At 38.8% G+C, this 1097681-nt stretch overlaps 11 protein-coding genes and 5 long non-coding RNA genes across 27 annotated transcripts; 8 read left to right on the top strand and 8 right to left on the bottom strand.

The window, feature by feature from the left end:
• Positions 1-120304: 120304 nt before the first annotated feature.
• On the bottom strand, positions 120305-129813 carry LOC109622633 (uncharacterized). Its single transcript, XM_020077037.3, has 2 exons — positions 126421-129813; positions 120305-126357 (listed from the first exon to the last, which is right to left on the bottom strand). The coding sequence occupies exon 2, from the start codon at positions 125832-125834 to the stop codon at positions 124902-124904; it is 933 nt and encodes a 310-aa protein (XP_019932596.2). The 5' UTR covers positions 125835-126357; positions 126421-129813; the 3' UTR covers positions 120305-124901.
• Positions 129814-319408: 189595 nt separating this feature from the next.
• LOC109622630 (potassium voltage-gated channel subfamily KQT member 1) lies at positions 319409-920537 on the top strand. 10 transcript variants are annotated; one of them, XM_062852911.1, is made up of 21 exons: positions 319409-319828; positions 381298-382106; positions 474295-474483; positions 520997-521131; positions 530455-530537; positions 530679-530854; positions 560953-561081; positions 561550-561660; positions 585533-585720; positions 618291-618347; positions 698952-699151; positions 707970-708056; positions 709757-709990; positions 745085-745155; positions 751785-751912; positions 861203-861299; positions 861401-861595; positions 861712-861860; positions 880713-880903; positions 902652-902857; positions 915879-920537. In XM_062852911.1, exons 2-21 carry the CDS (start codon positions 381361-381363, stop codon positions 916125-916127), a joined length of 3621 nt encoding a protein of 1206 aa, XP_062708895.1. In that variant the 5' UTR covers positions 319409-319828; positions 381298-381360; the 3' UTR covers positions 916128-920537. The 10 variants fall into 10 exon arrangements, with proteins under 10 accessions (XP_062708895.1, XP_062708896.1, XP_062708897.1 ...); XM_062852912.1 differs by having other exon boundaries at positions 319409-319832; XM_062852913.1 differs by lacking the exon at positions 618291-618347 and adding an exon at positions 678917-678964 and having other exon boundaries at positions 319410-320615.
• On the bottom strand, positions 641988-648501 carry LOC134288858 (tigger transposable element-derived protein 1-like). The gene is made up of 3 exons (XM_062854765.1): positions 647477-648501; positions 642485-643530; positions 641988-642343 (listed from the first exon to the last, which is right to left on the bottom strand). Exons 1-3 carry the CDS (start codon positions 647503-647505, stop codon positions 641988-641990), a joined length of 1431 nt encoding a protein of 476 aa, XP_062710749.1. The 5' UTR covers positions 647506-648501.
• Positions 920538-935249: 14712 nt separating the features above from the next.
• On the bottom strand, positions 935250-947833 carry LOC109415865 (peflin). The gene is made up of 3 exons (XM_019689811.4): positions 947633-947833; positions 947116-947500; positions 935250-935834 (listed from the first exon to the last, which is right to left on the bottom strand). The coding sequence occupies exons 1-3, from the start codon at positions 947642-947644 to the stop codon at positions 935608-935610; spliced, it is 624 nt and encodes a 207-aa protein (XP_019545356.1). The 5' UTR covers positions 947645-947833; the 3' UTR covers positions 935250-935607.
• A 403-nt stretch (positions 947834-948236) lies between these two features.
• Positions 948237-949527, top strand: LOC115256971 (survival of motor neuron-related-splicing factor 30). The gene is made up of 4 exons (XM_029856189.2): positions 948237-948405; positions 948487-948746; positions 948887-949033; positions 949100-949527. Exons 1-4 carry the CDS (start codon positions 948364-948366, stop codon positions 949368-949370), a joined length of 720 nt encoding a protein of 239 aa, XP_029712049.1. The 5' UTR covers positions 948237-948363; the 3' UTR covers positions 949371-949527.
• Positions 949528-968346: 18819 nt separating this feature from the next.
• Positions 968347-970743, bottom strand: LOC109622716 (eukaryotic translation initiation factor 3 subunit J). The gene is made up of 6 exons (XM_020077135.3): positions 970570-970743; positions 970205-970296; positions 969943-970053; positions 969383-969686; positions 969175-969314; positions 968347-969118 (listed from the first exon to the last, which is right to left on the bottom strand). The coding sequence occupies exons 1-6, from the start codon at positions 970583-970585 to the stop codon at positions 969056-969058; spliced, it is 726 nt and encodes a 241-aa protein (XP_019932694.1). The 5' UTR covers positions 970586-970743; the 3' UTR covers positions 968347-969055.
• A 1486-nt stretch (positions 970744-972229) lies between these two features.
• LOC115256983 (uncharacterized) lies at positions 972230-986238 on the top strand. Its single transcript, XR_003892880.2, has 4 exons — positions 972230-972290; positions 972347-972489; positions 972645-972805; positions 985698-986238. It is a non-coding gene; the product is annotated as an uncharacterized LOC115256983 (long non-coding RNA).
• Positions 973695-978956, bottom strand: LOC134288338 (uncharacterized). The gene is made up of 2 exons (XM_062852900.1): positions 977209-978956; positions 973695-974287 (listed from the first exon to the last, which is right to left on the bottom strand). The coding sequence occupies exons 1-2, from the start codon at positions 978176-978178 to the stop codon at positions 974229-974231; spliced, it is 1029 nt and encodes a 342-aa protein (XP_062708884.1). The 5' UTR covers positions 978179-978956; the 3' UTR covers positions 973695-974228.
• A 13540-nt stretch (positions 986239-999778) lies between the features above and the next one.
• On the bottom strand, positions 999779-1001374 carry LOC134287253 (uncharacterized). The gene is made up of 3 exons (XR_009997157.1): positions 1000830-1001374; positions 1000441-1000765; positions 999779-1000369 (listed from the first exon to the last, which is right to left on the bottom strand). It is a non-coding gene; the product is annotated as an uncharacterized LOC134287253 (long non-coding RNA).
• Positions 1001375-1014997: 13623 nt separating this feature from the next.
• On the top strand, positions 1014998-1023641 carry LOC115263319 (solute carrier family 12 member 8). Its single transcript, XM_029866576.2, has 5 exons — positions 1014998-1015628; positions 1015688-1017155; positions 1022128-1022418; positions 1022489-1022667; positions 1022730-1023641. Exons 1-5 carry the CDS (start codon positions 1015597-1015599, stop codon positions 1022887-1022889), a joined length of 2130 nt encoding a protein of 709 aa, XP_029722436.2. The 5' UTR covers positions 1014998-1015596; the 3' UTR covers positions 1022890-1023641.
• Positions 1023642-1030489: 6848 nt separating this feature from the next.
• Positions 1030490-1034166, bottom strand: LOC109415870 (presequence protease, mitochondrial). The gene is made up of 3 exons (XM_019689816.4): positions 1034004-1034166; positions 1033018-1033907; positions 1030490-1032699 (listed from the first exon to the last, which is right to left on the bottom strand). Exons 2-3 carry the CDS (start codon positions 1033887-1033889, stop codon positions 1030545-1030547), a joined length of 3027 nt encoding a protein of 1008 aa, XP_019545361.4. The 5' UTR covers positions 1033890-1033907; positions 1034004-1034166; the 3' UTR covers positions 1030490-1030544.
• An 8526-nt stretch (positions 1034167-1042692) lies between these two features.
• Positions 1042693-1050868, top strand: LOC109425626 (uncharacterized). Of its 2 annotated transcripts, none has more exons than XR_009997156.1 (3): positions 1042693-1042846; positions 1042912-1043283; positions 1050580-1050868. It is a non-coding gene; the product is annotated as an uncharacterized LOC109425626 (long non-coding RNA). The 2 variants fall into 2 exon arrangements; XR_003892879.2 differs by having other exon boundaries at positions 1042912-1043287.
• A 15933-nt stretch (positions 1050869-1066801) lies between these two features.
• Positions 1066802-1068091, top strand: LOC115256986 (uncharacterized). Its single transcript, XR_003892883.2, has 3 exons — positions 1066802-1067546; positions 1067614-1067707; positions 1067776-1068091. It is a non-coding gene; the product is annotated as an uncharacterized LOC115256986 (long non-coding RNA).
• Positions 1068092-1078088: 9997 nt separating this feature from the next.
• Positions 1078089-1079628, top strand: LOC134287252 (uncharacterized). 2 transcript variants are annotated; one of them, XR_009997155.1, is made up of 2 exons: positions 1078089-1078787; positions 1078908-1079628. It is a non-coding gene; the product is annotated as an uncharacterized LOC134287252 (long non-coding RNA). The 2 variants fall into 2 exon arrangements; XR_009997154.1 differs by having other exon boundaries at positions 1078862-1079628.
• A 912-nt stretch (positions 1079629-1080540) lies between these two features.
• Positions 1080541-1085413, top strand: LOC115267373 (uncharacterized). The gene has a single exon (XM_029874361.2). The coding sequence runs from the start codon at positions 1083467-1083469 to the stop codon at positions 1084286-1084288; it is 822 nt and encodes a 273-aa protein (XP_029730221.2). The 5' UTR covers positions 1080541-1083466; the 3' UTR covers positions 1084289-1085413.
• A 443-nt stretch (positions 1085414-1085856) lies between these two features.
• On the bottom strand, positions 1085857-1092537 carry LOC134286770 (uncharacterized). The gene has a single exon (XM_062848441.1). The coding sequence runs from the start codon at positions 1092535-1092537 to the stop codon at positions 1085857-1085859; it is 6681 nt and encodes a 2226-aa protein (XP_062704425.1).
• Between the last annotated feature and the right edge of the window lie 5144 nt (positions 1092538-1097681).

Below are 1097681 nucleotides of genomic sequence, written 5' to 3'. Positions count from 1 at the left end.
TATTGTACGAGGATGTTGTAGCTTTCATTTGATGCTAAGATAACCCGAATCGGTTGACAGACGGCTGAGAAATTTATTATGATACATTTTATCAAAAATCTCTCAATAGCGTAAATTTTATTACTCCTAAGTACTCCTCGAAAGATATCTCGGAAACAAAATGTCAAAACGGAATGAAATTCAAAACTTGAGAAACCAGATTTGATCATAAAAAAGGCTTTTCCTACACACATTCCATGATATTTTTGCTACTGTTTATTTTGCTCAAATATTACAAAGAGATAGTAGTTTTATGTATTTGTAGCAATTGCATTTTCATGTATAACTAACTTGTGAAACCAAATATGATCATAAAAAATCTGTTGACAGACGGCTGAGAAATTTATTATGATACATTTTATCAAAAATCTCTACTACTAGGATGCTGTAGCTTTCATTTGATGTTGAGAGAACTCAAATCGATTGACACACGGTTGATTCATTTATTATGAAGCATTTTGTCAAAGACCTCTTAAAAAGTTTAGTTGTATTACTCTAAAGTACCCCCCGAAAGATATCTCGATTACAAAATGTCCAATCGGAATGAAATTCAAAAGCGTTCTTCTAGGATGCAGTAGCTTTCGTTTCGGGCCTTAAGAACCCGAATCGGTTGATAGACGGCTGAGAAATTTATGGTGATACACTTTGTCAAAAATATCTAAAATAATAAAGTTGTACTACTCCCTAGCACTCTTTGAAAGATATCTCGGTAACCGAACGTCCAATCAAAATAAAATTCAATAGCGTTCTACTAGGATGTAGTAGCTTTCATTTGCTTCCAAGAGAACTCAAATCGGTCAACAGACGGCTGAGAACCGTGAGTGACATTTTTTTGTAACATACATACACACACACACACACACACACACACACACACACACACACACACACACACACACACACACACACACACACACACACACACACACACACACACACACACACACACACACGCACATACAGACATTTGCTCAATTCGTCGAGCTAAGTTGATTGGTATATGTGACTCGGCCCTGCGGGCCTCGGATCGAAAGTCGGTTTTCCAAGCGGTATTTATACCCTTCTTATGGGTGTAAGAAGGGTAAAAACTGGTCGCAATGATGGAAATACCCGACACGGAATAAAAAAAAACATAAAAAAACAAATGATCCATCTTAGATGCTGTAAATAGTGAAATCTTGATAAAATATAAGGAAACAAGAGCATCATCCTGGAGTGGATCTGGTGTGGTGGTTAGAACACTGTTCCCTTTTAGCCTTAGGCCTGGTCAGCACCCCTCTTAGGCTGGCGCCCTTGGCGCCCTTCGCAAGCGAGCGATAAGACAGATTGAAATTAACAGAGGGCAATTGATGAACAACACAATCACAACGACGATCTTCTTGCTTAATGTTCGGGTCTTGAACGGCTAGGGAACAGTAGCTAGATGAAAACTACTAACCCTAGACAGGCATTACTTTCATTACTTTTCTTACTGCCTCTTACATTAAGTAGTATTGAAGTCTCTCTCCGAAACAATAAAAATTAATTCAAGACCAACAATTGAAAAGGCCACAACAACATTTTGTAAACAAACATGTTTCTATCGACTTGAGGCCGTTTGAACTCCACCCACACACCTCACCACCACTAACAGAAAGCGCAAACTTCAAGCTTTCTGTTAATGGTGGTGAGATGCGTGGGTGGATCCCACAAGGCCCTAAGTCGACAGAAACGTGTTTGTTTACGCAATGTTGATGTGGCCTTTTCAATTGTTGGTCTTGAATTGTGACAAATGTGTTGTGACAATGCTGAAAAAAAAAACAATGTATAACCCTTTGAAGCCGGAGTTTTTCAACGTATTTCTGAAGTTTTTTAACTGAACAGCATAAAGAGGGTAGAATATGTTTCAGAATATTTGTTTTCTGAGTTCTTGAGTGTAGATGCTTAAGTCTACGGCTGTAACGGTAACATCTTTTAGCTACGATTTGTACTAAACCTATCCAGTTAGTCTTCTGCATGTTCAATAGACAATAGCAGATCATTCGAGATATTCTAGGCCCTAGGGCAGGGGTTCTCAAACTTTTTCAGCTTGGGACCCACTTTTGATTTTTAAAGAATTTGGCGACCCACCACCACAATTTTTTTTATAAAATAAGTCATTTTTTGCAAATCTGAACTGCCTTTTTAAATTAATACATTTTATCATCTGGACAACTAATGCATGTGATAAACTTAAGTTACACTGCCCTCAAACTAGAAAAAAGTTTATTTTTGTTTATTTATAGTTTTTAGTTTTTTAGTTTTTTGGTAAAGTCTAAGAAAAGTTAAGGTGCCTAAGTTTGCAGCAACAGTTTACTTTTAGTTTTAAACAATTTCAAATTTTTAATATTTTTAGCCAGGCTCCAGATGTAGTAGTAATTTTATGTTTCTGCAGAACTTTGATATCTACTTTAAAATTAAATATCTGTTGAAAATGCTATAGATATTCACAACAAGTGGGTGAATATTAAGTAGTTGTTTTAATTATAGTTCTGCTGGATGGTCTGATGTGATCTCTTGAAATTTTTATTGATATCCTTCATACATACTTTTTTATTCCCATTTTTATTAAAATCACTTTTGAGTTGTTCCGTTAAATTTCAGATTATTGACATTCATCTTAGTAGAATCTAAAATTTTGACCAAATCTTAAAACTTCCGATTAAAAACTCATAGATTTAGAATCGTTTTCAGAAAGCAGACAGTAGTTTCAACATTCAATATATTCCAGGCAAGACTAATGATACAACATTTTGAATAGACTTGAGGAGAAACTGGAATTCTTAAAATAACTTTTCTAGATGGAAAATTAGAAAATGGCTAACAACAACATTCGACATAAGTTAATAAAGACTTCGCGACCCACTAAAAATCAGCCCGCGACCCACCAGTGGGTCGCGACCCATAGTTTGAGAAACGCTGCCCTAGGGTATCCAAACTGTTCTAGAGAGTAAATTCTAAAGTCTACGGCTGTTACGGTAACTCTTTCATTATACTATGCTATGATTTGCAAGTCTTCTGAAAATTAAATCGACTGTATCAGATAAGTCGAATATCCGAAGTCATCCAAATTGTTGACTTTAGACCCTAAGGACTACGGGTGTAATAGTAACTTCTTTCATTATACAAAGCTACGACATGTATTCTATCCTTTCCAGTAAATCTTCCGAATGTTCAAAGGCATCATCAGATCAACTAGGGTCTTAACTTTCTTTACCGGTCAGACTAAGGCATGAGTGACCTCTGCTGTACATAGAAGTCGTCTCCATTCTACTCGGTCCTCGGTTGTGTGTCTCCAGTTCCGCACTCAGCGAAGGGTCCGCAGATCATCCTTCACTTGACAGACGCACCCAGCTCGCTGTGCACCACGTCTTCTTGTACCGGTCGGATGACTCTCGAAAACCATTTTAGTCGAATTGCTATACGACATCCTGATGACGTGACCCGCCCACCGTAGCCTCCCGATTTTCGTGGTGTGGACGATGATTGGTTCTCTCAGCATCTGATTCAGCTCGTGATTCATTCGCCTTCTCCAAGTCAAGTCTTCCAACTGCACTCCGCTGAAAGCGTTTGAAAACTCCAAGGGCGCCTTTGTCCTCTTCACGTAGAGTCCATGCTTCGTGGTCAGAGAGAACTACCGGTCTTATTAGTGTTTTGTAGAGAGTTAACTTCTTGTGACAGCGAACTTTGTTCGATCATTAAGTTCTGCGGAGTCCAAAGTAAGCTTTATTTCCTGCCACAATGCGTCTCTCATTTTCTCTGCTAATGTCGTTTTTGGTGGTCACCAGTGAGCCCAAGTACACGAATTCTTCAATGGCCTCGATTTCATCACTGTCTCAAATTCGCGAGCTATATTTACTATCAATATCATCATCATCAAACCAAACAGCTGAACGGACTTCGTGAAAATCGTTCCACTCGTGTTTATCCCCGCTCTCCTTTACACACCCTCTAAAACAAAGTTAACAGCAAGCAAGAAAGGCCATAGCCTTGCCGTGACCAAGGCCATATCCCTCTGCGAGATTCAAAGGCACTCGAGAGTGTCCCTGATATTCGAACAACGTACGTCGCTCGATCCATCGTCACCTTGATCAATCGTATCAGTTTATCTGGGGATCCGTATTCGTGCATAATCTGCCATAGCTGGTCTCGATCGATTGTATCATAGACCGATTTAAAATGGATGAACATGTGATGTGTGGGCACGTTGTATTCGCAGCATTTCTGCAGCACCTGGCAGATGGCGAACATCTGGTCCGTTGTAGCGCGTTCACTCATGACTCCAGCCAGAGAAGAGAAGGTCATCTCCCGTGTCAGAAATTGATAAATATTTCATGCTGTTGGTCGCGATACCTAGCGGTTGAAGCCACACTTTTTACACGGAAAATTTCAACCGTGTTGACTCGAAAAAGCAAAGTATTTCGGAGGCAGGTACATCAACGCAAAAACTGATTCGCAAAAAAAATGTGTTTAATTAGAATGTATTTCGGGGACACAGTCAAAGCTGCTTATCTCTTAAAATCGTAAATAGTGTACGCGATGCAATAGTGATGAGAATATGTATAAAATCGTTAAGATAATTAGGAAAAATTGCTAAAACACCATTATTATGCTTCATAACAGCCTGCAATTGCAAAAAGCATCTTTGGTACGCCTACCATATTATTGCAATAGTGGTCGAAACAACAACTGATATACTCTCAATGAAGCGAAATTTCGAAGAATAAGATAATTAATCATCGATATGATGTCATCTGTTCATTAATTTTGATTATACCTGAAATAATCAATACACTTTGAGCCATGCAGTTGTCTTGACGTTTATACACGATGGAAACGAAATGGGCAGAAACAAAATAAATCGAGTCGATTTTTCACGCCTAAAATTTATCACTTTTCGTGTGTTCGGTTTGTTCTGAGATGCCCTTCTCTGCTCCAGCCTTATCTTGCCCCACGAACTCTCCAGCAATCGGTGAAAGACGGCGGCATAAAATTTGAGAGAGTATCTTGTAGTCAGCGCTCAGTAGTGTGATCGCGCGATAGTTCCCGCAATCCAATTTGTCGCTCTTTTTGTAGATGGCACACACGATACCTACCATCCATTCCTCCGGTAATACTTCATCCTCCCAAATCTTGGTAATAACCCAGTGCGTAGTGCTCTCACCAGTGCTTCTCCACCGTATTTTAGAAGCTCGCTTGGTAGTTGATCTGCTCCTGCAGTTTTGTTGCTTTTCAACCGGCCAACCTCCTCCTCAATCTCTTGGAGGTTAGGGGCTGGAAATCTTTCGTACTGCGCACGTTCTCCTGGATCTAACATAAGACAACACATATTAACACTCAGTGGAGAAGGCTTGCAGCAGAATTCTCGTCAAGAATGCATAATGCACTGGAATAGGCAAAATTGTGAGCGGAATTTTCGATAAAATTTCCTTCTGATGAGCAGTAGTGCCTCCTTTATTGGCAGTTGGTAAGGGCTAGTGCCTTGACCCAAGAGTGTTTATTGGCGCATAAGGAGTTGAAGGTGGTTGATTGACGAGAGTTTATTGGAGAAGGATTTAAAAAAGATTTGACAGAGGGAAATTTCCTAAATTTACATTAAATTATTCCACTCAACATGTTTCGTACTTGTTCATGCATGTGTAAATCAATGTTGCTTCATCCACCTAGAACCCAACGATTCATAGTGACATTGCACAGCCATCAAAAATAATTGACACACACTGGAACACTGCCATGTCATAATTTATAATTGGATGAGGATTTTCTTCCAATTGATGCAGGAACTTGCACAGAGTGACAATAGTTTGCCCGGTGACATGCATTGCCACAGCAATGCAACGGTTCGTCGATAATCTATACACCGTACCAGAATGCACAATGGGTCCCGACAACTATCACTCCCAATCCCACTTGAGCTCAGCTCGCTCGTTTTCAATTTGTAGCGTTCTGCCGAGTCCTTGCCAGTGCCACACTAACACGTTCCACACAACTGTAACAACTTTTCCCCAATGCATTTTACATACCATTCGACACATCGTAATCAAAGTTTTGCTTTCGAAACCAGGCGACCAACCAAGTGCAAGTCACCACCCCCCGTTCGTCCCATCCTTCGTCCAGAAAAACTTGTTTGCGTTGTAATCTACAGTTCGATTTAATAGTTATTCTCTCTCTCTGTTCGGAACCAGCTTATCAGCAAACATGTGCACACATCCACACACTCACTCTCTCTTATTACGACAGTGCCAAAGTTTCGCCTTCGGTGCGTCTCCCCGCTGTTGGTCCGGAATCGAAAACCGCACATCTTCCGCATTCTTCTCTATGCATAAGCTTTCCGATAACACTAATGGGACTTCTGAAGCCTAAGCGAACTCTGTACGATGACTATGACGACGGACGCCTAGGTACATCCGATGACAGGATAGATACAGGAAAGATAGAAACAGGGGCAACAAAGAGCTTCCATCTTCAATGGCTAAGTATTGCTACGCACAGTGTTGCCAGCGTTGGTCAAAATTCAAAAGAAGCTGATTTATCTTAGGGTTCTTCTATTCACTCTTCTTGAAGTTCCTCAGAGAATTTCTTCAAGATTTTTTTTTCTTATCTTGAAGTTGCGCCGAGGATTTGTCCTAAAGTCCGTATAAGGCGTAGAGATTCTTCGTAGAGATTTTTCTTGATCCTACAGTGATTTTCTGAAACTTTTCTGGGGGATTCTGACTAGATTTCCTCCAGAGGTTTCTGTAGAGATTCCTCGTAAATATTCTCTGGAGATCCATCATGGAGTGACATTCCTCTTGGGTTACCTTCAAGGATTTTTCGTTTAGATCTCCTAGGGATTAGTTTTATTTTTATTCGTCTGGGATTGCTTCCAGAGTGCCTCCAATGAATTTTTTTGGAGCTCCTCAAGGAACTCCACTGGCGTTAAGGCAGGGATTATTTTAAGATATATTTAAGGGATGCCTCCTATTTCCTCCATTAACATTTCAAGAATTATATTCGGAGTTTCCCCCGGAAGTTCCTCTAGAGATTCTTAGTGTAGATCCTCTAGAAATTCATACAATGAGGTTTCTACAAGAATTCTTTTTTGGTTTTCCTCCATAGATTTTTCTTGGAGTTTTTCTGAAGACTGCTCGTGGGGATGTTTTGAAGAGTCCTCTTTCTGACAATTTTTTCATTGGCCCATTCTGGGGATCCATCATGACTTCGTCATAATATTCCCCTTAGGATTTCTCCTACAATTCCTCCAGAAATTTCTTCTAGGTTTCCAGGACTTCTGATCCGCTTAAGATCCCTGCGTTTGGGTTTCTCCGACGATTATTTTTGAAAATTTTTCAAGGACTTTTCTTAGGGTTCCCCAGAGACTCATGGTGTAGATCTTCTTAAGATTCTTTAGAATCTTTCGGGCATTCCTTTTGGTGTCTTCCCACAGTAGGCCGTGTCGATTTTTGCAAAATTGCGAATACACAATCCCGAATAGTCACAAATGGTTGCAAATGGACCCAAATGAAGCCCTGCAAAATTTAAAAATTCTAAAAAATCGGTAAGCTAGTCCGCAATCGACTTGAAGTTTTATATGGGAATTTTAATTTTTCAGTATGGGGAAATCCAACTTTTCAAACTTTTGTAGAAAAAGGCACATTAAAGCAACTCTAAAAATCCGCTCCCCCCCTGAAGATTTAGAGCATATATTAGGGAACATTTTGTTAGAAGACAAGTTTTTAGTTGCACTTAAGATAAGGGCGTTATTAAATTTCGAAACAATGGGCATTTTATTCGCATGATTTCTAACTTCTTTAATTGGCATCACTGCACGTTTTGCGTGTTGAAGAGGGTGGTAACAGCCATCTGCGGCGTCACCACCCGTCGCTGGAAGGAGACGCAAGTACCTGATAAAAATGAGATAGTTAGGATTGTAAATATTCTTGCGATATTGCCTTTCAAAAACTTGGTATCTTCGGCAAAGTTGTTGGCATGGTCAAGAGCTGTCCAGTGATGAACTAAATCATTGGCAAATCCATCGCTGGGCGGCGCTAGTGTGCATACAAACTGCATGCAAAAGTTTTAACGTATATGCGTGTATCTCAATAACGTGATAATTTAAGTAGGTGGTGTCTTCGACAAATTTGTTGGCTGGACCACGGGCTATCCAGTGACGAACCCAATACAGTCTAGACTCCTACTACACGGTTAGTTCGGGGGTGCAGTAGGAATCCGTGTTGTAGGAATCCCAGAGCTTATGGGATTTCGCCTAATTGGGGATGTGAGCGAATATATCAGGAGTATTACAAGATAGCACCATACTTTCCTTGGCAAAGTTGTAGTACTAGAATAGATCTACCACATAATGCGTTAGTTCGCATCCAATTAGTTGGCAATTTGGCCGATAGAGGCGCTATGTAGAAGAGGTTGCTTATGTTCACTCGCCAGTAGAATCACTCATAAGTTATCGCTTGCGATATCTCAAGATCTACTTGATTTGGAACAATGCTGTCTTCGGCAAAGTTGTTCAGTAGGTCAAGAACAATCTGGTGGTTAACCAACGAGTTTGTGATTTCGCCGCTAGGTGGTGCTAGTTATCAAGTAAAGTTTCAAACTTCTCTAGCTCGCGATCCACAGCAAATAGAAAAGTATCGTCTTCGGCTAAGTTCTTCAGGAAGTCAAGAGCTATCTAATGACTAAACATTTAGTTTGTAATTTCGCCGCTAGGTGACGCTAGTTGTGAAGTTTCTAACTTCTCTAGCTCGCGATCCAGATCAGATGGAAAAGTGCCGTCTTCGTCAGAGTTTTTCGGGAAGTAAAAACCTATCTGGTGATTCAATATTTAGTTGGTGATTTCGTTGCTAGGTTGCGCTAGTTGTTAAGTAAAATTTCAAACTTCTTTAGCTCGCGATCCACAGCAAATAGAAAAGTATCGTCTTCGGCTAAGTTCTTCAGGAAGTCAAGAGCTATCTAATGACTTAACATTTAGTTTGTAATTTCGCCGCTAGGTGACGCTAGTTGTGAAGTTTCAAACTTCTCTAGCTCGCGATCCAGATCAGATGGAAAAGTGCCGTCTTTGTAAGAGTTTTTCGGGAAGTAAAAACCTATCTGGTGATTCAATATTTAGTTGGTGATTTCGTTGCTAGGTGGCGCTAGTTGTTAAGTAAAATTTCAAACTTCTTTAGCTCGCGATCCACAGCAAATAGAAAAGTATCGTCTTCGGCTAAGTTCTTCAGGAAGTCAAGAGCTATCTAATGACTTAACATTTAGTTTGTAATTTCGCCGCTATGTGACGCTAGTTGTCAAGTAAAGTTCCAAACTTCTCTAGCTCGCGATCCAGATCAGATAGAAAAGTGCCGTCTTCGTCAGAGTTTTTCAGGAAGTATAAACCTATCTAGTGATTCAATATTTAGTTGGTGATTTCATTGCTAGGTGCCACTAGTTGCTAAGTGAAATTTCAAACTTCTTCAGCTCGCGATCCAGAGCATATAGAAAAGTATCGTCTTCGGCTAAGTTCTTCAAGAAGTCACGAACAATCTTGTGATGTATCAATTAGTTGGTGATTTCGCCGCTAGGTGGCACTAGGTGTCATGTAAAGTTTCAAACTCCGCTATCTCGGGATCCAAAGCAGATCGAAAAGTTTCATCTTCGGCAAAGTGCTTTTGAAAGTCAAGAGCTATCTGGTGATTCAACATTTTGGTGATTTCGCTGTTAGGTGGTGATTTTCTCTCTAGCTCACGATCCAGCGCAGATAGGAAAGTGTCGTCTTCGGTTAAGTTCTTCAGGAAATCAAGAGCTATCTAGTGAACTAATAATTAGTTGATGATTACGCCGCTAGGTGACGCTAGTTGTCAAGTAAAGCTTCAAACTTCTCTATCTTGGGATCCAGCACAGATAGAAGAGAGTCGTCTTGGGAAAAGTTCTTCAGGAAGTCAAGAGCAATCTGGTGATTCAACAATTAGTTGAATAGCGCGCAAGTGCGCTAAGCAACGAAGCACAGACAAACAGACGTAACTTTTGGAGGAAATTCATCAAAAACTTTTGCCCGGTATATTTTCCATTAGCACACAGCCACCTGTTCGAAGAACCGCTCGAGATACTGTCGATTGCATGATTCAGCAACGTGTACACTGGAAAACGTCAAAACGGTCGAACACTAGCGCCTCTGGTGGAAGGATAGTGGAAATTAAATGAAATTTGAATTGATCATTAAATGCACGTGCCAAGCCATGTTTAAAAGTGTTACGTCTGTGGACGGAGTCTTTGTTGTCACACAGTAACACACAAATATGAATTTATATATATGTACAAAAAAGATTGCATCTGGGATCAAACATCGGACCTCTGAATTGTCAATCCTTCCCCAATAACGCACTTGTCACATAAAAGTTACAGCAGCAGGTTTTTGTTCCGCTCTTATGTGACAAGCGTGTTACTTGGGATTACTATTAAGCAGCAGAACTATTGCGGTGCAACAATAACATACGCGCTGAAACACTAATAAATGCTTTTTCCTGGTGGCGTTTCCTTGGCCGGTCGCCGCTCGTTTACAAGGAACAAAAAGGATGGCAAAAACGTTGGTGGTCAACTATTTATCATTGAGGTTCATCCTCGGGTTCATCGTGGAACCCTTTACCGGCAATAAAAAAGCTAGTCGTCAATGTTGTTCTATCGGGATAATGTGATTTTTTTTTCTTTGCGTGGCGGTGAAGAGAACGAAGATTGTCAACCCTGGTCTGGATCCAAGATAGAGATGTTCAAAATTCTATTTGCCAACTACCTCCTAATTGTTGAATCACCAGGTTGTTCTATAGTCTATACTTTCTGAAGAAAATTGCCAAAGATAACACTTTTCTATCTGCTATGGATTCCGAGCAGCCTAGCATCACCTAGCAGCTAAATCACCAATTTATTGTTTTATCACCAGAATGCTCTTGTCTTCCTGTTGAACTTTGCCGAAGACAGTACTATTCAGTCTGCTATAGATCCTGAGATAGTGTTTTAAATTTTACTTGACAAAGAGCGCCACCTAGCGGCGAAATCACCAACTTAATGTTGAATCACAAAATTGTTCTTGACTTCCTGGAGAACTTTGCCGAAGACGACCCTCTTCTATCTGCTGTGGATCCCGAAATAAAGAAGTTTAAACTTAACTTGACAACTAGCGCCACCTAGCGGCGAAATCACAAACTAATTGTTAATTCACTAAATAGCTCTGGAATTCCTGTAGAACTTTGCCGAAGACGACACTTTTCTATCTGCTCTGAATAGCGAGTCAGAGAAGTTTAAAATTTTACTTGACTAGCGGCGAAATCACAAACTTATAGTTGATTCACTAGAAAGCTCTCGACTTCTAGAAGAGCTTTGTCGAAGACGACCCTCTTCTATTTGCTCTGGATCGCGAGCTAGAGAAGTTTAAAATTTTACTTGCCAAATAGCGCCTCCTAGCGGTGAAATCACAAACTAAGTGTTATTTAATTAGATAGCTCTTGACTTGTTAAAGAACTTTGCCGAAGACAACACCTTTCTATCTGCTCTGGAACGCGAGCTAGAGAAGTTTAAAATTTTACTTAAAAACTAGCGTCACCTAGCGGCGAAACCATCAAATAAATGTTGAATCACCACTGATGTTTTGAATCACTAAAAACTTTGCTAAAGACGACATTTTTCTATCTGTTCAGGATCGCGAGCTAAAGAAGTTTAAAACTTTACTTGACAACTAACACCACCTAGCGGTGGTATCACCAACTAAATGTTGAATCACCAGATAGGTTTTTACTTCCTGAAAAACTCTGACGAAGACGGCACTTTTCTATCTGATCTGGATCGCGAGCTATAGAAGTTTGAAACTTCACAACTAGCGTCACCTAGCGGCGAAATTACAAACTAAATGTTAAGTCATTAGATAGCTCTTGACTTCCTGAAGAACTTTGCCGAAGACGATACTTTTCGATCTGCTTTGGATCCCGAGATAGCGGAGTTTGAAACTTTACTTGACAACTAGGGCCACCTAGTGGCGAAATCACCAACTAATTGTTACATCACAAGATTTTTCTTGACTTCCTGAAGAACTTTTCCGAAGACGACTCTCTTCTATTCTGGATCGCGAGCTAAAGAAGTTTAAGATTTTACTTAACAACTAGCGCCACCTAGCAACGAAATCACTAACTAAATATTGAATCACCAGATAGGTTTTTACTTCCCGAAAAACTCTGACGAAGACGGCACTTTTCCATCTGATCTGGATCGCTAGCTAGAGAAGTTAGAAACTTCACAACTAGCGTCACCTAGCGGCGAAATTACAAACTAAATGTTAAGTCATTAGATAGCTCTTGACTTCCTGAAGAACTTAGCCGAAGACGATACTTTTCTATTTGCTGTGGATCGCGAGCTAAAGAAGTTTGAAATTTTACTTAACAACTAGCGCCACCTAGCAACGAAATCACCAACTAAATATTGAATCACCAGATAGGTTTTTACTTCCCGAAAAACTCTGACGAAGACGGCACTTTTCCATCTGATCTGGATCGCTAGCTAGAGAAGTTAGAAACTTCACAACTAGCGTCACCTAGCGGCGAAATTACAAACTAAATGTTAAGTCATTAGATAGCTCTTGACTTCCTGAAGAACTTAGCCGAAGACGATACTTTTCTATTTGCTGTGGATCGCGAGCTAAAGAAGTTTGAAATTTTACTTAACAACTAGCGCCACCTAGCAACGAAATCACCAACTAAATATTGAATCACCAGATAGGTTTTTACTTCCCGAAAAACTCTGACGTAGACGGCACTTTTCCATCTGATCTGGATCGCGAGCTAGAGAAGTTAGAAACTTCACAACTAGCGTCACCTAGCGGCGAAATTACAAACTAAATGTTAAGTCATTAGATAGCTCTTGACTTCCTGAAGAACTTAGCCGAAGACGATACTTTTCTATTTGCTGTGGATCGCGAGCTAAAGAAGTTTGAAATTTTACTTAACAACTAGTGGCACCTAGTGGCGAATTCACCAACTAATTGTTACATCACAAGATTGTTCTTGACTTCCTGAAGAACTTTTCCGAAGACGACTCTCTTCTATTCTGGATCGCGAGCTAAAGAAGTTTAAGATTTTACTTAACAACTTGCGCCACCTAGCAACGAAATCACCAACTAAATATTGAATCACCAGATAGGTTTTTACTTCCCGAAAAACTCTGACGAACACGGCACTTTTCCATCTGATCTGGATCGCGAGCTAGAGAAGTTTGAAACTTCACAACTAGCGTCACCTAGCGGCGAAATTACAAACTAAATGTTAAGTCATTAGATAGCTCTTGACTTCCTGAAGAACTTAGCCAAAGACGATACTTTTCTATTTGCTGTGGATCGCGAGCCAAAGAAGTTTGAAATTTTACTTAACAACTAGTGGCACCTAGTGGCGAATTCACCAACTAATTGTTACATCACAAGATTGTTCTTGACTTCCTGAAGAACTTTTCCGAAGACGACTCTCTTCTATTCTGGATCGCGAGCTAAAGAAGTTTAAGATTTTACTTAACAACTAGCGCCACCTAGCAACGAAATCACCAACTAAATATTGAATCACCAGATAGGTTTTTACTTCCCGAAAAACTCTGACGAAGACGGCACTTTTCCATCTGATCTGGATCGCGAGCTAGAGAAGTTTGAAACTTCACAACTAGCGTCACCTAGTGGTGAAATTACAAACTAAATGTTAAGTCATTAGATAGCTCTTGACTTCCTGAAGAACTTAGCCGAAGACGATACTTTTCTATTTGCTGTGGATCGCGAGCTAAAGAAGTTTGAAATTTTACTTAACAACTAGCGCCACCTAGCAACGAAATCACCAACTAAATATTGAATCACCAGATAGGTTTTTACTTCCCGAAAAACTCTGACGAAGACGGCACTTTTCCATCTGATCTGGATCGCGAGCTAGAGAAGTTAGAAACTTCACAACTAGCGTCACCTAGCGGCGAAATTACAAACTAAATGTTAAGTCATTAGATAGCTCTTGACTTCCTGAAGAACTTAGCCGAAGACGATACTTTTCTATTTGCTGTGGATCGCGAGCTAGAGAAGTTTGTTACTTTACTTGATAACTAGCACCACCTAGCGGCGAAATCACAAACTCGTTGGTTAACCACCAGATTGTTCTTGACCTACTGAACAACTTTGCCGAAGACAGCATTGTTCCAAATCAAGTAGATCTTGAGATATCGCAAGCGATAACTTATGAGTGATTCTACTGGCGAGTGAACATAAGCAACCTCTTCCACATAGCGCCTCTATCGGCCAAATTGCCAACTAATTGGATGCGAACTAACGCATTATGTGGTAGATCTATTCTAGTACTACAACTTTGCCAAGGAAAGTATGGTGCTATCTTGTAATACTCCTGATATATTCGCTCACATCCCCAATTAGGCGAAATCCCATAAGCTCTGGGATTCCTACAACACGGATTCCTACTGCACCCCCGAACTAACCGTGTAGTAGGAGTCTAGACTGTATTGGGTTCGTCACTGGATAGCCCGTGGTCCAGCCAACAAATTTGTCGAAGACACCACCTACTTAAATATCACGTTATTGAGATACACGCATATACGTTAAAACTTTTGCATGCAGTTTGTATGCACACTAGCGCCGCCCAGCGATGGATTTGCCAATGATTTAGTTCATCACTGGACAGCTCTTGACCATGCCAACAACTTTGCCGAAGATACCAAGTTTTTGAAAGGCAATATCGCAAGAATATTTACAATCCTAACTATCTCATTTTTATCAGGTACTTGCGTCTCCTTCCAGCGACGGGTGGTGACGCCGCAGATGGCTGTTACCACCCTCTTCAACACGCAAAACGTGCAGTGATGCCAATTAAAGAAGTTAGAAATCATGCGAATAAAATGCCCATTGTTTCGAAATTTAATAACGCCCTTATCTTAAGTGCAACTAAAAAGTTGTCTTCTAACAAAATGTTCCCTAATATATGCTCTAAATCTTCAGGGGGGGAGCGGATTTTTAGAGTTGCTTTAATGTGCCTTTTTCTACAAAAGTTTGAAAAGTTGGATTTCCCCATACTGAAAAATTAAAATTCCCATATAAAACTTCAAGTCGATTGCGGACTAGCTTACCGATTTTTTAGAATTTTTAAATTTTGCAGGGCTTCATTTGGGTTCATTTGCAACCATTTGTGACTATTCGGGATTGTGTATTCGCAATTTTGCAAAAATCGACACGGCCTATTCCCACAGTGACTTCTGCTGATGACCGGGGTCCACTGATTTCTACTCGAGTTTTTGTTTCTAGAAGTTTCTCCTGGAGTTAATCCTGAAGTTAATCTTAGAGAGTATTTTCTCGAGATCTGTTTTAAGATTTTTTTTAATATTCGCTCTGCATTTTTTTTGTAGAATCTGTCTAGAGTAAGTTAAAGTCCCTCTTTTAAACCAAAAACACACACAGGTATTCATCATTATTTGCTTCTTCATCGATTGCTCCTTATTTTTTCTATGGACTCCTTCTGAAGCTCCTCACGGAACTCCACTAGTGCTCGTCCTGGGATTAGTTTTGGACACCCTTTAGAGATACCTCCTATAGTCCCTGTATCATCTTCTCAAGTTTCTGTGGAGATTTCTCCTAAAGTTCCTCTAGAGATTCCTCGTGGCGAAGAATTTCTTATGGATGTTTATTTTTGAAAATTTTGATAAAGATTTTCAGCCCTGAGCATTCCTTCTGGACTTCTTTCCTCCAGGAGTTTAACCTGGAGCTAGTCGAGGAATTCCTTCTTGAAAATGTCCTGAACATTCTGAAGTGGTTTTTTTTACCTACAGTTACCAAACATGGTCAAATCAGGAATTGAAATTAATTACAGCTTCAAAATGATAAAAACAAAAAATCTCACTTGCTACTCAGAAAATGCCGCCACTGGAATCTGATTTTCTTGTGGAAACGTTTACAAGTAATTCGTTAATTTATCAAGAGTTTCCTTCTGAAGCTTCGATGGTTCTTTTGTGGGTTGCTGCAGTAATCCTTTTAAGGAATAACTCAAGGAACTTCCGTAGTGTTTTCTACTGAAGATTCTGCATGAACTTCTAGGTAAAAGAATTTCTCGTGGAGATCATCCCGGATTTTGTTCTGGTTTTATTTTTCAACAGTACTGTTTGATTAACTATTAAACATGTCAAGCTTGATCAGAAATTCTTCTTCTAGTGTATCTTCACACTATAGAATCCTCCTGGATGTTTTCCAGAGATTTCTGCAGAGATTATTCATCGTGAGATTAATCAAGGGGTTTCTCTTGATCGTGATGTTCAACGGGGATTTTTTCGTGGTTTCCTTCTTCAGTTTTACGACTAGGTTTTCTTCAAGAATTCCTCCTGGATTATCCTCTTGGAGGTTTTTTTTCTGGAGTTTTCTCGTGAAGATTCTGTTAAGGCCGCAAACGTATTGAATTCCTCGATTTAGATTCTTTGTACAGTCGAAGAAACGAACCATCCCAGTGTACCTAAGCCAGACCATTATCTACAAATTGAGCTTCTGGCATTTACAGATACTTTAAAGATTTTAGTTTTTTTTTTATAAAGATTGTTACTATATTTTCTCAAGGTTCCAAGGGATTACTTTTGGTTTTGCTTCAGAGATAACTAATAAAGCTTCGCCTGAAAATAGTTCTCAACATTTCAGTGCCTAGTATTCGGAGCATTGGCAATGGGAGGTGCCCCCAAAACGCCCTCCTTGAGGGATTCCTCCTTTCCGAGCAGATCTACTGGAGTTTTACCTAGGAGTTTTACTATGGATTCTCCTAGCAGTTCCACTGGAAATTTCTCTAGGAGTTCCTCTGGAATTTCTGTGAAAGTTCTTATGAAATTTCCTCTGGAAGCTCTTCCAGGAAGTCATCTAAGAGTTCTATCAGGTATTCCTCGAGGAATGCCACCAGTTGCTCTGGGAATCGCTCTTAGAGTTCCTCCGAGATTTCCTTTAAAAGTGTTTTTTTTTTCAGGAATTCCTCTAGGAGTTCCATCGTGACTTTATCTTGGAGTTTCATCGAAAATACCTCCACAAATTTTATCGGAAATTTCTCTAAAGTACCAGTGGCAAATCCTCTAGCTGGTCCACTGGGAATTCCTGTGGGAGTACCTTTGGAAGTTTCTCTATGCGTTTTACGGGAGATCCCTGTAGGAGTTCCACCGGAAATTTCTCTCGGATTTCCCTTAGAAATTCCCCCAAGAGTTCAACGAGATTTTTTTCAGGCGTCTCATCGGGAATTCCTCCAGAACTTCTTCAGCAACTCCTCTTGAAGTTCCGCCGAGAATTCTTCTATGAGTTCCATTCAGTAATTTCTTCGAGAGTTCCTCTAGGGATTTCATCGGGAATTCTTCTAGAAGTAATATATCTAAGAGTTTCACAGAAAACTTTTCAAGGAGCTTCACCGGTAGTTTCTAGAAAAGTTCAATTTAGAATTTCTCCAGAAGTTCCTCTTGAAATTACTCGTTTTTTTTCTCTTCGAATTTCACTGGGAATTCTTTTAGGAGTTCTTTTTGTTTCTAAAATATCTTCGTCAATATTCTTTCTATAAGGTTCTTTCCAGTAATTTTTTTTCGAGAATTTCTATAGAATTTCCTCAGAAATTTCTGCGGATTTTTCTTTCGACGAGTTCCTTCTGGAACTCCTACAAAAATGCCTGCGTGTGTTTCTCCGGGAAACCCTTCAGAAGTCTTCCGGACAGGCCCGTGCACAGAAGTGGCGCCAAGGGAGGGGTTTTTCCCAATTTTAGCAAACGGCGGAGGGGCGCCTAGTGTATGGAGCGTCGGTAATGGGGAGGGTTTAACACCCAAAACCCCCCCCTTGTGCACGGGCTTGCTTCCGGAATACTTCTTCAAGGACTCTTTCGAAAATTACTTCAAATGTATTGACAATAATGCCTCTGGAAATTTCAATGGGCACACCATCAAAACTTCCTTCAAAAGTTCTTTTGGGGAATTGTTAATAATTCGTTGAAATAAACATTTTCCAGGATTCCCTGTAAATCCTTGTAAACTAAAGCAGCACATATATTTAGTAAGAGATTCTGTTACTTCTAGTACACTAAACAATCAGAAGTTGAAAAAAAATCTCCCAGAATCCCAAATTTTCATTTTCCAGATTCAAAAGAAAAGGTTCAGACAAAGCGTGCCAAGACTGAACCTGCAATCGAAACAAAAGTCGCATTTTCAAAAAAGTAAACTTCTGAAGGAACTTCTAGAGGAATTCCTGAAAATAATAAGGAAATCAATTTCGTTGGAACTCCTTAACCGTTATGTAGCCGGCAAACTTTTTGTTTTTTTTTTCTACACCATGTATTTTAAATGGGTGCTGGGTATCCGGGTACCCAGCCGGCCACATAAGGGTTAAGGAATTTTTGTAATAACTCCAAGAATCTTCTCTCTTCAGTTATAGCGACAAGTGCCCAAAATAAGAACACCTGCCCAAATGGTACAAGACCTTAGATTGAAACAAATCTTTCTGGAACATTGCTTTATGCTACATGAAATGGCTGTCCACTCTTGACAGAAATAAAAATACGACGTTTCGGTCCATTTGGGATTTTCCTCTGGGACTCAATTTTTAATTTTTTTTTGTACAGTGTTTTTCTGAGAATCAGTAAAAGAAGACTCTGAAAAAGGTTTTAAACGGAGCGAAACGTCAGAATAAAATAGCAGTATTTTTGTGTATGTCAAGACTGGAAGCCATTTTAAGAAGTACAAATCATACAGTTGAACAAAAATTCCTAGAACTTACTTGAATACTAAAAAAAATATTTTGATATTTTGCGAGTTCATATTAGATTTAACATTAGATTTAACAATATTGGCCGAAGGTAACTCTGAAACATAATCTTCATGATAAAAACAAATCCTCCGTAATTCATGATCTGGCTCAGTGTGGGATGATCGAAAATCATGTAAAAAATATGAAATTGCCGAAGGAATCGATAAAGTTATAATCGAAGGAATTTCCAAAGGAATTACTGGAATGAATTGCCAAAGGAATTTCCAGAAGGTTTGCCGAGGAAATTCGAAATAAAATTTTCCAGAAAAATTTCCAAACTAATCCCTGAGGCGATTATCAAATAAATTTCTCAAGGAATTCCCTCAATAATTGTTGGAGAAATGAAACAAAAAAAGAAATACTAAAGGAATGGCAGACAAAAAAAAATCAGAATAAATTTCCAAAAATATTGTCATAAGAATCAATTAGAAAAATATTTCCAAATATATTGCAAAACGAATTCCCTAAAAAATTTCCGTAGAAACTCACAAACAAAATAGGGAAAATAATTCCCAAGGAAACTGTTGAAGAAATTGTTGAAGAATCTCTCAAAGAAATTATAGAAGAGATTCAAAAGTAATCGTAGAAGAAACTTTCTACGAAATTTGTCACATTAATACTATTGTCAAATCGAGGGAGAATCAAATCAATTGTTTTTGTGCCAAAGGGAATTGAAAAAAAAGACACTACACCGTCTTCAACCAGAGGTTGCACAGACTGAACATTTACTAACATTAGGCAACGGACAACACGGAACACCCAGTGGACCAATGGAAAATTTTTCATTTGACGAAAAGTTTTCTCCGGCTGGAGCGGGAATCGATTCCTCACTCCGTGGCACTCACAATACTGACGCCGCTAACCGCACGGCCACGAAGCCCACCAAATGCGAAAGAAAATGCCAAAGGAACTTTCAAAGGAATTGCCAAATAAATGAGCATGAGCATAGATGACCGTACAAATCGTAGTTACTACTCCGTGATTGACCAGAACAATCAAAATTGCACAAGGAACCAACAAACGGAGCTTGGGAGTAGCTACCGCTTACAATATGCATTTTCGAGAATTCAAACCATTTTTAAGTCAATAACGGCGCCGGCCACGTCCTTACGATCGTCGAGGAAGGGAAGGAATGGTAGTGTGACGTACGTTGCTACTAGAGACCGAGATCACCTCATCTTCTCCACGACTGTCACGGGAAGGTGTTTGTGTTAGTGGGGAGGGGGATAGTTCACTACGGTAGGTAATGTGATTCATGCAACCTTTATTTGAATCAAAACATTTATTCATTTTGCCTAAAATATTGCAAATGTCGACACCGAAGAAGACGAACAAATTATTATGTGAGTGCAAAAAAAAAATGAAATAAAAATATTTGTTATCAACAAGAAGTGCTCTGGGAACTAGCGCCGAAACATGACGTCACGAACTTTCCGATATTTGTTAAGTAAGTACACAAAAAACAGCATAATTTTGTAATATAATGGTGAATTTTATGCATCAGCATTAACTATTACAATAAAATGGAACGAGCTCACCGATAATTATCCATCCAAGTGTCCAGTGATTATGTACTGCAGCATCTTCCACTGACTGGCTTCGTCTCCGAAATAACACTCAACCGCTCCGCTTACACCCGAGAAACGACGCTGCGCACAGTCAAATCGACGATGACGCGGCCAACTCGAATGAAAAAAGTGGCACTTCCACTTTGCCTCCTAAAACACATTGTCTAATAAATTACTAAAAGAAAAACAGAAAGTAAAAGAAACTTTGAAAAATATAATTTTCGATGAAAATGCAATATAAAACCCTGACAGAATTACCGAAGGAATGAATGCCATTTAGAACTATCTGCAGTTTTGGTGTATCCAAAAACTTTTCCAAGACTTGTGACCACATTTGACCACCAAAAACAACCACTATGTAGCAGACCGCTGAACTTGGTCCTCCCATATTCCATAGTAGAGTGTTGAGTGCATCTAGTCCAGTCCAGAACCCCGAAAACTGCAAAGGAAAAGTAACCAACCCCGTACCGACGACGACGACCGAACGATGTGCGGTCGATGATGCTTGGTGGTCGTTCGCTTAGTTTCGTATCAAGTTAAACTGTAAATTACTTGTGCAAACTCGATGGCTATATAATTTGAGATGGGCTCCACCACCAAGGCCCGGGTCCGGGTGAGCGGAGGGAAACCACTGCCAAAAGATTGTCTCCCCACCGACCGAACCACACTGGAGAAGGTTAATGTAGTTTGAATATTAGCTCGGTTAGGTTCCCATCCTCCGTTGGGGGTGTTGGAGGTTGTTGTGTTGACTTGGGCCGAACTTGGGTCTCAGCGTAGTTTTACATGGGAAGGGGGGCTTGTATTTTGTTTCGATAGAGATACATTGTTCTAATGATTTGACTTCTGTGCCGAATAATGTTGGGCCTGGGTCGGGTTGGACAGGAATTTAATTTTCAGTGACAATGCAATTGATGTAGTTGATGTAGCTTGAAAGTTCTGTTTTGTCAGCAAAAACAGAATTTCCGTTGAGAATATTATAGAAGGTTGTATCAAAGCAGCAAATCCCCAAATTTTTTTAGAGCGGTTCCGCTGGAGTTCGGTGATTGATTTGTATTTTTATATATCTAGAAGTAGCTATCGATTGAGGAATCTGGAAACCGGGTAAGATTGCAGTCGCAATTGCAATCAAACGATCAGTTATTCTCCTTCATCCGACTTTTCGATGTTTCGATGTATTTCAGAGCGGATCCCAACGTTTATTAAATTATTGTTTTAGACGAATTATGCTTCACACAAAGCTTTTCAGAACGAAAGCGATTAACACTTCTGTAAGCTTTTTTATGTTCTATGTATATGTAGTATAGTATAGTATAGTAGAACTCCCTGAAGAAGGTGTAATAAACATCGAAACGCCGGATGAAGGGAAATTCAGATGATCGTTTGATTGCAATTTTTTTTTTCAAATTTTCGTTTTACTACATAGGGTGACAATGGGTATTATCGGCAGGTTTGTTCTCTTCGTCATGGGGGGTTTTTGTCAGCCAAATTTCCTGAAACTTGGCCATACAATTCAGCTTAGTTGAGAAGGATTTGAGGCCAACTCTGAGTTCAATAAATTTCAAAAAAACCACAAAGACGAAGAGAACAAAAGAGCCTAGAATTGATAATTTCCCCTACATAGTACAATATTAAATGTGTAAAGCCTGTATCCGCAATAATCGGGACACAAAAGTATGGCTGTAGCTCTAAAATAAATCGGTTAAATTGGCCTAATAATTTACTGAGAACTCTTTGGAGTATGTTTATTATTTGTGCCAAATTTCATAAAAATCGATGCTGTAGATGAAAAACAAACAGAGCATTTTGTACAATCATGATCAATTTTCATTCGCATAATAAATAGATGGTTCTTTTAAGTTACATTTTAATGTTTTATGATGATAATTATGAAACTTCGATAGCAGTTATGATACTTATAGATACACTTTCTTGTAAAATTTCATCATCTTTGATCAATAGGACAGATCGGTGAAGTACTAGTTTTGTAGTAATGGGTTGAATTTTAGTATGGTGAGAAGGTCAATTCTCCGTTTCTGCAATGAAATGGTGCAAAAAGCGTGGGTATTATGATTCCTTGCAATTTCTTGCAGCATAAACAACATAGTTATCCGAAGTTTTGCTCAAACAGCATCAAATTAGGCAAGGAATCATAATACCCACGCTTTTGCATCATTTCTTTGCAGAAACGGAGAATTGACCTTCTCACCATACAAAAATTTAGCTCATTACTACAAAACTAGTACTACACCGAACGTGTCCCATTGCTTTGAAAGCTACTGCTGTTGATAGGGGTGTGTGTTAGAGAAAAATTTCGTGTCTTTCATGTGCAATGTTTGCCTATTCATATCTTTTGGATTTCTCTGCCAATTTTCATTAAATTTTTACAGAAGGTAGTTGATTATGTGTATATTATGTCTGCAAAACTTGGTGATTTTTGGTATAGTACTTTCAATAGTACACTTGAAACAATGGAGGGTGCTGACTAATTACTTTCGGAGGGGCTAAAATCACGTTCAGTTCCTATACATGTTTCGACTATAAACTTGTTGGTAGTGCATCGATTTGTTTGAAATGTTGCCTATGCAACAAATGTAGATTTAGAGGTTTGTGTTCAAAATTTCAACCATTTCCATGGCAAAATTCAAAAGTTACAGCGCTGACAAGCAAAACTAGGGCCTGTACAAAATTCAATGGCGCACATTCTACTCTTTCATTGCTACAACAAAAAGTACAGCACCGATTCACATGAAATTTTGTAGGTGAAACGAACACCTCTTATTGGGCCAAATTTGAACAATTTTAATGTATATATTGCAGAGTTATAACTGTATTTCTGTGTCCCAATTATTGCGGATACAGGCTTTAAAATCAGCTTGAGAACATTTTATTTATTATTACATCAACAGACGTATATTCCCAATGATGGTTTTCACTTAAAAATAATAACAAAGCTCGGTCAAATAACAGTAAAAATAATGCGTTAAACGAAACAAAACAACTACAATACAATTCATTCCACTATCCTGGAGGTGAGTTCTTGGATAAAATTACGATGGATGGTTTGCCTGGGAACATGGAAGTCAAAACCTGACCCTACTCTGTTAAAACAACGTTGCAGGCCAATCATTGCGCTGTTTTGTCCAAAAATAGTTTGTCGGAGCGGCAATCGTAACATGGCATTCGCTCGTAGTCTTCTGCTGCGAGCACTAATGTCGATCAGTGCAAGAATAGCAGGACAATCTATTCTCTCTTGCAGCAAATCCGCGATTATCATCGCTCTGTTAACATCTCTGCGTGTTTGTATCGTTTCAAGGTGTATCGAACGACATCTACTATTATAGCTCGTGACTGTGACTGTGCAAAACAGATGAAGCGACACTGAATGAATCGGTTCTATGCCTTTCTATGCCGTTCTGATAGTTTGGAAGCCAGACAGCGGAACAATATTCTAGAGTCGAACAAACGAGCGAGCAATAGAGTGCCTTAAGGCAGTAGACGCCGATAAAGTCCTTGGCAATACGGAAGATGAATCCTAGAGTCCTAGAAGCCTTCGCGATAACATATGACAAATAGTGTTTGAAAGTCAGCTGAACATCCAGAATTACACTTAAGTCTTTCACATGGTCAGCTCGTTGAAGTTCTGTCCTGTGTAACTGATAGTTAAACAGCATTGGCTGTTTTCTCCGAGAGAACGAAATAATGGTACATTTTTCAGGGTAAACTACCGTACGATTCAAAATGCACCAGTTCGCGAAGGCATTCAAATCAGCTTGAAGCATCGTAGAACATTGAAAAACAGTACTAATTACACTAGTTTACAAAAAAAACTAATGGAATCCCAGTTCAGTTTTGCATCAGATCCTCAAATGTACAAATCACAAGTAGTAAACAACTATCAATACTTCTATCAAGAGTGTTATTTATATTATGTGCTTGTTCTTTTGTGATAAGGTGAAAATATAAAATTCCAGTGTACGGACACGTTTAATGCTTCCAATGAACTATGTGCTCTTTGAAGAAATTACGACACTAGACAGCTGATAAGCATGCAACGCCCAGTGTCACAGCCGAAATATTTTCCCCACAGCTGTGATGGGAATCGAACCCACGCTCCTACGCATGATTTGAGCAAATGCTTGGTGAAACTAGCCGCACTACCACAAGCCACAAAAGATCCATAAATTCCTTTTCGTATTCTTAAACTTTTATTGGATTCATCCAGAAATTTCTGCTGCTGTTTTTCCAGGAATTTGTACGTGACGCCCTCCATCAATTCTGCCGGGGTATTCTATAAAAAATAATTCCGATATGTTTCTTAATTTTTTTCAGGCATTCAGAAGCATTTATTTTTTATTTTAGAACTGCTGTTGGAATTTCTCCAATCACTCTTGCAGAACTTTTTCCAATAATTTCTACAGGAACTCTGGAGATTTAATCAGAGGTTTCCTGTAGGGATTTCTTTTACAATTTTCCCTAGAATTCCTCGGTGGCATTTTCCTAGGGATCCTCTTTCTTAGGGATTCTTTCGGGAATTCTTCCTAGAACTTCTTCATGAAGTTCTGCTGGGATTTATCCAGAAATTATACTGGGGGTTAATCTAGGGTTTTTTTCTGGGATTCCACCAGGGATTTCTTGAAAAATCTCTATGAATGTCCACAGTAATATTTATAAGAGTTTAAAAAAAAAACGGACACGTTTTAATGCTTCCAGTGAGCTATTCGCTCTTTGAAGGTTGCATGACACTTGACAACAGACTAGCATGCAACACTTAGTGGCACAGCCGAAAACTTTTTCTGACAGCTGCAGCAGAAATCGAATCCACGGTCCTCAGCACGATGCGACTACATGCTTGGTGACACTAGCCGCACGACCGCGAAAACCCTAGCCTCGTCGAAGCTTTTGTATATCGGAGTTTCTTCTTTGTTTTCCTTCGTGATCCATACAACTCGACAAGAGAACAAAGTCGCGAGTGGTAATTGAAATAGAACCAAGGTTCATTTATAACTTCGGCTTCCAAACACTGAGAAGGAGCATACAAAGACGAACAGTTAATGCTGCCTTATAACAAATCGAAGGCAATTTTTTTTGCAATTTCTTTTGTCTACACAGTTCGAAAAAATAATGTACAATTACATTATTTATCATGCACATAATTGGAGCGTGGCATATGCTGTAACATTACTGGTCCTTTTATTATTCATTTTGAGCATATTCTTCTATCGTGTAAACTTCACTGTCATGTAAATTACAGGCTCGTAAAAGCGACGCCGTCTACAACAATGGGAATTCTTTTAAAATTTTCAATTTAAATACACGTTCATGTTAATGTTTTGACTCATATTATTTCATTTATTGATCAAAATGTTCGAATCACAAGCATTTACACTGTCAACGCATCCCGTGCGGTTTCCGATTTGTTGGATTTTGCCAGCTTCTCCCATTTACTGCGTACGAAACTCAGGCGGCCGCTGGTTGCTGCTGCTCCACATCTCTTTCCGTTTCAATTTTTGGATCTATTGCTGTCCAAACCTCGGTTTTCCTGTAGATTGCATTGGAACACGCTAGTTTTTTTTAAATTATCAACCGAATTATACAAAAACTTACGTAGAAGGAGCTCCCTACGATCCAAACTGCTATCGATTTTCGTTTTGTTCGCGATAAACGATTGTTATGGTGGGCGCCATGTTGAATGTCAACAAACAACACCGTAGCGATCTCATGTAAAATTGTGAGTTCAATCATGTAAATATCATAGCTCAACATAATATCGCGTTGAATAGAGCGCTTCTATACGATGGAAACTTTGAATTGCTGCAAACTGAATTGAATATTGGGTATGAGGCGAAGCTTTGCTCAATTACATGACATATATCATAAAGTTAAATTGAAAAAGTGTTTACATGATAGGATGTTACATTAGATTTCGACTTACGCGTCATTGAAAGTTCATATTTTTTTCTGTGTAGAAGAGAGCGTCGCTACGGCTACCAGGGTACAAGGATGTTTTCGATCATCTGGCAATCATTTGACTCATTTGTCTATTACTCAATTCAGAAGCCTAATTATCACCAAGGACGCAATACTCTAACTCTTATATTTACTGCGTAATAGTTTTAGTACCACCTTCTCATACTAAACGATCGGATTTTTCGATCGTTTACTATGAGTAGGTGGTACTAGCGCTCTAATGCCGTATATATGAGAGTTAGGATACGGCGTCCTTGGTGATAATTGCAGGAAAAACGCTTTTCTACATGTTTGCCGAACACCTCATTTCAATATTATACTTCTGAACTGAGCTGTGGATAAATAAGTCAAATGATTGTCAGGTGATCGAAAACATCCTTGCAGGGTACAACGACCACCATAGTCTGGAAGGTCTGCAGGTTTGGTCCAGGATAGTTGGCGTAGCGCGTACCGAATGAGGAGGCAACGTTGGACTCCCTCCATTCGGATTATCTTCGTAGCATAATGGGGTGACCACACGCAAACAGCGTATTCCAAAACACTTCGAACGAGCGAGCAGTAAAGAGTTTTCAAGGCGTAAATATTTCGGAATTTTTGGGTGCAGCGACGAACGAATCCCAGACCGACGAATCCTTTTGCAATAATGAAGCTGACGTGAACGTTAAACTACAGTTTACTGCAGGTGGTGTTACCTAGACCGCGAATGGATTCAATACGTTCCAAGATATCTTGTCAAATTGCATATTCGAGTTCAATGTATTCAGAATGTCGGGTAAAGGTGATGCAATTGCATTTGTGGTGTTCAGTTCCATCCCGTGTTCTAGACACCACAGCTGATGCTCGTTGACATCAACTTAATGTGTGCAGCAATCGACAAGCGACCAGTCCTGTACTACTTTAGGTCATCAGCTAACAGAACTTTCTCGGATTTTGGCCCATAGTAGAAATCATTTACGTACAGCACAAACATTAATGGTCGTAGGACACAGACTTCAGGCTCGCCGGAAGTGATGGAATAGTGACACGATTGCGTGCCGTTGATGCTAACAAATGCTTTGCGTTCGGCCAAATAGGACTGCAACCATAATCTGTTATCCAACGAAGAAAGCTCAAGTGCCTTAGATTCGTAACAGCAGGATCATGCGGAACTCTGTCGAACGCTATTGAGAAGTCGAAATATATGGCATCAGCTTGTGATTTGTTCTTGAACACAGTCGAGACAAAATATGTGAAAGCGGACAATTCTAGCTTTACATTACAAAACACCGCATGTAACAATTGCATTGATCAGAGAAAATCACCTCCAAAATGTTGACCTTTCAAAATAATCGTCATTAGTGTTTTCAAACCTAGGAAGCTTTAGACCGTATAATTGTACAACTCAAATGAGGGATGAGATATTGGCATTCGGAAGAGATTCGTTTGAATAAGTGAACAATTTTTTAGATCAAGGTTTTTTTAATTTTATTTCAGGTCCTGAGTGACCGTTCAAAATTTGAGCGAGACCAGTTGTGCCTACACTTTGCACATCGCGATTGAAATTTGTATGGCATTTCATATGGAGAAACTTACTTTTTTGATAAAAGAGCAAAATTATTCTGAAAGTATGTAACCAATTATGGAAGTGCTTAGTTTTAGATGTCCCGAAAAACTTCGCCGAAGTCAGCAAAGCGATCCGATTCTTCTGACAAAAGTTATTACCTACTGATCATTCAACATATAAAGGAATCACATCATGAATTAAATCGCAATTTTTGGCCAGAATTGCCAAGAGAATATCTTTTTTTTTTACATGCATCGGATTGCTTTGCGGTCTTCGACAAAGCCTTTTGACACGTCCCGGACTATACTTTTGCAATAGCTGTTATATAGTTTAGGACATTTTTAGGTAACTTTCAAGAGAAAAGCCAAAAAGTATATTTTACCATGTAAAATCCCATACAAACTTCAATCGTGTTGCGCAAAATGTAGGCTAAGCCAATCAGGCCCATATTTTTCTCAGCTTTTTATTTTTGGACCTCAAAGAGCATCTGAAAACATTGATCTGATTGAATCTGATCAATTTTAAATTTTCCTACACAACGTTGGCACACCCTAGTGAACATGTTACGTTTTGTACATACAGTATATGCGGATTCAGTTTTGATTCTGAGAATTGTACGGAAATCTTAATTATCGTTGTGCTTGAATTTTACTCTAATTCATTATATATACTAGGTAAAATTACGTGGTGCCAGGAAAACGACAAGTACATACTGTGGATCAAGGATGGGAACACTCACTTGCAAAGAGTTACACTCACTTGCTGTTTCTCAGCTCAGAAGCGTGCAGTCAAGAAACGATGTATGGACGACTTTTGCCTTATGATTTTGCCTAAAAGTTTGCCGAATAGAGTAGCCACCGCACATGCATACGGCATACTAAAGCTGTGAGGGTGCAGCGAAGGCAACTCTCCACGAGGTGAGTGTAAATTACACTCACCTCGTGGAGAGTCGCTTCCACGGCTCAGTCACGACTTTGGTATGCGCGAGCGACCCCTACTCTGTTTGGCAAACTTTTAGACAAAACCATAAGGCAAAAGTCGTCCATACATCGTTTCTTGATTGCACACTTCTGAGCTGAGAAAAATCCGTATTTCAGGGAAAAATTTAAGTAGCTTCATAAAAATTTCACTACAGCCTCAGTAAATATAGGAAATGTTGTGGTCAAAATTTGAAATATTTTCATTAAGCGGTTTTGGTCACAGAAATCGTCAAAGTTGAAGTACCACTGCGGGTGCCTACAGTTTTCACTCCATATTGACCACGCTAAAACACCGGTGCAGAAAAAAGCCGAGGTCAATTCGTTCCGTTAACGTTTAGATCTAAGTTTTAATAAACAGTCTACACTATATGACACATTTTTATAAATTTTCGTGTGGTCTGCTAGTTGTTTATGACATTTTACACGTAACACATAGTATCCGAAAAAAAAATGTCTGCTTAGCTGCAATCGATTGAAACTTTTTGATCCAGAGAAAAACAGTGTTTCAGAGGGGAATGGAGGGGAATCTAAATTAGTTGAAATTATTCTTATTAATGTACCAAAAAATGTATTGTGCTAGGGCCCATATAGCCGAGGCGGTAAACGCACGGGTATTCAGCAGGACCATGCTGAGGGTGACGGGTTCGATTCCCGGTCTTTTCAGGATCTTTTCGTAAAGAAAATTTCCTTGACTTCCTTGGGCATAGAGTATCTTCGTGCCTGCCACACGATATACACATGCAAAATGGTCATTGGCAGAGGAAGCTCTCAGTTAATAACTGTGGAAGTGCTCATAGAACACTAAGCTGAGAAGCAGGCTTTGTCCCAGGAGGACGTTACGCAAGAAGAGGAGAGGAATGTATTGTGAGAACTGGAGGCAAATGGACACCCATCTCAATCCAGAAAAAAAACAGCGTTTTAGTGGAAAATGAACGAGGTGTGCCTCATCACATCCAGCAGTAAATTGTTTTGTAAGCAGAAATCAGTTGAAACTATTTATTGATCCAGAAAAAAACAGTACATTTTTTGTAACAGTTTAACTGATTTGTATTATTTTTATGTTTACCCCAGTTCACCTTACGACTGGTGAAATGCATGTTATGCGCCATGGCAGAGTTTACAACTTTTGATGCGCAGGATAAAACGTCACCGTAATTTATTTACCAAATCTTTGGCAGTTTTCGCGGGTATCAAATTCGCACTTCAAAACAAACACAGTCAGTACGCTCAAACGCGCCTCTGATGACACCGCTGGCTGCTAACTGTATGACCACGTTTTAATTATCAAGTTCTGTCAAGTCTTTTTTAAGACTATACTTTCTGCCGTGTTGTACTTCCAATCAATCAAGTTCAATATACGCTCATAATACGTAGTAGAATCTGATATTTATTTATATCATGATCACAGCAGAAAAATGGTCGATTACTTTACTACCGCAACATGTCACCTTAAGTGAAAACTGGAAATTCTTTCCAGATTGAACTTCAGCAGACAAACTTGTGAACTGCCTCACTTCGGATTATCTGATTATTTATCCGTATTTGATTGGATTGCGAAGTAGTGAAAACGTGTATAAGCTCTTCATTGTGGTGAAACGTTTGTTTTTGGGTAATTCAACGAAGGTTGATAATTCTATGTGTGTGGTGTTTTGTGTCGATCAGTATGTGAGCTAAGCAATAAAGCATGTGTGCATCTTGTGATTAATTAGATGTAATGCAAATAACGGGTATGTATAGTTATGTTACAAGTTTGTGCACTTCCTAAATTGGTGTTGTTATCTTTGTTCGCCGTTTATCTGCCATGATTTATTAACTCTCTTCAGTGCCCACAACCTTTAGACTCATTTATGTAGTGTACACGCCGTAATAAGTGTAATACTGATTATTAATTGTGTTGACTTACGGCCAGCAATACTGCTCCCATGGCGCTATATTTCAGCCATCAAGTAGGACCAAAAACCACACGGTCAATCACCAGCTAAACTTTGGTATTCCTTCGCTTCATTACATATTCACTTCCATTCAGTTAGTTTGAAACCAACTAAATTAATTTGCTTAGGTAATTACACATGTAACCAAGTGTACATATACTCGCATCTCTTTGTAGAACTCTAGCTCTGCCGACTTGCTACTAGCATCGTCTCCTCCGTCCCAAGCGTGGTCTGGCAAATAATAAAATTTATTAATTCAATTCAACATGTGATTTCCACACATTATTAAGCGATTTATTTTTGCTGTCGGTATGCCAGAAAACTGCTGCGCTGGCTGCAGGGCTGGCCGGCCATGTCGCAATCCCTTCGATCCACAAGCGTTTCCGCTGCACAAGCTCCCGCTAAAGCCTGTATCCGCAATAATCGGGACACAGAAGTACGGCTGCAGCTCTGTAATTTATCGGTAAAATTGGTCAAATAATTGACTGGGAACTCTTTAGTGTATGTTTATTATCTGTGCCAAATTTCATAAAAATCAATGCATTACTTTCAATTGTGGACAAAAAACAAACAGACGTGGTTTAAAGCATTTTGTACAATCATGACCAATTTTCATTCGCATAGTAGATGGTTCTTTTACGCTACAGTTGAAAGCTCTGTGATGATAATTATGAAATTTTGTTCTCAGTTATGATACTTATAGATACATTTTTTTTGCAAAATTTCAACCACTTTTATCAATTGGTTTGAAAGCTACTGGTGTTGATAGGGGTGAGTGTTAGTGAAAATTTTCCGTGTTTTTCATGTGCGATGTTTGCCTATGCATAACTTTTGTATTTCTCTACCAATTTTCATGAAATTTTCACAGAAGGTAGTTGATTATGTGTATATTATGTGTGCAAAATTTGGTGAATATTGATGTAGTACTTTCAATAATACAATCGACACAATAAAGGGTGCTGACTAATTGCTGTCTGAGGGACTAAAATCATGTTTAGTCCCAATACATGTTTCGACTATAAAATTGTTGATAGTGCATCGATTTTTTTGAAATTTTGCCTATGCAACGAATTTAGATTAAGAAGTTTGTGTTCAAAATTTCAGCCATTTCCTTTGCCAAATTCAAAAATTACAGCGCTGACAAGCAAAACTAGGGGCTGTACAAAATTCAATGGCGCACAGTTTACTCTTTCATTGCTACAACAAAAAGTACCGCACCGATTCACTTGGAATTTTGTAGGTGAAAAGAACACATCTTAAGATGTTATGAGGCCAAATTTGAGCAACTTTAATGCATCTATTACAGAGTTACAGCTGTATTTCTGTGTCCCGATTATTGCGGATACAGGCTTTAAATTCCGTGGCAGGACGTATTCACGCGCGCATTCAACAGCGTCATTTACTCTGCTATACACTGGGCGTAACAATTTAGAGTACGCCATTTGTTCATATGATAAGTTTTACGTCACTAATGCATGGTTGCTATATTTCACTTTATTGCATCAATATTGAATAACACACCGACACCGTTTTGACTAAATTTGATTTTTTTTTTTCTATTTTTAGGTACTTTACTTGAGACGCTTCTGGATTAACCGAAGGTATGAGCAAAATCATTCATCCAGACTCATTGCCACAATTTCCTTTTGTTTCTATGGTGGGTTCTGAGTCATTTGGCCAATTGCCGTTTGGTCAAACGCCGTTAAGCCGAATAAAAAAAATACTGCACACGGTGTACTTTTACTCGCCGTTCGCCTACCTACCCCTTGCATCGAAACCCGTCGGGGCCCCTCCGGAAGGGCCACGGACCATGGTGCAATCGGATTTTGGCACAATTCCCGCCGCTTTTGTCGAAATGCACTTATAAATGTACGCCTCTCGGCTCCATTATTGCTGCCCGCTGCTTCTGTCCCGGTGCGCTTCTCGCATTACAAATGAAACTCGCTCATATTTCCGTTCTCTCGACGGAGTCATGACCCGGTAGTGGAAACTTTGGGACGGGTGGTGTTAAAGAAGGGCTAAGGGTAGAGGGTCATTGTGTATTGTGAATATTCACCCGCATCGGAATAATGTAATTATTTCGAGTAGAAGGCAGAAGGTTGAAATTCTTGCTGGTGGACTTGAAATATTAATTTCGCCTCTTTGCGTCGCAGATTTCTGTTGAAATGGCTAGGGATTGGATCGGTGGTGCCTAGCTAGCTGGTTAGTGGTTGATGTTTATGACAAATATACTATAATGTTTGTGTTTGCTGGCGCTGGTGGATAGTTTTTGCGTCATCCAGAGGATAACACATAAACCCTTGGCGCGTATGAGTAGAATGTTGCTAGGTATATAGATTCAAACACTGTAACAAAAGTGTCGAAGTTCGACAAGTTTGATGGACAACCTGTCTGTTTCCTGCACATTCAAGTGCACTAGACTGTAAGGACTGCCGCTCACGGTCTGGTGAATTGTTTATGAGCACAGCGATTTGCTTCGCCTATCCATCCATCCGACCATCCACCCATCTATCCTGATGACGTTTTATCTGCATCGTCCTCAAGCGAACTTCTAACAATCAAGGTTCATATGTGAACGGTATGTTCATATAAGGTGTTTCTGGTATATTGTATAGTGATGCAACAACAAAAATATGTCACATACTGCAGAAACAAATCGATTCTTATTTGGAATTAAATATTCAGATAATTTAAATAACATGTTAATCCTAAAATAGCTGCTTATATTACCACTGTGGAAGGGGAAGGAGTAATCGAAATCGATTGATTGTAATTGTTTGTACTCACATCAGACCGAATATACCTCTGCGTCTGCACAAATTCATGCGAATGTCGAAGTGTTGGTGAGATATGGTTGGCAGGGTGGGGGGGGGGGTGGGATTTATGGGATTTACTTGATAACATACATACATACATTTATTTGTTCAACATCATTAAGACAATACATAATCAACAATAGTACGCCACAATACTCGGTTTGTGGCTGCCGCTCTCCATCCTCGGTCGCGCCCAATGCTCGCCAAGTCACGCTCCACCTGGTCCGCCCATCGTGCTCTCTGTGCTCCACGCCTTCTTGTGCCAACCGGATCAGTTGCAAACACCAGCTTTGCAGGGTTGTTGTCCGGCATTTTTGCAACATGCCCTGCCCACCGTATCCTTCCGGCTTTGGCCACCTTCTGGATGCTGGGTTCGCCGTAAAGTGCAGCGAGCTCGTGGTTCATTCTTCTCCGCCACACACCGTTCTCCTGCACACCGCCGAAGATCGTCCTTAGCACGCGTCGCTCGAAGACTCCGAGTGCTTGTAGGTCCTCCTCGAGCATGGTCCATGTTTCGGGCCCGTAGAGGATCACCGGTCTTATTAGCGTTTTGTACATGGTACATTTGGTGCGGGGGTGAATCTTTTTTGACCGCAGTTTCTCCTGGAGCCCGTAGTAGGCCCGACTTCCACTGATGATGCACCTTCGAATTTCATGGCTCACGTTGTTGTCAGCCGTCAGTAAGGATCCGAGATAGACGAATTCCTCCACCACATCGAAAGTATCCCCGTCTATCGTAACATTACTACCCAGACGGATCCGGTCGTGTTCGGTTCCGCCTACCAGCATGTACTTTGTTTTTGAGGCACTCACCACCAGTCCGACCTTTGCTGCTTCGCGTTTCAGGCGGGTGTACAGCTCTGCCACCGTTCCAAATGTTCTAGCGATAATGTCCATGTCGTCCGCAAAGCACACAAATTGACCGGATTTTGTGAAAATCGATCCCCGACTGTTGAGCCCGGCTCATCGCATCACACCTTCCAGAGCGATGTTGAAGAGTAGGCATGAGAGTCCGTCACTTTGTCGCAGTCCCCGGCGAGATTCGAATGAACTGGATAGTTCACCCGAAACCCTTACGCAGTTTTGTACACCGTCCATCGTTGCTTTAATGAGTCTAGTCAGCTTCCCAGGAAAGCCGTTTTCGTCCATGATTCTCCATAGCTCTGCGCGGTCGATACTATCGTATGCCGCTTTGAAGTCGATGAACAGGTGATGCGTTGGAACCTGGTATTCACGGCATTTCTGGAGGATTTGCCGTACGGTAAAGATGTGGTCCGTTGTCGATCGGCCGTTGATTAAACCAGCTTGATAACTTCCCACGAATCCATTCGTTTTAGGTGACAGACGACGGAAGATGATCTGGGATAGCACTTTGTAGGCAGCATTCAAAATAGTGATTGCCCTGAAGTTCTCACATTCCAAATGGTCGCCTTTCTTGTGAATGGGGCAGATTACCCCTTCCTTCCACTCCTCCGGTAGCTGTTCGGTTTCCCAGATCCTGACTATCAGCCGATGCAGACAGGTGGCCAACTTTTCTGGGCCCATCTTGATGAGCTGCGGGGGGTGGAAGCTCAGGTAAAATATTATCTCCTGGGCGCCCATTAAAAACACCACCCCCGGCGAAGACTGGCGCTCGAGCCTAGCTATTTAGCACTGTAGTTGGAGGAAATGCCAATGCAGAACCCGTAGCTTCCGGGAAGGTAAGCCCAGCTCCCTGGGTTAGTGGGTTGGTGTCAGGTCCTGCGAGCCAGCCGTTAAAATGACTAGCACCGGAAAATCAACAAGAGAAGAATGCGAACCGATACCAATGGCGACGACCACAGCGACGAAAAGGGACTTGCGATTGGAAGCTCGGTACGTGGAACTGCAGATCTCTCAACTTCATCGGGAGCACCCGCATACTCGCCGATATACTGAAGGACCGCGGGTTCGGAATCGTAGCGCTGCAGGAGGTGTGTTGGACAGGATCTATGGTGCGAACGTTTAGAGGTAATCATACCATCTACCAGAGTTGCGGCAACACACGTGAGCTGGGAACAGCTTTTATAGTGATGGGCGACATGCAGAGGCGCGTGATCGGTTGGTGGCCGATCGACGAAAGAATGTGCAGGTTGAGGATCAAGGGCCGATTCTTCAACATTAGCATAATAAACGTGCACAGCCCTCACTCCGGAAGCACTGATGATGACAAAGACGCATTTTACGCGCAGCTCGAACGCGAGTACGACCGCTGCCCAAACCACGACGTCAAGATCATCATAGGGGATCTAAACGCTCAGGTAGGCCAGGAGGAGGAATTCAGACCGACGATTGGAAAGTTCAGCGCCCACCAGCTGACGAACGAAAATGGCCTACGCCTCATCGATTTCGCCGCCTCCAAGAACATGGCCATTCGTAGCACCTTCTTCCAGCACAGCCTCCCGTATCGTTACACCTGGAGATCACCACAACAAACGGAATCGCAAATCGACCACGTTCTGATTGATGGACGGCACTTCTCCGACATTATCGACGTCAGGACCTATCGTGGCGCTAATATCGACTCCGATCACTACCTGGTGATGGTTAAACTGCGCCCAAAACTCTCCGTTATTAACAACGTACATTACCGGCGGCCGCCCCGGTACGATCTAGAGCGACTGAAGCAACCGGATGTCGCCACCGCATACGCGCAGAATCTCGAGGCAGCGTTGCCGGACGAGGGTGTGCTCGATGTGGCCCCTCTAGAGGACTGCTGGAGTACAGTGAAAGCAGCCATCAACAACGTAGCCGAGAGCACTATCGGGTACGTAGAACGGAGTCGACGAAACGATTGGTTCGACGAGGAGTGTAGAGCGGTTCTGGAGGAGAAGGATGCAGCGCGGGCGGTAATGCTGCAGCATGGAACCCGACAGAATGTGGAGCGATACAGACAGAAGCGGAAGCAGCAGACCCGTCTCTTCCGGGAGAAAAAGCGCCGCCTGGAAGAAGCGGAGTGCGAGGAAATGGAACTGCTGTGCCGTTCACAGGAAACACGCAAGTTCTACCAGAAGCTCAACGCATCCCGCAAAGGCTACGTGCCGCAAGCCGAAATATGCAGGGATAAGGAAGGGAGCCTCCTGACGGACAAACGTGAGGTAATCGAAAGGTGGAAGCAGCACTTCGACGAGCACCTGAATGGCGAAGAGAATGTAGGCACGGAGGATCAAGGCAGCGGAGGAAATGACTATGTTGGTGCAGCAGAGGACGGGAACGAACCAACTCCCACGCTGAGGGAAGTTAAGGATGCCATCCACCAGCTCAAAAACAACAAAGCGGCTGGTAAAGACAGTATCGCAGCAGAACTCATCAAGATGGGCCCGGAAAAGTTGGCCACCTGTCTGCACCAGTTAGTAGTCAAGATCTGGGAAACCGAACAGCTACCGGAGGAGTGGAAGGAAGGGATAATCTGTCCCATCCACAAGAAAGGCGACAAGTTAATGTGTGAGAACTTTCGAGCGATCACCATTTTGAATGCCGCCTACAAAGTGCTATCCCAGATCATCTTCCGTCGTCTTTAACCTAAAGTAAATGAGTTCGTGGGAAGTTACCAAGCCGGTTTCATCGACGGCCGGTCGACAACGGACCAGATCTTCACCGTACGGCAAATCCTCCAGAAATGCCGTGAATACCAGGTCCCAACGCATCACCTGTTCATCGACTTCAAAGCGGCATACGACAGTATCGACCGCACAGAGCTATGGAAAATTATGGACGAGAACAGCTTTCCCGGGAAGCTGACTAGACTGATAAGAGCAACGATGGACGGTGTGCAGAACAGCGTAAGGATTTCGGGTGAGCTATCCAGTTCATTTGAATCTCGACGGGGACTACGACAAGGTGACGGACTTTCCTGCCTACTATTCAACATCGCCCTGGAAGGTGTTATGCGACGAGCCGGGCTCAACAGCCGAGGTACGATCTTCACGAAATCCAGCCAGTTTGTCTGTTTTGCGGATGACATGGATATTATAGCCAGAACATTTGGAACGGTGGCAGAACAGTACACCCGCCTGAAATGTGAAGCAGCAAAGGTCGGACTGGTGGTGAATGCGGCTAAGACAAAGTACATGCTGGTAGGTGGGACTGAGCGAGACAGGACAAGCCTTGGCAGCAATGTTACGATAGACGGGGATACTTTCGAGGTGGTAGAAGAATTCGTCTACCTCGGATCCTTGCTAACGGCTGACAATAACGTGAGCCGTGAAATACGAAGGCGCATCATCAGTGGAAGTCGTGCCTACTATGGGCTCCAGAAGAAACTGCGGTCAAAAAAGATTCACCCCCGCACCAAATGTACCATGTACAAGACGTTAATAAGACCGGTGGTTCTCTACGGACACGAGACATGGACGATGCTCGAGGAGGACCTGCAAGCACTCGGAGTTTTCGAGCGACGGGTGCTAAGAACGATCTTCGGCGGTGTGCAGGAGAACGGTGTGTGGCGGAGAAGGATGAACCACGAGCTCGCTGCACTTTACGGCGAACACAGTATCCAGAAAGTGGCCAAAGCTGGAAGGATACGGTGGGCAGGGCATGTTGCAAGAATGCCGGACAACTACCCTGCAAAGTTGGTGTTTGCTAACCATCCGGTTGGTACAAGAAGGCGTGGAGCGCAGAGAGCACGATGGGCGGACCAGGTGGAGCGTGATCTGGCGAGTGTTGGGCGTGGCCGAGGATGGAGAGCTGCAGCTGCAAATCGAGTATTATGGCGGCAAATTGTTGATTCAGTATTATCATGAATTTGATGTGAACTAAATAAATGAATGAATTGATGAGCTGCGATACCATCCTTACCAGCTGCTTTGTTGGTTTTAAGCTGGTGAATGGCATCCTTAACATCCCTCAGCGTGGGAGTTGGTTCATTTCCGTCCTCCGCTGCTCTGGCGTCGTCGTTTCTTGCCGTTTCCGTGGGCTCCCGTGTCTTCTCCTTCTCCACGCCGTTCAGGTGCTGATCGAAGTGCTGCTCCCACCTTTCGATCACGTCACGTCCGTCCGTCAAGAGGCCTCCGTCTTTATCCCAGCACATTTCGGCTCGCGGCACGAAGCCGTTGCGGGATGCGTTGAGCTTCTGGTAGAACTTCCGTGTTTCATGGGAACGGCACAGCAGTTCCATTTCTTCACACTCCGCTTCATCCGGGCGGCGCTTTTTCTCCCGAAAGAGGCGGGTCTGCTGTTTCCGCTTCTGTTTGTAACGTTCCACGTTCTGTCGAGACCCTTGCTGCAGCATTACCGCCCTCGCTGCGTTATTCTCATCCAAAACCATTCTGCACTCTTCGTCGAACCATTTGTTCCGTCGATTCCGTTCCACGTACCCGATGGTGCTCTCTGCTGCGTCGTTGATGGCTGCTTTCACTGTACTCCAGCAGTCCTCTAGAGGGGCCTCATCGAGCTCGTCCTCGTCTGGCAACGCGGCTTCGAGATTCTGCGCGTATGCGGTGGCGACATCCGATTGCTTCAGTCGCTCTAGGTTGTACCGTGGCGGTCGCCGGTACCGTACATTATTGATGACGGAGAGTTTTGGGCGCAGTTTGACCATCACCAGATAGTGGTCGGAGTCGATGTTGGCGCCACGATAGGTCCTGACGTCGATAATGTCGGAGAAGTGCCGTCCGTCAATCACAACGTGGTCGATTTGAGATTCCGTCTGCTGTGGTGATCTCCAGGTGTAACGATAAGGGAGGCTGTGCTGGAAAAAGGTGCTACGTATGGCCATATTTTTTGAGTCGTAGGCCGTTTTCGTTCGTCTGCTGGTGGGCGCTGAACTTACCAATCGTCGGTCTGAATTCCTCCTCCTGGCCTACCTGAGCGTTCAAATCTCCTATCATGATCTTGACGTCGTGGTTTGGGCAGCGACCGTACACGCGTTCGAGCTGTGCGTAAAATGCGTCCTTGTCATCATCAGTACTTCCGGAGTGTGGGCTGTGCACGTTTATTATGCTGAAGTTGAAGAATCGACCCTTGATCCTCAACCTGCACATTCTTTCGTCGATCGGCCATCAACCGATCACGCGCCTCTGCATATCACCCATCACGATGAAAGCTGTTCCCAGCTCGCGTGTGTTGCCGCAGCTCTGGTAGATGGTATGATTACCTCTAAACGTTCGCACCATGGATCCTGTCCAACACACCTCCTGCAGCGCTACGATGCCGAACCCGCGGTCCTTCAGTAGATCGGCGAGTATGCGGGTGCTCCCAATGAAGTTGAGAGATCGGCAGTTCCACGTACCGAGTTTCCAATTTTTTTTTTTTTGTAAAATTGAGTTTATTAGTGTATAGTGTAAAAGTAATTACAAACTACTGATTTATACAATCAATTTCAGATTCTAACAACTGAACATCTATAACATTATTACATTGCATAATAAAGATGATGTATTGGATAAACATTTTCAAGATTCGTATTTTCTTAAGTTTTCCTATGCCTTGGAGTTCTGGTCGCAGGAGCTCCCCAATAGTCAATTGGCGCCATCCGTTGAGAAGGGAAGAGATTTTACGCTGCAGCATCCTCCAAGCTGCGCCGACTCGTGTGCATTCACTCAGCTTGTGCTCAAGAGTCTCGCGTGCACCAACGCAGTGCAAACAGTTTTCGTTGTCCACTCTGTTCATACGAAACATCAACGAACGGTGCTCGAGTTTCGCATTGACCGCCAAGTAGAGAGTGCTTCGATGGTTTGATGATAGTTGCCGCAGTGCAACGTTTTTCCAAATTTGCCGCCAGTTCGCTGCTGGATATTTCTGGGATATTCTTGGTGGGTCCGTCCGTGCAATGTAGGCGTTGTAGATGGAGCAGGCAGAGGGTGTATCTTGGATCAATTGAGGGAGTGTTGGAAATTCAGAAAGGACTATTTTCAAGCACGGACAGTCTGCAGGAGGGTTAGGATTGATTTGGACAAGCACGGATTTATAAAAAGGAAGGGAATCAATTTCTTGAATCGTCCGATTCAGTATCAAGGCCTTGAATTTGAGTGCGGGCAAGTGTAGTTTCAGACCACCTTCCTCTTTGCTACGCACCAGCTGCTGTATCGGGACTCTCGCTGTTAAGCCTCTCCACAAAAAGGTACCTATCGTTGCCGTCAGTTTTGCGGTATGAGCAGCTGATGCAGTGAGTACGGAAGCGACATACCATAGCTTCGACGTAATAAAAGTGTTGAGAAGCACTACTTTTTGGTGCAGACTGAGTGTGCGTAAAGCATGGAGATACACTGTTCGGGTGAACTTACCAACAAGCTCGTCCCAATTAAGTTTGCTCATCAAGCGCACGGAGTTGGCGAAAGTGATTCCCAAAATTCGAACAGTGTTCTCACTCCGCAACCACGGCACGGTGAGTGGCATTAGGTCGGTGTAACCCACCGATATCGACGACGATTTTTCTAAACTCAGTCTCGCACCAGAAACCCGCTCAAAGCAGCGGAATGTCTCCCGCATCCGTTCCAGTCTTTCTCTGGATGTTGAGATAACCGACACATCATCGGCGTACGCCACCACCAGATCCGGCCCACCTACCTGATCGAGCCGTTTGATGAGAGGATGCAGATAGATGACGAAGAGGTGCATCGAGAGGGGGTCCCCCTGACGAACCGATCTCTCGATGGGAAACGCTTCCGACAGACGACCATTTACGAGCAGGCGCGATGACGACAACTCACCTATTTTATTGAGCAGGCGAACGAGATTCGGATCGAACCCGATCGAGCACATGTTCCGATAGAGAAACGATCGGTCCACCAGGTCGAATGCATGCCGGAGATCAAACGAAGCCAATAGTCCTCGTTGTTTTGTTTTTTTTTGAGCCATGCGATACGGTCTTTCAAAGCAAGGGTTGCCTGAAATATATTGCGGCCGAAGTTGGAGCATTTCTGGCTGCCGCTGATTACATGGTGAGTGTGCATCACATTTTCGAGACGTTGCTTCAAAATGCGAGACAATATTTTGTAATCGCAGTTGAGCAATGAAATCGGCCTGTATGCGTGCGCTGTTTGGACATTCCCTTTCTTCTTAACAAGAACTATCACGCCATTAACGAAATCAGCTGGGAAGTTTCCAGCAAGTGCATCATTCATAACCAGCGTAAATTCTCTCCAGATTACATCAAAAGTTTTCAGATAGAACTCACGTGAGAGAGAGTCTCCGCCTGGAGATTTGTTCGGGCTGCTCGATTTGATCGCGGCGAAGACGTCTGCCGGGGTGATTTCGCTCATGCACGCATCGTTCGTCGGATCGTTTTCAGGTATCACCCTCTCGCATTCGAAAATCTCCGCAACCTCCTCTGTTTGACCGGCAGCGTAGAGCTGACGGTAAAAGCCATGCAAATGCCGTTCGATCGCCTCAGGGTTGTCAATTGGATGATCGTTTTCGTCCCGCAGATGTGAGATGGTTGTCTTCTTCCGACGCCTTTCGCCTAGATGGAACGTCGAGATCGGCTCACCAGCAATGTACGACTCGTTGACCCGCATGAATGTTTTGGTAAAGTCACGCTGGAGTGTCAACATTTGCGCCTTCACACGGTTGATTGTTGTCAGCATGGCAGGGTTTTGGAAGTAGTTATCATATGCCTGCCGTAACTCTGCGTAAAGTCGCTGGTGTGTGCGATGAAAATCATTAAAAGTGGCTTTTGACTTCCATCGGAAAAAGGATGTGGTTTTGGGTTTGGCATATGATATCCACCATTGCATCCATGATGTGAAATTTCGTCTTTGGCGGGTCCAATATTGCCATCGACATTGAAATTCTTGGACGTTTTCTTCTGTCAACACATGTGGACGGAGCGACCAAAAACCGCGTCCTGGTTCTCTACCAAGATAGGGCAGACAAATCCGGGCGGTCACGGCTTTGTGGTCCGAAAACGAACAGGCATGAATATCTATCGCCCTCAGGTGGGTGCGTAGACTCTGGCTTACGTACACAAGGTCAAGGCGCGATGACGAATTGTGGGTGATGTACGTGTAACCAGGTAGGTTCGGGCATAGGTTTCCCCAAACGTCGAGGAGCTGGAGTTGCTGTACAGTGGCGAGGAGGGCTGGGCTGTGGTTACAACCAGTCGCGTCGCGCTGCCGAACCACGCAGTTAAAATCGCCCGCTATCAACGTATGGTCTGTGGGGTGACGCAGGTAGTATGCGAGCGAGTTCGTGTAAAATCGCTCTCTCTCAGCACGAAAGGCCGTTCCGGATGGAGCGTATACGTTGCACAAAGTTGTGCTTTGCACCCTCAACGTTATTATTCGGCCATCCAGGCTCTTCTTGACGTTGGAGAATTGGATGTAGTCTTTTAACGCTATTGCCGTTCCTCTCCTGCTATGGTCCACATTGCAAACGACGCTGTAGCCGGGTATCTGAAGCTGCTCATTTTCGACCTCTTGCAGGAAGGCGATGTCGATCTCGGACGATCGTAGAAAGGTTCGCAGGGCGTTTAGTTTAGTCGGGTTTGTGATCGTATTGATGTTTATGGATGCGATATTGTAGCTGTGGAGAGCCATTAGAATTAAGCATCCATCTCCGCACTAGCCTCGTCGTCGTGGTTGTGTCGGAGCTTCTTGCCTGGCGGACGACCACCTCGGCGCTTGCTGCTTGTTGAAGCTGAAGAAATGTCAGTCTCGTTACCATCGCTAGCTTGACGAGTGGAAATTCGGCTCGCTGTTTGAACAGTTTGGTGGCTGGTCGGTGGGGCCATGAGGTTGCTGCTTTCGGCTACATTCTCTCTCGTCAACGATGCGACACTCTCCGTGAGGTCGATTGTGTTCGCTGCTGCCATCTTTGGAGCGCCTAGCTCCGGATAGGTAGAATTCGTTTTCGGCGGCGGTAGGTTTACTACCGGCGGTTGTTTTGACTCCTTCGGCTTTGAGCCGAATAGCTTGGAGAACGGAACCTTCTGCTTCGGTACAGTGGGCTTCGGGGCGCTGGGGCTAGCTGTCGTGTGCTTGGTTACGTTGGCGTACGTCTTCTGAACCAGAAGTTTTTTATTCTGCACGCAGGAGATCCCATTATGAACGAACTCGCTGCAGTACCTACATGTTTGGAGCTGTCCGTAGAACGTCACGTTCGTGGTTTGCCCATCAATTGTGATGTAGCTCTCGATGTTTCGCCGTAGCAACATTCGGGCGATCCGAGTGCCAGTCGGGAGACCAGCAAAGCGAAATTTACTGTCCCATAATTGCTCGGTGACAGAGAGAACATCTCCGTAAACGCTGAGGAATTCAGCGATTCGCTCATTTGAGATATCCTCGGATAGATCGGTCAGCTTTACTTCAACCGTCCCATCCTCGAGCGTGATCCGAAGCTTATAGGTTTTGCCATCTACCTCCGTTTCATGTCGGTTGTCGTGCTCAGCAACGATCTTCTGCGCCAATTGCAGGTCGATGACCTTCACAAACGCGCAGCCAAGCGTCCTACTAGGCTGGAGACGCACAACCTGGTCATATTGGAGCCCTAGCGTGGAACCAACAAACTCATGGAGTTCTTTGAATGTAGGCCTCTTTGGCACGTTCGCGTAGTCGATACGGAACGTGTTTTCGCGTCGAATATTCATCGCGGTAATACGCGACGTACCACCCGCGACGAAAATTAACGCGAAACAGTATTATGGAATAAATCCGAACAAAAAAAAATAATCGAATTGAATCGAAACAATAGCTTGCGTGTGGCTTCCAGCGGAGAGACCGACTGCTCTGCATGGAAGTTGAGCGCTAACTGAGTTTCCAATCGCAAGTCCTTTTTGTTCGCTGGGGTCGTTGCCGTTGGTCTCGGTTCGTATTATTCTGTTGCTGATTTTCCGTGGTTTTTTACGGCTGGGCCGTAGGGCCTGACACCAAACCCCTACTTTCCGGAGGACCATAGTGCACAGTTGAGCTTAGAGTCCTTCCATGGCACTCGGACGTAGATCAGCCGCCCCTAACATGGGAATCAGACGCTGTTGTGAGCCGCTCCTCCTGGAGAACAGACGCTCAGGTTTGCCGAAGCAACCCCCTCCCCTTCCGTGTCAGCCTACGACCAAAGTTCCCACCGGGGTTGGTTACCGGATCTTCCCTAAGGTTGCTCATAGTTTCCGGCCGGTACCACGAGGAAGTAGGGAAAGGAGTTGCTAGGCAGAGGCTAGTGGATCACAATGGGATCTGAATTGCGCAGCATACCCAGCCATTACCGTGCCCGAGACGCCACCAATCGCACCCAAATTTTGTACAGTGCACATTTTCTCATACAACGTTGACCCATTTTAGTATTTATATACTACAGTGATCCCCCAACATCTAAATTTCCATCATATAAAACTCAGGATGATTCATAAGCGGTATGTTACCGTTGAATCATGCTCCAAAACCTTTCAGCATCAACATTACAATTTAACGAAAACAAATATTGATTCAGAAAGTGATTAAAACTACCCCTGGTTCCCTTTCTTACCCAGAAAACCTACTTGTCATTCCACTCAAATACCGCGGAAAAGGTCCTCCCAGTGTCGATAAATTGTTTTCCTATCGCTGTGAACCGATCTGACCTCCACTGCTCACCCATCGTCGTCGTCGTCGTTGTCGGTCGCACAAGGGTCCCCATTTCAATCAAGCCATGGAATAGGTTAGAACTTTCGTAGGTATTGTCCAAGCGGGAAAATTGAAGCATGCTTTAATTTGTGAAAAACTTTTCCCAATCCATTCCACCTAACCATTGACAACGCGCTACTGCTTGGGTTTGGGTGGGTGCCTGCAGCGGATTTCGGCAACCGGAATGAAAGAAAAATCAGCAATGCAAACAGCTGCGGTTTTACTGTCACCGGAGGGCCAAAATGTCCAAATTTTAATATCAATGATTTCATTCTTTTTCACACGGCCGCGCGCTGGCTGTCACCATTTGTGCTTGTGATAATGGCTTCGGGCGTTTTGCTGGACGGACGGACGGCCCAAAAAGAATCAGTCGAGTCTCGAGTGTTGGCGTTTGCATTCCGGCGACAGTCACCACACAGCCAGCGTTACATTGCTGTAATGAGCGGAGGGGGGTTTCCGAAAGTTGATGACTTTTGTCGAGAGGCTCGTTAAAATTGGTTTCCGAATTTTGCACTGACACAACTGAACGAACGGGAACCGGGGCGAAAGCGTTGAGTACGTCCTAAAAGAACGATAATCGTTTGCATATAAATGAGCACTCAATGAGCTGGAGAAGGGAGAGGCTTTCGGTTGAAAGTGGTTGCTTCCTGCAAGTGTGAATGGGAAGTACATGTAATCGAAGGATAAGAACGAGCTTCCTTTCGAATTGAGGGGTACATATTTTGAGCTTGGGTTACAAGTACACAAGTACCTATAGATAAGTGGGTGAAAATGTCATTCTTTTCTAAACGAGAAGTGTCTCAAATGGTATCGGGGTATTTCGAACAATCATTATTCTGAATGCCGTTTACAAAATGCTATCCTAGATCATCGATTGTCATGTTTCACCAATAACGAATGACTTTTAGGGAAATTATCAGGCCAGCTCCATCGACAACGGGCTGCAAAACGCTGAGTCGGAAAGGAGATCGTCCAACATAGCTCTGATCCTCACAAATCATGCTTCCACGGGTTAAACGATGACAAAGACCGCCAGCTAAGAGTTGTGTGCTTAGCTGGTAGTGCAGCCTGGGCACAGTTGTCCTTCTGACTTCAGCTAGATTGAAGAGGTACGTTTCGAGCGTCTGTTTACCAAGGAGGTGCGGCTCAAACAGCGTTTGTTCTGGCATCCAGCGGCTGAGTATGAAATGCTCCTCCAACGGAAGCTATACCTAAGGTGGCAGTCCCACCACGATGGATAGAGGACCTTAGGCCAACAACCTACTGTCTCCGAAACCCAAAAAAAACGTTACTGAAACCGAAAATGAAAGATTACGAACTGATTCTACGACAACGACTTTTAGCGCGAAACAACTTACAAGAATTGGAACTTGGAATGTATTAACCCTAGCCCAGCAGGGTAAACTGGCACAACTAGCCAATGAGGCATGCCGTATGAAGCCTGAGATTCTAGGACTGAGCGAAGTCCGTTGGTCGAACTTTGGAGAACACAGATTGGCGTCGGGTCAAATTCTGCTATACTCTGGCCTACGAGGTGAACTCGCTCCTCGCCACCGTGGAGTTGGTTTACTGCTCAGCGCTCACGCCCACGCAGCGCTCATGAAGTGGGAACCTATTAATGAGAGGATTATTGCAGCCAGATTCAGAACACGGGTTCGAAACCTTACCATGATCCAATGTTACGCGCCATCCGATGCTGCCCAATTGCAAGACAAAGAGAACTTTTACAGTCAACTGAATGCTGTCGTGGACAAGACTCTGAAAGGTGATATCAAGATCCTCATGGGCGACTTCAACGCGAAGGTTGGTTCCGACAGCTCGGACTATGAGCACGTCATGGGACGCCATAGTCTCGGAGAAATGAGCGAAAACGGAGAGCTGTTTGCAGAGTTTTGTGACAATAATGATATGGTGATTGGGGGATCATTCTTTCCTCATCGACCAGTGCACAAAGTGACATGGGTTTCCCATGATGGCGTCACGGAAAATCAAATCAACTACATCTGCATCAGCCGAATATGGAGACGGTGCCTTCTTGATGTACGGAACAAACGTAGCGCCGACATTGCGTCGGACCATCATCTCTTAATCGGCGAGATCCGACTGCGCATTGCCAGGATCCAGAGACAGGAGAAGAAAATCGGGCGCCGGTTCAACACACGCCGACTGGAAGACGCTGCGGTGAAAAGGTCCTTCGTCGAGGAGCAAGAGAACCGTGTTGCGAATATTCCAGAAGGTGGAAGCGTAGAAGATCAATGGAGCGCCATCAAGAATGCCTTCTTCGTCACCTGGAGAATAATTTGGGTGAGCTATGTACCCGAAGAAAGCAGTCGATCACAGATAATACCTGGATGAAGATAGAGGAGCGAAGGAACGCCAAAGCCGCGATAGAGCGAGCGAAAACACGAGGAGCCAAACCCGTAGCCCGTCAACGCTATTCGGCTCTCGAGAAGGAAGTGAAACGCTCATGTAGACGGGACAAAACAGTGTGGGCCGCAAACACAGGCGACATCCGTCTCCTCTACGATGTCTCACGTCGCCTTAGTGGGACCAAGTTACAGTGGACAGTTACTGACTGACCCGGCTGACCAGTTGAAATCGCTGGTTCGAGCACTTTGGAAACCATTTTCAAGTTTCGGTCACGCCATCAACACCTCAGCATGATCTGCCAAGGATTCGACGCATTACCCGCGTCAACACCGAAGCTCCATCAGTGCAGGAGATAGAAACAGCCATCCGCAGCATGAAATCGAACAGAACCCCAGGGGTCGATCGTGGGTCGATCGCATATCAGTTGAGATGCTCAAAGCTGACCCCGTCGTATCCACACCTACTGCATCAATTATTCTGCAACATATGGGAAACCGCGACATTTCCGGCCGACTGGATGCAAGGCGTCTTAATAAAGGTACCCAAAAAGGTGACCTGTCTGTATGCGATAATTGGCGGGGCATCATGTTACTGTGTGTCTTTCTCAAAGTCCTCTGTGATCCTTCGCAGGATACAGGAGAAGACTGACGCAACTCTCCGACGGCAGTAAGCAGGGTTCCGTGTTGGACGATCCTGTGTGGACCATATTGTCACGCTTCGTATCATTCTGGAGCAAAACAATGAATTCCAAGACCTACCTGGTGTTCATGGATTACGAAAAAGCTTTCAACCGTCTTAATCAGGGAAACATGTTTGAAGCCCTCAGGCGCAAGGGTGTCCCTGAGAAAATCATTGTCCTCATTGAAGCACAGTACAGAGCATTTCGTGCAGAGTACTGCACAACGGTGTTTTGTCCGATCCCATCCGGGTCGTTGATGGAGGAAGCCAATGATGTATCCTATCACCGCTACTGTTCCTCATCGTAATCGACGAGATCCTGGTAGGTACGATTGACCGTGAACCAAATCGTGAATTTAGGCGCCCATTACCATGGAGCACCTAAATGACTTCGAACTGGCTGATGACGTTGCTCTCCTAGCTCAACGGCGCTCTGATATGCAGAGCAAGCTCGATGATCTTGTCAATCGCTACTCAGCGGCAGGTCTTACCATCAACGTCAACAAAACCAAAACGTTGGATGTAAATACGGTCAACCCTTCCAGCTTTACTGTAGCTGGGCAATTAGTGGAGAATGTTGAAAGCTTCTAATATCTTGGTAGCCAAATGGCGGCTGTTGGCGGCACCAAGATCGACATAAGGTACCCCGGGGCAAGTGAGAATCCGGGGCAAGTGAGACCTACAGCTATAATTTTTTTTATTTTTTATTTTTAAGGCAAACATTCTTCATAGAAAACATAGGTATCACACCAACGGATACCTTGAATTCAAAAATTGTTATTGTTCTCATCATAACGAGACCATATATGTTATTGTTGTTCATATGTAATTTTCAATTCACTAAGTGAGATTAACTACTACATTCGTCGTTTAAAAATAGAATAACAAATAAAGTAAAACTTTTTCAGTTTCAGGATAATCTTTGGAGTGATTGCCAATTATTTTGAGCGAAAAAGCTGTAATTTATTTTCATTTATTACCATTTGTTAACTGCTCTCGCTTACCCCAGTGCATTTCAGCATCTGGGGCAAGTAAGACCTATGAGAGTAAACAAACACAATTTCATAGTTTAATCTCGCTTTCTTCAGCCTAAGTCGAAATTCACACAAAAGTGAAGTAGGCGCCTTATGTAATCAATCGTTGAATTATACTTAATAACTTCTATTCTGATGATGAGGCTATTGTTTAAAATGCTGAAGTCTTTGATAGAACTTTTTTTTTCGAAATTATCTATTTTTTCATATTTTAGTTCAAGCAAATTCTATTAATTTTTCGTTTTTCGCTGCATAATGAGTTTTTCTGAATGTTAAGGAACCGGCCATAAAGTATCAAAAAATTGGAAAACGACTTATTCGGAGTTTACTATTTAAAAATCTTTATTTAATGATCGTAATATTATGTAAGAGAAAACATAACATCTGTAAATGTCGAAAAATCTTTTGGCGAGACTCATCAACTACGTAATATGAAAAATGAGTTTGGAAATCTTTCGGCATTTAACCTTAGGGTGCTTTTTGTATAAATAAAATCCATTTGTTTTGCACGAGCTGCTAGAGTTAAATCATTTTTTTTTTAGTAATTCGTTATTATATGTGTTACGTAATTTATGAACTTTTCCAACATAAATCGCTAAACATTGTCATTCGCATAACATATTTATAATTTATGCTACCATATATATATGCAGCAACTATATTAAGCCATTATTACAAAAAATCCGAATAGGTCCCACTTGCCCCGTGATACGGTGTATATGAAGATCTGTTCCACTTTTCAGAATATGCATAATATACAGAATTTAAAAATTTTGAAACAGTTTTAATGCCCATTACTAAGAAGAAATATACCAACAATGTCTTTTAGAATCATTGGAATTATAAAATTATTTATGTTTAGATTTTTTTGGCTTGACAAAACCAAACTAGCATTTTTTTAGGTCCCACTTGCCCCGGGGTACCTTAAGTGCACGGATCAAGAAGGCGAGGGCTGCTTTTGCGAGTTTAAGAAATGTATGGAAAAACAACCAGATTAGTAGACGCACCAAAATCCGAATTTTCGACTCGAACGTGAAGTCCGTGCTGCTATACGCCAGTGAAACCTGGTGCGTATCAGTTGAGAACACTCAACGGCTGCAGGTCTTCATCAATAGATGCCTGCGGTATATAATTCGTGCATGGTGGACTAACAATTGGATCTTGAACGTGGAGCTCCATCGTCGATGTCATCGAAAGCCAACAGCGACAGAAATTCGGGAATGAATGTGGAGGTGGGTCGGCCACACTCTACGCAGGGGTGGAAACGAAACCTGCAAACAAGCGTTAGACTGGAACCCAGCAGGACATTGCAGCAGAGGCAGACCCAGAGGCTCATGGCGGGACAGCCTCAATAACGAAATCGAGCAAATCGACAGAAATTTGACCTGGCCACAGGTCAAGGCAATGGCTGGCAATCGCCCAGAATGGAATTCTTTCAATTCGGCCCTCTACATCACCGTGGGTGCCCAGGACTGAAAGTAAGTAGTTCCATCAACAACGGACAAGATCTTTACCGTACGTTAAAACCTGCGAAGGCCGGGGCCAGTAGCGTAGTGGCTACACGTTCACGTCATAAGTGGATGGTCATGGGTTCGATCCCAGCCCCGGCACTTGCAATTTTTCGTCAGTTGCTCTCCCCCCCGAGAGCGGCTGGCACCTCTTCAGAGCATATGCTCCAACGGACCCGGAAACCTAGATATCGGCTAACGGCAACCCATAATGGACCCCCAATCGGACTGGAAAAGGAACAAGAGCCACACATCAACATCCCCGTGCTCATCATTCTACCATGATAGAGTAGAAAGTGAAAGCAGCGCAACGGAATCCTGTTCGATCTAGTAGAATTATAATAGAATACATGTAGGCGCTGTACAAAGTCTAAGTACAGCTTCCAATTGGAATCGCTCACGCAGTGCCCTAGTGGACAAGAGAGGTGCAAATTAGGTTAAGTGATTGAAGAATAAAAAAACTGCGAAGTACCATGCAATTCATTGGGAATAGAGCATCTTCAAGACTACCACACGATATATTTCAGGGCATCAGGGACGATAGTCCAGAAACCTAACGATCCTCACCCCTTTCTGCGGGGCAGCCTTATAGTTGCCGCCTAAGAATAGGTTTACTAACCCCAATTCAAGCGGTTTCAGCTGACCCGTGCCGAGGAATGAGTGATCGAAGGGGTGAAAAAGATGCTCGGCCATTAACGGAGTCTGCCGGGTACCTGGGTTGCCCAGACTTTGCGGGCACCCCATACAGTATATTGTACCTTACCTTTTTCCCGTGCTACTCTTAGGATCAAACATGCATACTAATAACAAAAACCAATCATCCAGTGGTAGTGGTAATGGCGAGGCTAACCATTCGCGAGAAGCGGATTGGCTAGGTCTACATTCCCGTGCTACTCTTAGGATCAAACATGCATACTAATAACAAAAACCAATCATCCAGTGGTAGTGGTAATGGCGAGGCTAACCATTCGCGAGAAGCGGATTGGCTAGGTCTACATTAATGGGCAAGCAGGAGCTTGCTTGCATCATTGACCTAGCGTCCTCGAAGTCCAGCATCAGCAAGAACCTCAAGCAGGCTCTAATGGGACTTCGAAAGTCAATGGCGGCAGCCAAACAAGACCATGTGATACTTATGGAAACTGCAGCAAAGATTATGACGTCTACCCAGACGGAGGTCTTCGGGTGTGGTGGATGCGACTACTTTTGATAAGCACTCGCAGAAGCGGGTGAGGCAACCGTCAGGTGAGGAGCTACCAGGCGGTGCCCGCAAGGCTAGGCGGATATTAACCCCGAAGGTCGGCAGTTATGCCGGTAAGTCAGACCCCAGCCAAGCGTCTCGGAAAGCTGGGAAGGGTGGGCCTGAAAAAGCTGGCCCGTCCCGGATGGAAGGGATCAGAGTGTTGCGACCGTTGTTAGGCCCTCAGTAACCACAAAGTCCAAAGTTGGGGAAGAGGGAAAAAAGTACACTTGATGTAGGGACACCGAACCTTGGAGACGTAGGAAGATAGGTTCCAAGCGCGAGAAGGGTGACGCGCTCGTCATCACTGCCGAACAGTCTATGTACTAGGACGTCTTGAAGGCGATGCGGAGCGACGCCAAGTTTGTGGGTCTGGGAGCTGAAGTTCGCAGTATTAGACGTACGCGTGAAATGATCTTCGAACTCAAATGCGACAAGGAGCGCAACACGCCTGAGGGAAGAGTTTCTTGGCAAGGGTATCGAGGTGAGAGCTCTTACAGCGGAGGCGACTCTAAAAGTGAGGCACCTAGATGAGATCATTGAAGCGGAAAAGATCCTCACGGCACTGCGGCAACAGTTCGAGGTGCAGGCGGCAGCCGGTACCTGTGGCGGACGAAAATAGGTCCATCAAACTAGGGAAGCTTAAGATGCCATGCCAACTGACCATGCACGACCCACCGACGGTTTTCTTCAGGTATCTGGAACCAGGACACATCAGCCGTAGCTGTAGTGGTAACACAGCTGAACCTGAATCACTGTGACATAGCTAAGCAACTGCTTTGTCAGGCAGTTTCTGAGTTGGGGGACGGATATCGCTATCATAGCGGTCTCATACCGAGTACCTGCCGACAACGGCAATTGAATGGCGGATGGGTCCGGAAAAAAGCAGCCATATGGACGCTGGGTAAATACTCCGTTCAGAAGTTAGGGTCTACTACCTACGAGGGCTTCGTGTTCTCAAAAATAAACGTCTACAGAAGTCTTCTTCTGTAGCTCTCCTATGCCTGCGGTGGTCGATCGAGTTATTCACACAGGTACTGGACTCTATGACGATCGTGTTGACAGGGCGAAGGCCAGGTGATAATAGCGGGTGACTTCAATTTCTGGACCGTGGAAAGGGGAAGCCTTTCACGATCCAGCGGGTTCAGATCCTGCTCGAGACACTGACCATGCTAGATGTGGACCTGGCTAATGTAGATACCAAAAGTACCTCTAGTCGATACAGTGCGGAGTCTATTATTGACGTTTCTTTTTGTAGTCCTGGTCTAACAAGTAGCTCGAACTGGAGAGTGAACGATGGCTATATTCACAGCGATCACCGGCGTTTCGCTACAGTATCGACTACAACAACAGCAGGCAGCGGGTTAAAGATACCCAGTCAGCAATTTGGTTGCTATATCGAAATTGCAACTGAAATAGTCACACTTATATAGAACCAAAGAAATCGTATTCAATGCACGAAACAGGCACGTACGTACTAAAGTGGAGGCCATATCGAAACATATATGCGATTACTGCGATTCCAACCAACATGATTTACGATTTCCCGAAAAATTTCTACGATTTCGCCAATTTTCTCCGTCTAAATATACGATTTGCATGATCTTATTACGATTGAGTGTACCGATACACGACTCAAGATTTTCACATAAAAAAAAAAACAATCCGTGTTCGATGGGAATCGAACTTAGGTCCTTTGATTGAGAACTGCGCGTTATCTCTATTGGCAAGTTGGTTGCCAAGTTGGAAGTTGAGAGTTCAAAGTGAATGGGATGAAACGAATAAAAATTAGCATGTATCGTGCGGGACTTGTGGTGTGAGCGTTGTTGTTGTGCATTGAGTGGCAAGTGGTGCCGTTCAAGAGGCCCGGAATTCACATCGATGTTGGAATCTATACATCACTTATTGTAAGTCATCTGCTAATATGAAAACCTTTTTATTTGGTTGAAGTTATTGCTACCATGGTTGGAATATGTCAATAACAACAATAATACAAATTTGTGATGAAAATCATTTTTTTCTTTTTCTCCATCACACAAATATGTAAACAAAACCATTTACGATTTCCGAGATTAAGATTTGACTATTAAAAGTGCAGTAACAATCATATGCGACTGTTGAAATGAATATACGATATCTACGATTTCATTCATTTCGTATACGACTCTAGTGTGACGCAAACGATCAATGTACAACATTATTATAGTTGTATACGATTTCACCGATTTCCATCACACCTTTAGGTAGCAAGCTCGATTTAGCGGATTCATATACGACGTGAAGCGACGATTTCCACGATTGAAAGAAATCATATAAACGATGCTAGCGAACTTGCAGCTTGACACTAAGAATGTATGTTTTTTTTCACGATTCTATCCGATTCTGTGCGATGCTACCGATAGTATCTCGCACCTTTTATGATCTGAGACGACTATATGAAACAAAATCGCAATTGAAATTTAATTTGGCATGAAATGCGACTTTACGCAATCATTGTCAACAAATATACATATTATTATACAATTCTGATTAAATATATGAAAATATACGATTTTTTCCACACAATGATTTACGATATGTGGTTGGCTGGGTAAGGCGGTTAGGCCAAGGCCAAGCCCTCGTAGGTGAAATACATCATACTTAAACGACGCGATATTTAGGGAGGCGCACCACCGTGAGCGAAACCTACTCGGTTTAAGCGTGCGATGTGACCATGCCTGTAGGCATGGAGATGTAAATAGGAGACTTCCGGCTTACTGGTGAACTCAAGCGATTGCGGACCTGCGCCGCGACTACCTATGGGCATGGTGGCGAATGCAGTGAGCACGAACTGGGGAAGAGCGAAACGAATGGCGGGTAGTGTTTGCCGCTGCCAAAGTTGCGCTGAAGATTGAGATAAGGGCAAGCAAAAAAGGCCTGCCCTAAGGCGAAACTGGAAGCATTTCCTCACTTTTTGATTTTTGATTTGTTATTAAATAACGAAGCAATATTTTCAAAATCGGTTTTCGTGCACATGTAGAGTATGGATCAAGGTATCTTCTGAATTTTTTTTTGTAGTGGAAAATGTTTTTCGTTTTTGCAGAAACCATTTTCGAACAAAATTCTACAAAAAAATGGTTTTTGCAAAAATGGAAAACATTTTCTACCTTAAAAAAATTCAGAAGATACCTTGATCCATACTCTACATGTGCACGAAAACCGATTTTGAAAATATTGCTTCGTTATTTAATAAAAAATCGAAAACCGAAAAAATGATAAAATGCTTCCAGTTTCGCCTTAAGGATATCTGTCAGAGAGCCAATGCGAATCCGTGGAGTGATGCCAACGAGATCGTGTTGGCCAAGACAAGAGGTGTAATGGCTCTTACAGAGCAGTATCCGGTGATGTTAGAGGGACTCATCGAAGGGCTTTTTCCGCATCATGATCCTAGACCTTGGCCTCCTTTGGTAGGACAGAGCTCTGGGGACTGGGGTTGACGAAGGTCATCGAAGAGGAACTTGCGGAGATAGCAAAGTCCCTCAGCGTAGGTAAGGCCCCAGGTCTGGACAAAGTCCTTAAATGTAGCTATTACAGCGGCTCCCGGGATGTTCTGGTCTGCTATGCAGAAATGCCTGAAAGAGGGAGTTTCCCCACAGATTTAGAAGCGGCAGAGCCTGGTTCTATTCCTAAAGGCGGGAGACCCGTCGGCATATAGACCAATATGCTTAATCGACATGACGGGGAAGGGGATGGAAAAGATCACCCTCAACAGAATGTTGAGGTACACAAAGGGTGTAAATGGTCTCTCGAGCAACAAGTTCGGCTTATAAAGACAGCCGAGATATCACTCCAGCGTAAGAGCACGGAGATTCGCTACTGTGCAGTAGTGACTCTGAATGTTAGGAACGCGTTTAATAGTTCCGGTTGAACGGCTATTTATGTTCCGTTCCCGCGTCTGGGAATACCCGGGTACCTGTACAAGATTCTCGGAAGTTACTTCCAGGATCGAGAACTAGTTTACGACACGGCGGTGGGTCGGAAGTGCTTTCACATAAGGGAGCGACCATAAATGTCGTAGCATGTTTTGGTCGATTTTGTACTCCCCCTCCCCCTCGTAGCATATTTTCCTATACCTAATACATGGCACGTCACACTATCCCCGACTCTCCCTCCCCCCTAAAAAGCTACGTCATTTTTGGACAATCTCTAACCAAAGGAGTTCCGCAAGGTTCTATCCATAGTCCGGTGCTATGAGATGTCATGTACGACGAGGTGTTGAGGTTAGAATTCTCAATGGGAGTGAAGATCGTCGGCTTTGCTGATGACATTACGCTGGAGGTCTACGGTGAATCGATCGAAGAAGTAGAGTTGACTGCTGCCCACTCGATCGCTGTTGTGGAGAAGTTGGCTAAGCACCACCACGGCGAGCTCCCTAAAGCGTTTGTTTGTTGCTGTAGACTACGCAGTTAGCCTTGAGGGTGCGATATGTACTGGCCCCTCTTTGAAGCAATACCTTCTTGGTGGTTCCGTAGGTTTGGCGACCATGGGAGTGTTGCTTTGTGGGTCGGGGAAAGAGTAGCCCTGGCAAAAGCTGTGCAGGCAAAAGTAAAAACTTTTGTTGTAGAAAATGGTCCATAGGTCCACACTTCCCGGACATCCCTATGCAGGTTTCTGCTGAGCGGATTATCTCCCCAAGTTTAAGAAAAAAAAACTGGAGCCTCTCAAGTTAATATCTGAGCTGGTATATTGACAGCCCTTTAGGTTCTTCCTTAGAATAGTAACGCCTAATATTACTAATAAGCACGCATTTTGAACTTTTATCGAAGTTAGGCATATATGGGCTCTATACTAATAATTTTGACTCATAATGATGGGCAGTCTTTCAGTGCCACAGTACAAGAACCACTGAGACGACTACAATTGATTGTAATATAAACCTTAATAATGTATAAATGCACAACAAATAATAATGTCTGTATTTTTTCCAAGACTGTCATGAATGAAACAATAATTACTTCATATTCAGCCCTCACCAGCCCATGACAATTATGCCGTGCCCTACTTGACATCTCTCAGAAACAGGACTAATTTTCAATTATGAGCGGGCAACAAATTCCAAAATTCAAATTCCTTCAAATTAGATCAAGACTTCCGAGAACCCATTTCTCTGGCGATGGCCTGCGGAGAATCTTCTTCCGTTCGCTTGGTGCAGCCATTTTCCACGAATCATATCCCTCCGCCGCGCCACCGAACCGTGTAAGTGTAAGCGAATCATCGCGCTTCGCCTTTACAGTCTCTTTGGACCAAACCTGTCCGGTATTGATCCGTTGTCATCCGTTGTTGCCGTCGTAATTACATTAGGTCACAAAAGACCACGCGAAGAGATGCTCATTATATTGTCATTATCATTACTGGACGGCGCGGCATTGGCATCGAAGATGACTGAAAACAGTTGGCAGTTAGATTTTCTGACCGGAAGCCACCGCACACCGGAAAGAAGATGTTTGAGAATTTTAATGAACATTTTTTTCGCTATTTTCATCGCGTTCCTTGATTTTTCCTGACTTTGAGCCTAGCTTCAAATTCCATTTGGCGTTTCATTTCTCGGAACAACAACGATGCCACAAAGCTCGCACTTTCTCGCCTAAGTCCCAAAGTCTTGAAGAACGGTCAACAGGCGACGTGCGACACGGTCCTTCCATAATGGAGAGAGGGTTGGTGTTGGTCCAGTGAAGTGAAGAGCAGGGCTTTTTCTATGGTACTAGTGGAAATCTCAAATTGCGCGAGGCATTTCCTGAAGTGACATTTGATGAAAGCTGTCTCCAACAGCGGGTACAATATTAGCCCATCGGAAAGTGCTGGTTTTGTGAGGTGGGTGGATGGTTTAATGTGCAAGAAGCGTGGAAAATGTTTCGCACACAATAGTAAAGTCAGGGAGTAATGTAATGGAACCGGAAAATGGCTAACGTTGATTGAAAGTGATACCGATACCTACAGCCGGATGAAGGGTGCCGGCGCGGGCGATGGCAGATGATGAAGGTTGCGATTGTGAACGTGCCTATGGTTTCAGTGTTTTTTTTGGTGCTGGGTGTTGTTTTATAACCGGACATGGATAGTGCTTCTCATGCATATGTATCAACATGATACCACGATAAGCCGAGAAGGCTCACATATTTTGGGTTCATTGAGGTATTATGATATATCGGTAAGCTTCTGATTCAATCGGTGAAATGTGACTTTCCCTTACATTTGCACAGGTTTTTAACTTAAACTTTATGCGATCGCGCTGTTGTATTTTGTACAACACGTAGAAAAAATCTCGCTTTTTGTACTCAACATTAGCGTGGTGCTGATGGTGGTGGCCAACCGCGCGAGTAACGGAAGGTGAATCTGGGTAAAAGTTGTGTATTACAGATACCTCGATGTAGTGGTCATTGCAATTTTTGAAATTTCTATAAAATCGAATTTCACATAAAATTTAAGTGAAACTTTTTGTTTCATGTTTATAGAAATTGTATACAAAAATGTATCAAAACATAAAAAATTGCATAAAAACTGAGTTTTCGATAAAAGGCTTGAAGCTTTTGGTATATATCAGTGATTCCCGCTAAATAACGATTAAACCACTACTCGCTGCAGTGGTGTCATCGGGGTTACTCCAAGGTACTCACTCACTGAATAACCAGCACTTGAGCTTATACTAAAAATAAATGTTTTAACACCCAATAATGTGGGCGCCCTCGCAAATATAAGAAAAAAAGTTAGTTTATTTTTGTGCTTCTATATTTATTTAAAAATTACTTCTTGATGAAATTTGGAATTGTTTCCGGCATTTTCATAGGGATTTTCCGTAATTTTCAGTAAAAGGGTACGAGCTAGCCGCCCTCAAATAGGGGAACTTATTTCCGGCAGTATTTTTTTCTCTTCGTTAGGGGGGTTCAATGTTGAACTTAAATTTGGCCTCAAATCTTTTTAAGAACAAAAGTCTTGAAATCCCGGGATCTACTTTTGGTAGAAATACAATATCTTCTTTGTTTTAAAACATTTTACCCTGGATTTTTTTTTATAGTCAAGGGGAATAGTTGTGCTAAGAAATGCATGGTACCTCCCCCCTTTGCACCCTCCCACCGTATGCCTAGAATGCCTAGAGAAATCTTTGGGGGACTCCCGTGGAATCCTCGGGGAATTTTCGGAGGAATTCCTGAGGAAATTTAAAAGGAATTCCCGAGGAAATCCTGCATGATTTTTCGAAAGGTTCTTAACCCTTCAGCACGCGCGCTGTTGTAAAAAGTACAACACTACCAAGAAAAACCTCGCTCGTCGTATACAGCGAGAGCGCGGTGCAGTTTTGGTTGCCTGATGGCTCACGTCCTGAAAGGTTAACGTAATTCCTGAGGAACTCCTGAAGGAGTTCCAGCATAGCTTCTGATTAAATTTTCGAGAAACTGCTGGGAAGCTCCTGAAGAATTTCACGGGAAGTCCTGAGACATTCCCTAGGAACTCGTAGAGATATTCCCGGAGAACATCACAATGAATTTCTGAGGGACTCCTGGAGGAATTTCCGACACTTCCAAATACCATAAAGAACATTTGTATGTCAGTGGATGCACAAGTAACACAAATACTCATCAAATTATGAGATACAACAGAGGTAACCGTGGGAGAAGTACATCGACAAAATAAAGATATACAAGAGTAGAGCTTGTAGAGCTTGAAGGACTTCATTCCAGAATAGTTAGCTTATTAAATTACCGTCTCAAAAATATTTTTTTGAAAATTTTCCACGAGTTCGGACATAGTTTTTCCGGATTTTCTTTATAAATTTTCTCAACGGTGGAAAATTTTGTGGAAAAGTTTTTCCACTTCATGTTTTTTTTTGAATTCCTGAGAAAATTTGCTTTCGTTTTCATTAAAAAACTTTGTTTCTACGATTGATTGATTTGTCTTTATTAAAGAGACTTTCAGCCCTTGGCTGGTTCGTCTCTCACTCACATTTGGACATTTTTCAACATAATTGGCCATAACTCAAAAACGAAAAAAAAAAAGTGCATTCAAAAATTTCAGCGATTGAAGCTTATAAAATAACCATCTCAAAAATATTTTTTTGAAAATTTTTCATGAATTCGGGCATTGTTTTATCCGGCCTTTCTTCACGAATTTACTCAACTGTGGAAAATTTTGTGGAAAACTTTTTCCAGTTCATAATTTTTTTTTGATTTTTGAGAAAATTTTCACATTCTAAAAAAACTGTGTTTCTACGATGCTTCGTTCTTGAGTTATGATTTTTCAAAGTAAGTAGTGTCAGGGGAAAACCAAAAATTTCCACCTGAGTTTTCCGGGAAAACAGGCGACCCTGATTTTTTCTCAATTATTTTTTTTTTGTTCATATATCCATGAGCCCTGCCTGTGGAAAAAGTTTCATGAAAATCTGAGAACCTTCGGCCCAAACCCGTACGGTAATAAAAAAATCCCCATTTGTGTCACAAACTTTGGAGTACTTTGGAGGCCTTAGAATAGCTCTGGGATCAAAACTTCAACAGATTATGATGGGTAGTAATACGTTACATGTCTAGGATCAGTGAAAACTATTAATGATTAGCAAAACGATGAAATTTGAGCAAAAACATGTAGAATTTATAAAAAAATACAAAAAAGGCACGTATTTTCGCCTCCTCGCAAAAGGGAAAGGGGGCAAAGGGGGGAGGTACCATGCATTTCTAAGCACAACTATTCCCTTGACTATAAAAAAAAACCGGAGTAAAATGTTTTAAAGCCTGTATCCGCAATAATCGGGACACAGAAGTACAGCTGTAGCTCTGTAATGAATCGGTAAAATTGGCCAAATAATTGACTGAGAACTCTTTGGTGCATGTTTATTATGTGTGCCAAATTTTATATAAATCGATGAAATACTTTTAATTGTGGATGAAAAACAAACAGACATGGTTTTAAGCATTTTGTACAATTATGACCAATTTTCATTCGCATAATAGTTGGTTCTTTTGTGTTACAGTTCTTAGTTCTGTGATAATAATTATGAAATCTCGTTAGCAGTTGTGGTGACGAGTGTCTTATCCGTTCTTCGTATACATGCACCTGCATTGTGACGCGACCGGCGCGGCATTGGCTCTGCTGAGCAGCACCCGAATAGTTGGTTTATTACACACTCTCGCACACACACCAGACGCGGTTCCCACAAGTGGCGACGAGGATAAAAAAAATAGTTTTTCGCGGTATGAGAAGTGCAAATGATAATTCAATAACAGAAAACATGAAGCGGAAAGTGAAAGAAATTGTCGTAGGAATGTGAATTACAAAGCGAAGAAATAAATGCTTTGAAAAGTTATGAAAAATAATTGAAATGAAACGTGTGATGGCGTGGTTGACGCGGCTATGCTGCTATCCTGCACTGCCGTAATTCTGCAAAGTGACGTAAGCGACATTGATAGTTTTTGCCCATTTTTTAATTATTGTGCATAAAATTTTTGTTCATCCTTCAAGTGTCTTTCCATGGATGATAGATTACGACTAGATCTTGCATTCTAGTACAGCAGGCATACCACAGTGTTATTTTTACACCAGATATTATATATAATATACCAAAAAATATCGGCATTTTGAATGGCGCTTACGTCACTTTGCAGAATTACGGCAGTGCATGCAGCCGGTGACCTTGATTGTTCTCGCGTGCGTAAGAACAAAGAAGATTTAGCCAGTGGTTATTGTGTGGAGTGGCTGAGCCGTTGAAAGGGCTCACAAAACAAAAGTGAAACGCGTGTGCAGAAGTGTGATCAATGTTTAAAGATCAATGCGTTTTTTTGGTATGGTGATTACCGGTGGCTTTGTGTGGAATCATTAGTTATTTCTTAATTGCACTCTAACAGCCACTGATAAGATTTGGCATAAGATTTACCCATGATTATTTTCAGCGTAAGCCTACACAGAAAGGTATGTAATTTGTTGATTTATTATAGTTATACAGGATATGCTTCAGGTACGCAAAGTTTGAAACCAGATTGGACCGGATTATTCACAAAAAAAAACTGGAAACAGGAAGAAAAAATGCTCAAAGTATGTGATTTAATTCACTAAAAGTAGTGATCCTGTGATTGAATTCACTTAAGATGTTGAATGTACTAGGAGTTCAGTAATCCTCTGAGCTGGCATCATCGTATTCTACCATATTTTGGCAACTTCTCATTGCTGGGGTTGTATTTAGTACTGTTTTCTAGGTACCGCTAAAATTCATATCACATTTCAAGAGCACGGGTTCAGATCAGGTAGAAAATTGTCGGATGATGAAGGCACGGGTCAGACGACGGAGAGGATGCGCAGTTTATTCTTTGTCAAAACTAATCTCGAAAATGTTTATAAAAAAAAAAACTGAATTATTTGTGTTTTTCAACTGGGTAATAATTATCTTCTATGCACTTGTAATCAAAACAGTTTGAAAAAAAAAATCGAATATCGAAATACAAGACTTAAAAAAAAAAAATCTCAGGTGCGCCGTGTACGGACTCTGTCATATTCTTTTCAGGTTGGGAAAGATCGATATCACATCGGGTGGATTGACGCAACAAATGCTGATTGCGACGGTGTCATTATTGTTGCCGATGGTTAGAATTTGATTCAGTGATCCAGGTTCATATTTTCGAGTATGTACCAATTCCAGTGAAAGAATGAAGAATATTGGACATAGGTGTGAAAGCTTCAATCGTTTTCAGCAATTTTTCGCACCTTTTACCCAACATTGATGATAGTCGTTAAATTCTGGCGTCCTCCATATAGAGCATGTTTCCGATGGTTGCGTAGTGTTGTCATCATTCAAAGTCTTCTGCTGATTGTAACATATTGATCTGCGATTAAAACAGAACAATATTGTAGGCTGAATAAAGATGTGAAGCCACACCTCGACTAACTGTTGAGTTTGTTTACACATGCATTCATTTAAACCGCAATGAACAAAGGGAAGATAAGTGGATCATCTTGTTTAAGTTCTTGATATAGATTTTCATGATTTATTTCGTAGCCCTGCTTTCGGTACGATATTTACAGCATTTGTAAATGGTTTGCTGCACGACAAAGATTTCGTTCGTTTTTTTATAATAACACTAGTTTAAGGACTGTTCATTTTATAAAGAGGACACCTTATTTGTGTGATATCTTTTTTAATTTTCAATAAAATCATTATCGGTTTTTTGCATAAATTTTCATAGCTATTCTACAGTGTAGGAAAAATATAACATTATACAAATTGTCCTTAGTTATGGAACTGAAGCGGTTTTCGTTAAAACTCAATAAAACCCCATTTCTCAAAATTCTACACAACTTTCCACATACATAACTTTAAAATTTTCATGAACTTTTCAATGTGTTGGGATCTAATACTATTCTTCTAAAGGTAGAGTGTAATAGTTGGTCAGTAATAATGTACCAAGCATTATACAGCTTGATATAGTAAGTTGCCTTGTTATCAATGGAATTGATAAAAAATACTTATTTAAGTCCAGTGATGCAATAACACTACGGAATCAGTTCAAAATTTGTCCAGTATAGAAGAGAATCGCATTCTAAATGATACCGAAGAAAAATATGCTTTAAAGTACATTCTTCATCATAAATTTAATACTTAATGATGACCATAATGAAAAATTGCATACTTTTTGCTCCATAAATGCAAGTTTTTGATTCTAGAGAAGCTTATTATTATTTAATTTCAGCAAGGTCTGACCCTATGTGATTATATACCTTATTTGAAAATAACTACATGTTAATTTTTATTTTCGACATCATTGTTAGGTTGTATTTGCAATAGAGTACATCGTTATTTAGAAGAACCTTCAAAGAACGAAGCGGTTTTATCTCCGGTATCTGCCATGAAGCACAGTAACCAAGCCAACAATGCTATCAAGAAGCGGTTTTCTGCATTTGAAATTGCATTATTAGTACTTTCGACCAGATCCATTGAAAACATTCAAAATTTAATATTTTTATACATTTTTGTTTAACAAATAAATTTTATTCTGAAAATCGCGTCCAACTTGTAACTTTAATATACCAACAACCAATATTCCGATTAGGTTTATATTTTGCCAGAATATGTATCACTCAAACTGCTGCAGCATGGCAAACACTTTTATGCAATTAAAAACGATACACCAATGTTTTACAGAAATTTTGTGTTTATCTTTAGTTTTTGGGAATTGGAAAATTGATCTCTTATAAACACTTTGCCACATTTCTATGAAGTTCAATAATTTTAACCCAATTTATTTATGGTTATTATCTGCTAATATAATGTACTGAACAACTAACCAAGGCTGCTCAAATTTGAACTACGCGTTTTCTTTTTATAGCCTTGCAAAGTTGTCCTCTTTATAAAATGAACAGTCCTTACAGCATTTTTGAACTCGGTAAGCTGATGATCATTTTTGGTGTAGAATCATGCCCTGAGTTCGAAAACGCGAAGGAAAAAAATTACAGTAGAGCGGAAATTTTTTCGACTTTCCATACAAGGTTGATGATTTGAAATCGATTTTTGTTCTATTTTTAAGCAAAGTCGCTCACTTCAAACATCTCATTCTCCGTAATGAATGCTCCGATTGAGCTGAAATTTTTATTGTAACTCGCCTACATATGATATGTGAAATAAACGTTGAGAAAGAATTTTTAAGTTGGTTTTTTCTTATTGAAAAAAATACATTTCTTCAAAAAAATTTGGGAATTTTGCTAAAATTTAAGAAGATTGTCCCTAAAACTCGCCAATATCGTGAATTTCATCAATCTGACGCAAAAGCTGTATTCAGATGATCGAATAGTATTGTATTCAGCTTTTAATTCATGGAAAAAGATTTAAAATTGGTTGAACAAAACGCAATATATTTGAATTTTAGTAAATTACATATTTTGAAAAATTGTAAAACTCGATATTGAGCTAAAACTCAAAAACTGTTCTACTTTAAATTTTTTGAAGGTCGGTTTCGAAATCAAAACTAAATTGTGCTTCAAAAATTTTGGTCGTTGACAGAAGTTCACGACTTTCGTTTTATTTTGTAAACTTGTGTAATTGACTTAAATAAGCACTATGACGAATTTTACGTGTGTCGTGTTCGAACGGACACCGTGGCAATTTTTGACAGGTTTTCATTGAAGTGTGATTAAATTCACTGTAGGCATGCAGGCATCTGTGCGAATATTCATCGAAAAAGCAAAGAGAGTACTGTGATTGGATTCACTTGGAGAGTACAGAGAGGAATGAACATGGAACAGGTTCTCATTGAAGTGTGATTGAATTCACTTGAAGTGCATGATGATCCCTGTGGGCAAGTCCATCGAAAGTACATGTGGAGTATTGTGATTTGATTCACTTGGAGAGCACTGTGAGAAATGTGATTAAATTCACTAATAAAAAAGTGGAAGGAAAATGATTTAACCACTGAAAGAAATGTGATGAAATAAGTTTAGACTCCCTAGAGCGTAGTGTGATTTCATTCACTTGAAAGCTAGAAAAGATGTGATTCAATTCACTAAGAGTGATGGAGTGCAAAAGATTGTGCCACTAAGAGAGCGTGGAAGCAACTGTGATTAAATTCACTGACTGGATAAGAGCATAAAACGCTGTGATTAAATTCACTAACACACGAAAGTCGTAAAAAAAACACAATAGATACACGATATAGGCAGGAGAGTTTTGATGTTGATTTTATTCCCTTAGAATGTATAACATTTTTGATTAAACCACCACGATAAACTCTACCATAATAATCGATACATCTGAACGGTATAGAAATATGCCATTGATCAGTTGATCCTTCCGGTTAACACCTTTCGTTTTAGACCTAAGCTGGTTCATTTCAGCGTCAATAACATTACGAACTTGCATTTTTTTCTAAATTGTAAAGTCTAGTAGACTTAGATTTATACAGCCAACCCGGGACGGCGGAATCGATCTCAGATCCGGTTGGGAAATTTTCACAAGATTGCAAAGTAGTATTACTTGCCTGCCTATAGCGCTTCTTTATGTGTTTTACAGTGATGTCCAGGAATGTACCTGAGAAACCAATTATGTTGACATTAGCTTGCGTTCCTGAATGTACTGCGAATAAAAGACTGGAGGACTGGATTGTCACACTCATATCCAAGGAAGGCTGGTAACACGTGTGGCATTCATTTTTCTCTGATGTTAACGTTACGCGAAAGGCTTAGAAAGATATTTAATTTTGTAGGTATAGATGCGACGCGAACGGTGATGATCCACAACATTGGTTACATCAGTGTTCTTCTGTATAGCGTATTGAGGAGTTGTGATTAAATTCATTATTCATGTGCGTACAGTAGACGCTCGATAAATGCCACATGTTTAGGTTTCACTTAGCGAACGAAATTCGATAACTGCAACGTCTGACAGTTGTCGACAAGCCATCAATGATAATAATGATGATTGTGTAGCCACCATCAGCGCAAGGATTACCTATGGCTGCAGAGTCATACCGAAACGGAATGATCTACCTGATGGTTTGTTGTAGCAGGATAAGCTAAATTTACTGGAGACCCTCGGAATACAACATGATGGTTGTTACCTAGTGGCAAAGTCTGGCCACCCCACGAACATTTTTTGCCCAGCAACCAATTCATTTAGCTTCCTTAGGTTATCCCCCGAAATTTCCATGTATTTGTCATGTTCAAATATAAAAGGGAATAGCAAGGAATGAACTCACCGGATAATCCTATTCAGCTGATTTTCTGTAATTGTCATCGGTGTCAGTACCCAATAGGTTTGAAATGCCCTCCAAAACATTGAATGTTCACTCGTTCACACCACTCGCTGAGTCTCCGATCGTCACAACGGCACAATCGACACTGCGGCGGCACCAAACGAAAACTGTACTGGCTTGGCCACCGCTTACTGCTACTCAATCGGGACGCGGCAAAACGACTGTTGTCGACCAGCAATTGACATGAAATGAATATGAACTTCGTCCGGCTGTTCATTTAAGCTACCATGGCGCACCATTTCGTCGTTTGACAGTGCGTAAACTGCAAAATTGTTGCACTTACCGGAGTTGTAGTTAGAAAGCATTGCAGTTAAGGACAAACGTCTTGAAATCCCGCTTCAACAGTTCATCAGAACTTCAGACGCACAAATCTCAAGAAGCAAGCATCACACAATAGTGCATTTTATTATTCTGTTCTTGCTCGCTTGTAATAAGCTTGAAATAAGAAGCTCAGGTGCGCTGGTTTTATTTACGAAGAGATTTGTGCGCTCGAAATCGTGAGTAGGATCAAAAGTCGGCCATTGTGGCGGCCGTTTTCGGATTCTAACAAGTCTGTCCTTAAATCGTTTGTACCGACCGAACATCCATTGTACTGTTATTGAATTCACCGTGTAGGTAATAGTGGAAAGCGTTGTGATTCAATTCACTGAATGAAAGAAGAGAAACCATCACACTCGCCTTGAGCAAGCCCATTGATGCGGTAATAGAATACTGAAACTGGACTAAGGAATAGAACTATGAACTGAACATTAATTCGTGTCTGGAATGACAGATTAAGGATGCACCATTACAGGAGGGGATGTGCCAATATTGTAACAAAACTAGATAAAACCAAAAGAAAAAAAAACTTTGACCACAATGCACAATAATTATATATAAAGATTATGTTAGTAGAGAAGAAGATAGAGGTTGCCGGTTTAGTATGAGAAGGATTTGAGTGCACGAAGCAATTGGTCTAGGATGAATCTCAGTAAAGGATTCTTCATTCGGTGTATGTTTCGGTGGAATACTTAGTTAGTACAAGAAACTGTCCAGGCTGAATGCGTGCGCATAACCCTTCGTTAGTCGCGCTGTTGTATTTTGTACAGCACGTTGAAAAATGCTCGCTTGTTGTGCAAGGCGTCGGCGTGGTGCTGATGTTGCTGGCTAATCGCGCAACTAACGGAAGGTTGAAATCTAAAGAGAATTTACACATGTATGTTCACGTGTATGGACTATAAATAAATGAAATGGAGTGTTCCCACTTCAAACGCTAGGGTTCCTTGTGATTAAAGTATCATTCCGGAAGACAACGTACACTGCGATTCATATGAAATGTGAAGGAAAAGTTCAAAATGATCATATCAGTATCACATTAATAATTCCAGTCTAGTAAAACCAGTGAAACAAGTTTTGTTATGTACTGCAGAGACAAAATCTAAAAAGAACAAAAAAGTTACACCATAGAGAACGAGAAAAATGCAAGAGATACACAATTTAAAATTGAGCGTTGACATAAATTAAGAAAAAAATGACACCTACAAAAAAAAAGGCCTTTCATTACAACTATTTATTAAATTTGTTTGTTGTTGTTAAATGTGGTACAAAAAAAAAGAATGGCGGGACGGAAGAGAAGTGACAAGTGTGCTATAAATAGACAATGTTTACGAGTGGTAGTAGCTATTGGACACATACAAATTATACGGAGGAGAGCTATAAAGCGCAGACTGATGAATTCATTGATATTTCATGCAGTATCTTTATTTGTCCAAACATCATTCTGTTCTTCAATCAAGTAGTTGATCAAGTAGCGTTCTGTCAAATAAATGAGTGTTAGAAATGCTTAACTATATTGAACAGTCCAACGGGTTAGTTAAACTCAATAATAGTTCGAACATATTTAGATTAAAGAAAGGGGGATGTGGTGACGAGTGTCTTATCCGTTCTTCGTATACATGCACCTGCATTGTGACGCGACCGGCGCGGCATTGGCTCTGCTGAGCAGCACCCGAATAGTTAGTTTATTACACACTCTCGCTCACACACCAGACGCGGTTCCCACAGCAGTTATGATACTTATAAAGACACTTTCTTGCAAAATTTCATCAACTTTGATCAATTGGTTTGCATAACACTGGTGCTGATAGGGGTGAATCTTAGTGAAAATTTCTCGTGTTTTTCATGTGAAATATTTGCCTATTCATAACTTTTGAATTGCTCTGCTAATTTTCATGATATTTTCATAGAAGGTAGTTGATTATGTGTATATTATGCCTGCAAAATTTGATGATTATTGGTATAGTACTTTCAAAAGTACAATCGAAACATTAAAGGTTGCTGACTAATTCGTTTTTTTAAATTCTGCCTATACAGCAAATGTAGATTGAGAGATTTGTGTTCAAAATTTCAGCTATTTCTTTTGCCAAGTTCAAAAGTTACAGCGCTGACTAGCAAAACTAGGGGCTGTACAAAATTCAATGGCGCACATTCTACTCTTTCATTGCTACAACAAAAAGTACTGCACCGACTCAACTGAAATTTTGTAGGTGAAATGAACACATCTGAAAATGTTATTTGGCCAAATTTGAGCAATTTTAATGTATCTATTGCAGAGTTTCAGCTGTATTTCTGTGTCCCGATTATTGCGGATACAGGCTTTAAAACAAAAAAGATAGGGGCTGTCCATAAACCACGTGGTCATGAGGGGGGGGGGGTCGGCCAATGACCATTTTGTATGGACAAATGACCACGCGGGGGGGGGGGGGGGGGGTTGAAAAGTCCCAAAAAAATGACCACGTGGTTTATGGACAGCCCCATATTGCATTTCTACTAAAAGTAAATCGTCCCGGGTGTTTACGGGTTACCAGTGCATCAGAACTTCAGACGCACAAGTTACAAAAGGAAGCTTCGAACAACAGTGCATTTTATTATTCTGTTCTTGCCCTCTGCTTAAAATAAGAAGATCAGATGCGCTAGTTTTGTTTGCGAAAAGATTTGTGCGCTCGAAATCGTAAGCAGGTGCCAAAGTCGACCATTTTGGGATTCTAACAAGTCTGTCCTTAATCCAAGCTGAAATCTACGACCAAGTTTTAGGCCTACGCTCTGTCTGATATAGGAAAATCTTCTATGTGATTTTAGATGTTCTACGCCCTCACAAATTCCAGCAAAATCAGATTTGTGAATATTCTCATTTTTGTGCATATAGACTTGTAAAAAATTCTTATTAATAATATTGGAATGTATTTTTTCGTATCTTAAACATTGCCAGTTCTAAGAATTTGCAAACTCATAATGTACAAATTACTATAATATTGGATACTAATCTTCCGCTCTCCCAAATATAAGAAAATCTCTTATGTGGTTTTTCATATTTTAGCACACTCGCAAATTTACAAAAAAATGTCCTTGTGAATATTCCAAGCTTTAGCACCCCCGAAGGTAATTGGAAATTGCCTCCAATTTTCCAGGTATAAGAACAGCACTTCTTTGATTTTTTCTCGATATTGTTGAACACACAAAAGAAAAACTTCCTTCCAGAGATTTTTTTTGCGTTCCATTCCCAATCACGTATAAAAAAATATTTCTTAAGATTTTGGAAGGACAAAAGGGCCTCTTCTATTATCTTCAGCGATTGCTCACGTCCTCACGCGTGCAAAAAAATCCGCGATATTGGGTCTTTTTCCAGAGATTCCTTCATAAATTCCAACCATTAAGAGGAGTATTGCGGAGATTCTTTAAAAAATTTGCACGAGATTTCTTAAGATATTTATCTAAAGATTGCCCTACAAATTTCTCCTGAAATTCCTCTACGACCTTTTAAAAAAAATATGAAAGTATCATTCAGAAATTTTCTCCAAGGATTTCTTTAGTTTCCATATCTTCAGGAATTCCTCCAGACATTCCTTCGGCAAATCTTCCAATGCATTTTTAAGAAATTCTGCCATGAACGTCTTCGGAGATTTCTCTGAGAAGCCCTTAAGGAATTACGCCTTTGATTCCTTTGGATAATTCTTAGTTTCCTTTAGAATTTTCTCCAAAGTATTGTACTAGAGATTACCTCAGAAATTATTTCAATAACTTTCTTATGAACCTTTCTTGGATTCCTTTCGATATAGTTTCAATGATTTCTTTAGAAATTCCCTAGAAACTCCATGAAGTCACCAACGGATTTCATTTGAAGGTTCTTCAGAACCTTTTTTAGAACTTTTGTTAGAGGATCCTTCAGATATTTTTCCAAAAATTCTTCAAGAAAAGCTTCCATGGGTTTCCTTCAAAAATCCTCCATAGATTTTTTTTTCAGAAATTCGCACGCGCTTTTTTTGAAAATCATCCACGGATTCCTTCGGAAATGCATGAAGAAGTTCGTTAAAGGATTTCTTTAGAAAATCTTTCATAGACTTCTTCAAAAATTCATACAAAGATTCCTTTACATATTCACCCAGGGATTCTTCAAGAAATTTTTCTGGAGGTTCCTTTAAAAATATCTTCCATGAATTTCAGCAAAAACTATTCCATGGACTCATGGGATGGGTTTTGTGGGATAAACCCTTCGCTTTGCCCCAAGTCCATGTACTAGGTGCCCTCCGCCTTTTACCAAAAAAAATGCACAAAACTTATCATTTTTCGACATTTTTGTGCACGTGCCTGCAAGGATGCTATTAGAAATTACTCCAGGAATTCTTTATAAGGTTTCTGTTATAAACCCTTCCGGCAATTTTATCAGAAATTTTCCAGAGTTGCTTTCGGAAATTTCTCCATGGCTTCCTTCAGATATTCTCACCCCAAAATATATTTTAGATGGATTTCTATGGGTTCCTACTGGAACTCCACCACTTTTGAAATTCTTCTAGGGTTTAGAAAAAATCACTTTAAATGTCTTTAGGGATTCCTTCAGAACTCTGAACGGTTTTCTTTAAAAATTGTTCCACAGATTCTTCAATCAATTCTTCCTGTGGTTTCTTCAGAAATTTTTCTAGATATTTCAGAAACTCATCTAGGCTTATCTTCAGGAATTTTACCAGAGATTTGTTCTGAAATATTGCCAGGGATTTCATTGAGAATTTTCACTTAAATCTAGAAATTTCATCAGAGATTCATCCAGAAAATCCTGCAGAAATTCTTGCAGAGATTCTTATATTATAACTTTTAGTGATTCAGGTGGGAATCCCTCCAGAGATTCCTTCAGAATCTCTCCTTTCAGATGTTCCTCGATGTTGAGCCCCAGAAATTAATCCGATTCTTCATCTTATATAATTCCAATAATTTCTCCATGGATTCCACAGATTTCGTCCACAGGTTTTATTAAAGAATTTTTTTCTGTACATTCATCAATATTTTTTCTAGGAATTCCAACAAGGATTTACCAAGAAGTTTCTACAGAAAGTTTCCAAGAAATTTCTTCTGGAATTTCTTCAAGAATTTCCCTGGTATTGCTTTGGATATTCTCCCAGAGATTCGTCCAAAAGTACTTCCTAAGATTTCTACAGATATTTTACAGCAGACTTCTTAGGAAAACTTCAAATAATTGCAATGAAAAATGCTTGAGAGATTCCTGAAAAAAAATCATTGAGGAAATTCTGAAAAAAGCCTTAAAAATGTCTGCAGAAATTACCAACTGGCGATGCCTTGGAAGAAATCTTTCAAAAAATTTCTGAGAGATCTCTGATGGATTTTCTGAAGGTATTCTTGAAAAAACTCTTGGAAATGCCTCTGGAGGAATTCTTAGAAATGAATTACACAATTTCTGAAGGGATTTTTACAGCTAAATCACTTTACAACGTCCTGAAGAAATTGCTGAAGGAAATTTCGCAGAAATAATAAAAAAAAGTCGTGGAGGAATTCCTGGATAGAACCACTGAAGACATTAGCAGTGAGTTTTTGAAGGAATCCACAATGGGGAAAAATAGGTATAAAACGCGAATAAGTTCAATATCTCTGCTCGGAGTGAATGGATTTGAATGAATTTTTGACACAAACTGTAAAATTCTATATAGTTTCAGATAAGGAGCGCATCATTCGCCGCACGTTGCTGGAAGTCAATGTATTTTGCTGGTTTTACCCCACTCTCTCTCTTTTTCACCTCTTCCGAAAATTTCTGAAGTACAAAATAAATGGTTTATTTTAGTCGTGTTTGTGCAAAAACTTCCGTAGTATCGAATGGAGCTAATTTGGCTCACCGCACGGCCTTAAAAATTGAATTATCTTCAAATAACCCCGGTATCTCCTATTTCTTTGAAATTTCACATGTATCTCCGCCCGGAGTGGAACGCAATCGATAAGAGCAGGACCAACCCTATGTTAAATTGCTGATACTATGGAACTTTTTACACAAATACGAGTTAAATAAGTCATTTATTTTGCGCGCCAGTCGGGAATAGATGAGGATTTTCTCAAAAAGGTGTATGATGGAGAAAGTGGGGTAAAACGAGCTAAATACACTGATTTCAAGCATCGTGCGGCGAATGACACCCTCCTTATCTGAAACTGTAGAGATTTTTACAGTTTGTGCCAAAAATTCATTCGAATCCATCCACTTCGAGCAGAGATATTCAATTTATTCACGTTTTTTACCTATTTTTTCCCACAGTGGAATCTTTTAAATCATCCATGGAAGAATTGGAGAATCCTCTGCGGGCATTTAAAGAAAAAAATCATAAAAAATTCCATGAAAAAGGCTAAGGAATAAATTCTGGGGTAATTTCTGCAGGAACTGTATAGAAAATCTTCGATGAATCCCTGAAGGAAGGTCTGAATAAATCCAAAGCAATGCCTGAATGAATACCTGCAGGAACTATTGAGAATTTCTTGAGAGTTTTCTAGGGAAATTTTCAAATAATTGTCCAAGAAAATCCCTGAATAAATGGAGTAACACCTGAAGAAATACCTGAAGAAACCTTTGGAGAAATTCAAACAATAATTTATAAAAAAAAAAAAATCTTAGGAATAAAATCAGGATTTCTGAAAGAAATCCCAAGGACAATTTATAACAGAACCTCCGAACTATTGTGAAAAAAAAACTCCCAGATGGAGACTCCAAATCTTTTTATGAAACGTGTAGAAAAGGCCCTGAAGAAATTTCTAGAAGAATGTTCGAGGAAATCCCAGAGATAAGCTTCTGCAGGAAAATCTGACAATATTCCTGAAGAAATACATGAAAAAAACCAGCATACTTATGCAACGATTCTCAAATAAATTTTCTATAGAATCCTTTGAGGACTCCTAGGTGGAGACATTTTTTTTTTTCAATTTTTCAACTAGACCAAATAAGTCTGTTGAATTAATAAAAAATAAGTCTAAAGTAATTTCGGAGCCAATTTATGAGGAAACCCTTTGAAAGATTTCTTGGAAAACTCCTTAAGAAGTGCCAAGGAAAATTCCTGTAAGAATTCCTGAAAGTATCCACAATGATTTTTAAAGAAATCCATGGACTACAGAGACTTTTTGCAGAGATACTAAAACGAATATTTACAGGAATGCTTACTTATATCATTCTTACAAACCCTGCGACAATTTTCTTTCTCCAAACATTATTGATTTTTTTTTAAATAAATCTTTAAGGATTTTCCATTGCAATTTCTAGTGGTGTTTCAAGAGTAAATTCTGAAGAATTTTCTTGAAATTTTAAGAAGAATCCTTGCAATACTCATAAAAAAAACTTCAGCAAGAATATCTCTTCCGCGATAATTACAGAAAAAAATATCCTGAAATAATAAAGCATGGAATGGGGTAACTCTCGCTGAGATCGTCCCACTATTTACACCATGTCTTCAAAAATGTTTAAGGTGGCGATTTTCTGAAAGTCCCCCTCAAAAAAGTAAGAAAAATGCATTTGGTTAATCAATTTGATGAACCCCCCGTTAGTTAGAGCCACAACCATTTTTGCGAACCCCTCGATTTTGATCAATTGTTGGCTCATTTAAACCGTTATAACTCAAAAGTTTCTCCAAAAACCACCTCATAACAAAATGTTGTTGAAAAGAGGAAAGATAGGACTACTATTTACAGTTATAAAAAGTTGGGTCGGCCATATTGATTTTGGCCGCCATCTTGGATTTTTATACCAAAACTGTTTTTTCACCATGTTGGCAACCGCCGATTTTCAAAATGTTTGCGTCAATCGAAAGCAACGACATTTTTACACAACATATCAAAAATTTAGAGATGTATCTTTTTGCTATCAAAAATTATCTGCACTTTTGTAAATCCTGACGCTTTAGCGTACTGGGCCAGGTGCCGGTTGTTTACATAAATGCAGCGTTATTTCACAGTGTTTACGAACATTAATTTGAAATCTGATTTCACTAATGAATAGTTGAAAGTTTCAGCTTTTCAAAACACCAAAAAAGTTTAAAAAGCAATGTCCGCATCATTGAGAAACAGTTAAAAACGGGAACGAACCTACAATTTTCCCTAATTTGGCTGCAGGTGCCTTTGTGTATACAAGCAGGCGCCAACTTTGATGCTGTTGCGTGTCATTGCCGGTGCGCATGGAAATGTCACGTGCAGATTACTTTTGATAGGAAAAAGATACATCTCTAAATTTTTGATATGTTGTGTAAAAATATCCCCGCTTTCGATTGACGCAAAAATTTTGAAAATCGGTGGTTGCCAACATGATGAAAAAACAGTTTTGGTATAAAAATCCAAGATGGCGGCCAAAATCAATATGGCCGACCCATGTTTTTATAACTGTAAATAGTAGCTCTATCTTTCCTCTTTTCAACAACATTTTGTTATGAGGTGGTATTTGGAGAAACTTTTGAGTTATAACGGTTTGAATGAGCCAACAATTGATCAAAATCGAGGGGTCCGCAAAATGGTTGTGGCTCTAACTAACGGGGGGTCCATCAAATTTATTAACAAAATGCATTTTTCTTACTTTTTTGAGGAGGACTTTCAGAAAATCACCACCTTAAACATTTTTAAAGATATGGTGTAAATAGTGAGACGGTCTCTGCGAGAGTTACCCAATGGTTAATTGGGCGCAATAGTGAAATCATTTTCTATCGCCTTTGGGGCGTATCAGTGTAGGAGGCGCTAAAATGTGGAAACTTTGAGTAACTAGCTCTGATTATACCATGGCAGCACTGTCTCGCTAGCTTGTTACGATCGCAATCTTTTATCTCCAAAAATATGTATGGTTGTTTCAAAAGTCAATAATTTGAGCAACACACAATATTTGCATAAATGTCCCAAAATTCAAAAAAACTGTGAAATTCAGTCAGGGATTCCTTTGGAAATGCCTCCGAGGATTTATTTACTGTGGAATTTCTTTACGAATTGCTTCAAAAAGTCCCTTTACGAATTGCTTCTGAATTTTCTCAAGAGGTTCCTTTGGTAATGCGGAGATTCGTGACAAGCACTTGATAGAGCTTGGTGTGCTATATTTGCCGAACGATCTTTCTGTACGAGTAGCGTAGGCTTATACCACTCGGTCGCCTTTTGTTGCAATTCAGCGGTGTTCAATATAAGTAAGTGAACCCAGAATTTTCAACTTTATTACGACGGTCTTCGAAGAAAACTTCCCAAATCAAATCACCATGTTGCAGATTATGTCAGAAAATCATCCATGTGTTCCTCCAGAAGTGTGACAAAGATTTTTTCCATGAAATCTGTCACCAATTCCATCAAGGTTTTTTTTACAAATCATTGCAGAGATTGTTTGAGTAATTCGCCCAGAAATTGCTTCAGAAAATCGCCTGGAGGTTCATTCAGAAATTTCTCTAGGCATTTATTTGGAGAATCTAATGGAGCTTTCTGAAGAAAATATATCAAAAATTTCTTCAGAAATTCTTCAAAAAATGGTTATTTTTTTAAGATTTGAGTATTTGGCCAAAATTTTCCTCACGGATTCTTTGAAAAAAATCTTTCATAAGTTCATTCGGAATTTTTCTTCAGGGATTTGTTTAAAAACTCCTCCTATTCTACAAATTCCTGTTGCATTATTTACTTCTGAAAATTCTCCTTTTTTTATTTTCAAAAAAATATTCATGAATTTCAGCAGAAATTTCTCCGGGGATTCCTTTAACAACTCGTAAAGAGTTTCCTTCGGAATTTTTCTTTAAACATTTTTTCGGAAATTTTCCCAGAGATTCCTTTAATAAAACTTTCAGCGATGCCTTCAGAAGCAATTCTAGAATTTTTCAGAAAATTATTCAAAAGTTCCTTCAAAAATTGGTACTGAGGTTACTTTGGAACTTCTACCAAAGATTTCACCAGAAATTCCCACAGAAACTTCCAATTTCTCCAGTATCCCACTAGGGATTCCTGCAGAAGGTTTACAAAGTGTGTGGGAAGGTTTTGTATAAGTTTCTGCAGAAATTCCTCTATGTATTTCTTCGAAAAATTTTTTCAGGATTTTTCTAGATTTTGTTTTTATCCAAAAAATCCTTTAAAAATTCCATTAAGCATTCTCTCAAACGATCTTCCAATGATGTATTCCAAAACTTTCTAAGGGGTTTGCTTTAGAAATTGCTCCATGGATTTTTTTTAAGATTTGAATTTCTGCCAGAAAATATTCCCGGGATTTTTTTTTAGAAATTCCTTCAGGGATCTTTTTTTTTAAATATGGGATCTATTCAGAAATTTTCTGCAGTGATTCCTATACAAAATGCTTTATGAGTTCCTTCACAAATTTTTCGAGGGTTTTTTTTTAGAAAATCTTTAATGGCTTTTATTTAAAAATTCAAGTAATACTTTTTCCATAAATATCTCAAGATCTTGAGATCAAGATCCACAGATGTATTTACAAATTTCTCTAGGGTTACTTTGTAAAAACTTCCACAGATTCTTTCGTGGACCCTTGCTGAAATGTATCCTAGAATTCATTCAATCTTTTGTGAGTTGAAAAAATTTCTTAGGGATTCCTTAAGAATTTTTATCAGGGACACCTCGTACACGCAACCTGAGATTGGCAGATTCTAATACAATTGGGTATGAAACATATACAAATATTGTATTAGGGCCTTGCAAATACAAAAATTGGTAGGTGGCAGTATACCAAAAATTGTATTGGCTTCCTAGAATCTGTAAAAGGAAAATTTCGCATGTGTGCGTGTGCTCTGTCGCACTGGTTTCTCATTATTTGTTCTATTTTTAGACTGATCATGGCAGCAGCGGCGGCATCAAATACCAATACATATTTAAAAAGAAATACGAGCGACGGCGGGAATCGAACCGAGACACAATCATGGCGATACACAGTATCCTGCGCTCTAACCAGCACGGTTATAACTGCACATGAATAGACAAGAGGCTGAAAGCCATCATGATCAACACAAACGTGGCTTGGTGATGGAAGTGATACAGCCGCCACACTGCACAATGGGTCCAGAGCCGTATTTGCGAAGACAAAACTGTTTATGCTTCAGTCTTAAGTTTTTAGACACATATTGTGTTTTAGAAAGTTTATTTTCAATTGTTGACCCTATTCCCTATTATTGTTATGTTAGGGTGGTTCGTCTGGTTAAACTGATTCAAAAATCTGCTTTCTAATAATTTTATTTGCGATGCCATGATGCATGGTGATGGATCGTTTAATTAGAAATTCCACCAATAAACGGCAAATTCTAAATTTCATATATCTCAGGACTCTCACCACTTAGAAAGTTGGTGTCTTCGACAACGTTGTTAAGTGAGTCAAGGGCTTACAGTTAATGGTCCACTAGGCGGCGCTAGTTACACATTTGCAAAATTATTCAAATGATTGATATTTTTTCGTGAAGTAATCAACAAGCTGTAAGTTTGTTTTCTTTGAACGTGTCTAAGTCAAGTCAAAGGTTTTTCAAAGAGCTATGTATTAGTCATAATTGTGCAATATCGCATTTCATTCGGTTCACTTGATCCAGAGGTATAGCAATTAAACGAAGAACTAGTTTTTGACTTCCGTTTATCAAATTACTGTACCTTAGGACTAAGCGAACCGAATTAAATTAAATTTTGAAAGTTTGTGACTAATGACTCGACTAAAATATGACCAAAAGCAAAAAAGTTGCAATTTATTGAAAACTTTTCGAAAAGTTCTAATGATTCGAATGTTTTATCCAAGGGCTGAAAGTCTCTTGAATAAAGACAAATCAATCAAATCAATCGAATGTTTTATTTTTGTAAATTTGCTATAACTTTGTAAAACATTCTGATATTGTATAGAGAATAGTTAATCAGCAGGTTTTTGGATAAGCCACACTTGATTGACCGTAATCATTTCACAATAATGAAAAAAAAAAGAAATAACAGAACTTGGCAGAAACATTTTTGTCTTCGTAAATACGACTTTAGACCCATTGTGCACTGAAAAGCCCGCATCCAGCAGGTTGCTGTTTGCAAGTGGAAAATTCCACGTAGACAATAGGACGCGAAGCTCAGCAGCGAAGCGAAAGTTATTTTTAGACGCAACCCGGTTCAACTTCTCGGGTTTCAATGGAGGTGTTTGTGTGTAGTGGTATGGAAGCTATGGAACCGTGTAGCGCATCTTAATACAACGAATGGATTATGATTTATCACATTTTCTGTACGTTTTTAATACATAAATTGGTAGAAAAGGCATATCTCAATTTTTGGTAGCTTTTCTTGTTTTGCGTGTAGATTAATTTAAAAAATCATCCAAGAAATGCTAGAGAAATTCAATCAGAAATTCTTTCGCAAAATCTTCTAGGGATTCCTTTTCAGACTTTAAAATGTTCAGCAGAAATTTCGCCAAGAACTCCTTAAGAAAGTGTTGCACGGATAGCTTCCAAAAATTTTGCAAAATCTTCTAGGGATTCCTTTTCAGACTTTAAAATGTTCAGCAGAAATTTCGCCAAGAACTCCTTAAGAAAGTGTTGCACGGATAGCTCCCAAAAATTTTGCAAGGATTCCTTTACAAAATATTTCAAGAATTCCTTTCAAAAAATCTTGCATAGATTGTTCCCGAAATTAATCTACGAATTTCTTTAGACTTTTTTTTTCATAGAGATTCCTCCAGAAATTTTTCAAATCATTCAGTTAGAAAACCTTCCATGAACTTTCCCTAAAACACTTCATTGATTTTTTTTAGAAAATGATTCACGGAAACACTGAGAATCAAAAATTCAGAACACCTTTAAAATTTTCCCAAAAGCTTGTCACCGCTCCGCAGAGGGCGCATGAGACTCGGAGACAAAAATAGGTAGTAAAGAAGAAGAGTTGCCTTGGGCATTGGTCCCCCGACCCAATGACTTGACCCATGGCAAAAATCTGGTTCGATAAAAGGCGGAACCACACGCTAAGTTATACGAGCCATCCCAGACAAAAAAGAAATTTCACTTTCCCAGATAAAAAATGTAGTGATCAAATGAGGTGTACTTACGTATATTGTTGAACTTATTCTAATTATCCTTAACCTATGGTTGGTAATGTTGAGTGTGGTGATAGTGTTCGCGTGTATCCCACGGCGACAGCACATCTTGACCTGTCCGGACAGTCGAAGGGGGAAATACCACCGGCGCCATGCCGGCAACCCCGCTGCTTGGCACGCCCTTGGCGCTATCACCACCACGACACCACCTAATCATGGCACAAAGCACCACCATGATGTTGGATCAAAGAAAAGGCCTGCATAGGCATCAAGGAACACACGTTAAATCTCTGGGGCACTTTTTTTAGCTTAAGCCTTACCGATCTCACAGAATCTTCTCTACTCCTTAGAGTACATTGCCGATGTTGGAGTATTCATGCTTCAGCTTCTTAGCTACGCTCTGGGAAGTGAGGAAACAATGGCAGATTTGTATAAAACCAATCATTTTTCTTTTCACTGCACCAACTAACATCGGTCAGACCCGAGCCGAACTCTATCCACAATTTTTCAATATTAACTTTCCACTGGAGCAACACAATGATTTTATTGGTATCAGAAATGAGTGTGATGAGTGATTCTTAAGTGAGTGGTGTTCAAGATCAATCCTTCTAACTGATAACGGGAGATCACTCTTAATCTCATCAGATAGTGAGAGTATTCTATTAGGGTTCCTAATACCGGTGCGTGGGTTTTTATGGCGAACTACGTTAGGTGATGTCGGGTTGAATTTAAGTGGTGTTGAAGCAGCTTGCGCCCAGCGGAGCATACAAGAGGCATGCGGCGCGATCGACCGACAATTAGCAACGATCGATCCGATGATAATGTTATGTTGTTCGTGTTGTATCAGTGTGATGATTTGACATGCCAATATATAACTGAAACTCCTATTTTGGTTGGCGAGGCTGGGAGCATCATAATCGGCTCGACACACGAGAGCAATGATTATATACCACAGCCATCAAACCAAAGGAGCAGGTTACAAGCTTTCTAAAGAATTTTCTCCAAAGATTGCTTGAAGAATTCTGCAAGAGATTATCAAGGAAATTCGTAATTGTTTATTCCTTCAAGACATTTCTTTTCCAGAAATTCCTCCAAGAATTTCTTAAAAAAGTCTTACAAAACCTTCCAAGGATTCCTTCAGAAATTCTTCTTCAGATTCTTTCAGAGGTTCTTTTAAGGATTATAATGGAAAGGTTGAAAGCCACCCTTGTAGAGATTCCTGCACAGAGATTTTATCAGAAATTCCCCCAAGTATTTTTCAATAAGTTTTCTCAGATATTCCTCCAGGATTTCCTCCAAGCCTACTTCTGGGAATGTCTCTATGGCTTCCTCCAGGAATTTATTAAAAAAAAATATTGGGATTTTTTTTAGGGAATTTCTCCAGGACTTGATTACAAAAACAATTCAAGAGGATTTGTAAGGTATTCCTCCAAGGGGCTCCCAGGTGTTTCTTCAGGTATTCCTTCTGAAATTTCTTTAGAAAACTTATCTAAGGATTCTCAAAAGGATCCTGCTTTTTTTCAGAAATTCTTTGAAGGATTAATTTATTTCTTTACAGATTTTTTTTTAAATTCCTTCTGAAATTTTCTCATCGATACTTTCGGAAATATCTTAAGAGACCTCTACAATATTCCTAGAATTATTTTAGAAACTTCAGCAGGGATTTCTTCAAAAGTTGTTCAATGGATTCTTTCAATTTCATATTTTTTCCTTAAAAAAGTAGTTTTTAATAGCTTTTAAAACATTGTAAAGAAATATATACCAGCTCCAATGCAGGCCTCAAAATTTTAATATTTGATAGAAAAAATGGCCAATGTATATTTTTTATTGCCAGCACTATTTAAGTTGAGTTTTTTTTTTCGAAAATGCATTCAGCAAATCCTTGGCAAATTCCGTTAAGGGTTTCTCTAAAAATTCTTCCGGATCTTCACTCAGAGTTTCTCTTCATTGAAAATTAATTCGTGAATGACTTCAGTATTTTTTTCTTTTTTCATGTATAATTGAGGTTCCTTCAGGGATTCATTTTTTTCATATTTCATCAGATTTTCCTTCGAGGCTTCTTTCGGGGGTTTTTTTCTAAAATTTATTCGGAAAACCTTTCACCGATTGTTTAGGGAATTTCTTCACGATTCCTTCCTTCGAGGAATCCTTTAGGGGGAATTTTTCGAAACTTCTTTCGGGAATTTTGCCATTCGCTTCTCATTCGGAGATTCCTTAGATGATTCAGTTAGAAAATTATTTTCATTTGAGAAATCATTTGAGAATTTCTTCAAGAATTCCTACGCGAATGACTAAAGGAATACATTCGAAAACTCATACACGAATTTATTCAAAAGTGGAATTCGGAAATTTAATTTGGATATCCTTATTAAATGTCTTGAGGATTCTTTCGAAAAAAAAAATCTTCAGGTATTACTCCGCAAACACCTTCAGGAAGTTATTCGCGGATTTTTTTCTCTTGGAATTTAAACATGGATTCTATTGAGCATTTATTTCCTTGAAACTTCCTTTAGGGATTATATTGAAAATATATTCAGGGATGTTTTGAAAGCCAGTTTAGGCGTTTTTGCTGAAAATGAAGAAAATGAAATGGAAATTTTAACAGGACTTTCTTGAATAATTCTTCAGGTGTCGTTAAAGGGTTCCATAGATATTTCCTGCAAATTTCTTTTATTTTCTAAAATTCCTTAAGATAATCCATTTTAAATTTCCAACACAGAATAGTAAACGTGAGATAATAAATAAAGTTCTCAAAATAATTACATGCATGGTGCTCAAAAAAAAAAAAACAATGTACGAGTATGTTGTCATATTTTTAAATACTTAGGTATTCCACTTTAATTTACTAGGGAATTTCCAAAATATTTAAAACAGCTTTTATCGAAAATCTTGTAAAATTGCTGGACGAGCATTGTAGTTCCCGAAGAATTACAGAAATAAAATATCACTTTCTCAGAAATAAAAAAAAATCAGAATATGTTTCTGCTAAACTTAACTATAAAAAAACATAAAAAATATAAATAAAAATTTAAATAAAAGCTAAAAGTAAGACTTTATTGTTGATTTATTGTTTTTCTATTCTTGTTATTAATCTGAGTTAGGATATTCTTAAACATATGAAAAACAGATGCACTTTGTCCTTTAGAATATCAGTGTTGTGGGATCTATGACATTTCGTCGAAAGACGTTTGGTCGAATGATGTTTGGTCGAATGACATTTGGTCGAAAGTACATTTCGTCGAACGGACGTTTGGTCGAATGGACATTTGGTCGAAATCCATATTATGGAGTAGGAAACATATGACATTTAGTCGAACGGACAATTCGTCGAATGGACATCTGATCGAAAGGCACTAACTGATGAAAAGACACTGTTGTATTTCAAACTTCAGCTTGAGAAGGTACGTTCCGAATACTCAATAGGGAGGTGCGTACCCCAGGTGGTAGCCCCTTCAGCACCATGTAGGCAGAGCAGCCCCGGTAAGGAAGCCTGCTTTAAACCGTCACCTACCAGAAAAAGCAAAACTAGAGAAAACGGATTGATTTAACGGCAACAGACCAGGCAACGATTTAAGGATAACGATTGGAAAATCAAATCTTGGAACGTGAGAACTTAAATTCAACCCACACGTCTTGCGCACCTGACTCGTGAACTGTAGAATGCCGACGTTAATGAGGCTACTATTCGCAGATCAACGAAAAAAAAACTTTTGTTGAACCTGTCATTGGAAAATTTTCATTCCGTTGCCAACAATATTGCTCTGCGGCTTGTAGCATTCGCTGCTAGAGCAATGCAAATCAGCAGTACCTATTTACTCCGTAGGTTAGAATGCCCGAAAACACACCTAGCGATACCCGAGTGATGATACTTGTTTGCAGATTGATACTACCTACCATAGGAGGATAACATGTAAATAGTGACGCATTTAAACGTGTTCAAGTTTAAACTCGGCACGCTGCGATCAGAAATATTTGAAAATTCTTCAGTTGGAAGTGAGAACGCGAGCGAGCTCTAAATTGGGTTGTTTAGTGAATAAAATATTGTCATTTTCTATAGTTTAATCGGAAGACCTAATTTTTCTGAATATAACGTGATTTTATTGAATTCCAATACCATTGTTTTGATGGTTAAATTAACAAAACAGTTTTTATTTTCGTGGATAGAATGACAGTTCATTAGATAAAATGACAGTTCGACCCAAACAATTTTTTTTCCTCATACAAACATTAAATTCATTTTAAAAATAGTTCCCGGATTTAAAAAAATATGTAATTTTGGATTTCGACTAATTTTTGGGCGAAGAATCCGATTATGAAATAATCCGGATACCCCTGAAGAACCCAAATACATAATTAGGTACATTTGCAAAATGCCTGCATGATACCCTGGTATCCTCGAAACAGAAATGGTTATATATCCGCCATTTTTTTCGAAGATTTGAAAAATCTTGGGATTCGATTCAGAATCTTTAATTGGGAGCATATCCGAGTGAACCGGTTTGATTACCGTGGTTTTCGGAAAATCCGGATTTTCAGGAACATGTTCGGCATGTCAGCTACAATAACCATCAAAGATCATAAACCAACCATCTTGTCCAATCAGTCTTGTCATCAGTCCATTGGTGGGCTGTTCCAGATAAAAAAATCTCAAAAAGTCATGGCTATCAATAACACTTTCTTACACCTCAACCCCTCTCAACCCCACAATGTATATTTATATTTACGAATTTTCTAAAACTCCGGGTGACCGGACCAGTTTATTCGCATAAAATATCGATAGAGTAAGCACATATGAGTTCGGAGCTGAATCGGTATCTAAATGGGCGTTCTTGAGCAGTAAGCTCTGACACGCAAGTTAAATTACTACTGTGTTTCAATCCAAACATTGAAAGCATTTATATTATTTTCGACTCGTGATCAGTTCAAGTGCAACACTACATGAAAGAACAGCATACGTTTAAAAGAAGGAAAAATATCTGATGAAAAATCTGCAGCTTCAACATATGAACATAGTAAAATCAGAAAACTTGAACAAACCCCCAGAAGGTAAAACCATTGATGAAAAAAATCAGCAGTTGGTGCATGACGCAATGAAATTAGTAAACTTGAAAGACCAGCCTATGTTTGAAAGAAGGAAAAATATCTAAAAAAGGCATCAGCTAATGAAGAATAGCTTGTTCAAAAGGAAAAATTTCTTCTGAAACATTCAGCAGTTGGTACAGCGTACAGAAAACTATGTTGGGGTCAATATGAGCCAAACAATGAACGTGCATCACGCCATCGTGGTGCGAAAAACCTAACATTCTAGGAGAGTTAATAAACGTGAAAGAATAGCATATGTTTCAATGAAGGAAAAATACATGAGAAAAAGACAGCAGCTATAACATTCAATCATAGTACAAATACGAAACTTGAAAGAATAGTTTATGTACAAAAGAAGGAAAAATCATCGATAAAAAAAATCACAACCATAATGTCCACTGTCAGCACAAATAACAAATTTGAAAGAACAGCATATGTTGAAAAGAAGGAGAAACCTTTGATGGAAAAGCCAGTTACAAGTTACCATAATAATAAACACCCTTGAATGAAATATGTGCTGTTTATTGTTTGATATTTTTAACATGATTAATTTGCTATACGACTTAACGTTCATTCGACCATCAAATAAGATCAGTAACAAATAAATTTAGATGCCGAAATCTTTTATATTTTTTTTCACTTAACCCTCCAGCGCGCGCGCTGTTGTAAAAAGTACAACACCACCAAAAAACCTCGCTTTTCGTATACAGCGCGAGCGCGGTGCAGTTTCGGCTGTTTGATGGCGCGCGTCCTGGAAGGTTAAATATCTTTTCATCGGTTAGTGCCTTTTGACCAGATGTCCATTCGACGAATTGTCCATTCGACTAAATGTCATATGCTTCCTCTTCCACAAAATGGGTTTCGGCCAAATGTCCATTCGACCAAATGTCCTTTCGACCAAACGTACTTTCGACTAAATGTCATTCGACCAAACGTCATTCGACCAAATGTCATTCGACCAAATGTCCTAAAGCCAGTGTTGTGTACGTCCTCTGCAAAGAAAAACTAATCTTCGCAGTCAACGTAATTAAGCTTGTAATATCCTACTTCAGAGACAGGGGCTGAATTCGTCAACGCCATGTTTGTACAACTGTCACTCTCCTTGATTTGATGGGCGGTCTTGTAAATATAGGTAGATACGGCACGGAGGCGGGAGAATTATGGAAATCCCAGGCTCCAATTTCCGTCTCATTTGAATAATAATCAATAGTCGTTTAACTCAACCGTTGCACGTCGCTCAGTGATTCCCCACCTACTTCCAATCTCCTCCCGGCCAAGGAACAGTCTAGCAGTTGCCTTGTGGCAACGAACCGATTTTACAGTGAGTGGGTGGTGGTAAAAGGAGGAAACATGGCAGCAACAATAAGCTCTTCATCGAAGCTGTCACGACACCAAGATTATGTCGATTTTGAAATCGATATCACACCTTCAGGGCTCTTCCCACCCAGCGCCGTTAGAGTGGTGGGGCATGGCGCAAGACAACGATGATGTCACAGACGAACAGACCAGTCATTGACGAAATTTTTATGGACCACGAGTTTTAATGTAGCGCCTTCCGATGGTCTTTTAGTTCAATAAGTGCCTCGTGAACCTGCCAACTAGGTGATAGTATACGCGAGATAATGGATTTTAGATAAATTTTCTCTAGATGTTACGTATGCTTGTTTGTGACGGACGGCGTCGTCATCGTTAAGCATCAAACTGAAGCTTAGTACAGCTCAATTCATTCGGTTTCTTGGGCGGCTTTAAGGTTGGTACATGTGTTTGCGTAGAATTATATTGCAGAACAGTTGTCAGGAAGAGAGAGAATCCACCTGTAGGCAATTAGGGGAGGATCATGACTGGGTGTGCGGTAAATGATTAATTAGCGGCTTTTTATCGACAGTGATTCGTGGAACTCGAAGCACTCCACGCAGATGAGGGTAAGTAAACGGAAATAACTCAAAAGCAGCAACATTGTTCGTGTAATGTGAACAGGAATCTAGATTACTTAAGCATTCTATTGGTTTGGTATTAAAGAACAAAATGCAGAAAAGTACAACATGATGTTATTTTCGGATTGATTTCAGTTTTTGAGATTAATTCTTCCTGAATTAGTATACATATGTACATGTCCTTTGTAGATAAATGCACGATCGAAGCACGATTATCTATAGTATCGTACCAAAGAAAAAACTATATGATTTCTAAGAAATCCTTAGGACTAGTTTTTTTTTTCATCTGTATTAACTTAGGACTAGTTGAGACTATTACTTTAAGATTTGTTTTAAAAAAGGTATATTTAATGAACGAAATCAGGATACAATAACCTGTGCAAAATTAAAATTTTCCAGGGGAAATTTCTCTAAAAATCTCTCTATTCCTGGAAAGAATTTCAAGGAAATCCCTAGAGGAATATTTAATAAAAATCCTGGAAAAATCTCTGAAGGAATCCTGGAAATTTTTTTAAGGAATCACCGAAATTTTTTTTAAGATTTCCAGGAGGATTTTTTATAGGAATCCCTAAAGGAGTTTCTAAAAATCTCCATGGAAGAATTTCTAAAGAAATCTCTGTTGAAATTCCTGAATTACTGCTGAATTAATCCAGTGGCTGGAGGTATTTCCAAAGGTATACCTGTTTGAATTTCTAAATGGATTGCAGATAGAATTTTTAAATGATCAGCTGGAGGAATTTCTGAGCAAATCTCTTTTCGGCTTACTGTATAAGTGTCTGGTAGAGCTCCTAATAGAATCCCCGAAGAAATTAAAGAAAATTCTAGGAGAAATCAATAGAAATGTCCTGAATAAATCCTTGGAGAATCCTAAAGAAAATCCTTAAGAACTCCTGAAAGAATCTTTTAAGCTATTTTCAGGACAATTCCTGGAGACATCTCTTCATCAAGTTCTTGGAAGTATTTCTGAAGCAATTCTTGATTAATATCAGGAGAAACAAATTGATAAATCTCTGTAAAAAATCCTTCAACAATATCGCGATTAATTTAAAGAAGAATTCCTGTAGAAACTCCAAGGAAACATTTCCGTAGAAATTTCTGAATAAATTCCTGAAAAATTTGTGGAGGAAATGCCTAGTGGAATCCTGAAGGACATCCTTAATGAATTTCCAAGAGAAGTACATTGAAAAGTTATTGATGGAATCTCTTTCTCTGTTTCTGAAGAGCAAATGAAAAAATGGTGAAATTTTTTAAATAATCCGTGGAAGATTATTTAAAGAAATCCTCGGAAAAGTGTCTGAAGGATAAATTTGAAAATTATCTGAAAATTCCCTGGAGGAATTAGTAAAAGAAGTCATGAAGTAATTCTGAAATAAATTTAGGGAAGGTTTTCCAAACTGATTTTTAGAGGCATTTCTAAGAGAATTTCTGAAAGAATTTGTGGAAGCAACCATGGAGGAATTTTATTAACTTTTAAAAGAAAATTTGAGAGAAAATTCTTAAGGATACCATGGATAATTTTGCAAAAGAATCTCCAGATTGACTTCTGAAACAAATACATGAAGGAATTTCTGAGGAAGCTCATGAAAAGGTTTTTAATGAAATTTTTTTGGAAATTTTTGTAAGAATCTCTAGAGGAATTTCTGAAGAAGGGCTTTGAAGCTTTTCTGAAGAAGGGCTTCAAGTTTTCTTAAAGTATCCCTTGAATGGAATCCATGGATTTTTTTCTGAAATGAATTTTTGGAGGATTTTCTATGGATTTCTACGACAGGAAATTTTCTCTACAATATTTTATGAGAAAAAATCCTAAGAGGAGTTTTTCAATAACATCTGTTAAATTTTCTTAAGATTTTTTTGAAAAAAAATCAAAGGAAACTTTGGACAAATTTCTAGACAAAGGTTTATAAGGAAATATCTCATGGAACTTCTGAAGAAATTCTAGGTATAGTTACAAAAAGAGGCCGTGGGTGAATTTCTTAAAGGACCCCTGGAAGATGTGTTGAATTCCACTGAAGCATTTTTTCAAAAAATCCGAGGAAGATTTTCTGAAAGATTCCCTGGACGATTTTCTAAGGAAACTCGTAGAGGAATAAGTGGGAAAATTCATTCAAGGTTTTCTGAATTAATTCTGGGAGAAAGTTTTAGATAAATCTCTAGATGAATTTCTGAAAAAAAAATCGGCAAAGGAATTTTCGAACATCTTCTTGGGGAAATTCTTGAAACAATCCATTGAAGCTTTTCTAAAAGAATGTCTAGAGATATTTGTGAAGGAACCTCAAGGCGGATTTCTTAGGGAATCTCTGGTGAAAACTTTCTAGTGAATCACCTACGAATGTTTATAAAGAATCCTGAAGAAAATTCTGAATAAATACATAAAGGTAATAAATGCAAGCTTTTCTGAACAAAAATTAAAAAAAAACTTCTAAATTAAAATTTTCAAACAATTCCTGGGAAACGAATCCGAATAAATCTCAATTTCAAAAAGACTTCGCAAATTTACACGAGATGGAATCATTAGAGAACGTTAACATTTTCAAGACTGAATCCCGAATTGGACACAATTTTACGCGAATCATGTAAGAACTGGTTGGTTGCATTAGAAGTCAATAAATCCATTTCGCCAGAAACGTAGAACCAGTAGCATATTCATCAGCCGTCTGCTAACTCGGTGACATAGCCGAGTGTTAAATGATATGCATCACACACAGCGGATCTGAGTTCGAATCCACGCGTGTGATGGCTGGATGCTGCATCACACACAGCGGATCTGAGTTCGAATCCACGCGTGTGATGGCTGGATGCTGAGGACAAATAAGTTTGATTTTATTGTGTCTTCGAAGATGTAAATTTATATGTGTTGACCAGGGTTGAAAAAATTAAATTCAATTGAATGACATTTTGCTGAACTGAATGCTTTAGGCATTCATTTTCAGCTCCGCTGTGAGATACTTGAAAGTGAACACAGAAAAACTCATCTACTTTGTGGGCGTAATGACTCCACCATCATCAACACCCGCTCTGCGCTGATAGATGCATCATGTCAACAACGGCCGCATGAATGCGACTGGCCCATAAGCAAGCGTGGTGAATTTTCTCTTTTGAGTGCCAATGAAAGGGAAAATGTTGTTATTGAATCTCGCCGTCGCCACAATGTGAGCGACGAGAGAATTTTTATTCTCTTCTCACCCGCCTCCGTGAAGGAAAGGGGCTTTAACGTCAGAAGCGGTGTGGTGAAAAGACAAAAACAAAAACTCACGTTCGCTGCGTGCTTTCATTTTTTTGCAACCCTGGTGTTGACCTCTAAATTTGTGTCATTGAAGATGCTCGAATATGTTAGGCTAAGAACACCTACAAATACATGATTTTTCCTAGGTGCGTGGGGTTGTTTCTGCGAGAATTCTCATAGGTATTTCCAAATTTTCCGTGAAAAAAAAACACGGAAGCCTTTTTGAAGAAATCTCTGCAGGATTTTCACAACGGATACGAGGAAGAAACTTTTCTTACGGGAACTTTCATCACTCGGAGTGGGCATTGAACTCTCAGCCCGTGGCATAGAACGGCTACACGCTCGGCGATGCTAACCGCACGGCTTCGCGACTCCTTCAAAATGCACTAGGAATTTCTGAAGGAATCTCTGACATTTTTCCGAAGTATTTCTCAGGTAATTAAAGCTTTCGCTTCTCATGACCAAATAAGCTTCCAAGTTTTTCAAAGCTTCCATCCATTGCTACCTAAGAATATAAAGAATGCTCAAGAGCAACGTTAGGGTACATAAAGTTTCAATGAGCAACTTAATCATCTTCTACCCGAGCAGAAGAGAATAACAACAGCATAATAAAACATGTTTTTGGCAAAATAACTGAGTAATAGAATCAGTTATTTTAATATTATTAGCATAACATATTATGTTATAAACTTGTCTGTCATAAGCGGCAAAATAACAAATTTCATAGCAAAAAAAATGTTCCTGGTATACCAATTTAATAACATGTTTTGTTAGTTTCAATAACACTTTAATAACAGTGAATTTCTAGACTATTTCAATAACCTTTTTTTTACTTAAACGTTTATTTTAGGCTCATGCGTCAACAAGCATAACGGAGCCGAATTCAATTAATTTAACCTCGACCAAACCGTGAGTTTTATGGTTCCCCAAAACTAACATAGTTTATAAGTCAAAAACATGAAATTGGAAGCAAAAATAGTTATGAAATCAAACTGATAACAGGTTTTACGCAGTATTTTCAATGAAAAAATACTAATATGAAGAATCAATAATTTTCAATGCTGTTGTGAATGTTTCTTGCTACTTTTTGTGTTCTGCTGTTTATGATAAATTGTATGTACACTCTCAATAGCACAATTATAACCAAACTTGTATATAACAAAACAGATTATCGAAATGGCATTTGATGGATGTATATCAATTAATCATTACAAAATAAGATTGCCCAACAAAACATGTTACTGTAAAATAATACCTTGGTAACTCAATAATAACACAACAAGATAAAATAACAGGATATGTGATTGAATAGTTATCAATTTGATATTCTCCTCTGCTCGGGTAACAGTGTTGAAACGCCTCACACTTGGTTATATGTTTGAAAAGAAGTTCCATGAATCAACCTTCAGCGTTCTCAGGTGCTCGACAGCGGCTTTCCAAGTAACTAAAAGTTCAGATAAAAGGGTACTTTTTAAGCTAAGCAGCTCGTTCGAGGTTGCTCATTAGCCTTCTAAGCAGCTTTATTTTTAAGTAATTTTCGAACTTGAAAGTTCACATTAGCACGCTGGATAGCCTTCTAAGCCGCTTCTGAAAGTACTTTGACAAAATTCATGCAGACTCATAAATGTTTTCCAGAATCTCAACCCTGTTGGCAGGTGTGTGATCCATGTCTGGAAATTGCTTCTGTTAATTATTTTTTTACACATGTCGTTGCTATATAGATTCAAACTGGATCCTCCTGCGTGATAGCCTGACGACTTACCGCTGCGCTGCTGAAGACACTTGACAAAGTCAAGCTAACTTCACTGCTGTTCACTCAATCGCAACTGTAGTACTGTGGTAGAGCGCAGGGTTCTCACCATTGGCGTATCTAGGATTTTTTCCTAGGGGGTGCCTAGGGGGTGCCAGTTGCTTTTTTGTAAAAAGAAATACCGATCCACCCTCAATTTCTTAGTATAATGATATACTGCGACGCGGGAAAATGAAATAGATAGAATTTATATCTTTAGTTTGAACTTAACTACTTAACAATTATCGCGACCATCCCTGTTTTGTGGATTGAAAACAATCAGGTCCATTAGAACACATTTTCGAAGCAATTATTAGACTGTAAATCTCGAAAATTATAAAATATCCACAAATTTGCGTGTAACATGTATTCATCGTGACATTATCTTTGTTTTATTGCACAATAATAACCCTTACAAAAAAGTTTTTAGGAAAAAAAATTAAGAGCAGCATTTTGGGTTTGGCCACAACATTAATGGCTGAAAAGCGTTTTTTAATTAGTTGAATATTACCACGTGGACATGAAAATACTTTTACTGAAAAATTGTGAGTATGATTCTCAAAACTACAAAATTCGCACTCGGTTATCCTGAGTTCCGTTCTGAAGCTTCACTAACATATTATCAATCCAGTTGAAACCCGGAATTTAGTGCGAGCAAACTTCGTTTTTTCTCATCGGGATTTTGAAGCTCGCACCAAATTCCGATTTCGACTGCATTGGTATTACATCTGATGAATGGAATGCTTTATAAAGCTATTTTTTTTATTGATATTTGTCTTTGAAAAATTTCCAATTACTCTTCAGGTAATTCCTTTGAGAGTTCTTTTGTGAAGACTTTGGTAATCCACTCGACAATGACTCTGGGAACATCCTCACTTTTTTTGGAAATATTTTCGGCAAGTCATTCTACTTTTTTGGATTTTCGTCCATTTTTTGGACTTTTATTATTTATGCTATTTGGTATTCCTTTTCCAATTCCTTCGAAAACTCCTTCGGAATTTCTTCTATAACTTTATTGAAAATTCTTCAGACAATTTCTTCTAGATTTCTTCAGTTTTTATGTAAGCAATTCTTGCAGCAGATGATTTCGGAATACCTTCGATAATTCCGATGTAACTTGCATTCAACTTTTTTTTTTTGAGAATTTCATCAGCAATTCATTCGGAAATTTTGAAAACTTATTATTACTTTGGGAACTTCTTTGGTGATTCCTTAGGAAGTTGATTCAGCAAATTTCTTAGAGATTTCCTCAGGAAATTTATTTGAAAAAAAAAATATTTGGCGATTCTTTAAAAATTATGTCAAGGTGATTCTACGGCAATTACTTTTGGAGTTCTTTTTAAATTTTCTTCAAAAATTCCTTCGATGCTTTCGGATAATTCTTTGAGAGTTTTGTTCGAAATTTGTTTTGTATTTTTTTGATTGAAAATATATCGAGAATTAATATTGAGATTGGATTTGACCTATTTATTTAAAAAGTCGTAATATTTTCTTCAGGAATTCCTCTGCTAATTCTTATATGAATTCTTTTGGCAACTACTTCGAAAGTTCTAAGGTAATTTTGATGGATTTTTTTCCGACAATTTCTTTGGGAATCTGTCAGTAAGTTTTTCGTGAATTTCATAGGATTTTCTTTGACCAAGACCAGTTGAGAATATCTGATTTTCATATTCAGCATTTTTTGGAAGCAATAAATATAAATAAAAATAAATCATAAATAATTTCAAAAACAATCACGATAAAATTGCCTAAAAAAATGCAAAATAACTGAAATAATTTCAGAGAAATGGCCATTGAAATTATAGAAAAAAAAAATCCAAAGAAATTGCTGATGAAATTCTAATGAAACTAGAGCAGAAATTAAAAAAAAAAAACAACAATGCCGAAGGAATCCTCAAAGAAATGGCCATACTATGGTCTAGCGAATACGGAGTCGTAGGTTCAAATCCCAACAGAACGTGATTTTTTTTCGCAAATTCATCTCTCAATTTGTCAATTCTGTGCCTTCTAAGAAATTACAAGTTTTTTCCGTACATTCCTATAGGATTTCACTAGAGATTTTTCTAGTAACACCTCCTAGGATTTCTCTGGAAACTCCAACTATTCCCGAAATTCGAAAGATTTCTACTGGAATTCCTTGAAGAAGCCCAAAATGATTTCCAGGAGAAATACCGTGATTAATTCCTATAGTAATCCACGAATAAAAACTCTAGTGGAAATCCTGGATGAGTTTTTAGAAAAATCCCTGGAAGAATCAAAGGCATTTCTGGAATTGTCCTTGGAAAACTGCCTAGAAGAATCCTAGCAAGAATGCCAGGAGAAATCCCTAGAGGGATTCCTGCAGGTATCACAGTGAGAATTTCTGGAGGAGACCTAGGAGGCATTCCTGAAACAAGCCGAAGCTGTATAAGCAGCAGGAATCGCTTATGGAATCCCAGGAGGAGTTCCTGGATGAAAGTCAAGAGGAGTTTCTGGAGGATCCAATTTGGAGAAATCCCAGGAAAATATCCTTTCGGATTTCCAGGAGAAACACCGAGGGTACTTCTGCAAGGCTCCTAGAAAGATTACCCAGAACAATCCCAGCAAGTTTTTGAAGGAAACCGTGTAGAATAATTTCTAGAAGAATTTCGTGATGTATTACTGTAAGAAATTCTGAAGGAGTCCTAGGAGGCATTACTGGAAGAACCCTTGAGAAATTTATGAGAGAATCCTTGGATAAAATATCTTCGATAAAAATTCCTGGAGTTATCACCGGAAAGGTTCTCAAAAGGTCACAGGAAAAATCTCAAGAGGTATTCTTAAAAGGACTCTGGGGTGTGTCATTGTAGAAATCGCAGCGAAAACCCTAGGAGGAATGGCTGGAGGAATCTATACAGGAATTTATAGAGAAACCCCATCAGGAATGCCTGGGGGAATCCAAAGAAAAAATCTTTGGAATGCCTAGAGAAGTCCCTGCAAGAACCGGTAAAGGTATTCTGGAAGAATCTATAGAGAAGGCCCTGAAGGAATCGCAGGAGTAATTTCTGAAGGCCAATAGGGGGTTTCTGCAGGAATTCCATGAGGAATTTCTGGAGGAATCCTTGGAGAAATCCCTGGTAGGACACCCAAAGAAATTTCTGCAAGAATTCCAGGAAGATTACCTGGCAAGATCCCAGCAAAAAAGCCAGGAGAAAGCCCTAGAAGATTCCGTAGCATAATTTCTGAACTACCACTGTTAGAATTTATTAAGGATGAATAGCTGGAAGAACCGCAGGAATTGCCAAAGGAATCCCTGATGGTATATCTGGAGCAGCGCTTCCCAAAATCAGTTTTCGTGGCGCCCCCACGTGTCGCAGGCTCGCTTTTTCTACTCCTTTTAGCGAGCCTGCAAGAGGCTGGTGCGCCGCGAAAACGGAGTTTGGGAAGCGCAGATCTGGAGGAATTCCTAGAATTCCGGGAGGTATCATAGAAGTACTTTCTATAGAAATCCTAGAATCAGGAATACCGGGGATATCCTAGGAGAAGTTCCTCTAACAAATGCCTGGAGAAATACCTATAGTTCTCCTTGAAAGAATCGGTAGAAATATACTGGAGGAATCCCTGATGGAATCGCAGGAGGAATTTCTGGAGGAATCTGGAGATTTCCCGAAAGTTTTGCAGCAAGTACAGTGTATCAAACAATTGTCCGTACAGCAATTTTTTAGGCAAAATAATTTTTCATTCAAATGTTCATAACTTTGTTATACATCAATCAAAAACGCTTAACCAATCATTGACCAATCATGAACCATATATTAAAGCTCCATTGGTAAAATTTTGAGTGTTATCGAATAAGTTTTCTGAAAATTATAGTACTTTTAGAAAAACTTATAAGATTTTTGAACACATTTTTAAAACATTATATCTCAGTATGTATTCGATGGAATTTATTCAATTTTTTGTGTGTTACAGTTGATACCTACCCAGTCAACCAGTGATCGTATAAGATGTCGCATAAGATGATAAAGTGGAGGCGATATGCGTACATTTAACATGCGCCTAAATGGAGACATGCATGCATATGGCCTCCACTTTATCATCTTATGCAACATCTTATACGATACCCAGACAACCAGTAGTCTGGGTAATGTTTTCATATGCAGCTACTTTTGAGGTTTTATTTTCACTACAAAAAATATGAAAAATGTGCCAATGTAGTTGACGATGCTTAAAAAATTACCTTATTTAGCACATATAATCTGCCAAACGTTTTCCACCAACAAAAGTGCATTAACTGAACGATAAATACAAAGGACCTACTCTTCATATGTAGTTTGGTAGGTCCTGTATAAAAATATTACATTAAGAGAGTTTAAAAACGTTGAAAACACTTGGCACTTTTATTGATCAAAATATGATAAATTTCCAAATGACACTCTAAACATAAACAGATTTTTCATATTTTTTGTAGTGAATATAAAATCTCAATCGAAGCTGTATATGAAAGCCTTAGGTATAAGCTGTATCACAAAAAAATGGAAAAAGTTTCATCGAGTCCATATTGAGATATAATGTTTTAAAAATGTGTTCAAAAATCTAAAAGTTCTATAACTTTCAGAAAACTTATTCGATCTCGCTCAAAATTTTACCCCTGTGGAATTTCCGGAAGATCCTCTCGAGGAAGTCCTGGTTAAATTCTTGAAGAAATCTCTAGAAGAATCACCGAAGGGATTTTTAGAAAAATCCCAGGATGATTTTCTGAAAGAATTTTCGAAAGAACTTTCCTAGTAGAATTCCTGAAGGTACCACAGCACAGTGGTACCGCCATAGGCCAAAAATCGAAAAATTGATTTTCTAATTCATGAGTTTGTATATTTTTTATAAATCAATGATGTTCTCAAGAATGCAGAAAAACCATTTTTATGTATGTTTCTGTTGCATATTTTGCTTAAGAGCGTGGGTACTGTTATGCAATTTGGCATTCTCAAAATTTGTCGAAAAATTACATGAATTTTGAGTTGTACACCGCGTCTTTGTATAACAAAACCAAGTGGATTTTCAAATGTTTTTCAACGTAGAAAATTAGAATAAATGTTTATCTTTCAAATTCAAAGCACCAAAAAGTGGAAACAGATGTTTTTGGACTAATGGGGCTGTGATTAATAGGCACATAATTTTACTCATAGAATATATACATAATAAAAAGTCATGTAACATTTCAAACATGTTCTTAACCACATATAATCTATCGTCAGCCATCAAATGAATAGATTTGAGTAGGAGAATCATTCTGTGAAGGTTGTAGCTGCAAATATCTGCATACAAGTTTGCAGGATGTATTGGAAGTTACCCGTTCTTTTTATAAAAATATGTTGTAAAATAACTTCAATATTATATATATATATATACTTGTCCTTCTGTAACTGCCTGAAATGCATACCAAAATTACTGAAATTTTTACAGGATATATTTCAATGCTTTTTACAATACTTGAGGGATATTTTATTCAAAAACAAACTTTGTAAATGTTTTTTTTTTAATTATAAAAAAATACAGTTCTCTAAATAGGTATGGCTTGAGGTATGAGTAATTGCAAAACAACCATTTTCGTTTGGCCTTGTCAAAACTTACCTTTGTAATTGTTTAATTTGATAAGAAATTTCTCATTTACTGCTAACATTGACAAAATTTCCTCAAAATCCATCCAGTATCTAAAATTGTAGTGCTGGGAGAAGAAGGAGTAAATATGTTCTATGATTAATATTTACTGGACATAATTCTTCATAATCTATTCCCAAATCTAACTATTCGATCAATTTATTTACGTTAAATCTCAGTATTCGGATTGATTTCTTTGATACTATTGCAGGCACTCTGTCGAATATTTAGCAATATATAGCGATACTTGTATATATTTCGTTTATTGGTTTAGAGCTATCTTCAATTAAAATTCCACATACTTAATTACTACTAGATAGCATTTCCAAAGCAATTGCTAGAAACAAAACCGACTGGAAATACTTTAATCTTTTTCAAAACGCAGGCCCATGAATCGTATGATATATAATGGTGTAAAGCATTGTATTTATGGTTTTACAATTTTATTTACGTAATGTGAAAAAATCCCGAATATTTGTTTAAAATTTTGCATTTGAAGAAGTAATTGATTCTGTAATTGCACTATTGCACTATTGTTTAAAAATTATTATTATTGGTAATTTGACACTGTAGTTATACATACTAATCCGATTTGTGATGGTTTTTCTGTATTTTAACAATGAAAACTACCTTATTTCTGAGGAAAAGTCTTCAGTTTCATATATTGTTTTATTACAGCAGAAACAGAACCTACTAATAAAAGTACAATTTAAATGCCAATACTGATACTATTCACAAGAATCGATTATGATACTGTTATGTGATACATGTTTTAACTTGTTATACTTAGCAGAAACTGATATTATTCGACCCACTCTTCATAATAGTTAAACATATTTGATTACTGATTTCTGTGCAAAATAAAGCTTTTTTAATGATAATTTCATTATCATAAATAGAAATGTGTAAAGTTAATATTTGTCAAGTGATGTTCATGAAAACGTAGTGGAATATCCTTTTTTGGTCATAACATGCTATTTCTGGTCATTAAAAATGATTCTTCCCTTCAAAAAAACGAAGAAAATGATTTATGACCGCTTCCCTGAACAAATGGAACCACTGTGCACAGTGAAAATTTTTGGAGGAGTTCTAAGAGAAATTGCTGGAATCCTAGCCACAGTTCCCAGAGGAATTTCATGGGAAATTTCTGGAAAAATCCGGAATAAAATCTCTGATGGAATTCCTGGAAGAATCAACGGAAGAACTTCTGAAAGGATCCAGGAAGGTTGTCGTGGATAATCCCACCAGGAATTCCTGAAAAAAATCCAAGAAATATTTTAAGAAGAATCCCTAGAAGAATTGCAAGAAGTACCATAGTAAAAATTTTCGAAAGAAATACTACAAGAAAATACTGGATCAATCTCAACAGAAATTTCAGGAATGTACAACCCCATTAGAACTGCCTGGAGAATCCTGAGGAAAGTTTATTGAAGAAATATCGGGAGGAATCCATAAAGAAAGCCTAGAGAAATCACTGTATGAATAGATAAAGGTACTTCTGGAGGAATCCATGGAGAAGTCTGTTGATTGTTCTTACCAATACCCAAAGCGCCAAAACGTACAACAGGTGTATAAGTAATTATGGGTGTGTGTTAAGTTTTATTCGAATGTGCCATTAATAATATTGGATTTTATAGTGTAAAATTTTAAATTTTAGGTGACTGTCAAGGAAAAATTCTAGGGGGTGCCAAATTTGTTCTAGGGGGTGCCTGGCACCCCTGGAACCCCCCCTAGCTACGCCAATGGTTCTCACGCAGCGATTATCGGTTCGAATCCGATGGGCGGCCGTTTTTTTTTTGGGCGGCCTAGTATTCATTGATTTGATAAATTCATATTTGTGTTTTATTCGTGTATGCTTAAACAGTTGTTTTCTGAAAAAGAAATAAATTTAATTTTGATTGAAACACAATGCTACAGAACTGAACTTCTATGAACTTGAAAGTTCCGAAAAAGTTCCGAGTAGCATCTTAAGCAGCTTTAAAGTTCAGCGAAGTTCGGATAAAGTTCCGAATGTAACTTTCTGGCTGCTTAAGAGGCTAACAATGAGCCTTGCCGGAACTTATGACCGAAGTTCCAGCAAGGCTTATCGTTAGCCTCTTAAGCAGCCAGAAAGTTCCATTTGGAACTTTATCTGAACTTCGCGGAGCTTGAAAGTGCATTTCGTCATGGGAAGCGGAACTTTTTGTTACTTGGGTTAAGACGCTACTCGGAACATGATCTGAACTTCCTAGTTCCTAGATGTTTATTTTAGTGGCTTGATGTTGTTAGGAAGCTTAAATTTATTGTTTTTTTTTTTAACAAAAAAAGGTTCCTATAATTCACACAAGCCAAGAACGATGTTTTCGTTGAGTGCACGTCCAGGTATTATCGTATTTTATTCTTTCACCCGAGAGCAGTCAATGTTTGTAGATGTCAATCATCCTTACATCAGCAACGATCACCACCAGGCCATAGTGCAAATGAGCCACTCGAAAAGCCAAAGAAAAACAATTCACACCATCATGCAATATCTACAACCGAGCTTGTGGCTCGAACTTGTTGCTTGCGTGTGATTTCCTAGTGACGCCTTTGCGGCCAAACACTGTGAACTTACATTTATCCTCTTTGCATGTTGTTCTCTACGCCGAAGCACACTATATGTAGAGCTAGGTACCTAGGCAGTGGGCTTAGCTCAGCAGTAGTCGTACCTTCCAGTTCCAGCTCGTCCTGCCTGTTGAAATATTAATCGAAACAATCGATTGTGTTCTTTGTCCTGCAACAATAGTAAAAATGGATGTAATCAACCGTCGCCGCCGACCGTCGTTTCCATATGTGATGGTGAATCACTACCACTCTGCTGGGAGCAATCAATGCGGTGCGATGTGCTATCGCTACTGTATACCTTCGATGCACATTTTCAAACGTCTGTAACGTGGATGGCCGTTGTGGTACGCTCAGACACTCATGTCTACAGGAAAAGGAAAAAGTGCACATTTTTCTCGGGAATTTCCAGCAATGCAATAATGTCTGCTGCAGTCTGAAAATAGCAAGGTTGGTGTTCCTCCCCATTACAGCAAGATTTGTGAATCGAGGCCACTGCGAGTCGCTTTGTGTTTCTTTTAAATTGATCTGTATTGTGCTTTCTTTGAAGGGAAGGGAATAAATTTCAAATTGATTTGACGCATTTAATTATTTAAACAACGAGAACCACTATTCTGATTACTGAGTCTGATTGAGGGGTTATCGGGTACAAAGATGAAAACCAATCGATTCTAACGGCAAACAGCAATCTTGGTAAACACATGTTTAACCTGTTGGACATTCGTTATATAACTTTTTTGCATTTTGTGTGAGATCATTTCTCGCATTTCAACGTTCGTAATGCGTTTCATAAACAAACACGTTTCTGTTAGGTTTATGCGCTTCAAGACACAATGGCGAGACGTAAGCTACGTAAATTTAATTCAATAGCATTAGCATTAAGGTGAAACATCAAGAATTGCATTGCATTGCATTGCAATTTTGCATACAAACTTTAGAGGCACGAATCTGACTAACGAAGCATCGAACCCAGCCGCACTTGTTTATCCTGGCTTTGCATACCTGCAACAAGCGGCCGCTTTTTTAAATCGAGCGCATTTGATTGGTGCTCTTGAAAACGTAAGTAGGGTACCAAGTCGCCCATTGTGGCAGCCATATATGTGTTCTCTGCTTACCTTACCGATCAGGCTAAGGCCGGGGTGGCCTCTGCTGTACATAGTAGCCGCCTCCATTCCACTCGGTCCATGGCTGTTTGTCTCCAGTTCCACACTCTGCGTAGGGTCCGCAGATCGTCCTCCACTTGGTCGACCCACCTAGCTCGCTGCGCTCCACTTCTTGTTGTACCGGTTGGATGACTCTCGAGAACCATTTTAGTCGGGCTGCTATCCGACATCCTGATGACGTGACCCGGCCACCGTAGCCTCCCGATTTTCACGGTGTGGACGATGGTTGGTTCTCTCAGCAGCTGATGCAGCTCGTGGTTCATTCGCCTTCTCCAAGTCCTGCACTCCGCCGTAGATGGTACGCAATACCTTCCGTTCGAAAACTTTAATGACGCGATGGTCCTCTGCACGTAGGGTCCATGTTTCGTGCCCATAGAGGACGACCGGTCTAATCAGCGTTTTGTAGATGGTTAACTTCGTGTTACGGCGAACTTTATTCGATCGTAGAGCTCTGAGTCCAAAGTAAGAACGATTTCCTGCCACAATGCGCCTCTGCATTTCTCTGCTGGTGTCGTTTTCAGCGGTCACCAGTGAGCCCAAGTACACGAATTCTTCAACCACCTCGATTTCATCACTGTCGATATGAATTCGGGGTGGCGGGCGCGGTTATTCCTCCCTGGAGCCCTTTGCCATCATATACATTGTCTTCGACACATTAATGACTAATCCGATTCGCCTGGCTTCACTCTTTACTCGGATGTACGTTTCCGCCATCGTCTCAAATTTACGAGCAATAATATCAATATCATCAGCGAAACCAAGCAGCTGAACGGACTTCGTAAAAATCGTTCCACTCGTGTTTATCCCCGCTCTCCTAATTACACCCTTTAAAGCAATGTTGAACAGCAAGCACGAAAGACCATCACCTTGCCGTAGCCCTCTGCGAGATTCGAAGGGACTCGAGAGTGTCCCTGATACTCGAACTACGCACATCGCTCGATCCATCGTCGCCTTGATCAATCGTATCAGTTTATCCGGGAATCCGTATTCGTGCATAATTTGCCATAGCTGTTCTCGATTGATTGTATCATACGCCGATTTGAAATTGATGAACAAGTGATGTGTGGGTACGTTGTATTCGCGGCATTTCTGCAACACCTGGCGGATGGCGAACATCTGGTCCGTTGTAGCGCGTTTACCCATGAATCCAGCATGATATTGCCCCACGAACTCTCTTGCAATCGGTGATAGACGACGGCACCTTGTAGGCAGCGCTCAGTAGTGTGATCGCGCGATAGTTCCACAATCCAACTTGTCGTCCTTTTTGTAGATGGGACACACGATACCTCCTCTTCAATCTCTTGAAGGTTAGGGGCTGGAATTCTTCCGTCCTGCGCACGTACTCCTAGATCTGTTATCGCGCCACCTTCGGTGCCTGCAACGTCGCTTCGCGATCTCGTTTTTCCTGCTGGCGCTTCTTCATCCGAAAGACTGACTCATTCGCTCTCGTACGGTGTTGCAGCATTCTCGCCCATGCTGCATTCTTCTCGTTTTTCAACTGTTCACATTCGCCGTCGTACCAGAAACCGCTTCTGCAACATGCATTGTCCACTCACGCAGAGAACAAGAAGCCCACACCCCATGACGGCATCAAATCATAGGACAAAAAACGGTTGACTGAGCACTGAGCAGGTACATGCAATCGATGTTTAAAATTAAAGCACACCAAATGTGCAATATTTTTTAGTCCCTTCCCTGATAAAGGCCAAACAAAGCCGGCCGAAACGTCGGGAGTTCCAAAACCAGCCGTTTAGACGGACCGTAGACTTTAATGACATTGATGTAAAAAAATACATTTTTTCGAGAAAGATCCAAAAAATGTCAAAGTATCACAACTCTTTTCAACGTTCAAAGAGTACCTCTGTTTTAATAATTTGTGAATCATTAATACATATTTTGATAAACGTTTAAAATTTCATTCAATTTGGTTCACTGGCTTTCGAGATATGACAGTTACAAAAATAGTTGCCTAAAATTAGTGTTTTATGCCAACGGTTCTAGCTTCTCGAAAGATTAATCAATCAAACTCAAATGCGTACCAATGATGCACATGTAATAGGTTGACAAGCAGTCAAAATTTGAGAGTTTTTGATGCACTCTATGAAAAGTTAGAACTTGTTGAACTTTTTTTGTGAGAGAAAAAAAAGGTGCCTATCCTAAATGTTTTGACCACCCCCTGTATGTTGTTAATAGGTGTTATGTTTTGTGCAACGTGAGGCGTTATGCATTTGTAAGGTTCCAATATATGTTTCGTTATATTTCACTTGTTTTAAGGCTCTTTCAGTAGGGTAAGAAATCAAGCTTTGAACTAGTCAAATTGTAATCTTAATTTGAACCATTTCAAAATTTATTAAAACGACGTACTATTCAGGCAAGTATTGTCTCGAAAAAGATGTTAAACAGCTTTCCGTAATATAACCTGATAACATGGGCTTTAAATGCATTGAAAAAAGCGTTTTTGTCATGGAAAACAGGCAATTGAAAAATCACTGTGATTTCACCCATTTCCCCCAAGAGAAAGCACATTTTCGGTGCACTCGTACAGCTCATGCATTATATCACACGCAATATGTGAACACGTCAAATGAAAGCTTATTTATCGTAGAATCGACCAACCGAATAATATTCCGCATTATTTGTCATAAAATTATCAAATTTAAGTGATTCTTACTAGGAGAATGTTATCTTAAATTGAACCATTTGTAATCTAAATTTGAACTAGTAAACGGGGGTGAGCTTCTAGTGTTGGCCTGTAGGTTGCGCTAGTGGTTGCTTTGTTTACTCTTGGGGGATGAAAAAAAACAAATTTAGTTTCCAAATTCCTAAGGCACCCTACACACTACTCAAACGGTTTGACCAACATTGACTCCGCCCCCAGGTTGGTCGAACCAGCGAATGTTTCTGCAACCGTATGACGAACTGCCAAATCGTGTTGCACCAACATGTCACTTTGGTTGCACCAACATCATCCCCCATTTGAAATCGCACTATGTTTGTGCAACAACACTACACACGGTACGATCGATTCGTCAAACATTGGCTCCGCCCACCGTTGGTTTGAGTAAAATCAAACTGGTTTGATTTTTGCCGACCAAATCGTCAACCGTCAAATCGGTTTGACGAACTGCCACATCGGTTCGTCAAACAGCATCACACACGGTCAAACACAGCACCAACTCAACCACCAACCTGGGGGCGGAGTCAATGTTGGTCAAACCGTTTGAGTGGTCTGTAGGGTGCCTAAAGAATTTCGAACATTCTGAGTTGAGATTCCACTGCCTAATGAAAAATAGGTATGGGAATCAGCAGATTCATGTGGTTTTTCATTGTTTAGCATGGAATTGGCTGTTTTGTGAGTTGCTCGAGCTGCTGCCGCCAGTAGTTCAAATTAAGATTAAAATTGGTTCAAATTATGATTACGATAGTTCAAATTAAGATTAAAATCATTGTTGATGAAAACTCAAATATTTCAATGAAATTCGGTGCAAATACAAACTTTTTACCATTTAACAGAAAGCTTATACCCGTGGCTTTCATGTACATACGACTTTACCATAGTAAATTATTTCCATGTGGGAGAAAAAATCACTTAAAAATTGCACTGCTTCAGAAAGCCGCAATTTGGTTCAAATTTTGATTACTTACCCTATATATTAAGCAGCTAAAACGCCTTTCGCATCTACTGTCCTACGTTTCGGTGTGTATTTCACCTTCTTCTGGGTGAAATACACACCGAAACGTAGGACAGTAGATGCGAAAGGCGTTTCAACTGCTTAATATAGACTGAAAGAGCCGTAAAACAATCGAAATACTCGGCAATACAGTCGTTAGCAGTCAGTCAAATTTTTCATTATATCACTCTTACAGAAATTTTGTAAACAACAAGACCAAGAATCGTCAAAATCCCATATGATATCAAAACAATGCAGTGCCCTATAGGAGCTCATGATGATTCTCTGGGGTTTTCCCAGGAGTTTCTTCTGAGATTTCTTAAGAGATGCCGTCTTTGATTCCTTCAAGAGCTCTTGCTGGGATTCTTCCAGGAGGTACTCCCGAGATTCATCCATATATTTTTTTTCTGGGATTTCTTCCAGAAAGTATGCCTGAGAATTCCTGCAATTTTACCTGGGATTTATTTCAGAATTCCTCCAGGCGCTTTCTCGAGAATTGCTTCTGAAATTTGTTCCGAGATTTCTCCAGAAACTCCTTCAAAAATTTGGTCGGAGATTTCTTACAGGAATTCTATGTATGTGAGATTCCTTTCCAGAGTTTTTCTGGGATTTCTTCAGGAATTCTTTTTGAGATCTTTCCAGGAATCCTACATGAACAAGAAGTTCATCCAAAAAATCTTCGGGGTTTCTCCAGGAACTGCTTCCGGGATTGCTTCGAAAACTCCTATCGAGATTTCTACGGTAATTCTATCAGGAACTTCTTCCGGGATTCCTCCAGGAATTACTTCCAGGATTCTTTCCAGGATTCATTCCAGGAATTCTTCCAGGAACTACTATCAGGGATTCCTCCAGGATTTTTTTTCTGATCTTCTGGAATGAGTTCCTGAGATAGAACCTGTTAGGAATCTCAGAAAAAAAAAACTCCTGGAAGAGATAACTTCAGAAGGAATCCTCAAAAGAACCTCAGATATAGCTCCCTGAGGAATCACAGAAGGTAATCCTAGAGGTATCCTGAGGTAATCTTGGAAGGAATAATCCTAGAGGGATTTCGGATTTAATTTGTAGAGAAATTTCGGAAGGAATTTTTTAAAAAAATCCAAGCACCTTCTACAACCGCAACAATCTCATAAAGTATTTCTCAAGCAAATCAGGAAAGAATCTCTTGAAGAATTCCGGAAGTACTTCGAGGAGGAATCCTGGAAAGAGCTCTTCAAGGAATCCAAGGAGGAACCTCTTTAGGAATCTCAGAAGAAAATCCTGGAAGAACCCCAGAGGGAACTTCTGATGGAAAAATAAACCCCCAGAAAAATCTCATGAAGAACTCCCTGGGAATCCAACAAGAAACTCCTGGAGGAGTCCTGCTACAAATTTGTAAAGAAATCGCGAAAGATTCCTTTGATTCCTGAGAAATCCCAAAAAGGAACTCCTGGAGGGGTTCCACCGTGCCGTTATCAAGCCATAAAACGGCACACTTTCCCGAGCAGAGGTAAATATGTTTTTATATCTTGTTTTGTTATTAGTAACTTATCAAAGCATTACTTTTCCATAACATGTTTTGTTTGACAATCTTATTTTGTTATGATCAAGCTATTGATATACACCCGTAAAATAATATTTAAATAATATGTTTTGTTATGGAACAAATTCAGTTATTGTTATACTATTGAGAGTGTAAAAATATTTGATGAACAATAGCACAACAATAACAAGTTTTGAAATTGAAACTAAATTCAACTACATTATTCGAGATTGCACAATGGTCCGAATCAACGTTTTAGCAGGGAAAAGTTCCTTATCTCTGTTATCGTTAATTTTTGGCGTTTGGTGTCTTCAGAGAAGTTGCTTGCATTTGTTTACTGTATCTTTTCCAAAAAATGTCTTCGTGTTTACCCAAATCTGGAATAGAACTCGTCATAAGCGATCGAATTCTTCAGCAAAGTTGTAGTCAATGCTATTTCGAGCAACTTTGTCGAAGACACCTTTTATCTATTTGGGGTCTAAAGTCTACTAGTGGTTAAGGCTATGGATCGCCAATCCAGAGACGGCGGGTTCGATTTGGTCGGGAAAATTTTCTCGACTCCCTGGGCATAATGTATCAGTGTCATTAAACTTGCCTCACAGTATACAAAATCATGCAAAGGCATGATGTGAAAGGAATTAAGAACCATATTTCTTTTGTAGTCACACCCGATTCTCTTTTTGCAAATGAAGATTATGGATGTGGCACTGTGAGCAAGCCATGATGACAAGCAAATATCAATGATTATTGATATGTTTTGAACGCTTGTCTGTTATTCATATAGGGTCTTGTACCATTTGGCTGGAGCACCTATTTTGGGCACTTGATGCTATAACTAACTCTATTTCAAACCAATTGATTTGAATTTTTGTATAGGGTTAGATACTGTACGTAATTCATCGTGTTCCAATAAGGTTTAAAATTAGTTTTAGTGGCAAGTGCCCAAACTAGGTCCACCTGCCCAAATAGAACATTATTATCATTATTACTTTTTTTTTACTAGTTTGATATCATAACTAAATTTGCTTTCGGATTGTTATCAATAACTTTAAAATAACAATATTTGTTATTGAAATATTTTCCAAATTCATTATTATCATATTGTTATCGAAACTAACAAAACATGTTATTGAATTGAACTTCCAGGAACATTTTTTTTGTTATGATTTTTGTTATTTTGCCGCTTATGACAGCCAAGTTTATAACATAGTATGTGATGTTAATAACATGAAAATCGGAATCAACATTTCAAAAGGGCGTAACTACTTTTACAACCAATTATTTCTCACAGAGCTGTGCATCGTATATCATTCATCTTACGCAATTCACATCCATTAAACGAAAGAGGAGGATTTTATCTTTCTATTTGTGCTAGTGGATTGCTCGGGAGGGATGAGATACGGTCCACAGCATTATGAGAAAGCATTGGTTGCAAAAGCAGTTACGCCCTTTTGAAATGTTGGTACCGAAATAACTGATATCATTACTCTGTTATTTTGCTAAAATAACACAGTTTATTATGCTGTTGTTATTTTCTTCTGCTTGGATTCCCACGAACGCGCATTCCACATTTTAAATCAAATCAAACCACTCATTAAATGCTGGCGGAATGCTTAGTCCGAATCGTAAACAACAAGGCCACGAAACGTCAAAGTCGGGACCCGTAGCGTATTGGCTACACGTTCACTTCATAAGTGGATGGTCATGGGTTCGATCCCAGCCCCGACACTTGCAATTTTTCGTCAGTTGCTCTTCCCCCGAGAACACCTGGCACCTGACCCTCTTCTGAGCACATGATCCAACGTACCCGGAAACCTGGATATCGGCTAACGGCAACTCATAATGGAGCCCCAATCGGACTGGAAAAGGAACATGAGCCACACATCCACATCCCCGTGCTCATCATTCTACTATGATAGGGTAGAAAGTGAAAGCAGCGCAATGGAATCCAGTCCGATCTAGTAGCAATATAACAGAATACGTTTAGGCGCTGTACAAAGTGCTGTACAAATACAGCTTCCAATTGGAATAGCTCACGCAGTAAGGGTATGCGGTATACCGAAAAGTTTCGCCAAATGCACCTCGAAACGAAATTCCGCGGAATTCTACGGAATTCAACCAGGCGAAATTTATGATTATGAATTTCGTTTCATTTCGTCAAATTCTAAAAATTTCGCCTTCAAAAAATATATTTTGACGAAATTAAACGGAATTCCGCGGAATGTCAAATAAATTTCGAAAACAAGTTCATTGTGTAAATGCCTTTTTTAAAAGAGTTAAATTATTTACTGGAACTCTTGAAGGGATTTACCATTACATCTGTATGACCAAGGCTGGATGTACGGGTAGGATGGGGGTGGCCGGGGGTGGTTATTCGGGCTCCGGGCTCCTGACATTTTAGGCCCCCCTACAAAGACCTTTTTTGATTATTACACATCAACCTTATGTTTCATATTGTTCAAATACTGTTTGAAAACAAAGAAATTTTTGTATGCTCATCACCAAGGGACCTTCGCATCCGCTCGGGCCTCGGGCAATCCTCGATCCGTGCCTGTGTATGACGAAACACTATTCACGGTTAAGCTCTTATTCCTTCCGTTAATAAGAAATCCCGTAGAATTTTCTGGCCAAATTATACATGTACGATTCATAGGCTAGTCCCGAATCAAATGACCTGAAGGTAGAAAACACTTTTTATTTTTTTTTGGGAGTGGTTTTTTGATCCCAGGTCCTCGGTGAGAAGGGCATGCACATCACCCATAACATCAGGTCTGCTTAAGGCGAAACTGGAAGCATTTTCTCATTTTCTCATTTTTTCGGTTTTTGATTTTTTATTAAATAATGAAACAATATTATCAAAATCGGGTTTCGTACACATGTAGAGTATGGATCAAGGTATCTTCTGAATTTGTTTTGAGGTGGAAAATGTTTTCCATTTTTGCAGAAACCATTTTTTTTGTGAAATTTTATTTAAAAATGGTTTCTGCAAAAACGAAAAACATTTTCCACTACAAAAAAAAAAACAGAAGATACCTTGATCCATACTCTACATGTGCACGAAAACCGATTTTGAAAATATTGCTTCGTTATTTAATAAAAAAATCAAAAACCAAAAAGTAAGGAATTGCTTCCAGTTTCGCCTTAACATGTAGAATCTTGAGTCCAGTTTTATCTGGTAGAATTGTTCGCCTAATAGATGATTGTATTTATATTTTTAGAATTTGCGGATTGCGGATCGAGTTTGCGGATGCTTCAACCGCATATATTTCGTAAGCATTCTCTGTGAGTTTTACAGGGTATTTTCTGATAAATTCAATCATCTATCATTTCTTTGAAGGTTGTAGATTTCAAACTTTCTTTAGCTTGATTGGTAAACATCTAGTAGATGTTTCCACATCATATGCTAAACAATCGATATTAGAGCATCTTACAGGAGAGGTGTGCGCCGATTTGAAATCTATCAGCGGCGGCTTTTGGCGCTTTTTAATTCGGCGGTGGCGCAATCGGCGTGGCCATAATTTTGACTTATTTATCAATTTGATCTTCGCAAATCAATACTAGTTTTTTTATTTTTTATTAACTTACCTCAATCGATGAAGATTCAACAAAATTTTTATAATTAATGTTTAAATTAATTTAGATTTTCCTCTGTCTTTTTAAACTTATCTTAACCCTTTCCTCCCACGACTTTGAACGGCTATTTCAGTCGGAGGAAACTTTTCGTCAAACGAAAAATCCTTCATTGGTTCACTGGGTGTTCCGTGTTGTCCGTTGCCTAATGTTAGTGATAGTCTGTGCAACCTGTGGTTGAAAAACGTTCAGCTATAGCGAAATATCGTTCCGGCTGCTACGCTGCGCTGCTGACTACTGGCTAGTTAAGGCTGTTGCGGAAACGGAATTTAGAACAAAAGCCCAGTAGCAGTGTAGTGGTAGCGGCAGTCGGCCCGTTCCTGAGGACATTTTAAACATCGTAACACAGTTCCTGATCAGGCTGAAAAGTATCAGGAGCGAAGGGGCCGGGCCAGGCCGGGGAAAAGTGGTAACCACAATTTTATGCTACCGCTAAGCCTACACTGTTTTATGTTGTTCTTTTTATAATAAAGAAAGGAGTAGAAATCAGGCGTATTTTGTTGATTTGTGATTTTGCCTGTCCCGATAATTTTGTCTATCCCTTGTGCGTATGACGTTTCGTATTTCAGTGGGAAAGTTTTTGCTGGTGAATGTGATGCCTAGCGTTTGACTAGCAAGGAAGCAATATATGTAGGGATCTATCTGTGAATTGGTGAGCTCATTTCATGCTATTATTGTATGAACCAGAAACGAATTGAAAAAGTCGTTTCCCTTCCTTCCAACTTCCTCAGCACAGTGCAGTGTATGTATATTAGCGTGGGACACCAAAAGACATTTCACTCCTGTATACTTTTTGAGTTCCATTTTGGTCCCATATCAACTGTGCGAAATTTCAGCTCGATCGGAGAAACTATATTTTAGCGCCAGCCATTTTAAATTTTCATACGATTTACTATGGGGAAAATCACTTTTTCAAAGAAAAATCGCCACAGGTTGCCCCTCAACCCCTAAAAATAATTCGATGAATGATTTCTGTTGGAAATTTTACGAGGAACCAACCCTTCGAAGACCGCAAAGCGATCTAAGGCATGTGGGGAAAGTTATTGACTGAAAACTGAATGGCATGCCAACGCTGTTTAACATGTAAGGAATAACAATAAATAATAAAATCTCGTCATTTTATCGATCAGGGGAGGCTTAATAACTTTTTCCACGAACGTCGCATCGGTCTGTGGTCTTCGGAGGTCTAATTCCTCGTGAAGTTTTCAACAAAAATCATTCATCGACTTATTTTTAGGGATCAAGGAGTGACTCCTAGCGATTTTTCTTTGCAGAAGTGAAATTTCCCTATAGTAAATCGTATGCAAAACTAAGAATAGCGGGCGCTAAAATATAGTTTTTCCGATCGATCTGAAATGTTGCACAGTTGATTTGGGACCAAAGTGGAACGCAAAAAGTATACAGGAGTTAGAGTTTTCCCATTTTTTGTATTTTCCCATATAAACCGTGTACCAGGCTAATGTATATAACGCCTGCAATTTATGTAACCAAAACGAACTGTGCTGCTTGACCTTCATATTCACCACACAATCTATCACCTAACGAACACAATAAATAATCCCCTATCCTTGGATCGCATCACCGATCCAACGATGACTCCCAGATCTCCCATCCTTTTCACCTAACAAATACCCCAGTCCGTGCTGATTGTGGGAACGCAGAGGTGCTCTCGGTTTTAAGTAGCAACAACCAGTACACTCTAACATTCCTTTCCCTTCCCAGCTAACTATAAGGACTTGGCCGGCACCGTTATTGATCAAAAATGCATGAGCTGCTACAATTGCACTTTGAGAGTAAGTGGAATATCCCAGTCCCTTATTCAGTTGGATCTCAGTGCAATTGGTACCAGTTCAGATCAATCACGGAGGAGCAACCGTTGACATGTAGAGTCAGAATTGGTCATTGAAAGTTCAACAGATAATATCAGATCAGTTGGAATATCCTAGGTCATCCAAACTGTTTTTGAGTTTGGATCCTAAAGTCTACGGTTGTAACGGTAACTCCTTTCATTATACAAAGCTATGATTTGTAATCTATCATGTCCAGTAAGTCTTCTGCAAATTCAATAGACAGTATTAGATCTGTTGGGTATCCTAGGTCATACAAACCGTTCTTTAGATTAAACTCTAAAGTCTACGGGTGTAACGGTAGCTTCCTTCATTATACAAAACTAAGATTTGAAATAAATCATGTCCAATAAATCTTCTGAATGTTCAATATACATCATAAGATCAGACGAGGCCATCCAAACTATTATGATTTTTAATATCTAGCATCTACAGCAATTTTAGTTTTTGTTTTGGCTATATGCTGGGGATGGCCAAAATGCTTGGGATATGCAACTTTTTTTCTCTCACCAAAAAGTTCAACATGCTGTAACTTTTCATAGAGTGCATAAAACATTCTCAAATTTTGACTGCTTGACAACCTATTACATGTGCACCATTGGTACCAATTTGAGCTTGATTGGTTATTCTTTCTTGTGCAGAACAGCGTAAGGGTTTCGGGTGAACTATCCAGTTCATTCGAATCTCGACGGGGACTACGACAAGGTGATGGACTTTCCTGCCTACTATTCAACATCACCCTGGAACCCTACTCTCTACCCTAACATTTTTCCCACCCTCAACCCTACTCTCTATGCTACTCTCTTCCCTACCGTCTACCCTACCCTCTACCCTAACCTTCTACTCCACTCCCTCTACTGTATTCTTCACCCAAACTCTCTACCAGATCGTCTGCTCCACTGTTTACCCTACCCACTACCCAACCATCTACCATGACCCCCTGTCCCTTTTCTCATAAAGCCCGATCAATAGATACCCGTATTGCATGGTATCATAGCACAAATTACCATACTGTGGTCGCCATCTTGGAATTCAAAATGACGCCAAATATCGATTTAAAACTACTACACATCAAGCCCGATTGATAGATACCCATATTGCATGGCATCATAGCTCAAATTCTCATACCGTGGTCTGCCATCTTGGATTTTGAAATAGAGTCAAGCATCGATTTTTGACTTCTACTCGTGAAGCCCGATCGGTAGATACCCATACTGCATAGTATCATAGCTCAAACTACCATTCCGTGGCCACCATCTTGGATATGGTCCGCCATCTTGAATTTGAAAATGACGTTAAATATCGATTTTTGATTTCTACTCATCAAGCCCGATCGATAGGTACCCATATTGCATGGTATTATAGATCAAACTACCATTTCATGGCCGCCATCTTTGATATGGTCCGCCATCTTGGATTTCAAAATGGCGTCGGATATTCATTTTTGAGTATTACTCATGAAGTCCGATCGATAGATACCCATATTGTATAGTATCCGAAGCAGCATTGCCGTGAAAAAGCATATATTCTGGAGTTTTGACCGCCATCTTGCAACCTAAGCCGCCATCTTGAATTCCAATACCCCTACTACCACCTCCACACCCAAAGCAATGTGTATGCCAAATTTGATTGAAATTTCTTGACGCATTCCAGAGTTATACCGGAACATTCATACATATACATACGTACATACAAATCAACACACAAGTAGACAAACATACAAACATATAAACATACATTTATACATACATTGACTTTTGTATGTATTGATTAACCACTCTGCCGAAGAAATGAGCTATAAATAATTAACCATCGTCAAGATTCTAGGGAAATATTTTTTTTCACATTTTAAATGAAGCTCATAGATTGTGACAATATGTTTTCTTTTCAGCATCGTTTACGCCACCTAGTGAACCAGTCACAAACTATATTGTCCACTATGAGCAAGGTATGAGTGTGGAGAACATCTTCTCTGAAGAAAGTATTCTAAAATTTTGCATAAGTCTGAAGATATTCACATCAAAAGGACTGTCTTATTTGAAGGACGCTGGGCGTTCGGGGCATCTGTCCTATAAATAGGACGCTGGGCGGATATGGGTTAATACAAATTTTCATTCCTTAACGTCTTTGGAGACATTTTGGGTGCCCTGTATCTTCTGAAATAGTTGCTAACTCTCTACAGGAAACCTTAAATGATGGTCCATTTCGGAAACCTGGGGTCCATTTGGACCCCAAATTCTTTCTTCTGTATCGCATGATCCTGATTTATTAGAATATCGATGTCTTCAGTAAAGTTGTTGGGTTGGTCAAGGACTTACAAATGCTGGACCGTTTAATTCGGAATTTCATATATAGGTAGCGTTATTCACAATACGCGCGACGTGAGACGAGACATAACACTTATAGTTCTACAATCGTCAAGATATTAAAATTTACCTTTCGTCGACCGGTTTCGGGCGCGATGTCGCCCATCAACAGGACAATGTCCGACCGATATTGTTGATAATCGTTCAAAATTTCATTCAATTCGGTTCACTGGTTTCGGAGATATGACATTTCAAAAATTGGTTGTCTAAAAAAAGTGTTTCATCGAGCCCAAATTCATACCAATGTTGACAAACAGCCAAAATTTGAGAATTTTTGATGCACTCTATTAAAAGTTACAGTACGTTGAACTTTTTTGTGAGAAAAAAAAATTGCCTATCCCAAACATTTTGGTTACCCCCTGTTTCATTTATACTTTCTGGAGCTCACAGAATACAACCAGAGACTACGACATAGCTAAATTATCAAAAAAAAATTGTGTAACATTACTATCTGAAACGAAATCGCCTCAACTAAGCTTCATAACAGTAAGGAAGCCCATATTATCCCAAAAATATATAACAACGCTTATTGTTCCTTCAACTACTTTGGTAAGTACAGTGGATTATGTAACACTACCTAACGTATTGGCAAAAGCTATTATTACAAGGGTCTCCGGAGCAGTGATGTTGATCTGGAATATATCAAAACTATCTTGAAATGACTCATGATATGCCAGGGCGATTACAGATTACAGTTTAAAGTTTACTGTGAGATTAACTACTGTTAATATCAAGAGATGAACTGCAGTTTGGACGACTCTCAATGTCTCAAAGGTTCATAATAATAATATATAGACTTCAGGTTGGTCCAGTCACCGCGTTTGATTATGGAACGTTACTCAGTATGTCAGATATAGCTGATGTTATTAGTGTAGACCAGAAGTTCTGAACTCCAAGATAATTTGGCTGACCTGGAACATTCCCATTCTCTAAATGACATTTGAGAGTTCAATAGCTTGACGGATATCAGCAGAATATGCTATGCTATTATTTATGGTGAAACACATAAAGTTTTTCTTGTAGATTTGGACTTCATTATAGAACAGTTTGGACGATCCTGAATGTCCCAAAGGACTTTAACAAACCAGTAGACGTCAGATTGGTCCAGTTATCACGGATAAATATGCAACGTTACTCAGAATAACAGATACGGCTGTTGTTACGAGTGTAGACCTGAAGTTCCAAACTCGAAGGTAGTTTGGCTGACCTGGAATATTCCTGTAGTGTCTCAATGACATTTGAGATTTCAAGAGCCTCGCGGATGCCAGCAGATAATGCTATGCTATTATTTATGGTAAAAACACATAAAGTTATTCTTGTACATTTGAAGGACTTCAATATAGAACTGTTTGGAGGACCCTGAAAGTTCCAATGGTTTGTAATAAGCTAGTAGACTTCAGATTATTCCAGTAACTGCGGTTAATTGTGGAACGTTAGTCAGTGTAACAGATGTGGCTCTTGTTACGAGTGTAGACCTGAAGTTCTGAACTCCAAGGTAGTTTGGCTGACCTGGAATATCCCTATGGTGACCATAAATTACATTGTAGATATCAAGAGCTTCACGGATCACAGTTGGTTATGCAATGCTACTATTTGTGGCGAAAATACATAAAATTACTCTTGTAGATTTGAAGGACTTCACTGTAGGACAGTTTGGAACACCTAGAACATCTCAGAATATAAAACATCTTTTGATATTCTTCACAAAGGTTAAATGAAATCATATAAACGTAACTAACATCCAAGTTCAGCTTTAAGATCAACTGGTATGTCAATTATTTCGTTTTTCCAAATTTCTTGATGTTTAGGATGTTGCACCGGTTGCCAAGAGGGTTATTTAAAGAGTTGTTGGGTTGTTGGTAAACTTTTTTGTTGCTAGCTAAAAGTTAATTTATTATATAAAAAGATCATTTAACCCTGAATATATGTAGCTAAATATACAAGACGTCGTAAAGTAACCTGATATTGTATCAGGAATTCTTAAAGATTTTGTATACTAAGTTCAAACACTTTTCCAAGCAAGCCAAAGCCTCACCTTAGTTGAACCCCGCTGGAGGAAACCGCACCGAAGCCACCGTCGCAGGTAGTTTAAACTTAGCGTAAAAATAATAAAAACCACGTTTCCGGGATTGGCCATATAGCCGCTATTTTTGGCCGTACCGTACGGACAACGATGGCGCTTTGGGGCTAAGCCAAGGAAGAAGGCAGATGGTAGCGGCGGTTGGTATACAGTGTACAGGCCCCCAGCCTCGAGTAGGCATTAGTCAGGATTTCGGGCTCCATTTATATTTTGTTGCTTCCTGTGATTTGTAGCCTCCCAACTAAGCGGTGACCACAGCTTGTGGGGCGGACCTTACTCTGCTCGGCTCGGGAAAAAGTGGTTTTCCTGCTACACACTCGGAGGGTGGGAAAGCGCTTGCTTTCGTAATGTTGGCGGTACACTGACCTGGTTTACCGATACCTTAAGGATCGGGCAATCGGGTTCATTACTACATATTTAAAAATAAATCCTACTAACTCAACTCTTAATAAAGAGAAGGTGTTCAGGCTGTTTTTTGAATGACGAATTTAATACAATCGGTGTCTCAAAAAGTATGTTAACTTGATGATTTTATGGCTATATCGGTCTATCGGAAGAACACGCCGCGATATAGGCATACTCCTATGAACGGAGTGCGAATTCCGAAAAAGCTACCGATCGATAGAATTTGTGATGAAAACAGAACAATACATAGGCAGTCGGGTGCCTGAAACTTTTGCCAGTCTTGGTAAGGTGGTATGAACTACCAACCAAGCCGATCTGTTTAAAAGCACAGGTCGCACGGCAGAAGTTTCACGCATTCGATATATTCGTTCAATACATGGCCTACTTGCCTAGTTTCACCTTCTATAAAAATTTCACGCTTGTTCGCTACCTAGCGAATTCTATCATATCTATCATTTCATTATCCACTTTGATCTTTACTCCCTTATACTTATGAGTAGAAATAGACCGATATAGCCACAAAATCATCAAGTTAATTATTGAATACGGTCGATAAATCAGTACATCAAAAAGTATGTGCAAATCTTCACATAGCAAGAATGCAATCATTTTTCAACTAACAATTATTTTCACAAGCATTTTTATCCATGTCTGTAATGATTTTTTATATTTAAGATGGATTAATGTATGCATACTATATTTTTCTGGGATTTCTTCGCAAATTTCCCCGAAATATTGTTTTTTCGGGCCTCTATCTGTATATTTCTCGCTATTTCCTTCCGTAATTCCTATGATTTTTTCAGCAAATTTCTTCGTGAATTCTTCCTGCGAGATTGTCTTTAAGAATTCTGTATTCTTATTTACGACAATTTCTTCGAAAGTTTCTCAAGCAAATATCTTTGAGGTTACTAGGGAAATTTATTTGAATAATCTTTCGTCAATTCTTTCGTAATTCCTTAAGCAATTTCTTCAGAAAGCGCTTTGCAAATTCATATGCCAATTATTTGTTACATTCCTTTACTAATTCCTATGTTGAGTCCTTTAGCAGTTCCTTAAGGAATTTAACTGGCATATTCTTGAAAAAAAAAACCAAAATTACTTTTAAATTCTTCGAGCAAAGCTTTCGGTAATACCTTCTGAAATGCCTCCAGCAAATTCTTGGAAATGTTCTCAAGAAATTGCGAAAATTTCTATTGAAGTTTCTTTGACAACTCCATTGGAATCTTTTTTCCGCAATTCCTTCAGTAATTCTTTGAAAATTTCTCCGTCAACTTCTTTCTAAATTCGGCAATTTAATTGTGAATTTGTAGCATTCCGGATTTTTTTCTGTGACAGTTCGTCTGGAGATTGATTTGGCAATTCCTTTTACAGACTAATTCGGCTATTCTTTTGAAAATCACAGTTCCTGTATGGATTCCTTCTGAAATAAATTGCTTCAAAAATTCAATCAGCAATTCCAATTGGGCATTTCTGAACTTCCAAAAGAATTTCATGAGAAATTTCCAGAGGAATGGCCGAAGGAATTCACAAAGAATATTCGTGGAGCCTTTCGGTCGTGCGGTTAGCGTTACCAAGAGTTTACCCGTACCATGCCAAAGGGTGAGGGCTCGATTACCGCTCTTAGTGATGAAACTTTTCGCAAGAAATTTTTCTTTCTCGTATTCACTGGTGCTCGTAATGTGTGTCGTGTCCGTTGTCTAGTGTTAAATTTCCTTCAATCTGTACAGCCTCTAGTTTAAGACGGTGTCCGTGTCTTTTGAAAATATGTTGAAAAAATTTGAAAAAGATTCCCAAAGTAATTGCCTCTGAAGTTTTTAAATAGATGATAAATACTTTCTAATAAAATTGCAATTAAAATTAATAAAGAAAATTCTTAGACAGTTTTTCGGAGATTTCTTCGGATTTTTCTTGTAACAAATCCTAAAATAATTGTTTGGCAATTATTATTATTGTCTTTATTAACGATACTTTCAGCCCTTGGCTTGTTTGGCAATTCCATTTCAGGTCCCTTCGGATATTCTTTTGGAAATCGCTATTTCTTTATGAACTCCTTGGGAAATAAATTCTTTTCAAATTGATTCAGCAATTCAAACTGCAAATTTCATTAAGAATTGTATGTGAAATTCCCAAAGAAATGGGCGGAGTAATTCACATAGAAACTTCCGTAAAAAATGTCAAGGGATATGGTGGAACGAATGTAAAAGGAAGTTCCGGAACAATTTGCCCTTGTATATTTTTTTTTAAATAAATTTTGAATAAAATGGGTAGTTGAAATGCCGTAGGCAGCTTAATGAAATAATCGAAATAAAATTAAAGGAATTAACAAAGGATTTCTGGAGAAAAAAAATGGAGAATTAATGGAATTATTGAAGCAATTTTTAAAAAAACTAGCTGTATAAGTTTTATTAGAGTCATTAAAGACATTCTTGAACTATTTTTTGAAAACCACAAAAGACCTTTACAAAGAATCTGCCGAATAGGCGAATTTAAAAAAAATCAAAGAAATCTAAATATAACAAATAAATTCTTAAAAGCGTTGCAAAAGGAATTCCGCATGAATTAACCCGTAAACACCCGGGACGATCTACTTTTGGCAGAAATGCAATATCTTCTTTGTTTTAATACATTTTACCCCGAATTTTTTTTTATAGTCAAGGGGAATAGTTGTGCTAAGAAATGCATGGTACCTCCCCCCTTTGCACCCTCCCCCCTTTTGCTGGGAGGCGAAAATACGTGGCTTTTTTTAATTTTTTTATAAATTCTACATGTTTTTGCTCAAATTTCATCGTTTTGCTAATCATCAATAGATTTTACTGATCCTAGAAATGCAATGTATTACTACCCATCATATTCTGTTGAAGTTTTGATCCCAGAGCTATTCTAAGGCCTCAAAAGTACTCCGAAATTTGTGATGCAAATCTAACATTCTCAACCAAATTTTATACACGATGAATGATTACAGAACATTGTCTACGGTACTCAAAAAGCCTCAAAGCACCCCTAGAAAATTTATGGTACATGAATTGGGTGGTCTAGACTGGTGTAGTTTGGATGACCTAGAGGCTTTATGAGTACCGTAGACAATGTTCTGTAATCACTCATCGTGTATAAAATTTGGTTGAGAATGTTAGATTTGCATCACAAATTTCGGAGTACTTTTGAGGCCTTAGAATAGCTCTGGGATCAAAACTTCAACAGACTATGATGGGTAGTAATACATTGCATGTCTAGGATCAGTGAAAACTATTGATGATTAGCAAAACGATGAAATTTGAGCAAATGCATGTAAAATTTATAAAAAATTAAAAAAAAAACACGTGTTTTCGCCTCCCCGCAAAAGGGGTGAGGGTGCAAAGGGGGGAGGTACCATGCATTTCTTAGCACAACTATTCCCCTTGACTATAAAAAAAAAATCCGGGGTAAAATGTATTAAAACAAAGAAGATATTGCATTTCTGCCAAAAGTAGATCGTCCCGGGTGTTTGCGGGTTAACAATGAAATTACAAAACAAAAATTCAAATAAATTATCGATGAGTTCTTTAAGTTTTTTTTTAATATTTTTTATTTGTGAATATAAACTTACTTGCAAGTTCTACAAACAGCAATTTAAAATAAAAACATTTCTGAAAAAAATCAAATTAAACTTCCAAACAAAAAATTGTTGATTTGCCAAATGATTCTTCAAAGATATCGCCGAAGCAACATTCGAAGGAATTACAAATGAAATTCCATACGAAATCAATGAAAGAGTTCCAAAGGAATTGCTGACAAGTTTTCTTAACATCGAAAAATTATCAGATAGAGTAGCGAAAAAACATTTAAATGGATTATTGAAAAAAAATCACAAAGTAATTGTCACAAGTAATTGAAAGAAATCGTTAAGATTGAAGAAGTCGTCATTGATATCAACGTCATCATTAAAATTTCAGAAGCAGTTTCCTCCTTCAAAACATAAATGTTTGCAATGAAAATGTGTTCATTGTGTTCCAGATGCAGAATAGAATACAGTAGACTATGTTTGTAATGCAAACATTTAAGTCTTGAACGAGAAAACTTCTTATGAATAAATTGCAAGATAAAAATCTAAAACTTTTTGCAAGATAAAAATCCATACAAGTTACCACAGGAATTAAAACAAATTCCTGGACAAACCCCATTAGAATTCACAATGGTCAAAATGCAGGTGATAGACAAAATGATCGCGACAAGCAAAATTTTCACTTTTCTATAAATGGTCAAATAGCTGTAACTTTTTGAAGTGTATAAAAAATCCAAAAATTTTTACTGTCAGTTAATCAACTAGTTGTGTATAAATGATAAAAATTTTGGGAAAGATCGAGATATTCGTGACGAAATTAGAAAGATTCAAGAAAAATGCAAAATTATCCGATAGCCAACTTTGAACTTTTATAACTCGGGATTCAATGAACTAAATGCTACGAAATTTTGAGAAACTTTCATGACTTATATGACTAGCTTTAAAAAACTTTTGACTAGTTGATTAACTTTACAGTTTGAGATTTTTTGATGCACTTTTCAAAAAGTTAGAAGTAAAATTTTCCCTGTCCCGATCATTTTGTTTATCCCCTGTTACAATAGTTGCCGAACAAAATTATAATATGCGTGATATTAAGTAAAACTTTAGACTTACACTTCTCACATTTTAACTGAAAAAATATTCTCGTATACACTTTAAAGTTATTAAAATAAAATATAATTTTAAGTTCATCTGGACCGTAGACTTTGGCCTGGCGCACCTTGTCTCAATATTTTCCAACTTTGATGAGCTTTTGTTCATGAACTGGATTTCGCTAACCATTTGCATAAAAACTTAACAATTTTTCCTTACATAACTTTTGAAAAAAGTGTACGAAAAAAACCTAACTTTCTTCTTCAAAAACTCGAAAACGGTTTGATATCTTCGAAGATATTTGAGGATACATATTTGAAGGATTTTCAGAAAAAAAAAATGCACTGGAAGTGATATTCTTTGCGATTCTATGTTAAATGTCATATGATTTCATTTTTTAAAATTGTTTCCTTCCTTTTTATTATTTCTATGTAAAAAATTGACTTGCAGCCACAACGTCTGCCCAGGATAATCGAATTCTTTTAACTATTTACAAACAGTGTTAATTAATATTTACAATTCAAAAAATCGGAAAAAAATAAAAAATGTAAGGGACTTTGTCCAATGCTATTTGAGACTTTTTCTACTGTTTTACTGCTTTTACCTAGAAATATTTGAAACGGATATGCGAAATTTCAAACCGTCTCAAATAACAAGGTTCATTTTTTCTTGTATTTTTTTTAGTTGCTGTACTTTAAGCATGGTTGAATGTAGCAGACAATTGCATATTTCACATACAATCAATTTTCTGTATCAAAAATCTCAAAACCTGTTTCCTTTGTCAAAAGGTTATTGCAATTATAACAAATTGCAAATACTCCATAGTGATTCAAAAAGCGCTCCATAAAGAATGCACAATAATTGAAAACGTTCCACACTTTATAAAAAATGTACCGGTAAAACTTAAAATTTTCTCATTAAAAGTGAAATTTTGCACCAATAAATAATACTGAAATGCTCCATAATAAAATGCAAATGCTCCATAGAAAAATGCAAACGCTCCATAAAAAATAAAATTGTACCCATAGAAAATTGAACATTGCTTCATAGAAAAATTAAATTGCACCAAAAAATATTGAAATTGCACCATAGAAAATAGACAAATGCTCCATAAGTATTATCAAACTGCATCACATAAAATACAATTTGCTCCATAAAAAATTGAAAATTCTCTATAACTTTAAATATTTGCACTACTTAACTTGATGATTTTGTGGCTATATCGGTCTCTTTCTACTCATAAGTATAAGGGAGTAGAGATCAAAGTGGATAATGAAATGATAGATATGATAGAATTCGCTAGGTAGAGAACAAGTGTGAAAATTTTATAGAAGGTGAAATTAGGCAACTAGGCCATGTATTGAACGAATACATCGAATGCGTGAAACTTCTGCCGTGCGACCTGTGCTTTTAAACAGGTCGGCTTGGTTGGTTGGATCGATAGAATTTGTGATGAAACAGAACAATACATAGGCAGTCGGGTGCCTGAAACTTTTGCCAGTCTTGGTAAGGTGGTATGAACTACCAACCAAGCCGATCTGTTTAAAAGCACAGGTCGCACGGCAGAAGTTTCACGCATTCGATGTATTCGTTCAATACATGGCCTACTTGCCTAATTTCACCTTCTATAAAATTTTCACACTTGTTCGCTACCTAGCGAATTCTATCATATCTATCATTTCATTATCCACTTTGATCTCTACTCCCTTATACTTATGAGTAGAAAGAGACCGATATAGCCACAAAATCATCAAGTTAATTATAGAATACGGTCGATAAATCAGTACATATTTGCACTACTAAAGCAGTGCAATATAAAGCAATTCAGACCTGTCGAATTAAATTATGAAAATATGCTATATATGGAGGGTTTTCAATTTTCCATGGAGTAATTCATATTTTCTATGGTGCAGTTTGGTAATGTTTATGGAGAATTTATCTATTTTCTATGATGCAATTTCATTTTTTTATGGTAGAATTTATTTTTTTCTATGGAGCAATATTCAATTTTCTATGGTTACAATTTTATTTTTTATGAGGCATTTGTATTTTTCTATGGAGCATTTGTATTTTATTATGGAGCATTTCAGTATTATTTATTGGTGCAAAAAATCACTTTTATTGAAAAAAAAAAATATGTTTACCGGTACATTTTTTATAAAGTATGGAACGTTTTCAATTATTTATGGGTAACATTGCTCATTTTCATGGAACATATGTTCATTCTTTATGTAGCGCTTTTTGATTTTCTATGGAGCGTTTCAATTCACTTATGGGTGCAATAAATATGCTGCCGTTTCCTTTTGCTTGTTTCAAAAATGGATGAAAAATAAAAAAATGAGAAAAAATAGTCAAAAGCAGTTGATTACCCTGGGCTACTTGGAACATATTGCGGCTAGAAGTTAGCCTTCATCAGAAAAATAATTGAAAAAAAACGATTTTTGCAAAATTTAAATAAACATAGATCTGCGACTAATATTACTCTCAGTGTATTTTTTTTTCTAATACATCTTCGAAGATATCATTCCAATTCAACAAATCATTCTCGAGTTATAAGATTTAAAATAAGAAAATTTGCTTTTTATGCGTCCTTTTCATAAGTTATAAGTTAAATACTGCTAAACATTTCATTTGAATTGAAAAAGGACGTATCGACACCATTTTTTCCAGAAATTTCTCAGGAAAATTTTACTGGTATTCTAGCTGAAATTCGTCCGGAAATTCCAGTAAAATTTGTACGTTATTCTTCCAGTAAGTCTGTTCCTAAGACTTATCTACAAATTCTGCAGGGTCCTCGTGAGAAATCGCTCTTGTAGCTCCCTAATTCACGAAGAAAATATTCTCTAATGTCAAATAACTGGTGTAAAGTTTTCCCAAAGATTGCAAAAGTTTTCTAAAAAAAATCACGAAAATCTCTTGAAGCAATTTTTTGGAAGCTGACTTGACATAGATTTTTTTGCGAAAGATCAACAAATTGCTTTGTTAAATATTATCGAATGGAATGTTTCTCTAGTATACATCATTAGATTTGTTTTCATAACTTTTTTATTTTATTTTTATTTCATAACTTATTCCATTTAACTTGATGGCGCTACTGCTAAAAAGTGATCAGTTTCACACAAAACGACGGTATTAATTTAATGCTGAACACTAAGCATATTATCTAAGTTTGGTCATTATGTTGTTCTGCATGGTACAGATAGTTGGTCACGCCAGAGAGATTTTTTTTTAACGACATTACACACCAGAAGCCAGAGAGATGTTTTCCAAGGCAAAACAAAGCCCTTTCGATTTTCATCATGTCCAGCCGTAGTCATTATTCATTTGAATGGTTTGGAGAACAATCAATGTTCTGTTGCATTCATCCAACTCCTCGAGCAATTGGTTTTTCTGGTTTCCCAAGTCATCTATGTCATTCTCGACTGTGAATAATTCATCTAACTTGTCCACATTTCTACGTTCCTCAGCTCTAATTTCATTCTTCCATCTTGCGTTCTCTCGCTCATAATGTTCGAATATTTCATTCAACTGAGTAATTGGATCGCTCTTGCCGCTGAGTCGTGCGTACTGATACTCATCATTGATGTATTTCACCAAATCAAGGTTAACACTTTCGAGCTGGTTGTATTTCTGCTGTTCTGTTGCAATTTGCTGTTTAATTAAACTTATATAATTCTGCTCACGTAATAATCCACTCAGAAGTTGCTGCATGCTTTGCTTAGCAAAACTTTCAACACTTTTCGATCTGGCCACTTCATAGATTCGGTTGTCATCCCCGTCGCATGGATTGGGCTTGTATTCTTTACACGAAATACGGACGTTTCGCTGCGCTGCTCCTATCTTAAGGGCATAGAACTCCTGCTTCCGGAACTTGATCACTCGATCGACATAAGGAGAATCTGCGTTTGTACAAGCAACATTTTCTGATCCTAGGACCATTTTATTCGCGATTTTTCGTTTTAGTTCTTCAAAATTTTTACAGTCCCAATCATTGTTTTCTATGTTAATTGTCTGTAGGTCTCCCGGTACGCGAGTGCCTTTAACCCACATGACAATTTTGTTGTTCTGAAGGTACAGGTGTTTGATTGATGGAAAATTCGCGAATGGCTCATCGACTATTGTCAGTAAATTACTGGACAAGTCTAGATATTGCAGTGATGCCAATTGCCGGTTACCTTCGACAATGTGGATTCGGTTGTTCGCCATGTTCAGAAAGATAAGGCTCGGCATTGCCGAAAGCTCATCCAAGTTAAGTTTTTCCAGTTGATTACATGACAAGTCTAGCACTTGCAACCGCGGTAGATTTTTGTATTGTCTTAAAGAGTCCAATTTGTTTTTCGGTAGTATTAACCTTTCTAATATTCTCGAATTGATTGTGATACTGGTTAAATTATTTCTTTCGGCTATGAACTCTACTACTGAAGGGGGTACTGTAACAGTTGTTAACAAATTATACGTAATATCGACAAATTTGAGTTGTGGGCTTTTCAATTTTACAAAGAAATCATCCTAGAGCAAATTGTAGGAAAGGTTTAACTTTTCCCATCGAACCCAGGGACTTTGGGCATAACTATCGATAAACTGCGATAATATATTTCCATGAAAGTCCACTTTCCTTGAGTTTGCATGACTACGCATAACAGCAGCGACATCCTGCGGTCCTTGAACAACTGCATGTACATCAGTACATTTATTGCCATCCAAGCAGTTGACCTCCTCTCTTGCAGATGCCAATCCTATGATGGACCAAATCCTGTGAAATATCGTAAGGTTTATAAAGTCCAACTGCAAATCTTTCCTACCAGCAGAAAATTACCACAAAACACTCAGCATACCGATTCTTCCCATTTGTTTTCGACTGAAACAAGACGAGTGTCTAGCAAAATCCAAAGCAAACTACGAACTGGTAATGCTCTCGCAAGTAACTCGCATTATTGCCGCATAGACTGGGCCATGTCCATAAGGGAATCCCCTTGCCCCGAGCTTATCGCGTTCAAAATTCATCAAATCTCTGCCGTTCGGCAAACGAGAGAGAGACAAAATGTGAAGCATTTTACATGATGGTTTCGCTTTGATGGCAATACTAAAGTTCGTTGACGGGGTTTTCCTACTAAATAGTATAGCATAACAACACAGCATAGAACGAACACTTGCATAAATCGTGGATAGTATAAACCCACTCATTTCCACACATCTGGCCAAGCCTTTCCACGAGTTTTTGTTGACAATCTCAAAATCATCTCCAGATAGCTTTGGGTAGATGATAGGATGGTAATCGGAAAGATCTCATCAATTGCATTTTCATCGGATGATCGCTCTCAGGCCTTAATTGCTTCCCATTTCTGCGCCAAACAGAGCACTTATGGAATAGATCATTTGGTGCTTATTGCGTGTCGCATCTGCCTCACCATATACATTGATGATGATGATGATGATGATGATGATGATGATGATGATGATGATGATGATGATGATGATGATGATGATGATGATGATGATGATGATTGCGTACCCACCACCAGCGCAAGGATTACCTATGGCTGCAGAGTGATACCGGAACGGTTGATCTGTTAACGGTATTGACTCCAATGATGGAATAGGTAGATGGTACCAAATCTGTGAGATAAAAGATACGGTTGACATTATACTAATGAATGTAGTGGAAAGTTAACAATAGTTATTTATGCAACGGGTTGCAAAGTAGTTATTTACGCAACAAGTTGCAAAATAATGGTTTTTCAGCACAGGTCGTACATTTATCCAACGAGGCTTGACAAGCTGGATAAATACCACGAGTTTTGCAACGAGTTGTAATTACGAAAAGTACCCATTTAAAACGATCTTTTCTAGCTACACAAACATGTATCAGGAGGAACCACGTGCGAGCGTCCATGCTTGTAAGTGTAGTTTTTTGATTGATCAGGTAGAGGTTCTCAAACTTTTTACTATCGCGGCGCCCTTTGAAATTTTTGAAAATGTCGCGGTGCACCAGCATTTATTTACAGAGAATTTTCTTTATTTTAAGTAGAACAACTTTGATAATATTCATTACCATATTTCCTCAAAAGGCAAATGACATTCAGTTTCTTGGGTCAACAAGTTTTTTTTAAGAAAAAATGCTAAATGAGCGACCATTGAAAAAGTTAATTATTTTAAGGAGTGCCTTTGATGCAGACAATTTATAAAAAAATATCTGATTCTCGCGTTCCAAAGGATTTTGGAACTGGTCTAAGTGAGATTAAAAGATATATAGTTTTCCAACATTAAGATCTAAAAAATAATAAGTTTTAGGATGTGCCTAATTCCACGATACCGACAATTTGCAGTTTTATGTGATGGTGGCGTTAGTAAGAAATGTCGTCCCAAAAACAGGAGACAACATAAAGTCCGGTAGACTGAAAGAACTTCAAAACCGATTTTTGAAATATTTACTTTTCATCACATGCTGTCGGTAGAATCGAAAAGACAACTGAAGTATTGAGAATCCAATAATCTGTTTGAGAATATTAACAAAAACAATTGTCATAGCTTCGAAAATTTAAAAAAATGGAAAAAATAAAATCAAAAATACCAGAAACTCCATAGAATATTTGAAGGATGGGAAAAAATTTGTAAAATATGCCGTGAAGCAACACTTCCATGTTTCATCAAACAAAAAGACGTTCCCATATTGATTATGATTGTTTTTCTTTTTTTGGCTCAAAAGCCTGCGGCGCACCTGCAAAATGCTCACGGCGCACCAGGGCGCCGCGGCGCACAGTTTGGGAAGTACTGAGGTAGCCTGTGGTGTAGTACTATGGCGCCGTCCATAAATTACTTAACGAACGCTCTGGGGGGGATGGGAGGGTAGTATGGCCAAGCGTTACGGTCCATACAAAAATTCCAAGATTTTCAAACAAAAAAGCGTTACGGAGGGGGGAGAAGGGGTAAAAAATGTCAATTTTAGCGTTACGTAATAAATGGATGCAGCTTATATGTCACCAAAGATCGAGCTCCAGTTGTCAAACAGGTGTACACAGGAAAAGGCAAAAGCAGATTCAGCAGCTGCCTCTACATTAAATCTTCTGATTTGGATTCGAGCTGATAAGTAGATATAGAGACAGAGGCTTACTTTACGGAAGGCCCGGTAGTAAGTTAAAAGTTCGCGCGGGCCAAAGTGTCAAAAAGTGCAACTTTTCAGCATTCTTAAGAGTGCCAAAAAGTAGTACTTTTCGGCACACTTGCATTAGCGGTGAAAAGTAGGCCATTTCAGCCAACTGGAATGTCAAACTTTGCACAACGTAACTGCAATTTGCACAACGCAGTCCAAAAATGGCGACCAGAACATCCAAGATGGCAATCTAAAATTCAAGATGGCAGATCTAAATTTCAGATGGCGGCTGCCTAATGGAGTTATAGACTCTGAAACCATGCAATATGGGTATACTTTGTATGGGGAAGAAGTCTACAGTCCAAAAATGGCGGCATAAAATTCAAAAGAGCGGCTTGTTTTTAAAGAGTTTAAGGCTCAAACATCAGAAGCCAGATAAACGATATGATTACTGGTGCCATGAAATGGATTTTTGTTAAACGTTTGAAAGTGCGATATTCATCAACACGTTACCCATTTTGTTAAAATGGGGTTTCGAAGGCTTGCTTGTTCGACACACAGGAGATTCCAAAGAAAGATATTGCTGAAAAAAGCCCAATTGAACTTCCAAACAAATACCCATTGCTGTGCCATTTTTTTAAAGAAATCACCGAGTAACATTTAAAAGAATTATCAATGAAATTCGGTAAGAAATCGACAAAGGAGTTCCTAAGACCAAGCCCACTCGTGGGCTTCATACTACACACGCAACAGCACGTCGTTAACGATTTTTAATTTCGTTATCCACCCATTTTCGCACCGGTCGTTCGTTTCCATGTGAGTAAAATAATGATCGGTCGCCTTTGCGAAGCGGTGGTCTCTATTCTATTCGTACCCTTTGCTTTTTGCACTTCTGTAAATCATCGCAATTTTTGTGTATTTCTATGCTGTTATTGCAAATCTTATTCAGTATAATAATCTGTGCTCATATTTTGAAAGGAGGGGTTTTGGATAAGACTGAAAACAGTTAGTAAAAATTGAACCTAAATAAATAATTCCCTTGGAGATTTGAACCAGTTTTGGCATTTAAAGATATCATTTTCTCAATAATAAATGATTGTATTTAATCCCGGAATTCAAGCAATCTTTTTTTTTTTAAATTATATGGGTAACTCTCGCTGAGACCGTCCCACTATTTATACCATATCTTCAAGAATGTTTTAGGTGGTGATTTTCTGAAAGTCCTCGACAATATAGTTAGAAAAATGCAAATAAAAAGAAAATCGCGTTAAGTACTGTTCCTTTGAATTCCACTAAGAATTTGCATCCTTTGACAGATACGTATTTCGACCTCAACTGTAAGGTCGTCTTCAGTGTCTTGTACTTGACTCGAGTCAAGTACAAGACACTGAAGACGACCTTACAGTTGAGGTCGAAATACGTATCTGTCAAAGGATGCAAATTCTTAGTGGAATTCAAAGGAACAGTACTTAACGCGGTTTTTTTTTATTTACAGATATTCCCCTAACAAGCCCAGGTTAATCATCATCAAGAAAAATGCATTTGGTTATTCAAATTGATGGACCCCCCGTTAGTTAAAGCCACAACAATTTTTACGGGACCCTCGATTTTGGTCAATTGTTGGCTCATTTAAACCGTTATAACTCGAAAGTTTCTTCGAAAACCACCTCAAAACAAAATGTTGTTTAAAAGAGGAATGATAGAGCTACTTTTTGCAGATATAAAAAGTTAGGTCGGCCATATTGATTTTGGCCGCAATCTTGAATTCATTTACAAAAACTTTTTTTTCACCATGTTGGCAACCACCGATTTTCAAAATTTTTGCACCAATTGAAAGCTGGCGCATTTATACACAACATATCAAAAAATTAAAGATGTATGTTTTTCCTATCAAAAGTTATATGCGGTTTTGTAAATCATATTTTGTTGTTTTTTGAATTCCATATATGATCATATATCAACGACCTCTAGCAATAGTGAAATTTTCATGAAAATCGGAGACCCTTCGGCCCAAAGTGTTCGGTAATAAAAAAAAAATCTCCAATTGCATATTTTACATACAATTAATTTTCTGTATCAAAAATCTCAAAACCTGTTTCCTTTTGCTTGTTTGAAAAATCGATGAAAAATTAAAAAATGAGAAAAAATAGTTAAAAGCAATTGATTATCCTGGGCTACTTGAAACATTTTGCGGCTAGAAGTTAGCTTTTATCAGAAAAAATAATTGAAAATAAATCGATTTTTGGAAAATTTAAATAAACATAGATCCGCGACTAATATTACTCTCAGTGTATTTTTTTCTAATACATCTTCAAAGATATCAATACAATTCAACAATTCATTCTCGAGTTATAAGATTTTAAACAAGAAAATTTTTATACGCCGTTTTCATAAGTTATAAGTTACAGTATGACCCATAAAAAAATGCGACAGTTTTCAAAGTCATCGTTCCCCTACTTCGAACTGATTAACCTCGCATGTATCTACTGGATAGTATAGTAGAGCCACTAATCTTATAATGGCAAAGGAACATAGACTGATTCCATGCAAATACCTTCGGAAATATAACGTTGAACATATGGATGTCGAAATCGTCCACGCGCCAGAGGCCGTTTTTTAAGGATATAATTTTCTTTCAATTGCTTTCAATCACATTCAATCAAATTTTATTTTCAAAATAGCACTTTTATGGCTGGATAAGGTCTTCAGGAGTTGGTTGGTTCGTCGGACAAGCACGAAAAAAAATATTAACTTATAAATTAAGAGACATTTTGTGAAAATTGAATTATTTGACAAATGATAATTTTTAGAAAATATTATGTTTTTTTAAGCATGAAATTGTTTTTAAGTACATAGTATTTGTACCTATCATAAAGGTAGGTATGCCTTCATCGACGAAAAAATGTTTTGAAAAATGTTCTAACAGTGTTAAGTTTTTTATTAATTTATCTTAAATACGGTTTTTAATATGTAGCACCTTATTTAGTTTTTGTTTCCTAAACATTTGAAATTATTTTTAAAATATTTTTCAAACATGGGCATATTAAAGAGTACATATTTCTTCATGGTTTCCATGTGTTTAAAAGTTTTTATCTTAGTTCATTTTGCTATGAAAATTATAAGAAAACTTGATTTTATTTAGAAATTGTTAACAATTATAAGGTATCCCATATACGTTACCAATGAATATTTTGACAAAAGTTTTAGAAATCCTGTATGACAATGACCTCCTTATTGTATCCTAATCCAAAAAAGTTTAATTCATTGGGATTATTTCATTAAAAATCATCAAATACTGCAAAAAAAATGGAATGTCGCATTTTTTTATGGGTCATACTGTAAATATTGCCAAACATTTCATTTGAATTGAAAAACGCGATTTTTTCCAGAAATTTCTCAGGAAAATTTTACAGGCATTCTAGGTGAAATGCGATCGGGAATTCCAGTAAAATTTGTACGTTATTCTTCCAGTAAGTCTGTTCCTACGACTTATCTACGAATTCCCGTAGGGTCCTCGTGAGAAATCGCTCTAGTAGCTCCCTAATTCACGAAGAAAATATTCTCTAATGTCAAATAAATGGTGTAAAGTTTTCCCAAAGATTGCAAAAGTTTTCTAAAAAAAATCTCGAAAATCCCTTGAAGCAATTTTGTTGGAAGTTGACTTGACATGATTTTTTATGTGAAAGATCAACAAATTACTTTGTTAAATATTATCGAACGGAATGTTTCTCTAGTATACATGATTGGATTTGTTTTCATAACTTATTTTTATTTTATTTTTATTTCATAACTTATTCCTTTTAACTTGATGGCGCTACTGCTGAAAAGTGATCAGTTTCACCCAAAACGATGGTATTAATTTAATGCTGAACACTAAGCATATTATCTAAGTATGGCCATTTTGTTGTTCTGTATGGTACAGATAGTTGGTCACGCCAGAGAGATTTTTTTTTAACGACATTACACACCAGAAGCCAGAGAGATGTTTTCCATTCTAAGGCAAAACAAAGCCCTTTCGATTTCCATCATGTCCAGCCGTAGTCATTATTCATTTGAATGGCTTGGAGAATAATCAATGTTCTGTTGCATTCATTCAACTCCTTAAGCAAGTTGTTCTTCTGGAACTCCAAATCCTCTACGTCATTCTCGACTGTCGTTAATTCATTCAACTTGTCCTGATTTCTGACTTCCTCAGCTCTAATTTCATTCTTCAATTTTGCGTTCTCTTGCTCATAATGTTCGAATATTTCATTCAACTGAGTAACTGCATCACTCTTGCCACTGAGCCCTGCGCCCTGATACTCATTATTGATGTAGTTGACCAAATCAGAGTTTACACGATCGAGCTGGTCGAATTTCTGTTGTTCTGTTGCAATTTGCTGTTCGACTGATTTTTTATAATTCAGCGCGCGAAATAATTCAGTCCGAAGTTGGTTCATGCTTTGCATGATAAAATTTTCAACACTATTCATTGTCGACCTGGCCACTTCATAGACTCGGTTGTCATCCCCGTCGCATGGATTGGGCTTGTAATCTTTACACGTGATACTGCCATTTCGCTGCGCTGCTCCTGTCTTAAGGGCATAGAACTCCTGCTTTCGGTACATGACCACTCTATCGGCAAAAGGAGACTCTGCGTTTGTGCAAGCGACATTTTCTGATCATCGGACCATTTTATTCGCTATTTTTTGTTTAAGAGTATTCACATTGATACAGTCCCAATCATTGTTATGTATGTCAATTGTCTGTAGACTTTCCGGTACGCGAGTTTCTCTAACCCAAAAGACAATTTTGTTGTTCTGAAGGTTCAGGTGTTTGATAAATGGAAAACTCGCGAATGGCTCATCGACCATTGTCAGTAAATTACTGGACAAGTCTAGATACTGCAGTGATGCAAATTGCCGGTTACCTTCGACAATGTGGATTCGGTTGTTCGCCATGTTTAGAGAGGTAAGGCTCGGCATTGCCGAAAGCTCATCCAAGTTAAGTTTTTCCAGTTGATTACATGATAAGTCTAGCTCTTTCAACTGCGGTAGGTTGTTGAATTGTCCTAATGAGTCCAATTTATTCTTCGGCAGTATTAACCTCTCTAATATTCTCGAATTGATTGTGATACTTGATAAATTATTTCTTTCGGCTGTGAACTCTACTACTGAAGGTAGTACTGTAACAGTTGTGTTACGAACGCGAAGCGTGAAGTATATTTGAATCCACACAATTCGGAACGAATCCCTTTCCAACCATTTCCTACAACTAACCAAGCGAGCCGCATCATAAAACCCCAATCAAATTCGAACAATCATGACCTACCACAATATAATAGGGCCCGCGATTATAAACGTAGAGCAGAGCGGCAATGTTTATCAGCATAACGAAGCAAAAGCTATGCGGCTGAGGGGCTCGACTGACTTTGAGCAGCATGATAAAATAAACAATCTGAAGCGACACCCGATGGAAACCATACCAATAGCCTAGCAGATCGGCAGCATTCTAAATGTAATCAAAATCCATCATTGAACTTGATCTTGAAAATTAGGCCAGCTGAGCATCGGGATCGTGCAAAATATGAATGGTAGATCTAATTCTGTACAAATACAATCAAATCATGTAGCTAGAGAGATTGCTCAAATTCAAGAAAATTCTCTCTTCGGAGAAGAAAATATTTCTCCTGTGAAAACACGAAAAACCATGTACCCGCGAAAGATCATTCTAGAAATCTGGCCGCTCATATATTCATGTTAAAACACGTACTGAAAGTGTAAATGTGTAGATCGTAACGAGAGCCGCTATTTCATCATCCTTTCAGGAAAGATCATGTGTAATTTTTGGTAGGCCCTGCGGCTATAAAAGAGGAAGATCAATAAAGACGACAGTCAGTTTTGTTTTTGGACTCCACACTGGATACCTCCCGGATAAGTATTTTGCTACTCAAATTCCTTTGATCCTGAACTTGCACTTGCGAAGCTTAAATTATTCTGATCACTTGATTGGATAATTCAATCCTTCTAAAGTGTTGATATTTAGAATCGTGGAAGTCTAAGTCATTGGGTCGGTCAAACTTTTTCTCACTCTGGTAAGCCAAGGTTCCGAATGCGAGTAACGTTGGCATGAGTCTAGAAAAGGCCAGTTTGATTTGATCCAAGTGTAGAGGCACTTATTTCTCACTCTGGTACGCCAAGGTTCCGAATGCGAGTAACGTTGGCATGAGTCTAGAAAGGCCTAAGTGCTCTACACACGATTTTAGACGAGTCCCAAATCATTGAATCTATCGAACTTTTTCTCACTCTGGTAAGCCAAGGTTCCGAATGCGAGAAACGTTGGCATGAGTCTAGAAAAGGCCAGTTCGATTTAGATTCAAGTGTGAAGGCATTTATTTCTCACTCTGGTACGCCAAGGTTCCGAATGCGAGTAACGTTGGCATGAGTCTAGAAAGGCCTAAATCCTATCACACACGATTTGGACGTTCGATTTTAACTATTCTCCTTCTTGAATCTCCTACCCTGAGTGAGTAGTATCGGTGTTCGAAAGTAACGCGTTTCGTCTAGTCTGTTGGTTGGCACGCACGGAATGTAATACCGTATCCCTTCGCAACGGTACCGTGAAACGATTGTGGGTTTCGTCATCCTGATCATCGTCGATTCATCATCGCGATAGCTGTGGACAAGAGTGCTGCTGGATTCAGTAAGTATTTGGTCTAGTCCCACCGCAAGAGGAACACCACACCCCGATCGTGCTGCCAATTGGAAGATTGCGCCCCGGTGCCAACGTCAACAATTTGGTGGCTCCAGAGAGGAGGAGCTACTGCCACCAACATTTTGGTGGCCTGCCAGAGAGGAAGGAAGATCGAACTCCAGGAGCGCGCTGAAAAGTGGAAATCGACGCCGATTCTAGTGTGAAACAGTGAAGAATATTGAACACTGAATATCATCAAACCGTTGTGAACCTTGTCGTGAACAGTGACAAGTACTGAAGAAAAAGAGTACTTATGGATTATGTTTGCTGAAAAATAGTGCCGGAAAGTGAATTTGAATCCACAATAAAAATTGTGGAAGACTGTCAACGTTAAGCATAGTGAATTAACTGGTTGCAAAGTGGGTAGAAGTCAATGCCAACGAATAGTGTTTTTTTCGAGTTGTAACGTGGTTTACTGTCGCCAAGAGTGCAGTCTGAGTGTTGTGCATAGTCACAAGTTATACGGTTACAATTCTATAGGATCCGAACTGTGAACTGACATTCACAAACTGGTCTAGTCGTGCCATAGTGACTAGCGCCCTTTTCGGGAAGGCAAATTAAAGTGAACTGAATAATCACTGAAAACGAATAATCAAGAATAGTGTTTTTTCGAGTTGTAACGTGGTTTACTGTCGCCAAGAGTGCAGTCTGAGTGTTATGCATAGTCACAAATTATACGGTTACAATTCTATCGGATCCAAACTGTGAACTGACATTCACGGATAGTGGCAAATAAGCCTATACAGGCAAGGAAACTCGAGGTACAAGTGACACAAGTGTGCAAGGAACAAGAAGAACCCAATTCACGATAACCAAGTGAAAAGGAATACGAATACCCAGCAATCCAGAACAAAGAAGAAAAATAAATCACGATTGTTTTTATGTGACTGACCTGAACAGGTCTAGTTGGTCTAGTCGTGCCATAGTGACTAGCGCCCTTTTTTTGGGAAGGCATCATTGAACTCGATATCGTGAAGAATATAAGTGAACAGACATTCACAAATCGGTCTAGTCGTGCCATAGTGACTAGCGCCCTTTTTGGGAAGGCAATTAGAAGTGAACTGACATTCACAAGTAGAAATTTGGTCTAGTCGTGCCAAAGTGACTAGCTCCCTTCGGGAAAGGCAACACTGAACTCAACGATATCGTGAAGAATATAAGTGAACTTACATTCACAAATTGGTCTAGTCGTGCCATAGTGACTAGCGCCCTTTTAGGGAAGGCAATATTGAACTAAACAGTCGTGAAAAATTAGTGAAAGTGAACTGACATCCACAAGGTTTTGGTGGTACGAGATACAGCACTGTGCAGACAGTCTTGGACGGCGACTTTTATGCAACGAGGCTTGAGTGAACTCAAGGAAATCCCGAAGCTAACCTGGGAATCAGCAAACATGTCTACAAGGTTCGTATTGAACAAGAACGGCCATTGCCGTCTTTGTAATGAGGATGATAAAGTGTGTGATATGGTATGTTGCGATGAGTGTGACCGCTGGTTTCACTTAACGTGTGCAAAGCTGGATCATAAACCGACTAAACAAGAAAAGTTTTTATGCGTAAAATGCACACAATTGGAAATTGAACGCAATGACTTGCTCGACAAGCTACAAAAACAAAATCTGTCAGAGCATATAAATCAATCGATAAGTAATGCGTTAGCAAGAAACAATGATGCAACACCATATTTCAAGAGACAAGGCCTAATTAAACTTCCAGCCTTCAATGGAGCTCCGCGTGATTGGCCAAAATTTAAAAATATTTATGATGATACTACAATAGAAGGAGCATTCACTAATTTGGAAAATTTAAACCGATTGGAACAAGCGTTGAGTGGATCTGCAGCAAAATGCGTTGCAAATTTGATGATAAGCGCAGCGAATGTCCCGCAAATCATTAAACGACTTGAAGAAACTTTCGGAAGACCTGAAACTGTTTATAAGCAGCTGTTAAGCGACTTGATGAAAGTACTTCACCAAATACGAGTAAACCCTGTGGAGTTATCGGACGCTCTGGACAATCTTGTAACAAACATGGAATCGTTGAAGAAAATAGACTTTTTACGTGACCATCGCCTAATTGAAGATATCACGAAAAAGTTACCATTTAATTTGCAAATTAGTTGGACAGAAGTGGTGCAGCGTAATCAATCTCAACCCACACTGATTGATCTGAGCAAGTGGTTGAAACCACATGCATCGACACTTCGATTATTGTTACCCACATCTGGAACATCTAGAAATGTAATGCCAGCGACACATCCTGCAAAATCTAGAATACATGTTCACACTAAATCCAACGATTTGTGCAACATTTGCAATTTAAATCATAAAACTCAGCAATGCAACAAATTAAAAACTGCTAGCGTTAATCAACGTAAGGAAATATTATCGCAAAACCAACTCTGTTTCTCTTGTGTTGGAAAAGGGCATTACTTAAGGTTTTGCCCCAAAAAGACGGAATGTAAATTGAATGGATGTAAAAGCAAGCATCATCGATTATTACATCAACCTAAGCAACAACAATACAAATCGGAGAGGAATAATCATCATGGATATAAAAAGGATGTGTACTTTCAAATAATACCTGTAAAACTGAGCAACAAGGACAAAGTCATCAATACATTTGCATTTCTGGATCCGGGATCATCTCTCAGCTTGATCGACGAAGCCATCGCAGATCAGTTGGGGCTTGATGGAAAATCTGATCCATTATGCCTCACTTGGACGCAAAATTTATCAAAAGAAACTCCGAGTAAACGAGTTAACATTCAAATACAAGGGAAAGGCAAGCAGTACGTCATGAAAGGTGTTAGAACAGTTCCGGATTTACAACTGCCAAAGCAATCACTGAAGATCAAGCACATCAAAAAACGTTTCGAGTATTTGGCAGACTTGGACATCGACGGATATCATGATGCAAAACCAACTATATTAATCGGGCTGGAGCATCCCCACCTCCTGATGACAACTGACAGAAGACACGCTGATGAAAACTCTCCTATGGCAGTAAGAACCAAACTCGGTTGGCTGATTTTTGGTAAGATCTGTAGGGAAGATGATTATTTTTCAATGTCAATTAAAGAAGAAAAGGAAGCAGAAAATCTCTCCAAAATGTTAGAAGACTTTTGTTCGTTAGAAAATTTTGGAGTTAAAATCATTGAGGAGCTCCCTAAATCAAAAGATGACGAAAGGACAGAGAAAATTCTAAATCAAACTCTCAATTATAAGGATGGACATTATGAACTAGGTCTTTTGTGGAAGAATGATAAATCTAGTTTTCCTCCAAGCTATAACAATGCCCTGAACAGACTAAAATCACTAGAAAGGTCTCTAATGAAGAACCCAGAATTAAAAGATTGGGCAAATGAAAAATTTAGAGATTTCTTGGAGAAAGGTTACGCTAGACAGCTTTCACCTGCAGAGCTGATGAGTGAGAATCCCAGAATATTTTATTTGCCTCATTTCATTGTCATTAACAAGAATAAGGTTCCGCCAAAGCCACGAGTTGTATTCGATGCAGCGGCAGAAGTCCAAGGAATATCATTTAATTCCGAACTAATGACTGGTCCTGATAATTTAATGGGACTTTTTGGAGTTCTCTTGAGATTTAGAGAACACAGTATTGCAGTATCTGGAGATATTATGGAAATGTTTCAGCAGATTAAAATTATAAAGGAAGATCAGTATGCTCAACGATATCTCTGGCGTAATTGTAACCCAGATGCACAACCGAATATTTATGTCATGGAATCCATGATATTTGGCTCAACTTGTTCACCCGCTTGTGCCCAAGCAGTAAAAAATTATAATGCTAAATTATTTGAAAATCAATTTCCAGTTGCATCTACTGCAATTGTCAACCAACATTATGTGGATGATTATCTAGACAGTTTTTCAAGCATGGAAGAAGCAATTAAAACGGTTAATGAAATAATAAAAAATCATCAGTATGGTGGATTCTTTATAAGAAATTTTATTTCAAATAAAAATAAATTGATTAATCACATTCCAAAAGAAAGAGTTCAGATAGTAGAAACGAAACAATTTGAACATAAAGATTCAATTACCGAAAAGGTACTCGGAGTGTTTTGGAATATTAAAAGAGACTCTTTGCAATATCGAGTCAAATTTGATAAACTGGGTGAAAACATATTAAGAAAAGATCAAATGCCAACAAAACGCGAAGTGCTTTCGTTTGTAATGAGCATCTATGATCCACTAGGGCTCATATCAAATTTTATTATTCATGGAAAAATTTTACTTCAGAGATTACATAAAGAAACTTCTGACTGGGATACTCCTATCTCTGAGAGAGCGTTTAATCAGTGGAAATTGTGGCTACAAATGATGAATCAAGTTTCGAAAATTAAAATTCCCAGGTGTGTTACACACCCATCAGCAGAGTATTACGAATTACACACATTCGTTGATGCTTCAGAAGATGCATTTGCAGCCGTAGTTTATTTGAGAAATAAAACTAATAATGGAGCAATGGTTACGTTGATAGCAGCAAAATCTCGAGTTGCTCCATTAAAGAAAATTTCAATACCTCGTCTAGAACTACAAGGCGCCGTACTTGGTACTCGTTTAATGAACACAGTTAAAAAAGAGTTGCGCTTGAATATATCAAGAATCATAATGTGGACAGATAGTCAAACTGTACTAGCGTGGATCAATAGTGAGCATAGAAAATATAAACAGTTTGTAGCTTATCGCGTTGCTGAAATTTTAGAAACAACATACATGGATCAATGGCGATATGTTCCCTCAAATCAAAATCCTGCTGATGAAGGAACCAAGATTGTTAAGAAAAATCCAAAGTGGTTTTCTGGTCCATCATTTCTGAGTGATAATGAAAGAAATTGGCCATCCAGAAATAAAATTGGACAAACAGTTGAAGAAATCAGAAATTATGTTTCTTTGCACAATAAGTTAGAGAAATATTCTTTCATCAAAGACGATCATTTTTCTGACTTTTGGAAATTGAAAAGACATGTTAACATATTCAAACAATTCGTCAAATGGATTGTCAATAAAGGAAAACCATTGCATAAACTCTGCTATGAGGATATGGTTGAAGCAGAAAATATTTTATTTAAAAAGGCTCAGTGGGAATGTTTTAACGATGAAGTCGTGTCTCTTACAAATGGTAATGGAATAGATAAATCAAGTAGACTTCGTGAGCTCAATCCATTTTTGGATCAAAATGGAGTTCTTAGAGCTAAGGGCCGTTTAGAAAAGGCAGTATGTCTGTCTAGAAACGCTAGAACTCCAATCATACTCCCATATGAACATTATATATCTTTTCTGGTAGTCAAAACGTATCACGAAAAATATTTCCACTATAACGACAATGCAGTTATTGCTGCCATCCAACAAAAATATTGGATCCTCAAGTGTAGATCATTATTGAAAAAAGTTAAGAAGTATTGTCAGAAATGCATACTAAATAAAGCAATACCATCTCCTCCCATGATGTCCACCTTACCGGACTTCAGGACTCAACCATTCATTTATCCTTTTACAAACACAGGAGTGGATTATTTTGGCCCACTGGAAGTAATTATTCGAAGATCAGTTGAAAAAAGATGGGGTGTAATATTTACATGCATGTCTAGCAGAGCAGTCCATATTGAACTTGCAGAGAAGCTTGATACTGATTCATTTTTTGTTTGTCTTCGTAATTTTCAAAATCGCAGAGGCAAGATTAAACACCTTTTTAGTGACAACGGAACAAACTTTGTTGGAGCAGCTAGAATTATTAAAACGTTAATTGACGAAATCAATGAAAAAATGGATAATGGGGAGGCTGCAAAATTGGATTTAAAATGGACATTCAATCCTCCAGCTGCCCCACATTTTGGAGGTGCATGGGAAAGGTTAATCAGAATTATCAAGCAATCCCTCAATGTTATGCTGCAAGCTAACAATGGCAAGATACCAAAAGTGGAGGAATTAAGAGCTGCCTTGATTCAAGCTGAATTTATTTTAAATTCGCGTCCCCTAACCCACATACCAGTCGATAATATTGAAGATGAAGTTTTGACACCATTTCATATTTTAATAGGAAGAGCAGGAGAGTATGTCCCTCCTTACGATACGCTTGATTGGAGTTTGAATCAGAAGCAATGCTCAAGTGTAATGGAATATAGGAAATATTTTTGGAACCGTTTCAAAAAGGAATATATTCCTACATTAATTAAAAGAAACAAGTGGAATAATAAAGTCGATCCTATAAAAATTGACGACCTTGTGTTGATTGTCGATGAAAAAATGCCACCTGGATCTTGGTTAAAAGGTAGAGTTATTCAAGTTAATACTGCTGACGATGGTCAGGTTAGATCAGCATTGATACAAACGAAAAAGGGAGTTTATTCTCGTCCAACTACAAAAATCGCTGTAGTGGACGTGAATGGGATGAACATAGAACCGATTAATGAAAAATCAATCAACTCCAATTTAAGAACAAAAGAAACAGAGAAAAACAATAGTGTTTTATTAATTTCATGTGAAGAAAACAAAGAAGAAAATCAAAGCACTATGAAAAAGAACAACGTAATTCTGGGAAAACGTAAAGGAAATCAGAATATGAAGCACTTGGCAAAAAGAGCTAAAAGCTATATGGACAACAAACATGAAACAAGAGAAAAGTTGCATACCAAATCAGAAATCAAGCAAAGAGCTTGGTTATCATTGGTTGTAATATTGTCTTTTATTGCATTAATAGCTGGATTTGAATCTAAAGGCTTAATTGCTTATGATTGTGCCAATCCCGAGGTGAATATGACAAGCTATTCGCTTCTTGATGTGGAACCATGCGTTCCACAAATGAATAATTTATCTTCATCTCAAGTATCAATTCAAGTATTACAACGAAATGTCAGAACAACAACAAGGGTATTTCAATGTAAAGTTATAATTAAAAGATCTATTAAACATTGTGGAGCATTCTCACATGTATCGGAATATCAATATGGATACTCTTATATAGTGAAAGAATTTAACTCAGAAGAATGCAGAAAGGTGCACGCATTGAGGACCGTTGCACTTACACATGACAGATTGATACATGAATTGAAATTAAATACCACAACTCATGGAGAGACACTTATTATAGGAAGTTTATCAGGAAGTAAGTGTTACGGTGGGACTTATAGTACACCCTTTTATACATGGACAAATGCATTGGTATTTTATGAATACGAAATTTCTTTGTTTGACTACATAGCTCATGTAGACATAGAAAATGACCAAATTTCATTGAGGAATGGTCTGTATTGTCCCTATTCACTCGGACGTTGTTTGGACTCTGAAGAAGGATATTTAACATGGGACTTGAATTTGAATAAGTCATGTGAGGATACTGAATTCGAAGTTGTCTATGAAGGGTTGGTTAACAAAACAATGAATTCAGAACCAGCAGTTCATCTTTCTACAGCAGTAATATACAGCACCATTTCCGAGTCACAAATATTTTCAATAAAAACCCGGAAGTTAACGAGGATTTGTGGGTACTCAGGATTTACAACTGATCATCCTCGTATTCTCATTATTGAAAACAGTAATTTTAAGTCACCGTTCTCTAAAAAGGTAGAGTCAGGAAAAAATTTAGACCTATTCACATATTTCAACTCGAAAATAACTATAGTGGAACACTACATTGGACAAAATTTGAATGATATTTACAACATGGTAATGACTGAAATGTGTAAGTTGGACCGAACTATAATGGAAACCAAACTAACCCTCGCACGATTGAATCCGAACGAATTCGTTTCAAGTATTATGAAAGGAAACGGCTATACGGCAGTCGTGGCAGGAGAAGTTCTTCATGTTTTGGAATGTAAGCCAGTGTATGTTACTCCCAAAGCGTCAGAAAGATGTTATCAAGAGTTACCAGTGAACTATAATAATATAACCATGTATTTAGCCCCAGTAACACGTATATTACAAACAAGAGGCACAGAAATAGATTGTACTCCCCTGTTGCCTGCTAAGTTTAAATTTGGGTCTCGGTGGTACACAACTGATGGGAGATTGAGAGAAAGCACAAGCCCAAACAAATTATCAACTAACATTGTCACAAGCTGGAACTATACACCGCTACCAAACTTGATGGAAAGTGGAGTATATGATTCTGATAATTTGGTTAAAATGAGAAACATGATATATGAGCAAGGGGAAAAACGTGCGGCCTCCGCAGTTGTGTACAAAATAATGGCTGGACAGCATCCAAACAGACAAGGATTTCAATTTGAAGCTATGATTTCCGAAAAGGTATTGGATAATGTATTCAGCAAATATTGGAAGAAGTTAATATCTTGGACTACTTGGCTGGGAAATCTAACATCTACTGCTATTGGTTTATACCTAATAGTGCGTATTATTAAATTCTTCGTCGATACACTTATTCATGGAAGAATTTTATATGACATATATGGATTTAGTTGGAAGTTAATTGCATCATGCTGGGATTCACTCACTAGTCTTCTATCTCACAAGAAATTTATGGAAGAAACCAAAAAATTCACCAAGGAAAACGATAGAACAAAAGACCTGGAATCAGTCAAAGAGAAAAGCGACACTAAGCTAAATGAAAATGTAGAAGAGCCATACAGAGCCAGTATGTATCCAACAATTAATAAGATATAGTTGTTCAAGATAATAAGATCAATAAAGATCAATAATAGTAATAAGAAAAATAATTACTATACTTTATCATAATCAACATTGTAAAGGAAATGTTTGGAAGATCACTTCGCTTATCGAAAGATACTAGGTAAATCTCCCTGGTAGATTTACGAGGGCCGGAATGTTACGAACGCGAAGCGTGAAGTATATTTGAATCCACACAATTCGGAACGAATCCCTTTCCAACCATTTCCTACAACTAACCAAGCGAGCCGCATCATAAAACCCCAATCAAATTCGAACAATCATGACCTACCACAATATAATAGGGCCCGCGATTATAAACGTAGAGCAGAGCGGCAATGTTTATCAGCATAACGAAGCAAAAGCTATGCGGCTGAGGGGCTCGACTGACTTTGAGCAGCATGATAAAATAAACAATCTGAAGCGACACCCGATGGAAACCATACCAATAGCCTAGCAGATCGGCAGCATTCTAAATGTAATCAAAATCCATCATTGAACTTGATCTTGAAAATTAGGCCAGCTGAGCATCGGGATCGTGCAAAATATGAATGGTAGATCTAATTCTGTACAAATACAATCAAATCATGTAGCTAGAGAGATTGCTCAAATTCAGGAAAATTCTCTCTTCGGAGAAGAAAATATTTCTCCTGTGAAAACACGAAAAACCATGTACCCGCGAAAGATCATTCTAGAAATCTGGCCGCTCATATATTCATGTTAAAACACGTACTGAAAGTGTAAATGTGTAGATCGTAACGAGAGCCGCTATTTCATCATCCTTTCAGGAAAGATCATGTGTAATTTTTGGTAGGCCCTGCGGCTATAAAAGAGGAAGATCAATAAAGACGACAGTCAGTTTTGTTTTTGGACTCCACACTGGATACCTCCCGGATAAGTATTTTGCTACTCAAATTCCTTTGATCCTGAACTTGCACTTGCGAAGCTTAAATTATTCTGATCACTTGATTGGATAATTCAATCCTTCTAAAGTGTTGATATTTAGAATCGTGGAAGTCTAAGTCATTGGGTCGGTCAAACTTTTTCTCACTCTGGTAAGCCAAGGTTCCGAATGCGAGTAACGTTGGCATGAGTCTAGAAAAGGCCAGTTTGATTTGATCCAAGTGTAGAGGCACTTATTTCTCACTCTGGTACGCCAAGGTTCCGAATGCGAGTAACGTTGGCATGAGTCTAGAAAGGCCTAAGTGCTCTACACACGATTTTAGACGAGTCCCAAATCATTGAATCTATCGAACTTTTTCTCACTCTGGTAAGCCAAGGTTCCGAATGCGAGAAACGTTGGCATGAGTCTAGAAAAGGCCAGTTCGATTTAGATTCAAGTGTGAAGGCATTTATTTCTCACTCTGGTACGCCAAGGTTCCGAATGCGAGTAACGTTGGCATGAGTCTAGAAAGGCCTAAATCCTATCACACACGATTTGGACGTTCGATTTTAACTATTCTCCTTCTTGAATCTCCTACCCTGAGTGAGTAGTATCGGTGTTCGAAAGTAACGCGTTTCGTCTAGTCTGTTGGTTGGCACGCACGGAATGTAATACCGTATCCCTTCGCAACGGTACCGTGAAACGATTGTGGGTTTCGTCATCCTGATCATCGTCGATTCATCATCGCGATAGCTGTGGACAAGAGTGCTGCTGGATTCAGTAAGTATTTGGTCTAGTCCCACCGCAAGAGGAACACCACACCCCGATCGTGCTGCCAATTGGAAGATTGCGCCCCGGTGCCAACGTCAACAAGTTGTCAACAAGTTGTACGTAATATCGACAGATTTGAGTTGACGGCTTCGCAGTATTGCGAAAAAATCATCCTCGAGCAAATTGTAGGAAAGGTTTAACTTTTCCCATCCAACCCAGAAACTTTGTTTGTTACGGTCGATAAACTGTGATAGAAGGTTTCCATGAAAGTCCACTTTCTTTGAGTTTGCATAATGAAGCATAACGCTAGCGACATCCTGCGGTCCTTGAACAGCTGCATGTATATCAGCACATTTTGTGCCATCCAAACAGTTGACCACCTCTCTTGCAGATGCCAATCCAATGATGGACCAGATCCTGTGAAATATCGTTATCTTTAAAAAATCCGACTACAAATCTTCCCTACCTGCAAAAAATTACCACAAAACACTCAGCAAACCGATTCTTCCCATTTGTTTTCGACAGAAATAAGACGAGTGTCTAGCAAAATCCAAAGCAAACTACGAACTGGTAATGCTCTCGCAAGTAACTCGCATTATTGCCGCATAGACTGGGCCATGTCCATAAGGGAATCCCCTTGCCCCGAGCTTATCGCGTTTCAAAATTCATCAAATCTCTATCGTTCGGCAAACGGGAAAGACACAAAATGTGAAGCATTTAGCTTGATGATTCCACATCGATGTCAATACTGAACTTCGTTGAAGGGGGTTTTCCTACTCAATAGCATAGCATAACACAGCATAACACGAACACTTGCATAAATCGTTGATAATATATAAGCACTTATCCCCACACACCTGGCTAAGCCCTTACACGATTTTTTTGTTATAAATCTCAATCATGTCCAGACAGCTTCGGATAGATGATCGGATGGTAAAAATAATCAATCGGAAAGATCTCACCGAGTGCAATTTCATCGTAAGATCGCACTCAGGCCCTAATTGCTTCCCATTTCTGCGCCGAACAAAGCAGCAGGGAATCTTCTGAATCTGTCCGTGCTGATGCCACTTTTTATTTTATGATTAAAAAGGATTTCTAGAGAAATTGTTGAAGAATCTATCGCAAAATTGCAAGATTATTTCCTTGAAAAAAGTAGCCGGAGGATACCTGAACAAATTTCCTGAGGAATTCCCAAAGAAAATAATAAAGATATTTCGAAGTAAATTTCATCAGGACAGGAACTTTTCGTAAACAATAATTTGGTTGAATTCCTATGAAAACGGAATGAAAATGTACCTTCATAATTAGTTACCGGAGTATTTCCTGAAGAATTTTCGGAAGAATTTCTTAAGAAATAGAAGGGAGGAATTTCTGAAAAATCAGCACAAGAATTCTTGCATCATTTTCCAGAGGAAAAGCGCCCAATTAATTATTCTGGAGAAACTCCTTCATCAATTATTTTTCACACAATTTTTCTGTAATTATCGTAATAGAGTTTAGCAAGAACTATTTTGAAAATTTCTCCGATAATAACTTTAGAATGTTTTCTTTTCTTTTTTTTAGAAATTTTCTGAAGGAATTCCTCCGGGAATATAATCGGAACTTTTTCCAGGAGTTTTTCTTTGAGGTTTTTTAAAGAATCCTTTTTCAAGTTTTTATGCCAAGAATTTCTCTTAGAATTCTGTTCCTTGAATTCCTCCAAATATTTATTTAAAATGTACAGACAATTTCTTCACAAAGATCCGGTGATTTTTTTTCAGATTTTTCTTCAGGAGTTTTCCTTCAGAAATTCATATTTTGATGCAGGAACTCTTTTAGAAATTATTGTTGAAACTTCTCCTGACTTATTCCTTCTTTTATTACTTCATATATTAATATCGAAATTACTCTTGAAAACTCTCAAGAGTTCCTGTTAAAGGTTCCTCTAGGGGTTTCTCCAGAATTTCCTCCAGGTGTTCCATCAGGGATTGTTAAGTATTGATTCACACCTTTCTTCTGGGATTCTTACAGTCATTACCCCATTAAAGTGATGCTTCAAGATTTTTTCAAAGAACATCTGAGCAACTGCTGCGGGAATTTCTACAGAATTTATTCCTTAGCATTTTTCAATTTTTTTTTCTAAAAATTCGTCTATGATCACCTTCACAGGGTTCTCTACATCTTCCAGGTATTCTTTCAAAGATTCCTTAAGGATCTTCTAAAGGATTCCCTCAGCACCTTCTTCTGCCACATTCAGAGTTTCTCCAAAAGCATTTCATGTTTTTTTTCGGTATTCTACCAAACATTCATTTAAGAACGCTCCAGAGATAATTTCTGAGATTTCTTCAGGATTTTTTCATTCAGAAATGTTTATGAATATTTCCAAGAATCTTCAAGGGAATCATCAGAAAACTTCAGATGGTTCTCTAGGGTTTTCTTTAGAAAATTCTTTAGAAGTTTTTTAAAGAATTATTTCAGTATTTATTGTACAATTTCTGAAATAAATTGGAAATATCTGAAGCATTACTTGCAGGCAGGGATGCTAGATGATAAATACAGAGCTTTTTTCAAGATTTCCTCTAAGGGCTACTCTATGAATTTAAACACAGATTTTGAAGGAATTTTTCAGATATATTTCCTAGAAATTTCTACAGGATTCGTTTAGAAATATCTCACGAGTTTTTTTTTCTAGGAATATTTACAGAGGCTTATCTACGCGTTTCTTCAAGTAATTCTACAGAAATACAGTAATTCTACAGAAAGTCTTCTGGGCGGGGGGATTCCTGCAGGATTTTCTAGATAAATCCCTGGAAAAAAACCTGGGCACATTCCAGTGAGAATTTTTATTGGAATCCCTAGAGCCTAGAGAAAGTCCAGAACAAATCTCTGTTAAACTTGAACTTTTCTATGAGAAAGCTCTTAATTTTCTGAGCAACTTAGACGACGACGTGGTCAAGAACACGGGATAGCTCCAAAGGAAGCTTCAAAGAACACTAGCGCCACGTACTGAGTGATTCTCGAACTTAATTGTTTTCAATGCGAAAGCTCTTAGTCTTCTGAGCAACTTTGCCGAAGACAGTAGCCTTTTAACTGGTCCAGAAAACGAGATAAACGACGCTCAGACTGAACTAGAACCTCCTAAGAACACTAGCGCCACGCAGTGAGTGATTCTCGAACTAAATTGTTTCCTATGTGAAAGCTCTTATTTTTGTGAGCAACTTTGCCGAAGGCAGTGTCCTTCTATGTGGTCCAGAAAACGAGATAATCGACGTTCAGACTGAACTGGAACCTCCTAAGAACACTAGCGCCACGCAGTGAGTGAACTTGAACTAAATTGTTTCCTATGTGAAAGATCTTATTCTTCTGAACAACTTTGCCGAAGATAGTGTCCTTCTATGTGGTCCAGATAGCAAGATATTTCACAACTATTGGCAAAATGTAGTGCTTTCCCACATGTTCGACATGGTGCCCTGTGAAGCAGATTCCCGGTTGCCAATGTTCCCGGAACCACTGTTTCAATATATCAACACATTCTTGACGAAATAATCTATCAAATAAGACATTGGTCATCATTCTGAAAAAATCATCATTCTATAAGAGTTTGAATTTCTGGGTCATAATGATCCCAATGCATTATTCGTAACTTTATTTTGGCGCCATTTTGGTTCCACCTTAAGATGTTTTTTTATAAATGCTTCGTTTCTGCAAAATATTAAAAGTCAAGAAGTTTCATTACGATAAGTGATTTAACAAAAGAGATATTAATCGCATTTTGGGTCATAATGACCCTAATGCACGACGAAGGTTAAAGAAACTGTTTTAAAAGTCGTTACCAGTGCACAGTGCATTATACAAAAATTAAAAATCTAAAATAACAACACGTAGACATGAAAAGCAACCCAGAAGAGCATTCCTTATGCAAATACCCCAAAAACGATAGACGGTAGACGGTACGACCCTTGAAAAAGGCCAAATACCTTGGTCGAAATGCGGGAATGTAGATGGAAATCGTTTTAGATTCGAAGACTGAGAAAGCCATCCCACTTTCCATTAATGAATATCTTCAGACATTACTCCATTTTCAAAGCGATTCATCCAATAAACTTTCCAGAAAATTAAAAACAAAAAACAAAATGTGCCAGCCATGCCCAAGGAAATTTCTCTGTGAATTGATTCAAGAGTTCTTTCAGGGTTCCTCAATAACACTTATAGTATCCTTTAGAATGTTCTTCAAAGTTTCCTAGAGAACCAGAAATTAGTTGAACAATTCCTTTTTAAAACCCTTCTTGGATTCCATCCTTTTAGAAAGCCTTCTACGGATTCCTTTTGAATATTTTTTAGAACATCTGCTATGGTTTTTTTTCAGAAATTGCCCTAGAATTTCCTTTAGTATTACCTGTAGAGGATTCTCAGAACAATTTCTCCAAGAGCACCTCTAGAAAATCTTCAATGGGTTTCCTCCGAAATTCTTCCAGAAATTCTTTCAAAATTCCGAACGAGAAATTTTTAAGGAAATCATCCTCTAATTTCTTCAAAAAGGTTCTACGTCATTACCCGGAAAACCATTACCCGGAATGCCATTTACTGGAAACCCATTACCCGAAATGAACCATTTACCGGAAAACCATTTACCGGAAAGACCATTTTCCGGAATGAACCATTTACCGGAATGAACCATTTACCAGAAAACCATTTATCAGAAAAGATTTTTTCCCGAAATTTGTTTGCAGATTGCACAGCGATATCCAGACATTTGATTACATGCCTTTTGCACCGGTTATCTTTTGATCCAAACCATGACCCGGTAATTTAGCTGAGCTCTAGTTTTGCCAAATTATGATTAGCAGTAAATTGGTGAATCGATGGAGCTGTCATGTAGTGTACATACATGTGTTTCATCAACGAGTTTATAAACAATGTGCTGAATGTGATTGCTAATATTTACAACAGATATTTGCCCTTCTTTTAACATGGGCTGTTCTTTCTATGTTTACTGTTCTGGTCGTACAGTTCAATCTTTTTCCCAGAAAGACATTTTCCGGAATAATGCATTTCTCAGAAAACCATTTTCCGAACTGCCCCATTTCCCGAAATGATTTATTTCCCGGAAAGGCCTAGGAAAACCTATGATCTCAGAAGATGTTTTGGTGTTTTTAAACTAATCTGATATTTTGTTTATCATTTCGAATAATTTTATCAATTGATGATTAAGTTCAAGATAGTCAAGCCTTAAAACTATATTCTAAATATTTTTTCAAGACTATAAAACTAGAACTTGATTCTCGGTTCAGTTCACTTGGCAAAGAAGAGCAAGCATCGTTGGGTTGAATGAACATTTTTAGACTGGCAACCAAACTGTAGCATTTTTATATGACATTTTCTTCCTTTTCGTCTAGGTTCATTCATGAAGTTTATACAGGCAGTCGGTTTGTTTACTGTATAGGAGAGTTTGCCTTCTTCAATTTATAGGCTGTTCTTTCTAACGATGTATCGTTACAGAATTAGTTGGCGACCAATCTTTTAATTCCATCTAGTGTTTTCCTTCTTTAAAACATAGGCTGTTCTTTTGACTTACACTGTTATAGAGCTGTTTGGTTGCCATGTTGTTTATTGGAAATTGTTGATTTTTATGAAGAAGTTTTGTCCTTCTTCAATTGCATCAAGTTGCATCGTTGCAAACTTGATTAGCGAAACTATTAACTTTGTCAGATATGTTTCTTTTTTTAATGTGTTGTTCTTTCAACTAAGCCTGTTACAGAAATGTTTAAATAACAAACTGTAAATTTCACTCTTAGATATTTGCCCTTCTTCTAGCAACAGGCTGTTCTTTCGATGCCTGTTTTCAATCTTTGATCTAGCCTGATGACTAGTTTAATAATAATCGGGTTCATCTATTTTATCCAGATTGTTGCATAGTCTGAATCAACCATTACCAATCATAGTCACCCAGGAAATAAAAAAAAAAGCCTCATGTAATGATCCTCGGTTGGACTAAGAATTAAACCTCCTGTCTGGACTTGCATGCCGAAGTAGTAGCTATGTACATGACTTAATATAGACCATATGGTATACAGCCCCTACCATGCAAAGTTCGCTAGTTTGCATGAGGTGTCATTCAAGCCAATGAAAGTAGACAGCCTAAGTAACACACTCATCACAGAAGAGTCATGGCAGCGCAGGGTTATGTTGCGCAGGAGTTATTGTAACTTACTTATAACATATAAATACTTACTTGCTAGAATTAAATCATAATGACTTCTGTGCAACAAAACCCTGTGCCACCATCACTCTTCTGTGACAAGTGTGTTACTTGAGGGTAAATATATTTCCGGTAAATAGTACATTTCGGCAAACGGTTTTTCGGTAAATGGTACATTCCGGTAAATGGTACATTCCGGTAAATGGTACATTCCGGTAAATGGTACGTTCCGGTAAATGGTTTTCCGGTAAATGGCATTCCGGGTATTGGTTTTCCGGGTAATGGTTTTCCGGGTAATGGTATAGAATCCTTCAAAAAAGCTTTCAGTGATTCTTCCAGATAATCAAAAGTTTAGAATTATTTCAGAAATGTTTCCACGGATTTCATAAGAAAACAGACTTTGTTTGAGTTCTGCCAAAAGTATCTTCATAATTTTTTTGCAGGGATTCCTTAAGAAATTTCCCTTTTTTCTTTATGAGATACCTTCATACATTTGGCCAAGGATTCCATCTAGAAATCTTCAAATTTCTTCTTGGTTTTTTTTTCAGAAATTCTTTAATGAAACCACGGCGAATTTTCAAAAGAAACTCATGGTCTTTTGACAATTTGCCGGGGATTACTTCAGATAGTCTTTTGGGGGGATTTGTTAAGGTAACCCTTCGAAGATTTCTGCAGGGATTCCTTCACAAATTCCTACAGGGTATACTTCAGAAATTATTTACAAGATTCTTTCATAAATTCTTCCAGTGGTTTCTTCGAAAACTTTTCCAGAGATTCAATCAGGAATTCGTACAGTTATTTGTTCGAGAAGCCCACCATCGGTTTGGTATAGAATTACTGTAAGAATTTCATTAAAATTTTCCGCCAGAATGTGTGCAAGAGCTTCTACAAGACTGAATCTATACTGCAGGAATTCCTCCATAGACTTATTTATTTATTCCTCCAGGAGTTTACACAGAGATTCCTTCATGATTTCCTCCAGATATTTCTCCATGTATTTTCTCAAACATTTCTCCAGCATTTTCTCTAAGAATTTCTCGTTCAGGAATGTTTCAAAGGAATTCCTACAGGAATTCCTTCAGAAACATTTCTACAAACTGCTTTGATAGCACTTTGAGGAATACTTGCAGGGATTCCTTCGTAAAATCAAAAGTTCGGAATGCCTCCGGAAATTTCGCCATGACTTTCTTTACAAAATGTTCCACGGACTGCTTAGGAATTTTAAAAAAAATGATTGCTTTAGAAATTTTCTTGATGATTACTTAATAAATTTGATAAACTTTCTAGGAAAGGCTTTTCCGAGAATTTTCGCCAAATAGTTCTGTTGTTACGTAGGGGGATTCCTTCGGACCTTTTATCAGCAAACTCGATTTTAGTGCATGAGTTAGCTATAAGCTGTAATTCATTATTTTAGTGTATTGTTCAGATTAGTTGTTTAACAGTTTACTCACATCTACTAGTCCTGCATATTATTGATTCGTCCCGTGGTAACAACTATCGTATCTGTTTATGGATTTTGTATTCCTGTATAATTTCGTGTTTTTAGATAATAGGAATTCTTGATAATAAATATAAGTACTTACAATAAAGATTTGATAATAAAATAAGCACTAACTGATAAACTTCAGTACAGAGATTCTAATGATGACTCATCAACTATTTGTCATCCTTGTTTTGATTTCTATCTCATTGACAGTCTTGACCTATCTGCCTCTACTTATACATGTACCAACTTCGCAAGTAATCTTATACCGTGTTGCCAGCAGCGGGATAGCTTATTCCACCGCACGCAAATACACCGCAACACTTCCCCGACCCGTAAGGCTGGTTGAACAGCTACTAAGCAGCTTTACCTCCTTCTATGTCCAGCCGCGCTATCTTGGCAACCGGTCGCTTCATCATCCCCGTCGCAGTCTGTACTACGGCCTCGCGCACTCTGCCATCCGTTCCTTCGTTTACTTTCACAACTCTCCCACGTATCCATCCATTTCGAACTTTCTCCTCCACGATGACAACCAGATCTCCCACGGCAATCGGCCTCACTTCTCCAAACCACTTCGTTCGTCGAGCAATGGTTGGTAAATACTCTCTGATCCATCTTCTCCAAAACTGATCTACCATGGAGCGACACAGCTCCCAGCTTCCTCTGCATACCATCTTCGGCTCCAACAGGGTCTTTGGAGATTGCTTCACACCTGTTGAGCTGAGCAGAAGAAAATGGTTCGGCGTCAGCGCCTCTTGCTGCTCCGTCTCCAATGGAATGAACGTCAACGGCCTAGAATTGACTATGCTCTCTGCTTCTACAATAAACGTTGCCAGAGCTTCTTCTTTCGGAATCTCGGTCGTCTGTATCGCCGCCATCGCTGTCTTGACAGATCTAACCAAACGCTCCCACGCGCCACCCATATGCGGCGCTGCTGGTGGGTTGAACACCCATCTGGTATTCGTATTGGTGAACGTCTCTGCAAGCTGTCGGTCCATCTCGATCATCTCCTTGCGCAAATCGTTATTCGCCCCCACAAAGTTCGTCCCTCTGTCGCTGCGTATTTCTACCGGAGCGCCTCTGCGCCCGATGAAGCGGCGGATCGCTTGCTTGCACGATTCCGTCGAGAGTGAGTGCGCCACCTCCAGATGCACGGCACGAGTAGTGAGGCATGTGAATAGCGCTATCCATCTTTTCACTGTGCTACGATTCACCCGAACGGATATCGGGCCGAAATAGTCGAGCCCAACGTACGAAAAAGGTCGTTCATACGGTTTTAGTCTCGCCTCGGGGAGTGGAGCCATTCGTGGAACTGCCGGGGTCGCCTTCTTCACCTTGCACAGCTGACACAGCTTTGCTATGTTGCGAACTGCTGCACGAAGGGAAGAGATATGAAATCGCTGCCTCACTTCATTGACTATTGTTTCCCCATTAGCGTGCAGAAACCTTCGATGATACCATTGTAGCAGCATTCGGGTGACTTCGTGCTCCTTCGGTAAGATGATCGGGAATCTCGTATCGTACGCAACGAAGGTAGCGGCGGAAATCCGGGACTCCGACCGAATCACGCCGGCGTCATCCATGTATGGCGATAGCGTCCGAATTTTACTCGTTCGTTCCAGCCTACCACCTTTCATACTATTCTCCTGCAGCTCCTTGGAAAGCACTGCAACCTCATCTGGATACTGCTCCCTTTGCACCATCCGAAAAATGCTGATCTCTGCTTGCGCTAGTTCTTGCTGCGTTAGCAGCCCCATTACTAGCTGAACCTTCTTCACTCTTCGCAGCACATTCTGACAAAATCGAAGCACATAAGCTACAGCTCGCACTAAACGGGTCCAGTTGGAAAAACGCTTCCAATCCACCACCAGACTCACTGTTGCGTCCGCATGCACCATACATGCTCGCAGCTCTTCGGTCGTTTTCTGTTCCGTTGGTTTTAGTCCTGCGGGCCATTCGCTTTCGGGTGTACGCAGAAAGTTCGGTCCTCTGAACCACTGACTATTAGGAGATAAGCAGGGACCTCTTCCCCACTTTGTCGCCAGATCTGCTGGATTCTCCTTTGTTGGTACCCACCGCCATTGTGCCACGTCCGATTTGGACAAAATTTCACCGATGCGGCATGCAACAAACTGCCGATAATTTCGATGGTCAGAGTTGATCCAGGCTAGCACCGTCTTCGAATCGCTCCACATAATCACTCTGTCTATTTTCATCGAATGCCCGTTACGAATCGTCTTCAGCAGTCGAACGCCGATCACCGCTGCCATTAGCTCCAGCCTTGGAATGGACAAAGCCTTCAGAGGAGCTACCTTCGATTTTCCACCAACCAAAGCTACCTCTTCACCATCCGCAAACTCCGCTCGAAAATACGCTACGCAAGCGTACGCTTCTTCGCTGGCATCCACGAAGATGTGTAGTTGCAGGTCGATGACATCCCTCTGCGTACGATTAGGAAAATAACAGCGGGAAATACGCACTTCATCCAGGCGTTGAAACAGATTCGTCCAGCGCGACCACTTCTCCTTCAACTGTACCGGTATCTGCTGATCCCAATTCGTGCTCAATCTCCACAGATCTTGGATAAGGATCTTTCCGTGGATCAAGAAAAAGCACAGCAGCCCAATTGGATCGAAAGGACTCATGACGACTCGTAATGCTTGCCGCTTCGTAGGATGGTCTGTATCAATAGCCAGTGTTGTCGAAAAGGTGAAAACGTCTTCGTCCGGTTTCCAGTACATTCCGAGCACTCGTTCCGTCTGGGCGTTCTTGTCTAGCCGGAGACTTTTCTCGACTACCACATCGCAATCCCCGACCCGTTCAAGGACCTCTTTGGCATTCGACAACCAGTTGCGCAGGTAGAACCCACCGAGTGAATGCACGTGCTTGACCTCCGACGCAATCTTGATTGCTTCCTCGACACTATCTGCGCTATCAAGATAATCGTCCATATAATGTTTTTTCACGATTGCCTCGGCCGCTGCTGGAAACTCTGCTGCATATTCTTCGGCGTTTTGATTTTTAACATACTGTGCCGAGCACGGTGAGCAGGTTGCTCCGAATGTAGCGACATCCATCAGGTAGACGTCCGGGACATGCGAAGGGTCTTCCCTCCAAAGCAACCGTTGGGCATGACGATCCTCCGGCCGAATTCGTATTTGATGGAACATTTCCTTCAAGTCTGCGCAGAATCCAATCCGTTTTTCCCGGAACACAAACAAGACGTTCAGCAAGGTGTTCAGAAGGTCCGGTCCTTTCAGCAACATCGTATTCATTGAAACGCCATCAACCGTAGCTGCCGCGTCGCAAAAGATACGGATTTTCGTCGGTTTCTTGGGATTGATAGTCACACCCAATGGAAGATACCACGTCCGCTTCGGATCTGCTTCGTCGAGTTCCGCCTGCGTAGCTTTATGTATGTAGCCCTTCGTTTGGTATTCGGACCACTGCCTTACTACACTCTCCCCAATTGCCGGATCTTTCCGAATTCGTCGCTCCAGGCACTGAAGACGTCGAACTGCCATCGGGTAACTGTCCGGAAACTCAAAGCGGTCGTATCTCCAAAGAAGCCCCGTCTCGAATCGTTGACCGACTCTCTTTGTAGTGCTCTGCAGAATCTGCTTCGCTCGCTGTATCTCTGACGATTCCGGGCATGGCATAGCATCGACCCCTAGACTTTCCACGGCAAAGAACTCCTTTACTAGATCTTGCAGCTTCTGGTCATTCTGGCATTCGCAGATGTGAAAGCTGTGTGCACGGTCATTGTATTCGCTCTGCATTCCATACACTGTCCATCCAAGCCGTGACTTAGCTGCAATGGGCTCTCCGGGTTGCCCTTCTCGCACCTTCAACATAGTCGTGACGTGTGCGTTATCGTTCCCGATAAGAATTCGAGGAAGAGCGTCTTCGTAGTCCTTCATCGGTAAGCCTCTCAGATGTGGGAAGTCCTGGGCGAGTTCCGCGTATCGCAGCGACTGTCGTGGCAGATCTAGCTTGTGCACTGTTCGCACACCCTTCAATGTGAACCTTGTCTGTCCATTTTCTCCTGATACGTCCAAAGCTACTAGCTGAGATTCTGCTTCAATCCGCTTCACGTTAGCTGTCCACTGCAGGCAAAGCGGTTGGGTTTCTCCTTTGACGCCTAGTTGCCTTATGATCTCCTCGTCCACCAGCGTCTTCGCAGATCCATCGTCCAAGAAGGCGTAGGCTGCTACGGATCGGTTGTTCCCATATAGTTTTACTGGGATGATACGAAACAGCGCCGCTCTATCAGTGGAATGGTGGTTGGTAATCACATTCGCGGCAGCTGATTTTGCGCCGGTCCTTTCATTGGAGTTGCTAGTTTCCTGCTTGGAATGTAGCAGAGGGTGGTGCCGGAGCTGACAGTCGTCGATTCCGCACTTTTCCCGAATCCTACAAGGACGCTTGCCGTGTAGACCCAAGCAGATACGGCACAATCCAAGCTGTCCCGTTAGCTTCCAGCGATCTTCCAACAGCTTCTTGGCGAACACGGAGCAGTTCTTCACACGATGATCAGGGTCCTTGCAGACCAAACACGCTGGATTCGGTGGCTCTGGTTTGTTAGCGGAAATGGCCTTCTCCTTCACTGGTGTCCTCGGCACCTCCTCCGAGGAGTGCGTCCCACAGAAACCTTTATCCTTGCCGTCCTTCACACCTCGCTGCGGCTGCTGCTGCGGTTGATGCTTCGGTTCGTAGTGTAGAGTTACATCCGTCGCTGCTCGGACCAGAGTCGCCATGTACTGCGAGAATGCCCGAACATTTACTTCCGCACACCGTTGTTTATATAGTGACCAGTCTAGCTTCATATTAGCGGGTAGCTTGTCTACCAGCTCGAATAGCAGCATCGGATTGTTGAGATGTGTTTGATGTCCTCCCGCTTCTAGGTGATCGCTGAGGTTTTGCACCGCCATTCCGTACCCAATCAACGTATCCAGTCGATCTTGCTTCGGTGCTGGCGCTCCACGGACTTTCTGCAGCAACGTGTGGATCAGCAGCTCCGGTCTACCGTATAACGTTTCGAGAGTGGCAATGACGTGAGGGACTGCTGTCGGCAAAAGCAGACGACTGCGTACTGCTTCCAGTGCATTCCCCTTTAAACATCGTTGCAGCCGAGCCAAGTTCTCTGCTTCTGAATACCCACACGCTTGTGTTGTATTGGTATACGAGCTGATGAACAGTGGCCAGTCTTCTGGGTTTCCGGTGAACATTGGCAACTCCTTAGATATCACTTGTCGGGCGGCAATCTGCTGTGGGCTCGGTCCCCAAGCTGGCGCAGGAACACATGAAGTGGAATCTCTTCTCGGATACTGTACGGGACTTGCTGGATTCACCATCCTCTGGACCGCGGGATCCTCACTCGGCTGGTTCCTGCTCATCAACGGTCGCTCCCGAGGGATTCGCCACAACTGTTCTCGTTCTGTTGATTCTGGCGGAACACTTTGCACTAATCCATGTACGCCGAATGCTTGATCACTACTTGGATTCACTTCCACCCGCGAAATTTGACTTCGAACACCGTCGGTTTGTGATTGACTGGGAAGACAGCGTGCTAAAGACACCGGAATATGAGATTCGTTTGGGAATCGGTTGTTATTGGGGCTCGCATGCGCCAGTCCAAGCGAACATTGATAATTGCCACTCACACCGGATGCAGTGGTTACTAGAGGAACCGCGGAAACTCCTAAATTATCGCTGACACCTATCTGCAGTACGGTTTCTGACGTTCGTCCGATCATACCTCCTAACGTTCCCTCACTAGCTGAACTTTCTAAGGAAATACCTGCCAACGCTCTGCCTAGTATGTTACCAGCCGGCTGCGTTTCGCCGCCCTGACTAGCCCCTATTCTGGATGTCGTTGTGATTCCCTCCTGGAGCTCAGCTTCTGTGACTGTGACGGTTGCTGCTGTGGTCACGATCGTCGAACTCAGCATCTCGTTCTGTTTCTGTTGCCATTGCTCCACCTTGCTGCGTGAGCTCTGCTGCGAGGACACACTCCGGGTATCGCTTACCTCGTCTTGCTCGATCTCTTCCCGTAGTCGGAAAGACTCCTCCAGGACTTCTGCTTCCAGTTCCAGCTTCTTGCTCTCCAATTCCAGTCGCTTCAAAGCCAGAGCCTTCTGCGCTTCTAGTTTCTCCAGCTGTAACTGAGCCCTCCTAGCACGGGCGCTGGAGCTGGTCCTTTCCGACGACACGCTACTGTGTTTCGACGTCGACTTACCGATTTTCGTCGTCTCCTTTCCCGCCGCAGTAATGACCAATGGCTGCTGGCACTTCGGGCAGGCAAAGGTGCGATCTGGCTCGGCAACGCTGTCCTTAATGCCGACGCATTGGAAGTGCCACCATGACTTACAATGGCAACAGCGAACCATCTCCTCCGTATCCGTTCTCCCACATGCCTCGCAGTGGGACCTACCGCCGGCAGCTCCTTTTGCACTTCGGGTGCTCATCGGCATTTGAAGCTACTGTCTGATCTACTATCGTAGTAGATCTTATAGATTGTTGTTACGTAGGGGGATTCCTTCGGACCTTTTATCAGCAAACTCGATTTTAGTGCATGAGTTAGCTATAAGCTGTACAGTATGCGGCAGGAAAAAATGCGAAAGTGTTTTTCAACTTCAAACCTCATTTTCGTCCATTTGACATTAACCAATCTATGTTTCAACGTTCCATGATCTATAATAGGCTAGTTTTCTTAAAAGTTAATTAAAAAATTTCCCATTTTGGTCACTAACCTTTACAGGGCGGCGCATAAAGATGAAGACAACCAGAATTTTCAAACCGCAGAAAATCGCACAGGTCGCTAAATTTCGAATCTGATAAAACGAAATTTTTGATTTTCTCTACAATATCATCAAATATATGTACTTATTTCATCTGGTATGTGAAACTACATGGCTCTGGGTCAGTGTGGTCTGGTTGTTCATCGAATTTGAGCTAATTTTGTTACTGTTATAGTCATTTTGTTTAATGACCATTGTGCGCGCAGTTTATTGATATCCGCTTATTAGGCCTACATTATCACATGTTAAACATCAAATGTGTTCATTTTTATTTTTCAGTGCTAGAATATAGACATTGACTGATACACTGTTATGAAAAAATAGTCATATATATCCCATATTTAGCGTTTAATAGTGCCTTGAACTTTTCGCATTTTTTCCTGCCGCACCCTGTAATTCATTATTTTAGTGTATTGTTCAGATTAGTTGTTTAACAGTTTACTCACATCTACTAGTCCTGCATATTATTGATTCGTCCCGTGGTAACAACTATCGTATCTGTTTATGGATTTTGTATTCCTGTATAATTTCGTGTTTTTAGATAATAGGAATTCTTGATAATAAATATAAGTACTTACAATAAAGATTTGATAATAAAATAAGCACTAACTGATAAACTTCAGTACAGAGATTCTAATGATGACTCATCAACTATTTGTCATCCTTGTTTTGATTTCTATCTCATTGACAGTCTTGACCTATCTGCCTCTACTTATACATGTACCAACTTCGCAAGTAATCTTATACCGTGTTGCCAGCAGCGGGATAGCTTATTCCACCGCACGCAAATACACCGCAACAAGTTCTCTAGGTAGAATTTCTCAGGTTTTTTTTCATATTTTCTTCCAGAGGTTCACTCACAGTTCTTCCTGAGATTTATACAGAAAGTTCACTGGAGATTTCTTCAAAAAAAAACCATTAGAGATTTTTTTCAGGAATTCTCTCTCAGATTTTTCTGATATTCCATACTTCCAAAAATACCTTCAGACTTCTTCAGAGCTTAACGAATTTATTCAGAAATTTCAATGCGTGGTTTTTCAACAGTTCATCCATAGAGTTTAACATAAATTCAACGTCAAATTTCTTCAAAAGTCCAGTAGAGATTCTTTTGGAAATTCTTCTTTTCTCACATTGATTGATTTGTCACATTGATTGATTTGTCTTTATTAAAGAGACTTTCTGCCCTTGGCTGGCTTGTCTCTATTTGGTTTTCTCATAGAATTTCATGAGAAATTCTTTCTGTAATTCCTGCAAAAGTTCTTGCATGTTTTTTTAAAGAATTGTTCCAGCCCCGGCAGTAGCAGTTTTTGACAGCTGATCTTCCCCTCAGGGCGACTGATATTGATCCTCTTCTGAACTAAGTGCAAAATCATCTTTAAGTTAAAATACACATTAATAAAAACAAAACAAAAGTGGTGCCGCTATTGGAGTTCTTTAAAAAAATCCTAATCAGTTCGGAGGATAAGTTTTAGAGAAAATTTGAGAATTCTACTATTCTCAAAACGGTCCAAGGAAAAATCTAAGGCACGGGCCTCTACTGAGAAGTGTTATTCATGGTATAGCACTAGAAGAATTGTTTTTTTTTTGTGTAGTACCAGGAAAGAGTTTGTGTCCGTACACGAGTTCGAGAGTACGATACGTTGATGACGCTGGAATTCTTTCACATGCATAAACAATTACGTTGGTTATTTCTGCTGGAAAGTACATATCTCTAATATTTTCTTCACATAATTTTTTAATTCACAATTATTTCTTAAAGTAATACGTAAAGTGATGATTATTATCAATAATTATTCGGCCTTCATGGGTTTGTATACCCTTTCGATTTCCATCCTATATATCGCTTCAACAATATCACTAGCTACGTTCTGTTGCTCAATAGTCCTGGAGTCTACTTTCTGTAATGCAGCTTCTAGTCTTATCAATCTATCTCTGATTTCCGAAGTTTGTTCCTGCAACTGGTTTAATCTTTGATTGCTAGAAGCGTACTCCCGTAATTGGTTCAGCTCAAGCTGCAAATTAGCGTTCTGTTGCCGCAGGTCATCAAGGCTCGACGGGCAGTGCAGTGATAAGTTCCCTGGGATATTTACATCGCAAGAAAACTTTATCATTAATGGCATGTATTTATTTATGTCGAGCTCTAGGACACTGTCTCTCCAGGCACAGTTCAGCGGATTATACTGTAAGGTTACGTAGCTAAGTGTGGAAAAATGACCGGTGGCAAAGTGTGTCAGGTTGTTGCGATGAAGCTCAAGCATGTTGATCGACGGCATTATCCAGCCACATACGTCAAGTTGTTGTAGCTTGTTATTGTGGATTTTGAAAATGAAAAGCTTTGGTAAACTAACCGTAGCATAACTGTGTATATACTTTATGGAATTTCTTGACAAACTAAGTGTCTCTAAATTGTTCAACCCATCAAAATCATCTAGTGCAACGAATTCAATCGAGTTTCCTGTAATTTCTAAGTAAGTTATTTTTTTCAGCTGGTTAATTCTTTTTGGAATTCGCGAAAGTTTGGTTCTTTTTATAATCAATGTTTCTAGTTGATAATCACGTCCATCCTCAATTGCTACAGCCTCGGTATTAGTATTTTCAATATTGAACGAGAAAAATTGAGTATTTATGTAAACTTTTCCGACTAATCCATCGGTGAATGATATCCTAACACATTTTTCTAACCGATTCGTAAAACCATGAGAAACAACATCTATACGGGTGTCTTTAAAGTGTATCTCTTTATATTTGGACATTTCTGTCATAGTTTCTGCATCCTGGGGCCAATGGAAGTCGATAATAGTTAATTTATTTACTTGCGGATCTGTTTCGTGCTCTAAAGATTTTATGCAGCAGATTGCATTGGCGAGAAACAGTCTGCAATAAAATAGTGGAACTTATTATAGGCACATCACAAAACACTGAATAGACCAAACTTTTACTTACATTATCAGGACTTTGTTCATTTGGAATGATTTATTCAACCAGTGCAGTATGTTGAACATCTTATTTTGTACTACGGCTCTTCGAATGCTCAACTGTGGCACAAGCTGAACATATTGTGTCCGCCTTTATTATCAACCATGCATAACGAAGATTATAGCAATAGGGTGGTTCACTACTTTGATAATTGCTCATTATTTTGACGCTGATGCTTCTGTTACAATTTTTGTAGAGTATGCACGCAACAGGCCCGTGTTGTACAGAAAAGGTGACAAGAGTGGGGTTTTCCCCAATCGGAAATGTGAGGGGTTTAATCACTAAAATTCCTCCATTGTGTACGGGCTTGGCATGCAACACTAATATATCTTTCGGTGCACTTTTCTTTCGAGAGGGATGATTATTCCACTGGGGTAGCACTTCTTGACATAGGAAAAGCATTTCAGAAGGAGTCACTGGAGAAATGCTTGAATAAATTCCAGAAGGAGTCTGTGGAACAAAAATCCCAAATAAAATTCTCGAATTAATTCTTGAAAAACTATCCCAGGAAAAACCCTGAGGGAACTCCATGTAGGAATTGCCGTGAGAGATTTCCATAGGGGAACTTCCATAAATAACGTCACGCAAATATCGACCATTTTCAATCCCCCCTTCCCTCCTATGTCACACTTTTCATATTAGACGTCTGAAATTTTTGTATGGGTCGTCACACCTGAACCCCCTTCCCCTCAAATCGTGACGTAATTTGTGGACGTTCCTTAGAAACAGCTAGAGAAATTGTCAGAGGAATATTTCGAGTGAGTCAGAAAAGTCCCTATCAGGCCTGAATTTTACTTGCATATCACACTAAAACCGTGCCTGAAGTTACATTGTTCACTATCACAACGTGGTGGTGAAATTCGAAACTCGGTAGTGCACGAGGTCCTGAAAAATGTTGCCTTCTTATCGGGCTTGAAGTACGTGCAATATCTCAGCGAATTCGTACCGCAAGTAAGTATGTGCCTTAGCACCACGTGGTGGTGCCGTTCGGAACTAAGCTCTTCATGACCTGGAAGTACTTGTAGTCCTGGACAACTTTGCCGAACATCGAACCTTCTTATCTGGCTTCAATGTCGTACTACATCTCACCAAAGTCGTACCGTAAGTCACTATGTACACTAGCGCCACATGGTGGTTACGTTCGGAACAATGCCTATCATGACCTGGAAGAACTCGTAGTCCTGAACAACTTTGCCGAACATCGCACCTTCCTGTCTAGCCTCAATCTCGTGCTATATCCCACTGAAGTCGTACCAGAAGCAACTATGTACACTAGCGCCACGAGGTGGTGAAATTCGGAACTATGCTCTTCATGACCTGGAAGTATTCGTAGTCCTGAACAACTTTTCCGAAGATCGCACCTTCCTGCCTGGTCTCAATATCGTGCTATATCCCAAAAAAAGTCGTACCAGAAGTAACTACCCAACTAACATTTTTGCTGTACAAGAGTGGAACAAACAACTCTTAAGCAAACTTTAGCTTAAGAGACTGTTGTACACCAGCGCCACGTGGTGGTGAATTTCGGAACTATGCTCTTTATGACCTGGGAGTATTGCTGTGTGCGTTCAAGATGCAAACGGTGTCCAAATGCGCTTCAAACGCGGTAACACATGTTACCAAAGGCAATGTAGCAACCATGGCCAATATCGCCGCCAACATAGGATTCGAAAGCTCCCACTGACATCGGGTTACTTGTTAAAAAATCTTACCGCATTTGGTGCTCCCGCATTTGATATTTGCATTTTGAATGCACACAGCAATACTTGTAGTCCTGAACAACTTTGCCGGAAATTGTAACTTCCTATCTGGCTTCAATCTTATAATATATCTCACCAGTCGTACTGGATGTTACTATGTACACCAGCGTGACGTGGTGATAAAATTCGGCACTATGCTCTAGATGTCCTGGAAGTATGTACTTGTAGTCCTGAACAACTTTGCCGAAAATCGTAACTTCCGATCTGACTTCAATCTTATAATATATTTCACCGAAGTCGTACCAGAAGTAACCATGTACACTAGCGCCACGTAGTGGTGAAATTCGGAACTATGCTCTTCATGACCTGGAAGTACTCGTAGTCAACTTTGCCGAAGACAGAATGTTGCTATCTTGCCCAGGTTCCGAGAGAACTCGCTACAAAGACATGGTACGCATAACCAATCTGGGAACAAAACGGAGCCGGAAGAAGTTAAAAATGTAGAACTATTGTATTCACCTGATTCTCACTGGAAGCTGCATGAAATTCCAATCGACTTTCACTAAACCTTTCTAGGATAGTGAACGATTTCTTTAACGCAAACAGATTGAAATTTAGCGCACTAACTATTGAGATATGGATGTGCAAAAAAATGCTCCGCGTTTTTTTGCCTGTCGGTACTTTACGTTTACGAATGTCTTGCACGGAATATTATATACAAGCTTCATACTGAGAGGCAGAGATGCCAGATATACAGATTTTTCTGTATTATACAGATTTTTGACCTTCTATACAGACAAGATACAGAATACAGAAAAATACAGATTTTTAAAATGTTATACAGATTTCTCCAGAAAGCTTAAAATTTGAGGCTGTTTTTAATAAATTTAATGAAAACTTTATGAATTGCTGCTTAAACTTAAAATAATTTATGAAAATTTGTAAATTTTCACACATGTTTTAGAAAAATAAATATCTGCAAAAATTTGAAACCGTCAAAAAGTAGAGAATTTTTGTTGAAAATCTAGGACTCTCGGTGTCTGCTATACCCTCAAATACGATGATACAGATAAATTTGTATTGATACAGATTTTTGATAAAAATTATCTCTGCTGAGAAGACCCTGTTAATTTAAAAACTGATGGAAACATGTATGTGATGTAACGGGGCCCTTTTGTTTCAGGTTAGGTATATGCAATTCAATATTTTTTAACTGTGCAGACGAAACATTTTCATGTTTTACAGGTTTTGTCCGCTTTTTGTTTAATTTGTTGTGGTAAATCTAAAATAATTTCTCGATTATAAAAAAAATCAGTTTACATCACATAAACCAAAGAATAAAAAAAAATAAAAAAATTGCGAAACAGATGTTTATTTATTCATTTATTTATTTATTTATTTTTTCACTTATTTATTTATTTATTTGTGATTGTGAAAAGAAGCAAAACCATGGATGTCGAAGCATTTTCAACAGTGTAATTTTCACATGACATGGTCAGCAAAATGAAGAAATTGTCATTTTAATTGAAGATGGCGGCCGAAATCAATATGGCCGACCCAACTTTTTCGAGTTAACGGTTTGATCGAGGGTCCGCAAAACTGATTGTGGCTTTAACTAACAGGGGGTCCATCAATTTGAGTAACCAAATGCATTTTCCTTACCTCTTTGCCGAGGACTTGCAGGAAATCATTTTTCAAGCCTAAGTATAAATGGAGGGCCGGTCTCAGTGAGAGTTACCCACCCATATGTTGCTCAAATTTTCAAAGTGATAAATCTCAGCCACCAAAGTGAATATTCACAAAAAAAGTATCATCCTGTATGCTAACAAAGTTATTAGAAACAAAAAATGAAAGACGCACCCTAATATGTAGATTTTTCCCCATCAGTTGTACGCTAGCTATTTGATAAGGCATATCACGCTAACAGAAAACAATCGAGTCTTCTGCGAGAGTGATCGGTGTACAGTGTAATCGTTTGGAAAAAATGTAGGACAAAATCACATACAGGCTTTGTATTATTGGTGAATGAACGACATCGATCTATACGTTTAATATTTACTTCATTGATGGTTAGTAGTTGAAAGACTGGACTCGAAAAAAGTGAGAGGCATAAAATAATGTACAACTTTTGATTGCGGGCACAAAAATAACTGATTTTTTGACCAGGAATAGTACATTGTGTGTATAGGGCCCATATAGCCGAGGTGGTAAACGCACGGGTATTCAGCATGACCATGCTGAGGGTGACGGGTTCGATTCCCGGTCGGTCGAGGATCTTTTCGTAAAGGAAATTTCCTTGACTTCCTTGGGCATAGAGTATCCTCGTGCCTGCCGCACGATATATGCATGCAAAATGGTCATTGGCAGAGGAAGCTCTCAGTTAATAACTGTGGAAGTGCTCATAGAACACTAAGCTGAGAAGCAGGCTTTGTCCCAATGAGGACGTTACGCCAAGAAGAGGAGAGGAGGAGTGCATTGTGTGTAGCTAATACCCTTACAAATTTTATCAAAATCAGTTAAGTGTTGGCGGAGATATCGAAACAAGCGAATTACCATTTAAGAACCTTGAGTAAACACTTTTGTAGTCATATATAGACAGTGTTGCCAGTTCTACGGTCAAAATAGTGTCCACTGATTTAAATACAAACGTCTTAAAATCCCGCTGCAACAGTGCATCAGAACTTCAAGAAGCAAGATTCAAATAACAGTGCATTTTATTATTCTGTTCTTGCTCACTTGTAATAAGCTTAAAATAAGAAAATCAGGTGCATTGGCTTTGTTTAGCGAAGAGATTTGTGCACTCGAAATCGTAAGTAGATGCCAAAGTCGGCCATTGTGGCGGCCATTTTGGGTTTCTGACAAGTCTCTCCTAAAAAATGGTAAAAAGTGACCAAAATTTAAATAAATACCATTTTTTGTTTGAACTGTCTGAACTGATAATGATTAAATTTTTACCCCTTATTATGCCTTACTTGGACAACTAACACATTTTTGGACATTTTGATGCGTTAACTACAAAGTTATAGAATGAACAGTATTTAAAATAGATACCCACAGTTTCCAAAATCACAATATGTGTCGACATTATCTGCGCCAATACTTAACCGATTTTGATGAAATTTTTATGGCATTAACTACAAATTCTTGGTCAAAAAATCAGCTTGTTTTGCGCACGCAATCAAAAAAAATTATACATTATTTTGTGTGTTTCTCTTTTTTTCGAGTCCAGTCTTTAATGTAAAGCTTAACTTTTGAGATTTTGACAACGTTTTCTCCAACCAATCTCAATGTGCCCTCAGGGGTTTCCCAGTTATATTACTCACTATAAAATGGATTCTACAAGATTCAGCAGTGCAAAGCTATTGGCTGTCAGCATACTTATTGCCTTTTACATATTTCTGGAAATGTACTTTTTTTGTGAGACTTTGCTTTACTCGATAACGATTTTTATTCACAGCCATATAACTCACCATATTTTGTACAAGGTGCATTTGGTGCGGGGAAGCATGTTTTACAACAAACTCTTCTGGAATCTGTGGTAGGCTCTGATAATGCGCCTTCGAATTTCACGACTGACATTGTTGTCAGCCATCAGTATGGATCCGAGGCAGACACATTCCTCCACTATCTCGAAGGTATTCTGGTCTATCGTGACACTACTTCCTGGATGAATACTATCGTGTATAATTACGTAACGCACCATCTATCGTTGACACAATCAGTCTAGCCAACCTCCCAGAAAACCGTTTTGGTCCATGATTTTCCATTGCTCTCTGCGGTCGTTTTTAACCTATGCTGCCTGGAAGTCGATAAACAGATGCGTTGAGAACCTAGTATTTGCGATAAATATTTCTGAAGGATTTATGGTACGATGAACATCTGGTTCGTTGTCGAATGGCCGTCAATGAAGCTGACTGGATAATTTCCCACGAACTTTTTTGTTTTAGATGACATACGACGCCAGACCATCAACCAGTTGTTGTTTGTTGTTTCAGTTCTGGGCACCCACGGTGGTGCAATTGGCCGAATTGAAAGATTTCCATCCAGGGCGATTGCCAGCCATTGCCTTGACCTGTGGCCAGGTCAAATTTCTGTCGACTTGTTTGATTTTGTTGTTGAGGCTGTGCCGTCATGAGCTTCGGGTTCTACCTCTGCAGCGATGTCCTGCTGGGTTCCAGTCTAATGCTTACTTCAGATGTCGTTTCCGCTCCTGCGTAGAGTGTGGCCGACTCACCTCCACTTTCGCTCCCGAATTTCTATCGCTATCGGCTTTTGATGGTATCGACGATGGAGCTCCACTAGTATGGGACACGCTTGTATGGAAAAAAATAATTTCTTGCTCCAGGCGACTTTTTAGATGCTATTTAGGTCCCATATGATCAGTACAAAATATCAACGCAATCGGTGAAACTATAATTTAGCGCAAGCGGTTCAAAGTTTGCATAGGATTTACTATGGGAAAAGTTATACTTTCAAACAAAAAATCCCAGAGGTCACCCTTTGTCTCCTTAATTCAAATCGATCAACGTTTCTTGTAGAAAAATCATTTATGAAACTTTCCTTCGACGACCGCAAAACGATTGGAAGCTTGTGGAAAAAGTTATTGGTTTATTACCGATTAGTGATCTAACGAACGGCTTTTTGTTTTGTTTTATCAGCAGCACTGCTGCTGCCGTTGTTGCATGGGGTGGCGGGAGGCATCACCACCCCCAGAAACAGCAGCAGCCAAGGCAGCAGCTACAGTACAAGAAACGTTGATCGATTTGAATTAAGGAGACAAGGTGCGACCTCTGGGATTTTTTATCTGAAAGTGTAACTTATCCCATAGTAAATCCTACGCAAACTTTGAACCGCTTGCGCTAAATTATAGTTTCACCGATTGCGCTGAAATTTTGTACAGATCATATGGGACCTAAATGGAATCAAAAAAGTCGACTGGAGCGAGAATTTGATGTTTGTCCCATACTAAGCTCCACATTGTGAGGCCACCATGCACGAATTATATACCGCAGGCATCTATTGATGAAGACCTGCAGCCGTTGCGTCTTCTCCACTGATACACACCAGGTTTCACTGGCGTATTGCAGCACAGATTTCACGTTCGAGTTAAAAATTCTGTTTTTTTTTAATTTCGCAAAAGCAGCCATCGGCTTCTTGATCCGTGCACCTATGTCGATCTTGGTGCCGCCATCGGCCGCTATTTGGCTACCAAGATATTGGAAGCTTTCAACGTTCTCCACCGATTGCTCAGCTACAGCTGGAAGGGTTGACCGTGTTAACATCCAACGATTTGGTCTTGTTGACGTTGATAGTAAGACCTGCCGCTGAGGAGCGATTGGCAAGATCATCATCGTCGATTACGATGAGGAACAGTAGCGGTGATAGGGTACATCCTCGCCTCACTCCAGCAGTGACCCGGATGGGATCGGACAAAACAGCGTTGAGCAGTATTCTGTACGAGAATGCTCTGTATTGTGCTTCAATGAGGCCGATGGTTTTCTCAGGGACACCCTTGCGCCTGAGGGCTTTCCACATGTTTCCGTGATTGAGACGGTCGAAAGCTTTTTCATAATCAATGAACACCGGGTAGAGAGACTTTTGGAATTCATTGATTTGCTCCACAATGATACGGAGCGTGACAATATGGTCCACACAGGATCGTCCGGCACGGAATCCTGCTTGCTGCTGTTGGAGAGTTGCGCTAATCTTCTCCTGTATCCGGTTTACGATCCCTTTGCATAGGACTTTGAGAAAGATACACAGTAACATGATACCCCGCCAATTATCGCATACAGTCAGGTCACCCTTCTTGGGAACCTTCACTAAGACGCCTTGCATTCAGTCGGCCGGAAATGTCGCGGTTTCCCATATGTTGCGGAATCATTTATGCAGTAGTTGTGCGGATACTACGGGGTCAGCTTTGAGCATGTCAGCTGATATGCGTTCGACCCCTGGGGCTCTGTTCGATTTCATGCCACGGATCGCTGTTTCCATCTCCTGCACTGATGGAGCTTCGGTGTTGACACGGGTAATGCGTCGAACCCTTGGCGGATCATGCTGAGGTGTTGATGGCATGGCCGATATTTGAAAAAGGTTTCCAAAGTGATCGAACCTGCGTTTCAACTGGTCAGCCGGGTCGGTCAGTAACTGTCCAGACGTGTCTTTCACGGGCATCGTAGCATTCATCTTGGTCCCACTAAGGCGACGTGAGACATCGTAGAGGAGACGGATGTCGCCGATGCTCGCGGCTTTCTCGCATTCGTTGGCTGGGGAGTCCGCCCACGCTCTTGTGTTCCGTCTACATGAGCGTTCTCTCGCTCCTGTATCTTCCTCCAGGTATCATCTGTGATCCACTGCTTTATCCGGGTGCGTAGCTCACCCAAATTATTCTTGCCGGTGGTGATAAAGGTGTTCCTCGATGGCGCTCCATTGATCTTCTACGCTGCCCCCTTCTGGAATATTCGCAGCGTCTTCCAGTCAGCGTGTGTTGAACCGGCGCCCGATTTTCTCCACCTGTCGATGGATCCTAGCAATGCGCAGTCGAATCTCGCCGATTAGGAGATGATGGTCAGACGCAATGTCGGCGCTACGTTTGTTCCGCAACATCAAGAAGGCTCCGTCTCCATTTTCGACTGATGTTCATTTTTTTTCCATTTATTTAGTTAACATCAAATTCATGATAATACTGAATCAACAATTTGCCGCCATAATACTCGATTTGCAGCTGCAGCTCTCCAACGTCGGTCACGCCCAACACTTGCCAGATCACGTGCCGTACGGTGAAGATCTGGTCCGTTGTCGACCGGCCGTCGATGAAACCGGCTTGGTAACTTCCTACGAACTCATTTACTTTAGGTGAAAGACGACGGAAGATGATCTGGGATAGCACTTTGTAGGCGGCATTCAAAATGGTGATCGCTCGAAAGTTCTCACACATTAGCTTGTCGCCTTTCTTGTGGATAGGACAGATTATCCCTTCCTTCCACTCCTCCGGTAGCTGTTCGGTTTCCCAGATCTTGACTAATAACTGGTGCAGACAGGTGGCCAACTTTTCCGGGCCCATCTTGATGAGTTCTGCTGCGATATCGTCCTTACCAGCCGCTTTGTTGTTTTTGAGCTGGTGGATGGCATCCTTAACTTCCCTCAGCGTGGGAGTTGGTTCGTTCCCGTCCTCTGCTGCACCAACATAATCATTTCCTCCGCTGCCTTGGTCCCCCGTGCCTACATTCTCTTCGCCATTCAGGTGCTCGTCGAAGCGCTGCTTCCACCTTTCGATCACCTCACGTTTGTCCATCAGGAGGCTCCCGTCCTTATCCCTGCAGATTTCGGCTTACGGCACGTAGCCTTTGCGGGATGCGTTGAGCTTCTGGTAGAACTTGCGTGTTTCCTGTGAACGGCACAGCAGTTCCATTTCCTCGCACTCCGCTTCTTCCTGGCGGCGCTTTTTCTCCCGGAAGAGACGGGTCTGCTGCTTCCGCTTCTGTCTGTATCGCTCCACATTCTGTCGGGTTCCATGCTGCAGCATTACCGCCCGCGCTGCATCCTTCTCCTCCAGAACCGCTTTGCACTCCTCGTCGAACCAATCGTTTCGTCGACTCCGTTCTACGTACCCGATAGTGCTCTCGGCTGCGTTGTTGATGGCTGCTTTGACTGTACTCCAGCAGTCCTCTAGAGGGGCCACATCGAGCACACCCTCGTCCGGCAACGCTGCCTCGAGATTCTGCGCGTATGCGGTGGCGACATCCGGTTGCTTCAGTCGCTCTAGATCGTACCGGGGCGGCCGCCGGTAATGTACGTCGTTTATAACGGAGAGTTTTGGGCGCAGTTTAACCATCACCAGGTAGTGATCAGAATCGATATTAGCGCCACGATAGGTCCTGACGTCGATAATGTCGGAGAAGTGCCGTCCATCAATCAGAACGTGATCGATTTGCGATTCCGTTTGTTGTGGTGATCTCCAGGTGTAACGATACGGGAGGCTGTGCTGGAAAAAGGTGCTACGAATGGCCATGTTCTTGGAGGCGGCGAAATCGATGAGGCGTAGGCCATTTTCGTTCGTCAGCTGGTGGGCGCTGAACTTTCCAATCGTCGGACTGAATTCCTCCTCCTGGCCTACCTGAGCGTTTAGATCCCCTATGATGATCTTGACGTCGTGGTTTGGGCAGCGGTCGTACTCGCGTTCGAGCTGCGCGTAAAATGCGTCTTTGTCATCATCAGTGCTTTCGGAGTGAGGGCTGTGCACGTTTATTATGCTAATGTTGAAGAATCGGCCCTTGATCCTCAACCTGCACATTCTTTCGTCGATCGGCCACCAACCGATCACGCGCCTCTGCATGTCGCCCATCACTATAAAAGCTGTTCCCAACTCACATGTGTTGCCGCAGCTCTGGTAGATGGTATGATTACCTCTAAACGTTCGCACCATAGATCCTGTCCAACACACCTCCTGCAGCGCTACGATTCCGAACCCGCGGTCCTTCAGTAGATCGGCGAGTATGCGTGTGCTCCCGATGAAGTTGAGAGATCTGCAGTTCCACGTACCGAGTTTCCAATCGCAAGTCCCTTTTCGTCGCTGTGGTCGTCGCCATTGGTATCGGTTCGCATTCGGCAAAAGGTTATTGCAACCATAACAAATTGCAAATGCTCCATAGAAAATCAAAAAGCGCTCCATAAAGAATAAACACATGTTCCATGAAAATGTGCAATGTTACCCATAAATAATTTAAAACGTTCCATACTTTATAAAAAATGTACCGGTGAAAAATAAAATTTTCTCATTAAAAGTGTAATTTTGCATCAATAAATAATACTGAAATGCTCCATAATAAAATACAAATGCTCCATAGCAAAATGCAAATGCTCCATAAAAAATTAAAATTGTACCCATAGAAAATTGAATATTGCTCCATAGAAAAATTAAATTGCACCATAAAAAAATTAAAATTGCACCATAGAAAATAGACAAATGCTCCATAAGTATTATCAAACCGCACAACATAAATACAATTTGCTCCATAAAAAATTGAAAATTTTTCATAACTTTAAACATTTGCACCACTAAAGCAGTACAATGTAAAGAAGTTCAGCCCTGTCGAATTAAATTATGAGAATATGCTATCTATGGAAGATTTTCAATTTTTCATGTAGCAACTCATAGTTTCTATGGTGCAGTTTGATAATACTTATGGAGAATTCATCTATTTACTATGGTGCAATTTCAATTGTTTATGGTGCAATTTAATTTTTCTATGGAGCAATACTTAATTTTCTATGGGTATAATTTTAATTTTTTATGGAGCATATGCATTTTTCTATGAAGCATTTGTATTTTTTATGAAGTATGGAACGTTTTCAATTATTTATGGGTAACATTGCACATTTTCATGGTACATATGTTCATTCTTTATGGAGCGCTTTTTGATTTTCTATGGAGTGTTTCTATTTATTTATGGGTGCAATAAATAGGCTGCCGTTCGCATTCTTCTCTTGTTGATTTTCCGGTGCTAGTCTTTTTTACGGCTGGCTCGCAGGGCCTGACACCAACCCACTAACCCAGGGAGCTTGGCTTACCCCAAGTAACACACTTGTCACCGAAGAGTCACGGCGGCGCAGGTTTTTGTTGCGCAGAAGTCACTGTGACTTACTTCTAACAAATAAACACTTACTTGCTAGAAGTAAGTCACAGACTTCTGCGCAACAAAAACCTGCGCCGCCGTGACTCTTCGGTGACAAGTGTGTTACTTGGGACCTTCCCGGAAGCTACAGGTTCTGCATTGGCATTTCCTCCAACTACAGTGCTAAATAGCTAGGCTCGAGCGCCAGTCTTCGCCGGGGGTGGTGTTTTTATTGGGTGCCCAGGAGATAATATTTTACCTGAGCTTCCATTCGACTGATGTGGACGATTTGATTTTCCGTGACGCCATCATGGGGAACCCATGTCACTTTGTGCACTGGTCGATGAGGAAAGAGCGATCCCCCAATCACCATATTATTGTTGCCACAATACTCTACAAACAGCTCTCCGTTTTCGCTCATTTCTCCGAGACCATGGCGTCCCATGACGTGCTCATAGTCCGAGTTGTCGGAACCAACCTTCGCGTTGAAGTCACCCATGAGGATCTTGATGTCACCTTTTGGAATCTTGTCCATGACAGCATTCAGTACACTGTAAAAGTTCTCTTTTTCTTGCAATTCGGCAGCATCGGTTGGCGCGTAACATTGGATCATGGTAAGGTTTCGAACACGTGTACTAAATCTGACTACAATTATCCTCTCATTAATAGGTTCCCACTTCATGAGCGCTGCGTGGGCGTGAGCGCTGAGCAGGAAACCAACTCCACGGTGACGAGGAGCGTGTTCACCTCGTAGACCAGAGTATAGCAGAATTTGACCCGACCGACGCCAATCTGTGTTCTCCAAAGTTCAGCCAACAGACTTCGCTGAGTCCTAGTATCTCAAGCTTCATACGGCATGCCTCATTGGCTAGTTGTGCCAGTTTACCCTGCTGGGCTAGGGTTAATACATTCCAAGTTCCAATTCTTGTCCGTTGTTTCGCATTAAAAGTCGTTGCCGTTGAATCAATTCGTAATCATTTTCGGTTTCAATAACGGTTTTTTTCGGTTTCGGAAACAGTAGGTTATTGGCCTAAGGTCCCCATGCACCGTGGTGGAGCTGCCACCTTAGGTATAGCTTCCGGTGGAGGAGCATTTCATACCCAGCCGCTGGATGCCAGAACAGACGCTGTTTGAGCCGCACCTCCTTGATGAACAGACGTTCGAGACGTACCTCCTCAATCTAGCTGAAGTCAGAAGGACAACAGTGCCCAGGCTGCACTATCAGCTAAGCACACAACTCTTAGCTGACGATCTTTGTCATCGCTTGACCCGTGGAAGCATGAGGTAGAAACTTGTGAGGATCAGAGCTGTGTTGAACGCTCTCCTTTTCGACTCACCGTTTTGCAGCGTTACTTAGTAGAGTTTCGAAACTTTCCATAATTCTTATGTGACGATTGTTGCAATACATGAACTAGAAAAACTGCAGAATTGTAACCGAAACTTCAGGAAAAAACACTTGATAATTTCAAATAAATAACAATGGGGAGCAAGCCTTTCTAAATTCAAACAAAACAAACACAGAACATTTTCCAATAGGCTTAAAAGAACGTGCATAATTTCCGAAATCAGCCAGCAAAATCAACAAGTTAAAATTCAAATTTGTCAAACAATCACATCAACATCGTTTGCCGTCCGTCGCTTTGCTCGGTTCACAAATCCATTAGTGAATCAGGTGGTGGCAGGCAATAAGCAAGCGGGCCTATACGTAGAATTCGCGTCATCGAGTGTCGCGTTTGTCGTCGTCACTGCATAACACTAGGTAGTAGGTACTAACGCTGTGCGTTGTATGGCTATGATGATGATGCTGATGATCGCCCGGTCCCCGTTGTTGTGTCGTGTGTTGTAGCTGTGGCATGGCGCCAAAAATCGAAAGTGAGAAATTGAGCGCATATGTTTGCGTTCGGCTAATGAACTCGCGGGAGCAGCGAGCGGGTTGATGACGCGTCGTCGCCGTACATATTGGTCCCGAGGGAGTCATAACATAATACATAAGCTAACTGCACTGCTGCTAGTGATGGATTTCGGTGTGCGGTATGACGATGATGCTTGACGGTGAACGGCACGTGCGGGTGATCATCATTTGTGGTCGTTCCAATGATGTTGGAGTTCTCTTTCAGCATTCTTGAAAATTTGTATGATTTGTGGAGACGACGCCGAGGACATTAGTTAGTTTAGTCGATGTGTGACGTTTACGATCAACTGGTAGTTAAGAGGCGATGTTTGCATTTCTATACAATCTATTAATCATTTTCAGTGATTTATGTGGCGAAGCATACCAACAACCATAACGACGAACGATAGGATGAAATAAAAAAAAAGTTGAATGACCCATAAACTTAAGCGCCCATGTTGCCAGAGTTGTATTTGCATGATCAGGAAGAACATGCTGAGGGCATCAGGGTTCGATGACCGATCGGTTCAGCTACTTTTCGCAAAAGAAATATTTTTGATTTCATAAGGTGGCATCCATTTATTACGTAACGCTAAAATCAACATTTTAACCTCTTGTTTTATACTCTCTCTCCCCTTCATACGAGCCTGTTAGTTTAATATCACTTGAAAACAGTTTGTGCTGCTATGCTTGAAATCTTGATAATCTGCAATACTTTCTCCAAAAATTCCATCAGAAACTCTTCCGAGGACTCTTTGATAAATTCATAGTTTTCTTTAAAATTTTCTCCAAAGTTTTTTCAGAGATAATTCCTAAAAAAATGATTTAGGAACTCTAACAAAAGGCCTTCCTGCATTCCTCCTGAAGTTGCTCTATAAATTTCTTTAGAAATTCTCTAGAATTTTTTTTTTCAGAAAGTACTTACCTTACCGATCAGGCTAACACCGGGGTGGCCCCTGCTGTACATGGTAGCCGTCTCCATTCCACTAGGTCCATGGCTGCTGGTCTCCAGTTCCGCACTCTGCGTAGGGTTCGCAGATCGTCCTCCACTTGGTCGACCCACCTAGCTCGCTGCGCACCACGTCTTCTTGTACCGGTCGGATGACTCTCGAGAACCATTTTAGTCGGGTTGCTATCCGACATCCTGATGACGTGACCCGTCCACCGTAGCCTCCCGATTATCGCGGTGTGGACGATGGTTGGTTCTCTCAGCAGCTGATGCAGCTCGTGGTTCATTCGCCTTCTACAAGTCCCGTCTTCCATCTGCACTCCACCGTAGATGGTACGCAACACCTTCCGTTCGAAAACTCCAAGGGCGCGTTGGTCCTCTGCACGTAGGGTCCATGCTTCGTGCCCATAGAGGCTTCATTCTTTAGTCGGATGTACGCTTCCGCCATCGTCTCCAATTCATGAGCTATAATATCAATATCATCAGCGAAACCAAGCAGCTGAACGGACTTCGTGAAAATCATCCCAGACGAGTTTATCCGCGCTCTCCTTTTTACACCCTCTAAAGCAATGTTGAACAGCAAGCACGAAAGACCATCACCTTGCCATAACCCTCTGCGAGATTCGAAGGGACTCGAAAGTGTCCCTGATACTCGAACTACGTACATCACTCGATCCATCGTCGCCTTGATCAATCGTATCAGTTTATCCGGAAATCCGTATTCGAAATACTTTTTTTTTTTTTTATGTACCCTCCGCTCACCCCCACACCAAAGAGCTCACACAGAGAGCCCTCTGGTAATGGACACTTACTAAAATAATATACAAAATAAACGCGGAGATATTAAACAACAAAAACAAATAGTGTGAATTCCCAGTGGAACTTTGTTCCTTTGAAGGGATTCACAGATTAAACTAAATTATAACAAAAACGAACTAATAAACTATACTAAACTATAAACAATGTGATAATGGTTGTGGCTTTTTACATGAACTCTAATGTTATAACTACAAATTAAATAAAAACGCAGGCAAAAAACTAGCAGGAGCCAGAAAAAATCCTCGCATTTATGAAGAGAAATGGTTGACACTCTAAACGATGTATTCGGTTACATTCCGTAGTAAATGTTGCTTCAGCTTACTTTTGAAGAGACTTGTACTTGTAATACCTTTTATACTGATGGGAAGTGAATTAAACTTTAAAGGACCATAGTTTGAGATGCAGACTAGACCCTAGTTCGTGTTCGCTCTGTTTCTCAAAAGTTCATGTGCATGTCTTGTGGTACGAAGATTAGCTCTGTTTGGAAATGTGATGTTATGATGAAAGTTACGATTATTCAAAATATTGTGAACAAACATAATTGTTTGAGAATCACGTAAACCAAGAATTGGAATAATTTTATGACCCAAATTAGTGTAAAGCGTGTTTGTCGGAAATAAGGGGGGTAAATTGAAAATAACTTTTATACATCTATTCTGTAGCACTTGAATTTTTTTTGATTTTTGATTTAGCAGCGTGGCCCCACACTATGATTAGATACTGTAAGATAGAATGTATGCAAGCATAGTAAAATTTCAGTAATGCTTCTTTATGCACGAAGGACCGAACTCTTTTCATTAAACCACACAATGTTGAAACTTTTTTAGAAACTTGTTTTATGTGAGTATCCCAAGAAAGAAAAGAATCTAAGTGTAATCCCAAATATTTGAAAGATGAAACTTTTTCAACGTGAACATTATTGATGCATGGATCAGGGTGGTGTGGTATCAATTTACGTAATGAACGGAAAATCATATATTTTGTCTTTGTAAGGTTAATAGACAGCCGATTTCCGTTAAAGTATTTTATAAGACATTCTAGATCTGATTCTATGTTTCTAACAACCGAGTGAATACTGTATTGAGGGTAAAACAAAGCAGTATCATCTGCAAAAAGTCTTGGTATCCCATGAAGCCTCAAGTTACCCAAGTCGTTTATATATAGTAGGAAAAGCAGGGGACCAATGTTACTTCCTTGGGGAACACCAATGTCCGTCGTTCGCAAGCTACTACGGGCACCATTTATGGTAACATATTGTTTACGATTAGATAGATAACTTCTAATCAAATCATACTTCTCAAGCTTTTTCAAAAGGATTTCATGATTTAGGGTATCAAAAGCTTTCTTGAGGTCTATAAAAAGACCTCCAACAATCTTTTTGCGATCAATTTCACGAGCCAGTTCATCAAAAAGTTCTATAATTGCAGTTGTTGTTCCACAGCCTTCCCGAAATCCGTATTGATATTTATACATAACATTGTTAGCACACAAAAAGTTTACAAGTCGACTAGTTAGAAGCTTCTCAAGTATTTTATTCAGGGCCGACAGAGTTGAAATTGGCCGATAAATAGAAGGATCGAGTGTGTCTCCAGATTTGAATACCAGCGTGATCTTGGCAATTTTCAAAACATCGGGATAAGATCCAGTTGTTATAATTTTATTAAAAAGTTTTGTGATTATTTCAGAAAATGGAGCCATGTTAGCTTTTACTGCCGTAATTCTGCAAAGTGACGTAAGCGCCATTCAAAATGTCGATATTTGTTGGCATATTATATGTAATATCTGGTGTAACAATAACACTGTGGTATGCCTGTTGTATTAGAATGCAAGATCTAGTCGTAATCTATCATCTATGGAAAGAAACTTAGAGGATGAGCAAGAGTTTTATGCATAATAACCAAAAAATGGGCCAAAACTATCAATGTCGCTTACGTCACTTTGCAGAATTTGGGCAGTTTAGTAGATCAGCTGGAATATTATCGTGCCCTCTGCTTTTGCTACTGTCAAGTTCATTTATCAAGATACGAACTTCATTTGCACTGGTTGGCCTCAAAAATATCGAGTTGCTGACTTGTTTTACGGGATTTAAAAAGTCGAAGTTACTATTTGGGAGTTTATTAGCCAAATTATTTCCGATAGTAGAGAAAAAACTGTTAAAAACTTCTGCAACATCGTGGCCTGAATCCAAAACATGTCCATCTATTCGCAATTCGTTCCTCTGTTTTAGTGCGGCCAAATATTCGGTTCAGGCTCTTCCACACATTAGAGTGGCTTGAACTTTTCAATATGTTTTCATAATACTGTTTTTTACATTGTATTTTAGTGGTTTTAACTTTTTTTGAAATGTGAGCCAACATTTCAATAACATGAAAATCACCAGGATTTCTTTTGTGTCTCTCAAGGTAGTTATTCTTAATTTGAATCAATCGCCAGAGGTTAAACGTCATCCATGGACAATGGTCTCCTTTAACATTAATAGTTTTAGAGAAAGATCTTGTACATTCACTCACCAAAGAATTGTACTTTGCAATAAGAGCCTTAAGGACAGCATCTACATCGTCAGTAATCTGAAAGTTATTTAAGTACAATGAGAAATCATTTTGCAGTTTTACGTGATCAACAACACTAGTCCTCAATTCTTGATGCTTTCTACCATTACTCAATGCGAGAGATGATATCACTGGAATATGGTCGCTAATTTCATTGAAAATTGTATAATTCTGAAGCTGTGATGCAAGGTCGATTGGACAAATACAATGGTCTAATATATTGTTGCTTATTGGGCGAGTTGGGATTGTGTTTGTGCATACATAGCCATAAGATTCCAATAAATTCTTGTACTTCGTAACTACATTGTTATTTTGCATATTAATTGGTACATTTATGTCACCAACTACAATAAACGGCTTAGACGGGGTAGCAAATGTTAGCCAACTTTCTAAAATGTCTTGAAATGTGTTATAATCAAAAGACGGTGGCCGATAAACACCAACAAAATTAAACAAGTTTCCACATAATTTAATTTCTAAACGCACATAGTGCAAGCCATCTATTGATTTATTTTCTATTATTTTAGATTCCAAAGAGTTTCTTACAAATACAGCTAAACCACCAGACGAATTTTCACGACATGAAAAGAACGCACGATAACCAGGAATATTATAAATACAACAATTGTCTTTTTTAAGCCATGTTTCACCGACAACAATAACATCAATATCTAATTTACACTCATTTACAAAATAAATCACTTCATCAAATTTCTCAAAATCATTAACTCCTCTTACGTTCCACTGAACTACATTCATACAATTTGAGCCAAAATTTTCACATTTTTTATTAAAATTATCCAAATTTTCAAAATATTTATTTATAATCATATTTGGTATAGAATCCATTTTAATAACTAGACAATCAACTCAATTATACGATCAGTTCAGCGACATTCAATTTAGAGCACGGATTTGTTACGTTTTGGCGATGGGAATTGGCCAGTGAAGTTCGAATCTTGCGAAAAGCGACACATAATGCGACTAAGATCATCTCTTGTTTTAACTAGCTCTGGTTTACTATCATCAGCCTTTTTAACCAATACAACACCACCCCTACCAGTCCAAACGTATTTTATATTCAGGAGTTCCTGCGGCTCTCTTAGCTCTTTCAGCAATTCAAGGGACAAAGGAGACAACTCATCTCTGAGGGTTACGTTCAATGCCCTCCCATTGACAACAAATTTTTCATCGATCGCTGTTGACAACAACTTCCCGAACTGCTTTTTTCTGTCAAGCACTTTCTCTTTTGATTTCTTATCACAAAACACGATTCGTATAGGGACAAGAGTGTTGTCGTTTTTGTTATTATCAAAAATACGTTCAGCAGATGTAACTACATTGGAATTTACTTCGAGTCCTAAGCAATGAAAAAGCTTGTCAACTACGTTCAATAAGTTCTCATCAGGACTTGCAGGAATACCCCTTAAAACAATATTATTATCTAGAGCAGCTTTATCAGACTTATCAACAATAGCTTCAAGCTTATGTACCTCACTCTTCAACTGGTTTTGGGAGTTTTTAAGTTGATCAATTTCATTCTTCAACTTTTCATTTTCTACCTTCAGATCCTTAAAATCGGCAACAATTTCGTCAAACTTAGCTGCCAAAAACTCCTGTGATTTTTCAATGGATGCAGTATTTTTTTTAACTTCAGTTTTGAGTGACCGCATTTCGTTAGCAACAGCTACATTCATCCAAAAATCAGAAAGAGACTTCTTTCGTGAAATTATCCAAGGATTCCTTCAAAAATGGTTTCAGCAATGTTTTTTTTTTTTCAAAAAATCATAAATTTAGGATTCCTCCAAAAATTTCCTCAAGGATTTCTCATCAACGTTTCGTCTACAAATACTTCTGGGGACATTTTATAGGTTTTGCTGCGGATTGCTTCGGAAATTCTTCCAGGGATTCTTTAAGATACTCTCCTGGGCTTCCTTAAAACGTTTTCTTAAGAATTTCTATGAAAATTTCTCTCCTTTTAGATAAATTTCCATGTTTTGCCTTTCTCGTACACCAAAGTGTACTGAAAGGCTATATGATCACTCAAAAAACGAATTTTCGATAGAAGGCTCGGAGGCTCAAGTCACATATACCAATCAACTCAGTTCGACGAATTGAAATGATGTCTGTATGTGTATGTGTGTATGTGTGTATGTATGTCTGTGTACAAAAAGGTCACTCACTTTTAAGGCACTTCCCATTGGCCGATTTTTCGGATTATAGCTCGAATCGAACCGGAATTTTACCGCATTGTTTGCTATTAAAAATGGTCCGGATCGGTCAAGGCGTTATGGCCATCTGAGTGATCCGGACCAGCACCGGTAGAACTGGCCACATATAAAACTGAAGCAAGTCCCCGACCAAGCCCCATCATGCGACACATCAAACTGCGGCGATTTTTGTAACCTTCAGCATGGTAGACAAATTTTGTGCGGATATTAACACAGGAGACCAAAAATTCTACGATGTCGGTACAAAATTCAATATGGCGGTCTAAATCCAAAATGGCGGCTCCAAATTCAAGATGGCGGGTGTATAATGGAGTTTTAAGCCCTAAACCATGCAATATTGGTATATTTTGTATGGGGAAGATGTTTGGAGTCCAATAATGGCGACCATAATATCCAAGATGGCGGTCTCAAACTCAAGATGGCGCCTCCAATTCAAGATGGCGGCTGTTTAATGGAGTTTTAGGCACTAAAACCATGTATCATGGGTATATTTTGTATGGGGAAGGTGTCTGGAGTCCATAAATGGCGATCTGAGTATCCAAGATGGTGGTCTAAAATTCAAGATGTCGGCTCCAAATTCAGTATGGCGGCTGTAGACGGAGTTTTAGGCTCTAAACCATACAATATGCAATAAGGGTATATTTTGTATGGGGTAGATGTACGGTGTCCAAAAATGGCGACCTGAACATTCAAGACGGCGTTCTAAAATTCAATATGGCTGCTTCAAATTCAAGATGGAGGCTGTTTAAAGGAGCTTTAGACCCTAAAACCATGCAATATGGGTATGTTTGGTATGGCGGTCTAAAATCCAAGATGGCGGCTCCAAATTCAAGATGCCGGTTGTTTAGTGGAGTTTTCGGCTCTAAAACCATGTAATAAGAGTATATTTTGTATGGTCCAAAAACCTGACCTGAATATCCAAGATGGCGGCTCCAAATTCAAGATAGTGGTTGTAAAGTGGGGTTTTTGACTCTAAAACCACGCAATATGGTTATAATTTGTATGGGGAAGGTGTCCGGAGTCAAAAAATGGCAACTTAAATATCCAAGATAGCGGTCTAAAATACAAAATGGCGGCTCTAAATTCAAGATGGCGGCTGTACAACGGAGTTTTAGGCCCTAAAACCATGCAAGAAGGGTACATTTTAAGGGGTATCCAGTTAGCCTAGTGGTTAAGGCTTTGGATCGCCAATCCGGACACGGCGGTTTCGATTCCCGTTCCAGTCGGGAAACTTTTCTCGACTCCCTGGGCATAGTGTATCATTGTACTTGCCTCACAATATACAAATTTTCATGCATGGCAAGCAAAAAAAGCCCTTCAATGAATAACTGTGGAAGTGCTCAAAAGAACACTAAGTTGAAGCAAGGCATGCCAAGTCCCAGTGGGGACGTAGAGCCATAAAGAAGAAGAAGAAGAAGAAGGGTATATTTTGTATGGGGAAAATGTCCGGAATCCAAGAATATCCAAGATAGCGGTCTAAAATTCAAAATGGCGGCTTCAAATCAAGATGGATGCTGTTTAATGAAGTTTTAGGCCCTAAAACTATGAAAAATGGGTATATTTGGTATAAGGAAGATATCCGGAGTCCAAAAATGGCGACCACAATTTCCAAGAGGGCGATTTAAAATCCAAAATGGCAGCTCTAAATTCAAGACGGTGGCTGTTTAAAGCAGTTTTAGCCCCAACTGCATGTAATATGGGTATATTTGGTATAGGGAAGATGTCTGGAGTCAAAAATGGCGACCGCAATATGCAAAATGGTGGCCCAAACACCAAGATGACGGCTCCAAACTCAAGATGGTGGCTGCTTTAAGCTCTAAATCCGTGTCATTTGATATTTGATTATAGGGACGAATTGTGGACTCCAAAAAATGGTGACCAGATGGTGGCTGTTCAATGGAGTTCTGGGCTCCAAAACCATGCAATATGGGTATATCTGGTATGGGGAAGAAATGTGGAGTCTAAAAATAAAGACCAGAATAGTCAAGATGGCAGACTTAAATTCAAAATTGCGGCTCAAAGTTCAAGATAGAGGCTTTTTGACTCGCATTTTTGAGAGAACCGATCTCGTCATCCACAAAACGCCCGAAAACGAAAATGCTACTCAATGTTTATCACGAGTGAGCAAAGCTACTCATTGCTTTTTCAGCTCTGTTTGTTGTTTAGATGACGAGATCCGTGCGTTCGGTATTTGCAAGGCAGCCATTGTGACGGCCATCTATGGATCCGCTCATATATGTCCTTAAGACGTATAGGCGCAAACATCAAAGCTACATAAACGATATGATTTCTGGTGCCATGAAATGGATTTTTGTTTAACGTGCGATATTCATCTATATGTCACTTGAGTTTTGTTGAAATGTGTTTTCGAAGGCACGAGGAAGGCGCCATCACCGCTAAGTGGATTAGTTAGGGCAGCGTTTCTCAAACTATGGGTCGCGACCCACTGGTGGGTCGCGGGCTGATTGTTGGTGGGTCGCGAAGTCTTTATTAACTTATGTTAAAAATTTTGTATTGCAAGTTTTGTCTGGAGTATATTGAATATTGAAACTATTGTCTGCGTTCTGCAATTGATTCTAAAACTATGAATTTTCAGTTTTAAGATTAGGGCAAAATTTCAGATTTTACTTGGGTTCTGAAAAAATTAGTTCAAGTTGTTAATGCAGTTAGCATTTTATATTAGATTTACACGCCAGTTTCGGCACTTAAAATTTTTTTAAAAATCTAGAAATACCAAAAATTAGCAAATAATTACCAAACTTCGACAAGAAACCTTACCTTTACCGAACTTCAGTAAAGCTCAACTTCTGTATGATTCAGATGAATGTCGATAATCTGAACTTCGAAGGAACAACTGAAAAGTGATTTCAATAAAAACGGAAATGAAATAAGTGTATATGAAGGATATCATTAAAAATGGTAAGAGCACTCACCTGACCATCCCAGCAGTGCTATAATAGGCTTTTAAAGTCCGATCTAGATTCTTGTTTTAAACCACAAAATATGATCCAAGAGAACGTATTTACTCATTTTTTTATGTTTTTATTGGCCGTGCTTAAAATATATAATTTTAAATTTTTATATCTTTTGTCCCTCCACTAGTTTAACATAAACTTTGAGTGATTTTGCATGATCGTATTATTCAACAAAAGCGAAATTTCGTCTTTAATTTTAGGACCATATTCTAAAAACTACTAGTGGTTCACCCATACGCTGTGAATATCTATTGCATTTTCAACCGATATTTAATTTTAAAGTAGGTTAAAAAGTTCTGCAGAAGCATAAAATTTCCAATGTATCTGGAGCCAGACTGGTTAAATATATTAGAAACTTGAAATCTTATCTCAAATGTTTAAGACTGATGTTCCAGACTTGCGCTCCTTAACCTTTCTTAGACATTTCTAAAAAAAACTAAAAGAGAACTAGGTATAAACAAACAAAAAACAAACTTTTTTTAGTTTGACGGCTATGCAACGTAAGTGATAAAATGTATTAGTTTAAAAAGGCAGTCCAAATTTGAAAAACATATTTTTTTTGTGCTGGTGGGTCGCCAAATTCTTTGAAAATCAAAAGTGGGTCGCAAGCTGAAAAAGTTTGAGAACCCCTGAGTTAGGGTTTTTTTTTCTAGGGTTCGTTGGATAATTCTTCAGAAATATCTTGGGGATTCCTTCAGAATCTTTCATAGATTCTTTCAAAAATTTTCAGATTTCTTTGAAAATTTACACAGGTATATATCAAAGAATTCAGTGGTTCGTCCAGAAAATCCTCCATGAATAACTCCAGAGATTCTTGCATAATAAATGTCAGCGATTCGGGCAAGAATTGCTCCAGAGATGTCTACAGGAGTTCATACAGCGTTTGCTTGAAGATTTCTTCCAGATATTGCTCAATGATTTTAACTAGAAACTAATCTGGCATTTCTTCTGAGGATAACTCTAAGAATTTTTCCATGAATTCTCAATGGAATTTCTACAAGAATCCAACTAGAAATATCTCAATTTTATCTTCTATTTCTTCGGAAATACGGTAATTACTACAGGAATACTTTTAGAAAATACTTCAAAAAACGCATACTTATTTTTCTTCAGGAGTTGTTCTAAAAAATCTTCGTTTTTTCTCAAAATTCCACAAAGGGTTTCCTGACGAGTTTATCCAACTTTTAAGAATGTCCATAGCATTAATTCAGATCTCTTTCTCTATGAATTCATGCAAATGCCTTTCCTGAGATGCCACAGAGATTTTATTGAATATTTCTCCAGAAATTCCTTCGCAGATTGTTTCAGAAATTCCTGCTCGAATCCCTTCTAAAAAAAAACTCCATGGAGTTTTTCAGAAACTTAGAAAAACTTCTCCAATATTCGAGAAGAGATTCCTTACGAGAATTTTTTCAGATATTGCTTATGTGGTTCCGTCAGAACTGTGTCTTGGGATTCCTTCAGAGATTCCTGCTGGAATTGTTTCAGATATTAATCTATTAGGATGTTTTTCAGGAATTCTTCCAAAAATCACATAACAATATTTTTTAAGAATTCTTGAAAGAATCACCGATGGAGTTTCTAAAAAAATGTCAGGAGGATTGTCTGAAGAAATCCCTAAACCCCGGGAGCGATCGCGTCGTGTACTGAGTACATGCACCAAGGAAAATGCACGCTTGTGGTACACGGCATGAGTAAGGTGTCGCTGAAGGTGGTCGAAGACGCAACTGCTCGAGGGTTAAGGTGAAGGTTGCTCGAGATCATAATAATAAGCTTGGCTCCCGCTCTAATAACCCTCTCAACCACCCACTCAAAACAAACAAATCAGACGGCGCACAGTGAAGTGTGACTTGGTCAAATAAACTAACAAAAACGTTCCAAAATGATCTGTATTAAAATAGCAGTTGTACCTTTGAATTTTGGCACACATTTGATTTATTGCATATGCCCACCAACAAAATTTGTTCTTATAAAACATTTTTTAATTTATTTAAATCCCTACTTTGCCCAATATTTTCACCAATTATTCCATTGTGCACCACTTTATTTACGTTTTTGTTGACAACTCTCTCCTCTCTTCTCTCGTACTTTTTCTCTCTGATCGTAGAAAACTACCGTGTTATGGGGTGACATTGATTGATGTAATTTCAACTCATAAACAGCGAACGATTGTTCTGTTATCTATTGAAATCACATTGGCAGTATGATATTTAAAATAGTTAAAATAACAGCCCTGTTTTGTGATAAACATGCACTGCGATTTAGTGAATTTCACCGTTCGTTGAACAATACCACTCAGTTTAACGGTACGCTTTTCCGTGTTAGCGAACCGCGATGTAAATTGATCCGGATTTTCGACCACAAAAGTGGAAAACGCGTAAGTTTTTCGCGATAAACGGTAGGTCAGGCGAAAGTGAGGACAATTTCGCGTAATCGATCAAATTATTACAGTGCTGTGTTGTTTGAAAGACTGATAAAAAATGATCTCAAAAAGGTGGGACGCACTTGTCGAAGAAAAAAAAGTGCAGTGTGTGCTACATTTTGGCACGAAATCGTGAAAAGGTAGTGAAAAATGCAAAGCAGTACTTCCCGACGGACGAAAAATATAGTTGTCTACCACCAGTAGCAACCTAAGTGCATTTTGAGAAGGTAAGCACGTATAATTTTGAGGATTTGTTCGCTTACTTTCCCGCTACTCGATGACTAGGGTGAGGGGAGGGAGGTATAAGAGAGAGAGTGGCGGCCATACTCGCTGCCATTTTGTAACCCCAGCAACTATGTCCTTAAAAAGCTTCTATTGAAATTCCCAGAAGCAATTCTTCAACATTTTCTGGGGAGATTTCTGGACAAATTTTTCCTGCAATTCGAACAATTACTGATTTTTTTTTCTGGAGCAATTCCTGGATGAATGTCTGGAAGAACATATTAAAAATTTCTTCAGGTGTCTCTACAATTCCTAGGAAAAGAAAAACGGGAAAAAATCTTTCGAAATTTCTGAACAGATTCTTTAAAAAACTTCAATAGGATTTTGTTGGAAACTCTGAAAAAAAAGAATGCGAAAATTTCAGACAATGGTACTGATGGAGTTCTTGAAGAAATCCCTTAAATTCTGAGGGATTCCTGGAGTAATTTCTGAAGGAATCCCTAGAAGAACTCCTGGAGACATCTCAGGATCAAATTACATCTGAGGGGCCCAGAATCAAAGGGGTGTAAGTGACGATTTTGTCGATTTTGAGTCGAGCATCTCATAAAATTCTTCGGATTTCATGCTTTCGGGAACTTTTTTAAGATTGTTTCCACAATGATTGGAAAAATTACAATAAATCAGAAAAAATTATGTTGATTTTGAAACTCCATACATTTTGTATGGAATGAAAAATTGGTCAAAAACTCTAAATCTCATATACTCGAAAGTGAGTTTTTATCACTTACACCCCATTGCTTCTAACTCCCTTATCACAATCTTATCTCATCTCAACATTTCTGTAGGAAATCCCGCAGAAAAAAAATCTGATGGATTTTTTAGGGAACCATCAAAACATTATTTTTTAAAGAAGCTTTGGAAGTATTATGGGTACTAATGGAAGAATTTCTTGAACCTGAGAAAAACTTCTGCAGAAACTCCTGAAGAAATTAGTTCATGAAAGACCTCCCGAGAAATTGACTGAATTTCTGAAGAAAAACCCTAGAGAAATGTCTGAGAGTCTACTGACAAATTTCCTGATACATTTCTAAATGAATTTCTGAAGAGATTCCAAAGAAAACTCCTGGAGCAATAACTTCAGAAATAGTTGAAGAAATACGGCGCAAGCACCGGTTCAGGCCTAGGGATTTTTTTTCAATCATGCTAATACTTGATATTTGCATAAAAAGGGCACTGGCCAAAATAGAAGCACAGCATCAGTTTTGGCCATATTCTCAACATTGATTTCTATTTTGGCCAATCACGTGTATTTCTTATGGGAGTGGCCAAAATAGAAGCACCCTGGCCAAAATAGATGAATGGGAGCTGGTTTTTAAAGAATTTTTAGTACCATTTTTTAAACAAAAAAATATGGTTTTCACAGTTGTTATCATCATATTTTATTTAAACCTCGTAAAACATAAATTAATTCCGAATTGGATCGCAACAGGCTGAATAAATAATGCACTATGGCCAAAACACCTGACTGTCCAAAACTGACGCTTCTACCCTACATGAAGGAATACATGCATGAACTTTGGCAGCAATTCTTAAAGGAGTTTCCTGAAGAAAATCTAAAAGAATCTATGGAGATTTTTTTGTAGGAATTTCTGAAGAAAATCCTTGTGGAAACTGTCAAGATGTTTCTTTTAAAAAATTTCTTTAAAAATCCAGAAAAAAAACCGCTACGAAAATTTATGGTGAAAAGCCTTCAAAAATCTCAGGAGGAATCTCGGGAAATTTCCAAAAAATGCATGGATCGAACTGCAATCTAAAGGGACACTCGGGTAGGAATCTTTGGGGGGAATTCTTGCTGCAATTATTCTATGAAATCCTGCAAAAATCTTCTTTCTTATTTTTTTTTTATAAATCCTGAAAGAACCCCTACTGAGGAATTCCACGGAGTCATGTCAGTCGATCCTGAGCGACCATTTCAAAAATATCTGAAACTTTGCACAGTTTTTCAATTTCATCTAAATCGCCATTTTTCGATATCAAACCTTCATTTTCAATCACGACTAACTTTTCAAAAGGGTGCATGCGAAAATAGTTCAAAAATATTCTAAAAGCTATACAGCAAAAAAGGATTGTTCGATTGTTATGAATTTTTCAGCAAAGTTAGATAACTAAATGATGATTCCTTAGAAAATATACACTGTAAAAAATTTATTTTTTTACTTTAAAAAAATATGATCTTTGTCACAAAAACTCAAATATCTCAAAACCCTATCTTTTTACCAACGTCAATTTTTTAGGGGAAATGGCCCATTATATCAGCTATCTACCATAAAATTTTGGTGATGGTAAACTGATAAACAAAAAAGTTATGACATTTCAAACATTTCACAATTTTTACATTTAGTAACAAAAAAAATTTTTTTCCTGTGTAAATTATTTTGAGAATTATATTTTGATGCTGATTTTATTGTAAAAGCTACCGCCTGAATTAAACAAATTGTTTTCATGATATTTTTGTTTGATTATTCATAATTACTATAGTATCTATTTGAAACTTAGACGCGATCCAGTGTTGTGATCAAAAATATTGAGAGTGTCATACTTTTTATTCTTTGTGACTGGTGAAAAAATCCCTTGATAGTGTTGAAAAGCTGTTGTAAGAAAAGCTGTTATAAGAAAAATTGAATTAAACTTATTTTTAAGGCAAAAGCTGTATAATAAAAATTTTATATACGCTGATACGTCTAGTTTATCAGCAAAAAAAAATTTACCTCCTAGAGAACAGACTTTATGATCGAAAGAATGCTAGTCACTTCAACAACAACAAATGCATGAGAGGTAGAATATTAAAAATTGTACAGTAAATTCTTTCTTCAGCCAAGCAAACAACACCGAAATAGTCTGTTAAAACAAATAAGTGATTTTGTTTATTATAATCTAACGAACAACATGAACAGTCGCTTTCTCAAAGGTCTTCAACTCAACGCTCTCTTGTAGACCGTTTGACGAAAAAAAAAATGTTCAAAAGAGTTACGAAATCTCACCGAAAGCACCATAGATAAACTGAAAGAGACTGGTTATGCCCAAATGTCCACATTGAATACAAATTTACGCATTTGCACGTCCTGCCGTCTAGACTTTGACAAACGAGCCATCTGTATATCATCGGTAAAGCAGGGCGCAGGAAGTTCGAAAACGACAACAACTGAGAAATTGCCAGAAGGGCTAAGTGCAGAGAGTCATGCCACCGTACCATATCTGTTTAAACAATTTAATCACGCCCCTTTTCAAAAATGCTTTGAAATATTCTTCAACATCTATACCCATTTCAATATTTTTGACGTTGCAAAACACGCTTTCAACATTCATCTTGAAGAAGAGGGAAAACACTTGTCCTCAAATGTAACAGCAAATTAATGAATAAACGACTAATGCGCGGAGGGCGTGATAAAATCGGAACATTACTGTACATATAATATACATAATACATAATAAAAACAGCTTGTATTACTCACGCAAGGCCATTAACAATAAAATCAACATCAAACTGCGATTTCCGGCCGAAATAATTTACACTGAAAAAAAAAATATTACTAAATGTGAAAATTGTGAATTGTTTGAATTGTCATAACTTTTTTATTTATTAGTTTATCATCACCAAATTTTTATGGTAGATTGCTAATACAATGGACCGTTTCCCTAAAAAATTACGTTGGTAAAAGGAAAGGGTTTTGAGATATTTGAGTTTTTGTGACAAAAATGATATTTTTTAATGTTAAAAAAGATTTTTTTCACAGTGTATATTTTCTTAGGAATCACCATTTAGTTATCTAACTTTGCTGAATAATAAAATTAGCATCAAACTGCGATTTCTGGCCGAAATAATTTACACAGAAAAAAAAATTTACCAGATGTGAAAATTGTGAAATGTTTGATATGTTATAACAGTTGTTTATTAGTTTACCATCACCAAATTTTTATGGTAGATTGCTAATACAATGGAATGTCTTCCCTAAAAAAATACGTTGGTAAAAAGATAGGGTTTTGAGATATTTGAGTTTTTGTGGCAAAAATTATATTTTTTCTTGTTAAAAAAGATTTTTTTTCACAGTGTATATTTTCTTACGAATCATCATTTAGTTATCTAACTTTGCTGAAAAATTCATAGCAATCGAACGAACCATTTTGGCTGTGCAGATTTTTGAATATTGTTGAACCATTTTCACATACACCCTTTTGAAAAGTTAGTCGTGATTCAAAATAAAAATTTGATATCGAAAAATGGCGATTTAGATGGAACTGAAAAACTGTGCAAAGTTTCAGTTCAATAGAAAATTATGAATTAAAAAATTTCCTTAATTTTGATGCTGTTGCTTGGAATCGCTCTACTATAGGATTTTTTGGTTGTTTCCCTGGAGGTTATCGTAAAGAAAATTCTAAAGAAGTATGAGATGGAATACATTCTAAATGAATCCTCGGACGAACTTTTAGAAGACTTTTTGATAAACTCTTAAAAAAATTGTTGCAAGAATGCCACTTGTAAGATAATTACATAAAAAATTAAGGAGAAAATTTGTAGAGGTCTTTCCCAGAATCACTTATGATAAAGCGCCATATTTAAGTCATTCTTATGCTGCCGTTCAACACATTATTGTCCCATGTTATATGTGATTCCCATACAACATGGGGCAATTAGGAGTGGAACGGCAGTACCAGTAAAGGGGTACTTAAATTTAGAAACCTTGAGTAACCAGCTCTGATTTTTTTATGACAATACTGACCTCTGATTATGCTACTCATCACTGGCGAGATGGAAACCTACTCAATTGCAAGAGATGCTCAACATTTTGCGTATTTTTCTTACAGGTACTAGTTGTGGGTTTCCATTCAAATTCAATTGTGATTGTACTATTCAGTAAAATGCTTCTACCATTCGGTACTTCCGCAACAATGTATGTTTTGCTTTCAACGAGTGACCTCCCATCTTCCCAAATGGGCAAAGCGAAACATCTTCAACAGTCTTACCCGAGCTGATCTCACTGAACTATATGTAGGTATTCTCCCTAAGTCAGACAAACCAACAACGTCAACGTTCTCATTCGGTATGCTCTTTTTTGCCGGTCATTTGAGTTGACCATTGCTTTCCCCGCCCGTACGTACCCAACCTTCTATGTTTGTACATACAACACACTTATGCAAGCAGACTGTTGTCTACGTTATAGTTTTCCTGCTGTGTCCTGATATCTTCCGGAGGATATACCTACTTGTTGCGTTTGTTTGTGCTAGGGGGATGACACAATGGGTGCCTGATGCCACCATCATCGCTATGATGTATATGGTAATGGGGAGGCCAACAGGAGATTTATATTTCATTTGCAACGTTGGCACATCTTTAATCTGATCTTTGTCTACCCATCTGTGCTTTGTTGGGCCTTCGGATTATGAACTCAGTGGATGAAAGGAAAACCTGTTGATTGAAATAGAGTATACTTTGTTTGTTCTAATCGAGTTAGAATGTTGTGCATTGTCAGTTTTTAGAAGAATTTTCATTCGAGTGTTTCTTAATTTTGTGTTTCGAGCCAATGGTTTTTCTTTTTTTCAACTGCTACTACATCGCTCTCATCCATTGATGAAAAGGGAAACAATTATTTTAATATTGCTAATTTTTGCACAGAAGATTGAGTTGTCTGCTGTTGAATGAACAAATATATATGAATGCTATGCTTTCACACCATCTCATGGGAAATATGCTCGGCCTTGTCTATGGTGACCACTGCGGTGACCTCCCAATAAAAAAAAACTCCGAACAAAAAAAAAACGATCCGAGAAAGCATAACGATCCGGAAAAAGAGAAAATTTATAGCCGTGGCCGGAATTTGAATATTCTCCACCGTCCGATGGGATTCATCCAGTCAACTGGTCGCCTTTCCGTACACAGAGCGTTTCAAATCAACTCTAGTCACGGCGGCTTTTGTGGCGGTTGGTGACTAACGAACGAGAGAGATGAGGCATCGATGACATGGCTTCGGGGAAATTTATTATTGCCAACGAATAGGAACACGCTGCCCAGATCAAAGCCGGGTCTCGATTGAGAGAAAATTCGAGGGTTGATTTGGGCGAGAGCATCTTTTTTTTCTGCCCAGTGGCGACAACGGACGGTTGAGTTCTAATTACCTAATGGATGTTTTCTGGTAAATTGGTTGAATCAATGAATGCTTTGAGAATTTTATCTGTGTACATGTTGCACGATGGCCGGAAGCTGACAATAAACCAAAAATACGGTCAAATAATGTATTTTTCTTGGCTTTCACTGACAACGAATATGTAGTAAGTTTTCAGGTTTCCGTTTCAGACTGTTGTTGTTATCAAGAATTGGAATGCTTTAATGTTTTAAAATTCAGTCAATGATATCCTCAAATCCACTGTTTCTAAAATCTCAATGAATTCATGCTTCATAAATAAATAAGCAAAAAAATGGGTCGTTCCTTTTTATGGGAAACACCAGTCAATTTTGCAAAAAAAAGTGCACTACATCTTGAAGTACATTTGCATTCTTTCACCTGAGCACTCATTCATTTTTACCGACACTCATTCATTTGGTTCTCTGTGCAACTTCGGTTGTTCTGGTCAATCACGGAGTAGCAACTAGGGTAAGTGTACCAATTATGGCTATAGTACCAATTATTCGCCATAGTTAATATTCACCCTTTAACGATGTAAATCAACAAGAAAAATTTTGTGAACAACAGACCACGTTCACAAAAGATAGTCGCACTCATTTAAGGCTCAAGCATCCGTCATCATTTTTCGGAAATAGAAAATCAGTTTTTTCGCTGTAAATCTAAACAACGATCAGGAAAATGTATTCACTGTATTCTATTCCTCATGTGGAACACAGTGAATCCATTTTCGTTGCAAAAATGTTTGATTTGAACGAAAAAACTGCTTTCAAATGTTCAATGATGACGATGATTTCAATGACGAATGGTTCAACGTTAAACTCCACATTTTCCTCAAATCATGGTAGAAATAAATAATTTTCCTTAAAATTTCGGCTTCCTTGCACCCTTTTTCGCCATAGTATACCAGTTATGGCTAACCCAATAAGGAATGCATGCAAATAGTGCGAAAAGGAACCGAAGTTAAGAAATGTATCCATAACTGGTACAGGGTTCCTATCATTGGCACACGCTGTAATCAATACTAAAAGTAGTTTTGGTTCCGTTTCTATATTTTTCCTGCAAAGTATGGAAACTAAGCTGTCTTTTAACTTATTGATGACATTCGTTGGTCTTCTCGTTATTTTTGTATAAATAGCTTTCCTTAGGTAGTGCCATAATTGGTACACCTACCCTACGATGTGTACGGTTATCTTTTGCTTTGCTTCGCTGTACGAACGGTGACTGAGCTTCATGTGTTATTGTCTGCTGGTATTTTCCGTGGTTCCCAGTGCACAATGCACAATGGTTCATTGGCTGTATTTAACTGGTAAAAAAATCACGCCTAGATTATTAGTTTTAGCTGTATGCTGTCTTCCGGAAAGTTTCTTCATATTTTTTGAACATTTTTTCCAATAATGTGGTATTAGGGTAGTCCAAATTTTTCATTATTTCCATAATATGGAAATCTACAAAGCTGAGAAGCACTTAGTTCTGAACAACTTTGCCGAAAAAAACTATCTCTTGTGGTTTCAGAGATGTTAGGCCGTTACAAATATTTATTTCACTTTTTGTCCCACCACTTTTTGGATGGTCGAGGGGGGGGGGGAATAAAAATAATAAAGCATTTAATCAGAAAAAAAATATTAAAAACTCATCGGATTTATTTTGAGAATTTTTCGCAGGACCCAGAATTTTGATAAATATTTTTTATCTATGGCTTATACAGCATTGTATTAGAATCTGCCTTGGAATCTGCCAAACTCTGGTTGAGTGTAAGGCAGTCCATGTGGCGGCACCTTAGCCATCCAAATAAGCGAATAAGCGCAGCAGGCAGTGCGCGCGAGCGGCTGCGTTTTTGAAACTGTCACGCGATTTCTTCGTTCCGCGTTGTTTTGACTATGACCGGCCGAATCAAGGAATGGCTGGTGTTGCAAATTTTGCCTAGAAAAGTGCTTGCAAAATTTATCTACGGATAAATCGCGATGGTTATAAGGGTTGGTCTAATGGTCTATTCCCATCGGGGTGCCGGAATTCGTCTTCATTTTAGCATGATTCGCCTGTAGTTTTTGGTGATATTGCTGCTGGATATCCGGGACTGGCAAATTGAAGCCAACAATATCGTCTCGAGAGTACTGGAATTTGTATAATTTGGTGAGTCTGTTCCTGTACATCGTTATGGTGCCTAAACGTTGACCAAATTCCTGTGACACATAGCATTGAAAGGACGCAGAGGTCTCTGCGTCTCTTTCATATGGGTCCAACTAATCTTCTTCCCCATTCCACAGCTGCCGCAAGGAAGTGGTCATTCTCCAAGAATTTAATAAAAGGATTTTCCAAGAAATTTTCCTAGAAATTCGTCAATACTCTTTTCTAGGAATTCCACCAAGGGTTTATCAAGGAGTTTCACAAATCGTTTTCGGGATTTTTTTCAGAAATTAACCAAGAATTTTCCAGGGATACCTTCCAGTAATTTCTCCAGAGATTCATACATTGATAATTTTGAGATTTTTACATGAATTCTATTGAAAATTTCTTCAGGGATTCTTTCAGAAACTTCAGCTTAGATTCCTACTGAAATTCCTTCAAAAATATCTCCAGAGGCGTTTGCAGCATTGAAGGGATTTCTTTAAAAGTCCTTCCATGGATTTTTTTTCCAGAATTTTTTCTTAAAATTTATTAAGAAATCCTGCAATTCTAATTTTGTTTCGGTAATTCTTCACAGGGTTCTATTAATAACTCCTTGAGAAATTCCTTCAGGAGTTTTTGCAGAAATTTCTATTAAGTGTTCGTGAATATTGCACAAAAAATACTGGCAGAATTCTCGAAAGAACTCCTTAAACAATTTTGGAAGAAATCTATGAAGAAGAAAAAAATCACGAGAAACTTATGGATGAACTCTGGAAAAAAATGCAATATTGCCATTTTTCCATGAAATTCTACGCTACTGCCAGATCTAGTCTAGTGTGTCATTTTCTCGATGATTGCTTGTGCTAACCAAGCGAAATAGATATTACAACGGTTGATTGCTTTGACATTCATGCACAGAAACACGTGTTTGATGATCAAATAGAGTTTTTTTTAAGACACGGACACCTTCAATGCTTCCAGTGAGTTATAATGCTCTTTGAAGGAAGCACGACACTAGACAACGGACTAGCATGCAACGCCCAGTGGCACAGCCGAAAACTTTTCCTGACAGCCACGGCGGGTATCGAACCCACGCTCCCCAGCACGATGCGACTAAGTGCTTAAACCCGAACAGAGGAGAATAGCAAGTTAATAACTACGAAATCACATAACCTGTTTTTATATCTTGTTTTGTTTATTATTGAATTATCAAGGCATAGCTTTTCCATAACAAATTTTGTTGGACAATCTCATTTTGTTATAATCAAGCTATTGATATACATTAATTAAATTACATTTAAATAATATTTTTTATTGAAGTACAAGTTTAGTTATTGTTGTAGTATTGATTCACTTATCAGCAATAGCACAACAGTAACAAGTTTTGAAATTACAGCAACAACTCGGCAATTATGACCTGTCCCTTTGTGTTGTTCAATTTTTGTATTCAGTTAAGAAGGAAATTTCTGAACGACTCCTTTTAAGAATTCCTTATATAATTTTCGGATAAGTACTAGGAAGTTCTGGAGGAACTTTCGATAAATCCATGAAGAAGTCTTCAAGAGAACTCCTCGCGTAATTTTCTGAGAAATTTCGAAGGTAATTCTTAGAATTCTTGGCAGAATCTTTTGAAAAACTCCTGGAGAATCATTCGGAAAAACTCCTGGTGAAATCGTCAAAGAAATTTTCAGAGAAATCTTAAGATGAACTTCATTAGTCCTGAACAGGAAATTCTGAAGAAATCCTTGATGGGATTTTATGCAGTATTCTTGAGGAATTTCTAGAGGATTCTTCGAAAATCCATGAAAGATTCCGTAGAAGAACACCCGGAGAAATTTTTGGAAGATTTTTGGAGTCATTTATAGAAAAGTTTATGACCAAATCTGTTGACGAATTTCTAGAAGAATTTTATGACAAAGTCACTTGATAAACATATAAAGAGTTTTTGACGGAATCCTTAGAGAAATAAACAGAGGAATTTTAGAAATAAAATATTGCAAAAAATTCTGGTGAAAGTCCTGTAGGAATCACCAGAGGAAATTCAGGAGAAATTATAGAAAAATTTTTGGAGGAATCCTTGTAGAATCAGGGGGAATATTTGACATAATTCTTGAATCCAGGGAAAAATCGAAGGAATTAAAACAAAGTTTCCAGAGAAATTGTAATAATCTGTACAATATTTCCAATATCCCAAAAATTTTCTGCAAAACTGTTGGGCATTCTAAAAATTCTTCAGTTTCCATGCTGAAAAAAAAACAAAACAAAAGTCACAAATTGCTATCGACGATCAAACTTTTTCAAGTACACGTGTTGATTTCAAAGCCGTGCTCCGAAAACAATTGAAGTAGAACAGTTTATAAATTACAAGTGGAAATCGAAGCTCGTTGTATTTGATAATATAGAAATTACTAAAGTTTGGTTATCTTGCGACTTCAAATCTCTTAGAATGAATTGAAAGCTGTATATAGTATTTTTCGATCATTTGAAAATATTTCTTACGTCAGAGTGATGAACCTCATGTTATTGGCGGGCTTGTGAGACAAAGCGAATAATTTTATATAATAAGTATTATAACTTATTTAGTAACGAGTTTGATATCATAGCAAATTCTGCTCTCCGAATATTATCAATAACATATTAATATCAAAATTTGTTATTGAAATATTTTCCGAATTCACTGTTATTAAGTTGTTATTGAAACTAACAAAACAAGTTATTGAAATGGTTTCCCAGGAACATTTTTTTGTTATGGAATTTGTTATTTTGCCGCTTATGCCAGACAAGTTTATAACACAATATGTTATGGTAATAACTTAGAAATAATCGATTTTATTACTCAGTTATTTTGCCCAAATAACACAGCTTCTTATGCTGTTGTTATTCCCTTCTGCTCGGGAAGGCGCTTTTTTTCCTTCAGACTACGGAGCCACTTGACTATCTACGTCCTGAAGGCATAGAACTGAACTCGATCCACTCATGCACATGGTTTGCTTCTTTTCACAATCCAAATCGCGAGCTATGATTTTTTATAATATTCATCTGACCTGAGAAAATGCCAATTCCAATTCCCAACTTCTGCAGGACTTAATAATCTCTGGGATATTTTCTGACGATGAATTTCCGATAAAACTTATTGAGACATGCACTTCTAAAATCTAGGCAAAACTTGCAGCGAATTCGAACTCATTTGAATACTCTAGAGATAACTCAAGTGGAAATCCATTATAGTTATTCTAATTTCCTCTAAAATTAGCCAAACACTGCATTCAGAATTAAGTGTGTATCGAGACGTGTCTCCAGGTAATCATGAACCTAAAATATGTTTACAGAATGCTACAGGAATAGTTTCAGAAAATCCACCAGGAAGTTTATCATCAAATTTTTCCAGGAATTTTCCTAAACAATCTTTAAAAAACTTTTCTAGAAATTGCACCAAGAATTTCTCGAGGAGTTTCTGCAATTTTTACTTTGGAAAGGGTTTCAGAAATTCCTTCATGAATTTCCCTTGGAAAGTCTTCAGTTATTCCTCCAGAGATTCATACAAGTTCACTTCAGATATTAACATGGGTTCTACTGGAATTTTCTTCAGAAATTCTTTCAGGGATTCTTTTGGTATTTTTCGCTCTGATTACTTCTGAAATTCCTTCAAAACTTTCTCCAAAAGCGTTTGCAGAAATGTAGGAATTTCTTTAAAAGTCCTTTCATGATTTTTTTTCAAAAAGTTCTCTTAAAATTTATTTAAAAAATTCTGTTGATATTCTTTTAGTTCTTCCAAGGGTTTTTCAAATATTTCCTTGAGAAATCCCCTCAGGAATTCTTGCAAAAGTTCCTACAAGAATCCTTTGAAGAAATTGCTGCCGCGATATTTTCTGAAATATCTTTTCAGGAAATGTATCAGATATTCCTTCAGGAATTTGTTCAGAAGTTTTCTTGACAATTGCAAAAAAATACTGGATGAATTCTTAGAAGAATTGCTTAAGGAATTTTCATAAAAATCTCTAGGATTGTCTGAAGGAATATCTTTCTAGCTTCTGGTTTTACCCTTGAAGATTCCTAGAAATAAATTCTTGAAAATTTTTTGAAAGGATTTCAAAACAAAAAATACTGAAAAAAATCTTACGTTATCTTTGGAGGAGCTCTTGGATGAAAGCGTGGGAGATAACCTGAAGAAATTCCTCATTTTTTTTTCGGAAAATTATGAGGAGCTTCTGGAAGAACTCTGAAAGCAATTCCAAGAGAAAATTGCTTGAGAAATTTTTGAAGGGATTCCTGGAGAAATTCGTAGAGGAATTTTCGAAGGAATCTCTTAAAATGTGTCTATTTGAATCCCTGTAGAAATTTCAGGTAAAGGTACTTGTAAAATTCTTGATGAAATCCCTCAATAAGTTTCTGGGGGATCCCCGGAAGAATTTGTTATATAACTTTTGAAGTCATTAGTACACAAAAATCTCTCAAGTACCCGAGAGACTTCTGAAACAAAAAATCTAGAGGAATTCTTTAGAACAAATTTATGAAAAAATTGAAGGTATGCTTTTAAAAAATACGTGGTCGAACTGTAAAACCTTCTGCAGGTATACTTAAAGGAATGTTTAAAAAAAAACAGGATGAACGCCAACGAATAGATGCCAGAGTAGTTTCTGCTGCGATTACTGAGATAAAACTTTGAGTAATCACAGATGAAATTTGGATGCATTACAGAAAAAAATCAGAAAGAATCCCTGAAAAAAGGTCGGATCTAAATGTATTCTCTCTAAGCAATCATCCCTGAAAGGAACTTCTTGAGCAAACTTTGAAGAAGTTTTCGGAAGAACTTCTTAATTATTTTTAAAGATTTTTTTAGTAAGTGGCTTAGAAAATCCCTGAGGGTATAGAGCGATACATAAAGGAATCTCTGGAGATTTTTCAAAAACAATTTCTGGAAGAGTTAGTGGAAACAAAATTGAATTTCTAAAGGAAAATAAAAAATGCGAATCAAAATAAAAAATCTAAATCTGAAAAAAGATTCCAATATAATTACAAAAAAAATCTTCTGGAATTGTATCTTTTGACCCTAGTAGAATGATGTTCGCACTACGTCATCGTGGTGCGAAAACCTAACATCTTAAAGAAGGTTAAAGACACCTTGTGATTTATTGTCAACCCCTGGAGTAATTGCTACTAGTAGAATTTGTTGAGAAATTTCGAAAAAAAATTCTGGAGAAATCCCAAAGGAATACTGTGGAAGAAAATCTGGGAGTATTCCTTTGAGATTTTTTTTTCAGAAATGATTGAAAAAAAAAAACACATAAAGAAACGCTAGCACGAGCTTCTGTAGCAATTCTTGAAGGAATTGCGTGGACTGGTTTCAAGGAATTGAAGAAAGAATTTCTGAAGAACCTGTGGAGCAATCCAATACACATACACTCCCGTTCAAAAGTTTGGGGTCACCCCCTCAAAAACATGTCATTTTTTTAGGCCCATATCTCCGCCGATTCGCGTCTGATTTCAAAACCCTAGGTTTCATTCAAAAGATAATAAGTCAAAGAAACTTTGAACATGATTTAAAAGAAAAATATTCAAAAAAAATTTGTATGTAAACTTAACCCAAAGTTGCCAAATTTTCTAAAAAATGATACGGTAGTATCGCTGGAAGTTGGGTCGACCAAATTTTAAGATGAGAGCGGTAATATGACCCATTTTCTATTAGCTTTCAACTGCTTTTTACAGAACTTAGCTAAAAAATCTAGAAAAAAAGTTATTAAGTAAATTAATCCTTGATGTCATCGACCAAAAGTTTGGGGTCACCCCTCAATATGATGTATCGGCTAAAAGTTTGGGGTCACTTTCGTAAAACATGGAAAAGTGATTTGATGATATTTTCGTCATCTTTCATTCAATTTTAATTATTTTTGGCTTATTTCAAAGATAATTAACTAAATTTACTTTTGATGTCTTCAACTTAACGTATTTAACGATTTTTGTATATAAAAATGTTATGTAAAGTTAGCACATTTCACCACGCTTCAAAAAATGTGGCAACTTTAAGTTTTAGTATGTAAATTTCAACAAATATGTGTGGTTCAATGTCTATGCAGTAAATATCATTCATTTTGTTTCAAATAAGCCAAGAAGAATTAAAATTGAATGAAAGATGACAAAGATATCAACAAATCACTTTTCCATGTTTTACGATAGTGACCCCAAACTTTTGGCCGATACAGCATTTTGAGGGGTGACCCCAAACTTTTGGTCGATGACATCAAGGATTAATTTACTTAATAACTTTTTTTCTAGATTTTTTAGCTAAGTTCTGTAAAAAGCAGTTGAAAGCTAATAGAAAATGGGTCATATTACCGCTCTCATCTTAAAATTTGGTCGACCCAACTTCCAGCGATACTGCCGTAAGTTTATATTCATTTTTTAGAAAATTTGGCAACTTTGGGTTAAGTTTACATACAAAATTTTTTGAAAAAGTTTCTTTTAAACCATGTTCAAAGTTTCTTTGACTTATTATCTTTTGAATGAAACCTAGGGTTTTGAAATCGGACGCAAATTGGCGGAGATATGGGCCTAAAAAAATGACATGTTTTTGAGGGGGTGACCCCAAACTTGTGAACGGGAGTGTATATGGGCAGAAATGCATTCTATAGGGATACTTTGATGAACCTTTGGAAGAGTTCTGCCAAAATCATTCCAGAATATCCTGCATGTTTTTTTTTCTATAAAAATTTCATGAAAAAAAATGGTGGATCCTGAAAATCCCAAAGGGATTTCTGGTTTTTCCACTGGACCATAGAACACCGTACCATACACCACGATCCAAACATCGAAGAGTTTTATGTTGTCATTACTGAGCACTTAGTGGGAAACGGATCACCATCGACGAAGCGATGCGCCTGAGAGATCAATTTAACCGTCACAAAACACAAGTACCAATCAACGACGATGATTAGTTTTGCTGAAAGCTGCATGGATTACCACTCGACTCGCTTACTTGCTTGTTCGCTCATCTGTTCGGAGAGTGCCACCAAATTGAAATTTTGATTCTCCCACACCGAACGGGTGCGGGTATGTCATCTGTGTAGTGACATGTTTTCACATCGGATAAATCGTGTGGCGTCTATTTTCGAAACAGAGCCGCAAATCAACCGAACCGATGAAATGCGCGGCGATCGGGGAGCAGTGTGCCCTAGGGGGCAACAGGTCTCGAAGTCTGGACCGCTACGGACGCCACTAAGCTATAGTCATCACATCTAGCAGTACACTTTGCGAAATAGTAATGGTACCACTGTATAATTTTTTGAGTAATCTTCTTTTTTTCCTTCACGTTATAGAAATTTTCAAGAGCCATGTCCATGTTTTAAGAGCCATGTGCAATGCCCTTCATGATTGGCTTGAGGAGAAGTTAGTAAAATCATCTGACGGGAATGTTCCATCTGTTCAGCAAATGGCTCCAATTTCATCCTACTCAAAACAAAGGATTGAAGCGCTGCGCTGATAGGTTTCCTTATTTTCGTACTTTTTTGTAAACATTTCTCTGATAATTGGATGAAAATGAGTGCTTGGGATTACTAATGACACCGTGACCCGAAATAAACTTCATCCCGGTAGTCACTTTCTTATTTCTTCCACTGTGCGCCATCAAGATGCATGGCGTCAAATATAATTTATTTCGGTGCAATTTGCCTTCGGCGCACATGGTCCAGCGGCATCATGCTCTGGCATATGCCAGCCGGCCGAGGGGACTACCTATGCCTCATTTATAAACAGTTTTGCAGTGGGGGAGGTGGAGCGGGACCGCATGGATGCACTATTTGGTGCTCGCAATACCGATGCGGTGGTCGGTAAATCAATTAGGGCCAGCTGGGAGGAGTGACGAAAAACGTTGTCGAAAATGTTTTTATGTATACATACATACTGACATTTTATTCTTTCGGCGACTCCATGTCAAAGAACTTACCGATTGGTGTAGTAGAGTCCTTTGCATACTATTACCTTCCTCGAAGTAAAGGGAATAGGGTTCTGTCGCTAGTAATGATCCCTTTAAGTAACCGAATTTAACTTTTTTCTTTTAGGATTACTGCTATTATTTTGAACCATTTCACATAGTAATCAAATTTTGCAGGTGCTTCAAAAAAAAAAAAAATTTGTTATAACAAAAATTATCATATCTGAAGGTTGGAGTGGATAACTGACACTGAGAAAGATTACAAGTGGTAGTCGAAATACGCGTATCTGTCAAAGGATAAGCAAAAGAGGGCGGATTTAAATGCTACAATAACTGATTACACTCATTCGAAGATGTATACTGAAGCTTATAAACGTGTTATACGTACTATTATACGGTAAAGTTGCATCGCATATAGTGCAGCAAAAATGCCTTATGCGTACAAAAGTGGAAGCAATATACGCAAGTTGGCGAATATTTTATGGGTATTCCGAAGTGAGCATTTCGACGGCGGTGAGTGTGCGGTGGACGCGTCGTGGATCGAGTCGGTTCCGAATTTTTCGCTTCCCGTCGCGCTAGTTCCCAATACACTATTAGTTGATAATAAATATTTTCTTTCATTTTTTGCATTTACACAAAAGAGTGAAAAGTGTTAGTTCGGGCTCGCCGGTCGAAAAAAAAAATCCGGGCGCCGACAAGTGACTCGCGTTCAGTGTATTTCTGTGTGGAATAGACTAAAGGTTTCTGCTTCCTAGTGGAATGGAGACGCGCGATAGCATTTTCTTTTTGGCTAGTTTTTGCATCGAAAAGTGATCGGTTGTTAACGGCGGTTTGTGTATATTGATCCATTGTCAAATCATATCACCAACCATAGGTGACTCCCGGACTGACAATGTACCTTACCCTACTAACAAAAAAATCCTTCCTGAGACAAACGTGGAGATGCAGCGATTCGCGGTCTTTTTAACAACGTTTGTCTTACTATCATTCCCTCCCATCCTCGATGACCGTAAGGACGTGGCCGGCGCCGTTATTGACCCTGTTAAAGTTGAGAGCTCTCAAACTGTGTACATTGAGAATAGTAAGCTAGTCCTAGTTCATTGGTTCCTTGTGCAATTTTGATTGTTCTGGTCAATCACGGAATAGCAACTACGAATTGTGCGGTCATCTATGCTTATGCTCATGCTCATTCCCATATAACATGGGACAATCGGGCGTAGAACGGCAGTACAGGGGAAAGACAAAATGATCGGGACAGGCAAAATTTTCCCTTCTCAAAAAAATTCAAAATAGCTGTAACTTTTCGAAAAGTGCATCGAATATTCTCAAATTATTACTGTAAGTTCATCAACTATTTGTGTGTCAGTGGACAAAATTTGAAAAAATCGGGCCATACTGCATGAAGTTATAGGCATTTTAGAAAAAGGTAGAATTATCCGATAGCTAACTTTGAGCTGTTATATATCCGGGTTCAATGAACCGAACACAATGAAATTTTGACCATTTGTGACTTATATAATGAGCTTTGAAAAACTTTTGACATAATTTAAAATTCTTAACACGGAAGAAAATTATAACGACTAGATTATTTTTCTAATAAAACACCAAATTTTCTTAAATTTCAACATCGTTTCAAAATTCAAGATGCTAATTATAGGGTGCGGGAACCGGTTTTGGCCAGTCTAAGGGAAATCATTTTTATAAAAATAACCAATAATCCAAGGAAAACTACCAATGTGTTAAATGAAGGTTTCGATCTATACTTTAGTAGAAAAATGCAGAAATTATGCTAATACTTGATTTTTGTATTAAAAGTGGCACTTGCCAAAATAGAAGCATTGCCGCAGTTTTGGCCATATTCTCTGCTTTGGTTTCTATTTTGGCCAATCACGTGTATTTCTTATGGGAGTGGCCAAATTAGAAGCACCCTGGCCAAAATAGATGTATGGGAGCTGATTTTTAAGGGAAAATTATTTTTTTCTTCCAGTTTTTAATCAAAATGTATGGTTTTCACATCTGTTATCATCATATTATATTAGAATCTATCAGTAAAAATAAACTTATATCGATTTAGATCGTAACAGGCTGAATACCGCACTATGGCCAAAACTCCGGGCTGGCCAAAACTGAAGCTTCGATCCTAGTTCATTTAAAGTCCCTCTGATTGTTTTGAATACAGATATGTTTTGAAGGAAAGTAACAACATAGGCGACAATTCATTGAAAAAGTAATGGGATGCATATTTAAAATAGACCAATTAACTAAAAAATCATAAAATTAATTAAATCGCTATAACTTTTTCTCTTGTTAATAATTTCAAGTTGTGTCAAACGTTTTTCAGAGCTCATTATATAAGTCATAAATGGACAAAATTTCAATGCATTCGGTTCATTGAATCCGGAGATATAACAGCTCAAAGTTAGCTATCGGATAATTCTACCTTATTCTAAAATGCCTATGACTTCGTGCAGTATAGCCCGATCTTTTTTAAATTTTGTCCACTGATACACAATTAGTTGATCAACTTATAGTAAGAATTTGAGAATATTTGATGCACTTTTCGAAAAGTTACAGCTAATTGGACATTTTTTGAAAAATGAAAATTTTTCATTTTGTCTATCCCCTGTATATGAATTAAGGCAATATTTTATACGATTTGCTGTGTGCACTACTGCGCTGTAATATACATAGCATCTTATGCGACTAAATATAAGGCCGTTACAAATATTTATTTCACTTTTTGTCCCACCACTCTTTGACTGGTCGAGGGGGGGATAAAAATAATAAAGCATTTATTTTGAAAAATATTAAAAACTCATCGGATTTGTTAAAGAGTTTTGAGCAATGTAAAATCCAGCCAAAAATTTTTGAAGGTGGGGGGAGACAAAAAGTCAAAATAAAATTGGTATCAGCCTAATTAGAAAAAAATCAATTCTTATCACCCCAGTGTCGAACTAATGACCTTTGGATTATCGAGTCACACTTTACACACACTGCTTATGAAACAAGCTGATTAATTATCATGACATTCTGTGACAATCACCTAACCCAAGCAACACACTTGGACATTAATAAGTTCCTGTAATTTGTATGCAACTATATTGAAAGTTATGCCATTTGAACCAATCGTCATATTAACGACTACAATTACAACTAAAAAGCGCAAGAGGTGGAGTCAATATAAAACATCCATTCGTGATATAAACGGTTTTAATAAGCAATCGAATTATAACCAAGATACAACTTATAGTCGACTTACAAACTGTGACCGGTTCAACAACTAGTCAGCTAGTCACCACATTCGTCACTGCCAACTATGCACCCACAGTTTCGTTCAAGTGATCAATGATTATGTGCACAAATATCCCGCAAAAAAGTCTGACCGACTACGTCAATTTGTGTGCCGCTCCAGATTTATCGGTAAGTCACGCATTCTGACTCCGTATTCCCAACGCGCCTCAGTCTACCTATCATTTTGCGAGTGAAAATTTAGGCATTTGTGGTAAAAATTAACTCGCCATATTGCTTTGACGGAGTACATTTCAGCAGCTCATTTACTGCACCCGTAGAATGCTGAAAATTAATTTTAGAATTTAGAAAGATACTAAGTATATGCTAAATCATGTCTATGGGAATCCGTATTGATAAAATACAACAATGCTGCACGCGGTACACGGAACCGCCAAACTACCCAAAATTGGATTCTTTTGACGCAATCCCATAGTTCGACCCAATAAGTCAACATTTATTTATTTATTTATTCATAATAATTCTTGTGACGTAAGACTTCGTCTTTTTTTGTTGCCACAAAATGATTTCAAATGGAATATTACATAATTTATTTCTTAATGGTACACTACTTTAACTTGTTCCTGAAGGTTCCGTTTATACACTATCTAATTCATGTTGCAGAATGTGCAGAGAAGATCCCGCTTGAATCCAATAAGAGAAGTACACAATTTAATACTGATGGGTAACGCATTCCAATGTACAGTGCTTCTCACAAAAAACGATTGGCCATAATACACAGAGTTATGATGAGGAATACTATAATTCATTTGCGTGAATCGATTAAACTTATGCTAGGTAAATTGCCTTTACTTCTTGCTAGAGTAGGTAAATTCAACCCAGGACCCCTTTCATTCAACCCAAATTTGGGTAAATCTACATTTACCCAAAATTGGCTTATTGACCTCAAGGACCCCCGTTGGATAGGCACATCTTCGTTTATTTACGACAACATCGGTGGGGGAGAGAGGAAAAACAACCTAAAAAATTTGATATACTCATTTTAGGGTAAAATCGACCCACAATAAGGTAGTTTGAATTTTCCGTGTAGGACATAAGTAACCAAAAAAGCAGGCACTTGGACGTGTACTTTCCATTTACCTCGACAAGAGGTTGTCCATTTATTACGTAAGGAAAACTTCACGTTTTTCGTAAAAAAATGTAAACCCATTGTAAAATTTTCGTGGGAAACTCCTAATATTTTTGTACGTTACGTTAGATTTCTCAAACCCCCATATATTCCCAGTGGTAGGTAGCAGTCGTTCAGCACTGCGAAAATGAGGCTTTTTTATTGAGTCATTATTATACTTCCAATCAGATTTTTTTCTATTTTACCACCTCAACTTTATAAAATTTGGAATATGTCGATAAATTTATGAAGAAAAAATTTTATTTTATTTGCACATGATTTCATAATTTTTGAAACATTTTGGTTTTTTATAGTGCATTTTATATTTTTCACGATCACAAAAACATTTTGCCGCACATTTTGGAACTTCTACCTCTCCTGTCAAAATTGTTTGTTATGTTCTAAATAAGTACCAGGTGCCACATGTTTATAACAATCAGAATCAATGTTTTGGTTGATTTGGTTTGTAAACGGTTGTAACTAAGATTCGTTGAAACAATAATATTATACTTCAGTTACAAATTGGTTTCGCAAGTTTCGGCTAATGATGACGTTTGTTTTCATTTTGCTAGTTGTTATAAAAATGTTATACCTCAGTTTGGCATTACCAACAGGATTTTAATAGGTTTTAATTTTGTTTGTTTCATGAAAACTCAGTTGCAACATGTTTGCAACGATGATCATTTCCATTTTAGTTGCAGGTGCTACTTGGGAAGTGTTTATTGAAACGCACTTGGTTTACCTGCACTGTTTGGCAGCCTTTCTGGAGTTAAGCTGTTAGTACACAAGGTCAAATATTTGTCCAAACAGAAACCAATGCTCAAACAACTTGTTTGACTCTGTCGAATTTCCATTAGTGACAAGTAGATGTTGTTTCTTGAGTTCTTTCCTTGTCAAATATTTGACCATGGGGCTGTCCATAAACCACGTGGTCATTTTTTTGGGACTTCTCAAACCAACCCCCCCCCCCCCCCCCCCCGGCGTGGTCATTTGTCCTTACAAAATTTTTTATTCGTCCATACAAAATGCTCATTGGCCGAACCCCCCCCCCCCCCCACATGACCACGTGGTTTATGGACAGCCCCCATGTGTACTTCAGGCAGTGCTGTAAAAATCATTTCGTCATATCCTAACTCAATCACCTACAGCTTCATTTAGAAGCTGAACCTGAGAATATGATATATGAAAAACTTGTATGAAAAAGACCAGTTCTGCAAGAAAGTCACGGAAAAAACGATATTTTTGGAATATTTAAGGTAAATGTCACGAACTACCTTCGAAAAATGCAAATGATATTCACGGTGAATATCATTTGGCATTTTTCAAAGCTAGGCTGTGACATTTACCTTAAATATTCAAAAAATAGTGGTTTTTCCGTGACTTTCTTGCAGAGCTGGTCTAGCCGCACAAGTTTTTCATATACCATATTCTCAGGTTCAGCTTCTAAAATGAGCTGTAGGTGATTGAATTTGGATATGACGAAATGAAATTTTCAGCACTGACTTCAGGCCTTATAAACGACGAAGCGCGACTTCTCGTGCAGTATTACTACTCTTCTCTGGCTAGCGCCACGTATTGATGACCACCAGGTTCACAAAACAAAAAAAATAATGATGACTTTGTAACCTTAACTAATTATGGCTGTTTGTTCACTTTCTTGTAGCATCTTGGCACCTATCCGCAGTCAAATAGCAGTTCTTCTGTTGTTATCACATATCAAAAAGCATTATGGTATCATCAACTACTCAGGTAACCACTAAGCAATATAATGGTCATTGAACAGCTCTTCAGTGCTAAAAAGCTCTATATAAGCATACCTAATGCGTATAAGCACTATAAACAGTAAGAACCAAAATAAGCCCTGTATGCTTATATGAAGCCTACAAACTGTAAAGAAGTTTGTCAGTGCTGTCACAGGGTTTGGAGTACATGACGTTTATGTCACACAGAAAAAAATATGTAATTAAAATTCAGCGAGAAATCATGCACATAAAGGGAATGCTAGAGTTAGTGCATTTTTACATGAGATATAATGTAAAATTACATTACCATCGTGTAAATTTCCGCCAACCATCGCGTAAACTATCATGGACTCCAACCGGTTACGTGACTATTAGCGGAAATTTACACGATTGTAAGTATTTTTACATGATATTTCATGTAAATATGCACTAACTTTAGCATTCCTTTTATGTGCATGATTTCTCGCTGAGTTTTACATGAATATTTTTTTCTGTGCAATCAAAATTGATTTCGACCAAAACAAACTCAAGTCGGTCATGGCTTATACATTTTTACATAGCGGATCGGAATCGGGGGAAAAGGATCATTTTTGTTGTCATTCGACGAATGCTGCTCGGAATGCTACACGCAGAAAAATAAATTGTAAAAACAGTTAAATTATAGTTCAAATCAAACAATTTTTCAGTTTGTTATAACGACAAACTGATTTCTAGTTTAAACTGAACTGTTCCATTGTTTGATAATACAAATATTTTCATTTGCCGAAATTTTTGACAGTTCGTTAGAACAAACAGGTATTTGGTAGTTTCAACATAAAATAACAGATTGTTTTAAGCGACTGCACTTTTGCAACTAACAAAGTCGGAATGTGATTGTGTTGGTGACGGCAGCTCCTGCGGCAGCTCGGAAATCTATTTTTAGACACTCGGCAAGCGGATGGAAGTGAGAACGAATAAAAAAGGCAAAAAATCGAAACCGACCAACTTTTTCTGAATGCTGTCTTGAGTACCTGCGCGTTATCCATCACGGCCAAAACTGCACTTGGAAGTTGGAGTGATGGATTCGGTACACTTTCTTCGTTGTGGCGATGTTATGGTAAGAATTTTATAGATGTGTGAGTGCTTCCGGGCCATGTTTATGCTTCTAATTCTGTTGAAACAAATAAAGATTTTAACGTTATATGGAATGATGGGAATTGGTTGTTTTGATCGATAAACTATAAGTAAGAACAAAGAAATATACTTTTGGAATAAGTAAATACTCAGTTTGAAAATCAACCATGCGTTTTATTGTTCTAAACAAGCTTAATTTTTCTGCGTGTAAAAGATAATAGAATATCAGAGATTTCTGTTATGGAATCTTTCAAGCAAATGTGGTGATTCCAGACACGATTCTTTTAGTTTATTAGTTCCACAAACTCCAGCTCCGGTCGGAAAACGTTGCGGAAGAGTAGCTGCAACGTTTTCCGACCATTAGTATACATGTTGCTTCTCCTGCATCTTTTCTCTTCCAGCGTTTTTCACCACCAAATTGACCACATCACCAGATACCCAAACTATTATGTTTTGCATGGTTTAAATACTAGTTTGATCACACTGATTCCGTGGTGCATTGGTAGAGGAGATGGGAAACGCAAATGGACTTGGACTTTTGATCAGGAACCCGGAGGACAAGAGCTGGGATCTGAGTCAAGCAGCAAAAAAAAACAACCTCAGTGGAAGAAAAGAAATGAGAAAAGAACAGAAGATAAAGATTTTTTTTCTTTTTTCTTTGTCTCACTTTTGACAACTCTCGCTCCAGAGACTTGGTGCGGAATTTTGAAGTTGGCCGTATATCAGCCGAATAATGCGCCAAAAGTGGGTTTAGAGCGGCTCTTTTAGAGGATATAGAACCATTTAGCTCTGTTAGCCAGGTTCTATATTCCACTATAGAACCGATTTAATGCCATGTTTACGGTTTATTGGTTACCTGGCTTGTGTGAGTTTGTATGCACACTTTAACAAGTTCGTTTTTACATTAATGTGACTTTATTCTTAAGGACAAACGTCTTGAAGTCTCGCTTCAACAGTGCATCAGAACTTCAGACGCACAAATCTCAAGAAGCAAAACTCAAACAACAGTGCATTTTATTATTCTGTTCTTGCTCACCTGTAATAAGCTTAAAATAAGAAGCTCAGGGCCCATATAGCCGAGGCGGTAAACGCACGGGTATTCAGCATGACCATGCTGAGGGTGACGGGTTCGATTCCCGGTCGGTCCAGGATCTTTTCGTTAAGGAAATTTCCTTGACTTCCTTGGGCATAGAGTATCTTCGTGCCTGCCACACGATATACACATGCAAAATGGTCATTGGCAGAGGAAGCTCTCAGTTAATAAATGTGGAAGTGCTCATAAAACACTAAGCTGAGAAGCAGGCTTTGTCCCAGTGAGGACGTTACGCCAAGAAGAAGAAGAAGAAGAAGAAGAAGAAGCTCAGGTGCGCTGGTTTTGTTTACGAAGAGATTTATGCTTTCGCAATAGTGAGTAGGTGCCAAAGTCGGCCATTGTGGCGGGCATTTTGGGATTCTAACAAGTCTGTCCTTAAACCAATGCGGCTCAACCTGGCACAATAAGATGAATTACCTAGTGAAGTCATGCAACTATCGCAGAGCGCAATAAGACAACTTTAACAATTTATCACTTCGTTCGCATGCTTTTACAGATAAGTTATGTTTGTTGCAATAAAACATTTGAATGTCGTTTAGTGTGGTGTAGTCATGCCTTATATAATTATTATTATTATTATTATTACTTTATTATAGAGATTTTCAGCCCTAGGCTGGTTCATCTCTTCAGCCTTATATAAATTTACTTGTATTATTATACGATTTCACGAATACCGTAGTCTGCGGGGAAGCTGATCACTTTTCATCTACATACATGCATATATTTGTTTATTTATTCAACATCACATTTAAGACAAGACATAATCTACAATAGTACGCTACATACTCGGTTTGCAGCTGCCGCTCTCAATCCTCGGTCGCGCCCAATGCTCGCTAGGTCTCGCTTCATCTGGTCCGCCCATCGTGCTCTCTGCGCTCCACGCCTTCTTGTGCCAATCAAATCAGTACCAAACACCAGCTTTGCAAGGTTGTTGTCCGGTATTCTTGCAACATGCCCTGCCCACCGTATCCTTCCGGCTTTATTTATTCACATTAACATTCATCTGACATTTTTTAGTCTTAATGAACTAAATTAACACTTATTTTAAATTAAAAACAAAATACATTTCACAGTTACATTTAAAAACCTTAATGACTATTATTATTAAGCCTACTTCGAAATGAGTCGATTGATAAGTTAAAGTCAAATATTTCAAAAACCCTATTGAAAGAAGCACACATGAATCTTATTGGATCGTGTTGAGCATACTGGGCGTTCCATGAACCGAGCTGTAGAAAGTCTCGTTGCCGAAGTTGTCGTTCCGGTGCATATAAGTTAATTTCGTTAAGTATTACGGAAGAGTCTACCTTGCCTTGTAAAACTTTCGCTATGAATATCGCTTGAGCATTGAAGCGTCTACGTTCAAGAGTATCCAGTCCAAGCAAACGACATCGACTATCGTACGAAGGAAGATTTAAAGGATCATTCCAGGGAAGATTCCGAAGTGCGTATCTAACAAACTTTTTTTGAATCGACTCAATTCGGGTGATCCAATTTGCATGATATGGGCACCAAACAATCAGAGCCGACTCCAAAACAGATCTTACCAGCGAGCAATACAATGATCGTAAGAACAATGGATCACGGAATTCATTTGAAATTTTAAAAATGAATCCAAGTTGTCTATTAGCCTTAGAAATAATATCGGTATAATGTCCGCGAAAAGTGAGTGCGCAGTCCAATGTAACACCCAAATCTTTAACTTGGTGAACACGTTCTAATTGAAGACCGGCAATAGTGTAAGGAAACAATAAGGGCTTAGCCTTACGACTGTACGAAATAACGTTACATTTACTAATACTAAGAGTGAGATAATTCCTAGAGCACCATCCTTCGAACTTATCGATCAGTTTCTGTAGATTCCAGCAATCCTCGAGGCCTCTGATCACCATGTAGATCTTTACATCGTCTGCATAAAACAAGCGAAATCCAGGTGGAAGCAGCATTTCAACTTCATTTATAAAAATGATGAAGAGCAATGGCCCAAGATTACTCCCTTGTGGAACTCCGGATATATTGGTGAAAACTGCAGATCGAGCGGATCCAATTTCAACACACAGTGCGCGGTCGGTGAGATATGAGCTAAACCAGCAGACGAAGGGCGATGACATATGTACCAATTTTTTCAGCCTAGCTAGTAGAATGCCGTGATCTACTCTGTCAAAGGCAGCTTTGAGATCGGTGTATACAGCATCGACTTGAAGTCCAGAATCCATGTTACGGAGACAAGTTGTAACAAAGTCTACTAAATTTGTCGATACGGAGCGCTTAGGGAAAAATCCATGTTGATCCTGGGATATATAGTTCTGGCAGCTAGCAAAAAGTGAATCATTGATGATTATTTCAAAGACCTTAGAGCAAGCGCAAAGCGATGTGATACCGCGATAATTTTCGACGTTTGATTTGTCTCCTTTTTTGAAAACCGGAAACATAACGGAATCTTTCCAAGCAGTGGGAAATTTGCTCTGCTGCAAAGATGCATTGAAGAGCACAGTCAGAGGGTGGATGAAAGCTTCAGCACATTTTACAATCAGGCTTGACGGAATGCCATCCGGACCCGCTGAGTAGGAAGTTTTCAATTTTCCAATGGCAGATTCGACGTGACGGGATGTTATGCTAAAAGTGTTGAAATCGATTACGTCTAATGGTGTGTCCTGAAGAGCATCAGAGATCTCCTGAGATGTTGCTGAGTCGTCGTTGAAAACTTGCTTAAAATGGGTAGCAAAGAGGTTGCATTTTTCAAGAGAGGTTCTCGCGGTTTCGTTGCCTAAAAACATTTCAACGGGAAGTCCACCTTCTGGATGCTGGGTTCGCCGTAAAGTGCAGCGAGCTCGTGGTTCATCCTTCTCTGCCACACACCTTTCTCCTGCACACCGCTGAAGATCGTCCTTAGCACGCGTCACTTGAAGACTCCGACTGCCGTAATTCTGCAAAGTGACGTAAGCGCCATTCAAAATGTCGATATTTTTTGGTATATTATATATAATATCTGGTGTAAAAATAACACTGTGGTATGCCTGCTGTATTAGAATGCAAGATCTAGTCGTAATCTATCATCTATGGAAAGAAACTTAGAGGATGAGCAAGAGTTTTATGCATAATAAACTAAAAATTGGCTAAAACTATCAATGTCGCTTGCGTCACTTTGCAGAATTCCGGCAGTGTAACGATAAGGGAGGCTGTGTTGGAAAAAGGTGCTACGTATGGCCATATTTTTGGAGGCGGCGAAATCAATGAGTCGTAGGCCGTTTTCATTCGTCCGCTGGTGGGCGCTGAACTTACCAATCGTTGGTCTGAATTCCTTCTCCTGGCCTACCTGAGCGTTTATATCTCCTATGATGATCTTGACGTCGTGGCTTGGGCAGCGATCGTACTTGTCATCATCAGTAGGGTAACCTGGGGTAATACGCACCCCCGGGGCAAAACGCCCTCACGCTATTTCATTATATTTGAGAAGTTCCATTCGATGCAAGCAAACTAGACGTTAAACTGACCCGGACAAGCCCAAGAACGCAAAGAATATTCGAATAAAGAGCGTGGAAAACGATGATTTTCCACATTTGGAAAGATTGTCTAATTTGAAGCGTACACAATTTAAGCAATTGCGCGCAGATAATATGGAATCAACCTATTAACTACCATCCGCCTCCTACTCCTTCCATTTGCTGCCGTAAACAGTAGGATGGAGCCGCCTGGTATTTCTGAAGAATTCAAAGCGGAAAATGCCAGAGGTCGTATTGCCCCACCTAAAGGTGCGTTTTGCCCCAACAGTTTTTCAGCACCCAAAACGTAACACTTTTTTAAATTGGTAATTTGATTCGGTAAACTTGATATCACGCGGACCAAAAGTTGGCATCTCTTAGTCAAATAGTTAAACTAACTTTCAAAACGCAAGACACCCATAAAATCATCTTAATCTTAGCTATAGCGCCACGTTTGTTTAGGGGGTGCATATTACCCCACCTTCCCCTACTTCTGGAGTGTGGGCTGTGCACGTTTATTATGCTGAAGTTGAAGAATAGGCCCTTGACCCTCAACCTGCATATTATTTCGTCGATCGGCCACCAACCGATCACGCACCTCTGCATATCACCCATCACGATGAAAGGTGTTCCCAGCTCGCATGTGTTGCCACAGCTCTGGTAGGTGACCTTAGGTTGCTCGCAGCCTAGCCTGTGTCACGCTGGCAGTGGTTGGAAATTGCTGGGCAAGAAGCTAATGATCTCACTTTTCATTGACAAAAATAAAAATTTCGATCAAACTTTCAACAAAAGCTTATGACGTAAAACAATTCATTTATCACCCAGAAATGTTGGTACAGATATGAAACATCAAATCTACAGCATTTCAAATTGACATTAGAACATGAAATAAACAAATAGTTGCAGCTGTACGTCTTAAAGTTCCGTCTTTCTACTTCAACCCGAAGGAAGGGGTAGCATCGCATGATGAACCAAACAATTGGTGACGGCATCACCCAGCTTAACATTAGGTACCCGTCAAGTTTACCACCCACAATTATTGTGCTCGATGTTCGATGATTTGGTGAGCACTAAGGGTGGATTTCGCGTGCACGTAATGTCAGTTTTGTTGGGTCAATTCGTAAAACGGTGACGACTGCCGCCGGGGAAACTCCACCTCCACCGCGTATGCCGCGCGCTAGTTTGTTAACGCTGCTAATGTGCGTGTTTTCGAACCTGTCTCCTGTCGTTAAATGGAAAGATGATGAAGTAAGCGGTGGCCTCTAATTAACTCGCACGAGACGAGACTAGGTAGTGCTCGAGCACACGTTTGCTTCTGCTTACCTCCGTTGGTGTTGGCGGGGTGGTCCGTTGAGACCAAACCGGGCGTAGAAAGTTCAAGGAAATTCCCACAATTACACAAATCGATCGATTTCAAATGATGTCGGTCGGCTAACGAAAGGAGGCAGTTTCCTGTCAAAGGCTATTAGATCGGACTGTGCGTTAATGCTTATTGACTCGTAGCACGAAGGGTTTGCTCTCTGCGATGATGGCGATGAGGGTGATTGATTGATACGATGATGGTCGACAGAATGCAAGCTGTACTGGGCAGGTGGCCTCATGATTTCGATTATGGCTACGATAATCTGAGGATGTATGATGATTGGAACATGGTGGTAATATTTCTCACAAATGTGGTACATTGAATTAATAAGTGCTATTTCTAATATTTCGTTGCGAGGACGCCGTACAGGGAGACTTTTTCGGCTTTCAGTCTTAAGAGCGATCAGAACTAAAGCATGTTTTCTACGCCCGACGTTTCGATTGTATATTCAATCTTCTTCAAAACGTCGGGCGTAGAAAACATGCTTTAGTTCTGACCGCTCTTAACCCTCTACTTCCCATGGTTGCTCTAGCTAGAGCACCATCGATTTTCGACGAACTCCGGACAAACGGAATTAGATGAATATGATGCAATAATTTTTAGAATATGGTTATAACCTCATAAGGTTAACCCAACTACTACCTACTTGTTTCAATAGTTGAACTATTGATAAACAATCAAAAACCTATTGATTTACAGCCAAAATTTTTTTCATTGATTTCGAAAAATTTAGCCAATTTGAAATAACTTTTGTTCTATCACTTTTTTCGGAAACGCTTTTTTGGTATAGATATAACCGTTCAAAGTCGTGGGAAGGAAGGGGTTAAGACTGAAAGCCGAAAAAGTCTCCCGGTACGAACTCCCAGCAGTCGAAAGCATCCAAGTTGGACGCCATACAGTTACAAAGGACACAGGCCACGAATTAATTTTGCCAAGTAGATCACTTAATCGAAGTATCTCTTTATCCTTCAAGCTATGATGCATCTAGTATGAGGAGCAACGTTATCTTCAAGGATGTTTTCGATCACCTGGCAATCGTTGGTCTCATTTGTCCATAACTCAGTTCAAAAGCCTAATAATGAAATGTTGTGTTCGACAGTGTTTTTCCTATAATTATCACCAAGGACGCCATATTCTAACTCTAACATTTACGGCGTAAAAGTGTTAGTACCACCTACTCCTACTAAACGATCGGATTTTTCGATCGCTTAGTATGAGTAGGTAGTACTAGCGTTCTAGCGCGCTACATATGAGATTTAGAATATGGCTTCCTCAGTGATAATTAAAGGAAAAAACACTTATCTATAACTTTGCCGAACACAAAAATTCAATATTATGCTTCTGAACTGAGTTATGGACACATGAGTCACACGATTGCCAGGTGATCGAAAACATCCATCTTCTTCGTCCTGGCTTAACGTCCCTACTAAAACAAAACCTGCTTCTCAGCTTGATGTTCTATGAGCACATATACAGTTTTTAACTGAGTGTTTCCTCTGCAAATGACCTCTTTTCATGTGTATATCGTGTGGCAGGCACGAGGATACTATATATCCAAGGAAGTCAAAGAAATTTCCTTCACAAAAAGTTTCTGTACCGACCGAGAATCGAGTCCGTCACCCTCAGCATGTTTATGCTGAATTCCCGCGCCAATATGCTGAGAAAATTGATTTACTTTTTCATTCCATATTCTATTCGTTCGTTTACCTTCTGCATTATTCAAAAGCTGTTTCTGCTGCTCAGTCGGAAGAAAAACAGGAAATATACTAGAGCACTTAATTGAACGATTAAAATTGTCTCGCTATCCATCCGGAATCTAAGACGGTAAGCAGATTGTCCTTCGAATAACAACAAACCAGCTGTGCACGATCGAGCCCTCCGGATAGCAGGGCAGAGAAAGAGCCCATTTTGTGCTTGGCTGAGTGTCATTCAAGGCGAAAGATTTTCATTCCGTTTGGTAAATCGATCCTTGCTGTAAAAAGTAACGATACGGTGCAGGAGCGAAGAAATCGTTACAAGAAAAATGGCATCGCCCGATGCTTACGTTTTTTTGTGATTTCATGTTCCTCCGCAAGCAAACACCCTGTGGGCATACAGCGTAAACCAGAGAAAACCGCTCAAGCTGATGCGGTTGCGGAAGAATTTTTAAGCAGATTATCGCAGAAAGCATGCGCCTTTTTTTCGGGTCTGCTAGATGTGTTCGATATGATTTTCCACATTTTCACAGTTTTACCCGAAACTCCCGGGGCTATCCCATCGCGGCGTCGTCGTCGTCGAATGGCACCACAGAACGGCCACCATCATTCATCGTCGTTCTCGTCGCAGTCGTCTTCGACGTCGTCAACGTTTGGAGGAAAAATCAATCTTCCGTTCATCGAGTGTACTTGATACGCTTCATTGATGGCTTCCTGGAACGGACAATGGCAGACCTTTTTTCGCCGTTGTTGACGACGACCTTTTTTTTCTTTCTCTCACCAACCGTGGGGAGTTTGAGGACCCATTGTTCCGAGGGCCTCAATAAACGGGTAAACGATGAAAACACAAATGGTCCAACGGTGAAGAATTGTTAGGACAGAACAACTACCGATGTGCTTCGGGCATGAACGGCGAACACTCGAGATAAGTGGCGAAAAATAGTGTAGGGGGGCCGTTAAGTGCAATTGACAGGTTCGCTGCTGTCAGGCTTGCCGCTGGATGTGCTAGGGAATAGTGAGCTTTTTTTTCGGACCATACATTGCCATTAGGTGGAAATAGGGATGAAATGCTTTCTGATAATTCTGTCGACTGGAATTTTTAAAATTGGAGAAATGACCAAGAATATGGGCAACGGAAGTCTTGCTTACTACGGGCTCCAGGAGAAGCTGCGGTTTAATGAGACATATCCTCGCACCAAATGCACCATGTACAAAACGCCAATAACACTGGTGGTCCGCTACGGAAACGAAACATGGACTATATATCCAAAGGCGCTTGAGCACTGAGAGAAGTATGAATTCTAGAAAATACATTTTTTTACTACGTATATTTAACAAACATATTATGTTTTGCCTTTCTCGTTCTTCAAAGTGTACTGAAAGGCTATATGTTGACAAAACGAATTGTCGATAGAAGATTCGCAAATTTGAGTCACAGTTGATGTCTTCACTCACTTATTAGGCACTTCCCATTTTACGGATTATAGCTCGAACCGGAATTTCATCGGTTTGCTTGCTATTGAAAATGAAGTGGATCGGTCAAGGCGTTTCAGTGATTCGGACTAGCAATGTTCGGGAAAACTTCAGTGGAAAACAAAGATTTTCCACAGACACAACCCATTTTGAAGAATCAAGACGGTTGAAAATCAACCAAAATGTAGACAATTTTCACAAAATTGGTCATTACTCAGACACGAAAATATGACATTTTGAAAATTTCACATACCTAATATAGCTAATGTAATTCCCTTCCGAAAAACATTTTTTTGGGTGTTTTTCCTGACATCGTAAATAGTCTTCCGACTTTTCCAACCGATTTTCCTCAACAGTGGAAAGTTTTGTGGAAAACAATTTTCATTTTGTATTTTTTTTTTCAATTGCTGAGAAAATTTGCTTATGATTTCACAAAAAAATGTGTTTGTGATTGTGAAGTGTTACTCAACAATGAAGCATAATCATTCTTGAGTTATGATTTTTTAAGTTGGAAGTTATTTTAACCTTCCGTAACTCGCGCGGTTGACTACCTGCGTCAGCACCACGCTAATGATGAGTACAAAAAGCGAGTTTTTTTCAACGTATTGTACAAAATACAACAGCGCGATCGCTCGTGGGTTAAGGAGCTTTAGGCAACTAAGTCATGCAATAGGAGTATACTTGGTATGGAGATGTCCGGAGTCCAAAAATGGCGACCAGAATATACAAGATGGTTGCCAAAAAACCAAGATGGCGGGCCGAAATTCAAGATGGCATCGTTTTAATGAATTTTAGGTTCTAAAACCATGCAATATAGGTTTATTTAATATGCTCCATAGTGCAGAAACGCTGATCAGAATAGTCAAGATGGCGGTTCAAAACCAATGATCGCAACACACAATACGAGATGGCAGCTATTTTATGGAGTTTTTGGCTCAAAAACCATACAATATGGATATGGATATATTTGGTAGAAATTTTTTTGATTTGTCTTTAAGAAAGAGACTTTCAGCTTTGGTAGGGAGAAAATGTCCGGATTCCAAAAATGGCGACCATAATAAACAAGATGACGACCCAAAATCCAAGATGACGGCTCAAAATTCAATATGGCAGTTATAATCATGAGTTTTAGCTTCTAAAACCTTGCAATTGGTATATTTGGTAAGAGGAAGATGTCGGGAGTTCAAAAATGGCTTCCAGAAAAAGGCGGCTCAAAATGCAAGATGGAGGCCAACAATTCAAGAGTTTTAGGCTCTAAAACCCTGCAATGATGGTATATTTTACATGGAGACTAACATATCTAAGAAGGCAACCCAAAATTAAAAATGAGTCTTGGGCTCTGAAACCATGCAGCATATAGATGATTTGGTTTGATTTTTTAAATTAAAATGACGATGACAATATCCAAGAAGACGGCTCAAAAGACAAGATGGCAACTGTTTCAAGGAGTTTTAGTTTTAACATCATGCATTTCAGGCCCGGATTTAAGGGGTGGCAAAGGGGGCAAGTGCCCCGGGCCCCCCAATCAGGGGGCCCCCCAAGAGTCCATAAGCACTATATATTTTGTTTAACGAATTCATAAAAATGCACATCAAAGACGATTGTATTTATTGTATGTCCTAGAGTTGTTATAATTGGGTTCTTTAAGGGTATCCAGATTAATTCATAATTTGAAATCGAAATACAAAATTTCATAATTTTGAAGCATTGGAACTATTTGCAGATTGGATTCAAATTTTTTTGTGCGATTTCTTTATTTTTCGATATGAGCTGCAATTCTGTCTGTCTGTTTTGTCAATTTATGTTTTGAAACAATAATTTTTATCTTTCGATCAAGCTGAAAAAAAATATTTTAATTACTTAACAATTCAAATGTTTAGAGTTTCAGTGTGTTTCCCAGCATTATTATTTTGAGGGATTGGTTTAAATGCTTGATTGCAGCAAATTCAGCTCTCGGTGCAGCGGACCTGGTGTGATGGTTAAAGCCCGTGACTATTACGCCGAGGACCTGGGATCGAAACCCACTCTCGACAAACTGACAACATGTGAGTTCTTCTTTCGGAAGGGAAGTAAAACGTGGGTCCCGAGATGAACTAGCCCAGGGCTCAAAATCTCGTTAATACAGATAAAAAAAAACGGCTCTAGAGAGATATAACAGTATTCAACAATTTGGTAATACGAAGTTTTTGTTTTATTTTGCTATACGCGAGTTTTTGGAGTATGTAGTAGAATTTCGTCCGGGTGCCAGTTCGCGCGCGTTTGCTTCGGTGGTTCGATTTTTTTTCCTTTTCTATTTTGTATTCCGAAGTGAGCATTTCGACAGCGGTGAGTGTGCGGTGGACGCGTCGTGGTCGTGGATCGAGTCGGTTGCGAATTTTTTGCTTCCCGTCGCGCTAGTTCCCAATACACTTTTAGTTGATAATAAATATTTTCTTTCATTTTTTGCATTTACACAAAAGAGTGAAAAGTGTTAGTTTGGGCTCGCTGGTCGAAAAAAATCCGAGCGCCGACAAATGAGTCGCGTTCAGTGTATTTTTGTGTGGAATAGACTAAAGGTTTCTGCTCCCTAGTGGAGTGGAGACGCGCGATAGAATTTTATTCTTGGCTAGTTTTTGCATCGAAAAGTGGTCGGTTGTTAACGGCGGTTTGTGTATATTGATCCATTGTCAAATCATATCACCAACCATAGGTGACTCCCGGACTGACAATGTACCTTACCCTACTAACAAAAAATATCCTTTCTGAGACAAACGTGGAGATGCAGCGATTCGCGGTCTTTATAACAACGTTTGTCTTACTAACATTCCCTCCCATCCTCGATGACCGTAAGGACGTAGCCGGCGCCGTTATTGACCCTATTTAAGTTGAGAGCTCTCGCCCTGTGTACATTGAGAATAGTTAGCTAGTCCTAAGCCCTATTCATTGGTTCCTTGTGCAATTTCGATTGTTCTGGTCAATCACGGAGTAGCAACTACGAATTGTGCGGTCATCTATGCTCATGCTCATGCTCATGCTCATATTTTGCTATACGCGAGTTTTTGTAAAACCCCTAGAAAGTTTTCATTGAGTTTAGAAGAATAACTTATTTATGTGAAAATTACTGCACAAAAGCGTCTCTAAACAGAGTGCGTTGAAAGATTAAGTTTTTCGGCGTAATGTAAACAAAACTTGTTGATCAGTCTGTTGATTACGATCATATTCTGAAAACAACTTCTTAATATACACCTGTACAAGCTCATTGAGGACAGATGTTATCATGGGAAATAGAAGATAATGATTCCTGATAAATTTGTGTTTGTTATGAAAATCTAGTTTCCTGAAACATCTCGGAACAGTGGTTTCACACATCTGTTTCACTGTCATTTTTTTATTAATTTATTGCCAAAGTTGCTCCCTGAGGTGCTAACTTTGTTCAATCTGAATCTTCAAATACACGAAGAATATTGCAATCGTAATGAAAATTTCTCTACATTCCTATGTGTTAAAATTAACGCTTAGTCCTAGAATGTGTACAAATGGAGTGAATTCGAATAAATGTTTAAAATATATGTAATGCCTTTCTGAATGAGATGACATTTATGCTGCAAATTTGAATGCAGTATCTTGATGTTTTTGGAAAAATATTAAAATAAGTGTTCGTAACTTTTTTCTTTATTTGAATAATATGTCGACATTTTTTAGAAGTGCACTTTTCATAGGACATCGGTAGTAAGCAATACTTGGCATGAATATTTCTCACAATAAAACTATATCGTTGAAAACAATGCAAAATACATGATACAATAATAATTTGAATGAACAAAATAGTTGTGTGGCTTAGTTTTTTCCTGAATCACACAAAAATAACATTAAAAATATAAAAATACGAATAATACACAACATTGAAAAAAAAACGTTTTAAATCTTCAAAATCTTGCTCTTGGGGGCCCACTTTATAGGGTTTGCCCCGGCCCCCCCCCGAAGCCCAAATCCGGCACTGTGCATTGTATAAGGATAATTTGGTGTGGGGAAAATGTATATAGTTCAAAAATGGCAACCATGATATCCAAGATGGCGGACAAAATATTCAAAATGATGTCTGTTTTAAGGAATTTTAGGCTCTAATACCATGTAATATGGTTACACAGTAATGTCTCGATTTTAACATTGTCTTTGCGCGACAGACCTTAACCTTTCCCTTTCTTACCTTTCTTACATTTGAAGATAACTCTCCCTACTCTTCTTTAGGATGAATATTGAAAGTGCGATTTGCAGCACTAAAACTATTGAAAACGCGCGGAATGTTTTTAAACACTTTTGAAACGTTTAAAAGTTATGATAAATAAAATCCAAGAATAAAGCCTGAAATTCAAGTTAGCGATGCACAAATTTTAATTAAATGTACAATAAAACCTCTTTTTATACATGTTATTTTTATGCACTTTTAATTTATGCACCTTTTTTTATGCCCTGCATCAGAGGTTCCCAAATTTTTTGCTATAGCGGCGCCCTTTGAAATTTCCAAAAATGTCGCGGCGCACCAAAGTTTCAATATTTTTTTTTTAACCTTTCAGGATGCACGCCATCAAACTGCACCGCGCTCCCGCTGTATACGACGAGCTTCGTTTTTTGGTAGTGTTGTACTTTTTACAATGGAGGGCGTCCTTAAAGGTTAATTTTAAACAACTTTCTTTTGAAATGTCAAAGGCAAAATTGTGAAACACTTCTTATATCATGTTTTCTTAGAATTCAGAGAAAATTTGGAAAACTTTTTTTTAATTAAACAGAACTTGACCAAAGTTTCATTTTTTGCGGAAATAGCAAAGCTACACTTTTACACACTTTTATTTATTTTGAAAAATTTCGGCAAGCTTAGACACATGAAGAGATTTTTAAGAACCTGTCAGGTTCTTAAAGCAGCATTTATTTTCATAAATATAAACTTAACTCTTTGGGGCTGGAGTGGCCATATATTACCCCGGTGATGAAACCGAGCATTACAAACTTGTTCGAGTTCAGCGAGGTTGTGGCAATACTGATGAAACAGTCCAGTTCAAAAAGGTTAAATCTAGTTCTTAACACTGTCAGAACGGCAATCTTGCATGCCGCTAAGCTGTTCCGAAGACCTTGTAATCATTCTGAAAAGAACGTAAATAAGGTTTTTGAAATACACATTTTGGACAAGCTATAGTAAAATCAAAAACTAAGCTGCAATTAAGATGTCCAAAAACAAATTCCAAAAACTTAAAATGTAAAAAATTAAAATCTGGTTTCAATTTATATGTTTAAAAAGAATACCTGAAGTCCTATGGAACTATCGAAGACTCAGGGAAAAATATATTAAAAAAAATGTGAAGTGACACTAGTTTTACTAAACAAAAAAAAAAAATAAAGGTGATTCACAATACAAATAAAGAGTTTGTTCTTTTGGTCTCGTTATAACACAAAAGCATGCGGCGCACCTAGGAAAGGTTCGCGGCGCATCAGGGCGCCGCGGCGCACAGTTTGGGAAGCACTGCCCTTCATAAAAAGAGGGAAAGCAATTCAGAACCAATATTTTGCATAATAATATTTAATAATGCAGGGAACTATTGCAACGGCGGCCAAGGGGTGTTTACATAGGAGAGCAAAGGAAGGTTACATGTTTTTTTTTGGGTGTTTCCGAAGGTCTCATGTGCGTTACATGGGGTCCGAGTGGTTCTTAAGGGGGTTTCGGAGCCATTTCAGGAAGTCTCGGAGCATTTTAGGCTGGTTTCAGCGGCGTTACGGAGGCGTTTTTAGGGGTTTGAGTTTAGGAGAATTTTTTTCTGGCATTTCAGGATGTTTTAGACCATTTTCGGCGTGATTCAGAGGCGCTACGAAAGCGTTACGGAGGAATGTTCGGAGTGTTCGGAGCTTGTCAGGTGCGTCACATGGGGTCCGAGGGAGTTTAAGGGGGATTTTGGAGGCATTTCAAGACGTTTCAGAGCATTTTCGGCGGAATGCAGAGGCGTTACTTAAGCGTTACGAGGAGTTTTCGTGGGGTTCGGATCCTCTCAGGTGCGTTACATGGGGTCCGAGGGGGTTTAAGGGGGATATTGAAGGCATTTCAGGACGTTTCACAGCATTTTCTGCGGAATTCAGAGGCGTTACGAAAGCGTTACGGAAGAATTTCAGGGGGTTTAGAGCCTCTCAGGTGCGTTACATGGGGTCGGAGGGAGTTTAAGGGGGAAATTGGCGGCATTTCAGGGTGTTTCAGACCATTTTTGGTGTGATTAAGAGGCGTTATGAAAGAGTTTTCTGGGGGTTTAGGGCATCTCAGGTGCGTTACATGGGGTCCGAGGGGGGGGGGGTTTGAGGGGGTTTTTGGAGGCATTTCAAGACGTTTCAGAGCATTTTCGGCGGAATGCAGAGGCGTTACTTAAGCATTACGAGGAGTTTTCGTGGGATTCGGAGCCTCTCAGGTGCGGGTCCGAGGGGGTTTAAGGGGGATTTTGAAGGCATTTCAGGACGTTTTAGAGCATTTTCTGCGGAATTCAGGGGCGTTACGAAAGCGTTAAGAAAGAATTCAACGCGAAACAACCCTTGTGGCTTCGTGGTCATGCGGCTAAGGTCACAAAGCCTTTTGTCGCATCGTGCTAAGGAGTGCGGGTTCGATTCCCGCCGCAGCTATCAGGAAAAGTTTTCGGCTGTGCCACTGGGCGTTGCATGCTAGTCCGTTCCTTCAAAGAGCAAATAGCTCACTGGAAGCATTGAACGTGTCCGTGTCTTTAACCCCTTAAAACGTCCCTGAAGCCCCTTGGAACCCCCTTTTTGGGCTCTCTGGGAACTTTCTGGAAACCCCCTTAGCCCCACCTCAACTGCCCAGGAGCAAGACCTGTTCTCGCGAACAAGATTCTCTAATTAAAGCCCAAACTTAATTTATGCATAAATTTCCCTCTTTTTTAATTTATGCACATTTTTAATTTTTGCAGTCCCTACCATATGTGCATAAAAAGAGGTTCTAGTGTACTCATATGGCGTGGAATTGAAAAAAAGCTGCCTTTTTGTATATTTTTTTTGTTAACCTTCTTCGGCAGTATCCTTCTCAGTGGTCCTAAACACGAGATATGCGACGTTCAGACTGAACTGGAAGCTCATAAGAACACTAGCACCACGCAGTGAATGATTCTCGAACTAAATTGTTTTCTATGCGAAAGCTCTTAGTCTTCAGAGCATTTATTTTGTGTGATGGACCGAAAGTTCTAGAAAATATTGTGAATTTGGCATCTAGTGGATTCCCTTCCAAAATAGCATCATGGACCATGGACTAAACCACCAGAAATGCCAGACACCTTCTAGAATCCTGTATGAAATTTAAAAAAAAATAGCTTACATATTCTGGAATATTGTTTCTTTTGTTAACTGCCGAAAGATCCTGAATCGCCTAACAAATGGATAAGAAAATCAACGAGATACACTTTGTCTAATATCTCTTAATCAGTCGAATAAAAAAGCTCCGAACTACTTGGTATTCATGGTTATGGTGTAAAAAGGACAAAAATGATATACAGGGGATAGACAAAATGATCGGGACAGGCAAAATTATCACTTTCCAAAAAATGTTCAACTAGCTGTAACTTTTCGAAAAGTGCATCAAATATTCTCAATTTTTTACTGTAAGTTCTTCAACTAGTTGTGTATCAGTGGACAAAATTTAAAAAAGATCGGACAATTCTTCATGAAGTTATAAAGATTTTTGAAAAAGATGAAATTATCCGATAGCCAACTTTGAGCTGTTATATCTCCGGATTCAATGAACCGATCACAATGAAATTTTGACAATTCATGACTTATATAATGAACTCTGGAAAACATCTGACTTAACTTGAAATTTTTAACAAGCGAAAAAGTTATAGCGATTTTATTATTTTCACGATTTTTTAGTAAATTGGTCTATTTTTTATATGCATCCCATTTTTTTTTAAACTTATTGGCGGCTATGTTTTTACTTTCCTTGAAAACGCATTTATATATAAGTCAATTAGAGGGAAACTAAATGAACTATAATTTGCATTTTGAATTTTGAAACGATGTTGATGTTTTGGATAATTTGATGTTTTATTAGAAAAATAATCTAATCGTTATAATTTTCTTTCGTGTTAAGAATACTAAGTTAAGTCAATGGTTTTTCATAGCTCATTATATAAGTCATAAATGGTCAAAATTTCATTGCATTCGGTTTATTGAATCCGGAGATATAACAGCTCAAATTTGGCTATCGGATAATTTTACCTTTTTCAAAAATCTTAATAACTTGGTGAAGAATTGTCCGATCTTTTCCAAATTTTGTTCACTGATACACAACTAGTTGAAGAACTTACAGTAAAAATTTGAGAATATTTGATGGACTTTTCGAAAAGTTACAGCTAATTGAACATTTTTTGAAAAGTGAAAATTTTGCCTGTCCCGATCATTTTGTCTATCCCCTGTATCTACTATGTAGAACTTTGCCGAAATCAGCATCCTTCTAAGTGGTCCAGAACGCGAAATATACGACGTTTAGACTGAACTGAAAGCTCATAAGAACACTAGCGCCACGCAGTGAGTGATTGCCGAACTAAATTGTTTTCTATGTGAAAGTTCTTAGTCTTCTGAGTAACTTTGCCGAAGACAGTATCCTTCTAAGTGGTCCAGAGCACGAGATATTCCACAACTATTGGCAAAATGAAGTGCTATCCCACATGTCCGACATGGTGCCCTATGTAGCAGATTCCCTTTGGCCAATGTTCCCGGAACCACTATTTCAACATATCAACACATTCTTGACAAAATTATCTATCAAATAAGGCATTGACCATTTGAATTGGTGAAAGACATCATTATTCTATAAGAGTTTGAATTGATGGGTCATAATGACCCCAATGCAGTATTCGTAACTTTTTTTTGTGGCTCCATTTTGGTTTCACCTTAAGAATTTTGTTTTGTTTGTTTAAATGCTTTGTTTCTGTTCAAATGCTTTGTTTCTGCAAAATATTAAAAGTCAAGAAGTTTCATTACGATAAGTTAATTAACAAAAGAGATATTAATGCTTGAAATAGCGTTTCGGGTCATAATGACTCTAATGCACGACCATAGTTAAGGTCTATTATAACATTATAACATATTATAACTATAGTGGACAAAAGAAGACTGTATAAGATACCTAAAGGGCTGCAGGTCGAAAAAATAGAAAAACACATACGGTTTATTACCTGACCAAAACCACCATGAGGCTAATCTATACAAGCAATGTCCTATGCTTCGTTCAGCTTATAAGACGTAACGTACTCTGTTTAGTTCACTGTAAGTAATTGAATTGAATCTTGCAAATTCACAGAAGCAGCATTAGCTCAATATTTAACTGTACCAATCGATGAAATCAAAGAAAATTTTATCATTCCGCGCGTCGTTTCATATGAACTAATTGTAGGTGCCTGTGATAGTGTTAAAGAATATTAACGAAAACAGAAACCAGTTAACCGACATGATTGCTTGTACCTTGAACAGGATTTTTGTCAAATGGATAAAAGTGCGATATTCATTGACATGTCACTTGAGTTAGTGGAGATGGTTTCTCGAAGGCACGTTGATTTACAAAACTGCAGATAACTTTTGATAGAAATAAATACATCCCAAATTTTTTATATGTTGTGTATAAATGTCTCAGCTTTCAATTAATGCAAAAATTTTCAAAATCGGTGGTTGCCAACTTTCTAAAAACAATGTTTCGGTAATAAAAAATCTAAGAAGGCGGCCAAAATCAATATGGCCAATCCAACTTTTAATAACTGTAAATAGTATCTCCATCTCTCCTCTTTTCAACAACGTTTTGTTTTGAGGGAGTTTTAGAAGAAACTTTTATTTTTTTCTTTGTATTAACGAGATTTTTACTCCTAGGCTAGCACATCTCGGGATCCACGTTTTACTTCTCTTCCGAATGAAGAACTCACATTTTTGCAAGTTTTTCGGTAGTGGGATTTGATCCCAGGTCCTCGGCGTGATAGTCACCATCACAGTTCAAATGAGCCACTATTTGACCAAAATCGAGGGGTCCGCAAAAATTGTTGAGGCTTTCACTGGACCCCCGATCAATTTGAGTAACCAAATGCATTTTCCCTACTTTTTTGGCAAGGACTTTCAGAAAATCGCCACCTTAGGCATGTTTAAAGACAAGATGTAAATAGTGGGCCGGTCTCAGCAAGAGTTACTCATTTCTATTTTTTTTTTTTTCAGTAAAGGTCAAATGTTCCATTATTCCAAAGCCCTAATTAATAGTTTCACAATCAGGGCCTGTCTATAAACTACGTAGACTCTTGAGGGGAGTGGATTGAGGTCTGGCCAAAGTTCAATTGAAATTTGCAAATGTATTCAAAGAAGAAAAATTCAATAACGTCATGGGAAAGGATCTATAATCGTGCTAGGGGTTTAAGTTTGTTTTTCTAAATAAATTAAAAATTCAATATCATTTTAAAACTGCTCAAACATTTACTTATACTTTTATTACTCTTAATGCCCATCAGTAATCAATTACCTTCTCTTCCCTTTTCAGGTACGGACGCCAGAGGACGAACTCTAATTCCATTGGAAGGATCAACATACACATGATAGTCAGTAACGTATAACATATCACGCAAAGACCCACACCTACAGGAAGAAGAAAAATCAATGCACATGAAATTGTAACACAATGCAGTCTCGTGAATTAGTTTAGTGGTGGAACCACCCACCTTCGCACCAGCACACATACACCAATATGCAGCAATGATAACATCCATTGGCGTATCAATTTTCAGACCTTCGCCCGGTTCCGGTGGTCATACAATGTACCGACACTCGATGCTCCATGTATGTACCTTTGTATGTATGTGCATTGCACAAGGTGATACCCATCTGAATGTGGATTGCACTAGATTACCATTCCGGTTTCTGGTGCTGCCCTGGATGGAAAGGAAATATACCTTCATGCAAGTGGTGCTTTCGTGGCTTCCACAACGGTGGCACCCTTCCTGTTCCTAGAAGGGCGCCGGGAAATGTGCGAGTTTTACTATTCGCGACTTTTTTGCATTTTTTTTTTGTGTTATTTCGTGAAACGATCCAATCCAATCATTGATTGGATGGGGCGCGCTCGGTATATGCGGCGATATTGGATCGTACCGGCAGACGCCGCCAATTCGTCGAGTAACAAACGACTATCGAGTTACATACCTACATATTGGTATTCTGATATTTGATCCGCAAGAGAAAAAAAAAACAGCGTCTGCATCGAACAGCTGTGCTGGCAGTACCCGTGTAAAACTGAATCATTGAGCATATCTTAAGAGCTCTATGATAATTTTTCTATAGCTAACAAGACCGTTGGAAACATTTTTGATCCCTTGTTTGACTAAGCATTCTATGACTGGTTGAGAATGTGTTTTTTTTGAAAGACCTTAGAATTTGATATGTGCACATTTATTGCAGTGCCTTCTCAAAATGGAAAATGTAAAATCGAAAGTCTGTCTGAAACCTTTTTCTTCTCGGGCAATGTAGTCAGTGTACCGTCATTGCACTGGATGTGCTATAAAATGAGTAATTATTTTTCATTCTGTAACCGTAACCTAGCAGCCTGGTTTTGCAGTCACTGACTGGTCATGACACGGACGGAAAAAAGCTTTCACTCGAAAAAAGTTGGTCACGAAAAATGTTTCTAAGGAAGACTCTACTGTGAAATGAAATACCATAGATTACCCAAGAATTATGAGATGTTTTGTTTGCCTTTTTCCAAAATCTAAGAGCAAATACGTTGACAGTTGTCCAAGTTACTGCTTTAAATATACGGCAATAGGCAAATATTTCAAACACTTGTTTGATCGCGAAAATCACGGATTGTTTCTACTCGTTAAATTTGCCGTAAGCCCCTGTCGCCTGTCTGGGGCCATATGTTTCACGTTATTCGTAAAATTTCTTGAAATCTTGTTATATTGGAAGAATTGTGCAAAGGCGTATTTTCCGTGTACACCCTCAAGCCAAACGCTCTGAGCTTGGTTGCCATTTACTACAGGCAAATTGTTCAATGGCACCATGGCACGTCACAAGCACCAGCCAAACATTATTGCGCCACTACCAGGGCAAGCAACTAGATATTGTGTTGACCCCGTCCGTATCTGGGTAGTGCTAAATAAAAGTGTAATTAATTGTAACAATTTTGTTAACTACACGATAATTGTTTTACTGCGGTGCAAAGTGGGCCAATTATCACTCATAGTTAACAAACTGCAAGGCAACCAAGTGAATGTACTGCAAGGCGAATTTCCAGTCATTTTTCATTTAATATGTCCATACCTCAACGATTTCTGGTAAACTGAGAACATGTTGGCGACATTTGCGATCGTCGGATCCATAAATTGCTTAGTGCTTGTATTGAAGGATACTTCAAAAGGGATAACGTTCCCTTCGAAATGGTCCAAGATGCAAAGTTCCATTACGTTGTATTGGAGCTTCACAAGACTTTACAGAAGCAGATTGTAATACACCTCCATTCCGATGATCATGTGCACGAGTGCTGGCTCATGGAACTTCGGATCAGCAAGAACGATATCGGATGGCAGTTGACAGTTCGAGACATCCAAAGAGTTTAGTTTTCTACAGTCGTGAAGTCTTCGATTCCGCCGATGACAGGATGATCCTTGATCTTCCGTGCTTGCAATCGCTGAAGCCGGAGGGATCATATATGACCCCAACATAAAAGCGACTGTATGAATTCACACATTTAATAATAAAACTGAAATCTATGATGGACCATGAAGCTCTTGAAACCTCAAATGTAATTTTGAGACACTACAGTGATAGACATTCGTTTAGCCGAGGCCAAAAAATTTTCGAAAAAGTGTCAGGAAACTCATACAAAAGATTTTATGATAAAACTTTTTTGTCGTAGTGATAGCATATCTAGTACTGTTTTATAAAAATGTGATACATCACATTTACATATACACTGAAACAAAAACGAGGGTAAAAACCCTTCAAATGTCATTCTTTTTTCCTAGACATTCGTTTAGCCGAATTGTACAATTTTTGGAATTCCATAATAAAAAAAAACTAATAAATTCCGAAAAATATCCAATAAAATCATTGTGTATGGTGACCTGCTTTATGGATCGACTTGTAAATCATGAATTAGATCGTTTTTGGAAGTGCTGCCAAATTAATTTTACATGCATCTCATATAAATATGTCATAATATTGTAAATGTTTCCAAATTGAGATTTGATGTAGTTATTTTTATCGGAACTGTTTCAAACGAATCTAATGAAAGTTTCATGATGAGTGCAGGTTGAACATTTACGAAAAACAATGTTTTTAACAGAAAAAAAATAACGCAAACCATCAAAAAATCACGTATTTAAGTATTGTTTTGATGAAATATGATGGTTTCACTTGCATAAACTGCAGCGCTTACTACTATTACGTCTTCTAGCTCCCAATATCTTCTAGACTGTATTCTGGCTGAAGTAACATATATTGGACGGCTCACATTTCGAGAAATGGCACCGAAACTATTCAAATTTCTAGCATGAACTGCTGTTTCATAATTTAGAACTTCTTTTCAAATAAATTATGTTAAAATGAATGTGGTTCAAAACTAAGACTCATTTACAACATATTTCTTCAGATTGAATGAAATAAGTCAATTGTTTGACCATATCTTTTTGTATGAACATCTGCTTTTAAATAAACAGGGTACAACAATTCTGACACTTCTTGCAGTTCTTTCACTTAGCAGACTTCTAACTTATTTAGTAATGCTAGTATCAAACAGGTATACTCTACAGGCATTGGAGCACGTCTTTATTTCAACGCAGAACTATTTATTTTAGCTTTTATCAATCCCATTTTAAGGTTTAACCAACCAAAAACCAATATACTTAATTTTTTCATGACATTTTATGCAATAATTTGAACATTTCTAACAATAATTCTGTGCCATATTTTCAAAACTGCTAATCTAGCTTACGTTTGAGTGTTTACAGAAATAATTTTTCTGAAATAATTTTTTTTATCATCGCTTCTCCTTATCGGGACCTTTTTTATAATATTTCTCTGAATTTCTCAAATAAATAAACTTTTAAGGTCAATTATCTTGCTAACACGTCATAAACTAAATGCCTTGGGGTATATCCTTGAAATAGTCCCACAAAATTGCAAAAATTCTATTGAAAACCAATTTTTTATTCACCTCGGCTAAACGAATGTCTAGGCAAAAAATTACATATGAAGGGTTTTACACTCGTTTTTGTTTCAGTGTATATGCAAGTGTGTTAGATATACTATCACTACGATAACAAAGTTTTATCATAAAATCTTTTGTATGAGTTTCCTGACACTTTTTTGAAAATTTTTTGGTCTCGGCTAAACGAATGTCTATCACTGTATCGAGATATTCCAGGTCAGCCAAACTACCTTCGAGTTCATAACTTCTGATCTACACTCGTAACAGTGGCCCTATCTGATATACAGTAAGGACCAGATTTTGTCAGCCCCATTCTGCGAATAACTTTTTGCTCTCGTTATCTTACGGCCAAACTTCAACCAATTAATTAATGGTCATCATTGAACTATAGCTGAAATAAAAAAAGTCTACTTGATATAATTAGGTACAAACCTTTGGGACATTCAAGGTCGCCAAAACTGCCCTATAAGGAAGTCCTTCAAGAATACGAGAATAACTTTATGTGTTTTCATCATAAATAATAATTTCATTGCATAATCTCCTGGGATCTTCTCGATTCCCGGTCGGTCCAGGATCTTTTCGTAAAGGAAATTTCCTTGACTTCCTTGAGCATAGAGTATCTTCGTGCCTGTCACACGATATACGCATGCAAAATGGTCATTGGCAGAGGAAGCTCTCAGTTAATAACTGTGAAAGTGCTCATAGAACACTGCTGAGATGCAGGCTTTGTCCCGATGAGGACGTTACGCCAAGAAGAAGAAGAATCTCCTGGGATCCGTGAAACTCTGGAAACCTAAAATGTAATTTAGATACACTATTCCAGATTAACCAAGCTACCTTGGGTTTCAGAACTTGAGGTCTACACTCGTAACAGCAGCCATACCTGATATACTGAGTCGCGTTGCATAATCCATCGCTGTTTTTGGACCAACCTGAACTCTACTAGGCATTATTATAACCTTTGGGACATGTAGGGTCGTCCAAACTGGATTAAAGTTTGGCTCATCTTACTGTAGTTATTCTCACAATGAACTGTAATATACACACTCAACTAAAATCGGTAATCCGCCTGGCATTTACTGAGTCATTCCTAGATACTTTTGAGAAACTCCAGATCAACCAAACTTCACCGGAGACCATACCTTCAGGCCTAAACTTGTTGTGTAATTCAAAACAGCAAAAAAAGATTTTTTTTCGAGTGAGTGTAATAACTCAGTGGATAACTGACACTGAGGAAGATTACAAGTGGTAGTCGAAATACGTATATCTATTGACGGATAAGCAACACAGGGCGGAAATAAAAGGTACGAAACTGATTACACTCATTCGAAGAGGGTATTCTGCTTAGAGGGTTCGAAAAGTCGGTACAAGAGCAAAACAGATATTATTACGGTCGTAGATTCCATGCAGGTTCTATAACATTTACCCGAAAACCATTTACCCGAAAGACATTTACCCGAACGACATTTACCCGAACGTCATTTACCCGAATGCAACAAATACCCGAATGCGACATTTACCCGAATACGACACTTACCCGAATACGACATACGACATTTACCCGAATGCGACACTTACCCGAAAAAATGAAAAAAAGGTGGACTTGATCCCCATATGGGGCTGTCCATAAACCACGTGGTCATTTTTTTGGGACTTTTAAACCCCCCCCCCCCCCTTCCCCCGCGTGGTCATTAGTCCATACAAATTTTTTTATGTGTCCATACAAAATGGTCGTTGGCCGAACCCCCCCCCTCCCCTCATGACCACGTGGTTTATGGACAGCCCCTATGACTTGTCAGTAATAAATATGTTAAGGGCCGGTGTCATTCAGCCGGCTTTCCTCCCAAGTAACACACATGTTGTATAAAAGTTACGACAGCGCATGTTTTGGTTGTATAAAAGTTTATTTTACGTTATTTCAACACAATGTTAGAATTACGTAAAATAAACTTCTATACAACCAAAACTTGCGCTGTCGAAACTCTATTATAACATGTATGTTGCTTGTGCTTACACCTAATAATCGTCATGCTGAATGATCATCAAGCACTCTGGTGGAGGACTAACTGCATTTTTAATCAGCGGATTATTTAAATATTTTGTTCTTTTACGCCTTAGGGTGGTATTAGCCCGAATACTAACCCGAACCATTCAGGAGATCGCCCAAAAAGTTTTCACTGGGGACAATTCATTAAAAGTAAATGGAACTTAATTAGTTAGAAAAGGGTAATCTGTAACTACGTTGTGTTTTATGAACAAGAAAGGTTTGCGGAAACGTAAGAAGCAAATGCAATGCATTTAGGAAAACTGTGACGAAAGAAGAAGCTGCACATTCAAACAATTTGCCTGGTATTCAGTGTGCATATCGGATGGCCAAGAACGATGTGCGTGTCTATTCAAATATGGATCCTGGAGAGTGGAGTATGTTTATCTAATCGGCCATTTTTGAAACTCAGGTGTTCTTTGAAAATTTGCTTGAATCTCATATCATATTTTATTAATTATTTTCGCTTCTTTTTATCATTGGCTGTTCTCTAGAGCAGTAAAATGCTGTTGCAATGTTGGTTTTGAAGTTTTTATTTGAGAATTCCCCTTCTTTCAAGCTATGGCGGTTCTTTCGAAGTTATTGAAAGCCGTAAGCAGTTTAATCTGAAATGTTCCCTTCTTTCAAATAATGACTGTTCTTTCAAATAGACAAATAAACATACCCCTACAAAGTTCGTTTTCATCATAATTCATTTGGTATCGAATACTTTCCAACTATGCCTTGTCAACTAGCTGGATTTTTGATGAGTGAGAATGACCGAAAAAACGTCCAGCCATTCGGCCACAAATCATTCAGGTCAAAAGTCATGAGGATAAATGCTTAATTGTCACCAAGCAGTTTGGTATAAATTGAGCGAATATGTTGACTTTTCATTACCAAGCTATAACTTTTTCTCAACACAGGCTGCTTTGAGCTACTTAAAGACACTTATATACACGGTCACAAACTGGCATCCATACTGCAAGCTTTCCCAACTTTTTCTAATATTTTCCTTCTTTTTAAAATAGGCTCTTCTTTCAAATTCACAGTGTCCAACCGTGTACTGTTGCTGAGTTGGTCGGTCAAAATGCTAATTTCTTCCTTCTTTTCATTAGAGGCTACTTTTTCGAGTTGTTGTTATATGGTTTATTTTCAGACAAACTACTAATTCCATAGGAGATTTGTCCTTCTTGGAATAATAAACTATTCGGGGATAACCCGGTCTTGGCATTCGGGGTAATGGGGTAGAGTTTCTTTTACAGAAATAGTGCCCAAGCAACCATTAGCACTATATTTCGCCTTGTTAGCCTTACAGGGCTATTATACGGCCAATATACAGCAAGTCAGTTGTACACTACCACTGTATTAGTACGCAAGGCGGATAAAAGTACCATATGGTTACTTAGTTGTGACCCTCACTGTGTTGTTTGGTGGCCAAACTATTACCAATGCTTCGGAAATTTTTCCTTCTCCTCTTTTCTTTCGAATTTTACTGCTGCATATTTTATTGGCGTTGGAACTACTTATTGTATATGAGTTTTGACCTTCTTTCGATTATAGGATGTTCTTTAATATTACAATCTTACAGGACAAACTGATGGATTCAAAATCTACATCTAGGATTGTTTTCTTTTTTTAATAACAGGATGTTCTGTTTGGTGAACAAACATCAAACTTTTCTATCAAAGTTTTTTTTCTAATGATATGTTGGTTTTCCTAGGGCTGTTCTCTAATCTATTTGGTCTAATGATCATTCGACCTACAAACAGAGATTTCCCCTTCTTTAAATCATAAACTGTTTTTTGCTGGTTGAAAGAACAGCTCATGAATCAAAGAAGGGTAAATCTCTAGAGAGAATGCTAACAGCGTTAACACAAACAATAGTAAGCTGTAGTGATTAGTTTTATTCAGGTTTTTGCCCTGTGAATTTCTATCGCGCATCATTTCAGAGAAACGTTAATAAAATGTGTTCTTGAAGAACTTGACATTCAAAATGCTTTTTTGAGCCGCAATACAAAAAATACATGTAATTTTTACATTGAACAAAATAAATTAACTTTATTCACAAAATCATGATTTACATACATACATTTACATTTAAATCATGATTTGTGCAGAGTAAAACATTACTCGGGTAAATTTCGCATTCGGGTAAATGTCGTATTCGGGTAAATGTCGCATTCGGGTAAATGTCGCATTCAGGTAGTTGTCTCATACGGGTATTTAGCATTCGGGTATATGTTACATTCGGGTGAATGATTTTCGGGTAAATGTATTTCGGGTAAATGGTTTTCGGGCAAATGTTATAGAACCCTCCATGCAATATATTGCAAAACAGTGTGTATGATTCCTAATATCCCAAAGCTATATTCTGGAAGTTCCAGTAAGCATAATAGATAATGCAACATAAGTCTATACAGCCAAAACAGAAACTGCATTTGCAATAGATGCTAGATTTTAGACATCATAATAATTTGGATGACCCCAGCTGATCTGATGATGTCCATTGAACTTTCAGAAGATTTACTGGACATGATAGAATTACATATCATAGCTTCGTGTAATCAAAAAAGTTAACGTTACACCCACAGACTTCAGGGTCTAAACTCAAGAACAGTTTGGATGACCTAGGATATCCCGACAGATCTGATACTGTCTATTGAACTTTCCGAAAATGTTTTGGACATGATAGAGTACAAATCGTAGCTTTTATTATTATTAATTTATTTTAAGGACCCTTAATGGAAGTCATTCGGGTCCGGAATCGTAGCTTTATATAATGAAAGAAGTTACCGTTACAGCCGCAGACTTTAGGATCTAAACATCAGAACAGTTTGGATGGCCTAGGATATCCAGAAAAAAATATTTTGCATCATATTCTACCCTTTTTATGCTGTTGAGCACCAAAACTACTGAAATACGTAGAAAAAAACTCTATAATAGCGCTTGGAAAAAAAATCGGCTTCAAAGGGCTAACTTGTAGAAAGATGGCCAATGGCCATCCACCTCTGGACATTGGAAGCCGTCTGCTGCTGGTTGAAACCGCCGTTTCTGCTAGAAAGTTTGTCCAAACGTGAAATGACAACTCACGTTCGGGAAAAATGTACCCAAGGGGAATGTCGGTCAGATTTATATGGTTTTCGGAATGTTTTCCTCTATCGAGTAGTTTGTCGATTGCAAAAACTTTTGTCATACCAATCTATGAATTGCGACGGTTATTGCTTCTATCGCTTCTGTGATGAATTCTGAAAGGTAATGTCCAGAGTTGATGTACACGTGCTGTAGTCCCATGTACGGGAGCCACATTGCAAGCGAGCTCCCAGGAGCACTGTACATTTTGAGACTGAAAGTTGTGCGCCTCATTTTTCTCAAGATGTGTCTCATGAGCTGCGTCTCATGTGCTGATTAAATTAGAAAATTTCACGACAAAAACTTCCTAAACGAACGAGAATTGAAACCTTAACCTTTGCATTGAGAGTCCCTAGTCGTATCGCATAGACCAACCAGACACTTGAGTTGTGTACGGAAAAAAGTTTTTGAGGTTCTTCGTTACCAATAAGTTGTTTTTCACCTTAGATACCAACAGCTCACGCAGCGCATGAGACGAGCTCCCCGGGAGCTGTGCGCTAAGCTCGCACCCACCAGATTTTCGTGAGCCTCCTAGCAGCGCAGCACACTGCGATTTTGAAGAGCTAGGAGACAATTTGGTGTGAGGCTCGCTGTCACATTTATGTGCACATGAGCAATCGGAAACTCTGGAATGTCAATGATTAGCTAGATCAGGGGTGCTCAGGTTGAAGCATTTCGCCGGCCAAATTGGGATTTGGCGTCTTAGTCGCGAACCGCTGAACAAAAAGAAACCTAAATTAAATCTCACACGTACAGGGGATACTCAAAATAACTGGGACAGGTAAAATTTTCACTTTTCAAAAAATGTTCAACTCGCTGTAACTTTTTGAAAAGAGCATCAAATATTCTCAAATTTTTACTGTAAGTTCATCAACTAGTTGTGTGTCAGTGGTCAAAATTTGGAAAAGATCGGGCCATTCTACACGAAGTTATAAAGGTTTTAGAAAAAGGTATAATTATGCGATAGCCAACTTTGAGCTGTTATATCTCCGGATTCAATGAACCGAATGTAATGAAATTTTGATCGTTTATGACTTGTATAATGAGCTATTAAAAACTTTTGACTAAGCTTAAAATTCTTTACACGAAAGAAAATCATTACGATTGGATTATGTTTCTAATATAACACCAATTTATCCAAAACTTCGTCATCGTTTCAAAATTTGAGATAGTAATTATAGTTCATTTAAATTCCCTCTAATTGACTTGAATATTGTTATGTTTCAAAGGAAAGCAACCAAATAGCAGGCATTAAATTGACAAAGTAATGGGATGCATATGAAAAATAGATAAATTAACTGAAAGAACATAGAATATATGAAATCGCCTTAACATTTTTTCTTATTAATAATTTCAAATTAAGTAAACTGGTTTTCAAACCTCATTATATAAGTCATAAATGATCAAAATTTCATTGCATTCGGTTAATTGAATCCGGAGATATAACAGCTCAAAGTTGGCAATCGGATAATTATACCTTTTCCTAGAAACTTTATAACTTCGAGTAGAATGGCCCGATCTTTTCCAAATTTTGACCACTGACACACAACTAGTTGATGAACTTACAGTAAAAATTTGAGAATATTTGCTGCCCTTTTCGAAAAGTTACAGCGAGTTGAACATTTTTTGAAAAGTGAAAATTTTACCTGTCCCAGTTATTTTGAGTATCCCCTGTAGGTGCTGTCTACAAATCACATAATAGGAGGGGTTGATCCCATACAAAAAAAATGGATTTTTTACAGACGTTCGGAGGGGGAAGGGGACCAAAAATGCAGATTTTAGAGTTAATTAGGTGAAACATCTTTTCACAGATGGAATTTTGAACGATATTCATAGATTTTCGGATCTCCTTGACACTTTTCGCTTCGAAGCTTTTGCCTTAAAGAATTCAGTTTGGTCATTGAACACGTGATATAGAATTTGAGAATTCAATCTATTAGTAATTTTCATGAAGTTCATTCATTTGAGGCAGAGAATTAGTGGCTAGGTAACGTTATCTGCCAAACATTTTCAAAATATAGCATCAAACTGCAGAAGAAACTAATATTTATTATTTTCGGTGCTAATTTCGCATTACAAGCAGAATTGATCAACATTTTTGTTCATACTGGTTACTTCCCACTAATTATACATTTTTTACTTAGATTTTTTTTCCTGTTGGGTACATTTCTACTGCGACCAATTGATGATCTATTGTGGTGGCGTTTGACTTAGATACGAACAGTATTTATGGAGATAATAAATAAATGAGATGAAATGAGAATATTTGGACGTCGTTACCTTCAATCTCATCTCAGTAAGACCGAAAGCTTCAAAATAATGATTGAAACAAACTAAGCTATCTTCAGTAAACATTAGAAGAAACCTGGCATTTTAAAAAAATCAAAACTACTTCTTGAATCACAAAAATTTATTAAAAAGAGCTGAAATTGTCATTTTTAATGAATTTTATAAATAATTAAAAACAAATCTTAAGAAAGTGAAATGTATAAAGCACTATAATATTTTTCATTATTTTGAACGATCAATTACCTTTTTCTAGAGTACTCTGCGGGCCGCATTTAAGAGATTCGAGAGCCGCATGCGGCCCGCGGGCCGCAGTTTGAGCACCACTGAGCTAGATCAAGATATGTGTGTGTGTTGTTTAAAGCAAGAAATTGAACATTATGGAAGTTTCCAATTCAGAAAACATGTATCTTGCAAAATTCAGTTCAATTACAAATAATGGCGAGAAAATGGCCGGATACAGCTCCACTGCAAGGATAGTTTCACTCTATATTTCGAAAAAATCGATATCAATTTCAGTCTCATGAATACTGCATCTAAGATATTGCCAATCAAACATCGACACCCATCTCGCGTCCGCAGAGTTCGCGACCTAATGAAGTTTTGCTTCATTATGCTCGGTTCTAATTTCATTCAGTCCATTCATAAAATTAACTTGTTTGCGTGACTTTACTTTTTATCACTGTTTTGCTTCAATGCTATCTCGCGTCGGACCACTGTCCTAGTGTGTGCCGTTCGAGTCCGTATGTTCCCCATTGATAGCTCCGGGATCTAGTCCGAGTCAGACTCGGAACCTCTCTCCCCGCAGTTGCAGCGCAGTGCTTTGTCTTTGTTTTTTCATCCATTTGATATTTGCCTGACGATAAGAATCGTTTTGATTCGAGACCCTCCAGCGCTTCACCACCACAGTCCCGCTGCTGCTCTGTTGTCTGGTAGCGGCGCGGCGGTAACGTTCACAGCCACACCAGGGGAAATGGAATCGCGCCATTCGTTTTCACTGCTGGGAGAGGCTAATATTCCGGTATCATTCACAGACCAATCGAGGTTCGGACTGAAAAATTATTTATGAATGCTTTGTGTTCTAGTTTTTCCTGCGGGGCACTCGACGACAACCGTCCGTCCAGCTGACAAATAGTCCCTTTCAGGCGGTACGCTCCATTTCAATCTTGGGGTTTTTCGGTTGAATCAGCAGTAGTGCGCCACTACTGTACCAGCTCAGATCGAAAGACTTGGGAAGGAATTTATGGCATCATTATCGAAGACGGAGAGCGTTTTCGTGAGATGGAAGTGTCTGGGCTGGTGGATGAGACAAAGGCAGTAAATTATGCAATGGTAATTTTGGGCTGAAACATTCCAGAAGTTAAATCAAAAGCTGTGAAATGGTTTGTTTGGTGTAAAGATCAACTTGCTAATGGTGGCTGGAAAATGTTCAGAAAGGCGAACTGTAAGGACATTATTATTCAAATTTTGCAGTCTGGAGAATACCACTCAGGACCAACTCGCGCTTAGTATCATACGAGCGGATCTGAAATGAACGATTTCTCTTCATCGATTTTCTCTTTGATCAATAACTTGGCAGGCAAATCATTTCCAGTTATTTTTATTGTTCTAGATGCTAGACCTAGTTAGTGTGCACTGAAAAATATGTTAAGATCAACCGAACACTGATCGCATTCCCCGGAAATATCCAAAGAGAAAGCCTTAAGCCTAGCTATTTAGCTCTGTAGTTGGAGGAAATGCCAATGCAGAACCCGTAGCTTCCGGGAAGGTAAACCCAGCTTCCTGAGTTAGTGGGTTGGTGTCAGGCAGAGTTGCTAGATATACAGATTTTTCTGTATTATACAGATTTATGACAAGATACAGAGTACAGAAAAATACAGATTTTCAGAATGTGATAAAGATTGCTCCAGAAATCATATAATTTAAAGTTATTTTCAACAAATTAGATGAAAACTTCATAAATTGCTGCTTAAGCTTCAAAGAATTCATGAAAATAAGTACATTTTCACACATGTTTCCGAAAAATAAATACCAGTACAAATTAAAAATTTCATTAGAGTAGTACATTTTTGTTATTTTTTATTGAAATCTAGGGCTCTCGGTGCCTGCTAAACCCTCAAAAACGGCGATACAGAAAATCTGTATTGGTACAGATTTTTGATAAAAGTAATCTGGCATCTCTGGTGTCAGGCTCTGCAAGACAGCCATAAAAAGACTTGCACCGAAAAATCAACTAGGGAAGAATGCGAACCGATACCATTGGCGACGACCACAGCGACGAAAAGGGACTTGCGATTGGAAGCTCGGTACGTGGAACTGCAGATCTCTCATCTCATCGGGAGCACCCGCATACTCGCCGATATACTGAAGAACCGCGGGTTCGGAATCGTAGCGCTGCAGGTGGTGTGTTGGTCAGGATCTATGGTGCGAACCTTTAGAGGTAATCATACTATCTACCAGAGTTGCGGCAACACACGTGAGCTGGGAACAGCTTTTATAGTAATAGGCGACATGCAGAGGCGCGTGATCGGTTGGTGGCCGATCGACGAAAGAATGTGCAGGTTGAGAATCAAGGGCCGATTCTTCAACTTCAGCATAATAAACGTGCACAGCCCTCACTCCGGAAGCACTGATGATGACAAAGACGCATTTTACGCGCAGCTCGAACGCGAGTACGGCCGCTGCCCAAACCACGACGTCAAGATCATCATAGGAGACCTAAACGCCCAGGTAGGCCAGGAGGAATTCAGACCGACGATTAGAAAGTTCAGCGCCCACAAACTGACGAACGAAAATGGCCTACACCTCATTTCGCCGCCCCCAAGAATATGGCCATTCGTAGCACCTTCTTCCAGCACAGCCACCCGTATCGTTACACCTGTAGATCACCACAACCAACAAACCGAATTGCAAATCGGCCACGATCTGATTGATGGACGGCACTTCTCCGGCATTATCGACGTCAGGACCTATCGTGGCGCTAATATCGACTCTGATCACTACCTGGTGATGGTTAAACTGCGCCCAAAACTCTCCGTTATTAACAATGCACAGTACCGGTGGCCGTCCCGGTACCATCTAGAGCGACTAAAGCAACCGGATGTCGCCACCGCAAACGGGATCGAAGTAGCGTTGTCGTACGAGGGTGTGCTCGATGTGGCCCCTCTAGAGGACTGCTGGAGTACAGTCAAAGCAGTCATCAACAACGCAGCCGAGAGCACTATCGGGTACGTAGAACGATTGGTTCGACGAGGAGTGCAGAGCCGTTCTGGAGGAGAAGGACGCAGTGCGGGTGGTAATGCTGCAGCATAGAACCCGACAGAATGTGGAGCGATACAGACAGAAGCGGAAGCGGCAGACCCGTCTCTTCCGGGAGAAAAAGCGCCGCCTGGAAGAATCGGAGTGCGAAGAAATGGAGCTGCTGTGCCGTTCACAAGAAACACGTAAGTTCTAGCAGAAACTCAACGCATCCCGCAAAGGCTACGTATGGATAAGTACGGGAGCATCCCGACTGACAAACGTGAAGTGATCAAAAGGTGGAAGCAGCGCTTCGACGAGCACCCAAATGGCGAAGAGAATGTAGGCACGGGGGATCAATGCAGCGGAGGAAATTACTATGTTGGTGAAGTAGAGAATGGGAACAAACCAACTCCCACACTGAGGGAAAATAAGGATATGCCATCCACCAGCTCAAATACAACAAAGCAACTGGTAAGGACGGTATCGCAGCAGAACTCATCAAGATGGGCCCGGAAAAGTTGGCCACCTGTCGGCAACGGTTAGAAAAAAAGATCCGGGGAATCGAACAGCTACCGGAGGAGTGAAAGGAAGGGATAATCTGTCCCATATATGTACAAGAAAGGCGACAAATTAATGTGTGAGAACTTTCGAGCGATCACCATTTTGAATGCCACCTATAAAGTGCTATCTCAGATCATCTTCCGTCGTCTTCCACCTAAAGTAAATGAGTTCGTGGGAAGTTACCAAGCCGGTTTCATCGACGGCCGGTCGACAACGGACCAGATCTGCATCGTACGGCAAATCCTCCAGGAATGCCGTGAATACCAGGTCCCAACGCACCACCTGGTCATCGACTTCAAGGCGGCATACAACAGTATCGACCGAACAGAGCTATGGAAAATCATGGACGAGAACACCCTTCCCAGGAAGCTTGCCAGACTGATAAGAGTAACGGTGGATGGGTGTGCAGAACAGCGTAAGGATTTCGGGTGAACTATCCAGTTCATTCGAATCTCGACGGGGACTACGACAAGGTGATGAACTTTCCTGCCTACTATTCAACATCGCCCTGGAAGGTGTTATGCGACGAGTCGGGCTCAACAGCCGGATACGATCTTCACGAAATCCGGCCAATTTGTCTGTTTTGCGGATGACATGGATATTATTGCTAGAACATTTGGAACGGTGGCAGAACTGTACACCCGCCTGAAACGCGAATCAGCAAAGGTCGGACTGGTGGTGAATGCGGCTAAGACAAAGTACATGCTGGTAGGTGGGACTGATCGAGACAGGACAAGCCTTGGCAGCAATGTTACGATAGACGGGGATACTTTCGAGGTGGTAGAAGAATTCGTCTACCTCGGTTCCTTGCTAACGGCTGACAATAACGTGAGCCGTGAAATACGAAGGCGCATCATCAGTGGAAGTCGTGCCTACTATGGACTCCAGAAGAAACTGCGGTCGAAAAAGATTCACCCCCGCACCAAATGTACCATGTACAAGACGTTAATAAGACCGGTGGTTCTCTACGGACACGAGACATGGACGATACTCGAGGAGGACCTGCAAGCACTCGGAGTTTTCGAGCGACGGGTGCTAAGGACGATCTTCGGCGGCGTGCAGGAGAACGGTGTGTGGCGGAGAAGGATGAACCACGAGCTCGCTGAACTTTACGGCGAACCCAGCAGAAAGTGGCCAAAGCCGGAAGGATACGGTGGGCAGGGCATGTTGCAAGAATGCCGGACAACAACCCTGCAAAGTTGGTGTTTGCTAACCATCCGGTTGGTACAAGAAGGCGTGGAGCGCAGAGAGCACGATGGGCGGACCAGGTGGAGCGTGATCTGGCGAGTGTTGGGCGTGACCGACGTTGGAGAGCTGCACTGCCGTAATTCTGCAAAGTGACGTAAGCGCCATTCAAAATGTCGATATTTGTTGGTATATTATATGTAGTATCTGGTGTAAAAATAACACTGTGGTATGCCTGTTATATTAGAATGCAAGATCTAGTCGTAATCTATCATCTATGGAAAGAAACTTAGAGGATGAGCAAGAGCATAATGCATAATAACCAAAAAATGGGCCAAAACTATCAATGTCGCTTACGTCACTTTGCAGAATTTGGGCAGTGCAGCTGCAAATCGAGTATTATGGCGGCAAATTGTTGATTCAGTATTATCATGAATTTGATGTTAACTAAATAAATGAATGAATGGATTCTATATCAATTATAATATTCATTCTATTTTATACCATAGGTGATAGTTTGTATTCATATATTTATAATGTCCTCTTTTCAAATATTTTTCATTGCCTTTGTATAGTTCGTCACCATGAGTGTCGACTTGGATTTATGTTCTGTTTTGTCACTGTTCGGGATGACATCTTACAAAATATTTCTTCTTTTTATTGATTTTCATTTTTTATGCAATCTCCTAACGACATACTGTTATTCTATGTATCGGTATATATATATTTGTTGTCTGTATTTTTATGAACAAATATTGAGCAATCACCTTACGTGGGTGGTCGATTTTTTGCTTTCCGCGTGATGCAAACAATATTACTTCCGTCTGCATACTTTGTTGCTTCTTTTGTAATAAATGTTGAGCGACGCTTTCTGCGCGAAGCTAACAACAACACTGCAGTCTGCACGGCATGCTTCAACTTCAAAAGGTCATATTTCTTATTAAAGTGAATTCTGACCCAACGATATCTTCCCTGCTAACAATCACTCCTTCCTACAGCCTTTGGTGGAGATGTGCGGTAAACGCCAACTTTCACATATCAAAGGTTGCTATTAACATTCCTTCCCTCTTCCAACCTGACTGCAAGGACGTGGCCAGCGCCGTTATTGTACCGTTGAAGAGAGCCTCTGAAGCGTGCACAGTGAGAATGTTGACCACTCCCAGTCAATTATTCAGTTGATTCATTGTGCAACTGTCATTGGTTCGGGTCAATCACGGAGTAGCACGTCGACGTTTTGGCATTCGACGTTTTGTTTTTCGATGTTTTACCACCCATTCTTTGTATGAAAATTATGGTATTTTAAAAACTTGTTTAGTAAAATATGTGAAAACGTCACTACTGTTTATCAAATATGTCCAGAATTCTTTCACAAATAATTTTAAAACAAAAAACCACAATGCATTGCCTCCCATTTTTATTTGTTGACTACTTTGTGTGAACAATGTGGTATTTTCGTAGTATTTCGAGCGGAATAAAACATGAGTGTAATAAAACATCACTTGTATTGTTCAAATAATTCCACTTAACTACTACGATAAATTCAAAATTAAAAAACTACATGTCATTGCTTTGAAATTTGGCTTATTGGCTTTTTTGTGTGTAATAATGTCATATTTTCGTACATTTTTTGATAAAACAAAATATAAGTGTAATGTCAACTTCAAAATTTTTAACAAAATCATGCCCAGCACATTCTATTGAAAGCTTAAGGCTGAAAAACCTTCATGTAATGGCTTTAAATTTTGGTTTATTGACTATTTTGTATGAAAACTATGGTACTTTAGTAACTTTTTGAGTAAAATAAATCAAGAGTGTCATAAAAACGTAACTATTGTTCTTCAAATATGTTCTGTTCTCTTTCACGGATAATTTCTAGGCAAAAAACTACAATGCATTGTAAGCCATTTTTATTTGTCAACCACTTTGTGTGAGAAATGTGATACTTTCGATGGTTTTTGTGTGAATCAAAATTTGAGTGTAATGAAAACATCACTATTATTCTTCAAGGATGTCCCCCAAACTGCTAAGAACAATTCAAAGCTAAAAAACTACAAGTTATCGTTTTAAGTTTAGTTTTGTTGACTACTTTGTGTAAAAAATATGGAATTTTCGTAGTTTTCGGATAAAACAAAATAAGAGTGTAATGAGAACATTTTCGTTGTTCATAAAAAATGTCCAGTACAATCCTATGAACAATTTAAGGCCAAAAAAACTATATGTCATCGCTTTGAATTTTGATTTATTGCTTATTTTATGTGAAAAATAGGGTATGTTAGAAGTTTTTTCAGTAAATTAAAATATTAGTGCACTGAAAAATCACTTATTTTGCATAAACATGTTCACTCTAGCTGTACGCATGATTTGAGGTTAAAAACCTTGTATCATCGCTTTAAATTTCATTTTATTGATCAAAGTGTGTAAAAAATGCACTCTCAAAAGAACTAGGAAGTGCCTTTTGCTTAATAACTTTGGGTAGACGCATCTATTTTAAAATATTTAAAATGGACGCTGTTTTTGAGGCCTTTCCGGTTCCATCGCAAAAAAAAGTTTTAAAATCGGTTGTTAAACGGCCGAGAAATGCCTTGGCAAAGATGGACTTCCGACTTTTTATTGACCCTTGGTAGTTCAAGTGTGAAGTAAATTTTCTCAGAAATCTAAAAAAATATGAACTGGGCAAAGTTTTTCACAAAACTTTCCACAGTTGAGAAAATTTGTAAAGAAAAGCCGGAAAAATATGCCGAAACTCGTGGAAAAATTTCAAAAAAATATTTTTGAGAATGTGATTTCATAATCTTTAATTGCTGAAATTTTTGGAATGCACTTTTTTTTCGTTTTTGAGTTATGGCCAATTTTGTTGAAAAATGTCCAAATGTGCCATAAAGCCTTTTGTTTGAAAAATCATAACTCATAACTCATAGCATCGTAACAAAGGTTTTTATTGAAAATGATAGCTAATTTTCTCAGGAATTAAAAAAAAAATGAAATGGAAGAAGTTTTCCACAAAACTTTTTACCGTTGATAAAATTCATAAAGAAAAGCCGGAAAAACTATGTGCGAACTCATGGAAAATTTTCAAAAAAATATTTTTGAGAATGTTATTTCATAATCTTTAATTGCTGAAATTTATGGAATGCACTTTTTTTTCGTTCCTGAGTTATGGCCAATTTTGGGAAAAATTGCCATATAATATAGGCTTACATGGTCATTTTTCACAAAATTGGTCATAACTCAAAAAATAAAAAAAAAGTGCATTCCAAAAATTTCAGCGATCAAAGCTTATGAAATAACCTTCTTAAACATATTTTTTGGAAATTTTCCACGAGTTCGATCATAGTTTTTCCGGCTTTTCTTTACGAATTTTCTCAGCTGTGGAAAATTTTGTGGAAAACTTTGTCCTGTTCATATTTTTGTTTGTATTTCTGAGAAAATTTGCTCTCATTTTCTGAAAAAAAAACTTTCTTTCTACGATGCTTCGTTCATGAGTTATGATTTTTCAAAGTAAGTAGTGTCAGAGGAACACAAAAAAAATTCCACTTGAGTTTTCCGGAAAAATAGGCGGCCGTGAATTTTTCTCAATTTTTTTTATTCATTTATCCATGAGCCTTGCCTGTGGAAAAAGTTTCATAAAAATCTGAGACCCTTCGGCCCAATTTGTACGATAATGAAAAAAATGGTAGTATAATTCAGCTTGGTTGGGGACGATTTGAGGAGAATATTGAGTTCAACAGCTTTCAAAAAACCCCCATGACGAAGAGAACCAGTCAGCCGAAAATCAGAGATGCATTTTGAACGCACATGTTCTGTGAGCGTGCCGAAAATGTTCTCTGATTGCTCTTAAGAGCGTGTTCACACTTCTGAACATAATCTACGCAACTAGATTGCTCACACAGCTGTGTTCAAACTTGACAGCCCAGACGGTCCAGACCTAGGGCCAAATAATTCGTCTGTCGTTTGTCGTCCAATTTCTGCATTTTCGATGAGTGCCTAATGGAACCCCCTGCTGAATATTTTCTTAAATGCATCATTTTAATTAAATACCCACCGCATTTATTCGTAATTTTCCAACCGATTCAGAAAACTTTGAGTTGGATGTTGAATTGTTGGGTGTACGACATCGGTGGCCGACATAAAGACTATCCTTGGAACTATCCCCATTACACTGAGTCGGGAACGGACCAAGCCTCGGGCATGGATTTCTTTCCAACGCTGCCAGATGGGCATCGATCGAACAAGCAAAAAGCATTTCCGGCCCGGGAACTGGTTGAGGTTCTACCAAGTATAATGTACCCTACGTATTTAGAGATGTATGGAAAGTAAGCGGAAACATCTAATAAGAGACCAATTCTGACTGCATCCAATCATGGCAGATAGTTTGGTAAAATCAGCAATTATATCGTATTCAACCTATCCAACAGTGTTGCAAACACCTTGTAAAAATCTCGATCGAAAGGCGCTTCTCAGCGATGATGACCGAGTGACAACAAAGTTCTCTGTTGCTATTAGCTACACAGTGCACTGTTTTCACACGTCCATCATTGTTTGAACTTGAACACGGCTCACGTGAGCAAAGCTTTTGAACAGAACATGAACAGAACGCGTTCAAATGCATCTCTGCCGAAAATACGTAAGTTCCCCTATATTTAATTACCATTGTTTACCTTAAAAAGTCACAAAAATTATTAGGGGCAGGAACGGATAGGGTTCCCCAGCCACAGTCATGAATAAGATCAAAACATTTCACACGAGGAAAACGTGACCACCACCAATTGACACGGAACGCTCGGAAAACAAACAGTTCTCACCCACGCACATGGAGAATGAATCCTGACTTCAATGATGCATGACCGACTACTGACCAGGCAACTGCCGCGGCGACAGACGGGTACACCCGGGTACCTGCCGTGCATGCAGTGACATGACAAACACAAACACACACTTAATCGAGCTCCCGAAGTCCGATCTCCCCAATGCAATGCCCTGCCCGTATCCGCCGGATATCAACCAACCAATGACCGGATGTGAACGCGGCCCATCCCGTCGTCGTCGTCCGTGAGTCCGTGAGTCCGTGATGAGGTCATGAATAAAAGATATCGATCAATGGTCAGTTTTCCTCGCAGACCACCAAGGACACGGGCAGTCAGTGGCGGACGACGAGTGTGGAACTGCTAGGTAAGTCCCTGGCTGGGATTGTCGATAAGCAACTTGGCAAGTGTTGAAGCGATTCATTTTCGGCGGCTTCACGTGGCGGCTCCGGTTCGAACATCCATCCCTTGTAGGCGTGTGTGTTTGTGTGTGGGTGGGTCACTATTTGGCACTGGACTGGACGGAAGGTAGGGATGAGGTAAATGGGACGGAGAAGAGGCTACCTGTTAGGGTGCTAGGTGTTTGTCATGTAGGTGCGAGCGCTAACAAAGCGTGTTTCGATAGGGTTTGATTTCTAGCTTTGTTTTGATGAATAATTCAACGAATGAATTGGTGGTTAGTTAGGAAAGGTCAAATGATGCCGAAAATAGCGACCAACTGGAGACGATTTGCTGGGTGAACAAGAACTGGACCATTACCGAGAAGTTGAATGTTGTTGGGGTGAGTTGATATTGCTGGATCGGCATTTTGGATATTCAACATCGGAACAATTTGCTTAACCTTCCTTAGTCCCTAAAAAAAAGTTACAAATAAGACCCTGGGGTCATTTTTGACCCCAAACTTTGAACGGCTCTCAAAAATCAGTGGCTGGGCCGATTTTGATTTTCTTTTGCCCAAATGAAAGCCACACATGTCTAGTTTTCAAAACCCCCGGAGAGTTCCGGATTTGGTCACTGTGGCCACCGGGAACCTACTTCAACTGAAAAATGCCGCTTTAGAGACCCTAATTTTGGCAAGCTATAACTTTGCAACCGAACAAGTAATCAGGACCGTTCAAGAATCGTTGGAAAGGTATTCTCGTGGACTTTGATTAAAGACATTAATATTGACTAATTCTTAAGAACCGGTTCCGGAAATCCGGAATATCCGGAAAGTAATGTTTTTCACGATAATGTGCTAGAAAGCACATTCATATTATTTACAGGATAGAAGTTTTTGCATCAAACTTCTTTAGGCCATAATACAATCTGTCGAGAACTATTTCTGTATGTTTCTGGTTATGTCCCGTCCTTCTGGAACCGGTTCCAGGGATCCCACAAGATGGCCAACGAGTTGACTGTAACGAAATTAAACGGTTTTCCGTGCTAAACAAATCTGCGTTGGTTAACTCATGATGAAATCTCAATAATTTTACATGCTCCAGATTGTTGTGATATGTAAAAATATTGTTGGACAGTGGCTGGGCCGATTTTGATTTTCTTTTGCCCAAATGAAAGCCACACATGTCTAGTTTTCAAAACCCCCGGAGAGTTCCGGATTTGGTCACTGTGGCCACCGGGAACCTACTTCAACTGAAAAATGCCGCTTTAGAGACCCTAATTTTGGCAAGCTATAACTTTGCAACCGAACAAGTAATCAGGACCGTTCAAGAATCGTTGGAAAGGTATTCTCGTGGACTTTGATTAAAGACATTAATATTGACTAATTCTTAAGAACCGGTTCCGGAAATCCGGAATATCCGGAAAGTAATGTTTTTCACGATAATGTGCTAGAAAGCACATTCATATTATTTACAGGATAGAAGTTTTTGCATCAAACTTCTTTAGGCCATAATACAATCTGTCGAGAACTATTTCTGTATGTTTCTGGTTATGTCCCGTCCTTCTGGAACCGGTTCCAGGGATCCCACAAGATGGCCAACGAGTTGACTGTAACGAAATTAAACGGTTTTCCGTGCTAAACAAATCTGCGTTGGTTAACTCATGATGAAATCTCAATAATTTTACATGCTCCAGATTGTTGTGATATGTAAAAATATTGTTGGACATTGTGGTCTTATGTGGCCACCGGAGTGACCACCGGAGAAACCCGTATTGGGGGACTTCCATGTTTTTGCAACAAAGATAGGCATTCGACGGCTCTAACTTCATGATTTTTCATGGCCATGTGGCTTCCGGCATTAAATAGAAGAATTGACCATTCTGGTCTGTTTTGGCCACCGGAGTGACCACCGGAGAAATCCGTATTGAGGGAGTTTCATGTTTTTGCAACAAAGATAGGCATTCGACGGTTCTAACTTCATGATTTTTCATGGCCATGTGGCTTCTGGCATTAAATAGAAGAATTGACCATTCTGGTCTGTTTTGGCCACCGGAGTGACCACCGGAGAAATCCGTATTGAGGGAGTTTCATGTTTTTGCAACAAATATAGGCATTCGACGGCTCTAACTTCATGATTTTTCATGGCCATGTGGCTTCTGGCATTGAAAAGAAGAATTGACCACAATAGTCTGTTTTGGCCACCGGAGTGACCACCGGAGAAACCCGTATTGAGGGAGTTACATGTTTTTGCAACAAAGATAGGCATTCGACGGCTCTAACTTCATGATTCTTCATGGCCATGTGGCTTCTGGCATTGAAAAGAAGAATTGATCACAATAGTCTGTTTTGGCTACCGGAGTGACCACCGGAGAAACCCGTATTGAGGGAGTTTCATGTTTTTGCAACAAAGATAGGCATTCGAAGGCTCTAACTTCATGATTTATAGCTCAGAATCCTGATAACTTAGAAAGTTGATGTCTTCGGCAAAGTTGAGCAGTATGACATAAACTTACATAAAAATAAATACATGTTTCAAAATTCTGCCACTAGGTGGCGTTTACCGTTTTTTCGTCTTTTTCCGACTTTTTTGGAGTTTTTCGGCTTGGCAAAACTAGTGTCGCTCCCCCCGATAACTTATTAAGTTGGTGTCTTTGGAAAAGTTATTCAGTATGACATAAACATTCATAACAATAAACACTTGTTTCGCAATTCTGCCACTAGGCGAAGCTAGTGACCATGCAAATTTTAGAAATCTCATAGCTCAGAATCCTGATAACTTAGAAAGTTGGTGTCTTCGGCAAAGTTGATCAGTATGACATAAACTTACATAGAAATAAACACTTGTTTCGCAATTCTGCCACTAGGTGGCGCTAGTGAACATGCAAATTTTAGAAAACTCATAGCTCAGAATCCTGATAACTTAGAAAGATGGTGTCTTCGGCAAAGTTGATCAGTATTACATAAACTTACATAAAAATAAACACTTGTTTCAAAATTCTGCCACTAGGCGGCCTTTACCGGTTTTTTTTCGACTTTTTTTGAAGTTTTTTGGCTCAGCAAAACTGGTGTCGCTCCCCCCGATAACTAAGAAAGTTGGTGTCTTCAGCAATAATGACCAGTATGACATAGACTCATTAGGGCCCATATAGCCGAGGCGGTAAACGCACGGGTATTCAGCATGACCATGCTGAGGGTGACGGGTTCGATTCCCGGTCGGTCCAGAATCTTTTCGTAAAGGAAATTTCCTTGACTTCCTTGGGCATAGAGTATCTTCGTGCCTGCCACACGATATACACATGCAAAATGGTCATTGACAGAGGAAGCTCTCAGTTAAAAACTGTGGAAGTGCTCATTGAACACTAAGCTGAGAAGCAGGCTTTGTCCCAGTGAGGACGTTACGCCAAGAAGAGGAGAGGAGACATAGACTTACATAAAAGGGAAACCTTGTTTCGCAATTCTGCCATTAGGTGGCGGTAGTGAACTTGCAAATTTTAGAAATTGTATAGCTCAGAATCCTAATAACTTAGGAAGATGGTGTCTTCGGCAAAGTTGATCAGTATGACATAGACTTGCACAAAATGGGACACTTGTGTCAGAATTCTACCTCTACGTGGCACCAGTAAACACGCAAATTTTAAAAATCTCATAGCTCAGAATTCTGAAATCTTGGAGAGGCTGTATTCTTCATTGATGAGATACTTGGTTTGAAATTCTGCCCCTGGGCAGCATGCACATTTTATTAATTGTATACCTTGATGTCAGTCGGACTCGAAAGGAATCCTCCGTGGAACTTTTAAAAGTATGCCAGTTGAAACTACTAGACGAATTAATTTTATTAAAAATTAAAGAATTGCGAAATGTTCATAAAACTCACTAAAAGGATAATATTTGAGACTGAATTCCTCGATTGCAGAGCTTGATAATTCCCTAATTCAAGTGAAACATTGTTTGTCTTCCTCAAGAAAGTCCTTCTCCTACCAACTAAGACAACTTTTTATTCTGAAAAAGCTGACTTCATGTAAGTATAAGAAAATACAGCCAGCAAGAAAGGAGAAAGCATATCAAGTACTAACAAATAATGTGGACATATCTTAATAGATAATAAAATGAAACGATGTGATTTTCAAGAACAGAGAACATAGACGACCAAAACGTTAAGTGGTGTTAACCAAAATATACGATGAAAAGTTTGTTTGTGAACCGAAGTAAAACTATCCTCAATTCTCGAACTAACTATATTACCATTGACAGTGCAGTATCACACTACAAGAATCGCAGTATATTTTCACATGAATTGCCTCTACTACAGAATAACCTTGTTGAACAATAAGAATAACAACTGAGCATAAAGATAATATGTCGCGTATCGAAGCATGAAAATTGAGCCGTCGAAAGACTGCTTCTGGTGATAAATCTAGATAATATGAGCGTTTAAAAATAAACATAGGAGTTCCCTATGTTACCGAATGGTAACTTTGTGTATTGATTGATGGTGGGGGCATGTAGGGAGAAAATTATAAAAGCTAAGTTTAACGCTCGTTTTAAATGAGGGGGCGTCGTGCGTATCGCCGCGGTGCGCAGCACTCCGCGACAATGCGTGTGGAAAAGGTGGTGAATTTCGGCATCCACCTGAAGTGGACGGCGATATGGGCGGAAACACCGAGAGTGCTGAAAACTCGGAGAGAAAACCGGGCAAGAAGACTGGGAGATGGGCAACTGCGAAGGATCGGGATTAGTCATTCGTTACCCCCTGAACCGAAAAGAGGTGTTAATACCGAGTGTGGAAAGTCGAGTACCAGTGAAATCCTTCTGCAGTTTTGGAAGTGATCCTTTTTATCGACGAGTCGTGATAGTTATTCGAAGTGTATGCCTCCGTTTCTTCCCACTTCTAAACGGGAATCTGGATCTTGAGCCAGCACCACGCCACGTGCGGCTTACGGCACGCAGTCGCCCGACGACCACCCGCGGCGGCCAAGGCCGGCCCATCAGTCCCGATAACCTTGCGACGGAGCCCCGACGACGCCACCCGTGAAGGCACTCCTTGGAGGGCCTACCGAAGTTAAAATCGACCGTGCCACTCGCTGTTTCGCCCGCTCGTTCCTCCGGCCAGACAATTACGTCCGCCGGTCAGTGACAGGCACCTCCGCGTGGAACTGCCTCGTGGATCCCACGTGGCCCGCCAACCGCAGCGCTCTTTGGTTCTTCCCCGAATGTTCCGCCAATCCGGCGAGGTGAATCAAGCCCAGCTGTTCAGCACACCAGCCGATTTCCGTGAGTACTTTTGGCCGCTCTCCGGCCACCTTCCGGGAATCTGAAGTTTGTTCCGGTTTCGACCGCTCTTGGAACCGAAAGCCTTCGAGGACGATCCCAGTTTCGGCCTGTGCCTGGATGCCGATTGCTGCGCAGGAGAACTGCGCCTTTCTTCCGCCCACCCGATACCGCGGCCCGGTGCACCCACCGGCGACACGACCGACCGCCGACGGAATCTGTGTACCTGTGCACCCCCTTCAGCTGTGCGACGCCCCTCTGGAGGAAATAAATTTGTAAAAGGTAATTCCCATAATTTTTTCTAGGACCAACCCCACCGAAAGCTCCCCCATCGGAAACGCCCTGGGACCCGGGAGTCGGAAGAGGCCTTGAGTGCCCACCCCGGAAGCGGCCGCTGGCTCTAGACCAGCCGCTTGGGGCTTTGGCCCGTCCCCGTCTGGGACGGCGCAAGAAACTCTCGGGGTCAAATTTAGTTTCACCTAGTATGTGTTTCTCCAGGTGGTCACTCCGATGGCCAAAGCAGACCAGAATAGTCAAAATAGTACACAATCATGAAGTTATAGCCGTCGAATGCCCATCTTTGTTGCAAAAACATGGAAGTCCCTCAATGCGATTTTTTCCGGTGGTCACTCCGGTGGCCAAAACGGACCAGAATGGTCAATTCTTCTTTTTAATGCCAGAAGCCACATGGCCATGAAAAAAACATGAAGTTAGAGCCGTCGAATGCCTATCTTTGTTGCAAAAACATGAAACTCCCTCAATACGGATTTCACCAGTGATCACTCCTGTAGCCAAAACAGACCAGAATGGTCAGTTCTTCTATTTAATGCCAGAAGCCACATGGCCATGAAAAAAACATGAAGTTAGAGCCGTCGAATGCCTATCTTTGTTGCAAAAACATGGAAGTCCCTCAATACGGGTTTCTCCGGTAGTCACTCCGGTAGCCAAAACAGACTATTGTGGTCAATTCTTCTTTTCAATGCCAGAAGCCACATGGCCATGAAAAAACATGAAGTTAGAGCCGTCGAATGCTTACCTTTATTGCAAAAACATGAAACTCCCTCAATACGGGTTTCTCCGGTGGTCACTCCGGTGGCCAAAACAGACCACAATGGTTAATTCTTCTTTTCAATGCCAGAACCTACATGGCCATGAAAACTCTTGAAGTTAGAACCGTCTAATGCCTATCTTTGTTGCAAAAACATGAAATTCCCTCAATACGGATTTCTCCGGTGGTCACTCCGGTGGCCAAAACAGACCAGAATGGTCAATTCTTCTATTTAATGCCAGAAGCCACATGGCCATGAAAAATCATGAAGTTAGAGCCGTCGAATGCCTATCTTTGTTGCAAAAACATGGAAGTCCCTCAATACGGGTTTCTCCGGTGGTCACTCCGGTGGCCACAATGTCCAACAATATTTTTACATATCACAACAATATGGAGCATGTAAAATTATTGAGATTTCATCATGAGTTAACCAACGCAGGTTTGTTTAGCGCGGAAAACCGTTCAATTTCGTTACAGTTAACTCGTTGGCCATCTTGTGGGATCCCTGGAACCGGTTCCAGAAGGACGGGACATAACCAGAAACATACAGAAATAGTTCTCGACAGATTGTATTATGGCCTAAAGAAGTTTTATGCAAAAACTTCTATCCTGTAAATAATATGAATGTGCTTTCTAGCACATTATCGTGAAAATCATTACTTTCCGGATATTCCGGATTTCCGGAGAACCGGTTCTTAAGAATTAGTCAATATTAATGTCTTTAATCAAAGTCCACGAGAATACCTTTCCAACGATTCTTGAACGGTCCTGATTGCTTGTTCGGTTGCAAAGTTATAGCTTGCCAAAATTAGGGTCTCTAAAGCGGAATTTTTCAGTTGAAGCAGGTTCCCGGTGGCCACAGTGACCAAATCCGGAACTCTCCGGGGGTTTTGAAAACTAGACATGTGTGGCTTTCATTTGGGCAAAAGAAAATCAAAATCGGCCCAGCCACTGATTTTTGGGAGCCGTTCAAAGTTTGGGGTCAAAAATGACCCCAGGGTCTTATTTGTAACTTTTTTATGGGAGCTCCCCTAGGGGTCGTCCAATGTTTTGGATGAATGGAAACGATAGTTTTCCACAAAAAAATAATTGTCTGAAAATTTCAGATTTCTAGGCCTTTCGAAACAAAAGCTATAGCGAATTGAAATTCGGAAAAGGTCAAAAAAGACCCCAAGACCTTACTAAGGTTAAGTAGTTTGGATCGTAGCTTCGGACGGAGTGTTTTGCATTGTATAGCAATCATATTTGAGTCTGATGAATTGCACGAACTTATACTTTGTTGACAAATTCGGCGACCAACCTAACATTATGTTTAATTTTTCATCGTCTACATTACGTTTCTGGCTGTGAGCTCACAAATCTGTTTCGGGTTTGTATTCTATGTTTATAAATAATCTGCAGAACCAATCGGATCGATCCTGGTGCCGACAGACTGTACCTTCTTCTTCTTCTTCTTCTTCTTTATGACTCTATGTCCACTCTGGGATTTGGCCTGCCTCGCTTCAAGTTAGTGTTCTTTGAGCACTTCCACAGTTGTTAATTGAAGGGCTTTCTTTGCCAGCCATTGCATGAGTTTGTATATTGTGAGGCAAGTACAATGATACTCTATGCCCAGGGAATCGAGAAAATTTTCCCGACCGGAACGGGAATTTAACCCGCCGTCTCCGGATTGGTGATCCATAGCCTTAACCACTAGGCTAACTGGAGGCCTGTACCTACGCTACATAGCTGGTATCAGGCATCAGAAAGCCGGCTCCAGAGGCACGTTATCCTCCATTTGGGACATTTGTGCCGTCGCCATTCATAAATATAAGCCTATTTCATCATTTATCTGAGGGAGAATGGGACAAGGGATCGGAATTTGGAAAGGGAAAGGTGATGACATAAGAAAGGGTGCCCTAGAAAAGGGAATGAATGCAAGAGCGCAACAAGGGCTTATATCCCAAACCATACCATGACATTGAAAGGCACGTCATCGAAAGTGATGGCACTAGCCACCATCTCAACCGCGAGGGTTGGAGGGAATCAAGATGGACGGCACACGACGCTGACTGTGGTCCGCTTGCGCAGCAGAAACTGGCTTCTGCATGACGCCACAGGTAGTGGCAAAGAAAAACGGACTGGACGACGACGACGGCGGGACCACGAACGGTGGATGACGGACGCTGAACGACGATTGTATGCTGGCCGCGATTTGCCTCTCGTCCTAGTAACGTGCACCCGCTTCGCAATTGCCAAAGCTCTGAAAAGAACTTGATAACTCCTGAATAACTCAAGCAAGCACAAGCGGGTGGCAGCGTCACACGAGACAAGGCAGTAGTTGCAGCAGATATGGCTCCGGCGGAGAACAGCAGACGGATCACAACGGTGACCAAACAGCGACCGTGGAAAACTCTGGAACCACCTTCGCCTTCGGATTGGCAATGAAACACTGTTTCTATTCTTCCTCTCGATGTATTCACTTTAAATTACAAAAAAAGACTGATCGCTCTCGCTCGTTACTGAGCTACTTTTATATCATTGCAAAAAAAAAAGAAAAAAAAATGTGTTGGGTCTGGCTGCCCGTTGCTCCCGCTGACGGCTCGGTTTGAAAAGTGACGCTCGATGTACGGCAGCAACAGAAGCCCTTTTTTGATTGGTCGGTGATGACGGTAGAAGTTTTCATACGCGTCCATCGCTGATTGGTTGAAGATGGTTCGCTGATTGGTTGATGCTGGTTCGCAAAAACAGTGATGCCATTCGCACGGTCGTTACAGCGAACATGCTCCCCCGGCGCAGTTAACCAGTAGATCGGCTTGACTTAGCATGGTGACGACTTTGAGCGGTTGTCCTCGATTGGCAACAGCGAAATTTTCACGATTGATCGCCGATAAACAGTGTCTCCCACTTTAACGTCTACAACCCTCACTAGACCATCATCCCCAGGGTAAACTTGGACAATCTTTCCCAATTTCCAAACTTGTGGTGGCAAACTCTTGTCCGTTAGCAAAACTACGTTTCCGGGCCTCACGTTAGAGAGAACTGTCCGATTCTTCGATCTGGGTTGCAAACTGGTCAAATAATCACGTTGCCACGACTTCCAAAAATGTTCACGCATTGATTGTAGAAGCTGCCATCTTGACAGGCGGTTTTGGTTTATCCCTTCATATGACGGTTCTGGGATAGCATTCATGGGTCTACCAATAATGAAATGACCCGGAGTAATAACCTCTTCATCGGCAGGATCATCAGATACGGAAAACAAAGGGCGCGAGTTTAAAATCGCTTCCACTTGAACCAATAATGTACAGAATTCTTCGAATGTCAAGGGAGTGGTTTTGAGAATGCGCTTCAAGTGGAATTTAGTGGACTTTACAGCGGCCTCCCACAGGCCGCCGAACTCTGGAGACTCCGGGGGGATAAATCGCCAATCGATTTCTTTATTCAGACAAAACTCTTCGATGCTTTTCGCTGCAGTTTCGTCTCGGAACATTACGAACAAATTATGCAACTCTGTTTTCGCGCCGCGAAAATTGCTCCCGTTGTCTGAATGGAGCTCACGGACTAACCCGCGGCGACCTACAAACCTCTGAAGAGCTGCAATAAAGGCGGAGGACGTCATGTCTGATACAAATTCAAGGTGGACCGACTTAGTTACGAGACACACAAATACAGCGATATACGCTTTGACGATGACTGGTTTTCGATTTCCCTGTCGGACAAGAAAGGGTCCCGCGTAGTCTATTCCCGTGATTTCGAAAGGGGCAGCTGGTTTTACACGACTTGCTGGTAAATTACCCATATACTGAGAAACTGCCTTCGGCTTTACGCGAAAGCACTGAACGCATGACCGAGTAATCTTTCGCACAGCGGACCGGGAACCTAACAACCAGAACCGTTGTCTTAGGGAGGACAGCAATCCCGACGGCCCGATATGCAAATTTTCCTCGTGGTACGACCTGATAATAAGATCTGTGAGGGGATCAGTCCTGCAAAATATCAGTCTCAGTGCCTGTTTTTCAGCCGAAAATGAATGACTGCGGCGGTCGTTTTCAGTTCCTCGATGTGAGAACTGACAGAGTCCGAGTGCTCCATTCGTGAGCGACCCAACAAGATCAATTCCCAATCATCCACACACTAATCATGCTGAAAGGCCATTCGTCTCAAGCGGTGGCTTGTGAGAGTGAGTGCCCTATACGTTAGCACGGGTGAAAACACTCAACTACAGAAAATTGAATGGAAATTTAGCCCTGTCAGCTCTCGCTTTCAGCACGCTGCGTGCGAGTGTGAGTACCTATTTCATTTCGCTCCCGTGTTGCTGATCGGAAAGCAACTTTGACAGGAAAACCAAAACGGAGAAAATGAAAAAAGCAAAATATCGCTATCATAAAGGCCTGTCGAAAAAATGCAACACTGGAGGGGATGACGTGGCAGTATGTACTGGTGTTTGGACTCATAGGGCAGGTTGGATTTTTGAATCCGTCCGCCGACTCTCAATGCTCCATCTCGTAGGAACGGACCCAGAGCCGCAATACGCTTGCAAGGCTCACCGTTTTCTAGCCGCTTAAATTCATCAAAAAGAGCTTCGTGTTGAATGACTTGAACAATCGTATGCAAAGAGGCACGGAGCTCTGGAATGGTAAGCAAATTGTGCAGAACGCGATTCTTAGGATTCTTCTGACGACAATTATGAATAAAGCGTTTCACATAAGCGAGAACCCGCTGTAACTTTCTAAATGACTCAAACCTCGTAAACAACGGCAATTTGTCATTGTTGAGAACTGACATTACGGTTGTGTTCGCGGGCCTCAGATCAGGGAGATCGGAATCAGGAATGTCCTCGACAGTTTGAACACGGAAGTCAGCACAGCGTAGGAATGGAGGGCCGTTCCACCACATGTCATTGGTGTTGAGAACGCTGGGCATTTGGCCGCGTGAAATTACGTCGGCAGGATTCTCCTTAGAACGCACGTAGCTCCAGTTCGTGTGAGAGTTTTCCTACACGATCTCAGCGATCCGATTGCGAATAAAGGGAAGCAGTTCAGAGGGAGATTTTTTTAACCAATGGAGCACTATTTGACTATCAGTCCAGAGCTGAACTGTGCTGAAACTAGTCTGCAACGCGGATACGGTTTTGAGAGTCAGTCTTGAGAGCAGCACCGCAGCGCAAAGCTCTTTACGCGGTATCGTCATCTCCTTCACAGGGGCAATTTTGGATTTGCTGCACAGAAGATTAACTGCTACGGAACCATCAGGGTGAATGCTTCGCACATAGATGCAAGCTCCAAATGCCATCTTGGAAGCATCGGAAAAGCCATGTAACTCCAGAACCACATGATCGGAGAGAGTTACTGCACGAGGAATTCGGACGTCATTGATATCGATGAGAGAACTGCTGAACATTAACCAAGACTCTAGTAGGACACCTTCCAAAGGGTCATCCCATTTGATCCCGGCAATCCACGCATCTTGAATCAACCTTTTTTGCTAACACAACAACGGGTGACAGAAACCCAAGCGGGTCGAATAGTTTCGCGATATTCGAGAACATAGTCCTCTTAGTCACTGGTAGGACTTGGTTCGACACAGAATTCACCGTGAAGAGGAACTCGTCGTTACGGGGGTCCCACATAAGACCCAGTGTCTTGATTACTTCATTGGCTGACAGTTGATCGAGCTGGATAAATGTCTCTCGTTCAGAAAGTGGAACATCTTGGAGGATTGGCTCATAGATAGTACACCATTTGTGTACGGGGAATCCACCTTTTTCTAACATCTCCTTTGTTTGTTGGCGAATTTCTCGAGCCTCTTCGACGGAGTCAGCTCCTGTCAATACATCATCAACATAACAGTCATCGAGGATAATACGTTTAGCCAAAGGGTACTTGTCACCTTCATCATCACAGAGCTGAACCAAGGATCGCGTCGCTAAGAAAGGAGCTGCAGCCGTTCCGTAGGTGACAGTAGACAATTCCAAAACCCTCAGCCTTTCGGAAGGGGTTTCGCGCCAAAATATTCGTTGAAGTGAAGTTTGGCTCGGATCGACCACAACCTGTCGATACATCTTCTGTATGTCCGCTGTCAGGACGAAACGATATTTTCGAAACCTTAACAAAATGCTGATCAAGTCGCTTTGAACTGTAGGACCTACTTGCAACACGTCATTGAGTGAAACACCTGAGGAATCCTTAGCCGATGCATCGAAGACGACTCGTAGTTTTGTGCTCGAGCTTTCGGGTCTGAGCACGGCGTGGTGGGGCATGTAATACTTCAGCATATTAGGTGGATCATCAATCTCGAACACTTCCTTACAATGCCCCAGCGATTCATACTCACGAATGAAGTTTGAATACTGAAGGCGGAGATCGGGATCCCTGTTTAGCCGCCTTTCCAGGAAATGGAACCGGCGGAGAGCCAACGATCGATTGCTCGACAGCTGACCGAAATTCTCTTTCATAGGCAGTTTGACTATGTATCTTCCACTGTTGTCACGACGATGGTTCTGACAAAAGGACTCCTCACATTGCTCTTCTTGCTCAGAGCGAGCGACCCTCACTCCTCGACTTCCCAAAACTGTCTAATGCTTCTGTCAAGCGAAGCAAGTGAAACTGAATTAACCTGCTGACAATCGACGACCGCATCTGAATTTGCAACGACTTCACCAGATGCAACTCAACCGAGATGGGTTTCACGGAACTCCGGCATACCGTCGGCAATCACTACGCTACCTGTTTTCAGCAAGCTAAAGAAGTGTTGATTTCCAATGAGGAGATCAACCTCAGAAGGACGGTGGAATTCAGGATCAGCCAGTTGTAAACCACAAGGAAAACTCAAATCAGACACATCAACAGATCTGCTCGGTAGAGGACCGGTGATCTTTGATGTAACCAGGCAATTGAGATTGAGACGGAAATCACTGTACATCGAATGCATACTGACTGTAACGAAACGGTTTGATTTGCTTTGTGTGTCACTGACACCGAAAAGATTGACATGCACAGACTTTCCTGGAATACCCAGTCTCTCATACATGGATGCTGACAAAAGGTTGACTTGTGCACCGCAATCCAGGAAAGCACGACACGGCACAAACTGACCATGACAATCGAGGAGATTCACCTTTGCCGTCAGAAGCAGAACATTCGGCAATACGGCTGGATTGGAGAGCGAGCACGACGAGGAAACAGTGGCAGACTGAACAACATCACTGGATGGTTGTGTCGAAACCGGCACCACATTCTGTGTTACCGCGGGACGATCCTGTGGAGACTCTGCGTTTACGTTGCCTTCAGACTTAGAGCCTTCGTCATGGAGGAGAGAATGATGATGTTTGTTGCACTTTGCACACGATTTCTTCGAAGAACAATTGACCGACCGATGCCCGTGACGCAGACAGTTGAAGCAAAGGTTGGCTTCCCGGACCCTGCTTACGCGATCGACAATCGACAGTTTTCTGAACTCCTGACACTGATAATTGAAATGCGATTTCGAGCAGAACTGACAAGAGACGGATTTGGTTTCTGATGTAGTGGTGTGCACCTTGACACCTGCAGGCTTGGTCCCCTTGTTTCGAGGGAACGGGAAGATCAGTTTCACACCTTTCAAGAACTTGGCACTGTTCCTTCAGAAAATTGAGAGTATCGTCGAGATCTGGTAGTTCTCCATGGGCAAGAGTTCGCTCCCACAACTTGCGAGTGTTTGGATCGAGACAAGATATCAAAATTTTATTCACAATCAGGCCGGCTGTACCGTCGGTCGATTGCTCCATGAATTTCAAACCTTCGATGTGTCGGGTACAAGTGTCAACTAGTTCCCTAAGCTCTTTGTGAGATTCTTTGCACATCTTTTACATCGAAAGTAGCCCCCCAATATGTATGTCCACAATGACCCTGGGGTTTTCATATCGCTCCTCGAGTATTTCCCACGCATGGGCATAATTGTTGTCGGCTAATGTTCTCGAGTCAATGACGTTGGCAGCAGAGCCAACAAGAGATTTTTCCAAATGGTGCAATTTGATTGCATCGGAATCCGAACAACGCCCGACAATGTCCAAAAACATCGATTTAAAACGAGGCCAGCTTTCATACCGACCATCAAATGTCGGTATGGGAGCTTTCAAGGGCTGCTGCTGCACAATAATTTGACTTTGGTAACCAAAGTTTGGTTGGACGCGGGAGCCTGGCTGCCAGCAGAGACAACCGGCGTGGAATATTTTTCAACGAGACATTCGAGACGCATCATACACTCCGTATGAAGCTTGTCAAATTCGTCCAATTTAGTATCTTGTTCCTCAACTTTGTTTTCGGGAATCAAACCCAAAATTTCTTTGTGCAGAGCAGTATACTCGAGGTAGTGAGCGTCTAGCTTTTTGGTGTAAACTTTGAGTAACGGGAGACTCACCTGTTTGTCATCTTCGGCTTTCTCAAGGGCGTTGCAGATCGATGTCACCTTCCCCTTCACCTGGCCGCGCTGGTGAATAAGCGTTTTCACTTCATCCATTTTCGTTTTGCTTGGTGTTCGATCAACCGGCGACATCATAAATGGAGTACGGTTACTACAGGGAGAGTAACGCGAACGGAAAACTACCGGTTGATGGAGAACAAACCAAGATTTGCACTTTTTGTCTTCTTCTTCCTTTTTCGGTAGCACTTCACTTCATGTCCTCGTTGTTGGCACTTTTGTTCATTTTTCTTCGATAGCACTGTAGTTTTTTTCTTCTTTCAAAGTCAATGTTCGTTTTCACTGTATCACTTCACTGATTCGGCTTCTCTTCGTCACATCCGGGGTTGAAGGACCAAAATGATGGCACTAGCCACCATCTCAACCGCGAGGGTTGGAGGGAATCAAGATGGACGGCACACGACGCTGACTGTGGTCCGCTTGCGCAGCAGAAACTGGCTTCTGCATGACGCCACAGGTAGTGGCAAAGAAAAACGGACTGGACGACGACGACGGCGGGACCACGAACGGTGGATGACGGACGCTGAACGACGATTGTATGCTGGCCGCGATTTGCCTCTCGTCCTAGTAACGTGCACCCGCTTCGCAATTGCCAAAGCTCTGAAAAGAACTTGATAACTCCTGAATAACTCAAGCAAGCACAAGCGGGTGGCAGCGTCACACGAGACAAGGCAGTAGTTGCAGCAGATATGGCTCCGGCGGAGAACAGCAGACGGATCACAACGGTGACCAAACAGCGACCGTGGAAAACTCTGGAACCACCTTCGCCTTCGGATTGGCAATGAAACACTGTTTCTATTCTTCCTCTCGATGTATTCACTTTAAATTACAAAAAAAGACTGATCGCTCTCGCTCGTTACTGAGCTACTTTTATATCATTGCAAAAAAAAAAGAAAAAAAAATGTGTTGGGTCTGGCTGCCCGTTGCTCCCGCTGACGGCTCGGTTTGAAAAGTGACGCTCGATGTACGGCAGCAACAGAAGCCCTTTTTTGATTGGTCGGTGATGACGGTAGAAGTTTTCATACGCGTCCATCGCTGATTGGTTGAAGATGGTTCGCTGATTGGTTGATGCTGGTTCGCAAAAACAGTGATGCCATTCGCACGGTCGTTACAGCGAACAGAAAGCATCCTCAATATTCAAGAAATCACCTAAGCAAAAACTACGTTTGAGCGAGTCCTTTCTTGAAAGCGTATACAATTTTGTGTAAAAGAGTCACTGTGGACATCCCATATTGGGAGGCATGTGAGTACACATGAATAGGCATGTTAGTCAAACGAACATCACCGATGTGATAGTCGACAATGCGTTTCAAGCATTTAAAAAAAACGAGGTTACCAGATAAATCTGGAACTCATTCCTTCTTGATACAATGCACGCACCCTTTCGGGATAAAACTGTAGAGTTATTTCACGCCATAAAAATACCCAATAGAAACTACAAGAGTTCAAAACATGTTTGAAATACTCAAATCCCTCTGGAGAAAAATAGGACAAAACCTCATTTGCTCCTGGAGATTTGAAGTAAGCAGAGCTTTTTAGTGCCCACTAAAACAATTCTATAGCTATAATTCTCTGGCGGAAGCTAAAGATCCGTAACTATACAAAAGACTGGTTTATCCGAAGATATTTTGAAATTGATCAGATCAGAGTTCTATTCAGGAATATCTCTTGCGGTCCGCACAGACCGCAGATGACAAGCTTCTTTCAAACTTCTTTATAAGGCTTATAAGTATGATACATCAATTTGTTCAAGAATCTTACATCCTCAAACGATCAATTTTACCTATATTCGGCGATAAGTTCAATTGGTTTTACCAGAATTTCCCAATAACTTTACTAAGCAACCTTTAGTAAAGTTATTGGGAAATTCTGGTAAAACCAATTGAACTAATCGCCGAATATAGGTAAAATTTGAAGATTAATCAAAATATTTTCCAGAAGATCTGGAATCCTGGATAAATACCAGGAGGAGTTCCTGAAGAAATTTCTACGTGAGTTGTTGTTGGAATTTCTGGAAGAGTACCTGTTAGAATTACTGAATGAAATTATGCCGGAATCTCTAGGAGAATTCCTGCAGGAATATCCGGTGCATATTAAAATCCGGGAGGCAAATTCAGCAAGAATATCCAAAGGAATTCATGGAGTAATTCTTGCAGGAATTCCTGGAGTAGTTCGTGAAGAAATGTCAGAAAAAATGCTTGTAAGAATTTGAATTTCTGAAAGAATACTTGGAAGAATTTTTCTGCAGGAAAGTTTAGTCAAATTTATAAAGAAATCTATAGACGATTTTCCAAACAAAAACTGGAAGAATTTTTGAAGGAATTCTTAGAGGCATTTCTGAAGGAATCCCTGGGGGTATTGCTACAGGAGTCTCTACTAAATTTCCCATGAGAATCCATGGAGAAATTACTGGAAAAAAAACTATTGTAGAGTTTCTTAGTGACCCTTAAAGATATTTTTGCAGGAATTTCTATAAGAATTTCTGAAGAAAACTCTGAAAAATTTTTGAAGAAATTTATTGAAGATTTTCCAAGAGGACCTCTTGAAAAAAAAATGTGGAATAAAAGTTTTGAGAAATAGAGTTATGAGGAATTTTTGAAGGAATCTGTGCATTAATTTCTGAAGGTATCCTTGAAGGAAATTTGCAAATATTTCCCTGATAGATTATCTGCCGAAATTTCTATAGGAAACTGTGGGAGATTGTCAAATCTTTGGAAAAGCATCAGGAGGAATCCCTTTACTAATTTCCGAATAGTTTCCTAAAAAACTTCCCAAATTTCTAGAAATGTTTTAAGGAATGCAAAGCAAATCTTTGGAAGTATCCTCAAGACGTTCAACTGTGAGAACGTTGAGGAATTTTTGAAAGAAAATCAATAAAATTTTGAAAACATGATTTGTTAATTGGAAAAGTTAAAATAGGGTGACGATGGGTATTATCGGCCGATTTGTTCTCTTCGTCATGAGGGGTTTTTGTCGGCCAAAATTCCTGAAACTTGGTCGTATAATTCAGCTTAGTTGGGAAGGATTTGAGGTCAGCCTTCCGACGCTGGTGCCCTTGCCGGGGGCAAACCTGGTCAACCGCACGCTACGGCTCTGCCATTGAGAAATCAATCTACTATTATTTTTTTTTTCAAATCTTTTACGAGACTCTTTCAGAAATTTCCAGGCATTCCTTCAGGGAGTGAAGATGAACCTTGAGCCTTGGGCTGAATTTCTCCATAATAAGGCCGTTACAAATATTTATTTCACTTTTTGTCCCACCATGATTTGGCTAGTCGAGGGGGGGGATAAAAATAATAAAGCATTTAATCCGAAAAATATTAAAAACTCATCGAATTTGTTAAAGAATTTTCAGCAAGACCCGATATTTTGATAAATATTTTTTTCTGCCCCCTCAAAATACAAAATTCATCCAAACAAAATTTGAAGGGGGGGGGGACAAAAAGTCAAAATAAAATTTGTATCAGCCTAAAAAGTCGAATTATTAATCTACAGAGATTCTTTGAAATTTGCAATTCTTTCAAAATTCCTTCTAAAAATCTTCTAGAGACTACTCCAGAAATTCGTACAGAATTTGTTTAAAAGTCCATCAGAGATCAACTAATCAACTTTCTTCATTTATTTGTCCAGAAAATCCTGCATGTATTCCTCCAGAGAATCTGGCATTACTGCTTTCAATGATTCAGGCAAGAATTCCTCCAGAATTTCCTCAATGTATTTGTCCAGATATTTTTCCGGCATTTGCTCCATGGATTAATTGAAAAAATTATACACAAATTCTTCAAGGAATTCAGAAACATTTCGTAGAAATTTATGCAGAAATTCTTTCAGAAAAATCCCATGTTTTTTGCCTTTCTCGTACAATAGGTGTACTGGAAAGGCTATACAGGGTGTTAGGTTCCTGAGTGCAAACTTTTTGAAGGGTGATAGAGGACCATAAATGGTGAAAAAAATTGTTCTACGCATACGGTCAAATCTCAACCGTTACGTAGTTATTGAACTCCCCATGTTTTTGACTCTTATTGCCTTAACTGGCTATAACTTTAAAATGGTCAAACTTATCGTAGTTTTCTAACGGTTATTCGAAAGATTATTGAATTTTCTATCAAATGGCATCTTTGAACCGATTGGTTTAGCTGAATAACTAAGTTTTCTAGAGCAAAATAGCTAAAAATAGTGTGTTTTTATTTGTTAATGTCCATTATCTTTAAAACATGCGTAATAAATTAAAATTCTTTCTTTGGCAAAATTGTGGCCCCTGTTTTACTCGACAATTCGTTCTTTGACATCAAACTTCTATCTCTTATCATTTTCTTGCAATTTCGATTTAAACGTCGCATTTCAGATCAGAAATTTGCAATCGTCATGGAAAGCACTTTTTTGCGCACTGTGCCGCACATTCAAATCAAAATTGCAAGAAACGATAAGAGTTAGAAGTTTTGCGTCAAAGAACAAATTTAAGAGTGAAACAGGGGCCACAATTTTGCCAAAGAAAGAATTTTAATTTATTACGCATGTTTTAAAGATAATGGACATTACCAATAAAAACACACTATTTTTAGCTATTTTGCTCTAGAAAACTTAGTTATTCAGCTAAACCAATCGGTTCAAAGATGCCATTTGATAGAAAATTCAATAATCTTTCGAATAAGCGTTAGAAAACTGCGATAAGTTTGACCATTTTAAAGTTATAGCCAGTTAAGGCAATAAGAGTCAAAAACATGGGGAGTTCAATAACTACGTAACGGTTGAGATTTGACCATATGCGTAGAACATTTTTTTCACCATTTATGGTCCTCTATCACCCTTTAAAAAGTTTGCACTCATGAACCTAACACCCTGTATGTTCACTCCAAAAATGACTTTTTGATAGGAGGCCCGGAGATTCGAGTCACATATACCAATCAACGCAGCTCGACGAATTGAGTTGATGTCTGTGTGTGTATGTGTGTGTGTATGTGTACAAACGAACTCACGTCACTTTTCGGCAGTAAATCTCAACCGATTTTAATGACCGACGGTTCATTCGACGCGGAATCTGGTCCCATTGTTTGGTATTGAAAATGGTTCGGATCGGTCCAGCCGTTCCGGAATTATGGCCATTTAGGCGTTCCGGATCGGTACCCCAGGAAGGTATCAGAAGGCCGGCTCCAGAGGCACGTTATCCTCCATTTGGGACATTTGTGCCATCGCCAAAATAACAGCCTATTTCATCATCTACCTGAGGGAAAAGGAAGGAAAAAGGATTTGGATGGGGATAGGGACAGGTAGGGAAATAGGAAAAATACCCTGGAAGAGGGTACTAACGCACAAGCGTACCACAATGGGTTCAAACAGCGCCCTGAAAAGGGCACTGTAATAACGCATAAAGCGAAAGAGAGCCTATAGCTCTTTACCACAGCGGGTTAAGAACAACAGAATATCCTGAAGATTCAGGTTTCTGAAGTCAGTTTCACTTAATAAGTGTTTACCGAATACTCGGAAACGCAGTTGCGCGAAAACTGGACAGTTACATATCAAATGATACGAAGTTCCATAATCGGATTCACAGCTATCACAGGCAAATGAATCAGCTTGCTGAATATTCGCCATGTGATAGCTGAGTCGGCAGTGGCCAGTCAATGCTTTGACCAGCATGCTGCAATTCTGCTTAGACAGATTAGTTAGATACTTCGCCACCCGTAGAGATGGCTCAGCACTATACAATTTGGTTTGACGACATGACTCCAAACTATTCCAGTATTGTTTGTGCTGAGTGGCAGCCCAGATGTCAATCTGAAGCTTTACCCAACACTTGGATACCGGAATAGCTGGCTCAGGGCCAATGAAGTCATGTGATGCTCCAGTGCGAGCTAACTCATCAGCCAATTCATTTCCAGCGATGGAAGAATGGCCAGGTACCTATACAAGGTGAACAGCGTTTGCTGAATTCAGCTCCTCGATTTGAGTTCGACAAGCGATAACTATCTTCGACCTGGAGTTGGCCGAAGCAAGTGCTTTAATAGCAGCCTGACTATCTGAACAGAAGTATATTACTTTGCCCATTACGTGCTGCTGAAGTGCTGATTGCACTCCACACATAAGAGCAAAGATTTCGGCCTGAAAAACGGTGCAGTGTCTACCAAGTGAATAAGACTGATACAGCCTTAGCTCACGAGAATAAACACCAGCACCTGCTCGACCTTCGAGAAGGGAGCCATCAGTGTAACATACGATGCCGTCTGAAATACTTCTTTCCAGATAACCAGATGTCCACTCTTCCCGGGAAGGGAATTTCGTGGAAAATGTCCTATATGGAAAATTACAAGCAATTGTAAGATCACTTGGAGCAAGGACAATTTTGTCCCAATTCACTAAAAGTGGAAACAACGAGGTGTGTGTTGGTGTGCGGTTCACAGGAGTTTCCTCTAGTAGACCGAGTACCCGTAACCGGTAAGTGCAAGAAAGGGCTTCTTGTTTGAGATGAATGTGTAGTGGGGCAACGTCAAAGAGAACTTCGAGCGCTGCCGTAGGAGTTGAAGAGAACGCTCCAGACATCGCCATTAAGCACATCCTTTGGAGATGGCCTAATTTTGATTGGACCGTTCTCACTTCACCCTTTTGCCACCACACAAGACATCCATAAGCCAACATTGGCCGAACCACAGTTGTGAAGATCCATTTGATATACTTGGGTTTTAGACCCCAAGTTGTACCAAAAGTACGCCGGCATTGCCCGAAGGCCATACAAGCTTTCTTGATTCTGAACTCAATGTGAGGTGTCCAGGAAAGCTTGGAATCAAGAATGACTCCAACGTACTTTACCTGTTCAGTCACATCGATTTCAGAATCAAAGAGACGCAAAGGTCGAACGCTATTACGGTTTCGCCTTTCCGTGAAAAGAACCAGAGATGTTTTACTCGGATTAACCGAAAGGCCATATTGGCGACACCAACCCTCAACTACCTGAAGGGCGTTTTGCATCAGGTCGAAAAGGGTGCTGATGCACATACCAACTAACAATGTTAGGTAGTCGTCGGCAAAACCATAAGTAGGAAAACCGCTATTATTGAGTTGCCTCAATAGCGTATCTGCTACGAGATTCCACAAAAGCGGTGATAAGACTCCCCCTTGGGGGCATCCACAAACACTCAATTTCCTAATCCCTGCTAGACGCAATGTCGAGAAGAGATATCGTTTTTTGAGCATTTGGTGAATCCAATTGGAAATCATTGGAGATATGCCATGACTCCGTGCGGCTTCCAATATGGCATCGAAAGGCACGTTGTCAAAGGCACCCTCGATATCTAAGAAAACACCCAAACAAGATTGCTTTTGAGCGAATGCTTTCTCGATATCGTAAACAACCTTGTGTAAAAGAGTCACAGTGGACTTACCAGATTGGTAGGCATGTTGGTTCACATGAAGAGGCACGTTGGCCAGATGAACATCACGGATGTGATGATCCACAATGCGTTCTAAGCATTTCAGAAGAAAAGAGGTCAAACTGATAGGTCTGAAGCTCTTTGCTTCTTCATACGACGCACGACCCACTTTCGGAATAAACTTTACAGTAATATCCCTCCAGGATTTGGGAATATACCCTGTAGCAAAACTGCAAACAAGTAGTTTTTTCAAAACATGTTTGAAATAATCAAATCCCTCCTGAAGCAAAATAGGATAAATCCCATCTGCCCCAGGAGATTTGAAAGGAGCAAAGCTATTAAGAGCCCACTCAATCGATTCTATAGTTACAATACTCCGAGCCGAAGCTAAAGAATCATAACTACAAGAAAAGACATCAGGATCATCCGAAGATGTAATATCCACACATCCAGGGAAGTGTGTGCTGAATAAGCATTCCAGAACTTCCTCATCAGAGGAAGTCAGATCGCCATTAGGCAAACGAAGTTCGTTCACCCGGAAATCCTTAGATTTCGCAAGGATTTTGTTTAACCGACTGACTTCACTCAAGCTGGAAACATTTGTACAAAGGTTTTTCCAGCCGGATCGTTCAGCAGACCGGAGAGCTTTCCTGTAGGCCATGCGAGCCGACCTGAAAGCCTCCGATCCAGCCGAACGTCGTCTGTTCCAACTCTTTCTACATTGTTTCCTGAGTTTCGCCAGATCGGAGTTCCACCAAGGGGTTCCTCTTGTGATCTTCACAGACCGTAGAGGGCATGCTTCTTCAAAAGCTTCCATGATGAAGGTCGTTGTAGTATCAACGGCATCATCTAAATCACTTGGAGTGTCAATGGATGGTGAATATCCATGAAATTTGGCTGCAACCAAATCAGTATAGAGATCCCAGTTTGTTGACCGAGGATTCCTGAAACGCAATGTTTGCGAAGTAACATTTAAATGTTCAAAAAAGATGTAGCGATGGTCAGATAAAGATTCTTCATCTGACACATGCCAGTTGGTCAGCTCGTGACTAATTCTGCTAGAGCAAAGCGTTATATCTAACACTTCCTCTCTAGCAGATACCATGAAGGTTGGGCGGTTGCCTATGTTAAGTAATGCAAGATCTGTACTACTTAAGTACTCCATCAAACTGGAGCCTCTCAAGTTAATGTCTGAGCTGCCCCAGATGATATGGTGAGCATTAGCATCACTGCCAACAATTAGCGGAAGGCCTTTTGAAGTGCAGTATGCGATGACTTGTTTGAAAGCATCCGTAGGGGATGGTTCATCATGCGGTAAATACACAGAACAATAGACGTATTTCCTGTTGAGGTTTCCAACAGATACATCAATTGTGATAGCACATACATCTCTGGTGGTTAGTTCAGAGATGAGTGTAGCAACTATTGCGTTGTTGACAAGCACACAGGCTCGAGGCATGACACGCGAGTTTGCCATTTCATGTTTACTGAAAGTGGCAAACACCGGGTTCACAAGGTTTCCTAGATAGAAATTTCCCTTACGAAAGTAAGGTTCTTGTACCAAGGCCACTTGGGCTGTACCATTTTGCATAAGTCTGCAAAGATTGATCGTTGCTGTTCTTTTATGCTGAAGATTGATCTGAGCTATCTTAACCGTAGCCACTACCCAAACTAGGTAAGATTAAACTCTTCGCAACAACAGCACAACAAAGAACAGCAACAATAAAACCAAATCGGTATCGATTGGAAAACGCCAAAGGCGAGGATACACAGAATACACTGTGTAAATCGCATAATGCGAAACCATATAGGTGAAAATTTAAACTAATTAACAACATCTTCATAATCCCGCCCTTATTTAGCCTCAAGTGAGACTAAAGAAGGGCAGCTGATTGTCTCGGAGAAACACAAGGTCCACTGCACCATTGCTCCGGTTAGCGCAGTAAGGGCTACATACTGTGGAGGGCGCCCTGGTACTCCACAGGCTCCGTTAGCGGTTAGGTTTTTATTAGACCCCCCTAGCCATTCATTCCTAGGCACGGTAAGCATAGAGCCGCATCACACCATGAATTCGGGGTCACCTGTTGGTGGATTCTTACCACCGGAACAGGCGGTCCGTAGTGTTATTCTTAGCCAATTGAGACAATCGCTACCGACACTACACAGCTATTTAGGCTGATCGAGAAAAGAAGTTAATATTGATGATCAACTTCATACGGACTCGAACAGCCGACAAAAGTATGTGTACAAACGAACTCACGTCACTTTTCGGCAGTAAATCTCAACCGATTTTAATGACCGACGGTTCATTCGACGCGGAATCTGGTCCCATTGTTTGGTATTGAAAATGGTTCGGATCGGTCCAGCCGTTCCGGAATTATGGCCATTTAGGCGTTCCGGATCGGTACCCCAGGAAGGGGCTAGATATGAAAATGCAACAAACCCACGCATGCGACACATCAAACCACGGCATTTTCGATAATATGGTGAACGATAAGCAAGAAAATAGTCTCAGACCATATCTGAACCGGTAATGTTCCGGAACCGGTTCCGAAGGTCCCACCAGAAGTGGCCAAATATAAAAGTGAACCAAACCCATACATGCGACTCATCAAATCGCAGCTTTTTCAATAACCTGATGAACGGTTAACATGAAAATAGTCTCAGATCATATCTGAACCGGTAGTGTTCCTGAACCGGTTCCGGGCCTCCCGCCGGAAGTGGACAAATATAAAAATGAAACAAACCCATGCAAGCGACACGTCAAATCGCGCCTTTTGCGATAACCTGATGAACGGTTAGCAAGAAAATGGTCTCAGATCACATAAGAAACTACCGGTGTTCCAAAACCGGTTCCGGAGGTCCCGCCGGAAGTGGCCAAATATAACAGTGAAGCAAACCCAGGCATGCGACACATCAAGTCGCGGCTTTTTCAATAACTTGATGAATGATAAGCAAGAAAATAGTCTCCGACAACCTAAGATTCTACCGGTAGTATTCAGGAATCGGTTCCGTATGTCCCGCCAGATGTGGCCAAATATAAAAGTGAACCGAATCCATGCATGCGACACTTTAAATCGCGGCTCTTTAGGCGACTTGATGAATGGTTAGTAAAAAATAGTTTTAGACCATATTTGAGACAACCGGTGGTGTTCCGGAACCGGTTCCGGGTTCCCTCCGGAAGAGACCAAATATTATTTTTTTGTCTTTATTAACGAGATTTTTAACTCGAAGCTAGTTCATCTCGGGATCCTTCCCTTCCGAAGGAAGAACCTACATTTTGTGAATATGTCGGGAGTGGGATTCGATCCCAGGCCCTTGGCATGATAGTCTTGTGTTCTAACCATCAAACCAGGCCCGCTCCACCAGGTAACCAGGTAACCTGATGAACGGTTAGCAAGAAAATAGTCTCAGACCACATAAGAAACTACCGGTAGTACATATTCCAAAACTAGCGTTGGGTGCTTCGTCGGAATTTAAAAGTGAGAAAAATTAAAGCAAGTGATAGATATCTTGACAAAACTAAGACGATCTCATCCAATCACACCATTTCAGATTCCTGAGATGTAATAATGCAGAAGGATGGGTCAACGTTGTATGGGAAAATTAAAATTTAATCGTAATAACTCCGAACAAACTTTTTCAATTCTCTTTCGCGTCTAAAATGACTGCATAAAATTTTTGTGCGACTGGTTGCTCCCTCACGCACTGTAATGTGGTTGAAAGTTGATTGGGTTCAGTATGAAAAATTTCAGTTACTTGCATGTTTTTGTCAAATTTTACATGCATGATAACAAAATATAGCGTGTGTAGAAGTGTGTAGAAAATTCTTTGTCGAAAATCGTTAAGGTACAGGGGATAGACAAAATGATCGGGACAGGCAAAATTTTCACCTCTCAAAAAATTTCCAAGTAGCTGTATTTTTTCGAAAAGTACAGCAAATTTTCTCAAATTTTTCTGTAAGTTGATCATTAAGTTGTGTATTAGTGGTCCAATTTTGGAAAAGATCGGGCTATTCTGCACGAAGTTATAAAGATTCTAAGAAAATGGTATATTTATCCGATAGCCAACTTTGAGCTGTTATATCTCCGGATTCAATGAACTGAATGAAATGAAATTTTGACCAATTATGACTTACATAATGAGCTATGAAAAAAATTTTGACTTAACTTAAAATTCTTAACACGAAAGAAAATTATAACGGTTAGATTATTTTTCTAATAAAACACCAAATTATCCAAAACTTCAATATCGTTTCAAAATTTAAGATGCAAATTATAGTTCATATAAATGCCCTCTAAATGACTTATATATAAATGTGTTTTAAAGGAAAGTAACAACATAGCTGACAATAAATTGAGAAAGTAATGGGATGCATATTAAAAATAGATCAATTTACTAAAAAATCGTGAAATATCTGAAATTGCTATAACTTTTTCCCTTGTTAAAAATTTCAAGTTTAGCCAAACGTTTTTTAGAGTTCATTATATAAGTCATGAATGGTCAAAAATTCATTGAAATCAGTTTATTGAATACGGAGATATAACAGCTCAAAGTTGGCTATCGGATAATTTTACCTTTTTCAAGAATCTTTATAACTTCGTGGAGAATAGCCCGATCTTTGTCAAATTTTGACTACTGATACACAACAAGTTGATGCACTTACAGTAAAAATTTGAGAATATTCGATGCACTTCTCGAAAAGCTACAAATAGTTGAATATTTTTAGAAAAGTGAAAATTTTGCCTGTCCCGACCATTTTGTCTATCCCCTGTATCTGTGTTTGTGAAAAAGTTGTATCGTCTTGGTGTTGATCGGCCTCCAGTGATAGTGAAGGAGGTCAAGCTGTCAACTGAGAGGTCTGATATTTTCCAGCTCTGCCTATACGTTGAACATAACGTCGGAATATGTGCCATCAATAAGTTTTAAGTCAATTCAATGATGCAATGATGGCTCTGATAAAATTCTAAGTAAAGTATTCTCATGATTCAGGAACATTTCAGCTCACGTCAACGGAAACGTCATGAGTACATATTCGACGAGAAAGGCACTATCACCACTAGGTGGATCAATCCGGGTTTTGTTGGGTATCTTTACAAAAGCTTAGTAAGGTGTTTCTTCAGGCATTTCCACAGTTGTTCGTACAAAAAAAAACTTAACAGGTTTTTCCAGTAATACTCTCTAAGAATTCTCCTAGAATTTTAAAGATTTTACAGGAATATTCAAAAAAAAATCCATAATGAACGTTTCCATGAATTCCACTATTTAAGGGTTTCCCGAGGAATTTCTTCAGGTATATCTCAATTCCTCCTGGGACTCGACCAAGAATTTCCCCAGGATTTTTTAGATATTCATTTTGAGATTTATTGAACAAACTTCTTCCTGAGGCTTATATGGAGTATTGTGTTGTTCTTGGCTGTGCATGCATCACCCTTGTAGGAGTGAGTATGGCAGCATAATCGATCGCGTTCGTTATTGTCTCGAGTGAAAATCAAAACAATAGATGCGCGGGTGTTTAGTGTTCAGTATTGTGTTGTTCTTTGCTGAGTATTGTGTTGTTCTTTACGGAGAAGAACATTAATCAAGACAATTAGATGATCGGCATTATTATTTATTATTTATATATTATTTATTTATAAATATTTCTATTTCAGTATATTTACTTTATAACTGCATATAAGTTGAAAATTCGCTATTTTCAACATCCTTTCATCTATTGGAAGATGCTTCAGTTCTGGGCTCTTTCTAAGTTGATGAAGGGATTTATAAATGCTTGCAAGGACTTGGCCAGGTGTGTGGAGCTGAGTGAATCTATGACATTGTAGATAGTAGCGACATCAGCAATGTCAATGGAAATATTCAACTTTGCAACTCCATCCAAGATTTGTGCAAGTATTCATGCTATGCTATGCTATGCTATGCTATGCTAAACTTCTTCCTGAGGCTTATATGTACAAGAATTCTATAGATTTTCCAGCGTAATGGAGATTTTTTTAATCTTTCAGAGATCCTGAACTTTTTCGGAGTTTTTTTTTCATTAATTTCAACAAGGTACTTCTGAAAAAGCTCTGCCATGGAACTTTTAAGATGAGCCACTTCTTTGAAATTCCTGCGGAAATTCTTCCGAGGATTCCTCCAAGAATTGCTTGGTATTGCTTCCGGGGCTCTCGCAGAACATCGTTCAAAGATCTTTTTGTCAGAAATTGTTCCTGCAGCTCTATCAGATTTATTTATTTAGAAATATTATATTCCAATAGCTAGACTTTACAAATACTGGCGTGAGTGAGAAATGAACAAATTGGAATGGAATGTGCGAAAAATTACTCGTCCTCTCGGTGAGACCCGAACTCACGACTCCTACTCATTAGACAGGCGCGTTGCCAATTACACCACGAGAAGACCCGAAGATATGTAGTGACTAACCTGAAATTAAGTTCAACTCGAAATTCTGAGGTTATCTTTTTCACAATTGCACTCCAATTTGTCAATTTCTCACTCACGCCAATATTTGTAAAGTCTAGGTTTGGAATTAAGTAAAAATTCCACTCGGCTGGTTAAGCTGCAAAAATCTTTAATTAATTAAAGACAAACGTCTTGACATCCCGCTTCAACATTGCACATTCTCAGACGCACAAATCCCAAGAAGCAAACTATAAACAACAGTGCATTTTATTATTTTGTTCTTGTTCACTTTTAATAAGCTTAAAATAAGAAGATCAGGTGCGCTGGTTTTGTTTACGAAGAGATTTGTGCGCTCGAAATCGTTAGTAGGTGCTAAAGTCGGCCATATTGGGATCCCAACAAGTCAGTCCTTAATTTGATTATTATTATATTGTTAAGGATATATATATATATTTTTTAAGAGGTTTTACCGCAATGCGGCATTCGCCTCTATGTTAAGGATATTCCTCTATCGATTTTGGTAGAAATTGCAAACAAAATACTGGAAGCATTCATGGAAGAAGCTCTGTAGCAGTATGAGAAGTTTTTGAAAATTTTCAAGTGAGATTCCTGAAGCAATTTCCGAGTGATCTGTAAAGGTATTTCTGTATAAACGTCTGAAAGAATGCATGGAGAAACTCCTCGAGATACTACCCAACTAACAATTGCAAGTCACAAACAAGCAAGCTTGCTGAATTGTTGTTTAATAATGGTAATAATAGCTGAACTAAAATTATGCTCTACACATTACTGTTTAAATGAGTTTTCAATTGAGAAAATAGTCAATGTTCGACTTTCCTCATGGGTATCAACAATGATAAATTAAAACACTTTTCAAAAGTTTAACAAGAAATTTATTCGACAAGCATTGATTCCTTAACAACATAGTTTAACAAAACATTTGTCTGCATCTTATTGGGCTGATGTATCGTTAAGCATATGCTCCTGAACAATGTGCTTTTCACTTGTCAAATAAACGGCTTCAGTCCGTCATAGTTTGACTCGGAACTTTGTTCGAATTATGGGATAAATCATGGCTAAAACTGTTTAGACAACCAAGTTATCAATGAACCAAAATTTTAAACGAATCACATAAAATAAAACGGATTAGAATTATGTAGTTTAACATTGAGTGCCAAGAGACGTAATCAACGTAAAAATGAGGCATTTATTTATTATTATTAGTCTGTAACAAGATATCTTGTACCTTGATTATTATATTGTTTTAATCTTCCGCAGCAGTTCGATTGTACGAGACGCTTGGATCGATGCATTTGACATTTCAGTGCTGTCGTGTTTACTGAATATTGTTCCCACAGTCACCTAGATAACCAAACAGTATTCAGAAATCGACACATTTCAAGTATCCCTAAACATCCTTATGTACTATTTATTTAACATAATATCAAGATTTCATGACAAAAGCATAAATAAAAAAATTCTTAACGGATCTTCAACTGAGCATGAGTAGATTACCTGAACAGATGCTATGAATGTACCATGTCCAAGACCATACCGTACCACATTTTGTCATACATTTTTAAAGATCGATATTTATTAATAAAAATAAAAACATTCTCATATCGCAATTAGTTCGTCTGGAAGCAATATCTTCAATAAGGACCAACACTTTTTGGCCGCATTCGATTCAAGTTTTCTCACCGTGCGATAAAAATACTGACAGCGAAATCAGAATGGAAAACACGTGTTTTGAGTTGAACAGCGGTTGAAGTATAAGGCGTTGTTCAGTTGATTACCACTGCTGTGCTAATTCACCACTGCTGAACACAAGTTCAGGAGTGATCATTATTGAGTCATGGGAAGATTATGTTTTGCTTTAGGTGCTGCATCTCACCATCTCTAGGATGGCGCAGATAGGAAGGCATGCGGCTGGCAATCGACAGGTCTCGAGTTCTAATCCGGATTTAGGTAATTTTATATGTAATTCTTATTACATAATAGGTGTTCTCAACATGAGAGCAAATAATTACTCTCGTGAGAGTTCAACACTTTTGCATTTTTTTTATTCTCAGTCATTTTTGCCAAAGCTGAATAACAACTTTCTTGTACATTTGTAAAACGCTTTGAAAAAAAAAAATAAGTTGGTGCACAACATGATGCTTTATAACTTCTCCAAATTTGTGTGAACAAAACCCGAACATAGGTTGTACGTGAAAATAGTTCAAATGTTATTCAACATCATGCTGAATTAATTCGTCATAATGGTGCCTGTTAAATGAGTGATTGTTAGTTGGGACACTCCTAAAAACGAACCAAACTTCTGGAGGAACTCTATACATAACTCCAAGAAAAAAATGCTGGAAGGAATTCTAGAGAAATCCGTAAAGGAACTTTTGAAAAAAAAATCTTGAAAAATTGTCTGTAGCGATTGTAGACAAAATTACTGGTTGGGTTCTTGAAGAAATCCTTCGAAATTTTTTCTAGGTATCCCAGGAGAGTCTTCCGAAGAAATCCTTAACTCTTGGAGATACTTTGAGATAGCTCTGAGGATATTGTTTTCCAAAGGCTTGTTACTGTGCAATCCGGAGCCACTCTGAGTAACTTTTTTGCACGAACCCTTTCTAGAAACGTTCCTCAAATGCGTAAAATAGGGTAAGTCTTTAGCAACAGAAAATAGGGACTCTGATGCGAAATATAGGGTGAGCTTCTGGTACCAGAAAACACTTTGCGAAAATCAGAGTAACCCAGAGGAATCGTGAGCATAACTCTGAAAAAAGATTAGCTCTCGTTAGGTCTGTTTTCCCCTAAGTTTCTAGAAGCATTTCTCACACACTCTGGAGAAATTCTTAAGAGAATTACTGAAGAAGTGTCTAGAAAAAGAAATATTTTCTTGAAGAAATCTATGGAAAATGGGATAATTGGAGAACCTGCTGCAGATACATATACAGTGTAGCAAACAATTGTCCGTACAGCAATTTTTTCGTCAACATAAATTTTCATTCAAATGTTTATAACTTTTTTATACATTGATCAAAAATGCTGAAATTTTAACCAATCATAAACAATACATTAATCCTCCACTGGTAAAAATTTGAGGGAGATCGAATAAGTTTTTTGAAAGTTAAAGAACTTTGAGTAAAATTTATTAGATTTTTTGGCAAATTTTTAAAACATTATATTTTAATATGTACTTTATGAAACTTTTTTTTATTTATTTTTTGTTATTTCACAGTTTATACATGAGACTTACATATGCTGCTTTGTTTGAAGTTTTATATTCACTACAAAAAATATGAAAAATCTGTATATGTTCAGATCATTATTTGGAAATTTACCATATTTTGACCAATAAAAGTGCCACGAGTTTTCAACTTCTTTAAACTTTCTTAATGTAATAATTTTATACAGGCCTTTCTAAACCACATATGCAGAGTAGGTCCTATGCATTTTTGCTTCAATAAATGCACTTTTATTAGTGGAAAATGTTTGGCAGATTTTATGGGCAAAATATGGTAAATTTATAAACATCGTCAACTACGTAAGCAGATTTTTCATATTTTTTGTAGTGAATAAATTAACCCAAACAAGATTGTGTTATCAATGTTCATGTGTAAGTGTTCCCTCAAAAAATTTAGAAAATTTATCATCCAATATCCGTTGAGATATAGAGTATTGACATTTTGTTTAATAAACTATCAAGCTTTACTTCAGCGTTTTTGATTGACGTACAAAAGTTATGAACATTAGAATGAAAAAATATTTTGACGAAAAAAATGCTAAGAACTGTTCAATTTATAAAACGGACAACTTTACAAGGCTATAAAAAGAAGACGCGTAGTTCAAATTTAACCACCCTTGCTTCGTTGTTCAGTACATCATCATTCATTATAGTTATCATTTTTGAATCGAATAAAAATAGTTTTATCTAATAGAAAATCGGTCAGGTGTTAAATGAGGTGAATTTTTCGATTGCTGAAAATTGAAAATATATATAAAATTACTGTGCACATATGGTATATCGTTTGTAATACCAGAAAAGTATGTGCCATGCTGCAGCAGCATGAGTAATAAACATTCTGTCAGAATTTAAACGCTATTGGAAAATTAAGTGTTGGGATATTAAAGTCTCAAGTGAGATTTGATTTTTTGAATAAAATTCATTTGTAAAGCAAACAGAGCATTAAAATATTAAATAATCAATTTTTTTATGCGTCCAGTCGAAAGTGGAAATAATGAGGTTTCAAATGCAGTAAACTGCTTCCTAATAGCATCGCTGGTTTGGTTACTGTGCGCCATTACAGACACAGTAATCAAAACAGTTTCGTTCTTTGAAGGTTCTTCCAAATAACAATGACACCTAATGCAAATTTTGCATAATAATGATGTTGGAAATAAAAACTTTGCATCCGATTATTATTAAATAAGGTGTAAAATAACATAGGATCAACTTTGTTGAAAATAAATAATAACAAGATTCGCTAGAGTCGAAAATCTTCATCAATGGAACAAAAAGTATGACATTTTTTAATATGACCATCTTTATGGATTAAATTTTTGATGAAAAATGCAATTAAAAGTAATTTTTTTCTTCTGTATCATTCAGAGAGCAATATTCCACTACTCTGGATAAATTTTTAGCCCAATCCTTGATGCTATTGCAACACAGGACTTAAATGAACATTTTTTAATAATTTCTATTAAAACAAGGCAACTCACTATATCAAGCTAGAGACTGCTTGGTGCATTATTACTGATCAACTTTTGAGTGTTACCTTTAGTAGAACAGTATAAGATTCCAAATCACTAAAAACTTCAAGAATATGTGCATGTTAAGTATGTCGAAAGTTATATCGAATTTTGAGAAATGGGTTTTATTGATGTTTTACGAAAACCGCTTCAGTTATACAATAAATAAAATTTTGCCTAATGTTATATTTTTCCTACATTTGAGAATAGCTATAGAAAATTATGCAAAAAACTAATAATTATTTTATTGAAAATTAAAAAAGATATCGCACAAGCAAGTTGTCCGTTTTATAAATTGAACAGTCCTTATACGGGCAACTGTAGAAGAATTTGAAAAAAAAATCAGAAGTATTTACGGCACATTTTCCGAAAAAATCTCTGAAGAAAGGTCTGAAAAAATTCTAGGCAATCCCTAGAGGAAATTTTTGAGAATCCTCTGGAGGAACTTCCAGAAAAATCGTTTTAGAATTTTCTAGAGAAATATCTAAATAAATGCCTAAGAGAATCCAGTTAGCCAAGTGGTTCCAGTCGGGAAACTTTTCTCGACTCCCTGCGCATAGTGTATCATTGTACTTGCCACACAGTATACAAATTCATGCAATGGCAGGCAAAGAAAGCCCTTCAATTAATAACTGTGGAAGTGCTCAAAGTACACTAAGTTGAAGCGAGGCAGGCCAAGTCCCAGTGGGGCGTAGAGCCATAAAGAAGAAGAAGAAGAAGAAGAATCTTTGAATCTTTGAAGAATATTGAGTCATATCAGAATATAATATGTGGAGCGGACCTGGTGTGTTGGTTAGAACACTTGACTATCACGCCGAGGACCTGGGATCGAATCCCACTCCCGATAAACTCGCAAAATGTGGGTTTCTTCCTTCGGAAGGGAAGTAAAGCGTGGGTCCCGAGATGAACTAGCCTAGGGCTAAAAATCTCGTTAATACAGATAAAAAAAAAAATAATATTTTCCTGGAACTGTACATTTAAAAAATCTCTGGAGGAATAACTGGAGAAAGTCCTGGAGAAATTCCAGGAAAATTTCTTGATAAATTCTACGAGAAATCTCAAAGCAAAAACTCCTGGAGGAATTTCTGATGATATATCTTGAGGAATTTCTTCATAAACGTTTAAAAAATTGGATGAAGGAATACTTGCACAAACTTCGGCAGCAATCCTTGACTAAATTTCCTAAACAATTCATAAAAGAATAACTGAAGATATTTTTTAGGAAATTCATGGACTGGTTTCAAGATGAATCTTCTGAGAAATTTCTTGAGAAACTCCTGAAGAAAACCCAAGGAGAAATCCTGAAGAAATTGCAGTAAGAATTTCTAGAGTAATCCGCCAAAAAACATGGACTGGATTGCATTTTATTTGGAGTGATCATTCAAGGAATTCTCTCTGAACTCATTCTGCAAGAATTCGCTTCATATGTAAATTCCTGGAAATTTTGAATGAATCACGAAAGAAGGCCCTAAAGATCTTTCGGCAGTATCCCGGAGGTAATAATGTATAAAATTAAAAAAAAAGCACGTGGGAAGGAGTACATTTTGAAAGTATTCTCAGAGGTATCTCTTGAAAAATTCTTGCTAAACTGCTGAATTACAGAAAAAAATCAACAAAAAATATTTAATGGAAGGGTTTCCCTGGAATATTCAATTCTTAAAAAGGTGCAGTATTGCCGGCATTCTCGTGGCGGCGTACCAGTACATGGGGCGCTCAGATTTGGAAACCTTGAATGACCAGCTCTGATTTTGAGAAGAAAAAGGCACAGTACATAATGTCACATTGCATATATTGAAATCCTTTCGAAAATTTAGAAATTGTACTTTTGCCTGGGTTTAAATTTTGCTGTATTTGAATTAATTCGAAAAAAACTCAAGTGAAGATGTGTTAAAAGGAGATATACCTACGAGACATCATCAGAATCATCAATTTCCTCCCTTTATAAAAAAGGCCTTTATAAAAAAAGGCGGTAGCTATCAAAAACTACAGGGTCTGCGATATCATCCTAAATGCTCATCGATGAAGAGTGAAAAACCATGCGCCTCCATAGATCTTCTTTACACTAAAAGACACATTTCTATTAAATGAAATCACCAAGGTACACATTATAGTACAACAATTGATCATTTATTTTTATTTTTCGTTCTTCTTTTTAGGTACATCGAAGAGATTGCGTTGGACTAAAATACATTTCACTAAACAGAGGTAAAATGAATACTAACAATGTTCGTAATTGAGCGCCAGTACATCATGTCTTCATTATTAACACACCTCAGCAGTATTTATTTATTGTTGCCATTCCATTTCCATAATTCGATCATCCAGTGTGGAAACACGAGTTGCCTCTTCTCAGCAGTCCTCCTAGTGAGTATGTGTCTTACGACCGCCCACACTCAGCTTACTGGATGATCTAGTAAATCTGAACTCGGGAAATGAAAATCTGATTACTAGTGTATTGGAAAATTTTCCATCTCAGGCTTTGCTGTTATTCTACGCATAAGCGTCGCATGCTTCAAGTGATTTTATATTTATATGAGACAATAAGGCGTTAAACGGCAATATAATCCACTTTGTCGTGAAATAACGGCCCCACTGGGGCAGAGTTTGCTTTAAAGCTTAGTGTTCCTTGAACACTTCCACAGTTATCAACTGAGAGCGTTCTTTGAAAATTTATTAATTTCTCACTCGTTTATTATCGTGTAACAGGCACTCTATACCCAGGAAAGCTAAGCAAATTTCCTCCATTATGAGACGATCCTGGACCGTTCCGGAAATTGAACCCAGATACTATCAGCACGGTTTTGTTGAATAACTGCGCGTTAACCAACCGAACCATGAGAACCGCACAACACCAGTTACAGCAGTGTAAATAAATTCATCAGTCGCTCTCTGTTTAATTTGGTCGATACATTTTCATCCCAGAAGCCACAACTCACTCACATCAGAGATGCGTCTGCTCGGCTGTGTACGGTGCGGTCGGCGATATGTGTTCAGGCCCACTCTCTCCCGCGCGCGCAGACCGGCGGCGGCTCATTTTTCATCGTCGAGGGGCCTTCTTCTTAAGACGAAAGCCAACCGGTAGTAAGTAATAAAATCTAAATGATTTGTGTACCCGCTGCGCCGTTAGGGACTTTGAGCGTTGGGAAGAGTAGCGTTTTGCGTTCGTGTGGGAAATAAGAGTGGTTGAATTGAGTGATACTTAGGGGAGTTTGGTGAAAATTTGGGGAGTCGTGTTTTTTAATATTTGCATTTTACCATTGTATTGCTTGAAAATACTATATAAACTATTTTGAAAGGTTTACTTGTCAACTAGATTACAAGGTTCAAGTCTTCCTTATGATTCCAATCACACACACGAGTACAAAGAAGCCGACACGAGAAGGTTATACTAGAAGGTACCACTACTACCCACGGTAATGATGTTGTCGGGTTTTGAATTTTAATTGAAGCATCAGCTTACTTTCAAGCCGGATAATTAACATGTGTTTATGAATGTAAGCCAATCGATGGTCTATGCGGTACGTAGAAGAACAAGGAAAATGTGGAAAATTGATGTAGTGGTTGATGAGGAAAATCGCGAGAATAAGCAGTGATCATATTTGAACCTTATTCTGCGTATAGGAGTGATATTGTTCTTGACCTTTTTGTATTATTTAAGAGAATGTTTTATCTTTTTATGGAGATTTATGTCTAGATTATCTCAGAAATCATGGCATTACACTCCTTCAGTATCCAGTTTTTTTTTTTCAAGTTATAGATTCTTCAAAACAATTTAGCATTTTCCAAACAATTTTTCCGATAAGCTGTCCCATGTTGTAATTTCCATCAAAAGCTGTCCCATGTTGACTTTTGCAGCATAAGCTGTCCCTTTCCCATGTTGAATTTCACAAATCATATCAGGATTTCCGGAGAATATTCAGGATTCCCTCCGAGATGCTGGGATGATTTTTAAGCGTATTAACTGTGATATGTATTAAAATACTTAAATTCTTAAACCTAAATTTTCCTTCCTAGTTCAGGCAGTTCAAAATGACATGAACTTTTTGGTGCTCTCGTCTAAAAACGATCTTCCCATCGTTCTCGCATTTGTATTGTAGGGTTTTCGTATGTATAGAGCTACCTATTGAATTGCCATCAGCTAGGCCACCAGTTAATGTTTACGTTTGCTATTATATAACTATTGAAAGTGAAAGCACCAAGGCAGTTTTTGGTTTCGCTCCCGAAAATCCCAGTTTTTAGTGAGTTTTTACTCGTCAAGGTGCGTATAAACCGTTTCCCGCCGGTAGAGGACATTCCCGCGAGTGAATAAGCACCCGTTCGATAGAAGTTAATCCGTTGGCGAGCTGGAAATCCCCATCTGAACGCGTACCTCGTGGTAGCTGCATTGCATACGATTGGCTGGTCGTACATCGTCCTGCTGTGTGGTCCCACGTTGCGCTGCTCGCTCATCGTCCCCGAAGTCGCCGCCCGAAAGCACCTGTAAATAGAGAGGCATAGAGAAACCCGCCCCCGCCTTCATCTACTTAGCTGGTGAGTTTAATACCCATCATTTGGTGCCGTGACCAGGATACACTGGTTTGCCCGTCCCCGACCGATCGACGTAACCTCAAACCGACGACTGTGAGAGGTTCCCAACCTGTTTCGTTGGAGTTGGCTGTTTGATCCAGATATTTTGAAAAATACAAGGCCTCCAGAGATTGGAGGTACCAGGTGAGTACCTTTCCAATCACTCTATCCCCCGTTTTGCGGTACTTCCTGGGTCTTTTTGACCGTTTCAGCCCTACTGTGTGGAAGTTGTCGGAGAAATGCCGGACGAGAAGCGATTGAAGTCGAAAGAGGTGAAGCGGAAGAACGTCGTCGAAGCGCTTAAACGGTTGGACCTGTTCCTGACCAAGTTTGATCCCGATCAGCATCAAAGCGAAGTTCCCCATCGTCTGGAGCGACTGGAGAAAGTGTGGAATGCGTTCGAAATCGTCCAAGAAGAATACGAGGAATTGGACGACTCTGAAGAGTTCGTCCAAAAGAATCTAGAGCTATGCGGTACAGTCGAGGAGATGTACTTCCGTGTAAAGGCTGGATTAGTATCGAAGCTACCAGCACCCGCCGATCCCGTTGCACCCGCTGCGGCTACAGTTGCACCCGTGGTTCCGAACCCCCTCGCTAACGTGAAGCTCCCGACAATTTCTTTGCCGGAGTTCGATGGAGACTTCAATCATTGGTTGACATTCCACGATACGTTTGTGTCTATGATCCATTCGTCGACGGAGATATCTCAAGTCCAAAAATTTCATTATCTCCGGGCAGCTTTGAAGGGCGAAGCTGCGAATTTGATTCAGTCGATCACGATCACAGCGAACAACTACGCCGTCGCTTGGGACGCGTTGGTGACCCGCTATTCGAACCGCGCCATACTTCGGAAGAAACACATCCGAGCCCTTCTGAAGCATCCGAAGATCCCGAACAACAACGTAGAAGCCCTGCACAAAATCGTGGATGAATTCCAGCGCCACACGAAGGTCCTCGAACAACTTGGCGAGCCTGTGGACCAATTCAGCTCAATCCTAATCGAATTGCTGGAGGACAAACTGGATGACGCGTCACTCACGGCGTGGGAGGAATCCGTCGCCACAGTAGCGCACCCAACCTACAACGACATGGTCCAATTCTTGCAAAAGCGAGCCCGCATACTGGAGACCATTTCAATCAACCGTCCTCAGCACACCCCGTCGAAGTCAAATAACCAACCTCCCGCTCCGAAGAAGTTCCCCTCCACCCGACTTAGTACAAACGTCGCTTCTGACGGATCGTCCAAATCGTTCCCAAACTGCCCTGCATGCGAGAAGCAGAGACATTCCATCTTCGACTGCTCCGTGTTCAACGGTCTGGACGCAAAGGGCCGTATGAAGGTGGTGGCGGACAAAAAGCTTTGCAGCAATTGTTTCCGCAGTGATCATTTTGCCCGCAACTGCCGCTCGAAGTTCAGCTGTAAACACTGCTCGCGGCGGCATCACTCCATGATTCACCCTGGACCATTTGAGGTGGATAAGCAGGGATCTGATGGCGGTTCCGAGAATCCGTTGCCCAGCACGTCCAGCGTAGTGACAGCGGTCGCTGCAGTTCCAACACCCGAGGTCGTTTCGACGGCCAAATCATCCAACGCCAGCGTGATTCTGCCAACAGTAGTGCTACTAGTCGTCGACGTCTACGGCCAAGAGCATATCGCCCGGGCGCTGCTGGATACAGGTTCCCAACCCAACGCAATCAGCGAACGATTGTGCTAATTACTTCACCTTCCCCGAAAGGTCGTCAACGTTCCGATCGCTGGAGTTGATGGCACTAACACAAACGCTAAATACGAAGTCCGCACAGAAATCCGCTCCCGTCTGGTAAATTTCGCCGAATCCCTGCAATTTCTGGTGTTTCGGAAGGTGACTAGCGATACACCGTCTGTTTCGTTCTCCACCACTCGATGGGACATTCCCGACAGGTTTGCTCTCGCTGACCCCGACTTCAACACTCCCAGGAGAGTCGACATGATACTCGGCGCTGAACATTTCTATTCGTTCATCCGAGATGGACGATTCCGTTTACCAAACCATGGTCCTTTGCTCGTCGAGACTGTTTTCGGCTGGATCGTTGCCGGGAAGTTCGAAGATCCGCATGAAGCAGGCGACCGCTCCGTTGTAACTTGTCATGCGGCGACAGTTACCCCCGTAAACGAACTCCTAGAGCGATTCTGGCGCATCGAGGAGCTGCATGGACCAAACTACTCCGTAGAGGAACAGAAGTGCGAGAACTACTATCAGGAAACCGTATCCCGCGATCCGACCGGTCGCTACATCGTCCGGATGCCAAAGCACCCCGATCACGAGAAAATGATTGGATTATCGAAAGCACTCGCCACCCGCCGACTGAGGTCGTTAGAACAGCGACTGTCAAAAGACGAAAGTGTGAAGAAGCAGTACCACGACTTCCTTCACGAATACATCACCCTCGGCCACATGGCTGCGGTTCAAGAAGCTGAAGAAGACGATGCAAAGGCTTGTTACCTCCCGCACCATCCCGTCCTGAAGGAGTCAAGCTCTACCACGAAAGTGCGAGTGGTCTTTGATGGGTCGGCCAAGACCAGCTCCGGACACTCGCTCAATGATTCTCTACTCGTGGGTCCCGTGGTTCAGGACGACCTCCTGAGCCTAATCCTTCGTTTCCGGAAGTTTCCGGTAGCTCTGGTGGCGGACATCGAGAAGATGTATCGCCAAGTTTCGATGCATCCACAGGACCGTCCACTACAAAGAATTCTGTGGCGTTTTCACGCGTCTGAGCCCATTCAAACGTATGAACTGGGCACAGTCACTTATGGTCTTGCTCCGTCCTCGTTCCTCGCCACACGAACCCTCTTGCAGCTCGTCGAAGATGAAGGATGTCCGTTCCCGAAAGCTAGTGCGGCAATCAAGAAGAACGTGTATGTAGATGACCTCATCGGAGGAGCCGTAAAGGATCAACCACCAACTAAACGCCTCATCCTCTCCGCTATTGCACAGCTTTACGACCCCCTTGGCGTAATTTCTCCCGTCGTCGTAGAGGCGAAAGTTCTTATGCAGAATCTCTGGCTTCAAACCTTGGGCTGGGACGACGTAGTCTCTCCAGATCTCCAGCTCAGATGGACCCAATTCTGTGAGCAGCTTCCCCATCTCACCAATTTTCGACTCGAAAGATTTGCCTTCGCTAGTGGATTCCAATCTGCAGAGTTACATTGCTTTGCGGATTCGTCTGAGACCGCATACGGTGCATGTATATACGTGCGCTCCGAAGCCGCTGATGGGCACGTGCAAGTGATTCTACTCGCTTCAAAATCGAGGGTGGCTCCCCTGAGCTCCACCAACATCCCACGCCTCGAGTTATGTGCCGCTCTCCTCGCTTCTCGCTTGTACGAAAAGATCGTCAACGCTCTGGATATGGAATTTCAAGCAAGTTTCTTTTGGTCCGACTCGACAATTGTCCTTCATTGGCTGAAGGCTCCCCCGCGTACCTGGAAGACATTTGTGGCGAACCGAATCGCCGAGATTCAAGCTACTACCGTTGGTTCGCACTGGCAACATGTGGCTGGGAAAGAAAACCCCGCTGATATGGTTTCGCGTGGAGTCACCGTCGAAGAGTTGATCAACAGTGAGCTGTGGAAGTTTGGTCCTATGTGGCTACGCAACGACAAGTCTACGTGGCCTTCGCAGTGTCTTCCAGAGAGAAACATCACGGATGAGGACCTCGAGCTGAGAAAGAACGTGGTTCTCACCACCCAGATTCATCGTCCCGACTCCCTATTCGAAAGGTTTTCGTCGTACCAAACTCTCCTCCACACAGTCGGATATTGCTTCCGGTTTTGCTACAATTCCCGTAATAAGGGTCGACGGAATTCCGGTACAGTGCTCTCCGTTAGCGAACTACAAAACGCCAAGACAGCCTTGGTGAAGCTTGTTCAGGCTGAAGCCTTCCCCGAAGACCTGAAGCGCTTGAAGAAGGGATTCACGGTTTCGAGCAAGTCATCCCTTCGCTTGTTGAGCCCGTTTCTAGACGCCGAAGGACTAATCCGTGTTGGTGGCCGGTTGCGGCTGTCCGATACACCGTACGACGTTAAACATCAAGTCGTCCTTCCCGGTTTTCATCCGTTCACCCGACTTCTCCTGAAGTACTATCATCGTAAGCTTGTTCATGGCGGGATCATGATGACTCTTTCGGTCGTCCGGGACGAGTTCTGGCCATTGAATGGGCGGAAGGCCGTCCGAAGCGCTATACGAAATTGTTACGAGTGCAGCAGAGCGAATCCACACCCCATTCAGCAACCAATCGGCCAACTGCCGATTGCCAGAGTTACCGCACATGAAGCTTTTGTGTGTACAGGGGTTGATTATTGCGGTCCCATTTATCTCAAACCAGCACATCGTAAAGCAGCTGCCAGAAAGTGCTACATTTCCGTTTTCGTTTGCCTGAGCACTAAAGCAGTTCATCTAGAGCTCGTGAGTGACTTAAGCACTTCGGCCTTCCTGATGGCTCTCGACCGCTTCACATGGAGAAGAAACAAGCCCCAACATTATTCGGACAACGCCACAGTGGAGCACCTAGTACATCAAAACTGATCAAAATTATTTTGACGCATTTTCACAACCCAAATGCACCCCAAATTTTCATTACTAACGTATTTCATAGTTTTCGTATTTTTTTATTTCGTCATTAGGGTGACCAATTTTATGATTGTAAAAGTCAAGATTTTTCGAAACTAAAATTTTTCAAAAATCACAACTTTTGAACCAGTTGACCGATTTTAAACTTCTTTTTTTTGCTTGAAAGCTGTTGAGTTCTAGTTTTCAGCAAAAATACGTTCAGAGGGCCAAATAGTGTTTTAAGGCAAATAATATCATATAATAATATAATTATCACGATTTTTTCAAAGTGTTGCAACTTTTGAAATCGGAAACATCCGGAAGGTTTTCTTTCTGCATTTGAAAGAGGAACAATAGTTTTATCATACACTTAACGCAGATTTTCCGGAAACAGCCGGAAAATCAACTTATTTCATTTTGAATGTACGGTAAAGGATACAATCAAAATTTTTTTTTCTATATTTTCATATATTGTATGTAAATTTAACGTCAATTTGTTTGGGTTTCAAATTAACAGAATAACAACATTAACCTTCTTTAACAAACTGCATTGTTGAATTGATTGACTATCAATTTCATTCACTTTGTACGGTCAAAACTAGCACGCGCTGTGATTAATATCAAAGAAAACGGCTAAACTTCAGCTTCACTTAACCTCTTCTGATAAGCGTAAACAAAACATTTGTACACTGCTTAGATGTCAAACGATTACACGATAACTACACTTGGCAAAAACACAACGGAAAACCCAATTACTTCATTTTGAGTTTTTCCACTTATGATCAGGTTTTGATGTGATTTACTCCAATGTGCAACGGTACAAATTTCATCGGTGCCAAAAACGCGCTCCACAAATTGTACCGAATGCTCCAACCGGGACACGACAGTGACCAGATTAGTAAGCACCTCGCCGAAGACAATATCCAGTGGCATCTCATTCCGCCCCGTGCTCCTAATTTTGGCGGCCTCTGGGAGGCCGCTGTTAAGGTTGCCAAGAATCAGCTGGTACGCCAACTTGGATCATCTCTACTGTCCTTCGAAGAGTTGACGACTGTGCTGATCAAAATCGAAGGTTGCATGAATTCGCGTCCGCTGTTGCCGCTTTCAAGCGACCCGAACAACCTTGGAACCCTCACGCCAGCGCACTTCCTCGTGCGGAACATGATCCGCCCTCTCCCCGAAGCTGACATTCGGAACACACCCCTAAACCGCCTCGATCAGTACCAGAAGCTCCAGAAGTACTCCCAAACCTTCTGGCATAGATGGCGGAACGAATACTTGAAGGAGTTGAATCGGCAGTACTGCGCAAACCCAAAACGCAACCTGATCAACGTAGGGGACATCGTCATCCTAAAGGACGAGTCTCTCGCCCCTGCACGCTGGCCTCTGGCCCGCATTATAGAAACGCACCCAGGGCCTGACGGTGTGACCCGTGTTGCAACCCTTCGTACATCCTCCGGCATCCTGAAAAGAGCGGTATCCAAGATATGCCCCTAAGAGTGTACTACCGAAGAATGAATTGTACTAGATGTTCAAAAATTTATGATACGATTTTTGTGAATTCGAGATAGGTTAGTTTGAAAACAGGTTTCCAAAGGTGGCCGGTATGATATGTATTAAAATACTTAAATTCTTAAACCTAAATTTTCCTTCCTAGTTCAGGCAGTTCAAAATGACATGAACTTTTTGGTGCTCTCGTCTAAAAACGATCTTCCCATCGTTCTCGCATTTGTATTGTAGGGTTTTCGTATGTATAGAGCTACCTATTGAATTGCCATCAGCTAGGCCACCAGTTAATGTTTACGTTTGCTATTATATAACTATTGAAAGTGAAAGCACCAAGGCAGTTTTTGGTTTCGCTCCCGAAAATCCCAGTTTTTAGTGAGTTTTTACTCGTCAAGGTGCGTATAAACCGTTTCCCGCCGGTAGAGGACATTCCCGCGAGTGAATAAGCACCCGTTCGATAGAAGTTAATCCGTTGGCGAGCTGGAAATCCCCATCTGAACGCGTACCTCGTGGTAGCTGCATTGCATACGATTGGCTGGTCGTACATCGTCCTGCTGTGTGGTCCCACGTTGCGCTGCTCGCTCATCGTCCCCGAAGTCGCCGCCCGAAAGCACCTGTAAATAGAGAGGCATAGAGAAACCCGCCCCCGCCTTCATCTACTTAGCTGGTGAGTTTAATACCCATCAAACTGAACATGGGATATCTTTTGAGAAAAAATAAATGAACATGGGACAGTTTATGCTGCAAAATGGAACTTGGGACAACTTATGATGACAAAACTGAACATGGGACAAATTGACTTGATGTTGTTTTCATGGAGATTCTAACAAAGTATACTAACCGCGAGTAGATTCAGAAAGTATACGCAAAAATAGACCTTTTGATGATAAAAAGTCAAAACCGTCAAAACGTAACATGGAACAACTATGCTGCACACGGCAGTAATGTAAGAACACTCCATTGATTGCACATGTAGATGTTTTTTCTCATGGAAGTTCTTGGAGAACCTAAAAGATCTTTGGCAATTATTTCTCAACAGAACTATGCTCCCTGGACCTGCATGATGCTACACTGTAGCAGTAATGTGACAACAAACCATTGATAACGTTGTAGATCTTCAGGTCTATACTCGTGGAAGTTCTTGGAAACCCTCGATCAGTTTTGAAAACTATTTCTCTACAGAACTATGCTCCCTGAACCTCTAGGACGCTATACTGTATCAGTAATGTGACAATAAACCATTGATATCGTCAGGTCTTTACTCGTGAAAGTTCTTGGAGGACTAAGAACATCTATGGAAATTAGTTCCTCACAGAAAAATGGTTCATGGACCTGTAGGACGCTACATTGTATCAGTAATGTGGTAACAAACCATTGATAACGCTTGTAGACCTTCAGGTCTTTACTCGTGGAGGACTTAGAACATCTATGGAAATTATTTCCTCACAGAAAAATGGTTCATGGACCTGTAGGATATCACAACGTATTAGGAATGTAACAACAATCCATTGATTACGTTTGTAGATCTTAAGGCCTTTCCTCGTGGAAGTTCTTGGAGTTCCTTGATCATAGTTGGAAATTATTTCTCTACAGAACTTTGCTCCCTGGACCTGTAGGACGCTACATTGTATCAGTAATGTGGCAACAAACCATTGATAACGCCTGTAGATCTTCAGGTCTTTACTCGTGGAAGTTCTTGGAGGACCTAGAACATCTTTGGAAATTAGTTCCTTACAGAAAAATAGTCCATGGACATGTAGGATGTTCCAACGTATCAGTAATATAACAACAAACCATTGATTACGTATATAGATCTTAAGGCTTTTACTCGTGGGACACGCTATGTCCAAAGGGAAGTATTATGAAAACTGAATGTACCTCAAAGATTATTCGCTAGAACCATATTTTCGAATCTCTAGATTCAGAAAATGTGTGGTTTAAAATAATCCATCTTGGGTTTTTCCCATACATTTTTATATGGGACGAAATTGACCTTAAAATGACATTTTTCGATATTTGTATGGGAAAATAGGAAAAATATCAAAAATATCAAAAAACCCAAGATGAAATATTTTAAACCGCACAGATTCTGAAACTAGAGGCCCAAAGCTTCGATCCTAGGGAATAACATTTGAGGTACATTCGATTTTCATAATAATTCCGATTGGACATAGCGTGTGGGAGTTCTTGGATCTTTGGAAAGTAGCTCTCTACAGAACCATGTTCCATAAATCTGTAGGATGTTGCATCGTATCGTCATGTAAGAATAATCCATTGAGTACGCTTGTAGATCTTAAGGCCTTAACTCGCGGAAGCTCATGGAAGACCTAGCATATCTTAAGAAATGAACACTCTCCACTACAATGCTCAATGGACCTCTGGAATGTTACAACGCATCGGTAATGTGGCAAGAAACCATTGCTATGTTTGTAGATCTTCAGGCCTTTACTCGCGGAAGTTCTTGGAGATCGAAATTGGAAGTCGTGTCTGAAAATTATTTATTCACAAAACAATGCTCCGTAGACCTGTTGCACAGTATCACTAATGTAAAAACATTCAATCGATTACGTTCGTAGATACTTTCAGAAATACTTCAAAAAATGTATTAAATGATTTCTCCAGGAATTTTCCTATAAATTCATCAATATTTGTTTTCTAGGAATTCCAGCAAAGATTTCATGGAAAGTTTCTCCACGAAGATCTTAAGAAATAACTCCTGAGAATTCTTCAAGAATTTCCCTGGGATCTCTTCGGATATTCCGCTATAGATTCATCCAAAAATACTTCCTAAGATTTCTACAGGGATTTCACTGAAGTTTTCTTCACTATCAAAAATCTTTGCATCTGAATGTGGAGTTTCGCTGGAGTGCATATATATGCATGAGAGACACAAACAAACAGTACAGGGGAGAATCCGCCTTCCTTATCACGCTTCAGAACTTCTTGCTGAGATTCCTTTTAAAATTCCTTTGAGGAAGCATGTGCTGGATGAGTGCGACTGGAAATCTGTCCAAGTCCAAGACTGAGAAAGGCAGATCTTCGGAAGTTGGAGGAGATATTTTTGTTTTCAGATATTGGTGCAGAATATTGTTTTTTTATCATGGAACTTCAGCAATGATTGCTTCGTTAATTCTTCCCAGGGCTTCTCAAAGAATTCTTCGAAAAATTTCTTAGGTGATTTCAGCAGAAACTATAATAAGAATAGTTTTCAGAAATTAATCTCACGGTTCAATCAGAAATATCTCCTGCAATTGCAGAATTTTACAAATATTAGAGATGAAGGCCCTTCAGCATATAGCCTCTCTAAACAAAAAAAAAAGAGAACAGATATTCCTCCAGGGTTTTTTTTTTCAGAAGTTCAAAAAAATAACTGTAGATTTTTTCAAGGAATTTCTGGAAGAAGGGATTCCTCCAGGATTTCCTCTAGAGATATCTCCAGGGATTCCTGAAAGAATTCATTCAAAAAATGATTCAGGGAGTCCTCCAGGAGATTCTCCAGACATTCCTGTAGTTATTCATCCATGCATTTCATCGAGAATTCCTCCAGGCATTCCACCAGTAACACAGCGTAACAAAAATTAACTTTTTGTCTGTCTCAAGAGCAAACTTATGTGTCTCCGAAGGATTTTGGGCCGCTGAATCCGAATCCGGGCTCAGATTTGCTCCAACACGTCACAATTTTGAGCTATACCTCAATTTATAGGGCAAAATATGCGATTTTGGGCTTTTTTGACAGCAAGCCATTAAGCAAGGAAATATTTTTTTTAAGAAATCAAAAGGTTAATTGGTCAATTAACATCTACATTAACGACTCATGCAAAATATTTCGTTTTACCAAATCGAATTTGATAGTTTTGAGCGATTTATGTTAGGTACGATATTTCCCGTACAAGTCACCCTCCAAAAGTTGTATGCAAGTTTTCATATTAACATAAAATGCTTAAATCTATCAAATTTGATTAGGTAAAACGAAATATTTTGCATGAGTCGTTAATGTAGATGTTAATTGACCAATTAACCTTTTGATTGCTTAAAAAAAATATTTCCTTGCTTAATGGCTTGCAGTCAAAAAAGCCCAAAATCGCATATTTTGCCCTATAAATTGAGGTATAGCTCAAAATTGTGACGTGTAGGAGCAAATCTGAGCCCGGATTCAGATTCAGCGGCCCAAAATCCTTCGGAGACATATAAGTTTGCTCTTGAGACAAAAAAATGTTGCGCTGTGTAATTCATCGAGGGACTGCTTTAAAAACTCCTCCGAGAATTTTTCCAGGAATTGCCCTAGGAATTCCGCCAAGAATTCATCCAGGAGTTTTCATAATATTGCCCTAGACATTCCTCCAGAAACTTTTCATGGAATTCCGCCATAAGAATCCCTTCAGAAATTTCTCCAGAAACTCTTCCCAAACTCATATTGCGATTTTTCCACGATTTCATCCCGAGATTCCTCCAGAAATTCTTCCAGGAATTTCTCAAAGGATTCCTTCATGTATTACTCCAATGATTCACCCAAGAATTTCTTTAGGAATTCTAGGATTTTTTTCTAAGATTTTATCCAGGAATTCCTTCAGGGATTTCTTCAAGATGTCCTCCACAGATGCTTTCAATTTTTTTTTTGTTCTTTGAATTTCTCCAGGAATTCTTCAATTTTTTTCTGAAATTTCTTCAGGTATTTATCGCAAAATTGCTCTAGGGAACTTTACACGAACTCATCCAAGGATTCCTCCAGAAATTTTTTGAGGAGAAACTGGAGAAATTCCAGTGATTTCTTCTAAAATTCCGCATGGATGCCTTCATGAATTCCTCCAAGGATTCGTCTAAGAGTATCTCTTGAAATTCCTTCAGGGATGCTTTCAAAATTTCTTCCATGAGTTTTTCCTGGGATTTAGAGATTCCTTCAAGGATTTCTCCCAGAATTTCTCTAGGGGTTTCTGCTGAGATTTCTATTGGATTTCCTCCAAGAATTTATCCACGAATTTCCCCAAGGATTCCTCTTGGAATTCCACCACGGAATTGCTCCAGGGATTCATCCAGGAATTTCTCTAGAAATTTATCCAGGAATTTCATCGAGGAGTCCCTGGGGACTCCTTCTGGTACTCTTACTAGAGTTCCTTCAAGAACTTCCCTAGGAATTCCTCCAGAATTCATCTAAGAATTCCTCCTGAAATTCATTCCGAAATTCCTTCAGACATTTCTCCCATAATATCTCCATAAATTACTCCAGGAACTCCCCCCGGAATTCTCCCAGAAATTCTTCTATGAGTTCTTCTACACACTTAGAAATTCTGAAATTTGCACGAAACGGAATCACCAAAGAACGTAAATGTTTTCATGACTGAATCATAATTTGGACTCAATTTTACGCGCATCATGTAAGTGCTGGTTGGTTGCGTTAGATGTCAACAAATCCGTTTCACCAGAAAAGTAGAAGCAGTATCACGTTCATCAGCCACCTTCTAATTCGGTGAAATAGCCGACAGGTAAGAGACGTGGCTCACGATCAGGAGATCCGGTGTTCGAATCCATGCATGGCATTATTTTACTTTTCTATGTTTTATCTGTCAAATCGGTTTTAGCGATTGCTAGACGCTAAGAAAAAATAAGTTTTATTTTGGGGTGTCTTGAAAGACGTAAATTTGCATGTTTCAACCTCCAAATTTGTGTTTTTGGAGATGCTCGTATATGTCAGGTTCAGGACATTTAAAATTACATGATATTTTCTAGGTGTGTAGCTATTCCTGTAAGAATTCTTCTAGAGATTCCTTTAGAAGTTCCTCCAAAGTTTCCTCCAGAAAATTTTCTTTGAATTCCTCAAAGGATTTCTCCAGGGATTTCTCCAGAGATTTCTACTACAATTCCGCTAGGGGTTTTTTTTTTCACGAATTCATCCAAGAATTCCTGCAGGGATTCACCCTACAATTTCTCTACGGATTCCTCCTGGAGTTCCTTCAGCAAATACTTCAGAGATTCTTTTGCAATTCCTTCAAGAATTCTTACAGATATTCATTTGGGAATTCCTCCAGGGTTTCTTTAGTAACTTCTGCAGAGGTACACCCAGCGATTTCTTTAGGAACTCTTCTAGAAATTCCTCCAAAAATTTATTCAGGAATTTCTCCAGAGATTCTTCTTGGAATTCTACGATTGATTCCGTCAGAAATTACTCCAGGGATTTATCGAAGAACTCGTCTAGGGATTCCTCCAGGAACTCTTCCAGAAATTCTTCCAAAAATTTATTCAGGAATTTCTCCAGAAATTCCTCTTGGATTTCAACGATAGATTTCGTCAGAAATTACTCCAGGGATTCATCGAAGAACTCGTCTAGGGATTCCTTCAGGAATTCTTCCAGTAATTTCTTCAGAAATTGATCCAGGTATTGCTCCTGGATTTCAGGGGTTCGTCTAGAAATTCCTCCAGGCATTCCTTCAGCAACTTCTCCAGAGATCCCTCCAAAAACTCCTCCAGGGCTTTCTTCAGCAATTCATCCAGAGATTCGTCTAGGAATTCTTCCTCGAATTTTTCTACGGATTCCTACAGAAATTCCTCCATGGGTTCATCTAAGAATTCTTCCAGGAACTCTTCCAGAGATTCCTCCATGATTTTTTTCATGAATTCCTGACATAAATTTAGGCATTCCTCCAGTGGTTACTCCGCAAATTCCTTCAGATATTCATCCGGGAATTTCTCCATGAACTCCACTAGAAATCCTTTCAAGAATTCCTCCTTGCATTCTTCCAGGAATTTCTCCTGGGATTCTTCCAGGGGCTCCTCCAAGGTTTTACTCAGGGATTTTTCCAGACATTTATCAAGAAATTCCTCTTGTGACTCCTTCCAAAACTCCTCGAGGGATATCTTCGAAAAATTATTCAGGAATTCCAACACAAATTTCAAAAATGGTCCCATCATCTTTTCGCGGGGATGCACCCAAGACTTTCTTCATGGAAGTCTCCAGGAACTCCTAAAGTTTTTTTTATTACTTCAAAGATTTCCATAGGAATAACTCCAGCGATTTGTATTGGAGTTCTCAATGATAATTTTACAGAGATACATGAGGCAGAAGTTCATCCTCGGATTTATTCAGGAATCCATCCATAAATTCTTTCAAGAATACCCCCTAGAATAATAGTTCGTTATGTAAATCTTTCAGAAATATATTCTGAGACTTTTTTCTCCAAGAAATCCTTCATAAAACTTATCCAAGAGCTTCTTCTGGAACTACTCCAGAGGATCATCCTCCTCCTTCAGGGACTCTACGAAAAAAAGTTTCAGAAATTCCCCCGCGAATGCCCCGAGGGTTTTCTCCAACAACTGTTTCAAGACTTATCCAAGGATTCCTTCAGGAACTTCATCGTGTTGCTTTTAGTTGTAAAAGCTTGCAGGTATAAATTTGCTAGGGATGCATTGGCGGATCGGTCTTCGGCCAACAACGATGCCGGAATTCACCCGGAATGGGGCACTAGGGCTGATAAAAGAAATCTGGTGACCATCGATCGATCCTTCCGGAAGCCGAACTGGTTATCCGAGTCCATAGTCATCGAGTTTATCGGTATAGACTATCAGCCTCGACAGAATGATCTGTTCCAACAGTTTTCCGGCGGTGTCCAAAAGGAAAATTAGGCTGTATGCCAATGGTTCGCCAGGTGACTTTCCGGGTTTGGTTCTGGCAGTAGAACCAATCTTTGCCTTTTCCACCTCACCGGAAATTCGCCTCTGTCTAGGCCCATCTGCGTAGCCATTCCAAACATGTCAGGGCTAGCCTCGATGGTCGTCTTGACGGCTACTGTCGGGATACCGTCCGGACTCGGAGCCTTGTTCAACTTAAGCGACTTCGCTATTACAATGAGTTCATCGTTCGTCACTGAGGCGACCGGTTTGGCGCGGGAACAGCGTTTCCATGATCTTCTGCAGCATCTTAGGGGAGCTAAGGCGCCCTTCGTTTTGGCCATGACTACTCTGTATAGATATTACCCCATGGGTTCTTCTTGGCTGCTCGGCAGGGATTTTCGAAGCACGCCCACTTACGTGCCTTAATCTCTTTGTTCAGTGCCAGGTTAGCCGCCCTTTAGGCCTCACTTCTGTCCTTCTAGCTCTTAGGTAGGACTCACGAAGTTCTACGATTTCTGGACACCCCCACTATACTGGTTTGCGTCCATTTCTGGGTAGGGATCGCCTTGGCATTGCGGTGTCACTTCCACGTCTTAGGGTTCCGACTAGATCATCGATGGATAGTTCGTCGGTGTTACTCTCCACAAGCAATCACTCCTCAAAAGCCAGCTTATCGAAGCGCGAGGACAGCCATCCCCCATGACGGTCGATGACCTTCGGCTGTGGCCGTCGACCTCCATGTTCCACACTGTATGGAATCACCAGATGTTCACTGTGCGTCGATCCTCTAATCCGAGCAAGGTTTAAACCCGGGCTCCAGAAGATCACATCAATGATGAACTTTGCACCATCATGCAGTTTGTTTTTGTCGCCTACGTTCACGACATTCACGTTCAGTCTAGCCATAGTTTCGAGCAGAGCCCAGCCTCTCGCGTTAGTCAAGCGGCTACCCCACTCAATCGCCCAGGCGTTAAAGTCTCCACCGATGACCACGGGACTCGATCCCACTAGTGCGCTTGATAACGAACCCAGCATAGAAGAGAATTGGTCTATCGGCCACCTTGGAGGAGCATAACAACTGCAGTAGTACACCCCGTTGATCTTCGCTATCCTATCGAAGTCCTAGGTCGCTGTCCATAAACTACGTAGACACATTTTTTTTGCCATCTCGGAACCACCCCCCCCCCCCCTTGTAGACTATCGTTCATACAAAATTTTCGAAATTTGAATGGAGCGTAGACTTTGACCACACCCCCTCCGACCCCTCTCCCCCCTAAGAGTCCACTTAGTTTATGGGCAGACCCTAATGCGACGAGGAAAATATTTCCTGGACCGGAAAACGTCGACCGCTAGCTTTGTCTAATCCGCTACCCAGTTCCCGTTTTCGGGAGGGATGCGGTATGGCTCCGATAGTAGGGCGATGTCTGTACTCGAATCCGAGACTGACTGCCACAGCAACTGTTGTGCGGCTTCACAATGTTTCAGGTTTAGCATGTGAGTGTTTACATTGTACAACCACATTTCACGAAAGCCAAGCTAATTGTATTCCATCACAACCGGTACACTAACAGTATTACGAAGAAATAATGGAGCACTACAAATGCATATTAAAATATACCATCTTGTTGTGGAACACTACAAATGCGTAATAAACTAGGACATCATAAATGGACATATACTACACAGAACAGACATTTTGCCCTTTTACCCTAGTGGATAACAATTACCAATTGCAGGATGACGAGGTATTATTAATGTTGTTGGTCCATCAGTCAATTCTGTAATCGTATTTTCTCTGGCAGGTTGCCTTTTGTTCGCAGCATTAGTTGCTTTCATAGCTTAAGTTTTGTCTAAGAAATTCTAATCCTAAGGGGGCATCCTGATTCGAGTTTCAATACAAGACCTTTACATTTTGATGTCCCTGTTATGGAATCGATTCCCTTATCTGGTAGTTGGTTTTTGCTCGAAATTACCTCATGATGCTCTATTACGCCAGAGCATTACTAATGTGCATTTAACTTGGCGAACTATTAACAGGTTGAAATGGAACACGTGACACAAAAATAAAACTTGTAATAACAGCTGCACAATGGCACAGAGTATGACAGTATACTGTGTGCCAAACTCAAAAGCTGGCGAACGATTTTCATAAAGCTGGTCAACGTGTGTGCTTTGCGGGCGACGTAGTCAACAAGGCAAGAATTGGTATATTCGCCATGAATCCTTGACGAAATTTTTGAAAAGTGTAAGAAGAATATCCTGGACAATTTTCTTGTAAGCATGATCTGTCAAATCATTGAATTTTGCTGCTTATTTCTACGATGTATTTTCATTTATTAATCGTATCTGCTAAATTTTATAATTTAGGAAGGCACGAAGGAAGTCATTGATATTTAGAGACTAGAGACTCTTAGCAAGAATTAATCGACTGAGCTTTACAGAATATATGGAGATTACAAGTCAATTGGAATGAATGGCTATTGGACCCGAGCTGGGACCTTACCATCCATTGTCCAACAATGGAGCAAGAAAACCGTTAAATTTCAATGTTGCCGCATCAAATCCTTGTTTAATGGGATCTTTATGCGCCGAGATTGAATTGGCAAAAAGCGTCCATAATTTATGGATGCAATAAATATTTATTCAAGAGAGCCGCTTAGTCCGCGGCACCGTCCCTTTTCCCACAAAGGTACATATACCCACGCATGCAAAAACGACGATAAATTATGCAGGAAAATTTAATTTACTGACCAGAAATCACAATCCTCGATTTCACCATTTCGGTCCAGCAAGCTTCCTCACCGCGTTCGGTACCTATTCTGCTGATGCCGATTCAACCGGCGAGATCGAATTGCGTCGGGTTCGGGTTTAATGACACCCCTGTTTACCACCCGAAAATTGAATCCCACCCATTAGGGCACCTTCTCGATGGAACCAATTTTCACCAGACGATCCCCCTCCCTCCCCTTCTCAATCCCAAGAACCCAAGCCAACAACCACCTACACGGTGTAATTTATTTACCTGTGTTTTATTTGTTTTCCCTCAAATCACCACCCGAGATTGTACGGTACCCTCGTGGTCCCACCGTACCTCAATCCATCCCATCCAGCCCACACTCAAAACAAGGGAACGCACGGGCGGGTAAGGTATTTTTACGCACACGTGGCGAGTGTGAAAAAAAGAAAAGCGCATTAGAGTTGGTACACCGCGCCCGAATGGAGGTAGGTAGGTACACAGAAGCGTGGTATGCGCGTGGGTTCACGACGGAAAAGCGAATGAAAAACGGCCCTCCGCAGTACAAGATGCTCCGGGAATTAGACGATGCGGCGATGTGCCCTTCCTTGCTTTCCCGGCGCTCATAAAAACACATGTCAGAGAATGGTGGGTGAATATGATGTGAATGTGTGACTAAATTGTATGCTTCTCAACTTGTGAGGATGAATTAGCTGGCAAATCATGCATAATGAAGTGCTGGTAAATCCTATTTCATGAACAGATTAGCACTTGACCCGTAGGTGGCAACTTTGTGGGTTTAATATGGTGAGTATGATAGCCCCATGTCTCACATCCGAAGAGAATCACACAGTGGTCTTATTCAGAAAATGTCTGGCAAAATATATTCGAATTTAAAATAACGCACAGAAACAACGCCACACTTTGATTAACCCGTAAACACCCGGGACGATCTTCTTTTGCTAGAAATGCAATATCTTCTTTGTTTTGAAACATTTTACCCTGAAGTTTTTTTTATGGTCAAGGGGAATAGTTGTGCTAAGAAATGCATGGTAATTTCCTACTTTACACCCCTTTTTTAAATTTTTCAAATATTCTACATGTTTTTGCTCAAATTTCATCGTTTTGCTAATCATCAATAGTTGCACTGATCCTTGACATGCAATGCATTACATAGTCTGTTGAAGTTTTGATCCCAGAACTATTCTAAGGCCTCCAAAGTACTCCGAACTTTGTGTCACAAATCCATTACTCCTGAACCAAATTTTATATACGATGAATGATCACAGATCAGAAGTCTTCGGTAACTCAAAAAGCCTCAACGCACCCCTAGAAAATACATGGTGCATCAATTGGATGGTCTAGGTCATCCAAACTACTCCAAACATTTTCTTAAGATCATTTGTGTTCACGCTGTTAAATAAAGTTAGTTACATTGATGTCCATTAGACCTCGCAATGCTACAGGCAACTCGAAATTGCGGTAGTTAGACTTTCCATGAAATACAAATGGCCTCCAATACACTTTGAAATTTGGATTACAATATCTACATACTGTATCATGGTTTAATTGTAAAAAATATTCTAGAAATGTACTCTATAGTGCTGATGAAGCCTCACTGCACAGCTATAATGCTTTCGATACATTCATTGGATATTCCAGGATTTCTAAACTGTTCTGGAATTAGGACCTTCTAGATCTACAGGCTCTACTCTTGTTTCTCTTCCTTCTATCGGCATAATTCTTTCAAGATTGTGTCTGTTGCACCTCGTTATGTAACGAATATTTCTTTGTGTTGCTATTTTGGTGTCCACTGGCATACAAATAGACCTCAGAGAGCAATTCAGATAAATAAGCAACATTCCCTTGGTGGTCTAGGTCATCCAAACTATTCTGTACTTAAGACCATCAAACTCTACAAGCTCTACTCTTGTATCTCTTTGCTTTATCGGTGTACATACATACATTTATTTGTTCAACATCACATTTAGAACAAGACTTAATCTCTCTGCGCTCCATGCCTTCTTGTGCCTACCGGATCAGTAGCAAACACCAGCATTGCAGGGTTAATGTCTGGCATTATTGCAACATGCCCGGCCCACCGTATCCTTCTGGTTTTGACCTCCTTCTGGATGCTGGGTTCACCGTAAAGTACGGCGAGCTCATGGTTCATCCTTCTCCGGTCGTTTTTCGTTTCCGCCTACCAGCATGTACTTTGTTTTTGAGGCATTTACCACCAGTCCAACCTTTGCTGCTTCGCGTTTCAGAAGGGTGTGCAGCTCTGCCACCGTTCAAAATGTTCTGGCAATAATGTCCATGTCGTCCGCGAATCACACAAATTGACCGGATTTTGTGAAAATCGTTCCCCGGCTGTTGAGCCCGGCTGATCGCATCACACCTTCCAGAGCGATGTTGAAGAGCGGACATGAGAGTCCGTCACCTTGTTGCAGTCCCCGGCGAGATACGAATGGACTGGATAGTTCACCCGAAACCCTTACGTGGTTTTCCACACCGTCCATCGTTGCTTTAATCATTCTAGTCAGCTTCTCAGGCAAGCCGTTTTCGTCCATGATTCTCCATAGCTCTGCGCGGTCGATACTGTCGCGTGCCGCTTTGAAGTCGATACACGGCATTCCTGCAAGATTTGTCGTTCTGTGAAGATCCGGCCGTCGATGAAGTCGGCTTGATAACTTATCACGAACTCATTCGTTTTAGGTGACAGACGACGGAAGATGATCTGGAATAGCACTTTGTAGGCAATATTCAAAATAGTGTTCGTCCTGAAGTTCTCACATTCCAAATTGTCGCCTTTCTTGTGAATGGGGCAGATTACACCTTCCTTCGACTCCTCTAGTAGCTGTTCGGTTTCCCAGATCCTGACTATCAGCCGATGCAGACAGGTGGCCAACTTTTCTGGGCCCATCTTGATGAGTTCAGCTGCGATACCATCCTTACCAGCTGCATTGTTGGGTTTGAGCTGGTGAATGGCATCCTTAACTTCCTTCAGCGTCCTCCGCTGCACTGGTGTCGTCGTTTCCTCCATTGCCGTGGTCTCCCGTGCCTTCGTTCTCCACGCCATTCAGGTACTGATCGAAGTGCTGCTTCACCTCACTTCCGTCCGTCAAGAGGCCTCCGTCCTTATCCCTGCATATTTCAGCTCGCGACACAAAGCCGTTGCTGGGTGCGTTGAGCTTCTGATAGAACTTTCGTGTTTCTTGGGAGCGGCACAGCAGTTCCATTTTTTCGCACTCCACTTCTTCCAGGTGGCGCTCTTTCTCCCGAAAGAGGTGGGTCTGCTGTTTCCGGTTCTGTTTGTAACGCTCCACGTTCTGTCGGGTCCCTTGCTGCAGCATTACCGCCCTCACTGTGTTCTTCTCCTCCAAAACCGTTCCGCACTCTTCGTCGAACCATTCGTTCCGTCGATTCTGTTCCAAGTACCCGATGCTGCTCTCGGCTGCGTCGTTGATGGCTGCTTTCACTGTACTCTAGAGGGGCCTCATCGAGGTGGCCCTCGTCCGGCAACGCGGCCTCGAGATTCTGCGCGTATGCTGAGGCGACATCCAGTTGTTTCAGTCGCTCTAGGTTGTACCGTGGCGGTCGTTGGTACCGTATATTGTTGATGACGGAGAGTTTATCGGTATAGTTCCTATAAAAAAATCCTTCACAAATTCGTAAAAGACTTTCTCCAAGAATTCTTCAAAGAAAGCTTACAGGTTTTCCTGCAAGAAATTCTGCCAATAATTCCTTCAAGAATTCTTCCAGGATTTTTTTCAAGAAATTCCTCGAAAATTCTTTCAGGAATTCCACTTCCACCAAAAAATCCTCAAGGAATTTCCCAAGAATTCAACCAGGAATTCCTCCAAGACATCTGTCTGGATTTCTTCCAAGAATCCCTGCAGGAATTCTTACAGGACTTTTCCTCAAGAATTGCACCAAAGGTCCCTCTAAGACTTCTGACAAGAACCCCTTCAGGAATTTGGCCAGAAATACCTCCAGGGATCTTTTTCAAGAAATTCTATCGAGATTTCATAAAAGAAATCCTCCAGAAGTTCCTTTATGAATACCTCCACGATTTTTTAGGAAACTTTCGCAAATTTTCCAAGAAAATACTCCAGGAATTCCTCCGAGAATTTCTTCAGGGAATTCTCCAGGGAATGCTCCGGGACTTCTTCCAAAGATTTGACTTAGAATTTCTCAAGTAAATATTCCAAGAAATCATTCAAAAGTTTTTCAAAAAACCCCGCCAGATATTGCGATTTGAGCAATATCTGGTAATAAATTGTGGTAACTGTGTTGTTGTTTTTTTTCCATTACTTGCAACTTGAACAATACAGTTATCCAAAGTTTTACTTAAACAGCATCAAATTAGGCAAGAAATCTTGATACACTGTTTTTTGAACCATTTCATTGCAGAAACGGAGAATCCGCCTTCTCATCATACAAAAATTCAGCTCACTACTTAAAGTTTGTGCTTTTCCGATTGTGTCCTTTGGCTTCCGATATTGTTCCATGGATTTCTTTTGAAAATCCTCCAGGAATTCCTTTCGGAAAGTTTTCTATGGATTTTTTTAAGTTCTTCAGTCATCTTCCGTGAATCTCTTTTGGATTTTCTTTCGGAATTTTCGTTAAAGGATTCTCCAGAAATATCATCATAGATTCTTCTGGAAAAGCTTCCATGAGTTTCCTCAAAAATTCTTCCATAGATTTTTTTTTTCGGAAATGCGTGCAAGAATTCTTTCAGAAAATCAGCCACGGATTTCTTCACAAATTCTTGCAGCGATTCTGAAAGAAAACCCAACGATCTTCCAGAAATCTTTCCAGACTCTTTCAGATTTTTTAATAGATTCCTTCAAAAATTTCTATTGAGATTTCACTATTAATTTGTTTCTTTCATAAAATCCTCATTTTTTCTAGCAATTCTGCCAGGGTTTCTTTAAGAAATTCCTCCAGGGCTTCCCCCAGATATTCCCTCAAGAATTTTTCCATTTTTTTCCCAAGAATACTTTGATGTAGAGAGAGTAAGATTCATCCAGCAAATCCAGTGGGAATTCTTCTGAGATTCTTGCATTATTAATTTCAGTGATTCAGGCAGAAATTATTATTATTATTATTTCCTCTAGGAATGACGCCAATAGTTTCTATACAGAAATTCAAGAAATTTATTTAAAAATATTTCCGATAATTTCTACAAAAATGTCTTAACAAATATCCCCATGTTTTTTAGGGATCTTTGCAAACGCAGAAACTCGTGCTCAGATTTTATCAGGAATACTACCAAAAAAAAGCCTCCAAGAATTTTATTAAAAGATTTCTCCAGGAATTTACCTTTAAATTGAACAATATGTTTCTCTCGGCATTTCGCCAAGGTTTTCCCTAAAAGTTTCGCCGGAAAATTGTTCTTAAGATTCCTTTGAGAATTTTCCTGGGATTTCTTCAGAAATTCCTCCAGAGAATCGTTCAAAAATGCTTCCTTAAATTTGTACAGGGTTCTACTGATGATTTTTTCAGGAATTTCTTTAGGGGCTCGTTCAGATATTTCTGCTGGGGTTCCTTTTGAAATCCTTTCGATGTTTCTAGTAGCTTTTCAGTCTTTAAGTTGAGAACGGTTGTTTTCTACTCTCCTGACGTTTTTGGCCGAGGACTTTTGCCTTTCTCAAGGCCTAGAGTTTGGGGTTTTCGTTAAGGAATCCATGGAGAAATTTTTGAGCAATTCCTGGAGGATTGTCTAAAGAAATTCCTTAAAAAATCTTTGAAGCTGCCGTTTAAAACTCCTTGAGAAATTCTTGTTTTTTTCTTGAGGAATTCCTGGACCAAAGCATCTGAAACAGAATCTCTAGATGAATACCTAAGGAGTGTATCGGAAATTAACTATAAACATTCAGGATGCTCTATCTCGAAGCATGTTTGGTCTTATCATTTCGGTTCTTCTATCAAATCTTCACAATACAGTCAAGTTTAGAACAGCCTGAAAAAATTGAAAAATGTTTAGCATTATTGAAAATATTGTAGAATGAACACATCTCACAAATTAAAGTTTTGGACAAATTGTTGTTTTTTAAAGATTTTTCAGCGTTTCAATATCCTGTAGCGAATAAAACTTGTAAGGCGAAAAATCCAAAAAATATTAATTATTGTTAGCAGTTATGTACACCACATAACATATCACCGAACACCAACTCAAAAAAAAAAATATTTATGATCGAAAAACCCTCAACATTTAAAAACTAACCTATCCTAAAAAAACACTAATTTTTTGTCGAACTTTGACAGTCTGTTTTAAATATCTTCAAAGGTTATACAATTCCGTTCTCTTCTAAAGCTACCTCGTCGTTAAGTTTAAAAACATTTCCAATTAAAAAAAAATCATCATCAATTTGATGTATTTTTTATTTGCGTAATCGTGCTTTGAATGAGCATCAAAAAATAGGGTCCCTGAAAAATGACCTTTTTTCATTTTTAATAATTGCGCTAAAATAGAATCGAATTTTTTCTTGAAAACAATTTTTTACCTATATTATGAGCAATCTGGGAAAGAATATATTTGCGCTAATATATTTTAAAAAATAAAAAAAAAATCCATTTTTTCCGCAATTTCAAATTTTTAAGAGGTGTCCAAAATTTCAAGATCATGCGTTTAAACTTTGAGATTGATGACCATGTAAAATAATTATTTTTACAAAAGCAAAAGTGCCATTCCTTTTTCTGAGGATTTATATAGTACCTCCAAAAATAAAATTATTTATAACTTGAATAAATTATTTTTCAGGATGTTTTGAACATATATAGTTAATTTCCGATACAGTCCTTAGCATACTACCTGGGAGAATACCTGAAGAAACACCTAAAGGTGCTCACTTGATTCTCAGAATTAAAAAAAAAAAAAACATAAGAGACTTCTACAAAAATTGCATACAAAAGAATTGGTGGAATTCTTGAAGAAATTTCTTTATTAATTTCTGAAGGATCATTGAAGGATTTCCTGAGGGAATCCTTAGAAGAACTTCTTAGGATTCCATGGAATTGTCATATGAATATCTTAGATAATTTATGGAGGGGTTTGTTCACAAAAATACATAAACTACTAGCTGGAGAAATTTGTAATGGAAATCCTGCAGATACAAAAATTAATCACTGGAGGACTTCTTTAGAGAATCATTGAAAAATATAATTGAATTTTTGAAGTAATGCCTGGAAGAACTGTAGAACCATGTGCAGAAGAATAAGAAACATTTCTTGAAAACTTTCTTCAAAAATGCTGCGAGAATCTTTAAATGAAATCTGATAGTATACTTGAAGAATGGTCAGAATAGATCCAAAGCAATACCCAAAGGAATATCTGATAAAACTATTGGACTAACCCCTGGTAGAACTTCCTGAAGAATCTCTTTTAAATTTTCTTATTAATGCCTAAAGAATGCCCTGAATAGAGGAATACTCGAAGAAACTTCTGGAGAATTTCGAGTTCAGATTATTGAAAATAATATAAAAAAAAAGAAACCTCTATAAAAATTTATTAAAAAATTTCTAAATCTGAAGAAGTATCTCCTAGAATTGTATACCGTCGTTGGGGGTGAGAATGGGTCAAAAAAGGATACTCAAAAATTGTTTGCTAAATAACAAATGCAATTGAAGTCGGAATAACTTTATATTTGGTATGTAAACTCTCCTATGTGGTAATGATAGTTTAGCAAGAAAGTATCACGTTATATGAATTGCCTACTAAACTACAAACGATTGAAAATTGACCCAATCTCACCCCTTAGAGGGGGTGAGAATGGGTCAAAGTATTCGAAAGCATCTATCTAAGAATATAAATTGATTTTATTAATCATATCTAGTAAACCTACTTAAAACATAATGTAATCATGAAGAATAAAAACTTAAAAGGACTAATACAACCGAAAAAATGGTTGAAATTTGACAAAATAACGTTTGCATACTGTATCACCATTTTTTGCCATCATCATCATCCTCATTAAGAGTTTCAACCTCCATGAGAGGAGGGTAGATTACAATGAGGGAGGAGCGCATCGAAAGATTGATTGTAAAAAAACATGATTGTTTTAGTATACTGCATAAGAAATGTTTAACCGTACCCTCCGTTATAAACTCTTATGTACATAATCATAGGCCTCTATATTGCTAAAACAAATCACTCCATCTCAAGATAGAGGGTCGTTCAAATATTATGCTAAGTCTATTTTGTGAGCTTACGATATTGCAGTACACTAAAGAATAGCTGATGATTAGAGGAGCTGTCCAAACGCATGGGTGTATTGTTATAAATGATTTTATGCACTAAACGTTTGACACTTCTCGACATATCTTCTAAAAAAAAGGTGCTTTTATAAAGATACGGTGAACATGGCACCACTCTAACGCCAAATGGGGACTGGATAACAAGTTGAGTTTTAAGTTAAGGTTATGTGCACTCGATAACTTGCTTGACCCAATCTCACCCCCATTCTTAATATTTAGACATAGGGTCGAAAATATTGAGTTTTTAAATAAAAAGAGCAATGACAGCCCGCTTTTTTCATTACATCAACCAGGTAATACCTACAACTACCCACTTATAAGAAAATTTATGGCTAGGAACTTGTGTTAAACATAACGAAGGAGAAATTTTTTCAGAGTGTTTTACAAGTAGTTTAGTCATATAAGTTTAGCCACAAATTTAACAAAAACCGATTATTGCAAAACATCTTATTCTGCATCATGAGGTGTAAAAACATCTCCTCTTTGAAATAATATAAAGTTTTAAAGATAAATTAACGATAGTTGGTGAGCTATTTCAAATTTTATGTTTCTCCGTTTTGACCCAATCTCACCCCCCAGACCCATTAATGACAATTGTCACCCCATAGACGGTATTAAAAAAAAAGTTTGGAGGAGTTGTCACTTACTACTACTACCATGCGACAGAGTTTTTTTTTTACGTTTCGCAGAACAATTCATTCAGGTTTTACAATGAACGAATATTGCGTTCTGAAAGATCGAATATTGTAAATGATCTACCCAATCATCTCGCAAAAAAAGTTGCGGGAATCAAAGATAAGTTTCTGATGGAATTTCTGATTTAATGTCCAATAGAATTTACTTTTGAATGTTTTTAAAATCTTCATCGGAAAACCCGGACAAATATTTTGGTCAATTTCTCCACAAATTTCTTCTGCAATTTTCTCAAGAAAACTTTTGATTAAATCAGGAGTTTGCCATGGATTCATCCTTACTTCAGTTATCAAATCTTTCAACTAAAGTAATTGGAACTAAAACTTTTCAAAATAATCTGCCATGAATTTAGCTTAATTTCTCTAAAAAATGCTCCAATACTGGGGACCAAAAATTTCGCCATGGTGTACCAGTTATGGCTAATCTCATAAGGAATGCATGCAAATAATGCGAAAAAAAAAACAAAGTCAAAAAATGTATCCATAACTGGTACAGGGTTCCTATCATTGGCACACGCTGTAATAAATACTAAAAGTAGTTTTGGCTCTGTTTCCATATTTTTTCCTGTAAAGTAGGGAAACTAAGCTAACATATTGATGACATTCGTTGGTCTTCTCGTTATTATTGTACAAATAGTTTTCAATAGGTAGTGCCATAAATGGAACAGGCACCCTACCTCCTTTTTTTTACTTCACATTTTTTCCCGTAAAGGGAAATTTTGTAAAGGCCCCTGAAATGTGGCCGCCCGGAGAACTACCTCTTACCATAAGTTCAGCACTGGTGGAAACCCAAAGAACAGAATTTTCTTACTTAGACCAAGGCTTGATAATCCTCCTCGAAATCAAATAAGTTTTGCAACATGCTCTAGAGCGGTGTTTTGCTTTTGCCTCGTCGCGAGGGAGCGAACGAAACCCAAACAGAGAGGCAATAAAAACTGAGCGAGGAAGAGGGGAACGAAAAAAGAGCCGATGATTATTTCGGATTTTTGAGTGCGATTTTCGCTTCGAGAATCTTTATTTGTATAGGACTGGAACTCGCGAGAGCTTTTTGAGTGTGAGTGGACGTGAGAAACACAACAAGCAATTATGAGTGTTGGACGAACTCCTCGCTGCGCGGCAAGCTCGCGCTCGGTGCTGTTGAGGATTTGCGTTGTGATTTCTGAGTTTTATTTTCACTCCTCAGAAAATCGCCAAAATCGCTTCCTCATTTTCTCGCGAGGGAGTTTCTGTCAAGCCTGCTTAGACCATATTGCCCATCACGATAAAAGCTAATCCCAGTCGCATATATTGACGCAGATCTGATAAACTATTTGCTTTCCTCTAAATGTTCACAACATCGGTCGTGGCCTGGATAGGCTATCTAATTCACCTTCTGCAGCGCAACATGGACAGAAATGATGTCTGGTCGAAAAAACTTCTCCCATAGTTCTATCAAGCTTCAAAGATATTCTTGGTATAATAGCTTTAAATGGTTGTTTCACAATGATATGATGTTTGCATCAGGTATATTTTTCGTTTGAATCAACGCCATTGAAGATCAACCATCCAATGCCTCAACCAAGCATATATGGCATTACTTGAACCCTATGGCTGCTGTCTACTCAGCCACAAAGAGTTGATATGTTTGTGCATCATAGCGGCGTCAGTTGTAAGAGACGAGTTTAATTCTGTCAAATTCCGAAATCTGAAATCTGTGGGTTGTATATATCAAAGTTTTACGTCCATAAGTGTATTTGAATTATTTTGTTTTCAGCCAACAATAATGGTATTTCATAGCTGCAAATTGATCGCGAAGAAATAGAAGCTCTCCTGCCTCCACCACGACTAGCGTGTATGCTAATCCAACCATCCGATATAGCTAGCTCAACCCTCAAGTTGAAAGTCAAGTTAAGCATAAACATGCTTGAATCCACCATGAGAATAACTGCCAAACCATCAACCATAACTATTGATGATGCAAACATAAGATGGTTGAATAAACCATATTTCTTGCTCTAATCAAATCTTAAATTCTGTTTAATTCAATCTTCCATTATTCTTCGACCTATTGTATTGTGCGGGATACAATCTCAAAAAAGGATTATATAAAAATCAGTGCACAAATATGCTTGTTTGGGACCGCAATATGATTGACATAACTTTATATTTTTCTCCGTGTATGATCCCGAGTATGCAGATGTTCCCGATGGATATCAGCTATTCCACGTACTGAACTTTCAATCGTAAGTCAGTTTTCGATATTGGGGTGGTAGGATTGGTCACCTCCGTTCGAATAATGCTTTTGTAGACCTGACGTTGCAATGGTTTTTACGGTTGGATTGCACTAGGACGTCGACTAGGACCCTTTCATAACAGCTTAAAGGTTAAGATTAGAGTTTCCGTAGGGGTTTGTTACCCGATCTTCTCTAAGGTTGCTTGTAGCCTGGCCAATTTCATGCTGGGAAACGAGCAACGAACTCAATGATCTCTATTTTATTTCTTCAGATATTCAGCGTTTGCAATATTGTTTTTACTTACATCAGTCAGTTTTTTAGAAGCATACCAGAACATAAATGTTAAGTAGAGAATCAAAAAATATTCTTGTAAATGATGTTACTATTATTAAACATTACATGGACGAGGTGAATCAATAAGTGGTCATACAAACATTCACAACATTAGCACTCAATGCCTACAATCTGTAATTTAATGATAAAAGGTAATCAACAAAGTGCACCACTGCATTGATTCCATTTCATGCACAAATCCACGCGCCTGCAAGCCATTGGGACTATTCGCGCTGATGATGATGATGATATGATGGCTAAGTGACACCGGTAATTAAGTCCAGTTTGGGGCGCTAATTAGCCGTTGATCTACATTGTGTCACGCCACATAATCGAGTTTCATCGTGTGGATTAATTAGCAATGTTTAGAACTGGTCACTTAAATAGAATTTAAACTTACTGGTCATCGGGATAACCGTACTGGATCCCATTATGGATGGTTTTCAGTTTTGTATACGCTGTATACTTTAGTGGTGGAAAAGACCCAAGACAAGACCATTATTATAACCACAATATCGTCGTGTTTTATAACACCTTAAAACTCTGATAATATCATGAATTCGACCGAGGTGGGCATTTTCTATTTCAGTGATTGTTTTTGTAGTCAATATTAGATAGGTATGTTCAACACCAATTCCATTCTACGCATCGCTTCGATCAGCTGCTGACAGACACGTGACACACAAAATCGGCCTTCAGAACACCAGCGTCGTCTAGACTTACAGAAATCACATGTGTGTCCACATATCAATTCGGTTCCAATCTTAAACCGATGCCACCCCAGCACACACCCATTTCCCATAGTGCCCTTGTGTAAATAATCCAAATTCGGTGCGAAGCGCGAACCACACCACCAAACCAAACAGACACGCGTGAGAAACTGGCACTGAGCTGAGTTGGTGGCGATGACGACGCTGCAAGCCGTCGCACCCGCACCCACTCGCCTAATGGGAATGATATCAAAAAGACGGCCAGACCCGTTAATGACGTCGCACACGAGACTTCTCCGAACCAGAATCCAGAACATCCGACCGGATTGAGGCGCTCGCTCAGTTGATTCACGCTTCTCGTCGTGATTGAAACGTTTGCAGCGTGTCTGTCGGCTGTCAAAACACCCGCGAGATCTCTACACTTCTTCGAGTATGTAAGTGACGGACGGGGTGGACCTCCGAATCTGTCCGACTGACGTTCGATTACGCGTTGAAGTCGAAATTTGAGCAGTCCCGTGGAACACCGTTGTGAACACCCCACGGCGGATGGCTTCATTAGACTCAATTAACCCACCCGTAACAGCGACCAAAAAAAAAAAACGGGTCCGGATGTGTGCTCTGTTTTGTTTTCCCGAGCTCCCGCTCAAAAAGTGTCTTTGTTTCGTCAAGTGAAAAACAACGGTCCGGGAGAAAAGCCGCCGGGGCCATTAGTGTGGAATGCAAAATGCCTGGTCCATCAATCCCCCGCCCGGCCGGACGCACCAAGTGAAAGAGCGGCCGACTTCGGGGGCGGCGGCGTTTTAATAATCGACTTTATGAAATGTGCCGTCAGTACCGTTCAATAGTTAGTACCTACCGGGTGGAGATTGAGTGAGTGAAATTACAGGCAGTTTGTGTGGCCTGGCGGCTAGTGGAATACGCGAACCCTTGTTGCCAGTCGATTTGGCTCACCCGTTGCATTCTGGGCCCATAACCCGCGGTGTGGCAAGCAGATTTAGTATCGTTCTACGTGGCGCGTGTGTAAAAACGCCATCTCGCGCGCCTGGACGCGCAGGTACCTAACTCCAATCGGGAAAAGAAGATAAATGCCTATGTACACACGCGGATGACGCAGGAAAGTCGGTGAATCGGTTCGACAAGCATCAACAGCAGCGGGCGTCTCAATGGGTTAAACAACTTCGCGAACGCAACAAGTGTAGAAACGATAGCCTTGATGTGTAAAGAATCGTTATTATTTTATTGGCGGTTTACAATTTATTATGGTGGACCTGAGCGAGTGGTGTTTGCGGTTGTGAGCAACGAAGAGGGAGGAAGAGAGCTTTGCGATCGGGCATTTGTTTTTCTTTTCGGTGAATATATTGGCACTCCTGGAGCGCTACCGACGAGTTCAAGAGTGAAGAACATGTGAGACAGATTTAACATCAACATAAGGCAGCTTGCTCCCGGGAAGTGCGATTGTTCCGGAAAACTGTTCTGATAGATCTGAAGATATTGTGCAATACAGTTGTATCATTAGCAATCTCAAAAGATTCATCGAGAAGAATTCACGTTAAAACTACAGAAGAGCGAATTTACTTTTCACGTTAACGAAGACCCGGTAGTCCAGCCTTACGTGGGTTTTACTCCTCTCCGATAAATGTAACATTAATTATTATCACATAACGTACGCTACGCACACACAAGCCTCAACGAATCACTCTACAACTGCGTCACGATGGAATTGATTTTTCATCCATATTGCTAGGTTTTGCTGATGACTTTCCGTTTACACTGGCCGATTCGGCGGTCGGTCGGTCGTTTCGTCGGTCGTTGGTGATGCGAAGTGACCGTAAACATCCAAATCAACCAATAATCGTTTAAAGTGGTTACAAAGCATGTGTGTGGTCGCGGTGGAAAGAAAGCAGGATTTAAAAGTAAAAAAAAATAAAATTATTTCCCTCTATTTTGACGAAAATTTTATGCAATTGCAAATTTTTTTTACGTTACAGGCAGGCTTGATGATAAATGGCTACCGCTTCTGATTCGTATACAGAGCGTCCTGACTCCGTTGAGTGTTCTCCTTTGATACACACAAGGTTTCACTGGCGTACAGTAACACATATTTCACGTTTGAGTTGAATATCTGATTGTTTCTCCAAGTATTTCTTAAACACGCAAAACCAGCCCTTGTCTGCTTGATCCATGCACCTATGTAGATCTTGGTGCCACTATTGGGCACCATTTGGCTATCAAGATATTGAAAGCTTTCTATATTCTCCACTGCTTGTCCAGCTATTATAAAACTGCAAGACATGATCGTGTTTACATCTAACGATTTGGTCTTGTTGATGTTGATGGTAAGACCTGCCGCCTAGGAACAATCGGCTAGATCATCAAACTTATGCTGCATATCAGAGCGCCGTTGAGCTAGGAGATCAATGTCATCGGCCAGTTCGAAGTCATTTGAGTACTCCATGGTTATGGGCTGCCACAGCAACCCACGATTTGGTTCACGATCGATCGGACCTACCAGGATCTCGCGGAATACTATGAGGAACAGAAGCGGTGATAGTATATTTACAAGCTTGTCTCACAGCAACGACCCGGATGGGATCGGACAAGACACCGCTGTGCAGTGATTTGCACGAAAATGCCTTCTACTGTGCTTCGATGAGGCCGACGGTTTTCTCTGGACACCTTTGCGCCTCACATGTTTCCGTGATTGAGACGGCCGCAATCATTGAACACCAGGTAGTGGAACTCTTGGAATTCATTGATTTGCTCAGATGTACAAGAGCGTTTCACTTCCTTCTCGAGAGCCGAGTAGTGCTGACTGACTGCTTTGGCTCCTTCGGCGTCGCTTCGCTTCTCTACCCAGCCAACACACAATCGCATATGTAGTTGAATAGGATGCTGAAGTGAAGGTATGCGTACACTTTACACCCTGTTTAATGGAAGCATGTACGCCCATGGCCTCCAGTTTTGTATCCTATTCTACATGTTTGGCTGGGTATCTTCCTGGGTGTCATCTGTGATCCACTGTTTTCTCTGGGTGCGTAACTCACCTAAATAACGTCAACCCAGAGAGCAACGTCATCAGCCAATTCGAAGTCATTTAGGTGCTCCATGTTAATGGGCTGCCAAAGCAATCCACGATTTGGTTTACGCTCAATCGCACCAGCCAGGATCTCGTCGATTACGATGAGGAACAGTAGCTGTGATAGGATACATCCTTGCCAAATTCCAGCAACGACCCGGATGGGATCGGACAAAACACCGTTGTGCAGTACTTGTGTACCAAAATGCCCTGTACTTTGCTTCAATGGGGCCGATGATTTTCTCAGGGACACCCTTGTGCCTGAGGGCTACCCACATGATTCCGTGATTGAGACGGTCGAAAGCTTTTTCGTAATCAATGAACACTAGGTAGAGAGACTCTTGGAATTCATTGCTTTGCTCCAGGATGATACGGAGCGTGACAATATGGTCTACACAGGATCGTCCGGCACGGAATCCTGTTTGCTGCCGTCGGAGAGTTGCGTTAATCATCTCCTGTATCCGGTTAAGCATCACTTTGCGAAGGACTTTGAGAACGATACACAGTAACATGATACCCCGCCAATTTTCGTATACAGTCAGGTCACCCCAAGGTCACCCTTTTAGGGTACCTTTACTAAGACGCTTTGCATCCAGTCGGCCGGAAATGTCGCGGTTTCCATATATTGCAGAATAATTGATGCAGTAGTCAGTGTTGACACGGGAATGCGTCGAACCCTTGGCGGATCATGCTGAGGTGTTGATGGCGTGGCCGATATTTGAAAAAGGTTTCCAAAGTGCCCGAACCAGCGTTTCAACTGGTCAGCCGGGTCGGTCAGTAATTAACGGACATCGAAGCATTCATCTTAGTCCCACTAAGGCGACGTGAAACATCGTAGAGGAGACGGATGTTGCCGGTGTTAGAGGTTTTCTCGCTTTCGTCGGCTAGGGAGTCCGCCCAATCGCCCACGCTCTTTTGTCCCGTCTACATGAGCGTTTCACTTCCTTCTAGAGAGCCAAATAGCGCTGACGGGCTACGGCTTTGGCTTCTCGTGTTTTCGCTCGCTCTATCGCGACTTTGGCGTTCCTTTGATACTCTTTCTTCCTGCAGGTATCATCTGTGATCCACTGCTTTCTCCGGGTGCGTAGCTCGCCTAAATTATTTTCTCCGGTGGCGAGAAAGGCGTTCTTGATGGCGCTCCATTGATCTCACTAGTTTACAGCGTTTTCGAAAACGTGGAGGAAAAAAAACTACTGTACAGCGGAAAATTTTTCGACTTTCTATACAAGGCTGTCGATTTGAAATCGATTTTTGTTCTATTTTTTAGCAAAGTTGCTCCTTTCATACATCTCTATTTCTGTAACCAATGCTCCGATTGAGCTGAAATTTTTACTGTAACTGGCTAACATCTAATGTTTTAAATATACGTTGAGGGAGATTTTTTTTTCAATTGTGTTTTTATAATTAAAAAAAAAATACGAATCTACATCATTTTTTGAAAATTTCGCCAAAATTTAAGGAGATTGTCCCATACACTCACCAGTATCTCGACTTCTATTAAACTGACACCAAAAATGTGTTCAGATGATCGGAACACATTATTATCAGCTTTTTGCCAACGCAAAAAAAAATGAAAATTAGTGGACTGTAACGCAAAATATTTTAATTTTAGTAAATTCCATATTTTTATAAACTGTAGAAGTCGATTTAAGTTAAAACTTAAAAACTGTTCTGCTTAAAAATTTTTGAAGCACGATTTCAAAGTAAGCACGTAATTATGCATCGGGTCGTTGATAGAAGTTCACGACTTTCGTTTTATTTTGTAAACTTGTGACTTCTACGCTTCCACCTTCTGGAATATCCGCAGTACGGTTCTCTAGCTCCTCGACGAAGGACCTTTTCACCGCAGCGTCTTCCAGTCGGCGTGTGTTGAATCGGCGCCCGGTTTTCTCCTCCTGTCGATGGCTCCTAGCAATACGCAGTCGGATCTCGCTGATTAGGAGATGATGGTCGGACGCAATGTCGGCGCTACGTTTGTTCCGCACATCAAGAAGGCTCCGTCTCCATGTTCGGCTGATGCAAATGTGGTCAATTTGATTTTCCGTGACGCCATCATGGGAAACCCACGTCACTTTGTGCACTGGTGGATGATAGAAGAGCGATCCCCAAATCACCTTGTCATCACGACTTTCAGGAAATCCTCCAGTATTTTTCGGAGGACTACCCCAGGGTTGTTGTTAATTTCTCAACAAATTATTTTACGATTTCCACCACGTGTTTCCCAAGGATAAGAATTTAGAAACCCCCCCTGGAATTCTTTCAGGATTTTGATGGGCACACGACCACATGTTCCTTCAGAAATTCTTGGAAGAATGCTGCCAGTGATTTATTACGATCTGGAGATTTGTTCCTAAATTTGCTTATGGGATTCTTTCAGAAATTTATCCACGGTTTTTATCTGAAATCCATTCAAGAATTTCTCCAGAAATTTCACCAGCGACTTCTTTTGTATTTTAAGGACTTCTTCACGATTTTTTTCCGTTTTTTTTTTCGCGTTTTTTCTCTCCTTAAGGTTTTTTTTTCGTTTTGAAAACCCTTCAGGGGTTCATGCAAACAATCCTACAAGGATTCATTTTTAAATTGCTTCTGTGGTTACTTCAGAAATATCTTCTGGGATTCTTTTAGATATTCCTCCAGGGTTTTTTCGGTCATTCTGGCAGAAATTGGACAAAAGTATAGTGGAGCAGTTCTTGAAGCAATCCTCGAAGGAATTTTTAAAAGCATTCTCGCAGCAGGTTTTTCTTGAAGAAATACCTGGAAGAACTCCTGGAGAAAGCTTTGGAGATTCCTAGAAGAAATTATTTGGATTTCTTAATGAAATTTCCTGAAGCAATGTCTGAAGTAATATTTAAAAATAAGCAGTACACTGCCTTCAATCAGAGGTTACACAGACCACTAACCTCAGACAACCGACAAAACACGAAATACTCAGTGGTCCAGTGGAGAATTTTCCTTTTTACGAAAAGTTTTCACCGACTGGAGCGGGAATCGAACCCACACTCTCGGACCTCTGATGCCCATAACCGCGCACGGTCGCGAATCACACAAATATTCTCTTGAGGAATTCTTGATGAAGTGCTTACCTTTGGAGGCATTCCTGGAAGAATTGTATAAGCAATTTCTGTTGGAACACTACAAATGATTTCGGGAAAAAATTCTGAAAGAATTTTGGGAGTATTCCATGCAAAAATCCTGAAAAGACCTAAAGGGACTGGAAAACCACCACCAGCATAACCTATAAGAATTTCTTGAAAAATTTCTGGAAAAAATGCCAAAGTATGAATCTTGGAGTAATTTTTGAGGCAAATTCTGAAAGATACTCAGGAGATATTCTTGAAGGAACAGGGAAAAAAATTCTGATGGAGCCGCTGAAGACAGATCTGAAAGGTCTGAGGCAAGTAATAATTCCTAAACGAATCATTAAAAATAACCCTGGAGGAAAATAATAAGGAACCTCTATAAGGAGGATTTTTAACAGGAATCTCTGTAAAAATGCCAAGAAGGATTCTTGCAACAATCGCTGAAAAAATCTCCAAACCTCCTACATAAATTCCTAAATGAAACACAGAAGAAATTTGAGCTGAAAATTTCATGTTTTGAAAAACTCACGAATAAATCCCGTGAAAAGTTCCTGTTGAATTCCTGAAAGAATTCGTTCGAAAATTTCTGAAGTAATATAAGTATCATTGATATACGTGTACGAATTTCTTATCTTATTCAATCCTTGAAGGATTTTTTAAAGTAATCCAAGAAAACATTTCTGAATGTTTCTGAAACATTCGTAATTCCTGGAAGAAAACCTGGAGGAATCCCAGAAGAAAATCGTGGACTAGCTCCTAGAAGAATCTCAAGAGTTCTTTCTTGAGAAACTTTTGATTAAGTCCCTAGAAAAAGTCCCTGGGAAAAATCCTGGTCGAATTCCTGACATAAACCTTGGGGAATTTAAAAAAAATATAGACATACCACCTTCCGGAATATCTGCAGCACGATTTTCCAGCTCCTCGACGGAGAAATTTTCCACCGTTGCATAAATAAATCGTGATAAACTTCCACTTTTAACAATAAACCCAAATTTTCACCAAGCAACTCCATTCTAACACACCGTTATCACTACTGATTCCCATTGCTCCCGTTCCCAGCACCCATACATGTGTTTGTGTATATTTGTTTGTATTGTATTCCTTGCCGATAGCTGCCGCCGACTGTCCATATGTTAGCGCGAGTACCACTGATGTACTGCTGACCTGTTGTAAATGTTGTGAAGCCAAACCCCACCGCACCTAGACGAGAAGACCTTTCCCGAGCCGAGCAAGTCTATCTTCTCTGTTGCTAGTTTACACTACAGCGCACCATCAGCTAGACGCAGCGCAGCACAACAAACCGAAAAGCGGGAAAAACATGCCAGGAATAATGTGTTTTATGGGGCTATTTAAAACTCTTTTCTCTTTCTAAATTTGCCACATTGGATAGAGATTTGGAGGGAACGAAGTCCAGTTCACTGGAACTGCTGTATATGTATGTGAATCCACTGAGTACCCGATTAGAAATACATAGCAAAATATTATAACAAGGTTTTATCAAAGAAGGTTTAAAATCATAGCATCTTGTGTAACAAGATCAAAAAAAAAGTGCGAAGCAGTTAACTTTTTTCCAACAATAATGGAAGATTTCCGGGAAAACTCATCCATGCAATATTAACGATTATTTTCTGTTATTATCACGGAAAGGACATTGTAGCTGGAATTCCTTTAAATTTCTTCTAAAAATTTGGATAACCTCCAAAGAAACCGCCAGAAATTCCTTTGGGATTTATTTAGGATTTATCAAAAAAAAAAATCGAATATTAACAGAAAGGAGTTTCGCAGCATTTGTTAGGATCGTTTTAGCGAGAATTCATAGAAAGATTCCTCTCAGTATCCCTTTAGAACATTGATTTATTCGAAAATTTCTCCAGGGATTTCTCCGGAGATTCTAAAGGACTTTTTCAGTAATTTCTCTAAAAATCTTGAAACTGGTCTACGGGTTTCCGCAGAAATTCCTTTTAAAATTTCTCCCATGCATCCTTAAGGGATTTCTATTGCTTAATAAGTTCATGTTTGTATTCTTTCGTGTATTTCTCCAAACATTACTTAAGGAATTCTTCCAGAAAAAAAATGTGAGCATTTTTTTCAGGAGTTTTTCTATGTGATTTCTTCGGTAATTCTTCTTTGTATTTCTCTTGCGGTTTCTCCAGGAATTTCTTCAAACATTCCCTTAAAAGATGCAATTCCTGGAGTTTTTTTTTATTCACAAATATTTACGGAGATTCTTTCAGAAATTCTTTAGAAATACAGATTTTTTTCCTTATACGTTTCAGAAATTGTAGCTTAAATGTCTCCACAGGGTCCTGCAGGTATAACTCCATTCATTGAGGGATTTTTTCGAACATTTATTTGGAAATTCCTCTAAAAATTCTCAAGAGATTCTTGCGGAAGCTCCTCCAGAGATTTCTCCAACAGTTTTTAGCCATTAGTCAATTCACAAGGCTTTGAATTTAATCAGACCTTCCTTCAGAAATTTAATTAAAATTTTGTTGAGAGACTTACATATTCTGAAGAAATTGTTCCATAATCTATTCATTAGCATTTATAAGGTTGTTTTCAAGAAATTTATCTATGTATACTAGCAGATTTTATAAAATACGTCCAGGTATTTTTTTAAATATTCCTTCAAAATTCATTTTTTTATTTCTTCAGTGGTTCTCTAAAGAATTCCTTCCAGAATGTCTCTTAAAAAATTGTATTGGATATTTTTCGCAGAATTCCTTCAGAGGTATCTCCACTCAGCAGTTCTTCCAAGGATGCCTTCAGAAAAGCCACCAACGAAACCTGACAATTTAATGAGGCATTTCGCTAAGAATTCCACAATTACCTTTGTTTGCGATTTCTGCAGATATTTCTAAAGGTATTTCTGAAGAAAAAATACCTCTACGGATTTTCCAGGAGAAATTTCTCAAGTACAGAGGAAAACATCCAGGAACTTCTTCTCGGAGTTTCCAAAAATATCTTCAGAAGTTTTTAATGAGATTTCTTAAAACAATTCCACAGAAATTTCTTTGAATTTCTTTGTCAGATTCCTGAAACAATTCTTTAGTAATTTCTGGGAGAACTTCAAAAAATAAGGAATGAATTTGGAACAAAATCTGCAGGGGTATCTAAAGACAAGAAATATTTCTGATGGAACTACAAAAGCAACTTCCTAAAAAAAAACGTTATTGGAGATTTTTGGAATCATTGAAGAAATTTCTCGAAGAATTTTTGAAGGAAACCTGAGACAGATTTCCGAAGCAATTATTGTAGGGTTTGTAAAGAATTGTTTGAAGAATTTCTAAAACATTCCATGCAAGAACTTTTAAAGAAATCCCATGCTTAAATTTCTGAGGGGTTTCAAAAAGTTGAAAAAATATCTAAAGATAAAAATCCCAACAGTCATTTATTAAAAAAAAATCTGAAGAAACTTCTGAAGAAATCTTCAGTAGAATCTTAGTACAGATCTTAGGAAGCACTTTTGACTGAATCTTTGGAAGGGCATCAGAAGAAATGCCAGGGAAATTCTTGAAGGCTTTCTAGCAGGAATTTCTTAAGAACTTCCTGGAGAAACTTCTGGGGAAATCCTTGGTGAAATTCTTAAAAAAAAACAGTAATGAAGAGTTTGAGATGTTTTTACAGAAATTTCCGTAAAAATTCGTTGGAAATATTTTTGAATCAATTTCTTGAAGAATGTGTGGTGGAATTTTTGGCGGTATCATTAAAGAAAATTCTGTATAAATTCCTTGAATAATACATAGATGAATATCTGGCGGAAATCCTGACGGAATCTCTGTACTAGCTCCTGCAGGGATCACTGAAAGAAGTAATGCAATGATCTTTGGACGAATTCCTGTAGGATTTTCTGGATCAAATCCTGAAGAAATTTCTGAACACATGTAGAAAATTTTCAATAAAATCTGAATGATTTTTGGAAGGAACATTTGAATTTTTTCAGAAGAAACCACTGGAAGAATTTATTAAATAATTTCAAAACTAATCCCAGTTGAAATTCTGAAGAAATCCTTGGTGAAATTTCCGATGGTTTTTTACACAAATCTGTAGATTTCTTCAGTAACTCTTGGTGGAGCTTCAGAATGGAATCCATAAATATCTACCTTAAAAACATCGTGAGAAACTCAAAAGATAGTATCTAAAGGAAGCCCTGGAGAATCTGTTAAAGAATCTTTAGAAGAAATTCCGGAAAAAAATCTGAAGGGTGAAATAAATCTGAATAGATTCGAAGACTGAATCCCGGAATATTTTTCGGAGGAATCCATGGATTTATTTTGAAAGAGATTCATAGAATATTGATTTTGAATGCTTGGACAAATTTATGAGGAATTTTTGAAGAAATCTCCAAGGAAATTTTTAAAAGTGTCTCTGAAATAATTCCTAAAGAAATTTTTGTTAGAATTTCTATTGGAGTCTTTGAAAGGTTTTCCTGAGAAATCCTTGGATAAATTTCTGGAAGAACCTTTGATTTTCTTGAAGAATTTCTGAAAGCAGTTCTGAAAGAATCCGTAGATTATTGCCGGAAATAATTCTTTTTCAAATTCCTGAAAAAAAAAACTTCGGGGGAATTTCGAAGGAAACCCACTGAAGCTTTTTAGATGAATTCTTGGAGGATCCTCTATTGTAAATTTCCGAATCCATAAATTCTAGACCAACAAAACTCATTAAATACATTATTTGTTCTTCTTATATTTACGAGGGCTCTCATACCTACTGGGAGTTAAAATAAAATATAAATGTTTGATGTCAACAGCAGGCCACTCAGTGGGTAAGTTGGAGTAACCTCAATGATACCTAGCACGGATTACAATTATTTCATCATTCGTTTCTGCTCACACTAGATAGGTTAGGAGCAGGGATGCCATATATACAGATTTATCTGTATTATACAGATTTTTGAGCATCCGTGCAGATTTCGTTTTATATGAAATACAGATTTTTGAGCTAGAGGGGCTTGTTTGAGAGTACGATGAACCCCACGAACTACAACCCTGTTACCCTCGCAAGCAATCGAAACGCAGCTCAAGTAAACCCAGCATTTACCACACTTCCAATGGTCAACGGTGGTGATACGATCGGCTACCTACCGGCTCGGGAGAACCGCAAACCAGCTACCTGCTCTCAGCCGTACGAAACTGCAGGTCAAGCGCCATCGGTGGTCAACGTCATCATCATTACCATCATCAGAGGCTCCTGTGCAACGGGAGTGATAAGGAGGCAACATAAGCCTGATAAGAGCGGTGAGAGTTCTCTTGCCAGCGATAACATCGCATCTCATCTCCGGAGGGCAGACTGGCTGAACGAGCCGGACCGAACCTCAGTGCAATTCAACCAGACAACCGGGCAGCATGGACAGTAGACCCACGGTCAAATTTAATTTGTTATGTTAAGTTGTGTTAGTTCGTAATGTTAGGCCAAAAATTAAATAGTGAATAAGTTCAATAAACCGAGTTTTTGCATGATGCCGACTTTGTTAAATAAAGTATATATTTAAAACCAAACGCCGCGAGTTTGTAGTGAACAGTGAAATCTACAACCCGAAGAAACCACCGAATTGAAGAGGCAATTGTGCATGGATTCCACCGAGTAATTGGAGCCAACTTTTCATCCGATGTTGGGGGCAAGATTGATCCCAACCACCCACTGCTGAGCTAAACTCAAGTTATTTGGACCCGTCCCCCTTCATTTTGGTCCTTCGAACCGGATTCGGGCCACAACGGACCCGGAATTACGAAACCTGGCACTGGGTCGAGGTTGGAGCCGCCTAATCATACGCCATCACCTTTGGATTACGAACGCCATCACTTCGGGGAACAATTGGAGGCTTTGTTCCATTCAACCCTACAGCGCGCCTAGGACGTGGCGTTGCTTCCTTGGACCGCCATCGCTGCTCATCCATTCGCCTTGGCTTGGACATCAGCCAAAGGGATTTTCCTGCAGGTTAGTGAACCCTTACTACTATATGTCCAGCCAAGCTAGGAAAATTACTCCCTTCTAACACCTGGTTTTCTCTGTGTGTGATCTGGACCGTGAATTCAACATTTGCCGAGGATACGGTGTAATCGCAGCTGGAACGGCCTTCTGCATTCGCCGACTGGACAGAGGCATCCGAGGGCAGGAATTCCCTCAATCCAAGTGCATCAAGGCCCAATCGAAAGCCACAGCCGTGGTAGTGCATCCGTTTACGATTAGTGGAAAATCAATCGTTGAGACGTCCGGGCAAACCAACCATTCGAAGGTCAACGGAGGTCATCGACCGGCTACCCAGCTGGTGAATGAGAGTCCATCGATCGGCATTAAGGCTGGTCCCCATCACAATCGAGGTTTACGTCGGATAGCCCAAGCCAGCGAGGACACCATCGACCATCGGGGCGGTTTCGGCGCAGAGAGGCAGCATCGAACTATTTTTGCCAAGGTAAATTTACATTAGTGTACTGCCGAAGCTAGGCAATGGAAAATACACCATTTTGATTGCACCCAAACCTCTTCGTCTTACCTCTCTGATCGCTGAGCCCTGCTTGCCCTTCTGGGCTCCTCCGACTTTGAGCTTCAAATTGTGGATTGGGATTGGATTTTGGACGTTTTTGGCTGGGATCGCTGGGACTGAAATCGATTATTGGTGCAGTATATTTTTCCTGTGGTGAGTTGTGCAGTATATGCCTGGCCGAAGCCATTCACTTTGGATACTACACCACAATCTCTCCTCTTCATTCATCCTTTGATTGAGTGGTTGCTGCATTGAGACGCTTTGGGCATTGAGACGTTTTGGGTACAGACCGGCTTGCGTGATAATTCGTTTGAACCATTGGAGCACCGCTATCTGTTTTGTCGGGTAAATTTACGCAGTATATGCCTAGCGAAGCTAGGTCTACACTCTGCCTACTACACTGCTTGCTTTCCTCTTTGATCCACTTCATTGCTGTTGAGTTGTCGTCGATCGGATATCGAGCGTGTGACGTCACGCGGATGCGGTTCTTTCGTTTGGAGCACCACTACTCGTTTCTCCGGGTAAATTAAGATAGTATATGCCTGGCGAAGCTAGGCTTTTGCAGTATACTACACCGCACCTCTCTCTTTCTGTGCAAACCACGATATCCTGACATGTCACCGATCGTTGGAGCAACCAAGGCGCCGTCGATGAGGGCTTTGACGGCAAGGCTGAAGGAGATCCAGTTGAACTTCAACGACATCTACCGCTTCGCTCAGGCATTTTCCGATGCCAACAGTGGTACTGAAGTGGAAATTCGCATGGGAAAACTGGATGAGCTGTGGGATGCTTACAGCGAAACCATGGTGGAGATCTACGCACACGAGGACTACAATCCCGAAAAGGCTTCGTTGGAGAAGGAACGTGTGGAGTTCAGCGACCAATACTACCAGGTCAAGTCCTTCCTTATGGACAAGATCAAGGAGCTTCAGAAACCTTCGATTCTGGAGCAGCCTGTTCGTGCTGCTGATGGAGCACCATCGAACACCAGCGATCACGTCCGTCTGCCGCAGATCAAACTGCAGACGTTCAACGGCGATATCGACGATTGGCTGAGCTTCCGCGACCTATTCACGTCGCTCATCCACTGGAAGGTGGATCTACCGGAAGTGGAAAAATTCCACTATTTAAAGGGCTGCCTCCAGGGTGAACCCAAGGCCCTGATTGATCCTCTTCCAATCACGAAGGCCAACTACCAGGTGGCATGGGACTTGCTGCTGAAGCGCTACAATAATAGCAAGCAGCTAAGGAAGCGGCAGGTGCAAGGTATCTTCAAACTGCCCACACTTTCCAAGGAATCCGGAGCCGAGCTACACATCCTAGTAGAAGGCTTCGAACGAATCGTACAGACCCTGGACCAGGTCGTTCAACCGAACGAATACAAGGATCTTCTATTGGTGAACATCCTTACAGCACGATTGGACCCGGTCACGCGTAGAGGGTGGGAAGAGGTCTCATCCACGAAGGCGCAGGACACCCTAGAGGATTTGTTCGAGTTTCTGCGGCGCCGAATCCAGGTTTTGGAGAGTCTTCCACCGAAATCCACCGATACTAGGGGTGTCGGTCAGCAGCAACAACAACCAAAATCAAGGCAACCATCCATGAAGGCCAGCTATAGTTCTGCTCCTACCCAGGCGTCTAGGGGACGCTGCGTTGCATGCTCATCGGATCATCTCCTCTTCCAGTGCAACGAATTCCAACGGATGACAGTATCCAACAGGGATGGTCTCCTGAGGTCCCATGGCCTGTGTCGGAACTGTTTCAGGGTGGGACATCAGGCTAAGGAATGCCAATCCAAATACTCCTGTCGAAACTGTAAGGGGCGCCACCATACTCTGGTCTGTTTCAAGCAGGAGAAGGAAAAGGAACCCAAGGTTGCGGCAGTTGCTAGGGGCAACAAGCCGTCGAATTCCAAGGAACAACAAGAATCCAACTCCCAAGTGGCTAATGTGGCAGCCACGGAAACTGCAGTATCCGCTGCAGCACACCAACATCCAACACAGGTTCTTCTAGCAACAGCAGTTGTGCTGATCGAGGATGACGTTGGCAATCGCTTCCCCGCTCGTGCACTGCTGGATTCCGGATCCGAAAGTAATTTTATTACACAGCGATTGAGTCAACGGTTACAAGTCCATCGAGATCGGGTAGACATTTCGGTGGCAGGAATTGGTCAAGCGGCTACCAAGGTTCGGCAAAGAATTCAAGCGGTTCTTCGGTCACGAGTTTCCGACTTCTCTCGTGAGTTAGGCTTCCTTGTCCTTCCAAAAGTCACAGTTAATCTCCCAACAACCGCTAACAACACGGATACATGGACTCTTCCAAGTGGGATTCAACTGGCGGATCCCACATTCTTCGAATCGAGCGTGGTGGACCTCGTGCTCGGTATCGAGTGTTTTTTCGAGTTTTTCGAATCCGGAAGGAGGATTTCCCTAGGGGAGCAACTCCCAGCCCTGACCGAGTCCGTGTTCGGTTGGGTAGTCAGCGGCGGTATTTCGGTTCCAGCTCGTTCCCTACACATCAGCTGCAACGTTTCCACGCTGGACAATTTGGAAACTCTGATCACTCGCTTTTGGTCCTGCGAGGAGGTAGGGACAGGCAAGGCTTATTCACCAGAGGAGGTACGTTGCGAGAAATGGTTCTCCAGCACGGTTCAACGGGAGCCTAGCGGTCGGTACACGGTCGCTTTACCAAGGACGGAGGATGCTGTGTTACGATTAGGCGAATCGAGGGACATTGCATTCCGGAGCTTCCAAGGGACCGAAAGAAGATTGGCTCGGGACTCATCGCTCCGAGAACAGTACGTCGCGTTTATGGCGGAATATCTCGATCTAGGACACATGAGATTGATAGACGAGGCTTCGGAGACTTCAATCAAACGGTGCTATTTGCCACACCATCCCGTGGTAAAAGAAGCTTCAACCACAACAAAGGTTCGGGTAGTGTTTGATGCTTCGTGCAAAACGGCAACAGGAGTCTCACTAAACGACGTGCTACTGGTAGGGCCGGTAGTTCAGGAAGATCTTCGATCCATAATCCTCCGCTGTCGGACCAAGCAAATCATGTTGGTGTCGGATGTGGAAAAAATGTTTCGGCAAATCATCGTCCGTCCAGAAGATCGCCCGCTGCAGTGTATTCTCTGGAGAAACTCACCATCGGAAGACGTTCATACGTTTGAGCTGAATACAGTGACGTACGGAACGAAGCCAGCACCCTTTTTGGCCACAAGGACACTTCGGCAGCTCGCACTGGATGAGGAAGGAAGATTTCCGCTCGCGGCACGAGCGGCCATGGAAGATACCTATATGGATGACGTCATCACGGGTGCGAACGATGTGGAAACCGCCACGGAGTTGCAAGGGCAGCTAAATACGATGTTGTCAGGAGGAGGATTTCAACTACGGAAATGGGCGTCCAACTGCCCGTTAGCACTAGCTGGAGTTCCAGAAGAAAACTTGGCCATCCGTACACCAGATGGGATTAATTTGGACCCAGATCCTTCAGTGAAAACTTTGGGGTTGACCTGGTTCCCTTCTACGGACATTCTCGGGTTTCAATTCACCATTCCCACTCTGGAAACTGGCGTAATCCTCACCAAACGAGCCATATTGTCAGTCATTGCGACCATTTTCGACCCTCTAGGCCTCCTGGGTGCCGTTATTACTACGGTGAAGGTTTTCATGCAACAGCTGTGGACCATTAGCGTGGTTCAAAAAATCGTTTTTGCTCCACACCGCTTATTCGATTCCTAACCAGATTATATGCCTTCTCACAAAATTTGAACTCATTTGGTTGAAAATTGAGACTGCACAAGCCCGTCAAAGTTTGTATGGGAATTACTATGGGAAAACGATGTTTTTCATTCAATCGACCGTAGCTTTTCCACAAGTGCCCTATTGGGCTAGTCGACCCTTGGTAATACTAGGCTACTTTATATGCTACAACTTTGCCGAAGACCGCATTCAAATCGGACGCCTCATTAATTAGTTATCGATTTGTATCCAACTGGGCAAACTTTAGCTATGATCCTCCAGCTTCCCAGCAGGCAACATTGCTGCATATGGCACCAAAGATAGCACACTGAAAGCATGGCTACTATGTTCCACTGCAGAATGCAGTGATGCCCATCGAATAGTTTAACCATCATGAGTAAAGATTTTGATTCTGGATAAAAATCGGTAACTAATTAATGAGGCGTCCGATTTGAATGCGGTCTTCGGCAAAGTTGTAGCTGATAGAGTAGCTTAGGATTATCAAGGGTCGACTAACCCACTGGGGCACTTGGGAAAATGCTACGGTTGATTGAATGAAAAACATCGTTTTCCCATAATAATTGCCATACAAACTTTGACGGGCTTGTGCAGTCTCAATTTTCAACCAAATGAGCTCAAATTTTGTTAGAAGGCATATAATCTGGTTAGGAATCGAATAAGCGGTGTGGAGCAAAAACGATTTTTTGAACCACGCTAGTGGACCATACGTGACGAAAACGGGCAACCGCTCGGCTGGGACCAGAACGTACCACCAACGGTGGGTGAGGCGTGGAAAAATTTTCACGAACAACTACCGCTGCTCAACCAACCTCGTATCGAGCGTTGCGTAATTATCCAAGATGCAGTTTCCGTTGAAATCCACTGTTTTTCCGATGCCTCGGAGAAGGCTTACGGTGCTTGTCTGTATATCCGGAGTAAAGATGCAAAAGGAAGGGTGAAGGTTCGACTTCTTTCTTCAAAATCTAAGGTTGCCCCACTAAAATGCCAGACAATACCCCGATTGGAGCTTTGCGGAGCGGTTTTGGGAGCAGAACTCTTCGAGAAGGTCCGTGATTCGATTAGAATATCAGCAATATGTCACTTCTGGACAGATTCCACGTGCGTTCTTCGATGGATCCAGGCTCCTCCAACCACTTGGACGACATTTGTTGCCAACCGTACCGCGAAAATCCAAACTATCACCGAGGGCTATCAGTGGAGTCATGTTCCTGGAACACAAAACCCAGCAGACCTGATTTCCCGAGGTATCGCACCCCAAGATATCCTAAACAATGACTTCTGGTGGCAAGGACCTGCATGGCTGCTGGAAAACTCGGATCAATGGCCTCGATCACCGGAGGATTCATCCACAGCAGAAGTAGAAGAAGAAAAACGACGAACAGTTGTCGCAGGAACGGTTTCCACAGTCACCGAGTTCAACCATGAGTATTTCCGGAAGTTCTCATCGTATTCAGACCTCATTCGTCGTACCGCATACTGGTTGCGGCTTATGAAACTACTTCGACTACCATCCTCACAAAGGAGCAACTCAGGATTTCTTTCTACTTCAGAGCTGCGTGAAGCGGAGAACACCCTAATTCGTCTGGTACAGAAGGAAGAGTTCGCTGAGGAGTTCAAGGCGCTCTCTGAAGGAAAACCGGTCGCTAAGAAATCACGTTTACGATGGTACAACCCTTTCCTCACAAAGGATCAACTGCTCAAACTAGGCGGGCGGTTGAAGCATTCCCTGGAGTCAGAAGAAACAAAACACCCGGCCGTCCTTCCAGCTCGACATCCTTTCACTCGGTTACTTCTTCAACACTACCACGAACGCTTGCTTCATGCTGGACCACAGTTGATGTTGAGTGTTGTAAGGCTCCGATTCTGGCCGTTAGGAGGAAGAAGTGTTGTGCGGAATATCGTGAACAAGTGCCAAAGATGCTTCCGCTCCAAGCCGTCGCTAATCCAGCAATTCATGGGAGACTTACCGGCGGCACGAGTAACTATTGCACGTCCTTTTTCAACTACTGGTGTTGATTATTTCGGCCCAGTTCACCTGCGTCCCGTTCCTCGCCGCGGTGCAATTAAGGCCTACGTTGCTATATTTGTTTGCCTCTGCACGAAAGCGGTTCATTTAGAACTTGTATCAGATCTATCCACTGATCGTTTTCTTCAAGCCCTTCGCCGGTTTGTGGCAAGGAGAGGCCGTTGTGAAAGAATCTATTCCGACAATGGTACAAATTTTGTCGGTGCACGAAACAAATTGCAAGATCTCCTGAAGCTGTTGAAGAACCGGGACCATCACGAAGCGGTGTCCAAAGAATGTGCCAAGGACGGCATTCAATGGCACTTCAATCCCCCGAGCGCCCCCCACTTTGGAGGCTTATGGGAGGCAGCCGTTCGTTCCTCTAAGCACCATCTTCTGCGAGTTTTGGGCGAAACACCCGTATCACCTGAGGATTTCAGCACGTTACTCACCCAGGTCGAAGCTTGCCTCAACTCTCGCCCCCTTACGCCTCTGTCCGACGATCCCAACGACCTTGAACCACTGACGCCTGCTCACTTCCTGATCGGTTCATCCCTTCAGTCGATCCCTGACCCAGATTTAGGAGAACTTCCACTCAACCGTTTGGACGCCCTGCAGCTCACTCAAAGGAGGTTGCAGGATTTTTGGAAGAGATGGCGCAGGGAATACCTTTGTCAATTGCAGGCCAGGACCAAGCGGTGGCAACCACCAGTTCAAGTTGACGTAGGCAAGCTGGTAGTAATCAAGGACGAGAACCAACCCCCCATGAAGTGGAGAATGGGACGTATCGTTGAAGTCCATCCTGGAAATGATGGAGTAGTAAGGGTAGTAACCCTTAAAACCGCTACTGGTCTTTTGATCCGACCGGTCGAAAAACTTTGTATCCTGCCGCTTCCCGATAATGAAACCGTGAAACCGTCTGAAACAGCCAGCCAATCTCAGTAGCCTTTTCCCTTCCCAGTATCCCATCCCGCCGAAGAGGATCTGCTTCTCTACTTTCAGAAATTCGACGAATTTCAGGGTGGGTGAGGGTGTTTGAGAGTACGATGAACCCCACGAACTACAACCCTGTTACCCTCGCAAGCAATCGAAACGCAGCTCAAGTAAACCCAGCATTTACCACTCTTCCAATGGTCAACGGTGGTGATACGATCGGCTACCTACCGGCTCGGGAGAACCGCAAACCAGCTACCTGCTCTCAGCCGTACGAAACTGCAGGTCAAGCGCCATCGGTGGTCAACGTCATCATCATCACCATCATCGGAGGCTCCTGTGCAACGGGAGTGATAAGGAGGCAACATAAGCCTGATAAGAGCGGTGAGAGTTCTCTTGCCAGCGATAACATCGCATCTCATCTCCGGAGGGCAGACTGGCTGAACGAGCCGGACCGAACCTCAGTGCAATTCAACCAGACAACCGGGCAGCATGGGCAGTAGACCCACGGTCAAATTTAATTTGTTATGTTAAGTTGTGTTAGTTCGTAATGTTAGGCCAAAAATTAAATAGTGAATAAGTTCAATAAACCGAGTTTTTGCATGATGCCGACTTTGTTAAATAAAGTATATATTTAAAACCAAACGCCGCGAGTTTGTAGTGAACAGTGAAATCTACAACCCGAAGAAACCACCGAATTGAAGAGGCAATTGTGCATGGATTCCACCGAGTAATTGGAGCCAACTTTTCATCCGATGTTGGGGGCAAGATTGATCCCAACCACCCACTGCTGAGCTAAACTCAAGGTATTTGGACCCGTCCCCCTTCAGGGCTATTTTATTTTTATATGGGATACAGATTTTTCGCTCAAATTTTGTATGGGATACAGATTTTTGAAATTAGTGATACAGATTTTTCAAAAAACCACCTGGCATCCCTGGTTAGGAGTATTATTATTTGTCATACTGAGAATAATGGTTCATATTTATAAACGAATCTGTATGGTTTATAGAAATCCCAAACTCCAGTCAGTGGTTTATTGAACACAGTCTGGATTCAACCCAGAGCACCTTACTCTACAGCAAATCTAACCCGCATTCTCCTATTGCACCCAGTCGGGTTCTGAATTATAAATAAACTTTGTAGAACATTGAAGAACGAGAATTGCCACGCCAGAGGCGATTTCAGTATTGGTCGAAACCGACAGAACAGAACTCTCCCGAGAACGATTCTATGTGGCCTGGTGGCCGTACATATTCTAGTAGAGAAGGGTGCCACTAGTTGGCCTAGTAGTTGGACTGACGTGGGTGTTAACGAGACACACTGACGACGACGACGAGTCGCAAGTTTTCCACCCAAGATCAACATACGGTGGCGCGGCGCGGTGTGGAAAAAGCGAGAGCAGAGGAAACAGTTCGACACAGCCATTGACGAGGCATAAGACAATCAAAGCAGTGAATCAATCACTGAAGCAGTGGGTTTAGAGGGTACGGGCTAGGAAAGCATACAGTCGAGACTCTTATAAGATCACTGGTCGGGGGGCGCAATAGGAATCCGCTTAATAGGAGACTAAGAGCATATGGGATTTCGGCATTTTGGGGGTGTGGCCTATTATCTCGGGTGTGTTAAGAGTTAACGCAATACTTTCTTCGGCAAAGTTTTAGGGCTTGATAAGATCTACCATTTAGAACTTTGGTTCATATGATTAGTTAGCAATTTGGCCGCTAGAGGGACCATCAACAATTTGATGCTAAATTGCACTACAGGAACCATATCAGGTTGTCAAGCAAACGTTACGATATGCGACAGCTCAAGACCCTGATCATTTGGAAGGATAGTGTCTTCGGGAAAGTTGTTAGGTACGCCAATAACTTACTGACGATGAGTTGCGAAGTTCGAAATTCCTCCACTGGGCGGCGCTAGTGAGCAAGTAAATTTTCAAAACCTCATATCTCAGAATCCCGATAAATTAGGAAGTTGGTGTCTTCGGCAAAGTTGATCAGTATGACATAAACTTTCATAAAAATAAACACTTGTTTCACAATTCTGCCACTAGGCGGCGCTAAGGAACATGCAAATTTTAGAAATCTCATAGCTCAGAATCCCGATAACTTAGGAAGTTGGTGTCTTCGGCAAAGTTGATCAGTATGACATAAACTTACATAAAAATAAACACTTGTTTCAAAATTCTGCCACTAGGAGGCGCTAGTGAACTTGCAAATTTTAGAAATCTCATAGCTCAGAATTCTGATAACTTAGAAAGTTGGTGTTTTCGGCAAAGTTGATCAGTATGACATAAACTTACATAAAAATAAACATTAGTTTCGCAATTCTGCCACTAGGCGGCGTTTACCGGGTTTTTTCGTCTTTTTTCGACTTTGGTGGTTTTTCGGCTTGGCAAAACTACTGTCGCTCCCCTCGATAACTTAGAAAGTTGGTGTCTTTGGAAAAGTTGATCAGAGTGACATAAACTTATATAAAAATAAACACTTGTTTCGCAATTCTGCCACTAGGCGGCGCTAGTGAACATATAAATTTTAGAAATCTCATAGCTCAGAATTCTGATAACTTAGAAAGTTGGTGTTTTCGGCAAAGTTGATCAGTATGACATAAACTTACATAAAAATAAACATTAGTTTCGCAATTCTGCCACTAGGCGGCGTTTACCGGGTTTTTTCGTCTTTTTTCGACTTTTTTGGTGGTTTTTCGGCTTGGCAAAACTACTGTCGCTCCCCTCGATAACTTAGAAAGTTGTTGTCTTTGGAAAAGTTGATCAGAGTGACATAAACTTATATAAAAATAAACACTTGTTTCGCAATTCTGCTACTAGGCGGCGCTAGTGAACATACAAATTTTAGAAATCTCATAGCTCAGAATTCTGATAACTTAGAAAGTTGGTGTTTTCGGCAAAGTTGATCAGTATGACATAAACTTACATAAAAATAAACATTAGTTTCGCAATTCTGCCACTAGGCGGCGTTTACCGGGTTTTTTCGTCTTTTTTCGACTTTTTTGGTGGTTTTTCGGCTTGGCAAAACTACTGTCGCTCCCCTCGATAACTTAGAAAGTTGGTGTCTTTGGAAAAGTTGATCAGAGTGACATAAACTTATATAAAAATAAACACTTGTTTCGCAATTCTGCCACTAGACGGCGCTAGTGAACATACAAATTTTAGAAATCTCATAGCTCAGAATCCTGATAACTTAGAAAGTTGGTGTCTTCGGCAAAGTTGATCAGTATGATATAGACTTACACAAAATGGGACACTTGTGTCAGAATTCTGTCTCTAGGTGGCACCAGTAATCACGCAAATTTTGAAAATCTCATAGCTCAGAACTCTGCAATCTTGGAGAGACTGTATTCTTCATTGATGATATACTTGGTTTGAAATTCTGCCCCTGGGCAGGATGCATATTTTATGAGTTGTATACCTTGATGTCAGTCGGACTCAAAAGGAATCCTCCGTGGAATTTTTAAAGAGTATGACAGCTAAAACTACTAGACGAATTAAAAGAATTAAAAAATTAAAGAATTGCGAAACAATTGTTTATTTTTTATGTAAGTTTATGTCATTCTAATCAACTTTGCCAAAGCCACCATCTTTTTGAGTTATCGGGGGGAGCGACACTAGTTTTGCTGAGCCGAAAACCCCCCAAAAAAGTCGAAAAAATACGAAAAAAAAAGCAGTAAACGCCGCCTTCTGGCAGAATTTTGAAACAAGTGTTTATTTTTATGTAAGTTTATGTCATACTGATCAACTTTGCCGAAAACACCAACTTCCTAAGTTATCAGGATTCTGAGCTATGAGATTTCTAAAATTTGGAAGTTCACTAGCGCCTCCTAGTGGCAGAATTTTGAAACAAGTGTTCATTTTTATGTAAGTTTATGTCATACTGATCAACTTTGCCGAAGACACCAACTTCCTAAATTATCATAATTCTGAGCTATGAGATTTCTAAAATTTGTAAGTTTACTAGCGCCTCCTAGTGGCAGAATTTTGAACCAAGTGTTTATTTTTATGTAAGTTTATATCATACTGATCAACTTTGCCGAAGACACCAACTTTCTAAGTTATCAGGCATCTGAGCTATGAGATTTCTAAAATTTGTATGTTCACTAGCGCCGCCTAGTGGCAGAATTACGAAACAAGTGTTTGTTTTTATATAAGTTTATGTCACTCTGATCAACTTTTCCAAAGACACCAACTTTCTAAGTTATCGAGGGGAGCGACAGTAGTTTTGCCAAGCCGAAAAACCACCAAAAAAGTCGAAAAAAGACGAAAAAAACCGGTAAACGCAGCCTAGTGGCAGAATTGCGAAACAAATGTTTATTTTTATGTAAGTTTATATCATACTGATCAACTTTGCCGGAAACACCAACTTTCAAAGTTATCAGAATTCTGAGCTATGAGATTTCTAAAATTTGCAAGTTCACTAGCGCCTCCTAGTGGCAGAATTTTGAAACAAGTGTTTATTTTTATGTAAGTTTATGTCATACTGATCAACTTTGCCGAAGACACCAACTTTCTAAGTTATCAGGATTCTGAGCTATGGGATTTCTAAAATTTGCATGTTCACTAGCGCCGCCTAGTGGCAGAATTGCGAAACAAGTGTTTATTTTTATGTAAGTTTTTGTCATACTGATCAACTTTGCCGAAGACACCAACTTCCTAAGTTATCGGGATTCTGAGATATGAGGTTTTGAAAATTTACTTGCTCACTAGCGCCGCCCAGTGGAGGAATTTCGAACTTCGCAACTCATCGTCAGTAAGTTATTGGCGTACCTAACAACTTTCCCGAAGACACTATCCTTCCAAATGATCAGGGTCTTGAGCTGTCGCATATCGTAACGTTTGCTTGACAACCTGATATGGTTCCTGTAGTGCAATTTAGCATCAAATTGTTGATGGTCCCTCTAGCGGCCAAATTGCTAACTAATCATATGAACCAAAGTTCTAAATGGTAGATCTTATCAAGCCCTAAAACTTTGCCGAAGAAAGTATTGCGTTAACTCTTAACACACCCGAGATAATAGGCCACACCCCCAAAATGCCGAAATCCCATAAGCTCTTAGTCTCCTATAACGCTCACCCCTGTCTAGTAGGAGTTCGTTTAATAGGAGTCCGTTTAATAGGAATTCGTTTAGTAAGAGACTCGACTGTATATGGGTGAGGAAGAGCTACCAGAGGAAAAAGTCGAAATGACATCAATTATTCACGTTTAGAAACGATTTGGAGCAAAACAAGAGCAGACTTGAGCGAGACCGAGAAAACATGGGCATTTGGGGAGTTTTTTTTATTCTGTTGCCTTGTGTGTTGTGTAAGCAATGAAATATTTATGACGATTTTGTGTGAGAAACAAACAAAATTTGGGTTGTTTAAAATTGAATTGAAATGAAATAGTTTATTTTTGTTTGTGTTCCATGAGCAGAGTTTTTTTTTGCGTTTTTCAGTTATGGGATTATTTTCTGAGATTCTATTGTTTTTCTTATTCGCTTGTCATCTAAAGAGGGAACCAAAATTTCAGTTTGTCATCAAATCCTACCTTATTTACCCCGATTTTTCTTAGGCTAAATTAACAAAGTGAAAATAACAACGTTTTAATTCTTCGACATCGATGTACAACAGAAACATGTATTTGATTAACAATTTGAGATTGAAATTGCAAAAGAAATCCACGGGCTTCCGTAGGAGTCAAACCTACGACTTCCAGTTTGCTAGAAGGGCGCTTCTGTCCTATAAGCTGCGGAACCATCTCCGTTCCCTGAAAGAGTAGAACTAAACCATGCGCTTAAGGGATCGTCCATAAATGACGTAGCAATCATTGGACGATTTTTTACACCCCTCCATCCTCGTAGCATATTTTCCCATACCTAGTAGATGATTCTCCCCTCCCCCCTAAAATGCTACGTCTTTTATGGACGATCTCTTAAGGGATCGAGTAAAGTTCTAAGCCACGGTGTTTGTGGTATCCTCTTTCAAAAGGGGAATATTCTAACGGGGTATCTAGAACATTTTTTTTTTCGTAATACCGTACGAATCTCAACGGGTTTAGCTGAAAGTTTGTCCAAACCTAACCTACCAGACTCGTATATTATTCGTTACTAGGATGTAAATATTATGCGTTACTAGGATGGGAAGCGATGGTAGCGAAATGATAGGATTGTATAACATTTCGCCGAAAACTATTTCGCGGAATTCCTTTTCGCGGTGTAACATTTCACGGAATAACATTTGGCGTGGTACATTCCGCCATTTCACGGAATGCACCATTTCGCCGAAAACCATTTGGCCGAATGTACCGTTTCACGGAAAAAGTTAATGAGAGAGAAAATTTTAATTGACCCAGAAACAACATCATGATAAGATTCAAAAATAATCAGCAAGTGAAAAATGAAATGTTTCATATCAATATTTCAAATGTTGTAACAGTAAACTTTGGAAGAACAGCCTATTTATGAAAGAAGGGAAATTTACTATAAATTTAGCAGTTCTTAGAGCAAAAACAAAGATTAAAGCATAACATTTATGAAATAGCAGCATTTGTTCAGAAGTAGGAAAAGTTTCCTTTTAAAAATAACAGCATATGCTTGAAAGATGGAAAAACCCGCGACACAAAAATGAAAATCATTCTTATATCTATTATACAAGTATAATCAAGCTATATATATCAAAACAGAGGAGATAGCTGGTAAAATTATCATTAAGTAGTGTTACTTGGATTAAGGGTTACATTGTAACCCGGTTTACTGCTCCCACTCGCATAAAAGTCCCATATGAATAAGAAACCCAGCAAAGATGGGACTGTTATGCGAGTGGGGGCAGTTTATGAATAGCAACATTTTGACATATAATGCTATCAAATGTGGGTGAAAGTGTGGAGGCTGAGAAGCGGGTTCAGATCCAGAATTTTGATGCTGGGTCATTTGGCCGAAAGACATTAGGCTGAATGGACATTAGGTCGAATAATAATTGGGCTGAATAGATGTTAAACCAATTGGATGATAAGCTTTGAAAGATCTGTCTATTACACCGTTCAACACTAAATATTGTTATGGGATGAGAAAAAAAAACAGGGGTTTGCGATCCTAGAAGTGTCATAGTGAAAGAATTTTGAGAAATTCCACGGGGTCATGTCAGTCGATCCTGAGCGACCATTTCAAAAATATCTGAAACTTTGCCCAGTTTTTCAATTTCATCTAAATCGCCATTTTTCGATATTAAACCTTCATATTCTCTCACGACTAACTTTTCAAAAGGGTGTATGCGAAAATAGTTCAAAAATATTCTAAAAGCTGTACAGCAAAAACGGATTGTTCGATTGTTATGAATTTTTCAGCAAAGTTAGATAACTAAATGATGATTCCTTAGAAAATATACACTGTAAAAAATTTATTTTTTTACTTTAAAAAAATATGATCTTTGTCACAAAAACTAAAATATCTCAAAACCCTATCTTTTTACCAACGTCAATTTTTTAGGGGAAATGGCCCATTATATCAGCTATCTACCATAAAATTTTGGTGATGGTAAACTGATAAACAAAAAAAATATGACATTTCAAACACTTCACAATTTCAACATTTAGTAACAAAAAAAATTTTTTTTTCTGTGTAAATTATTTCGAGAACTATATTTTGATGCTGATTTTATTGTAAAAGCTACCGCCTGAATTAAACAAGTTGTTTTCATGATATTTTTGTTTGATTATTCATAATTACTATTTGAAACTTAGACGCGATCCAGTCTTGTGATCAAAAATACGCGTATACGTCTAGTTTATCTGCAAAAAAATACCTCTTAGAGAACATACTTTATGATCGGAAGAATGCGAGTAACTTCAACAACAACAAATGCATGAGAGGTACATACCACAGACAAACAGACGAAACGCCTAGAACAATTTTCGTGAAAATCCATCGCCCAGTTCACACTACCACCACCTGGTGGAAATGTTTCACGAAACACTGCGTTGTGCAATATCGTCATCAGAAGGCGCTAGTGTGAAGCGTCAAACGCAAAGAAAAACGATAGGCGCTCTTCTGGCTATGAAAGCCACAACCAAGATTCAAAGTGATCGTTAAAGGCGTGGTCAATGAAAATTTCGTCAGTGTTACGTTTGTTTGTCTGTATACATACCATGACAATGCTCACGAAAAAGCAAAAAAATACTACCGCTATGGATATTAAAAATTTTATAGTATTTTTTTTTTCAGCCAAGCAAACAACACCAAACTAGTCAATAAAAACTAATAAGTGATTTTGTTTATTATAATCTAACGAACAACATGAACAGTCGATTTTCCAAAGGTCTTCAACTCAACGCTCTCTTGTAGACCGTTTGATGAAAAAAAAATGTTCAAAAGCGTTACGAAATCTCACCGAAAGCACCATAGATAAACTGAAAGAGACTGGTTATGCCCAAATGTCCACATTGAATACAAATTTACGCATTCGCACGTCCTGCCGTCTAGACTTTGACAAACGAACCAACTGTATATCATCGGTAAAGCAGAGCGCAGGAAGTTCGAAAACGACAACAACTGAGAAATTGCCAGAAGTGCTAAGTGCAGAGAGTCATGCCACCGTACCATCAGCGACATCTGTTTAAACAATTTAATCACGCCCCTTTTCAATAATGCTTTGAAATATCCTTCAACATCTATACCCATTTCAATATTTTTAACGTTGCAAAACACGCTGAATACCCATCTTGAAGAAGAGGGAAAACAGTTGTCCTCAAATGTAACAGCAAATTAATGAATAAACGACTAATGCGCGGAGGGCGTGATGAAATCGGAACATTACTGTACATATAATATACTCTCTCTCTTCTTGGCGTAACGTCCTCATTGGGACAAAGCCTGCTTCTCAGCTTAGTGTTCTATGAACACTTCCACAGTTATTAACTGAGAGCTCCCTCTGCCAATGACCATTTTGCATGCGTATATCGTGTGGCAGGCACAAAGATACTCTATGCCCAAGGAAGTCAAGGAAATTTCCTTTACGAAAAGATCCTGGACCGACCGGGAATCGAACCCGTCACCCTCAGCATGGTCATGCTGAATACCCGTGCGTTTACCGCCTCGGCTATATGGGCCCTATATAATATACATAATACATAATAAAAACAGCTTGTTTTACTCACGCAAGGCCATTAACAATAAAATGAGCATCAAACTGCGATTTCCGGCCGAAATAATTTACACTAAAAAAAATATTACTAAATGTGAAAATTGTGAAATGTTTGAATTGTCATAACTTTTTTGTTTATTAGTTTATCATCACCAAATTTTTATGATCACCAAATTTTTATAATACAATGGACCGTTTTCCCTAAAAAAATACGTTGGTAAAAAGATAGGGTTTTGAGATATTTGAGTTTTTGTGACAAAAATGATATTTTTTAATGTGAAAAAAGATTTTTTTTCACAGTGTAAATTTTCATAGGAATCACCATTTAGTTATCTAACTTTGCTGAACAATAAAATTAGCATCAAACTGCGATTTCTGACCGAAATAATTTACACAGAAAAAAATATTTACCAAATGTGAAAATTGTGAAATGTTTGAAATGTTATAACTTTTTTGTTTATTAGTTTACCATCACCAAATTTTTATGGTAGATTGCTTATACAATGGACCGTCTTCCCTAAAAAAATTACGTTGGTAAAAAGATAGGGTTTTGAGATATTTGAATTTTTGTGCCAAAAATTATATTTTTTCATGTTAAAAAAGATTTTTTTTCACAGTGTATATTTTCTTAGGAATCACCATTTAGTTATCTAACTTTGCTGAAAAATTCATAGCAATCGAACGAACCGTTTTGGCTGTGCAGATTTTTGAATATTTTTGAACCATTTTCACATACACCCTGTTGAAAAGTTAGTCGTGATTCAAAATAAAAATTTGATATCGAAAAATGGCTATTTAGATGGAACTGAAAAACTGTGCAATGTTTCAGTTCAATAGAAAATCATGAATTAAAAAATTTCCTTAATTTTGATGCTGTTGCTTGGAATCGCTCTTTTTGAAAAATATTGGACCGGGCCTTCATAGTTTAAAATAGAAGTTTGTCCAATATTTTTCAAAAATTCTTTCACTATGACACTTCCAGGGTCCCAAACCCCTGTTATTTTTTTTCTCATCCCATAACACCAAATTTAGTAAAATTTTGTCGAGCAGTGTTATTAGACGCAGGAAATATCTTAGAAGAATTAGTCAGTTGCTGGGTCACCAAACAACACTGTAGCACAGCAACTTATGAATACGTTTCTTAAAAGAAGGAAAAATCTTAGATGTAGATATCAGTTTGTTCACCAACAAGTGTTATTTGAAAGAACAGCCTATTTAAAGAAGAATAAAAAATCTCCTACGGAGTGAACAGTGGGACCACCAAAAAATAACATAACAGTGCAACTCGAAAGAACAGCTCTTGATTTAACGAAGGATAAAGACAATAGAGTCAGCAGCCCAGCTACCAAAAAACTCACTCAGATGAAGTTACCAGTTTGATCGTCAGCCAAAACTTTCAACAGTGTAACTTGAAAGAACAGTCTGCTATCGAAAGAAGGGCAAATATTCTATAAAGTTATAAATTTGTTCGCCACAAACTGCACAACGCATGAACAGCTTTTGATAAAAAGAAGGTAAATGATGAACATGTAGCAATTCGTTCGTCAAACAACAACAATACTGGATAGAATAGTCTGATTTTAAAGAAGGAATAATCTCTGATGATGCTTGTAAGTTCAATCTACGTGGCAACGATAGCTTGTTGGTCTTTATGCCTAATGTCCATTCGCTTTTATTTCCATTCGACCTAATGACATTCGGCCTGATGTCCTTTGTTCTGACATTCAGAAAAGTATCAGATTTAGCATCAATTAATACAATCGCAAGCTAAGGTGATTATGATTGCACTTGATATGCGGTGATAGAGCTTGTAATTTAGCGGAGAAAATAATTTGTTGGTACATAATTATATGCAAATTATTAAATTCTGCGAAATGGTATTCCGCGAAACAGTACATCCCGCGAAAAGTCATTCCGCGAAATGGTATTCGGCTAAATCGTTCATGCCGCGAAATGTTACACCGCGAGAAAAAATTCTGCGAAATGGTTTTCGGTGAAATGCTATACAACCCACTAAAAGCCCAATTGGGTCTCCAGTTAGCCTAGTGGTTAAGGCTATGGATTGCCAATCCGGAGACGGCGGGTTCGATTCCCTTTCCGGTCGGGAAAATTTTCTTGGCTCCCTGGGCATAGTGTATCATTGTGCTTGCTTCACAATGTACAAATTCATGCAATGACAGGCAAAGAAAGCCCTTCAATTATTAACTGTGAAAGTGCTTAAAGAACACTAAGTTAAAACGAGGCAGACCAAGTCCCAGTTGGGACGTAGAGCCATAAAGAAGAAGAAACGCCCAATTTACGCGAAAAGCGGCGGAAGGAGCTTTATTTCAGTTTCAGAATTAGTTTGTACAGATCGAAATTACAAAGTTTCGAACCTGTGAATAAGTTTTAAGTCATTTAAGTTACTATCAATAATTTAGCAGTTTTGCAAAGTTAAGTAATTCCCAACCTACGATCATGGGTTAAGCGAAAATCGCAAGATTCGAAGGTGTGAGGATGTGGTGAAAAGGTTTTTCAGATTCTGCAATTCAGAGAGTACTTATCACAATGTAGTTGTATTGCAAAGAACAGTGGTTCCCAATCTGGGGTCACGGGCCAGAAGAATTTCTTAAGAACCGTAAGTGCAACTATTTTTTCAGATTGATCATCTCAAGGATCACTGTCTCTAATATAGATATGTTGAAAAAATCGGTGGTTTCCAATCTATAGGCCCACGGGCCACGTGAAATTCTCAAGGATCGCAAGTGTGACGACGAAATGAATATGTTTTTTTTTTCGAACTCTACGTCTTTGAATCGACTTACTTGCATATATCCCAGTGGTTCCCAATATGACCTCATGGGCAGTGCCGGATTTAGGCTTCGGGAGGCCCGGGGCAAACCATATAAAGTGGGCCCCCCAAAACCAACATTTGAATAAATATACAAAACATTTATGTTTTTAAAATCTTGCGAATGTTTTGTTTTTTTTTTTTTTTTATTTTTACATTATTTTGGCAAGTACCTAACAAAAAAAATATCACAACCATTTTGCTCGTTAAAACATATTTTTTCATTTGATTTAAACTTTAACGGAATTTATAACATTTATGCAAGTTTTAGAACTTGAAGCTCAGTTAAAACTCTGAATAATAAAACATAAAGCAATTTTATTTTGGATTGCAAAATTCTACAAGTATTTGAAGATTCAGATTAAATAAAGCGATCACGATCTGGAAGTAATCAGCAGCTGGGCATATACAAATGATGGCCTGCTAGTTATCTACTACTGGCTCATACAAAATCCATTGAGGAATTCTGAAGAGAAGCCTTTGAGGAGTTTCTGAAGAAAAAAATTAAGGAATCAGATTACCTGCTTTGAAGTAATTGTTAAAAGATGAAAATATTCGTACAGGAATTCTTGGAGAAATTCCTAAAGAATGCCTAATGCAGTGCATGAAATATTTTTTGGAAGAATTTTTGAAGGGATTCTAGAGTAGTTTCTAAAGGAATCCTTTTGGGTATTCCTTAAGCATTCCAATAAAAAAATCCTCAGCAAATCCTGAAATAATCACTGAGGAATTTCTAAAGTTATCTTTAAAGGAATTCTTGGAAGAATGCATGAGAAAATTTCAGAAGGAATGCTTGGAGGACTCCCTGAGGGAAGGAGCGTTAAGTTCTCAAATTTCTAAAGAATTTTTATGGATTTTTTTTTTCAATGAATGTATCTAAATAATAAAGTAATCCTTGGAGAAATTTCTGATAGAATCATTGGAGATTTTTTTTGTAGAAAACTTAAAATAAAGTTTTAAATGTATTTTAGGAAGATTTCTTGAAAAATTCCTTCGAGAAATTCCTGTGCTACATTTTACACCAGTTGAGAGTCATTAGTTTTCAGTACAAATTTTCTGAAGACACAAACTTTTTTGGTGGTTCATAATTCAAAGCACGTCAAAAATCGTATATTTCCCAAGCACAATAGCAACCTAACAGCAGTGAAATTACGAACTATACACTACCTGAAAATGTACATTTGGTATATATTGCATTCTTAAAACTATTACTGAATTTGTAATAATGTTGATATAAAGATGATCTACTTATATTTTGATTTATTACAACTGGCCTTGTTATAACTATGATATAATACAAACTTGTTTTCAGCCCGATTTAATCATTATGAAATATTTTTAAATATGACAAACGTCGATGTATGTAGCTATCATGGCACAAATGTCCCAAAAGGAGGATAACGTGCCTCTGGAGCCGGCCTTTTGATACTTGATTTGGCTCTGTTGATGTATATTATATTTATGTTATGCCTCTCTGATCGGGTATTCTGTAAGTTCTTTCAAAAGTTCTTAAAGAAACATACATAAACCAGAACTGAAAAAAATCGTTAATTATTGCACACATAATTATGAAATTTAGGATTTTGATATTTTTTATGAAAATCTAGAATAACATTCAAAAGTAATGTGCATGAAGCAATTATATCTACTAGAGGACATGCATAAAATAAAAACGTTGTTTTATATGGTTACGTTGAAAAAAAATGTTTCTTCGGAATTCTTGGGGGGCCCCTCTAAACGGGGGGCCCGGGGCACTTGCCCCCTTTGCCCCCCCCTTAAATCCGGGCCTGCTCATGGGCCACCGGAATTTCTGATGCTCCGGAAGTGCGAGAAAGTGGTGCAAATGTTTTTCGGATTGTCGCTCTTAATGAGCTCAATCTTTGTTCACGGGCCACATAAATTCAGCAAGAACTTTTTTCGGGACTTTCAGGGGGTTTCAGGTGGCATTCTCAGGGAGTCCCAAGAGGCCTAAGTGACGTATCAGGGGGTCTCAGAGTCATTTCAGGGGTTCTCAGGGGGTTCCAAGCGTAGCTCCATGGGTTCTCCGGAGTGTTTCAGGGGGTCTCAGTGCAGTTTAAGAAGTTCTCAGGGAACTCCAGGGGGTCACATTGGTATTTAAGGTGGTCTAAGAGACGTCCTAGGAGTTCTTAGAAGTTTCCAGAGGGATTATAAGAGGGGTTCAGGGATAGCTCCAAGAGGTCCCAGGGGATTCCCAGGAGGGCTCAACGACGTTGCCGAAGTTTACAGGAGGTTACAGGGGGAGTTCCAGGAGGTCCAGACACATTTCAGGAAGTGTCAGGGCATTTGAATGACAAATATTTGGCCTACGTGGTTTATGAACAGACCCATACCTATTTTCTATACGCCACTGAGCTTAACAACACCAATTTATTGTATTATGTGGTCCTTGAGACGTAGAATCTCAAAAACTTTCAAACCTTCTCCACGGATTTTCGGTTCTTGTGAAATCAGCATGTCCCGTGACCCCAGCTTGGAAACCACTGTACTTTGCAACGCCACAAAACAGTGATAAATGCTTCTGCAGACGCATAATCTGAAAACCCAACTGTGAACTGTTTCTAATCGCACTTTCGGTACTTGAGAAATTAACATAACCCGTGGACTCTGCTTGGGAACTACTGATATGTGCAACATCATTTTAATGTAATACACAGAGATGTCCATATCCTTAGTGTAGGAAAGAGAAATAGAAAATACACCACTCACGCTGTGTATCTCAACAGGAGCCCGTCTCTTATATGTGGATCCACCACTGCGATTCGGATGCGCGCAAGCTTGGTGGGTAGAAATAAATCTCTTAGCTCCCTGAGCACTAGGCCACACAACAGTGCGGCGAGAGCGATTTAAAATTCTCTCCGGTGAAAGTGTAAAAAATCACCTGGGCGCGCGCTCCAGTGAGGTTTTTGCGCCAGAGTGCGCGATGCGGTGAAACACCGGAGAGTTCTCGCCCCGGCGACACCATGGTGATGATTCAGTGACTGCTGGGTGAAAACACGGGAGAGCGCCGGAGAGCGATGCGCGCGAAAGAGTGAGTTACACTCGATCCAAGGCGAACGAGCAAGAGCACGCACTAGCGCTTGGTCTACCCACCACCCAAAACAAGAGAAACTGGCTTCTTGGTGTGGTGAAAAATGTTCCTATCCCCAGTGTGGTCGATAAACTGACGCCGCAGTGAATCGCTACGGTGAAATGCCATCTCTGGTAATACATACATGAAATGTACTTTGAGGTGCCAATGAAAATCGACTTTTCGAATTTCAAAAACGGGTAGTGCTCAAAAGTTTCGTCTCCTCAAAACAAGTCCAATGCAAGTGCAAAAGTTCAGCTCAATCGGACTTCGCTAAGTGTTTCCCCAAAGCGGTCAAAGTTTGGCTGTTTTGAAATACGAAAAATATCCATGTATACATGAAAATTTCGATATCGAAATTTATTTTTTGATGTCAAATGCCTTAAAAGTGCATGAAACGTCGAGATCTGGTGTTATCTCAAATTATTTTTTTTTTTTTTGAAAAAATCCTACTTTTTGGACTTTTGAATTTTTGAGTTGGGGGAGAGAAATGCATTTGAAATGGAGGATTTGAATTTAGTTGCTGGAATATTCATGGCAATAGTACTGGAACATGTGTTAAATCATCGTTGGCAACTGCTAGCATACTATATGTCATATTTCGTTAGGGTGGTTCACTTATGTTGCATTGGGGTGGTCCTTTTTATAAAAAAATATTTAAAAAATAAGATAATAGTATTAAAAAATCTTTCATATAACCGTAAGTCATTTTTAATATTGAATTTATATAATATTTCATGAAGGTAGCTCATTTATTTTTAACTAGGTGGTTCTTTGAGATGGAAATTAAGAACAATAAAACAATTCTAGTAAATTTATTAGTCATATTTTTATATAGTTTGAAATCATGATCCTTTATTGTTATGCAACACTTTGTTAAGATATTCTTAGACCAACATGTGACAAGGGCGTAAAAACCATTGCAAATTTCTGCTGCTCCTGTTCCTTTTTATTATTCTTGAATTCTTTTACCAGTACAGATACAGGGGATAGACAAAATGATCGGGACAGGTACAATTTTCACATTTCAAAAAATGGTCGAATAGCTGTAACTTTTTGAAAGTGCACCAAACAATCTAAATTTTTACTGTAAGTTGATCAACTAGTTGTGTATCGATGGTCCAAATTTGGGGAAGATCGAGCCAAATTTGGGGAAGATATCCAATTGCCAACTTTAAACTGTAATATTTCCGGATTCAATGAACCAATTGTAATGAAATTTTGAGCGTTCATGACCTATATGATAAGCTTTGAAAAACTTTTGCCATAACCTAAAATTGTGACCATAGATGAAAATTATAGCGTTTAGATTTTTGTTTTTTAATAAAATAACATTTTACACATTGCTTTAAAATTCGAGATGATAGTTCTAGTTTATTTTAATTCCCTCTAATTTCAACACGAATATGTCGTGAAAGGAAGTGACAAAATAACCGGCAATAAATTGAAAAAGTAATGAGAAGCATATTAAAATTGGATCAAAAATTAGATTAAAAAAAATCATAAGATAAATGAAACCACTGTAACTTTTTCTCCTATTAATAATTTTAAATCGCTATCGGATAATTATGACTTTTTCTAGAATCTTTCTTACTTCATGTAGAATAGTCCGATCAATTCCAAATTTGGACCATTGATACACAATTAGTTGACCAACTTACAGATATTTTTTTAGATGCACTTTACAAAAAGTTACACCTATTTGACCATTTTTTGGAAAGTGAAAATTTTGCCTGTCTCGAACATTTTGTGTATTCCCTGTAGAGCTGACTGTTTTGTTTATCTTTTCTAAAAAGATTTTTGGCCTTGGGCTGCTTCTTTTCCGAGAACACAAATATGTTACTTGGGAAAGAATGACAGTAGGTTGCTTTCTATCTATCTAAACAAAATATACCTTAGCTACCTGTAGGCAAGATTGCCAAATAGCATACCGAAGTGGTGAGTGAACCTAAACTCTAACGTGATGGGACGAACAAAAACATACAATACCTTAAGTAACATGTCAAATTTTGTTTGGCTCTATAGGAGATTTTCGTGACCAATTTCATAAAACTTGCAATAAAACTGATTCATACATCAAAAACTCTTTAAGAGCATCTTCCGGCTAAGTGGACCACTCTTGGAGGAGTTTTGCAAACCGTATTAAAAGGAGCAATAAAACTGTTTTAAAACCTAGTTGAAAATTTTTCCATACTCGAAAAGCGGTTCTGATGATTGTTGTTTTTTTTTCAACAAAACCATGATATCTCAAGAGAAGGTCTTCAATGGCACGCAAAGTTCAAGAAGAGATATCATTCGCAAGTATAATTCGATAATTTCAAAGTAATATTTTATTAGGGTGCCTGTACCAGTTATCATCGCACTACCTAAGCAATACTATTTCTACAAAAATAAGAAGAAGACTGACGAATGTCATAAATATGTCTAATGATAGATAAGATTTCATACTTTACATGAAAAATATACAAAACCGTGCCAAAACTACTTTTAGTATTTATCACGGCGCGCCGCGGCGTGTGCTAATGTTAGGAACCCTGTACCAGTAACGGACATAATTGTTGATTTGGGTTCCACTTCGCACTATTTACATGCATTCCTTATGGGATTAGCCATAACCGATACACTATGGCGACATATGGTGCAAGGGAGCAGAAAAGTTAAGGAAAATTGATAATTTCTGTCACAATTTGCTCAAATTATGAAGTTTGAAGGATTGCAGTCATCTTTTGTGATCGTGATCTGTTGTTCACGATTTTTTCTTCTTGGTTTGCATCATTAAAGGTTGAAAATCAACTATAGCGAATTTGAGTTACTTTAGCCATAACTGGTACACTGAACCTAGTTATTATCTCATTATAGATAGGTCACCGAAAGATTTGTAGGAAATCATGGCTTGAAGCTATACGAAACATATTACCTGGATAAATTTTCTGGAAATAATTTTTGTACTTAATTTCCAACTGAAAGAACAACCCTTTGCATCCTATTCAATATCATATGCGATCGTGTATTGACTGGGTAGATCCTGTTGCATAATTTTGGATAAAAAAATGTTAGCGGCATTAGTGGGCTTCTTTAAAATGGTAACTGAGGAGGTGATCACATAGTTGTAAAGCATGACCATGTTTTTCTTTGTCAACTATGTATTCGTTGTTATACTTTCGTAATATGTGATTAGGCGCCGTTGGCTTACTACGAACAGTAAGGAGATAAAGTTTCAAAGAAAACCGTTGCGCCACTTTGATGTACAAGATTTCGTCCCTTGATTCGTTCCTCTACCCAATCCAATTAGGTAAGGGTGTGAAATTTCTGAATCGTTCTAAATTATGAGCCGAAACTATGACAGTGTTGAAAGACGTGGCATGAGTTCTGAGATAATATACCCCGGCAGCTGACACTGTTACTCAAATCAACAAAAGTGCATGTTTTCACACTCAAATGCATGTCATTATTTAGATTTAAAAATAAACTGCATCAGACAATGCAATGCCTACTCGGTGCATGTAAATTTAGAACCAGACACAATGTACTAGTATCAAATCCCTTCCTCTGAGTGAATTTCACGACTTGGTGGCGTCTGCTTGGTGTACCGTTGTGGGTGGAATTCCGGATTGAGGAAATCCTTACACATCATTTCCATTGAATTTCCGTGACGACATAACTACAGGAGATACTCAAAATAACTGGGACAGGTGAAATTTTCACTTTTCAAAAAATGTTCAACTCGTGAACTTTTCGAAAAGGGCATTAAATATTCTCAAATTTTTACTGTAAGTTCATCAACTAGTTGTGTAGTGTGGTTCAAATTTGGAAAAGATCGGGCCATTCTACACGAAATTATAAAGATTCTAGAAAACGGTATAATTATCCGATAGCCAACTTTGAGCTGTTATATCTCCGGATTCAATGAACCGAATGCAATGAAATTTTGATCATTTATGACTAATATAATGAACTTAAAAAAAAACAGTTGACTTAATTTATAATTATTATTAAGAAAAAAAGTTATAGCGATCTCATTTATTCTATGTTTTTTAGTAAATTTCTCTATTTTTAATATGCATCCCATTACTTTTTTAATTTAATGCCGGCTATTTGGTTGCTTTCCTTTGAAACATAAATATATTCAAGTCAATTAGAGGAAATTTAAATGAACCATAATTACTGTCTCGAATTTTGAAACGATGATGAAGTTTTGGATAAATTGGTGATGTATTAGAAAAATAATATAATCGTTATAATTTTATTTAGTGTAAAGAATTTTCAGTTAGTCAAAAGTTTTTAATAGCTCATTATATAAGTCATAAATGATCAAAATTTCATTGCATTCGGTTCATTAAATCCGGAGATATAACAGCTCAAATTTGGCCATCGAATAATTATACATTTTTCTAGAATCTTTATAACTTCGTGTACAATAGCCCGATCTTTTCCAAATTTTGACTACTGATACACAACTAGTTGATGAACCTACAGAATATTTGATACCCTTTTCGAAAAGTTACAGCGAATTGAACATTTTTTAAAAGTGAAAATTTTACTTGTCCCTGTTATTTTGAGTATCCCCTGTATATAAGCTTACTTTGTTTGTTCAATATTATATGAGCACTTCAAATCGTCCTTCTTTGCATATCTTTATAAATATGTTCTTAAACTAGAAAATATGATCTGGTTTCTTGGGGTAGTGCGTCATATATACGCAGAATGAAAAATTTAATGTTTTGTTCAATTTTTTCGCGTTCTTTGATTAATCTCGTTTATTATTTATTGGCCTCAAAGATAAGCGAAGTGCCTTTTCAAAGTATTTTAAAAACAGGTCATCCATTTAACCACAGTCTCTCAAACACTGCATCAGACACACATTAAGCCAACATCAAATCCCCATTCAAAAACGTCTGCCTCCTAATTTGCTTCTCCACCCTATAGACTCATCCCCGTCAGACGCGCGCTGCTGCTCTTTTGCTAAGTGAGCTGCCAAATTAATTGGTTCCTATTAGCACCGCTAATTTCCCACTCTGATCCCTGCGTAATATGAGTAACAGCTCCACAAAATCTAAAAAAAAAAGTTAACTCACCCAAATAGAAGTGAACCCGACAAGCGGAGCAGATAAGCTTCACATACATCGCTCCAGCAGAGCGAGCCGTGGGCCAAATGTTTCCCATCAAAAATAATAAGTCGAAACCAGCGAAAAAAAAAAACCAATTCGCAAGACTTCAAAGCAGCACGCAAAACTCTAACCCAACCAAAGCGTTTCGTATCGACATCGACACACACGCGTTTCTCGTCATATTTTCCATTACCCATCCCACGCCCGTAATGTCAGAACTCGTACATTTGGGTGGCCTCTGGGAGGGGGTGCTCTACCTACACTTGGCATAAATCTATCATCATTGGAACTCAATTTGGCGCCCTTCGTTTCATCATGCGAAAACAATAGACATCTCGCGCGTTTGGTCTTACCTGAAGGGAAACGTGTTATAATCAACACCAATGGCCTGAGGGAAGAATGATGATGTAAAATGCTCGTAAAAGAGCAATACTGTGGCAATGCTCACCCGCATCTGGCAATTCTCGTTATCAAGAGTAAGAGTTTTGAGGACCCATGTAGTCAAAGCGAGCAAGACCATGCTGAGGCAGACGGTTTTTGATTCCCGGACGGTACAGGAACTTTTCGTAATGGAAATGTCTTTGACTTCCTTGGACAGAGAGTGTCTTCGTACCTGGGCATACGATATACGCATGCAAAGTGGTCATTGTCAGAGAAAGCTCTTACGTAATAATTTTGAAAGTGCACAAAGTACACTAAGCAGAGAAGCAGGCTTTGTCCCGGTTAAGACGTTACTCCGAGATGATGAAGAAGAAGAAAAACTGAGAGCCTCAACATCAAAAATGCCTCACATAGCCCCAAGATCGAATATAGTTTAAAATAGATTTTCAATCGTTTATATCTTGGAGCCACGAGTTCCCAGGAAATTTCCCCATTTTTTCAAGGGAACTCCTCTAGAAATTTCAAGAAGCTCCTGAAGGTACTTTGAAGAACTGTGGGAGAATTGAGAGTTCTTCATAAATTTCGCCAGGAGTTCCTTGAAACTTCCACAGGAAATTCTTGAAAATCCCCATAGAAGTTCCCAAATATCCCCATGAATTGCTTTTAAATTCCTCCATGAGTGTCCCAAGAATTTGACCAGATGCTCCTCGGAAACCCTTCTAGGAGTTCTCCGATAATTCTTCGTGGAGTTCCACGAAAATTCCTCCAGGAGTTCCCAAGAAATTCTTCAAAGAGTCCCCGGGAATTATTCACACAATTCCTCGGAAATTCCTACAGGTGTTCCACAAGAATTCCTCCAGAAGTTTGCCGGAAGTTGACCGGAAATTCTACAGCGAGTTATTCGGAAATTGTTTTTCATGAATTCCTCCAGGAGTTCCCAGGGCAATCCTCCACGAGATCCCAGTAAATTCATCCAAGGGTTTCCAGAGAATTCCTGCGGGAATACTCCGAAACTTTCTCCGGAAATTCTTCTAGGAATCCCTCGGGAATTCTTCAGCAAGTTCACCGGGAATTCCTCCAGGAGTTCCCAAGGAATTCCTTCAGGGTTCACTAGGGAATTCCAGAAGTTCCCCCGGAAATTTCTCTTGAAATTACCTCTGGGGAATTCTTTCAGGAGTTCTTCAGAAATTCCTCCGTTTGTTCTCCGGGAATACCTCCAGGCGTTTACCCCAGGAATTCCCTAAGAATTCAAACAGGAGTTCTTCAGGATATCGACGGGAATTCCTCTAGGAGCTCTATGAAAATTCCTCCATGAGTTCACCAAAGATTTATCCAGGAATTTTTCGGAAATTTCGTCAGAAGTTCCCCAGAAATTCATCCAGGAATTCCCGGGGAATTCCTTCAGGAGTTCCGCGGAAATTTCTCCAGGAGTTTCCCGGGAATTCCTCTAGGAGTTCTCTAAGAGTTTCCCCATGAGCTCGCCGGATTTTTTTTTCAGGAATTACCTGAAAATATCTCCAGGAGTTCCCGTGAAATTCTTCAAGGAGTTCTCCGTGAATTATTCAAGAAGTTCCCCGTGAATTTCTTCAGGAGCTCCCCCCCCCCCTCTAACCTCCCTGAGGAAGGCTCAAACCAAGGGCTGAAACGTTGGAAGCTATTAGATAATTCCGCCTAAAACCAATTTTGACCGGGAATAGTCAATAACAGAGGGACAACTTCTCCAGGAGTTATTCGGAAACTCCTCCAGGAGTTCCCCGGAAATTACTCCACGGGTTCCCAAGGCATTCTTTAACTCTTTGGAGACGGATGGGTCACATTAACCCAACCGAGAATACTGACCTTAACAAACGAGTTCTAGACCAGCGAGGTTGCGCCCAGAAAGACGAAAATACCGTCTCCAAAGGGTTAAGGAGATCTCCTGGAATTTCTGGAACTCTTGGAGAAGTCCCCGGGAACTATTGAACAATTCCTGGGTACCTCTTTAAGGAATTCCCGAAAGTTTTCCCGTAGAACTTCTGGAGGAAGTCCTGAAGAGCTCCCAAGGAAGTTTCCCAGAAGGAATGCCTGGAGGAGTACCCGAAGAACTCCTGGAGGAATTTCTTGGGATTCCTGAAGGGATTCCCTGGGAACAGATGGAAATTCCTGAAGGATCTTTTTGAAGAATTCCCGGAGAGCTTCTGGGCAACTCCTGGAGGAATTTCCAGGGAACTTCTTGAATAATTTCCGGTGAAATCCAGAAGAAATACATGGTGAACTGCCGGAGAGATTTTTGAGAAATTCCTGGAAGAATTTCTGAATTCCCCTGGAGGACTTTTCTGAGAACTCCTGGAAAAATTCTCCCGGAACTCCCGGGGAACTTTTAGAAAAAATCCGGGAATCTTCTGGAAGAATTTCAGGAACCCTCTTGGACGAATTCCCGAGGAACACCTTGAGGAATTTCTTGGGAACTCTTGGATGTATTCCTAGAGAATTTTTGGAGGAATTCCTGATGAACTTCTTCAAGAATTCTCCAGAAAAAAAAAACTCCTGGAAAAAGTCCCGGGGAGTTCATAGAGGAATTCCTTAGAAACGCCTGATGGAACTCTTGGGCAACTCCTGTATGAATTCCCCGTGAGCGTCTGAAAGAATTCAGAGGAACTCCTGGAGAACTTTCCAAGGATCTTTTGGAAGGATTTCCAAGAAATTCCCGAGGGCTAGCCTGCTTGTTCCGAGAATTATGAGATATTTTCATGGGAAACTTCAGACATCATATTTCTTTCTATTGAGCACGACCAATGTTGCAGATTCTTGAATAACCTGCTCTCATTCTAGCATGACAACACTGCTTATAGCTTGGGTAGCTGTACTATCTATAAATTGTGTTTGTTTATTACATTGCAAAGTGGCGTTTGCGAATTAATTCGTGGGGTTTTTCAGGAACTTCTATGGGGGGTTTCTGGAAATTTCTGTAGAAATTTCCAAGGATCTCTTAGAGGTATTCCCGAAGAACTCTGGAACGAATTCCTTAGGGAGAGCTGGAGGAATCCCCTGTGAACCACTTATGGAATTCCCGCAAAACATGTGGGTATTCCCGAGTAAATTATCGGGATTCCCGGAAAGTTCTAGACAAGAGGAATTACCTGGGATCTTTTTGGGAAATTTCCTAAAAACGCCTAAAGAAATCCAAGAATCTTTTATAGGAGATCTTCTGAAGGTCTCTTGGAAATCCAAGCGAACTTCTGACGATGATCTCCTGGAGAAATTCCTGGGAAATTCTTCGATGAATTCTCTAGGAACTCCTGGAGGATATCTCTTAGAACTTTTGGATGAATTTCGAGAAAAAATCCGGGGAACTCTTGGAAGATTTTTCGGAGAACTGGATGGATTCTCGGGGATTTTCTCAAGAAATCCCTGGAAAAATTCTCTTGGAACTCCTGGAGGAATTTCTGGAAAAAATCTCCAGGAACTTCTGGAGGAATTCCTGGAGAACTCCTGGAGGAATTCCTAAAGAAGTCCTGGAAGATTTCCGGAAAGCTTTTGGATTAATTTATGTGGAATTCTTAGATGAATTGCTGGAGAACTCCTGAACAACTCCATGAGTAATCTTCAGGGCCCCCCTGCAGGAATTCTCATGAAACTCCTGGCGGAACTGCTGGAGGATCTCCCGAAGAACTCATTGAGCAATCCACAGGGTGCTCCCAAAAGAACTCCCGGGAAATCCTGGAGGAATTCCCGGGAAGCTTCTGGAGGAGCTCCCGGGGAACTCCTGTAAGAATTCCCCGTGAGCGTCTGAAAGAATTCCGAGGAACTCCTGGAGAACTTTCCAAGGATCTTGGAAGAATTTCCGCGGAACTCCCGAGGGCTAGCCTGCTTGTTCCGGGAATTATGAGCTATTTTCATGAGAAACTTCAGACCTCATATTTCTTTCGATTGAGCACGACCAATGGTGCAGATTCTTGAATAACCTGCTCTCATTCTACCATGACAACACTGCTTATAGCTTGGGTAGCTGTACTATCTATAAATTGTGTTTGTTTATAACATTGCAAATTGGCGTTTGCGAAACTTTACCGCGGTAAACGTAAATTTGAAGCTCCCCATAACGCAATAAATAAATACGCAAAGCATATTTCACAGTTTACGTAAGTTCATGTCCAATGTTCCTTTTCCTGAAAACGTACATTACTACGGTGGTGTCCACCGATTCAGGTAAGAGCAACCTGTACACTATTGTAACGTGGTACCATATCAAATGGATCGCGCCATCATATTTAAACTGCGAATGCCGCTTATTTATAGCTCTATGATATGCAATTTCCTGGTAATAAACCTCTGCCGCCTCCGGCTTTGCAGCTCTACCTTCGCACCGGGGTATACCATCGATAAAACCGCAGTGTAGAATCCATCCTTTGTCGCCTCTGGGTTGAGTGCACGTTCCGGATTTTTCTCCTGCCATTAAGGATACTGTTTATTATTTCTACTTGACCCCAAGCCCGTGGTTAGTGGTACGGGGGGCACTGCTTACTATCTGGGTTTTCCTTTTGTCTGTGTCACATCGCCGGTGCAGTAAAATGGTTGACGGTTGGCAATAAAGAAAAACCTTTCTTGGGAATCTGCTTGGCATGTATGGTTGCCGTTAGTTTGGTAGAGAGATAGTGTGCCAGGTATGATACCTTGTAAAAGTAGAACCCCATTAGGTTGGATGTTAGGCTCATGATACGCATGGCACAGGCAATAAAAGATGATATCCTGGATTACCACGAGGAGGTGTTTAATAAAGGAAAGGTAATTTAATGCCTACAAGCCAATTAAAACGACACATGGAGTGGCTTGTTGGTTGTTATGCTTCTTCAATGAACTTTACGGTGTTTGAAATTATCACCAAACATAATGAAGATTCGTTTTTTACCAAACGATAATTGAGGGCGACCTAAGAAAGAAAAACGTGAAGCTGATCATAGTTTGCAATACGCCATGTTATGTTTACAACATCACAAAAGTGGTTTGAGGTTCTGTTTTATCTCACATTATGTTTGTTACCTTGAACAGTAGAAGCAAAATTAACTAACCTTCTCGCGATAGACACTGTTAATTCCCATCACAAAGGAAAATTTCACATACGCACATTTTCAAGTGGAATCGATTATCCAACAGAAAGTTGCTTACAAACAGAACATAAATCTTCAAAAGTGATAAACAAAACAGAATCTTACCAGCTTACAACATATTTACGCACCGTATATCTTAACCTAAAGTGTACCCGAGTTCATATCAGAAGAGCTGAGGTAGGTATCGTCCAGAACAAAGGAGATGCTCCAGATGCTACGCTGCACAAAGCACCGCCAGGTCTTCTTTATTATGTTACCGACGAAGCTTAACGAAATCCCAAGAGATCAACAATTCATACCACCAATGAAGCCACCACCATAGGTACACACTGACAAACAACGCTGAGCAATCGCGTTGGGGAAATCATTTGTCTGGGCTAAGCGAAAACAGGAAAACCGGAAGATATTTCACAACTCTCTTGCTGTGGTTGTCCTCATTCTGCTGGCAGTTTCCGGGGCAAGAAATGGGAGAAACGGTATAAAAAACAATTCTTCAGTTAAACAAGCCTCCTGGATAGTCCATCAGAAAAGAATCCGTATGTCTATTTTCAACTAAAAAATATAATTATTTCGAAACGGTTTTCGGTCAAACTAAGGTAGCCGATCCAATAATAAAAACGCAGTTTTTCTACGTTTTAACGCTTTTTTCAGGCTTTATAAAGAATTTTTCGTAGGAGATACATTTCTCCCCGACGTCCCCTGTTTGCAAACAAGCTTGATCGGTTGCTCAATATAAAATCGAAACCCCAAAATGGAACTGTGCTGCGGTGATGCTGGAGACACTTATCGCAATCATGTGTCGTCAATAATGTCAAATCATCACCAAAAGTTGGACTCCAGTCAGAGAGCAAGATAACTAGGTCGGACGCCATTTGTGCTGACTTTGGCTCTCTTGTGGTTGTGGATTTCGATCGGGCAGATTCACAAATAGCGATGGAACTCGGAGTGTTTTGAAGAGGCCAGCTCTTTGTTACAATGGTTTGGTTGTTGGAGGATTGTTTATAGCAGTGATCCTCAGCCTAACTGTCTTTGCGGGCCAAAATTGAATTTTTAATAGAGGCTGCGGGCTGCAAGTCGTTCAAGAGTTTATTATCAACAATCTTCAAGATTCAAGACAAAATCCATTTGTCGATTTTTTTGAAAATATTGAACAAGGGTAAACATCTAAACAATATTTCTAAGTTTTTTCTGCGGCTTCGGGATTTCCTGAACAGTAAGTATATCGAGCCCTTTATTAAAAAAAAAAACAATTTTGGAACTGTGAGGTTTTTCGAGACTTCTCGTGGATTTTGAGAAATTTCAGAATAATTTATAGGGATTTCAGGGTTCTCGGACGAAATTCATATAAACTGTCTGGAGATACTGTTGTGGGACTTCTTGAGGTTTTTTTTAAGTTATCTTGCGTAATTTCTCAGAAAGCCAATGAAGATAAACCTGCAGACATGATTTTCTTATCAATGTGTGTAAGTATTTGAAGCCTATTTAGAATAGACATTTTAAGAAGAATTTCCAAAATTATTGCTAGGCGAATGAAGAGAATCTTGCCCTTGATCTTGCCCAATCTCTGAAGTTTTTTTTATCGAGATTCCCAAAGTTTGGGCAACATTTCCTTTTGAGTTAAGGCAATAATTCTGTAAAATGGTTTTGAATAGTCTCCTGGTAAAAGTGTTGAAATTTAAAGATATAGCGATTACAAGGATTTTTTTGCCGATAAAAACAAAATGGTCATTATTTTAATTTTATTTTCGTGAAATTAAACAAGTTACTAATGACAAGTTCTGCCACAACTCCAAAATCCATGGAAGAGTATCGGTAAAATTTATTCTAAACTCATTACACAAGTAAAACACCAATCTTAAATAACAGTTTCAAATGTTTTTGAGACAACATTCGAAAAATTTGTCTTTTACTGTATGTAAAACTTTGAAAAATCTTACTTCTTTTGAAAAATTCTCCATGATCAGCAGCTTATATTCATTCTCATAAAGGTTTTAAAATATAGTGAAATTTCTGATTTTCATTATGGAATCTATGAGTGGGCCACTTCCCAATACATTTCAAAATCAGCTTGCGGGCCGCACAAAACCTGGTCGAGGGCCGCAGTTTGGTGACCACTGGTTTATAGTGTGATGGAATTAGCAAATTTGAAACTGCATCCGGTCAGTGATTCTATGGGGTTGATAAACATGCTTGCTTTTCTCAGTTCATAGCAATAGACATAGCAGAGCTCTAGGTGCATTTTATTTTAACCACATCAAATATAATGTCATGGCTTAAAATCAAGACCTGTATCGAACATAAATATATAAAACATGATAAAAATGGATAAACCGCTTAGTGCAGAACAAGGTCACGCTTCGAGGCGGACAGACGCGTTTGTTAGCACATCAGTTTATTTTCGATGCTACCCAGGTAGAGATGAAATACTGACTATCAAAACGTGATATTGGTTTGATTGATATAAGAGATACAAGATCTGAAAAATGTTCCTGGAACATCTGAACAATATCAAAATTTGATATTCCAAGATCAAACGAACAACGAATAGCTTGCCGCTGTTGGTTCGATCTTACAAGATCTAATTATGATCTGATGATGATGATCCAGGAGTAAATTTTAGATATTATTTTCAGATATTTTATCTCTTATATCAATCGAACCAATATCAAATTTTGATTTCAATATCAAAATATGCAATTATTGAGCTCTTTTCCTCTACCCGGGTAGCTTTGACTTAAATAAATCTTTTTTTTTGACATCTCTTATCAAACAGACATCCTTTAAGAATTTATTTGAATATTTCTCTTGAAATTTGTCCGAGTAATCACCCTTAGATTTTCAAAAATCTACTAAAAATACTCAAAGCGATACTTTCTGAAAAGTTCGACGAGTTTTTTTGGTTTTCATAAACGTGTATTTTAACATTTAGCTAAATTCTCACCATACTAAAATTCAGCTCATTACTACATGTCTAGTACTACACCGAATGTGCCCCATTTGATGCAGTTTGATCAAAACTTTGGGCAACAGTGTTGTTATTTTATTAATTTCATGCAATTTAAACATTACAGTTATCCAAAGTTTTACTCAAACAGCATTAAATTAGGCAATCAATCATTATACGGAGAATTTACCTTTTCACCATAAAAAATCTGCTCATTACTACAAATCTAGCATTTCACCAAATGTGCCCTATTGTGAACTGTCGCCCAGAAAAGCTTTGGAAACTTTACAGTAATGCGGGGCAAAAGTTCGCACGGGGCAAAAGTTTGCAGTGCATCTCTTTCTGAGCACGAGTTAAGAACCCAAACAAATCTGTATGGGTTCGACACATAATCAGGTCAGTTACTCGTCAATAAAAATTGGAACGATTTCGTTATGGTTTGGCAGAGTTATGCGAAAAAATGTGTTTTTAGGTGTTTTGATAGAATTTTTGGACCTTTTGGAATAAGAATTTGTAGTAACAGGAAGAAGAAGAATATCATAATCTCTAGATGTCGGAGAATCGTTATTCCATAGTAGTTCAAGAGGTGCACTCGAATAAACAATATACTACTAGTGCTTCTTGCAGAAAGGGACATTGTTAAAACCTCGACAGTGGGGCAAAAGTTCGCACTAGATTTCTGAATCTAGTACATCAATATAATTACAGAATCTTTGACGCAATGATGATTTCGTACAGATTCTACTATATATGTACAATATGTGTAGTATGCACCCTGAAATTGTTCCGGCAGAAGGTTTGAACTTAGTTTTGTAAGAAGTTCCATTGTAAGGCAAACATTATGTTCACCCATTTAAATCAAGAAATGAAAAATGGCTAAAAAACATTTTAAAAACATTTTCTTGGTCATTCTCATCGTGTCTTTCCTGTGTTTCTGAAGTTCTTATGTTCATCTACTTTACCGGGGTCTTTCATAGCTTAGTTTGTAAATTGACAGCTGTAACTCATCGCCATACTGACTGGGATAAGATTCGATTACGGTCCCGTTCAACAGTTTTGCTACATATTTGTTTTTTTTTTCGTGTATTTTGTTCATGGGCCAAAAGTTCGCTTTGGAGTACATGTTTTAAAAATTGTTATACTAAAACTACAAAAGGAACGCGAAAAAATCTAGTACTACATTTTGAAGGCAGCATGATAGGGACTTTTGCCCCGCATTACTCTATAGCCATTACGACCGTCGCCTGTTCGCATACCCGAGGCAGCATCGCAACGCAATTTGTTGGTTGAAGCTCAAAAAGCTAGTCGTCTGCAGCGGTATATTTTGTTAAATCTAGAATCAAATGGTCCGTTTTTAGAAATGGTCGTATTGTGCTTAGCGTGCCGATATAGCTCCCAAATTCACCGATGATTCATTTATTGGATTCGTATCACAAAAATGTAAGCCCAACATTGACGTCCAGGCATCATATTGTCATCGGACTCAAACAGAAAGCCTCTGCTGGATTACTCACAGTGAAATAAAATAAACAACTGATGGTAAACTGGACAAAGTAGTGGAGTTAACTGTAACGGTACAATTTGGACACCCCTGGTTGGATTTTCCGAACGATCATTGTATGATTAGGATGGGAAGTGTAGGTCTGAACCGTGGTCTCTCCGGTCGCCTTTAGTGTGAGCGCACTCATTATACAATAAAACCTTTATTTGTAAAATTATTGAAAAATATATAAACCGCAAGTAAAACAGTTCTTTACATAACTGCTAGATCAGCTCTTAACCCTCTAATACCCAATTTTTTTTATTTTGATCTAAATATCATTTTTCGTCAGAGGCGAATGAACCTAGGTTTAAAACCTCTATAATAAAAAAAAATAAAAAATTTCGTCATCTAAAATCGATTTAAACATGTTTTGGAAGATGATTCTTTTTAGATCTCGATTCCGTGAATTTCAGTTTTTGATTTTTCTAATTTTTAATTATGAACATCCCCACACTTTTATATTTTTCCTGGAAGCCAATTTGGGGAACGGATTTTTTGAGATGAAAACATTTTGAGAGTTTATGATTATTGTTGAAATATTATTATTTAAAAAATTTTTCGCAGAAAATTTTATTTCCGTGTAATTTTAAGGAAAATAATTTTAGAGTGTATTCGATTCCCTTAAACTATTAAACAAGAATAGAATGATTTGAGAAAAATTTAAAATATGTTTATTTTAGCGATTCAATACAAAATAAACAATGACTAAATAATAAACAATAGGTGACTAAAACATCAATTTTTCAATGATTTAAAAAAAATGTAAATACGCTTTAAGGTGAATATATAACGAAGCCACACCTCGAATTTTCAAGAGCACAAATCTGAAGAACCGAATGTCGGTTTGAGCTGAAAAGTTGATTGATTGGTCACTCGCTGGTGGTGACCAATCGATCAACTTTTCAGCTCAAACCGACATTCGGTTCTTCAGATTTGTGCTCTTGAAAATTTGAGGTGTGGCTTCGTTATATATTCACCTTAAAATACTCCAAAAACCATTTTGAGATGTACAGAACAGTCCTAATTATCAGCCAAATATATGAAAAAAATTATTTTCCAAGAAACAAAAATTACAAAAATGCTCAAACTATACCCCGTCTAGTGGCGAGATTGGGTATTAGAGGGTTAATACCCTCTAATCCAGCGTTTCTCAAACTATGAGTCGCGACCCACTGGTGGGTCGCGAACCGATAATTGGTGGGTCGCGAAAGTTTTGGCGATATTGTAGTAAATGTTCTCCTTAACTTATAACAAGTTATGTTGTTAGCCATATTTGTAATTTACAAATATATACTTTCTTGGAGAATTAGAAGAACTATTTCTAGAAATGCAGTTTCCCCTAATTCTATTCAAACTTTCCAATTACGAGTCTTACTCTGAAACATTTTTAATATCGACGCTACTATCTACGTTCTCAAATTGATTAGTTCGAGAATCGATTCACATGCGTTCAAAGTCAAAATTCTGCAAAAAATATTTTTCATATAATCTGCAAAAGATGAGTTCAAGTTATTATTTGTAGTTGCCCTTTTCAGTTAAATTTATGCATAACAAATGGTTTCAGTTTCAGCAGCAAGAAATTGAAAAAAAACTTAAAAATACTAAAACACATTAAAAAAAAAACAAGCGTTTGGTAAATTCCTCCGAATTATCTGTCTATTTTGCTGAACTTCTGCTTTTGCTTCTTCAGTGAACTTTTTCTCAATTTTAGTTATCTTAACTTTTACCGAAATTGGGATAAAATTGGCGCTATATCTCCAAAGAATTTGTAGCAAACCCATGTTTTCTTTACTCCACAAATGTGTGATAGAATCTCTAAAATCTGTGAAGTTCTGTAAAAATTGCTTGGAATTAGAATGGCTAAATCTGTAATGAAACAGTTGACTAGTTTCATCTGAAATACTTAAGGCATGGAGTTCACGGACACTGAATATCTGGGCACTTGAACTTTATTTTAACTTTTTCAAAACACGAACAAAGCACTGTTATTAAAAAAATAAAATGGGTTTTGTTAAACGCAAAATCCTTAATTGGACATTTTTGACACCCCAATTAATTTATACCTCAATGGAAATGATCAAATTCTGTTGAAATTTTCTAAAATTTTCTCAAATGTTTTGAAAATACGTAATGGTGGGTCGCCAAATTCCATTACAATCAAAAGTGGGTCGCAAGCTGGAAAAGTTTGAGAACCCCTGCTCTAATCCATTCTGCCCATGATCACATAGTCGACGTAACCACCATTGTGTCAACGTGAAAAAAAATCTTAAACTTTTCATTATTCATTGTTAAAATTTTAAAAGTGTGTTGAAAACTATAGCGTCGCTCACGTCAACTATGCGAATATGGGCATTATTATATGCGTTTATTGAAAATGAAAGCTAGTTCTACCAAGGGTTGTCCCAGTGCTCGTTTGTCAAATTCGTGGCAGACATAAGGCGACATCTATTTATTACGAAACGCCAAATTAGATATTTTTGAACTCGATGGTTCGTTCATTAGGATCTGGGGGGCATCCATAATGCGTATTTGTATAAAGCTCCAACTTTTTTGTAGGGGTCGTAACGCTAAACGCTAGTTTGTATTCCCTATTCCCCTGAAGCGTTACGTAATTTGGGGACGGAGCATAATGAAAATATACACGAAACTTAAAAATAGTTTTAATGTGCAATGTTCTTTTTTAGTCACTTTAAACAAATTCTACCTGAATTATTCGGAATTCTTAAAATAGAGATCTATTCTATTAATAAAAGTATCATCATTTTTTCAGATCGTGAAACATTTTTCAAAAAGTGACGAAACAAAATATTAAGCCGTCAATGAGCTCACAAAACTGCCAGTAGGATTTGATAAATCTCTGTTGGCCACATTTGTTTATCCTTATCATATAAGGATATATACTCCCACTCAGCTTGAGTTTGTTAATTACTGCAATAGATTATAACACCCCATTGCAATCCCCATAAATGCAAACGAATCACCAAGCTTCGATAGAACCATTCATTCCGATTCGATTCATTGGCACACGAGATCCGGAAGCAACTACTCCGAACACATAGCACAAACGAAGCAATTAGTTTGCTGGAATAAAAAAGCCACAATTTTTAATCATCTTTTTGTGAGACACAAAAGTTATTCTTTGCCGTTAAGCCAATCAGGGGATTGAATTATTTCCGACCGCGGAGCCATTCAGGCATTTATACTAGGTATGGTATGTGTGCCATCAGTAATCTCACGCTCCCATATTCATCCTATTCGAAAACAAGCGATTACGGCACCGATTGATTCCGTTCTTTTTATTTTCATGGGTGCTCACTTCTAACGAAAAATACAAAAATAAGAAACAAAACAAGCAGCGCTACAATCCTTTGTTTTTCGTAGGATGAAAATGGGAGCCACATGCTTAATAAGGGAACCAATACCCTACATACAGTCTGAAACGGTGCGTCACTACCGTCATCGGCGCGGTGTCGTCGTCGACGGTGCATGGTAATTGCGAGGTGAATCCGAGTGGAAAGCAATGCCGTTTTAATCTCACTATTCTGCGGTCTCTCTTTGCATGGATCGCGGAAGCTCTGGGCATTGCGCAGCACTGCAGCTGAATCCTTTTTGTGGAGAATATGGGTAGAAATGTCTCTTGTTTTTGTGGGCTTCTCCTATATGAAATGACATTGTCAAGCAATTTCGGCTCTAAAATATAAGTTTATGATTTTGAGAAGTACTGAATTCGTTCCAATAACCAAACGTTGAATATTTTTGTATGCATACCACTCGTCCATCGACTTGGTGACTGGTGTAGAAAATACCATTTCACCATTTATCACGTTTCCCCCCATTCACTCGCGTATGATTCGTATTTATTTATTCTTTGCCACCTTTTGATTTGCTGTGTCCAAATAGCTGCGGGCGGCACACGTTCGTTCGGCAGTGGCGACATTATCAATTTATTGTATGGCTTTTCCCGGCATCCACCTACAGAACTCTGAGTTGCGGTTATGATTCAATTTGTTTTAAATGCGCGCAACGGCGGCATATTTTTTTCGTGTGGTCGGGTGGGGGACATTTTCGATGAAACAATCGGGCAATTAATTAGCAAAAGTGGTTTCTTTTGGAATGTAAATGGTGATAGTTTTTCCGAATATTGTAAAGTTGAATGCTATTTTTGTTGAAAGATGACGATTTAGTGACTGATTTTTTTTTTATCTGTATTAACGAGATTTTTAGCCCTAGGCTAGTTCATCTCGGGACCCACGCTTTACTTCCCTTCCGAAGGAAGAACCCACATTTTGTAGGTTTCGATCCCAGGTCCTCGGCGTGATTGTCAAGTGTTCTAACCATCACACCAGGTCCGCTCCGATTTCGATTTAGTGACTGAACCTCAACCCATTAAAGTAACCAAATGTGATTTCTTTACTTTTTTGGCAAGGACTTCATAAAAATCTACACTTTTACAGACAAGGTGAGAAAGTAGGCACTAAGAATTCGGGGAAAGTCACATATCAACCATATTTCTCCATAATACACGGTTCGTGGCTGCCGTTCTTCATCCTCGGTCACGCTCCACATGATCCGCCCATCGTGCTCTCTGCGCTCCACGCCTTCTTGTGCCAACCGGTTCTGTCGCGAACACCAACTTTGCAGGGTTGTTGTCCGGCATTCTTGCAACATGCCCTGCCCATCGTATCCTTCCGGCTTTGGCCATGTTATGGATATGCTGGATTCGCCGTAGAGTGCAGCCAGCTCGGGGTTCATCCTTCTCCGCCACATACCGTTCTCATGCACACCGCCTAAGATCGTCCTTAGCACGCGTCGTTCGGAAACTCCAAGTACTTGCAGGTCCTCCCCGAGCATGGTTCATGTTTTGTGTCCGTAGAGGACCACCGGTCTTATTAGTGTTTTGTACATGGTGCAGTTGTTGTGTGGGTGAATCTTTTTAAACCGCAGCTTATTCCGGAGCCTGTAGTAGGCCTGACTTCCGTTGGTGATGCGCCTTCGAATTTCACGACTCACGTTGTTATCAGCCGTCAGTAAGGATCTGAGGTAGACGAATTCCTCCATCACCTCGAAGGTATCCGAATCTATCGTAACATTACTGCCCAGGCGAATCCGGTCGGTTCCGCCTACCAGCACTTGACCAGACTTTGTTTTTGAGGCATTTATCACCAGTCCGACCTTTGCTGCTCCGCGTTTCAGGCGGGTGTTCATCTCTGCCACCGTTCCAAACGTGTTATCCGCAAAGCACACAAATTGACCGGGTTTTGTGAAAATAGTTCACCGGCTGTCGCATCACACCGTCCAGAGCGATATTGAAGAGTAGGCATGAGAGTCCATCACCTTGTCGCAGTCCCCGGCGAGATTGAAATGCAATGGATAGTTCACCCGTAACCCTTACGCAGTTTTGCATACCGTCCATCGTTGCTTCATCAGTCTAGTCAGCTTCCCAAGAAAGCCGTTTTCGTCCACGATTCTCCATAGCTCTGCGCGGTCGATACTGTCGTATGCCGCTTTGAAGTCGATGAACAGGTGATGCTTTGGGACCTGGTATTCATGGCATTTCTGGAGGATTTGTCGTATGGCAAAGATCTGGTCCGTTGTCGACCGGCCGTCGATGAAGGAGGCTCGATAACTTCTCACGAACTAATTCGTTTTAGGTTACAGACGACGTAAGATGATCTGGGATAGCACTTTGTAGGGACAGCATTCAAAATAGTGATCGCCCTGAAGTTCTCACATTCCAAATGGTCGCCTTTCTTGTGAATGGGGCATATTACCTCTTCCTTCCACTCCTCCGGTAGCTGTTCGGTTTCCCAGATCCTGACTATCAGCCGATGCAGACAGGTGGCCAACTTTTCTGGGCCCACCTTGATGAGTTCAGCTGCGATACCATCCTTACCAGCTGCTTTGTTAGTATTGAGCTGATGAATGGCATATTCAACTTCCTTCATCGTGGGAGTTGTTTCCAGTGTCGAAAAAAAATCAGCACAATGATGTTCAATTAGTGCGAAAACGAATGCAAATAAACAAACACAGTTACCCATAGACACAAGGCCAAGAATAAACATGACAAAGAAAGAGACGAGACAATGAAAGTGGCGTCTTGTGATGTCATCCACTGTAGTTGAAGTTTGGTTCAGCTGAACTTCAGCTCGATGAATTCGAATATGAATATTTCAATTTGGAATTGATTTTTTATGGTTTTAGGCATGCATATACCGATATGTTACCCAAATTCAATGCATTATAGTTACTTTTGATGAGTGATGCAAAATAACTGCATTTTTTGCTTCTGCATCGTGCTTAATCAAAACGAATCAGTTAAAATTGAAAATACTGACTTTAAGTATCAGTAGGTGGTTGAAGTTCAGCAGACAGCGGTCAAAAGAATTTCGAAAGCATATATTTCGCTGGCACCGCTGAGTGTTGATGCGAACGACCGTAATTTGACAATTGCCGACACTGGATGGTTCATTTCAGTCCTCCGCTGCACTGGTGTCTCGTCGTTTCCTCCGTTGCCGTGGTCTTCCGTGCCCACGTTCTCCACGCCATTCTGGTGCTGATCGAAGTGCTGCTTCTACCTTTCGATCACCTCACGTCAGTCCGTCAAGACGCCTCCGTCCGGATCCCTGCACATTCCGGCTCGCAGTACGAAGCCGTTGCAGGATGCGTTAAGCTTCTGGTAGAACTTCCGTGTTTCTTGTGAACGGCACAGGAGTTCCATTTCTTCGCACTCTGCTTCTTCGAGACGGCACTTTTTCTCCGGAAGAGGCGGGTCTGTTGTTTTCGCTTCTGTTTGTAACGTTCCACGTTCTGTCGGGTCTCTTGCTGCAGCACTACCGCTCGCACTGTGTTCTTCTCCTCCAAAATCGTTCTGTACTCTTCGTCGGACCATTCGTTCCGTCGATTCCGTTCCACGTACCCGATGGTGCTCTTGGCTGCGTCGTTGATGGTTGCTTTCACTGTACTCCAGCAGTCCTGTAGAGGGGTCACATCGAGCTCGCCCTCGTCTGGCAACGCGGCCTCGAGATTCTGCGCGTATGCTGAGGCGACATCCGGTTGTTTTAGTCGCTCTAGGTTGTACCGTAGCGGTCACCGGTACCGTACATTGTTGATGACGGAAAGTTTTGGGAGCAGTTTGACAGTTAATGTCGGAGAAGTGCCGTCCGTCAATCAGAACGTGGTTGATTTAAGATTCCGTCTGCTGTGGTGATCTCCAGGTGTAACGATAAGGGAGGCTGTGTTGGAAAAAGGTGCTACGTACCCGATCAGAAAGGCATAACAAAATAATAACCGATTAAGTTATTTATTTCAAAGATTTTTCATAACAGAATGAGTTATAAAATTCGCCGGTTATGTGTTAAAATAACAAAAATTATAACTGAAATTGCTCTAGTCATAACATAATTATAACAGGTCTTGATACAATTATAACAAGCTTATAACAAAATAAGATATAAAAAATCAATCAAATTATATCACATGTTGTTATAAAGCAGTTATAAATATATTGGGTAAAAATTAAGTAGGGTAAAAATTAACTCATTTTTGGGTAATCAATTTTTAGAGTGAAATTTTATTTTTAGTAAAAAGTTACTGGCATCAAAAAAACTTAACACCCAGTGATTCGAACCTATGACGGCTAGAACCTAGAACAGGAGCTCGTCGTTTTTACCAGTGAGGCCATCACAGCACTTGAAGTGAGGGGCGATATATGCTGAAATGGTTCTTCACATTGGTAGCTCCTCTATAAATAGACTCGCTGATCCAACATACCGGAGAGGGAAAGTATGACGTCATTATACCCAGTTATGACGTCACCATGCACGTTACTACAGCCCATTTAGTCCCTCAGCTTCAATGTCGTGTGCGCTCGTCGTGCACTAGAGCCAGCGTTCACAACCTCGGAGCTGGAGCCCACATCGCTGTACCTACGCGAATGGACGTCACATAAAACTGTTTTTAATACAGTTGATAGCAATTATATCTTCGTGTTATTATCTAAGTTGAACAGATAACTAATGACTTTCAAATAGTGAAAAGTGTGTAACTAAGCACTAGTTGCGCCAGCGTTTATTTAAATGTTTAAAGCGTTTTTTGGCATGTTTTATTTCATTATTATTAATTAATAATATTACTTCTGCAAAGTTGTTCAGTAGTATTATGACGCTTAAGTGGTGAATGTTTGAGTAGGAATATCCACCGCAAATTCTTGCAGGAATATTCCCTTGGAGAGGAATTTATGAAGGAATTTTTAAAAGGATAGAAAAAAGCATTTCCATAATGACTCATTGGTGTAATTGTCGATAAAATTTGTAAAGAAACCTTTTGATAAAAACTTGAAGTAATTTGTTTTCGAACACAGAGCGTCCAGAAAATCCAAAGGGATATCAAAACACTTCGTTTCGCTGTTGAACTGAATATTTTATTAACTTTAACAAAACAACTTCACTTCATATGCTAGTACATAACTAATTCGATCGGCAGATATGCATACACAGATTATCTATGCGGAAAAAAGCTGTAGTTAATTGTAGTGATAATCACAACAGAGACTGAGTGACCACATACTAAAAAAAAATTCGAAGAAATTGGAATTGGATTGAAAAGTTTAACTTTTAAACTAAAACTTAATTAATTACTGAGATCCTTCAGAATTTTTGATGGATTTTCCCTGATGGAGAATCCTTTGAGGATTTTTTTATGCATAGGCTGAAGTAATTTGCTAAGAATGTCTCAAAGAATCTCCCTTTTGGATTCTCTGAAGAAATTCTCAAGGGACGAAATGTATGTTGGATTTTAAACTTAAGGTAAACCTTACGGGAAATCCCTATCACGAATGATCTGTATACCGTACAATTGAACTCATATTAGTAGTTTAAGTTGAGAGCTCCGACAGATCAAAGGCGACGTGATCTGGTCGGTGAAATATAATTGGTGGATTGGATTGTGTTTTCGTGTTCCATGATCAGAGATGATGTTTCATAGGCGTGGTTTACTTGGGATCTCAACATGTATATGAACTAATCTTCCAACAAATCCTGGGGGCAAAGTTCTTTGGAGAATTCAAAAAGGAGGTCATAGAAAAAGTCATGGAGGAATTATTGAATTCCTTAGAGGAACAATACGTGGAGGAATTTCTTATGGATTTTTTGCAGAAATTCCTGGAGGAAACATTTGAAATTTTTTGGAAAAAAATCTCTAGAGGAATTCCTTGGAGGAATTACCGTAGAAATATTTAGAATCATTGGCGCCATCTTAGGGGTGGGGGGGTGCAAGCATGGTTTTGCCCCCCAATATTTGACGATTTTTAGATTTTCCCATACAAAAAATCAGAAAAACCAGGCTTTGCCCCCCAATAATTTGAGCAAGTTGGCGCGTCTGTTTAGAGTAATTTTTTGTAGGAATCATCGGAAGCCTTTCGTAAGAAATCCTTGGAGAAGTAGCTGAAGAATTCTCCAACCCCAATTTCTAGAAGAACTCTAGGGTAAATCTATTTTAGAACTTTTGGAGAAATATGGGACGGGCTTGGTGGTCTAGTGGCTACCGCTTCTGATTCGTATGCAGAAGGTCATGGGTTCAATCCCTGGCCCGTCCTTTTCATCCTACTTTGTATCTTTCTATCCACTTTCTCTCGCTCTCTCTTCTCTACATATACAACTCATGTATATTCATATGTTCATAGCCATCGCTAGAACCAGAAACGAATTGAAAAAAGTCGTTTCTCTCCCTTCCAACTTCTACTCACAGCACAGTGTATATATAACGCCTATAAGTTATGCAACCAAAGCGTGCTGTGCCGCTTGACCTTATTCACCTTAATCACCACACAATCTATCACGAACACTATAAATAACCCTTATCCATGGATCGCATCACCGACCCAACGGTGACTCCCAGATCTCCCATCCTTTCCGTCTAACAAATACCCCAGTCCGTGCGGGTTGTGGGGACGCAGAGTGCTCTCGGTCTCTAGTAGCAACAACCAGTACACTCTAACATTCCTTTCCCTTCCCAGCTGACTATAAGGACTTGGCCGGCGCCGTTATTGATCAAATATGCATGAGCTGCTAAAATTGCACTTTGAGAATAAGTGGAATGTCCCAACCCTTATTCAGTTGGATCTCAGTGCAATTGGTACCAGTTCAGATCAATCACGGAGGAGCAACCATTGACATGTATAGTCAGAATTGATCGATCGTTTAGAACTTTTGGAGAAATATTTGAATATTTGACTGGACAATCGTCAGTAACAATTCACGTAGGAATCGTTGAGAAAACTCTCGGAGAGATCTCTGGAAGAACTTCTAGTGAGCTCCCTAGAAGACCAAAAAGAGAAATACTTTTAATATCTCTAGAAATATTCCCTGAAAGTTCTCCGTAGCCATCCATAATAAACATTCAACCTGTAAGACATGTACAAAATCCTGTAAACAAATGTAAACGCCGCAGTTCAATTACATATAACATTTTCCACTTGAGAGCCAAGGACTTCTCAACAACTTCGCTGATGAGTGATGATCCGAACTTCCTAGGACAGCAGAATAATGAGATTTAACATATCAAATAGCTCGTAGTAGTGAAATTGTGCGTACAATTTTACACCATTCGAGAATTTCAAGAATTATGAACAACTTTACTGAACATACGAACTGTGCAAGTGATCTGGATCATGATAAGAAACATTTAAAATTACCCAATATCATCACGTAATGGTGGAGTTGCTTACCTCATTTTCCACCTTCCGTATTCATAAGCTTTCTGTACAAATTTGATGAAGACATGACAATTGTGTATTTTCTAAACACAATGGCGCCATACAGCGGTTAATTTTTGCACTAAACATTACCAAAAAATATTGATTAGTTACACATTGCATTTTAAAAATTATTACTGAGTTTGTTATAATGTTGATGTAATGATGATCAAATCCCATATTCATTTATTGTAACTGACTTTGTTAGAACCTTGAAATAATACAAACTAGTTTTCGTACCGATTTCAACAAATATATCTAAATATAGCAAACCTTGATATAGATATCAACCGTTGATATAATTATGTTATGTTTTTGTTATGCCTTTCTGATCGGGTATGGCCATGTTTTTGGAGGCGGCGAAATCAATGAGTCGTAGGTAGTTTTTATTTGTCTGCTGGTGAGCGCTGAACTTTCCATTCATCGGTCTGAATTCCTCCACCTAGCCTACCTGAGTTTTTAAATCTCCTATGATGATCTCGACGTCATGGGTTGGGCAGTGGTCATACTTGCGTTCGAGCTGCGCGTAAAATCATTTTACCCATTTTACGCATTTTACGCCCAGCTTGAACGCGAGTACTTGCTTATACTTAGGCCGTTACAAATATTTATTTCACTTTTTGTCCCACCACTCTTTGGCTGGTCGAGGGGGTTATGTATGCAACAAGTTGCAAAATGATTATTCTTTCAGCATGAGTCGTACATTTATCCAACGAGGCTTGCCAAGCTCATGCTTGTTGGCGTAGTATTTTGTTTGATCAGATATACCTATAGGCTACATCAGGCGTCACAAATGATCGAGCTCCCGTTGTCAAACAGTTGTGCGCAGGCAAAAACAAAAGCAGATTCAGCAGCTGCCTCTACACTTGATTTGTAGTTCGAATCGGAATTGAAATCGTCCTGATTCGGATTCGTGCTGCTCAGTAGATGAAGAGGCAGATGCTGAATCTACGTAAGGCACGGTGATATGTAAAAAGTGCGTTCGAGCAAAAGTGCCGAAACGTGCTACTTTTCAGCACTCTTAAAAGTGCCGAAAAAGAAGTACTTTTCGGCACACTTGCATTAGTTGTGAAAAGTATGCCATTTCAACATACTTCAGTCAACTGAAACTTTTCACAACGTTATTGCAAAAAAAATAATAAGCTTCCTGGAATTTAAACCAGAGCTTTTGTAAGAAAAGTAGTCCAAGAAAAGAATTTTAAGCTTAAGTTCGATGAAATGCCCTCATTTAATACTCCATAGTTTCCAGCTCTAGTACAAGAAGAATCACAGTATGTAAGTACTGGGATAGTCGTCTAATTTCAGTCGAGGATGACTTATCCACGTCAATGTAATGAGGGGAAAAGGAGAAAATGATGATGCAATTACTCGTCCACTGTAGACCGTATATACCAATGCTCTACATAGTTGAAAAAACATGCGAAGAAATTCAACATCTCAGCTCGAAGTAAACGCATACATATTACCGATTGTAGGCTGACTACCTTTGTGTGTTTCCTCGATTTATCCTGGTAATATCTACTTGTACATCTGCTCAAAGTTAAACGGAGTGCTTTGCTCAACTCAAATATCGCAGAGATTCCCGTCATTCGCAATGCTTTCTTTTTCGATGCACTCATCCCTGGAGAATGAAACGTTCAAATTTGCATTCTCTCTCGTTTATTATAATCACCTTCCCCCATAGAAGTTCATTATCAAAGGTACTCTAGCAAAAGCTCCGCACCGAAATTCAATCCGTGTGCCCCAAATGACGCTCGATAAAGTTCTGCAACCGCGACGTAGAGCGCCACCGCCATTGTCACTAGTGTCGTTGGGAAACGGTGCGAAAAGTGAATCCTTGAAAATCACCATCAGACCGGGTGCTGATGAGTCGCCTCGCAATGGCAACAATGAAAATAAACTTCCACGTTCGCTAAAACCTCAGCCGAGCCCGAGCGGTGGTGGTGCCAGCAACAATTGCAATAACAAACCTAATCAAAACAATAATTACCGTCACGCGGCCGCAAGTGGCGGTGAAGGACGATTGTCCGACGTGGGGACCGCCAGCGCCGCCGTAGGGATGGAGGCCGTTCCGCAAATTAAAATCGTTATTGATGATACCGAGCTGGATCGGCGACGAGCAGATAACAGCAACAGTGGCCAAAGGATGGCAGCGAAGGAAACGGGTAGTGGTGGGACGGGTGAAGTGGTTTCCTCGCCGAGTTTGCTCACTCCCAGCAGTCCGCCGGCTTCGTTCTGGGGCTTTGGGTTCGGCAATGGGGACCCTGCTGGGAACGAGGATAGTGAAGATGAAGTTGGTTTTGCTGTGGAATATGAACTGGACGAAATGATTGGATCGACGAATGATGACGATGTGTATAGTGTGCTGGATGGGGATCATCATCATCATCATCATTTGCAACGACAGCACCATCACCATCATCATCATCTTCACCTTCAAGAGGATGAACTGGACGACGATGATGATGATGAGGACGACGATGACTACAGAAGGTTTGATTTTGATTTGCGTACTTTTTGCGAAATTAACATCAAGTGAGTCACTACATTACTAACGTCAGAATCATTCATATATCTACTTTTATCGTAAACAATGTTGATCATGTAGAGTGAACATAGGATACATGTTATACTATCATCGAAAAAACTTCAATAATGTTTCTTTTCTTTTCGTTTCAGGTAAATTATACTGAGAGACCATGCGAGGCAAGGAGCATTGAGGTTTTGTGAGTATGTACTATTATATCATGATGTATTCTTATCACATTATCTGTTATCAATATGGAAACAACTAATAGATTTTTCTCACCTTATTTCCTAAATAAAACACCAGCCAATAAAATAAAGTTAGACAGAAGAATTTTTTAACATTTTTTTTGCATTCATAATTTTACTATCTTGTTTTTGTTTTATGATTGATTATGTTCTATTAGCAATTTCACATATATTGAAAACACTGATTGTTTTACCTTCTCATATAGATTGTGTACACATTTGTCATATTTTGTTGGCTAAGGGCACCAACATGTTTACTTTAGACTTGATCCATATATCCAAGCTTGAACTTTTAATTATCTAAAAGAAAAGCCCAATGAAACATTTTTGAATTAACCCTTATGTGGCCGACAGGGTACCCGGGTACCCAGCGCCCAAAAGCACGGTGTAGAAAAAAGCAAAAAGTTTGTCGGACACATAACGGTTAAATACCTATTTTTTTTAACATAATTGGAAGTGGTGGTTAGTTTCAAAAAGTAAGTTTGAAGCTATGCAATTTTGAATCGTAAATGTTACCAAATTAACTGATCGGGTTAATTAATGTTCCATCACACTCCTTCTAGAATAGTATCGCACCAAAACCATGGGAACTCGCGTCGCAATGCAGTAATGTTTTTGTGGAAGAACAAAATAAGTCACCTTTTTATGCTTTAAAAATGCTTTTAAATTGGGATGTGGCCTCGTGGTAGCGAGGACCACACGTTCGCTTTGTATGCGGATGATCATGGGTTTAATTCCCAGCCGCGCCACCAACAACTTTTCGCCAAGCCGATACAATCGTCGATTGACACTATACCTCTTCCGAACACATGATAAAACCGTATAATTGCCCAAATGCATATTCCAAATTCAGGAGAACGTGCATTTGGAGCCGACCAACTGATAACGATCCATGGCGATACGAGAGGAGTCCGGATGGTTCAATGGTTGAATAGCATTTGCTATGGGATATGCTACATTTTCAGAAAATTCCCAGAAATCGTCTTTAATTCAAATCAATCATCGTTCTTTGTGGAGCATTTCTTGAATCACTCCACCGAAGACCACAAAAGGATTGAATACTTGTAAAAATAATTGTTTAATTATTAACAATTAGTGATCCGACGATTTTGTCTTTATTTATTTTTATTTTTTTTAAATTTATAAGCATCATTCCAGCTGCTGCTATTACTGAGGGTAGATATGCCTCTCGCCATTCTTGCAACAGCGGCACACACCACGTCTGAACTAGCAGATAATGAAAGTTCAATGTACATCGGGTTTCTTTTTTATAGAATATCCAAATTCATGCTATAATATCAAATGCAGAAACTTTTAAAATATTTCATCGGGGAAATATTGATTTTTTCTTTTTTTTTTTTAAAGCTGTTTTTCATACAAATTTGCATGAAATTCTCATTTTCGGCCAATTTCCCTCTCATACAAAATGTATGGAAAAATTTTCACCGAATATTTTGAAACCTTCTGCAACTGAAAATTTAGCTTGAATACTAATGTTTGGTGGAAAGAAACCCGATGTACACACTGCCGGATTTAGGCTTCGGGGGCCCGGGGCAAATCCTATGAGTGGACCCCCAAAACCAAAATTTTGAATTGATAAACCAGGCATTTACGATTTTAAAACTTGTATGTTATTCGTATTTTTTGTATTTTTTCTGTTTTTTTGCTAGTTTTGATGTAAACTACCTACCACACAACTGTTTTGTTCATTCATGTTATTAATTTTTCAATCTTTTAGAACTTTTATCCGAATTTAAAATATTTATGTAAGTTTTATAACAAGGCCCTCAGTTAAAACATAATATGATTAAACATGGAGAAACTTTTGGGACGAGTATTAGAAGATTCAGATTGAACAAAGCGATCACGATAGGTGATCGCCAGCTGGTCATATACATTATTTATATAACCGTATGCGGCAAAAAGCTGAAGTTAATTGTAGTGGAATGTACAATAAAAGGGCCGTCAAATCTCAGACAGAATCTTTCGAGGAATTCGAAGGAGAAGACTTTGGGGAGATTCTGAAAGAAAATTTGAATGTATCAGATTTTCTTCTTGGGAGAAATTGTTCAAAGCGTAACGCTTTTTTGTATGAAAAACGTATAATTTTTGTATGGGCCGTAATGCTTGGCCGTACTCTCCCTCCTCTCCCTAGAGCGTTGCGTAATTATTGGACGGTACCTAGTAGGAATTCCAGAAGGATTTAGATGAGGAAATCTTTGGAAGGGTTGATAAAATAATAACTGAATGTATTTCCGAAGCCAGAATTACCACGGGAGATGTTTCCTAAGTAATTGTTGGAAGAATTCTTGGAAGAATAATTATGAAAATTTCAAAATGAATGCTTGGAGGCGTTCCTGAAGTTCCCTGAAGTTAAACCTTTTGAGAGTCACTAGCTTTTTGTACAATTTTGCACGAGACTCGAACTTTCTTGAAGGTTCAAAGTTCATGTCAAAAATCGTATATTTTCAAAGCACAACGGTAGCCATACAGTAGTAAAATTACGAAATACAGTATCGGACAATAAAAATGCACTAAAGCCGTTTTCCCATACAAACTAGTCAACTTTGGATTGCCATATCTCAGTTATTTCTCAACCGAATGTTTTAATTTTTCTGTGACGAACTACACAACATGTCAAATCTTAAAAACTATTGAAAAAATTCGGGGATAACTATTGATACAAAAGTTACAGATGAGGTACACCGGGGCAAGTTGAAACGGGTGGGGCACAGGGTTGAAAAAATCACATTCAATTGAATGACATTTTGCTGAACTGAATGCTTTAGGCATTCATTTTCAGCTCCGCTGTGAGATACTTGAAAGTGAACACAGAAAAACTCAACTACTTTGTGGACGTAATGACTCCACCATCATCAACACACGCTCTGCGCTGATGGATGCTTCATGTCAACAACGGCCGCATGAATGCGACTGGCCCATACACGGAGAGACGAAACTACCCAAAAGTGAGTTCTTTCCACCCAACTTCGGGGTTGCGTGCGTCAAGCCAATTTTGAGTTGATGGAAACGATGTTTTTGTTGGGTTGTTCCCGCTTGCTTCCATGTGAAAAAAATACCTAATTTTAAGTTTTTTCCACCCAACCGAAATTTTGACTAGGTTGTATTCACTCAAATTTGAGTACTGTGCTAGAAACTCAGTTTTGGCTTGACGCACGGAACTGCAAAAGTTGGGCTGTTTCTCTCTTCACTCTCTGACAACAACAGAAAGAGCGCATGAAAAGGGAGATGAAAAAGAACTCAAAATTGAGTTTAAAAGTACCTAATTTTGAGTTTTTCAGTTTCTCCGTGTAAGCAAGCGTGGTGAATTTTCTCTTTTGAGTGCCAATGACAGGGAAAATGTTGTTATTGAACCTCGCCGTCGCCACGATGTGAGCGACGAGAGAATTTTTATTCTCTTCTCCCCGCCTCCGTGAAGGAAAGAGGCTTTAACGTCAGAAGCGGTGTGGTGAAAAGACAAAAACAAAAACTCACATTCGTTACTTGCTTTCATTTTTTTGCAACCCTGGTGGGGCAAGATGAAACAGCGGGTTAACATGATGTTTTCTAATGATGATAAACAGTTTGATCGCCATAACATCTAGTTTTTGATTCAAACAATCTTTTAGCGAAGGATAAATTTCCAAATTGTATTGAAATCTATTTCAAAACTTCGTGTTTCATCTTGCCCCACCCGTTTCAACTTGCCCCGGTGTACCTTAGGTTAAATTTTGACAATAAAAATGCACCAGGATAAAACAATTAATAACAAAAAATGGTTGCGGCATAACTTTATGGTGTCTTCGGCAAATATGTTTCTTGTGTAATAACGAATAAATTTGCTCAACATGATTTGACTTCAGCATTTTTTGCTATTAATTTTTTGGTCTTGGTGCATTTTTTTTTGTCAAAATTCAACCTATCTGTAACTTTTGTATCAATAGTTATCCCCGAACTTCTTCAATAGTTTTTAAGAACTAACATGTTTTGTAGTTCATCAAATGCAAACAATCGGTTGGGAAATAACTGGGATATGACAATTCAAAGTTGACTAGTTTATATGGGAAAATGGCTTTGGTGCATTTTTATTGTCCGATACTGTAGATACTACCTATGATATATATATTGAATTCTTAAAATTATAACTGAGTTTGTAATTATGTTGATATGAAGATGATTCATTAATGTGCTTCGGGACTCTTGCCCCCCCCCCCCCCAAAAGGGGGGCCGGGGCACTTGCCCCCTTTGCCCCCCCTTGAATTCGGGCCTGAATGTTCATTTGATTTTTATAATATGCTGATTCAGAAAGGCAGTGAAATTCCTTCAAAGATTTTTTTTGAGATTTCTCCGTTAAATTCTCCCAGGACTCAGTCAAAGATTTATTTCGACATTTTTCCATGATTCCTTCATTGATCCTTCCCAGATTTTCTCTACGATTACTCTAGGATTTTGCCAAGGATTTTTTTAATTGCTTTTAAAATTCCAGAATATTTCCCGGGACTCCTTCTGGCATTCATTCAGGTGTTTCTCCCGAGATTTATTTTAGTATGCCTTAGGGGAATCCTCCTAACCTTTTATTAGACGTTTATTTCTACCGGAATTCTGCTTTTAATTTCTTCCAGAATTTTTCTCGGAATCCCTTCAGATATTTCTCACGGAATTGCTTACAGGGTATTTTCCGGAATTCCTTCATTGGTGTTTCCCGGGCTTTCTTCAAGGATTACTCCAAAAGATATTTCTGGAATACTGTCAACAACTTTTAACTGGATTCCAGCATTGGTTCTTCATCGGATTCCATCAGGGAACTGTTCTGGAATGGCTTCTAGGGTATTTTTCGGCATTTCATAAGGAACTCCCTTCGGGATTCCTTCGTAAATTATTTCCCGGGAGATTTAAGGTCTTTTTTGGAACTCTATCACGGATTATTTCCGAAATTACACTGCGGATTCCCCCACAACTATTCCTGGGTTTTCTCTCGGGATTCCTTTATGTATTTCTACCGAGCTTCTTTTAGGACAACCTCATAGGATTTCTTCATCGATTTAGCCAGGTTCCTATAGAAACTTATTTCGAGATTTTGGTTTTTTTTAGGATTATTTTAAAGATTTTTCTCCAAATTCTCTCAGGAATGTATTACCAAGATTATTTCTGAGGTTCCTTCCGTTTCAACTCGATCGGTGAAAACGTGGGCCGACGTTAATGTGTGGATCTCGGTTAAGTGGACATTTCAATTTTCAAAATGTCTATAAAATCGAAGCAAAAGCTTTTATTTTATTTTTATTTAAATTGTATACCAAAATGTACTAAAGCATATAAAAACTACATGAAAACTGAGTTGTCGATAAAAGTGTCGCAGTTTTTGGTATATATTGGTAATATTCATTAGCCATTTATTCGTACCGAGATAGTTGTTATGATCAAAATCTTTTGTCTCCAAAAATGTGTACCTATGGTTGATTCAAGACACAATAGTTTGAGCAATGGGCATATATGTTCAATAATGTTATTCGCATAGATGTCCCAAAAAATCAAAAAGTTCAGAAAATCATTCAGGGATTGCTTTGAAAAAGTCTCCGAGGATTTATTTACCCTACAATTCCTTTACGAATTCCTTCAATAAAACTTCTTCAAGAATTGCGTCATAAAATCTTCCAGGGAACCCTTCTGTGATTCCTCAAGGGGTTTTTCGGGAAGTAAAGAGACAAGCATTTGATAGAACGTGGTTACATGTTGTGCTGTATTTTGCGAACGTTGTACAGGGAATAGACAAAATGATCGGGACAGGCAAAATTTTCATATTTCAAAAAATGTTCAATTAGCCGTAACTTTTCGGAAATTGCATCAAATATTCTTAAAATGTCAGTGTAAGTTGTATCAGTGGACAAAATTTGGAAAATATCGGGCTATTCTGCACGAAGTTATAAATATTTTAGAAAAAAGGTAGAATTATCCGATAGACAACTTTGAGCTGTTATATCTCCGGATTCAATTAACCGAATGCAATGAAATTTTGACCATTAATGACTTTTATGTATGATGAGCTCTGAAAAACGTTTGACTCAATTTCAAATTATTTACACGAGAAAAAGTAATAGCAATTTCTTTTATTTTATGATTTTTAGTAAATTGGTCTATTTTTAATATGCATCCCATTACTTTTTCAATAAATTTCCGGCTATGTTTTTACTTTCTTTCAAAACATGTTTATATTTAAGACAATTAGGGGGAATTTAAAAGAACTATAATTAGAATATTGAATTTTGAAACGATGTTGAAATTTATTAAAACATGGTATTTTTATCAGCCCTGTCGTCGTAAAATTCGAGCTTCTTAGTCGTTTGATGGTGGGGTGGGCGCTGCTACACAAAACAGTTGACAAGGGCGCCAGCGAGTGCAAATTCGATAGAAATGCTGCTAAACACAATAATTACTGTTTTAAGTGTATAGTATGCTAACAGGAAATATATAAATCGATACAATATCTTAACAATATAGCAATTATTAAAGATTTTTTTGATAATAATATTGGGTATAGGGCGGAAGTGGTATATGTACCTCGCTTCTTTGCTAACGGCTGACAACAGTCGAACAATACGAAGGCGCATCATCAGTGGAAGTTGTTCCTACCAGTGTCCTTGGAAGAAACTGCGTTCAACAAATATGCACCAAATGTACCATATACGGTGCTAATAATATTGGTGGAGCTATACGGACATGAGACTTGGACCATGTTCGAGGACGAGGAGGTCCTGCAACCACTTGGGATCTTTGCGCAACACGTGCTAAGGACGATCTTTGGCGGCATACAGGAGAACGGTGTGTGGCGGCGAAAGATGAACCACGAGCTCGTTGCACTCTCTGAGAATACCGAAAAAGCGTGGCAAAATTAGTGTGCGCTACTGATTCGCTTGGTTCAAAAATCCTTGGAATGCCGAGAGTACGATGGGCGGCTTGGGTGCTGACGGTGGATAGCTGCAACTGGGACATATGGTATTATGGCGGCAAATTATATAGATTTGAGTATGAACGCCCTCGCAAATAAGAAAAACAACTTGGGGAACTTACGTATTTTCGGCAGTTTTATTCTCTTCGTCTTAGGGTTTTTTGAAACCTGTTGAACTTAATGATGGCCTCGAATCCTTCCAAACCAAGCTGAGTTACATGCCCAAATTTCAGGCAATTTGGCCGACAAATACGCCCCATGACGAAGAAAACAAACTTGCTGATAATACCCTTCGTCACCTTATGTAAAGACTGTTTCAGAAATTATAAATACTCTTTGTTTATTGAATAAAATAAACTGTTCTGGTGATTTCCGCCAACTTCTTTCAGAATACAACAAATTGTGCTCCTATTTTTGTATGTCCTTTCAATTGACATGATATTTTGAAGAACAGTCGATTTCTCCAACAATGAACTTCATTCGCCCAATTTGCATTGGTGCAAAGGTGTTTTTGTAATGATTTCAGCATAATTTATCACAAAATACCAGTAATTGTCTTACTTTTTATTATATTCGCTTTCATAATAAGCTGTCTAGGAAATGCGTTCATCAAATCCTGGAAAAAATCAATAAAGACGTTTGCACAACATTTTTTTCTGACAGAAAATTTCTTATTTTTTAAGGTCTAATACGGAACATCAGAACTACCATACAGTTTCTTATCTTTTCTGAACGCATTCAGTTTGAACTATTTTATTGTTTCAGTAGACCCTTCCGATGACAACGCTTGTCATATCATAAAAACAAATGCAGTAAGCAGTAATTAAGACATTCGTTTGCTTAACGTTCGTTGCTACCCGTGTTGTTGAGAAATTTTAAATAAAATTGTTTTCATTGAGAGGATTTGTAATGATGGTTCTTGATGAAATATTCCAGATAAAATTTCTTTTACCAATCTATAAATATCCTTTCTTATCGATACAGTAACTTTCATTGTGTTTGGAAATTGAATATTTTATTTATACGTTTTTTTTCTTTTCCATTATGCTACATTTTTTATCACTTTGTGCAAATTCACATTTTAATCATATAATTTACAGAGCCCTATTTTTTACTTCTACAACAACATCAACAAAGTTGGTATTATTTGCTTCGTTAGATTGTTTACTATAATAAGAGCTAGAAGAAACTTTTTTGATTATTATGCTCAAATTGGAATGACAGTCAATCGTTGTGTATTTATAATTTCTGAAACAGTCTATAACAGGGGTTCCCAACCTTTTTGATGTGTTAACCCCCTTTAAGAATTGTCAAAACATCTGCGGCCCAATGAAAATTTTTAGAAAAAAATATGAATTAAATGAACGAAACCGAGTTTTTTGGGAAGAGTGACGTAGCCAGAAATTTACTGTGGGAGGGATTTTCGACGATCAATGATACGTTTTTTTTATTCGACACCCATATTTCGTAAACAATGATATTATATTTATTCAATTTGAGTCGTAACTGAAAAATAGCGGCGCAGCCAAAAATTTTTTTTCTTCCAAAAGCCTTTTATACTGAAAATTTGGTCCTCAAATTGTGGCTTTTGGGGGTAGCGGTATAAAAAAATATTTTTTTTATAATTTGCACAAAGTAGTTTAAAAATTTAACATTTTTTTGGTAACATCGTGGCCCCTCTAGACTTTCACGGGCCCCAGCGTTTCACGGGCCCCCAGGGGGCCGCGAACCACCGGTTGGGAACTCGTGGTCTATAAGAAAACAGCCTCTGGGAAAATCGCTTAGTGATTTTGAAAATTTTAGTGCTCAGAAAAGGCGGATTTTTTTTTCGTATTTTCAGTAAAATGCAGAGGGGCGCGTACTATATGGAACTTGGGTAATATGACGGGTTAACCCCCAAAACCACTCCCTTGGGTAAAAGTTCGCTGCCCTGGTTTAGGTATGTAAGAAAATTGTTTTTTCTATTGTTTTGCTCTCAAATAATTGTATTAACTTTTGTGAAATTGGATTTTTTTCTTGCGCTCTGTCTAATATTGGAGAACTGCCTATGTGATTTTAGATGATTTACGTCCTTTCAAATATCAGGAAAATTACCTTTGTCAATATTGCATTTTTCCACTTATAGACGCGTAAAAAAGTCTCATTTATGATATTAAAATGTACTCTGAATCGTCTGTATGGTTTTGCACTTTTATATCTGTAAAAACTACTGTGATATTAAATATTTTCATCCACTCTCCCAAATATAAAAAAATCACTTTATGTGGTTTTTCATATGTAAAATTGCCTTTAGTAATAATCAAAGCTTTAGTGCCCCAGAGGAGGTGTGAAGAAACTCTTTTACGGAATTGAGAATTTGGAATTTTTCTTCCATTTTTTAAGTATAAAGGTATCATCTCATTGATTTTTTCGATATCGTTGTGCTTACAAAAAAAAAACTTCCTTCATGATATTTAAAATTTTGTTTACGCTCCAATACCTTGTCGTGAAAGAAAAAAGGAGCTTTTATATTTTGGAAGGCGGTAGAGTCTATTATAATGTCATTGGTGATAGCTCATGTGATTTTTTTTAGGAAATTGTATACGGCTGATAATAAGAAAAGAAAAGTTACCTGTGCCATTTTTTTCAAAATGTTGTCCTTCCGCATTGATTCCTTCAAAAAATCTTAGTTTTCTTTAGAATTTTCTCCAAAGTTATCTGCAGGCTACCAGAAATAAATCTTTCCCGGAGTCCTTACGATAATACTCCGTGGATTTCTATAAAAATCCACCAAGAAATCCATTCGGAAAATCTTTCAAAGATTTCTTTTGAAAGTAGTTTAGAACATCTCCTTTTATCGCTTCAGAATTTCCCTTAGAAAATCCTTCGGAGTTTTCGTTAGAGGATCCTCTAGAAATTTCTCAAAAACTCCTCTACAAAAGTTTCCATGGTTTTCCTTGAAAAATCCTCCATAGATTTTAACAGGAAACCGTACGATAAGATATTCCTGCAGGCGTCCATACAGAGATTTCTTCAGAATTCCCTCCAGATATTGTATTACCTCAGACATTTCCTTTAAGGCATTTTTCTTATGATATCACCACAAATATTTTTACATATTTTTTCAAAAAAATATTTGCTAGGAATTTAAACAGAAATTCCTTTAGAAATAACTCAAGAGTTTTTCTAGGGATATTTGCAGACGCTTCACAATGCAGTTTCTTCAGGTATTTGATTTTTTTTTGAAACTCGCTCACAGATTTCTACAAGAACACTTTCAGGAAATTCTCCAACAATTTCTATAAATAATTTCTCCAGGAATTTTCCTATAAATATAATTAAGAATTTACCTGGGATTTCTTCAAATATTCCTCCGGAGAATGATTCAAAAGCATTTGTTATGGTTTCTGCAGGGATTCCACTGAAGATTTCATCACCACTCTTGCCCCCGAATGTGGAGTTTCGCTGAAGTGTAACCAGGCCCGGATTAAGGATTGTGGGGGCCCGGGGCCCGAGCGGATGTGGAGGCCCCTCAGAGAGATGACCAAAAATGTTTTTCCTTATTTTCGAACAGTACTTGAGTAATATGATAAATAAAGCTAATGTTAGCAACCAAAAAAGGTTTTTGTGGGGGCCCCTAAAATGTGGGGGCCCAGGGCCCGGCCCCCCCCGCTCCCCCCCCCCCCCTTAGATCCGGCCCTGAGTGTAACACTTCAGAGGAGAGTCCACGGAACTGCTCAGGGCTGGCTTTCCTTTTGAAATTCCTTTGCAAAGATATTTATCTCCAGAGACTTCTTCAGAATTTCAGAGATTTCTTCAGCAATTTCAGCAAGAGATTGTTTCAAAAGTTCTTCCAAAAAGTTTTTCAGAAGTTCTTCTAAAAATTTCTTTACAAATCCTGAAGGTATTGCATCAGAAATTCTTCCCAGGGTTTCTCCAAGATATCCTTCAGTGATTTCTGCAAAAATACTTACAATGATTTTTTTTTCTAGAAATTGCTCTAGTGATTCTATAAGAAAAAATTTCTGGGACGTCTTTAGAGATCCCTGGAGAATTTATTCAGATATTCCTCCAGTGATTAGTTAGAAATTCTTCCAGAAACATCACAAGAATTGCTGAAGAATTTCTTAAAAATCCCTGAAGGAATTTTTAAGCAGCCCCTGTAGAATTGTCTCTAGAAATCCCATAAAAACTCCTGGAGATACCTTCAGAAATCCCTAAGAGAAATTCTTTAAAATATTTTGGAGGAATTCCTGGATAAAAAAATAATGCTGCTATTTCTAAAGTTATTTTATGAGCCATTTCATATTGAATGCCCAGGATAACATCTAGGAGAATATCGGAAGAAACAGGATACCCCTTTTATTTTCTGAAAAAAAAAATCAATGGAAATTTATGAAAGAAATCAGCAAGGAAAAAATGCTTGAGAAACCTCAGGGAGGGTTTCTGAAAAAATCCGCAATTCAATAAATTTCTGAAGAATCCTTGGATTTCTGGATTTTCTGGAGGAATTCTGTAGATACCTCTAAGGTGTTCTCAGAACAGATTCATATACATTTTCTTAACGAATTTTATACAAAAATACCTAAACTAGGGTCTGGGACCATTTGGGCAGGGGTATCTATTTTATTTTCTTTGCTGGTGTCTTTCGACTTGGCTAAGACCTATGTAGATCCATCTCGCCTGGGGGTACCTATTATGAGTACTTGCTGCTATAGATCAGTCAATTTTAATCCGATTGACGAATTTTGAAACAAAGCTAGATACTGTAAGTGTCTGATCGTGTTCCAAAAATCAAGAAAACCGGTTTAAAATTGGCTGAGTTATATCAGCAAGTGCCCAAGTGGTTCCAGACCATGGAGCAATTTCTTAGAGAAATTCTGCAGAAACATTTTAAAATTCTTGAGGAATTCTTAGAGAACCGCTGAAGGCATTAATAAAATGAATTTGGACTCTTTGGAAAAATATCTGGAAGAACTGGAGAAACCGCTGCATGTATTTATAGAAAAAAATATGATAAATTCCATAAAATGCTAAGGATTCTGAAGTTTTTTTGTGTTGATAGAATCTTTGGGAAAAAAAAATCTGAAAGAAGGTCTGAATAAATCAAAAGCAATGCCTAGAGGGATACCTGCGTAAACTCTTGGGTGAACTTGCAGAAGAATCTCTTGAGAATTTTCTAGAAGAATTTCCACGCAAATGTCCATGAAAAACCCTGAATATATGGAGTAATACCTAATGCAACCTACTTATGGAAAAAAATGTGATTATTTTCTGATAAAGTGCCTGTAAACAAACTGAATTTCCAAAAGAAACCCCTAGATAAATTTCTGAAAGAATCTGTGAATCTTTGTGAACAGAATCCTTCCAAAATTGCGTCTATGAATTTCTATTGAAATTTCTAGAAGAGTTTTCAGGAAGCATTCCTTCAGCAGTGTTTGAAGAGAAACTCGAAAGAATACAAGCATGTACTTATGCAGGAATTGCGGATGAACTTCCTGAAGTAACCCGTGGACCAGTTTTAAAATTTGTCTTTCGAGAAATTTCTTGAGAAACTCCTGAAAAAGTGCCAAGGATAATTTCTGTGAAAACTTAACAAAATCTCTGGAAGAATCGTTCGAGAAATTTTCAAAGAAATTTTCTGACAGTGATGCTTTTTGAAGTTATAGTAGGAGGAACCTTTAGAAGGTTTCTTACATAGGCACCATCCACAAACTACGTAACACTATAGGGGATGGGGAGTATGACCGAGCGTTACAGAGGGCGAGGTGGGAGGGGGCAGTGGTGCAGTGGGGTGCGATGAGTGCGGTCCGCACCAGGCCCCCGATTTCAGGGGGCCTCCAAATCAAGGAAGGTTTTTAACACTAGTTTGAATAAAGTTCTTTAAATAGCGAAAGCTTCCTATAAGTTCAACACTTCGCAGAACTTTTTATAGGTATGTGGGGGCCCCTTCGTGATTATCAAGAGATTTTTGGAATGGGGCAAACAGATGGCCTCAAAATTAAAAGAAAAATGTGTTAGAATTTAAATTGAATTTTACGAAATTCAGTATCGATATGGAAGTAAAATTCATGAGCATTGTGTAAACGTCCCTGGTATCCTAACTACTGGACCAAACACAGTTGTTGACTTAGCTTAAGGTAGCAGCTGAAATTCAGGGGTCGCAGTTATGAAAATTAAGATCTGATCACATGTCAGGTCAAATCCGTAATAATAATAGTTTGTCGATTTTTTTTTGCTTTCGTATGAAAAATAAGTGAAATCAATGTATCCAATGATTTCATGAAGTATTTCTTCCTAAGTATTCCTTCGGGAATATGTATTACGATTTATCTAGCAGTTACTTCAGAGACTTCTTCAAAAATTCCTCTAAGATTTACTTCAGAACTTTTTCATGGATCGCTTCAGGAATTCTTCTAAACATTGATTTTGGAATACTTGAATTGATTCCTTCAGGCACATCCTTCAAGAATTCCTTCAGGAATACCTCTTTAGATCCCTTCATAAAGTCCTTCGAGGATTATGTCATGAAGTCCTTCAACGAATTCTGCAGATGAACCTTAAGAGATTTCTCCAAGATTCTTTTAGAGACTTCTCCAAGAAGGAATCTTGCAGGAGTTCCTCATGGAAAATACCTTTGATGATTTTCTGAGATCAGGCTTGATCAGGTATGGCTATGAGGAATCACGTAAAGGATTCCTGAAGAAATTTTGAAGGCAAAGGAATGTTTGGAAGAATGCCTAGATTATTTTTCAAAGAAATCAATGGCATAAACCCCAAAGAATTCCTCTCAAATTCGTTGATGTTGATTTGCAAAACAATTTCTATAGATTTCCGTGGAGAAATTTCTGATGGAAGCCTTGGTGAAATCTCTTTAACCGTTATATGTCCGACAAACTTTTTGCTTTTTTCTACGCCGTGCTTTTTAAATGGGCGCTGGGTACCCGGGTACCCTGTCGGCCACATAAGGGTTAAGACCGCCTGAGGGAATTTGTGCAGGAATCCTTTGGAGATGTGTTCACCTTTGCAGGGTGACACACGGTTTACAAGAAAATCTAAAAATTTGCGCAGCGGTTTACGCTGTTAAGCGTATCACTCTATTAGCTTGATTGGACTAATGTTTTTTTTTTGTGTTTGTTAACATCATCGTTCATATATTTTTTTGTCTAATTTATACACCCAAAACTAGAATTTAATAGCGTTATTATAACTCATAGCGGTGGGCGAGGGATTTATGCGCTGTGCACGTTTAGAATATGAGCGGAACCTCGAGCGGAACGCTCTCATTCTGATGCGCACAAGCGCTCATGCTCCACCATCTGCTCGACTATTAAGGCTTGCAGTAAAACCTAACCCGACCCGACCGTGTACGGATTGATGAATACACGCACACACGTGCTGTACAGAAAGCAGTCGGGTTTGCGTACAGTTTATGTGTATGTGTTCAGCTCTGGTCACTTGCAGAAGCAGTTTTTCGGTCATCCCTTGTCAGTTCAGTCGTCGAGAGCTTCTACACCTTCGAGCATGAAATTGTCTGTTTTCGCCGCGCACATCCGGAAGCGTCATCGTTGCGAGTAGTTTTTGTTTTCGTCATTGAACTGGAGTGGTCAATCCACCGTCACGTCCGCGTTTCTCAACCCTTGTGAGTGTTGTCCCCCTTATCCAGTGTGTCCATTCATTTTGCATACTCTGGACAGTATTCGTCCAATTCATCGCACATTCGGTTTCGTTTCGTGTTCGTCATCTCAATGGAATTTGAAGAAAGTTTTGAAAGGGAAGAGTTCCGTTACTCGGCCTCGTGCTCGGTGGGATATCTGAATCCTTTCATCCCCCGTAGCGGCCCTTATTTTGAGGAATACCGTTAAATGAATGCCCTTTGGTCAACCGATTCGGCAAGAGCTTGGGGTCAACCTTGTTCCACTGAAGGCACCCAGCCTATTTGACTCTTGGTTGGTGTGTGGTGCTAATGTTCTTGTCTGGTGCGGTGGCGCTGCTGAGAAAAACCCAGTGTTTAGTTGATTGGTGCGTGATAACGATTTAATCAAATCAAAATTGCGAGCGTTGGTTCTGATATTGTGAAAAGGTGTCAGATGCTACATAAATTTAAGAGTTAATCTCATCAAATCAAATCGTTCAAATATTAAGTTTTAAAAAGTTGATTAGGATATAGTTCAGTTAACCCAAGTTAATGAAGTTAGAAGCAGCAAAGAAAATTCGAAGATATCTCTTGTCGCCGAATCTGCAGAGCAACAACAACGATTTCCCCAGTAACTGAACATGATTGGAGCTTGGAGCTGGATCAGGAGATTTGGGTATGTTTGATCTATGCACTCAGCCAAATTACCTTAAGATTCCCATAAGGCCCAACTTATGAAACGGCCTTTAAATAATTCACAATGACCCGGATGAATTTCATAAGGTCACTCTATGACGTAAAATCGTCTCACAGATTGGCTTTTATTCATGTTTAGCAACATGGTATTCTCAAGCGTCGGTAGCCGTGTGGATAAAACACGGGCTAGGTGATCCCGACGTTCATGGATCGAATCCAGTCTGCATCATTTTAAGATTTTTTTGTTCTTTTCATAAGTCTATCTTATGAAATTTGTCATAGTAAGCACGAACAATTTTCATAAGGTATTCTTATGGCATCCATAAGAATTAGTTATAGCAAATTTTCATAAGGTATTTCGATGAATTTCGCTAGTTTTTTTCGCTGAGTGTGTAATTATGATTGGTGTTTATTAATGAGTTTTTGTATGTGAATGATACATCTTCGACTTTCACACATCGGGAGGCTACGGTATGCAGGTCACGTCATCAGGATGTCGAATAGCAACCCAATTAAAATGGTTTTCGTAGTACGCAGCGAGCAAAGTGTGCCGATCAAGTGGAGGACGATTTGCGGAACCTCCACAACAACACAGTACAGAACTGGTGATTCCTTAAATTTTTTTGTAGAAATTCAATTCAAATTGATCCCTGCAAATGATTTGAAAGTTGTTTTGTTATTTGTTATTTGTAATGTTATTGACAACAATAACTTGCTATTATCTTCGGTTTTTTTTTTCGTCATTTCCGTAATGAAATTTCTACGGCAAACTCGTTGGAAATTAAATTCAAATAGAATCCGACAAATTATTTGGAAGGTCTTTTCAGATTTCCTTCGGCGAATAAGAATGAAATATCTTCGGAAACTTGGTAATTTGTTCCTTTGTCGATTTCCTTAGAAATTCAGTTGTGGTTGGCTTCGACAATCAATGCGGGAACTTCATTAATTTGCCATTTATTAGAGAATTCCTTTAAGCTTTCTTCGGAAATTTCTAAGGTTTTTTTGTGATTTTTGTGATGGTTCTTTTGGAAATTTCGTTGGAAATTTTACTTTGACAGTTTCTTCGATATTTTATCCTAACTTCGTTGGAAATTCGGTAGAAATTAGCTTATCCAGTTTATTCGGATATGCCTTTAAAATTTTTCACGGAAATTTCTAAAATGTTTCTGTTGGCAATCCATTTGATCATTTCATTGTCAATTTCATTGCGTTCAGTTTGTAAGGATATTTAAACGAAAATTCTTTCGATAATTTCTGCGGCAATTTAAAAGAAAACTACCTTTGAGATTTTCTATTGCAATCTATTTGGAAATTTGTTAGCGAATTCGGCAAATAAACATGGAATTTCTATAAAAACTTGTAAGAGTTATTGTTTGATTTTTTAATTTTCTTAAATTCGTTAGAAATTTACCCCATCAATTTATTTGTACATTCGTTTTAGTTTACTTTTTGAGATAAAATCTTTTGAAAATTTCTTTGGCAATTTCATTAGGAATTCAATTTAAATTACCTCCGGGAAATTATTTGTAAGTTCTTTTGAGAGTTCGTTCGTAAACTTGTAAAAAATAATTTACAAATTCTTTGATAATTTGATTATTTAAAGATAAAAAATATTGCTATTGCCTACAGCTTAATCGAAAGAACAAATATTTATTTTTATGAGCATAACGCATTTCTTCCCACATTGTTTGAATGAAACAGTTTCAATTTTCGTGGATAGAATGACAGTTCATCGATAGAATGACAACTCGTCTAAACAAAAAAAAACATTCAAACTTTGAATGCATTTTAAAAATATTTCCCGGGTACCAAAAATTTTATTTCAAATAATTTCTGAATTTCTGAAATTCTGAAGATTCAGATTATGCGACAATATTCAAATCGTAGAAGAACCCATCGAATTTCATGCATGATTTCTCTTGAAAACAAATTATGGATTTTTTCCGGAAACTTGTTAGAAATTCGGTTGAAAACGACGTTGGCATTATATGTAAAAGATCATTTGAGATTTCTCCGGTAAATTATTTAAAAATTCCGTCAGAAATAAGCTGAAAGATCCTTTGGGATTTCCAAATTAATTGGATTTAAAATATGAATCGGCAAATTAATTAGGAACATCTTGGAAACACAATTAAATTGAAATCGACTTTGCAGATAATTTGTTGCCGTGTGCAGTATAGGTTTACCATAGAACATTTATTGTTATTACTATTTATTAACTACACTTTTACCATAGAACAAGGGACAACTATGCTGCACACGGCAGAATTTGCTTAGGATTTTCGGAAATTTTAAGCCATTAACTTCGGTGATTGGTAGTTAAGTATTTCTTAAATAATTCTGGCGCTGAAAAGGTGCTGTTATTTCTATGCAGATTCGACCTACAGGGTACGTGCGATATTTTTGCACTAAATCATATCGTAATCATAAAACAAGTTTTAAAAATAATTCATCAAAAGATCTATACTAAATGATTTTGTCGCGAACAATTGTGATTATTTCAATGATTTAGGAAGAAAAAAGTGGTCCTAATATCGATAACCTTTTTTGAACGATCCTGAGAACCGCGTATCATCGTTATGTGTGCCGTTCAAAAATATCCCATAAATTTGAAAAAGAGGTTTCTAGAAGACGAAAATGCGAACAACTTGAGTATAAATATAAGGAGCAGCTGCATACTATCTGCATTTTCTCAGCTGTCAAGAACGCTATGAAGCTGATTTTTTCAGTGTAGTTGGGGGATTCCATAGGCTTGTTACCTACAAAAAACTACATCGCTGGAATGGAAGATAGCGGAGAAATAACTGGAAGAAGTCGGAAATTCTAATTTGAGCAATGGTATTCTACTAGGGCTGCTCAAACATTTATGAGAAAGAAAATTTAAAACAAAAATATCCTAAGACCGTTCGCAATGCTGTTTTATTTTGTATGGCGAGTTTTAAAATTTTTAAAACTCGCCATACAAAATAAAACAGCATTGCGAACGGCCTAAGTCTGACCGCCTCAATTTGCTGTTTTAGACTCCCATAAGCTACAGCACAAATTTGAGCAGAATTGATAAGGTCTTAGGTATCGCTCGACTAGTCTGAAGTTTATATGGTAAAACTGGTACAAATATGTGCAGGAATGGCATAGTTTTAGTTTTCTGCCACTAGATGGTACTGGAAGCGTTCAATAACCCTTATTTTTAGTATTATTATAGGGAATTCTATGCGGAACATCTTTGTTGAAGACCGCTAAGTGATCCGATGCTTGCTAAAAAAAAGTTGTACCCTAGACTTAGTGTATCGAAAAAACAACCAGTTTTTATTGATGCTATTCGATAATGTGTTATCACCACGTCAAAATTATTTAAATTATAATTTTTGAAGCATATCTGTATCATTACGTCTCGTGTATCATTATCGGGCTTTACACATTACATTTTACTGATTTCGTCTGATTTACACAACAAATAGTAGAACCTGAAATGTTATTGGGCGCGCTAGTGTAAAACATAGGATCTGAAAATATTTTCTCATACCACCACGTTTTTGATTATTAATGGTTTTATATTTTTCACAGTTCACTAGAAATATGGTGCATTTGATGATGTGGGATTCATATTTTTATTGCAACCCTTTAATTAATTATTCCTGTTTGAAGGTTGGTGCAAAATTACCGCACGCACGCTGTATTCAAATCAAATGCCAAAAATGTTTTAGGCACATGCGGACAAAGCAGAAGAAAAACTTAAACAGTAATGTACGTGAATTATATATTTTAAACAGTTTTTTTTACTCTTGTTTGTGGCAATATGCACTCCATGTGATGGGGCAAAACGCACCTATAGAAAACAAGCTGTGATAATATCTATGAGCGCTTTGCAAGTAATCGCAAACGAAATTGAGCTATTTTTCGTCTTAAAACCTCAGATATAATGCATTTTCTCTAAAAAGGGAAAATATTTATAGCGCATTTAGTTCACCACTGGACTATCGCACTACTTTTCACGAGTACGAAAACGCTAATAAAAGTGCGCGATTGCATCAAATCAACTCGGTGTCTTCAGAGCACTTGTTCTCTATAGATTGAAGAAATAGTGCGCCGAAGACATCAACCTGATTTGATGCAATCGCGCACTTTTATTTACGTTTTCGCACTTATAATGTCGCAGTTCGCAGTCCAGTAGTGAACTAAATGCGGTATATAAACTCGACAGTGCATCTTGCTCCAATGTTGTGGTGCGTCTTGCCCCTTTGTTTGAGTGCATTTTATCCCGAGCATGGGTGCATACTGCCCCGCATAAACATACGAAGCCGTAATGTTGGTCTTCACAAAAAACGTTATTTTCAAAAGCTGAGCTATATTAAGGCTGAAGTTTTGTTTGAGATCGCTTAGAATGTAAGTTTTTGCAATAAATGCATGCAATAAAACAATAAATTAATGCCCTTTTATATGCATTTAGACGCATCTTCTGGTGCGTATTACCCCAGAATAAGTGTGTGCTGAAATTTCCAACTGTTTTTTTATTTGTCACGGACTTGTATAAACTGGAACAATGCAAATGTGCACATTTTTTTCTGATTGGAAATTACGGCCACGAAGAAACAAACACCGAGAAAAAATTATACTCAGTGGCGATTTTAGAGAGGGACCAACTCAGTCACTGAGTAGCAAATTTTCTCGGTGAATTTAAAACGCCAAAATGTATGCACAAGAACACAACGGTATACATGCATGTTATAAGATAAAGAGGAATATATCCAATCAAGCGACAGTATCGCAAACGTAACATGAGCATGCATAGGGAGTACGCAGGGTGTGATTTCACTATATATAATATACTTATGTTTCAGTTCAGTTCAGTGAAGTGAAGTGATTTTTTTTTTGAAAATGTGCACCACGTGGGTGGTGGTTATAATCACATTAACCATTTTTCATGGTTATTTTGAAAAAAAAAATCTTTTTTGACTTAAAAATAAAGCTCCTTAGTCGTCGACTAACCGTGACTAAGGAGGACGACAGGGCTGATCAAATTTTTTTGTCAATTTGAATTGCCCAAAATGCTCTCAAATAACGTTTTATCAAATTTTGCTTCCTGAGGGGGTGGTCGTGGGTACCGACTTTTGTCAAATCCCATTTACACTCAATCTGGTACGGTCAGGGCGTTAACACTGAACACCCAAAATGGTCAAAAATAACGTTTTATCAAATTTTGCTTCCTGAGGGGGTGGTCGTGGGTACCGACTTTTGTCAAATCCCATTTACACTCAATCTGGTACGGTCAGGGCGTTAACACTGAACACCCAAAATGGTCAAAAATAACGTTTTATTAAATTTTGCCTCCTGAGGGGGTGGTCGTGGGTACCGACTTTTGTCAAATCCCATTTACACTCAATCTGGTACGGTCAGGGCGTTAACACTGAACACCCAAAATGGTCAAAAATAACGTTTTATCAAATTTTGCTTCCTGAGGGAGTGGTCGTGAAGTGAAGTGATTTTTTTTTTGAAAATGTGCACCACGTGGGTGGTGGTTATAATCACATTAACCATTTTACATGGTTATTTTGAAAAAAAAATCTTTTTTGACTTAAAAATAAAGCTCCTTAGTCATCGACTAACCGTGACTAAGGAGGACGACAGGGCTGATCAATTTTTTTTGTCAATTTGGATTGCCCAAAAATGCTCTCAAATAACGTTTTATCAAATTTTGCTTCCTGAGGGGGTGGTCGTGGGTACCGACTTTTGTCAAATCCCATTTACACTCAATCTGGTACGGTCAGGGCGTTAACACTGAACACCCAAAATGGTCAAAAATAACGTTTTATCAAATTTTGCTTCCTGAGGGGGTGGTCGTGGGTACCGACTTTTGTCAAATCCCATTTACACTCAATCTGGTACGGTCAGGGCGTTAACACTGAACACCCAAAATGGTCAAAAATAACGTTTTATTAAATTTTGCCTCCTGAGGGGGTGGTCGTGGGTACCGACTTTTGTCAAATCCCATTTACACTCAATCTGGTACGGTCAGGGCGTTAACACTGAACACCCGAAATGGTCAAAAATAACGTTTTATCAAATTTTGCTTCCTGAGGGGGTGGTCGTGGGTACCGACTTTTGTCAAATCCCATTTACACTCAATCTGGTACGGTCAGGGCGTTAACACTGAACACCCAAAATGGTCAAAAATAACGTTTTATTAAATTTTGCCTCCTGAGGGGGTGGTCGTGGGTACCGACTTTTGTCAAATCCCATTTACACTCAATCTGGTACGGTCAGGGCGTTAACACTGAACACCCAAAATGGTCAAAAATAACGTTTTATTAAATTTTGCCTCCTGAGGGGGTGGTCGTGGGTACCGACTTTTGTCAAATCCCATTTACACTCAATCTGGTACGGTCAGGGCGTTAACACTGAACACCCAAAATGGTCAAAAATAACGTTTTATCAAATTTTGCTTCCTGAGGGAGTGGTCGTGAAGTGAAGTGATTTTTTTTTTGAAAATGTGCACCACGTGGGTGGTGGTTATAATCACATTAACCATTTTACATGGTTATTTTGAAAAAAAAAATCTTTTTTGACTTAAAAATAAAGCTCCTTAGTCATCGACTAACCGTGACTAAGGAGGACGACAGGGCTGATCAATTTTTTTTGTCAATTTGGATTGCCCAAAATGCTCTCAAATAACGTTTTATCAAATTTTGCTTCCTGAGGGGGTGGTCGTGGGTACCGACTTTTGTCAAATCCCATTTACACTCAATCTGGTACGGTCAGGGCGTTAACACTGAACACCCAAAATGGTCAAAAATAACGTTTTATTAAATTTTGCCTCCTGAGGGGGTGGTCGTGGGTACCGACTTTTGTCAAATCCCATTTACACTCAATCTGGTACGGTCAGGGCGTTAACACTGAACACCCAAAATGGTCAAAAATAACGTTTTATCAAATTTTGCTTCCTGAGGGGGTGGTCGTGGGTACCGACTTTTGTCAAATCCCATTTACACTCAATCTGGTACGGTCAGGGCGTTAACACTGAACACCCAAAATGGTCAAAAATAACGTTTTATTAAATTTTGCCTCCTGAGGGGGTGGTCGTGGGTACCGACTTTTGTCAAATCCCATTTACACTCAATCTGGTACGGTCAGGGCGTTAACACTGAACACCCAAAATGGTCAAAAATAACGTTTTATCAAATTTTGCTTCCTGAGGGGGTGGTCGTGGGTACCGACTTTTGTCAAATCCCATTTACACTCAATCTGGTACGGTCAGGGCGTTAACACTGAACACCCAAAATGGTCAAAAATAACGTTTTATTAAATTTTGCCTCCTGAGGGGGTGGTCGTGGGTACCGACTTTTGTCAAATCCCATTTACACTCAATCTGGTACGGTCAGGGCGTTAACACTGAACACCCAAAATGGTCAAAAATAACGTTTTATTAAATTTTGCCTCCTGAGGGGGTGGTCGTGGGTACCGACTTTTGTCAAATCCCATTTACACTCAATCTGGTACGGTCAGGGCGTTAACACTGAACACCCAAAATGGTCAAAAATAACGTTTTATCAAATTTTGCTTCCTGAGGGAGTGGTCGTGAAGTGAAGTGATTTTTTTTTTGAAAATGTGCACCACGTGGGTGGTGGTTATAATCACATTAACCATTTTACATGGTTATTTTGAAAAAAAAATCTTTTTTGACTTAAAAATAAAGCTCCTTAGTCATCGACTAACCGTGACTAAGGAGGACGACAGGGCTGATCAATTTTTTTTGTCAATTTGGATTGCCCAAAAATGCTCTCAAATAACGTTTTATCAAATTTTGCTTCCTGAGGGGGTGGTCGTGGGTACCGACTTTTGTCAAATCCCATTTACACTCAATCTGGTACGGTCAGGGCGTTAACACTGAACACCCAAAATGGTCAAAAATAACGTTTTATCAAATTTTGCTTCCTGAGGGGGTGGTCGTGGGTACCGACTTTTGTCAAATCCCATTTACACTCAATCTGGTACGGTCAGGGCGTTAACACTGAACACCCAAAATGGTCAAAAATAACGTTTTATTAAATTTTGCCTCCTGAGGGGGTGGTCGTGGGTACCGACTTTTGTCAAATCCCATTTACACTCAATCTGGTACGGTCAGGGCGTTAACACTGAACACCCGAAATGGTCAAAAATAACGTTTTATCAAATTTTGCTTCCTGAGGGGGTGGTCGTGGGTACCGACTTTTGTCAAATCCCATTTACACTCAATCTGGTACGGTCAGGGCGTTAACACTGAACACCCAAAATGGTCAAAAATAACGTTTTATTAAATTTTGCCTCCTGAGGGGGTGGTCGTGGGTACCGACTTTTGTCAAATCCCATTTACACTCAATCTGGTACGGTCAGGGCGTTAACACTGAACACCCAAAATGGTCAAAAATAACGTTTTATTAAATTTTGCCTCCTGAGGGGGTGGTCGTGGGTACCGACTTTTGTCAAATCCCATTTACACTCAATCTGGTACGGTCAGGGCGTTAACACTGAACACCCAAAATGGTCAAAAATAACGTTTTATCAAATTTTGCTTCCTGAGGGAGTGGTCGTGAAGTGAAGTGATTTTTTTTTTGAAAATGTGCACCACGTGGGTGGTGGTTATAATCACATTAACCATTTTACATGGTTATTTTGAAAAAAAAAATCTTTTTTGACTTAAAAATAAAGCTCCTTAGTCATCGACTAACCGTGACTAAGGAGGACGACAGGGCTGATCAATTTTTTTTGTCAATTTGGATTGCCCAAAATGCTCTCAAATAACGTTTTATCAAATTTTGCTTCCTGAGGGGGTGGTCGTGGGTACCGACTTTTGTCAAATCCCATTTACACTCAATCTGGTACGGTCAGGGCGTTAACACTGAACACCCAAAATGGTCAAAAATAACGTTTTATTAAATTTTGCCTCCTGAGGGGGTGGTCGTGGGTACCGACTTTTGTCAAATCCCATTTACACTCAATCTGGTACGGTCAGGGCGTTAACACTGAACACCCAAAATGGTCAAAAATAACGTTTTATCAAATTTTGCTTCCTGAGGGGGTGGTCGTGGGTACCGACTTTTGTCAAATCCCATTTACACTCAATCTGGTACGGTCAGGGCGTTAACACTGAACACCCAAAATGGTCAAAAATAACGTTTTATTAAATTTTGCCTCCTGAGGGGGTGGTCGTGGGTACCGACTTTTGTCAAATCCCATTTACACTCAATCTGGTACGGTCAGGGCGTTAACACTGAACACCCAAAATGGTCAAAAATAACGTTTTATCAAATTTTGCTTCCTGAGGGGGTGGTCGTGGGTACCGACTTTTGTCAAATCCCATTTACACTCAATCTGGTACGGTCAGGGCGTTAACACTGAACACCCAAAATGGTCAAAAATAACGTTTTATTAAATTTTGCCTCCTGAGGGGGTGGTCGTGGGTACCGACTTTTGTCAAATCCCATTTACACTCAATCTGGTACGGTCAGGGCGTTAACACTGAACACCCAAAATGGTCAAAAATAACGTTTTATTAAATTTTGCCTCCTGAGGGGGTGGTCGTGGGTACCGACTTTTGTCAAATCCCATTTACACTCAATCTGGTACGGTCAGGGCGTTAACACTGAACACCCAAAATGGTCAAAAATAACGTTTTATCAAATTTTGCTTCCTGAGGGAGTGGTCGTGAAGTGAAGTGATTTTTTTTTTGAAAATGTGCACCACGTGGGTGGTGGTTATAATCACATTAACCATTTTTCATGGTTATTTTGAAAAAAAAAATCTTTTTTGACTTAAAAATAAAGCTCCTTAGTCGTCGACTAACCGTGACTAAGGAGGACGACAGGGCTGATCAAATTTTTTTGTCAATTTGAATTGCCCAAAATGCTCTCAAATAACGTTTTATCAAATTTTGCTTCCTGAGGGGGTGGTCGTGGGTACCGACTTTTGTCAAATCCCATTTACACTCAATCTGGTACGGTCAGGGCGTTAACACTGAACACCCAAAATGGTCAAAAATAACGTTTTATCAAATTTTGCTTCCTGAGGGGGTGGTCGTGGGTACCGACTTTTGTCAAATCCCATTTACACTCAATCTGGTACGGTCAGGGCGTTAACACTGAACACCCAAAATGGTCAAAAATAACGTTTTATTAAATTTTGCCTCCTGAGGGGGTGGTCGTGGGTACCGACTTTTGTCAAATCCCATTTACACTCAATCTGGTACGGTCAGGGCGTTAACACTGAACACCCAAAATGGTCAAAAATAACGTTTTATCAAATTTTGCTTCCTGAGGGAGTGGTCGTGAAGTGAAGTGATTTTTTTTTTGAAAATGTGCACCACGTGGGTGGTGGTTATAATCACATTAACCATTTTACATGGTTATTTTGAAAAAAAAATCTTTTTTGACTTAAAAATAAAGCTCCTTAGTCATCGACTAACCGTGACTAAGGAGGACGACAGGGCTGATCAATTTTTTTTGTCAATTTGGATTGCCCAAAAATGCTCTCAAATAACGTTTTATCAAATTTTGCTTCCTGAGGGGGTGGTCGTGGGTACCGACTTTTGTCAAATCCCATTTACACTCAATCTGGTACGGTCAGGGCGTTAACACTGAACACCCAAAATGGTCAAAAATAACGTTTTATCAAATTTTGCTTCCTGAGGGAGTGGTCGTGAAGTGAAGTGATTTTTTTTTTGAAAATGTGCACCACGTGGGTGGTGGTTATAATCACATTAACCATTTTTCATGGTTATTTTGAAAAAAAAAATCTTTTTTGACTTAAAAATAAAGCTCCTTAGTCGTCGACTAACCGTGACTAAGGAGGACGACAGGGCTGATCAAATTTTTTTGTCAATTTGAATTGCCCAAAATGCTCTCAAATAACGTTTTATCAAATTTTGCTTCCTGAGGGGGTGGTCGTGGGTACCGACTTTTGTCAAATCCCATTTACACTCAATCTGGTACGGTCAGGGCGTTAACACTGAACACCCAAAATGGTCAAAAATAACGTTTTATCAAATTTTGCTTCCTGAGGGGGTGGTCGTGGGTACCGACTTTTGTCAAATCCCATTTACACTCAATCTGGTACGGTCAGGGCGTTAACACTGAACACCCAAAATGGTCAAAAATAACGTTTTATTAAATTTTGCCTCCTGAGGGGGTGGTCGTGGGTACCGACTTTTGTCAAATCCCATTTACACTCAATCTGGTACGGTCAGGGCGTTAACACTGAACACCCAAAATGGTCAAAAATAACGTTTTATCAAATTTTGCTTCCTGAGGGAGTGGTCGTGAAGTGAAGTGATTTTTTTTTTGAAAATGTGCACCACGTGGGTGGTGGTTATAATCACATTAACCATTTTACATGGTTATTTTGAAAAAAAAATCTTTTTTGACTTAAAAATAAAGCTCCTTAGTCATCGACTAACCGTGACTAAGGAGGACGACAGGGCTGATCAATTTTTTTTGTCAATTTGGATTGCCCAAAAATGCTCTCAAATAACGTTTTATCAAATTTTGCTTCCTGAGGGGGTGGTCGTGGGTACCGACTTTTGTCAAATCCCATTTACACTCAATCTGGTACGGTCAGGGCGTTAACACTGAACACCCAAAATGGTCAAAAATAACGTTTTATCAAATTTTGCTTCCTGAGGGGGTGGTCGTGGGTACCGACTTTTGTCAAATCCCATTTACACTCAATCTGGTACGGTCAGGGCGTTAACACTGAACACCCAAAATGGTCAAAAATAACGTTTTATTAAATTTTGCCTCCTGAGGGGGTGGTCGTGGGTACCGACTTTTGTCAAATCCCATTTACACTCAATCTGGTACGGTCAGGGCGTTAACACTGAACACCCGAAATGGTCAAAAATAACGTTTTATCAAATTTTGCTTCCTGAGGGGGTGGTCGTGGGTACCGACTTTTGTCAAATCCCATTTACACTCAATCTGGTACGGTCAGGGCGTTAACACTGAACACCCAAAATGGTCAAAAATAACGTTTTATTAAATTTTGCCTCCTGAGGGGGTGGTCGTGGGTACCGACTTTTGTCAAATCCCATTTACACTCAATCTGGTACGGTCAGGGCGTTAACACTGAACACCCAAAATGGTCAAAAATAACGTTTTATCAAATTTTGCTTCCTGAGGGAGTGGTCGTGAAGTGAAGTGATTTTTTTTTTGAAAATGTGCACCACGTGGGTGGTGGTTATAATCACATTAACCATTTTACATGGTTATTTTGAAAAAAAAAATCTTTTTTGACTTAAAAATAAAGCTCCTTAGTCATCGACTAACCGTGACTAAGGAGGACGACAGGGCTGATCAATTTTTTTTGTCAATTTGGATTGCCCAAAATGCTCTCAAATAACGTTTTATCAAATTTTGCTTCCTGAGGGGGTGGTCGTGGGTACCGACTTTTGTCAAATCCCATTTACACTCAATCTGGTACGGTCAGGGCGTTAACACTGAACACCCAAAATGGTCAAAAATAACGTTTTATTAAATTTTGCCTCCTGAGGGGGTGGTCGTGGGTACCGACTTTTGTCAAATCCCATTTACACTCAATCTGGTACGGTCAGGGCGTTAACACTGAACACCCAAAATGGTCAAAAATAACGTTTTATCAAATTTTGCTTCCTGAGGGGGTGGTCGTGGGTACCGACTTTTGTCAAATCCCATTTACACTCAATCTGGTACGGTCAGGGCGTTAACACTGAACACCCAAAATGGTCAAAAATAACGTTTTATTAAATTTTGCCTCCTGAGGGGGTGGTCGTGGGTACCGACTTTTGTCAAATCCCATTTACACTCAATCTGGTACGGTCAGGGCGTTAACACTGAACACCCAAAATGGTCAAAAATAACGTTTTATCAAATTTTGCTTCCTGAGGGGGTGGTCGTGGGTACCGACTTTTGTCAAATCCCATTTACACTCAATCTGGTACGGTCAGGGCGTTAACACTGAACACCCAAAATGGTCAAAAATAACGTTTTATTAAATTTTGCCTCCTGAGGGGGTGGTCGTGGGTACCGACTTTTGTCAAATCCCATTTACACTCAATCTGGTACGGTCAGGGCGTTAACACTGAACACCCAAAATGGTCAAAAATAACGTTTTATTAAATTTTGCCTCCTGAGGGGGTGGTCGTGGGTACCGACTTTTGTCAAATCCCATTTACACTCAATCTGGTACGGTCAGGGCGTTAACACTGAACACCCAAAATGGTCAAAAATAACGTTTTATCAAATTTTGCTTCCTGAGGGAGTGGTCGTGAAGTGAAGTGATTTTTTTTTTGAAAATGTGCACCACGTGGGTGGTGGTTATAATCACATTAACCATTTTTCATGGTTATTTTGAAAAAAAAAATCTTTTTTGACTTAAAAATAAAGCTCCTTAGTCGTCGACTAACCGTGACTAAGGAGGACGACAGGGCTGATCAAATTTTTTTGTCAATTTGAATTGCCCAAAATGCTCTCAAATAACGTTTTATCAAATTTTGCTTCCTGAGGGGGTGGTCGTGGGTACCGACTTTTGTCAAATCCCATTTACACTCAATCTGGTACGGTCAGGGCGTTAACACTGAACACCCAAAATGGTCAAAAATAACGTTTTATCAAATTTTGCTTCCTGAGGGGGTGGTCGTGGGTACCGACTTTTGTCAAATCCCATTTACACTCAATCTGGTACGGTCAGGGCGTTAACACTGAACACCCAAAATGGTCAAAAATAACGTTTTATTAAATTTTGCCTCCTGAGGGGGTGGTCGTGGGTACCGACTTTTGTCAAATCCCATTTACACTCAATCTGGTACGGTCAGGGCGTTAACACTGAACACCCAAAATGGTCAAAAATAACGTTTTATCAAATTTTGCTTCCTGAGGGAGTGGTCGTGAAGTGAAGTGATTTTTTTTTTGAAAATGTGCACCACGTGGGTGGTGGTTATAATCACATTAACCATTTTACATGGTTATTTTGAAAAAAAAATCTTTTTTGACTTAAAAATAAAGCTCCTTAGTCATCGACTAACCGTGACTAAGGAGGACGACAGGGCTGATCAATTTTTTTTGTCAATTTGGATTGCCCAAAAATGCTCTCAAATAACGTTTTATCAAATTTTGCTTCCTGAGGGGGTGGTCGTGGGTACCGACTTTTGTCAAATCCCATTTACACTCAATCTGGTACGGTCAGGGCGTTAACACTGAACACCCAAAATGGTCAAAAATAACGTTTTATCAAATTTTGCTTCCTGAGGGGGTGGTCGTGGGTACCGACTTTTGTCAAATCCCATTTACACTCAATCTGGTACGGTCAGGGCGTTAACACTGAACACCCAAAATGGTCAAAAATAACGTTTTATTAAATTTTGCCTCCTGAGGGGGTGGTCGTGGGTACCGACTTTTGTCAAATCCCATTTACACTCAATCTGGTACGGTCAGGGCGTTAACACTGAACACCCAAAATGGTCAAAAATAACGTTTTATCAAATTTTGCTTCCTGAGGGGGTGGTCGTGGGTACCGACTTTTGTCAAATCCCATTTACACTCAATCTGGTACGGTCAGGGCGTTAACACTGAACACCCAAAATGGTCAAAAATAACGTTTTATTAAATTTTGCCTCCTGAGGGGGTGGTCGTGGGTACCGACTTTTGTCAAATCCCATTTACACTCAATCTGGTACGGTCAGGGCGTTAACACTGAACACCCAAAATGGTCAAAAATAACGTTTTATCAAATTTTGCTTCCTGAGGGGGTGGTCGTGGGTACCGACTTTTGTCAAATCCCATTTACACTCAATCTGGTACGGTCAGGGCGTTAACACTGAACACCCAAAATGGTCAAAAATAACGTTTTATTAAATTTTGCCTCCTGAGGGGGTGGTCGTGGGTACCGACTTTTGTCAAATCCCATTTACACTCAATCTGGTACGGTCAGGGCGTTAACACTGAACACCCAAAATGGTCAAAAATAACGTTTTATTAAATTTTGCCTCCTGAGGGGGTGGTCGTGGGTACCGACTTTTGTCAAATCCCATTTACACTCAATCTGGTACGGTCAGGGCGTTAACACTGAACACCCAAAATGGTCAAAAATAACGTTTTATCAAATTTTGCTTCCTGAGGGAGTGGTCGTGAAGTGAAGTGATTTTTTTTTTGAAAATGTGCACCACGTGGGTGGTGGTTATAATCACATTAACCATTTTACATGGTTATTTTGAAAAAAAAAATCTTTTTTGACTTAAAAATAAAGCTCCTTAGTCATCGACTAACCGTGACTAAGGAGGACGACAGGGCTGATCAATTTTTTTTGTCAATTTGGATTGCCCAAAATGCTCTCAAATAACGTTTTATCAAATTTTGCTTCCTGAGGGGGTGGTCGTGGGTACCGACTTTTGTCAAATCCCATTTACACTCAATCTGGTACGGTCAGGGCGTTAACACTGAACACCCAAAATGGTCAAAAATAACGTTTTATTAAATTTTGCCTCCTGAGGGGGTGGTCGTGGGTACCGACTTTTGTCAAATCCCATTTACACTCAATCTGGTACGGTCAGGGCGTTAACACTGAACACCCAAAATGGTCAAAAATAACGTTTTATCAAATTTTGCTTCCTGAGGGAGTGGTCGTGAAGTGAAGTGATTTTTTTTTTGAAAATGTGCACCACGTGGGTGGTGGTTATAATCACATTAACCATTTTACATGGTTATTTTGAAAAAAAAAAATCTTTTTTGACTTAAAAATAAAGCTCCTTAGTCATCGACTAACCGTGACTAAGGAGGACGACAGGGCTGATCAATTTTTTTTGTCAATTTGGATTGCCCAAAATGCTCTCAAATAACGTTTTATCAAATTTTGCTTCCTGAGGGGGTGGTCGTGGGTACCGACTTTTGTCAAATCCCATTTACACTCAATCTGGTACGGTCAGGGCGTTAACACTGAACACCCAAAATGGTCAAAAATAACGTTTTATCAAATTTTGCTTCCTGAGGGGGTGGTCGTGGGTACCGACTTTTGTCAAATCCCATTTACACTCAATCTGGTACGGTCAGGGCGTTAACACTGAACACCCAAAATGGTCAAAAATAACGTTTTATCAAATTTTGCTTCCTGAGGGAGTGGTCGTGAAGTGAAGTGATTTTTTTTTTTGAAAATGTGCACCACGTGGGTGGTGGTTATAATCACATTAACCATTTTACATGGTTATTTTGAAAAAAAAAAATCTTTTTTGACTTAAAAATAAAGCCTTTTAGTCATCGACTAACCGTGACTAAGGAGGACGACAGGGCTGATCAATTTTTTTTGTCAATTTGAATTGCCCAAAATGCTCTCAAATAACGTTTTATCAAATTTTGCTTCCTGAGGGGGTGGTCGTGGGTACCGACTTTTGTCAAATCCCATTTACACTCAATCTGGTACGGTCAGGGCGTTAACACTGAACACCCAAAATGGTCAAAAATAACGTTTTATTAAATTTTGCCTCCTGAGGGGGTGGTCGTGGGTACCGACTTTTGTCAAATCCCATTTACACTCAATCTGGTACGGTCAGGGCGTTAACACTGAACACCCAAAATGGTCAAAAATAACGTTTTATCAAATTTTGCTTCCTGAGGGAGTGGTCGTGAAGTGAAGTGATTTTTTTTTTGAAAATGTGCACCACGTGGGTGGTGGTTATAATCACATTAACCATTTTACATGGTTATTTTGAAAAAAAAAAAATCTTTTTTGACTTAAAAATAAAGCCTTTTAGTCATCGACTAACCGTGACTAAGGAGGACGACAGGGCTGATCAAATTTTTTTGTCAATTTGAATTGCCCAAAATGCTCTCAAATAACGTTTTATCAAATTTTGCTTCCTGAGGGGGTGGTCGTGGGTACCGACTTTTGTCAAATCCCATTTACACTCAATCTGGTACGGTCAGGGCGTTAACACTGAACACCCAAAATGGTCAAAAATAACGTTTTATTAAATTTTGCCTCCTGAGGGGGTGGTCGTGGGTACCGACTTTTGTCAAATCCCATTTACACTCAATCTGGTACGGTCAGGGCGTTAACACTGAACACCCAAAATGGTCAAAAATAACGTTTTATCAAATTTTGCTTCCTGAGGGGGTGGTCGTGGGTACCGACTTTTGTCAAATCCCATTTACACTCAATCTGGTACGGTCAGGGCGTTAACACTGAACACCCAAAATGGTCAAAAATAACGTTTTATCAAATTTTGCTTCCTGAGGGAGTGGTCGTGAAGTGAAGTGATTTTTTTTTTTGAAAATGTGCACCACGTGGGTGGTGGTTATAATCACATTAACCATTTTACATGGTTATTTTGAAAAAAAAAAATCTTTTTTGACTTAAAAATAAAGCTCCTTAGTCATCGACTAACCGTGACTAAGGAGGACGACAGGGCTGATCAATTTTTTTTGTCAATTTGAATTGCCCAAAATGCTCTCAAATAACGTTTTATCAAATTTTGCTTCCTGAGGGGGTGGTCGTGGGTACCGACTTTTGTCAAATCCCATTTACACTCAATCTGGTACGGTCAGGGCGTTAACACTGAACACCCAAAATGGTCAAAAATAACGTTTTATTAAATTTTGCCTCCTGAGGGGGTGGTCGTGGGTACCGACTTTTGTCAAATCCCATTTACACTCAATCTGGTACGGTCAGGGCGTTAACACTGAACACCCAAAATGGTCAAAAATAACGTTTTATCAAATTTTGCTTCCTGAGGGAGTGGTCGTGAAGTGAAGTGATTTTTTTTTTTGAAAATGTGCACCACGTGGGTGGTGGTTATAATCACATTAACCATTTTACATGGTTATTTTGAAAAAAAAAAATCTTTTTTGACTTAAAAATAAAGCTCCTTAGTCATCGACTAACCGTGACTAAGGAGGACGACAGGGCTGATCAATTTTTTTTGTCAATTTGGATTGCCCAAAATGCTCTCAAATAACGTTTTATCAAATTTTGCTTCCTGAGGGGGTGGTCGTGGGTACCGACTTTTGTCAAATCCCATTTACACTCAATCTGGTACGGTCAGGGCGTTAACACTGAACACCCAAAATGGTCAAAAATAACGTTTTATCAAATTTTGCTTCCTGAGGGGGTGGTCGTGGGTACCGACTTTTGTCAAATCCCATTTACACTCAATCTGGTACGGTCAGGGCGTTAACACTGAACACCCAAAATGGTCAAAAATAACGTTTTATCAAATTTTGCTTCCTGAGGGAGTGGTCGTGAAGTGAAGTGATTTTTTTTTTTGAAAATGTGCACCACGTGGGTGGTGGTTATAATCACATTAACCATTTTACATGGTTATTTTGAAAAAAAAAAATCTTTTTTGACTTAAAAATAAAGCTCCTTAGTCATCGACTAACCGTGACTAAGGAGGACGACAGGGCTGATCAATTTTTTTTGTCAATTTGGATTGCCCAAAATGCTCTCAAATAACGTTTTATCAAATTTAGCTTCCTGAGGGGGTGGTCGTGGGTACCGACTTTTGTCAAATCCCATTTACACTCAATCTGGTACGGTCAGGGCGTTAACACTGAACACCCAAAATGGTCAAAAATAACGTTTTATCAAATTTTGCTTCCTGAGGGGGTGGTCGTGGGTACCGACTTTTGTCAAATCCCATTTACACTCAATCTGGTACGGTCAGGGCGTTAACACTGAACACCCAAAATGGTCAAAAATAACGTTTTATCAAATTTTGCTTCCTGAGGGAGTGGTCGTGAAGTGAAGTGATTTTTTTTTTTGAAAATGTGCACCACGTGGGTGGTGGTTATAATCACATTAACCATTTTACATGGTTATTTTGAAAAAAAAAAAATCTTTTTTGACTTAAAAATAAAGCTCCTTAGTCATCGACTAACCGTGACTAAGGAGGACGACAGGGCTGATCAATTTTTTTTGTCAATTTGGATTGCCCAAAAATGCTCTCAAATAACGTTTTATCAAATTTTGCTTCCTGAGGGGGTGGTCGTGGGTACCGACTTTTGTCAAATCCCATTTACACTCAATCTGGTACGGTCAGGGCGTTAACACTGAACACCCAAAATGGTCAAAAATAACGTTTTATCAAATTTTGCTTCCTGAGGGAGTGGTCGTGAAGTGAAGTGATTTTTTTTTTGAAAATGTGCACCACGTGGGTGGTGTTTATAATCACATTAACCATTTTACATGGTTATTTTGAAAAAAAAAATCTTTTTTGACTTAAAAATAAAGCTCCTTAGTCATCGACTAACCGTGACTAAGGAGGACGACAGGGCTGATCAATTTTTTTTGTCAATTTGGATTGCCCAAAATGCTCTCAAATAACGTTTTATCAAATTTTGCTTCCTGAGGGGGTGGTCGTGGGTACCGACTTTTGTCAAATCCCATTTACACTCAATCTGGTACGGTCAGGGCGTTAACACTGAACACCCAAAATGGTCAAAAATAACGTTTTATTAAATTTTGCCTCCTGAGGGGGTGGTCGTGGGTACCGACTTTTGTCAAATCCCATTTACACTCAATCTGGTACGGTCAGGGCGTTAACACTGAACACCCAAAATGGTCAAAAATAACGTTTTATCAAATTTTGCTTCCTGAGGGGGTGGTCGTGGGTACCGACTTTTGTCAAATCCCATTTACACTCAATCTGGTACGGTCAGGGCGTTAACACTGAACACCCAAAATGGTCAAAAATAACGTTTTATCAAATTTTGCTTCCTGAGGGAGTGGTCGTGAAGTGAAGTGATTTTTTTTTTTGAAAATGTGCACCACGTGGGTGGTGGTTATAATCACATTAACCATTTTACATGGTTATTTTGAAAAAAAAAAAATCTTTTTTGACTTAAAAATAAAGCCTTTTAGTCATCGACTAACCGTGACTAAGGAGGACGACAGGGCTGATCAATTTTTTTTGTCAATTTGAATTGCCCAAAATGCTCTCAAATAACGTTTTATCAAATTTTGCTTCCTGAGGGGGTGGTCGTGGGTACCGACTTTTGTCAAATCCCATTTACACTCAATCTGGTACGGTCAGGGCGTTAACACTGAACACCCAAAATGGTCAAAAATAACGTTTTATTAAATTTTGCCTCCTGAGGGGGTGGTCGTGGGTACCGACTTTTGTCAAATCCCATTTACACTCAATCTGGTACGGTCAGGGCGTTAACACTGAACACCCAAAATGGTCAAAAATAACGTTTTATCAAATTTTGCTTCCTGAGGGAGTGGTCGTGAAGTGAAGTGATTTTTTTTTTTGAAAATGTGCACCACGTGGGTGGTGGTTATAATCACATTAACCATTTTACATGGTTATTTTGAAAAAAAAAAAATCTTTTTTGACTTAAAAATAAAGCTCCTTAGTCGTCGACTAACCGTGACTAAGGAGGACGACAGGGCTGATCAAATTTTTTTGTCAATTTGAATTGCCCAAAATGCTCTCAAATAACGTTTTATCAAATTTTGCTTCCTGAGGGGGTGGTCGTGGGTACCGACTTTTGTCAAATCCCATTTACACTCAATCTGGTACGGTCAGGGCGTTAACACTGAACACCCAAAATGGTCAAAAATAACGTTTTATTAAATTTTGCCTCCTGAGGGGGTGGTCGTGGGTACCGACTTTTGTCAAATCCCATTTACACTCAATCTGGTACGGTCAGGGCGTTAACACTGAACACCCAAAATGGTCAAAAATAACGTTTTATCAAATTTTGCTTCCTGAGGGAGTGGTCGTGAAGTGAAGTGATTTTTTTTTTGAAAATGTGCACCACGTGGGTGGTGGTTATAATCACATTAACCATTTTACATGGTTATTTTGAAAAAAAAAAATCTTTTTTGACTTAAAAATAAAGCTCCTTAGTCATCGACTAACCGTGACTAAGGAGGACGACAGGGCTGATTTTTATTAGAAAAATAATTTAATCGTTATAATTTTCTTCCGTGTTAAGAATTTTAAGTTGAGTCAAGAGTTTTTCAAAGCTCATTATAAAAGTCATAGATGCTCAAACTTTCATTGCATTCGATTCATTGAATCCGGAGATATTACATCTCAAGGTTGGCTTTCGGATAATTATACCTTTTTCTAGAATGTTTATAACTTCGTGTAGAATAGCCCGATTTTTTTTCCAAATTTTGTCCACTGATACACAGCTAGTAGATCAACTTACAGTGAGTTTTTGCATATTCTTTTAGAAAATCACAAAAAATCTTTAGAAATTCTTCCAAAAAATCTTACAAACAAGAAAATCGGACAAATTTCCGTCCGAGAATTCGGTCAAAAATTCCTTTACAGATTCTTCCAAAAAATCCGTCATGGATTCATTTGGAAATTTCCTTTAGGGATTAGTTTATAAATTTCTCCTATTCTGCAAGTTTCACAAAAATTCTTTCTATGCATCTTGCATGATTTACTTTTAAAATTCCTTAATTTTTTTTCCAAAAAAAAACTGTCCATGAACTTGAGCATGAGCAGCCATTCCTGAAGAGACTCTTTCAAAAATTCGTTCAGAGTTTCCTTTAGAAATTGTTTTAGACATTTATTGGGAAATTTCTGCAGAGATTCTTTTACTTATTTACTTCTACGTCTTCGGAAAAACTGCCGTACAGACTGATAAAACAGAAAAACAAAAAAAAAAAACTTATATTTCTAATACACGTTTTAAATTGTGTTCTACTCATATTAAAATCAAATCACGGCAAATCGTTGACGAGGGTGAAGCACCTTTCCAGGGGATGATTATGGACAAATACTGTCGTATGCCTAGTAGCTTGGAACAGTTGACGCTGGCGGAGACGGCGAGCAGGAACATTAAAATTGACGCTTTGCAGGACCGGTGCACAGTCCAGATGGCCACTCAATATGTCGAAAGCAAACATTCTCTAATGGTACTCAGGACTCTGGCGTAGAGATTCTAACCCAATAAACTGGCGGCGATTTTCAGAGATGCCTTCGGAAGCTATTCCAGAGTTTTGCAGAACATGTTTCAAAAGTTCGTTTAAAAATTTGTACTGGGGTAATTTTGAATTTTTTCCAAGGATTTGCCCATCAATTCCCACAGCAACTTTCAATTTCTCCAGAAAGTCCACTAGGGATTCCTCCAGACGTTTCATAAAGAGTTGTGTAAAGAAGTTGTGTTTGAGTTTCTGCAGAAATTCCTCCAGGAATTTCTTTAGCGGGACTTTTCTATATTTTTTCCCCGAACCTTTAAGCGATCTCTCAAACGATCTTCCAAGAGTTTATTTCAAAGCTTTCGCCGGGGTTTGCTTTAGAAATTGCTCTAGTGATTTTTAAATGTTCTGAATTTCTGCCAGAAATTCTTCCTAAGATTTCTTTCGAAATTCCTCCAGCTACTCTTTAAAAAAATTCAATTTCAATTTTTTTTTTACCCGCCACTATCCCCCACACCAAAGGACTATCAGGTATCAGAAGGCCGGCTCCAGAGGCACGTTATCCTCCATTTGGGACATTTGTGCCATCGCCAAAATAACAGCCTATTTCATCATCTACCTGAGGGAAAAGGAAGGAAAAAGGATTTGGATGGGGATAGGGACAGGTAGGGAAATAGGAAAAATACCCTGGAAGAGGGTACTAACGCACAAGCGTACCACAATGGGTTCAAACAGCGCCCTGAAAAGGGCACTGTAATAACGCATAAAGCGAAAGACAGCCTATAGCTCTTTACCACAGCGGGTTAAGAACAACAGAATATCCTGAAGATTCAGGTTTCTGAAGTCAGTTTCACTTAATAAGTGTTTACCGAATACTCGGAAACGCAGTTGCGCGAAAACTGGACAGTTACATATCAAATGATACGAAGTTCCATAATCGGATTCACAGCTATCACAGGCAAATGAATCAGCTTGCTGAATATTCGCCATGTGATAGCTGAGTCGGCAGTGGCCAGTCAATGCTTTGACCAGCATGCTGCAATTCTGCTTAGACAGATTAGTTAGATACTTCGCCACCCGTAGAGATGGCTCAGCACTATACAATTTGGTTTGACGACATGACTCCAAACTATTCCAATATTGTCTGTGTTGAGTGACAGCCCAGGTGTGAATCTGAAGCTTAATCCAACACTTCGATATCGGAATAGCTGGCTCAGGGCCAATGAAGTCATGTGATGCTCCAGAGCGAGCTAACTCATCAGCCAATTCATTTCCAGCGATGGAAGAATGACCAGGTACCCAAAGAAGGTGAACAGCGTTTGCTGAATTCAGCTCCTCGATTTGATTTCGACAAGCGATAACTATCTTCGACCTGGAGTTGGCCGAAGCAAGTGCTTTAATAGCAGCCTGGCTATCTGAACAGAAGTATATTACTTTGCCCATTACGTGCTGCTGAAGTGCTGATTGCACTCCGCACATAAGAGCAAAGATTTCGGCCTGAAAAACGGTGCAGTGTCTACCAAGTGAATAAGACTGATACAGCCTTAGCTCACGAGAATAAACACCAGCACCTGCTCGACCTTCGAGAAGGGAGCCATCAGTGTAACATACGATGCCGTCTGAAATACTTCTTTCCAGATAACCAGATGTCCACTCTTCCCGGGAAGGGAATTTCGTGGAAAATGTCCTATATGGAAAATTACAAGCAATTGTAAGATCACTTGGAGCAAGGACAATTTTGTCGCAATTCACCAAAAGTGGAAACAACGAGGTGTGTGTTGAACTGCGGTTCACAGGAGTTTCCTCTAGTAGACCGAGTACCCGTAACCGGTAAGTGCAAGAAAGGGCTTCTTGTTTGAGATGAATGTGTAGTGGGGCAACGTCAAAGAGAACTTCTAGCGCTGCCGTAGGAGTTGAAGAGAACGCTCCAGACATCGCCATTAAGCACATCCTTTGGAGATGGCCTAATTTTGATTGGACCGTTCTCACTTCACCCTTTTGCCACCACACAAGACATCCATAAGCCAATATTGGCCGAACCACAGTTGTGTAAATCCATTTGATATACTTGGGTTTTAGACCCCAAGTTGTACCAAAAGTACGCCGGCATTGCCCGAAGGCCATACAAGCTTTCTTGATTCTGAACTCAATGTGAGGTGTCCAGGAAAGCTTGGAATCAAGAATGACTCCAACGTACTTTACCTGTTCAGTCACATCGATTTCAGAATCAAAGAGACGCAAAGGTCGAACGCCATTACGGTTTCGCCTTTCCGTGAAAAGAACAATAGATGTTTTACTCGGATTAACCGAAAGGCCATATTGGCGACACCAACCCTCAACAACCTGAAGCGCGTTTTGCATCAGGTCGAAAAGGGTGCTGATGCACATACCAACTAACAATGTTAGGTAGTCGTCGGCAAAACCATAAGTAGGAAAACCGCTATTATTGAGTTGCCTCAATAGCGTATCTGCTACGAGATTCCACAAAAGCGGTGATAAGACTCCCCCTTGGGGGCATCCACAAACACTCAATTTCCTAATCCCTGCTAGACGCAATGTCGAGAAGAGATATCGGTTTTTGAGCATTTGGTGAATCCAATTGGAAATCATTGGAGATATACCATGACTCCGTGCGGCTTCCAATATGGCATCGAAAGGCACGTTGTCAAAGGCACCCTCGATATCTAAGAAAACACCCAAACAAGATTGCTTTTGAGCGAATGCTTTCTCGATATCGTAAACAACCTTGTGTAAAAGAGTCACAGTGGACTTACCAGATTGGTAGGCATGTTGGTTCACATGAAGAGGCACGTTGGCCAGATGAACATCACGGATATGATGATCCACAATGCGTTCTAAGCATTTCAGAAGAAAAGAGGTCAAACTGATAGGTCTGAAACTCTTTGCTTCTTCATACGACGCACGACCCACTTTCGGAATAAACTTTACAGTAATATCCCTCCAGGATTTGGGAATATACCCTGTAGCAAAACTGCAAACAAGTAGTTTTTTCAACACATGTTTGAAATAATCAAATCCCTTCTGAAGCAAAATAGGATAAATCCCATCTGCCCCAGGAGATTTGAAAGGAGCAAAGCTATTAAGAGCCCACTCAATGGATTCTATAGTTACAATACTCCGAGCCGAAGCTAAAGAATCATAACTACAAGAAAAGACATCAGGATCATCCGAAGATGTAATATCCACACATCCAGGGAAGTGTGTGCTGAATAAGCATTCCAGAACTTCCTCATCAGAGGAAGTCAGATCGCCATTTGGCAAACGAAGTTCGTTCACCCGGAAGTCCTTAGATTTCGCAAGGATTTTGTTTAACCGACTGACTTCACTCAAGCTGGAAACATTTGTACAAAGGTTTTTCCAGCCGGATCGTTCAGCAGACCGGAGAGCCTCCGAACCAGCCGAACGTCGTCTGTTCCAACTCTTTCTACATTGTTTCCTGAGTTTCGCCAGATCGGAGTTCCACCAAGGGGTTCCTCTTGTGATCTTCACAGACCGTAGAGGGCATGCTTCTTCAAAAGCTTCCATGATGAAGGTCGTTGTAGTATCAACGGCATCATCTAAATCACTTGGAGTGTCAATGGATGGTGAATATCCATGAAATTTGGCTGCAACCAAATCAGTATAAAGATCCCAGTTTGTTGACCGAGGATTCCTGAAACGCAATGTTTGCGAAGTAACATTTAAATGTTCAAAAAAGATATAGCGATGGTCAGATAAAGATTCTTCATCTGACACATGCCAATTGGTCAGCTCGTGACCAATTCTGCTAGAGCAAAGCGTTATATCTAACACTTCCTCTCTAGCAGATACACTGAAGTTTTTTTTTACGACGGTAATGGTCCCGCGTAAAAAAAAACCGCGTAAAAAAAAACCGCGTTATTTCAAGACCCGTCGTAAAAAAAAACCGCGTTATTTCAAGACCCGTCGTAAAAAAAAACCGCGTTATTTCAAAAAACGTCGTAAAAAAAGTCAAGTCACGTTAGATGTGGTGCTGACTATTTTACGCGTGTTTTTGAAAAAACGCGGATTTTTTTTACGACGGTTTTTGAAATAACGCGGTTTTTTTTTACGACGGGTCTTGAAATAACGCGGTTTTTTTTTAGGACGGACCGCGTAAAAAAAACCGCGTAAAAAAAAACCGCGTAAAAAAAAACCGCGTAAAAAAAAACTTCAGTGTACCATGAAGGTTGGGCGGTTGCCTATGTTAAGTAATGCAAGATCTGTACTACTTAAGTACTCCATCAAACTGGAGCCTCTCAAGTTAATGTCTGAGCTGCCCCAGATGATATGGTGAGCATTAGCATCACTGCCAACAATTAGCGGAAGGCCTATTGAAGTGCAGTATGCGATGACTTGTTTGAAAGCATCCGTAGGTGATGGTTCATCATGTGGTAAATACACAGAACAATAGACGTATTTCCTGTTGAGGTTTCCAACAGATACATCAATTGTGATAGCACATACACCTCTGGTGGTTAGTTCAGAGATGCGTGTAGCAACTATTGCGTTGTTGACAAGCACACAGGCTCGAGGCATGACACGCGAGTTTGCCATTTCATGTTTACTGAAAGTGGCAAACACCGGGTTCACAAGGTTTCCTAGATAGAAATTTCCCTTACGAAAGTAAGGTTCTTGTACCAAGGCCACTTGGGCTGTACCATTTTGCATAAGTCTGCAAAGATTGATCGTTGCTGTTCTTTTATGCTGAAGATTGATCTGAGCTATCCTAACCGTAGCCACTACCCAAACTAGGTAAGATTAAACTCTTCGCAACAGCAGCACAACAAAGAACAGCAACAATAAAACCAAATCGGTATCGATTGGAAAACGCCAAAGGCGAGGATACACAGAATACACTGTGTAAATCGCATAATGCGAAACCATATAGGTTAAAATTTAAAGTTACATACAACATTTTCATAATCCCGCCCTTATTTAGCCTCAAGTTTGAGACTGAGCTGATTGTCTCGGAGAAACACAAGGTCCACTGCGCTGTTGCTCCGGTTAGCGCAGTAAGGGCTACATACTGTGGAGGGCGCCCTGGTACTCCACAGGCTCCGTTAGCGGTTAGGTTTTTATTAGACCCCCCTAGCCATTCATTCCTAGGCACGGTAAGCAAAAAGCCGCATCACACCATGAATTAGGGGTCACCTGTTGGTGGATTCTTACCACCGGAACAGGCGGTCCGTAGTGTTATTCTTAGCCAATTGAGACAATCGCTACCGACACTACACAGCTATCTAGGCTGATCGAGAAAAGAAGTTAATATTGATGATCAACTTCATACGGACTCGAACAGCCAATATCCCCCACACCAAAGGACTAGGTAGTGGACGCTACTATCTCAGCTCTTTTCTGGCAACACAAAAACTGAATTAAAGTATAACAAACAAACGAGCTGAGATTAAACAAAGAAAACTAAGAGAAATAAAGAACAAAATTATTTTAATTACAAAAAGTGAGGGGCGTGGCATCCCAGTGGAACATATTGTTCCTTTTAAGGGAGCCACTGTGTACTTAAACTAAAACAAATAATAACAAATAATAACAAAATTTTGCTTCTGGTAGGAGTTGCAAATAAATCAACCAAGAATGTCGGTGAGACGCAATTTATAGAAGTGCTTTAACTTGCTTTTGAAGATATGACGATTTGTTACTTGCTTAATTTCATCAGGTAATTGGTTGTACTTAATAGGCCCTCCGACTGAAAATCTCTTTAATGAAGATAAATAATAATAATAATAATAGGCCCAATGATCGAAATTCGTTTTTTACCAAACGTGGTTGAAACTCTGCATTGATGTAAATTATTAGGACGTCTTAAACATATCTATGTGGTACGGATGGCATTTGATCATTATGATGGAAAGCATTTCTATGAAGTGTATCGTGTACAAAAATTGCAGTATGCAGTTCACAAAGGCCATTTATAGGTAAAATGTTATGTGAGTTGTCGGAGTAAAGCTGTAAAGTGGGAAACAAAAAAGGTTTTCTGAAGATAATTTTAAGACATCTATTCTGAAGTGTTTGTATTCTCCTAAGGTGTGACTTGGAGGCTCGACCCCATGCTATTATTAAATAGGTAAGTACTGAATGGATGTGGGCAAAGTAAAATTTAAGAAGTACGCTAAGAGGCAGGAAACTACTAACTCTTCGCAAAATTCCACAAAGCGACGCGACTTTTTTCTCTACATGTTTGATGTGTTCTGACCAACTCAAAGTAGCATCCAGGAATAAACCTAGATACTTAAAAGACTGCACTTGTTCGATGGAGCATGAATTGAGAGAAACTACGAGATTATTATCAACGCTTTTTCTAGGAGAACGGAAGACCATATATTTTGTTTTCAATATATTCAACGAAAGTAAATTTGATGTCAAATATGTTGCAAATCATCATTCATGTCGTTTGCTACTGCTTGTATTTCGAGACGCGGATAAAAAAGTGCTGTGTCATCAGCGAATAGGCGAGGCACACCTTTTAGTGAAAGCTTGCTAAGGTCGTTGATGTACAGTAAAAATAATAATGGACCAATATTGCTTCCTTGAGGCACTCCTACAGTAATTGGCTTTAACGAACTAACAGCCTCACCTATTGATACGAACTGCCTTCCATCTAACAGATAGCTGCGAATTATATCGTTAGCAATACCACGGATTCCGTAAGCCTCAAGTTTCTCAAGTATAGAGTGATTTAAGGTATCAAATGCCTTCCGAAGATCTAAAACGAGAGCTCCTACAAACTGTTTATTATCAATTCCCTTGATTACATCATCAAGCAGTTCAGAAATGGCCGTTTCAGTGCTACTACCCTGCCTAAATCCATACTGGAATTTATATAGCACTTTATGTTAATTCGCTTCATTAAAAAAAAAAATCTCCCATGGCTGTTATTATGAAGTAGACTAGTAATTTCTTCAGAAATATCTTCAGATTTCCTCCAGAGATTTTTTTCTAATTTCTCCAAGTACTACTTTGGCAAATTCTTTTTCATAATAATTCTTTCGTGGGCGCCCAACAACCCCCCCCCTTCCCATTGTGCACGGTCTTGCACTAAATACGTTAAGGAACAATTTTATAGAACGTCGTATTATGATTCGGCTGCAAAATGGTGTGTCAACAAGAAGCGTATAACATAGCTCTGGTCCTCCCAAGTCCCTACTTCATATTAGTACAAGTCAATCGATGATAAAATCCGCCAGCTAAAGTTGTGTGCCTAGCTGGTTGTGGAGCCTGAGTATTGTTGTCCTTCTTACTTTAGCTAGATTGACGAGGTAAGGTACCCCGAGGCAAGTAGGGTTTATAAAAATGTTAGTCAAGCCAAAAAAAAATCCAAACATAAATAATTTTAAAATTCCATTGGTTCTAAAAGACATTGTTGGTATATCTCTTCTTATTAACGGTCATTAAAACTATTTCAAAAATTTAATATTGCGTATATTATGCATATAATGAAAACTAGAACAGATCTTCATTGACTCCGTATCACGGGGCAAGTGGAGCCTATTCAGAATGTTTATATATGGCTGAAAATAGTTGCTGCATATATGTAAGGTAGCATAAATTATAAATATCTTCTACGAATAACTATGTTTAGCGATTTATGTTGGAAGATTTTTGTGGTATCATTCATAAATTACGTAACACATATAATAACGAATCATTGATTTAACTCAAGCAGCTCGTGCAAAACAAATTGATTTTTTTATACAAAAAGCACCATAAAGTTGAATTCCGAAAGATTTCCAAACTTGCTTTTTCCATTACGTAGTTGAAAAATCTCGCCAAAAGATTGTTCAAGATTTACAGATGTTATGTTTTTCGTCACAAAATTTTACGATCACTAAATATATATTTTTAAATCGTGAACTTTGAATAAATCGTTTTCCCATTTGTTCATACTTTAAATATTGCCGGTTCCTTAACACTCAGAAAAACTCATTATGCAGTGAAAAACGAAAAAAAAACAATAGAATTAGTCGTCAAGTACAAGACACTGAAGACGACCTTACAGTTGAGGTCGAAATACGTATCTGTCAAAGGATGCAAATTCTTAGTGGAATTCAATGGAACAGTACTTAACGCGATTTTCTTTTTTCTTTTTACTAATAGAATTAGCTTAGATGAAAATATGAAAAACAGATAGTATCGAAAAAAAAAAATATGTACTACCGTCAGGCGGGGTGACATTCGCTCAAAATACTAAAATTTATCAAAGTGATTATCAAAAAGTAGATGGTATATGAAAAACATAACTAGCGTTGACCATCCGCTGTAGAAAAAAGTCACATTTTGTTGATTTTCCATTAAGAAGAAGTAATGTGAATTTTACTACAAAACAGCTGAACACCGGACACATAATGAATTCAGTTTTTTTTTTTGGTCTATTGAACAGTTGTATTGAAAAGTAATATGAGTTTTCTTGGCTCTTCTGTGGGCTTATATATTCGCATGAAAAACTTATATATTCGACCTGTAGTACAAATAATTAATTTTGGGGGTAACTTTGGAGCGTATAAAGCAATGCAATCAGTACGAGAACCCTACAAATGTGAATTAAAACAACTGAGAGTATTCATATAATTTTATGCATGAGTCGGTGTTTGTTTTGGAAATAAATGCAAGATTCGTGCCAAAATTAAAATGCACGCATATCAGCTTCTAGAAAGATGATAAATAAATAATAGTTTCGTGTTTTGAGAATACTAGTTAGAGTTATATTTTAGGGATAGCGGATATAATGTATTGGATCATTGATCTTTTACAATAAATGTGATCAAACTTTCAGTTTTTTTTTGTCTGTGATGTTATTTTAAAGTGACTAGACACTGATAGGTTGTGCGCAAGTATCTACACATTCAATAGATTTGATTTTCAGGCGATATTTTCTCATATTGAGCTATTTTGTTTGAATTTTTGTTTGGCCCAATGTCACCCCCTAGAAGAGGTGAAATTGGGCCAATTTCAGTTAGGCTATATCATTGTCAAAAGTAGAGTTGAAGCTTTTATACCTTAAACAATCCTAAACAATATTAAAATGAACGTGTTTACCGCTGTCCATAAACTACGTAGACTCAATTTCGACAATCTCAATCCTCCCCCCCCCCCCCCCCCCCCCTTCACCCCTTGTAGACTTTCGTCCATACCAAATTTTAAGAGTTTGTATGGACCGTAGACTTCCCGGGTAGAGCTTAATGGCAAAAAAATGGCAAATTTTACCATTAAAACAGAATGTTTGAATGGCAAAATGTGTTATTTGTTTGTTTGAAATAAGAGTTAAAATAACAAAAATAATAACAAAATTTTGGTAGCAGAAAAACTTAAAAATAACTTATTTTGCCATTATAATAACAAAGTAATGGTAAAGCATGCGAATTAAATTGAAGAACAAAATAAGTTATTATTGAGATATTGATAACAAAATAAGACCCAAATTAACTGTTATCGGTAAATAACAAAATATGACATTATTGAGTTATTGATAACAGAATAAGAACAAATTTAGCTGTTTATGTGGCGATCAAAATAATGGTAGGTTAAGTTGTTCAAATTCAATTTTAAAATAATGGTAGATTCAGTTATTATTTCAAAGTAGCAGAAGGAAGGTAAAATGAGCTATTTCTTTTTTTTCTCTTCAATAAAATTTAAGTTCATCAATCAATGTAAAAACAGTATTATTTTGTGTATAGGTACTCTTTAATTGTTTGAGTTCTAAATTAACATAAATTGATGTGCATCAAATAGAATCCATTGCGAATCAAACACACAGCGTATTTCTTTACTTTTGCGAGATACGTTGAATTAAAAAGTTATGCTTGAAATATACAATATAATAGTTAATGGTATATTAAGAGTAAAATATGTTATGGTGCCTAATGTTTATAAATAATTTCCCACAATATCAAAATAATGGCAAAATTAGCTAGGAATGTGACTTATGTTATTGTTTTGATATTTTATACAATTCATTATAAAAGGTGCTAAATTGCAAGTTTTACCATGATAGTAATTTTTGTTGTTGATGTGTTATTTAGCATTATTCATGAATAACATATCAATGGCAAGATTTGCTATGATTGTATATTTTGCTATTGATTTGCCATTTTAAGTTTTTCATAATAACAGAAGAATGGCAAAACGAGATATGATGGCAAAACCAGTTATTATTTTGTCCTTTGTTTGCCATTAGCCTCTACCCGGGTTTGGTCAGACCCCTCCCCCACCGAGTCTACGTAGTTTATGAATAGACCCAAGTGATTGGGAGACGGTGCCGGAAGCTCTTGACAATTAAAAATAATTTCCTCTCCCGCTTTAACACACATGTGTACAACAGTGTATGTTTTAAATGTTCATCTAATCACATCCAAAGGAGGCTTGGATTGTGAAAATAAAAGAGCGAATTAAGAGTCGTGAGCTCGAGTCTCACCGGAGTACGTGGATTTCTTTTCATAATTCAAATCTCAATTTGTTCACCGAGCACATGTTCTGTTGTGCACATGGATGTCAAAGCATTTTCAACAGTGTAATTTCCCACATGGCTTGGTCAGCCAAAGCAAAATCCATAAATTGACATATGAAATTGTGTTAGTTGACACTCATAGGTCTCGCTTGCCCCAGATGCTGAAATGCATTGTCGCAAGTGAGAGCAGTTAACTAAAGTTAATAAATAAAAATAAATTGCAGCTTTTTCGCTTAAAACAATTTGCAAGCACTCCAAATATCATCCTGAAACTGAAAAAGCTTTACCTTGTTTGTTATTCTATTTGAAAACAACGAATGTAGTAGAGTAGGTTTATCTTGCTTAGTGAATTAAAAATTACATATGAACAACAATAACTTATATGGTCTCTTTATGGTGAGAACAATAACAATTTTTGAATTCAAAGTATCCGTTGGATACCTATATTTCCCATGAGGAATGTTTGCCTTAAAAATAAAAAAAAAATATAGCTGTAGGTCTCACTTGCCCCGGCTTCTCACTTGGCTCGGGGTACTTGTTCCTGCTAAATTTATACAAATTTTTAAACTTAGTTTCTGAATGACTCATATTTATAGTAATAGGAGTTTGGAAGATGATGACATACAAAATGCGTGTCTTTGATCGAAGTTTATTCACTTTAACTTTCAAAGTTTCGTTATTTCAATCATTTGACGGTAGTGTTGATCAGTGTTATTATCATAACCAAGCTTCGTTCGAATTTTCCACGCAGGAAGTGACCAATCCAATTAATCTCACACTGCTGCTGTGCAGGACCCCCAAAGATGCTGTAATCCAATCCATATCAAAATATGCTTGTATACCATACTGTGGCCATGGAGCCCCACTCAGCAGTAGAAAGCTAACAGTCACCCGTCGTGCTTACGTTTTCAGTAAAACGACAATGATTATGGGCGCCAACCGGCTTCTGCGGTGACCATTAAAAGAGCCATCCCATAAGCGCATTAGGCCGCCTTAATGAATACCGATGAAAGTTGAATCTCCGTGCGTCATTTCCTCTACGGGTTCGCTTCAGCCATCGCCTAGTTGGGAAACCTCGAACTACTTTCAACATACCAGGCGAGTAAGTTTCAAACCACAGTTAAACAAATAGACTATTCAATTGAATCTCCAATTAAAATTAGATACCCAATTTCCCCCGCCGTCCACAGCCGCAGCAGCAGTGGTTGGTTGAACTCGATTCAACTTATTAAGCACAATGTTAGTTAACGATAACGACGCGGCATGTCGACCATGCCCTACAACGACGGGGATTAGTGCAAACATATGACCCTCGTCACATTATCCGCTGTCCAAGTCCGGGCATGGAACTACAGAAGGAAATTTGCAGTGCTCGCGGTTCCACAGTCAGTGGTGGGTAGCCACCAGCCAACAACGCCGGTGTGTCCGCACTACACGATTTAATTTCCGCTGATGCTTCTCTCCGGTTACGATTAGTGAGCTATAGGATCATCTATGGTTACGTTCCCGAAGGGATGGTTCTGCTAATCGTGAATATAGTAGCAACGTTTGTGCTTGCTTTGAGTAGATACCGTAGGTACCTACCGGAAGTAAACTCAATTTGCGGTGAATCGATTTCTATCTACGGTTGAATCAGCGATTTGGGTTTTGTTTGCGTTTGCAGGGTGTGCAGGTGGACTTGATAGCTAAGGGCTCCAGAGGAAGATGAGGATGATATGGCCCTTGCCTTGATAATTAGAAGGAGTACGATGAAGCACTGTGTAAAACAATATGTCCAGGTCCATATTGTTCACCAAACTAAAGCCAGGAATTCAATCTGTAGCTGTGCATATTTTATAAACAATCTATAGTTAAATAAAAAACCCTAATTAATCCACCTAGCGGTGATGGTGCCTTTCTCGTTCTTTAAAATATCCTTTTAACAAAACTCGAGCGACATGTTGATGACATTGACATAAATACAAAATGAAAACTGCTTGCTGAATCTACTCAATATGGATACATTTTATATTAGCATAACATCCAATATTCAGAAAATATAAGACAACGATCCAAAACTCAAACCAAACAAGTGTCATGAAGCCGCAAAATTTTGAAACGTCATTTTAGATTTTCCGGTCATTATTTTATGACTCCGGATATCTACCCCAACTAAACTAACCGCTATCTTGAACATTGAGACACCATCTTGGATGTTCTGGTATTCATTTTTGGACTCTGCACCTAAAATTACATAAAATAGTCGCCGTATTGAATTTTGGCATGATTTTCTGGTTACCAGTTTTGGACGAAGACCGGCATTCTTCCCCATTCAAACTATAGTCATATTGCAGACCTTGTGAAACAGCGCACAGCTTGGGTTTTCTGATTACAAATTTTGAATTTTGGACATATTTTCATACAAAATATGCCCATGATGCAAGAATTAAAAATCCTATAAAATAGGCGCTAACTTGAATACTGGGCCATTATCTTGGATTTTGGACCGCTATCTTGGATATTCTGGTGGACTCCGAACATATTTCCCATACCAAATACACTTATTTTATTTTAGTTTTAGAGCTCAAAATTCCTTAAAACAGCCGCCATCTTCTGTTGACGTGATCAAATTCTTATTTTCCCATTCAACGTTGACCCATCCTGCTATAAATTTACACCTTAGGAATCTGAAATGGTACGATTTGATGAGATCGCTTTAGTTTTGAGAACTTAGACCTATTCGTCACTGTTGTTCATACCTTATGTTTATCAGGCCATTAAACAAAGCCACAATTTAATTTTTCACATAAACGTTGGTTCTGCTACACAACAGCTAGTCTCTAATGTGATGTAAGGCTATTTTGTTGCTAACCGTTCATCAGATTATCAAAAAATCTGCGATCTGATGTGTCGTATGTATGGGTTTGGTTCATTTTTATATTTGGTAATTTCCGGTGGGATAGCCGGATCTGATTCCATGAGTCATGGACCATGACACTACCGGTTGTCCCAATTATGGTCTGAGAATATTTTATTGCTATTTATTCACCTTTACCTAATCACCGCGATTTGATGTATCGCATGAATGGGTTTGCTTCACTTTTACTTCTAACCACTTTCGAAGCCACAGCTAAACCCGCAAAACTACCGGGAATCTCATGTTGTCTGACCCTATTTTTCCATCAGGTTGTCGATAAGTCGTGATCAGTCTTGTTAGAGATCACAGTCATTTGAACCTTTTCGTCGATATTCGGCCTCCTTTGTCTCCACATTCGCAACACAAGCAATCAAACTACTGTTCGAAACAAAAATGTCAAACGAATGCACTTCACCAACTACCGGGAATCTCATGTTGTCTGACCCTATTTTTCCATCAGGTTGTCGATAAGTCGTGATCAGTCTTGTTAGAGATCACAGTCATTTGAACCTTTTCGTCGATATTCGGCCTCCTTTGTCTCCACATTCGCAACACAAGCAATCAAACTACTGTTCGAAACAAAAATGTCAAACGAATGCAGGCTTCGGGAGACGGTTCGGCTTTTGTTATTCCTGTCTTCTTCCATAATAAGAGCTATGTTGCCCATCTGTGTGTCGTATTCAATGCAACATGCAATAATAAAATAATATTGGAGGCGAATGAATTAAAATTAATAAATTTAAAGCTTCAAAAAAAAAATAAAAAAAAGCTAATATTAACATTCATAATCAGCTGAAAATCTATGCGTAAAGCTAGAATTAGACACATGTCATCGTGTCAGATGACATTGATTTGACCCTTTCTTATGTTTATTGATCTTCGTTCTACTGCTTGTGTTGTGTGTAGGTAAGAGGTAACGATAGCGCACGAATGTAACAAAACCGACTGACACCCGACTGCGGCAACGAAATGAAGGTAGTAAAAGTGTCGTATGTTTACAAGACTGGTCGTGATTTGATGTACCGCATCCATGAGTTTGGTTAAATTTTACATTTTATTACCCGGATCTGATTCCGGGTAACTACCGGCTGAACCAAATATGGTCTAACATTATTGTCTTGTTAACTGCTTATCGGTTAACCAAAAACGCTGCAAATTGAAGGTGTCACATGCAGGGTTTGACAATTTCGACGGGACACTCGGAACCAATTCCGGAGCACTACCAGTTGTCTTTAGTGTGACGTAAGGCTATTTTCTAGCTAACTGTTCATCAGGTTATCGCAAAAGCCACGAATTGATGTGTCACATGCCTGGATTTGGTTTACTTTTACATTTGGCCTCTTCCGGCCACTCAAAACCGATTCCGAAACACTTGCTGGCCGTTCAATAAGTAATCTAAAAAGCCGCTATTTGACGTGACGCATGTACGGGTTTGTTTCTCTTTCAGATTTAACCACTTCGGCGGGAACCCCGGAACTAGTTCCGGAACACTACTGGTTCAGATATGGTCTGAGATGGTTTTCCTGCATGTATGGGTTTGGTTCAATTGTATATTTTTCCACTTCCAGCGGGACGCCCAGAACCGGTTCCGAAACACTACCGGTTCAGATATGGTTTGAGATGACTTTCCTGCTCATTATCCATCAGGTCATCGAAAATGCCGTGGTTTGATGTGCCGCATGCATGGGTTTGGTTCAATTGTATATTGGGCCACTTCCAGCGGGCCGACTAGAACCGGTTCCGGAACACCACCGGTTCAGATATGGTCTGAGATGGTTTTCCTGCTCATTGTCCATCAGGTCATCGAAAATGCCGTGGTTTGATGTGTCGCATGCATGGGTTTGGTTCAATTGCATTTTTGACCACTTCCAGTGGAACGCCTAGAACCGGTTCCGGAACACTACCGGTTCAGATATGGTCTGAGATGATTTTCCTGCTCATTGTCCATCAGGTCATCTAAAATGCCGTGGTTTGATGTGTCGCTTGCATGGGTTTGGTACAATTGTATATTTGGCCACTTCACGCAGAAAAAAGCATGGTAAAATCAAAAATATTTCAGGTAAACTCAAATAAATTGTCAATTTGTTCTGGCAACAAAAATAAAACTGTTTGGAGCAAATCGAACGTCACATTTGAAGCAAATTCAATCCATTTTTGAAACAAACATGTATCTTCTGACTGGTTATGTTAGAAACAAATGTAAAAATTTTTGTTTTTTTGTGGCAGGTCGGCCCTACGGAAATATTTGTTTTCCAATCAAATTTACAGAATTATTTCCTTCTGTAGGAAAATCCACTTCCCGCGTGGCACTTTCAATGCCAACATCATGTAGATAACATACGCTCCCGAAATCAATGGGATTTCGTGGAAACTTTTGGTGAAACTTGCCTTTTTTGCAAGAGGAAATCTTGTTGGGTGATGCAGCGGGAACTTGAGAGTTTTGTTTATGTTCTCGACGGCGGAACGGGGGGCTCTTCAATGGGAATTGTAGAAATCAATATGTAATTGAGTTTGTTTTAAAAATTAATATTTTAGTTTTAAATATTTTATCAGTTTACCGAATAAACATGAATATTTTTGTTTCAAACGAACGAAATTTGTCTCCGTGTTCCAGCGGGACGCCCAGAACCGGTTCGGGAACACTACCGGTTCCGATATGGTCTTAGACTATTTTTCTGCTTACCGCTTATCAGGTTATCGATGGTTTGATGTGTCGCATGCATAGGTTTGATGCATTTTCATATCTGGTCCCTTCCTGGGGTACCGTTCCGGAACACCTAAATGGCCATATCTCCGGAACGGCTAAACCGATCCGAACCATTTTCAATAGGAAACAATGGGACCAGATTCCGCGTCGAATGAACCGTCGGTCATTAAAATCGGTTGAGGTTTACTGCCAAAAAGTGATGTGAGTTTTTTTGTACACACACATACAGACACACACACACACGCACACACATACACACACACAGACATCACCTCAATTCGTCGAGCTGAGTCGATTGGTATATGTGATTTGACCCTCCGGGCCTTCTATCAAAAAGTCATTTATGGAGTGAACATATAGCCTTTCCAGTACACTTAGTGTACGAGAAAGGCAAAAAGAAAATCGGGTTAAGTACGGTTCCTTTGAATTCCACTAAGAGTTTGCATCCTTTGACAGATACGTATTTCGACCTCGAGTCAAGTACAAGACACTGAAGACGACCTTACAGTTGAGGTCGAAATACGTATCTGTCAAAGGATGCAAACTCTTAGTGGAATTCAAAGGAACCGTACTTAACCCGATTTTTTTTTTATTTACAGATATTCCCCTAACAAGCCCAGGTTAATCATCATAATCTATAGTTAATCATGGGGTTTCAACCCCATTTCGTTTAGAAATTCAGGCATTCTTCCAGAAACTTTTTCAGATGTTATTGCTTGAATTTCTCCAGGTATTACCCAATTTATTCAGTGATTTTCTCTGGCATTTATTTGGAAACTCTCAAGAGATTCCTCTGGAAATTCCTTTAGGTATTGTTGGAGGCATTACTTTGAATTTATTTCGAACTTTCTTAAGGGATTTTAACAATTTTTTTCCAACTACAATTCCTTTCAACAATTTCTGCAGGAATTACTCCCGAATCTATTCCTTAGCATTTCTCAAAGAATTGTTTAAGGAGTTTTCTAAAAGATTTCTTCGAAACATCTCTATTTTTTATTTTTTTCAGTGGTTTTCCGAAAAAAATATGTTTATGCAGGATTTTTTTCAGAAATTTCTTTAAATACTAGTTCAGGATTTTTCTCCAGGATCTCCAGCAATTTTGCCAAGAATTCCTTCAGAAAATTCTCCTGGGATCCGATATTTACTGAGAAAAAAAAGAAGAATTTTCTTCCGAAAAACTGGCTTTCTCAGTCTATTCAAAACAGTGTGATTTGCTCTGCCCGACGTTTCGGCTCATTTATTGAGCCTTTCTCAAGGGGATGTAACGAGGAACGGATGACAGCTATCCCCTTGAAAAGAAAAAGACCCAATAAAAGAGCTGAAACGTCGGGCAAAGCAAAACCCAACGTTTTGAATAGTCCAAGACTGAGAAAGCCAGATTTTCGATAGTAACCAAATCTTCCAGTCGTACTCATCCTGCATGAAAAGAAGAATTCCACCAATAGCTTTGTCTGCTATTTCTACAGATTTTTTTTTAAAGGTTTCTTCGGAATCCCTCTATGGACTTTTCCAGGAGTCCCTCCAGAAGTTACACAGACAATTGCCTTTGGAATAAAAAGGGAATTTTTAAGTATTTCTTTAGCTATTCTTCTAGGTATTGTTGAAAACATTTATCCAGGAATTTCACAAGAGATAACTTCAGGAATTAGTTTAGGAATTTTTGTTCAAGAATTCCTGCAAAAACCTTCTAAGAATTTCTCAAAGTGTTCAAAGGAATCTCCGATTTTAATCGATTCCTTGACAGAAGTTTTTAAGGAATTTCTTGGCGCGATCCTCCAAGAGTTCCTTAGAAAGAATTATTCATATGTTTTGAGTAATTTCTGCAACAATTTCTGAAAACTCCTGGGATCTCTAAAAACATCCTAGGAGATATTTTTGATCGAACCGCAAAAGCATTGAAAACACACGTTTGCATTTTTGCAGAAATCACTCAAAGAAGTCACAAGGAATTCTAAGAGAAACGATGGAATGGACTTCCGAAAAAATGCTCGTAGGATTTGTAAAAAGTTCTTTACAGGAACATCTGAAAAAATCAATCCATGAAACAACTTTTGAAGAAATATCTTGCTAAATGATCTAAAGCCCTAAAATTTTGAGAAAAACTCTTGAGATAGAAATATCTTCTACAAGGAATTTAAAAAGGAATTCCAGCAAAAATTTCTAAAAATTCTAAAAAATTCTAAAATTCTAAAAAAAAATCTAAAGAACTTCCTGAGAAAAGAAAAACTTCTGGGAAAAGCCTTAGTGGCACTTCGAGAAAAAGTTATTGAAGAATTCAAAGGAAAATTCATTGGGTTGCCAGTTTTATGCTAAAGATAAAACCAGACCATCCAAATATACGCCAAAATGGCAGAAAAGACACAAAGTTCCTCCTCCTCATATCGACAACCATGGCAGCATCCTAGCAATTTATCTTTTCCAAGCTGGGGAAGCAACTTCCGCAACAAAGCATCGCATCGGTTGTACCCATTTTACTTTGAAAGCTGACAACCTTTGGCTATGGCTCTGTTGGAACTCTTTGATCTTATCAACCGCACTCAACGCTGTCCAAGTGCGCGGTGCGGATTGGATTTTTTCCAGCCAACCGAAACAGCGGATCTGAAAAGGTGTAATTTCGTTATGTGGAATGTGAGACACCGCTTTCAGATAATGAAGATTGTGTTGATTGAGAAACCTCGGGGTTTTGTCGAAATTAGAATTTTAATTAAAATAGATTATGGATGCTACGAATGACTTATTCAGATCCATTGAACTAAGTTTCCAATCAAGGGAAATTTCAGTTTTTCAAGTCCACGAAAATGTGCATTAGAAAGACCAATATTGGAAGCAGTGCAATTAACGTGATTAGCCTGATTGAAGTTTTGATGTCAACAAGCGATAATTAATTGCAGAGTTGTTCATTTCGATGGTTTCAGCTTTTCTTAAATCAGACAGTTATTTTTTTTCTTTTACAAACATTAGCTCCATAAAACCGTGAAATATATTATGAAATATAAATATAAAAAACAAAAATTGTCCTTAGCACCTTGACGAAACTATTTTTTATCATTATTATCTAAATTATTAGGTAAATTGGTTCACAAGCAATCTTATAATAAATAATGTATTATTGCAATCTCAAATTTAATTCAGTCTTCTTATAGAACAATCTCTTCATACTCATCTTTAGACCTCACTTATACTGGAATATATTTTAGTTCTTATTTGCTCTAATAGTCATCATGACAAGACAAATCACGAAATTCCAACACCTACAGAAAAGCACCCCATCCCTTAAGGATCAACAAGTGAATCCCCACGAGTAACCAACCCACACGGCGTGTGTATGGGAAAGGTTTATAACAAAAAAATAGGCATCGTCAATTTTTTCGCTATTCAAAAATAGAGGCTTTCAGCTTTCATTTGCACGGTCCCTCAAAAAAATCCACCGAGGGATCACGAACAACTTTTTCAGAATACTGTTTTTCCCCATACAAAATGAACGGTTCCAAATAAATCCCTATTTCTACTTAACAAACATACCCGGAATTTTCACGTGCTGTGTTTTTGCCATCCGCCTGTCAACATTTTCAAGAAATTTGGAAGCTAATTCTGCCAGTGATTACGAACTCTGGAAGAGAATGGAGATCAGAGTTCCGCGACGGGAGTTACGTCCTGAAACAGATGGAGGAAAAAGTATATGGGTAACAAAAAGCTCATAGTGATCGTGATCGTAATGGTATGGCGCAAGCGAGCGAACGTCCGCCGGATTATCGTGACGGAAACCATCACTGGGGCACTTCTTCCCCGCGACCAGAAAGGGCAAGAGATGTTTCTTCGACGAAGATGTTTCAAAATTGGTGAGAAAGTTCCTTTTAAATTAAATACTTTTTATACATTTATGAAAATGGCGTACATAACCTGTACAGTCAAATCCACTATTATGTGGGCAATTTGGTAAGTTCGTTCCAATCAGCCGCCCGGAATCGGTTTTTAAGTGGCTCTTCAAGCGTAAATTATTTTCAAATCTGCGTTAATTTTCGTGTTTTTGTTTAAACCATGCTTTTTTGCCTTGCTCGCTTATAATTAGATGATCGACATGGGACCACAAAACCACAAAACAATTGGTGAGATATTTCTAATATTATTTATTTATCAATAATCCTACTTCAGTATACATACATTTGTTTTATAATCACATATAAGTTGAAAATTCGCTATTTTCAACATTCTTTCATCTATTGGAAGCTGCTTCAGTTCTGGGCTCTTTCTAAGTTGATGAAGGGATTTATAAATGCTTGCAAGGACTTGGCCAGGTGTATGGAGCTGAGTGGGTCTATGACATTGTAGATAGTAGCGACATCAGCAATGTCAATGGATATATTCAACTTTGTAACTCCATCCAAGATTTGTGCAAGTATTCATGCTATGCTATGCTATGCTATTTCTACTTAACAAACATACCCAATTTTTGTATGAAAAAGTTCCCCCGATGGAATATTTCGATGTTGGGCTTGAATGAAAGCTAGAAGCGTCAACTTTCACGTAACGTAAAAATTAGCGATGCCTATTTTTTTGTAATAAATTTCTTCTACCAGACACACCGTGACCCACCCATCTCGAATTGCTTCCGCACAGGTTCTAGCCGAAAAACAAGTTTTCGCAACTGTGTTCGCTCTCACCGATTGGCAAGGCGAACGAAATCAACCAGTTCCCCCAAAGCCCAAAACCATCGCCGCCACAAGAGACTGTGGGATAATTCATCGCAAAATTAGGATCCGAGCTGCTCTCGGATGATACTACCGGCTGGCTGGTTGTTGGGTAAACTTGCTATAGCCCTATATGTATAGGAAGTGAAAAGCATCTCGATCCAAGGAAACGATACAGCAGTTCTGGGAGAAGATTTTTTCTCATTTCCTTTCGACCGATTCCACAAGTTGGCTATCGCTTTCCAATCTAACAGGTGGATTTGTGGATGGATACACTGCCATCGTGGAGCCTGCTGCTGCCAGCTTAAATTGTACTTTTCTCGTTGCTGCGCCAAATGGGTCAGATCAGTGTCGATGGCAGATTGTTTTTCCTCCGAACCTTGCCAACGAAACGTGGAACGAGGATAACGTGCAAAATGTAAATACAGCCAATAAAATTGATTGGTACGATAATGTGAGCTGAGGGGAAAATACGATGGCAGAGTAAATTAAACTATTAGGTAAATTGGGTGTGATAAGAGAATGAGATCTATTTTCCGGAGTTGAAAGGCATGAAAATGAGCTTCTGAGGGTGAAATTCCATTCGATTTTTTTACTTACCTTACCGGTCAGACTAAGGCGTCTTCTTGAACCGGTCAGATGACTCTCGAGAACCATTTTAGTCGGGTTTCTATACGACATCCTGATGACGTGACCCGCCCACCGTAGCCTCCCGATTTTCGCGGTGTGGGCGATGGTTAGTTCTCTCAGCAGCTGATGCAGCTCGTGGTTCATTCGCCTTCTCCAAGTCCCGTCTTCCATCTGTACTCCGCCGTACATGGCATGCAACACCTTTCATTCGAAAACTCCTAGGGTTCGTTGGTCCTCTGCACGTTGAGTCTATAGAGGACTACCGGTCTAATCGGCGTTGTGTAGATAGTTAACTTCGTATGACGGCGGAGTCCAGAGTAAGCTCGATTTCCTGCCACAATGCGTCTCTGAATTTCTCTGCTGGTGCCGTTGTTTGCGGTCACCAGTGAGCCCAAGTACATGAATTCTTCAACCGCCTCGATTTCATCACCGTCGGTAGAAATTCGTGGTGGCGGGCGCGGTGATTCCTCCTTGGAGCCCTTTGCCATCATGTACTTTGTCTTTGACACATCATCAGACTATATCATCAGCGCCTTATTACACCTTCTAAGGCAATGTTCAACAGCAAGTACGAAAGTCCATTACCTTGCCGTAACCCTTTACGAGATTCGAAAGGACTCGAGAGTGTCCCTGATACTCGAACTACGCTCATCACTCGATCCGTCGTCGCCTTGATCAATCGTATCAGTTAATCCGGGAATCCGTATTCGTGCATAATCTGCCATAGCTGTTCTCGATCGATTGTATCATACGCTGATTTGAAATCGATGAACAAGTGATGTGTGGGCACGTTGTATTCGCGGCATTTCTGCAAGACCTGGCGGATGGTGAACATCTGGTCCGTTGTAGCGCGTTCACCCATAAATCCAGCCTGATGTTGCCCCACGAACTCTCTTGCAATCGGTGATAGACGGCGGTATAAAATTTGAGAGAGTACCTTGTAGGCAGCGCTCAGTAGTGTTAACGTGCGGTAGTTCCCGCAATCCAACTTGTCGCCCTTTTTGTAGATGGGACATACGATATCTTCCATCCATTCCTCCGGTAATACTTCCTCCTCCAGTGTAGTTCTCTCATCAGTACTGCTGCACCGTTTTCAAGAAGCTCGCTTGGTAGTTGATCTGGTAGTTGATCTGAGCAGCTTTGTTGTTTTTCAACCGGCCAACCTCCTCCTCAATCCCTTTGAGGTCTTGGTTTTCCCTAGCCGGAATAAGTCTTTCGTAATGCGCACGCAATCCTAGATTGGTTATCACGCCACCGATGCAGATGCTCGCAACGTCACCATTCAGGTGCTTATCGTAATGCTGCCACCACCACTCGACCACCTCACGCTCGCTCGTGAGAAGATTCACGTGATTGTCTCGGCACATGTCGGCTTGTGGCACAAAGCCCCTGCGTGAGCGGTTCAGTTTCTCGTACTTGGAATTCCTTTGGCTATATCTCTTACGATTTATTTAGCAAGGTCTACAACAAAAACTCCTCTATAATTTCCTCACAGCAATTGTTCCAGGGATTGTTTCGGAATTTTTTCTAAGCATGATTGATTAAGGAATACGTTCAATGATTCTTTCCCACGCATTTCCTAAGGATTTTTTTTTCAAAAAAATTTACGGCAATCCTTAAACAATACTTTCAAAAAATCCTTCGGATGAACCTTAACCAAGTTTTCCAAGGATTCGTTTAAAGTTTTCTTCGAGAAGAAATCTTGCAGGAGTTTCTCATGGAAAAATATCTTTGATGAATTCCTGAGATCATGAATGGAGCCATACCAGAATGATTTTTTGGAAAATTTTCTAATGCAATTTTGGAGGAATTTCCGAAGGAATCCTTGTAGAAATATTTGCAGGAATTTTGGAAGATCCTTGAAGAATCTTCTGGATAACTTTCAAGATATTTTCTGAAAATAAGCATTTGGGTGATTTTGGAGGTATCTTTGATGATAGATAGATAGATGATCCACTCACGAACATCTACACCTACTAAAAACATATACCGTATTGTGTGTTCTTCCTTATAGCGGTGCGCGATCGATACTTATTTGTTTGCAAAAAGCACCTGGGCTTTTTAGCACGTTGGTTGGGCAAGAAGTACTATAAAGAATTACATAAAGGATTCTTGAAGATATTTTTAAAGCAAAAAGATTTTTGGAAGAATGTATTATGAAATGCCTGGATTATTTCTCAAAGGAATCAATGGCGGCAACCCCAATGAATTTCTCTTAAATCCTTTGGTGTAAATATAAAAACAATTTTTAAAAGTATCCATGTAGGATAATTCATTGGAGGAGTTTCTGCGGGAGACCATGGAGGAATCTCTGTAGGACCTTCTGAAAAAAAAAATGTAAAGGAATCCTTAGAAGAATATCAAACGAATCCCTGAAGGAATACTTGGAGAAAAACGAGAAATTTTACTGGGATTTCTCAAAAGATTGAACGTATCGTGAACAGTGAATCAAAAATCAACCATCGCGCAACAATAACGACAATGTCGCAACCTGAATTTGTTGTGACGTTCTACCCAATGCGACATAGGTTTGTCCCAACTTGAACAGAATAGGACAAAGACCGTGCACCATGAGTTTAGAGATTTTTACGCCTTGCATTGTGATTAGCGAACGGTAATTTCAAGTCGGTAAACACTGCAAAGCTGATCATTAATAAGTTTCAATTTTGGGTAAGTAATAAATGATTATTCACGAGTTGAAAAGTACGCAGCAAATTCAGCTTCCGTTTTGTCCGCAACAAAAAAAAATAGAGATCATGTCATTATCTGTTCCCAGTTGGGATAAAGAGTAATCGCCACGTCTTCTTTGTTGCTTGTTTTGTGCCGCTTTTGTCTGACAATTCTCTTCACTGATTGTGAAAGAGGACTTGTTGAAACCGCCAAAGGAATCGTTGGAAGATTCCCAACAACAATTATTGGTGAAATTTCTGAAAAAAACCTAAAACGGGAGAGAAATCGTTTCAGGAAGATCGCCTGCAGAAACTTATAAAAAAAATCATTTGAGAAATTCCTAAAGGATTCCTTTGGGAAAATGCTGAAGGGATCATGTGGGGTAGTACCAAAAAAATCGTTGATGAAAATCTTTAAGAAATTGTTTAAGGAATCCTTGGAAATATTACTGAAAGCGTGCCTTCAGAAACACTCGGAGAAGTTCCCGAAGCAATCGCAGGAGCAGCTTTTGAAGAAAATTTCAGAGGGATTTGTTTAGAAGTTCTTGAAGTTATTCCTAGATAAATTGTAAAAAAAATCCAAGAAAGAATTTTTGGAGAAGTCCCTCAATTGGATGAAAAGAACAAAAAAAGACTCGATTAAATCGTTGGGAAATTTCCTACAAATAAATTTTTGAAAATCTGGAAGAATCTTTAGTGTTATCACAAAACAAATCTTTGAAGGTATTAATAAAAAAATCCTACTGGAAACCTTGGAAGAACACCTAAAGGATTAAAACATAACAATTCAAGTAGAATTTCTTGAAGGAGTTTTTGTGAAAATTCTTGAAACAATTCTTTCATTTTTTTCATTTGAATTTCTGAAGTATTCATTGGAGAAACTCCCGGATCCTTGAAAGGTTTATCGAAGGAATCTCTAATGCATTTTCCTATAGAATTTTCCTAAAGAATTTTTGTAAGAATCTTCGGAAAAAACTTACAGGAGTCATTGTAGAAATACGTGTAGTAATCCTTGCAAAAAAAAATCTTGAAGGATTTCTTGGTAGATTTTCTTACAAAATTATTGGTAAAATTCAAATGGAATGAAAAAATCTAATCAAATACTTCGAGAATAGCTTGAAGAAAGCATTTTAAGAAATGCAAAGACAATACTTGAATAAACTGTGAAGGAATCTTTCGAAAAATCGAAAGAGGGTTTAATGGATGAATTACTAAAGAAATATTAAAAAAACTCCTGAAGGAATTTTGGGAGGATTTTCATAAGGTATCCTTGAAGGAATTCCTTTTGAATTTTGAATAAAATCTTGGTTTAACCCTTATGTGGCCGACAGGGTACCCGGGTACCCAGCACCCATTTAAAATACACGGTGTAGAGAAAAGCAAAAAGTTTGTCGGACACATAACGGTTTATTCCAAAAGCAATCCTTGGAAAAAAAATTAAACAAATTAAACATGCTTGGATAAATGATTGATGAAATCTTCGCAGAAGTTTCCTAAAAGAAATTCTGAATAACTCTTTGAATATTTGTTAAGAGACTTTTCGGAAGAAATACTTAAGAAGTCTTTGGAAAAAAATCCCGAAGAAATTCTGGAAGTGATTCCTGAAGTATTCCCGATGGATATCCTCTATGAAAACTGAGCCTTGCATTAAGGTGAAGATATGACGAAGCCACGCCTCAAATTTTCAAGAGCACAAATCTAAAGAACCGAATGTCAGATTGCTCTGAAAAGTTGATCGATTGGTCACCACCAGCGGGCAACCAATCGATCAACTTTTCAGCGCAAACCGACTTACGGATCTTCAGATTTGTGCTCTCAAAAATTTGAGGTGTGGCTTCGTCATATCTTCACCTTAATCACTCAAAGGATGCTTCTAGGCATTCACAAAGAATTCTTGAAGAAAATTGCAGAACAGTGTTAGGAGCTTAGGAGGAATTCACGAAGAAATCCTTGGAAAAACTTCTGATTTTTTTTTCCAATGATAGGGTATCTGTTCTCTTACTAAGACCCTACTAAAAGCAAAGGAATTAATTGTTTGATGGTTTGTTTGTTATTTTTGTATTTTTGTTAGAAGTGAGCACGAATGATAACTAAAAGTACAGAATTAAGGCTCCCTCAAACCAAGGCGACTGTCGCTGGCGACAGCGATTTTGCAGGTGAGTTTGAAAAGCACAATTCGGAAAAACCAACCATCGCCTTGAACTGGAATTGCGAGCAATTGATCACCCACTGCAGTGCACTGGGTGTAATTAATCAATTAAACTTTCATCACCATTCAATGTTTGATTTTTGCAATTTTTGCTCTTGAAAATGCTAAGTTCGGCTTCAAATTACCTTCGCCTGAAAAATCGCTGACGCGGTTAAAAATCGCGTTGGTTTTGGGGAGCGGTTAATCTACGGTTAATCGCTTTGTTTTCGAATAGTATGAAATTGGGATCGTTAGAATACTAAGTATACAGTGACCCTACCACGAATCCTCAGAGAGATTTGTTCAACATTTTTAGATAGAAACTTTGAATGATTTTTCAAAAGGTTTCTCGAAAGAATTTAAAAAGAGTTCTCTCTAAAATAGCAACAGCATTTTTCAGAGGAATGAGCAAAAATTCCTGAAGAAAATTTTGGGAAAACTACTAGAGTAGATGGATTTTAAAGGATTCTTTGGAAGAATTTCAAAAGGATTTTTCGAAAGAATCCCTATAGATTTTCTTAGAGAAACTTATGGAGGAAATACATCTTAGTAAGACCTAATTTTTTTTATGTCACAGAACAGAAGTTCAGCTTCTTGGACGCAGTGGCTTAATTTCCTCAACAGGGGAGAAAAAAAGACCTAGATGGAAACTTTTCGAAAAATCCTTGAAGAAATCGTTGTAACAACTCTTGAGAAAATCCTAGATGAAATTTCTGAAGGAATTTCTCAAAAAAAACTTCCGAAACCTTTAAAAGAACGCCAAGATTAATGATGCTTGAGGAAATGCCAAGATTAATCTTTGGGAAGTCCTGAAAGAGTTTTGTGAGGGAATAATTAAAAATCCTTGAAGAATATGGGAGAAATACTAGACTTCCATGGTAAAAAAGAAATGTTTGGAGGATCTCCTGAAAAAAAAAACATGTAGGAATATTGGAAGAAATTCTTAAAGCACTACTTTTTTCTGGCGGAATCCCGATGTAATTTGTTGGAAGAATATTCGATTTCGAATGAATCATTGAATATTTTTTTTAGTAATTCTTTCTGGAATTTCCTAATAATTCTATTAATGATCTTCAAGATCAAACCTCAGAGATTTCATTGATAGAATCTTTGGTGGACTTCTTGAACAAATATATCAAGAAATACTTGATGAAGCCTTCGCAACAATCTCTTAAAGTACTCTGAAGTACTTTTGAAAATATCATCGGAGACAACAGTGTAATAATTCCTGAAGAAGTGTTTGAAAAAAAACTGAATGATATTCTTGCATTTACTACTTAAAATATTCTTGGAGACAAATTCGAAATGAACTTTTTAAGAATTCTTTGACGCAATTCTTAGAAAAACAATCTTACGCTTATTGGTGGAACTCGGGAGTGTATCTTTGCAGAGATCTCAAAAGAATTTCATATAGGAATACTTGAAAAAATGCCAGATGAAATGCTTGTCATTTCATATAGACCCGGGCAGAGGTACTGACGATCAAAACGTGATATTGGTTTGAGTGATATAAGATGTAAAAGTACTGAAAATAATAGCAAAAAAATGTTCCTAGGACGTCTGACCAATAGCAAAATTTGCTATTTGAAGATCAACCGAATAGCTCGCTGCTATTGGTTATCTCTCAAAAGAGCTAAATTTGTTATGATGATGTTGGTCGAGGAATAAATTTTAGCTATTATTTCCAGTACTTTTACCTCTTATATCAAACAAACCAATATCACTTTTTGATCTCCATATAGAAATATGCTTTTATTGAGTTTTTTTCTTCTGCTCGGGGAGGTGAGACAGAAATCCATTTTTGTATGTATATTTAGATTGATCATCGTAAAATAAGTACATTTGTTATTTTCATGGGGGCACAAATTTGGTTTCGCTCCGGGCCCCAAATTCTTGGCTGTGCCACTGGAGTCAACGCAGGGTTGGAATCAAAGTCTGCAAACAAGCGTTTGACTGAAATTTGGCCAAACACCGCAGCAGGCAGGAGTGTAATAAATAGGAAATAAAAGAAGTCTAGTAAATTTAGTCTGGAGGCAGGTCTAGATGATGCCTGGCAATCGCCATGATGGCAATCTTTCATGACAGCCCTTTCTCAATTTTCCCGGAATAGGTGTAGTTTTTGTAATCGACGCGTAAAACTAAAATAGTGCATACTTGAGCCAACAAACCGTTGTCACAGTCTAAAATCAGCCACTAACCCTATCAATCTTGACAGGTGGAAAATTTCACACCGAGGAACTTGCCGTGTCACACCTCCCCACTAAACCCTCAAAATATCATTGGAAAATTCCTGTCTAAAGCTGCCAAAAACAATTGTTAGCACTTCTTCAGACGACACAACCAAAGTAACTATCACGGTACAAGCTGGCTAGCTCTTGTTGTTTGTTCTATATTATGCAACCCACTTGAAAAGTCATCCACCATCCCAGCGGTAGCCTCATCATCATCAACAAGAGCAGCCACCCGCCAACAGCCTGCGAAAGATTGTGTTTATGATGCGACCGATGAAGATTATAATGCCAAAAGTTTTCCCCTTCTAAAACAATTATTAAACATTCCCCGGAAGCCCTTCTCGCTTTTCGCCAAGGACTTCCCACCCCTTTGGCTTCCAGCTTATGGTAGGCGGCCGAAGCTGTCTTGTTAGTTTCTCGACGGGCCTTCAGCCATCATCAACAACATCCATGGGCATTCCGAAGAGTGTTATAATTTTGCTCATCTCATTCTATTTTTGAAGAATGGTGGCGCTCTCCTGGTAAGTGAAACTTCCAGCGATGTTTATCAACTGGGTCCTGGGTCAGATGGCTTTGTTCAAAATTGAAACGTATTGATGGGTCGACGGGATGATGCCTTCTTATCTTGGATTTGTAACACCAAAGGCAAGTTGTGCATTGAACTCTGAGAATTCATGCAATTAAATTACTCAATTTCTTTGAGTTCCCTTCTAGAAAACTCGGCTTTTCTTTTATGTTCACTTCCAGGAAATATGTACACCTTTTCTGCATTGCTCGTCTCAAACATCAAAAGCTGAACAACGGCATTACCATACAAACGATCCGTTCTCTCGGAATAACCCTTGAAAAGCTCCACTCTGTGAAAAACACTTTCTTCGCTCCGGTGGAGAGTAAATAAACTTTAATTTAACTTTCAAGAAGCAACAGTTGAAGTTGAAGCGATCCTAGGCTTCCTCAGTCGTCATCGTCGTCGCCGTCACCGTCAGGTTAACCCTTCAGACAGACCAAGTGCCGTGTTTTCCGACCCGGCTTACTTTTGCTTCCTCGCATCGCACTTTTATCAATCTTTACGAGTAAAGTTTACATTTATGGAGCCGAGTTTCAGGTGGTTGTTGCTTTTCTTTTTTGTGCTGAGACGTGCTCCAAGAGGCTTCAAGTATAGCATGAAGTGTGTATTTAAGCTTGATTTTAATATTTACGCAATTCCCAGGTAACTGTCTCGCAACACCGACGGTGACGAGTTCAGCTGACGAAAAAAAGTCCAAATTTATTCAACAGCTCAGACAATTTTACCTTTCGAGTATGATACAATCTTTCTCGGAACAAGTTTCTGCCTATGCTGGAAGAAAACGCATACTGCAACGGCTGCTTCAAATTTTGTTGATATTTTTAGAAAACTAGATAAATCCAGGAAGACACTCCAAAGATATTTCCAGCACAATTTCTGAAGAAAATGTTAAAGCAATTCCGGGGAAGAACATCAAGTTTTTCCGATGTTCAAAAGTATTACTAAAAATATTTAAGAGCAAGTTCTTCAATTACTCCGCTGGAATTGCTCCAGCAAACTTCTAAGGATTTATCTTAAGATTCACAAAGATCTCGCCAAGTATTTTTTTTTTAATATATTTTCTTGGATTATTTAAGTGATGTATAAGATTATTATCCAAAAACAAATTTAATATCTCCGATATTTTCTGATTATTTATATTTCTTTTAACTTTGTGGAATTTTATTAATATTCCTTCAAAAATACCCCCCCTTGGAAAAGAGTTTTTTTTTATTGCGACTAATTAGTAATAATTCCGGGAAAACCCCTCCATGCATTATTATTTCACAAATTGTTCTGTAATTGTCGCTGTTACGTGAAAAATGTTGTGGGAACCCCTGTGCACTGTGTATGTGTATGTCAACTTTCGATTGTTTTCTGTTTTGCACCCGTGCTGTCAATATGAATATATTCCAAGTAACAATCTTGATTCTATTTGGTTTTATTTGTTTTTATGATAGTTTTATCGGAACATTGTATATTCTAGTTGATCTTATCAGAGTTTCAGCTGAGCACAACTATTCTTCGTCAATATGTGGTTTTAAAAACACCTCCAAGAATACTTGAGGTTCAGTTCATAAACACAACAAGAACTGTTGAACTTATTTTCCGTTTTATAAGGCTCTCGTAGTTAACTTCAATCATCCATTCTTGGTCAAGAGCAACTGTTCTCGCATAAGAACAGTGTGGTACATGAAAAATACAATAAAAAACTCAAGCTTCAGATTTTGATTCTCATCGTTCCATTATTGCTGCCAATCAAGAACACCTAACCAGGAAACCCAACCGCGACGTGGTGCGGTGCAGTACCAAGTTCCTCCGGTTGCAGCATCCGAAATGAGGTGGGTTTGGTCATCCAGGACGTCGATTCCCGTGCAATTTGGGTTCCAATCATCCAATCTTTAAAATCAACAACTACTTACCTGTTGGAAATGCTGACCGGTGGAATGAGGCATACCGCATCAAGGCTGGTTATCGAAAAAGGTCTGCCTGGTTGGCAACGGTACCGGGCTGAGGATAAAATTAATCGGACGAAATTCACAAAATCCACCGCGATGCGATAATTTATTGTTTGTTTACAATATGGCGTACATGATTTATTACGTTCTCGGCGGAGTTTGCATAAATCTACATCAAGAACGTTATAAACCTGAGTACTAGGGTGGCCCACACTTATATGAAAAACAAAAATTTCGAAAAATACCAAGTCTTACCTCCTAAATCAGTTGTGTTGGACTCCCAGAAGCTACGTTCAAAATTTGAGCGAAATCGGTTGAGCCTAAGGGGGCGCTCAAAACGCTTGAAGTTTGTATGGGAAAACTTGGCCAAATGCTTGGCCAAATGTATGCAGAAATTTTAAGTTTTCGAATTTTGCCGCTAGGTGGCGCTGTAAGCGTTCAATAATCAAACCCTTTGGTATTATTGTAGGTGACTATATGCCAGAGAACTTTGTCGAAGACCGCGAAGTGATCCGACGGCTGTGAAAAAAGTTATACCCTAGGCAAAGTGAGGCAAAGTATTGAGATTTCATTATTGATATTATTCCTTTACATGTATTGGAAAAATAAAAATAAAGTTTATCCTCATTTTTCCTAGGGTATAACTTTTTTCACAGACGTTGGATCAACTTGCGGTCTTCGACAAAGTTGTTTGGCATATAGGCACCTACAATAATACCAAAGGGTTTGATTATTGAACGCTTACAGCGCCACCTAGCGGCAAAATTCGAAAACTTAAAATTTCTGCATACATTTGGCCAAGTTTTCCCATACAAACTTCAAGCGTTTTGAGCGCCCCCTTAGGCTCAACCGATTTTGCTCAAATTTTGAACGTAGCTTCTGGGAGTCCAAAACAACTGATTGAGGAGGTAAGACTTAGCATTTTTCGAAATTTTTGTTTTTCATATAAGTGTGGGCCACCTTACTGAGTACTCTTGGGAAATACTTCTCACCCTTGCTTAAGATGAAATAAATTTAAGACGTTCTTGATGGATGCCAACCAGGCTGCATTGAGAACGTTATAAACCCTAGTATTCTTGAGTTATGCTTTTAGCTCTGGCATGAGTTGAAAAAAGTTTAAGACGATCTTATGGTGATGGTGATTAAATCCATCGATAATGGACCGACCACCGGCCTAGATTTCAATGGAAGCCATGTTGAGAAAACTCATTAACAATGTTCTCATGACCAGGAATAATATGTTTAAATATTTTATTAGTGCATTATAATGGAAGCGCGTTGCAATTTTTGGAAGTATCTTGCAACATATATACGATGAATTTTGCTTGGCAGTATGCCAACTTATTACACCACGGAAATATTTCCAATTTGTGTAATAAATTAATCCCAATTACAATAATGTCCATTTTATTTGTGTGTTTTTTTTTTTCAATTTATTTCACCAAATAACTCAACGTACATATAAACAAATCGCTTTCGCTCTTCGTACATATGTACAACAGAGATGGTTATATTTGCGGTTTAGGGGAAAATGATATAGATCGATGAGATTAGAATTGAACCTTATGACAACTAAGTTGTCGGGTCATTAATTGGCTCGGTAGCTTAGTTGGTAAAGCACTTGTCTAGCGAATAAGGGTCGTGAGTTCAAATCTCACCTGAGCTGTGGATTTTTTCCCAATTTAACCAATAATTTACCCATCTGTACATATGTACGTTGAGTTATTTGAATTTCATAATTTGACCACACGGATTGGTATTACCGAAAATTTGCACTTCAAGTCGACATAAAAGCTGCATCAAGAACAACACTGACAAATTTATTACCGTTTTATCGTGCACTTGAAGAATTCTACAAGGAGAGAGCAATTCGCCTTGAGGACAACTTGGGAAGTACAACAAGTTTTAAGAAAAATTTGAAAACAACTCTCCAAGAGCATCTTAGGATGGGCCTCTTTGGTCTTATGGCGGGTTTATGGTTGAGTTGATGTTGTTTTGCAGAGCAATTTGGTTTATGCATGGTTTCAAAGCACAGGTGTCGAAGAATACTTCAAAAGCATTATAAAATTAATTTTGTTACTTGGGTAGATCATTGAATAGATCATCAAAGTAAAGCAACAGCACGGGCGCAGAGGATCAAATTTATCCGTTCTTATGTGTAATACACCGAAGTTGTAAGTTTAGGGGTCATGCACAAATTACGTCACGCTTTAAGGGAGAGGGGGGTTTTGCATAACGTGACGATCCATACAAAACATTTTAAGGTCTCATACAAAAAGTGTGACATAGGGGGGAGGGGGGGTTGAAAATGGTCAATTTTTGCGTGACATAATTTGTGTACCACCCCTTATTGCATATGTTTTGTGACACTTGGGCTAATTGAGTTAATAAATTACAGCTTTACAACATAGGCTGAATGAACCAACCGTGTGTTCACATTGCCTTGCTAGAAGATCGGTGCCCGAAAGCTGGTGTTCGTAACAGTCGCAAAACGGGACATGCCACAAAAGTTCAGCTTATTGGACGCAGTGACTTAATTTCCCCAACAGGGGAGGAAAAAAAACCGTCGCTGAAGGGAATTTCTTCTATAAGTTTGGCACGAATCCTTCCTAAAATTTCTTGATAATTCTCCAGGATTACCTCAAGGGACATTGCCAGAAATTCCTTTGTGAATTATTTCAGGATTTATCAAAAAAAAAATGTGAAATGTTTACAGAAAAAAAGATTATCGCAGGATTTCTTGAAATAATTTTAGCAAGAATTCTTCTAGAAATTTCTCAAGAAGGTCTTCTACTTATGCTGCAGGGGTTTCTACTGGAAATTCTCAAAACATTGCTTTAAAACATATTATTCTAAGAGATTTTTTCACAATTGTTCGGAGATTCCTTCAAAACTTGTTCTAGGGAATTTCTTTAGGAACTCAGACATTTATCCTACTATATCAGGGATTATTGCTTGAATTTCTCTAAAGTTTCGTTCAGGAATTCTTCCATTTATTCAGGAATTTTTTCGAGCATGTATTTGATAAATAGGAAGAGGAGGAGATTTTTTTATTTCTTTTCGATCGTGAATTTTAACTTATTGCTAATTCTTCATACATTCTCAAGTAGTTCTTCTGGAAATTCCTCCAGACTGTCTCCGATAGTTCCTTCAGGTATTCCTCCACGCATTGCTTTGGATTTATTCAGCACTTGCCCCAGGAGTTCTTTAAGTTTTGTTTTCCCAAATATCCTCTCAAAAATTTCTGCAGAAATTATTCCAGAATCTATTTCTTAGCATTTCAAGGATTTTTTCCTATGAACACCTGCAGAGTATTATTTCGAAGATTCCGTCATTATTTCTTTTTTTCAAATTTACACAGTGGTTTTCAGATGCATTCCTTCTGGATTTCGTTTCTGCAGGATTTCCATCAGATATTTCTAAAGGTAGTAGTTATGGGATTTTTCTGTACAAATGCCTTAAGAAATTTCATAAAAAAAAATATGAGAATTCATTCAGAGGTATTAATCTCCAGGAGTTCTTACAAGGATTCCTTCAGAAAAACCTACACAGCTTGTTGCGTTCGGTAATTTTAACCCAAATCTCAACTGCTAGGCGTTTGGTTAGGGTTTTACCGAAATTCTGGTAAAATGTTATCGTTTATTTGTCAAATTCGAACGAAGTTGTTATCTTTACCGAATATTTCCACCCGTACCGTTGTCTGCGGCTTCTGCAGACATTTTTCAAAAGATTCTTTCAAATGCTCTTCTATGGATTTTTCCAGGAATCCATCCAGTGTTTTCTCAAGCATTTTTTCCTTGAAATTATTTGCAGGTATTTTGAAGTGTTTCTTCCGGTATTCTCCTTGGTATTATCCTAGGAATTCGTCCAGGAAGTGCTTCAGAGATAGCATAGATAGGAGAAATAGATAGGAGTTTTTGTCTAGGAATTTTTTGAAAAGTTTTCAAGAATTTCTTCTAGGTGTTTCCAAAAGTATAATATCCAGTGATTTCTTAGCAATTTCTTCAAAGATTCAGTATTTTTTGTGCAATTTCTGGAAGAACTTTTGAAAAGTCCGTGGTGGAATATCTGAACAAATTCAGCAGGGATCTCAAAAAACATCCCAGGGCATATTTCTGATAGAATCGCAGGATAATTTTCCAAAAACAAATCCTTTTAAAACTTTCTACCGGCATCACCGAAGGAATTTTTTGAGAAACCCTGGGAGGAATTTTCGAAGCAATCCCTATAGGATTTGTCAACAAATTTGAAAAAAAAATGAAATACTTCACGGAGGAACTTGAAAAAACTCGCAGAAATTTTTAAAGATAAAAATAACTTTTGGTCTGTCTCAAGAGCAAACTAATGTGTCTCAAACAAATTTTGGGTCGCTGAATCCGAATTCAAGCTCAGATTTGCTCCAGCACGTCACAATTTTGAGCTATACCTCAATTTATAGGGCAAAATATGCGATTTTGGGCTTTTTTGATGGCAAGTTATTAAGCATGGAAATATATTTTTTAATAAATCAAAGGACAAATTAGTCAGTTTAGATGTTAATTGACCAATTTACCCTTCGATTGCTTAAAAAAATTCATTCTTAATGGCTTGCAAACGAAAAAGCCCAAATTCGCATATTTTACCCTATAAATTAAGGTATAACTCAAAATTGTGACGTGCTGGAGCGAATTTGAGCTTGAATTCGGATTCAGCGACCCAAAATCTGTCAGAGACACATAAGTTTGCTCTTGAGACAAAAAAATGTTGCGCTGTGCTATCGGTAGTGTTCCGGAACCGGTTTCGGAAGTCCCGACGGGTGTGGCCAAATATGAAAGTGAACCAAACCCATGACACTTGAAATCACGGCTTTTTAGGTAACATAATGAACAGTTGACAAGTAAAAAAGTCTCAAACCATATCAGTGTACTACGGAACCGATTCCACCTGTCCCGCCGGAAATGGTCAAACGTAAAAGAGAAGCAATACATGTGATATGTCAAATGATTGATTCAGTAAACCTGATGAACGGTTAGCAAGAAAATAGTCTCATAGCAAATTTGGGACAACTGGTCCTACCCGGGAATCGATTTTGGATGTTTCATCATAAGTGGTCAAATATAAAAGTGAACCGAATCTATGCATGCGACATACCAAATCGCGGTTTTTCCAATAACCTAATTAACAGTTTGTCAGCAAAAAGTTTCTGACTCATATTTGGAAGAACCTAGGTGGTGTACAAAAGCCATTTGCGCATGTTCTACTGTTTCATCGCTACAACAAAAAGTACTGCACCGATGTTCATGAAATTTTGCAGTGTTCATGAACACTTCTTAAGATCTTCTCAGGCAAAATTTGAGCAGTTTTAATGTGTCCATTGCAGAGTTGCAGCGGATTATTGCGGATAAATACAGTCTTTAGAAGTGAATCTAAATCATGCATGGGGTCAATTTTTACAAATCGTATTGAGCGTATTCTCAGGATCGGTGACGTCGACGGAAAGATCATAACTACATATTCGACGAGAAAGGCACTATCATCTCTAAATAGGTGGATTAATCTTTTTTTCTCTCTAACAATTGACCGATAAAATCGAAATTGTACTTGTTCTACGAAGGACACACGAAAGTTCTACGAGAAGCTGAACCGCTCGGGCAGAGACTTTGTGCCACAAGCCGACATGTGCCGAGATAATCACGGGAATATTTTCACGAGCGAGCGTGAGGTGGTCGAGAGGTGACGGCAGCATTACGATGAGCACCTGAATGACGACGTTGCAAGTACCGAAGGTCGCGTGGTAACAGATCTAGGAGTATGTGCACAGGACGGCCCCTGACCTCCAAGAGATTGAGGAGGAGGTTGGCCGGTTGAAAAACAACAAAGCCGCTGGAGCAGATCAACTACCAAGCGAGCTTCTAAAATACGGTGGAGAAACACAGGCGAGAGCACTACACTGGGTCATTACCAAGATTTGGGAGGAGGAAGTATTACCGGAGGAATGGATGGAAGGTATCGTGTGTCCCATCTACAAAAAGGGCGACAAGTCTGTGGGCTTCGTGGCCGTGCGGTTAGCGGCGTCAGCCGTCTAGGCGTTTCGTAATCCTCGGAGTGCGAGTTCGATTCCCGCTCCAGTCGGGGAAAACTTTTCGTCAAACGGAAAATTCTCCATTGGGCCACTGGGTGTTATGTGTGTTGTCCATTGTCTTGTGTATGTAATGTTCAGTCTGTGCAGCCTCTGGCTGAAGACGGTGTAGTGTCTTTTTTTAAGTTGGATTGCGGGAACTACCGCGCGATCACACTACTGAGCGCTGACTACAAGATACTCTCTAAAATTTTATGCCGCCGTCTATCACCGATTGCAAGAGAGTTCGTGGGGCAATATCAGGCTGGATTCACAGCAAAAAAAATCTTGTGATTTCACATCATTTTCGCTGCACATCAGTCACGTCGTAAAAGTTATGTACAAATTACATCCCTTCCACGCAGCAAATAAGCCGCCACAGCTTGACAGATGGTCTAGCAATCGCTAGAACCGGAACGATAGATGATTCATATATAAGAAAAATATTGGCATGGATTCGTACACTGATCCGTTGATTGTGAGGCATATCCCTTGCCTACTCGGCTATTCCACCGAGTTAGAGGGTAGATGATAAATATGATACTGTTTCCTAGGTAACTCTTGGAATGGGTTTCTTGAATTTTCCAGTGCCAACTAGGGTGTACATGGTGAGTGTGATAATTGTTGGGAAGCGATGCAACAGAGTAAAATTACGTTCGGAATTGGATACTTCGCCAGAAATTACGCGCCTGGATATTACAAAATTATTTGCTGTGTTTATGGGTGAACGCGCTACAACGGACCAGATGTTCGCCATCCGCCAGGTGTTGCAGAAATGCCGCGAATACAACGTGCCCACACATCACTTGTTCATTGATTTCAAATCGGCGTATGATATAATCGATCGAGAACAGCTATGGCAGATTATGCCCGAATACGGATTCCCGGATAAACTGATACGATTGATCAAGGCCACGATGGATCGAGTGATGTGCGAAGTTTGAGTATCAGAGACACTTTCGAGTCCCTTAGAATTTCGCAGAGGGTTACGGCAAGGTGAAGGTCTTTCGTGCATGCTGTTCAACATTGCTTTGGAGGGTGTAATAAGGAGAGCGGGGATAAACACGAGTGGGACGATTTTCACGAAGTCCGTTCAGCTGCTTTGTTTCGCCGATGATATTGATATTATTGCTCGTAAATTTGAGACGATGGCGGAAACGTTCATCCGACTAAAGAGTGAAGCCAGGCGAATCGGATTAGTCATTAATGTGTCGAAGACAAAGTACATGATGGCAAAGGGCTCCAGGGAGGAATCACCACGCCCGCCACCCCGAATTCATATCGACGGTGATGAAATCGAGGCGGTTGAAGAATTCGTGTACTTGGGCTCACTGGTGACCACCGACAACGACACCAGCAGAGAAATTCAGAGGTGCATTGTGGCAGGAAATCGTTCTTACATTGGACTCCGCAGAACTCTACGATCGAATAAAGTTCGCCGTAACACGAAGTTGACTATCTACAAAACGCAGATTAGACAGGTCGTCCTCCATGGGCACGAAACATGGACCCTACGTGCAGAGGACCAACACGCCCTAGGAGTTTTCGAACGGAAGGTGTTGCGTACCATCTACGGCGGAGTGCAGGTGGAAGACGGGACTTGTAGAAGGCGAATGAACCACGAGCTGCATCAGCTGCTGAGAGAACCAACCATCGTCCATACCGCGAAAATCGGGAGGCTACGGTGGGCGGGTCACGTCATCAGAATGTCGGATAGCAACCCGACTAAAATGGTTCTCGAGAGTCATCCGACCGGTACAAGAAGACGTGGAGCGCAGCGAGCCAGGTGGGTCGACCAAGTGGAGGACGATCTGCGGACCCTACGCAGAGTGCGGAACTGGAGACAAACAGCCATGGACCGAGTGGAATGGAGATGGCTACTATGTACAGCAGAGGCCACTCCGGCCTTAGTCTGATCGGTAAGGTAAATAAGCTTGTTCCACGACTATCGCGACGCGTATTTCAATATAATCAGTGCCTGCGATGTGAATCATATCACCTGCCATAGGTGACTCCCAGATTCACATCCTACCTTACACAGATCGACAAAAGAGTGTAAAATTCTGTGACATATGATGCACATAATTGGAGCGTGGACTATCACAGAAGTTTACATGACATATCATGTAAAAGTCATGAAATGTCATGTAAACTTCCATTATATGTCATGTAATTCAACATGACTCTGAGTGTTTACTTGACATATAACACAAATTTACATGATATATCATGTAAACTATCATAACAATAAATTTGCATGACTTACTTGAAGTTTACATGACGTGTAAATCTCATTATTTTTATCTGTGTACTCTACTAACAAATACTCCTTCCCGTGACAACTATGGAGATGCTGTGGATTTTACGGTTTCTAGTAGCAATGGTTGTCGAACTAACATTCCTTCCCTTTCCCGATGACCGTAAGGACGTGCCCGGCGCCGTTATTGACTTCCAAATATTGATCTCTCGAATTGTGCACATTGAGAGTGTGTAGTTAGTCCCAAGCACCATTTATTTGATCTATGTGCAACTTCGATTGTTCTGGTCCATCACGGAGTAGCAACAACGATGTCTACGGTTATCTTTGCTTTGCTTGTAGACCTCAGGTTTTACCGGATATCCCAAACGTAATGAAAATCTTTATAAAAGGGAATTTATAAATTAAAAAACTTCACTATAAAACTGGAGCCACAAGAAGATCCACTTCAGCTCAAAAAAAAAAAAATATCCGCAACCAATGCGATAAAGTAAGTAAAAATTTCCTTTCCTCATGCGTTTCCCCAACCCTTAGTGTGCTGCTGCGAAATGATGATGAAATTCCAGCAGTTCCTCTTTGATTATGTGGTTTGCATTTTCCCGATGCCGGAAATCATCCCGGGGCAACGGGTTGTTGCTTCCGTTGAATTTACTGCTCCGCATTTGCATGAAAAGCACACGGTTGAGCGAAGAAAGTTAACCCGATTTCTCGGAAGCAATTCGTACATTACCTACCCAATCCCAAACCAGGTTATGAGCTTGCTAAAGTTCGCAAGTTCTCTTTCACAGCAGCCGAATTCTGCCCACATAAATTAGCTTACGTTTCTGTTGAAGGTGAGCGAGCGTACAAAAGCACTCATATTCACGCGATGTGTAGAAGCTGGATATGTATTGAGTTTACTACGAGTTTATCATATAAGGAGCTGGGATGGGGGCCGCCCGTGCCGTTGATTTCGAACGACACATGGAAAACGGAAAAGTTTTAAGCAGAGCAATTTCTCAGCTAAACGAAGTAATTAATTGACTTTCAAAAGTTCCTCCAGCGACGACGCTTAAGTGCACGGATTGAACAACCAATTTCCAGGAAAATGCTTGCTTTGCGAGAGTTCACTCGTGGAATGGGATTGTTGTAACACGAACTAGTAGGTATTTGGGGAGTGGGGCTTGAAAAAAAAACTGGGTTGGCAATCGGCAAAGCAAACAATCCCAAAGCGAATTTCTTGAAATCTCGATAAAATTCAATTTTAAGTGCTCCTGTGGAGTATTTCCACTCCATGCTTTCAGCGTGAATTCGACCTGAACAAGGTACGTGTGTCAGTTCATGTTAGTAACATTATCCTCGCCGAACGAACGTCAGCAGTTATGCTGACCTTTTTTTTCGGAGTGTAGCAGTTTTTTTTCTGTTGGTAGAGCAAAAGCAAGCAAGAAAAATTGAATAAATTTGCCGCACTAAAAAGACAAGGGATTTTCTGCTCGTTGAAAAAGGCTATCAACGTCACTCGGAATTACGGTCAGAAAGTGGTTGGTGGCAATAAAATTCAATGAAGTGCGACCGCAGTAAGTTCGTTTTCGTCTCTGCTGCTGGTGCTACCTGCCAAAGGAAGTACAAGTAATGTCCAAATGTTTTTGCTGTCGATGGGATTTCGCAAAAGAGAAGGCAAACTGAAGACATTTGTAGGGACATTACATTTTCAAAGTGTCTTTGAAATTTTATAGCTTTTGCATGTTACACTAAGCATGGAAAATTCACACATCAAGGATTTAATCCAACTTGCATGAAATTTAGAATACGTTCAAGACATAAGACGGTCGATTATTTGTAAGTGAGTCTTCGATTTGGAATCTAGTTCAGGTCGCAGACCAACAACACCTGCCTTGCCATATAAATCGGTTGACAGTATCAATACACACGAGCTGCAATATCAGCTTAGGAATTGTGACAAAAAGGAAGCATACAGCTATAATATGCAGTTTGTAATAAAGGCTGAGTGAGAATTTATATAGTTTAACTTGTCTTATACAGTACACTGTTACCGAACAGAATGAAGTTCATGAACTAAGGCTAGGTGTTATCACAATGAGTTACTAAATACTATCACAGTTGGTTTCTAAATCTTGGTGGCCTTGTGGCTACCGCTTCTGATTCGTATGCAGAAGGTCATGGGTTCAATCCCTGGCCCGTCCCTTTCATCCTACTTTGTATCTTTCTATCCACTTTCTCTCTCTCTCTCTCTCTCCCTCTTTCTCTCTCTCTTCTCTGCATATACAACTCTATTATATTCATATGTTCATAGCCATCACCAGAACCAGAAACGAATTGCAAAAATTTGTTTACTTTCCTTCCAACTTCCACAGCACAGTGTATATAACGCCTGCAAGTTATGCAACCAAAGCGAATTGGGCCGCTTGATCTTCACATTCACCACACAATCTATCAGGAACACTATAAATTATCCTCAATCCATAGATCACATCACCGACCCAACGGTGAGTCCCAGATCTCCCATCCTTTCCGTCTAACAAATACCCCAGTCCGTGCTGGTTGTGGGGATGCAGAGGTGATCTCGGTCTTTAGTAGCAACAACCAGCACACTCTAACATTCCTTTCCCTTCCCAACAGACTATAAGGACGTGGCCGGCGCCGTTATTGATCAAAAATCTATGAGCTGCTTAAATTGCACTGAGAATAAGTGGAGTGTCCCAGCCCTTATTTATTTGGATCTCAGTGCAATTGGTACCAGCTCAGATCAATCACGGAGGAGCAACCATTGACATGTATTGTCAGGTTTGATCGTTTAAATGCTGTAACTTTTCATGTTTGTTAACCTATTATATGTACATGATTGATACAATTTTGAGCTCGATTTGTTAATCTGTCGTGGAGTAAAAACCGTTCTGGTTGAACACTCTTTTTAAACAACTAATTTTTGAATTGTCATATCTCGGAAGTCAGTGAACCGAATTGAATGAAATTTTTAACGTTTATCAACGTTTATTTAACAATTGAAGAAATTGAAGTTATCATCCGAAAAATGCTGAAACAAGTCCACTATGGTCACGTAGCGAGGCTAGCTATTACAAAGGCCATTAGTATATCATAAGCAATAGAACGCAGTTGTCTTCTTTCCTCCAGTGGTGTCATCGAGTTTACTCTAAGTTACTCACTGAGTTAACAAACTCTTCAGCAGTGTTGGTAAAAACTCAAATTCTCAAATCTCATGGTTGAGTTGTTTCACGCGCGATTCTTGACTCGCCAAACTCACCGCCGAAAAAATCATGCATGAGTTGACTCATGATTTCACTCATTTCTTTATTGCTTGGTGTGCTTAATGTTTACATCGAAGTTTTTAGGATTGTATGATGGAACAAAAGTAAATCTAGCGTACAACAACATTGAATGCCGTTCAAATTGATTTGGATTCGTTTTACAAGCGAACGAGATTTCGGCGCTTGACTCGTGAGTGCGAGACTTTGCATGAAATTCTCGCGCGTGAGAAAACGATTCAGAATCGCGGGCGAGTTTGCTCACGCGGGAGCGGTTCATGAGTGTGCTTTGAGTGTGAGTTTACCAACACTGCTCTTCAGATAAAAAATATTGCCAGCAGGAGATTCGCTTCACTACGAATTTATAGTGCCTCTCTATTCATGTACAAAAATTGGTTTCTCCTTCCAATTGTAAGATTCATGGTGCCAAATAGCGCCTTTACACGTGCAAAAGAATCTTTGTGAGTGGTGTATTTTCCTGAGATGTCATCAAAATCCCTCAAAAGAAAGTAATAATTTAAGGCATTTACAGAGATCTTGTTTTCAGATATTTGTCCTGGACTTTTTTTTTTCAAAAATTGCTTGGTATATTTCTTTGGAAATTTCTTTAAAGTTTCGTTTAGAATTCCTTCTTTTTTTTTTTTGAAAATCCTACATAAAGTCCATCAAGTATTTTTTTCACGATTTTTTTTCTCAATTTCTCCAGAGATTCCTTTAAAATGTCCGTTTCTCAACAAATTCTTTATCATTTTTTTTCGAATTTCTTGAAAAAAAAATCCTCTAGAGATTTTTCCAGAAATATCCATTTCGTATAAAATCAATTTTTTTTTCAAGGATTTTATATAAAATACGTTCAGTTCCTTCAGTAATTCCTATGAGTATTAACTCAAAAATTTCTCCAAAGATTTCCTAAAAAATCCTTACGAGATTCATTCAGAAATTCTTCAGGGGGTTTCTCAGATAATCTTCTAAAAATCTTTCATAAATGCCTGCAGAAATTTCTCAAACGACTCCTCCTGGAATTATTTATTTGGAAACTTTCTTAAAGGATTTATCCAAGGATTCCTTCAGAAATTTCACTAGGGATTCTTTCAGAATGTTCCCAATGATCTTTTTTTGGAAAATCTACTGAAATTTCCCCATGAATTGTTTCAGAAATTTCTTCAGGGAGTGCTCAGAAGGATTTCGAAAGATTTTTCCAGGAATTTCTTCCAGGGATTCCTTGCCAAATTTCGCCAACAAAAATTTTTCAAAAACTTCTTTGGATTTCTTCAGAGATTCATCCAGAAATTCCCTTAGAGTTTTTTTCCAGAAATTTCGTCAAGAAATGTTTAAGAATTTAAAACTTTTTTAACTGTATTATTTTTTGCGTTTGTTGGGAGTGGGATTCGATCCCAGGTCCTCGGCGTGATAGTCACGTGCTTTAACCATCATACTAGGTCCGCTCCACACTGTTTTAGAAAATATTACTGGATCCAGCGATTTCTTGAGAAATACTTCCAGAGCAGCATTTCTAAAGGCTGGGTCTTCATAAATTTCTCCAAGGATTCTCCCATTACAAAACGTTGTATGGACTTCCTAAGAAATTCTTCCAGCTATTCCGTCAGAAAATTTGAATTTCTTCAGATACTTTCTCTAATTTTCATTCATAAATTATTCAGGGATTTGTATATTTTATTTCAACACGTTGATGAAAGCTCTCTTGTTGTACACAACGTCGGCATGATGGTGGTGGTTGGTGACTGACCATTAGACCTGTCCACTTTTTCAAAATTGTTCTTTGATTCTCAAGTGCAACCTTATATTTTGATTGGATCAAAATTGATTTGATCTCTCTCTCTCTCTCTCTCTCTTCTTGGCGTAACGTCCTCACTGGGACAAAGCCTGCTTCTCAGCTTAGTGTTCTATGAGCACTTCCACAGTTTTTAACTGAGAGCTTCCTCTGCCAATGGCCATTTTGCATGTGTATACCCAGCCAACAGACGATCGCATATGATGTAGAATAAGATACTAAAGTGGAGGCGATATGCATACACTTTACACGCGGTTAAATGGAAGCACGTACGCATATGGTCTTCACTTTAGCATTCTATTCTACATCATATACGACTTCGTGTTGGCTGGGTATCGTGTGACAGGCACGAAGATACTCTATGCCTACTCTATGATTTGATGCACCTCCTAATTTCAATGGATTTGGCTGAAATTTTTACTTCGTTTTGGATTCCAATCAAAACATGAGGGTGGCAATAGAATCAGAGAACATTTTTTGAAAATTGGACAGGCCTACTGACCATACAACTGTCCGAATAAGGAGAGTTCGACTGTTATGATCTATAGAGCTACTAATTTCGGAACTGCAGTCTTGGAGAAGTAAAACGATAGTTTAAGGTTTTTCCCAACGTTTCGACCCGTACTAGAGTCTTCTTCTATCCCCTGAAGAAGACTCTTATACGAGTCGAAACGTTGGGAAAAATCTAAAACTATCGTTTTAATTCCCCAAGACTCCCGAGCAGAGGGGAATACCTTCCAAATGCCATGCAAAGAGCAACCTGTGCTCTTATACCAACAATTTTAATTGCTACGTTATTCTACGAAATTTTACGAGAACATCATAATAACAATTGGAGGTATTTGACCAGAGTTTGGTATTGATGCGGTATTTGTTTATTCAGCAGTGAAATTGACCAAAGAACAAGTTTTGCTATTACATCTTAGAGCTATCTAAAAATGTTCAATTCAATAGCAAGAAAAGTTATAACTTTGTTATTCAATACCTTTTGAATAACAAAAACTGAACTTGAAATTTTAGGTATGCATTCATTATCGAAATAACAAGTTGTTATTTTCCAGGTGTTCCTTATACTAAATAAGGGTATTCGTTTTTGCTATTTTGCCTCTTATTACAGCCTAATGAGGGGCATATCGAGGTGTAATGGTATTTAAGATTAATACCATGATATGTTATTCAGTTGTTATTCTTTTCTGCTCGGGCTGCAGTGCCGAAATTACCCAAGAAACACACATGTTATATATTAGTTACGACAGCGCAAGTTTTGGTTGTATAGAAGTTTATTTGACGTTATTCCAACACAATGTTAGAATTACGTAAAATAAACTTCTATACAACCAAAACTTGCGCTGTCGTAACTCTTATATAACATGTGTGTTGCTTGGGTAGTAGCTCTATACATGCAACTATCGGAAGGTTAAGAAATTTCGCTTCCAGGAATTACTTTGAAAATTCTTAAAAAGATTTCCTTTGGAAATTCCTTTGCAAGGAATGGCTTTTGGGACTCTTCCAGAAATTTCTCTAAAGAATTGTTTTGAAAGCTTGTTTAAAATTCCTGCTGAAAGTGCATCGTGCATTCTTTGAGATATTCCTCCAGGGATTCTTTCAGAAAATCTTCCATGAATTTATTCGAAAGTTTCTCCAGGAATGTATTGCAAAAATTTCCAAGGATTATTATACAAATCCCTCCAGCAGTTGCTTCCGATATTCTTTCAAGGATTCTTAGAGGAATTCATCCAGGAAATCCAAAAGATCTTCAGAAATTCCACCCTTAATTATTTCTGCAATTCCTATATCGGTTTCTTAAGAAATTCTTCCTAATCGGGTTTCCTTGAGAAATTCAGGGTTTCCAGGGATTCCATTGCAAATTCTCGAAGAATTGTATTCAGGGCTTTTTCTAGAAACACTTCCAGCAGGATTTATTCAGGAATTTATACAGAACTTTAACCGATGTTACGAAAAAATTGTGCGGAACACTACAAATGCATTGTGCTCACGATGAGTTACACAATTTGGACAACTTCTAACATAACCCTACAAATGCGCATTTTATTGTCCATGTCAGTGGGGTCTGATCTAATCTAATTTAGTTGATCTGATCTAATTTAGTTGGGAACTAGATACGAAAAATAAAATGAAACATTACAAATGCACAAAATACAAACATGCAACACATAACATTAATTTGTGCCCAGTTATCTAAATAGACAACGTAGTCCAATCCCAGGATGGCAAGGTTACATTTTTGTTCTTGGTCCATCAGTCAATCCTGTAATCGTATTTCTTCTGGCGGATTGCCTTCTTGTTCGCAGCGTTGGTTACTTACATAGCTTGTGTTTTGTCTAGGAATTTCTAATCCTAAGGGGGCATCCTGATTCGGGCAACAACACCAAACCGTCTACAATTTGATGTCCGTGTTAGGGGACGACTTGCGTGTTATGTACTGGATCGCTCCCGAAATGTTTCAAGCACTACAAATGCACATTAAATTTCAGGGTGAGATGCACAAACCACAGTATAAAATAGAAAATTAACTGACATAATGTTCACAACTATTTACAAACGTAACACCGATATTTCTTCGGGTACTGGGAAAAACTTGAAAAGTAAAAGACACAGAGTATTGATTAATTGACAAAATGAGAGATGAAATTGTGAAAAAAATCGCGTTTTGGTGGGATTCGGCTACCCACGACTACCTTGGGGAGTTGGGAGTTAGTTTGGCTTTCCATTCCGCAGAATCGTTATCTGTTTTATGGCTTAGTTGGTTAAAGCACCAGTCACGGAGTCGTGGGTTCGAATCCCACCAGAACGCGATTTTTTTTTCATAATTTCATCTATCAATTTGCCAATTAGTCGACATTCTGCATCTTATAATTTTCTAGATTTTTCCAGTACGTTAAGTCGTACCAACAAATTCGTACAAGCCTGTAAAGGGCAACATAGACATGTGATTTCTCCGGGCATTTCTTTATTTATATTCAAAGAGATTCCTGCAGGATTTCCTCTCTAGACAGCTCATGGAGTTTTTCCTTGGGTTCTTTCAGGAATTCATTTAAAAAACATTCAAAACATACTTCTACGGACACACAGAAGTAACTTTCAATGAACACTCATTAAAAGTTTTGCCCCATGTCCTTTCACTTTCGAATGTCCTGTTATTTTCGTTTGCGTCATTCAGCAACGTGTACACTAGCAAACGTCAAAGCGATCGGGTACGAGCGCCTCATCGTTAAATGTATAAGCAAAGCCCTTTTAAAGAGCGTTACGTCTGTTCATTTGTTCCATAGAATTTTGCATGGATTCATTTAGAAATTTCACATAAGACTTTTCAGGAAATGTTTTCAGAGATTCCTCCAAGGATTCCTAAAAGAATTACTTAAGAATATCGTCTAGGAGACTCTCGGGGAATATTCTGAATAGATTCTTTCATGAATTCCACCAGGAGTTTCTCATGGAGTTGTTAAGGTATGTCTTCAAAAATCCTGTTTTGATTTCTTCAGAAGTTCCATTTGAACTCCTTCGGTTATTATTTCAGGATTCATCTCAAGAATACCTCCGGAGATTTCATCGTCTAGAAATTCATTTAGAAATCACTTCAGAAGTCTATTTGGAGTTCCCTCCGAAGAATCCTTTAGAAATAACTTGGTCAAATATTCAAAATACTGCTCTTAGGGAGCAATAATGAAATCATTTCCATGAGAACGTGCAAGTATAGGGCCCCCGGATTTTTGAAAACCTTGAGTAACAATGACAGCACTGCTTCCAATTTTTCTCTCAAAACATCATATTGTCGTCGCGGTTGAAACCCGAAGTTTCCCCACACCCGACAATCGAATTTTCTCAAAGTCCATACGTGAAACCTAACGTCGGGCGTAGTGCGCTGGACAGCGAACTTGGTCCTTTATCCACCGCACTGTGCCCGACGTACGTCCGACACACGGTTTAGGAGAAAAATCGATTTTCGCGTGTCAAAAACTCCGATTTTCAACTGCACGAACAATACCTTTATTTCGAAAAAAAATACACTAAAACCTCTTTGGGGCTGTCCATAAACCACGTGGTCACGAGGGGGGGGGGGTTCGCCCAATGACCATTTTGTATGGACGAATAAAAAAATTTGTATGGACTAATGACCACGCGGGGGGGGGGGGGGGAATGGGAAGTCCCAAAAAAATGACCACGTGGTTTATGGACAGCCCCTTTTTATGCATGTTATTTTTATGCACTTTTAATTTATGCACCTTTTTTTTATGCCCTGTATAAAAAGAGGGATAGCTACTCAGAACCAACACGCTAACGCCGCTCAGCACAAAAGTGCATAATTTCCAGACTACACCAAAAATGTGTAACCCTTGCACATTCACAAAATCAGCTCCTGTGTCCGCAAAATCGTTAAATCCGCAAAAATTTTTGTACAGCAATCTAGCTAGGTTTACTAGTGACCTTGGAAAACAAAAAAAAAATATCAACATTTCGCATCTAGACGAGTGTACGAGCTGTTTTTGAGAATGTGTAACTGTAACACATTTTTGTGTGGTCTGGAAATTATGCACTTATGAGTAGGGCTTACACATTTTAGTGCTGAGCGGTTTTACTGTGAATGTTGTGCATAAGAATATTTAATAATGATGGAAACTATTGCAACGGAGGCCAAGGGGTGTTAACAGAGGATAGCAAAGGAGGGTTCCATGTCCGTTTTTGGATGTTTCCGAAGGTCTCATGTGCGTTACATAGGGTCCGAGTGGGTCTTAAGGGGGTTTCGGAGTCATTTCAGGAAGTCTCAGAGCATTTTAGGCTGGTTTCAGAGGCGTTTAAGGGGTTTGGTTAAGGAGAATTTTTTGAGCCATTACTGAATGTTTCAGACCATTTTTGGCGTGATTCAGAGGCGTTACGGAGGAGTTTTCGGGGTGTTCGGAGCTTCTCAGATACGTTACATGGGGTCCGAGGGGGGTTTAAGGGGGATTTTGGAGGCATTTCAAGACGTTTCCGAGCATTTTCAGCGAGATGCATAGGCGTTACTTATGCGTTACGAGGAGTTTTCGTGGGGTTCGGAGCCTCTCAGTTGCGTTACATGGGGTCCGAGGGGGTTTAAGGGGGATTTTGAAGCCATTTTTGGACGTTTCAGAGCATTTTCTGCGAAATTAAGAGGCATTACGAAAGCGTAACGGAGGAGTTTTCAGGGGGTTTGGAGCCTCTCAGGTGCGTTACATGGGGTCCGAGAGGATCTAAGGAGGATTTTGGAGGCATTTTCGAATGTTTCTCGAATTTTTGGCGTGGCTAAGAGGCGTTACGACAGCGTAACGGAGAAGTTTTCGGGTGGAGGGGGTGGTGGTGTTGGGGCCTCTCTGGTGCGTTACATAGCGTCCGAAGGGGTTTAAGGGGAATTTTGACGTAAAGGCATTTCAGGACGTTTCAGAGCATTTTCTGCGGGATTAAGAGGCGTTACGAAAGCGAGTTTTTGGGGGGTTTGGAGCCTCTCAGGTGCGTTACATGGGGTCCGAGGGGGTTTAAGGGGGATTTTGAAAACATTTCAGAGCATTTTCTGCGGGATTTAGAAGCGTTACGAAAGTGTTACGGGGGAGTTTCGGGGTGTTTGGAGCCTTTCAGGTGCGTTGCATGGGGTCCTACGGGGTTTAAGGGGAATATTGGGGGCATTTCAGAATGTTTCCGACCATTTTCTGTGTGATTGAGAGGGGTTACGAAAGCGTTACGGAGGAGTTTTCGGGGGGGTTCGGAGCGTCTCAGGTGCGTTACATGGGGTCCGAGGGAGTTTAAGGGGGATTTTGGAGGCATTTCAAGACGTTTCAGAGCATTTTCGGCCGGATGTAGAGGCGTTACGGAAGCGTTATGGAGGAGTTCTCAGGGGGTTTCGAAGCCTCTGGTGCGTTACCTGGGGTCCCCGGGAGGTTTAACGGGTTTTTGAGGCATTTCAGTGTCAGAGCGGACTCTGAAATACCTTAAAACGCCACTCAAACCTCTTGCAACGCCCTTAAAAGGCTTATGAGTTCCCTTGGATTGCCCCTTAAGCCCCTTGAAACGCCCCTGAAACCCACTTAATACTATTGAAATACCCCAGAATTCCCCGTAATCCTATGAAAACACCACCAAATCTTGACAGAACACCCTAAAAAGGCCCCTCTAATCCCCCGAAACAACCCCTTAAAACGCCTCTGAAGCCCCTTGGAACCCCCTTTTTGGGCTCTCTGGGAACTTTCTGGAAACTCCCTTGGCCCGACCTCAACAGTCCAGGAGCAAGACCCATTCTCGCGAACTAGATTTTCTAATGAAAGCCCAAACTTAATTTATGCATAATTTTCCCTCTTTTTATGCCTTTTTTAATTTATGCACATTTTTAATTTATACAGTCTCAACCATGTGCATAAAAGAGGTTCCAGTATACCTAAACCAGACAAACTACGTCAACCTTAAAGCTTATTACAGTAGAGCAGCGAACTGTTTTTGTAGGGAATGTATGGACACAGTGCTCCAGGGGCTCTGAAGGAACTTGAGAGTTTCCAAAGGTCTTTCAGAAACACTTAAGATTTTAAGGGACTCTCAGGGAAATTAGGGAGGTTCCCATGTGTGTTTCAGGAATGTTTTGCAGCGTTTCAGGGTGTTGCATGACGTTTCATGACGTCTCAAGGTAACTCCTTCAATCCCTATGGAACGCTCCTAAACCCCTTAAAACACCCATGAAATGTCTTCAAACCCCCTGAAGCAAATCTGAATCCCATCTGAAGCGCTCTAAAACCTGTATGTAACCCTTTGAAAAACTTCTGGACACCCCTGTAACGTCTCTGAAATGCCTCTGAAATACACCAGAATCTCCGTGAAACCACTTCGAGCCCCCTGGAGCCCCATAAAATGCTCCTGAAACCCCATAGAATGTATAATACCCTCCTGAAACTCATACAAACCCCCTTGGCTCAAACCCCAAGAGCAAAATCTGTCCTAATCCTGTTTTAATTCATGCACATACATACATACATTTATTTGTTCCACATCATTAAGACAAGACATAATCAACAATAGTACGCCACAATACTCGGTTTGTGGCTGCCGCTCTCCATCCTCGGTCACGCCCAATGCTCGCCAAGTCACGCTCCACCTGGTCCGCCCATCGTGCTCTCTGCGCTCCACGCCTTCTTGTGCCAACCGGATCCGTTGCAAACACCAGCTTTGCAGGGTTGTTGTCCGGCATTCTTGCAACATGCCCTGCCCAACGTATCCTTCCGGCTTTGGCCACCTTCTGGATGCTGGGTTCGCCGTAAAGTGCAGCGAGCTCGTGGTTCATCCTTCTCCGCCACACACCGTTCTCCTGCACGCCGCCGAAGATCGTTCTTAGCACGCGTCGCTCGAAAACTCCGAGTGCTTGTAGGTCCTCCTCGAGCATGGTCCATGTCTCGTGCCCGTAGAGGATTACCGGTCTTATTAACGTTTTGTACATGGTGCATTTGGTGCGTGGGTGAATCTTTTTCGACCGCAGTTTCTTCTGGAGCCCGTAGTAGGCTCGACTTCCGCTGATGATGCGCCTCCGAATTTCACGGCTCACGTTGTTGTCAGCCGTCAGTAAGGATCCGAGGTAGACGAATTCCTCCACCACCTCGAAAGTATCCCCGTCTATCGTAACATTACTATCCAGACGGATCCGGTCGTGTTCGGTTCCGCCTACCAGCATGTACTTTGTTTTTGAGGCATTCACCACCAGTCCGACCTTTGCTGCTTCGCGTTTCAGGACCTCGGACCTCTCGGGGTCTCCCGGGATCCGAGCGGTAAGGCCCACCCACCAGCATACCACCAACCACAGCGACCCTCAAGGTCGGCACCAGTAGCGAAGAACCGTGGACCACCGGTGGGCACCTCGGACCTCTCGGGATCCCGGGATCCGAGTGGTAAGCCCCACCCCCTTCTCAACAAACCGCCAACAAACAACTCCGCCTACCTCGCGGTCCCAACGGATCCTCAATGGCCCCCCATGGGGAGGAGCCATCCAACGCACCAAGAAGCTCTTCGAGGCCAACCCCGGCCGTGAACGGCCCGAGGCGAGCTGTAAGGCGCCTGGAACATCGTACCCAACCACACCCAACCCGGCTAACCAGTCGGAAACGGACTTCGTGTCAACCCTGGCCGGAATGGCCCGTGGCGAGCCGCTGGCTCCCAGGACCCCACAGGATAGGACGGACAACCTGACCGGCATACAACCCCCTTCCCCCGGTGAGCACCGGCACCATAAACCGAAGGAAAACGGACAGCAGCAAACAAAATCTTTGACAAAAATGAAATGTATTTTTTCTCCCCGGGGGCCCCCTCTGGGCCCTCACATACCCGAATGATATGTAAACTGCCAGACTTTGTAGCTTTTTACCAGGTGAGCCCCTCTGGCTCACCTTTCTCAGGAAAGAGACGAACCAGCCAAGGGCTGAAAGTCTCTCTAATAAAGACAAATCAATCAAATTCGCGTTTCAGGCGGGTGTACAGTTCTGCCACCGTTCCAAATGTTCTAGCGATAATGTCCATGTCGTCCGCAAAGCACACAACTTGACCGGATTTTGTGAAAATCGTTCCCCGGCTGTTGAGCCCGGCTCGTCGCATCACACCTTCCAGCGCGATGTTGAAGAGTAGACATGAGAGTCCGTCACCTTGTCGCAGTCCTCGGCGAGATACGAATGAACTGGATAGTTCACCCGAAACCCTTACGCAGTTTTGCACACCGTCCATCGTTGCTTTAATCAGTCTAGTCAGCTTCCCAGGAAAGCCGTTTTCGTCCATGATTCTCCATAGCTCTGCGCGGTCGATACTATCGTATGCCGCTTTGAAGTCGATGAACAGGTGGTGCGTTGGGACCTGGTATTCACGGCATTTCTGGAGGGTTTGCCGTACGGTAAAGATCTGGTCCGTTGTCGACCGGCCGTCGATGAAGCCGGCTTGATAACTTCCCACGAACTCGTTTGTTTTTGGTGACAGACGACGGAAGATGATCTGGGATAGCACTTTGTAGGCAGCATTCAAAATAGTGATCGCCCTGAAGTTCTCACATTCCAAATGGTCGCCTTTCTTGTGAATGGGGCAGATCACCCCTTCCTTCCACTCCTCCGGTAGCTGTTCGGTTTCCCAGATCCTGACTATCAGCCGATGCAGACAGGTGGCCAACTTTTCTGGGCCCATCTTGATGAGTTCAGCTGCGATACCATCCTTACCAGCTGCTTTGTTGGTTTTGAGCTGGTGAATGGCATCCTTAACTTCCCTCAGCGTGGGAGTTGGTTCATTTCCGTCCTCCGCTGCACTGGCGTCGTCGTTCCTTCCGTTGCCGTGGGCTCCCGTGCCTACGTTCTCCACGCCGTTCAGGTGCTGATCGAAGTGCTGCTTCCACCTTTCGATCACCTCACGTCCGTCCGTCAAGAGGCCTCCGTCTTTATCCCTGCATATTTCGGCTTGCGGCACGAAGCCGTTGCGGGATGCGTTGAGCTTCTGATAGAACTTCCGTGCTTCTTGGGAACGACACAGCTGTTCCATTTCTTCACACTCCGCTTCTTCCAGGCGGCGCTTTTTCTCCCGAAAGAGGCGGGTCTGCTGTTTCCGCTTCTGTTTGTAACGTTCCACGTTCTGTCGAGTCCCTTGCTGCAGCATTACCGCTCTCGCTGCGTTCTTCTCCTCCAAAACCGTTCTGCACTCTTCGTCGAACCATTCGTTTCGTCGATTCCGTTCCACGTACCCGATGGTGCTCTCGGCTGCGTCGTTGATGGCTGCTTTCACTGTACTCCAGCAGTCCTCTAGAGGGGCCTCATCGAGCTCGCCCTCGTCTGGCAACGCGGCTTCGAGATTCTGCGCGTATGCTGAGGCGACATCCGGTTGCTTCAGTCGCTCTAGGTTGTACCGTGGCGGTCGCCGGTACCGTACATTGTTGATGACGGAGAGTTTTGGGCGCAGTTTGACCATCACCAGATAGTGGTCGGAGTCGATGTTGGCGCCACGATAGGTCCTGACGTCGATAATGTCGGAGAAGTGCCGTCCGTCTATCAGAACGTGGTCGATTTGAGATTCCGTCTGCTGTGGTGATCTCCAGGTGTAACGATAAGGGAGGCTCATGCACATTGTTATTTAATGTACCCCCAGTTCATGTCCTGAAAGAGACTCCAGTGCATGTACATATGTAAGCTGAACACGTAGAGAAGAGTGCGAAATCAAACAGAAAGTTGCAAAGTAGAAATAAACAAATTGGTCAAAGATTAAACCCAGGACTTATTACATACAAATCAGAAGCGGTTGCAATTAAACCACGAAGCCTAGATTTCAACATCCCTTCCAATCAAACATGAACACAAAAATTCCGAAAAACTTTCAATAACCATTGTCCTTTCTTTCTTCCATTCCAGTGCGTGCAAACTATCGGACAAAAATAGGGCCGACCGGCTTGCGCGTCCACGAATGTCACTGCTGGGGAAGCCGCTCAACTATAACCGCGGCTCACGACGTGATGCCCGTTATAGGCGGCTACAGAGCAGGGTCTACAACTTTCTGGAACGACCGCGGGGCTTCAGAGCGATTTTCTACCATGTACTTGTGTAAGTATTCCGAATCCAATGATACATAACATAAAAGTGCCAAGTTTTGCTTCTTTCGTCAATTCGCGAATCAGTCATTGCAATAACGTCTGCTCTGCTCCGGATTAGATAAGTCTTTTTCTTTACACTGCGACCTCAATCTTCGCGGAATTGGCAGCGTTGAAAAAAGGACTTTCCTCCCGCAAGACGTAACGCATCCGCAAATATTTGCCCTCCCTACGTCGTCAGACGGTACCTTCGGCAACCAACCCACGCCACTTCTTAGAATGTGGTCATAAATCAAAAAATGTTTACCCACCAGTCGGCGAAGAAAAGGATATCGTATTAATGATGACAGCCGCTGTCAGCGTTGTGCTTTTTTTGTTTTGCTCTGAAAAAAAATCCGTTCGCTTGAAACCTCGAGGCAACAACCGCCGCACTCACTTCAGCAAACGAGCAACAAATCATAAGCGATAAATAAATTACTCACACCGAACTTTTTCCTCCGCCATCAACTGGATACTATCATTACCGGGGGCTGCGGCTCCGGACAGGTTATGCTTCTGCATCTACGCGAACTTTTGCAACAAGGATCCCAGGGGAAATCCAGAGAAACTTCTGCCATCGACTAAATCAATTATACACCAGCCATGGCGACGCGCAATAAACTTCTAAGTGAATTTCCATAAACACTAACCGCCCGCTACCATGCCATGGATAGCCACAAAGTAGCTGTTTGCCATTAACGATTCAGCAGATATGCCCCCACCATACCAGATGACTAGAACAACACCCTTTCCGCATTGTTTGACATTCAACCAAGCCCGACTAATGGTGTTTCCGGTTTGCATTTCTCCCAATCCATTGACCACCGGATCCGGATCTGGTTTTGTTTGTCAGTGCCGCCGCCGAGCCGTCTTTGTGCGGTGAATCAGTGAGCCACGCATAAATACATAGCTGATGGGACTGGTGCTTCCGCATCGCATTGGGATTTTTGATGCTAACGTTTTGTTTATAGCTGTTGAACATCAATCGCTGGAAATTGCAGATGAATTTCAGATAGGATTTTGGTTTCAGGATGTCAGAGAATACTAAGTGTTAAGGTATTTTGGGGCAAGACGAGTCGCTTCCAGAATGAATATAATATTTTTCTATATTATTTTTCTTGGCTAACTCTTCCGTTACTTGGAGGAATTTACCTGGGGAGACCTGGAGATACTCCAGATATTCCAGGCATTCCAGATAAGCAAGAATCATTCTTAAAATTCTGGAGGTATTCATCTCAGGAGTCTGAGCAAATCTCAGAATGCTGGGAGAATCCCTAACAGAATTTTGGAGCAATTTGTCTCAAGATTTTAAAAAATACCTCATACCTCATCTCACGATTCTGAGGAAATCCCTCTCAAGATAATGGAACCAAACTTTCTGAATTTTGGAGGAATCACTCTCAGGATTCCAGATAAATCCCACATTGGATTTGTGAGGGAATCCGTCTCAGAATTATTGAAGAACTCCCCTTTCACGGTTCTGAGGAATTCTCCAAAATTTTACGAGAATCTTATTCAGGATTCTGCAAGAAGCTGTCTGAGGATTCTGTTAGAATTCCTCACATAGTTCCTGGAAAGACCCTCTCTGGGTGCTTTGGAAGTCCTTTTCAAAATTTTATGGAATGTCTCTCATATTTCTGAAAAAGAAGTCCAATTAGCATTCTATGAGATTACGTCTTAGGATTCTGGGGAAATCCTTCTCAGGATTTTGAGAAAATTGCACTGAGAGTTCCAAACGAGTCCCTTTCAGAATTTTGGAGGAGATCGTCTGAAAATTTTGAGAGACCCCTGTCTCAGGATTCTGAGGAAATACGTTTCAGGACTCTGGGGTAATTTCTCTCAGGATTTTGGAGGAATCTCAGGATTTCAGATAAATGCCTCACTGGATAATCCGTTTCAGGATTATAAGAGAACTTTTCTTTCACGATTTTAAGGAAATCCATTCAAACATTCTGGGAGAATCTTATACAGGATTCGGCTGGAAAGTGTCTTCAGATTCTGGGGGATATTTGTCGCAAAATTCTGAGATTATCCTATCCGAGATTGTTTGAAAATCCCTTTCAGACTTCTTAAGAAGATCCCTCATCTCAAGATTGTAAAGAAATCCCTGTAAGGACTGTAGAGAATCAGGGAGAAACTTAGGATCATGGAAAAATCCCTCTCATGATTCCTAGGAAAATCCAACTACATTTCAAGAAAACCCATCTCAGAACTATGGGAGATCCTCCTGACAGGATTCTTAGGAAATCACTCTCAGAATTCTGGTGGAATCTTTCTCAGGATTCTGGATTAGTCACTTTCATGTTTCATGTGTTTCTGCGGGAATTACTCTCATGATTCTGCGTGCTTTCTGGGGATATCTTTCTTAGGATCTTGGATGGATTTTTCTTTGGATACTTTGGTATAAGCATTTTGGAAGAATCTTGGCCTCTGAACAATCTTGAGTATTCTGGCATGCAGCTGGATTTTTATGCTGGAATAGACATAATTACAGAAATGTCAGGCCACATGTATACAATTTCGAACAGAAGACCTCCAATCAACCACATGTAGTCGATAATTTTCGGCAGTTGATCCATCGTCTTCTCTTTCGTATCAAGTATACATTCAGAGCTGGAACCCAGATGCGCTTCTCTCAACTTACACGCCAAAAACAGGGAATGATGTCTCCGAGGTTCCTTCACGGAAAATTATTCTTGAATCGTTTTCGAAAGGAATCAACCTTCTTTCGCCGTTAGTGTCACAATGCTTTTGTCACAGTCGTATATCAGAGTATACGCAGCCGAACCATTCGTACTGAATTAACTCTACGATGCTATACGCAATGCATGCTGATGGTTCCAGGCCGTACAGGCTCCTGAATCGGCAAACCGACCTTTCTTCATCGACTTTGTATCTCTCGGGTTGGCGCATGTAAACGGTATGTTCAAGTAGGTACACCGTTTAATTTCGTCGTTTTGACGTCGACGTGTCTTACGATAGACCCTCCGGCTGGCACCGGTCAGCACTGTTTGTCACCGGCATGCTCGCATATGGCCTCCACGTTATCATCTTAAGCAACATCTTATACGATTACTGGTTGTCTGGGATTACTCTTCATGGCAACTGACTGCACCCGTGTCCCGGACTAAGACAGTTGATCAACGCAGAGTTGTACTTTGTCATGATAGTTGAACGATATTCGCTCTAACCTTCACTTTAAAAGATAAACGCAAACGCACCCTCGTTCAAGGTAGAACCAACCACACCCAACAGTAGCGATCGCCTCTTCTTCATGAACCACACGATTAAATACGAAGTTTTGACTGCATGAATTTTTGTTCTACGCCTTACATGGCGTGCTATGTTTAGGTTTGTTACGCCATGCAACGCTACTCAACCAATTTCAGCCGTACTGGATGACAGTCATCTAGCAGCTTGTCTAGCAGTGAGACTACTCAGAAGACTTGCAAAGAAAAAGCATTGCTAGTCAGCTGTAGCGTTGATGAAGGAAGAAGGTAAGCGTAGATGATGTCGCATTTTTTTTGGTACGATGGATATGGTGACAAGACTAGGTCCATGAAATCTACTACTCGGGTTTTGTAGACATCCTTTTCCATGAGATCGTATGAAGCTACTAGGCGTTGATTAGCTCATCGAAACTAACCAGGATGCACTCCTTGTATTCCGCATCCCAATTCTTCCGCTTCTACTTGAGAATGTGTGCCATCGATTTCGAACTCAAACACCTTCGTCTCAAAGAGTATGCACCTTGTCCGCACGACGTGCGACGTTTCGATTGAATTTCGGTCGGCCAACCCATTTTGCTTCAACGTGTGCTTGTTGTGAGTTTGTATTATTTTCATCGGGGTGCTGGAATTCGTTCTCATTTTCGGAAGTGGAAATTAACAATTTCGTCTCGAGAGTACTTGAATTCATACAGTTTGGTGAGTCTGTTCCTGTTCATCTTTGTGGTGCCTAAACGTTGACAAAACACATCTTTTTAATTAATTAATTAATGGACTTAACCCTTCCACTAAAAACACCCAAATTCTTCTGAAACCTGGGCCTGGGAGGCCGTAAAGGTCTTACACGCCTTTCTTAGGTGTCTAACTAATCGGGCCTTCTCTGACCACCAGATAAATCGAGCCAAATCAAAGATTATCTATATTTAACTCTTATGTGGCCGGCAGGGTACCCGGGTACCCAGCACCTATTTAAAATACACGGTGTAGAAAAAAGCAAAAAGTTTGCCGGCCACATAACGGTTAAAAGTTTCAGAAAAAATATCACAAAAAATAAACTATTCTAAAGTTTTTTATCCACAATTATCAAACTTTTTAGTCAAGAACCACAGGACATTTCGCCAAGTATTTTTTCAAGAGAACCACTTCAATTTTATCATAGAATTTTACCAAAAAACAAGCTTGGTTGAATGCCTAATTTTGTGATGTTTATTCATGGAACACAAAAACAAATTTTCAAGATTTACCGGAACTGGACCATGTGAACCATATGCTACTATCGAGTGCAGTTATGTGCTACTGCTGCATGAATTTTCACTAGAAAAATTAAACAAACGTCATGCCAAAAACAAAATACCTGGGATTTCTTTAGGAGTTCTTTCAAGGAAACTTCGGAAATTCTTTTGGGCATTTATTCAGGAACTTTTCAGGGATTTTTTTTTTCAAAAATTCCAAAAAGAACTTCTTCAGGAGTTTCTCCTTCGTGATTTCTTTCATGGGCATCTTGCAGGATTCCGATAGTGATGGTTGTAGAGCTTGTTCCAAGAAATGCTTCAAAAATTCAGCCCACGTTTCCTTCAAAAATATTTACAGATACGTCTGCAAGGATGCATGGGCGAATTCCTCCACGAATTTTTCCATAGTTTCCTTCAGTGATTCCATCATTTATTGCTTCAGAGAATTTTTCAAAAATTCCTCTACGGGTTTCACCAGACATTCCAGTGCTTTTTTCGATAATTCCTCCAGGAATTTCTCCACACACTAAGAAAATCTCAATTTTCATGTTGACATAATCATCAAAGATGACAGAAAGAACCATGACTTAAATTGAAATGTATTTTATTTTTAAGTCGTGAATGCTGTAAACACCAAAATGAATCTTGAATCGTCAGAATTCTGCCAATCACAACAAATCAAACACATTTTTGTTTGTCAACATTCGTTATTTTGATCCACAACCTATATATCAGGAGAAAGTGATTGAATTTTACACGAATGATGATTGAATTGTTTTCCGGCATCTCCAACCCGGAGAGATGTCAACAAATAGTCAGGAAAAAATTCAAAAAAAAATGTCGCAGTCAGTTTTTAGAGCAAAGTTTGAAAAATGTTCAAGAGATTGGTGATCATTTATAAGGATGATTCTGAGAACATACATAAGAATTGCTACGGATGCTGTTATGTGCAAAAGTGGTATGTGCCTGGTATTCAACAAGCGGAAGAGGAATTGAGAGGATTCAAGAAGACTCCGCAGCCGACAGGAATAATGTGAGAATGGTTTGTGAAATTGTGTAATACGTTTGGTACGGCATTAAGGAAATAAAAAAATGATTCTGGATTGAATTCTGTTTATTTATTTACATAATTCGAAATTAATGACTGGGGGGAATGGTGATTAATAAACGTCTTTCGTCTTTGAGGTTATGTGAATGGGAATGCGTCTAGTAAAATTGCATGAATCAGCTCTTTTAGACATCTTGTAAAATTAAGATCATACCTAATTTTAAGTCATTTTGCTCGCTGCTATATGTCGGCGTTAAATGACATAATATTACAAGTTTTTTTTGGAAGTGTGCAGGGATTCCCGTCAGCAGAAATTCTTTTAGGTATATCTGTAAGTGTTCCTTCAGAGATTTCTTCAGGGATTTCTTTATATACCGTCGTGCGGGGCTTCTTTATACACTTTTTAATGGTTTTCCAACTTTATGACATAATAACTCCCAGAGTAGTGAATGTATTTCCACAATTTTTACACATAATAATTGTGAGTATGTATGTAGGATGCATGCAAAATTTGAACTAAATCCATTCATAAACAAAAAAGTTGTCCATACATCAATCGGAGACACATCATATAGAACCAGAGGGGGGCTACTTTGGACATTCATAATTAAAACAAAACTGCAGTTAAAATTCCGGGTTTATTTAGAATACTACTTTGTACTAATACTGTTGTATACTATATCATACATGATTTCAATAAATATATGCGTTTTTAGGTGGTTCTGTGCTACCTTTGGTATTATGAGCAGCGTGATATTTTAATATAGACTTAAAGGCTGTCTGGGGGTCATCATTCCTTTATTTAGGTGAAACGGTCATTTATATTGTGTATCCATATAAATATTCGATTGTATATGCTACGTCGATACTTCTTGCACGAATTGAGCAACCCTTTGAAATTTATGAACTGTAGAAACAATGCTTACAGAGCAAATGTTCTGATACGTTATGTATATTTTTATGATTCATTCGATGTTTTTTCGCCTCCTGACAAGCAATAAAGAGTTTGTTTGAAAAACAATTTCAACCAAATGAAGGGGAAAATAGTGCGTCATAATAGTTCCAAAGACATCAAACAGATTTGAACGATATTTCAAATTCAAAAAATCCATATTCAAGTGTCCTAAGTAGCCCCGTATTTCAAAAGTAGCCCCGCACGACGGTATTCCTGTAAGAATTCCCCTCGTGATTGCTCCAATAATTCAATCTGGAATAATTCGAAATATATCAGCAAGAATACCAGAATGTTACCAAAGATTAGTTTAAAATTAATCTAGGAGATCCTTTTATACAAAACATTCTTTTGGGAGTACATCCAAAGATTCCAACAATAGTTCGTCCAAAAATTTTTGCAGACATGGATTTCATATTTTTTTTCCTAGAGAAATTCTACAGAATTTGTTAAGAAAGCTTTACTGAGATTTCCTATGGATTTTCTCATAGGATTGCTTCCGGGATTCCTCATGGGATTTCTTCAGAAATTCCTCCAGGTTTTCCTTTAAGAATTCATCCAGGGATTCCTCCAGGAATTATACCAGGGATGCCTCTGTGAATTGCTGCAGGGATTTCCCTTGAAACTAATCCAGGGATTCAGAAATTCCTCCAGGAATTCTTCTAGAGATTCCTTCAGGAGTATTTCTAGAGATTTCCATTAATCCCTATAGGCATTCCTCTAGGAGATCCTCCATGGATTCTTCCAAGAAATTCTGCAGGTCTTAACTCGGGAATTACTTCTGTGTGTCTTTATGGAACAACTTATTTTAAAAGTTCCTCCAAAGATTTTCCCAGGAACTCTTTTTGGAATTCCTTCAGTAGTTCCTTCTTGTATTCTTTAAGGAACTCCCCCAGTCAACACACGATCGCATATGATGTTGGATAGGATGCAAAAGTGGAGGCGATATTCACACACTTTACACGCGTTTAAATGGAAGTATATGGCCTCCACTTTAGCATCTTATTCAACATCATATAAGACTTTGTGTTAGCTGGGCCTTTAAGAAATCATCAGTACTTCCTCCTGGAATTGTTTAGGGATTCCCTTAGGAATTCCTCTTGAAATTGCTCCCGGGATTCCTTATGGAGTTTCTTCAGGAACTCTTCTAAGGATTCCTCCAAAATTTCTCCTAGCATTCCATCTGCGATTTCTTCAGGAACTATTCCTGGTATTCCTGGTTTTTTGTCTAGGGATTCCTCTGGGAATTCCTGCAGGGATTTCTCTAAAAGAGGCAGGGGTTTTTTCAGCGATTCCTCCAGGAATTCCACCAGATATTCCTCCAGGAATTGCATCAGGGACTCCTCCAGAAATTCCTCCGAATTCTTCCAGGAGATTCCTTCAGAAATCCATGAAGGCAATCCTCCAGAATTGCATCCAGGAATTTTTCCATGGTCTCCTCGAGGAGTTCCTCCAGGAATTTTGCAGAGATTCCCCTAACAATCCATCCAGAAATTGTTGCAAGAATTCCTCCAAAAATTCCTAGAGGAATTCCCAAAGGAAAACCAGCAGGTATTCCTCCAGGCATTCCTCCAGAATTTTATCCAGAAATTTCTCCAGGAACTCCTCTAGTAAATTCTCCAGGAATTACACCAAGAATTTCTTTAGGAATTCCTCCAGCAATTTCTCTAGGAATTGATCCAGGAATTGCTCTTGGACATCCTTCAGAAATTATGTAAGCAATTTCTCTAGGAAATTCTCCTGAAAATCTTCTGGGGATATTGTCAGAAATCTTTCCAGGAAATTCTCCAGGATTACCCTCAATGATTTTTCACGGATTTCTTCAGGTATGTATCTAGGAATATCTCCTGAGATTCGTTCATGAATTGCTTCAGCGATTTCAGGAAATCCTTCGAAGATTTTTCCAGGAAATCTTCCAGAACAACAAAGTATATTATTGAAGTGTTAATCAGTGGATGAAACTTAATAACTTGATCATAACAAAATTAGATTGCCCAACAAAACATGTTATAAAAAAGAAATAATTTGATAAGTTAATAATAACAAATTATGATATAAAAACAGGCTATGTGATTCTGTTTTTACGAAATAGATATTCTCCTCTGCTCGGATACATACAGTATTTCCCTTACGTTGTTGTTCCGGAAGTGCAATTTTCTCAACTGCTTTCCGGATCAAAACATCAATAATCGAAGACAGTAAAACGATTGATCACACCAAATTCGAAACGATTAATCACCCTGCAGCAGAGTATTTCCATATGGTTCCTGAATATTGCTCAAGCCAGTTTCCTCTTAGATGCACCATCCAATACCGGGCGGATGAAAGCCATAAATAACTCCAAAGTGTACACCAGTAGAGCCGAAGCATCAACATTGACCAGGACAAATAGTTCGATTTCCGACCCAGAACGGCGTGGAGTGATACCTACTTCTACTAGCTGTGCTGAGCAGCAGCGTCGACGTCCGAAGACCAACACAACATCCGATTTGATTTGCACCCTTCTGCAAAAGAGTTCTGCCGGAGAAACACCCAAGTGTGACCAGACGGACCATTCGTCTTCGTTTATTCGATCCTCTCGATATGCATTAGTTTACTTACTATACTATGTGCCTATGGTATGCCATGCCTCCCCGGATGTGGCGATGGTGATGATACCGGACAGCGCAGAATTGTTACCTAGAGTGCCGCAACGGTAGGAACTCTTCTTGAAGAACGTCCGACCGTCCGTCTAGGTTTTCAGCTGAAAATAGAACCATATTTCCTGTCAAGAGTATAGTTTGTTGAAGTTGTTTGGCAGGTTTCCGTACTATTCAGAGGAATAACAATGACCTGTATATATGTCATTCATCAAAGAATGAGCATACAAAATCATTCTAATTGCAGCGGGAAATTACATTCGAAATGGAAATATCATTCTGGACAATTACTTCCGATGTTGTGCTACATATCAACGCCTTGGACTCCATAAAACGGTTTTCTCAGCACTTCGATTTCCTCCTTCATTGACTCCAACGTGTTGTCAGGATGTGCATGGTACTATCTCAATCTAGAAGCAGTACACACTAGAACCGGCAAATTTTCAACAACTAACGGATGTCGTTCAAAGTGGTTACTCATAGATCATCTCGCCTCAGCAGACGGTATGAAATTACTATTCATCGACAAAACCAGAAAAAAGATGTCCTTTCTGTGGATATTTGCCAAGCGAAGAAAGGGAAAAGGTTTTTGTGACAGTTAAGTAAACGGGTTGATTCGGAATAAACGCTAGTTTGAGGTCTGCTTTGTTGATTTGGAGCTGGTAAATGGCATCATCAGGTGCTTTTCGAGCCCGTATGAAGTTGATCATCAATATTCTTTTCTCGATCAGCCTAGATAGCTGTGTAGTGTAGGCTATGAATAACAATACGGACCGCCTGTTCCGGTGGTAAAAGTTCACTAAACAGGCGATTCCTAATTCATGGTGTGATGCGGCTATATGCTTACCGTGCCTAAGAATGCATGACTAGGGGGTCTAATAAAAACCTAATTGCTAACGGAGCCTGTGGAGTAGCAGGGCGCCCTCCATAGTAGTGCCCTTACTGCGCTAACGGGAGCAATGGTGCAATGGCCCTTGTGTTCCTCCAAGACAATCAGTTGCCCTTCTTAAGTCTAAAACTTGTGGCTAAATAAGGATGGGATTATGAAGATGTTGTTGATAAGTTTAAATTTTCAACTATATGGTTTTGCACCCAAGCAACACAACTTGTTTCATAGTCAGTAACAGCAACCTTAGAACAATTTATTCGCTGTCCATGTTATAGACGATAGAACACAATTGCTTCTTCGTTGAAACCCAAAAACCGCATATTCTGAATCGTTATGCAACTTGAATGAAAGAGAATGATGAAAAATGGAAAAAAAAATATTTTGTCTAGACTCGAATCATGGACACCAGGAGTATTAACTTCTTACCATCAGGTATCAGGCAGGCTTGTTATTTGCTCCCACAATGTGCCTCAAATGAACGTTTTTGCTCTCTTTATCTTTGTGCGTTCCTACCGAAGTCGTTTGTGCGAGAGCGATGCACAAAGAGAGAACGGGAGCGAGACAAAGAGAAACGTCGAGCCACTTGAATCAACACAAAGTGTAACTTTTTTGTGCCTCATTTTGGAGCAACCCGGTAAGTTGGTGGACTATTTTTATGGCGTTGTTCGCAGTATGAGCTCGCCGTTCGGGTGGTATGTCATAATTGCACATATACACACTTGTGCAATTGTTAATAAATGATTTGTTATCACAAACATATTCATGTTTACTCCTGGCGTACACAAAGTGCCTCAATTTTGAGGAAACGCACTTTTTTGAGCAATCAATCCGCACGTTTTTCGGAGTCACAAGCTACAAGCAGGAAGCTGAAACGAAACGAGAGAAAACGCTCTAGCTTTGAATGCGGGAGCGCGGAGCAGATTTTTTGTTCTCTTGTTTTGCTCTGAGGAGGATTCCATGCCTGGTATCAGGTATCAGTAGGTCGGCTCTAGAGGCACGTTCTCCTCCATTCGGGAAATTTGTGCCATCGCCATGAACACGAGCCTATTCATCATTTACCTGACGGAGAAGGGAAGGAAAAAGGATAGGACATGGGAAAGGACAGGTAAGGGAATAGGATCGTCATACTCGCAAAAGCGTACCACAATGGGTTCACATAGCGTCCTGAAAAGGACACTGTAATAACGCATAAGCGTGCCACAATGGGTTCGAACAGCGCCCTGAAAAGGGCACTGTGATAATGCATAAAGCGTAAAGAGAGCCTATAGCTCTTTACCACAGCGGGTCAAGAACAACAGAACGTCCTGAAGATTCAGGTTTCTGAAGTCAGTTTCACTTAATAAGTGTTTCCCGAGTACTCGGAAACGCAATTGCGCAAAAACTGGACAGTTACATATTAAATGATACGAAGTTCCATAATCGGATTCACAGCTATCACATGCAAATGAATCAGCTTGCTGAATATTCGCCATGTGATAACTGAGTCGACAGTGGCCAGTCAATGCTTTGACCAGCATGCTGCAATTTTGCTTTGACAGATTTGTTAGATACTTTGCCACCCCTAGAGATGGCTCAGTACAATACAATTTTGTTTGACGACATGACTCCAAACTATTCCAGTATTGTTTGTGCTGAGTGGCAGCCCACGTGTCAATCCGAAGCTTCACCCAACACTTGGATACTTCTTACCATACATACTACACCAAACGCTCTGTAAGTGATTTGCTGCCCAACACACCATTAAAGCTACTGAAGTTACTTGTTACTTCATAGTGCCTTCTTTGTCACAAGTTTAAGAACTGTCAAGATGAAAAGACGCGCAATTTTTTCGCAACACATTTGGAACATAATCTGAACAAACAAACCACAGTTAGATGATGTATAAATGTATCAAAGCACATTTAATGCAAGCTGACTGTTTTATTACTTGTGAAGAATATGTAAGCTCCGCCGCCACGAATCGATGTCATAAACGAGGTACTTGATTTCTATGAAACAAAGCCGAAACTTTACGAAATTCGGAGTTTAAATGCAACTCAATTAACAAGATGGAAGTTGCGTTTGCTTTCACTGCAACTCATTCAGACCAAACCATAGAAAACCACATTTTGGATGATGTTGCAGGTGCTGCCTGGGTATGCGGTTTACTCAGTGTATTCTGTGTATTCCCGCTTTTGGCGTGTTCCAATCGATACCAATCTGGTTTTATTGCTCTTGTTCTTTATTGTGCTGTGGTCGTAAAGAGTTCAATCTAGCCTAGTTTGAGTAGTGGCTTCGGTTAGGACAGCTCAGATCAATCTTCAGCACAAAAGAACAGTAACGATCAATCTTTGCAGACTTATGCAAAATGGTACAGCCTAAACGGCGTTAGTCCAAGAACTTTACTTTCGTAAGGGGAATTTCTATCTAGGAAACCTTGTGAATCCGGTGTTTGCTACTTTCAGTAAAAATGAAATGGCAAACTCACGTGTCATGCCTCGAGCATGTGTGCTTGTCAACAACGCAATCGTTGCTACACTCATCTCTGAACTAACTGCTAGGGTAAGTGTGCTGATCGTTGTGGTAATAAGGTAAATTAATTCAAAAAAAATATGATCGTTCCATCAAATGAACGGTTTCAAAATGTTAGTCGGTAGTTTTCCATCCATATTTGCTGGGAAAAATATGAAAACTATCGTTTCTCTCTGTTTTCGATCAATAATCGCATACCACAACAATAGGCACACTGTTCCTATTATGGAGGTAAAATTTAATTTCGGTTCCTAATGTTGCGGTATCCCATTGAAATCATATGGGATACCGCAACATTAGGAACACTACCGCAACAATAGGAACACAGCAGCAGAAATATTGAGGAAAATATTTTTTTAAACTAAGTTTTTGGGCAAAACTTGAGCATACAAAAAGTGCAATCTTATAAATTAAGCATAATACATCTATTAAAAATGCCTTTTGGTAACATTTCAGTCGAAAAAGTGCTCAAATGCCACTACCGCAACATTAGGTACTACCACAACGAAGGGAACAATTACCCTAGTAAGGACTGTTCATTAAAGAAAGTGGACAACTGTTTACCAATAGTTTAGAGTTAAAACTAAACAAAAAATTGTGAATTTTTGCTCAGTGTGTAAAAACATTGTTCACTTCGGCAACACACTCAAAGAAAACGGAAAAAGTAAGAAATTTCGGGCGATAGGTCGTTTTAGCTTTGCGACTAGCAGATTAATTCTGCACAAATGTTGTTCCAAAAAGTTGTCGTTTCGAGAATTGGCTTACTTATACACTTCCGGGACCGCAACGCTAAGCAGGGGACAGTTGTGCTGGATGATGTAGGGTACATCAGAACTGAAAAATTTGGGAAAAAGTTTTTAGTGTGGCAAGCCAATTGTTCATGTGGCTTAAAGAGTTCTTCGTATTTCACAACAGGAACAATCAACGGTGAAAATAACAGAAAGGAATGCATCAAAAAACGACTTCTACTTATCTACCGAAAACATACGGATTCTCTTTGTTCGCGAACTTACGCTCCAAATGACGGTAGCAGCATGGTAAGCTGCGCGACCACCAACCATTTCATCGGAACCATCATCGATCATCGTGATGAAGCACGCGCACTCACTCAAGCCGACGAAACATCAGCGAGCAGCAGCGAGAGAGTGAGTTCCGTGAGATCCTGCCGTGAGTGCAGCAACGAACCGCACCGCCGCAACCGTCATCATCGTCATCATCGACTCTCGTCGTCGTCGCCCTGCAGGTAGCGTGATGATGGTTTGTTCCACACGCGTCGCGTGGGTTCTACGCGCGCGTAGAATATTCCACGTGGTTCTGGAATACCGCATTTTTGGGTATAAATATGCGACCCGTGCCCAGTAGCGAGTCAGTTCAAATTCAAAAGTGATGAAGTTATAAGCGTTCGCGTGGCTTGGACAACGCGAAGTGAAACTAATCCAAGTGTAAATAGTAGCAGTTAGAGAAATAAAGTGTTTAGTGTAGTAAAAGTGATCCAGTGTTATTCCTACCAGTCCGAAACCCGTTTCTCTACTGCCGTGCCATACAGTCCAGTGCTTTCGCCTAAAATTTCTTGTGTTCATTGCCGAACACAATTTGGTCCTTCGAACCGGATAAGGATCCGGTAGTGTGTAAAAGCGTTCCGCGTGGCTTAAACAACGCGGTAGTGTGTCGTTTAAAAAGCGTGCCGCGTGGCTTCGACAGCGCGGTAGTGCGTAGTTTCAGAAGCGTGCACGTGGCTTCAACAGCGTGCTGTGCAGTGCAAAGCGTGGACGTGGCTTCGACAACGTCCGTATCCGTGTCGGTTCGCGAGAGTAAACCGCGTCGTCGCGTTGTGACATAATCCGTCGTGCCGGAATTCGTGTGGTGTCGATTCCATCCGGTCCGACAAGCGCGTCGATTTTCGTGGTATCCCGAGTGAGTCCACCGTCGCGTAGTGCTACCTTCCGTCACTCCGGACATTGTGTGATAGTGTTCTACCCGTTGTGACAAGCGCGTCGGTTCCCAGCCAATAGGTGATTGATTCCGTCATCGCGTAGTGTTTTGTGTCCGTCGCTTCGGAATCTTCAAGTGATTTCCTCCATCCGTGGCGACACACGCGTCGGGTCCAGTGATCGTGTCCAGTAAAGCGAAGCTCCAGTCTTCCGCCGTATTGTTGGACATTGCATCCATCGCTTCGGATTCCGTGCTACCTTCCATCCGCTGTGTCAAGAGCAGCGGAATCCCTGTCTGCATTCCCGTTGCTGACCGTGAGGAACTCGATTAGGATGCCGCCCAAGAAAACACCAGTGAAGAAAGTTCTGGATCCAGCTGAGGACGGAGTACTGAGAGCACTGTTGCTCAACCGTGGAGCTGCTCAACGCAACGTTAGCAGAATTCAGACTATCCTGGAGCGAGCCGAAGCAGACAACGTCGAGCTAACCTCAGCCAAGATAAAGGTGTACCAACGAAGCGTCGAGAATGCTCACACCGAGTACACCAGATTTCATCAAGAAATCATCGCCATTTCCCCATCAGACGGACTTGAGAAGCAAGAAGAGTGTTACCTCAGGTTTTTGGACCTGTACGAGGAGGTGTCTGTGCTGCTCGAGAGCTGGAACGAGAAGCTAACTGCGCCCCCATCTCAGCAGCTACCATGTGTCACCAACCAACAACCGATTATCGTTCAGTCGCAGTCCTTCGGTGCTCCACTGCCAACCTTCGATGGTCATTATGAAGCATGGCCCCGCTTCAAAGCCATGTTTCAGGATCTGATGCAGCGCTCATCAGATTCGGACGCGGTGAAGCTATACCACCTGGAAAACTCCTTGATAGGAGATGCCGCTGGTGTGATCGATCTGGAGACATTACAGGACAACGATTACCAGCGTGCATGGGACATCCTGGAGGAAAGGTTTGGCAACAAGCGACTTATCCTGGAATCGCACATTCTGGGTCTCCTAAACATGGAGAGGATGACTAAGAAGTCGTCGAAGGACCTCCGGAGGCTCATCGATGAGTGCACTCGCCATGTGGAGAATCTCATCAAGCTCGGTCAACCACTTTCAGGGATGTCAGAGCTGATTGTGGTAACCGTGTTGAGTCGTGCGTTGGATGGTCAGACTCGTGAGCTATGGGAAGCTTCAATGGACCAGACGGAGCTTCCAGACTACGAGCAGACCATCGAATTCCTAAAGCAACGGTGCATCATTTTAGAGAGATGTGAGAATAGTACACCCATAGTGTCTCCAAACATCAGAGTATCCAACCAGAAGCCGCCTGCATCCAAGTTCGTGCCTTCCAGGACGTCGCATGCAGCGTTAGTAGTGTCGAAGTATGTGTGTGACTTCTGTGCCGGACAGCATCCAAATTTTAAGTGTTCCATGTTCCAGAAGCTGTCCGTGCATCAGCGCCATACCAGAGTGAAGGAGCTAAATTTATGCTTCAATTGTCTACGAAGGGGACATCGTAGTTTGGCATGTCCTAATGACAAGTCATGTATAAAGTGCTCTAAAAGGCATCACACGTTGCTTCATTTCGAGCGGAAGAGGACTCAAGCAAAGCGCGCTGATACACAGAAACCTTCCGAAGCCAACCCAGTACCCGTAACGATTCAGCACCCTGTGAAGTCATCGTGTTCCAGCAGAGTTTCTCCATCAACCAAACATGTGTTCCTGATGACGGCGATGGTTAACCTAACTTCGAAAAACGATCAAGTTCATCGTGTGCGTGCTCTTTTGGACTCCGGATCACAGATCAACCTCATCGCCGACTCAGTAGTGCAAAGAATGAGACTTCTGAAGTTCCCTGCGAACGTTCCAGTTGTTGGCGTCAATGGCACCAGGTCCCAATTGCATCACAAGGTGGTGGTGCAAATGAGATCAAATTGTAGTGATTTCGCCACCAACCTAGACTGTTACACAGTCCCAAGGGTAACAGATTCGACCCCAGCGGTACGTGTGAACTTAGATTCCTGGAATATACCACCCGGTATTCTGCTCGCAGATGATTTCTTCCATTGCCCAAGCGAGATAGAGATGCTGATTGGAGCCGAACTGTTTGTGGAAATTCTAAAGCAAGGTCGGATCAAGCTCTCTGATCGCCTTCCATCTCTGGTCGAAACAGAGTTTGGATGGACAGTGACCGGTCCGTACGACGATCAGGAAAGTGACAGTCCAGTATGTACCAACCTAGTGAACAAACTACCAGGCAAGGACATGCAACCAATGCCGGTTGGGAAGTCGAGGAAGAACGCCTTAGCAAGGACATCGGAACAGCAACAACTAACGATCATTGGACTTGAATCTGCGTTCCAACGGGCGGGAGTATGTTCGCGAACTTACGCTCCAAATGACGGTAGCAGCATGGTAAGCTGCGCGACCACCAACCATTTCATCGGAACCATCATCGATCATCGTGATGAAGCACGCGCACTCACTCAAGCCGACGAAACATCAGCGAGCAGCAGCGAGAGAGTGAGTTCCGTGAGATCCTGCCGTGAGTGCAGCAACGAACCGCACCGCCGCAACCGTCATCATCGTCATCATCGACTCTCGTCGTCGTCGCCCTGCAGGTAGCGTGATGATGGTTTGTTCCACACGCGTCGCGTGGGTTCTACGCGCGCGTAGAATATTCCACGTGGTTCTGGAATACCGCATTTTTGGGTATAAATATGCGACCCGTGCCCAGTAGCGAGTCAGTTCAAATTCAAAAGTGATGAAGTTATAAGCGTTCGCGTGGCTTGGACAACGCGAAGTGAAACTAATCCAAGTGTAAATAGTAGCAGTTAGAGAAATAAAGTGTTTAGTGTAGTAAAAGTGATCCAGTGTTATTCCTACCAGTCCGAAACCCGTTTCTCTACTGCCGTGCCATACAGTCCAGTGCTTTCGCCTAAAATTTCTTGTGTTCATTGCCGAACACTCTTTTGTTTTAGGTGGATCTGGCATCCGCTTATTACGCTTCTTCTAAACTAGAGATGCTCAATACGGAAAAAGTCGATTTTGTCGAAAAATGGCAAAATCCACAAAACTTCTCTGAACAGCGTCCTGTGGAAAGATACTGGACAATAATTAAGCGGCATCTTAAGAAAGATGGAAGAGAAGCAAGCTCTGTTGATTGGTTCAAAAAAATTTGACCTGCGGCACAACGAAAAGTTACGGAGAAAGTTGTGCAGAATCTAATGAGAGATGTCAAGAGGAAAGTCCGAGCGTTCTTCCGAAAAGCGAAGTAAATGTTCAAACTCACGTGAATTTGGCCACATGTATGTTGATTATCCTATATAAAAAAATAAAATTATGAATTTGTTCGAAAATACACATTTTCTATTGAAAAACAGGTGTCTACTTTCTTTAATGAACAGTCCTTATGTGCTATCACAATCGATGTATCTGTTAGAAACCTCAACAAGAAATACGTTTATTGTTCGCTTTATTTACCGCATGATGAACCATCCCCTACGGATGCTTCCAAGCAAGTCATCGCATACTGCACTTCATAAATCCTTCCGCTAACTGTTGGCAGTGATGCCAATGCTCACCATACAATCTGGGCCAGCTTAGACATCAATTTGAGAGGCTCCAGTTTGATGGAATACTTAAGTAGTACAGATCTCGGATTACTTAACATAGGCAGCCGCCCAAACTTTATGGTATCTGCTAGAGAAGAAGTGTTAGGCATAGCGCTTTGCTCTAGCAGAATTAGTCACGAGATGACCAATTGGCATGTATCAGATGAAGAATCTTTATCTGACCATCGCTACATCTTTTTCGAACATGTGAATGTTCCAAATTTCATGGATACTCACCATCCATTGACACTCCAAGTGATTTAGGTGATGCCCTTGATAATGCCCTCTACGGTCTGTGAAGATCACAAGAGAAACTCCTTGGTGGAACTCTGATCTGGCGAAACTCAGGAAACAATGTAGAAAGAGTTGGAACAGACGACGTTCGGCTGGTTCGGAGGCTTTCAGGTCGGCTCGCAAGGCCTACAGGAAAGCTCTCCGGTTTGCTGAACGATCCGGCTGGAAAAACCTTTGTACAAATGTTTCCAGCTTGAGTGAAGTCAGTCGGTTATACAAAATCCTGGCAAAATCTAAGGATTTCCGGGTGAACGAACTTCGTTTGCCAAATGGCGATCACGGTGCTCCATTTACCGTTATTATAAAATAAAATATACCATCAAAACCTGAAACGCCATTCTCTTTATTTATCTATCCTACACCTCTGGGCAAATTTTTAAAATCATCGTTGGGCGAAATTTTGAGTTACGCCCTCTTAAAGGGCCTAACCTCTAAAAAATCGTGTTTTCTATAGAATAATGCCACATTTCATAACAGAATCATGAATCAAAGGCATCAATAACAAAACTTATCATGAATAATATTGAAATTTGGTAATTTGCATCCATATAAATATTAGTGGAGTGCATTTTCGATCAAAATTAGTCATTACGTCAATATACGGTAGGTTTACTTAGGGCCTATAGAAAACAAACATTTCATCGGTGTAACAATTCAATTACAAGTATATTGTATTGTGATTCCATATGTCTATAGATGTTCATATTACTCTCAGTCAAGACGATAGTATTCACATGCATCTAGCTCCAACATTTCAAAAGGACGTAACTGATCTTCAACACAATATCTTCTCCCATAGCTTTAGATCGTATCTCATCTTTCCCAGGACACCATCAACCACTATCGGAAAGAATTGCATTTTCCCCGTCCAGAAGTAGTTGTACATTGCGTAGGAGAGATAAAGGTTTGGTTTCGGCAAGCAGTTTCGCCTTTTTAAAATGTTTTCACCGATTGAGTTTAAATAAGGGCGAACGTACATGATTGATTTCTCTTCATCGATTCTCTCTCTTCTGCAAATTAAAGTGACAAGATGCAAATTCAATCGATTTTATCACACTTAGACGCTAGATTGCATCGCATTTATGACTAAAAAGTTTAACCATACTTGCATCTTGTCACTTTAATTTTAAGAAGACAGAGTCGATGAAGAGAACTCGCTCATGTTACTTTCGTTCTTATTTAACCCGGGAGCGGTCGCGTCGTGTACTGAGTACACGCACCATGGAAAATGCACGCTTGTGATACACAGTGTGAACGTAGTGCCGTTGTAGGTAGTCGAAGACGCGACTGCTCGAGGGTTAAACTCAATCTAGATTATACTAACATTAGAAAAGTGCGTAACAACCATCGCAAATTTCTGCTTCTTCAGATCCTGCTGAGCGTATTCCCATTATTCACGTTCTGCCGCCTTCGATAAAATGAATCACCAAATCGCTCTGGCCAAATTCGATAAACTGGGTATGAACAACAACCTCCTCATGTGGCTTCGATCCTATCTAACTGGACGCAGTATGTCTGTAAAAATTGGTGACCACATCTCTTCGCCGTTCACAGTATGGTCCGGCGTTCCCCAAGGCAGTCATCTTGGTCCGTTTCTTTTCCTGTTGTATATGAACGACGTCAACATTCTCATTAAATGCATGAAACTTTCATATGCTGACGACCTGAAGCTGTATTTCTCGATTAAGCAACGTCCCGATGCAGCGTTTCTACAGCACCAGCTTGAAACCTTTGCTGCTTGGTGCTCATCAAATCGAATGTCACTAAATGTATCTAAATGCTCTGTCATATCATTCGGCCGTAAGAAGTCCATTCTCCACTTCGACTACGCTTTGGAAGGTGTGCGGTTGAAACGCGAATCGACAGTCAAGGATCTCGGAGTTCTGCTTGACTCTAAACTGACATTTAAGGACCATGTCGCTTACGTCGTCGCCAAGGCATCGTCGCAGCTTGGCTTCCTCTTTCGCTTTGCCAAAAAATTTAAGGACATCTACTGCTTGAAGTCGCTATACTGTTCAATTGTACGCCCCATCCTGGAATACTCGGCAGTAGTCTGGGCTCCTTACTACAACAATGAAATTAACCGCATCGAAAGAGTCCAGCGCAAATTCATTCGTTTTGCGCTACGCCATCTCAGGTGGAGGAATCCGCTAACTTTGCCTAGCTATGAAAGCCGCTGTCAACTTATTAACTTGGAACCTCTCAGTGCTAGACGCAATGTGGCCAAAGTCTGCTTTGTAGGAGATCTTCTGCAAGGCAACATAGACTGCCCTGATCTTCTAGGAATGCTGCATATAAACACACGCCGCCGTAGTCTAAGATCTCACCCGTTTCTCAATCTTCCACCTGCAAACACCAATTACAGCCTACATGAGCCGGTTCGTGATATGTCCCGTTTGTTCAATACTTGTTATTTTGTATTTGATTTTAATGTGTCACGTTTAGTAAATAAGCGTAGCTTTAAGCGTATCTTCTGTTAAATTTAGTTGTAATAATGTATCTCGTCACGTTTAGTAAATAAGCGTAGCTTTAAGCGTATCTTCTGTTAAATTTAGTTGTAATAATGTATCTTTCGTTTTTTTATGTCATTGGGGTAAACATTTTATCTGTTGACTTTATGTGTAAATAAATAAATAAATAAACTCTAACCAGTAACAGGAAGAGCAGTCTCCCCTCTATCTGATAACAGGATAAATTTGCATGAATGAATTGAAACACGCCTAGGAGAGACGGAAGAAGTTGAGGCGTTCAACGGTTGTTCTGCCCTTTTCCCATGTTGGTCTAGAGAGCGTACACTCTCTATACAGCACGTCTGCTTTAAAAACAATAGTCAAATATGGGCAACCATAAATTAAACAAAAAGAAATATGTCTGTGTGCCAAATACTTTAAGTTGTAATTATAAGAATAGAAAACCAAAAGCATTACAAGGCTAAAAGACAAAAAGTCGAAACAGGCTTCAAATAATCGAACATAATATGCTGCATGAAAATTCTCTCTTTTTTTTAATATGTAGGTAAGACCTTTTGTTCCTACTAATTTTACTTTTATCGACCTATTATACATTGCAAGAAAAAATATCGCGCAAAGTTTTGCAAAAATGCGAGGTTGCATTTAACTGTTTCGGTGTCTTCTGCACGGTCTCTCCGCACTTATCGTAGAAGACACGAACACGATAATGATGTACTGGCGACGATCTATGAGCGATTTTGAACAATTTTTCACGATAATCTACGGTTAAACGCGCAATATTGTCTTTCGATTTTTTTTCATTTCTACGTTTTGTCTTCTCAGCCTCAATATTTCAAAAGGGCGTAACAACTTTCCAAAACAATACCTTTTTTCAAAGCTGTGGCATGACACATCTAAACGAAAAGAATGCTCCTCTTTTGATGGCTTACATTAGAGGGGTGACATGCAATCTACATCCATATAAGAAGGTGCCGTATCAAAAAGCAGTTACGCCCTTCTGAAATGCTGAAGCTGATGAAGACAAAACATACAAATGAGAAAAAATTGACAGACAAAAGGTCAAATAAAAGTAAAATTAGTAGAGACAAAAGGTCTTACCTACATATTTTGAAAGAAGAAAACATTTTCACCCTGCAAATTATGCTTGATTATCTGTTGCCTGTTCCGACTTTTTGTCTTTTAGCCTTTCCATATTTTTTTTCTATTCTTATAACTTAAGATATTTGGCACACAGACATATTTCTTTTTGTTTAATTTATGGTTGCCCATATTTTTGACTATTGTTTTTAAAGCAAATTTGTTGTATAGAGAGTGTACGCTCTTATCGGTGCTAACATTTCAAAAAGGCGAAACTTCTTGCCGAACCAAACCTTTATTGAAATGCTGGTGCTATATGCATGTGAATACTATCGCCTTGACTGAGAGTAATATGAACATCTATAGATATATGGAATCACAATACAATATACCAACTTTTAATTGAATTGTTACACCGATGAAATGTTTGTTTTCTATAGGCCCTAAGTAAACCTACCGTATATTGACGTAATGACCAATTTTGATCGAAAATGCACTCCACTAATATTTATATGGATGCATATTACCAAATTTCAATATTATTCATGATAAGTTTTGTTATTGATGCCTTTGATTCATGATTCTGTTATGAAATGTGGCGTTATTCTATAGAAAACACGATTTTTTAGAGATTAGGCCCTTTAAGAGGGCGTAACTCAAAATTTCGCCCAACGATGATTTTAAAAATTTGCCCAGAGATGTAGGATAGATGAATAAAGAGAATGGCGTTTCAGGTTTTGATGGTATATTTTATTTTATAATAACGGTAAATGGAGCACCGTGGCGATCTGACTTCCTCTGATGAGGAAGTTCTGGAATGCTTATTCAGCACACACTTCCCTAGATGTGTGGATATTACATCTTCGGATGAACCTGATGTCTTTTCTTGTAGTTATGATTCTTGAGCTTTGGCTCGGAGTATCATAACTTTAGAATCGATTGAATGGGCACTAAAAAGCTTTGCTCCTTTCACCTGGGGCAGATGAGATTTATCCTATTTTGCTTCAGAAGGGATTTAATCATTTCTAACATCTTTTGAAACAACTACTTGTTTGCAGTTTTGCTACAGAGTATATTACCAAATCATGGCGGGATATTACTGTAAAGTTTATTCCGAAAGTGGTTCGGGCGTCGTACGAAGAAGCAAAGAGTTTCAGACCTATCAGTTTGACCTCTTTTCTTCTGAAATGCTTAGAACGCATTGTCGATCATAACATCCGTGATGTTCATCTGGCCAATGTGCCTCTTCATGTGAACCAACATGCTTATCAATCTGGAAAGTCCACTGTAACTTTTTTACACAAAGTTATTAACGATATCGAGAAAGCATTCGCTCAAAATCGATCTTGTTTGGGTGTTTTCTTAGATATTGAGGGTGCCTGTGACAACGTGCCTTTCGATGTCATATTGGAAGCCGCACGGGGTCATGGTATATCTCCAATGATTTTCAATTGGATTCACCAAATGCTCAAAAACCGACATCTCTTCTCGACATTGCGTCAAGCGGCGATTAGGAAATTGAGTGTTTGTGGATGCCCTCAAGGGGGAGTCTTATCACCACTTTTGTGGAATCTCGTGGCAGATACGCTATTGAGGCAACTCAATAATAGCGGTTTTCCTACTTATGGTTTTTACGACGACTACCTAGCTTTGTTTGTTGGTATGTGTATCACTACCCTTTTCGACCTGATGCAAAACGCACTTCAGGTAGTTGAAAGTTGGTGTCGCCAATATGGCCTTTCGGTTAATCCAAGTAAATTGTTGTTGTTTTTTTTTTCACGGAAAAGCGAAACCGTAATGCTGTTCGACCTTTGCGTCTCTTTGATTCTCAAATCAATGTGACTGAACAGGTAAAGCACGTTGGAGTTATTCTTGATTCCAAGCTTTCCTGAACACCTCAAATTATGATGTTCGTCCAATATTGGACTATAGATGTCTTGTGTGGTGGCAAAAGGGCGAAGTGAGAACGGTCCAATCAAAATTAGGCCATCTTCGAAGGATGTGCTTAAGGACAGACTTGTTAGAATCCCAAGATGGCTGCCACAATGGCCGACTTTGGCACCTACTCACGATTTCGAGGGCACAAATCTCTTCGTAAACAAAACCAGCGCATTTGATCTTCTTATTTTAAGCTTATTACAAGTGAGCAAGTACAGAATAATAAAATGTACTGTTGTTTAAAGCTTGCTTCCTGAGATTTGTGCGTTTTAAGTTCTCATGCACTTTTGAAGCGGGATTTCAAGACGTTTGTCCTTAATGGTGATGTCCTGTGAACTACAGTTCAACACACACCTCGTTGTTTCCACTTCTAGTGGAAACAACGTTGGCAAAGTTGTCCTTGCTCCAAGTGATCTTACCATTGCTTGTAATTTTCCATATAAGACATTTTCCACGAAATTCCCTTCCCGGGAAGAGTGGACATCTGGAAATCTGGAGAGAAGTATTTCAGACGGCATTGTATGTTATACTGATGGCTCCCTACTCGAAGGTCGAGCAGGTGCTGGTGTTTATTCTCGTGAGCTAAGGCTGCATCAGTCTTATTCACTTGGTAGACATTGCACCGTTTTTCAGGCCGAAATCTTTGCTCTTATGTGCGGAGTGCAATCAGTACTTCAGCAGCACGTAATGTGCAAAGTAATATACTTCTCTTCAGATAGCCAGACCGCCATTAAAGCACTTGCGTCGGCCAATTCCAAGTCGAAGATAGTTATCGCTTATCGAACTCAAATCGAGGAGCTGAATTCAGCAAACACTGTTCACCTTGTATGGGTACCTGGCCATCAGGGTGGGGCTTATTTCCAAAAAAATCTCCGAAATATGATTTTCCAAGTGAAAAGTGATCTACTAGTCGAAATAAGTGAGCTGTTCAAAAATGAGCGATTTCGGTTGATATTTAGGGATGGCGCAAAGGGCTCAAGTGAAATTTTTGCTAGAACAAACTTTCAAAAAACATTTCAAATTTAATTTTCAAACTTATTTTTTCTAGACTAAATCGGTGATTCTGGATTGGAACCAAATTTATGCTCAAAATTGCGATATCTCCACTGGTTTCCGAGATATTTGAAAAATTATGTCATACAGTGATAGACATTCGTTTAGCCGAGGCCAAAAAAAAAATTCAAAAAAGCGTCAGCAAACTCATACAAAAGATTTTATGATAAAACTTTTTTAAGTCAGTGATAGTATATCTAGTACTGTTTTATAAAAATGTGATACATCACACTTACATATACACTGAAACAAAAACGAGGGTAAAAACTTTTCAAATGTCATTTTTTGCCTAGACATTCGTTTAGCCGAGGTAAATGAAAAATTGGGTTTCAATAGATTTTTTGCAATTTCGTGAGTATATTTCGAGGATATACCCCAAGGCATTTAGTTTATGGCGTGTTAGCAAGATGATTTACCTTAAAAGTTTATTTATTTGTGAAATTTAGAGAAATATTATAAAAAAATGTCCCGATAAGTAGAAGCGATGATAAACAAATTTATTTAAGAAAACTGATTTCTGTAAACACTCAAACGAAAGCAAGATTTGCAGTTTTGAAAATATGACACAGAATTATTGTTAGAAATGTTCAAATTATTGCATAAAATATCATGAAAAAAATAAGTATATTGGTTTTGGTTGGTTGAACCGTAAAATGAGATTGATAGAAGCTAAAATAAATAGATCTGCGTTGAAATAAAGACGTGCCCTAATGCCTGTGGAGTATACCTATTGGATACTAGCATTACCAAATGAGTTAGAAGACTGTTAAGTGAAAGAACTGCAAGAAGTGTCAGAATTTTTGTATCCTGTTTATTTAAAACCAGATGCTCTTATAAAAATGCAAGATATGGTCAAACAATTGACTTATATCAGTGCTTCCCAAACTGTGCGCCGCAGGCTTTTGAATTATGACAAAACAAACAAAAACAAACTCTTAATTTGTATTGCGGAACATCTTTAATTTTGTTTTGTTTAGTAAAACTAGTGTAGCTTCATATTTTTTAAATCTTTCCCTGAGTCTTTGATTGTTCCATAGCATTTCTGGTATGCTTTTTAAACATATCAATTGACACACAACTTTAAAATGTTTAAATTTTAAGGTAATAAAATTGTTTTTGGATCTTATAAGCTTCAGCTTAGCTTTTGATTTAAATATAACTTGTCCATAGTTTTTATTTCAAGAATCTTATTTGCGTTCTTTTCAGAATAATTACAAGGTCTTCGGGACAGCTAGCGGCATGCAGGTTTGCCGTTGTGACATTGTGATGAGCTAGCTTTAACCTTTCTGAACCTAACTGAACTTTGAATAAGTTTGCCATGCTCGGTTTCATCACTGAGGTTATATATGGCCCTTTGAGGCCCTTTAAGTCAAAATTTATGAAAATAAAAAAGTTCAATCAAAGCCCACCTGACAGGTTCTCTACAATTTCTTCATGTGCCGAAATTTTCCAAAATAAATAAAAGTGTTGCTTTGCAATTTCCGAAAAAAAAAATGAAACTTTGGTCAAGTTCTGTGAAGTCATTTTATTTCAATTGGAATTCTTTAATTATTGCAAACGCTTTAGGATCTTTGGCTGAATTATTAAAAAGCAACAGTTTGTTTTACCTATACATCTGAGTTTTTTTTTCTTTTTTATTAAGCTTCCATGATTTTTGAAATCCTACAAACATATTTAAATTATCTTTGAGAAATTTATTGAAAAATCCAAATTTTCTCTGAATTCTAAGAAAACATGCTATAAGAAGTGTTCCACGATTGTTGCCTTTGACATTTTAAAGTGAAAGCTGTTTATAATTGAAAAAAAACCTTTTAAAAATCTTTGGTGCGCCGCGACATTTTTGGAAACTACAAAGGGCGCCGCGATAGAAAAAAGTTTGGGAACCTCTGACTTATATCATTCAATCTGAGGAAATATATTATAAATGAGTCTTAGTTTTGAACCGCATTCATTTTCAACATGATTTATTTGAAAAGAACGTCTGAATTATGAAACTACCCGAGCAGGAACAAATAACTGACACATAACTGCAGCATACCAAAATCAGGTATCATACCAAGACGAGGTACCCAGGTTACCCAGGTATTGAAAATAACTTTGGTATTTTCTAGGTATTTATAAAATACTTCAACGAGTTATTGGTTTGGTATGAGGACTGCTTGAGGTATTATTCAATTATGGAAAAATCACTATTTCTATGGAAAAATCCCCTATTATTATTTAGGTATTGCCATACCTGATGTCATTATTCATGCGTTATGCACAGAATACACACAAGTTATTATTTTAGGTATTTTACCTCTTATGCAGGGCTTCTTAATACCTCATTCAGGTTGTAGGTATTCGGTTTTCCAAACCTGAGTTTGGTATTCATCAGCTATTTTCTCCTGCTCGGGTAGTATTTCATGCTAGAAATTTGAATACTTTCGGTGCTATTTCTCGAAATGTCAGCCGTCCAATGTATGTTATTTCAGCCACAATACAGTCTAGAAGATATTGGGAGCTATTAGAAGACGTAATAGTAGTAAACGCTGTGATTTATGCAAGTGAAACCATCATATTTCATCAAAACAATACTCAAATACTTTTTTTTTATGGTTTGCATTATTTTTTTCTGTTAAAACATTGATGATGATTAACCTGGGCTTGTTAGGGGAATATCTGTAAATAAAAGAAAATCGTGTTAAGTACTGTTCCTTTGAATTCCACTAAGAATTTGCATCCTTTGTCAAAGGATGCAAATTCTTAGTGGAATTCAAAGGAACAGTACTTAACGCGATTTTCTTTTATTTAAAAACATTGTTTTTCGTAAATTTTCAACCTGCACTCGTCATGAAACTTTCATAAGATTCTTTTGAAACACTTCCGATAAAAATAACTACATCAAATCTCAATTTGGAAACATTTACAATATTATGACACATTTATATGAGATGCATGTAAAATTAATATGGCAACACTTCCGAAATCAATCAAATTCATGATTTACAAGCCGATCTATAGTGCAGGTCACCATACAAAATGATTTCGTTAGATATTTTTCGAAATTTGTTAGTTTTTTATTTCGGAATTCTAAAAATTGTACAATTCGGCTAAACGAATGTCTAGGCTAAAAATGACACTTTGAGGGTTTCTACCCTCGTTTTTGTTTCAGTGTATTTGTAAGTGTGATGTATCACGTTTTTATAAAACATTACTGGTTATACTATCACTACGATAAAGTTTTATCATAAAATCTGTTGTATGAGTTTCCTGACATTTTTTTGAAAATTTGTTGGTATCACTGTATTTTGGTATCCAACTCAAAAAAATACTGAAAAACCACATTTTTTTTCAAATATCTCAGAAACCAGTAGAGATTTGAGCACAAATTTGGCCCAATTGGGTTCTAGAATCACCGATTTATTCTAGAAAAATTATGTTTGAAATGTTTTTTGAAAATTTGTTCTAGCAAAAATTTCACTTGAACCCTTTGCGCCACCCCTAAATAACAACCGAAATCGCTCATTTTTGTACAGGTCACTTATTTCGACTAGGATATCACTTTCCACTTGGGAAATTATACATCGGAGAGACTTTTTGAAATTAGCCCCACCCTACTGGCCATTCTTCCATCGTTGGAAATAAATTGACTGATGAGTTAGCTCGCACTGGAGCATTACATGACTGCATTGGGTCTGACCTTGCTATTCCGGCATCCAAGTGTTGGATAAAGCTTCAGATTGACATCTGGGCTGCCACTGAGCACAAACAACACTGGAATAGTTTGGAGTCATGTCGTCAAACAAAATTGTATTGTGTTGAGCCTTCTCTAAGGACTGTATCGGATATTAACTATAAACGTTCAAAATGCTCTATCTCGAAGCTCGGTTGGTCTTTTTATTCCGGTTATTCTATGAAAGCTTCACAATATAGTTAAGTTTAGAACAGCTTGAAGAAAATTGGAAAATGTTAAGTAATATTGAGAATATGGGTCTATGAGTAAACCACGCAAAATAAAAATCTGTACATACTGCATTTTTTTGAAATTTTTTAACATTTCAATAATTTGTAGCGAAAAAAATGTACTAGGAAAAATCTGGAATATAATGATTATTACTAGAAGTTATGTACACATAACATATCACTCAATAGCGACTTTTAAAATTCTTATTTTGGATAGAAAAACCTCCAACATTTAGAATATGGTCCATCCCAAAAAACACCTACTTTTTGGTCAACGCTCTGTTTTAAATATCTTCAGAGGTTATAAAATTCCATTCTCTGGTAAAACTACCTCTTCAATAGATTTAAATACATAACCAATTGAAAAAATGCAAATTTTCAACTTTATGTATTTTTTATTTGCACAATCGTTCTTTGAAGACGCATAAACAGTAGCTTTTCCCCTATTGTGTTGTTCTTTGCTGTGCATGCATCACTCCTGTAGGGGTGAGTATGGCAGCATAATCGATCGCGTTCGCTATTGTCTCGAGCGAAAATCAAAACAATAGATGCGCGGGTGTTCAGTGTTCAGTATTGTGTTGTTCTTTGCTGAGTATTGGGTTGTTCTTTACAGAGAAGAACATTAATCAAGACAATTAGATGATCGGCATTGAACCACAAAAACCCCACAACAATTGGTGAGATCTTTTCAATATTATTTATTTATTAATAGTTCTACTTCAGTATATTTACTTTATAACTGCATATAAGTTGAAAATTCGCTATTTTCAACATCCTTTCATCTATTGGAAGATGCTTCAGTTCTGGGCTCTTTCTAAGTTGATGAAGGGATTTATAAATGCTTGCAAGCAGGCATGGAAATAATCGTTCATAGTTCATTCATTTCGAGCTCTCTCGCAAACATTCTCGCGGAACGAAACACAATCCCAGCAAGCCTGTACATAGTGTGTTACGCACTCAGGCGAATGAAGGGGATAAAGCAAATACACGAAAATTATGGCAGCGTTCATCGTTGTTCACGTTCACCCGTTGAATCAATCAGTACGGGACTGCAATCGCAAGGTGAATGTTTCGAAAGGATCACACGTGATTGCATTCCTTCAATCGCGGCGATTCTTTCGTTTCGTTCGTCGTACTTCTGCTGATGGTGCTAGTTTTTTCTATCCCATCTGTTGGGAGCGTTGGGGGTATTGATCAATTGCGTGTTTTAACTTCAGTTTCAAGGCTAATTAGGAAATCATCTAGGGTAATTTTCCAATTGTTGCACAACTAAAAACTCGCCTATTGTTGCACACTCCATGTTATTCTTATGATGTGTGCAATAATTGGCGAATTTTAGCCGTGCAACAATTGGAAAATTACCCTAGTATCGATGGTAAATATGAAAGGATCTGAACTAGCCTAGGGCTAAAAATCTCGTTAATACAGATAAAAAAAAAATAATCCTGATAGAAAGCTATCATCATGATACACGGTACAATAGTAGGTATATTTAACCGAATCAATCGTTTTCGCACCGCACCATCTGCCAATGTCACTGCCAAGGTCAATGCATTTTCTCTCTTTACCCTCACATGTCCAAGGAAATATAACACGAATAGACATGCTTTACCTCCCCATCTAGCAATAAATTAAGAAAACGCACCAAACCCGCAAAATAATATTGTCATAACAGTCACGCGAATGCATTCTTTCATTCGCACTGAATCTAAAATTTGATTCGTGTGTGAACGTTCGCGTAAAGATTCATTGAATCACGGCCCACCCGAAGAACCACGATCGGCATGATTGAATTTCTTTGGTGCCATTCTCTTTATGCAATCTTTCTTTCTGCAGTTCATTTGTATTGAGACTCGGTGGAGTTCATTGCAACGGTTTGATCCAACCGTGAGCGAACGATACAAAGCAATCAAAACAAAGAACGCAATTGGCAAGATGAATCTGAGTGAATGAATTTTCCCGTGCCTGCTTGCAAGGACTTGGCCAGGTGTGTGGAGCTGAGTGAATCTATGACATTGTAAATAGTAGCGACATCAGCAATGTCAATGGAAATATTCAACTTTCCAACTCCATCCAAGATTTGTGCAAGTATTCATGCTATGCTATGTTATGCTATGCTAATCGTTCTTTGAAGACGCATAAAAAAAGAGTTCCTCGTAAAATTGGCTTTTTTTTATTTCTAAGAATTGCCCTAAACTGCGGAGGGATTTTTTTTTGATAAAAATTATTTTCCTATATCATGAGCATTCATATTTGCGCAAAAATAAGAGAAAAAATTGAATAGTTTTCGCAATTTTAAATTTTTTGGAGGTGTCCAAAATTTTAAAAACATGTGTACAATCTTTGAGATAAAAGTCCAAGTTAAATGATTATTTTTTGAAAATCAAAACTGCCATCCTTTATTTAAAAGATTTTTATAGTTTCTCCAAAAATAAAGTTATGTTTTTTTCGAACCGATTATTTTTTAGGCAATTGTGAACGTTTATAGTCAATTTCCGATACAGTCCTTAGGGGTGGCGAAGTATCTAACAAATCTGTCAAAGCAGAATTGCAGCATGCTGGTCAAAGCATTGGCTAGCCACTGCCGACTTAGCTATCACATGGTGAATATTCAGCAAGCTGATTAATTTGCATGTCATAGCTGTGAATCCGATTATGGAACTTCGTATGTAACTGTCCAGTTTTTGCGCAACTGCGTTTCCGAGTATTCGGTAAACACTTATTAAGTGAAACTGACTTCAGAGATCTGAATATTCAGGGTATTCTGTTGTTCTTCACTCGCTGTGGTAAAGAGCTATAGGCTCTCTTTCACTTTATGCGATATTACAGTGCTCTTTTCAGGGCGCTGTTTGAAACCATTGTGGTACGCTTATGCGTGTATGACGATCCTCTTCCAGAGTACTTTTCCTATTTCCCTACCTGTCCTTATCCCCATCCTTATCCTTATTTCCTTCCTTTTCCTTCAGGTAGATGATCAAATAGGCTTTTATTTTGGCGATGGCACAAATGTCCCAATTGGAGGACAACGTGCCTCTGGAGCTGGCCTTATGATACCTGATAAGCGTCACTTTTCAACTTTGTTCACTATAGCTTGTATTCTACGAACGCATCGAATGAGCCGCCCTCAAAAAGACTCCTCCCTTAGCTCACAGCGAGAGAGGTGGTAGAGCTTAACTCGACTTGGTTCGTGCCTCAGCATAAATCATATTCGCACACTCTCTCTCACTCGGCAGCATCCAGGCGTGCAATTTTCAACACCTGTGTTGGCTGGTGAGTGGCCCGTAACGGCCGGATAATAGATATGTACATAGGTAGGTATCCGTGGAAAGGCTACTTTTTTGTTCTATTTGCTATGAGACGGTTCACATCACGCCGTTGTTGGTTGTTGAAAGGATAGAGCGGCCTTGCCGCCGTCCCACACGATGACCTCGCGGTCAACGGCTCCGATAACACCGGACGGTTGGTCGGTCGGTCGGTTGATGGTTTTGATATTGCCTTGGAACCATAGGGATGTCGAAGGCGACGACAGCAATGATGCCGACGGGCGGGGTGGCAGGGAACGCGATCAATCGATAGCGGTTTGCTGATTTATGGGATGATTTACGAGCTTTCGACTTTCGCTCCTAATTGCGCCGGAACCGAATCGGCTCGGTACGGGGCACGACGACACAGTCAGTGGGTGTTGAGTTCACCGAAGGGCAGGGTCCAGTATTATTTCCTTTCAGAGAAAATGTATTCGATGATGGGCGATGGTTTTTTTATTTGCCACGGTGAAATAATTAAGCTGATTGGATTTACATGAGCACATAATTAGTTTCCGTTCAAGTAGTTGTCATTTAGGTGATGGATTTCCAATAGATTAAAACATCATGCGAATGACAGTTCACTAATTAGGCGAACATCGATCAAGTGCACCCTAGCTTGCAATTGAAAGCTACAATGTGTGCAGTTGGTACCTACTGAAGTTACGAAAGATATTGAATCTGATTTCGTGCATGTATTGATGTTTTAGATTAGATATGAGAGGATATCTTTTGTAGTCTTACTGTTTGGGCTTGGTCTCAAAGTTCTTTCAATTTTTTTTTTAAATATTTTTTTTATTATGTATTAGATATTCTTACAGGAATTCCTTCGACGATTTAGACAGAAGATCAATCCAAAAATCACGCAGGATTTTCTTCGGGACATCCTCCAGAAACTCAATTTCTGAAGTAGTTGCACCGGGAATTCCCATGGGAGTTCCTTCGAGAATTCCTCCAGTAGTTCAATCGGAAATCACCTCTTTGATTTTTTAGATATTGCTGCGCCCACAAAAGGAAAAGATCCTTGCTTATATTTAATCGAATTTCTAAACTGGTTAGAAAAAAAAACAGCTTCATGATTTAGGAAGGGTAGTAGATTTTACTAATATTTCTGAGCTCTCACAAACATTCATGTGAATTTTACAACGATTTTTTGTGGGCTCATGTACATACACTCCCGACCAAAAGTTTGGGGTCACCCCTCAAAAACATGTCATTTTTTTAGGCCCATATCTTCGCCAATTTACGTCTGATTTCAAAACCCTAGGACTCATTCAAAAGATAATAAGTCAAAGAAACTTTAAACATGATTTAAAAAAAACTTTTTCAAAAAATTTTGTATGTAAACATAACCCAAAGTTGCCAAATTTTCTTAAAAATGAATATATACTTACGGCAGTGCCGCTGGAAATTCGATAGACCAAATTTTTAGATGAGAGCGGTAATGTAACCCATTTTCTATTAGCTTTCAACTGCTTTCTACAGAACTTAGCTAAAAAATCTAGAAAAAAAAGTTATTAAGTAAATTAATCCTTGATGTCATCGACCAAAAGTTTGGGATCACCCCTCAAAGTGATGTATCGGCCAAAAGTTTGGGGTCACTATCGTATAACATGGAAAAGTGAATTGTAGATATCTTTGTCATTTTTCATTCAATTTAGGGTTTCAAAATCGGACGCAAATTGGCGGAGATATGGTCCGTAACAAATGACATGTTTTTGAGGGGGTGACCCCAAACTTTTGATCGGGAGTGTATATGGAACACCCAAGTAACATTTTGATGAGCAATTTATTTTGGATTTATGATGGTTCTTAGAACCTCTTCTTGTCTATTTGATAAACAAATGTTAAAAAAAGACACTCACCATCTTCAACCAGAGGTTGCACAGACTGAACAATCACTAACATTAGGCAACGGACAACACGGAACACCCAGGGGACCAATGAAGGATTTTTCGTTTGACGAAAAGTTTCCTCCGACTGGAGCGGGAATCGAACCCTCACTCCGTGGCACTCACAATACGCCTAAACGACTGACGCCGCTAACCGCACGGCCACGAAGCCCACAAAATGTTACATGGGAAGTATGCTACCATGATTTTTATACTCATCGGTGTAAAAAAGGTCTATAATATTGGGTCTTCTTCAAGGGATTCATTTCTTCAGCAAACGCTCTTTTTTTATATATATGTATTTTAACCGCAATCGCTCTAAATAAAATAAATATTTTGGGGGTTCTTTCAGGAATTTATCCTGGGGTTTCTTCAGAAATGGGATTTATTCTAATCCTCCGTAATGTTCTATAATATTCTTCTGGTAAATCTTGCATGAATTGCTTCAGAAATTATTTCATGAATTTCTTTCGAAATTCTCTAGCGATTTCTACCAAAATTATGTGAGAGATTCCTCTTGAAAATTAACGAAAAATTTATTAAAAATCATGCATCTTCGAAAATTTGCCCAAAAATCCTCAAGGTGTTCCTTCAAAAGTTGCCTTAGCGATTCCTTCGTAAATCTTCCAGGGAATTTTAGGAAATTGTATCATGAATGTTTTCGAAGATTTTTCAGAGAAATCCTTCAGCAATTCTTCCATTGATTCCGTTAGAAAATTCTTAGTTTCCTTTAGAATATTCTCAAAAGTTTTCTAGAGTTTTTCCCAGATATTAATTCAGGAACTTATTATATTTCCCTGGATTCCATGCGATATTGTCCAATAGATTTCTGAATGATTGGAAAAAATGATAAGATGATTAGACAATCTTCCAGGAATTCTTTTTGGAAATCTTCCATGGATTTATTTTTTAGGCTCCTTAGAACATTTTCCGGGAACTGCGTCAGCATTCTCTCTAGTTTTTACTTCAGAATTTTCATTTTGATTCACCAGGAATTGCTCCGAAAATTCCTATGGGTTTCCTTTAAAACTTCGTTATTTGTTTTTTTTTCTGGAATCCGTACGAATATTCTTTAAGGAAATCATCCACGGATTCTTTCAGAAATGCTTGTTGCGGTTCTTTAGGAAATGGATTCCTCTGGAAATTTTCCCAAGGATTTATTTTGAAAATGTTCCACAGACTTCTTCAGAAATTATTACAAAGAATGCAGAAATTCTTCCAAGAATTCTTTTAGAATTTTTCCTGAGATTTTTTTCAAAAAATTCTTAAGAGGTTCCTTCACTTTGTTATTCAAAGGATTCGAAACGTAAGCAAATCTTTTATGGATTTATTCCAATATTGGTCCTTCGATTCCTGCAGAAATTACTCCTAGAACTTGGTCTTAAAATCTACCAAGGTTTCTTACAGAAATTTCTCCAGCGGTTTGCTTTCAGAAATTCTGCCAGATATTATTGAAAAATATATCCAGGGCTACTTCCAGATATTCCCTCAAGGATTTTTCCAAGAATTCTTTAGGGTAGATATCTATGGGTTTCTTCTGAAACTCCACCAGTAATTACTCTAGAAATTCATCTAGGGATTTGTTTAAAAAAAATCATCATCATCATTTTGCTAGCGATTACTTCGGAATTTTCTACAAATCTTTCAAAGAATCTTATTTCTGCTAAGTTTTCCAGATTTTTTTTTTTGCAGAAATTCATTCAGGTTTTTGTACACAAAATCCACCAGAGATTTGTTAAGAAATTACTCAAGGCATTCCATTGAAAATTCCCGAATGAATGTTTCCAGGAACTTCTTCAAGGAAAAAACCCAGAAAATCCTGCAGAAATTCCTCAAAAAATCTTGTTTTATTGCAGATATTGTACAAAAAAAAAAAACTCTTTGATATACCTTTGGAAACTACTAGAAGAAATAATTGAAAATTTTATGGAGGAATTACTGAAACAATTTCTGAAGTTATCTCCAGAGCAATTCCTGCTTAAATGCCTTGGATAATACTTAGAAGAATACCTGAAAAAAAACACTTTATGTTACCCCTTTAGAGCCTCGTAGCCGTGCGGTTTGGGTCACCAAGCTTCTACTCGTACCATGCTATGGGATGAGGGTTCGATTCCCGCTCTGGACGATGAAACTTTTCGTGGTGCATGACTCGTGTGTCCATTGTGTATAGTGTTAAGTTTCATACAGTCTGTGCAGTTATTCCAAGGAGAAAATGTTTGAGAAATTTCTGGAAAAGTCCGCAGAGGATTTCCTGAAGAAATCATTTAAAAAATGTCGTACATGTACAAGCACCTTTGGATGGAAATTGTCAGGAAATTTGCTCACACAACTTCTGCAGGGATTTATACAAAAAATCGTAAACTACTACCAAAAATTTCTGAAAAAAAATCCTGCAGAAGCAAAAAAAAATGAATTCTTTGGAAAATCACTGAAGAAAACAATGGATTTTTTTAAGGATTTTTGGAAAAAAATACCTGGAAGAACTGCATAACGTTTTGCATGTATCTACAGAAAAATTCCTTGAAAAATTCTAACAAATAGATTCTGAAGTTACTTCTGCGGAGAGTCTTTGAAAAACGAATCTGTAGCAAGGTCTGAATTAATCCAAAGCAATGTATACAGAATTACTTGAAACTGTTGGAAAAACACCTGGATGAACTTCCAGAAGAATCTTTTAGAGGAATTTTCAAATAACTGCTCGAGAAAATCCCTGAATAAATGGAGTAATATCTGAAGGAGCAATCAATCAAGCAATACTTTCTAAAAAAGTTTCAAGAAAATTTTTTCGATTTCTAAAGGAAAGCCCTTGAGAAATTTCTGAAAGAATTTCCGAATCCTTTTGTAAAAAAAATTAGCTAGGATTGTGTTATTTCTAAAGAAACGTTTGGAGGAGTATATTGAAATTTGTGAAAAAAAAAATCTTGGGAAATTTCTAGAAGAATTTTCTGAGAAATCCCAAAGAAGCTTCTGGGGAAAATTTCTGAGAATATTTTTGGGGGAATTCCTTTAAGAAATATATGAAGGAGTACACGCATGAGCTTCATGTAACAATCCTTGAAGGAATTTCGTATACAATCACTATCCAGCTTTTTACGCTACGATGAGGGGTGATTCGTTTTTGACGGATCTTGCCGACAGCCCATGCAGCATCATAGTAGCTAAAAATTTCAGTTCACTGCTCTTGGAACTGTCAAAAATTTTCACCTAGTTATGTTACCATTGCAACCATTGTTATCGTTGCCAAAAATGCAACTGGTTTGGATATTTCTATATAAAATAATCAAAAACTTTTCCTTTAGTTTTAGGTTTCCAATGGACGCCAGCATTTGTAAAACCGCTAAATATGGAATAGAACATGCAGAGAGAGATAATAAAGAGTTTACGTCGAAAAACCATATAATTTTGAAGCAGCAACGTCTTCAATCCACTTCAAACCCAACAAATACAATCCGCTCAGCAGTATAAACTTTCCTACATTTCAAAAATATTTTTTCTTAAAATCCTTGAATAGCTAAACTTGTCCTAGTTTTTTTGCCAATGCCTGAGACTCCCAGTCGAAAGAGTTCGGAATTAGATACATTGAATTGTCTAATAACATTTTGGAACAGTGAAGTTGCGAGAAGGATAACGTTACACATAATGTTGAACATTAGCGGAGCCAGTTTTTTCTTTTTTCTTTCTCATACTTCTAAACATACAAGAGAAAGAAAAAGATGGAAGAGGGGGCAGATTGCCTCCTCTTTTATCTCGCTCTTTCTCTTGCATGTTTAGAAGAGTGAGTAAGAAAAAAGAAAAAGCTGGCTCCGCCAATGATGTTGAATGATGCACACGATGAATTTTGAAAATTTATTTTAAATGCGTCATATGGACGGAAGCTATGATAGAGAATGATCACTTTTGGTTGTTGTTTATGTTTTGAATATGGTTAATTTTATTACACAACCTAAAATCTATCTTCCGCCTATTGCACCTACAAAACTCGTTCTAGGAGTCTACTACAAAATGCTCAGATCTTGTATTGAATGAGAATTCGCGCAGAATAATATTTAACGAGGACGACACAATAAATTAAAAAAAAAAAATCGGCCAAGGAGTTGGCTAGGTTGGCACTAGCACAGAGTGAGTTGTTATGTGCAGGGAAATTTTCATCGCGGAGCGGGTTGGGTTTGTAGTGGATGAATGTAGTTGCAGTCATTAAAACCAAATCAATTGGTGTTTCGCCGTCAGCTAGTGATTTCCTTCCTCAGCCAATCCTCAGCATGTTCTATTTGCTGCAGTATTACAAATGGTGGCGGCCGTCACAAACCTAAAATTATAGAAAAGGTTTTATGTAATTTAATTCATATACAAAAACTTGAGAATACAACGTGAAAATGTTTGACATTTTGCTTTAGTTGAACTGAAATTCTCGGCTGCTCTGATGAGGTCTGATGCTGCAAGGGCTGTCGGCAAGAATTGTCAAAATTGAATCACCCCTCATCATAGCGTAAAAAGCTGGTATCCCAGAAGGAATTTCGGAAAAATTTTTGAGTGAGCCCGTGGATCGGTTTCATAATGAATCGTGGGAGAAAATTCTTGAAACACTCCTGAAGAAGTCCAAAGGAAAAAAATGGGGGAATTCCTAATAGAATTTGTGAAGGATTCCCTGAAGAAATGTTCAAAGGAATGGAATGCTAAACTCATAAAAGGAATTCTAGTAAGAATGTTCCTTTCGAGATAATTACAGAAAAAATCGTGAAAAAATAATGGATGGAGGGGTTTTCCCGAAATATTTCCTAATGAGGCGAAATACTGAAGTCATTGCCTTGTGAGCGTACCGAAAAAGGTGACGCTGAAATTTGGAAACCTTGAACCACTAGCTCTAATTTCACCATTACAGCACTGCACCTTCTACAGGAGCTCCTCCGATAAATCCTGTATCTTCAGCAACTCCTCCAAGATTTTCTTTGGGAATTAGTTCAACACTTTTTCCAGGAATTCCTCCAGAAGTTTCATTGGGAACTATTTCAGTAGTTCCAGGGGTAAATCGGGAATTCCTCCAGGAGTTCTATAGGAAGTTTCCCCAGCAGTTCCTACGGAAATTCCCCCAGTGTTTTTCAGGATTCCTCCAGTTTTTTTTTCCAAAGGTTCCTTCAGAAACATCTTCTTCGATAATTGCTGCAACACATCTTTCAGGAATTCATCTAGGATTTCCTTTGGTAATTCTCCCAAGAATTCCATCGTAAATTCCGTAAGGAGTTCAAAAAGGAATTTGCTAAGGATTTTTTTGGTAGGTCCTTCAGAAGTTGTATCGGGGATTTCCCTAGGAGTTCTTTTGAGAATTCTTCCAGAAAATCCCACAAAAACTTCCGAAGGAATTTCCAAAGAAGTTCCTGGAGGAATTCCAAAGGAAATTCTTAGGAAAAAAATCGACAGAGCTCTTGGGAAGATTTGTAAAAAAACACTTCAAAAAACACCTAAAACAAGCGCCAGTTCCCTATATTGGCAATATAGGGAGGTATTGCCAATTGAACTCCTCAAAGAATTTCCAACGAAACTCCCAAAGGAATTCTCTGAAAAAAGCCTTGAAATAATCTTGAAAGGAATTCCCGTAGATACTTCTGGAGGTTTTCTCCTGGATACTTCTGAAGGTTTCCTTGTATGGCATTGAGTCGAATCGTACTGAGAAGCGAGGCTTCAATTAAGGCCGCACCTGTCAGGAAAAGTGTTCGTCTTTTCCACTGGGCATTTCATGCTGGCCTATTGCCTCGTGTCGTGCCTACATCAAACGACTCCCGAATAAAATACCGAAATAACTCATGGGAGAACTCTGAAAGGAACACCTGCAGGAATTCATGGTGGATTTGCTTAATAGACTCTAGAAAAAACTCTTGGAGGAGTACCTAAAGGAACTACTAGAGCATCGTTTCCCAAACTTAGCTCTTGCGACCCCCCAGTCTGTGCCCCTCTCCAATATTTCCAACCGAAGTGTGCCTGCAAGCAGCTGGGTGAGATACCGTCTATGCAATTTGGCAAGTTATGTAGTGGGGGAATTCCTGAATGAACTTCTGGGGAAGCTTCGACAGAAACTCCCGAAGGAGGCTGAGGAGTTACCGTTGTAACGAAAATCCTTTTGATAACTCATCCAAGGTATTTTTCGGAAATTCATTCGGGTTCTCCGCCACATTTGTATGGAAATGCTTCCAGAACATCCTCCATGAAATTGCTGGGAGTATTCTCAAAATAAATTTCAAAAGGATTCTTCAAAAGATTTGCCAAATAATTGTTTATAAGAAGTTCCCAAAGAAGTATCTGATGAAATTTCTGAATGAATTGCCTGAATAGTCTCCAAAAAAATTATCTAAAAAATCCTAGTGAATTCCCAAAGGATTGCATAAAGAATTCTCGAATAAATTACCGAAGCAATTTTCAAAGAAATGACCTGAGCAGTCTACAAACAAATTGTTGAAGTAGTTTTCAGTAATTTCAGAAAAAAAATCCCAAAGAACTTACCGGAAACCGTACAATTGAAATTTTTAGTTAATTCCCTAAGTAAATTCAGAAAAAAAATTAAAACCTCATAAAGTTTCCCAAATAAATTTACAAAAAAAACGAACGAGATTAAAAATGAAAAACCGAATCAAAAAAGAAAATTGCCGACGAAGTTTCTAAATGAGTAAAGAAATTCATGACGAAAATCACCGAATCAATTCCCAAATAAGGCCGATGCAAATATTTGATTTGTTTTGTGTCACCCGCACCCCCCACACCCCCTTCAAAAATCCATAAATATTGAAGGGGCAAAAAAACATGGTGGCCAATGACTCCATTTTCAATAGAAAAAATGGTTTCAAGCAACAATTCAGAAAAAAGAATTACAAGAAAAAAATACATGAATTGACGAAGAAATTCTTAAACAAATTGCAGATTCTAAAAAAATGCCAGAAATTGTCTGAAGAAAATATCAAAACCATTTCCGAAGGAATTCCATTGGTTAAGGAATTGCGGAATCAATATTCAAAAGAGTTATCATGAAAATTTCCAAAGAAATTATGAAAGGAATTTTGTAAGGAATTGTCTGAGGAATACCTCAAAGAATTTCCGGAGGAATTCTCAAAGATTTCGCCAAAAGTTTCTCTAAAGAATTTCATGTCATGAAACATTGTCAAAAAATTGCAGAAGTAACTTTCAACAGAGGGCCCCAATAAGTTCCCAAAGGGATTACCGAAGTAGTGACCAAACAAATTTCCACAGAAAATTCCAAAGAAATTACTAAATAATTTCTAAAAAAAACGTCTGAGAAATGTAAATTCCGCACAAAACTTCAACGAGATTTGCCAGAGGCATTGTTCTAAGTAATCCCTAAAGAAATTTTTGAATAAATTCCCAAAGAATTTGTATGCGACAGCCAATTTATTGCTTTTTGTCGGCTATACCAGTCAGCCAGTATGTCTGAAGTTGACAAAAGAACTTGAAGCTTTTGAGGGCAACGTGCCTTTTGCCTTTCTCGTACACTAAGTGTACTGGAATGGCTATTTGTTCGCTTAAAAAACGATTTTTCGAAAAACAAAACTCGGAGGATTAAGTCGCATTGACTTAGTTCGATGATTTGAGATGATGTCTGTATGTGTGTATGTATGTATGTCTGTGCGCAAAATAAGTTTACTCACTTTTAAGGCATTTCCCATTGGCCGATTTATCGGATTATAGCTCGAATCGAACCGGAATTTACCGCATTGTTTGCTATTGAAAATGGTCCAGACCGGTCAAGGCGTTCCGGAGTTATGGCCATTTGAGTGATGCGGACCAGCACTGGTAGAACTGGCCGTATGTAAAACTGAACCAAGCCCCATCATGCGACACATCAAACTGCGGTATTTTTGAAACCTAAAGCATGGTTAACGAATTTTGTGCGGAAATCAACACTGGAGATCACAAATTCCACGATGTCGGCCCAAAATTCGAGATGGCAGCCTAATATTCAAGATGCCGGCACCAAATTCAAGATGTCGGCTGTTTAATGGTGTTTTAGGCTCTAAAACCATACAATATGGGTATATTTGGTATGGGGAAGATGGTCGGAGTTCAAAAATACGACCAAAATATCCAAGATGGCGGTAAAAAATCCAAGATGGCGGCTCTAAATTCAATATAGTGGCTTTTTATTGGTGTTTTAGGTTCTAAAACCGTGCAATATGGGTATATTTGGTATGGGGAAGATGTCCGGAGTCCAAAAATACGACCAGAATATTCAAGGTGACGGTATAAAAACCAAGATGGCGGCTCTAAATCAAGATGGTGACTGTTTAATGGTGTTTTGGGTTCTAAAACCACGCAGTATGGGTAGATTTGGTATGGGGAAGATGTTCGGCGTCCAAAAATGACGAATAAAATATCTAAGATGGCGGTCTAAAACCCAAGATGGCGGCTCTAAATTCAAGATGGTGGCTGTTTATTGGAGTTTTAGGCTCTAAAACCATACAATATGGATATACAGTATGACCCATAAAATAATGCGAAAATCCATTTTTTTCTTTCTTTGGTAATTTTTGTTGCAATATTTCTTATGAATTCAGTTTTTTTAGATAGGGCTACTATAAGGAGGTGATTGTCATACAGGCTATCTCAAATTTGTGTCAAAATATTCATTGGTTACGTATATGGGATATCTAATAGGTGCCATCAATTTCTGAAAAAAAATAATTGTTTCCTCGAATTTTCGGAGCTTTACGAATTGGAATGAAAACTTTTTGAATACATGGAAATCATGCAGAAATATGTATTCTTAAAAACGCGGCCATTTGAAAAACTTTATGATAATATCAAATGCTTAGGAAGCAAAAACTAAAAAATGTGGCATATTTCAAAAGCCTTATATAAGATAGATCCATAAATAACTTCAAGCTGTTTAAAAAAAATCAAAATAATTTTCTTGCTAATGAAGGCTTATAAACCTACGTTTATAATAGACACAAATACGTAGTACTTAACAACAGTTTGATGCTTCATACATCTGTTCTTCTGAAAATGTCCACTTGTCGTACACTCTAAATTTTCAGTAAATGTCCCATAACTTATAAGACAATATTTTTTTTTCACTTGTCCAAAGCACCAACGATCGCCTGGAGACCTTGTCTAACTACGAAAGTGCTGTTTCTTGAAATAAAATTTAATTGAATGTGACTGAGAGCAATTTGACCAAAATTACAACCTTAAAAATACACCTCTGGCGCGAGGACGTTTTTGAGATCTGTTCAGTCCGCAAAGCGAACTGAAGACTGAAAACGCACCATCAACATCACATTGCACCCGTCGAGTCCCAGCTCCCATCAACCAGCAGAAGTTATCAGTCAGCCGGCGCATACTGATAGCGAGCACTCCGTCCGAGCACAACCACAACAAGCAGTTTCTCTCTGAGGCGACCCCCGTACGCGAGCAGCGAGTGAGCGCACCGAGCGAGTGAGAACCTACACGAGAGATGAGTGACCCGACGAAGCCGACACAGCGAGAGAGAAAGAGAGGACGCCCGGTGTGCATCCGACGCATCCGTCGATCATCATCGTCATCGTCAACCATCATCATCACATGCGCATCTAGAACGTTCCACCGTATTCTAGAGCGCATTGGGAACAGTATAAATATGCGCATGTTGCGCAAAGCAGAGTCAGTTTTAATCGATCCGGCTAACGATCGCAATAAATAGAATTAAGTTTAGAGAAATATTCCAGTGTTTTCAACTACTAATCCGAACCAATCCTGGTTTCTGGTGTCAGAGCTCTAAGCTTCTGTTCACCAGTTGGAGTGTGCTATCAGCCGAGCGAGGCTGATCTAGTCCACTTAGGAGTTGGATACCATTCGCCTGCGGGCAACCCCGGGAAGGAGCACCAAACCGCTCCTGCTCCCATCGGCTCGGTCTCTGCGGGGACGAGCGCATCCGGTGAGGCCAACCGGCCAATAGCCAGCCCCATTCCATCCACCCTATACAGTCCACTGCGCGTGTGTTCACGCAACAAGATCCTTATGTTTAACATTATTTTTATCAATGGTTTATGATTCAAATCAGTAAATGTTCCTATGCCATTGTTGAATTGGTGCCTCGACTATATTATCCAATAGATAAATGCAAGGTTTATCGATTGGAAGCAGGTGAACAATGTCTTCGAAAACTTTCGCATTTTTTTATGGGTCATACTGTACATGTTTGGTATGGGAAAGATATCTGGAGTTCAAAAATGACGAACAAAAATATTCAAGATGGCAGTATAAAATCCAAGACGGCAGCTCCAAATTCCAGATGGCGGCTATTTATTGGTGTTTTAGGCTCTAAAATCATGCAATATGGATATACATATTTGGTATGGGAAAGATGTCTGGAGTTCAAAAATGACGAACAAAAATATCCAAGATGGTGGTCCAAAATCCAAGATAGCAGTCTAAAATCCAAGATGGCTGCTCCAAGTTCAAGATGGTGGCTTTTTAATGGTGTTTTGGGCTCTAAAACCATGCAATATGGGTATATTTGGTATGGGGAAGATGTCCGAAGTCCTAAAATGGTGACTAGAATTTTCAAGATGGTGGCCCACAAACCAACATGGTAGCCTTAACGGCTATTTAATGGTGTTTTAGACCCTAGTACCATACAATATGGGTATATTTGGTAAAGAGAAGAAGTCTGGATTCCGAAAATGGCGACCAGAATATCCAATATGGCGTCACAAAATTCAAGATGACGGCTGTCAAAGGCTCCAAAATCATGAAATATTTATATGTTTGATATGAAGCAGATGTCCGGTCCGGAGTCCAAAAATGGCGGCCAGAATATCCACGATTGCGGACATAAATCCAAAATAGCGCCTCATAGTACAAGATAGCGGCTTTTTTAAGTCTAAGGATCAAACATCAAAAACCAGTTGAGCGAATTATATCTGATACCATGAAATGGATTTTTGTTAAACTATAAAAGTGTGATATTCCTCAACATGTCACTTGAGTTTTGTTGAAATAGGGTTTCGAAGGCACGAGAAAGGCGCCATCCCCGCTAAATGGATTTATTAGGGTTTAATTTTACAAACTTAGAGGTAAATTTATGATAAAATACCACTTGTTTTGGTGGGACTCGTATCCACGACTCCGTATCGCTAGTCCGATGCTTTAACCAAAAAGCCATTGAACAAGTTACGATTCTGTGGAACAGAAAGTCAATCTAGATTTAAAGCGCTACCCCAACTGGATCAATCTTTAACAACTTTATCTTTCGTGACCTACGAACAGCAAGTGTGAGCGAATTCTTTTTAGACTGTTGGCATTAGCAGTAACAATTTCAGGGAAAATTGACGGTTAAATTTCCGAAGAATTTCCCAAAGCTTTTATAGCTTGAAGCAATTTTCATTTTTTATGATTTTTTTTTAATCGTGAATTTTATTTTCCAATCAAATGTTAAAGAAATCGCCATAGTAGTTTTCAAGGGAATTACCAAAAAAAAAACTAATTACCGATTTTTTTTCAAATAAATTATCAGAGTGAAGCTTGAAGTAAATACCGCAAGAAAAAAAGGAATTAGAGAAAATATTTCTAATTTTCTGAGAATTTCCTAAAAAATGCTTTTGGAGTTTTTGTTTCAATTTCCTGATAATATCTTGGATGCATATTTAGAATTGAAATCAGAATTACTAAATTGTCGCAGAGATATTTTTTTTGGAAGAATTCGGACAAAAGTACTGTTGACGAAATTTCTGAAATAAAAAAAAATCCAGTAAGAATATTCCTGGAGATTTCTCTCTAATAAAAGATTCAGATGATTAAATGATCCATTAGTCGATGATTTCTTGACTATCGTTTGAGTTTATTTCACAACTATCAGTAAATTGAATAAATAGCAAACACACGTAGTATTTATCAAAATTGGTTTCTAGAGCTATTTTTACACAGAATCTCATTCATATAAAGTTCAATACGAATAATAAATCGTCCTTGAAATAATCTTCTTATGTTTCTGTATAGTCAAATCTGCTTTCTGTAATTCACACTAATCCTGCTCTAAGTGTTTTTACTAGAACTCTCCTTTGGCATACAAACACAATATATGCTCATGCACAAAAGAAGCAATTCGTCTATAACAAAAACCTACAATCAGACTTCTCTCTCCCTGTATACACACAACACACCGACCACGATAAAGCGTGTTCAAGAATAAACCCACTTCTAATCACTCCCACCCCCAGCTCCCATCACTTTCCCACAAATTGCTTTGGTCAAGGTCGCATATATTCATCCATCTACTCCTTGCCTTGCTGTTGCTAGAGCGTTCGTCTTCCTGTTATATTCCCGTCACGCCCGGAATACCGAGACGAAGCAAAACTTGACACCGGCGGTGACGAGGCGGTACGCCTTGCGCCGAAGAGAAAGGAAGGATATCCTACCACTAATTTCCTGTATTACATCGGTATACCCGGCCAGTCTAACGTTGATTTTCTCTTTTCTTTTCCCCTTCCCACAGATTCTTCATGGTGTTCACATGTTTGGCCTTAAGTGTCTTCTCAACTATTCAGGAATACGAGGATCAAGCAATCGCCATCTTATTCGTTATGGAAATTATCGTAGTTATATGGTTTTCGATCGAGTTCTTCCTACGGTGAGTATTGCTTTTCTAACTCATATTACTTGAAGCATGTATCCAATCCATCCGTGACTCAAATAGATATAAACGTTTACGTACATACGTATGTCACCAGCAGAGGGGTAAGACAGGGCTCTACGCCACACAGCCAGCAGCTGTAATTGAGCTGGTAAATTGCAGTCATTCATTGATTGGTTCGGTTGCGGCGGGCTCGCCTGGTGACCGACCGTAGGTGAACAAACGAAGGATGAATGGATGGACATAAATCATGAATTGTCGTACAGCTAATCAATAACTGATATTGGAGAGACAAAGCAACGCAATTATCAGCAGGTAGTTTTCATGTGTTCACAGCGACAAGTTGATTATGATGTTTTGTTTGCTCACGACAGGGCTGTTTGATTGTGTGGAAATAGTATTTTAAGGGTAAAACATGTGGATGTGTTGGGGGGTGGAAGCTCAGGTAAAATATTATCTCCTGGGCGCCCATTAAAAACACCACCCCCGGCGAAGACTGGCGCTCGAGCCTAGCTATTTAGCACTGTAGTTGGAGGAAATGCCAATGCAGAACCCGTAGCTTCCGGGAAGGTAAGCCCAGCTCCCTGGGTTAGTGGGTTGGTGTCTGGCCCTGCGAGCCAGCCGTAAAAAAGACTAGCACCGGAAAATCAACAAGAGAAGAATGCGAACCGATACCAATGGCGACGACCACAGCGACGAAAAGGGACTTGCGATTGGAAGCTCGGTACGTGGAACTGCAGATCTCTCAACTTCATCGGGAGCACCCGCATACTCGCCGATATACTGAAGGACCGCGGGTTCGGAATCGTAGCGCTGCAGGAGGTGTGTTGGACAGGATCTATGGTGCGAACGTTTAGAGGTAATCATACCATCTACCAGAGTTGCGGCAACACACGTGAGCTGGGAACAGCTTTTATAGTGATGGGCGACATGCAGAGGCGCGTGATCGGTTGGTGGCCGATCGACGAAAGAATGTGCAGGTTGAGGATCAAGGGCCGATTCTTCAACATTAGCATAATAAACGTGCACAGCCCTCACTCCGGAAGCACTGATGATGACAAAGACGCATTTTACGCGCAGCTCGAACGCGAGTACGACCGCTGCCCAAACCACGACGTCAAGATCATCATAGGGGATCTAAACGCTCAGGTAGGCCAGGAGGAGGAATTCAGACCGACGATTGGAAAGTTCAGCGCCCACCAGCTGACGAACGAAAATGGCCTACGCCTCATCGATTTCGCCGCCTCCAAGAACATGGCCATTCGTAGCACCTTCTTCCAGCACAGCCTCCCGTATCGTTACACCTGGAGATCACCACAACAAACGGAATCGCAAATCGACCACGTTCTGATTGATGGACGGCACTTCTCCGACATTATCGACGTCAGGACCTATCGTGGCGCTAATATCGACTCTGATCACTACCTGGTGATGGTTAAACTGCGTCCAAAACTCTCCGTTATTAACAATGTACAGTACCGGCGGCCGCCCCGGTACGATCTAGAGCGACTGAAGCAACCGGATGTCGCCACCGCATACGCGCAGAATCTCGAGGCAGCGTTGCCGGACGAGGGTGTGCTCGATGTGGCCCCTCTAGAGGACTGCTGGAGTACAGTCAAAGCAGCCATCGACAACGCAGCCGAGAGCACTATCGGGTACGTAGAACGGACTCGACGAAACGATTGGTTCGACGAGGAGTGCAGAGCGGTTCTGGAGGAGAAGGATGCAGCGCGGGCGGTAATGCTGCAGCATGGAACCCGACAGAATGTGGAGCGATACAGACAGAAGCGGAAGCAGCAGACCCGTCTCTTCCGGGAGAAAAAGCGCCGCCTGGAAGAAGCGGAGTGCGAGGAAATGGAACTGCTGTGCCGTTCACAGGAAACACCCAAGTTCTACCAGAAGCTCAACGCATCCCGCAAAGGCTACGTGCCGCAAGCCGAAATATGCAGGGATAAGGAAGGGAGCCTCCTGACGGACAAACGTGAGGTGATCGAAAGGTGGAAGCAGCACTTCGACGAGCACCTGAATGGCGAAGAGAATGTAGGCACGGAGGACCAAGGCAGCGGAGGAAATGACTATGTTGGTGCAGCAGAGGACGGGAACGAACCAACCCCCACGCTGAGGGAAGTTAAGGATGCCATCCACCAGCTCAAAAACAACAAAGCGGCTGGTAAGGACGGTATCGCAGCAGAACTCATCAAGATGGGCCCGGAAAAGTTGGCCACCTGTCTGCACCAGTTAGTAGTCAAGATCTGGGAAACCGAACAGCTACCGGAGGAGTGGAAGGAAGGGATAATCTGTCCCATCCACAAGAAAGGCGACAAGTTAATGTGTGAGAACTTTCGAGCGATCACCGTTTTGAATGCCGCCTACAAAGTGCTATCCCAGATCATCTTCCGTCGTCTTTCACCTAAAGTAAATGAGTTCGTGGGAAGTTACCAAGCCGGTTTCATCGACGGCCGGTCGACAACGGACCAGATCTTCACCGTACGGCAAATCCTCCAGAAATGCCGTGAATACCAGGTCCCAACGCATCACCTGTTCATCGACTTCAAAGCGGCATACGACAGTATCGACCGCACAGAGCTATGGAAAATTATGGACGAGAACAGCTTTCCCGGGAAGCTGACTAGACTGATAAGAGCAACGATGGACGGTGTGCAGAACAGCGTAAGGATTTCGGGTGAGCTATCCAGTTCATTTGAATCTCGACGGGGACTACGACAAGGTGATGGACTTTCCTGCCTACTATTCAACATCGCCCTGGAAGGTGTTATGCGACGAGCCGGGCTCAACAGCCGGGGTACGATCTTCACGAAATCCAGCCAATTTGTCTGTTTTGCGGATGACATGGATATTATTGCTAGAACATTTGGAACGGTGGCAGAACAGTACACCCGCCTGAAACGTGAAGCAGCAAAGGTCGGACTGGTGGTGAATGCGGCTAAGACAAAGTACATGCTGGTAGGTGGGACTGAGCGAGACAGGACAAGCCTTGCCAGCAATGTTACGATAGACGGGGATACTTTCGAGGTGGTAGAAGAATTCGTCTACCTCGGTTCCTTGCTAACGGCTGACAATAACGTGAGCCGTGAAATACGAAGGCGCATCATCAGTGGAAGTCGTGCCTACTATGGGCTCCAGAATAAACTGCGGTCAAAAAAGATTCATCCCCGCACCAAATGTATTATGTACAAGACGTTAATAAGACCGGTGGTTCTCTACGGACACGAAACATGGACGATGCTCGAGGAGGACCTGCAAGCACTCGGAGTTTTCGAGCAACGGGTGCTAAGGACGATCTTCGGCGGTGTGCAGGAGAACGGTGTGTGGCGAAGAAGGATGAACCACGAGCTCGCTGCACTTTACGGCGAACACAGTATCCAGAAAGTAGCCAAAGCTGGAAGGATACGGTGGGCAGGGCATGTTGCAAGAATGCCGGACAACAACCCTGCAAAGTTGGTGTTTGCTAACCATCCGGTTGGTACAAGAAGGCGTGGAGCGCAGAGAGCACGATGGGCGGACCAGGTGGAGCGTGATCTGGCGAGTGTTGGGCGTGTCCGAGGATGGAGAGCTGCAGCTGCAAATCGAGTATTATGGCGGCAAATTGTTGATTCAGTATTATCATGAATTTGATGTGCACTAAATAAATGAAAAATGACATGTGGATTACTTTATGCAGGGTATCGCGCCACTTGGGCGGTGGCTTCTATATTCGTCTGTTTTCCACTATAACTCAGTCAATTTTGAACCAATTGACTTGAAGTGTTGTACACGGGTAGATACTATACCTATCTCATCACATTCCAAAAGTTGTGTCAATGGTTCAAATTTGACTGAGTTATAGTGGAAAACAGACGAATATAGAAGCCACCACCCAAGTGGCGCGATTCCCTATAGGGGGTGGACAAAACGATCGGGGAAGGCAAAATTTTCACTTTTCAAAAATGATCAACTGCCCCAAACTGCTTTAAATGTCCGTGGCGTGTGAACACAGCTTGTTTAAACGTATCCATTTGAAATGGACCATTCAATGCATGCGTCCGAAAACTATGATATACCACCTGTTCTGCGCTCCTGACCGCAGGTGAACTGAAATTGATTGTTCCGGCTCTCGGCCATCGGTGACCGGTGCTGTCGGGTTTCATGGCCTAAGCACACGCGATTGTTCCGTAGGGGATTTCCAGGCCAAATATAGTCGCCACATCCCACAAAACTCTGCTGCCTCGCCGCCGCCGCCACCTACGCGACAGTGAAGGTGTTAAAATTCCCGAACAACAACTGGGCCGATATATGTATAGGAATTTTCCATCCGTTGTCATCCAATCTACCCACCCTACTCGTAAAAAGCTATTGCATCCTCACGGTGCGGAGGAACGATTAGTTTGCGAAAGTGACTACGTCAAGGGAAGGTGGTTGGCAGAACAAGAATGTTTTACGCCTCCCCCGGTGGACAGGATCGGTCAATGACGACAAACGACGACAGCGCACAGGCAATTCATTTCGCACAATTTGCCAATCATCAATCAATCAACTTGATATGTTGACTCGCCGGTGTCCCCACACAAGAAGTCGTTCAGTTATTCGTCCATCGTTTGGGAGTTTATCGCACCGGGAAAGATCACGAAAGATGGAAAGTGTCAGCTGAACTTCGGATGATGGATTATATGTCGAGTTGGTTAAGAGAACAAAACTGTCTTCAAAACTTTGCTGCAAATTTAAGCTTCAAAATGATTCTTTTTCCATTCATTGTTACACTTCGACCTATTTTTGCACCCACTTAAAAGAAATGGAAGAAAACCAATATACGGTAGTAAACTAGTTATGTGAAGTTTCAAATACTAGAACATATCGTTTCGGTTTCTCTTCTGCGTTCATTCTCATTCACGTTTCGGAATTCTACTTCCAGGTGGCACGATTTACATAACAGGTCATTTTCAACGAGATGTTTTTTAAATTGATATACTTACAATTGTCGGTTCAGCAGATTCATGTGAAAATTAACTGTCATTAGACATTTGAAGAAATTTAAGACACAATTTTTTGTTAACTGGCAACACTGCTGTAGACGCATTTGCTTCGAAATTTGCGTCATATTCACTTACCTTTCCTTACCTTACCGGTCAGACTAAGGCCTGAGATTCCTCTGATGTACGTATGAGTCGTTTCCAGTCTACTCGGTCCATGGCTGTGTGTCTCCAATTCCGCACTCAGCGAAGGGTCCGCAAATCGTCCTCCACTTGATCGACCCCCCTAGTTCGCTGAGCACCGCGTCTTCTTGTACCGGTCGAAACTCTCGAGAACCATTTTAGTCGGGTTACTATCCCACTGGCGTAGCCACGGGGTGGAGGGTGCCTTTTATTTATTTTTTTTTTTCATAATTTTAAGGACAGATTTATCATTGAAAAGAATCAACACGGAATAATTTGTTTTTTTTTTTTTTTTGTGCCAAAGCTATGGTTTGCGGAAGTCTACACTGGAAGTTTCTCCATTTATAAAAATCTTCGGGATTTTTTTAAATGCCACAGGAATTTAGCTTTGAATTTTTAAGAGATTTCATTAGGATGCCTTCCAAACACTTTTTTGTAGGATCCCTCCTGGCATGGCAAATATTATTTTAAGAATTCAATTTCGTACAAAACCAAAAACAAAGAATAAAAATAAAAAATAAAACTTTTAGGATTCCGCATTGATACCCTTAAAGAATCCTATCAGGAATCCCACAAGCCGAAGACTCCAAAAAATATCTGCAAAAACAAGAAGTTTCATGAAAAGTTTTTTTTTTTTTGAAAAAATAATTTCAGAAGGAATTGTTCTGGAATTTCTGTAAGGTTTCCTCAAGACTTCTATTACGCATACACATACAATAAGAATTTCCTCCAAGAATGTAATGGGAAATTTTTCCAATGTTTTAATTAAAACATACTTAGAGTATCGTAAATGCGATAGTTTCAGGAATTGTTTATTGGGAGTGCGATTCGATCTCAGGTCCTTGGCGTGATAGTCACGTGCTTTAATCATCACACCAGGTCCGCTCCACATCTGATTTTTTTCACAGAAACTAACACTCAGTATTTTTTACAAATTATCCAAATAATTACAAAATGTCTTGATATTTCTAAAACAAAACCCAGCAAAAGGTTTTTATAATAAATCTTTTTGGAATTTAATTTTAAGGGATTTTCCTGTGAGTCCTCAAGACTTTTTTGCAAGTGTTAAAAAGTTAAACTATTTAGAGTCTACTCTTTCAGTTCATGTACACTTTATTCCCAGAGATGTTTATAAGTTTTTCATAGAATATCAAATTCATAGAATACATCATTGAATATTTAATTTAAAATTCCTTCAGAATCTTCTCCTGAGATTCCTCCGGGAACTCCTGTTGGAGGAAAACCAGAAGGAAATTGCTTGAATACTTCCTCAAAGAAATCCTGTAAGAACTTCATGTAAGAATTGCTCAGAAAACCTCCAAATAAACTATGGGAGGATGTCTAGTAGAAACATCTGAAAGGATTCCAGAATGAACTTCTGGTGGAATTCTAGAAGGATCTGCAGGAATTCCAAACGGAACTGTTGGAGGAAACCAATAAAGAAATTCTTAGATGAATCCTGTAAAGAGTACCTAAAGAAATTCCGGTAGCAGTTTCTGAAAGAGTTCCAGTAGAACTTCCCGGAAGAATCATGACAAGGAATAGGAATCCTTTAAGAAGTTACCAAAGAAATCCAAGCAGAGTTCCTGAAAAAATTCCTGACAGAGCCAAAAGAAATTCTCCGAATTTTTGAAGCAATCCTAGAAATAGTTGCTGATAGAATCCCGGAAGGAGCTTTTAAAAAGAATCCCGGAGATGTTTTTGGAGGAATACTGAAAGAAAATCTTGTAGGATTCCTAAAAGGATCTCAGAAAGTATCCCTGCAGAAATGCCAGAAGGAACTTCGGGAAGAATGTCGCATGAAATTCCTGGAAGAAATCGCAGACTGAATTTTTGGAAGGATGTTTCTGTATCTTGGAAGACATTCCTGACGCAATCCTCGAGAGAACTCCTGGATGATGATGATGATGATGATGATGATGATGATGATCGTGAGAGGAGTTCATAGAGGAACATCTTATGAATCTCGGAAAGGATCCCAAAGGGAACTTGTGAAATAATTTCAAAACCAAACCAATAAATTTGTGGAGAAACCACGGGAGAAATTCCCAGAGGACTCTCAGATAAAAAATGCAAGGTTAATCGTAGATTCCTGGAGATCTCGGAATTAATTTTAAGATAAGTTTCGTAAGGAATTTTGAAATAATTTAGGAACTCTTGAGGTAATCTCAGAAAATATTTCTTAAAATATCCCGGAAAATTCTCCAGAAAAATCTAGAAAGTTCTTCCTGGAGAAATCCTGTCAAGAGCTTTTAAAGGAATCTCAGGAGATACTGCTGGAAGAACACCAGAGGGAACTAATGAAGAAATTCACAATCCCTGGAAGAATCTCATCAAGAACTCCCTGGAAATCCCACAAGAAATGCCTGCAGGAGCCCTGGAAACTCGAAGGATTTCTTGGAGGAATCTCGGATGGAATTCCTATGGAAGCACAGAAGGAAATCCTGGAAGGGTGCTATCGTGCCGTCATAAAGGCATAAATCAGTAAATTTTTCCACACATACACAAACGCCACATGTTGAATTAAATCAAACCACCCATGAAAATCTGGAAAAAAAATTTAGTCCGAATCGTAAACAAATATCTTGGAAACCGCGGCATGTAGTGCGCTATAGAGACGCACCCCGCTAATTAACTAGTATGAGAGTCATCCTTTCCAAGGGAAGAGACATCTGAGACCTTGTTAAAAATCTTCCCCAGTCCCAAAAACGCCTAAACGCCCACATACAAATTTTCACGCCAACTGGTTTAGTAGTTTCCGAGTATTTTTTATATAAAAAGATTTTGATGAAAATTCTCCTAGAATGTTACATGCAAACTGCAACGATCCTGCCAAGAATCCTTTGAGGATCACATGTGAATTTAATGTAAAAAACTCAAACAATACTCCCTTAATTCTTTTGAGACCAATACAGACTGTTTAAAAATTCGACTACAAGAATTCGAGAAGTCCAGAGATTTATTCAAAGTCCACCAGAGAATGATTCAAATATTATTCCACAGATTCTAATGAAACATCATTCGATCCATCGTCGTCTTAATCAATCGTATCAATTAGTCTGGGAATCCGTATTCTTGCATAATCTGCCATAGCTGTTCTCGATCGATTGTATCATACGCCGATTTGAAATCGATGAACAAGTGATGTGCGTTGTATTCGCGGCATTCCTGCAACACCTGGCAGATGGCGAACATCTGCTCCGTTGTAGCGCGGTCATCCATGAATCCAGCCTGATATTGCCCCACGAACTTTCTTGCAATCGGTGATAGACAGCGGCATAAAATTTGTGAAAGTATCTTGTAGGCAGCGCTCAGTAGTGTGATCGCGCGACAGTTGGCGCAATCCAACTTGTCGCTCTTTTTGTAGATGGGACACACGATACCTTCCATACTTTCCTCTGGTAATACTTCTTCCTCCCAAATCTTGGTAAAGACCCAGTGTAGTGCTCTCACCAGTGCTTCTCCACCGTATTTAAGAAGCTCGCTTGGTAGTTGAAATGCTCCAGTGACTTTGTTGTTTTTGAACCACCCAACCTCCTCTTCAATCTTTTGGAGGTTATGGGCTGGATGTCTTTCCTCCGGCGCACGTACTCCCAGATCTGTTACCACGCCACCGCACACCTTCTTAGTAAACAGACGCTCGGGTCGTACCTCCTCAATCTAGCTGAAGTCAGAAGGACAACAGTACCCAAGCTGGACTATCAGCTAAGCACACAACTCTTAGCAGGTGGTATTTGTCAGCGATTGACCCGACAGGTAGGAGCTCGTGAGGACCAGAGCTTATGTTGACACTCCCTGTCGTCTCACTATTTTGCAGCCCATTTATGGTATTTTGCAACCTATCAATTTTTGTATATGTAACCTTGCTACCATTTTCTGATTAGGACTTATACAGCATTGTATTAAAAACTGTAAAAAAAATAAAATTATTATTTAGAAACGGTTAAGTTCCCTGAAAGCTTTTGAACAAAAAATGTGGCATTATCGCATCATTGGCGTCCTTAAACAATAATGCCTAAATTATCCACTGTTTGAACCGAAAACATAACATTATTGCAGAAAAAACGATCATGTTGACTCGTCCTGATATATACACTATTTATAAGAAAAAAAAAAAAAATAATCCACGATTATAATTCATTACGAAACCTTTTCCATCCTCCATTACAGACTATGGTCATCAGGATGCCGGTCACGATATCAAGGAGCCGTCGGAAGGCTGAAATTTTTAAAACGGCCTTTTTGTATCATAGGTAAGCCACTGACTGCTGCAGCCCACCAAACAAATGATGTTGTGCAATGCAACTAAGCTGGGAGCCAATTAACTGAATCACCACTTCTCTTCTGTTCTTCTCTCTTTCCCTGTGATGCACGCCGCGCCCCACCACCGGCAGATATAGTTACGATAATAGCATCGATAGTGGTACTTGTGATGGGAACATCCGGCCAGGTCTTTGCTACGAGTGCATTGCGTGGCCTACGGTTCTTCCAGATCCTGCGCATGGTGCGGATGGACCGACGTGGTGGCACGTGGAAACTGCTAGGGAGCGTCGTTTATGCTCATAGACAAGTAAGTACACCGACCGACCGACCGACCGACCAGCAACAACGGGTGGCCAGTCCACAGTGCACATAGTTGTGCCCGGGCCAGTCAATCAGTAAAACACCGATGCGAACAAACGAACGAACCGTTTTCTTCTGGCTGCGTTCCTCTGATGATGACCACCAGCGAGATCTATACCTAGACCCATATGTTCCTTCCCAGTATCGATTTCTTGCTTGAAGCCTCCATTGCTCAGGGCGTCTGCTATCGGCATTTATTGCTGGAGTACTGCTGAAGGCAGCAGAATAGAAAGCACTGTACGTGCTCCAATAATGGCCCAAAGATATCATTATGTCATCGAAAATGGAAGCAAATGTGAAAAATAGAAAAGTGTACCCACAGCATAACCAAGCAACAACGGCACGATTGTGGGCACCTCAGGCAAACGCTTTCTGGTGGTCTGAGATGTCGCGTCGCCGACACACATTCACATGTTGATCTTCGTCGTGTTTTTTCTTGTTTCCAAAGAACGTTATTGGCAAACTGATTCCAAGTGGAAAATCGAAAAAGTCATCACATTACTCGCTGGCATTGCTGGCATTGCTTTGCTGACAGCTTAAGCACGCGACAGATGAATGGCGTTCAAATAGTGTTGTCTGGAAGAAAGTCGAGAGCTGGCATGATGTACGTCTTTGTTGGGAAGCAAGTGAGAACGATATCTTGCTGCTCTATATTTGTTGAAATACAGTATAATGTTTCGTTATACAGGATCATTTTTAAGCCCATACTACTTGAAACATTTGTTCAACATAATTTTGATACAAGAGTTGCATCACTGCCTTTATTATATTCAAGTATGTTTGAGACACATTCAACCCATTTCAATGGCTGAAAAAGTTAGTTTTAGTAACTTGTTGTATTAGTTATTAACTGAGATATTCCTTTGCCGATGCCCAAGAAGGTCTAGCCAATTTTCATTACAAATATATATCCTAGGTCGCCCGGAAACCATTTAGCATGGTCTTATTCAATACTTATTTGTTCACCGATTCAATTCTAAGTTATGATAGTATAATAATCTTGAGGTTCACAAAATCATGCTGGACCAATAGTTGAATTATGAATGATCTTAGTCTGGTCTAGTGTAGTATGAATACTTTCATACCGCAATGTTATTTGTGCAACATTGTAATATATTAAAAGCCATTGCTTGCTTTGATTGCGTCGCATGAATTATCATTCGTTGCGAACACAAGCATATGCAAGTTAGCATAATTTGATCACCCTAAGTCGACGACCGACCAAGCGTTCTTCATGGATCTCAATTCAATCAGACAATAAAACATACGACATTCGTATTTTAACCAAAGAACCAGTGGCAGTCATTCTTTCATATAACATGGCGACCGTGACAGTACCATACTACATTAGTATACACTAACACAGTCAGTACATGAGAAAATCCTAAAAATTACAGATTTCGTACAAGAATGGGCTTGGTGGTCTACCGCTATCAATTACACAAGGTCCTGGGTTTAATCCCTGGTCAGTCCCTTTCCTCCTACTTTGTATCTTTCTGTATACCTTCTCTCTCCTCTATACACATACAACTTATGTATATTCACATGTTCATAGCCATCAGTAGAACTGAAACGTGTTGACGAGGCCGTTCCCCTTTCTTCCATATTTCACAGCACAGTGTCAATCTATCAAATAACTTCCACGAGCTATACAATCAGGCGAACTGTGCCGCATTATCTTCAAATTGATAAACACTAATCTTTCACCTTACACTTGGCATCCTCACACCAATGTGTGAACCCTTTACCAATCCCACCAACACTCCGAAATTTGCATGAATTTGTGCAGACGCAGAGGTATATTCGGTCTGCTGTGGATACAAACGGTTGCAATCATCACTTCCATTTTCTTCCCTTCATTGACATACAACCAGACGTTACAGGCGCCATCGTCGCCTAAAAATAGAAGATCCCCAACCCTCACACACTGAGGATGCCTGCTAATTGCTTGATAGAAATCTCATTGCACAATGGCCCGACAGCCATATTTAAGTGGTAAAAAAATAATTACGCCAAAACTATTAGTTTAAGCTATACGCTGTCTTCGCTCGGGTAAGATTCTTCATATTATTTTAACATTTTTTTTTTCCAAAAATGTGAAATTAGGGTGATTCTCAAGATCACAAGTTCAACTTTTTATTGTGTCCATATAGAGAAATAAAACGTTCTACAAAATTGAAAATCACTTGATTCTTAACAACTTTGCCGAAAACCCCCATACCCGAGCAGAGGGGAATATCAAACTAATAACTATAAAATCACATAATCTGTTTTTATATCTTGTTTTGTTATTATTAACTTATCAAGGCATAAGTTTTCCATAACATGTTTTGTTTGACAATCTTATTTTGTTATGATCAAGCTATTGATATACACCCATAAAATAATATTTTAATCATATGTTTTGTTATGGAACAAATTTTATTATTATACTATTGAGAGTGTACAAATATTTAATAAACAATAGCACAACAATAACAAGTTTTGAAATTGAAACTACATCATTCAAGATTTTGTTAACAACCCATTGTTTACAGCATACCGTGCGTATGATTTAATTAGTTGCTCTAATTAGGACTGAACGAGCATTTCAGTTTATTATTTTGTAAACACTTCGATAATTATTACCTGTTTTATGTTCCTTTTTTAGTATTTAGTTACGTAAACTGTAGTGCATAATTGGTCGGACGAACGCCGATTTTCATACAAAACGGCCATGTTTGAGATGCTGTAACTATGGTTTGCTTTGATGGATTGAGCTGAATTTTTGACACGGAACTACTAATATGCAGAATTTTACGTGTACAAAGTACAAAATGTTTTCATTCACGTGACAAGGCGTTGAAAAATGTGCAAAAGTGATCGGACAGCGGTATCTCTTTGATTTACACGCGTGCCGCTGTCCGAACTTTTACTATGTGACATTAAACTAATCATAACTAATTTTGCTTTCGAATTGTTATCAATAACTTTCAAATAACAGCATTTGTTATTGAAATATTTCCCAAATTTATTGTTATTATGTTGTTATCGAACTAACAAATCATGTTATTAAATTGGTCTTCCAGGAACATTTTTTTGTTATGATTTATGTTATTTTGCCGCTTATGACAGCTATGTTTATAACATAATTTGTTATGTTAATAACATGAAAATAACTTATTTCATTACTCAGTTATTTTGCCAAAATAACACCTTTTTTATGCTGTTGTTATTCCCTTCTGCTCGGGAAATATATGATGAATAATAACAGAACAGTAACAAGTTCACAAATTTCCTGTTATTAAGTTGAAATTGGTCTAACAAAACATGTTATTGAATGAATCTTCCAGGAACATTTTTTTGTTATGATATTTGTTATTTTGCCGCTTATGACAGACAAGTTTATAACATAATATGTTATGCTAATAACATAAAAATTACTGGTTCCATTATACAGTTATTAAGCCAAAATAACATATTTTATTATGCTGTTGATATTTTCTTCTGCTCGGGTATTGCTATCTCTTATAGCTTCAGAGATATTATTTTTAAAGAAAAAAAAAATAGAGTGACACCCGAAAAAAAAGTTTTCTATCAATAACTTTTTATGTATTGATCTTCATAAAAAAAATGTTCAGAGCAGTTTTAGTGCATTTAATAAGCAACATTTTTTCCCAAGCTGTTCGAAATCCTCAATTTCAAAAGTTAATCATGGTTTTCTTCCAACAACAGCTTATTTTTGGCACTAATGTATCAGAATTTCAAATCTTTAAGTCTGTTTTGAAAGATCGTATTCTCATCTTTCAATTTCCAGAGAATTCTTCAAAAGTTCGATCAGAAATTCCTCAACGGATTTTTTCAGAAATTCATCTGTTTTTTTTTTAATCTCAACCGATTCTTTCGGAAATTCCAAAGATTCCTCCAGAAATCCATTGGAAGTTTTTTCGTCAGGATTAACTTCGGAAATATTTCCTGGGATTTTACAAAAGTACAAACTTCATAAAATCATTTAAATGCAGTAGTTTTTAAAGAAGAGAATTTCTCAGAGAATTCCTAAAGACACTTCAAATATCTCAAAACTCTTTTTAGAGAACATCCTGAAGAGTTTTCTGTACAAAATTGACTGAAGCATCTTTGGAGGAAATTCTGGAAGAAAGCTTGGGAAATACCTGAAGGAATGGCTTCAGAGATCTCTCGAAGAATTCCTAGATGAATTTTGGAGAAAAATATCTAAAATTACTTGTAAAGGAGTTTCTGGAGGAATTTCTATACCTGAAAGTATTTCTTCGCGTGGCTTTGGAGGAATTCCGAAAAGATTTTTGTAATAAATTTCAAGTATAACATCCTGGACAAGTTTTAAAAAAAATCCTGAAGAGATTTTTTATGGACATCCTTGAGCATTTCTGGAGGAATCCTTGAAATTATTCTGCAGGACCCAGTGTATAAACTGCAGACAAAACTACTGGAAAAGTTCTCGAATGGTTTCCCAAATAAACTTTGGAAGGGAATCCTGCACACCTAGAAAAAATCATGTTATTTTAGGTGTCCTGAAGCTGACATATACGAGCGTCTTCAAAAACACAAATTTAGAGGTCAAACATGTAAATTTACGTCTTCGAGGACATCCCAAAATAAAATGTGTTTGTTCTTAGCGTCTAGCAATCGCTAAAACCGAATCAACAGATAAAACATATCGAAGTAAAATATTGAACTGGATTCGAACACTGATCCGCTGATTGAGAGGCACGCTCTCGGTCATTTCACCGAGCTGAAAGTCACAAGATAAATGTGAAACTGTTTCTACGTACCTGGTCAGACAGGTTTGTTGACATCTTGTGCAACCAACTCGAACTTACAGGATAGATGTAAAATTAAGTCATATTTACCATTCAGTCATGAATTGTTTAAGTACGTTGATGGTTTACGTCACGTGTAAATTCCTAATTTTTAAGTGCGTGGAAGAGGTTCTAAATCAAACACTGGAAGATCTTCAGGAGATACTTCTAGTGGAGTTCTTAGAAGAATTTCTCGCAAAATGACTGATGATATTAGTGGAGAAAACTTCCACAAACATTTTCTAAAGTAATCTGTAGTGGAATATTTTAAGGGAACCCCAACAGAAACTTCAAACAAATGTGGAGAAATTCTGAAGGAATCACTTAAAGATACTTATTAAATAAAAATAATGTATCGATGGAATCTCCGAAGAAATGCTTAAAAATATAGAGTATGCACTGCAGGAATTCCAAGAATAATTTCTTGAGATATCCTTGAAAAAATGGTATGAAATACATGACTCATGATGAAATTCCTGAATGAATCTCTGAAGGGATTCCAGAAGGGTCAAAGAAAAAAAAATCATGAAAAGTTCTTGCACCAAATCTTTAAGATTTTTTTGGCGCTTTCTTTGGAAATCTCTTGCTAAAAATATTCAAGTTCCATTAAAAACTCCGTTAGGATGTTTTTCCTGGATTCCTTTTGAAGCTCTGCCATAAAAAAAATCATTGATTCCTTCAGTAGCTTCGCAAAAAAAAACGTTTAGAAATTCTTCTTGGGATTCCTTCAGGATTCCAATTAAAGGCCTTATAAGAAATTGTTCTAGCGGTGTCTTGGAAAAACTTCAATGTATTCCTTCAAGAATACGATTTCTCGTAGGAATGTCTCCAGAATTCACCCACAAAGCTCTGCAGAAACTCATTCATTATTATTTTCAGTGATTGCAGCATTGATTCTTCTAGAGTTTCTTGCAGCAATTCATGCAGGGATTTTCATCGTGCATTTTTTCCAGAAATTTTTACTTATTATTGAAAGACTCCCCTAAAAAAACTACGGATTCTTTAAGAAAATCACTCATGCATTTATGTGGAAATGCTTCCTATGAATATCTAAAGGAATTCCATTATTTCATCTAAGTGTTTCTTCAGATACTTTTGCAGTCTTACAGGAAATTTAGAAAATGTTTTTTTTTTGAACTCTTCTAGAGGATTTCTCAAAAAATTGCAGAAAATTTATGGATTGATTATTTCTGGAATTACCCCCGCGACTTTATCAGAAACAACTCCAGGAATTCGTTCTGAGATTTTTTTTTGGAAGATTTCCCAGAAATCGCTTAAAACAAATATTGGAGGAAGTTTTGAAAATAGCTTTGAAAGAAATTCCAAAGAATCACGTGAATTTTTTTTTTTGAAGGAATCTCCCGAAGAACTCCTGGAGATATCTCTGTTGAGTCCTTGAGCAGAAGCCTGAAAAAGGTCTGGATGGAAGGTCCCTGAGACAATTCTTGAATTATTCTCTAGAAAAATCTTGCAGGAAAAAAATTGCATAGAAAATATTGTAAGAATCCATGTTGAAATGACAGACAAGGATTCTGGAGGAATTCATGAATAAATTGTTGATTTTTTTTTAGGGATCACAGCAAGATTTTCTAAAGTTATCTTCGGAAGAGCTCTTGCAGAAATATGTGGAGGGAAATTTCTTGTAAGATTTCTGAACGCATTAATGGACAAAAGTCCCTTGAGCAATACACTCCCGTTCAAAAGTTTGGGGTCACCCCCTCAAAAACATGTCATTTTTTTAGGCCCATATCTCCGCCAATTTGCGTCCGATTTCAAAACCCTAGGTTTCATTCAAAAGATAATAAGTCAAAGAAACTTTGAACATGATTTAAAAGAAACTTTTTCAAAAAAATTTGTATGTGAACTTAACCCAAAGTGGCCAAATTTTCTAAAAAATGAAAATAAACTTACGGCAGTGTCGCTGGAAGTTGGGTCGACCAAATTTTAAGATGAGAGCGGTAATATGACCCATTTTCTATTAGCTTTCAACTGCTTTTTACAGAACTTAGCTAAAAAATCTAGAAAAAAAGTTATTATGTAAATTAATCCTTGATGTCATCGACCAAAAGTTTGGGGTCACCCTCAATATGATGTATCGGCCAAAAGTTTGGGGTCACTTTCGTAAAACATGGAAAAGTGATTTGGTGATATCTTCGTCATATATAGTTCAATTTTAATTATTTTTGGCTCATTTCAAAGATAATTAACTAAATTTACGTTTAATGTCTTCAACTTAACGTATTTAACGATTTTTGTATATAAAAATGTTAGCACATTTTACCGCGCTTCAAAAAATGAGGCAACTTTACGTTAAGTTTTAGTATGTAAATTTCAACAAATATGTGTGGTTCAATGTCAGTAAGAATCATTCATTTTGTTTCAAATAAGCCAAGAAGAATTAAAATTGAATGAAAGATGACAAAGATAACAACAAATCACTTTTCCATGTTTTACGATAGTGACCCCAAACTTTTGGCCGATGACATCAAGGATTAATTGACTTAATAACTTTTTTTTTTTGTTTTTGGCAAACGACTGGAACTATGATAATCGGAGGAATTTGGCACTCTCAGTCTTACAAAATCAAACGATTTATTTTAATCTGCCCGACGTTTCGGCCATGGGATGTGGCCTGTAGTACTGTGAAAAGTTGATGGAAAAAGTTACCACAAAATCACCACAAAAAAGCCCAGATCATGACCAACCGACAACCACAAAAACAGACAATTTAGGACGAAAACGATAGACCAATTTTCCCTTGAAAAAGGCCACATCCCATGGCCGAAACGTCGGGCAGATTAAAATAAATCGTTTGATTTTGTAAGACTGAGAGTGCCAAATTCCTCTGACTTTATAACTTTTTTTCTAGATTTTTTAGCTAAGTTCTGTAAAAAGCAGTTGAAAGCTAATAGAAAATGGGTCATATTACCGCTCTCATCTTAAAATTTGGTCGACCCAACTTCCAGCAACACTGCCGTAAGTTTATATTCATTTTTTAGAAAATTTGGCAACTTTGGGTTAAGTTTACATGCAAAATTTTTTGAAAAAGTTTCTTTTAAATCATGTTCAAAGTTTCTTTGACTTATTATCTTTTGAATGAAACCTAGGGTTTTGAAATCGGACGCAAATTGGCGGAGATATGGGCCTAAAAAAATGACATGTTTTTGAGGGGGTGACCCCAAACTTTTGAACGGGAGTGTATGTGATGCAAATTTTGAAGTAATGCACTGATTAGGAGTCGTTGAAGGAATACCTGAATGAACTGGAAAAAAATCTAAAGATCATCGGGAAAAACCTGAAAGAATACCTAAGGTAAGGTTTGAATACATCCTAAAAGGATTTTACTAAGCAATCTCTGGAGGAACATCTAGAAATTTTTTTGAGACTTTTCTGGAGGGATTTCTGAAGGAGGTTCTTGATGGAACCTCGGAATTAAAATAATAATAAAAACAACAACAAGGAATCATGAGAAAATGTTATGAATTTCTAAAGGAATCCCTTCTAGTGGAACCCCCGAAATTACTACTGCGGGAGTCTCTAGAAGGATTCCTGCTAGAATCTTTAAATGAGTTCTTGTAAAAAATTGTGAAAAATCTGATGGAATTGTATATTCTTAGAAATCTACTAGAAGCATTTCTTGAAAATTGTTTATAAGAATTCTTGCAGTTATCCCAAATAAAAAAAAATCATGGAGAAAATTCTGATAGCATCCTTGAAGGATACGGGAATGAAACCTACAGGCGAACGTTAGACTGAAACCCAGCAGGACATCGCAACAGAGGCAGGTTCAGAGGCCCAAGACAGCACAGCCTCAACAAAGAAATAAAGAAAGTTGGCATAAACTTTACCAGGCCACAAGTCACCCGGGATGATGATCATTCAATTCGGCCCTCTGACTGAACCACCATGAGCGCTAAAGACTGAAAGAAAAGAGAAGATCCCTGGAGGCGTTCCGACGTGTGTGACTTAAATTTGGATATTTATGCAGGAATTCCTGAAAAATCCGTAGAGTAGTTCCTAGATAAATCTTTTGTAATATGTTTGTAGAAATTCTTGAACAAATCCAAAAAAAAATTCCATGTGGAATTCCCAAAAAACCTCTCGAGGAATTGCTGGAGAAAATACATCGATTTTTTTTCTGAAGAGCTTTCGAAATTAGAAAAAATCACCCAATTGATGTTCATAAGGCGTAATATAGAATTCATTTCCATGGCATGTATTAGTATTGGAGGTCGATACAGATAGGGTACAGAGTACATAAAAAATACAGATTTCAAAAATAATACAGTTTTTTCCTCCACATATTTTGTTAAGATGAGAAATTGCGAAAAATAAATTACTGTAGTTCTGGTGGGATTTGAACCCACACCTCCCAATTCGCTAGACAAGGTGCGTTAACCAACTGCGCCACACAACAGGTAACGATCCTGCGGAGTTGCTTTAAGATACAAAGTCTTCATACCCACGGGGTGCTGCCAACCCCGAAGACGGGCTAGTGTGAAATTTGTCCATGGATTATTTGCATTCGTTGTTCTTTTCCTACTCGTTTTGGTGAATACATGCATATCGATGCATATCAATATGTGTATCTGAATGATCCTTAGCTTCATGGAAACGGTGGATGGATTTCGCTTCTAACGATATCGATACACCGAACTAAACAAATTCCGATGAATAGAATTTCCCTAACGAATCAATTTATCTGCACTTCAAACCAACAACCACGATGCTTCAAAGTGGATAAATATTCAAAATCATGATACTCTCCTTCTCTCTACTTCAAATCGGTTGTGGGTATTTACCATCGTCGTCTCGTTTTTTTTTTGAAACGATCCCTTCCGACCTCTCCTTCGGAAGCAGGAAATGCAAATGAAAATCAACTTCATCCAACCAAGCCAACTGAACTAGTAGAGACAATGAAAACATCCGGACTCGTCCCGTAGACCGTTTTCATTTTTCCTCAATCTGCAGAACGATAAAGGCAAGCGAGTAGCAAGCCCACTCTCAGACTGATGACCGAACCGACCGACCAACCACGGTTCACGATGCGATGGCTGCTACTGCTGACTGCAGGCATACGGAGCAAACTTTATTCATTTTATACGATCATAACAATTAACATCTCATCTAGTTGGGGTTTTGCCCACCCAGGAAAACCACCAGAGTAGCTTTCAACAACGCAGCGCAATACTGTTCCAGTGTGGGGCAGTCCATTAGAACCACTTTCACCGTACAGCTTGTTTTATGTACCCATAGAAAAGTTAGAGTCTATTCTAGCATCTTTCAGCATTGGCAATGTTCGTGGCTTCCATGGGTTTTGAATATCTTCGTGTATATTACTTAGCATGCCAAATGATCAATTAACAGAAAAACTTACACAGTTCTTAACTTGGAAAGTTTTCCTAAAACAAAGGGCTGAGAAACAGAAACGGTTCCAGATCACTTTCGAAATAGTCGAGAAGCATCCTCCATTGGATGTCACAAAAATCTTTCGCCCTTACCACATTCCAACCGGTGGTAGTAGGTAGGTAAACTGTAGTCATCATCATAAACCGTTGCCATCCTGGTCGGCTTCGTCATCATCGTCCTGCTTTTACTACAGCTCGATGCGATGCGATGCGATGGCATCTGCTTGGCCCATTATGATAGTCTGGATAATAATTCACTCGCTTTCTGAATAAAAGCCCATGTTGCCTTCCGTTCTGTTCTGTTCTGGCCTCCGAGACGGGATGTGGCTGAAAAGTTTTTACACTCTAGGAACCGCGCGGTGCTTTACAAAATAGCTTCGGCGGCTAGTACTTCTAGCCTAGGTAGGGGCGGGCGGTATCCTGGATTGTTGTAACCAACGAAGGGCTAAGTTTCAAGTGGAAACCGAAGGAAGTTACTTATTGTGGTTTTGCAGATTTTTATGCCGGATAAGAAAGTTGGAACACTAGGCAGACAGTGATTCATTTATCTCTTTGTTCATAATTTTGAACACAAAATCTCATGTTCCACTTATTTAGCATCAAGTGAGAACCGTAGGAGTTAGAGGGTCTACCGGCGAAAACTTTTCCACAATTTTTGTGTGGAAGAAATTTTAACTTAATACGGTAGCAATAGTCCGCTGCGCTCCCCGAAGGAAAGGATAGTCTGCCCCATTGACAAGAAAGGCGACCATTTAGAATGTGAGAACTTCCGGGCGAGCATTATTTTTAATACAGCCTACAAAGGTCTATCCCAGATCATCTTCCGTCGTCTGTCACCTAAAACGAATGAGTCTGTGGGAAGTTATCAAGCCGGCTTCATCGACGGCCGGTCGACAACGGACCAGATCTTCACCGTACGGCAAATCCTCCAGAAATGCCGTGAATACCAAGTCCCAACGCATCACCTGTTCATAAACTTCAAAGCAGCATACGACAGTATCGACCGCACATGGAAACTGTGAACTATGAAAAATCATGAAAAAACGGTTTTTCTGAGAACCTGACTAGACTGATTAAAGCAACGATGGACGGTGTCCAAAACTGCGGATTCGGGTGAATTATCCAGTTCATTCTAATCTCGCCGGGGACTGCGACAAGGTGACGGACTCTCATGTCTACTCTTTAATATTGCTCTGGAAAATGTAATATAACGAGCCGGGTACGATTTCCACAAAATCCAGTCAATTTGTCTGCTTTGCGGATGGCATCAACATTATCTCCAGAATATTTGAAACGAAGGATAGAGCTGTACTCCCACCTGAAACGCAAAGCTGCAAAGGTCGGACTGTTGGTGAATGCGTCCAAAACAAAGTACATGCTGGCAGGCGGAACAGAACACGACCGGATCTGTCTGAGTAGTGATGTTACGATAGACGGGGATACTTTCGTGGTTGTGGAAGAATTCGTCTACCTCGGATGCTTTCTGACAGCTGAGAAAAATGCTAGCCATGAAATACGAAGGCGTATCATCAGTGGAAGTCGTGCCTACTATGGGCTCCAGAAGTATTTGCGATATAAAAAGATTCACCCACCCCAAGTAACACACTTGTCACAGAAGAGTAATGGCGGCGCAGGTTTTTGTTGTGCAGAAGTCACTGTGACTTACTTCTAGCAAGTAAGTATTTATGTGTTAGGATTAAGTCACAGTGACTTCTGCGTAACAAAAACCTGCGCCGCCGTGACTCTTCTGTGACAAGTGTGTTACTTGGGACGCACCAACAGCTATGGCAGATTATGCACGAATACGGATTCCCGGATAAACTGTTACGATTGATCCAGGCGACGATGGATCGAGTGATTTTCGTAGTTTAAGTATCAGGGAGACACTCTCGAGTCCCTTCGAATCTCGCAGAGGGTTACGGGTAGGTGATGGTCTTTCGTGCATGCTGTTCAACATTGCTTTAGAGGGTGTAATTAGGAGAGCGAGGATAAACACGAGTGAAACGATTTTCAGAAAGTCCGTTCAGCTGCTTGGTTTCGCTGATGATATTGATAGTATAGCTCCAAATTTGAGAAGATGGCGGATACCTACATCTGACTGAAAAATGAAGCCAGGCGAATCGGATTAGTCATTAATGTGTCGAAGACAAAGTACATGATGGCAAAGGGCTCCAGGGAGGAATCACCGCGCCCGACACCCCGCATTTCTATCGACGGTGATGAAATCGAGGCGGTTGAGGAATTCGTGTACTTGGGCTCACTAGTGATCGCCAACAACGACACCAGCAGAGAAATTCAGAGACGCATTGTGGCAGGAAATCGAGCTTGCTTTGTACTCCGCAGAACTCTACAATCGAACAAACACGAAGTTAACTATCTACAAAACACTGATTAGACCGGTAGTCCTCTATGGGCACGAAACATGGACCCTACGTGCAGAGGACCAACGCACCCTTGGAGTTTTCGAACGGAAGGTGTTGCGTACCATCTACGGTGGAGTGCAGATGGAAGACGGGACTTGGAGAAGGCGAATGAACCACGAATTGCATCAGCTGCTGAGAGAGCCAACCATCGCTCTCTCAGCCATGGACCAAGTAGAATGGAGACCCAAGGGCTAAAAGTCTCTATAACAAAGACAAATCAATCAATCAAAATGGAGACGACTACGATGTACAGCAGAGGTCACTCAGGCCTTAGGTGGTTTCAGGGGCGTCCCAGGAGTGTTTCAGGAGGTTTCGAAGGCTCCCAGGCGCGTTCCAGCGTGTTTCAGAAAGTTTTTTGGGCATACTAGAGGTCTTCAAAGGGATTCATGGGCGTTGCAAGGAGTTTCATGGACGTTTCTGGGTGTCCCAGAAGTGTGCAAGAGGTTTCAGGGGCGTTTCATAGGATTTTGAGGGCGTTCCATGAAATTTCACGTGGGATTTCAGGGGCGTTCCATGGTGTTCTAGGGGGTTCCTAAGTATGTCAAGAGGCTTTAGGAGTGTTCCATGCAATTTCAGGGATGTTCCATCGGGTTTCAGGAGTTTCATAAGCGTTCCATGGGTAGGGAGCTTGTGGGAGTCCCAGGGGGTTTCAATGCGTTCAATGCGATTTCAGAGACGTTCCAGGGTGTTCAGGGGGGCTTTAGGAGTTTTCCAGGGGTTTTCATGACGTTTTAGGGACGTTCCAGGGGTCATAAGCGAATTACAGGAAATTTCTGATGCGTTACAAGGATTTTTGAAGGGGTGGCCCCTTGGGGACCTCGTGACACACGCAAACCACTCTGAAACCATTCTGAAACTCCCATGAAGCTTCAAAATAAAAATATGATAAATTTTCAGTAGATGTTTAGCAAGAGTTGGTCATAAGCCAGGATGAGCCAGCTCAAGCTTGTATTCAACATTCGATTTCCAGACGTCCGACTAAAATGCTCTATTTTCTCTAGGAAAAAAAAAAAAAACATTTAGAAAATATTTAATTTAATGGGAAGTACAAGTAGTGACTGAGTCTAGAAGTTCACTGGAGTGGATATTCATCTATAATCAAGATTTAATTTCCAACGTTATCTTTGAAAGCTTTTCGAAAGCAATACTTAAAAAAATAAAGCTGAAACAATTATTATTTTTTGCTTATCTCACAGAATCGCTTGAGGAATATATTGTAAGATTTTCAGAAAAAAAAAACAGTAATTCAGGAATTCATGAAGCAATCCATGAATGATTTTCTAGTGAAGTCTTCTAGAGGAAGAGGAATCTAGAAGACGAATTTCTAAAGAGTTTCGTACACCGTTTTAGTCAGGGAATCTCTGGAGAATCTCTAGGACATTCATGGAGCAATTTTTGAAGGAATTTGTGAAAGTTATTCTATAGAATTTTTTGGAGAAATAGCTGGAGGAAGAAAGAGTTTTTGAAAAAAATCCTGAGAGGCATTTCTCGGAAATACATGAAGGGGTTTCTTTAACCCTAAAAGGGATACCTTCATGGCCTCAGTTTCGTCACCTCGCTGAGTGTGTTCCATCAAAGACGAGCTCTGAAAGGCGCCTGGGGTCCAATGGGTTAAAAATCTCTCAAAATTGTTAAAGCCCAAAGCCTGCCAGTATTTCTATAAGAATCCATGGATTATTTTTTTTTCTGAAGAATCCGAAAAAGTATTTCTGAAAAAGATTTCGAAAATGTCGGAAGGAATCCTTGGAAAATTTTCTAAATAAATTCTCGGGCAAAAAATCTGACGAAATCTTGAATGGAATTTCTAAAAAAATCCCTAAAGGGGTTTAATGATGGAATTTCTCGAAAAAATCAATGGAAAAAATTTCAAAAGAAATCTTTGGAGAAATTTCTGAAAACGTTCTTGATGGAATATCTGTTGAAGTCCCAGGAGGAATTTTGTTTTTTTTTTTAGCCGAAACTTTGTGCTACTGCTACCACAACGACGCTGATCACTAACTTGCTTGTTGCGTTCCGTTTTATCGTTAGAAACATAGGGTAAAAGCATTTGATTTCGCTCCCTAAAGCATTGAACTATCCAAATTATTGAGTTTCAACATATATTTCCGATGATATCTATGTTTCTTTTGTGATTCTTGCTAATTATCCTTCAATCAGTGATAACCATACTAAGAAGTACCATTAAGTAAAGATTTAATACATTAAAATAACAATTTGCAATATTGATTGGTGATTTATTTTTCGCCCCCCAAAATTCAATCTTCGCCCCACCTTTGCTCTGATTTTCGCCCCCTACAGTTGCCCCATTCTCAATTCGATCATGGCTATCTTTAAAATTTTATTGAATACAAATTATCCCGACAAGCTTAGTACTGTTTTCTGCGTTTTTGAGTTATCCAAAGCTAGCTTCCGTCTGGAAAATCAAGAAAAAAAATTATGTATATATGCCGCCTTGAGTTTAAATTAACAGAATGAAACAATACATACATAGATCAATAGATAGATTGTAAAATAGAAAATATGGCCAATATGGCTTATTAATGGGGTGCGTAAACAAATTACGTCACGCTTTGTGATGTGAAGTGGGTGGTCTGTTGACTTCCCATGCAAAAAATTAGTATGGAAGGGATAATTTTGAAATGGACTATTTTTTGCATTACATAACTTAAGGGGAACATCCATAAATTACATCACGAAAAAAAAACCTATTAGGGCAACATATTTTGAAATCATACACTAGGTATAACAATGTTTACGAATTTGGTTGTTCTCGCACAGCTGCTGACTATATAGCAAACTCACTGACATAATAGTAAAAAGTAACGTTTGTTAGCTGATTATCAGAAAAAAAACAGTTGCTGAATCTGAGTAACAAACTGTCAAAGTTGCTTTCCTGTATGGATCTTGGCGAAAGTTAAAAAAAATGCAAGGATTTTGTGAATCTAAAATGAGTGTGCCTAACAAATCTGGCGTTCGATTTGAATAAGTCCAATCTGCATAAGAATCATAGCAAACTTACGACATTTTTAAATTAAACGCCAGAAATATTCTTATAATTAAATTACGTCAAAAAGATTTTCTTATTTCGGCAAAAGAAGGTGAAAGGTGAAAAGAAGGTGATGATTCCAAAAGCAGTTACGCCCTTTTGAAATGTTGGTGTCGATTTGAAGTAGGACATGAAATTCAAGTGATTGATATTGACCGATCAACTACCACAAGCGTCTGTAATCTTTCATAGCTGTTGCGAATAGTTAAATGAGAGTTGAATGGAACTTACATTTCATTACTAGCCAGAGCGAAAAATTCCAGCGGACGTTTCGCCCCGTAAAATTTCTCAACACCTAAAATTTAACACTTTTTTTTTTTTAAATTCAGAGAGTTTGAACAACCTTCGTGAGTAAAAGAGGCGCCAAATTTATCAATTGTTCACTCCATGCAAAGTCTTTTAAAATCAATTACATTTTCTCTCCCATTTTTTGTATTTCTCCTCATCAGTGTGAACATAGTTTCAAACAAGTTTAGAAAAGTTTAAGTTTTGGGTTTTTTGTATTGGACAAAAAGGTCACTTACATCTAGACTCCTCAATTATTTATTTGATTCGGTAAATTTGCGTCACGCGAACCAAAAATTAACGTCATTTATACAAAATAGTAAACTATCCTCCAAAATAGATCTTGCGGGTATTCCCTTATAGAACACGACGGTTTGGAACGTTCGTGCCACGAACAGTCCCAAAAATCGCCCGTTTTTTCCTTCACACCTGACTTCACTGTCAAATGTGTCAAAAGTGGCAGATTCACACGTGCTTTTCTGGCTGGCTCGTCCGCATTTCATTTTCGCTCTCTTCATTTTTTGAAACGATGACAGCAAGACGTCGCATCAAAAACGAAGTAGTTTGTGTGACAAGGAGACTCAATTTGACGAGGATCGTTGAAAATTGCGTTTTAAATTGGGTGTTGAATCGACCTCCGAATTTAGTGACCAAAAAATCACAGAAAACACTCATGAAATAGATTAGAATGACTCCGTTTGCATAAATGGTACATTTTGCTCCACTTTCCCCTACCTCACAAAGATCAACTTCACCTCATCCGTTATCTCCACACCCGATTTCAGTACTAGAAAGGGAGGGGCGAAAACTGAAACACGGAATACAAATAGAACGGGACAAGGGATTTCGCCAGGGACGAAAATTGGAAACTTAAAATTTTGTGCTCTAATTTTCTCCACCTATAAAAAAAGCTAAAAATTGATAAGTTTTATCAATTTAGCTGAATAAATAACCTGCTGCGTATTCCTAAGACTTGTATGATTGTCAATGTTCATTATTTTGGGTTGGAAGAGTTGATTTTGTATGTCATCCCAGGTTCTGATTGTTGTTACTGTTTGCATTGCGTTGAAAAAACATTCATCATTGCCATGATTATTTCGCAATCGCGAATTCGATAGATTAAGTTATTGGTTTTGTGGAATATCATTAGTGCACAAGATTGACTTTTATTTGCTCTCTCAGATACGTTGAAAAGCAAACAATAATCTACTTAATTAATCACAATACCTTTGAATGTTTTATAAGGGGGGGCGAAAATTAGGGAGGGGGCGAAGACTAGTGCATTTACCCTATATGACCATTCCGGCCCCAAGGAAGAATTTCTGAACTAGTCGCTAGGAATGTTTCATAACCCGGAAGATTTCGTGGCACAATTGTTGAAGGTTTTTTTTTTTTGAGGAATCTAAGGAATATACAAAAAGAAAATTTAATGAGAATTTTAGACGAATTTCCTAAGCAATCTTTGAAAGATTTTCTAAAGCAATCCTTGAAAAAAACAATCTGAAAAGACTCTGAATCCGTGCTACTCTGATCGAATCTGTGGAAGATTTTATCAAAAAAAATCCATCTTGGACCTTCACAGGCAAATAAAAAGTTAATGAAAAAAAAAAATGGGAGAAATTCTAAAGAAGTTTACTGCAGGACACTCTGATTCATGAAGAAACTAATTGCTCTATTAATTCCTCTAGGGATTTCTTAGCCCACCCATGGCAGAAATCTTGAAGGAATTCAGAATCAACCATGAGGCGATTTTGAAGGAATATGTGTAAGATATTATAAAAAATCGATATATAGAAACCTGTTGAACTCAAAGTCAGCGTCAAATCTTTCCCAACCAAGCTTAATGAAACGAACAAATTTTAGGCAATCCGGCCTACAAAAACCGCTCATGATGAAGAGAACAAACCTGCCGATACCACCCTTTGTCACCCTATCTGATGGAAGAAGATTTTTTGAGAAAAGCCTTCTCGAGAAATCCACGAAAGATTTTCTTCTGCATTCTGGAAGAATATCTAAATTATACTTTGTAGTAATAGCCAAAAGAATCTGTGAAAGACTTTGTAAAGAATTTCTAAAAAAAAACAACTTTTCTGAAAGTATATATACCCAGTAAGGTTGGCTACTTCGGAGAAACTATTAACAAACAGCATTATTTGAGTGCCATAACATATACTTTTTGACTCAAACAATCTTTCGGCGAAAGAAAATTTTCAAAATTGTATTGAAAACTATTTCTAAACTTTGTGTTTCATTTTGCCCCTTCTTATCGTTGCTCTCAATTGCGCCAAAAAAATCATGGAAGACGTTTTTAATTAATCCATCGCCAAATTTCTGAAACGCTAGCAAAAAAATTAAATCAGTAGGGTGCCTGTACCAGTTATCACACTACCTAAGGGAAACTATTTCTAAAAAATAAAAAGAAGAAGACTGGCGTATGTCATCGATATGTAAAATGATTGATTAGTTTTCATACTTTACAGGAAAAATATAGAAACAGAACCAAAACTACTTTAAGTATTTATTACGGCGTGTGCCAATGATAGGAACCCTGTACCAGTTATGACCACATTTGTTAATTTGGGTTCCACTTCGCACTATTTACGTGCATTTCTTATGGGATTAGCCATGACTGGTACACTATGGCGAACTAGGGTGCAATTTTTCTTGTTGATTTGCATCATTAATGGATGAAAATCAACTATGGCGAATTTGAGGTACTTTAGCCATAACTGGTACACTGAGCCTACCTGGAAAACTTTTTGAACAAATCTCTGGAGAACACTCGTAAGAAATACGAGATGGGAGATTTTGTAGTTTAGTCCTTGGAGAAGTATCTGAAGTAGTCATAACGTTAACTCCTGAGTAAAACCCTGTAAAACTTTTTGAAAGTAGTCCCAAGCAGTAGTGATTTGACGATACTAAATTAGTAAGTACGGGGGATCAGTCTTGAACAAACAAGCTTTAGCTCAAGACTGAATACCCGTTTCCATATAACATTCTTCCAAAGTGAAAACGTAAAACAATTGGGGACGGATGGGTCATATGTGCCCAGCCGAAAAAATCGGATCGTGTTCTAGACCAGCGAGGTTGCACCCAGAAAGGTGAAAAATCCGTCTCCAACTTACAACTTACAAATTTACATGAAATGAATCTCAAGAAATATTGATTTTTTCTCCTTTCTTTGAGCAAAAATTCCTCAACACTACACAGATTGAGTTCATATGCTTCAACTCTAGATGAACGATTCCACCCAAAGCTTTCCAAAACAGAAAACCACAATCAAAGCCACGGCAATACAATTACATAATCCCATTTACAAAACGCAAACAAACATAACACCCTTTCTGGCATAAGCTCATGTTTCAGCAGCCATGGAACCGGGGAGTAAATGTTTCATTCGCAGGATAATCCTTTGTGGAAATAATAGTTTCGCACGGCATGGACCCGATGCCGCCGCCATGGAAAATTCGACCAACCCCATTTCCAGACACAAAATTCAAATCCAATTAATATCCTTTGTGGTTCCATGCTTCTCGTAACTATTTCGGAAAATTAATGCTTCCAAACGAACTTGACAGCCCTCTTGACGCTGCTGGCCGTCGTCGTCGTATCGTTTTCCAACACAATAATTACAGGAAAGCAGCATTATCAAAACAGACTTTTTCGTTGCCATATTAATGAATACTGCTGTGTTGCTTCCCCGCCTTTACATCCAGTAAAGGACCATCCGATCCTCCGTCGTCGTCGTTGTGGGTTGTCGTCGACCGTTTTGGACCAAAGTAAAGCGAGCACAAGTAATGCGATAATTAGTGACCATCACTCCCAGGTTGGGGGATCACATACCTACACATACATACTCACATCACGCTCAACAACGTGTGGCTCACCCATCCATGACCGGAACCACTATCAAAGCATTTGTACCGAGAGCAATTAATCATTTCACCCATTTCAACAGCAAGGGAAACTGGATGTCTCGAGCACGGGATGATTACAGAATGCTTACTACAGTTGTGAATATTTCCTGTAATAATAGAGAATTTCCAACCAAAAACACTGAAAAACGTAATTCTTGACTCGATATGGTTCAATATGAATAAGCATGTACCTAACTTTAAAAAAGGACATATGAAAAATACCCTAATTTCTTCTTAATTCGAAAACAGTTTGTTGGATGGAAATGATGTCTTCAAACATGATAGAGTATATTTGAAGGACTTTTAGAAAATATGCACTACGAGTAATATTAATCAGATCTATGCTAGAAGTCATATAATTTCGCTTTTCTTAAACCTAACCCGTCCATTTTTTTTTATTAAGTTCTGTAGAAAACTAACTTCCAGTCTCAAAATTTGCCAAGTAGCCTAGGGTGGCCACATTCTTCTACCTATTTTTCCCCGCTTTTTTTTCATAAATTTTAAAAACACGCAAAAGCAAGAAACTTTTGAAATTTTCCATATCAAAAATAGATTCTAAAAAAAAATTAAGAATTTATTCAATAATTTCTTCATTGAATCCATTGCCATCGGTCAGGAATTGCACACAAATTACGTAACGCTATAGGGTAAGGGGGAGCCCATCGCAGCGTTATTACTCATACAAAAATGCATCACATGCAGCACAATGTTTGTAAAACAGTGCTTTTAATGGATATCTACCTACTGTTATCTAGAACAATGATTTTCTGAACTTAAAATAGCTGACTTACTCAAAAGTTTTATGTAAAAAAAGTAAACAAATCCAAAAACTTTCGAAAGATTTTTTAAATTTGTTTTTCACAAAACTTCAAAACTCGTAAACTTGCGTATTGTATGCAATATTTGAGGTATCCAAGCAAAATCTTTTTTTTTTAATCGGATTCGGAGATTTATTTACAAATTTTCTTTGGTGATTTTTTTATAAATCGCAGAAATAAATTCCTTCACAAATTTTAAAAAGAAATATTTTTGATAATCTTTTATGAAATACTTCAGAAATTCCTCCTGCGATTCTTCGTCAAAAATACTTTCAGAGTTACTTTGAAATATTTATTAAAAATTCCTTCAAAAACCTTTTCAGAGAGTTCAAGTTCTTCCGGTTTTTCTTCAGAAAGTCTTTAACATATTTTTCCAGAAATTCTTCAAAGGATTCCTTAGAAAAGTTCTCCAAAAATCCTCCAGATTTTCTCCTAAGAATTTCCTCACGAATTTTATAAAAATGCTCATTCTGTATCATACGGAAATTTTCTTCAGATATTCCTCTAGGGACTCCTTAAGAAATTTCACAAAAAAAATAACTGGCATGGATTGCTTCAGGATTTCCTCAATGAATTTCTACAGAAATATCTCCAAAGATTCTTTTGGAAGTTTGTCCAGTTTTTTTTTCTTCAGAAATTCCTCTGAAGGTTTATTAAGATGTTTATATTTTTCAAATCCTTTGTAAAAATCACTTCAAAAATTTTCCGGGTGTTTTTCAGATAATTTCAAAAAAATCTTTCAGTATTTTTCCACGGATTCCTTCAGATATTATCCTAGGAATTCTCAGAGAAACTCTACCACGGATTGAAAAAGAAGTCTACTTGAATTGATTTGGAAACATTTATCAGTGAATGTTTTATTAATTGCTCTAGGGACTCTTTCTTAACTTCAATTTGGAATTCCTGCAAAATTTTCTAAACGAATTCTTTTAAATTCGTTCATAGATTGCTTCAGACATTTTTCGATGAATTAATTCAAACCATTCTCTTGGGATTCCTTTAGAAATTCTTCCAGAGATTGCTTCAGAAATAACCCCAGCGACTCCTTCAAAATATCTTCCAGGATTCTTCGAGAAATTTTTCTAGAGACACCTCTAGAAATTCCACTTAAAATTCATTCGGAAATTCTTCAGGGGGTTCATACATGAAATCTTGAGGAGATTTCTTCAAAGAATCTTTGGAAAAAGCGGCGTCTTCATAAATTCACACAAATATCTCTTTTTATTATTTTTTCAAGAAGTTTCTGTGACTTTTCTCGATTATTTTTCCGGGAATGCATTGAAAAATTTCTCCAGCTAAATTCCTCAAGGATTTTTTTTCATGATTTTTTTTCTATGAGTCTTTACAGAGTCTTTCCTTCAAAAAATCCTTCGGAAAATCGTACAGGAATTTTACTGAAAATATTACAACAGACTATTTTAGGAAACCCACTACGAGTTTTCCGAGAAGTTTTTCTCAGGCGTTCCTCCAAAAATTTCTTCAAAAGATTCTCTTTGGAAGTCATGCCACAGATAAGTTTAGAAACTTTTTTGGTTTGAAAATTGCTCCAAGGATCCCTTCAAAAGTTAATTTGGTGATTCCTTTAGAAACTTTCTGTCATTTTTTTTTTCTAAATCTTCCATAGATTTCTTCAGAAATCCCAGAAGTATCTCCAGAATTTCTCGAAGGTTTCCCTAAGAAAGCTTTTGTGGCCTCCGAAATATCCCCATGAATTGCTTCGGAAAATCCTACAGAGATTTCTTCAAAGACTCCTACCCAAGCAACACACATGTTATATTAAAGTTACGACAGCGCAAGTTTTGGTTGTATAGAAGTTTATTTTACGTAATTCTAACATTGTGTTGAAATAACGTAAAATAAACTTCTATACAACCAAAACTTGCGCTGTCGTAACTTTATTATAACATGTGTGTTGCTTGGGTATAGAGATGCTTTCAAAAAGATTCCCAGAAAATTTTTAATAAATAGGTATAAATATTCATGCAAAATTTCCATGGGTTCCTGAAGAACTTTTTGCAGGGAGTCTTTTAGAAATCCTTACAAGGACTCCTTCAGAAATTTCTCGAGGAATTCTATTGGAGAATCATTCTTGGATGGCTTTCGAAATCACTCCAAAAATTCCTTCAGAATTTCATCTGGAGTTTTCATCTTCAAAAAAAATTCCAAACCGTCTTCCAGAAGTTTATCCTAGAATTGTTTTTAAAAATTTTCCATAGATTTCCACAGCTTTTTTCCATGGATTCCTTAAGATATTCTTTGCGAAATAACTACAACGATTCCTTTAAAGTATCGTCCAGGGATTCTTTTATGAAGCTTTTCTAGTGAGTCAGTTAAAAAATACTTTCAGAAATTGGAGAGCGGACCTGGTGTGATGGTAAAAGCACATGTCTTTCACGCTGAGGACCTGGGATCGAAGCCCGACAAACTCACAAAATGTAAAAGGGAAGTAAAGCATGAGCCCCGAGATGAACTAGCGTAGGGCTAAAAATCTCGTTAACACAAATGAAAAAACCTTCCATTCCTCAAGATAGTCTACCAGAAATAATGAAATATGTGATTACGGTTTATCAACAGTTCCATGAACTCAAGGCCTCACTTCAGCCTGGTAATCCTGGGTAATTCCTGAGTAAATCTAGTCGAGGAATTTACTCACTCCAGTTAAATGTAGTATAGGGTGTCCCAGAAAGTATGGGCACAACTTTGTATAACGAAAATACAATCATTTTCTGAACAAATAACAATTTTTACATTTTTGTATTTTTATTCAAAGTATTTTCATTGATACCTGTAAAGAGGTTATACTTAAAAAAGGGGTTTTGTATGCAGAATATTTAAAATGAAAAAACAACTTCTAAAACTTCTGCACAAACTGCATTTTGACGGTTTTGCCAAAAACCCAAATTCGAAACATTTTTTTCAATTTTTTTGGCATGATATATTCGAAAACATGATTCCTTAGATGGTTGATTGAAACTTTTTATAAAAATATGTTCTGCCCGTGCGTACGGGTATTTCAAAAATTTGAGAAAACTGAAAAAATCGCCTTTTATATTTCTGGATAAGACATGCCCACAGACATTCGAGTTTTGAAGGATGTTTTAACGAAAATAAAAATAATTCAATCTACAGGGGATGGCCAAAATGTTTGGGATAGGCAACTTTTTTTCTCTCACAAAAAAAAATCAACATGCTGTAACTTTTCATAGAGTGCATAAAAAAATCTCAAATTTTGACTGTTTGTTAACCTATTATATGTGCATCATTGGTACAAATTTGGGCACGATTGATTAATTTTTCGCGAAGTTAGAACCGTTCGCGAAAAACACTATTTTTTAGACAACTATTTTTTGAACTGTCATATCTCGGAAACCAGTGAACCGATTTGAATTAATTTTTTAACGTTTATCAACAATATATTGATACTTGATACGACGTTATAAAATGTAATATTTTCTCACGGCGAGTTGAGTTATACCGGGTTGAAATTTTTACACATATAGAAGAAAATAAGTAAAATTTACAATACCACACAAAAATTATGAAATATGTTCTTCCTTCAATCTAAATAGACTCTAATATATCTGATTAGAGATAACTTGAGAACAGAAGTGGAAAATCTTTGAATATCAACACTAAAATTTATTGACATTGATGTGAAAAAATTACATTTTTTCGAGAAACACCCAAAAAGTGTCAATTCATGATAACTTTTTTCAACGTTTAAGAAGTACCTATGTTTTGTGTACGTTCAAAATTTCATTCCATTCGGTTCACTGGTTTCCGAGATATGACAGCTCAAAAAAGGGTTGTCTAAAAATAGGTGTTTTACGCGAACGGTTCTTACTTTGCGAAATATTGATCAATCGAGCCCAAATTTGTAAAAATGATGCACATATAATAGGTTGACAAACAGTCAAAATTTGAGATTTTTTGATGCGCTCTATGAAAAGTTATAACCTGTTGAACTTTTTTGTGAGAGAAAAAAAGTTGCCTAGCCCAAACATTTTGGCCATCCCCTGTACACTTTATAAAGCTGGAGCATTTATTTACATATAGTGCAATTAAATTGTAGTTTTCTGCATGCTATGATATTTATTCAGAAGCTTGTTTTCAACTATTCAAAAATCGGGTTTTCGAAAATATCGATTTTGGTGTTTGAATTAAATTTTCAGGTTCAAAAGTATATGTTTTCAATTCAAACTAAGGCTTGTATAATAGATACGCTTGTAGAAATACATGGATATAGTTTTTGAAATTTTTATTGAGCTTAATTTCATGCGTAGAAAACAATTTGTAAAACAATGCCATTGAAAATATAGCAATTTGTGCAGAAGCTTTGGAAGGTCTTTTGGGGAATGTTCTACCGCATTCAAACGAAGTGTAAAATGCAAATTCTAATGATTGGCATTTGATGTTAATACATTGAGGTGGGATATGTGTGAAAATAAAGTTTGTTTGTGCATCCATTCCCAAATGGCAGAGCTGCAAAGTTGTGCCCATACTTTCTGGGACACCCTCTATTAGTTTCTGGAGCTAACCATTGTTTTTCGCGTTCAAATAACTAAAATTGTTGTCAGTCTATGGCTCTCTGAAGTCAAGGCATGACTTTGCTTAGATCATAAAATTTTCCTAGGAATAGTTTTGAAAGACCTTTTTATTGACACATGATGATTAGTTTATGTAGTGCGCAGAGTAAGGTGGCCCACACTTATATGAAAAACAAAAATTTCGCAAAATGCCAAGTCTTACCTCCTCAATCAGTTGTTTTTGACTCCCAGAAGCTACGTTCAAAATTTGAGCAAAATTGGTTGAGCTTAAGGGGGCGCTGATAACGCTTGAAGTTTGTATGGGAAAACTTGGCCAAATGTATGCAGAAATTTTAAGTTTTCGAATTTTGCCGCTAGGTGGCGCTGTAAGCGTTCAATAATCAAACCCTTTAGTATTGTTGTAGGTGACTATATGCCAAACAACTTTGTCGAAGACCGCAAAGTGATCCAACGTCTGTGAAAAAAGTTATACCCTAGGAAAAGTGAGGATAAACTTTATTGTTATTTTTCCAATACATGTGAAGGAATAATATCAATAATGAAATCTCAATACTTTGTCTCACTTTGCCTAGGGTATAACTTTTTTCACAGCCGTCTGATCACTTCGCAGTCTTCGACAAAGTTCTCTGGAATATAGTCACCTACAATACTACCAAAGGGTTTGATCATTGAACGCTTACAGCGCCACCTAGCGGCAAAATTCGAAAACTTAAAATTTCTGCATACATTTGGCCAAGTTTTTCCATACAAACTTCAAGCGTTTTGAGCGCCCCCTTAGGCTCAACCGATTTTGCTCAAATTTTGAACGTAGCTTCTGGGAGTCAAAAACAACTGATTTAGGAGGTAAGCTTTGGAATTTCTTAATTTTTTGTTTTTCATATAAGTGTGGGCCACCCTAGCGCAGAGCTTCCATATAGGTAAAGCATGTGATTACAGTTTAATTACAGCTCAATGAACTCAAGGCCTGACTTCAACCAGGCCATCCCGGATACTCAGGAATCTATTCGAAGAATTTACTTACTCCTGTTCGGTGCAGTACTGGTTTCTGGAAGTAACCGCTGTTTTCCGCATGCAAATAACGCTCATTGTAATCAATCCACGGTTTTTATGAAGTCAAGGCATGACTTCAATAAGATCGTCCAAATTGTCTACGTTGACATAACAAACATTTTACAGACTTTCAAGTATTGGTGCTTTTAAGAGCGATAAAAACAATTGAAAATCACCCGTGGTGATTATATCGAGTAACCATATTTTGTAAGGACGGATTCGGACAATCCATCGAGAGATTCAGAAAATATAAACAGTAGTACAAGCGCAACACACGTTCATAAGAGGTCTCCGATGACCTATTGGATCAATAAGGGAATCATATCTCGTGTTTAATTATGTCATTTGAAAACAGCAAACGTAAATGTAGACTTGGATGGTTCAGGAATGTTCAATATATTAAACATTCAAAGGAGAACTATCGAAGAATCTCAAAATCGAACCTGTAGCAACTTCATCTATCTTTAGACAATTTAATATGTAAACTCCTATTGAAATTCTTCGTTAAGAAGAAAGTTATAGTGGTTACAGTTTCATATTAAAGTTTAATTCAAAAATTCTCCTAGGTATTTTATATTTTTAGGAAAATTTTCCAAAATTGTTAAAAAATATTCCATGTATTTTTCTATGAATTTTCATTGGAACTCCTGTAAAAATTGAAATTCTAATAGAAATGCAGAAACTGCTTCAAAGATTTCTTCAGAAATCCTTTCATATTCATAGCTAAGATTACTAACAGAAGTTCTTCTACCGGAACTTTTTGATAATTTATTTTTTTTGCTTGGATACTACTATAATTATTTCCACATAGGCGTTGCTAACTAGGAATTTCTGAAACAACCTCAAAGTGATCCTCCAAGAGGAACCCTAGAAGGAAATCCGAGGGGTCATATATGACCCCAACATGAAAACGACTGTATAAGCACACATTCAATAAAACAGAATACTGCCTTCGGCAAAGTTGTTGCAAATTTAGTTCTCCTTTAAGGAAAAAGGGGAATATTTGTATTTAATACTTTATTGACAACCTAGAACATCCTGAACACCATTAAGTTAGGAGATACGACCGGACATACCAGTTCTAAAAGTTGAATTTGGATATGGGTTACGTTCATATTTATTAGACTGGGTCAACAAAGTCGGTTTTTTGGAACAAAGCTCTTTCGATTCCTTTTAGCGTCCAAAACAACTGTGCAAAATTTGAGAGCGATTGGTTGCTTCCCTGTATTTCGCATTGCGATTGGAATTTGTATGGGATTTAGTATGGGAAAACGTGCTTTTTTCTCATAAATTGAAGTTTTTTGACTAAAAAGATCTAACTAATGTCGTTGAAGTATACCCTAGGATATGTCGAAGGCCGCAAAGTGATCCTACACTTGTGAAAAAAATTATAACGTACAGATTTCCTAGTGGTGCTTAACATTTAACATGTAAAGGAATATCATCAATAATAAAATCTCAATGTTTGGTCTAAGTTACCAAGCGAATAACTTTTTTCACAAGCGTCGGATCACTTAGCGGTCTTCGGCAAAGTTTTTCGGCATATCCTAGGCTACGCTTTAGCTACATGATATTAGACAAAAGAATTCAACTCATGAGAAAAATGCATAAAAGTACGTTTTCCCATACTAACTTCCATTCCAAATTTTGCATAGTTGTTTGTCCTATAATTAAGTCCTTCACATCTACATGAATAACTTTATGTGTTTTTGCCATATATAATAACATTGCATAATCTACTGGGATCCGTGAAGCTCTTGAAGCCTTAAAAACCATTTTAAGATACTTTAGGGATATTCCAGGTCAGCCAAACTATCTTGGAATTCAAAACTTCAGGTCTACACTCGTAATAGTAGCCATATCTGATATACTGAGTTTCGTTGCATAATCAACCGCACTGGACCTGGAAGACTACTAGATATTAATATAAACCTTTGGGACATTCGAGGTCGTCCAATCTGTCCTATAATGAAGTACTTCAAATCTACAAAAATAACTTTATGTGTTTTCGCCATAAATAATAGCACTGCATAATCTGCTGGGATCCGCGAAGCTCTTGAAATTTCTCTACAAAATCAACCGTGGTTACTAGACCAATCTGAAGTATATTAGATATTATTATAAACCTTTTGGGACAGTCAGGTTCTATAGTGAAGTCCTTCAATCTACTAGAATAATTTTATATATTTTCGCCATATTGAACTTTCAGAAGACTCACTGGACATGATAGATTACAAATCTTAGCTTAGAATGATGAAGACATTAAGGTTACACCCGTAGACTTTAGGATCTGAACTCAAGAACAGTTTGGATGACCTAGGTTATCCAGAAAAAAAATATTCTGCATCATATTCTACCCTGTTTATGCTGTTGAGCACCAACACTACAGAAATATCGTCGAAAACACTCTATAATAACGCTTGGAAAAAATCCGGCTTCAAAGGATCAAGGGATCCCAGCATGAGTTCATTGAGAAATTTGAGAAGAAACTTGTGATGGAATGGCAGAAGAAATATGAGGCGGAATATCAAAAGGAATTTCTGAAAATTTTTCCAGAATAATCTGAGAAATATCAGAAGGCCCTTCTGTTAGAGTTTGAGATATCTTGAGGAATCCTAGAAAGTCTTACTGAAAAAAATATAAAAAATATTCTGAAAGAGAGATCCAAGAAGAATTTTCTGAAGAGACTCAAAAAACCCTCAAGGAATCTTAGAAACGCAAATCTGTTAAAGAACTTCTGGGAGAATAGTAAAACAACTGTCAGAAGAAAACACAGAAGATATTCCTTGAAAAAAAATCTTGAAAGGAATTCTAGGAAGAGTACCAAAGCCAAGTCCAGGAATAATCCTGGAAAGCATAACTTGAAGAATCACAGACAGACCATCTGGACACTTAATATAACTCAATGTCTTTATTATTTTCCAATTCTCGGGCAGAAAAACGTCGGATCGCTTGGCTAACTCGGTATAAAATGCCAACTCATGATCATGATATCGCAAATTAAAAGAACTATAATTTCTGCCACACAAAAACGACTGGGTGGCACTAGTAGGGGCACAGCGCAGCACAGCAAGTGACCGATGGCCGATGCGATAGCAATTTAGATAATGAACTGTTCGAGCGCGACGTACCTCAGCGCGACAATCAGTCCGACTCATGGAAATTTATGGCACTTTGAGAAAATTCTTCTGTGGTGCGTAGAGTTCTTGGGGCGGGCAGTCAGTCCAGTCAGCTACTGGTTAAGACATTTGAGAATTCACAAGATGCTATCTCCTGGTGTAAATTGTCGAAGGCGGCGATCCACACTTTTGTTCAATTGAGATATGGACACCAACTGACTTTCAATTGATTTATGGATGTTTATCGGAACAAGTTGAACAATAGTTACTGAAATTGATAGGTAGCATTGTGTGAAGCGTGTGTAGTTCGGTGTTCTGCTGCAATAAATGAAGAATTATGAGAGCTGCCCTCAAATAATTCAGATATTGAAGATCACAATAATTTGATGGAACACGAATCAAGTTTGAATTCTAAGTTTAAAACATTTCTAATGATCTTACTGGCCATAGCAAATATCCAAACCTTGAAGTATGAGCCCTTTCAAGTTTTCGATTTCTGTTACTTGATTGAGGAGTCAAGATATAATTTGCCACAAACTAATAAATGTATGGTTCGTTCTTTGTTCTAACTGCATGTCAATCTTAAAATAAATAATGCTTCTCTCTGTTTTCCAGGAACTAATAACAACACTGTACATAGGATTCCTGGGCCTTATTTTTGCCTCGTTTTTAGTGTATCTAATGGAGAAGGATGTGAAGGAAACCAAATTCAATAACTTTGCTCAAGCCTTGTGGTGGGGTGTGGTAAGTATCGTTGTAGACAAATATTTCTATGTTGCTTTAAAATATGCATTGCGAGTTGGATTTGAATGTTTTGCACTTTCATAAAATAATTCAACACCGGAGGATGTCCAATATCATCCAATAACACCGACGCCACGTGAGGTACAAAACATTCAAGTGTCTAAATTGAATCAAGGCACATCCCACTTCCATCACTTTTCTGGAAGGCTTCCAGCTATGGAGGTCTTCCAAAAAACTGACTAGAGTATCAATATTTGACCGAATTCTAACCGACCGAAATAATCTCTTCCAACTCATCTCTTCACGCTGTGCTGCTGTTCAATATAACCGCGTACTTGTACCACCATCGAAAAATCGCAAAAACACCCCGCTGCTTGGAATATTGTCGACACCACTCACTGTCCCTGGGCCCGAAATGCCAAATCAACGCGCTACACCTGAATGGAATGGAATCCCGCTCGCTACTAGATAACGCTGTGCACCGTCGGATACGGCGATATGGTACCGGAAACGTGGCAAGGGAAAATTATTGCCTCGTTTTGCGCCTTACTCGGAATCTCGTTCTTTGCCCTGCCAGCGGTAAGTAATGGTATCGAAATTTGAAAAATCAAAACTGGTTCGTTGAATAAAACAAGCATGAAAGGTGAAAAGTTTGTTATGAATAGCGAATGTAAGCCACGGAATCGATTAATTGCTGTAAGCGTCAGAGCAAATTTCATTTGGTACTACAGGTATACCTCGATTTAGTGGACCCTCGATTTTATGTGCATTTTATAATGGTCGAATTTTTAATATCCAATCAGTTTGAAACTTTCAGTTTGTGTTACGCACAGGTTATGTATGTATTATGTATGACTATATAATGCAGGAGTTTTCAGCCTTTTTACACGCAGAGCATTTCATACCCGAGCAGAGGAAAATATCAAAATAAGGCAGCCAATTAAACGCCCCATAATAAATTCAAAAGTTTCCATAAATAATTCGAAAATTGCCAATAAATAAATAGGGGTGGAAGCAATAATAAACTATAAAAGTTCCATAAACAAATCAAAAAACGCATAAATAAATCAAAACTTCCCATAAATAATTGATTTTCGAGCAATAAAAAATGCCAGAATATCCAAATATAAATCAACAATTGCAATAAAAAACTACATTTTTTCCAACAAAAAATTTCGAACATACTACATCACAGAACTATTATGCTAGAAAGACTGAAACTATGTGTGCAATTTAACAGACAATCGCTTGCTGTCCGAACTCGCTAACGCTCGTCGGACTTTGAAAAGGGATAACATCTCTGTTCGCATTCTACCGGGCAAATTCTTGGATCTGTGGATTGCCTAGATCCGAATCGACGCAGTTACGGCGCGTCGGATTTCGGAAACTTCGGCGGCCTTCTGCCGCCTCAGTTCCTCAATCCTCTATGCGGCTTCGCCGCATGGCTCAGCCGAAACTTTTACTGTACACATTGTTTCGTACATATTGCTAAATTTTCAATTGCTTTTTTGATGTTTTTCAATTGGGAATTTTTGAATTATTTATGGAAAAATCAGATTTATTTATGGAAAATTTAAACTTTTCTGGTGGAAAAAATGTAGTTATTTATTGAAATTTTTGAATTATTTGTGGAAATTCCGACATTTTTTATTGCTCGAAAATCAATTATTTATGGGAAATTTTGATTTATTTATGCACTTTTTGATTTGTTTATGGAAAATTTATAGTTTATTATTGCTCCCACCCTTACTTATTTATTGGCAATTTCTGATTTTGGTATGGAAAATGATTAATTTTCTATGAGTCGTTTATATTTTAGCCTCAAAATAATAACAACGGAATCACAAAACCTGTTTTTATATCTCGGTTTGTTATTATTAACTTATTAAGTCATCATCGTTCCATAACATGTTCTGTTGGGCAATCTTATTTTGTTATGATCGTGCTCTGGGTATATTTTCTTTAACTACATTTCAATAACATGTTTCGTTGTAGCACAAGTTCAGTTATCATTGTGTCATTGAGACTGTACAAACATTTGATCATTAATATTACAACATAACTAGCTTTGCAATCAAAACTACACCATTCGAGCTTTTCGTTGTTGACATCATTCCGTGAGGAACTGTATGAGAAAATATTATTTTGTCATCAGTTCCTCTTCTTTCTGACATAACGTTTTAACTGTGACAGAGCCAACTTATCAATTTGTTTAATAAGCACTTTGAAAAGTATACCTGTTTTTTTATGTCCCAATTTCAGTTACGTATGAATATGAATATAGAGAGTGTAATAGAGTGTTAGCCATTTTATGAAACTTTTTGGATCAACTGGTGGAATTCAAGGACGAACAACACTTTTTCGACAAAAATGTAAAAAAAAATAAGTCATCAAGAAGAAGAACTCTATTGATTATTATTTTTAAACATTTTATTTTTATTGATTTCACTGCATCGATTCCAGTGAATCTAAACTTGGATAAATGTGTCAATCAATGAGGTAATAATGTAAATTAATCTTTTAAACAATAAACCATCCAATAAAGGGCTTCTAAACGTCGGTAGTTTTTCTTCTTCTTCTTCTTCTTTATGGCTCTATTGACCCACTGGGACTTGGCCTGCCTCGCTTCAACTAAGTGTTCTTTGAGCACTTCCACAGTTATTAATTGAAGGGCTTTCTTTGCCTGCCATTGCATGAATTTGTATATTGTGGGGCAAGTACAATGATACACTATGCCCAGGGAATCGAGAAAATTTTCCCGACTGGAACGGGAATCGAACCCGCCGTCTTCGGATTGACGATCCATAGCCTTAACCACAAGGCTAACTGGAGAGTTTTTCATCAGTTGTTTGGAAAATAAACGAAAATTATTGTGTCTATCTGTTTTCGATAATAAATCGCTTGCGACAACAATAGCGTCGCAATTATGAATGAAACATTTAACAATGGATGCTATTGTTGCGTATCCCATTGAATTCGTATGGGACTTTGGAAAAGTTCCTATCCGCAACAGAAAAAAAGCAAATTTTGTTTACAGATTGTTATCAATAACTTATTCATATCAAAATTTGTTATTGAAATATTTAAAAAAAATCGCTGTTATTAAGTTGTTATTGAAACTAACAAAACATGTTATTAAACAGGTCTTCCATGAACATTTTTTTGTTATAATTTTTGTTATTTTGCCGCTTATGACAGACAAGTTTAGAACAGGATATGTTATGTAAATAACATGAAAATAACTCTTTCCGTTACTCAGTTATTTTTCCAAAATAACACATTATATTATGCTGTTGCTATTCCCTTCTGCTCAGGTATCCATCAATTGTTTTGTACAGCATCCATAATAGCACCAAAGCATGCCTCATGACATATGTATGTACTTGGTTTTATATATTTTCATTAATATCATACTTTCCTTTCAAACATTTTTCATAAATTTTTCTCGCTTTGTCGATGATCACGACGACCGGAGTACATGGGGTGTTTCCCTGGCGATATTTTTTTACAGATCCCTTAGCAATGACAATATGTTTAGCGGATGCATGCAAACTGCCCATTCGCCAGACTCAAAGCTTTCTAACAAACTACTTTCTACAATTTTTATGACATCCTCACCGAGAATTATTATATATTCCTGATAGTTTTTGGTAGATGCCTTATACTATCTTGTCGTGTACTCAGCTGATTGAATTTCAAAATTTCATAGAAATGTAATTGAAATGCTCCAGCAGATTACTGACAAGATGTGTGATGAATTATTTCCAATGCCATGGTGAAATCAGAACTTGTTACACTCAAACCTCCATTTAGGTAAAATCTATTTAGGTCCCTCCATTTAGGTAACGTAACCTAAATAGAATTTGGTTGTGTTCAGAACAGTTGGAGTACTTAAGATTGATGACGTCATACCCGACATTAACCTATCATTCACCTGTTTTTATTTTGGCCACCAAACCCAACATAGACCCAACAGTTGTTCGATGTTGGTCCAACAGTGTCCCAACATACGATAAAAATTTACCCGACATTGACCCGACATTCAACAATTTTTCAGTCTGGCGGAATTTTTCAGGGTTTTTTTTGTGTTCTGTGCCCAGCTAGTCATTTGCATGACAATTCTCACCTGAGACCCTCCAAAACCCCCGAAAACGCCCCTGAAGCCCCTCCCCTCCAGCGACTCCCTTGAAAGTTCTCTGAAACTCCGCATGACCATCTTTAAATCTCCTATTCAAGTCACTCTCCCTAGTTAAACTTCTTTGCAACCTTGTACTCCATTTAGGTAATGAACTGAATCCATTTAGGTAATGAATCCATTTAGGTAAAAATTCTATTTAGGCAGTCCCGACTCATTACCTAAATGGAGGTTTTGGTGTAGTCATGATTTCCCGATGTCACCGCTCCTTCACTGGTTTATTCCCATAAATGAATTCCTGGAGGAATCTTTGAAGGGACCGCTTGAGCAATTCCTGAACAACTGCTGGTAAAACTTCCGAAAGAATCCAACTTTTGAAGAAATTCCTGCAGAATTTTCGGAAATAATTCTAGGAATATAGAAAAAGTCTCCAAAGATATTTCCGAATGTACTGCTGAAGAAATTTCAGAAATAATTAAAAAAATATAAAAAAAATCTTAATGAAAAAACACCTGGAACCCCCTGGTGGAATACCTTATAAAACCTTTTGAGATATTTGTGGAAAACAATCCTGGACAAACCCGAGCAGAGGAGAATACCAAATAAATAACTACGAAATGACATAACCTGTTTTTATAGCTTTTCCATAACAAATTTTGTTGGACAATATCATTTTGTTATAATCAAGCTATTGACATACATTTACTAAATTACATTTAAATAACATGTTTTTTTGTACTATTGGTCAACTTATCAGCAATAATACAACAATAACAAATATTGAAATCACAGAAACAATTCGACGATTATAACCTGTCCCTTTGTGTTGTTCCATTTTTGTATTCAAGTCAGGAGGAAATTTCTGAACGACTGCTTTTAAGCATTCCTTAAATAACACTAGTTTACAACATTTTTGAACTCGGTAAGCGGATGATCGTTTTTGGTATAGAACCATGCCCTGAGTTCGAAAACGCGAAGGAAAAAAATTACAGTAGAGCGGAAATTTTTTCGACTTTCCATACAAGGTTGATGATTTGAAATCGATTTTTGTTCTATTTTTAAGCAAAGTCGCTCACTTCACACATCTCATTCTCCGTAATCAATACTCTGATTGAGCTGAATTTTTTACTGTAACTTGCCTTCATATAATATGTCAAATAAACGTTGAGAAAGAATTTTTAAATATTTTTTTTTCTTATTAAAAAAAATACATTTCTTCATATATTTTTGGAAATTTTGCAAACATTTAAGGATATTGTCCCCAAAACTCGTCAATATCTTGAATTTCATCAATCTGACGCAAAACCTGCATTCAGATGATCGAATGGTATTATATTCAGCTTTTAATTTATGGGAAAAGATTTAAAATTGGTTTACCAAAACGCAAGATATTTGAATTTTAGTTAATTCCATATTTTAAGAAGTTGTAAAACTCAATATTGAGCTAAAACTCAAAAATTGTTCAACTTTAAATTTTTTGAAGCACGGTTTCGAAATCAGCGCTAAATTATACTTCGAAAATTTTGGTTGTTGACAGAAGTTCACGACTTTCGATTTATTTTGTAAACTAGTGTAATTTCCGGTAAGCACTTGAAAATTCTGGAGGAACCTTTCGATTAATCCCTGGAGAAGTCTTCAAGAGAACTCCTGGCGCAATTTTCTAAGAAATTCCGAAGGTAATTCTTCTGAGCAATGTTTGGAATTCTTGGCAAAATCTTTTGAAAAACACCTGGAGAAACATTCGGAAAAACTCCTGATGAAATCCTTAAAGAAATTTTCAGAGTAATTTTAAGATGAACTTCAGGACTAATGATCACAGGGAATTCTGAAGAAATCCTTGAAGTGATTCTATGCAGGATTCTGGAGGAATTGCTAGAGGAGTCTTTGAAAATCCATGAAAGATTCCGTCAAAAACCCTCGGAGAAATTTCTGGAATATTTTTGACGTAATTTATGGAAAAGTTAAGATCAAATCTGTCGACGAATTTCTGGAAAAATTTTATGACAAAGTCACTTGACAAACACAAAAGGAGTTTTTGATGGAAATAAATAGAGGAATTTTAGAAAAAAATATTGCAAACATTTCTAGTGAAATTCCTGTAGGAATCATCAGAGGAAGTTCAGGAGAAATAATACCAAAATTTTTGGTGGAATCCTTGTAGAATCCAGAAGGAATATTCGACATAATTCTAGAATCCAGGGAAAATCGGAGGAATTAAAACAAAATGTCCAGAAAAGTTGTAATAATCTGTACAATATTTCCAATATCCCAAAAATTTCCTGCAAAACTGTTGAGCATTCTAAAAATTCTTCAGTTTCTACGCTAAAAAAACAAAACAAAAGTCACAAATTGCTATCGACGATCAAACTTTTTTCAAATACACGTGGTGATTTCAAAACCGTGCTCCGAAAACAATTTAAGTAGAACAGTACATGAATTACAGGTGGAAATCGAAGCTCATCCTATTTGATAATATTGTAATTACCGTAATCCGGGGTAACATTGATCAGAATTATCTGTCTTTCTTGAATAATTCTCTTATTAAAGCAAACATTACATGATTTATATTTTTAAAAGAAGTACTGGCCCTCTGAGTATGTGTTAAGCTACTCGAAAAAGTATTGTAAAACTTTAAAATATATTTAAAAAGGTTTTTTAATCTAATTTTTGATTTTGTTGATTTGGGGTAACATTGATCATGTCAGTGATCAATTTACTTTTTTGTTGAAAATACCCTTACTTACTAAATTCATAGTCGCTGGTTTCGAATATGTTGTCCAAATTCTCACAAATAATGTACTTTTTTAAGTTATTTAAGGACTAAAATCCTCTAAACCACGAATAACGCCTAAAGGTAGGCAATGGCTTAAGGAATTGATAGCTTACCTTTAATAAATCATATATTTTACTGAAAAATAGCATTTTCATAAAAGTTTCGTTTATTAAATCCTACTCTAGGATATCATATTGAAGTAATACAGTGATTTCGAACCTCATATTGTATCTAGTATTCACGCCAAGCATAAATGTTTGACAATGTATCTCATTGCGTTACGAAACACAGTTATGGAAAAATCGATTTAATTCAATGTGTATGAAATTCAATTTTCATAAATTGCATGTCATTTAATAGCTAAATGATAGCAGATTACGATATACCATTCTATAGTAGAAACTGATTCAATGTAAAATGTTTGTTTGAACATTTCATGAGGTGGGTCAAGCCGATCAATGTTACCCCGCTGATCAATGATACCCCGGATTACGGTACTAAAGTTTGATAATCTTGCGATTTCAAATCTCTTAGATAGAATAAAAAGCTGAATATAGTATTCTTCGATTATTTGAAAATATTTCTTACGTCAGAGTCAGCAAGCCTCGTTGGATAAATGTACGACTCATGCTGAAAAAATCAACTTTTCGCAACTCGTTACCTAAACAACTATTTCGATAGTGTATATAATTTTTAAATTTTTAATAGTTTTTTTTTGTTTTTTCCTTATTTATTCCCCACCCCCTCGTACCTGATGATAGGTCTTGGACATAAAACAATAATATTTTCATCGGCCTAAGTATTATAACTTATTTAGTAACTAGTTTGATAACAAAGCAAATTCTGCTCTCCGATTACTATCAAATAACATATTAATATCAAAATTGGTTATGGAAATATTTCCGAATTCACTGTTATTAAGTTGTTATTGAAACTAACAAAACAAGTTATTAAAATGGTTTTCCAGGAACATTTTTTTGTTATGGAATTTGTTATTTTGCCGCTTATAACAGGCAAGTTTATAACAAAATATGTTATGGTAATAACTTGAAAATAATCGATTTTATTATTCAGTTATTTTGCCCAAATAACACAACTCCTTATGTTGTTGTTATTCGCTTCTGCTCGGGAATCCCCTAGTTTAAATTCTAAACATTTTTTTAAATGAATTCCTGGATGAATCCAAAGAGAAATTCCTAAAGGTACGCTTGAAGGAAATCCTGTACGAATTTCTGAGAAAATACATATAGGAACACACGGCGGAATTTGTGATGAAATCTCTGTGTGAATTTCTACAGGAATATCTGAAAGAATGTCTTTCTGCCTTTCCATTAGAATCCTTATAAATCCTTATTAGAATCTCTGAAAAATTTTATAGAAATTTTTTTGAAGAAATCATAGAAGGATTTTCTAATACTTTCTCAAGAAATCCTTGGAGCATTTTTTGGAAGAGAAATTACTTGAAGGAATGACTAAAGGAATGTGAAGAAATTTTGGGAAATTTCCTTAATAATCGCTTGTAGAACTTCTAAAGCAATCCTTAGAGAAAATTATTTAGAAAGCTTCTGGAAAAAATTAACAGCAGTTCTGAATTTCTGATGTTCAATGTATCCGTGAATTATTTTTCTAAAAACATGGAGTATTTTTGAGAAAGTTCATGGAAGGTTTTCTAGATGAATGCTTCGACAATAATCTCTGAATAAAATAATATCTGAAAATCTGAAGAAATTCGTAGATGAATTTCTGGATAAATCTATGTCAGGTTTTTTGCAAGGAATTCTTGAAGTATTTTCTAAAGGAACCCATGCAACATTTTTAAAACTTTCTTAAGGAGTTTTTGGAAAAATTTCTGGAGGACATTCTAAAGTCTAGGGTAATCCCTAGAAAATTTTGTGACTGTATTTCTTTAGGATTTCCTGTATGATTTTTTTTTAAATATGTAATCTACCAGAAGTTGCCAAAGGTGTCCCTGAAAAAAAATCTCAAAGGTTCCATGGAAGATTTTTTCAGAAACTCGTGAAGGATTTTTTAAAGAAATCCTAGAATAGGTTTCAGCGAAGGTTCATGAAAGAATTATTGAAAAATCTGTGGAAGTTTCTTCAAAGTTGTTGTTAGAGAAATTTGTAAAAATAAATCTCTGTAGGAAAATATGGAATTGTTAGTCAAAAAATTATTAATCTAATTTATAATAAATGCCATGTGAGATTTTCTGAAATTTTTTTGGAAAGCTGTTTCTATAGAAATTCCTTTAAAAAATCCCGGATGGATCACACAGTTTTTTTTTACATTCCCTGGAGGAATTCTAAAAGAAATCCAAGAGATGAACCAGCCTAGGGCTGAAAATCTCTATAATAAAGAAATAATAATAATAATAATAAAAGAAATCCATGGAAGATTTTTTGAAAGAAATTCAAATTTTCAAAAATCTCTGGAGCAATTTCTAAAGCAAACCCCGGAGAAAGTTTTGGAATAATTACTTGGAAAATCGTTTGAGAGAATACTTAAAGCAATTTACAAAAGATTTTACGACAAAAAAAAATCTAGACAAGTCCCGCAAAATAGGGTAAATCTCTGTAGAATTTTCCAAAGAAATCCCTGGAGAAAATTCTGCAGAAACTCATGCATGCCTTTCTTACACATCTTTCAATGAAACTTTTAGAATTGCTAGTGGGATTTTAAGAGAAATGGGAAGTTGCTTTGGGAGTTTTTGATGAAATCTTTGAAAGAATTTCTAAAGTACCCCGGTACAAATTTTTGAAGGAACTTTTGAAACATTTTCTTAAACACTGAACTGAAGGCATCGCTGAAAGTATTATTAAAGGAATCTCTGGAGAAATTTCTGGATAAATGTCAAATGACGATTCTGAAGAACTCTCTAAACGAATTTTTGAAAGAATCTCTCGAGAATTTTTTGCTCGTATTCATGGATAATTTGTTGGAAAAAACGGAGGAGTTTAGGAAGTAAATCATGCAAGGTGCTTTGAAAGAATTCTTTGTGGAATTTGTTTAATAATAGGAATTTGTAAATAAATTTCTGAAGAGAATTTCCAAATCAATCCATGGATGATTTTTTGAAAGAATCCGTGGGGAAGTTTTTGACCATCGATGGTTTTCCGCTCTCCCCGTCCTGGAAGTTTGTCACATCATCAACACAGACGGGATGATAATGATAAAAGGCTAGAACCAAAACAAACCACGTAGATAGGCAGATAACTGGCATTGGCGTAGCTAGATTTTTCTTTTTTCCCACTCATTCTCCTTGATAAACAAAAGAAAGAGCGGGATGAAAGAGGGGGCCTGTGCCCACTCTTCCATCCTTCTCTTTCTTGTGTTTGTTTAGGAGAGCGGGTAAGAAAAAACGAAAAGCTAGCTGCGCCAGTGATAACTGACAACACTAACACTACCGAAAATGAGACCCAATAGGAAACTTCAACCCACAGAACTTGTATACAATATTTAAACAGATTTATGACTGGAATTAAATTTACGGTTTTAAAGTTTTTCCTGATAAAAAATAGCAATTAGTGCTTAAATGTTATGTAAAATTATCTAGTTTGATCATTGTTTGTAAAATTGTAGGAACGATTTTTCTTTAAGTTTTGTGTACACCTTGGTAGCTTTTCCTGTTTAACTTCAATATGTATTTCGTCTAATTTTTTCAATAGAACCTTTAAGAAAGATGGCAAAGACCATCGAAACGTCGGACAAAGAAAATATATGTAATTTCAACTGCACACCGAAGACTGCAAGGCCGAAAAAAAAACATTTTCGTCGGAAATTTTCGCTTTCTTTGAACACAGTATGTTCTAAGACTTATACTGTTAAATACACTTTCGGCAATTTATCATTCCAGCAGTCGCATTTTCGGCCATCCTCAGCGATACACGCTCACACTGTGCGTAACAAGAATGCATTTTTCATGGTGCATGTACTCCGACATTTTTCATGTATTTCTCGGCCAATTCCTTCGGAAGTTCCTCCTACCTTTTATTTTTAAGTTCATCTGTGGATTGCTCTGGAACATTATTGAAGAATCCCTTGGGATATTTATTCATGACCTCCTTTAACAGTTTCGCTTTAAATTCCTCCCGAAATTTCTTCAGATTATCATCTGCCAATTACTCCAGGAATTCCTCTAACGAGTTCCGTAGAAATTCCTTCGTCAATTTCTATGAAAATTACTCTGAAAATTCTGTCAGGAATAATTCCGGATATACCTTGAGTAATGCCTTCAGGGATTTCTCTTTGAATTCCTCCTTGATTTTCTCCAGGGATTCCTCCAGGAATTCCACCAGGGATTTGGTCCAGGAATTCTTCCACGGATTTCCGCAGAAATTCCTTCAGGGGTTGCTCCAGTGATTCCTCCAGGGATTCCTCCAAGCATTCCTTCAGTAATTTCTCCAGGAATTTTTCCAGAAATTCCTCCAGGGATTTCTCCAGGAATCCCTCAAGGGATTTCTTCACGGATTCCTTAAAAAAAAATCTTCGTTTAGTGGTTCCTCCAAGAAAATCTTCCAGCGGTTCGTTAATCCTTGAGCGATCGCGCTGCAGTATTTTGTACAACAGGTTGAAAAAAAATTGCTTTTCGTATTCAGCATTAGCGGTGCTGACGGTGGTGGCCAACCGTGCGACTAACGGAAGGTTAAAGAATTCCTGCAGGGATTCCTTCATGGTTTTCTCCAGAAATTCTTGTAGGGATTCCTCCAGGTAATCCTGCTGGGATTCCTCCGGGATTTCCTCCAGGAATTTAACCAGAGATTGCCCAGTCCTCAAGAAATTCCATTGTCAGTTTCCTTGGAAATTCCTTCGAAAATTGTTTCAGGAATTATTGTGGGATTTCTTTGAGTAAATCGTTTAGGAATCCCTCCAGAGATGCCTCCAGAAACTCCTGCAGGGATTCTGTCCAGGATTTTTTCATGGATTCTTGCAGAAATTCCTCCAGCGATTCTGCCAAAGATTCTTAAAAGGATTCTTCCGAGAATTTCTGCAAGGATTTCTCCAAGAATTCTTGCAGGGATTCCTCTTGAAAATTCTCCGGGAACCCCTCCAGGGATTTCTCAAGGAAGTCCTCCAGGGAGTTCTTCCAGGAATTCCTCAAGGGATTCTTCCAGAAACTCTTTGAGAGATTCTTCCACTAATTCCTCAAGAGATTCCTTCAAGATTTTTTTAAGACACGGACACTGTCTTCAGCCATAGACTGTACAGACTGAACGAAAAGAAACTATCCTCGCAAAAAGTTCCATCGCCCGGAGTGGGAATCGAATCCAAGTATTTCTAAAAGAAGGAATTTCTCCAGGAATTCCTCCAGGATTTTCTTTATGAATTTCTCCAAGGAATCCTTCAGGAATTCGTCTAGCGATTTCTCCAGGGATTCTTTCAGGATTCCACCAGCAATTTCTCCAAGGATTTTTTCGATGTATTGGATAGCTGGATAACCGATTTTTCGGTCTGGCTCAATAAACAAAATAACATGGTAGGGGCTGAAATACATGGCTCTGGAGTAATTGTTTTAATCCCATTAGGAAGTTAAGCGACATTTTCTTGGGCCAAAATTTATGCCATTTTGGAATGTGCCAACATCTGTCTCAAAAGACGGTACAAAAATACCAATATATGTATAGATAGCTGGGAGAATTTTCGGCGTGGCAGTCGCAATTGCAATCAAACGATCAAATATTCTCCTTCATCCGACGTTTCGATGTGTATTACATCTTCTTTCGAAAATTCTTCCAGGAACTATTCTGGAAATTCTTTGGGTAATTCCGTCAGGAGTTTCTTCTGGGATTCCTCCAATGATTTCTCCAGAGATCCCTCCAAGGGTTCCTCATTCCTCCGAGAATTTCCACAGGATTTCTCAGGGGATTCATCCAGGAATTTCTTCAGGAAATCCTCCAGGAACTCGTTTAAGCATTCCTCCAAAAATTCTTTCAGCTATTCCTCCAGGGATTCCTCCACAAATTGCTTCAGAAATTCCTTCCATAATTTGTCCATGAATTTCTCAAGCGAATCCTCGGCGAATTCATCTAGGAATTCCTCCAGGGAATCCTCCACAAATTCCTTTTTCCAGGATTTTTCCAGGAATTGTGTCAGGCATCGTCAAGAAGAATCACTTCACAAATAACAAGGTTTCTAGAAGGAAAAGCTGGAGAGTTCAAACATTTCTGGAGAAATTCCTGATGAAATTATAAGAGAAATTGCCGAATAAATTTTTGAACAAAATCATGGAGATATTCCTGGAGGGATTCCTTGAAGAAACTTGAAGAAGTGCTTGAGGAATCCCTGGAAGGATTCCTGAAAGAAATCTTCATATTTTTTTGGAGAAATGTCTAGATGAATTCTTGGAAGAATCCCAGGTGTAATTTCGTGGGAAAGTTTTTGAGCAATACCTGGGAGAATTGGGGTAAAGACTACGCTCCAAACATTTTTTTTTGTATTAACGAAATTCCACGTTGGGGGGGGGGGGGGGGGGGGGGGATCTGGTGGTTCCAGAATCTAAAAAAAAATAAACGTTTATGGACAATCCCTAAAATCATCAGGTATCAGAATCAGGTATCAGAAGGCCGGCTCCAGAGGCACGTTATCCTCCATTTGGGACATTTGTGCCATCGCCATACATATGAGCCTATTTCATCATTTACCTGAGGGAGAATGGGACAAGGGATGGGAATTGGGAAAGGGAAAGGTGATGAAATAGGAATTGGTGCCCTAAAAGAGGGAATGAACGCATAAGTGCAACGAGAGCTCATAGCTCATACCACAACGGGGTTAATCAGTGCCCTGAAAAGGACACTGTAAAACGCAAGTTCGGAGTTTTGCTACCGGGACTTCTTTTTAAAAAAAGGTCTACACCTCTTTACTACTAACTAAAGACTGACTTTATTGGCCCTAGCTAAGTTACACCTAACCGATGAACGTACGCCGGTAGCTGCTGCATCAGCACCTCATGCGATGGGCACCACGTCCGACCCATCGACCTATCGATCGCTGTTACCATGATGATTTCTGCTGACTCTGCCAACTGCCGTGTGGAATGTCGAACTCTTGGTTGGCAACGTCGTTAACTTGCCCGGCCCAAGTGATGAGGCTCCGTCCGAATTACATCTTCCAAATTCGTGTGTTGGAAGCCAACTTTCATGTCCGTAGTGATAGGTACTTCCCTAGATGGTTGGGTAAACTGGATCTTCATAGCTTTCCTGTGGGCGAGAATACTAAAAAATATGGCTAAGCCGATTACGGTAGGGGTGAACGAGAATGTTCCGAAGATTGACCAAGGGGTCCATTGGATGCTGTTGTTCTCCAGACGTATTTGCTCCAAATCTCTCCTTGTTTCCGTTTGTAGGAGGTTTAGATGTTCCAAACTCAGATTAAATATTTGCTTGCCTTTGGTTATTGCAAGACCATCCAGTGATAAATGAATTGGTTTTCCTGTTAAGTGTTGGATAATGTTGCTGACCATGATGCTACTCACGTTGACCGTACAGTTGTCGTAAGATATCAGGTAGGCTCCCGATAGATTCCTTTCTGACAATCCACAGTTAGATTTTATGGTGAGGTTTCGTACTGTATTGATCAGCAGATGTTGATCGTCTATGGTGACGACTTCTTCGGATGTTGGATTCATGGTGTAGTTACAGGTGGCTGGCTGCCCTTGTAGGAGATTTGGTATACATGTAGACGTTTCCAGTCTTACCTCACTGAGCTTGAATATATTCGACTTTAGGGAGTTGGCGATGAGCGTTTCGTTGTTATGAACCAAAAAATTCCTGTTCGGTAAATGGAGTTGTTGATTATTGTGGGTGATGGGGTGTATGTGAATCTTCTGATAAATTTTGCTGTCGAGCTTCGGTAGTTTAATTAGAAGCGCGATTTCTTTTTGATTGGTGGCGATGGATGTAGATGCGTAGGAGATGGCCTCTGCTGCGGTGACTACGATGATCTTTTCCCTAGCTAAGTCATGAATAAATGTAGTGATTTCGTTATCGCTAAGTATAATAGTATTCAAAATTCCTATCTTTGCTAATGTAATCGTTTCTAAGATATGTTCGAGTTTTTGGGACAGAACTTTAAGGTTTTCTAAAATTGATATAGCATTAAACTCTGTTGTTTTTGAATTGAAAAGTTGTATCGCTTCTTTGGTTTTGAAGGCTACTTCTTTTAGTTGGAGAGTGATTTCTCTATTGATCTTTACCTGTTGATTATTATTTGAGATTAGATTATTGATGGAGGAATTAATCACTTTTAAATCCTCAGCGTCTGGTGTCCCGGCTATATACTTCCAAATCGTACCTACCCGATCCCAGCGCTTTTGTCTCCTGATGGGGGAAAGTCTCTGAAGGAGCAAGTGGATAGTTTTGAACTGTTGAGATATGATTGGTGAAAACAGATTTGGTGAGAGATTTTCAAACTGATTACTTAATATATCCACATAGATTCTAATTGAAGTTAGGTTGAAATGGTGTAAATAGTAATATGAACCGTTTTGGATCCTTGCTGGCCCGTGGTCGAGGGCGATTAGCGACTGGTTGTTTATTTGTCGTATGTCTATCGTCTGAGTTGCGGTTGGTTGACATGTCCAAAGTATCCAAAGGATAGAAGATCTAGAGAGGAAGAGATTATTATTTTATTTGTCGTATTTTTAGGTCGTCTTTGTGAATTCGTCTTCCGTCCTTTGTCAAAACAGTGCTTCGGTTAACTCTATCTATTGTCACTTTTTTATAGCGAGGCTTATGTTTTACCCTTTGGCGTGTTTTTTCATACACTTCTTGGTTCTCTTTGAAGGGTTTACCTTTCCTATGTTTGTTGTGGAATTTTAAATCAATTTTTTGCTTTTCGATTAAATTTTTATAAACTGATTCGACGATCTCGGGGCTTCGGGCAGATGGCAAAATAATTTCCTGCGGTGTGTGTTTTGTCGCACTATGGATTGTGTTGTTGTATTTGTTTACTGACAGTATCAGCAAGTCATGTAAAGTCATCGTTGGATTTTCAGCTTTGGTAATCCTATAAATTTCTAGAATCGTAGAGTGGAACCGTTCCACTATTCCATTCATTTCACTACGACCAGTGGCCGTAATGTATGTTTCAATATTATTTTGATTATAGAAATTTAGTAGTTCACCGGTGGCGAAAGATTTTTCACCGTCCATTACTAGTATGTCAGGAGTTTTGTATTTTGTCAGTAGGTCTTTTATTGCTGGTATCAAATCGACAGCGGCTCTGGAAGCTACTGGCCTGATTTGGGCGAATTTTGAAAATTTGTCAATATATGTCAAGAAGGTCTCATTTTCTAAAAATAGAATGTCGATATGGGAGATTTCAAACGGCGATTTCGGAATAGGGGTTTCTTGGATTGGATGCTTGGATGGATTCCGTTCATACTTGTTCTCATGGCAAATTTTACAGTTTGCCGTAAAATCGCGTACCTTTTGAGAAAGTTTTGGAAAATAAAACTTCCTCAAAAGTTGTTGCTTGTTCTCTTCAGCACCTCGATGTGCGCGATAATGTTCTTTATAGACGATATTCCATTGCTCGTCTTCCTCTCGGATATCCTGAAGTTGACCTTGCGTAAAACGAATTTTTAACATCTTTTTATCTCCAAAGTGTTTCTTATACACTTCTTGTAATTTTCCCATTATTTCTTCAGATGTTAAAAGTCCGTTCAGTCTACTCAAGTCGAAGTGGTTTTTTAGTACCTGTAATAGGGAGTTTTCGTTAATTTCGCTGATAGTAACATTGATTCTAGTGAAATTTTCAAATGGGTGTTCGGTCGTTATTTTGTCTGGACCGTGCTTTAAAATTACTTGATGCCTAAACACGTTTATTGGTGCTTCCGTTGATTTTATATAAAAATGGTCGCTATTATCCGCTGAGTGTTGTGTAGCGGTCATTGAACAGACTATCCGGCTGAGGGCATCCGCAACTACGTTGCTTTTGCCGGGTTTATATTCAATAGTATGGTCGTGCTCTTCAAGATACGCTTTCCAGCGTTTCAGCTTCGCATTGGTATTCTTTGCAGAAAGAGAAAACGTTAGGGGTTGGTGATCAGTAAGAATTTTGACTTTTGAGCCGTATAAATAATTTCTAAATGTTTGCAAGGCCCAATAAATAGCTAACATTTCTTTCTCTGGTACAGAGAACCCTTCTTCTGACCTCGAAAGAGTTCTTGAAGCAAAGTGAATGGGTTTATCTTTACCCGTTTCGCCTTGCGACAAGACAGCTCCGATGGCATAGTCGGATGCGTCTGTCGTGAGTATGAATACTTTGCTATAATCGGGGTAGATTAAAATATCTGATGAAGATAAGATACTTCTCATTTTCTGAAAGCAAGATTTTTCTGACTCGTTTAATTTCACCTTTTTGTTCGATGTGCATGCCTCCCCTCTCAGAAGGTTTGTAAGGGGTTTTGCAATTTTTGCAAAGTCCTTTACGAACCGTCTGTAATAGCCCATCATTCCCAGAAATGATCTAAGCTCTTTGATAGTTGAAGGTTCTGGATAATTTTCAATCGCCTCGATTTTTTAATGTTCGGTTTAATACCGCTGGAAGTGATTATGTAGCCAAGAAATTCGATTTCGTTATGAAGGAATTCTGACTTATCCAACTGAATTTTCAAATTGGCATCGTTCAACGCCTTTAAAATTATTTCGAGGTTTTTAAGTACCTCTTCGAGTGTCTTTCCGAAAATAATTACGTCGTCAATATAGACGTAACATATTTTTCCAATATGTTCCCTCAATACGTCATCGATTGCTCGTTGGAAAATTGCGGGAGCATTTTTAAGGCCAAACGGCATACGGGTGAACTCGTATTTGCCGTTGTTGATTGAGAATGCGGTTTTCTCGATGTCACTCTCTTTCATTTTTATCTGGTGAAAACCAGAGGCTAAGTCAAGGGTGATAAAATACTGTTGACCTTTTAATTGGTCAATGACATAATTTATTTCAGGCATTGGATACCTGTCTGAAGTAGTTTTTTCGTTTAATTTACGGTAGTCCACTACCATTCGAAATTTTTTTTCTCCGGAGGCGTCGGATTTTTTGGGAACGATCCACACTGGAGACGTCCATGCGGATCGTGATGGTCTTATAATTCCATCTTGCAGAAGCTTATCAACCTGTTTATTCACCTCTGCAGCATATGCAGCAGGATATGGATATACTTTTTGGTGAATAGGTATTTCATCTATGGTATTAATAGCACATTCAACGACAGTGCTACATGTTAATTTTGCGTCGGGTTTATGAAACACTTCCTCGTACCGGTTCAACACCCTTAACAGCTGTGTTTTCTCGTCTGGTGAAAGATGAGACGTTCGGTATGCATGCTCGGTCGGATTTGCTTGGCAAGCCGTTTGAGCTTCATGAGGTGTGCTTTGTTCAGCAGTGTTACTTGATGCATTCGTAACTGTTTGCTGGGGGGAATATTTTAGAAGTGGGACGCATAAAAATTCATTTTCTTTGTGTAACTGCAATGTGTTGTTTTGCAGGTCGATTTTTGCATTAAGTGCGTTTAGCACGCCGGTTCCAATAATTCCATGAAAGAATGGATGGAAGTCATGTAGTAAAAATTGGGCGTAATGATTTATTTTTGGTTGGAAAAAGTTTACATCGATTGCTTTTTTAGCCTTGAACCTTCCGTTGGCACAACTTATGTTGTTAGCTTCGAAATAATATGGTTTTCGGAGTGAATAATTGTTGGCTAGCATGGGGTGTATTAAATTGATATTGGCACCAGTGTCGATCAAAAATGGAAATTCACCGATACTGGTTTTCAAATTGATGTATGGCATCGTTGGTATTACCAACTCGGGTGCCATTCTAAAAAATTAGTTTCTTGAGCATTGTTCCTGTCTTGATCGTTGACCTCTATCAATGCAGCTTGCTCGGGTTGGTCATGTGCAGCTTGCTCGGATTGTTCATACGAGCCGTCGTATTGAGTTTCATCCCAATACTGTTCGTACCCATAATCGTAGTCATAATCGGGGTATCCGTAGTATTCGGGGTTTGCATAGGAAGCTTCTAGCGGGTGCGCTTGTCGTTTAAATGCTTGGTGTTGTTGCAGTGACGGTGGGTGAGAACGTTTCAAATTCATTACCGGACGGTTGCCGTAATTTATCATTCGCGTTTGACCACTGGAATCTAATTCCATAGGCTCTGGTTTCGGGGTTCCAAATGGAGTGTTTTAGAATGATCTGAATGGGTTGTTTTGAAATGGCCTGAATGCGTTTTGTGGATTTGGTCTAAACGGGTTAGTTTGTGGAATCGGTTTAGGAGGTAAAGCATAGTTTTGGAAAAGGTTTGGTCTTCTTGGAGGTGGTGGAGGTGGTATGAATGGCCTCGGTTGCATAGACTGTGGTCTTGGGGGTAATTTTGGTGGTTCTCGCGGTTTCGGTGTTGAATGATTACCAAATTCATTTCTAAATGGGGCTGTGCGAATATCCATGTTATGGTACTCAACACAGAAGTTAAAAGCTTGACCTAACGTTCGAGGGTTTGTACTTTTAAGCAAAATACTCAGAGGCTTATCTAGTCCTCTAATGAATGCATCGAGAGCCTTATCTCGAAAGTAGTCTATATGAGCAGCGGCGTTTTCTTTTAATTTTTCGTCCGTTTGTACCTGTGCGATCATAAGAGATAGCAGTTCCGTGACTCGGCTGTAGTAGGTGCTAAGGCTTTCGTCAGGCGTTTTCTTTATGGAGGTTAATTGATAGTCAAGAGTTTTAATATCCCTCTGATCTCTGTAATACAAGACCAGGGTGGTTTTTATATCGGCCCATGAGGACGATATGTTATTGGAATTCAAAATATCGGCTGCTTCGCCGTCGATTTTTCTTCTAATCGTTCTTTCTAGGACGTTTAATTGCGTTTGTGTCGCACGACTATCCCGGTATGTTCTAAAAATTGCTTCCACATCTGTGATCCAATCAATTAATTTGGTTGGGTCACCACTGAATGTTTTAACGTCGCGGACAAAATCCGGAACTCTACCGAGATCAATAAATTGCTGTGTGGTTAAAGCAGGTGGAGGTGGTACCTCCCGAATGTTAGCCTCCGCTTGATTCATGATGTTGGAGAAGTAAAGACCGTGGGACCCTTTTGTGATATGTACTTGGCTCCTTGGACCAATCGTGTGGAGTTTGTGATATTCCACTTTTCGAGGATTTTTGCACTAACACTGAATTTACGATTTTTCACCGAGGAACTTATACGATTTCCACTTCAGCAGGTCCCTATTCGGGCGCCAGTTCGGAGTTTTGCTACCGGGACTTCTTTTTAAAAAAAGGTCTACACCTCTTTACTACTAACTAAAGACTGACTTTATTGGCCCTAGCTAAGTTACACCTAACCGATGAACGTACGCCGGTAGCTGCTGCATCAGCACCTCATGCGATGGGCACCACGTCCGACCCATCGACCTATCGATCGCTGTTACCATGATGATTTCTGCTGACTCTGCCAACTGCCGTGTGGAATGTCGAACTCTTGGTTGGCAACGTCGTTAACTCGCATAAGCGTAAAAAGAGCCTATAGCTCATTGGAGGTAGCTTGCGACGTCATGCGACTTTCAATATGACATAGAAAGGCACGTCATGAAAATCATCCTCAATATTCAAGAAATCACCCAAGCAAAAACTACGTTTGAGCGAGTGCTTTCTTGAAAACGTATACAACTTTGTGTAAAAGAGTCACTGTGGACATCCCAAATTAGGAGACATGTGAGTTCACATGAACAGGCATGTTAGCCAGACGAACATCACAGATGTGATAATCGACAATGCGTTTCGAGCATTTCAGAAAGAACGACGTAACCAGATAAATCTGGAACTTATTCCTTCTTTTTACAACGCATGCACCCTTTCGGGATAAAACTACAGAGTAATTTCACGCCATGAAAATACCCAATAGAAAACTACAAGAGTTCAAAACATGTTTGAAAAACTCAAATCCCTCTGGAGAAAAATAGGACAAAGCCCCATTTGCTCCAGGAGATTTGAAGAAGCAGAGCTTTTTAGTGCCCACTAAATCGATTCTAAAGCTACAATCCTCGGGGTAGAAGCTAAAGATTCGTAGCTATACAAAAGACTGGTTTATCCGAAGATATTTAGAACCCGAACAGGTCCAAGTTCCATTCAGCAATACCTCTTTCGGTCCGCACAGACCGCAGAGGGCAAGCTTCTTTCAAAGCAGTAGCTATGGTATACCACAATGAAGGGCGTTGTAATAACAAAACCATAATGAAACTCTCTTGGAGTAGCAATGGAAGCGAGTTATCCATAAAATCGCAACCAATTATTACAGGTTCCCTAGCTTGTTGAGCAGGGACGCCTGAATACGCAAAGTTTGCGAAGGAACACTCCAAAGTGCAAAAAGGTCAAATGGAGAGTCCTCATCTGACACATGCCAATTAGTCAACTCATGACAAATTCTGCTCATGCAGAGTTGTGTTAGGTGCAATTCTATGTTAAGTTAACCATGAACTGTACTACCTAAGTATTCCATCAAAGTGAAGTATGTATCTCAAACCAATGTTTGAGCTACTTCAGATGCCAAATATCAGCGAAAAGATGCTGATCACAAGAGCTTGCTTGAAGGCATCCATAAGGAAAGGTTGAAACATACTGTTAACGTTATTCTAAAATATAGCATGCTCGAGGCACGACAGTTCATCTATAATGAAAAAAAGCAAAGCTGGGTTCACAAGGTAACCCATACAGAAGTTACCCTACGAAATTGAACTTTTTGAAGTAGATCCACTTGGGCTACATACGCTTTTTACGCTGAAAATTGATCTGAGGTTTCCTTGTCGTAGCCACTACCCAAACTAGACAGGATTACACTCTTCACAATCACAGAACAAAAAGGAAACATCAACGACGAACCAAATCGGTGTCAATTGAAAAACGCCAATGGCGAAAACGCATTAAGCGAACCCATGTAGGCAGTAATGTAAGCTAATTAACAACATTTGAATAACCCCGCCCTTATTTAGCCTCAAATTTGAGACTTAAGAAGGGCAACTGATTATCTCGGAGAAACGCAAGGACCACTGCACCATTGCTCCGGTTAGCGCAGTAAGGGCGTTATACTGTGGAGGACGCCCTAATTCTCCACAGGCTCCGTTTGTGGTTAGGTTTTTATTAGACCCCCCTAACCATTCATTCTTTGGCACGGTAAGCATAAAGCCGCATAACACCATGAATTAGGGGTCACCTGTTTAGTGGACTCTTACCACTGGATCAGGTGATCCGTAGTGTTATTCTTAGCCAATTGAGACAACCGCTACCGACACTACACAGCTATCTAGGCTGATCGAGAAAAAAAGTTAACATTGATGGTCAACTTCCAAACGAACCCGAACAGCCGGCAAAATTGAAACTTGAAGAAGTGCTTGAGGAATCCCTGGAAGGATTCCTGAAAGAATTCTTCATATTTTTTTGGAGAAATGTCTAGATGAATTCTTGGAAGAATCCCAGGTGTAATTTCGTGGGAAAGTTTTTGAGCAATACCTGGGAGAATTGGGGTAAAGACTACGCTCCAAACATTTTTTTTTTTTTGTATTAACGAAATTCCGCGTTGAGGGGGGGGGGGGATCTGGTGGTTCCAGAATCTAAAAAAAAATAAACGTTTATGGACAATCCCTAAAATCATGCTAAGGAGTCTAGGCTAGTTCATGTCGGGACCCACGCTTTACTTCCCTTCTGAAGGAAGAACTCAAGAGTCAAGTACAAGACACTGAAGACGACCTTACAGTTGAGGTCGAAATACGTATCTGTCAAAGGATGCAAATTCTTAGTGGAATTAAAAGGAACAGTAGTTAACGCGAAGAACTCACATTTTTTGAGCTTTGTCGGGAGTGGGATTCGATTCCAGGTCCTCGGCATGATAGTCAAGTGTTCTAACCATCACACCAGGTTCGCTCCACACTTAGTTGAAGTGAGGTGTGGGGCAGGTCGAGTTCCAGTAGAGGAGAAAAGAGAATTAAAGATCAAATCAAAATTGTTGCAATTCACAAATATCTAATGTTAACTCAAAAGATAATGTTCAATGCTACGACATGTTTCGCTACAAAAGATGGCATTTTGCGACAACTTGTTACGAGCATCCGTCTGTTATTAAGCTACAACATTCATTTATTTTTCGGCGAAGAATACACTGCCGTTCTAATCATGATTGTACCATGTAATATGGAATTCCCATATAACATGGGACAAATATGCGTAGAACGGCAGTACAATGCCTAAAGCCACCCCGGTAGATAGGCGCGCGTAACCCAACCCCAATCCTTGCATTTTAATAAAGCAGTCGTTTGTTCCGAAATAAGGCCAGCAATCTACAAGTGCACTCTTCGCGCAATACAACCAACCATAATGAAACTCATGAAAAGCTCCTCTTTATAAGAATAATTTTATGATTTGAACGTGCCTTCACGGAAAACTTTTCCCATCTTTTTCCGGGGAGCCTGTATCCCTTGGCGGCGGCGGCAGCAGCAGCAGCGCCATCCAGCGTAGACAACATTGCTATTGCTGCCGTGCAGCACCAGCAGCATCTTGCCAACATCGCCCCTTCAGAAAAAAGTGCGAGAAAAGGCTCCAATTTTACGACCTCGCCTGAAGCCGAAGAGTTACACACTGCTGGCGGCAGTCTGCTCCCGTGGAAAAAGTGAACTTTAAGTACCAGCTCCCCAGTGTATAATCTGTTCGGAGTGCAACGTGTTTCGTTTCAGATGATGGGAACGACTTCGGGGCGGCAATGGCCTTGGCTTGTTGGGACTTTTGTGGGAACAGGGAAGAAATCTTTCTCCGGTCTACGGTTTACGGTCTGATAGCAGAAGCAAGAATTTTCGGCTGTAAAGTGCAGAAAGTCCAGAAAACACTTAAACTGCGAGCAAGCTGGATGAAAAGTTTAATCCTTAGGGTAAATCCTATGTAGGTACGTACTACATTCCAAATAGGAACAAGATGTTTCATTTTATTGTTCCATGGACAGCGTAACGGTGTACTAATCGAGACATGCACACACAAACCAGGACCAGGAAGAAGTTTTTCGGGCACTTTTGCAAGCAAAAGTTTAGATTGCTTGCCCGGAACGTACAATCGCATGCTTGGAAACTCGTGTTATCCAATTGCTGGCAGAAGTTAGTAAAATAAACTAATAAGTAGGCATTAATTTTATGCTCAAATTAGGTGCTTTCTGCACACTGCAGTCACACCAAAAAGGAAAATCTTTGGTATAAATTATCTCGTTTCATGTAACATTACCGTTTTACATTGTTTTAAGTTCGGTACAAAAAAATCGTGCTCAATATGCAAATACACAAGCAAAAATATAATTCATTAAAACGAAGATTTCTGCTTACAACATATTTAGGGTTTTGTATCATTCTAAGGATGTTGAACTGTAATGTGAAACATCCGTCATTTTTCTTGCTACTGTAAAACCATTATTGTTTTAACTACAAGAGCCCTTTAAGTTCGCTCCTTCATCATCGTCAACCGCATCGCGTATCTCACCGTTCCTATTTTTTTTTATCTTTCTTCCCGCCAGGGCATCCTCGGTAGCGGTTTCGCCTTGAAAGTACAACAGCAGCAACGGCAGAAGCACATGATCCGACGCCGTCAGCCAGCTGCCACGCTGATCCAATCGCTCTGGAGATGCTACGCAGCGGACGAACACTCGCTCTCGGAAGCGACGTGGAAAATTCACCAAGTACCTCTTCCCAGCCCGCCGCCATCGTAAGTAGTGCGCTTCCCAGTTCCGCATGCCGTTTCCTTTTTTTATCGTTGTTTGAACTTTGAACTTTTTCTTCCAACCTACCTTTTTATCTTCTGTTGTCTTGTTTTCCGCCCTACACACCGTTGTATAATCTAATATACCTACCACCGAGCTGGAACAAACCGATACCTTTATTACAGTCTCGTTTACCCGTTCTTCAGTCTGTTACATGTTATGTCACTATTTTCGTTGTACACTGATTCTATTTTTGTTAACATCGAACAAGGGATAAACTCACCCCCTTACATGTACCACCTATGCTGTGCTCTTTCTCAACCTTGATGGCACAATTTCGAGTGGTGGTAAAAGACATCACATACTTTCCACAAATTGACGAACCCGAAAGGAAAACGGAACACTTTTATCTTTTATTTCCCTCTGCTAACAAACTTACACACACAAACATAGCCCTCATATGTACCATTTCGCGCTCTTTAACCCTTACAAAATCACATACTTACATGAACATGACACACATGTCACATAATACTAATCACTGGTACCAGGATGGGAAATCGATCGTAGATGAACATACTGGGAATAGGTTTTAACCAATTATTAGTGCCTTGGCACATAGTGTTTTCTTTCATAACTGTGTATTTAATTGATTGTAAATATTGAAACTTTGGATAAATTTTGAAAGTCGAAGCCAAATTGATTTCTTTTACCGGGATTCAATTAAGTTAAGTACTTAACTTTATGACAAAAGTGGTTTCATATTTTACCATAAATTATTAGGGTAATTTTCCAATTGTTGCATGGCTGAAAATTCGCCAATTGTTGCACATTCCATAAGAATAACATGCAAAGTTTCATGAACGTTTTGAGGTTTTGAAAAGTAAAAAAAAAAACTGTGAAGAACCCCACAGTTGGTATTTCACAATTGTAATCTTCCAATGAAATTGCTATCAACAATCATGATCCGATAGAATAAACATTGTTTTACGTGGAATAAGAAAGGAAACTCTACAGCAGAGCTCCAGATTTCCACTTTGCATCTATATTAACATTGCAAGCCACTAAGCAGCGCACGGTTTCCACTTTTGTTTGTGTGCCTGCTTGTCAGCGAAGATAGCAATCTTCGGCAAACGATTGGAAACCATCCTTGGAATACTTATTTGTCCTCATTTGCATCGCAAGCGATCGGCATTGCCTTTTAGGATACGGTTAATGAAAATTAAAAATGGCCATCATTCATTTTTCCATTAAACAAATTCATCTTACAATACCATTGCAAAACGAATTACGTCGTGTGTGAAGGGAACACTGATGACCTTTACCTTAAAAGTCTGGCTGTGTTGTCTAGTGGCTACCGCTTCTGATTCGTACGCAGAAGTTCCTGGGTTCAATCTCTGACCCGTCTCTTTCCTCCTACTTAGTATGTATCTTCCTATTTGCTTCCTCCCTCCTCATAACTCACGTACCCACCGCTAAAATGAGAAACGGGTCGTTTCTCTTCTTTCCAAGTTCCATTACAGTGAAAATAACGTACCCCTACAAGTTACGCAACCAAACGAACTGTGCCGCATCATCCACTGAATAATCAATACACAATCTAGCACATTACGCCTATAATGCGTGAACTCTCTGCCAAAAACAATATCCCAAAAACACTTCGACATCCGCATGAACTTGTGCAGATGCAGTGAATTCCACGATCTGTTGGCAACAAGCGATTCCCAAGTAACAATTAAAGTTTTTGTTCGGCACTATAAGAGATATTCATGGCCATTTTATTAACACTGCTTATACCAACAGGGTTTTTGTAACGTAAAGTACCGACAGGCAAAAAAACGTGGAACTAATTGTTTTGCACATCCATATTTCAGCAGTTAGTGAACCAAATTTCAATCTTTTTGCGTTAACGGAATCCTACACTATCCTAGAGAGGTGTAGTGAAAGCCGATTGGAATTTCATGCAGCTTCCGGTGAGAACCAGGCGAAAACATTAGTTCCACATTTTTAACTTCTTCCGGTTCCGTTTTGTTCCCGGATTGGTTGTGAGTACCATGTCTTTGTAGCGAGTTCTTTCGGAACCTCGACAAGATAGCAACATTCTGTCTTCGGCAAAGTTGTTCAGAACAACAACCACTTCCTGGTGATGGATTTCATAGTTCCGAATTTCCCCACCACGTGGCGCTAGTGTACATAGTGACTTCCGGTATGACTTTGGAGGGATATTGCACGAGATTGAAGCCAGATAGGAAGATGCAATCTTCGGCAAAGTTGTTCAGGACAACGAGTACTTCCAGGTTATGAAGAGCATAGTTCGTAATTTCACCACCACGTGGCGCTAGTGTACATAGTGACTTCCGGTATGACTTTGGAGGGATATAGCACGAGATTGAAGCCAGATAGGAAGATGCGATCTTCGGCAAAGTTGTTCAGAACTGCGAGTACTTCCAGGTCATGAAGAGTATAGTTCAGAATTTCACCACAACGTGGCGCTAGTGTACATAGTTACTTCCGGAACGATTATGGTGGGATATAGCACGAGATTTAAGCCAGACAGGAAGATGTGATGTTCGGCAAAGTTGTTCAGAACTGTGAGTACTTCCAGGTAATAAAGAGCATAGTTCCGACTAATACCACCACGTGGCGCTATATCATTAGAATGAAGCCAGATAGGAAGGTGTGATCTTCGGCAAAGTTGTTCATGACTACGAGTACTTCCAGGTCATGAAGAACATAGTTCCGAAATCCACCACAACGTGATGCTAGTGTACATAGTGACTTCCGATGCGTCTTTAGTGAGATGTATCACAAGATTGAAGCCAGATAGAAAGGTACGAGTCTAGCTCCCACGTTCAAGGATCAAGGAGCAAGGATCATTTCAGGACCACTTGGAGAGTATTCCCTAAGAATATCTTCAGAGATACTTTCCGCGAATGCCCTAGGCGTTTCTCTAAGAGATTCAGTTCTAGTAGAATTAAGGTTTTAGTATAATTATTGCAAATGCTTTGATCTCATGGCAGATTTTTGTTTTCGTGAAAAATGCAAACTTCATGAAGATATTCTCATAATGATGATTCACACAAGTTTTAGCAAAGATATTCAAATAAATTTATGGCTCCAACTTTATATTTATTATCCAGAATAATATATCAAACCCATGACCATCCGCAAATAGAGGGGGATATGCGATCAACAGCGCCACGGACTCGGGCACTCTGGAGAAATCACTGCATAAATTTCTGAAGGAATCTTTCGCCACCGAACTCTAGGAAAAAAATACTTAGTAATCCCTGCAAAAACATATTCCGAAAGCATCACTAAAAAACTTTCCTAAATTCGGGAGTATCATAATGACTCTCTGAAAAAATTACTAAAATTTAACGTAAATGAATCGCAGAAAGAAGCTCCGGAGTGATTTGAAATGAAATCGCTGAAGTTTTCAAGCTCCGGAGGAATTCTGAAGAAATTCTTGGGGAAAGATAGCGTTAGAAGATGGGTTCATGAAGGAAAATACAACTGGAAAGATTTGCAAAACAATATTCAAGGATCCCAAATGGAATCACTCATATGATTTCCCGAAAGAAATCTTGGAAATAATCCAGAAAGGATCGCTAAAGGGATTTCCAAAAAATCACTAGAGGAATCCCGATAGAATCCCTAGAAGAATTTTTCAAAGAAATCGCAGAAGAATAGATATTCGAAGGAATCTTTGAATGTATTTCCGAAGCAATCTCTAAATAATCCCAAAGAATTTTTGGTGAAATTTCGAAGAATTTTGCGAATAGCTGAAAAAATCTTTGTATGAATTATTTAACTATTTCTTGAAGAATTCCTGGAAGAATATTTCATACAATTCCAGAAGCAATTCCTTTACTGGAAGAAATTCAGCTGAAATCTCTGGAGGGAATCCTGAAGGGTGTCCATGAGGAATTTAAGTAATAACGACTGCATAAATTCCTTTGGGAATTCCACGAATGAATATTCACAGGAATCCTTGGAGGAGGAATTTCTTGAACAATATTTTGAGGAATTCCTGGAGGAATGCTTTGAAAAATATCCGGAGGAGTTCCTGAAGACATAATGAATAGGTAAATTTATTCCAGAAAAATCACTGAAGAAATGCTTGAATAAAATTCATAAGAAATTCCAGTAGCAATCTGTGTAACAAAAATCCCTAATAAAATTTTCAAATACATCATTGAAAAAAAAATCCCACGACCAACCCTGAGGAAATTCCTTGTCGGAATTTTCTTGAGGAATTCCCATACAAATAGCTAGATAAATTGTCAGAACAATCCTTCGAGTGAGTCAGAGAAGTCCCAATCGGGCCAAATTTTCTCTTGCATAGCTCCTAAAAAGCGTTTTTTTATACTATCAAAACGGGGTGGTGAAATTCCAAACCCGGTAGTGCTCGTAGTCCTGAACAATTCTGCATTAACATGTCTAAAGGGTCTAACTCGTTTTGTAAACAAACATTGTTTCTGTCACTGTGGGGTCTATCTCGATCCACCCACGCATGTCGACACCCTTAACAGAAAGAGCGAAGATGGATCTTTCTGATAACGGCCCCCAGATGCGTGGGTGGATCGAGATAGACCCTACAGCGACAGAAACAATGTTTGTTTACAAAACGAGTTAGACCTTTTAGACATGTTAATGCAGAATTTTGCCTTCCTATCAGACTTGAAGTTCGCGCAATGCCTCATCAAATTCGTACCGGAGATTAGTATGTACACTAGCGCCACGTGGTGGTGACATTCAGAGCTGGAAGTACTTGTAGTCCTGAACAACTTTGCCGAAGCGACTTTCCTGTCGGGCTTTAATCTCGTGCTATATTCCACAAAAGTCGTACCGGAAGTAACTATGTACACTAGCGTACGTGGTGGTGGAATTAGGAACTATGCTCTTCATCACCTAGAAATACTCATAGTCCTGAACAACTTTGCCGCAGATCGCATCTTCCTATCTGGCTTCAATCTCGTGCTATATCCCTCCAAAGTCATACCGGAAGTAGCTATGTACACTAGCGCCACGTGGTGGTAAAATTCCGAACTATACTCTTCATGACCTGGAAGTACTCGTAGTCCTGAACAACTTTGCCGAAGATCGCATCTTCCTATCTGGCTTCAATCTCGTGCTATATCCCTCCAAAGTCGTACCGGAAGTCACTTTGTACACTAGCGCCACGTGGTGGTGAAATTCCGAACTATGTTCTTCATGACCTGGAAGTACTAGTTGTCCTGAACAACTTTGCCGAAGATCGCATCTTCCTATCTGACTTCAATCTAGTGCTATATCCCACCAAAGTCGTACCAGAAGGCACTATGTACACTAGCGCCACGTGGTGGTGAAATTTTGAACTATGTTCTTCATGACCTGGAAGTACTCGTTGTCCTGAACAACTTTGCCGAAGATCGCATCTTCCTATCTGGCTTCAATCTTGTGCTATATCCCTCCAAAGTCATGCCGGAATTAGCTATGTACATTAGCGCCACGTGGTGGTGAAATTCCGAACTATGCCCTTCATGACCTGGAAGTACTCGTAGTCCTGAACAACTTTGCCGAAGATCGCATCTTCCTATCTGGCTTCAATCTCGTGCTATATCCCACCAAAGTCGTACCGGAAGTCACTATGTACACTAGCGCCACGTGGTGGTGAAATTTTGAACTATGTTCTTCATGACCTGGAAGTACTAGTTGTCCTGAACAACTTTGCCGAAGATCGCATCTTCCTATCTGGTTTCAATCTAGTGCTATATCCCACCAAAGTCGTACCAGAAGGCACTATGTACACTAGCGCCACGTGGTGGTGAAATTTTGAACTATGTTCTTCATGACCTGGAAGTACTCGTATTCCTGAACAACTTTGCCGAAGATCGCATCTTCCTATCTGGCTTCAATCTCGTGCTATATCCCACCAAACTCGTACCGAAAGTCACTGTACACTTGCGCCACGTAGTGGTGAAATTTTAAACTATGCTCTTCATGACCTGGAAGTACTCGTAGTACTGAACAACTTTGCCGCAGATCGCATCTTCCTATCTGGTTTCAATCTCGTGGTATATCCCACCAAAGTCACACCGGAAGTAGCTATGTACACTAGCGCCACGTGGTGGTGAAATTTTGAACTATGCTCTTCATAACCTGGAAGTACTCGTAGTCCTGAACAACTTTGCCGAAGATCGCATCTTCCTATCTGGCTTCAATCTCGTGCTATATCCCACCAAATTCGTACCGGAAGTCACTATGTACACTAGCGCCACGTGGTGGTGAAATTCCGAACTATACTCTTCATAACCTGGAAGTACTCGTTGTCCTGAACAACTTTGCCGAAGATCGCATCTTCCTATCTGGCTTCAATCTCGTGCTATATCCCTCCAAAGTCATACCGGAAGTCACTATGTACACTAGCGCCACGTGGTGGTGAAATTCCGAACTATGCTCTTCATAACCTGGAAGTACTCGTTGTCCTGAACAACTTTGCCGAAGATTGCATCTTCCTATCTGGCTTCAATCTCGTGCAATATCCCTCCAAAGTCATACCGGAAGTCACTATGTACACTAGCGCCACGTGGTGGGGAAATTCGGAACTATGAAATCCATCACCAGGAAGTGGTTGTTGTTCTGAACAACTTTGCCGAAGACAGAATGTTGCTATCTTGTCGAGGTTCCGAAAGAACTCGCTACAAAGACATGGTACTCACAACCAATCCGGGAACAAAACGGAACCGGAAGAAGTTAAAAATGTGGAACTAATGTTTTCGCCTGGTTCTCACCGGAAGCTGCATGAAATTCCAATCGGCTTTCACTACACCTCTCTAGGATAGTGTAGGATTCCGTTAACGCAAAAAGATTGAAATTTGGTTCACTAACTGCTGAGATATGGATGTGCAAAAAAACAGTTCCACGTTTTTTTGCCTGTCGGTACTTAGCGTGTTAAACTTGCAATACATCAAAACCTCTTGATAACCTCTTTAAGAGCATTTTCCGGCTAAATGGATCACTCTCGGAGAGGTTTTGCAAATCGTATTAGGAGTAGCAATAGAACTGTTTCAAAATCTAGATGAAAAATTTTCCTTACTCGAAAAAAGGTTATGATGATTGTTGTTGTTGTTTTTTTTTTTTTTTTTTTTTTTTTCAACAAAAACTATGACAGTTCAAGATGCAGAAAAGCTTCTTCAATGGTACGTAAAGTTCAGGAAGAGACATCATTCGCAAGTAGAAAGCGATCAATTCAAAGTAATATTTCAGTAGTTATTGTGCTGCTAGGCTTATGTGCATTTAATTTTACCGTGAATATGGGGGTTGCAGATACATAAAAATAATGCGGTTTGAAAATGGTGGATATTGTTATTTTAGAATGAAATAAATCAATTTGTTAACTTAGTAAAACTATCTGAAATTGCAAGCAAACTCAGCTGAGAGAGTTTGTTTATGTGAGCCTGTTATGGAAATGACGGCAAACTATCAAGTCATTGCTAATTTGAACAAAACTAACTATTTTCCATTCACGTTATCAAATTCTTCAATATGGCGACGACCAAATTAGCGAAAATAAAACGACGGCAAGTTTACTTTTATGATGACGGCAATAAACCTAGCAGTGTCATAGTTTCGGCTTTTCCACCAACAACTGTCGTTACTAATCTAACGGATCGCCATCTGTTGACAGTTTGAACAGTTTTATTGTGATTAAATGAATGCCAAAAGGATTACATATCGGAGAGATTTGTTTATTCCTAAAATCTGGCTTTATGGATATCTTCAAATATACATTTAATCAATGGTTTCCACAAAAATAGTCATAAACTGTGAGTTTTATTTATTGCTGTAATAAAACCCTAATAAAAATGCAATCATCACTTCCCTCCCCTTTCTCCAAGTTGACCAACAAGCTGACGTAGCAGGCGTCATTCTCGCACACTGTTAGTTCCAAGCAGATATCTCATTGGTTCTTTGTGTGAGTGTTGCTGGTCTGGCGATACTAGAGTAGCGATGATCAATCAATTTTCATGTTTATTTTTGGAACACAGATAACCTTCATCTCAACACTGTGTCCTTTTTTCTTCACTCTCTGGAAAGTCAGAGTGAAATTCTTGGAGCAATAACAGAAAAGAATCCGAGAAGAGTTCATCACAAAAATCATGCAGAGACCCTGGAGGAATTCTGTAATGAATCCCAGGAAGAGTTTTAAAGGATTCTTTTAGAAATACTACTAGGGATGATTCCACTTTAAATTTCGGAAAGAATTATTTAAAGAATTTTGCATGGATTACTTCAGAAATTTTTCTAAAATTTTGTCAGACATTCTTGTAAAAGTTTCTTCAGAAATCACTTCAGGAGTTTTAATTTGTTCATGGTTGCCTTCAAAAATTCCTCTCGATATTTATTTAAAAAAATCTACAGGAATTGCTGCAGAAATTCTTCTGAAAGATTTTCATAAAACCTTCAAAACAATCCAAATTCCAGAAAATTTTCCGGAAATTCCTTCGGAAATTTCTCCGACGATCATAGATTTCTTAGACCCTCTTTTAATTCACTCACTAATTTTCTTCATGGTTTGCTTCCGAGGTTTCACTAGGTTAGATTGTTTACGAAAATCTTGCATAGATTGTTTCAGAAATCTTTTTGAAAACTCTTCCAGAATCTCGAAAAAGGAAGAAATTTATAGGAAAACCTTTAATGGATTTCTTCAGAAATTCTTCCATGCAATCTTCTAGAAAATGGTACAGATTTTTTTTTATTCCAGAGAGGATTTGAGAAAGTTTTGGTATTGTATATTTTTTTCAGAAACTACTTCAAAAACTCACGCAAGGGTTTCTTGAGAAAAATTTCCCTAGATTTCCTCAAAACGAAATCTCCAGGAAAAACTTCCGAATCAATCTTTAATAGAATTCCGCAAGGAACGCTTGACAGAATCCTGGATCTTCCAGGATCCCTGATACAATTCCGGGGATTTTGAAATTCGGGGAAAAAATCAAAAGAGAAGTTCCTGATGAAACCTAGTAGGAAACCTGGAAAAAGTCGTTGGAGCAATCGTTGGGAGAATCTCTGGAGGAGTCTAATGAAGGTTAAAGTAATGACCATAGGAAAATTCCGAAGAATCCCGGGAGGAAACACGGGAAGGGTTTCAGCAGCAATCCTTGGAGGAATTCCAGGAAGAATCCCGAAGGAAATCCTCAAAGGAATCCTTGGAGAGTGGAGAGTTCTAATCTTTTTATTTTTTTCCCAAAGAATGTGCATTATTTATATAAAATTAATATTAATATAATTAATATAATAATATATCAAGCCGTGTACAAAATTTTAAGTCATTTGGTTTAAAATTGACTACGTTATAGCGGAAAAGAGCCTAAAATAGAAACCACTGCCCAAGTGGCTCGGTCCCCACAAAAGTGTTTTTCTCACTCCTGCACTCCCTGGTAGAATGATATCTCACTACTTTATACATAGATCAACAAACAACGTTGAGACAAACGAGCCTCTTTCCAGGAAACAATAAAATGGGTAACTGTGTTGTTGTTTTCTCCATTTCTTGCAACTTAAACAACATAGTTATTCAAAGTTTTGCTCAAACAGCATTAAATTAGACAAGAAATCATAATACACACGCTTTTTGCATCATTTCATTGCTGAAACAGAGAGCTTGCCATCTCACCATACTAAAATTCAGCTCATTACTACAAATGTAGTTCTCCACTGATTGTGTCCTATTACCAAAAACGGTACCAAAGGAGATGCTGAAAATTAACATTTTAAACAATTTACTGACTAAAATCTTCCAACGAGTTCGAAAATTTTCCACGAGTTCGGGCTTAGTTTTTCCGGCTTTTCTTTACGTATTTTCTCCACTGTGGAAAATTTTGTGGGAAACTTTTTCCAGTTCATATTTTTTTTTATTTCTGAGAAAATTTGCTTTCATTTTCCAAAAGAAACTTTGTTTCTACGATGCTTCGTTCTGGAGTTATGATTTTTCAAAGTAAGTAGTGTCAGGGGAAAACTAAAAATTTCCACCTGAGTTTTCCGGGAAAATGGGCGACCCTAAATTTTCCTCAATGTTTTTGTTCATATATCCATGAGCCCTGCCTGTGGAAAAAGTTTCATGAAAATCTGAGACCCTTCGGCCCAAACCCGTACGGTAATAAAAAAATCCCCTTCTGCATGAATTTTCAAATTACTTAAATTTGGATCAAATGTACACAGTAATTAGCAAATCAATTTTCCAAGTAATAACCGAGGAAGTTTCCAAAGGATTTGAGGACATTCCCAAAGAAACTGCTGAAAGAATTTAAAAAAAGGAGGACGAGAAATTTTCCAAATAATATGCAAAGAATTTTTCAAAGAAAATTCTGCAGAAAGTTTCAAATAAATTACCACATGAATCCCAAAGAAACGTCACGAAGAAATTATCAAACGAAATCTCATAAAAAACAGAAAGAATTCACAAAAGCGTTATTGAAAGAATGAGTTTAGAAATTGCCGAAGAATTGAAATTGATAAAGTTTCCGAAGAAATTAGAGTAATTCTGAAGAAATTTGCCAAGGAAATTCCCAAAGTCATTGGTTAATAAACGTTCAACTGGTATTACCAAAGGCTTCCCCAAACAAACTGCATGAAAGTTTCGCAAATAAACTGCCTCACAAATTACTAAGAAATCAATAAAGGAATGGCTGAAGGCCTTGACGAATCGATTTTCAAAGAAATTGCTGCGAAAACTCATTACTCATTTGTTGGAGCGATTTTCAGGGATTTTTTTTTTTTTTTTTGATAATTCTGATTATTTAATATTTGAAGGGAACATACTTTCTAGCTGAATACAAACTTCCATCCTCGAACGTATGGAAAACATTAACAGAATTTATGTTGCACTTTGGGGTCTCCAGTTAGCCTAGTGGTTAAGGCTATGGATCGCCAATCCGGAGACGGCGGGTTCGATTCCCGTTTAGGTCGGGAAAATTTCCTCGACACCCTGAGCACAGTGTATCATAGTACTTGCCTCACAATATACAAATTCATACAAAGGCAGGCAAAGAAATCCCTTCAATTAATAACTGTGGGGTGCTCAAAGAACACTAAGTTGAAGCGAGGCGGGCCAAGTCCCAGTGGGGACGTTGATGTATTTTTAATCTGTGCGGTATTTTGACAGATTGCCCCAGAGATAAGCACAAGTTTTCAGTTATTTTTAGGAAGTTACGGTATTTTCTGAATATTATCGATAACACTGGTAACTATTCGAGAACAATTAAGAATTTCTAGTAGAATTTCGACGAATAAATGTCGAATTGATGTTAATTAATATTTCTCATTAATTCTTTGTGCTCGTCCAAAAACATGTTTGATTCACTAACTTTTTATGAAGGAAGTCTGCTTCTCAAGTAATAAAACTTCATATTGGTTAAAAGTTGTTCTTATTTTCTAAATCATTTTTTTCCTTCCGATCTACTGTTTTCCAGAAACGATTACTGGGATCTCTTACTCGAAAGTCTCAACATCCACAGGTGGTAATACATATTGTCTCTGTTGGATTTACTTTGTTTTTCTTTTCGATTTCCGTTGTTTTCTTTCATGCTTCAAGTTTCAAATCCCCCCGAAACAAACCGTTCCCACCGACGAACGGACGAACGGGACGCCGGCGACCGCTATCGTTTTCTCCATCATTGGCTGTGTGGATTGCGCGTTTCGGTTTGTGGTCTAACTCCTTTCATCACGTTCGCAAACGGTGTGGACGGACATCAATCTAACTGGGTCGATTTGGGACGGCTCCGCCCTTGTTTCTTCTTGGAAGTCAAACTCAAAGGACACAATCTTCCCTTTTATCTGTGCTGTGAAACGAAATGTTTTTCTTTTCTGTTTGTTTTGAATTTGTGTTGGATTTCTTTTTTTTTATCTGCTCCATTTAGGGCGTCCGTTCACCCTTTACAAATTCGAATAATTTTCGGATCGTTTTTTGTGTGACTAACACTCACAAAGGTTAACAAAGGGGCAGGATTTGTTACGGGATCCTTGCTCCTTGAGTTTCATTCCTTGGTTGAGATTTGACGTCATGTTTCATGCGTTCATTTTACCATTCGTCTCACTTAAGTCTAAATAATGTGATTCTCATTAGTTTGGAAAATCGAAGCTTGATCCAAACACTCCTTTAGGTAAATAATTAAGTATAAATTCATTCGGATGCTTTGCTTCTTCGAATTGCTATTTCAGCAGACTTCATAAAGTATCATTCATGTTACTCCAAATAACTTGATAGGATAACTTATTTATACGAAATCTTTCCCAATCAAATCCAATCATCACCGGCGTTTGATCTTCATCCACGCCAAGTCAATAATTTTCATTCCAATCAAGAACCTTCCTTCTTCCTTCCAATTAACTTAATCAGTCTAATTCAATCGATCAGTTCAAACAAATCGTCCCCGGGCAAAGTGGACCGATTCTCCTGGGACCATTTGATTTGATTAGGAATCGACCGCCACTACACAGTCTGCCTTTTGCCCCTTTCCATTTAAGACGACGACGCTAAAATCGTCCCCGACAGACGAAGTTGAAACTGGCTTTCTAAACAAAAGAGCATGAAAACAAGCTTGGTTTACAAGTTTTACATCAATTTCAGGTGGATGTGGAAAAACAGCTTGTCAATTTGTATCAATGGATGATTTACAATCATTAACGATGGGTATTTCCGGAAAAATATAATAATTTTCCATTTCATCATTTCCCCGGTGAAGAGGTTATGTGAATAACAAAATATCACGCGTTCCCATCGTTTTTAGAAAGGTCAAGAAACATTAACCATGGCATCGAAAAAAATCTCCCATGGAGACGCGTGATACTCGGTAGTTAAGCTTTCACTTTGAAATCCACTTTGTAACTGATGATTCCAATATGCTTCTCCCGTACGCTCCTGAACATTTCTATATGAGGATTTCTACAAAATCTTTAGGCCAGCAAAGGAAAATAGCGCAGGAAATAAATCCTTTTATCTGGATCACGAAATCTTTGATGTAAACTGATAGCCTTAGGCTTCTGGGAGAAGTGCTCCCGATTGGGCGAAGAAAAAAATATCCATAAAGAGAATGGTAGTCCCATAGCTGTGGGGGCTTCTGTCCAGTTGGAACTGAATGGAACCACTATCATCGATATCGCTACAGAGGATTATGCTATTTATTCGTGCTTATATAGCAACAGATTTGGGGTCGTTTTGGAAAACATGTTTGAATGGGATGAGGATAAGAAAAACAATGTAGATAACTAGGAAAGCCATGAATTAATCTGCATTAGTTTTGGAATATTGTAACAAAATTCATTCAACAATTTTCTTATACCTGCATTGTCAAATAATAAAAAAAAAGATGAATTATATAATTTATAAATTATCAACATGAAAAGTAAAGATGTTGCAAACACAGTTATAATAAAAAAAATGAAAAAAAATCAAATAAAGGGCTTGTTGCTGTACTAATCGTCCTCGTGATCCACAATGATAGCTCAATACAGGAAAACATTTTGATAAATTGGATGCCATATGCGAATAGTTTCTTCAGCAAAGTTGAAGGGAATTTTCTTGAACAACTTTGCCAAAGACACCCTTTGGAGCCAGGGCCCATATAGCTGAGGCGGTAAACGCACGGGTATTCAGCATGACCATGCTGAGGGTGACGGGTTCGATTCCCGATCGTTCCAGGATCTTTTCGTAAAGGAAATTTCCTTGACTTCCTTGGGCATAGGGTATCTTTGTGCCTGCCATACGGTATACACATGCAAAATGGTCATTGGCAGAGGAAGCTCTCAGTTAAAAACTGTGGAAATGCTCATTGAAGATGCAGGCTTTGTCCCAGTGAGGACGTTACGCCAAGAAGAAGAAGAAGAAGAAGAACCCTTTGGAGCCGGAGGGGTCATATATGACCCCAACTTAGAAACAGCTGTATAAATTCACCCATTCAATAAAACAGAATACTGTCTTCGGCAAAGTTGCTGCAAGTTGAGTTCACTATTAGGGAAAAATTGCAATATTTGTATTTGGGACTTCATTGATAACCTAGAACATCCTGAACATCATGAAATTTGGAAAACCGAAATAATTGACATACCAGTTGTTCTAAAAGCTGAATTTGGATGTGGGTTACGTTTATATGTATTCATTTAGTCTTCGTCAAGAATATCAAAAGCAGGCCCGGATTTAAGGAGGGGCAAAGGGGGCAAGTGCCCCGGGCCCCCCGATTAGGGGGGCCCCCAAGAATCCTGAAGCACTATATATTTAAAAAAAAAAGTCATGTAAAATGCACTTCAATAGACGATTGTATTTTATACATGCCGTAGACTGCCCTTGGACGCATAAGTGTCACATGTACAATAGAAAAACACGGAAAACGCATTTGATGTTTAAACTTTTGCTATTGTCGTTTTTGATTTTCAAGTCAATTCAACTATCGAAATATATACAAATTCATATGTTGACAAAATATTTCAAAAATACGTATCAAAATATGACATTTGACATAAAACCTCAAAAATGTCGAAATGTAACATGTGACATATATGCGTCCGGCAGCAGTAGAGTAGTTATAATTGGGTTCTTTAGGGGTATCCAGCTCACTTTATAATCTGAATTTTCACTTGAAGATCCTAAGTTTCATCATCTTGAAGTGTATTTCCCAGAATTACTATTTGGCGAGATCGGTTGTAAGCTTGATTGCAGCAAATTCATGTCTAGAGAGGTATTACAGTACAGGTCGAACTCGATTATCCGAAGACAGGTTTTGAAGCTTTCCAATCATGTATCTTGAGAACGGCATGTTTTATGAAGCTGATATTTTGGCATTTTGTTAGGCAAGCTTTGATTAACATTTAGTCAAAAGTTCAGCTTTCCACTGCATTCCGTTTGTCAGATATAAATCTAAGAAGCTGCAGAACCCGGCTCCGGATAATCGAGTCCAACTTGTATTCAGTAACCCGGTAGAATGAAGTTTTTTTTTTAAATTTTGTATACTTGAGTTTCCATAAAATCCCTTGGAAGTTCTTGCTGAATTCTGAAGATAAACTATTTTAGAACTTAAAATTACAACAAAAAAGCGGCTCTAACTAAGCTTAACACTCATTTGCATCAGTTCGATGAGGACCGATGTTGTCATGGTAAAGAGAAGATAATGGTTCCTGGAGATGTACGGGAAATTAGGAGCAGTTTTATAAACCTAGTTTTTAAAAACATATCGGAACAACATTTTTTTAGTGTTATTGCTACAGCTACCCGCTAGAGTCCTAACTTTGTTTACTCATAGAATATTGCAATCTGAACTGAATGCTAAGTTGTAAAGTTTTCATAAATCTTATAAATTCGGATGAATGTTTAAAATGTCTATCTGACATCTGTAAATCAGAATGCAGCATCTTGAAGTTTTAGTCAAAAATATTAAAATAAATGTTTGTAACATGCAATATTCGGCCTGGACGTTTTAATTGCTTCAAATGAAAATAAATTAAAAATGTGTCATTCGAATTAACAAAAAATATGCAAACCACAAAAGTCAGCAAAAAAATAATACACAACATTAAAAAGGAAACGTATGGTTTATGTATTCTTTTTTTAGGGGCTTATATTTTAGGGTTTGCCCCGGGCCCCCCGAAGCCTAAATCCGGCACTGATCAAAAGGTGTTTTATATTCTGGGATGTTCTAGATGTTCCAAACTGTCCTATAGTGAAGTCCTTCAAATCTACAAGAATAATTTTATGTTTTTTTGCCACAAATAATAGCATTGCATAACCTACTGGGGTCCGTGAAGCTCTTGACATCTACAATGTCATTTATTGACACTATAGGGATATTCCACGTCAGCCAAACTACCCTGGAGTTCAGAACTTCAGGTCTACACTCGTAACAGTAGCCATATCTGCTACACTGAGTAACGTTGCATAATCAACCGCAGTTACTGGAGCAATCTGAAGTCTACTAGCTTATTATAAACCTTTGGGACATTCAGGGTCGTCCAAACTGTTCTATAATGAAATCCTTCATATCTACAAAAATAACTTTGTGTTTTCACCATGAATAATAGTATTGCATAATCTGCTGGGATCCGCGAAGCTCTTGAAATCTCAAATGTAATTTAGAGACACTACAGGGATATTCCAGGTCAGCCAAACTACCTTGGAGTTCAGGACTTCAGGTCTAAACACGTAACAATAGCAATATCTGCTATACTGAGTTACGTTACATATTTATCCGTGGTTACTGGACCAATCTGAAGTCTACTAGCTTATTATAAACTTCAAGATATTCAAGGTCGTCCAAACATGTCTATAATGTAGTCCTTCAAATCTACAAGAAAAACTTTATGTGTTTTCACCATAAACAATTGCATGACATAATCTGCTTAGATCCGTGAAGCTCTTGAAATATCAAATGTCATTTAGAGACACTATGGGAATGTTCCAGGTCAGCCGAACTATCTTTGAGTTCAGAACTTCAGGTCTGTACTCGTAACATCAGCTATATCTGACATACTGAGTAACGTTTCATAATCAATCGCGTTGACTAGATAAACCTGAAGTCTACTATATCTAAATATATAAAAATGCAGTGGCATATGTGGGACCGCGCATAACTTGCGAACGGAAGGTTCAATTTTGATAGTCTTAGTTTTGTTATGTTAGTTTTCACCCAAGGAAGATGAGGCAAAAAACATGGAAAAATTGATAGTTTTTGAAAATCGAATTTCCATACATTATGTGACCGGGGACTTGGTCTTGGATAGAAACTTGAAACGTCAAAAAACGCAGTAGGCAAGACAAAGTTTGCCGGGTACTGCTAGTATTATTATAAAACTTTGGGGCATTGAGGGTCGTTCAAACTATCCTGAAGTTTAGCTCTCGATTGTAACAGTAGTTATTCTCACAATGAACTTTAGACTGTAATCTGTAATTCCCCTGGCATATCATAAGTCATTTCAAGACAGTTTTGAGATATTGCAGATCAACAACACTACTCCTGAGACCATAGCTTCAGGTCTACACTTGTGATAATAGCTTTTGTCCCTAAGTTAAGTAGTGTTCTGTACTTACCAAAGCAATTACAGGAACAATAAGCATTGTACCTATTATATTTTTGGGATATTATGGGCTTCCTTACTGTTATGAAGCTTAGTTGATAAAAAACAACCACTGTAACTTTCAGAAGACATACTGGACATGATAGATTACAAATCGGAGCTTTGTATAATGAAAGAAGTTACCGTTACACCCGTGTAGACTTTAGGATCTAATCTCAAGAACAGTTTGGATGACCTAGGATATCCAGAAAAATATTCTGCATAATATTCTACCGTTTTTATGCTATTGATCACCAAAACTACAGAAAAATGTAGAAAAAATTCCATAATAACGGTTGGGAAAATTCAGGCGTCAAAGGGTTAATCTAAGAAAATATAAAAAATAACGTTACTAACAGAATTAGACGGAATTACAACAGTTTCAGTAAAAATTGAATCACGTTAAAAATTGATAGATTGCCAGAAATTTACAAAGTTTCTACACGAATTAAGATACGGATTCTTTTAACAATCTGCGAAGATTCTTGGAATTCATATGGAATACACCCACGAATACCCGATAAAAAACTGTTTTATTCTTGTGTCAGTGTGCTCCAGAAAAAAAAAATATTTTTTCGAGAAGTCATAGCTCTTTACTTATAAATTGAAAATATTCCAAGTAATATGATAACATTTAGATTGTTTTTTTTCAAAAATCATCTGCAGATTTTTGAAAAACCGTCATTTACATGAAAAATATAAAAATCAATCCAATTTCTCAATTGTTTCAATTATTATTTTGCCTCTAGAGATACTTAAGAGGTACAAGGGATAGACAAAATGATCGGGACAGGCAAAATCTTCACTTTTAAAAAAATGGTAAACTAGTTGTAACTTTTCGAGAAGTGCATTAAAAATTCTAATATTTTTACTGTAAGTTGATCAACTATCAATGGTCCAAATTTGGAAAAGATCGGGCTAAAGGGTGATACGGTCAAAATTTGGTCACACAATTGTTTTCATAACCTTAGACTGCGTACACCAAAACTGCAAATTTTTGAACCAGTAATGCTACATTGTATGTAGCTTATACCACAAGTTTTTCATGAAAATCGATTAAGTATTGGTTGATATATAGATAAAACCATTAAAGTACCATTTTAAAATTTTGTACAAAGGCGCTCCATAGTAAATTTTCGGACATATAAGGTCAGCAAAGCACAATTTTGATTATAGAACTACCAATACTGCTCCAATTAAAATCAAAATTTTACAGTATAATACTATTATGAAGATGTGTTCTTAGTAAAATTTTGAGCCATTTTGTATGAATACTTTCAAAGTTGTAGCAGTTTGAATATGAAAAAAACTGACCGGGTGCCACTTAAGCAAATATAACTTTGTAACGGCTGGATCAAATTGAATGAATTTTTTACACAACATTTTGATATGCATACTTTACATACAGAAAAATTTTCATTGAAATCGGTTAAGTATCTCTGGCTCTATGAGTAAAACAGTAAAAATGTGTTCTTATTTGTGCACAAAATTTAAAAATTGCAGATCTCAGGGTTCAACAATATCTCCGCAAATACTAGACCGATTTTGATGAAAATTTTATGGTACAAGCTACATATAATGTACCATTACTGATCCAAAAATCAGCTGTTTTGGTGTACGCAGTCTAAAGTTATGAAAAAAATTGTGTGACCAAAATTTGACTAGACTTGACAAAATTTGACAAAATTTGACCACCTAAACAAATATAACTTTGTAACGGCTGGATCAAATTGAATGAATTTTTTACACAACATTTCGATATGTATACTTTACATACAGAAATTTTTTTATTGAAATTGGTTCAGTATTTCTGGCTCTATAAATAAAAGAGTAAAAATGTGTTCTTATTTTTTAATCCTCTTTGTACAAAATTTTAAAATTGCAGTTTTCAGGATTCACAATATCTCCGCAAATACTAAACCGATTTTGATGAAAATTTTATGGTATAAGCTACATATAATGTACCATTACTGGTCCAAATATCAGCTGTTTTGGTGTACGCAGTCTCAAGTTATGAAACAAATTGTGTGACCAAATTTTGACCGATCACCCTTTATTCTACATGAAATGAGAAAGATTCTAGTAAAAGGCATAAAAATTCGATAGCTAACTTTGAACTGTTATATCTCCAGATTTAATGAACCGAAAGCAATGAAATTTAGAGCAAGTCATGAATTATATAATAAGCTTTGAAAAACGTTGGACTAAACTAAATATTGTTTAAAAGAAAAATAGTTATAGCGATTGAATTTATTATATAATTTTCAGTATGTACAGTTTTTGCCTTTCTCGTACACTAAGTGTACTGGAAAGGCTATATGTTCACTCCAAAAATGACTTTTTGATAGAAGGCCCGGAGGGTCAAATCACATATACCAATCGACTCAGCTCGACGAATTGAGGTGATGTCTGTGTGTGTGTATGTGTGTGCGTGTGTATGTGTGTGCGTGTGTGTGTCTGTATGTGTGTGTACAAAAAAACTCACATCACTTTTTGGCAGTGAACCTCATCCGATTTCAATGACCGACGGTTCATTCGACGCGGAATCTGGTCCCATTGTTTCCTATTGAAAATGGTTCGGATCGGTTCAGCCGTTCCGGAGATATGGCCATTTAGGTATTCCGGAACGGTACCCCAGGAAGGGACCAGATATGAAAATGCATCAAACCTATGCATGCGACACATCAAACCACGGCATTTTCGATAACCTGATGAGCGGTAAGCAGAAAAATAGTCTAAGACCATATCTGAACCGGTAGTGTTCCGGAACCGGTTCCGGGTGACCCGCCGGAAGTGGCAAATATCAAAGTGAACCAAACCCATGCATGAGACACATCAAACCACGGCATTTTCGATAACCTGATGAGCGGTAAGCAGGAAAATAGTCTCAGACCATATCTGAACCGGTAGTGTTCCCGAACCGGTTCTGGGCGGTCCCGCTGGAAGTGGCCAAATATACAATTGTACCAAACCCATGCAAGCGACACATCAAACCACGGCATTTTCGATGACCTGATGGACAATGAGCAGGAAAATCATCTCAGACCATATTTGAACCAGTAGTGTTCCGGAACCGATTCCGGGGTTCCCGTCGAAATGGTCAAATCTGAAAGAGAAACAAACCCGTACATTCAGTTTTTTTTTACGCGGGGGATACGTACCGCGTAAAAAAAACTCAGTTCAAAATTCGAAAAACCGCGTAAAAAAAAGTCTCACCATTTCTCGACGAATCATGCAAAAATAAGACGATGGAGTTTTTTTTTTGTATAGAGTTTTCATTTACACGGCCGCGTAAATGAAAACCGCGTAAAAAAAGACCTGACTGTATATGCGTCACATCAAATAGCGGCTTTTTAGATTACCTAATGAACGGCCAGCAAGTGTTTCGGAATCGGTTTTGAGTAGCCGGGAGAGGCCAAATGTAAAAGTAAACCAAATCCAGGCATGTGACACGTCAAATCGTGGCTGTTGTGATAACCTGATGAACAGTTAGCTAGAAAATAGCCTTAGGTCACACTAAAGACAACTGGTAGTGTTCCGGAATGGGTTCAATTTGCAGCGTTTTTGGTTAACCGATGAGCAGTTAACAAGACAATAATGTCAGACCATATTTGGTTCAGCCGGTAGTTACCCAGAATCAGATCCTGGTAGTAAAATGTAAAATTTAACCAAACCCATGGATGCGGTGTATCAAATCACGACCAGTCTTGTAAACATTCGACACTTTTCACTACCTTCATTTCGTTGCCGCAGTCGGGTGTCAGCTTGCTTTGTTACATTCGTGCGCTACCGTTACCTCTTACCTACACACAACACGAGCAGTAGAACGAAGATCAATAAACATAAGAAAGCGTCAAATCAATGTCATCTGACACGATGACACATGTGTAATTCTAGCATTACGCATAGATTCTCAGCCAATTCCGATTATTATTGTTAATATGAGTTTATTCTTGCATGTTGCATTGAATACGGCACACAGATGGGCAACATAGCTCTTGTTATGGAAGAGGACAGGAATAACAAAAGCCGAACCGTCTTCCGAAGCCGCTATCGTGGTGAAGTGCATTCGTTTGACATTTTTGTTTCGAACAGTAGTTTGATTGATTGTGTTGCGAATACCGGAGACAAAAGAGGCCGAATATCGGCGAAAAGGTTCAAATGACTGTGATCTCTAACAAGACTGATCACGACTTATCGACATCCTGATGGAAAAACAGGGTCAGACCCGGTAGTGTTGCGGGTTCAGCTGTGGCTTCGAAAGTTGTTAAAAGTAAAAGTGAATCAAACTCATACATGCGATATATCAAATCGCGGTGATTAGGTAAAGGTGAGAAATAAGCAATAAAATAATCTCAGACCATAATTGGGACAACCGGTAGTGTCATGGTCCATGACTCATGGAATCAGATTCGACTATCCCACCGGATATTACCAAATATAAAAATGAACCAAACCCATATATACGACACATCAGATCGCAGATTTTTTGATAATCTATTGAACGGTTAGCAAGAAAATAGCCTTAGATCACATTAGAGACTAGCTTTTGTGTAGCAGAACCAACGTTCATGTGAAAAATTAAATCGTGGCTTTGTTTAATGGTCTGATAAACGTTAGGTATGAACAACAGTGACGAATCGGTCTAAGTTCACATATATGAAAGAGAACAAAATATAGACAAAACTAAAGCGATCTCACCAAATCGTACCATTTCAGATTCCTAAGGTGTAAATTTATAGCAGGATGGGTCAACGTTGAATGTAAAAATAAGAATTTGATCGCGTCAACAGAAGATGGCGGCTGTTTTAAGGAATTTTGAGCTCTAAAACTATGTAAAATAAGTGTGTTTGGTATGGGAAATATGTTCGGAGTCCACCAGAGTATCCAAGATAGCGGTCCAAAATCCAAGATAATGGCCCAGTATTCATGTAAGTGCCTATTTTATAGGATTTTTAATTCTTGCATTATGGGCATATTTTGTATGGAAATATGTTCAGAATTCAAAATTTGTAATCAGAAAACCCAAGCTGTCCGCTGTTTCACAATGTCTGCAATATGACTATTGACTATAGTTTGAATAGGGAAGAATGCCGGTCTTCGTCCAAAACTGGTAACCAGAAAATCATAAACGACATGCCAAAATTTAATACGGCGACTATTTTATATAATTTTAGGTCCAAAAATGAATACCAGGACATCCAAGATGGTGTCTCAATGTTCAAGATGGCGGTTAGATTAGTTGGGGTAGATATCCAGAGTCATAAAATGATGACCGGAAAATCTAAAATGACGTTTCAAAATTTTGCGGCTTCATGACACTTGTTTGGTTTGAGTTTTTGATCGTTGTCTTATATTTTCTGAATATTGAATGTTATGCTAATATAAAATGTATCCATATTGAATAGATTTAGCAAGCAGTTTTCATTTTGTATTTATGTCAATGTCGTCAACATGTCGCTTGAGTTTTGTTGAAAGGATATTTTAAAGCACGAGAAAGGCACCATCACCGCTAGGTGGATTAATTAGGGTTTTTTTTCTTCAGGAAACTTTCCAGAAACTCCTCATGGGATTCCTACAAGAATTTCTCTGGGACTTCTTCAGTTATACCTCTAGAGGTTCATACAAAGATACTTCTCAGATTTTTATATGGATACTACTGAAAATTTCTTCTGCAATTCCTTCGAAAATATCTCCAGAGACCTTCACAGAATTGTAGGGATTTCTTCAAGAATTACAGCAAAGTTTTTCTTCAAAAGTCCTTCTCTGGCTTTTTTTTTTCAGAAATTCTTCTGAAAACATTTTCAAACATCCCACAGAGATTCTTTCGGACATTCTTTCATAGGTTGTTCCAAAAATTCCAAATTATTGAGACATTTCTGCAGAAATGTATCGTCGAAAGCATAGGCTCCAGCGGTTCCGCCAGAAATATCTCCTAGGATTCCTTCAGAGACTCTAGTAGGAATTGTTTCAGATATTCCTCCAGGATTTATTCAGACGTTTTCCCGAAAATTGCACATAAAAATACTAAGGGAATTTCAAGGAAGATTTTCCTAGAGGACTGTCCAAAGGAATATTAAAAAAAAAAAAAAACTACAGGTGATGTATTTAGAGATTCCTTGATTTTTTTTTTACAAAAAGCCCCAAAGCAATTTCTGACGTTGTCTCTGGAGGAACTCCAACATGAATGCCTGGGAGAATACCTGAGGAAATTTCTTAAGATACCTCCTCAAGTTTTTGAAAAAAATATATCATGAAAAGCTTAAAGATGAACTCTGGAAATAATTATTAGAAAAAAAACTTGATATATTTATGGAGGGATTCCTGCAGATATCCTCAGAGGTATTTCTATAGAAATCTCTTTAAAAAAAAGTCTGCACAAATAACAGACAAAGGAATTGGTAAAATTCTTGAAGGGATCCCTCAATAATTTATTGAGCAATCCCTGGAAGATTTTCTGAGAGAATCCTAGGTTTTTTAAAAAGAATTTCTTATACAGCTTCAGAAGGGGTTAGTATACACAAATCCATGAAGTAGTGGAGAAATTTCTGCAGGAACAAAAACATCTTGAAGGAATTCTTAGAGAATCACTGAAGAATTGTTTGGGAAAAAAAAGATTTTTTTGAAGAATTCGTGAAAGGATACCTGGTAACACTGGGGAACTCTCTGCAGGTGTTCGTAAAAGAATTTCTTGGAAAAACCCTTGAGAAATGCCAACGAGTAGATTGTGGAGTAGTTTCTGCAAGTATTGCCGCGATAAGAAATTCCCGAAGCATTACGTAAAAATAACTGGAAAAATCCCTGAAGAGAGGTCTGATTGTATTCTAAGTAGTCGGTGGACGTCGTCGCCGCCGTTATTTATCCTTTGCGAACAATAGGGTCGACCCAAGGCGAGTCAAAAGCTGATAGATGGCAAAGGAAACTTGGTTCCTTGGTCGGTCGTAGGCAAAAAAAGCGAAAAGCGGATGGAGCTGCTACTGCTCCATAAAGGAAACGAATACTGTTATGCTAGTGGGTCTGAATAATAATTTAGCGTGGCACGAACAGAGCGACGTCGGTGAAATGCGATACCCCCACCTCTTTCTAAAATGAAAACTGCTGAGGTGAGGAAACTTAAATGATATGCCGAAAATTAAAAACCAGCAACATTCTACAGAGCCAGCAAAAGGGCGTCAGTTGTCGAGTGAGTGCCTTAAAGCTGCCGAAAACACCTTTCTTCGAGTAATTTATGTCACATCTGATTGAATTGTGCCCGGAAGCGTGATTTCTAGGCCTCCACGGGTGGGTTGGGTAGGCCATACTCTTCCACCAAGCCCCCCGTCGAAGTGGGTTGATTTTTGGCCTTCTTCCAGGAAGGTCATAATTCAGGGCACAGATGGCAGCAGGTAACTCAATTTGGGACACGAAGCTCGAGGAAATTCTTCCGGACAAACGCTTGCCGAAATAGGCCTACCTCTCTAAATGAGTCGATGATTTACCTCCGGCATACTTTTTTTTACCGGAGCATTACAAGCAAATTCCATTACTGTTGCTTGGGTGACGACGATGACGACGACGGTGCTGTGTCGACAGGAAGTGTTCCGCGGACATAAGTTTGTCCACTGGGTTTCTTCAAGAGAAATTTGGAAGCCTTTTTTGCGTTGATGTTGAAGGCGACGCGACGCGGGTGGTACTGCAAGAAAGGGGCGTTACGATGACAGTGCTGGTTTCCCCATTGTTCTCACAAAGCAAGGATGAAAGGGACACCCACTTTGAGTAATCGGGAACCTTTTCATTGAAGGCGGGAATCGGGGCATTTTGGAAAGTGCTGATATTCAAATCAAACTACAAACGATAAATGCGTTTGTGTTGTGAAGTGGAGGTTTTTTTTTCTTTTCTTTTCCAAACCGTAACGACAGAGGATAATTTAAAATGGAGGGCTTTCTGTTGATTTCTTCATAATTTTTGTTTGATGTTCGTTACTATTAGAGAATTTTATAAAAATTGTTCCACAATATTTCAAGATTTAAGTTGTATCGAATCTTTATTTCTTTTTGAAATGACATTTTGATACGATTCTACAGAAATATTTCCGGAGAAAACATGATAAAATTTAACACTTATGATCGATTAAGAGGTTTTAATAGATTTCTTAAGAATTTACAAACAGAATCTTTAGCAGTGCTTTTGGACATGTATTTATGTGAGAACATAGATCTTTTTTCAAATTCTTCAAAAGATTCTTAAACAATTGAAAGATTTATTGGAGAAGTTTCTGCCCCAACTCCCGTAGAATCTTCACGTGTAAATCATGCTTCCTTCATAGCATAGTTATATGCTGATAAGAATTTCAATTAGAACTCCTGGAAAGTGTTTGTCCGATATTGTTGAAGAAGAAACTAATTAATTCTTCATTATTTTTGAACAAAAAAAATCAAGAAAATGAAAACTCCTTCGAAAAAGAATGAAAGATGATTTAAAAAAAAAAACTTTCAAACTAAACAAAATAATATTCTGTAAAAATGATTATAACATTTTCAGTAAGTGCTGATTTTTTTAAACGAAAGTCAACAAAACAGTTGTACTCCCTAGCAAGATGAGTAATGATTGTATTCTAAGATAATATAAACATACTTCTTCGTAATATTTCATATTTTTGCATGATATTCTTGAAGGAATTTTAAGCCTCAATAAATATTATGTCATGGATTCCTTCGAGCATTACTCCAGAAATTCGGTCTTACAATCTATCATAGTGTGGTTCCTCCTCCGAAAATTATTTTTCCAGAGATTCCTCCATGATTTTTTTTTTTTTGATAAATTTATATGGATTCCTTCTGAAACTTCACCAAGTATGACTTTAGAAATTCTTCTAGAGGTTTGTTAAAAAAAAATCAAAAATGCAGAGATTGCTTCAGAATTTTGTACAGGAATTTCTTTAAAATTCTTTCAAAGATTGTTTTTTTTTTTTTAATTTTTCAGTGGTTCTTTAGAAAATGTTCCAGATACTCCTTCCAAAATTCGTTCGAATAATTCTTTAGTCCACCAGAGATTTGATCGGGAATTTCTCTAGGATTCCATGGAAAATTTCCTCATAAAAGTGTCCAAGAATTTCCTTCAGAGATTCAGAAACAAAATCCTGCAGGAATTCCTTCACAGATTGTTGCACTACAAGATCTTTGCACACATTTATCTATGCAGACATTTATCTTTTCCTCCCGGTTCCTACAGAATTTCGTTTACATTTCATAAATTCGTTCCAATTATCAGAAGAAACGTCCTCAGATTTCACCAGCAATACTTTTATAGAAAAGTATCCTCCAAGATGTTTTTCAAAGAATTTCTCCAGGAGTATTCCCAATATTACTTCAATAATATTTACCTAGGAATTCCACCAATTTCTTAAGAAATTTGTATTTGGATTCCTTCAAGAATTTCACTGGGATTTTTTCTCATATCCTTCCAAAGATTCAGTCAAAAGGCTTCCTAAGATTTCTGCAGGGGTTCTACTGAATATTTCTTCAGACTTCCTTCAGGGTTTCTTTTAGAAGTTCCTGCTGAGATTCTTTCTTATGAAATTCCGTTGAGAAGATATGTTTATCTACAGAGATTTCTTCAAAGTTGTCAAAATTGGTCAAAATCCTGAAGAAATCTTCAGAAATGTTAGCAAGGGATTTCTTTAAAAGTTCTCCCGTGGAGTTTTCCAGAAACAATTTACAAACCCTACAGGAATTACTTCGGAAATTCTTCCCTGGGTTTCTCCGAGAGTTCTTTGAGAAATTCCTTCAGTGATTCCTGCAGAAATTATTCTTGCAGTTCCATCGGAAATATCTCCTGATATGTCTTTACAGATCCCTGCAGAATTTGTACATTGATTGATTGATTTGTCTTTATTAAAGAGACTTTCAGCCCTTGGCTGGTTCGTCTCTATAGAATTTGTACAGATTCCTGGGACTTTTCAGAAGTTCTTCAAAAAATTGCACAAAACATACTGAAGATTTTGAAGTAATCCCTGACGGAATTAAAAAAAATAGCTTCGAAAACTCCGAGAAGAAATTCCTTGGTAAGATAACCTCTTGATCAACTCCTGTATGAATGCCTAGGAGAATACCAGAAAAAAAAACACCGTAAGATACCTTCCTGCTTCTCTGCAGAAAATCTTGAGAGACTTCTGGAGAAACTATACTAGTAATTCCAAAGAAATTTCTGGAGGGATTCCTGGAGGAAATCCGTAGAGGAATTTCTGAAGGAATCTCTTAAAAAACCCTCTGCAGAAACCGCAGACAAAAATCTGGTGGAATTTTTGAAGAAATCCCTCAATAAATTTCTGAGGATTTTCTAAAGCATCCCTTGGAAGAACTGCTGGATAAACCTCTGAGGAAATTCTCAGAACAATGTCTTATACAATTTCTAAAGGGATTTCCTGGAGGAAATATTGCTTAAAAAATCCTTGAAAATGCTAATGGAAAGATTCAGGAGTAATTTCTGTTGCAATTGTTGTAGAGACCCTTTGAAAGAAATTTCTGAAGAAATCCTTAGAGAAAGGTCTACACAAATCAAAAGCAATGGCAGGAGGAATATCAGAAGGAAGAATTGGGGAAACTTCTGGAGAAACTTCTAGAAAAGAATCTCTTGAGAATTTCTAGATAAGTTTTTAAATAAATGTCAAAAAAAGTCACTGAATAAAGGGAGTAATAACTGAAGGTACATTTGGAGAAATTCGAGCGATAATTTCTGAAAAGTTTCTGGAATAATGTCAGAAGTTATGGAAAACGTGAAAGGAATTCCTGAAAGAATCTCCAAGTATTTGTGAAAGAAATACTCCTAAAATGCATCTCATGAAGAAACGTTTGGATAACTTTATTGAATAGTATTTGGAGAAACCCGATAGAAAAACTTCTGGAAAAATTCTAACAGTATTTCTGAAAGAATTTCTCCAAGAACGTTGAAGAAATACATGAAGTCATATAAACTTATGTAGCAACCCTTGATGGAATTCCCTATAGAATACTTTAAGCAATCCCAGGAGGTATTTTGAAAAGTATTTCTGTGGAAACCCCGTGGATTAGTTTGAAGATATATCTTTTAAGAGTTTCCTTGAGAAACTCTTGAAGAAGACTCAGGGAAGACTCCTGGAGGAATTCTTAAAATAATCCATGGGGAGTTTTTCCGAAAAAAAAAATCGGTAGACAAAGATGCGGTCTGAAACAATACTAAAAGGAATCTTTAGATGAGTTCTTGCCATCATCATTCTAAGAAATCTTGCGAGAATCTTCTTTCTGTAAGCATTTCAGAAATTTTAAATAAATAATTAAAGAATCCACAAAGTATATTCTGGCGATGTCTCTGGGAGTAATTTCAGAGAATTTTCTAGAAATTTCAAGAAGAGTTCTTGCTTAACCCTTCAGCGCGCGCGCTGTTGTAAAAAGTACAACGCTACCAAAAAAACTCGCTTTTCGTATACAGCGCGAGCGCGGTGCAATTTCGGTTGCTTGATGGCGCGCGTCCTGGAAGGTTAACTCATATAAGGAACATCAGCAAAAATTTCCTTTCCGCGATAATTACAGGAAAATTTCGTGAAATAATAATGCATAGTGGGGTTTCCCGGAATAAATCTCAATTAGGCGCGATAATAAAGTCATTTCCTTGGGGGCTGAAATTTGGAAACCTTCACCTCGAGTTACCAGCTCTAATTTTACTGGGTACCCAGGAGTTACATTTTACTAGGAACTCCTTTAACGATTTTTACAGGAAAAACTTTTGGAGTGTCTGCAGGAATTCATCCAGAAATCACTCTAGTGCATTGGATTTCTCCGGGAATCACTGTAGGAATTTCTCCAGCGAATTTAGAGATTTCTCTAGGATTCCCCCTAAAGTATTCTCCAGAGGTTACTACGAAAATTCCGCCAGGGGCGTATCCAGGAACACTCCTGGCGATTCTTCCAGAGATTCCTTCGTATTTTCCGTTGTTGGCTGCAGCTTTTAAAGGCTATCTATTAATTACGTAAGGGAACTTTAGCGATTTTCTGACACCACTGGTTTCAGAGATATGACATTTCAAAAATTGGTTGTCTTAAAAATAGTGTTTTACGAGAACGGTTCTAGTTTCGTGAAAGATTGACCAATTGAGCAAAAATTTGTATCGATGACAGGTTGAAAAACTGTCAAAATTTTAGAATTTTTGAAGCACTCAATAAAAAATTACAGCTTTTTGAACTTTTCTATGAGAGGCAAAAAAGTTACATATCCCAAACATTTTGGCCACCGCTTGTATCAATAATAAGTTTTGCAATTTAGCTATTCATTTTTAATGGCAATATTTGATCTTCTCATGTTATTCTCTATGACAAAATAACTTATCAATAACAAAATAAGTTAGTTTTGCAAAATATGCTATTGAGATGTTATTTTTCTTGGGATCCCGAGCAGGAGAAAATAGCTGTAGAATACCAAACTCAAGTATGCAACCTGAATGAGGTACTAAGGAGCCCAGTATAAGAGTCTATGAAAACCACATCAGGTATTGCAATACCAATATCTAGCGAATTTTCCATACAAATAATGATTTTTTCCATAATTACATAATACTTCAAGCAGTCCTCAACACCAAACTTATAACTCATTGAGGTATTTTCCGTCGGTGACCCGATACTTGCATAATACCTAAATAAGCTGTTTTCAATACCAGGATAACCAACCAATACCTTGTCTCGCTATGATATCTAAGTTTGGTATGCTGCAGTTATGTGTCTGTTATTCATTCCTGCATATTTTGCCATTATTCCTTTTTTGTTATTCAACAATAACTCAGAAATTACAAATTTATTAATCATAACATTTTTTGTACTTAGCGAGCTATTAAGTGTTATTCATAAATAATATAAGAATGGTAAAATGAGATATGATGGCAAAATTAATTATGATTTTGTTCCTCGTTTGTTCTTTGCCTCTACCCGGGAATAACTCCCAAAATATCCTGTACTAGAAAAAAAAGATACTGGAAAAAGAATCTTTCATAAAGTAGGGCTGTGAGAGTAAATGCCAAAGAAAGTTCACGCTTGTCCAGTGGGAGGGGTCGATAAAACTATGATTATTCTACCCACGTGGTATATGGATAACCCCTTTAAGCGGCAACTGATCAAGGTATTGTTTTTTTGTTTTGTTCCTCGATTCCGTGCAGAGTATATTTTTCAACTATAACATATGGTAGCTTCCTGAAAAAGTGCATTAGACAATAAATTAAATGCATCTTCGTCATAGCCTCAAGAAGTGTAAAAAATCGGGACATTGCTATGCTTAAGCAGCTTCCAATAGATCATTCTACAGCTACCCCTGCTTATTATAAAATGGAATTCAGATCGATCATGAAGGGTATTTCCGAAGACCCGTTTTATCAAGAAGACTTGCAGCACTGCTAAAAATCAGGAGTCACTGTTAGCAGCGCCACCACATATGAAGGTATTTATGATAGTGTGTGTAAATCTTTATACTCGCATCAATACACTATTCCATTTTTATACAAAGGTACCATCTTAGTTCAACAGGCGGCGGTGCCGTCGGTGATGCTTGCCGTTACTATTGAAAAATGACAGAATTCCAATAATTGTCTTCTTGATGAATTAGTCTTCGGTATTTCACAATGGTCGCCTTTGTATGGCAGAAATTATGTATTCGAATGGCTGAACAAATCATGTTTTGTTTGAGATTTCGCATTTCCATTAAAACTAGCATAAGGAAAGTTTCGCATTACTAGAATCAAGGACATCGCTTTCACTCTCTCTATTGCTTGATGTTCATTGAAATATCGCTAGTCTGGAAGCACATCCATTAGTTGAATAAATGCTGTACTGAAAATATAACGAATCTGAAACAAAAATAAATGTATGCGATTAAGTGAACGGAATTGAAGTAATTATTCTCAAGCTATCCTTCCTACGCTCACATGACGCTTTCTATTAACAATAACTGTTTCAACTTACGGAACACAAAATTGATTATGACACTCGAATTTAAAAAGTCATTCAACAAGGGATAGAAGCTGGAAAAAAATCCCAGCCACGTCTGTTCCCATTTGCGAACGTTCTCACATTTCACTTCATCCATCCCGTGTTCACGACACCGCGCCGTCATCGTCCGTCGTCACTTTCCATTGTTGTCCAGCCATTTTGAGCTTCTGTTGTGACATTTTCCGGGATTGCTCCTCCAACCGTACTAGAGGAAACGATCCAACGACGACGACGACGACGACGACGATCCCCATAAACTTGACTGGCATCATCTCTCGCCCATCCCCGGGTGTCGTGTCCCACAAAACCTCCATTGCAGCATAGATGTCAGAGTTTGCTCCTTCCCGTCGTCACCGCCGAAGGTATCATCGCCATCGTAAGCAGCACTTCTCGGTGAAATCAAGTCTGCGAAACTCATATTGACAACATTTTCGCTTCAATGTCCCATTGTTGTGCCTTTTTTGGTCGAGATTTTCCGTTTTCTGGTTGAGCTGTTATTGTTATCTCTGGGTGGGGCGGGGGTTAAGAAGCTCACGCAGCAGTAGAGCATCTACGATCTCTATGACAACAGCAAATATACAGAACACATGCACCACATGAAACTTGTCCCCCCTCCCTACAACATATCCTTTATTCTTTGTACCAACGCTCACTGCTTCGCTTTCTTTACCACACAGAGTATAAAAATATCATCTCAGCAGCACCTCCACCGTTTTCCTACATCTTGTTCCAAATCTTAACCGCCTGCCACCACCTCTGCAAACACAACAATAATGGGGAAAAGCGTCGGGAGAGATCGAAGTAAAGTGCTCCTTCTGATGAACAATTTAGTTAACATTACATAAACCGAAAAACAATTTTTTTTTCAAAATTAAAAATAGGTCCACTGACTGAGAGCTGCTGATTCAAATTTTTTAAAAATGCCAAGAAATACTTCTGTGTACAAGGTTCTAGTGGACTTTTTGATGTCTGTACGTATTTGTTTTTTACCACTTTGTCTGGCGTATCAGTCAAACTTTTCGCAATTAACATTTCCATTTTTTTTTTTCGAAATAATCGAATTATTAGGAATTATTCCGAATTATTGAAACAAGAATTATGCTTTGAATTTCTTCAGAAATTTCTTTATGATATTTTTTTCAATTTGTATTGAAAATCCTTAATCCTGTTTTTACTATATGTTTTTCCAAAGATTATAGTAGAAATATTGAAAATTTTCGAAAAATAATTTTAAAAATTCTTTCTTAGAATTAAATGTTTTTTCAAGAAAACTCGTGTAGCTTTTAACCCAAACCTCTACTTGCTAAATTACTACAATGTCTTTACTAAAAAAATGTGTTCAAGATAAATCTCACCATTCTTAAGGGGTCTCAATGGCATTTTACTCCGATCTCCCCCAGCTTGTAAATTTACTATCTCTACACCAGTTTTCCACCCACCCAACCACCTATCGCCCGCTCAATGACCGACAATTCATACCAACAATCGTATCTTTGTCGTTGTGAAAGCTTTCGTGGTCAAAAAATTTACCTCCTGGCCAAACGGTGCCCAAGTGCCACGGAAAGGTTGGTGTTGCATCATCATAAATACTCCCTCTCTCTCTATCTCTAAGCTCCCCATGTACTTGCTCCTTCACTCTATTACTGCTCGAACCAAGTGAAACCGTAAAAAGAACAGCAACCCAATTGCCCGTTCATGATTTTTTTTTGCCTTTCTATTTCTTCTGTTACATTTTTATGTGATGCCCAAAGAAGAACCATTTCTACAAGCTCGTTTCTGTGTTGTACTCTTGTGTCTAACTGCATCGCCACAATGCCGCTTATCCACCGATATTGTGTTGTGTTACAATTCTTTCCTTTTGCTCCTTTCATGGTATCAATTTCAAACGATTATTTTTGACTTTTTGTTTCGGTTTTCTGTGTCCTTTCTTGTGTAAGAGTTCTTCTGTACTCGTTTTTTTGGAAGCTTTTGTGCTTCTGTAGGACTGCATCTTGGTTCTATCATCATCATTGTCCTTTGTGCAACTATATATATACTGGAGTACATTTAAGCTTCATTTAGTGTCTTATTTTGGTACACTCTACTTATATTTCTACATCGGTGTTGTAAGTGACTTTTGGCATCATCTCCTTTTGACCTCGGAATGGTTTGAAGCATACTCAAGTGACATTTTGTAGATAATCCCTCAATGAAAACACTCCAAGACTTACGAGCCCAATAACAATATTTGAAAAGCATTCTATTGATACAGTTGTCTGTATAAATTGCATTTTGATGGTATTTTGATACTTTATTTCTATCTTATACTCAGCACTTATACGCATATAAATACATATTCTTTATACTATTACATATACATATTTGTTTTAATATAAATAAATATAAATGCATCCATAACGTAAAATAAATTGCATGATCAAACTATTGTACTGTAAAACCGTTGAGGATTACTATATCGTATAAACAAACGAATTAATTTATATTTCTCATCAAATCACGAATGAATTCTCAAGAAGCAAAAATAGAATTAAAAAATATTTGTGCCAAGAGAAACTGCTAATCTTATGGGAATGGGACATTTGACATAAGATCACTTTACATAAGGCTACTTGGCATTGTCATTGTTTGGCATAATCGAAATGCACCCTTCTTTCTTTCAACAAATGTCCGATATGCGAAATAACCTCTATTTCAAACATCTTTATGCCAAGTGACCCAACCAAATTGAGACTATGATTCTGACCTAATCCGGCAGCTACTATGGTTACTACTCATCGCCAATGTCGAAACCAAGCAGAAGTCGTGAATGGCATTTGCCTGTTACCGGTCACATATCCTCCATTCTCCTAATGGAATGCAGCTTCTGTGTACGTGGGCATTATCCCACTGCTGAGGTCAATGCACCACCACCAGGTCTTCCTTCCGCAGCCTAGCAATAATGGTGAGTGGAGTAACCGATGATCAGCACCCACACACACAATTCAGCTGCTGGGAAATGTGCAATTAGCGTGGAATTATTTCCTTTTTCACTTTCGCCGCAAACCTGTACCGATGATGCTTCCGGAGCAGAGATGCCAGATATACAGATTTTTCTGTATTATACAGATTTTTAGAGGTTGATACAGACAGAATACAGAGTACAGAAAAAATACAGATTTCATGATCAGGATACAGATTTTTCCTCCACATATTTTTTTCCTCACACATTCACGCAAGATGGAAAATAAAGTGATAAAAACTATTGAGAGTTCAAACCCATTTAACTATTCATATTTTTCACATTGAGGTCAAAATTTACAATTATTCCATTAAAGGAAAATTTTTATTTCGAATTGAATTTAATAAAAAAAATATTACGAAACATAAAACGTCCTAGATATGCAATAAGCATACGTTAAGGGCAGGCTTCTTTACATTTTTATCACGTTGAAATCTTAATCTTGTAAAAGATAACTTTTTAACCTTCGCCCAAAATTAAGTATTTCAGCAAATTTTATGAAAAGTTATATGAAAAAATCAAATAAACTATATCTTTGCTGATTTTTTTATGTGTATTGCTGTTTGCTTGACAATTTGCAATAGTCGCGAATTTCCAGTGAAATATTAAGTTGTAAGGAATATTTAAGCTTGAAGTGAAATAAAAGTTGGAAACTATGCTAAGCAAAATACCTGGTTTCTTTATGCTAATGTTTTAATGTTTTCGTTGAAAATTGAAAATAATGACAGTTTATTTAAATAATAATATCGAATCGAACCTGAGAAGAAATAGCCAGGACACACCCTTTCAAACAACTGAGTTACTAACTATAAAATTGTGTTAAAAAATAAAAATCGATAGAGCTTTTGGAAACTACAGAGTACGAAAACAACTTGCAAAAATGTGATGCGTCGAATTTAGCAAATGAACCACGTCATTTGTGATGGACATTTTTGAACATTCTCAACGTTACCTTGCAGATGAAAAGAAAAGAATTGCGAACGCAAATTGAACTCAGGTCCTTTGGTGTGAATATCACGCTTTAACAATTTTGGCTATCTTAGCCTGTTGAAGCACAGAGAAGGCGACATGGGAGGGTTTTTTTTTCTAATTTCGGAAAAGGGCGGAGAGGCGCCTAGTATATGGAACACCGGTAATGGGAAGGATTTTTTTTAAAGAAATTCTTGTAAAGATTCCTTGAGAAATTTCTAGAGGGCATTCTTAAGATATTCCTTGATTAATATCTCCAGGAATCCTTTTTCTTTGGGTTCCTTCTTAAACTCCAGCAAGAAAAACTTTACACACTCTTTTTAAAAAAATATCGAAAATTTCTTGTCGACGGATAACTCCATTAATATCTTCACGGATTCAAAGAATTTCTACGGAAGTTCCATAAGAAATATTTGAAGAATTTATTTCTGAGATCTTTGCAAATGTTTTCCACCAAGAATTTCCCGAAATGTTTCTCCAGGTATTTCCCCAGGAAGTTCTTAAGAAACTTATTCTAGGATGTAAAAAAAGAAATTCGGGTTAAGTACTGTTCCTTTCAATTCCACTAAGAATTTGCATCCCTTGATAGATACGTATTTCAACCTCAACTGTAAGGTCGTCTTCAGTATCTCTTACTTGATTCGACTGGACTTGACTGGAGTCGAGTCAAGTACGAGATACCGAAGACGACCTTACAGTTATGAGGTCGAAATACGTATCTGTCAAAGGATGCAAATTCTTAGTGGAATTAAAAGGAACAGTACTTAACACGATTTTCTTTTCAATTACCACTAACTTTACTTCCTCTAATTCTTTCCTTCAGAAGTTCCTGCCTAGATTTCTTCAGAAATTCGTATGTGAAGATATATTTATCTCCAGAGATTTCTTCAAAATTAAGAAGTACTGAGTTTTCCTTAAAAATAAAAATTCTGAAATTCTTCAAGTAAATTATTCACAAATCCTAAAGGGATTTGTTCGAAAACTCTTCCCAGGTTCTCCAAGATTTTTTTGAGACATTCGTTAAGTGATTGGTGCAGAAACTCCTTCGTGTTTTTTAGAAGAAATTTAAAAAAAAAACTTGTTTCTGGAGTAACTCTATCAATGAAAGAATTCTTGAGATATTTCTGAAGTAAACCCTGGAAAATCCATGGAGGAATTTCTTGAGAAATCTCTTAAAAAATGCAGGCATTCTAGACAAAGGCACTTGTGATTTTTTTAAGAAATCCTTCATTGAATTTTTAAAGATTCCCTGGAGGATTGCTGAAGGGATCTTTGGAAGAACTGCTGGAGGTACCGTAAAACGGGGTATCATTGATCAGCGGGGTAACATTGATCTGCTTAACCGACCTCATGAAATGTTAAAACAAGCATTTTACATTGAACCAGTTTCTGCTATCGAATGGTATATCGTAATCAGCTGTTATTTAGCTATTAAATGACATGTAATTCTTGAAAATTGAATTTCACAAACAATGAAATAAATCGATTTTTCCATAACTGTGTTGCGTAACGCAATGAGATACATGATCAAACATTCATGCATGGCATGAATACTAGATACAATATGAGATTCGAAATCACTGTATTATTTCAATATGATATCCTAGAGTTGGATTTAATGAACGAAACTTTTATGGAAATGCTCTTTTTCAGTAAAATATACAATTTACTTAAAGTAAGCTATCAAATCTTTAAGCAATTGGCTACCTTTAGGCGTTATTCGCGGTTTGGAGGAATTTAATCTTAAAATAACTCAAAAAGTACATAATTTGTAAGAATTTGGACAACATATTCGAGATCAGCGACCCCGAATTTAGTAAATGAGGATATTTTCAATACAATCGAACATTGATCACTGACATGATCAATGTTACCCCAAATCAACAAAATCAAAAATTAGATTAAAAAGTCTATTTAAACATGTTTATAAGTTTTGCAATACTTTTTCGAGTAGTTTAACACATAATCAGAGGGCCAGTACTTGTTTTAAAAATATAAAACATGTAACATTACCTTTAACAAGAGAATTATTCAAGAAAGATCGAAAATTCTGATCAATGTTACCCCGGATTACGGTACTTCTGAAAGATTCATCGAAAAAAAAAATCTCGTGCAGATTATGAGGAGATTACTTGGAAGAATTCGTTAGAAAACCAATAAAGAAATTAAAAAAAAAATGGAGAACCCTCTTCAAACATTCTTTGAAACATCTTTGGAAAATGCTTATTAGTTGAAGTTCTGCAGCAATTGTTGTGAGAATCTTTTGGAAAAAAAAGAAAAAAAAATCCTGAAGAAAGGTTTGAACAAATCCAAAGCACAGTGTCTGGAGCAATACCTCAAGGAACTATTGGATAAATTCCTGTAGCAACTTTCCAGAAAAATCATTTAATGATTTCTAGAGGAATTTAAAAAAAAAACCCTGAAAAAATGGAGTAATCCTTTAGGTAGAAATTTAAGCAATAATTTCTGGAATGGTTCTTAAAGTTTATTTTTTATAATCTTTCTATTTTTGTGTATTTTAAGTTATGCAAGTTCTTCATACAAACTGGAAGTTTCTGAATTTCTGATATAATCTCTGAATGTTTGTTAAAGAAAAATATCTCCTGGAATTGCATCTTTTCAAGATACGTGACAAGATATTCTTGGAGAAACCCCTGGAGAAATTCATTGATAAATTTTCGGACAAATGCTATAGAAAAACTCCTGAAAAAAATAAGGAGGCATTTCTCCAAAAATATTGAAAACAATGTATTAAGATATACAAACATAACTTATGTAGCAATCCCTGAAGGAATTTTCTCTTTAATCCTTTAAAGAGTCCCATGGGGTTTTTCAGGACATTTTTTGAGAAATTCCCAGGAATGTCCCAGGGGAAATTACTAGAAGACTCCCTGGAGAAATTTTTACAAAAATTCGGCGACGTAAAAATTCTGAATTATTAAGAATATACATATTTATTTTACTATGCAAAATCATAACGTTCTGCTATTTAAGCAATTTAGTGAAAACTTACTGCAAATAGAAATGTTCGTGCAAAATTCGGGACACTAGAATTTACATGTGCAACATACAGATTTCTTACGGAGTCTGGCTGGAGTTACGGAAACTCGGTGTTTTTTGGCTATCAGTCACAGTGCATAGACCTAAATATTCCCACGCACTCCGATATTCAAAGTCAATTCAACTGAAACAAAAATGCATTTTCACCCCACATTCCCAACAGCTGCCCGGGGGGGATTTTAGATTCAATTTTCATAGTAGGGTCTACCTACCTCACGCGCGGCATATTGAAAGCAACGAAAATCGCACCATTCGTTATTGACCTAGTTTTTATAACCCATCATCGTCCGGTGGTGGCCGGGTGCGATCGTGTTGCAACGCGTTAGGTCCAGTCGGTGTGATGCAATTTCAATTACGCTTGGGACAACGATGGGTAATAAACCCGAAAGAATGATATGGAACCGCGACATCATATTGATCGCGCTGGAACAAAGATTGTTTATTTTTGTTTCGAAATCAAGGCGCCGAATTGGCCGGGTAAGGTTCTGAACTCAGGTGAACCTTAGCTGGAATGTTCTGAAATCGACACCGTATTGGCCGCATAGGGCGCCTGGCTTGTTTGCACTGGATTTGTTTTGTCTTCAAGTAAACCGAATGAAAAAAATGTTGGAGTACAATTTCAACCAACATCCGTGGCCGGGACCCGGCTAGGGTTCATTGTGCACAAGCAAGGGTACATTTGAATAACAAGGCGGTTGCTTTGTTTTGAAGAATTGGGTGCCAATTCCGAAAGACGATGAGGATGATGATGGTGACGATGATGATGATGGGGAGAATGATAATGACGTCGATGGTGGGGGTCAATTCTTTCACACACCCAAGCCTTGTATACGCTCAAGTGAGGCGGGGCTAGAAGATGTAGGCCTTGGTGTAAAGATTCTCAGTAGGTTTTGTGCGAACACGCCCAAGTCAGGCGTGGTTAGGAGATTTAAGTTTTTCGTTGGCATTAATATTCTTGGTAGGGCTTGGGAAACGCCCAAGATAGAAGAGTCGTGATGTTCTCAAGAAGAGAAGGATTTTAATCACGATGAGGACAAGTAGGATAGGTAGAGGTCTAGGTTTTGGACTTATTAGTATTTTCATTTGGTAGGGTTTTGGATACGCCCAAGTTGGTTCGGGCATTGTTAGGAATTATCGTGACATCTTCGGCAAGACGAGAATGATCGTAGGAGTTTTAGACACGCCCAAGCTGCTTCGGGTATTGCTAGGAAATTGAGGCTATAAATACGGAGGCTTTGGCTTCAGTCGGGGTCAGTCGTTGAGGGCCAGTAGTCGGGGAGTTCGGTGACAACGTTAACGCAGGCAGCACATCGGATAAGTCTTGAGCTCCCATGTGGGACACCTCTAGATACTGTCCTAAGGCTGTAGGTAGGACTTAGTAGTTGGTCAAGAAGAAGCTAGAAGTGTCTATAGATTATTAAACTTAGTAGTTCGATGAAGAAATACAGAAAATGTCAAGGTGATGTAAGAAAAAGTGAATCGTTGTAATATAAGATAAGTGATGGTTTGTGATACTTCAATATAGTTTATTAAAAAGATCGTCGGACTGTAATGAAATGAAAGATATCACATTCCGTGTAGTGTTTAATGCAGCCTCTGGACGGTACAGGGCGCTTCAATATGGTGACAGCGAAAAACTGTTCGCTAATTAGAACAGCGGGACGCCAATTTTCTGACTGGAAGAAGAAATCAGTGTCAGAATCAGTGCCAACCATAAACATTGAACAGTTTTGAACAATTAAGAAGAAAACAATGTTACAGACTGGATGGAAAAGATGAAATTCGTGGCAGCGCTAGTGATAGTGGAATACAACGTAGCACCGAATTGGAAATGGCAACGCAACAACCTGTGCATGGAACCGAGTGTCTGGACCAATGGACATCATTCAGCCTGCATTATTTGAGGGTATCGTGAGTATTAACCTTTTAAATGATTAAGTGTTTTGAGATGGTTTATATTTTTTGTGAGTTGGTTTGAAATGATAAATTTTTTTTTTACGATTTATACAAAAACATTTTTATTGAAATACTGTTGTGGGAAAAATAAAGAAGTTATTCAAAAATTTATTAAAAAAAAAAAGGAAATCATACTGATTTTCAATAAATAATGGAAAAATATAACAAGAATAATGATTTCAAGAAGAACAAGTGGATGAAAAATACGAACAAATAACACTAGTTAACAAAATCAAAGGAAAGTCGCGGACTTCTGTTAACGATTAAAATTATTGATGCATAATTACGTGCTGATTTTGAGACCGTGTTTAAAATAAGAAAACTAAGAAGTACAGTTTTTTTATTATACGAGACAATCGCAACCAAGTTTTTTTTTAGAATTTACTAAAATTCAAATATCTCAAGTTACAATTCACCAAATTTAAATATCTTTTTTTGCAATAATAGGAAGCTGAATGTAATATGTTTTGAATATCTAATTATTTTTTTTTTTTTCTCGTCAGATTAGATATTGATGAGTGTTGGGAACAATCTCCTTAAATTGTAGCAAAATATTCAATAAATAAAACAAGATTTGTATTTTTCTTTCAAAAAAAAAAAAATCTTTATCAGTTATAGCAATGTTGATTCAAAATCGCCAGCTTTGTACGGGATATCGAAAATATTTTCAGCTCTACTGTATTTTTTTCCCTTATGCTTTCAAACTTAGGGCATAATTTTACACTAAACATGATTTTCAGATGTAAGCTAGCATTACAATGGAATGGAATCAATCAAAACAAAAAAATAATAATAATTTTGTAAATATGCAGCAGACCGGCGATAATAAGGTCGTGTTAATTTGAAAAAAAAAAATCAGTAAAAATATCAACATAAAAATGACCACTAATACAATGGATGAAATAGGCAACAATAGTGGAGCGAACAACGCTAGGTTTGAATTTCCAATAAATTTTGCTATACAGTGTATTCCAGAATTTCATGGTAGTGCGTGTGAATTAGATGCTTTCATATATCAAATTAATTGTTTTTTGAAACCCATAAAACGGATAACTGATGCTAGTGAAAGGAAAAATGCAGAAACCATACTCATTCAAATTGCACTGTCGAAACTTAAAGGTCCAGCAGCGTTAAAATTTAAAAACATTCTTGCAAATACTTGGGATAAAGTGAAAGATAATCTCCAAAAAGAATTCGGAATTAGTTTACAATTGGAAGAACTGTTTAATAAAATAGAGACCCTTGAACAAGGCAAGTGTGAAAGTTTTAAAAACTACAAAGATCGCGTTCTTCAACTTAAGAGGAATATTGATGAATTCGAAAAAGATTATATTAAAAATTCTACAATTGAGTCATACGCTCAAAGACATTTAAGAACACATTTTCTAGCGGGCTTGAAAGATAGAAATTTGATTTTTTTTGCAAAAACGAAGAAAGAAGAGTCATTGGAGGATTTGGTAGATTACCTACAAGAAGAATGCATCGAGGTAGAACAACAAGAGCGCGCCGAACAGAGATTGATGGATTCCCACATTGCAGAATCTTACAGGCAACAAAATGAAGAACAGAGATTCAGTAATCCACTAGGTATCGACCACAACTTTCATTACGATAAAAGTAGATTCAACCAGTCCGAAATAGTGCATGAGGGAAGTTTCAACAATTATAGAAATCTGGAACAACAAGAAATTTATCGTGGTGATTACCAGATGCCTTATTGGACCAACAGAACCAACAGAACTGATGAACGCAACATGGGAATTCAAAACAATAACATTTGCTATGATGAGCGAAAAAACTAAATAACCGGAGGTTCGTTAATTGCGTCCGATCACTCCGTCAATCAGAAAATAATTTAGAAAGGCGCTTATATGCTGCAAGTAATAAGAAAATGATGCCCATGAACATAAATAAGAGTTATAACATACCACAAAAACAATTGGTTCAATTTGATAAATGCATTCCAGCACAAGAAAAAGTATTTATACATTGGACGGGCAACAATCAATTTATGTTAAATATCCCCACTGTAGAAAGACCATACACAAAAATCAATTACATGATAGACACAGGCTCACAACTAAACATATTAAGATGGGATGCAGCCCCTAGAATCGGAGCAACAGACATAGATTATTCTGAATCTGAAAAGTTTTTGATTTCGGGATTCAATGAAAGTCAAACAAGAACGCTCGGATCTACTGAAGTTAGTTTAATAATTGGGAAGTCTAAGTATAAGATAAAATTTTATTTAGTTCACCACTTAAATGTACATGGTATCATAGGAGCAGAATTTTTGAAACAGCATACATTATATATTAGCCAGAACTTTGATTACATAGCCCTACGCAAGCCAGATAGTGTAGAATATAATATTAACAATATTACAACAACAAAGTACGTAATGGTATCAGATAAATCTTGTCAGACTGATTTACAAGATAATAGTAATTGTATACAATATGATAACAATGACAAAAGCTGTCAAGTAAATTTTGATATTGATGAAGTCATACATGATGAAATAGTTACACAGCCAATCGTACCGAAAAAAGATTATTCATGCAATATGTGCCTTTATGAGAAGTATTATGAAGACGAGGAATGCATAAATCAACATTTTGATAAAGAATATAATACTAATGGATGTGGGAATAAGAATGTAGAGGCCGGGAATCAATATACGCCGGAGGATTTAGATTCAAACCAAGATCTAAGTTTGATAGATAATTTGAATTATGAACAAATACAAGGTAAAAATCGTATCGAAAAATTGCTAGATACAATTGATTTGAAGCATTTGAAAAGCGCTAATTACGACGCAATGGAAAATATAATGGCAAGATATTGTGATGTATTTTATTTGAAAGGGGATCACCTGACAGTAACAGATGCAGCAGTACATGAAATTGAAACAACGACTAATGTGCCAATAAATAAAAGGCAGTATAGGTTCCCTGAATCAACAAAGAAACAAATTAATGAGGAAATTGAAGAAATGCGTCGGCAAGGGATTATTAGGCCCAGTAAAAGTCCTTGGAATGCGCCTGTTTTATGCATACCAAAGAAAGATCTAGACGAAGAAGGAAACAAAAAGCATAGAATTGTAGTAGATTTTAGGGCATTGAATTTGATAACTAAACCATTTGTGTATCCGATTCCACAAATAAATGAAATATTGGATAGCCTAGGTGATAGCAAATACTTTTCAACAATTGATCTGAAATCCGGATTTTATCAAGTTCCTATAGACCCAAGAGATGCTGCAAAAACTGCATTTTCTACACCCAAAGGTCATTTTGAATTCACGAGAATGCCTATGGGGCTTAGAAACAGTCCCTCAACTTTTCAAAGACTGATGAACACAGTTTTATTTGAAATTGAAGATGTTAAGGCAATCGTTTATTTGGATGATATCATTGTTTTTGGAAGAACAATTCAAGAGCATAACGAGAATCTGATTAAAGTTTTGAAAGCTCTTCGTAAACATAATTTAAAAATTGAACCAACAAAATGCCAAATTTTGAAAACCGAATTGAAATTTTTAGGACATACAGTTGATAAAAATGGTATTCGTCCGCTTGATGGTAATATTAAGGCTATACGAGAAATGCCAATACCAAAAACTGTAAAAGGAGTGCGATCATTCCTAGGAACAGTTAACTTTTATGGTAAGTTTATACCAGGAATTGCAGAAAAACGAAAACCTCTGAATGATCTATTGAAGAAAAATGTAAAATTTAACTGGACCTCAGAGTGTCAGAAAGCATTTGAAGAATTGAAAAACTTTTTAACGTCTGACTCTTTGCTAGTGAGACCAAATTACAAGGACACATTTGTTTTAACGACAGATGCCAGTGAATACGCTATTGGGGCAGTTTTATCGAATGAAAAATCAATTGACAGACCCATAGCTTACGCTAGTAGGGGACTTATTGGAGCAGAACGAAAATATCATACAATTGAGAAAGAATTACTGGCCATAGTATGGGCAGTGAATTATTTCCGTCATTATATTTACAATCAGAGATTTATTGTTTACACAGATCATAGACCATTGATCTCAATATGGCATCTAAAAGAAACTTCATCAGTCCTCACACGTTTGCGTTTGAAATTGCAAGGATTGGAATGCGATATTCGATACAAACAAGGAAAGGATAACGTTGTAGCGGATTTTCTCTCTAGGCTAAATCCAGACAATGAATCAGAAGAGCAGAGTAATCCAGCCGATGAAATTAAAACCGCAAGGTCGAAATTAATTGCTGTGGTCACCCGACAGCAAACGAAAAGAGCAGAACAAGAAAACGTATCCAACCAAAAACACCGCGACCGCGATCAAGCGAACAAACAGCTGATGAAAAACTACACCGTTTCTGGCGACAATAACGGGGGCGCGATCGCTGACCGGGACCATGAAAGCGAGGGAACCAAAACAAAAACGCAAAAGATGACCTATATGAATGATAGCGTAAATAATAATTGCACGGGTTCCGACCTACGAGGCATAAACAAGGTGTCAAATATACCTCCAGCAAGTACGAATGCGATATCGGACGAGGCTGAAGTTGAGGAATCCATTATGGCCGACGTTTTCGATTTATGCAATAACACGCACACTAATGACACATTTGCGGCAAGCGCATATGATGATTTTTTAGAGATGTCCAAGAATAATCCAATTGATGTAAATCGATTGAAAATTTCTAGGAATTTGAAAAGTGCTGATGCTGATTGTAACATTGTAATTTTAAATAGCAGATCAGCATTTAATGAAATTTCAAAAATTATTGATTTACCCCATGGATTGAAAGATTTTTGCGAAGATGGAGTTGTTTCTATTCCAGATAGTAATTTATTCGGAATTATTGTGGAAGGCAAAAGTAATTCAATGATTAATACCAAAACATTCTTTTACAAACTTAGCAATTGCTTGAATCAAAATAAAACGCTGATAACAACGTCCAGAAATATTCATTTAATTTCGTTCAGAAAGATTAAACAATTTGAAGTACTTGAGATGATTCAATTTTTAGCTTTGAAAAATCAAATTACGTTAAGCCTTTATAACGCAGATTCGGAACGCACTGAAGTACGTAATGAAGATATCGAAACAATTCTTCGAGAGTTCCATGATGCTCCTTTAGGCGGACATGTTGGAGCAAGGCGAATGCGGAAACGCATTGGTCTTATTTTTAATTGGAAAAACATGAGAAGAGACATCGAGAATTACGTAAAACAATGTGATTCATGCCAGAAAAATAAAATTTGTTAATCCAACAGAATTCCGTTAAAAGTAACTACAACGTCATCCGAGCCATTTGAAAAATTATATATGGACATTGTTGTTCTCCCAGAATCCGAATGGGGCAACAAATACGCGCTGGTCATGCAGGACGACCTTACAAGATTTTTGGTAGTAGCTCCAATGGACAATCAAGAAGCGGAGACTGTATCTAAAACTTTTGTCGAAAAATTCATTTGTAAATTCGGTACTCCGTTGGAACTGGTGACAGACCAAGGAGCAAATTTCATGAGCAAGTTTTTTTAAACACGCATGTAAAATTTTGAAAATCAAAAAAATCAATACAAGTGCTTATCATCCACAAGCCAATCTAGTAGAACGATCAAACAGAGAATTGAAAACATATTTACGACAATTTGTCGGAGGAAACCCGCAACAATGGGACCAACATCTTGATTATTTTACTTTTGAATATAATACTACAAATAATAGCTCAACCAGATACAGTCCGTTCGAACTTTTATATGGAAGAAAGGCAAGGATTCCTACCTCCATATACACTCCAACAGATTCAGATATAACATATAATGACTATTTTTGCGAAATGAAACAAATTCTTAAAAATTTGCATGAAAACGCCAAAAGAAATTTGATTATTTCCAAAGAGAAACGTAAAATTATTTATGACAAGAAAACCGAAGAATGGCAACCTATGTGGGGCGAATTGGTTTTAGTACAAGCAATCCCAACAGGAACAGGTCAAAAACTTCAAAGTAAATGGAGAGGCCCATACGCAGTAGTTGACCTACCCAGCGAACAAACCACAATTATTAAAAATGGGAACAAATTTGAAAAAGTCCACAATAATAGGTTAAAAAAGTATAATGATTGAATAGCTATGCATAGTCGTCAATGTATAAATTGATGTATATATTGAAAATCCAATTATTTCCTAATTACGAATGATTTTTGTAAATATTAGTTACTAAATATGTTGTTAAAAAAAAAAATACCATAGGAATAATATGTTAGGATAGAGGCTTGCGTAGGATAGCTAGGAATATTTATTGAATTATTATATTAAATAAACAATTAACATATATAATTGTAGTAAGGTTCACAACAAAGCGGTTAACGATTGGAGAACATACGAATTAACTTAATTGATATTATATCGTAACTACTTATTAGGAATTGATAAAAAATAAAACAAAAAAATAATGATAATAGCAATAAATAAATTTTATGAGAATATGAAGAGACATAAAGAAATGAGGATGATGAATGAATCAGGATAATAAAAATAAGGTTTCGGGATATTTTGTACAGCTGAATTATAACAAAAATGCGTCCATCAATTCGGCATGAGTTTGAATGCAAGAACGATTTGAATGTACCGAAGAGCTGAAAAGGGGTAATTTGGGATGAGGAAACATAACTATGCAAAATGATTATTTGAAAAGGGTATATAGAAATTGGGAATGAAGAATTGGGCAATTGATATATTGGGAATAATATGATGGGAAATACAAAGTAATCTTGAAAGGGGATCATTGGGGTATATCGGGTAACAATAGCGGGGAATGTATAAGAAGAAAAATAATAACTTGAGAGATTCTTGAATAAAGAAGCAGCTCTATTTAACGTTAATACATATGGGATACATAATAAATGAGGTTTGAACAAACAAACAAAAGACATAAATTGTTGATTGAGAGTATTAATAATAAAAAGAAACGATGACAACAACCGAACGATTATTCTCTGAAATGATAAAGCAAAACGGATTAAACAAAAAAAAAACAATTTAGAAACAATTTAGACCCTAATGAAACTACGGAGGACGCTCCTATATAAAATGGCCATGTTACATAACATTTTTGAAAGTATATACGAGATCGGATGAAAATTGAATGATGAGGACAAGGGAGGGCCCCCCAGGATGCTTGTGAATGTTGAGTGTGAATGGTGAATGAATAACTAATTTGAAAAAAAAAAGAAAAATAATAATATGTGAATGAAAAATGAAGTAATATTTATAGATTCGGAATCATTAGGTTGCGTCAAGAAACAAAAACTAGAAATTAACATAAATATATTTATATTTTATCAAATCATGAATTAAACACAAGATCTAAGTCTCGTTACAGGTATCCATCCAAAAACCTTATTCGGTAAGGGGGAGAAGTCGTAGCAATAAGGCGATCAAGCCGAGCCTGCGAATGGAAACGGAGCAAACAGGAATTGAAAGAAAAACGCACTGGAGAGAATTCTGTAGTGAGATTTTTTGGAATTGGTAATACAGATGTTTATAGTGACCCTGCAGAAGCTTTCCATTGCTACAACTCACATTTTAATATTTTACGGTTTTTGAGTAAAAAAAAAAAAAAAAAAATAATAATAACAGTTTATGACTATTAAGAAAAGTAACGGTAACAAAGCATGATTAATGTAATGGTGCAGATTTAAAAAAAAAAAACTATTGTAAAGGTTATATTTTGCACATACAAGAAAAACGAATAATAATAACATGAAGACTAAAAGTTCAGTTTGACATGGCAGATCAATATTTTATAAATCGATGGTTTCGATAGAATTTAAATATAACTTCCTCGAGAGATGACGCGGGCGGACAAGACGAGAAGGCAACACCTGGCGAGAGCAATCAGAGGAGCAGTTCAACGGAACCTCTATGAAAACGTACCACAGCCAATTGGTACGATGACAAGGAATAACAGATCGGATGGAAAGTTGAAGGTCAAAGGTGTTGGTATGACGGAGGAGAGAATTCAGCGAACATAATTTTATCACCGGGGACGATTCAAGGTCAACTCGGGGGGCACATCTAGACAAACATTACTGAACATCTAATAATCTGCTAATATGGACCACCAAACAGTGCGGAACATCACGAAATACAACAACCACAACAACAACAATTCATACAAACATGTGATGAGAGACAAAAGGAAAGACGTCATCAAAGTTCCCGAAAATTTCCGACACAATGTAGTGTTCATCAACCGCATTATTTTTACCACTGCAGAAGCACTTACTTCGTGTTTTATACAAGAACAGTAGCCAAAACCAAAAACACGTCGTATTGACATCATCAAAAAAACTTTGGAATTTAAGTCAAATAATTACAAACGCTTTAGAGATTGTGCAACAATTCCACTATTTGCGCCAGGTCAAGGCAACAAGATTCACATCACAGTCGAGATTTATCCAAAACCAACCAAAACCAGAAGAAAGGGCGATAGCTTACCAACCACATCGCCGTAAATATCAATCATATACAATCCAGTTCGGAAGGCAGCTTGAGACGTTTTTCGAGAAACAACAGAAAACAACAGTAAAACTATTTTCAATGCAAACAATGACGCGGGAATTACAAGCATGGAGAACAATCCGACCGAGGTGATATCCGGGAACCCAAATTTCATGGCAAACACAGGGGTAACAGCAACTACATTATCTTCAGGACAAACCAGTATAACAAAAGTGCAACGATACCACTCATCTGAGACCTTAGACTAACCAAGCGATCTGGACATTTAACAAGAAGAGGTAGAAATCAATGGCAGACGAACAACCCCTACGACGAATCAAGAGGAGCAGCAGCGAGTACCAATGAAGTCAATCTCTTGAGGAAGAATGTAAGGAAGTTAATGCGGTAAATTTACGATTTTTTTGGAAGTTGAAAAACTGTAACTTAAAACATTTTGAGACACTTACAGGGAAGATGAAGATTAGTATAGCAATTTCAGATTATATATTAACAATCATCGTTAGCATCATCATTTAAATGCTGAGTTTTTTTTTTACGGGGGATACATTTTACCCACATACTAACATTTGAACGTGAAATTTTATACACGTTCAAACTCCGCTAAGTGGGAGGGCATGCATAGACCTAAATATTCCCACGCACTCCGATATTCAAAGTCAATTCAACTGAAACAAAAATGCATTTTCACCCCACATTCCCAACAGCTGCCCGGGGGGGATTTTAGATTCAATTTTCATAGTAGGGTCTACCTACCTCACGCGCGGCATATTGAAAGCAACGAAAATCGCACCATTCGTTATTGACCTAGTTTTTATAACCCATCATCGTCCGGTGGTGGCCGGGTGCGATCGTGTTGCAACGCGTTAGGTCCAGTCGGTGTGATGCAATTTCAATTACGCTTGGGACAACGATGGGTAATAAACCCGAAAGAATGATATGGAACCGCGACATCATATTGATCGCGCTGGAACAAAGATTGTTTATTTTTGTTTCGAAATCAAGGCGCCGAATTGGCCGGGTAAGGTTCTGAACTCAGGTGAACCTTAGCTGGAATGTTCTGAAATCGACACCGTATTGGCCGCATAGGGCGCCTGGCTTGTTTGCACTGGATTTGTTTTGTCTTCAAGTAAACCGAATGAAAAAAATGTTGGAGTACAATTTCAACCAACATCCGTGGCCGGGACCCGGCTAGGGTTCATTGTGCACAAGCAAGGGTACATTTGAATAACAAGGCGGTTGCTTTGTTTTGAAGAATTGGGTGCCAATTCCGAAAGACGATGAGGATGATGATGGTGACGATGATGATGATGGGGAGAATGATAATGACGTCGATGGTGGGGGTCAATTCTTTCACACACCCAAGCCTTGTATACGCTCAAGTGAGGCGGGGCTAGAAGATGTAGGCCTTGGTGTAAAGATTCTCAGTAGGTTTTGTGCGAACACGCCCAAGTCAGGCGTGGTTAGGAGATTTAAGTTTTTCGTTGGCATTAATATTCTTGGTAGGGCTTGGGAAACGCCCAAGATAGAAGAGTCGTGATGTTCTCAAGAAGAGAAGGATTTTAATCACGATGAGGACAAGTAGGATAGGTAGAGGTCTAGGTTTTGGACTTATTAGTATTTTCATTTGGTAGGGTTTTGGATACGCCCAAGTTGGTTCGGGCATTGTTAGGAATTATCGTGACATCTTCGGCAAGACGAGAATGATCGTAGGAGTTTTAGACACGCCCAAGCTGCTTCGGGTATTGCTAGGAAATTGAGGCTATAAATACGGAGGCTTTGGCTTCAGTCGGGGTCAGTCGTTGAGGGCCAGTAGTCGGGGAGTTCGGTGACAACGTTAACGCAGGCAGCACATCGGATAAGTCTTGAGCTCCCATGTGGGACACCTCTAGATACTGTCCTAAGGCTGTAGGTAGGACTTAGTAGTTGGTCAAGAAGAAGCTAGAAGTGTCTATAGATTATTAAACTTAGTAGTTCGATGAAGAAATACAGAAAATGTCAAGGTGATGTAAGAAAAAGTGAATCGTTGTAATATAAGATAAGTGATGGTTTGTGATACTTCAATATAGTTTATTAAAAAGATCGTCGGACTGTAATGAAATGAAAGATATCACATTCCGTGTAGTGTTTAATGCAGCCTCTGGACGGTACAGGGCGCTTCAACAGTTTCAAAATACAGACAAATACAGATTTTCTAAAATCCTGATACAGATTTTTGGAAAAATCATCTGGCATCCCTGTTCCGGAGTATGACCTGGCTCAGTTTTGTGGTGGCCATACTTGTAAAAGCGAATGCATCCTGAATTGTTATGTGGGTTGAAGTAGGTATTTGCCATCTGGTATGGGGGTTGTGTCCGAGAATCCGAATCAGCTGGAATACGCTTTTAATTGCATATAAAAGAATTTCCCATTGTTCTATTGTGATGGCTGGATGAATAAATTCAATCTCTTCATTACTAACTAGTGATACTATTGATAAATCCTATTCATGCTCACTGACATCCAAGTTGAAATAGAAAAGAAGTAGCCCTATTCGTCAATAGTATGGAGAAGATTCACATAAAAGAAAATGCAATATTACAACAATAAAAAAACGCCTTACCAAGAATGTCACGAGGTTTTGGAGATGACCTCTTAGGGGCTGTCCATAAACCACGTGGTCATTTTTTTGGGACTTCTCAACCCCCAAGCGTGGTCATTAGTCCATACAAAAAATTTTATTCGTCAATACAAAATGGTCATCGGCCGAACCCCCCTCCCACCCCCCCCCCCCCCCCCCTCATGACCACGTGGTTTATGGACAGCCCCTTATGCAAAGTTGGATTGGTCCTACCCCAAAACAAAAACTTTACCGGATTAATTTCATGTTTGGCATTAAATCGGGAATAAAACAAATATAAATAGACACTAAAAGCTGAAATGATCATAAGTGATCGCCTGAACCAAATCTTGTGCATTATATCAAGGTTTGTTCATTATTAACCAGAGGGCAGCCAAAGCTCATAGTGTCAATTCAAACTATTGCATTAAAAGCTCTCTGGTACACGTTCTCGATCACATGTGTAAGAATGAAGTATGCATTGTAAATTTCCTCCTATTTAACATCTAGGGAAAACATGAACAGCCTAGCTGCCCGACCATCCATCGCTGCATCGATTGGTTCGAAATTGCCGTAACATAACCAGCCGGAAGCTTTGCGATCCAGACACGGCACTCTGTTGCTGCAACGGAAACTATAAAAAATAGTGTAACAGATGTTCCGAACTGAAAGTTATTTCGAAACGCAGTTGGTAGCTTTGTGCAGCATGGCTTCCGGCAAATGACCGGGATGGAGTGCTGAAATAATGTGGCAATTGCAAGGAAGAAAATGCAGTCGAGGAAGAACTTTTAAGAGCTTTTAAACAAATGTGTACTTTGTGCAAATCACATAGAACACTAAACTAGTATCCAGGTAGACTGTGGGAGTTCCTCCTGAAGTTTCTTCAACAATTCCCTCTGGAATTTCTCCAAATAATAAATTCTTGAAGTTTTTCGGGAATCTCTACGAGACTTCCTGCCTGAAATTTCCCCTTCTAAAGTTGTACCAGAAGTTCTGCTTGCATTTCGACGGGGTCAAGCCTGGAGTTCAACGATTTTCTGCAAAAGCACCTCTGGTATTTGTTTAGGAAGTTTTTTCACACATTCCTCAAAGTGTTCTTCCAAGGCTTCCCTCTGAATTGTTCCTGGAATTTTTCCTAGAATTTCTCAGGAAGTCTTCCTGGAATTTCCCAAAGAACTCCTGCTGGAATTCTTTCAGGGCTTCCTTGTAAAGTTCTTTCAGAAATATCTACAGGAGTATTTCCCGGGATCATCCTATAGATTCTCTAGGCTAGATTTCTCCTGGAATTTCTTCCTGAATCTAGTTTTACGATGTTTCCTATAATCATATCTAGGAATAATGCTAGCGTTACTTCAAAGAATTCCTGTAGAGCCTTCTTCAAGATTTTTTCCATGGTTTTCTATTGCAGCTCTTCTAGGGATTTCTGGTGAAGGTTGCTCCAAGGTTCATTCCTGAAACACATTCTACGTATTTTACGAAAGTTTTCTCCACCAGTTAGCTCAAGGTTTATCTATTAAAGATTCTCCAGCTTTCTTTATCACTTTCAAAGATTTTTTTGCTACGAAGTTACTCTTGGATTTTATAATGGAGTTTCTGCAGAAATTTTCCCTAGACTACTTCCTAAGATTCTTTCTGAAGCTCTTCTGAAATCCAGAGATGTTTTCTGGAGCTCTTCCACAAATTTAGAAAATTGTTCCATAAAATTCCAACGGTGGATGTCTATCTTTATCAATCATTTCCATTAAATAATTAATTTCTACTGGAATCTATCATGGATTATTTCTAGGTATTCCACATATAGTTTTTTTTAGGTATTCCTGCTAGACTATGTAGATTTCTTGAAGACTTATTCCCAAAATTTCTCCTAACAGGACCTGGGATCGAATCCCACTCCCGATAAACTCACTAAATGTGAGTTCTTCCTTCGGAAGAGAAGTAAAGCGTGGGTCCCGAGATGAACTAGCCTTGGGCCAAAAATCTTGTTAATACAGATAAAAAAAAATCTCCTTTCCCAGAATTATGAATTATGCTGGAGCTGCTGGAAGGATTCCTACTGGGATCATCCTAAAAGAAAGAAGGGTTCCTAAAAGAATTCTTTCTGAAGTTTCTTCAGGCCTTCGCGCTGGAGATTTAGGGACTTAGGGACGTGAATCTCTCCAGGAATTCTCCCTACAGTTCTTGCTCGGCGGCTTCTTAGATTTTCACCTATGATTCCAACTCAGGTATTCCTCCTAGCTATTGTAGAGAGATTCCTCCAACAACTGTTTCAGAGATTCAGAAACTATCTTGGGCACTTCTTCTGAAGCTTCTTATAAGACTCTCCATGATGTTTCTTCAGAATTCCTCTTGATTTTTTTTAATAAATTGCTATTGAAGTTCGTCTAGGGATTTCTATTGGATTTCATCAAGAAACTTTCTCAGGTTGTTTTCTTTTAAGGACTCCTCTAGGAGTTTCTTAAGGGATTTCTTTTGAAGATCTTCCAGGGACAAATTTGCATCGATTACTTTAAAATCTTCGCTAACGTTTCGGTCCGGGGAGTCGATTTTCGCCACACCTACACACCAGAGTGTTCACACGTTTGTGCGTGGATGCCCCCTGGTAAGAGATATGTAGCAGATTACTGTGAAAGATGCGGCACAGTTCATTAGTTGCATTACCTATAGGTGTGAGAGGATAGATTGGTTATAGTTTACTGTGAAATTGGAAGGTAGGGAATGGGCTTTTTAATCTCGTTCCTAGTTCTAAAGATGGCTACGCATATTTATACAGAGAGAAAGTAGATATAAAAGAATACAAAGAGGAGGAAAAATACGGGCACGGGAAGATGGCACTAATTTCCCAAATGAAGGAGTACGTACCTCTGGATCCGGCTCGAGCTGACCATGATACCTTTAAGATACAGAAATGATGTTGTTCCAGGCAGTGCTGAAAATGTCATTTCGTCATATCTAAATTCAACCACGTCCAGCTCATTTAGACGCTCAACCTGAGAATATGGTAGTCTAGACTCCTACTACACGGCTTCCGTCTACACGGTCACCTATTACACGGATTCCTATTACACGGCCGTCCGTGTTGTAGGAACCTCAGAGCTTATGGGATTTTGCCTAATTGGGGGTGAGAGCGAATATCTCAGGCGTATTACAAGATAGCACCATACTATCTTTGGCAAAGTTGTAGTACTAGAATAGATCTACCATCCAATACCCACTAACATCCAATTAGTTGGCAATTTGGCCGCTAGAGGCGCTATGTAGAAGTGCTTGCTATGTACACTCGCCAGTAGAAGCACTTATAAGTTATAACATGCGATATCTCAAGATCTACTTTATTTGGAACTATGATGTCTTCGGCAAAGTTGTTCAGTAGGTCAAGAGCAATCTGGTGATACACCAATTAGTTTGTGATTTCGCCGCTAGGTGACGCTAGTCGTCAAGTAAAGTTTCAAACTTCTCTATCTCGGGATCTAGAGCAGATACAAAAATGTCGTCTTCGGCAAAGTTCTTCAGGAAGTCAAGAGCTATCTGGTGATTCAACAATTGATTGGTGATTTCGCCGCTACGTGGCGCTAGTCGTCAAGCAAAGTTTCAAACTCCTCTATCTGGAGATCCAAAGCAGATAGAAAAGAGTCGTCTTCGGCAAAGTTCTTCAGGAAGTCAAAATCTACCTGGTAGTTCTACATTTGAATGGTGATTTCGCCGCTAGGTGGTGCTAGTCGTCAAGTGAAGTTTCAAACTTCTCTATCTCGGGATCCAGAGCAGATACAAAAATGTCGTCTTCGGCAAAGTTCTTCAGGAAGTCAAGAGCTATCTGATGATTCAACAATTGATTGGTGATTTCGCCGCTAGGTGGCGCTAGTCGTCAAGCAAAGTTTCAAACTTCTCTATCAGGAGATCCAAAGCAGATAGAAAAGAGTCGTCTTCGGCAAAGTTTTTCAGGAAGTCAAGAGCTATCTGGTAATTCAACAATTGATTGGTGATTTCGCCGCTAGGTGGCGCTAGTCGTCAAGCAAAGTTGCAAACTCCTCTATCTGGAGATCCAAAGCAGATAGAAAAGAGTCGTCTTCGGCAAAGTTCTTCAGGAAGTGAAAATCTATCTGGAAATTCTACATTTGAATGGTGATTTCGCCGCTAGGTGGTGCTAGTCGTCAAGTAAATTTTCAAACTTCTCTATCTCGGGATCCAGAGCAGATAGAAAAATGTCGTCTTCGGCAAAGTTCTTCAGGAAGTCAAGGGCTATCTGATGATTCAACAATTGATTGGTGATTTTGCCGCTAGGTGGCGCTAGTCGTCTAGTAAAGTTTCAAACTCCTCTATCTGGAGATCCAAAGCAGATAGAAAAGAGACGTCTTCGGCGAAGTTCTTTAGGAAGTCAAAATCTATCTGGTAATTCTACATTTGAATGGTGATTTCGCCGCTAGGTGGCGCTAGTTGTCAAGTAAAGTTTCAAACATCTCTATCTCGGGATCCACAGCAAACAGAAATGTGTCGTCTTCGGCAAAGTTCTTCAAGAAGTTAAGAGCTATCTGGTGATTTAACAATTAATTGGCGATTTTGCCGCTAGGTGGCGCTAGTCGTCAAGTAAAGTTTCAAACTCCTCTATCTGGAGATCCAAAGCAGATAGAAAAGAGTCGTTTTCGGCGAAGTTCTTTAGGAGGTCAAAATCTATCTGGTAATTCTACATTTGAATGGTGATTTCGCCGCTAGGTGGCGCTAGTCGTCAAGTAAATTTTCAAACATCTCTATCTCGGGATCCACAGCAAATAGAAATGTGTCGTCTTCGGCAAAGTTCTTCAAGAAGTTAAGAGCTAACTGGTGATTTAACAATTAATTGGTGATTTTGCCGCTAGGTGGCGCTAGTCGTCAAGTAAAGTTTCAAACTTCTCTATGTGGAAATCAAGAGCAGATAGAAAAATGTCGTCTTCGGCATAGGTCTTCAGGAAGTCAAGAGCTATCTGGTAATTCCACATTTGAATGGTGATTTCGCCGCTTGGTGGCGACAATGTGATATTTTTCAACAAAAGAATTAAATTCATTCTCTCGTTTTATTCATATTTTAGAAATAAAAAAATGCAACAGTTAATGAAGTTTACTTTGTCTTTTCCTCTTTCCATTCTGTGAGCAGACGCTTGAGCTGGGGATGGAATTCTTGCATGATGTCCTGCATCTTCTGGCTTCGTTCCATATTACTGTCCAGTGCGCAGAAGCTTTCTAGTTCGCTCAGTTGTCTGATCCTATTATCAATTTCTTCAGCATCCGGTGGTGGGACAACGACATCGATCTCGCTTGCTGGTTCTGGCTCCAAGATGGCAACAATTTCATCCACTGTTGCCGGTTGATCCCTGATCATGTCCTTTATGTCATCACCCGTTATTCCAGCCGCTCCGAAGTCTGCACCCATCTGAACAATTTCGTTCAGTACCGCTTCGTCCTCGGTTGGTGGCTCTGTTTGTTCAAAATAGCTGGGAATAATTTTCTTCCAGCAATTTTGTAGTGTGGATGGTTTGATTTCCGATACTGCTGCTTGCACACAATCGAAGCAGTTTTTTAAATCAAATTTCTTCTACGAATCAATCAATGACGAACTGTCTCTTTCTGATGTCTGTAGGATGTGTCGGTAGCTTTTTTTGATGTAGAGCAACTTGAAGTTTCTAATTATGCCCTGATCAAGGGGTTGAATCAAGGATGTGGTGTTGGGAGGCAGATAAAGCAGCTTCACGTTGGGATGGTCGAACGTTGTCGGATGCGATGGCGCGTTGTCCAGCAAGAGAAGAGCCTTGAACCCGATATTCCGTGAACGGCAGAAGCTTTCAAGTTCCGGAGCAAAACAATTCTCAACCCAGTCATTAAAGATGTCCTGTGTCATCCAACCTTTTTTATTGCTTCGGTAGTGCACAGGAAGGTTTGAATGAATCACATCTTTAATTGCCCTCGGTTTAGCCACATTATTAATGACAAGAGGCTTTGTCATCAAAGACCCAGCAGCATTGGAACAAAAAAGGATTGAAAATCCCTTTTTGTCGGCCTTTGCTCCAGGCATTTTCTTAGTATAATCCGAGACGTATGAATTTTGGGGCGTTTTTTTGTAGAAAAGTTTGGTCTCGTCGCAGTTGAACACTTGATCAAGACAATACCCACCAGCTTTGATTTCCTGTTCAACGAATGCCGGGAAGGTTGCAGCAGCCTCAATATCAGCCGAAGCCATTTCACCATGCAGACGAACGTTGTGGATTCCGTACCGCTTGCAGAATTTCTGGAACCAGCCCTTGGATGCATTGAAAGGCTTGATATTTCCCTCTGCTACTCCATGCTTTTTGTTGTAAACGGAGTAGAACTCCAGAGCCTTTTCTGTGATGTAATTAAAGTCCACTGGAAAGCCGCGCTCGGTGTTACACTCTATCATTGAATTCAACGCGTTTTCCATGTCCAAAAAAACGGGATCCCGCAGCCGATGAACTTTACCGCTTATTTTAGAAGCTACTGGCCCAATCTTCTTTATATCGCATTTCTGTCGGATGATTGTACGAATGGTGGACTCGTTTACATGTAAATTGGCTGCGATGGTTGCATAGGACAATCCTTTTTCTTCCACATCTTCGATAATCTGAAGCTTTTCTTTCAAACTCAATGATCTTCGTTTCTGTAAAAAAAATGAAACGAATTTCATTTGTAGAGTGACAGAATTGTACGACAACAATGTATTCTGCGATTATTAACAAAAATCAATGAATTCATGAATCCTGACAGAAGATGCATTTATAAAAAGTATTTATTCAATTTGACAAAAAATGTCGTGCTCGGTAATGAATTACCGAGTTCCCAATAGCTGAGCTGTCTCATATTCTCGGTGTTCGGTAATCCGGCTAAAAGAGACGTACATATCGTCGGTTTCCTGCAATAGGGGCACAACTCAAAAAATGTGAATTTTCAGAATAAGCGTTTGAAAATTGGCAATCATGAAGCACCTCCTGCAAATTCACTTATTTCTCTCATCATTTGACAAAAGTAAACAAATTTTGATTCTTGTATCATTGAAAGGGGCTGAAGGACTATCTGTTTCATGAATTTTTGACAACTATTTTTCAACGACTATTGAAAAAGTTGACTGATTTTGAGTTGTGCTCTTACTGCGGAAAATTGGTGAAAATGCCCAAATCTCGCGTTTCACAACGAATTTTGGAACGGGTCTTTGTGAGATGAAATTTTACATAGTTTTTCATCATTTACCATCAAAATCTCAAAAATGACAAATTTTGAGTTGTGCCCCTATTGCAGGAAACCGACGATATGTGCATATATATTTATTTATTTATTTATTTATTTATCTTCGACATAATAAAAATATCGCACAGACAAAATTAACTTATCTACTAATTCTTAACTTAAAAACATTCTTCGAAATTCCAAAGTCAAACATTGAGGCTACTTCATTGAAGCGTGTACAACAAACGTCTAGAGGGTTGTTCATTCCGTATGTAGTGCGGTGAAACGAACGGCGAAAAAAATCTGGCTGACGAGTTTCTCGGGACGGGGCATTGAATCGAAGCTTCTCAAGTATGTCTGCACAGTCGACGTGGCCCGACAGGACATCAAACACAAACATTCGCTGTAGAAATGCACGTCTGCTTGACAATGTTTGAAGATCCATTAGCATGCATCGATTACTTCGTTTGTCTGGTGGCCAAAGACAAAAACGGCTACCACGCAATCAAAGCTTGCAAAAATTCAACATCTTGCGTTCATTGTTGCTACAGGAGCGATGCGAAGCACTCCATCAAAAGCTTTAGATGCGATTCTCAATCTGCTTTGCCTGACGTGCAATTAGAAGCAGAGAAGGAATTGCTGAGACTTACACGAGTTGAAAAGTTTATGTCAGGTGATCTTGTTGGTGTTTTCTTCAACGAAAAACTTCGTAATATTATTGAGTTCGTTTCGTAAAAAAATCTCTTCGACTCAAAAAAAAAAAACAGATTTGTTTCTCTCTTTTTAGTCGGAATGGTATAAAACAATCTTTAAAAATAGCACACATTCGTCCACTTGAATATAACAGGCTTCAAAATACGTATCTTTTGTTTGATTCCTACAGTACTAGCCATTCATCTGGTGGCGCCTATTAAAACCGTCCACAGAACGCACACAAAAGATTTACCCTGACTAAATCTGTTTTTGCAGTCGCCGGGTGTCACGGATAATCAGCCGCCGGTGTACAAATAAAATGGGCGCAATCTTATCGCCGTAAATGGCTGTTGGCTAAAATCATAAGGATCTAAATAATTAAGCTGGGATATAAATACTTTTTATTTATTTCTTGTTCTATCGATTGTTTTTCAAAACTTTAATGTGTGATTTCAATAGAATTCAAAACAGTAAACTGGTTTTACGGCCAGATTGTCAGTTTCTTTCATAAACAAGCTTGCGCTTGAGCAGTGTGAGCATTATTACGATAGAAAAGTAGAATAACTAGCCACAGAAGTCCAATGTCGGGGCTGTTCGTGTGACTAACATCTAGTTTGCCACGCCCTTACAGCGTCATTAGCGGTACTAGAAGTGTCAAATAAATTTTGTTTACCAAAACAAAATATCCTTTACAAGATGAATACCTAAAAACGATGATTAATTACAATTAGAGTTATCAATTTAATTAAATAGGAAAAGTGACAAAAGCGCCATTGGAGTTCTAGTGTATTTCTATTGATAGAAACAAGCCGGAGTTCCTACCTTCGCTTTTGTTGTCGTTTCCTGTGACATGATGTTACTTTTCTCACTATCTTTAACACAAGTAAGAAGTTGGATTACCGAAAAGCTACCGTCAAAACACGCACAAAACCACCGCCGGAAATAGTTGCAAGCTTTCAGAGAACGCACGCTATAAAACGAATAGCACAGTACACTGTGGTACGCTTCAATTAGGCACTAATACAACAACAGAAACAATTCATCTGTCAAAATCATTATGCACTGAACGAAATCAGCTATTCTACATTGATTTTTTTATTTGATATTCAGCAAATTCTCAAATGGAACAATTAATGATTAACTAATGATTGCGTTGATAAAAATGATTGAGTCGTTCTTAGATAAGAGCAATTAACAGATAATGGGTAGTAAGCAGAAAGTGAGAAATTTCTTGGCCTATCCCGATGCGTGGAATATTCAAGCAAGGAATCGCTCGAGAAATAAGCAATCGTTTGATTTCACTTGACCCTACACAGAAAGGAATCATGAAAATTAAACAACACATAAGATAAGCATAGACTGAAAATTTTAGCAGAAGCTACAAAATTACAGCCATTTACCGTGAGATGATACTGTCCGCTCAGGAATCAGCCAATCATGCGTACTGTTAACAGATTTTGAGACACATGCGCTTGAAATTTACATGCAGTAATGTAAACGCAGGGGTGTAAGGTCCCACCCTCTACGCCCACCCAAACATGCCCACCTGCGCGCCATCTACTGTTGGTTCTAATTTGTAAACATCCTTTGTTTAATGGTTTTATAAACATCAACATAAGCACAAACATCAGTGTTTTTCTCTCGATTTAGATGCTTATGATCAGTGTTGTCGGTAATTATCGATATTTCTTGAGTCACAGTGTTCAATTATCCTTTCATTTGAGAAAAATAATCGCCCAGGGAGATTTCAACTTTTAGCCGATTTTCGCTCTTCAAACAAAGCAACAACAAAAACAAGCGAGAGTACAGGCTAATATTTCATAATGGTGAAAACAGAACACTGATTTTTTCTGAATTATTTGAAACGGTATTTAATTCAATTTTGTAATCGAAAATTGAACTTTTCTTGTTTGGTAGTTACGTCTTTTTACTGGTTCTAAAACATGATAGAGGGTAGGCGAAATTTGTTCCCAGTTGACAGTCAACTTCTACTCCTGCGTAAACGAGGACAGCTACGCTCAGTCGCAGCGGAAACTGCTCTCTCTCGCTCTCTGTGGCCGAAGCGGTACAACAGTTTGTTCCTTTATGGTGGACATGTGTATCTTTTATTGCCTTCTCTTCAGCTCTTCAGCTAGACCAGGGGTGTAAGGTCCTACCCTCTACACGGAGAAACTCAAGTACCTAAATTTGAGTTTTTTAAACTCACTTTTAAGTTCTTTTTTGTCTCTCATCCACTCTCTTTGTTGTTGTCAGAGAGCGAAGAGCAAATCAACCCAACTTTGACAGTTCGGATGACTTTTTCGTGATCGTTGCGGACGAATGGTCGTTTAGATGGATTGCCTATTAATGCGGAAGGAATTCAGGATCCATATAGCTAATGCGGTAAGTGCACTGGTATTCAGCGTGACAATGCTGCAGTTGACGGGTTCGATTCTCAGTCAGTCCAGGAACGTTTCATTTAATTGTTTAACTTCATGACTAGCAACACCTCGTTACGGTGTTGTAATCAATTGCAATTGCGGAATCAACAGATTGCTCCTGACCTTCCGAAAAAAAAAACTCGAAGACGATACTTTTCTATTGGCTTTGCATCCCGAGATAAAGCAGTTCAAAACTTCACTTGACAGCTAGTGCCACCTAGCGGCGAAATTACCAACTAATTCGGCGCATAGCCATATTGACTTCCTGAAGCACTTTGCTGAAGACGACATTTTTATATCTGCTTTGCATCCCGAGATATAGCAGTTCAAAACTTCAAACTAACGTTACCTAGCGGTGAAGTCCCCACCTTATTATTGAATCACCAGATTTCTCTTGACTTCCTGAAGAACTTTGCCGAAGACGACACTTTTTTATCTGCTCTGGATTCCGAAATAGCGGAGTTTAAAACATTACTTGATAAACTAGCGCCACCTCGCAGGGACATCACCAATTAATTGTTAAATCATCAGACAGCTCTTGACCTCCTGAAGAACTTTGCCGAAGACGGCACTCTTCTATTTGCTCTGGATTCACAGATAAAGAAGTTTGAAACTTTACTTGACAACTAGCGCCACCTAGCGGCGAAATCGTAAACTAATTGCTGAATCATCAGATAGCTCTTGACTTCCTGAAGAACTTTGCCGAAGACGACACATTTCTATTTGCTCTGGATCTCGAGATAGAGAAGTTTGAAACTTAACTTGACGACTAGCGCCACCTAGCGGCGAAATCACCAATCAATTGTTGAATCACCAGATAGCTCTTGACTTCCTGAAGAACTTTGCCGAAGACGACATTTTTGTATCTGCTCTAGATCCCGAGATAGAGAAGTTTGAAACTTTACTTGACGACTAGCGTCACCTAGCGGCGAAATCACAAACTAATTGGTGTATCGCCAGATTGCTCTTGACCTACTGAACAACTTTGCCGAAGACATCATAGTTCCAAATAAAGTAGATCTTGAGATATCGCATGTTATAACTTATAAGTGCTTCTACTGGCGAGTGTACATAGCAAGCACTTCTACATAGCGCCTCTAGCGGCCAAATTGCCAACTAATTGGATGTTAGTGGGTATTGGATGGTAGATCTATTCTAGTACTACAACTTTGCCAAAGATAGTATGGTGCTATCTTGTAATACGCCTGAGATATTCGCTCTCACCCCCAATTAGGGGAAATCCCATAAGCTCTGGGTATCCTACAACACGGATTCCTACTGCACCCCCGAACCAACCGTGTAGTAGGAGTCTAGACTGTATATGAAAAACTTTTGCGGCTAGACCACTTCTACAAGAAAGTCACGGAAAACCGATCTTTTTCGAATGTTTAAGGTAAATGTCACGGACTACCTTCAAAAAATGCCAATGATATTCATGGTGAATATCAAATGGCATTTTTCGAATATAGTCCGTGACATTTACCTTAAATATTCAAACAAAGAGCGGTTTTCCGTGACTTTATTGTAGAACTGGTCTAGCCGCACAAGTTTTTCATATACCATATTCTCAGGTTGATCGTCTAAAATGAGCTGCATTTGCTTGAATTTAGATGTGTCAAAATGACATTTCAGCACTGGTTCCAGGACATTCTGCATACGAATCAGAAGTTTAGGTCATAAGACCATCAATCCCGTCGTAACCACTTTTGTAATTTAGTTAAATCCACCAATTAAAAAACAAACGACAATCATGAGATAATTTTGTTACTCCAAATTACTGTCTCTGCAAAAAGATTCAAATTTCAATTTTCCCAGCCAAAACCACTTTTCACAATGGGGTGCATCAAGCACAATCATCATCACCGCACCGCCCATCGGCAAGTCGCCGTTTTCTCCAAATCATCACTTTGCCCACATTCGTCGTCCTGCTGAACTCAATTTTCGCGGGCTCGTTGATTGCTGCTAGCTTTCGGAGGAGGCGGTTTCTTCAACCACGCTACGGCAAAAGTTTCCTTCCTCGCGGGACATAATGAGGGTAGTGGCTTTTTATTTGTTCCACTTCACAACCAAAACCAAGTCGTCTGTCAATATTTTCCGCCGCTGCACATTGGAGTAAATCACATCAAAACCTGATCATAAGTGGAAAAACTCAAAATGAAGTAATTGGGTTTTCCGTTGTGTTTTTGCCAAGTGTAGTTATCGTGTAATCATTTGACAGCTAAGCAGTGTACAAATGTTTTGTTTACGCTTATCAGAAGAGGTTAAGTGAAGCTGAAGTTTAGCCGTTTTCTTTGATATAACTCACAGCGCGTGCTAGTTTTGACCGTACAAAGTGAATGAAATTTATAGTCAATCAATTCAACAATGCAGTTTGTTAAAGAAGGTTAATGTTGTTATTCTGTTAATTTGAAACCCAAACAAATTGACGTTGAATTTACATACAATATATGAAAATATTGAAAAAATATTTGATGGAATCCTTTACCGTACATTCAAAATGAAATAAGTTGATTTTCCGGCTGTTTCCGGAAAAACTGCGTTTAGTGTATGATAAAACTATTGTTCCTCTTTCAAATGCAGAAAGAAAACCTTCCGGATGTTTCCGATTTCAAAAGTTGCAACAGTTTGAAAAAATCGTGATAATTATATTATTATATGATATTATTTGCCTTAAAACACTATTTGGCCCTCTGAACGTATTTTTGCTGAAAACTAGAACTCAATAGCTTTCAAGCAAAAAAAAAGAAGTTTAAAATCGGCCAACTGGTTCAAAAGTTGTGATTTTTTGAAAAAAAAAATAGTCTCGAAAAATCTTGACTAAAATTGGTCACCCTAATGACGAAATAAAAAAACTATGAAACTATGAAATACGTTTCATTACTAATTTGGGTTGCATTTGGTTTGTGAAAATGCATCAAAATAATTTTGATCAGTTTTGATGTACTAGGTGCTCCACTGTGCGCTGGTTGGCCGCTGCGGCGGAGGCTGATCACAGTCTACTAACCTATAGAAGGACATTGCTGCAGCCAACCGAAAGAAACGCCGCGATGGGCAACACCAGGATTGAGATTCCTTAAAATGTCATCCTTTTCACTGGAGGAGATGTCGTCGTCGTCATCAACATCGTCGCAGCCGCCACCGTTTTCGTCATCGTTGTTGAAGCGCGACTGAGTGCACCTCATTATGATGCAATTACTTACAGTCTCGCGCAGAGTGCTGCCACTGCTCGTTGGCTGGCTGGCTGGTGGAAGGATGATGGTAGAAGTAGCAAACGAAGTGATGGTCTCCTAATGAATCACTTTGGGAAATTTACGGCTAAAAAGTGCAGCAAGCATACTTCGCTCCGCAAGGGAATTGCCGTTGCTGGGATGAGCGAGCGAGCGAGTATACACCAGCCAGCAGTTCAGTCAGTGAGGGAAATTAATTATGACACTAGAATGGTGGTTTTTCCTCGCACTTGGGAGAAGAGCTGCTTTTGCGGTTTGCAAGTGCGGTTTAAGACAATTAAGCGAAGCGCAAAAAAAGAAAATTCTGAATTGCAAAGTAAATTATGTTTCAGCCGGTTGGCTAGAATAGTGGTTTTTTTATTTGATTTTTGCGAGATCTGCTTGTTTGCCCAAACTATTTTTATTGTTGTTTGTTGTAACTTATCAACTCAGACAAAACCTGCTTCTCGACTCATGAGCACTTCCACAGTAATCAGCTGGGAGATTTCTTTTCGAATGGATCAATTTAGTATTTGATTATCGTGTAGAAGACAAGGTGTAAATAGTGGGCCGGTCTCAGCGAGAATTACCCATGTACATACTAGTATTTATTGCTAAATAACGGATAAACCAATATTTAGCTAGCGTATTACGATCGAAATCTTTTGTCTCCAGTTTTATGTATGATCAGGGTACGAAAAACGGATCACGCCGAAAAACAAACGCTTTGTCCTAAGCGGTGCATGTCGGTAACAAAGGCGCCCCGCAACAAACGCATGTCAAGCGATGAGAGCAATAAAACAAATATCGCTTGCCGTGCGTGTGCCGATATTTCGGCTTTTCTGCTGAAATTTTCGATCCACATCATCGAATTTATGAGCATTTGGACGAATTAAGACTCTTGCCATCCTTAGAGTCGAGTTTCAGTTGTAAAACAATGAGAAAATCACGATGTGAATAGAACGAGACAAATATTCCTACCGTTTTTGTTGTGAACAAACTCGGGAGCGATTTTGTCATTATCTGCTAACGAAAAAACAAAGCGTTGTTGCCGTGCCTTCTTTGTTGCCTGTTTTTCGCTTGCGGTGCCATATTTTGCGTACACTGTGTATGATTGATTCAAAAGCCATTGAGCAATAGACATACACAATAACGTTATTTGCATAAATGTCCCAAAAACTCAAAAAGTTCAAAGTATCATTCATTTTAAAATGTCTCCGAGAGGAGCGGATCTGAAGTAATGGTTAAAGCACCTTACTATCACGCCGAGGACCTGGGATCGAATCCCACTCCCGACAAACTCACAAAATGTGAATTCTTCCTTCGGTAGAGAGTGTCACAATTTTTTTTTTACGAAATCTGGCATGAATTGCTTCATGAATTGGATCACATTAGAAATTGCGATTAGAGATTCCTTTAGAGAACCTTTCAAAAACATCTGCAAGGATTCTTCTAAAAAAAATCTTTTTCAATTTCCTCACAGTTTCTGTCTAAAAATGAAATCATTCGGAAATTTTCTTCAATTGGAATGTTTGGAAAATCTTCCTATTCTACAAATTCCACAAAACTCAACTTACATGATTGACTTCTGAAATTCCTCCAATTTTTTCATTCATTTATCCATGAGTTTGAGCAGAAATTCCATCATCGATTCTTTCAGAAATTTGTTAGAAGATTCCTTCAGAAATTTCTTTAGACTTTTATTAAGAAATTTCTCCACAAATTCCTTCAATAAAACTTTCAGATATGCCTTCAAAATTAGACCAGGGTTTTCTTTAGAAAATCTTTCAGAGATTTACCCTTTTTTTTCGAGACTTTTCTAGATTATGTTTTCGTAAAATCCTACGAGTATTGCTCAAAAGAATTTTCTCTCAAACGATCTTCCAAGGACTTTTTTTTCCGAAATTTTCTCCAGGGATTTTTTTTCTTTGGAAATATTAATTTCTGTCAGAACATCTTCCTGGGATTTCTTTAAAAATTCATCTAGGCAGTCTTTTTTTTTAATGTGAGATCCATTCGGAAATGTTCTTCGAGGATTCCTATAGGTATAGAGTCTGCCCTAAGGGTTCCATCACAATTATTTCGGAAAATCTCGCATGGCTTTTATTATAAATTCGACTAATAAGTTCTTTAGAATTACCTCCAGATTTTCTTCCGGAGATTTCAATACAAATTTCTCCAAGAATTACTTTTAAAAAACTGTCCAAGATTTTTCGATAATTCTTTCATGAACCTTTGCTGAAATCCATCCTAGAAATTACTCCCAGGGATTCTTAAGGAAATTCTTACAGGGACTCCTATAGAAACTTCTCTTAGATTAACTTTAAAAAATCATCCAGGAAATCCTAAAGATATTCAGTCAGAAATTCTTTCACAAAATCTTCTAGGCATTCCTTTAGACTTAAAAATGTCTTCTAGAAATTTCTCCTAGAATTCCTTAAGGAAGTCTTGCATGCATAGCTTCCAAAAATGTTGCATCCTTTAGAATATATTTTAAAAATTCCTTTCAAACAAACTTGCACAGATTGTTCCAGAAATGCATCTACGAATTTCTTCAGATTTTTTTCATAGAAATTCATAACTGCTTCAATATTTTTTCATTAGCTTTCTGAAGATTTTTTTTTCAAGGATTGCTTTAGAAATTCTACAAAAGATTATTAAGGAAATTCTCAAGATTTCTTCATACTGCTTTAGATATTCCTTCAAGGCATTTCTTTTCCAGAAACTTCTCCAAGGAAGTGTAGAATTAGCACAAGTAAAAATACACAGTAATATAAATTATAATACTTCTCCAAGGAATTCTTAGAAAATCTCCCAAGGATTCCTTCAGATTTTTTTTTTCTATACATTTTTTTCAGAGATCTTACAAGGATTCTTATGGAAAAGCTGGAAGAAAACCTTGCAGAGATTCCTGCAGAAATTTACACAGGGATTTCAACAAAAACTCCGCCGGATATTTCTCTATGTATTTTCTCAGAAATTCCTCCAGGGTTTCCTCGTCCTTATAGGTATTTAAGTACGGATTCCTCCTAAAATTCATTAAATAAAATGTTTTTTTTTATTAACGGGATTCCTCCAGGATTTTTTTTTTTCAAAAATATCCCAAGAGGGTTTGTTAGGTATTCCACCAATGGTTTCCAGGTGTTTATTCAAAATTTCCTTCTGGAATTTCTTCATCAAATCGATCTATGGATTCTTAAAAGATTCCTCATTTTTCATAAACTCTTTCTGGAATTCATTTAGTATTTTCTTCAATTTTTTTTATTTCTTCTGAAATTTCTTCAGCGACACTTTCGGATATATCTTCAATATCCCTAGAATAATTTCAGAAATTTCAGCAGGGATTTATTCAAAAGTTGTTCCATGGATTATTTCAAAAGTTATTCCAGCAGTTTCTTCAAGAATTCCTCAAGCGGTTTCTTCACATTCATGGGAATGTACCAGTGAAGGAGCCCTGAAATCGGGGAACCTTGACTAACTAGCTCTGATTTTACATTGACAGTACTGGAAACAATTTATCACACATCTAGACAGTTTTCTACCGAAACATTGACCTTTTTGTGGAGTTTATTATAAACTTTGTAATTCAGTCGTCTGAGTACACGCCAAGATAGTATAAGGCATCTACCAAAAATATCGGGAACACGTTACAATTCTCGGTGAGGAAGTCACAAGAAATGTTGAAAGAAGTTTGCATGCATCCGTCAAAAATGTTGTCATTGCTAAGGGGTCCTTAAAAATATCGTCAGAGAATTACCCCATATACTCTGCTCATCGTAATCATCGACAAAACGAAAGATATTTATAAAAAATGTTAGAAAAGTGCCTTTTTTTATTATCGTACAAATTGGGCCGAAGGGTCTCAGATTTTCATGAAGCTTTTTCCATAGGTGCATGGATAAATTAATAAAATAAAATTGAGAAAAATTCAGGGTCGTCTATTTTCCTGGAAAATTCAGGTGGATTTTTTTGTTTTCCCCTGATAATTTGATTGATTAATTGATTGATTAATTTGAAAAACCATAACTAAAAAACGAAGCATCGTAGAAACAAAAACGAAACGAAAGCAATTTTTTTCAGAAATCAAAAAAAATATGAACTGGAACTGGAGTGCACTTATTTTTCGTTTTTGAGTTATGGCCAATTTTGTTGAAAAATGTCCAAATGTGCCATAAAAGCCTCTTTTTTAATCTTAACTCAAGAACGAAGCATCGTGGAAACAAGGTTTTTTAGTGAAAAAGCAAAAGCAATTTTTTTAAGAGTCCAAAAAAAATATGAAGTGGAAAAAGTTTTCCACAAAATTTTCCACCGTTGAGAATATTTATAAAGAAAAGCCAGAAAAACTGTGCCCGAATTCGTGAAAAATTTTCAAAAAAATATTTTTGAGAAGGTGATTTTATAAGCTTTGATCGCAGAAATTTTTGGAATGCATTTTTTTTTTTCTTTCTTGAGTTATGATCAATTTTGTGAAAAATGACCATGTAAGCCTATATCATGCAAAATGGATATGGAGAATATGTCCGAAGTCCAAAAATGAAGGCCAGAATATCCAAGATGGCGATCGTAAATCTAATATGGCGTCCCAAAATTTAAAGAAGGCGGCTGTTCAATGACTAATATATCATTCAATATGAGCATATTTGGTATATGGGTAATTCTCGCTGAGACCGGCCCACTATTTACACCTTGTCTTCAAAAATGTTTAAGGTGCCGATTTTCTGAAAGCCCTTGCCTAAAAAGTAAGAAAAATGCATTTGGTTACTCAAATTGATGGACCCCCCGTTAGTTAGAGCCACAACAATTTTTGCAGACCCCTCGATTTTGGTCAAATGGTGGCTCACTTAAACCGTTATAACTAGAAAGTTTCATCAACAACCACCTCAAAAGGAGTTGTTGCGGAAAAGAAGAAAGATAGAGCTACTATTTACAATAATAAAAAGTTGGGTCGGCCATATTGATTTCGGCCGCCATCTTGGATTTTTATACCAAAACATTTTTTTCGCCATGAGGGCAACCACCGATTTTCAAAATTTTTGCAACAATTGAAAGCTGGGATATTTATACATAACATATCAAAAAAACTAGAGATGTCTTTTTCTTCTTTCAAAAGTTGTCTGCCGTTTTGTAAATCATGCCACTTTTGCGCACTGGGCCGGCCGTTTACATAAATGCAGCGTTATTTCGCAGTGTTTACAAACACGAATTTAAACTCTGACCCACTAATGGATAGCTGAAGGTTTAAGCTTTTCAAAACACTAAAAAAGTTATAAAACAATGCCCGTATCATTGAGAAATAGTCAAAAACGGTAACGAACCTCCGATTTGGCCAAATTTTGCGGCACGCGCCTTTGTGTATACATGCAGGCGTAAACTCGGATGCTGTTGCCGGTGCGCATGGAAATGTATGGAGAAAACGTGGCTTAATTTACAAAACTGCAGATAATTTTTGATAGGAAAAAAAGACATCTCTTATTTTTTGATATGTTATGTATACAGGGGATGGCCAAAATGTTTGGGATAGGCAACTTTTTTTCTCCCACAAAAAAAATTCAGCATGCTGTAACTTTTCATAGATTGCATCAAAAAATCTCAAATTTTGACTGTTTGTCAACCTATTATATGTGCATCATTGGTACAAATTTGGGCTCGATTGATTAATTTTTCGCGAAGTTAGAACCGTTCGGGTAAAACACTATTATTTAGACAACTCATTTTTGAACTGTCATATCTCGGAAACCAATGAACCGAATTGAATGAATTTTTTAACGTTTATCAACAATATATTGATACTTGATACGACGTTATAAAATGTAATATTTTCTCACGGCGAATTAAGTTAAACCGGATTTAAATTTTTACTCATATAGAGAAAAATAAGTCAAATTTCCGATACCACACAAAAATTACTAAATGTGTTCTTCCTTCAATCTAAATAGGCTCTAATATATCTGATTAGAGATAACTTGAGAACAGAAGTGGAAAATCTTTGGATATCAACACTAAAATTTATTGACATTGATGTAAAAAAATACATTTTTTCGAGAAAAATCCAAAAAGTGTCAATCCATGATAACTTTTTTCAACGTTTAAAAAGTACCTATGTTTTAATAGTTTGTGAAGCATTTACATATTGATAGTGTGCGTTCAAAATTTCATTCAATTCGGTTCACTGGTTTCGGAGATATGGCAGTTCAAAAATGAGTTGTCTGAAAAATAGTGTTTTGCCCGAACGGTTCTAACTTTGCGAAATATTAATCAATCGAGCCCAAATTTGTACCAATGATACACACATAATAGGTTGACAAACAGTCAAAATTTGAGATTTTTTGATGCGCTCTATGAAAAGTTATAGCTTATTGAACTTATTTGTGGGAGAAAAAAAGTAGCCTATCCCAAACACTTTGGCCATCCCCTGTACAATATGGGTATATTTGGTATATGGAGGATTTCCGGAGTCCAAAAATAGCAACCAGACTGGGATCGAATCCCACTCCCGACAAACTCACAAAAGAGTGAGTTCTTCCTTCGGAAGGGAAGTAAAGTGTTGGTCTCGAGATGAATTAGCCTAGAGCTAAAAATCTCGTTAATACAGACAAAAAATAGCAACCAGAATAGCCAATATGGTGGTCCAATATCCAAGATGGCGGCTGTTTGAGGGTATGGGGAAGAAGTCTGGAGTCCAAAACTTTGAGATGAAAAGCATCGGTCAAAGAAATATTGCTTCGTTCGGGAAGAAGGACTTCACTTTTCAAACACTGTGGAACAAATATTGAACCACTTCACTGTATTTCTAAGCTAATAGATTCAAAAAAAAAGTTGAAACATAGGCATCGGCTTGCAAGTTTGTTTTAGAATACACAATTATCGTCTGCCTCAATAAACTGTAAAATACACCATTTACACTTCAGCATGCATTTCAGCAGAACATGAGAAGCGTTCCGTCAGTTTAAAGCACCATATCAATAACCCATCTGACTGACACCCAATCGGATACCGGATGAGTTTCTAGGAATCATCCTATGGGTAGCCAAACGGTTATCCATCTTGTGCTTTCTGACGACGATGATGATGATACCCGTTGTTGTTGGATCAGCCAGCGTGGATGGACGTGCTGCACGTGATGTTTGTGCGGACATCATCGAGTCTCCGTGTGTGTACCTTTGTACGAGCAGAGCACTCAAATTCACCGCGAGCAACGTTACTCCATCATCGATCAGAGGCATTCATTCGCTCGTTGTTGGTTGGTGCACACGGATAGATATGATGCTATTGGGTTTTGGTGGGGATTCAGGAGCTTATCATGATTGTATGCTGCGGTCACTGTAGCTGTTGTGGGGTAGTCGGCTATACTGAACGCGTGTGCGGCGTGGGCATGATGGGTTGCGTTATTTTTCAGATAGCTAGCCAAAAATTTCAATCAGTGAAACGTGAATGGTTCCAGTGGTCAACCGGGACGGGGTAGGCGTTGTTCAGCAAAATTTTGGCACAGTCGATGGTGCTTGCTACGAGTTACGGTGAGTCAAAATTGGAACAGAACAAGTCCGACTCAAAAAGCAAAATGTGATAACCTAAAACTATGTTCGACTCCCGGTCGGTCAAGGAAATTTTCGCAGTGGAAATTTCTTTTGCTTCCTAGAGCATGAGCATAGTGTCTTCATGCATGCCACACGATATACACATGCAAAATGATCATTACTAGGGTAGGATCTTATATAATAGCTGTGAAAGTGCGCTAAGCTGAGAAGCAGGCTTTGTCCCAGTAAGAACGTTATCCAAAGAGGAAGAAAAATAAAAAGGAAAAGCCATTTACGTGCTCTTAATTCGATGATATATTTCTTCATTAAAGCAACATGATCAAATGACTTCTTGAGTGCTATCTATATAGATTGCATTAATCATATGAGAACACATGAACATTTGGCACATATAAAAGCTGCTTATAAATTTCAAGGGGTAACCCTTTTCTCCAAAACTCATTATGTATTGGTCTTCTTTTACTTCGCTCTTATTTTTGATTAATGATTCCTTTCACTGAGCGATTCCAAGCAACAGCATCAAAATTAAGGAAATTTTTTAATTCATGATTTTCTATTGAACTGAAACTTTGCACAGTTTTTCAGTTCCATTTCAATCGCCATTTTTCGATATCAAATTTTTATTTTGAATCACGACTAACTTTTTAAAAGGGTGTATGTGAAAATGGTTCAAAAATATTCAAAAATCTGCACAGCCAAAATGGTTCGTTCGATTGCTATGAATTTTTCAGCAAAGTTAGATAACTAAATGGTATTTCCTAAGAAAATATACACTGTGAAAAAAACATATTTTTTAATATTAAAAAATATCATTTTTGTCACAAAAACTCAAATATCTCAAAACCCTATCTTTTTACCATCGTAATTTTTTTGGGAAAGACGGTCCATTGTATTAGCAATCTACCATAAAAATTTGGTGATGGTGAACTAATAAACAAAAAAGTTATAACATTTCAAACATTTCACTATTTTCACATTTGGTAAATATTTTTTTCTGTGTAAATTATTTCGGTCAGAAATCGCAGTTTGATGCTGATTTTATTGTTCAGCAAAGTTAGATAACTAAATGGTGATTTCTAAGAAAATATACACTGTGAAAAAAAATATTTTTTTAACATTAAAAAATATCATTTTTGTCACAAAAACTCAAATATCTCAAAACCCTATCTTTTTACCAACGTATTTTTTTAAGGAAACCGGTCCATTGTACTACTGCAGTAATTCTGAAAAGTGACGTAAGCGCCATTCAAAATTTCGAAATTTTTTGGTATATTATTTATAATATCTGGGGTGAGAATGGTATTCCTGCTGTATTAGAATGCAAGATCTAATCGTAATCTATCATATTTGGAAAGAAACTTAAAGGATGAGCAAGAGTTTTATGCATAATAACCAAAAAATGGGCCAAAACTATCAATGTCGCTTACGTCACTTTGCAGAATTACGGCAGATTAGCAATCTACCATAAAAATTTGGTGATAATAAACTAATAAACAAAAAAGTTTTGACAATTCAAACATTTCACAATTTTCACATTTAGTAATAATTTTTTTTTAGTGTAAATTATTTCGGCCGGAAATCGCAGTTTCATGCTGATTTCATTGTTAATGGCCTTGCGTGAGTAGAACAAGCTGTTTTATTATGTATTATGTATATTATATGTACAGTAATGTTCCGATTTTATCACGCCCTCCGCGCATTGATCGTTTATTCATTAATTTGCTGTTACATTTGAGGACAAGTGTTTTCCCTCTTCTTCAAGATGAATGGTGAAAGCGTGTTTTGCAACGTTAAAAATATTGAAATGGGTATAGATGTTGAAGTATATTTCAAAGCATTTTTGAAAAGGGGCGTGATTATATTGTTTAAACAGATGTCGCTGATGGTATGGTGGCATGACTCTCTGCACTTAGCACTTCTGGCAATTTCTCAGATGGCTCGTCTGTCAAAGTCTAGACGGCAGGACGTGCAAATGCGTAAATTTGTATTCAATTTGGGCATAACCAGTTTATCTATGGTGCTTTCGGTGAGATTTCGTAACTCTTTTGAACATTTTTTTCATCAAACGGTCTACAAGAGAGCGTTGAGTTGAAGACCTTTGAGAAAGCGATTGTTCATGTTGTTCGTTAGATTATAATAAACAAAATCACTTATTAGTTTTAACTGACTAGTTTGGTGTTGTTTACTTGGCTGAAGAAAAAATTTACTATAAAATTTTTAATATCCATAGCGGTAGTATTTTTTTTTGCTTTTTCGTGAGCATTGTCATGGTATGTATACAGACAAACAAACGTAACACTGACGAAATTTTCATTGACCACGCCTTTAACGATCACTTTGAATCTTGGTTGTGGCTTTCATGACCAGAAGAGTGCTCATCGTTTTTCTTTGCGTTTGACGTTTCACACTAGCGCCTTCTGATGACGATATTGCACAACGCAGTGTTTCGTGAAACATTTCCACCAGGTGGTGGTAGTGGGAACTGGGCGATGGATTTTCACGAAAATTATTCTAGGCGTTTCGTCTGTTTGTCTGTGGTATGTACCTCTCATGCATTTGTTGTTGTTGAAGTTACTCGCATTCTTCCGATCATAAAGTCTGTTCTCTAAGAGGTATTTTTTTTGCAGATCAACTAGACGTATACGCGAATATATAAAACTTTTATTATGCAGCTTTCGTCTTAAAAATAAGTTTAATTCAATTTTTCTTATGATCAACAGCTTTTCAACGCTATCAAGGGAACTTTTCACCAGTCACGTACAATAAAAAGTATGACACTCTCAATATTTTTGATCACAACACTGGATCGCGTCTAAGTTTCAAATAGATACTAGGGTATATGGATCATTCCTTGGCCTAATTTGCAAACCGCCTTGACAATTTTGACCATAACTCATGAATTAATAGCACTAGAAATAATATGTTGACCCTATTACGCACTCTAGGCAATGCATGTTTCACCAATTGAAAGTAAACTTACGTAAATATTCAAGAATTTACTTAACTAAGTTGAAAAGATTCGATGTGATGGTATGCAACGTTGGTCTATGGTACATAAATTGGCCTATTAGTGGATACAACGTTGGCCTATTGCTTTCCATGCACTAGAACCACTTATTATCTCATTTTTTCAATATTTCTGCTGAGGTATTATCTCTGTTTGATCACCAATCATACTTTCAAATTACATTTTTGGAGCCAAATTTTCAAAAAAACTATAAATAAATCACTTAAACTAAAGTTCTTTCTTTTTTAGTAACGAAAACAATGCAACCCGATTATTGTGTTATATTTTTATTGTCACCGCACACAAAATCTATCTTTCTGTTCGTTCTTTCTGGTTCTTATGCAAGCAATGTTGTTGGCGTCACTTTATCGGTGTTTTTGACGTCACTTTACTGATGGGCCAAGATTTGGGTACATAGTGAAAAAAATGTCCTCAATATTCGGCCCACATGTAATTTGTAAAATAGTTATTATTCGTTAAAAACAAACATACAAACTCAAAATAGCATCTTTGACCGTCGCATCAAATGTTCAGTTATTGAAAAGGCAATTCGAAATATTCCAGAATCATGCCATTTATGATCATGTGTATAGACTACCCACTAAGCCGAAGAATCATGGCGTCTACAAAAGCTAAACAAAGTGACATTTTCATACAATTTTGATACTCCAAAGTGCTAAAATTGAAACGAAATGTTACAAATGTTTGGCGCAAAGCTTTTCCGATATCCAGTTCGGCGTGTTTGTTTGAGTTTTTGGTTAACGTTAAGATAGGCCGAACGAGGGGACTATGCCAACGAAGCATCCCGATACCCTATAGTAATTATGAATAATCAAACAAAAATATCATGAAAACAACTTGTTTAATTCAGGCGGTAGCCTTTACAATAAAATCAGCATCAACATATAATTCTCGAAATAATTTACACAGAAAAAAAAATTTTTTTGTTACTAAATGTAAAAATTGTGAAATGTTTGAAATGTTATAACTTTTTTGTTTATCAGTTTACCATCACCAAAATTTTATGGTAGATAGCTGATATAATGGGCCATTTTCCCTAAAAAATTGACGTTGGTAAAAAGATAGGGTTTTGAGATATTTGAGTTTTTGTGACAAAGATCATATTTTTTTAAAGTAAAAAAAGAAATTTTTTACAGTGCATATTTTCTTAGGAATCTTCATTTAGTTATCTAACTTTGCTGAAAAATTCATAACAATCGAACAATCCGTTTTTGCTGTGCAGCTTTTAGAATATTTTTGAACTATTTTCGCATACACCCTTTTGAAAAGTTAGTCGTGATTCAAAATAAAAATTTGATATCGAAAAATGGCGATTTAGATGAAATTGAAAAACTGTGCAAAGTTTCAGATATTTTTGAAATGGTCGCTCAGGATCGACTGACATGACTCCGTGGAACGCCTCCTGTGAAACAGATCATTTTTCACAAACAACTGACTCTCGACCAGCAAGCCGTAACAAGCGCTGATGGAATCATCACCAAATCATATCTACCACCCAAACCACTCATCAAAGCTGCTCGAACCAAAGAAAAATAAACATGATGGATTTTTCGAGAAATCCACATCCAATACCTCGTCGAATCCTCATCATTTCAAATGTTATCGCTCACCTTTTGCTGTTGTTTTCTTTTTTCTGGATTACATTCCAACTTGGGCAGAGTCTGCTTCTCAGCTATTCGTGGAACAGTTTCCACAGTTATTTATCGTGAGGTATTCGCAATCAGTAAACTACTCGCCCAAACTCTAGCTCTAAGCATTTACAGACACTCGAACCCAAGCATCTTTTTCCTTGTAGCTGCTCTCTTTATCACGAGCCAAAGGAATCCCCCTTCCGTTGTTGTGCTGCCATATTAGACCGATTGTTATCCGAGCCCTTTCCTTCAAAAGTACCCCGTTTCGGATTCAATTTGATCCAACCGACCGCCACAACCTATTCCCAGAGCTGCTCGTCAATATTGATAAGAAGTTCGAATCAATTTCCCGATTGGGTTGGATTTGGCCGTGTGTTCGCGGGTGGGAAAGGGTGGAAGGTACCGACCGCCTGGCCGTGTCAGCTGCTATGCGAAACTCAATCATTTCCTCGAGTGAATGGTGCCGCCACCATTCGCGTTTTCTGGGCAATCAAACATGTACCTTCCAACCTATGCTAAAGCTAACTGGTACGGAGCTCAAATTTCGCGTGCCGATCCGTGCGTGTGCCACGAACTCAAGAAAAGTCCTTCCCGCCTTGTATCAACAACGATGGTGAATGATAGTTTGAGTTTCCGCGCGCGCAAAGAAAGCCGTTAGGGTGACCAGCTTGTTGAATGACTCAAATCGAAGTCATCAAATCATCATCATCAACTATTACCGTAATCATTTACTTTTTGCGCCATGAATAGTTAAAAATGTAACCTTATCTTGTGGGTTGTCCGTCCAGCTTCAAAGTTGTCTAGATAAATCTTGAGGGGGCCGTATAATCGAAGCGGTAAACGCGCGGGTAGTCAACAGGACCTTGCTGAGGGTGGTTGGTTCGATTCACAGTTGGTCCAGGAAGTTTTTGTAATTGAAAATTCCTTGACTTCCTTGGGCATATAGTATCTTCCTTCAGATACGCAATTATTGGTTCTTATTCAAGTCCAAAACAATAATAATAACATGTTTGATCAGCTGTTAGCTCTGGCAGCCAGCTTTTCGGCCAGGGGGGGGGGGGGCGAGCACCCTTACACTGAAAACCACTTTGCAGTAAAACGGAGTTCAAATACTTCATCATTTAAAAAAAAATAAAAGTGAAGTATGAAATATGGGTGATTAACAGGAATGCTTCAATGGAAGAATCATATATGATTATAATCCTGAGGAATTCCTCAAGATATTGCTTCAGGAATTTCTTAACAAATGCCATCATGAAATTGAATTTATCCAGCAGTTTCTCCAGAAATTTCTTTAATACTTTTCCAGGTTATTTTAATGTAGATATTCCAGCAGAAATTACCTTCGGAAAACTTGCAGTAACTCCGTTGGGAATACGTTCAGAAATTTCTTCAATAATTCCTCCAGAAGTTTTATTACGAATTTCACCATGCATTCTTTTGAGATTTTCTCCAGTAATTCTTTACAAATATCATTCTTAATTCCACCAGAAATCCGTTTGAGAAGCTCCAGAAAATACTTAAAGAATTTCTCCGGGAATTCTTTCAAAAATTCCAATCAAACTAAGATTCCTTTCCTTGAGGAATACCCTAAGAAATTTTTGGAGAAATTTCTTCGAAAAATCCTTTAATGAATTCCTTCGAAATTACCGGAAAAAATTCTTTGAAAATTTCTAAAGGAATTTCTTCTGAAATTCCTGGAGGAATATCTTTGGAAGTTGCTAGAGGAATGTATTCGGAATTTTTTAAAGGAATCAATTAAAGAATAATTTCAGCAATTTATTTCAAAAATCCTTGAGGAATTCCACCGGAAATTCCTTGACAAATTCTTCAGAAATTTCTTGAGGAATTCCTTTATTTCTAAAGCTTCTTGGGAAATTCCATAAGACATTCCTTCGAGAGTTCTTCTTCGATTTCCTTTAGAAGATTCTACGGGAATTCCTTGAGGAATTTCTTTGAAATAGATTTAGAATATTCCTTGAGGAACTCCTTCGGAGTTTTCGTGAGGAATTCTTCCGAAAATTCCTTGAGGAATACCTTCAAAAATTTTTGGAGGAATTCATCAGGAAATTCCTGTGAGATTTCCTTCCCAAATTCCTGAAACAATTCTTTCGAAAATATTGAAGAAAATCCACTAAAAGTCTCATGAGATATCTCTTCTGAAATTCCATAAGGAATTTCTTTAAAAATCTTTCAAAACTTCCTTGAAAAAATATTTCGGAAATACCTGAAGAAATGCTTTTTGTGATTTTTTATTTCCTAGAGGAACTCATTCGGCAATACTTTGAAGAATTCTTTTAAATTCTTTTTTTTTTTTAATTCTTTTTTTTTTTTTGCCTTGATAAGCAAAATTCGGAAATTGTTAAAGGAGTTCGTATGGATTTTTTTTTAACATTTGTCTGACATGTCTTAGAGAATACCTTCGGAAATTTCGTGAGAAATTGTTTGAAAAGTTCGTTGAGGAATTTTTAAGGTATTTTTATAAATCTTTACGAAATTCCTCAAGGAATTCCACCGAAGGATCCTTGACAAGTTTTTGAGGACAACCGTCAAAAAGTTTTGGAGGAATTCATTCCGAAAATTTTGGAGGTACTTCAAGGCAAATCCATAAGAAATTTCTTTGGAAATTCCGGGAGGGATTACTTTGGAAATTCGTAGAGGAATTCCTTCGGAAATTCAGAAGAAAATCCTTTGAAAATTCCAGGAGGAATTCCTTTGAAAATTCCTGGAGGAATTCCTACGGAAATTCCTGGACAAACTCCTCCGGAAACTCATGGAGGAATTCTTCAGGAAAATCCTGGAGGAATTCCTTCGAGAATTCGTGGAGGATTTCCTTCGGGAATTCCTGGAGGAATTTCTTCGGAAATTCGTGGAGTAACTCCTTCGCAAATACCTGGAGAAATTCTTTCCTGAAATTTCTTGAGGAATTCCTTCGGAAATTCATGAAGGAATTCCTTCAGAAAATCCTTGAGCGATTTCTTCGCTAAAGTCTTGGAGGAATTCCTTCTGAAATTTATGGAGCAACTCCTTCGGAAACTCGTGAAGGAATTCTTGGAGAAATTCTTTCGAAAATTCCTGGTGGAATTCCTTCGGACATTCATGAAAGAATTCCTTCGGAAATTCCGGCAGGAAATCCTTTGAAAATTCCAGGTGAAATTCCTTTGAAAATCCCTGGAGGAATTCCACCGGAAATAACTGCAGGAATTCCCTCGGAAATTCCAGGAGGAATTCTTTCGGAAATTGCTGGAAGATTTCCTTCGGAAATTCCTGAAGGAATTCCTTCGGAAATTTATGAAGGAATTCCGTCGGAAATTCCAGCAGAAATTCCTTCGGAAATTGCAGAAGGAATTTCTTTGAAAATTCCTGGAGGATCTCCTTCGGAAATTCCTGGGGGATTTCCTCCGGAAATTTCTGAAGAAATTCATCCGGAAATTCATGGAGGAATTTCTCAGGAAATTCCTGGAAAAATTCTTTTGAAAATTCCTGGAAAAATTCTTTTGAAAATTCGTGGAGGAATTTCTTCAGAAATTCGTGAATGAATTCTTTCGGAAAATTTCTGGAGCAATTCCTTCGGAAATTCATGGAGGAACTCCTTCGGAAAATGCTTCAGGATTTCCTTCGCAAAATTCCTGGTGGAATTCCTTCGGAAATTCATGGAGGAATTCCTTCGGTATTTCCTAGAGGAATTCCGTCGGAAAATTTCTGGAGGAATTCCTTTGGAAATTCATGTAGGAATTCCTTCGAAAAATTCTTTAGAAATTCCTTCGCAAAATGCCTGGAGGAATTCATTCGGAAATTCATGGAGGAATTCCTTCGGACATTCATGGAGAAATTCCTTCGGAAATTCCAGGAGGACATCCTTTGAAAATTCTAAGAGGAATTCCTTTGAAAATTCCTAGAAGAATTTCTTCGGAAATTCTTGGAGGAATTCCGTAGGAATTTCGTAGAGGAATTCCGTCGGAAAATTTCTGGGGGAATTGCTTCGGAAATTCGTGGAGGCATTCCTTCGGATCCTTTAGAAATTCCTTGGCAAAATTCCTGGAGGAATTTGTTCGGCAGTTCATGGAGGAATTCCTTCGAAAAATCATGGAGGGATTTCTTTGGACATTCATGAAGGAATTCCTTCGGGAATTCCAGGAGGAAATCCTTTGAAAATTCCAAGAGGAATTAACTTGAAAATTCCTGGAGGAATTGCCACGGAAATTCCTGGAGGAATTCGCTCGGAAATACATGAAGGAATTCATTTGGAAGATCCTGAAGGAATTCCTTGGCAAAATTCCTGGTGGAATTACATCAGAAATTCATGGAGAAATTCCTTTGAAAATTTCCAAAGGATATTCTCCAGGAATTTCCAACAGAATTTCTCCTGGAATTTCTGAAGGAATTCTTCCTGGAATTTCAAAAAAAATCCTTCAGGAATTTCCAAAAGAGTTTCTCCAGGAATTTCCGAAGGAATTTCCAAAGGAATTCCTCCAGGAATTTCCAATGGAATTCCTCCGGGAATTTTTAAAGAAATTCCTCCAAGAATTTCCGAAGGAATTCCTCCAGGAATTTCCGAAATAATTGCTCCACGAATTTCAGAAGGAATGCATCCAAGAGATTCCGGAGGGATTTCTCCAGGAATTTCCGAAAAAATTCCCCTAAGAATTTCCGAAAGAATTCCTGCAGGAATTTCCAAAGGAATTCCTCCATGAATCTTCAAACGAGCTCGTCCAGCAATTTCCGATGGAATTCCTCCCAGAATTTTCGAAAAAAAATCCTCCAGGAATTTTTTAAGGAATTCCTAATGGAATTTGTAAAGGAATTTTCGAGGGAATTCCTCTTGGAATTTCCAAAAATCAAATCCAAAAAGACTTTCCGAAAAAATTTCTCCAGGAATTTCCGAAGGAATACCTCCATGAATTTCTGAAGGAATTCCTGCATGAATTTCCGAAAGAATACCTCCAGGAATTTCCGAAGGAATTCTTCCAGTAATTTCCGAAGAAATTATTCCAGTAATTTCCGAAGGAATTCCTCCTGGAATTTCCAAAGAAATTCGTCTAGTAATTTACGAAGGAATTCTCCTCCTGGAATCATAAAAAGCATTTATCTAAGAAGTTTAGAATGATTTTTTTCCAGGAATGTCCTAAGGAATTCATCCAAGGATTTTCTCAGAAATTTCTCCATAGATAGGGAACTCCCCAAGGAATTTCCGAAGGAATTCCTCCAGAAATTTCCGAAGGAATTTCCGAAAGAATTCTTTCAGGAATTTCCGAAGGAATTCTTCCGGGAATTTGCGAAGGGATTCCTCCAAGAATTTTGGAAGGAATTCCTTCAGGAATTTTGTAAGAAATTCCTCCAGGATTTTTTGAAGGAATTGCTACAGGAATTTCCGAAACAATTCCTCCCGGAATTTCCGAAAGAATTCCTCCAGGAATTCCTAAAGAAATTCCTTCTGGAATTTCCGAATGAATTCCTCCAGGAATCTCCAAAGGAATTCGTCCAGCAATTTCCGAAGGAATTCCTCCTGGAATTTCTGAAAGAATTCCTCCAGAAATTTCCGAAAGTATTCATCCAAGATTTTTCGAAGGACCTCGCCAAGGAATTTTCGATGGAATTCCTCCAGTAATTTCCGAACGAAGTCCTTCAAGAATTTCGAAAGGAATTCTTCCAGGATTTTGCGAAGGGATTCCTCCAAGAATTTTGGAAGGAATTCCTCCAGGAATGTCCAATGGAATTCGTTCAGAAATTTCCGATGGAATTCCTTCAGGAATTTCCGAAAGAATTCCTCCAGGAATTCCTAAAGGAATATCTCCTGGCATTTCCGCATGAATTCCTCCGGGAATCTCCAAAGGAATTCTTTCAGCAATTTCCAAAGGAATTCCTCCTGAAATTTCTGACAGAATTTCTCTAGGAATTTTTTGAAGGAATTCCTAATAAAATTTCCGAAGAAATCCCTCCCGGAATTTCTGAAAGAATTCCTTCAGGGTTTTCCGAAGGAATTCTGCTAGGAATTTCCGAAGGTATTCCTACAGAAATTTCAAAAAATCTAAAAACAATTTCCAAAAAAAATCCTCTAGGAATTTCTGAAGGAATTCCTCCAGAAATTTCTGAAGGAATTCCTCCAGGAATTTCCGAAGGAATTCCTCCAGGAACTTCCAAAAGAATTCGTCCAGCAATTTCCGAAGGAATTCCTCCAGTAATTGCCGAAGAAATTATTGCAGGAATTTCCGAAGGAATTCCTCCTGGAATTTCCAATGAAATCCGTCCAGCAATTTCCGAAGGAATTCCTCCCGGAATTTCCGAAAGAATTCCTCCAGTAATTCCTAAAGGAATTCCTTCTGGAATTCCAAAGGAATTCGTCCAGCAATTTCCGAAGGAATTCCTCCTGAAATTTCTGAAAGAATTCCTCCAGGAATTGGAATTTCCGAAGGAATTCCTCCAGGAATTCCGCTAGGAATTTCCAAAGGAATTCCTGCAAGAAAAATTCCAAAAAAATCCAAAAAGTATTTCCGAAAAAAATCCTCCACGACTTTCCGAAGGAATGCCTCCAGGAATTTTCAATGACATTCGTCCAGCAATTTCCGAAGGAATTCCTCCAGGAATTTCCAAAAGCATTCCTCCAGGAAGTTTGGAATTATTTTGTCCAGGAATTTCGTAAGGAATTCACCTAAGGATTTCCTCACAAATTTCTCTATGGATTTCTGAAAGAATTCCTTCAGGAATCTCCGAAGGTATTCATCCAAGATTTTCCCAAGGAACTGCCCAAGGAGTTTCCGAAGGAATTCCTCCAGGAATTTCCGAAGGAATTGCTCCAGGAATTTCCGAAGGGATTTCTTCAGGAATTTCCGAAGGAATTTCTTCAGGAATTTCCGAAGGGATTCCTCCACGATTTTTTGATGGAATTCCTTCAGGAATTTCCAAAGGAATTCCTCCAGATATTTCCGAAGGAATACTCTCAAGAATTTTCGAAGATATTCCTCCAAGAATTTCCGAAGGAATTCCTGCATACATTAAAAAAAATACGAGGATGCAGGAGAATTTTATTTTTACTAGTCAAAAACAGCTCTGATCATCTAAGTTTTTCGGTTAAGTTAGAATATAGTTGCTCGGTCAGGGGGGGGGACACGGTCCCCCCCTGCCCCCCCCCCCCCCCTCTGGCTACGCCGACGACTCCAGATGTAGCCTTCCCATTTTGTACCATTCACTCACTACATTCAAGAATGCTGGCAGTAAATAAGATTTGTGCAGTGCCAAATTAAAACGCGACAATCAACCGTGAGATATGTACACGGGAACAGACAAATTGATTAATTTCGAGCCCTGAAGAAGATCCCAACATCTAGATCGAAACGTTGGCGATGAGATAAGAAAATCAATTTGGACTGAAAGCCGAACTCCCACGAGAAACAAAACAATGAAGTTAGAAACAACAAAAATGAAATTCAGGCCGAACATTTCAAAAGGTCCTATCTGCATTTGAGAGGCTCTCTTTGTTCACGTTTTCTTTCAATTGTTGCAATGTAGTGTGGTACACTTTTCAACTATTTTTGCAGTATAAATCAAAAGACGATTGTTTTGACTATCGTGCAATGCAAGGAGAAAATCATAATACAAATAAACACCTGAGATATTAACGAAAGCGAGGGAAACTAAAGAGAGCCTCTCTTCTGCAGATAGGACCTTTAGACATGTTTGGCCTGAATTATCAGCTTCGACTTGAGACACACAAGAATGAGTCATCATTAGTAGGTCTGGTCACCCTAGTTCTCCAAACCCGTGAAAATGACTGGTACAAATTGGGTCCCGCTTCGTTTCGCCCGTGGAAATGCAGAAGATAAACGTGTTTTTGATTTTTGGGAGCGCTCGAAGTTTCAGACAATATCGCAACTGTCGATTTTGTGAACGGTGACAGCTGGAGTGCGTATCGCTTTGCGTGCGTACGTACTCGATACTCGAGGAACACCAAGCCTGGCTGGGAACTGGACGGTAAACACAGCAATCAAAGTACCAAAGTGATATTTTGGAACGCGTCCTATGAATGACAGCTGACGATGCTGGGAAAGGAGCCTTGTTCTGTTTGCCTCGAACGTTGTAAAGAGTGATGAAGTACAGGGGATGGCCAAAATGTTTGGGATAGGCAACTTTTTTTCTCTCACAAAAAAATTCAACATGCTGTAACTTTTCAAAGAGTGCATAAAAAAATCTCAAATTTTGACTGTTTGTCAACCTATTATATGTGCATCATTGGTACAAGTTTGGGCTCGATTGATTAATCTTTCGCAAAGTTAGAACCGTTCGGGTAAAACACTATTTTTTGGACATCTCATTTTTGAGCAGTCATATCTCGGAAACCAGTGAACCAAATTGAATGAAATTTTGAACGTACACTAACAATATACAAATGCTTCACAAACTATTAAAACATAGATATTTTTTGAACGTTGAATAAAGTTATCATGGATAGACACTTTTTGGATTTTTCTCGAAAAAATGTAATTTTTTTAGGTCAATTTCAATAAATTTTAGTGTTGATGTCCAAAGATTTTCCACTTCTGTTCTCAAGTTATCTTTAATCGGATATATTAGAGCCAATTTAGCTTAAAGGAAGAACACATTTAGTAATTTTTGAGTGGTATTGTAAATATGACTGATTTTCCTCTATATGGGTAAAAATTTCAACCCGGTATAACTTTATCCGTCGTGAGAAAATATTAAATTTTATAACGTTGTATTAAGTATCAATATATTATTCATAAACGTTAAAAAATTCATTCAATTCGGTTCACTGGTTTCCGAGATATGACAGCACAAAAATGAGTAGTCTAAATAATAGTGTTTTGCCCGAACGGCTCTAACTCCGCGAAAAATTATTCAATCGAGCCCAAAATTGTACCAATGATGCACATATAACAGGTTGATAAACAATCCAATTTTGAGATTTTTTGATGCACTCTATGAAAAGTTACAGCATGTTGAATTTTTTTGCGATAGAAAAAAAGTTGCCTATCCCAAACATTTTGGCCACCCCCTGTATTTCATTAAATGCGAGCAGTCCATAGGTCGATGTTTCTTGATTTGATGGCAATTCTTTTTTGATTTTGCTTAGAAATAGAGGGGAACTCTCGTATTTTCGGCAGTTTTGTTCTTTTCGTCATGATTTGTTTTTAAACCTGTTGATCTCAAAATTGGTCTCAAATCATTCCCTACCAAGCTGAGTTTTATGCCCAAAGTTCAGGCAATTTGGTCTACAATAACCCTATATGACGAAGAGAACAAACCTGCCGATAATACCTTTTGTCACCCTATAAGGAAATTTGTTCGACAATTCCTTTCGAACTCCTTTGTCAATTGCTTTGGGTATTTCACTGGTAGTACTTTGGATTTTACTTCGTTTTTTTTTTAATTCCTTCGGTAATTTTGTTTAGGAATTCCTTTAGGAACCTCTTTGAGAATTTTTCCGAAAATTTTATTATGTAATAGGGAAGTGGAATCATTTCGGCAGGGGTCCTATTTTGGGCACTTTTCTGCTATTTTTTTTTTTTTTTTTTTATTCAGATGGTTTATTTATTTAGGCTCATTCGCACTTTTCTGCTATAACTCAACCAATTCTAAACCAATTGACACAAGAATTAGAACGCGATGAGATGCATATAGTATCTAGCCTTGGACAAAATTTCAAGTCAATTGGTCTGAAATCGACTGAGTTATAGCGGAAAGTGCCCAAAATATCGGCCGCTGCCCAAGTGGTTCGCTACCCTACCTTTTCTGATATTCTTGTGTTTTATATAAAACAAATCCATTGAAAACTGCAACATCTGTTTGTTAAGGCATTCCTTTGTCAATTTGCTTTTCAAATCAGTAGGAAATTTTATTTGAGAAATCCTTGGGCAATTCCTTTGTGAAGTTCTTCAGTAAGCCTTTTAAAATTTGTTCAGCTTTTCCTCTGGGAACTCCTTGGCAATTTCATTGGAAAAATCTATTGATTTTTTTTCCGAAATATGTTTAGGAAACTTATTTAACAATTTCTTTAGAAATTATTGTGATCATTCATTTGGAAATTTCTTCAAGAATCTTTACCGAATTTCTTCCACTACTCCACCTGCATATTTTTGGGAGTTCCTTCGATATTTTTTCAGAAAATTTATCAGACTGTTCCCAGTCAACACGAAATCACACATGATGAAGAATAGGATGCTAAAGTGGATACCATATGCGTACATGCTTCCATTTGACCGCGTGTAAAGTGTACGTATATCGCCTCCACTTTGGCATCCTATTCAACAGCATATGCGTTCGTGTGATTCTTTTGGAAATCCAAAAAACCACAATTGTAATTTATGAAAGAATTTTTCAAAAGTTACAGGAGAAAACAATAAAGCAACTTCAAAAGAAATCACAACTTCCAAAGTAAAAATATGAGGAATTTAAAAATGGAATTTATGAAGTAATTTTCAAAAAAAAAATCTCAAAAAGGAAGGAATTCCTGGAAAATTTTCTTAAATAATACTTTTGGAAGGAACTTTCGATGGAATTTTAGAAGGAATTCCCAGAATAATTGCAAGAGGAATTTCCAAAACAACCACTGAACAATGTTGTAAAAAGCTATTTCCGAAGGAATTGCCAAAACAATTCTGAAAGAATTGCCGAAAAGTTTTACGAAAGAAAATATCCAAAGATTCTTATACAGAGTGCCTTCTACTACTGCTACTACTGCAAAAACCTGGATAACCGAGAATTCTCAGCGAATTTCATTTAATAGGAAAAAAACTGGAATGCTCAGGGAGTATCTTGAATCCTCAGGAAAATTTTACACCGATAGAGAATAAACGACAGGAGCAAATGAATAAAAGTACCTGGCATTTTTTTTAATTGTCAATCTACTCAGAAGTAAATTCCACAGTGTATACATTTTTTATATTATTTTTTGAGTATGTAGTGTTCACTTCTTTTTACATATGCTTGTTGTTAAAATTGCCAAAACAAACAATTTCCTGTAACGCTGAAGGTGCTAATTGGAAGCTTATGGTTCCTTGAAAACGTGGAAAATTCTTTCGGATTATTACTTGAAAAGCAAAAGTCATGAAAGAACTAGAAGAACAAGAGAAATGCTCTAACATCCAGCGGATATTTCCAGCATGCTGACGATTCCGGAAAGATATTCCAAACACAAAAATGCAAATGTAGACGCGGATGAATCTGCAATCCATCTAGAAATTCCTTTTGAACAGTCCTTTCCGAGATTATTTCTTGTGAATCTTTTAGGATCACTGAATTGCTACCGATTTCTCCAGGAGTTTTCCACGGCGATCTTACAGAACTTCTTTCCACAAATTCTTCCACATATACTCGTGAGATTTTCTCGACAGTATTCCGAGATTGGGACATGTATGAAAACAATTTTTGTGGGTGTTTCTGGAGACTCATTTTGGAACTCGGAAATCTATTGAGAAGTTTCTAATCGATATGATTTCAGAGTCCTTTTAGTATATATTTAAGATTTATTTTTACAAAAGTTGTAGAAAAACGAGAGTTTTTGTTTCTGACCTGATAAGAAAATGTTGTTTTCATAGGCAGATTGTTTCAGAACAAAATTATGGTGGTATTGGTTAGAATTCTTTATTTTTGGTAAAATTCCCCGTTCTTAAAAAAATAATGAATCCTTTTGTAGTTCGTCAAACTGTCTTTGCGGATATTTTAGAAAAGTTTCCAAGAAACTTTTGGAAAACACAAGAATTTAACGAGACATTCGTTAAACCCCCTTTCCATTTTTTCGGAGTTAACCAGTACCAAAACCCTCAACCGCCCCAATTAGATGAACAAATTTTCAGTATAACACGCTTTCAAAAGAAAAAATTTTCGGCTGCGCCGCTACTTTTATGTTACGACTTAAATTGAATGAACATGGCATCATTGTTTATGAAATGTGGAAGTCAAATAAAAAAAAGTATAATTAATCGTCGCAAATCCCTCCCTCAGTAAATTTTTGGCTACGCTACTGCACTCAAATAACTCGGTTTCGTTTATTTAATCCATATTTTTTCGAAAAATGTTCATTGGACCTCAGATGTCTTGACAATTCCTCAAGGGGGTCGCCACCTCAAAAAGGTTGGGAACCCCTGAGAGTTTCACTCGGGATTCTTATTGAAGATTTTCCTCGGTTTCTTCTGGTGTTCCGTTTGGGACTTCCCCAGGGGATATTCTCGGGATATTCCAGAGTTATAGGAAGTTATTTTTTATATTTCTAGTAGATCTTCTTCAATGAGTTTTTCAAGAATTTCGACTGCTGGGATATTTCCTAAAGATTATCGCAGGATTTCTTTTGAAACCTCAACGGAAGTTCTCTCAAAAAAAAAATGTTGAGGGAAATTTGGGAGAACTGCAGAAAGCCAGAAAAAGAAAACGCTGACAAACTTCCAGGAAAAAAAAATCTACGATAAATTCAAATAAGAACTCGCGGAAAGAAATCTTTGAAAACTGCGAAGAATTTAAAATAGGAATTGCTTTAAAAATCCATGAAGGAATCCGCGAAAAAAATCAAGAAAGAATCATGTCAAGAACTTCAAGAGACATCCGCAAACGAATTTCGGAATGGGTAGACTGGATAGACTGGCAACCAAATTTCTAAACAACTCTCTGAAGGAATTCCTTCTATAGTATTTATCGGAATAGCCGAGATAATCCGTGTTTATTCTAATATTTACCGTAGGTTTTTAAATGAAATCTCAATATTACTAAATCGCCACCACAGTTACCAGACATCCAAATCCAGTTTTAAAACTGTGTAAGAAATTAAAAAAACTTTAATATTTTTTTTATTTTCAAAAAAGTGTTGTGAAGGAAGATTTTGGAAGAACTCAGCGATAATTGTATAAAACCAGGACCAATTTTTTAAATTATAATTTTTTGAAAATGCCACAACAAAACCATGGAAAACTAAGGGATTTTTGTTTTGTCTTATCAGTAGACACCCTGTCATAGTTTTTTGCTGGGGAAATTTTTGAAAGGTGAAAGGAATTAAGAAAAACAGTGCTGAAGGAATTACCGAATAAGTTCCCAAAGTAATAACCGAAGACGTTGAACAAAAACAATTACCTGAATTGTTTAAGGAAATGTTGATGAAACTCCTTAAGAAAATTTTGTAGCATGTTTCAAACGAATTGCTTCAGCTGCAGGAATGCCAAAAATCATTACTAAAGAACTCATGAAAAATTGTCAAAAGAATTTTTATAGAACTTACATAATTAATTCACAAAAAAGTACGCAAGTGTTGAAGCAATTACGTAAGAAATTTCCGAAAAAATGCTTAAAAGTGTTCCAATGAGATTGTCAAACAAATTTTTAAATTCGAAGAGTCAAATTTTATGTAATGTGTACTGTTTTTTTTTTAATTTTTGGGATGAAATTTAGGATTTGGATATGAACGTTCATCAGTGAATCATCACACATATTATGTTCCGTGAAATTGTCGAAAAATGCAGATTCCTTCACACAATAAAACTGTGGAGTTATTTTGATTATTCGAGTTTGCATCGGATATTTTTTTTGTAGTTTTATGGATGAACTTTTTCACCATTGTGAAAGGTCTAATCGAAAAAAATATCATTTTCTTTATTACATGTTATTTTGTGAAAATCTATATAGCTCCCCACAGCAGCCATGATAAATGACTCTCATTAACATGTACAAAACAAAGCGGCTTCCGGGGTATATTAAACTCGAACCAGAAAGTATACCAATATAAGGATTGTTCTACCAAATATAAAAAAACTGTATATTTGGTAGAGTAATTTGTGAACATTTAATAATTTTCAAGCTAAATACTTCTCTCAATTACTTTGAAACATTATTCTGGTGTAGTTTTAAGTGTTCAGATACCTCACAATTGTTCTCTAAAAGTTTCTGTCCAACCAATGAAAAATACATTTGCTGTAGATTTTCGACTGAAAATGGTATAATTAGGAAGGTCTGACTTTCTCAGTCTATGGGATCCAAACGATCGGCATTGTCCGACGTTTCGGCCTAATTTAATTCGTAAAGCTTTCTAAATAAGGCCGAAACGTCTGGCAATGCCATTTGAATCGTTACGATATCCTCCAGTGGTGCTCATCCTGCGGCCCGCGGCCGCATGCGGCCCTCCAAGCTTTAAGATGCGGCCCGCGGAGTACTTTATTACGAATCGAAATTTTTGAACGATTATTTGAAATAACTCGTTAAATTTATTAAGACAAAAATTGCTGATCAATTTCCACAGTGTTGAACACAAATTAAATGATAAATAAACAAAAAGAACAATCCGTTCTGGGAAGATTCGAAATCGCAACTCCGAAATATTTCGGTATTTCAGTCACGAAGCCAGCTTATAGTTATTTCTAAGTGGTACGAATCAAATGAAAGTTTGTTAAAAATATAATCTTGAATCATTTACAAATTAGTTGCAGTTTTTAAGCGCAGTCAACGTAACGCTGAGCAAATATTTCACATTTCGCCTTTCTGAAGAACATAAAAACAGAAAGCACGAAGTTTTTGACTAAAATTCTCAAGAAACCTCAACTTGGTTGCCAATATTGTTTAATTTTCACTGTTTGTTTAAATTTCTATTATAAGACTCAAACATTTTTCGGAACAAAACATACGAATTCAATCTCAATTGTAAAAGCGAAACACCGTCTCCTGTGCACTTTTGGAGAAACTTTTGGATACATTTTGGTGAAACTCCAGGAAACATTATTGGAGAAAAATTTTAAGCAACTCTAAGCAAAATATGTGGAGAAACTCAAATCATCCTGGAGAAAATAAACCTAAGGAAACTCAATGAGAAAGTTGTAGCGATACTGCATGGAAATTATATGAGAATCTCCTAGGAAAAGAGAATTTTCAGGAGTAACTACAAACAAGATTCCAGGACCAACTGTATCAAGACACAAAAGATGCCTAGAACGCCTGAGGAAAATTTGAACAATAAATTTAAAGCAACTTATGCAGCAACTTTAGAAGATAATGTTGAAGAAATTTCCGGAAACAATTTTTAAAAATCTAATTTTTGAAGAAATTTAATGATGAAGTATTTCATCAACTTTAGAAGAGACTTATGGAAAGAATTTACTAAAATCTTCAAGGAACTCCTGGAAAATTTTCGAAAAAATCCGGAAGCTATTCTAGGAGAAATTCTTGGAAACGATTAATGAGGAATTCCTGAACCTTTTGGAGCAACTCCACAAGAAATTTCAGGAGAAAATCCTGCAAACCTTGTGGGAGCGATTCAAAAGAAAAACAAGCTGCTCGACAAGTTCTTGAAGTGGCTTCAAGGCAATTTTAGGGGCAACTTCTAAATTGTTTGTTTGAATTTTAATTTGAAGCTCAAACGTTTTTCTCAACCAAACTTGTGAATCTAAATTGAACAGTTTTGATTTTTAATAAATATGCTTTAAAATTGTTCTTTTTGTACATCGATGTTTTATGCGGCCCGCAGGTCGATCCCGAATTGCAAATTTGGCCCGCGGTATCCTCCAGCCTGAGCACCACTGTCCTAGACAGAGAAAACCAGACCCTGCTTAACATACAAATTCCCTATATTACACGTACCCTCCCCCACTAGACCCCTTCGCAGTTAGTATAAGTACGGGATCGTGAATTGAACTGAGGTTTTGCATCAAATCGTGTCGGTGTCTTCTGTACACTTATTCAGCATCTTGTAGTAAATAAGAGCACAGGAGACTCCGACACGATTCGATGCAAACCCGCACTTTTATTCACGACCCCGCACTTCAACTAACTGCGAAAGGGGTCCAGTAGAGTTGGAAATGCGCAATATCTCACTCAATATTCTGAACGAGATATTTGATCGTATATTCGCTTACTCAGGCACAACTGACTAAAATTTATGCTACTTAAGATTAGTGATGTTTGAATCTTTCAAACCGCGAGGCAAACTTTTAGAAATAAAGGAATAACACGTCCGTGTCCCCCGAAGCGATCTCTGCCTGAATATATGTATCCTGTCGTCTACAATCCCAGTTTTGAACTATAATATAATGCATAACAAGTTTTAGGCACCATTTCCCACCATAAACTAATAATTATTGTTATTATCTCCTCTTTTTATGTTTTCACCACCACCAATCAACAAACCCCACTCGACCCGTATAAAACCAACGACTCCAAACACGAACCCAACCGTGAATTGTACACCTCTTGCGTTTGCCTAAATGTGCGTGGCATCACCAACCGCGTTCCTGCGTGACTGCCACATCGCATCGGTGTTATTTGATGTGCTTTCGTACGCTTCCCTTCGACACCGACATCGCTCCCACCACCCCCCAGATCCAAACTGGAAGCAGCGGAAAAACTGGCAGCAGCTTCCGCCGCCGCGTAAGTGTCCACACTCAGCTCAGACCGAAGATTTCTGCTAGAGAAATCGAAGCTCATGCTTTGAAAATATGCCTTCAAGTTTTTGTTCTACTAGTGCGGAAGAAAAATTAACAAACAAGTTTTTACTAGTTTGCTGTTGACTGAAAAGTTCCAAGTTTAGTATAGATTTTCTAGTTTTGCGATAGTTTTGTTTTGTTCCTAGTTGACTTGCTCCCAATAATGGTGTGGGGACCCGGTGTTAGTCGAAAGAAAGAAAAGTTTCGTTTGGCTGTGTTTTGCTCTCTGTCTTTGGAAAATTTGCCTCCATGGATCGGAAAAGTTTCACCGGAGTTACACCCGGAGGTTTTTTTCCCATCCCAGTTTCCTAACACTTATTCTTACATAGTTAGTCCTTCTCGTAGTCGCCTTCATCCGATACGGCATCGGTTTCGTTGCATTTCATGTAAAGTTTTGTCTTCTGGCTAAAAGAAAACCAACAACAGCTGCGGCGTCGCTTCGATTTATAGAATTACTCAGTGTCTGTCTCTTGGAGTTTTCTTAACCATTTTTTGTTTTTTGCTTTGACCTCTGCTAACATGAATAAAAATGCGTAGAATATTTGTAAACTATCGCTTTATCTCTGTCTTACTATTGTAATTTCTTTAGAACTTAGTGATTTATTGTTTCCATAGCTATGAACGGTTGTACGCCGTTAAAGTGGTAAACGGTGACACTGTAAATCGTATAGAAGCTTATAGAAGAAAAAGTCATATCAGCACATTGAATACATTCAACCATGTATAGATGTGTTCATTTGTTATGTGTCTCCATTTTTTGTTATCAATAAGGACCAACATATCACAATATATCGGAAACAACTGGTACACTGAAACCTCCATTTAAGCAGTCGAATAAGTTTAGGTCAATTGTATGTAGCTACCTTAATTAAGGTAACATAACTAATATGGAATTTAATTGTTTTCAGCATGCAGGAGAACTTGAAATAAAGTTTTAGGAGGATATTCTGGGAGGGGAAGTAAGGGTTAGCTAAACTCCTGGAAATTTCTCTTAAACTTCCGAGATCCTACTAAAACGCCAAGAAATCCCTCTGAAAATTTTCTGGAATCCACGCAGCAGATCTCTGTTTACTACTCTTAAACTCTCCTTAACCTCCCTGAAACCCCCTTACACCCCATGAAGCCCCTTTCGCATCCCCTGACACACACAGAAACCCCTATGTAACAACTTTAAAACTCCCTGAAACCTCCTGAAACTCCCTTGAAACACCCTGAAACCTTTTGAAGAGCCTCGAACCCCTCAACATTCTTGAAACCCCCTGGAACCCTACTAAAGCTCCCTGAAACTTCACGGAACCCACTGAAACCAATTGCAACCCTCCTGAAACCCCTCCCCCTTCTAAACGCCCTTTCTCTGCACGCTTAAAAATCCGTTCCGAATTTTGTGAACAAAAAGTCATGGCAACCAGAACAGTCAGCCTACTTGTTTTCGTGATAAAGTTCTTATTTTCGTGAATTGTTGCAACTCATTTCTGTGAACTTGTTCTTGAATATAGGGATATCTGTTCCTGTCATCAGCAAACTCGTTACGATTCAGAATGCAAGAACAGAGTTCCTGGTTTCGTGATAATAAAATTCCATACGCGTGATTTTTTGCCCGATAACGGGAACACATTTCACGACTATATGTAGCTGTCACTTTCTGTAACGCTTCGATAAAGAAAAATAAAAAAATGGACCATCACGCAGCTAGAAGTGGTAAGTGTATTTTGCAACTGCAATATACAATTATTTCGAAGGATTTTTACGAAAATTACTTGCAATTATTTATTGTAGATTTGAATTCCTTCGTCCAGCGAAAAAATCAAGCTCCATTGCACGTCATTGGCTTACTCTGGCATCTCATAAGATCGCTGAAGCGACAATTGCGATTGTCCTCTGAACAACAACCTCACAACAATCAATGCTTCAAATTAGACTTCCCGTGCGTGAGAATTTCCCAGTAATCAGCGTCCTTATTTTGTTCGAGAAAAGCAGCCTTCGCACCCAAATTTCGGGAGCGGATGAAGAAAATTTGCTTTATGCCCGGCAGTTTCGCAATTTTCAACGAGATGAAGCTGGACCGCAACGTACCAGGCGATCGAGGGATAAACATCGTTTGTGAACGGATTCCACCTCTGCCAGACTCATTCGTGGTAAATGGTAAATTAAATATGTTCGTAATAGAGAACCATAAAATTCATTGCAAAAATAGAGATAAAGGTGAGCTTCTAATAAAATTATTTGAAATCGAGTAATTCTTAGCACTTTTCATGGAGGGTGACCTCGGGAACGAATTCCCAATCTCATGTTTTTTTGTTCAGGCAGCGCATAGCGCTCTTTTGCAGATCATGAACTAAGTTCTCGATGCCGTGATTGAAATCACGGCTATTAGAACACAGTTCTTGATCTCGGGATTTTTGTTCTGCTAGGCCTGTCGATCTGTTACAGACCATGAACTATGTTCCCGGAGCCATGCATTTGAATCACGGCTTCTGGAACACAGATCACGTTCACATGATTTATGTTCTGCCTTTGTCATTTGTCAGGCGTTACCCATACGTTACGTGCATGACGTGGAACAAATTTCACGATATCGTGATTTTAAATCACGGTGTATATTTGTAAATGAAGTTCTCGCTTGATCTAGAATTCGTGACTAGATGTGGACAGTTTTCGGAACGGATTTATTTGCGTGTGAACGCCCCTGAAGCGCTTTGAAAGTCGTCTTTTAACTTTTCTCAAACCCTCTAAAATCCCCTATATGAAACACTAGATGAATCTCTTGGCGGATCGACTGAGAAGTTTACTGTAGGAATTAAACGGCTACGCAGTCTTCAAAACGGAAAACGAAGTTTATTGTTTGCCCGACGTTTCGACACTGGGGTTTTGTGTCATCTTCAGGGGTAACTAATTGTTCGTTTTTGGTCTTATGTTTCGTCTAACTGTAACTGTCTGGTTGTTTTGTTGTTGGTACATGACAATTTTCGTTTGTCTAGTTTTGCAACGGACTGTACGCTGTTGATGCAAATCTACTTCTGAAGACTGCGTAGCCGTTTAATTCCTACTGAAAAACTAGAATAATCGCTAAAATTCATTACTCTGAAGCACCATAAACCACCCACATCTAAAAAGCTCCATCCACTTAAACACTTTGGAACGCCTTGAAATACATCTGAATCACTTTGAAACCCCCAGAAGCTCTCTTATAAGTATAAAAATTTCCCCTCCTTTTAGCCCCTGAAACTTCCTGAAACCCGCCAAACATCACCTGAGTTGCTCTGAAACACCTTGAAATTCCAATGTAACCCCTCTAAACGCTGAAAGCTCTCCAAAAATCCAACGAATCTACATAAAACCCCTGGAAGGAAAGCATCTCAAAACCAGTGAAAGCTATAAAAGCCCGTATGAAACATATTGGAAAGTCTATGAAATCCCCCTGAAACCTTTTTGAACTCCCTTAAATTCTCCTGAAACTATGTAGGTAGTCCATTTACTCAGATGGAAAATCCATTTGTGCGCCCCAACCTTAATGGAGATTTTACTTTATATGGAGTACTCTATAATTATGTTTCTCGAAAATTCCTGGTGAAATGATTCCTTTGGTGAAATGATTCCTTTGAATTAGTGAAATACTTTGGAGTTCTAAATTGAAATTCACACTCTAATACCCAAATTTTTGATTTCGACATTTAGCATTTTTCGTCATCTAAAATCGATTTAAACATGTTTTGGAAGATGATTCTTTTTAATTCTCGATTTCGTGAATTTCAGTTTTCGATTTTTCTAATTTTTATTTTTGAGCATTCCCACACTTTTATGTTTTTTCTGGAAGCCTATTTGATGTACGGATTTTTTGAGATGAAAACATTTTGAGATTTTATGATTATTGTTGAACTATTTTTATTTTTATTGTTTTTCAAAGAAAAAAAATATTTTCCGTGTAATTTAACCTTCCAGGACGCGCGCCATCAAGCAACCGAAACTGCACCGCGCTCGCGCTGTATACGAAAAGCGGGGTTTTTTGGTGGTGTTGTACTTTTTACAACAGCGCGCGCGCTGAAGGGTTAAAGGAAAATAATTTAAGAGTGTATTCGATTCCCTTAAACTATTAAGTTGGTTAAGGAAAATTTTTAAATATGTTAATTGCAGCGATTCAACACAAAATAAACAATGACTTCTAAAAGGTAACTAAAACATCAACTTTCCAATGATTTAAAAAAATGCAAATACATTTAAAATATACCAAAAACCATTTTGATATAAACAAAACAGTCCTAAATATCAGCCAAAAATATAAAAAAATGATTTTCCTGGAAACAAAAATTACAAAAATGCTCAACCTGTACCCCGTCTAAAGGAGGAGTTTGGTATTAAAGGGTTAAAAAACCAAACAAACTTTCCAGTCTATCTATTTTTTTTTGTATCTGTATTAACGAGATTTTTAGCCCTAGGCTAGTTCATCTCGGGACCTACGATTTACTTCCCTTCCGAAGGAAGAACTCACATTTTGCGAGTTTGTCGGGAGTGGGATTCGATCCCAGGTCCTCAGCGTGGTAGTCAAGTGTTCTAACCATCACACCAGGTCCGCTCCACTTCTAAAAGTTAAACAAGAAAGGGAATCGCATAAATTTCTGCCTCCACGAATCTTGCTAGAGCTTCATTAAGGATCTATTTCGAAGGTTTAAGCTGGATTTCATCAACTGATTCTAATAATTCTCTAGATTTCTCTGTGTTTTTTAGGCATTGTTTACCAACAATTTTTTCAAGGACATTGAATTTTTTTTTCTACGACGGCAATGGTAAAGACGTAAAAAACCACGCAAAAAAATCGTTATTTCAAAAAAAAAGGTTGTAAAAACCGCGTTATTAAAAAAAACGTAAAAAGTTAAGTCACGGTAAATGTGGTCCTGGCTATTGCACGCGTGTTTTTGAAAAAAAGGTGTTTTTTATGACATTTTTTGAAATAACGCAGTTTTACACCGTGTGAAAAAAGTGTAAGAACCGCGTCAGAAAACTTCAGCATATACATCTCAATCTTTTTGCATTGAATTCAGCAGAAGCTCCTGTAAATGCACTTCATCGGAAATTTACTTTTTAAAAATTTGTAAAATTGGAATTTGTGTGTCCACCTGGATTCAAATCATATAAAATTAGATGTCTACCTATGCCTTGATTTCGCCGGTTTCATGAAATTTTCAGAGGCTTTTTAGAGGGTTTCTGACGGTTTCAGGGACGGAGTGTGTTTTTGGAGGCAAAGTGAAAGTGCCGCTATTTTCATTTGGATCGGCCGCGTCGTCGTCGACAATTTGAATGTGCACATCGTCGTACCCGTGTGCTGTTGTAGTGGTTCAGTGTGATTTCGAGGCCAGCTAGTGGAAGATGCTGCAGCACATACGCACTGGACACTTCGAAGGATGTTCATTGGTGAGCTCGTTCCATTTAATCATAATAATTAATGCTAAAGGATGTATAAAATTCTGCTCTGGTTTTTGTGTATTTATCTAACAAATATTGAAAAGTTCGTCACGTCATGTGTCGGCGCTAGTTCCAAATGCACATTTAGTTGATAATTTTTTACATGTACACAAAAATTTGAATGGTTCGTCATCTTCGGTGTCGACATTTGTAATATTTTAGTCCAAATGAATAAATGTTTTGACTCAAATAAAGGTTGCATGAGGGTCGGTAAAAGATAGGCGGCGAACCATGCGGTAAGATCTTTCTGATTTATTTATCACGTGTTATTTTGTTAATACTTGTGAATTGATCGCGTTCAGCATTGTCTCGCGCGGAAACGCAAACTACAGATGCGTCGGTGTTTAGCATTGTGTTCTCCTTAGTAGCGAATGAATAACTTATGTAGGGTGAGTTTTGAGGCACAATAGATCGCGTTCGTCAAAACATTTCATTCGTTTACCACGACGAAATCCTCAACACATCTCCATTTCCCCTGTCCAAACTCCTAGTGATTTCTCGTAGTAACGCAGAGGATTCCTCGGTTATTGGCCTAAGCGAGAATCACGTCATCACTTCCTTCCCTATCCTCAATTGACCTGCATTCGGACGCGGCCGGCGCTGGTATTGCTTATTGAAAAGTATTGGGATTCCATCATTTACACAATGAAGAGAAAGCTAATCATAAGCATCATCTGTTGGTTCTTTGTGTAAATGTAGTTGTCCTTGCAATAACAGAGGAGCAACCGCGGGCGGTCAATCATGCTCATGCTCATGCTCGGTTTCTGACGGTTTCAGGGACGTTTCAGGATGGTGCGTTTCTTGGCGTTTCAAGGGGTTCTAAATGGTTCTATGAACTTTCAGGGGGATTCCGTTGGTTTTCACCCTGAAAAAACACCATGAGACTTAGGTCCCCTAAAACACCCATGGGCGTTTCACTTCCTTCTCGAGAGCCGAATAGCGCTGACGAGCTACGGCTTTGGCTCCTCATGTTTTCGCTCACTCTATCGCGGCTTTGACGATCCTTCGCTCCTCTATCTTCCTCCAGTATCATCTGTGATCCACTGCTTTCTCCAGGTATTCTCGCCGGCTGTTATGAAGGCGTTCTTGATAACGCTCCATTAATCTTCTATGCTTCAACCTTACAAAATATCCGCAGCACGGTTCTCCAGCTCCTCGACGAAGGATCTTTTCACCGCAAAGTCTTCCTGTCGGCGTATGTTGAACCGGCGCCCGATTTTCTCCTCCTGTCGATGGAATCGCAATGCGCAGTCGGATCTCGCCGATTAGGAGATAATGGTCGGACGCAATGTCGGCGATACGTTTGTTCCGCACATCAAGAAGGCTCCGTCTCCATTTTCGGCTGAAGTAGATGTGCTTGATTTGATTTTCCCTGACGCCATCACGGGAAACCCATGTCATTTTGTGCATTGGTCGATGAGGAAAGAGCGATCCCCCAATCACCATGCCATTGTCATTGAGATCATGGTGTTCCATGTCGGAACCAACTTTCGCGTTGAAGTCGCCCATGAGGATCTTGATATCACCTTTCGGAATCTTGTCCACGACAACATTCAGTTATCTGTAAAAGTTCTCTTTGTCTTGCAATTCAGCAGCATTGGTTGGCGCGTAACATTCTGATTGGCTTGTTTTGTTAATTTCATAATTCAGTAAGAATGACCTCTTTACGAAACGCTCTTCAATCGATAATGAAACTAAAACTGTCTGATAAGACATGATAAGACACTCTAAAAAACCTCCAAGAATGTAGATCAGCTTACACAAATTGATCTAAATCGTAGTTCTGCCCTTGGCTTTGTCCAATTACGTCTTGATCTCATAAGTCACACTTTAAAGGTTATTATCGTCACTCCACTAGCAACAGCAGCAACGTGCTCCAATAGTAGCGCAGACTCGTTCTCCGCCACGGATGAATAAGCTCATCTGCTCACGATCTGACTGCAGCCAGCGTAAAGGCGGCATCACCCTCTGCCATCAGAATGCAACTGCAAGCAATCACATTTGCATAAAGTATGCAATTGAATTAACCAACTTGAAGCTCGACAAAAACTCATCACCCAGGAGGCATCATTCTGTCTCGCTTGCTTCTGGCATGCTTCATTGCAGGTCACACTACACTCTGTACTGATAGATGATGGCAAAGCATCCCTCTTGTCGAGCAGACAAAGAAACTTCGGTAGTGACGTTCCCGGGGTATATCTCTTCTCGAGTGGGGGATGGGATTTGAATGATATCAAATTTTGGAATAACTTGGATAGGTATTAAAACAAATCAAAATGACGAACAGTGCTCACAAGATAATCTTATTTCTGATTGTAAGTAAGGTTAGCAGAAGAAAAAGAATCCTCTTAATGAAAAATACCATATTTTTCTCACTGGCAGTAGATTATTTTTATCACCCCGCCTATCGTTGGCATAAAACAATGTAAGAGGATTTGTACTAAACAACCAGTACCAAGAACAAAACATCGCTATACTAAGGATGGATTCAAGATTTTTATCAAAAAAGGTGTAGCAATCCTAGAGTAAATGGGTTACGTACAAAAGGCTGAATCACATAAGGCTGAATGATCAAAAGGCTGAAACACATAAGGCTGAATGATCAAAAGGCTGAAAGCATCAAAAGGCTGAAAGATATCAAAAGGCTGAAAGATATCAACATGTTGAAAAGTTTTGAAAGTTGTAGAGAATCGAATGAAATGACATTTTGGACATTTATGGCTAATCTATTGGTCTTTGATAAACATTTTACTCGACTTGAAAATGATCATAGGAAACAAAAGAATCTTTGCTCAAAAGTACATTTGGTCAAACGGTCATTTGGTCAAAACCCATTTTACGGAAGAGGAAGTATATGACATTCAATCGATTTGACTATTCATCGAATGGACATCTGGTCACGTGAGCTAACTCTAACTGATGAAAAGACATTCAAGTGGAACATAATCTTATGGATTTCGGTATCATAATGTCTAAGTTATTGTACTTTCTTCAGTATCATATCGGTCAAAGTCCCGTTAATACTAAACTATTTTCGCTCAAATTGACAAAGGATTTCGCCAACAATTTATTTCCACTCGTTTAAAGCATTATGTGTGTCAACTCGAAAACTAAGTTGAATGAGTCTTAGATGTAAACAATTGTTCGGGTAATTCGGGTAATAAGCGGTAGTTGATGCAAAAACTATTGTACCTAACTGTTGCTCAAAAATGTTTGAACTTTGTTCAGTTCTAAATTTATAACGCTTGCGGGCTCTAAATTGAACACTAGCGAAATCCGCGAAACTAAAATGGCCATACCTCCACCATGTTTCTTCAGATTTCAAACATTTTGAATGAGCTCAGCTAGGTTCAGAAATTCTTCTGCTATTGGAACCATACCTGAGCGTACCAGTCTGGTCAACATGGGTTTGGGAAAATCCGGATTTCCAATCATATGATTTAATACAATACAGTAACGGAGTTATTGGCATGAATTATCTAAAATCATAAAATAGCCTAAACCAATAGAGTCTGATCATCGGTCCATCAGTTGGCCATTCCTGATTAAGTTTCTCAAGGAACTCCGGGTGACTAAACAAGTTTATTTAGTATCACAAATCCGGATTTCCAATCATATGATTTAATACAATACAGTAACGGAGTTATTGGCATGAATTATCTAAAATCATAAAATAGCCTAAACCAATAGAGTCTGATCATCGGTCCATCAGTTGGCCATTCCTGATTAAGTTTCTCAAGGAACTCCGGGTGACTAAACAAGTTTATTTAGTATCACATATCGACAGAAACTATTTCCCCCGATGTTGTGCGCATAAGAATTCAGAACCGAATTGCAGCACTGCAGTGTGAACGCGTTCAATTTGCATTGAAGTTCATATTCGGCAAACTGCGATTAAATATATGTACATTTGAACAGAACATGCAAATTGAACGCGGCATGAACTGGATAGGACTGAACCCGTAGCATGCTGACTAACATGTTACCCTGGTATCTGTGATACTAAAATGGTCATATATTTGCGCCATTTCAATTTTGGCAATCTTTTGGGCTAATTCAATCTTCTTTTATTGAAGAGTGAACCAGTCCGACCATCGTGTGTTTGAAAAAATCTAAATTCCTGGAGCTGTATTTCAATATCCGAGACCACAATGTCGTACCAAAGGATCTATGATGCATTACCCTGTGACATAACATAATAACGACCAAACATGTAGATGCGGCACAAGGTTCTAGTCCTAGGACAGAAGACACATAGGATTTAATGAAGATAAGCGCATGTGAATTCAGAGTCGAATGGGAACCGAGCGGGCGCTCTTAAGCAGCAAAAGCTCTGACAGGCAAGTTCAATGCTTTGTCGATCAAAAAATTTAAAGTGCTCAGTTCATTTTTGGCTCACGTTCTGTTCGAATACAATACTGCTCGAAAGAATAGCCTATTTTATAAGAAGGAGAAATATCTGGTAAAAAGTAAGCAGCATCAACACCTGAACTTAAATTATGGTTCTTTCAACATTTTAAAAGAAGGAAAACCTTTGATAAAAAAAAGATGCAGCTATAACATTCAAACACAGTAAGGCCAGCCTATGTTCAACAGAAGAGGAAATCTCCGATGAATCGTTTTTAAGTAATATGGGCACGCAGAAGCTCGCTGCATTTTACGCATTGGTAAGAATGCCAACACTGAATATATGCAAATACCTCAAAAGAACAGCCTATTTTTAATAGAAGGAAAAATCACTCACGGGAGAGTTATTAGTATGCAGATATTATCATCAAACCTTTCCGCTTGGTCGTCATACTATACTATTTGCGGCCACAATATTTACTCTTCCATCAGAGATTTTTCCAGCTTTTTTAGAAAGGCTGTTCTTTCGAGGTAAATGCATAGATCATAATTTAACCATTCAACTAGGATGCCTAGTAAACCTCCTTAGCATTAAAATCATTATAACCCATTCGCCTTAGTGGCATTTGAGGCCTGATATCCTTCGGCATAATGACACAGCACCAACGGAAACGACATTTCGGCAAATGCCACTCCGGGGAATAGTATTCCGGAAAATATAATACTTTGTGTAATACCATCTTTTAAATCATTAAACCCTCAGCTCAGATTCTATAGAGTTCATTATTATGCATATTTCAAGTTTTGGAATATGCCATGTTTCAGCCTTTTGTCATTTCAGCCTTTTGAAATTTCAGCCTTTTGTTACATATCCACAGTTTCAGCCTTTTGTATTCAGCCTTATGTGCATTCAGCCTTATGAAATTCAGCCTTATGTTACCATCCCGAGTAAATATCTAAGATTAGATTTCTGAGAAAAATGACAAAAATTTAATACAAAATGAGTGATCCCCATTAAAGCATCTTAGAGCCTATTATTTCCTTGTCATTCGGCATAACATCTAGTATTCAAATTCTGAAACTATCATCATGACTTAAATCACGCTTAGATATCAACTTAAGCTCCGGGCTTTCTGCATAATATTAATCCCTCAAAGCTGCTGCTGTGGCTGCAGTTCTCTAGAACTGGTTATGCAAATAAGCAGTTTAGCTTATGGCGTGGTGTCACAAAAAATACTCACGAAAATGATACGCTAATCGTGGCTCACACCACCCATCTAGCATCTCGGGAAGACCTCTCGACTGCAACACCAAGCAGAAAGGGTGGGAAAGCAAAACTATCAAACATAGTTGATCCCACTTTATGGCACTTCGTTAGCCAGACACTGCGCACCGCACCACCGCCGATCTGTGCACGTATGTTGGCACTTGGTCGGTGCGGAAAAAAAAGTTTGCTGGCGGGCGATGCGAGTTTCGTTGCTTGTAGGACCAGATACCAGACACACGTACCATAAGTGCCAAAGCTCTCTCTATGTGTAATGCAAAATGGAACCACTGAGCAGAGCACCGGGACATTTATTAGGGTCATTAACGGGATAACAGGTAATGCCCGTGACAACGATATGATCATTGGTTGCGCCTGGATGGGCTGAGCACCTTGTGCAAACTTGTAGAGGTGAAAGCAACCACGGGACTCCACAAGTTCTGTAGCAAACGAATTGTATACCGAATAGGGGGGGTAAAATGGAGGCGCTTGGTAGTACAGAGATGTGTGTTCTCTGAAGTGTACTTCGTTTGCGCTAACATTTCCGGCTACAAACCAATACTTTTCCCTAAACTTGTAATCTCGGTGTAGTCGAGAAATAATTGAAATTTCTGGCACCATCCACACTGTTACCACAGATCCCTTACTTACCTTACCTTACCGGTCAGGCTAAGGCCGGGGTGGCCTCTGCTGTACATAGTAGCCGCCTCCATTCCACTCGGTCCATGGCTGTTTGTCTCCAGTTCCGCACTCTGCGTAGGGTCCGCAGATCGTCCTCCACTTGGTCGACCCACCTGAGTGATAATGACTATGTTGGATTTTAAATTAATTCAAAGGGAGGGTTACCTCAAAGATGTATGGTCTATTAGAAACCTTCTTTTGAAAGTATTGCTAATGTGATTAGCCCAAATAGAATTAAGATAAAAAGACGATGTTTTTGAAGGTGTGCTTACGCCCTCAACAATGTTGTATTTTTTTTTTTTTTAGTTTTTATTTTTGTGTATTTTAACTTAGATGCTAATTCTACACTCAACAATGTTAGAGAAGATATTATTACCAAACAAAGATTTGTTCTCTCTAAATTTTGAGTTGTGGATCATTTTTGGGTAAACAACAACATATAGGGTATGAGTGCCATCGGTAATCTCATGCTTCCAAATTCTTCCTATTCATAACAAGCGATTATGGCACCAATTCATTCTGTTCTATTTGTTTTCACGAGTGCTCAGTTCTAACAAAAAAAAAACAAAAATAAGAAACAAAACAAACAGCGCTTAAATTCTTTGTTTATCGTAGGATGAAAATGGGAGCCACATGCTTAACAAGGGAACCAATACCCTAATAAGTTTTTCCTTTGTATTTTTTTAAGGCATAGTTGAGAAGATTCATTTGTTCTACACAGTAAGTCCAAATGTTTTTTTTTGCAAAAACTTATCTTTTAGAATGCACAAACTTATGTTTTACAAGTACTATAACTCAAACTGCAATTATTAACATTACTATTTGCTTGGAATTATTAAAGGAATACCTACAAGGATTTTTCCTGGTAATTCTCCTGAGATTCCTTCAGAGATCCCACTTCCAATTTCTCCACTGTAGATTTTTCCTGTGATTCGTTCGGGGATTTTTCCAAAAACTTTTTCGTGAATTCTTCCACAATTATTTCAAAAGTTTCCGTAAAATTTCTTCCAAAGATACCATCAGATATGCCTCTCAAGAATCCACCAGCAATACCCTGGTGGGATTCCTGCAAACTTTTTTATTGAGACACCTCAAAAGATTTCTCTATGGGTTTTGTCAGAGAATCTTCATTCCTCATCAATTCCCCCGAAGGTATTTGGAACGATTCCTTCAAAAGTTCCTCTTGGGATTTATCTGGGAATCCCTCTTGGGATTCGTCCAGAAATACCTGCAAAGATTCATGCTCTTCTTCTTGGTGGCTCAACGTTCGCATTGGAACTTGGCCTGCTTCTTTTCAACTTAGTGTTCTTAGAGCATTTCCACAGTTATAAATTGAAGGGCATTGTTTGCTTGCCAATGCATGGATTTGTACATTGTATGACAAGTACAATGATACACTATGCCCAGGTAGTCAAGAAAAGCTTCCCGATCGGAACGGGAATCGAACCCGCCGGCGATTCATAGCCTTAACCCTTATGCGCATGCATTCTTCTGGCATTATCACTAAAAATTCTTGCTGGGATTCCTCCTGCATGGAATCCCCAAGAAATTTAGTATTTCTATTGGGAAACCTCTTGAGAACCCTCTTGTTGAAATTTCTTCAGTGCTGCTACTGGAATTGAAGGAGTTCTCTAGGATTTTTTTCTGGGATTATAATGCAGCTCCTGCAGAGAATCCTGCAACAACTCCTGGAGGACTTTCAAGATAAATAATTGGGATATCCGTGCTAAAAATGCTTGAGAAATCTTAGCAAAAATCCCCGAAGAAATGCTACTAGAAATTCATAAAGGATTGCCGGCAGTAATGACTGGTTGTATCACAAGAGAAACTTCTAGAGGAACACTTGAGCCATACTCGAAGAAATCTTATCAGGCATCCCTAGAAGGATTGCTAGAAAAACCTCTAGAAATCATCTGGAAATGCCTCCAGGAACGCCTGATGGGATTCTGTTAGACAATTTTGCTAGGATTTCCTCCTGGATTTCTCTAAAATTTGCTCCGACGATTCCATTAGGGTTATCTTCAAGGATTTCTTTAGGAGTTCCTCTCGGAATATCTCCAGACATTCTTGCTAGGATTCCTTAATTCCAAACATGATTTTTCCAAGCATTTTTGCTGATATTTCTCAAGCATTTCCAGGTGGTATTTTTGGAGTTTTTGCTCTTAGAAGTACTTTAGGAGATCCTAGTAGATTTACATTTTAAATCGCTTGAGGAATCCCAACGAGACTTTTTGTAGGAGTCCCACTAAAAGTTCCTGGAGAAATCCCTGCAGCTTTTCGGGAGCAATTACAACAGAAATTCTCGAATAAATCTGAAGAGGATTTCCAGCAAGAATACGAAGAAAAATGTTGGAAATATCCCAAAAGGGTTTCTGAAAGAATGCCTAGAAAAAAGGTGGGTGAATTTCTGGTAGAATCCATGGAGAAGTAACAGAATAAATTGTGAGATGAATCCCATAAATAATTGCTGGAGAAAATCTTAGATAACTTCCTAGATGAACTGCTTAAGTCAGGGGTTTTCAGACCTTTTGTCGCGCACCTTTTGGGAACAAACAGACGCGCGGTGCACTTGATCAAAAGTATTGAAAGATGAAATTTTAAGATTGTCAAAAATGTATTTTTGAAAAATTTCTAAAGAGGTTAGAGAGGAAAAACATGTAAAATATAGTTGTCTGTTTCTTAAAAATTCCTCGTGAAATATCTAAGAAAAATTCCCAGAAAAAATCACAACATACTTCCTGTATCATTCGTGGTTAATTACTTTGAAGCTCAGATCCTCGAAAACACTAGCCATATTCCTTTAGAGATTCTTAGAATCTATCATACCTTCTAAGATTTTTGATATTGGGGATATCTTTGATGAATTCATTAAAAATTTCCTATCTAATGAGCCTCTTGACATTCTAAGAAAATTCATTAAAGATTCAACTATTTATTTGTCTGCCTGCCGCAGAGTCGATATAATCTCTGATGATGAACCTACAATTTCTCAAGGTTTCCTAAATTTAATATTTCAAATACAGTATTGCCGTGTACAGCATAGTTATCCCATGTTAATAGGGATTCCCACAGAACAGACACTTATGACGCACAAGGCAGAATAGTTATTATAGCATTGCCATCAGTTATGCACGTTATTGGTCGATTTGTCCATTGAATATATTTCATCGAACTTGTAGCACGCTCATAACTGTCGCGGTGCACTTGGCAAGGCTTCGCGGGGCACCAAGTGCACCGCGGTGCACGATCTGAAAACCGCTGAAGTAATCCTTGGGAAATTTTCTGGAGGAACCACATTTGCGAAGGGTTCGCAAATTGCCGCCCTCCACATGATCGACCCACCTAGCGCGCTGCGCATCACGTCTTCTTGTGTCGGTCGGATGACTTTCGAGAACCATTTTAGTCGGGTTACTGTTGGACATCCTGATGACGTGGCTCGTCCAACTGTAGCCTCCCGATTTTCGCGGTGTGGAGGATAATTGTTTCTCTCAATAGCAGATGCAGGTCGTGGTTCACTCGCCAAGTCCCGTCTTTCATCTTCACTCCGCCGTAGATGGTACGCAACACTTTCCGTTCGAAAACTCCAAGGGCGCGTTGATCCTTTGCACGTAGGGTCCATACTTCGTGCACATAGAGGACTACCGGTCTACTCAGCAATTTGAGGATAGTTAACTTCGAATGACGGCGAACTTTGTTTGATCGTAATGACTAATTCGATTCACCTGGCTTCACTCTTTAGTTGGATATACGTTTCCGTCATCGACTCAAATCTACGAGCAATAATATCAATATCATCCGCGAAACCAAGCAGCTGAACAAACTTCGTGAAAATCGTTCCACTCGTGTTTATCTCCGCTCTGCTAATTACACCCTCTAAAGCAATGTTGAATAGCAAGCACGAAAGACCATCACCTTGCCTCTGCGAGATTCGAAGGGGCTCGAGAGTGTCCCTGATACTCAAACTACGCACATCACTCAATCCATCGTAGCCTTGATCAATCGTGTCAGTTTATCCGGGAATCCGTATTCGTGCATAATCTGCCATAGCTGTTCTCGATCGATTGTATCATACGCCGATTTGAAATCGACGAACAAGTGATGTGTGGGCACGTTGTATTCGCGGCATTACTTCAACACCTGGCGGATGGGGAACATCTGGTGCTACAACGAACGCGTTCACCCATGAATCCAGCCTGATATTTTCCCATGAACTCTCTTGCAATCAGTGATAGACGGCGGCATAAAATTTGAGAGAGTATCTTGTAGGCATCGCTCAGTAGTGCGATCGCGCGATAGTTTCCGCAAGCCAACTTGTCGCCCTTCTTGTAGATGGGACATAGGATATCTTCCATCCATTCCTCCGATAGTACTTCTTGCTCCTAAATCTTGGTAATGATCCAGTGTAGTGCTCTCACCAGCGTTTTTCTACCGTGTTTTAGAAGCTCGCTTGGTAGTTGATCTGCCCCAGCGGCTTTGTTGTTTTTCAACCGGCCAACCTCCTTCTCAATCTCTTGGAGGTTAGAGGTCGGAAGTCTTTTTTCCTATGCACGCACGTTCTCCTAGATCTGTTACCACGCCGCCTTCGGTACATGCAACGTCGCCATAGAGGTGCTCATCGTAATTTAGCCGCCACCTCTCGACCACTTCACGTTGAAAATGATTTGACATCCATGTGCACAACAGAAACATGTGCTCTATGAACAAATTGAAATTTGAATTACGAAATGAAATCCACGTACTCCAGTGAGACTCGAACTCACGACTCTCAATTCGCTACACGGGCACTTCTATTCTTTCAAGCTGTTTCTGTTGTGCACATGGATGTCAAACCATTTTTTTATTATTTAATTTATTCTTAATTTTTTGATGTTAAAATTCCATCAACTTTTGTTCAAAAACTAAATTCTGACTATTTTAATTTATTTTTAAAATAACTTCAAAACAGTAGGCTTGTGGAATTTTGGTGTCTAAGCTGTTTAATTTGTCAAAATGAAAAAACTTGTCAAAGACGTAAAACGAAGTTTCTAGGACGTAAAACTAAAAAGTTATATGGTGGCGCCAACTATGCGGATCAGTTGAGAACTACGAAATTTTAGGCAACGAATGCTTCTGATCATTACAAAAAATTTTGACGAATTAATTTTGCCCTGCTAGATTACGATCCTGGTCCTTAGTGCATTGTTGTCAATATGTTGATAAATGGAAACAAAATCATTTGGAGAATGTTAGACATACTTGATATGGGAAAACGTTTCAAATGGAAATAGACATGAACTTGAATTTATGGCTATAGATGCGTTAATAATTTATAGGTATTTTTAACCGTCCGCCAGAGCTAGAGCTATATGGGTCGTAGGTTGAAAGCAATTGCTCTTAGTAAATATCTACAAGTCTTCCATTTTAAGAAAATTGGCCTAATGCAAGGCTTAATATTTGTTTCAAAATACTTTGAAGTAAATCAATTTTGTCTACAGTTTGATCAGGAATGTTTTAATATTTGAGAGGTTTGACATATCCTGGTTTGAATTACATCCATATTTTTCACAAGCCAAAATTTCTTTTCATAATGTTTAAAAAAATCGCTTTTTATAAAATGTTGCATTTTTTTTTTGAGACTTTTGCTTTCACAGTCGGCCAAATTGGCAATGCAGTTTTTTTTATCATTAATCTTTATCTTTTTAGTCTTTAAACCACTGCTTCCATTATGCAGGAATATTGTTTCATTACCCATACATATTTGTTTTGCTGTTTATCAAATATGCTTGTAAATACAATTGATATTAGTTGGACATAGGTTTATGTAGCACTCGATCTCAACAAGGCTCAGCTAGTTCCGTGAAGTCGGGTACTCTCACCCTTTTCCCCAATATGGATGACCTTAGATTGAATAATACTTCATACCTAGAATATGTTTAAAAGTTTTGAATATTTTTTTGGATACCATATCGGACAATAAAATGCACCGAAGCTGTTTCCCATGCAGACTAGTCAACTTGAGATTGCCAGATCTAAGTTGTTTTTCAACCGATTTTTTTCCTTATATGTCACAGACTACAAACCATTTCCATTTTTGAGAAATATTGAAAAAGTTCCGTGATAACTATTCACACAAAAGTGACAGATAGGTTGAATTTTAATAATAAAAATGCACCAAGACAAACAAATAATATACATAAATAAACAGATAAGTAGGGTTTCATTATCGTGATTTGGAGAAACATCAATCACTCATGTGAACAATGCTTGTTTCTGCTTAGAGAACTATCACTAGTGAAATGTAATAACTAAGAGCTAAATCTTACAATGGTACCGTGGATATTTGGTTTTGACCCTAGTCGTTTGAATCACTTCTCATCGATTTAACGGTTTTTATTTCGACACTTTTTTTTCAAAACATTGAGAAATCAAGCGGCATACAATATTTAAAAAAGTTATGGTAGAACTGCTTATTGTGTAAAAATGCATGCAGTTTATCGATTTTAAATAAATTATGGGCTTCGTGGCCGAGCGGTTAGCGGCGTCAGTCGTTTAGGTGTCTCGTATGCCTCGGAGTGTGAGTTCGATTCCCGCTCCAGTTGGGGAAAACTTATCGTTAAACGGAAAATTTTCCACTGGACCACTGGGTGTTATATGTGTTGTCCGTTGTCGAATGTTTGTACTGTTCAGTCTGTAGAGGCCGCAAGGTCGAAGACGGTGTAATTGTCTTTTAAATAATAAATTACATTTGTTTTTCGTTTCGCCAAATTTACGGTTTTACTAAATTTAATGTAAAATGTTTTTTGACTGAGATGAAATCGCAAAACCACTACACCAAAGAAGTTAGACTACAAAATGCTATAAACCACTAGAATAATGTCGTTGAAAACGTAATAATTGTTATGATAATTAAAAAAAATTAGGTTCGAGTTATACATCCATGTTTTCGTATCAACATTAGCTCCGTTTCATTGTTAGCCATTACGGAAGCACTTTTGCTAATCACTTAACATATCTTCTATGAAAAAGCTGTTGTTACACAAAAAAACGGGAATGCTTTGATTAAAGCTTCATTCGTTTTAAAATATGTCAACCAAAGCCAATCTCATAAATGTTTTTTTGCTGTCATTGAAGTTGACTGTGAGTGAAGCGACAACTTTATCGCAGCCACACATTCAACGAAATGATACCATTCGGCCAATAAATAAAATATTTAAATAAGACAAATAAATATTTTCATTCCACAAACAGCGCATCGTTTCTTGTTTGCGTGATTTCCATAATTCATTTCCCATCCTTACGTGTTTGTGTGATGCACCCCACCATAGCAACCATCAGCATCCATCAATTTCCTTTCGGGTTAAGTTTGTGCGGAATATTTTTATTTGATTCATTTTTTGTTATTTTTCTATCTTTTTTGTTTTTACTTTCATGTCACTCTTCTGGCAATCATCGCACCTTTCTCTATCAATCCAACACGCTGCTGCTGAAATCGCTGTCTGCGCTGATGCTGTGCCCTTTGGCTGTTATTATTGCTGCTTGTGCTATCACCATGCGTCTCCATGCGTATTATGCTGCTATCCAACAAATGTACATAAATTTATATGTAAATGCTTACGCCACTGTTTACCACTATTTGTGTGTGCCTACGTGTTCACCAAACATCGCACCGTGAATCGAAACCTCACGCGTCCACGTTTTCCGGAATGTGATTCCGGGGAAAAATTGATGATCACCGCAAAATCATCACTCGATGGGGATACATGTGTCACGAATCGTACCTCGTCAAATCACGCCAAAAACAAACCGAACTACTGTAAATATTGGACCTGGACGCCCTCTCTCCCTCCACATGGCCTCCCATAAACGCAAACTGTGACCTCCCGAACAATGTACATACAATAATATCATACGCCTGAATTGTTGTGAAACTGGGATGTTGTGGGTTTAATAAAACTTGCTTTCGGTGTTCTTTTTCTACTTATGGTTATTGCTCTTTGTCTTGTTCTTATTGCTATCTACTTGTGTAAATAAACGATTTCCTATTCTTCTCGCGTTTTCGCTTCAAAACTGTACAAAACTGTTACACTTTCACACACCTACCCGAAAAAAAAACACTGCTCTCAATCTTCCCAAACATGAAATACCATAACCATCATAAATATCTTATGAGAAGAAATGGACTGAGTCAGATTTCGCTTATTAGGCGGGCGTCCTCGAGCTTCAAGCACAACGCCTCGTTCGTGGCCCGGCTGCCGACGATCCGGCGGCACAAGAGCCAATCGCTGCACTCGCCAGGGAACGCGAAACCACCGGGCAGCGGCAGCGGGACCAGCGGAGGCGGCAGCACCCGGGCCGGACGGTGCCCACGGGTGACGGACATCAACGCTTCCTCGGAGAACCTGGGTGAGTATCTACCTTTTCCATGATGGCACGGTAACACGATGATGTTCAGTGTGGTGGGTGCTTTCCTTATTGATTTTTCATACCTACCTTTTTTTATTCTGTCTGGTCTGGTGGTAGTAGTACTTTTTAAAATCGATCTCGCGAGTTTGCCCGCTCAATAACAAGCATTTTGTATTCGTTTTTCTTCGAGTTTGAGAAGCTTTTACTAACACACCTGAATACGAGTTACTGCAGAGAGCGCGTTCTTGATCTTTCTATGCTTTGAATTGTTTGGGCTTTCTGTTTTCACAACAAACATATGAATTCAGTAATCACATGAAAACTATTGTTGGTACAGTTGGAAAGATGTAAGCTTTTACTTTCAAAATTACGAGTGCATTTGAAGATTCCATCAGATTTGAAAAAAAAAAACTAAATAATTTATCACTTCTTGTAAGGTTTCCGTAAAAATGCTTAAATGTAAATCCATAAAAACGTTTGAACAATTCGTTCTCACTTGTGTGTGCCCACTAAACAAATGCGAGTGTGATATTGATATCTAAGCCGGAAGAGAGATGTATTTGTGAAAAGGAGTGTTCATGGTGTGGCTTCGAAGTCAGTTTGGCTTTCTATGCTATAGAATCGTTACTTGATCTGTGGCTTAGTTGATTAAAGCGCAGGTCTAACGAATAAGGAGTCGTGGGTTCAAATCCCACCAAAACGCGATTTTTTCCACAAAATTCATCTTTCAATTTATCAATTAGCAATATTTCGTGCCTTCTAATTATAAGATTTTCTAGTACGTAAATCCAGGTCAACTGTTTTGAAGAATTTTTTAATAATTCCGGGCAAAGGTCAAGTATTGACGATCTAAACGTGCTATTGGTTTGATTGATATAAGAGGTAAAAGTACTGAAAATAGTAGCAAAAAAATGCTCCTAGGACGTCTGACCAATAACTTTGCTATTTGAAGATCAACCGAATAGCTCGCTGCTATTGGTTAGCTCTCAAAAGAGCTAAATTTGTTATGATGATGTTGGGCGAGGAGTAAATTTTAGCTATTATTTCCAGTACTTTTACCTCTTATATCAAACAAACCAATATCACTTTTTGATCTCCATATCAAAATATGCTTTTATTGTTTTTTTTTTCCTTCTGCTCGGGATATCAGGCATTTGTTTTTTTTTTTTTTTTTGCTTCTTTGATAGAGGAATGTCAAAAATATTCCATTGGTCAACAGCGAATCAGGCACTTTGATCATTTGATTAATTTCCAATGGATTTTCACTCACTGTTTCCAAATCTGACCGTGGAATTTCAGTAACACGTACAGTTTTTGAGAAAATAGGGCTTTAACAGCTATGTGCCTGAGCCTCATTTTGCACCCAATTTCAAAACTTCAAAAATCTGATTCTCAGCCGTTTCTCAACGAAAGTTAATCAAATTTTGACAGTTGATCACAAAATCCTTCAAGTTTATGTAACCGGTGTCATGGTTCCGGATTTTTCCGTTGTTCCGGATTTATGGCCGGGGGTACAGGGGTAACCTCCTTATCAGATAGAGGTGCAACCTATTATTTGCCTTCGAAAACTAGCTTGCGGAATATCAAACTTCATGATTTTGCAAAACAAGAGTATTGGACCATGTTTCTAGAGATTTCAGATACACTGGCCACTTCTCCGGATGTTCCGGACCCAGGTGCCCCCAGAGAAGTGGCCATTTACTGACCGTTTCTAAAACCTATCTTGCGACATATCAAACTTTATGATTTTGCAAAACAAGAGTGTTGCGACGGTATCGCATGTATTTAGGTGAATCTGGCAACTGTCCTATCCAATAGGAATTAATTGAATTGAATATACATATTAGAATTGTAAGGAGATTGAGTGTTAAGTTGTGCGTCGAGTGATAGAGTTCGTTAGAGATTAAGAAACTATCATGTAAGTAATTTTAAGTAAAAAACAGTGTAAAATACTAAATATGAATTCTATTTAATATAGCATTGAAGCTGCCTTGAAATACGCTGCTATCAGTATGTGTTTCATTAATCCGGAAGAAACTCGCGCCAACAAAGAGCATTGGACCATGTTTCCAAAAAATTCGGATATACTGGCCACTTCTCCGGATGTTCCGGAAACCTAGTGCCCCCAGGGAAGTGGCCACTTTCTGGCCTGTTCTGAAACCTAGCTTGCGACATATCAAACTTCATGATTTTGCAAATCAAGAGTGCAAATCAAAAGTTAAAAAACAAACATTTGAACTTTGTTTTTGTAAAATTTGATTTTTCTAATTTTAATTTTTAAACATCCCTGCATCTATTCAACTCCCTTGAACTCTTCTACCTTATAGAAGGATGATTGAGGAAAATTTGGAAATAAGTTAATTATTGCAATTCAATACAAATGAAACAATGACATGATTATTTTTTTTTATTATTATTATTATCGTACAAATTGGGCCGAAAGTTCTCCGATTTTCATGAAACTTTCTCCACAGGCAGGGCTCATGGATAAATTAATTAAAAAATTGAGAAAAATTCAGGGTAAACTATGTTTTCCAGAAAACTCAGATGGGAATTTTTTTGTTTTCCCTTGACACCACTTTGAAAAATCACAACTCAAGAACGAAGCATCGTAGAAACAAAGTTTTTTGTTAAAAATGAAAGCAAATTTTCACAGGAATACAAAAAAAAATATGAACTGGACAATGTTTTCTACACAATTTTCCACCGTTGAGAAAATTCATAAAGAAAAGCCGGAAAAAACTATGCCCGAACTCGTGGAAAGCTTTAGTCGCTGATATTTTTGGAATTCATTTTTTGTTTTCGTTTTTGAGTTATGGCCAATTCTGTGAAAAATGTCTAAATGTGCCATATAAGCCTTTTCTTTGGTCAATGACGAAGCGTCGTAGAAACAAAGTTTTTTTTATAAAAAATTGATGGCAAGTTCATCAAATTAATTACATTTTTCCAGATATTACAAAAAAAATGCAATTGTTTTGATAAAAAAAAACTTTGTTCTCCGAAGCTTCGATTGAAATATATGTTTTCCAAGAAAATGCTTATATGGTCATTTTTCACAAAACTAGCCATAGCTTAGGAACGAAAGACAAGTATATCCTTAAAGTTACTGGAATTAAATTATATGAAGTTTTCATCTGAAATATATTTTATTAAAAATTTTCCGCGAATTTGGGCATAATTTTTCTCAACGGTGGAAAACGTTGTGGAAAACTTTTTCTAGTTCAAACTTTTTTTTATTCCTGAGAAAATTTGCTTTCATTTTCTTAAAAAAAAACTTTGTTTCTACGATGCTTCGTAATTGAGTTATGATTTTTCCTAAAAAAGGCTTGTATGGCACATTTGGATTTTTTACAAAATTGGTCTTAACTTAAAAACGAAAAAAGTGCATGCCAAAAATTTCAGTGATTAAAGCTTATATAATTACCTTCCCAATTTTTTTTAGGTTTTTACGTGTCCGGGCATAATTGTTCCGGTTTTTCTTTACAAATATTCTCAACGGTAGAAATTTTTTTTGGAAAAGTTTTCCCAGTTCATGTTTTTTTTTTGGATTCCTGAAATAAATTGTTTTTATTTTAACGAAAAAACATTGTTTCTACGTTGCTTCGTTCTTGAGTTATGATTTTTCAAAGTAAGTAGTGCCAGGGGAAATAAAAAAAATCCACCTGAGTTTTCCGGGAAAATAGGCGACCCTGATTTTTTCTAAATTTTGTTATTCATATATCCATGAACTCTGCATATGGAAAAAGTTTCATGAAAATCTGAGACCCTTCAGCCCAAACCCGTACGGTAATAAAAATATCCCCACGTGTAAAAATTGACCAAAACAACAGTCTTCAATAGCTAAAAAACATAACATTTTTGATTGCACAGGAATGAAAAAATTTAAAAATGTTCAAACTATACCCCGTCTAGAGGGGGGTTGAGCATTAGACGGTTATGCTAAATACACAAATTGAAGCATTTTTTATTTATTTTTTTCAATTCGATTGATCAATTTGAAAAACATGTTTCCTAACTGACGTCTTTTTTGAAGAACTTTTTTATCTTTGTTCACTAGCAGTTCAATGTTTTGGAAAAGCTGGAAAATTCACTTTTACAAAATTGTGAATAAAACCGCATTTTTTCAAAACCATGACACATGATACATATACTCTAAGATAAGAAGTGTATGCAGTGAATTAAATCTATAAAATAAAAATATGCATTTCAATGAGCAGATGCAAATTTTTCAAAAAAAAATCGAGTAAGTGGAAACTTAGAAATAAAGCTATTTTCCCCAGAAATTGTACGTGCTACAGAAAATTCATGATCGAACTCTGATTCAAGGGATCAAAATCTTCCAAATAAATTTTAAACTATACATACAATAGTTTTATTTAAAATACAATAAAATTGCGAATGAAAAAAATATGTTTTTTTTTAATAGCTGTACAGAAATTTGAAAGTAAGATGTACATAGGTTCTGTGAATCAAAATATAAACATACATTTTATTTAGATAAAGGATAATTCTGAACAACTGGTTGAGAGGGATGGTAACATAAGGCTGAATTTCAAAAGGCTGAATACGAAAGGCTGAAATTAAGAAACTGTAACATATGGCTGAAATTACAAAAGGCTGAAAATTTAAAAGGCTGAAAATACGAAAGTTCATATAAAAGTTACAGCATTTATTCCGTTTTTGATTAACGCCTCATCTGAGATAAAGCCTGCTTCTCAGCTTGGCCTATCGTGTAACAGACACGAAGATACTCAATGCCAAAGGGAGTCAAGAAAATGTTGGCCCTAAACAATGAAAAGTTCTTAGCCCGAAGGTGAATCGAATGCGTAGTCTTTAGTTACAGTTAGTTTTGGAACTGAGCTTAGTGCGCCTCTTCATGATGATACATGATGATGCATACCAACGAACACAAAAAGGTACTGATAATATTTATATAGTTAATTTTTCCTTCTTCAAACATGAGCTATTCTTTCGAGTCATGTTGTTTTGGAGATTGTTGTCATTACGGCTACTAACAATATCTTCAGAGAATTTCCCTTCTTTAAAATATCTGCTATTCTTTTAAGAAATTCTGTCTTAGTAATGTAGGCGTTCAATATTGCATAGGATTATGACCAGTCGTAAAACTTTCCGATACAGAACAAAGTAACTGAAACATGTTCCCCCAAAATGGGTTAATTTGGCCAACCATGAACTAGGGGACGGTAGGACGGTCAAACGTCAAGCTCAAGCAAATCCAATGCGAGTACCACGGCTGGGTAATCTACCAACAAACAACATTGGTGCAACAAACTTTTTCTTTCTTCTTACTCACTCTCCTAAACAAACACAAGGAAGAGCGGGATGCAAGAGGGAACCTTTGCCCCCTCTTACATCCTTCTCTTTCTAGTGTTTGTTTAAGAGAGTGAGTGAGATAAAAGAAAAAGCTAGCTACGCCAAAGACAAACAAATGTTCAAGGAGACCGTAAAATTAGTATATGAATGTAATTATTTCCAATTAGAGTGATTGTTTGTGTTGATGTTAGTCTTTGGGCTGGTGTATTTGAAAACTAGGTGAATGACTGCTTCAGCCTTTTGATGCAGTCAGCCTTTTGAAATTTCAGCCTTTCGTGTTTTAGCCTTTTGTTATTTCAGCCTTTTGTACGGAACCCGGTCGAGAAGACGATGAATAAATAATAATGATGACATAAATAGAAACAGTAATAATATATTTTCCATGAAAATATAAAAAAAAAATGTGAAAACAAATCCCTTTTTCTCAAAGACTGAGCGTGTTACAGAACTCTGAAAGCAAATTTGGCATCAATGGGTCTAATTTAATTAAAATGGAACAAATGGTTCAAAGGGCATGAGAAAGTTTTAATTTTGTAGACTAGTTTTGCTTGAGTACCTTTTTTATACGTAATATATTTTTTCATTTTATTTTTAACAATTTTGAAACTTCTTCTGAAAGTTTCCAGAGAATTCCTGCATTATTTCTTAAGGCTTTCTTAGGGTGACTTAACGCAAATGTCTGGAACAATACTTGAATGACTTTCTAGGTTTCATCACCACATGACTTTATGATAATTGATTTTTTTTGGCTTTTCTCGGTGAACGTAATACTACTCAAAGAAGGAGGGAGTAACGAAAGTAATGAAAGAAACGGTGGATAGAATCGCAAGTGTGCGACGAGAGAAATTGAATAGAAGTTGAAAATTAACAGAGGGCCATAATTGAACGTTACTTATTTGATTTTTTCGCGCTTACATCTCGTATGCTCCTATTGTGTCCAAATGATCTTATTTGAACCGAGTTTCATTCTTTCTTGCCAACTGGATTTTACGTTCGCTCGATATGAATCTCCGAACAAGTGTCACAGATCGATAGAACCGAAAGCAAAGCCGAACAACATTTAACAGATCACAACCACGATCTTTTTGGCTGCCTAGGGCTAGTAGTCATCATCAAACTACTAGTACCTAGCAGTTCAAAACCAGGACGTTAGGCAAAGGGGTCGTCGTTGTGATTGTGTTGTTCAATTATGGCCCTCTGTTAATCTGCAACTTCTATTCAATTTCTCTCGTCGCACACTTGCGATTCTATCCACCGTTTCTTTCATTACTTTCTTTACTCCCTCCTTCTTTGAGTAGTATTACGTTCACGTTCACGTTCAGAAAAGCCAATAAAATTCAATTATCAATACTTGAATAAATTGAAAGACTTTCCAGATAAACATTCCCGCAATAAAGTCGAACAAGAAAAAAGTTTCCAACGTTTCTATTATTTTCCCCTAATGCTTTCTTTCTATTAATCGCTTATCAATTCCTCCTATTCATTAATTTCTCTTCCGAAGCATCTAGAACGTGTTGACATCCGGAAGGGAATAGTGAACAAAAGTAGTAATCTTTCATCTCTTTTTTTTATTCACAGCCATGATTCAGTTTAAATTTTCAATGTTTATCTGCATTGTTCTCATTTTCATTCAGAACTACATTTATGAAATACATTACTTATCATAGCTTTAATTTTATAGAACACATTTCAATATTTTAATTACGCAATTCGTCATACAATATTGATGAGTGCCATTATGATAAAACTTGATTCAGAAAATCAAGTATTACTTCATGAGTTTGCTCAATGATTTCTACAAAATATCCAGCGACTTTTTTTAGAAACTCTCGTAAACGCCGCGAAACATTTTTGATTTGAAACAGCCTCTTGAATTCTTGCAAATAATTCTCTTGGGCAGCTTTGATTTCTTATTCCAGGGGCGAAGACTACGTCAAAGGGGGGTGAAAATTTAAAAACTCAAAAAGGAGGGGCGTTTTTCTCTACCCGGAATTTTAAAGATTCTTGATTGTTTTAAAATTCACTGACGGAAAGTTCCCTGAACATTGTGAAGAATAAGCATAAATTAAACAGCTTAAACAAAAAAAAAACATAAATATATAAAACTAAAAAATGTGAGTCCCACAAACCAATTGAAAGCAATTTCGGTAATGATGCTTATCAAAATATATCTAGCAAGCATCATAACAATTTACTACGTTCACCAACATCAAAAGTTTTGAAATTTGACCTGAACAACAACAAGCTTTTCTGAAACGTACAATTGAACTTAATATGCAATAAGTATTTATATTAAATAGTAGGTCTCAGGCATATATCAGAGTCATTTTCAACATTATTCGACCAAAATAATGAAATGAAGTTATCAAAAAAAAAAACATGTTTCCAAATAGGAGAACTTATGCATTTTGGGCAGTTTTGTTCTCTTCGTCATGAGGGTTTTTTTTTTTGAAACCTGATGAAATCAGAGTTGATCTCAAATTCTTCCCAACCAAGCTGAATTATAAGACCAAGTTTTAGGCAATTTGGCTGACAAAAGCCCCAACACCACCCCCCCCCCCCCTTGACGAAGAGTACAAACCTGCCGATAATACCCTAACTCACCCTATATTATAACTTTTATAAGCATAACAGCATAACACTAAGTTTATCTTTTTGTTTTTAAATGTTTTCAAAAAAACTTTTAATAAATCCGAAATTAAAGTAAAAGCTTACATCATTTTCCAACCTTTGTACTGACTAACCATATTAACAACGATACAACAGTTGATTATAAATATACTGCAAGACCAACTGCTGAATAATGACATAAATCACCACAATGCTTACCGCTAGACACCTCTTTGCAACAAAGTCAGCTGCGTATTTCATACTTCCTAATAAAGTTCTTCGTTATTTCAGTATACACCTCCACTTGAAAACAAATGTAATAATTAACATTTAAGTTTACATTTTCCACTATTTGCTCAACTATCCTAACATCGTTCTGAAACATTATTGTCCTTATGGCAATATCTACTACGGAACAGTCATAAAGTTAAATAATTAAACCAGTAACACAGTAATACCTTGAAAGACTTTTGCATACTATTACCATTAATAACCATACAATATGATATGCAGACGTAAAACAGACACAATAGCCCGTAGGTAAACTATCTAAAGTAGATCAGTACCTTCCAAAAAATGGTTATTTTTCTTGTCTTTTTCTTCTCTCTTCCTATTCAAAACTCGAACCTTGCAATCAATTATATGTACAAAACAATTATATAATCAATCATCCGCCACCAACCAACTAACCAACAACCATCTCTACCGACCGGTTTGAAACTGTATCTGCTAATTTCGCCTTCGCCTTCGATTTTTCATTGTGTGCCATTGACCAAAAACGAAACCAATTCTCACAATTTCAACATACAACACCAACTGCAACAACAAAAATACCATTACCTCTCGCCATCAACCAAACCAAACCAAACAAAAGAAGTAACCAACAACGGTAGACCCATGAACCCCAGTCTCAGCGAAGACTCGGTTGCGGAAACAGCACTGTCCAAGAAAAATTCCGATGGTGAGTTTTCAAAAAAAAACAAAGGGTAGAGTACAAAACACCAGCTCCACTCATTCTAGATTATTTACAGTTTTAACAAACGTACAGTATAAAGTGAATAACATTTAGAAGTTACAGACATGATTGGATCAAATACATTACCATAACTAGATAAAAAACAAATCGGTTCAATTTCGGTTGTCTTATAATTTCTGTTATCAATGTGTTTGAGCAACGTTCTGTTTTCGATGGCTTATGTTCTCAGTGTTTCCCAAATACTCCCCCATCATCCTTCGTTACAGACGCTACCTACCTAGTTCGGAAGTTCCGGTCAATGTCTACCAACACTGTTTCAGTTAGTTTTTTTTCTGTATTGTGCTGTTTCACTTTTCCTGTGTCTATCTCTAGAAAAAAAATGTTCTTAAACGTTAACGATCGATGTTAGGAATTTTAGATTATCGCCAAGGAAACTTCTTTTGATTAGTGAAAATTTTCGGAATTATTTGGGTTCTGTGATGTATTTTGGTTGTCAGTGTTGCATGTTTTATATGTATGTGATTCTTCGGTTCATGAAGCACCTGAACATGTTTATTTTATTTTTTCTATTGTTTTATATTTACAATTATAATGCTTTAATGCTTAGAAAGTAACGCTCTACTACACAACAAAATGCACCTAAAATTTATTCTTTACGTTGAACAAAGTTTAAAGAAAAACTTCATCAATCTTCAATTAGTTCCAATCATTGGCAGATATTTTTATGACCAGCAATGACTTAGAAAATGTTAGATTTTCAATTTTGTCTTTCATGTTTGTTCAAAGTAATTTTATTTTATTTTATTTTGTTTTACTTTTTTCTATTTTATTTTGTTTTAATTTATTTTTTTATTTTATTTTGTTTTGTTTCATATGATTTTATTTCATTTATTTTTTGTTTATTATTCATTTTAATTTATTTTAATATATTTTATTTAATTCTTTTTGTTTTTTTTTTTTTCATTTTCTGAATAAATTATTTGCCCCAGAGTCGTCAACGCCTCGGGTTATAACAAAGCCACGAAAATGACAACGTTAGATTTATTTTTCAGTCTAAAAACTTGTCATGTATAAAAAAGTTCTAGACTGGGTAGAACTGTAAAAAATAAAATAAAATTAAAAAAATAGCGTTTGTACCTATACTAATTTTTAAGATTTGTATATCAAAAAAAGTTTAAATGAAATACCAGTACAACACTTACCACTTTTGAGTTTTTCAAGTTTAAAAGGAATGGATTAACTAGAAAATTTGAAATTGGTGGACACCAAATCTTGATTTGAGATTTGAGTACTATTTCACAGGCTTCTTTCACGCAGTTGCTTCAATCACACTATCCGATTTGTTTCGATTCAGTCCTGTTTATCTTTTTGTCCTCTATGTCCAACAAAAGACGCTTTACATTCGTTTATAGGACTACTCAACGGCTTCGATTATGATTTCTGAACCGTTTGTAATCGAATAAACTTTAAAAACTGTGGTCTAATAAACTATCCCTTCCTCGATTTCTTCCGCTTCACGTTTTCCCTGCTGCAAACAACACGGCACACGTATTGTCTGTAACGTTTTACTACCATGCTTAAACGTACAACGACATCTACCAAAACAAACACCACTTTCATCACCAACCCTGAATCAACTACATACCATCCCACCCAATCACGGGCTGAATCCTGACAAAACTCAGCCGGTCTGGAGATGGCATCCATGTCGTCGATCCCCGGTACAAACGCCGTCAACGACCTGGTCCCGGGGCGGGGCTTCCTGTCCACGGTGAGCCTCTGTCAGTCAACATCGCGTCGGAGCAGCTTCGTCAGTGGGATATTCTCCTCGTCATCCGGCGGTGGTGCAGGCCGGCGAGGCAGTGCCAACGAGAACAGCACCCTCATCGGCCACGGATCGGGTGGCGTTCCCAACAACAGTAACGTCTTTTGCTCAGATTATAATGATAGTAAAGATAGCGACGACGTTGATTCCAACGTTCCGACTATGCTAAGATTTGGCGGGGCCTCTGCGCTTCCGATACTGCTCTGCGGCCAGTTGCGCCCAGAACTGCTCGCCCAACAGCAATCGAACAGACAGTTAGCTTTTTTCACACGACCCAGTACTGACTCTCTGAATTATCGGCTCGTAAGCACTCGCAGTGCGTAATTTTTGCGATCGTTTTCTACTACCTAATAATACTCACTCGGAAATTTACACTTATTAACACACGTGAAGTGGTAGTTGACACTTCTCACTAAACACAGATCTTACCGAAATGTGTGCGTATATTCGTGTTCATTAGTGAATTATGCAATCGTGCAAAAAAAATCTAAATAGCTTTACATCACCATCACTTCCTACCAGGATACACAGAAAGCACGATAGAAAAGCAGCTTTTCCAATTTTGTAAGGATCTTCCAGAATCAAATGTACAAAAGTTCAACAAATTTCCCTTACAGAATCAATGGATTACCCTAATGTACATTTAGACGCTATTGGCTTTGCACTGCAATTACCTAACACAACCAGCACTAACAAATGGCACTTGAATCCAATTGAACTTAACCGACGCAGAGTCGCGGAAATGAGCACGGATCATAAGCACAAACGAACACTAGCGACGAGATCGACTTGCTTCAGCTTATTTGCAATATCCCGTTTCACAATCATAGATTGTGAGGCTTCAGTTCTTCTAATGGGCTTCCCCGTAGGTTTTAATTCCTGAGTGTGTATTAAAATCTTTGCTTATGTACAAACACAACAGAATTTTACAGAAAAAAGTCTACGGAAAGACTGTTTGATCAATCAATTCCTTAGTTGTGTAAGTTATACAAAAAATAGTACAATTTCCACATACCTCTACTCCCAATACTCCTAAAGTTCTATCTGTGAAAGGATACGTTCCGAATATCCTGATATGAGTCCCCTATATGTACTACTAAAAGACCACGTAATCAACCATTCAACCAATCAACCATAAAAATAGCGATCACTGGAAAATCTATTATTCAATTTGCAACTTATACTCCGATTGCCAGTTTCATTCAGACAGGGAAACTGGTTCGCCGCAAATTGTCACTCCATTCGACTGACAGAAGCGTTCCAAAATTCAAGAATAGAATCCGCATTTATGCATACCCATATGCTTGTCAATCGAAACTGAAAGATGTGTTTGCTGGAAAGTCAGTTTCCAATTTCATTCGATTCACACTTTTTTTGGAACATACAGGGCGCCATCGGAATGTAGATTGTTTTAAAAAGTGAATCCAAAGAATCTCATCAGTTCATATTTGTGAAATTTGACAATTTTACACCTTTGGCAACCAAGGTTTTACAAAAACACAAAATTCCTAACCCACTGCACACTGGGCCAGATCACTAATTTAGGAGGAAAAAAAAATGACCATGAAGATTATGCGTTAGAGGTTAAGTGTCTTCAGCAATATTGTTACTATAATTATGGTCTATAATTTGATGTTTATTGAAATTAGGATGGTCCCGCAAAATATCAAAATAAATTTTTTAACTTTTTTAGTTTTCAAGTTAGTTTAAAGCAATATTCCAAAAAGTTTTTCTTCGATCTTTTGGAGAAACTTTGCCGAAGACACCGACTTTGTATACTTTGCATACTGCGCTAGAGCAATTTTTTAAAATTGTAGTAAGGACCCAAAACATTCGATTTTTTCGAATAAAGTTTTTGTTTCCAATTCTACGCAGTTTGCGTCTTCTACAAAGTCTAGATCAGGAAAATACGGTTATTGTAAGGTAAAAATGTTGAAAATCCGTCAATTCGTTGATGAAATATGTTCATTTTTCTATAAAAATAGACGAAATTTTCAAATACAGTTTTCTTTGAATGGGGGAAAAACGGGGATACAACTTCTGCAGGATTTGAAAGATGTTATGTTAAGGCTCACACTGTGCATCGATGTTTTGGTGGATCGTGGTGGTATCATTGTGCAATATTCTTTCGGGTGTCAAGATTGTTCAAAACCTTTTAGAATGAGAGTCTTTCACTCCAAAAATTATGAAAATTAATTAATATTTCGAAAAGTTATGACTAAATGTTGGTTTTTGATCAAAAAATTGTAATTTACTATGGTACTTCCAACGCGTGGATTGTAATGAATTCGAATTCGATCTTTTATTTTGGGGCGTAACTAGGTATATTTTGAAAAAGCTTTGGCATGTAGAACATCTTGCAAAAAAATGGAAATCATATTTTACACATAGTGAGGCAAAAGTTCGAATTGCGGGGCAAGAGTTCGAGTCATGTGGCAACTTTAGGTAAAACCTAAAAATCTTTAAAATGTACATATTATCTCTAAAAATTAAGAAACTAGTGCGATAATTCGGTCGAAGTTATAAAATAATGCCGTTTTATCTGGAGTTCGCGAAAAATAACTAATTTTTGGTGTGGTTAATTTAACCCTAATTTAGGTAAAATCCAGATCGAACTTTAAAGTGTATTCCAGTGTTGTAACTTAAAAATGAGAAGACATTTTGCGTAACCTTGTTCAGCAAAGTTTTAGCTCATGGATGGTGGAATCACCAAACGGTATATTTATTTATTTTTATCTGCTTGGGTTTTCTAAAAATATTGAATTTTCAACTAGGGTCGAACTTTTGCCCCACCTTACTATAAACTTTTTAAACCCCTGGCCTGCCGTAATTTAAAAAAAAAAAAATAAATAAACAATAACACGTGGATTTAACTTTTATGCTATTGAGGCTTTCCACGAAGCAGCACGAAAAAAATCCATTTTTTAAATTTTGCATTTTTGATTTGTATATAATTTTGCACAGCTGTTCTAATCAATATAAATAACCATTTATTCATATTAAAACTTTTTATGGAGTCTCGACTAACTTTTAAATAGGGCCTATGAAAAAATGGAACACATGCAAATGAAAAATCATACCTCTGAAACTACTTGTTTGATCGGAAAACTCTGTTCGGCAAAGTTGTAGATTAATAAATGGTGGCTCTCAGAAAAATACACATTGAAAAATTTATTTAGTTTTTGTTCTAAAAAACCTGAATTTTGTTACTAAAAATAAAATATCTCAAAAAGCTATTTTTTTACCTTCGTGATATTTTGTGAGAATAAAGTTCATTCTGTTAGCTACCATCTGTAGAAATTTCATAATAGTAAAAAAACGTACAAAAAAGTTAGGGCACTTTGAACATTTTCGGTTGTGTGTTTTTTAGAGTGTATGACGAATTCACGCAAACTCGCCGTAAAGGTTTGGCAAAACTGTCTCAGAATCCGATGAAATTTCTTAGGTACCTACACAATTCCATTGAAATCTGAGAGGGTGCTGCTAACCCCAAAATCTAGTTTGCGGGAAATTCGTCAGGCACTCTAAAAAATTACGCAACCAAAAATGTATTATGTGCCATAACTTTTTTGTACATTTTTTTACCACTATAAAAATTTTACAGATGATAGCTAACATAATGAACTTTATTCTCACAAAAAAACACGATGGTAAAAAATAGCTTTTTGAGATATTTTATTTTTAGTAACAAAATTCAGTTTTTTTCAGAAGAAAAACTAAATAATTTTTTCAATGTGTTTGTTCTGAGAGCCGCCATATATTATTCTACAACTTTGCTGAAGACACCTTTCCAATCGAACAAGCCGTTTGCGTGTTATAATTTTTCATTTGCTTGTGTTCCATTTTTTCATAGGCCCTATTTGAAAGTTAGTCGAGACAAAATATGAACTTTTGGTATAAAAAAATGGTTTCTCACATAAAAAGGAATAGTATACAAAAACATCAAGTAGATTAAAAAACATCGATAAAAATGGATTCGTGCTGGTCCGTGGAAAGCCTCTATTATGAAATCATTTCAATTCCAACTAATGAGGCTTTGTAAAAAGGATGATTATGCTATTTCGACCCTTCCTGACAATTGATTGTTCCTCGGAATTCAACTGTCCACGTGGTTCAAAATGTGTGGCTTCCCAAATCAGCTCACATTGTGGTTGATGACCGTGCCTTTATGAAACGCAATTTCCATGAACTTCATGTTTTTCCGTAGCTGAAAGATAGCAGATTGCGATACACTACACTGAAGTTTTTTTTTACGACGGTAATGGTCCCGCGTAAAAAAAAACCGCGTAAAAAAAAACCGCGTTATTTCAAGACCCGTCGTAAAAAAAACCGCGTTATTTCAAGACCCGTCGTAAAAAAAAACCGCGTTATTTCAAAAAACGTCGTAAAAAAAGTCCAAAAAAATCAAGTCACGTTAGATGTGGTGCTGACTATTTTACGCGTGTTTTTGAAAAAACGCGGATTTTTTTTACGACGGTTTTTGAAATAACGCGGTTTTTTTTACGACGGGTCTTGAAATAACGCGGTTTTTTTTTAGGACGGACCGCGTAAAAAAAACCGCGTAAAAAAAACCGCGTAAAAAAAACCGCGTAAAAAAAAACTTCAGTGTATTTATGAGCAAAAACTGATACGATGGATATTTTTTGTTAGGACATCTAGTAAGGACAATTGAAGCGATCAATATTACCTCATTGGTCAACTTGAAATTGATATTCTTGATAAGCTATAGATTCGCATTAGTGACATCCTTAGAAAGAGTCCCGTTAAAATGCTCTGGGAGTTCTTCCAGGAGTCATTTTAGATGCTTTTTCAATAATTCTTCCAGGTTTCCCAACGAGAATTTTCCCAGAAGATACTCCATGTATTCTTTCAGGAGTTTCTATTGAATTTCTTCTAGAATCAAAATCTGGGAATTGTTCCATATGTTTGTATGTAATTCATCTTCCTGGAGTACTTCCAAAAGATCCTCCAAGATATCCAATTGGAGAATTAAAATTTATTTTCACTTAAACTTGACAGTTCGATAATTATTTCCTTAGGAGAACTGTCAAGCTTAAGTGTCGAACTGTAAAATTTAAGAAAAAATTAATTTAAATTTGCCAATTGGAACAGACCCTAAATATTCGTATGGAAATTTTTCTTCAAGTTGCTCCGAAAACTCATTCTAAAGAAAGAAGGGTTGGAAAGAAGCTTGCTTCCAGAAGTTTTCAAGTATTTCTTCCCTAATTTTTCCATGAACTCTACTAGCAATTTCTATGAGGGACGATTAATCCAGATTTTTTTTTTCGAAGAAATTCTCTTTGGCTTCTTCCAGGAATTCTTACAAGGGTTTCTTCGAAAATTCTCCAAAGTAATTTAAGGAAATTCTCCAAAGTAGGATACAAGTGCTATCAGTAATATCACGCTCCCAAATTGATCCTATTCGAAAACAAGTGACTACGGCACCAATTGATTCCGTTATGTTTGGTTTCATGCGTGCTCACTTCTAACAAAAAATACAAAAATTGGAAACAAAACAAACAGTGTTTCAATCCTTTGTTTTAGTAGTTTGAAAATGGGAGTCACATGCTTAATAATGGAACCAATACCCTAATTCAATAAATTTCTCCAAGAATATCTACTGTACTTCCTACCAGTAATTTTTATTTTTATTCTTGGAATTACTCCACAAAACTTCCGAAGATCACACCAAAATATTCTGTAAGTTTTCTTCACGGAATTTCTATATCGATTACTCCATGAATTTCTCCAAGAAACCATGGGACTCTACTCCTTCGACGATTCCATGAAGACTATGTTTTAGTACACTAAGATAGGTGATAACTTCGATAGTGCTTCCAACAAATGCACTATTTTTTTTTTTTTTTTTTGAAGAATTCTTCCCAGAACTCAAAAGTTGCTCTCTAAATTTCACAAAGAATTTTTCCAGAAATTTCTCTGGGTCTGCTTCTAATATTTCTTCTACGTTTTCCTCCACGAATTTCTTTGAGGATTCCTGCAAGAATTCCTTCAAGAATTTCCTTCCTTCCAGGACTTCTGTATGAATTCCTACAAAAATTCCAACATAAATTGCACCAAGGACTCCTTTACAAATTCTATTCATCTTTTTTCAGTATTTCTTTTAAGTATTTCTCTAAAAATCCTTCCAGGGGTTTCTCCGGGAATGCCTTCAACAATTCCTTTACCAGGAATTCTCTCAATGATTATCTCAAGAAATCCTTCAAGGTTTTCCATTCCTACTTTGAGATTTCTTTAAAGAACTCATTGAAGCATGTCTCTAGAAATTCCTGAAAGGTTCTTCTCCAGAATTCTACCAAGAACTTTTCAAAGAATGCCTCTGAAGATTTGGTCTCAAACGAAATTCTCCAGGAACTTCCCCAAGCATTTGTACACAAGATCTTCCGAGAGTAATTCCTTGAATCATACCATGAATTTCTGCAGAGATGCTTCTGACAATTCCTTTACGGATTCCTCACGCTATACCTCCCAGCTTCTCACTACTAATTGCTCCTAGTTTTCTCCCAGAAAATCCTGAATGGATTCCCCTAAGGAATTATTGCACAAATTTCCAGGTATTTCTCCAAAAATTACAATGATTCAGACAATGTCAGTCAAACAATGGAACGTTCCATAATTAAAACAAATCTCATAAAGAATTCCAAAATTGCCAGTAAATAATAATCGGGTGCAAGCAATTCCAAATAACAAACGTTACAAAAACAAACAAAAAAAAATGCTTTTTGTTTTGGAACAATCGGATTTATTTAAAGAAAATTTAAACCATTTTATACGGGATTTTTTTTCAAGAATGAATCCATTTTTTACGGTTTGCTTCAGAAAATGATTTTAAAGATCTTTTTAGAAATTTTGACCAGTATATATTAAAAAAATTTCGAAGGATTTATAATGGATTTTTTTTTTCAATAATTCTCCCAAAAGATTACTCCGAAGGTTTCTTCAGGGGTTCCTCAAGAAATTCCTCTGAGAATTATTCAAAAATTCCTTCAAATGATTCTTCAGGAGCTACTTTAACTTTTTGTTAGATATTTATCAAGTAGTTTTTTTAAATACTTCGCTCTGAACGATAATTGTTTCCATAATTTATCTAGGAATTTCATAAAAAATTACCCCAATCAGGAATTACTGTATGACTTCCTCCAGAAATACTCTCAAAAATTCTTTCTGGGATCAAGAGATGAATCAGCCTAGGGTTGAAAATCTCTATAATGAAGTAAAAATAATAATTTCAGGGATTGCTTCGAGTAATCCTTCTCGGAATTTTCAGTTCTTTTCAGATTTCCACCAAGAACTCTTCAATTGATTCTGTCGGGAAATTTTCCTAAGATCCTTACAAGAATATATGTGATGATTACCACAGAGGTTCGTCCAAAGCTTACTTCTCCAGTCCTTTAACGATTCTCATAAGAGTTCATAAATTCTTCCAAGATATCCACCAAGAATTCTTTCAAATATTTCTCCGGAAATACTCCTAAATTTCCTGCAGGAAGTCATTTAAGGATTCTCCAAGCAAATTTTCCAAGGGTTAAATCCAAGGATATCTTCAAGAATACTTCTAAGTTTCCGTAAATATACACTCCTCCAAGGATAAATTCATTTATTTGACAAACAGATTTCATCAAAAATTCTTGTAAGCATTCCTTCATAAAATGCTCCCAGGTTCCTCCAAGAAATCTTTACTGCTATCATTTAAGTTGTAGTCAAGGCTGGTACTACCACTACCCACCAATAATTAATTATATGATGCATATAAGTTTGAGATTCAATTCACCTAAAAGTTGGATGTTTCATCGAGCCTTAAAAGAGGCATTTTAAAAAGGGCTATTTTCAAGCTTTCTTCGATGATTTATCAAAAACTGACTAATTGCTCTAGAAATCTATTTTTTGACAGGAACTGCTAGCAACTATGAGGATGCCCAAGCAGAGGAGAATATCAAAATAATAACAAATGAATCACAAAACCTGTTTTTATATCTTGGTTTGTTATTATTAACTTATTGAGGCATAACTTTTCCATAACAGGTTGTGTTGTGTAATCTGATTTTGTTATGATCCTGCTAATGCTATATTTTCTTTAAATAACATTTTAATAAGATGGTTTGTTGTAGAACAATTTCTGTTATTATTGTAGTATTGAGAGTGCACCATTATTTGATCATCAATAGTACAACAATAAAGTTTTGCAATCACAACTACACCATGCGAGATTTACAGCAAAAGAAATGAAAAAGCTAACATTTGCTTATTTCCATACAAAAAGCCATGTTTGGAGTCTATGATACTAATCTTCGGTGCCTATGAATCGGTTAAGCTGAACTTTTGACACGGCACTAAGAATTACTTGTAATTTTTATTTCTATTTAGTACGACCCATTTCAGTGGAAAAAATGTAGAATTTCTGTTGGTTCTGTTTTGGAAATAAAAAAATGGAACAACCATGATCATCCATAACTTATAAACAAAATTAATTTTGAAATTACCTCAAGGCCGTTTGGGTCAGGAAGATTGCCATTCTCTTTGAACTCTTTGACTGGCTTATGAGTTATGGTGGGTTATGGCCTTAGTCATGGATGTTTATTACTTTTTATTTTCAAAATGGAATCAACAGAAATTCATTTTTTTCCTCTGAAATGGCTTTACAAATGGGTTACATACCTACCTGTTGAGTATAAAAAAATCTTTGTCATGATTCCGATATTATAACTCATTTTGCATCCATATTGTTATCAATATCTTTTTAATATCAAAATTTGTTATTAAAACATTGTATAAATTCACTGTTATTAAGTTATATTCTACATTTGATCTTTTTAGCACATTAACGCATAGAGTACTACCTGTACGAGGATTGTGTGAACTTCAGTCTTGTTTATTCATATACGACGTGATTAAAAACCCCAATATGCACCACAACTTAAATCTACGTACGAGAACTCATGGTCACTACACAAGACATGCCAATAACTGAATAAGATCTAGAGCTTTCAGCAATCTCGGCCAAATGCGAATATCCTTCTATGGTCCTTCGAGCTACAACGTACTTCCTGAGCGTTTGAAACTGATAAATAATAGAATACTTTTCAAAACTAGTTTAAAACAGTTTTACCGAACCAAAATTAATTCATTCTTAGTATAAAATCGTATCAACTGCCAGTTATTATTCTAAAATGCACTCTATAATTCAATAAATTTAGTATATTAGTTATATCTTCGGGATCCCTTAAAAGGAAATAATTTCCACTGGGATACCCTTGTTTGATTAATTTTTTTAAGCGTTTCCATCATTTTCCTGCACACACCAATAAGTTTAAGTAGTAATGTTCATAATGTTTGTTTGTTTTTATTTCGTTTAAATTAGGCCGTTACAAATATTTATTTCACTTTTTGTCCCACCACTCTTTGGCTGGTCGAGGGGGGGGATAAAAATAATAAAGCATTTATTTTGAAAAATATCAAAAACTCATCGGATTTGTTAAAGAATTTTCAGCAACACCCCATATTTTGATAAATATTTTTCAATTGCCCCCTCAAAATGTAAAATCCAGCCAGAAATTTTTGAAGGGGGGGGGAGACAAAAAGTCAAAAATAAATTTGTATCAGCCTTAGATGAGTGCACTACCAGGGGGCTAAAAAAGAGAGCTACAGTATGGATTTCTTAAGAAATAGCTCCCAGGATTTCTCTAAGATTATTTTCTAACGATTACTACAGGAAAGCTTTCTCCTTCAGAAATCTCTCCAAATAAGAAATTCTTGAAGGCATTCCTCCAAAGATTTCTCCAGAAATTGCTAGAAAGAATCTTTCTTAAGCTTTCACCAAGGTTCCCCTGAAATCACTTTTTATTTATTTATGGCTAATCCAGTTATTTTACAATTGCAGTGGCATGTAACTGAAATTAAATTCTTACCGGAAGAATGTGGTAAAGTGGCCAATACAACTAAAATCGCTCGAAATATCTTTCAATAAGTTTGTTTTGTAATCATACAATGCGTTATATCGCAAGTCAGTATGTGCCCAATGTGTCTTTGCTTTGTGAATGTGTTTAAAAAACTCGTTCTTCTCAAACGGAAAACTGATTATGAGGTTCACATTTTCAGATAAAAAAAAAAAACAAATCGTTAGAGGAAAAAAGTAGATAAAGAAAAAAATAATCACTCAAATAATAGATCAAGTCCTTGTTTGTATATACATAATAGCGTTAATAGCATAAAATTTCAAATGTTGGGTATTGGTGGTAATAAAATAGGAAAAAAAACTAAGCAAAGTGGTGAATTTCGCATCAACTTCCTCATACGAACACAGGACTCTATTTTCCGTGGGCCTCTAGGATGCAAGGACATGTGACTGACTGATGACGGTGGCGGTGCGCGTGGGAACGCTTGCGGACGGACAGACGAACAACGGTTGCTTGCTAGCTAGTACTCGACGAGGGATTTATGGCATGTTAATAACAACATTTCTTCGAATTTGGCAATATCATGGCGGGATTTTCGTTAAGTACCCAGCTACTTTGGGGGATTGATAAATTGCTTGCCAGTCAGCCATCCAGCTAGCAAAGGTGACGTTCGTCCCGCGTGACACGGTTTTCATGCATGGTGCTTGGGTAACGATACGTGGTGGCCGGATTGCGCAAATCTCAAATAACTGGTAAATGGATACCTCTCTCTCTGCAAGCAGAAGTAGCACAATCTTATGGAACCGGAAACCGATATGGAGAATGATTTTCGCTTTCGTTTCATTCCTTTTTGGGCGGAATCTACCAAACCAAATCGCACCGTGTCATTCCGCGAACGTTCCGATTGGGGGCATAAAAACGACGACGCCATTCAGCTGTCAATATCGAAACGACAGATTCCAATGATCGGCGCTATCGGATCGTTCGGTTCAAGATTCCATTCGAGTCGATATTCAAGCAGATAGCAGTGACAACGCCAAATGCACAAGGTAGGATCTTCTACTGTACATTTTCTCCGCTTCGGTGATGGAATAATTTGGGTAATGGCTTCCGCATTTGCGTGTAGGTAGTATGGTGTCTGTATACATGATTTCAGTTTCCAATAGAATGGAAATTTTGGAATGTACATAGGAGATTATAGAGAGGGATAAGCTCATTTCAATTAGACATACACGTTTTGCGATGCAATTCCTGTAGCAAGAAATGGATTTGATCACATTGATGTACATTAATAAAAATAAAGTAATTCGATTTATCAAACAAACTGGCTAGCTTTGAATATGAACATTTTCTGTCAAAAGTTTGGGCCATCCCTTCAAACACAAATTATTCTTTAGTGGCATATCTCCGCCAATTTGCTTACGACTTACAAAGTCTAGATTGCATTCAAAAGATATTAAGTAAAAAAAAAGCTTCATCATCTTTCTCTCAATTTAAATTCCTCTCTGCTCATTTTAAAGATAATAAACTAAATTTACGCATCTCGAATTTTATTTAGCGTATTCAATGATTGATACCTATGTATAAAATTTTATATGAAGTCAACACATTTCACCATGGGTAACTCTCGCTGAGACCGGCCCACTATTTACACCTTGTCTTCAAAAATGTATAAGGTGCCAATTTTCTGAAAGTCCTCACTAAAAAGTAAGGAAAATGCATTTGGTTACTCAAATTGATGGACCCCCCGTTAGTTAGAGCCACAACTATTTTTGCAAACCCCTCGACTTTGGTCAAATGGTGGCTCATTTAAACCGTTGTAACTCAAAAGTTTCTCAAAAACCGACTCAATACGAATTGTTGTTGAAACGAGGAAAGATAGAGCTACTATTTACAATAATGAAAATTTGGGTCGGCCATATTGATTTTGGCCGCTATCTTGGATTTTTATACCAAAACATTTTTTTCATCATGAGGGCAACCATCGATTTTCAAAATTGTAGCATCAATTGAAAGCTGAGACATTTATACAAAACATATAAAAAAATTAGAGATGTCTTTTTTTTTCCTATCAAAAATTATCTGCAGTTTTGTAAATTAAGCCACGTTTTCTCCATACTTTTTCATGCGCACCGGCAACGACATGCAACAGCATCCGAGTTTACGCCTGCATGTATGCACAAAAGCACATGCCGAAAAATTTGGGTAAATCGGAGGTTCGTTTCCGTTTTTGACTGTTTCTCAATGATGCGGGCATTGCTTTTATGACTTTTTTAGTGCTTTGAAAAGCTTAAACCTTCAGCTTTCTTTTAGTGGGTTCAGATTTTGAATTCGTGTTTGCTAACACTGCGAAATAACGCTTCATTTATGTGAACGGCCGGCACCGGGCCCAGTACGCAAAAGTGGCATGGTTTGCAAAACGGAGGATAACTTTTGATAGGAAAAAAAGACATCTCTAATTTTGTATTATGTTTTGTATAAATGTGACAGCTTTCAATTGATGCAAAAATTTTGAAAATCGGTGTTTGAGAAATGAGAAAAATTCAGGGTCGCCTATTTTCTCGGTAAACTCAGGTGGAAGTTTTTTGTTTGCCCCTGACACTACTTACTTTGAAAAATCATAACTTAAGAACGAAGCATCATAGAAACATTTTTTTAGGGAATGAAAGCAGAAACCCAAAAATAAAAAAATATATGAACTGGAAAAAGTTTTCCACAAAATTTTCCACAGCTGAAAATTTGAAAAATCGTAAAGAAAAACCGGAAAAACAATAACCGAACTCGTGGAAAGTTTTCAAAAAAATATTTTTGAGAAGGTTATTTCATAAGTTTTAATCGCTGAAATTTATGAAATGCCCTTTTTTTCGTTTTTGAGTTATGCCCAATTTTGTTGAAAAATGTCCAAATGTCCAAAGCCTTTTCTTTGAAAAATTATAACTAAAGAACAAAACAAAGTTTTTAGTGAAAATGAAAGCAAATTTTCCCAGGAATGTGAAAAATAACCTACCATGTACGCATATATTATATGGTCATTTTTCACATAATTGACCATAACTCAACAACGAAAAACAAGTGTATTCCGAAAATTTCAGCCATCAAAGCTTATGAAACTTCTCAAAATTATTTTTTTGAAAATTTCCCGCGAGTTCAGGCATAGCTTTTCCGCCTTTTTTTTATAAATTTCCCCAACGGTGGAAATTTTTTGGAAATTTTTTTCCACTTCATTTTTTTTTTATTCCTGAGAAAATTTGCTTCCATTTTCATTTAAAAACTTTGTTTCTACGATGCATCGTTCTTGAGTTATGATTTTTCAAAGAAAAGGCTTATATGACACATTTGGACAATTTCAACAAAATTGGCCATAACTCAAAAACAAAAAAAAGTGCATTTCAGCGATTAAAGCTTATGGAATAACCTCCTCAAAAATATTTTTTTTTTACATTTTTTGTACGAGTTAGGCATTGTTTTTCCGGCTTTTCTTTACGAATTTTCTCAACTGTGGAAAATATTGTGGAAAACTTTGACCAGCTCATATTTTTTTATTAATTGTGAATTTCTGAGAGAATTTGCTTTCATTTCTAAGAAAAAAACTTTGTTTCTATGATGCTTCGTTCTTAAGTAATGATTTTTCAAAGTAAGTAGTGTCAAGGGAAAACAAAGAATTTCCACCTGAGTTTACCGGGAGAATAGGCGACCCTGATTTTTGAGCCCTGCCTGTGGAAAAAGTTTCATGAAAATCTGAGACCCTATGGCCCAATCCGGTACGGTAATAAAAAAAAAAGCCCATCCCTGGATTCGGAAAAAAATATCCCAAATTGTACCGAAAGTTTCACCAAGCAGCTTGAAAATCGTCCGTAATGTGTACGACACACTCTTCCAAAATTCCTTCTAAGAAATTATTTTTCTACAAGAATTTGTGGATGTCATCTGAAAGATTTTCAAAAAGTTCATCAACAAAGTATTCATGATCAAGGATGGGAACACTCACTTGCAAAGAGCTACACTCACTTGCTATTTTCTCAGCTCAGAAGCGTGCAATAAAGAAACGATGTATGGACGGTTTTTGCATTGTGGTTTTGTCTAAAACTTTACCGAATAGAGTAGGGGTCGCACACGCATACCGAAGTCGTGGGGGAGCTGCGAAGTCAACTCTCCACGAGGTGAATGTAAATTACATTCACCTCGTGGAGAGTCGCTTTTACACTTCTGTCACGACTTTGGTATGCGTGTGCGACCCCTACTTTATTCGGCAAAGTTTTAGACAAAACCACAATGCAAAAGTCCTCCATGCATCGTTTCTTGATTGCACGCTTCTGAGTTGAAAAAATATCAAGTGAGTGTAACTCTTTGCAAGTGAGTGTTCCCATCCCTGTTCATGATTACTCTGAAAGATTTTGTAACAAAAAAAAATATCACAAATTTCTTCAGTGTTCGTTCATGAGTTGAACAATCAATCTTCTATCTTATCACCTATAGATACATTCCTCGCGTTACGTATACTGTCGAAAATCTCTAAATATTACCGCTCTGATACCGTTTTCGAGTAGGAAACCTCACCCCTCGTATGAATCTTCCGCATTGAGCCACGATCACGCTACTGTTTACTCTTTGCGTCGCAAAACTCACTCCTGACAAAGAATCTGCTGAATCTAGTCGCGCTCACACCACTGTTCCATGACTTTGGAAACGTTTTACAAGCGAAGAGGTATCAGCTTTTTGCTCATGAGTGGATGAATTAGCATGAAAATCTCATGCATGGCAAAATGATGCGTAATAGCTCACGCAAGGAAGGTTCATGATTAAGATTCGAGTGCGAGTATACCAAAAATAAGAATGCCAAAGTTTTAATCAAACTTTTCCAATTTTTCACCAAAGAAACTCCAAATTATTTAAAAAAAGGAAAATAAAAATAAACAGGCCAACAAGCCCAAAAATGCTATTATTGACTCAAAAAGAAAAAAGGTTTTAAAAGGCTTTCCCAAACATTTCAGAGTGTATGTTAGGCTGTGCAAAAAAATACTCTTAAGGCGAAACTGGATCCATTTCCTCACTTTTGGTTTTTGATTTTTTATAAAATAACGAAGCAATATTTTCAAAATCGGTTTCCGTGCACATGTAGAGTATAGATCAAGGTATCTCCTGATTTTTTTTCGTGGTGGAAAATGTTTTTCGTTTTTGCAGAAACCATTTTTGAATAAAATTTCACATAAAAATGGTTTTTGCAAAAATGGAAAACTTTTTCAACTACAAAAAATTCAGAAGATACCTTGAGCCATACTCTACATGTGCACGAAAACCGATTTTGAAAATATTGCTTCGTTATTTCATAAAAAATCAAAAACCAAAAAAATGAGGAAATGCTTCCAGTTTCGCCTTAAGTCATTTTTATATTTTTTTTTTGCGTGTATTTTAAACTTACTTGCTAATTCTACACTTACTAAAGTCGATTTGCTTACCCCTTAAATGAAATATACAAATTCGAAACATTTTTAAAGAACATGTCGATTTTATAAAAAATCATATATGTAGCGATTCGGCAAGGGAAATTTTTGAAAAATGATCATTTAAAAAAAATTCAAAAAATCAAGATTCCTTCGGATTTTTTCTAATGTTTCTGTATTTTTTTCTATGAACCTTATGACACCAAATATTGTTTAATGAAACAACCCTTTCAATGTTGTGTAGGCCGTTCCAGAAACTATAAGCACACCTACGCATAGCGAGAAAATTATAATTTTCATAACAAACAACTACGTTTATATGTTTAAATTTAAAAAAAATGTAAAATGGAACGAGTTTATTTATACATTAAAACGTGTTTTTTTATATCCATAATGTTCTTTACAAAAAATCAACTTTTTAACTCTTTGCACAATCCACTTTTTTATACTTATGCTGAATTCATGTACTATAAAATATGATTTTCCATTTTTTTTTTCACATGATCACTGCGAAAACATGTTTCTTGAGATACTCGATTAACTTTTTTGAAAAATAACATTTAGCATGTACTTACGGGCACTTCAAAATTTTGAGAAAATTTGAAAATTCAGCACTTTTCATTTTTTAGAATGTGTCCACAAATTTTGGAATTTTCAAACATGTTCCTACGACAATAAAAATATTTTACTCTACGTACGGTGAAGCTTAGGCATTTCTTTTACTAATAATTAAAATAAATTGTAGTTTTACACATGCTCGAGTATAAATGTTGCTACTTGTTTCAAGTATTGTTAAAATTGGTTTTTGGAAACATCGATTTTTTAATTGGAGTGGAAGTTTCAGGTGCAAAATACTATATATGAAACTAAAACAAATGGTTGTCTGATAGACATGTGTATTCACTGTCATGAATATATTTTTTCAATTTTTTTTCTAGTGAAAATTTTTACATAGAAGAAAAATTGTTAAATAATGTTTTTCAAAAATAGTGCAATTTGTGCAAAACGTTTTTGCATTAAGGAATACTCTGCAACTTACAAACCAAAAGTCAAATGTAACTTTTGATAGCCGATATTTGATGTTAATGTATTAGGGAACTTTACGAGCATTTTTTTTGTTTGTGGACAGCCTAGTGTATATGCAATTGCATGCTTAATGAATTCGTAACATATTCGGCATAATTGTGGGAAAATGACCGACTAATTGACAAAAATGTCCCTTTTTGGTTGGCTTTTCGGTCAAGATAAAATTATAAGCGGGGTGATCGACGGTTCGACCCTTGATTTGAGCCTTCTTCAGGGAGATCATAAATGTACCGCTACTTGTTCGTCGCCGGTTGTTTGGCGCTGGGGAAGAACTCACATTTTGTGAGTTTGATGAACTTAGTCTTGTTTAGCTGTTTTTGGGTAGATGGTGAGGGTGTAATTTTGGAAACTTTTTTTACCACTGCGCCGAACAATATCATGGCGTATAGACACTGTATACTAGGCTGCGGCTTATTTTTCAAAAGTTGTTGAATCCTGGAATTCGTTAGCTCTTTTGGATTCAAATGACACAAAAAGGGAAACCTCTGAGTTTAAACCAAATATATTGAGATTAAGAGGTCGCGCAATGGCTTCAAAGTCGAATTTTCGAGTAATAAAAAGGTGTTTTCACTTCAAGTGTCATAACTTTCTCAATTTTCAACCGATTTTCATTTTTTTTTATGAATTTATCGCAAATTAAATTTTGAATAAACTCGTAGAACATTATTTTTTTCCAAAGTCACGCAAAATATGAGTTTTTGAAGATTTAATTCATTTTTTTCTTCTTTTTACAAAAAAAAATTAACTTTAGAGTCTTATAACTTTTTAACCGTGCGACCAATTTTAAATTTTTTAGATTGCTTTTGTAGATATTTTTGTTGCCTAAGAATGCTGTGAATAAACTGTACCTTTAAACAAACGTTTCAAAATAGATAAATACCAAAAACCGTTCAGAAACACGTATTTTATTGAAAAAATCAGAATTTTGGAAAAATTTTAATAGTTTTCATGCTTAGTTTCGGGCTCAAAGTGAAAAATTTATACCAAATGATCATTAGGAAGCCTTAAAATTCAGTTTTTGGAGTGATCTGAATCAAAAAATATTTTCATGTTCGAAATGCGAGAGAAAAAAAATTAAATAGAAAATCCTCCAATGTGTTCCATATCCCTAAATATGATGCCAAGTATCTGGTTCGGAGTAAAAAATTGCAAATAATCGTCAAAAACTCCAATTTTGCATGAAAAAAATCAAGTTTTAAGGCATGTTTTGGCAGTTTTTTGTGAAAAGTATCATAAAAATGACTACTTTGATGAAAAGTTTGTTTAGGACAAAGGTAGGCAACAAAAATATCTACAAAAGCAAGCTAAAAAATATAAAATTGGTCGAACGGTTAAAAAGTTATAAGACTCTAAAGTTAAAAATTTTTGTAAAAAGAGGAAAAAAATGAATTAAATCTTCAAAAACTCATATTTTGCGTGACTTTGGAAAAAAATAATGTTCATAAAAAAAAAGATTGAAAATCGGTTGAAAATTGAGAAAGTTATGGCACTTGAAGTGAAAACACCTTTTTATTACTCGAAAATTCAACTTTGAAGCGATTGCGCGACCTCTAAATCTCATTATTTTTGGCTTAAACTCAGAGGTTTCTCTTTTTGTGTCATTTGAATCCAAAAGAGCTTACGAATTCCAGGTTTCAACAACTTTTGAAAAATAAGCCGCAGCCTACTGTATACTGGTGTTTAAGGAAGTGGTAATGGAGAGTTTTGGGAGACTGTTGAAATTATCTCTCTTGTGTTTATCCAGAGATTGTGTGTGGTGTTAATCTAATATCTATGTGGGATGGTGTTTGCTTTTTATTTTATCCTGACCTAAACGCCCATCCAAGAGAAACAACTTTATTCTGCTTATAGGGTGTCCCTGAAAGTATGGGCACAACTTTGTATAACGAAAATGCAATCATTTTCTTAACAAACAACCATTTTTATATTTTTGTATTTTTATTCAAAGTATTTTCATTTATACCTGTAAAGAGTTTAAACATTAAAAAGGGTGTTTGTATGCAGAATATTTTAAATTAAAAAACAACTTCTAAAACTTCTGCACAAACTACTTTTTTACGGTTTTGCCAAAAACCCAAGTTCGAAACAATTTTTTCGATTTTTTTTGGCATGATATATTCGAAAACATGATTCTTTAGTTGGGTGATTGATTTTTTTTTTTATAAAAATATGTTTTGCCTGTGCATACGGGTACTTAAAAATTTTGAGAAAACTGAAAAAAAAAATGACTTCTATTTCTGGATAAGACATACCCACAGACATTTGAGTTTAAAAGAATGTTTTAACGAGAATTAAAATAATTCAATCTACACTTCATAAAGCTGGGGCATTTATTTAACTTATAGTGAAATTAAATTGTAGTTTTTTGCATGCTGTGATATTAATTCAGAAGCTTGTTTTCTACTAGTTGAAAATCTGGTTTTCAAAAATATCGATTTTGGTGTTTGAATTCATTTTTCAGGTTCAAAAGTATATGTTTTCAATTCAAGGGTTGTATAATAGATACGCATGCAGAAATTCACGGATATATTTTTTGAAATTTTTATTCAGCTCAATTTCATGCGCAGAAAACAATTTGTTAAGCGATGCGATTGAAAAATAAAGCATTTTGTGCAGAAGCTTTGGAAGGTCTTTTAGGGAATGTTCTACCGCATTCAAACGAAGTGTAAAATGCAAATTCTAATGATTGGCATTTGGTGTTAATATATTAAGGCAGGATATGTGTGAAAATAAAAATTGTTTATGCATCCATTTCCAAATGGCAGAGCTGCAAAGTTGTGCCCATACTTTCTGGGACACCCTATATTAACCATTCTTTAAGAATCTCTATTAATTATCAAAAATCAACGTAATACTATCATTGAATCAGTTGTTACAGGACAGAAAAAAAAATCTCTCTTTAGTATGTAACAACACGAGAGAGGGAAAATACTTTTCCCATCCCGTTAGAAGGTACTCTCATGGGCTCAAGTAGCGTCTCCGGTAAAGTAAAAACCATTAAATTAAATGTTTTAACAAGCTTCCAGTAGGCATACTACGTAAACATCGCCTTCAACAAATTCGCGAGGGAAGAATATTTCGCTGAAAAATTCACGACATGAGAAGTTCCATTGGACTGTGTGTAAGATAGAAATAGAATCATATATGCATTTTTATTATACTTAGCTGTTTGAATATTCCTGCCTCTGAGCAAAATGTGTGTTTGGGAGAAATGAAAATTAAATTGGTACTATACACGATGGTGTAAAGACATTCCATCACTATTCCTGCGTGTGCTACATCCTGGATAACTGGATATTCATGAAATCTCAAAATAAACTAGTCAAATATTCAATTGCAACAATAGCAGTTTTTTGTGGCCCGATTATCACGTTGATTAAATTTAGCGCAGTTGAAGATATCAATATAGTGAACTGGTCCACTCGAATCTTCTATCACAACTTATTCCTCAGAATACCGCCTCCCTTGTTCTGTTAGTGTAATCTCTTTCCATCTTCTCGTCTCGCTTTGTACTTATACCAATGGCATCCCGACATGATGGCAGTTAGTAATTGAAATAACAAAATAAAATACAAACACCAATTTATGTTATAGCTCTGTTATTATTCTAACATCAAATTTGTAAAAAAAATGATAATCGAAGATGAACGATTGTAAAAATGGTTATACTCTGTACGACAACACTGGGGCAGTCAATTTAATTAGCTCAGTCATGCCTGCTAGGCGGAAGAGCTTAAACAAATAAACTTTCTGCTATGGGCATTTTTTTTTATTTTCGTACAAATTGGGCCGAAGGGTCTCAGATTTTCATGAAACTTTTTCCACAGGCAGGGCTCATGGATATATGAGCAAAAAAAAATTGAGGAAAATTCAGGGTCGCCTATTTTCCCGGAAAACTCAGGTGGAAATTTTTTGGGTTTCCCCTGACACTACTTTGAAAAATCATAACTCAAGAACGAAGAATCGTAGAAAAAAAGTTGTTTTAGAAAATGAAAGCAAATTTTCTCAGAAATCCAAATAAAATATGAACTGGTAAAAGTTTCCCACAAAATTTTCCACAGTTGAGAAAATTCGTAAAGAAAAGCCGAAAAACTATGCCAGAACTCGTGGAAAATTTTCGAAATAATATTTTTGAGAAGGTTATTTCATAAGCTTTGATCGCTGGAATTTTTTGAATGCACTGTTTTCCCCCTTTTTGAGTTATGGCCAATTTTGTTAAAAAATGTCCAAATGTGGCAAAAAAGCTTTTTCTTTGAAAAATCATAACTCAAGAACAAAGCATCGTAGAAACAAAGTTTTTAATGAAAATGAACGCAAATTTTCTCAGGAATTCAAAAAAATGTGGAGTGGAAAAAGTTTTCCACAAAATTTTCCACCGTTGAGAAAATTTATAAAGAAAAGCCGGAAACTATGCCCGAACTCGTGGAAAATTTTCAAAAAAAAAATTTTTGGGAATGTAATTTTTGGAATGTACTTTTTTATCGTTACTGAGTTATGGTCAATTATGTGAAAATGGCCATGTAAGCCTATATTATATGGTCATTTTTCACAAAATTTATCATTACTCAGGAACGAAAATTAAGTGCATTCCAAAAATTTCAGCGATCAAAGCTTATGAAATAACCTACTCAAAAATATTTTTTCGAAAATTCTCCACGATTTCGGGCATAGTTTTTCCGGCTTTTCTTCATGAATTTTTTCAACTGTGGGAAACTTTTTCCAGTTCATATTTTTTTTTTGGATTTATGAGAAAATTTGCATTCATTTTCTAAAAAAAACTTTGTTTCAACGATGCTCTTGTTCTTGAGTTATGATTTTTCAAAGTAAGTAGTGTCATGAGAAAACAAAAAAAAATCCACCTGAGTTTTCCGGGAAAATAGGCGACCCTGAATTTTCCTCATTTTTTTTTTGTGCATATATCCATGAGCCCTGCCTGTGGAAAAAGTTTCATGAAAATCTGAGACCCTTCGGTCCAAACCCGTACGGTAATAAAAAAACCCCTAATGTGTAATAAAGAAAGAAAACTTAATATTCTTTATAACTGCATTTGTTAGCAATTTGATCTAATCTTGTTATGTGATTCTGGACGGGATGTGTGTGTTCCAAAATCATCTTGGCTAAGTGTCTACCTGTTAAACTTCTTTACGAATTGAACAACTCTCACAAACGTTGCCATATTTAGTAATAAATGTTTCAGCTTCCCTTTTCCGCTTCTTAGTGGTGTAGTGCTTTGAAACACCGAAAAAAAAGAGAGCAAAAATCCCCTAAGGCCAACAGAATGCCCGGAAAATACCGAGGATATGTATAAACACGATGCGAAGAAAGCACCTTTTCACACCGCTGCTACTGCTGCTGCCATGCCACCATCGCCACGTCGCGCAAGAGTAATCGGCGAAAGCACTCCGGTGGAATCACAAAGGCTTTCACACCTCTCCATCCAGCCACCCACTTCTTACACATCCTGCATGCTCTCGCCCTGAATCCCCTTCGCTTCCGCATGCTCCTGTGTGTATATTATTTTTACCGTAAACGTGTAACCGGAGTACCGTGCTGGTGCGAACTACTGACAACTCCAAACAAATAAATGTTGTATGATTTTGTCAGTCAAATGTGAGATACTATATATTCTGCTTATAAGGTCATCTTTGAACAACAGACACGTCACCTCGAAAAATGGAAGTAACTTCCGGGGATTTTTTTTATTACCGTACGGGTTTGGCCCGAATGATCTCAGATTTTCATGAAACTTTTTCCACAAGCAGGACTCATGGATGCATGAACATAAAAAAAAGTAGGAAAATTCAGGGTCGCCCATTTTCCCAGAAAACTCAGGTGGATTTTTTTTTTTTGTATTCCTCTGACACTACTTACTTTGAAAAATCATAACTCAAGAACGAAGTCTACGATGCTTCGAAAATGAAAGCAAATTTTCTCAGGAATCAAAAAAAAAAATATGAAATAGAAAAAGTTTTCCACAAATTTTTTTACCGTTGAGAAAATTTATAAAGAAAAGCTGGAAAAACTGTGTCCGAACTCGTGGATTTTTTTTTCAATATTTTTGAGAAACTAATTTTATAAGCTTTGGTCGCCCATATAGCCGAGGCGGTAAACGCACGGGTATTCAGCATGACCATGCTGAGGGTGACGGGTTCGATTCCCGGTCGGTCCAGGATCTTTTCGTAAAGGAAATTTCCTTGACTTCCTTGGGCATAGAGTATCTTCGTGCCTGCCACACGATATACACATGCAAAATGGTCATTGGCAGAGGAAGCTCTCAGTTAATAACTGTGGAAGTGCTCATAGAACACTAAGCTGAGAAGCAGGCTTTGTCCCAGTGAGGACGTTACGCCAAGAAAAGGAGAGAGGAGGAGAAGCTTTGGTCGCTGATATTTTCGGAATGCACTTAATTTGCGTTCCTGAGTTATGGCAAATTTTGTGAAAAATGACCATATATTATAGGCTTATATGGTCATTTTCACATAGTTGACCATAACTCAGTAACGAGAAAAAAGTACATTCCAAAAGTTTCAGCGATCAAAGCTTTTAAAATTTCATTCCAATAAATATTTTTTTTGAAAATTTTCCACGAGTTCGGACATAGTTTTCCGGCTTTTCTTTGTGAATTTTCTCAACGGTGGAAAATTTAGTGGAAAACTTTTTCCACTTCATATTTTTTTGGATTTCTGAGAAAATTTGCTTTCATTTTCATTTAAAAAAAACTTCGTTTCTACGATGCTTCGTTCTCGAGTTATGATTTTTCAAAGAAAAGTCTTTTATGGCACATTTGGACATTTTTCAACAAAATTGGCCATTGAAAACCAACTGAAAAACGAAAAAAAAAGTTTTCCGGCTTTTCTTTACGAATTTTCTCAATTGTGGAAAATTTTGTGGGAAACTTTTTCCAGTTCATTTTTTTGGATTTCTGAGAAAATTTGCTTTTATTTTCTAAAAAGAACTTTGTTTCTACGATGCTTCGTTCTTGAGTTATGATTTTTCGAAGTAAGTAGTGTCAGGGGAAAACAAATTTCAACCTGAGTTTTCCGAGAAAATAGGCGACCCTGAATTTTCCTCAATTTTTTATTTTTTTTTTGTTCATATATCCATGAGCCCTGCCTGTAGAAAAAGTTTCATGAAAATCTGAGACCCTTCGGCCCAATTTGTACGATAATAATAAAAAAATGCCCTTCTGTCTGTATGTGTGCGACGTGCGTGTGTGTAAATTGATTATGAATGTCTCTGAGTGCGTAAATAAAAGTCACCCATTTTTAAAACACTTTCACTGATAGTATCAAAAATTGACAAGGAACTTTTTGGTGTGTTTCAATTAATTAAATTGGATACGGCTTTCCGGAGCTACATCAATTTGTTGTTTCTTTCATTTATTTTATTTTTTGATCTTCATGGTTGGTGATTTGAACTTTTCAGTTCGCAATTAAAACGATTGAGATTGTGCATTTTCTCCGGAGTAATGCAGAGGTTTCGACTATAAAATTTAAAAAATATGTATATAAATTACATCTAGTTGGATCTCTGGATTTTTTATTATTTTTATTCATATTTATACACTTGTTTTGCTGCATGGCTGACGAATTAAATTTTTTATATTATTATTGGTTTCACCCAATGATTAAGATTAAGCAAAGCTTTCCAATTCTGTGACCCTTCAAGACCCAGAAGGGTGATCAACAAACAAATTTTATAGACTGTTTCAGAAATTATAAATACACTAACGATAACCTGCCATTTCAATTTGAGTAGATTATCCAAACAAGTTTCTTCTAGCTATTATAGTAAATATGCTAACATAGCAGATAATACCAATTTTGTTGATGTTTCTGGTAAAAGTTAAAAAATAAGGCTCTGTTAACTAAATGATTAAAATTTGAAGTTGCACAAAGTGGTCAAAAAATGTAGCATAGTAGAAAAGAAAAAAATCTCACAGATAAAATATTTAATTTCCAAACACAATAAAAATTGCTGTATCGATAATAAAAGATATTTTTCGATTGGTAAGAGTAATTTTTACTGGAATATTTGATCAAGAACCACCATTACGGGCCTTCTCAAAACAAAAATTTTTGTTTCAAATTTCTCAGCAACACCAGTAGCAGCAAACGTTAAGCAAACGAATGTCTTAATTATTGTTTACTGCATTCAATTTTATGGTATAACAAGCTTTGCCATCTGATGGATCGAATGAACTGAAAAAATAAGTTTGTTTAGATTAAATGCGTTCAGGAAAGCTAAGAAACTGTGTGGTAGTTCTTATGTTCCGTAGAAAACCTTAAAAAATGAGAAACTTGATCTCCGAAAAAATGTTGTGGAAATACCTTTATCGATTTTTCCCAAATTTTGATCAAAGCATTCCTTAGACAACTTGTTGAGAAAGCCAAAGTGATGAAAATTTAGATAATATTTGGTATTTAGTGATAAATAATGTTGAAATCATTAAAAAAACACCTTTGTGCAAATGCTAATTTGAAAAATTAAGTTATTTGTTAGAGAACTCGACTGTTCTTTAAAATATCAAGACAATTGAAAGGAAATATAAAAATATGGAGTACAATATGCCATACTCTGAAACAAGTTGGTAAAAATAATTAGAACAGTTCATATAATTTAATAAACAATGTGTATTTATAATTTCTGAAACAGTCTATATAACATCCCATCAAGCTTAATGTCTTAATCATTTTTTTTTTTTAATTTTCATTGAATAAAAAAATATATTTTTGCTATTAACATTATTCGGTCTAGACAAAGATTTCCGGAGCTTATAATGGAAATGAAGCACGTAAAAGAAATAAAAAGAATCCCATCTAGTTGGATCTCTATTTTTTCATGTTTTTTTTTCAAATTATAGTAAACAAATTAAACTAAATATTATAAAAACAATTCAGATTGGGAAATGTTTTCCGGAACTATGACAAAAATGTGTTCCCAGTCAGTACTAGAAGCAGTAATCGACAAAGAAATCTAAAAATATCCCAAATAATTGGATATCTCAATTAATTTTTTTTTTTTGTTTTTTTTTAATGTTTTTGTGGTTGTTACAAAAGTGACGGTGCGCACCTGGTATTATAGTCCAAAATATTTTGTTTTAAATTTATGTGATGCGTAAAGCTATTCCATGACGTTTGGTAATCTTTACTAATGTTATGTAAGAAGCGTGAGTTAATGGAATTATTTAAAATATGATAGAAATGCACACATATTTCATATATTTGTAGATTTCATTGAATTAGCACTGCTAACAAGACTCATAACCTTCCACAATTTCAAAGAAAATGTTCAATTTGAACCCAAAATATTTTACAAGTTTTATGCATGTTTACCTTCTAACACCGCACACCTCAGATCAGTAGTTCAACCCCGCACGGTACCTTGCTTGTAGGAAACCTTTGTACAAAATGCATGAAGCTGCACGTCTTTTAGTGTTTTCCACGAGTATGGAATGCATGTTTTTTTTACTCCTCGTCTGTAGTAATACACGGTTGTCGTCGTTTGTTTAGCCTTCACTCACTGAATCATGCAAAAACAAAAAAGAAAATTGCAAATTTCCATGAATGGAAAACTGTTAGCGAGTGCTAGAAATCACGTACAGACACACGATTGAGCAACGAAATAAAAAAACAACAAAACACCTGGGAAATCGTTTTCCCCAATCACACACATTTTTCTTAGACAAAAACTACTCTAAAGTGCATTTTGTGCTGTGTGTATACAGCTGAGACCTTTTCCTCTCTCTGTTAGGCAAACATATTCCTAGAAGCAATAAAACACAACAAAACAACCAGTAATCTAACTGAACAAATTAGTCAGATAAGCATAAGCGCGCGCACACACAGGGAGGAAATTCTTCGTTTGTAGGCCAATCGAGGACGATCACGATGATGTTGGCGACGACGACGACGATGGTTGCAGAATCCAATTAAACTTTCTGAACCTTACAGTAAAGAAAACCAGCTCTGAGATGCGAGGTAACTGATACAAAACAAAGTTAATCAAAGGAAAAAGGTAATCTAAACGAAGTTCAGAGGTAAGACCAAGGGTATGACGGATCATGTAAGTTGCATTTTGTGTGATAAAAAGAAAACTGAAGCAGGTATTTGATAATATCCAGTCGACGAGACTAAACGCAGAAACTAAGTAAAACCAGTTTATAAATTTGCAACTTATCCTACCCTAAAATTCCGCTACTTATTACGAAAAAACTGAACTTCAACCCAACGACCGACAGATTCCTTACTCATTAAAATAACATCAACGAAGAGCGGCATACCGCGTAAACCGCGTTCTGGTTTACTTAGAGCGGATTCTTTCTGCTTACTACTCGTAGCGCGCTACGCTATTTTATTGCGTTACAACTTCCCGCCACTACTGCACAAACCATGAAACTTTAATTCCACTTCTTCTGGCTGGCGGCTGCTGCTGCTGTTGTTGGGGATAGCACTTTTATTTGAGTTTAATGTCTGCTTCCGTTCCGTGCTTAAATCCAGCCCAAAAACGAAAAACAAAACTACCCAACCAGTGAAAAAAACATAAACTATTTTTTGGTGCGCCCACGAGCTTCTGGGCCACGAGCCCTGCTGCAAAAGTAGTAGTAGTGGTTGGCTTTAGCTAAATACGGATAAAGTCTACAGGGCGAACTGAATGTTTTAAGTTTCCACAGGCGAGTATTTTTCGTATTACATACCTACAGCTTGAAGCATTTATGGGAGTACGTGGACGTGTGGTCTGATGGTCGCATGGTCCACCTGTGTACTTCTTAAAAATTCTTTCAATTATAAATCACAAGCTGTACATGTGAAACTTTTGAACCCGTGTCACTTGTAACATACTTACTCACTTGATACTTGATGGGTTACACCTCCTAGCGGTAAGTCTACGTCGAATGACGTATTTGCTTCCACTGGTCTTGGTCCTGGACCAATCGCTTCCAGTTGCCCTGAACATTTAGAGTCCTTAGGCTCTGAACTTCAAAACTCCAACGTGGCCTTCCACGAATCCAACGGTCCCTTCCAGTTTCTATGCTGAATATGGTTTAAATCAGTGAAGAGAATTGTCAGACAAAAGAGGCACAAAACAAGCAACAAAGAAGGTGCGACGATTACTCTTTATCCCTACTGGTAACAGATAATGACATGATCTCGAAATTTTTTGTTGCAGACAAAACGGAAGCTGAATTCGTTGCGTACTTTTCAACTCGTGAAAAATCAATTATTGCTAACCCAAAGTCGAAACTGTTTGATGTTAGAGCTTCACCAGAGTTGCAGTGTTTACCGACTCGAAGTTACCGTTCGAAAATCGCAATGCAAGGCTTAAAAATCTCTAAACTCGTGGTGTACGATGATAATCCCATTATTTTCAAGTTGGGACAAACTTATGTCGCATGGGTTTGTTTGTCGCAACAAATACAGGTTGCGACATTGTCATTATTGTTACGCGATGGTTGAATTTTGATTCACTGGTTTAAACTTGTCGTGCCTCGCTCTGACATACTAGCTACGTGCCGCAGCCAGCCGCAGCCGTCTTTTACTTAATTCACCTATATCCATCTTTTGTATACTTGGTACAATTCGTAGTTCATAAGTACGACGCCACCAGATGCATCCGTATTCTCACCTCGTGGTTTACACGATCATCGCACGTCACTCGAGTACCAAGATCGATGAATTCACAATATCAAACTGTTCACCACGTAGCACAACTGCCACGGCCGTCGATATCGCTCGTGAAGCCCAGGAGCATGTGTGACCGCGTGACAATGGCTCTACTCTACTCCATTGCACACCAGCTCTCCTTATCGCTTCTTCCATTGCAGTGCTATGTTAACCCTTTGAAGCCGGAAAATTTCCACGTTATTTTGGAATTTTTTCTACGTTTTTCTGTAGTTTTGGTGGTCAATAGCATTAAAATGGTATAATATTATGCAGAATGTTTTTTTCTGGATATCCTAGGTCATCCAAATTATTCTTCAGTTTAGATCCTGAAGTCTACGGGTGTAACGGTAACTTCTTCCAATATACAAAGCTACGATTTGTAATCTATCATGTCCAGTAAGTCTTCCGAAAGTTCAAAAGACAGTATCAGATCAGTCGGGATATCCTAGGTCATCCAATCTGTTCTTGAGTTTGGATTCTAAAGTCTATGGGTGCAACGGTTACTTCTATCCAGTAAGTTTTCTGAAAGCAACAGTGGTTGTTTTTATCAACTAAGCTTCATAACAGTAAGGAATCCCATAACATCCCAAAAATATATAACAACGCTTATTGTTCATCTAACTACTTTGGTAAGTACAGTGGATTATGTTACACTACTTAACGTAGTGGCAAAAGCTATAATCAGAAGTGTAGATCTGAAGCTATGGTCTCCGGAGTATTGTTGTTGATCTGGAATATCTCAAAACTATCTTGAAATGACTGCCAGAGGGATTACAGATTACAGTTTAAAGTTCATCGTGAGAATAACAACTGTTTCTATCAAGAGCTAAACTTCAGGATAGTGTGGACAACCCTCAGTATCCTAGAGGTTCATAATAATATAAAGTACACTTCAGGTTGATCCAACCACTACGGTTGATTATGAAGCGTTACTTAGTATGTCAAATATAGCTGATGTTACGAGAGTAGACCTGAAGTTTTGAACTCAAAGATAGTTTGGCTGAACTGGGACATTCCCATAGTGTCTCTAAACGACATTTGTTATTTCAATAGCTTTACGGATCTCAGCAGATTATTTGTATTTGTATTTGTATTATGCCATGCTATTATTTATGGTGAAAACAGATAAAGTTTTCCTTGTAGATTTGAACGACTTCATTATAGAACAGTATGGATGACCCTGAATGTCCCAAAGGTTTATAATAAGCTAGTAGACTTCAGATTGCTCCAGTACCTGTGGTTTTTTATGCAGCGTTACTCAGTTTGACATATATGGATACTGTTACGAGTGTAGACCTGAAGTCCTGAACTCCAAGGTAGTTTGGCTGACCTGGAATATCCATGTAGTGTCTCTTAATGACATTTGAGATTTCAAGAGTATGTAATACTTTGTTTGAGTTTTCAAGAGTATGTAAAGATTATGTAATACTATAATTTATGGCGAAAACAGATAGTTTTTCTTGTAAATTTGAAGGACTTCATAATAGGTCAGTTTGGACGAACCTGAATGTCCCAAAGGTTTATAATAAAAAAAAGTAGACTTCAAATTGGTCCAGTAACCACGGATAAATATGGAACGTTTCTCAGTATAGCAGATATGGCAATTGCTACGAGTGTAGACCTGAAGTCCTGAACTCCAAGGTAGTTTGGTTGACCTGGAATATCCCTGTAGTGTCTATAAATAATATTTGAGATTCCAAGAGCTTCGTCGATCCCAGCAGATTATGTAATACTATTTTTTATGGCAAAAACACATAAATTTTTTCTTGTAGATTTGAAGGACTTCATTATTGAACAATTTGGATGACCCTGGCACAAATGTCCCAAATGGAGGATAACGTGCCTCTGGAGTCGCCCTTCTGATATTTGAACCACAAATAAATATGCAACGTTGCTCAGTATAGCAGATATGGCCATTGTTACGAGTGTAGACCTGCAGTTCTGAACTCCAAGGTAATTTGGCTGACCTGGAATATCCCTGTATTGTCTCTTAATGACATTTGAGTTTCCAAGAGCTTCGCGGATCCCAGCAGATTATGTAATACTATTATTTATTGCAAAAAGTTTTTCTTGCAGATTTGAATGACTTCATTATAGAACAGTGTAGACGTTCCTGAATGTCCCGAAGGTTTATAATAAGCTAGTAGACTTCAGGTTGCTCCAGCAACCGCGGTTGATTATGAAAAGTTACTCAACAGAACAGATATGGCTACTGTTACGAGTGTAGACCTACAGTTCTGAACTCCAAGGTAGTTTGGCTGACCTGGAATATCCCTATAGTACCTATAAATGACATTGTAGATGTCAAGAGATTCACGGATCCCAGTAGGTTATGCAAAGCTATTATTTGTGGCCAAAATGTATAATTTTTTTCTTGTAGATTTGAAGGACTTCACTATAGGATAGTTTGGAACACCTAGAACATCCCAAAATATAAAACACCTTTTGATATTCTTGACGATGGCTAAATGAATACATATAAACGTAACTCACATCCAAGTTCAGCTTTTATAACAACTGGTATGTCAATTATTTCGTTTTTTTTTCAAATTTCATGGTGTTCGGGATGTTCTAGGTTAGCAATGAAGGCCCAAATACAAATATTTCTATTAGAGGATTCAATTTGCAACAAGTTTGTCGAAGACAGTATTCTATTTTATAGAATGGGTGGATTTATATAGCCGTTTCTATGTTGCGGTCGTCCGGCTCCAAAGGGTTAAACAGAATCGCCCTACCCGTTTCTAGGTCGTCCTTGAACAGTGCCATATACCTCTCACACTGCCGTACTCATCGCTCCGTGGATACTTAGACTCCCACAGAGTGTTGAGATTGTCGTTCTCGTTGATCTCACTTATCCGTTCGTCAAACTTCTGGTGCTAGTCAGCTACCGTACCATCTGCTGAAAAATGCTGGATGTTGAAACGTCACGGTGTGCTTGTGGATATTTTTGCCAGCAAAACATGTGCTGCTATCCCCTTGGTGGCATCAATATTGGCAGACCGTTGTCCTTATAAGACACTATAGTGACGGAGTGAAGATTTCCCGTACCGTACCGATGATTAAACGGAAAAGTCCTCTCTCTCTGATGTGTGCTTAGGCGCCACCGATTTCGACTGGTTCGGCAGTCTACCATATCGAGGTCGCACTGCCCACATCGCGTTGGTGGGGCTTCCTCCTAAGGTATAGCTGACACGATACAGCGTTTCTTATTCATACGCTGGATGCCAGAACAGAAGCTGTTTGAACTGCACCTCCTTGGTAGACAGAGTCTCGACTCGACATGCACCTACTTCATCTAGCTGAAGTCTCAGAAGGACAACAGTCTGCAATACCAGCTAAGCACACAGCTCTAGTCTGTCACGTTTTTGTATGGAAGCCAAATAAGTTCCACCAGTAAGCTGTCAGTTAATTCTTCTTATATTGTCTTATCTTCAACATAGCATGGTGAAATATTTAGTGCAGCTCCTTTGGGAGTCTGATCTATATAGCAGCCTTAGTGTTCTGAAGGTTGGCATGTTTACCGATTTGTAGGATTTTACAGTTTGTCAATCTGAGACGCTCTCTAAAATCTCTTCTTAAATCCTCTGAACCATTATGAGTTCCCATGAAACGACCTTGACAACCTGGTTCTGTAGCTCTCGGGAATGCCTCTGAAAATGCTCCTGAAACCATCCAAAACAACCCTGAAGGGTTAACCCTAAAAGGGATACCTGGGGTCCATTGGACCCCAGGTGCCTTTCAGAGCTCGTCTTTGATGGAACACACTCAGCGAGGTGACGAAATTGAGGCCATGAAGGTATCCCTTTTAGGGTTAAGTATCGCCCTGAAATCTCAAAAACCCTCTGAAACGAAACCTTTGTCATGTAACCTGAGACCATTTTGAACGCTCATGTAAACAACCCTGCATCCTCCTGTGACCCCCTTAAAGTCCCCTGAAATCTCCTGAAACACCCCAAGGCCAGAAACTCGTTAACCCCGAGAATAGTGTACTGTGAGCCTTAAGGAGGGCTACCTAGATCTTAACCTGCTAGTTGAGATCTACAGCTTCCAGAGTGTGCGCCGAAGGCCTTTTTTATCCGGAATCCCAGGGCGTAATTGCGAAGGGAGATTACGGATGGTGAAGATCCAAAAAATAGAGATGAGAGATACTAGGTAAAGTGCTGAAAAACGGGTTGGTCGGCATCACGGGGCATCGTCCTTTGTCGGATTGGCCAGGTCGTGGTTCACGGGGCCAAGCTACACCGGTCTACAGCTGGGCGTCCCTTCGGGATAGCCGCTGGCAATTCCAGACAGCGTCGTTTCTCACGGCCTTAAAGGTGGGCGACAAAATCGAAACATTACTGTATTTTGTCGAACTGATTGTCGCCTCCTTCATGTGGTGCTTTCCAATGCGATAATGAACAATGAACACCCTCGAAATTCTACACCTTCGACAACCTTGTTTTGATCAACATTTTACCGTTAACTTAACAAGAATGGCCTTACCTTCTCATACTATATAATCAAAAAGAAATGTTACCGTTCGGTAATAGCCTGCAGACCCTACAAAAGCCACCTGAAACACCTGAAACGCCCATAAACCCTCTGAAACCACCGAATATTTCTCAAAACACCCCTGAAACCCCTAAGGTACTGAAAATGGCTCTGAATACAAAAATGCCGTGAAGAAAATCCCCTGTAATCCCCTTAAACATCGTTTACAAATCTCCAGAAACATATGCCCCTTAAACACTCCAGAAAATCCCTTCAGAAACCTCCTAAAACCCCTCGGAGACATCCTTGAAACCTCCTGAAACTCTGGAATCATCTTTGAAACCCCTGTAATGCCCGAGCATCCGGAGTGTCCCTCGAAACCTCCTGAAACGCTGCTATAAGTTCGATCGAACCCTTCAAAACATAATTGAAACTCTCTAAAAGCCCCTGAAATTTCCCCGTATCCAGTTTAAAATCTTTCCCAAGATCCTTCATAAAACCCCATAGGGTACATGCACTAAGTACCGTCGCTCGGAGTGACATAAGGCCTAGAGGGTAATATTGGTTCATCGATCCCACGGATTCAATATAAGTCAGAGAATCCTACGGTGGATGCAAACTATCTTAGAATTACTATGTATTGTAGTTGTCTAGCAATGACATCCCGCACGAAATGTTCAAGGGCCGGTCTTAACGAGAAAAGTGGAAGTGCTCAATGAATACGCGAATCACAAAAGCAGGCTTTGTCCTAGTCGGAACGTTATGCCAAACAGAAGAAGATGAAGTGCCCAGTTATTAGGAATATCGTGTGGTGAAAATTGAAGAGAAAACTCTAACGGAACTACTGGACATCATGTTTTGCTGAGTAATTCCATTGAACATTGCATGTGCAATTTCTTTGGAATTTTCTTATAATATCCATTTTTTTGGATAATTTGTAGCATATTTGCTGAAGTTTTTCCGGGAATTCTAAAGAATTCATTCCAACATTCCGGGAAATGTTTGCAGGACTATTTCTGGTAGAACTTCTTGCTATCTGAAGGATTATATTATGAAAATGCTTTGGCCAACACCAAAAAATTGTTTACAGCTAATTTTAGAGGTGTTTTTCAAATATTGTCTAGCGAAATTTCTGGAAGAAATATGATGAAATCTAGGTAAGGGAGACATTCTAGAAGTAACTTTTTTCGTAAACAATGCATTAAACTCTGTAAAAACATATCTCAGAGATTTCTTAAGTACTTTCCTTATGTATTACTCAATAATTTTCCAATATATGCTGCAGATTTTTCGAGAGAAAACGTTTTCCAAAATTGAAGGATTAAACCTCTATACATGATAATAAATTATTAACCCAGGATATTCAACAAGGGGCTTTTTCATACATTTTCGAAGGAAAATTTCAATAAATCTGCAAGACTTTACACCAAGAATTTTTACAGCAAATCTTGCAAAAAATAATTACTCAAGATTACACCAAAAGTGCACATAATACTTTCCAAAATTCTCGCTAATATCTCGTAGGTAATTTGTTCAGGAATGATCATAGATATTCTTAAGGATCAAATTGAAAAGTTCTCCAGATTCTTTCCAAAAATTTCACTCTAAACTCAACCAAAAGTTTCTTCAAGAATTCTGTATATTTGTATCTTCTGCAGTAGTTTTTCCAGTGAATACGCGAATTCCCCCACTCAAATCTCTTCTTTTTTCTTAACGGTCACATTCCAATCTGACATCGATAAAGTTCATAGATTGTGAATATGAGTAATATCAAGCATCCCAGAGTCGAGTTATCCAAGTTCAATGCTAAAAGCACGATCGTAGCAAATCCGTTGCTATATTAATCAGCATTAAAAACCATCCGCAAAGCTTCCCCATCGAATTCCAACGTTCAATCCATTTGAAACCGCAAACGTCCATATGTCGTCTCCCAATAATCACGATTGATTCCAACGGATTAAGGCATTTCCAAGGTGGTGGCATATCTACCAACCGAACTACGTCGGGACCTTATCCTGCTGCAACCACATTGTCTGTGACCGAAACGATGCGGTTTTGTCATACCCCCTCTACTGTCGCATTCCCGCTGCCACCGGGCAGCTACCGCCAGTAGTGGATAAGCCCTAAAATCGTCAACCTCAGTCGCCAGCACCGTACGTGACCTGTAGCTACAATAAATGTTGCGACCCCCGCTGTCCTGGAAGGACAGACCATCAAGAAGCGAAGAGTTTCCTCCCCGCGAGCCGCGCTACCCTGTAAAGCAATAAATTAGGTTAAATCTAGATATACGTTGTCGTACTCAATTCGATATATTTTTCGTAATTTAATTTCTAATTTATGTTTTCTTTCTGTTTCTCTTCGGTTTCGGTCGATAACGACCAAACCACTTACTTCCCTACCAATCCAACGACACCTGCAATGATGACGATGACGATGATGATGACGGCGACGGTCGACGATGTCCCATGGTTCCCATGTGGTTCCGGGCGAAACTCGTAATTGAATCGGGAACCACTACCGCACAACCGCCACAACCGCGTCAACCAACTGTGAAACTGACGAAAATCACGGAAATCCCATACCCATGGCCCACACGCCTCCGGAAACAACACAGATGAAGACGAGGAACCGAGGTGTGTACAGCTAACAAACCAGCACAAGGGGGCCATCCGATTCATCCGAAAGGTAAGTCCAGAAATGTTCCCTAGAGCGTTGTTCGTTGTTGTCTCCTCACCGACGACGACGACGACCGTGTCCTTCCTGCCCAAATGTTCCCTGGAGAGTCAGGGAAAACCTCGACGCACGACAACACACAGCGCGTATATGCGAATGCACTAATGTAGAGAAGGGTCGATGATAGGGTGCGACTAAATAATTGAGTTCTTAGGAAATTTATTGTTGTATAACTTTAAAATGAGAAAGATAAAGCATCGTAATGTGTACTATAAAAGACATTATCATAAAACATCAAAAAAAACTACTTCTTGAAATTTTTACTGATGATTCATCTCACTATGTAAAGAAATTTAAAGCTTAAATATTCCAAAGACTCTCACGCACACATTTCGATAATAAAAAACAACATCAAAAATCAAGAAGTAATTTTAGCTAAATTTTATAATATTATTTTATTTATTAATATTTTTTATCTGTATTATCGAAATTTTTAGCCCTAGGCTAGTTCATCTCGGGACCCACGCTTTACTTTCCTTCCGAAGGAAGAACTTACATTTTGCGAGTTTGTCGGGAGTGGGATTCGATCCCAGGTCCTCGGCGTGATAGTCAAGTGTTCTAACCATTACATCAGGTCCGCTCCACTATTAATATTTTATTTATTCTGCTGAATCTTAAGAATTCACAAGAACAAGTTTAGTTGTTAAATAAATTCGAACATATTCTTTTATACAAAACAAGAACAGTGCACAGGGGTACGAGGGCCGCATTTACGCCTAAACCATTAGTTTTAGCTATATGCTGTCTTCTGAATAGTTTCATAATATCTTTTCAACTTTTTTTTTCAATAATGTAAAATTAGGGTGGAACAAATGGTTCTCAAAATCACAATTTCCATTTTTTATTATATCTGTATAGAACAATATAATGTTACACAAAGTCGAAAAGCACTTAATTCTAAATAACTTTGCCGAAGAAACCATAATATTATCTCTTATAATTTCAGAGATATTATTTTTTAAAGAAAAAAAATAGGGTCAAACCTAAAAAAAGGTTTTATTTCGATAACTATTCATACATTGATTTCTCGCAAAAGCTTTTTTCAACATTTTTTTCCAAAAACAACAAAGTTCTATATCTTTGATTTAAAAAATATTAATGGTTTGCTTCTAAAAATTTCTTATTTTCGACACTAAATAGCTCAGAATGGTGCAAGCCTATTTCAAATCTATATGTCTTGTTTTTCTATGAAAAATTCCACATTTTCAAATTTAATTTAAACGCTCTCAACAAAAACACATTTTTCGGGTTTTCACTATTGAAAGATGAAAATAAGATTTTTTGAAAAAGACATAAAGATTTGAAATTGATTTGCGCCATTTTGAGATATTTAGTGTCAAAAATAAGACATTTTTAAAAGAAAACCACAAATAACTTTTTAAATTGAAGATATAGAACTTTGAGGGAAAAATGTTGCATATTAAATGCACTAAAACTGTTTGGAACAAAGTTTTTGCGAGAACTCAATGTACAGAAAGTTATCGAAATTGAACCTTGTTTTCAGGTGTCTAATTTTTTTTGCTTTAAAAAAATAATATTTCTGATAGTATAAGAGGTATTAATTCGGTTTGCTCGGCAAAGTTGTCTAGAATTGAGAATTTTTGTTAACTTTGTACAATATTGTATTGTTCTACAGTAAAACCTCCATGAGTCGATATTGAAGGGATCATCGACTCAAGGAAATATATATGGAAACAATAGAAAGTTGACATTTCATTGTAATCTTGAGAACCATTTGGATCACCCTATTTTTTGGAAAAAAAATATCAAAAAATACGAAGAAACTTGCCCTAAGATATCATATAGGGGAACTTATGAATTCTCGGCAGTTTTGTTCTCTTCGTCATGGGGGGTTTTTTGAAACCTGTAGGTCTCAGAGTTGGCCTCAAATCCTTCCCAACCAATCTGAGTTATATGCCCAAATTTCAGGCAATTCTGCCCACAAAAACCCCCCGTGACGAAGAGAACAAACCTGCCGATAATACCCATCGTAACCCTTGCTAAATCTAATAGTTGAGGCGTAAATATTTTTTCCCTGTTAAATATGACCATCGGACCATTGTGCAGTAACTTCAACAGAATTTAAGGAATTATAAAGAGACCTCTTTTCTAGAAACAATTATTCAAAAACTGAATAACAATGTTCATAACTCTACCAGCCAAATATTCGCAACCCACAAAAAAATCAGCCCACTACGCGCCAGTGGCTCATGGTTAAGGAAATGATAATCTGAGGAAGTTGTTGAAGGAAAACTGATAACACTATTGTGAGTTTGTTTATAGAACTTAAGCGAAAATCCTAAATGAATATTTGAATTACAAGGCCAACTGACAAAGTACAACAAATAATTCAAGTAGAAATGACACAGGATTTGGTAAGCATTCTGATGGTTGAATGATCAAATCTAAAAGTTTTTGAAATCCCAGGAAGAATTGATTTTCTATAGAGGTCCAAAAACAATTTTTGAAAAGTCTTTGCAAGAAAAATCTTTAAATCTTAAAAGAATCTCTTGAGAAATATCTGAAGGAATCCCAGGGATATTCCTGACAAGAAATTCCGTAAATAATCCCAGAAGAAATTTCTGAAAAAAAAAATGCTTTGAGGAATACATAAAGAAACTCATTGGGATTGGGACACCCGTGGTGTCATACCCAGAAGAACATCTTTATACAGTTGGGTCTCCTGTAAGACGCTGCCACCCACTTTAAGCCCACCGTAATTTCAAGGTTGTCTTGCAATCAATTCAGTTCATTTTTGGAATGTGAAAAGCTTGTAGTATACTCTAATTACAGTCAAAAAATCAGCTTGATCGGTTGCAATCCGAGCAGAGGAAATAGCATATTTTAATATGGAGAACAAAAAGTGATATTTGTTTGTTTGAGATAATAGGTAAAAGTACTGAAAATAATATCATAATAAAAGCACATTTAGCTTTTGGTAAGATCTAACCAATAGCAGTGAGCTATTTGATTGATCTTCAAATATTATATTTTCTATTGGTTAGCTGGTCCAAGAACAATTTTTTGCTATTATTTTCAGTACTTTTACTTCTTATCTCAAACAAACCAATATCACATTTTGATAGTCAGTACTTGAACTTTGCCCGGGAAGACTGCTGGGAAATAGCAGTGGGCGTTAGGTGGGTGGCAGCGTCTAATATGAGACCCAAATGTATATTTTTTGAAGAATTCCTGAGAAAATACCTTGATAAAATTCCTCGAGAGGCTTTCTTGTGCGAATTTCTAGAGGAGTCAGTCGACGTATTTTGAAGGAATCATTGGACACACCAGAATAAACCTCTAAAAATATTTCTAGAAAAATCTCTCTATAAATTCCCAGTAAATATTTATAGTGAATTTATTAAACAATCCGTGGTAAAACTGCTATAGGTATGGAGGAATTTCTGAGATGGAAATGTGAAGAAATACCCGGATGAATTACAGAAGGATTCCCTGTGTGAATTTTTGTAAGTATTTCTGGAACAACTCCCGCAAAAAAATATATGAATCCCTGAAGAAATTCCATGCGGGAATTTTGAAATTCTTAAAGAAAATTCTTAAAAGAATAACACCCGTACAAACGGAAACTCTGCAAGAATTTGTGAAGAAACTGGATGAATTTCTTGTGAATCTTTGGAACAATGCTGAAGATTTTTGACTGGAAATTACATGTTTTGGAGGATTTGGCTTTCTCAGTCTAACAAGGGTAACAAAAAAATGAAAGACAGCTTTGCCCTTGAAAAAAGGCCACATAAATTAGGCCAGAACTGCGGACAATGCCAATTTAATCATTTGGATTCCCTAGACTAAGAAAGCCAAATCTTTGGATCAATTTCCGAAAGAATCACTGCAAATGTTCCTTTAAGAATTTGGCCAAAGGCACTTCCTAAAATTTTAATAGGGATTCTACTGAAAAGTTTGGCTCTACCCCATTTGGAATAACGGCATTTGGCATAACACCATTTGGCCTAATGCCATTTTGCCTAATACGAAAAACAGCCTTCTTGGTGAGAATGTGTTTGATTGATTTGTCTTTAATAAAGAGACTTTCAGCCCTTGGCTGGTTCGTCTCTCGGTGAGAATGTTTTTTATCTGTATTAACGAGTTTTTCAGCCCTAGGATAGTTCATCTCGGTGGTAAGAATGTGCATAATCCTTGTTATGCCAGATGGCATTATGCCAAACGGTTTTATGCCAAATGGCATTATGCCAAATGGGGTAGAGCCAAAATTTCTGCTTAATTTCTTTTAGGGTATCTTTAAGAAATTCTCGTCTGGATTGTTTCCGAAATTCCTTTGAGAAGATATTTTTATCTCCAAAGATTTCTTTGAAACTTTAGGGATTTCTCCAGGAATTTCAGCGAGAAATTCCTTCAAAAGTTCTTTCGTGGAGTTTCATGGAAAAATTCCTAAAAATTTTGACTAATCCTTCAAGAGTTACTTTGGAAATTTTTCGCAGGGTTTCTCCAAGATTTTTTTGAAAATTCCTTCGGTGATTCCTGCAGAAATTCCCACAAGTTTTTTTTACAATTTTTTCTTGCAATTCCATCAGAAGTATCTCGTGGGTTGCCTTTAGAGCTCCCTGCACAATTTGTTCAGATATTTCTCCTGAGATTTTTCACTATCAGTTTTTACAAAAATCACTTACTAATTCTTTTAAAAGATTTCTGATGGATTGTTTCTCGAAATCTCTTCAAAAAAATCCTGGAGATACTTTTGGGAACACAGAGAAGAGATTCTTATTTCTATTTTTTTTTGAGGAATTTCTGGGCAGATATTTCTGAACAAATTTCTGAAGTTATCTCTCAATCCATTCTTGTAGAATAGTAACGCCTTAAGATATCTTCTTACTTCTCTGAAAGAAATCTTAAGATACTTTTGGAGGAAATTGCGAATAATAATGTAATTTGAAGGAAAAAAATGTTAGAGGAATCTTGGAAAATTCCTTGATAAATTTCTAAGGGGTCTCTGAAGGATTTTTTGAAGAAATCCTTCGTAATACAGTTGGAGATACCTCTTAAAGAATGCTCAGAAAAATACAATTTAACAAATTACTGAAAAAAATTCTGAAGGATTATTTGAAATATTACCTGGAAGAACTGCAGAACCCACTGCATTCATAAAGAATAAAATTGACAAATTACTTTAGAAATGCCAAGGAATAGGTTCTGGAGTGATTTCTGCAAGAATTAATAAGAGAATCTAGGCTAAATTCTTCAAAAAAAACTGTAGGAAGGTCTCATAAATCCTAAACAAAACCCTGAAGAAAACCTTCAAAACTATTGGAGAAATCACCGATGGAACTTCCAGAAGAATCTCTTGAAAATTACATTTTTTTTTATTTATAAACCCTAAAAGAACCCCCAAAGGAATGGTGGTGCTCGTGTAGGTAATCATAGGGAGTTTTTAGTCATGTTAAGAAAAACGTTTGTGAATTTATGAAAGTAATTCCAGCAAAAATAAGATACTACTTTGCCAAATAAAAAAATAGACCTTGAAGAAAACAGAAATAAAAATAGTACAATAAACATCACCTCTAATCAGACCAAATGAATTAAGTGTAAAACCATTTCAACATTCATGTCGCACCCTGCCCACCCAACTACGATTTACGATGTGTGTTGTCGTGCGTTCTTCGGATAAGGAAAAGCTAGTCTTTCATCGCTAATTCCCAGCCCCTTCACCACTCATCTACCCTTTCCGTTCAACCACCCGCCCAAGGTGGATCATCCAAAATAATCACCAAAAAATACACCTCCCAACTCTGTGACCTACCTTCATCTTCCACGAATCATTCCCAACCAAGCTGCCAGGGATCTCTATTTCGAACGGGGTTCGTTCCGTGCACGGTTGAGGATAGCACACACAAAAAATGGTTGTTATACATTTTTCATAAGAGCCAGGGATAATCAACTGGACGACTTAGGGCCAGCACGATTAAAAAACCGGCTTTCGGGCTGTTTTGGAATGCAAATAGATAAGACGACGAAGGGATGAACGAGGCACCCTTGACCGGAGGTTGTGGGTTATGTACGCCTCATGAATTCATTAGCCCCCAATTTGGACAGAAGGCAAAGAATGGTAGCGTGCAGTATCCTGGGGCGAGGCCGGATATAGTCAAGATGGGGACGACGATGATAAAATTTGCTAGTTAGTTTTTGGGATTGACGGACTAGAACAGCTATTAAGATTAGGTATTCATAAAACAGGCAGGTTATGGAAGAAGGGGTGTAATCTTCTCTTCATCCATCTGGTTTCAAGGAATTTTAATACGATAGGGATTCTTCGGCAGCTTGGAATTATCATATTCATTGTTCATCCATCCATAAAAACCAAACGTTTAGTTAATGTTCACTTGTACTATATTCAAATTACTCACGAATATATTTCCCTTTTATGAAATCGAATAAACTGTGATCCCTTCCACGGAATGACCCTACACACCGTACCAATTGGAAATCCCGCGTTTTTCGGGACACAAAAACTGCTCGTCATACGAATCTCCAAACGACACATTCCATTCCACACACACACACAAAACATTAACGACCCGAACAAAAATCAATCGCCTCGGCTCCCACAGATGAAGTACTTTGTAGCGCGACGAAAGTTCAAAGAGGCCTTAAAACCGTACGACGTGAAAGACGTCATGGAGCAGTACGCAGCCGGACACGTCGATCTGCTCGGCCGAGTGAAGAATGTTCAAACTAGGTACAGACACCTTGGGCAACTGGCCCTCCTATGTTTTCGTTCTGTAGCATTAACCAAAAAAAAAAGCCAAACTCACATTCTACGGTACACACTACTACTGTTTGCTACCTATGTGGTTGAACTACTAAACTAACTAATCACCCAACTAAAACGTACCTCTATACTGCCACTAACTAAGAAGCATCAATGTGTGTAAAGCAAACAGTTGCAACTCTTTCCAAGTTTCTCCTAGCAAGTCTGTTTCAGAGTCTGTGTCGAATACTTCAATACCGTCTTTTATTCTAATGTCAACTAGGTTATAACAGTGTCCAATTTTATGTTCGATTAGTCCTCCATTATATCCCCTTCTGGTACAAAACCTTGGTTGTTGCGTTTCGTTTCTCTTTTTACGTTCGGGAACTTTTGTTGGTGTTGGGATTTTGTGTTTCCTGTCGTACGTATTCAAATGTTTACTTTGGACAAGGTTAAAACTATTTATCACATCTTATACGATTCACCCGCCACGCAAATGGAGCTGCAACAACTTCTCAACTGCATTACGATACGATGCTCTGTTTCCTGAAAGTTCTAATTTCCGGTTTTGGTTTTCACTGAATACTCACCGTCATGTACCGAATGAATTCTCACGAATCACCCCACATACCTGGAATCTATCCACCATCCTTCTACTGGTTTTGGTTTCTGTTTGTGTTGCAATTTACTATTGTAGTTTGTACTCGTCGTGAAATGATACCTATCTAGCTGCAACCTGTTACGTTTAGCTGAAGAGTTTCCGTCATGCGTTGTATCCGGTTGCAAACATACAGTGTCAGTTAATCATGTTCATCCAAGTGAATCAAAACTGTGATGTTACCTTACCTGCATCCGAACATCCGAAAATTTATACTGTTGCTGCTGCTGCTGCTGCTACTACTACCACTACTGCTGATACGTTTGATAGTGATATCCTTGCTGGAACATTAGTTGTCAGGGTTCATATAGGTAAATCAATATATGATGATGTTGCTGAAATGAGTAAGCGTGGTTAGCTGTGACATACTGTTTGTGGTTTACACATGGGTAGAATATCATTGTTAAACAATTCCCACAGATGCAAGAGTGATATGTTTCTTGGCTTCGTACACATTCGGTTGATAGCAAACCGTTACTCATGGAAAGCACACATTCTTTTCTGCAGGTATGTTAACAACTTTTCGATATTAAACATAATATGTGGTAAGTAATTGTCTACAATGAAGGAAAAAAATACAAATGCGTGAAGTATGTCGACACTAATTAAAGTGAACAATAGTTTTTTTTTTCTAAAATTAAACATAACGAATTGTTGTGTTTCAATCATCTGCATAATCGCGGTTCTTTCCAATTTGCAACTTTTTGTGAGCAAAGGATTTGCATTATCTATGAGCTCAATATTTTTTTTTGTTTTTTTTTTTTGTTCTTTAAAATTAGATAAGATAGTCAAAAAATATTAGTAAAATAGACAGATAGGGTAAGTGTACCAATTATGGCTATAGTACCATTTATTCGCCATAGTTTATTTTCACCCTTTAACGATATAAGGACTGTTCATTAAAGAAAGTGGACACCTGTTTTTCAATAGAAAATATTTATTTTTGAACAAATTCATAAGTTTATTTTTTATTTAATACAATCAACATACATGTGGTCGAATTCACGAGAGTTTGAACATTTACTTCACATTTCTGAAGAACGCTCGGACTTTCCTCTTGATACCTCCCATTAAATTCTGCACAACTTTCTCCGTAACATCGTTGTGTCTCAGACCAAATTTCCTTGAAGTAATCAACAGAGCTTGCTTCTCTTCCATCTTTCTTGAGATGCCGCTTAATTATTGTCCAGTATCTTTTCACAGGACGCAGTTCAGGGAATTTTGGTGGATTTTGCCATTTTTCAACAAAATCGACTTTTTCCGTCTTGAGCATCTCTAGTGTAGAAGAAACGTAATGAGCGGATGCCAGATCCGGCTAAAACAATGGAGCATCCGTATGTTTTCGATATATGGGTAGAAGTCGTTTTTTGATGCATTCCTTAATGTTATTTTTACCGTTGATTGTTCCTGTTGTGAAATACGAAGAACTGTTTAAGCCGCATGAACAATTGGCTTGCCACACCTAAAACTGTTTCCCAAATTTTTCGGTTTTGAAGTACCCTACATCATCCAGCACATCTGTCCCCTGCTCCTCAGCGTTGAAAAATTGCGGTACCGGAAGTGATACTAGTACACAATTCTCAAAACGACAACTTTCTGGAACACCATTTGTGCAGAATTTATCTGCTAGTCGCTAAGCTAATCCAACCCATCGCTGAAAATGTCTCACTTTTTTCGTTTTCTTTGAATGTGTTGCCGAAGTGAACAATGTTTTTACACACTGAGCAAAAATTCACAATTTTTTGTTTAGTTTTAACTCTAAACTATTGGTAAACAGATGTCCACTTTCTTTAATGAACAGTCCTTATATCAACAATAAAAAAATGTGAACAACAGATCACGTTCACAAAAGATGGTTGCATTCATTTAAAGTCCACAGTTTGCTCAAACTATGATAGAAATAAATCGTTTTCCTTAAAATTTCGGCTTCCTTGCACCCTTTTTCGCCATAGTGTACCAATTATGGCTAATCCCATAAGAGATGCATGCAAATAGTGCGAAAAGGAACCGAAGTTAAAAAATGTAGCCATAACTGGGACAGGGTTCCTATCATTGGCACACGCCGTAATAAATACTAAAACTAGTTTTGGCTCCGTTTTATATTTTTCCTGTAAAGTATGGAAACTAAACTATCTTTTAAAATATTGGTGACATTCGTTGGTCTTCTCGTTATTTTTGTACAAATAGTTTTCCTTAGCTAGTGCCATAATTGGTACAGGCACCCTATTTGCAAAAAAATCCTTTTTTGCGTTTTGACCACGCTATACAGTGGTCCAGATTTGAATATACCTGGCAAAAATTGTCAAATCATAGTAGTCTGCTTGTTTTAGCCAAGGTTGCAACCATTCATTTGCAAAGATTTACATTCATTTGCTATTATCTCAGTTCAGAAGCATGCTATCGAAAAACAATGTATGGATGAATTTAACCTTGTAGTTTTATCTGAAAGTTTGCCGAATAACATTGGGGTCGCACACGCATTCCAAACTCGTGAGCGAGCTGTGAAGGCAACTTTCCACAGCGTGAATGAAATTTACATTCACCGCGTGGAGAGTTGCCTTCACAGCTCGCTCACGACTTTGGTATACGTTTGCGACCCCAATGTTATTCGGCTAACTTTCAGATAAAACTGCAAGGTTAAATTCATCCATACATTGTTTTTCGATAGCATGCTTCTGAACTGAGATAATAGCGAATGAATGTAAATCTTTGCAAATGAATGGTCGCAACCTTGGTTTTAGCCTATATGAATGTATTGGAACAAGATTTAGCTGTCAATTTCATTTTGAAGGCATTTTTTATTTTTTGTCGGTGTCTTAGAACAAAATCCGAACAAAATTGATGTTTTTCATACAATTTTACTATACACATATCATCATGGCACTATTGTTTCGGCAGCTCTTGGCAGTTGCATTTTTCTTTAACCGATTCTGCATACATAAACAAGCATTTGAACGGAATCTCCCCGCGGGGAGTAGCGGAGAGCGATTTGTAAGACACTTTGAAGTCTAACTGTAAGAATTTCTCGTACTAATGACATGTAATGTCAATTTTGAAGCCAAAAGTGTTATTCTGATCTCTTGCTCCATTGCAGATGTCTGATATACACAAGAACTTACAAATAAGCTTTTCAATATCAATAAACTTTTGTAGTGGTTGAACTTGTTTGTGTTCTTTATCAACATTTTTGCACTTTTTCTATCAGCAGCTATTTAGAGCTGTAACAAGATACAAAAACAATATTTTCCAATTTTTTAAATGCCAGTTAGTGCTCCTTGTATTATGGATGAATGCTCAATATACTGTATCCCATATAAGACATGTTCAAAAATTGAGTTTCTGCCAGTTTTTCTCAAAATTGGACCTCTGTGCGCTATATCAAACAATTGTAAAACATAAGAAGCAAAGTTTATGCTTTTATTTTGAAAAGTGAATGTAAATGTTCAAATTAATGTGAAAAAAAATAAATCAAAACTTTCGGAATTATTTAACAGCTTTAACGGCAGTATATCCCGTGTGCAACTCAGTTGTCCCATGTTCATAGGGATTCCCATAAAACGTAGGACAACTAAGTATGCTGCCCACGGCAGTACAGCTATTTGAAACAAAAAAAAAAAGATTGGTAAATTCTACCAGTATCGGAACCGATTAGGTTATGAATAACGAAAAGTTATAATTTTTGCAGATGTATCATTCACTAGTAAATCATTCACTGGAATAATCAGACCTCACCCAGGCCGAAAAAAAAATCACGTCCTGCGTCATGTCCTCCGATATTTACGGGGATGAGTTGTTTATAATTTTAGGTGATTTTCGACCGGAATAGTAGTGTACAGATGGTGGCTTTCTCGGTCTAGGGTCAATCTAAACGGCTAGTTTTGGATTTGAAATAAAAATCCAATATGTATTATGCGTACCAAATTAGCTTTCCCATAGGTCCGAAAGAATGTAGAAATGTTGGTAAGAATTGAAAAGCACACAGTTCGTACTTGCTTCTCCGTGATTAACTAGAACTATTAAAACAGCACTTAGAACTAACAGATTAACCCTGTTGTTGGTTCATCATCCTGTGTATCTATGATGAGAATTCCAAACATTAAAAATTGAAGGGGTGAGTACAAGACACAACCGCATGACCACAGTCAAACAGACGTAACACCTTAAACGATTTTCATGGAAATCCATCACCCAGTTCACACTACCATCACCTGGTGGAAAAGTTGCACGAATCACTGTGTTGTGCAATATCGTCATCAGAAGGCGCTAGTGTGATACGTTAAACGCATAGGAAAACGATGCGCGCGCCTCTGGGTGTGAAAACCACAACTATGAAAATTTAAAATGATCGTTAAAAGCGTGGTCGATGGAAATTTCGCAAGTGGTACGTCTGTTTGTCTGTGGCATGACGTTAAGTACGTAAAGCAGTTTGTTATGAACGACAAAGGACTAAAGTGTAGCTTCTTTGAATCAATAATAGAATTTGTCGAGGCCAATAACGCAGACAAACAGACGTAACACTGAGCATGAGCATGAGCATAGATGACCGCACAATTCGTAGTTGCTACTCCGTGATTGACCAGAGCAATCGAAATTGCACAAGGAACCAATGAATAGGGCTTGGGACTAGCTTACTATTCTCAATGTACACAGTTCGAGAGCTCTCAACTTTAATAAGGTCAATAACGGCGCCGGCCACGTCCTTACGGTCATCATGGATGGGAGGGAATGTTACTAAGACAAACGTTGTTAGAAAGACCGCGAATCGCTGCATCTCCACGTTTGTCTCAGGAAGGATTTTTTTGTTAGTAGGGTAAGGTACATTGTCAGTCCGGGAGTCACCTATGGTTGGTGATATGATTTGACAATGGATCAGTATACACAAACCGCCGTTAACAACCGATCACTTTTCGACGCAAAAACTAGCCGAAAAGAAAATTCTATCGCGCGTCTCCACTCCACTAGGGAGCAGAAACCTTTAGTCTATTCCACACAGAAATACAGACAAACAGACGTAACACTTGCGAAATATCCATGAAACACGCTTTTAACGAACACTTTAAATCGTCATAGTTGTGGCTTTCACAACCAGTGGCGCGTGCTTCGTTTTTCTTTTCGAATGTCATTTCACACTAGCGCTTTCTGTTGACGATATTGCACAACGCGGTATTTCGTGTAACATTTCCACCGGGTGATGATAGTGTGAAGTGGGCGATGGATTTTAACGAAAATTGTTCCAGATGTTACGTCTGTTTGTCTGTGCTAATAGTTTGATATGTTGGTTATGTTGATAATCGTTCATTTTATAAGGAACGGGGTAAATTCTGCAAGTTTGATCATTCTGGTGCAAGAAGATGTATATTGGAAATAAATATAGCACAGTTAAAGCCCCAGACAACCAGTAATCGTATAAGATGTTTAATAAGATGTTAAAGTGGAGGCCGTATGCGTTCATGCCTCCTTTTAGGCGCATGTAAAATGTACGCATATCGCCTTCACTTTAGCATCATATTCAACATTTTTTACGATCACTGGTTGACTGGGGCATAAGGAAAGCCTGAGGATATTCCTTTATAAATATCGTCGGTTTCCTGCAATAGGGGTACAACTCATAAAATGTGTATTTTCAGAATAAGCGTTTGAAAATTGGCCATCTTCAAGCATCTCCTACAAGTTTACTTATTTCATTCATCATTAGACAAAAGTAAACGAGTTTTGACTGTTGTATCATGAAAAGGGACTGAAGGATTATCTGTTTCATGATTTTTTTTTTATTACTATGTTTCACCGAAAACGAAAAAGTTTACTAAGTTCAAGCACTTGTGGCATAAATAACTATTACAGTTATCCATCTGAGTTCTGTGAAATCATTCGAGTTGCTTTTATTGCACTCTGAGTCTCCATTAAGAAAATAGCTGCTTTTATACACTGAAATAAATTTTGTTGTTGAAACTACCGATTCCATAGTAAAATTAATAACCGTACCTTTGATTCTTAACCGGCAACATAATCTGTAAAGTTCACTGAAATATTATTGAAGTTACAATGCATTGCAGTAAATTTGTCTAAAAGCGTAGTCACCTCAACAACAAAACATTGTCGTGGACATGCATCTTACAATACAATATGGTTAAAAATACAATGCCCAGCTAAATTAAGATTATTTTTGGTACTATTAACTAGGTACTCTGCTAGTTAAACTGACAGTATTTTAGGGGAATTAACTAGAAACTGTTGTCGGTTGAGAATCATAGGTAGTTTAATTTAGGTTTCACTATGGAATCGGTAGTTAACATTGATTAACATGAATCGGTAGTTTCCCTAACAAAATTTATTTCAGTGAACAGTACGCTTTGAAATGTTGTCAAATGCACAAAACAGCAGCGCTTTGTAACTTTTTATAGAACAGCCTTACAGTTACAGCTAAAAGCTGTAATGAAGAAACTGTTGGAGCAGCCATACATGATGTAAACATCATTGCGTTTGACGTTTCACAAGCCTTTTCAGCCAGATGAAGTTGGGTAAGTTTTATTGTAGCACAGTTTTAAAACCTCGTCTGGTGCAAAACTAAGCGGGATATTTTCTGTGCTGTTTATATTTAAGGCTCAAATGAGAATCGCATATTATCCAAAACTGAAAAAGCACTTTTCTCCAGAATGACGGAAAAGCGAATAAAATCAGCGTGACTAAATAAACAATCGGACATTCTTATTTTCTTCGCTTTGCGGATCATTTTGGGAAAAAGTGCTTTTTTAGTTCTGGAGCATTTGTCATTCTTAATTAAGGCGAAACTGGAAGCATTTCCTCACTTTTTGGTTTTTGATTTTTTATTAAATAACTAAGCAATATTTTCAAAATCGGTTTTCGTGCACATGTAGAGTATGGATCAGGGTATCTTCTGATTTTTTTTTTTGTTGTGGAAAATGTTTTTCGTTTTTGCAGAAACCATTTTTGAACAAAATTTCACAAAAAAAATGGTTTCTGCAAAAATGCAAAACATTTTCGACCACAAAAAAAATCAGAAGATACCTTGATCCATACTCTACATGTGTACGAAACCGATTTGAAAATATTGCTTCGTTATTTAATAAAAAATCAAAAACCACAAAAATGAAAAAAATGCTTCCAGTTTCGCCTTAAGCCTTAAGTGTGTGGCGGTGAGGACATCATCGGGACAAGCGGATACGGAGATCGGGAGTTCGATTCGGCAAGTCCTTTAATTATTCAATTTTTAAAGCGATACTTCCAATCGTATATGAATTGCAAATCGGTATCATAGCCTGAAATTGAGTTTAACCCTAAAAGGGATACCTTCATGGCCTCAGTTTCGTCACCTCGCTGAGTGTGTTCCATCGAAGACGAGCTCTGAAAGGCGCCTGGGGTCCAATGGATCCCAGGTATCTCTTTTAGGGTTAATAATTTGTGGTAGCCTTGTAACTAACTTTTATTTACCAGCTGCCAAAAGGCTGTAGAAGCGCCTTCCAAAGATGCTATAGGGTTAGTGGTTACATAAGAGCCGAGGAAAAAAGCTATGATTTGGTGGCATAGAAGTTGCTTGCACAGCTTGTGCCTGTTAACTAAGTTCGCCAAATTCACTGGTAAAGGACTCACATAGAAGTTTCTGTTCATATGTACACCACAATAACTCAGCTTCAAGCCGCATTAGGAGAGCCTTGTTGACGTTTACATTCACATTCAATGTTAGTTGGGATCTTCTCCATACCAAATATACTCATATTGCATGGCTTTAGACCCTAAAACTCCATTAAACAGCCGCCCCATTTTGAATTATGAGCGCCATCGTGGATTCCAAACCGCCACCTTGAATATGCTGTTCGCCATTCTTTAACTGCACATGCGACTCCCATACCACCCAGTCAACACACGATCGCATATGATGTTGAATAAGATGCTAAAGTGGAGGCGATATACGTACACTTTACACGCGGTTAAATGGAAGCATGTACATTGTACTCATATGGCCTCCACTTTGGCGTCCTATTCAACATCATATAAGACTTTGTGTTAGCTGGGCAAATACACCCGTATTGCATGGTTTAGAGAAAAACTCTTGAATTTTGATCCGTCGTCTTGGATTTTAGACCACCATTTTGTATTTAAGACTGACATCGTGCAATTTCTGGTATCCAGTGGTAATTTCAGCACAAAATTAGTCTACCATCCTAAAAGTTACACAAATCGACGCAGTTTCATGTGTCGTATGATAGGGCTCGGTTCAGTTTGGGGCTGTTCATAAACCATGTAGACCAAAATTTGGCCATCTCAGACCACCCCCCCCCCTCCCTCCCCCTCGTAGACTTTTGTCCATACAAAAATTTTGAAATTTGTATGGAGCGTAGACTTTGGCCAGACCCCCCCCCCCTCCTCCCAAAAAGTCTACGTGGTTTATGAACGGCCCCTTTTATATACGCCAAATTCTACCAGCGCTGGTCCGGATCACTGAAATGACAATAATTCCAGAACGCCTTGACCGATTCGGAGCATTTTCAATTGTAAACAATGCGGTAAAATTCCGGTCGATTCGTCCTGAAATCCGAAAAATGGGAAGTACCTAAAAAGAGTAACTTTTTTGTACACAGAGAAAAACACACACATACACATACACAGACATCATCTCAATTCGTCGAACTGAGTAGATTGGTATGTATGACATGACCCACCTAGCTTTCTTTCGAAAATTCGTTTTTTAGTGATCATATAGCCTTTCCGTGCACTTTGGTGTGGAAGAAAGGCAAAACGCGCTCTAAACTACACACTTTACGAAACCAGACGTCGAAATGTGTAAGTTTTGAAACAACCTAGGAATTTAAAAAAGATTTGCAAACATGTATAATTAAGATTTAAAATTCTTGGAAATACTAGAAACTTTGGAACTGATAGATCAAAACACCAGTTTATTGAATAACTATATAAATTTTCCAAAGCATAACTGAAACTATTAGAACACAGTTCAGTAAATAAAAAAACACACGAAGAAACAATAAAAATCTAACAAAACATCACTAAGATCCCTTCGGAAATCTCCCAAAGAACCTCCAAAGTGCCACATTCAAAAAAAAAAACAAATGAACTTATTCCGAACTTTTCTGTCTCAAGAATTAGAAAATTCCATTTCTTCTTCCGCTTTTCTGTTCATAGATGCAATGAAAAATTAGTTTTTAAACAAGTGTAGGATTACCGTGTTCGAATAAACTGCCCGCCAGCTCATATTTAGTTAACTTTGAGGCCTACAATCGCAAATGCTAAAGCAGACGTAATGTTCGAGGCAATTCTTAAAATATCTTGAAATCGCTTCAAGGAACTTTATAATTACATATTCAAGCAAATCGGCTATGAACTTCAGATCCCCTTCAATAGACTTAAACTTCCTGAAAAACACCGAAAATTCTTGGAAAAAAATAAAAAAATGCAAGTAATTATTTTAGTTTAGAACTCAGATGTCTCGCCAATATTTAAACTGTAATCGCTCTAGTACCAGTATATTTTTTGAAAATGTTTCTTCACGAGGGTCCTCTAGAAATTTGGGCACAGCTATTGTTATTCTCAGGGAATCCACCGCAAGTTACCTAAAAAAAACTGTTGGGATTTCATCAAGTATATTAATGCAGTTCAAAGACAGAGGCAGCGAAATAGTGCCGTATATTTCTTGTGGATGGCAAGATGCATAAATATCTATGAAATACTAGCTGTCCCGGCAAACTTTGTCTTGCCAAGCTTGTGGTGGTTTGACAGCTTTTGAGCTTATTTAAGCACCGCACTCTAGATTGGTTTCATTTCGATCGTGTTGATTTCCTTCCCAGCTCATGGAAAATCTGTTCTTAACGACGCGTAGTGCGTCATCAGCATCATTGAAATCTCGCTCGAAATTTTAAAGTGATAAAACTCAGTTACCAAAGCGCAAATTCGGATGAAAATGTATCATCCCATATGCTCACTCGTGGTGAGTGTGATGATACTTTTTCTACTGCGTGACTGCAAAATTTCCCGTTTTTTATCACTTCAAAAACGTCAGGCAAACAATCATTGAAAATTAAAAAGTCAATGATTCTTATGAAAATTCTGTGATGCACCAAGTCACCTTAATCAATTTTATTACTTTTCTAGTTAATTTTCGTAACTTTTTGTACATATAAACACAGCCATGAAAACGAATCGAACCGTGCAAGAGCCATCCTTATCGGTTCAGCCGTTCGTGAGTTTTGTTGCCTCAAAGGGATTTCAAACTCATTTTTATATACAGTACTTTTTCGATTATATCACGAATGAAAAAAATAATCGCGTGATATACTGGAGCGTGATAAAATTGAAACAATTTTTTTGCGAGTGTTTTCATTACTCAAAATACACCTAATTACAGAAAAGCAAATAAAAATCGAACGAAACATCAAACCACGCAATGGAAATTGAAAATTTCAGGCAGCATTTTGAAAAATAAATTTAGCCAACCGTCAATAAAGATCAAGAAATCATCCTAGACTGTATTTATGCTGCATTGTAGAGCAGTGTGAAGATATCCCCTCATCGCCTCAAGTCACTAGTGAAGACGAAATGGAGCCACATGAAATGGAAAGTTTGAAATGGCTCTCAATAGTTTGCTCGAGTGATCATGCAATCCCAAGTAACAATTATACTTTTGTGGCAATCCTGAAGTAATTTCTAAGATTGAATCATAAAACTTAGCAATAAAGCTCTTTGTTCTGCAAATCCGAGATAAAATAGGTGTAAAACATCCATAAGACTAATCTGGCCCACTCTTCAGGAGATCTTTAAAGCTGCTTTTGAAGACTGCTTTGAAACTAGTTGTATTTATGTACATGCGCTAATGATTGATTATAAGAACTTCACGAAACTTTAACAAGAATATCTTGAGGCATGTTGATCTTTTAGCTGTCTTTCTCAAAAGTGTCAACAGTGCATAATAAATGAAATCTTTTACCTAAGCATTATGCAGATGCAAACAAGTTTTGTTTCATGGATGAAATATTAATTGAACTGCGAATTAATTTTCATCAAATTGAAATGGCTAAAACATTTAAATTGCCTGACAGATCATTGATGACAGGGAATCGAAATTTTCCGTGCCATACTCACTTTTTCGTTGATATGCCACCCAAAACATACGAAAATTACAAAGCGCCTCAAAAATAATATCAATCATTAATATACGAAGACTTAATTTTCCTTTGAAAACAAAAGCCTACGCCACTTTTTCATTTCTTTCTAAGCATGGCTGCCGTTCCAAGTGAACAAAACTCATGTAGCCGCCATCAATTATCATTACCTTTAATCCTAACCCCCTCAAAACAATGATGGAACCAAGTCACCTTGCATGAACGCTGCAGCCTTTATTGAAGATTGTTTTTACTAGTTATGATCTTAAGGCAGATTTGTTCGTCTTAAATGAAACTTATTCGTTTTATACAAGAGTAACAGCCTTTGACAACTATTTGTTTACGTTTTCGATGCTAGAAAGTTGTCTCTGTACATTTCGCGGTGTTTCGCGTCAAGATGTGCCAATTCTATTTGTTCCCCTGTATTTTTGCTATTAATAATGAAGTTCAACCTACCAAATTACACTATTTGGCATGAGCTTGAGCAGAGTCACAGTAAGTACCCATTTCATTTTCGATTCGCATAGCTATGGCCTGTGTGAGAAACTGATTGAGGGCAGGACGACAGCAGCCAGCTACTCGCATTTTTGATTGGCAGTAAAATCATTATTTCGTTGACATGATTACTTTTTAGCACAAGAATGGCTAAATTATCAGTGAGCAAACGTCTTTATGTGTTTATATTTGCATGAGAACGCGGTTTTTCAACCAATTAGTTACATTCATTATTTGGATTGGTTAATAGTTCGTTGTCTTATCATTATTTCGCATAGTTCTTGTTCCAGGGTAATGGCTCTAGCTCAAGAATAGAAGGCTTCATGAAGTTTTTAAAGGAGGATTAGCCAGATGAAATGCACTTGAATAAACGAAGCATAAACTTTTAATAAAATATGTTGATGTTATGTGTTGAAAATAACTTCTAATACGCATTAAAACTTATTATAAGATTTAATGCTCTTGTAAATTCAGTTGTTTTATGCGCGAATTTCAAAATTAACTTGAATACAACTTAAAAACCGCAAACGAGCGAAGATTGTTTTCTCTAGATAAAAACAACTATAAATGTTCCATGAATTGGTCATGCTGTGATAAAGCTTCCATAAAAATAATCAAATCTAAAAGGAATTGAAATTGTTACTTGGGATGAGTAGCATTTTCACTCTTGAGTATTATTTAAGTTATAACATCCATGCTATTGGTATTTGCATGGTAGCAATTGGCCCACACTTAGTCTAGTCTAGTCTAGTCCCATGGTAGCAATTGGCCCACACTTATATGAAAAACAAAAATTTCGAAAAATGCCAAGTTTTACCTCCTAAATCAGTTGTTTTGGACTCCCAGAAGCTACTTTAACAATTTGAGCAAAATCGATTGAACCTAGGGGCGCTCAAAACGCTTGAAGTTTGTATGGGAAAACTTGGCCAAATGTATGCAGAAATTTTAAGTTTTCGAATTTTTCTCGTTAGGTGGCGCTGTAAGCGTTCAATGATCAAACCCTTTGGTATAATTGTAGGTGACTATATTCAAAACAACTTTGTCGAAGAGAGCGAAGTGATCCGACAGCTGTGAAAAAAGTTATACCCTAGGTAAAGTGAGGCAAAGTATTGAGATTTCATTATTAATATTTCCTTTACATATGTTGGAAAAACAACAATAAAGTTTTTCCTTACTTTACCTAGGGTATAACTTTTTTCACAGACGTTGGATCACTAGCTTCTGGGAGCTTCTGGGAGTCCAAAACAACTGATTTGGGAGGTAAGACTTGGCATTTTTCGAAATTTTTGTTTTTCATATAAGTGTGGGTCACCTTATTGATCATTGATCATTTCTTAACAGTCGTTTTAGTGATTTTAATGGTCTATTGTGATGAACAATTGCGAACGCAATTCCATTTTAAGCTTGAATTTTGACATTTTGTCAAATTAACTTTGATTGAAATTAGTTAAAATTGCAGTTTTACACAGCTTTTCGTTTGTTAGGTAAATATTTGAGATGCGGTAGAATGCGATTCTAAATAATCGAGTTCAGTAACCGGTCTGTAATTCCTTATCACCTTTGTCACTGAAACCATTTAGGGTAGAAGCATCAGTTTTGGCCATAATCCAGATTGAAACCTTTCATATTTGCATATTGGCAGTTTTAATTGGTTAATTTGTATTTTTTTTTTTTTTTTTTTTGAAAGGTTTCCCTTAGATTGACCAAAACAGGAGCCCGAACCCTACTAATGTGAAAAAGTAGCATACTTATGACAATTTATATGTCCTTTTTAATGTGGAATATGTACTTGAACATATTTCTATCAATTATCATTGCGTGATTAAATCGAAAAAAATACCGTGCTAGAATCGAGAGTGATATAATGGAGCGTGATTAAATAGAACCGTGACATCGAATCGAAAAACCACTGTATATAGATAGATGTTTATCTTTTTTTTTCTACCAAAGCTCTCTGGTACTACCAAGAAGTGTTTACAAATATATTTTTGGATCTTTTACCAATTATTTTTTCACGAGAAGAAAACTACACAGTTTACCCATTCTTTTTATTAATTGCCCAAAACATGTGGTTCAAAATTATGAAAATGCTTGCTCGACACTAATCAACGTGTACAGTATGGCAGTTTTCAAAGACATTGTTCACCTGCTTCCAACCGCTAAACCTCACATTTATCTATTGGATATCATAGTCGGTACACTAATCTAACAAAGTCATATAAACATTGACTGATTTAAATCATAACTCTTTGAAAAAAAATAACGTTGAGCATATGGATCTCAAAAACGTCCACGCGAAAAATGCTATTTTTTAAGGTTGAAATTTTCGATAAATTGCTCCCAGTCACATACAATTAAATGTTATTTAAATAACAGCACTTTCATAGCTAGTCAATGTCTTCAGGCATCCGTTGACGATTCAGACAAGTAAGAAACTTTATTGTCCTATAAATTATGGGACGTTTTCTGAAAGTTGAGATATACGATAAATGAAGATTTTCAGCTCAGAAACAGCTGAATACATTAGAAATATTACATAAAAAAATACCGAAGAACGAAAAAAAAAATCGCATTTTTTTATGGGCCATACTGTAACAATAATTTCGCTGAGATAACGGCTTAAGCACCAGAAATGAAAGTACCAGCCAAAACTAAACAACTCGCTTCGAAAATAACATTTTAAAAGTTTATTTTAGAAAATTCTTAAAGAATTCCCCCTGCAGTACCTTCCAGGATTCCTTCAGGAGTTCTTTCCCGGGAATTTCTTCAAGAATTCCAGGTTTATCCAGTAAAGGAACAACACAATATTTCCGGGATTCATCCAGTAATTCTTTTCAGGATTAAAATAATTTCTCCAAAAATTACTTCCGGGAATCTTCCAGGAATTCAATCCAAGAATTTCATCCGAGATTCTTCCAGAAGTAATTTCCTGGTTTTCAGAAATTCCTTCTACGATTCCTTTATAAATTCTCTAGGAGTTTCTTCTGAAATATCTCCAAAATTTACTCGGAGATTTTGCAAAGACTTCCGTTTTTTTTTATTTTTCCATTATTTGATATTATATTAGGAAAAAATGCGAATGTGTTTTTCAACTTCAAACCTCATTTTCGTTCATTTGACATTAACCAATTTATGTTTCAACGTACAATGATCTCTAACAGGCTAATTTTCTAAAAAGTTATTTAAAAATAATCCCATTTTGGTCACTAACCTTTACAAGATGGCGCCTAAAGCTGAAGACAATCAGAATTTCCAAACCGCTGAAAAGTACACAGGTCGCTAAATTTAATATCTGATAAAACAAAATTTTTAATTTTCTCTACAATACCATAATAAATATGTGCTTATTCCATCTAGTATGTTAAACTTCATGGCTCTGGATTAGTATAGCCTGGTTTTACATCGAATTAATGCAAATTATTTTCCTATTTTAGCCGTTTTGTCTTATGACCATTGGGCGTGCAGTATATAGATACCCACTTTTCAGGGTTGCATTATCACATGCTAAAAATCAAATATATTTATTTTTATTTTGTAGTGCTAGACATTAACTGATACACTGTCATGAAAAAATAGTCATATATATCCCATAATAAGCGTGTGATTAGCAAGTTTTCACATTTTTTCCTGCCACTCCCTGTAATTAATCCTTCCAAGACTCCATCAAGAACACCTTCTTGTATTTCTCCCAAAATTTCCTCTGGGATTCATGGAACAATTCTTTTTGAGATTCCCGCTGGACTCTATTCCGAGATTTCCCCAGGATTTTTTTTTAATCTACAAGGATTGCACTAGGTATTTCTTACGGAGTTCCTCTTGGGAAACCTTTAGAGTTTTCTCGAAAAATTGGTTTCGGAATTCCTCCAAGATTTTCCTACGGGATTTCAGAAATTCCTTTCCTGAATCCTCTTGAAATTCATTCCTGATTTCTCAAGAAAATTTTTCCACTTTCATCCTGATCATTCTTCCGGGACTCTTCGGTCTAGGATTAGTACAGGAAATTCTTCCGGGATTCTACTAAGACATTCTTCCAGAATTCTTTCGGGAGTTTTTTTTTTGATACCTCCTGGAGTTCTTTACGCAAATTGCTCAGAAAGTACTTTCCAGGATTCCTCAAAGACTTTCTTCCGGGATTCCAATAGGATTTCTTTCCAAGGTTCATAAATAAAGTTCATATGGCAAAATCCCCCAGAAAAAACAGAAGCATACGTTCAAAGGAGTCCTCCTTGGATTCATATAAGGCAGCATCCATTTATTACGTAACGCTAAAATCGACATTTTCCGACCCCCCTCCCTCCTCCGTAACGCTTTTTTGTATGAAAACCAGAAATTTTTTGTATGGACCGTAACGCTCAGCCGTACTCCCCCCCTCCCCCTAAAGCGTTACGTAATTTGTGGACGGCGCCTAAGTACCCCGGGAGGAATTCCCAGAAGAATCCAGAAAGAATTCCCTAGACGACTTCAGAAAGATCTCCTGAAGAAATCCCATTTGGAACTCCTGGAGGAATGTCAGAAGGAACTCGTGCAGGAATCCCAATATAAATTTCTACTGGAGCCCCAAAATAAATTCCTGGAGGAATCTCAAAAGGAATTCCTAAGTCTTCCCAAGATTTTTTCAGGGATTCTCCAGAAATTCCGTTCGAGATTTTTTTAGAAGCTCCTCCCGGAATTACTCCAAAAATCTTCAGGGATAGCTCCAAAAATTCCTTCCAGCAACTCCTATAGAGTTTTCTCAAAAAAAAAAATGCTTCTGGAAATCCTCCTGGATTCCTTCTGGTGCACTTCTAAGAGTTGCTTCCGAATGTCTTCCAAGAATTTCTTCCGGGATTCCAAAAATTCCTACCTCCAGAATTTCATTTCCGGATATCTCCATAAATTCTTGCTGGTAATTTTCACCAACACATTTCAATATGTAACCGTAAATGACCTCTGTTAATAAAACGCTCAGCGCAAATAAAACAATAACGGGGTAACAATAACAGATTTCATATTGACTTTTTGTCTGAGTTATAACGAAAAGTGTCCAAAGTAGTGTCCTCACCAAAATGGTCCCAGACGATAGATTGGTTAAATTTCGTGAGCAGTTATTATACTTACACATGTAAACCTGTTAAGATACAGTCGAATCTCCTAGTAGACGCTGCCACCCACTTTACGCCCACCGCAATTTCTCAGCTGTCTTGCATCCAATCAACATGATTTTTTTAGCGCAGTTAGTGCTTACTATAGGCTCATCACATACAAAAAATTAAGTAAATTGGGCGTGAAGTGGTTGGCAGCGTCTAATAGGAGACCCGACTGTATTCCCAGGAAAAACTTGAGCAATTATAACCCTGGTAAGATATTGGGGTCAATATGACCCAGACAGGCATACTGAATGTGCACTACGCCAGCGTAGTAACATCCTATTTATTCCTCCATTTTTTTTTATACAGGCTTTACGTGCCCATTTGTCTATATAGGATTGCTAATGCCCATTGATATGATGTTATAGGTATCATGTAAAGCCACCACCGGTACACGACTTGCCATGTTGTACACAGATAGCTTATGTCCATTGTCCAATACGCCAATAGCAATATCCCACAGCGGAACATCAGTAATCTCTAATACCGTCCCAATCTGCGATGAATGTGTCTAGCCAGCTCAAACAAAATTGCTATTATAGAAGATTCCTCTCGCAACGGATTGATGATACTATCTTTTCCGGCCATTATTGAGTTGGAAAATCGCATTTTCCGTCTGTTTCCACCGCATGTTCTCAAAAACGTCTTACCCCACAAATCCCGCATAGCATACATATTGCCAAACCACCAGCAAAACTGTCTTTGCTTTCGCGTTGCGGTCGGTAGTGGCGGTTGGGGTGGCGAGCTAAGACACCGACAACGATCGACGACATCGAAGACGACGACCGACGTCTCCACTGACGGTCGGTGGCGGCACCATAATAATAAAGACGATTTGTTTTATGGGCTCACTAAAAGTGTTTGTAATTTGCCAAAATTGCAAATTTTACGATCGTGGGGGAGCTGTTTCCAGCTCGTTCCACTCTCGCCTCGCACAGTGATTGAGAGAGAGAAGATCCGCCACGCAAGAAGGACCTTGTGTCAGTGGGAGCACGGCGCGATGATAGAAAAGCAAGTAAAGATTTTCACAGTTCATCGAAGTTTTCCATTCTGCTTTATGGGGGCGAATGGATATCCGTTTGGTTCACAGTAACTGCTGCTAACTGCCATATATCGAGGACAAAAATTTGTAGTGGGTGAAAAGGAAAAGTGGATACGTCACCACGTTTGTCGCAATCTGTGTCGTATCATCACAGTCAACGGATTGCAACCGAACAGCAACATCTGGAGAAGTCAAACTGTTGTGGGCTTGGGTTTTTATGTTTCCATCACTCATAAAACTAAACCGATGTGATGGTGTTCCGTTGGGTGATGACTGCTATTATTACACGCGTAACATGTTGTGACTGAGCTGGTCCTTAGCGATAGCTTTATTGGCACTTGTTTAATGTCTTGAGGAGTATTTCCGAAAGCTTTGCAGTTCGTCGATGCCTATCGAAATAGAGATGTGCGCCGGCCAAGGTTTGAAAGCCTACGACGTGTGATCAGCACATGAGCATGTGTACGAACATAAACTGGAGCAAGGACGGTCGCACAACCCAGAGTTATTACTCCAGAGATCCCCAGTTATGAGGCCACCATGCCCGAATACTGGCATTTTTTTATGAATGCCTGCATCCGCTTAGTTCTCCACTGATACACACTAAGTTTCACTGGCTTACAGCATCATTTTCCCCTGCTTACAAAGCTAGTGTTAAGCCAGAAGGGTTGCCCGTGTTTACATCCAACGATTTGGTCTTGTTGACGTTGATGGTAAGAAGACCTGCTGCCAAGGAGCGATCGGCAAGATCTTTGAGCTTACTCTGCATAACAGAACGCCGTTGAACTAGGAGAGCAGCGTCATCAGCCAGTTCTATGTCATTTAGGTGCTCCATGATAATGGGCTGCCAAAGCAATCCACGATTTGGTTCACGGGCAATCGCACCTACCAGGATCTCGTCGATTACGATGAGGAACAGTAGCGGTGATAGGATACGTCCTTGCCTCATTCACGCAACGACCCAGATAGGATCGAACAAAACACCGTTGTGCAGTACTCTGCACGAAAATGTCCTGTACGGTGCTGCAATGAGGCCGATGATTTTCTCAGGGACACCCTTACGCCTGAGGTCTCCCCACATGTTTTCGTGATGGAGACAGTCTAAAGTCTTTTTATAATCAATGAACACCAGGTAGAGAGACTCTTGGAATTCATTGATTTGCTCCAAGATGATTCGGAGCGTGACAATATGGTCCACACAGGATCATCCGACACGGAATCCTGCTTGCTGCCGTCGGAGAGTTGCGTCAATCTTCTCCTGTATCCGGTTAAGAATCATTTTGCAGAGGGCTTTGAGAACGACGTACAGCATCATGATACCCCGCGAATTATCGAATACAGTCAGGTAACCCTTTCAGGGCACTTTACTAAGACGCCATCCATCCAGACGACTGGAAATGTCGCGTCATGTCGTGGTATATGCATATGTTGCAGAATTAATAATGCAGAAGTTATGCAGATAATACGGGATCAGCTTTGAGCATCTCAGCTGATATGCGATTGAATCCCGGGACTCTGTTCGATTTCATGCTGCGGATGGTTGTTTCTGCTTCCTGTAATGATGGAGCTAATGTGTTGACACGGGTAATGCGTCGAACTCTAGGTCGAACTCATGGTGGATCATACTAAGATGTTGTTGACGTGTCTGACACTTGAAAAGATTTCCAAAGTGCTCGAACCAGCGTTTCAGCTGGTCAACCGTGTCGGTTAATAGCTGTTCAGACGTGTGTTTCTCGGGCGTAGTAGCATTCACCTTAGTTCCACGTAAGACATCGTAGAAGATACGAATGCCACCAGCTTTCTTTTGTCTGCTAGGGAGCAGTGCTGAAAATTTCATTTCGTCGTATCTAAATTCAAACACCTACAGCTCATTTTAGAAGCTGAACCTGAGAATATGGTGTATGAAAAACTTGTGCGGCTTGACCAGTTCTGCAAGAAAGTCACGGAAAAATAGCTATTTTCCGAATATTTAAGATAAATGTCACGGAGTACCTTTGTAAAATGCCAAATAATATTCACCGTGAATATCATTGGCATTTTTCGAAAGTAGTACGTGACATTTACTCTAAATATTCGAAAAAATGCGATTTTTCCGTGACTTTCTTGCAGAACTGGTCTACTCGCACAAGTTTTTCATATATCATATTCTCAGGTTCAGCTTCTTAAATGAGCTGTAGGTAATTGAATCTAATTATGACGAAATGAATTTTTCAGCACTGCTAGGGAGTCCACCCACGCTCTTCTGTCCCGCCTAAATGAGCACTTCACGTTCTTCTCGAGAGCCAAATAGCGCTGACGAGCTATGGCTTTGGCTTCTCGTATTTTCGCTCGCTCTATCGCGGCTTTGCCGTTCCTTCGCTTCTCTATCTTCATCCAGGTATCATCTGTGATCCACTGCTTTCTCTGGGTGCGCAGTTCACCCAAATTATTCTCGCCGGTGGCAATGAAGGCTTTCTTGATGGCGCTCCACTGATTTTCTATGCTTCCACCTTCCGGAATATTCGCAGCATGGTTCTCCAGCTTTTCGACGAAGGACCTTTTCACTGCAGCGTCTTCCAGCCGAAGATGTTGGATCTTACAGATTACCGATTAGGATATGATGGTCAAACGCAGTGTCAGCGCTACGTTTGTACCGCACACCATAAAAGCTCCATCTCAATTTTTGGCTGATGCAGATGTCAATTTGATTTTCCGTGACGCCATCACGGGAAACCCATGTCACTTTGTGCACCGGTCGATGAGGAAAGAGCTATCCCCTAATCACCATGTCATTGTTGCCACAAAACTCTGTAAACAGCTCTCCGTTTTCACTCATTTCTCCGAGACCATGGCGTTCCATGACGTGCTCATTGCCATATGTACATCGGTGAAAAGAGACAGAGATTCAGAGAGCCACACAACGCTGGATCATAGTTCCTCACTCTCAGTTACATGTCTTATTGCTACTGCTCCCACGTGCTTCAGATGCATGTTAGCCAAAAAAGACATATCCCAAGTAACATTTCTTATTTAAAGAGACTGTAAGAGGTTGGTTTAAACTATCATAAAAACAAAATTAAAAGGATTGGGGTTTTAAAAATCTTTACAAGACTAATTGATCGTCGAAATGTTGCTTTGGATAGCTACCGCTTTGGATTGATGATCGCCGGTCAAAGAAGATCAAATTTTGCATCTTTCGGGAAAATACGCTTCATTTTTCAAGCACTGTTGGTCCAAAATCCAAGATAACGGACACAATTTGAAAGGGACGGAGTGTTGAGCTCTAAATCTGTGCAATATGAGTCTATTGTGCATGGAGAAAATGTTTGAAGCCCGAAATGGTTACCAAAGAATAAAGATGGCGGTCCAAAATCCAATTTGGCGGACAAAAAATCAAGATGGCGGCTGTTTTATAAATTTCTGAGCTCTAAAACTATGAAAAATTGGTATTTTTACTATGGGAGAGATGTTTTTTTTTTTATTGTTCAACCACTTAACCTGATTCTACTATATCGAATTGGTTGCCTTTTGCGCTGCTGTCACTTTTCTACCCTGTCCATGGTAGAATGATGAGCACGTGGATGTTCATGTGTGGCTCTTGTTCCTTTTCCAGTTCGATGAGGGCTCCATTATGAGTTGCCGTTTAGCCAATATCCAAGTTTCCGGGTCCGTTAGAGCATATGCTCAGAAGAGGGTCAGGTGTCAGCCGCTTCCGGGGGGAAAGAGCAACTGACGAAAAATTGCAAGTACCAGGGCTGGGATCGAACCCATGCCCATCCACTTATGAAGTGAACGTGCAGTCACTACGCCACGGGCCCCGGCTGGTGGGAGATGTTTGAAGTCCAAAAATGCTGACCAGAGGATCCAAGATAACAGCCCAAAAGTAAAGATTGTGATCAAAAAATTTAAGATGGTGGTAGTTTCATGAAGTTCTGAGCTCTAAAACTAATTCTAATGATGGGCATGGGAAAAATGTTTCGAAGTTCAAAGCTGAAGACCGGAGAATCCAATATGCTGGTCCAAATTCCAAGTTAGCGGACAAAATTTAATACAGCGTCTGTCTTATAAAATTCTGAGTTCTAAAAACTATGCAGCATGGGTTTATTTGGTATGGGGAAGATGTTGAGCATTGTAAAAAGGTGACCAGTAAATCCAAGATGGTGGTCCAAAACCCAAGGTGGCCGTCCATCATTCAAGATGGCGAATGTTTAATGGAGTTATGCTAGAGCTATGTACTATGCATTAGTAGAGGTATATTTGTTGAGGAAGATGTTCGGAATGAAAAAAATGGTAACCAGAGAATCCTGAATGGCCGTCTGAAAATCATGGAACAAAGTTCGATGCAGTGTCTGTTTTATTTAGACTTCAAATTATGCAATATGGGTATATTCAGTATTAGGGATGTAGTACCGGTAATACTGGTACCGAAATACCGGTACTACCGGCCAATTTTGGGTACCGAATATACCGGTACTGGGCCACCTCCAGTACCGGTACTTTCGGTACTGGAGAACTGATCCATTTTGTTGAGAAGTAAACAAGTTATCTCGGTCATATTTATGTGTCACTAACATTTCAAGCCAATTGCAAGTTTTAAAATCTTTAACAATATTCTCTATAAAACTAAAGTAAATGGGTATTACACATATAACTACTGTCGTGGTAAACATGGGAAATCTCAAGTTTAAGGTTTTGAAGCAAAATAGATCATCAGTTACCTTCTTTTTAGGCTGAGAAGACATCACATGGTTCCATTAAAAAAATGTAAACTGAATTTCATACTACAAAAGATTTTTTTCTCATTATACTGTTGAGATTCCATATTAGCAAACGGAAACACATTCAGTACTGACAGTATGAACACTAGCATGCTTCTTGGCTTGATGAGGGTTTTTATTAATTTGTGGCTTGTGAACGTTGAGCCCTTATCTTTCGGTTCTGTGCGTACGTAGTAGTGCAGAAGGCCGACTCTACTAACAAAAGTAGCTGCATAAAAGCTCATGGAGCAAACGCTTTTGGAAGAAAACTCGTTTAAGCTCTTATACAGCAAAAATGTTAGTTGGGGAAGGCCAATGTAGAGGGTTGGCATGTTCAGCCAGAACCGATTCCGCTCCCGTTACCATTGCTTTTGGGGGTTTATGGAATATCTACCAGTACCGGTATTATACCGGTACTACCGGTACTGGATGCTATAGTACCGAAATACCGGTACTCGCCAAAAGTGATCGGTACTGCGACCCCTATTCAGTATAAGAAAAATATTACAAGTAAGAGTTACAGGAGAATCACAGATAACTGACCAAACTGAAAGAATTCTAGGAGAAATCTAGAAAGAAAACTACGATTCATTTTCATGCTCGATTTGTGCAACTTCTCAACTCATGCTATACAATACCATCGGCGTTCATCTCTAGAACCCAAAACAAAGAAAGAAAAATGTCTCCATCGTTAGCTGCTAGGCTGGTCAGTTGGAGACGGCACTTGGTGTGCAAAACTCCCGCTGAGTTGTAGTTTGTTGACCTTAGCTCAGCAATCATTTGCTCATATACAGATTGTTGACCTGATGTTCATTTTGTTGTGCGCACGTAAAATTACGAGTTCCCATAAAATTTACTGCTGATTGTAAACATTGCACTTTGATTCAAAGGTCCCCAAAGTGTGTGATGATATGTGCTTTGAGTGGGTAGCAGGGCAGCTACACATCATATCACGTGTCCCATTGATAACACCGAACAACGAACGGATCAATAAATAAACATTTGCCAATTCGATTAGTTACTACCAGTCGGGCTCGTCGAGCTCGTTTTTCCCCGTTATTGATGGCAATTACAATAAATATATGTAAGAAGGATCATTGCGCGGCTGGGTGGATGGGACGGGCAGAGCGCTTCTGTGCTTCCTGAGGGATAACCACAGTTTGATTGAAATATGACAGTTTGCCAGTTGTGGTTTGCGCCGCGGTAGATAAATTGTCAAAGTGTCAGGTTTGGTGCGAAATATGGTCGAATGAATGGCACCTAGTTAGGAATATTTCAATTGTCTTGACAGGTCATTTGCGATGGGGGGATATCATTAAAATTTATTAGAGGCTAATGACATGAAGTGATGAAAGTGTAATTCTAGATAAGGGTTCCGCAGTAAAACATATGTAAGTCATTCTTCATGTAAGCTCAACATATTAATCTGAGATATTTAAATTTACTTCAAAAAATCTACATGTTCTGAAACATACCAGTATGTTGACACTTTTAATTTATTTCATGAATCAGCTTACGTCTACTTTCGCGCACGACCGCTCACAAAACAAACATTTCCATCCGCCTGGTGCCATTCCTACCATCCAAATAACGGTACTCCATCTAGAGGTCGCTCGGTCGGTCCTTGTCCTTTTTTGTCTGGGGACATAAACAACCGGCTTCTCGCTACGGAATCCAACCCCAGCTCAGTCAGTCAGGGACGACAAACGAACCGACTGTTGAATGCGACGAAAAGTGCCGTGGGAACATGTCGAAAGTTCAAGCTTTGCACACCTATAGCTACCGCCGGTATATGTACCTACCGATAGAGTCTTTTGTTAGGCGTGACACCACCGGGGAAGCTGTTTGCATCTAAAATACGTGTGAGTCGTGTGACGACGCCAACATTCCAGCGAAAGCCCATAAGTTGGTGCCAACGAGGATGCTGATGATTATAGCGAAAGGCGTTAAGTGTAGTATCACAACTCAACGACACGACACGTGACGAGAGATGTTAACACAAACAACAGTTTGGAGGCAGTAGAGTGGAAAAAAACTAAAAACACAAAATAGTAGAGCACCATCCATTGCGAAATTAAAATCGTTGTTTTTGTTGAAAAATAGCTTGAGTGCTATCAAAACTAATTCCAGTTACCTCCCTTGATACCTTGCTGGGTACAGCGTAGCTTAACTCCAGCGTCGAGAGAATAGTAGAATTCATGTTTGTCGATCTTCAACGAAGTTGCCCTAGTTTCACTTACCGTTTAGTGTTCCTACATTCCAAGAATCCCAAATGATCTGGGCCAGATATAATTCAACCGTGTATAATTTTACCGTATTTCACACTTACTTGTTACTTGTGCTGCAGGTACATCCCTTAGCAAATCCTATTTTATATTTTATATGTTCCGTAATACTTGCTCCATTGTACACTTGCCACAGCTCGTGACCATGAAATCTCGTCTGCGCTGATACTGTAGGGAACTGCCAAGTGGGCGCTGGCGCTGTGTTATGCCAGAACTACAAACAGCAACGTCGATGATCAACACCACTTCATTCCGGTTAAAGGTAAAGTTTTGTACCGACATTAACCAGATCAGAATCGAGCATGGCCAGGGCCTCTAGCCGGACAGTTTTTAACCTTCATTTTGCATCACGTTTGGAACAGCTCGCTGGTGTCGTCTGCGGTTTGGGTCCAAAAAAGGCCCTAATGCCAAAGGAGGGTTAAAGAGGTCGTTCTCTGAGTAGGGTGGAGTTGAAAGACCAGCAGCTTACACTTTCTCCAGACTGTTGCCGAGCTATTTGACATAATCTTTGACAATGCCATAATTGCATTCTTGCCCTTTTGCAGGCATCACGTGGCTCAGTCTTGTGGTTTTTTAACTTAATCGTTTATTAAAGGCTCATGCGCCATCGGGCATAACGGAGCCGAATTCATTTTGAAACATTTTTACAATTTCATGTTTGTGTCTTATTCACTAGGTTAGCTTTGGGGAACCGTAAAACTCGCGGTTTGGTCGAGGTTAGAGGGAACAATAGTTTTAAGGAAGGGATGGGATAATGGGGCTTTTCGTTGACTTTCTGCAGCATGGCGTGACATATTTGCTGCTGGTCAAGCGTAGAGTGGACAAACAACCTGCAACGATACAAACAAACGGTTTTCGAAGGGAGACGAGGTGGACAAGTGGAACAACAAGACGGGGATATCAAACGAAGATTTCAGCTTGTTTCAAGAAGTCGTACACAAGCTTCATGTACTCAAGATCAAGTTTACCCAACACAACTCTAATGTCTTCCTTTTCTGGTTTCCCTCGGGCCCTGAGGGATGCATATAAATCGGATCTGGCAATACCGTATTCGGGGCATTCCCACACTACATGCTTGATATCTTGATAGCCTGCACCACAGCTACTGCGATTGCTATCTGTGACCCCTATTCGATAGAAGTGCGAGCCCACCCAAGCAGCACCTGCAACATCATGCAGATTGTGGCTTTCTATGCTTTGGTCTAAATGAGTTGCACTAGAAGCACACGAAAATTCCATCTTGTCAGTTGAGTTGCATTTAAGCTCCGAAATTCGTAAAGTTGCAGCTTTGTTTCATAGAAATCACAAATTACCACGTGTTTGACATCGATTCGTGGAGGCGGAGCTTACATATTGCTAGCAAAAGATAATACAGTCAGCTTACATTAAATGGTCGGCGTTCGGTCAGAGTGAACTACGCGATTTTTTGGATAGATAAGGATAATCGAAGGAATTCGAAAATTCTGAACTTTTTGACATTATTTTGATGCAGATGTTTCGTTAGATAAAGGCACTATAGTATTTCAGACAAAAATGAGCTAAATTTGATTTCTCAAGTTCTTCCAGGATATTTTGCCGAAATCGTTGAAAAACAGATGGCCCGGTCTGACTTAACGCCGACCAAATGTGTTATGCAACATGCATGAAACATCTTACTCTGGTTTGTTTGTTCAGATAAGGTTCCAAATGCGTTACAGAAAACTTGAGCGTTTTTTATTTTGAAAGTTCTTTAACTTGTGACAAAGAAGGTGCAATAAAGTAACAAGTAACTTCCGTAGCTTTTATGGTGCGTTGAGCATCGATTTTCTCACAGAGCTTTTGGTGTAGTATGTAAGATGGGTAAATAATACTCCTGGTGTCCATGGTTCGAGTCTGGAGGACAAAATCTTTTCCCATCTTTTTTATCATTACTTCTCGTTTATGTTGCATAAGAATTCAGAATCTGCGCTTTTTGGGTTTCAAAGAAGAAGCAATTGTGTTCTGTCGTCCGTAATAACAACAGGGAATAAATTGCACTAAAGTTGCTGTTACTGGATTAGAAACAAGTCGTGTTGCTTGGGCAGAGAATAGTGATTGGACATAAGTCGACACATTATCTTGATAAAATCTCGACCCACGTCCAACCCCTTGAACCACGCCGTCTTCGATACCTGTGGGAGAATTGAATGAAACCACCTGCCCAATACTCCTGCATCCCATTTTTGTTGCCAACTGACCAAGGCATGCTGACGAGCAATCGAAAAAAATCATTGAAGGCGATATGACGGTTATAAATATCGCCTTCCATAGCGCCCACCTTGGCGAGCGAGTCCGCTTTCTCATTGCCCGGAATCGAGCTATGCGAAGGGACCCAGACCAAGGTGATATTATATCTTGATTCGATAAAGCACTCAGAAATGATCGTATTTCGCTTAGGAAATGCGTGGAGTGCTTTACCGGCCTCATTGAGCGAATAGCCTCAATTGAACTGAGACTATCCGTAAAAATGAAATATTGATCAGAGGGAAGAGAGGCGATTCGCTCTAATGCGTAGTGTATAGCCGCCAATTCTGCGACATATACTGAGCAAGGACTTTGAAGTTTATAGGCGGCGCTATGAAGCTCATTAAATACACCAAATCCAGTGGAATCATTTGTTTTTAACCCGTCAGTGAAAAACCTGCTGTCGCAACTGATATGACCGAACTTGCTTGTAAAAATTTTTAGAATGTGCTCCGATTGGAGCAGATCTGGAATTCCACGGATTTCTTGCGACAAGGACAGATCAAAAGCTATAGTGGAATTGGAGAAGTCTTGGAAGCAATCACGGTTGAGAACATTCGAAGAAGGGTTAACCTCCAGAGTCATGTACGAGTAGTACACTGTCATAAACTTTGTTTGATGAAATCGTTCGATTAGCTTTTCAAAATTTCAATTACCAATGGATTCAGCACCTCACAGCGGATGACGAACCTTAACGACAATTCCACGAAACGATCTGATAAAGGGAGTACCAGTGTTGGTAAACTCAAACTCAAAGCACTCTCATGAACCGCTCCTACGTGAGCAAACTCGCGCGCGATTCTGAATCGTTTTCTCACGCGCGAGTTTTTCATGCAAAATCTCGCTCTCACGAGTCAAGCGCCAAAATCTCGTTTGCTTGTAAAACGAATTGAAATCAATTTGAACGACAGTCAATGTTCTTGTAGGCTAGACATGCTTTTGTTCTATCATGCAATCCTAAAAACTTCGATGTAAATAATAAGAACGCCAAGAAATAACGCAATGAGTGAAATCGCGAGTCAACTCATGCATGATTTTTTCGGTGGTGATTTTGGCGAGTCGAGAATCGCGCGTGAAACAGCTCAACCATGAGATTTGAGAATTTGAGTTTTTACCAACACTGGGGAGTACTGCTGCTAGTACCTCCAAGCTCATTGTGTGCGTCGAGTTCATGCAGCCTAACGCAATCCGAAGACAACGATACTGAATACGCTCTAGCTTCAGGATGTGTGTTTTCGCGGCGGACCCAGCTTTACAGCCCAAGCAGACAAATTGTCCAGAGTATCTTGCAATGGTCCTTGCAGAGCTTCCGCCTCTGGTCCGTTGATAGAAACCACGGCGTCATCCGCAAGCTGTCGTAGCGTGCAATTTCCCACGAGGCATTCGTCGATATCTCTGACGTAAAAATTGTAAAGAAGGGGGCTTAAGCATGAGCCCTGGGGGAGACCCATGTAACTGATCCGTGAAGTTGTCGAGGTTCCATGAGAGAAAAACACGTGCTTCTCAGACAACAAGTTGTACAAGTAGTTGTTTAAAATCGGAGAAAGCCCACATTCGTGGAGTTTGTCTGAAAGGACGTGAACGCAAACTGCATCAAAAGCCCCCTTAATATCCAAAAATACTGAACCCATTTGCTCTTTCTGAGCTTAGGCCAGTTGAATTTCAGTAGAAAGCAGCGCCAGACAATCGCTCGTTCCCTTGCCTCTGCGGAAACCGAATTGAGTACCTGAAAGAAGGCCGTTCGATTCAACCCATGTGTCGAGCCGATGGAGAATCATCTTCTCTAGCAGCTTCCGTAAGCATGACAACATCGCAATTGCAGTCTTGCGGTTGTTCACACCCACCTCTGTTTTGTGGCATGCTTGTGCAAGCTGTCTCGACCTCATCCACTATGCCGATCGAATGCTCCACTGTCAGGTCTATTTCCTTTATCGACTCGATATATACCATGAGGGTAATGTCGGCAGTAAAACCAACCAGCTTTATGCCAGGTAGTAGAGCCTTAAGACGCAGTTTTACGCCGCGTTTGATAGTACTGTCTGGGCCCAGAATTGACCCCTGAAGTACGTGATGTAGTAGGGCAGCATCAATTTATTACGTAACGCTAAAATCAACATTTTCGACACCCCCCCCCCCCCCCCGTAAAAGCTTTTTTGTACCTCTAAATTTTTGTATAGGCTGTTACGCTTGACCATACCCCCTCCACCTCCTCATACAGCGTTACGTAATATATGGACGGATCCTAGCTCCTCTCTCCTTCCTCAATGTCATAGAGGAGCACCCTGTTGTAGATTTTTATTTTATTTTTATTACTGTGTTATAAAAAAAAAGACGCGGACACCGTCTTCAGCCAGAGGCTGCACAGACTGAATGAAACTTAAACACTAGACAAGGGACACACGGAGCATGCACCAGTGGATACGGAGAAGAAACTATTCTCACGAAAAGATTCATCGCCTGGAGCGGGAATCGAACCCTCACCCCATAGCATAGTGCGATTAGAAGCTTGGTGACCCTAACCGCACGGCTACGAGGCTCCATGATTGGTTCGTGGATGTAATCTTCCATCCTCGGCCCTACATTCTGCCCTGATCCGCGCACCTGGCACGCTGCCCTTCAGGTCTTCTTGTACCATCCGGATCTCTTACGAACACCTTTGCAAAGTTGTTTCCGGCATTCTCACAGCATGCCCCGCCCATCGTATCCTTCCAGGTTTTGCTACCTTCCGCATGCTAGGTTCGAAGTAGGTTGAAGTAGAGTTCAGCGAGCTCGTGGTTCATTCTTCGCCGCCACACACCGTTCTTTTGTACACCGCCAAAAATGGTCCTAAGCACCAGTCGCTCAAACGCTACGAGTGCTAGAATGTCCTTCTCGAGCTTAGTCCAAGTCTCGTGCCCGTAGAGAACTACCGGTCTTATCAACGTTTTGTACATGGTACATTTGGTGCGAGGGTGAATCTTTTTCGACCGTAGATTCTTGTGAATCGCATAGTAGGCCCGACTTCCACTGATGATGCACCTTTGTATTTCGCGGCTAACGTTGTTGTCTGCCGTTAGCAGGCTTTCCCTGTCGTACGTGGTTCTCCCTGCCATTTCTTTTTCCCCAATATTTCTTTTTCGACGCGTTCACCGTGAGTCCGACCTTTGCTACTTCACGTTGAGGGCGGGTGTACAGTTCTGCCACCGATCCAAATGTTAAGCTGTTAAGCCCGACTCGTCACATAACACCTTCCAGGGTGAGGTTGAACAGCAGGCATGAGAGTCCATCACCTGTCCGCAGTCCCCGGAGAGATTCAAACTAACTAGACAGATCGCCTGAAACCCTTTCGCAGCTTCTTCTCCGTCTATCCTGGCTTTGATCAATCTAATGAGCTTCCTGGAGAAACCGTTCTCATTTATGATTTTCCATAGCTCTCTGCGGTCGATACTGTCGTACGCCGCCTTGACGTCTATGAACAGGTGGTGCGTTGGGATCTGCTATTCGCGGCATTTTTGGAGGATTTGCCACACGGTGAAGAATTGGTCCGTTGTCGAGCGGCCGTCGACAAAGCCGGCCTGATAACTTCCCACAAACTCATTAACTTTAGGTGAAAAACGACGGAAAATGATCTGGGATATCACTTTGTAGGCCGCATTCAGAATTGTGATCGCTCGGAAGTTGTCGCACTCCAACTTGTCACCTTTCTTGTAGATGGGGCAAATGACCCCTTCCTTCCACTCCTCCGGTAGTTGTTTGGTCTCCCAAATCCGGACTATTGGCCGGTGCATACAGGTGGATCGTTGTTGCTCCCTGCTGTACTGACGTAGTCATTTCGCCCGCTGCCTTAATCAGTGTGTAAAAAAATTAAAGGTTGAAAGTGAAGATTGACATTCTCATTTTTTCATTCGTGTTTGGCCACATTCATTGTCAGCTGAATGCCTCTCTTTTTTTTTATTCAATTCTCTGTCACGAATATTTTTTCGCACGTCGTAAAATGTGCCATTTCTGTTAAAAGACGCACAATCCGACTTAATGGATAAATAGAGCAGTTATTTAGTATTCTAATTAACTACTATACACAAGTTTTGAGGTGATTGGAAGGAGTTACGGTCTAATTATATTTCTCAGTGAAAATTGTCAGTGACAGAAAAATGAATGAACAAGTGAGAATATTCATTCACGAAAATGAATTTTATTTTGATCCCTCAGTTGAGAATTTGCATAATTCACGTTGAATTTCACTCATCGAAAATGAAAATTTTAAACTCTGGCCTTAACCCTCTTAACGCTCTGCGCACCATTCAGGTGGTCGTCGAAGTGCTGCTTCCACGTTTCGGTCACCTCACGTCCGTCCGTCAAGATGCTCCCGTCCTTATCCCTGCACATCTCGGCTCGCGGCACGAAGCCTTTGCGGGATGTTTTGAGCTTCTGGTAGAACTTCTCTGTTTCTTGTGAATGGCACATCAGTTCCATTTATTTACATTCCGCTTCTTTAAGGTGGCGCTTTTTCTCCCGGAAGAGACGGGTGTGCTGTTTCCTGATCACCGACATGGCGCATAACAGCTACAGAAGAAGACATATAGTGACCATGGAGCCTTGTAACATGTTGATATTAACTTATGAACTGGCTATTTATCCGTCGTCCATATTTCCACCATTTTGGACCCGTTTCCGGTGCATACGCGATGTGGATCCACTATGAAGAAAATATCCTTTCCCCACTCAGTAACTGACAAAGTAGGTGCTGAACTGCGTTACAGTAGTGGTACAAGTTTAGCTACGTTGCCTGCACTGTAGTTTACCAGCTGAGTCTCTCTTAAACGTTGGCCCTCCCGTCCAGTGTTTCTTGTTCTCGGATTCCCCTGGAACAAGAACACTTGGGAGGTTTAGTGCAGCCTTATATCTTATGACCATCGCCTCCACAGCGCATGCACAGCCAACTTCTGTCTAAACCGTTACAGTCCCAAGACGTGCGTCCTAGGACAAAACACCTAAAGCAAAGCTGCAGCGCCTGATAAATGCTCAACAACCAACACATTTTGAGCTTCCCTACTTACGGATGCATTGACGTCCACCACAGGTAGCCGAATCTTATACTGTTATCTCATCTAGGTTTTTGCACTGAAGAGTCGCTCCAACGGTAAGAACTATCATCTCCACTCAGTAGCCAAGGACTTCCTCCGCCAGACATTTGTAGGCGGGACCTTCGCGCGGTATCCTGCCGAAGCTCAAGGTGATATGATCCTTCGATACGAGTACTCTGATACTGCGTAAGTTAGCTCCCAGTCTAACCCTTGTCTAACTTGGCAACTGCTCTATACGACCTCTATAACGTTTTCTTCTTCTTCCGCTTATCGAATAGGGTCCTGAAGGCATTCTACTCCTGACCTGACCTAACTTGTGGTAGTTCAGGACCTTCTTTTTCTTCTTAGTGGCTCTAGGTTCCCACTGGAACTTGGCCCGCTTCTTTTCAACTTAGTGTTCTTTGAGCACTTCCACAGTTATTAATTGAAGGGCTTTCTTTGCCTGACATTGCATGTTTTTGTATATTGTGAGGCAAGCAGTACTCAGGGAGTCAAGAAAATTTTCCCGACCGGAACGGGACTCGAACCCGCTCGATCTCCGGATTGGCGATCCAAAGCCTTACCAGTAGGCTAATTCAGGACCTTCGATTACTTGCCATAAGCGATCACCCTCGAATACGAAAGCCTCAGTCTGGGTAGACTTCGGCACCAGTTGCCATGTTACTTATCATGGGTTTACTTGTTTGCCATGATCGACATACGCAGTTTCAGCTGAGGTCCTTGCAGATATTTGACTTTATTCGATTAAGAAGACAAGCTACTGTGCGACCACCTTCACCTCCATGGTTGTTTAACATTGTTGAACGTGAAGGAAGACAGTATCCAGATGAAGTTAGCAATATAAGCAGATGTTGTACTATGTCTGATAAAAAGAGCTAGATGACTATTTAACATAATGACTTTCAGCACAAGAGTGAATGCTTGGACCTCAGCCCAACTATTCAAAAGTGATTTAGGACATATAAGTTCTAATGACAAATGAATATTTGAAATGCTTACTGTTTTCCACTGTCTGCTGAAGAATCGAAAATCTTTGCATATGTTTGTCATACATAACAAAGGACAACAAGGCTGTAGGCAGAAGACATCATGTTTATCCTGACAAAAGACCCAGTATGTTTTCCATTCAGAAAAGCCAAAAGACGAGACTTGTCCTCATTTTTACAACCATGATTTATGAACCACAATGGCTCTCCCTTGGCGTATCGGAACGCAGCTTACCGTACCAAAGGAAGCCCCCAAAGCTCCATTTCGTGCGGTTCGGATTTCTATTAGCTTCACCGCCACCGTACAGCCGAGATGTACGAACAAGATTGAACTCCGTGTCGTGTTATGCCTCCGAGGTAAGCGTGGAACCACATCGCGCTCCGTCACCAGCAACAAGTACATCGAACTGACTGACTGACGAAGATCGATAGACGACGACCGAGGCTGCTGTGCTGGTCGTCGGTCTCTCAATGTGATACCACGCATCAATCCAGCGAGCGGAAATCCACCCGGATGACAGAGATACTTAATTGAATTGGTCACCATTCGGGTAAACACTCTGAGGCTTCCACTTTGTCCACGAGAATGTAATGATTATTGAATTAACCTAATTGGGTTGAGATACCGGGGGTGCGCCTTCCTGTCCTGTCCTGTGCCGGGTAGTGATTGATTGACAATGGCCCGCCGCACAGAAGCAGCAGCACGAGCCAAAGGAAAACCACGCAGTCATCGACCGCCCGCGCCCACCCAACCAGATTGGCAGGTTAAACTGCTGTTCATGTTACCAATCGGAATTGATTACGCGTACACGATTATTGCCCCCCGGATAAAACTCACGGGAAAAATGTCTAAAAAGGCTTTTAGTCCAATCGCATCTTGGAGGGCGAACCCCATTCCCATAATTCCCACCGGCAGTGATGTTTGAAAACAAGCCCATTCAATCCATCCATCCCGCTTCACCACAGGAACGAAAAACGAAGTGGTCACGATACAAATTGGAGAGTGAAAAATAATCAACCTACCTGATATTGGTGTTGTCGAATACAGCAATGAATCTATTAAATGTTTGCAAATATGTCTTTTGGAATTCCTTCAAGGACTTCTTAAGTAATTGCTCCAGTACTACAGGAACTCTCTTCAAGCAACCTCCTGGAATTTCCAAGGAATCCAAGGATTCCTTCTGAAATTTATTTTGGTTCCTTCAACAATTTCTCTAACGCCTTCAATCGAAGTTTTTATCATGAATTCCTTCGCGATTCTCTAAAATGATACCGTTGGGAACTCAACCAAGAATTCTCCAAAAAAAAAAATACTCAGGCAATACTCCGTGTAATACTTCAGTAATTCCTTCAAAGATGTCTCGAGGATTTCCTCCAATAATTGTACTAAAAATTGCATCCTTAATTCATACACTAAAGCAGCACTTCTACAGATTTTTTTGAATGCTCCAAGTATTCCTTGAAAAATTCTTTCAAGTTTTCTTTTAAAAACTCCACCATAGATTCGCTCAGACATTTCTCCAGGGATTTCTGCAGGAATTCCTCAATGGATTCTTTCCGGAGTTCCTCCTAGGGTTCCTTCATATATTTTTGTTAGGATTTCCTTTTCAAAATACCAACAAGGATTCCTTCATGTATTGCTCCAAAGAATACTTGAGAAATTAATTCACAAATTCTTTTATGAATTCTTTCAAATATTCTTTCAGAAATTTCTCCAAAATATTATACAGGAATAGGACAGATCGGTGAAGTACTAGATTTGTAGTAATGAGCTGAATTTTAGTATGGTGAGAAGGTCAATTCTCCGTTTCTGCAATAAAATGGTGCAAAAAGCGTGGGTATTATGATTCCATGCCTAATTTGATGCTGTTTGAGCAAAACTTTGGGCAACAGTGTTGTTGTTTTCTCCATTTCGTGCAACATAAACAACATAGTTATCCAAAGTTTTGCTCAAACAGCATCAAATTAGGCAATGAATCATAATACCCACGCTTTTTGCAAATTTTCATTGCAGAAATGGAGAATTGACCTTCTCACCATACAAAAATTCAGCTCATTACTACAAATCTAGTACTACACCGAACGTGCCCCATTCCTTAAAAGAGTCTTCCCTAAATTCCTCCATTAGTTCGTTTAGTAATTCTTTTAAGGAAATCTTCAGTATTGTTTCGATCCTCCAGAGACCTCTTCCAAAGATGTATACCGAAATTCCTCCTGATGTGTTTCTAGAAATTTCTGAAAACAAATTAAAAGAATCAAGGATCCTTTTATGACCTCCGCCACAGATTGCATCAGTAATTGCTTTAAGTATCCCTTCAGGAACACTTCTAGGGGTTCCCTCGATGGTTTCCTTCAGGAATTTCCGAATGATTTTTTTTTTTCAGAAAAGTTTTTATGTTTCGAGATTACTTACAAAGATTCATTCCGGAATTGCTTCCAATGCACAATGGTCCACGAACCAGATTTACGAGGAAAGATGCATTTAGCGACTTCAAATGAATGGTCTTCTATAAAGTTGTTCCTAAAAATAAGGCCCTCTTTTCAATATACATGAAAATTAGGGTGGTCTATATTTTCAAAGAAATTAGGAACCAAGGTATCAGGTATCACATATAAGCCTATTTCATCATTTATCTGAGGGAATGGTACAAGGGATGGAATGGGATTAGGAAAGGGAAAGGCGATGAAATAGGAAGGGGTGCCCTAGAAGAGGGAATGAACGCATAAGCGCAACGAGAGCTCATAGCCCATACCACAACGGGTTTAATCAGTGCCCTGAAAAGGACATTGTAAAACGCATAAGCGTAAAGAGAACCTATAGCTCATTGGAAGGTAGCTTGTGACGTCATTCCACTTTCAATATGACATTGAAAGGCACGTCATCGAAAGCATCCTCAATATTCAAGAAATCACCCAAGCAAAAACTACGTTTGAGCGAGTACTTTCTTGAAAACTAAGAGACGAACCAGCCTCGGGCTGAAAGTCTCTATAATAAAGCTATAATAATAATAATTCTTGAAAACGTATACAACTTTGTGTAAAAGAGTCACTGTGGACATCCCAAATTGGGAAGCATGTGAGTTCACATGAAAAGGCATGTCAGCCAGACGAACATCACAGATGTGATAATCGACAATGCGTTTCAAGCATTTCAGAAAGAACGAGGTAACCAGATGAATCTGGAACTCATTCCTTCTTTATGCAACGCACGCACCCTTTCGGGATAAAACTATAGAGTAATTTCACGTCATGAAAATACCCAATAGCAAACTACAAGAGTTCAAAACATGTTTGAAATACTCAAATCCCTCTGGAGAAAAATAGGACAAACCCCCATTTGCACCTGGAGATTTGAAGTAAGCAGAGCTTTTTAGGGCCCACTAAGTCGATTATATAGCTATAATTCTCAAGCGGAAGCTAGAGATTCGTAACTATACAAAAGAATGGTTTATCCGAAGATATTTTGAGCTTGAACAGATCAGAGTTCCATTCAGGAATACCTCTTATACGGTCGCACAGACCGCAGAGGACAAGCTTCTTTCAAAGCAATAGTTATGGTATACCATAATGGAGGGCATTGTAGGTACAAAACCACAGTGAAACTCTCTTAGAGTAGCAATGGAAGCGAGTTATCCATAAAATGTGGTCGCAACCAATTAGTACAGGTTCCCTAGTTTGTTGAGCAGGGTCGCCTGAATACGCAAATTTTGCGAAGGAACACTCAAAAGTGCAAAGAAGGTCACATGGAGACTCCTCATCTGACACATGCCAATCAGCCAACTCATGACAAATTCTGCTCATGCAGAGTTGGATTAGGTGAAATTCTATGTTAAGTTATCCATGAACTGTACTACCTAAGGGGCTGTCCATAAACCACGTGGTCATAGGGGGGGGGAGGGTTCGGCCAATGACCATTTTGTATGGACAAATAAAAAAAAAATGTGTGGACTAATGACCACACGGGGGGGGGGGCGGGCGGTGGTGGTTGAAAAGTCCCAAAAAAAATGACCACGTGGTTTATGGACAGCCCCTTAGTAATCCATCCAACTGAAGCATCTCAAATTAATGTTTGAGCTACTTCAGATGATGTAATCATCGTAGCCAAATACCAGCGAAAAGATGCTGAATACAAGAGCTTGCTTGAAGGCATCAATAAGCAAATATTGAAACATACTGTTTACGTTATTCTAGAATATAGCATGCTCGAGGCACGACACTTCATTTATAATGAAAAAAAAGCAAACTGGGTTCACAAGGTAACCCATATAGAAGTTATCCTACGAAAATGAACTTTTTGAAGTAGAGCCACTTGGGCTACGCACGCTTTTTACGCTGAAAATTGATCTGAGGTTTCCTAGCCGTAGCCACTACCCAAACTAAACAGGATTACACTCTTCACAATCACAGCACAAAAAGGAAACATCAACGACAAACCAAATCGGTGTCAATTGAAAAACGCATTAAGTGAAACCATATAGGTGGTAATGTAAGCTAATTTACAACATTTGAATAATCCCGCCCTTATTTAGCCTCAAATTTGAGACTTAAGAAAGACAACTGATTACACTAGTTTACAAAATAAAACGAAAGTCGTGAACTTCTGTCAACGACCAAAATTTTTTAAGCATAATTTAGCTCTGATTTTTAAACCGTGCTTCAAAAAATTTAAAGTAGAACAGATTTTAAGTTTTAGCTCAATATCGAGTTTGTTCAACCAATTTTAAATCTTTTTCCATAAATTAATAGCTGAATATAACACCATTCGATCATCTGAATGCAGGTTTTGCGTCAGATTGATGAAATTCAAGATATTGGCGAGTTTTGAGGACGATCTCCTTAAATTTTAGCAAATTTTCCAAAAATAAATGAAGAAATGTATTTTTTTCAATAAGAAAAATACAACTTAAAAATTCTTTCTCTGCGTTTATTTGACATATCATATGTAGGCGAATTACAGTAAAAAAATCAACTCAATCGGAGCATTGATTACGGAGAATGAGATGTGTGAAGTGAGCGACTTTGCTAAAAAATAGAACAAAAATCGATTTCAAATCATCAACCTTGTATGGAAAGTCGAAAAAAATTCCGCTCTCCTGTTTTTTTTTCCTTCGCGTTTTCGAACTCAGGGCATGATTCTACACCAAAAACGATCATCAGTTAACCGAGTTCAAAAATGATGTAAACTAGTGTTATCTCAGAGAAACGCAAGGTCCACTGCACCATTGCTCCGGTTAGCGCAGTAACGGCGTAATACTGTGGAGGACGCCCTAATTCTCCACAGGCTCCGTTTGTAGTTAGGTTTTTATTAGACCCTCCTAACCATTCATTACTTAGCACGGTAAGCATAAAGCCGCATAACATCATGAATTAGGGGTCACCTGTTTAGTGGACTCTAACCACTGGATCAGGTGGTCCGTAGGGTAGGTAATCAAAATTTGAACCCAATTGCGGCTTTCTGAAGCAGTGCAAATTTGAGGTGATTTTTTCTCCCACATGGAAATAATTTACTACGACAAAATCGAATGTACATGGAAGCCACGGGTATAAGCTTTCTGTTAAATGGTAAAAAGTTTGTATTTGCACTGAATTTCATTGAAATATTCGATTTTTCATCAACAATCATTTTAATCTTAATTTGAACCATCGTAATCATAATTTGAACCAATTTTAATCTTAATTTGAACTACTGGCGGCAGCAGCTCGAGCAACTCACAAAACAGCCAATTCTATGCTAAAAAATTAAAAATCACATGAATCTGCTAATACTCATACCTATTTTCCATTAGGCAGTGGAATCTCAGCTCAGAATGTTCGAAATTCTTTAGGAATTTGGAAACTAAATTTGGAATTTTTAATCCCCCAAGAGTAAACAAAGCAACCACTAGCGCAATCTACAGGCCAACACTAGAAGCTCACCCCCGTTTACTAGTTCAAATTTAGATTACAAATGGTTCAACTTAAGATAACATTCTCCAAGTAAGAATCATTCAAATTTGATAATTTTAGTACAAATAATGCGGAATATTATTTGATTGGTCGATTCTACGATAAATAAGCTTTCATTTGACGTATTCACTTATTGCGTGTGATGCAATGTATAAGCTGTATGGGTGCACCGAAAATGGGCTTTCTCTGGAGGGAAATAGGTGAAATCACAGTGATTTTTCAATTGCTTATTTTCGATGGCAAAAACGCTTTTTTGAATGCTTTTAAAGCTTATGTTATCAGAATATATTACGAAATATTGTTCAACATCTTTTTCGGGACAATATTTGCCCAAAAAGTACGTCATCTCAATGAATTTCAAAATAGTTCAAATTAAGATTACATTTTGAGTAGTTCAAATTTTGATTTCTTACCCTAGTGTTGTTCTTAGCCAATTGAGACAACCGCTACCGACACTACACAGCTATCTATGCTGATCGGGAAAAGAAGTTAACATTGACGGTTCATTCAGGAATTTCTGCATGATTTTTTTTTTTATAAAGATTTTATGGATCCATGCAGAACATCTTCTGTTTCGAGATTACTTACAAAGATTCATTCCGGAATTGCTTCCAATGGTTCTTTCAGGATCCTTCAGGAATTTATCCAATCTATGAAAAAATCGTTTTAAGATTTTTTCGAAAATTTGCCAAAAAGAGTTTTTCCAAGATTTTTTTCGAGAATGCTTCCAAAGGTTTATTCTGGAGTTCAACCATGGTTGCTTGAGAAATTCATCCAAAGATATCTCCAAAGGAGTCTCCAGTTAGCCTGGTGGTTAAGGCTATGGATCGTCAGTCCGGAGATGGCGGTTTCGATTCCCGTTACAGTCGGAAAAATTTTCTCGACTCCCTGGGCATAGTGTATCATTGTACTTGCCTCACAATATCAGGTAGATCGGCTCCAGAGGCACGTTCTCCTCCATTTGGGTAATTTGTGCCTCACAATATACAAATTCATGCAATGGCAGACAAAAAAAAACCTTCAATTAATAACTGTGGAAGTGCATTTAGAACACTAAGTTGGAGAGAGGCAGGCCAAGTTCCAATGCGAACGTCGAGCCATAAAGAAGAAGAAGATGTCATGAGCATTTGCTGGAGGAGACCTAGGGAATTCTGAGGAGAGTTAATCTCCAAGTCCAAGACCACCCTCCATCTACGCCAAAGGGAATACCCTTTGTTATTAGCACTCTCTAGGCTCTACTCGGTTCCCGTTTCTTGCGGGCTGGCGTTTGAAGCCACCCAGCCAGCTGTAGGGTTTTACTTCATCCTTCCTCAGTTTTGGAAGAATCCGGAGGATTTATAAATGCAGCTGCTCGCTTCCACGTTAAAAAAATCGATCGAATCCTCGCTCATCCTGCAGTCTTATTGTTTATCATCTTGTTTGTGAACCATCATTTTGGTGGTTCTACTGCTTGACTGCCATCAACTACGTTCATCCTGTTCCTGAGTACAACGTTATTATTAACAACCAACAAATCTTTGAAGTTCTCCTTCCACCTGGCTGCCTTCATTGTGGTGTCTGTTAGTGAAGTTCCTTTCCGGTCATTGCACAATGGCGAGCACTGGTGCAGTCAACACATCTTTGGAAGTTGCCTAAAACCTCCGCATATCGTTTTGATCCATTCTTCTTGCGCGTGAGTAATTATACTCTCTTCATTCTACCTTTTCTTGCACTGAGCATTCGTTTCTTTTCTGCTCTTACTGCGCTGTGCCCATCTCTGTTGATCATGGTACCGACCATTAGCATCCGACTCATAGCGATTTCATGTTTTAGTGTTCTCGTTATTAAGTTCAAAATTCCTGTTTAAACAAATTATTTCTTAATCACAAAATGCTTCACACTTTAAGTAAAAATTGTAACACCTCACCAAGAATTTCATTTTAAATATTCAGACTTTTTATCATGTGACCTTAGGTTTAGTGACGGGTATCCCAATTTTATCATCAACACCCTTCCTCTGTGCAGATCGTCTTCCAAAAACTGCTATCAATTGAGTTTCGTCACGTAAACCATTGAACTAAGCAGAAACGGGCTTGCTGGTTGAGCGGCCAACATGTGTGATACAGTAGTACGCGAAAAGTGCGCTAATGGTTCGCGTAAAATGTACCGGAGGCCCCGGCATCGCCCCGGTGTTGGTGTGAACAAAAATACTTCGCTCATAAAAGCGTGCACCGCGTCGACGACGTGTGGGCTTTAGGAATATGTGCTCTGGGAATTACCCTCACCGATCTGCCACACCCATAGCCGCCGCCACCGATCCATCAGAGCTTTTAGGATCGACGACGACGCGACGGTGGGGATGGTAGGCATCTCGTCGACAAAGCGCCTAGAGAGGAATGCACGAAATTCTCAACGTCCTCTAGTTTATCGGTTGAACGACTTGATGGGCATGAAAAGCCAAAACGAAGAAGACGAAATGGGGGAAAAAAGTTTTCTATGGATGGCTGAACCAGGTAATACGGTAGGTTATGTGTCTACCTTTGTTACACTGATGGAATGAACTCACTGAATTTAAGGTGGGAGATGAGTGCATGAGTGTAGGACGAAGTTGTTACTTTAAGATGTTGAGTCAAATTCAAGTTATATTCCATAAAGCTAAATTAAAGGTTGAAAACAAAGGACCAAAGCTCGTTCAAAAAAGCTGAATCTAATATCTCTTCCATCTTTATCGTCGGAACATTAAAAACAAACCTTTTCAAACCTAACGAGAGAAAGTTATTAAACTTAAAAGTTAAATTAAAAAAGCTCTTAACAATTATTGTTACTTGATTTAATTCTGGATCTGGCCATGTCCAAATCATAGAATTTAAAAGTCAATCATGAAATGAGCATTTCATAAAATGAAAGATATAATATACTATAAACTCATTTGCCACCCCCAATCAGCACAAGGAAGTCCCCCAATGAATTTGAATCTCAGTGGGAAACATTTTTTATCTCTCCATGCCAACGGCAGACAAAGAAGCTGACATGGTAATAAGGAAATAATGAAGGATTTTAGGCCGGAACAAATCTCATTTTCTTCTTTTGTCACAACATTTGTTGGCTCGCTAAGGGGGAGGACAATAAATAATAAATGTATTTGATGAAGAAATACCCAAACAATTCGGCGAAATTTATAAACTCATCGGATTTGTTAAGAAATTTTCTGTGCAACTCTAATTTGACCTTAAAATTTGAAAATTTCTTGAATAATTTATTGGTGTCCCCCCTCAAAATGTTTAATTTCGACCAAAATTTTCCGAGGGGGCGGTGACATAAGAGAAAATCGAAATTTGTGTCAGCCTTATTAAGTCGTAAAAAGTTGAAAGGCGCTCCTAGACAGAATTGAAGATTATTAAACCAAATTATTGCAAATGATGTCGTTTAGGCTGCTAGAAGCTCTGCCATCTTAACCTTTCAGAATTCGAGTCTTCTAGCTTTCACTTGTCGCAGTACTGAATAAAATCACAATCAATTCGGTTTGCCACCACCCACTTCTCAGCAATTCATCATCGCTGAGTATAAATAAAACAAATGGCGCAAAATGTTAAATTGACTATCGTGTAGTGGCGTAACCTCGACCAGTAAATTCACAGCTTACTCACCACAAACACCAATCGTGGGGAAATGCCATAGTGCCATCACCTACATTCCACAAATTCCCAACTCGTGACCTTTCGTCGTCGGCGTTGGCATCGTCCCGTGCATCTATGCTGGGGGAAGTCTCACAAGTCACTAGTAACCCATCCACTACATATTGGTTTTTCTTCGAATCGCCCTTTCGCACGAGCCATGTAATGCTTAGAAGGCAAGACCGACCGCTTACACTCAGCTCTCACATTTCATTTTGGTCGACCGGGTGGTGGCTTCGCGCTACTCCTTTCCGAGGGCTGCTTTCCCGTCATTAGTATTTTCTACACGTTGTTGTTGACCGCCGGTGCGGTGGTGCCGTGCTGACCCAAGACCTCCCATGACCCGGGTCCATGAAGTAGGTATGATGCAACCGCACCATTGCTGGCTGATACGGTGATGAATGGGCTCTGCTCCTGCGGTCGATGTAATGTGATCCTGTACGTACAACAAACGTTACTACTGGTCCTCTGAAATGTTGAGTGTTCGGTGCGGTGGAAGTGCACAGTGCAGTGAAATGTGGAATAACTGCAGAATCATGGGGACGAGCAAATTCCTGCAAATTCCACTACTTGTGCAGAATCATAGCCAGTAATAGGATCTAACAGTTGAAAATTATATCCATAGGGGTTTTATAGGGGGTCCTGTCGCTACTGTGCACACTATGCAGTGATCAGCTTTCTTTGAATTGGTAAACTCAAGCTAATAAGAGCTGCCCAGCACATATCCTGAGCAGGGAGAGGCATTTTCATTCAGTGAAAATGAAACGACAAACTTGCTTGCATGCCTCGGGCATGTGTGCTTGTCAACAACGCAATCGCCACCACACTCGTCTGTGTACTAACTACCAGAGATATATGTGCTGCCACAATTGGTGCATCGGTTGAAAACCCCAACAGGAAATACGTCTATTGTTTGGTTTATTTACCGCGACATGAACCATCCCTTCCGACTTGTTTGGGTATTTTCTTAGAAATCGACGGTGCTTTTGACAACGTGCCTTTAGATGCAACATTGAAAGTCGCACGGAGTCTTGCTGTAGCTCCAAAGATTCACACTTGGATTCATGAAATGCTCAAAATCCGGCATCTCTTTCCAACATTACACCAAGCAGGGATTTGGAGATTGAGTGTTTGTGGATGACCCCATGGGGGAGTCTTGTCACCACTGTTGTGGAATCTTGTAGCATAAACGCTATTGAGGCATCTTTAAAATTGCGGTTTAAAGGGATGTAAATCTAACGACCATGAACAATTCTCGAATGTGTTGCGGTTAAAGGGCATCACGTAATCATAGTAGCAACGATAGAATTGTGTCGTCAACAAAGCTGTGAATTATCGCGACCTTCACTAGAAAATCGTGAGAGCCGATCTCTGGTATCACCCTTCCTAAGTGATTCAAACTAGCTGGTATATTACACCCGAAAAGAGTTCCATGTTGTGGATTTTGCCTTTTTGTAGCGATGGCAGTTTGTCTGTCTGATTGTTTTGATGAGTAGCTCCGGTGGTGTCACAAAAGGGTGTCACGCTACAGGTTATTCATCTGAAACAAACATGCAGTTAATCAACCCTTTGTAAAGTGGATCATGCTGAGATGTTGAGCTACAAATGAGATTGAAACATTGAAATAATCATAAGCATTGTTTTTTGCAAAGTTTCTGTATGCAAAATACAGAGAACATTAAGTAAAAAAGAAAATCGTGTTAAGTACTGTGCCTTTTAATTCCATGCAAATTCTTAGTGGAATTAAAAGGAACAGTACTCAACTCGATTTTCTTTTTACTTACAGGTATTCCACTAACAAGCCCAGGTTCATCATCATCACAGAGAACATTATTTTTATTGATTCATCCATAATATCTCAGTTTTTGTTGTGCTTTGGGATGTTATCAAAACACAAAAGCAGATAAAACTGTATAAATATATTAGTACCTAGTTTGGCAACGATTCACCGAGTTCTCAATAGTATCTCAGTGAACTCTATTATGAATCATTATCATACATTTCTTAAGTTTTGATATTCAGTATTATAATATTCGAAAAAAAAAACAATCCAATTTTTCCATAAATTCTCCTAAGATTACACTGTAAAATCTCTTCTTTTTTCGGATTTACACCAGAAATCAGCAACGCATTTCGGAAAATAAAAAAAAACATCGGGGTTTCAGACCGAAATTATTCGGCAAAGTCCATCAGGAACACAGAAATTTTATAAAATTTCACAAGGATTTCCAAAATATGTTCAAGGAATTATTCCAACACAATTGTCAGACGAATATATATTACGAACTCCTTCATTATTTTTTTCCTAAAACTGAAAAAGTTTACGAAGATTTCGAAAAAAAAATGTTTTCTATTGACTTCATCCCATAATCCACAAAAAATTTTCGAAGGCTCTGATAAACTACTAGAACATCTTTCAAAACCTCCGTGGTTATTACAAGATTCTCGATATTTTTACAAAACTTCTTTAACATAATACACATGAAAGATTCTTCGAGAAATTTCGCTAGAGAATACAATGTCTCGCCATAAAATTGCACTAATAATCTAGCAAAATCTCGACATTTTGAAATAAAATGTTAATATCAATAATGAATTTTTGAACCCAAAACATTCTTATAACAATGTTTAGCTTATTCTTCTAGGAACTTCAGTAGATATTTCCCCAACAACATTTAAATTTTTTTGCAACTCAACACCACATTTCAGTTGCATTATGAATCATAATGCAATTGTTTGATCAGCAACCAAAGTTTCCACGGTAAGAACTGGCAAAATTGTGACGGTTATAGCACGGCTTGCTTGATCCAAATTTCGTGTCTCGTAGAGGAAGCACGTGGTCGTTCCCATTGAATCATCACGGAGCACGATGATACTGATGGAAATGATCGTATTCTAGTGAATGTTTTTTTGTCATTGCAAAAAATGTTGTATGCAACTCGTTGCAAAACTCGATTTTTACAGCACTTGTCATATTTATCCAACTCGGCAAGCCTCGTTGGATAAATGTACGACTCGTGCTTTAAAAATCATCATTTTGCAACTTGTTGCATAAATAACTATTTTTTACGGAAATCTACTCTTAAATTTTAGGAATTGAGAGGCAGGTAAACATTTTGTCGATTTTGAGCAGAACATATCAAAAAAATCTTCGGATTTCAAGTTTTCAGGAACATTTTTAAGATGGTTTTAAAATGATTAGAAAAATTACAATAAATCGAAGAAAACTGGGTCGATTTTGAAACTTCTTACGTTATTTGAGATGAAAAATTGAAAGTTGGTTTTTGTCACTTACACCCCTTTGCTTCGAACCCCCTCAATTTGGCCATTTACTTTTAGGGTTTTAACCAGTACGTACATGTATAAAACTATATTTTAGAGACGAATGCCCCTTCAGGGTAAAGTCTCTATAAACAAAAAAAACTATACATAAACCTTCGATAAACGTGAGCGGAAATTTTTCTGACACTTTAAATTTCAATATGATTATGAAAAGTGTGTGAGGAATTTGCTACGGGGTTTCCACAAAAATCAATCTAAAATTTATTTAGAAATTCACAGGAATATAGTCAAGATCAATCCTCTTCCATAATGAAAACATTGTTTTATCCAAGAGTATCTTCGAAAATAGTGCGATAACAGATACATAGAAAAATTTTTAAAAAAATTAATATTATACAAATCGGAATGTTTTTTTAAAGAATTTATCAAATGTCTGAAGGTAGATTTTTAACCTTTTCACGCGTTCTAATTGTTTTTTGCAAACAATTCAACGATGAACAAGTGTAGAATTAGCAACTAGTTAAAATACACATAAATAAAAAAAAAAACGATGAACAAAATGAGAACACTAAATGCTAAAATTTCTCTTAGAACGAAGTACTGTTTAAATAGGTCATATACAGGGGATAGATAAAATGGCAAAAGGTTATTGCAACCATAACAAATTGCAAATGCTCCATAGAAAATCAAAAAGCGCTCCATTAAGAATGAACATATGTTCCATGAAAATGTGCAATGTTACCCATAAATAATTGAAAACGTTCCATACTCTATAAAAAATGTGCCGGTAAAACATAAAATTTTCTCATTAAAAGTGAAATTTTGCACCAATAAATAATACTGAAATGCTCCATAATAAAATACAAATGCTCCATAGAAAAATGCAAATTCTCCATTAAAAAATAAAATTGTACCCATAGAAAATTAAATATTTCTCCATAGAAAAATAAAATTGCACCATAAAAAAATGAAATTGCACCATAGAAAATAGACAAATTCTCCATAAGTATTGCTTTGTGCATTCAAAATGCAAATATCAAATGCGGGAGCACCAAATGCGGTAAGATTTTCTAACAAGTAACCCGATGTCAGTGGGAGCTTTCGAATCCTAGGTTGGCGGTGATATTGGCTATGGTTGCTACGTTGCCTTAGGTAACATGTGTTACCGCGTTTGAAGCGCATTTGGGCACCATTTGCATCTTGAACGCACACAGCAATATTATCAAACTGCACCACATAAAATACAATTTGCCCCCTTATAAATTGAAAATTATCCATTACTTTGAACATTTACACCACTAAAGCAGTGCAATGTGAAGCAATTCAGGCCTGTCTAATTAAACAATAAGAATATGCTATCTATGGAGGATTTTCAATTTTTCATGGAGCAATTCATATTTTCTATGGTGCAGTTTGATACTTATGGAGCATTTGTCTATTTTCTATGGAGCAATTTCAATTTTTTATGGTGCAATTTTATTTTTCTATGGAGCAATATTCAATTTTAATGGGTACATTTTTTTTAATGGAGCATTTGCATTTTTCTATGGAGCATTTGTATTTTATTATGGAGCATTTCAATATTATTTATAATTTTTTTATAAAGTATGGAACGTTTTCAATTATCTATGCGTAACATTGCATATTTTCATGGAAAATATGTTCATTCTTTATGGAACGTTTTTTGGTTTTCTATGGAGCGTTTCTATTTGTTTATGGGTGCAATAAATAGGCTGCCACACAAAATAATCGTGACAGGCAAATTTTCACTTTTCAAAAAATGTCCAATTAGCTGTAATTTCTCGAAAAGCGCATCAAATGTTCTCAAATTTTCACTGTAAGCTGATCAACTAGTTGTGTATCCGTGGACAAAATTTGGAAAAGATCGGGCTATTCTGCACAAAGTTATATGCGTTATAGATTATAGTTTTTCAAAGCTCATTATATAAGCCGTTAATGGTCAAAATTTCATTGCATTTGGTTCATTGGATCCGGAGATATAACCGCTCAAAGTTGGCTATCGGATGATTATACCTTTTTTTAGAATCTCCATAACTTCGTGCCGAATAGTTCGATCTTTTCCAAATTTTGTCCACTGATACACAAATAGTTGAACTTACAGTGAAAATTTGAGAATACTTGATGCACTTTTCGAAAAGCTATAGCTATTTGAAATTTTTCGAGAAGGAAAAATTTTGCCTGTCCCGATCATTTTGTCTATCCCCTGTATGTCCCCACTTTTTAGCAAATCGGGGTACAGAAATAATTTGTTGAGTGACTTCTGATAGAATTTCCGAACACCCATTTTTTATTTTGATCTAAAAATAATTTTTCGTCATCTAAAATCGATTTAAACATGTTTTGGAAGGTGATACTTTTAAACTCACGATTTTGTGAATTTATGTTTTGATTTTTCTAATTTATATTTTTAAACATCTCTACACTTTAATGTTTTTTTTTTCTATTTTGGTACACTAATTTGTTAAGGCCAAAATATTTTAAGATTTTATGATAATAGTTGGAATATCCCAGCCAGCAATTTGGTTGCTATATCGAAATTGCAACTGAAATAGTTACACATATATAGCACCAAAGAAATCGTATTCAATGCACGAAACAGGCATATACATACTAAAGTGGAGGCCATATCGAAACATATATACGATTACTGCAATTCCATCCAACATAATTTACGATTTCTCGAAAAATTTCTACGATTTCGCCGATTTTATCCGTCTAAATATACGATTATGCATGATCTTATTACGATTGAGAGTACCAATATACCATTATACAATATAATGGTGTTCAGTGGGAATCGAACTTAGGTCCTTTGATTGAGAACTGCGCGTTATCTCTATTGGCTATACTGCCAAGTTGAAAATAGAGAGTTCAAAGCGTATGGCGTGAAACGAATAAAAATAAGCTTGATACGGTGCGAGACTTGTGGTGGGAGCGTTGTTGTTGTGCATTGAGTAGCACCAAAAATGGTGCCGTGCAAGAGGCCCGGAATTCACATCGTTGTTGGAATCTATACATCACTTATTGTAAGTCATCTGCTAGTATGAAAACCTAAATATTTGGTTGAAATTATTGCTACCATGGTTGGAATGTGTCAACAACAACAAAAATATAAATTTGTGATGAATACATTTTTTTCTTTTTCTCCATCATGCAAATATGTAAACAAATCCATTTACGATTCCCGAGATTAAGATTCGACTATCAGAAGTGCAGTAACAATCATATGCGACTGTAAAAATGAATACACGATTTCTACGATTTCATTTACTTCGTATACGACGCAAGTGTGACACAAACGATCAATATACAACATTGTTATAGTTGTATACGATTTCACCGATTTTCATCATACCTTTAGGTAGCAAGCTCGATTTAGCAGATTCATGTACGATGTGAAGCGACGATTTCCACGATTCAAAGAAATCATATATACGATGCTAGCGAACTTGCAGTTTGACACTAAGAATGTATGTTTTTTTTCACGATTCTATCCGATTCTGTGCGATTCTACCGATAGTATCTCGCACCTTTTATGATCGGAGACGACTATATGAAACAAAATCACAATTGAAATTTAATTTGGCATGAAATGCGATTTTACTCAATCATTGTCAACAAATATACACATTATTATACAATTCTGATTCAATATATGAAAATATACGATTTTTTCCAAACAATGATTTACGATATGTGGTTGGCTGGGATGTTTATTTTTATGGAAAAAATATTTTCCGTGTAACGTTAAGAGAAATAATGATATAGTGTATTCAACTTCCCTAAACTCTTTTACTATAATACAAAAGAAACGATTACATCTGAAAGTGACCAAAACATCAATCTATCAAAAAATATAAATACGCTTTAAAAGACACCAAAACAACAACTATTTATGATTTTCCAACTTTCTCAAAAACTTTATTTTCATTTTCAGCTGATTATTTTTTTGCAATTGCTCAAGATAGTTTTCCTGATCTTTGCCAGAGCCTTCTATGAACTTCTGTATTGATAAACCACAGAATCCAAAACTCTATAGGATGAGGAGTCAAAAAATGCTTGTAAGAATAATCGTTACTTTCTCCCGGAAATTTATGAACATAATTTAAAGAAACCGTAGAATATGAAGATTATTTAAGATTTTTTTTTTCTTGATTCTGAGGTTTGATTTGACTTTGCAAACAAAATCTTGTAGAAGTTGGATTGAATTCGCCTGTTTCCGTTGAAGAACTTTACAGGAAATTCATTCGGACATTAAATCAATATTTCCAATAGAAACTCAGCATGGGTTCCCGCAAAATTTAATCAATAATTTTCAAAATCTTTGCTAGAAATAGTATATGTTATTTCATGAACTATCGCCAGAAGTTCATTTCAGATTTCTGTCGATTTTTTTTGTCAAAAACAGCCCAAATGGTCTTTATTCTTGTAGAGGTCGATCAATGGCGGTGGTGCATCATCAGTAGTAAACTCACATTAATTATATTGCATAGCTCTGGTTTTCTTCTGCAATTCACACCAAATCTGAGAGTCAAAATATTTTGAATAATGTATGAGTTGTTTTTTTATATATTTTCATGTGTTTGTGCATTATATATCACATAAACTGCAAAACAGAAACTATGGGTAATTGCCGGAAAAATAAAAATTTTCACAAGCGATTGCTAGGAGCAATGATCTATTTCCTTAACGAATACTAGAAGACATTTATGAACGGTTTGTTGGAAGAATACCTAAAAGAATTGCCTTAGATAGTTGCTGAAGATAAATCTGAATTCCGAAAGAAACTCTAAATAAACTGCTGATACCTGATACCGTAGAGTTATCAAAGCAATTCCTGCAAGAATTTCAAATTCTTGAAAGTAATGTAATTTTAATTTCTAAAAAAAAATGAAAAAATGTCGAAGAGATTGCAGTTTGAGAAACTTATGAATAAATAACTGCAAAAATTCCCCAAGACACTCCTCAAAGGTTTTTCTAAAACAAATTTGAATGCATTTCTAAAAAAATAACGAACTTTTGAAGAGTTAGTAAAAAAATTCTTCAAATTAGCTGAAAAAATAAAAAGAGATGGAGAAAGATTTTTTTTCCGACAAAATTCCATAATGAAATAACGAAAAAAGTCTTTAACTGCCAAAGCATTTCTGCATAAATTGCGATTTTTTGTATATTGTTAAAGATATTTCCGAATACCAGAACCAGAAAAAAATAGTTCTTTTCTCGAAACTTTAGGCATAAAATATAGGAACTTAAACTGTTTGGAATGGAACGGGATAACACCTACGACTGTGTTCATAAAAATAGCAGTGATAGCCCCCCAACCAACACACGATCGCATATGATGTAGAATAGGATGCTAGAGCGGAGGCAATATACGTACACTTTACACGCGGTTAAAAGAAAGCATGTATGCATATGGCCTCCACTTTAGCATCCTATTCTATATCATATGCGACTTCGTGTTGGCTGGGCCATTTTCATATAAAATAGCAAATCTTGATATTCTGTAACTTTGTTCTCCTATGACCGATTGAGTTTAAAATTTAATATTGAACTACAAATATGGTCAATTTTGTTACAGCAAAATTTAGATTTTTTCGGAGCACATGCACTATGTGAAATTGTTAAAAAAAAGGGAGTGTGAACAAATTGACTTTCTGCTCTACTATGAATATGAAACAAAAACTAATTTCGCACGCTATTCGGACAACATCCGTCGAGGTAACAAATTAGAATGTAAGGAATAGAATAATAAAAATAAATAAAGCAAATACTGTTGATAATTTGAACATATTATTATGAAATATTATGTGAATTTAACTTTTTTGCAAGTGCTCCGAAAAATCTAAATTTAGCTATAACACAATTGATCATATTTGTAGTTCGCTGTCATTTTTTTTTTTTTGGCTCAATCGGTCATAGGAGAACAAGGTTACAGAATGTCTAAGCTCATTATTTTGCATGAAAATTGGTTTTCACTGCTATTTTTATAAACATTGCTGTATGTACATATAAATATCAAAATACCTTCGACGTCACATTCCCAATAACTTCGTATAAGATACAATTTAAAAAAGTTAATTGTTTTTCGAGAGCCTATCAAAATATCTATTGTTTTGATAAAGTTTGGAGTATGATCCCACTCGGCTGTCTTGTATCCTATAGGGTCATTTTTTTTTTGTCCTTGAAGTCAGTGAGGTGTTGCATTCGAACTTTGCCTTTGGATTGACGGCTATGGAAGCTTTAAAACGTTTTTCGAAAACTTTCCAAATTTTGCCATTTTAAAACAACCGGGGCAATACACCCCGTCAAGGAAAATACGTCCAGCATCGTGATAAAACTGCCCAGGGGCAATTTCACCATATGCTCATCCTAGGAGGGCCTTTCAACAACTTTTTAACGGCATAAAAGTTGCAAAATAACACAAGGGAACACAACTAACTCCGTTCACAATAATATCTTCTGACGTGAGGCAGAGTATTACATCAAAACCCTCGTTTTCAGACGTTTTTATATTTTTATTGCTTTTCTGTATCAATCAACAAATGAACCAACTTGATGGCAATTGTTCTTTAATATTAATAATTTGTAATCGACCACGTATGCGGGAAGTGCTTAAATCACAAGAAAATGAAGGGGGGTTTTGCCCCGGTAGGGCGCATTATACCCATCTATCCTAGCAGGGTGTTACAAAAGACCGCAGCTATGTAAACAACGAAATTGATACGTGGTCCAAGTTTTATGACCGTCCTAAGCGAATAGATATGCTTGGAAAATAATAACGAATATTTACCACAAATCTCAATTACTGTCATATTTCTACCACTAAATTCTACGTTAAATATCCTCGAGCATCATCTTCGAAAGCCAGTACTAACAGCAGCAGCAGCAGCAGCACCAGCAACAGTATAATGTTTCAACAAAGAAAACACAGAACTTCCTGTGTTTGCGCTCAGAAAGCCAACGAAGAAAAGCTTCAATTTGTTCTTATTTATAGCCGTGTTTCTTCCTGTACTCTCTTCCTCCCATTTATTAGTGCTGTTTAATTTTCCTTTCTTACACTTCTCGTTGAGTATCACCCCCACCCTCATCCGGAACCATTTTCCTTCGAACATCACATTTGTTCGCCCATTCTCATCAGCCTCTCCCACCACTTACCAGCTGATTATTTTTGAGGAAAATGGAAACAGACCCTCGATTGCCTGCAGCTCCGTTCAGTTCCGTTGATGACCCTTGGTTTTTCTTATGGAGTGAATAATTCTTCCATTATTGCCACAATTTCTGCCACTTGGTTTGTATCGCGGTACACTTTTGGTTCATTGCCACAGTCCCAGCATCTGTTTCCCACTTTCGTAACCACCCCCAACCCGTCCGTCTTATGTTTGTTGACCCTGCTATCAATGTTTGTTGATGTTGTGATGAGCATAAGTATGTTCCCTAACTACAGAACCTACACACTTCTTACGGTCATGCCAAAGATACATTTTCCATTGTTCTTTGCTATGCTAGAGATACGGAATGCCAAGTTAATAGTAAAACAGACTTTATGAAGAAAATAGACAATATACAAACAAGTTCACAATACTCTACTCGCTCATTCTTCTCTTCGCTGCTCACTTCAGCACACAGACGTAATTTGGAATGTTCACTGTGAGACGCTATATTACACTAAAAAACGCAAACACTTAGGAAAAGTCGACAGTAACCAATTGGCACAAAGTTCTCCACCTAATTTCGATCGGTTTGCAGCTCCAGGAAAACACTTGTGTTCTGATATTTTATGTTTTTCATATTTATGTTTCTTTCTCTATAAGTAATTTTATTTTATATTTTTACAAAACGAATTTTTAAGATTTTTTAAACCGTTTTTAAAGGTTTCAAAGATTTAATACTTTTTAAATTTTGTCGACGTATTTCATATCATGTTTGTTGGAAAAAAAAAATAAGATTTTCTATACGTGTTTTTAATTTGTGCACTGGTTTGTGCTGCATTTTATTTTCTACAAGTTTTTTGTCAATATCGTTTTGTTTCTTTTAAAATATTAAATTCTTTTCACTTGTTCTAATTTTTCTAAATACACATCACCTTTTTTCTCACTCACTACTATTAAATTAGAAATTTTAGAATTCACTCATCTTTTATACAAACAACACTACGGTCGCTGAATAATCTAACTGGAAATAATTACACAGCGTAACAAAAATTAACTTTTTGTCTGTCTCAAGAGCAAACTTATTTGTCTCCGAAGGATTTTGGGCCGCTGAATCCGAATCCGGGCTCAGATTTGCTCTAACACGTCACAATTTTGAGCTATACCTCAATTTATAGGGCAAAATATGCGATTTTGGGCTTTTTTGACTGCAAGCCATTAAGCAAGGAAATATTTTTTTTAAGCAATCAAAAGGTTAATTGGTCAATGAACATCTAAATTAACGACTTATGCAAAATATTTCGTTTCACCAAATCGAATTTGATAGCTTTAAGCGATTTATGTTAGGTACGACATTTCTCATACAAGCCACCCTCCAAAAGTTGCATGCAAGTTTTCATACTAACATAAAATGCTTAAATCTATCAAATTTGATAAGGTAAAACGAAATATTTTGCATGAGTCGTTAATTTAGATGTTAATTGACCAATTAACCTTTTGATTGCTTAAAAAAATATTTCCTTGCTTAATGGCTTGCAGTCAAAAAAGCCCAAAATCGTATATTTTGCCCTATAAATTGAGGTATAGCTCAAAATTGTGACGTGTTAGAGCAAATCTGAGCCCGGATTCGGATTCAGCGGCCCAAAATCCTTCGGAGACACATAAGTTTGCTCTTGAGACAAAAAAATGTTGCGCTGTGTTACTCTACCGCAGGCCCCTAATGTAATCACCTTGATTTTGAAACGTTTTCACGTTCTAGTGAATATACCAGGAGCTGTATAAACCTATATTATACACTCGGCGTAAATAGGGACTTTGGACTTAACGTCTGTATAACCTCTGTGTCGGGAGTTCAGTGATCTTCCCTGCATACGTATGCACATCCAGTGTAGTCTGATTAGATTATCCCACCTCAAGCTCAAAGTCCCTTTCCGATCTCCCATGCAGCATGGGCAACACTGCAGTACAGCACATATAGTCGAAAATAATTAATTTAGGGTTCACCAGAGAGTGTACGTAATTCTAAATGCACCCCCAATTCCAAAGTTTCCTGCATATGGTCATGTTCCTTCAAGATCCTACACCCTGAAAAGCAACCAACTTTCCCTTCGAGCATTTCGACCCCCTGTGCTACCACACTATACCTTAAAATTGGCATATTTACCACCGACTTTAATATACACCGACCCACATAGGCAAATATAAACAATTCACTCGAGTAAAATGTAACAAACGTAATTATTATTCCATTCCTGCCACACACCGACACACTCTACAACGGCACCATGCTGCAAACTGATTGAAAATTCCATTCACACGAACACCTCTAGGTATATAGCAAGCACCTTTCACAGCACAGGTTTTAAATTACCCCGGAAAAAAAAGTGTATGCTGGAAATTGTCATGCATTTTTATTTTGCTGCCATCAGGTCCCACAGAAATTAATCTTCCTCATTTGACAGACAGCTTTAATTCAATTTTACGTTCCGTGTGGCGTTCATGGAATATAGTTGACGGTGTAGGTCAACAAAGTATGAATATTTGTGAGAATGCTGAGTGCCAGAAAGATTGATGTGATTTTCCTTTGCCAGCGACAGTGGTAATATCTTCCACGCTCAGTTTTTTCTTACATTTGAAGAGCAACTATTTTAAATGACAGGATAAGAACTTTTATCGACATAGTAGTTGCCCAATGTTTCCCAACGTTTGCCCAATAACTGTACATCTATACTATAGTAAACATTCGCACCTCTGCCGTATTTTACACACTTAAATAATAATGTCTATGTACCTTGTTTCCAATAAATTTAGATGAAAATTTGACACAATATTCAAAAATTATACTCTTACAATGCTAAGTATTAAAAATTATCCACGATGAAATCCGGGGGAATTCACGAAGAAATTCCAAATAAAAGTAAACAGTACAAAAAAATCAAATCTTTTTTAAAAAAATAATCCATTAAAAATCTCTTAAAATATTAGGAATAACAATAACTATAAGCAAACGTAAATATAAAATGCAGGAGCTATTTTCAAAGCAATTCGTGACGAAACCCATCCATGGGCGATTTTCTGTATGAAATACCTGTAAAAATCCCTAGATAATTTCCTGAATAAATATTATTATAATAGGGTTACTGCAGCTACAGGTTGTCCCAAAATTGCACATGGTCAAAAAGCTTGGGGGCTCACCCTGCAAATGATAACTAAGGATGTTAGAAACAAACTTTTGTATGACGGCAACTTTCAGAAATGACGTTTAGAGGTCGCGTCGGCGAGATTTTTGAAAAATGGACATTTTTCGTAATAAATTTCATACAAATATTTTTTACCGTATAAAAATTGGCAATACCCACTATTTTTATATTTTTTACAGCTTGATATGGATCCAAACTTCTTGGGAAAAATAATTAACGACATGTTTTGCAGGTAACTTTTTGATACTGAATTTTTGAATTTACTAAAGTTTGTCATTTTTTGATATTCTGTGCATTTGACCCATCATAAAAAGTATCTGAACCTAATTCTAATTTAAAACAATTTCCATAGAAAGATAGGAAATTTTATGAGGAAAAACTTTGCCGAAGACAGCGTTGCGTTTTTTTCTATCCGTTTTAGAGTTATTCACGATTTACTATTTGGTGAAATTTGAATTTTTAGGTATTTTTCTAAAAATGTCAGATTAGAACTTCTTAAAAACACATACAAAGTAAAACATCACGTATGCTCAACAAGTTTTTGTCTTGATTGTGTTTAGGAATTATGGTGGCATCATTAATTGATTTTTGAATTTAATTTTCCCTTCATATAGAAATTAACTAGCAAAGATTTCTTAACCCTCAAATGGATACCTTAAATAAAGGTCCGTTTTGGGACCCTGGGGTCCATTGGACCCCAACATACATTCTCATATATCTCGTGATCCTAACTTTTTTAAAGGATGATGTTTTCAGCAAAGATATAAGGTATGTTAAGGCCTATCTAGTGATAAACAATTTAGAACAAGAAATTACCGCTAGGTGGCGCTAGAGAGCATTCCAAAATGCTCTCAAGACGCTCAAAACAATAGGGTAAATCACACTTCTGTAGATGGGTAGACATACATGTCCTGCGGCTCAAAAGGGGTCATTCAAATATTACGTAACTATTGGAAAAATAGCAGACAAACAGATGTAATACTGAATTAACATCTCATATATCGCAAGCTCCTGACTACTAGTAGGGTTGTTGTCTTAGCATTAGGTTCAGATACTTTTAATGATGGGTAAAATGCACAGTATATCAAAAAAAGACAAATTTTAGTAAATTCAAAAATTCAGTATCAAAAAGTTACCTGCAAAACATGTTGTTAATTATTTTTTCCAAGAAGTTTGGATCCATATCAAGCTGTAAAAAATATAAAAATAGTGAGTATTGCCAATTTTTGTACGGTAAAAAATATTTGTATTAATTTTTTTACGAAAAATGGCCATTTTTCATAAATCTCGCCGGGGCGACCTCTAAACGTCATTTCTGAAAGTTGCCGTCATACAAAAGTTTGTTTCTAACACCCTTAGCTATCATTTGCAGAGTGAGCCCCCAAGCTTTTTGACCATGTGCAGTTTTGGGACAACCTAAGCTACATGTATCGGTACTGCAGTCTTAGGGAATAAAAAATAACTGTTCTAGATTTTTCGCGACGTTTCGGCTCTAGTTGGAGTCTTTTTCATGGGATTCAAAATTTTTTTGTAAAAAGGTCGTGAGACTGTCGATCTCTAAAAAGACTAAAGGTGCTAAATATTTGTCATTGTAGTCCGACAATCATCCAAGATTGCCATGATTCACGTTGTGTTGGCTTTTTGTAGGACTTGTTTGGCCAAATATTTGTCATGTGTAATGGGACTTTTAGTAGAATCAATATTTTTTAAATCTAAAACAATCATTTTGATATCCCAAGAGTTGATACAAGGAAGAAGCGCCAATTCTTAATATCAGTCGAACTCTCCTCACTAACCTAATGAGATAACTTCTGAAATTGAAAACTCGTCAGAATCTTCTGTAAAAAAACATTAAAGAAGTTTAAAAAAATTCCAGGAGATTTATTTAATTGATTTCCTCAACGAAATTTCAAAGCTATGTATAAACCACAGGGGATTTTACTGGAAAAATCTTCACATGCATTTGTAGAGAAATTCACAGAGGGACCATTTAAGCTTTTCTTGGAAGAACTTCGGTAGGAATACTTTGAGATATGCCTGCAGCAGTTTCTAAAGATTTTCCTGAATCAAAAGATTTTAGAATTTGTGTTTCTGCTTCTTGTATCGCCGCTGCAGTCTTGGGGAATCAAAACGACTTTAATTGATTGATCCCGACATTTTGACTCTACTCCGAGTCTTTTTCATGGAGAAGTTTGGATTAGTCGCTTTTCTGTTAAAATAGGACTGTTGGTCCTGAAGAAAACTCGAAGTACAGTCGAAACGTTGAGAAAAATCCAAAAAAGTCTCATTGATTCTCCAGAAAACATAGCCGAAACAAGGATGTCCAATTCTTCATATCAATTGAGCTTTTATCAGTACCCTAGTGGGATATATTCAGAAGTTTTATTTTTCTTTTATATTCAGGTAAAAAAAAATAAAAAAAAAACATCTGAAGTGATTCCATTGATTGACATTGAAGTACTGATGACCGGAAGACGCGATTTCATCAGTTCGTAGAACATCGGATGTAGAAATAATTGAAGTTCTGTAGATATGTCCCTAAGTTATGTCTACTTTGAGTCTTTTTCAAGGACAAAGTTCGGTATAATCGTTTTTTTTTTTTTGTTAGAACGGATCTAGGGCTGTCGGTCTTGAAAAAGAATGGTAACGTAGGGACAAATTTAAAACAGTCGTATCGATTTCAATTTTATCGGAATGTGTATCTTATTCCTATACAAGAAGCTCCAAAGTAATTCGTATCAGTCGAACACTTCTTAGTACGTTAATGGGATAAATTCTTAAGAAAAAAGCTTATCAGAAACTCTTATAAAAATTTCCAAAGAAGTTCCTAACAAGCCAGCAGGTTTGCTCAAATAACTATCTGCACGAATTCATCAAATAATGTAAATACGCATAAGACATTCATGGAAGAATCGTTAAATACACTCGTGGAGAAATTTTCAGAGGAATTTTTGACTGGCAGAAATGCCCTGTAGGAATCCTTTAAGGTATACCTGTAGCAATTTCTATCCAGTCTCCTGCATCTAAAAGATTTCAATGGGATACTGAGCTACTTGTATCGGTGCTACAGTCTAAGGTTATCATACCGATTGATTTAGATTTGCCGGACATGTCGACTCTACTTCGAATATTTTTCTAAAATTGGGAATAGTTAGAGCGTACATCTACTATCGGTATTGAAAGCAGATTGGAAAAAAGATGGAAAGTTCTTAGAGCAACCGTTTTGTTATTAAAATACCATACCAGGAAACTCATACAAAAGATTTTATTATAAAACTTTTTTATCGTAGTAATAGTATATCTAGTACAGTTTTATAAAAATGTGATACATTAAACTTACATATACACTGAAACAAAACCTAGGGTAAAAACCCTTCAAATTTCATTTTTTGCCTAGACATTCGTTTAGCCGAGGTAAATGAAAAATTAATTTTCAATAGATTTGTTTGCAATTTCGTGAGTATATTTCGAGAATATACTCAGAGGCATTTAGTTTATGACGTGTTAGCAAGATATTTGACCTTGAAAGTTTATTTATTTGTGAAATTCAGAGAAATATTATAAAAAATGTCCCGATAAGGAGAAGCGACGATAAACAAATTTATTTAAGAAAACTGATTTCTGTAAACACTCAAACGTAAGCTAGATTAGCAGTTTTGAAAATATGGCACAGAATTATTGTCAGAAATGTTCAAATTATTGCATAAAATGTCATGAAAAAAATAAGTATATTGGTTTTTGGTTGGTTAAACTTTAATATGGGATTGATAAAAGCTAAAATAAATAGTTCTGCATTGAAATAAATACGTGCCCTAATTCCTGTGGAGTATACCTGTTTGATTCTACCATTACCAAATGAGTTAGAGGACTGCAAAGTGAAAGAACTGCAAAAAGTGTCAGATTTTGTGTACCCTGTTTATTCAAAAGCAGATGCTCATACAAAAATGCAAGATTTGGTTAAATAATTGGCTTATTTCATTCAATCTGAAGAAATATATTATAAATGAGTCTTAGTTGTGAACCACATTCATTTTTAACATGATTTATTTGAAAAGAATGTCTAAATTATGAAACAAGTAGTTCATGCTAGAAATTTGAATACTTTCGGTGCCATTTCTCGAAATATGAGCCGTCCAATGTATATTATTTCAGCCAGAATACAGTCTGGAAGATATTGAGAGCTATTAGAAGACGTAATAGCAGCCCGAGCAGAAGAGAATAGCAAAATAATAACTACAAAATAACATAACCTGTTTTTATATCTTGTTTTGTTATTATTAACTTATCAAGGATTTACTTTTCCATAACATGTTTTGTTGGACAATCTTATTTTGTTATTATCTAGCTATTGAAATGCGCCCATTAAACAACATTTAAATAACATGTTTTATTATGGAGCAAACTAAGTTATTATTGTGATGTGTAGAGTGTACAAATATTTGATAAACAATAGCACAACAATAACAAGTTTTTAAATTGTAGCTACAACATTATAGTTTTACGTTCATTACAGCATTCCGAACGTATTATCTTATTATTCCTATTATTATTCTTGTAAACCTAACATTTTATCACAGACAAACAGACGTAACACTTCGAACATTTTTCGATTCAAATCATAGTCACGGAAACATATTCGCCCAATGCTAAAATGAGTATGTTTGGCTGACCACCAACTAGGTGGCGGTAGTGAGCAAACGTCAAACTCGAACAAAAACGATGCGAGCGCCACGATTGGGCAGTTGGCCAACTATCCAATTTTGAAAAAGACCGTTAAATCGGTGTACGATGGAAATTATCAGAGTGTTACGTCTGTTTGTCTGTGATTTTATGAACACTTCGACATTTATGTGCAGTTTTTTTATCATTTTTTGAATCCAGTTACATATAGTTGTATCTATTCCATAGAAAATCTCATAATATTGTAATACTTGGCGAATAGTTAGACTTTTATGCTATAATTCGCAATTAGGATAGCTCTATCTAAAGGGTGGTCCAAAAAATTTTGCTTTTGGTTTGTTATCAATAACTTTTGAAGATCAAAGTTTGTTATTGAAATATTTTCCAAATTCATTGTTATTAGGTTGTTATTGACACAAACAAAACATGTTATGAAATTGGTCTTCCAGGAACATTTTTTTGTTATGATATTTGTTATTTTGCCGCTTATGACACGCAAGTTTATAACATAATATGTTATGTTAATAACATATTAATAACTGATTTCATTACTCAGTTATTTTGCCAAAATAACGCATTTTGTTATGCGATTGTTATTCTCTTCTGCTCGGGAGTAAACGCTGTGATTTATGCAAGTGAACCCATCATATTTCATCAAAACTATACTTAAATACGTGATTTTTTGATGGTTTGTGTTATTTTTTCCTGTTATAAACGTTGTTTTCCGCAAAATTTCAACCTGCTTTGGTCATGAAACTTCATTAGATTCTTTTGAAACACTTCCGATAAAAATAACTACATCAAATCTCAATTGAGAAACATTTAAAATATTATGACATATTTATATGAGATGCATGCAAAATTAATATGGCAACCCTTCCAAAAACGATCTAATTCATGATTTACAAGTCGATCTATAATGCAGATCACCATACAAAATGACTTTGTTGGATATTTTTCGAAATTTGATAGTTTTTTATTATGGAATTCTAAAAATTGTACAATTCGGCTAAACGAATGTCTAGGTAATAAATAACATTTGATGGGTTTTTACCTTCGTTTTTGTTTCAGTGTATATGTAAGTGTGATGTATCACATTTTTATAAAACAGTACTAGATATACTATCACTACGATAAAAAAGTTTTATCATAAAATCTTTTGTATTAGTTTCCTGGCACTTTTTTGAAATTTTTTTAGCCTCGGTCAAACGAATGTCTATCACTGTATTATTGAGCTCTTTTCTTCTATCCGGGTAAGGGGGTAACTTTCGAAAATTAAAGCTTATTAGAAGCTTTTAAGAAAATTATTAAAAAAAATGCCCGGGAAAAAATCCATGTGAATTTCTTAAAAGACTTCTCGAAACCATATTATGTCGCTGGAGGTAACATTCAAAGTAGCATTAAATATATTTGTAGAGAAATTTCAAGAGGAGTTTTAACGCCATTCCTGGAAGATGTTCAGTTATAATCCTTCGAGAAATGGGAATTACTAAAGAATTTTCGGAACATGAAACTTGCGAAACTTTTTTGAGAAAACATGTATTTCTGAAAAATACTCTGCAAAAAAAATGAAATCCATTGGGAAATTTGTGGATGGCTGGAACCATCTTTGAAAAAAATCTCGAAGTAATACCAGAAGATATTCATAGAAAATTAATAGAATCAATAAGAAAATTGTTTCAAAGAATTCCTCAACAACTATTTGAGGAGTTTCTAGATTATATCTGTAAGAACATCTGTTGCAATCTAGCGTAACACTTCTGGAAGGTTTTTTTTGCAGAGTTCGTTTGGAAGAATTTTCGTAGGTAATCATTGGAAATACTATAATAAATTCCTGGAGAATCCGTAAGAATTTTCTGGAAAAATCTTAATTAGGTAGAATTAATTTAAAATGTCTAAGAGTTTCTTTATACAATTCTAGAACGTAATCAAAACAATCCTTACAAAAATATGTAGAAATGTAGTATCTTAAAAAATGTGTTTTTGGAAAATACTGCCAAACTTTCCTAAACAGTTCTGAACATTGTGGGAGGAATATCTATAAGAGTTTCCATAAGTACCTGTGCCAATATGATTGAGTCGTAAAACCTAGGGAATTCTTGAAAGACTCATGACTGCATTTCTAAAGGAATCCTTAGAGCAATCTGTAGAGGTTTTCTTGAAGGAAAATTTACATAGTATGATGAAGATATTCTTGACCACATTCCTGAAGGAACTCATCAAATGACTACTGTAAAAAATCTTAATTAGGTAGAATTAATTTAAAATGTCTAAGAGTTTCTTTATACAATTCTAGAACGTAATCAAAACAATCCTTACAAAAATATGTAGAAATGTAGTATCTTAAAAAATGTGTTTTTGGAAAATACTGCCAAACTTTCCTAAACAGTTCTGAACATTGTGGGAGGAATATCTATAAGAGTTTCCATAAGTACCTGTGCCAATATGATTGAGTCGTAAAACCTAGGGAATTCTTGAAAGACTCATGACTGCATTTCTAAAGGAATCCTTAGAGCAATCTGTAGAGGTTTTCTTGAAGGAAAATTTACATAGTATGATGAAGATATTCTTGACCACATTCCTGAAGGAACTCATCAAATGACTACTGTAAAAAATCTCCAGTCAAAACCAAATCTAGAAAACCTTCTGGATAAACAATTAATGTGACATCAGGATGGCTCACTATAAAAACTACTAGAAGAACTGCTGGAAAAACTTCAAGAGAAATCCTTGAGCAACAATTGAAGCTTCTCCTGATCCATGAGAAATTTTTGAAGACGTTGCTAAATAAATTTCTAGAGTAATTCCTGAAGAAATTTTTGAAAAGTTCGTGTGGAAAACTATCAAATATCATTTTGATGATCAATTAATCTTGTAGAGGTTTTAAGAACCGGCATAAAACCTAATTCCTTCTATTTCAGTTTAACGATGGTTTTAAGAACCTCTTATAGTCTATTTGACTAAATACGGCTCGCGACTATGCTTCTTGCAATCCGCAGCAATTTTGGACATAATCGGAAACTTAAGCTCTGTTAGTTATTACCGTAAGTTTGTACTAATATGGCAAATTGAATTGAATTGCGGTATTGAGGTAATTCCATATTCTGAATCTGCATGCGAAACTGAGCCGAAATCCAAATTCCCCTGAATTTTGGTGCCCGGGAACCTATTTAAAAATCAATTTGAAGTTTGTATGGGAGCGATTTGTCGAATCACCCCTCGTCGCATTTTGTACTGTGTGTAGCTGTCAAACAGTTTCCCAGCTGTCAAAAGGTGATTTCAAAAAATCTCTTCGAAATTGATTTTAGGTATCAAAATAAAGTTCTAAAAATCTGAAAAAATCATAGTTGCTCAGAACAAGGTGCTCTTTCGTAAAAAATCGAAAAATTGATACATTTTTCTTAATTTAAAAACCCAATTGAACATGATGTTATGATGTTTGCAATAAATATTTCAATCTATGCTATGCAACCTTTTTTTTTTCAATAGGTATTGTACATTAAATAAAGTATCCAAAATTTGACAGAAGTTTCCAAGATTTTGGCAGCATTATCGAAATAAAAAAATCTATAACCTTTATGACAGATTGATACAAATGTAATGCCATGAAAAACACTACCTGTTTCCAATTATCAGACTATTAAGACAGAAAAGGTAATAATCCCTAAAATAAATATCCCCTAATTCTCTAGGAACCATAAGTAACTGAGTATTCAGTGTCTAGACGCCATGTTAGTGTTCAGCGCAGTGGTAAATCCGAATTTAGAAAACTACACCCTCACCATCTACCTACAAAAAGCCAACACAAGACTAAATCTACCAAACCCGACAACGCTATGCCAAGCAACCGGCGACAAACCCAAACCAAGAGCCGAAACGTCGGATGTAATAGTATCACCCCACTCATAATTTTCCGGACTGAAAGCCAATCGTTGAGGGATAAATTCTGCCTATCAGTTGGTCGTTTCCACAATTACCTGTAGAAATATTTGCCCTAAGTTCTGCAGGAATTATTTCAAGAGCTTCTGTAGAACATATACTTGAATGATTACCAAACATTTTTTAAATAATTTGTTGTGGTAATTCTTGGTGAAACCATTTGCCCTAAAGGAATTTCAGACGACATACCTAAAAGTCATTCGAAATTAACCAGGATATTCCGGCAGAAGTTCTTATGGGGTTCCCACAGAATGTCCAGAAAAATCTTAAATATTTGAGAAACAGTTTTTGTAAACGTCAAACAGTTATGTATAATTTCACATTTGAAGTCAAATATTTATAGAAACTCGTATTTTCTGTTCAAAAAATCACACTTTGAATTTATCCGAGAAATGTATTTCTCTTTTATTTCATAGATAAACTAAGCGTTAAAAAAATATAAGCGAAATGCCTTACAATTCAAGAGATGAACCAACCTAGAGCTGAAAATGTCTACAATAAATGAAAAATAACATATTTTTTCTTTACATTAGAAATTGTTAAGCCTAGGCTGGTTCATCTCTTGTATTGTAGCGAATTTGACTTACAATTCCAAAAATGATAATAATTACTTAACAATGTGTCAAATTGTCATCCACGTAGATAAAATTGCAGTCATATGAACATTAGGATTTTGGTGTGCAAATTACATCAGGGTATTAAGATTAAAGGGACAATTCCCGATTTGCTTTAAACATACCGAGACCTTGTGATAAATTCAATGGAAAATTATGTATGACTGACAAACTTTCTCCAATTCAACTCAGCATATTTATGATTTTGGCTACGAGTCAAACGGAAGAGGTCAACAAATGGCCAACACAAACAGGTTGAAGCTTAACTTCTACCATAACGATACAAACAAAGCCCCCCGGGGAACACACCCCGACAACGACGATACGACGACGGTACGATGATGGTTCTTCCTGAGATGTGTTCCCTCCTGTATAGTTCCGAAGACGAACGTCAAACATTCTCCATCTGCTCTCCATCGCATCGTCTGCCCTTGCTGGCCGATTTGCTAGAAGCTGTTCATAATGTTTGCTTTAAAATGAAAACATGTTTGCCTTTGGAAAGGAACGGCACTGGTTATTCGGTTGAACTCTTCCGATTCATATCGTACGAGTTGTAAAGTAGGAATACAAATACGAAATGGATCGCTTTTGAACGTGTGTTTGATCACTTGTAATGTTTAAATGTGCAAACAGGAAGTTTGTCTTCCCACATCAGCATTTTAATTATTCAAACCGGTGTGTAAACGAAATCCAATCATCTGAACCTTACCGCAAATCATCCTCTCATTCAAATTGGTAATCCTGTATGGAATCAAAACACAGCAAATTGACAAACAAACCATAGGAACAAATTTCCCTAAAAAGAAAGCTTTCCTCCATCGAACGAATGATTCCCCAAAACAACATCAAATCCCAAACCTCACAAGTTTGCTCACATAATATCCCCTGTTCTTATTATTATTCTCTTCTATTTTGGACTGCGAACGACCTTGGTGGAAAACGCGCGAAATTAAATCCAATTTAAAAATGCAACCCTTCGATAATCGGTACCACCCAAAAACGCCTCCAAAAACGAAACGAAAACGTTCGAAACAATCTGCGTGCTTCGTCAATTACTCCCTTACCAACCACCCTCCAAATGAAATCCTAATCTAACAATAATATAAACAATTATGGGGTACCACCATCGATCGAAATAAAAATATAACACTCAAAACAACAGCTGAAGTATTTCGTGGCACGCAAAAAGTTTCGGGAAGCCCAAAAGCCGTACGACGTCAAAGACGTCATGGAGCAGTACACCTCGGGACATGCGGATCTGCTGAATCGTGTCCGGAATCTTCAGTTTAGGTGAGCGCACGCACGAAATAACGAACCAAACTCTCCACAAATCCTTCTCCTCATAAACCCCACCGCCCCCCCTTATAACGCTGCTGCGGGAACAAGGCTTGACGGATTGATTTACTGTCTCTACATATATTTTCTCTAGTTTCCGAAATACATTGCAACAACCGCATCGTCACCTTGCTCGAGAGTACTTTTGATTAAACTTTTGGCTTTTCTACTATTCGCTACTCCACTTGAAGTCATTATGAATGCTTTCAGATAAACAACACCGAATTACTTTTGCCTGGAACAGACATATACCAGACCACCCACCGCAGTAGATTAACAACTAGTTATCTAGAACCGAACAGAGTGCAAGCCGGTTACTCGAAAACACGCTACATTGCTAAGTAGACGCTAAATAAGTACAATTATGCATCCATTTTTTAGACAATTTCATCGGTTATAGGCGGAAACGGGTATTTTTTTAGATCGTGGAGACATATTGATGCTTGGAGATATGCTAATCGATTGTCCTTCATTGGGAAACAGTAGATACTTATAGTCAATTATGGTAACCACTACATTAACAGCGTATGTATTGTTTCGTTCTTTCGAAATACCTTGGATAACAACATACTATAAAATGAACGAACACCTCCTGACGAAGTCCGAAAAGTCGGACCTAGGAAAAATATTCATTTCATCTTCACTGGCGACACAGGATATCAACGGACACGTAGATGCTGTTTTGAGTGAGTTTTGTCGGAACTTGTCATGAATTTAGAGAAAAAAATATTGTTTTTCACACCTCCCCCTTTTGCATATTCAAAGATATCTTAAATATTAGCGAATAGCGCAAAAAACTACATACATTCACATTCAAACACAAAATTATGAGTACTAGTTTGTCAGAAGCTCGAGTAATAGATCGCAAGCACCAATGATCAAAATAAAAAGGGTTAATTGGATTAACCCTAAAAGGGATACCTGGGGTCCATTGGACCCTAGGCGCCTTTCAGAGCTCGTCTTTGATGGAATACACTCAGCGAGGTGACGAAACTGAGGCCATGAAGGTATCCCTTTTAGGGTTAAAGTCGATATCTGAAATCCAAAGGAACTTGGGTATCTCTCGCTGAGACCGGCCCACTATTTACACCTTGTCTTCAAAAATGTTTAAGGTGGCGATTTTCTGAAAGTCCTCACTAAAAAAGTAAGGAAAATGCATTTGATTACTCAAATTGATGGACCTTCCGTTAGTTAGAGCCACAACAATTTTTACAGACCTCTCGATTTTGGTCAAATGGCGGCTCATTTAAACCGTTATAACTCGAAAGTTTCTCCAAAAACTACCTCAAAACGAATTGTTGTTGAAAAGAGGAAAGATAGAGCTACTATTTGCAATTATAAAAAAATGGGTCGGCCATATTGATTTCGGTCGCCATCTTGAATTTTTAAACCAAAACATTTTTTTTTTTACCATGATGGCAACCACCGATTTTCAATATTTTTGCATCAATTGAAAGCTGAGACATTTATACATAACATATCAAAAAATAGAGATGTTTTTTTATTCAAAAGTTATCTGCCGTTTTGTAAATTAAGCCACGTTTTCTCCATACAAGGTGTAAACAGTAGGCCGGTCTCAGCGAGAATTACCCACTTAGAGAATGCCAAAAAGCTGTATTTGGAGTAAATTTCCATAAAATCTTTTTTTCTTCGACGTATTTTATTTAAACGTACCTATTAAATCTGTTTTTGAGTGCAAGAGACCTTAGAGACGCTCAAGAGACCTTAGTCTAGGAAGCTATTCAACAATCTAATAATCACGATCACAATTGTTTATTTTTTACCTCGAAGTTAATCAGGATCACAGCCCTGATAATAATCACCAATCGAATGCTCGGGTAGAGACGAAAAACAAACCAAGGACAAAATAGTAACAAATTTTGCCATCATATCTCATTTTATCAATCTTATGTTATTTATGGATAACACTAAATAACTCGCCAAGACCAAAAAATATTATCATTGCAAAAATTGTTATTTCTGAGTTATTATTGAGTAACAGTAAATAACTGAATAATAACAAAATATGCAATCATAGCAAAATAAGTTATTCTGAGCATCCTAAGTAAAATAACATCCTAATTGCATATTTTGTAATCATAACTTGTTTTGTTATTGATAAGTTATTTAGTATTTATTTTATGTTAAATGGAATTGATAAAGAGCAAATTTAGTTATTGGTTTGTTAGGAATAAGAGCTAAAAGAACAAAAAATTATAACTCACTTTGTTCATGAAAAAAAGTAAATAATAACTTATTTTGTTATTATAAGATCAAACCAAGGACGAAACACTTCAGAACTTTCAATACAATTTTTTTTAATCATAAGAACAAAATTCACAATTATGATGATCTTATTTGAAATAACTTATTGTGTTCTTACTTTGTTCTCAATAACTCGATAATAACTTATTCGGTTATTCTTCATTTTGAAATATTTTGTCCTTGGTTTGTTCTTATAAGAACAAAATTAGTTATTATTGAGTTATTTTCCAGTACAAAGTCCGTTATTATTTTTGTTCTTTCAGCTCTTATTCCCAACAAACCAATAACAAATTTTGCCATTCAGCTATTCATTTTTAATGGCAAAATTTGATCTTCGTTTGTTATTTTCTTCTACCCGGGTGCGCAATAGGTCTTTGATAAGTCAGTCCATCAGATTTAAGTTCAGGAAATCCTGGCCTGGATCAAGCAAAAACTTACTGACTAATTCGTTTTGAATTCATTTTATTATATTTTTAAAAATCTTCTTGACATTCAAGAGGTTGTAAGATCTCCAATAAAACTTAAAATAATTGAATTGGGAAGTATGATAGTTTAACAACTTTCTTAGCAATACTTGATTAAATTTTTTTTTTAACTTTACCATTACTTAGCTTTGCAAAAACTAAAACAATAATACGCTTTACAAAAGTGAAGAAAATAAAAATATTATAAATTATTTTCACATATAAAATAAGTATGGGCAAGAAAACTCCATTTAATTTTATTTACTACTTGAGCTTATCTTCGGACAGATAAACCTATTTAATAAGCTACTTACATACTTCTTCACTGTCAAATGTCAAATTACTAGTTTTCTATTTTAAAAATATGTAATGCAAAAAATGAAAAAGATTATTATCAAATAGGGTAATTTTACAATTATTGAACGGTTAGTACAGAAATGTATGTATTCATGTGTTTTTCGTGCTTGATTCCACGGTAGTAGAAACGTATTTACACAGTAAACGTCTAGATCAAGCCATTTATTATTCTTCCCATTCAATATTAATTCTCTTAAATTCAATTTTCTAGGAGAAAATATAAATTGGTATTGGAAGTTTGGAACGAAAAAGTTGGACGCCTTCTTATGCTAGCTCATCCTAATGTTGATCGATTCTCGTTCATTATTGAACGATTCACTCCGGTAGTCCGAATTTCAAATTATATGTATCAAATTTATCAGATTTTCATTTTCAAATTCCTTGGGAGTTTCAGAATGGTAAGGGTTATCAAGCGTTTTCAGGGGCTTTCAGGAGGTTTCTGTAGGGATTTCCGGGGGATTTAGGTGGGATTTAGGGATTTTTAAGAAAGTTTCAGTGGACTTTCAAAGGGATTTCAAGGCATTTCAAGGTTTCAGGACAAAACGTCGAAAGACAAAACGTCAAATGCCAAAGGCTCGAATCCCAAAAAAGTAGAAAATGACAAAACTTCGAAAGTTTTGTATTTTAATGAGTTCTTTATTCTTTTGAAGAATTCTATTCTTTCATTTTCCGAAATTTTGTCTTTTTGACGTTTTAGCATTCGACATTTTCTCCTTCGACGATTTGTCACCCAATCATCAGAAATATATCCCTTTGAACGCTCTTGAAAACCCCAGGATCATCCTTGGATCGCCCCTGGAGCGCCTCTGAAATTCCCTGAAGTCCGTAGAACAACCCTGGAACACACTTAAAACCTCCTAAACCTCTTGAAAACTCCTGGAATGCTCCTGAAAAATGCCTGGAATGCTCCTGGGACACCCTTGAAACTTCCTAGAGTACCCCAGGAATGCCTCTGATATCCCATTCAGGAGGAATGGTCGTGAAATCTCCTGTAACCTAATGGAACACCCGTGGAATGCCCGTGGAACCGCTGAAACTCCCTGAAATCTCCTGAAACAATCCTGGAACCCCCTGAAGCCCCATAAAACTTCTTGGTGTGCCCCTGAGACTCCCTAAAACCCAATGTCCATGAAACCATCTGAAGTTTGTTTGAGCAGCTCTGGAACACCTCTGACACCCCCTGAATCCCCATGGAATACCTCTAGAACGATCATGCCCCCCTCTCCTGAAACCATCTGAACCCCCTGAACACCCCTGGTATCAGTAGGTCGGCTCCAGACGCACGTTCTCCTCCATTTGAGAAATTTGTGCCATAAATACCCTGAACCCCCTGAAACTCTCTGGAACGCTCATGAAACCCCCTAAGATCACCTGGATAACCCGAACCCGTCTTGAAATCGCCTGAAACTCCCTGGAAAACCTCAAGAACGTCACTGAAAGCCCCATGGAACGCTTTTGAAACCTCCTGAATCACGCCTGGAACGACCGTGGAACTACCTTCCTCCTGAAACCTCTTATAACGCCCCAGTAACCCCTTGAAAAGCCTGGAACGCTCCTGAAACCCTGTAGAATACGCTTGAAACGCCCCTTAGACTTCTTGTAATGCGCGAAAGTGTGACTAAAAAATATGTTTTCTACATTTTTATGTTTTAGTAAATTGTATGGACAGACTTGTTACAATCCCAAAATAGTCGCCACAATGGCCGATTTTGGCACCTACTGACGATTTTGAGCGCACAAATCTTTTCATAAACAAAACCAGCGTATCAGCGAACAAAATAAAAAAGCGCTTTTGTTTGAAGCTTGCTTCTTTTGATTTGTGCAACTATGCACTGCTGTAACAGGATTTCACGTCGTTTGTTCTAAAACAATACAAAGGTGTAGTACCCTTAAAATTATTGTAATTAAAGTGCGCCGGTCGTCAAAGCTTGTTTCGTAACAGCGAAAAAAAACCTTCACACTTAACCATCCTACCCCGATTATTCAAAAAACACTGTTGTCTAAACAAACAGCGTAGCGTTTCAATTAAATAAACTGGTCACCCTACACTACCTTACGCATCGTATTTCGGAAGCTCTATGTGTGTTATTGCTTTTGTTTTTTTGTTTTATTGAATCAAAATCGAGCAAATATTGCAGTAGTGCTTACGGAAACCATGTTCATTCCATGGCTGTTAATCACTTGAGTTTATTCCGGATACGCATTACGTATTTCTGGGATCGAATAACATCAATTCAGAGCTTCCAAAAGTAGCAGCTAAAAGAAAATGGCTGCGGCTAGAAGAGGGTCAGCTGTGGCTACAAGCAACAGTGCGAGATTGGAAAATTTTACATTAAACTCTGAAGAAATTGCTGAAAAAAATGTCTGGAGAAACCAAAAACAAATCTTGAAGCACCGTGGTAATTTATAGCAAAAGCACTAGAAAATTCTTAAAATCCAAAAATTCCAGGGTTGCAGAGAGATTCAAAGTTGTTTCAGGGGTATCTAGATGGTTCTATGGTGCTAAGGCGCTTTCAGGGCCATTTCAGGAATAATTAGGAGGCTTCAAAGGGGTTATAGGGTGATCCAAAGGCAGAGACGTTTCAGGGGATTTCAAAGGGTTTGAGTGGATTTTAGGAACTTTCAGGTCGTTTCAGGTGATTTTTGGGGGAAATAAGAGAACTTGAGAAGGTTTTAGAGATGTTTTTGGGCTGTCATGGGTCTTTCGGGGGGCTTTAATTATTCGGAGTTTTCACAGGTCAGTTCTAGAAGGCATTCATGGAACTTCTAGAAACCCACCCCCCTTGAACTCTGGAAACCCTGAAACTTCTGAAAGTCCCCTTGAAACCTCTTGAAACTCTTTGAAACCCCTTGAATCGCTCCTGAAGCATCATTCAAATCCCAGCCTCTTAAACAGAGTTGATGTACACGTGCTGTAGTCCCAAAAAAGTTGTTGAGGTTCTTCGTTACCAAGAAGTTGTTTTTCACCTTAGATACCAACAGCTCACGCAGCGCATGAGACGAGCTCCCCGGGAGCTATGCGCCAAGCTCGCACCCACCAGATTTTCGTGAGCCTCCTAGCAGCGCAGCACACTGCGATTTTGAAGAGCTAGGAGACAATTTGGTGTGAGGCTCGCTGTCACATTTATGTACACATGAGCAATCGGAAACTCTGCTCTTAAACCCTTTAAAATGCTACAAAAGAGCACTATGAAAACACTCAAATCACAGCAATAATCCGAGTATAAGAAATTAAAGAAGAGAAAGAAAGAATTTATTTAAAAATCCCTTTCTGAAAGACCTCATGGAAAAAAACTATCTAAAATCCTTAGATTAAAGTGATCGCCTAAAAATTTTCTAAAAAGGAACAAATAAGAACTTCTCCTGGAACATCTGGAGATATCACCCAATAAATCCCTGTTACATAGGGATCCTTGATTAGGTCTCGCAAGAAAAAAAAAACACGAAGACATCCTGAAGAAATTTCTGGAGGATTCTCGTAAAAAATTCTAGAAGTACCCCGGATGGAATCTCTGAAACGATTCACAAAGAAATCCTTGGAGGAATATTTTCGAAATATCCCCCGCAGGAATCAAAAACATATTACAGTAAAAATCTCTCGAGGAATTTCCGAAGGTATCCATGATGGAATTTTAAAATGAACTCAGAAATGAATCCCTAGTTATATCCTTACAAAACCCTCGGAAGAACTCCCGGAGAAATTCCTGAAAGAATTGCTAGAGGAGTTTCACAATGAACTTCCGATGTAATCGCTACAATCACGTAGAATTCCTGAAAGACTACATGGAAGAAAACACGAAGGTGTCGATGAAGGAATCTTGAAGGAATCCTTGGGTGAGTGCCCCGATTAATCTTTATAGGAGTCTTCAAAGAAATGCCCTTTTAGAACTCTTGCGAAGATTTTCTAAAGGAACTCCTGGAAGAATCCCTGAGGGAATCCCAGGATAACTTTGACAGAAACGTGGACTTTTACATTTCTTCACATGGTCGAGAAAGTTTGAGAAAAGTTATATTCACTGAGCGACACCTGATGTGGAGATTCCTTAAAATTCATACTGAGTCAAGATATTCTCAAAGAAAATTGATTGTACAACATTTATTAGAATGATTAATAATGTCTAGAGTAAATGAAAAGAAATGAGCATATTTACAAACATTTGGACAACTACGCTCAGCAAATGAAGTAATGAAATATTAAAATATGTCATTTTATATTTCATTTTTTCCATTCATAGCATTCAAAATACTTCCAGTTACTCAGCAACGAAATCAATCAACTAACTGCATCAATCCACCGATGCGTGGCAATCCGATTAGCATGTCTCATCAAAAGTAACAATATTAATTAACGTCACGTATGTAGGTACAGCTTCCAATATTCCGCGTTTCGTAGCCGCGCTCCAACCAATAAAAAAAAGCGAACAGTAAAAGAATTACACGTCCGACAAGCCTCCATCTAAAAAAGCTCCCTATCATATTGAGTTCAACAGCTCCCGTTGCACTATCAACCATCCGCACTCCACAATTATTTGCCCATCCTAGAATAGGACAAAAAAAACATCCAACAAACAACAGATTGAACAACACGAACGACTCACTCACACCAACACTCGCCCAACCATCTCCTCTGGAAGCGAAAAAAAGTCACAGCAAAACGCCTATTGTTGCCTGCTTTTAATCATTTTATGATAATAATAAAAAAAATATATGGGAACATACAGTACTGGACATAAAAGCATCTGATTGATATCACATTAAACACGTTTTTTTTCGGAAGATTGAAAGCAATACTGTTAAAAACTCTAAAAAGAAATAGTTGTTTGATGTTCTTTCGCAAAATAAAGAAAACATAGGAGCTGCTCTTTTGTTCGGTACTGTTTCCTACATAAGCATCGTTATTAATCTGTATGACTTGTTCGCTGTGGTGCTGTTTCGTGCTCCCATTTGTATACTTATTTTCGATTTAACTTTTTTTTTTCTTTTACTTCCCCGTATTTAGTACTTTGTTGTGTGCTTTTTCCGCTTCCTTGGAGCTCCCCGAAGACTTTTCCCTCTGAATTGATGATGCCTAAAATAAACAGACAAAACACGATTCCGTTTATTAACAGCAGACATTGCAACTCCCTGTTTCTTGTTGGTACGATTCGATTTTCATACTCTATTTTTGCGTATTAATAAATTTGATGTATTCGTATGTATTGAAAGTATTTACTAAATTTGCTCAATTTTTTGCTCATTGTATTTGCTTTGATATGTATTCAAATATAAATCTGTATCATTCCTTTTGATTCATCAAATAAATAACATAACGGTTAGAATAGAAATATGTTATACTCGTAACAAACTAGTAACCAGATCAGCGAAGGTTTTCTTACATTGTTATTGCAAATCAACTGATTCTCGTCTAAGTGTGATGTTGTCCCCGTTATCGTTGCAAATTATATATTTTTGCTTTCAATTTCAGTTTTCTGAGAGTTGAATACGTTTTTAACTAGAATAGCTTTTTTTATTCCCATATTCCACTGTACACGTATATGGTCAATCGAATATATTAAACATCATACATGATTTAAAGCTGCCCCTCATTCCATTAAAAAATATTAAATTCGAAGAAACCTAAAACCTAGCATGCGTCACCCAAGCATACCCCTTTAAAATTCATAATTTCAATGAAGGATTATATTTACCATTTATATATTTATTGTTAAACAGTATAAAAACTATAAATGCTTAAATAAAAGCTTGTTGAATTTGGAATTTATAAATTCGAAGGGTATTTTATCTGTTGCGCACTCTCCGTATTGTTATTATACAAAAATCATAATTTATGCTATAATGTTCCAATAAACGAGCATTGTATCCCATATATTCAATAAAGATAGTGCGAATTAGAGCCCAAGTTCAACCTGATCGCATGTAACAAAATGCAATTCTCTATATAAGATTACCGTGATCAGATGTTACTTTTAACAACGATGAAAAGTACGACATTACCCAAGACATTAACTGAACTTCGCTCATCGATACTGCGCAAGTGCGTTGCAGATTTTGAATCACAAAGGCCTGCACACACTCCTGATCACACTCAAACCACTCATCTCAAACATTGAATAGCCATAACTTTTTTTCTTTTAAACAATATTAATTCAAGTCAAACGTTCATTATATGAGTCATAAATGCTTAAAATTTCATTACTTTCTGAATGAACCGAACGTTATGAAATTTGAAGCATTTAGAAAGTTCAAAAATTGTTATCAGATGATAATGCATTTCAACTGACCCGATTTTTCTATTCCCTGTAACTAGTGCATTTAGGACGCACATTTAATTTTTTGTGGAATGATGAAAAATAGTTGCTTAAATTGCTCATCTTGACTATGTCAGATCGTAGAGTTTTCATTGAAGAAAAATTTCCTTCATCTTTAGTATGAACGAGGAAATAAAATATATGAGCCGACTAAACCCCAACGTTAAACACATCCTTGGGCTAACTCAGCCTTATAATGACCGATACTGAATTATATTTTTTAAGTCTATTTTTTTTTATATCTTCTGTAAGTTCTTCTTCTCCGTTGGATATGTTCAAGAGAGTCTCATAAGTTTTGAAAGGCATTTCAGGGGAACTTTAGGCAGTTCAGAAGACTTTGAGAGGGTTTCATGGCTTTCAGAGGAGTTCAATGGGGCTTGAAGGCCGTTATTAGGAGATACAGCTAGAGATACAGTGAGTTTTAGAAGGGTTTCAGGGTGTTGCAGGAGGTTTCAAAGTAGTTTGAAAAATCTCTGAAATCTCTGTATTACGCTATTTACCACAAGAGTAAGATTTTTTGATAAGGAATTGTTACAGCTCTCTGATTTATGGTCCTTACTCCTTGAAAGGTATTTCATTTCATACGACACATTTTTCCCAGCGGAGAACATCCGACGGCCATGTGCTGAGGGTCTCTGTTCATAGTGACCTTAGTAGGAAGTTATATATTGAAACGGGTCGTGTATCACAGAAGATCAGAAAGTTGGTCACAGTGATAAGATATCCAACAAAGAAGAAGGATGTTTAGGGTCTTTCATGAGTGTTTCAAAGGATTTCAGGGGCTTTAGGGGGGCTCCATAGAGTTCGAAGGAATGCAAGGAGCGTTTTAGTGGATTCAAGGGCTTTCAGGGATTTTCAGAATCATGTCAAGGGGACATATGATAGTTTCAAACGGTTTCAGAGGGCTTCAGAGGTGTTCCATAAAGTTCTTTGGAAATTCGGCGAATTTCAGAGGAGTTTAATGAGGGGTTCAAGGCGTTATTGGGGGAACTTTCAAGAAACTCTCATGCATCCCTCAAAAATCTCGGAAGCTCATTGAAACTTCCTGAAACACCTCTAAACTTAGGTAACCCTGAAACTCCTGAACACACAACAAATCCACGTGATTCCGAAAAGTGTAAAAGTAAATTAGCAATAAATATTTACATTAAAATTGTATATAATACACCTATACAAAATAAGACAGTTTTCAAAAATATCGTTTTGCTAGTTCCAACCGATAAACTTCGCATTTAGCTACCTATGAAAATACATCGTCAAACATATGCATGTTAGAGTTGTAATTTTCATTGTTGGTTCGGAAAATTACGTTTTTCTAAGTATTTGTACTTATTATAAAGCGTAGTGGGTTTCCAGTCAGCCTAGTGGTTAAGGCTATGGATCGCCAATCCGGAGACGGCGGGTTCGATTCCCGTTCCGGTCGGGAGAATTTTCTCGACTCCCTGGGCATACTGTATCATTGTACTTGCCTCACAATATACAAATTCATGCAATGGCAGGCAAAGGAAGCCCTTCAATTAATAACTGGGGAAGTGCTCAAAAGAACACTAACTTGGAGTGAGGCAGGCCAAGTCCCGGTGGGGACGTAGTGCCATACAGGAGAAGAAGAAGATAAAGCGTAGTGGTTTATAAGCCTTTAGCATTTGAAATACTACCAAATAGTTTGAAGTTTTTCATAGATTTAGCTCAAATATGATTTTTGAAATTTGATTAGTCGTGTAAAAAACAAGCATAATGACAAAAATCACAAAAATAAAAAGATAAGAAAGTGTTCAGTTCCAACGCATCTGAAATAATTTTCAAAACATTTTCTAGACGTGGGCATATGTAAAAGAACATATTTTTGCATGATTATCATGTATTTCAATGGTTTCATGCTCTGAAAAGTGGAGGAAAACTCAATTCTCTTAAGAAATTGTAAGATATTTAAGTCAAATAGACTAATAGAACCATCATAAAACCAAAAAAAATGTATGGGGTTTCATGATGGTTCTAAAACCCTCTACAAGACGAATTGGCCATCAAAATGTTACTTGGGCTACCCACGTTACCAATGAATATTTTAACACAAATTTGTGACATCCTGTATACCAATGAGCTATTTTTTGTTAAATCATAAAAGAAAGAAAAATATTATTTTCATATTTTTATGAGTTATACTGTAATTTAAACTATTAAAAAAATGTTATACTGAAATTTATAACCTAGCATTTAAGGTAAACTGAATTTTATATTCATACACTATCGTAACTCAGTTTGATTTGTGCAAGCTATCCAAAAAAAAAAATCAGTGGGACGATCTTGAAGTAATATTTGTCAGAAGTTGTTAGACGGAATTCCAGGAATGGGCCAAACGCTATTTGCTACCTGCCTTTCAAAATAAGCTTATGAAATTTGAAAACAAACTTCTAGCCTAGACTGACTAGTGCAACAGGGCTTTAGTATTGTCTTTTAAAAAATAATGAGAAGAGGAATACCTTGAATAATCTCTAGAAAAAATATACTCTAGAAGAGTTACTATTTATCGGAAAAGAGTTGGAAAAATCAGCCTATAAAAAAAATATACGGAAATAAATATTTTTATTTTTAGAGATACGTTGTATAAACCCTAGAAAAAAAGAAATGACAGTACTAATTGTCTAAAAATAAACGTTTAACTTGGACTTTCATCTAAAAAAATAAAAACATACATAAAAAAAATAAAAATTCTCATTTTTGAATTATGTATATTAATTTGAAATAAGATTTTATAATTTTTGAAGATATTTAAAACAGAGTGTCAAAGTTAGACTAAAAAGTAGTGGTTTTTTAAACAGACCACGTTTTAAATGTAGATTTATTTTCTCCTTTTGAAATCGTAGTTCAGTGAAATGTTAAGCCTACACATAACCAACAATAATTAATATTTTCCAGATTTATTTTTTTTATCCGTATTAACACATTTAAAAATAGATTTTTGCACAGATTTTCGAAATTTCTTCAGCCTATTCTAAACTTGACCATATTGTGGAGATTTGATAGAAGAACCAAAATGAAAAGGCCAACCATGCTTAGAGATAGAACATCCTGAACATTTTCAACTAATTTCCGATACACTACTCAGTTTTTTTTTTTTTAAGTTAACCCTTCAGAACGCGCGCTGTTGTAAAAAGTACAACACTACCAAAAAACCTCGCACGTCGTATACAGCGCGTGTGCGGTGCAGTTTCAGTTGCTTGTGTCGCGCGTCCTGAAAGGTTAATTTATTTTTTTTATAACAATACATGAGTTTATGAATACATATATAGGAGTCCTCCGCAGTTGTACATCTAAAAGAAACCCCCACGGAAATCACTGGAAGAACAGCTACAGTAACCTCTAGGGAAATTCCAGGAGGCCAATATTGAAATATTTTGAAACCCCCTGATACCCCCTGAAGAGTCTCTTGAACCCTTTGAAACGTACTTGAATTCAGTCAGAAACTTCCATGGAACCCCATGAAATCCCCTGAAATGCTCCTGGAACCCCTCTGAAATCCCCATATTTTCCCTGAAACAATTGGCGTATCTAGCTTTTTGTTCTTTTTTACTTATACTCCTTGATAAACACGAGAAAGAGCAGGATGAAAGAGGGTGCGAAATTTGTTGTAAATTTTCTGGCAAGGCTTATTTTGTGTCATCTGCGTGAGAACATTTTTATTCAAATTGTTATTGTTAAATCTTCAAAATGTTCCAAATCTGTGCAATATTTAAGGACTCTTGGCATAAGCTTTACGGTGCGGCTTATTTTTCAAACTTGTTGAAAACTGGAATTCTCATGCTCTCCTAGATTCAAATCTCATAAAAAGATACACATTCAAGTTTGAGTCAAAGTTATTGGGATTTCGAGGTGGCGCATCAAAGTTCGCTTTCGCTCTTCGTACATATGTACATCCCAAGCAACACACTTGGACATTAATAAGTTCCTGTAATTTGTATGCAACTATATTGAAAGTTATGCCATTTGAACCAATCTTCTTATTAACGACTAAATTGCAACCAAAAAAGCGCAAGAGGTGGAGCCAATATAAAACATCCATTCGTGATATAAACGGTTTTAATACGCAATCGAATTATAACCAAGATACAACTTATAGTTGACTTAAAAAATGGTGACCGATTCGACAACTAGTCAGCTAGTCACCACATTTGTCACTGCCAGTTATTATGGTTATTATGCATCAACAGTTTCGTTCATGTGAATTATAAATTGTAGGGTATTGGTTCCCTTATTAAGCATGTGGCTCCCATTTTCATCCTACGAAAAACAAAGGATTGAAGCGCTGTTTGTTTTGTTTCTTATTTTTGTATTTTTTGTTAGAAGTGAGCACCCATGAAAACAAAAAGAACGGAATCAATCGGTGCCGTAATCGCTTGTTTTCGAATAGGATGAATATGGGAGCGTGAGATTACTGATGGCACACATACCCTATGCATAAATATACCGCTAATAAGGCTGACCGAGAACGTCAATTTGTGTGCCGTTTCAGATTTATCGGTAAGTAACGCTCCGTATTCTCAACGCGCCTCAGTCTACCTATCATTTTGCGAGTGAAAATTTAGGCATTTATGGTAAAGATTAACTCGCCATATTACTTTGGCGAAGTGCATTTCAGCAGCTTGTTTGATGCACACATAAAATGCTGAATTAATTTTAGAATTTAGAACGATACTATTTGCTGAATCATGTCTATGGGAGTCCGTATTGACAAAGTACAACAATGCTGCACGTGGTACACGGAACCGCCAAACTACCAAATATTAGATTCTTTTAACGCAATCCTATAGTGCGGTCCAATAAGTCAACATTTGAGTGAATCGATTAAACTCACGCAAGGTAAATTGCTTTTACCTCCAAACTCAAGAGTAGGTAAATTCAACCCAAGACCCTCTTCATTCCACCCAAATTTGGGTAAATCTACATTTACCCAAAATTGGCTTATTGGCCTCAAGAACCCCCGTTGGACAGACGCATCTCTGTTTATTTACAATCTGTGGGGGAGAGAAGAAAAATAACCTAATTTTGGGTAACTAATCAATTTGATATACTCATTTTAGGGTAAAATCGACTCCAAATAAGGTAGTTTGAATTTTCCGTGTAGGACATAAAAAACCAAAAAAGCAGACACTTGGACGTGTACTTCCCATTTACGTCGACAAGAAGCTGTCCATTTATTAAGAACCGGAAATTTCACGTTTTTTGTGTAAAAAATGCAAACTCATTGTAAAACTTTTCGTGGGAAACTCCTAATATTTTTATACGTTCTGTTAGATTTCTCAAAACCCCATATATTCAAATCTTCCCAGTGGTAGGTACCAGTCGTTCAGTACTGCGAAAATAAGGCAGATTTTTTCATTGGGTAAATATTATACTTTCAATCAGATTTTTTTCTATTTTACCACATAAATTTTATAAAATTTGGAATATGTCGATAAATTTATGAAGAAAAGGTTACATTTTATTTGTACATGATTTTGTTATTTTTGAAACATTTTGGTGTTTTATAGTGCATTTTATATTTTTTGCAATTTCTCATCGTAATAGGCTGTTTTACCTCACGCAAATCTGACAGGAAAAGGCCTACTTTCCCACACCAAATTAACAATGCTGTAATAGTTCATTACAGCATTGATTTGCGTTGCGTAATGAACCATTACAGCACTGTTTTCAGTTTTGATCAACTTCTTGGTGCTTTCTGGACGCAGTTTTGAAAAATTGTGACAACTGCGCAGTATAACCTGTTATGATCAGATTTTCTTAAACATGGCTTTGAACATCAGTGTGCAGTTTGATGAAAAAGTTTTGTTTAAAACTATCCTCAATGGTAATTTATGAAATTGCAAAAAAAACGTTGTACGCAACTCGGAGCAGAACTCGATTTTTTCCAGCACTCGTCGTAATTATCCAACTCGGCAAGCCTCGTTGGATAAATGCACGACTTGTGCTGTAAAAATCCTCATTCTGCACCTTGTTGCGTAAACTAGAGATGGGCGAAACGTTCGCGAACGGTTCAAAAGAACTAGTTCTTAGAAAAGAATGACTGAACGATCGTTCGTTTGAAAAGAACGGTAGTTCTCCATTCTTTCAAAAACGAGAAAACTTAATGTCCCTTAGAACCGTTTATTCAAAAGTTTGGTTTATGAGAGAGTTGTAAATGATCTGCCAAGCTAACTAGAAAACAGTGCTCCGATGATATGCAGTCGGAGACCAGCAATTGAGGAATAACGGGAGGGTGCACAAGATCTCAAAAACTTAGATTAATCAAAAACTTAGATTAATTATGGCAGAGTTTGGAATAACAAAACATAAAATGGTTTCTGTCATCACGTAAATAACATATGAATTCATCGTCGAGTCAAGGACAAGTAAGGCCAACTACCTAAGTACTAACTCAAAATTAGATTCACAAAACAACGATAAAAACTACTGAATGGTAGAACGGTTCCCGAGAACTAGTTCTTTCCAAAGAACGGTTCAATCGAGAACGATTCCCTTGAAAGAACTGTTTTGTCCATCTCTAGCGTAAACTACTATTTCGTGATCACAAAAACATTTTGCCGCACATTTTATCTCTCCTGTCAAAATTGTTCGTTATGTTCTAAATAAGTTCCAGGTGCAACATATTTATAACAATCAGAATCAATGTTTTGGTTGATTTGGTTTGTAAACGGTTGTAACTAAGATTCGTTGAAACAATCAGATTATACTTCAGTTACAAATTGGTTTCGCAAGTTTTGACTAATGATGACGTTTGTTTTCATTTTGCCAGTTGTTATAAAACTGTTACACATCAGTTTGGCATTAACTACAGGTTTTTAATAGGTTTTAATTTTGTTTGTTTCATGAAAACTCAGTTGCAACATGTTTGCAACGATAATTATTTCCATTTTAGTTGCAGGTGCTACTTGGGATTAGAGATGGTTATATTTGTGGTTTAGGAGAAGATAATATAGATCGATGAGATTAGAATTGAACCTTATGACAACTAAGTTGCCGGGTCATTAATTGGCTCGGTAGCTTAGTTGGTAAAGCACTTTTCTAGCGAATAAGGGTCGTGAGTACAAATCTCACCTGAGCTGTGGATTTAACGAATAATTTACCCATCTGTACATATGTACGTTGAGTTATTTGATAATTATTCGTCGATACACGTTGATTTTTTCTTTGTGTTATTATAGATACCAAAGTAACCACAAAATAAATAATGCGCCTTGCGTGCCTATATATCGCTATTAAAGCAAAACTGGAAGAGTTTCCTCATTTTTTTTTTTTTGATTTTTTATAAAATAACGAAGCAATATATTCAAAATCAGTTATCGTACACATGTAGAGTATGGATCAAGGTATCATCTGATTTGTTTTTGTGGTGGAAAATGTTTTCCATTATTGCAGATACCATTTTTTGTGAAATTTTGTTCATAAATGATTTTTGCAAAAACGAAAATTTACACCAGGAAAAAAAATCAGCAGATACCTTGATTCATACTCTACATGAGTACGAAAACCGATTTTGTTTTATAAAAAAAACATCAAAAACTAAATAGTGTGGAAATGGATCCAGTTTCGCCTTAATGAGGTGATATGTTCTGCACTGGCCGTGCAATAGTCCTGTAGTCCGAAAATGGCGAAATATCGTGCTAATGGTTACTTGGTTAGTGTATTCATTTTTACAAAGATTATTTGGTTCAGTCAATAGAGGACGGCTATATCTTGCTCCAGGGACAAGAAGAACGATAATCAAGTTATTATCAAAAAAGATAACACAGCGCAACATTTTTTGTCTCAAGGGTAAACTGATGTGTCTCTGACAGATTTTGGGCCGCTGAATCCGAATCCGGGCTCAGATTTGCTTCAGCACGTCACAATTTTGCGCTATACCTCAATTTATAGGGCATAATATGCGATTTTGGGCTTTTTTGACTGCATACCATTAAGCATGGAAATATATTTTTTAAGCAATCAAAGGATAAATTGGTCAATTAACATCTAAATTACTGACTCATTCAAAATATTTCGTTTTACCACATCAAATTTGATAGATTTAAGCATTTTATGGCAGTATGTAAACTTGCATGCAACTTTTGGACTTGTATGGGAAATATAGTACCTAACATAAATCGCTTAAAACTATAAAGAGGTATAGCTCAAAATTGTGACGTGCTGGAGCAAATCTGAGCCCGGATTTGAATTCAGCGGCCCAAAATCTGTCAGAGACACATAAGTTTGCTCTTGAGACAGACCAAAAGTTAATTTTTGTTACGCTGTGTAATCGACGAAATCGATCAGATTCTAAAGAAAAACCATTCATATGCAATTGTAGTTCAAATAAAGTGTTTTGTTAAAAATTCAACTGCATTTTAACGAATTTCTATTACTGCAAATTTCAATTCAAACATACATCTGAAATAAAAGCCGTTTTAGTCATGTCACGATGGGTATTCTTGCTGGATAAAGAACCATACGCCTCCACTACTCATATAAAACACAATTCGTTAGTAAGAAGGTTCTACATTACACTCAATATGTTATCACCTAATTACTTAAGCAATAAATAATGGTGTTTAATAAACAATATCCTGAGACCAGAACATATACGTAAAATAATCCTAGAAGTACGTTGTTCGCACAATGTCGCTGCAAATGATTAGCCTGATTATCACATCAATGTAAAATAACTTTCCATACATACGAATTGCATCACAAAGCCATGTTAAAATCAGGTTAGATTCCGCAAACATCACTCACATGCGAAACCTCACACAACTTCACTAAACCAAAAACAGGCTGCAAATACCCCGTGGAATTCCACATCCCCGCCTGGACCCCAAACGAAAGGGAGCTTAATATCGGAAATAGCATTTCACGCTACAGTTACTCCAAACAACAACGAGACGGCCCAACACCAACCACCACAGGCAGAATGTGCTACACTGCACATTGCTTCAACTATTTCGCACACATTACCCCCACATAAATCTCTCCCCGGTGTGTAGCAGCATAAACCATTAAGCGTGCGGCTCGCAGGAGTAAACAATTTGCATAAAACATATTCGCTCCTGTGTACATAATAACAAGTGCATAAATACGGAAAATACACGTTACGAGTTGCAACCCGCCGAAACATGATGATAAAATAATACCATTTTGATGGGCCGAAAAGCGGAAACGCTTCGGTGGCCCGGCCCCGAAGAAGGAGCTGGAAAGGCGTAGCAAATCCGTTCATTTCCCTTGTAGTGTGCAAACGTAGAGCAGCAGGAACGGAAACGTATGCTTGCGTAGACGCAACATTTGCTAACTTGTACATACACATTAGCTAGAATAAAGTTCGCAACGAGTTGTGTCCGGCTTCGGGAGCAAATAGTTAAATCATTTCTCAAGTTCTATTTCATTCAATTAGCGCGTGTAGTATGATGAAAGGGTAACTACGGTTTTGCCATTCAGCCCTCGTTTTTATTGGAAAAATTGCTTATTTCAGTTAAAGTTAGAAAATAGAAACATCTTTTTGGTTTGAAATAACATTTATCTTAGCTTCAAAGTTTATCTTGTTCATGGAAAATAAAATAAACTTGTATATTTTATAAAAGATGGGATATACACAATGGATAATAGAATATTACATCAAAAACATTTTCATAATTATAATTCCTGAAAGTGAATTGATGTAATGTTGCATATAATTGTTTATATAATAGAATAGTGTAGAACAGTTTCAATAAAGAAATTTACTTAATCATATAAAATGTTAAAGGTTGCAATGTTACCATCAAGTATTTTCTAAATTGTTTTAGAATTTGAACTGCTTCTTAGTATGTACATAATACACTGCAATAATAGTTTCAACAAAAAGCTAAACTTGAAAAAAAAACCTTGATGTGAAGATGTGCAATTAAAATGATAGAAAACATTATTCATAGTATCGACATTATGCAAGAGTAAAATTTCAACTGGGGTATGCGATCATTTGGGCTTTGGATCCTATTTTAAGCAGTTTTCGGATATAACGCAGACAATTTTATACCAATTGACTTGATATTCGTATGAATCTAATTACGCATCTCATCGTGTACAAAAGTTAAGTCAATTGGTAAAAATTGACGGAGTTATAGCCGAAACTGCCCAAAACAGGACTACCTGTCCAAATGGCTCAGCATCCTGTGTGATGAAAAAAAAACAAAAATATCTGTTAAACAGAAATTTAAATCAACGAGATTCATAAGTATAATGTCAACGATCGAGATCCCCATTTTTTTCCAAAAATAGATATCATTTCTATCCAATTTCAAATCGATACTTCAAAAGTAACAATACACCTAGTCCCCGATTCCTTGAACAAATTTTCCTTTGAACTCGTAGTCGGCAATCAAAACAACCATCGAAATCCTCATCGGTCTTCTTCCTCCATCAAATCAGCACCAGCCGCAGCAGCCCTTCGCCAATAAAAGCGGATTTCATTAGGACAAATTGAAAACAAAATTACCGGGAATGATTTCATCCGACAAACGAACCAGAAGGAAAATGTTTTGACCGTCATCAACGTCAAACCATTGACCACAGTCAGCCTAACGGTCGGTCAGTCGGTGATTCACGATAAGTGGTCAATATGTTTCGAATAATCTATCGGAAAACGGGAAGTTGGAGACGATACGAAGCGGGGGGAGGGGGGTGTTTAAATTCTATCCAGCCAGGCCCAACACCAACCTTTCCCGTCACGACCATGTCGTCGTCAGCAGAGGAAAACGTTGTTGCTAATAGCACCGGTATTCCATGTCCCGTAATTCCCCGAATGAAACCTTGCAATACAAAAATCTTGAAATCTATCAGCTAATTCACACGTGACTTGATGTTCTCTGTGAGAATTTCAATTTTCCAATATGAAGAAGGCAAACTTTTCAAACTTTTGAAGATAAAAGTATTTTTAATCAGCACTGGAAATTCTCTTCCCTTTTAAGATTTAAGGCATATATCAGTGAACATCTTACAAGATATCTTTCTAGTTGAACTTCAAATTAGGGAGCTATCAAATTTTGAAACATTTAAAACTTTATGCGCAGGATTTCATAGTTCTATATTTGGCATCACTGCACATTATGCGCGCGGAAGAGCCCACCCAAAAGCACAAATAGATTGTTCTTATCCTTCTGAACAACTTTGCTGAAGACAACACTTTTCTATTTACTTTGGATCCCGAGATATTGAAGTTTGAAACTTCACTTGACAACTAGCGCCACCTATTGGCGAAATCACCAACTAATTTGTAACTTATCAGATTGTTCTTATTATTCTGAATAACTTTGCCAAAGACACTATTATTCCAAATGAACTAGATCTTGAGATATTGCATGTGATAACTTGTAAGTGCTTCTACAGGTGAGCGTATATGGCAACTATTTCTGCATTGCCAAATTGCCAACTAACAGGATGTCAGGTCAACTTTTATTGGAAATTTTGGAAAAGTATGTACAAGTCTCAATGGAATTTCTAAAGAAATACACGAAAAAAAGTTTTCCAAGAAAAAATATCCAGCAGATTTATTTTTCTATTAAGGTTGATGCAAATATTTAATTTGTTATATGTCACCCTCCCCCGTTCAAAAATATTGAAGGGGCGATAAAAAATATGGCGGCCCATGACTTCATTTTCAATACCCCCTCGTACCCGATGAGGGATCTCGGACATTGAAGAAAAATAATATTTTCATCGGTCTAAATACAAAAAAAAAACAAATTTTGAAAAAGCTTTGGAAAAATAAGAAATAAATTTATTTCTTGCAAATAAACATTGGCCAATTACACTAGTTTACAAAATAAAACGAAAGTCATGAACTTCAGCCAACGACCAAAATTTTTGAAGCATAAGTTAGCACTGATTTCCAAACCGTGCTTCAAAAAAATCAAATTAGAACAGTTTTTGAGTTTTAGCTCAATATCGAGATTTACAACTTTCTAAAATATGGAATTAATAAAAAAATCGAATATCTTGCGTTTTGTGCAACCAATTTTAAATCTTTTTCCATAAATTAAAAACTGAATAAAATACCATTCGATCATCTGAATGCAGGTTTTGCGTCAGATTGATGGAATTTATAATATTGACGAGTTTTGGGGACGATCTCCTTAAATTTTAGCAAATTTTTCAAAAATATATGAGGAAATGTATTTTTTTCAATAAGAAAAAAACTATTTAAAAATTCTTTCTCAACGTTTAATTGACATATCATATGTAGGCGTGTTACAGTAAAAAATTCAGCTCAATCGGAGCATTGATTACGGAGAATGAGGTGTGTGAAGTGAGCGACTTTGCTTAAAAATAGAACAAAAATCGATTTCAAATCATCAACCTTGTATGGAAAATCGAAAAAATTTCCGCTCTACTGTAATTTTTTTCCTTCGCGTTTTCGAACTCAGGGCATGATTCTACACCAAAAACGATCATCAGCTTACCGAGTTCAAAAATGCTGTAAACTAGTGTTATTATGGGGCTCCGATGTGGGTGTTTGCCAAGGGCACCAAGGGACCACGCTACTGTAACGGCTTTGGAAACCAGTACTTTGTGGAACCGCTTTGAAACTCCCTAATACGCCTGAAGCTTCATGATATGGTTTTATTGTACCACAAATAAGGAAGAACTTTGAGCGTAGTTGATGATTTTCGTTAATTTAGGGGCTGTTCATAAACCACGTAGACCAAAATCTGGCAATCTCAGACACCCCCCTCTCCCCTCGTAGACTTTTGTCCAAACAAAAATTTTGAAATTTGTATGGAGCGTGGACTTTGGCCAGACCCCCACCCCCAAAGTATGCGTGGTTTATGGATGGCCCCTTACCATATTTCACTCAAACAATAATCTGTCTGACGTTTTCCATAACTTTGCATCTATTGGAATCGAAACGGCTACGACGTTTTCTAGACATGTATTTCAGCAAGTCCTGACTGAATTTGCTACAAAAGAATAGTTTAAGGACGTTGATATAGCCTAAAACTTAGATTTTTATCAAAATATGGTCCTTCTGGTAATTTCTCAGAACTAATATCGTTTTTTATATTGTTGTATGTAGTACACATATGATTATAAAGTCATGTCACCATACTTGGTGGTTTTGTAGTTTATCGAAAATAATTAGACTTGTATATTTTATTAGGATGACCAATTTTATAAAAAAAGGACCTTTTTAAAAACTAAATATTTTCAAAAAATCATTTTTTTTCTTTTTAACCAGTTGGCCTCTTTTTTGTTTAAAAGATATTGAATTGTAATTTTTAGAAAAAAGATACGTTGAAAGGGTCAAATTATGTGTAGGTGCAAAAAAATGTAAATATAACTGTCTTATCACGTTTTAATGATCTCATGACCAGAAGGGTACCTTGGTTTTATTTTATTTTTTCAGAGAATTTAGAGTAACACATTAAAAAAAAATCAGAAATGTATGTGTTGGGGCAGACTCGGTATTTCCGGTGGAATTTCACAGGTGGAAAATCGGATTCCGGCTGTAAAGTAGCTCTATGCTGTGCGGATGGTGGTAGTATAGGACATTGAACTTCTTCATTTTCCACAAAGCTCACGGTGTTGCAGCTAACTGCCATTAGAAGGATTTCTTCTTCACGGATAGAAACTTCTGGCACATTATGGAACACTTTATTAACTTGGAACTTGGGTTAGGCACAATTCAAGAAATAATTTTTTTCTTGGAGATTTAACTTAGACTTTAGACTCAGACTTTAGACTTAGACTTTAGACTTAGACTTTAGACTTAGACTTTAGACTTAGACTTTAGACTTAGACTTTAGACTTAGACTTTAGACTTAGACTTTAGACTTAGACTTTAGACTTAGACTTTAGACTTTAGACTTTAGACTTTAGACTTAGACTTAGACTTTAGACTTAGACTTTAGACTTAGACTTTAGACTTAGACTTAAGACTTAGACTTTAGACTTAGACTTTAGACTTAGACTTTAGACTTAGATTTTAGACTTAGACTTTAGACTTAGACTTTAGACTTAGACTTATGACTTAGACTTTAGACTTAGACTTTAGACTTAGACTTTAGACTTAGACTTTAGACTTAGACTTTAGACTTAAACTTTAGACTTAGACTTTAGACTTAGACTTTAGACTTAGACTTTAGACTTAGACTTTAGACTTAGACTTTAGACTTAGACTTTAGACTTAGACTTTAGACTTAGACTTTAGACTTAGACTTTAGACTTAGACTTTAGACTTAGACTTTAGACTTAGACTTTAGACTTAGACTTTAGACTTAGACTTTAGACTTAGACTTTAGACTTAGACTTTAGACTTAGACTTTAGACTTAGACTTTAGACTTAGACTTTAGACTTAGACTTTAGACTTAGACTTTAGACTTAGACTTTAGACTTAGACTTTAGACTTAGACTTTAGACTTAGACTTTAGACTTAGACTTTAGACTTAGACTTTAGACTTAGACTTTAGACTTAGACTTTAGACTTAGACTTTAGACTTAGACTTTAGACTTAGACTTTAGACTTAGACTTTAGACTTAGACTTTAGACTTAGACTTTAGACTTAGACTTTAGACTTAGACTTTAGACTTAGACTTTAGACTTAGACTTTAGACTTAGACTTTAGACTTAGACTTTAGACTTAGACTTTAGACTTAGACTTTAGACTTAGACTTTAGACTTAGACTTTAGACTTAGACTTTAGACTTAGACTTTAGACTTAGACTTTAGACTTAGACTTTAGACTTAGACTTTAGACTTAGACTTTAGACTTAGACTTTAGACTTAGACTTTAGACTTAGACTTTAGACTTAGACTTTAGACTTAGACTTTAGACTTAGACTTTAGACTTAGACTTTAGACTTAGACTTTAGACTTAGACTTTAGACTTAGACTTTAGACTTAGACTTTAGACTTAGACTTTAGACTTAGACTTTAGACTTAGACTTTAGACTTAGACTTTAGACTTAGACTTTAGACTTAGACTTTAGACTTAGACTTTAGACTTAGACTTTAGACTTAGACTTTAGACTTAGACTTTAGACTTAGACTTTAGACTTTAGACTTAGACTTTAGACTTAGACTTTAGACTTAGACTTTAGACTTAGACTTTAGACTTAGACTTTAGACTTAGACTTTAGACTTAGACTTTAGACTTAGACTTTAGACTTAGACTTTAGACTTAGACTTTAGACTTAGACTTTAGACTTAGACTTTAGACTTAGACTTTAGACTTAGACTTTAGACTTAGACTTTAGACTTAGACTTTAGACTTAGACTTTAGACTTAGACTTTAGACTTAGACTTTAGACTTAGACTTTAGACTTAGACTTTAGACTTAGACTTTAGACTTAGACTTTAGACTTAGACTTTAGACTTAGACTTTAGACTTAGACTTTAGACTTAGACTTTAGACTTAGACTTTAGACTTAGACTTTAGACTTAGACTTTAGACTTAGACTTTAGACTTAGACTTTAGACTTAGACTTTAGACTTAGACTTTAGACTTAGACTTTAGACTTAGACTTTAGACTTAGACTTTAGACTTAGACTTTAGACTTAGACTTTAGACTTAGACTTTAGACTTAGACTTTAGACTTAGACTTTAGACTTAGACTTTAGACTTAGACTTTAGACTTAGACTTTAGACTTAGACTTTAGACTTAGACTTAAGACTTAGACTTTAGACTTAGACTTTAGACTTAGACTTTAAACTTAGACTTTAGACTTAGACTTTAGACTTAGACTTTAGACTTAGACTTTAGACTTAGACTTTAGACTTAGACTTTAGACTTAGACTTTAGACTTAGACTTTAGACTTAGACTTTAGACTTAGACTTTAGACTTAGACTTTAGACTTAGACTTTAGACTTAGACTTTAGACTTAGACTTTAGACTTAGACTTTAGACTTAGACTTTAGACTTAGACTTTAGAATTTAATTTATGGTTTTATCAAACCTAACTACATACTACTACTTACAACTATTTAACTCATGCTACTAATTTCTAGCACTACTACTATCATCTAGTACTCAATTGTGGTACCAGATGAGAGGTGTGTTCGACGCGAAACTATAATAAACTATTGGGAACTAGTTGGGAATAAACAATATGCTTTTTTGGTTTTTAGGATAAATCCTTATAACACTATGCATTATATTGCATTTTTGAGTACCTTTACGTAGCTGTATAAGGATTCAAATCAAACTGAAAAAAGTGTCCAGTATGACAAAATATGACACTTTTTTTTAAATCATGTCTTAAAAATATATTGTTTGTGCTAGTGGCAGGAATTAACCCAGGTGAAACTTCTGAAGAGTAAAACAACTAGCGAACACTTCACATGTTTATTCTTAATATTAAACGTACAACTTTGGACGATCTACGTTGTAAGACTTGACTATAACTTGATAACTGAATAGATTACTGCTTTCTTGATTATGGTAGTAGGGGTAGAGCTCTGTGCCAATATGTTGCATAATCTGGTTCTGTTCAAACACATACATTTCCAATAAAAACATAAAAAATATACTCTTTTGGTCCCGAGACAATAAAAACGAGGAAACAATTTTATATTAACATTTTTATTGCACCTTACCCTAATTTAGCCCTAAAACGAACTTTCCTAGAAACTTCAAGTCCATATCTTTCAAACATACAAATAAAATAAATCGGTTTCATTAAAAAAATAAAAAAAAACTCTGAATTGTTGGACTATTTTATCTTAAAATTGGTAACCTTAATGACAAAATAAAAAAGATATGGGGCTACTTATGTTCGATAAACTACAAGCCCATCAGAGATCCACTATATCGATTTTCTATGAAAAGGCTGAATTAGAAAAAGAATGATGGACAAAGCTAAACAAAATCCTTAAACATGACCAAAGTTGCTCAAAACTTCCTCCATTTATCTGCTCAAAACTTCCTCGAGAAACCATCAGTATATGTTAGAATTCTAGTGGAGTCAGTTCACGAATGAAAAAGTTTTGAGCGATTGAATGAAAAATCACCGTACGAACAAATGTTTGTTATTCATTTAAAAATGTGGAAAATCTAATAATCTGTGAGCTATGATGAAAAACGTACATCAGTTGCAAAAACGTTTTACTTGCTTCTTCAAATCATAACACCAGATATTTCGAACCTTAAGATTATGTTTTCGATATTTTTTTCTTGAAAAAATTTAATGATGAATAGAGCCCTTTTATGAAAGTACCGCTAATGTGATCAAGTAGTGAGATTTCACTTTTTGCATTATTCAAAAAAAAACGTCTTGGTGTCTTCAAAAAAAGGTGTGGAAACTGTCATTCAATGCAAGCTGTCTAAGCTACCTTTTCTGTTGCACCTGCCCAATTCTAGTAGATACAAAGGGTGGCCAAAATGTTTGGGAAAGGAAACTTTTTTTCCCTCGGAAACAAGTTCATCATGCTGTAATACAGAAAATTATTATGCATTTTTAGTCATTCGATAATTTGCAAGGCTTGGTTGAAGTTGCATATTCTGTATTTTTCCATGAAAGAATATTTTTATACCTTTATGGTAGATAATTCAGTTTGCCATTTTAAGGCCTCATGCCTTTTTTAAGAACAATCGACTACAAAAGTTCAATTGAATGGACGCAGTAGTTAGAATTCTCCAACAACAACAAAATGACACTTTAAAAAAATCCTAATTATAGTTGCCACCGCACAGTGCCCAGTGGTCCACGAGCCAGATTTACGAGGAAAGATGCATTCAGTTCCTTCAAATGGTTTTTAGACAAATATGATCTTCTACAAAGTTGTTCCTCATAATAAGTCCCTCTTTCCAATGTATATGAAAATTAGGGTATATTTTCACAGAAATTATAAACCAAACTATTTATTTGCAGGAATAGCTATATGCTTTCTTTGGAAAAGTTCTAGATCTATCAATTTTGAAGTTACTGAAGACAGTTTTTTGTAGCTTTAAAATTGACCGATATAAAAATATATTTCTGAATTAGCTTAGGGTGATTCAAGAAAAACAGGTTTTCTGGCTTTAACTTTTTTAGTTTCAATTTCTCATCAAAGTCACCCAAGAAACTCTTGTAAAGCATTTGAAAACACCTCGTTTCCTGTGCTGAGATGGTCGTTATCTCTTTTGGTTCAAAAGTTATGAGCGTTTTTCTTCAAAAATCATAGTTTATTCAAAGGGTGAGATTACGGGTTGGGAAAGATAAAAAATATCTTTTTCCAGCATGCAAAACAAGAAATATTGTTATAAATTATATCAAAAAATTGGAGAGGTTTTTTTTTGTTTTTATTAATGTGTATTTTAACTTATAGCTAATTCTACACTTAATTGGAGAGGTGTTATTTTTGTATCTCAAGAAAAAATAGTAGAAAAGTGCCCATATTTTCTAGAAAATCATCAATATCTTTTAAACGGAATGACGTAGCAACATTCTCAATGGTTCTTTGACGACTTTGATGAGAAAATTGAAACAAAAAAGTTAGGGCGATAAAACGATGTGTTCTAGCGTCACCCTATGAAAACTATGGGAAAATGCTCTAAATTTGGGCAAAACAGTTTTTTCTCTTTATCTTTTTCATTTCAATTTTCGTTACCACTGGCCTACCTCTAATACTTGATCTTGTAGGTTTTCATGTGCATAATTGAGACACTTCTTCAATTTTTGTAAGTGCTCTATTGTTCATTGGATAATTATATTCTGTCAAGTAACTTTATAACTGTCCCTAAATAAATTTACCTTCAATCAAATAATAAACGCAAATCTTTCAATGTAAAATATTGAACATTAATGTAAGATTTTTTAAGTAACGCCATTACACAGAATCACATATGTGCATGAAAAAGTAACGAGAATTCACATATCGAACTCGGATCAAAGCGACCTCAAAGCATTGCCCAACGTTTTCTCAGTACGTGATTATATTGATGCTTTCGGACTATTATGCCACCTTGACGACAGCACAGCAGTCAGTAAAAAAAACTTTTCTTATGACGTCGTTATTCGGCAGCAGCCAATCTTCGATCGGACGAAGTTTCCTTCATTCATCAAATACACTGCTCACTCCAAAACGTGCACACACTATTCATCTACGACCTACCTAAGGGGTTGTACGTACACAGGAATGCCGATATCATCGGAAAACGCTTCCAAGCTATAGGACACAATGTACCCGAGTCGGGAATGGCAACGAGATTATTACCGAGCTCGGAACAGGTTCAACTAGCAATTAGCCAAATTTCTTCCTAAGAATGGCAAATCCTCCACAATCTGCTTGGAGCCATCCTCCTACTCGGGTACCATAAACTCTACCAAACTATTCTACTCCAGTTCAAAGAAGAATCGATTGTGCATCATCGATGTTGCATAGGCATCCCCGTTCGCGTAGGTTATGTAGAAAGCTACCCTCTTTACTAAATAGCTTCACGTGTAGTGTGTTCTGTTCTGTTCGCATGGTAGTTTGCTTAGAAGTACCGTAAAGCATAGCATGTTATCTGCTTGGGCTTGACGTAGAGAGAGACTCGCTTGTAGGTACTCATCTACTCCTCCTGGTATGCATGCGACAGCGTCAACCTGAATGAGCTGCATGCAAATATGATAGGTAGCTGTGGTACAAAAGGTGTGCAGAATCTGCTTTGCTGCATTTCGCATAAACAACTTCTTCTGCAGACACTACTGACTGCAGCACGGTGCACCCTCTGTCAGTGCACACAAGGATGGGACAGGATACGGGGTTCCCGCGGGATAAGTTCATTGAAAAGTCAGCTGCGTGCTCTCAACTAGATGAAGGGTAGTTGGTGCGCGGTAGTCGAGCGTGATGAAATATGTGTGTTTTAATTATAATGGTAAATTAAATGAGTTTAGTGCATACACGCATGGAGGTTTGGTGGGGCGGAAACTAGGGTTGGACTAGTTGACGGCGACACCTGTTTGGGTTGCGTGCAGCACAATGAGATGTATGTACTGCGAACAGCGTGTTTAACACATCTCATCAATCATGGAACGGCACTAAAAATATTATGACACATATTTTGCCCTAAGGCTGGGTCAATTAATTTAATGATGCATTTGAAACACGCGAAGCTTTATGGCAGTATAGTAAACTATAGCGATGCAATAGAATAATTAATCCTGTGAAAGCAATACTTTGGGGCAATTGATGATTAAAAACTAATTTGAAAATTACACACGAATTTCAGTACCGCTAAAAGAGGTATCAACGATTAGTGGGAATACATTCATCGCATTGTTCCCTTCCATAAAATTAACGATTTTTCTCTACTGCTTCTCGTATCCCATTGAGACACAGTTTTAAACATTCAAACTTGACATATATGGTCAGACATAATACATGGTTCGAAATCATTGTGTTATTTATATATGACATCTCAAATACCCGAGCAGAGGAGAATATCAAATTCATAACAATAGAATCACATAGCCTGTTTTTATATCATGATTTGTTATTATTAACTTATCAAAGTGTTACTTTTTTATAACATGTTTTGTTGAGCAAACTTATTTTGTTATGTTCAAGTTATTGAGATTCAGCCATTAAATAACATTCAATAATATACTTTGTTGTACCCGGGTAGAGCTTAATGGCAAAAGAATGGCAAATTTTACCATTTAAACAGAATGTTTGAATGGCAAAATGTGTTATTTGATTGTTTGAAATAAGAGTTAAAATAACAAAAATAATAACAAAATTTTGGTAGCAGAAAAACTCAAAAATAACTTATTTTGCCATTGTAATAACAAAGTAATGGTAAAGCATGCTGATTAAATTGAAGAACAAAATAAGTTATTATTGAGATATTGATAACAAAATAAGACCCAAATTAACTGTTATCGGTGAATAACAAAATATGACATTCTTGAGTTATTGATAACAGAATAAGAACAAATTTAGCTGTTGATCAAAATAATGGTAGGTTTAGTTGTTTAAATTCTATTTTAAAATAATGGTAGATTCAGTTATTATTTCAAAGTAGCAGAAGAAAGATAAATTGAGCTTTTTCTATTAATTGTTTGAGTTCTAAATTAACATAAATTGATGTGCATCAAATAGAATCCATTGCGAATTAAACACACAGCTGAGAATCCGGATTTGTTTACTTTTGCGAGATACGTCGAATTGAAAAGTTAATGGCAAATTTAGCTAGGAATGTAAATTATTTTATTGTTTTGATATTTTATACAATTCATTATAAAATATGCTGAATTGCAAGTTTTACCATGATAGTAATGTTTGATATTGATGTGTTATTTAGCATTATTCATGAATAGCATATCAATGACAAGATTTGCTATGATTGTATATTTTGCTATTGATTTGCCATTTTAAGTTTTTCATAATAACAGAAGAATGGCAAAACGAGATATGATGGCAAAACCAGTTATTATTTTGTCCTTCGTTTGCCATTAGCCTCTACCCGGGTAGACCAAGTTTTGTTATTATTCTACTATTGAAAATGTTCAAATATGTGATGAACTATAACACAACAATAACAAGTTTTCAAATTCACTGCAAAATTCATTGTTATTAAGTTGTTATTGGAACTAACAAAACATGTTATTTAATTAGTCTTCCAGGAACATTTTTTTTTATTATTTTTGTTATTTTGCCGATGTGTTAATAACATAAAAATTACTGATTTTATTATACAGTTATTATGCCAAAATAACACATTTTATTATGCTGTTGATATTTTCTTCTGCTCGGGTATCGATTCCACAAGCGAATGTTGTATGAAAGTGTCAGTTTTCTCCAGAGTAAACCGTTTCTTGGAAATAATCGATTACTTTCTCAAAAAACTGCCAACCTTAGGCCACAGAGAGTTATTCTCAATTCAGAGGATTTTGCAACCTTTGACAAATACGTATTTCGACATCAACATTAAAGTCGTCTTCAGTGTCTTGTAGTTGACGCGACTTATCCTTTGATTTTTTAAATTTTTCAGTAGACTTTCAGCCTTAAAATTTGCCAAGTAGCCTAGGATGGTCAAATTCAAATGCTTTTAACTATTTTCCTTGTTGTGAACAATTAGCAGTAAGTTAATATTCATTAATAAAAAAAATCTCGTACTGTAATTGTTCATCGATTTTTAAAACAAGCAAAAAAACAATGTTTGAGATTTTTTATTCCAAAAATAGGTTTAACGTTCAATTTCCAGTGAAAAAAATACAAATTGTTTTTCTCCTACATCGAATCGTTCTTAACCCTCGATCAGTCGCGTCTTCGGCGACACTCAGTGACCCTCAGCGACACCACGCACATGCTATGTACCACAAGCGAGCTGTCTTTATGGTGCGTGTACTCAGTAAACGACGCGACGTGAGCGCATCCGGGTTAAGTTTCAGTGAATTCAGTGAACCCTTTGGAGCCGAAGGGGTCATATTGACCCCGGCGATGAAACCGAGCATAAAAAAACGTGTTCGACACCAACGAGGTTGCAACAGCAACGGCAAAACAATCCGGCTCCAAAGGGTTAAGTAAAAAAAATCACATATGTGAATTTTAAACTGTCTCGAATAACAATTTAAGACTAGAGCAGTGATGAAGTCTAGTGCCTTTACCCTTTATCATTGTTGTTTGGTCCATTTAAGTCAAATTTTTCATAATTTAAGTATTTTCATTCTATTGATTAGATTGTAAAAACAAACTTTTATGTTCGATACAAATCAAGAACCGTAATCCGGGGTCAAATTGATCACTTTAAAACAACTTTTACGCATAAAACAAGTGGCAATTAAAATATTGCAAAACAAATTTCTGTAAAACCAGTACCCATTGGATCTCCATGGAACTATGTGTTAGAATTTTGTTCAACAAATTTAACCCTTAACCGCCCGGGACGATTCTTTCTGACTTCAAATGGCTCGTTCTCCGAAACTAGGGCACCAAATTGCATTCGGTTTGAAGCATCATCAAGGGGAAGAGTGTAGCTTTACAATGGTTTGGTGGGGATCCCCCTATGACCATCCCCCCTTTTCTGCGGGGCGGATCTAGGTGTGGCATGATCCGTAATATTACCATATGATCATAATTTCGACTGGAAAACAGCATGTTATTGTCGTTGTTAGTGACAGATTATACTAAACATGTAATTTCGGACCTGATTAGGTCAACCGGTCATCCGGTGACTTCGGAACAGGATCTGGGGACCTTGGAATCTCCGGTAGAAATGGCTATTTTTCGATTCTAATAGAATCCCATCATGCGACACCTCAAATTTCGCAGAATGCCGCGCGTAATCCAGCAAAATAAAGAAAAACTTTATTGATCGATTCTAGTCACCCGGTGACCTCGGAACAGGTTCTGGGGACCTTGGAATCTCCGGTAGAAATGGCCATTTTTCGATTCAAAAAGAATCCCATCATGTGACACCTCAAATTTCGCAGAATGCCGCGCGTAATCCAGCAAAATAAAGAAAAACTTTATTGATCGATTCTAGTCACCCGGTGACCTCGGAACAGGTTCTGGGCACCTTGGAATCTCTGGTAGAAATGGCCATTTTTCGATTCTAATAGAATCTCATCATGCGACACCTCAAATTTCGCAGAATGCCGCGCGTAATCCAGTAAAACAAAGAAAAACTTTATTGATCGATTCTGGTCACCCGGTGACCTCGGAACAGGTTCTGGGGACCTTGGAATCTCCGGTAGAAATGGCCATTTTTTATTCTAAAAGAATCCCACCTGCGACACCTCAAATTTCGCAGAATGCCGCACGTAATTCAGTAAAACAAAGAAAAATAATTTTGATCGACTCTGGTCACCCGGTGACCTCGGCACAGGATCTGGGGACCTTGGAATCTTCGATAGAAATGACCATTTTCGAGTCTAAAAGAATCCCATCTGGATGAATTTCTGGATGAATTGATGAGGAATTTCTGAAGATGTTCATGGATGAATCCATGGAGGAATTCCTGAAGAAATTCCTGAAAAATAAATCCTGGAGAAATTCCTGGCGAAATGCCTAGAGCAATTTCTCGAGAATTTCCTAGAAGACTTCCGGGATTTTTTTAGGATTTTCTGGAGTAATCCATAGTCGAAATCTTGGAGGTTTTTTGGCGAAAATTCCTATAGGATTTTTTATGGAGAATTATCTGGAGGATATCCTGGAAGTATTTCTAGAGGAATTCCTGAAGGGTTTTCAGGAGGAATTTTTGGAGGAATTCCTTGAACAATTTCTGGAGGAATTACTGGAGAAATTTCTAGAGGCATTCTTTGAGGAATTTCTAGAGAAATATTTGAGGTTTCCTTGAGGAACTCCTTGAGGAATTTCTGAAGGAATTCCTAGAATAATATTTGTACGATTTTTTTTTGAGGAATCTTGAAGATATTCTTGAATGAAATTCGGGAGAAAAGCCTTTTGAGTTTTCTGGAAGAATCCGTGGAGGAATTCCTGGAGGAATCCCTAAAGGAAATCTGGCAGGAATTCTTGCAGAAATTTCTAGTGGATTTTCTGGAGAAATACCTGAAAAAACCCCTGCAGAAATTCCTGGAGGTATTACGGGAGGAACTCCTTGAGGAATTTATTGAGAAATTTCCGGAAGAATATTTGAGGCTTCTTGAAGGAGTTTTTGGAGAAAACTCCAAAAAAAATTCCTGGAGAAATTTGTGGTGGAATTTCTGAAGAAATTCATGGATGAATCCCTGGAGGAATTCCTTTAGGTAATTCTGGAGGCATTTATCAAGGAATTCCTCCTGTAACCCTTCCTGAGGATTTATCTGGAGGAATTCCTGGAAGTATTTCTAGAGGAATTCCTGAAGGATTTTTAGGAGGAATTTTTGGAGGAGTTCCTTGAACAGTTTCTGGAGAAATTTCTAGAGGCATTCTTTGAGGAATTTCTGGAGAAATATTTTAGGTTTCCTTGAGGAATTTGTGAAGGAATTCCTAGAAGAATATATGAACGATTTTTTTTGAGGAATCCTGAAGATATTCTTGAATGAGTTTCGAGAGAAAAGTCTTTAGGGTTTTCTGGAGGAATCCGTGGAGGAATTCCTGGAGGAATCCCTAGAGGAAATCTGGGAGGAATTCTTGCAGAAATTTCTAGTGGATTTTCTGGAGAAATACCTGAAAAAATCCCTGGAGAAATTCTTGGAGGTATTACGGGAGGAACTCCTTGAGGAATTTATTGAGAAATTTCCGGAAGAATATTTGAGGCTTCTTGAAGGAGTTTTTGGAGAAAACTCCAAAAAAGAAATTCCTGGAGATATTTGTGGTGGAATTTCTGAAGAAATTCATGGATGAATCCCTGGAGGAATTCCTTCAGAAATTCCTGGGAAAAATCCTGGAAGAATTTATGGAGGAATTCCTGTCAGAGTTCCGGGAGAAGTTCCTTCAGGATTTTCTGTAGGAATCCGTGGAAGGGTGGAAATCTTGAAGGAACTCTTGCTGGCAGAAATTTCTGGAAAATTTTCTGGATGAATCCCTGGAGGAATTCCTGGAGGTAATTCTGGAGGCATTTATCAAGGAATTTCTCCTGTAACCATTCCTGGATTTTTTTTTAGGAATTCCTCCAGGAATTCCTCGAGGAATTCCCCCAGGAATACCTCCAGTAATTCCTCCAAAACCTCCTTCAGGAATTTATCAAGGAATTTCTCTATAAACTATTCCAAAAGCTCCTTCAGAAATTCCTGCAGAAATACAACCAGGAACTCCTCCAGGGATTCCTCCAGAAAATTTTCTAAAAAAAATCGTCTAGTAATTCCTTCGGGACCCTCCATAAACCACTCCGAAAGTTCCTTCAGAAACTCCTCCAGAAATTTCTCCAGGAATTCTTCCAGGTATTCCTCCAAAAAAATCCTTCTAAAATTTCTGCCGAAAAATGGCCATTTCTACCGAAGATTCCAAGGTCCCCAGAACTTGTTCCGAGGTCACCGGGTGACCAGAATCGATCAATAAAGTTTTTCTTTGTTTTACTGGATTACGCGCGGCATTCTGCGAAATTTGAGGTGTCGCATGATGGGATTCTATTAGAATCGAAAAATGGTCATTTTTACCGGAGATTCCAAGGTCCCCAGAACCTGTTCCGAGGTCACCGGGTGACCAGAATCGATCAATAAAGTTTTTATTTGTTTTACTGGATTACGCGCGGCATTCTGCGAAATTTGAAGTGTCGCATGATGGGATTCTATTAGAATCGAAAAATGGCCATTTCTACCGTAGATTCCAAGGTCCCCAGAACCTGTTCCGAGGTCACCGGGTGACCAGAATCGATCAATAAAGTTTTTCTTTGTTTTACTGGATTACGCGCGGCATTCTGCGAAATTTGAGGTATCGCATGATGGGATTCTTTTAGAATCGAAAAATGACCATTTCTACCGGAGATTCCAAGGTCCCCAGAACCTGTTCCGAGGTCACCGGGTGACCAGAATCGATCAATAAAGTTTTTATTTGTTTTACTGGATTACGCGCGGCATTCTGCGAAATTTGAAGTGTCGCATGATGGGATTCTATTAGAATCGAAAAATGGCCATTTCTACCGGAGATTCCAAGGTCCCCAGAACCTGTTCCGAGGTCACCGGGTGACCAGAATCGATCAATAAAGTTTTTCTTTGTTTAACTGGATTACGCGCGGCATTCTGCGAAATTTGAGGTATCGCATGATGGGATTCTTTTAGAATCGAAAAATGACCATTTCTACCGGAGATTCCAAGGTCCCCAGAACCTGTTCCGAGGTCACCGGGTGACTAGAATCGATCAATAAAGTTTTTCTTTGTTTTACTGGATTACGCGCGGCATTCTGCGAAATTTGAGGTGTCGCATGATGGGATTCTATTAGAATCGAAAAATGGTCATTTCTACCGGAGATTCCAAGGTCCCCAGAACCTATTCCGAGGTCACCGGGTGACCAGAATCGATCAATAACGTTTTTCTTTGTTTTACTGGATTACGCGCGGCATTCTGCGAAATTTGAGGTGTCGCATGATGGGATTCTATTAGAATCGAAAAATGGCCATTTCTACCGCAGATTCCAAGGTCCCCAGAACCTGTTCCGAAGTCACCGGATGACCGGTTGACCTAATCAGGTCCGAAATTACATGTTTAGAATAATCTGTCACTAACAACGACAAAAACATGCTGTTTTCCAGTCGAAATTATGATCATATTGTAATATTACGGATCATGCCACACCTAGATCCGCCCCGCAGAAAAGGGGGGATGGTCATAGGGGGATCCCCGCCAAACCATTGTAAAGCTACACTCTTCCCCTTGATGATGCTTCAAACCGAATGCAACTTGGTGCCCTAGTTTCGGAGAACGAGCCATTTGAAGTCAGAAAGAATCGTCTCGGGCGGTTAAGGGTTAAACTCCAAAAATCAAAAAAATGAAAATTCCACTTTGGGGCGAAATTGATCAGTTTATAATTAAGCATTCGTTGGAATGGAAAATTTCCCACTCCGCTTAATTTTGCTCTTCTAAAACTGAATAAAGCGTTTAAAATCTTATAACTAGTGAATTTAATACATAAAATGCAAAATTAAATTTTAAAATTTCCCCTTTATTTCAAATGAAATTGCCTACCTTTAGGTGTTGGTAGGCAATTTCATTTGAAATAAATGATTTCTATCATAATAAATGACAATTTCATCATAAAATGAACCTTTTTTTAACAATTACATGTTCAGAATAGCTACATAGCTTCCCAACCAAGGTTCCACTAAAATGTTAAAACAGGGAATTTACGGGAAGTCCCATTAGCAATCGATTGTTTAGTAGCAATGATTTCAGCTATATGAGAAATACATTGCTAATTCCTAAAAGAAATGAGGCAAAACTAACTTTTACTAAAAAAAAATAAAAGTCTACACTCATCTCTAGACATCTACGAACCAGATGACGTAAAAAGTTTAAGATTATTACGACGCTTAAGAGTTCCTAGTATGGAATAACAATGTAGTACCCGAATGATCAATTTCACCCCGCTGATCAATTTGACCCCGGTTTACGGAACTTGAGTTGTTAAATCAGTTTCAGTGCCTATTTTGGTGTTTAAGACCAAGGATGGAAATCTAGTGATCATGATAAGATCCCGAATGTGTCGTGGTTGAAGCGCATCGCGCGATCATAGCAACAACGACAGAATGTTGTCGTCAAGCATTATAACAAACCACGCTCCGCGAAAATTGAATCGCGAGGCATGTGCGGCCATGATGCGATCGTTATCATGAAATCGAAATGATAAATACCGAAAAACATTCACTTTTTGTGCATTCTTGTTGCTCTAATATTAAGATATGCCAATGAATGCATTGTTTTCAACCATGAATTTTGTTTATTGGTTCATAAGTGGTTTAAATCGTGATGAATAAAATTTATCGCGAGTTGTAACATGATCCGATAATGTGTGATCCCATGATAAAGCGTGCATCAGATGCTTTGATTGCCTGTGATCCCATGATACAAGCATGGAGCGAGGGTGTCGGCATCATTAGACTGGCCCAAATACAAAAATGTCGAAAAATTCCACGGGGCACCCTCTAGAATCGTGCTTTTGGATGAGAAGGACAATCTGTGAAAGATTCAGCTCAATCGGTTGAAAACTGAGCTGGCGCAAATGAGTTGAAGGTTTGTATGGGATGTTCAGTCCAAATATATGGGAAATTGGATGACCTCCAGTCTCTCATATAGCACGCCGGTTTGGCGAGTTCGATTTGGCTCAGAATTGAAAGAATAACAGTTGATACCCTAATGAACAACTTTGTAGAAGATCATATCATGATAAAACTTAATTTAGTTGCGGTTTTAGCCAAAGAAAGCAGGATAAGGACATCTGCCCCCGTTTACTCTGGGTTGTTATATACAGCACGTGTTGGTCGGCCGTAGCTTGCGCGCTACATCATAGGCAGCTATGTAATTCTACATTGTCTCGATACTCACCCACATGCGTGAGCAATGGAAATGAAGGACAACATAGCCGCCTGTGTGGGCAAATTTCGAACGGCAAACACGTGCTGCATGTTACAACCGAGAGTCAACGGGGGCAGATGTCCTAATCCTGGTTTCGTTGGCTAAAACCGCAACTAAATTAAGTTTTATCATGATATGGTCTTCTACAAAGTTGTTCATTAGGGTACCAACTGTTATTCTTTCAATTCTGAGCCAAATCGAACTCGCCAAACCGGCGTGCTATGTGAGAGACTGGAGGTCATCCAATTTCCCATATATTTGGACTGAACATCCCATACAAACCTTCAACTCATTTGCGCCAGCTCAGTTTTCAACCGATTGAGCTGAATCTTTCACAGATTGTCCTTCTCATCCAAAGGCACGATTCTAGAGGGTGCCCCGTGAATTTTGGAAACTTTTTTTTCGCTTCATACAAATGTGGGCCGGTCTAGGCATCATGCCACTGCAAGAGCAAAGGCAATCTTGGATTGTTCGTATCCTATATCATTTGTCACTAGAAGTGATTTTCTTCCATCCTTGTTTAAGACTACATATTATGAAACCAAGAATTCGACAATAGCGTGACGTGCATAAATCTTTTTCCGCTACATAATATCGTGTCAAATTGGTAAACCAATTACTGTACCGCAGAGCACACCATTGAAATATCATTTTCCCATTTGCTGTGACGACCATCATAACCCAAATATTGACCATACCATGGCCCACGACAGCAAATTATTAACATCACAATGCAGTTGCAGACACAACGTAATTATTTGCCGTTTGAATTGTGCTACATCACGCTTCAGTACCCCAACCTCCTCCACCTCGATGAACGAAACAAACAAGGACGAACGAACGTTTAGGAAATCGTTGTTGGTTGCCACCTCGTGCATCAACCATTGTCATCCTTACCGGCAAAATTGTATCTATTCACCCGTAAATATGCGGAGAAACAATTTTCACCCACCACACCGGCTCCGATTCTCACGGTCTGACTTTTCAATGAACTGGAAAACTATAGGGAAATTGTTTACTGCAGAGTTTTCCGAAACAGCGAAATTGAACCCGTTTTCCCATTTCTTACGCTAAAATTGCAACTACTTAAACCACCTGCTTCCTGCTTCTCTAGCTTTCGCCATGAAACTTTCCCATTGCTTGCTGTGCATGAACAACATCTAATTTTCTTGAAAGTTTTTTTTTTCTCTCGCATGCCGAATTGTTTCCCGCGTGTTTTACTGCCTGTACATTTTTATTCTGCTTGCCACTATTGCATGCTGCCCTTTTTTTATTACGGTTATCGCACTTCAAACAGACTATATTTACTAACCTCTTTCTGCGGGTTTATGAACTGACAGAAAGAAAAAAAACACACACATAGTAAAAGTAACCATCCCCGTCCGCCTGAACGAACGGGAACGAATGAGATGAACCTGCAAAACGAACGGAAACCGCGTCACGGAAAGCTTCAAACAGGAGAAAAAATACTTTCGCCCTTCCACGTTTGGTTCGGCGTGGTGTATAATCCTCAATAGTGTTACGACAAGCTTGGGATACCACCGCGCCGTATCCTAGCAAGACTGCTGGTTTTGCGCTGTGGTGCACTCAAACTGTGATCGAGAAATAAAACATAAGGTGGAAAATTTGAAAATATATCATTATTATTTCTTTATTACAGAGATTTTCAGCCCGATGCTGGCTAATCTGTATCATAAGGAATAATAAATATTTACTAAAACTACATTTTTTAATGTTAGCATAAAATTTGCAGAGTGTAGAATTTGCTCTAATTTAAAATACACGTTAAAAAAAATAAATAAATAAACGATACAATAAAGTTGAAGAATGTATAGTCGAGAGTATTTGAAATCTTGGGAAAGGCTATTCTTTTTTATATTTTGTCTTCAAGCTGTATGAATTCCCAAATCAAACTCTTATAAAATTGCAACATAACAGTTCGTCACAAATTTGGGTGCACCATCATAGAGAAAGCGTGTTCGGAAACAATTTTATTCTTTTACTTGCACTTGGAGTCTTACTTGACCTCAATCGAACTGGCTGGCTGGCTGGGCCAAGTGAATGATTGTTGTTTTACCCTTCCCCGATTTGAAGAGGTGCAGCTGGAATAAGGTTTTCAACTTTTTGACAACATCATTACCAAGTTTCCGATGCAGTTGTTTAACGATTGATTGCTCACATCACAAACCGAGTTTGGAAGCATGGAGAAATACCTACTTCAGCATCATGGGGTATCATCCACTGACGTAGATAGATGTTTTGGCAAAAATGAAACTGTCTTATACAAATCACTGGACGGAATAGAATCTTATCCGTCATGTTTGGTAGATGATAGAAATCTCCAAAATAAAAGAGAACGTATCTCTAGAGCCATTCTTCTGATACCAAACACATTGAAAAAAAGAGATTAATAATATATCGTCCAACGCATATTCTAAAGGCTATGATATCAGTATGTCGCTTTATTTTGAAATACGGAATTAGTACAATTTATATGGAGTTCTACTTTGCTACTGTAGCTGTTTTGAATATTACCGGCAACGTAGATTTTCTAATCACGAAACAAGTTTTATTATTGAACTGGACGTCTCGACGCTTGTCGCACCTTCTTCAAGTATAGCAGAAAGTTGGGCATTCCCAATGAATTACACAACAATACGGTACAACCAACAGAAGACTAAAAAAAAGCGCGCAAAAACAGTGAAGAAATGATAGTAATGATTCTAATTCCGGTTAGTCATGTACACTGCGACCGCGTTTTACGTCCATTTTTGGGGGATAGTTAATAGCGTAAATTAAATTGAACGTTCCCCAGCTGTTTCATGTATCGATCGATGTACGAACCACAAAGGACACCTTCCACAACAGCGAAACAGGTGAACAGTTTGACAGATGTATGCCAAAGTGCAAACCATCGTATACTCGCCACAAAGCATCTTCTCAGACTGACATCAATCCAATCTCGCTAAACCCCTTTTTAGTCAGAGCGCTTTGTTTTGTCTGTTGGCTGGCCATTGCCATACGTACGTACACACCGACAGACCTGCCTTTGTACCACAAACAGCGCCCAGCGTGGAAGAAAACGAAAGTGTAATCTGTTTGAAGTTTTTCAATTATGTTTATTGCTGCTTAGCTCCGTATGAAAATTTTTGCACAATCTCTGTCGCTCCCGTTGCGTTGCCCGCTGAAACCCCTTCCCTAGTGAAAATTGAATTAAATTCTAACACAATAACAATCTCCCGTGTGCAAAGAAAACCCCCGAACAACAGCAACAACATCGGAATACTAATGACGACCCCTTGCTGGGTACACTTTTCTTTCTTTCTCTCGACGGGACTCCTCGACGGATCCCCTCAAATTCCCACCCCGCAGGTTAGACCAAATTCTTGGCAAACAAGGATCAAAATCAAAAGATGTGTATGCATCGAAAATTAGCTTAGCTTCTCGTGTAGTGAAAATTGAAAGACAAGTAAGTTGATACCCGACCATTATTCGAGAAGCGTTTTAGATGGCACTTGAAAGCCAATCACGAACCTTTTCTTTTCTTCCATTCATCTCCACCCCAAACAGGTTGACGATATAGAGACAAAGGTAGATACGTTTATAGAGTTATACATGCAGGATCGGAAGCGCCTTTTATCACTTCCACTCCATCCTGACACATCACATTCCAACAATCCAAACCTTCCATCGTTGCCACCGAAAGGGGGCGGAGCAGCGGCTGTAATCACGTCTGTGACAAGTAGTTCTAGTGGTTCGTTAAAAGTGAGTATCCGGGTGAGGCGTTCGCAATTCATACCATTCTGTTACAACTAAGACCTGATTCGATTACATTGAAACGGTTTACTAACTTTTTGATCTCTCACGCTCTGTGTCGCCAGCCAAAACCTATTTTAATAGATAAACAATTTTCGGAGCCGAATTCACCGATCGCGAAAACGTTCGAGGAGCCAATACAGCAGAAACGTCCACCAATGCAACGCGGATACTCCGACCTGGGCCATAGGATTAAGAAGCGTGTTACTTTAAGGTGAGTTGCGTGACCAAAAACTTGACGCTCGTAATTATATGTTTTATTCCAGGTGAGAAGAATTTAATTCAAAAAAGGACCAATAAAAAATTTGAGATACTTATTGCATAGAATGCCATTGCTTCAGTAACAAGAACGTAGCACCGGCAACCATGCGCCTCCATTGCACAGTGGGACGAATGGCCCAAAACGTGAACTTTTTTCAGCAGCGTCTTTAAACGTGGTTTTATCGGCATGGTGTCTTCGGATGAAAATTTTATAAAAATAGGGCGCGTCGAATGGCGTTTAGTTTTAGCTCGCAACTTTGCCACAGGCGGCGCTGTAAAATCCAACTTTTTTGTTTGACGTTTTTTCAATATGGTGTTTTCGGCAAAGTTGTAGATATGCTCAATACAAATATCTTTGCCGAAGACACCAACCCTCTATCTCTACATTGCTTCAAGATACAGACGTAATTTATGAACGACCCCCCAAAAATCGTTTTATTCATATATATCGAAAACGCGCAGTTTTAGAAAGTTGCAATGTTCTACAAAGTTGTGTAAAATGCCAAAAGAAACAACTTTGTAGAAGTGAATAGGGTTCTAAAATGGCAATAGGGTTAGTTATGGCTATTTTTTAGTTAAAAATAGCCGTTTTTCAAGGCTCAATAACTATCTTGGATGCAAATGGATGCAAATCAAACCCCACTAGGTTCAATATGTATTACTATTAGTTGAATATCCTGATGTTTTCGGTTGTATCCTCGAGTATCCTTAGCAGGGGTTCTTAATCTTACTAGAGCCTATTTTTGACGCTAAAACAATAATATCAGTTTTTTTATGTCATTTAGAACCCCATTATCTTCTGTGAAGTGATAAATATTAACTATTCGCATAATTGTATGCTTTATTGCGCCTACAAAAATCAATTATTATCGAGTTGTTATCATATTATTTAAAAAAACACTGCATAGAAGTGAGCTAAACTAGACGGTCATATGTATCCAAGTGGTCTCACCAGCAAGCAAATTTTATTCGTGTGTTCAAAACATAAATGTAAATCTGGCATTCGATTTGAGTAGGTCGAATCAGGGTAGGAATCACAGTCAACATACGACCTATTCAAAACGAACGCCAGAAATATACATATTCTTTTTCAGCACGCATAGTAGCCAAACAAACAGCAAGTCTAGAAAACCTGAAATCATTTGCGTTAGCATTGGTATCCATTTTCCCAACTTTCAAACATAGCTACAAATTGATTTGTGGAAATGAAAAGGAGCATTTTCAGTTATCGGAAACAACATGACAGGTGCCGAACAAGCGGGAGAGTGTGTGTGTATTTATACGGGAAGCTCAAGGAACACATGGCACAAGTAACTCTCGATCAAGCCAGTAAAAGGGTGAAATAGCTTATCTAAATTAGTTCTAATACTCCAACACATACCCAAAACAACTTTTATGATTTTTGATTAGAGTAACCTTTACTTTTCATCAAAGATGTTGTGCATATCTACAACTTTTTTGATAACTAGAAAAAGAAACTGAAAATAATGTGTATTTGCTTGCTGGTGAGACCACTTGGATACATATGACCTCACCTAGGTCACTTCTATGCAGTGTTTTAAAATAATATGATAATAATTTGATAATAATTGATCTTTATAGGCGCAATAAAGCATACAATTATGCGAATAGTTAATATTTATCACTTCACAGAAGATAATGGGGTTCTAAATGACATACAAAAACTGATATTATTGTTTTAGCGTCAAAAATAGGCTCTAGTAAGATTAAGAACCCCTGCTAAGGATACTCGAGGATACAACCGAAAACATCAGGATATTCAACTAATAGTAATACATATTGAACCTAGTGGGGTTTGATTTGCATCCATTTGCATCCAAGATAGTTATTGAGCCTTGAAAAACGGCTATTTTTAACTCAAAAATAGCCATAACTAACCCAATTGCCATTTTAGAACCCTATTCACTTCTACAAAGTTGTTTCTATTGACATTTTACACAACTTTGTAGAACATTGCAACTTTCTAAACCTGCGCGTTTTCGAAATATATGAATAAAACGATTTTTGGGGGGTCGTTCATAAAATACGTCTGTATCTTGAAGCAATGTAGAGATATAGGGTTGGTGTCTTCGGCAAAGATATTTGTATTGAGCATATCTACAACTTTGCCGAAGACACCATATTGAAAAAACTTTAATTAATCCACCTAGCGGTGACGGCGCCTTTCTCGTGCCTTCGAAAACACATTTCAACACAACTCTAGTGACATGTTGATGATAATCGCACTTTCATACGTATAACAGAAATCAGTTTCATGGCATCAAAGATCATATCGCTTATCTGGTTTTTGATTTTTGAGCCGCAATCTTGATGCTTAAGCCGCCATTTAGGATTAAAGTTCGACAGCTTGGACATTCTGGTCGCTATTTTGAGCCCAAAACTCCATTAAACAGCCGCCATTTTGATTGTTAAGACGCCTTCTTGGATATTCTGGTAGCTATTTTTGATCTCCGGTTGTCTTCACCATACCAAATATACCCATATTGAACGGTTTTAGAGCCTAAACCTAAGCCTAAACAGCTGCCATCTTGAAGCTTATACTGCCATCATGAATTTTGAGACGCCATCTTGGATATTTTAATCTTCATTTTTGTACTCCAGACTTCGTCCCAATACCAGATATACCCATATTGCATGGTTTTGAGCCTAAAACTCCATTAAACAGAAGTCATTTTGAGCTTTGAGCTGCCATCTTGGATTTTAGACCACCATCTTCGATACTCCGTTTGTCATTTTTGCATTTTTGGAGCCCAGATTTCTTCCCCATATCAAATATACACATATTGCATGGTTTCAAGTCCTAAAACCTCATTAAACAGTCGCCATCTTGAATTTTGAGACGCAATCTCGGATATTTTGGTCGCCATCTTGGATATTTTAATCGTCATTTTTGAACTCCAGACATCTTTTTTTCAATATCAAATATACATATATTGCATGGCTTTAGAGCCTGAAACTCCATTAAACAGCCGTCCATATTGAATGTTGAACCGCCATCTTGGATATTCTGGTCGCCATTTTTGGAGTTCAGACTTCTTCCCCATATCAAATATACGCATATTGTATGGTGTCAGGTCCTTCAACTCCATTAAACATTCGCCATCTTGAATTTGGAGCCGCCATCTTGAATATCAGGCTGTCATCTTGAATTTTAGACCGAAATCGTGGAATTTCTGGTCCCCGGTGTTCGTTTCCGCATAAAATTCGTAAACCATGCTAAAGGTTACAAAAATCGCCGCAGTTTGATGTGTGATGGGGCTTCGGCCAGTTCCACCGGTGCTGGTCCGAATCACTGAAATGGCCATGACTCCGGAACGCCTCGACCTATCCGAACCATTTTTAGTAGCAAACAATGCGGTAAAACACCGGTTCGGCTCGAGCTATAATCCGAAACAAAACATGTAAAGTTCAATTACTACGTAACGGTTGAGATTTGACCATATGCGTACACATTTTTTTCACCATTAATGATCCTCTATTACTCCTTAAAAAGTTTGCAATCATCCATCGGGACCCTCGGAACCGGTTCCGGAACACTATCGGTTCTGATATGGTCTGAGACTATTTTCCTGCTTACCGTTCATCAGATTATCGAAAATGCCGTGGTTTGATGTATCGCATGCATAGTTTTATTCTCTTTTATATTTGAGCACGTCTGGCGGGACATCCAGAACCGGTTCCGGAACACTACCGGTTCAGATATGGTCTGAGACTATTCTCCTGCTTATCGTTCATCAGGTTATCGAAAATGCAGCTGTTTGATGTGTCGCATGCATAGTTTTATTCTCTTTTATATTTGAGCACGTCTGGCGGGACATCCAGAACCGGTTCCGGAACACCACCGGTTCAGATATGGTCTGATACTATTTTCCTGCCAACCGTTCATCAGGTTACCGAAAATGTTGCTGTTTGATGTGTGGCATGAATGAGTTATTTTCAATTTTATATTTGGCCACTTCCGGCGGGACACCCACATCCGGTTCCGGAACACTACCGGTTCAGATATGGTCTTATACTGTTTTTCTGCTAACCGTGATCAGGCTATCGAAAATGCCGCTGTTTGATGTGTCGCATGCATGGGTTTGGTTCTCTTTTATATTTGGCAACTTCCGGCGGGACATCCGGAACCGGTTCCGGAACGCTACCGGTTCTGATATGGTCTGAGACTATTTTATTGCTTACCGTTCATCATATCATCAAAAATGCCGTGGTTTGATATGTCGCATGCATGGGTTTGTTGCATTTTTATGTCTGACACCTACCAGGGGTACCGGTCCGGAACACCTAAATGGCCATAACTCCGGAACGGCTGGACCGATCCGAACCATTTTCAATAGGAAATAATGAGACTATATGCCGCGACGAATGAACCGTGGGTCATTAAAATCGATTGAGGTTTACTGCCAAAAAGTGATGTGAGTTTTTTGCACACACACTTTACCCCATTTGACATAATAAAATTTGACATAACGGTCATTTGACATAATGGTTATTTGGCATAACAATTGATTGATTTGTCTTTGAGACTTTCTATATTCTAGGATCTTCAGTTAGCCTAGTGGTTAAGGCTATGGATCGCCAATCCGGAGACGGCGGGTTTGATTCCCGTCCCGGTCGGGAAAATTTTCACAACTGCCTGGGCATAGTGTATCATTGTGCTTGCCTCACAATATAGAAATTCATGTAATGGCTGGCAAAGAAAGCCCTCCAATTAAAAATAATTTAGTATGGAGAAGTGCCCAATAGCTTGTTAAGATATTACAAGATCAAAACAATAGCAGACAAGATTAGTCGACCATTTTCTTGAAAATAAAAATGCCAATATCCAGCATTGAACCTACGACCTTAGGATTCACAGGCGGCGATGCTTACCACTCAACTGCGGCTCACGGTTGTGAATATCATGGTAACAAAAGCATGAGGTTCTTCATTTCCCCAGCTCAGAAAGGGGCACATGGTATTTCACTAACATTGAGCCATCTCTCTGAGTGTATGTGTTCCATTTCGTGTAGGAGAGCTTAATTTGTTCTTATGTAGAAATTTTCATATATTTTGACAAGAACAAAAACTGATATCATATCACTTTGAGATATTCTTAAAATTATTGAATAACACATCAAAATCACATCGAGCTATGACAACAAAAATTGTTCGATTTGAGATTTGATTTAGATATTCTTGTCTGCCCGGGTATGCACAAACGTCATCATGCTAAATGACCATTATGCCGAATGGCTTTAAAGCAAACGGAGTTATGTCCAATGGCATTAAGCCAAACGCCATTATGCCAAATGAGGTAGATCCCTCCAAAAGAAATTCGTATAAGATTTTGCATGAAAGCCTGCTTTTGCCTTTTTCACGAATAAGCCCTAAAACAAACGTTGCAGTAAACTCCCGGGGCATTCCCAGGGGAGTTTTTAAATTCTACCTTGAAATTTTTTCGGAATTATCCCTGTAGGAATGTTTAGAGAAACCTCCTTAAAACATCCCTGCAAAATTTTCTAGGGAAATCTCTAGGGGAGTTCCAAAGAAATCCATGGTTGACTTTCCGGATTTTTGGAGAGAAAAATAAAGAATCTCTGGATGTATTCCTGACCGAATCGCAGGATTTCCTTGCAAGAACTGCTGGGGGCATTCTTAAAGGAATGCATGGATGGGGGGAGGGGAGAATTCCTTAATCAATCCGTGAATAAACTCCTAAAGGATTTCTTGGAAAAAAATTGAATGACTTCCTGGATGAATTCTTGCAGAATTTCCTGGCATCTGAATGCAGAATATCAAAACAAATCACTGGAGGAATTCCTCTAAAAATCCTTAAAAGAATTTTGTTTTAATCTGCAGGTACTTCTTTTGGGAAATTCTTGGGTGCATCCTTGGAAAAGATTATGGAAGGATTTCTGGAATTTTTGAAAGAGCCCCAAAATTAATTTCAGAAAAAATCCCAGCAGAAATCCCTGAAGGAATTCCTGGAGCGATTCCTGGAGGTATTCCTGAAGGGATTCCTTCCTAGAGGAATTTTTGGAGAGATTCCAGGAGGTATTCCTGGAAAGATTTCTAGAGGTATTCATGGAAAGATTCCTGGAGGAATCCCTGGAGCGATTCCCGGATAATCCCTGGAGAAATTCCTTGAGAAATTAGATTTCTCAATTTTCGATTCCACAAATTGGAGATGGGTTCCAGAAGGATTTTTGAAAGAATCGAGGAATTTTGGAATAAATCCTAGGAGGAGATCCTAAGAGAATCCCTGGAGTTGAAGTCTCTTACAAACCCATAAAGAAATTCCTGAAGAAATTCTTGAAGGAATCTCAGGAGTAATTCGTAAAGAAATCCCAGAAGGAATTCCTGAAAATCCTTGAAGGATTTTCTGAAGGTACATTAGGAGAAATTCCTGAAGACGAATTTCTAGAGGAATCCTATGAGGAATTTCTGAAGAAATCCTCGAAATCTCAGGAGGAGAAGGAAGAGCAATCTCTAGAGCAATTCTTGAAAGAATCTCAAGAATAATTCGTGGATGAATCCCTGAAATGATCCTGGAGTAATTTCTAGAAGAATCCCAGAAGGAATTTCTTAGGGAACCTCTGGAGGTGTTCCTAGAGAAATTCTTGTAGGAATCCTGGAGAAATTCGTGGACGAATAGCTAGAGGAAGGCCTGGAAGAATTACTAGAAAATTTGCTGGAGGAATTCCTGAGTGAATCCTTGGAGAAATTCTTGAACAATCGCTGAAGGAGTTGCTAAAGATACTCCAGAAGAAATTCCTGAAAAAATCTCAGGTAGATATTCTGAAAAAAAAATCACAGAATAAATTCCTGAAGAATTTCTGGAGGAACCACACGTAGAATTCGAAAATAAATCGCTGAAAGGATTCGTGATCAAATCCCTGGCGAAATTTCTAAGAAAATCCTGAAGGAATTCCTGAGGAAAATCCGAATAATAGTTCGTGGATGAATTCCTGAAATAATTTCTGGAGCTGTTTCTAGAAGAATCACAGAAAGGAACCACTGTAGGAATTCTCAAGGGAATCCCTGGAGGAATTCCTGAGGAAATCTTCCGAGATGAAAACGCCGAGGGCTGAAAATCTCGATAATAAAGAAAAATAATAATAATAATGAGGAAATCTCTGATGGATTTCTTAGAGAAATTCCTGGAGTAATCCTGAAGGAATTAGTGGACGAATATCTAGAGGACTGCCTATGGAAATCTTTCGAAGAAATCCTAGAAGACTCCCTAGAGGAATTACTAGAAAAATACCTTGAAGAATTCCTGAAGGAATCCTTGGAGGTATTCTTGCACAATCACTGAAAAAGTTGCTGAAGGAATCACAGGATAAATTCAAGAAAAAACCGAGGTAGATATCCTAGAAGAAATTCCTGAAGAATCACTGGAGGAACCACAGGAGGAATTCCTACAAATAATCCAGGAGAATTCGAAAAAAATCCAGGAGAAATTCCTGAAGTAATGACAGGTAGAATTCTTGAAGGAATCAAAGATAGAAATTCTGATGAAATCCTAGGCGGAGGTCCTGAAAAAAAATCCAAGCAGAAATTCATGAAGGAATCGCAGAAGCAGTTCCAGAAAAAAAAACAGGAACAGTTCCCGAAAAAATCTCAGAATGAGTTCCTGCCTGAATCATTCCCAGGGGGAATTCCTGAAGGAATCCAAAGAAGAGTCCATAGAGGAATTCCTGAAATTATTCCTGGAGCAGTTCCTTAAGGAATCGAAGAAAAAATTTCTCAAGACATCCCTGGAGGAACTCCTCCATGAATTTCTTAAAAAAAAAAGAGCTCCTAATAACTTGGAAGAATTACTGAAGGAATTCCAAGAGGAGTTTGTGGAGGAATCCTTGGAGGAATTCCTTAAATAATTCCTGGAGCAGTACCTGAAAGAATCTCAGAAGGTATTTCTGAGAAATCTTCTAAACAATTGCCGGAGAAACTCCTGGAAGGATTCCTGAAGAAACCCCAGGAGGAATCGCAGAAGCAATATATGGAGGAATTCTAAGGGAACTCCAGGATAGATTTCTAAAGGAATCCATGAAGGAACTTTATACCGCAAAAGTTTAGCTAATTGGAAGCGGTGCATCGCGGTCGCTTAATTTCCCCCCACAGGGAGGAGAAAAAAAAGTTTCTGAATAACTTCCTGGAGGCATTTCTGAAAGAATCCCAGGAGAAATTCTTGAAGGAATCCCAGTGCGAATTCTTGAAGAAATTTTAGGAGAAATGCCTCCAGGAGGCAGTTCTGAAGGAATCTCAGAAGAAATTCTTGAAAAAAATCGCAGGTGGAGTCTCTGAAGGAATGCTTAGAGAAACTCCTCCAGGAACCTCGAGAAGAGTTCGTGGAGTAATTTCTGATATAATTCCTTGATCAGTTTTTGGGAAAATCCGTGGAGAAATTCTTCGAAGTCGCCGAAGTCTTCGAAGAAAATTTTCGAGTCACCATTTTTTTCTTTTTTCCTTCCCAAGTAACACACTTGTCACCGAAGAGTCACGGCGGCGCAGGTTTTTGTTGTGCAGAAGTCACTGTGACTTACTTCTAACAAGTAAGTGTTTATTTGTTAGAAGTAAGTCACAGTGACTTCTCCGTAACAAAAACCTGCGCCGCCGTGACTCTTCGGTGACAAGTGTGTTACTTGGGTTGCGTGTTAAACATTTATTGCACCCTGGAGGGATCGGTTCTGCTTGTGCCTCGCACTGAGCCGAATCATACGTATTTATGCAATAAATAGAAAAAATATCTTTTAATTTTATTTTCTTCAGCTCGTTTTCCGTATTTTTTTTTTTTTTCAATAAATTGAGATGTTTTTTTTTTCTTCGTTGTTTTCGCGTTTTTTTTTATGTAAATTGAGGTTTTTTTTCTCAAATAGCCAGTTTTTTTTCACGCGTTTCAAACATCTATTGTAATGTTCCGATGACCCTGGAGGGATCGGTTCTGCTTGGGCCTCCTACTGAGCAGAAACATAATTATTTAACCCGGGAGCGGTCGCGTCGTGTACTGAGTACACGCACCATGAAAAATGCACATTTGTGGTATACAGCGAGAGCGCGGTGTCGCTGCAGGTAGTCAAAGACGCAACTGCTCGAGGGTTAAACAATAAATAGAAAAAAATCTCTTTTGATTGCCGGCTTTCAAAAGATTAAATTTTAACCAAGTAAACAACCAATGTCATGGGTCCATCGCCAGCTTTTCAGGCGAATCCTTGACCTACATAATACATCTCCCAACCACCCACTCCGTAGTACTTATGAGAGTGTCACTGAGTCGGAGGCCTCTTAAATAAGTGCTTCATACACATTTCCTTCCCCTATCCCAAGTTACGGTAAATATGGGCGTGGCCGGGAATAATGACATTTGTGCTTTTGGTATTCTTGCATAAGATTGGAGCAAAGTTAACTCCCTGGCTTTGTTCCGAAAAGTAATCCGAGCAAGATTAGCAGAAGGTACATGAATGTTGTTAGTGTCCAATCTACGAAGTATACCGTAACTACGCTAACGCTAACGCTAACGGAGTTACATATGTCCAATGGCATTGAGACAAACGTCATTATGCCAAATGTGGTAGATCCCTCCAAAAGAGATTTGTATAAGATTTTGCATGAAAACCCTACTTTTGCCTTGCCAAAACGTTGCATTAAACTCTCAGGGCATTCCCAGGGGAATTTCTAAATTCTACCTTGAAATTTTTTCGATACAATTCCTGTTGGAATTTGTAAAGAAACCTCCTTAAGATATCCCTGGAAAATGTTTTAGAGGAATCTCTGGTGGAGTTCCTGAAGAAATCCGTGGTTGACTTTCCGAAAGATTTTTGGAGTGAAAAACAAAGAATCTCTGGATGTATTCCTGAATGAACCGCAGGACGAATATCTAAATCTAAAGGATTTCCTTGCAGGAACTGCTGGGGCATTCTTAAAGGAATGCATGGATGGTGGGCCTATATAGCCGAGGCGGTAAACGCACGGGTATTCAGCATGACCATGCTGAGGGTGACGGGTTCGATTCCTGGTCGGTCCAGGATCTTTTCGTAAAGGAAATTTCCTTGACTTCCTTGGGCATAGAGTATCTTCGTGCCTGCCACACGATATACACGCAAAATGGTCATTGGCAGAGGAAGCTCTCAGTTAATAACTGAGGAAGTGCTCATAGAACACTAAGCTGAGAAGCAGGCTTTGTCCCAATGAGAACGTTACGCCAAGAAGAGGAGAGGAGAGGATGGATGGTGGGGAGGTGCATAAAATTCTTGAACGAATCCGTGAATGAACTGCTGAAGGATTTCTTGGAGAAAATTTTGAAAGGATTCCTGGATGAATTCCTGGAGAATTTCCTGGCTCCTGAATGCAGAATATCAAGACAAATCGCTGGATGCATCTGCAGGTATTTTGGGCTGCAAAACGGTGAGTCGATAAGGAGAGCGTCCAATATAGCTCTGGTCCTCACAAGTTCCTACCTCATGCTTCCACGGGTCAAACGATGACAAAGACCGCCAGCTAAGAGTTGTGTGCTTAGCTGGTAGCGCAGCCTGGGCACTGTTGTCCTTCTGACTTCAGCTAGATTGAGGAGGTACGATCCGAGTGTCTGTTCACCAAGGAGGTGCGGCTCAAACAGCGTCTGTTCTGGCATCCAGCGGCTGAGTAAGAAACGCTGCACCACGCCCAGCTAGATCCAAGGTGGTAGCCCCATCAGCGTGGTCGTCCCAGTGTTGGTTGGGACGTTAAACAGAACTGGCACGATGGCCCTCCGGCGAGACAGGAGTGTTGGCGTAGGCCCAATAAGCCACCCGTAAAAATCCCCATTGCGAATAACATAGGAGAAAATACGACTCGATACAATCGGCAAAGACCCACGCGACGAAATAAGGACTACGATTGGAAACTTGGAACATGGAATTGCAAGTCACTAGGTTTCGCAGGATGTGACAGGATAATCTACGACGAACTACATCCCCGCAACTTCGACATCGTGGCGTTGCAGGAACTTTGTTGGACTGGACAGAAAGTGTGGAAAAGCGGGCATCGAGCGGCTACCTTCTACCAAAGCTGTGGCACCACCAATGAACTGGGAACAGGATTTATAGTGTTGGGCAAGATGCGACAACGTGTGATCGGGTGGCAGCCAATCAACGCAAGGATGTGCATGTTGAGAGTTAAGGGCCGTTTCTTCAACTACAGCATCATCAACGTCCACTGCCCACACGAAGGGAGACCCGATGACGAGAAAGAAGCGTTCTACGCGCAGTTAGAGCAAACATACGATGGTTGCTCGCCGCGTGACGTGAAAATCGTTGTCGGCGACATGAACGTGCAGGTAGGAAGGGAGGAAATGTACAGACCGGTAATCGGGCGAAACAGCCTGCACGCCGTAACGAATGATAACGGCCAGCGATGCGTAAACTTTGCAGCCTCCCGTGGTATGGTAGTCCGAAGCACCTTCTTTCCCCGCAAAGATATCCACAAAGCCACCTGGAGATCACCCGACCACCAAACAGAAAACCAAATCGACCACGTTCTAATCGACGGTAAATTCTTCTCGGATATAACCAACGTCCGCACATACCGCAGTGCGAATATAGATTCGGATCACTACTTAGTCGCTGTATGCATGCGCTCAAAACTTTCGACAGTTATCACCACGCGTCGAAGTCGAACGCCGCGGCTCAACATCGAGCAACTTCGTAACGTAGAAGTGGCTCAAGACTACGCGCAGCAGTTAGCAGTGTCCCTACCAACGGAAGAGCAGCTTGGCGCAGCTACACTTGAAGATGGCTGGAGGGACATCCGATCCGCCATAGGTAGTACCTCGGCTACAGCACTAGGCTTCGCGACTCCGAATCACAGAAACGACTGGTACGACGGCGAATGTGAACAGTTGAAAAACGAGAAGAATGCAGCATGGGCGAGAATGCTGCAACACCGTACGAGAGCGAATGAGGCACGTTACAAACAGGCGCGGAACAGGCAGAACTCAGTCTTCCGGATAAAGAAGCGCCAGCAGGAAGAAAGAGATCGCGAAGCGATGGAAGAGCTGTACCGCGCTAAGGACACACGAAAGTTCTACGAGAAGCTGAACCGCTCGCGCAGAGGCTTTGTGCCACAAGCCGACATGTGCCGAGATAATCACGGGAATATTCTCACGAGCGAGCGTGAGGTGGTCGACAGGTGGCGGCAGCATTACGATGAGCACCTCAATGGCGACGTTGCAAGTACCGAAGGTGGCGTGGTAACAGATCTAGGAGTATGTGCACAGGACGAAAGACTTCCGGCCCCTGACCTTCAAGAGATTGAGGAGGAGGTTGGCCGGTTGAAAAACAACAAAGCCGCTGGAGCAGATCAACTACCAAGCGAGCTTCTAAAATACGGTGGAGAAGCACTGGTGAGAGCACTACACTGGGTCATTACCAAGATTTGGGAGGAGGAAGTATTACCGGAGGAATGGATGGAAGGTATCGTGTGTCCCATCTACAAAAAGGGCGACAAGTTGGATTGCGGAAACTACCGCGCGATCACACTACTGAGCGCTGCCTACAAGATACTCTCCCAAATTTTATGCCGCCGTCTATCACCGATTGCAAGAGAGTTCGTGGGGCAATATCAGGCTGGATTCATGGGTGAACGCGCTACAACGGACCAGATGTTCGCCATCCGCCAGGTGTTGCAGAAATGCCGCGAATACAACGTGCCCACACATCACTTGTTCATCGATTTCAAATCGGCATATGATACAATCGATCGAGAACAGCTATGGCAGATTATGCACGAATACGGATTCCCGGATAAACTGATACGGTTGATCAAGGCGACGATGGATCGAGTGATGTGCGTAGTTCGAGTATCAGGGACACTCTCGAGTCCCTTCGAATCTCGCAGAGGGTTACGACAAGGTGATGGTCTTTCGTGCTTGCTGTTCAACATTGCTTTGGAGGGTGTAATAAGAAGAGCGGGGATAAACACGAGTGGGACGATTTTCACGAAGTCCGTTCAGCTGCTTGGTTTCGCCGATGATATTGATATTGTTGCTCGTAAATTTGAGACGATGGCGGAAACGTACATCCGACTAAAGAGGGAAGCCAGGCGAATCGGATTAGTCATTAATGTGTCGAAGACAAAGTACATGATGGCAAAGGGCTCCAGGGAGGAATCACCGCGCCCGCCACCCCGAATTCATATCGACGGTGATGAAATCGAGGCGGTTGAAGAATTCGTGTACTTGGGCTCACTGGTGACCGACGACAACGACACCAGCAGAGAAATTCAGAGGCGCATTGTGGCAGGAAATCGTGCTTACTTTGGACTCCGCAGAACTCTACGATCGAATAAAGTTCGCCGTAACACGAAGTTAACCATCTACAAAACGTTGATTAGACCGGTCGTCCTCTATGGGCACGAAACATGGACCCTACGTGCAGAGGACCAACGCGCCCTTGGAGTTTTCGAACGGAAGGTGTTGCGTACCATCTACGGCGGAGTGCAGATGGAAGACGGGACTTGGAGAAGGCGAATGAACCACGAGCTGCATCAGCTGCTGGGAGAACCAACCATCGTCCATACCGCGAAAATCGGGAGGCTACGGTGGGCGGGTCACGTCATCAGGATGTCGGATAGCAACCCGACTAAAATGGTTCTCGAGAGTCATCCGACCGGTACAAGAAGACGTGGAGCGCAGCGAGCTAGGTGGGTCGACCAAGTGGAGGACGATCTGCGGACCCTACGCAGAGTGCGGAACTGGAGACAAACAGCCATGGACCGAGTGGAATGGAGGCGGCTACTATGTACAGCAGAGGCCACCCCGGCCTTAGCCTGACCGGTAAGTAAGTATCTGCAGGTATTTCTTTTGAGAATCCCTGGAAAAGATTATGGATTTTTTAAGGAATCTTAGAATTTATTTCTGAAAAAATCTCATCGGGAATCCTAGAAGGAAATCCAGAAGGAATCCCAATGGAGATTCTGAAGGGAATCTCAAAATGAGCTCGTGAATTCCAAGAGGAATTTCTGAAGGAGTTTCTGGAGGAACTCCTGGAAGTGTCCATGGAGGAATTCCTAGAGGAATTCCTGTGGGAAATTTTGAATTGAGGAATAATTCCTGGAGCAGTTTCTAGACGAATTGCATAAGGAATTTCTGAGTAAACTCCTGGAGGAATTCCTGTGAGAATCCCTGGAGGGATTTTGAGGGAATACCTGAAAGAACTCCTCAAGAAATTGCTAGAGGAATTTTGGAGGTATTTCTGGACGAATCGCTAGAGGAATGTCTGGAGCAGAGGTGTTCGGATCGCGCACCGCGGTGCACTTAGAGCCCCACGAAGCCATGCCAAGTGCATCGCGGCGACAGCTCTCATGAATAGTGAACATAATTCGAAATTGTTATGAGAGCAATATCTTCGAGAGATTCTCGCTCTCGGTAGGTGTCGTTTGTTTCGATCCAGTCTGGCATTTCTTTTATGCTGCCAGTTGATGGAGGAGCATTGTCGGAGGGAAGTTCCGATGCATCTTCGAAAAAAAACAGTTAGATAAAAAGTTTTCGTTGCAAGAATTTTTTGAAATTTTTATTTTATAATTCAGCATTAAGCTTTTCGATGAGTGTCTGATCTGAGAAGAGGCCTATTAATTATCTTCCAGGTCATTCACCAAGTATCTTAATGGGAGTTGAAATTTCTCTTCTCTCCTTTTCTCAGATCTTTGAAGTAATATTCGCCAAATATTGCACCAAAATGAATTTCTCGTTAGAATTCCACTGAAAATTGTATATTATCCAGGTTCCGGTAAATTCCACCAGAAACCAGGTTCTGACTTAGAACTTTGTCCAAAAATTTCTAACAATTATAAGTCAGTGTTAAAATAATAACGACCTGCGAAAAGATTTGTGATAAATTTTAAATTTCATCTTTAAAATTATTTGAAGGAGTGTTCTATGTAGCAATATATGTTCACGAAGTTCACCGCGCGACAAAAGATCTGAAAAACTCTGGCCTAGAGAAATGTCTAGAGTCCTTGAGCAATTCCTAGATGATGCCTGGAGGTATCCTTGGAGCAATTCTTCAACAATCGCTGGTGAAGTTCCTGGAGATATAACATGAGAAATCCCTGAAAAAATCCCAATTGAAACTCCCGACGAATCCCAGGTGGAAATCTAAAAGAATTTCCAGGAGGAATTGCTGAGGAAATCCTTGGAAGAATTCCTGAAAGAATCCCTGCAGGAATTCATACAGAAATCCCTATGGGAATATCTGGATGAATCCCTGGTAAATTTTGGAAGAATTCCTAGAGGTATTCCTGAAGAAATCCCAGTTAGACACCCCAAAATTCCCGGAGAATCCCTGGCAGAAATGATCTAAGAAGGTGTTCCTGAAGGAATCGCAAGAGGAGTTCCTGAAGAAATGCCAAGTAAAATTCCGGAAGCATTCGAAGGTAGAAACTCTGAAGAAATCCCAGACGAAGGAATCACGAGGGAAATTTCTGAAGGAGTTCCTAAAGTAGTGCCAGGTAGAATACCTGATGGAATCCCAAGAAAAGCTAGGGAAGCAATTCCAGAAGGAATTCATGAAGGAATGGCAGAAGCAGTTCCTAAAGAAATCCCAGAAGGATTCCCTGAATCATTTCCAGGAGGAATGTCTAAAGAAATGTTAAGAAAAGTTCATGACGAAACTTCTGGAATAATTCTCAGAGTAGTTCCTGAAGCAGATCCCAAAAGGAGTTTCTCAGGGAATATCTTGAAGAATTCCTAGAGGAATTCCTGGAGTAATTCCTCCATGAATTTCCAAAAAAAAACAGGAGGAATTCCCGATAGATTGAATGAATTTCTGAAGTAATACTAGGAGGAGTTTGTGGAGGAATTCATAAAATAATTCGTAGAGCAATTTCTGAAAGTTTTCCAGAATTTCTGAGGAATCCCTTGAAGAATTGCTGGAAAATTCCTGGAGGGACTCTTGTAGGAATTCATGGAGGAGCTCCTGAAGAAAGCCCAGGTGGAATCTCGAAAAATATTGCTGGACGAATTGTAAAGGGATTTCTATTCATATCCTTGAAGGAACTTTAAACCACAACAGTTCATCATATTGGAAGCAGTGACCTCATTTCCCCCAACAGCGGGGACGAAAAAAAAAGAACATTTGAATAATTCCCAGGAGATGTCTGAAGGAATCCCAAGAGCAATTCTTGAAGAAACCCCAGTGGGAGTTCTTGAAGGAATCCTAAAAGAAATGCCTGAAGAAATTCCAGGAGGAACTTCTGAAGGAATCGCAGAAGGAAATCATGAAAAACAAAACTACCCAAGTAACCACGAAACCGTATATAAGTGCATCAATTTTGCCATATATTGATACATAAAATTGTGAATATAATGCTGCATTACTTTAAACACCTCATTGAAGCAATATTAAAGTCGAAAAGGGCCCCACTAAAATCAAATTGGTGCCACATATTGCAGAACGCTGACAGCCATTGCTAAAGTAACATAAATGCATGTGCTATACATTTGCATTTGCACATGCGTAATACGTGTACACGAAAAACCAAAACAAAAATCTATTTTTGTAATTGCGTTGCGTTTTCCCCTACTTTTCACTCGCGGGTACAATGATAAAACGGCCTACTTTTCTTCACTAAAACAAAAGTGCCGAAAAGTACTACTTTTCGGCACTCTTAAGGGTGCTGAAAAGTAGCACTTTTCGGCACCTTTGCCAGAACCCACTTTTCGATAGCTTTCGCGGCTGCTGTAGACACAGTTGCTGCTTCTACGTTCTCTGAGCAGCTCGAATCCGAATTAGGACCTTTCAGGATGTGATTAGGACTGCAGCAGATCAGGCGTAGAAACAGCAGCAGAAACTTTTTCCTCTTGCCCATGCTGCGGTATGACGACGACGGGAGCTTGCAAATTTCTGACACCTGCCCTATCACAGCCTACCTGATCGAACAAAAGCAGCACGTTGACGCGCAAAAATGGTGGCACGTGGTTGCTCTTGATAGATGTTCGTATAGCAAGAATATATTATACAGATGGGTATTTTTTGCAATTACAAAAAACTTTGTATGCAACTCGTTGCAAAACTCGATTTTTTCAGCACTCGTCGTATTTATCCAACTCGGCAAGCCTCGTTGGATAAACGTACGACTCGTGCTGAAAAAAACATCATTTTGCAACTTGTTGCATAAATAACTATTTTAGCACCGTTTTGTTATCGACGGTACTAATGCCCCCCACACATGATTGTTTTAACCATTATTTTTTTTGTTGCCGGGTCGGGAGTCGAACCAGAAGTGTTGAAGACCGCATGATGAGTTCCATACACGCTGCCACCTTGGACCGTTAATGCTGCAGTGATAACAACAGATATTTCATTAACTAAAAGGAAACTGTTCTTCTGTCTCAACCATTGCAGTAGAGGACAAAACGACTATGTCATACGTAATAGAATCCCTGTAATCACATTCTGATAAAATACTGATAAATACATAATGCATTTTAGAAGATATTTAATCAATATAAGAAATTTAAAACACCATTTGTACACCGCTCATACGCTAATTTTGGTTTCCATTATTATTGGCATGTGATAGAATAGCAGCCCACAGAAAAGAAGGTCATCTCTAAAAACGTTTAGCTGAAGAAAGTCGTCGATCGGTGTCTCAAACGGGGATTAAGTTGGTCGGGAGTCGGGAGTCGAACCAGAATTGTTGAAGACCGCTAGAGTTGACCGTAAAGTTGTTCGCTCTTCTTGATTTCATTTGTTTACCTTTCGAGTCAAGCTTTTATAATTGTATCGTTAGAACAACTTTTGCTAGTTTGTACATTGCATTTATTCAGTTTTTGCAGAGTTGAATTATTGAATTATCTTATATCATATTTTAATGCACCCTAATGTAAAGAAAAATCTTATGCATCATTACATTGATAATGCCAATCTAAAGGATTATTGCATGACAAGTGTGGAATTACAGCATTTCGCATTGCAAAGGTTGATCTTCAGTCTAAATCGTACAATTATTATTCTGAAGGAATGCCCAGCGAAACTTCTGAAGGAACCCCAGGAAGAGTTCGTGGAGTAATTCCTGAAATAATCCATTGATCAGTTGATCAGTTTCTGGAAGAATCTCAAAAGAAACTCCTGAGAAAATCCTTGGAGAAATTCCTGTAGAAAGCCCAGGAGAAGTCCCAGAAGCAATCCCAATAGGAATTCCAAAGGAAATCTTAGGAGAGATTTCTAAACAGATTCTTAGAAGAATTCCTGCAGTAGTTCCAGATGGAAATATTGGAAGAATTTCTAATGAAATTAAATAAATACATGGCGAAATCCATGAAAATAACTCAAAATAAATACCTTAGAAATTCCTGAAGGAATCTCTGGGGGAATACATGATAGAATCACTGAAGGAAAACATAATGAAATTCTAGAAGGAATCCATCTTTGTAGTATCTGTAAGAATGTCTAAAAGCACTGAAGCATTTCTCGGAACTAACCCTGAAACAATCACTATCGAAACCCCGAAAACATCAATGGGGAATTTCACGAAGAAAAAAATCCTGGAGAAGTGCCTTGCGGGATTCCTGAGAAATTTCTGAAGGTGTCCCTGAAGCCATTCATAAATTTAAAAAATCCCAGTTTTTTTGTTCTTAGCACGACGTTTGTTTGAATTGAAAATTAGTGAAAATTTGTGAATTTGAAGCCACCACCCACTACCAAAAATCCGAGCGCTTCAGAGTTATGGGTCATTTTTTATCCTAAATGTATAATATGCAACCTTTTTCTTAATTCATTAAGAAGGTTGAATCAATCATATCACTGACAATATTTTCTCATTTCAGCTCTATTCCACCGCAGTATGTGGGAAACAGCAGCGGTCAATCGAACGACCGTGGTGATGTCGTAATCGTAGTTCCTAATATCGATTCCGACCAGCTGGAACCGGTCGGCATCGAAGACCTAGCATCCGTCTGCATCGATACCGAGATCGAGATTGAACCCGGTAGCCCGAAAACCATTACGGAAAGTTCGAGTAAGTATCGATTCCGTTAGTTTCTCATGTATCCAACAAAGCACACTGAAAGATTCGTAATTTCAAAATGCGAAATGGTAAAAACTTTCCATTTCTCTCGGCTACAATTTCGAGATGACAAATGTATATCCTTGCGCACTTGTACATACTATTCACCAGAAAACAATCATCCTCAAACACATACACACAGCAACGTTCACACTCCGAAGAACCATGATAAAGTTTGCCGACTGTATTATGAAATTATTTTACAATGAAAAACTTCATCGCATTCATGACGTTTCTTTTTCCCTTCCTCACTTGTCCCATATCCATCATGTTCCATTCTAGAAGTCTTACCAAACTGGGAAGTTGCCCTCTTCCACCTGTACTCACATTTTACACCTAAACAAGCAAGCTGCAACAGTTCTTCATAAATCATATGGGAAACTTTTGATGCAATACTGTACTTATAAAATCAATTTGAGCAGATTGCTACCTTCTCACAATATTCTAGCTTTACACACTTTGAACTATAATGCAATCTATGAGAAAAACAATTTTACAGCTCTAACTCGGACGTCTGTTCTCTGTGATAGTGCGCATCACATGTGTGACACTTTTGTTAAATTGACTGACGTTAAATATTTATTCACAATTTACCAAACGAAACTGGAACAAGTGCTGTTCAAAAGATGAGAGCACTATACAGTGCCATGTCCTTCCGTCGTCGCTGTCATCACCTGGTAGCTTTCCAAATTGAATATGGAGAGCTTGAAGCGGACTTGTAGAAAAGAGGGCAACCATCAGCATGCTGCCCACCAACATACAGTACGGGAGGAGGTAGCATGTGTGAAAAGCTTCGAGTCGCACGAAGAGCCGCCGCCATGGCAAATTGCTTGTCGTCATTTGCTAATTAATTATTTTCGCAAACAGCTCGTAGTAAGATAGACACCCTGACGTTCGTTGGCATACGAGAAGTCGGAGTCATTTTTTGTGATAAAAATAAACAGGGCGATATAGGTACCAGCTCAAGTGATAGATTGAGCAAAATTAGGTTATCTGACTAGTACGCTTACGGGGATAATGAATAGCTCAATCTCATGGCTTGTCGTTAGAGCCAAAAAGTTTACTCGTTGACGAGTTCTGGTTCCGAGAGAAGACCGCTCATGTGGGTTTGCTTTCGACGTAGACTTTGATAAGCATATTCGTAGAAAAGTAAATTAGGATGTTTATTAACTGTTTCAAGCGATCCGGTTTCATAAGTGATGTAACACAGATTTACTGTGCTTCTATACGTCACTAAGGATGAACAGAATAACCTCTACTTGTCGTCAACATATTCTAGAAATTACTTCTATGACTTCATCGTTGTATGAATAAATAATAGCGTGGTGAGCCCTTTTTGAAAATTCCATAGTAATTCCCAATATAATATGGCTGAAAATTTGGTAGGACTCTAGTTTGCACCAAGGATTATAATAAACATATGGGAGCTTGGATGTTTTGACATGTTAAACCCTAGTAGGATGTTAGGGTCGATATGACCCAGAGAGGCACGCTGCACGTATACTACGCCATCGTGGTGCGAAAATCCAAACATCTTAGGAGGGTTAAAATCTGAACTGCCCCAATGGAATAATATACATTTGCATTTCTATCTCAATCTCCAACCAAGGAATGTTTAGAGATTACAAACATCCTTTTTCAATCGTGCAATTTATTGGGAATATCAACCAAGCGTCTCCATAACGTTAACAGCTGACAATCTACATATATTAATACGTCGCATACAAAGGAACTTCCCCATATGATTTATGAAAACATTAACCACCGATAGCAATCAAACCATCGCATTTAAATACAGACGGATAATAAAACCCCATAAAAGCCACTGCCCTCTCCTGTAGTGAATTTTCTCTATCGTTTCACCGTGTCATCTGTTTACGTTTCCCACCACACGACTTGTAATCTTTTGATAAATCTATCCCGTCGTTGGTAGAAACTTCTCTATTTTCTCTCTCTCCTTATCTTACTCTGAATGTGTGCTTTTTCTGCTTTCTACATAAATACAAACATTTTCTCCGCTTCAACTGACATCCTTTCGTCCTCGACTCTATGCATATCTTCCAGTCGAGTACACATTCTTGCTTCGCGAAGCATTTTCAATTATTAGGAATTGCATTCCTTTGCATCTGACTTCTGCTTCTGGTTTCTACATGTACATTTGTTTGTGTTTATTTCTTATTCTTCAATATTATCTATGTTTTTGTTTTAATGCGAGTGTGCCAGAGCTGAGGGCATAAATAATATTACGTGCAAATATCGCAAACCTGTTACTCACATGCAAACAGTTTCTAGAACCACACTCAAACACGCACATAGCCTCGCCCTCCTTCGCTGTTCGTCGCTTGTTCGACGTCTGCATTGGAGCAAATGCGTTCAGAACTTGAGGACTCCCCACAAAATGCTAAAGCTTGGCTTCTAACAAATACCGGAAACATGCATTCACAGGAAAAAACAGTTACCTATCATAAACATCCGGTTGCAGCCAGGGTAGTTAACTGACTCTATACCCTAGCCAGAGCTATGTAGATATACTTCACCACCACAACAGAAAACGCACTGTTATGCTGCCGACACATGATGATGATTAGCGAATTGATATTTCAAAATTCTTCCCCCTCTCTTATGCCCTCCTCCCCCCACAATACGATGATACGGAATCCAAAACAATAAAAACCCATACACGATCGGCAAAACCCGTTCAGGTGTAGACCCAGAGGAGGTATGCTTTTTGGTTGATTCGGCCCCGCGAGTAGGATCACGAATACAAACCTGCGTCTAGAGAGTAGCGAATCCACACAAGACACACTACCAAGAGGACTCTGTAGAATATATATTGGAATGTTTGTGCCGTTGTTAGCCCAACGCCAACCTAGATAGATAGCTCTACGACACGCTGATGCCACTACTGCCACGGCCATGCCATCCAACTGATTGATGATTGATTTTGCTTGAGCGCGAGGTAATCCAGAGCAGTGAGCAGAGTCACTTTTATTTCCGGTAGAGTGCCATTTGTGTAACACCCTTGTTTTAGAACTTCATCCACCAATCCACAATCCAAGCATAGACACCACCCTTCATCCTTCACTTGGTATGCCGTCATCATTCACCTAGAAATGCACAATCCATTCTAGTTCAGAACATTGATGATGTCTATAAATACATATTGGACGGCGATATCAATACGGTTGTACTCAAAAACCCATTAGACGAATGAGTATCAGTGTTAGCGCATTTCATTATCATCAGTCACAGCATAACAGTGTAAGAAATGACATCGATCCATACACTCACTTCGCTGTGCATGCCTTGAAGTATCTTTCTATTATAAAAGAGATTGTCATGACAATATTGATAAGTTCAAGTAATTAACTTGTGTTATATAACCCTATCTGCGATGAAAACTTTCTATCTTTTTCACTCATGAAACCTGAGCTACCCCTTGTGGACGGCTGCTCGCATTAGTCTTGACCAGGTCCCAGATAAATGTCTATACTTACTTACTTTCAGTCCTGAGCTCCCATGGTGGTGCAAAGGGCCGAATTGAGATCTCCATCCTGGGCGATTGCCAGCCATCGCCTTGACCTGTTTCCAGGTCAAATTTGTTTCGACTTCCATTATTTCCTTGTTAAGGCTGCGCTGCCATGACCCTCTGGGTCTGCCTCTGCTGCGATGTCCTGCTGGGTTCCAGTCTAACGCTTGTTTGCAGATTTCGTTTCCGCCCCTGCGTAGAGTGTGGCCGATCCACCTCCCCCTTTCGCTCCCGAATTTCTGTCACTATCGGCCTTTGATGACATCGACGATGGAGTTCCACGTTGGAGATACAATTGTGAGGCCACCATGCACGAATTATATACCGCAGGCATCTATTGATGAAGACCTGCAGCCGTTGAGTGTTCTCCGCTGATACACACCAAGTTTCACTGGCGTACAGCAGCATAGATTTCACGTTCGAGTTGAAAATTCGGATTTTGATGCGTCTACTAATCTGATTGCTTTTCCTTGCATTTCATAAACTCGCAAAGGCAGCCCTCGCCTTCTTGATTCGTGCACCTATGTCGATCTTGGTGCCACCATCGACCGCCATTTGGCTACCAGGATATTGGAAGCCGCACTTAATATTGTGAATATCTATCAACTTCCTTTATTTCCTTGTAGAGGCTTCGTCGCCACGAGACCTTTCTGCTGCGAAGTCTTGTGCTTGTCTAATTCAAAACCAACGCTTGCTTGCAGATTCCATCTCCACCCCCACGTAGACGACACGCATCACGTCTCCTTAGCGTTTTGGAGCAGCGTAGACGATCTTGGTTCCGCCATCAAACGCTATCTGTCCACACCTTCTTGTGACAACCGGATCAGTAGCGAACACCAGCTTTGTAGGGTTATTGTTGCGGGTTTGGCCACCTTCTGAGTGCTGGGTTCGCCATAGAATGCAGCAGGACGTGGTTCATATTCATAACTCCACATCCTCGAACATGGTCTATGTCTCGTGACCGTACAGGACCACCGGGCTTACATGGTACATTTGGTGCAGGGGGCAAATCGTTTTAAAACTACAGTTTCTTCTGCAGCCCGTAGTAGGCACGACTTCCACTTGTGATGCGCTTTCGTATTCCACGACTCACAAGCGGATCCAAAATAAATGAAGTCCTATACTACCTCGAAGGTATCCCCGTCTATCTTTACGGTACTTCCTAGCTAATCGAATCCTGTCGTGTTCGGTTCCGTCTACTAGCATGTACTTTGTTTGTAGCTCATTCACCACAATACACCAGTTCACCAGTCTTCAGCTCCGCCACCGTTCTAAATGTTCTTGGCTATAATATCCATGTCGTCCGCAAAGCACATACATTGACCGGATTTCGTGAGAATCGTACACCGGCTGTTGAGCCTGTTGCTTCCCAGGGAAGCCGTTTTCGTCCATGGCTTTTCATAGCTCTGTGCGGTCGCTACTGTCGCATGCCGCTTTGAAGTCAATGAACAGATGATGCGTTGGGACTTGGTATTCACGGCATTTCTGGAGGATTTGCTATACGCTAAAGATCCGATCCGTTGTCGACCGGCCGTCGAAAAAGCTGTCTTGATAACATTCCACGAATTCATTCGTTTTAGGTGACACACGACGGAATATGATCTGGGATGTCACTTTGTAGGCAGCATTCAAAATCGCTCTATCTGAAGTTCTCACATAGCAAATGATACTTCTTCTTTTCACTTCTTGTGGATGGCATCCTTAACTTCCCTCAACGTGAGAGTTGGCTCTTTTCCGTCCTCTGCTGCACTGACGTCATTTCCTCCATTGCCTTGATCTCCCATGCCTACGTTCTTCACGCCATTCGTCCCCGTCTTTATCCCTACACGGTAAAAAATCTGCACTGTGATATAAACTGATTGGCACTTGAATTCGCACTACTGTTCAATCAGTTTGTTATCAATTACATATCATTTGACAAAGAACATCCAATGCCTCTTCAATTTTAATGTAACTTCACATCAATTCGTTGTTGACAATGTTTTGATTTCAAAACTAAAATTTAAAAAAAAATGTGTACAGCCGCACCCAGATTCGATACCAGGACCTTTAGAGTCACGATCAACTATTTTACCACTACACTGCTTCACATCTGTTAGAGAGGTGCGAATCGAAGCGAAGCACTTTCTACCGCCTGTCATCTATATTTACTTTCATGCCCAAAACAGTCATTACCAAATCAACAACTTTTCACTTTGGATCGTATTGCTTTTTACAGTAGTGCAAATCGAAGGGATTTTCTGTTGATTTCTCTGGTGGGTTTGTTTTGGTCCTCAAATCAACACTGACAGCATTGCGATCTCAAAGGAAAAGCACTTCTGATCATGTTGATTACGACATTGAATAGTTAAGGGATTTTTCCCTTACATCTAGCGTGCAGAATTTTTACCGTGTACATATTTCGGCTCGCGACACGAAGCCGTTGCGGAATGCGTTGAACTTCTGGTAGACCTGCCGTATTTCATGGAAGCAGCACAGCAGTTCCATTTTATAGCGCTCCGCTTCCTCAAGGCCGCGCTTGCTCTCCCGAAACAGGTGGGTCTGCTGTTTCCGCTTCTGTGCATAACGTTCCACGTTCTACCGCGTTCCTTGCTGCTGCATTACCGCCCTTGCTGAGTTCTTCTTCTCCAAAAACGCTCTGCGCTCCTCGTTTCGTTGACTCCATGCCACGTACCTGGTGGTGCTCTCGTCTCGGTTGCGTCGTTGATGGCTTCTTTTATTGCTCTCCAGCAGTCCCAGTCCTCTAGAGGGGCCACATTGAGCTCGCCCTCGTCTAGCAACGCTTCCTCGAGACCCTGCGCGTATGTTGAGACAACATACGGTTGCTTCAATCGCTCTAGGTTGTCCGTGGTAGTCACAGATACCGTATATTGTTGATGACGGAAAGTTTTGGGCACAGTTTGACCATCAACTGGTAGTGGTCGGAGCCGAAGTGCCGTCCGTCAATAAGAACGTGGTCGATTTGCGATTCCGTCTGCTTCGTGATCTTCAGGTTTAACGTTATGGGAGTCTGTGTTGGAAAAAGCAGCATTTAGACCTCAATCTTTTGCCAGTTATTAACTATTTTCGCTGAGTGCTGAGTGTTCTCGCTGGTTTTGATAAAGGCAATGTTGATGACCGTCCATTGTTCTTCTAGGCTGCCACCTCCTGGAATATCCGCTACCAGCAGAGTTCAAAGTTCGTCAACAAATGATCTTTTCAAAATTGGATCTTCTAATCGGCGTGTATTAAATCCAAGCCTTTCGTCTCGTCGCTGGATCCAAATACTACGCACAAACGGTGATTCTATTATTGGCAGAACTTCTTTGGTAACATGTAGCACAGTTAATTGATAGCAGAACTATTTAAGACTTAAAGTGTAAAAATAAAAAAAATATGTTCAAGTTCCACTTGAAAAGTTTTAACCTTTTCAACTATACAATCCTGAATCCCATTATTTTGAGAAACTTTATGGCACATATGTCCCAAATGGAGGATAACGTGCCTCTGGAGCCGGTCTTGTGATACCCATGATTCTCTGAAACTGTCCCTATTGTTTCTCGCATCTTGACTCCCAAAGTTATCCATCATGAATAACGTACGGTACCGACGCCTGTTTTCTATTAAATCTTCGCAACTAACTTATCCTGCGTATGGATACTAGAGTGGGTCATCGTTTATATGGAAAAGTGAAAAATTCAATGGTATCCCATCAGATCAAAGCTTTTTTGATATCATTTCAGGGCCCAAATAAGTGTGCAAAATTTGGGCACGATCGGTTATGTCTACGTTTTGCGCATCGCGATTGAAGTTTGTATGGGGTTTTACATGGGAAAACACACTTTTTTGCATTTCTCTCATACCAAGCTCGAATTTTACTAAAACCGTGTAACCGTTAAAGTGAAAACATAGCCTAGAGTGTCCTGAAAAACTTTGTCGAAGACCGCGAAGTGATCTGATGCTTATGAAAAAAGTTATAGCGTTGGCATTGCTTGGTGAAACATCATGATTTTGTTGCTATTGTTATTCCTTTACATGTTAAAACATAAACACATGCATGCGGTTCGTTGGTTATAACTATTTTCACAAGCATCGTATCGCTTTGCGGTCTTCAACAAAGTTCTTCAGAACGTCCTAGGCTATCAATTTACAGTATCGGTTAAAAAGTTTCAGACAAACTTTTTCAACTTATGGCTAAAATGCAAAAAAGTATGTTTTCTCATACAAAATCCCATACAAATTTCAATTGCAATGCGCAAAGTGTAGACGCAACCGATCGTTCTCAAATTTTGCACAGATACTCAGGACCCGAAACGGAACCAAAAAAGCTTTGATCTGAGAAAACGGTTCCGATGACCCACACTAATGGATACGTACTAGAGAGCAGCCAAATAAGTGATGTGGAACAGAACTTGCTTTTTTAACCTTCCTTTTGAATACATCAATGCATGCACTGCGAAGTTGCACAAAAGAACTTAACGTTTAAGTTTTTTGATTTAATTATGTAGACAATCTTTAGTTTTTTCTTAAGTGTAGAATTAGCTTTAGTTAAAATACACAGAAATAAAAACCAAAAAAAAAAGTTTTTTTTATTTTCAATGTTTGCTTGACTACTTGTATAGCACGCTAACACCCTTATCTTATATTCTTTAAAACAAAATCTACAAAAAAAATCTCTGAATGTTCAACTCGTAAAACAAATAGATGGAACACATCACTTAAAATTGAAACAAAGGATCATTCCTCGAAATTGCGTTTCCCACAAACAAAAACCATCCCATCACTGACCACGGCAAACAAATTTGTCGCCATAACATTTTTAATCGACTTTTCCTTCGACTCTTTTCTCTTCCACTCACTGTGACACATACACTTGCCAACATCAAAAACACTCGCCGGAAAATAAATACTTCCCTACTAATCCATCTTCATTCATTCTCCGCGCGTGTTTAACCATTCCTCAACCCTATGTTGGTCGTGAATTTTTCTCGGAATCGCGTATCCTCCCTCCAGGCGCCTCGTACGACGACTACTCCTCATCGACATCGCTCTAACAGTGGCGCACGGAGCCACTTAATCTGTTCCTACTTCGTGCAATGGTAGCGATGGTGGTGGCCTAAAAAGATACCCCCAAATGAACGGTCTATGCAGTCCGAACCGAAGACGACTCTGTTTGATGACGCAAAGAAAGACACATCGGTCATCCCGGGCTTGATCGCATTTTTATAGCCAAATCAAAGACAGGACGCGCCCGAACCAGACCACCATTAAGTAATCCAGAGTCCTGGATCAGAACCATCGCCACAAACGCACCCACGGACGGCAGTGGCCGGAAAAGTGGTAAATTTGCATAATCGGATAATACGGAGTGGAACTATTTGCGAGCAAATAAAGAAACTCCAGTTCCCGACTCGCTCGGAGGACACGAAAGTGCTCCCAGAATAAAAGTTAATCTTTACGACCCGCCTCGCGCGTGAACATTTGGGTCAGTTACGAAAAAAAAGCGATTGGCCGGAAAATTCTCTTTACTCTTCACTTCTATTCGTTGTTACCTTTCTGCGTGTGAGGAATGGGTATCCAATCGGAAATAACTAAGGAATATTCAGACATTTCCTAAAATTTGGACACCAGTTTAAAAAACGAAAAAAAAAAATCAAAGCATGAATCCAATCGGTCCGAATAACACATGCATCATCTTACCAAACAGAAAACAGACATCAGAGAAATTCACTTCCCTAACATACACGAACTCAATCAACAAGATGAAGCAGCCCCAACGACAGGTATCGAAAGGAAAAGAAACATGATGTATTACATCAAACACGTTCAGCAGCATTAACAGATCCGTTATATTCTCTTGTACAGTACTAGTGAGTCCAATTTCTAGATATTACCGCAACAATATTGTTTTTTGTTCAATTGTATAACTTCTACGTCGAACTTCTCAAACTCTATACTGTGTACTCTTCTCCCCATCGATTCCTTTTTTGATTCATCAAACGTCATATTTGAATTCATTCAGAAATTGTGTTGAACTGTTGGACATTTTATGTTAAATTTTTAGAATTTGATACATGTCAGTAAGGGGAGCTTTGTGTTATATTTACATTTTAGGAGTTTTCCAATATTTCTGTAACTAAAAGTATCTTTTTTCGATTCTACCTAACGGTTCACAATAGTATTCAGCCATATTCTAGACTAGATCCAAACCCAACTACAGTGTATCCAAAAGAAATAGTCTTCTACCAGCGAACTATAGGCATCCAAGACTCGCACCAAATCACCCACATGATACGCACCATCCAACCAGTTGTAACCCTCTCGAAACTGACACCCCTAAACAAGTTTTTCATTTGTTGACCCAGTTGATTAGAATCGAACCCTGAGAAAGGTCCGATCCAAGGACCAAAACGTCGCTGACGATTAGGTAGAATCAACGCTTTTGATTAAGGTGAAATGGACGCAAGCATTTCCTACACATTTTTTTGTTTTTTTTGTATAATATAAGCAATATTTTCAGAATAGGTTTCCATACAAAACTGATAAACATTTTCCACGTGCACAGCCGAAATACAAAAAAAAATCGAAATAACGACATTCGTTCCTTTGAATTATTTTTAAAATTGTCTTAACTATATCCAATTATATGACCAAGTTAGGCCAAGAATGCTAATCCCTTTCTAATTAACACACTCTAGTATGTGTCCTTTCTGGTGGTTTGGGCACATCAGGAACTACAACCAGCTGGTGGGCAATTCTTTAACCACCCATATCCTTTTAAGAATCTGGTGGATTGATTGATATAGCTGCTCGCTTCCGTGCTCATTAAGGGCTTTCTAACTTCATCCAGTGCTTGGTGGTCCTACTGTTTGAACATCATAGGCTGTGTTAATTCTTGTGCCATTCAACAAATCTTCGAAGTGTTCTTTCCACCTGGCTGCGCAGAGCTCATCCGAAAAAAAAAATGTGAACATAACTTCTTACTATTCAAAAATAACAATGACCAGAACATTTTTAGGAATGTTTTATTATGTTTTCGCCCATTTCGTCTCATCAGTTAATTTTAAACCAAGTTCCCATGCCATCATACTTAGCATGGCTATATGTATTGGCTATATGAAGTGCAATGTACGAAATTCAGGTATTGTGACATGTTATAACGGAATTTCTTTTTTTTTAGTAAAATGTCCAACTTTTTACCAAATGTTTGACACTATTCTATTACAATATAATTGGTTGAATAAGAATAACTTAATAATTTATTTAGCTTGCCTTCCTATCTTTCTCACCTAACTGGCCTCTGTCGCTCTCAATGTTTCTAGTATACAGCAGCATCTGATAGCTCCGTCACGTCACCCTAAAGTTTCTACGTCCAAGATCCATGTTTTAGCCCCTCAAGTATCTAGTGTTGTTTCCAGCACGTATTTCATTTGGAAATGCTGCCTGCTGCTAGTGTATGCACCTCATCAGAAGTCGGCGTAATATCTCTCTTGGCCCTGTCAGTAGATTGTAAACACCTTTTATCGTAGCATATAGATTTCTGGTCGTTGTGGCAATCCTCGTCGTATTTCTTGTGAAACCCCGATGTCGTTACAGGTCAGACGATTCTATTATGTTATGTCTGTTGATCCTAGTCACCCACAAAAAGTCCTAAACACCTTTCTATTTTTAAAACATCACAAGTCATACATTGCGCCAAAATAAATATGATAAAAAAAACACAACAATATAATGGCTATATTCAAATTCGTGTGCACTTCGGTAAAACACCCCTGACAAACAGTTTTTCAGCTAACATAGAAAATTATCTGCATAACTTTACAAAAAATATGATTACTTGATAACTTGATTTTCAACCGAAATTTCTGATTAAATGAAATGGGCTTTTATCCTACAGTATGCCGAATCATCTGTAGTATTTCCAAGCCATTTTTGACTTGATATTTTTCTATTTGAATGCGATTTTGATCTGTATTTCGTCAATTATTTACTTTTCAATCAACACATAACCATTTTTTCTCAATTAACTTTTGAGAAGGGCGTATGAAAAAACCAACTATTCTTCTTCTTCTGAAAACTATAACTCGATAACGGTTTGCTGAATTAAAATGATGTTTTCGAAGATGTTTGAGGATATCTGAAAGACTTTTAGAAAAAAAAAATAGGTACTGAAAATAATATTCATCAAGAAACGAAGTTGGATGACAATATTTTTTTTTTTGAATACCCTTACCCTTTGTTTTTTTAATGTTTTTTTTGTAGAAAGCTGACTTCTAGCCTCAAAATTTGCCAGTAGTCCAGGATGGTCAAATGCTTTTAGCTACTTTTCTCGAAATTTTATTTTCCATCGATTTTAAAAAGGCAGCCTAATGTTTGCCCCGTTAAACTAATAAAACGATCCATGAAAAATGTCCAAATGTTCTATTGATAACTATTCAAAATTCCAAAGAACCATATCAGAAAACCAAAAAGCAGTCATTTGGATCCACGAAATATTGTCAAATGGTCTCTCCTTTGCGTAAAATTTAGCAATGAAAAACCCAGAATTTCATAAACAGCTCCTTGAAATGGTTGAAACGATCCCCAGAATAATCCATGAAAAATAGGAAGTCATTTCCAAAAAAAATAAAAATGATCAATAGAACAAAACAATCCTTAGAAAATATTAAAGCGATCCATAAAATATGAGAAGAAAGTAGGAGAACGATTTATGAAACATAAAAAATGATCTTTAAAATTTCAGAAATGATCCATTAAATTTAGTAAATGATCCAAAAAATTTAGGAAATGATCCATTGTAAATTTTACAAAAAAGTCGTTCATGGTTTTATGAGATCCATATTGTTGTGGATCAATTCCCCAATTATATGGATGATTTTAAAAAATATGGAACGATCTCAAAATGAAATGATCAATATATTTCTTATATTTTATAGATCGTTTTATAAATGTTATGGATTGTTTTCATTTTTTCTATGGATCATTTTTTCTATTTTCTATGGATAATTTTCTATGTTTTTTTTTTCGTAAAATTTACGAAAAGAAAGAAGCATTCGACAATGCTATATGGTTTTCTGATATGCTTCTTTGGAATATTGAGAAGTTATAAATGGATCATTTGGCAATTTTTGATGGATTATTCGTGGCTTTTTATGTGCAAAAAAATATTTTCACATTTTCGAAACTATCCACTGAGACTGAGGAAGATTACAAGTGGTAGTCGAAATACGCGTATCTGTCAAAGGATAAGCAAAATAGGGCGGAATTAAAAGGTACAAAACTGATTGCACTCATTCGAAGAGGGTATTCTGTTTGAGGGTTCGAAAATTCGGTACAATATCGAAAGGATGTTTTTGATACCAAAAACAAATTCTACGTTCAAAACTCAATGAAAAAAAAATATTCCTATTGTTTTTTGCCTTCTCTCTCTCTTCTTGGCGTAACGTCCTCACTGGGACAAAGCCTGCTTCTCAGCTTAGTGTTCTATGAGCACTTCCACAGTTATTAACTGAGAGCTTCCTCTGCCAATGACCATTTTGCATGTGTATATCGTGTGGCAGGCACGAATATACTCTATGCCCAAGGAAGTTAAGGAAATTTCCTTTACGAAAAGATCCTGGACCGACCGGGAATCGAACCCGTCACCCTCAGCATGGTCATGCTGAATACCTTTGCCTTCATTCAACCTTACTTAGGGACTGTTCACAAACTACGTAGATCAAATTTTTGCCAGACCGCGATTTTTGTTTCAGACCGCCTCCTTTTTCGTTTACTATTGTTCATAGAAAAATTTGAAAATGGTCAGAACATATCCTCAAACATCTTCGAAGACACCATTTCAATCCAGAAACCGTTTTCGAGTTATAATTTTTTGAAGAAGAAAATTGGGTATTTTTTTCATAAACCCTTTTTAAAAGTTAGGTGAAGAATATTGCAAAACAAATAACATGAAAAACATTTTCAGATAGAAGTTTTCACATGAGCAAAATTCCATTTCAAATGAAAAAGGTAGTGTCTACGCAATTCGTGCGTTGAGCTGGAAATGCTCTGTAACTTTATCAAAAAATAATCAATATGCCATCGATTTGACGTATGACCTAAAGTTTCAACGAATATAGTTGAAATTGTGCATACATTATTCCCTTTTTTCCTGAAATTTCCATGAATACGCAACATTCCCTCCACAGTACGAAGTTTGTGACCAATACTGGTCCATAAGTTTCCAAAACTTAAAATTCATGAACTTTTATTGAGACAAATTTCTGAATTTCAACTTTGCTTAGTTGGATCAAAAAATGTTTTATTCATTTACAAATATCTGGGTTATTCTCGCTGAGACCGTCTCGCTATTTACACCATGTCTTCAAAAATGTTTGAGGTGGTGATTTTCTGATAGTCCTCCCCAAAAAAGTAAGAAAAATGCGAGAAAATGTGTCATAATTTACAAAAGATACATCTCTAATTTTTTGATATGTTGTGTAAAATGAACCAGATTTCGATTGACGCAAAAAATTTGAAAATCGGTGGTTGCAAACAATGTGAAAAACAAGTTTTGATGGCAAGATGGCGGCCGAAATCAATGTGGCGGACCAAACTTTTTATAACTGCAAAAAGCACCTCTATCTTTTCTCTTTTCAACAACATTTCGTTTTGAAGTGGTTTCTGGTGAAACTTGGTTTAAATGAGCCAACAATTGATCAAAATCGAGGGGTCTGCCAAAATTGCTGTAGCTGTAACTAACGGAGGGTCCATTAATTTGATTAACCAAATGCATTTTTCTTACTTTTTGGAGGAGAAGTATCAGAAAATCGCCACCTTAAACATTTTTCTAGACATGGTGTAAATAGTGGGACGGTCTCAGCGAGAGTTACCCATCTGCAATGCTTAAGCAAAAGTCAATAGCATATGTTCACTGCTGGTTGCTTAATTTAAAAACCAGATGTGTACCATATGTGAGCCACCATCCATATTTAATAAATAATGAGATCATTTTTCTTCATTAAACGAACTTTTTGAATCAACTACTGAGAAACATTGCCACGTTGTTTTCTTTTACAACTGGGATGTCCCTGGGATGAATTGAAGTAAAAACAATTTGAAAAATATTCCGTTCATTAATTGCTCTGGAAATCGTTTCTCTTCTGTGGTTGTTCTGCTTTAGAGAGTACCATACATGTAAGTACTACAAAAGTTCTGCCATACGTATTCTTTACCGCATCTGTTTGAAAAATACTTACACGTCATCATCAGATGTTGGTGCCACTACTACGCATAAAGCATAGAGCTTCAGTGAATATTGATTCTTCTTGAGAATATTTCTTTAAGGCGCTAATTGCTAATAGAATGGTATTCTTCATAAAAAGCTACCTGAACAACCATGCGTCTCCATGGAAGTGGTCGTTTCAAAAAATATCCTTTGGCAGATTTGTATTAGGTGATGTCATCTCGCAAAGGCTATTCTTTAAGCCGGGAGCGGTCGCCTCGTGCACTGAGTACACATAATGCTCGACTGCTCGAGGGTTAAGAAACAATTACCAATCTTTATACATTACGATAGTGGCAGCATGGAGCGGGCCTACTGTGATGGTTAGAACACTTGACTACCACGCCGAGGACCTGGGATCGAATCCCACTCCCGACAAACTCACAAAATGTGAGTTCTTCCTTCGGAAGGGAAGTAAAGCGTGGGTCCCGAGATGAACTAGCCTAGGGCTAAAAATCTCGTTAATACAGATAAAAAAAGTGGCAGCATGCGTGCCAATCTGGGCCAAAAAAGATTCAATGTTGTACAACTAGGATTAATTCTAGGATACTTTTTCAAATAGACGTGTTATTCTCATATACCACAGACCGCCCACTGATCGTATAAGATGTTGAATAAGATGTTAAAGTGGAGGCAATATGCGAACATTTTACATGCGCCTAAATCAATGTTTCCCAAACTTTTAGGAAGTATCGCCCCCTTAGAGCTTCAAAAAAGTATTTTCGCCCTCCCTAGGTGCGATTTTATTTTTTTTATAATAGAAGGCTGACACTGTGCTTAGCTAAAGCCTTTAAAAGCGCTACTGTGGCAAATCTAGCAGTTCCATTCAGTGTATCTATATCTGTGTCACTCTCATTTTCATTAAATTGTTTTGTAAATGCGTTGATTTTCGGCATTTGAAAAAAAAAATATTGTGAATTTTCTTCGTACTTAAAAAAAAAATTGAAATCGTGTTTATGCCTACTTCTCAAACCGTTGTTAATTGAACATTTATTAATCGAAATAGAACGAACTGGAAACACATATGAACACTCGATATTCCTACCATATGTTTTATCATTATCATTTTTAAAATGACTTTTTCAACAACTGAGAGTCAATGTTTGGTCACAAGTAGCCAAATAATACTGGTGGAGAAAATGAAAACAATTATAAACATATGTTATGTGAAAGTGCAACTCAGAAAAATATCGGTGTGTTGCCGAGGGCTGAAAATCTCGATAATAAAGAAAAGATTTAAATGGAATTTTACGCAGAATTTTTGGAATATTTTCAAATTAACTTCAGTAAAATTTGGAATTCCTCCGAGAAGCTTCTCAGAAATATTTTCAAACACAGTTCAACACTGTGATACGAATTTAATCAGCAACATGTTCTAAAATTCGTCTGATATTCATGTTTTTGCTTGGAAATTCCATGAATAAGTCCGCCTACGAGTTAAAATGCAATTTTTCTCATCAATTCGCGAAAAAGACTATGTTTCATAAAAAACTATGTTTCATAATTTTGATAAAATCTAATCCCGATTCACGAATGTTCATTATAGGAGTTTCCAAATATATTTTTATTTAGATTTCCAGAATCACACAAACCCTTCAGAAATACGTGTAGCGGTATTGCCAAAGAGTCCACATAAATTCCAATAATTCTGTAAAATTAAGTCGATGCTTTTGTTTAATATGTTTAATATTTTGTTTAGTATTTTTTTATTATCCTAGACAAAACTTGAACTGTAAGCTTGAATGTCAGGGAGTGTTTATGATTCAGTTCAGTTTCTCGACTTGTAATTCAATACTTTCGATGTTTTCCAATCACTGAAAAAATCGCCCCCCTTTTTAGTATTTTCGCCCCCCAATTTGTATTTCTAAAATTTTCGCCCCCCTGGGACTGATTTTCGCCCCCAAGGGGGCGATTTCGCCCACTTTGGGAATCACTGGCCTAAATGGAGGCATGTACGCATATGGCCTCCAGTGTATCATCTTATGCGACATCTTATACGATTACTGGTTGTCTGGGCGTTATCCATCGGCTCAGTTTTTGGTGACCACCTTGGTCAGGAAGCATGCCTTGATTTTCATTTTCGCATGCATATGCCGCTTTAACTTTTGCTCACAAGCTAGCTAAAAGGCCATCAAGCTGGTAATATTTAATTACCGTGTGTGTACATTCACCTTTGTTGTATACATAGGTGGAGTTGATGCTGCCCAACTATAACATGTAAACAAGACTCATTTCTGGTCGAGTGGTAATTAATTAGATAAACAAGCGCTCCGCTGGCTGGCGCTGTTGGTGGTGGTCGAGTTTCAGTGGACCGAAGTTAAACGGAAATGCATCGTCACGCGGTGTGATGCAACAAGTCGTGAATAATATCAAATGATATTGACAACGCAATCGAGCAACAAATAGCCTCTCATACGTCTAAAGATGAACCAGAATCGGACTGAAATGTATATTCAACAACACTGATTTCTTCCAGGAATTCGTCCTAGCAATTTTCCAGAAATTGCTCTAGGAATCCATCCAGAGATTCCTTCAAGAATTCTCAAGGGATTCCTCCAAGAATTCCTCTAAGAATTCCTCCAAGAATTCCTCTAAGAATTTCTACATATATACCTTCAGGAATTTCTTCATGACCTTTCTCCAGGGATTCATCCATGAATTTCTCCAAGAATTTCTCCAGGGATTGCTCCAGGAATTCCCCTGTGATTTCTACAGAAATTCCTCTCGAGATCTCTTAAAAAATGTAAGGATTCCATCAGAAATCTCATTTTAGAAATCCTTCACCATCTTTTCCAGGCATGCCGGACTTCTTTCATAATTCTTTAGGAGTGCAGGATGCCTTGCGGTACCTTATCCTAAGATGTTTTTTTTTTCAGAAACTTCTCCTTTCAGAAATTTTCCTTCCGAAATTTGTGTAGAGATTTCTCCAGAAATTTCCCTTGGAGTTTTTCCAAGAATTTGCCTAAACATTTTCCAGGGAATCTATATTCAATAACTCCATAAGGAATTCTAACAATAATTCCTCCAGGGATTCTTTCAGACATTAAATTTTCTCCAGGGGGTCCTTCAGGAATTCACCAAGGGAAGACTCTTTCGGAGTTCTCCCAGGGGTTCCTCCTGGAATTTCTCTAGGGAATGTACTGAAATTCCTCTAATTCCTTCTTGAATTTCTCCCGATTTTTTCAAAACATTCCAGTGATTTGTCCACGAATTCCTTCAGGTGAATTCAAGGATATTTCTAAGGATTCCATTATCTGAGAGTTCTACGGGAATACCTTTAGAAAATTCTTCAACATTGTTTCCAGGGATTCCCTTCAGAAATTTTTACAGATATATCTCGAAACTTTCTCCAGTAATAGTTCCAAGGCTTTTACGAGAATACCTCCAAGAATTCGTCCAAGAATGCATCTATTGATTGATTGATTTGTCTTTATTAGAGAGACTTTCAGCCCTTGGCTGGTTCGTCTCTCGCAAATGCATCTATTGACATTTCCATAGGATTATGCTACATATTTGATAATTATATGCAGAATATAAGTGTACAAAACTGTCTTCAGGGAAATTTCGGCAAGGATGTATTCGGAACAATACAATTATTTAAGGTTTACTCTTACAGGAATTCCGATTAAGATGGAATGCTCTTGCTAATGAGCATCCCTGGACGCTGTTGATATTTTTTTCTGATGATTTCTTGAAGGGTATGTTGTACAAAGAATCTTTTTTGCTCTGTACATCCTTCTTTTTATCTGTTTATGTTGAAGTACACTCCCGATCAAAAGCTTGGGGTCACCCCCTCAAAAACGTGTCATTTTTTAGGCCCATATCTTAGCCAATTTGCGTCCGATTTCAAAATCTTAGGTCTCATTTGAAAGATAACATGTCAAAGTAACTTTAGACATGATTAATGTGAAACTTTTACAAGAAAAATTGCATTTAAAAGCTTAACCCAAAGTTGACAAATTTTCTAAAAAAATAATATATACTTACTTATGACAGTGTCGCTGGAAATTGGGTCGAACAAATTTTAAGATGTAAGTGGTAATATAACCTATTTTCTATTAGCTTTCAACTGCTTTTTGCCGAACTTGGCTAAAAAAATAGGAAAAAAGGTGTTAAGTAAATTAACTCTTGATGTTATCGACCAAAAGTTCGGGGTCACCCCTCAAAACGTTGTATCAGTCAAAAGTTTGGGGTCACTTTCGTAAAACATGGAAAAGTGATTTGATGATATCTTCGTCATCTATTGTTAACTTTTAATTCTTTTTGGCTCATTTCAAAGATAATCAACCAAATTTACGTTAGATGTCTTTAATTTAACGTATTCAACGATTTTTTTGTATAAAAATGTTATGTGATGTTAACACATTTAAACACACTTCAAAACATGAGGGAATTTTACGTTAAGTTTTAGTATGTAAATTTTAACAATTTGTGTGGTTCAATGTCTATGCAGTAAGTGCCATTCATTATGTTTTAAATAAGCCAAGAAGAAGTAAAATTGGAAGAAAGATGGTCAAGATTATCAACAAATCACTTTTCCATATTTTACGATAATGACCCCAAACTTTTGGCCGATACATAATTTTGAATGATGACCTCAAACTTTTGATCGATGACATCAATAGTAAATTTACTTATTAACTTTTTTTCTAGATTTTTTAGCTAAGTTCGGCAAAAATCAGTTGAAAGCTTATAGAAAATAGGTTATATTGACACTCTCATCTTTAAATTTGGTCGACCCAATTTCCAGTGACACTGTTGTAAGTTTATATTCATTTTTTAGAAAATTTGGCAACTTTGGGTTAAGTTTACATGCAAATATTTTTGAAAAAGTTTCACCTAAATCATGTTCAAAGTTAATTTGACTTATAATCTTTTGAATGAGACCTAGGATTTCGAAATCGGACGCAAATTGGCGGATGGGCCAAACAATTGACATGTTTTTGAGGGGGTGACCCCAAACTTTTGATCGGAGTGTATATTCATAGTCATGAAATGGCATTTCAAATCAAATCTGTTCGCATTCTCCGGAGCCTGTAGATCTCATTTTTAAACTACTGCTCAGTTTACATTCGAGATTTGATGAAAAATTTCAGAGTTCTATCTTACTCCTTTACGAAATAAAGGATAACTAATTCCTTCGAAGCTTAGACTCCACTTGATTTATCATTGGTATCTTCCCGACATTTTTAAGGGCTCCGAATCCGGTACTTTAAACACCAATACCATTGTTGTAAAATTCTTCCAAATCATCATGGTCACCATAAGCAAAACCAGATACTGATAATAGCGGATATAAAAAATCATTTTCCCTTTCAACCAAGCATGTAAGATTAATACATCTAAGTGTAACAATTCAAGCAATATAGCCGTATATGTACAAGCTACTGTTCTTTCTCAAAGCACATCAACCACACGATATGGTCATCCGAAGCCCAAAAGGAAAAAAGGCAATCTGTGGTATTAGTCCTTACATGATGATCCCTCGTCACGGCCATAAAGCGTAATGGCCAGTGTTGCGAATACTCACTAGGGAAAAATTATACTCACTTGCTTCAATCTCAGTCCAGAAGCATTCTATCAAAAAATGATGTTAGAAGGACTTCTAGATTGTAGTTTAATCTAAAAGTTTTCCGAATAAACTAAAGGTCGCAGATGCATACCAAAACCGTCAGAGCGATGTGAGCACAAGGTGAGTATGAATTACACAAATTTTACTCACCTCGTACTCACAGCTCTCTCACAACTTTGGTATGCGTCTGCGATCATAACTTTATTCGGCAAACTTTTAGATTAAACTACAATCTAAAAGCTCTTCAAACATCAGTTTTTGATAGCATGCTTCTGGACTGAGATAGAAGCAAGTGAGTATCACTCTTGCAAGTGAGTATTCTCAACACTGGTAATGGCCTCACACAAGATTATACAGACGGGACCATCACCCGTAACCACGTTTTGACGGAATCACTTAACCCTTATCATTACCACATTAATTATTATTGATGCTTGTCCGGCGGGCCACTCAGCCTGGGCAATAACGTCTGCGATTTACCCATCTGCCCCCAGCACGGACCAGTAGACTCTCACACTAACGTTCCACTTTGCCGCCCCAGCTCGACGACCCCGTCTGAGCACGTTTTCCTAGCCTACACCGCGCACCCATCAGCTGGGGCCATCGTTGAATGAGTTCCAAACGGGGAATCTTTCACGGCTGGCTGATGCTCACCACCAGACATGCCTTCTCCATCTCAATCATCGAAACTAAAAGGATTATCGGTACTTAAGTGGATTGGAACGCCGTTCAATGTCAACATATAAAAACCTCCATTATGGAATGCATCCCCCACCCACATCCTCATCCATGCTTTATCTGCTATAACCAATCGTTTGGAAATGGTAACCAATTGGTCGTTAAAAATTTCTGGTCACATTTCAAACGATTGTTGTTCGTCCAATGTCTGTGACATATCAAAAATGTGTGTCCCTGAATGATAATCGTTTCCCCCGATAAAAAAAATCCATCCCACGTGCGAACAGTTCGCAACCTAATTCGATCCTCAGAGCACGACATTAAAACCAGACAATTTTAAACACATTCAAATCGTATTACTGTCATTGAAGTTATTTTTTATTTTATTTTTGTCGTTGTAACTGTAAAAACACAAAGCACCAAACAAGTTCTAATTATTCAACAAAACACCATTCACCATAAAAAAAAATCTTATGCCAACGATAATTGTATGTTTTACTGATATGTTGACACAAAATGAGCGAAATTCATGTTTCGTTGTTGTATGATTCGATGGTTACTTTTATGGGTTTCATCACGTTGAATGTATATCTGTAAATTGAAGGAAATGTTGGATGTTCAACCAAATTAGTAGCATACTCAAACCAGACTAACGTTTTCCTTTATCCATTCCATGCAGTAATCATGATGGACGAGGAAGATGACGAAGACGACGAAGAGGAGGACATCGAAGAGGAAGAGCTGGACATTGGCGGTGAGATCGATTCACCCCCTTGGGACATGTACGGCGATTTGGATGTGGAGGATCAGGACGAAACCACGGAGAATACCGCTCTGCTGCGAACGGCCGCCAAGACGGAGATCATTGTAACGCCGATCAGTCCGGTAAGTGTTGTAGGTTATGGGCTATTATGGGAAAATGGTTTAAAATTATTGCACCGCAATTAGGATAACACATAATTAGCAAAAGTTCGTCACGATAATCGGTTAGTGGCTGCCGCTTTCTTCTTATGCCAACCGGATCAGTATCGAACGCCAACTTTGCATGATTGTCGCCCAGCAACTGTTTTTTTTTGTTCTGTAATACCCCAGGGAGATCCATCTAGGACTTCTTGGAGTTCCTTCAACAGTTCCCTGCCCAAGCAACACACATGTTATAATAGAGTTACGACAGCGCAAGTTTTGGTTGTATAGAAGTTTATTTCACGTAATTCTAACATTGTGTTGAAATAACGTAAAATAAACTTCTATACAACCAAAACTTGCGCTGTCGTAACTTTTATATAACATGTGTGTTGCTTGGGTGTAGAATTATTCTTGGATTCATTCTGAGATTTCTTCTGTTCTGATACGTCGGGGGATTCCTTCTGGGATTTCTCCAGGCGTTTCTTCCAAGGTTCTCCTAATAGTTTCTTCTAGAATGTCTTAAGAAGTTTATTTCTGGAATATTCAGGGACATTCCTGAAAAATAGAGCACCTGAGAGAACTCTTTACACAGCTGAGGGAGGAATTCCCTAAGAAGTTATTGGACAATTCCTCAAAGAACTACTGTTCGAACTTCATCAGGAACTTTTTGAGTAAGTCCATCAAGAATGCCACAAAAACTCCTGGAGATATTCCGTAACAAACTCTTGAAGGATTTCCATCCCAGGAACATCTGAGCTGAGAGAATTCTAGAATGGATTTCTGGAGGAATTCCAAATGGATCTGAAGGAATTCCAGAAGGGACATCTAGAGGAACCAAGAAAAGAGTTCCTAAAAAAATCAGAAGCTGAAAGAATCCCGGTGAGAGTTCTCAGAGCAGGGATCCTAGGAAAAGTTCCCGAAAGAATCCCATAAAAAATCCTGGGGGACTTACTGAAGAAATTCTTGGGGGAGTCACGATTTCAGTTCCCAAAAGTATTCTCCAGCAAAAATTACCGGAATGGGCTATTGAAGCAATTCAGAAGTTCTTGGAAAATACCAGTTTTTTCAAGATTGGAACGAGTTCCAAGAACAATCTCAGAAGAAGTTCCCAAAGGAATCCAACAAGGAGCTTCTAAAGGAGCACTTGAATTAGGAATCCAGGAAACATATGCTGGAAAAATCCCGGAAAAGTTCCTGTGAAGCAGTTCCGAAACTAGTTCCTGAAAGAATCACGTAAGGAGTTCACGAAAGAATCCTGAAAGAAGTTACTGGATGAACTCCGGAAGATATTCTTGAAGTTTATTCAGTTTATTTGTCTAATCAACAGGCTCCATATAAGCCCCAATGATGTTTCTTAAATCTAAAGTCTAATATTACATACCTAAGGAATCACAGTCAAATATAAAACTTAAATATAAACAATAGAAAGACTTCACTAACAGTTAAACAAAAAAATACATAAAAACTAAGTTGGCCTTGAAAAAAACGAACTAAATCTTCGGCGAAGGATTTGACGAGAAACAATGAGCAAACTCTGTTAAAATTACGCTGTAACCCATTTACACTCCCAAACATGCTGTAGTTCGTTCGGTTCAACGGTGGCCGCATCATATAGCTGTTGCGAAGAGCACGAGGTTGAACATTAATGTCGATTTGTCCCAGAATAGCGGGACAGTCAATGTGTCCCTGCAGAATATCTGAGGAGATCAACAGAGCCCTAGCTGTATCTCTGCGGGACGATAATGGTTCTAGGTGGATCAGTTGACAACGGCTCTCGTAACTTGGCAAACGATACGGATTAGACCAAGGCAAACGCCGAAGGGCGTATCTCAAAAAGCGTCGTTGAACAGATTCGATCCTTTCGACGCCGTTACTGTAGAACGGGTTCCAAACAACCGAACAATACTCTAGTATGGAGCGGGATAGGGCACAGTACAAGGATTTTAGGCAAAAGATATCCGTGAATTCCCTGGCTGATCGGAATATGAAGCCCAGAATACTGGAGGCTTTCCCGACAGCGTAGCTAATATGCTGTTTAAAAGAGAGCTGCTGATCCAAAACTACACCAAGATCTTTAATTTGGCTGACGCGCTCAATTCTGGTGCCTGACAAACTATAATCAAACAGTATGGATCGTTTTTTGTTCGAAAACGAAATCACCGAGCACTTGGACGGGTTAACTTCCATTCGGTTTAGTGCACACCATTCAGCAAACGCATTCAGCTGACGTTGGAGAAAGTAGCAGTCTTCAATCGATTGAATACGAAGGTACCCAAGTAACCAAAAGTTCAAATAAAAGGGTACTTTATAAGCTAAGCAGCTTGTTCGAGGTCGCTCTTTAGCCTTCTAAGCAGCTTCATTTTTAAGTAATTTTGAAACTTAAAAGTTCACATAAGCACGCTGGATAGCCTTCTAAGCAGCTTCTGACAGAACTTTGTCAAAATTCATGCAGAAACAAAAATGTGTTTTTCAGAATCACGTCTGGAAATTGCTTCTGATAATTATATTTTCACATATATCGCTGCTATGTAGATTTGAACTGGATCCTCCTGCGTGATAGCCTGCCGACTTACCGCTGCGCTGCTGAAGACACTTGACAAAGTCAAGCTAACTTCACTACTGTACAAATGTGCAAAACTAGCTGCCGACAGAAAATCGATTCAAGTCAGACTTAACCTGATGTCCACTCAATCGCAGCTGTAGTACTGTTGTAGAGCGTAGGGCTCTCACGCAGCGACTATCGGTTCGAATCCGATGGGCGGCAATTTTTTATTTTTGCTCAGGCCTAGTATTCATTGGTTTGATAAATTCATATTTGTCTTTTATTCGTGTACGCTTAAACAGTTGTTTTCTGTAAAAGAAATAAATTTAATCTTCATTGAAACACAATGCTACTGAACTGAACTTCTATGAACTTGAAAGTTCCGACAAAGTTCCGACATAGCATCTTAAGCAGCTTTAAAGTTCCGCGAAGTTCAGATAAAGTTCCGAATGGGACTTTCTGGCTGCTTAAGAGGCTAACAATTAGCCTTGCCAAAACTTGTGACCGAAGTTCCAGCAAGGCTCATCGTTAGCCTCTTAAGCAGCCAGAAAGTTCCGTTTGGAACTTTATCAGAACTTCGCGGAACTAGAAAGTGCATTTTGTCATGGGGAGCGGAACTTTTGGTTACTTGGGTATAGTTTGAGATCATCCGCATAAGACAATCGTGGACCTTTGATCACCAAGTTCACGTCGTTAAAATAGATCAAAAAAATCAGGGGTCCCAAGTGGCTGCCCTGTGGGATACCGGACGTGGCGGCAAACAAAACGGACTGACAATCACCTATAACGACGGACAGGCGGCGACCAGTGAGGTATGATTGAAACCATTGCAGGAGAGTTCCGTGTATCCCCAGCCGATCGAGCTTAGCTACAGCAATACGATGGTTCAGTTTATCAAAGGCTGCAGTCAAGTCAGTGTAAATGGCATCGGTTTGAACGCGCTTCGACATGCTCTCGGTGATATAGGAGGTAAGGCATAGCAGATTAGTGGCCGTTGAACGGCCCGGCATGAATCCATGCTGGTCGATGCTGATGTACGATTTGCAGTGAGTGAACAGCGGGTCCATGATGACGATTTCGAACAACTTTGCGATGGCACAGAGCGAAGTAATACCGCGATAGTTACCAACTTCTTGCCTGTTTCCCTTTTTGTGGACTGGGAACATGTGTGCGAACTTCCAGAAGGACGGAAATAAGCCAGTTGTCACGGAGAGTCGAAATACGTGAAGCAATGGTAACAATAGGCAGTTGATTTGGGCTTTGAGAAATACAGATGGAATTCCATCGGGTCCCGGATTGTGCGACGTCTTGAGCTTCAGGGAAGCCCTTTCGATCATGTTCTCATCGATGTCTACGCTGCTCAGAAATTGCCCAGAGTGTGGAACTGTGCTAGCGGCGAGTGCAACGTTGTTTTCATCCAATTCCTCATCAGTGAAGACACTAGCAAATTTATCAGCAAAGAGATTACATATGTCTTGCGGGGAGGAGGCGACAACTCCATTGAGCCCCATAGACGATGGCAAACCGCATTCGTGGTGAAAGAATCACGTAAGGAGTTCACGAAAGAATCCTGAAAGAAGTTACTGGATGAACTCCGGAAGATATTCTTGAAGTTTATTCAGTTTATTTGTCTAATCAACAGGCTCCATATAAGCCCCAATGATGTTTCTTAAATCTAAAGTCTAATATTACATACCTAAGGAATCACAGTCAAATATAAAACTTAAATATAAACAATAGAAAGACTTCACTAACAGTTAAACAAAAAAATACATAAAAACTAAGTTGGCCTTGAAAAAAACGAACTAAATCTTCGGCGAAGGATTTGACGAGAAACAATGAGCAAACTCTGTTAAAATTACGCTGTAACCCATTTACACTCCCAAACATGCTGTAGTTCGTTCGGTTCAACGGTGGCCGCATCATATAGCTGTTGCGAAGAGCACGAGGTTGAACATTAATGTCGATTTGTCCCAGAATAGCGGGACAGTCAATGTGTCCCTGCAGAATATCTGAGGAGATCAACAGAGCCCTAGCTGTATCTCTGCGGGACGATAATGGTTCTAGGTGGATCAGTTGACAACGGCTCTCGTAACTTGGCAAACGATACGGATTAGACCAAGGCAAACGCCGAAGGGCGTATCTCAAAAAGCGTCGTTGAACAGATTCGATCCTTTCGACGCCGTTACTGTAGAACGGGTTCCAAACAACCGAACAATACTCTAGTATGGAGCGGGATAGGGCACAGTACAAGGATTTTAGGCAAAAGATATCCGTGAATTCCCTGGCTGATCGGAATATGAAGCCCAGAATACTGGAGGCTTTCCCGACAGCGTAGCTAATATGCTGTTTAAAAGAGAGCTGCTGATCCAAAACTACACCAAGATCTTTAATTTGGCTGACGCGCTCAATTCTGGTGCCTGACAAACTATAATCAAACAGTATGGATCGTTTTTTGTTCGAAAACGAAATCACCGAGCACTTGGACGGGTTAACTTCCATTCGGTTTAGTGCACACCATTCAGCAAACGCATTCAGCTGACGTTGGAGAAAGTAGCAGTCTTCAATCGATTGAATACGAAGGTACCCAAGTAACCAAAAGTTCAAATAAAAGGGTACTTTATAAGCTAAGCAGCTTGTTCGAGGTCGCTCTTTAGCCTTCTAAGCAGCTTCATTTTTAAGTAATTTTGAAACTTAAAAGTTCACATAAGCACGCTGGATAGCCTTCTAAGCAGCTTCTGACAGAACTTTGTCAAAATTCATGCAGAAACAAAAATGTGTTTTTCAGAATCACGTCTGGAAATTGCTTCTGATAATTATATTTTCACATATATCGCTGCTATGTAGATTTGAACTGGATCCTCCTGCGTGATAGCCTGCCGACTTACCGCTGCGCTGCTGAAGACACTTGACAAAGTCAAGCTAACTTCACTACTGTACAAATGTGCAAAACTAGCTGCCGACAGAAAATCGATTCAAGTCAGACTTAACCTGATGTCCACTCAATCGCAGCTGTAGTACTGTTGTAGAGCGTAGGGCTCTCACGCAGCGACTATCGGTTCGAATCCGATGGGCGGCAATTTTTTATTTTTGCTCAGGCCTAGTATTCATTGGTTTGATAAATTCATATTTGTCTTTTATTCGTGTACGCTTAAACAGTTGTTTTCTGTAAAAGAAATAAATTTAATCTTCATTGAAACACAATGCTACTGAACTGAACTTCTATGAACTTGAAAGTTCCGACAAAGTTCCGACATAGCATCTTAAGCAGCTTTAAAGTTCCGCGAAGTTCAGATAAAGTTCCGAATGGGACTTTCTGGCTGCTTAAGAGGCTAACAATTAGCCTTGCCAAAACTTGTGACCGAAGTTCCAGCAAGGCTCATCGTTAGCCTCTTAAGCAGCCAGAAAGTTCCGTTTGGAACTTTATCAGAACTTCGCGGAACTAGAAAGTGCATTTTGTCATGGGGAGCGGAACTTTTGGTTACTTGGGTATAGTTTGAGATCATCCGCATAAGACAATCGTGGACCTTTGATCACCAAGTTCACGTCGTTAAAATAGATCAAAAAAATCAGGGGTCCCAAGTGGCTGCCCTGTGGGATACCGGACGTGGCGGCAAACAAAACGGACTGACAATCACCTATAACGACGGACAGGCGGCGACCAGTGAGGTATGATTGAAACCATTGCAGGAGAGTTCCGTGTATCCCCAGCCGATCGAGCTTAGCTACAGCAATACGATGGTTCAGTTTATCAAAGGCTGCAGTCAAGTCAGTGTAAATGGCATCGGTTTGAACGCGCTTCGACATGCTCTCGGTGATATAGGAGGTAAGGCATAGCAGATTAGTGGCCGTTGAACGGCCCGGCATGAATCCATGCTGGTCGATGCTGATGTACGATTTGCAGTGAGTGAACAGCGGGTCCATGATGACGATTTCGAACAACTTTGCGATGGCACAGAGCGAAGTAATACCGCGATAGTTACCAACTTCTTGCCTGTTTCCCTTTTTGTGGACTGGGAACATGTGTGCGAACTTCCAGAAGGACGGAAATAAGCCAGTTGTCACGGAGAGTCGAAATACGTGAAGCAATGGTAACAATAGGCAGTTGATTTGGGCTTTGAGAAATACAGATGGAATTCCATCGGGTCCCGGATTGTGCGACGTCTTGAGCTTCAGGGAAGCCCTTTCGATCATGTTCTCATCGATGTCTACGCTGCTCAGAAATTGCCCAGAGTGTGGAACTGTGCTAGCGGCGAGTGCAACGTTGTTTTCATCCAATTCCTCATCAGTGAAGACACTAGCAAATTTATCAGCAAAGAGATTACATATGTCTTGCGGGGAGGAGGCGACAACTCCATTGAGCCCCATAGACGATGGCAAACCGCATTCGTGGCGCTGTTCGTTCACGAATTTCCAAAATTGTTTCGGATGAGATTTCAGCTTCCTCTGCATGCCACGCTGATAACGACGAAAGCATCGCTTCGCAACTCTCTTATATTCGTAATTGATCCTCACATAGTGACTCCGAAGTAACAGTGTGCGGTGTCTGGTGAATTTCCTCAAGGCAGCTCTCTTTTCAGACTTCAGCAAACGGAGTTCGCTTATTTCCCAAGCAGGACGTGATGAGTTACGATGTAGCTTCTTAGGAACGTGTCTATCAATAACGTATGCCAGCACATTGGACAATGTTTGGGCAGCAGCCTCAATGTCCTCGGTATCAAGGATATCTCCCCAGTCAAGGCTGGATAACAGTTTGGTGATACTACGATGATCGGCCTTGCGGAAATCGTAGGAAACGGCTATCGGTGAAATGACAAATTCCAGAGGCAACTTAGCGTCGATTGTAAGCAGCAAAGGGGGATGATGGAGTGTTAATTTCACTAGAGGAGCAGGTGCTTCGCATATGAGCGGTGCGGTGTCCTGCGCACTGACGAAGCAGAGGTCTAAGCTACGGTTGTTCTGATTTGTAACGTGGTTGATTTGAGAGAGAGTTGCAGCTCTGTAGTTGTCCAGAAGGCAAGATGCGGAGGAGTGAATGACTGAACGATCCACATCAGGAAAGATAAATCCATTGCATAAACTCTTCCACGAGATCTCTGAAAGATTGAAGTCGCCCATCACGGCGACTTCATCTCTGGGTTTAGCGATTTCCAGGATGGAGAATACTGACTGACAATGTAATTCGATAAGGGATACGTCGCGTACGCGATCAGGAGGAACATACAGTACGCAGAGAAAAAGGTTACGATCGCCCAGTTTGATCGATGCCCACACTTGCTCCAAACGTGTCCATGAGGGGTTATCAAATCTCCTCGCCATGTGCCTAGTGTTCACAACTATTAGAACACCCCACCTGTTTGGTGCTGTTATCGGCACTCCTGTCACATCGAAAAACCTCGTAGTCGTTTCCAAACACGTTGTGGGAAAGCGTTCGTGCATCTAACCAAGTCTCGGTGAGGACGATGATGTCGTAGCAACTTCCGGAGATAGCCACATGGAAATCCGCTACACTACTGTTCATACCGCCAACGTTCTGATAGTAAACGGTGATATCTTGATGACTGCTGTGCGAGGGGGCGCTGGATAATGACGGGGTCGATATGGCGATTGTACCGTCAGTTGGACAACTGGAAACAACGCGTTTTTCAGTGCATGAGTTGCTCAAAGGGACGTTGTACTTGCCTGCACAAGAATTTCGGAAGACCTCTTCACCGACACCACACACAGGACCGGGACGGCTGCAGGTCGCTGGCGGGAAGGGCTCGACTGTGGTGGGCGGGTTCAAGGCTTCCAAAGTACTGGGGGCAGGCGTGCGTCCCGGTGGCTGGAGCAGGAGGAGACGGTCGACGTTGTGCGATGCGGACGGGCTGGAAACTGCATACATTTGAGAGCACGAATTGTTCATACAAGTGTTGTACTTGCCTGCGTTTGAATTTCGGAAGACCTCGTCACCGACACCACACACAGGACCGGGACGACTGCAGGCCGCTGGCGGGAATGGCTCGACTGTGGTGGGCGGGTTCAAGGCTTCCAAAGTACTGAGGGCAGGTGTGCGTCCCGGAGGTTGAAGCAGGAAGAGACGGTCGACGTTGTGCGATGCGGACGGGCTGGAAACTGCATACATTTGAGAGCACGAATTGTTCATAGAAGTATTGTACTTGCCTGCGTTTGAATTTCGGAAGACCTCGTCACCGACACCACACACAGGACCGGGACGACTGCAGGCCGCTGGTGGGAATGGCTCGACTGTGGTGGGCGGGTTCAAGGCTTCCAAAGTACTGAGGGCAGGTGTGCGTCCCGGAGGTTGAAGCAGGAAGAGACGGTCGACGTTGTGCGATGCGGACGGGCTGGAAACTGCATACATTTGAGAGCACGAATTGTTCATAGAAGTATTGTACTTGCCTGCGTTTGAATTTCGGAAGACCTCGTCACCGACACCACACACAGGACCGGGACGACTGCAGGCCGCTGGCGGGAATGGCTCGACTGTGGTGGGCGAGTTCAAGGCTTCCAAAGTACTGGGGGCAGGCTTGCGTCCCGGCGTCCAACGATGAGCTATTGTCTGTCGAGCGGATTCTTGTCTGCTATCACTCGGACGACTCTTCGTTGTTTTTTTGGCTGGGATTCAAACTCACGAAAGTATACGTTCTCAGGCCACGTTTCCTTTGACAGCGCCATATCCTTCAGTGATTTTTTCAATCCGACTTTGAAGGTAACGAAGCTGAGCGTGGCTGGATCCTTATCTCTTGGAACCAGCAATATCGGAAGAAGATTTTGGAGGATTCCCAGACGGATTGCTTAGATGAATCTGAGAATTCCCAAAGAAATCCCTGAAGAAATCTCAGAACACACTTAGAAAAAATCACCGACTTCGATAATGTTTCAACGAAATCTCAACCCGTTTTCAACAATGTTTTCCCGGAAAAAACAGTGAAGATAGCAAATTTTACCGAACTTTGTTAGAGTTTGACAGATAAACGATAATATTTTAACGAAAATTGGTATTTTTCCACATAGTTTCTGTTAAAACCCGTTACCGAACGCTCAGCAGTTGAGATTTCGGTAAAAGTTACCGAACGTGACTAGCTGTGAAGAAATTCCTGTAGTAATCACGCATGAAAGAATCCTGAGGAAATCTCAGAAGAAATCCCTGCAGAAAATTTAGAAGGAGTTCCTGAATGAGTTCTGGAATTAATTCCTGAAGCAACCCAGTAAATGACCCCAGGAATTTCTTCCGAGGTTCCTCCAAGAGATCCAGGAATCGTTCAGAAATACCTTCCGAAGGGTCTCTACATCTGGGAGATTTCCAAAATGAATTACCGGAGTAATTCCAGAAGAACACCTAGAGGGATCCAGAAAAGAGTTCCAAGAGGAATCCTGGATGGAGCTCCCAAAAAGAATGCCGGAAAAACTTGTCAAGAGAATCTCGTAAGATGTTCCTGAAAGTTTTACTGAAGAAATTCTTGGGGGAATCTCAGAAGGAGTTTCCCGAGGAATCACAGCAGAAATTCCCGAAGAAATCTTCAAGGAACCTATTGAAGCAATCCCGACAGAAGTTTTTGGGGGATTCCCGCAAGGAGTTTCCAGAGGAATCCCAGAAGGATTTCTCAAAAGAATCCTGCAATGATTTCCTAGAGGAATAAACAAATGAGCTAATGTATGAGGATGGAGGTATCCAGGACACAGATCAAATCTACATACATACATACATTTATTTGTTCAACATAACATTTAAGACAAGGCATAATCAACAGTAATACGCCACAATACTCGGTTTGTGGCTGCAGCTCGAGCTCCACGCCCAACGCTCGTCACACTCTACCTGGTCCGCCCATCGTGCTCTCTGCGCTCCACGCCTTCTTGTACCAAGCAGATGGTTAGCAAACACCAACATTGCAGGGTTGATGTCCGGCATTCTTGCATCATGTCCTGCCCACCCTATCCGTCCAGCTTTAGCCACTTTCAGGATGTTGGGTTCACCGTACAGTACAGCGAGCTCGTGGTTCATCCTTCGCCACCACACACCATTCGCCTGCACACCGCCGAACATCGTCCTTAGCACGCGTCGCTCGAAAACTCCGAGTGCTTACATGTCCTCCTCGAGCATCGTCCACGTCTCGTGTCCGTAGCGTCTTGTACATGGTACATTTGGTGTGGGGGTGAATCTTTTTAAACCGCAGTTTCTTCTGGAGACGAATTCTTCTATCACCTCAAAAGCATCTCCGTCTATTGTAACATTGCTGCCAAGGCTTGACCTTTCTCGCTCAGTCCCACCTACCAGCATGTACTTTGTTTTAGCCGAATTCACCACCAGTCCGATCTTTGCTGCTTCACGTGTCAGGCGGGTGTACAGATCTGTTCCAAATGTTCTACCAATAATATCCATGTCATCCGCAAAACAAATTGGCCAGATTTCAGATTCGGATTTCCAGGGCGATGTTGAATAGTAGGCAGAAGAGTCCGTCATCTTGTCGCAGTTCCCGTCGAGATTCGAATGCATTGGATAGTTCACCCGAAATCTCAACACTGTTTTACACACCGTCCATCGTTGCTCTTATCAGTCTGATAAGCTGCCCGGGATTGTTGATGACTGCTTTGACTGTACCCCAGCAGTTCTCCAGAGGGGCTACATCGAGCACACCCTCTTCCGGCAACACTGCCTCGACATTCTACGCGTATGCTGTGGCGACATACGGTTGTTTCAGTCGCTCTAGATCGTACAGGGGCGGGCATTGTACAGGGCCGGACTGTACATTGTTAATAACGGAGAGTTTTGGTCGCAATTTAACCATCACCATGTAGTGATCAGAGTCGATATCAGCGCCACGATACGCGTCATGACGTCGATAATGTCCAAACGTGGTCGATTTGCGATTCCGTTTGCTGTGGTGATCTCCAGGTGTAACGATTAGAGAGGCTGTGCTGGAAGAAGGTGCTACGAATGGCCATGTTCTTAAAGGCGGCGAAATCGATTAGGCGTACGTCATTTTCGTTCGACAACTGGTGAACGCTGAACTTTCCAATCGTCGATCTGAGTTGCTCCTCCTGGTCAACCTGAGCGGTCTCCTATGATGATTTTGACGTCGTGGCTTGCAGAGATGGCATAGATACACTGATAAACAGCTCTGCGTACACATCTTCAATAAAATGTGCGCTGCTCTGTTTTGCTACGAATGTGGACCGGCAACAAACACACATCGCTCAGCCGTAAAACTTTGCGTGAGTGTGTGAATGTGTAAGTTGCAACACGAGCTGCGCGAGCCGTCGCAGAGCTCAAACTTTTTCTGCGTGAGCTTCGCTCATTTCTAGGAATGTGCTACACATCTGCGCTGTCTGAGCTGCAAGTTGTAGGCTCTCGGCAGTACAGAGTAGCGCAGCGCTGCGATGTGAGCTGTGTGTTGGACTGTACTTTCTCTTGCTTTCCGGCGCTCACCGTCCTGCGCGATGCGACGACGATACCGAGCGCGTACAGTCGGACCACGCAGAAGATAATTATTTACACTCACTCTTTCTCATCATGCAGGCTGTGTGTAAAGTGTATTTTTTTATCTTCTCACTTAGCGCTCTGAGGAGCATGCCATCTCTGGTGGCTTGGGCAGCGGTCGTACTAGCGTTCGAGCTGCGCGTAAAATGCGTCTTTGTCATTCATCATCAGTGCTTCCAGAGTGGGGGTTGTGCACGATCCTCAACCTGCACATTCTTTCATCAATCGGTCACCAACCGATCAAGCACCTCTGCATGTTCCTAGCTCACGTGTGTTGCCGCAACTCTGTTAGATGGTATGATTACCTCTAAACATCCGCATCATAGATTCTGTCAAACACACCTCCTGCAGCACTACGATTCCGAACCCGCGGTCCTTCAGTATATCAGCGAGTATGCGGGTGCTCCCGATGAAGTTGAGAGATCTGCAGTTCCAAGTACCGAGCTTTCCATCACAAGTCCCTTTTCGTCGCTGTGGTAGTCGTCATTGGTATCGGTTCGCTTTCTTCTCTTGTAGATTTTTCGGTACTAGTCTTTTTACGGCTGGCTCACAGAGCCTGACACCAACCCATTAACCCAGGGAGTTAGGCTTAGCTTCTCGGAAGCTTTGGGTTCTGCATTGGCATTTCCTCCAACTACAGTGCTAAATAGCTAGGCTCAAGCGCCAGTCTTCGCCGGAGGTGGTGTTTTTAATGGACACCCAGGAGATATTATTTTACCTAAGCTTCCACCCCTATTTTTTTACATGTGATTCCTGTGTTTCAGAATGCTTGCATATAACATCATTTAGTTACGCCAATTATTCCATGGTAAATTAGAGTTTTTTGCAATGGATGAAATTTCTTTGTCAACTGGCAAATCGATTAAGAGATTCGTTGAAAAAATGTTGCATATTTCTCCTACTAATAGTTTTTGAATATTTTATTGGATTCTGTAGCAAAAACTATATCTAAACTCGATCATTATCTTCCACAGGTAAGCTCCGCGTACGAGCTCAACCGAATGGACAGCGACGACTACAAACGATCTCGCCTAGGTGCGGGTAGCACTGCCAACACCAACGGCCAAGCCACAACCCCAAACAACAACGGCAGTGGCGATCGCCAGCAACAGCTCACCGCAGGAACCTCATCCGGTGGCGGCAGCTCTACAATGGATTCCCTAAAGCCGGAGATGACCCCTCAGCAGCAGCCGCACCGAAGTCTCGCCTCCGAAGACATATGAGAATGGCTGAAACTGTCCCCAATGGTCCCATTTAGTTCGTCGGGCAGGTGCTGCTACTATTGCCGCAACGGCTGCCATCACTTCCCATTCCATTTCCTGTTCTGTTACGTTTTCCGAGATGTTCCAAGACTGGTGCTAGTACTGCTTTCCGTCTGCTGGGCGCCGACCACCGGTGATGAAAGCTTGGTCGTTGGCCGTGAGTTAACGTGGACAATAGCTCCCACGAGCAGGCATCGGCAGAGAATTCAGCTTCAGCTTCTGTTACATCGGTACTAGACGCGGCACTGGTGTACGAGTGTAGGTTTAGTCAATTTAGAGTAGTAGGTTTTTAATAATTAATTTCTCCTAACGAGAGAATAGCTCGAATGAAGACGATAGTTACATAGTAGAACATACAGCAATTGACAATTGCTTCTTAGTTAAACCTTTTAGTAGTTAAATTGCACACAGTTTTGATCTTCAACGAAATTGAAATACCATCAATTCGAGTACTAGCTTGTGATTATTGGATAACCCATCCAAAATAGATTTAAACACCCTTGAAGTAATCAGTAATGTGATCGAGATCTTCAATTTGTTAATTTAGAGATGAAACAAAACGACGAAACGTCGGTAAAAAATGCTTCAACGTTGCGGGGGAAGTTGAATGGAGTACCTAAATGAGATTGTCATTGAGTTAGATTACGTTTGGTGGTTATTCAGTAGATTCGGTTGACTATTCGTATGCTTTACAAAACAAGCACGTTCGGAGACATATATGAACGCTGCTGTGAAAACAGATCTGCCTCTGTCTCGGCTTGCAGACATACACTTCAACTTGAGCAAATCATGTCAAACTAGCGTTCATGATTTCGAGGCTACTTTTCAACCGGATCAGTTTGGCCGGAAGACCATATGCAGATATTATTCGGTAACTTCCTGACAACTGTTTTTCTCAATCTTATCGATCAACTGTCAAGCGACACATACCAAAGGTTTGATCGTTTGATCCACAGCAGACAGGAGCATAAATGTAGAGGACATTCTCTCTCGGTAAATGCAGGATATCAACCACATCCCGAACTTCCCTGAAATAGGTTTTCTTTCCTTTGTACACTTATTTTAATTTAACAGCCCTTTTGTTCACTAGAACACTACGTGAGCATGGGACATTTTGGCTGTTGTACTGAGTTTGTACAGAGTCTGTGGGTCACTTTCTTATTTACTAACTTTTGGCACTACTGATCGCTTCGATGTTACTCTCTTCTACTTCGTTGATGGTAGGAACAAGAAGCACGTGATGTAGTTGCTGTTATTCCTTATCAATCCACCCAAAAGTCCATTGGTATCGCCGTGGTCGCCATCAAATTATACGGTTTCATTAGAGCATGTGATCAGAGAAGGCTCAGTGTCAATCGACGATTCTGTCGACTTGACGAAAAGTTTTTAGTGGCGTGGCTGGGAATTGAATCCATCATGGCCATTCGCATACAAAGCGCTCGCAACCACGAGACCGTGCAAAAATATATGGATCTTGTTGGTATCCATTTTGTGCCTCTGTTTCTGTCTGCAATGCTCGTACTCTTGACGTGCCAGTCAGACGTTTGTGATAGTGAGACTTCAAAGCCATTGCCCAGACTTAAATTTCTCAGCAAAGCATTTATCAGAATATTCAGCATTAACAAACCACAGACAATTACACATGAAGATTTATTCAAGGGATTGAATTCTTCAGAAATTTCTCAGATAATAGAGAAAGAAGGATGTATCGGTATCCTAAAAATAACAGAATTTTAAGGAATAAATAATTTCGGAAAATTCTTGGAAATTTCCGAAAAAAGTTTTTATTAAGAAAAGGAATTTTCGGATTTTTTTACCTAAATTTTGTAATTTTACTTGTCTAGAAATTCTGCCAGCAATATTCCAAGAGTACTATCAGTAGTGGTTGTACGAAGTTATTCTATGGTTGTACTCTCCATTGAAGAGTTTCCTATAGCATTAACAGTCTAGCATTTATGTTGACTGCTTGATATTTTCTGCCGGTTAGATTTTTAAAATAAAACTGCTGTACTGCCTTCATGTTTTTCAAAATTGTTTATTTTTGACATTAGAGTTCTAAGATGTGTTATGTTGAGGCATTTTATTGCTGCTTTAGCAATGTTCCAGCAAAATCTAAGCTGAGATTAGATTTACTAATGATTTAAGGACTTTGTTACCGTTTACTCCCAATGCCCAGTTACATAAAACCACCGCATATTTTTTTAACCCATACATGTAATACAACGTCAGCTTTTAGTTAGCTTTTTCTTATTGTGTGGTGAGTTTGTCTAGACAAGTAAGCCATTGATCAACTATTGGTCACCAGTTCAATTTAAATGACATATACTACCTATGATCGCATATCGTCTCATATTTGTTGGTTTTTCCTATTCATATGCGATTGTTATGCGATCATAGGCAGTATAATGAATGCAGTGAATGATAATGGTGACAAAGTGGTCAGTAACTATGTAATGAGTTTACTATCATCTCTTGAGTAAATTTTTTTGATTAGCTCCTGAAATTCTGGTCCTTGAAATTCAAAAACAATCCACGTAATGTGTGTTTTTTTAATGACATACTGACTCATTTCCTCCATTCAACAAGTACCAAAACGAACTCAACTGTGAAACGGTTTAAGTAGGAAAATTACTTAAGTTACTAAAAAATGCTTAACCATGATATTCCACCCAGCACAAATGATATACTCAAATCGTTAGCAACAGCACAGCGATAATAGTATCGATATTAATGCCTTATTTTCTCATTATTTGCTACTCTAAGGACAACTTCGCGGTCATTGAAATGAAGCACAAAAATGACAGAAATGTGATTTCAGTTACAAGTACGATTATCTTCATGACACATATTGATAAATCAGGAAGCCTCGAATGCCCGGATTCAATTTTAGAATTGAGCCAAGAAAACAAATACTCTAGTTTTAATCGATTTCATTTTACGTAAATTCCTAGCCCTAAGATCCATAACCTACCATTTAGAAAAAAAATGTTTAATTCGAGAAATGTATCAACTTACATCCTAGACTAAATGATTGCTAATCTCCCTTCGGGAGGGCTGATCCAATGCAGTTCCTGATATGGAAAACCCATGCATATATAAAGAAAATTCACACAAAGGCCAAAAAGGATTTCGACTTCACACAGAATTTAATCATCTAGGTAACAAACTGCAGATCGTAATTGAAATCCCGAATAAATATTCGCAAAGCGTATGCTAGTGAACCACAACAGTGCGAATCAAATTGAAGTTTGATGCAAAAAATGTCAATTATTAATTATAAAGCTCAGACACAAGATAAGCAAACGATTAGTGTAGCTGAAAGAGATCAAAAGTATTAAAATAGGCCAGATGTAGAAAAAAAATCGTAGCACCATTCGCCGGTTTCAGGGTGCAGCTGATCCCCTATTCGCGAATGCACCCCCAAAAGAGTGACGCACAGTGATTGAAAAATTAGAAACTCAAAAAGCCATTGTCCATCGTGAATGGTACGAAAAGCGCATCCTTATTATGCTAAGATACACAACCAACTCGGTTTCCTACCAAGCGGCTAGACGTGGTAAACAGGAGGAACAAAATTTCGAATCCAGAAAGAAAGAGTTTGACGAAAAATTATCCAAGGAAGTCCAACGTGTCCCCTGACAATTTTGATTTTTCCTCTAATTCTTTAGAGCCCTCTGGATACGAAAGACGAAAAAGACATTCACAAAAAAAAATCAACTCCTGCCAGTATGCCCCCGTGGAGACCAAACCAACCATTCGGGACTAAAGGAAACATCTTCCAAAACAACATATTTGCGATGGCTATAGTATTGTAGAAGAGATCGAATAATCTATCAACTGCTGGTAGAACGTTGTGTTAATCGACAAGACAATAAAACAAATGAAAATGAACGGAACTCTTAAAGTACGGCAATGCAAAAGATAAGTGGAGCAATCCAACACAAAAATAAACACTCCTATTATCTAAAAATTTGAGTGTATCTTGCCACCGAAGAGGTAAAATCAAAAACTGGCAACAGCAACTCGAAAACAGCGTAGAAAAATTCAACGTAGAATAGATATTTTTATATAACAGAAAAAAAAGAATAGATCAACTCTAAACATATACTTCGAGTAATGGAAGGGAACGTTTTTAGAGTTTTATATTCGTTACGTTTTCATATCCTTTATGAGGTAGAACATATTCTAGCGATACTGTTAGTGCGATACGCATCTAGGAACGAACTTCTGTCGTAAGTGCATATTATTTCTATTGAAAGTATAAAATGTTTTGTTAAGCTGATTTCTTGACGATATTATATTAAGTTATGGTTTAGTTTATGTTTTCATTGTATTAATTATATAGTAGAATAAACAATTGGACCATTTTTATTGTTTTGTTTTCATTTTATAGTGTGTAAATCTCAAGCCGCAATGTTACTAATGTAACGAAAACACTGATTTTTTTTTTTTAATTTTAATGGGAAATATAAAAATTCGCCATTAAAAATTCGACTTCGACTAATTTCAAAAGGTCGTAAGTGGTTTCGCACAAATTCATTAATTGGAAACCGATTATCAAACAGAATCTAGAAAACTCCTGAAGAAAATTCTGATTGAACTTCTGGAAATGATGCAATATAATAGCCTGTACATAAACCAAACACATTTATCAAAATTTGGGAATAAGACTATGTGGTTTGAAAACGGACCCTTATGAAATTTATAACAAAACCTAATATGAGATCAGTCTACCGTCTACCCCCGTTAGTTTGACCGCGTCTAATCTGAACACTTTTTAATTTGACCCCCTCTAATCTGCACATCGTTCAAGTTAAAAATGATTCAAACGTCATTCTGCTAATGGAACGGAGTAAAACGGAACACAGAATCAAAACAAAACATCAAATAAGACTGCCAGCAGTGTGTTTTCCTTCGCCCACAGGATTACTAGAAGTTCAAACTAAAAATGAACCCCGTTGGTTTGCATGAGATGTCGTTCAATCCAACGAGGATAGACGGTATTGCCAGTTCTTTTACAAAAATTGGATCAAATTTACAAGGGAATTCCAATGGATTTATTGGGAACTTGAACATTTTTATAAATGTGTGGATCCCTTCTGGAAAAATATCCCAAAGAAAACTTTGTAGAGTGGAAAATATTGTAAAGCATCAATTTGAATTACCTGAAGAAATTTCTTCTCAAACTCGACAAATTTTCAAAAAAAATCTTCCAAGAGCTTATTTTGTACATATCTAGAATTTTCTTTTTCTCAGTGGCGAACTCGCCTCGGGCGAAAAGCCACTTTAATAAAGGGAAAAAAATCTTCTAAGAACTCCTCCGGCCCAGTTATCAAAATTTTGTCCCTTTATATTTTTTTTCAGAAATTTTATCAAATATGGTCCTGAAAATGTTTTAATGTAATTCTATTTTGTGTCAGGGAGTTCTCCACAGGCTCTGTCATAAATGCTCTATTTATATTTTTATTTATTCCACAAAGATTTTTTTTTCGAAAATTACCCTCGGAAGTTTGACAAGATACTCTTCAGTGGATTTTCATAGCAGTATTGCTCAAGTAGCATACACAAACTAGTTGAGTTAAACTTCCGGAAAATTCTACATGTATTCCACTGAGAGTTTAATTATGAACTCATCAAATCTTTTTTTTTTATTTCAAGCAGTGAAGAGAATTGTCAGACAAAAGAGGCTCAAAACAAGCAACAAAGAAGGCGCGACGATTACTCTTTATCCCTACTGGTAACAGATAATGTGACATGATCTCGATTTTTTTGTTGCAGACAAAACGGAAGCTGAATTTGTTGCGTACTTTTCAACTCGTGAATAATCAATTATTACTAACCCAAAGTCAAAACTGTTTGGTGATAGATCTTCAACAGAGTTGCAGTGTTTACCGACTTGAAGTTACCGTTCGAAAATCGCAATGCAAGGCTTAAAAATCTCTAAACTCGTGGTGTACGATGTTTATCCTATTATTTTCAAGTTGGGACAAACTTATGTCGCATTAAGATGATTGTCGCAACAAATACAGGTTGCGACATTGTCATTATTGTTGCGCGATGGCTGAATTTTGATTCACTGATTTCAAGAAATTTGGTAAAAATTTTCTCTAGAAGTTTCGCCTCCCTTTTCATCCATTTCATCACTTTTCCTCTATTATTTTGAATATGTAAAATAAAGAGCAATGCATATGATTCCAAACAAATATTTTTACAAGAAACTGCTTCATTTTGAAACAAAAATACTCAAATAAACAAATTTGAAAATCTGGGGTAAAATTTATCAATCAATGGCATTCTAAGAATGGAAAATTATTGTACAAACTACATTGAATAATGCTGAATCCGTAGAAGTTTTTTTAAATTCTTACAACTTAAGTATTTTGGTTGGTAAAAATAAAATAAAGTTTAGTATAAAATAAAGTTTAGTATGTACGTTACGAATTAAACGCCTAAAGGTAGGCAATTTCTTAAAAAAATCGTCTTATTTTCGCAAAAATATGCTTTATATTTATATGTTAACATCAATTTTAACTCAAATTTTTATTTTTTATTGAAAAAGCCTACACTGAATAAATAAAAGTGTTTTGTGAATCATCTGATATAGAAAGCCTTGATGGGAGATTTTTTTACATGCAGACTTTTCACCGAGATTCAATACACATCCAAAAGCCGATATTTTTATGTAAAATTTGTCACAATTGGCATAAAATCCATAAAAATATCTTCAAATATATTCACACAATTGATATACGTCAAAAGTTCTTCCATTGAAACAGAATATGTAGTGGCGCCCTCAGCGGTTGAAGGGCGTGGATTTCATTGTGATCAACTTCACCCCGCTAATCAACTACAGTAGACGTTCGACAAGTGCAACATGTTTACGTTTCAGTTACCGAACGAAAATCGCTAACTGCAACGACTGACAGCCGTCAAACAGTTGTCAATTACTGTTGGATGCAGCCAGAATGCACTCAAAAACATCGCAATGCAGTTATAGTGCATCGCAACTCTGTTGACGTTTCGTTTTTGACAGATAGCGGTGCGATAACTGCAAAATTGTTGCACTTAGCGGACTTGCAGTTAAACCGTTTGCACCGAGCGAACGTCTACTGTAGCCCCAGTTAACGGTACTAAAGCAATTACAAATTCGAAATTATAAATGCATGCTTTAGCATGCATAACTTTTAAACAGTTATTACTCGTCAAGAAATTTTGCACATGGATTGAGCACTTTTTAACATCAACTGTTGTTTCTTGAGAAACTTTTAACCCTTCAGCGCGCGCGCTGTTGTAAAAAGTACAACACTACCAAAAAACCTCGCTTTTCGTATACAGCGCGAGCGCGGTGCAGCTTCGGTTGCTTGATGGCGCGCGTCCTGGAAGGTTAATACGCATTTACTCCATCATCACACCTTCGTTGAAATGTGTACAACAAGCTTCTAGAAAAAAAATGACGAAAATAAAAATATGTTCTGTTAAGTTTGATGGATTTTTATATTATAATTTCGATTTCATCTAAAAAAAGGATTAGAAAATTAGATATTGGAATGCATTCTGTGACATAAAGATAGTTTTCGGCAAAGCTTATAAAAAATGTCCTCCATAATTCTGAAATTTAGTAAAAAACTGTTGGACAATGTATTGAAGTACTTACTCGAATAACTTTTTTTTTTGCAAACAGAGAGTCTAAAGAAGCATCTGAGTAATTTCGGATAAAAGTTTCAATGTCACTCAACTCCAACAAAAGCCATTTAAACATCCTTGGAGACAACTTTGGCGATACGGGGCAACGATGTAGTAGTTAATTCAGAATAAAAAATAGAGGAAAGAATAGTCGCGATTTTTACAAAACAATTATATGGATGAGGAAGAATTTTCATTACATTTTCATGATTTCGGATATAGTGGAATTTCATGATGGATACAAACTAGTGTCGCCCCAGGTCGAAATTGATATCCGTTTGCTGCGGTTAGACCACAAACTCATTTATGACACAAATGTGATACAAATATGACACAAATGAGTTTGTGGTTAGACCGCTTTGTTGCTGATTGTGGGTATAGCAACTCAAGCAATAGCAAGCCAACAGGATTTTTGTGGTCTATCCGCGGTGTAACAAAGTTTAAATTTGGTGAGATGAGGTGGTTTTATATACATATAATTAGCTAATGCTATTTCAGGTCAATTCAGGTAAATGAAAATGAGGTTTTCTTCAATATTTTCTACAAATTACTAATTTGTACTGAGTTTGTTCTGATGTGCATTGTGAAGTTGTCTGCAACTTGTTATAATTATACTGATATTTTCCATACTATTTATCATAATATTTATCGTTTTGGGAAGGGATCATTACACTTTTTTCTCGTTTCAGAGAGCGAGTAATGGCGCTTAAGCCTAGGCATTAGGGCCAGGATACAGAGTAAATACCTGTGTTCCATCCCAGGAAACTAAGGACCAAGGGGTGACATTAACCTTCTTAGCATCATCACCCCCACCGATTTTCGAGTTTTTGCATTTTAAAAGGCTGAGCGGTTGGTACGAGATGTCCCCACTCTATAGCTTCCTTGTAAAATCAATAACGCTGCACAGTAGGCCTGGCCGCTTTAATGCTTGTAATGCACTTCTGGTACTACAAGTATTAATAATGACAAGAAAAATGGTAGAATTAGTCGGTTCTATCATTTTCCAGGATTCTTTCAATGAATGGCTGTGTATGTGTAGACTAGACTAGACTAGACCGCTTTGTTGCTGATTGCCAATGCATATTTTCTTGTTTAAGCATTATGATCTTAAATGTGTCATCATTTATATGTAAATCAACCTAAAGTGACTTCCATTGCTGAACTTTGATTAAAACCATTTATTTGATGCAAAATTAAATGAATTTTGATGTATTTACTATTATACTTGAAAGAATCTTGCGTTTGAAGGCATTTGTAGTTGCATGTTATGCTGTTTCCATTGCAAATCGTACTTTACGGTGCGAAATATGCATCGACATTTCAATCGTTAAATTTAAATTGTTTGGAACTCAGAGATTTGGAATAAAGTTAAGTGGCAGCACTGAATCTACGTTTAACCTTTGTAAACAAATGCATCGTTTGACTGACTAAGTTCCGACTAATGTTTTGAAACCCCTTTATTAAATGGTTCGAACATCCACTGTAATACCTCAATGATTGGCACATTTACCCTATCCTAGCAACAAACATTAAGCAAACGAATATACTAGTTAATGTTTACTGCAATCGTTTTTATGGTATAACATGCTTCACCATCTGAAGAGTCAAATGAGATGAAAAAAATTTCAGTTTCAGCAGATCTAGATCAAAACCGAAGACGTAAAATGTTTAGTACCAATCAATCCAAAGCATTTTATCTAAGTCTCTTACCTTCTAGGATGCATATCGAGAACACTAGAGCGTCGTATTGAAAGGTTAAACTTATCTAGATCAGTTTCAACAGATCTAGATCAAAACTAAAGACATAAAAGTGTATCATCAATCAATCTAGACAACTTTTCTGAAGACCCAAACCCTCTAGGATGCTTGACAAGTGCACTGGAGCGCTTGTGCATCGAGAGCCGCACCGTAGCTATGGATGTTCAAGATTGTTGCGAGCACTTTGTATTACCTCTGCACTATACCTCATTAGCAGAAATCACGTTTTGTAGTCATTTTAGTTGTCCCGACTTAAATTTGGCATGCAAATAAAAAAAAATTAGAGGTTCCAACCCGGGATATCCCGGGACGAAAAATCCCGGGATCTTGAAAAATTCGGGATTTCCCGAATCCCGGGATAAAATTTTTCACCGTCCCGAAAATCCCGGGATTCCCGGGACACACATTTCCTACATATTTTTTTGGCTTTGATTTGGATTTGAAGAGTTTTTGAAACGTATTCGATATCGTGGATTTTTTTTCGAAAATTGCCTTCAACAAAAAATTACGAAAAAGTTACATAAACTACTTCTACTGTGTGTGGACGTCAAAACTCGTTGAAATTTTTCTTCAGCCAATCAGACTCGCTTAGCAAGCATTGATCGGCATGATTGAATTTTCAAAAGTTATTGCGAAAGAGCTGTCAGTTTTTGAGCTACATGGTAAATTATATCGACAATTGAACCGACGTCAACTAATAACGAGCGCATCTTTTCCGGATATATCTGTTCAAAAAAAGCGAGCCTCACTGTCCGATGAAAACAAAAATCATTATTGACAATAACTTCTTGAAGTCGTATCTTCAGAGAACGAATTCAAATTGATAAGAACAGTCCTTTATTTTTTTTTTATTGATGAATAACACATATTCCTAACCACAAAATTGCGTTTTTAAGCACATTGAAAAATTTCCCGGGATCCCGGGATTTCCCGAGACAAACAACAAATTTTATCCCGAATCCCGGGACAAGCAAATTGGTCGGGAAATGGAACCTCTAAAAAAATATATCTGATTTTTTTTTTAACTTTCCTAACTCACGCTATTTTGGAGGAAAAATGAGCATCCCTAGCCCAGGCCTGTGGACGAAAACATTTTGCACTTCGTACATGTAAAATTCAGTATATTAGTAGTTCCGTGTCGAAAATTGAGCTCAATCTATCAAAGCAAACCATGGTTACAGCATCTCAAATTTGGTCATTTTGTATGAAAATCGGCATTTTTCTGATCAATTATGCACCACAGTGTGTGTACGTTGAGTTGGTTAAAAAAAGAAACTATTTCCAATACACTTCAAAAAATCCTCAAAAAATTTTAGCGTTTCTCCACATTTTTTTTTATTTGTAATATTCTAAACAACAAATCTTTGGATTTAGCAAGGATTTCTGCCATAAATTACATTCCCAATTGGGATAGAAAATCTATCAAGATCCTAAGCTGAAATATGAAAAAAATATATTAAAAAATTGAATTCCGCACCTATTTTTTGCAATACTGTTTCTATAAAACGATTCAACAGTTCTGGCGCTCAATTCGAATAAATTGTGCGTGTACTTAGAGCCACATCAAAGCTTAGAATTTTACACAAGCTTCTGTGTTCGTTAGAAACCCCCGTGAATCTTCCACGAGCGCCATGAAATATTGATCTTGATTTTCTGATAGAAACTTCAAAAGTTTAACAAACATTATTGTTTTATCGACAGTTAGATGGCACAGTGTTTTATTTTGCCGATTTCGTGCGCTTTTTTAATAACGTTTCAACCGATGATTTTTGCGATTTAGTTTCTTCGGAGAAGTTTCTATATTAGACAAGGCGCTTCTTTTGACATAAAGAGTTGAATGATCAATCCACCTATAAGTGAGATGAAAAAAATATTTTTTCGAAAAATGCAGATAGACGTTTGATGTCTTCGGCAAAGTTGTGCAAAATGCAATTTTGAACAACTTTGTCGAAGACGCCATAATGCTGAATCTCATACTTTACGAGATATATTGCGTTGTATGTGCATGACCCCTAGAAATCATATTTCATCATAACTTTTAAAAGGGATTTTTTAGATTTTTTGCGTCTTCTACAAAGTTGTTTGGAATGTAAAAATACATGTTTTTGCTGAACATCAAAAAACGCTAAATTTTAAAATTACAAAGTTATTTACAAGTTACTGATTTTTATAGAGTAACTTCGAACTCGTCTAACTGCTTTCGGCGCAAAATGGCGCAGAGAACCGTTTCGAATAATGAAACAACTATATTTCTACTATTTCAAAATGGCTTAAACTTTTGTATACAAGTGTATTCTTTATGTGGTATGGTAAATAAACAAACAATTATTAAATATTGAAATTATTTAATAACTTCTTCATTTAACGAGATAGAATGTCGCAATGTTCAGCAAAATTGTGTATTTTTATATGCTCAACAACTTTGCAGAACATGCAAATAATGTAAAAATTGTGGATTAAAAGTTATAATAAAAAACAAATTCTGAGTGATTTTTAAATATATTTTTTTTATAATTCGTTAAAATAATTATAGCTTTTCACCAAGATTTTCTACCATTTTTTTATGTTCTAGAAAGTTGCTGAGCATACAAGAATACACAATTTTGGTGAACACTGCAACATTCTATCTCTTTAAATTAAGAAGTTATTTAATAATTCCAAAGTAACACGAGTTCAAAGTTACCATATAAAAATCAGTAATGTGTAAATAACTTTCTTATTTCAAAAGCTAGCGTTTTACGGTGTTCAGCAAAAACATGTATTTTTACATTCCAAACAACTTTGTAGAAGACGCAAAAAATCTAAAAAATCCCGTTAAAAAGTTATGATGAAATATATGATTTCTAGGGGTCATGCACATACAACGCAATATATCTCGTAAAGTATGAGATTCAGCATTATGGCGTCTTTGACAAAGTTGTTCAAAATTGCATTTTGTACAACTTTGCCGAAGACATCAAACGTCTATCTGCATTTTTCGAAAAAATATTTTTTTCATCTCACTTATAGGTGGATTGATCATTTAACTCTTTAGGGGTCATTCAAATATGACGTCCATCGTTTAGGGGGGAGGGGGGTCTGAGAAAGTGTGACACTCCATGTATAAGGTATACAAAATAGCGTGACAGAGGGGGGAGGGGGGGTCTAAAATTCCCGAAAAATGATGGACGTCATATTTGAATCGGCCCTTATGTCAAAAGAAGCGCCTTGTCTAATGTAGAAACTTCTCCGAAGAAACTATATCGCTAAAGTCATCGGTTGAAACGTTATTAAAAAAGCGCACGAAATCGGCAAAATAAAACACTGTGGATGGTGCCACAATAAATTTGCAGATAAAAAACAGGTGCTTAACACAGGTTTCAAAATCCGGTGGGAAGTGTAACATAAAGCTTTCAAGGATAACAAGTAGTCAAAATTTCTAAAAACACTGATTTTGAGAAACAACTTCGGGAATCCTAACTATAATTTGACAGTAATGGATATTTATGGTAGAAATGGTTGGTAAATTGTGATATTTTAAAAAAATTTAAAAAAAAATAAAAACAGCGAATAGTTTTTGAACCACGGCCTTTTACACGCCGAAAAATAGCACATATTAGAATCAAATTTAAAGCGGCGTTGTTTCAAAGTTGCGAGGTTTGTTGAATCAAAAAAAAATTTCTTTGTTTTCAATATTGGAGAATGCATAACGAAAATATGAGCAAGGTGATTCAGTTTTACCTTCAGATTTTCAAGAGCAGATCTGGTCGTGAACGTTAACTCGCTATCAGTATAGCATAATATAGCAGTATCCATGTTCGACTCTCGCTCGCCTTTTTTATTTCGCTTTCACTTTTAAACAAAAACATTTTGTTTTTGAATGAATAGTTTCAAAAAAATATAGTCTTTGAAATTGCAAAAATACTTACTTTTAAAGCAATGATGTGATAGATTCAAAGTCAACAAGTAGGTATTTGAAACTACAATCAGTGCCGCGGAGGCTTGATTGTCGAAGCAATGAAAATAATGCTTTGAAACAAATACCAAATGTATTTGATTCAAAGCAAAATGGTATTAAGCCGTGGTTCAATGGTTTATTTTCTTTGATTCAAAGCACTTTATTTTTGAGTTTAAAATATTTGTTTCTGTGTGTACAATTCATAATTCCAAATTTTTAACGGGATTCCAACGTTACATTATGTGTTTCAAAAACTGAAGCTTAGCAAAAGATCTCATATGCCAGCTAGAATGGGACAATAACTCCAACAAGTTTGGGGAACACTGCTCTGAAGTTTGTATGCAAAATTGAAATAGAATTTCTTGACGTTTCACCTTAAGCCTTCCAACAATACTGCGGAACGTTCAGCTCAAAAGATCCCTAAAGATTTTTTTCCGAAAACTCCAGGAATTTTATGCTTGGAAAACCCCCCAATAGGTAGTGATTTTATCTTCTGTATTGTAAATGTAGCTATCCTTTTGAACTTCTTAAAAAATGCAACATCAAATCATGAAATGTTGTTCCAATATGTTTTCAGCTTTCATCTAAGAATTCCTTTAGAAATACGAAATTGTTTGGAATGATTCAATGAATTTCACGAACTACCATATTTTTAAACATTTAAAGGTAAATCATTGGGATTTAATCTGTACATTGTTGTCCAAAATGTATGCAAGTTGATTCATTGTCCAAATGTTATCCATTGATTTTACACATTATGTAACATTTCCTGATGTTGAAATGAATGACTGCGTATTCTCATGGTTATCTCCATATCATTTTGGTTTTGGTGAAGTTCTTGGAGCTAAACATTGCGTGTATTAAAGTTTATTCGAACATATTTGTGACAATGACAGTTATGCTTACTAATGTTTTCATTTAATTAATGTTCACATTGTTTTTTTTTTTTTAATTTTATTCTGATATCATTTCTAGACATTAAGGCACAATTGCCAATCTGTACATACATAGGCAAAAACAGAAACGGAAGAAACGTTGTAAATTTCACACATCTAAACAATGGGGCAAAGTTTTAAGCACTGTGGCAGTACCACAATCCAATCGGTGAAAATCCTGTACATAAAAGCGAATCAATCGGCTAAATTGAAAATTTATTGATTCGTACGAACAGTTCGAATAAATTGGATTGATATTTTGAGTTGTCATTTTCAAGCTACTAATTCCGGATTTAGGTGTATTTGCCTGTTGCTTATGATTCTAAATTCCTTAATAATGCTAGTTGAAAAAACATTAAATATACCGTCCTTATTTTATACAACAACAGTTTATTCGTGACAACGGTTTTTCTTGCCTTTCTCTTTCACTACCGTTCTGGCCTAAGTTGGTGTGTTATGGAATTTAATTTCAATCGACTAATACCAACTATTCATACAATAATAGTGCTAAGCGGAAGCATAGAACGCGTTCAACGTGATAACATTAGTTTGTAGTGAGCATCATTATAACCATTTTAGTGAGAAACTTAGGCCCAAGTAGAGCAGTTCATAAGGTTACAAATCTATCAATTTTAAATGTTGCCAATTTAGTTGCGAAGGTTTTATGTGAATCCTAAAAGTAGTTAGTGAATTTAAATTAAAGGAGCAGAGGTAAAAAAATGGAATCGAAACCTCTTCAATTACACAATAATGATCTGCGTTCACCTTCGTTGGAGTTTTAAACTTCTTTGAATTCATTGCAATGGCAAAATAATCTAATCCACTATGATTATTTCAAATTCTCTGATTTGGTCAAACCAACTTGAATATACATGATAACTTTACCTTACAAATAAAGGGATCACAGAAAATGGTACAAGAGCTTTACATAAAAATAAGTTAGGAAAAGTGGTAAACGTAAAAAGTCATCGCTTACTATCCAAGAATTAACGGTAGATAAATCTAACCGAGCGTACATAACGAACTAATATTTAAACCAAGCAGTCTCATTATTCCCCATTTTAAATATTTAATTAAAATTAGGTTTGACGCAAAATACAGTCAATATGTCAATCGGCAACTCGCTTTTCTAATTTGTGATTCATCCCCACTAGAAGATTTCAGATTTCATCTAATTGTGTCCATTTTTCGTAATCGAGCAAAAACTTTGTAAATAATGGAGGAACCAGTAACATAGTGCTGCTAGATTCAACAGCAAATTGAACACAGAAGAGAAATTGTAAATATTTTTATAATTCGATGAACTATTCATTTTGCTTCCATTCGAATTTAAGTAACAGGAAATATCGCGCATTTAAACTACAGCAAGATATGAACGGAAGAAAAACAAACGAAACAGAAACAACTATATTTATAACTATATAATGTCGGTCAGAGGAAACTTTTATTCTTTTATGATTAAGAAATGTGATATCGCAAATGGACGCAGAAGATCCACGAACAAAACCCTAGAGATAACAGAGTATAGAGAGTCAAATGAATAAAAACTATTATATCGTTATATAGCAAAATACCGCGCATTTAGCAGATGCTACTAGCCCGTACTAGAAAGAAACAGAATAGGAAGATCTTGTACGATAGTGTGTAAAGTAATTGTAAAAAGAAAAAAAAAGTTCTACCTTATAAAACCCCTAGCAACAAAACAGATCGAAACAGCAACATACTGCGTCTGATAAATCGTGCTCCAAACGGAACGGGATGCCCGCGATAATGAGGACAAATTTGAGTAAATACATTGATAAAAGATACAGTAGTAAAATATTTCCGTTTCGTTTTTATTCACTATCCGAAATTCAAGTTTTGCAGAGTGTTTCGATAAATGATGGATGGTAGCAAGCTGATTGGACGATAACTAGAGGCGCAGGCATGAAAACATTTTTTTTTCAAAGATGGCCAAAATTGAGTCTACGTAGTATATGAACTGCGCCTCACGGATTCTTAAAAAAAAAAGATTCATTCGAAATTTTTTTTCATAGATTTGTTTAGAAATTCCTCCTTTCCTTCAAATTCAACAAAAATTATTTCAAAGCATCTTGCATAATTTATTACTTCTGAAATTTCACCATTTTTTTCAAAAAAAAAATTTAAAAAAAATAATTTAATTAATTTAAAAAGAATTTTAATTCAGAAATTTCTCTAGAGCTTCCTTCAATAGAAACTATTCCAGAGTTTTCCAGAAAACGTTTCAAAAGCTTCTTACAAAATTTGGGGTTGCTTTGAAAATTCTTCCAAGGATTTCACCAGGAATTTCCACAGCATCTTCTCATTGTTCCAGAAATTCCACTAGGGATTCATACAGAATTGTTTAAGAAAGTTATGTATGAGTTTCTGCAGAAATTCCTTCAGGGATTTTTTTAGCAAATCCTTCAGAGATTTGCCCTAGTTTTTAGGGACTTTCTAGATTTTTTTCCGAAAAACCTTTCGGAAATTCCTTTAAGTATTCTCTCAACCGATCTTCCAAGGATTTATTCCAAAACATTCTCCGGGCTTTGCCTTTAAAATTGCTCCAGCGATTATTTTTTAATTTCTTTAAAAAAATTTGCTTAGATTTCTTCAAAAAATCCTCAAGGGACTCTTTTTTATGTGAGATCCATTCGGGAATTTTCTGCAAGGATTTCTATAGAAAATGCCCTAAGAGTTCCTTCCTTCAAATTTTCGAGGGATTCTTTCAGAAAATCCCCCATGATTTTTATTAAAAACTCGATAATTTCTTCAGAAATAATTCCAAATTTTTCTCAAGAAAATTCTTTACAAATTTCTCCAAGGATTACTTTTAAAAACACATCCACAGATTTTTCGATAATTCTTTCATGGACTCTTGCTGCAATCAAAAATTATTTCACAAAATCTTCCTTTAAACTTTAGAATGTCCTCCAGAGATTTCTCCAAAAACTCCTTCAGAAAGTATTGCACCTTTAGAAAATACTTCATTATGTTTGGCTACGCAGTCATTTATTGAACAAACGACGTTCTTTATTTGCCCGACGTTTCGACACGGGGATTGTGTCTTCCTCAGGTTGTAAATACAGGAGGAAGACACAATCCCCGTGTCGAAACGTCGGGCAAATAAAGAACGTCGTTTGTTCAATAAATGACTGCGTAGCCAAACATAATCAATTCCACCAAATCAGTCGATTTATCATCAGTTTAGAAAATACTTCAAGAATTCCTTCCGAAAAATCTTGCATTCATCTACGAATTTCTTTAGATTTGTTTTTCATAGAGATTCCTCTCAGATCTCAGATTTTTTCGAAGCATAAGGTTTCTTGTGGAAAGGGTGGTAGACATTCTTGCAGATATTCCTCTATGGATTCCTCCAGGAATTCATTGAAAAATGATTTAGGTTTTTTTTTTGGGGATTTCTTCAGGATTTTTTTTATTCCAAAAATTTCTCAAGAAGTTAGGTAAGATATTCCACCAGGAGTTTCAAGGTGGTTCTTCAGGTTTTCTTTCTGGAATTCCTTCAGAAAAACCATCTAAGGATTCTTAAAAAATCATGTTTTTCAGATTTTTTTTATGAATTCATTTACAATTATTTCAGACTTTTTAAAAGTTCGTCGGCGAGACTTCTTCAATATTCCTAGAATTAATTCATAAATTTTAACAGGGATTTCTTTAAAAGTTGTTCCATGGATTCTCTCAGAAGTTGTTCCAGCAGTTCCTTCAGGAATTACTTATGCGGTTCGTTCAAAGATTGTTCCTAAAATTCATCCATGGGAATGTACCAGTGAAGGGGCGCTGAAATCGGGGAACCTTGACAAACTAGCTCTTATGGAATTCGCTCCAAACTTTGGAATCTAGACACATATTGGTAGACTAGAAAGAGTGCAACGCTGCTTTGCACGTTTTACTCTCCGGATCCGAGGAACGATTTGGTGATATTGCCGCCGTATAACCACTGATGTCAACTGACATAATTGGAAACATTGCGACGAGAATATCTCCAAAGGATGTTTGCATTTGATATTCTCAGTAGCCGAATTGGCTGCCCAGCCCTCCTGCAACTTCTTGGTTACGGCGCGACGGTTAGAACAACACACGTTGTTCTAGACAAGACTGCATAGGCGCCAACTTGTGACGTAGTTGGGGGGGCAAAGCTCTCCAAAATTGAACAAAATTCAATTTTTTTTAGCTCAATGCATTAGTTTTCACGTAAATATACCTAAACTAGATGAACTGCGTCGAAATTTTACGAATTTGCTTGATTTTGAGAGGCCTCGCCCCCCCAACTAGGTCACAAGTTGGCGCGTATGCAAGACTGCATTTCATCGCACTGAATATACGCAGAATCGTCCACTGGAAAAGTGGTTTAAACAGTTCTAAAAATAGTACCTATTAGCAGTATTAATAGCAATTAAATTAAGATTATTCAGTCTGTTCAAGCTTAGCTGAAGATGTTGAATTAAATTAATTATTAAATTTCTTAAGAATCATGTCATCACTGTTTTATTATTTTTTCAATTGAAAAAATAAAAACTGCTTGTGCGTCAATGTCATTGATTACAACAAATATACTGAATCAACTACCTCCGTCCCGAGTTTTGAGAAGGAACAAAATCACGAGTGCGTAATCGCAGTCTAGCATCGCGGTACACATATGTTGTACACTTTTTTCCATGATGTCTAAAAATATCTATTCAACGGGAATAGTAGTAGGTATGGATGGATTTCTTTCGGAAGACACAAAACACCACACGCACGTCGGTCAGTTTTGTATACCTACCGTTCAGATTTATTACCAAAATAACCTTCACTTCGCACTTCTTCAAGCTGCGTGAATCTCGTTACAGAGCGCACATAATGGAACATGCTAAAATGCTTTGTTCTAAATAAATATATGTATAGTCAAAGTAGAAGAAAATTAACTCGTATAGTGTGTACAATTTTCCGCGATAACCGGGAAGTAGCCTTCTGCAATACTATTTTTACGTGAATGCCAGCGATGATGTGTCGTTGGAAACTCCTGATCTGGTCAGATCCAATAGTGTTGATTTAATAGCGTTTTAAACTTAATAGTGGGTGTTTTCGAATATGCCTTCGTCGACCAACCGTCGGTCCCATCCCGGTTTTAAGATGTGGTGGTCAGGGCGACGTTCAGAAAATCTTCAAATCCAATCGTGATTACTCCCTTCTGTTCCGTGTCCCTGGCGCGGAACGCCTCGGTGAAACGTTGGATCTGTACGCAAGTCACTATGAATTGATCAACGGAGATGTCCTTCCGATGCACTGGGTCGTTTTTCACGATCAGGAATTGGATGAACTGTGGCGAAAAGCGGAATCCCATTTGGGTCAGGGCTGGAAATAGAAATGATTATGGTAGAGGCTACAACATATGAAATGCTTTTCTAAAACTAAGGATGGAGTTTTGCAAATCAGAGCGCTATTTAATGCGAGCATACATCCAACTTGTTTCCGGAGATATAACGCCAAGAAAAAGGAAATTATTTGATAATATCATTTATATTTGTGGATTCAAAGAAGGAAGGAAACTACAATAAGGATCGGGATATAGACAGGTAGAGAAAAAGTTACCCTGGAAGAGGACATTAACGCATAAAAGTAAGAGGATTCAAACAACGCCCTGAAAACGACACTGTAAGAACGCATAAAGCGTAAAGAGAGTCTATAACTTTTTACCACGATAAGATCCTGAAAATTCAGGTTTTCGAAGTCAGTTTTATTTAATAAGTGTTGACCGAGTACCTACTGAAACGCAGTTGTGCAAATTTGGACAGTGAGATATCAAATGATACGAAATTCCATGATCTGATTCACAGCTATCACATACGAATGCATCAGCTTGATGAATATTCGTCATGTGATAGCTGAGTCAGCATTGGCCAGTCAATCCTTTGACCAGCATGCTGCATTCAGCGATGTAAGAATAGTCAGGTAACCATACAATGTGAGCAGCGTTTGCTGAATTCAGCTCCTCGATTTGAGTTCGACAAGCGATAACTAACTGAAAAACCTGCATTGACTGAAAAACGGTGCAGTGTCTGCCAAGTGCCAAAACTGATGTAGCCCTAGCTCACGAGAGTAGACACCAGCACCAGCTAGACCTTCGAAAAGGGAGCCATCTGTGTAACATACGATGCCGTCTAAAATACTTCTCTCCAGATATCCAGATGTGCATTCTTCGCGGGAAGGGCATTTCGTGGAAAATGTCCTAAATGGGATATTGCACTTTGTCCCAATTTATCAAAAGTGGAAACAACGAGGAATGTGTCGATCTGCGGTTCACATGAATTTCTTCTAGTAAAGCAAATACCCGTAGACGGTAAGCGCAAGAAAGTGCTTCTTTTTTTTAGATGAACGTGTAGTGAGACGTCGTCAAAGATAACTTCGAGCGCTGCCGCGGGAGTTGATCAGAACTCTCCAGACATCGCCATTAAGTACATCCTTTGGAGGTGGCCTAATTTTAATTGGATCGTTCTCACTTCGCCCAACACAAGTCATCTATAGGCCAATATAGTTGTGTAAATCCATTTGATATACACTCCCGTTCAAAAGTTTGGGGTCACCCCCTCAAAAACATGTCATTTTTTTAGGCCCATATCTCCGCCAATTTGCGTCCGATTTCAAAACCCAAGGTTTCATTCAAAAGATAATAAGTCAAAGAAACTTTGAACATGATTTAAAAGACACTTTTTCAAAAAAAAATTGTATGTAAACTTAACCCAAAGTTGCCAAATTTTCTAAAAAATGAATATAAACTTACGGCAGTGTCGCTGGAAGTTAGGTCAACCAAATTTTAAGATGAGAGCGGTAATATGACCCATTTTCTATTAGCTTTCAACTGCTTTTTACAGAACTTAGCTAAAAAATCTAGAAAAAAAGTTATTAAGTAAATTAATCCTTGATGTCATCGACCAAAAGTTTGGGGTCACCCCTCAAAATGCTGTATCGGCCAAAAGTTTGGGGTCACTATCGTAAAACATGGAAAAGTGATTTGGTGATATCTTCGTCATCTATAGTTCAATTTTAATTATTTTTGGCTCATTTCAAAGATAATTAACTAAATTTACGTTTGATGTCTTCAACTTAACGTATTTAACGATTTTTGTATATAAAAATGTTATGTAAAGTTAGCATATTTTACCACACTTCAAAAAATGAGGCAACTTTACGTTAAGTTTTAGTATGTAAATTTCAACAAATATGTGTGGTTCAATGTCTATGCAGTAAGTATCATTCATTTTGTTTCAAATAAGCCAAGAAGAATTAAAATTGAATGAAAGATGACGAAGATATCAACAAATCACTTTTCCATGTTTTACGATAGTGACCCCAAACTTTTGGCCGATACAGCATTTTGAGGGGTGACCCCAAACTTTTGGTCGATGACATCAAGGATTAATTTACTTAATAACTTTTTTTCTAGATTTTTTAGCAAAGTTCTGTAAAAAGCAGTTGAAAGCTAATAGAAAATGGGTCATATTACCGCTCTCATCTTAAAATTTGGTTGACCCAACTTCCAGCGACACTGCCGTAAGTTCATATTCATTTTTTAGAAAATTTGGCGACTTTGGGTTAAGTTTACATACAAATTTTTTTGAAAAAGTTTCTTTTAAATCATGTTCAAAGTTTCTTTGACTTATTATCTTTTGAATGAAACCTAGAGTTTTGAAATCGGACACAAATTGGCGGAGATATGGGCCTAAAAAAATGACATGTTTTTGAGGGGGTGACCCCAAACTTTTGAACGGGAGTGTACTTGGGTTTAAGACCCCAAGTTGTACCGAAAGTTCGCCGATATTGTCCGAAGGCCATACAAGCTTACTTGATTCTGAACTCAATATGAGGTGTTCAGGAATGTTTAGCATCATCAAGAATGACTCCAACGTACTTTACCTGTTCAGTCACATCAATTTCAGAATCAGTTTCGACTTTCCGTAAAAAGAACAATAGATGTTTTACTCGGATTAACCAGAAGGCCATATTGGCGACACCAACCCTCAACTTGCATCAGGTTGAAAAGGGTGCTCAACTAACAATGTTAGGTAGTCGTCGGCAAAGCCATAAGTAGGAAAACCGCTATTATTGAGTGCGGTGGCAAGACTCCCTCTTGGGGGCATTCACAAACACTCAATTTTCTAATCGCTGCTTGACGCAATATCGAGAAAAGATGTCGTTTCTTAAGTATTTGGCGAATTCAATTGGAAATCGATGGAGATATACCATGACTCCGTGCGGCTTACATTATGGCATCGAAAGGCACGTTATCAGAGGAGCACCCTCGATATCTGGGAAAACACTCAACCAAGATTGCTTTTGAGTGAATGCTTTCTCGATATCATAATCAACCTTGTGTAAAAGAGTCACAGTGGACTTTTCAAATTGGTAGGCATGTTGGTTCACATGAAGAGGCACGTTGGCAAGATGAACATCACCGATGTGATGATCCACAATGCGTTCAAAGCATTTCAGAAGAAAAAAGGTCAAACTGATAGGTCTGAAGCTCTTTGCTTCTTCATACGACGCACGACCCACTTTCGGAATAAACGTTACATTAATATTCCGCCAAGATTTGGGAATATACCGTGCAGCAAAACTGCAAACAAGCAGTTTTTTTTTTCAAAACATGTTTGAAACAATCAATTCTTTTCAGAAGCAAAATAAGATAAATCCCAACTGCTTCAGGAGATTTGAAAGGAGCAAAGCTATTTAGGACCCACTCAATGAATTCTATAGTTATAATACTCCGAGCCAAAGCCCAGAAAATACATCAGGTTAATACGAAGATGTAATATTTACACATCCGGGGTACTAAGTAAACATTCCAATATTTCCTCATCAGAGGAAGTGAAGTCGCTTTTTGTTTTGGCAAACGAAGTTTTGTGAGTTAAGAGATTTGTTTGCTGAAATAAGGATGAATTTATGACAAATTGATAAAACCCATAGATCCCTAGATAAAATATCGGAAGAAATTTGTGGGGAAATTGGCTAAATATTTATCCGAGTTTTCCGTTAAATATTTTCAAGAAATTCTTTTGAAAATTAAATAAAAAATTCTATCAGGAACTTATCATGGATTCCCTCTAAAATTTCTTCAGCATTTCAGAGTTTTGTGAATTTTGTTTCGGGAGGTCATGAGAACCTTCCCTAGCAATCGCTTTAGAATAAATTTTTGTTAAGTGTTCTTTCTTCGTGGTGATCGATCTGCAACTTCTCCAAAGATTGCTGCAGGGATCGACTAGAAATTCTCTTTGAATTTCGCAAAAACTACAACATCGGTTGTGCTACAAATTTGGCTAGAAATGCATGAAATTTTAAAATTCTTCCCTAATGGCATTAATACCTTCCTACATTAACATATTTGAAAAAGATTTATAGATTTTAGATTGTTTCCATGTTAGATGGGCGAAAATATATACTATATATAAAGAGCCCCCACCAAGAAGAGAAATGCTTGGCAAAGTTTCTTTGGAATCCTAATCAGACTGGTAGAGGATCTTAGGACAATACAGAGATGGCCCGATTGTGATACAAATACACTGAAGGGGTTGATGCTAAAATTTACTACCATTGTGCAGATTTTCAAGGAAGTTAACGCGGAAAAAAGGAGAAAATGTATAAATTATCTTTGAGGGATTTACATTTTCTGTTTGTTATTCCACCTCTGAGATATAAGTGATTATCTGCGTCCGGATTATAAATGGACAATGCCTTACCTTCGGAACTATAACGATGCAAATCTCCTGTTCCAGTGGACTGATCTAACTGAAAACTTAGTCGACTGTTCATCACATACAATCATACAAACGATCAAATTCTCAGCGCATTTCATGTATTAGAACTTTCATCAACTTTTATCAATTGGATTGGTAGTTACTGCTGTTGATAGGGGTTAGTGTTAGTGAACATGTTTCATGTTTTTCATGTGCGATGTTTGCCCATTCATAACTTTTGAATGTCTCTGCCAATTTTCATGAAATTTTAACAGAAGGTAGTTGATTATGTGTGTATTATGCCTCAAAAGTTTGATGATTATTGGTATAGCACTTTCAACAATATAATCGAAACAATAAGGGGTGCTGACTAATTGTTGTCTGAGGGGCTAAAATCACGTTCAGCCCCATTATATGTTTCGACTACAAAATTGTTGATAGTGCATCGATTTTTCTGAAATTTTGTTTATGCAAGTAAAGTAGATTGAGAGGTTTATGTTCAATATTTCAGCCATTTCCTTTATGAAATTCAAAAGTTACAGCGTTGACAAGCTAAACCAAAGCCTGTACAAAATTCAATTGCGCGCGTTCTACTGTTTCATTGTTACAACAAAAAGTACTGCACCGATTCACATGAAATTTTGCAGGTGAAATTAACACATCTTAAGATATTATCAGGCCAAATTTGAGCAATTTTTATTTATCTACTGCAGAGTTACAGCTATATTTCTGTGTCCTGATTATTGCGGATACAAGCTTTAAAATTATGCAACAACATTTCAGCAAGAATTTCTAATGGAACTCATGTAGTATTTCCTGCAGGAATTCCTTGGTGTAGTTCGTGGAGAAATGCATGAAGGAATGCTTGTAAGAATTTGTGAAGAACCACTGAAAGAATACTTGGAGAATTTTATAAAGAATCCCAGCAAAAGTTTCCCAGGAATAGCTTGAGGATTTTCTTAATATGTAAATCCCTAGAAGCTTTTATGAAGAAATCCCTGATAAATTTCTGAAAGAATCCATGGAAGGCTTTCAAAAAACCTTTTAAAGACATTTTGTATAGAATCAATGGCAGATTTTTGAACGGAATACCTAGAGAAATATCTGAAGAAGTTCCAAATTAAGAGTTTTCTGGAGGATTTTATGAGGAAATTCTTGAAAGGTTTTCTAGGGGAATTCTAGCAGAAATGTATGGAGCCATCTCTAATGAACATGGAACAATTTCGGAAGGAATCAATGGAAGGTTTCCTAAGCGAAATTAGATCTTTCTTCTTTCTGAAGATTACTGTATAAGAATTTTTATTGGAAACTCTGGAAAATTTCTTAAGAAATTCATTGAAGATTTCTCAGGGGAAATCCAGGAAAAAATGTGAAATAGAAGTATTAAGAAAACGAAGCATGGAGAATTTTTGAAAGAGTCTGTGCAGGGATTTCTGAAGGCATCCTTGAAGAACATTCACAAATTCATCACTGAAAGAATTTTTGAAAGAATATTTGCCAAAATTTCTTGACGGAGCTATGGAAGATTATTTAATAAACTCTGTAGATAAATATTAGGAGGGATCCCTTGACTAATTTCTGAATCAATTCCTATGTAAATTCCTGAAAATCTAAAGAAATAAAAGATGTATCGCGAAGAAAATCCTCTGAAATAACCTCAAGACATTCCTCAGTAAGAATGTTTAGGAAAAGGAACTTTTACTAGAATTTTAAAAGCATTTTGTTTTGCTTCTTCATTAAACAATTAAAATAGTTTCTCAAAACAAAATAGAAGATAAATTCCCAGGTAAACATCATGGTAAATGCTTAAAATAAACTAGGGAAATCTGAATTTTTGAGAATACGGAAAAACGTATAATTATATTATCAATCTCAAATACTGAAAATAGTGAAATCTTGATAACATTCAAGATAGCATCTACAGTCGAGTCTCCTATTAGACGCTGCCACCCCCTTTACGCCCACCGCAATTTCTCAGCTGTCTTGCATCCAATCCAACTGATTTTTTTAGAGCAGTTAGTGTTTATTAGTAGAAGTAAAAATCAGAACAATATCATCATTTGATATTCCTCAGTGAAGTACTCAAGATCATAATTAGCTATTGGGTTGTTTGACATATGAGATAAAAGATCAAAAATAAGATCAAAAATTAGTATGGGGAAGAACAAAATAATATCTCATTTTCATGTTATAAGATCAGACTAATATCTGGGGAGATCTGGGCTACAGCACATCTAATCAATATCATAAAATGATCTGACAGATGGATTAGAGTAAAAAAAAAGAAAAATGGCCGCGACCAGAACCGAACTTATGACCTTATGATTAATAAGCAGTGACATTACCACTGCACTACGACTCATATCTGAAAATAGGAGGTAACAAGAGCATCAAGTTCTACGTTTTCCAAGGTGTTTGCGAGTCATGGTAGTTGTGTTGGTTTGGTCCCGCCATGTTGTAGATGAGTGTGTGTGAAAGAACTTATTATGATCTTGAATAGTAGTTTTCAGATCTTACAATTTTCGGATGTTATAGATGAATGTGTCAAAGAACTGATTTTGATTTTGAGCAGTAATTTCCAGATCTTTCGATTTCTGGATGTTGCAGATGGAAATGTGAAGAGCTTATTTTGATCTTGAGCAGTATTTTTCAGATTTCTCAATGATAAATGTTCTATTGCAGAATATTAATAGTTTCCACCCAAAATTTGCAAACTGACGTGATGGTATGGAAAATAAAAATGAATTAAGGCTCAATTAGGAATTGTATGTTTTTCTAAACTAAGAAAGTACTTTTCTCTAGACGATTTCACATTTTATGTTCTTTCTCTGAATTGTTAACAAAACTAGTGATCCAAACTTAAAAAACGACATGCGTAGAAACATGTTTGGTTTATTTTGCGCCTAAAACAGGACGAATTTCCACCAATAGGACGCAATCAGTGAAGTACTAGATTGTAGAAATGAGCTGAATTTTTGTATGGTGAGAAGGGAAATTCTCAATCTCTGCAACGAAATGACGCAAAAAGCCTGGCTATTATTATTCCTTGCCTAACCTAATGGTGTTTGAGCAAAACTTTAGGTAACTGTGTTATTGTTTTCTCCATTTCTTGCAACAAAATTTTCCAAAGTTTTATTCCAACAGCACCAAGTAAGGCAAAGAATCATAATACCCACGCCTCCTGCATAATTTCGTTGCAGAAACGGAGAATTTACTATCTAGCCATAAAAATCAGCTAAAAATCTAGTATGTACTTCACTGAACGTGCTCTATTGTGAACTGTTGCCCAGAAAAACTTTGGAAACATTTAGAAGATCGTAGTCGGCACGACTATCGTCTGTTCGTACCTACCCGAGGCAGAATCGCTACGCAATTCCTTGGTTGAAACTCAAAAAGCTTGTCGTCTGCAGCGGTATGTTTTGTTGAATCTAGAATCAAACGGTCCGTTTTTCGAAATGGACGTATTTTGCTTAGCGGGCCGATAAAGTTCCCAAATTGTCCGGTTAGTCATTTATAGGATTCGAACCACATATGCATGCTCGACATCGAGGTCCAGCTCATGTTGTCATCGGACTCAATTGGTAAGCCTCTGCTGGTTTACTCACAGTAAAATAAAATAATTATAAACTGGGATTAAGAAATGTATCAGTAAAATCAGCATATATTTTTATGCCTTTTTAAATAAAAGCAAGTATCGATTATGTGCATTTTTGTGCCGATTACTCTGTTATTTTTTTTTCAATTGTCGCATCCATAAGCCCGCTTATTAAAAATGAAGGCCACTTCTACTTCCTTTTTGTCCCAGTGCTCGTTTGTAAAATTTGTGGTGTACATAAGGGAACATCTATTTATTATGTAACGCTTAATTCGATATTTTTGAACTCGGTGGTTGGTTCATTAGGAGCTGGCGGAATCCATAATGTGTTTTTGTATGATAACTCCAACTTTTTTGTATGGGTCGTAACGCTAGGCTGTATTCCCTATTTCCCTGGAGCGTTACGGAAATTATTAAACCCCTATCTCCTGAAGCGTTACGTTATTTGGGGATGGCGCATAATGAAAGTTGAAAACTTAAAATAGTTTTTATGCGCAATGTTGGGAAATTTCGACATTTATACAGCGGGTTGCACTAGGCTATCCAAAGATCAAATTAAGTACTAATTTTGAAATCATATCACGATAAGATATTGAGCAGATATTTGGCAACTTTTTGAATATCTCATCAATATTATATTAAGATATGACAACAAAATTTGATCGTTTTAAGATATGATTATGATATTCACGTCTACCCGGGTATAGACAGAGCCGTAGCATGCGGTTGGCCAGGTTGGCCCCCGCCAAGGGCGCCAGCTTCAGAGGGGCGCCGAAAAGGCCTAAGGCTAGAAGAAAACAGGATTATGCTGTTGTTTCCTTGAATGTTATCAATTAGATTAAATTATTGACAGTATCTAAGATTGATCATGTGTTTTACGTCCTTCCGTATTCTCAAAAATTTAGATTTTTCAGACGATTTTAAGAATGTGCTTTTTCATTTCGAAAAACTATTTTAGTTGTAGGAATTCCTTCATAAATTCCACCAGGTATTTGTTTGGATTTTTTTTTCTAATTTTCTTTCTAATTTTCTAGTTTCTAAATTCCTTTAGAAATTCCTCCAAGGAGGCCTTCAGGAAGTTATCTAGAAGTTTTTTTCAGAAATTAGACTAAGGATTCTACCCTATATTCTTTCCAAGGATTTTATTGAATAATCTTCCATAATATCTCCAGAGTTTCAATATTTTTTTACAATTCGTATAGTGATTCCTGCAAAAAATATCTCTAAGGACTAGGTGCCTAGAAACCCTTCAACAGATTTTGTCAGTAATTCCTCTATGGATTCTTTCTTGAGAATACTAAACAGGTTCCGTTAGAGATCCCAAGAATTTTTTATGGAAATTCTTCCAGTCTTCTATGATTTTTTTTAGAAATTCGACCAAAGTTTCCTTCAGAAAGTCATTTATAGATCCCTTTATAAAAAAAATCTATCACATCGATCAAAAAAACTTCCATTGATACCTTCCGAAATTATTCCATGCTCACTAGGGATTGCTCCATATATTTCTGATAACATTCCGGTAGAAAACCTCTAATGAATTTCCTTATTAACTACTCCAGAAAATCATAAATTTGGAATTCATTTAGGAATTTCTCCAGGTATTTCGTTGGAAAATCTGCCATTGATTCCATCCAAAAAAATCTTAAGGTTTATTTTGGAAGCTTTCCGTGGATTCTCTCAGAACTTCTTCCTGGGATTTCTTCATAAAATTTTCTAGGGTTTTTTTAATTCCCCAAAGACTCCTCAAGGACCCTTTTCAGGGATTCCTTCTAAATTTTCTTTCAGAAATTTTCCCAAAAGTGATTCTCTACAAATTCTAACATTCCTTCAAGTATTTCTCCACGAACAGCTCCTGCAATTCCTTCAAGAGTTAGTCCATGAATTCCATTTGAAATTCTTGCTGAAATTTCTCCCGAATTTTCATCAAGTATTCCTCCGGAAATTTCGGCAGAAATTCCCCCAAAGATTCTAGCATAATTTATGCTCGTGATTCCAGCGGGAATTCTTTCAGAGATTTCAACAAAAACTGATGTAGAGATTCCTTTAGAAATTCCTCCTGGTATTCAACTATGTCCATGTTTTGTCTAATGATTACTGAACATTTTCTTACAGATCTTTTGGGATATGTTTTGAAAAAACTTCAGAACATATCTTTGGTGAAGTTATTGAAAAATTTTGGTGGAGCTGGGTGGAGCCTATTGAACTAATCGCCGAAAATTTATGAAATGCATCATTTGGAATCCTCAACCCCTATAACTCAATTAAATATTTTTGAGAACAAAATTCAGTTTAAAAATCCAGAAACAAAAATTCAAAAAATACTGTGAGATTTGCTGAAGAAAATTATGCATCATTTATGTTATAAATATGTAATGTATTATAAGAAAACAAAAAAAATCGAGGGGAATTTGTTTCTTAGAAACACTAAGTGCAACTTTTAAAGAAACTTTGAAAAAAAAAATGAATAACTACAAACTCAGAAAATTACCAATGTCGCGGGGCGCCAACCTGGATGCTTGCCAAAGGCGCCATGGGACTACGCTACGGCTCTGATTATAGACTCATCACATACAAAAAATAAACTAAATTTGTTAAAAGACAGCCTGGAAAACGTGACGGGCGTAAAGTGGGTGGCAGCGTCTAATAGGAGACCCGACTGTACATCATCCTGTTTTCTTATAGCCTTCAAGGCTAAGCCTAAGGCTGCCTTAGGCCTTTTCGGCGCCACTCTGTGGTTAGCGCCCTTGGCGGGGGCCAGCCTGGCCAACCGCACGCTACGGCTCTGGCTAACTGCAGGCATAATGGACACTTGGCATAATAAAGGGTGCAATTATATTATGTTAAATGTCAATTATGCCAAATGACCGTTATACCTAATATCTTTATAATAATTGACCTCATATCAAACGGCCTTAATGCCAAATGTCCCGCTCCCGCCACGAAGATATTCTATGCCCAAGGATGTCAAGGAACTTTTCCCTACGAAAAGATCCTGGACCGACCGGGAATCAAACCCTCCACTCTCGGCATGGTTATGGTGAATTTGAACTTTACAGCTTTGGCTGTAGGGGCCCTTTTGAAGTTTTTTTTAACACACTTTACTTTGGAATACTCTATTGAATTGATGGGGTCCAATCATATTCTCTTGCCATGTTAAATCGGTAACACAAGGTGGTCCTACAAATGTGTTTACATCTGCGAATTTGTTCAATAATTTATCGCTTTCCATCGTAATTACATCTTGTGGAACAACTGTCTAGGAACATGAGCCATGGAGGTAAAAGTTCACCGGTAGAAACAGAAAACCTACCTTGCGACAGTTCCGCCTCCTCGATGTGTCCGGATGCATCCCGGTCGTAGGTCTTGAAGATCTGCAACCATTGGTTGATGTAGTTGTACAGCTTCTCAAACTCGTAGATGTCGATCGTTCCACTCCGGTCACGATCAAACATTCCGATCATCATGTTGCAAGCGGTATCGGAGAAATGATCACCCCGACCATTGATCAAGGCAGCTTGCAATTCCAGACTATTGATCTTCCCGGAATTGTCCTTGTCGACGTTGCGGAAAATGTTTTGAATTTCGGGACTGACGGCAGCTTGTTGGGGCGGAGGCGCATACCCTCCATATTGGCCAGGGTAACCGCCCGGCTGCTGTTGCCCGTAACCTCCGTACTGCTGCCCTGGATATCCACCCTGTGAGTATAGAAAAGAACGCCACAGAATGAATCACGAACTAAACTGGAGCGTCACTTTCTTATCAACTTGTAAATCATTTTGGATCAGCGACAACCCGATCACACTATTAAATACTAATAACTAACGTACTTGATAAGCCATTTGGGATCGTTGAGGTCTCTAAGCTTGTTGATATTCAATGAATACACGCCTCTCACGCTATGAATGAAACTTTTTCAATGAAAAGTGATTTTACACACTGGTGCAAGTGCAAACTCTCGTAAATCCAGACGTGTAAATTTGTAAACTGAACACTCCGCTTACTCGAACTGAACTTCTCACTCATCAATGAAAATGAATGAAATGTCAGACAGGTGCTACCAACAAATAGTCAGGGTCGTACTCGGAAGACCTTCCGAGAACGGAATCCAAAATGAGTTTAAGGTGCTCTTCGAGGTGCTCTTTAAAAAACATAAAAATACCAAAACTGAGGTCTCAATCAACGTACACCCATCCAAACCATCCCATATTGCTTGTGAAAAAGTATTTCAATAGGTACATAATAACATTATAAATATTATTATGTCCCAACCATTAAAACAAAATTTTTGTTCGAGTAAAAGCTATAGCTATAAAGTATACCTCGCCACACATGAAATCTAGTCAGCACTGTACCTGTGGTACGTTCTGTAATTTGCTACCAAGCTGCGTTTAAAAGTTTTCGCTACCACATATAAAAACGTCAAAACAAAACCAAAACCTCATCATTCTTTCGTTCGATACAGTGAAATTCTGGGTGAAATTGGCGGAGCTGATCTTTCTGAAAACAATTCAATTTTCCTGTAATATACTACCTGAATTCGCTCTCAATTTAGTCCACAATGGCGGACGATCTACAGAACTACAAATTACAACTGCAGCAGGTAAGTTCAGTGCATCGTGTAGAGCACCAGGAAAAATTATATTTTTGTTTACATCGTATCGTATTCTGTTTATCTTTCCAGGTGGAAGCGGCTCTACTGACGGACCCGCAAAATGGTGAACTGCTGAAGCTGAAACAGGATCTCGAAGAGGTCATCGATCTGACCAAGGATTTGATCCGCGCCCAGCAGGAAGCCGAACAGAAGAAAAGCGCCTACGTCGAACCCGCCAGCACCCGATACTTCGAGGGAGGTCCGTCGTCGGCCGAGAAAAAACAGTCAAAACCCACCGTCATCTGGAAGGTCGGCGACAAATGCTCCGCCAAATGGATTGAAGATGGACAGTAAGTGTTAGAATAGTAGGTAGGATCAAAAATTGTTGGGCAAAAGTATTTTTATTATATCTCTACCTACAGATATTGGTCACAAGACGGATAAAAATGCCAAGAATATGTAATTAATTTTGTTTTTTTTTTGTCTACAGGTACTATGACGCCACAATTGAGTCTATTACAGACGGAGGCGAAGTCAGTGTTGTATTCGACGCCTACCAGAATCGAAGCACTACGACACTGTCCGAGCTGAAGGAACAAAAGGTCAGGAACGAAGTGTTCCCGTCAAACAGTAACAAGTATGTTCGCCCTCCGCCTGGTTTTTATTTCAGCAACCTAACGTAACTTATCATTTCTATTTTCAGACGAATGCGACCTAACCAGAAGGAATATCTCAAAAAGAAGAAGCAGAAGAAGCTGCAGCGCTTCAAGGAGCTTGAGGAGGAACGGGAAACCGAGAAGAACAAGTGGCTGCAGTTTTCGGCCAAAAGCACCAAGAAGGCGGGAGTCAAGTGTAAGAGTATATTCGCTTCACCGGAGAACGTCAATGGTCGCGTGGGCATAGGTACCTGCGGAGTGTCCGGCAAGCCGATGACCGAGTTCACACATGGCGAAAAGTATCGAAAAGGCGTGTAAGAGAACGAATGCAGGATCATTTCTAAGGTAAACGCTATTATATAATAAATGTTTCTTTCGTCGTGTGCTTGGTACCATATTCGGTATTCTGAGAATCTTAGGAAAAAACGACACTCATATTGCCTACACAATGATACAAATAAAACATATTCAAACAAATCGGTCTGAAATCGATTTATCTTCGAAATGGCCATCCCATCGGTCTCTTTCTAAAACGTTCTCAAACCTGTGCTGCTCATAAGAGGGCATCAGTTCTCGTACAATGGATCACTAAAATAACTGCTACGACCGCTATGAAATGAACAGATAGCGCCACCGTAGCCTTGTGTATTTGACAAATAACTCCACTGCTGTCACAATGAGCCATTTTACGAAGTGACAACAATGTTGATGATGATATTGGTTTTCACGGGTTATTGAACGCTACCTCCTGTCAAAATTCATTCATAAAATCGACTCGTAAAATGGATTATGGTAATGTCCATATACGGTGGCGTCTCTGTTTACATGCGGGGAACGTTAGAAAAGTTGGCTTCATTGATCCACCAATGCTAAAAACACAGAGAACAGACATCCAAGTCCTCTGAATTCCACTAAGAATTTGCATCCTTTGACAGATACGTATTTCGACCTCAACTGTAAGGTCGTCTTCAGTGTCTTGTACTTGACTCGAGTCAAGTACAAGACACTGAAGACGACCTTACCACAGACAAACAGACGTAACACTCTGATAATTCACATCGTACATCGATTTAACGGTCTTTTTCAAAATTTGATAGTTGACCAACTGCCCAACCGTGGCGCTCGCATCGTTTTTGTTCGAGTTTGACGTTTGCTCACTACCGCCACCTAATTGGTGGTTGGCCAAACATAGGCCTTTTAGCATTGGGCGAATATGTTTTCGTGACTATGATTTGAATCGAAAAATGTTCGAAGTGTTACGTCTGTTTGTCTGTGACCTTACAGTTGAGGTCGAAATACGTATCTGTCAAAGGATGCAAATTCTTAGTGGAATTCAAAGGAACCGTACTTAACCCGATTTTCTTTTTATTTACAGATATTCCCCTAACAAGCCCAGGTTAATCATCATCCAAGTCCTGTTTCGAAACCACAGAGAACAGACATCCAGGCTAGAACAAATTTCATTCAGAAAGTTGTGTAAGGATTTGAATCTTCACTTCAGTAAGGTTGCAAACCAATACACGATGAAAACACTAGCGCCACCAAACACCATATTGTCACAGTCAGTGGTGAGTTGAAACATTTCAAGTGGTGTATTAAATTAGTATGGGAAATTAACCGATTGCAGCGCCACGATGTTGCCACTTGTGTTGCTGATTTCAAATGGCCGTTAAATTCCTTACACAGTTTCGGCACAGAGAACAGACATCCAAGTCCTGTTCCGGTTTCAAAAGTTGCAACATATTATTAGGGTTTTTGATCCCATTCCCGGCACTACAGGTATACAAAATTGTGCATTACCGTTTTCGTCCACTTTTTTTTTCATCTGAATCAGATTTTAATGATTTGATTTGAATGAATCCTGTTTCAATACTTTTCCCCTCTGCACTCTGAAGGATTTTCACGTTCGATTTACGTGAAAAGACAAGTTAGTTTTCGTCCACCATATTTTTTTTTTTTTTTTTTATTTATTTGATTACAATCAACAGGCTTGAAAAAGCCCCAATGATCTTGTTTACTTATAATCTATATCACAAACTAACATACAAACTTGGAAATCAATGAACAGTTACTATTAAAGATGTTTACAACATTTAAAATTAACTAGCAACACGACAAACTCAAACAAATTCACAGTATTTAACTTTAAAAATGCTGTCGATTCACGGCTCCCAGTAGTCGGATTCTCGGCTCACGAACTCTCGAAACAGCAATCCCGTAGGCCATGTAGATTGCATTTTGGCTTTTTCCTTGTGCATCCAATCAACGCCAATTTTGAAGGAAATGTAGCGCAAATTTTCGTAATTGCTCCATCTGGGCACCAATTTGACAACATCGGGTGGACCATGCGTTTGCAATGCATTAGATACCATTTCGCGCATGGCATCAACGGAAACATGTTTTGCAATTCTTGTAAAAAAGACCCAATATTTACGATCACCACTAGATTTTGGTTTTGCTCTGGAACCCATTTGCAACTCGGTTGATTCATTTAAAATCGGCGACAAAATTTCTCTCTGATTGAGGTTTGCTTGAGGTGCGGACGACATAACGATGCTATTATCTGTTCGTTGGAAACCACTGGCACAGGAAACCTGCAGTTCAGTCAAACATTGTCTGAGTGAAGCAACATCAGACTGTAGTTGGCTGACGGTGTTTTCAATATTGAGCTTTTGCTTCGTTTCTTGATTTCTTTGAACGTTTGGCCCATTGTTCGTAGTTACGTTTTTGCGGAACACAGAGAGGCAATCGTCACACAGCCAAAGCGCATTTTTAAAATCAATAAACACTCTCATTTGGTACTGGTTCATCTGTACACAGTTGAGATGGTATTCTTTGCGGCATCCATCACAAGTTATTCGCTCAACCAGACCGCCGCCGATGGGCATAGAGCATTTACCACAACCGTACGACAGGCCCATTGTAGAGTGGAACTGAGTAGACGATAACACAGGCAGATCGCTTCCTATAACAATAAGCGAATGAATAATCACAACAAATCGTCAATACTTTCAGATTTTTAATGTTATACAGTAGCGTAAACACTTTGTAAACTATGTGTCCAGATGCAGATTAGAGTTCTCTTCAACCACAAGGTACATCACAAGATTATATTGATCTGTTTGCAACAATTAACGCGAAAAAACATTCGACAATTCTACACGACACGCACATTCGATCGAGCGAAACGACAGACCAGCCTTCGACAGACCACGTAGCCTTCACCGGAATTTCAGGTACCTGGCCAAATTTGAGCTTCTCCTATCAATGCGAAGAGTCAGGTAAATTTGACATGCATTTTACGTCTCAGATTGTACGTATCGTTTACGTGAAATGTGGGTGAGTGCTACTGGAATCTCTCTTAGGTAACTTTTAAGTGAAAACGTGATTATTTTCACACGAATTTCATGTAATATATACATTACATACAGAGCCGTAGCATTATGGGTTGGCCCCTGCAAAGTGTGTCAGACGTAGAAGGTGCGCTGAAATTTAGATGATGATCACCCAACAAACATTATTGCTGTATAAGAGTGGAACAAATCACGCTTAAGCAAACTATAGCTTAAGAAACTGTTATTCAGCTTGTTCTGTTTCTTGGGCATCCAGTTCACGGAATTGTTATATCCAGAAAATGCTTCTTTAGGCTCACAATAATTTATTCAGGTATTCTTTTTGGGTATCCAGCAATTTACGAGCGCTAATGGCCGCCACAAGCATGCTCGCTTTCTGGTAGGGATAAGCCGATCTGACGTTTGGCTTGTGTCGTTTGGCAGCTGATCGATAAGATCGATCATAAAACTTATCGATCAGCTGCCAAACGACACAAGCCAAACGTCAGATCGTTTTATCCCTACCAGAAAGTGAGCATGATTTTGGCGGCCATTACCGCTCGTGAATTGCTGGATAATCATCGAAATCTCCTAAAAATCTTTAGCATTAAATTTCATGTTGAATAATTATGAAATAAATTGAAATTTTCAAATTATTTTTTCTTGCTGTTTACGAAAACTAATGAGAATGATATTGAATAATTTTCAGTATTTTTTAGGTCGCCCTTTGCAAAAAAATGACAAACATAATTTTAAGAAAGTATTGGAAAACTCACGAATAAACTATTGGATTGATTTGACTTGAATTATCTATTTTTTTAATGATTAATGAATAGAGACGAACCAGCCAAGGGCTGAAAGTCTCTTTAATAAAGACAAATCAAACAATCAATCAATGATTAATGAGTTTTCTAATATATTCTTAAACTAGCTGTCCCGGAAAACGTCGTTCTGCCTGCCTACTATGTTTTTTGACATGCAGCTCTGTAGAAAAATGCCCCGCAAAATGGAATTTCAGATTTTCCCGTTTTTCTTGCCTTCCCGGTCACTTTTTCTAATTATTTTTTCGTACGAACACATCGGAGCCCTGGCGGAATGTAACAGTGAAAGAATCATGTCGATCTGTTGACCCATTCCCGAGCCTATTCGTGACATGCTCAGGTTAAAGTAAACCACAGGTCAAATTGCGATTTTGCGTCTGGGCCGCGGGCCATTTAAATTTCAACAATTAAAAAGAAAGAAATCTAAATTTTAAGAGTGTTTGAGTTTTTTTTTTACTGAGAATATTTTAGTACTTCTCTAAGTGTAGAATTAGCTATAAGTTAAAATACACATAAATATAAACAAAACAAAAAAAAAAAATTAGTACTTGAAAATCATTAGATTTTCTTTTTGTCTTAAAGATCTCAGTTTGACCACTAAAACGTAAAAAAATATCGAGGATTCTATCCAATTATGAGTAGTTGTGAAGTTCAATTTGATTTATTTGAAGTATCGAATCATTTGCCACTTGGCTGCATATTCTACCAAACATTTTCGAAATATAACATCAAACTACAGAAGATGTTATATTTCGAAAATGTTTGGTAGAATATGCAGCCAAGTGGCAAATGATTCGATACTTCAAATAAATCAAATTGAACTTCACAACTACTCATAATAGGAGGCAATCAGTGAAGTACTAGATTGAAAGTAGTGAGCTGAATTTTTGTATGGTGAGATGATCAATTCTCCATTTCTGCAATGAAATGGTGCAAACAGCGTGGGTTATATGATTTCTTGCCTTATTTGATGCTGTTTGAGCAAAAGTTTGGGTTACTGTGTTGTTAAAGTAGCAAGAAATAAATAATACAACAACACAGTTATCCAAACTTTTGCTCAAACAGCATCAAATAAGGCAAGAAATCATATACCCACGCTGTTTGCACCATTTCATTGCAGAAATGGAGAATTGATCATCTCACCGTACAAAAATTCAGCTCACTACCTGAGTATCGCGGACTGACTCAATATGCTCTCTCTGCGGGAGCCAAACATTGGGAGCCAAACATTGAAGATAGAGGTTATGTTAAACCTTGTTGTACCTGTGTGCTTGATTGAAGAGTATTGTTATCTAGGTGCTGCGGATATAATCAAAACTGTAGTCACGATATCTCCATTTGCCGCTGTCAATCCGTTGGAAAGCGAGGAGAAGGATAAACATTGTTTTGAACCCTTTTCAGCTAATTTTGTAATAACTATCCATCAAAATTTCCATCGCGAATGGAAAATAATAAACTTTGCACACGAAAACAAAACTGGAATAATGGTGGATTGATCATGTTTACCATTTCCGAACAGCGTCGCGACGGCATGTTTGACAACTGCGCTGAGAGAGGTGTTTGCAAGAAAATTGAACGCTCGTGCGTGTTTACAAGCTGTGTGCCGGGAGTGTGTTGGTGTGTGTTAGCTAGCTTGAAAAATAAAACCGTTTCTATTCGCAGCACCTAGCTCACTACTTTCAATCTAGTACTTCACTGATTGCCTCCTATAGGAAGCAATCAGTGAAGTACTAGATTGAAAGTAGTGAGCTGGATTTTTGTATGGTGAGATGATCAGTTCTCCATTTCTACAATAAAATGGTGCAAACAGCTTGGGTTATATGATTTCTTGCCTAATTTGATGCTGTTTGAGCAAAAGTTTGAGGAAACGGTGTTGTTGTATTATTTATTTCTTGCAACTTCAACAACACAGTTACCCAAACTTTTGCTCAAACAGCATCAAATTAGGCAAGAAATCATATAACCCACGCTGTTTGCAGCATTCCTTTGCAGAAACGGAGAATTGATCATCTCACCATACAAAAATCCAGCTCACTACTTTCAATCTAGTACTTCACTGATTGCTTCCTATTGGATAGAATCCTCGATATTTTTTTACGTTTTAGTGGTCAAACTGAAATCTTTAAGACAAAAAAAAAGTCAAACAAAATATTTGTTTGAAGTTATTACTGCTCACTAATTCAAGACCAACAATTGAAAAGGTCGTAAACAAACACGTTTCTGTCGATTTAGGGGCTTCTGAACGTCACCCACGCATCTCACCACCACTAACAGAAAGCTTGTTTACGCTTTGTGTTAGTGGTGATGAGATGTGTGGGTGGAGCTCAAAAGGCCCTAAGTCGACAGAAACATGTTTGTTTACAAAATGTTGATGCGGGCTTTTCAATTGTGGCACTTGAATTATTTGAATTTTTGATCACATAAAAGATGTTGTGGCCAGGTCAAATTTCTATCGACTTGCTTTATGAGCCTCCGGGCCTGCCTCTGCTGCGATGTCCTGCTGGGTTCGAATCTAACGCTTATTTGCAAATTTCGTTTCCCCTGTGTAGAGTGTGGCCGACCCACCTCCACTTTCGCTCCCGAATTTCTGTCGCTGACATCGACGATAGAGCTCCACGTTAGAGATCCAATTGGGTTTTTAAATTAAGAAAAATGTATTGATTTTTTTATTTTATACGAAGGAGCACCTTTTTCTGAGTCACTATGATTTTTTTCAGATTTTCAGAACCTTATTTTGGTACCTAAAATCAATTTCAAAGAGATTTTTTGAAATCACCTTTTGACAGCTGGACAACTGTTTGACAGCTCCGCCCAGTACAAACTGCGATGAGGGGTGATTCGACAAATCGCTCCCATACAAACTTCAAATTGATTTTTAAATAGGTTCCTGGGCTCCAAAATTCATGAAAATTTGGATTTCGGCTCAGTTTGACATGCAGATTCAGAATATCGAATTATCTCAACACCGTTAAAGAAGCCAATTGGGAAGCCCACATACACGAATCATATATCGCAGGCATCTATTGATGAAGACATGCAGCCGTTGAGTGTTCTCCACTGATACACCCCAAGTTTTATTGGCGTACAACAGCACAGATTTCACGTTCGAGTTAAAAATTCGGATTTTGGTGCCTCGACTAATCTGATTGTTTTTCCATACATTTCTTAAGGACAAACGTTTTGAAATCCCTCTTCAACAGTGCATCAAAATTTCAGACGCACAAACCTCAAAAAGCAAGCTTCAAACAACAATGCATTTTATTATTCTGTTCTTGCTTACTTGTAATAAGCTTAAAATGAGAAGCTCAGGTGCGCCGGTTTTGTTTACGAAGAGTTTTGTGCTCTCAAAATCGTGAATAGGTGCCAAAGTCGGCCATTGTGGCGGCCATTTTGGGATTCTAACAAGTCTGTCCTTAAACTCGCAAAAGCAGTCGATCTTGGTGCCGCCATCGGCCGCTATTTAGCTACCAATATTTTGGAAGCTTTCAACATTCTCCAACACTGATTGCCCAGCTACTGTAAAGCTGGAAGGGTTGACCGAGTTTACATCCTACGATTTGGTCTTCTTGACGTTGATGGTAAGACCTGCCGCTGAGGGGCGATTGGCAAGATCATCGAGCTTGCTCTGCATATCAGAATGGCGTTGAAGTAAGAAAGTAACGTCATCAACCCACGATTTGATTCACGGTCAATCGCACTTACCAGTATCTTGTCGGTTACGATGAGGGATAGTAGCGGTGATAATAAACGTCCTTGCCTCACTCCGACAACGACCCGGATGGAATCGGACGATTCTATAACATTCCTCAGAATTCCATTCCCCGGAAAACCATTTCCCAGAATGTATCATTCCCCAGAAAAGCTTAATATACTCGGCTTAAAAGTTTAATTCGATACACAAATAGTACAATGTTGATCATAATGATATGTTATAGGCAAGGATTTTAACATTATAGTGTTATTACGCGCAAACATCTATTTCTTATGCGGTATATCCATAAAAATATTCTACAATGATTCAAACGTTTAATTACCATTGTACACAGTTGCATGTTGATCTTTAAACCTATCTTGAAAGTTCACAAACTGTCATCCTCCAGTTGCGTTGCTATAAAATGTTTTGTTTTTGACAGATTTGTGAAAATTGTGCAGCACATGTTTCACGATGAATAAAGTTTTAAAAGTGATGTGCAAAATTTACAGAAAAAAGCGCTTTTTCTTCTGATGTTTTTCAGTGTACAAGATGCTAATGGACCAGTTTATGGTCGGTTTATATTAAAAAGATTTTTCTGTCGAAAACTTTGAGTAACTCGGAAAGACTCAAATGACCACGTTTTTCTACCCAAATGGTTGGAGGAATCCATCCATCCCAATGGCTGTTCCTAATTATTCGCTTCAAAGGCCCTTCATTCATGCGGTATGAGAAGGGCTTTTTTCATTATTCCAATGATATGGAATAGAAAAAGTGAACATATAAGCAGTTTTAATGCCAACTATTCTAAATATTTTTAATGAAGAAGGAAAAAAGTACCGTAAACCGGGGTCAAATTGATCTCCGGGTTGAAATTGATCAGACGTTTTTCTGTTAGATAAAGTATGTTTCAAATAGTTTCCATATATGTATCGTTTTGTAGAGGATTCCTACATCACAATACTTGGAAGGAAACTATATAGAGGATGCTTAAACTAACTGAAAAACGTCTGATCAATTTCGATCCGGAGATCAATTTGACCCCGGTTTACGGTATCATTGTTTTCCTTTGGGGCTGTCCATAAACCACGTGGTCATTTTTTTGGGACTTCTCAAACCCATATATGAGGAATCCACTCTCGAATGAAGTGACTCGCCGTGTAAATCAAATGGAGAGTCACTTCATTCGAGTCGAGATTTCTCACCTCGATATACGACTCCGACTTTTCTCACGTCACTCCACTCGCAGAATGAGCACAATTATTACAACCACCGGTGTTAAATTGCCGTTATATTTATTATATATTTTTTCAAATTTCTTAACACCTGTGCTTGTGGTGCCGATAATTACCTAAACATTGTAACTCGAAAGAACAGCCTATGCAGTAGGTTGTCCCAAAAATTGCACATGGTCGAAAAGCTTGGGGGCTCACCCTGCAAATGATAGCTAAGGGTGTTAGAAACAAACTTTTGTATGACGGCAACTTTCAGAAATGACGTTTAGAGGTCGCCCCGGCGAAATTTTTGAAAAATGGCTATTTTTCGTAATAAATTTCATACAAATATTTTTTACCATACAAAAATTGGCAATACCAACTATTTTTATATTTATTACAGCTTGATATGGATCCAAACCACTTGGGAAAAATAATTAACGACATGTTTTGCAGGTAACTTTTTGACACTGAATTATTGAATTTACTAAAATTTGTCATGTTTTGATATACTGTGCATTTTACCCATTATAAAAAGTATCTGAACCTTATGCTAATTTAAAACAATTTCCATAAAAAGTTTGGAAATTTTATGAGGAGAAACTTTGCCGAAGACAGCATGGCGTTTTTTCTATCCGTTTTAGAGTTATTCACGATTTACTAAATGAAGAAATGTTGATTTTTAGGTATTTAAAAAAAATCCCAAAAGAGTTGCTCAAAAACACACACATACAAAGTAAAAAATCACGTATACTCAACAAGTTTTTGTCTTCATTGTGTTTAGGAATTAAGGTGGCATCATTTATTGAATTTTTATTTCCGTTGACAAATCCATTTTCTTTGATATAGAAAGGTACCTACTAGCGAGAAACTTTATCATTAGGTACCATTTTGAGATGCCTCAGTAGGCCATGGCATTTTTAACGATTATGTACTGACAATTGTTTATACGAGCATAATACACAATCAAACGCATGGCACGTTTTCTATATCATTTAGAAGGTGATACATTCCGCAAAAAATGCCGTTTTGGTTTTCAATGATGTTGTTCAAATCGTTCAAAGACATGAATAAAACGTTCTAGTAGTCCCTATCATTTTGATCAACACATAGGACGATAAAAATGACGTCACTTGTTTATGTCCAAAACTGTTGTTTACCAATAATAGCCTACCTTGTCTTATTGTCTGCCGTGCATGTGATATGGTAATGGAATTGTTCTAACCTTGGATAACATTACGTTAACTCACTGGTTGATCTTATCCCACCGGTTTCAATTTGCTTCGGTGTATCTTATTTTCAGTGTTGATAAGATAGTTCAAATCAGTAAATGTAAAAAAGACATGCTCTGCTTTTTAGAATGTCTTGAATTGGAACTTAGTATCTGAAAATTGGTATTTTTACGTAAGATGCTCGTAATCGCGATTTGAATTTGGTATGGATCAACGTTTTCGCCTTTATTCACTTTGCCACTGTTTCCTGGGCTGTTTCACTGGTCCAGGACTCATACGTCTTCGAGTAGAAACATAATTGAGAATTTCGACAGGAAAGTAAGATAAACGCGAAAATATGGCTCAACAGTTTGTGGAGAATATCTTTAAAAAATCAATAGGCAGTACGAAGCTTGTCAAGAGAGCTAGCTTTTTAAGAAATCTTTGCTAGTTAATTTCTATATGAAGGGATTGAATAACAAAAAAAAAATCAATTAATGATGTCACCATAATTCCATAACACAATCAAGACAAAAACTTATTGAGCATATGTAATTTTTTAGTTTGTATGTGTTTTTGGGAAGTTCTTATGAGACATTTTTAGAAAAATACCCAAAAATTCAAATTTCACCTAATGGTAAATTGTGAATAACTCTAAAACGGATAGAAAAAACGCCATGCTGTCTTCGGCAAAGTTTTTCCTCATGAAATTTCCTATCTTTTTATGGAAATTGTTTTAAATTAGCAAAAGGTTCACATACTTTTTATGATGGGTTATATGCAAAGTATATCAAAAAATGACAAATTTTAGTAAATTCAAAAATTCAGTGTCAAAAAGTTATCTGCAAAACATGACGTTAATTATTTTTCCCAAGTGGTTTGGATCCATATCAAGCTGTAAAAAATATAAAAATAGTTGGTATTGCCAATTTTTGTACGGTAAAAAATATTTGTATGAAATTTATTACGATAAATGGCCAATTTTCAAAAATCTCGCCGGGGCGACCTCTAAACGTCATTTCTGAAAGCTGCCGTCATACAAAAGTTTGTTTCTAACACCCTTAGCTATCATTTGCAGGGTGAGCCCCCAAGCTTTTTGACCATGTGCAATTTTGGGACAACCTACTATGCAGCAAAGAAGGAAAAATCTATGTTGAAAATGAAAGCAGTTATAATTCCAATAATTGTAGCAATTGCCTAAATTCTAAAAAAAAGCTTGTTTAAAAAAAGAAACAGTGTTGGGTGAATGCCGAAAGGAAAACAATGTCACCACAGACAAACAGACGTAACACTTCGAACATTTTTCGATTCAAATTTTAGTCTCGGAAACAGGTTCGCCTAATTCTAAAAGGACTGAATTTGGCCAACCATCAACTAGGTGGCAGCAGGCTTGTCCGCACTGAGTGCATGAAAATTCTGCGGTGCGGTTTTTTGACAGTTCGAAATGACATTTACAATATTTCAACATCCTTTTATCTGATAAGATGTAAAGATTTCTATTTTATGATGTGCTTGATGGTGTAAATCCAAAGAGCAGAATTTTCATGCGCTCAGTGCGGACAAGCCTGGGTGGCAGTAGTGTCAAACTCGAACAAAAACGATGCGAGCGCCGCGGATTGGCAGTTGGTCAACCCTCAAATAAACCGTTAAATCGATGTACGATGGCAATTATCAGAGTGTTACGTTTCCTTCTTCGTTAACCCTTTATAAGGCAGTGGCAACTATATTGCCACCTACTGTTTTTATTTTTTTCTATTTTATAACCATTTATTTCGAACTTTTTTTTGGTTTACGCAAAATTGGGATTACTAACAACGCCTGGAATTTTTTTTGGTACTAAACAAAGCTTTAACAACAATTTGGGAGCCATTTTTAGTCTCAAAAATGCCTAAATTTGACCGCGTGAAGAAAATAAGCTCAAACTTATTGTAAAATTATAGATTTGGTTAATATTTTAAGAAATTATCAAATTATGGGTTGAAATGAGCTGAACTACGCAGTTTATATTATGGGTTAAGCTCTAATCCACTCTAAAATCTCTTTTCCGGCTTTTTGTCGAAGTCAAAAGAAGAAAAGTACGCTAAACGGGCAGTGGCAAGAATATTGCCACCAGCGCTGGTGGCCTAAACGGGCAGTGGCAACTATATTGCCACCGCAAAAGCTCGTTTTTGGGGTAAACGGGCAGTGGCAATTATATTGCCACCAGCGTTTTTGGGCTTAACGGGCAGTGGCAACTATATTGCCACCTAGATTTTTGAGAGTTTCTTTCAAACAAAAATTGTTTTGTACGTGTAATCATGTATATAATCATTTCCATAATAGTATGCGTTGACAACTCTTCCAGTTTTCTCTGCCTTATAAAGGGTTAAAAAATGTTTGAGTCGCTATAAGAATTGTTGGCATTACAACTGCTTATATGTTCATCAACAATTTCTCCTTTATTTGCATAGGCTGTTCTTTCGAGTTGCACTTTTCAGGAAATTATCGGCATTGCAACTGCTTACTTTTTTAACATATATTCTCCCTTCTTTTTTGCATAGGCTGTTCTTTCGAATTGCACTTTTCGGGAAATTATGGGCATTACAGCCTCCAGCGGTGCTTGTGGTGCCGATAATTACCTGAATAGTGTAACTCGAAAGAACAGCCTATGCAGAAAAGAAGGAAAAAACTACGTACAAAATGTAAGAAGTTTTGATGCCGATAGTTTACTGAAAAGTGCAGTTCGAAAGAACGACCTATGCAGAAAAGAAGGAAAAATGTATGTTGAAAAAGTAAGCAGTTGCGATGCCAATAATTTAATTATACCAATAGCCTAAATTGTAAAGGCAAATCATGCTTATTTCCAAAGTTTTTCTTGTAATTGTAATTGTAATTGTAATTGCTCAGTCCACACCCAGGCCGACAACTGTCAGCCCATCTGCTTGTGGGCAGATGTGGACCTACTAAGCCTCCCCCGTTAACATGTCCTACACCGAATTAGCACACCGGGATCTTCCACAGGCAGGCGCTGGCGTTACCAGTCCCAACAAGTGTCAGATACATTAAATAGATGGGGTAGAGGATATAGGAAGATGTGGGAATGGGCCTTTTCATTTGACGTCTTAAATCAGCTGATTGTTCGGGCGTTTGACAGTTCTTCTATGAAGATGACACGTTCTTGTTAGCAGCTGTTGTTCAAGCTTTGTAAACAAATGTATGCACGGATCTGTCACATGAAAAGGCCTATAGGATGGTAAGAGGCAGAAAATGAAGAGATAGTAGAGAGGTTTCGATTTTGTTGCTGAAACGAGAAAAAGAAAGAATGATAAAGAACATTAGCGATATGTTCATAGATTATGATTTGGTCGATAATTTCTCATCTATTTTGTTTCCATATCGTTGCGTCGGTGACCATTTTCATCGCCTTTCTAGTTTTGTTAGAGCCATCTAGCGTTTTTTCGTCATGTCCTCTTTGCCGGTTGGCGACGTTCGGGATGTAAGTAGAAAAGCATGCATTTAATATGATTAGTACGACAGTAATTGTGATTGCTCAGTACTTCCAGCCCATTTGTCCGCAGTCATATCAGGCATCCCGTTTTAACAAGTCCTACACAGAATTAGAAACCCGGATCTTCCACAGACAGTCATAACCTGAAACGAGACCAGTCAATAGGTAGCTCGATATGGGGCCAAAACGGACCAGCTGCTGATTGGTTGCTTTCATGCTATTAGAAAAAAGCAAAAACCATCCGACCGTTCCCGACCGCGTGTGGACAGTGTTGTCAAAAGCGATTGAAAATACGGTCCGCATACATTTTCATTATGGTAAAAGTGCATTATAATAATGAAAGAGAATTATTTTTTTTTTCATTCGTAATAATTAATTAAATGTATTGAAAATTTAACAAAAAAATTCAACATTCAAAAACTGTTATTACGGAGATTGTTTCAACTGCTCGGGGGGTTGCTTTATCAATTCAATCCTACTCAAAATGAAAGATTGAAGCGCGGTTTGTTTTGTTCGCTATGTTTTTAGTGTTTTTGTTAGAAATGAGCACTTATAATAACACCAAAAGAAGGCAATGAATCGGTGCCTTCTCGCTTCCTTCCGATGATGAATTTGGGAGTGGTCCTGTTTTGAACAATTTGACCTTGTTTGTTTTGTAGCTGATGCTACAAAAAAAATAGCTTAAACCAAAACCGAAGACGTTTCTTCTCGTCAAAATGTAAGCCTAATCTTTCACCAGGAAGCAGAGGTACAGCATCTCAACGGTGACTATTTTGTATGAATATCGTGATACGTGATCAATTTTGAAGAAAATCTAGCTTTAGCGTTAAGGTATTTTTCACAAGAATTATGTTTACAAATCAAGCTTAACTTTACAAAACACCGTATGTCGCAAATGTAAATAAATCGAGGTTTTGATGCAAATGCATACAGTGGTACGGATTATATGTGTAGAGTTTCTTCTTCTCGTCAATTAGCATTCCAAAAGTTTAAAACAATTAAACCTCAAAACACCTTATGTAACAGTATATTGGAACCAGCATTTCTGTTACATAGGGTAGTAATACCACAACACCCTATACTAATTACGATTTCATAGAAAAATTCAAAATTTTGGAGGTGATTTTCTCGGATCAATGCGATTGTTACATACGGTGTTTAGTAAAGTTAGGCTTGAAATATCATTTAGAACTAATCCTTCATTAGTTTTGATTTACGAAAAGGCTATGGATAATCAATTATGGAAGTTATCTTCATTTGCCCGTCCCCCTAAACTCATGACAAAATTTATGGGCACTTCTCGTTCATGTTTCATCCGTAAAAAACTTGAATCTTGAAGCAACATAAAATGTTTGGCAACACTAGCCCGAACGACGATCGGAGCGAAACGTAAATAAACAACAAACATTTTGGAAGGAAAGAAGATCAATAAGAAGCCAGTTGTCCGGTCTCGTCTCAGGTCATAACTAGTGTCAGATAAGTTCAATTGAGGATAGGAAGCGGCAAAATGAGAAGACAGTATAGAAGGTTTGGTTTTTTTGGTAGCTGTGTTCATGTGTTGTTTGTCTGACATTGAAAAACTATTTTCCGTAAGAGTTTAACTCGCCACCTCAAATTTAATACCGGAAAAATATCTGATCAGATGTATAGTTTGGCAATTCTATGTCCACATTGAAATGCTTTTGTTAATACATTGTTTATCAAGAAGGAATAATGTTGTTTACTGTTATAAAATAATTCAGTTAAAGGGCAGCTAATGTATTGTAATCCAGAATAAACCTACAGAAAATGTCTCAATAAAAAAGTTAACTCTAGTTCAACTAACTACACAAACTGAAAAGTGTTATTATATTTTACTAATGATTTCATCCTAATCTTGACCCTAACATAGTTATGCCACCGACAAACCGACGTGACACTCTGTTTTCAAGATTGGCAAGAAATTCTAACCTCAAACCGTTTTGAAATCGTAACTCGTTCTGTCATTTTCGTCTTTTGACAAAAGAAACCTTGAAGAAGATGTCATAAAACAGCGCGAAAATTTCCAGCTGATCAATGTAAACATCAAATACACTCTTATTTCTATCTCACCAATAGAAGATACAATCAACCATGCAATAAAGCTATTCAAAGAAATCCTTCGATATATGTAGCAAAATGATCAATAAGTCCGAAATAAAATATCCCAAACATAAAAACTTTCACCGGATGAAATTTCATTTCAACGTTCATAACGAAATGTCTTCTTATTGCGGAAAACATTGAATGCAGGTTATTACTTCAAAATGTGTAAAATAGTTTGACAAGGTAAAGTTCCTGTACGCACGCACACATAAAGAGGAAGCTGTGTAAATCATCGCACAGATGGAGCTAGTGATTAAAAGGAGAACTTATTCGCCAAGAAAAATTGGAAAAGTTGTATGAGCTGGCACGTCGGTTTGTCGGTGGTTATGCGCTTAGTGTCAGTGGACGCCGCTTATGATTTGGTTGGACAATGACCAAAAATAGTGTTGTTTCGACAATAGTCACATACTATGCCCTACGACATTGACGATTCTATTGTCTATGGCTCATCTATTTCGCGCCACCCAGCAGGGACTTGGTCTAATACCCAATTCAGCATCTCCATTCCACGTAATGTACCGCACCTCTTTTGATTTGTGATATATCACGCGGAATATTGTTCTCTTCATTCGGATAGCGACTGTGTAACCCCTTGGATTGAAAGCCTCCATCAAACATGAAGCGAATAAATGCTTATTTCCAAAGTTTTTCTTGTCAAATAATAATTTTTGGCAGGGTGTTTCTTCCGGTGATTTTTTACGATTAAATATTTGATTTTTAGCGATTAATATAAACCATTCAGAAATAAAACAAAAGTTTTATTTTCTTTCTGGGGAATTGAATTCTGGGGATTGGTTTTCTGGGGGATGTTATAGAATCGATGCACAACACGATGGATGCCAATTATCGCATACAGACAGGTCGCTCTTTTTGGGTACCTTAACTAAGGCGCCTTACATCCAGTTGGCCGGAAATGTAACGGTTTCGTTGCCGATACTTGGAAAATGTTTCCAAACTGCCCGAGCCAGCGTTTCAACTGGTCAGCCGGGTCGGTCAATAACAAACTGTCCAGACGTGTGTTTCACGAACATCGTAGCATTCAGCTTAGTCCCACTAAGGCCACGTGAGACAGAGTAAGGCAGACAGACGGATGTCGCCGGTGTTTGCGACTATCTCGCCTTCATCGGCTAGGGAGTCCGCCCACGCTTTTTTGTCCCGTCTGCATGAATTTTTCACTTTCTTCTTAAGAACCTAATAGCGCTGACGGGCTCCTCGCTTTGGCTCCTCGTGTTTTTACTCGCTCTATAGCGGATTTGGCGTTTCTTCGCTCGTCTATCTTCCTCCAGGTGTTATCTGTGATTCACTGCTTTCTCCGGGTGCGTAGCTCACCTCAAATCATACTCGCCGGTGAAGACGATGAAGACGTTCTTGATGGCTCCATTGATCTTCTAAGCTTCCACCTTCCGAAATATCCGTAGCACGGTGTAGTGTACACCACTGTACAATGTACATACTACCTTTGAACGATAGTGAGTGGTGCCCAACCATCATCTGTGTACTCACAATAAGACAAATAAACCTCTGTTCTAGTTTGACTGTTAACAGAAATAGTTGTGGCATCTATGTCGTCCGAGTCCGAAAATCTTGAATATTACAGTGGCTCGAGGATGAACTGGTTTTTGTTTTTAGTTTTGTCGGATGGTTTTTGGTTATTTTCCGACTAGTGATTTTTTTGTGAAAACGTGCAAATTTTGTAGAATTATGTGTACACCTCGTGAATTGTGTGTCGTAAATTTTTGTTTGACTCGGCGGCGACTTTTGAGGCACAGATTTTTGGTGATTGTTTTTGGCGGGATGACGTTTTTTATTTCAACACTTCAACTTTTGCCCTGGATGATTAGGTGGTTGAATTTGCAAAGCATATTCATTTTTCCAATCGAACAGTGTGCGTATTTTTTAATTTTGTTGTAAGTGTTCGCTGTTTTTAATCAGTTTTATGAATTTGACGTCATTTTGAATCTCGAGTAACGATTCTTTTGCCAAAAAGCCCATTGTGTGCTCAGATTTTGTGCCATTTTGCTTATGGAAATCGACATGGTGCAATAAATAATGAGTGTCGTACTTCGGCCTTTCATCGTGTTTCAGTACCGATCAGCTAGAATGAGTGAGTATTTCGTTTCAATTTGGCACTAAATGCTGTTGGCTGAGAAGTGAGAAGTGAGATAAGGATGGGTAACGACGAACTCACACGGCTATAGTCACCATATCACATATGTGATTGTTGCATTGATTGCATAAAGAATGCATGTTGTGGAAAGTCAATTAAAGATTTGGAAACAGACTAGATGAATCTTGAGGACCTTGCTGGATTTAGATGCTCAACGATATAGCAGCACAATGATCATCGTTTGGTGTAAGCGCTCCTGTATTATACTTCTACTTATTTCAGTCCCCGTTGTACTGCAGCTAGGGTGGTTTCACCAGCTACGGAGGAAGTGCAGTGCAAAACAATATACAATATACTTTTGTTAATTTTGTTTGTTTAGTACCACCTTAAAAAGTGCGTATAGAAATCAATCGGTCATGTTAAGAAATCAATTTAAAAAAAACACATCTACAAAAAAGGCATAGTTAATGTCGTTATTTTTTATATAGAGTTTCAATGTTCATGCATTTATATTTTTGTAAATATTTGCAAGTCAAAGATGATTTTGCTTTCCGAATAATAAGCTTAGTATATTTTACGTTCTGAATAAAGAGATAGATGTTTTTAATCTTAAGGGTAAAGGAGTTGTAGTGTACACCACTGTACAATGTACATACTACCTTTGAACGATAGTGAGTGGTGCCCAACCATCATCTGTGTACTCACAATAAGACAAATAAACCTCTGTTCTAGTTTGACTGTTAACAGAAATAGTTGTGGCATCTATGTCGTCCGAGTCCGAAAATCTTGAATATTACACACGGGTTTCCCGTTCCCCGACGAAGGACCTCTTCACCGCAGCGTCTTCCACTCGGCGTGTCCTGTCGATGGATCCGAGCAACGTGCAGTCGGATCTCGCAGATTAGAAGATGATGGTCGGACGCTCCGTCGAAGGCTTTTTTCGAAGACGTTTTCGGCTGATGCAGATGTGGTCGATTTGATTTTCCGTGACGCCATCACGGGAAACCCACGTCACTTTGTGCACTGGTCGATGAGGAAAAAGCGATCCCCCAATCACTCTATAATTGTTACCCACCGGGGTAAACTAGGTAAAAAAAATCCGTATAGAGCGTAAGATCCTTGAACTGAGTGACGTCCGTTAGCCGAACTTGAAATGTGGATATCTAATTTTGACATGATTATTTTTGTAGAGCTTTAGTATTCCAATATTTGCAAAATTAGGGTCTAGTGTGCAGCTAGTCGCGAGGACGACCTAGATTTATCTAACATTGTTTAGGGATTTTCTTTCGAATAAGCGTTCGCCAGCATTCTGTTCTTCGGCGCCGAAACTTTAATTCAAACGTTTTTATCACCTATTTACACATTCTCAGAAACACTATCCAACCTACCAGTAGTGTGTGTAGCTTGCCTTCAACGACCACAACTTGGGTACACTTTTCGATCGCTAAAATCATACTTTGTGGTTTTGCAACGGTATGGTTTCTATTTTTTATAAGTTTGGCCTTTGTCGTGTGCTCCTTTTTCGCCCTAGTTTTGTTTTTCTAGCGTGGTGTACAACAGTCTAAATTGAAAATCCTAATTCCTTATTCTCCTCGTCCAGCACAGCTGTTTGTTCCAGCCAACATCCTATTTAAGAGCTACTACATTAGTTGAAATGACTAAATAGAAAAAACGTAGACAATTGATTATTCTAATTGCAATGAGGGATGGAATTATCTTTCACGGCGGACAACACAACAGCGGGCTGTTCATCGGCTGGCAAACGTAAAACGAAGGGTTGTGAACAAAAGCGAGCCAAAAAAAAACGCACATAATTCGAAGTATCAACAAAGTCTCTTTTTCATCCTTTTGATTGGTTATGCAAGAAAGTTATGGTAATTCCTGTGTTTTGAGGGGGAGGGTTTATTTCTGCTAGATGAGCGTTCGATTTTTCCCGCTTCGGAACGTAAGTCAATTACGTGCACTCCTGGCCACGTCCGAGCGAATTTTACTCATTTTGTCTACTTACAGCGAATGTTACATAAAATCGTCGTACTCATCAAAATCGTCGTATTTGGGAGCGTATTCGTCAAAGTTTTGCTAAAAAGAAAATACAATCATAAACCAAGTCGACAAACCTCTAGAAGTATTCTTACATTTTCGCCATCCATCCTTAGTCTGGCCTTGACTTTTCCGCCTGCCTTTTTCTTGGGTTTATCTCCCTTTTCTAACTTCTGCTTCTCTAAATAAAGATTGTCCAGAATACCTTTGACTTTCCTAATGTTGGCCGATGGCACTGCGAATAGAACAAATAATGAATTGTCGCGAATTGAACAAATGAAATTTAGATGAACTTCAACTTACAACTGGCGAACAACTTGGTGACAAGATCCTCCAAAAAGGCGCAATACTCAGTGCTGTTTTTGTAGTTTGAGAGCTTCTTGGTGATGGCATCGGACAGTTCGATAAATTCTTCCTTAGTGGTAGGATGCATTCCGTCGATTCCACCAGCGAGGGAGGTCACTCCGAATGTGTCCATGGCATTCTTCAAGTCGGATTCCTCTTGCAGTTTCTGAAGCCGAAGTTTTTCGGCTAATTTCTGCTCTGGAGTCATGTTTTCCTCTTCCTTTTCTAACCTCCGCCGTTCAGCTTCATCCTGCTTTTGTTTCTGAAAAGGAGATATAAAGTTTATTTTTCACACAGTCCAAAAACCGAGTTTATTCAGTGAGATTGTCTCAGCAGACACTGGCACTTCTCAAAATGATGCTTCGAAAGCCTTTACATTTATATATTTTTTTACTTTTCCTAATACAGGGGATGATTTTAAAAATTCAAAATAAGTTCAGATTGCTCGATTTAAAGTACTCAGTCAATGATGAACGTACAATGAGGACAAGACATGGTGCATTGCACGTAGGTATTACCTCTTTTTCTGCTATCTTTTGCTGCAACGTCTTTTTCGGCTTGGCCTTTGGGGTTTCTACTTTTTCCTCGTCCTTCTTTTCCTCGACTTCGTCCTCATCTTCCCAGCTGTCCTGTTGTTTCAAACAGATAAAACTTTTAATGCAATGTTCCCTCTGCAGCAAACAAAAAAGCTGGCAACTCTTCCCCATACTAACAAACAGCAAAAAAATAACATCCACTACAGAAAATACCAGAAGGAAACTCGGAACGCATGGGACTTACCTTCACTTCCTCCTCCTCGTCCTCGCCATCCCATTTGTTGACGTCAGGTTTTTTAGCAGGGATTGGCACTTTATCCTGCTCGCTGAGTTGTTCTGTAAAGCAAACACTCGGTTACTAAATTCGTCCCAAACACAGATCACCCACAGAATGCACTATCATCAGCTGCATCCCTCCAACTACCAGCCAGCAGCAAACCCCACAGCACCTGGTGGTTGCGAGGGATCGACCCGCGCGAGGACACGCAGCACATTGCACCACACCATCATCAATCACGAAGGTGGACGGTGATTCAAAGCGAGCTCCATTCCCCGCCTGGTTGGCACATTTGAAATCACTTTTCTGGGCCGTAATCTAACCACACTTACCCCAATCTTCCTCCATTGTATTCGCGATCGTTTCTTCGACCGTTTAAGCACAAATTAAGCAGGTATATTCCGCAATATTCCCAGGATTTTCAAGGATTATTTTCTGCACACACAAAGAGCGAAAGTATCGTCGTGGTAACTTTTTCTTCTGCCATGAAGTTTTTTTTTCTCGCCAAAGCGCTCGCTCGCATCGCGTGTGACTTTGACAGCAAGTTGACAAACCCGCGTGAGAGGGTTCAGTTCGTTACACCGTCTCAAGCTTTAATACAGTCAACTTTCGTTCGTTGCACTAAACTCGTAGCCCAGTTAGTGAAAGACTTTCACTAGGTGGGCTGAGTTTTGAGCTGTCAAATAATCTCTAACAATAGAGATTCAGGGCTACCAACCTTGCTTCACGTCAAAAAGTGACGTTTGACTTCGTTTTAACTGGGCTATAGCCCACCTAACGGGCGCCCAGTTAAAACGTAGCCCACCCAAACGTAGCCCAACGACCGAAAGTTGACTGTAATTGGGTTCTTTAGGGGTATCCGGATTATTTCATAATCGGGTTCTCCGCCCAAAAATCAGTCGAAATCCAAAATTTCATAATTTTTGGAGTCTTTAAACTATTTTTAACATGAATTTTAAGTTTGTATGGGGAGTTTTTTTGTTCGGGTCGAACTGTCATTTTATCGATTGAACTGTCATTCTATCCACGAAAATTGAAACTCTTTTGTTAATTTTACCATCAAAACGAAGGTATTGGAATCTAAAAAAAAACACGTTATACTCAGTAAAATGAGCTCTTTCGATTAGGCTATAGAAAATAGGAATATTTTGTTCACTAAACAACCCAATGGATTACCCGCTTTGGCGGAAATTGCAACAGATGGCGCTAGTGAGCAGGAGTTTTCCAACTTTTAAATGTATGAAGAAAATATTGTCTATCCGGTTGGAATCAAGACCGACATTCAATCAAAAACTGCCATTTTCTTGGTCCACAAGTGTCACAACTGTTTCGCATCTAGTGCGCTGTGTTGCTGACAACAACGGGAAGGATGCGCACTACCTTTGACATGATTGAAAAACGTCGCGAGTTGGGTCGCGTCGCGACTTGATTGTGCGAAGTCCGGTTTGGTGGCGGCCCGACAATAATAAATCACTGTTTTTTGACTTAATGAACGATTTATCGGGAAAAATATTTGGTACAGGTTATAGATAAAAATTATAGGAATCTGCGTTACCAAATATTTTTTGCCAAAACTTCAAAATTTTTGAAATATTTGAAAAAATGTTAAAATCTCCATACATTTTTTCGTTTGAAAACTTCTGCCTCGATTTGAATGATCTTCGTTTGCCTATACATGGGCATCATGAATATACCGTCTACCCCCGTTCGTTTGAACGGCACCTCATGCAAACCAACGGGGTTCATTTTTAATTTGAACGTCTAGCAACTCTGTTAGCATCGAAAAACACACTACTGGCAACCTGATTTGGTGTTTTGTTTTGGTTCTGCGTTCCGTTTCACACCGTTCCTTTAGCAGAATGACGTTTGAACCATTTTTAGTTTGAACGATGTGCAGATTAGAGGGGGTCAAACTAAAAAGTGTTCAGATTACATGCGGTCAAACGAACGAGGGTAGACGGTACATGGATTCATGTTTATCCATCTGTCAAAGGCAAACAAAACAGGTGCGCAGTTTCTCCGAAAGCAAATTGAAGCGGCAACTAACGAAAAAGTAACAATTTCATTGGAAATAATACTTAACACAATTAAAAGATTGTAATTTTTCAGGAAGAGTAAGTGTGAAAATAAGTGTAACAGTGCGTACCGGAACACCACGTCTCCACCGGGAACAGATTCGTCGTCGTCCGTAAGATAATCTTCACCCTGACTGCGGCAGTGCGTCGTGGCTCTCGCCTGAACTCTAATCTCAGGTTTGTATTTACATTGCCTAAGTTTTGAGTGGATTCTTGGAAAATCCACTGGATTTAATCCAGAAAGACTCGGATTTACCTTCATTGGCGGGATTCCACAAAAAATATAATGTTCTGCGAATAAGCTTCATGTGTGTGTCTGTTTTTTTTTGTAGATGAACTAAAGGTCTGCTGCCGAAAAGTTTTCACGATGTGGCAGGAAAAGCTTCTACAAGTTGTGATATCTATAGCAATCCATAGCAGCGTCGGAAGGGTTGGACTCGAGGGAGCCTGGTCAGTACTGGGCAGAACGGTGAAAATCAACTAAAGCAACAAGGTAGGAATATTGTATTTAAAGTACCGTTCACAAATTACGTAACCCTCTAGGGGAAGGTAGAAGAGGGCTAAGCCTACGGCCCATCAAAAATGGATTTTCATACAAAAAAGCGTTTAGGATAAAATATGAGGGGGTTAAAAGCAAAGGGGTGTAAGTGACAAAAAAAACCCCTTCAGAGTGAATGAGGTTTAAAGTTTTTACCAATTTTTCATACCATACAAAATGTATAGAGTTTCTAACCCGACCAAATTATCTTTGTTTTTTTGTATTTTTTTTATTGATCGTAAAAATAATCTTAAAAAAGTTCCTGTAAACTTGAAATCTGAAGATTTTTTTTATATGCTCAGATCAAAATCGACAAAATGGTCCCTTACACCCCTTTGTATCTAGGACCCTCAATTGTCGATTTCATCGGTACATGCCTAATTAGTGAATGCTACCTAATAATGTTATAAGAAGTGGGGATGGGGTAAAGCACCGACGAAGGCAAAGTTCATCTTTTTGGCATTACGTCCCACCTGGACTGAACCTGCTTTTCAGTTCAGTGTTCTATGAGTACTTTCACAGCGTGTTCCACCGTGCTTAACTCATATCCCAGCGTCCTATAAATAGGACAGTCCTTTCGATGTGAATATCTTCAGAATTATGCAAAATTTTAGAATACTTTCTTCAGAGAAGATGTTCTCCAAATCCATACCTTGCTCATAGTGGACAATATAGTTTGTGACGACTAGTTCACTAGGTGGCGTAAACGATGTTGCAAAGATTACATATTGTCACGATCTATGAGCTTCATTTCCAATGCGAAAGAAATTTATTTCCTGATATATCTCACAAAATCCGGGGGGATAGCTTTCGGTTTAGCTTTAGCATAAAAGTATAACTAACGTTGTTGCTGTTCAGAATACGACTGAGCTCAGCTCATCGCGGTCGGTATTTATTCATCTTCTTCACATATACATATACGAGCACATGCACTACATTGATAGCGCATCAAATGACAGAAGGTAACACACTGATATTAAAATAGATAATTATAGGTTAATTCAACAGACTAATTCATCTTAGTTATTTTAATTCAGAACACGTCCCTAAAGGACATAACATCTTCTTCACCCTTCGAAAGTTCAACGTTAATCAACACTTTAAAATTTGAATGAACATTAATTCATTTTTTGCACCTTATCACTACGCAAAATATACATAATTCGGATCAGTTTTGTTAAATCGAGTGCGCTTCGATCGCCTCAAAGTGACGGGTGATGCCTCGACCAATCTCCTCTTCCGCTTTGTACTGGGTGGCTCCGCTGGACACGCTTCGAGTTCATCACAATCGACCGACAACGGTACGGTGCTAGGACCAGCCATGTCACGAGAGCTCGGCACTGGGAGCATCACGTTGGGTCGCTCCGAATGATCCGGATCAGTATACGGTCGTATTTGAGTGCGATGCGCTGTTGTTCGCACGCTTCCAATTGCCACCTGGAAAATATGACGAGAGATTCTTGCTATGAACACTGCTTTCAACCATCTAGCTGGATTATGAGGGTTATGATTTTTATACCATAGGGTATCACCACTCATCAGGTTGTCCAAAGGGTCCTTAATATGAGCCCCATTAGATTTAGATAAAACCTCATCATGTGAGTGATCCGTATGACTAGGGGTGTTTTTTATTGGTTGATTCTTTGGGTTGATTAGGTCAATGATAGTCTTTGGTTTAAATGACAACACTTTCTCAGATGGGAATTCCTCATCTTCCGTCAAACAAGTATTTCTATAATTAAATAAGAATAAATTGATTTGGTCCTCCAAATCAAGACTCATAACTTCTGGGTCAAGCAAAAATTTCTTCAGAACCTCCTTAACTGTCCTTACTAGTCTTTCCGCCTGGCCATTGCTGGATGGATTGTAAGGAGGACTTTTAAGTACATTTATGCCTTGTTTTTCCAAGAAATTAACAAAAGACTGAGAATTGAAAGGAGGACCCCCGTCCGATACTAAAGTGTCTGGCAGCCCGAAACGTGCAAAAAATGCAATCAATTTCTTAAGAACCTTAGGGCAATCCGTCCCTTTTTTCATCCATTCCACTTCTATCCATCTCGAAAAACTATCAACAATTAGTAGAAACGTGTGACTAGAGAAGAAGAAAAAATCTAAATGTATTCTACTGAAAGGTTTGGTGGTGGATGTCCATTTAGATATAATTTTTTGCTTTGGTACAATTGCCATAGAGCTACACGTTTCACAACGAGCCACGAACTTTTCTATGTCACTATTTACGCCAAACCAATATACAGTACGGCGGGCCATTTGCTTCATTTTAACTATACCATTATGGTTACAATGGAGCAATTTAAGAATATCCTTATGCATTACCTTTGGTATAACTACACGCTCTTGATATAACAAACATTCATCTATCAATTCCAAATTTTGTTGATTGGCGAAAACATTGACAAATTGTTTTTCGACCCGCTCTGGCCAGCCATTTTGCATGAAAAAAATAATTTTTTGCAGGAATTCGTCCTTTTTGGTTTCAGCTGCAATCATACTGTGATTTATGGGAAGATCATTTGAAAAATTAATATTTCTAATTAGTTCAACGTCATAACCATTTGGTATTGGTTGCTCTAAGGGGAAACGCGAACAAAAATCTGCGTTCCCCATTTTATTTGACGGCCTATATTCAATATTAAAATCGTATATTGAGCACTCCATAACAAAACGTTGAAGGCGAGTCACAAATATGGAATTCTTCCCTTCCTTTCCAAATATTCCCACTAATGGCTTGTGGTCAGTGAAGACAGTGAAATGCTGGCCATACAGATATTTATGAAATTTTTTTATAGTGCACACTAATGCAAGGGCCTCTAAATGAAGTATTGGGTAAGATTTTTGAGCTGAATTTAGGGAGAAAGATGTAAAACATACGGGTTTTTCAACTCCATCAACTACATGGGCAATCACCCCGCCTAATCCGTAACTCGAGGCATCTGAAACAATCACAATTGGCTTCTTAGGGTCATAGAATTCTAAAAAATTTGTCGATAATAAAGAACATTTGCTAACTTCAAAAGCATCATTGCAATTTGCGTCCCAATCATATCTAACATTTTTCTTCAGCAAGTTGTACAAATAATACAACTTGGAAGATAAATGAGGTATGAATTTATTATAATAATTGATCAAACCTAAAAACGATTTCAATTCAGCAGTATTTCTGGGGGCCTTTGCCTTTTGAATTGTTGCAACTTTATCTGGACAAGGAGACAGTCCTTTTTCACTCAAAACGTGGCCGAGGTATTCAAGCTCAGGAACGAAAAATCTACATTTCTCCCAATTAACTTTGATGTTAGCGTCTTTTAATCTTTGAAGGACTAAGAAAAGCTTCTCCCTGCAATCATTAAAATCAACACCTGCAATTAATACATCATCTAAATAACAATAAACAAAGTCCAACCCATCTAAGACCTGGTCCATCACCTGCTGAAAGATTGATGCGCTGGAGGACGCTCCCTGGGGTAATCTATTGTAAACAAATAACCCTTTAATTGTATTTATAACCATGAATTTTCTGGACCTTTCAGTTAGCAATAGCTGGGTATATGCCCCTTCTAAATCAAGCGAACAAAACATTCTACAACCCGCCAAACCAGCAAACAAGTCTTGAGCTGTTGGCAAAGGGTACGTGTTTGGAATAATCAATTTGTTAATGGAGACCTTGCAATCAATAACAAGTCTTATGTCATTATTTTTTTTCATGACAATAACCACAGGCGAGGCCCATTCGCTAGTTTTAATCGGAGTTATGACCCCTTCCCGTTCCAAACGACCCAAATAATCAATAACTTTGTCTCGAAGCCGATAAGGTACACTATAAGCTTTTTCAAATATGGGTGAATCGGTTTTTAGCACAAGCTCTGCTTCGTAACCCTGAATAGGCGAAGAAAAATCCTTGATGAAAACTTTTGGAAATCTTTGCTTGACTTCACTAATTGTTGTATCAATATTATGCTCAACCATACCATTGACAGCCAAGGAACCAGTGAAAAAATCTCTCCAATTGTTGAAAAATATGTCAAGCCATGTTCTACCTAGCAACGGAATAAATTCATTTTCACAGTTAATCACCAACAGTTGCAAGTCTGCAGTTTTTCCCTTAAAGTTTACTGAAACATTTGCTTCTCCCATTATATTAAATTTGTTGCCATTAACTACCACTAGGTGTTTCTTACATTTACTTAAAGGTTTGTTAAAATTCCTGAAATATTGATTTTTACCAATGACTGTAACCGATGACCCACAATCGACTTCCATATTTAAATGTTTGCCATCAACCACTAAGTTAACTAAGCAAGGATTGTTAATTCTATTGATAGAAGAAACCATCATACATTCACCTGTATCCATGTCGTCATCTTCGCTGTCTGATTTGTCAGCCCTAAGCCGGTTGAAAAGTCCACTGATACTGGTATCTCCATCTTTCTTAACGCCATTTTCTGTGTTCCAGTCCTCAATAAATTGCACAGAGTCTCTTTTCAAATTCTTCAATTTGAAACATTTGCGCTTCAAATGACCTTTTGAACCACAGAATTCACAAAACCTATCTTCAACAAACTCTTTTTGTTTAGAAGACCCTTTGTTCCAACCTATTTGCTTTTGCCGAATATATGGCCGTTGTCCCTGATGGTTCTGGTAGCCTAAACGACTTTTCACCGGACCCCGCTGATTAGTGTTAATAGAGGATTCTGAGGCCAAACGAAACGTTTCCTCAAGCTTTTTAAAAGCTGAACCCGCTGGACCACGCTGGCGGAGGGAGGATATATGTCCATAAGAATCATTTGTACCCATTTTTCTTGCATTGCTGGCCGCCATCTCCCAAGTGACCACCAGTTTTTCAGCATTTTGCAAGGATAAATTTTCCTCACTCAGCAATTTTGTCTGTAGCGCTTTATCTTTAACCCCTGCAATAATTCGATCAAGAATGGCCTTCTCCTTGAAGTTTTCAAATGAACAAAATTCCGCCTGTAATTTTACAGAGAGCACAAAATCTTCTATCGTCTCATCGGGTTGTTGCACGCGATGATTGAATTTAAATCTGTGAATAATATCGGATTCAGATTTGTCGAATCTACTTTTTAACTTTTTGATCATTTCATCATATGCAATATTGTCATAACTATCATTAGGGAACAAGAGCTTTACTTCGCTGTAAACAGCTGGCCCGCACAATGTAGCAAAATAGTCTTTCTTGTCCTCATCTCTAATTTTATTCAAACGAAAAACAGAGCCCAAACGTTCTACCCACTCAGTGAAAGACGTTCCCTTTCTGTAGGGTTCCATATTTGTCGTCAAAGTAGCCTGCGCCATTTCAGCTGCGAATCACCAAACACCAGGATATTACAAAAAATGGAGTAGCTTACCAGATCTGCAACCTTCACTTTTCACGAGCCAGTCAGCCAGCGAATTGATTATGGGGAGGCCGGTATAGCGATCAGGCTATTCGATATCAGCTGATCAGCGCCTGTCCTACAGCTAGTAGGATGTCCTTATCGCCCGGAGAATGACCCTTGCCACTGAGCAGAGCTTCAACTAGCCAATCAGCCGTGTTTTCTCCAAAAACCGGATGGCACCGGCAACGGCAAATGGAATTACCGGGTTACAGAATGGAGGAATGCACGTCCGACGATTCCGCTTAGATCCTCCTCCGGCTGATGAAGCAAGATTCTTTCCCTGGGGGAATCGAAGTTTTTCACCGACCTTTCCGCCGACAGAATCACAATTTTCTTCCGCACAACCGCACTGACTACACTTGTGTATTTCTAATAAAATGCACGCTTTCCAGTTTTTCCGCGTCGACAGATGATATATCTCACAAAATCCGGGGGGATAGCTTTCGGTTTAGCTTTAGCATAAAAGTATAACTAACGTTGTTGCTGTTCAGAATACGACTGAGCTCAGCTCATCGCGGTCGGTATTTATTCATCTTCTTCACATATACATATACGAGCACATGCACTACATTGATAGCGCATCAAATGACAGAAGGTAACACACTGATATTAAAATAGATAATTATAGGTTAATTCAACAGACTAATTCATCTTAGTTATTTTAATTCAGAACACGTCCCTAAAGGACATAACATTTCCATAGAAACTTGACAATGGTTAATAATTTATAGTTCATTTCTCCGGCAGAGTTGTTAATCAATACATACAAAAGTCAGTGTATGTATGATTGTATGTTTATAAGTTTTCACTGGCTGCTTCCTAATGGAAGTACATTGAAAATGAATACTTATTCATAATGTTAATTCAAAAGTGATGAAAATCTAATGGGACTGATATGCGAATGGGGCAGTTGCTACGAGAATTTCTTCAGAACAAAGACGGTGTTGTACATGAAATTATTTACATAATAGTATGCGTTGAAGTTTCGTCAAATTTTCTCGGCCTCATAAAAAATTAAACATGAATAAGTAATATTGGATGATCAGTACATAGTGGTCGTTTACAGAGCCGTAGTGTGGTCTAGCGGCGCCCTTGGCAAACCCCTAGAATGGCACTCCAAAATACTTCTCCAATGTTTTTATTTGCACAATTTTTTTTTCTCAGAATATCTTCATTTTTTGTGTTTTGTGCTTGTAGCTCTTTCTGATTTTTTAAAAGTTTTCATAACAGCTGTTTTAAAAACTTTATAAATTCTTAAATATTTAACTGTAAAAAAACAATAGTTTTAGCAGCCTAATTCTTAAAAATACTATTGCAGGTTCTTAAGGAAATTGTTCTAGGTATAAATTTATTGGTCATAATCAGCTTTACTTGCTTATTGGTCAAAATCAGCTGTGCTTGCCCATTTTTATATTTTTTGTGGACGAAAGCCTACGAAGGGGTGGAAGGATTATTTTTATCTTGGCATAACGTCCCCACTGGAACAAAGCCTGCTTCTCGGTTTTGTGTGGCAATGAGGATTCCCTCATTTAATAACTTTGATCCTCCTCTGCCAATCATAGTTTTACATGTGTAGGGTATTGGTTCCCTTATTAAGCATGTGGCTCCCATTTTCATCCTACGAATAACAAAGGATTGATGCGCTGTTTGTTTTATTTCTTATTTATGTATTTTTTGTTTGAAGAGAGCATGCATGAAATCAAAAAGAACGGAATCAATCGGTGCCGTATTTGCTTGTTTTCGAATAGGATGAATATGGGAGCGTGAGATTACTGATGGCACACATACCCTATATCGTGCACGAAAATACTGCATGCCCAAGGAAATGAAGGCAATTTTCTTTACGAAAAGTTCCTGGATCGACCGTTAATCAAACCCGTCATTCTCAGCTGAATACCCATGCCTGTACAGCTGTAACCATGGTGCTGAAGCCATTGCCTGCAAATATACGGCGTATCTAGAGCAATCATTACTTTCCATGCAAATCTAATGTTGATTTGAAGTGGAAATGGGCAATTATCGAGTCAAATTATGATTATATGTACTGGTATTATCTTGGTTCAGTCGCAAAATTGCACATTTCCACTTTAAATCAGCCATGCAAAGTAAAGATCTTCAAATCTACAAGAATAATTTTATGTATTTTCGCCACAATAATAGCATTGCATAACCTACTGAGATCCGTGAAGCTCTTGACATCTACTATGTCATTTATAGACACTATAGGGATATTCCAGGTCAGCCAAACTACCTTGGAGTTCAGGACTTCAGGTCTACACTCGTAACAGTATCCATATCTGTTATACTGAAAAACGCTGCATAATCAACTGCAGTTACAGGAACAATCTGAAGTCTACAAGCTTATTATAAACTTTTGGGACATCTACTGCCGTGAATCGCAAGTCAGCCCCATCTGCATTTTGGGCGAAATTGAGTTAATACCCGTTTTTGACCTATCTTCCAATGATCTATCAGCTACGTAAATAAAAATATATAGTTTGTTCAGTAAAATCTGAAAACAACACCAAGTCAGATTGTCCCATAATGAAAAGTAATCGCAAGTCAGTCCCATCACGAACTTTTGTACCTTCCAATACAAAATTGATCAATGTTTTTGTTACTTTTAAATTTTCTTCAGTTACTTCTTTACGTTTGAAACAATTTGTGATAGTTTCACGATGATCGCAGAAGTTTTCACGTAACGGTAATTTTTTTAAGTTTTTTTCATATTAATTGAATTCTAAAACTTCAGGGTCCATTTTCTCAATGCCTACTTTTTACATATGGGATTGACTTGCGATTCACGGCAGTATATTAGTATTGTATAATCTGCTAGGGTCCGCGGAGCTCTTGAAATCTCAAATGTCATTCAGAGACACTACAAGGATATTCCAGGTCAGCCAAACTACCTTGGAGTTCAGGACTTCAGGTCTACACTTGTAACAACAGCCATATCTGTTATACTGAGTAACGTTGCATATTTATCCGTGGTTACTGGACCGATCTGAAGTCTACTTTTTTATTATAACCCTTTGGGACATTCAGGTTTGTCCAAACTGTTCTATAATAAAGTCCTGTAAATCTACAAGAATAACTTTATGTGTTTTGCCATAAATAATAATATTGCATAGCCTGCTGGGATTCGCGAAGTCCTTGAAAACTCAAGTGTCATTTAGAGACACTACAGGGATATTCCAGGTCAGCCAAACTACCTTGGAGTTCAGGACTTCAGGTCTACACTCGTAACAGTATCCATATCTGTTATATTGAGTAACGCTGCACAATCAACCGCAGTTACTGGAGCAATCTGAAGTCTACTTTTTTGTAATAAACCTTTGGGACATTCACGGTCGTCCAAACTGTTCTATAATGAAGTCCTTCAAATCTTTAAGAAAAACTTCATTTGTTTTCATCATAAATAATAGCATAGAATAATCTGCTGAGATCCGTGCAGCTCTTGAAATCTCAAATGTCATTTAGAGACACTATGGGAATGTTCCTTCCAGGTCAGCCAAACTATCTATGTTTCATATCCGGGGAAATGTACTGTGGCCGAATAAAACACTTCCACACGCGGACATTACATAATAAAAACATGCACATTTATTGGACTATATACATTATTTACACAACATTACAATTACTACAAATTAAAAGTAACATCGCGGAGAGCGCGCGCGGGCAGCATCTTGCTGCTATTGCAGATGATGGCGTTCTGTTGTTGTTGCTCCCGTTCGTCATCGTCGTCGTCGGCGGCGGCGGTCGTCGTCCATCCGTCGTCGTGATGAGACGAGCCTTGCCGATGACGCTTCCATAGGGGGCATTCGCCTCACGTTGGATGCTCGTTCACAACACTATGAGTTCAGAGCTTCAGGTCTACACTCGTAACATCAGCTATATCTGACATACTGAGTAACGTTTCATAATCAATAGCGGTGACTGGACCAACCTGAAGTCTTCTATATGAGGGGCCCTGAATCAAAGGGGTGTAAGTGATCATTTTGTCGATTTTGAGCTGAGCATAACATAAAATTCTTCAGATTTCAAGCTTTCAGGAACTTTTTTAAGATTGTTTCTACCATGATTGGAAAAATTACAATAAATCATAGAAACTTGGGTTGATTTTGAAGCTCCATACATTTTGTATGGGATGAAAAATTGGCCAAAAACTTTAAACATCATTTACTCGAAAGTGGGTTTTTGTCACTTACACCCCTTTGCTTCTAACCCCCTCATATATTATTATGAACCTTTGCGACATTGAGGGTCGTCCAAATTATCTTGAAGCTTAGCTCTTGATAGTAACAGTAGTTATTCTCACAATGAACTTTGGACTATAATCTGTAATTCCCGTAATCCCCCTGGCATATCATGAGTCATTTCAAGATAGTTTTAAGATATTCCAGATCAACATCACTACTCCGGAGGCCACAGCTTCAGGTCTACACTTGTGATAATAGATTTTACCACTACGTTAAGGTGTTACATAATCCACTGTACTTACCAAAGCAGTTAGAAAAACAATGCGCGTTGTTGTATGTTTCTGGGATATTATGGGCTTCATAACAGTAGGTTAGTTGATAAAAACAAGCTTAGTAACTTTCAGAAGACTTGCTGGACATGATAGATTACAAACGGTAGCTTTTAATGAAAGAAGTTACCGTTACACCCGTAGACTTTACGATCTAAACTCAAGTATAGTTTGGATGACCTAGGATATCTCAACTGATCTGATATTGTCCATTTACCTTTCAGAAGACTTACTGGGCATGATAGATTACAAATCGTAGCTTTGTATAATGAAAGAAGTTACCGTTACACCCACAGACTTTAGGATCTAAACTCAAGAACACAGTTTGGATGACCTAGGATACCCCGACTGATCTGATATTGTCTATTGAACTTCAGTAGGTCGGCTCTAGAGGCACGTTCTCCTCCATTCGGGAACTTTGTGCCATTGAACTTACAGAATACTTTACTGGACATGATAGATTACAAATTGTAGCTTTGTGTAGTGAAAGAAGTTACCGTTACACCCATAGACTTAAGGATCTAAACTCAAGAATAGTTTGGATGACCTAGGATATCCCGACTGAGCTGATACTGTCTATTGAACTTTCAGAATACTTGCTGGCCATGATAGATTACAAATCGCAGCTTTGTATAATGAAAGAAGTTACCGTTGCACCCGCAGACTTTAGGCTCTAAACTCAAGAACAGTTTGGATGAGCTAGGATATTCCGACTGATCTGATACTGTCTATTGAACTTACAGAAGACTTACTGGACATGATAGATTACAAATTGTAGCTTTGTGTAGTGCAAGAAGTTACCGTTACACCCATAGACTTAAGGATCTAAACTCAAGGACAGTTTGGATGACCTAGGATACCCCGACTGATCTGATTCTGTCTTTTGAACTCTCAGATGATTTACTGGACATGATAGATTACAAATCGCAGCTTTGTATAATGAAAGAAGTTACCGTTACACCCGTAGACTTTAGGATCTAAACTCAAGAACAGTTTGGATAACCTGATCTGATACTGTCTATTGAATTTTCAGAAGACTTTCTGGACATGATAGATTACAAATTGTAGCTTTGTATAATGAAAGAAGTTACCGTTGCACCCATAGACTTAAGGATCTAAACTCAAGAAAAGTTTGGATGACCTAGGATGTCCAGAAAAAATATTCCGCATAATATTCTACCGTTTTTGTACTATTGAATACCAAAAATACAGAATAACGTAGAAAAAAAACTCCAGAATAACGTTTGGAAAAATTCCGGCTTCAAAGGGTTAAGGTAAATGTCACGGACTACCTTCGAACAATGCTATTTGATATTCACCATGAATATCATTGGCATTTTCGAAGGTAGTCCGTGACATTTATTTTAAACTAGCTGTCCCGGCAAACGTCGTACTGCCTGCCTAGGGAAGATTCAAAAATTACGTCCATCGTTTTTCAGGATTTCTAGACCCCCCCCCTCCCCCCTCTGTCACGCAATTTCCCTATACCCAATACACGTACTGTCACACTTTTCTAGACCCCCCCCCTCCCCCAAATGTTGGACGTAATTTTTGAACGTTCCCCTACTGTGTTTTTTGACATGCAGCTCCATAGGGACGTACCTGGCGAGTCATTTGTATGGGAGCCCCCCGTCCCAGAGACCGGAGAGGTCTGACACCAAGCTAAGAACCTTCCCCGGTCCCCAAAATATTCACACACAAAATTTCACACCGATCGGTTCAGTAGTTTTCGAATCCATAGCGGTCAGACAGACAGACAGACAGACAGACAGACAGACAGACAGACAGACAGACAGAAATTCATTTTTATATATATAGATAGTCGAAAAAGATCGGTTTTCCGTGACTTTCTTGTAGAGCTGGTCTATCCGCACAAGTTTTTCATATACCATATTCTCAGGTTGAGCTTCTAAAATGAACTGGATATGGTTGAATTTAGAGCACCTTTAACGGTGCGCTTCTATACCCCGTTTGGCAGCCCTCCATCATTGCAGCAAACTTTACCGGTCGCTGCTGGATGCGCTCGCAAAATAGTAGCGCTATGGGTGGGTGACCAAATATAATAGCGGGACAGTTGCGCTGCTAAAAATTCTATGGTAATATGACAGCCCTCCCGATACGAATCAGGGTGACTAATTTGATTGCTACCGGTGTGGAAAAGGGTGGTTAAGTCAAAATGGTAGCGCTGCGCGGGTTGCTCGAATAGTAGCCGCCGTTAATGTTGCTCTTAGATATGTCGAAATGGCATTTTCAGCATTGGATATAACTACTAGGACGATCGTTTGGCACAAACTTTGAAAGGTTTCCTCAAGAATGATGAAACTTATAACGTAAAAATAACGCTTGGAATAATCATTGAAATGATAAAACAAGAAAATAATTGAAGCAACTTGTATAAAATATATGGTACATTTACAAAAGCCATTCATTTCCACATTGAAAAAAATTTATGTACTTTTTTTAACAGGAGATATTTAAATGTCAACCAACAGTGATTATATCAAACCTCAAACAAACTGCAATCGATAAATGGAAGTTATCCTAATATATTTACCAGTAAGAATACTGGGCAAATGGATTTTTTCGAAAAACTGAAAAAGCAAATACATAGGTAATAGCAATATATTATCCGCTTCTAACCTTAGACTTTGTCGGCGCTACTCTGAGGACAACCGCACGCTATGGCTCTGACGATTTACTATTATACATAAGGCAATTTCTCAGCTAAATCCTAAAAATTCAAAACTCAAAAAGTTAAATTGATTGACTTTTGAAAATCCAAAGCTATAATTTCGAATCAATAATTAGTTTGCGCACAGTACAACTAGAAAATTGGAACAAAACATATCGTATCAGAAAGTTTTCACTTATCGCAATTCGTTGATTATTTTATGACTCGTTCTAGGTACTCCCGTCAACCATGGTGGACCAACAACACTGAACACAGAAATCATCAATCAACTACAAGAAGTACTAGCATCTGTATATATAGCATCCCCTCCCATCTGTTATAATCAATGCCTTGTAATATTTCTATCTTTTTTAACATGTGCACAAATATTAATAAAAAAATCTGCGGGGGTGGGGCGTTTGACTAGTCTCTGTAATTGATCCAAAAATTCCCCGGAAGCTGGCAAACTCACTGGTAAAATTCTTGGTTGATCTTGGTTCACCTAAGAACATCTCAAGTAGTGCCAGCTAAATTGGCTTTGAGTTATAAATTTATATAACGCCTAAAAGTTAGTGTTTTTTTTTATTAATATTTTTATCACTTTAATCAGAACTCTCAGTAAGCAGGTTTACCATTTTCTATGTAAATGAGGTTTAACGCAAAACACTTAGAACTTATAAAACTACCTATGGTGTCCATAAGACATAATTCCAATATAGGCGAATTTGTGGCTAAGAAAGTTCACCATGTCCTCCCACATTGCGAGGTGACGCAAAACACTTAGAACTTATGGAATTACCCATGGTGTCCATAAGACTTTCTTCCAATATAGAAGATTTTGTTGCTAAAAAGGTTCACCCTGACCTCCCACATTGCGAGGTGACGCAAAATACTTAGAACTTATGGAATTACCCATGGTGTCCATAAGACTTTCTTCCAATATGTAATATTTTGTTGCTAAGAAGGTTCACCATGTCCTCCCACATTGCGAGGTGACGCAAAATACTTAGAACTTATGGAATTACCCACGGTGTCCATAAGACTTTCTTCCAATATTTGTTGCTAAGAAGGTTCATCCTGTCCTCCCACATTGCGAGGTGACGCAAAATACTTAGAACTTATGGAATTACCCATGGTGTCCATAAGACTTTCTTCCAATATAGAAGATTTTGTTGCTAAAAAGGTTCACCCTGTCCTCCCACATTGCGAGGTGACGCAAAATACTTAGAACTTATGGAATTACCCATGGTGTCCATAAGACTTTCTTCCAATATGTAATATTGTGTTGCTAAAAAGGTTCACCCTGTCTTCTCACATTGCGAGGTGACGCAAAATACTTAGAACTTATGGAATTACCCACGGTGTCCATAAGACTTTCTTCCAAATTTTGTTGCTAAGAAGGTTCATCCTGTCCTCCCACATTGCGAGGTGACGCAAAATACTTAGAACTTATGGAATTACCCATGGTGTCCATAAGACTTTCTTCCAATATGTAAGATTTTGTTGCTAAGAAGGTTCACCATGTCCTCCCACATTGCGAGGTGACGCAAAATACTTAGAACTTATGGAATTACCCATGGTATCCATAAGACTTTCTTCCAATATTTGTTGCTAAGAAGGTTCATCCTGTCCTCCCACATTGCGAGGTGACGCAAAATACTTGGAACTTATGGAATTACCCATGGTGTCCATAAGACTTTCTTCCAATATAGAAGATTTTGTTGCTAAAAAGGTTCACCCTGTCTTCTCACATTGCGAGGTGACGCAAAATACTTAGAACTTATGGAATTACCCATGGTGTCCATAAGACCTTCTTCCAATATGTAAGATTTTGTTGCTAAGAAGGTTCACCATGTCCTCCCACATTGCGAGGTGACGCAAAACACTTAGAACTTATGGAATTACCCATGGTGTCCATAAGATTTTCTTCCAATATAGAAGATTTTGTTGCTAAAAAGGTTCACCCTGTCTTCTCACATTGCGAGGTGACGCAAAATACTTAGAACTTATGGAATTACCCACGGTGTCCATAAGACTTTCTTCCAATATTTGTTGCTAAGAAGGTTCATCCTGTCCTCCCACATTGCGAGGTGACGCAAAATACTTAGAACTTATGGAATTACCCATGGTGTCCATAAGACTTTCTTCCAATATAGAAGATTTTGTTGCTAAAAAGGTTCACCCTGTCTTCTCACATTGCGAGGTGACGCAAAATACTTAGAACTTATGGAATTACCCATGGTGTCCATAAGACTTTCTTCCAATATAGAAGATTTTGTTGCTAAAAAGGTTCACCCTGTCCTCCCACATTGCGAGGTGACGCAAAATACTTAGAACTTATGGAATTACCCATGGTGTCCATAAGACTTTCTTCCAATATAGAAGATTTTGTTGCTAAAAATGTTCACCCTGTCCTCTCACATTGCGAGGTGACGCAAAACACTTAGAACTTATCTGCCGTAATTCTGCAAAGTGACGTAAGCGACATTGATAGTTTTGGCCCATTTTTTGGCTATTATGCATAAAACTCTTGCTCATCCTTTAAGTTTCTTTCCATGGATGATAGATTACGACTAGATCTTGCATTCTAATACCGCAAACATACCACAGTGTTATTTTTATACCAGATATTACATATAATATACCAAAAAATATCGACATTTTGAATGGCGCTTACGTCACTTTGCAGAATTACGGCAGTTATGGAATTACCCATGGTGTCCATAAGATTTTCTTCCAATATAGAAGATTTTGTTGCTAAAAAGGTTCACCCTGTCTTCTCACATTGCGAGGTGACGCAAAATACTTAGAACTTATGGAATTACCCACGGTGTCCATAAGACTTTCTTCCAATATTTGTTGCTAAGAAGGTTCATCCTGTCCTCCCACATTGCGAGGTGACGCAAAATACTTAGAACTTATGGAATTACCCATGGTGTCCATAAGATTTTCTTCCAATATAGAAGATTTTGTTGCTAAAAAGGTTCACCCTGTCCTCCCACATTGCGAAGGTGACGCAAAATACTTAGAACTTATGGAATTACCCATGGTGTCCATAAGACTTTCTTCCAATATAGAAGATTTTGTTGCTAAAAATGTTCACCCTGTCCTCTCACATAGCGAGGTGACGCAAAACACTTAGAACTTATGGAATTACCCATGGTGTCCATAAGATTTTCTTCCAATATAGAAGATTTTGTTGCTAAAAAGGTTCACCCTGTCTTCTCACATTGCGAGGTGACGCAAAATACTTAGAACTTATGGAATTACCCACGGTGTCCATAAGACTTTCTTCCAAATTTTGTTGCTAAGAAGGTTCATCCTGTCCTCCCACATTGCGAGGTGACGCAAAATACTTAGAACTTATGGAATTACCCATGGTGTCCATAAGACTTTCTTCCAATATGTAAGATTTTGTTGCTAAGAAGGTTCACCATGTCCTCCCACATTGCGAGGTGACGCAAAATACTTAGAACTTATGGAATTACCCATGGTGTCCATAAGACTTCCTTCCAATATTTGTTGCTAAGAAGGTTCATCCTGTCCTCCCACATTGCGAGGTGACGCAAAATACTTAGAACTTATGGAATTACCCATGGTGTCCATAAGACTTTCTTCCAATATAGAAGATTTTGTTGCTAAAAAGGTTCACCCTGTCTTCTCACATTGCGAGGTGACGCAAAATACTTAGAACTTATGGAATTACCCATGGTGTCCATAAGACTTTCTTCCAATATGTAAGATTTTGTTGCTAAGAAGGTTCACCATGTCCTCCCACATTGCGAGGTGACGCAAAACACTTAGAACTTATGGAATTACCCATGGTGTCCATAAGATTTTCTTCCAATATAGAAGATTTTGTTGCTAAAAAGGTTCACCCTGTCTTCTCACATTGCGAGGTGACGCAAAATACTTAGAACTTATGGAATTACCCACGGTGTCCATAAGACTTTCTTCCAATATTTGTTGCTAAGAAGGTTCATCCTGTCCTCCCACATTGCGAGGTGACGCAAAATACTTAGAACTTATGGAATTACCCATGGTGTCCATAAGACTTTCTTCCAATATAGAAGATTTTGTTGCTAAAAATGTTCACCCTGTCCTCTCACATTGCGAGGTGACGCAAAACACTTAGAACTTATGGAATTACCCATGGTGTCCATAAGATTTTCTTCCAATATAGAAGATTTTGTTGCTAAAAAGGTTCACCCTGTCTTCTCACATTGCGAGGTGACGCAAAATACTTAGAACTTATGGAATTACCCACGGTGTCCATAAGACTTTCTTCCAATATTTGTTGCTAAGAAGGTTCATCCTGTCCTCCCACATTGCGAGGTGACGCAAAATACTTAGAACTTATGGAATTACCCATGGTGTCCATAAGACTTTCTTCCAATATAGAAGATTTTGTTGCTAAAAATGTTCACCCTGTCCTCTCACATTGCGAGGTGACGCAAAACACTTAGAACTTATGGAATTACCCATGGTGTCCATAAGATTTTCTTCCAATATAGAAGATTTTGTTGCTAAAAAGGTTCACCCTGTCTTCTCACATTGCGAGGTGACGCAAAATACTTAGAACTTATGGAATTACCCACGGTGTCCATAAGACTTTCTTCCAATATTTGTTGCTAAGAAGGTTCACCCTGTCCTCCCACATTGCGAGGTGACGCAAAATACTTAGAACTTATGGAATTACCCATGATGTCCATAAGACTTTCTTCCAATATAGAAGATTTTGTTGCTAAAAAGGTTCACCCTGTCCTCCCACATTGCGAAGGTGACGCAAAATACTTAGAACTTATGGAATTACCCATGGTGTCCATAAGACTTTCTTCCAATATAGAAGATTTTGTTGCTAAAAATGTTCACCCTGTCCTCTCACATTGCGAGGTGACGCAAAACACTTAGAACTTATGGAATTACCCATGGTGTCCATAAGATTTTCTTCCAATATAGAAGATTTTGTTGCTAAAAAGGTTCACCCTGTCTTCTCACATTGCGAGGTGACGCAAAATACTTAGAACTTATGGAATTACCCACGGTGTCCATAAGACTTTCTTCCAAATTTTGTTGCTAAGAAGGTTCATCCTGTCCTCCCACATTGCGAGGTGACGCAAAATACTTAGAACTTATGGAATTACCCATGGTGTCCATAAGACTTTCTTCCAATATGTAAGATTTTGTTGCTAAGAAGGTTCACCATGTCCTCCCACATTGCGAGGTGACGCAAAATACTTAGAACTTATGGAATTACCCATGGTGTCCATAAGACTTTCTTCCAATATTTGTTGCTAAGAAGGTTCATCCTGTCCTCCCACATTGCGAGGTGACGCAAAATACTTAGAACTTATGGAATTACCCATGGTGTCCATAAGACTTTCTTCCAATATAGAAGATTTTGTTGCTAAAAAGGTTCACCCTGTCTTCTCACATTGCGAGGTGACGCAAAATACTTAGAACTTATGGAATTACCAATGGTGTCCATAAGACTTTCTTCCAATATGTAAGATTTTGTTGCTAAGAAGGTTCACCATGTCCTCCCACATTGCGAGGTGACGCAAAACACTTAGAACTTATGGAATTACCCATGGTGTCCATAAGATTTTCTTCCAATATAGAAGATTTTGTTGCTAAAAAGGTTCACCCTTGTAATGTTCACGTAATATGAAAGAATATCGGAGATTGCACAGAGAAACACAAGACGACCGAGTCCGTTGGTGGTCACATAACTACTCATATATTTCTTCAACAATTACAGCTTAACTATACCGTCTACTCTCACACCACTCATTCTCTCTATCAACCCATCCAGTGGGTTTGCCTATCTTACCGAGTGCAGGCTTCTAGCTCTGACACTATAGTTCCTTTCCCCTTTAGATTACGGTTACTCTGAACATGAAGAAACAGATAGTCTTAAAGAAAACCTATATTTTCAATGGTTGTTCTACCTAGAGATATTCTGAAATTATCTTCCACTGAGAGATTATCTACAATTACTGAAATTTGATTTTCATTCATTTTTTTCTGAATGAAGATGGTGATTCATTTCAACATTTTCTGACAATCACGAACCACTGCATAGTTGCTGCTTCTCTTATAAAAGTAGTGATTGAACAGTATATCGTTGAGGCATTATATATCCAAGCCTAGTAGTAGTCCTCCAATCGAATTAAGCAGCTTGCCACCTATTCTTCCTGTTAATCATCGGTCACCGCAACTCCCCGTGGCATCCAATCCATTTTAACACTGCGTACCATAGCTGAGTCCAAAATCGTCACATTCGGCATACTTTCCCATTGATTGATGCTGGTCAATCAATAAAAACAACGGCCACAATCATGTTGCTTTGGACCGCCAAACAACTACCACGTTGATTTAACAAAACAAAATCCATTCGAAAAGGGTCGTTTACGGAAGGCAAAAAAAGTGACGTAGTCCTACGCCAAAATTTGGTATGGGATCAAAGGCATTGCAGACAAAAACAAAAGCAATAAAACCAATTTCATCAATCGGTAACAGCCATCTACTTATAGTAGACTCCATACCAGAAATCAAAGGCAATTTCCACAACACAATAGATACAGCCACATTGCCAAAAATATAAACGTAAACCACCAAAGCGACATAATGGATAACATAAAAAAATACGTACCGTCTACCCTCGTTCGTTTGACCGCATGTAATCTGAACACTTTTTAGTTTGACCCCCTCTAATCTGCACATCGTTCAAACTAAAAATGGTTCAAACGTCATTCTGCTAAAGGAACGGTGTGAAACGGAACGCAGAACCAAAACAAAACACCAAATCAGGTTGCCAGTAGTGTGTTTTTCGATGCTAACAGAGTTGCTAGACGTTCAAATTAAAAATGAACCCCGTTGGTTTGCATGAGGTGCCGTTCAAACGAACGGGGGTAGACGGTACCTGAAACTTCTCACAGTCATTGCTCTAAAATGTCTTAAAAACGCAACTAGCGCAAACAAAAGCAATTTTCAGCGTACACAAATAACATAAACAGCCAGTCTTCAAAATTCTTTGAACAAATAAAATGGAACAGTATCCATCATCCTGTAAAGCTACGTCATATCACAATCGTCATCATTAAACCAGAGTTGTAGGACGGTAGTAAGCGCCAACAAAAACAAAATACAAACGCAAAGCACTTTAATGCACGATCAAAGCGTATGTATTTTGCAGGCGTTGGTCACATTCTTTGCCACACTGAACGGCGGCTTGCGGTGAAAATTACTATTCTGAGGGTCAATTTAAATACACAACGCCACTAAATTTGTGCAGACTGATTTTCGTTTCAATTCAACAGAATTATGTTTTCAATTTTACCATGGACTCGATTTTCAATTAAAAAAACTTACTGTTGGCAGCCGGATTCGAACCAAGAACCTTGATATCACCAGGCTCGCACGCTACCACTCGACTATCGAACCGGTTGATGTGAGAAGAAACAAAACGCACACAAGAAGCGTTGGTGGGTCGATGATCATGTTTTGCCATGGTAAATTTAAAAACATTGTTATGCTTGTTATTACTGCAAGCCGCCTTTCAGTGCACGACGCGATCACACAAAACAGTAAAACAAAAAGGCGTATGGCACAGTTTGACTTCATGTTGGCCATAGTGAATTCCCAAAAAATTGCCATTTTGTACTGAACGAGTGAAATCGACGTCAAATACAGTCTTCGCGGGTAGAAACAAGACCTCCTTTGTTGCAAATCTTAGATGACGAAATAATAGCACAAGACAAAAACGTTCAAGAAAAAAAAAAGATTTTGCTTAATCCAAACGAAAATTTCACTGAAGACTGGAACACACAAAAAAATACACTATAATCGCAATGAAACCATCTTGCACTCGCATTCCACCAACGGTAAAATAAAACTTGCTCTTCTTAAATTTGCTGGAGTACAATTCACAAAAAAAAAACAAATCACGCCAAAAGCTTGCATTCTGCCGGCGGCCGTGAAAAAAAATAACATGAAAAATTACTAGCACGCTTGTAAAATCTATTTTGTACCGAAAAAATCACACCAAAGGCAGTAACAACCGGCGGTTGTGAAAAGCACAGTACAAAATGACACATATTCTCCTCGTCGACAACTGTAATGTTCACGTAATATGAAAGAATATCGGAGATTGCACAGAGAAACACAAGACGACCGAGTCCGTTGGTGGTCACATAACTACTCATATATTTCTTCAACAATTACAGCTTAACTATACACTGAAATAAATTTTGTTGTGGAAACTACCGATTCCACAGTAAAATTACTAACCGTACACGGAGAAATCAAACTACCTAATTTTTGGGTCGATTTTACTCAAAGCTGAGTATATCGAATAAACTAGTTACCCAAAATTAGGTTGTTTTCCCTCTTTCCCTCACCGATGTTGTCAAAAACAAACAGAGATGCATCTACCCAACGGGAGTCCTTGAGCCCAATAAGCCAATTTTGGGTAAATGCAGATTTACTCAAATTTGGGTTGAATGAGGGGGGGTCTTGGGTTGAATTTACCTACTCTTAAGTAAATGTTTTTGCTGGAGGTGAAGGCAATTTACCTAGTGTGAGTTTAATCGATTTACTCAAATTTGGCTTATTGGGCCGAACTATAGGATTGCGTCAAAAGAACTCAATTTTGGGTAGTTTGGCGGTTCCGTGTACCTATGATTCTCAACCGACAACAATTTCCAGTTTATTCCACTAAAACACTGTCAACTTAACTAGCAGTGCAGTTAACATAACCAAAAGTAATCTTAATTTAACAAATGAGCATTGTATTATTAACCATACTGTGATGTAAAATGCGTGTCCTGGAAAAATTAACAATGTTTTGTTGTTGAGACGACTATGCTTTTAGTTGAATTTACTACAATGCATTGTAATTTCAAGCATATTTCAGTTACCTTAACAGATTTTGTTGTCGGTTGAGAATCATAGGTACGGTTAGTAATTTTACTATGGAATCGGTAGTTTCCACAACAAAATTTATTTCAGTGTACCGTCTACTCTCACACCACTCATTCTCTCTATCAACCCATCCAGTGGGTTTGCCTATCTTACCGAGTGCAGGCTTCTAGCTCTGACACTATAACCCTGTCTTCTCACATTGCGAGGTGACGCAAAATACTTAGAACTTATGGAATTACCCACGGTGTCCATAAGACTTTCTTCCAATATTTGTTGCTAAGAAGGTTCATCCTGTCCTCCCACATTGCGAGGTGACGCAAAATACTTAGAACTTATGGAATTACCCATGGTGTCCATAAGACTTTCTTCCAATATAGAAGATTTTGTTGCTAAAAAGGTTCACCCTGTCCTCCCACATTGCGAGGTGACGCAAAATACTTAGAACTTATGGAATTACCCATGGTGTCCATAAGACTTTCTTCCAATATAGAAGATTTTGTTGCTAAAAATGTTCACCCTGTCCTCTCACATTGCGAGGTGACGCAAAACACTTAGAACTTATGGAATTACCCATGGTGTCCATAAGATTTTCTTCCAATATAGAAGATTTTGTTGCTAAAAAGGTTCACCCTGTCTTCTCACATTGCGAGGTGACGCAAAATACTTAGAACTTATGGAATTACCCACGGTGTCCATAAGACTTTCTTCCAATATTTGTTGCTAAGAAGGTTCATCCTGTCCTCCCACATTGCGAGGTGACGCAAAATACTTAGAACTTATGGAATTACCCATGGTGTCCATAAGACTTTCTTCCAATATGTAAGATTTTGTTGCTAAGAAGGTTCACCATGTCCTCCCACATTGCGAGGTGACGCAAAATACTTAGAACTTATGGAATTACCCATGGTGTCCATAAGACTTTCTTCCAATATAGAAGATTTTGTTGCTAAAAATGTTCACCCTGTCCTCTCACATTGCGAGGTGACGCAAAACACTTAGAACTTATGGAATTACCCATGGTGTCCATAAGATTTTCTTCCAATATAGAAGATTTTGTTGCTAAAAAGGTTAACCCTGTCTTCTCACATTGCGAGGTGACGCAAAATACTTAGAACTTATGGAATTACCCACGGTGTCCATAAGACTTTCTTCCAATATTTGTTGCTAAGAAGGTTCATCCTGTCCTCCCACATTGCGAGGTGACGCAAAATACTTAGAACTTATGGAATTACCCATGGTGTCCATAAGACTTTCTTCCAATATAGAAGATTTTGTTGCTAAAAAGGTTCACCCTGTCTTCTCACATTGCGAGGTGACGCAAAATACTTAGAACTTATGGAATTACCCATGGTGTCCATAAGACTTTCTTCCAATATAGAAGATTTTGTTGCTAAGAAGGTTCACCATGTCCTCCCACATTGCGAGGTGACGCAAAATACTTAGAACTTATGGAATTACCCATGGTGTCCATAAGACTTTCTTCTAATATGTAAGATTTTGTTGCTAAGAAGGTTCACCATGTCCTCCCACATTGCGAGGTGACGCAAAACACTTAGAACTTATGGAATTACCCATGGTGTCCATAAGATTTTCTTCCAATATAGAAGATTTTGTTGCTAAAAAGATTGACCCTGTCTTCTCACATTGCGAGGTGACGCAAAATACTTAGAACTTATGGAATTACCCACGGTGTCCATAAGACTTTCTTCCAATATTTGTTGCTAAGAAGGTTCATCCTGTCCTCCCACATTGCGAGGTGACGCAAAATACTTAGAACTTATGGAATTACCCATGGTGTCCATAAGACTTTCTTCCAATATGTAAGATTTTGTTGCTAAGAAGGTTCACCATGTCCTCCCACATTGCGAGGTGACGCAAAATACTTAGAACTTATGGAATTACCCATGGTGTCCATAAGACTTTCTTCCAATATAGAAGATTTTGTTGCTAAAAATGTTCACCCTGTCCTCTCACATTGCGAGGTGACGCAAAACACTTAGAACTTATGGAATTACCCATGGTGTCCATAAGATTTTCTTCCAATATAGAAGATTTTGTTGCTAAAAAGGTTAACCCTGTCTTCTCACATTGCGAGGTGACGCAAAATACTTAGAACTTATGGAATTACCCACGGTGTCCATAAGACTTTCTTCCAATATTTGTTGCTAAGAAGGTTCATCCTGTCCTCCCACATTGCGAGGTGACGCAAAATACTTAGAACTTATGGAATTACCCATGGTGTCCATAAGACTTTCTTCCAATATAGAAGATTTTGTTGCTAAAAAGGTTCACCCTGTCTTCTCACATTGCGAGGTGACGCAAAATACTTAGAACTTATGGAATTACCCATGGTGTCCATAAGACTTTCTTCCAATATAGAAGATTTTGTTGCTAAGAAGGTTCACCATGTCCTCCCACATTGCGAGGTGACGCAAAATACTTAGAACTTATGGAATTACCCATGGTGTCCATAAGACTTTCTTCTAATATGTAAGATTTTGTTGCTAAGAAGGTTCACCATGTCCTCCCACATTGCGAGGTGACGCAAAACACTTAGAACTTATGGAATTACCCATGGTGTCCATAAGATTTTCTTCCAATATAGAAGATTTTGTTGCTAAAAAGGTTGACCCTGTCTTCTCACATTGCGAGGTGACGCAAAATACTTAGAACTTATGGAATTACCCACGGTGTCCATAAGACTTTCTTCCAATATTTGTTGCTAAGAAGGTTCATCCTGTCCTCCCACATTGCGAGGTGACGCAAAATACTTAGAACTTATGGAATTACCCATGGTGTCCATAAGACTTTCTTCCAATATAGAAGATTTTGTTGCTAAAAAGGTTCACCCTGTCTTCTCACATTGCGAGGTGACGCAAAATACTTAGAACTTATGGAATTACCCATGGTGTCCATAAGACTTTCTTCCAATATAGAAGATTTTGTTGCTAAAAAGATTCACCCTGTCCTCCCACATTGCGAGGTGACGCAAAATACTTAGAACTTATGGAATTACCCATGGTGTCCATAAGACTTTCTTCCAATATAGAAGATTTTGTTGCTAAAAATGTTCACCCTGTCCTCTCACATTGCGAGGTGACGCAAAATACTTAGAACTTATGGAATTACCCATGGTGTCCATAAGATTTTCTTCCAATATGTAAGATTTTGTTGCCAAGAAGGTTCACCCTGTCCTCCCACATTGCGAGGTGACGCAAAACACTTAGAACTTATGGAATTACCCATGGTGTCCATAAGACTTTCTTCCAATATGTAAGATTTTGTTGCTAAGAAGGTTCACCATGTCCTCCCACATTGCGAGGTGACGCAAAACTTGGAACTTATGGAATTACCCATGGTGTCCATAAGACTTTCTTCCAATATAGAAGAATTTGTTGCTAAGAAGGTTCATCCTGTCTTCTCACATTGCGAGGTGACGCAAAATACTTAGAACTTATGGAATTACCCACGGTGTCCATAAGACTTTCTTCCAATATTTGTTGCTAAGAAGGTTCATCCTGTCCTCCCACATTGCGAGGTGACGCAAAATACTTAGAACTTATGGAATTACCCATGGTGTCCATAAGACTTTCTTCCAATATGTAAGATTTTGTTGCTAAGAAGGTTCACCATGTCCTCCCACATTGCGAGGTGACGCAAAATACTTAGAACTTATGGAATTACCCATGGTGTCCATAAGACTTTCTTCCAATATAGAAGATTTTGTTGCTAAAAATGTTCACCCTGTCCTCTCACATTGCGAGGTGACGCAAAACACTTAGAACTTATGGAATTACCCATGGTGTCCATAAGATTTTCTTCCAATATAGAAGATTTTGTTGCTAAAAAGGTTAACCCTGTCTTCTCACATTGCGAGGTGACGCAAAATACTTAGAACTTATGGAATTACCCACGGTGTCCATAAGACTTTCTTCCAATATTTGTTGCTAAGAAGGTTCATCCTGTCCTCCCACATTGCGAGGTGACGCAAAATACTTAGAACTTATGGAATTACCCATGGTGTCCATAAGACTTTCTTCCAATATAGAAGATTTTGTTGCTAAAAAGGTTCACCCTGTCTTCTCACATTGCGAGGTGACGCAAAATACTTAGAACTTATGGAATTACCCATGGTGTCCATAAGACTTTCTTCCAATATAGAAGATTTTGTTGCTAAGAAGGTTCACCATGTCCTCCCACATTGCGAGGTGACGCAAAATACTTAGAACTTATGGAATTACCCATGGTGTCCATAAGACTTTCTTCTAATATGTAAGATTTTGTTGCTAAGAAGGTTCACCATGTCCTCCCACATTGCGAGGTGACGCAAAACACTTAGAACTTATGGAATTACCCATGGTGTCCATAAGATTTTCTTCCAATATAGAAGATTTTGTTGCTAAAAAGGTTGACCCTGTCTTCTCACATTGCGAGGTGACGCAAAATACTTAGAACTTATGGAATTACCCACGGTGTCCATAAGACTTTCTTCCAATATTTGTTGCTAAGAAGGTTCATCCTGTCCTCCCACATTGCGAGGTGACGCAAAATACTTAGAACTTATGGAATTACCCATGGTGTCCATAAGACTTTCTTCCAATATAGAAGATTTTGTTGCTAAAAAGGTTCACCCTGTCTTCTCACATTGCGAGGTGACGCAAAATACTTAGAACTTATGGAATTACCCATGGTGTCCATAAGACTTTCTTCCAATATAGAAGATTTTGTTGCTAAAAAGATTCACCCTGTCCTCCCACATTGCGAGGTGACGCAAAATACTTAGAACTTATGGAATTACCCATGGTGTCCATAAGACTTTCTTCCAATATAGAAGATTTTGTTGCTAAAAATGTTCACCCTGTCCTCTCACATTGCGAGGTGACGCAAAATACTTAGAACTTATGGAATTACCCATGGTGTCCATAAGATTTTCTTCCAATATGTAAGATTTTGTTGCCAAGAAGGTTCACCCTGTCCTCCCACATTGCGAGGTGACGCAAAACACTTAGAACTTATGGAATTACCCATGGTGTCCATAAGACTTTCTTCCAATATGTAAGATTTTGTTGCTAAGAAGGTTCACCATGTCCTCCCACATTGCGAGGTGACGCAAAACTTGGAACTTATGGAATTACCCATGGTGTCCATAAGACTTTCTTCCAATATAGAAGAATTTGTTGCTAAGAAGGTTCATCCTGTCCCCCCGTTTGATTTTACTGGAATGTCAACTGTTGAGAGAAATAACAATGCAGTTTTATTTCACTTGAACGCTTGAATGTTCAAGATTTTATTTATATATTAGATAATAAATGTGCGCCATGCCATTGAGGCCTCATTTATGTTGCAGAACTACAAAACGATTTACTTTTTCAAAACTGGGCATTTCGGCAGAGTTCAAATAAGAATAGTTTTATACATTGAATTATGTGAAAAGTAATTTATACATGTACACCTCGTCTTGTTTTCTCAATCTTACATGATATATATAAACAGATGTATGTAATTCTGATGAAACACGGCATATCATGTTGGAATGGTCGTCACATAACAAGGAGGCCTGAATAACAATAACAAGAAGATTGCTTTTGTTGATACTTTGGAAGAGGCCATCATGACTTCGTCCATGAAGCAAAAAAAATCATTTATCATCAGCTCCTAGGGGCACTAACCGGCCAGCGCAGGTATTCGTATCGTTTCGGTGGAGGGGTACCATTCCTCCACGATCATACCCTACTAGGTACATACTACAGGTTATCTTCACATTATCGGTATTCTTGTTCCTGCGATTGGTGTGTTGCTTTGGGATTCAGGAAGTGGATGTCGGATCTGCTCGGTTGGTCGTGACGGAGCAATCGCGAAAATGCCGCCGCGATTCACCTTTGGCATCGGTTCCAATGCCGGACAATCACGTCCAGTTTTCGTGTGAAGCGTGGGAGACGATGGCTTCACACGAAACCAGACCCGGATGCCACTCTTTTCTTCTGAAATATAAAAAAGTTTAATCTAAAAGTTGTATTATTAACATAGGTTTTAGCGTAAATTAAATACCTACCTTCATTATTGACAAATTTGCTATTTATACGGCGACCAATCCGAACCCAGATTAAGCTGCTCCCCAGTCGCCTCACCGGAACAGATGGAGGTTATCGAGCAGGGGTGGGTGTAGTCTTGTTCAACGGAAGAAGAGGATAGGGTCTTCTTGATAAACGACCAGTAAGCGGTACTCACACCCTTTTTGTGTCTTCTGGACAGCTACATTTCCGGCGTTGTTCTCGTTCCCGACTGCTACGCACTCTTTTTACAAGCTCCCGTTTGGCCGATGTTTTCACATGGATCACGTTCAGTAAGGAGGTACTTCTTGACGGTTGGTGATCAATCTAAAAAAACACGATGTTGAATTACAACTTTAGGCATGAATAATAGGAGCACCACACGACATACCTGTTTTTCTCCTGCGGAAGCATCAGATTATTACTGATGGGTTCTTGAATTTGAACCTCGTTCGTAAAACGTCTTTTAGTCGCATCTTCCTACTGTTACAGTACAGCGTTGGTCCCCCACTTCCTATTTCCATCCGCAATGGTGTTCTCTTCGTAAAACAAACACTCAAAATCTACACAATCGCGATTTTTTCGTCGAAATCACTCGCGAATCAAAAGAAATTTTCAAAAATTTCACTCTATTTACGTTTTTGTTTTTGGTTGTTGTGATCGCGACTCCGGTGATGGTGTTGATTTGCCGACGCAAGAGCTGTCAAAATGTTGCTATAGCAGCATTACCGTACTGCACCATTTTCGGCACTACATGATATTTGAAATGATAAATATAATAAATTTTATACTCATTTTAAACAGAAAATGTCACATAAACTTTCTTTTTATAAAAAAAGAGTGCAAATTGAAAACAATGCGCTTAAATGTGGTCTAAAACTTTTATTCAAAGTTCAATCAGAAGCAAAAACATATAAATTAAATTCTTCCCTAGATTGGGACAATCACTGTAAGGGAACGTTCAAAAATTACGTCCAACATTTTGGGGGGAGGGGGGGTCTAAGAAAGTGTGACAGTACGTGTATTAGGTATAGGAAAATAGCGTGACAGAGGGGGGAGGGGGGGTCTAAAAATCCCGAAAAACGATGGACGTAATAAATGAATCTTCCCTAAGTTGTTTGGTCGATAGAGTCGCCATCTGTTGGAGTTTGATGGAACTTTAAATTGTTTCTATTAGTTTCCGATAGAGATGAAGTAAACTTAAAGCGCCTCTTGCGGTGACATGTGTCGGAAACCGGTGCAGGTAGTTCATTGGGGATTATTTTATAATCGGATTCTTCACCCAAAAATTTTAATCGAAATCCAAAATTTATTTCATAATTTTTTGAGTGCGGGAACTATTTTTAAAAAGCATTTGAAGTTTGTATGGGATTTTTTTTTTGTTCGGGTCGAACTATCATTTTATCGATTGAACTGTCATTCTATCCACGAAAATTCAATGTTTTGTTATTCTAACCATCAAAACAAAGCTATTGGAATCCAATAAAATCACGTTATGCCCAGAAAATGAGCTCTATCGATTAGGCTATAGAAAATAGCACTGAACCAAATTCTGCTCTATTGGGTTTTTAAATTTTGAAAAAATATTGTTTTTTAAATTTTATACGAAAGAACACCCTTTTCCGGGCCACTATGATTTTTTTCAGATTTTTAGAACTTTATTTCGGTACCTAAAATCAATTTCAAAGAGATTTTTTGAAATCGCCTTTTGATAGCTGGGCAACTGCTTGGCAGTTCCATCCTGTACAAAATACGACGAGGGGTGATTTGACAAATCGCTCCCATACAAACTTCAAATTGATTTTTAAATAGGTTCCCGGGCATCAAAATTAGTGAAAATTTGGAATTTGGCTCAGCTTGACATGCAGATTCAGAATATGGGATTATTTCAACACCGCTAAAGAAGCCAATCCACTTATCCACGAGCGGTAATGGCGGCCGGGGGCACAACCAACCGGTTCGGATTTTGACGTTTCGTGGGGAAAGTCAAAACAGTTTCATTCTCCTCCTCACCTCTTCACCCACCGTTCGGTGGCGCCATCCGATAGCGATCCCCAAGAAACGTCAAAATTTGAATCGGTTAGTTGCGAGGGGCAATCCACTCTGCTGCATTACTGAATTGAAAATACAAGATACACAAAAATACTTCATACCTCTTCATACCACGAAAAATACAAAAATGCATCGAAAATGCACAAAATTCGATAAACATACCTCAATTCGAAATAAAAGTGCATAAATACGTCAATGCGATCAATTCCTCGAAAATGCAAAAAATTAGTTTGCAATGCACAAATTTGATAAAATTCGTAGTAAAATGCAAAAGTACATATAATTGTAATATTTTTGATTAATTACGAAGACATTAATTGAAAATTCCAAGAATATATTTATATTTGCTAACATCTGATCACCAACCACTTTGAAGCTGTTTATTATGGCGTTTTATATGGAAGATAATGAATTCCGTTGATAGCCAGTCATCCACCTGAAGGATCGGAAGTCCGGCATCAAACTACATTATGGATCCAAACTCCACGTTCATCACTATTTTCGATCGACAAATTGTGGAAATTACTGTTGCAGAACAAAAATAATCTGCAAAAGCTCATCCAATTTCGGAAGATGCAAACTCGGATGCAGATGCCAAAGATTAGATACCGGAAGAAGTTATCTTCCTTGTCCCGGTGACAACTCAAGTGAAAAATAAATAAAACTTTCTCAATCTCGAAAATCATCCAGCAGATTATGCTTGAGTTAGTCAAAATTTGTCTGTTGTCAAAGGCTGCCCGAATAAAAAATACAGTAGAAAAACCGAATGTTGTATTGTTACAGTACTATTTAGAACCATATTGTTACAATAAACACCACTGTAAAAACAAAAAATACAAAAACAATAAGATGTAATGTAGACACCCATACAGTGAATTGTAAATAAGATTTTTACAATATACTATACGGGTTGTTAAGTATCGTAACAATATAAAAAAATATTTTTTTCCATATATATTTTTTTACAAAACCATATATTTTATTGTAAATGAATTGTTCGAAATACTGATACGTGGGCTTTAATATACCGTACATTGTATGGTACACGAATGGTTTCAAACAATAAAATGTACCGTAAATATATTGTTTTTAATTGTAATTTCACTACTGGTTATAAATTTAATCATGGTTTTGGAATGGTTCTTTTTGGTTATGTTGTATTGTTTTACATTAGATAAACCATATACAGTCGACTCTCCAGGTCTCGATATTGAAGGGACCATCGAGATAGGGAGAGATAGAACTGAAGAACCAATTTGTAATGCATACTAGATTGAAAAAATCTCCGTTACTAGGAAAAACCGACAACAAACAAATGTCACTTCGCCTTCCCAGAATGTTTTGTACCTACCTAGGAAACGAGGTCTAGTAACCTGTGAAAATGGGCATATCGACATGTAGAGAGAAAATCTAGAACAAAAACGAACGAGATCGCATCGACATAGGGAGATATCGAGATAAGGAAATATCGAGATGTAGAGAGGAAAAAAGTATACAGATTGAAGGGACCGATCAAACCATCGAGATAGGGAGAGATATCGAGATGTAGAACATCGAGACATAGAGAGTCGACTGTAATGTTATATTATCTCGTCATGTTCCTTCGATAATGGCAGTTCTAGCCAAACTAACCTAAACTCGTCTAAGTCTGAGTAGCCTCTGATTGCATTAACAGTTGAAGCTTAGGCTCCCATGTTCCACCAGCCAGATAACTGGGTTTTGCAAACTAAGCATTATTTGTGGCAACACTTTGAGCGGCATGATGAAACTATGCCTAGCGCGTGTTATTAGACCACTAATGTAGTTGCATGAAGTGGATGACGAGGTACATAAGTATCATTACAGCGTGCTTAACCGTTATTGCAATATTGAGGCTCCAGTTTGACTGAACTATGAAATATGTACATAACAACTCATGAGAAAACTGTAGAGTTCGATTCAACTATAAGTTAGGTTAAAAAGCGAAGACGAACTTATATCAGAAGTCGTTTCAGTGTCCAGTCCTGTCCTTATGTTAAAAATGTCAAAGATAAATCGCATTTAATTCGGTTGTTGTACAAGGCAATTTCACATGAGAGAAGAAGAGAAAAAATAGTATTGAACTCATCCACTGATTTACGGTAATCTGGCCTGCGTCTTTCCGGGTTGACCTAGCCCACCATATATCTTGGATATGCAGTCCTTAGCACACCTGGTTTACCACTTTATTTAAACATTTTATTGACTTTAAATAGATGTTTCAACTTATTCACTTTTTTCTCTTTCATTTCCTTTGCAACAAACATGTCACGAACATCAACGAAACAAAGCACGGAAAAAAATCATAAACTGAATAAATAATTAAAATGCACTGAAAAAGATTGTTTTGGAATACAGTCAGGACCCGCTGGTTGGGGGTTTAATAGTTTGGTGACTTTTTAGTTGGGTCTCCGTTAGTTGAGCTGTCAGCCAACTAAAAAGCACCAGGATGTCATAATTTAATGTCAAACTGAAAATGACAACCAATGTGTAATTCCGAGGTGCGACCAAATGAGTTTTTTGGTTTCTTAAACATTACTGATAATCGAGAAGAATTTCTCATTCATTTTTCTTAAAAAAAAACAATATGTATGATTACCTCGAAACAAATGCAAAACATCGACAATCTTTATTTTGTCGATCATTGAAAGCGTTTTGTACTTGCACTTTGGACCAGGTGGTTTCATAATCATCTGAATCAGAATCAGAAGGCCGGCTCCAGAGGCACGTTATCCTCCATTTGGGACATTTGTGCCATCGCCATACATATAAGCCTATTTCATCATTTACCTGAGGGAGAAGGGGACAAGGGATGGAATGGGATTAGAAAAGGGAAGATGAAATAGGAAGGGGTACCCTAGAAGAGGGAATGAACGCATAAGCGCAATGAGAGCTCATAGCCCATACCACAATGGGTTTATTAAGTGCCCTGAAAAGGGCACTGTAAAACGCATAAGCGTAAAGAGAGCCTATAGCTCAGTGGAGGTAGCTTGTGACATCATGCGACTTTCAATATGACATTGAAAGGCACGTCATCGAAAGCATCCTCAATATTCAAGAAATTACCGCCAAACCTACGTTTGAGCGAGTACTTTCTTGAAAACATATACAACTTTGTGTAAAAGAGTCACTGTGGACATCCCAAATTGGGAGGCATGTGAGTTCACATGAGTAGGCATGTCAGCCAGACGAACATCACAGATGTGATAATCGACAATGCGTTTCAAGCATTTCAGAAAGAACGAGGTAACCAGATAAATCTGAAACTCATTCCATCTCACGCACCCTTTCGGGGTAAAACTACAAAGTAAATTCACGCCATGAAAATACCCCATAGAAAACTACAAGAGTTCAAAACATGTTTGAAATACTCAAATTCCTCTGCAGAAAAATAGGACAAACCCCCATTTCCTCCTGAAGATTTGAATTATGCAGTGCTTTTCAGAGCCCACTAAGTCGATTATACAGCTATAATTCTCAAGCGGAAGCTAGAGATTCGTAACTATACAAAAGAATGGTTTATCCGAAGATATTTTGAACTTGAAGAGATCAGAGTTCCATTCAGGAATACCTCTTGCAGTCCGCACAGACCGCAGAGGACAAGCTTCTTTCAAAGCAATAGTTATGGTATACCACAATGGAGGGCGTTGTAGGTACAAAACCACAATGAAACTCCCTTGGAGTAGCAATAGAAGCGAGTTATCCACAAAATGTGGTCGCAACCAATTAGTACAGGCTTCCTAGTTCGTTGAGCAGGGACGCCTGAATACGCAAATTTTGCGAAGGAACACTCAAAAGTGCAAAGAAGGTCAAATGGAGACTCCTCATCTGACACATTCCAATCAGTCAACTCATGACAAATTCTGCTCATGCAGAGATTGGTTAGGTGCAATTCTATGCTAAGTTATCCATGAACTGTACTACCTAAGTAATCCATCAAACTGAAGCATCTCAAATTAATGTTTGAGCTACTTCAGATGATGTAATCATCGTAGCAATACTGCCAAATATCAACGAAAAATTGCTGAATACAAGAGCTTGCTTGAAGGCATCCATAAGGAAAGGTTGAAACATACTGTTAACGTTATTCTAAGATATAACATGCTCGACGCACGACACTTCATTTATAATGAAAGAAGAAAAACTGGGTTCACAAGGTAACCTATACAGAAGTTACCCTACGAAAATGAACTTTTTGAAGTAGAGCCACTTGGGCTACGCACGCTTTTTACGCTGAAAATTGATCTGAGGTTTCCTAGCCGTAGCCACTACCCAAACTAGACTGGATTACACTCTTCACAATCACAACATCAAAAGGGAACATCAACGACAAACCAAATCGGTGTCAATTGATAAAACGCCAATGGCGAAAACGCAGTAAGCGAAACCGTATAGGTAGTAATGTAAGCTAATTTACAACATTTGAATAATCCCGCCCTTATTTAGCCTCAAATTTGAGACTTAAGAAGGGCAACTGATTATCTCGGAGAAAAGCAAGGTCCACTGCACTATTGCTCCGGTTAGCGCAGTAAGGGCGTAATACTGTGGAGGACGCCCTAATTCTCCACAGGCTCCGTTTGTGGTTAGGTTTTTATTAGACCCCTCTAACCATTCATTCCTTGGCACGGTAAGCATAAAGCCGCATAACACCATGAATTAGGGGTCACCTGTTTAGTGGACTCTTACCACTGAATCAGGCGGTCCGTAGTGTTATTCTTAGCCAATTGAGACAACCGCTACCGACACTACACAGCTATCTAGGCTGATCGGGAAAAGAAATTAACATTGATGGCTAACTTCCGAACGAGCCCGAACAGCCCGTGAAAAAGCCCGTAATTCCGAGGGGCGACCAAATGAGTTTTTTGGTTTCTTAAACATTACTGATAATCGAGAAGAATTTCTCATTCATTTTTCTTAAAAAAAAACAATATGTATGATTACCTCGAAACAAATGTAAAACATCGACAATCTTTATTTTGTCGATCATTGAAAGCGTTTTGTACTTGCACTTTGGACCAGGTGGTTTCATAATCATCTGAATCAGAATCAGAAGGCCGGCTCCAGAGGCACGTTATCCTCCATTCAGAACCCGCTCGTTGAGCCACAACCTCCACCCAACCAACGAATTCGATTCGCTAGTTGGGTGAAGTGACAGCCGCACAAGGGGCGTGCGCATTGTTTTTTTAATCATGTTTTAGGTTGGAAGCAAAAAGGAAAAAATATCAATTTGTTTTACATTTAGAGCAAAACTGATACGTTTTGCAAGATACATATATGGCCAATGCGAGAAATAATTATTTTCACCCATTTTCAGTCGGTGAAGTGAAAATATAGATGTTTATGAAACCACCCGGACAAAAAGCAAGCACAAAACACTTTCAATGATCAACAAAACAAAGATTGTCGATGTTTTGCATTTGTTTCGAAGTAATTGTACATATTCTTTTTTTTTAAGAAATATGAAATAGAAATTCTTCTCGATTATCAGTAAAGTTTAAGCAATCAAAAACTCATTAGCTCGCCCCTCGGAATTACAGATTGGTTGTCATTTTCAGTTTGACATTGAATTATGACATCCAGGTACTTTTTAGTTGGCTGACAGCTCAACTAACGGGGTCCCAACTAAAAAGCCACCCAACTATTAAGCCCCCAACCAGCGAGTCATGACTGTACTTGCACTTTGGACCAGGTGGTTTCATAATCATCTGTATTTTCACTTCACCGACTAAAATGGATGAAGATAATTAATTGTCGTATTGGTTATATATGTATCTTTCATAACGTATCAGTTTGGCTCTAAATGTGAAAATAATTGAAAAATTTACAAAATTTTTATTTTTACTTCCAACCTAAACATGATAAAAAAGCAATGCGCAAACAATGTGGCTCAACGAGCGAATTCCGACTGAGAGAATGGTTCAAACGTAAGAAAAACAGTATAATATATTGTTACATAAAGATCGGATGTAAATGTATAGTAGCTACCAATGTACAAAGCTTTTAGCGAACCATTCCATCACAACACACTATATTGTAGCTGGTACACTGTATGGTACAGGAATGGTTTTCACCAAATACCCTATGGTTAGTTTTTATCCGGGTGGGTTTGATTCTCGAATAGACGACATAGCATGTCTCTCTATTTTTCTAAACTAGGATTTGTCTAGTAGGACACTAGACAGAAAAAGCACAATAAACCAGCCGGTTAGTTTTCCCTTACCGGATACCACGAAGAAGAGTGTTTAATATCAGTAAAGGAACCTTTATTGTAATTAAATGATATGTCTTGCTTTGTGCTAGGTTTCACGAGGTAATGAATTTCTCTAATTGAACTTTGTTCAAATATATTGAATTACAACATAAAATAGCCTCAGTTATTAAGCAATGATAGATATAATTTGGATATAATAAAAACAGTTTCAAATACATTTTAGCTAACTTGCAGCGTTAAAGAATTGTAATTGGTTCGCTGCTTTGTCCATAGAAACGGGCGAGAATACGGGATTCCAGTTTGAGGAAGTGACCACGCCGTTTCGTCGGAAATTGAAATGATTGCTTTGGGGGATGCGGCTCGTCGACACAACGTTCCACGGGCAAATCGTTGTCGTTCAGCTGATGCGAAGATTCCGCGCTCTGTTGATAATGGATGTCCACGGAATGAGACACCGTTCCCCTTCTGAAGCGCTCTTTCTGCGAAGCGGTCGGAACATTGAACACTTTGCAGCCAATCCTCTTAAATTCCTTAACGCAGTCCAAGGTGGCAATGATTTTGGTTGCAGAGACAAAGTTATGTATTCCAGCGGCTCGAAAAACGGCACAATGTATTCATCGGTATCTCTCCAGTTCCTTGGCAAATGCTATCACAACTTTCGAGGCTGTCTTCTGGAGTTCGGGAAGGCATAGTGATTTGCTGTCGGATTTGCTTGGTGATTCGCTGAGCTCTTCTTTTTTGCAAGAACCAATAATATCGGTAGGTTGCCGGCCACAAACAGACGATGAAAAGAGAAAAACTTCGTGAATTTTTTTGATCAAGCACTATAGTTGCAATTTGGGGGATTTTTTTGTTTGTTTACAAACATACATACATACATTTATTTGTTCAACATCATTAAGACAAGACATAATCAACAATAGTACGCCACAATACTCGGTTTGTGGCTGCCGCTCTCCATCCTCGGTCGCGCCCAATGCTCGCCAAGTCACGTTCCACCTGGTCCGCCCATCGTGCTCTCTGCGCTCCACGCCTTCTTGTGCCAACCGGATCAGTTGCAAACACCAGCTTTGCAGGGTTGTTGTCCGGCATTCTTGCAACATGCCCTGCCCACCGTATCCTTCCGGCTTTGGCCACCTTCTGGATGCTGGGTTCGCCGTAAAGTGCAGCGAGCTCGTGGTTCATTCTTCTCCGCCACACACCGTTCTCCTACACACCGCCGAAGATCGTTCTTAGCACGCGTCGCTCGAAAACTCCGAGTGCTTGTAGGTCCTCCTCGAGCATGGTCCATGTCTCGTGCCCGTAGAGGATCACCGGTCTTATTAGCGTTTTGTACATGGTGCATTTGGTGCGTGGGTGAATCTTTTTCGACCGCAGTTTCTTCTGGAGCCCGTAGTAGGCCCGACTTCCGCTGATGATGCGCCTCCGAATTTCTCGGCTCACGTTGTTGTCGGCCGTCAGTAAGGATCCGAGGTAGACGAATTCCTCCACCACCTCGAAAGTATCCCCGTCTATCGTAACATTACTACCCAGACGGATCCGGTCGTTTTCGGTTCCGCCTACCAGCATGTACTTTGTTTTTGAGGCATTCACCACCAGTCCGACCTTTGCTGCTTCGCGTTTCAGGCGGGTGTACAGTTCTGCCACCGTTCCAAATGTCCTAGCGATAATGTCCATGTCGTCCGCAAAGCACACAAATTGACCGGATTTTGTGAAAATCGTTCCCCGGCTGTTGAGCCCGGCTCGTCGCATCACACCTTCCAGCGCGATGTTGAAGAGTAGACATGAGAGTCCGTCACCTTGTCGCAGTCCCCGGCGAGATACGAATGAACTGGATAGTTCACCCGAAACCCTTACGCAGTTTTGCACACCGTCCATCGTTGCTTTAGTCAGTCTAGTCAGCTTCCCAGGAAAGCCGTTTTCGTCCATGATTCTCCATAGCTCTGCGCGGTCGATACTATCGTATGCCGCTTTGAAGTCGATGAACAGGTGGTGCGTTGGGACCTGGTATTCACGGCATTTCTGGAGGATTTGCCGTACGGTAAAGATCTGGTCCGTTGTCGACCGGCCGTCGATGAAGCCGGCTTGATAACTTCCCACGAACTCATTTGTTTTAGGTGACAGACGACGGAAGATGATCTGGGATAGCACTTTGTAGGCAGCATTCAAAATAGTGATCGCCCTGAAGTTCTCACATTCCAAATGGTCGCCTTTCTTGTGAATGGGGCAGATTACCCCTTCCTTCCACTCCTCCGGTAGCTGTTCGGTTTCCCAGATCCTGACTATCAGCCGATGCAGACAGGTGGCCAACTTTTCTGGGCCCATTTTGATGAGTTCAGCTGCGATACCATCCTTACCAGCTGCTTTGTTGGTTTTGAGCTGGTGAATGGCATCCTTAACTTCCCTCAGCGTGGGAGTTGGTTCATTTCCGTCCTCCGCTGCACTGGCGTCGTCGCTCCTTCCGTTGCCGTGGGCTCCCGTGCCTACGTTCTCCACGCCATTCAGGTGCTGATCGAAGTGCTGCTTCCACCTTTCGATCACCTCACGTCCGTCCGTCAAGAGGCCTCCGTCTTTATCCCTGCATATTTCGGCTCGCGGCACGAAGCCGTTGCGGGATGCGTTGAGCTTCTGATAGAACTTCCGTGTTTCTTGGGAACGGCACAGCAGTTCCATTTCTTCACACTCCGCTTCTTCCAGGCGGCGCTTTTTCTCCCGAAAGAGGCGGGTCTGCTGTTTCCGCTTCTGTTTGTAACGTTCCACGTTCTGTCGAGTCCCTTGCTGCAGCATTACCGCCCTCGCTGCGTTCTTCTCCTCCAAAACCGTTCTGCATTCTTCGTCGAACCATTCGTTCCGTCGATTCCGTTCCACGTACCCGATGGTGCTCTCGGCTGCGTCGTTGATGGCTGCTTTCACTGTACTCCAGCAGTCCTCTAGAGGGGCCTCATCGAGCTCGCCCTCGTCTGGCAACGCGGCTTCGAGGTTCTGCGCGTATGCTGAGGCGACATCCGGTTGCTTCAGTCGCTCTAGGTTGTACCGTGGCGGTCGCCGGTACCGTACATTGTTGATGACAGAGAGTTTTGGGCGCAGTTTGACCATCACCAGATAGTGGTCGGAGTCGATGTTGGCGCCACGATGGGTCCTGACGTCGATAATGTCGGAGAAGTGCCGTCCGTCAATCAGAACGTGGTCGATTTGAGATTCCGTCTGCTGTGGTGATCTCCAGGTGTAACGATAAGGGAGGCTGTGTTGGAAAAAGGTGCTACGTATGGCCATATTTTTGGAGGCGGCGAAATCAATGAGTCGTAGGCCGTTTTCGTTCGTTTGCTGGTGGGCGCTGAACTTACCAATCGTCGGTCTGAATTCCTCCTCCTGGCCTACCTGAGCGTTCAAATCTCCTATGATGATCTTGACGTCGTGGCTTGGGCAGCGTTCGTACTCGCGTTCGAGCTGCGCGTAAAATGCGTCCTTGTCATCATCAGTACTTCCGGAGTGTGGGCTGTGCACGTTTATTATGCTGAAGTTGAAGAATCGGCCCTTGATCCTCAACCTGCACATTCTTTCGTCGATCGGCCACCAACCGATCACGCGCCTCTGCATATCACCCATCACGATGAAAGCTGTTCCCAGCTCGCGTGTGTTGCCGCAGCTCTGGTAGATGGTATGATTACCTCTAAACGTTCGCACCATGGATCCTGTCCAACACACCTCCTGCAGCGCTACGATGCGGAACCCGCGGTCCTTCAGTAGATCGGCGAGTATGCGGGTGCCCCCAATGAAGTTGAGAGATCGGCAGTTCCACGTACCGAGTTTCCAATCGCAAGTCCTTTTTGTTCGCTGGGGTCGTTGCCGTTGGTCTCGGTTCGTATTATTCTGTTGCTGATTTTCCGTTACAATGGGTTTTTACGGCTGGCTCGTAGGGCCTGACACCAAACCCCTACTTTCCGGAGGACCATAGTGCACAGTTGAGCTTAGAGTCCTTCCCTGGCACTCGGACGTAGATCAGCCGCCCCTAACATGGGGATCAGACGCTGTTGTGAGCCGCTCCTCCTGGAGAACAGACGCTCAGGTTTGCCGAAGCAAACCCCCCCCTTCCCTGTCAGCCTACGACCAAAGTTCCCACCGGGGTTGGTTACCCGATCTTCCCTAAGGTTGCTCATAGTTTCCGGCCGGTACCGCGTGGAGGTAGGGATAGGAGTTGCTGGGCAGAGGCTAGTGGATCACAATGGGATCTGAATTGCGCAGCATACCCAGCCTTTACCGTGCCGTGCCGTGCCGTGTGTTTACAAACAATGATTCACAAAACTGTGGAATTGGAAAAGCAGAGACAAACAGACGTAACACTTAGAGGAAATTCCTCAAAAACTTTTGCCCTGTGTCTTTTTTATGAGCACACTGCCACCTGTTGGTAGAACCGCGCGCGACACTGTCGGCCATAATGGATTTCGATTTGATGTTTGTCAAACACGCACACTACTACACAAATCGCCTGTAACTTTCGATTGCATCATTCAGCAACGTGTACACTGACAAACGTCAAAGCGAACGAACATTAGCGCCTCTGGTGGAAGGATCGCGGAAATCAAATGAAATTTGAATCGATAGTTAAATGCATGTGCCAAGCCGTTTTTAAGAGTGTTACGTCTGTTTGTCTGTGGGAAAAGTATAAAAAAATGCATTTATTCGAAAAATGCATTTCTAGATTGAGTTTAAATAAGGGCGAAAGTAACATGAGAGAGTTCTCTTCATCGACTCTCTCTTCTGCAAATTAAAGTGACAAGATGCAAATTCAACCAAACTTGTTTACACTTAGACGCTAGATTGCATCGCAACCTAGCGATTTATGGCCAAAAAGTGCAACCATACGTGCATCTTGTCTTTTTAATTTGAAGAAGAGAGAGTCGATGAAGAGCTGAGTATCGCGGACTGACTCAATATGCTCTCTCTGCGGGAGCCAAACATTGGGAGCCAAACATTGAAGATAGAGGTTATGTTAAACCTTGTTGTACCTGTGTGCTTGATTGAAGAGTATTGTTATCTAGGTGCTGCGGATATAATCAAAACTGTAGTCACGATATCTCCATTTGCCGCTGTCAATCCGTTGGAAAGCGAGGAGAAGGATAAACATTGTTTTGAACCCTTTTCAGCTAATTTTGTAATAACTATCCATCAAAATTTCCATCGCGAATGGAAAATAATAAACTTTGCACACGAAAACAAAACTGGAATAATGGTGGATTGATCATGTTTACCATTTCCGAACAGCGTCGCGACGGCATGTTTGACAACTGCGCTGAGAGAGGTGTTTGCAAGAAAATTGAACGCTCGTGCGTGTTTACAAGCTGTGTGCCGGGAGTGTGTTGGTGTGTGTTAGCTAGCTTGAAAAATAAAACCGTTTCTATTCGCAGCACCTAGATTAAGAGAACTCTCTCATGTTACTTTCGCCCTTATTTAAACTCAATCTAGAATTTTGATTCGATTTGAAACCACAAAATACACATCAATACAAGTTAATTCAAAAAGTGCAAAATATTACACTATTACAAAAAATACATAAAAATACACAAAAAATACACACATTCGCTTTTCAATACATCAGCATGCATCGAAAATACATAAGTGAATCGCCCCTCGGTTAGTTGTTCCCGCCGCCGCCATTACCGCTCGCGGATAAGTGGATTGGTGGTTCAGAAAAAGAAGCTCTTTTGTATAAAATCAAAAAAAAATCAATACATTTTTCTTAATTGAAAAGAGTCTATTTTACGAAACGACAACAGTGTTGATATTGATATTAACACTCACGGGCTTGAGCGCGACATGAAATTAAGCGATCAGCTGATCCTTCTTCTTCTTCTTTGTGGCTTTACGTCCTAACTGGGACTTGGCCTGCCTCTTTCTCCAACTTAGTGTTCTTTTGAGCACTTCCACAGTTATTAATTGGAGGGCTTTCTTTGCCTGCATGAATTTGTAAATTGTGAGGCAAGCACAATGATACACTATGCCCAGGAAGTCGAGAAAATTTTCTCGACCGGAACGGGAATCGAACCCGCAGTCTCCGGATTGGTGATCCATAGCCTTAACCACTAGGCTAACTGGAGACCCCAATCAGCTGATCCGAAACGTCTCGTAAAATGGCTCATACTGATGGATCAATAAATAAGAAAAACAGCAGAAGTTTGGGTTCAGTGCACGCAGCCGGTGTAATTCAGAGGAAGATATTACACCGTCATTACCCGTCAAAACGTCAAAATCACTTATCAGTTTTTGCTCGGGATTTCCCCTGTTGTGTTGTCTCCGTTGTTCTGCGTCGAGCGGCAGGCGGATGATGACTGATGAGGTTTCAATCATCGATCATTCGCACTTTTCCCCCATCGGTTTGTCGTCGCGAGTGTCTTTTTCAAGAATTTTTGCATGTTTTTCGATCCAATCGCCAAAATAAGTGGGAATATCAAGAACTGCTGGTTCTCGATAAGTGCGTAATCGGTAGAATCATCACATTGATAAGTGAAGAACATTAATGAGCGAAAAGTGTCGCTTCGAAGAAAAAGTGCTTGTGACAAAAGAAAGTTTGTCTTGTGGCCCCTCGGAAGGATAGCGAAAAAGAACATGACATCACATTCCATTTCGACGCTGCAGCTGAATCAAGATCGATGATAATGTTGCTGGCGATGACGATGATGCACAGCTAGGCGTTGATGAGTTGCGTTGGGTGGTTGGGTGGAAGAGCTAATCCTCAAAGGATTATTCGTATTTTGTTTACATTTTTGATGCGTTGAGAAGAAAATTGATCCAGCTGTACTGAAGCACTTGATTGAAAGAAGAGTGAAAAGTGCTATTATTGTGACGTGGAAGCGTGAAATTAATAGTAATAGGTGTCAATATGCCGGAAAGGAACAACGTAGATTGGTCTCGGTGAGTCTAGTTATATGGTTCTCTTAGAACACTGTTAAAATTGCAATTTCGTATTCCAGGTACGGATTAGGCAATGATGATTCATCCCCCACGGATAGAGCCCGAACCAGGGGCAACGTCGGTGGATTTGTAGACTTAGGTAACGAGTACGACTATGGCGCCGGAGGACACCATGCCTCCGGACGGGATGAGATTTTCGCCGAGGATCAGGGTGATAAGCCCTGGTGGAGGAGCAACTTCTTCATATCACAACCGGTGCTGTTCGGAACGTGGGACGGAGTATTCACGTCCTGTTTGATCAACATCTTTGGAGTTATTGTGTTTTTGCGTTCCGGATGGATTGTAGCCGAGGCTGGCATTATGCACGCCGTGTTGATAATTTTCTGCGCAGTGGCGATTGCCCTGGTTTCGGTGCTGTCGGCGGTCGGAATATGCGAACGTTGTCGAGTGGAAAGTGGAGGAGTGTATTTCCTGATAGCCCACACGCTGGGATCGCGATTTGGAGGTTCGCTTGGAATGTTGTACTGCTTCGGACAGGCAGTGGGATGTGCACTGAATGTGCTTGGTTTCGGAGAATCTATGGCCGGATTGGTTGGCCTGGAGGGTAACAAATGGGCCATCCGATTGTTCGCCATTGCGGCTGTACTGCTACTAGGAGTTATCAACGTGGCCGGTGTAAAGTGGGTCGTGAAATTGCAGTTCGCTTTGCTAATCATTTTACTTGTATCCGCATTGAACTTCATGGTAGGCAGTTTCACCGGAGAGGATCCGGAACATGGATTCGACGGATGGGGTCAAGGCCACATGGCATTAAATCTTTGGCCGAATTATAGTGAAGGCACGACATGGTTTACTGTGTTTGGTGTGTTTTTCCCAACAATCACTGGCATTCTTTCCGGAATCAATATGAGTGGAGATCTTCGAGCGCCGTCCACAGACATTCCGAACGGAACACTAGCGGCGCTGAGTACGTCGACATTCCTGTACATGGTATTTATCCTATTCCTGGGTGCCACTTGTGTAAGGTATACCCTGCTAACGGACTTTATGATTGCGGTGAAAGTATCCGCAGTGCCATTCCTTCTCCTTGCCGGAATCTACGTGTCCAGCATGTCGTCCTGCCTTGGAGCAATGTACGGAACCCCGAGAGTCCTACAGAGCATTGCCAATGAGAATGTGATTCCCGGAATCGGTAAACTTGGCATGGGTCGCGGTCCAAACAAAGTCCCCCTTTATGCTATGGCTGTGGTGGCCACCGTAACAACGACATTCATCATCGTTGGTGACATCAACACATTGGCACCGATCGTGACCATGCCGTTCCTGTTGACCTATGCGTGCATCGATTATTCGTATTTTGCCCTAGCGCAGACATTTGACATTCAAAACGTACGAGAGGAGCGCTTCAGAATACAGGCGCAGAGTCCGTTGTATGAGACTAGGAACTATGGAACGACGGGAGACTACCAGGAAAATAACGATCTCGATCAGTTGTTCCCGGAACGAACGCGGCATAAAAATCTTTCTGTAAGTTACTGTTTTTCCTATACTGTTTTAAGGTCTCTTTTGAACGGAATGTCATACAAACTTTGCGTACTTTTTAAAAAAATCGTTAAACAAATTTGCAGATGTAAATATAATGTAAACTTTTTTCCACCGATTGTGGGCATGTGTGAGAAACATGAATGTAGAAACAATTGGCTGGAGTGGTTATCACCCAAATGCGCAATGTTTGGCACTGCGCAAAGTTTGGTGCCTACGCGATAATAATTTGAAATTGATAAGATTTGAATTTGAACAAATATTTCTATGCCAAAAAAGCATTTACGAAAAAAAGTGCTTGAACAAAAGTTATTGCAAATTTTAGTTGTAAATCAAAAGTATTTTGATTGTTTATCAATAGTTCGACTATTGAAACAAGTAGTTGGCAGTGGGGTTTACCCAATGAGATTAAAATCGTATTCTATAAACTATTGCATCATATTCATTTAATTTCGTTTGTCTCGACTGTCGAGTTCGTCGAAAATCGATGGTGCTCTAGAGCAACCATGGGAAGTAGAGGGTTAACCCTCGACCGGTCGCGCTGTGGTATTTGTACAGCATGCGGTGGTCAACCGCGCGAGTTACAGAAGGTTAACAACCACTTTCATTTTCAACACAAACAACAAAAATAGTGGCTCATTCAGGGTGGCCACCGAACCGGGAAAAACGGGAAAACCGGGAAAAAGACGGGAATTCAGAACGACCGGGAAAAAATGGGAATTTGAGATGATTACCGGGAAAATTAGTGTTGAAAGGAATTTGGTGAACATATTTGAATTTTATACAACTTATCGATAATCTCTATAAGCAAGTTGAATTCAAATTATCGGATCTGTGAATAAATTTAGAGCTTCAGCATCATTTCAAAAGTAAACAATTTCATAAAGGATTAACCCTTTCCTTTCCACGATTTTAAACGATTATTAATATGTCAAGTAAGCGTTTCCGAAAAAAAGTGCTTGTACAAAACTTATTCTAAATTGGCAGAAATTTTCGAAATCAAGGAAAAAGTTTTATAGTTGTAAGTCATTAGTTGTTTGATTATTTATCAATAGTTCTACTATTGAAACGTGTGTTGGTAGTTGGGTTTACCTAATGAGATTACAATTGTATTGTAAAAACTATAGCATCATATTTTTTTTTATTTTCGTTTGTTTCGAGTTCGTCAAACATCGGTTATGCTCTAGAGCAACCATGGGAAGTAGAGGGTTAAATATTGAAAGTAAATTTGAAGTGAAAGAATTGTATCTTTCGATCAGAATATTCAACATGTTTGACCAACTTGAGACAAACGAAATTAGATGTAATAGTTTTCAGAATACTATTGTAACCCCATTAGTTTTAGTTTAACTACTAACTACTTGTTTAAATGGTAGAACCATTATCTAAAATTCCAAAACATTATTAATTTACAACTATTCCAAAGTAAGCCAGTTGTTCAGGTTTTTTCGGGTACGCTTTTTTTTTGGTTGTTTGGCTGTCGTGAGACATAAAAGATTAATACTTCATATATTTCTAGAAGCAAGCACGTGACTACGTCTTTAGTCCAAAATTGTTTTCAGATTAGAATCGATATTTAAAATTGGACAAATTTATTTCGGCTTGTTTAAAGACTTAAATTTCCAGAATGCTGTTCAAGTAAAACTTAAGTATTCAAAAGCAGCATAAGTACCAGCCAGGTTTTTCTGTTCAACGTTCACTTTACGATGCCACGAAAATATTCGCCGAATCTTCAACAGGACTGTATTCCCAAAAACTTTTCTTTGATACAGTTTCATCAGAAAAAAATATTAGTAAAACTCGGGTAGAGGCTAATGGCAAACAAAGGACAAAATAATAACTAGTTTTGACATCATATCTCGTTTTGCCATTCTTCTGTTATTATGAAAAACTTAAAATGGCAAATCAATAGCAAAATATACAATCATAGCAAATCTTGTCATTGATATGTTGTTATTCATGAATAATGCAAAATAACACATCAATAACAACAATTACTATCATGCTAAAACTTGCAATTTAGCACCTTTTATAATGAATTGTATGAAATATCAAAAACAATAACATAATTTACATTCCTAGCTAAATTTGCCATTATTTTGATATTGTGAGAAATTATTTATAAATATTAGGCATCATAACATATTTTACTCTTAATATACCATTAGCTATTATATAATTGTATATTTCAAGCATAACTTTTCAATTCGACGTATCTCGCAAAAGTAAACAAATCCGGATTCTTTCGTTTTGAGTTTTTAATTTCCATAAAATAAAACTGTTTTTACATTGATTGATGAACTTAAATTTTATTGAAGAAAAAAAAGAAATAGCTCATTTTACCTTTCTTCTGCTACTTTGAAATAATAACTAAATCTACCATTATTTTAAAATTGAATTTGAACAACTAAACCTACCACTTGACCTACCATTATTTTGATCGCCACATAAACAGCTAAATTTGTTCTTATTCTGTTATCAATAACTCAAGAATGTCAGATTTTGTTATTCACCGATAACAGTTAATTTGGGTCTTATTTTGTTATCAATATCTCAATAATAACTTATTTTGTTCTTCAATTTAATCCGCATGCTTTGCCATTACTTTGTTATTACAATGGCAAAATAAGTTATTTTTAAGTGTTTCTGCTACCAAAATTTTGTTATTATTTTTGCTATTTTAACTCTTATTTCAAACAAACAAATAACACATTTTGCCATTCAAACATTCTGTTTTAATGGTAAAATTTGCCATTCTTTTGCCATTAAGCTCTACCCGGGAAGGAGCTACAGTATGTACGTAAACTGTACTTTACTCACACTGTCACACTGTAAGATCCTAAAATCGATTCGTTTGATTGCATATTACTCGAATTACTCCACATCTTATGTAAAATGATTGATGTAAAATTTGTTATAAGAATAATGTAGTAAAACATATTTGTTCAGAATTACACTTTGTTTCAGCTAAACTTTCTTTTTTTTTATTCCCGTATTAGGGAAAATTTAGAGGAATTTAAGCTGCTGCCAGTAAGCTGAGCTTTTGTGGTGTGACCTAACATTTACTGAGAATATTTATAATCATTGGTTGGTGATCATTCTTAAAAGACGGAGAGGGTATCAGGTATTATTTTTATTCTTATCATCATTTGAGGGGCCCAGAATCAAAGGGGTGTAAGTGACCATTTTGACGATTTTGAGCTGAGCATATCATAAAATTCTTCAGATTTCAAGCTTTCAGAAACTTTTTTAAGATTGTTCCTACGATGATTGCAAAAATTACAATAAATCAGAGAAAATTGGGTTGATTTTGAAACTCCATACATTTTGTATGGGAAGAAAAATTGGTCAAAAACTTCAAACCTCATTTACTCGAAAGTGGGTTTTTGTCACTTACACCCCTTTGCTTCTAACCCCCTCATTTAGAACGTTGTTGCAAGACAACTGTAATCGTTCTTAACCCTTATGTGGCCGAGAGGTTACCCGGGTACCCAGCGTACATTTAAAAAGCACTGTATAGAAAAAAGCAAAAAGTTTGTCGGACACATATCGGTTAAATATGGTTTATTGAGGAAAAGTATTAGTGTTTACTAGTTAAATGCATAATTTCGAGTGAATTTTTTAAAATTATTCCATTTTTTACGTAAAACGTGAGTTGGGTGTTACAAACTCTAAAAATGTCCATTTAAAAAAACCGGGAAAAGTTGAAAAATCGTACCGGGAAAACCGGGAAAAAGACGGGAATTCCAAAACTAAAATTGAGTGGCCACCCTGCTCATTGGGGTAAAACATAGAACAAGGCCGAAGTGCAAAGTATAAGCAAAATTGTTATACATTTTTTGAAATCTTATGGTATGACCCATATTTAATTTGACACTAATCGATTATCCTGTCACAATTGAGCTGTGATAGACATTGGTTAATAAAACACTCGATCCCAACTAGGCACAACTCGTTTTTATAAAGTCTATTACCCTGTTAGGTTTACTTAGCGAAACTTCCAAGGGCTCTAAACCCTTTTTCAAATATTGACAACCTTTGATTGGACAGCTCTCCACAGCCGCAGAGTTAATGTTCAGCGGATTCATTTTCACCTTGCCAAAAACGACACTCAGATGATTGGATTTTTCCAATCTTGTTTAGATGGTACCTACTGGGGCAGTGACCGCGGTAATCAGGCCCACTATTACCCTCAGGTCTCTCTTGTTTAAATTTAGTATAGTCCTGGCTTTTGCTGCACTAGGTCTTATATTTTTTTGCTATTTTGACATTTAAATGTAGGTACAAACATTTTTCAGAAAATTGTGAAGAAACTTCAATAGATTTCTCATTCTAAATACCAATAAAAGCATTTTTATAGAGAAATAATAAATTTTCTATTAAAAAATGAATCTATAAGCAAAAATTTATCAAAAATATCTAATTTTGTTTTGCGAATTAATTTAAGTTTTTCTATCACGCCGAGGACCTGGGATCGAATTCCACTCCCGACAAACTCGCAAAATGCGAGTTCTTCCTTCGGAAGGGAAGTAAAGCGTGGGTCCCGAGATGAACTAGCCTAAGGCTAAAAATCTCGTTAATACAGATAAAAAAAAAATAAGTTTTTTTTCTGGGATTAAGGGAAGCTTAAGAGTTACTTTATGAAATTTACAAAAAATAACTCCATTTGCAGCAAGAATATGTAATTCCACAACATTCACCCAAAAACCATTTCCTAGAATTCAATTTCTCTGAAAACAATTCTTAAGAATGTTCCATTTTTCAGAGAAACATTTACAATGGAATGTTACAGAGTCATGCTAATTTATATCAGCTTATATTAACTTAATTTAAAAAATCGAAGGAAATTTAAGAAAAAAAGAGAGAGTTTGACCCAGACCTATCCACCGGCTACGAATAAAACCTTTAATAAACTGTTGAGTTCAAAATTTTAGCTATATTCTTTTACCTTTTGCAGAGTCCAACAAATTCACCACATCACGTGCCTTCAAGTACCGAAGCCAATCGAAACGCTCGTCCATTGGCGAATGGGGGAACCGGCGGCAGTGGTTATCCGAACGGAGGGCTATCAAACAGCACATCGATGAACAGTGAAGTGATATTCCGCGATGGAACCGGCAGTACAGCCGGAACCAATTCGCTGTCCGAGGCAGATGACGAACCGATCGCCCCTATAAGACCGCCGATTCACTCGAAAACGAAAAATTGGTACTCCGGCTTCTGCAATCGATGGGCCTCGCTGATGGGCGTGAGTATTTCGAAGAGATGAGGAACTTAAGGTTTGGCAAGGTAACCTTTGATTACATTGTTCTTTTTAGGCCGGCGTGAAGGTGTTCGTGATGTTTCTGGTAAACTGGGTTTTTGCCCTGATTTGCATGGTAACTGTTTTCGTACTATGGTTCTACGTCGGTACGGCGAATCCCGCTGTCAAACCAGGACTAGCTCATGAGTTCCGTTTCTTCGTGTGGCTCAAAAATGCCGTTTTCAGATGCTTTGGGTAATTTTCAAAGGTGATGTAATAGTATTACTTGCATAATAACTAAATCATACAACTTGTAGAAAACGGGTGCACGATTACGAGCAGGTAGTGGTGACTCCTTCCTGTCCGAATGTACCGTTGTCGGCCGCACAATTGAACGAGGAGAACGAAGACTTCGCTTCGCGCCGAAGGTATCATCAGTCTGCCGTCGTGCAGGGTCACTACGTGGACGAAGTGTGAGTCCTTCCCCTAGAGGGGCCAATTCAGGCATTGAGCTAAACTTATTTAACCTGTAAGGGTTGGAGTCAACCAAACACACAAACATAACAACACTGAACAATACTTCTAATTGTGGTAGGTAGAATCGCTGATTAGGATAATATTTGTACATTTATATACAAAACAACATTTCACCGGAAGACCACCAAAGCGAACTGATATAGTCTGAAGGACGTGGTCAAAAATCGTATTTTGTATAATCAAAGAAAAAATTAAGAAAACAAAAGTGTTTATATTTAATTGGTTTAGATATGTACGCGCAATCTTTGAGCAATAAGTGTGAAAATTAACATACTTCATCTAATGGTAAAATTTCTTGTATTGTAAATAACTATGTCTCCGCTAATGCTGCTACTGATTAATTTTAGTTAAAATAGCCTATTTATCAAGATGACGATTATTTATAACCTGTCCACTACCAGTGTAATACGAAAGTAACTACGTTGAGATTCGCAGCTGACTTAGGTAAACCTTAAGTTTTAATCCAGCCTAAAACTGAGTTGAATAATATATCTGACCACAGTACGAAAGCGTATCGCATATTCTTAGGATAAGCGATGTGATGCACTTAAACCTACTATGATGCACAGTAACGCACTTTGGCTTGCTTTTTCGTTTTAATGTCTCAGTTCAGAACGTATTTTGTTATTTGCGGCGCAAATCATTCCTAATTTTATTCGCAATCAATTAGCAATAAATAATTCTTGTACACATTTTTAGTTATGTTAGTTATCAGAGAAACATGCCCATGAGCCTTCAGTGCACTTACTATTAATTACTTTTAGCCATGTCCTTTATAGTGACGCAGAGGACCTTCATGCTCGGCTACGCCTTGACAAACTTCTGTCGATTTCTTTTGCTCTGACTACCTATTTATTTTATTCCAGGCATTCCAACAATGGATCACTAAAATAACTAAAACGGCCGCTATGAAATGAACAGATAGCGCCACCGTAGTCTTGTGTGTTTGATGTAACTCGACTGCTGTCACTGTGTTACAGTCCATATACGGTGGCTCTTTTGTTTTGATGCGGTGAGTAGCGGAAAAGTTGGCTTCAATGATCCATTGTTAGCGTAAATCAAATTACATTTTTTTCTCGAAATTATCGTTTTTAAAGTGCTATCTACTACACCCACAACAATAGTTTGGGAGGACAAAGAAAACTATCAATACATTAACAATGGATCACTAAAATAACTAAAACGGCCGCTATGAAATGAACAGATAGCGCCACCGTAGCCTTGTGTGTTTGACGTAACTCGACTGCTGTCACTGTGTTACCGTCCATATACGGTGGCGCTTTTGTTTTGATGCGGTGAGTAGCGGAAAAGTCGGCTTCAATGATCCATTTTAACAGCATATTTTCCCTTATTTTTCATTCATCCCTATATATGTAGATAGAGTGATAAACAAAATTCCAGCAATTCTGTAATTTATTCATCTTGTAACGTGTTCTTCTCGCTTTCCACAAACAGCAGCTCATGCGCCACTTCCTGGGTTTAGGAAGACTGCTGATGCTGTTTAGGTCCCGGCTTTGAGGCCCTCTTCTATGGCGAGTCATTGAATGGTTCAAAGTTCGAAAACACTTACTAATTCTTGAACTCCCAAACAATAACCCAACTCACCTCTCCAGTCCCCCTGTAAATCGAGAGAACCCTTTACCTACGAAAGTTATTGAAAAATTCAATTTAATTTAAAAAGTAATATCTAAAAGATCGCTTCAGTAGCGATTTTGAAAAAATGCAGAACATATGCCCTTGTCTTTGGAAGCAGTACACGAAGAAATTTCTTTATTGGTCCAATTCGTGCACAATAATCTCCTAATCGCTAGCTTATTCTTCCCTTAACCTATGCTTTTCTTCTAAAGGGTACATGCCGGCGGCGTTGGTCCCACGTCCACACGTGAAACTCACACCCACAAACAAAACATCCAACTGCTCCTTGGCTGCCAACTGAGGATTGAGGAACCACTGTTGCGTGAAGTCCCCTGAAGACCTTCGGTGTGAAAACAAACAGTTCACCGTAGAAAACGGACGACTTGTTTTAGGTCTTCGAATAATCATGGCCGGCGTTCAAGCAGTTCTAGACGTTGGGCGGGTGAGTGGCTTTGTGATGCAAAAGCTTTGGTCTAAGGATTCAACAACTCACAAAAACTTCACCACAAACTTATCCAAGGATTCCATCAGGAATTTTATCCTTAGTTCCTCCAGGCATACCACAGGAAGCTTCGTGGAGAAACAGCATTCATGTAGGTATAGATTCATCCGAATTTTCTTTAGGATATCTTCAGAAAACCCCTCCAGTTTAAAGCCAATCATCGCGTACGTCGGACGTGATCTCGCTTTGCTTACAAAGTAATCATGTGTGGTGCAAGAAAAAACACCCTCGTACAGTAGACGTTCGATAACTGCAACATGTTTACGTTTCACTTAGCGAACGAAAATCCGATAACTGCAACGCCTGAAAGTGTCAACAAGCCATCAACTGACGTAGAATGAACGTGAAATTCATCCGACTGTTCATTTGGGCTAACATGGCGCACCATTTTGACATTTGGCGGTGCGATAACTGCAAATGTGTTGCAGTTACCGGACTTGCAGTTAAAAAGCATTGCAGTTAAACCGTTTGCACCGACCGAACGTCTACTGTAGTTGATTTTACCCACCAGGGTGCGATGACGTCACGTTTTCGATTCCCGCATCTTGTACCAATGTTTAGGGAACTCAAATGCATTGTTACTGGGGAACCCAATTGATGTTGGCTGCAAACTATCCTATTGGTTGGGAATACACTCAGCGAAAAAAACTAGCGAAATTCATCGAAATACCTTATGAAAATTTGCTATAACTAATTCTTATGGATGACATAAGAATACCTTATGAAAATTGATCGTGCTTGCTATGACAAATTTCATAAGATAGACTTATGAAAAGAACAAAAAAATCTTAAAATGATGCAAACTGGATTCGATCCATGAACGTCGGGATCACCGAGCCCGTGTTTTATCCACACGGCTACCGACGCTTGAGAATTCCATGTTGCTAAACATGAATAAAAGCCAAGCTGTGAGACGATTTTACGTCATAGAGTGACCTTATAAAATTCATCCGAATCATTATGAATTATTTAGAGGCCGTTTCATAAGTTGTGCCTTACGGAAATCTTAAGGTTATTTGGCTGAGTGTAGGGATGCCATATACAGTAGACGTTCGATAACTGCAACATGTTTACGTTTCACTTATGTCGAATTCGTTTTTGAACCTGGGTTGGAACTGGATTGGCGGAAAATGTGTAAACAAACAAACGTCAAACAAACTTTAGTACAAGCGAAACCGAAGTCGGGTTGGGGTTGAAACTGTGATCTCATCCAGTTCCAACCCAGGTTGGAACTGAATCAAAAACGAATTCGACATTAGCGAACGAAAATCCGATAACTGCAACGCCTGAAAGTGTCAACAAGCCATCAACTGACGTAGAATGAACGTGAAATTCATCCGACTGTTCATTTGGGCTAACATGGCGCACCATTTTGACATTTGGCGGTGCGATAACTGCAAATTTGTTGCAGTTACCGGACTTGCAGTTAAAAAGCATTGCAGTTAAACCGTTTGCACCGACCGAACGTCTACTGTACGTGATTTTACCGTTCTGCCGGTTCGCCCGGATGTGAAAAAGGTGCAGCAGTTTTTGGAGGAAGAAATTAAACTTCAATATTCCGATGTTGAAAGCATACAGTTGCATCACCACCGCAACTGTGTGCTCATCGAGATGAAGAGCTTTGAAATTGTCTCACGCTACCAAGTGGAGAACAATTGCAAACGGACAATGCTTTGTGCGGGAAAAGAATTTCGCATCCCCGTTTACGTCGATTGTGATTTCGTGACCGTATGAGTACACGATCTTCCTCGGTCAATGGATAATTCCATTACATATCAGCAATCACATGCTGAAGTATGGGGAGGTAATTTCCATACGGAATGATACGTGGAAACACTATTTCTCCGGAATTCCAAACGGTGTGCGAGTGTTGAGAATGCGTTTGATTCGTGACATTCCGTCGTTCATCACCATCGAAGACGAAAGGACGATGGTTTCCTACATCAACCAGCCCAAACTATGCCATCAATGCGGCCAACCGGCCCACATAAATAAGAAGTGTGCGGATGCCAGTTTCTCAACTCAAGCTGTAAACAGGCATGAGTCAGCTAACGGGACATCCGGGGAGCTATTTAATGCAACCGATTTCCCTCCTATCAACAACATCGAAGAGCCAGCACCCGATACAAATGAACCTACAGCTGAAGACCGTAAACAACACAACAACGAAGACTGGACCGACATTGAAGACAATAGTCCTGTTCAACGGCGTAGGTTGAACTTGCTCGGAGTTGCTGCATCCTACTCTTACCCATTTGTCAACAAACGGGAAAGAGCGGGATGGAGCAAGTTCGAGCAAGTTCAACCTACGTCGTTGAACAGGACTAATGGATCAAGTAGGGTAAATCGGGGTAATTTGGCCACCATAAGCAAAAGTCGATTGAGGATACAGAAAACAACTTTAAATCTCTCGCACATCGTATGGTCAGAATGTTTCTGATAATACTGTACTAGTTGCATAAAAATATCATAAACTAATCGCGTTTAAATGCCAAAAAATTAATTTTGAAAAAAAGTTTTGTTTTTGCGTCGATTTTGAACCGTCGGGGTAATATGAGCACCCTATTTTCGATGAAGAATTTATATCGCCTAATGAAGTACAAACTTAATAACCCGTAACGTGGGTAGATCACCTTGGAATGGTGCGTTACGGTGTAAGATCTACCATTTCAAGTTTTGATCTTGCTATTTTCCAGCCTGGTTTATTTAAATGCAGGAACATTCCAGGATCAAGATTTGGTGTACTTTTTTACACTATTTATTTATTTATTTATTTATTTTATTCTATTTATTTTTCATTGCTAATATACTGTTTGTTTCAGAGGGATGGAGGTAAATTTAAACTATATATAAATAACAATTTACAAAAATATAACAGTGGAGAACGTATCACAATTTAATACTTTTTTCTATTTCAGATTTACAAGCAGGTAATCAGCGATCAAAACGGCGAAGTATCTCTTTCTTTAGAAAGGTCACCGTACGATACAGTGACAAGTAGACCACGTTTTCCGCGTCGATTTATTCGTGTCGAGTTCCATAATTTCGATATCTTTTTCGAACATTTACGATAATGTATTTCTGTTCATCACACCTTCAACTTATATTACGCGTTGCGAACATTCGCGGATAATAAATATGTACATGTACAACGGTTTTATTATCCCCAATCTTATTAACACGGGAACGCGAAAAAAAGTAATACAAGAACATAGATAAAACTCAAAAGCAACGATTCTAGTTGTTTAGTTGTCCAGTTTACTCGTAAAGCTACGGCGCGGGTTTTGGTTTTTCAGCATTGGCAGTAACACTAAACGGAGTTGCATACAGTTTATTTTCTGACTGAGAAACGATAAGCTTAAAACGTGCGTTATTACGAGTGGATCCGACATAAGCGTGGTTTAAAAAATATTCATACCCGGTATACAATTAAATTTAATACACAAACATACAATAAAATTATTGTATTCTTCCGACAGCCGGCTGGCGGAAGACTAAACCATATCAAGGGTTGCATAGCTCACATCATTTACCAATGTGAATCCAGATCTATGTAACTTTCTATCCCTTCCCTTCCTTTATAACAAACTTCCTTCCTGTGACAACCGTGGGGATGCGGAGGTACACACGGTCTCTAGTAGCAACGGATGTCACACCAACATTCCTTCCCTTCCCCGATGACCGTAAGGACGTGGCCGGCGCCGGTACTGACAATATAAAGTTTTGAACCTTCAAAATTGCACATTGAGGATGGAAAGCTACACCCAGGCCCCATCCATTTGGTTCCCTGTGCAATGTTGACTGTTCTGGTCAGTAACGGAGTAGCAACTACGAATTGTACGGTCATCTCATGCTCATGCTCATGCTCATGCCTAATGAAGTACAAACTTAATATGCTTCGCTTGATATTAAATCATATAGTATCAACTTGAAGTACACAGAAAACAAACTAATTTGAAAGTTATCTAAGGTATTTAAACAAAAGAAGTCTTATGAGGTGTTTTTTTTCAGCCCTCATCGGGGTAATTTGGCCAACAATTTAAAATTTCATTTTTCTAATTTACTATGAGACTGAATTACTTCGTTCTAATGTTTCAATCGCTCCAATATCAGGCCAGTATTGGAACTCCTTGGTAGATTTTCAAAAATTACTAGATTTTAGGTGATTTTCCAGTAGTGCTCAAATTGCCCCATTGGCCAAATTACATCATCTGATTTCAACGTTGTGGCACACAAGCGTCGGCGATCTACTAAACAAAGAGAGAATGCAACAAAAAAAGCTTGCCCTGTGCAGGGGTCCCCCAACACGGACCACGAAGTCACACCAGTCGACACTTTGTCGAAAGAAAAGAATGTTTCGAAAAATAAAAATAGGAAGGGAGTAGTTTTTACTATTTATAATCCTAAATAAGTATAAAGAATATTGGCTCTGTGAAGCTGAAATCGGCGGGTGAGCCTTGAAATAAACGTAATAGATAAAAAAAACCCCTCCAGAGATTCCACGAAAATTTTGTACATAATTGCATTCTTAGCCAGAATTTCCCCTGTAATTTGTCTTGGAATCCAGGAGATCAATAGAAATAGAATAGTATATAGGAAGTTCAGCTAAGATTCCGTATGGATAAAAAAAATAATTTCACCATGGATCCTGCAAACGAATCAGGCGTTCGGTTTGAATAGATCCGAAGTTTACTGTGATTCCTATGTAGATTCGACCTATTCAAATCGAACGCCAGGAATAATCATCTCAAAGAAAAGATTTTTTTTAATTATTTTGGTTTATTTTTCAGAAATTATTCTTGGGAGTTTTCCAGGAATTTCTCTATGATTTCCTCTTGGACTTTTCTCAGAGAACCCTAAATAAGTTGCCTCAAGGATTTCATCGAAAGCTTCGTGTTGCATACAGCAGCTATGGGCACCGATCTTTTAGCAAGGCAAATGAGAACACGCAGTTGATTCATTTAGCCTATGCTGTAAAGCTGTAATTTATTTTTTTTATTGAGAACATTTAATCACAAACAGCTGTGTGTGCCATGTCTGTAATTTAACATTATGCATAATTAATAACTAGCACACACACAGCGATATTTATACCTTTCTTATGGATGTAAGAAGGGTAAAACTGATTCTTGGAGTTTTTTCTTTGAGAAAAATCCGAGGAACAAGGGTCGTTAATATGACCGCAGCTACTGGACCTGGGAGATACAGAATACCTGGATGTCAGTTGAGTGAAAGACATTTCTCTTACTACACGTATCAGGGTATATTTCGACAAATGAACTGATATTTTATAATAGGTTACAGGTACTTTTCCAGTAGTCCAACTCTTGCTGTACTATTCACCCAAGATCTGAAATTAAAAATGAGCATTGAAAGGGAGTCTTTAAAAAAAAACACAACATGTAGTGTTTAATGTCCAGTTTTATTTCTAACGTATTAACAACAATCAACAGCAAATTTACAACGCAAACACGGTCCACTTTTCGCCCTCCTTCTTGAGCCCATCATTCTCCGGCCCAAGCACGCTCTTTCCGACCACTTCGACGGCTCCTGGCTTGAGATACCTTTCGTTGACCTGTGTCAGCTGATCCTTGCTCACTGCCAGCACCGCATCCCGATGTTTGTTGAACTTCTCGTCGCTGATTCCATACCGGAAGAGGTCCATTCCCCGATCCATGGGCGCGATCGGAACGTCCAACTGCTGTAGAACCCCCAACTTGGCTTCGAACAACGTTTGCTGGTCCATTTTGGCTAGATTGTCTAGGGTCCACTGGTAAGCACCATCGAAAACGTCCAGCGTTCCCCGGGAGTTCGGATCCCGATAACTGAAGAAGTTGAACAATCCATCGGTGGATATTTTGGCGCCAGCTCCGTAAGCACCGTTCTGCTCTCGGACAACCGGGAGCAGATACTTGGAGGAAAGGTACTTGGCCAAAACTTTGAGTGGCGCGTAATCCGGATGGGAGTAAGGAACGGTGACGATTGATTTGGCGCAGTAATTGACCGGTATATTCATGACAGTTTGACGGCACGATGGATCCAAAGCCTTGGAAGTGTTCCATGCAGTTTCGGATTTACGCTGAGGAATGCTTGCGATAAATTTCTCATACTCGGAAAGTGTTTTGTCTTCGCTGTTGGTATTGTAGTTTAAGGCGCACCGTAGACTGGACTTCCGGAACAGGGTCTCGGCCACCGAACGCAACTTCGCGAGAATCTGTTCCGGAGAGTTCTCCTTCGTCAAATTCTTCATAAATGCTATGTGTTCGATACCCATCAGTTGCTCCCGAAGTTTGCCTGATTCGGTGACCAGTCCGTTGGCGTTTTGCATGGCATACATATGACCGGATTGAGCGATTCCAACCGAAAGCTCAGACATGTAGTTCTCTAGCAGCATTTCAAATCGGCCCACATCGGTGAGATCGATTTCGTTGAAAATTTTACTCAGAATATCGAACATATCCGGCACATTTTTCTCCAGCGCATACGAACCGACCAAAACTCCAAACTCGTAACGGCCACTGTCGTTGATGTCCTCGACCAGGTGAGTGCTAAAGCTCACACCAGCTGTCTTTGAGCTAATCAGTTGATCCAAGTCACGATAGTTGATATCTTTAGTGCCGAACTGGTTGATCACAGAGTTGAATAAAGGAAGCAACAGCTTTTCTTCCTCGGAGAGTTGTTTGGCATCCAGAATACCGCGGAAGTAGGTAACACCATTTGTATCGACTCGGACCGTTTGAGTCGGGATATTTTTGATTAGATTAGCTGTTGCGTCATTTTGCTCTGGCGAATTCCGAATTTCTTCAAGTTTTAGGCAGGGTAGTACCTCCGTATTAGGGACCGACTTCTGCTCCTCCGACAGTTGAACACCTTCCTTGAAAATTCTGTTTCGATCGCTGTTTGAGAGCTTTTCTATCTTTCCAACCAAGTTTTGCTTCTCACTCTCGTTGAACTTCTTATCGTAATGCTCATCCGGAGACATGGTCATCGTCAACCGATGAGAGTTGTTTCGGAAGTAGTACTCAACCTTCTTTTGCAGATACTTCGGGTCCCGTGCTAGATTATCCCTCAATTCCTGAACTAGCGCGCTTACATTCATCGACTTGATCAAATCTCCGTTGTGATTCCACAGAGGAGTCAAATTGAACAGCAGTCCCAAGCCGAACTTCGTCGACTGATGCTTCATTTGTAGCTCGATGTGGTGCAGCACACTGTCCAAATGGTTCCGGTCGAATCCCTTTTCGATAACTTCGTCGATGGTCTGGTCGAAAATTTTCTGAACCTTTCCGAAGTCCTCCGCCGGCAGGTCTTGCAATCCCACGACAAACATCGTGTCACGAATGTGTGGATCGTAACCCGTCAACTGATTGTACCCACCGGAGATGTTCGGTTCGATCAAGCTCTTGTAGAAGTACGAATTCGGACCCTTTACCAACAGTTCGGTCAGAATGTACATCAGGAATGATTCATATACGTCGGTGATGTCCGCGGTTAAATATCCTACGGCTATTTGGTTTTGCCGCTCTAGAGGGGCGCCCATGTTATCGAAACGGCTCTGAATGTGACTCTGCACTGGTTTAGTCCAACGTTTCTGCGGTGGAATAACGCTATAGCTGTAATAATTATAAAATTTTGATTTTGTGTTAGTTGTTCATAATTATTCCGTTGCATTTTATTTTTGAGGATTTTAAAATATTATAGAATATGGGAAAGCATGAGGCTCTCGTAGGCGTAAACCCGCCAGGAATTTTAGAAGAAATCCAGGAAAACTATCGGAAAGAAATCTTGGGAGGTACTTCTGCCCCCGTAAACCTCGTAAAAAATCCAGGTATGTAGTAGACACGGATTACAAAACGAATTTTCATAGCTACGTGCATATAAAAAAATCCTCAAAAACAAGCATTCGATTGCTAAAGACGTTTAATATTTACCTGGAATCGATTCTCTCGAAATCGCTCAAATATTGTTGGTCTACATATTCCATCGTTCGATCGAGGTCGAAATTTCCGTAACTGTAGATCCTGGCGTTGCTCGGATGGTAATACTTCCGATGGAAGTTCACCAAATCTTCGTGCGTCAGTTTGGGAATCTCCAACGGGTCACCACCGGAAACGTATCCGTACGTATGGTCTGGCAGTATTTTGTTGAAGAACTTCTGCCCAAAAACAGCCGAATTTTCCGAAAACGCTCCTTTCATTTCGTTGTAAACCACTCCCTTGAACACCAGGTCCGAGTTTTTGTTCTGCAACTCCGAGTGTTCCAGCCGCCACCCTTCTTGCAGAAAGTCCAAGTATTTCAAGTTCGGTCGGAAGACCGCATCCAAATAGATAGATTGCAAATTTCTGTAATCAACCTCATTGGTGGAGGAAAAGGGATACAGAGTATAGTCCGGTCCGGTCATGGCATTCATGAACGTGGCCAAGCTTCTGTTCAACATCTTGAAAAACGGATCCCTCACAGGAAATCGTTGCGATCCGCACAGGACGTTGTGCTCCAATATGTGAGGCAGGCCGGTTGAATCGAACGGGGTGGTCCGAAAGTTGATGGAGAACACATTGTTCGAATCCTTGCGATCGATGTGCAGATACTCCAGACCGGTTTTCTCATGGGAAAACATGTAAGCAGTCATGTTGAAATCCGGAATGAACTGAGTTCGCGTACAGACGAAACCATTGTACCGGTCACCGGGTCTGAAGCGATCCGCAGCTTTGGAGTTGGATAGTACTGCCGGATTAATCTTGGGAGCAGTCGAGAGGGCTCGTCTTAGCGCCGGAAATCGGCTGCACAAAAATTGACCAAGCATTGCGAAGAAACTTGGAATCTGAAACGGAGGATACCGGTAAAGGTTATGTAATATAGCTTTACTAGTATCTAGCGCGTATCAATAGTGGAATAAATTGCCTTGCGATATACTTACCTACTAGTTGATCAGGATAAATATGATAATTGATTGTAATTCTTGAAATAATTGCACAATTTTTACTATTATTTCTGAAAATCGGGCAACCACAAGAGGTCGCAGGAAGAAATTTTTGTTTCTACATATTTTTGACAGTTCGTTTTTGCTTCTGTTCGCAGGGGTTGCCCATAAGACATATGCTATAAAATCATGGCGAAACAATCATTCTCGCACGCTACACCCAAAAAAATTGTTGTAGTTCCCTTAGAGCCGATGCACACGAGCGTCGCCGCAGCGTTCCTGTGGGGCATGCGTTGACATTGCGTGCCGCACACGGTGCGGCGCGGTTGCGGTGCGGTAGCGTTGCGTTCTCGTGTGCATCACCCCATTTGATTGTGTGTAACTCAGGACGCACTTGCGTGCACGCTGCGTGGACGCGCCGCCCGTGTGCATCGGCTCTTAGGTGCTGCGAATAGAAATGGTTTTTTTTTCAATCACTCCAAAAATTCTTCACGTCAAGGCTACGTGAAAACATACGTAGATTTTTTCCATCGCACTTTCCACGTAGCACCTACGTGAATCGAAGGTGACAAAGAATGAACGCATGAACTTATGAACTGTTCCTGTTCCACCGGAGTTTCACGTAGCAGCTACGTGATACTTCCAGTCCATTGCACGAATAGTTTTAGTAGAATGTAGATGGTACTTTGGTGTGACGGTGTGACTTACTCATTATTAAGGTAAATTGCACTGCTTTTTATGCTGGACCCGCTTTATTTACAATAATTCAAAATAAACTCAATCAAATTTCGCAATAAGCTGCACTATCGTTCATTAGCAGAAGGATAATGCAGCTATTGGAATAAGCTAAAACAAGATACATAATTATAAAACATTATCGTATATTTTGACACAATCTACATTTAGGACTCGATTTAGGTAATCTCACAATTCAAGACCAGCAATTATTTAAAAGGTCCACATCAACATTTTGTAAGCAAACACGATTCTGTTGAATTGTGGAATCCTGGGTTCCACCCAGATAGCTCAATATCATTAGCAAATAGCGCACTTTACAAGCTTTCTGTTAATGATATTAAGACGCGTAAACATAGATCCCAGAGGGCCCTAAGGCGACAGAAACTTGTTTTTTTTTGCAATGTTGATGCGGCCTTTCTAATGACTAGATGACTGGATATTGAAATATTAAAACAGCAAACAGCATGGCAGTTGGCATTCTTCGGCGACGTTGATGCATTGTATTTGCAAGTTCCGAAGCCCACTCTGCAAACCGGGATCTTTTCCGCTTGCAGCTGGCGGTTTCACCGACGGCATTAATTCAGTGACACTCAACCGCTTAGCAATTTAAAGTTCCTGCTGCGTCGTAAGAAAATGATCTTTATGACTTATTTGCATTGCTACTTACAATTAATTTTATTTACCTTCAATAAGAATGCCAAATTATGCCAAAAAAGTCCTAAGTTTACAACGAGGTTTGCAATCAAACTACGCCATCTTGATGATAACGTAAACACAAAATGAACAGGGAATGAAGCTGTCAAATGAACTTACGCAGGCAAGTGATTTTCACGTCAGAGCTACTGAGCAGTTGCGTGAAGGTAACTGGAACATCATTTCGTATTTATTTATGGTTTGGTAATTGTCACCTTCGTCAAGTAAACTCAGAGAAATGAATACTTTTCTGAGGCTACGTGATTTTCCATGTAGCCTTGACGTGTGGATTTTTTGGAGTGAAGCTAGTCAACACAACCTACACATTCCCGGCACACAGCTTGTAAACACTAGTAATCCTACATTATACACTCCAAAAAATCCACACGTCACAACTCCGGTGGAACAGGAACAGTTCATACACACTAAGTTTTTTTTGCCGAATCTCGGCAAACCAATTGCCGAGATTGGCACCGCCGACTGCTCGGCAAACAGCTCGGCAAAAATTGGATTTGCCGGGACTTCGGCAATCACAAAATTGACAGCTAGTGATATTTTACCGAGATTCTCAGCAAATGCATTTACTGAAGCTCGGCAAAATCATTTGCCAGCATAAATGGATTTGCTGAATCTCGGCATATTTTTTGTTTTCATTTGAAAATAATAAAAAATAAATAAAATTCAGAATTCTTAGCCCACCCGAATAAAAAATACAGTAGAAAAACCGAATGTTGTATTGTAACAGTACTATTTAGAACCATATTGTTACAATAAACAACACTGTAAAAATAAAAAATACAAAAACAATAAGATGTAATGTAGACACCCATACAGTGAATTGTAAATAAGATTTTTACAATATATTATACGGGTTGTTAAGTATCGTAACAATATAAAAAAAAAATTTCTCCATATATATTTTTTTACAAAACCATACATTTTATTGTAAATGAATTGTTCGAAATACTGATACGTGAGCTTTAATATACCATATATTGTGTGGTACACGTATGGTTTCAAACAATAAAATGTACCGTAAATATATTGTTTTTAATTGTAATTTCACTACTGGTTATAAATTTAATCATGGTTTTGGAATGGTTCTCTTTTGTTATGTTGTATTGTTTTACATTAGATAAACCATATAATGTTATATTATCTCGTCATGTTCCTTCGATAATGGCAGTTCTAGCCAAACTAACCTAAACTCGTCTAAGTCTGAGTAGCCTCTGATTACATTAACAGTTGAAGCTTAGGCTCCCATGTCCCACCAGCCAGATAACTGGGTTTTGCAAACTAAGCATTATTTGTGGCAACACTTTGAGCGGCATGATGGAACTTTGCCTAGCGCGCTAAGTGTTATTAGACCACTAATGTAGTTGCATGAAGTGGGTGACGAGGTACATAAGTATCATTACAGCGTGCTTAACCGTTATTGCAATATTGAGGCTCCAGTTTGACTGAACTATGAAATATGTACATAACAACTCATGAGAAAACTGTCAAGTTCGATTCAACTATAAGTTAGGTTAAAAAGCGAAAACGAACTTATATCAGAAATCGTTTCAGTGTCCAGTCCAGTCCTTATGTTAAAAATGTCAAAGATAAATCGCATTTAATTCGGTTGTTGTACAAGGCAATTTCACATGAGAGAAGAGGAGAAAGAATAGTGTTGAACTCATCCACTGATTTACGGTAATCTGGCCTGCGTCTTTCCGGGTTGACCTACATTCGTATTCCTCTCAAAGCACTCCATATCTCTTGGATATGCAGTCCTTAGGACACCTGGTTTATCACTTTATTTAAACATTTTATTGACTTTGAATAGATGTTTCAACTTATTCACTTTTTTCTCTTTCATTTCCTTTGCAATAAAAAAGTCACGAACATCAACAAAACAAAGCACGGAAAAAATCATAAACTAAAATAAATAATTAAAAATGCACGGAAAAAGATTGTTTCGGAATAGTGAATGGTTCAAACGTAAGAAAAACAGTATAATATATTGTTACATAAAGATCGGATGTAAATGTATAGTAGCTACCAATGTGCAAAGCTTTTAGCGAACCATTCCATTACAATACACTATATTGTAGCTGGTACACTGTATGGTACAGGAATGGTTTTCACCAAATACCCTATGGTTAGTTTTTATCCGGGCAAGTCTTATTCCATATAAAACCACGAAAAAGAAATTGTATTCTCCAACATTTATTTTTACATTGGCCCATAAAATTATGAAACATATCGAATTTGTTGCCGAAAGCATTCATTCCTCTCAGGGTTCCTCCTTTCATTTTGGTTCATGTGTTGAAATACTACTCAAAGACCAACGGCTCCTTTGACAAACAGCGGCACATAGACGTTACTGCGAATCTAGAATACAGTGAATATGAAGCAAATTAGCAATAGTTTACTTACAGAGTGTCTTTAATTCTTACACCTTTCGACTTCGTTTAAAAAATGCACTTCATGTGCCTTCAGCACCACACTCCACCGCTTATTTGTTTTTCTTTTGCCAAAACATGGCGGCTGCAAAAATGACAGTTGGATTACTGAAACTCAGCAAAGGATGACATAATTGCTGATATCTCGGTAATCTCGTTCACTGATTTCGGCAAAATCCGCGATCACTGCCAGAATCAGCCAAAAATGCTGTCACTTTTCCAATTTTTCAAGCAGTTTGCCGTTATTTCGGTAAAATATTTTGAACAATCTCGGCAAAAACATTTTGTTTGCCGAAATGTCAGCAAAATTATGAATTGCCGTTATGAACCAGCAAATATTTCTGCCGAGCTCGAGAATCAGTTTTAAGTGTGTAAGTTCATGCGTTCATTCTTTGTCACCTTCGGTTCACGTAGGTGCTACGTGGAAAGTGCGATGGAAAAAATCTACGTATGTTTTCACGTAGCCTTGACGTGAAGAATTTTTGGAGTGTAGAGATCTGCGGAGGCGGCCATTGTGAGCCAATCGTGCAGAGAGAACTGTCAAAGTGTGAGCCAAATGAACATGCTTATCGTTCGTAGGAAGGCATCGTTTGAACGGTATTGCAATCGGAACTAAATAAATTAAAATTATTTATTTTAAATATCGAGAAATTGGCGGCATTATATATGTTTAGTAAAAATATAAAAAATATTAATTCTGCTTTCAAAAGCTCATGCTTATGACGGCACTTTTGTTGCTGCACTTGTCGAAAAAACTTCCACTGCTACTTCTTGCTTCACTTATGCCGATATGATTAGCGTAACACTTTTGCAATAAATTTCAGATTTCTTCGATTGCTCCGCTATTTCAACAAAATTTTGAAAAAAAATTACCATAAAGTAAACAAAACAACTTGAACCACAACGAAATCACGCACAAAGTTTGAACATCTAGCTTTGTAGCAAGTGTTGGCAGCTGTTGTAAGCAAAACAAACAGCGTTGCCGAATCGACGTATGTAACTTCCGCTCATCTCTATGTAGGGGATTTCTAGGTATCACCAGTGGATGACTAATTGACTAATTTTATAAACAAATAAAAACAAAATGTATTTAACACAGTTTCCTCATATACCGTAAGTGCAGAACGATAATGAAAATACCCTACACGAAAACAAATTTCATTATTATCTTTATAAGGATTGATTGTTATTTTTTATTAGATACACCGTAATTGCTTTTATAACACAAACTTTTTCTATTCATATATGTACCTAATAAGAGCCATAACTTTTTCTTATATCATGTATAAGTTTTGTGTTATGGCTACAAAGTATTAGTTAAAATTAATATATTAAATAAGATCTTGCTTTGAAAATTCGTTCCACTACAATCAAACGACGCCGTCGTTTGTTCAACGGACGGAGGAAGCCATTGTGACCGAGGACTGGTTTCAACATCACAAAAAATTGTTCTCCCTCGCATAAAGCAAAGGAAAGTGCTTTAAGATTATGGTACGTATTAAATATCTAAATTATATTCATCTGTCTGCTGCAGCTAACAAAAAAAAAACTTTTCCACAGAGTATCCTTGCAAAGAGCCACAATCTTGGAACACGGTTTCAAAAAATCCCCCGGATTCTCAGCCCCGGTGCTCTATCCTGAGCTTTTATTCAAGTTCCCCTATACCGAGGTCAAGAAACAGCATCAGATGAAGGAGTCATCGCCATCGTCGTCGCTTCCCCAGGAGGAAAACACCAAGGAAAACACCTTTCGCCGAACGTGTACGGACGCCCAAGGAAAACGCAGACCGCGCATCTCTCCAAGGAAGTGCCCTGCTGCGGCGGTATAGAACCCGACTACAAAGTGTTGACTATAGTTGAGCGGTTTTTCTATATTCAAGGCTGACAGAACCGAATGTACTTTTGAATGAAATAATAAATTAATTATGTCTGAGTCAAAATCTTAACTGTATTTCTATTTAAAAAAATGAAACAAAATATTTGGGTTATAATCAAAATACATCGTAATAAGATTCATTAGGTTCGACGCATACATACTATAACACTTCTAATAATTGTTATTACAAATAGTGAATGACATTCATTAGGTCAACATTATACATTTTATTAAGTGTGCGTTATGCTCTATATAACACTCTCAAATGAGTTTGATAAGAAAAACGAAATGGCAAAAATGTATAACATTTTCTTATACATTCAATATGGAAATTTCTTTTCGTGTATCTAACATTTTCACTTCATCAAACAAAAATACTACGAAAACCTATATCATATAACTCATTTGAGTTATATATGATACAATTAATCGGTCTGTACACGCAGTTCAAATCAACCAATTTTTTCAGTTTACTATAGCGACTAACTGATTTCTAGTTTAAACTGAACTGTTCTATTGTTTGATAATACAAATATTTTCATTTGTAGAAATTTTTGACAGTTTGTTAAAACAAACAGAGATATGGTATTTCAACATGAAAATAATGGATTGATTCAAACGGCTGCACTTTTGCCAGTAAGAGCACCGCCACGGGAGTCCTCATCGCTATCCCTATTATACCACTTCTTTTCGGGTGCTATTTTAGGATAGCACCCCACCTTCCCACCAGTGGCTTCTATTTTGGGATTAGGGACTTCAAAAACATATTGATTTTCCACCGTGCGTTGCTAAAAGCGGTCCTTACTTTTTATTGGACGTAGTACAAATTAAAACAAATTAAATATGTCCAAACTTTTGATGAATCCTGCATAAAGTGACAAAGGCATAAAGGGTCACAGACAAGCACACGTAACACTTCTAACATTTCGTCACAAACAAGCAGACGTCTCCGGTCTCCCTCTAGTCATCTCTTATCGTTTTATTTTTTAAAGAATATTTAAACCTAATATTCTGTAGTTTGCAAATTGTTCGCAGACGGCGCTCACATAATTTTTGCTGCCGCTTGACGTTCGCTCACTACCGGCACCTACTGAGCGTTTTGTGAAATAGCGTGTTTGGCATTGGGGATTATGTTCACATGACGATGATTTTAATAGCAATTTCACCCAATCTAGAAGGACTGAGTTTGGCCAATAGAGTGGCCAATCATAAACTAGGTGACAATTGTGAGCGCATGTAAAATTTGAACAAAAACGCTGCGAACGCCACAGATGGGCAATTGGCCAACTATTAAATTTTTAAATAAACGTGAATCGGTGTACGTGGGAATTATTAGTGCTGCGTCTGTTTGTTTGTGATAGGGTTCTGGAAAACATCTAGTCACGTAAGACAAAGTACATCAATATTCACCTCTTGCTCTATTTATCCACTGCTGTTCATTTTCCACACCACTACTCAGCTCACTTCACCGCAAAATGTAAATAAAGAAAGTGACGTCACACAAACCATCGGAATAGCAACTCAGTGCAAGATTTGAGTGGGTCCCCAAATGTGGAAACCCATCGCTAATCCCATGTCGCGTCCTTATTTTTCATTCCCGTTTAGATACCACCGGTGTGAACATGGGTCCCTATTCAGGGCCCGGAAATAGGGATAGGGACCCAGATAGGGACGCCCGTGGCGATGCTCTAACAAACCCGGAATGTGATTGTGTTGGTGACGGCAGCAACTGCGGCAGCTCGGAAATCTATTTTTAGACCGTCGGTAAGCGGATAGGGAGGAGAACGACTAAAAAAAGACAAAAAGGCAAAACCGATCAACTTTTTGTGGATGCTGCCGTGAGTACCTGAGCGTTATCCATCACGGCCAAAGCTGCACTTGGAAGTTGGCGTGATGAATTTGCCGCACCTTCTTCGTTGTGGCGATGTTGGGGTAAGCATTTTATAGATGTGTGAGTGCTTTCGGACCATGTTTATGGTTTTTATTTTGTTGAAACAAATGAAATTTTTGACATTATATAAAATGATGGTAATCGGTTGTTTTTATCGATAAACTGTAAGGGAACGTTCAAAAATAACGTCCAACATTAGGGGGAGGGGGGAGGGGGTTAATCTTCCCTAAATGAAAACAATAAGATATAACTTTAGAATAAGTAAATTTTCAGTTTGAAAATCAACCATGCGTTTTATTGTTTTGAACAAGCGCCATTTTTCTGCGTGTAGCCGTCTGGCATGAAAAAAACAATTATGATTTTTTTCATAAATCAGGCCAAACATATCTAAAGGTCCAATCTGCAGAAGAGAAGCTCTCTTTGGTTTCCCTCTCTTTCGTTAATATCTCAGCTGTTTATTTGAATTATGATTGTCTCCTTGCATAGAACGATGGTCAAACCAATCGTCTTTTGATTTTTGTACTGCAAAAGTAGTTGAAAAGTGTACCATTACATTGCAATAATTGAAAAAGAAAGTGAACAAAGAGAGCCTCTCAAATGCAGATAGGACCTATTGAAATGTTTGGCCTGAAATCAAAATAGTCTATTTTACGAAACGACAACAGTAATCCTGTTCAACGACGCAGGTTGAACTTGCTCGAAGTTGCTGCATCTTGCTCTTTCCCATTTGTCATCAAACGGGTAAGAGCAGGATGCAGTAACTTCGAGCAAGTTCAACCTACGTCATTGAACAGGACTAGTGTTCACTCAGAAAAAAATCTAAACTAAATAGTATAAACACAGACGAATTTATACAGACGTAAGAGTGCGGTACAAACCACTTAAAATTTTCGGTACCATGTTTTCTTCTTCTTGTTGGGCAGAAAATTTCCGAGGGGGCTAGTTATTACCATATTGCGGTGGTTTTTTACGCATTGGTTTACCCCTTTCACAAGATTTTGACAGTTTTTCGCCACCTTCGCCGCCGCTTTCGCTGCTTTCGCCAATTTTGTTTTGTTTACATATTTTGATAGTGCGCCGTCAGAAAGTTCAATAATTGTACAATTATTTGTTTCGATGACGGAAAATTCGGGAAATTCAATCCGTTGCCGTGGTTCTGGTGGGAAGACCTTCGAAAGGACACGAGGAATCGGCCGGTAAGTTAATTATGATTTCAAGTTTGCATCATAATGTGACTAAACGGAAATGTTTTTTATTGCAGGGTTTATTCAGTCATTGTAGAATTCAACAAGCGCCAGAAGCGCTACTAAGCTAAGCTGGTGCCGGAAGCTAAGGTGACGTCCAGTCCTTGCAGGAAGACAAGGAAGATTGAGGCAATACGTTAGATATCTTGTGCAAAAAGCTATCAGCTCGACCTCGACAGAATCCGACATGCAGCAAAAGTATAACGCCTTAAGTAATCCCCCCGTGTGGCCCTTTGTAACACATCGATACTCGTTCGACCGTGTATGCGAAAGTGTGGGATATGGTGTCCCACAGCCAGCTGCAGGAGCTAAGCGGTCATGTAAGCGCTATTAATTGGTCTCGGAGATTCGTCGGCTTCCCGGTAGGAGGAACTGCTACAAAAGCAAATGTAGGTACGTATTTTCATGAACCATTCGAGGAACCATTACTAAAAAAGCATCTTTAATCTTCACGTACCCGAACCCCAACATCTCATTTTCAAAATGCTGGCATTTCGTCAATTTTAAGGTGAATATATAACGAAGCCACACCTCGATTTTTCGAGAGCACAAATCTGAAGAACCGAATGTCGGTTTGGGCTGAAAAGTTGATCGATCGGTTATCCGCTGGTGGTGACCAATCGATCAACTTTTCAGCGCAAACCGACATTCGGTTCTTCAGATTTGTGCTCTTGAAAACTCAAGGTGTGGCTTCGTCATATATTCACCTTAATCCATTTTTTTTTTTTTGAAGTCGCCCTTAATCGATCATAAACTGGTGCAAGTTTATTACACCCAAGTGGCCATGCAATATCCGGAACCATTTCGGAGATATTCCGGATTGTGCTGGGGTCAGGGAGGGTGCCGAAATAGCTAAAAATGATTATTTCGTGTGTTATTGTGTTTGTACCATCGATTTTCAGCTGAATTTTCATTGCGAACAATAAAACACAACTGCGATAATCAGATTTGAATAAGTTGACCCATCCGGATAACCGTGACAGGTTCCGCGAGGGCCTCATTGGGGACACTTCTGGTTTTCATCCAAAACATGTCGTGCGACTGATCAAACTTCACGATTTCAAATGACTGAGTCAGAAACGATGGACTGAAGTCTGTATCAACTAATATGGCCACCCCGGAACATCTAGCATAGGTTCCACGGGGTTGACATCGGGGACATTCCTGGTTTGCAACCATAACATGCCGTGCGACGTATCAAACTTCATGATTTCAAGAGAATGGGGCAGAAAAAGTTGACTGAAGTATGTAGCAACTGATATGGCTGCTCCGGAACACCTGAAATAGGTTCAGCGGGAGCCTCTCAAACACAATAACACACGAAATAATCACTTTTAGCCATTTGACAAAACAGAGCCCTTGCCCACCCCCTGACCCCAGTACAATCCGGAATATCTCCGGAATAGTTCCGGATATTACATGACCACTTGAGTGTAATAAACTAGCACCAATTTATGATCGATTAAGGGCGACTTCAAAAAAATCGGATGAAAATTGACGATGTTGGGGGGGCGGGTATGTGAAGGTTAACCCTTTATAAGGCAGTGGCAACTATATTGCCACTTCTGTTTGTATTTTTTTCTGTTTTACCTAGGCAATTTATTTCGAACTTTTTTTTAGATTACACAAAATTGGGATTATTAACAACGCCTAGTATTTTTTTAATACTGAACAAAGCTTTAACAACAATTTAGGAGCCATTTGTTGTCTCAAAAATGGCTAAATTTGACCGCGTGCAAGAAATTGTTCAAATTCATTGTAAAATTATAGATTTGGTAAATATTTTAAGAAATAATCAAATTCTGGTTTGACATGAGCTGAACTACACAGTTTATATTATGGATTAAGCCCCAATCAACTCTAAAATCTCTTTGCCGGCTTTTTGTCGAAGTCAAAAGAAAAGTACCCTAAACGGGCAGTGGCAAGAATATTGTCACCAGCGCTGATGGCCTAAACGGGCAGTGGCAAGTATATTGTAACCTCAAAAGCTCGTTTTTGGGGTGAACGGGTTCTGGCAGCTATATTGCCACCTAGACTTTTGAGAGCTTCTTTCAAACAAAAATTGTTTTGTACATGTAATCATGTATATCAACATTTCCATAATAGTATGCGTTGACAACTCTTCTAGTTTTTTTGGACTTATAAATGGTTAATAGACTTAGGGGCCGATTTCTTCACCCTGGCTTAAGCGTTAAACCAGGTTTAACTGTATGGGTAAGCCTGGCTTACCGGTTAAGCCGAGGTGAAGAAACCGGCCCTTACACAGATTGTTTTCTGCAGTTTATTGAAGCATTGGTTGGAGGGATTAGCCGTGGTGTGGCCTGTAAAAAAATACACCCACAGAACGACGGCAGGGTACTCGGGTGCCCACCAAGTTGAAATGATTGAATCTCCGCCAATTTTGTATCGATTTTAAAAGTTTTGAGCTTATCTCACAAACTTTTTAGGCCTGTCCAACGAAGTAGGATGAACTTGCTCGAAGGTGCTGCATTCTGCTCTCATCCGTTCGTTGACAAATGCAGCAACTTCGAACAAGTTCAACCTGCGTCGTTGAACAGGACTATTCCCAACTAACAATCGCCAGCCGTAAACAAGCATGCATGCTGAATTGTTGCTTTATAATGGTAATTATAGCTGAACTAAAATTATGCTGTACACATTACTGTACAAATGCTATTTCAATTGAAAAAGTAGCCAATGTTCAACTTTTCGTATTGGTATGAACAATAATAATTTAAAACACTTTTCAAGCGTTTAATAAGATTTTTATTTGACTCGCAGTAATTCCTTTACAACATAGTTTAACAAGACTTTTTTCTGCTTCTTGTTAAGTTCATATAAAAATTGGGACATGTATCTGTATAATTTGTTTTTCACAAGTCAAATAAGCGCTTTCGTTTTATCATACTTCGACTCAGAGTACATGATGAAAAACACGTGTTTTTTTACTGAACAACAGCTGAATTAATTTGTTGTTAAGTCGTTAACCATGATGTTGTGCTAATTCACCACTGCTGAATAGGAGTCAAAGTCTGATCATTATTAAACCACGGGAAGTTTATGTTTTGATTTGAGCGCTGCAATTTATCATCTCTAGGATGGCGCAGATAGGAAGGCATGCGGCTGGCAATCGATGGGTTCCGAGTTCGAATCTGGATTTAGGTAAATTTATGTGTAGTTATTATTTCACAATATGTATTCACAGCTTTAAGTTCCAATCATAAATTCTCGTGGAAATTGAAAAATTTTACATTTTTTTTTAGTTTTTAATCATTTTTGCTAAAGCTGAATAGCAGCTTTTCTATATAGTTGTAAAACGGTTTAACAACAACCAGTTCAGTTGGTACACAACACTATGCTTTATAGTTTCTCCAAATTTGTGTGAACAAAACCCGAACAAAGGTTGTGCCTGAAAATTATCCAAATGTTATTCAGCATCATGCTGAATCAATTCGTCGTAAAGGTGCTTGTAAAATGAGTGATTGTTAGTTGGGTTATATATCGAGATAATATTCGGTTAGACCGGTCCGATCAGAGCGGGTGCCGGATTTCCAAGAAAATGTTTTTAAGCAACATGTACGGTTATTAGGTCAGCAGCAATATGGGTAAAAATCATCTCAAAATTGCTTCAATAAAAGGATTCAGAATAAAAGGGGTTGAGAAGTGTTGACTTCGAAATTTTCATTTCGGAACAAGCTTCCTGTGGTGCCATGGCTGGCCTTAAACCTTGCTGGCCCAACCGAACATTATCTCTAAAATTTTTAAAATCGATAAAAGAAATCGTATGCATTTTCTAACGTATTTATTTGGTTCATTCGAATCCGCAGCCCATTTGAATTAGCTGGCGTAAACGAAAATGCAAACGATTTACGTTCAAAAGTGGATGTGATCGTAAGTAATACTGAATGTGATAAGATATTTAATTTCGTGGGTAACCGGGTACCCTGTCGGCGTTCCACGTAATAAAAAATCGGAGCCCTACCCCTAATGTGGGAGATCCCTCATCAAGCCTTTCAATCCGTCTTAATACTTCATGCATTATGGTGGCCTGACCAGGTGTTGCTTTAATTTTTGTCAGCTGTATTGTAAAGCACTAGCCGTATTCCTGTGTAGCTAGAGACACTCAAAATGTCTTCGACGACCGGTTATTGCTGGCAGATACAGTGAAAAACTTGTCTTAAAATGCATATCATTCGTCTTTGGCAAACTGACCCCACTGAACAAATTTAAATTTGTTATAGAGTCTTTAGTCTCCGATCAGTCGTTTCATATTTGATGAATTGTATAAAAATTGTGTACAAATTCAAAAGAGAAGCGATATGATGCATAAGATGAATTGAATACCAGACCAACTCTTTGCTATCCTCGTGTAGCTGTCGGCTTAGAATAGCACTACGGACCACCTGTTCCGGGGGTAAAAGTCCACCAAACAGGTAACCCCAATCCAAGGTGTGAGGCGACCCGAATGGTTGAGGGGGTTTAAAATAATATTGAATTATGCTCGATCTTTGACGGAGCCCGTAGCGTGGGTAGATCAACTTTCTGGATTGCGTTGCGTTGAAAGATCTACCAAACCAAAATCTAGTGTCGTCCTATTTTTCAATTGTGGAATATGTGTTCTGGTAATTCAAGGAATTATACAGGCTTATTCTGCGCGGCGTGTGAGGTGAGACGGACGGTTTCGTTTCACGTGACGTGAGACGACTAATGTAAATCAAATGGGGCGAGTCGACTTTTGTCACCTCATTCGACTCGTCTCACCTCACACGCCGCGCAGAATAAGCCTGATAGTATTTAGTCCCTACTACTGGTGTTTTGATGACTTCTAGTTTTTGAATAAAACTAAGTTTGCCAACTTTACTTTGCATATAGTTAAAAACCTCACCATCTGAGGCCAAACTCAATGCAAAGAAAATCAAATTGGGTTAGGGATCCATGTATGTACTAACTCTTCGAAGACTGGAAAGTGCTAGTACGCAAGGAACATGCTAGAATCCTTATTACTGAACACATGTTTCATTATTGGAATGGTATTGCTGCTAATGTTAAAACCCGGGTTTTAAACTTCTTACTGGGGAGAATTTAGCGGTAATCAAGGGTGATGCTAGGTTTCCGATGCATGGCCAATTATCAGTGCTCTTGTTTTGTTTTCTATAAAAAAGAAATTTCTGAGATAACAAAACAAAAACTGTATCAAAATCGATACTTTATTGCTCTTCAATGGCAATTGAGTAATGCGACATGCACTACACTAAGGATACGGGTAATGTCACAATAGATCTAAAAACTGGTCGCTGTGACACACCCGAACAGGAAAAAAAAACTCTTTGCTAGGTGGTGCGAAACAGATGAGTGGCAGACTATATAATCGTCAATGTTGTAGGGTATAGTATGTGACCTCAATTTTATGGGGGCAAGATGGGTCAGCTAACAGGAAACTCGATTTTCCTCCAACAAAAAATACTTTATCTTCCATTTTTTTCTCTATTTATCTAAGCTTTACATAGGTATGTACAAATTTTACGAAACAAATTGGTAGTTTATTCTAAGAACTTATGTTTTTTGCATCGCTCATCGCTTCGATAAAGTAGGTCACTGTGGGGTATGAATAATGATTAGTGACATTCGCCTTGCGTGTCCGTCCTCTAGTAAGGATCAGTGACAGCAAGAGACAGTCAGTGTGTTGCTGTCTCATTGAGGAGTGGAGCAAGTCGCCTGTATTGCGAGGTCCCGTATCATGCCAAGTGATTCTGCTGTAGTATGCTAAGATGGCTGGGTAACAGATTGTTCCAGTTACAAAATAGTCTTTTAATGAAAAATAAAACTTTTACAAAAAATATGCAAACATTCCGAAAACTAAAGGTGCCCCGCCTACACATTAGGGTTCGTTCAAATATTACGTAACGCTAAGGGGGGAGGGAGGGGGTCTAGCACTGCGTTACGCTTCATACAAAAATTCAAAATTTCCCATACAAAAGTTGTTACGTGGGGGAGGGAGGGGGTTTAAAATTGTAAAATTTTGCGTTACGTAATATTTGAATGAACCTTTACGCGTAGTTATATGGAACTTTCAGCATAAGCAGTGAAACGAAAAAACATTTTATTTTTTTTCTGTGCAAGGAACGTAGAGAAATTTTAAAAAATCTATATGCCACTTTTTTGCAGACCCTTATTATTTATCTGGGAAAAATATAGGCAATTTCCACAAAATTGGTCGAAATTTTTACAGAAAATAGCTAAAAAAATATTTTTTTTGAGAATTTTTCCAGACTTCCTTTAATTAGTTTTTCCGAGAAAATTTGCTTATGATTTCACAAAAAAATGTGTACGATGCTTCATTCTTTAGTTATGGCTTTTCAAAGTAGGTGGTATCTGTCGAAAATGTTTGTTTTCCACTGGAGCTATCTGGAAAATTAGGCGAGGTGATTTTTTTTTTCAATTTATTTTTTGTTCATATATGTGAATTCCACCCGTGAACAAAAATTTCATTAAATTCTGAAAACCTTCGTACCAATTTGTACGATAATAAAAAAAAATCTTCAACAGTTAGAAATTTGTTACTTATTATGTCAGAAATTTATAAATAAAAACCCCCATGCTTATCCGCTAATTATTTTTTAAACCCGTTCCGTTCCGTAAATCCCTATGAAATCGTTACAGGTTTTAACTGATTTGGGACCTTTGCAAGTTCAGTAGCTTGGACTTTCTTTGCCATACTATTCGTTTTTTTTAACAAACAATTTCAATTTCATTACAATAATAAAATGCAATAATCAATAATATTTCCTGTATTCTAAGTGCACATATGTACATAATAGATATTTGATTTTATACGTGATAACATGTTGGCTTTTGACTGTTTTATATCCGATCATTTTTAAATTTTTTGACTAACTGAACAGATATTTTTACGTTTTTATGTTTGTATTTATATGAAAAGCGAGAGAGTATGATATGTTTTCTACAGATAGGATTCATAGGACAATTTGGCGATGTTGCGGTGTATTGCCAGGATCTGGGAGCAAAACGTGTTTGATGTAAAGTTTCATCAGTTTTGAAGTTAGTGCATTATCAGTTTTGAGTTGAGGTTGATGAGTCAATGAGTCAACAATAAATGGCGCATAAGCATATTGACTAGCAATTCCCAAGAGAATGAAAATAACATTTTGACATAACACTTTAATAAAGTAAAGACTACAATAATTCGTTTGACAAGATAAATTGCAAAGCACTAAAGCAACCTACGTTTGGAAACTACGGCAAATAACTGACAAATTCTGATTGCTCCTCCGTGATTGATCTGCGCTGGTACCAATTGCACTGATATCCAAATGAATAAGGGCTGGGACACTCCACTTATTCTCAAAGTGCAATTTAGTCCTGGCTTTCACTTTTTTTTTGTAGAAGACGGTCCTTAACCCCTTACTACCTGGACCTTCTGTCCGAGTGTCTGTTGAACAGATTATCCGCCCATGGTCCAAAGAAAACAAAAAAGCCTAGTTTAGAGACACCAGCGCTATTCAGCAAGCGGCTAGTAACCTTCCAAAATGAAAAAAAATCGCTATTTATTATTATTTATGTTCAACTAAAGAACAGTTAGAAATTTGGTACTTATCGTACCACAAAGTTTTCACTTATAAAAGTCGTCATGTTTATCCGTTAATAAATTTTTAAACCCGTTCTAGGTACTTCCGTCAACCATCGTTTGCCAGCAACCCTATCTGGAGGATCCTTGCCGATTTGATGTCAATGCCTTGTGATGATAAATTCATATATCTAAATAAAAATACTTAGGTGGGTGGGGCGTTTCTGTGGTCTCTAGAATCCATCCGAAAATTCTCCAGGATTCTGCACGAGACAACCAATACATCCAAGTTCTTTGCTGGCATTGTTCCAAAGAGAGGTCCAAGACGATTTAAGGTTCACCACGTCTTTCTAAATTGCATGGTGATGCAAAACTACAAGTTGATGTTATTATTGTTTTAATCGCCGCGATTTGATGTGCTGGTAGTTCATCGATTGGTTTCGCCGAAAACCAATCGATGAACTACCAGCACACAAAAACTACAAGTTCTTCACTGGAGTAGTTCCAGATAGAGGTCCAAGACGATTTCTTTTAACTAGGTTCACCACGTTCTCTCTAATTGCATGGTGATGCAAAACTACAACTCCTTGCTGGAATCGTTTCAGAGAGAGGTCCAAGACGATTTGTTTCAACAAGGTTCACCCCGTCCTCCCTAATTGCATGGTGATGCAAAACTACAAGTTCTTTGCTGGAGTAGTTCCAGATAGAGGTCCAAGACGATTTCTTTTAACTAGGTTCACCACGTTCTCTCTAATTGCATGGTGATGCAAAACTACAACTCCTTACTGGAATCGTTTCAGAGAAAGGTCCAAGACGATTTGTTTCAACAAGGTTCACCCCGTCCTCCCTAATTGCATGGTGATGCAAAACTACAAGTTCTTTGTCAATTTCTTGATTTTGCTTTGGCTGACCAAGCCATGTGGGAAATTACACTGTTGAAAATGCTTTGACATCCATGTGCACAACAGAACATGTGCTCGATGAACAAATTGAGATTTGAAATTATGAAAAGAAATCCACGTACTCCGGTGAGACTCGAACTCACGACTCCCAATTCGCTAGACGGGCGCTTCTATTCCTTCAAGCTACGGAGTCACTCGACTATCTCCGTCGCCAGCAGGCCTAGAACTGAACTCGATTCCACAATCGCACATGGTTATCTTCTTTTCACAATCCAAACCCCCTTCGGATGGGATTAGATGAACATCTAACACATTGTCTGTTGTGCACATGTATGTCAAAGCGGGAGAGGAAGTTATTTTTAATTGTCGAGAGCTTCGGGCACTGCCTTCCAATCACTTATTGGTATGGCAATTAGTGTGCAGTCGGACTCTCGACGGCCGAGGACCGACCCGTCGAGAGTCCGACTGCACACTAATTGCCATACCAATAAGTGATTGGAAGGCAGTGCCCGAAGCTCTCGACAATTAAAAATAACTTCCTCTCCCGCTTTGACATACATGTGCACAACAGACAATGTGTTAGATGTTCATCTAATCCCATCCGAAGGGGGTTTGGATTGTGAAAAGAAGATAACCATGTGCGATTGTGGAATCGAGTTCAGTTCTAGGCCTGCTGGCGACGGAGATAGTCGAGTGACTCCGTAGCTTGAAGGAATAGAAGCGCCCGTCTAGCGAATTGGGAGTCGTGAGTTCGAGTCTCACCGGAGTACGTGGATTTCTTTTCATAATTTCAAATCTCAATTTGTTCATCGAGCACATGTTCTGTTGTGCACATGGATGTCAAAGCATTTTCAACAGTACAAGTTCTTTGCTGGAGTAGTTCCAGATAGAGGTCCAAGACGGTTTCTTTTAACTAGGTTCACCACGTCCTCCCTAATTGCATGGTAATGGAAAACTACAAGTTCTTTCCTCCCAAATTGCATGGTGATGCAAAACTACAAGTTCTTTGCTGGAGTAGTTCCAGATAGAGGTCCAAGACGATTTCTTTTAACTAGGTTCACCACGTCCTCCCTAATTGCATGGTGATGGAAAACTACAAGTTCTTTGCCTGAGTTGTTCCAAAGAGAGGTCCAAAACGATTTGTTTTCATAAGGTTCACCACGTCCTCCCAAATTGCATGGTGATGCAAAACTACAAGTTCTTTGCTGGAGTAGTTCCAGATAGAGGTCCAAGACGATTTCTTTTAACTAGGTTCACCACGTCCTCCCTAATTGCATGGTGATGGAAAACTACAAGTTCTTTGCCTGAGTTGTTCCAAAGAGAGGTCCAAAACGATTTGTTTTCATAAGGTTCACCACGTCCTCCCAAATTGCATGGTGATGCAAAACTACAAGTTCTTTGCTGGAGTAGTTCCAGATAGAGGTCCAAGACGATTTCTTTTAACTAGGTTCACCACGTCCTCCCCAATTGCATGGTGATGCAAAACTACAACTCCTTACTGGAATTATTTCAGAGAGAGGTCCAAGATGATTTGTTTCAACAGGTTCATCATGTCCTCCCAAATTGCCTGGTGATGTAAAACTACAAGTTTTTTGCTTCAGTTGTTCCAAAGAGAGGTTCAAGACGATTTGTTTTCATAAGTCCTCCCTAATTGCATGGTGATGCAAAACTACAAGTTCTTCGTTGGAGTAGTTCCAGATAGAGGTCCAAGACGATTTCTTTTAACTAGGTTCACCACGTTCTCTCTAATTGCATGGTGATGCAAAACTAGAACACCTTACTGAAATTATTTCAGAGAGAGATGTCCAAGACTATTTGTTTCAAACAAGGTTCATCATGTCCACCCAAATTGCATGGTGATGCAAAACTACAAGTTCTTTGCTGGAGTTGTTCCAGAGAGAGATCCAAGACGATTTGTTATCTAGGTTCACCAGGTCCACCCGAACTGCATGGTGATGCAAGAAACTTATTTTTGAAACAGTTCGCTTCTGATGCTGTTCCAAAGGTCCCAGAAGATTTGATTTTTAAGGTTCACCAGGTCTTAATTTTGAAACAGTTCGCTTCTGATGCTGTTCCAAAGGTCCCAGAAGATTGATTCTATCTAGGTTCACCAGGTCCACCCGAACTGCATGGTGATGCAAGAAACTTACCTTTGAAACAGTTCGCTTCTTGTGCTGTTCCTAAGGTCCCAGAAGATTGATTCTATCTAGGTTCACCAGATCCACCCGAATTGCATGGTGATGCAAGAAACTTACTTTTGAAACAGTTCCATTCTGGAGCTGCAGCAAAGGTTCACCAAGTCTTCCCGAATTGCATGGTGATGCAAGAAACTTGCCTTTGAAACAGTTCGCTTCTGGAGCTGCACCAAAGGTCCAAGAAGATTAGTTCTATCTAGGTTCACCAAGTCTTCCCGAATTGCATGGTGATGCAAGAAACTTACTTTTGAAACAGTTCACTTCTTGTGCTGTTCCAAAGGTCCCAGAAGATTGATTCTATCTAGGTTCACCAGGTCCACCCGAATTGCATGGTGATGCAAGAAACTTACCTTTGAAACAGTTCTCTTCTGGTGCTGTTCCATAGGTCCCAGAAGATTGATTCTATCTAGGTTCACCAGGTCCACCCGAACTGCATGGTGATGCAAGAAATTTAATTTTGAAACAGTTCGCTTCTGATGCTTTTCCGAAAGTCCCAGAACATTGATTCTATGTAGGTTCACCAGGTCCAACCAAACTGCATGGTGATGCAATAAACTTAATTTTGAAACAGTTCGCTTCTGATGCTGTTCCATAGGTCCCAGAAGATTGATTCTATCTACTTTCACCAGGTCCACCAGAATTGCATGGTGATGCAATAAACTTAATTTTGAAACAGTTCGCTTCTGATGCTGTTCCAGAGGTCCCAGAAGATTTGATTTATTAAGGTTCACCAGGTCCTCCCGAATTGCATGGTGATGCAAGAAATTTAATTTTGAAACAGTTCGCTTCTGATGCTATTCCAAAGGTCCCAGAAGATTGATTCTATCTAGGTTCACCAGGTCCACCCGAACTGCATGGTGATGCAAGAAACTTACCTTTGAAACAGTTCGCTTCTGATGCTTTTCCGAAAGTCCCAGAACATTGATTCTATCTAGGCTCACCAGGTCCACCCGAACTGCATGGTGATGCAAGAAACTTAATTTTTAAACAGTTCGCTTCTAGTGCTGTTCCAGAAGATTTGATTTTTAAGGTTCACCAGGTCCTCCCGAATTGCATGGTGATGCAAGAAACTTACTTTTGAAACAGTTCGCTTCTGGAGCTGCACCAAAGGTCCAAGAAGATTAGTTCTATCTAGGTTCACCAAGTCTTCCCGAATTGCATGGTGATGCAAGAAACTTACTTTTGAAACAGTTCACTTCTTGTGCTGTTCCAAAGGTCCCAGAAGATTGATTCTATCTAGGTTCACCAGGTCCACCCGAATTGCATGGTGATGCAAGAAACTTACCTTTGAAACAGTTATCTTCTGGTGCTGTTCCAAAGGTCCCAGAAGATTGATTCTATCTAGGTTCACCAGGTCCAACCAAACTGCATGGTGATGCAATAAACTTAATTTTGAAACAGTTCGCTTCTGATGCTGTTCCATAGGTCCCAGAAGATTGATTCTATCTAGGTTCACCAGGTCCACCCGAACTGCATGGTGATGCAAGAAATTTAATTTTGAAACAGTTCGCTTCTGATGCTTTTCCGAAAGACCCAGAACATTGATTCTATGTAGGTTCACCAGGTCCAACCAAACTGCATGGTGATGCAATAAACTTAATTTTGAAACAGTTCGCTTCTGATGCTGTTCCATAGGTCCCAGAAGATTGATTCTATCTACTTTCACCAGGTCCACCAGAATTGCATGGTGATGCAATAAACTTAATTTTGAAACAGTTCGCTTCTGATGCTGTTCCAGAGGTCCCAGAAGATTTGATTTATTAAGGTTCACCAGGTCCTCCCGAATTGCATGGTGATGCAAGAAATTTAATTTTGAAACAGTTCGCTTCTGATGCTATTCCAAAGGTCCCAGAAGATTGATTCTATCTAGGTTCACCAGGTCCACCCGAACTGCATGGTGATGCAAGAAACTTAATTTTTAAACAGTTCGCTTCTAGTGCTGTTCCAGAAGATTTGATTTTTAAGGTTCACCAGGTCCTCCCGAATTGCATGGTGATGCAAGAAACTTACTTTTGAAATAGTTCCATTCTGGAGCTGCACCAAAGGTTCAAGAAGATTGGTTTTATCTAGGTTCACCAGGTCTTCCCGAATTGCATGGTGATGCACAAAACTTACTTTTAAAACAGTTCACCTCTGAAGCTGTTCCAGAGGTTCTAGAAGATTTGATTTAATAAGGTTCACCAGGTCCTCCAGAATTGCATGGTGATGCAAGAAACTTACTTTTAAAACAGTTGATATTCAAAACGAGCTGCGTCACGTCGCTCCACTCATACAGCACAAAGCCTTTATTTAAAAGCAATATTATCGAGAACACTAATCGAATAGAGCTTGCTGACGTTTATTCACCTCTCTCTTTCAAGCATGCAGGCGGGATAGGATTTGTTTTCATCGGGAAACCTTTCCTGATGACAACAAATCCTATTCCGCCTGCATGTTTGAAAGAGAAAGGTGAATAAACGTCAGCAAGCTCTATAGCACACTCATAACACACATTGAAATTCAAGAAGTGCGTTTGCGTCCGAAACTACCTTACAACCTCATACAACTAGCGCCACTTCACTTCTTATCGGCATATTTCCCAATATGTAAACTCAACGAAATTCTGCCGGAAGATCAGTTTCGGTAATTTGGACACCTTGAACCACTGCGACGATGAGTAGATCTTGCTCCAGGCCCACAGAAGCCGGCTGCCGAGACCCTTGCCAAAATCCTGCTTCAGGTTGCTTCTCGGCAACCCTTGCAACCGGTCTGCACATTCAGCACAGAGAACGACCCTTGGAAAATGTAGAGCCGCTTAGTTTCCATCTTGTCGGAACGCTCCAAGTCGCTTCCGAGCACTTTAGCGCCGTGGATCAGATCGTGGGTCGAGACATGCTGAAGAAGCCATTTAGTTCCATCGGAAGTAAAGTCTTGCACTGGAGCCGAACAGCGAATGCATTTTGATGGACCAGCGGTCGATTAATAGCTTTGGCGGACTTGCTGCAGAGGATGTTTCGTGGCAGCGCGTGGAAGATTTACTGTTTTCATTCTGGATGCGGAAACAGAGAAATTTTAGAGAAATATTTAATGCGAAATTCGTTTAGGCAGATACGGAGAAACAAGATATTAAAACTTGCCCTGAAACGATGGCTTACCTTGGCTGATATTTCCTCAACAATTTCTCTGAATGGAACCGTCCGCGGCGATAGCACCACCTAGAAGTTTGCGTCCAACCGAATTTGTCCCGATCGTGCCCGAAAACACTTTCACCCTGATGGGCCATTAAATCCACCAGCAAGAGGAACCAATCGTTTTTAATCAAGAACGACTTATTTAGCGGTTGCTTGACACGTAGCGCCGTTCCGGTCGTTCCAAACATTTAGATGCTGGTCTTGCTTTCAGCGGTGCATATTTCGCAAATCCATCCGCGAGACGCATTTGTGGTCGAACTTCCGCTGACGCCACAGCAATTCCTGATCCAGTCCGGTTTTCCGATTGATGAACGAAGCTCCCTCGAACGTTGTCGATCAAGCCCTTTAGGGCAAGTTCTCGCTTGGAATCGCGAAAAAGTTGAAAAAATCTGGGTCCTCTTCCATCGTCTGCTATCAAGTGTTGCTGGTGGGAGGTAGCAAAACGCGAGCAAAGTCAACAAACAAGTTTTTGACAAGTCGCATGACAGTTCGCTCAGTTTTCGCCCGTTCAAGGGGTTCACCAAAGCGCAATTACACAATACAAGAGGGGCTTGCGAAAGTAGGTGCGACCGAAAAAAACGATTACTGCTCCGTCTGTATCTTCGTTTGTGGTATAAATCCCACACTAAATCCATTTCGCCTGGTTCACCCCAGGCTTGGTTTATATGCGGGCTATACTGGCCTAGTATAACTTTGATAAAAACGACTTCTAGTATAGGTTGAAGATATCAGAGCTAGTATAACCAAAATTTATCGAGGATTTGTTTAAATTGTTTTGTTGTTGTCTCTTTTCATTAGATAAATATAAATAATCATAAAGAATATATGAACAAGACGAAATTTTATTTGGTTAGATTTAGGTACAAATAATATATCTGCTAGGCAATTTTTGCGCCCGGTCAAAAACTGATCTTTCATCGCCAACACGTTGCTCTGGCCGTTATCGTTACGCAGCTTGTTCATTTGCTCGAACATCCGGAAGCGGTCCTGAATTCCGCGGAACTTGTGTGCTTAGCATCCGATGATAAAATCGAACGTTTCCATCTTTGCCGTGGCCGGTTCGATTCTTGGTGTTTCGCGTGATGATATCCTCCATCGCGGCATGCACAGCTCGTGTCCTGAAAATCGAACAAAATATGATTATTTTCGCCCCAAACTACTGATTGTTTTGTATGTACACACTTACCTGTACTATCTTTGGATGCTCCGCTTTGTTCATGAAAGATTATTTATAATTGCTTCCGTTGATACTTGAGAATTCTCTCGGGAAATGAGTACGAAAATGCGGACGATCCCGCAGAATAAACCGTTGCACTTTAATTTGTTTTGAACACGACTAACTAAACCTTGAATAAAATAATCTCGCGAAATACTAGCTCAGTTTAATATTATATGTTTATTTTGATTACTTCTTAAACTGAGCCTAGTGTAAATCAAAAGAATCATAAAAATGATTAAAATTTAATCCTTTTGGGTTTTGTTATGATTCTGAGTGTTGATATTGATATTAACACTCGCGGGCTTGGGCGTAACCTCCTGTCAAATTTTCATTCATGAAATGAGCGATCAACTGCCCGCATAGAAATTGACCATTGATGAAACAGTTCAAACAGTTCTACACTAAAAATAATCCGCATCTATTTTATATGTGCCGCGCACATAGATTTTTGCGATCAAGCTTCGCAAATAAATTTTATTGGTCTTGCACATAGAACCAGATTTTTAGACCTCTTTTGTTTCAAAATGCAATGCACATAAATAATAAAGGTCTGTACTGTTTCATTTTAATAGTCAATCTATTGCATTTGATGTGTGATCACAAATAAATACAATATGTGATTTCTGAGGAGTAAAATAAAATTCAGAATAATTTTCACGCTATTGACGGTCTAATGATGAAAAAAATAAGATATTTTAAAACGATGGATTAAAAATCAAATACTTGAACATATTATTAAACCATCATCTTTAAATATATTCTTTTTTGCAACATTAGTACGCCAATTACGCGACTGATAAATAAATGCAAAATGCAATAATACATTTATTACTATAACATTATGTATATACATTTGTACTCTAAATACAACATTGCACTAATCCGTTTCTGTATCCATTGAGGAAAAGTCCTGAGATTTACGAAACAAAAGCTTGTTCATGATATTGTGAACGGAAACCGGAGGGCCATCAAATTCACTTAATCTAATTATTTTTACAATGCTCATCTTAGAAATAGCTTCGTATGCAAGGTAATGATCAATGAATCCGCCAACTAACCATTGCTCACCTACGATATATATGACTTCTTCTACCAGAAGAAACTCTATTATTTCAAAAAGTTGAACTGATTTAATTTCTGTTAAAGTCAAGTACATACCTTCTTTGTAAATAGTTCCGAAGTTTTTAATTTGTTTTGTGACGAGAGTATCCATAGAAGCGTCGAAGGACATAGGCTGAGGCACTTGAGATATATATGGACGGTTTTGTAAAATACATGGTGAAAAATTATTATTCTCTGTGGACTTGAAAAACATTCCATTTTGGACATTATACGCAAATTGTAATGCTGCCTTTATGCATAAGGTGTAACAAATATTTCGGCGCGAGGAGATTACACGAGCATATTCTTTAAAAGTCTTATGTTTTGCTTCGTAGCGGAAATTCATCATGCTAACTAAAATACCATTCTGCTCTGCCACGGTGCCGTAATGATTAAGAAAATGATGTTTTGGCTTTAGTTTTTGCTCAAAAAAGTTGTTGGTATTGCTTATGATGAAGAGTGACCAGTTTTCTAAGCTGTTCAATATCGTTTTCGGTTAAGGTCTGGGAAAGAATAATATCTACTAATTGAATTAGGGTTTTACAGTATTTCCAAACTTCATCATTTTCCGGCACGAATGGACCTACTATTAGAGTGAAAAAATGCAAAAATGCTTTAGCCTCGCTTGCAGTAGCTCTAATAGATACTGTCTTACATTTTTTGGTAGATGAGAACGTCTCGCTGATATCTGGCATTCGTTTTAAAGATGCATTATAGACCTGCTTACTAAACTGGTTTTTGTGTGCATTCAACATACTAAGCGTCAAAAAATGCTTTTTATATATGCAATGATTTAAGATCTCTTCAATACCAGTAATACATATTCCTCCACTAAATAAGTCGTGCATGGGATCCACTGACAAGTTTTTAGTTACATGGTAGGATGGAAGTGTGTTGAACACCGAACTACACTTAACTCCTGTTTCCGGGGGGTTATTTAAAGCGACATCGGCATTATAATTCTCCTCGTTCCTCAAATCACTCAAATGCTCTTCACAATCAGTTTGTAGAAGATGTTTCGGTCGGCGACAAAATCTGCAGTAATAGTTAGCACCAAATGCCATAAACATTTGTAACGAGTGAAGCCCTAGATTGTCACCCTGAAATATGGCAACTACGAATCTAACCGTTTTGATGTCCTCAAATGTGTTGAAACTTATTGGATTCATTTCTAATTCTTTAAATTGATTAATCACATGACCGAACAAATTATTTACTCCAAATTCATTTATGTCAACTTTTTTTATCATGGCTGCCACGAAAATGTTGCACAGCCTAGACGAATATTGCACCGGTACGGTAGGAAACGAGTAGTATATTCCACAGATTACGTGCTTCTTGTTGTGTGAGCTGAGGCAATCATTTATTTCATACTCATCAGCGTATACTGAGATTGGGATCAAACATTCAGAGCCATATTTTAACCGTACTTCCTGCCATGCCTTTCCGTTTACTACACTTTTAATAACCTTTGACTGCTCGAGCCGCTTTGTGTTTTCAATAGTTTCAGTAAGAACATGTTCACATTTGAAGAATTCCTCGATTTGAAATCTTAGTTGCATAACCACTACGTAACTTTTACTCTCATCTATAATAGGATCATCGTTATTTTGAATTAGGACTCCTTGTTTCACAACTGAAATAACTGAAGGTGAATTGAAAAGGCTTGCTTCTGTCAAATATTTGAAAAATTTATAATCTGTGTCGATAAAAACAAACATGTTCTGCATTTTTTCTAAATAGGTGTGGAGCTGGTATTCTATCTGTGGGTCCGGGATATTTAGAGGTAACTTTGCGATTTGTAATGCTATGTGTGAGTTGACTTGATCTACACTTTTTTGTATGCTCCTGACATCCGTTCTCGTTAGGTTATTTCGACTATGTAAACTAAGTGTGAAATTAACTGCCTGGTTGTCTATTTGTTGTATTTCGGAGAGTTTTGGGTCAATGTTTTCTTTTATTGGATTTATTTCACGTATTTTTGGAAATGGTGCATCTTCCTCAGGAACTTCTACTTCTACCTCAGCAACCGCATCTTGATCGATGACGGATGATCTGTAGCACTTTTATCGTGTTGAAGTACGTGTCGCTTGAAAATGTACCAATTTGTGGTTTTCTGGAAGCATCTTGGAAAAGTACATCGGTAAACATATTCTCTTGGTACTTTGTGGAACTCTCTGAGGTGCGTGACATATTCTCTTGGCGATGAAAACACAGCCGGACATTCGCTTATCATGCAACCGAACATTCTGTCTATTGATTTTTGTTCAGTTGATCGATGAATTTCAAAACAGACGCGTACTTTGCCAATCCAGGTATCTCGTAGAAGTGCGTGCAAATAAAGTTCCAGACCAAACGAGTTACTCGAGAAAATTGTAGTCCAAACACGAGCGTTGTTTTGACCAGAATATCCAGTGCTCTTGCTACAGATTCTGCTTCGAACACGAGATCCTTGTACACAACGTAGAACTGGCCAGTAAGCGATGCTGCACCGGACCCAACGAATACCAATTTCACTGTCGGTGGGAGGCCCCAATCATTGTACATTGCATAGACTTCATCGACTTTGGCACGAATGCCTTCTGCTGTACTGACGAACAGTATGATATCTTCCTGGGCCACCAAAGTCGTTGGCTTGAAGTCCTTAGATATTTTGGTTGGTGGAAGAATGTTGTTAAGCAGAATCAAGACGGCACAAACTTGAGAATCTGAAAAGATATATGTTTGTGTGAATTAATAAGTATATCAGGAAGTATATAAATAATTAACATAGTCAATAATAACAATTGTCTATCATTGAACATTATTGAATACAGTAGACATTCGATAACTGCAACAGGGATGGGAACACTCACTTGCAGAGAGTTACACTCACTTGATGTTTTCTCAGCTCAGAAGCGTGCAATCAAGAAATAATGTATGAACGGCTTTTGCCTTGTGGTTTTGTCTAAAAGTTTGCCGAATAGAGTAGGTGTCGCACACGCATATCAAAATCGTTACAGAGCTGTGAAAGCGACTCTCCACGAGGTGAGTGTAATTTACATTCACCTCGTGGAGAGTTGTCTTCGCAGCTCCTTCACGACTTCGGTATGCGTGTGCCGAGGCGTGTGCGACCCTTAATCTATTCGGCAAACTTTAAGACAAAACCACAAGGTAAAAGTCATTCATACATCATTTCTTGATTGCACGCTTCCGAGCTGAGAAAACAGCAAGTGAGTGTAACTCTCTGCAAGTGAGTGTTCCCATCCTTGAACTGCAACATGTTTACGTTTCACTTAGCGAACAAAATTCGATAACTGCAACGTCAGACAGGCGTCAACAACCCGTCAATTGGGGCTTGTCCATTAATTACGTAAGGGTGGGGGGGGGGGGAATGGAGAAATCTTACACGCCTTACAAAAATATTTGGGTTCTCATATAAAAAATCTTACAAGGGAGAGAGGGGGCAGCGGCGTCATGGTCGCAATTTTTTTCGCAGTCAAGTTCGCAGATTGTGAACAATCCTCGGTACTCACTTTACGTAATTTATGTTTAGTCCCTTACTGTCAGAGCTGTCAGATCAGTGTAACACGCTAAATAAAATTTACACAAAAGGCAATTTACACGGAAAAAAATACACGATTATGAATATTTATTGGGTACCGGACTGGTCACCGAAAATTTGATCGTTTTCTTTGGTACATCGAGGTCTTGAAATTAGTCTATGGAGGGGGTGTCGAAAAATCGGAAAAATTCCCTTACGTAATAAATGGACAGTTCCTTGACGTTAAATGAACATAAAATTCATTCAACTGTTCATTTGGGCTAACTTGGCGCACCGGTTCGACGGATAGCGGTGCGATAACTGCAAATTTGTTGCACTTACCGGACTTGCAGTTAAAAAGCATTGCAGTTAAACCACTTGCACCGACCGAACGTCTACTGTATTGAGGCATGATTTGTTCCAGTTGGGACGTTACGCCCAGAAGAAGAAGAAGTCAGGAATAAATCATTTGACTAGAATGTTCTCGCGGTTAGATACTGTATACACATCTACAAGTACTCAAAATAAGAGCATCTGCCTAAATGGTACAAGACCCTAAAGGGTGAGTCGTTAATTATTGTGCCACCCTACCATCAACTGATTCGCAAAATGTCTACAGATAACGAAATGAAACCAAATTTTTACAGTAGTTTAGTATATGTATGTATTTCAACTTTTTGGAATAGGTTCAAATTTAGGATGCGTTTTAGTGAAATTCACGACATTTTCAATTAACGCCCTCCATGTGGACATGTTCAGGCTCCACTTGAAACAAATAATTAAAGCTCTTTGGTTTGTTTATGCGCATCGTGCCTGATTTCCACCCAGCTCCAAGCTTATGTTTCACTGACAACCATTCCTGAAACCTATTGACGAACATTAAGATGATCCGATAATGTATAATCATTAATTGTTCCAAGGTGCGATACCATGATTTTTGATTTTAGCATGTGATTGTACAACATCTTTTTGAGATCTGTTAACTAAATTTATTCTATGTCGACCGAAATCCCACTGATAACTGCTCAATTCATTATATGTAAACAATAGACTATAAGGAGAAACTGTGCAAAATTTGGTTGATTTTAGTGAAGTAGGAAAAAAGTTACGTTAGTTTGAAAATGGCACAATAAATATCGACTCACCCTTTATTGCTACTGATATTGTCGTGAAAGCATTTGCAACTTTCATTGCTTTGAATTTTAAATTACCTCTGCTACAATCAGTCCGCTCCAGTAAGGACACCAGCATCGATGAATGACCATCCTTGTACTTTGTAGATACCTGTTCAATAAGTACTGCTAAGTCCTTCTCCAAGCGAATCAGCCCCTCACTCGCCGATGAATACAACGAATGGAAATCTGCGTCAATCTTAAACAGAGAAAATGCCAATTAGTATTCATGATGCTTTTTTAATATTCTTTTTTACTTAAAAGCTGATAGCCGTGATCTTGTCTGTAGTGACGGAATGTTTTCAAAACTGTATCGATTGCAAGTGGGTTCTGAAGGTTGTGTTTCCTCTTATTGAAGCTGGTGGTCCATTTAGCCAATGTTGTGTTCCACGGTTGAATGTTCAGTTGAAGCCAAGTGAATGCCTCATCACCATCTGAATCCGGAATTTCCAGGGAACCTGGTTTCAATTTCTTGGTTCGACGTGATTCTTCGAATTTCTCCCGCGTTGCTCGCTTTTGTTTGAGATTGAAAATTCGGTTGTACAGTTTTCCGCCTGGGTTCCGCTTTCCACCACTCCGTGGGATAAAATACGATTCCTATAAACAGATTGATGTTTATTATATTTGATATTGAGCAAAACCATGCATGTATAGCTTACAAAGGCATGAGTCAATTGATCATAAATTTGTAGAAGTAAATTAATTGAGAATATTTTAACGATTTACACCAACAGTGAAAAATTCTAAATTTGTTTTGTTTTCAACTGGTTGAATCAAACTGTCAAATGTTTTGACTATCGAATCACCTACACGGAATCGCTAAACTACCCAAATTAGATTATTTTTAAGCAACTTCATTTTGGCCCAATAAACCAAATTTGGGTAAATTGATTAAACTTACATTCGGTAGTTTGCATTTAATTCCAACTAAAAAAAATATCAAAGGCAGGTTGATTCAGCCCAAACGCGATTTTTGTAAGTTATTTTTTTACGTTATCGGAGTTTACCCAACATTGCCCAACATTTATTTGGACAAACTACCCTCGGTGGGTCGATGCAGCAGTCTATGATGCATTCGTAGAGCCGATGCACACGAGCGTTAATTAACGCTGCGTCCCTATGGGGTATGCGTTAACATTGCGTGCTGCACGCTGCGTGGACGCGCTGCCCGTGTGCATCGGTTCTTAGCTATGTCTGTTTTTGAAAATATTGGTGAGCGAAAGAGGGAAAAATAATCAATTTTTAAATTGGGACAAACTATGGAGTTGTGTCGCATGAATGCAAATAGGAAAGATTATCGGTACGGATTACGCGTAGAATACCTCTTTCCAGAGCAACTACGTACAAGACTACGTATTGGAAGTTAAGCATGCCTCCAGTAAAAGCAAATTTGAGCAGTTAATGTATTGTTTACAATGAATTATTACATTAATGTACAAAGGCATCGTATGCAAATTACGTAACGATTAAAAGTCTAGCGTAGCGTTATTATACGATCCATACAAAAAAATTGTTTTCATACAAAACGCGTTAGGGTTCATTCAAAAATTACGTAACGCAAAATTTGACAATTTTAGACGTCCTCCCTCCCCCACGTAACAACTTTTGTATGGGAAATTTTGAAATTTTGTATGAAGCGTAACACATCGCCAAACCCCCTCCCTCCCCCTTGGTGTAACATAACATTTGAACGAACCCTTACAAGAATCGACAGTCTTTAATGACCAATATTGTTGCGTTACGTAATTTAAATACTGCGCCAAAGCAGCAATATAATAACATACCTTTTTCTCCTGTTTGAATAGCAGCACAATAGCTGTGGCGTAGTTATCCAATGTGTCCTCCGTTGTTTTGATTCCTAGGCTCAGGTGGTGTTCCGCCACAATGCCTACGAGCTCTTTTTGGCTATGTGTAGAAAAGTCGTCTTGCTTAGCTCTTTCCAGAAGCGATTTTCCGGTGATGGAGCTTTCCAACAGGGCAACCAGTTGGTTCGGGCCGAACGAAATAGATGCTCGGGGTGGGCGAACGGACGAGATTCCTACTGATACTGAGGGTCCGGAAGATTGGGGGATCGCCTCTGGTGGTAGTTCAACTTTTGCCTGTGGTGTTTCTGTAGTTGGCGTCCGGGTTGATGTGCACAATGGAGCTGGGTTTTCTGCCGATGAGGTGCCGTTTTCTGGCTCGTCGGGCTCTAGGTCGGGCTTCTGTGTGCCGGAGCTTTCTCCCCGGAAGATAACAGAGGCGCGAGTGTCACTGGAGCTGTTGTCGGGATCCGTTTCACCATCCGTTTCCACTGGTTCGTGACCCGACCAGTCTTCCAGCACTTCCACCTGCGCGAAGCTGATAATTTCAAAACCCTGAAAATAAAAAAAAACATTTATTTTAATTTAAAGCAATTTCAATCACCAATAAGGAATACTTACAGATTCTTGCCTCCATACGAAAAGGCGCTGGTAGATTTCGTCAACGTTGAAGTTCAGGCCGGATTCGGACAAATCATCCGACAGCTCGTCCTTGGTTACTGTGACGAGTTTTGCAGCGTCGTAACCTCGATCTGTTGGCATATATTATTTGTTTAAACGTACAGTAATATGATTAACATACATTACCTTCAAAAACCTTCAGCAATTCGATCGGGAGTCCTAAAATATCGACCGTTAATTCGGCCAGCGTCACGAAACGTTCCTCTTGCTCCGCCATTTTTTCGGTTAATGACATGTTTTGAATTATCAGTCGATACACTCAAAATTTATTTTCAGCCAATATAGGATGTAAATGTATCATTTTTAGATTTCATAGCTGTGCATATGGAAAATATGTGCAACACAATTATATTCAATGCAAGCACTTTACAATCTAAATGCCGCACATAAAATGGGGATTTTTTAAACAGATTCGCTTTTATCTGATTTGCGCACATAAAAAATAATGGAGTTTTCATTTCAGTGTACGGACATTCGAGGTACTGTCACCATATCCTGGTAAGGTGTTTTAATGGTTCAAAAACTATGGTAAAACAATATTACAACTCTGCGCAAAATGTTCACTATTGTGAATGTTGTTCACCTGAGTATCGCGGACTGACTCAATATGCTCTCTCTGCGGGAGCCAAACATTGGGAGCCAAACATTGAAGATAGAGGTTATGTTAAACCTTGTTGTACCTGTGTGCTTGATTGAAGAGTATTGTTATCTAGGTGCTGCGGATATAATCAAAACTGTAGTCACGATATCTCCATTTGCCGCTGTCAATCCGTTGGAAAGCGAGGAGAAGGATAAACATTGTTTTGAACCCTTTTCAGCTAATTTTGTAATAACTATCCATCAAAATTTCCATCGCGAATGGAAAATAATAAACTTTGCACACGAAAACAAAACTGGAATAATGGTGGATTGATCATGTTTACCATTTCCGAACAGCGTCGCGACGGCATGTTTGACAACTGCGCTGAGAGAGGTGTTTGCAAGAAAATTGAACGCTCGTGCGTGTTTACAAGCTGTGTGCCGGGAGTGTGTTGGTGTGTGTTAGCTAGCTTGAAAAATAAAACCGTTTCTATTCGCAGCACCTAGTTGTTCACATATATTTTTTTACAGTGCATAATTTAGCCAACCATAAGATAAATCAATTCAACCATAGTGGCTACTATCGGTCTGCACCTCATGTTTTCAACTGTCACTTAGCGATGTTTTTCTTCGGGAGTATTTTGTGGAGATTTATTTCGAGTTGCATTTGCACGAAAAAACAACACCGAGATCGACACTGAATTGGTATCCTGGCAAAAGATGGTGAGTATGAACAAATAAAACAACAAATAACATTGTGGTTGACCATTTTTACTTTCTATTTAAACAGTTGTTCCAACGGCACCTCGCGGCTAGATAGAGAAGAGTAATCACTCCACGTATGCTGTTCATTCCGGTGGAAAACGGCAGCGAATTTATTGATGGTAAGGTTTACAGCTAAATGCATGTTAAAGAGAGGGAAACTATAAATCCATCTCTTATTTATTCTCAGAAAGCAAAGCAGATAACGTCTTCCCGGTAATGAGCTGAATTATTCTACACTTCAAGGCAATGAGATCGACCTACGAATTTCTACCCACCAGCATGCTGTCACACACAACAACGGAATACGAATAATCCGCTCGCTATTAACCACTCAACGAAAGGACACCAGCACGGTTCCTACTTAGCTTTCGACCTCAACCAATATTCCCGAAGCTTCTCCACCACATCAGAATGCTTTTCCTGAAAACGGCCGAAGTGATCCTATACAAATTCATTACAATATGTTCAAACAATTGCTTCAGGATTAAATAATTTGAAACATATTTTCATTGCATTTTCTTCGATTTTCTTAAATTGTAAAAAAAATATAGCTAGCCTCATATAGACCACATCGGTTACTGTTCTGCTTTATGGTAGAACACCATCTATACGGTTCATGCAATTGTCCCACACAAACTTTTTCAACCTCACTTACTATGTTACTATTACTGTCGACAGGTGAAACCTAATGTCGGACGTAGTGCGCTGGACAGCGGACTTGGTCCTCTATCCAGCGCACTGTGCCCGACGTACGTCCGACACACGGTTTAGGAGAAAAATCGATTTTCGCGTGTCAAAAATTCCGATTTTCAACTGCACGAACAATATTTTATGGCATTATAAAACGACCAAGCTTTTCTGTTAGAGTCAAGTCAGGCACTAAAATCCGAGGCACTAAAAAAATTATTTGACCGACCAGCGCGCCATCTACATAAGAATACGTGAACGACAACCTTTGATGATGGCATGAAATATTTCATGAACAGCCTTCATAAATTACGTAAAAACTGATGACAACCAAGCACTAAAATTGCATGCAATATATTTTTGTGCCTCCAGGCTAGCGAATAAAAAAAAGAATATATAAGATTAAGGCAGGCCAAAAAAGGTGTATGGCGTGACGAATAAAATAAATTTTCAACGAAATAACAGTTTCACCAAACCGTCCCTAGTTGAAAGAAGACACACTGAGCTATCATCCGACGGGTAGCATGGATACTGAATCGTAAAAAATATGCACTTTGAGGAATTTTTGTATTTTGGGAGTTTCAAGGAATTTCACTATAGAAAATATTTGACGAATAAAATAAATTTTTAACGAAATAACAGTTTCACCAAACCGTCCCTAGTTGAAAGAAGACACACTGAGCTATCATCCGACAGGTAGCATGGATACTGAATCGTAAAAAATATGCACTTTGAGGAATTTTTGTATTTTAGTGGTTCAAAGGAGTTTCACTATAGAAAATATTTGACGAATAAAATAAATTTTTAACGAAATAACAGTTTCACCAAACCGTCCCTTGTTGAAAGAAGACACACTGAGCTATCATCCGACGGGTAGCATGGATACTGAATCGTAAAAAATATGCACTTTGAGGAATTTTTGTATTTTAGTGGTTCAAAGGAATTTCACTATAGAAAATATTTGACGAATAAAATAAATTTTTAACGAAATAACAGTTTCACCAAACCGTCCCTAGTTGAAAGAAGACACACTGAGCTATCATCCGACGGGTAGCATGGATACTGAATCGTAAAAAATATGCACTTTGAGGAATTTTTGTATTTTGGGAGTTTCAAGGAATTTCACTATAGAAAATATTTGACGAATAAAATAAATTTTTAACGAAATAACAGTTTCACCAAACCGTCCCTTGTTGAAAGAAGACACACTGAGCTATCATCTGACGGGTAGCATGGATACTGAATCGTAAAAAATATGCACTTTGAGGAATTTTTGTATTTTGAGAGTTTCAAGAAATTTCACTATAGAAAATATTTGACGAATAAAATAAATTTTTAACGAAATAACAGTTTCACCAAACCATTCCTAGTTGAAAGAAGACACACTGAGCTATCATCCGACGGGTAGCATGGATACTGAATCGTAAAAAAATGCACTTTGAGGAATTTTTGTATTTTGGGAGTTTCAAGGAATTTCACTATAGAAAATATTTGACGAATAAAATAAATTTTTAACGAAATAACAGTTTCACCAAACCGTCCCTTGTTGAAAGAAGACACACTGAGCTATCATCTGACGGGTAGCATGGATACTGAATCGTAAAAAATATGCACTTTGAGGAATTTTTGTATTTTGGGAGTTTCAAGGAATTTCACTATAGAAAATATTTGACGAATAAAATAAATTTTTAACGAAATAACAGTTTCACCAAACCGTCCCTAGTTGAAAGAAGACACACTGAGCTATCATCCGACGGGTAGCATGGATACTGAATCGTAAAAAATATGCACTTTCAGAACTTTTTGCATTTTGGGAGTTTCAAGGAATTTCACTATTGAAAATATTTGACGAATAAAATAATTTTTTAACGAAATAACAGTTTCACCAAACCGTCCCTAGTTGAAAGAAGACACACTGAGCTATCATCCGACGGGTAGCATGGATACTGAATCGTAAAAAATATGCACTTTGAGGAGTTTTTGTATTTTAGTGGTTCAAAGGAGTTTCACTATAGAAAATATTTGACGAATAAAATAAATTTTTAACGAAATAACAGTTTCACCAAACCGTCCCTAGTTGAAAGAAGTCACACTGAGCTATCATCCGACGGGTAGCATGGATACTGAATCGTAAAAAATATGCACTTTGAGGAATTTTTGTATTTTGGGAGTTTCAAGGAATTTCACTATAGAAAATATTTGACGAATAAAATAAATTTTTAACGAAATAACAGTTTCACCAAACCGTCCCTAGTTGAAAGAAGACACACTGAGCTATCATCCGACGGGTAGCATGGATACTGAATCGTAAAAAAATATGCACTTTGAGGAATTTTTGTATTTTGGGAGTTTCAAGGAATTTCACTATAGAAAATATTTGACGAATAAAATAAATTTTTAACGAAATAACAGTTTCACCAAACCGTCCCTTGTTGAAAGAAGACACACTGAGCTATCATCTGACGGGTAGCATGGATACTGAATCGTAAAAAATATGCACTTTGAGGAATTTTTGTATTTTGGGAGTTTCAAGGAATTTCACTATAGAAAATATTTGACGAATAAAATAAATTTTTAACGAAATAACAGTTTCACCAAACCATTCCTAGTTGAAAGAAGACACACTGAGCTATCATCCGACGGGTAGCATGGATACTGAATCGTAAAAAATATGCACTTTGAGGAATTTTTGTATTTTGGGAGTTTCAAGGAATTTCACTATAGAAAATATTTGACGAATAAAATAAATTTTTAACGAAATAACAGTTTCACCAAACCATCCCTAGTCGAAAGAAGACACACTGAGCTATCATCCGACGGGTAGCATGGATACTGAATCGTAAAAAATATGCACTTTGAGGAATTTTTGTATTTTGGGAGTTTCAAGGAATTTCACTATAGAAAATATTTGACGAATAAAATAAATTTTTAACGAAATAACAGTTTCACCAAACCATTCCTAGTTGAAAGAAGACACACTGAGCTATCATCTGACGGGTAGCATGGATACTGAATCGTAAAAAATATGCACTTTGAGGAATTTTTGTATTTTGGGAGTTTCAAGGAATTTCACTATAGAAAATATTTGACGAATAAAATAAATTTTTAACGAAACAACAGTTTCACCAAACCGTCCCTAGTTGAAAGAAGACACACTGAGCTATCATCCGACGGGTAGCATGGATACTGAATCGTAAAAAATATGCACTTTGAGGAATTTTTGTATTTTGGGAGTTTCAAGGAATTTCACTATAGAAAATATTTGACGAATAAAATAAATTTTTAACGAAATAACAGTTTCACCAAACCGTCCCTAGTTGAAAGAAGACACACTGAGCTATCATCCGACGGGTAGCATGGATACTGAATCGTAAAAAATATGCACTTTGAGGAATTTTTGTATTTTGGGAGTTTCAAGGAATTTCACTATAGAAAATATTTGACGAATAAAATAAATTTTTAACGAAATAACAGTTTCACCAAACCGTCCCTAGTCGAAAGAAGACACACTGAGCTATCATCCGACGGGTAGCATGGATACTGAATCGTAAAAAATATGCACTTTGAGGAGTTTTTGTATTTTAGTGGTTCAAAGGAATTTCACTATAGAAAATATTTGACGAATAAAATAAATTTTTAACGAAATAACAGTTTCATCAAACCGTCCCTAGTCGAAAGAAGACACACTGAGCTATCATCCGACGGGTAGCATGGATACTGAATCGTAAAAAATATGCACTTTCAGAACTTTTTGCATTTTGGGAGTTTCAAGGAATTTCACTATTGAAAATATTTGACGAATAAAATAATTTTTTAACGAAATAACAGTTTCACCAAACCGTCCCTAGTTGAAAGAAGACACACTGAGCTATCATCCGACGGGTAGCATGGATACTGAATCGTAAAAAATATGCACTTTGAGGAGTTTTTGTATTTTAGTGGTTCAAAGGAGTTTCACTATAGAAAATATTTGACGAATAAAATAAATTTTTAACGAAATAACAGTTTCACCAAACCGTCCCTAGTTGAAATACTGAATACTGAGCTATCATCCGACGGGTAGCATGGATACTGAATCGTAAAAAATATGCACTTTGAGGAATTTTTGTATTTTGGGAGTTTCAAGGAATTTCACTATAGAAAATATTTGACGAATAAAATAAATTTTTAACGAAATAACAGTTTCACCAAACCGTCCCAAGTTGAAAGAAGACACACTGAGCTATCATCCGACGGGTAGCATGGATACTGAATCGTAAAAAATATGCACTTTGAGGAATTTTTGTATTTTGGGAGTTTCAAGGAATTTCACTATAGAAAATATTTGACGAATAAAATAAATTTTTAACGAAATAACAATTTCACCAAACCGTCCCTAGTCGAAAGAAGACACACTGAGCTATCATCCGACGGGTAGCATGGATACTGAATCGTAAAAAATATGCACTTTCAGAACTTTTTGCATTTTGGGAGTTTCAAGGAATTTCACTATTGAAAATATTTGACGAATAAAATAATTTTTTAACGAAATAACAGTTTCACCAAACCGTCCCTAGTTGAAAGAAGACACACTGAGCTATCATCCGACGGGTAGCATGGATACTGAATCGTAAAAAATATGCACTTTGAGGAGTTTTTGTATTTTAGTGGTTCAAAGGAATTTCACTATAGAAAATATTTGACGAATAAAATAAATTTTTAACGAAATAACAGTTTCATCAAACCGTCCCTAGTCGAAAGAAGACACACTGAGCTATCATCCGACGGGTAGCATGGATACTGAATCGTAAAAATATGCACTTTCAGAACTTTTTGCATTTTGGGAGTTTCAAGGAATTTCACTATTGAAAATATTTGACGAATAAAATAATTTTTTAACGAAATAACAGTTTCACCAAACCGTCCCTAGTTGAAAGAAGACACACTGAGCTATCATCCGACGGGTAGCATGGATACTGAATCGTAAAAAATATGCACTTTGAGGAGTTTTTGTATTTTAGTGGTTCAAAGGAATTTCACTATAGAAAATATTTGACGAATAAAATAAATTTTTAACGAAATAACAGTTTCATCAAACCGTCCCTAGTCGAAAGAAGACACACTGAGCTATCATCCGACGGGTAGCATGGATACTGAATCGTAAAAAATATGCACTTTCAGAACTTTTTGCATTTTGGGAGTTTCAAGGAATTTCACTATTGAAAATATTTGACGAATAAAATAATTTTTTAACGAAATAACAGTTTCACCAAACCGTCCCTAGTTGAAAGAAGACACACTGAGCTATCATCCGACGGGTAGCATGGATACTGAATCGTAAAAAATATGCACTTTGAGGAGTTTTTGTATTTTAGTGGTTCAAAGGAATTTCACTATAGAAAATATTTGACGAATAAAATAAATTTTTAACGAAATAACAGTTTCATCAAACCGTCCCTAGTCGAAAGAAGACACACTGAGCTATCATCCGACGGGTAGCATGGATACTGAATCGTAAAAAATATGCACTTTCAGAACTTTTTGCATTTTGGGAGTTTCAAGGAATTTCACTATTGAAAATATTTGACGAATAAAATAATTTTTTAACGAAATAACAGTTTCACCAAACCGTCCCTAGTTGAAAGAAGACATACTGAGCTATCATCCGACGGGTAGCATGGATACTGAATCGTAAAAAATATGCACTTTGAGGAGTTTTTGTATTTTAGTGGTTCAAAGGAATTTCACTATAGAAAATATTTGACGAATAAAATAAATTTTTAACGAAATAACAGTTTCATCAAACCGTCCCTAGTCAAAAGAAGACACACTGAGCTATCATCCGACGGGTAGCATGGATACTGAATCGTAAAAAATATGCACTTTCAGAACTTTTTGCATTTTGGGAGTTTCAAGGAATTTCACTATTGAAAATATTTGACGAATAAAATAATTTTTTAACGAAATAACAGTTTCACCAAACCGTCCCTAGTTGAAAGAAGACACACTGAGCTATCATCCGACGGGTAGCATGGATACTGAATCGTAAAAAATATGCACTTTGAGGAGTTTTTGTATTTTAGTGGTTCAAAGGAGTTTCACTATAGAAAATATTTGACGAATAAAATAAATTTTTAACGAAATAACAGTTTCATCAAACCGTCCCTAGTTGAAAGAAGTCACACTGAGCTATCATCCGACGGGTAGCATGGATACTGAATCGTAAAAAATATGCACTTTGAGGAATTTTTGTATTTTGGGAGTTTCAAGGAATTTCACTATAGAAAATATTTGACGAATAAAATAAATTTTTAACGAAATAACAGTTTCACCAAACCGTCCCTAGTTGAAAGAAGACACACTGAGCTATCATCCGACGGGTAGCATGGATACTGAATCGTAAAAAATATGCACTTTGAGGAATTTTTGTATTTTGGGAGTTTCAAGGAATTTCACTATAGAAAATATTTGACGAATAAAATAAATTTTTAACGAAATAACAGTTTCACCAAACCGTCCCTAGTCGAAAGAAGACACACTGAGCTATCATCCGACGGGTAGCATGGATACTGAATCGTAAAAAATATGCACTTTGAGGAGTTTTTGTATTTTAGTGGTTCAAAGGAATTTCACTATAGAAAATATTTGACGAATAAAATAAATTTTTAACGAAATAACAGTTTCATCAAACCGTCCCTAGTCGAAAGAAGACACACTGAGCTATCATCCGACGGGTAGCATGGATACTGAATCGTAAAAAATATGCACTTTCAGAACTTTTTGCATTTTGGGAGTTTCAAGGAATTTCACTATTGAAAATATTTGACGAATAAAATAATTTTTTAACGAAATAACAGTTTCACCAAACCGTCCCTAGTTGAAAGAAGACACACTGAGCTATCATCCGACGGGTAGCATGGATACTGAATCGTAAAAAATATGCACTTTGAGGAGTTTTTGTATTTTAGTGGTTCAAAGGAATTTCACTATAGAAAATATTTGACGAATAAAATAAATTTTTAACGAAATAACAGTTTCATCAAACCGTCCCTAGTCAAAAGAAGACACACTGAGCTATCATCCGACGGGTAGCATGGATACTGAATCGTAAAAAATATGCACTTTCAGAACTTTTTGCATTTTGGGAGTTTCAAGGAATTTCACTATTGAAAATATTTGACGAATAAAATAATTTTTTAACGAAATAACAGTTTCACCAAACCGTCCCTAGTTGAAAGAAGACACACTGAGCTATCATCCGACGGGTAGCATGGATACTGAATCGTAAAAAATATGCACTTTGAGGAGTTTTTGTATTTTAGTGGTTCAAAGGAGTTTCACTATAGAAAATATTTGACGAATAAAATAAATTTTTAACGAAATAACAGTTTCACCAAACCGTCCCTAGTTGAAAGAAGTCACACTGAGCTATCATCCGACGGGTAGCATGGATACTGAATCGTAAAAAATATGCACTTTGAGGAATTTTTGTATTTTGGGAGTTTCAAGGAATTTCACTATAGAAAATATTTGACGAATAAAATAAATTTTTAACGAAATAACAGTTTCACCAAACCGTCCCTAGTTGAAAGAAGACACACTGAGCTATCATCCGACGGGTAGCATGGATACTGAATCGTAAAAAATATGCACTTTGAGGAATTTTTGTATTTTGGGAGTTTCAAGGAATTTCACTATAGAAAATATTTGACGAATAAAATAAATTTTTAACGAAATAACAGTTTCACCAAACCGTCCCTTGTTGAAAGAAGACACACTGAGCTATCATCTGACGGGTAGCATGGATACTGAATCGTAAAAAATATGCACTTTGAGGAATTTTTGTATTTTGGGAGTTTCAAGGAATTTCACTATAGAAAATATTTGACGAATAAAATAAATTTTTAACGAAATAACAGTTTCACCAAACCATTCCTAGTTGAAAGAAGACACACTGAGCTATCATCCGACGGGTAGCATGGATACTGAATCGTAAAAAATATGCACTTTGAGGAATTTTTGTATTTTGGGAGTTTCAAGGAATTTCACTATAGAAAATATTTGACGAATAAAATAAATTTTTAACGAAATAACAGTTTCACCAAACCATCCCTAGTCGAAAGAAGACACACTGAGCTATCATCCGACGGGTAGCATGGATACTGAATCGTAAAAAATATGCACTTTGAGGAATTTTTGTATTTTGGGAGTTTCAAGGAATTTCACTATAGAAAATATTTGACGAATAAAATAAATTTTTAACGAAATAACAGTTTCACCAAACCATTCCTAGTTGAAAGAAGACACACTGAGCTATCATCTGACGGGTAGCATGGATACTGAATCGTAAAAAATATGCACTTTGAGGAATTTTTGTATTTTGGGAGTTTCAAGGAATTTCACTATAGAAAATATTTGACGAATAAAATAAATTTTTAACGAAATAACAGTTTCACCAAACCGTCCCTAGTTGAAAGAAGACACACTGAGCTATCATCTGACGGGTAGCATGGATACTGAATCGTAAAAAATATGCACTTTGAGGAATTTTTGTATTTTGGGAGTTTCAAGGAATTTCACTATAGAAAATATTTGACGAATAAAATAAATTTTTAACGAAATAACAGTTTCACCAAACCGTCCCTAGTTGAAAGAAGACACACTGAGCTATCATCTGACGGGTAGCATGGATACTGAATCGTAAAAAATATGCACTTTGAGGAATTTTTGTATTTTGGGAGTTTCAAGGAATTTCACTATAGAAAATATTTGACGAATAAAATAAATTTTTAACGAAATAACAGTTTCACCAAACCGTCCCTAGTCGAAAGAAGACACACTGAGCTATCATCCGACGGGTAGCATGGATACTGAATCGTAAAAAATATGCACTTTGATGAGTTTTTGTATTTCAGTGGTTCAAAGGAATTTCACTATAGAAAATATTTGACGAATAAAATAAATTTTTAACGAAATAACAGTTTCACCAAACCGTCCCTAGTCGAAAGAAGACACACTGAGCTATCATCCGACGGGTAGCATGGATACTGAATCGTAAAAAATATGCACTTTGAGGAGTTTTTGTATTTTAGTGGTTCAAAGGAATTTCACTATAGAAAATATTTGACGAATAAAATAAATTTTTAACGAAATAACAGTTTCACCAAACCGTCCCTAGTCGAAAGAAGACACACTGAGCTATCATCCGACGGGTAGCATGGATACTGAATCGTAAAAAATATGCACTTTGAGGAGTTTTTGTATTTTAGTGGTTCAAAGGAGTTTCACTATAGAAAATATTTGACGAATAAAATAAATTTTTAACGAAATAACAGTTTCACCAAACCGTCCCTAGTTGAAAGAAGACACACTGAGCTATCATCTGACGGGTAGCATGGATACTGAATCGTAAAAAATATGCACTTTGAGGAGTTTTTGTATTTTGGGAGTTTCAAGGAATTTCACTATAGAAAATATTTGACGAATAAAATAAATTTTTAACGAAATAACAGTTTCACCAAACCGTCCCTAGTCGAAAGAAGACACACTGAGCTATCATCCGACGGGTAGCATGGATACTGAATCGTAAAAAATATGCACTTTGAGGAGTTTTTGTATTTTAGTGGTTCAAAGGAATTTCACTATAGAAAATATTTGACGAATAAAATAAATTTTTAACGAAATAACAGTTTCACCAAACCGTCCCTAGTCGAAAGAAGACACACTGAGCTATCATCCGACGGGTAGCATGGATACTGAATCGTAAAAAATATGCACTTTGAGGAGTTTTTGTATTTTAGTGGTTCAAAGGAATTTCACTATAGAAAATATTTTGTAACCGTTCGGTTCCAATATTAACTTGTTGGCTCCACCATCAATCCTTTTGCCCCATTCTCCCCTACAGAAACGTACACACTGGGAGAGACACACTCACGGGTTGACAACACCAGCGGCAAGTGAGTGAGCGTCCCCCTTTCTCGAGATTTACCAAGCTATGACAAATCGATTGATTCGAGCAGTTTGAACATGGAAAAACATAATAGCTCACAGGCCTAATGGTTTAGTGTCCAATCCACAGATGGCGATACAACGTAAAGGGTGAACAAACATGGCCCTTAACATTAAATTTATGTTTAATAGATGTTATAAAAGCGGCAATGATCGACAAAAGAACTCTCTTTGTGACTTTGATCCTCGAACGGAATCGTAGTGCGCGCGGTTATTCTAATTAGTCGAGGTTAGAAAAGAAAACCTCTTTTGTGGTGTAATAGTTTTATATTTTTTTGTGTTGTATCTTTGTTTAGGGTCGAGTACAAAGGATTTACAAAACCAGTATTTGTACAACAAAATGTGTTAGTAAAATTAGTGAATGTTTAGTTAAAAACTATGTTAGTATGGTTAGTGTGTTAATGTGTTAATCGGTAAAAATCGTTTCCTAAAAACCTAATTTGAATTAAAATTGTAGCTAAAAGTATGTAATTCCACGAGCAAAAATACCAACGAAGACAAACATATTAAAAAGATAAGAAAAAGGTAACTATCAAACTAGAACCAAAATGTGAGGTTAGTTACAGTGACGTCGCAGGGCATTAATACTTGGTGGCCAGGTCCATGCAAAGGGCCTTTTTCTTTTGTGCCTTTTTTCTAAAACAGCCAGTTCTCTACCACGGCGGAGAAGTTCACGGGAGAACCCGCACTAAGTTGTGAAGAGGCTGTGGAAATGAAGTGAACGTTGTGCCCATTGTAGATGTTCGGCAGGCTTTCCAGAAACCGCCATTGTGTCAACCCCGAGTATATGCCCGTCATCGGTAGTGCACTCGACCGCCATCTTCCAAAAGTCCATCGGGAAGATATCTGCCAAACACGCCGTAACAACTCTCGCCCAAAGTCTGGCAACCCGTCCGCACACCTGGACGAGCAGCCACCAGTGATGACGCTGGTCTTCGACCGGCTACCCCAAGCTACCTCATCAACCAGGATCCGGATCCACGTCGAGTATCCAAAGAGCATGCAAGTATAGACCCCTTTTGACGTCACCAATAAATGATTGTAAATTGTAATTAGCTTCCGTGGTAGCTTATTAGTAGAAAGTGCAACCCTAAATGTGAAATTCTTACACCACTTTGCCCCGTTTTACCGAGTTCATAACGGAACTTCCAAACCTCGCCGTTCGGGGATTCCAGTTCTCATTCCATTTACAGACGTTGCCCAGTTATGTTTGTCCGTCCTTGATTGTTTAACCGTTTGTGGAAAGGAGATTCGTAAATTATCCTGTCCTGCTTGATTCTCTCATTTGTGGCCAGTGTACAGTGGGAAAGGAATGTGTTAAACGACCCTGTAGAACCCTATCCCATGAGCTTCCGAGTTACAATTTGACGAATAAAATAAATTTTTAACGAAATAACAGTTTCACCAAACCGTCCCTAGTCGAAAGAAGACACACTGAGCTATCATCCGACGGGTAGCATGGATACTGAATCGTAAAAAATATGCACTTTGAGGAGTTTTTGTATTTTAGTGGTTCAAAGGAGTTTCACTATAGAAAATATTTGACGAATAAAATAAATTTTTAACGAAATAACAGTTTCACCAAACCGTCCCTAGTTGAAAGAAGACACACTGAGCTATCATCTGACGGGTAGCATGGATACTGAATCGTAAAAAATATGCACTTTGAGGAATTTTTGTATTTTGGGAGTTTCAAGGAATTTCACTATAGAAAATATTTGACGAATAAAATAAATTTTTAACGAAATAACAGTTTCACCAAACTGTCCCTAGTCGAAAGAAGACACACTGAGCTATCATCCGACGGGTAGCATGGATACTGAATCGTAAAAAATATGCACTTTGAGGAGTTTTTGTATTTTAGTGGTTCAAAGGAATTTCACTATAGAAAATATTTGACGAATAAAATAAATTTTTAACGATATAACAGTTTCACCAAACCGTCCCTAGTCGAAAGAAGACACACTGAGCTATCATCCGACGGGTAGCATGGATACTGAATCGTAAAAAATATGCACTTTGAGGAGTTTTTGTATTTTAGTGGTTCAAAGGAATTTCACTATAGAAAATATTTGACGAATAAAATAAATTTTTAACGAAATAACAGTTTCACCAAACCGTCCCTAGTTGAACTAGGGACGGTTTGGTGAAACTGTTATTTCGTTAAAAATTTATTTTATTCGTCAAATATTTTCTATAGTGAAATTCCTTGAAACTCCCAAAATACAAAAAGTTCTGAAAGTGCATATTTTTTACGATTCAGTATCCATGCTACCCGTCGGATGATAGCTCAGTGTGTCTTCTTTCGACTAGGGACGGTTTGATGAAACTGTTATTTCGTTAAAAATTTATTTTATTCGTCAAATATTTTCTATAGTGAAATTCCTTTGAACCACTAAAATACAAAAACTCCTCAAAGTGCATATTTTTTACGATTCAGTATCCATGCTACCCGTCGGATGATAGCTCAGTGTGTCTTCTTTCGACTAGGGACGGTTTGGTGAAACTGTTATTTCGTTAAAAATTTATTTTATTCGTCAAATATTTTCTATAGTGAAATTCCTTGAAACTCCCAAAATACAAAAATTCCTCAAAGTGCATATTTTTTACGATTCAGTATCCATGCTACCCGTCGGATGATAGCTCAGTGTGTCTTCTTTCAACTAGGGACGGTTTGGTGAAACTGTTATTTCGTTAAAAATTTATTTTATTCGTCAAATATTTTCTATAGTGAAAATCCTTGAAACTCCCAAAATACAAAAATTCCTCAAAGTGCATATTTTTTACGATTCAGTATCCATGCTACCCGTCAGATGATAGCTCAGTGTGTCTTCTTTCAACTAGGGACGGTTTGGTGAAACTGTTATTTCGTTAAAAATTTATTTTATTCGTCAAATATTTTCTATAGTGAAATTCCTTGAAACTCCCAAAATACAAAAATTCCTCAAAGTGCATATTTTTTACGATTCAGTATCCATGCTACCCGTCGGATGATAGCTCAGTGTGTCTTCTTTCAACTAGGGATGGTTTGGTGAAACTGTTATTTCGTTAAAAATTTATTTTATTCGTCAAATATTTTCTATAGTGAAATTCCTTTGAACCACTAAAATACAAAAACTCATCAAAGTGCATATTTTTTACGATTCAGTATCCATGCTACCCGTCGGATGATAGCTCAGTGTGTCTTCTTTCGACTAGGGACGGTTTGGTGAAACTGTTATTTCGTTAAAAATTTATTTTATTCGTCAAATATTTTCTATAGTGAAATTCCTTTGAACCACTAAAATACAAAAACTCCTCAAAGTGCATATTTTTTACGATTCAGTATCCATGCTACCCGTCGGATGATAGCTCAGTGTGTCTTCTTTCGACTAGGGACGGTTTGGTGAAACTGTTATTTCGTTAAAAATTTATTTTATTCGTCAAATATTTTCTATAGTGAAATTCCTTTGAACCACTAAAATACAAAAACTCCTCAAAGTGCATATTTTTTACGATTCAGTATCCATGCTACCCGTCGGATGATAGCTCAGTGTGTCTTCTTTCGACTAGGGACGGTTTGGTGAAACTGTTATTTCGTTAAAAATTTATTTTATTCGTCAAATATTTTCTATAGTGAAATTCCTTTGAACCACTAAAATACAAAAACTCCTCAAAGTGCATATTTTTTACGATTCAGTATCCATGCTTGTAACCGTTTGGTTACAAATTGTTGATTTTTGTTTTGTATTATATGTTGTGTGTCGGACCCTTCACGTTTCTTGTGTAAAAACAGTAGGAAATACCACAGAAGTGAAAGGGTCAAGTACCGCTGTAAATGTGTTGTCTTGCTACCATCGATCAAATATGGAATAGAAATTGTACTTCGAGTGAAACAGCATGTAGATGATGACCGAAAGAATGACGGATGGTGGGAATAATTGAACAGAACGGCCATTGCCCAAAACTGGCGAATAGTTTAACAGGCGTCCGTGTGCTAAGACGTGTGATTTTCATGGTGCAGTGATTCTGACTGAGTGAACGAACCCCCCCCCCCCCTTTTCATAGCAGGAGCTAGGCTGTGCTTTGGGGAAGATACTGCTCAGGTAATTTGAATGCCCTGCATTCTATTTGAAGATTGGTTGTTAAAATGTACCGTCCATAGGACCTCTTTTGTTTGGACCTTTAAGTCCCACCGTCCAGCACACGGGTCGGCCCGCGAAGCCATCAGGCTTCCGCGCCTAACTCGACAAGGAGTTTTACCGTCCTTTTCCGGACGGATCCTCAGGCAGATCGCCTTAACCGTCAAGGAGGATTTCCCCTCTCGACTTGCCAAGGTGGCCATGCCACGGTCGGTCGATTGCGCCCACGAGGGAAGACGCCAGTGATCCCCCCCCCAGCAACGCCTGCTGGTCCCGTCGGCCGAGTACCGGCCCCGATCGCCATCCGGCGAGAATTTCGGCCGCACAGCTCGACAGGAGTCGCTGTGTCGGCCATCGACACCACCTTCAAGCAGCAGCGGTATGTACCGGTACCACCGATATTAGCATAGGAAACACTTAACAAATTAATACTCAAATTATTCACAAAACAACACGCACACGCCACAAAGTAGGAATTTTCAATAAAATGCATAAGTAACGTTAAAGATCCGTGTTCTTAGTTTTTGTATCGCGAACCGCCCTTGATTACCCGGTAGCTAGCCGACCCTGGGATTGCCGGAGAGTCTCTTGCGTCTTGAGTCGGCCCGGCACTGTAGTATTGACGATAAGTTTCACTTGGCACCCAGCCAAAAGTCCGCGAAAGGTAATCAAGGGACCGAAGTAGCATACAAAAATCTATCGATTTTTGCCGACGGGAGGTGGCAGGGATACGTGCTTGCACGTATGTCTCGCCCCTTACGCACTATCTTCACTCACTTGCGAAATCTGTGATAAGTCGAAGCTTTTGCTTCAAAAGAGGTCCTGAGCACATCACGGACACATTTGCTCTCGATTCTCGTTTTTACCGCATAAAAATTCGTTGATGTTGGCAAATTTTGTGTATCGTGATCCGTTTATGCATTGTCCAAACATAGATCATAATTGAACTTTACTTTACCTACTTGTCCAATGAATCATGACAACAATAGCGCACTATTTATTTTAACATGTTTGTTTTGATCCGTCCCATTGTTTTATGATTTTATTTTTACCCATCCACAACACATCTCCGATTCTCATACAATGACACGCAAGCGGCGAGCAAAGGCTAAGGCCAATTATAAATTAATTGATTGGCAGCCGACGACGTACGATGCGGACGAGTCGGACTTGGAGGACTCTTTCGAGATGCCTCGTCCGTTGCTCTCGACGCATCCTAACTACCCGCTAGAGGAGTTAGAGCTGGACCTCGAAGAGACTTTGCATACCATTCGGGAGCAAAGGACTTCGGGGGTGATGATGCCAGCAGACGTCATAAAAATTAAAAGAATCATTTACGTGTTTATGCGTGACATGAACATCGTCACATGCGATGTAAATTCTCGCTATTTGCCCCCCAGCGCGACATGCGAGTATAGGGCGACGGAGTCAGAACCAGAGGAAGAGATCGAGTTGATCATCCCTAGTTCTGATTCCGAAGACTTCGAAATGTCCTTCAGCGAGCCCGAATCTGATTCGGAAGACCTGCTTCAGGTAGAAATGGGAACGAAAAGAAGCCCAGTGTCACGCTATTCTTCCGGTTACTTTTCCCCCGAATTTGACACCAGTAAGTCGGTGCTTCATTCATCGAGTTTTCCCCGAGACTTACCTGGTGAAGCTTTCCTTACTTCCAAAGAACAAACTTCGAACCCTGAATCCCTACGAAAGCAGACCCGATCGTTCAAGATCCGGAAAAAGGCCAACCCAAATCTTCAAGCGGAACCTACGGCCAAAGAACTGTGCAGCGTAAACCTATCTTCGATCTTGGAACCCTACCCTTCAACGAATATTCCCAGTTCCGGACGCACACCTGGAACCCCCCAAAAGGTCTTTTCATTCAATAAAAAGAAAAACAAATGCCACTAAGACTTCAAACATATTTATTTAATATTTATTTCTTTCCACTTCACTTCCTATTTTTCCGGCAGTTTGCCGTTAATCCGGTGAGGTGTGGGAGCATCGGCAATTCCCCAGTCGCCGACGGTGAACACCGCTGGATGGAAGATGATCTGAAAAGAGAGAAATAGAAACTGTTTTTAGCAATTAAATAACACCGAAGGACTATGGAATTGTTAGTCGATTGTGTTAGTTGTTATGAGAATCGTTAGCTGTTAGTCCTGTTTAGTCGGACCGACGGATGAAAGACTCCGATCGGTCGTGAAGAAAGGCTAACATGCAAGTAATAATAGATCCAACTTACCTTGATTTATCATCGGGGATCCATACCGGGGTTGGCAGGACCGGCGGAAAATGCGAGGTATTGCGTATTTCACCTCGTTTTCCCCACCTGCAGAACTGCCGGGAGGGGATCGCCCACTTTGTTTTGATTGGCCAATCTAAAATAAACACCAATCACCTTAGAGAGGTTGATTATTTTAATGTGTACACTGAACTTACCTGATTTCATCTTGCTCCGCTAAGATGGTCATCAAGGTCCCGGGACCATTATGGGTTTGCTATGGGCCAATCTTTCGTCGCAAAGATTGTGGCCACATAGACCAACAACCCAAGAATGAATGATTTCATTCACCTGAAAAAGACAAATACATACGAAGATAAGTCTTCGGTATGTTTCATACATATACGTACGTATTACTTATCACGAATACATCAGAAAATGCCACTTTATTCACTTTTCACTTCGAGTTGAATTCCAACTGCACAACATAAGGTAAACAACAACATAACGAACAATAGATATGCTGTGTCAGTCCACTTTGACAGACTCATGACGTTTCGCAAACTGTCACTGTCACTGTTGTGTCAAACAGTTTGCCCGCCGGCGAATCAATCCCGCCTGGGGATTCGGCCGTGCTGATCGAATGTGATCTTTGTGTTGTAAATATTTGCAAATAGGGTTGTAAAATTGTTTTTCGTTGCGCAACGTGTAAATAGAGTTGTCTACCCATAATTCGGGATATTTAATAAGATTTTTAAAATGTTGTGTACATATTTATTTTGCATGTTTTAATTTATTTCGTTTTCCGATTTTAAAATTGTTGCGGTTGATGCGACAATGGGAAAAGTTTCGGGACTCCTATTTAGCAGACTCGTTTTTGCTTTAGAGAATGCTTTAAGCTGTAAATTTATTTTCTTTAATTATTACATATTTAATAAATAGTGTTTTAACGACTTACGTTTTTAGTCCTTCCTTTTAATTTGTCTGTCACTGTCCGCAACCTTTTAGTTGATTTTAACTTGTCTGTGTCGTACAAATTTTGGTAAATTTAATGTTATATATGTGTATTTAGGTGTACTTACAAATTCCAATAATAAATATAGAAATAAATTCAAATCAACAAGTAATTCAATAATTATAATAGAAATTAAGAAATTCCAAACCACGTTTGTCTAGCTATTTGTTTTGTGTTGTTTTATCTTTGTTCACCTCGTTGACAGCTGCGTAGATCCCCGGTACAGAAGGTTGATCAATGTTATCGACCAGGTTGGTGGTAGTGTGCACGGTGGGCTTCCTCGCGCACATTCCCCGACCCGTATTGCTGCTGTCCTGCCTCAGGCTCAGCTATACCACCTACAGCCACATCAAGCACAGCTACCTTGGTAACCGGTCGCTGGAACACTCCATTCGCAGTCTGCACGTCCACTTTTCGTATTCTGCCATCGTTTCCAGGATAGACCTTAACCACCTTTCCGCGAGTCCAGCTGTTCCGGGTTCCTTCGTCAATCACCACCACTAAATCTCCTACTTGTACTGGCTTGATATCGTCGAACCACTTGGAGCGGCGACAGATCGTGGGCAGGTAGCCCTTTATCCATTTCGTCCAGAACTGGTCCAACATACTTCGTATCTGATCCCAGTTAGCCCTGAGTGCTCGTCCGCTATCCGTCACCGGTTCCTGTGGTGTCTGAACTACACCGTTAGAACTAAGCATCAGGAAGTGGTTAGGTGTAAGAGCTTCTTCTTCCTCTGATCCTAACGGAACAAATGTCAGCGGTCGCGAGTTGATTATACCTTCCACTTCAGTCAGAAGGGTGTGGAACGTCTCCTCATCTGGTGTCCTACTGGTCTGGAGCGTCTGCAGCGAAACTTTCACGGTTCGCACCATGCGTTCCCACGCTCCACCCATGTGGGGGGCGGCCGGGGGGTTGAAACGCCACTGAGTGTTACGGTTGGTGAAGGTTCTGCCCAACGTATGGTTCATCGCAGCTATTTCCTCCCGTAACTCTTTGCTTGCTCCAACAAAATTTGTGCCCTGGTCACTGTAGATCTCCTGCGGAGCTCCTCTCCTGGCGATAAACCGTCTAATAGCCATCTTGCATGACTCACTGGACAAGCTGCAGGCAATCTCTAGATGAACGGCTCGTACAGTTAGGCAAGTGATGAGTACCACCCATCTCTTCACGTTGTTTCTACCGATGCGAATCAGGAAAGGCCCACAGTAGTCGATGCCAATAAATGTGAATGGCCGGACGTACGGGGTCACTCTCGCAGCTGGAAGAGGTGCCATTCGCGGGGACCGGGGAGCTGCACGATACACGGTACACCATGAGCAACGATTGGCAATCTGTCGGACAAGAGTTCTCAAACCAGGAATATGGAAGATCTGTCGAAGCTCGTTGATCACCGTTTCTCCGTAACCATGTGCGTACCGTCGGTGGAAGTGATCGACGAGCAGTCGAGTAACGTAGTGTTGTTTTGGGAGCACCACGGGATACTTGGGTTCGTATGGAACAAATTTTGCTGCCTCAATCCGCCCTTCGATACGCAGAACTCCGTTATCGTCGAGAAAAACCGTCAGCTTGCGTAACGGGCTACTTTTCGTCAACCTTTTAACTTCTCCTGGCGGTCGTTCCTTGTTCTTGCGAATCGTCGACACTTCTTCGGCATATTCTTCGTTCTGCACCAACCGCCACAGCACGAGTTCCGCCTTCAACAGCTCCTCTCTCGACAGGACTCCAGTATCGGAAGAATCGGTTGCAGGCTTTCGACGACAACGATCAATGAAGCGCAGTACATACCCTACCGTCCGTATAAGTCGTTGATACTTGGAGAACCGCTGGTACTTGAGCACTGGATTCGAAGATGGACGGTGGTGGGCGTGGACTGGTCGCATTTCTTCCTGGATATCCGGCGGCGAGTATTCCTGTTCTGGCCATCTAGATTCATCCTCGTAAAGGAATTCAGGTCCTGTAAACCATCGACTGTCTGGTTGAAAGCTCGGTCCTTTGCCCCACTTGGTGGCTTCATCTGCTACGTTGCGTCGTGTTGGAACCCATTTCCATTCTTCCAGGCTCGTCTCACTCAGAATCTCGCTGACCCTGAACGCCACGAATTGTCGGTACTTCCGCTGATCCGATCGAAGCCACGACTGAACTGTTTTAGAGTCGCCCCAGATTACGCGACGGCTTATCGGTAATGTATGGTTTTCCTGCACCGATTTCATTAGTCGGACACCGATAACTGCGGCTTGCAGTTCCAAACGAGGCACCGACATTGGACTTAGAGGTGCCACTTTTGTTTTGGCCGACACCAGCGCGCAGCGTACCTGTCCTCGGTCGACAATCCGGAAATAAGCGGCGCATGCATACGCGGCCTCACTTGCATCTACGAACACGTGAAGTTCCAAGCGTTTCAAACTGCGGTGATCGTATCCAGGAAAATAGCAGCGTGGAATCTTCACCTGGTTAAGGTTTTGCAGCACCTCCACCCAACGCCGCCACTTGATGACCAATTCTTCTGGAATTCGCTCGTCCCAGTTCACTTTCGCTCTCCATATGTCCTGGATCAAGCATTTTCCGTGCACTACAAACGCTGCAACAAGCCCGAGAGGATCAAAGATGCTCATGACCACTCTTAGCACTTGACGCTTTGTCGGAATGAATCCTTCCGCCAACAGTTGTACAACTTCATCACGAAGCTTAAGAGCAAACGTGAATTCGTCGGGTTCTGGTAGCCACGCCATTCCAAGTACCCGTTCTGAACCGGTGGACTTCTCTGCAATGAAGCACTTTGAGACTTGCGTTGTTTCTTCCCCGACCCGTCGAAGAACTTGTTTGGAGCTTGAAAGCCAATTCCGAATCTCGAAACCAGCACTTGCGTGTATCTCCTTCACCTCGAGCGCTATGCGAACTGCTTCCTCGACCGTATCTGAACTGTTCGCGTAGTCATCTACGTAGGTGTTCTCCACGATAGCCGCGGCTGCGTCCGGGTATACCTGCTTCCACTCTTCGGCATTTCTGTTTTTTACGTATTGGGCAGAGCATGGCGAACATGTTGACCCAAACGTTGCAACATCCATCACGTATTCCTGCACTGGTTCCGTTGCACTATCCCGCCACAGAAACCGCTGAGCTTGTCGATCCTCCGGCCGAATCAGGATCTGATGGAACATTTCTTTTATGTCACCCGTAATGGCAACCTCTCGCTGGCGGAAACGGAATAGTACGGATGGTAGCGATGTGAGTAGATCCGGCCCCTTCAGTAGCATGGAGTTTAGTGATACGCCACCGGTAGTTGCCGCTGCGTCCCACACAACCCGGACTTTTCCAGGCTTGTTCGGGTTCTGAACCACACCTAACGGCAAGTACCAGACTCTTCTAGGGTCACTAAGGCTGGCTTCTTCATTTGTAAGCTTATGGGCGTAGCCCTTCGATTGATAATCGAGGATCTGCTGTCGGACGTTTGCGTACAGCTCCGGTTTCTTGCTCAAACTCCGTTCCAGACAAGACAGTCGCTTTTCAGCCATGAATCGGCTTTGAGGAAATTCAACGCAGTCAAACTTCCAGAGCAGTCCTGTTTGGAAGCGCCCGGATGATGTCCGAATAGTTGTTTTCTCGAGAATCTCACGCGATCGCCGATCTTCTTCAGCTTCGATTTGTGGAACAAGCGCCACGCCAACGTTTTCGATGGAAAAGAAGTTTTTCACTGCGTCATGTAACTGTTCGTCGGATGAGCGAGCGCAGATGTGGAGAAGACGATGTTCTGGTGTACTCGAAAGTCCTTCTGCTTTCCCGTAAATGGTCCAACCAAGCCTTGTTTTTGCTGCAACTGGTTCGAAGTACTTCCCTTCTCGCTTCTTCAGCGTCAGCAGCAATTTAGCGTTGTCCACACCGATCAGAATACGGGGTGTAGCGGTAGGATAACTGTCTACGGGAAGACCTTTGAGGTAATCGTATCTGCGCGCCATCTCTTCGTACTGCAAAGACTGCGGGGGAAGATCCAAGCTTTCGACCGTCCGCACGTATTCCAGTGTGTGCTTTTGACTGTTGCCAGCCGCCGAGATTTCCAACTGTACGTTCTGTGAATCCTTTTCGGTTCGTTTGATACTGCTGGTCCACTGCAAGCACAGGGGTTCGGCTTCACCTTCAACGCCCAGTTCATCAGCCAACTCTTTTTCCATTAGTGTGTAGGAAGATCCATCGTCGAGGAATGCCAACGTGGTGACTGACTTGTTTTTCCCGTGAAGAGTAACTGGAAGAATCCGGAATAGCACCGGACACGGAAGTTGACGATGAACGTTCACCGTCGCTGATGTTGTGGGTGTGACCTGGCTTCTCGCTGAAGACACTGCTTCGATAGTCGGCGCCTGAGGGTTTCCCGGGTGCAGTAGCTTGTGATGGCGTGCTTCACATTTGCTTACACCACACACCGTAGCCTTGCACGGCCACTTACCGTGAGGAATCAGGCAACGTCGGCAGAGGCTTAGCTGCTGGGCCGTCTTCCAACGATTCTCCAGAGACAAGCTCTTGAAATTATTGCACTCACGCACTGTGTGTCCGTCCTTCTTGCACAGTAGACACGGCTTCGGTTGGCGAACGGCACTAGCACCAGCATCTTCCGTCTTGACGTCCCGCTGAACTTTCCGTTCCGGCTCCGTCGTATGCGCGTTCACAAAACCCTTCTCTTTACCCTTGAACTTCTCCTGCTTTCGCACTGGCTCTGCGTAAAGTGTGACGTTGCTGGCCGCAGACAGAATTGTTGTCATGTACGCGCCAAACGTCCGCAAATCTGCTACTGGAATCTGTCGTTGGTACAAGGCCCAGTCCAGCTTGATATTGGCCGGCAACTTGTCCACCAACTCCTGGAGTAGCGAAGGGTTTGAAAGATGGGCATCCATGCCCATGGACTGCAGTTGGCTACAAAGGTTCTGAACGACGAGTCCGAAGCTGATGAGGCTCTCCAGCTTGTCCGCTTTCGGCGCCGGCGTTGAATACACTTTATTCATCAGGCACTTCACTATCAATTCAGGGCGACCGTAGAGTGTTTCCAAGGTCGCCATTACCTGTGGCACTGATGACGGATGGTAGAGATGTCCCCGAACTGCTTCCTTCGCATTCCCTTTGAGGCACCGCTGAAGACGCATGAGGTTCTCGTCATCGGTATATCCACACATACGCGTTGAGTTGTTGTAGCTACTCACGAACAGCGGCCAGTCTATGGGGTCGCCGGCAAACTCTGGTAGCTCCTTGGGCACCACGTGTCTTGCAGCGATTTGCTGTGAACTCGGTCCACACGATGAGACTGGAAGATCATGAGCGACTCTGCTTGACGGTAGCGGCGTAACGATCGGATTTGGAACACTCGATACACTCGCGACGAACGGGTAGGAGGGAGCATTAAGCGGAAATGTCGAATATTGATTGCGAGGATTCGGCTGACTTGGTGCGTATTGCCCCGACGAATGCCCCGTGGGAACACCAAACGGGAAAGACGAATGCCGAACAGGAGGATGCGCGGCACTTGGTTCGTACTGTCGCGATAAATGACTGGCGGAAACTACCGGGTAGAAACAGCTACCGGTGTAGTTAGGATCCCATAGCCCAGCACTTGACGAAACTATCGAGCCTCGATGAGGCAAAGAGTTAGAGCTCACTACAGTGTTCATTGTGTTACAATTTGTTACAAACCCCTGAGTAATGCTAACATTCTGAGCCTGATTCCTTACCGGATAACTAATAGGATTGTGTGCCTGCCTACTTAGTTCTCTAACCGTTGGTAACGGAGCTTGCGCGTTTAACATACCTGCACCTGTCGTGATACTTATGCTAGTAGTTACTGCATCTGACGTACTGCTGCTACTCGGAGTGGGAAACGGATGGCGCTGACTAGACGACGTCTGTTGAATGCTGGCCAATTGCTGCTTCAACTCTCGAACTTCCCGTTCTAAGTCAGCCCTAGACTTGTCGCCGCTGGGAGGTGGCGATATCTCCATTGAGCACATCAGTGGTCCAACTTGCTGCGCAGACGTGGGCAAAGATATATCGGCTGCGGCGAGAAAAGCGGAGGTTCGCGAACCCTGCCTCATATAGACAGGAGTGCTAGAAGTAGTAGGAGGTGGGGGTGGTGGAGCCGGGACCGAATTTTCAGGATTTTGGACCGCGCGAGGTACCAGAATTCCCCACGAGGCAATATTGCTTTGATTGTACGCGCCAGTAACTGCAACAGGCTCTTTAGGAACATCGGGTTGAGCAGCAGTGCTTTGAAATGTCCCGCCACACGGAAGTCTAGCAGATTCATCCCTGGGGCCAGCTTCGGTGATTGGTGTGGTGCCGATGGGGACTTGACTCATCCCGGATCCGGTTGCCATGGCCATACCGTGGTTCTCGACCCATTTTTGGACGTCGCTGAGTTTGCTCCGAGTGCTGGAGAGACTTTTCCGACTCCTACCTTTGTTCGATCGCTCCTCCTCCTGCAGTACTTCGTACTTCCTATTCAAATACTGCTTGGCTATCTCCAACTTTTCCTGCATGATCCTCTTCCTCCTCTCCTTTTCCTCTTCTTGTGCCTTCTTTTGCAGAGCGCATTCCTCCTCCGCTTGCTCCATCAAGAACTTCTCTTGGAGCTCCTTTTCCTCCTGCAATCGAAGGAGTTCTAACCGTCTCCTCGACGAACTAGTACTGGAAGAAGTTCGTGTAGATTCCCGACCGGATGGTAGAGCGCATTTCCCGCATGCAAAACTTCTATCCTTGACATTCTCGTCAACCTTCGCGCAGGTGAAGTGGAACCACCGCTCGCACAGGTCGCACTGCACCATCCATTTATCGGCTACATCGGGTCGGTCGCACAAGGGACAACATCCAGTCGCCGAACTCTCCTCTTCCGTCAGTTGTCGGATGACGCTGCGTCTTCGGGTCGATTTATCAGATCCTGACATTCTAGTCGTCCTGATGCACTCACTTTGTGAGGTTAAAAACCTTAAAGTTTGTTGCGGTTGATGCGACAATGGGAAAAGTTTCGGGACTCCTATTTAGCAGACTCGTTTTTGCTTTAGAGAATGCTTTAAGCTGTAAATTTATTTTCTTTAATTATTACATATTTAATAAATAGTGTTTTAACGACTTACGTTTTTAGTCCTTCCTTTTAATTTGTCTGTCACTGTCCGCAACCTTTTAGTTGATTTTAACTTGTCTGTGTCGTACAAATTTTGGTAAATTTAATGTTATATATGTGTATTTAGGTGTACTTACAAATTCCAATAATAAATATAGAAATAAATTCAAATCAACAAGTAATTCAATAATTATAATAGAAATTAAGAAATTCCAAACCACGTTTGTCTAGCTATTTGTTTTGTGTTGTTTTATCTTTGTTCACCTCGTTGACAGCTGCGTAGATCCCCGGTACAGAAGGTTGATCAATGTTATCGACCAGGTTGGTGGTAGTGTGCACGGTGGGCTTCCTCGCGCACAAAAATGTTTATTGTGAACGTACGGAAGTATTATTTTAGCATGTTTTATTATTTATATTTTTAATTTGTTGTAAAGTTCTATTATGATATCGCGCGCTAGTATTTAGTAATTTTTAAATTGTTATTGTAATGTTTTTGTAAATATTTTAATATGTTTGTTGTACATCCACGAACCGATGGCGGCCGAAGATGACCTGAGAGAGCGAATTGAAAAAAAAAATGCAAAATCTCTTCGTGCTTTCGCATTTTTTCATCGGGGTGGTGGATAGTGTAACCGTTTGGTTACAAATTGTTGATTTTTGTTTTGTATTATATGTTGTGTGTCGGACCCTTCACGTTTCTTGTGTAAAAACAGTAGGAAATACCACAGAAGTGAAAGGGTCAAGTACCGCTGTAAATGTGTTGTCTTGCTACCATCGATCAAATATGGAATAGAAATTGTACTTCGAGTGAAACAGCATGTAGATGATGACCGAAAGAATGACGGATGGTGGGAATAATTGAACAGAACGGCCATTGCCCAAAACTGGCGAATAGTTTAACAGGCGTCCGTGTGCTAAGACGTGTGATTTTCATGGTGCAGTGATTCTGACTGAGTGAACGAACCCCCCCCCCCCCTTTTCATAGCAGGAGCTAGGCTGTGCTTTGGGGAAGATACTGCTCAGGTAATTTGAATGCCCTGCATTCTATTTGAAGATTGGTTGTTAAAATGTACCGTCCATAGGACCTCTTTTGTTTGGACCTTTAAGTCCCACCGTCCAGCACACGGGTCGGCCCGCGAAGCCATCAGGCTTCCGCGCCTAACTCGACAAGGAGTTTTACCGTCCTTTTCCGGACGGATCCTCAGGCAGATCGCCTTAACCGTCAAGGAGGATTTCCCCTCTCGACTTGCCAAGGTGGCCATGCCACGGTCGGTCGATTGCGCCCACGAGGGAAGACGCCAGTGATCCCCCCCCCAGCAACGCCTGCTGGTCCCGTCGGCCGAGTACCGGCCCCGATCGCCATCCGGCGAGAATTTCGGCCGCACAGCTCGACAGGAGTCGCTGTGTCGGCCATCGACACCACCTTCAAGCAGCAGCGGTATGTACCGGTACCACCGATATTAGCACAGGAAACACTTAACAAATTAATACTCAAATTATTCACAAAACAACACCCACACGCCACACTAGGAACTTTAAATAAATTGTGTTAGAAATGTGAATCTTCTTGGTTTTTCATACGTTGTCGCGAAGCCCCTCCGATTACCGAGTAGCATGCCGGCCCTGAGACACAGCTCGAGGGGTCTCATGCTACTGAGCTTGTTTCCGGGAGTAATTGGGAGCCACTGTGGCTGCGGAGCAGCCCTATAAGTCTCCGTGGTTACAATTGGCGCCCCCAACGTAAATTTCGTGAAAGGTAATCGGAGGATCGGTTAGTATGAAAATCTAAGGATTTTCCAACGGGAGGTGGCAGGGATCCGTGCTTAGCACGAATGCCTAAATCCGCACACTGGAAGCGAACCCGATTAGGATTTTTAAAAGCATGAATGATTTAAAAAAAAAAGAGGTCCTGAACGAGAGGACTATTTACCGAAATCTTCTCGGTTCAAAGTTTTAATTTGTCGTGATCGTCCAAATTTTGACAATTTTTAAAATTATAATACGACTATACTTACTATACATACCTGTGATTATACTTACCAAAAAACCATACTTACCTGTGATATTTTACTATTAAAATCAAAGCAGCACACTTATACTTACCTGTCACTAATTGACAGAGACAGATTGGATAAATTCTTTCAAAATTCTATTGCACGGTTTTGCCCAGACCAGAAGGGTCTTGCGGCGAGTAAACTATGAAAATGTCTTTATTTTTCTTATTGTAGACATACACAACGTATCTCGTATACAGTCCAGTAGTGGACGACGCAGGAAACCGGGAGCGGAATGCATGAGCTGGCGAGGAGTTATCCGTTTCGGTCCTCGGAGCTCAGTGCAAATATTCCACCTAAATTCCACCGCTGAAATCCCTACGGCAGCTAGGAAGATGTTGGTAGTATTGTTCTGCAAAGAAAAAGATAGATTAACAGTGGGGTAATCGGAGGGGCTTCGCGACAACGTATGAAAAACCAAGAAGATTCACATTTCTAACACAATTTATTTAAAGTTCCTAGTGTGGCGTGTGGGTGTGGGTGAACATTTCTTGTTGAGTGTAAACGAAATTGTGTTAAGGCCTATTTACTCACTGCTGCAGCTTCCCGCATCGCTTTGGCCCACACGGCTGCTCCTGCACTACCGTGTGGCCGGAATACGCCGCCGGGGCAGCTTCGGATCGGTGGCGGCTCGGAAGTCAAGATGGCTTCCGAGCCTAACAGCAAAGGAACCGCCATCGTCCCGTTCAGGACGATTCCCTCAGGCCCTTGGCCTTAATCGCCAAGGAGGGACCCTTCTCGGCACGGTCGTTCCGGTTTCATCCTGGGCCGTGCCGATACCGTCAAAGAAGGAAGACGCCTGCCACCCGAACACCATCCAGCAACGCCCGCTGGTCCCGTCGGCCAAGCACCGGCCCGACAAACCCGCTAGCCACCGCACAGTGATGCGAGGGCGGCGAAAAGTCAAAAAATCAACTTACAGATATGGGTCCTGTATTATTTTTGTACTATTTCTATATATTTCGAGAGCTTATTACCAAAGTTTCAATAAGATTGGACCGAAATTGATTTTTTTACAGCATTACAAAGTAAGTGCTGAAAAGTGTTGCATTTTTAGTTTCTTTGTAAAATGTATGGGGAAACGAAAAAAAAATCAACTAAGTTTTCAAATATGAGGACGCAGTTGGACACATTTCACGCTATGCTTATTTTGAAGATTGTCATGTCGTCTTTTAGAAAATCAATGGGTCATTTTGCGCAAACTTGCGCAACATATGTTTTAAGTCCCTTGAACATAGAGTATGATACAATATTTAGTGCAAAATAATACCGTCCGTGCCTGTACTTGGTATGCATATCATTGTAGTCAGGGTAAAAGCATCCATTAAAATGTGTTCTTTTTTTTTTCATTTGTAGCTGAGATTGGCGATGCTAAAACGATTTCATTGCATTTTTGTGTTATTCACTTGAGTCGTCCAAGCTCACACGTCCTAGAGTTTAACGGAGCCGCACATGCAGTTCGAATGAAGACAGCGTTCAGTCGTTAGTATACTAGTATACATAGGTCAATATGACCCAAATTCGAATATAAGACAGGCCCAGTGTCATTTTAACCAAACAACACTATTTTATATATCATTCGATTTAAAATTTTGTTAAGAACTCGATGTTGAAGTGAAAAATTTATCTGTAGTACAATGATCACCGGGAATCACCTACAGAGCATATCATGTTGACCATAACACTTACCGCATCTTCAACCATTTAGGTTCTATAGAAAACCTGGTTTTAAGTGAAGTTAAAAAATATGTTTTGAACCCATAGTGTATTCTGCTGGCTGAAACTTGGACAGATCATCGATAGCGGAAGCTAAGCTAAAAAATTTTCGAACGTTTCGTGGTGCCCCGGGGAACTTGTGACAAGAGACATGTACATATGTAGTAACGTCAAAAAATGGCGTGTAACAACTCTTTCGTGTGATTTTTTATGAATGTTCTTCGGGTTATACCTGAACGGATGGGCTTTAGGACAAAAGGTCGAAGTACAGAACGTCTAAAGACAAAAGGTCGAAGGTCTATGGACAAAAGCTCGAATGGACAGAAGGTCGAATGAACAAAACGTCGAATGGACAAATTTACAAATGGATGAATGGACAAAAGGCCAAGTGGACAAAAGGTCGAATGAATAAAAAAAATTAGGAAAATATGCTCTCAGGGGGTTGTAGGACAAAAGGTCAAAGGACAAAAGGTCGAAGGTCAAAAGGTCGAAAGGTCGAAATAAATGAAATAACTAGGACAAAAGGTCTAAAGGGCTGAAAAACGAATGGACTAAAGGTCGAATGGATAAAAGATCGAATGGACAAAAGGTCGAAACAAAATAAATAGTACAAAAGGTTGAAAGGACAGAATGTTGAATTCACTACATAAAGAAGAGAAACAATGCCGATGCGACCATCTTTTTCCTGCTTTATGTTCCCTCTGCAACTTGGCCTGAATTTCTTCAACTCAGAGTTCTTTTAGCACTTCCACAATTATTAAAAGCAGGGTTTCTTTTGCTTTCCATTGTATTGTATTTGTATATTGCATAATAAGCATAATACCACACTATATGTATATAGGAAGTTGACATTTTTTTTATCGGAATCGAACCTCTAATCTGGGCTTATTATAATAGTTGGTGTTTACCTGGTATAAGTTGGTGTTTACCTGGTCTATTTACAGATATTCCCCTAACAAGCCCAGGTTAATCATCATCATCATGGTATAAGTGTTTTGAAGAACTTATACCTCTTTTGAACGATGGCTGTTCTCTCGAATAACTTGTTTTACAGTTATTGGCGTGATTACTAATGCTTTTTTTTAAGTATTCTATATTCTTTTGAATAATATTCTTTCTAGTAATGCTAGAAAATAATTACCGTACTTACAAACAATACATTTGTTTCTTATATTTTTAATCTTGAAAAATTCGTCAT

This window comes from Aedes albopictus, chromosome 2, assembly GCF_035046485.1.
Source record: "Aedes albopictus strain Foshan chromosome 2, AalbF5, whole genome shotgun sequence".
Classification (NCBI taxonomy): domain Eukaryota; kingdom Metazoa; phylum Arthropoda; class Insecta; order Diptera; family Culicidae; genus Aedes; species Aedes albopictus.
Note: the sequence above shows the minus strand (reverse complement) of the source record. Positions and strands in the feature narration are given on the sequence as shown.

Bases quoted from the DNA above. Each gene is read 5' to 3' on its own strand.
- LOC109622633 (XM_020077037.3), bottom strand. From the start codon at position 125,834: ATGCCGAGCCTTATCTTTCTGAACATGGCGAACAACCGAATCCACATT.
- LOC109622630 (XM_062852911.1), top strand. From the start codon at position 381,361: ATGACGCTCGATAAAGTTCTGCAACCGCGACGTAGAGCGCCACCGCCA. The intron at 530,855-560,952 runs GTAAGTACACCG...TCTGTTTTCCAG, and splicing joins TCGTTTATGCTCATAGACAA to GAACTAATAACAACACTGTA. The intron at 751,913-861,202 runs GTACAGACACCT...CCCACCCCGCAG, and splicing joins GTGAAGAATGTTCAAACTAG to GTTAGACCAAATTCTTGGCA.
- LOC134286770 (XM_062848441.1), bottom strand. From the start codon at position 1,092,537: ATGTCAGGATCTGATAAATCGACCCGAAGACGCAGCGTCATCCGACAA.
- LOC109415865 (XM_019689811.4), bottom strand. The intron at 935,835-947,115 runs GTAGGTTTTCTG...TTCTATTTCCAG, and splicing joins GGAGGCGGAACTGTCGCAAG to CCCTGACCCAAATGGGATTC.
- LOC134288858 (XM_062854765.1), bottom strand. From the start codon at position 647,505: ATGTCGTCTTCAGCAAAGTGCTTCAGGAA. The intron at 643,531-647,476 runs GTCAATATGGCT...ACAGAAACGAAG, and splicing joins TCAGCAAAGTGCTTCAGGAA to ATCATTGAGTTTGAAAGAAA. The intron at 642,344-642,484 runs GTTCGTCATTGA...TTGAACAAACAG, and splicing joins ACAGACATCAGAAAGAGACA to AGCCACCAACCGAGGACGAA.
- LOC109415870 (XM_019689816.4), bottom strand. From the start codon at position 1,033,889: ATGCTTGGTCAATTTTTGTGCAGCCGATTTCCGGCGCTAAGACGAGCC. The intron at 1,032,700-1,033,017 runs GTAAATATTAAA...TAATTATTACAG, and splicing joins TTCGAGAGAATCGATTCCAG to CTATAGCGTTATTCCACCGC.
- LOC115256971 (XM_029856189.2), top strand. From the start codon at position 948,364: ATGGCGGACGATCTACAGAACTACAAATTACAACTGCAGCAG. The intron at 948,406-948,486 runs GTAAGTTCAGTG...TTATCTTTCCAG, and splicing joins ACAAATTACAACTGCAGCAG to GTGGAAGCGGCTCTACTGAC. The intron at 948,747-948,886 runs GTAAGTGTTAGA...TTTTGTCTACAG, and splicing joins AAATGGATTGAAGATGGACA to GTACTATGACGCCACAATTG.
- LOC109622716 (XM_020077135.3), bottom strand. The intron at 970,054-970,204 runs GTAAGTCCCATG...TTGAAACAACAG, and splicing joins ACGAGGAGGAGGAAGTGAAG to GACAGCTGGGAAGATGAGGA. The intron at 969,315-969,382 runs GTAAGTTGAAGT...TTCTATTCGCAG, and splicing joins CACCAAGTTGTTCGCCAGTT to TGCCATCGGCCAACATTAGG.
- LOC134288338 (XM_062852900.1), bottom strand. From the start codon at position 978,178: ATGGCGCAGGCTACTTTGACGACAAATATGGAACCCTACAGAAAGGGA. The intron at 974,288-977,208 runs GTGAATGTATGA...CATATTTTCCAG, and splicing joins AGATGACGACATGGATACAG to GTGGCAATTGGAAGCGTGCG.
- LOC115267373 (XM_029874361.2), top strand. From the start codon at position 1,083,467: ATGACACGCAAGCGGCGAGCAAAGGCTAAGGCCAATTATAAATTAATT.
- LOC115263319 (XM_029866576.2), top strand. From the start codon at position 1,015,597: ATGCCGGAAAGGAACAACGTAGATTGGTCTCG. The intron at 1,015,629-1,015,687 runs GTGAGTCTAGTT...TTCGTATTCCAG, and splicing joins AACAACGTAGATTGGTCTCG to GTACGGATTAGGCAATGATG. The intron at 1,022,668-1,022,729 runs GTAATTTTCAAA...TACAACTTGTAG, and splicing joins GCCGTTTTCAGATGCTTTGG to AAAACGGGTGCACGATTACG.